The 1,063,017-nt window shown below is 47.5% G+C and overlaps 346 protein-coding genes and 9 non-coding genes across 355 annotated transcripts; 177 read left to right on the forward strand and 178 right to left on the reverse strand.

Annotated features, from left to right (window-relative positions):
• Positions 1 to 10,614: 10,614 nt before the first annotated feature.
• On the forward strand, positions 10,615 to 11,737 carry ATNIH1004_006229 (ribonuclease III; the record flags this gene model as incomplete). The annotated part of the gene is made up of 2 exons (XM_033570865.1): positions 10,615 to 10,671; positions 10,724 to 11,737. 2 exons carry the CDS (start codon positions 10,615 to 10,617, stop codon positions 11,735 to 11,737), a joined length of 1,071 nt encoding a protein of 356 aa, XP_033426897.1.
• Positions 11,738 to 13,125: 1,388 nt separating this feature from the next.
• Positions 13,126 to 14,253, forward strand: ATNIH1004_006230 (SWIRM domain-containing protein; the record flags this gene model as incomplete). Its single annotated transcript, XM_033570866.1, has 1 exon — positions 13,126 to 14,253. The coding sequence occupies one exon, from the start codon at positions 13,126 to 13,128 to the stop codon at positions 14,251 to 14,253; it is 1,128 nt and encodes a 375-aa protein (XP_033426898.1).
• Positions 14,254 to 16,242: 1,989 nt separating this feature from the next.
• On the reverse strand, positions 16,243 to 16,360 carry ATNIH1004_006231. Its single transcript has one exon. It is a non-coding gene; the product is annotated as a tRNA-Met (tRNA).
• A 216-nt stretch (positions 16,361 to 16,576) lies between these two features.
• Positions 16,577 to 18,208, forward strand: ATNIH1004_006232 (uncharacterized protein; the record flags this gene model as incomplete). The annotated part of the gene is made up of 2 exons (XM_033570867.1): positions 16,577 to 16,599; positions 16,657 to 18,208. The coding sequence occupies 2 exons, from the start codon at positions 16,577 to 16,579 to the stop codon at positions 18,206 to 18,208; spliced, it is 1,575 nt and encodes a 524-aa protein (XP_033426899.1).
• A 564-nt stretch (positions 18,209 to 18,772) lies between these two features.
• On the forward strand, positions 18,773 to 19,320 carry ERD2 (ER lumen protein-retaining receptor; the record flags this gene model as incomplete). Its single annotated transcript, XM_033570868.1, has 3 exons — positions 18,773 to 18,794; positions 18,958 to 18,980; positions 19,030 to 19,320. The coding sequence occupies 3 exons, from the start codon at positions 18,773 to 18,775 to the stop codon at positions 19,318 to 19,320; spliced, it is 336 nt and encodes a 111-aa protein (XP_033426900.1).
• Positions 19,321 to 21,431: 2,111 nt separating this feature from the next.
• Positions 21,432 to 21,911, reverse strand: ATNIH1004_006234 (uncharacterized protein; the record flags this gene model as incomplete). Its single annotated transcript, XM_033570869.1, has 1 exon — positions 21,432 to 21,911. One exon carries the CDS (start codon positions 21,909 to 21,911, stop codon positions 21,432 to 21,434), a length of 480 nt encoding a protein of 159 aa, XP_033426901.1.
• A 6,526-nt stretch (positions 21,912 to 28,437) lies between these two features.
• Positions 28,438 to 31,456, reverse strand: ATNIH1004_006235 (putative cytokinesis regulator (Byr4); the record flags this gene model as incomplete). The annotated part of the gene is made up of 2 exons (XM_033570870.1): positions 28,438 to 29,006; positions 29,059 to 31,456. The coding sequence occupies 2 exons, from the start codon at positions 31,454 to 31,456 to the stop codon at positions 28,438 to 28,440; spliced, it is 2,967 nt and encodes a 988-aa protein (XP_033426902.1).
• A 1,234-nt stretch (positions 31,457 to 32,690) lies between these two features.
• Positions 32,691 to 34,032, forward strand: ATNIH1004_006236 (uncharacterized protein; the record flags this gene model as incomplete). The annotated part of the gene is made up of 4 exons (XM_033570871.1): positions 32,691 to 32,850; positions 32,923 to 33,146; positions 33,204 to 33,510; positions 33,578 to 34,032. 4 exons carry the CDS (start codon positions 32,691 to 32,693, stop codon positions 34,030 to 34,032), a joined length of 1,146 nt encoding a protein of 381 aa, XP_033426903.1.
• Positions 34,033 to 34,456: 424 nt separating this feature from the next.
• On the reverse strand, positions 34,457 to 37,006 carry NUO78 (putative NADH-ubiquinone oxidoreductase, subunit G; the record flags this gene model as incomplete). Its single annotated transcript, XM_033570872.1, has 7 exons — positions 34,457 to 34,559; positions 34,611 to 36,492; positions 36,558 to 36,580; positions 36,629 to 36,643; positions 36,694 to 36,745; positions 36,807 to 36,830; positions 36,892 to 37,006. The coding sequence occupies 7 exons, from the start codon at positions 37,004 to 37,006 to the stop codon at positions 34,457 to 34,459; spliced, it is 2,214 nt and encodes a 737-aa protein (XP_033426904.1).
• A 5,896-nt stretch (positions 37,007 to 42,902) lies between these two features.
• PUF9B (Pumilio domain member 9) lies at positions 42,903 to 45,502 on the forward strand (the record flags this gene model as incomplete). Its single annotated transcript, XM_033570873.1, has 4 exons — positions 42,903 to 43,997; positions 44,196 to 44,672; positions 44,972 to 45,006; positions 45,394 to 45,502. 4 exons carry the CDS (start codon positions 42,903 to 42,905, stop codon positions 45,500 to 45,502), a joined length of 1,716 nt encoding a protein of 571 aa, XP_033426905.1.
• Positions 45,503 to 46,041: 539 nt separating this feature from the next.
• Positions 46,042 to 48,865, reverse strand: ATNIH1004_006239 (TFIIH/NER complex subunit SSL1; the record flags this gene model as incomplete). Its single annotated transcript, XM_033570874.1, has 6 exons — positions 46,042 to 46,408; positions 46,500 to 46,793; positions 47,394 to 47,419; positions 47,895 to 48,138; positions 48,207 to 48,542; positions 48,642 to 48,865. The coding sequence occupies 6 exons, from the start codon at positions 48,863 to 48,865 to the stop codon at positions 46,042 to 46,044; spliced, it is 1,491 nt and encodes a 496-aa protein (XP_033426906.1).
• A 476-nt stretch (positions 48,866 to 49,341) lies between these two features.
• Positions 49,342 to 52,678, forward strand: ATNIH1004_006240 (M1 family metallopeptidase; the record flags this gene model as incomplete). Its single annotated transcript, XM_033570875.1, has 12 exons — positions 49,342 to 49,376; positions 49,448 to 49,617; positions 49,683 to 50,107; positions 50,193 to 50,414; positions 50,471 to 50,588; positions 50,649 to 50,765; positions 50,819 to 50,844; positions 50,901 to 51,123; positions 51,173 to 51,243; positions 51,298 to 51,740; positions 51,797 to 52,009; positions 52,084 to 52,678. The coding sequence occupies 12 exons, from the start codon at positions 49,342 to 49,344 to the stop codon at positions 52,676 to 52,678; spliced, it is 2,658 nt and encodes an 885-aa protein (XP_033426907.1).
• Positions 52,679 to 53,818: 1,140 nt separating this feature from the next.
• YPT1 (Rab family GTPase YPT1) lies at positions 53,819 to 54,881 on the forward strand (the record flags this gene model as incomplete). Its single annotated transcript, XM_033570876.1, has 6 exons — positions 53,819 to 53,832; positions 53,859 to 53,880; positions 53,986 to 54,165; positions 54,262 to 54,309; positions 54,361 to 54,588; positions 54,687 to 54,881. The coding sequence occupies 6 exons, from the start codon at positions 53,819 to 53,821 to the stop codon at positions 54,879 to 54,881; spliced, it is 687 nt and encodes a 228-aa protein (XP_033426908.1).
• A 1,540-nt stretch (positions 54,882 to 56,421) lies between these two features.
• On the forward strand, positions 56,422 to 60,918 carry pmp47 (putative peroxisomal membrane protein Pmp47; the record flags this gene model as incomplete). The annotated part of the gene is made up of 3 exons (XM_033570877.1): positions 56,422 to 56,546; positions 56,611 to 57,290; positions 58,658 to 60,918. 3 exons carry the CDS (start codon positions 56,422 to 56,424, stop codon positions 60,916 to 60,918), a joined length of 3,066 nt encoding a protein of 1,021 aa, XP_033426909.1.
• A 38-nt stretch (positions 60,919 to 60,956) lies between these two features.
• On the forward strand, positions 60,957 to 62,131 carry ATNIH1004_006243 (uncharacterized protein; the record flags this gene model as incomplete). The annotated part of the gene is made up of 3 exons (XM_033570878.1): positions 60,957 to 61,153; positions 61,228 to 61,850; positions 61,902 to 62,131. 3 exons carry the CDS (start codon positions 60,957 to 60,959, stop codon positions 62,129 to 62,131), a joined length of 1,050 nt encoding a protein of 349 aa, XP_033426910.1.
• Positions 62,132 to 62,631: 500 nt separating this feature from the next.
• On the forward strand, positions 62,632 to 63,575 carry ATNIH1004_006244 (WW domain-containing protein; the record flags this gene model as incomplete). The annotated part of the gene is made up of 2 exons (XM_033570879.1): positions 62,632 to 62,717; positions 62,786 to 63,575. The coding sequence occupies 2 exons, from the start codon at positions 62,632 to 62,634 to the stop codon at positions 63,573 to 63,575; spliced, it is 876 nt and encodes a 291-aa protein (XP_033426911.1).
• A 327-nt stretch (positions 63,576 to 63,902) lies between these two features.
• On the reverse strand, positions 63,903 to 64,882 carry ATNIH1004_006245 (uncharacterized protein; the record flags this gene model as incomplete). Its single annotated transcript, XM_033570880.1, has 3 exons — positions 63,903 to 64,108; positions 64,208 to 64,300; positions 64,369 to 64,882. The coding sequence occupies 3 exons, from the start codon at positions 64,880 to 64,882 to the stop codon at positions 63,903 to 63,905; spliced, it is 813 nt and encodes a 270-aa protein (XP_033426912.1).
• A 528-nt stretch (positions 64,883 to 65,410) lies between these two features.
• On the reverse strand, positions 65,411 to 67,720 carry ATNIH1004_006246 (putative AMP-binding enzyme; the record flags this gene model as incomplete). The annotated part of the gene is made up of 4 exons (XM_033570881.1): positions 65,411 to 65,519; positions 65,589 to 67,170; positions 67,230 to 67,485; positions 67,547 to 67,720. 4 exons carry the CDS (start codon positions 67,718 to 67,720, stop codon positions 65,411 to 65,413), a joined length of 2,121 nt encoding a protein of 706 aa, XP_033426913.1.
• A 1,785-nt stretch (positions 67,721 to 69,505) lies between these two features.
• Positions 69,506 to 71,145, reverse strand: MET17 (O-acetylhomoserine aminocarboxypropyltransferase/cysteine synthase family protein; the record flags this gene model as incomplete). Its single annotated transcript, XM_033570882.1, has 6 exons — positions 69,506 to 69,695; positions 69,750 to 70,318; positions 70,397 to 70,756; positions 70,823 to 70,906; positions 70,969 to 71,023; positions 71,096 to 71,145. The coding sequence occupies 6 exons, from the start codon at positions 71,143 to 71,145 to the stop codon at positions 69,506 to 69,508; spliced, it is 1,308 nt and encodes a 435-aa protein (XP_033426914.1).
• Positions 71,146 to 72,713: 1,568 nt separating this feature from the next.
• ATNIH1004_006248 (MARVEL domain-containing protein) lies at positions 72,714 to 73,337 on the forward strand (the record flags this gene model as incomplete). Its single annotated transcript, XM_033570883.1, has 3 exons — positions 72,714 to 72,798; positions 72,856 to 73,177; positions 73,229 to 73,337. The coding sequence occupies 3 exons, from the start codon at positions 72,714 to 72,716 to the stop codon at positions 73,335 to 73,337; spliced, it is 516 nt and encodes a 171-aa protein (XP_033426915.1).
• Positions 73,338 to 74,897: 1,560 nt separating this feature from the next.
• Positions 74,898 to 76,705, forward strand: ATNIH1004_006249 (putative arginine transporter; the record flags this gene model as incomplete). The annotated part of the gene is made up of 2 exons (XM_033570884.1): positions 74,898 to 75,111; positions 75,222 to 76,705. The coding sequence occupies 2 exons, from the start codon at positions 74,898 to 74,900 to the stop codon at positions 76,703 to 76,705; spliced, it is 1,698 nt and encodes a 565-aa protein (XP_033426916.1).
• Positions 76,706 to 77,831: 1,126 nt separating this feature from the next.
• On the reverse strand, positions 77,832 to 80,712 carry ATNIH1004_006250 (Nrd1 complex RNA-binding subunit; the record flags this gene model as incomplete). Its single annotated transcript, XM_033570885.1, has 8 exons — positions 77,832 to 78,133; positions 78,191 to 78,395; positions 78,466 to 78,634; positions 78,702 to 78,735; positions 78,793 to 79,785; positions 79,929 to 80,031; positions 80,271 to 80,516; positions 80,593 to 80,712. 8 exons carry the CDS (start codon positions 80,710 to 80,712, stop codon positions 77,832 to 77,834), a joined length of 2,172 nt encoding a protein of 723 aa, XP_033426917.1.
• Positions 80,713 to 82,454: 1,742 nt separating this feature from the next.
• Positions 82,455 to 84,317, forward strand: cit1 (citrate (Si)-synthase CIT1; the record flags this gene model as incomplete). The annotated part of the gene is made up of 8 exons (XM_033570886.1): positions 82,455 to 82,574; positions 82,646 to 82,710; positions 82,784 to 82,868; positions 82,935 to 82,982; positions 83,035 to 83,095; positions 83,148 to 83,703; positions 83,764 to 84,064; positions 84,129 to 84,317. The coding sequence occupies 8 exons, from the start codon at positions 82,455 to 82,457 to the stop codon at positions 84,315 to 84,317; spliced, it is 1,425 nt and encodes a 474-aa protein (XP_033426918.1).
• A 1,236-nt stretch (positions 84,318 to 85,553) lies between these two features.
• YHM2 (putative mitochondrial DNA replication protein (Yhm2)) lies at positions 85,554 to 86,970 on the forward strand (the record flags this gene model as incomplete). The annotated part of the gene is made up of 6 exons (XM_033570887.1): positions 85,554 to 85,632; positions 85,689 to 85,713; positions 85,784 to 85,802; positions 85,883 to 85,979; positions 86,044 to 86,716; positions 86,916 to 86,970. 6 exons carry the CDS (start codon positions 85,554 to 85,556, stop codon positions 86,968 to 86,970), a joined length of 948 nt encoding a protein of 315 aa, XP_033426919.1.
• Positions 86,971 to 87,900: 930 nt separating this feature from the next.
• QCR2 (ubiquinol--cytochrome-c reductase subunit 2) lies at positions 87,901 to 89,556 on the reverse strand (the record flags this gene model as incomplete). The annotated part of the gene is made up of 4 exons (XM_033570888.1): positions 87,901 to 87,996; positions 88,091 to 88,950; positions 89,027 to 89,201; positions 89,290 to 89,556. 4 exons carry the CDS (start codon positions 89,554 to 89,556, stop codon positions 87,901 to 87,903), a joined length of 1,398 nt encoding a protein of 465 aa, XP_033426920.1.
• Positions 89,557 to 89,999: 443 nt separating this feature from the next.
• Positions 90,000 to 92,182, forward strand: RPC82 (putative DNA directed RNA polymerase III subunit Rpc82; the record flags this gene model as incomplete). Its single annotated transcript, XM_033570889.1, has 4 exons — positions 90,000 to 90,011; positions 90,092 to 90,148; positions 90,281 to 91,108; positions 91,172 to 92,182. 4 exons carry the CDS (start codon positions 90,000 to 90,002, stop codon positions 92,180 to 92,182), a joined length of 1,908 nt encoding a protein of 635 aa, XP_033426921.1.
• A 571-nt stretch (positions 92,183 to 92,753) lies between these two features.
• Positions 92,754 to 95,008, reverse strand: ATNIH1004_006255 (phosphate-sensing transcription factor PHO4; the record flags this gene model as incomplete). Its single annotated transcript, XM_033570890.1, has 3 exons — positions 92,754 to 93,268; positions 93,330 to 94,380; positions 94,445 to 95,008. The coding sequence occupies 3 exons, from the start codon at positions 95,006 to 95,008 to the stop codon at positions 92,754 to 92,756; spliced, it is 2,130 nt and encodes a 709-aa protein (XP_033426922.1).
• Positions 95,009 to 96,156: 1,148 nt separating this feature from the next.
• ATNIH1004_006256 (uncharacterized protein) lies at positions 96,157 to 98,424 on the forward strand (the record flags this gene model as incomplete). Its single annotated transcript, XM_033570891.1, has 2 exons — positions 96,157 to 97,414; positions 97,472 to 98,424. 2 exons carry the CDS (start codon positions 96,157 to 96,159, stop codon positions 98,422 to 98,424), a joined length of 2,211 nt encoding a protein of 736 aa, XP_033426923.1.
• Positions 98,425 to 101,096: 2,672 nt separating this feature from the next.
• hsp90 (chaperone Hsp90) lies at positions 101,097 to 103,279 on the reverse strand (the record flags this gene model as incomplete). The annotated part of the gene is made up of 2 exons (XM_033570892.1): positions 101,097 to 102,950; positions 103,019 to 103,279. The coding sequence occupies 2 exons, from the start codon at positions 103,277 to 103,279 to the stop codon at positions 101,097 to 101,099; spliced, it is 2,115 nt and encodes a 704-aa protein (XP_033426924.1).
• Positions 103,280 to 105,202: 1,923 nt separating this feature from the next.
• ATNIH1004_006258 (NTF2 and RRM domain protein) lies at positions 105,203 to 106,932 on the reverse strand (the record flags this gene model as incomplete). Its single annotated transcript, XM_033570893.1, has 3 exons — positions 105,203 to 105,499; positions 105,567 to 106,538; positions 106,615 to 106,932. 3 exons carry the CDS (start codon positions 106,930 to 106,932, stop codon positions 105,203 to 105,205), a joined length of 1,587 nt encoding a protein of 528 aa, XP_033426925.1.
• Positions 106,933 to 108,404: 1,472 nt separating this feature from the next.
• Positions 108,405 to 108,801, reverse strand: ATNIH1004_006259 (uncharacterized protein; the record flags this gene model as incomplete). The annotated part of the gene is made up of 2 exons (XM_033570894.1): positions 108,405 to 108,725; positions 108,790 to 108,801. 2 exons carry the CDS (start codon positions 108,799 to 108,801, stop codon positions 108,405 to 108,407), a joined length of 333 nt encoding a protein of 110 aa, XP_033426926.1.
• Positions 108,802 to 110,739: 1,938 nt separating this feature from the next.
• ATNIH1004_006260 (uncharacterized protein) lies at positions 110,740 to 112,462 on the forward strand (the record flags this gene model as incomplete). The annotated part of the gene is made up of 4 exons (XM_033570895.1): positions 110,740 to 110,802; positions 110,869 to 110,899; positions 110,995 to 111,136; positions 111,202 to 112,462. 4 exons carry the CDS (start codon positions 110,740 to 110,742, stop codon positions 112,460 to 112,462), a joined length of 1,497 nt encoding a protein of 498 aa, XP_033426927.1.
• Positions 112,463 to 112,533: 71 nt separating this feature from the next.
• Positions 112,534 to 113,305, reverse strand: ATNIH1004_006261 (PMF1/NNF1 family protein; the record flags this gene model as incomplete). Its single annotated transcript, XM_033570896.1, has 2 exons — positions 112,534 to 112,828; positions 112,920 to 113,305. 2 exons carry the CDS (start codon positions 113,303 to 113,305, stop codon positions 112,534 to 112,536), a joined length of 681 nt encoding a protein of 226 aa, XP_033426928.1.
• Positions 113,306 to 113,980: 675 nt separating this feature from the next.
• Positions 113,981 to 115,121, reverse strand: ATNIH1004_006262 (putative cAMP receptor-like protein; the record flags this gene model as incomplete). Its single annotated transcript, XM_033570897.1, has 4 exons — positions 113,981 to 114,010; positions 114,074 to 114,550; positions 114,606 to 114,807; positions 114,865 to 115,121. 4 exons carry the CDS (start codon positions 115,119 to 115,121, stop codon positions 113,981 to 113,983), a joined length of 966 nt encoding a protein of 321 aa, XP_033426929.1.
• A 1,396-nt stretch (positions 115,122 to 116,517) lies between these two features.
• PHO85 (cyclin-dependent serine/threonine-protein kinase phoA) lies at positions 116,518 to 118,484 on the reverse strand (the record flags this gene model as incomplete). The annotated part of the gene is made up of 4 exons (XM_033570898.1): positions 116,518 to 117,447; positions 117,537 to 117,560; positions 117,635 to 117,889; positions 118,368 to 118,484. The coding sequence occupies 4 exons, from the start codon at positions 118,482 to 118,484 to the stop codon at positions 116,518 to 116,520; spliced, it is 1,326 nt and encodes a 441-aa protein (XP_033426930.1).
• Positions 118,485 to 119,715: 1,231 nt separating this feature from the next.
• Positions 119,716 to 121,128, forward strand: ATNIH1004_006264 (PQ-loop repeat-containing protein; the record flags this gene model as incomplete). The annotated part of the gene is made up of 3 exons (XM_033570899.1): positions 119,716 to 119,804; positions 119,859 to 120,941; positions 121,080 to 121,128. 3 exons carry the CDS (start codon positions 119,716 to 119,718, stop codon positions 121,126 to 121,128), a joined length of 1,221 nt encoding a protein of 406 aa, XP_033426931.1.
• A 157-nt stretch (positions 121,129 to 121,285) lies between these two features.
• Positions 121,286 to 122,788, reverse strand: ATNIH1004_006265 (co-chaperone SGT1; the record flags this gene model as incomplete). Its single annotated transcript, XM_033570900.1, has 2 exons — positions 121,286 to 121,882; positions 121,961 to 122,788. The coding sequence occupies 2 exons, from the start codon at positions 122,786 to 122,788 to the stop codon at positions 121,286 to 121,288; spliced, it is 1,425 nt and encodes a 474-aa protein (XP_033426932.1).
• Positions 122,789 to 123,622: 834 nt separating this feature from the next.
• ERG7 (terpene cyclase/mutase family protein) lies at positions 123,623 to 126,019 on the reverse strand (the record flags this gene model as incomplete). The annotated part of the gene is made up of 4 exons (XM_033570901.1): positions 123,623 to 123,713; positions 123,772 to 125,217; positions 125,288 to 125,751; positions 125,813 to 126,019. The coding sequence occupies 4 exons, from the start codon at positions 126,017 to 126,019 to the stop codon at positions 123,623 to 123,625; spliced, it is 2,208 nt and encodes a 735-aa protein (XP_033426933.1).
• A 448-nt stretch (positions 126,020 to 126,467) lies between these two features.
• Positions 126,468 to 127,931, forward strand: ATNIH1004_006267 (putative meiosis-specific topoisomerase Spo11; the record flags this gene model as incomplete). Its single annotated transcript, XM_033570902.1, has 7 exons — positions 126,468 to 126,717; positions 126,774 to 126,840; positions 126,917 to 127,010; positions 127,071 to 127,157; positions 127,210 to 127,326; positions 127,386 to 127,415; positions 127,464 to 127,931. 7 exons carry the CDS (start codon positions 126,468 to 126,470, stop codon positions 127,929 to 127,931), a joined length of 1,113 nt encoding a protein of 370 aa, XP_033426934.1.
• Positions 127,932 to 128,260: 329 nt separating this feature from the next.
• Positions 128,261 to 128,844, reverse strand: UBC7 (E2 ubiquitin-conjugating protein UBC7; the record flags this gene model as incomplete). Its single annotated transcript, XM_033570903.1, has 2 exons — positions 128,261 to 128,514; positions 128,598 to 128,844. The coding sequence occupies 2 exons, from the start codon at positions 128,842 to 128,844 to the stop codon at positions 128,261 to 128,263; spliced, it is 501 nt and encodes a 166-aa protein (XP_033426935.1).
• A 435-nt stretch (positions 128,845 to 129,279) lies between these two features.
• ATNIH1004_006269 (scramblase family protein) lies at positions 129,280 to 130,989 on the reverse strand (the record flags this gene model as incomplete). Its single annotated transcript, XM_033570904.1, has 3 exons — positions 129,280 to 130,347; positions 130,404 to 130,575; positions 130,646 to 130,989. 3 exons carry the CDS (start codon positions 130,987 to 130,989, stop codon positions 129,280 to 129,282), a joined length of 1,584 nt encoding a protein of 527 aa, XP_033426936.1.
• Positions 130,990 to 131,534: 545 nt separating this feature from the next.
• lcl2 lies at positions 131,535 to 131,982 on the reverse strand (the record flags this gene model as incomplete). Its single annotated transcript, XM_033570905.1, has 2 exons — positions 131,535 to 131,728; positions 131,802 to 131,982. 2 exons carry the CDS (start codon positions 131,980 to 131,982, stop codon positions 131,535 to 131,537), a joined length of 375 nt encoding a protein of 124 aa, XP_033426937.1.
• Positions 131,983 to 132,361: 379 nt separating this feature from the next.
• Positions 132,362 to 133,075, forward strand: MRPL2 (mitochondrial 54S ribosomal protein bL27m; the record flags this gene model as incomplete). The annotated part of the gene is made up of 1 exon (XM_033570906.1): positions 132,362 to 133,075. One exon carries the CDS (start codon positions 132,362 to 132,364, stop codon positions 133,073 to 133,075), a length of 714 nt encoding a protein of 237 aa, XP_033426938.1.
• Positions 133,076 to 136,810: 3,735 nt separating this feature from the next.
• On the reverse strand, positions 136,811 to 137,305 carry ATNIH1004_006272 (uncharacterized protein; the record flags this gene model as incomplete). The annotated part of the gene is made up of 1 exon (XM_033570907.1): positions 136,811 to 137,305. The coding sequence occupies one exon, from the start codon at positions 137,303 to 137,305 to the stop codon at positions 136,811 to 136,813; it is 495 nt and encodes a 164-aa protein (XP_033426939.1).
• Positions 137,306 to 139,849: 2,544 nt separating this feature from the next.
• On the forward strand, positions 139,850 to 140,496 carry ATNIH1004_006273 (uncharacterized protein; the record flags this gene model as incomplete). The annotated part of the gene is made up of 3 exons (XM_033570908.1): positions 139,850 to 139,876; positions 139,992 to 140,214; positions 140,273 to 140,496. 3 exons carry the CDS (start codon positions 139,850 to 139,852, stop codon positions 140,494 to 140,496), a joined length of 474 nt encoding a protein of 157 aa, XP_033426940.1.
• A 34-nt stretch (positions 140,497 to 140,530) lies between these two features.
• ATNIH1004_006274 (chromatin-binding protein RAD9) lies at positions 140,531 to 144,871 on the reverse strand (the record flags this gene model as incomplete). Its single annotated transcript, XM_033570909.1, has 2 exons — positions 140,531 to 144,742; positions 144,815 to 144,871. The coding sequence occupies 2 exons, from the start codon at positions 144,869 to 144,871 to the stop codon at positions 140,531 to 140,533; spliced, it is 4,269 nt and encodes a 1,422-aa protein (XP_033426941.1).
• Positions 144,872 to 145,243: 372 nt separating this feature from the next.
• On the reverse strand, positions 145,244 to 146,689 carry sen2 (tRNA splicing endonuclease subunit SEN2; the record flags this gene model as incomplete). Its single annotated transcript, XM_033570910.1, has 1 exon — positions 145,244 to 146,689. One exon carries the CDS (start codon positions 146,687 to 146,689, stop codon positions 145,244 to 145,246), a length of 1,446 nt encoding a protein of 481 aa, XP_033426942.1.
• Positions 146,690 to 147,515: 826 nt separating this feature from the next.
• On the forward strand, positions 147,516 to 147,921 carry NOP10 (H/ACA ribonucleoprotein complex subunit NOP10; the record flags this gene model as incomplete). The annotated part of the gene is made up of 4 exons (XM_033570911.1): positions 147,516 to 147,528; positions 147,601 to 147,715; positions 147,786 to 147,838; positions 147,899 to 147,921. 4 exons carry the CDS (start codon positions 147,516 to 147,518, stop codon positions 147,919 to 147,921), a joined length of 204 nt encoding a protein of 67 aa, XP_033426943.1.
• Positions 147,922 to 148,270: 349 nt separating this feature from the next.
• Positions 148,271 to 149,582, reverse strand: NOB1 (rRNA-binding endoribonuclease; the record flags this gene model as incomplete). Its single annotated transcript, XM_033570912.1, has 2 exons — positions 148,271 to 148,786; positions 148,839 to 149,582. 2 exons carry the CDS (start codon positions 149,580 to 149,582, stop codon positions 148,271 to 148,273), a joined length of 1,260 nt encoding a protein of 419 aa, XP_033426944.1.
• Positions 149,583 to 153,014: 3,432 nt separating this feature from the next.
• Positions 153,015 to 154,451, forward strand: ATNIH1004_006278 (uncharacterized protein; the record flags this gene model as incomplete). Its single annotated transcript, XM_033570913.1, has 5 exons — positions 153,015 to 153,215; positions 153,287 to 153,391; positions 153,456 to 153,829; positions 153,888 to 153,955; positions 154,030 to 154,451. The coding sequence occupies 5 exons, from the start codon at positions 153,015 to 153,017 to the stop codon at positions 154,449 to 154,451; spliced, it is 1,170 nt and encodes a 389-aa protein (XP_033426945.1).
• A 334-nt stretch (positions 154,452 to 154,785) lies between these two features.
• On the reverse strand, positions 154,786 to 156,324 carry ATNIH1004_006279 (M18 family aminopeptidase; the record flags this gene model as incomplete). Its single annotated transcript, XM_033570914.1, has 1 exon — positions 154,786 to 156,324. One exon carries the CDS (start codon positions 156,322 to 156,324, stop codon positions 154,786 to 154,788), a length of 1,539 nt encoding a protein of 512 aa, XP_033426946.1.
• A 948-nt stretch (positions 156,325 to 157,272) lies between these two features.
• On the forward strand, positions 157,273 to 161,967 carry ATNIH1004_006280 (uncharacterized protein; the record flags this gene model as incomplete). Its single annotated transcript, XM_033570915.1, has 15 exons — positions 157,273 to 157,582; positions 157,643 to 157,671; positions 157,725 to 157,993; positions 158,052 to 158,653; positions 158,717 to 158,778; positions 158,845 to 158,999; positions 159,057 to 159,217; positions 159,265 to 159,366; positions 159,415 to 159,475; positions 159,546 to 159,630; positions 159,687 to 159,992; positions 160,908 to 161,185; positions 161,260 to 161,467; positions 161,553 to 161,766; positions 161,825 to 161,967. The coding sequence occupies 15 exons, from the start codon at positions 157,273 to 157,275 to the stop codon at positions 161,965 to 161,967; spliced, it is 2,985 nt and encodes a 994-aa protein (XP_033426947.1).
• Positions 161,968 to 162,266: 299 nt separating this feature from the next.
• On the reverse strand, positions 162,267 to 163,924 carry ATNIH1004_006281 (glycoside hydrolase family 71 protein; the record flags this gene model as incomplete). Its single annotated transcript, XM_033570916.1, has 3 exons — positions 162,267 to 162,878; positions 162,933 to 163,586; positions 163,862 to 163,924. 3 exons carry the CDS (start codon positions 163,922 to 163,924, stop codon positions 162,267 to 162,269), a joined length of 1,329 nt encoding a protein of 442 aa, XP_033426948.1.
• A 1,657-nt stretch (positions 163,925 to 165,581) lies between these two features.
• Positions 165,582 to 167,075, forward strand: hapX (bZIP transcription factor HapX; the record flags this gene model as incomplete). The annotated part of the gene is made up of 1 exon (XM_033570917.1): positions 165,582 to 167,075. One exon carries the CDS (start codon positions 165,582 to 165,584, stop codon positions 167,073 to 167,075), a length of 1,494 nt encoding a protein of 497 aa, XP_033426949.1.
• A 902-nt stretch (positions 167,076 to 167,977) lies between these two features.
• On the reverse strand, positions 167,978 to 169,567 carry UGO1 (mitofusin complex protein UGO1; the record flags this gene model as incomplete). Its single annotated transcript, XM_033570918.1, has 2 exons — positions 167,978 to 169,078; positions 169,169 to 169,567. The coding sequence occupies 2 exons, from the start codon at positions 169,565 to 169,567 to the stop codon at positions 167,978 to 167,980; spliced, it is 1,500 nt and encodes a 499-aa protein (XP_033426950.1).
• Positions 169,568 to 169,943: 376 nt separating this feature from the next.
• On the forward strand, positions 169,944 to 170,600 carry ATNIH1004_006284 (ferredoxin family 2Fe-2S iron-sulfur cluster binding protein; the record flags this gene model as incomplete). The annotated part of the gene is made up of 3 exons (XM_033570919.1): positions 169,944 to 170,110; positions 170,183 to 170,289; positions 170,359 to 170,600. 3 exons carry the CDS (start codon positions 169,944 to 169,946, stop codon positions 170,598 to 170,600), a joined length of 516 nt encoding a protein of 171 aa, XP_033426951.1.
• Positions 170,601 to 170,798: 198 nt separating this feature from the next.
• Positions 170,799 to 171,653, reverse strand: ATNIH1004_006285 (rRNA-processing protein RRP15; the record flags this gene model as incomplete). Its single annotated transcript, XM_033570920.1, has 1 exon — positions 170,799 to 171,653. The coding sequence occupies one exon, from the start codon at positions 171,651 to 171,653 to the stop codon at positions 170,799 to 170,801; it is 855 nt and encodes a 284-aa protein (XP_033426952.1).
• A 296-nt stretch (positions 171,654 to 171,949) lies between these two features.
• On the forward strand, positions 171,950 to 173,565 carry SRP54 (RNA-binding signal recognition particle subunit SRP54; the record flags this gene model as incomplete). Its single annotated transcript, XM_033570921.1, has 2 exons — positions 171,950 to 172,030; positions 172,081 to 173,565. 2 exons carry the CDS (start codon positions 171,950 to 171,952, stop codon positions 173,563 to 173,565), a joined length of 1,566 nt encoding a protein of 521 aa, XP_033426953.1.
• A 214-nt stretch (positions 173,566 to 173,779) lies between these two features.
• ATNIH1004_006287 (alkaline phosphatase family protein) lies at positions 173,780 to 175,692 on the reverse strand (the record flags this gene model as incomplete). The annotated part of the gene is made up of 3 exons (XM_033570922.1): positions 173,780 to 175,449; positions 175,504 to 175,573; positions 175,624 to 175,692. The coding sequence occupies 3 exons, from the start codon at positions 175,690 to 175,692 to the stop codon at positions 173,780 to 173,782; spliced, it is 1,809 nt and encodes a 602-aa protein (XP_033426954.1).
• Positions 175,693 to 176,061: 369 nt separating this feature from the next.
• Positions 176,062 to 176,964, reverse strand: ATNIH1004_006288 (putative class III chitinase; the record flags this gene model as incomplete). The annotated part of the gene is made up of 1 exon (XM_033570923.1): positions 176,062 to 176,964. One exon carries the CDS (start codon positions 176,962 to 176,964, stop codon positions 176,062 to 176,064), a length of 903 nt encoding a protein of 300 aa, XP_033426955.1.
• Positions 176,965 to 177,147: 183 nt separating this feature from the next.
• Positions 177,148 to 179,049, forward strand: ATNIH1004_006289 (putative spindle pole body associated protein SnaD; the record flags this gene model as incomplete). Its single annotated transcript, XM_033570924.1, has 1 exon — positions 177,148 to 179,049. One exon carries the CDS (start codon positions 177,148 to 177,150, stop codon positions 179,047 to 179,049), a length of 1,902 nt encoding a protein of 633 aa, XP_033426956.1.
• Positions 179,050 to 179,193: 144 nt separating this feature from the next.
• Positions 179,194 to 180,971, reverse strand: ATNIH1004_006290 (uncharacterized protein; the record flags this gene model as incomplete). The annotated part of the gene is made up of 2 exons (XM_033570925.1): positions 179,194 to 180,756; positions 180,810 to 180,971. The coding sequence occupies 2 exons, from the start codon at positions 180,969 to 180,971 to the stop codon at positions 179,194 to 179,196; spliced, it is 1,725 nt and encodes a 574-aa protein (XP_033426957.1).
• A 466-nt stretch (positions 180,972 to 181,437) lies between these two features.
• On the reverse strand, positions 181,438 to 181,921 carry ATNIH1004_006291 (putative L-PSP endoribonuclease family protein Brt1; the record flags this gene model as incomplete). The annotated part of the gene is made up of 3 exons (XM_033570926.1): positions 181,438 to 181,504; positions 181,561 to 181,718; positions 181,766 to 181,921. The coding sequence occupies 3 exons, from the start codon at positions 181,919 to 181,921 to the stop codon at positions 181,438 to 181,440; spliced, it is 381 nt and encodes a 126-aa protein (XP_033426958.1).
• Positions 181,922 to 182,244: 323 nt separating this feature from the next.
• On the forward strand, positions 182,245 to 183,296 carry ATNIH1004_006292 (alpha/beta hydrolase; the record flags this gene model as incomplete). Its single annotated transcript, XM_033570927.1, has 2 exons — positions 182,245 to 182,633; positions 182,690 to 183,296. 2 exons carry the CDS (start codon positions 182,245 to 182,247, stop codon positions 183,294 to 183,296), a joined length of 996 nt encoding a protein of 331 aa, XP_033426959.1.
• Positions 183,297 to 183,351: 55 nt separating this feature from the next.
• On the reverse strand, positions 183,352 to 184,426 carry ATNIH1004_006293 (SMP-30/gluconolactonase/LRE family protein; the record flags this gene model as incomplete). Its single annotated transcript, XM_033570928.1, has 3 exons — positions 183,352 to 183,616; positions 183,671 to 183,803; positions 183,874 to 184,426. The coding sequence occupies 3 exons, from the start codon at positions 184,424 to 184,426 to the stop codon at positions 183,352 to 183,354; spliced, it is 951 nt and encodes a 316-aa protein (XP_033426960.1).
• Positions 184,427 to 186,512: 2,086 nt separating this feature from the next.
• Positions 186,513 to 189,104, forward strand: chiA1 (class III chitinase ChiA1; the record flags this gene model as incomplete). Its single annotated transcript, XM_033570929.1, has 3 exons — positions 186,513 to 186,617; positions 186,668 to 187,106; positions 187,165 to 189,104. 3 exons carry the CDS (start codon positions 186,513 to 186,515, stop codon positions 189,102 to 189,104), a joined length of 2,484 nt encoding a protein of 827 aa, XP_033426961.1.
• Positions 189,105 to 189,615: 511 nt separating this feature from the next.
• ATNIH1004_006295 (WW domain-containing protein) lies at positions 189,616 to 190,585 on the forward strand (the record flags this gene model as incomplete). The annotated part of the gene is made up of 2 exons (XM_033570930.1): positions 189,616 to 190,353; positions 190,418 to 190,585. The coding sequence occupies 2 exons, from the start codon at positions 189,616 to 189,618 to the stop codon at positions 190,583 to 190,585; spliced, it is 906 nt and encodes a 301-aa protein (XP_033426962.1).
• Positions 190,586 to 190,813: 228 nt separating this feature from the next.
• CEFD2 (CaiB/BaiF CoA transferase family protein) lies at positions 190,814 to 192,035 on the forward strand (the record flags this gene model as incomplete). Its single annotated transcript, XM_033570931.1, has 2 exons — positions 190,814 to 190,877; positions 190,948 to 192,035. 2 exons carry the CDS (start codon positions 190,814 to 190,816, stop codon positions 192,033 to 192,035), a joined length of 1,152 nt encoding a protein of 383 aa, XP_033426963.1.
• A 5,111-nt stretch (positions 192,036 to 197,146) lies between these two features.
• On the forward strand, positions 197,147 to 199,084 carry ATNIH1004_006297 (putative serine/threonine protein kinase; the record flags this gene model as incomplete). The annotated part of the gene is made up of 1 exon (XM_033570932.1): positions 197,147 to 199,084. One exon carries the CDS (start codon positions 197,147 to 197,149, stop codon positions 199,082 to 199,084), a length of 1,938 nt encoding a protein of 645 aa, XP_033426964.1.
• A 993-nt stretch (positions 199,085 to 200,077) lies between these two features.
• Positions 200,078 to 202,579, forward strand: ATNIH1004_006298 (Sad1/UNC domain protein; the record flags this gene model as incomplete). Its single annotated transcript, XM_033570933.1, has 1 exon — positions 200,078 to 202,579. One exon carries the CDS (start codon positions 200,078 to 200,080, stop codon positions 202,577 to 202,579), a length of 2,502 nt encoding a protein of 833 aa, XP_033426965.1.
• Positions 202,580 to 202,809: 230 nt separating this feature from the next.
• Positions 202,810 to 203,296, forward strand: ATNIH1004_006299 (Spo12 family protein; the record flags this gene model as incomplete). Its single annotated transcript, XM_033570934.1, has 3 exons — positions 202,810 to 202,967; positions 203,019 to 203,108; positions 203,185 to 203,296. 3 exons carry the CDS (start codon positions 202,810 to 202,812, stop codon positions 203,294 to 203,296), a joined length of 360 nt encoding a protein of 119 aa, XP_033426966.1.
• Positions 203,297 to 203,819: 523 nt separating this feature from the next.
• ATNIH1004_006300 (acyl-CoA dehydrogenase family protein) lies at positions 203,820 to 205,347 on the forward strand (the record flags this gene model as incomplete). Its single annotated transcript, XM_033570935.1, has 4 exons — positions 203,820 to 203,894; positions 203,964 to 204,209; positions 204,259 to 204,471; positions 204,532 to 205,347. 4 exons carry the CDS (start codon positions 203,820 to 203,822, stop codon positions 205,345 to 205,347), a joined length of 1,350 nt encoding a protein of 449 aa, XP_033426967.1.
• Positions 205,348 to 205,791: 444 nt separating this feature from the next.
• Positions 205,792 to 207,804, reverse strand: ATNIH1004_006301 (ribosome biogenesis GTPase LSG1; the record flags this gene model as incomplete). The annotated part of the gene is made up of 1 exon (XM_033570936.1): positions 205,792 to 207,804. The coding sequence occupies one exon, from the start codon at positions 207,802 to 207,804 to the stop codon at positions 205,792 to 205,794; it is 2,013 nt and encodes a 670-aa protein (XP_033426968.1).
• Positions 207,805 to 211,950: 4,146 nt separating this feature from the next.
• On the reverse strand, positions 211,951 to 213,224 carry ATNIH1004_006302 (uncharacterized protein; the record flags this gene model as incomplete). The annotated part of the gene is made up of 12 exons (XM_033570937.1): positions 211,951 to 212,011; positions 212,072 to 212,157; positions 212,228 to 212,234; positions 212,291 to 212,342; positions 212,437 to 212,453; positions 212,515 to 212,577; positions 212,625 to 212,679; positions 212,730 to 212,766; positions 212,830 to 212,872; positions 212,942 to 212,971; positions 213,032 to 213,087; positions 213,135 to 213,224. 12 exons carry the CDS (start codon positions 213,222 to 213,224, stop codon positions 211,951 to 211,953), a joined length of 597 nt encoding a protein of 198 aa, XP_033426969.1.
• Positions 213,225 to 214,321: 1,097 nt separating this feature from the next.
• ATNIH1004_006303 (ribosome biogenesis protein LTV1) lies at positions 214,322 to 215,832 on the forward strand (the record flags this gene model as incomplete). The annotated part of the gene is made up of 2 exons (XM_033570938.1): positions 214,322 to 214,344; positions 214,401 to 215,832. 2 exons carry the CDS (start codon positions 214,322 to 214,324, stop codon positions 215,830 to 215,832), a joined length of 1,455 nt encoding a protein of 484 aa, XP_033426970.1.
• A 387-nt stretch (positions 215,833 to 216,219) lies between these two features.
• On the reverse strand, positions 216,220 to 218,125 carry PGS1 (CDP-diacylglycerol--glycerol-3-phosphate 3-phosphatidyltransferase; the record flags this gene model as incomplete). Its single annotated transcript, XM_033570939.1, has 3 exons — positions 216,220 to 217,219; positions 217,277 to 217,629; positions 217,685 to 218,125. 3 exons carry the CDS (start codon positions 218,123 to 218,125, stop codon positions 216,220 to 216,222), a joined length of 1,794 nt encoding a protein of 597 aa, XP_033426971.1.
• Positions 218,126 to 218,167: 42 nt separating this feature from the next.
• On the forward strand, positions 218,168 to 218,975 carry ATNIH1004_006305 (complex I NDUFA12 subunit family protein; the record flags this gene model as incomplete). Its single annotated transcript, XM_033570940.1, has 7 exons — positions 218,168 to 218,218; positions 218,269 to 218,289; positions 218,405 to 218,411; positions 218,471 to 218,551; positions 218,601 to 218,664; positions 218,732 to 218,869; positions 218,927 to 218,975. The coding sequence occupies 7 exons, from the start codon at positions 218,168 to 218,170 to the stop codon at positions 218,973 to 218,975; spliced, it is 411 nt and encodes a 136-aa protein (XP_033426972.1).
• Positions 218,976 to 219,265: 290 nt separating this feature from the next.
• On the reverse strand, positions 219,266 to 223,112 carry ATNIH1004_006306 (putative filamentation protein (Rhf1); the record flags this gene model as incomplete). The annotated part of the gene is made up of 6 exons (XM_033570941.1): positions 219,266 to 220,569; positions 220,630 to 221,734; positions 221,786 to 222,402; positions 222,458 to 222,787; positions 222,859 to 222,982; positions 223,107 to 223,112. The coding sequence occupies 6 exons, from the start codon at positions 223,110 to 223,112 to the stop codon at positions 219,266 to 219,268; spliced, it is 3,486 nt and encodes a 1,161-aa protein (XP_033426973.1).
• Positions 223,113 to 223,457: 345 nt separating this feature from the next.
• ATNIH1004_006307 (RIX1/PELP1 family protein) lies at positions 223,458 to 225,971 on the forward strand (the record flags this gene model as incomplete). The annotated part of the gene is made up of 2 exons (XM_033570942.1): positions 223,458 to 223,793; positions 223,869 to 225,971. 2 exons carry the CDS (start codon positions 223,458 to 223,460, stop codon positions 225,969 to 225,971), a joined length of 2,439 nt encoding a protein of 812 aa, XP_033426974.1.
• Positions 225,972 to 226,140: 169 nt separating this feature from the next.
• Positions 226,141 to 227,730, reverse strand: ATNIH1004_006308 (wax synthase family protein; the record flags this gene model as incomplete). The annotated part of the gene is made up of 1 exon (XM_033570943.1): positions 226,141 to 227,730. One exon carries the CDS (start codon positions 227,728 to 227,730, stop codon positions 226,141 to 226,143), a length of 1,590 nt encoding a protein of 529 aa, XP_033426975.1.
• Positions 227,731 to 228,546: 816 nt separating this feature from the next.
• ATNIH1004_006309 (MFS transporter) lies at positions 228,547 to 230,396 on the forward strand (the record flags this gene model as incomplete). Its single annotated transcript, XM_033570944.1, has 2 exons — positions 228,547 to 229,476; positions 229,533 to 230,396. The coding sequence occupies 2 exons, from the start codon at positions 228,547 to 228,549 to the stop codon at positions 230,394 to 230,396; spliced, it is 1,794 nt and encodes a 597-aa protein (XP_033426976.1).
• Positions 230,397 to 230,721: 325 nt separating this feature from the next.
• Positions 230,722 to 233,606, forward strand: ATNIH1004_006310 (DEAD/DEAH box helicase; the record flags this gene model as incomplete). Its single annotated transcript, XM_033570945.1, has 3 exons — positions 230,722 to 231,174; positions 231,224 to 232,578; positions 232,631 to 233,606. The coding sequence occupies 3 exons, from the start codon at positions 230,722 to 230,724 to the stop codon at positions 233,604 to 233,606; spliced, it is 2,784 nt and encodes a 927-aa protein (XP_033426977.1).
• A 595-nt stretch (positions 233,607 to 234,201) lies between these two features.
• On the reverse strand, positions 234,202 to 239,255 carry ATNIH1004_006311 (putative SNF2 family helicase/ATPase; the record flags this gene model as incomplete). Its single annotated transcript, XM_033570946.1, has 2 exons — positions 234,202 to 236,305; positions 236,368 to 239,255. 2 exons carry the CDS (start codon positions 239,253 to 239,255, stop codon positions 234,202 to 234,204), a joined length of 4,992 nt encoding a protein of 1,663 aa, XP_033426978.1.
• Positions 239,256 to 239,726: 471 nt separating this feature from the next.
• ATNIH1004_006312 (glutathione synthase) lies at positions 239,727 to 241,366 on the forward strand (the record flags this gene model as incomplete). Its single annotated transcript, XM_033570947.1, has 2 exons — positions 239,727 to 240,028; positions 240,121 to 241,366. The coding sequence occupies 2 exons, from the start codon at positions 239,727 to 239,729 to the stop codon at positions 241,364 to 241,366; spliced, it is 1,548 nt and encodes a 515-aa protein (XP_033426979.1).
• Positions 241,367 to 241,709: 343 nt separating this feature from the next.
• Positions 241,710 to 242,774, reverse strand: ATNIH1004_006313 (uncharacterized protein; the record flags this gene model as incomplete). Its single annotated transcript, XM_033570948.1, has 3 exons — positions 241,710 to 242,569; positions 242,645 to 242,677; positions 242,738 to 242,774. 3 exons carry the CDS (start codon positions 242,772 to 242,774, stop codon positions 241,710 to 241,712), a joined length of 930 nt encoding a protein of 309 aa, XP_033426980.1.
• A 3,217-nt stretch (positions 242,775 to 245,991) lies between these two features.
• ATNIH1004_006314 (uncharacterized protein) lies at positions 245,992 to 247,677 on the reverse strand (the record flags this gene model as incomplete). The annotated part of the gene is made up of 3 exons (XM_033570949.1): positions 245,992 to 246,280; positions 246,330 to 247,426; positions 247,498 to 247,677. The coding sequence occupies 3 exons, from the start codon at positions 247,675 to 247,677 to the stop codon at positions 245,992 to 245,994; spliced, it is 1,566 nt and encodes a 521-aa protein (XP_033426981.1).
• An 884-nt stretch (positions 247,678 to 248,561) lies between these two features.
• On the forward strand, positions 248,562 to 249,083 carry ATNIH1004_006315 (DUF167 domain-containing protein; the record flags this gene model as incomplete). The annotated part of the gene is made up of 2 exons (XM_033570950.1): positions 248,562 to 248,798; positions 248,925 to 249,083. 2 exons carry the CDS (start codon positions 248,562 to 248,564, stop codon positions 249,081 to 249,083), a joined length of 396 nt encoding a protein of 131 aa, XP_033426982.1.
• Positions 249,084 to 249,295: 212 nt separating this feature from the next.
• Positions 249,296 to 249,918, forward strand: ATNIH1004_006316 (uncharacterized protein; the record flags this gene model as incomplete). Its single annotated transcript, XM_033570951.1, has 2 exons — positions 249,296 to 249,420; positions 249,555 to 249,918. 2 exons carry the CDS (start codon positions 249,296 to 249,298, stop codon positions 249,916 to 249,918), a joined length of 489 nt encoding a protein of 162 aa, XP_033426983.1.
• Positions 249,919 to 250,644: 726 nt separating this feature from the next.
• On the reverse strand, positions 250,645 to 252,478 carry ATNIH1004_006317 (UPF0187 domain membrane protein; the record flags this gene model as incomplete). Its single annotated transcript, XM_033570952.1, has 7 exons — positions 250,645 to 251,000; positions 251,060 to 251,233; positions 251,298 to 251,647; positions 251,699 to 251,824; positions 251,870 to 251,954; positions 252,005 to 252,152; positions 252,224 to 252,478. The coding sequence occupies 7 exons, from the start codon at positions 252,476 to 252,478 to the stop codon at positions 250,645 to 250,647; spliced, it is 1,494 nt and encodes a 497-aa protein (XP_033426984.1).
• A 5,934-nt stretch (positions 252,479 to 258,412) lies between these two features.
• On the forward strand, positions 258,413 to 259,845 carry ATNIH1004_006318 (uncharacterized protein; the record flags this gene model as incomplete). Its single annotated transcript, XM_033570953.1, has 4 exons — positions 258,413 to 258,613; positions 258,670 to 258,716; positions 259,117 to 259,360; positions 259,423 to 259,845. 4 exons carry the CDS (start codon positions 258,413 to 258,415, stop codon positions 259,843 to 259,845), a joined length of 915 nt encoding a protein of 304 aa, XP_033426985.1.
• A 1,677-nt stretch (positions 259,846 to 261,522) lies between these two features.
• gatA (4-aminobutyrate transaminase gatA) lies at positions 261,523 to 263,208 on the forward strand (the record flags this gene model as incomplete). Its single annotated transcript, XM_033570954.1, has 4 exons — positions 261,523 to 261,773; positions 261,835 to 261,870; positions 261,941 to 263,103; positions 263,162 to 263,208. 4 exons carry the CDS (start codon positions 261,523 to 261,525, stop codon positions 263,206 to 263,208), a joined length of 1,497 nt encoding a protein of 498 aa, XP_033426986.1.
• A 454-nt stretch (positions 263,209 to 263,662) lies between these two features.
• Positions 263,663 to 264,285, reverse strand: spt4 (transcription elongation factor SPT4; the record flags this gene model as incomplete). The annotated part of the gene is made up of 4 exons (XM_033570955.1): positions 263,663 to 263,696; positions 263,759 to 263,811; positions 263,922 to 264,119; positions 264,208 to 264,285. The coding sequence occupies 4 exons, from the start codon at positions 264,283 to 264,285 to the stop codon at positions 263,663 to 263,665; spliced, it is 363 nt and encodes a 120-aa protein (XP_033426987.1).
• Positions 264,286 to 264,704: 419 nt separating this feature from the next.
• Positions 264,705 to 266,396, forward strand: ppt1 (protein serine/threonine phosphatase PPT1; the record flags this gene model as incomplete). Its single annotated transcript, XM_033570956.1, has 4 exons — positions 264,705 to 264,857; positions 264,955 to 265,035; positions 265,127 to 266,293; positions 266,361 to 266,396. 4 exons carry the CDS (start codon positions 264,705 to 264,707, stop codon positions 266,394 to 266,396), a joined length of 1,437 nt encoding a protein of 478 aa, XP_033426988.1.
• Positions 266,397 to 266,868: 472 nt separating this feature from the next.
• Positions 266,869 to 268,640, forward strand: ATNIH1004_006322 (damage-control phosphatase ARMT1 family protein; the record flags this gene model as incomplete). The annotated part of the gene is made up of 6 exons (XM_033570957.1): positions 266,869 to 266,890; positions 266,962 to 267,032; positions 267,092 to 267,222; positions 267,294 to 267,406; positions 267,472 to 268,331; positions 268,410 to 268,640. The coding sequence occupies 6 exons, from the start codon at positions 266,869 to 266,871 to the stop codon at positions 268,638 to 268,640; spliced, it is 1,428 nt and encodes a 475-aa protein (XP_033426989.1).
• A 518-nt stretch (positions 268,641 to 269,158) lies between these two features.
• On the reverse strand, positions 269,159 to 271,814 carry ATNIH1004_006323 (uncharacterized protein; the record flags this gene model as incomplete). Its single annotated transcript, XM_033570958.1, has 2 exons — positions 269,159 to 271,329; positions 271,784 to 271,814. 2 exons carry the CDS (start codon positions 271,812 to 271,814, stop codon positions 269,159 to 269,161), a joined length of 2,202 nt encoding a protein of 733 aa, XP_033426990.1.
• Positions 271,815 to 272,045: 231 nt separating this feature from the next.
• On the forward strand, positions 272,046 to 277,195 carry cpcC (putative protein kinase (Gcn2); the record flags this gene model as incomplete). The annotated part of the gene is made up of 7 exons (XM_033570959.1): positions 272,046 to 272,270; positions 272,334 to 274,382; positions 274,438 to 274,767; positions 274,849 to 275,851; positions 275,903 to 276,333; positions 276,385 to 276,829; positions 276,885 to 277,195. 7 exons carry the CDS (start codon positions 272,046 to 272,048, stop codon positions 277,193 to 277,195), a joined length of 4,794 nt encoding a protein of 1,597 aa, XP_033426991.1.
• Positions 277,196 to 277,411: 216 nt separating this feature from the next.
• cwc2 (active spliceosome conformation promoter CWC2) lies at positions 277,412 to 278,702 on the reverse strand (the record flags this gene model as incomplete). Its single annotated transcript, XM_033570960.1, has 2 exons — positions 277,412 to 278,225; positions 278,296 to 278,702. The coding sequence occupies 2 exons, from the start codon at positions 278,700 to 278,702 to the stop codon at positions 277,412 to 277,414; spliced, it is 1,221 nt and encodes a 406-aa protein (XP_033426992.1).
• A 320-nt stretch (positions 278,703 to 279,022) lies between these two features.
• On the forward strand, positions 279,023 to 280,664 carry RBG2 (putative GTP binding protein (Gtp1); the record flags this gene model as incomplete). Its single annotated transcript, XM_033570961.1, has 10 exons — positions 279,023 to 279,051; positions 279,118 to 279,146; positions 279,203 to 279,217; positions 279,278 to 279,302; positions 279,365 to 279,683; positions 279,739 to 279,848; positions 279,911 to 280,056; positions 280,122 to 280,179; positions 280,231 to 280,395; positions 280,457 to 280,664. 10 exons carry the CDS (start codon positions 279,023 to 279,025, stop codon positions 280,662 to 280,664), a joined length of 1,104 nt encoding a protein of 367 aa, XP_033426993.1.
• A 334-nt stretch (positions 280,665 to 280,998) lies between these two features.
• Positions 280,999 to 282,419, reverse strand: cpa1 (carbamoyl-phosphate synthase (glutamine-hydrolyzing) CPA1; the record flags this gene model as incomplete). The annotated part of the gene is made up of 2 exons (XM_033570962.1): positions 280,999 to 281,264; positions 281,327 to 282,419. 2 exons carry the CDS (start codon positions 282,417 to 282,419, stop codon positions 280,999 to 281,001), a joined length of 1,359 nt encoding a protein of 452 aa, XP_033426994.1.
• A 1,186-nt stretch (positions 282,420 to 283,605) lies between these two features.
• On the forward strand, positions 283,606 to 285,351 carry ATNIH1004_006328 (putative C6 transcription factor; the record flags this gene model as incomplete). The annotated part of the gene is made up of 1 exon (XM_033570963.1): positions 283,606 to 285,351. The coding sequence occupies one exon, from the start codon at positions 283,606 to 283,608 to the stop codon at positions 285,349 to 285,351; it is 1,746 nt and encodes a 581-aa protein (XP_033426995.1).
• Positions 285,352 to 285,530: 179 nt separating this feature from the next.
• On the reverse strand, positions 285,531 to 287,487 carry PBN1 (uncharacterized protein; the record flags this gene model as incomplete). Its single annotated transcript, XM_033570964.1, has 3 exons — positions 285,531 to 286,351; positions 286,454 to 286,847; positions 287,338 to 287,487. The coding sequence occupies 3 exons, from the start codon at positions 287,485 to 287,487 to the stop codon at positions 285,531 to 285,533; spliced, it is 1,365 nt and encodes a 454-aa protein (XP_033426996.1).
• Positions 287,488 to 287,840: 353 nt separating this feature from the next.
• Positions 287,841 to 289,107, reverse strand: ATNIH1004_006330 (putative DnaJ domain protein Psi; the record flags this gene model as incomplete). Its single annotated transcript, XM_033570965.1, has 3 exons — positions 287,841 to 288,137; positions 288,207 to 288,871; positions 288,960 to 289,107. 3 exons carry the CDS (start codon positions 289,105 to 289,107, stop codon positions 287,841 to 287,843), a joined length of 1,110 nt encoding a protein of 369 aa, XP_033426997.1.
• An 872-nt stretch (positions 289,108 to 289,979) lies between these two features.
• On the reverse strand, positions 289,980 to 291,877 carry cp1 (putative carboxypeptidase S1; the record flags this gene model as incomplete). Its single annotated transcript, XM_033570966.1, has 2 exons — positions 289,980 to 291,671; positions 291,740 to 291,877. The coding sequence occupies 2 exons, from the start codon at positions 291,875 to 291,877 to the stop codon at positions 289,980 to 289,982; spliced, it is 1,830 nt and encodes a 609-aa protein (XP_033426998.1).
• A 650-nt stretch (positions 291,878 to 292,527) lies between these two features.
• Positions 292,528 to 292,971, forward strand: ATNIH1004_006332 (uncharacterized protein; the record flags this gene model as incomplete). Its single annotated transcript, XM_033570967.1, has 1 exon — positions 292,528 to 292,971. One exon carries the CDS (start codon positions 292,528 to 292,530, stop codon positions 292,969 to 292,971), a length of 444 nt encoding a protein of 147 aa, XP_033426999.1.
• A 793-nt stretch (positions 292,972 to 293,764) lies between these two features.
• Positions 293,765 to 295,768, reverse strand: ATNIH1004_006333 (uncharacterized protein; the record flags this gene model as incomplete). The annotated part of the gene is made up of 1 exon (XM_033570968.1): positions 293,765 to 295,768. One exon carries the CDS (start codon positions 295,766 to 295,768, stop codon positions 293,765 to 293,767), a length of 2,004 nt encoding a protein of 667 aa, XP_033427000.1.
• Positions 295,769 to 298,296: 2,528 nt separating this feature from the next.
• ATNIH1004_006334 (electron transfer flavoprotein subunit beta/FixA family protein) lies at positions 298,297 to 299,333 on the reverse strand (the record flags this gene model as incomplete). Its single annotated transcript, XM_033570969.1, has 3 exons — positions 298,297 to 298,379; positions 298,480 to 299,140; positions 299,280 to 299,333. 3 exons carry the CDS (start codon positions 299,331 to 299,333, stop codon positions 298,297 to 298,299), a joined length of 798 nt encoding a protein of 265 aa, XP_033427001.1.
• Positions 299,334 to 299,693: 360 nt separating this feature from the next.
• tah18 (NAPDH-dependent diflavin reductase) lies at positions 299,694 to 301,809 on the reverse strand (the record flags this gene model as incomplete). The annotated part of the gene is made up of 4 exons (XM_033570970.1): positions 299,694 to 301,203; positions 301,265 to 301,363; positions 301,417 to 301,570; positions 301,647 to 301,809. 4 exons carry the CDS (start codon positions 301,807 to 301,809, stop codon positions 299,694 to 299,696), a joined length of 1,926 nt encoding a protein of 641 aa, XP_033427002.1.
• A 1,505-nt stretch (positions 301,810 to 303,314) lies between these two features.
• ATNIH1004_006336 (uncharacterized protein) lies at positions 303,315 to 306,591 on the reverse strand (the record flags this gene model as incomplete). The annotated part of the gene is made up of 4 exons (XM_033570971.1): positions 303,315 to 303,700; positions 303,823 to 304,069; positions 304,251 to 304,373; positions 304,651 to 306,591. The coding sequence occupies 4 exons, from the start codon at positions 306,589 to 306,591 to the stop codon at positions 303,315 to 303,317; spliced, it is 2,697 nt and encodes an 898-aa protein (XP_033427003.1).
• Positions 306,592 to 306,801: 210 nt separating this feature from the next.
• ATNIH1004_006337 (COP9 signalosome complex subunit 6) lies at positions 306,802 to 308,121 on the forward strand (the record flags this gene model as incomplete). The annotated part of the gene is made up of 3 exons (XM_033570972.1): positions 306,802 to 307,072; positions 307,137 to 307,616; positions 307,694 to 308,121. The coding sequence occupies 3 exons, from the start codon at positions 306,802 to 306,804 to the stop codon at positions 308,119 to 308,121; spliced, it is 1,179 nt and encodes a 392-aa protein (XP_033427004.1).
• Positions 308,122 to 308,695: 574 nt separating this feature from the next.
• ATNIH1004_006338 (OSTA/TMEM184 family protein) lies at positions 308,696 to 310,700 on the reverse strand (the record flags this gene model as incomplete). Its single annotated transcript, XM_033570973.1, has 6 exons — positions 308,696 to 309,559; positions 309,624 to 309,773; positions 309,840 to 309,965; positions 310,054 to 310,351; positions 310,434 to 310,584; positions 310,658 to 310,700. The coding sequence occupies 6 exons, from the start codon at positions 310,698 to 310,700 to the stop codon at positions 308,696 to 308,698; spliced, it is 1,632 nt and encodes a 543-aa protein (XP_033427005.1).
• A 459-nt stretch (positions 310,701 to 311,159) lies between these two features.
• ATNIH1004_006339 (SAP domain protein) lies at positions 311,160 to 313,839 on the reverse strand (the record flags this gene model as incomplete). Its single annotated transcript, XM_033570974.1, has 3 exons — positions 311,160 to 311,254; positions 311,816 to 313,731; positions 313,799 to 313,839. The coding sequence occupies 3 exons, from the start codon at positions 313,837 to 313,839 to the stop codon at positions 311,160 to 311,162; spliced, it is 2,052 nt and encodes a 683-aa protein (XP_033427006.1).
• Positions 313,840 to 314,555: 716 nt separating this feature from the next.
• ATNIH1004_006340 (isocitrate lyase/PEP mutase family protein) lies at positions 314,556 to 315,368 on the forward strand (the record flags this gene model as incomplete). Its single annotated transcript, XM_033570975.1, has 1 exon — positions 314,556 to 315,368. One exon carries the CDS (start codon positions 314,556 to 314,558, stop codon positions 315,366 to 315,368), a length of 813 nt encoding a protein of 270 aa, XP_033427007.1.
• A 4,380-nt stretch (positions 315,369 to 319,748) lies between these two features.
• On the forward strand, positions 319,749 to 321,342 carry met2 (homoserine O-acetyltransferase; the record flags this gene model as incomplete). Its single annotated transcript, XM_033570976.1, has 2 exons — positions 319,749 to 320,233; positions 320,289 to 321,342. 2 exons carry the CDS (start codon positions 319,749 to 319,751, stop codon positions 321,340 to 321,342), a joined length of 1,539 nt encoding a protein of 512 aa, XP_033427008.1.
• Positions 321,343 to 324,094: 2,752 nt separating this feature from the next.
• ATNIH1004_006342 (uncharacterized protein) lies at positions 324,095 to 324,979 on the forward strand (the record flags this gene model as incomplete). The annotated part of the gene is made up of 1 exon (XM_033570977.1): positions 324,095 to 324,979. One exon carries the CDS (start codon positions 324,095 to 324,097, stop codon positions 324,977 to 324,979), a length of 885 nt encoding a protein of 294 aa, XP_033427009.1.
• Positions 324,980 to 325,905: 926 nt separating this feature from the next.
• ATNIH1004_006343 (beta-glucosidase H) lies at positions 325,906 to 328,574 on the reverse strand (the record flags this gene model as incomplete). The annotated part of the gene is made up of 3 exons (XM_033570978.1): positions 325,906 to 327,748; positions 327,821 to 328,427; positions 328,505 to 328,574. The coding sequence occupies 3 exons, from the start codon at positions 328,572 to 328,574 to the stop codon at positions 325,906 to 325,908; spliced, it is 2,520 nt and encodes an 839-aa protein (XP_033427010.1).
• Positions 328,575 to 329,553: 979 nt separating this feature from the next.
• THO2 (putative THO complex component (Rlr1)) lies at positions 329,554 to 336,912 on the reverse strand (the record flags this gene model as incomplete). The annotated part of the gene is made up of 3 exons (XM_033570979.1): positions 329,554 to 331,915; positions 331,992 to 336,090; positions 336,141 to 336,912. 3 exons carry the CDS (start codon positions 336,910 to 336,912, stop codon positions 329,554 to 329,556), a joined length of 7,233 nt encoding a protein of 2,410 aa, XP_033427011.1.
• A 756-nt stretch (positions 336,913 to 337,668) lies between these two features.
• ATNIH1004_006345 (putative nucleoside-diphosphate-sugar epimerase) lies at positions 337,669 to 338,831 on the reverse strand (the record flags this gene model as incomplete). Its single annotated transcript, XM_033570980.1, has 3 exons — positions 337,669 to 338,465; positions 338,535 to 338,740; positions 338,809 to 338,831. 3 exons carry the CDS (start codon positions 338,829 to 338,831, stop codon positions 337,669 to 337,671), a joined length of 1,026 nt encoding a protein of 341 aa, XP_033427012.1.
• Positions 338,832 to 339,435: 604 nt separating this feature from the next.
• On the reverse strand, positions 339,436 to 340,109 carry ATNIH1004_006346 (uncharacterized protein; the record flags this gene model as incomplete). The annotated part of the gene is made up of 2 exons (XM_033570981.1): positions 339,436 to 339,996; positions 340,065 to 340,109. 2 exons carry the CDS (start codon positions 340,107 to 340,109, stop codon positions 339,436 to 339,438), a joined length of 606 nt encoding a protein of 201 aa, XP_033427013.1.
• A 777-nt stretch (positions 340,110 to 340,886) lies between these two features.
• VPS17 (retromer subunit VPS17) lies at positions 340,887 to 342,744 on the reverse strand (the record flags this gene model as incomplete). Its single annotated transcript, XM_033570982.1, has 3 exons — positions 340,887 to 341,749; positions 341,802 to 342,255; positions 342,316 to 342,744. 3 exons carry the CDS (start codon positions 342,742 to 342,744, stop codon positions 340,887 to 340,889), a joined length of 1,746 nt encoding a protein of 581 aa, XP_033427014.1.
• Positions 342,745 to 343,199: 455 nt separating this feature from the next.
• Positions 343,200 to 345,950, forward strand: MEF2 (mitochondrial elongation factor MEF2; the record flags this gene model as incomplete). The annotated part of the gene is made up of 1 exon (XM_033570983.1): positions 343,200 to 345,950. One exon carries the CDS (start codon positions 343,200 to 343,202, stop codon positions 345,948 to 345,950), a length of 2,751 nt encoding a protein of 916 aa, XP_033427015.1.
• A 701-nt stretch (positions 345,951 to 346,651) lies between these two features.
• On the reverse strand, positions 346,652 to 348,098 carry GCS1_1 (GTPase-activating protein GCS1; the record flags this gene model as incomplete). Its single annotated transcript, XM_033570984.1, has 4 exons — positions 346,652 to 347,029; positions 347,105 to 347,809; positions 347,920 to 347,988; positions 348,057 to 348,098. The coding sequence occupies 4 exons, from the start codon at positions 348,096 to 348,098 to the stop codon at positions 346,652 to 346,654; spliced, it is 1,194 nt and encodes a 397-aa protein (XP_033427016.1).
• Positions 348,099 to 349,067: 969 nt separating this feature from the next.
• Positions 349,068 to 350,573, reverse strand: ATNIH1004_006350 (RNA recognition motif domain-containing protein; the record flags this gene model as incomplete). The annotated part of the gene is made up of 4 exons (XM_033570985.1): positions 349,068 to 349,412; positions 349,469 to 349,705; positions 349,765 to 350,071; positions 350,353 to 350,573. 4 exons carry the CDS (start codon positions 350,571 to 350,573, stop codon positions 349,068 to 349,070), a joined length of 1,110 nt encoding a protein of 369 aa, XP_033427017.1.
• Positions 350,574 to 352,149: 1,576 nt separating this feature from the next.
• ATNIH1004_006351 (DUF2985 domain-containing protein) lies at positions 352,150 to 354,209 on the reverse strand (the record flags this gene model as incomplete). Its single annotated transcript, XM_033570986.1, has 4 exons — positions 352,150 to 352,907; positions 352,962 to 353,036; positions 353,092 to 353,496; positions 353,567 to 354,209. The coding sequence occupies 4 exons, from the start codon at positions 354,207 to 354,209 to the stop codon at positions 352,150 to 352,152; spliced, it is 1,881 nt and encodes a 626-aa protein (XP_033427018.1).
• Positions 354,210 to 355,055: 846 nt separating this feature from the next.
• On the forward strand, positions 355,056 to 356,440 carry ATNIH1004_006352 (uncharacterized protein; the record flags this gene model as incomplete). Its single annotated transcript, XM_033570987.1, has 2 exons — positions 355,056 to 355,234; positions 355,567 to 356,440. The coding sequence occupies 2 exons, from the start codon at positions 355,056 to 355,058 to the stop codon at positions 356,438 to 356,440; spliced, it is 1,053 nt and encodes a 350-aa protein (XP_033427019.1).
• A 2,095-nt stretch (positions 356,441 to 358,535) lies between these two features.
• Positions 358,536 to 359,113, forward strand: ATNIH1004_006353 (uncharacterized protein; the record flags this gene model as incomplete). Its single annotated transcript, XM_033570988.1, has 2 exons — positions 358,536 to 358,601; positions 358,670 to 359,113. The coding sequence occupies 2 exons, from the start codon at positions 358,536 to 358,538 to the stop codon at positions 359,111 to 359,113; spliced, it is 510 nt and encodes a 169-aa protein (XP_033427020.1).
• A 346-nt stretch (positions 359,114 to 359,459) lies between these two features.
• On the forward strand, positions 359,460 to 359,897 carry ATNIH1004_006354 (uncharacterized protein; the record flags this gene model as incomplete). The annotated part of the gene is made up of 1 exon (XM_033570989.1): positions 359,460 to 359,897. One exon carries the CDS (start codon positions 359,460 to 359,462, stop codon positions 359,895 to 359,897), a length of 438 nt encoding a protein of 145 aa, XP_033427021.1.
• Positions 359,898 to 360,512: 615 nt separating this feature from the next.
• On the reverse strand, positions 360,513 to 362,407 carry ATNIH1004_006355 (uncharacterized protein; the record flags this gene model as incomplete). Its single annotated transcript, XM_033570990.1, has 3 exons — positions 360,513 to 362,096; positions 362,176 to 362,301; positions 362,384 to 362,407. 3 exons carry the CDS (start codon positions 362,405 to 362,407, stop codon positions 360,513 to 360,515), a joined length of 1,734 nt encoding a protein of 577 aa, XP_033427022.1.
• Positions 362,408 to 363,302: 895 nt separating this feature from the next.
• Positions 363,303 to 367,249, forward strand: GRAMD3 (GRAM and VASt domain-containing protein; the record flags this gene model as incomplete). The annotated part of the gene is made up of 3 exons (XM_033570991.1): positions 363,303 to 363,736; positions 363,814 to 366,482; positions 366,537 to 367,249. The coding sequence occupies 3 exons, from the start codon at positions 363,303 to 363,305 to the stop codon at positions 367,247 to 367,249; spliced, it is 3,816 nt and encodes a 1,271-aa protein (XP_033427023.1).
• Positions 367,250 to 368,015: 766 nt separating this feature from the next.
• Positions 368,016 to 370,535, reverse strand: ATNIH1004_006357 (DUF803 domain membrane protein; the record flags this gene model as incomplete). The annotated part of the gene is made up of 2 exons (XM_033570992.1): positions 368,016 to 369,463; positions 369,530 to 370,535. The coding sequence occupies 2 exons, from the start codon at positions 370,533 to 370,535 to the stop codon at positions 368,016 to 368,018; spliced, it is 2,454 nt and encodes an 817-aa protein (XP_033427024.1).
• Positions 370,536 to 371,435: 900 nt separating this feature from the next.
• Positions 371,436 to 375,117, reverse strand: ATNIH1004_006358 (uncharacterized protein; the record flags this gene model as incomplete). The annotated part of the gene is made up of 5 exons (XM_033570993.1): positions 371,436 to 373,248; positions 373,541 to 373,784; positions 373,842 to 374,910; positions 374,973 to 375,038; positions 375,115 to 375,117. 5 exons carry the CDS (start codon positions 375,115 to 375,117, stop codon positions 371,436 to 371,438), a joined length of 3,195 nt encoding a protein of 1,064 aa, XP_033427025.1.
• A 747-nt stretch (positions 375,118 to 375,864) lies between these two features.
• Positions 375,865 to 376,740, forward strand: UBC1 (E2 ubiquitin-conjugating protein UBC1; the record flags this gene model as incomplete). Its single annotated transcript, XM_033570994.1, has 3 exons — positions 375,865 to 376,125; positions 376,194 to 376,498; positions 376,566 to 376,740. The coding sequence occupies 3 exons, from the start codon at positions 375,865 to 375,867 to the stop codon at positions 376,738 to 376,740; spliced, it is 741 nt and encodes a 246-aa protein (XP_033427026.1).
• A 450-nt stretch (positions 376,741 to 377,190) lies between these two features.
• ATNIH1004_006360 (TFIIH complex kinase subunit CCL1) lies at positions 377,191 to 378,554 on the forward strand (the record flags this gene model as incomplete). Its single annotated transcript, XM_033570995.1, has 2 exons — positions 377,191 to 377,532; positions 377,604 to 378,554. The coding sequence occupies 2 exons, from the start codon at positions 377,191 to 377,193 to the stop codon at positions 378,552 to 378,554; spliced, it is 1,293 nt and encodes a 430-aa protein (XP_033427027.1).
• Positions 378,555 to 379,372: 818 nt separating this feature from the next.
• On the reverse strand, positions 379,373 to 381,308 carry ARB1 (ATP-binding cassette family ATPase ARB1; the record flags this gene model as incomplete). The annotated part of the gene is made up of 2 exons (XM_033570996.1): positions 379,373 to 380,641; positions 380,703 to 381,308. 2 exons carry the CDS (start codon positions 381,306 to 381,308, stop codon positions 379,373 to 379,375), a joined length of 1,875 nt encoding a protein of 624 aa, XP_033427028.1.
• Positions 381,309 to 386,114: 4,806 nt separating this feature from the next.
• ATNIH1004_006362 (HPP family protein) lies at positions 386,115 to 387,034 on the reverse strand (the record flags this gene model as incomplete). Its single annotated transcript, XM_033570997.1, has 2 exons — positions 386,115 to 386,696; positions 386,765 to 387,034. 2 exons carry the CDS (start codon positions 387,032 to 387,034, stop codon positions 386,115 to 386,117), a joined length of 852 nt encoding a protein of 283 aa, XP_033427029.1.
• A 921-nt stretch (positions 387,035 to 387,955) lies between these two features.
• Positions 387,956 to 389,332, reverse strand: ATNIH1004_006363 (putative NAD binding Rossmann fold oxidoreductase; the record flags this gene model as incomplete). Its single annotated transcript, XM_033570998.1, has 5 exons — positions 387,956 to 388,167; positions 388,239 to 388,326; positions 388,403 to 388,806; positions 388,890 to 388,985; positions 389,050 to 389,332. The coding sequence occupies 5 exons, from the start codon at positions 389,330 to 389,332 to the stop codon at positions 387,956 to 387,958; spliced, it is 1,083 nt and encodes a 360-aa protein (XP_033427030.1).
• A 5,724-nt stretch (positions 389,333 to 395,056) lies between these two features.
• ATNIH1004_006364 (uncharacterized protein) lies at positions 395,057 to 395,667 on the reverse strand (the record flags this gene model as incomplete). Its single annotated transcript, XM_033570999.1, has 2 exons — positions 395,057 to 395,277; positions 395,424 to 395,667. 2 exons carry the CDS (start codon positions 395,665 to 395,667, stop codon positions 395,057 to 395,059), a joined length of 465 nt encoding a protein of 154 aa, XP_033427031.1.
• Positions 395,668 to 401,820: 6,153 nt separating this feature from the next.
• ATNIH1004_006365 (carbonic anhydrase) lies at positions 401,821 to 402,495 on the reverse strand (the record flags this gene model as incomplete). Its single annotated transcript, XM_033571000.1, has 1 exon — positions 401,821 to 402,495. The coding sequence occupies one exon, from the start codon at positions 402,493 to 402,495 to the stop codon at positions 401,821 to 401,823; it is 675 nt and encodes a 224-aa protein (XP_033427032.1).
• Positions 402,496 to 403,052: 557 nt separating this feature from the next.
• Positions 403,053 to 404,704, forward strand: CYN1_2 (Cyanate hydratase; the record flags this gene model as incomplete). The annotated part of the gene is made up of 3 exons (XM_033571001.1): positions 403,053 to 403,085; positions 403,187 to 403,623; positions 404,422 to 404,704. The coding sequence occupies 3 exons, from the start codon at positions 403,053 to 403,055 to the stop codon at positions 404,702 to 404,704; spliced, it is 753 nt and encodes a 250-aa protein (XP_033427033.1).
• A 192-nt stretch (positions 404,705 to 404,896) lies between these two features.
• ATNIH1004_006367 (uncharacterized protein) lies at positions 404,897 to 406,300 on the reverse strand (the record flags this gene model as incomplete). The annotated part of the gene is made up of 1 exon (XM_033571002.1): positions 404,897 to 406,300. The coding sequence occupies one exon, from the start codon at positions 406,298 to 406,300 to the stop codon at positions 404,897 to 404,899; it is 1,404 nt and encodes a 467-aa protein (XP_033427034.1).
• A 1,007-nt stretch (positions 406,301 to 407,307) lies between these two features.
• On the forward strand, positions 407,308 to 409,607 carry ATNIH1004_006368 (fungal specific transcription factor domain-containing protein; the record flags this gene model as incomplete). Its single annotated transcript, XM_033571003.1, has 6 exons — positions 407,308 to 407,387; positions 407,448 to 408,319; positions 408,510 to 408,828; positions 408,878 to 409,104; positions 409,165 to 409,377; positions 409,432 to 409,607. The coding sequence occupies 6 exons, from the start codon at positions 407,308 to 407,310 to the stop codon at positions 409,605 to 409,607; spliced, it is 1,887 nt and encodes a 628-aa protein (XP_033427035.1).
• A 1,776-nt stretch (positions 409,608 to 411,383) lies between these two features.
• Positions 411,384 to 411,845, reverse strand: ATNIH1004_006369 (uncharacterized protein; the record flags this gene model as incomplete). Its single annotated transcript, XM_033571004.1, has 1 exon — positions 411,384 to 411,845. The coding sequence occupies one exon, from the start codon at positions 411,843 to 411,845 to the stop codon at positions 411,384 to 411,386; it is 462 nt and encodes a 153-aa protein (XP_033427036.1).
• Positions 411,846 to 412,151: 306 nt separating this feature from the next.
• Positions 412,152 to 413,463, reverse strand: ATNIH1004_006370 (uncharacterized protein; the record flags this gene model as incomplete). Its single annotated transcript, XM_033571005.1, has 3 exons — positions 412,152 to 412,487; positions 412,553 to 413,159; positions 413,396 to 413,463. 3 exons carry the CDS (start codon positions 413,461 to 413,463, stop codon positions 412,152 to 412,154), a joined length of 1,011 nt encoding a protein of 336 aa, XP_033427037.1.
• A 289-nt stretch (positions 413,464 to 413,752) lies between these two features.
• ATNIH1004_006371 (alpha/beta fold hydrolase) lies at positions 413,753 to 415,066 on the reverse strand (the record flags this gene model as incomplete). The annotated part of the gene is made up of 5 exons (XM_033571006.1): positions 413,753 to 414,045; positions 414,105 to 414,484; positions 414,541 to 414,815; positions 414,866 to 414,915; positions 414,967 to 415,066. 5 exons carry the CDS (start codon positions 415,064 to 415,066, stop codon positions 413,753 to 413,755), a joined length of 1,098 nt encoding a protein of 365 aa, XP_033427038.1.
• Positions 415,067 to 416,212: 1,146 nt separating this feature from the next.
• On the forward strand, positions 416,213 to 417,887 carry ATNIH1004_006372 (uncharacterized protein; the record flags this gene model as incomplete). Its single annotated transcript, XM_033571007.1, has 5 exons — positions 416,213 to 416,281; positions 416,355 to 416,447; positions 416,505 to 416,658; positions 416,715 to 416,920; positions 416,979 to 417,887. 5 exons carry the CDS (start codon positions 416,213 to 416,215, stop codon positions 417,885 to 417,887), a joined length of 1,431 nt encoding a protein of 476 aa, XP_033427039.1.
• Positions 417,888 to 419,302: 1,415 nt separating this feature from the next.
• On the reverse strand, positions 419,303 to 419,725 carry ATNIH1004_006373 (uncharacterized protein; the record flags this gene model as incomplete). Its single annotated transcript, XM_033571008.1, has 1 exon — positions 419,303 to 419,725. One exon carries the CDS (start codon positions 419,723 to 419,725, stop codon positions 419,303 to 419,305), a length of 423 nt encoding a protein of 140 aa, XP_033427040.1.
• Positions 419,726 to 420,295: 570 nt separating this feature from the next.
• ATNIH1004_006374 (uncharacterized protein) lies at positions 420,296 to 421,315 on the forward strand (the record flags this gene model as incomplete). Its single annotated transcript, XM_033571009.1, has 1 exon — positions 420,296 to 421,315. One exon carries the CDS (start codon positions 420,296 to 420,298, stop codon positions 421,313 to 421,315), a length of 1,020 nt encoding a protein of 339 aa, XP_033427041.1.
• A 4,400-nt stretch (positions 421,316 to 425,715) lies between these two features.
• Positions 425,716 to 426,638, reverse strand: ATNIH1004_006375 (uncharacterized protein; the record flags this gene model as incomplete). Its single annotated transcript, XM_033571010.1, has 2 exons — positions 425,716 to 426,194; positions 426,233 to 426,638. 2 exons carry the CDS (start codon positions 426,636 to 426,638, stop codon positions 425,716 to 425,718), a joined length of 885 nt encoding a protein of 294 aa, XP_033427042.1.
• A 1,176-nt stretch (positions 426,639 to 427,814) lies between these two features.
• ATNIH1004_006376 (uncharacterized protein) lies at positions 427,815 to 429,832 on the forward strand (the record flags this gene model as incomplete). The annotated part of the gene is made up of 3 exons (XM_033571011.1): positions 427,815 to 428,792; positions 428,862 to 429,403; positions 429,472 to 429,832. The coding sequence occupies 3 exons, from the start codon at positions 427,815 to 427,817 to the stop codon at positions 429,830 to 429,832; spliced, it is 1,881 nt and encodes a 626-aa protein (XP_033427043.1).
• A 3,113-nt stretch (positions 429,833 to 432,945) lies between these two features.
• Positions 432,946 to 435,086, forward strand: ATNIH1004_006377 (uncharacterized protein; the record flags this gene model as incomplete). Its single annotated transcript, XM_033571012.1, has 5 exons — positions 432,946 to 433,115; positions 433,166 to 433,494; positions 433,550 to 433,891; positions 433,978 to 434,612; positions 434,664 to 435,086. The coding sequence occupies 5 exons, from the start codon at positions 432,946 to 432,948 to the stop codon at positions 435,084 to 435,086; spliced, it is 1,899 nt and encodes a 632-aa protein (XP_033427044.1).
• Positions 435,087 to 437,534: 2,448 nt separating this feature from the next.
• NIK1_3 (histidine kinase osmosensor) lies at positions 437,535 to 440,393 on the forward strand (the record flags this gene model as incomplete). Its single annotated transcript, XM_033571013.1, has 1 exon — positions 437,535 to 440,393. The coding sequence occupies one exon, from the start codon at positions 437,535 to 437,537 to the stop codon at positions 440,391 to 440,393; it is 2,859 nt and encodes a 952-aa protein (XP_033427045.1).
• Positions 440,394 to 443,895: 3,502 nt separating this feature from the next.
• ATNIH1004_006379 (uncharacterized protein) lies at positions 443,896 to 445,726 on the forward strand (the record flags this gene model as incomplete). Its single annotated transcript, XM_033571014.1, has 3 exons — positions 443,896 to 444,871; positions 445,446 to 445,567; positions 445,622 to 445,726. 3 exons carry the CDS (start codon positions 443,896 to 443,898, stop codon positions 445,724 to 445,726), a joined length of 1,203 nt encoding a protein of 400 aa, XP_033427046.1.
• A 98-nt stretch (positions 445,727 to 445,824) lies between these two features.
• On the forward strand, positions 445,825 to 446,150 carry ATNIH1004_006380 (uncharacterized protein; the record flags this gene model as incomplete). The annotated part of the gene is made up of 2 exons (XM_033571015.1): positions 445,825 to 445,934; positions 446,021 to 446,150. 2 exons carry the CDS (start codon positions 445,825 to 445,827, stop codon positions 446,148 to 446,150), a joined length of 240 nt encoding a protein of 79 aa, XP_033427047.1.
• A 1,135-nt stretch (positions 446,151 to 447,285) lies between these two features.
• On the forward strand, positions 447,286 to 448,541 carry ATNIH1004_006381 (putative oxidoreductase, 2OG-Fe(II) oxygenase family; the record flags this gene model as incomplete). Its single annotated transcript, XM_033571016.1, has 3 exons — positions 447,286 to 447,382; positions 447,440 to 447,541; positions 447,625 to 448,541. 3 exons carry the CDS (start codon positions 447,286 to 447,288, stop codon positions 448,539 to 448,541), a joined length of 1,116 nt encoding a protein of 371 aa, XP_033427048.1.
• Positions 448,542 to 449,084: 543 nt separating this feature from the next.
• On the reverse strand, positions 449,085 to 450,335 carry ATNIH1004_006382 (putative methylaspartate ammonia-lyase; the record flags this gene model as incomplete). Its single annotated transcript, XM_033571017.1, has 1 exon — positions 449,085 to 450,335. The coding sequence occupies one exon, from the start codon at positions 450,333 to 450,335 to the stop codon at positions 449,085 to 449,087; it is 1,251 nt and encodes a 416-aa protein (XP_033427049.1).
• Positions 450,336 to 451,553: 1,218 nt separating this feature from the next.
• ATNIH1004_006383 (cytochrome P450) lies at positions 451,554 to 454,365 on the forward strand (the record flags this gene model as incomplete). Its single annotated transcript, XM_033571018.1, has 8 exons — positions 451,554 to 451,730; positions 452,146 to 452,179; positions 452,591 to 452,729; positions 453,021 to 453,374; positions 453,441 to 453,551; positions 453,613 to 453,883; positions 453,973 to 454,133; positions 454,206 to 454,365. 8 exons carry the CDS (start codon positions 451,554 to 451,556, stop codon positions 454,363 to 454,365), a joined length of 1,407 nt encoding a protein of 468 aa, XP_033427050.1.
• A 1,034-nt stretch (positions 454,366 to 455,399) lies between these two features.
• Positions 455,400 to 456,373, reverse strand: ATNIH1004_006384 (uncharacterized protein; the record flags this gene model as incomplete). The annotated part of the gene is made up of 2 exons (XM_033571019.1): positions 455,400 to 455,756; positions 455,873 to 456,373. The coding sequence occupies 2 exons, from the start codon at positions 456,371 to 456,373 to the stop codon at positions 455,400 to 455,402; spliced, it is 858 nt and encodes a 285-aa protein (XP_033427051.1).
• Positions 456,374 to 456,469: 96 nt separating this feature from the next.
• Positions 456,470 to 458,507, forward strand: ATNIH1004_006385 (uncharacterized protein; the record flags this gene model as incomplete). Its single annotated transcript, XM_033571020.1, has 5 exons — positions 456,470 to 456,548; positions 456,636 to 456,742; positions 456,796 to 457,275; positions 457,354 to 457,756; positions 457,816 to 458,507. The coding sequence occupies 5 exons, from the start codon at positions 456,470 to 456,472 to the stop codon at positions 458,505 to 458,507; spliced, it is 1,761 nt and encodes a 586-aa protein (XP_033427052.1).
• Positions 458,508 to 459,166: 659 nt separating this feature from the next.
• Positions 459,167 to 460,753, forward strand: ATNIH1004_006386 (transferase family protein; the record flags this gene model as incomplete). The annotated part of the gene is made up of 1 exon (XM_033571021.1): positions 459,167 to 460,753. The coding sequence occupies one exon, from the start codon at positions 459,167 to 459,169 to the stop codon at positions 460,751 to 460,753; it is 1,587 nt and encodes a 528-aa protein (XP_033427053.1).
• Positions 460,754 to 461,022: 269 nt separating this feature from the next.
• Positions 461,023 to 462,908, forward strand: ATNIH1004_006387 (cytochrome P450; the record flags this gene model as incomplete). Its single annotated transcript, XM_033571022.1, has 6 exons — positions 461,023 to 461,301; positions 461,357 to 461,482; positions 461,546 to 461,630; positions 461,689 to 462,551; positions 462,620 to 462,656; positions 462,742 to 462,908. The coding sequence occupies 6 exons, from the start codon at positions 461,023 to 461,025 to the stop codon at positions 462,906 to 462,908; spliced, it is 1,557 nt and encodes a 518-aa protein (XP_033427054.1).
• Positions 462,909 to 463,576: 668 nt separating this feature from the next.
• ARI1 (terpene cyclase) lies at positions 463,577 to 464,423 on the forward strand (the record flags this gene model as incomplete). Its single annotated transcript, XM_033571023.1, has 3 exons — positions 463,577 to 463,904; positions 463,983 to 464,256; positions 464,354 to 464,423. The coding sequence occupies 3 exons, from the start codon at positions 463,577 to 463,579 to the stop codon at positions 464,421 to 464,423; spliced, it is 672 nt and encodes a 223-aa protein (XP_033427055.1).
• Positions 464,424 to 465,909: 1,486 nt separating this feature from the next.
• Positions 465,910 to 466,468, reverse strand: ATNIH1004_006389 (uncharacterized protein; the record flags this gene model as incomplete). Its single annotated transcript, XM_033571024.1, has 4 exons — positions 465,910 to 465,992; positions 466,045 to 466,238; positions 466,294 to 466,345; positions 466,405 to 466,468. The coding sequence occupies 4 exons, from the start codon at positions 466,466 to 466,468 to the stop codon at positions 465,910 to 465,912; spliced, it is 393 nt and encodes a 130-aa protein (XP_033427056.1).
• Positions 466,469 to 470,347: 3,879 nt separating this feature from the next.
• On the forward strand, positions 470,348 to 471,859 carry ATNIH1004_006390 (uncharacterized protein; the record flags this gene model as incomplete). The annotated part of the gene is made up of 1 exon (XM_033571025.1): positions 470,348 to 471,859. One exon carries the CDS (start codon positions 470,348 to 470,350, stop codon positions 471,857 to 471,859), a length of 1,512 nt encoding a protein of 503 aa, XP_033427057.1.
• A 677-nt stretch (positions 471,860 to 472,536) lies between these two features.
• ATNIH1004_006391 lies at positions 472,537 to 472,610 on the reverse strand. Its single transcript has one exon. It is a non-coding gene; the product is annotated as a tRNA-Val (tRNA).
• A 2,938-nt stretch (positions 472,611 to 475,548) lies between these two features.
• Positions 475,549 to 476,297, forward strand: ATNIH1004_006392 (uncharacterized protein; the record flags this gene model as incomplete). Its single annotated transcript, XM_033571026.1, has 2 exons — positions 475,549 to 475,808; positions 475,871 to 476,297. 2 exons carry the CDS (start codon positions 475,549 to 475,551, stop codon positions 476,295 to 476,297), a joined length of 687 nt encoding a protein of 228 aa, XP_033427058.1.
• Positions 476,298 to 477,037: 740 nt separating this feature from the next.
• On the forward strand, positions 477,038 to 477,676 carry ATNIH1004_006393 (uncharacterized protein; the record flags this gene model as incomplete). Its single annotated transcript, XM_033571027.1, has 1 exon — positions 477,038 to 477,676. The coding sequence occupies one exon, from the start codon at positions 477,038 to 477,040 to the stop codon at positions 477,674 to 477,676; it is 639 nt and encodes a 212-aa protein (XP_033427059.1).
• A 710-nt stretch (positions 477,677 to 478,386) lies between these two features.
• Positions 478,387 to 478,458, reverse strand: ATNIH1004_006394. Its single transcript has one exon. It is a non-coding gene; the product is annotated as a tRNA-Glu (tRNA).
• Positions 478,459 to 478,481: 23 nt separating this feature from the next.
• On the reverse strand, positions 478,482 to 478,553 carry ATNIH1004_006395. Its single transcript has one exon. It is a non-coding gene; the product is annotated as a tRNA-Glu (tRNA).
• Positions 478,554 to 479,288: 735 nt separating this feature from the next.
• Positions 479,289 to 481,480, reverse strand: CAO1 (peroxisomal copper amine oxidase; the record flags this gene model as incomplete). Its single annotated transcript, XM_033571028.1, has 3 exons — positions 479,289 to 479,635; positions 479,709 to 480,959; positions 481,027 to 481,480. 3 exons carry the CDS (start codon positions 481,478 to 481,480, stop codon positions 479,289 to 479,291), a joined length of 2,052 nt encoding a protein of 683 aa, XP_033427060.1.
• A 1,225-nt stretch (positions 481,481 to 482,705) lies between these two features.
• Positions 482,706 to 484,286, reverse strand: ATNIH1004_006397 (CCR4-NOT core DEDD family RNase subunit POP2; the record flags this gene model as incomplete). Its single annotated transcript, XM_033571029.1, has 2 exons — positions 482,706 to 483,704; positions 483,810 to 484,286. The coding sequence occupies 2 exons, from the start codon at positions 484,284 to 484,286 to the stop codon at positions 482,706 to 482,708; spliced, it is 1,476 nt and encodes a 491-aa protein (XP_033427061.1).
• A 359-nt stretch (positions 484,287 to 484,645) lies between these two features.
• ATNIH1004_006398 (NADH dehydrogenase [ubiquinone] 1 beta subcomplex subunit 3) lies at positions 484,646 to 484,956 on the forward strand (the record flags this gene model as incomplete). Its single annotated transcript, XM_033571030.1, has 2 exons — positions 484,646 to 484,743; positions 484,800 to 484,956. 2 exons carry the CDS (start codon positions 484,646 to 484,648, stop codon positions 484,954 to 484,956), a joined length of 255 nt encoding a protein of 84 aa, XP_033427062.1.
• A 501-nt stretch (positions 484,957 to 485,457) lies between these two features.
• On the reverse strand, positions 485,458 to 487,011 carry ATNIH1004_006399 (WD40 repeat domain-containing protein; the record flags this gene model as incomplete). Its single annotated transcript, XM_033571031.1, has 1 exon — positions 485,458 to 487,011. The coding sequence occupies one exon, from the start codon at positions 487,009 to 487,011 to the stop codon at positions 485,458 to 485,460; it is 1,554 nt and encodes a 517-aa protein (XP_033427063.1).
• Positions 487,012 to 487,540: 529 nt separating this feature from the next.
• ATNIH1004_006400 (acyl--CoA ligase) lies at positions 487,541 to 489,593 on the reverse strand (the record flags this gene model as incomplete). The annotated part of the gene is made up of 6 exons (XM_033571032.1): positions 487,541 to 487,870; positions 487,928 to 488,250; positions 488,312 to 488,474; positions 488,538 to 488,813; positions 488,876 to 489,256; positions 489,318 to 489,593. The coding sequence occupies 6 exons, from the start codon at positions 489,591 to 489,593 to the stop codon at positions 487,541 to 487,543; spliced, it is 1,749 nt and encodes a 582-aa protein (XP_033427064.1).
• A 2,142-nt stretch (positions 489,594 to 491,735) lies between these two features.
• ATNIH1004_006401 (uncharacterized protein) lies at positions 491,736 to 493,626 on the forward strand (the record flags this gene model as incomplete). The annotated part of the gene is made up of 8 exons (XM_033571033.1): positions 491,736 to 491,769; positions 491,820 to 491,970; positions 492,175 to 492,304; positions 492,662 to 492,707; positions 492,767 to 492,804; positions 492,857 to 493,046; positions 493,145 to 493,440; positions 493,492 to 493,626. 8 exons carry the CDS (start codon positions 491,736 to 491,738, stop codon positions 493,624 to 493,626), a joined length of 1,020 nt encoding a protein of 339 aa, XP_033427065.1.
• Positions 493,627 to 494,127: 501 nt separating this feature from the next.
• Positions 494,128 to 495,235, reverse strand: ATNIH1004_006402 (uncharacterized protein; the record flags this gene model as incomplete). Its single annotated transcript, XM_033571034.1, has 3 exons — positions 494,128 to 494,825; positions 494,881 to 494,992; positions 495,212 to 495,235. 3 exons carry the CDS (start codon positions 495,233 to 495,235, stop codon positions 494,128 to 494,130), a joined length of 834 nt encoding a protein of 277 aa, XP_033427066.1.
• Positions 495,236 to 496,322: 1,087 nt separating this feature from the next.
• Positions 496,323 to 499,356, reverse strand: ATNIH1004_006403 (uncharacterized protein; the record flags this gene model as incomplete). Its single annotated transcript, XM_033571035.1, has 4 exons — positions 496,323 to 496,738; positions 496,798 to 496,987; positions 498,678 to 499,298; positions 499,348 to 499,356. 4 exons carry the CDS (start codon positions 499,354 to 499,356, stop codon positions 496,323 to 496,325), a joined length of 1,236 nt encoding a protein of 411 aa, XP_033427067.1.
• Positions 499,357 to 500,144: 788 nt separating this feature from the next.
• Positions 500,145 to 501,461, reverse strand: ATNIH1004_006404 (uncharacterized protein; the record flags this gene model as incomplete). The annotated part of the gene is made up of 1 exon (XM_033571036.1): positions 500,145 to 501,461. The coding sequence occupies one exon, from the start codon at positions 501,459 to 501,461 to the stop codon at positions 500,145 to 500,147; it is 1,317 nt and encodes a 438-aa protein (XP_033427068.1).
• A 428-nt stretch (positions 501,462 to 501,889) lies between these two features.
• On the reverse strand, positions 501,890 to 502,955 carry ATNIH1004_006405 (uncharacterized protein; the record flags this gene model as incomplete). The annotated part of the gene is made up of 2 exons (XM_033571037.1): positions 501,890 to 502,638; positions 502,706 to 502,955. The coding sequence occupies 2 exons, from the start codon at positions 502,953 to 502,955 to the stop codon at positions 501,890 to 501,892; spliced, it is 999 nt and encodes a 332-aa protein (XP_033427069.1).
• A 3,601-nt stretch (positions 502,956 to 506,556) lies between these two features.
• ATNIH1004_006406 (beta-N-acetylhexosaminidase) lies at positions 506,557 to 508,680 on the forward strand (the record flags this gene model as incomplete). Its single annotated transcript, XM_033571038.1, has 1 exon — positions 506,557 to 508,680. The coding sequence occupies one exon, from the start codon at positions 506,557 to 506,559 to the stop codon at positions 508,678 to 508,680; it is 2,124 nt and encodes a 707-aa protein (XP_033427070.1).
• Positions 508,681 to 510,807: 2,127 nt separating this feature from the next.
• Positions 510,808 to 513,000, forward strand: ATNIH1004_006407 (uncharacterized protein; the record flags this gene model as incomplete). The annotated part of the gene is made up of 6 exons (XM_033571039.1): positions 510,808 to 510,993; positions 511,045 to 511,219; positions 511,273 to 511,708; positions 512,189 to 512,371; positions 512,425 to 512,464; positions 512,509 to 513,000. 6 exons carry the CDS (start codon positions 510,808 to 510,810, stop codon positions 512,998 to 513,000), a joined length of 1,512 nt encoding a protein of 503 aa, XP_033427071.1.
• A 1,492-nt stretch (positions 513,001 to 514,492) lies between these two features.
• Positions 514,493 to 515,311, forward strand: ATNIH1004_006408 (alpha/beta hydrolase; the record flags this gene model as incomplete). The annotated part of the gene is made up of 2 exons (XM_033571040.1): positions 514,493 to 514,900; positions 514,973 to 515,311. The coding sequence occupies 2 exons, from the start codon at positions 514,493 to 514,495 to the stop codon at positions 515,309 to 515,311; spliced, it is 747 nt and encodes a 248-aa protein (XP_033427072.1).
• Positions 515,312 to 515,561: 250 nt separating this feature from the next.
• On the reverse strand, positions 515,562 to 516,994 carry ATNIH1004_006409 (uncharacterized protein; the record flags this gene model as incomplete). Its single annotated transcript, XM_033571041.1, has 6 exons — positions 515,562 to 515,875; positions 515,962 to 516,049; positions 516,126 to 516,396; positions 516,460 to 516,583; positions 516,648 to 516,768; positions 516,821 to 516,994. 6 exons carry the CDS (start codon positions 516,992 to 516,994, stop codon positions 515,562 to 515,564), a joined length of 1,092 nt encoding a protein of 363 aa, XP_033427073.1.
• Positions 516,995 to 517,405: 411 nt separating this feature from the next.
• Positions 517,406 to 518,785, reverse strand: ATNIH1004_006410 (class I SAM-dependent methyltransferase; the record flags this gene model as incomplete). Its single annotated transcript, XM_033571042.1, has 5 exons — positions 517,406 to 517,679; positions 517,813 to 517,939; positions 518,008 to 518,255; positions 518,563 to 518,627; positions 518,678 to 518,785. The coding sequence occupies 5 exons, from the start codon at positions 518,783 to 518,785 to the stop codon at positions 517,406 to 517,408; spliced, it is 822 nt and encodes a 273-aa protein (XP_033427074.1).
• An 862-nt stretch (positions 518,786 to 519,647) lies between these two features.
• On the forward strand, positions 519,648 to 521,036 carry ATNIH1004_006411 (uncharacterized protein; the record flags this gene model as incomplete). Its single annotated transcript, XM_033571043.1, has 4 exons — positions 519,648 to 519,824; positions 520,124 to 520,497; positions 520,560 to 520,624; positions 520,702 to 521,036. The coding sequence occupies 4 exons, from the start codon at positions 519,648 to 519,650 to the stop codon at positions 521,034 to 521,036; spliced, it is 951 nt and encodes a 316-aa protein (XP_033427075.1).
• A 350-nt stretch (positions 521,037 to 521,386) lies between these two features.
• Positions 521,387 to 523,104, forward strand: ATNIH1004_006412 (uncharacterized protein; the record flags this gene model as incomplete). The annotated part of the gene is made up of 2 exons (XM_033571044.1): positions 521,387 to 521,698; positions 521,776 to 523,104. The coding sequence occupies 2 exons, from the start codon at positions 521,387 to 521,389 to the stop codon at positions 523,102 to 523,104; spliced, it is 1,641 nt and encodes a 546-aa protein (XP_033427076.1).
• A 2,451-nt stretch (positions 523,105 to 525,555) lies between these two features.
• Positions 525,556 to 527,785, reverse strand: ATNIH1004_006413 (uncharacterized protein; the record flags this gene model as incomplete). The annotated part of the gene is made up of 4 exons (XM_033571045.1): positions 525,556 to 526,343; positions 526,425 to 526,685; positions 526,771 to 527,149; positions 527,309 to 527,785. The coding sequence occupies 4 exons, from the start codon at positions 527,783 to 527,785 to the stop codon at positions 525,556 to 525,558; spliced, it is 1,905 nt and encodes a 634-aa protein (XP_033427077.1).
• A 60-nt stretch (positions 527,786 to 527,845) lies between these two features.
• Positions 527,846 to 528,547, forward strand: ATNIH1004_006414 (uncharacterized protein; the record flags this gene model as incomplete). The annotated part of the gene is made up of 3 exons (XM_033571046.1): positions 527,846 to 527,945; positions 527,996 to 528,359; positions 528,409 to 528,547. 3 exons carry the CDS (start codon positions 527,846 to 527,848, stop codon positions 528,545 to 528,547), a joined length of 603 nt encoding a protein of 200 aa, XP_033427078.1.
• Positions 528,548 to 532,578: 4,031 nt separating this feature from the next.
• Positions 532,579 to 533,299, forward strand: ATNIH1004_006415 (uncharacterized protein; the record flags this gene model as incomplete). The annotated part of the gene is made up of 2 exons (XM_033571047.1): positions 532,579 to 533,166; positions 533,225 to 533,299. The coding sequence occupies 2 exons, from the start codon at positions 532,579 to 532,581 to the stop codon at positions 533,297 to 533,299; spliced, it is 663 nt and encodes a 220-aa protein (XP_033427079.1).
• A 3,668-nt stretch (positions 533,300 to 536,967) lies between these two features.
• Positions 536,968 to 538,617, forward strand: ATNIH1004_006416 (putative MFS multidrug transporter; the record flags this gene model as incomplete). Its single annotated transcript, XM_033571048.1, has 6 exons — positions 536,968 to 537,055; positions 537,106 to 537,351; positions 537,410 to 537,694; positions 537,750 to 538,241; positions 538,308 to 538,481; positions 538,535 to 538,617. The coding sequence occupies 6 exons, from the start codon at positions 536,968 to 536,970 to the stop codon at positions 538,615 to 538,617; spliced, it is 1,368 nt and encodes a 455-aa protein (XP_033427080.1).
• Positions 538,618 to 540,242: 1,625 nt separating this feature from the next.
• On the forward strand, positions 540,243 to 541,773 carry ATNIH1004_006417 (FAD-dependent oxidoreductase; the record flags this gene model as incomplete). Its single annotated transcript, XM_033571049.1, has 2 exons — positions 540,243 to 541,340; positions 541,402 to 541,773. 2 exons carry the CDS (start codon positions 540,243 to 540,245, stop codon positions 541,771 to 541,773), a joined length of 1,470 nt encoding a protein of 489 aa, XP_033427081.1.
• A 286-nt stretch (positions 541,774 to 542,059) lies between these two features.
• Positions 542,060 to 543,283, forward strand: ATNIH1004_006418 (isopenicillin N synthase family dioxygenase; the record flags this gene model as incomplete). Its single annotated transcript, XM_033571050.1, has 5 exons — positions 542,060 to 542,344; positions 542,394 to 542,474; positions 542,529 to 542,912; positions 542,967 to 543,146; positions 543,191 to 543,283. 5 exons carry the CDS (start codon positions 542,060 to 542,062, stop codon positions 543,281 to 543,283), a joined length of 1,023 nt encoding a protein of 340 aa, XP_033427082.1.
• A 656-nt stretch (positions 543,284 to 543,939) lies between these two features.
• On the forward strand, positions 543,940 to 546,510 carry ATNIH1004_006419 (FAD-binding oxidoreductase; the record flags this gene model as incomplete). Its single annotated transcript, XM_033571051.1, has 5 exons — positions 543,940 to 544,068; positions 544,119 to 545,265; positions 545,320 to 545,426; positions 545,644 to 545,757; positions 545,815 to 546,510. The coding sequence occupies 5 exons, from the start codon at positions 543,940 to 543,942 to the stop codon at positions 546,508 to 546,510; spliced, it is 2,193 nt and encodes a 730-aa protein (XP_033427083.1).
• Positions 546,511 to 546,574: 64 nt separating this feature from the next.
• On the reverse strand, positions 546,575 to 547,435 carry ATNIH1004_006420 (YoaK family protein; the record flags this gene model as incomplete). The annotated part of the gene is made up of 3 exons (XM_033571052.1): positions 546,575 to 547,164; positions 547,229 to 547,258; positions 547,309 to 547,435. 3 exons carry the CDS (start codon positions 547,433 to 547,435, stop codon positions 546,575 to 546,577), a joined length of 747 nt encoding a protein of 248 aa, XP_033427084.1.
• Positions 547,436 to 549,801: 2,366 nt separating this feature from the next.
• On the forward strand, positions 549,802 to 550,885 carry ATNIH1004_006421 (isocitrate lyase/PEP mutase family protein; the record flags this gene model as incomplete). The annotated part of the gene is made up of 3 exons (XM_033571053.1): positions 549,802 to 550,011; positions 550,063 to 550,210; positions 550,263 to 550,885. The coding sequence occupies 3 exons, from the start codon at positions 549,802 to 549,804 to the stop codon at positions 550,883 to 550,885; spliced, it is 981 nt and encodes a 326-aa protein (XP_033427085.1).
• Positions 550,886 to 551,284: 399 nt separating this feature from the next.
• On the reverse strand, positions 551,285 to 551,786 carry ATNIH1004_006422 (uncharacterized protein; the record flags this gene model as incomplete). The annotated part of the gene is made up of 2 exons (XM_033571054.1): positions 551,285 to 551,446; positions 551,499 to 551,786. The coding sequence occupies 2 exons, from the start codon at positions 551,784 to 551,786 to the stop codon at positions 551,285 to 551,287; spliced, it is 450 nt and encodes a 149-aa protein (XP_033427086.1).
• A 940-nt stretch (positions 551,787 to 552,726) lies between these two features.
• On the forward strand, positions 552,727 to 553,512 carry ATNIH1004_006423 (uncharacterized protein; the record flags this gene model as incomplete). The annotated part of the gene is made up of 5 exons (XM_033571055.1): positions 552,727 to 552,792; positions 552,904 to 553,012; positions 553,061 to 553,299; positions 553,349 to 553,359; positions 553,410 to 553,512. The coding sequence occupies 5 exons, from the start codon at positions 552,727 to 552,729 to the stop codon at positions 553,510 to 553,512; spliced, it is 528 nt and encodes a 175-aa protein (XP_033427087.1).
• A 2,222-nt stretch (positions 553,513 to 555,734) lies between these two features.
• Positions 555,735 to 556,995, forward strand: ATNIH1004_006424 (purine-nucleoside phosphorylase; the record flags this gene model as incomplete). The annotated part of the gene is made up of 2 exons (XM_033571056.1): positions 555,735 to 555,887; positions 555,931 to 556,995. 2 exons carry the CDS (start codon positions 555,735 to 555,737, stop codon positions 556,993 to 556,995), a joined length of 1,218 nt encoding a protein of 405 aa, XP_033427088.1.
• Positions 556,996 to 561,849: 4,854 nt separating this feature from the next.
• ATNIH1004_006425 (uncharacterized protein) lies at positions 561,850 to 562,145 on the forward strand (the record flags this gene model as incomplete). The annotated part of the gene is made up of 2 exons (XM_033571057.1): positions 561,850 to 561,906; positions 561,963 to 562,145. 2 exons carry the CDS (start codon positions 561,850 to 561,852, stop codon positions 562,143 to 562,145), a joined length of 240 nt encoding a protein of 79 aa, XP_033427089.1.
• A 114-nt stretch (positions 562,146 to 562,259) lies between these two features.
• On the forward strand, positions 562,260 to 563,241 carry ATNIH1004_006426 (uncharacterized protein; the record flags this gene model as incomplete). Its single annotated transcript, XM_033571058.1, has 2 exons — positions 562,260 to 562,705; positions 562,770 to 563,241. 2 exons carry the CDS (start codon positions 562,260 to 562,262, stop codon positions 563,239 to 563,241), a joined length of 918 nt encoding a protein of 305 aa, XP_033427090.1.
• A 1,676-nt stretch (positions 563,242 to 564,917) lies between these two features.
• ATNIH1004_006427 (zinc-dependent alcohol dehydrogenase family protein) lies at positions 564,918 to 566,122 on the forward strand (the record flags this gene model as incomplete). Its single annotated transcript, XM_033571059.1, has 3 exons — positions 564,918 to 565,059; positions 565,127 to 565,573; positions 565,650 to 566,122. The coding sequence occupies 3 exons, from the start codon at positions 564,918 to 564,920 to the stop codon at positions 566,120 to 566,122; spliced, it is 1,062 nt and encodes a 353-aa protein (XP_033427091.1).
• A 92-nt stretch (positions 566,123 to 566,214) lies between these two features.
• On the reverse strand, positions 566,215 to 566,775 carry ATNIH1004_006428 (cupin domain-containing protein; the record flags this gene model as incomplete). The annotated part of the gene is made up of 1 exon (XM_033571060.1): positions 566,215 to 566,775. The coding sequence occupies one exon, from the start codon at positions 566,773 to 566,775 to the stop codon at positions 566,215 to 566,217; it is 561 nt and encodes a 186-aa protein (XP_033427092.1).
• A 1,085-nt stretch (positions 566,776 to 567,860) lies between these two features.
• Positions 567,861 to 570,880, reverse strand: ATNIH1004_006429 (uncharacterized protein; the record flags this gene model as incomplete). The annotated part of the gene is made up of 3 exons (XM_033571061.1): positions 567,861 to 570,544; positions 570,615 to 570,719; positions 570,769 to 570,880. 3 exons carry the CDS (start codon positions 570,878 to 570,880, stop codon positions 567,861 to 567,863), a joined length of 2,901 nt encoding a protein of 966 aa, XP_033427093.1.
• A 3,615-nt stretch (positions 570,881 to 574,495) lies between these two features.
• INO1_1 (inositol-3-phosphate synthase INO1) lies at positions 574,496 to 576,152 on the forward strand (the record flags this gene model as incomplete). Its single annotated transcript, XM_033571062.1, has 2 exons — positions 574,496 to 575,202; positions 575,255 to 576,152. 2 exons carry the CDS (start codon positions 574,496 to 574,498, stop codon positions 576,150 to 576,152), a joined length of 1,605 nt encoding a protein of 534 aa, XP_033427094.1.
• A 122-nt stretch (positions 576,153 to 576,274) lies between these two features.
• On the reverse strand, positions 576,275 to 577,351 carry ATNIH1004_006431 (putative 1-aminocyclopropane-1-carboxylate deaminase; the record flags this gene model as incomplete). The annotated part of the gene is made up of 1 exon (XM_033571063.1): positions 576,275 to 577,351. The coding sequence occupies one exon, from the start codon at positions 577,349 to 577,351 to the stop codon at positions 576,275 to 576,277; it is 1,077 nt and encodes a 358-aa protein (XP_033427095.1).
• A 958-nt stretch (positions 577,352 to 578,309) lies between these two features.
• Positions 578,310 to 579,726, reverse strand: FLD1_1 (bifunctional alcohol dehydrogenase/S-(hydroxymethyl)glutathione dehydrogenase; the record flags this gene model as incomplete). The annotated part of the gene is made up of 6 exons (XM_033571064.1): positions 578,310 to 578,524; positions 578,577 to 579,214; positions 579,266 to 579,401; positions 579,456 to 579,570; positions 579,639 to 579,653; positions 579,706 to 579,726. The coding sequence occupies 6 exons, from the start codon at positions 579,724 to 579,726 to the stop codon at positions 578,310 to 578,312; spliced, it is 1,140 nt and encodes a 379-aa protein (XP_033427096.1).
• Positions 579,727 to 580,765: 1,039 nt separating this feature from the next.
• tim9 (protein transporter TIM9) lies at positions 580,766 to 581,248 on the reverse strand (the record flags this gene model as incomplete). Its single annotated transcript, XM_033571065.1, has 3 exons — positions 580,766 to 580,960; positions 581,095 to 581,164; positions 581,241 to 581,248. 3 exons carry the CDS (start codon positions 581,246 to 581,248, stop codon positions 580,766 to 580,768), a joined length of 273 nt encoding a protein of 90 aa, XP_033427097.1.
• A 2,876-nt stretch (positions 581,249 to 584,124) lies between these two features.
• Positions 584,125 to 586,983, forward strand: ATNIH1004_006434 (putative Rho GTPase activator (Sac7); the record flags this gene model as incomplete). Its single annotated transcript, XM_033571066.1, has 3 exons — positions 584,125 to 584,284; positions 584,477 to 584,629; positions 584,681 to 586,983. The coding sequence occupies 3 exons, from the start codon at positions 584,125 to 584,127 to the stop codon at positions 586,981 to 586,983; spliced, it is 2,616 nt and encodes an 871-aa protein (XP_033427098.1).
• Positions 586,984 to 587,609: 626 nt separating this feature from the next.
• On the forward strand, positions 587,610 to 589,372 carry GPI11 (PIG-F family protein; the record flags this gene model as incomplete). Its single annotated transcript, XM_033571067.1, has 4 exons — positions 587,610 to 588,032; positions 588,125 to 588,411; positions 588,464 to 588,582; positions 589,206 to 589,372. The coding sequence occupies 4 exons, from the start codon at positions 587,610 to 587,612 to the stop codon at positions 589,370 to 589,372; spliced, it is 996 nt and encodes a 331-aa protein (XP_033427099.1).
• A 758-nt stretch (positions 589,373 to 590,130) lies between these two features.
• Positions 590,131 to 591,810, reverse strand: ATNIH1004_006436 (uncharacterized protein; the record flags this gene model as incomplete). The annotated part of the gene is made up of 1 exon (XM_033571068.1): positions 590,131 to 591,810. One exon carries the CDS (start codon positions 591,808 to 591,810, stop codon positions 590,131 to 590,133), a length of 1,680 nt encoding a protein of 559 aa, XP_033427100.1.
• Positions 591,811 to 593,613: 1,803 nt separating this feature from the next.
• ATNIH1004_006437 (putative DNA helicase) lies at positions 593,614 to 596,103 on the reverse strand (the record flags this gene model as incomplete). The annotated part of the gene is made up of 5 exons (XM_033571069.1): positions 593,614 to 593,698; positions 593,819 to 593,879; positions 593,951 to 595,407; positions 595,463 to 595,495; positions 595,565 to 596,103. The coding sequence occupies 5 exons, from the start codon at positions 596,101 to 596,103 to the stop codon at positions 593,614 to 593,616; spliced, it is 2,175 nt and encodes a 724-aa protein (XP_033427101.1).
• A 714-nt stretch (positions 596,104 to 596,817) lies between these two features.
• ATNIH1004_006438 (uncharacterized protein) lies at positions 596,818 to 598,452 on the reverse strand (the record flags this gene model as incomplete). Its single annotated transcript, XM_033571070.1, has 1 exon — positions 596,818 to 598,452. One exon carries the CDS (start codon positions 598,450 to 598,452, stop codon positions 596,818 to 596,820), a length of 1,635 nt encoding a protein of 544 aa, XP_033427102.1.
• Positions 598,453 to 598,865: 413 nt separating this feature from the next.
• On the reverse strand, positions 598,866 to 600,146 carry NTG2 (endonuclease III domain-containing protein; the record flags this gene model as incomplete). The annotated part of the gene is made up of 1 exon (XM_033571071.1): positions 598,866 to 600,146. One exon carries the CDS (start codon positions 600,144 to 600,146, stop codon positions 598,866 to 598,868), a length of 1,281 nt encoding a protein of 426 aa, XP_033427103.1.
• A 414-nt stretch (positions 600,147 to 600,560) lies between these two features.
• On the forward strand, positions 600,561 to 601,207 carry pex4 (putative ubiquitin conjugating enzyme (UbcJ); the record flags this gene model as incomplete). Its single annotated transcript, XM_033571072.1, has 2 exons — positions 600,561 to 600,726; positions 600,858 to 601,207. 2 exons carry the CDS (start codon positions 600,561 to 600,563, stop codon positions 601,205 to 601,207), a joined length of 516 nt encoding a protein of 171 aa, XP_033427104.1.
• A 522-nt stretch (positions 601,208 to 601,729) lies between these two features.
• On the reverse strand, positions 601,730 to 602,578 carry ATNIH1004_006441 (putative GPI anchored cell wall protein (Dan4); the record flags this gene model as incomplete). Its single annotated transcript, XM_033571073.1, has 1 exon — positions 601,730 to 602,578. The coding sequence occupies one exon, from the start codon at positions 602,576 to 602,578 to the stop codon at positions 601,730 to 601,732; it is 849 nt and encodes a 282-aa protein (XP_033427105.1).
• Positions 602,579 to 608,471: 5,893 nt separating this feature from the next.
• On the forward strand, positions 608,472 to 609,209 carry ATNIH1004_006442 (sterol desaturase family protein; the record flags this gene model as incomplete). The annotated part of the gene is made up of 1 exon (XM_033571074.1): positions 608,472 to 609,209. The coding sequence occupies one exon, from the start codon at positions 608,472 to 608,474 to the stop codon at positions 609,207 to 609,209; it is 738 nt and encodes a 245-aa protein (XP_033427106.1).
• A 571-nt stretch (positions 609,210 to 609,780) lies between these two features.
• ATNIH1004_006443 lies at positions 609,781 to 609,852 on the forward strand. Its single transcript has one exon. It is a non-coding gene; the product is annotated as a tRNA-Met (tRNA).
• An 81-nt stretch (positions 609,853 to 609,933) lies between these two features.
• On the forward strand, positions 609,934 to 610,005 carry ATNIH1004_006444. Its single transcript has one exon. It is a non-coding gene; the product is annotated as a tRNA-Met (tRNA).
• Positions 610,006 to 610,101: 96 nt separating this feature from the next.
• On the forward strand, positions 610,102 to 610,228 carry ATNIH1004_006445. Its single transcript has one exon. It is a non-coding gene; the product is annotated as a tRNA-Met (tRNA).
• A 1,748-nt stretch (positions 610,229 to 611,976) lies between these two features.
• On the forward strand, positions 611,977 to 612,048 carry ATNIH1004_006446. Its single transcript has one exon. It is a non-coding gene; the product is annotated as a tRNA-Met (tRNA).
• A 3,738-nt stretch (positions 612,049 to 615,786) lies between these two features.
• Positions 615,787 to 617,213, forward strand: gel1 (1,3-beta-glucanosyltransferase gel1; the record flags this gene model as incomplete). Its single annotated transcript, XM_033571075.1, has 2 exons — positions 615,787 to 616,383; positions 616,443 to 617,213. 2 exons carry the CDS (start codon positions 615,787 to 615,789, stop codon positions 617,211 to 617,213), a joined length of 1,368 nt encoding a protein of 455 aa, XP_033427107.1.
• A 398-nt stretch (positions 617,214 to 617,611) lies between these two features.
• On the forward strand, positions 617,612 to 618,448 carry ATNIH1004_006448 (uncharacterized protein; the record flags this gene model as incomplete). The annotated part of the gene is made up of 3 exons (XM_033571076.1): positions 617,612 to 617,695; positions 617,987 to 618,282; positions 618,343 to 618,448. The coding sequence occupies 3 exons, from the start codon at positions 617,612 to 617,614 to the stop codon at positions 618,446 to 618,448; spliced, it is 486 nt and encodes a 161-aa protein (XP_033427108.1).
• A 990-nt stretch (positions 618,449 to 619,438) lies between these two features.
• On the forward strand, positions 619,439 to 620,125 carry ATNIH1004_006449 (uncharacterized protein; the record flags this gene model as incomplete). Its single annotated transcript, XM_033571077.1, has 2 exons — positions 619,439 to 619,471; positions 619,637 to 620,125. The coding sequence occupies 2 exons, from the start codon at positions 619,439 to 619,441 to the stop codon at positions 620,123 to 620,125; spliced, it is 522 nt and encodes a 173-aa protein (XP_033427109.1).
• A 488-nt stretch (positions 620,126 to 620,613) lies between these two features.
• ATNIH1004_006450 (uncharacterized protein) lies at positions 620,614 to 621,850 on the forward strand (the record flags this gene model as incomplete). The annotated part of the gene is made up of 2 exons (XM_033571078.1): positions 620,614 to 621,113; positions 621,220 to 621,850. 2 exons carry the CDS (start codon positions 620,614 to 620,616, stop codon positions 621,848 to 621,850), a joined length of 1,131 nt encoding a protein of 376 aa, XP_033427110.1.
• A 77-nt stretch (positions 621,851 to 621,927) lies between these two features.
• On the reverse strand, positions 621,928 to 624,438 carry ATNIH1004_006451 (putative actin polymerization protein Bzz1; the record flags this gene model as incomplete). The annotated part of the gene is made up of 6 exons (XM_033571079.1): positions 621,928 to 622,328; positions 622,383 to 623,550; positions 623,601 to 623,681; positions 623,727 to 624,254; positions 624,311 to 624,337; positions 624,394 to 624,438. The coding sequence occupies 6 exons, from the start codon at positions 624,436 to 624,438 to the stop codon at positions 621,928 to 621,930; spliced, it is 2,250 nt and encodes a 749-aa protein (XP_033427111.1).
• A 666-nt stretch (positions 624,439 to 625,104) lies between these two features.
• dbp5 (ATP-dependent RNA helicase DBP5) lies at positions 625,105 to 626,863 on the forward strand (the record flags this gene model as incomplete). The annotated part of the gene is made up of 6 exons (XM_033571080.1): positions 625,105 to 625,201; positions 625,271 to 625,430; positions 625,490 to 625,987; positions 626,049 to 626,286; positions 626,335 to 626,535; positions 626,594 to 626,863. 6 exons carry the CDS (start codon positions 625,105 to 625,107, stop codon positions 626,861 to 626,863), a joined length of 1,464 nt encoding a protein of 487 aa, XP_033427112.1.
• A 1,024-nt stretch (positions 626,864 to 627,887) lies between these two features.
• ATNIH1004_006453 (putative GTP cyclohydrolase II) lies at positions 627,888 to 630,670 on the forward strand (the record flags this gene model as incomplete). Its single annotated transcript, XM_033571081.1, has 4 exons — positions 627,888 to 627,980; positions 628,033 to 628,989; positions 629,044 to 629,325; positions 629,765 to 630,670. 4 exons carry the CDS (start codon positions 627,888 to 627,890, stop codon positions 630,668 to 630,670), a joined length of 2,238 nt encoding a protein of 745 aa, XP_033427113.1.
• A 1,458-nt stretch (positions 630,671 to 632,128) lies between these two features.
• On the forward strand, positions 632,129 to 632,899 carry ATNIH1004_006454 (uncharacterized protein; the record flags this gene model as incomplete). Its single annotated transcript, XM_033571082.1, has 2 exons — positions 632,129 to 632,402; positions 632,490 to 632,899. The coding sequence occupies 2 exons, from the start codon at positions 632,129 to 632,131 to the stop codon at positions 632,897 to 632,899; spliced, it is 684 nt and encodes a 227-aa protein (XP_033427114.1).
• Positions 632,900 to 634,387: 1,488 nt separating this feature from the next.
• On the forward strand, positions 634,388 to 637,369 carry ATNIH1004_006455 (basic helix-loop-helix domain-containing protein; the record flags this gene model as incomplete). Its single annotated transcript, XM_033571083.1, has 1 exon — positions 634,388 to 637,369. One exon carries the CDS (start codon positions 634,388 to 634,390, stop codon positions 637,367 to 637,369), a length of 2,982 nt encoding a protein of 993 aa, XP_033427115.1.
• A 3,233-nt stretch (positions 637,370 to 640,602) lies between these two features.
• Positions 640,603 to 641,804, forward strand: ATNIH1004_006456 (NADPH oxidase family protein; the record flags this gene model as incomplete). Its single annotated transcript, XM_033571084.1, has 4 exons — positions 640,603 to 640,689; positions 640,740 to 641,139; positions 641,192 to 641,353; positions 641,410 to 641,804. 4 exons carry the CDS (start codon positions 640,603 to 640,605, stop codon positions 641,802 to 641,804), a joined length of 1,044 nt encoding a protein of 347 aa, XP_033427116.1.
• A 107-nt stretch (positions 641,805 to 641,911) lies between these two features.
• ATNIH1004_006457 (D-mandelate dehydrogenase-like dehydrogenase) lies at positions 641,912 to 643,018 on the reverse strand (the record flags this gene model as incomplete). Its single annotated transcript, XM_033571085.1, has 2 exons — positions 641,912 to 642,651; positions 642,709 to 643,018. The coding sequence occupies 2 exons, from the start codon at positions 643,016 to 643,018 to the stop codon at positions 641,912 to 641,914; spliced, it is 1,050 nt and encodes a 349-aa protein (XP_033427117.1).
• A 304-nt stretch (positions 643,019 to 643,322) lies between these two features.
• ATNIH1004_006458 (uncharacterized protein) lies at positions 643,323 to 644,006 on the reverse strand (the record flags this gene model as incomplete). The annotated part of the gene is made up of 1 exon (XM_033571086.1): positions 643,323 to 644,006. The coding sequence occupies one exon, from the start codon at positions 644,004 to 644,006 to the stop codon at positions 643,323 to 643,325; it is 684 nt and encodes a 227-aa protein (XP_033427118.1).
• A 2,543-nt stretch (positions 644,007 to 646,549) lies between these two features.
• ATNIH1004_006459 (uncharacterized protein) lies at positions 646,550 to 647,652 on the reverse strand (the record flags this gene model as incomplete). The annotated part of the gene is made up of 5 exons (XM_033571087.1): positions 646,550 to 646,731; positions 646,779 to 646,997; positions 647,055 to 647,162; positions 647,228 to 647,537; positions 647,608 to 647,652. The coding sequence occupies 5 exons, from the start codon at positions 647,650 to 647,652 to the stop codon at positions 646,550 to 646,552; spliced, it is 864 nt and encodes a 287-aa protein (XP_033427119.1).
• Positions 647,653 to 648,736: 1,084 nt separating this feature from the next.
• On the reverse strand, positions 648,737 to 650,836 carry ATNIH1004_006460 (uncharacterized protein; the record flags this gene model as incomplete). The annotated part of the gene is made up of 10 exons (XM_033571088.1): positions 648,737 to 648,981; positions 649,036 to 649,353; positions 649,421 to 649,468; positions 649,531 to 649,584; positions 649,646 to 650,002; positions 650,065 to 650,094; positions 650,159 to 650,251; positions 650,309 to 650,469; positions 650,547 to 650,697; positions 650,752 to 650,836. 10 exons carry the CDS (start codon positions 650,834 to 650,836, stop codon positions 648,737 to 648,739), a joined length of 1,542 nt encoding a protein of 513 aa, XP_033427120.1.
• Positions 650,837 to 653,587: 2,751 nt separating this feature from the next.
• Positions 653,588 to 654,628, forward strand: AKR7A2 (aldo/keto reductase family protein; the record flags this gene model as incomplete). Its single annotated transcript, XM_033571089.1, has 2 exons — positions 653,588 to 653,890; positions 653,948 to 654,628. 2 exons carry the CDS (start codon positions 653,588 to 653,590, stop codon positions 654,626 to 654,628), a joined length of 984 nt encoding a protein of 327 aa, XP_033427121.1.
• Positions 654,629 to 659,604: 4,976 nt separating this feature from the next.
• Positions 659,605 to 660,672, forward strand: ATNIH1004_006462 (S-adenosylmethionine:tRNA ribosyltransferase-isomerase; the record flags this gene model as incomplete). Its single annotated transcript, XM_033571090.1, has 1 exon — positions 659,605 to 660,672. The coding sequence occupies one exon, from the start codon at positions 659,605 to 659,607 to the stop codon at positions 660,670 to 660,672; it is 1,068 nt and encodes a 355-aa protein (XP_033427122.1).
• A 1,024-nt stretch (positions 660,673 to 661,696) lies between these two features.
• ATNIH1004_006463 (uncharacterized protein) lies at positions 661,697 to 662,683 on the forward strand (the record flags this gene model as incomplete). The annotated part of the gene is made up of 1 exon (XM_033571091.1): positions 661,697 to 662,683. The coding sequence occupies one exon, from the start codon at positions 661,697 to 661,699 to the stop codon at positions 662,681 to 662,683; it is 987 nt and encodes a 328-aa protein (XP_033427123.1).
• A 1,375-nt stretch (positions 662,684 to 664,058) lies between these two features.
• ATNIH1004_006464 (GNAT family N-acetyltransferase) lies at positions 664,059 to 664,808 on the forward strand (the record flags this gene model as incomplete). The annotated part of the gene is made up of 1 exon (XM_033571092.1): positions 664,059 to 664,808. One exon carries the CDS (start codon positions 664,059 to 664,061, stop codon positions 664,806 to 664,808), a length of 750 nt encoding a protein of 249 aa, XP_033427124.1.
• Positions 664,809 to 666,676: 1,868 nt separating this feature from the next.
• On the reverse strand, positions 666,677 to 667,871 carry ATNIH1004_006465 (putative RTA1 domain protein; the record flags this gene model as incomplete). The annotated part of the gene is made up of 4 exons (XM_033571093.1): positions 666,677 to 667,415; positions 667,485 to 667,646; positions 667,704 to 667,803; positions 667,850 to 667,871. The coding sequence occupies 4 exons, from the start codon at positions 667,869 to 667,871 to the stop codon at positions 666,677 to 666,679; spliced, it is 1,023 nt and encodes a 340-aa protein (XP_033427125.1).
• Positions 667,872 to 669,046: 1,175 nt separating this feature from the next.
• Positions 669,047 to 670,181, forward strand: ATNIH1004_006466 (uncharacterized protein; the record flags this gene model as incomplete). Its single annotated transcript, XM_033571094.1, has 2 exons — positions 669,047 to 669,208; positions 669,555 to 670,181. The coding sequence occupies 2 exons, from the start codon at positions 669,047 to 669,049 to the stop codon at positions 670,179 to 670,181; spliced, it is 789 nt and encodes a 262-aa protein (XP_033427126.1).
• Positions 670,182 to 670,750: 569 nt separating this feature from the next.
• Positions 670,751 to 672,795, reverse strand: ATNIH1004_006467 (acyl carrier protein; the record flags this gene model as incomplete). Its single annotated transcript, XM_033571095.1, has 5 exons — positions 670,751 to 671,362; positions 672,070 to 672,094; positions 672,264 to 672,334; positions 672,450 to 672,621; positions 672,671 to 672,795. The coding sequence occupies 5 exons, from the start codon at positions 672,793 to 672,795 to the stop codon at positions 670,751 to 670,753; spliced, it is 1,005 nt and encodes a 334-aa protein (XP_033427127.1).
• An 838-nt stretch (positions 672,796 to 673,633) lies between these two features.
• Positions 673,634 to 675,168, forward strand: ATNIH1004_006468 (uncharacterized protein; the record flags this gene model as incomplete). The annotated part of the gene is made up of 2 exons (XM_033571096.1): positions 673,634 to 673,940; positions 674,021 to 675,168. The coding sequence occupies 2 exons, from the start codon at positions 673,634 to 673,636 to the stop codon at positions 675,166 to 675,168; spliced, it is 1,455 nt and encodes a 484-aa protein (XP_033427128.1).
• A 369-nt stretch (positions 675,169 to 675,537) lies between these two features.
• On the reverse strand, positions 675,538 to 676,477 carry ATNIH1004_006469 (uncharacterized protein; the record flags this gene model as incomplete). The annotated part of the gene is made up of 3 exons (XM_033571097.1): positions 675,538 to 675,771; positions 675,825 to 675,967; positions 676,069 to 676,477. The coding sequence occupies 3 exons, from the start codon at positions 676,475 to 676,477 to the stop codon at positions 675,538 to 675,540; spliced, it is 786 nt and encodes a 261-aa protein (XP_033427129.1).
• Positions 676,478 to 677,847: 1,370 nt separating this feature from the next.
• Positions 677,848 to 681,355, reverse strand: ATNIH1004_006470 (putative EF-hand calcium-binding domain protein; the record flags this gene model as incomplete). The annotated part of the gene is made up of 6 exons (XM_033571098.1): positions 677,848 to 677,934; positions 678,437 to 679,022; positions 679,708 to 679,788; positions 679,869 to 680,247; positions 680,349 to 680,408; positions 681,337 to 681,355. 6 exons carry the CDS (start codon positions 681,353 to 681,355, stop codon positions 677,848 to 677,850), a joined length of 1,212 nt encoding a protein of 403 aa, XP_033427130.1.
• Positions 681,356 to 682,009: 654 nt separating this feature from the next.
• Positions 682,010 to 682,821, forward strand: ATNIH1004_006471 (putative exosome complex subunit Rrp46; the record flags this gene model as incomplete). Its single annotated transcript, XM_033571099.1, has 2 exons — positions 682,010 to 682,348; positions 682,525 to 682,821. 2 exons carry the CDS (start codon positions 682,010 to 682,012, stop codon positions 682,819 to 682,821), a joined length of 636 nt encoding a protein of 211 aa, XP_033427131.1.
• Positions 682,822 to 684,361: 1,540 nt separating this feature from the next.
• On the forward strand, positions 684,362 to 685,944 carry UTR1 (putative NAD+ kinase Utr1; the record flags this gene model as incomplete). Its single annotated transcript, XM_033571100.1, has 2 exons — positions 684,362 to 685,400; positions 685,451 to 685,944. 2 exons carry the CDS (start codon positions 684,362 to 684,364, stop codon positions 685,942 to 685,944), a joined length of 1,533 nt encoding a protein of 510 aa, XP_033427132.1.
• A 1,640-nt stretch (positions 685,945 to 687,584) lies between these two features.
• On the forward strand, positions 687,585 to 689,033 carry ATNIH1004_006473 (agmatinase; the record flags this gene model as incomplete). Its single annotated transcript, XM_033571101.1, has 8 exons — positions 687,585 to 687,842; positions 687,900 to 688,094; positions 688,138 to 688,288; positions 688,335 to 688,358; positions 688,406 to 688,427; positions 688,471 to 688,513; positions 688,557 to 688,782; positions 688,834 to 689,033. The coding sequence occupies 8 exons, from the start codon at positions 687,585 to 687,587 to the stop codon at positions 689,031 to 689,033; spliced, it is 1,119 nt and encodes a 372-aa protein (XP_033427133.1).
• Positions 689,034 to 689,188: 155 nt separating this feature from the next.
• ATNIH1004_006474 (enoyl-CoA hydratase/isomerase family protein) lies at positions 689,189 to 690,040 on the reverse strand (the record flags this gene model as incomplete). Its single annotated transcript, XM_033571102.1, has 1 exon — positions 689,189 to 690,040. One exon carries the CDS (start codon positions 690,038 to 690,040, stop codon positions 689,189 to 689,191), a length of 852 nt encoding a protein of 283 aa, XP_033427134.1.
• Positions 690,041 to 690,648: 608 nt separating this feature from the next.
• Positions 690,649 to 692,438, reverse strand: ATNIH1004_006475 (putative GABA permease; the record flags this gene model as incomplete). Its single annotated transcript, XM_033571103.1, has 5 exons — positions 690,649 to 691,001; positions 691,072 to 691,914; positions 691,962 to 692,194; positions 692,241 to 692,301; positions 692,354 to 692,438. 5 exons carry the CDS (start codon positions 692,436 to 692,438, stop codon positions 690,649 to 690,651), a joined length of 1,575 nt encoding a protein of 524 aa, XP_033427135.1.
• A 741-nt stretch (positions 692,439 to 693,179) lies between these two features.
• On the forward strand, positions 693,180 to 693,632 carry ATNIH1004_006476 (uncharacterized protein; the record flags this gene model as incomplete). The annotated part of the gene is made up of 2 exons (XM_033571104.1): positions 693,180 to 693,359; positions 693,396 to 693,632. The coding sequence occupies 2 exons, from the start codon at positions 693,180 to 693,182 to the stop codon at positions 693,630 to 693,632; spliced, it is 417 nt and encodes a 138-aa protein (XP_033427136.1).
• Positions 693,633 to 694,933: 1,301 nt separating this feature from the next.
• Positions 694,934 to 695,176, reverse strand: ATNIH1004_006477 (uncharacterized protein; the record flags this gene model as incomplete). Its single annotated transcript, XM_033571105.1, has 2 exons — positions 694,934 to 694,939; positions 695,003 to 695,176. The coding sequence occupies 2 exons, from the start codon at positions 695,174 to 695,176 to the stop codon at positions 694,934 to 694,936; spliced, it is 180 nt and encodes a 59-aa protein (XP_033427137.1).
• Positions 695,177 to 695,820: 644 nt separating this feature from the next.
• ATNIH1004_006478 (uncharacterized protein) lies at positions 695,821 to 696,579 on the reverse strand (the record flags this gene model as incomplete). Its single annotated transcript, XM_033571106.1, has 2 exons — positions 695,821 to 696,172; positions 696,236 to 696,579. The coding sequence occupies 2 exons, from the start codon at positions 696,577 to 696,579 to the stop codon at positions 695,821 to 695,823; spliced, it is 696 nt and encodes a 231-aa protein (XP_033427138.1).
• A 255-nt stretch (positions 696,580 to 696,834) lies between these two features.
• On the reverse strand, positions 696,835 to 697,907 carry ATNIH1004_006479 (uncharacterized protein; the record flags this gene model as incomplete). Its single annotated transcript, XM_033571107.1, has 3 exons — positions 696,835 to 697,505; positions 697,553 to 697,577; positions 697,626 to 697,907. 3 exons carry the CDS (start codon positions 697,905 to 697,907, stop codon positions 696,835 to 696,837), a joined length of 978 nt encoding a protein of 325 aa, XP_033427139.1.
• Positions 697,908 to 702,538: 4,631 nt separating this feature from the next.
• On the forward strand, positions 702,539 to 704,126 carry ATNIH1004_006480 (MFS transporter; the record flags this gene model as incomplete). The annotated part of the gene is made up of 3 exons (XM_033571108.1): positions 702,539 to 702,625; positions 702,811 to 703,674; positions 703,743 to 704,126. The coding sequence occupies 3 exons, from the start codon at positions 702,539 to 702,541 to the stop codon at positions 704,124 to 704,126; spliced, it is 1,335 nt and encodes a 444-aa protein (XP_033427140.1).
• Positions 704,127 to 707,398: 3,272 nt separating this feature from the next.
• Positions 707,399 to 709,043, reverse strand: ATNIH1004_006481 (uncharacterized protein; the record flags this gene model as incomplete). Its single annotated transcript, XM_033571109.1, has 2 exons — positions 707,399 to 708,735; positions 708,791 to 709,043. The coding sequence occupies 2 exons, from the start codon at positions 709,041 to 709,043 to the stop codon at positions 707,399 to 707,401; spliced, it is 1,590 nt and encodes a 529-aa protein (XP_033427141.1).
• Positions 709,044 to 710,123: 1,080 nt separating this feature from the next.
• ATNIH1004_006482 (uncharacterized protein) lies at positions 710,124 to 710,576 on the reverse strand (the record flags this gene model as incomplete). Its single annotated transcript, XM_033571110.1, has 1 exon — positions 710,124 to 710,576. One exon carries the CDS (start codon positions 710,574 to 710,576, stop codon positions 710,124 to 710,126), a length of 453 nt encoding a protein of 150 aa, XP_033427142.1.
• A 1,236-nt stretch (positions 710,577 to 711,812) lies between these two features.
• On the reverse strand, positions 711,813 to 712,665 carry ATNIH1004_006483 (uncharacterized protein; the record flags this gene model as incomplete). Its single annotated transcript, XM_033571111.1, has 2 exons — positions 711,813 to 712,313; positions 712,378 to 712,665. 2 exons carry the CDS (start codon positions 712,663 to 712,665, stop codon positions 711,813 to 711,815), a joined length of 789 nt encoding a protein of 262 aa, XP_033427143.1.
• A 3,364-nt stretch (positions 712,666 to 716,029) lies between these two features.
• Positions 716,030 to 717,290, reverse strand: ATNIH1004_006484 (uncharacterized protein; the record flags this gene model as incomplete). Its single annotated transcript, XM_033571112.1, has 3 exons — positions 716,030 to 716,067; positions 716,118 to 716,680; positions 716,737 to 717,290. The coding sequence occupies 3 exons, from the start codon at positions 717,288 to 717,290 to the stop codon at positions 716,030 to 716,032; spliced, it is 1,155 nt and encodes a 384-aa protein (XP_033427144.1).
• An 863-nt stretch (positions 717,291 to 718,153) lies between these two features.
• AMD2_2 (amidase) lies at positions 718,154 to 720,059 on the reverse strand (the record flags this gene model as incomplete). Its single annotated transcript, XM_033571113.1, has 6 exons — positions 718,154 to 718,666; positions 718,714 to 718,863; positions 718,914 to 719,071; positions 719,126 to 719,546; positions 719,603 to 719,743; positions 719,796 to 720,059. 6 exons carry the CDS (start codon positions 720,057 to 720,059, stop codon positions 718,154 to 718,156), a joined length of 1,647 nt encoding a protein of 548 aa, XP_033427145.1.
• Positions 720,060 to 721,345: 1,286 nt separating this feature from the next.
• On the reverse strand, positions 721,346 to 722,127 carry ATNIH1004_006486 (uncharacterized protein; the record flags this gene model as incomplete). Its single annotated transcript, XM_033571114.1, has 5 exons — positions 721,346 to 721,348; positions 721,422 to 721,521; positions 721,618 to 721,793; positions 721,851 to 721,917; positions 721,970 to 722,127. The coding sequence occupies 5 exons, from the start codon at positions 722,125 to 722,127 to the stop codon at positions 721,346 to 721,348; spliced, it is 504 nt and encodes a 167-aa protein (XP_033427146.1).
• Positions 722,128 to 724,845: 2,718 nt separating this feature from the next.
• Positions 724,846 to 725,964, reverse strand: ATNIH1004_006487 (uncharacterized protein; the record flags this gene model as incomplete). Its single annotated transcript, XM_033571115.1, has 2 exons — positions 724,846 to 725,502; positions 725,938 to 725,964. 2 exons carry the CDS (start codon positions 725,962 to 725,964, stop codon positions 724,846 to 724,848), a joined length of 684 nt encoding a protein of 227 aa, XP_033427147.1.
• Positions 725,965 to 727,457: 1,493 nt separating this feature from the next.
• Positions 727,458 to 729,122, forward strand: ATNIH1004_006488 (serine hydrolase domain-containing protein; the record flags this gene model as incomplete). Its single annotated transcript, XM_033571116.1, has 1 exon — positions 727,458 to 729,122. One exon carries the CDS (start codon positions 727,458 to 727,460, stop codon positions 729,120 to 729,122), a length of 1,665 nt encoding a protein of 554 aa, XP_033427148.1.
• A 2,847-nt stretch (positions 729,123 to 731,969) lies between these two features.
• Positions 731,970 to 733,074, reverse strand: ATNIH1004_006489 (3-methyl-2-oxobutanoate hydroxymethyltransferase; the record flags this gene model as incomplete). The annotated part of the gene is made up of 2 exons (XM_033571117.1): positions 731,970 to 732,608; positions 732,685 to 733,074. 2 exons carry the CDS (start codon positions 733,072 to 733,074, stop codon positions 731,970 to 731,972), a joined length of 1,029 nt encoding a protein of 342 aa, XP_033427149.1.
• Positions 733,075 to 737,812: 4,738 nt separating this feature from the next.
• Positions 737,813 to 741,232, forward strand: ATNIH1004_006490 (uncharacterized protein; the record flags this gene model as incomplete). The annotated part of the gene is made up of 3 exons (XM_033571118.1): positions 737,813 to 738,743; positions 738,813 to 739,349; positions 739,494 to 741,232. 3 exons carry the CDS (start codon positions 737,813 to 737,815, stop codon positions 741,230 to 741,232), a joined length of 3,207 nt encoding a protein of 1,068 aa, XP_033427150.1.
• A 4,255-nt stretch (positions 741,233 to 745,487) lies between these two features.
• ATNIH1004_006491 (histidine phosphatase family protein) lies at positions 745,488 to 747,267 on the forward strand (the record flags this gene model as incomplete). The annotated part of the gene is made up of 3 exons (XM_033571119.1): positions 745,488 to 745,638; positions 745,699 to 745,852; positions 745,908 to 747,267. 3 exons carry the CDS (start codon positions 745,488 to 745,490, stop codon positions 747,265 to 747,267), a joined length of 1,665 nt encoding a protein of 554 aa, XP_033427151.1.
• A 779-nt stretch (positions 747,268 to 748,046) lies between these two features.
• On the reverse strand, positions 748,047 to 748,475 carry ATNIH1004_006492 (uncharacterized protein; the record flags this gene model as incomplete). Its single annotated transcript, XM_033571120.1, has 2 exons — positions 748,047 to 748,193; positions 748,266 to 748,475. The coding sequence occupies 2 exons, from the start codon at positions 748,473 to 748,475 to the stop codon at positions 748,047 to 748,049; spliced, it is 357 nt and encodes a 118-aa protein (XP_033427152.1).
• A 5,344-nt stretch (positions 748,476 to 753,819) lies between these two features.
• ATNIH1004_006493 (uncharacterized protein) lies at positions 753,820 to 754,473 on the reverse strand (the record flags this gene model as incomplete). Its single annotated transcript, XM_033571121.1, has 1 exon — positions 753,820 to 754,473. One exon carries the CDS (start codon positions 754,471 to 754,473, stop codon positions 753,820 to 753,822), a length of 654 nt encoding a protein of 217 aa, XP_033427153.1.
• A 1,522-nt stretch (positions 754,474 to 755,995) lies between these two features.
• ATNIH1004_006494 (uncharacterized protein) lies at positions 755,996 to 756,656 on the reverse strand (the record flags this gene model as incomplete). The annotated part of the gene is made up of 2 exons (XM_033571122.1): positions 755,996 to 756,483; positions 756,539 to 756,656. 2 exons carry the CDS (start codon positions 756,654 to 756,656, stop codon positions 755,996 to 755,998), a joined length of 606 nt encoding a protein of 201 aa, XP_033427154.1.
• A 3,041-nt stretch (positions 756,657 to 759,697) lies between these two features.
• On the forward strand, positions 759,698 to 761,182 carry ATNIH1004_006495 (putative phosphatidylglycerol specific phospholipase; the record flags this gene model as incomplete). The annotated part of the gene is made up of 1 exon (XM_033571123.1): positions 759,698 to 761,182. One exon carries the CDS (start codon positions 759,698 to 759,700, stop codon positions 761,180 to 761,182), a length of 1,485 nt encoding a protein of 494 aa, XP_033427155.1.
• A 1,575-nt stretch (positions 761,183 to 762,757) lies between these two features.
• ATNIH1004_006496 (uncharacterized protein) lies at positions 762,758 to 763,262 on the forward strand (the record flags this gene model as incomplete). Its single annotated transcript, XM_033571124.1, has 3 exons — positions 762,758 to 762,811; positions 762,906 to 763,020; positions 763,066 to 763,262. The coding sequence occupies 3 exons, from the start codon at positions 762,758 to 762,760 to the stop codon at positions 763,260 to 763,262; spliced, it is 366 nt and encodes a 121-aa protein (XP_033427156.1).
• A 2,937-nt stretch (positions 763,263 to 766,199) lies between these two features.
• ATNIH1004_006497 (uncharacterized protein) lies at positions 766,200 to 767,937 on the reverse strand (the record flags this gene model as incomplete). Its single annotated transcript, XM_033571125.1, has 3 exons — positions 766,200 to 766,991; positions 767,066 to 767,664; positions 767,712 to 767,937. The coding sequence occupies 3 exons, from the start codon at positions 767,935 to 767,937 to the stop codon at positions 766,200 to 766,202; spliced, it is 1,617 nt and encodes a 538-aa protein (XP_033427157.1).
• Positions 767,938 to 769,527: 1,590 nt separating this feature from the next.
• ATNIH1004_006498 (GMC family oxidoreductase) lies at positions 769,528 to 771,513 on the forward strand (the record flags this gene model as incomplete). The annotated part of the gene is made up of 6 exons (XM_033571126.1): positions 769,528 to 769,565; positions 769,615 to 769,734; positions 769,782 to 769,998; positions 770,053 to 770,589; positions 770,637 to 771,240; positions 771,287 to 771,513. The coding sequence occupies 6 exons, from the start codon at positions 769,528 to 769,530 to the stop codon at positions 771,511 to 771,513; spliced, it is 1,743 nt and encodes a 580-aa protein (XP_033427158.1).
• A 371-nt stretch (positions 771,514 to 771,884) lies between these two features.
• ATNIH1004_006499 (uncharacterized protein) lies at positions 771,885 to 772,340 on the reverse strand (the record flags this gene model as incomplete). The annotated part of the gene is made up of 3 exons (XM_033571127.1): positions 771,885 to 771,982; positions 772,082 to 772,228; positions 772,301 to 772,340. The coding sequence occupies 3 exons, from the start codon at positions 772,338 to 772,340 to the stop codon at positions 771,885 to 771,887; spliced, it is 285 nt and encodes a 94-aa protein (XP_033427159.1).
• Positions 772,341 to 773,683: 1,343 nt separating this feature from the next.
• Positions 773,684 to 775,299, reverse strand: ATNIH1004_006500 (putative MFS transporter; the record flags this gene model as incomplete). The annotated part of the gene is made up of 2 exons (XM_033571128.1): positions 773,684 to 774,626; positions 774,680 to 775,299. The coding sequence occupies 2 exons, from the start codon at positions 775,297 to 775,299 to the stop codon at positions 773,684 to 773,686; spliced, it is 1,563 nt and encodes a 520-aa protein (XP_033427160.1).
• A 3,134-nt stretch (positions 775,300 to 778,433) lies between these two features.
• ATNIH1004_006501 (uncharacterized protein) lies at positions 778,434 to 779,342 on the forward strand (the record flags this gene model as incomplete). Its single annotated transcript, XM_033571129.1, has 1 exon — positions 778,434 to 779,342. One exon carries the CDS (start codon positions 778,434 to 778,436, stop codon positions 779,340 to 779,342), a length of 909 nt encoding a protein of 302 aa, XP_033427161.1.
• Positions 779,343 to 780,660: 1,318 nt separating this feature from the next.
• ATNIH1004_006502 (uncharacterized protein) lies at positions 780,661 to 780,946 on the reverse strand (the record flags this gene model as incomplete). Its single annotated transcript, XM_033571130.1, has 2 exons — positions 780,661 to 780,841; positions 780,903 to 780,946. 2 exons carry the CDS (start codon positions 780,944 to 780,946, stop codon positions 780,661 to 780,663), a joined length of 225 nt encoding a protein of 74 aa, XP_033427162.1.
• A 2,416-nt stretch (positions 780,947 to 783,362) lies between these two features.
• ATNIH1004_006503 (acyl-CoA dehydrogenase family protein) lies at positions 783,363 to 784,906 on the reverse strand (the record flags this gene model as incomplete). The annotated part of the gene is made up of 4 exons (XM_033571131.1): positions 783,363 to 784,101; positions 784,195 to 784,445; positions 784,499 to 784,551; positions 784,645 to 784,906. 4 exons carry the CDS (start codon positions 784,904 to 784,906, stop codon positions 783,363 to 783,365), a joined length of 1,305 nt encoding a protein of 434 aa, XP_033427163.1.
• A 685-nt stretch (positions 784,907 to 785,591) lies between these two features.
• ATNIH1004_006504 (MFS transporter) lies at positions 785,592 to 786,839 on the reverse strand (the record flags this gene model as incomplete). The annotated part of the gene is made up of 2 exons (XM_033571132.1): positions 785,592 to 786,779; positions 786,837 to 786,839. 2 exons carry the CDS (start codon positions 786,837 to 786,839, stop codon positions 785,592 to 785,594), a joined length of 1,191 nt encoding a protein of 396 aa, XP_033427164.1.
• A 757-nt stretch (positions 786,840 to 787,596) lies between these two features.
• Positions 787,597 to 789,746, forward strand: ATNIH1004_006505 (fungal specific transcription factor domain-containing protein; the record flags this gene model as incomplete). The annotated part of the gene is made up of 4 exons (XM_033571133.1): positions 787,597 to 787,662; positions 787,711 to 788,126; positions 788,279 to 788,570; positions 788,619 to 789,746. The coding sequence occupies 4 exons, from the start codon at positions 787,597 to 787,599 to the stop codon at positions 789,744 to 789,746; spliced, it is 1,902 nt and encodes a 633-aa protein (XP_033427165.1).
• A 551-nt stretch (positions 789,747 to 790,297) lies between these two features.
• ATNIH1004_006506 (alcohol dehydrogenase family protein) lies at positions 790,298 to 791,509 on the forward strand (the record flags this gene model as incomplete). The annotated part of the gene is made up of 4 exons (XM_033571134.1): positions 790,298 to 790,432; positions 790,486 to 791,312; positions 791,356 to 791,400; positions 791,452 to 791,509. 4 exons carry the CDS (start codon positions 790,298 to 790,300, stop codon positions 791,507 to 791,509), a joined length of 1,065 nt encoding a protein of 354 aa, XP_033427166.1.
• Positions 791,510 to 793,185: 1,676 nt separating this feature from the next.
• ATNIH1004_006507 (uncharacterized protein) lies at positions 793,186 to 793,708 on the reverse strand (the record flags this gene model as incomplete). Its single annotated transcript, XM_033571135.1, has 3 exons — positions 793,186 to 793,205; positions 793,261 to 793,328; positions 793,392 to 793,708. The coding sequence occupies 3 exons, from the start codon at positions 793,706 to 793,708 to the stop codon at positions 793,186 to 793,188; spliced, it is 405 nt and encodes a 134-aa protein (XP_033427167.1).
• Positions 793,709 to 798,264: 4,556 nt separating this feature from the next.
• Positions 798,265 to 798,741, reverse strand: ATNIH1004_006508 (uncharacterized protein; the record flags this gene model as incomplete). The annotated part of the gene is made up of 3 exons (XM_033571136.1): positions 798,265 to 798,472; positions 798,530 to 798,618; positions 798,676 to 798,741. 3 exons carry the CDS (start codon positions 798,739 to 798,741, stop codon positions 798,265 to 798,267), a joined length of 363 nt encoding a protein of 120 aa, XP_033427168.1.
• Positions 798,742 to 799,233: 492 nt separating this feature from the next.
• On the reverse strand, positions 799,234 to 800,010 carry ATNIH1004_006509 (uncharacterized protein; the record flags this gene model as incomplete). Its single annotated transcript, XM_033571137.1, has 1 exon — positions 799,234 to 800,010. One exon carries the CDS (start codon positions 800,008 to 800,010, stop codon positions 799,234 to 799,236), a length of 777 nt encoding a protein of 258 aa, XP_033427169.1.
• A 25-nt stretch (positions 800,011 to 800,035) lies between these two features.
• ATNIH1004_006510 (uncharacterized protein) lies at positions 800,036 to 800,728 on the forward strand (the record flags this gene model as incomplete). Its single annotated transcript, XM_033571138.1, has 2 exons — positions 800,036 to 800,191; positions 800,246 to 800,728. The coding sequence occupies 2 exons, from the start codon at positions 800,036 to 800,038 to the stop codon at positions 800,726 to 800,728; spliced, it is 639 nt and encodes a 212-aa protein (XP_033427170.1).
• Positions 800,729 to 800,826: 98 nt separating this feature from the next.
• On the forward strand, positions 800,827 to 801,817 carry ATNIH1004_006511 (uncharacterized protein; the record flags this gene model as incomplete). The annotated part of the gene is made up of 3 exons (XM_033571139.1): positions 800,827 to 800,995; positions 801,317 to 801,617; positions 801,775 to 801,817. 3 exons carry the CDS (start codon positions 800,827 to 800,829, stop codon positions 801,815 to 801,817), a joined length of 513 nt encoding a protein of 170 aa, XP_033427171.1.
• Positions 801,818 to 802,752: 935 nt separating this feature from the next.
• Positions 802,753 to 802,851, forward strand: ATNIH1004_006512. The gene has a single exon. It is a non-coding gene; the product is annotated as a tRNA-Phe (tRNA).
• A 1,217-nt stretch (positions 802,852 to 804,068) lies between these two features.
• On the reverse strand, positions 804,069 to 805,902 carry ATNIH1004_006513 (uncharacterized protein; the record flags this gene model as incomplete). The annotated part of the gene is made up of 4 exons (XM_033571140.1): positions 804,069 to 804,622; positions 804,678 to 805,518; positions 805,568 to 805,681; positions 805,759 to 805,902. 4 exons carry the CDS (start codon positions 805,900 to 805,902, stop codon positions 804,069 to 804,071), a joined length of 1,653 nt encoding a protein of 550 aa, XP_033427172.1.
• A 2,772-nt stretch (positions 805,903 to 808,674) lies between these two features.
• Positions 808,675 to 810,195, forward strand: ATNIH1004_006514 (allantoate permease family MFS transporter; the record flags this gene model as incomplete). Its single annotated transcript, XM_033571141.1, has 1 exon — positions 808,675 to 810,195. One exon carries the CDS (start codon positions 808,675 to 808,677, stop codon positions 810,193 to 810,195), a length of 1,521 nt encoding a protein of 506 aa, XP_033427173.1.
• Positions 810,196 to 810,335: 140 nt separating this feature from the next.
• Positions 810,336 to 812,009, reverse strand: ATNIH1004_006515 (cytosine permease; the record flags this gene model as incomplete). The annotated part of the gene is made up of 3 exons (XM_033571142.1): positions 810,336 to 811,453; positions 811,517 to 811,733; positions 811,797 to 812,009. 3 exons carry the CDS (start codon positions 812,007 to 812,009, stop codon positions 810,336 to 810,338), a joined length of 1,548 nt encoding a protein of 515 aa, XP_033427174.1.
• A 2,718-nt stretch (positions 812,010 to 814,727) lies between these two features.
• On the forward strand, positions 814,728 to 816,162 carry ATNIH1004_006516 (uncharacterized protein; the record flags this gene model as incomplete). Its single annotated transcript, XM_033571143.1, has 2 exons — positions 814,728 to 814,757; positions 814,972 to 816,162. 2 exons carry the CDS (start codon positions 814,728 to 814,730, stop codon positions 816,160 to 816,162), a joined length of 1,221 nt encoding a protein of 406 aa, XP_033427175.1.
• A 3,637-nt stretch (positions 816,163 to 819,799) lies between these two features.
• On the forward strand, positions 819,800 to 821,458 carry ATNIH1004_006517 (GMC family oxidoreductase; the record flags this gene model as incomplete). The annotated part of the gene is made up of 1 exon (XM_033571144.1): positions 819,800 to 821,458. The coding sequence occupies one exon, from the start codon at positions 819,800 to 819,802 to the stop codon at positions 821,456 to 821,458; it is 1,659 nt and encodes a 552-aa protein (XP_033427176.1).
• Positions 821,459 to 822,563: 1,105 nt separating this feature from the next.
• Positions 822,564 to 828,000, forward strand: ATNIH1004_006518 (uncharacterized protein; the record flags this gene model as incomplete). Its single annotated transcript, XM_033571145.1, has 4 exons — positions 822,564 to 823,539; positions 823,615 to 825,227; positions 825,495 to 827,129; positions 827,899 to 828,000. 4 exons carry the CDS (start codon positions 822,564 to 822,566, stop codon positions 827,998 to 828,000), a joined length of 4,326 nt encoding a protein of 1,441 aa, XP_033427177.1.
• Positions 828,001 to 828,281: 281 nt separating this feature from the next.
• On the reverse strand, positions 828,282 to 829,313 carry ATNIH1004_006519 (endonuclease/exonuclease/phosphatase family protein; the record flags this gene model as incomplete). Its single annotated transcript, XM_033571146.1, has 1 exon — positions 828,282 to 829,313. One exon carries the CDS (start codon positions 829,311 to 829,313, stop codon positions 828,282 to 828,284), a length of 1,032 nt encoding a protein of 343 aa, XP_033427178.1.
• Positions 829,314 to 833,132: 3,819 nt separating this feature from the next.
• Positions 833,133 to 837,131, reverse strand: ATNIH1004_006520 (GFA family protein; the record flags this gene model as incomplete). Its single annotated transcript, XM_033571147.1, has 4 exons — positions 833,133 to 833,405; positions 834,848 to 835,546; positions 835,804 to 836,177; positions 836,231 to 837,131. The coding sequence occupies 4 exons, from the start codon at positions 837,129 to 837,131 to the stop codon at positions 833,133 to 833,135; spliced, it is 2,247 nt and encodes a 748-aa protein (XP_033427179.1).
• Positions 837,132 to 837,493: 362 nt separating this feature from the next.
• On the forward strand, positions 837,494 to 839,823 carry ATNIH1004_006521 (Hsp70 family protein; the record flags this gene model as incomplete). Its single annotated transcript, XM_033571148.1, has 9 exons — positions 837,494 to 837,602; positions 837,664 to 838,178; positions 838,239 to 838,283; positions 838,336 to 838,408; positions 838,476 to 838,737; positions 838,804 to 838,906; positions 838,953 to 839,086; positions 839,155 to 839,368; positions 839,437 to 839,823. 9 exons carry the CDS (start codon positions 837,494 to 837,496, stop codon positions 839,821 to 839,823), a joined length of 1,842 nt encoding a protein of 613 aa, XP_033427180.1.
• A 995-nt stretch (positions 839,824 to 840,818) lies between these two features.
• On the forward strand, positions 840,819 to 842,581 carry TUB2_2 (tubulin beta chain; the record flags this gene model as incomplete). Its single annotated transcript, XM_033571149.1, has 8 exons — positions 840,819 to 840,830; positions 840,921 to 840,944; positions 841,005 to 841,030; positions 841,094 to 841,135; positions 841,189 to 841,243; positions 841,302 to 841,757; positions 841,803 to 842,137; positions 842,188 to 842,581. 8 exons carry the CDS (start codon positions 840,819 to 840,821, stop codon positions 842,579 to 842,581), a joined length of 1,344 nt encoding a protein of 447 aa, XP_033427181.1.
• A 5,127-nt stretch (positions 842,582 to 847,708) lies between these two features.
• On the forward strand, positions 847,709 to 848,961 carry ATNIH1004_006523 (uncharacterized protein; the record flags this gene model as incomplete). Its single annotated transcript, XM_033571150.1, has 2 exons — positions 847,709 to 848,192; positions 848,237 to 848,961. 2 exons carry the CDS (start codon positions 847,709 to 847,711, stop codon positions 848,959 to 848,961), a joined length of 1,209 nt encoding a protein of 402 aa, XP_033427182.1.
• A 2,224-nt stretch (positions 848,962 to 851,185) lies between these two features.
• ATNIH1004_006524 (alpha/beta hydrolase) lies at positions 851,186 to 852,029 on the forward strand (the record flags this gene model as incomplete). Its single annotated transcript, XM_033571151.1, has 2 exons — positions 851,186 to 851,614; positions 851,676 to 852,029. 2 exons carry the CDS (start codon positions 851,186 to 851,188, stop codon positions 852,027 to 852,029), a joined length of 783 nt encoding a protein of 260 aa, XP_033427183.1.
• Positions 852,030 to 852,675: 646 nt separating this feature from the next.
• Positions 852,676 to 853,126, reverse strand: ATNIH1004_006525 (uncharacterized protein; the record flags this gene model as incomplete). Its single annotated transcript, XM_033571152.1, has 2 exons — positions 852,676 to 852,855; positions 852,923 to 853,126. The coding sequence occupies 2 exons, from the start codon at positions 853,124 to 853,126 to the stop codon at positions 852,676 to 852,678; spliced, it is 384 nt and encodes a 127-aa protein (XP_033427184.1).
• A 725-nt stretch (positions 853,127 to 853,851) lies between these two features.
• Positions 853,852 to 854,786, reverse strand: ATNIH1004_006526 (bZIP transcription factor; the record flags this gene model as incomplete). The annotated part of the gene is made up of 2 exons (XM_033571153.1): positions 853,852 to 854,718; positions 854,775 to 854,786. The coding sequence occupies 2 exons, from the start codon at positions 854,784 to 854,786 to the stop codon at positions 853,852 to 853,854; spliced, it is 879 nt and encodes a 292-aa protein (XP_033427185.1).
• A 393-nt stretch (positions 854,787 to 855,179) lies between these two features.
• ATNIH1004_006527 (uncharacterized protein) lies at positions 855,180 to 856,802 on the forward strand (the record flags this gene model as incomplete). The annotated part of the gene is made up of 4 exons (XM_033571154.1): positions 855,180 to 855,746; positions 855,794 to 855,918; positions 855,981 to 856,482; positions 856,536 to 856,802. 4 exons carry the CDS (start codon positions 855,180 to 855,182, stop codon positions 856,800 to 856,802), a joined length of 1,461 nt encoding a protein of 486 aa, XP_033427186.1.
• A 3,523-nt stretch (positions 856,803 to 860,325) lies between these two features.
• Positions 860,326 to 862,569, forward strand: ATNIH1004_006528 (catalase/peroxidase; the record flags this gene model as incomplete). Its single annotated transcript, XM_033571155.1, has 1 exon — positions 860,326 to 862,569. The coding sequence occupies one exon, from the start codon at positions 860,326 to 860,328 to the stop codon at positions 862,567 to 862,569; it is 2,244 nt and encodes a 747-aa protein (XP_033427187.1).
• A 1,873-nt stretch (positions 862,570 to 864,442) lies between these two features.
• ABCC4 (Multidrug resistance-associated protein 4) lies at positions 864,443 to 864,713 on the reverse strand (the record flags this gene model as incomplete). Its single annotated transcript, XM_033571156.1, has 2 exons — positions 864,443 to 864,614; positions 864,685 to 864,713. 2 exons carry the CDS (start codon positions 864,711 to 864,713, stop codon positions 864,443 to 864,445), a joined length of 201 nt encoding a protein of 66 aa, XP_033427188.1.
• Positions 864,714 to 866,223: 1,510 nt separating this feature from the next.
• On the forward strand, positions 866,224 to 867,037 carry ATNIH1004_006530 (uncharacterized protein; the record flags this gene model as incomplete). The annotated part of the gene is made up of 4 exons (XM_033571157.1): positions 866,224 to 866,349; positions 866,407 to 866,502; positions 866,563 to 866,701; positions 866,841 to 867,037. 4 exons carry the CDS (start codon positions 866,224 to 866,226, stop codon positions 867,035 to 867,037), a joined length of 558 nt encoding a protein of 185 aa, XP_033427189.1.
• A 659-nt stretch (positions 867,038 to 867,696) lies between these two features.
• Positions 867,697 to 868,930, forward strand: ATNIH1004_006531 (uncharacterized protein; the record flags this gene model as incomplete). Its single annotated transcript, XM_033571158.1, has 3 exons — positions 867,697 to 867,764; positions 867,810 to 868,854; positions 868,898 to 868,930. The coding sequence occupies 3 exons, from the start codon at positions 867,697 to 867,699 to the stop codon at positions 868,928 to 868,930; spliced, it is 1,146 nt and encodes a 381-aa protein (XP_033427190.1).
• A 218-nt stretch (positions 868,931 to 869,148) lies between these two features.
• Positions 869,149 to 869,733, reverse strand: ATNIH1004_006532 (uncharacterized protein; the record flags this gene model as incomplete). The annotated part of the gene is made up of 1 exon (XM_033571159.1): positions 869,149 to 869,733. The coding sequence occupies one exon, from the start codon at positions 869,731 to 869,733 to the stop codon at positions 869,149 to 869,151; it is 585 nt and encodes a 194-aa protein (XP_033427191.1).
• Positions 869,734 to 870,840: 1,107 nt separating this feature from the next.
• Positions 870,841 to 871,398, reverse strand: ATNIH1004_006533 (uncharacterized protein; the record flags this gene model as incomplete). Its single annotated transcript, XM_033571160.1, has 1 exon — positions 870,841 to 871,398. One exon carries the CDS (start codon positions 871,396 to 871,398, stop codon positions 870,841 to 870,843), a length of 558 nt encoding a protein of 185 aa, XP_033427192.1.
• Positions 871,399 to 873,272: 1,874 nt separating this feature from the next.
• Positions 873,273 to 873,999, forward strand: ATNIH1004_006534 (tetratricopeptide repeat protein; the record flags this gene model as incomplete). Its single annotated transcript, XM_033571161.1, has 3 exons — positions 873,273 to 873,307; positions 873,620 to 873,686; positions 873,748 to 873,999. The coding sequence occupies 3 exons, from the start codon at positions 873,273 to 873,275 to the stop codon at positions 873,997 to 873,999; spliced, it is 354 nt and encodes a 117-aa protein (XP_033427193.1).
• A 1,878-nt stretch (positions 874,000 to 875,877) lies between these two features.
• On the reverse strand, positions 875,878 to 877,672 carry ATNIH1004_006535 (cytochrome P450; the record flags this gene model as incomplete). Its single annotated transcript, XM_033571162.1, has 5 exons — positions 875,878 to 876,049; positions 876,097 to 876,263; positions 876,319 to 876,595; positions 876,652 to 877,526; positions 877,583 to 877,672. The coding sequence occupies 5 exons, from the start codon at positions 877,670 to 877,672 to the stop codon at positions 875,878 to 875,880; spliced, it is 1,581 nt and encodes a 526-aa protein (XP_033427194.1).
• Positions 877,673 to 878,571: 899 nt separating this feature from the next.
• Positions 878,572 to 879,627, forward strand: ATNIH1004_006536 (terpene cyclase; the record flags this gene model as incomplete). The annotated part of the gene is made up of 1 exon (XM_033571163.1): positions 878,572 to 879,627. The coding sequence occupies one exon, from the start codon at positions 878,572 to 878,574 to the stop codon at positions 879,625 to 879,627; it is 1,056 nt and encodes a 351-aa protein (XP_033427195.1).
• Positions 879,628 to 883,083: 3,456 nt separating this feature from the next.
• ATNIH1004_006537 (uncharacterized protein) lies at positions 883,084 to 883,434 on the reverse strand (the record flags this gene model as incomplete). Its single annotated transcript, XM_033571164.1, has 1 exon — positions 883,084 to 883,434. The coding sequence occupies one exon, from the start codon at positions 883,432 to 883,434 to the stop codon at positions 883,084 to 883,086; it is 351 nt and encodes a 116-aa protein (XP_033427196.1).
• Positions 883,435 to 885,288: 1,854 nt separating this feature from the next.
• On the reverse strand, positions 885,289 to 886,909 carry ATNIH1004_006538 (uncharacterized protein; the record flags this gene model as incomplete). The annotated part of the gene is made up of 3 exons (XM_033571165.1): positions 885,289 to 885,791; positions 885,853 to 886,646; positions 886,707 to 886,909. 3 exons carry the CDS (start codon positions 886,907 to 886,909, stop codon positions 885,289 to 885,291), a joined length of 1,500 nt encoding a protein of 499 aa, XP_033427197.1.
• Positions 886,910 to 887,971: 1,062 nt separating this feature from the next.
• On the forward strand, positions 887,972 to 888,757 carry ATNIH1004_006539 (uncharacterized protein; the record flags this gene model as incomplete). The annotated part of the gene is made up of 2 exons (XM_033571166.1): positions 887,972 to 888,278; positions 888,336 to 888,757. 2 exons carry the CDS (start codon positions 887,972 to 887,974, stop codon positions 888,755 to 888,757), a joined length of 729 nt encoding a protein of 242 aa, XP_033427198.1.
• A 6,101-nt stretch (positions 888,758 to 894,858) lies between these two features.
• FET4 (low-affinity Fe(2+) transport protein) lies at positions 894,859 to 896,328 on the reverse strand (the record flags this gene model as incomplete). Its single annotated transcript, XM_033571167.1, has 1 exon — positions 894,859 to 896,328. One exon carries the CDS (start codon positions 896,326 to 896,328, stop codon positions 894,859 to 894,861), a length of 1,470 nt encoding a protein of 489 aa, XP_033427199.1.
• A 5,658-nt stretch (positions 896,329 to 901,986) lies between these two features.
• On the forward strand, positions 901,987 to 903,587 carry ERG4_4 (C-24(28) sterol reductase; the record flags this gene model as incomplete). The annotated part of the gene is made up of 3 exons (XM_033571168.1): positions 901,987 to 902,235; positions 902,296 to 903,405; positions 903,501 to 903,587. 3 exons carry the CDS (start codon positions 901,987 to 901,989, stop codon positions 903,585 to 903,587), a joined length of 1,446 nt encoding a protein of 481 aa, XP_033427200.1.
• Positions 903,588 to 905,108: 1,521 nt separating this feature from the next.
• Positions 905,109 to 906,097, reverse strand: ATNIH1004_006542 (uncharacterized protein; the record flags this gene model as incomplete). Its single annotated transcript, XM_033571169.1, has 3 exons — positions 905,109 to 905,416; positions 905,503 to 905,580; positions 906,022 to 906,097. 3 exons carry the CDS (start codon positions 906,095 to 906,097, stop codon positions 905,109 to 905,111), a joined length of 462 nt encoding a protein of 153 aa, XP_033427201.1.
• Positions 906,098 to 907,930: 1,833 nt separating this feature from the next.
• ATNIH1004_006543 (glycoside hydrolase family 76 protein) lies at positions 907,931 to 909,443 on the forward strand (the record flags this gene model as incomplete). The annotated part of the gene is made up of 3 exons (XM_033571170.1): positions 907,931 to 908,027; positions 908,079 to 908,776; positions 908,853 to 909,443. The coding sequence occupies 3 exons, from the start codon at positions 907,931 to 907,933 to the stop codon at positions 909,441 to 909,443; spliced, it is 1,386 nt and encodes a 461-aa protein (XP_033427202.1).
• Positions 909,444 to 912,816: 3,373 nt separating this feature from the next.
• Positions 912,817 to 914,573, reverse strand: ATNIH1004_006544 (uncharacterized protein; the record flags this gene model as incomplete). The annotated part of the gene is made up of 2 exons (XM_033571171.1): positions 912,817 to 912,968; positions 913,022 to 914,573. 2 exons carry the CDS (start codon positions 914,571 to 914,573, stop codon positions 912,817 to 912,819), a joined length of 1,704 nt encoding a protein of 567 aa, XP_033427203.1.
• A 2,875-nt stretch (positions 914,574 to 917,448) lies between these two features.
• Positions 917,449 to 918,416, reverse strand: ATNIH1004_006545 (aromatic alcohol reductase; the record flags this gene model as incomplete). The annotated part of the gene is made up of 2 exons (XM_033571172.1): positions 917,449 to 918,321; positions 918,384 to 918,416. 2 exons carry the CDS (start codon positions 918,414 to 918,416, stop codon positions 917,449 to 917,451), a joined length of 906 nt encoding a protein of 301 aa, XP_033427204.1.
• A 2,003-nt stretch (positions 918,417 to 920,419) lies between these two features.
• ATNIH1004_006546 (uncharacterized protein) lies at positions 920,420 to 920,824 on the forward strand (the record flags this gene model as incomplete). Its single annotated transcript, XM_033571173.1, has 2 exons — positions 920,420 to 920,533; positions 920,612 to 920,824. 2 exons carry the CDS (start codon positions 920,420 to 920,422, stop codon positions 920,822 to 920,824), a joined length of 327 nt encoding a protein of 108 aa, XP_033427205.1.
• Positions 920,825 to 921,664: 840 nt separating this feature from the next.
• On the forward strand, positions 921,665 to 923,039 carry ATNIH1004_006547 (uncharacterized protein; the record flags this gene model as incomplete). Its single annotated transcript, XM_033571174.1, has 3 exons — positions 921,665 to 921,941; positions 922,002 to 922,148; positions 922,804 to 923,039. 3 exons carry the CDS (start codon positions 921,665 to 921,667, stop codon positions 923,037 to 923,039), a joined length of 660 nt encoding a protein of 219 aa, XP_033427206.1.
• An 810-nt stretch (positions 923,040 to 923,849) lies between these two features.
• Positions 923,850 to 926,030, reverse strand: ATNIH1004_006548 (uncharacterized protein; the record flags this gene model as incomplete). Its single annotated transcript, XM_033571175.1, has 3 exons — positions 923,850 to 924,966; positions 925,014 to 925,630; positions 925,686 to 926,030. The coding sequence occupies 3 exons, from the start codon at positions 926,028 to 926,030 to the stop codon at positions 923,850 to 923,852; spliced, it is 2,079 nt and encodes a 692-aa protein (XP_033427207.1).
• A 489-nt stretch (positions 926,031 to 926,519) lies between these two features.
• ATNIH1004_006549 (uncharacterized protein) lies at positions 926,520 to 930,607 on the reverse strand (the record flags this gene model as incomplete). Its single annotated transcript, XM_033571176.1, has 4 exons — positions 926,520 to 927,455; positions 927,518 to 928,486; positions 929,340 to 930,408; positions 930,459 to 930,607. 4 exons carry the CDS (start codon positions 930,605 to 930,607, stop codon positions 926,520 to 926,522), a joined length of 3,123 nt encoding a protein of 1,040 aa, XP_033427208.1.
• A 592-nt stretch (positions 930,608 to 931,199) lies between these two features.
• Positions 931,200 to 933,243, forward strand: ATNIH1004_006550 (uncharacterized protein; the record flags this gene model as incomplete). Its single annotated transcript, XM_033571177.1, has 10 exons — positions 931,200 to 931,391; positions 931,449 to 931,529; positions 931,595 to 931,644; positions 931,697 to 932,030; positions 932,091 to 932,216; positions 932,281 to 932,418; positions 932,467 to 932,567; positions 932,621 to 932,676; positions 932,761 to 932,894; positions 932,953 to 933,243. 10 exons carry the CDS (start codon positions 931,200 to 931,202, stop codon positions 933,241 to 933,243), a joined length of 1,503 nt encoding a protein of 500 aa, XP_033427209.1.
• Positions 933,244 to 933,990: 747 nt separating this feature from the next.
• Positions 933,991 to 934,846, forward strand: ATNIH1004_006551 (glycoside hydrolase family 75 protein; the record flags this gene model as incomplete). Its single annotated transcript, XM_033571178.1, has 3 exons — positions 933,991 to 934,086; positions 934,158 to 934,523; positions 934,589 to 934,846. 3 exons carry the CDS (start codon positions 933,991 to 933,993, stop codon positions 934,844 to 934,846), a joined length of 720 nt encoding a protein of 239 aa, XP_033427210.1.
• Positions 934,847 to 936,620: 1,774 nt separating this feature from the next.
• On the forward strand, positions 936,621 to 937,380 carry ATNIH1004_006552 (polysaccharide lyase family 7 protein; the record flags this gene model as incomplete). Its single annotated transcript, XM_033571179.1, has 2 exons — positions 936,621 to 936,702; positions 936,755 to 937,380. The coding sequence occupies 2 exons, from the start codon at positions 936,621 to 936,623 to the stop codon at positions 937,378 to 937,380; spliced, it is 708 nt and encodes a 235-aa protein (XP_033427211.1).
• Positions 937,381 to 945,974: 8,594 nt separating this feature from the next.
• Positions 945,975 to 946,229, reverse strand: ATNIH1004_006553 (uncharacterized protein; the record flags this gene model as incomplete). The annotated part of the gene is made up of 1 exon (XM_033571180.1): positions 945,975 to 946,229. One exon carries the CDS (start codon positions 946,227 to 946,229, stop codon positions 945,975 to 945,977), a length of 255 nt encoding a protein of 84 aa, XP_033427212.1.
• A 16,341-nt stretch (positions 946,230 to 962,570) lies between these two features.
• ATNIH1004_006554 (uncharacterized protein) lies at positions 962,571 to 963,483 on the reverse strand (the record flags this gene model as incomplete). The annotated part of the gene is made up of 2 exons (XM_033571181.1): positions 962,571 to 963,382; positions 963,435 to 963,483. The coding sequence occupies 2 exons, from the start codon at positions 963,481 to 963,483 to the stop codon at positions 962,571 to 962,573; spliced, it is 861 nt and encodes a 286-aa protein (XP_033427213.1).
• Positions 963,484 to 964,623: 1,140 nt separating this feature from the next.
• Positions 964,624 to 966,862, forward strand: ATNIH1004_006555 (uncharacterized protein; the record flags this gene model as incomplete). Its single annotated transcript, XM_033571182.1, has 3 exons — positions 964,624 to 964,829; positions 964,909 to 965,022; positions 965,092 to 966,862. 3 exons carry the CDS (start codon positions 964,624 to 964,626, stop codon positions 966,860 to 966,862), a joined length of 2,091 nt encoding a protein of 696 aa, XP_033427214.1.
• Positions 966,863 to 967,613: 751 nt separating this feature from the next.
• Positions 967,614 to 968,525, reverse strand: ATNIH1004_006556 (glycoside hydrolase family 75 protein; the record flags this gene model as incomplete). The annotated part of the gene is made up of 1 exon (XM_033571183.1): positions 967,614 to 968,525. One exon carries the CDS (start codon positions 968,523 to 968,525, stop codon positions 967,614 to 967,616), a length of 912 nt encoding a protein of 303 aa, XP_033427215.1.
• A 3,336-nt stretch (positions 968,526 to 971,861) lies between these two features.
• ATNIH1004_006557 (fungal specific transcription factor domain-containing protein) lies at positions 971,862 to 973,340 on the forward strand (the record flags this gene model as incomplete). Its single annotated transcript, XM_033571184.1, has 3 exons — positions 971,862 to 972,322; positions 972,387 to 972,765; positions 972,822 to 973,340. The coding sequence occupies 3 exons, from the start codon at positions 971,862 to 971,864 to the stop codon at positions 973,338 to 973,340; spliced, it is 1,359 nt and encodes a 452-aa protein (XP_033427216.1).
• Positions 973,341 to 973,473: 133 nt separating this feature from the next.
• ATNIH1004_006558 (MFS transporter) lies at positions 973,474 to 975,171 on the reverse strand (the record flags this gene model as incomplete). The annotated part of the gene is made up of 4 exons (XM_033571185.1): positions 973,474 to 974,652; positions 974,708 to 974,822; positions 974,879 to 975,087; positions 975,142 to 975,171. 4 exons carry the CDS (start codon positions 975,169 to 975,171, stop codon positions 973,474 to 973,476), a joined length of 1,533 nt encoding a protein of 510 aa, XP_033427217.1.
• A 2,287-nt stretch (positions 975,172 to 977,458) lies between these two features.
• On the reverse strand, positions 977,459 to 978,892 carry ATNIH1004_006559 (pyridoxal phosphate-dependent decarboxylase family protein; the record flags this gene model as incomplete). The annotated part of the gene is made up of 1 exon (XM_033571186.1): positions 977,459 to 978,892. The coding sequence occupies one exon, from the start codon at positions 978,890 to 978,892 to the stop codon at positions 977,459 to 977,461; it is 1,434 nt and encodes a 477-aa protein (XP_033427218.1).
• A 1,757-nt stretch (positions 978,893 to 980,649) lies between these two features.
• On the reverse strand, positions 980,650 to 982,077 carry ATNIH1004_006560 (alpha/beta hydrolase; the record flags this gene model as incomplete). The annotated part of the gene is made up of 1 exon (XM_033571187.1): positions 980,650 to 982,077. One exon carries the CDS (start codon positions 982,075 to 982,077, stop codon positions 980,650 to 980,652), a length of 1,428 nt encoding a protein of 475 aa, XP_033427219.1.
• A 729-nt stretch (positions 982,078 to 982,806) lies between these two features.
• On the forward strand, positions 982,807 to 983,303 carry ATNIH1004_006561 (uncharacterized protein; the record flags this gene model as incomplete). The annotated part of the gene is made up of 2 exons (XM_033571188.1): positions 982,807 to 982,950; positions 983,010 to 983,303. 2 exons carry the CDS (start codon positions 982,807 to 982,809, stop codon positions 983,301 to 983,303), a joined length of 438 nt encoding a protein of 145 aa, XP_033427220.1.
• A 331-nt stretch (positions 983,304 to 983,634) lies between these two features.
• Positions 983,635 to 983,981, forward strand: ATNIH1004_006562 (uncharacterized protein; the record flags this gene model as incomplete). The annotated part of the gene is made up of 2 exons (XM_033571189.1): positions 983,635 to 983,843; positions 983,906 to 983,981. The coding sequence occupies 2 exons, from the start codon at positions 983,635 to 983,637 to the stop codon at positions 983,979 to 983,981; spliced, it is 285 nt and encodes a 94-aa protein (XP_033427221.1).
• Positions 983,982 to 987,444: 3,463 nt separating this feature from the next.
• Positions 987,445 to 988,353, reverse strand: ATNIH1004_006563 (Clr5 domain-containing protein; the record flags this gene model as incomplete). Its single annotated transcript, XM_033571190.1, has 3 exons — positions 987,445 to 988,004; positions 988,062 to 988,171; positions 988,226 to 988,353. The coding sequence occupies 3 exons, from the start codon at positions 988,351 to 988,353 to the stop codon at positions 987,445 to 987,447; spliced, it is 798 nt and encodes a 265-aa protein (XP_033427222.1).
• Positions 988,354 to 996,708: 8,355 nt separating this feature from the next.
• Positions 996,709 to 997,410, forward strand: ATNIH1004_006564 (aspartate/glutamate racemase family protein; the record flags this gene model as incomplete). Its single annotated transcript, XM_033571191.1, has 1 exon — positions 996,709 to 997,410. The coding sequence occupies one exon, from the start codon at positions 996,709 to 996,711 to the stop codon at positions 997,408 to 997,410; it is 702 nt and encodes a 233-aa protein (XP_033427223.1).
• Positions 997,411 to 1,002,511: 5,101 nt separating this feature from the next.
• On the forward strand, positions 1,002,512 to 1,004,170 carry ATNIH1004_006565 (MFS transporter; the record flags this gene model as incomplete). Its single annotated transcript, XM_033571192.1, has 5 exons — positions 1,002,512 to 1,002,679; positions 1,002,833 to 1,003,155; positions 1,003,207 to 1,003,469; positions 1,003,528 to 1,003,954; positions 1,004,032 to 1,004,170. The coding sequence occupies 5 exons, from the start codon at positions 1,002,512 to 1,002,514 to the stop codon at positions 1,004,168 to 1,004,170; spliced, it is 1,320 nt and encodes a 439-aa protein (XP_033427224.1).
• A 424-nt stretch (positions 1,004,171 to 1,004,594) lies between these two features.
• On the reverse strand, positions 1,004,595 to 1,006,123 carry ATNIH1004_006566 (uncharacterized protein; the record flags this gene model as incomplete). Its single annotated transcript, XM_033571193.1, has 3 exons — positions 1,004,595 to 1,004,746; positions 1,004,802 to 1,005,073; positions 1,005,915 to 1,006,123. 3 exons carry the CDS (start codon positions 1,006,121 to 1,006,123, stop codon positions 1,004,595 to 1,004,597), a joined length of 633 nt encoding a protein of 210 aa, XP_033427225.1.
• A 47-nt stretch (positions 1,006,124 to 1,006,170) lies between these two features.
• Positions 1,006,171 to 1,006,518, reverse strand: ATNIH1004_006567 (uncharacterized protein; the record flags this gene model as incomplete). Its single annotated transcript, XM_033571194.1, has 2 exons — positions 1,006,171 to 1,006,350; positions 1,006,429 to 1,006,518. The coding sequence occupies 2 exons, from the start codon at positions 1,006,516 to 1,006,518 to the stop codon at positions 1,006,171 to 1,006,173; spliced, it is 270 nt and encodes an 89-aa protein (XP_033427226.1).
• A 1,809-nt stretch (positions 1,006,519 to 1,008,327) lies between these two features.
• Positions 1,008,328 to 1,011,947, reverse strand: ATNIH1004_006568 (uncharacterized protein; the record flags this gene model as incomplete). Its single annotated transcript, XM_033571195.1, has 2 exons — positions 1,008,328 to 1,009,522; positions 1,009,579 to 1,011,947. The coding sequence occupies 2 exons, from the start codon at positions 1,011,945 to 1,011,947 to the stop codon at positions 1,008,328 to 1,008,330; spliced, it is 3,564 nt and encodes a 1,187-aa protein (XP_033427227.1).
• A 1,628-nt stretch (positions 1,011,948 to 1,013,575) lies between these two features.
• Positions 1,013,576 to 1,014,439, reverse strand: ATNIH1004_006569 (uncharacterized protein; the record flags this gene model as incomplete). Its single annotated transcript, XM_033571196.1, has 3 exons — positions 1,013,576 to 1,013,790; positions 1,013,845 to 1,014,209; positions 1,014,264 to 1,014,439. 3 exons carry the CDS (start codon positions 1,014,437 to 1,014,439, stop codon positions 1,013,576 to 1,013,578), a joined length of 756 nt encoding a protein of 251 aa, XP_033427228.1.
• A 708-nt stretch (positions 1,014,440 to 1,015,147) lies between these two features.
• On the reverse strand, positions 1,015,148 to 1,016,461 carry ATNIH1004_006570 (uncharacterized protein; the record flags this gene model as incomplete). The annotated part of the gene is made up of 1 exon (XM_033571197.1): positions 1,015,148 to 1,016,461. One exon carries the CDS (start codon positions 1,016,459 to 1,016,461, stop codon positions 1,015,148 to 1,015,150), a length of 1,314 nt encoding a protein of 437 aa, XP_033427229.1.
• Positions 1,016,462 to 1,017,749: 1,288 nt separating this feature from the next.
• Positions 1,017,750 to 1,019,081, reverse strand: ATNIH1004_006571 (uncharacterized protein; the record flags this gene model as incomplete). The annotated part of the gene is made up of 1 exon (XM_033571198.1): positions 1,017,750 to 1,019,081. One exon carries the CDS (start codon positions 1,019,079 to 1,019,081, stop codon positions 1,017,750 to 1,017,752), a length of 1,332 nt encoding a protein of 443 aa, XP_033427230.1.
• Positions 1,019,082 to 1,021,118: 2,037 nt separating this feature from the next.
• Positions 1,021,119 to 1,022,399, forward strand: ATNIH1004_006572 (uncharacterized protein; the record flags this gene model as incomplete). The annotated part of the gene is made up of 4 exons (XM_033571199.1): positions 1,021,119 to 1,021,316; positions 1,021,394 to 1,021,725; positions 1,021,818 to 1,022,133; positions 1,022,268 to 1,022,399. 4 exons carry the CDS (start codon positions 1,021,119 to 1,021,121, stop codon positions 1,022,397 to 1,022,399), a joined length of 978 nt encoding a protein of 325 aa, XP_033427231.1.
• Positions 1,022,400 to 1,024,299: 1,900 nt separating this feature from the next.
• ATNIH1004_006573 (uncharacterized protein) lies at positions 1,024,300 to 1,024,824 on the reverse strand (the record flags this gene model as incomplete). Its single annotated transcript, XM_033571200.1, has 2 exons — positions 1,024,300 to 1,024,320; positions 1,024,381 to 1,024,824. The coding sequence occupies 2 exons, from the start codon at positions 1,024,822 to 1,024,824 to the stop codon at positions 1,024,300 to 1,024,302; spliced, it is 465 nt and encodes a 154-aa protein (XP_033427232.1).
• Positions 1,024,825 to 1,026,681: 1,857 nt separating this feature from the next.
• ATNIH1004_006574 (MFS transporter) lies at positions 1,026,682 to 1,028,662 on the reverse strand (the record flags this gene model as incomplete). Its single annotated transcript, XM_033571201.1, has 3 exons — positions 1,026,682 to 1,026,964; positions 1,027,020 to 1,028,138; positions 1,028,223 to 1,028,662. The coding sequence occupies 3 exons, from the start codon at positions 1,028,660 to 1,028,662 to the stop codon at positions 1,026,682 to 1,026,684; spliced, it is 1,842 nt and encodes a 613-aa protein (XP_033427233.1).
• Positions 1,028,663 to 1,033,927: 5,265 nt separating this feature from the next.
• Positions 1,033,928 to 1,034,590, forward strand: ATNIH1004_006575 (uncharacterized protein; the record flags this gene model as incomplete). Its single annotated transcript, XM_033571202.1, has 3 exons — positions 1,033,928 to 1,034,027; positions 1,034,120 to 1,034,355; positions 1,034,585 to 1,034,590. 3 exons carry the CDS (start codon positions 1,033,928 to 1,033,930, stop codon positions 1,034,588 to 1,034,590), a joined length of 342 nt encoding a protein of 113 aa, XP_033427234.1.
• Positions 1,034,591 to 1,036,605: 2,015 nt separating this feature from the next.
• Positions 1,036,606 to 1,038,631, forward strand: ATNIH1004_006576 (putative ferric-chelate reductase (Fre2); the record flags this gene model as incomplete). Its single annotated transcript, XM_033571203.1, has 2 exons — positions 1,036,606 to 1,037,003; positions 1,037,080 to 1,038,631. The coding sequence occupies 2 exons, from the start codon at positions 1,036,606 to 1,036,608 to the stop codon at positions 1,038,629 to 1,038,631; spliced, it is 1,950 nt and encodes a 649-aa protein (XP_033427235.1).
• Positions 1,038,632 to 1,040,427: 1,796 nt separating this feature from the next.
• Positions 1,040,428 to 1,042,038, reverse strand: ATNIH1004_006577 (uncharacterized protein; the record flags this gene model as incomplete). Its single annotated transcript, XM_033571204.1, has 1 exon — positions 1,040,428 to 1,042,038. One exon carries the CDS (start codon positions 1,042,036 to 1,042,038, stop codon positions 1,040,428 to 1,040,430), a length of 1,611 nt encoding a protein of 536 aa, XP_033427236.1.
• A 1,550-nt stretch (positions 1,042,039 to 1,043,588) lies between these two features.
• ATNIH1004_006578 (uncharacterized protein) lies at positions 1,043,589 to 1,043,947 on the forward strand (the record flags this gene model as incomplete). The annotated part of the gene is made up of 2 exons (XM_033571205.1): positions 1,043,589 to 1,043,643; positions 1,043,691 to 1,043,947. 2 exons carry the CDS (start codon positions 1,043,589 to 1,043,591, stop codon positions 1,043,945 to 1,043,947), a joined length of 312 nt encoding a protein of 103 aa, XP_033427237.1.
• An 823-nt stretch (positions 1,043,948 to 1,044,770) lies between these two features.
• Positions 1,044,771 to 1,050,184, reverse strand: ATNIH1004_006579 (Nonribosomal peptide synthetases (NRPS); the record flags this gene model as incomplete). The annotated part of the gene is made up of 2 exons (XM_033571206.1): positions 1,044,771 to 1,044,957; positions 1,045,587 to 1,050,184. 2 exons carry the CDS (start codon positions 1,050,182 to 1,050,184, stop codon positions 1,044,771 to 1,044,773), a joined length of 4,785 nt encoding a protein of 1,594 aa, XP_033427238.1.
• Positions 1,050,185 to 1,050,712: 528 nt separating this feature from the next.
• ATNIH1004_006580 (FAD-dependent oxidoreductase) lies at positions 1,050,713 to 1,052,083 on the forward strand (the record flags this gene model as incomplete). The annotated part of the gene is made up of 3 exons (XM_033571207.1): positions 1,050,713 to 1,050,743; positions 1,050,790 to 1,051,666; positions 1,051,714 to 1,052,083. 3 exons carry the CDS (start codon positions 1,050,713 to 1,050,715, stop codon positions 1,052,081 to 1,052,083), a joined length of 1,278 nt encoding a protein of 425 aa, XP_033427239.1.
• A 703-nt stretch (positions 1,052,084 to 1,052,786) lies between these two features.
• On the reverse strand, positions 1,052,787 to 1,053,571 carry ATNIH1004_006581 (uncharacterized protein; the record flags this gene model as incomplete). Its single annotated transcript, XM_033571208.1, has 4 exons — positions 1,052,787 to 1,052,887; positions 1,052,935 to 1,053,136; positions 1,053,196 to 1,053,320; positions 1,053,373 to 1,053,571. 4 exons carry the CDS (start codon positions 1,053,569 to 1,053,571, stop codon positions 1,052,787 to 1,052,789), a joined length of 627 nt encoding a protein of 208 aa, XP_033427240.1.
• Positions 1,053,572 to 1,054,373: 802 nt separating this feature from the next.
• ATNIH1004_006582 (uncharacterized protein) lies at positions 1,054,374 to 1,058,535 on the forward strand (the record flags this gene model as incomplete). The annotated part of the gene is made up of 7 exons (XM_033571209.1): positions 1,054,374 to 1,054,927; positions 1,054,979 to 1,056,304; positions 1,056,355 to 1,056,413; positions 1,056,713 to 1,056,810; positions 1,056,865 to 1,057,026; positions 1,057,074 to 1,057,259; positions 1,057,333 to 1,058,535. The coding sequence occupies 7 exons, from the start codon at positions 1,054,374 to 1,054,376 to the stop codon at positions 1,058,533 to 1,058,535; spliced, it is 3,588 nt and encodes a 1,195-aa protein (XP_033427241.1).
• A 1,253-nt stretch (positions 1,058,536 to 1,059,788) lies between these two features.
• Positions 1,059,789 to 1,062,270, forward strand: ATNIH1004_006583 (uncharacterized protein; the record flags this gene model as incomplete). The annotated part of the gene is made up of 3 exons (XM_033571210.1): positions 1,059,789 to 1,060,322; positions 1,060,389 to 1,062,032; positions 1,062,088 to 1,062,270. The coding sequence occupies 3 exons, from the start codon at positions 1,059,789 to 1,059,791 to the stop codon at positions 1,062,268 to 1,062,270; spliced, it is 2,361 nt and encodes a 786-aa protein (XP_033427242.1).
• Positions 1,062,271 to 1,063,017: the final 747 nt, after the last annotated feature.

Consider the following 1,063,017-nt stretch of genomic DNA (forward strand, 5'->3'; position numbering starts at 1 on the left):
ACTAATCTAAGTGTTTTTTTAAAATATACTATATAAACTTATTTAAAAAGGCGCAGCTATTAGCTAAAATATTATATCTAAAAATAAAATACAAAAAACAGTGGCAAACAGGTAGTATATTTCAAAAAAAAAAAGTTTAAAAATAATTATAGTTATTAGATTACAGAACCTTGGATTAGTAGCACTAAGAACTATTATTAATTCGCAGCGATTCGATTAATTATTACCCAGCCTGCTCCGCGGCAAAGGTGCGGTCGACAGAAGGTAGATAATAATAGTAGTTTTATATTAACTATAAATTTAGCAAAGAATTATTTCTAGTATAGTTAGATTATTTTAATATTATTTTATTAATTTCACCGAAGGCCTAAATATTATTTTTTTTAGCTATACTAATAAAAATAACAGCTTTAGCAGTAGTATAATTAGCGGAGGTTTATAGGCCACTTGACTAACCAGAATAGGAATAGCTAAAGGCTATACCTATTTAAAATTACACAAACCAATCTTCCAGATAATTATATTATTAAAACCTTTAAATTAGGCTATATAAATAATAAAATTATATATTTTTAGATTTATTATTTTAACCAGCATACTGCTGGATACAGGCGATAAAAAAAGAGATATCGCCTTTTTTTATAAATAACTATATAAGTCCTATCTTACTATAGATTTTATATAATTTTATTAAGATTATAAAATTATTTTATTACCTTTTCCACTGCATTTCACACCGGTTGCAACCGCCTGATTTAGTTCCCTTTTAACAGCTTAAAACTTGCCACGCCGATGCAGTTAACACCGTTTCCTGTATAAATAGCAAGTAATATAATAAATTAAAATTCCTATATAATATTAATAACATCCGGAAGCAAGCTTCAAAGCCCCGTATAATCCACGCCGGCTGGCAGAAGGTAGAGATCTAGCTATAGCATCCCATATGCATGTCTTGCAATAGATTAGATATATAATAAATATAAAGGAGGAACCTTTAAAAATATACAACAGGGACAATATAATTAAGAATTTTAACTAGCTATATCTGTTAACTACCAAAAATACTATAGTAGTAACAACAAATACCACTATTATCACTATAACTACTACTACTATACAGAGGACTCCAACGCCACCACTGCAGAATAAATTATCAAATTACTTTACTACAATCCAATAAAAAGGAGCTTTCTCCTACAATTAATTATATCCTGCGTGGTGCTTTATCCAACGCAGAGAAAGGAGCCATGTCCGCGGCGGTATTGGATAAAACCTTAGAGGCGCAAAAACAACTATCTAATTTAAACGCGATCCCGCCGGCAGGTCAAACCAGGTCCTATATATAATTAGCAAGTTCGGCGTTAAATTAACAGGAGAAAAGTAGAGGAAATACGGTCTTGTTATAGAGCTATATAGAAAGAAAATTGCAAGAGTGCGGAAGCTCTAAAGTAAATTAGTTAAGATATTAATAAATCACCCACACAATCTTCTATAGGGCAAGAAAATAAGTCATCTAAATCGCTAGTCTTTATAGATACGCAAGGGGATCGTGGTATACGTTTATTATTTTTATATTAGGCAATATTCATTGATTTTTTTTATATTATTTTTTTTTGCGTTGAAGCGTGTTTTGCGTTGAAGTATAGCCGAACCCCTACTGCAAAAAGTGGGGGGAGGCGGTGCGACGGGTAGTATTTAACTCTTTTTTACTTTACTAATTGTCGGAGGATGGTGGACCACTAGACTAACCAAGAATTTGGACTGCCTTAGCAGTATCAGGCCTAGATATTATTGTTGCATATATTATATACTAGACCCGTTTTTCTGCTAATATTCTTTAATAGAAGCTGCAGTCGCTTTATAATTAGGGTCAGGCCCTTGTTTTAATAAGTTTTCTGACGGCAGAGGTGTTTTGGGTGTTTTTAAATTAGTTAGGTAAAAATAATTTGCAATTTTTTTAATATATGTATCTTAGCAGATCTATAATCAATTTCTTATACAATCTTATAGAAATAGATTAAAATACTTTACAGTTTTCTGAGACTTATAAATTATGACTTATAATTTTTCCATGGTTTTGCTAATATTTTGCAGTAGTAATTAGTACCTAATATATTAGGCTTTTATTTCTAACACACCCCCCTTAGCTTTTAATATATATGGGTATATTAACGCTGATAAAACAGGTATATTAAACAATCCCTTTATTTTTTAATAATTTTTAATAAAATATTTTGCATGTTAAGGGTTTTAGTAAATTTTTTATAGTTCTAACTTAATAATAATTTAGACCGTCTGCAGGCATATTTTAACTTAATATTTATTAAATATCTAGGTTTTTATTTTAAATCTGCTAAGGCTAATAATTTTGGATATTAATATACTTTAATTTTGTTTTAAATATTAAATTTTCTTTGGTTAAGAGATAAATTATTTAATAGTTATTACATAGAATTTAAAACTTTTGATTTAGTATAAATTCTAGTAATTTAAATAGTCGCTTCCACTAATATAATTGTTTAGTTGTATTTAAAATAGCTAATAATTTAGCTTTAGTAGTAAAAGTGGTAACTATTTTCTGCTTTTTTACTGCCTAATTAATAGGTCTATTAAATAATAGGCATATATAGCCTTTGGAGCTTTTTTAATTTAGATTATTTGTATATACAGCATCACTGGCTAATATAATATTAATTTAGATAAATCTAAATTATTGATATCCTGAATATTCTATAGCTAGATACTTAAGCTATATAAAAAAAATTGTATAATTTATTATATTTATATATTTTAATTCAGGATTTAGTAAAAATTTAGTTAGTATTTGTATTAATTTTGTAGTGTTAGGTCTAGAAATTATAGTGGTATATAAGGCAGACCCAACCTTTTACTAATATTTATTAATATATAATCTAAAGCTTTGTAATTATTATTATTAGTGTTTTTAAATAGGTTTTCAGACAGTAGAGGGGGTTTAGGCGATTTTTAATTTATAAGGTAAAATTTAAATATAATTTTTTTAATATAGGTATCTTAAACATATTTATAATTTTTTATTAGGTCTGTCCCTAATAATTCTTATACTAAAAAATTTAGTTATTTTACTAAGATCTTTTATTTTATATATCTTCAAGAACTTAGTTTTAAATAATTCTTTAATTCTTTTAATTCTTTATATAATATAATATAATTATATTATCAACAAAGATTATTAAAATAAGGTATTTATTTTAAAGTTTTACCTATTTCTTTTTGCTATAATAGTAGTGATCTTTTTAATTTATATAGTGCCTGATTTAATTTTAAAGCTTTATTTTTTTAACCAAAGCTAGGTAAAAATTAGATATAAACAGTTTTATCTAGAGCACTATTTAAAAAGGCGTTATCTATATTAAATTGTATAGATATAAGGTTAAAAGCTGCTATTAAGGCAAATAAAGTTCTTAGGGTTTTTAAAGCTAGGGTAATTACCCTAGTAAATAACCTCTAATATATATTCTAGCTTTAAATTTAGCTAGATATCCCTGGTTATTAAACTTATATGTAAAGACCTATTTTAAAGGTAAAATTTAATAACCCTTTATATTATTCTTTAATATAGTAGTCTAGGTATTTAAATTATTTAATTATTAAAATTTAATATTTGCAGCTTAAATAAACCTGTTTTTAAATAAATAGTCTAATAGTTCTAACTAATTTTTTAGTAGGTTTAGTAAATTTTTTTAATAAATTTTCTTATCTGTTTTATATAAAGCTGTAGAAAAGGCTTTTAAAAATAATTTATACCTTTTTAATAGAGAATTAGGTAATAGGGTTATATTATACTTAAAACCTAATACCTAATTTATATTAGTATATTAATAATTATCTTAAATTTTAATATTTTAATCATTATTTTCAGAGTTTTCTTAATATAATTAATAATCTTAAAAATACAAGTTATTAATTAATACTATTAGTAGTATATAAGATAGTAATATAGGTTAATTACTAAAAATTTAGTTATTTTAATTATATTTGTATTTTTAAGGTTTATTATTTTTTTAATTATAAAAATAATTTTTATTAAGATCTGTAGGTTTGTTGTTATTAATTTAATTATTTAGTATAATAATATTTTTAATAACTTGCTAAAATTCGTCTCTAGAAAGACATTCTAGAGGTTCTTAAGTATTTTTGTTAATTAAATTATTAGAATATTCTAAGTTATAAAATTAATTCTTATTAAATATGCAATCTCTGGCTAAAATAATCCTATTTTAGGTGGGAATCCATATTCTCTATATATTAGAGATAATATAGCCTACTAGAAACCCTATATATACCCTAGGACTGAGTTTTTTAAATCTAGGTATATATAAAATTCGGGTATAGGCTTTGCAACCCTATATAAACCTTTAGATTTAAAATAAAAAGGTTTTTAGGTAATTTTTTATATAGGGTTTTATATAGGGTTTTCACCCTAATTAGTAGGAGTCCGATTTAAAATATATATAGCTAATTTAATCACTTCTAGCTATAAAGCTTCAGGCAAATTTACAGAATTTATTAATAATCTTATTTTATTAATAATTAAAGCACCAGCTTTTTCTGTATATAGATTTTATTCAGGCTGTTTAGGTAGTAACTCTTTATAAATTATACCTTTGTCATAATAAAATTTATTAAAAATTAATGCAAGATTTCTGTTTAAATTTTTTTTTTAACTTAAATTTTAAATTAGTTTTTAATATATTTTAAAATATAAATTAATTAATTTAATATTTTCGGGTTAATATTATCCCCAAATAATATTTAGTCACTGGGTTATAAGCATGTAAAATATATAAGTCCCTATTATATACTTAATTTTAAATTACATCCTAGTAAATTAATTTAAATAGTAATTAGCCTATATTAATATATTTTTTTTAATATTTACTTTATTTACTTTTGACATATTATATATAGGACAATTCTTAAAGTTATTATATTTATAAGTTTAATAAAAATATTATTTACTATATTTTTTAGATAACTTATAACCTTTTCACTAGGGTGCCCAAGACATTGGTGCTATTTATATACAGAAGCTGTTTTTAATATTAGTTAGGTTTTATAGGTTATAAATAATTAATTATTTTAATTATTCTAAGATAAATTATCCTATTTAATTAAAAAGATTCCTAATTAGTCCTTTAACATGCAGATAGGTTTTTAATTATAATTTTTAAGCTAATTATTTTAAGTATTATAGTATAGTCCTGCAGCCTTTGCTTTTAATACAGAGACTAAATTAATATAAAAATTAGGAATATATATAGTATTTAAAAGCTTAAACTATATATTTCCTTTTGTTAAGAATCTCGGGGAAGAAGCTATGTCGTGAGGTGCTAGGATAGCGGTGATAAACTATCGGTGCGATCTAGTATCGCATGGTGAGTATGTTCTTCTATCTAGGAGAGAGAGAGCGTAGATAAACGCTTCCTCATGTCTACGTGTCCTTTAGCCCCTTGCGTGTGATATATCAGATCGCTACGGGACTAGGATATACGAAGGTGCCTTAGGCATCCTGATTTCCAACACCTTTTAATAATTTTAAGGGGAAATATATACTGTACTAGTGCCTTTAATTTTTGTAAAAGTATTCCTAATTTTAATATAAAATATTGATTTTATTTGCTAAAAATTATAGAATTTTAATCTAGAATTGTAAATATAGATATTTAAAATAGTATTAAAAGTTTATAAGCTTTTTAATAAAATTTTTTAAACTATTTTTTGTAGTTGTCATGGCTATTTTTAGTTTAGGATTTTAATTTGCTAATTTTACTTTTAATAAAACTTTTATAAAAATAGTTTTAAACTTTTCACTTTTATTACAAGTATTATTAAATTATTTTTTAAACATCTGGGTTAATATCTTGGTCTTAAGCTAATTGCTGGATATATTTGTATTTGTTAAAATAATAGTAACTATTATTTGCTTTTAAATTGTACGGACAAGGCCTTTATATAATAAAATTATTACCTTTAAATATTACCTAAGTAATATTTATCTGTTTTAAAAGCTTTGGTTAGTTTAGTTTAATTAAATCCCTAAACCTTTTAGTTATTTGGAAAAATAAAGGTATTTTTTTTTATTATTTTTTTTTTTTTAAATTAGCTTATCCTTCTATAATTCTGCAAAATGATTAAAGTAGCTTTAATAAAATTATATAAAGGTTTTATAGATTACTAAATTTTACCTATATTTAGCTCTACTACTTTAATATAGATATTTTCCTATTAGGAAATCTATAATTTAATAAAGCTAACTCGAGGGCTTTTTAAATTATATAATATTTTTAAATAATATACCTTTTTTAGGATTTATTAAAAGGTACTATCTTAGATTTTAATATTAATAAAATATTTAAGGCTAAATTATTTCCTATAATAGCTTGCTTATTATTATAGGATATTAAATTGGTAATAATTAATAGTATATAAAAAATACTATTAGTTAATTATATTTTTAGATTTTATATTATATTTACAAATAGCGTCACGCCATAGGTTATACTTTTTAGCATTAAGGTCTAGTATTAAACTAGCCCTTTTATTAACATTGGAAACGTCAGGGTACTAAGGCTTTCTTAGTATATTTGGTTTAATACCTATATCAGGATCTATATAATCCCAGACGCCCTTATTTTAAGTAATAATCCTGATATTATTAAACTATAATAGCTAGTTATCTTAGCTTAATAGAATTATTAACACCTTAGTTAAATCTATATGGTATTAATATTAACCTGCTTAATATTAATACTAATATATATAATAAGGTTTGTCCTATATATAAAACACCTTTATAAATTTAAAATAGTAAAGTAATTCGGGAAGGTATATTAAATAATATAGGTATTTAGCAGGTTAAATAATAAAATATAAAAAGAAGATAAAAATAAGTAAAATAAAATAATATTTATAGCTATGCCAAGCTTATAATTATTAAAAGGAAGGTAGTAGGGGAAGTAAGGTATAGTAAATATTAGTTATATTTTTAATAGATTCTTATATTTTTATAATAATAATATATTAAAGAATAAATAAATTAAATTACTTGTTTTATTCTTACAAAAATTGCTTCCAAAGACCTGCTTTTTATATTTGCATTTTAGTTTCCTTTTTAGGTAAATAAATTAATATTAAAGTTCAGGTAGGACTTGCTTTGAAATCAACAGAGTTATATAGCTAATTAATTTCTTATAGAATCTTATAGAAATAGATTAAAAAATATTTTATAGTTTTCTGTGACTTATAAATTATGACTCATAATTTTTCCATGGTTTTGCTGATATTTTGCAGTAGTAATTGGTACCTGATATATTAGGCTCCTATTTCCAACAATAATAGAATAATAATAGAAGCCTATGACTAAGCTTATTATATAAATTGATATTGAATATAACGTAATCGGTAAGCGAGCGCCGCACCTCTGTATTCCATATAAAATGACACTTTTTGAGAGTCTAATATCTCAACAATAAAGCACCTAGGGGACATAAAATTAAATATACAGTATAATATAATACTGTGTATATATATATTAAGCAGAGAAATTTCCAGAATGAATATTTCTCCAGGTAAGATAAATTACATCTGTATTTTTTATACTTTCAGTTGTTCTAGTACTTAAAGCCAAGAAAACTACCTAAAAACATGAAAATATAAAAACTCCCTTTTTAGAGTTTATATATATGTTACTATCTTATCAAGATGTTTCTATATCTACTGGTGGTTGAGATATTAAGGTTTCAAAGAGTGCCATTTTATATGGAGTACAGAAATGCGGCGCTCGCCTTCAATGCGGCGCTCGCTTACCGATTACGTTAAAAGGTGATTGGTATTAGTAAAGGTATTAGTAAGGCAATGTAGGTAAGGCAAGTGGGTAGGTAAAATATTAAATAAAGTAGTATTTAAGGCAACCCGGGCTTATAACTGTCGGAGGATGGTGGACCACTACTACTAGACTAACCAGGATAGGAATAGCCATGGGATACTCCTATTTAGAATTGGCTTAGAGGAAATGGGTTGTGAATACTATTCTATAATAGTATAATAAATAAATATAGGTATAAGTTATACCAAGTAAGTATAAGATATAGTGGGTATATAACAAAGAATAGCTTGTATTTTCCTATATAGGAAGGTATATGCTCGAGGGATATTAAAAATAATTATTTATTTATATTCCAAGCAGGGGTTTAAGCTGCTTTTTATACCTTTAACGTCCTAGGGTTCTCTTTCCAAATTAATCTCGGTATTAGGATCCGTACCATATAGTTTCAGAAGTTTGGAACAGGCCGCCAGATTTCTATTCAGTAATTTCTTAATTAAGTAGTTTGTCACAGGCTGAACCTGTAAGATACTATATAGGGCGCTAGATGCGACTGATCGAAGATCAGTCGTCTTGTACCTTTTATATGGTCAAGTGGTTTTATCTCTACTAGCGCAGAGACAACCAAACCATCACATAGTTTCTTAATTAAGTAATTACTTAATTAGATAATTAGAATATCTGAATATTCTGACACTAATAGTTATTATTTTTTTTTTTTTTAAACGGCTTTAACCACACAACTGTTTTAATTTAATTATTATTTTATTCTAATTATTATTCTACACGTGCTTTACTTTACTACTTTTACTTTTTTCACGGGTTGTCCCCATGACATGCGCCACATAGTGTATGCGGTTGTGGTCACGTGGTTCCCGTTAGTTTGCCGTATACTCTTAGCACAACGGCAGCCTGTATTTGGTTTTATCTCTTTAATAATTCCACTTCGTTCCCTCGTGGCCGTAAGGACGGCTAGTAATAAGATCCGTAAGGTGTCGACACTCTAGCCTATGACAATTTTTAATTTAATTGCTTTTTTTGTTCTTGTTTTACTAGCATTTATTTAATATTTTCCGAGGACCGATCTATTTATTATTAACCATTCTATTTTTTAATCCTTTTTTTTGTTGATATACGTTATTTTCCCTCCAGTTTCATATTTTTAGTAGCCTCAAAATCTGCGTTTTAACATATTACTAATTAGGGATCATTATATACCTTTCAAACTGTCAAGGACTGCATTCCCTGATTCCTGAAGACTAACTTCTATTACTTTTTAAATTACTAATTTTGACACTTGCTACCTAATATTATTAACAAAGAAGCTTACTAATAGTACTATTTATTAAATTATTATAGTAAAAATACTAAAAAACAAAATATTAAATGCAAGGTTTAGTGCTCTGGGACTACAGATTATAGCATAAATAATGTCCAAAACAGGCACCAAATTATTCAAAGGTAAATTTATATTGCATCTATATTCTTTACTAGTTTAAATATCTGAAAGAAAAGAGAGGCCATCCAAATACTTAAATATCTATAGGTACCGAAGCAGTCGCCGACGGTAAAATGTTGGCGGCATGCTCTTATTTGTTCTGACTTGTAATAATATTAAAATATTATATAATTTATTGTTTTATCTAGATATCCATATATAGGTGGCCAAATGCCCCTAGGATAACATTTTAAAGGATAGGAAACTAAGTTATTCTAATCTGAGACTGAATGAATCCTATCAGATCCATCACAACATAGATAAGAATCATTGTACCTAGACAACAAAATTATGGTATTTTTATACAACAGAGCAGATAAATATTGTTAGATATAGTGTATAGCTATGAATCCTTAGAAGACATATCATATATTACACTATTTTATAGAGGACATATGCATAACCTCTATAGTTATACAATACACGGTGAAATCCTCACGAGGCCAAAGACCGTATAGACCATGTGGCTAGCAAACTAATCTAGAGATTAGAGTGTTAACAGAGGAAATTTAGATATAAAAGCTAGGTGTAGCACCAACCAGGGATAAAGGTTGTATTAAGCCCATATCATGCCGAAACAGCTATTTCTTCTTTTTTGCAGATCTTGATTCTACTTTGTTTCAGAAAAACTCCCCCAGAAGTCGCGGTGTCCATGAGGGATCTTACCTGCAGCCGTTCTTTTTTTCTTTGGCCGGCCTTTGCCTCGTAGTTTCGCACTGTTTTATAACCATAAGATAAGAATATAATGTAAACACGTGCAAAACTTGACATACATCTGGATTGCCTCTTCTCTGTCATCCTCGGCTTCGTCAAATGCTGATAACCCAAGTGGTTTATATGTCTCCTGCAAATCTCTAAATGACACAGTCTTTTTAGGATACCATGATAGGAGTGATGGGCCACGAAGTCGCTGTCGAAGGATTTTGTTGCCCAGTCGCAATCTTTCGGGGTTAAAGTTGAGTGAAAAGATGCGACACTGAGCCTATGAGGGTCATTTCCAACCCGAGTTAGCCAATGCTAGTTTGTCTCGGAGAGGAATCATCATATGTATAATACCTTTGCAAGTTCCAATATTCGCGTATAAGTCATTATCGTCCGTAGCTTTACAATGTGGGAGTTACACCACGAAATGAAGTAGCGGATCAAAGGCACTTGTCCAAGTCACATGACTTACTGCGTGTATATTTTCCCTATCAATAATACCACCTTTCTTCACTGAATGTCCCCCTACACCACCAATAGTAATACACCAATGGATCGGAAAAGGAAATATGCATTTCGTTCCACCAAGAGTGTTAAAAAGGCTAAGGTAAACATACGCAGTCCCAAGTGGCACCTGTACTTGACATTGACCATCAAAGGTCTATCCACAAGAGGCCATCTTAGGTTCACAATTAGATGCCGCTCCGATGGAGAAGTGTAGACTTCAGCATCGTCTAAGTACAGTGTCAGATTGGATCAAAGATATCTTGAATGATGTCCAATGCACCCCTGAGGTTGAACAGCCGGGAACAGATATCGCCAAGGCAGTCGCGGACCTGAATAAGGCTCTGTGCCGTGTTCAATCTCTAACCCAACATGTTGCTAAATCTGGTGCAGGTGCAACTTTCAGTTCCTCGCGCACGAACATAACCAATTTAGAGGCGGCCCTGCCTTCTCTGCCACGTATACCAAATGACTTGCTCGCAAATGCCGTTTTTACACACCCTGGCGTGAACAGCAATATCAAGGCCACATATGATCGGCTTGAAGTCCTAGGAGATGCGTACATAGAGCTTATGGCTACAAGACTTATTTGGGATAAGTTTGGGGATATCACATCAGGGCGAATATCGCAAATTCGGGAACTTCTTGTCAAGAATGAAACTCTAGCTGAGTACGCGACTAAGTACGGCTTTGACAAAAGGGCTCATGTGCCTCATGACTACTTGACTCAACCTAGACGGTGGATGAAAACCATGGGAGATATTTTCGAATCTTATGTGGCCGCAATTATATTGTCTGAACCTCAAAATGGTTATAAAATAGCTGAAGAGTGGCTGACTCAATTGTGGCTTCCAAAACTTTCAGGAATTGAGTCGCAAAAGTCCTTTCTGCATGCTAAGGAAGCACTTGCTCAAAAGATAATGGGCAAAGGGGTAAAACTCAGATACATTGATGAACAGCCCTGTGCCCAGGAAAGGAGAGGGGTACAAACCTTTTGTATTGGTGTATATCTCACAGGCTGGGGCTGGGTAAACAGACATCTTGGATCAGGTCAGGGCCCGAGCAAGGCAATTGCAGGAAACGAAGCAGCGCTGCAGGCTCTGGCTAATGAGGCTCTAATTAAATCCATTGGTGATGTCAAAAAGGCTCATGCGGAAACCAAGTCCTGATTTGACTAGTACTGTACATAATTTGATTGTCTTTGTATTCTGTTTATGGACTTAGACAATATCCGCATAGGAGACTGGTGTAGAACGGTGTTTGTGCGCTCTGTGCCACTTCCTACCTGTGTCTCGTGGTGTGTAGACGAAAAGGTATGGTAATGTGGTAGTAACCTACCTCTAGTGGGGTTATTGTAAGGGCCCAGAAGGCTGAGGCTACGTAATCTGTTGGGCGGGTCTAAAAGCGGGGCAGATTAACTATGAGTCATCTATTAATGATGTCACAGGAGCAACGCCAGCAATACGTAGTTTATAAACCCTGTAGGTATGTAACAGACTAATAATCAGTTAGTAACCTATTTGTACACAGTAGTAGTTATTTCAGCCTAATATACAAAGTACTAGTAGTGGTTAAACAGATATAAGTAACTAAAGTTAATCCAGATATTAAAATAGTACATTGCTACCCCCCATATACACCATATAGTAAAAACAGTTCATACTACTGTATAGTGACCTGTGATGGCCATATAGTAATTTTCTATAATTTATGTAAATATGTGATGATAGCCCCTATTGAATAAGAAAAAAAAAAAAAGGTATAGAGTATAGAATTGCAGCCAGTGCCTGCTGCCCAATGCACACCCTACCCTCATATAAAGGATACTGTTTAAATCGCAGGACATTTGAATTATTTGTAAAATTAATGAAACACTGGTAAACCAATCAACATTAAATACCCCAAAAATAGATGCTCTGGTAATTGGAATGTCAGCTCTAAAGTACTGCCACGCGCCACCCCGCAGTCTTGTGAACATTATCATAAACCAGCCCTTGTCATCCATTGGTGGCGCATTGACTCATAGTTTGATCAGGAGCCCTCCTCAGCTTGCAGTTCCTCAGGGGTTGCAACACCATCCTTCATTTGAAAGTTCTGCCATCCCTTGATTCTTTCATTCCCCTCTCCTCCTTCCCTTTCCTCATATTATAATACAGTATACTCGTGCACAAGCACTTGTTCCTGCTACCAGGAAGAGTTATTATTGCATTGTCTAGGATTTAACCCTTTAATGGCTCATTGCTGAGGGACTTGTAGCAAGGTCATATCTGCCTATTATTCTGCCTATCGCCACCTTCACAAGGGTGCCCTGACAAATCATTTTCACGTGTACTTTCCTCTCAATCTCCTTTTCCTTTCAGTTCCATTAACACATTCCATCATCAGTGTTTGTCATCCATTACTAGTGACCTCACTACTAAAAGAGCGGAATTGCTGTACCTATCACATATCCAATTTTTCTACTTTTTGTCTCCTTTATCTGCCTGGGTGCCATTTTTTTACGGTTATGACGTTATTTACTATTGGCTCACTACATGGGCAGAGTGAAAAGATCAAAATGGACCATTTACCATCCGTTGCCAGTCTCATGTCTCCCCCAGAGTCCAAGCCTTTGGATACCTTTGACACTCCATTCTCTCCCCGTGCAGTATCCCAAAATCTATCTCTTTGCCATGACGCGAAACTGCCTCCTATTCTGGTTGACCGCAAACGAACTCAGTCAGAAATGGATCTACCATCTCCACCTGTCACTCCATATACAGGGAGCAAGAAAAGGAAACCGAGTACTTCGGACCATCTAGATAGGGAAGCCACTGGTGGATCTTCTAGAGACCCTATTCTTTTCCCCCGTCATGAGCCTCTTGCTGACGTTGCGACCGATGTACCTTTATTTGGCCCTGTACCCCCACCCTCTGCTGCAGCGTTGGTTGAGCAACACATCAATTCTCACATGGCAAGATTTGAGAATAAGCTGAACAAACCGACGCGAGATGAGTATTTACTGGCTCTTTCCTGCGTCCCGATTGTGTCCGCTCAATATAACCGCAATCCAGCGGCGTGGGCTAAAGAAGAGAGAGAAACACTAGAGCGTCAATTAGTCATGATGAACCGTTGTCGCCCCCCACAATTCGAAACAAAACTAAAAAAGATCGCTCCAGCACCTGCTAAAAGGGCAGCCATATCTCAGCATCGGCTACAGAGGACTACCAGGGTTAAGCGTACACCCAGGTCTACACCAAATCAAAAGTGTCTTGACTCTTTTGACTTCCCTCCCCCGAGTAGTAAGCCACCTCGCTCTATAGCTACGAACCGAGATGATACAGATTACGATTCGATCAATGATTATTCACCCCCACTAGAAACCCTTGGTGGCAATGCGAAGGCTTTGAAGGCAGACTGGAAAGGACAGATGCTAGATCTTAGCAATGATCCGGACCGGGAGCTGCTAAGCCCTGCTGAATTCAATCTTGCTGCCACTTTAAGACTGTCATGTGCCACATACCTATGCAGCAAACGCCGTATTTTTGAAGCTCGTGTTAAGGCTCTAAATATGGGGAAGGAGTTCCGCAAGACAGATGCGCAGCAAGCATGCAAGATTGATGTTAACAAAGCAAGCAAACTCTGGACTGCCTATGAGCGTGTTGGTTGGTTTCAGCCCAGATTCTTTCAACAGTATCTGCAGTGACCAGACAAGGTACACCATGGCCAACCTAGTTAAAGAGAACCCCTATAGGTGTGCCAACAGCAGTACCAGGGTCCACATTGATTTCCAACTTTGGTTTTAGTGTATGATTGTGATGTTTATTAGCGTTTCATCCAACAGGCCACTTTTTTTGCTATTGGAATTTATGATGCAATGACTTAGCAAATACCACCGGACATAGCTGGTCTGTGTTCATCTCTGATGTGGTTCATTGGTAACTTATTCTCAATAATAGTCTCTGGTGTATCTGTTTCTCTTGTCTGTCAGATTGGCTTGTTTTATTCTAAAGTGACAACAGGTATCTGTTCTAATAGTTTCTGTGCTTTGTTTTTGTTCAAAGCTACTAATGTCATGGCTCGACTCCTCTAGAGTAATAGGATTAACTTGCCTAAATCAGAAATTGTGTGTCGTGGGAAAATAATACTGCGTGAAATGTCTTTTAGCAAGCCTTGGTGGCATGTTGGGAGATATTAAACATGTAGCTCTATGTCCATTCAGGTTGGCTATAAAATAATATAATTAAATACTATATTCATGGCTATTTTGGCCTGATTTTATATATACTAATTGAGATATAATAGATTAAATTCTATTTGTTATTATTAGACATCAATCTATGCTCCGTGGCTTATATCTTTAGATATTTGTACATATAAAAAGGCTATAATTCAAGTAGAGACTTTAGCACTATTATGAGACATATCATGATAAATTTATCATCAGGCGGGCGGTTCGTTTATCCCCAAAATCCGAACTTACCGAGCACCTCCACTGTCCACATCGCTACCACCTCACAGACTTCGCAGCTACCTAAAATACAAACGAAGGGCATTAAGCTATAAAATAAGTTATATAATTAAACAAATAAGACGGTCTACCATATTCCGGATACCGCGTAGAATTCTTATGAGCAGAAAAATACATGGATTTTACCACTCCTATATAATAAGCTTGCCATTCAAAATATAAAGCATCTAAACATGCCATTAAAGATTGGTTTGGAGCTTTTTAGCCATTAATTTAAGCCTTCTCTAGCCATAGATATTTTTGTTTATTCCTTGGCTCCCACGCAGCTTATATGATCTATCTGTATTGTTAAACCTAGTATTTATATCCTTTTCAACCCGCTTCTTGATTTTCGCTTCGAGACCTTGACTTTAAATTACAGGCAGGAAATGAAGTCCTCCTGGAAGCAAGCTTGGCAAACATATTTTAAAAGTATTATAAAAAAAACAAGTGGGGCTGATTCCTGTATTATCTAGTATTATCCGGGATAATTATCCCAAGGTTTGATCCCTTAGTACTCAGCCAATTCTTAGTATTTTTTTATAATACTTATAAAATATGCGACTCTTATATTTATTTATAGTATATAAAACCTTTACTATATTTAAGTATAAGGTAAGGCTAAAATGCAAATTTTACACAAAATAGTGGTAATCAAATCGATAATGTTCGGATTAATCATTGCCAAGCCTGTATATACATGTAAGAAATAATAGATAGTAAAAGATTTTCATATACCGTGGCTTACTGCCCCTTTCACAGCTATGTACTTTATATAAAAAGTACAGTAGCATTTAATAAGGCACTATTAAAGGACAAGTTAATATATTTAAATATTTATAGTGTCACGGCATGAGGTTAGATGAATAATTTGGATTGCGTTTTGATAGACCTATCGCTTGAAGAACTAAAAACAAAACAATACGAGGGTGAGGGGCCACAGAAAACCGCCGCGTGACCGCACTTGTCAGAAATGGCCCAATCAGCAGTTTAACTATTCTGACACGAACTCCGAATTCTAACAGACAGGGGGGTAGCTCTAACAACGCATTATATTTATATTTATCATAAAGACATTTATAATATTATAATATATGTAAGTGATAAATAGTGACCATATAGGCCTTCGATCTTCTGTATAGCTTCTATATCCAGGCAACAAAATGTTCTGGATATGGAAAAAAATGCCTCCAACGAGAATCGAACTCGTGACCTGCGGATATCCAACTCTTGGATGAGCTGTCATGTGCATTTGTGCATTACTATGAGACCGCCGTCATAAAACCAACTAGACCATGGAGACACCTGTTATTAATAAATTGCAATTTTTGATATTATATGCTTTCTTTGCCAAGTAATATTTGCCACTGAAACTTTCATATATTTAGGAAATCTTATACTTTATTCTCAGAAATGTTTCCCACGATTATCAACTAAACATACAACGTACAACGCATACATTGTACATCCTGGTTTGGTGTATTAATATATAGCCTAGAATCAGAGCAGGCCTATACTAATGGATTGGGACCGCAATAGAAGGTGTGTTATCACGATTATGGCCGGAATAGTATCATTGTGCTAATCCCGTTTCCCAAGATTTGACGATCACCGCGGCGGAGAAAGCTATCGTCCAGCAAATTCTCGCAGCTATTCACGACGCAGTAGATCTCCCCGAAATCGGTCTCCCCGCCGAGTTGCTGATACGTGGGTGCCATCTCGGATATACGGTCGTGTGCGCAGTCGTTCGCCTCCAGCTTTTAGGCGCCGTTCATCTCGGAGCCCCCCATATCATAGCAGGGATACCATCTCCAAATCCTACACGAAAGCATGCTCACCTCAGCGACGCCAGTCCCCTCGGCGAGAAGGAAGACCCAGTGCCCCCATACAAACTTCATGGCGTCCGAAGTCGCCATATTGCGAGACTCGGGACATCTCTGGCGGACGGACTGGCTTTAAACGGCACCGAGAGCTATCACCGCACGCCCAAGACTCCAGGCCTCCTAGAAGAGAGCGTCCTGCACTGACTACAGCTGATCAATACCCGAGATCTAATTCCCTGTCAAGAGATGGCTCGTTCCGAGAAAGTTTACCTCGCACACCAACTGTCTTCCGCCCTCGAAGCCCTCTCCAGGAGCGTCGTCGCGAACGTTACATTGTGGATAATTTTTCCCACAAGCGAGGATCGACATCACCACGGGGTGTCGCATCGATGCAAAATTCAGCTATTGAATCTGGAAGTACGTCAAGACGGTCATCACCGTTTACCGATAGATTCTCTACTACGTTCATGTTTTATACCAGCGGTCGATCGCCAGGTTCTCACCCTATCAACCGTCAGCAGCCGTACAGGAACTCAGAGAACTCTCCCATTAATGGCCGTACCCCCAATCCAAACAAAGATAATGTAACGGATGTGACTCTAATTGCTGGCCGGGATGCTCCATCAACCCCTAGAGGAGACTTTGACAAGCGAGATAATGGCCAATCTGTTGATATTGCGGGAACCGAATACAGTAAGTTAAATGTTGCATGTCCCCCAGGCTGCCCCAAGGCGGCCTCCAATGCCGTGCAGAATGAATCCCCCCCATCTGGCCCTTCGCAGGGTCCCAAGTCCTTGTCTTCCCAAAACCGTGGGTTGAACATTTCTTTACTGTCGGCACCAACCCGTCCTCGTGGAGGTCCGAGTTTTAAAGAGGGTATATGGGGACCCACAGCGCGACGTGGGCCTTCGTCAGCCAGTTCTAATATACCTCCCTCCGGTCCACGCAGTCATTTGCCATTGGGTCCAAGCACCGAATTTCATCGCCATGCTGCATATCGACAAAATAGCGTTACAACGCCATCATACCCTCGAACCCCAAAATATACGAGCTACTTCGCGGGCCTTTCTTCGATAGTCCCAGGAGGAAAACTTCTTTCATCTAGCATGGATATTAGCGTTGAGAAGCGACTCTCTCAATTAGACGCAGACAAGGACCGGCTGTTTGAGCAGATTGCGGACATCCAGACGTATAAACGAACTGGGGTTAGGGATTGGGACAAATTTGATAGAGAGAGCTCTATTTGTGCCTTGAAGAGCGAGTTAGCAGAAGGGCATCTACAAAGTATAACAGAGTGTGAAAATGTGCATGCGAACGCTGTTTTTTAAAGAGCCAACTTAGGAAAGTCTGGATATGGTTTTTGGGATGATAAATAAATGATATTAAATGTACGCACTACTTCCAGTCTATTACAATATTAATTAATTTGCTCTCCTATTGTAGAGATTTGGGTATTCACGGAATGATAAGTTGAATCAAAAGCAGTGGTGGTGGCAAAGGAAAGAATAGACTCGATGGTTTAACAATACCAAAAATGATAGATACAATAATTGGCTAAGCTACTGAAAACTAAATGCCCTTGGTACGGAGTTGAACTAGGGACGACTGAGGCGGCATCGTTGATTTGCATAGTGGATCTCGGGCTATGCATAGTCTGTGGGGCACAGAGCTTGCCCGTCCGTCCTTGAGGCTTCGTGTCAACATTGGTACTTCTTGGAACGACTGATTTTCCACCCCTCCTATCAACTGGATCCTCAGTGCTATCCAAGATTTCTATGGCGATTAATTCTTGGGTGTACTATTGTGACTGCCGGGTCTCCTCTATCTTCGATGATATAGTTACAACTTTAAATTGAACAAGTCTATTGCCCAAGTCGCAGACCCTGGTCACAATGAATGTTTTCAGGCTTTTAGGTGAGCGCTTACTGGCCCTTTTCTCTGCGTTTCGCTTTGCTTAATATTCTAAATAGCTGATTTTTCCCATCTCGCCTCTATTTTCATTCTTCTAAATAAGATGAAGTCTTCGAGTGTATGTGCTTGTTCCCACCTGTGTTACTTATCCTGACAACTTTTTCAGAGCTGCTCCGGACTGTCATTCAAGTCGCAAGCATTGTATCTATTGGTGTTTGTGACTCGCTACCTTGGTTAGATTCCATATGCGATCATTGGCGGTGTATTGTCTCTAATTCACTCAGATCTCTTCTGGGCCTTCGCCGACTCCCTATACAATACGACCTTCAAGATCCTGTTCATTGGCTCTTCCGCTTATATAATTTATCTTATGCTCAACGACTACAAGCCTACGCATGATCCGAATCTTGATACTTTCAAAGTCCAGTACCTTTTAGGCTTTAGTGCCTTCTTAGCTATTGCTTTCCCCCACGACTATAGGGTTTCCGAGGTCAGTCCTGTTAGTCTTGTAGATGTTGAAGAAGTCTGACGAAGCGAAGATTCTTTGGACGTTTTCCATTTGGCTTGAATCTGTTGCCATCCTCCCTCAGCTTTTCATGCTTCAACGTACGGGGGAGGCTGACACTATTACAACTCACTACCTTTTTGCACTGGGTTTATATCGAGCGCTGTACATTCCGAACTGGATTTATCGGTACTTCGCAGAACAACACTTCCAGTCTAGACCAGTCATAGCAGGCATCGTCCAAACACTCCTCTATTCGGACTTCTTTTATATCTATTATACTAAGTAAGAATCCACTTTCCACATCCGCTCGACAAAATAACTAACTATTGAAAGGGTCATGAAAGGCAAAAAATTCTCTCTCCCTGTTTGAGCAATAACGAAGAGTTGGACCAATACATTGGAGAGGGTGTGGAAAGGAACAACTGGATTTAGATGTCGTGTTGCTTTGTAATTCTAGGAACTAGAATTTGCTCCTTTGGGCCCGCTGGGCTATTTTGGCTTGTAGTGTCCATTATCTTACAGTTACACCTATTCTATTCATCTATACCTGTTGACATAGTGTTTCGGGTGTTGAACTTACAAAAGCCAACACGTAGCATGTTACTAGTAGGCACTATATGAATCTGAATTTTTACTCAATGCAAAGCTTTACCTATGCACAGGGCGTATACCAATAATATACGCTATCTACTCCGTATGTTTCATGGGATATGCTTAGTTGTCTGGCTTTTGATTTCCTATAGACAGGCATACTAGTAATTCAAACAATAATGGTACATGCATGTGTATCATTTAACGCGGGGTTGTAAGGTTGTCCACAGTCCTGCTCTTTCTTCCCTTTACAAGCATCTGCTCTCTCCAGACTCTTCCATTGAAAAGTCCGCATGGAATCGGTTGGCTTTTGCATTCTCATATACTAGATTGACATGAAGCAAACTATATAAAGTGATATTGACGTGACACTAGTCACTCCCAACAGAAGGCTGTGTAATTGTCGCCTTGTGAAACTTAAGGCTCTCAATGGCTGGGAGAGCCATGTGTAGTGGATGCATACCCGGGACTATAGTTGACCTGCGGCGATGACACAGGCATTTCCCCATGAAACGGACCTATTGCAGTGGACACAGAGCTGGGCAGATGACCCAGTGTGGTGGAGCTGAATGAGCGCACTGGACCGGTGTTTGGGCTCTGCCGCACATGTACATTCCGATGACTATCTGTCCAGCCACTGTGGCCATTGAATTGGTTGAAATAGTCAAATTGTGACCTCTCTAACGGGGCTTGGCCATTTAAAGTAGACTCGCGCCTGGATATAGGAGACGATGGAAGTTTAGGAGAACGAGGCATATTGTTGAGACAAGGAGAGCCTCTTCTTGAGCTAGGCGGTGTTAGGCGCGAACCTCCACGGCGCACTTGGCAGGTTGGACAGATTTTCACAAAGCGTGAAATGAGTTCTTTTGGGACCCTTCAGACTGATTAGAATAATAATCAGAGCATAGCAAACAGGGATTTACATAAATAATGGGGAGGTTGGAGGATGGTCTATTACATTACCTACCATGAATATATCTGCCGAACCTGGGCCGAAGTTTTATCCCTACCACCATGTTGACACTGTTGATGGGCTTTCGTGAGAATCTTGAAAAGTTTCTCCCGAATAGCCACTGGTTTTCCTTCATGGCAGATCATCTTTGTGTACTTATAAAGATACCCATGTCAATATTGAACTAGCCGTTCAATGTAAGGGCAGATACATACATCTGTGGTCACGCTACCAACTGTTTGGAGCTTGAACATTTTTTTCACCCAGAATCTGGTTAAGAACTTGCTTCTTAGCGATGCTTGATATAGAGCTTCCATGGAATTTTCGGATAAAGATCAAAGACAACAGAGCCAAGTATATTTATGGTAATATAGCGTTACATACCTGAATTGGGCCGATTCTATAGCAGTGTCTTTAGGATCCAGCAAAACCGTCTTTATATTTCGTGCTCGTTTAGCATGAATCAAAGCCTTGTCTTGTTTCTTTACCGACAGATCTTCGACATAGCTAAATGAACAGACATAGGGAGTCCCAACCTCATGTAAGCACGACCAACTTCTTCAACATCCCGAATAATATTATGAGAGATCTACCTTTTCATCAGTTGGTCAAATTCCCTTACATTTGGGAACCCGTCCAGTGGAGGAATCACTGGCTCTGATAGCATCGTATTTTCATTTCGAGAATCCTGACTTTCAATGTCGGTCTCACTGAGAGCTTCACGAAGAGGCAGATACCTTGATGTCTGAAGATAACGATTATGGGCCATGTACTGCACTGATTGGTGCTGCAGAGCCGTAACTTCCAGTGTTGATGGGATAGAGTGATTCGGTGAATGGTGTGGAGAGAGATGATGCATATGGGATGGTGCTAAAACTGGGTGATTATAAGGAGAAGTGAAGTGTGAAGTATAAGAGTTGAAAGAAGATTGAGGGAAACCATAGGTCACCGGCTCGTTCACGCTAAACTCATGTCCATCCCCATGATTATATGGAACTGGAAGAGCAACTTGATGGTTCACGATATAGTTTTCGTGACCATCATTGCCACGCTTTCCAAAGCCACTCATCATAGATAAGTGGAAGAAGACGGGTTGAAGAAGCTCTGAGCACTTCGCAAAACAGCTCTAGCACAAAAGCCAATTCAATTCCTTGGGACTCTGAGAGATACAGATCTATTTCCTGGTGCATCACCAAAAGGTTCAATGAGAGATCAAAAATAGGGTAAGAGATTACTAAATACCGAAGATCCCCTTGACAGAATGAGGATTGCAACTCAGGGCTGCTATAAAAGTGCCAAGGGAAGAAAGGAATGTTGAGGAAATGTCAGGCCTTGAGGAATAAAGAAGACAGGAGAAACAAGAAGAGAGGAGAGAGAAGGACGCTGGTAGTTACAAGATCGAGGTAGGGATAGAAAGGGCAACCAAGCCCAGGTTAAATGTCCAGATGCTATTGACCATGCCTCATATAAAGCGCAGTATGGCCGGCATACAGAGTGCTGGTGTAATATGCACAGGACCATGACACCCTACACATCAAGGATGCAAGGTAACCACAGGCAGGTCTGTATGAAGCAGACACAGCTGACAGGATCCCTGAACAATGGGCCAAGCAACTCCTTTTCATACAGGCATACAGGCATACAGGCACAAAAAGTAATATGGGTGATAATCAAAAAAGAAGGGCATGAAGGGCAGTAGCAAATATGGGTCTGATCCTTATTTCTATAAGGTACAAGCGCAGATAATTAAATAAAAGGTCTACAGTAGTATGGAGTGAGTGAAACTAAGCACTAAGAAAATATATCGAAGGGGGTGACAACAACAAGGAATGGGGGCAGGTGGAGGAACAAGAGGGTGAGAAAAAAAAAAGAGTGAGAGAAAACACAAAAGCAATCAGGGGTCTCGTGGAACTGACAAGGATCAAGCATCAAGCATCAAACATCTTGGAAGAGATAATAGGAACTAAATACTGTAATGGGGCAAACAAGCATATTCTCAGTAAGCCAATGGCTCTCTTTTTAAGAATGTAGAAACTTGTCTTTTTTTCTCTCTCTTCTTTCCTGCAGGCGGGGAATTGGAAAAGGAGAAGGCAAGAGGGGAAATCCAAGCAGTGATAAATACAAACCTACATATGTATGCACAACGAACCATATCATCTGGTTGTCATTTGATGCAGCTGTTGGCCGGCCCATATTGCAAAAGATTAAGCAGTCAATGGCTTTCATCTGCGCTGATTGTGACGGATGCTTCCCCTTTGAGAATGTATCTAATTAAATCCTATACAGGTAGAATAATACTTACAGTTTAAGAACATCAATCATTTTGGGGTGTCAGCTAGCCGTACTGAAGACTGAAGACCAGTTATTCATTCACTATATGTGCCGTATCTGCGACCCTCATTTATTTAAGGAAGAGGGAGGGTGTAAGTGCACTGGAGGTGCTTACCACGCCTACTAGCAATGTGGTCATACTTCTTTTGCATGCATGCCCACCCTAAGCATTGGTGTTTTGCCCACAAGAGCCATATAAGTGATGTAACAACAGAAGGCTTTTTTTTTAAAAAAGAATTAGTGAATCATCTTAAATTGCCGGGTTGCTGTAGTACTAAGGCCGCCTTAGTCAAGAATTCATTCAGACATAGATACAGGCTGACAATAGGAGTGGCTAGCATCACTTAGTTGCAGATGGCTTTCCAAATATGATCGTTGCTGTTCCTGGAATATTTATCATAATATGGTGTAGATATACAGGCCTGTAGGCACATATCTCTACGGGGTTGGTTTTTCAATACAGGGGTGTTATCATCAGCTCACCATCTGGACCTGGTTAATGTCATGGAAGTTTGGGTGCTAGCAACTGTCTTGCAGGGTCCCATAGTTAGTGCTAGTGCACGAGACTATACGGGGATTTACGTACAAGTAGCTAGTTAGTTACTTCGATGATCACCTGACGCTCGTTCCCATCTGGCGCACAATTTTTCGCATAAAAAGTCGATAAAACTTGCTAGATTCAAACTACTCTAACTCCACTATTTTTATATATATTAATGTAAATATTTATTTATAGATACTAAAAATCCTAAATTTTTATTCTGTATTAAAATTATTATATCTTTTTATCTTTATTTTTCTTTATAAAACCAGTAAAAAAAATGTAAAGGTTCGGTTGCCTCTGCACTAGTAGAGGTAAAAACCATTTGAACATAAAAAGTACAAAACAACTAGTCGATCTTTTGATCAGTCGCGTCTAGCGGCCTATATAGTAGCGAATTCGGGCCATGCGTGAGCAATACACTGCGCTCAACTCATGACAAAGAATATACATCTTAAATTATTTTAACTAACCACTTTTAATGATAATTCTATATATTCTTCTTCTTTTTCCGTTCTATAGAGCATTTTTGGTCAGAGACTATGCATGCTCTACCCATCACCCAGGGGCGGTAAGGTTTAAACTAACAAACATATAACTTTAAGTTATGGGGGATGACTAAGACACAGTGCCTAACGAATATGGCTACAACAAACACGTAGGCACTCCGAAGAAGACATGATCCCATATCATACGATCACACATCGCACGATATGGGATCTCACGGCAGTGCGCTGGAAGACCTTGGTAGACACTAGGTTAAATAGCGGTCTGCTTCTTAAGGTAGCAGATCAGAGGAGGGACACTTCAAGAAGATGGCTTAGGCAATACACTCCGCAAGACTCAAGAAAATTCCCTGAAGTCCTCCCCAGGGGCCGCCTCGGATTTCCCCTATTCGACTCTCCCTACAGCTTATAGCGTTATACAATCTCGCCCAATCCCCTACCTAACCGGCCGTGTGATTAGCGATATAGCATGTACACAGTGGGTTAAAATCAAACTTGGCTTGTTAAGGATAGGTCGGGAATCGGTCAAGCTCGGGTCCTGAATCTTTATTGATAAGCTGCGTATACGATGAATTTACGCTACAGTAGTATCTTAATGACGCGTTGATGTATTGTCATGATCTCATGACTGTATCGTTATCTATGGGCGTTCTGTATATTATATTGATCTTCGAAGAAGAACAAATCAAGGATTAGTTAAAAATATCTTGATATAAGATATAGTGATATTCTCTTCTACTATCTTACCTAGCTGAACGGTTAATGATACTCTACCCAGCCAAGTAGATTCATCACATGGCTAGGCAATTAGCATTCTAAGACTGGATAAAATTTAATACATAAATAATATATCTAATATGTTATTGCTTTATATAAAAATTTAGGATTTTAGCATCTATAATAAATATATATAGTATTATGTAAAACAATGGTTGAGCTAGAATAGTTTTAATATTACTAGTTTTGCTAATTTTGTATGGGAAAAAGAGCCTGTCGGGCTTGACTCTGCATCAAGTGACCACTCACGGTAACGTACTCAATCTCTAAGCTGCACCAAGCTGTGCAGATCACCGAGCAGCGCGCCTCTGTATCGCATATGAAATAGCACTTTTAATCAGCCTAATATGTAAGCAACAACAGGTCAAGAGGGCCTAAAAATCTATAATATATAATAATACAATAGCACGTATATAGATACCAAGCCTAGAACCCTGTAGAATTTCTAGCTTATTATATTTCAAAAAATACATTTAAATAAAAAATTCTAATTAAATTATATAAGCATTCTGAGTTATTTGCATATCAAGGAAGACTTCTATTTTTATTATAACTCTATGTTGTTGTTAATATATTAAGATCATAAAAAGTGCTATTTTATATGCACGCAGTTGGTGATCGGAGTACGTTAGCCCTCCAATGTTGTATGACTAATATAGCAGATCGATAAATTCGCCTCATTGTAATATTTAATTCCCTACACCACTGCCTGAGGGTGGAGGGTGTGGGTTGTAGTAGATATATATAGGATGCTGTAACCCCATTTGATTAGTCGATTTTCCCTCTGATCCCTCCTCATTCTTTTATATAGAGGCATATACAGCCCCTGCAACCACTCCACATCGAGGAAGCTGGCACTGCTGGATCTCTGAAATGGATATGCCACAGTATACTGTAGTGCACAAGATATTACCTTTCTCTCCTATTTTACTTCTTTCCCTTCATACTTCCCGCAAGATAATAGTTATAGGGTATACACTTGGTAAATAGGTATCTAGTATAGAGAAACACCATATGGATGTTATTATTGGTGCCTGGCGTAGGTATCTATGTATTCGTGATCCGTGTACCTAGGCAGTCAAGGTATAGGATGTGTATGTATAGTACATATAAGGTATTTTCTATACCTACTATCATTTATGACCTACAGGGGTTCACCCATATCTGGTGCACCTCTGTACTGTATTGCCTGGAGGTTGATGACCTGGTGAACTAGGTTCCTGCAATATAATTGGGCTGCTAGTATAAAGTACTCCGTACTGTATTCTATTCATTCCTCGCTGTCTTAACACAAAAATGTTACCCTATTACAAGATTCACATTACTGGATCCTTTTTCTTCTATTCTTATCTGCTATAATCTTGCTGCTATTATCTACTGTAGCACTACTGGTTAGGTAGAAGCCTGGGTTTTTAGTTGGTCGAATGCATTGTCTCGACAGGCTACTTAGGTGGTTGTTCTACCTAGGTTTTTCTAGACCCTCCTCCTCTATGTGGCAGTTGATGAATACATAACTGCATATGAAGGATATATATTACCGGCCTAGGAAGTAACCGTCTCAAATTGATGGGTGGGAACCTTTTTAAACATTGACATAGAGTTGAAGATATGTGCATTCTAAAAACACCTATCACATCTATCTGGCTTGGATATAAACCATACTAAACTTAGAGAGTGTAAACATTCAGTATCCGCTTAAGAAAATTTGCACGGAGGGCTGTGCTATGGTACATTTTGTGGTCTACCTACATAGTAGAGGTTGTTGCAGCAAGTATTAAATGCAGAAGGAAACATCCTTTGAGGTACATTTTTAATCTGCTGAACATGCGGGCCCCAGTAATTGAAGCGATACAACAAAGGGGCTGCTTGTATTCCATTACATTGTTTGTACGAAATCCCACCTACTGCTTCCATAAATGAGTTGGCTGATGCGGTGGTGTACCATTGGCTAAAGTTTCATCTATTAATGTCGTATCACAAACAACATCATTACCAGGGCCAAGGAGAATAGATAATGGAAAGGTGGCCGAAAACAGCTGCATGTAGGATCACAGTGTTCCAGATGGGGCGGGAGTTTGTCTCGGCGCTAAGAGGTTGTTGAACTAGTCACATCATTGCTGTGTAGGTTTGCAGTTGTCTGGGAGACTGGGTGGACCTTTGTCAGAATTGCATTTTACTATATTGCATGCAGCCACACTACCAGTAGTAGTAGGTTGTTTCTATTTACAACTTATGTACTAGTACGGAGTATATAACTATTTTGGTTGCCTTCCATACGTAATCTCCTGTGTACACTATAAGTTGCAAAATGCTAGAAAAAGATAGAATCCAGCTATACACTACTTATACTATATAAAAGAGACTAGACAGATTGGATAGATAGATCAACAGCAGGTTATTCTACAGAGTACGGAGTACTGTAGTGGGAATTAGACTAAAGAGGTGCAATATGAAATACGCCAAGCTTTCAGTAAAAAAAAGGCAAAAGAATGTTGGCCAGGCGTACAAAAATTGTCCGTGGCGCAGAATCGGCCTGTAACTTCTGTGATTAGGATCCAGGTTCACCATCCACCTACTTAGCTGGGTACTATAGCATTGACAAACTTCAGTATAGAATAAGACCTCGTAATCCCACCAAAAAGGTGGAGGGAGGAGGGAGGAGGGGAGTAACGACGGTTTCTGAAACCTTTTTTCCAAAAAAAAAAAAAAAAAAAAAAAAGGCTACCTGATTTGGGAATGTCAAGAGTATGGTATGGAAGAGGAAAGAATATACACAGCGCGTGTACACACATTTACTAAGGTGCTATCTCTTGCAGATCTGTAGTATAACCAACCGAAACCAGGGGGTTAAATATGTTGAGAATATAATCCCAAGAAAGACCAACCAAACCTATGCATAGCCTTTTTGGTCAGACAATAGGTGCGAGGAATTAAGTAGTATCTGGTGCCATAAACTCATCTGTATCTATGCAGTGTGTGTTTGGTTACACCATATCCAAGCTAGAAACATGTAACTTCTGCTTTGACTATAGTAAGAATGTCCTCAGCTATCTACCATGAACAAAGAGTGAATATATATGCTAATATATATTAAGCAGGTGCATATTAACCTGGACTTTTTCTATAGCCACCGAAACAAACCGTAGAACAGCAACAACAAACATAACAAGTTAAAGGGGTGTAGAGCAGAACAGTGAACTTCTCTTTATCTAATATCCAGGGTCATAACATGCCGTGCCTTTTATCGTGCTCAAATTGATGTGGAAACTTCACAACAACCCAGTTAGATGGCTATGACTAACACCTAGTCAACTATGTATAAAAGCTGGTATGCACTGACCATTCGGCCGTATATTCAATTTATATCGCAGCCTTTCTTTAGTTTCCCAATCATTAACGGAGTCCGAGTCCGGCTTCCGAGGTGAGATACGCAAATTGGACTAACCACTCCGGAGTTCAACGGGAGTGCTGTTAAATCCTACCAGATCTCGTATGGCCCATCTCCAGCTGTCGCCCAACTTCCTGCGATCAAAATCGACCCACTTATTAACTTTTCGCCTCCATTTTTCTTCTTCTGCACGTTGTCGTCGAATGAACTCTGGGCCAACATCAAATTCTTCTGTGATGGGCCACTCGTCCGATGAGTCACCACAGCTACGATCATCACCACTTGCAGCAAAGCCAAGATTATCGTAAGCACCAGATGTTCGTGGGCCGGAACATTCAGATTTTCCTTCGAGATCTCCAAGACCGGCAAAGACATCATCTTCATCTTGCACAGCAATCACGCCTTTTGTCCCGGGCTGAACTGGCGCCAACTTGAGCCAACACATGCGCTGTGGATCAAATACCATGCTACCAACTACCTGCACATTTTGCATCGCACCCATGTTAGTGATCAGAGCAGGTGATGGCTTTGGCGATTTAGGATTTGTATCTAATTCATATGCTAAGTTTTCGTTTCCTTCCCAACGAAAAGTGGCAGGATTGTAACGCATGCCGTTGATAGCTGATAAAATTAGTTCCATAATTCATACACACCAAGTAGCAACTGATCTTACATTTGCGCTCTTGGACACCCGTACCAAGGGGTTTGATCAAGTGAGGTCTGCATCCAGGTACCGTGGCATTTCTGTTTTTCTTGTTTCTTATGGATGCTGAATTTAAAGGAACACGTGCTATATTCTGTTGAGTCTTCCAGTTTGAACTAAGGGAAGTAAGTGCGCTACCGTCGCGAATTTTCGAAACAGTAGTCATTGAAGCAATTCTCTGCTCTCTTGCGTTCCTCGAAGCGTTTGTATCTCGCGCAAACCTGGGGGTGGGCTTATGAAGTTTCGGTGTAGTACTTAGTACCTTCTGTTGGGGTTCTGCTCTAGATGGAATTGGTTCACTTCGGTTCAGTTTATTATTCAGGGACTTCGGGACCCCACGACTGGAGGGATGCTTGACAAATTTACTTTCCGCTAAGGCAGACGTAGGTAAATCGTCAAATGACCCTAGCTCAGTTCCGTCGCCAAAGTTTCGCCGGCGAGCGGGTCGAGTAAGAGTCCGCTTGGTAGTCGTGAATAGAGCCTCTGAAGTCGGTTCAACCGCACTACTGCCGGCTACTTCGAAACGACTCGATCGCGGGAGGTGGGACACTGACCCTTGCCCGATAATCACTTCGCTAGAGCTATCCGAGTTTGTACGGCGGGAATATCGACAAGTTTTAACGCTAGCGTGATGTGGCTGATGTTCCGAGGCCCCAGGTGGAATGCACGGCATCCGTGACTTACGACTTGACAACTTTTTATCGCTCCCAATACGATCAGTAGGCGTTTTAGATCGGGTGGTAGATATGGCTGGGCATCCTATAAAATCTTGGCGAGTGCTTTGAATAGACGATGTCGACACTGCTGAGTTTGAGTTCCTCATTGTTGGCAACGATCGTTTCGTTTTTAACGACTGCTTTGCACTAGAAAAGCGTTCGCCACAAAAAGGGTCTTTTGCAAACCGTGTCCCAATCGGACGCCGATTCGGGGTCGTGGAACTCGGAGATGTTAAGACAGATTCAGAAGGGGGCAGAGTAGGCACGGACGTATGTGACGAGTGACCACCAGGCCTTGGGAGAGATGTACGAAACCTTAATAGAGGGGCACCACTTTCAGAAACAGTTTCAAGGTGCGTAGAATGCTGACGGTCGTGGCCGGAAAGGCGCGGAATTCTCGTCCTTGGAGAAGGTGTTGTATTTGTGAAAGTGAGTGTAGTGGCTGACCGTCGCCCTGGACTCCCGATGCGGTCCGTCTTGCATTTAACGTTTGGATTTATCGAGAGCCTCCGAGTATCAAACATATTATCGCTTTCGAGTTCAAAGCCAGAGAAAAAATCCTCTAGCTCGGTTGGATCCTGAGTAGCTTGTGCCGACTCTGGGATCATCATGTTTAAAGTACTGGACTCATGCCGCTTTCTCATAGACTTGTCTAGGTCCAATGGGCCTTCGGGAATAACAAGGCCATCCAGACCTTCATCATCACTCTCACCAGTCAGATAGCTAGATACACTGGGGCTTACAAGTGATGAGCTTGGGTTAGATCGATGGTCTCTTGCAGTGCCACCAAATCGAACTCCAATACTACCCTCAGAAAACTCCACATCGAAATCCTCGGGGCAGGGACTTGAACTTCTTGCATTACCGACTTTGCGGGAAGGAAGCCTAAGAAAGTCATCCTGTGGTAGTTCGATGTCCTCCTCAAAGTCCTCAAAAACTCTAGTTGCATCTCTCTCTTTAATAAGCATTGAATCATTGATAACGCTTGTCCGTTGTGGAGGGCGGGACAGAGTAGGCCTGATTGTAGGGATTCCTTCAACGTCGCCGGCATCACAATCAACTCGAGATCCGTCCGAATGCTCTATTGCTGACCGCAGGCGAACCGTCACATTATTACTCCAACATGGTGAAGCAGGAGCCTTCACAGGGCTCGCCGTTGTAGAGCCAATTTGCTGGAGTGATTCGGGAAAAGATGCAACTTGAGGACTTTTCAGCTCCAAAACGACATCGGGATCGGGAAATTCCACATCGTCAGACCAATCATCCACAAAGTCATCCCTCGTTCTTCTAGGCCCAAGGCGCCTTATAATTCCCCCAACAAGAGCAGACCTAGGAATACTTTTAGGTAATGGAATTCCTGCAATTTTTGCGGATGCCAGAGCTTCCTCGTTGACAGATTCCTCGTCGTCGAGTAGCTGAACCTGCCAGTCCTCGTCGCCACCACCTGTAGAGTCAATATCAGAGCGTGCAGAGCGACGGGAGGATATGGAATCCCGATGACCGGAGAGGCGGATAGACGAATTTGTCACCGACGTAGCACTTGACGCGGTCCGTAATTGAATGTCCTCGTAGCATTGTAAATCACCATCATTATCCCAACACTCAATCGCCTCTTCTTGACCATGCTGTACTTGCAATGTCAATGGCTCCATTGTGCTATATTGTCAAATTAGAAAGCCAAACAGGTGGTTTTATCACTGATAGCTGTGAGTGCTTTGGATCTTTTTGGTGGTAGAATTAGAAGTCTCCAGTATTAGTATCACATCAGAATAGACAGGAAACATCATCCCGCGTTTTAGGACCAGGTTGGCTTCTGAATGGAGCAGTTTTGTAGTATAGACAAGCTATACCCCTCGTGGTACTGGATATATGATTGAAATTTACTTTGGTAACAATAGACACGGTAAGATCTGTGGACTGGAGACCAAACAGGAGGTGGCCGTAAAGGAGCGTTTCCTCCACAGTGGGTGACACAACAAATCGACTAGGATAGCGAACGGATCAGGCCGTGGAGACAGGGAAACACGAGGTCGAAGTGCTTGAATGCTGTGAAGATGTTCGTGGATAGTGCGGTGACTGTCAGCGTTCCCCCGAGGGGTGGGTTATGGAAAGAGAGCTTGAGGTACACGGACAGCCGCTGGCATTGTCTCTCAAACACTCACAGATACACCCAGCTAATAGTTAATCGACAAGTTCTTTCATATATGGTGTACTCAAGTTGATATTTGGAGGGGATAGTGCAGTATTAAAAGGAAAGAAGCGTGATCCACATTTAGATGTCCACGACTGCCAGAGTCGGGGTAGCCACTACTACTATCTAGTGCAGGTTGTAACAGTACTGGTTACTGCACATACCTATATACCTATATACCTAGAGTATACATTCTATCACTGCTAGAGATGTAACTTCTTATATTAGTGACGATTTAGGTAGGTCTTATATGTGATTGATACTGTATTTGCATTATACAAGAAAGCTACGTAGAGTAGATCCTACGTCTCCATAGTATGGATATGGAAAATTACCAATCTGTCGCCTACCTAAAAAGCCACATGCTCTAGGAGAGCCATAGTATTGGTACTCTGTATTTCATGTAATTTTTCTACTTAGCCTAGGCGGCGTTTCACTGAAGCTCATAATAGGCAGCAGCACCCGCACGGTTGGTTACCTAATTACTACGTAGATAAAGTTAACTAACTTATTTTGTTAGTTAGTTACCTAACAATTATCCATCATCCGAGTACTGTGGAGTCCTCAACTATACCAAGTGAACTTATGTGTAGGATCCTATGTTGGACCTTAAAACAGAACATATTTACCACTTGCTCACTCCATTCCCCCTTGCACCCTAGCCCCTTATTATACACCATATTCATTCTAGCAATATGTCACTGGTCATACCTGACTCGCCTACCCGGATTTTGCGCTTTTCTAGGTCTGATAAACCCAAATCATTTGTGCTTCTCCATGTCGCTCGCACTGGATCTGTTCCTCTGGATTTGGATATTGTTGCTACAGAGGGAGAAAATCCTTACACTGGCACGGGTTCGTAGCAAAATTATATCATTGCTCCCGTCCCCAATTCGTTATTTGCCGAAACTGAGACAAGTAATATAGTACGACAAGTGCATTTAAAGGAATTACGTGCAAAGAATTATCAAGGTAGCGACGAGGAGTGGCCCCATGTTGTGTCGCATGTTTTTGGCCAGTTGTCGGAATCAGCTGAACACTTGAGATTGAGCTCGCTATCTGGCATTGAAGCAATGGCTAGTATCACTAGATCTGGTGACCAGGCCAAGGAATTAGTTATTACTGTCCGGAAAAGGATAGAGGGTATAACCGTACGCCCTCCCTAAGTGTGTAATCGGGCTCGAAAGATTTCGACTAAAAAATCACAGCAAAGGCTTGGCTCCGTGGTTCTCCGTCGAAATGATGAGCAAGAAATTCAACTCTATGATTGGTCTGCCATGACGGTGTCCAGAGCGGATGCCATTGAGCAGCGCTGCCACTTGCTCTGGGATCGTTGTTCCGCCGCCGAAAACATGGTCAATCAACTTAGGAATCAAATCGAACAATTAGTTAAAGCTAAAGTCCACCATGAGGAGCAGGTAATGGCAAATGTTGTCCATCTGCTGAATGAAAAGAAACTCAAAATTCGTAATCAACGTCGGCTTTTGGATTCTGCAAAACTAGACCACCCAAAAGGTAAGACCTATGAACCTGCTTCTCGTATCATTTCCTTGCTGTGAATGAAGTGTTAATGCCCTTCTAGTTTTCAAGTACGGGAGAGCAACACCTGATAACCATCAGGCTTACAATGAAAAAAGCATGAGCAGAAAGCATAATTCCAGGGAAACCAGCGACAGTGAATCTGAAAATGAAGATGCATTTGAAAGAGTGGAGGTTGATCCTCATGCATATGGGGGAAATAGCATAGAAATGGACAAAGGGATAAACAACGAGCATTCTTCGTACTCCCAGGCATTGAAGGAGACAGGTGATAATACCACTGATGGCAAGTTGTCAGCAATTCGTTCCCAATCGATCAAGGGGAATAATGGGAAGATGAAACAACATGTCAATACTAAAAGCTCACTGGAGCATATTTCAATGAATGCTTCGACAGCCCCTCCACAAGTGATCAGCGGAATACAAAACCAAAAAAGCACACAAAGCAATGATTATTTCACAGAGACGGCTGGAGAAACAGACGATGATGAATTATGATTTAATAACTAATTATGCTACTGTACGTACATAGCTGGCTGTTCATCAAACATCTGATGGTAAACATTCTGACTTAGGGATTTAGTTACGTAGTGTTCGCATACTAACACCTATAGAGTAACACAGCCAAGACTGCTTTCAGACAAATTTTTGAGGAATACATTATCCCTATTACAACCTTCAAAACTAACTCTATCTTATGTACAAGCTTTACCATTGGTCGCATAAAGTTATGCCAGTTGGCATTTGTGGCACATGGAGGCGAAGATTTAGCAAAGTCAAACAGACAATAATAATAATAATACGATCAGAAAGGTTGGCGAGACAAGGTGTTACAGCAGCAACACTTAGTTAGACCAATAGAACCAGAAACAATCAAGAGACTAGGTGGTAATGCGATAAATACCACTAGTGTTCTCAAGATTCAGCCGTACAAAGCCTGTGGGGACATTTCACCGGCGGCCATGAAATTTGTTTCTGGATTTCCCGCGGCCTTAGCTGCTGAGCAGCGAGCCATGGTTGGTGAACTAAGACTTTGTTAGTAATGAAGTAAAATATGCCTTGAGAGTAGGGCATACCTTCGGGAGATCGAGTCAGTAAAGTAAAAGTCTTCAATGGCATTCGTGAAAGGGGTTTCAGTAGGCTGAATGCCCTTATTCTGATCTACTAATTGAACTTTGCCCAATGAGCTTAAGGAAGTTGGCTCCACAACGTCATATCGGCGCAGGACGGGACTGATCTCTTCCATGCGGTCACGAAGAGCCTCGATATCATCGTAAGGTAGAGGCGCATCAAGAAACTCACTGACGGCGCGTATAATTTTCCAGTCATCACGCGCAGTGCCAGGTAAAGAAGTGGCTGCACGAGTGATTTGCACGCGACCCTCAGTATTTATATAAGTGCCAGATTTCTCAGTGTAGGCAGCGCCAGGGAGGACAATATCAGCCAGCTGAGCACCACGATCGCCATGGTGTCCTTGATAGATGACAAATGCATCACTAGGGATGTCATTTGCGCTAAATTCGTCAGCTCCAAGAAGCCAGACAATCTTAGGCTTCGCTTGGGCGACTTCTGGAGATGGTGTAGTAAAGCCAACTTCGTAAGCCGCAGCACGTGATGCAGCACGTTGAAGAACGTTGTAGCCCTGCCACTCTGGAGTATTGAAATTCTTCGAATGTTTCTCTACAAAGCCGCCAACTGTTTCAAATATTGATCTCGCATCTTGGTGCTCAGTCGCAGCACTGCCGACAATGATCATGGGCCGCTTAGCGGAAGCAAGTTTATCGCCAAATTTCCCTGAGAGAGCAGCTTTCAGGGCATGTATATCAGAGCCAAGATGGTCATATTCGAATGTGCTTTCAAACTCTTCTCCAACCAGGCCGATCTCGAGTTCAGAACGAAGATATTGTTTGCGGATACGCGCGTTGAGGACAGCAGCCTCCTGGCGAGGGTTTGTAGCAACCAGAAGGATAGCATCTGCTTCCTCAATTCCGTATATTTTAGAGTTGAACAGGTAGTTGGAACGAATGTCAATACCATGAGCAATGGGTAAATTGCCTCCAGCCTGATCGAGAGCTAAATTATCGGATCCAAGTTTATTAGCCAAGTCTTTCATGGCCACAAGAGACTCGGCATCGACAAGGTGCCCAGCAATGGCTTTGAATTCATTCTCCTTTGGCTGCAGTTTTTGGTGAGTGGACGATATTTCGCTCAGTGCTTGTTCCCAAGTCAGTGGAACAAATTTTCCATCCTTTCGAGCAAGTGGTGTGGTGAGCCTTTGAGTCTTTAAGCCATCGCACGCGAATCGAGACTTATCATTGATCCACTCCTCATTTATGTCATCATTTAGCCTTGGAAGTATACGCATGACTTCCATGCCCCTGGTGTCTATCCTGATGTTAGAGCCCAAAGCGTCATGAACATCAATAGATTCTGTGTGCTTCAGTTCCCAGGGGCGAGCACGGAAAGCATATGGCTTTGAGGTAAGAGCACCAACAGGACAGAGATCAATGACGTTTCCGGAAAGTTCAGAGTTGAGATTTTGTTCCAAATAAGTTCCGATTTGCATATCATTCCCTCTGCCCGTTGTTCCGAGCTCTGGAGCACCTGCAACATCATTCATAAACCGAACACAACGGGTGCAGTGGATACACCGGTTCATAGATGTTTTTATCAAAGGTCCAATATTTTTGTCTTCAACAGCTCGCTTGCCCCCAATCTCATGGAAACGCCCCCGGTCAGCACCATAGCGCATTGATTGGTCCTGGAGATCACATTCTCCCCCCTGGTCACAGATGGGACAGTCAAGAGGATGGTTACCAAGAAGAAACTCCATTACACCCTCTCTTGCCTTGTGCACAAGTGGTGAATCAGTCTTGACATTCATTCCAGGCTGTACAGGCCAAGCACATGATGCCACAGGTTTAGGAGCACGCTCAACTTCCACAAGACACATGCGGCCTGAAGGTGTATTAGCTGAAAGGAAAACAGAACCTTAAAAATACCAAGGTTTTATAAAAACGTACAGTTGCCTGCAATTAACAGTTTTCTAGTATGAAGTTAGCAGTACTAAATAGATAGAAGAGATGCACCATACTCATGATAACAGTATCTATTTTATTTGTTAGTAAATATCAATGTTTCGTGTTGAAATTTCCATACCTTGGAATTGTCACTCCTGCTTTCTCACAGGCCTGGATAAGAGCCGAACCCGCTGTAAGGACGTGTTAGTATCTAGAGTACGAAGAAATTCGATTGTAAGAAGCCTGGATTACCTTCTACTGAGACTTTCTTTCCGTCTAAAGCAGGGAAAATCAGCATGAAGATACAAATCACTATGGATGTGGGACTTTTATATACCAATTGTGAGTTCCACCTCAGCTGACCGAGGAGCTGTTGTCGCGAAGGTCCTAGGATAATTAACCTTTGGAACCCGGACAGACCGGGCGGCCGCACGGAACAACTGCGGCCGCATTCTGAGAAACAAACGGATTAGGGGAAGAGATAGGTAGTTTAGAAAAGATAAGGAGAGATGACGAAGTGGCAGGCGCAGAGATGTACGAGCCGGTGTACTTTGAAAAGTGCACTTTTGGCTTGGTCGGATTCTGCCAGACACCAACGTACTAAAGTAGTAGGGGCGTCAACTCGCAAATTGCCTGCTGCGGATTGGCTCGGTTATCGGGTAAACAGTTGATCCGACACAAGCCCTTTTTCTTTAGGAGCCTACTTGGCGAGATTGTTTTCTTCTCTTCTTTTCTACACTAAACTCATTCACGGGCATGATTATTGTAGGTGGTAGGGCTCATTCTATTCCTGCTTCCTCTGCTACATAGCCCAAGATTAGATGCACTGAGCTGGAGCTCTTTAGGGCTGTTCCCACTATAATTATAGTAGGGGGATTGTCTGATGAAAGTATTCGTTCTTTACTGACAGTGGCGACATTTTATCACCCAAACATTGATGTTACTAAAGTACTCTATTAAAATTCATGTTTTATTTTCTATAGCTTTAACCTTGTGATCCTACAGTCCGTTTCTTTCTCCCCACGCCCACACCGAGCAGTAAATAGATGCTTTGATTGGATTATTTTTACTGGCATGGCAGGCTGGAATACTAAAGGAAGTTCTCAAATTTACTAGGTAGGTAGCAGTCAGTTTCCTCGTTGTTCCTTCTCAATCTACAATACATCAGGATATTTACATCTAAGCATATTAAGTATGTGCTTCCAGAATTTTACAACAAGATATACATGTTTACCCTTCATGATAGTGCTCATCCCCTGCCCATTATAAAATGATCATACTGTAATATTCAACGTTGAGCATAGTTGGTAATTGTGGATGAAGGTAGTGAGAGAAATTTATCTAGGAATCGTTTGATTGCCATGTTGTTTCTTGCTTCGTGCCAGGAGGTAACCATGTCCAGGAGCTACTGCTTCCCCGTGGGCGAATGCGGCCTGGATCACCATCTTCCTTTTTAGAGTAATTCGGGAGCGAGGATGAATCGTCTGGAAAATATTGGCCAGGTACCCTCATTGGCAGCAATCTATGTCCATTAGTATCTGATGTATTGCCTGTAGCTGGGGTGCTGAAGGGAAGGACTGTCTCTTTTGCGCGAAAATGATCGGCGTTTGCCCTTTGATCTGCAACGTCATCGTGGCTGTTGCGATCATAAAGATAAAGCCCAATAAACGTAAGAGCGATCCCGAAAGCTTGTATATAAGTGGTCGGATTACCAAACCATACAATTGTCACAGCAATAACAAATACTCTTTTGACCAAGGACGCGACAGAGTATGACACTGGTGATATCATAGATAATAGAACGAATGCCAGAATATTTTGCGCAAAATGCGATACACCATTGAACACGAACTCTAGTACGAGTCTTCCGTGGTCTAAGAAGTGTTCCTTGCCTGACAGGGAGATGGTCCTATCTTGCAAGAAATCCGAGACTAAAGGATACCCTTCACATATCAACCAAATCGGCAATGTTAAGACAAAGGCTATTCCAGAGCAATAGCAAAGAAGGTTTAATTTGTCTAGTTTTTGTTGGACTGAAAACTGTGGCTCTGATTCGGCACGTGACGCTTCGTTGAAGAGCTTCTTGGAGAATATGTTTTGGGAGACAAAAACAACGGCCGCGACCAGTGCACATATTATGCCAAAGAAGTTTGTAGAGAATCCAGTGGAACAAGCAAGCATGACGCCCAATGTTAATGGGATGAGTGATAAATAAGTGGCTTTGGCATATCGGATGCGAAAGAATATTCGGTATGCTAGGACGGTGAAAAGAGGCGAGAGTCCCTTGATAGTGTGCACCAGCGAAACAGGTATCTTTGAAGTAGCCATGGAGCTGAGTATGTGACCTGCAAGTTGGAACACTGCTAAAGGTAGTGCAGTCTTGATGACATCACGCGAGGGGTAGCGGAGCCCATTCTTTAGAGCTGGTATATTATGTTTGAGCCAAGGAATCCTGGTAGAAAGGTACGAGAGTAGTAGGCACCATATAGACACAAAAGCAAATTGTATGGCAGTAAGAGTAATCGGTTTTGGGAGGACAGTTAAGATAGACTTTGATGAGGTATTTGTGAGGGCGGAGGTTGTGTACCAGATAATGCAGAGGAGCTAGAAGAACATGAGCTATTACTCCAGACGGGACTTGAGGGCCATTATCTTACTATTAGCCTATATGAGACTGGTGCTCGAAGGGCATGCGCCAACTCTTGTGCATTGGCGCTCACGCTTGAACTGCGTGTTCTAATGGTGTTGACTGCCTCGCTGATACTGTTTCTTGTCCTGTGCTTAGAACTTCTCGGTAGTCCATTTTTATAGTCCTGGGAGAAATAATTTGTCTTCTTCGGATCCCAATGATCGGTGGATGTATATCTGACAGCAGGAGTTGTATGGTGTGGGTGTGGTCCCTTTGCCTCTGTTGTATTGCTAAGTAGCTCATCATTCAAAGACGGAAACTTGTCCACGGGGCTCGTCATCGATTGTGAACTTGAGGTTTTCGCCGATGCTTGCGACGCTGCCTGTCGTATAGAAGATCGTCGCCCAGAACCGGTCACAGTGGTGGTAGTCATTGCCCGGGCCCCAAATCGCTACGCAATCGCGTTCGGTGGCCGTTTTTGGACCAGGGACTAAGTTGCAGGGTGTAAGAAAAGCCCAAATCACTCCAGTATACGCTAGAGAAAATATCTCTTGTTTTGGAGAAGTGGTTTAGGAATTGAACTGAATATGAGTGTTGGGAGCCATGTCTGGTACTAGGTACTATCCAGTCGCTAGTAACGTTTGCAGTTTTCTAAGTTTAGTCGAAGGTAGTGGACACTACGTAGAAATATGTGGTTGCGAAGTAAACTAATTAGTTAGTTAACCTAACTAAATAGCTATGATGACGAATACCCCCTGACTAAGCAGACACAGGAGCAAAAGAGTGATATCTATGCAATTAAATGCCACTTGCGTAGGAATTTTTTTTTTCTTTTTTAAAAAAAAAACAAACATTAAATATTCTTCTTGCCTGCCTAGCAAGATATGGAGGAGTACCTAATGGACTAGAAGTGTACTTTCTTGTGCACCTAACAGGAGGTACTTGCCGTAAAATTCCCAAATTATTTGAGTTTTCCTGTTTCATGCACCTCTTATTGGTGAATACTCTGACTTTTGAGACTTCTACCCAGTCTGTAGGTATGTAGATTGGGCCTAATACTTTTATCTTAGCTAGTTCTAGCTCCTGCTAACTTGCAGTGGGAATCAAAAATAAAATGCTATCCCTACGCCACGTGATATGTGATTATTGTTGGGTGGCTTAGTAGCATTCTGATGGGAATAGCCTTAGTAACAAATCCAACCTGTCGTTGTGCTAAATTTGATAACGGAATTCCTATTTCATAACTCCTATCTTACAGTTTCAGAAGCAGTATAGGCCCAAACTATATGACAGCTTATCACCAAGCCATTTTTGATAGAGACAACTTAAGAACGTGGGAAGTACTTGGTCTACCTTTGATATGGAATACGAGGTTAGTATTGAAGATGTCAACCAATCTTTTAATTCTTTGGAAGCTTTAGGGTGCAGATCTCTTGGAGTATGAGGCTGGATTTTCCACATTATAATATGATGTGCATGCTATCTTTAATAGTTCCCCTGCTAGCGGTGGGGATGTTGGAATACTAAAAGCCAACGCCTCAGGCTCCTCTGAATAACGGGCAAAACTGAACGCGAGTAAAAATTTCCAGCCATAGGCTGGGTCACTCCTTGTACTATAGATGAGGTGTCTCAGTTGTGGTCTAAAATATTAAGGTAGTGCAATATATTTGGTGCTCGCCGATATCGAGGCTGCTGTGGGCGCAGTCCCAAAATGAATTAAAAATATAAATACCTACTGAGGAGAGTCGAGTTTATTGGGAAATAATTGGGTCGTTGCCGGCCATTCCATTGGAGGGTTTGTTTAATCCCGGAGCTCTGCATTATGGTATTTGTCGATAGAGAGTATGTTCTCTGGTACCTTTACCTAAAAGTTCCTTTATGCTAATACAATAGACTAGACTATGCACCTTATGCCATGTGGCAAGAATCTGAGCCCCTGTCCTTCAAAAATGTCTCGCTTAAGTTTTAAGCACGAGCTATTGTTGAGCAATGCTCTGAACTTCCGGGAGTATAACAGCATGGCTCATTGGTGACATCTATTATAAAGGCATGACCATCAGCTTGGTACAGTGGTCCCTGTTTTGCGCCCAAAGGGGCGGTTTATGATTAACACATAATCCGTTACAAATGAGCATATAGGCATAACTATTCACAATACTTCGCTGCAGACCCCAAGTAACCACTCAATGCAACACCTACATATTCAGTATGTTTAATAGTGGCTGAACAGTGGCTGACGGTAGCGTCGTGACCCTTGTTTTAGACAATGACTTATCACATAAGAACATAGAGGGTTCTCAATTTGAGTTGGTGAGGGATATGTTATATTATCTAAAGGGTGCCTTCTTCCTGGCCCTAGGGAGCTGTAAAGCATTGAAAGAAGTCGACAATGCAATGGCTTATGGATATGAATTTGAGGCTGGCATGGGTGCTGTCTTTCTCTGTCTTCTAGAGAATGAGAGGCTAGACATAGTGGCATAGGGAGTTTATGCATCTGACCTTGAACAAGCTGCACGTCTTGTACCCACGCTTACTGGTGTTGGATAACCAGATTTTATACTGCTCAGTAACACTTGCCCCTGGAAAGGCTATACTAAATTATATATACTGCTGGGCATTTTGACAGAGATGGCAGATATTTTCAGGCTCATATACCAGTGTAGATCCTAAATCACACTGGTTAAATCTTGCTAGGAATGATATAGTGCTATAATTGGTGAGTTATGGATTTAGTATAAGAGTAGTGCAACATGTGTATGAAAAGAAGTCTTAGAGTTTTTCTAATAGCTGCTTATTTACTGGTAGTTTGTATTGATGATACATAACCAAGGCCTATTGTGCTTATCGCTAACAAGTAATAGCATTCCCTGATGTTGATACACCCTACAATAATCATTTCTGTTTACAGCTGCAAACATATTCCTTCCCTTTGCTCCTTCTCTTTTGTCTTAACCCCCACCCCTAAAACAAAACAACAACAACCACCTATTCGCAGTCTCCATTGCTACTTCCTAGTTCTTTTGTTTCCATGATCTATTAGCTACTAGGCAACATCTTCGAATTTCTAAATTTCTGATATTTCTCTTCTAGATACTACCATCTATCTTGGGCTTCTCACTGTTCCAAAGGCCTATCATCTCTCGAATGACTGCTTAATTGTCTGATTATTGGTGCATTTAAAAGAGCTTGGATTCTGGACAGGGTGGTTGTCTTGCTAATAACTTGACTTAATCTTTACTCTTCCCGGCCCTCCCCTGGCATTCATTGCTTAACATTGCGTATTCTAAAGCAATATTTACTACAAATCTGGGGAAAATGTCACTCTTCTCTACCGGATCACCCATTGCAGGCAGGAAAAGTTCCGATGAACAAGTGCTGACCAGAGATGCAAGCGTTGAAAATCAAGACTTACATTTCGGATGCGAAGCATCGGTGAGTTGGGACTATGCTTTCTTTTATATAGTCTTTTTATATTAACCAACCGTCTAATTTCGATGTTCAAAATAGGGTCAAAAATTTGTAACCAGTTCTGGGAAAACCCCTCAGCCTCTAGTGTCTTCTAAGCTTGGGAGCTTTCAGTCCTGGACTGGTGAAAAAGATACGAATCAGTCAAATAAGGTCAGGCTCCTGTCAAGGGCTTAAGGATTTTAAGTGGCTCACAATCCTAGAAGCAAAAGATAGAGCATTCAAATACAGTCACCACATCTGGAAATTCTGAGATGGAAAAGCTACTAGCCAAACTTTCTCCCAAACCTCAGTCAACCGGTGGCAAGAATTGCGTAAACTTGGAGATTTCCACGAAATTACCTGAGCAGCAAGGTTTGTTTGAGAAACAAAGACGGATTCTTGCCAGTAATAGCGAAGCCACAGAGACTCATATAGAAACCACCAAATACTGTAGCGTGCTACCTACTACTTCGACATTCGAGTCACTTGATGTTTCTGCTCTGGTAGATGCTGAGAAACCCGACGCAACCCATGCTGGAACCTCGGAAGTGCTTCGCTTGAAGCAAGAGCTTTATGTGGCTAACTCTAAGCTTGCCCTTCAGGAACAAGAGTTGGCACAGACTCGGGTGATCAAACACACGTTGGATCAAGCCCTCGGTCCTCCATCTGAAGCTGACTTTAACGGCCGCGAGATAACCGAACAAACTATTAGCCACTTGCAGAACGCTTTCAATGAGTCCAATCCGTCATTCAGCCAGCTTCAAGATGGCTGGAGCGGGCAAGAGGATTCCCAGTCGGATATCTCAGACGCACTCTCGGCTGGGGCCTTTAACAGGGCCCGAGGAATTTGGGTCCCCCCGACACAACAAGTACTTGGTATGAGTGCCAACGCTCCGAATTCTGACGGGGATACGTTCTCGTTGCCTGGCAGTTCATTGGTTCAAGCACCAAACAGGCCATGGGGTAGCTCAATCCAAACACCCAACGTTCCTGGGCATAGCTCTCTTCAATCACGTCGAGTTTTCTCTAGTTCGTCAGGGATTAGCAATCTAGATACACGGTTTGCGGGGGAACAAGCACGATATCTTCAAGGAACAAATATTGGGCCACGTCGGTCTATCGCCCAATCTAATCGCGGTGGATCGTGTTTCTCACCTCACAACTCCGCTTGGGGAGCATTCGCTGCCGGTTCTCCCAGTAGCCATGTTCCTAGGTCACCGACTAGCCGACAGAGTAGCACTTACCAGCCAATTGGTCTATATCAGGTTCCCACATATCATCAACAGCCTGCTGCAACTGCTCTCTCTCCAACGGCAGCGGAGTTCACTTCTACCAATTCTGCCATGGTGCCGTGGGGGGCCACAACAGTGAGTCTTGACCGAATCCGTTTCTTAGCTAGCGATTTACACATCTAGGTTGGCGGAAATTCCATGCAAACATATGTTTCCCCCCTCGAGCCACTCAATTATCGCCGGCTTCTTGACAGAAATGTCTCTTGTGATTGGAGGTATATAGTGGACAAAATTGTTTGCAATAACGACCAACAAGCTTCCATTTTTCTTCAGCAAAAGCTGAAAGTTGGATCAGTCGAACAGAAATATGAAATTATAGAGGCCATTGTACGCCAGGCTTATCCTCTCATGATCAATCGCTTTGGGAACTTTCTTGTTCAACGTTGTTTCGAACATGGAACTTCCGAACAGATTATTGCCATCGCTAATGCAATAAAAGGAAACACATTGAGTCTTAGCATGGACCCATTTGGATGTCATGTCATTCAAAAAGCCTTTGACTGTGTTCCCGAAGAACACAAGGCCATCATGGTTCATGAGCTGTTACGCAGAATTCCTGAAACCGTGATACATCGGTATGCATGTCATGTCTGGCAGAAGCTTTTTGAGTTGCGTTGGAGCGGGGAGCCTCCGCAAATTATGGTTAAGGTCAATGAGGCACTGCATGGAATGTGGCATGAAGTCGCTCTTGGTGAAACTGGAAGCCTTGTAGTCCAGAACATTTTCGAAAATTGCGTGGAGGATGAGAAGGTAAGATATAATACAGTTGCACAACTGTTGCATATGTGGCTCTACTCCCCTTCCAATCATATTACGCTGCCTTCCATTAAATGTACTGACCTGTTCTAAGCGCCCGGCGATTGAAGAAGTACTAGCGAAGATTGATGTGCTTGCTCATGGCCAATTCGGAAACTGGTGTATTCAACACATCTGCGAACATGGTGCTCCACATGACAAAAGTCGCGCTATCGAGCATATCATTCTTTGGTCTGTTGATTATAGTATGGACCAATTCGCCTCTAAAATAGTAGAGAAATGTTTGAAGATAGGGGGCTCCGAGTTTCTCGACCGCTATCTTGCAAGAGTATGTACTGGCCGCACTGATCGACCGAGGATGCCTTTGATTGATAGTAAGTTCGAATGCCGTTTTTCCTATGTATATTTTGGAGTCTAAATTCCTGCAGTCGCTGGAGATCAATATGGCAATTATCTTATCCAATGGATTCTAATGAATGCTGCACCTCATCAACGTGAGTTAGTTGCTAGTCACATTAGGTAACTTTTCGTTCCCCCCGCAATATTGTATGGTTTTACTGATTCGGCTAGGAAACACATGGTTTCATTGCGTGGGTCAAAGTTTGGTTCGCGGGTTGCTATGCTTTGCTGCAATCCATCTCATACTACACGCCCTGGACCAGGTGCTGGCATGCAAATTGGCCGTTTTAACAATTTTGGCGACGATCGTTTCCAGGTGCCGGGGCAACATGGAGGGCGATTTAGTCGCGGAAACCAATGGAACCCTGCATACCCACCATTTCGCTGAAGCCGATCAAATGCGTTTAGAGGAAGGGCACATGTAACTGTCTCGCTCTGTTAACTGGATCGTCTGGTACCTTTATCAGTTCCACGGACATGGCAGTTATATGCTCTCCGTATCATTTGTTCAACCCCTGACATTGCGTTGGTAGCATGTACAAAGATATCAGCCTAGAGGGAGCGGAAACAGAAAAATATTCCATCTCTCTTTGTCTACTTAGTGATCAATACGCCAATCATTTTCCATGAAGATGATCGAAATTTTACTGACAAAGTCACAAGAATCACAACTGTGGGTTGTTTATGTGGGTGCTTTGGTTTACCAAGAGGGGAAATTAAAAAAAGAGGAAGAAGGGCACTTCTTGTTTCCAGTCTACTTGTGCATGATCATTTTTCATGTCCTAAATCTTGCCGCTCCTTAGTCTATTCTGTTATTCTTTGGCCAGCATGGTGTAATAATCCATTATGGAGTTTTTCCGAAAACAGCACAAGATTTCTTCCACTATCTAAAGTACTCGCATATTTTATGCATTGCTTGAAAATAATTGGAGGCTGAGGGTTAAATAAGAGTTAAACATTGTAGTCATCCTTGGGAATTTGTGCTATCGTCCTTTTCCCACGGTTTACGTCTCTTAGGCTTTGTACTTGGGGTTTCATGACCAGTTAAGACCGTATCTGGTATCTGCTGAATTCCCGGGATCGGCTGACCAGTAGTAATGAGCTCAACTATATGTGCAAACGAGGAAGGGTAAGCAGGCTCCTGCATCGTCGTAGTTGTTGTTTGCATTGTGTTTTCAGGCAGCGAAGATGAATCAGTCGCTAGTCGATCAAATTGCCGAGGCAAAATCCCCGTACTCCCATAGAATGATGTAGATTCAGTTGGGGATGAAATCGTTCTCAGCCAAGCCTTGTAGTCTTTAAAATCCAAAGGTTCTGTGAGCTTCTCTTTTCTACAACTCACATCGAAGATATTAGCGCTGCTAGTCATGCGTCAAGGATTTATGGGTCGGGCTCCAACGCGGTCTATCAGGAAGAGCGTACCTTGAGAAGTAAAAGCATTTGGCCTGTAGGACTAAATCATCCTTGCGAAGAATTTCCGTCTCAGTTACGGGAACGTCTGGATGACCAAGTATAATCGACAGGCCTTTGGCAAACTCGGCATCCTCACCAAACGGGTATGATTGCATTTTTTCGAACAGCTCAACAACTGGAGGCTGAAGTTTCCTTATCTGGTTCTCCTCGTCTGGTGAAAGCCCTGTACGTTGCGACGGACATTCTGAAGGTGACTTGGTGTTCATGGAGAAAACAGCAGACGTCGTCTTGACCTGTAGATACCTAATTCAGAAAGACTTCGATAATTTGATTATGGTGCAGCTGATAACTGGTTGCAGAGTAGCACACCTTTGTGATCAACTACAATTCTAGATATAGCTAGGTAGGTAGTACGAAGTTGGGTCGTAGTAGAACAAGTTTAGCCGAGGCCCAAGGAAGATAATGTGTGGGGAGCTTGTAGGGGACCTAGTAAGTACGTACCTATCTAGTACTAGTAGTGGGGTCAACAAATAAGGCTGTTCATTTAACATGATAGGTGGGTAAGGTTATGTACTGTAACTACGGGGTACACCGTATACCATACTTTATGTGGAGGAGAACTACTACTGTTAACTTCAGGCCACTGCTATTAGGCATAGTGACATTCATATTAATACTAAACAAGCTTGGGTTAGTTGAATGGGATATCAGACTTCCTGATGCAAGAACTGTGCCGCCAAGGAATTTTATTTATGATTATGGACCTAACTCTATCCGTTCGGGTTATGTAAAGTAACAGAAGCCTCTTAAAAAAAAAAAAAAAAAAACAACGATGATGCATTACAGTGCCGAAATACCCTTATTATCCAGACTATATGTGCTCTGCAAAGGTTCATCCTTTACCGGACAAGCTGTTTGACTTTGACATCCTGGACAGTTGTGCACAACTTCATGGGCAAAGAGGTCACAGTCAATACAGAAATGGTTCTTGCACACAGTACACTCATAACGGCTGCTTATACTCATGCCTTTAGTTTGACTCTCCATTATTTGGCATTGTTCCCTGGATGGTACTGGAGGGAAGGCTATCCCACAGGCGAAGCATACAGAACTGCACGATGCTCGTTGCCATGGAACTTCTACCCAATTCAATAGGGGGAATAGATGGTGGTAGGATCGAGCGAGATGGGTCGAGAGGATTAGAGTGAGCCTGCAGGAAGGACACTCGGCAGGAAGGCCACAAACTTTGCTATTGCATCGGGAGCATAGATATCCGCCACAAGAGGGCTTCGAATGACAGGCACACAAAGAAGGGTAAGCTTCGACAGTACGTGATGGAAATCCCATCATCAAGAGAGAACTAGTGGTTTGATTCTGAGAATATGTGACTGGTGGTGTTGTTACATCCATCACTAAGTCCCGAAAATGTTGCTCATTGAGCGCCACACCATACGTGGTGTCGTCACCGCCATTTGTCTTAGCACAGAGATCACGGCAGATGGCTACTTGGGCAGCAAGCCCAACGATTCGAACACGTATATTATCATTTATAAGCGTTGATGCTGTTTCATGAATATCGCCGGGGTCAGAGGAGAGGAGGGAGCCGAAGATAAGGAGAATTTCTCGAGTGCCGTGACTTGGGGTGCGACTTATCGGGGGATAAGTTAGTTTATGGAAGCAAATATGTCTATAGCGTTTGTATGGAATGAGACGTACAAAAGAGCACCACGAGCCATCTCAAGCCCGTTCTGAATACTAGGAAGGCCTTTTGGATCCTGATCTCGCAGGCCCTGTATTGAACTAATATGTTCTGTAGGATTCCCACTCATATCACTAATGCGTACTGCAAGGCCATCGCGCAACCCAAGAATGCCTAGCTGAGAGATAGGGTTTTGTTCAAAGAATTCTCCCACAAACTCTTGTGCATATCGGAGCGTCAGGAGGTATCGTGTAGGCCGAAGATCCTTTTCCGCCATGGACTGCGAAAGATCGAGGATGAGGACGAGGTGGCGAATAATGCCCCGTTGTAATGGTGTAGTATCTCTCAAGAGCCTGCCATAATATTGAACTCAGTATCCAGTTTACGAGTGCGCTCTTACGGGTAGAGTTGAAGGCACTTGGCGCTTTCGCCCCTCCTCGAATCGAACTTACCTTTTCCTTTTCCCAGATTCCAGAATTCCTTCGACTGCTGAGCTAATTGTGCCATCCGCGCTCTCAACTAAAGTTTCCCAAGTCCTTGAGACTTCCCAGTCAGCGCCTCCACGTTGCTTCTTTCTCTTTGGACGTGATGCAAACGTTGCATTCCCTTGAAAAAGGTTGTCACCATCCTCATCCTCAGAAGCTTCACCAATATAATCTTCGTCAGAATCTGCCATTTTATTTTTATTTTTATTTTTATTTTAAGTGCAGAACCTAGAGATCAGCAGTTTGTAAGTGTAAATACTTAGTTAAACGGGTGAAAGGATTAGAAGGTCAATTGACCGTCTGCATCATCACTGGAAAGGGTTTAGCTCCGACAGAACTCCGATCTTTTCATGGCTTGTCCCTTCTCCTTCAGGTCCAATATTTTACCTCAATTATCCGAAGGTAGCCGTAGGCATCTTTACACCATAATTGTTCAAGTACGGAGTAGATGTGGGGGAGAAGGTGCGTCACGTTGACTACTCAGACGATTCGACGTGCTCGATCGCCGTTCCTCCACTGCCCCTCCCCCTCTTTCGTTTTCCATCCGCGTGATTCCTTCCTTCCCCGTCGCCCTCATCTATCCTCGTGTGCTCATCTATTCACCTCGAGCAATCTTTCAAGGGCAGTGTCACCTTTAGTCAGGCATTATACTACTGAATTATATGCAATGACTTCAATGGATAGATGTATTCTCCCCGACGTGTGAGTGATCTCGACGGCGTTGCAGTAGAACGGTCTGCCTCATTCCTGTACAAAATCTGACCAAATGTTAGGGTGAAACCCGTCAACTACCATGTATCTCTGTTTGACCTCGAACTTGGTGGCTCTTGGGTTTACAAGGGCATTGTCAAAATAGATGCTCAAGTTACCAGTTCCACCAAGGAGATAGTGCTGAATTCGAAGGAGATCAAGGTCCAAAACGCAGAAATATTTGGAAGAGATGGTTCGTAATGTGCATTGATTAATGTCCAAAAGATGAGATTACTCACAACATGCGGATCGCCGTAGGAACCAAATTATCGAAGGCATCTGATATAACGTACGACAAGAAGTCAGAACGAGTGATTTTCAAGTTCCAGGAAGAAGTTTCTCCCTCTGACATCGTGTTGTCTATCACTTTTACGGGAACTATGAACAGTGCGATGGCCGGCTTTTATCGTTCAAAATATAAGTCTGTTGTAGAGCCGGCTGGCGACACGCCAAACGAGGATGGCTTCCACTACATGTTAAGCACTCAGTTCGAGTCCTGTGATGCTCGTAGGGCTTTCCCTTGTTTTGATGAACCGAATCTTAAAGCTACTTTTGACTTTGAGATTGAAGTCCCCAAAGGACAAACGGCTCTTAGCAACATGCCAGTTAAGTCCGAGAGGGAAAGCAGCAACCCGGGTCTGAAGGTTGTCTCGTTCGAAAGAACTCCAGTGATGAGCACATATGTTAGTCCATTGAGAAACCCTCCCCTCCTCCTAACTCAAAATTCGTCTTTTACCATCTAAGTCTAACATATGTAACACTATGTAGCTTCTCGCTTGGGCAGTTGGGGATTTTGAGTACGTTGAAGCTATGACCGAGCGAAAGTATAAAGGGCAAAGCATACCTGTTCGCGTCTACACAACGAAGGGCCTGAAAGAGCAAGCCCGATTTGCATTAGAGTGCGCCCACCGCACTGTGGACTACTTTTCCGAGGTCTTTGAGATAGAGTATCCCTTGCCCAAGGCTGATCTACTTGCGGTCCACGAATTTGTGAGTGACTTTACATATTTTCCAAACATTTAGTGGGACTAATTGTATTTATCTAGGCCATGGGGGCTATGGAGAATTGGGGTCTTGTCACTTATCGGACAACTGCTGTTCTTTTTGATGAAGGGCGATCTGATGCGCGGTATAAAAATCGCATAGCTTATGTTGTTGCGCACGGTTGGTTCAATTCTAGAATTGTTCCCAAGAATTTGATATTTCTGACAGGTATTCAATTAGAACTGGCTCATCAATGGTTTGGTAACCTTGTAACAATGGATTGGTGGAATGAACTATGGTTAAACGAAGGTTTTGCGACTTGGGTTGGTTGGTTAGCAGTCGACCGTTTTTATCCCGGTAACCTATAACCCTCAGAGCCTGAATCCGCTCAATCTAACTCACCTTTGCAGAATGGAATATATGGTCTCAATTTGTCGTACGCAATTCCCGAGGTAACAAGCATTGCTTTATAGAATATTGACTGTTTCACAGGCTGAAGGCGTACAACAAGCATTCCAACTCGACTCCTTACGTGCGTCCCACCCAATAGAGGTCCCCGTGAAGAATGCTCTAGAGGTCGACCAGATTTTCGATCACATTAGCTACCTTAAAGGTAGCTCGGTGATTCGAATGCTGAGCAATCATCTTGGCCAGGAGACTTTCCTTCGCGGGGTAGCTATGTATCTCAAAGCTCACGCATACGGCAAGTTATCAAGTAAATTAGTTCCGGAAGACTTCAGTTGCTAACCAATTCAAATTATTAGGCAACGCGACTACCAATGACCTTTGGTCCGCCCTCAGCAAAGTTTCCAATCAGGATATCAATAGCTTCATGGTACGTTAAATGTTACCTAATTTGCCTTCACAGCTGTCTAATACCATGGCGAAGGACCCGTGGATACGGAAAATCGGATTCCCTGTCGTTAACATAAAAGAAGAGTCTGGACAAATAAGTATTCGACAAAGCCGCTTCCTCTCAACAGGAGATGTGAAACCAGAAGAGGATGAAACAACGTGGTGGATTCCACTTGGGATTAAATCATGTTCAAAGACAGAAGCTATAAATTCTCGTGCACTTGTCTCTAAAGCCGACACTATTCAAGGTGTCGGTCAAGATTCATTCTATAAGATCAACACGGACCTTTCAGGTTTTTATCGGACAAATTACCCAGCAGATCGATTGTCGAAATTGGGTCAATCTTTGGAATTACTGAGCACTGAAGACAAGATTGGTTTAATAGGCGACGCCGCCGCTCTTGCAATGTCTGGAGAGGGCAGCACTGCAGCTCTATTGGCCCTCCTAGAAGGGTTCAAGATGGAGAAAAATTACTTGTCAGTCCTTAATCCCTTTTGAGCTACATTAGAGCCGGATCTGACGAATACTGTAGGGTTTGGTCTCAGATCGCTTCTTCAGTTGCAAGCCTACGATCTGTTTTTGCTCAGAATGAATTAGTAGCCACAGGCCTGAAGAGGTTTGCTCTTGAATTGGTGTCTTCTGTTACAGAACAATTTGGTTGGGAGTTTAAGCCAGATGAAGACTATCTTACTGTTCAACTCCGGAAGCTTTCGATTGGCATGGCCGGCCTTGCGGGCGATGAGAAGTACGTCATTCTCTTTTCTGGTTCACTCCTCGCTCCTCGTCTTCTCGGCATACCTTACTCACGTTGTATTACAGAACTATTACTGAAGCTAAGCGGCGTTTCAAGCTCTGGGCCAATGGCAAAGACATGAGTGCTATCCACACAAATTTACGCTCTGCAGTCTTCGGCATCGCAATATCAGAAGGAGGCCGTGATGAGTACGAGTCCGTCAAAGAAGAATATCTCCAGACAGATTCCGTGGATGGCAAGGAGATCAGCCTGGCAGCTCTTGGACGCACTACAGATTCTGAATTGGTTAAGGATTATCTGGACTTTGTGTTTTCAGACAAAGTGGCAATTCAGGACGTGCATAGTGGCGCTGTTTCTTTGGCTGCAAACTCTAAGGTTCGGCATCTACTATGGGAGTATATGAAGAACAACTGGATGGCTGTTGAAACTCGCCTATCAGCAAATAATGTTGTCTTTGAGCGCTTTGTGCGAATGGGGCTTTCAAAATTTGCAGACTACCAAATTGCTTCGGATATCTCTTCCTTTTTTCAGGGAAAAGACACTAGCGCTTATGATCGTGCTTTAGTGATTGTTTCGGACAACATTCATACTAATGCACGCTACAAGGAAAGGGATGAAAAGCAGGTTCTGGAATGGCTGCAAACTCGTAAATATGTCTGATTGTGGAAGGGAATATCTAGGTTTGCTCCTTCTGGTTTTGTTGCTAGTAGGTAAGAAATACAAGAGACACCATCATAGAGGAACCTATCATGAATGCTACTGCCTCTTAACACAGGGGTTGATCACCTACCTCCCTGGTCAATTCACTGTAGACTCATACTAGTAATATACATATTAAAATCAGGAGAGGGTTCCAATGGGTACTATAATCTCACTTGATATTCTGCCGTCTCATGCGACCAGTTTTTTCCATATCTTTTGGTATAGTAATATCTTTAATTCTACAGACGGCCTCCGGCGTCGAAATATTTAGCCGGTATCAGACAGCATTTCGCGGCCTAAAGTCGATGCCTAGTTGCTTGGCCTGTGCTTTCACAGGTATTGCAAAGCTAAACTCTTTAATTACTTAACACTCATAAATAGTACCTGAGAAACTAATGTTATGTACACTATATATTGCAAGTCTCAGATATATATACCAACAAATGCCCACTATGCTGTTGTGCCCTGAAGGTTAACCATCACACCATATTCAATAATCTCATCGAAACCTAGGATTGAGAAATTCAATACAGCTTATTATTACGTCTTTGCATGCTCCTAATGGCACTTAGGTAATAGCTGAGACTGGAGATATGTAAATTACAAAGTCAGTAATTAGTTTCTTCCCCCTTCCTCTATCCCCCATACACACACTCTAACACCCCGTCCCTTATTTAGTAAATGTTAATATAAATGGAATCTCCACTTGGTCAAATCTCTAGTTGTACCTGATTGCTTTTCTCTAGACAAACTATCCATTGCGCTAGCGGAAATTTGCGCTAAAGGCACTAGGCTGGTTTGAGTGTCTGGGGTGAATGTGAAACAGTCACAGGCCTGCTGACCTTAGTAAGTACTGGAATCTGCATGCTAGGTTCACCTGCTCTCCTGCACCTAGCAACGCAACCGCCATAAGACACCGGCCAAGTTCCATCCAAGCAGACACGTCCAAGCAACTCATACATCAGCTTGCTATCCACCTCCATCTCCCCTCTGTGTGCGCTATACACAAATTAATACTTACGTCTGACAACTGCTCCTGTGTTCCCATCCTGTCCTACCTTCGTCCACAGGTCAATACTTATCCCTACTCCGATCATCATGAATCCCGAGTGGTAAGTCCCTCAACTCCTACTTTTAGGCCGAGCATCCCGAATAGCTGGGTATGCTTGCTGCTCGCACATAGAAGCATTTATGTTAATTCTGGGTATTTGATTTGCTGATGCTATCGGTTGTTATTTAGAGTATATATTCTTCACCATTCCCAGACCACCTCCTTAGCGGAGAATCACCCTTGTGCTCGGCCGCCTAACCTTTTACTAAGATACGATTATCTTTTCAAACTCCTGCTTATCGGAGACTCTGGCGTTGGAAAGTCCTGCCTTCTTCTCCGATTCGCCGACGACACCTACACGGAAAGCTATATTTCCACCATCGGTGTCGACTTTGTACGTTCTATCTCCTCACCAACCTTAACTCCCCTATTACTCGTTTACGTTTTCCCTAGGTGCCTGTGCCATGTTGTACCAACTAATACCTGGCAGAAAATTCGGACTATCGAACTCGATGGCAAGACGGTGAAGCTTCAGATCGTAAGGCAACATAATTGAAGAAAATATTGACAAAGCTGACGGATAGTTCAGTGGGATACTGCTGGCCAAGAGCGATTTCGAACCATTACTTCATCTTACTACCGTGGTGCTCACGGTATCTGTGTCGTATACGACGTGACTGATATGGACTCCTTCAACAATGTGAAGCAGTGGCTCCAAGAAATTGATCGCTATGCCACCGAAGGTGTCAATAAGCTCCTTGTTGGTAACAAGAGCGATATGGAAGACAAAAAGGTTGTGGAGTACACCGTGGCCAAGGTGCGCATTTACCCTAACATCCTTTTTTTGACCTGGCACTGGCTGCTTTCCCTTTGTCATAAGTAGTAAGGGTTGACAAAATGATGTTGTTACTATAGGAGTTCGCCGATAGTCTAGGAATTCCATTCCTGGAAACCTCGGCCAAGAATGCTTCGAATGTTGAGCAAGCCTTCTTAACGATGGCAAGACAGATCAAGGAACGTATGGGTACTGCTACTGTTAACAACAAACCTACTGTGCAGGTTGGTCAAGGTCAGGGTGTTCAATCTGGATCTGGAGGTGGTTGCTGCTAGATGTTTAATGGTATGTGCTATGTGGTACCAGCCAGGTGTGGATCATAAACCATGAGACATACTAAACTACTCTCTTGACTTGGGTTACATGCGTGACACTGAGCATGGCACAAAAGGATCGTTGACTCGCTTCAGGCCCGAGATCATAATCGGGGGTTGTTAGTTCAATTTTTTTATCATGCTTAGACGGCCTGCCCTTTTTGACCTAATATTGCTTACACTCATGGTGTTTTTTTTTTTTTTTTTTTTTTTTTTTTTTTTTTTTTTTTTTTTTTTCCCTCTCCTTTTTTCCTTTCTCTTCGCCTTTGTCCCCCTTCCCTCTAGCTTCTAAACTTTCCGCGGTTTGCTTCAGTTTCTTTTTCCTATTTCCTTTTAACAGCATATTTACATAAGTTTTCTCCAATATTCTCTTGCTACTTATAGGTTGATTGGAAACATACTTATGAGCATCCGATTCAGTAAGGGGCAAGACCATGAATATGGGCGGGCGCATTTAGTTGAAGGTAATCCTAGCTTCTGAGCCTAGTGCTCTATTGTAGTAGAACAATATACTAATGTAGCTTTTGGAGTGGGGTGGGGGATGGAATGCTTCAAGAAATCTGCGTGGCACTTTTGTATGTGAGATGGAAGGAGAGGTAGGTCTAAGAAAATGCATTTTTGTATGGTTTGAAGCCAGAATTCTGTAAGCAATCAATAAATACAATGTGGCCTAAGGTACGGAGCACTGGGGGCCATTCCTTGCATTAAGAATTAAGAATTAAGAGACACTAACTTGTAGTTACCATTAGAGATACCTTGTATTAACTACCTATGTATCTATACAATAATGATGCCACCCCGATAATTTTGACAGTAGTTGAAGACGAGATATAAATCAAGCATTTAGGCGTCTGACATAACTATTCAATGAGCTGGAACTACTCCGTAAATCAGAAGAAAGTCATGGTCATCTGTACCTCGGTCGCGGCTTTATTGAATCAGGTGAACACGGGACGGATAGGTATACCTTGGTAGTTGTATGGAGTCCAGGTACCATAAGTAATACCTACAAACATAGATAAATAAACTTATAGCGATTAAAATACTGTTAGCAGAAATATGCATGAACCTCCTCTCTTAACATCTATGATACAACAATAGCATTTAGGTGATCATAGAGAAAATAAATCCCTTTTGAAACCTGTAAATAGCTGAGAGGGAACGTAAAAATCAGCCGAGGCACAGAATTTCGGCAAACGTCATTACAATCGCCTTCTACTAGTTAAAGCCGAATTATTCTCGCGCCCCAGACTTCCAATGACTACCTTAGAAGTGTTTGCCCCTTTTCCTACCTTCTCTTGAGTACCTAGTATTTCATTCCCTTCGTTGAACAGGTCCCAACCCAAGTTCACTTCCTTTGAAGCTGCATATTTTGTCCACATAAGTCCTTTGGTTTATTTTCCTTGTTGAGACCAACGCCGTTGAACAAGAAGCGCAGAGTTTCATCTCTAGATATTGACATTGCTCGCTGGTGTTTCGTAACTGCTATATTTATTTCCTCATGTCTCAAAACAAGATCGAAGCCCCAAAGAAGGTGGTTGTAGCCACAGCTGCGGCTCAACAAGGTGACAACATAGCACATGCATTGGCTGGCGCTGGTGGTGGTATCCTCTCGATGATTCTAACGTGCGGGCTCCAATACCCCCTTTCCACTACCAGCGAGAAGTTGTTGACATCCTCGAAAATATAGCTACCCTTTAATCACACTTTCAACTCGGGCACAGGTGGAATCGAAGCGTGCACATTCTACAACTGCTGATGCAATACGGCGTATTGTGCAGCGGGAGGGCTTTAGTGGACTCTATTCGGGTCTTGAGTCTGCCCTCTTTGGCATAAGCGTCACTAACTTTGTCTATTACTACTGGTATGAATGGACGCGTTCAGCCTTTGAGAAAGCAGCCATTAAAGCTGGTCGAGCTTCGAAGAAGCTTACAACAGTTGAATCCATGATCGCAGGAGCTATTGCTGGGAGTGCGACTGTGTTGATTACTAACCCTATCTGGGTAGTGAACACTCGCATGACAGCTCGCAAGTCTGACCAGGAGGACCCGACTTTGTCCAGTACTTCTGCCAAACGGGCGTCTACCATCAACACTTTGTTGGACTTGCTGCGAATAGAAGGCCCCAAAGCTCTTTTTGCCGGTGTATTTCCGGCCCTGGTCCTTGTTATTAACCCCATTCTGCAATACACTATTTTCGAGCAGTTGAAAAATGTAGTGGAACGTCGAAGGCGCATGACGCCGAAAGATGCATTTTACCTTGGTGCTCTGGGTAAAATATTGGCCACCTCTATCACTTACCCGTATATCACAGTCAAAAGCCGAATGCATGTTGCTAGTCAAGATGGTCCTAGAGAGAGCCTGAACGGAAGTCTGCGAAGAATTATCAGGGAGGAGGGCTACATGGGGCTGTATAAAGGCAAGTCGGGAAACTATACAGCAATAACAAAAAACCTGGGGCTTATACTGCTTTATAGGAATTGGACCCAAAGTGACCCAAAGTGCAATCACCGCAGCTTTCTTGTTTGCGTTCAAGGATGTTCTCTATGACATGATGATATCTGTTCGGAAGAGAGGCAAGATTTCTAGGTAGAAGCACCTACTCTAGTCATACGCAGCCTGCTGAAAGGGGGTAGCCGTCAGGCTGAATTTTACTACTGGGAAAATTCAGCGTTGATTTGCGGACTCAAGGGGGCATGTATATCTACTTTCTTCTATAGCTCTTTCCCGGGCGAGTCTTCCATTTATGTAGTATTCCTGAGTACTCTGTGTTTTAAAATAGTAGTCTCGAATTTTTTGGCTGTCATCAGAGACCGTTGTGAGAGAAGCACACTCAATAAGCTGCGCGAATGAGCAAGCCTATGTTACTACTATGTGTCGACTGCCAGTTATCTTAAAGGTAGGTAGTATATAGGACTAGTATAATACGTACCTATGACGATTAGTCAGGTTGAAGCTAAGCATTGCAAGCGGGTCCTTTTAACCGCCTACTTCTTTCGGATATAGTACACCGTTAAAGTTAGATGCGTGGGCACAACGCGGCAACGATTGACGCGTTGATTGCTAAGTAACTGGCTACTTTTGTCAAGTTCTACCCACCACCTCTATGATAGCTCAAAAGACCCTTCACTTGGTGATTGAAGAACCTGGCCTCGAAATTACTACCTGAAACTGATTGCCACGTGTCATGTGAGTTTTGTTGCCTGCCGTTCAGAATTTCAACCTAATAATGGTTAGAACCAGTTTACTAGGTCCGAGGTCTATTTTACTATACTGTTTGCCCCCCAAGTCTCTAGTGAATGCTAGGAGGACTTAGACCGTGTATTTGAGAGATACAGTCATAAAGATATACCTTTTCTAGATTTAACTCAGTGAGCCATACTTCCGTCACAGCTCCGTCAATTTAGATATGGATAAGACCCAGGATACTTTTAATCACTGTTGATATTATGATCTGCTATATGCGTTTTCTTGATGTGAGAACCATGTCCCTTGTCGATTTTGTCAGCAGACTGATTAAAGTTAAATGCCAGACCAAAGCACATCATTGTTCTTGAATACAAACTTTTGTCTTAAAGCCTGGTGAGTGTGTTTTTATTTCTCAACCCATACCCTACCTTGTTTGCTCAGTTCGCAAGATAACATATATCTAAACTATGCTGTATTCCCATCATGAAAGCAGTTTTCCTATATTGGTGTGAGCCACTGTTTTGAATGACAAGTCTCTAAACGTCATAGATATGCCCAAACAATTTTCAGATACGATACGCCGGGACTTTAGCTCTAGACCTGCATCGAATTACGGACATGCGGGATATGACGACCCTTCCATAATCGAAGAAGCAGAGAATTTACTCTCACAATTTATGAGACATCCGTCTCATAGAAGCCGGACATCTCAGGTAGAGAGGTGTAGTAGCTTACAAAGGCATATCAGCACGCCCAATACTCCAGTTCCTTTTAGTGGTGGTGATCTTGATTCAGTCAACAATTGGTCGCACACCGTCCCCGAGGATGCTACTCTTGAGATATCGCCAAAGAAGCATGACGCCCTGATTCAAAGATCAGCAACAAACCACCTACAAACACGCCATAACCATTGGTTTAAGAACCCCCAGGGTCCTGCCAATTCAGAATCATCTCGTGAGAAAGTGATGCGGAATCACGACTGTGCAGTTGCTATACCTACGAATGGCAAAAGAAAGTCGTATGGAAACGAATCCGTTGAATCGTCAGCAACAGGTCAAAATATGTCAAAGATGGCAGGGAGAAGACGTTCTGGACGCCCCAAATCTGGACCAGCCAATTACCATGTGCCAATACACCTCCATGGTGTGGACTCTGAGGAGGAATCAGAATGCAACACCGTTAAATCTTCAATGAACACTGAATCACCATCTCAACGTTGCAAACCAGATATACTGTCCCCTGACATGCAAAACTGCGTAATCTACTCTTCTCCAGAAGTACAAATAATAAAATCGCGCTTCAAAAAAGTGACTGATCTCAAGGGCCTGGAACATGCATCTTATTCCCCGGAACGAAATCCTGCATACTATGTTCCAAAAAAATTCGTCGAGAATGCTGAAATTATCCTCCATGTCGACTTCGATGAAGAAGAAATGCTATCTGTGATAAATTTGCTGTCACTTTGTGGATTACGGTGGACCCCATGTTCGGAAATTGCACTCAGTGATCAAATTATACAAGCAATCTCAAACTTCAATATTCCCGATGGATTCAGCATGACAATTTCGCGGATGCGTAAACTTTCTCGAACGCTTAAAAACGAAGGAGTCACGGACAAGAATGCATGGATTTTAAAACTTTTGACGACATATCCAGATCCAGATAAAAAGGAGCTTAGACATGCCAGGAGCCGTGTCATAAAAATTCTGGGACAACGGGAATGGATGTCCAACGGACAGCACGGTTATCAAATGGATGAAATCCATAGGTTGGGGGCCTGTTTGCCATATGCTTCTATACTGAGCCGACGCCATTCCAAAGACGTTGATGCATTTCTCAGGGACGCTAGAAGTGGCTGCCTACCGTCGGTTCCATGTATAGTCAAAGCTATATTTACCAATAGCAATTGCCTATCAACCGGCCGCAGGCTTTCCCAGAGCTCAACTCTCAACAGACTACTGCAATATCGGGAATTGGGATGCAGTGTTAACAAAGAAATCAGTTCTGGAGTTACAAATAACTTCAAATTATCGAAAACATGGAAAGGAGCCTCAAATGATGTGATGGCACTGGCTTGGTCACCCGATGGAACCAAGTTTGCTGCTGGTGCAACGGCTCAATGTGATCGGCATAACATGGAGTATAACAGGGGTAATAATTTGGTCCTTGGAGATCTTACTCAGAACTCTTTGGAAGAATTACCTGATCATTACATTAGTAGACCTGAAAGAAGAGGTGCAAGCGGTATAAGAAATAATGCTAGACTCTTTATGACCGTCACCGCTGTCCGATGGTTTGATGATGTCTTGCTCACGGGGAGTTATGACAGAACAGTTAAACTGTGGGAGTTCGCCAACGGCAGGGCTTCATGTTACAAAACACTTCATCATGATACAAAAGTCCTAGTCATGGCTCGTTCGAACTTTGAGCAGAATGTACTCGCGACTGGTACACGCTCCATTGGTCTGTGGAACATGAAGGAATCAGAATACACTCCTCTCGGAATAAACAAGCATCGCTCCAGGAAGGATATTAAATTGGTTCCAACTTCTTTAGCATGGGGTACAGTTCCATCTACAAAGGATATCTTGGTTGCTGGAATGTCTGAGAAAGATGACGGTGTCTCTCAGAATGGTCTTCTTGCAGCCTGGCAAGTCAGAGAAGGGGGGGGGCAACTCCTTTACAATTATCACCCAACTCTCAAAATATATTCGACATCAGGTGGCATCCAAGCTCGGAAGCCTTTGTCACAGGGAGTTCCACGGGGCAAAAAAAGAATGGATCTGTTGTTCGTCAGTATGAGCCACTGAAGTCGAAGACACGTATTTATGAATTTGATTGTCCCGCAATGGATATTAACGATGTTACGTTTTGTCCTATCAATTCCAACTATGTGACCGCTAACTGTACTGATGGCAATACATATGTCTGGGACTATCGCAAACATAACGACTTTATCCTCAAACTCCCACATGGTGATCCCCTCAATCAAACAGATGAGAGGTTAACAAGGGAGCAAGCAGATGTCGGGGTGACAGTGGCATTGTGGGGGGGAATGCGATTGACCAGTTCTATACTGGGGCATCTGACGGTATTCTTAAGAGGTGGAATATTCTCAGATCATCCGAGGATGCTTTGGTTGAGGATACGCACAGCTTCAAAGAGGAGATTGCGCGTGCTGCCTTCTCAGATGATAAATCCAACCTTTTGGTTGGAGATGCTGCCGGAGGCATCCATGTCCTGTCGCCAGGGCCATTTTCTAATACGGACGACCTGTCCTTTACGTTCAAACGTGCCCCTCAATTGCCTTTTGACCACCACGAGCCAGACTCAGAGTCCGGTGTTAAAGCTGCGCGGAAATTATTATCGTCTGGTCAGCTTGTTCAACACCCTGTATTTGGGGCTGGACAAGGGCCTCGCTATTCTGGACCTTTTGCAACCTGGGCTCGGCCTGAAGGTACACCTTTTGACCAGATTGCGAAAACCCAGCTTAAAAGGGAGCTGCAAATACGCCAACTTGATTGGATTCCTGTGCAATCTCGGGATGTGCTAGATGAACAATCTCGGAGAGAAGTTGAGGCTCAAATCCAACTCGCCCGGATCCGAAATCAACGCCAGAACGAATACAAAAGAAAAAGAGCAGAGCCGTCAAACACAAAAGCATTAGCTTCCTTTGACGACAACTTCATTGACTTGTGCAGTGATGAAGATGCTAAGCCTTGTCCTTCAGCAGTCTTTCACAGTGGGTTTAAACGGCGAGCAAAGACACAAAGTTGCGGATCTTTGGTTATAGACGTACAGCCAGAGATCATCGACCTTACTGGTGATACAGATACCGAGGAATTTGCAGATCCGTCGACCGATGCGCAGCTCCAAGGTGTTACTCGCTGTCCTGAACCTAATAAGGTCCCCTTACGTGGTGGTGATACTCTCCTTCAAGAACTGGAGGAAGAGCTAGATGAAGATTTTTGGTGGCCATCGAGTAGATATGTTGACCCGAATATCCAAGATGTCACTGTTTAGTGCAAGCACAGCTGGAGAGATGCTTCAGAATAATAATGATCAGTCCCGATGATTTTTTGATGATGATACCATGTTTGATTTTTGATCTGAACCGATGCACAATAGGCTTGTATACTTAATGGGCCATTGTATATATTATGACTGGCATGCACAGGTTTACACGAATACATACTCCTTTGTATGGGATTGGAGTACACTTGTAAATAGTGTAGTTAAGATGGAAGATGAATATATGGGCAATGTGGCTGTGCTCTCAAAAGATATATCACGTGGGAAAAGAGGGTCACTCCAGATTGTGGTTGACTAGTACGGAGTATTTAATCATTAGATATTTTAGTATATGAACCATGGTAGCCAAGTGACCTACCTACCTGCTAGGCATTAGCATTATTCATATCTCCCGCAGAATATATTTCACAATTCTTAAGACTTCAGGAGGTAGACAGCAAACCAAAGGACCTTTAATATACCAAGTTAGAACTGTCTTATACAAAGGACTGATGTCATTCGCCCCGCCCCCCGGACCTCCGCCGCCTTCCGTCCCCGATGGATGGAAAGCCCAGTTTGATAATAGATACAGAGAATGGTGAGAGCTTGATGGCATACAGATGCCATTCGTCTAAAATGCAAGCTCCTGCTAACACTCTTACACAGGTTCTTTGTGAATTTGCGCACTGGCAAGTCACAATGGGAACGTCCCGAAGTCACAACTACGGAAGAGCTACATGGACCCCCAAGCGATCGGCCGCCATCTTACGAGGACTCAGCGCATGCCAACTCACCTGTTGTTGCTGCCACCGCCGCAGGCGAGAAGAAGGCACTGGGATCGAATAACCCGTATAACATTGCAGATCCAGGGACCAGCACCCTAGACAGTGATGCTCGGCTGGCCGCTCAATTACAAGAAGAAGAAGCTTGGGCACACACCAAGAGCTCCAGAAGCCATGAACCTGGCACTGCGGCAGACTACTACACCGGAGCTGCTCAGGCGCAGTCGACAAGCTATGGATCGTCCTTAGTTCCCCCGCCTCAAAGCACTGGCCCAGAACAAAAGCAGCGCAGCAAAGGATTTTTAAACAAGTTGATGGGAAAATCCTCGAGTAGAACCGCTGTAGGTTATGGAAGGCCCCCTCCACTCCCGTCCCAACAGCAGCAACAGCAACCATACCCTTATCCACAGGGGGGATATTATGGTGGTTATCCTCCGCAACCGGTAGGGTACAGCTCTCCCGCATATCCAGCTCAAGGTGGGTTTTATTCCGCGGCAGCACCCCAACAGCGACGGCATGGCTTGGGAACAGCAGGAGCTGCGGCGTTGGGGGTCGGAGGAGGATTGCTTGGTGGTGCTTTGTTGGCAGAGGCTTTTGATGATCATCATGATTATGTCGAGTACAACGATTATGGCGATGGCGACTTTGGTGGGGGTGACTTTGGCGACTTCTAGCCGATATGCTTAATTTCGGATGATTCTGACTATGAGGCGGCGGACGACAATGGTGGATTGCTTTTTAATCCTGCTTGGTTTGGATTTGCAACACTAATGGTTTATCGCTGGAACGAAACTCGAGGGCTGTCATGAGTTTACGTTTGGGCTGAGGATTTGTGGGATAGCTTTCTGCTTCTTATATTGTGTGCTCTATTGTGTATGTTACAAGTTTGAAACCGTGGCCTAGACTTGTCTTCTTAGGACACCCTCTATTACCATGCAGAGGATATGTCACCCTAGATCAACTTGGATTTGTCATTCTAAGTATTCAGCGAACTACTATGATCATCGCCTTCGTATATGGTCTCCAGAGTCTCTGCCAGTGGAGGATCCTTGGCTAGCCGCAGTTCTTGGAGCTGCGCCAGCCATCCATCCAGCGAGGTCAAAGCCAGCCTGTGCACCACCACCGCTAGCCATAGCATTTCTCGTGGCACTGGAGATCGGGGAGCTTCGAGATTGTTTCTCAAATTCGGCACGCATTTCAGGATCCACTGAGAGGAGGTGGTTTTGACATCAGCAAGGAACAAAGTAGAGAGACGAATGTTGTCATTGAGGGGTGAGGCAATTTGTTTCCATGCACGCAAACGTACTATTTTCCATCAATTTTGGCATTCCAAATGTAAAACCCATGGCTACTAGTGCCATTAGGATCATGGGGTTCTTGAACAAGGCCAGAGGGGAGACTACAGGTCAAGCCAGCTCCGTCAGCATTTCCACTTGCAGATGCACTCATGACAAATAGCTTCCTTACACTTAGCCCTTTCCTCGTAAAAGCCTCTTCTTGCCAGCGGCTTTATTTCCACTGCCACATCGAGCACTTCGGTAGTTGTCTCTGAAGTAGCAGTAGTGACGGCGAACTTTTCGGCCCCGCGATTTTCCCACGGATTCCCACGAAATGTCTCCCAGATGCCGAGTACTTTACCATCCACAGAGACGTCGACGCGTAGGGGAGGAAAGACATATTCGGCAGAATGAATATCGAGCAAGTAGGACTCGGGCTTGGGAGATCGGAGGTCCCAAAAGATGAAAGTCCCGGAGCGGGTAAGCGGGGCAGTCAATGGGTGGAGGACAGCATTGTAATTCTCCTCTCCATGTCTGGATGTAGGGAGGGATGTCAGGGTTGCATGCGTTCCTGCCGGCAAGGAGTTGGGATTGGGGAGCTGGTTGGAGGGAGTGACGGTGATGGTGAGTGCCGAGAATACCCGCGTTGTGAAGGTGGCAAGGAACACGAGCAGAAGACGCAGAGTGGAAATGGACAGGTACATGGTTCCTTTAAAGCGAAGACAGGTAAAAAGGGGAGGGCAAAGGTGAGAATAAGGGGAAGCTACTAGTTCATCAATGCTAATTAGTTGTGAAGAGGATGATTATGGGAGATGACTAAGGTTGACAGACCGATTTGGGTTAGTCTAGTCTCTTTGGCGACCAACCCATAATTGAATTCTATGAATAGTTATCGTCTTGGTACTTGCACCAAACGACGGATGCATATAGAGACTACCAATCTTCCTACATCCTATGACGAGCCCCTGTCACGGAGTAAGCCTTGATATAGCATCGGCATTCTGGGACTGGAGTTCAGGCTGCCAGTTCCTTTTCCTCTCCTCAAAGATCGTCATTCATTGAAAACTGGATCACTGATACAACTGGCAACCGGCAACTGTCTACTAAATCAACATGCCATTTGGAAATGCGAAGAAATCTGTTCAGTGGTATTTACAGTCTCAGCATGTCCCCTTTAACGGAGACAAGGAAATCTAGGAAAATGTAGTACAGTAGCATAAACAGGGCCTTGTTTATAGCTTGGCCTTAGGAGTGGGAGATTCCGCTGCTGTAGCTTGGGTGTACAGGTCATCCAATAGTGCACGGTACTGTTTTGCAACTGGAGGACGCTTCAGCTTGAGACTAAGTGGTCGAAAGCAGTTAGTACAATACACTAGAAAAAGATGCAGGAGAAGATGGGCCATCACATACGTTGGCGTTAACAGATTGTTCTCAACGGTGAATGGTTCTACCATCAAGGCACAGTTCTTAACCCTTTCATACCCTGCAAGTTTGTGCTTCTTTGCAACTCGCTCAAGATCTTCCAACACCGTCTTCCGGATCTTCTCATTATCCAGGACCGATTTAATATCAGCCTCGCTGACGACTCGTCCCAGCACCTTACTGGCAAATGCGGAAAACAAATCTGGTTGGACACCAAATATACCCACCAAAAACGTCTGAATGCTTTCGCCGTGGACATATCCTTGGGCAAAATAACCCAATTCAGACAGGAAGATGCCCTCAAGTCGTTCCGGTGAGATGTACTCTCCCTGAGCCAGTTTCAGAACATTCTTTCGACGGTCAATGATAACGATGCGACCCTTTTCATCGATGGTGCATACATCGCCGGTCCGGAACCACCCATCTTCCGTGATCGCCTTGGCTGTCTCATCCGGGTTCTTGAAATATTCGCTGAAAACGTTGGGGCCTCGCAGAAGCAACTCGCCGCGAGGATGCGGTTTGTCATCAACCGAATATTCCATGTCGGGCAGGGAAGCCAAACAGGCCTCAGTGCAGGGAGCAAGGCGCCCACAGTTTCCAGACGTGAGGTCCTTGGGGGATTGGGCACAAGCCATGGCATACGTCTCAGTAAGGCCGTAGCCCTGCGAAAAGTCTACCCCCAGAGCGACTCGCAGAAAATCGTGCAGCGAAGGGTCAAGCGGTGCAGAGCCAGAAACCATTATATTAGCACGCTCCAAGCCAAGGGCGGCTGCAACTTTCTTCGCCCAGATTCGGTCATAGAAAGCGTGGTTTATGGTAGCCTTGGAGGGGTCAGGGTTCTTCAGATTTGCGGTCTTCGCTGCTACGACATGTCTCGACAGAGCACCCTTGAAGCCTGCCTGCTCGGTTGTTGAAGCGCGAATTGCACTTCCGAAGCGACTATACAGGCGAGGGACAGACATGAAACCTGTTGGTTTCAGAACTTTGAGGTCGTCGACCAACTCTATAATGTTTCCATGGAAGTACCCGATCCGAGCACCCGACCAGAAAGCCGCATGTTCCGCCAAACGAGCGTAAATATGGGCTAGTGGAAGATAAGAGGCCATTGTGTCGCCAAGAGATTGTTTGGTGATAACGAGGGCCGCCGAAGTTGCCGCCACAGCATTTTCGTGCGTCAAGACTACGCCCTTGGGAGGACCGGTGGTACCGGAAGTATAGTTGATGGTGACGATATCAGAAGGCAGGGGAGGGTTACAAGGCCGTTGCGCGGAGGCGCCCAACTCCTCAACCTGATCTATCGTATAGATCGAGACATCATGTCCAGAAGCTACTGACTCAAGGAGGGCTCGTTTCGAATGACCAGCTGGTTCGCCAGCGTCCAAAGGATCCAAACTGACAATAATCTTTAGCTTCGGCAAGAGAGGCTTCAGTTTGAGCAAAGTTGGGATGTGTGGCAACGAGGTGACCACGCAGTGAAGTTCTGCATGGTTGATAATGTATTCGGTGGCATCTGATGCAAGGACATCGTAGATAGAAACGGAATAGAGGCCTTGAGACATGCATGCAAGATCTGGAGCATTGTATTTAGTCCTATTCCATAGCAGTTGGGGTAAAAAAGAAATTGCATACCAGTAATCTGCCATTCCGGACGATTTTGACACCACAGCCCAATGCCATATTGGCCCGGGTGGTGGCAGTCATGTTTCAGATGCAATTCCACCAAACCAGCACCAAAGTCAGCCCGCCGTTTTTGAACAGTCTGATAATCTATCCATTGATATGGGCCGTAGGTCTTAGTTGCTGGGTTGTACGGGCGCCACCCAAGGCAATGATTTTTTGGAACACGATTTGCGGTCGACTCGAACGCATCATGTGAAGTAAGGACCTGGAGAAGAAAGGACTATTAGAGCGTATCTTCAAGAGACATCAGCTTCGGTCTTACACACCTTCGGATCAAGTGACTTCACAAGCTCCTTTTGAGTATTGTGGGCGCGGTAGACTTTACTCCGTCCCGGCTTTTCAGTACCAGGCAATGCGATAGCATAAGGAATGCCCTTAGGAGGTTCTTGTCTCAGCTCCTCCGCACGAGCGAGATGCACCGGTTGTTGGGAGAAGAACATCGTGGCCGTTGCAATCTATCACAGGTACAGTTAAGTCAGCCAGGGGCAGGAGAATTATATGAAATAGTCTAACCCACCAAACACAAGTTTGCGTAAGCAGACTCTTAGGACACGGTTAGATTTTTTGTTGATCTGGCGTTGAGTGCAAGAGACTGTCAAATCTATGACGGAGGAGGGAGAGGAGAGGGGGGGTTGAGTAAGTAAAATTATGAACAACAACAGCAGCGACAGGGGATAGGAGAAGAAGAGGATGGGGAAGTATGGCCTCCCGCAATATAGATATGCAGGCATGCGGGTACTGGAAGAATGCTGAGTGGGTGACAGTTCAAAGTTGGTTTGCCTCCTCCATGCGACGAAAAAACGGACCTCGGCATTTACCCGTCCAGGGCTCCTTTCCTTTCCCTTGCCCCTTTGGGCTAGGCGTCAGGTTTTCTTTATTTTTAACTTAGCTATACTTTTGACTATTTTATTTATTCTTTGGAACTCAATTGTGAAGCATGAATGGATGATGTCACTACGCTTGTTTATATGTATATCCAGACAGAAACAGAGCCGTACCTAGTGTTAAACCAAAACAGCGTTGATCTAATCAACTACCTAAGAAAACATTGACTGCTTTCTTGGAAGATGCCGAGGCCATGGAGGGGGCAGCTATTACTATAGTGTATTCCGGAGAACCGCGGAGGGACTTCCCTTTTTATGGGCTCCCTCCCAATCCTGCGTTGGGTGGGATTTCTCTTGGTTTTTTCTTTTTTTTATGGAGGATTTTCATGGCTGAGCTGGAAACTATGGTAATCAGCAAAACATCTTACATATGATAGAATCACTAATTATTGTGCTGATGGATCAACTTTCGGGCCTTATTCGAGGGTATCACATGGGAGAAACTGTTTAACTTAGGTAGTTACCAACGTAGCATGGAGTATTGTACAATACTCAAAGCAATACACGATCTACACGCATGTGCTTTAGGCCGAGAACCTAGCTAATTACTTCATACTTGAAGAAGGGCATTCATGTGAAGAACGCCCAAATTATGCCCTCCTAGTTAGTTAACTACTATCGGGCCTATTAAGTAAGCCCCTGGGTCCGGCCCCAGGTATTTTCCCCAGGTGTCCGTGGTTCGGGATTGGCTCGTCGTCTTGGCAAGTTTTTGGTGCGTATCCGACCTACGGGTAGAACTCTCTACCTATATGTTATAGCTCCACTAAGGTTTATATCTATAGACTAACTACTATCTTCATATAGATTTTATGTAAGGAGGACGGGCGCAGTTGTTAAAAAAAGACCAAGAGGTTTATTGAATGTTGAAATTGGAAAATAGCCCTAGTGGATCAACGCCAACTGTTTTTCCATTCCGACCCTGACTAAGCTGCCGTGTATTCCCCTTTTCCCGTTTTCCCTCGGGCCGTCATTGAACCAGACCACCACTGCATTCCTCCGGTGCTAAACTATGGATTTCTTATCAGTTGATTGATGAATAAAGCATACATCTAAGTACTAGGAACGCAGGGCAATATCTGCTGTGTTGTATGTAGTTGTTGGTTGCTTAATCTTTGAAACCTAGAGAAAATCGCACGGCTTTCTTGCTTTATTAGTAGGCATGTATCTGCTGTCTGCAAAGTATCACCCTCACATTGTTCTGGTCTAACCATTAGGTACTGCAACATTCCACTTCGTCCCATTTCCCTTGCCAACTTCTAAATCAAACTGCTTGATTATCTCCTGCAAGCGATTTGCACTACTCCTGTAGTCAGCTGATTGACCACTGAGTAGGGTAACCTGCTAGGCACCTGTGGCATTGAAAGCCTTGAAAGATTGTGTGAAATCGGCAATGATATCGTCAATGTGCTCAGTACCCACGGAAATCCGAATGGCATCCTCAGTGACGCCTGAGTCAAGGCGCTCCTGCTCGGCGAGTTGTTCGTGTGTTGTTGACCAAGGATGGATGGCCAGAGTTTTAGAATCTCCGACGCTTTTTGAGTTCGATCAGTTAAATATCTTACCACCGCACTAATAGAAAACTTACTTCGCAAGATTGGAAATCAGCTTGAAGCCGTCAACCACCTGGCTACCAGCAGCCGCACCCCCTTTGACGCCAAATGATAGAACACCACCAAAGCCACGCTTCAAATAGCGCCTAGCAATTCCATGACTAGGGTGATCTTCCAGGCCAGGGTAGGAGACCCAGCCCACATTCTCATTATTACGCAGCCAGTTAGCCAATGCCAGTGCGTTGTCTGCGTGTCTCTCGGCTCGCAAACTCAGAGTCTCCAACCCCAGCAAAAGCTGCTGTGCCGCGAAAGGGTTCAGTGCCGACCCAAGGTCGCGGAGAATCTCAACCCGAACACGTATAGCAAAGGCAAGAGATCCAAATGTCTCCCAGAACTTCAAACCGTGGTACCCTTCAGATGGCTCGACGAACTGAGGAAAGCGTGCCGCATGCTTTCCCCAATCGAATTTCCCGCTGTCAACAACAACACCACCAATGGTGGTACCGTGTCCGCCAATCCATTTGGTCGCACTGTGAACCACAATATCTGCTCCGTGCTCAATGGGACGACAGAAGTAACCGCCAGCACCAAAAGTGTTGTCAACCTAAACCTCGCCGAGCAGGGAAGGGAGGTAGGTCAGCGGTCATCAGTCCTGCTGGCAAGTAGAGTTCTTATTACTTACCACTAATGGTACGCCATTGTCGTGAGCAACCTTGGCAATCGCCTCAAAGTCAGGCACATTATACCGAGGATTTCCAATCGTTTCGACGTAAACGGCCTTTGTACGCTCATCGATCGCTGCGGCAATATCCGCTGAGTTGTCTCCTTGGACGAATTTGGTTGTGATACCCAGACGAGGGAAAAGAACCTTGAACTGATTATACGTGCCACCGTATAAATTGCTTGTTGACACAATGTTGTCACCAGCATGCGCGAGAGCGGAGATTGCCATAAATTGAGCTGCTTGTCCAGAAGAGGCCGCTACAGCGGCTATACCACCTTCAAGGGCAGCAATTCGCTTCTCGAAGACATCAACCGTCGGCTAAGGAATAAGTGTTAGGTAACTTGCTCGAATTTGAGGCTAGTTATATGTCTGGTAATTGCTTACGTTCATGATTCGGCTGTAAATGTTGCCGAACTCTTTCAAGCCAAAGAGTCTTGCGCCGTGTGCTGAATCATTAAATTGGTATGACTACAACCTATATGAGCGAGGAGCTCGATGGCCACAAGCCGGAAGAAGTAGGGCAATCTTACCGTTGTTGCATAGATAGGCACTGCACGGGAATTGGTTGCTGAGTCTGGTTCATGACTTGAAGATCGTCAGCTTTACTGCCAGCAAACGACCTAGTGTCGCCTTGCTTGGACCAGTGGATGTATTTACCCAGCATGAAGCTGCAAGGTCTCAAAATGAGGTTGCTGTGGGTTGGTCATTTTGCTCTTAGGGCAATCTTCCAGCCAAGTATGTTATATATGAGAGTCGTAGTCGTCGCCTTATGGTTGATAGAATCAAATGTCTGTAAATGGAGCTCCGCTCCCTTTGGTGTGTAATGCGCAAGAGATGCGAGAAGGAGTGAAAGGGGAGGCATATTGACACATACTCTTTAAAAAAGGCCAGAGTGTTGATGTTGTGGTTAGTATTAGGCGATGGCGTGATTGACGTGGTGGGGACAAGAGGGGCAGAGAGAGGGGTATCACTGACTTGTGCAGGAAAGGAGAGCAGAGTCCCTCGACCAAAGAAACGTATTTGGCCAATAGATACGAGCATTTTGGTACTTATATAAAACTATTGGGTTGGTATCCCTAAATAATGTTACTAATGCAACGCACATACATACTAGCACTAAAGGCACTACCAGTTTACGATGCGGACATGTCTACCCTGGCATTTCCCACGCATAGTATCTTAAGAGAAAAGGTGAATACATACCTCAAGTGGTTTGACACTAAATTATCAATTTTTACAGAGTACATAATTAATTGTGTAATGGAGGCAAGGATACTGTTAAACTCTGGTGCCAGATGTGTAGATTAGATAAAGCTCTCAAACTAGTTAAGCATCCACTAAGTAATTTGTGAAACAGGCCTCTAGTCTAGCAAGGTAGAAAGATGAACCCATAATACCATAGTTAATTTACCGCGGAGTAGTACTATTTGATGCCTAAAAGTAAGCTCACAGCGATATTAGTCTTTATTTTATTTTTAGCTGCAAAATAAGACCTCAGGGCACCTTAGCCCCTGTGTTTAAGCACATAGAGCCAAGCAAACTAAGCTAGAACATTGACACAGAGTAATAGAGGCTGTGATTTCTTACATAGTAGTAGATTATGTTGTATCTCTATATAATTCCATCACTCTTGGTAACAACACATCATGCTTTGGAGTTTTTTTCTTACGCAATTACAGCAACTGATCTTCAGCCGCGTACACCATATCATGACATCATCTTCATCCTAGCCTTTACCTTAGACCAATACCTTCTCGTATCCAGAATGGCGCCGAGGCGCTTATCGTCATCTGGCAGTTGTGTCCCTCGATCAAAGGCTTCCACCAAGTCTATATTTTGGGCAAGCATGGCAAGATCCGCTAATAATAAGGCAGGCTCTGCACAGGGAATAAAATCAACACGAACGCCTCTTCGGGTGAATATCGTATTTTTTGGGTTGCTCAGTCCCCTTATAATAGATCGAAGATAACCAGCGACCTGGGAAGGGTGCTTTTCTCTTTTGTAAATTCAGATTCCAAGAGACAACAAGAATCTACATCTTGCTCTCTTTGCTGAAAAGGGATACATCAGTTTAGTCTGTGATTTTTCAGAACCCACAACCGGTTTTTCAAATTAGCTATCCTCCTGCAGCCATAAGCTGATAGTGAAGAATCACGGCTCCTTTCCCTTGCTGCTAACGGCTTTTTTTCTTTTTTTTTTAAAAAAAAATTCTATCTCTCTCTACTTCACAAAAGAAAAAAAATACGACCTATAAACCCAATACTTGTCTCTTATTATGGCTTTGAGTTTCCCCTGGATTTATCCCGTTCGGGTTATCCAGGTTCTCTTCGCTATAATTGTTCTCGGGTTGACCGCATACTGTATGTTGAACTCCTATTCACCGTGTATTTGATTTTCCCATTGTTGACTGGTAACAGTCATCAGCCTACTGAATGGCAGTGATACTGTCAATTTCATGCTATTCAATAGTATATGGACGGCATTTTTTGCTACGCCCTACCTTGCCCTCGCCCCAATATTCTTTCCCGACCTTGCGCACCGTTTCGTAGTACCGACTGTGGAAGCGATCACGATGATCTTTTGGTTTTCGGGATTCATCGCTCTTGGTGCTTTGCTACCTTCTCCGGACCATTGCCACTGGAGCGCGTGTCATGCCGCGCAGGCAGCGACGGTGTTTGGAGCATTTGAATGGTATTCCACCCTCGCTTTCAGCGGATCTCGAACTACTTTAGTCTTCACGTTCCGATGTAGAATTTGGAGGGCTGGGGTTATTGCTAACCACTAGTATAGGGTATTGTTTGTGGCCTCGACTTTTCCTGCAGTTCTCGGCGCTCTGCGGTCCACCTCGAGTCCTGGTGTGAAGACTCCTCCTCAGTCTACTGCTCACGCTGGTGTCTAAACGACTTGATAGCAGCAGCTCCATCGAGTCTTTCTACGTGCGCCAAAGAACAATGGCGGTGTTCCAAGTGCTTTAATGCCTAGTTTCAAGAGGCCATTGCTGGCCTGCGGCTATAAACACATGCTTGGCTTGTGGAATCATCTGCGATGTGCTTACTATTGGCTTATATTTATGCTCTAATGCCTGCAGAAGAGGTATGTTTAATTGTGAGCTTTTATTAATATATATATCTTGGTGTATGGTTCCAGGATGCAATTCCTTTTTATACTTATACCCTCTTTACTTGTCGGCTATCTGTCGTGGAGTCGTACAGATATACGTCGCTGTGTATGTGATTGACGAATAACATTTCCCCATCCATAGGAAAGCTTCCTCTATTTTTTTAACTTGGACTGTTTTCTTTATATTCTGGTCAAAGAACTCTGTTACAGCTGTGCTTCACAGTTAATCAGAGGAAATAGGAAGGACAAGGAGTAGAAGTTTCACATGGGACATACCATATTGTGGTGTGACAAGACGGTCGGCTGGATATACTTCGTACCAGCATCACGTGATGAAACGGTTAGGTTAGTCCATCTAATTACGTTTCCGAAGAGATTCGCTTGTTCGACGTCCCGATCAGGTATCGCGGGCGGGGAATGGGAGTGCGAATTAGTACTCCATAATCTGTACTTATACTAACGTAGGAGAAATGACTGGTTATTGGCCGTAATCTCCGGCGGTCGGTGAAAGGAACCGTTCAGGCAGAAGCCCAAGAATGATAATTAAGAAAGTGCCCAAGAGAGCGGGACTTCTTTTCCCGCCACCGCATCAGCTTTTCAACCATGGTCAAGCAGCGAAATAGCTGCAAACTACATAATATTATTACTTGTACCTGTTTTGACTTACGAGAAAACTTTTCCTCTACCCCACCGAAGACCCCATATCAATGGCCCACTTCAGTATGAGAGGCGAGCCAACTGATTTGATTTCCCGTCGAAGTCTGTCGGGTGTGGACTCCCACAAATGGAGGATGAGGGATAGTAAATTTTTTCTTCCCTTTCTCTTTCCATTTTTTTTTTAGAGTGAGAGAAAAAAAAAAAGAGGGCTCTTCTTTCGGGCTTGCCTCCAAATCAAATCGATCGTTTTATCCTGACGTTGCATCCGTCTTGATAGAGAGGAGGAGGATTGAGCCGCTCAACTCAATCCATTCTTTTTACATAACATCTTATTTTACCTTGTACATAATTGCATTATCTCCGCATCACACCATTCGTCATTCGGTTTATCTTTGGTATATTGTCACTGAGGGGGGGCCTATCTACGGAGTGCTCCGTAGTTATCTACAGAGTACTTGCTCCCTCAAGCTGATCTTTTACTCCACAAGCCTTTTTTTTTTTTTTTTTTTTTTTTTTCCCACCCCTAAGACCTTGTGCCTCCACAGCAGTGTGACTCAAGTGCGTGTCAGTGGAGTCCGCAATACGTTTCCCGCATACTCTCTCCCACCTTGATTTCTGTGGTTCATTGATCGTGAACTCATAGCCTTCTTTTGTCGACAAACTTCACAACTGAGGGCCAAGCATGGCCTCTGAAAACGAGGTCGATACTGCGCCGAAGTTCGCCGGGGGCGAGAGCAAAATGCCCAACGAGGAAGCTATCCAGTTTGAGTCTACCAACCAATCTGTGAATCTTTATGATGTGGACTGTGAGAAGCATGGCGCAAGTCGCGAATCAAATCCGTTGCCGGATCTTAAGCGGAAGCTGAAGAGCAGGCATCTGCAGATGATTGCCATTGGTGAGTTTTATCTGTTTTGTGAAGGCATCTCGTAGTCCATGGAGGGCATTCCCATTCCGCTTGAAAGGTTTTTTCTTCCTCTGGGACGCAATATGCTGACCTCTGCATAGGTGGTACTATTGGAACAGGTCTTTTTATCGGCAGCGGCACCGCAATCGCCAAAGCAGGCCCAGTGGGTGCGCTTATTGCCTACCTCTTTGTCGGTTCGATCGTTTTCTCAGTAATGATCTCTCTGGGAGAGGTTGCAACATATATACCAATTCCTGGAGCATTCACATCTTACGCCGCCCGCTTGATTGACCCTAGCCTTGGATTTGCTATGGGATGGATCTATTGGTTTTCCTGGGCTAGCACATTTGCACTCGAGTTGACAGCAACGGGCTTGATCATACAATTCTGGGATAAGGACATCCACATTGCTATTTTTATTGCTATATTTTGGGTTGTGATTACCCTGCTGAACCTCCTACCAGTTAGCTTCTATGGCGAATTGGAGTTCTGGCTCTCCAGCGTCAAAATATTAACTGTGATTGGGTTTATGATATTTGCGATTTGTATTGATGCTGGTGCAGGTGGCAGGGAATATCTTGGGTTTCGCTACTGGGTTAACCCTGGCCCATTTGCGCCATATGCCGATGTGTCGCCTGAGTCTACGGCAAAGTTTGTTGGATTTTGGGCTGTGCTTATCCAAGCTGGTTTCTCGTATCAGGGAACAGAGCTGGTTGGCATTGCAGCGGGCGAGACCGAGAATCCTCGCAAAACAATTCCCTCAGCAATCCGGAAGACATTCTACCGCATCCTGTTCTTCTTTGTCTTGACGATCTTCTTTATCGGCTTGCTGGTGCCTTACACCAACGAGAACCTCCTCACAGATGGCAACGATGCCAATTCGTCGCCATTCGTTATTGCCGCGAGGCTGGCCGGAGTCAAGGCCTTGCCGGATATTATTAATGCAGTTTTATTGACTGTGGTGCTTTCCGCGGCAAACTCCAACGTATACAGTGGCAGCCGTATCCTCATTGGCTTGGCCCAGGAAGGGTTTGCTCCACGCTGGTTCAAGAAAACCAGCAAGAAAGGCGTGCCCTACTTCAGTGTTGCATTTACTTCAGCCTTTGGTTTGCTTGGCTTTATGAATGTGTCCACTGCCGGCAGTACGGTATTCAACTGGCTTCTCAATATTGCTGGTGTGGCCGGCTTCATAACGTGGTCGTCGCTGAATGCTTGCCACCTCTCTTTCATGCGAGCTTTGAAGGCTCGCGATGTTTCGCGCGACCTTCTTCCATATAAGGCTATATGGCAACCGTGGTATGCTTGGTATGGGCTTTTTTTCAATATCCTGATCACTGTGACCCAAGGCTTTACAGCTTGGATCCCAAAGTTCAGCGTGACCGACTTTTTTATCTCTTATCTCAGTTTGATTCTATTTGTGGTGTTGTACCTGGGCCATAAAATCATCTTCCGTACACGTTTTATCCATCCGCTCGAGGCAGACATTGATACAGGCCGTACCGCACTTGAAAATGAGACATGGGAAACCTCAGCTCCCTCCACCAAGTGGCACCACAAACTCCAGTTCTGGAAGGGATTTGATTGAACACTGCCGAGTTCAATAAGGGAATCTTTCATCGTCCTTTTTCTTCTCCGGTGTACATCATTAATATTATTGCACAGCATCAAGCATCCCACAGCGCCCGAGTTATAATGCTGAACGTGAGATTACACCTTGCCCTGAATTCAAAGCAATTTATTTTTCCTGAACCACTTTGTACAGTACAAGATTATATATAGTTTTCGGCATTGGCAAGGAGTTAGGTGAAATGGGTGTTTTAGGATTTTTCTTTTTCTTTACTTCTGTCTATATATGAATTGTATCATAACCTTATCATGGCTGCCTGTGAAGAAGTTTTTACTTTGGAAGGTGACCGATAGCAAGATAAAATCGACCTGCACTGAAGAGCTGGATTCATCGTTGGGACTAGATCAAATATACTACTAAACGTACGGAAACACACTCTCATGTTCATCAAAGATACCAAAGACCGCATAGAAATCGAGAACTGACACTGAAATAGAACATAGAAGATATGAGCAGCACATTAAGAAGGCACCGGGACAGAAAAAGGAATACAACAAATACCGGATAGTTTAAGTTTTAGAGAATGCAGCAAATAAATCCACACGAGGCCGCCCAAACAAACAATGAAGAGTAGTTAGTATCGTGTACAGGAATAGAGCAAGGTGCGATACCAGAGGAAGACGCCAAAAGGGAAAGAGGACACAAAAGAAAAGGGGGAAAAAACCCTATACTGATCACCCAGTACCTCTCACGTTTTGCAATCTTGGCTTGTACCCTTATATCCTGAACGCAAAAGCGCCACGAAATACAAACAGTAAGAGCAGCCAAGCAAATTGACACCCATCCATAGTGTTGGCTGAGGCTCAATGAACGTGGGCAATAGGTTCTTCAATAAATTAAGCTTCCCTCAAAAAAAAAGCATAGCCTCCTGAAGAGACTGCCTTGATGATCAAACGCCAACTTCCCAGATTGAAAGACCATTTACATAAGATGCAGAGGGAAGGGACGAGGGAAGGATAAGCGAAAACTAAAGTATAATAAAGACATGATACCAAGACAATAGTGGAGTCTGTATAGAAGGATTTGAAAGATTCTTATCTTAACGTGAGTAGCGTTCACCATAGGTATTGCATCCCAGTAAGGATCAGTTACCTCCCTGGCCAGGAGGAGGTGGCTGGGCTGAGCCACTGGAACCAGCCTGAGCTCCTCCCATCATGAAACCAGGAGGAAACATGGGCATTCCGGGGAACGAAAAGCCAAAGCCTGGTACTGCAGGAGGAACGCCAACATTGTTCGCACCGGCCACATCGTGGTCAGCCTGACCGGTAGTACTGCCCATACTCGCTGGGGGGTCACGGTCAGGGCGACGGCTACGTTCTTGCTGAGAACGGGTTGACACAGGGCCACGTTTCCCCCCAGTATCAGTTGCAATGCGTCTACTGATGGCTATAGAGGCAAATTAGCTTGAGCACCAGAAGAAACCTGAGGACCACTGGTACAAACCTTTTGACGAAACTCCGGCGCCGATCTCGATATCCGGCTCTTCCACAATCATGCCAGATTCTATCTGCCTACCACCAGTTCCACCATATTCAGCAGTAAGCATCCACTTTCTGTCTGCCTCTGTGAGCCTTTCGACCGGTATTATACTGATACCCGTCTGATAGTCGCTGCAATCACGTGGACCAAAACCCACGCCCCATCGAGTCTGCAGCTGGTCAGATCACTTGACTATATCACTTGACTAGGAAGTCGAATACTAAGACGATAGGACTTACCCTAAGCTGCATATCGCCGGATTTGTACGACTCCATTCCTTCACGAGCATTGATAGCATCCTGGCGGCTAATCATTTTTATGAACGCGTGGCGTTTGTCGATATTGACAATACAAGTTTGGACGATGCCATACTTGCCGAAGAGCGAGCGTAGATGGGCCTCAGAGGAGCTGTAGGTCCCATTAGAAGACAAAGCACACTCAAAGAACATTCTTAACGAGGAGGGACAAGACTTACGTGACGCCGCCAACGAAAAGGGTTCTACTCAAAACTGCGTGACAGTTAGCCGACGGGTTAATATCCACCTAATGGATTGATTCCTGCGCACCTTTAATGTTGCCTTGGCCAATAGAGTAATCCCACTCTATGAATTTGGGGCCCGGGGGAGGCAAGGCCGGGTCCTTGCGAGGGGAAGGAGAGCGGCGTCTGCGTCCGGGAGGGCTGCGTTGACGGTAGTCATTACCTCGACGACTACGCGGATCTCCGCCTCGGCGGCCTGGCGAGTCGCCATGGTACTCTTCATAGACCGGGCTATCGCGTCGGCGAGGGGGAGATGCGTCGCGACGACGGTCCCAGCCAGGGGAGCGAGAACGACGACGATACTGGCTCGGCGGGGAACGCAGGTATTCGCGGTCTCTTTCCCTGTCAAAATCACGTGATTGGTGGTCTGTACGTGCGCCCCAAGCGTTGACATTCTGACTCGGGAGATTAAAGCCCGGCGCCTGCCCGGCATTGACGTTGCCCATGTTGGTGGCATTAGACAAGCTAAGGATCTGCAGAGCCGTAGCCCACTGGTCCTGTGGTATTCCCTGCGCAGCTAACAGCTGCAACAGCTGGAGCTGTTGCTGCAGAGCGTCCGGTGCTGTTGGCTGAGCTGCAGTCGCCTGAGGCAGTAGCGCTGCCAATGGATTTTGGGCAGCAGTTAATGGATTGGGGGTCTGACTTTGGCTCTGCGGTTGAATCAGTGTTGGATTTTGAGAAACGCTACCCAGAGCCGCGAACGGCGTTGCCATAGCTCCAGTAGCATAAGGATTTACGCCAATTTGCCCACTGGCGGGCTGTGAAACGTGGTCTACGGATGACACTGGTGGAGCTGTACTCTGCTGACCTAAAGCATTAAGGGGGTTGGTCTGCGCTGCCACTGCCGGTGCTGCAGTGTTTTGTTTGGCCATATCCGCCAAGGCTTTCAGTATACTGGAGGTATCTGGCGTTGACTGAGAAGGGGTGGATGAAGCGGCGCCATTGGGCGCTTGCTGCTGGGGGCCTCCCAGCGGAATATAGTTTGGTGCTGGAGACCCTTCAGGTGTGGTAGATTCAACATCTATCAAGAATATATCAGATTATTGGCCTCGTTATTGTCCTGAGCATCTCAAGTCACACAGCTACTTGAATAATCCGACCAGAAACATATAAGGGAGCAAAAAAGGTATTTTGTCGAGTTAAGAGGGGACGGGGCTAGCTTACTGTGTGATGAGGGCGCATTTAGTTTTTCCTTGAATGATGCAAGCATGGGAGCAGGGAAAGTGTACCCACGCTCCCAAATATCAACCAGTTTCCTGATTTTTTCCTATATGAAAACAACATCCAATACGTAAGTTGCACTATTCGCCAAATAAGACGGGATAACGGCCTAAGACCGGCATAAATTCTATGCAGGCAATAAGTGGGAATATAGCGGGAGATACGTAAATCAAGTCTTATAAAGACCGTAACGGGATTTTGTGAAAAACCACCGCAGAGTCCTATGCATGCCCGCAAATGGTGTGGTAATTCGACAGTTGTTCGCATATAGCGTCTAGTGCGTACCTTTTGATCTTCAGGAGCATTGTTTATGATATCAGTCATCAAGACAGGTAATAATTCGGTCACTCTGTTAACACCGGCGGCAAAAGTCCCATCAGGAGCAGCGCTGCCAGGTGGCTGTCCTGCCTTGCGCGCTGCTTCTACCCACTGTCGAGTTACAGAGTCTACGACATAGAGTACGCCCAACTTGTGTGTCCCTGGTGCTTTTTTGAAGTGTGTATAGATCTTTTGGATGAGGACGGATTCGTTCTGCAACAGATGGTGAAAGTTAGCCTTTCAGTTTCTTTTTGAAATACGCCCGTTATTCAGGTAAAGGGGGCAATACCTGGACGTTTGCCGTGCAAAGTGAAGTGATACTGTTGATTTTAGAGCCCGAAACACCAGGAGGCTTAAGAGCAAGCATAGACTGGAGATAATTATCCAGTTCTGCTACAGCAGAAGACATGGCTTGTTGAGTATTATTGGGCTGGGAAACCCAGATCCAGTACGTGAGAAGGAGTAGATATGCCCAAGAGTGCTTGATTATCGCTTGAGATAAATGGTAAAGGCGACTGGAGATACCAGGGCCCAACGAGTCGTTTCTACTGGGAGATCCAGTACTGTAAAGAAAATATTGTGATGCTTAATAGTGTGATATCAGAGTTTCGGGTATCTTGACCTCTAAACGTATTGAGGATAATATCTTAAGCGGACTCCTGATCGTGTCACTACGGACTCGCGAGCGTACAGTGTCAACCAGGGAAAATTCCGCCTACAGCTAGAACACAGCCAAGCGATCGTGTCCAGAGCTTTGCGACTCGCGAACGAGCACGTGTACACGAATGTAAGACCTAAAATTGAAAAATTAAGGAAGGCAAGAAAAGAGACGGGGCCGACTGATGTAGATGGAAATAAAAGAAAAAAGGTGAAGGTGAATAGTTTACGATGCGGATGTGGAAGGTATATCTCCTTGAGACAAAGGTCGATGTTAAAGGATGGCTTAGAGGGAAAAGGAGGATCATAAAAAAGGAAGGAGTTTTGCAAGGAGGTCAGGTGAGGGAAAATTTCAAAGCCGACACTAGTCTGGAATTGGAAATCCATTATTTGAAGGTCTGAAATGGCTTTGTACAGAGAATGCACATGATCTCACGTGCATATTAATACTCTTACTCAGCATTCCCGGTGAATCAGAAAGGGAAGAGAACGGAGTACCATTATGGAATCAAGTTAAAAAAATAAGTTCTTTTTATGATAATCGCATCAAGCTACCAAGTTAGATTATGGTAGTGTATTAATCACATGGAGCAGCTTTACTGGGTAAAGTTAGTTTGAATTAAATACTATCTACCTATGTACAGAGTATACATGTGCAATATTTCTGTTTGGAATTCCTAATAGCAACTATGTATTATTGGTGCCAGCCGAGGCCAGATAACAAATTGCCTACGTCACTTTCTTTATCAGCACTAAGTATCTTTCTTACTTGTACTCCGTTTACGGGTGGTGAAAATATCATTAACACCGAGGTGTAAAAAAAAAAAAAATATATATATATATTTCAAGTACAAGGCCTTTGTACTATAACAATATTCCAGGCATTTAGCCATCTAAATTTAATGATTACTCTGTAGATCCCAGTAGGCTCTTGTGAGGGAAAAGTCAATGAAAAATAAGTAAAGAGAGAGAGAGCTTTATAGCTAACTTCCCTACTTAAGGTAAACTAGCTTATTAAACTTGTTGGTGAATATTTATGCAGTGTCAGATATTCCCTACACTTTGTTTTGCTGCACAGAACTATAGATAAGAATTAACTCTTTGTGTATTTAGATAGGTCTTGACAGTTAAAAGATAAGTGTATTATTATGATCATTCCTATCTTTAGCTATTGTTGTCGGTATAGCTGTAGGGTGACTGCCGAAAACTTGATTTGGGTGACCGGCCGACTTAGGATTAGCGTTACTGTACGGTACAGATTCATCATTGAGCTACCACTGCCTTGTTGCGTTGCCGTTGGAGCCGTACGATCCGCGTACCGGCTGTACTGTTACGGCCAGATGGAAAAAAAAGGGCCGCAGAAGAGCTTCTCCCGAATCTCTTTCACATATTTTCTTTCTTCTTCTTTCCATTTTGTCTTGCCTTGATATACCCCATCCTCCTCCGCTCCTCATCAATCCTTCAACCCAGCTGTACAAGGTTGTTTCCTTCATCATGGCCTCTACATTGAGAATCGGAACCTCTGCTCTTCGTTCCACTGCTCTTGCCGGCAAGCCGGTCTTCCAGTCCGTCGCCTTCAATGGTTTGCGCTGCTATTCTACCGGCAAGGCCAAGGTTCGTCCTCGGATTTTTCGGGAAGTGATGTTTATTCATCTGTCTTGCTAACGTTGTTTGAACTCGTCCAGTCTCTCAGGGAGACCTTCGCTGATAAGCTCCCCTCAGAGATCGAAAAGGTGAAAAAGCTCAGAAAGTACGCATCTATCCCGTCCTACGCATTAGCCAACACCGCAATCAATGCTAATCACGCTGATGTATACGTATAGGGAACATGGTCATAAGGTTATCGGCGAGGTCACCCTTGATCAGGCTTACGGTGGTGCCCGTGGTATCAAGGCCTTGGTGTGGGAGGTACGCTTCAATCAATCCCTTTGGGCCATTAAAGCCCTGAGGAAGCCATCTAACCCTCTTATTCAGGGCTCGGTTTTGGACTCCGAGGAAGGTATTCGTTTCCGTGGCCGAACTGTACGTATCTACAATGTTTCGTATCAATTCGTCGGTTCTAATGTTTGTTTAGATCCCGGAATGCCAGGAGCTTCTTCCCAAGGCCCCCGGTGGCGAGGAGCCTCTTCCCGAAGGTATTGAGGTCGAGTGGTTAAATGAAATAGATTCGTTGCTAATGGATCACAGGACTTTTCTGGCTCCTCTTGACCGGTGAAGTCCCCTCCGAGCAGCAGGTTCGCGACCTGTCTGCTGAATGGGCTGCTCGTTCTGACCTTCCCAAATTCATCGAGGAGCTCATCGACCGCTGCCCCAGCACTCTGCACCCCATGGCCCAGTTCTCTCTGGCTGTTACCGCCCTTGAACACGAGTCCGCCTTCGCCAAGGCCTATGCAAAGGGTATTAACAAGAAGGAGTATTGGACCTACACCTTCGAGGACTCCATGGATCTCATTGCTAAGCTGCCCACCATTGCTGCGAAAATCTATCGTAATGTCTTCAAGGATGGCAAGGTCGCTCCTATCCAGAAGGACAAGGATTACTCTTTCAACTTGGCCAACCAACTCGGCTTCGGCGGTAACAAGGATTTCGTTGAGCTGATGCGGTTGTACCTAACCATTCACTCCGACCATGAGGGTGGTAATGTGAGCGCCCACACGACCCACCTTGTCGGCAGTGCTCTGAGCTCTCCCATGCTCTCTTTGGCTGCTGGTCTGAATGGATTGGCTGGTCCTCTTCACGGATTGTAGGTTTTCAAACAAAGGAACCTCCTCGCCAGCTTAGCTAACATGTTTATTTCCTACAGGGCCAACCAGGAGGTGCTTAACTGGCTCACCAAGATGAAGGCCAGCATTGGCAACGACCTCAGCGACCAGGCCATCAAGGATTATCTGTGGTCTACCCTGAACGCTGGCCAAGTCGTTCCTGGCTATGGCCATGCAGTTCTCCGTAAGACGGATCCTCGTTACGTCTCCCAGCGCGAGTTTGCCCTTCGCAAGCTCCCTGATGACCCTATGTTCAAGCTGGTTAGCCAGGTCTACAAGATCGCTCCTGGTGTCTTGACCGAGCATGGCAAGACCAAGAACCCCTTCCCTAACGTTGACGCCGTAAGTTTTACCCTGATGACATATGCCAACCGGCAATTTGTGACGAATGCTTACTCCGGATCAGCACTCCGGTGTTCTCTTGCAGTACTATGGCCTGACTGAGGCCAACTACTACACCGTTCTGTTTGGTGTCTCCCGTGCTCTTGGTGTCCTGCCTCAGTTGATCATCGACCGTGCTCTGGGTGCCCCGATTGAGCGTCCCAAGAGTTTCAGCACCGAAGCCTACGCCAAGCTTGTCGGTGCTAAGCTGTGAATTTGTTGAATGAGATAAAAAAAGATGCAGAGGAGGTTTATCGAAGTTTGTAACGGTCCAACATCTTGTATTATTTTTCTTTTTTCCTTTTTTTCCTTTTCTTTTTTGGGTTCTATCTTCATTAGACCGGGCACGCGATGAGTGTTAGGGGGTTTCAGTTCAATTGATGTACGATAAAACTTGGTTTGATCGGGCCTTGTAACAGCCAGCATTAAATCCATGCCCACTATTACAGACTACTTCGGCGGTATTCGTATAAAAATTTTTTAGGGGGACCTATGTACGGAATACTACCTACATACAAGTCCGTAAATAATCGGGGCATTCAAGAATGGGAAATGCTAGCAGGGGAGAGATATATTACATATATGCTTTGTCCATTTGACCTTAAATTACATTCCCACTTGTTTTCTTTTTGATTCCTTTCTTCCCAGAAGTACATAGTACTGTAGTTCATACTCCGGAGGCTTGGTGTTCGTCCAGTCGGGTTCGGGAATAAACGAGTAACTAGAAATTTTGTTCCGTAGTACGGAGAGAGTGCCAACTATCTTCAGATATTGGTTATCTCTGTAACAGAGTACATCACTACCAAGTTCGGGGATCAGGGGCACACTGGACTAGAATCTACTCCGTAGATGACAGTCCGTCTCAGCTCCCTGTCGCTCTCAACCATTTCTCACGTTGGGAGCGCCCGGTTTAATCCGTACGCTCAACTGAAGCCCTCGGGCCAACCACACAGCCGGCCCGCAATCGGCCTAGTGCTCATAGGCTGATCATTGTCTACGGGCTTGATCAGGTTTAGCGCTGCCCCAATTGTTTCTCCTTTGTGTTCCTCTAAGGGAACAGACCGCGCCTCAGGCTGCGAGCCCAGCCGGAGCTATTATTACCCTTTTCCATAGTTGCTGCGACAGCGGACAGCGGCTATTGCTTGACCTGCGTACTCCGGACTACGGCTGCTGCTGCTTATTACTGCTACTGCTGCTAGTTAGTTATTATATGTCCCTTTCCATCCTTCTTGTTTCATTGTTCTTACATCTTTTCTGTATTTCCTGTTGTTCCTAACAGCTCCCCCCTATCTTCTCAACGGACATCAGCGTTCCTAGTACGAAGAGACTTGCTGTTCTTCTCATCCTCGACGCACTCATCGCACTCCCATATTTTCCTGTGATCCCTTAGGCGACGAAGCCCCCTACATCCCTTGGTCAGGGCCCCTTTCAGCGTTCCCCAAGGCTAGACATGTCTACCACTACTGTTGGACCGGCCTCAACTGGCCAGACGCTCGAGAAGAAACCTGTCAAGTTCAGCAACCTGTTGCGTACGTCGCCCCTTGCAAACTGATGGAATGGGTTGATTCTGACGGAATATATACAGTGGGTGCGGGATTGAACATGTTTGAGTAAGTGGTTTCTTTCGCAATAAGCGGCTCGTTACATACATCCCATGTCAGGTGCTGACGGCAACAATAGGGTCACCACTTTGGGACAGGTAAGAATCTGCGTCATTCCAAAATACGAGTTCATCGGGCCCTGTCTTTACTAACCTTTTTTTTTTTTTTTTTTTTAAAGCCGCTGGAAGTGATCAAGACGACCATGGCTGCAAACCGCGGCGACAGCTTCGCCGGCGCTATGGCTCGGATTTGGGGTCGTGGCGGGATCCTCGGCTGTATGTCACCCTTGTCCTCGTATTCCGACTACTGTGGAGTTCAACTGCTGACGTGTGATACCAGACTATCAAGGTCTCATTCCGTGGGCCTGGATTGAGGCCTCTACCAAAGGTGCTGTCCTTCTCTTCGTGGCGTCCGAGGCGGAGTTCCGTGCTAAGGTTCTCGGTGCCCCCGACTTCCTCGCTGGTATTACCGGAGGTATGGCCGGAGGTGTTGCTCAGGCATACGCAACAATGGGCTTCTGCACTTGCATGAAGACAGTCGAGATCACTAAGCACAAAATGGCTGCCCAGGGGGTAAAGCCCCCGAGTACTTTCGCGACCTTCATGGACATTTATCGTAAGGAGGGTATTCGTGGTATCAACCGTGGTGTCAATGCAGTCGCCATTCGCCAGACTACGAATTGGGGCTCCCGATTCGGTCTCTCCCGTTTGGCGGAATCGGCAATCCGGAAGGTCACTAACAAGGACGAAGGCGAAAAGCTCAATGCCTTAGAGAAGGTGGTGGCTTCGGGTCTTGGTGGTGGCCTCTCTGCTTGGAATCAGCCTATCGAGGTGATTCGGGTCGAGATGCAGAGCAAAACTGAAGATCCCAACCGGCCCAAAAATCTCACTGTGGGAAAGACCTTAAGGTATATCTACGATACGAACGGAATCAAGGGTCTTTACCGTGGCGTCACTCCTCGGGTGGGACTAGGCATTTGGCAGACTGTTTGCATGGTGGCTCTCGGTGACATGTGAGTTCACTGGCAACTTCATCTTGCCTTTTTAACCTTTTTTCTTTTGTTTTTGTCTCCCTTGTAACAATTCCTTCCCAAGCGAGCCGCATCTTTAGAATGATCCCCTTGGGGACAAAGATGTGCTCCTGCCCTGACTTGCACATGGTTACCGAGGGTCGGATTTTGCTAACTTGTGGGTCTTCGTTACATCGAACAGGGCCAAAGAAGCGGTCGAAAAACTGACAGGCGATGAAGTCACTGGGAAGCATTAGAGAAGGTTTGAAACACCCTTCTGTTGTGCGTGGTCTACTATGTGGTTTTCTGTACATGTCCTAACGGCAAGACACCAATCGTTTCAAACATACTCAACAGCCGGTCCGAACCATTTCATATAACACCTACGAATAGAGAGAAAAAGAGAGAGATCCATTTCCTTGCCCATAATGCATCTGTTAATAAATATTAGTCAGTAGGAGTACGGAGGAGTAATAGTAATATTATTATTACACCTGCGAATTGGTTCCGTCCTGCGAAGGGTTGCAGATGCGGTAGACTACTCCGTAAGTCCTCGGCAACTACGGAGTAAGGGTGTGCTGCATGTGAGATTCATGGTCGGTTTCCTATAGAGCTAGTACAGAGTAGTAGTCACGTTGATTCATGCATGCTTACACAGCTAATCCTGCTGCACAACACATCACAATAACCCGTGTCGATTGATAATACCCTGTAGTTGATTATCTTCTTTTCCTGCAGCTTCCTGCGTGATCTTAGCTTCATCGTACCAATCGTAGTCAGAGTATCTCCGAAAACAGGGATTTTCTCAGATCCCAACGGTGTAATATTATGCATGTACAGAGTTTCTATTTTGTTGCAACAAGAACGAATTTACTAATTGCGAGGTATATATCTTAGCCCCTAGCTCCAATCCGGCAGCAGAAGCAATGCTAAGGTGCGCAGCTACTCACAAGTCTGTCTACATGCCCACAGAATAGAGGGAGAACTACTTCGATGGCATTGGTTAGAACGAAGGCTACATTGTGTAAATGGCGGCAGATTCAATAAGATACAGTTGTATTACACAGTCGGGTAACAAGCTCCAGCCACATAACAACGAATATTTGCGAAGATGGATCTAGACACATAAGAAAAGGTAGGAGGCAACAATTTTTCCCAGGCCAGTCTAAGTATCTGAAGTATACATTTTAAACAGTCAGGCCTAGATCCTCGCCGTACGGAAGCTGGAAGAGGTCTCCAACTGCGGCGACAGACGCCTTGCCAGTGAGGAAAGTCTTGGCAGCCTGTGATAAGGTGGTTGGTTAGTGTCCATGATTGAATGAAAAGAGGTAAACAAAGGCCCCCACTCGAGAAGAAAATGAACAATGCAAAACTTACATCCTTAACTTGAGATTCGGTAACTCCATCGATACTCTGAGCGATCTCGCCAATCTGGTAAGGCTTGCTGCCACTGAGGAGAGCAGATCCAGTGGCCTCGAGTCCAGTCTCAAGGCTCTGGGCAGACTCAAGAGCACGGAACTTGGCCAGGGCAGTCGCCTTCTTGACGTCCTCACTGGCAATCTCACCAGCAGCTACCTTCTTGAGGAGGTCGACAGCATTCTTGCCAGCGGAAGCGACCTGGTCGGCCTTGCCGGAAAGTGTGATAGTGAAAAGACCGGCGTCAGAGTAGGTATGGGTCTGAGTCGAAGCACGGACCTGAGAAAAGCCCTGGGTGGCCTGGGCCAGGAGCGAGAAGCCAGGAGTCCATTTGATAGTAGACTCCCCACCAAGAAGGGCAGCAAGGACGGAGGCCTCAGGCTTGTAGCCAGAGGTGCCGAAAGCGCTGGAGCCCGGGAAAGCGATCACAATGGCATTGCCGGCTTTGGAAGAGATACGCTGCTCACCACCGTAGTACTTGGAGGCGGTGGAGGGCTGGAGCTTATACTGACTAGAGCTGCCAGTGCTGGGCAGCTCCTTGAAGAACTCGCCAACCCATTTAGACAAATCGGCGGAGTTCGGGCCACTACCGATGAGGGCAATATTGGATTTGGCATAGGCCTGCTGGGCGTATTCGGAGAGGGCCTCGGCAGAAAGATATTTCTCGAAGGGGACAGTGACAGAAGGAGTGATGCTCTCGCCCAGACCGCGGTGGAAAGCTAAGGCATGGGCAGCGTCAACAGCAAGCTGCTCCGGGTCGGCAGTGAGGGCTTGTTGTCTGTATTTGAGGAGTTTGAGGACGACCTCATCCAACTCGTGAGCTGTTCGAGATTAAAAAAGGTCGGGTTAGATACATCAACCGCCACTTCCTAAGAATCAATTCCGCCGCCTACTTACCAGCGAACTTGCTCTGAGAAGCGACCTCAGCCAACAGTTCCACGAAGTATGGAAGATCGCCCGAGAGGAACTTGGCCTTGAGGATAATGTTTTCACGCGAATGTGTCGAGGAAACTTCACTACCTAAAAGTTCAACCTCCCGAGTGATCCGCAATGCCGACCGTTTGAGAGTAGACTATCAATTGGTTGAAAGAGCCATCAGATTCCGCCGCTTATGGGGAGACACAGCTAGAGAGAGCTAGAATAGAGCTACTAAGACTCACCTTGAAGGCAAAGTATTCGAGTGCGTCGGAGAAGCCAGGGAAGGGCTGGTAACGGGGTCCTGCCTTTGCAACCAAGGCCAGAGTGCCTGTCGGCCCTGCACCGTCCCTGTTGGCGACCTTCACACCGGCAGACTCAGAAACATCATATTGTAGGCCGGGAGTCGCAGCAGAGGTCATGGCCCGACGGCTGCTAGCGGCACCAGCAGAGCACTGCCTCTGTAGCGCACGGGGCGCACTTCGACTAAAAGTAGACCGCGACAGCATCATCGCATGTGCGGGAGACAGAATTGAGGGACAGAAATACAGGTAGCCGGAAGGCTTAGCAATAATTAGAGGGGGTGGGGAGGCAGGGAGAGAGAATGGGGTGAGGGTTGCCGGTCGCTGGACTGGTTGGAAACGATGTCTGAAAAGCTTCAAGATGCCGGCGCCTTGATTACTCGATCCCTGATTGGCCCGAATGGCGAGAGCGGGCGTAACCGGCTTCTCTCATCAGGTGATGGCATGTGACCACTCACGTGATTCAGCGATAAGAAGAATGATTGGGTTAATCTCGAAAAAAAGACAGTAACAGCAGCAGCATTGCAACGGACTTGACTCCAGCCAGGACTGGGCCCAGTACTCCACGGCTCCCCCATGCCCTTTCACCGGTGACCACTGTTTCCCCCTTCTAGAGAATTGAAGTCGGTAGATTCTCTAGAAGAGCTTCCAACATGACCTCGCAAGTAAGTATGCGTGACTTCACTGGACGATTCTTCCTATTCATGTCCACCTCGGCTGTTAACAAAGAGGCGGAAATTGCTAGTATGCTGCAGAGCTATGCACCCTCCTAGTCGATGCTAATTTTGGGGAGCTTTTTTCGGTATGCTTGTGCCCCCAACTAATTCCGCACACACACACACACACACACACACAAGAGAGAGAGAGAGAGAGAGAGAGAAGGCAAAGGAAGAGTCGCCACGAAATGTCGTAGGCTGACCTGGTTTCCTTGCAGCGCATTTTTTCAACTCTCCTTCGCTACGACCGACTGTCCCTTCCTCGCCTGAAATCCTACTCCCGTCTTTCGGATCGCCAGCTTCAACATGGACTTGCCGCCATGATCCAACACCATCTCGTCTACCACTACACCTCTTACGATGAAGGGGTCACATACTACGAACCAAATATGCAGTCGGCATATTATCTTGTTCGGTTTGGGAAGATTGTAGAATTTATAGAAGACCGGTTGGGAAAGTATGCTGCCACCGTCATGTCGACCATCCTGTTTCTCGGACACGCTCAAGTGAGCTACCTCGAAACGCTTCCGGAACTGAGATCTGATAATTTCGGTGTGAATGGAATCAGCGAAGAGAAGGAAGAATATGACGACGATGATGGTCAACCAGCTGAGATCAATGGCGAGCATGCCACCTCTAAACAGCCAACCCCCCTTCATCCCACCTTGAAGGCCCTGGCAGGCCATGGATATATATCTCGAGTCAGGGAAGCCCAGTTTCAAAGCTACGCTGATAACGTGTTGGATGCCGAGCGAGCAATAAAATCGAGGCCAGACGTAAAGACTATGAAGGGTAAAAAACTGGAGGAGACTGTTTTTGATGGAACGCTTAGTATACTTAGTGGAAAGCTAGATGGGGATCTTACTCGTGGTTTGATGTTCAATGGGATTCCTTGTGGGGCTAAGCGAAAACATGACGCTGGGGTTTCCGATGCTTCCAATAAAAGGGCCCGGTTGGACTATGCTGCGGTTGATGAAGACGACAAAGAAGATGAGGAGAATGAATGGTCAGATGACGGCATGGGCGAAGACACAGTACCCATGGAGGTGAGATTTTAATTCAATGGGCGGATTTTGCTCTCCATAGAACTGATCAACTTGTCATTCTAGTCCGGAATCACTGTTCGGGTGAACTACGAAAAGCTTGACGTCGCTCTCCGCAATCGCCGTTTTCTTGACCTCGCAGAACAGGGCGTGTCATCCGTAACATCTCAAGTCTATGACTGTCTCCTTCGCCGCATTGAATATCAAACAAAAAAATGCCGGGAAAACACCGAGATACCACGGGAAGGAGAAGAGGGTGAGCATTACTCGGCTCCTGTTGCACTGAGTGCATTGTCGGAGGATGTCGACCCGTACTTGGACCTTGCAGCATCCATCGGCCCCATGGAAATCTCACAGCCGGTGAACAGGCGCGGAAAACGGCCACTGGATGACACTGTCAATGGTGCCGGTCATGGTATGCCAAACGGGTTGCCGTCGGGGGTTAACCGCACCTATGAAATTGATCAACACCTTTCCCTTCTTGCACAACCCCCGCATAACCTCACATCCAAGCGCATGGTCTCAGGGCTTATCACCTGGACTGTCGAGTTTCGCTACTTAGCACGCAAGCTCCGTCATCTCGAACTAGAACGTATGATTGAAGCGCGGTATGGCGATGTTGCGCTTCGGGTTATCCGCGTGCTTCATGCCAAGGGCAAGCTAGATGAAAAACGGCTTCAAGAGATTAGCCTTTTGCCTTTCAAAGACCTGCGCCAGGTCCTCGCTAGTATGCAAAGTGGCGGGTTCGTCGACCTACAGGAGGTACCACGCGATGCGCAGCGACAACCCTCGCGCACCATCTATCTTTGGTATTATGATCCGGACCGCATCCGCAGTAGTGTTTTGGAAGACACGTACAAGACAATGTCCCGGTGTCTGCAACGCTTGCGGTTCGAACGGAATCGATTGAAAGAGTTTCTGGAAAAGACGGAGCGTAGTGACGTCAAAGGCAATGAAGAGCGGTATCTCTCTGAAGCCGAGTTGACTCTACTGGAACAGTGGAAAGCCAAGGAGGCTCTTCTACTAGGTGAAGTGGCCCGACTGGATGAGATGGTTGCTGTGATGAGGGATTACTGAAGTAGATCGTGTAATGAGCGATGAAATGTTTAAAAAGTGTGCTTTTACTTCCATTCCAGCCGGCTCTCAATCAGTCAGACTGCGAGCTTGAGATAATCTAAAAGGTAGAGTATCTATCTGCTTTACATCTCGTGATAACGTTACTATTCAGAAGTGAGGCTATATCAAAAGAGATAAGTGGTTAAAATATCAAGTAGTCCTTGATCAAAGGGGAAAAAAAAAAAAAATACCCGTGCCACCTCAGACACAACGTCCAATATTAACAGTACTAACAATGGACATAACTTGAAAACCATGATTATGTTCTAGCAAGCACAAAAGCCACCCTGATATATCTGGAATAGTGGAAACCTATTCTCCGACTCTCCTTTCTTCATTGTTCCTCTACCAAGAACTTGGAAAGTTGACAAAAATCAGCCTACCCACTGGCATGTATACGTAGAAACCCATTCAACTCTTGTCTCCACATTTCCTCAGCTCTGGCGCCATAAAACATATATCGTATCATGCATCCATTCGAGGAAGTAAATCACTGATGAGTTCCTTCCTGTCTCCATATTCAGTCATAGTACTATACGGTACCGTTTTTCTCAGCAACCTGATCTCTTTCTGTTTGGGCGGATTCCCCCAAATCCTCACTCTCCGTGTTGATTACCTCACCGTCACGCCTCTTGGAGGTCTCCAGCCGGGCCTCTGCCGTTTTTAGTTTTCCTTTTGTTTCTTCAAGTTCCTGCTTGAGTGCTTTAATATAGTCAATAGCCATTTCCACCGTGCTAGCCTTGCTAATCTGTTGGGTTGCCGTTTTCTCCTTCTCCTTCTCGCCGCCCTTAGCATTGCAGATCGCATCTTCTTTCGCATTTTTGTGGTGGAAGAATTCCGGCGGAATCAGGGTTTCGATCTCCTTAAGTGCGTTGTTAATGCGGTTTCGTCGACCCTGCTCTGCGAGTTTGTGGTTTGTTCGTTTTGAGCTCAGGTTCTCAGCCAAGGTCTCGGGATAGGAGACCCCAGGAAGAAGCGTCCCGTCCAAAATATGCTGGTAGTTAGATTTTGAAGCTAGATACAGGGCGGATGTTTCGTTCGATAAGCCTGCAAACGGACATTCGTTAGCTTGCAACTGAGAAGCAAGAGACCATGTAATACTACTCACCATCACCACGGACCAAAGGTTGGATACTTGGGCTGATCTTAGGACGTAAATTGGGGCTGGCCTGGGTTGAGCTAAGACTCTGCCGCTTTCTATTCATGGGCCCAAGTTTGGGAGTGTCTGACTTCTTCCCTACGGGTCCATTGGGAGAAGGCATGGCAATGGAGCGCGGGCTGGGTGCAACGGAACTGGTGCTACGCTCCGTCGTTGAAGCCGACTTGAGTTCTAGAGCAGGGGTCACGCTAGCTGATGCTGTTGCGGACGATGCGTCTGTGCGGAAGGTGGTATCGATGCGGGTAACTTGTGGTCGAGAAGGGTACGCTGCAGGAGTCATAGCCTCTGGAAGTACGACATCCTCCATGACAGTGTCATGCGACTTTGATGACCCGGTTTCATTTTGGGTAGGATTTTCACTTGTAACTATAGCTGGACTATGTTGCGTCCGCTGGATACGCATCAACATGGCTGGAGTTGCTGGCTCACTGGTGTCCGACTGGTTTGCCTGAGGGCCGACTGCAGGTGACCTCCGAGCCGGGGGAAGGGCCGGCGGAGGCATCAAGGGCTCCGAAAGGGGCTCTGGAGAGACGGAGTCCGGCCCCGAGCTTTCATTGCTCCCATACCGGAGCCCGCTGCTACCCAAGGGCTTGGACCTCGGTCCTCCCTGGTCCGTAGTGAGTCCGTTCAAGACCTCATCCGAGTTGATGTTCAAAAGAGACTTCTTCCGCGATTGAGGGCGCGCGGAGGGCGACTGTTGTTTCTTAGCTCGGGAAGTAAATGTCTTGGTAGTTGACGTTCGTCGGCGATGCTTCTTAGCCAGTCCTGGAGAGGATGGGGCTGATGACGTGGGAATGGCATTGTCTGTGGACGATGGTACGAATCCCACGTCAGACATTTGGCCGGCAGGAAAAGGGTAGCTGTTGGAATTCGCATTTTGAGCATCGAGAGCGGGAGAGGTGAGAGGAGTGAAGTATTCTCCAGGGATGGTGTACTCCGGAAGCCGAAATTGGGCTTCCAACGGAGTCATGGCGGGGGAAACAAGGGGGGTGTAAAGTGCCTATGGAAAGACGGGTGCTTGCATTAGCCATACGCACGGAGTACCTAGGCTTGGGCGAACCTACCTGTTCCTCGTTGAAACGGGCATACCGATCGTACATCTCGTGGTTCTCTTCGACACGTTGTGGGTATGTGGCAGCATTACCTTGCAGCTCGACGCTATTGGGAGTTGGGGGGATCACTTGCTGCCCATGGGGTATATATGGCTGCGACGACGGCGGTGGACAGTGAGACTGGCGATGCGAGTGGTCCTGCGAAGGCTGTTGCGGGTGCGATTGCTGGAGGAATTGAGACTTTTGGGTAAGAAATGCCGGGGTCATAGGGGTATTCGAATAGGGCGAGATGGGAAGATGCGCATGGCCTTGGTTATCAACGGGGTAATCGCCCGTGACGCGATTATATGACGATGGCTGGGATGCGATGGTGTCGGTATCCATGCGAACGAGGTGCTCTTGGGCGGATTGGACCGCAGAAGTAGGGATGGAGATGACTGAACGTTGAGAATGATGATCGGTCGACCCATGCCCTTCAAGGTCGGGAAAGTGCATTCCAAACTCCAGGAAACTGGAGAAATCATCGTCGCCGGGGGCGGCGATGTCCGACCAGGCGAGCGGATGATCCTGCTCCATTGCGTAGATAAATTACTCTTTTCTCGTTCTAGAAGGGTATCTTCGCGGAAATATGAGAAAGCTTCTCCTCCAATCAGCAAAGAGTGACAATTGGGCCGAGGAATTTAAAAGCGCAGCAGAAGAATTCTAAGCGTGAGTGACGAAAAATGGACAGGTTGGAAGGCCCTCGTAAGGGAATGAAGAGGAATGGTGTAGTAAAGTTCGATACTACTCCCAACGAGACGGCTTGCCGGACATGGTGAGGGAGGGGCTTCAATTAAAGGTTAAAAGTGAAGCGGATGGGGGGGCATTATGATGTGGGATTGTACTTCTTCATTCGAACAATAAAAAGAGGGTGTTCGATCAAAAAGAACTATAATAAAAGACCGAAGAAAGGGAGAAAAGAAAAAGCAGAAGAGAGAGGAGATAGTGCGGGAGAAGTGAAGAGAAGAGGAAGCGAGAGTAGAAACCAAATCGGGAAAATGGAGTTCTTTTAGCATTCAACTGGTGGACTTGGTTGATAACTCTAAGATACGGAGTACGATATCTCGGTCCCTAGTACGTACCAGAAAGAAAGGAAGAAATGAAGAAAGAAAGAGAACTAAGCTCTTCTTCCGATCCCAAGAAAACGAATCGGAAGAATCTATCTACACTGCCTAGAGCCCAGGAGTATCTACATTTTTCGATAGGAATCAATTTGCATACGATTGGATCGGGCCCTAGAAGGAGGAAAAATACTCTTCCTCGTATCTTCGGAGGAACTACACTGAGTCCAGTCCTAGTCGTTAATTTCAAACCATGGATAGAGAGTCCTCAACCGGGTGGCAAAGGCAACCCGTCGGCCGCTTAGGGTTACATACTCCGTCGAGGAGACTACCATCCAACCCTGGTACTCCTACGGAGAACCTACCTAGCAAGTACGAGAAGTACTAGGTATTGGTGGATACAAGTCTGTTACCATACCTCCCAGACATGTATGGTATGGTATGGTATGGTATGGTATGGTAAGGGTTCCCATGCGGGGTGGTGACCAGCCCATAACATGACCTCTGGGACGGAAGGTCATCCCATCATAGCGATCATCGGCATCTCAATCGACTTCGTCAGCGATGCAGACCGCTGCGCGGTGAACACTGCTCGTCATTCATGTTTCTCTGAATACGCTCACGATGAGGCCGCCCGTCCCAGATCTCGCACCGCCGAGAACCCGCAAATCTTCCTCACCCGAACAGCACCACCAGCAGCCGCAGCAGTGGATCGATCCCCGCAGCGCTGTCCCCGCGACCTTCTTTCTCGCCCGCAGTCATCACGGCTGCGAGGATGTCCCGCCCGACGGCGCGGACCCGCCAAGAGATAGTATGTATGGCGTCCAGAGCCTCGATGAAACCGTCGATGAGGCCGATGTGGCCTGTTCCCACTGGAACTCCGATCTTCTCGCTGAAAGTACCGCTGGGGATCGCTTGTCTGATATCGTATCCCCGCGCCCTGGCGATAGTCATGATCGAGATGGACCACTAGCCTTAGCTCGCCGCAAATCACCTCTTACACCCTTCGACTCGATCAATCTTCTCAGCAACCCGGATGCGTCTGTTTCCTCTCCCGACCCTACTTCTCCTCGACCTTTGACCCCTTTGAAACCTGACCCCCATGGGGATCCTGCCTCTCTTCCTAGCAGCCCGAAGTCAATCTCCAATCAATCCATGAGACACCTTGATGAGATCTCGATCACCGACGATCTGAGTAGTCAAGCAGTCGCTTCGGGGGAAGAGGATGACGAGCCCCGCCTGCCATCCAAAACGGGTCCTGATAGTACCTCCCAGCTGATCATGCCAAGTATCAGGATGCCCAGTCGGAGACCATTTACTGACCAGGGAAAGACTATGGGTCGGTTGAAGGTGCTTATTGCAGGTTCTTCTGGTGAGTCTATACTGCCTACTATTGGACAATGGCCGCTCGGCAGTATTGGCGAAATATTGATTGAGAGACAACTAGGTTCCGGGAAAACATCTCTAATCAGGTCTATTGCTCAAACATGCGAAGATATCGTCCATGTTGATCCCTTCCCTCCCCCTCCCCCCTCGAAGCTATGCAGCTCCAACATAACCCAGAACATATCATCATTCGTTTCGGAGATATACGCGAGTACAAAGCCGTATCCTTCTTGGTGGTCGGATCTAGAGGATTCGCGCGTTCTGCGAAGGAGAAAGAGTACCGGAGATCTCGTTCTCGAGCGTAACATCTGCTTTGTCGACACTCTAGCTACCTCGATGAGTCGTACGAGACAGACCGATGCTATTATTCATTACATGCACCAGCAGCTTCTTCGAGCTAGTACGTCTCTTCACCACTCCAATCGCGATTTTCAGAACATGCTCGCGGGCAACGGTGGTGCCCAAGTGGATGCTGTTCTTTTTCTCATCTCGCAAGGTATGCTTTTCTTATTCGGACCGTGGGTCGAATTGTCAAAAGCTCACTCCTTTTCAGATACTCTTGTCGTAGATATTGAATGCATCCGGAAGCTCTGCGTTTGGACTAATGTAATCCCCGTAATATCGAAATCCGATCTTTTGGTACCCGGCCAACTTCGCACTCTCAAATCCACCTTCCACAAAAAAGCGCAAGAAGCTGCCATTAAACCTTTTCTCTTCGAAGATGCGTGTCCCAGAGGAACAGATGGGTTCAGTGCACAATTGCCCTTTGCCGTTTCATCCGCCCGTTCCAGTGACGACGACGACATGGATGCCAGTACGTTGATGAGCCCGGACTATGTCCAACCACTGGTTGCGTCTGAATTGGCTCTTTTGGTCCAGAAACTATTCGATCATGATAATATCGCCTGGATCCGGCATCTGGCCGCCAAAAAACTTGTTCAGCAGCAAAGTACAGCGCACAACGGCCCTCTCTCGGCCGTACATAGCGCCAGCCATCGTTCCCCTACTTATGCTATGGCGCGAATTTCGGACTATACCCGCTACGAGGAGAAACTGGCCCAAGTACAGCTGGCAAAATGGGCCTCTGATTTGCAGCAAAGCTTGCAGAACGAGAGGGAACAATATGCCGCCTTGGCACGGGGAGAACGTGCCGTTTGGCTTACGGAACGACTAAGTGAGTGCGTTGTGGATGGGTCGCTGGTACCGATTACCCAAACTCCGGGGTTTTGCGGCCTTCGTGCCCCCATAGACAAGGCCGGTGGCCTACTTATTCGGTCTCAGACCGGAAAGAACGTGGAATATCATATTACGCGGATAAGCCCCCAGGATCCGCTGGGTCTCGTCGGATGGTCGGAGGACTTGAGGCAACGCGGATGGACCATTGTCCAAATCGTGGGCAGTTTCGGGGTTGTAGGAGGGCTGGCCCTCTGGCTGGCCAAGTCTTGGGGGTTATCCTCTCGAGGTTTCTCTGAATGGCGATTTGACTGGTGTAGCCCTAGCGACTAGCTAGCTAGTTCTTGACTGCGAAATTAGCGATTCGACTTCTACAAGTATTTCTCAATAACAGAGGGGAGAAAGAGAGAAGCCCATACACTAGACCCCTACCACCAAGTCAGTAACTTTTTCTCTCCAGACTGTCATGGCATGATATGCACCCATAAGAAACTTATTGTTGGCATTTGGTTATTCATTTCTTCAGGGGTTTTTTTTTTTTTTTTGTATCACTCCGCTTGAAATCACATAGTGTGTCGTTTTGCTTGCACTGGCGTTTACTATGGTACTATAAGGTTACCCCTTTATTGACAGATAATTAACCATACATATTATCTAGGCATAATACGGAGTAGTTATTGTTTATTTTATGGATGGTATTTTTGTCTACCAGAGAGTGTGCTTCTCTGGGAATATATATAGTTGTGATGAAGTAGAGCACTTACTGCCGTGGAGGTTGAACTACTCATAGTGAATGTACTCTGGGTAAGTTCGGCTACCTACATTCTGATCTCCCATAGAACACCGCGTTGCATCCCACTTTCTAACCACATACCACACCACCAAACACTCCTCAATATGGATGATCGCGAGAGAGCTATTCAAGCAGCTATTGAAGATTTTAGATCTAAAAGAATTCCATCTCTAAGAGCCATTTCAATGCTATATAACCTACCCCTTACCACCCTTCATGGCCGGATGAAGGGCGCGCGCTTCAAAGACTATTGCTTATTAAGCTTCTCAGTGTTTGACTCTAGTTCAAGAGCGCTTTCTTGCTGACTGGGTTGTAAGCTAGGATAAGCACCATCACCCGTACACGTGAAATTGCCCTCCGAATCCTCTGCATTTATAGCGTCCGCACCGTTGGGGAAAGACTGGCCCTCCGGCTTTAAAAAACGGAATCCACGCATTCAGAGCTGATTCGGCCTAAGGATACCATAAAGCCGCGTACGGGGAACAAGACTGGCACAGATCCGTGCTTTTTATAAGCTTTTAGAGATAACCACCAAATACTGCATACAGCTAGATAATATATGGGATATGGATAAGCATGGGATTAATCTTCTTAGGATCTGTACAAACTTTATAGTAATAGCAGAGAGTGGAAAAGAAACACACTTATTTAAGGCCCGGAAAATAAAGAATGGGTATCAATTATTAAAAACTATTGATCCATTTGGTCGGTACATTCTGCCGTTGGTTATTTTTAACGGTCAATCTCTTTAAATAACCTGGTTTTAATTAAACACTGTACCAGATTGGCTATATACCACCTCGAGAATGGCTGGATACTTTAATTCTACTGCTCCTACATGGTTAAAATCTATCTTTTTACCTAAAACAGCTCCACCCGACGGTCAAACCAGATTACTACTATTAGATGGCTACGGAAGCCATGATTATATTAAAATTTTATGGCAATACCATATAAATAATGTCCAAGTCTTATTCCTTTCACCCTATACCAGCCACGTCCTTTAACCGTTTGATGTTGGTACATTTTCGAGTGTTAAAGCTCCCTATCAGGAGATAGTCACTCGCTTTTTTAGATAACACAGCCCTAATTAAGGAAGAGCGTTTTATCTAATGCTATTAAAAGACTCGCAGTACAGAGTTTAACAAATCTATACTGCAAAATAGCTGGGAAGAAGCTGGTTTACATCCTTTTGATGAAGACAAGGGGGGTAATAACTATTTTATCTGCTTTGATCCTCCCAGACCTTTAATTCCCCCCTCTACTTAGCTAGTTTCCAAGGCTGATTTACTTTATTCCACTTCTGGGAACGAATGCCAAGTCCATCAAGTTCTCTGACTGTTTGAAAAGACTCAAACACTACCCTAAGATGCCCGCATTTTCCTACAGAAAGAGAGGAAGCATATCTGCCAGCGAAATACGACCTAAGTCTTGCAGGAGGACCGTATTTCCCGCTTACAATTTCAAGTCAAGACCCTGGAGAAGCCAAAGGTCAAGAAGCGGGTTGAAAAGGACCCAAATACCAGGCTTAGCAATATAGAGCAGATTACGAAAGCTATACAGGAGGCGAAGGAAGAAACTGTGTGTATCAGGGCCAAAGAGCCCGAATTAATGGCTAAAAAGGCTGCAAATGAGGATTTGCAGGCAGGTTTGAATGCCTCATGGCTTGAATTGCAGGCTTATTAGATAGTGGTTATGAAATTCATGCATTTTCCTTCATATATTGATTCAATGCGGTGTTCGGAATCTAACGGGAGATCGGAATGTGGGTTGTCGATCTTACCGGTAGCAATAGCTGGGATCGTTTTGAAGGTCAAAAAGCGGTCCTCTTGGTATACCAGACCCCCAGTAGACACAGGCCATACCCAACTTTCTACTGCGTACCATTGTAGGAACGAAAGGAATTGACGAACAGGGTAAGCTTTTGATTTAAAAGATCTCTACCCGTCTGATGATACTCTTCAAAGCCCCCGTACAAGAGGCAAACTGAGGAGAAAAATTCAGACTTCAATTAACGAGTAAGAAACGCTCAAAACGCCAAAGGGAAAAAAGAAACCGTCTCCTACTATTCCGGTTCAGGAAGCAGCATCGTCCAGTGATAAGAGAAAACTCTGATGCAAATACCGCTGGAACAACTTATTTGAGGTCGTAAAAAAAAAAAAAAAAAGCAATTACATTTCGTTTCCATTCCGATTAAGACGCATCAATTCATTTAGTCAACCTCCTCCATGGAGCTCTCGCCAGCGGCGGCGGCAGCAGGAGCAGCCTCCTCAGCAGCCTTCTCCTCGGTGGTCTCGGTGTCCTCATCGATGTTCAAGCCGAGAGAGACCAGCTTGTGGATGCGCTCGGCAAAGCTGGCAGGCTCCTCGATGGTGAAACCGGAAACCAGGAGAGAGGTCTCGAAGAGCAACTGAGTAATAGACTTGACAGTGCGGTCACTCTCACCATCGGCCTCAACCTTCTTCTTAAGCTCCTTGATTATAGAGGACTTGGGGGAGATTTCGAAGGTCTTCTTGGAGGACATGTAGGAGCTCATGGACGTGTCACGAAGGGCCTGGGCCTTCATGATACGCTCCATGTTAGCAGACCAACCGAACTGACCAGTACGGATGGCGCAGGGAGAGCCAATAAGCTTGTGGGAGACAACAACCTTCTCGACCTTGTCGCCAAGGATGTTCTTGAGGCTCTTGGCAAGATCCTCAAACTCCTTCTCCTCCTTCTCACGCTCGGCCTTCTCCTCCTCGGTCTCCTCAAGCTCGAAGTCCTTGGTGATGTCGACAAGCTTCTTACCATCATACTCCTTCAGCTGGGTGAAAGCGTACTCGTCGATGGGATCGACCAGGAACAGAACCTCGAAGTTCTTCTGCTTGAGGCTGTCCAGGAAAGGAGACTTGGCAACAGCCTTGATCGACTCGCCAGTGATGTAGTAGATCTGCTTCTGGTGCTCCTGCATGCGAGTGATGTAGTCAGCGAGGGAGGTAGCCTCGTCGCCAGACTTGGTGGACTGGTAGCGGAGCAGCTTGGCGAGGGTCTGACGGTTCTGGGAGTCCTCGTGGATACCGAGCTTGATGTTCTTGCTGAAGGCGGAATAGAACTTGTCGAACTGCTCACGGTCCTCGGCAATTTCGGTGAAGAGCTCAAGGGTCTTCTTGACAATGTTCTTCTTGATGACCTTCATGATCTTGTTCTGCTGCAGGGTCTCACGAGAGAGGTTGAGAGGCAGATCCTCAGAGTCGACAACACCCTTGACGAAGCTGAGCCACTCGGGGATGAGATCGGTGGCATCGTCGGTGATGAAGACACGACGAACGTAGAGCTTGATGTTGTTCTTGGTCTTCTTGGTCTCGAAGAGGTCAAAGGGAGCACGCTTCGGAACATAGAGGATGGCGCGGAACTCCAACTGACCCTCAACGGAGAAGTGCTTGACAGCCAAGTGGTCCTCCCAGTCATTGGAGAGAGACTTGTAGAAGGAAGCATACTCCTCCTGGGTGATATCTGCGGGGTTGCGAGTCCAGATAGGCTTGGTCTTGTTGAGCTCCTCCTCCTCGATCTTGCTCTCCTTGATGGTCTTGGTCTTCTTTTCCTTCTTCTCTTCTTCTTCCTCATCCACCTCCTCAATCTTGGGCTTCTTCTCATCATCTTCTTCCTCCTTCGTCTCCTCCTGCTCCTCATCAGGGACCTCCTTCTCGGTCTCCTTCAGGACGTGGAGGAAGATAGGGTAAGAGATGAACTCGGAGTGCTTACGAACAACCTCCTTGATACGGCTTTCGTTGAGGTAGTCGGTCTGCTCATCCTTGAGATGGAGGATGATCTTGGTACCGCGACCAAGCGGTTCACCCTCGGTGTCCTGGGTGAGGGTGAAGGTACCACCAGCAGAAGACTCCCAAATGTACTGCTCGTCATCGTTGTGCTTGGAGATAACGGTGACACGGTCAGCGACCAGGTAGGCAGAGTAGAAACCAACACCGAACTGGCCGATCATGGAGATATCCGCACCGGCAGACAGAGCCTCCATGAACTGCTTGGTGCCGGAACGGGCAATGGTACCAAGGTTGTTGATTAAGTCCTATAGGAATGCTAGATCAGTAGCTGCTCGTAGCTGCATGCTTCGCTGAGCGGGAACGAGATACTTACGGCCTTGGTAAAACCAATACCAGTGTCCTGGATGGTCAGAGTCTTGGCCTCCTTGTTAGGGATGAGATCGATACGAAGGTCCTTGCCCGAATCGAGCTTGGTGGGATCCGACAGGGACTCATAACGGATCTTGTCAAGAGCATCGGAGGCGTTAGAGATAAGTTCTCGCAGGAAGATTTCCTTGTTGGAGTAAACGGTGTTGATGATCAGCGAGAGAAGCTGAGAAATCTCAGCCTGGAACTCGAAAGTTTCGGAAGACATTGTGAAAAGAGAAAGTGGAAATTCTTTGCAGTGGTTCGTTAGTTTGGTTATCGCTGAAGACAATACGAATATAAGGGCACAGTCATAGGATGAGGAAATCGATGCCCAATGTTTTGTGAGAGGTTGGTAGACATCCCGATGTAGCAGCAGCAGTTCAACAGCAGGAGCCCAGGCATTGCCTCAACAGCAACCAGGAGGAGATGAGGAGAGAGTGAGCTAAAAGTAGACTTACAGTGGGTGTGAAATAAAGAAGAATCAAGGGATGTAAAAGACCTGCTGTAAAAGCAGATTTGGTAAGATGGTAGTGAGATGGAAGATGAAGAAGATCAGAGGGGAGGAGAAGAGGAAAAATAAGATGGAGGTGAAGAAGGTAGGAGAAAAAAACTGGCGGGGCGGAGAACTTAATGTTCTGCTCTGGAGGGAAAGCAAATTTCGGTGCGGTCGGTTCTACGGCGATCCAGCAACTTCCACGCTCTCCGCCATAGTCTTCTAGGATGTTCTATACTGCACATCCCTTTGAAATACTTCGTACTCCTTGATTCTGACCAGCCTCATTCTATTTTTAAACAAATTTTCTTCCCTTTTACTTTTCTTCTCTTTCAATCCGTTCTTCTGTCCCCTTCGACCTTTTCCCCCGCGTCGATTCGGTTTCCATAACGCCACGGGCATTCTATCCTGGTGCCTGAGGCAGTCAATCTAGAACGTTCCGCTCCACCAGAGATGGAGGCGGGGCCAATCAGGAAGCATCATTGCACACCGCACCATAATATCGGGCAATGCAGGTACTTCTCAGCTCCATGACAGTCCGACTGAACGACTCATGACACTCCGCCTGGCTCTCCGCCAGAAGATTCCAGTCGGTGTACTAAAGTGGCCTATACTGTAAGATAATAAGTACCTTGGGCCCCAGCGTTCCTACTCCAGTGGTTCCAGGACATCCTGGCCCACTGGTTGCCTACCACTGCCGTCATCTATCGGACAGCGTTCTGGATGATCAGCCATACATACATAGTACTAGTATTTTCATCTCATCGCCGTTAACGATAAGAGTATCTCTCCTATTTTAAATTCTATTGGCCTGAAATACCACCAGTGACTCCTGTCAGTGCTGATTTTTGCAATGTGCTGGCCCCCCTTCCAACCCAGGCAAAGGTTGGTAAGCTTGATCAACCAACCACGTCACCTATGTACAATATGTATACGGATATACGCATAGACTCGTCCCCAAGACCAATACCCAACATGTCCACTTTGTCCTAGAAGGCTGTGCAGGCCCAGCTACAGCCTCAACCCCCAAAGGGGAAGACGTTGGAAGGGAAAGAAGCCATGTCGTCCATTGACATTCCCTAAAATCTGATAAAGTAGACCTGTGGGCAAGAGCAACACATGGGAGAGGCAAAAGGATAAGGAGAGGGAAAAGCAAAGTGCAAGACCGTAAACAGGGTAGGCCAACTAATAACAATACGGGCATTCAGCTCGCTATGCTAAATAGGAAAGTAGGTCATGTCAACAACACAGTGATAGAAGCACAAAACATCATGGAGTATAGGCCAATGACGAAACCCCAGATAGGAAATGTGAAAGGAAAACTTTTCCAACCGCTAATATGCACTGTGACAAAAAATAAAATAAATAAATAGGGTCACATAACACATGTCATTATCAGTAAGAAGGAGTAATACATGCCCTGGATCACGGTAAGCACCCAAACTAGTATGCCATTGTAAGCCAGGATGAAAGGCTAATAAAAATTGGAGGGTCAAAAAATCACTTGGATAGAGATATTGGGGGATGAGGGGTTCTTTTCATCACTTCGAATTTTTTTGGTTTTTTGGTTTTTTGGTTTCTTTTCTTCTTTTTTTTTTTTCTTTCTCCATTAATACGATTTCCCTTTTCATTCATTAGGCGACACAAACCCGTAACTTAAGCGGCCTGCGGTTGATTGCGACTTTTGGCGTTGGCATTTCCTCCTCGGCCACGAGAAGCAAAACCTCCACGACCGTCGCGCTGGAAGCCACCACGGCCCTGGCTACCAGTACGGTCTCCGCGGCCACGACCAGCACCGCCTCGGCCAGCAGCATAGTTGGCATTTCCACCATACGCGTTGGCACGAGCTCGACGTTCTTCGACGTAAATTTGCTCAGTTCCAATCTGATGCGGGTTAGCAGCCACAGCAGCAGCGTACCCAGCCGGCTCAGCAAACTCAGCAAAGGCACAGTTCTAAAAACACTAGTTAGTTTTCGAGTCTTTCATTTTTGTACTGGAGCCGTCAACTTTAAAGACTTACTTTCTGGCGGCTCACGTCGAAATGCTTAAGCTTTCCGAAGCGCAGCAGCGCCTGCTTCAGCAAGCCTTGGTCAACCTTTTCAGTGACGTTCTTAATGTAGGCGAGAACGGGCTGTTCTTCGCCCGCACGGGACTGGGTCTTCTTATGGTCGTGGCCAGCGGTCTGCCAGCCCGATCCATCATTCGAGGGCGTCTGACTAGGGGCGCTTTCGGGTGTGGAGGTTGTAGTGGCGGCTGTAGTGGCGGCTGTGACCGGCTGCGTGGAGCTAGCAACAGGGACAGGTTTAGCCGGAGCAACCGGAATAGCTGGCACAACAGGAACCGAAGCACCGGACTTGGAAGCGATGGTAGCCCAAGTCTTCGGGACAGCCTTGGCTGGGGCGACATTCTCTTTGGCGGGAGCGGAGACGTCCTTCTGTACAGACGGAGCTGGGGTAGGTTCTGGAGTTGCTGGTTTCTCGACTTCAGGAACCTCTGTCGTCACTGGGACCGAAGCCATCTGTTCAGTCACGGTGTCTTGAGCTTCCGTTCCATTTACCTGAGAATCAGCCTCCTTGGGTTGCGCTTCGTCACCATTCTTCTCCGCCTCCTCGAGTTTCTCCTCCACCTTTGATGCAGGGATTTCATTTTCCTGAACCGCAACTACTGATACGCTTTCAGCCTCGGGCTGCGCAGGCTCCTCAGCAGCTGGCTCATCAGCCGGAGCAATCTGCGCAGTGGCAGGAACAGTCTCTTCATTCACGACCTCCTCCTCATCAACCAAGTATCTGAAGATATCATTGAGAACATAATACCCATTGGGTTGCTCAGCGAGCACGAAAGTCTGCACAAATTTACGAGAGGGCTCTGACTTATTGGAGATCTCCCCAATAACAGTAATCAGGATGTTGTCGAAGGAACCCTGAGAATCAACATTCAGGACACGGACTTTACAGTCCTGGAAATCAAGTTGCTTTATTTTTTCATTGATCGCCTAAATGCAAGAACGATGACAATCAACATCAGCGCCTATAAAACGGAGATTTGCATGACCCCGGGGGGGAGCCCACCTTCTGGCCAACAGCAACCTGAACCGATTCCGCTTCAGTACCGAAGACAAGCTGCGACCGCCTAGAGTAGAACAGTTGCAATTTGTCCGGGTTACGGCTCATAGTAGTGTAGTACTGCTCAACAAAGTACCAACCGACTTCGTCCTTGGAGATTCCATTCTTCTGCTCAGGTACGGCATTTGTGGGAGTGGAGGACTGGACTGGCTGGAAGCTGGCAACATTGTTGGTAGTAACATGAGCGTGGTTGTAAGAGTCGTGATAGGTGTGTTGCGCAGGAAAATTGCCGTTTATAGGAGCCTGAGTAGTAGTGTCGGCCATTGTGTGGTGAAAATCTTAAGAGCTCGGGAGAGTATAAAGAAACGAAAAAGAAACGGAAAAAAAAATGTAAGTTCTAAAGAAGCTGGGAAGAAGATGATATGATATAAGAATGAAGAGCCTCTATGGCGATGAGATGATAAGGAGGAATCTAGCAAAAAAGAATACTTTTCCCGATTCGCTTGGACTATCAGAATTCATTTGTCAGTGATGCGAGCCAAGGTGTACACCTCGGTAAGAAACCGTCGGGTGGTAATGACTGGGAATACGGATACTCACAATGCTAGATGAAAAGGGCACAAGAAAAGGAAAGGAAAGAAAAGATCTGGATGGGGGAAAACAAAAGCTGGAATTGATGGCGGGCAAAGGAGTTGTTGAGTTTGTGGTTGTTACGGAGAAGGAAAGATTCTTGTGCGATTTCCAATCAGTTAAATTCGCGAAGGGAAAGCCCGGGGAAAAGGTGGGTGAAAAAGAAGCAGGTAAGACAGGGGAAGTGGGGAAGTTGGAGATTGCTAGAGAGAAAGTTGTGAAGTGGAAAAGTGTGATGGATTGAAGGAGCAAGCAAGAAGGTGTGCTGTGAACAAGACAGGGTTCAAGTTGCTTAGCCAGTGCAAAATAATTCAAATGGAGGTTCCCCCAACTACCAACTGGACGCTCTTGTTTGGCAGGCGCGGCAGAATCGATGCCAGTACCCACCGCCTGCCGAAGCCGGGACCGCGCTTGGAGTACCGCATGGATGCACTCCAGTCTCTCTAGTCGGAATGGGCGCAGAAAGCCTGTATTCCTTGAGAGCTAACAGCATTTTTTAACTGACCTGCTGCTGACTCTGTTCGACACAGATGGAAATGCATTTTTAGGTAACAGAACCATCCGACCCCAAACGGCATTGGGTTACTCAATCAACTAGTCAAGGTAAACAGAAGGAATCCTCGAGGTATTTCCTACCTTCACGTCGCCCAAGTCTTTGTTTGTTAGTGAAGAGCGGCATTAAATTACATGGGAAAATTAATTGGTCCAGACTATCTACTAATTACGTATTTAGAGTCTATTAATGATCTTTATTAGGCAAATACATTCACAAAATACCACGGATATATCCAACATAAGGAGAGGTAAATCGAGACGGAGGCAAAAAAAGAAAGAAAGAAAGAAAAAAGCGAATCAGTAAGTCAAGCGCAAAATTCTCATCAACTTAGAACATAAGACAACTGGCTATGAGAGAGAGGTATGGTGGGCATAGGAAGGCAGGCTTCTTGTAGAAAGGAGGTAGGTATCAAACTCATTCATAGGATTCGATTCACCAAGGGAAACCAATACGAAACTGGACAAAACATGCAAAAGCATCCCGAGAGAAAATCCAGAAAAGATTTGCCAGAACTGAATCTAGCATATAAACCAAAGCATTGAGGTATCACATCACGTAAGGCCAGCTTGGACGCTTGTACATGGGACATTAGATAGTTTTCGCTGGTACATTACGCAGAGGTAGCTTCGATGGCCGGTTTCTCGCTCAGCATGGGTTTTCGCATGATAGCATCCTGGCCTGTCATTCTCCGGTCAAGGGCGCGTTCTACCTTGGCACTAAGAGCTAGCTTGTTCAAATTATCGGTTTTCTCCGGTGTAGGGACGAAGCGTTGCTTTTGGAGCGGTTTGTTTTCCAGGCGCTCTAATCCATCACGCAAATTGTGGAATTCGGCCAGTCGAGGATCACCGCTTGGCAGGCTTCCTAGGGTACGCTCCGACGAAGCAGTAGAGGGGCTTCCACTGACAGTCGAGAACCTCTTCGATCCCCGATTCTAGATGGAGTCAGAGGATATTGCGGAGAGTAAATGAGGACGAAAAAAGCCTGGTTCAACTTACCGAGTGAGTCATGATTGGTCTTTCGGAATCCAAAGAAGTATGTCTGGCCATAACTGATGATGATGTGGTTGTTGGATGTAATGTCGCGGTGTGGAGTGAGGGCGTTATATTCAGTCAAGAGACAAGTTCACTTTAGGTGGAAGTGTAAGGTCGAGCGCTGTTCTTAGATCAAAGCGGTTAGCACAACTTAAGGATCAGTCGAAAAAGAGAAAGTAAAAGAACAAAGAGTAAACCCCCACGTTTCAAAGAAAAACAAAAGAGAAAAAAAGTTGAGAGGGGGAAAGAGACATGAATGTAATGTAGACATGCACCCCCAGGACCTCCAAAGAAAATTTCCTATGGCTTTGACAGGTGCCTCTAGGGTATGCAGAGCAACGTACGTGTATTGTCCTTCCCAGAAAGTCCAGGATATAATATAGACAAATAGTAAGAGATCGATAGAGAAAGACGTAAACAAGATGCAGGTTCAAGGAGCGACCGGGTTGATTTTCTATTTCTCTTTCGAGCGAAGGAATCACAGTGATTGAGTGGACGAGCGCGCCCAAGTCGTGGCAGCTAAATATATGCAAGACCATTAATTCAGGAGAGCCGGGGACTGAAGGGAACGGATGACACAGTGGGTCACGGAGGCACTGCGACAACCCACACAGAGCTGATAAACTCGGCCACGCGAAACCAGGGGAATTGACGGGATGGTTGGTTGGGCTACGTCGTACGAAGTATTGCCCAGGTACCAGCGAAAGTTTACCTAGGTAGGCAATATGAAAGGTTGTTTACTGGGCAGTATGTACTATACGAGGGAACGAGTCAATGATGACATATCTACCAGATACATTTCTACAGTAATTATCTTTAGTGAGTCAAAAATTCTTGGTGCTGTCTAAGAATCAGCGATCAGTGATGAGGTTTACGTGATCGCTCGGTACATTACATAAGGGAGATAATAGGGTCACTTACTGCATATTTGGGCACGATGATCGTCGGCCAAGGTACAAAGTACACTAGATTGGTCTGAGACCTTGTGATGCTTACGAAGTAGGTAAGACTGGGTGCATCATACCATCCTCCTTTCTATGGCGCTTAGACTTGAGCGTCTAATTATTAGTTTACCACATGAAGAATGAATGAAACGGAAAAGACAGTCCAAAAAAGGACACACACACACACACAGAGAGAGAGATAGAGAGAGAGGGAGGGAGAGAGAAAGAGTCGAAATTTTAGCAAAGAGAGATTCTGAAACATAGAAGCAATTCCTATACATCCAACCAGCAAGACGATCAACTCCGTTCTGTACTCTCTACCTTTCGTAGACTACTACCCCATTATTGCCACGTGCCGAGAGTAATCCCATCCCAGGAATTGCTTAGCGTGCGGCCGATCGATCCCTTTGGCTATCCTGTACCGCACTTTCTCCTCTTGTGGCAAATTGATGACAGTGACAAGTCAACACTCACACCATTGTCATGGATCCGTCCCCGACCTTGGCGAGACCAAAGGGGCAAGCATTGCCACAATCCTCTCCGAGTCGATTTCGACAACTAGGTACGGAGGATTCGATCCGTCATCTGCAGATAAAATCAATTAGGTTACATTACAATGCCAGAAGATCAATTGCTCCCCATGCAGGTCAAGTCACTCTGAAACTGCTGGCTTTGTTTCGCTGAAACACTAATACTACTAGACCTATCATTGAGACGATCGGGCGGTGGGTAGGGCGGTCTATAACCTTCGGCACTATTATATAGGGCCCCTCGTCGCGAAAAAAATACAGAAACGTCATGTCTTTTTTATATGTTTTTGATTATATATACGGGACTCAATTTGAGTTGGCAAATCACGCAGTTACAGCACGCCATTTATTTCCAATATTGATATCTCCAAGGACTTAGTATTTTGGGCTACTTCATAACATCCTTGGATGTTGCTTGATAGAGTATCCCCCAGGTCAAAATGCCGAAACCGAAATCCCTTTTGAAGGAGTTAAACGTCAAGAAGAAGACGGGGGCACGGCAGGTAGGTACCTAAGTCCATCTTTTCTCAACCCGGTCGGCGTCACATGTGCATACTAACTCCCAACAGGCTCCAGTAACAGCAGATGAGTTCTTAGCTGGTAAAGCCCTCTCTAGCATGCATCCACGAATCCTCATCACTACTACTACTTTCATGATATCATCGTACATTAATACTGATTAAATTCCTATCTAGTCGGGGTTGAGCAAGAAGAGGCTGGGGAGAAATGGCGCGCGGGAGATGCAGCCAAATCCATGCGCTTTTTCATGCGTGCCATTGCAACGTATGATGAAGGCCTGAAAAAGCATCCCCATGCTTTCGATCTCGCTTACAACAAGTAAGTAGCTAACAGCCCCATCTCGACAAAATAGACGGTTAGAAACATAGGCTGATGGCAATCAGAGCAAGAGTCCAATATGAAATCACTCAGCACCCTAAATTGGCTTCTCAGTTAACCGCTCCACTGGCAGACGTCTTGCAAACAACCCTGCAGTCCCACAGAGAGGCTCTTACTCTGGACCAGGACAATGCGGACATCCTGTTCAACACGGCCCAGGTACTTACGAGCCTTGCGGAGGCAATCACCGACATCAAGCGTCCCGCGGATGAACAACTGAACCAAGCTGTGAAATTCCTCCAAGAGGCCCTTGAACTCTTCCAGCGCTGCCTTCTCCTCCAAGAAATGAGGTACACCGAAATGCAGGAGCAGATAAGACGAATTGAAGCTGGCGAGATGGATACACAGGAATTTCAAAGCACGCAAGAGCAGACGGATGAGGCAGTCGACTCAAAGGATCCGGAACAGCTAGAGCAATGGGCTGCCGTCGTTGAGCCCGTGACAAAGAATACACTCGTCGACACAGCCGTGGCACAGTTGGAAGCGCTCACTACCCTTTGCAATCTGCTCACATTCGATCCTGGAGTTGGACTTGCTTGGGTCGAGGAATATTCTTCCGATCTACTCCAGGAAAAGATCACCTTATATGTCGATGGTTCAGATAGATGCTACGATGCATCGTTGGCCCGTGCAAAATTTGTCTGTGCTCTGAGTGAGGTGCTGTACCGAGGCGGACGCATAGATATTGAAACATATCACGGAGAGATTGCACGTGCATTCGGGCCCGATTTAGACATCTCCGCAGATCCTGACGGCCTCTGCAGCAAAGCAGACGCTTTGATGTCGTTCAACACAGCAGTCACGGATCTACCTCCTTCTCACGACCCCGAAATGCTTGCGAAATCGTTGACACTGCGATGGCAATTACTGTCCGCTGCTTTAGATGCCCTTACCCAGGCTTCCAAACTCCCAGAGCCGCAAAACCAGCCCAAGATCCACCTGGCAAGGGGTGATGTAGAGATGAACAGATGGAGACTTGGTATGCCTCCCTGGGAGTTTACCGTGGCCCAGCAGAATGCCGCCATGCTGCTTCGAAATGCTCAAACATACTATCGGGGCGCGGCGGCTTTGGCAAGAAGGGATGGGGGCGTGGAAGAAGAACGAGATGGAACTTGTAAAGAGGCTCTGACGGCTGCCCTGGAAGGCCAAAAAGAGAAGCTGGAGCAACTGAAACACAGCGCCCCCAAAGAGTTGATGGCAGTCGCTGAAGATATGGTGGAGGGCGGCTGGGTGAGTGCGGCGGATATGGAAACTTTACTATCGTAGTGGGATAGCTTTTCCACCAATAAAAGCAGGCGGTCGACTCATATAAAGGTCCGCAGTTTGCGTGACGCTGATCAGATGTCCGAGTTGTCCTTTACTTCTTCGTCCATTTGAATAGCCTCTTTACGGAGATCATGGTCCTGGCAAAATTGGGTCGCTGCAGCTGCGGCCCCTTCTAGGTCCGCCACCACAGAGTCAAAACTAGATAGTAGGTTCTCGATTTCCATCCTCTGCGTCTGAACCCGCTGCGCAAGTTCAGCGTTTTCGTTCTGAGTAGACTCAATTTTAGAATTCAAAGTTTCCTGAGCCTCCTGTAGGTACGGTGTAAGATGAGCACGGTACAGTTCATCTGGCGTTAGAGTATGGGCGCTGATGATCGTAGATTTCAATAGTCAGTCAAGGGGCCTCCCGAGGAAAAGAACCAAAACCAGAACCCCAGGGGCAGGGCTGGGACACATACGCAACATCACCATCTCCCTGGCCGTTGTCCCTTCTATATACTGCCTCCCCAACGAGCCTATCTAGCTCGTTTAATTGATGCACTGCGTCCCTCTCGCGAATGATATCTTCGAATTCCGCTCGAGCGCTCTCTTCCAATTTCGCATTCAGCTGTCGCCACACCGACTCCAAACTTGACGGGACATATTTCGCCGGCGTAGGGAAACAACCCGAGAAATTGGCGTACGAGTTCGCCCGAAGCGTGCGTGCAAGCGCCTGGTCGAAAACTTTCTGCAGAACGGCTGCGCGAGGCCCTGGCGTAAGGGGAACCGAGGCAGGGGGAGGTGGAGAGGGTGAAGCGGCTGATCTTGACGGATCGGGCTGGGAAGTGCCATGCTCTTCTGCCATTGTCTTTGTTTTTACGGATTCGTCGCTGTCTCGTGGTTCAGAAAGGGTTTGGTGGGGTTGGTTAAGTGGGATTGCGCTGTCTGTTTGAGTGGATGTGAAACAATCAGTTGCGGAAGGGAGGCGCTGGATCACGTGCCTGTATAGATTGATCATCCACCTTGGAGAATGTAACCGGATGCAGTGTTCAACTTGATACTATTGAAGATTCTTATAGGATTTATCTCCAGTGTACTACTATCCCACAGTTTGTCTTGTCATTAACCCCTCTTCAGTCTACATCTGAATGTGGTTCTAACGAAGGGAGTATCAAAGCATCGAGTATCCAGGGGTTGCATATATGATCACATTTGTCTATGCTTCTATATGTAGAAAATGAGACAAATAAAGAACACGATAGCTTTAAGGTCTTAGCTCGTCAACCTTTCAGTACTGTCGTTTGTGCAAGAGGGACAAGGCGGCCTGTCGCCATTCCCCATTTCGGCAGTAGTGTGACTGCCGAGACTCGTCCCAAGCAATTTGCCTTGATGAAACTTCTTAAATGTAGATTTGAAGGCAGGCCAGGAGACGGACATATATATAATACTATTCCAGAAGCCCTGTAGGGGAAGAACAAAACTTGATAGATAATTCAAGACAAAGCTGAATTTCTGTGGATATGCGAGCGCATATACCCGATTAATTGTCGACGGAACCTAGCATAAACATCTATTAGATATGCGTGTTGCATGCCATGAAAAAGCCTCTCAAGAAAGATTGCCTTGCACTTACCCAGGTGATAATTAAGGCAACAAAGAACAGCATTGCATATTTGGTGTAGGCCCAAGCCGCCGAGTTTGCCTCTGCCGCCATTATACGACGCTGCAAGTGTGGATTTGGAGGGTCGTTTTTCACTGTCTTTAGGGCAATGGCGCCGCTAGGCCCTCCTTCAATCGTCACTGAGTATGGGTTAATGAATAAGTGAGGATGGTTCGAAGTTATTGGGCTAAAAATTTGACCAGTTGGTCGGTAGCATTCGTTTGGGCTTGATACCTCGCTCGTGATGCTAACCTCCGTCGTCTTTGAGAAGCTGGGCTTCAGATTCTCAGAACCAAGACTCCCGGCCCGACGAAGCTGTCGTCGTTTCTGGTAGATCACACCCCCTGTGCGTGCATATATGGCAAAAGTCAGGAAGATGACGAACCAGACCGGGCCGTAGAACACTGCAATTCGCAGAAAGTCCCAAGAGGGGGCAACCCAGCACCAGATCTACAGACAACATTAGCGTATAGGCCAAACAACCCAAAGGAAGCTATGCACTTACTAGGGCGGAACCGTAGACCCTCCCTCGGGCCTTGGTTCGGATAAAAAAATACGTGAAGGCTGGGACGAACGGCAACCCATAGCAGAAAAGTAAGTATTTCCACTCTAGTCGTCGCAGTTGTTCCGAGTCATACTTTCGGAAGAATGTCAGGTAGACGTTGCATGCCATAGCAAGCGTCCATAGAGCGTCAGCTGGCATAAACCTAATGGATACTGAGTCAGTGCCATTGACCGGTTTAGAAAACATCAATCAAACCGACCATTGCATCAAAAATGCCTGGAATTGGCACAGGGGGCTGTCTAGTCCTGCACGGATTCCAGATTGGGAGATAACGGTCGCCAGATTGGCCATTATGTTACCCCAGGAAGCATAGAATACCAGCCGGTTGATGGGCTTGCGAAATGCACTCGAGCAGATGAACGAAACGACAACTATAGCAGTTGCCGCCAGAGAGATAGCCGAACATACTCGTTCCGTTGTGGAAATGGCGAATAACTGGTTTTCTGACGGCGACATGGCGTCAAGATCATAGTGTGCAGGATGTTTGTAAAAAGGAAAAGCTTCAGTTCACGGACGCCAATTCTCCTTCTTCATTCGCCACCAAAGAGAGTGTATGACGTAGAAACCAAAACCAGTGAGTTTAATAAACCATGGGAAGAGGGTCTCCGTCGTAGTATAAAATTGCTCATTCAGAGACTCAAAGCTTGTTTTATTAACGAAGTTCATAGCAAAGACACCTCAAATCTGAATAATAGCTTGTAGTGAGACAAAAAGAAAAGAACCAAAACCATTCTCAGCGTGCTGGTCAATGTCTCCGGGCATTCCACAATGCATGGGACAAGTGTTTGCGGGGAGAATACGAGCGAACGGAACCAAGGCTTCATCCGATCTCGACTAAGGCTGGGCCGCCTGTTTCAGGGATCAACGTGGATTCGCATTGACCTCTTTCTTTCCTTTCCCCAAATTAGGTTCACCAAGAGGACCGTGTCAGACCCTGTCCGACTATCCCTTTGACTACTGCAGACATGAAACAGCAGATATCTACGACTAAACCGGGCACCCCTCGCAAGTGTGGATAGAAGAGCAAGTTAAGAGGCTTAACTGGCCATCCATCGCCCAAGAAATGAGTTGCTTGGCATATGTACGCCATCTGCAGTATGTTCATTCTTCGAGAGTAAATGCCACCATTCACAACGAGATCGTATTGGGTAAATGCCTCCACCCATGTGAAGTCTGCGGCTGGACGAAGAAATTCAGCGAGGCCCGAGTCCGATGAAACTAGCTTCAAAGGGGAAAACAAAGCAGATGGGCCCATCTGGAGATCCTTTACCAGAAGTTAACTAGTGTCGTTGGACCCGAAGTAGCCTCGTGCTTATACGATATCCAAACTGGAAGGAATGTGGATGCATATCTGTCAGCTCATCTGTGTTTGGGCGCATCCCAAAATCCCAGTAATTCCTTTTGTAGGCCTTTCTTTCATTCTTTTGTTCCTTCTGGGTCCCCAGAATTGTTGAATAATTTTGGCTCGTATCGGCACCTGCAGCAAGGCTACGGTTTTCTAGTGTCAGGGTTTGAATTGATTGTGCTTAAATTACGCTATGTCGCTCTCATCACATGCCGACTACCTAACTATCACCTATGCACAAGCCAAGCCAATAGTAATTATAAGGACCTCATTTATGTAATAGTAAACATGCATGCAGCCAGAGAAAATGATCGTCTTTGATATGCTTGTCTCGGTCAAAACGCCACGCTCTCTCCATTCTAATCCCGTCATCCCGTCATGCCGTTCAATACCTGATGGCATAAGATTTTTTTTTTTGAAAAAAAAAAAAAAAAAAAAAAAAAAAAAAAAAAAAAAAAAAGGAAGAAAGAAATAAAGAAATAAATCAACCGGGGAGGCTATGAACTACTAATATGCCTGTTGTGGTGCGGTCATCCCCCCATATGTTCCAGCCACCTGTTGTTGTTGTTGTTGTTGTTGCTGCTGCTGCTGCTGCTGCTGTAACTGCGCTTGCAGTTGAGGAAGGTCATGGAACCACGGATGCTGCAGGGCATCATGGGCACTGATACGCATCTCTGGTCGGAGTTGAAGCATCCGATTAAGCAGATCTAGGCCCAAGGGGTCGATCTGGGGCAAAATAATGCCAAGGTCTTGCGTCGCGTAGACATGGAAGTTCGGTTTGTATTCTGGGAGCTGGGAGATACCTGGCCACGAGCGTTCTGAAGGCGTTCCCATCAGACGGAAGATCTTCTGTAGCTGGTCCTCGTTCGTCGTTCCGGGGAACAAAGGACGACTGGTGTACAACTCAGCCATGATGCATCCGGCAGACCAGATATCAATGCTCGTGTTATATGTCCGGCTGCCCAAGAGGACATCTGGGGCACGGTACCATAAAGTCACCACTTCATTGGAGAAGGTATTCACGGGGATGCCGAACGCTCGGGCCAGTCCGAAATCCCCCAACTTGAGTTGGCCCTTTTTGTTGATCAAGAGATTTTGAGGCTTCAAATCGCGATGGAGAACCCGGTTCTCATGGCAGAAAGCGATTCCTTTGAGCAGCTGATGCATGAAGGACTTAATCGTAGCCTGGTCCATGTTACCGCGATCGCTACGGGTGTCCATATATTTCTTCAGATCCTTATCCATGTACTCAAAAACGAGCATCAGCTTGTTCTCTGTGTGGATCACATCGTAGAGTGAAACGATGCTTTCATGTTTGAGCTCCTTCATCAACGAAATCTCTCGGATGGCCGTTGACGGCGTCCCCTCTTCGGAGTCAAGATGGATTTCTTTCAGGGCAACTAACTCGCCCGTTTGGCGATTCCGACCTTTGAAGACCTATCGCGAAAACATCCTTTAGTTATGTGCTTGTCAAGGGGAATGAATGACCCTGGTGGGACAGGTGTCAGCAGAAAGCGTCATCATACAGTGGCATAAGTTCCTTCGCCGAGCTAGACAGAAGCCCACAAGTAGCAGTCAGTAACTTGACTCCCCATTCTCAAAATCAGGCTCAGAAACAGCGCACCTTCTCCAGTTGTTGGAACGAGCTGGGTTGCTGGGCCTTATCCATCGTGGGCGATGTGGTGCCTCCGTGCGAGGCAGGATTGTGTGTCGGGGAGGGTTGCAAGCGTTGGTGGTTGTAGAGAAATGATTTGGGCGAAACTAGAGTCGAGACAATGTTATGATAGGCTGAAGGGGTGGGAGGGTCCTCTGCGGTTCTTAACTTGCTGCAATTGTCCATGTCAAACCGGCGCTGGTCCAACTGAGTTCCAACCCGACTCTGTCAGGTATTGGCCTCACAGTACAGTACGTTACCGACCTGCCGTTGCATGGAGCTGGTTTGATCGCCCGCATGCTGTATCCATATGTATAATACAGAGAGGCTCCTACAGTACTGGTACCCCCACGCACGTGCCTAAAGTCCACCAATCCAGTGGTTCCTTTGCGCCACGGCGTCTAGATGCATATCCTTCTTAGGTACTAGTATGTACTCTTAAGCATGTACATACACCAAAGAATACTACCAGAAGGGTGCTACTATAATTAGTATGCATGGCGAACATGTGATCTGGCTGGATGATAATGCTTAGGTTCTTGATTCTAGGTACTCTATACTCATATGTACTCAGATCCACCCAAATATATATAGTAACATCTAGGCGCCTCCAAGAGAACTCTGCGAAGAGGAGTGCCTCATTCCTCACTCCCTCGAGGTTGACAATGCCAATCGGCATGCCTCTTCAATAAGCTCTTTCCACCAATCTCCATGTCGAATAGGTCGAGAGGACACCACAAAGCACGAGTAGCTTTCCGGCATCGTCGATGGCCTCTTCTGCTGCCACCTTCACCGCGGGTTCGATATTCTCCCCAAACATGATGACTGCGGGCTTTAGGATCCCGGCGGTCGAGGTGGGTAGCCAAGCCACCGTCGCTTTCAACATCTACTCTGGCCGGAGTATCGTTGGCGAGCAGAGGAGGTTTCTCTAAGCAAGTTGGGCAGGAAGGATACCTGAATGTGGAATAGGGACCCTCGGCCAAGTCTACGTCGCCGTCTGGATTGAGCTTAAAGCCTTTTCATCGCTGCTCCTCGGGGTTATTGGTATCAAGAGCTCCTATATCGACAATCTTCGCCAAGAACTCCGCCCAGGCTAGATTCAGTTTCTTCAACGACTGTTGGAATTGGGCGCGTGAGAACTGGTTCCGACAGCTGGTGTAGACTTCTGACCTTAGGTAGCCATGAAGCACCAGGACAGAGGCCTGCGGATGAGCAATGGAGTGAAAAGAATCGACAGTCTGCGTCACGATGGAGTTGATGTATGCCCTTGACGCTGAGATCTCGAATGGCCCAGTGTGTAATGTTGGGCTTTGCTTTCACGAGTCCCGGCCAACCAACAAAGCTTCGGGCCCAGTACCTCTTACGGGATTCATGACGGGTCAGGAACTCATGAAAATAGTCGGTCAATACGTTCGATTGATGACCTAGGTGCCATTCTCACCCCGATGATCGGAGAGGCCAGATGCTACTAAGATCTCCGCACCAGTCAAAAGTACCGTCTGGGAGTATCTTCCAACATCGATGCCACGTAGATACGGTGACGGAGGCGCTGTAAAAAGGATAGAAGAGCGTCAACGGCTCCCGAGACCGTGCGTGCGGACGGAGGGACTATAATTGGCAGAGGCAGCGGGCCAGTGAAAGAGATGGGAATCGAGGGCGTCTTCACTGAAGACGCATATTTGACAATGGCTGATAAGAAAAGTCGCGACCGTACCAATGGGAACAATGCTTGGATGCGAGTCAGATAGTTGATGTCGTTGATACTGTCGACATGACTAAGCACAGTATATCACATGATGATGGCTGACAATGGATTTGCGCTCATGAGATGGACGCATTGCTCTGCATGCATGGGAGATCTTGCTGGCATCAGCACAGCTTGCCCCATGTGTGAAATATGATTCTATGTACTGTCCGTCCGTCCGCTGGTTTCCCCGGCGGAACCACGTGACTGGAACCGGCTGTCGAACGTCATCGGCTTGGTCTAAGTTTTGGCAGATCCTTCTTCTGTCTCCTACCACTCCGTGGACTAGACTGTTGAATTGGTGATCATGCCAATTCGCCAAACTGCCCGCACTCTGACCATGTTTCCCTCCCCAGCCGGTAACCTCGACTTAGACGCTTTGAGCGGAATCTGTGGGTAGGTCCTCGAGCACACAGACTAGTGTTAACATCTCGCTGACATTTTCTGAAGCTCAATATCAATTGCCTGCTGGGTCGTCGTTTTCTCTCCCCAGATCATCGAAAACTTTCGTCGAGGTTCTGCAGATGGCCTCTCACTCCTCTTTCTCGTCGTCTGGCTGGCTGGCGATGTATTCAACATCCTAGGGGCCGTGATGCAAGGGGTTTTGCCCACCATGGTCATACTTGCTGTTTACTATACGCTTGCGGATATCTTGCTGCTAGGGCAGTGTTTCTATTACCGAGGCTTCAGCCTTCGAGACAAGCTGTCTAGCTCTGACTCCGATGCGCAGGAGAGACTTACAAGTGACACCGAGGCTCCCTCAGAACGGACCACTCTGCTGCCCTCAAAATTGAATGGCTCATTGGATCAGCCGCGTGCCGTCCAAGACCAGCATAGCAGTGGCTACGCACAGGCTACTTCATCGTCTTCCACCCATCATCCCGTATCCCAACTGGACCACAGGAGACACTCGGCAACATCTTCTACCTTCCATGATATACTCCATCCCTCAGTCGATGGAACTCATCTATCTCCGGCAACCCCATTTGTCGATCCTTCGCCTAAGGAAACAAAACCTGTTCGCAGCATCTCCACCCTCCAGGCCCTTGTTTTCAACGTGACTGTAATTCTTTTAGTTTGTGCCGCTGGCATAGTGGGCTGGTATGTCAGCCCGGGCTCGTCAAAAAATAATGGAGGAAAACAAGTACCATCCGATAGTACCGATTCCCTTTCGTTTGACCCCTTGGGGCAAGTCTTTGGATATCTGTGCGCCGTGCTGTATCTCGGCTCGCGTCTGCCCCAGATCCTCTTAAATTACAGGCGCAAATCCACCGAAGGCGTGTCCTTGCTATTTTTCCTATTCGCCTGTATCGGTAACTTGACTTACGTCCTCTCCATTTTCGCCTACTCCCCCGTCTGCCGCGGAAATTCGCCGGAGGAGCCCGGCCGTTGCCGTTCTGGGGAAGCCTTCGGCTTATATGGCCGATATATCCTTGTGAACTTGTCGTGGCTGATTGGAAGTCTGGGGACTCTCTTCCTGGATATGTGTATTTTTGTCCAGTTTTTCCTATATCAGGGGATTTCAGCAATGGAGTAAGTCTGTATTGGCTAAAAAAGGTAGGCGCTCAAGGAGTCAGGATATGGTTTATCTGGATGGGAGGTTATTCTTTAATTTGGGCAATGATTCTACGTTTTACCCGCTATATGTGACGTTCCCCTTTATTGTTATAGATATGTTTATGCCATTGTGCATCAAAAAGAAGTGAAACAGAAGAAATGAAAACCTAGTTACTTATGCATTAATCAAAGACTATTAAATGCAACCGATCACATAACACCCGCTAAAAAGCAATAATGACCTGGTAAACTCCATGGACATCGACTGCATAGTGAGAGAAGCCTGTCTGGAACCCAAAGTAGCCACGCTTCCAGTCACTCTAGTCACTAGGTGGTCGGGCCTCCACCTTCCCTTGGCTCACTTCATTCCAGTTCGTACTGAGAGAAGTGCCCTGGCTTTCCACATAGCTCTTAACCATGGCTCGACGGGTATCCGGATCTGCGCCAGCGTACAGTTTCTTGAAGAAAGCATCAACGGGGTCACCACCTCCGTAGTCCGAGTCAGCCGACTCTGCACCATCCGATTCCTCTCCAGCATCTTCACCCTTGGAATCACCCGTTTCCTCGCCTCTGGCTTTTGCCTTGCCCTTATCTCCGGATTTAGCCTTTTTCGCCGTCAGATTCGATGCCAGCTTGTCCCAGTCCTTTGGCCCGTGGCGTGATGACGAAGGGTAAACTGGTGCTGGCTTGTCTGATGGGGCAGAGCTGACGACGGTTTGTCGGTCTGCCAGCTTAACGTCTGTCGAAGCGGCTTCTAAGGAACTCCACTTCTGTCCCGGAACCTTTTTCCACAACGACATCTCGATCTTTGTTGCCATCACCGAGACCTTGGATGCAGATGGGTCGACCGATGCAAACAGAGGATCAAGAGTGAAATCATACTCGGCGCCCGACGGGAGAGGGAATCCAACCGTAGCCTGTAGTTTACGTTAGTTTTACAATTAGAGAGGTATATCGCCATAAGAATGGCCAAGAAGCGAAATGAAGGGTCATACGGAGTCACTTGTGATTTGGACACTCGCTTTGTCTTTAGGCACCCCCTTCACATACAAGGTCACGACGACGGAGTTGTGAGATTGATACCATTCATGCCGCACTTTGTCAGCAGAAGGGGCAGCCGGGGTACTGGGAACGTTATGTTGGCTTTCCGAGCTCTCGGCGGTAGAAATTACTGCGTTGGCTGGGTTCTGCGGCCTGGTGTTATCGTCGTCCTTATTCGACGCTCCAGCATCACTATCTTCAATCTTCCCCGATTTGAAAGACTCCAGCTGCTTTTTGAGTTCCTTCTCACTGGGAGCGTGGATGCCAGTGGGGAATTCGGTGACGGTCACTGCAGCCTTTTCGTCCCCTTCTGCCAGCTTGTTAAGTTTGCCTTTCACCTTGAGCGTCCAGATGGGGAGCTCTTGCTGGTAGCCATTCTTGGAACTAGAGCCAGTGGCGGCCATCGCATTTTTCACCTTCTCCGATTTATCCTCATATCCGACATCCGCAACGGCCTTCTCCTGAATAATTCCAAAAACAAATGCTGCATCACCGTATTTCTCCAGCTGGTATAGGGTCACGCCCCGTCTCATCTGGGCGGACAGAATGAGTTCCCGTTTCCCACGCTCCCGGGCAAGAGACAGGGCGATCTCCGCATCATGCAACGCAGCCTGGTGGTTGGGACCGCCGTCCGTGGGTTTGAGTCGTGAGAATGCGGTGGATCGTTTGATATAGTAGGGGGGAGCGCGGGGAAGTTCGATCAGCGCCTGAGTATAGTGTAAGATTGCCTTTGGAAAATCAGAGCTGGCGAGCGCCTTGTCGCCCAGGGACGCAGCGTTCATCTTGTCAAGTTGACTAGCTCCCTCTCCGCACGGAGCTCAATCTATGAACGATCTGAATAGTGATATTAATTGGGGCGAAGGAAAGATATCGAAAGAATCAGAGGGGAGACAGTACGTGCAGAAAAAAGGAAAAAGGTAAACAGGGGAAGAAAAACAGGAGATTCTCAGGTGAAGATGGAAAGGTCAGTGTTGATTCCATCGCTTTCTCTCTGGAAATTGCGGGGAGATTGTTGGCGCTTATGTCAGCCATGCGTCATCTCATGTTAGACGTAATTTAACCAGGAAACCGACGGGCCAACTCTGTATTGCATTTAAAATGGCACTCTTTACAAATCTTAATATCTTAACAATGACATATTAATAGGGCCTAGCGTCATATTTAGGCTGATATAATGGCATGTAAACCTATATTATACCTGGAATCTTATAAGTAGTTCTTTATGTTATAAAGAACTGTCTTTAAATACAGCTGTATTTGAAATAACATTGTATTATAGGCTGGAAAAATCTTTAAATCCAAATAAAGGAACATTCTACAGTGTGTACTTAATTAATAGGAATCAACTTTCAGTACATTTAGTATATTGGTTGAGATATTGGGATCGCAAAACGTGCTATTTAATATGCAATACAGAGGTGGCCCCCTGGCTTTCTGGCGCGCTCGTTTACTGATTGCAGTTAATAACTAGTTTATGAAAGCAATGAATGACTGGTCTATGTCTACATGCATTGGAACGAAGCCGATTATTACGTTTCATTATAGATAAATGTACATACAATGGTTGAACTATCCCTCTACAGGCACATCTCTTGCGATTCAGGACAGTAGGCCACTCACAAGAGCTCTTCGTTGCCGAACTTCCGACTATAAAGGCCCAAGGCTCGAATAGGCCAGTAGAGCTTGTAGTTGGGGTACGAAATCATGCTGTACTCTGGTCAGTTTCGGGTTCATCGACCAGTTCAAGGGCAAGCATCGGACTCACCAAGATTGGTTGAAGACTCCTTCGATCGCTTCCTGCAGCCATTCCCCATTCGGCTGCTGGCGAGACATTAGCAGCTTCATGGCTCTTTGGAGTGGTTCTTTGTGCGGATAGCCCGCTTCCATCAATGCCATACAGGCCCAGGCAGTCTGGGTGACCTGGGACTTTTCATGGTGGGTATAGACATGGGTCGCGCTGCTAAGGTAAGATTCCCCCCATCCTCCATCCTCCATCTGCTTGGACAGAAGGAACTCACACCCGCGGCGTGAGTAGTCACTGGTTTCATAAGTCTCACCAATGCTCGCTAGACTCTCCAGAGCAAACATGGCAGCATATGTGAAGCAGATACCCCAGGATCCATACCAGCTTCCATCTGGTCTTTGAACGCGCTTGATGTATTGAACCGCCTTTTCTTTTGCCGCCTTGATCTCGTCCGCGCGGTAATCCGGGTAAAACTTGCTGAACAGAGAAAGAGCCGTAACGGAGGCGGTAGTGCACTCGGGGTGGTCGTAACTAATCATGATGCCACCAAACACCTCGGCAGCATTAAGCCATTCCACCTTGGGGGACGCGCGTGTGATTTCATACTCGGAAAAACCACCGGTAGGATTCTGCATTAATAGTAAACAATCGACACTATCCTTCAACCGTTGCACGGAAATGAGTTTCGGGAAGTTGTGCATCTCCTGAAGCTGGATGGTTGATCGTAAGCCCTCAGCGGTGCAGTCGCTCACGTTGTACCCTTGGGTCTTATTGCTGAATGGCCACGCACCTTTGCGGTGTTGGCGATAGCACTTTTCTTGATCGGGAACATTCTCTTGCAGTTGGTGGTCTTCAAGGAATTCCAAGGCTTTGGTGAGCAACGGGCGCCACTTGGGATCATCTGCAAAGCCGGCAACGACGACAGCCTGAGTAATGAAGGCAGTGTCCCATACTTGGACGCCGTTGGTGCCATTCGATAGCATGCCTTCGTCCTTCACCCACATATAATCATGGAGGCGCTCTCGGTGGCGACGGACCGAGTAGCTATCAGGGCCGTCGTGAACATAACAAGCAATCATATTCATTGGGTTATTCACGGGGCCCAATCCTGCATAATCTGTGTTCTCGTCCTCCATACGAATAAGCTCCCAGGTCCAGTCCTCCGCGCGGCGTACTATCGCGGGCAACCGAAGATAGGGGTTCCAGAGATTTACAAGGAAGAAATTGGCTGTGTTCAGAAGCCATGTCTTAGGGTAATAATTGTCAGCTGGGTGAATGGAGTTCCTGTGGCTTCTGAAGTCAATAGAGTCATACGGCTGTGTGTACAACTCTTGCCGCAGCTGGTTGGTAAGCCGATCTAAAGGATGGCTGAATTTCTTGGACCACAAGTACGACATTGGTAAGAAGACTTGACGCATATGAATCCACCACCGCCAGGGTGCGAATGGAACCCAGTCAGGAAGGAGCCTAGTAGTATCGTTCACATGAGTAACAAACCAGACAGGGCAAGGTCAAGGGAAAGAAGTGATAAACAAACCAGATCTCTGGGGGAACAGGATTGACACAGTCCCATTCCATGACCCCAAGGATACTGAGCCAAAATTTCGACCAATGCGGCCCATAGAGCGCGCCACCAAACTTATGGAGTAGGCCGCGGGCCTTAATCATTCGAGGATCGTCCTCACAGGTGCCGATGAGGCGCAGAGTGACATAATTCATACAGGTGCCGAAGCAAGAGCTATGACCTTCAATGTGGAGGCCCCAGCCACCATCTTCCGGATCCTGGCGCGCAAAGAGATACCTTTTAATCTCCGTTGCATACTCCGGGGGAATCAGGGTGTTGGTCACATAGTAGGTGATGATGATTCCGGGAAGTAGAAACATCGGTCCACCGTACTCACAGGCCCAATTACCCGGCGGAAGTTGTAACTTAGAGAAGAATTCCAGGCCATTTTCGGCACACTGGAGTGGCGTCTTTGGCTTTGGCAATGCAGGAAGATCCTAAACATGGAGTCAGATGGTCGGGACGGCCAGGAATTTAAGGGCGAACAGAGATTCGTACCAAAGGAAGACCCAAGAAGTATTTATCAGCGATCGATTGAGGCCATTTCTCATTCTCTTCATCCGATTCGAGGTAATGCCAGGTTTGGCGACCTCGGTCATCCCGGAGACGCCATCTCGAATAGTCTGTTTTGGGGTCCCCATTGGCATCGGCGCGAAGATGGCCTTCAGCGGCCGTTTTCCAAGGAGCGATGTGGTCGGCGGCCATCTCTGGGGATCGAAGACACCAAACAGTCTTTGGGAGACAACCAGAGCAGATAACAGGACAGCCTAAGAGACTTCCCAGGGATGGAGGAATGATATGCGTGAGAGGAATGGAGTACTTGAAACCCGGGGGAAGATCTAAGCTGCTTAGTCATCAAAAGACTGGCCGAACTGAAATGGAAAACCAACAGGCAGGAACACGAGCTATAGTATACTGGTCTGAGAAGGTGGGTTTCGGTGTTCAGAGCCTGGAGAAACTCGGAAGAAAACTGCTGTTGTGGATCGAGCCCAGAAAGTGAGAAGACAATCACGTCCGCCTGGAAGGAATAAGGATTCTGTAGGATGCTCTCCTCGAGCACATGACGATTGCCTGTTTGGTCTGGCGTGATCTTCGGCCATCTGCATTTCTTTCGGTCGTCGCTCTATGCTATTCAATTTGATTGCCTTGCTCGATGGCGCACAACCGCGCGGAACTCATCCCTAGGGATCGCGTCGATGTGTACATTACCACCACCCTCTCAGCAGCAATTGAGGAGCTTTCGTCGCCTGATGGTCGCCCTACTATCGCCATGAGCCGGAGGCCCCCAAGGACCTCCTGCTATATCGATCCTGCTACTGGAGCCTTGAAGGCGAATGAAGCGGACTCTCGTGTTACCTACTATACTTGGCCAGGAAAAGATGCCTACGAGGCGTGGAAGTTCAGTAAGAGTTCTCTTTGAGACGGAAGTACACTGTGATGCTAAGCGCACACCTGATAGCCATTATATTTCGCATCCTTGCGGTTATCACGGAAGCAATTCACACGGGATTGGTAATCTCCAAAAGGTGTGTACTTCACATGTTCAGGAGACACTTGCTCTCCGATACAGTAGCCGATGCATTGTAGAGACATATATTATAGCGATCCAGCGTGCTTCGGTTCTCAGAGAATTGTTGATACAGTCATCGACGACCTGGCCCACACCATTGGAGTTGACCGAGCGTCGTTGAATGTGGTACATACTCTCTCCAATGTAGATAGATATTGTGCTGAAGTAACTAATTTATGACCAAAGGAGGCCGCTGCAAAAGGGCTTGTCACGGGCCATTATCGGCTACTCTCCAGGACACATGATATACTAGATGGTGGTTCTTCAGAGAAGGTCAGTTAAATGCACCATGATCATCGCAACACAGGTTCGTTCATTACATCAGGATACTTTGATGCCGAGGATACATGACATCGATACAATCGATATTCCGGACGTCAAGTGGATTTTGATCCTTGAAAAGGAGGTACAGAACCCCGGAGAGCCATACTGCGTGAACCTGGTACTTAAGGCATCTAGGCTGTGTATCGTCGACTAGCTAGGAATGGATATCATACCAAGGCAGCAGCTGGAAAGGGGATTCTGATCACGGTAAGTTCTCGTGAGCTGAACCCAGAACAGTAATCAATCTCGACCCAGGGAAAAGGTTATCCGGATCTGTGCACTCGTGAGTTCATCCGCAAAGTGTCTGAAAGTAGCCGACCGTCCGACAAGTCCCCACATATCTACGCTCTGGTTGATAGTGACCCTGACGGCATGGCGATCATGTCAACGTACAAGTACGGCTCCATGGCGCATACGAGCGACAATGCGAGGCTGAACATTCCCGGGTTGCGGTGGCTGGGACTTCGCACATCGGATGTTGTGACGGATGCCAGTCCACTAGGAGACGATGCCCTCCTTCGATTGACCGGTAGGGATAGGAAGAAGGTCATCGCTATGCTGTCAAACAATCCCGTGTGGGCAGCTGACGGGCCCGAGCCGGGATGGCGTGCGGAGCTACAGCAAATGCTCATGTTGAATCTAAAAGCTGAGCTTGAAATTCTGTATGACCGGGATGGTGGCATCGAGGGTTGGATCGACCAGAAGATGGCCACTGTGGAGTGACGGATCTGTTCAGAGTGACCCGGAGGGGATATCCTGAAGACTGTAATTATATTGCATTCACATCAGTGGCCTACAGCACAGACATTGTTAGATACGGATCAAGTTGTAGGAAAGCCTTCGCAAATTCTATCATCGCTTGACCTACTTATGACATGGAAGAAGAATATAAGGCCAACTGAATGTTCAGAAGACATAAGAACGCACCACAAACGCCAGTGCCACGTTAACAAAGAGACAATGCGTGCAACCAGACCATGCTATGCAACGCGCTGGGTGACCAAAGCATATATGGACCCGGCAACCTATATACTGACAACAGCCTCTTCCCTTTACAATCCTAGACCCTTGCGGACTTCATCCCGAACCTTACGCACGTATTCACTCCTCCGTTCCCGCCACATCTTCGCAGCCTCGACATTGGCAGGACTCTCGTCATTCGGCTCGGCCAGCATACTCATGACGGAGATCAGGATCTTCTCCACGCTCTGGATAGGTGACCATCGCTCCGAAGCATGCTCGTAGTGATTGGGGTCATCACCGGGAGGGTGAAGGATCGAGATACAAACTGTTCCATTTGGGTACACTGGTGGACGGTCAGTTAGACACAGGGAAAAAAAAGAAAAAAAAAAAAGAGAGAGCGAGAGAGAGCGAGAGAGAGGCACTCACCATTGGGATGCCAGACCCCACCGCTCACGAATTTCATTGTCGGTGGACTTAGTGGATAATCTTTGGGGAACTTCAACTCGGCCGCAAAGACGCCACCTTCGAACGGGGTGCCCTCCGGACCCTGGATAAGCGCCTCCCAGTGAAACATGTCATCCTCGGTGACCGGACCAGCCGTGATTCCATCGGGAGGATTCGTCGAGAGATTCTTGTATTCATGGAATAGACGTTTTTGCGCAACAGACGACATGATAAGAGACAAATTTCGGCAGGGCGGATCGACAGAATGCGGGGAAGAGATGTTCTCAGATCAACGAATCAGTCGGCTGGTTGGTTGGCCTCGGCAAATGTATGGACTGGAATCGGAGACCAATCGAAGGACGAAGAGAGAGGAAGAGAGAGTGATGGTAGGATCGCAAGACTCGAGGTGCAAGAAGCCTTTGGGGGTTGAAGGGGGAGAGGGAAAAGAAGGAGGGAAGAGGACTCGCGCGGGCAAAAGCGCTTTCGTTGCCACCGCTAAAAAAAGGCGGAGGTCATTCGAGGTTTATCAGTTGCCGCCAACACTGCAGGAGTGCTCTCCCACGCATTCACGAATACATCATCATTATTATTACAGGAGAATAGTAAGATCTATATACAGAGCCAATTGCTAATTTATCATTTGCCAAGTGTTCATCAACTGTTGTTAGAACCAATCCATGTCGTCCCCTTCGCCGTCTCCATCGGCTGGATCTTCTGCAGTCCAGGGATCGTCCTGGTCCTGATCCTGGGACCAAGGGTCCTCCCAGACATCTCCATATGGTCCTGTCTGCCCGGGTGACGACGCTTGTTGGTCGACTGGCGGTGTCTGATCGGGCGGAGCGGACGAGGACGTGCTTTCTCCTGGCCTGCTCCGAGACATGGCTTCATATCCAGCCATGGCCCCCGCACCGGCAGCACCGGCAGCAGCACCATCTGCCATGCCACCGGCTGCTCCCGCTCGACCAAGAGTCCCTGCGGCAGCTCCGCCAACAGCGCCCGCTTCGCCAGCAGCGGCGCCGGCGGCAGACTCTCCTCCAAACCCGGGGATCCATAGAGGCATGAATCCGAATCCGCCAGAATCACTATGATGGCTAAAGTAGTCGAAGTCGATGCCCACAGCAGTAGCTAGCATTATCGCACGCTGGTCGAGGGTCATGCCGTCACCGGCATTCTCTGGGGTGGCCCCTTGTTCAGCACCGAGCGCCGCCGAATCCATTCGTAGAGCGTAGACACCGGTATCCGTGAAAATCTCGCGCGCAAACCCAGCAAAGTTACGATTGACGGACCCAATCAACCGACTGTCCGCCGAGCGAAGGCTAAAGTCCCAGGACAGGAAAGGCTCGTCCACGTAGGCAAATTGGTTATACTCACCCAGACTCTGTGCGCCCTTTGTCGTTTGAGACCACTGTATCTGCTGTGCGTCAGACAGACCCGATTGCCGCAGCGGTATTCTCTCCGTTCGCATGTGTGTTGTCGGGTTTGGTGAATGGTGATAGGTGAAAAGATTGTATTTCCGACGCAGTGGAGCCCATTGCTGCTGGGCTTCTCCCACGATGCGCATATCTTCGAATGCCAGTGGCGAGATTCGAGCATTAGAGGTGCCCGTGGCCTGCGCAAGCGAACCCAGCGGAACGGGTTGGAGAGTCGTGGAAGGTGAATAAGCGCTCTTCGCACTATCGAGAGGGTCGTAGACTCGGATCCGAGAGTTGATCCATGAGAATGGACGGTGAAACTGGGACAGTCAGAATCAAAGACGGACCTCTCTTTTGTGGTCGTAGACAGACATACTCGAAGCACTTCGTTCTCATGTCTATCAAACACATGCGTCACGAAACTCCGATGCGTTCGGAACCACTGCCGGGCCATCATATTGGCCATACCTTTCTCCTGCTCTGCCATATACCCAATATGATTCCCATTTGCATCCATAACCACGTACTTGTTGGCTTGTTCAAATCCACTATCACAGGACACCACCGTCAGTCAGCCTGGGTCCTCGACTGGATTGCAATGAGCCAAACGATACTCACATCATAACATTCATCATCTCTAACTGCCGCTGGACCACCAGCCCAGAGTTGGCCAATATAGCCGTTGCCGGATGTGTCTCTTTCAGCACGGCATGCGGATCTTCTGGAATATGGACGGGAGCGAGCAGCGTGTTCTGGGAAGGGCTATAGTTGGTATTCGGGGAACTTGAGTTATCCGTCTCTGGAATAGGGGATATCCGTTCCTTTCGAATAGGATCTGGTCTCCGTATCGAATTCCGAGGACCACGAGGATTAATACGCCCTCTGGCGAATGAACTTGAGAGCGCTCGACCTGGCGCTTGAATCCACCGCAATGGCGGCTGGCAGAGTGTTGTACTCCACATTGCTCGAACAAGTGCAGTAGATGGTATAAGACAGTGCGCAGCGAGGAGGGATATTAGTTCGTCGGGAGAGAGTAGGGAACGAGGCTGTAGACGAACAGGAAGAGGAATGCGATGCGTGGTGGGCAGAAATTATGACAAAGAGCGAGGCGGAGTTTAGCGGAGATAAAGATAGTGGCAGAAGTAACCAGAAGCATACCAGAACAGTAACGTGGACGGTGAGCAAGAGTTTGGCTAAAGTCAGTTCAGTTTCATTATTCTAGAATGTACAGGTCTTTATTCGGGTGGTATTAGCCTTATTTCGCTGGCTGGTCTGTCGTACTGACGAAAGCTATGTCAATACTTCCACGTGAGTAATGCTCGTTCATAGACACAACTGCTACGAAGGCGAATCGCCATCATACTTCGATGGATGCAATTCGTTATTTGAACTGAGTTGGAAATCTTATCCAAGGCTTTGAGATACTTCAACACGCCGCCCTTTTGCTATCTACGAATCTGGATGTAACAATCCCCCCACAGAAGAGAACCTTGAATGTCTAAAGAAATCACAAAAGCCCCTTCCGAGCCAACTCAATCTTTCGCGATGCTTCCCCAGCTTGATATCCGCCCCTCGAAACACAAACTGCACTCCCTTCACCCAGTTCGACCTTCTCCTCTACGTCCGGGTGAGGGCATGGACAATGATGGGGAAAATGAACGCATGCGAGGGTTCCAGGGCAGAGGTATTTATCGCAATGTGCTGTTGTGATGATACCACATGTCAGTCAACGGTCAACCAGGCCGATACTCAGAGGGTTCGGATGGCCATTTACCTGATTCCCATTGACTCTGATACCGTGAACTGTCACTAGGTACGTTCTGAGGGGCTTGTTGTTGGCGTTCCTGGTGACCACCGCCACCTCCAAACATGTGCTCGAAGAACTGGAATTGGGCGTGTGCCACAGAGGCCAACAGGACCCAAGCGACGAGGGTCTTAATCCACGCTGGCAACATCGTAGGAGGGAAATATGGGACAGAGTAGAACACAACAATTAAATTCCCCAATTCCCATATAGGAAGAAAACCCAACTGTCAAAGAACTAGGAGACAGACGGGGAATCGCGTAGTCTCAGTGCCTGCGTTCATCAATAAAGTCATCGTGGTCTCTATACCAAAACAGCCAAAGCCACCCACACGTGACCTTGCCAAGACCATCTGCACCGAGAAAAAAGTCGCTCCAACTCAGCGCAACCACCTCGAACAGTGTCCTCCATTCGCCCCAAATCTACAAGCAATGCTACAGCCGAGACTACTGGCGCCTATACGGGCACTGGAGAGGGCAATTGTCCCCTCTCTCCGTTTGTCTCAGCCGATCTCTCGCCCCTCGCCATCAATGCTCTCACGAACCACCGTCGCGCCGACTACATTCTCGAACTTCCTCCTCCCTCTTTCCCATGTCCGTCATGCCTCTCACGCCACCCAGGGTACGGCAAATAGACATTCCCGTGATCCGGCTGGAAAACGTCTTGGTGCAAAGCGAACCGGTGGTGAATACGTTGTTCCCGGATGTATCATCTTTCGTCAACGCGGAACGAAATGGTTTGCTGGGGAGAACTGCGCCATAGGTCGAGACCATACCATCTATGCCACCGAGGCCGGTTATGTGCGCTACTACCTTGACCCCGAGCGACATCCGGATCGGAAGTACATTGGAGTTTGCTTCGAGAAGGATGGTAAACTACCGACACCGCGAAATGCCCCGTCTAGACGGAAACTGAATCGGGTTGCTGTTTCCCGCATGTCCGATGCCCCCGTCGAGCCTCAGTCGAATTCGGTGGCGGCGGGAGAAACGGATTCTGTGGTTGGGAATGTGGAAGTCGTGGAAACTGAGACGGGCGCTCGGCTACGTCCTGGTTATATGTATCGCGAAGCCAATTGGCAGATTGGTCGCGCTGCGGAGAAAGCTGGTATTACAGCTAAGCCGTATGATCGCAACAACCGCTGGATGGCCTGGAGAAAGAGACAGGCTAGAGCCAACCGTGCTGCCCAGATGAAGAGCCTGAAGAACAAGAAGAAGTCGTCGAAGAAGGGCAAAGGAGGCCGATAAATGATGCGTGTCTGATTATTCCCTCCTACCATCCTTCTAATATGCGTACATGCTTTGATTGTGTCACACAATAACGGGATCTATAGGTGTTTTTGTTTTGTATTATAGGAAGATATTCGCAATTACTAAGTCATTACTCAATGTACAATGAATGTATGTCAAGTGTCTCCCGAAATTGTAGGGGTAGGACTTCGTATAGGAGGCATTAAATATAAATCATTCAGATAGCCTGACACGCAAATTGAAGAAGGATGGGGTATATACGCTAGCATTCATGCCTTAGATCCTCGAATATTGTAAGAGAGAATTCCCGCACATATACGTACTTGACTTTCTAGAGAGCTTGATGTCTTTCCCTTTCCATTTTTGTGCTCACACTCACTGATTTTTGCTCACTGAGCAGAGGGGTTACGTATCTCAGCTATGTTTTAGTTATAAGCATAATGATCTTTATATCTTGCGCACGCCGCTGCCCGAGTATGTTCCGCTTAGACCCATTAAACCAAAGGCCGCCACATTCACAGACTTCGAATCTGCTGTCATGCCTGTGTTTGCTTTTGAAAGGTCTATAGCACTGCAAGAGGTTATTTAGCTTAATAGAAACAGGTTCCACTGTACTCTGCTTTATGCTTGACCGACTACAGGGTGCAAGGCTTGACACTTAAATCTGCAATTATCAACCTAAAAGACAGCCCTAAAGCGCGAGGTCAAGATCATTACAAAATATACTAATCGACATACGTCTAGCTGTCAAGGCTTCAGTCGCTAAGTGGACTTCGTCTCCTGTAAAAAATCAAGATGAAAGATTTGCAGTCTAAACTAATTTCTTACCTGTTAAACGAGATGCGGCGACTGCACGATCTAGAAAAAGAAACCATACATAGATAGAATACAATTGTATTACTCTAATCCGACCACTCACTACGAGTCCTGTTGTATAATAGATATCTGTCTAGTATATACACACTACAATGCACGCCTGAACTTCCAGGTTTGCCCTGTTGCATACCTCGTCGCCCATCGCCCTGTCGTCCATTCCCAAGCACCTGTCAGTCGTCCCAAGGACATTCGCGAGTTGAGCGTCTTAGTCTTCTGGCTTGAAAACTCAGTGTTTCCGAATAGGCCAGAGTACAGAACCTGTTTAGTGATCAACCCGCTCATTAGCAGACTGCTCAATGACGTCTTACTTCCTGGTGCGCCATACACAAATGACAACTACTACGGAGGATGAAGAGACTGATAGGGATCATACCACTGCTGTAGCGCAGGATAGCAGGCTATCGAAGGATACAGCGGTAGCTCATGTCAACAATGTTCCAGAATCTCAACCATCTCAAATAGTGGCTCCTCCACCACAGAGCCTGAAGACAGGGCTCAATGCGCTTAACTGCGAGAGAATTAACGCTAGGTTCTTACAAGACCTTTCTGAATTTCTATCTTGTGAGATTGCCTAAACTGGCTGGATGGAAGTTCTTGGGGTAGCCATCCCTTAGTAGAGGGCTGGCCCTTATTTTCTCAGAAGTGGTCAGCCGTACCAGGTGTGAAAGAAAAACATCAGTCAAAAGCCTCAAATTCCAGAACACACCTGTATTGCTTGCACTATTAGAAGCCATACATCGCTCTATCCCATGGCTCTTGAAAGCGGTCTATGTGTGAGAATATCAATTTCCTGTCTTGATACTCTTGTACTGGGGTCAATGAAGGGACTTCCACTGAGGTTCTATAATACTAAGCTTGTCTCTGTGAGTCGTGGCTTCTCCCCATGGCTCACTCATCTCATTCGAGCCCACTTGCCACGGGCCAACTGCTATATGTATCTAAGCTAGACCAATATCAACTTCTTCTCGGATCTCCTGGGCAATTCGCCCAGCTTGTTTCCTGCTCTTCACACTCCTTACCAAGAACAACCCAATCCGCTCGCGCAGAACCTAACTTGTTCTCCATCCTCATACCTATTTTGGCTATTTATATACGTGCCCAAAACCCTCACTGATTAGTATTTAATTTTCTAGAATGCTCTAGTTATTCAGGAATTCAACCCTCAGGAATTGATATCTTTGGCCATGGAATTACTACTGTATTCCGAATACCATAGACATTGACATAAAGCTTTTGACTGGAGCCAAAACGCGTGAGGTGGCCAGCTCACTTACGGGATACAATACATGCAGCCTTAGGCTGCGCACAGCCGGAGGAATGAATAAATGAATACTCATATACCAAGGTATATGGCTTTGGCATATAACCAAATGGATATATAAGGACACTCATTTCTCATGTATTTAGGATTTTCCTGATCAATCATCATTGTTACTTGAGACCTATCTTTAGTACTAAATTAACCAGTATCGACTCATTCGCACTCTCTGAACTGTCTGGTATACGTACTGGATAGGTCTGGCCTTTTGCACTTGAGCTTTTTATAGTTTAGTTACAGCACCCTTGGACCTTCCAGGTCACCCTCACGGCACATCAGCATAGAGGCTCTGTAAATTCTGACACTCAGGTTTTACCCTCGCCTACGCAAGATAGCTAACTGGGTTCGCAGAACTCCTGTACGAATCCCCGGGCGTAACATATTTAGTAGCTCTCACTCTCGCTTACTGGCATTAAAAGCAAAAGTTATCTAAAATAGTCCCGTGCAAGCCCTACTGCCAAACCCGAACGACTCAACAGAATAGAAAAAGCCCTATATTGCTGTTACTACACTAACATATACTGAAATATGTACTGGTAAGAGACATGAATGCGACTTGGGACACTATCAATTTATCTTTCGTTTGTCTAATCCCCACCTCTTCTTTATCACATCTGCCGGTACATAGTTCGCTATGTCTTGAACAATTTCCTTAAGAGGCAACCATTTGATATCGTAATCCACCCCATCAAGCCCCAAAGCATCAACCTGGTGACACCTGCTACTCTTCTTGGAGGAGGTGGGTTGTTTAACATTGCTATTCTTGTCCATGTTCGCGTCCTAGCTGACGAAACCTCTGTTAGCTGATTAACCAAAATTTTGGGGGTGGGGGGTATGGCCACCTTTTTTAGCTTGAGAATATAAGGGGATTCAATGCGGTTTAGAACGAGGGACGGACTGAGGCAGACTCATTTATATGAGCCTCGACTCCCGTGACTACTACTAGTACGGTCAGATGAGTTGTTGCTTAATTTCTAATAGGCGATATACTTGGCTTGATTTACCCTAAATTTGTACTGCTCTGACTGGGCGCACCTAGCATAAAGAGCTTGCAAGGCATGAAGTACATACATTGACCAAGTCAAACAATGAAAACTACCAAAATTCAAAAAAGTAAGAAAAGATAATACATTACATGCTGAGCCAAATCAGGCCTGTTGAGTCGAAGTTGGCCCATCAGGTCTGCATTCATAACGGGCCTCATCCGGGAGTGTTGATAAACACACGGCATCACACTAGTGCTGTGCGCCTGATCGGAATGGGTGTGCCAAAGCTCTATAGTGGTCCCAGTCATTCATGGCCACCATCATTTGGATAGCTTGGTAATCAACCCCGTACGCGAGCCTGGTCGACATCACCGACGCATGGCCTGGCGCACGGTCATTGATTTCTAATAGGAACACGTCGGACTCCGTTGGTGACCTGTCTTCGGATGGGAATAAGTCTTAAAACTCTATCTTCTTAGGCATAATGCTCGGCAGAATGGCGCAACTTCCCTTCGACACGGAAGAGCCCCGTGCACAAATTCAAGACAAGGTCTATCGTTGAACGTCTTGAACGTCTTGAGCGTAATGCACGATCATGACGTTATTATCTGACTTTCTGAATGGGTCCGTCATTTTTTTGTTCATAACTCGCCCTGAAGCTTCGGGAAGATGACTCCAAAGTCTGAGTTTCTGTGCAATCCTGGAATCATCAACGAGACAGTTGTCTGTAAACGTGGTAACTCCAATCAAATCATGGGTTTGACTCTCGATAGCTTCTTTAATCCTAGTTTTGGAGACTGGCATCGGGGTCAGATCTACTGGGAGACATGCCTCCATCAGATTTGCGTCGTACTCGAGAGGAAGCCACGTATCTGCAAGACCCAGTACAATAACTGAGATACCAAGATCCCGCGCCACGTTGAGAATATGCTTCATGGCTTTTGGAAGACGAACTCCCATCATGACGAGCCGGTTCTGAAGTAAAGGCGTGGGTAGAATCCACCGAATCGACAACCTTTCCGCAATATCATGCGCCAGGAGTTTCATGGTCTCTTCAAGATCGGCCAGACTTGTGGATACTCTCCAAGCTCCAACCGAGCTTCTGAAAAGTTTGTTCAAGGACAGATGTGAAGGGTCAGAAGACAGGGTATCCACCTGACAGCGCGCAGACGCAAATGTATCGCAATCCAGAACACGAGAACAACCGAAGATTCGTATGTTGAGATAATTAGTCGGATCGCAATAAGAAGCCACTCTCGACGGAGAGCAATATTTTCACCACGCACGCTGGAGCATTGCTCCCTGCGAACAGAAGTGCCGTAAGTGTAATGTATTCTAGAGCTTTATAGATTTGCTGAGGGTGACCGTAGACGCCCACGCCTTCCACAGCGTCATCAGTTTGCTCGATCTTTTTCGGAGCAAAGCTTCAACTGACACCGCATCTGGAAGCTCGAGTCTTTGACGAAGATCAAATCACTTGACTGTAGAATGCAGCTCTGCCCACTATCGCCAAGAGCAAGTCATTGAACTCGGGCCGAACCCAGATAGGAGATGGGATATCTGTGTGTAGAATAGGTGAGTCTAATGCACCCAGGCCATTCTCTATGGGCAGACTGATTCTTACTCGAAGCCATTTCTGTAGTCAGATTCGTTTGAATATGAATCTGGAGAGCCTGCCTGTGTTTGGTTACTTGAAAATTCTCTGTTAAATAAACATTTTTGCTATCTCTGACCTATTATGATGCATGATCACTATATGACATTTGGTAGAGGGGGCTAAGTGACAATGCATTTTTTTAATTTCCCAAATAGTGAGTATGTGATCCTTGCCCCCTCAAGATGGATATTCCGACCGGAATTGATCGATAATCAAGAACAGAGACTGTACATATCTGGCAAGCTGCAGGTTGAGTGGAAAGCACATTCAGGGGAAATGATTCCAACGATCGTCGTAAAACAATTCAGGGTTACATCAAATGCTGTTGTAGTTTGTTAATACCGGAAACAGAGGTGAACTACGGGATGATATCCATACTTAGTTAGGGTGGTTATGCATGAAGGTAAAATACATAGATCGATCCTTTTACATTGACACGGATGGTTGATGGAGCATTAACAACTGCCAACACCGAGGTTGTAGAATAAGCTGAAGTTCAAGTAGCTAGGACCAAATATGTATGATATCGGTTCCAGGGAGGCGGGGGCTAGGTATGAACGGAGTTGCTGTAACCGAAAAGATCACTATCATCCTCTAGTAGATATGATGATTCAAAGGGTAGCAAGAACGTTCTGACCAACGGAGAAAGTAGCAATAGTCGGTGTTAGATAGAAGTCATATCGCAGTAGAAATAAATAGATATAACCATACCATTCCTCATCCGGTCTCCTGTAGGATCTGAGGAGAATGGACTCTTTCTCGACAATATTCTATAAGCCCGTTAGTCCGAGCGGCTATACAGGAGCGAACTGCATACTTTAACAATCAAATCAGGACGACCATGTATGTTCAGAGTCATCTCCCACCCGCGGGTATTAAAGGAAAGTAGGCACTCGGGCGAACTCTCCCAGCTCTGGCCCTGTTCTTGTTTAGAGTGAAATTCATGCTTCATCTCGCACTCGAGAATGCCATGCCTCTGCAAACTGGACCTGCCCGACAAGAGTCATTGTCTCCAATTCGGTATATATTGCGCGCCACACGCAGCTGTACAAAGTATATTTAGAATTAGAGACAGCGCAGTGCGACAGTCGTCGGCCAATTTATCCTGTGGTGTGTTGTCCACGGGTGGGATTATATACAAGTTCTCCAAATCACAGTCGAATTGTGCTCTGGGTATTGGGTATTACAGGTCTCGTTCGAAGAGCTATTGGCCCGACAGTGTGGCGGCCGCATAGGTTAGGTGAAAGGAGGTGAGATTCGGCCAGTACAGCTGATTATTATTGTTCTGCGGCCAGAACAGTTCCGGTCCGACCGTGATGTTTTCCAGATATATAATTTTGAGCTGCTGACTTAGTTGTGCTATGCAGAAGGCAGATATCTGCATCTGGTTTGGAGAGCATGAATGGAGGAAAGCCTGCGTCTTCTGGGGCACCGCCGGAATAGTTAAGGACCAGACGTTCCGGCGATAAAAGCCATTGGGAAAGACTGCCGGCGAATTCTATGTCAAAGTTATAACTAAGAAGGAACAAGCAGAATGTGAAAATAAAAAATTGGGTTTGTGGAGATACCATTTCTTAACCTATCCTGAGGTCTTTCATCCTTCTTGTTATCGGACAGCTCCGCCATCAACTGACTGAGTTTAGATAATCAAGACAGAGCTTTGACACCATAGTCGGCGTAATATTTCTCTTGACCCCTCTATCAGCAATAATATGAGAAATCACACGGAAGAGAGGGGTTCTTCTGCCAGTTTGAGTAACTCCACGTAAGACGCCATGTATCGTCAGTGAAGAATGGCCGTGCCCGGCAGTTTCATACCACGTAAGCGTCTAATACTGGGCTTTGGATCCTCGGTGAAGTTGCTTGGCGAGAAATTGCGAATGGTTAGAAGGACATCAGATTTATATTCGCCATTTGTAGGCCATGAGCTCAAGATGTCAAAGAGGGTGCAGATTGTCTCTGTGAGTACTTGATTTGATTGTTACGGTCGCAGTCTTCGTCGCTCTCGACTTGAATTTTTCGCTTGGCGACACTATATTCTGCCAGCGTGACCTTTAAATCTATTTTGCAAACAAGAGAGTATCGCTGTGGGGATACGATGCGTCGGAGATTGGAGAGCCGGGCGCAGGTGAGGTTGAGGGCGAAGGTCAGTTTTTCGACGATCTCCTACCATTGGGTGCTGATACTGGCGTAAGGGACGAGCAGCAACTCGGGGGCAAAATTGGAATGAACCTGGACGATAATTTCCGGTGGAAGAAAAGGAGCAACCATAATTATGTTAGCCGTTGCAAGGAGTGTGGTGAGCGGATGAGGGGCCAATAAATAAACAGGTATCGAAGGACGACGATCCTTGACAGTGTTTCAGCCCGATGTTGTTCTCGAAGCCGTTGTAGTCGTAGAGGCTGAGACTGTGGTTGAAATTGCAATACTCATCGAGCTACCAGTGAATGGTGGTCGGATTGAGGTAGCAGTGGCTCTAGAAATCAAGTCCGTAGAGCTACATACATACACGGTTGATCACATCCACGGAGTCACGCGATCAAAGAAGAAAAGAGACGAACAGAAAAACCGGAGCACCTAGCTGAGAACAGCCAGGCTTAGGATATGACCAAATATTATTGATCGAAAAGCTTCCCCAGAATTAAGCTCTGACAGACAAACTCATTGCCCACGATCCGGACATGGGTGCCCAGGCCGAGATCACTATCACTGATCGACTCAGTTAGCTCAGATCTTTTGCGTTTCTTGGATTTCTGGGAAGATTGGGCCTTGTGGGAACGGGCCATAGTGGACCCGAGGATCGTCGCAATCGCAGACGCCTTTTCATCATTGTCGACGTAGATCCAATCCCATTCGCACTTGTTTGAAGCTTCTCCTTGCTGATCAAGAACGGCCCGAGCAGATTTGAGATCAGGTATACGTTCAACCCTGGACGCGCCCAGGGCATAGGTCAGGAAGAGGTACGCTCGTCTTCGTTCCTCGTCAGCTTTACTGCGGCCCATAACAATAAGAACTGACTGCCCATCCAGCAGGTTCGGCCGCGCAGCTATCGTGTCGGGGAACCGAGCCATCAAGGCAGGGTAAGATGTAAGCGTTCTTGACTTTGTAGCTCCATTAAGGTAGGACGATTCGCCTGCTGGAAGCAGGTACATATCCCAGTCGACAACCTTACCCTGAGCCACGCAATCCTCTATCCAGCGGTCTGAAAGACATGGAAGGTTGAGAGCAAGAGCTTGCATATACTTTGGACGGCGAGAATGCCTATCGGCTATTAGGCATGCAAATCCGATGTCTTCGGCACCCCTCGTAAGACGCAAAAGGCTCTGGCGCTCGTTCACGATTGGTGCTGGGGATTTGGAGGTGGTGGCAAGAGGAGCGTTTGAGGGTAGATCGAACAGTTCGTTGAAGCCATCATTCAAAATGTGTCCACCATTGTCCAAGATCATCCGCATTATGCGTGATTTGGTACCGTTATTATCGCCATAAGATACTGCAAATACCATCCCAGAAAAGACACCATTTGAGTAGCGAATGCTGCGGGACAGCCGCGTGCTTGGTGACATCGGTGTTAGGTGTCTGTCCGAAGGTGTCTGGAGCCGACTCTCTGTGTGACCTAGCCCAGAGCTGTAGGTATATGTTCTGTCTTTCAGTTGGTTCCACAAAATAGTGTCCAGATAAACCCGAGAGATGGGAACCCTGACAACACTCTCAGGACCTGTTAGTGTCCCACTCGGAAGACTCTTGCGCTGTTTTGGTCCCAAGATGACGGTTGCATGTCCATAAATATCTATCATTCGCATAGTTCCGCTAGAGACTTCCCTTGACAGGTCATCCGCGCTGAGTTTGTCGGAAAATCCCCGGATGATGTGCGTAACCTTTGGGACATTAGGCACATCCACCTTGACAGCATCGCCAATCCTCAATTCTAGTCTTTTTACAGCGCTCATAGGCACCTCAATAGGAGCAGCGTCTTCGAATTTAACAAGGTACCTAGTATTCGAGGTTCCGAATGGCTTTCCAAAACAAGTCGCCGGATAATACGCCCGTTTCGCTCCACTCCAGGGGGCAAAAACCTGATTGACAGCAATTGGAACGTTTTCAACAGATGGGGTGCTTATCCTGTCTGACTCTTTTGGGACGTTATCACCTGATTTTCCATGGGCGTCTTCATTTGGTTGCTCCACGGGATCAGAGGTAGCTCTTTGGTGATCATGGCCAACCTCAGGCTGTACATCCGAACTATTCATTGGTGGTTGGGAGTTTTCAGGCTTCTTCCCTATAGAACGAGAGCGATTGAGAAGTCCCAACCTTTCTTTTCGTGGTATATAGACCTGAGGAGACTCGTCCACTTCCCAAAATGTGTCAATTCGCCGGGAAGGGTTCGATCGCTTCTCGAAAACACACTCTGGCGCCGCCATAGATTCAGACGACTGCGTTTCTTCTACATCGGCTCTTTCATTTTGCTGAAAACGGGAAAGATAGGAAATCGGGCGAGGCGTAATTGGCAACACGGGATCCGATGCACATATATTTTGTCCATCATTCCCCCGTCGTTTCTTTCTTGGTGGTATTGGAGACATTGCAACCGCGGACCTGAATTCCTGATCATCGGCTGTAAGAACGTTAATGTCCATGTCAAACGAGCCGAGTCCAACTTGAGGTGAAGCATCAGAAGCAATCTCAGTGAGTGCCCTGCGCTGCCTGCCGCTTGGGCTTGATAATATTTTAGAAGTACGGAAGGGTTTCACAGGAGTTGAGATGTTTGAATTAACTGGCTGAGAATGAGAGGCTCGTTCATGTACGATTTGGTGAAGGGGAGGCAAGTCATCATCTTCTTGGTCCATTAATTCATTCTGGAATCGGTTGGGACTTGTCTCAGGTATACTTGTTACTGGAAGCTCATCCGCGACGATTCTTGGTCTTTGAACGGGTGTTTCAGCGACAAGAGAAGGCATCGATGATGATTTCGCTCGAGGGTCGGACTTTGCTGTCTTGTCATATCCCTCCGCACAATTCGAGTCGATTAGGTGGCTGTGCTGCGTTATGCTGCCATCCGGAACCGAAGAGTTCCTCGTAAGATGATCCGAAGAGCTGTGAGAACTGCTTGAGTTTGATCTTCCTCGAGCCGCGCGATCACCAAGATGGAACGAAACTCGGCTGCGTTGAGATGCCGATGGAGGAGACGATTGAATTCGTATTTGTTTAGTAGGCGAGGATGTTATATTTGTTAGATCAAAAGGGGGTCGTATTTGCGAGTTGGAACGACGTGCATGATGCTGGGCCCATTGTTCTGGATTATTATACTCGATGTTTTGATCATGATTGCCACTGGGAGATCGCTGGGAATCTTTGACAATCAATATCTGCGATGACCCACCAATCCCATCTGCTTGCTCGTCCCGACTTTGGCCGCGTGGTTGCGGCTGGGAGTCATCCAAAGAAAGGACCTGAGAAAGACGACCATGTGCATTAGTCGCAGCCACAAGAGGGGTTGATGGATCACTGCAATTTTCCTTATCCTCCTCGGTCGGGGGCTTCAGCTCCTGAGACCGCGGTGCAGGGGAATAGTATTCTTGCTCTTGTTCCGTCTCTTCCTCACTAGTACCTTCAGTTTGCAGTGCGGAGGTATGCTCCTGCTGGGCATCTTTTTTAACATCAACTCTAGATTGCTCAACGATACTCCGGCATTCCAACTTTTTGTCTGCCAATCTTCCCCGACGCTTTGGAGATCTCGCAGGGGCAGTTAAACCAGCAAACTGCGCCATAGCCTCGTCGTCGATCATTCGTCGACGAGCCATACGCTCTACAAAGCTAGGCTCCTTGTCGAACTCGCCATCGCTATGATCTTCAGAGTATACATGCTCTGCAGAACGCGTCAGCCTCTCACGTAGTATCCTGTCACGTTCTGCCTGAGATTCTTTCATCGTGACATAGTTCAACTGCGGCTCCGAAGAGTCCTGCGGGAAAGTTGCTGCAAGATGGTTCAACGGGGATGAGACAGCCGTGGCAAGTGGACGATTCTGGACCGGAATATTGGGGGAAGGCCGATCCGACATTGGGTCGGAGTGCTGGTCACGGACCAGTGGTGAGGATGGGGCCTGAGTCGCTTTGAATACCTGACTTAAAGCCATGATACCACCACTAGATCCAAGGTCGGAAGCAAGTGGATTCCGGGAGATAGAAGGGGTCCCTGTGCCAGGGTCTTCGACATGGCCTTGCTTCAGGACTGTGGCAGGAGTTTTGACGATAAAGCGCTGAGATTCAGGAAATAGATTTGGCTGATAGTTCACGGGGGACGATTCACCCAACTTGAAGCTGCTCTGGTCCTCAGTATCATCAACGTTGTTCGAATTAATGTTTGTGCTATCAAACCCAGCGAGCAGATCTATATGACCACTATCGCCCTCATAGAGTGTTGCGAGCGTTGCCCGATCCGCCAGGTTATTGTCTATCTCATTATTGGCAGCCTCTTTATTCCGTCTGATAATATCGTCGTAAACCGATTGGGAAATAACTTGGGTGTCCGAAGGCACCATCTCCGCGGAGCTCATTTCCATCGGTCGTTGCAAGAGTACACGGGTCGGATCTTCTTGTTCAAGGGACCGTCGATTATCAATTGTCAATGATGTAGCATGCTGCAGCTCTTGGGGGGACGACCGGTGGAATCTCTCCGATCGATGCGACGGAGATTTGTGAAGCGCAGGCTGCCGGTTAGCCAACGACACAGGGTCGTTCAAATTTCGTGGAGATCCAAGTTCACGGTAGTCAGGGAGAGAGTGCTGGACCAGATCGGACGTCTTCGAAGAAGGTTGGGAATGTGCCGAGTCCTGGACGAATTATGATTGGCATTAGCTCGATCAAGATCAGAACGCCACCAAATAAGCCGGGATGGCACTCACTAGTCCCAGCGCGACGCGTTGCAGTTTTACGATATCGATACTATCCTGGGTCTCCATGGCCTCTTCAGCTCAGTAATACTAACTCACAGACAGGAATGAACTTCATGGCTCGAAGGCCTTTATCGCTGCCACTGAGAAACTTCAAGGTTCATCATCAAGAGCACTCGTCGTCCTTAAGCTAGAAAACGCGAAACGCGTCATGCACGTGACTATGTAATATTACCGATTCCGGCTTAGGATCCCATTGGGCGGGAGTTTCATGTGTGATATACCTACGTAGGATGTACTACTTTGTGCACCGGCATTTGGAGAACTTGGGAGAGTTGAATTGTTACATATTGTTACAATGATACTAGCAGCAACAGCTGCCGCCGCCGTCTCCCAATCTGCGTATGTATGTACATGCACAGTATGAATATCACCAAGCATCTAATCACGGGTTCGATTCGGCACCCATCGCCTGACAGTCATTTCTCGCACTCGGTAGCGGGCAAGGATGGCCCCAATGTCAACCTCTGAGGATGCTTTCGGATCATGAGGAGACGGGGGAGGGACTTCGACATAACACACCACCAAGGTTTTTCGTACCTGCGCCTGGACCCGATTGACGCAATGGAACCACCACCAGCTGCGTGCTTGTTTATTGGCACAGTGCACTCTCCGCTCTTCAGTTTCGGACCAGTAGGGGTCATCGAAGGATGGGATGACCACAACGGCATACTCAGCATGCGAGAAAACGGGCCCACGGTTGTAAAGGATATAGTCTACTCCGAATTTCACTCCGGAGCGTACAACCCATTTAAGAGAACGAAAATGGTGGTACACAACATATGATATCAAAAAAGGGTTGTCCGGATTCAAATCTGTGGACAAAACTCGTGGGGGGAAGTATGCATGCTGACAAAACATCGAGAGTAAAGTGGTTGGGGACAATGTAGTCTTCTGGTCCCTGTCAAAGATCTGGAGGACACCAAGCCCATACGCCAGGAAAAATGCCTCCTCGTTGGACAGTTGCAAGTGTTCCTCGTTAACCAACACAGGCTCCTCACCAGACTCCTGCTTGTCCGTCATGGAACCCGGTAGGTGCAGGATAGTTGAGTCCGAGGCAAATTCCTTGGCCTCAACTACTGGAGAAAACCGCACGGTCTTGCCACCGTTCGGTGATTTTTGGTCGGGAGACTCACCCTCCCAGTTCTGTGCTACCGGGCATTGTGACCCCAGTAGTTTAGTTTCCCTGGCTTTCCGCAAGGAAAATTTTTCGGCAGTAGAAACAGCACTGCTAGTAACACCATCCACGGTAGCTGGCATGGACGATTGATCGGTTAGCGTTGTAACGGTCCCGTTCGCGGTGGCCTCCGCCTTCAGCCTATCATCAATAGCCATCCTCTCCATCCTGGCTCTCTCCAGTTTCAACTCTCGGCGCTCTGATCTTCGTTGGCGAGTAACCTCTTCACTGGTAACCCCTCCGAGTAACCCCCTCCTCTTCTTTTCTCGTTCTAGCCAGCTGGGTTCACTTCGACTCAGATTACCCTTGCCGAAGAACCCCATTTCCCACAATGCCCGGATAGTCTTCTCATCAGTGACATGGACAGAAGAAGTGTCCGAGTCGAAGTAGGCAGGATAGACTTCATGATGAGGGGGAGAGATGAAGTACGTCAGGTACGAGAGTAGCACACTGACAATAGACAAGGGGTTATGCGGGATCAAAGGAGGAAGCGGATGAACACTGAGGGGCAGTGGGAAACGGTGTATATGTCTGTAATTGGGTCTTGAGGATCGAGGAAGAGCGGACAGTTTGTGATTTTGTGTAGTCCCCAACTTGCTAGCTGCAGCTTCAGCTTTGGGCGTGGGACTGGAATTGGACTGAGACGCCATAGGAATTAATGGATCATAATTGAATTAATGAAGTAATCTACTTTAGAGCGAAGAATCAGCCATGGAACGGAACTCTTCGTTACAAAATCACCGAAGTAAAAGAAGTGGCTTGTTTCATTCTCCTCAGATACCGTTGTAGTCAAATAACACCATCATCGGCAACAGCTAGAAATCAAGGTGCCATTGCCTAGGTATAAGGTAAATTGGTGTCATCACCGGAGAACAAATACAAGCACACTTCCAAGGCATGAAGTCGCCGATGCTTACCAGAAAATCTCTTTCTGGAGGTATCCAACAGGTCTTTACCGGAAGTGGTAGGTGCTAAATACAGTAGGTAAACCACAATAAAGATCCTAGCAAGCTCATGTTGAAATCCAGGAAGGAATGTTCATCATTATCATCCCAATCCTCGTGATTGCTCTAGAAATAATCGTGGTGTTAGAAGAAGGAAAAAAGAAAATCTCGCTTGGGCATTGAAGTCGCCTAATAAATGTCCGGGTGACTGACTAAGCGAGAGCTGAAGAATGGCCGGTGCGGATCCACCCCCTCGAAAAAAAAACCCAAACTATCGGCGATTGACATTGGGGCACAATTCACAGACAGTTGTTACTCCCCGACAGCTTTGAATTCCTTGTTAATTCCTCGCAAGTTAGCACCGTGAGTTCACATTTCATAGGACAACACGGCGGTAGCGTTTAGCGATAAATCTGACTTCTTTCGACGGACACCCGAAGGTCATCTGAAGCAGCTGCTATATTCAAGTAGGCACATCCCTAGCAGTAATGCTGTGGAAATATCATTCTAACATCCGATTCTTTTAAATAGGATGCATCTTATGTGTACGTCAGCACCGTTATCCCACCCATATAACGCTCAAACCATGCAGACGCTAAACGCTCACTTGACGATAGACTCCCTGAACGCCGAAGGAAAGAGGGTCTACACTCTTAAGAAGGTCGACACAGAGGGACGGGTTACGAAGTCAGCTCATCCTGCTCGGTTTTCCCCTGACGATAAATACTCTCGGTTCGTCGACCTCTGTTATCCGACGAAGGTTACAAGCATGGCTAGCTAACCTGACTGGAATTCAATATAGGCACCGTGTCACTCTGAAGAAGAGGTATGGTCTGCTGATGACCCAGCAGCCCGGTATGTCGTCTTCCAGCCCTGATCATTGAATTCTGCGCTAAACTAATGTTTCGGTTACAGACAAGGAGGTTGCGCAGCTGTAATGTACTCAGTGATGGGATAATACAAATCGGCAAAGAAGAGGGTGTTGTTTAAAATCAATTTTATGGCGAATGGTGTTATGTCTGGACTAAGCGAACAGGATCTTTCTGGGGCCTCTTGATGGTGTGATATACTAGTCGGGATATCCACCACAGCCTATACTTTAGAGAGAACTTGCTTTTGATCTATATCCTTATATGTGCCTATGTGCTCTATAAATCCATTGAAATCGATTCCTTGTCGTAAAGCCATCATGTATCAATCAAGGCATAGGAACTTTTTTGGCCAAACTCCGATCCAGCATGAATGCAAAACAGAGAGTGAGTAACAAAAGGGAAAGGTCATGGTGTCTCATCGTTTTCTCGAATTCACGTTCCTACCGGCGCCCACTTTGATGCGGCCTCCCTGCTTGTTTCGTTCTCCAGTCAAAATAGCCGGAAGATAATCCTCATCCATAAGATCTCGTTCTTTACGGAGCCTCCGCTTCTCCTCCGCGGCGGCCCGACTGTATTCTTTCTGGTCCTCTGTGAGGATAAGCTCCGTCCCCCAGCCACCTTTACCTCCACCTCCTTTCCACTTTCCATTAGCGCTTCCATGGACGGGCTTGGGAACGCTATATCGGTTGCCCCGGTTGTTCCATTGCATGTTCTTTTTTAGGTGCATAGTGAATTGCCCGTTGGCATTGGTGGTGCAGGAGACACGGGTGAGGGTGTCTTTTCCGCAACGGGGACAGAATTGCTTGGTCATATCCTTGGTTGTCAGGAAACAAGCATGGCAACGCTTGATGAACGACTTGAGATGCCGGATTCTTTGTAGAGTTGTAGTCGAAAGCAAATTCAAGTTCATCTGCAGCAGGACGTTTTGACACTGTGAGCGGATGTTAGTCTATGTTCTCCGAATAAAATCCAGTACTACTGACCGCGAAATCCGTTGTCATGGTTGCGACCTGCATCACCTTCGGCTCTGGCGTCGTCGAAGAGAGTCCTTCGTCGCGGGCCTGCCGCTTCTTAAAATTCGAAGGCGTGATCCATTCTCCACCATCCGACTCAGCAGCCTCGTCCTCACCCTCACCCTCAGGTTTTTCCTCCGAGGACTCAACTTGAGCATTATGCTCCGTTACCTCCGGAGCAGAGGGGTCGGGCTGTGTCTCCTCGTTACCACCGTCCAACGAAGTATTCTTCAGATTTTCCGTGACTAAGTCCACCCCTGCGCTCTCCGTGTTACTGTCGGTCTGTGTAGGCTCGATTTCCGTTGTCTCTTCTCCCTCCTTGGCGGGAGGCTTGCCATTCACCTGTTTCTGACCGGGAACACTCCGTAATCTCCAGTCTCCCCCGTTTCTCTCACACTCCAGTTCATAGGCCAGCGCTAGGACCTCGATATCAGTTCTACTCAGCACGGCTCTGTCGCCAGTCTTCCGGGAGAATTCGCTTAGCACCGCCATACTCTTTGGAGTCGGGGTTCGCTGTTTCAAGAACGGCAGGTAGAGAGTTTCCACTCTTGCCCGGGCATCTGGATCACGAATTTCGGCGACCACGGACGGGGTGATAAGGAGTTCCTCGCATTGTGCGAGCAAGGTGGAGAGCGGCGGGGTATTTTTGAGGATGGGACCGGCGTCGAGCACAATGGTGTGCACAGACTTGGGCGGCGTGGTCGAGTCCGCCATGGTTTCTGATGGTACTCTCGTTACTTGGCTGGATCAGACCAGGGAAGCAAGAAAAAGCACGCGAGGGAGAAGGCGTGGTGTTGAATTTGTTCGGCGGGGAATTTTCGGCTGGATTTTCAGCTGGTCTGTGCGTTATCCTTATCTTAGCGGCTTATCAGTCTGGAATCCATCTTCCGCTACAGAGTACAGAGGCAGAGAGAGAACACATCCCATCGTTGCATGGTCAGAATCGGGAAATACGATGCACAGGTCAATTTCTTGGATCTTATCTGTCACGGCATGATAGTAGGATTATGCCGCGCTTCCGCCCGTCTGCCTCCACGCGGGCTTGTTCTATCGAGTCTCGCATAGGCGCACAAGGTATGGAGTACAGGGTCACTTCCTGGCAGTCTACAAAGCCGAATCCTCAGGGTCCAAGAAAGTCGAGTCTGCCGATGCGATATGGTAATCCATGCCGAGTTGACCGGTCAAGCGTACAGTCGCAGTGAACACATGAGTACAGAAGTGACTAATTATCCATCACAAAGAGGATAGACAGCGAGGGGATAGTGGGATTTCAACCTGGTCGAGTTTATGCAGGAGATGCTGGACTATTACACAGTGGGAAAAGCAAATACGCTACCCTTCATGTTTGTTGAAGTTGAGGACGATACGGAGCAAACAACAGCTGTGCTTACTCCGTCAACATACCATGACTGCAGCTCCTCCACACCTGAAAACAGGCAGCTGGAATGCTATGACAGTACTGGGTGGCTAACGCGCTTATGCGTCCATGTCTGGAAGGATCATGATTCATCCTACTCTGCATAGCTACTCTGGGAAACCAGTTTGTATGACGCTGTGATAGTCTTTACAGCGATTAATCACCTATATTATCTTCAGCAGCTAAAGCCAGATGAAGATACTTTACACTTTCAATCTACTGCACTGATTAGGTTGAGACTGTTTCATCGTCGTACCCGATAGACAAGATATGGACTATTAAGAAGCCGTTGCGCGAAATCCTCTCCGCTGCTAGAGAAGTACATACATTTCTTCATTCTCAAGTCATATTTGTCATCAATGCATTATCTCCATTGTCTTCGGGGCTCTATTTCTCTATTGCGTCAGTCCAAAGCAAGGAAAATCTAGAGAATCAATGGAATAGATCGTACAAGATCCATCGGTACCGTCAAACGATCTCGAACATCCATGTATTCCATCCCCGCAATTATAGTACTCTTCTTTCTTGTGGGGAATTTTACATTGTCAATTGACTCATTCGATCCGAGGACGGTTGCCTCTTGGTGAGGCAACCAGATGGACGCCTCCTGAAGCGATAGGCCATGAGCGATATACTGGACGGACATGGACACGGAGTCCCAAGTCGAATGGATATACTTAAGTATTTACTACCTGGCTCCTTAAGCAGCATGGCATCACTAGCAGGTGATTAGACCCTTATCCCGTGCATGTCCATGAGCAAACGAAGATTCAACAACACGAGATGCAACTAGTTCCAGGCAGAGTTACACAACAATCCCCATACAGCTCGCCCATCATGCCAGATCTACCGTGAGTATGGAATACGAAGTACTTCGTATGGTTCACCACAAACCTAATCCATCATGGCATTGGGTTGGACACTATTTACACGGTGGCGGGCTGGTGACACCCTCGAGGCACAAAGAGACCGCAAGTTGCAAGGGTGCTATAATTGCTCCCACATATTGTCGATAAATTAAAATTATTGGCATATCCGGTGTGGCCATTGGGTTCATTGTGAACAATAATTCTTTTTATTTAATCCAATGTGATCAGCTCAGCCTGTTGTGGAATACACGGATGTGATCTATCATCTGGCCCACTCTAACGGACGTTTTCCCCCTCTTAGGGCCAGAATAGCAACAATACTGACGCATTCTGGGGAACAGTACAGGAGGAATCTTCCTTCCGGCTGTACGGTACTTTGAATCCCCTGCAGTCCGTTATTCAATGTGGCTTTCTCTGTCATCTCGAAAAAGAAAATTGACACATCGCATCCCCTCTTGCGTAACTCATATGAGATGACCCGTGGAAGGATCCGAATGGTAGTAATAATAGTAATTATTACTACTATAAAGCAAAAATAAACCTCCTTGAATCCCTTCCTACCTAGAGAGGAGAAGGAAACAAAATAAGGTCTATCCTGTATCCCTTGCTCTGAGACTCCCATGAAGGGTGAAGTCAGGCGATTGAGCTTCGTTCAATTCTACAACCGAACCCCTTTCCAGTACGAAAACAGAACTATCACGGTCGATAAGGAGAAAATGACACTTCTCCCCTCGAGGGAGACATGCGTCAGCTTGGAAAGAATCCCTGTTGCAGTAGACCTGCAGCCCTTCACTCAGTCACTGACAGCTCACTTGACTAGGGCTACAGGGGTCTCCACGATCTGTCGGTCTGCCTCCTAACGAGGGAGGAAAAAAAAAAAAAAAAGGGAGCTTTCAGCCCTCATCGTACTTTACGATGCTCCATGAGTCCCCCGGACATGCAAACCAAGGCCGACGCACATGTAGGCCATCGTACTTCTTTCTGCATAGCTCACCCCCCGACTGCGGGAGAGTTTGGATACGTCGCCGATCCATCAATCATTCTCCACTGTTGTTTCCTCTTAGGCTGTTACTCGGCCCGGATGATTTCCTTGGACTAGTGGACAGGTAGGAGTCGATCATTGACGTTGTCGCCAACTTTAGCGACACCAGAGGGCTGGATATTCGATGTCTGATCATCCGACGCTGTCCTGCAGGGAGTCTAATGTCAGCTCCACAACTAGAAGAATCAAAAAAAAAAAAAAAAAAAAAAAAAAAAAAAAAAAAAAGGGAGATGACAGAGAAAAGTGGCTTCCCGCACAGGCTCTATCCTTTCCACCCTCTTGAGCTTGTGCCAAAATGTGACAGTGGCTTCTTGCCGTGGGTTGCTTATTTGTCTTCTCCCTTGCTTGCTTTTTCTATTCTATTTTATTTTTATGATTTTTTCTTTCCTCTTCTCGTTCTCTTCCTTGTCTCCTTTCCCTGTTTCCTTTCCCTGTTCGGTCCCTGTCTGAGCGTTAGGCCACCAATCCGGAGAAGCCATGAAATATTGAGTGAGGATATTCACGGGCAAGGTGCTATTATCTCCATCCCTCATCAGCCCTGGCCGCTTCTGGGTCCAGGATAGAAACGTTTATAATTAAATCCCCTCCTCAGATGTTCGTGCCTCTTCCCTCTTCGCAATGCCATCCAGGATTCTAATACTCACCAGGGCCATCGCATACATACATGCCTAACTTTACTTGAGACCTCCACTCTAACTTCTTCCAATAGCTGGTTGGTTTCATTCAAACCTTGCCCAGGGCTGTCTCTATTTTTCGGTCATATCAATTTGACCAAGTCCGGCTGGAGTCCTCATTTCCCCTTTCTTTTGCGTGCAGCAATGTCGAACCCTCAGCTGCACACCCTCCACCCTCGGGGCCATGGGGGAAATCCCTATCTTTCCTCCGGGGGAGTTAAGGGTTTATCTATCAGTGTTGTTTTCACCACATTAGCCACATGTTTCGTGCTTGCCCGTCTGTACACGAGGGCCAGACTGATGAACCGCATGGAGGGGAATGACTGGATGATTGTGATCGCCTTGGTAAGAGGTTCTGCTCAGTTTGCATGCTTCACATGGCATGCCACGTTCAGACAACTAATGAGCGAAACAAGACGTTTTCGTACGTCTTCATGGCCTTGTTTATAGTGGAAGCCCTAAATGGGGTCGGTATGCATGGTGCGGACATTCCACCTCATATCCTCATAAAGCAGATGAAGGTGAGTTGAGGAGCCTATTCTGCAAGTCACCAAGAACAGGAACTGAAAAATTCGCCCTTTGTAGGCCTTTTGGGTCACGATTCCCTTCTATAACGCCGCCTTACTCTGCGCCAAAGCTTCCATCCTCATGCAATATTTCCGCGTCTTTCCGATCCAACGCATGCGCCGTATCTCGTGGGTCATGATCGGTATCCTAGCCACTTACGGGACTTGGGCGGTCCTAAGTGCCTTTCTCAATTGCATTCCCGTGGCCAAATTCTGGGACCCAACGATCCCAGGGTACTGTCTGAGCATGAAGGGGCTCTGGTTCTCGAATGCCTCCATGCATATCGCCACCGATCTAGCCATCCTGATCATCCCCATTCCGGCATTGGCAGCTCTTGATCTTCCCAAGAGACAGAAGATCGCCCTGATATCCATCTTTGCGCTGGGTGGATTGTAAGCCAACCTTCGGAAGCGGGCTCTTTTCTAAGGCTAACTTGTGTATTTCTTCCAGTGTGTGTGTCACCAGCGTTTGCCGTCTCGTTGCCTTGAAAAAGATTGCAGATTCGGACGACCCCACCTGTACGCCCCATTCTATTCCTATTCCTCTTATTCTCAAACTATATGAACTAACCAAAGTACTTCATGGAATGAAGACGACAACGTTGACGCAGCCACCTGGTCCGCCATCGAATGCAACACGGGAATCATCTGCGCCTGTCTACCAACCCTACGGCCTCTGATCTCTCACATTCTACCTCATCTGCTCTCAACTCTGAGTCACGGCGGTCCAGCGTACGTCAATCGCCCTCCATCTCGAGCACAGCCCCCCACCTACTGGCACGGCACCTGCACTGTATCCACGACCATCACGGCCATGGAAGAAGACCTGGAACCCGGCCGTTGTATCTCCCCCTCTGCTCCTGCGGATCGCATCTTAACACTGGCCCCTGGGATGGACGCCAGCGGGAAGGAGAAACTCATGGTGAAAGACGCCAAGGGAGTCGAGGAGCTCAAGGAGGTCGCTGTCACTATTGAATCTCGGACGGAGTCTTCTTCGTCGTCACCGTCACGGTGATATACAGAAGATGTTTCCTTTGTTTGGTAAAGAATCGAGAAAGACGGGGTGGGAGGAAACAAGAAGGAAAAGAAAAGAAAAAAGAGAGATATCCACTACTTGCTTGCCATTCGTCTTGATCTTCTTTCTGAGCTCGTCATTTGCAACAGAACTGATTCCCTTCTCTTCGATTTATATATATACACATATATCATTTTATATTAGATTTCATTAATTCAATACGAAGTGAGTAAATAATCGGTTACCCGAGTACGAAGTACTCCGTACTATATTAGATTAATCATTTTCAAAAGATCTACCCTAGAATGGAGTACATGTTACAACCACTAGCGACTTAGAAGTCGGCAAATTCCTTATCAACTTCCTCGAAATGGTCAAAGAAACCCTTGAATAGCTTCACCCCCAAGCCGGGGTCCAAGCTACCGGTTGTAGCGCGGATGCTGTGCATGCTCAGCTGGGGGATCCCTACATCAATGGCTCGCATGCCAATGCGAGCGCTGGTCATCGGTCCAATCGTCCCCCCGCTACGGGAATCATTCCGGATCTGGAAGACCTGCAAGATTGAATCGCAGCGGTCGGCAATGCGCTTCATAAAGCTGTAGCTCACACTGTCCGTCGTCATGTGGCCGTTTGAATCGGCGGAGACGGCCGCGCCGACGTTCAGACGAGGCGCGTGGTCTTCCAAATAGACGTTGGCAAAGTTCGGGTTCACAGCGTGGATGACATCCGAGGAGACGAAGAAGCTATTGGCGACGGTCTGTGATAATACATTGGGTCCATACGTCGGCGCGAAGGCCTCCGTGATGCGCTCAATCACGCTGCTCATGAAGTTGGATCGTGCTCCTTGGCGAAGCAAGCTGCCGATCTCTTCGTCATCGAACATGCCTACCATCTTGACGGACCCGGTTGACGTATCGTCAGCGGAAGCTATGAGAGCCTCCTGAGCAGCATAGCAGCAGAGCTTGTCATCGATCCGACCGGCAAAGATGAAATCCTTCTCGAGGCCACCGACTCGCGCTGGTTGACTGTCGTAGAGCTCAAGCTCCCAGCTCAGGATCGTGCTGTAGTCCGTGATACCTAGCTCGGCCGAGATCACCTTGACCAACTTCTCTGGCTGCGTGGCCGCAAATGTGCCCGGCTCGATCCCGCTGGCAGCAGCAGATGCGGACTGGATCTGCTGGTGGAAAAGATCGGAGTTATCAATGCCGATGATGGGGACCATTTGGGTCTCCTTGTTGAAGGGTGGCTGCGCGGGAGCTCCAAAATGGGGAGCAAGGGTTGGGATCCGGGCAATTGGCCAGTCCAATTTGACGAGTTTGGACTCGACCTTGCCGCTGGATGGGTTGCACACCAGGACACGACCTCCAATACAAAGGTCGCGATCCCACCAGGTATCGCTCAGCGCGCCGGCGTACGGGGCTACCCCGAGCTGGAGGAAGCCCGTCTTCGTGGGGAGCTTGGAGACGGGCTTCAATTTGGCGGTGAGGGCATCTATGTGGCCGGCGATAATAGCCATGCCATTGCCACTTTGGTAGTCCTTGCCAATGGAGAAGGAAATAAATGCGCTGGAATTCCGCGTGCAGTAGTATTTACCCCCTCGTTCTAGTCTGGAGGTCCAGGGCTCCCGTTCTGGTAGGCGTTGATAACCGTGCCTCTCCAGTTGTCGCGTAAAACTGTCGACCGCATGGAAAATAGTGGGATTGGCAGTCATAAAATCACAGTATGGTTTGGTATAGTCTTCTGGGGAGACAGTGCTCTTTCCAGGGGAAGCTGAAGCAGCTGGACTGTAACTGTACGACTCCTCGAGGCGCCGAGCAGACAGACGATAAGCCATGGCAGGGTCCCGGAGATCAAGAACACTTTTCTTGGTCATGATGGGGCTATATAGTTTTCCTGGAGAATTTCTGTATTGGAGCAGCAATCAAGATCTAATCGAAGGAGAGAGAAAGGAGCGAGAGGAATGAGGGTGAGAGTGAGAGAGTGAGAGTGAGGCTGGGAGAGTCACAGGAATGTATTCTTAGTCAGCATGATCTATGTGCACCGTATTTCCTATTTAGGAAGTTATGCACAATTCAAAAGATTCAGCAGCAGTCTTAATCAGCTATATCAAAGGCAGAGGATCATATAGTTATTAATTTATTATAGATATTGATGGCATATTTGTCTAATGTGGAAGTAGTTTTGCGGTTATAAATAGACCTACCCTTTTAGGAAATCACTGTGCTATCCACTCGAATCCCAAATATATACATTCCTGAAATCCAACATCAAAGAATAGAAGAGCAGTGAATTGGAGGGGTGGTAATTTCTCGCTCTGTGATGCCGCCATGCTCCAGGAGGCAACTGCTGTTAAGCATAAGGAGTTTCCCTGTTTTCTTCCTCTTCCCTCCCTGATTTCTGATTCCTATGACATCTGCAGCATGCCTCAAACCCATCTCTGCGATGAAGTATATCCCATGGGTACAATCGGTAATACCCACTTGTCAAGTGAAACTGTAGCATTTGCACTGCTCTCATTCGAATAAAGGATATAGAATTATGGGTCCTCTGAAGCTAAACAGACTGAAGTCATGACGTTCTATACTCAATTTATAACTTAGTTCAAGATGTTTAGTCAGCCATCACAGGCACATTATAAGGAATATAAAAATATCGCAAGTATACGCAGGTTGAAAGAACAGTTATCACGGCTAAGTCTCAAATAGTCTTGCCATTATATCATTTGGATGATCAATTGGAGAAGTGCAATCGTATACTACCCCCAGACTCCACGGACTGGCATCTCAAGTACATCCATTTATTGACCACTTCGTCACTCAAAATGGCACCGGAAAAGAACCGATTTAGCGAAAATGTTTATCGGTACTCCATTCCGGTTTCTCCTGATCTTTATGCTCACAACCCGGACTACTTCTCGACTTTCAAGCCGCGAATCCATAAGAACTCCCGGGAATCTGCGGACGCTGTGATCCAATGCCAGATCGATCTCTTCGGGAAAGAGGGAATTGGCAAAGTCATGGGTGGTCTGGACACATTCACTGGCGACTGGACAGCACTTACGTTTTCCTTCTGTTGTCCTGACCGACTGGCCCTGGCTTCGTATTTGGTAGACTTTGCCTTTGTCCACGACGGTATGCACATGAACCCCCAAAACATGGTACTCTAGGCTAAAGTCTAGATACACTCTGTAGATGTGGATTACAAGGAGACTATCCAGACGGTACGTCTGACCCTTGACCTAATGTGTGTGGTCTCCAGCGCTAACAATGGAAGAAAAAATATACGTCGGAAAGCGACGCTCGAGACGAGGCTCTCAGAACTGGCAGCTATGCCCCAGAATGGCTGAACGAGGGACGCAACGAACAGGTAATTGCCAAGACCATGTATAAATTGGTAGAAATCGACGGCACGCTTGGTCCCAAGTTCATCCAGCAGTGGGAGAACTGGAAGCGTTCTGAGAAAGAATTTGTGGAGGTGGAGGCCCAGCAATGCGACAGCCTGCAGAGATTCCTTAGTCTCTGCTACTACATACGGGGTTGCCAGTAAGAGATACAGTTCATCTTCCCCTCAAGATGCTTCCATGGCTAAAGCAGATATCAGATGGGCATTCGCGATGGCTCGTTTCGCATACAAGCTTGACCTAACTGAAGAAGAGGACGAACTGGTATTGCCGCTGACGCAACTTATCATGGAGGTTTTAACGCTTCATAATGACTATTACTCGTGGGAAAAAGAAGACGCCTTCTACCACTCCTCGGAGGATAAGTTGCCTATGGCGAATGCTGTTACTCTCTACATGAAGTGGTATTCTCTATCCCTGGAGGACGCAAAGGCGGCTATTAAAGCGAAAGCCATCGAAAAGGAGGAGAAATACTTGCTGGCCAAAGAGGAGTTTTTAAGCAGAGATCCCCCGCCAGCGACCACGCGATGGCTGGAAATCATGGAGCACATGGTTGCTGGGAATTTGATCTGGAGCCTGACTTGTCCACGCTACCACAAAAAGTCTAGCAATCAATATGTTGACTACTACATGATGAGGTATGGGCAAGGATATGCCTTCCCCGATGATTGCACGAGACTCGAGACTTTTGTTGGGTTTCAGGTCAGAAAGGAAGTAGAAGATACTGGGATGAACGGCCATCTCCAACCCAACGGGGTCAACAAGGACGATACATATATCGGACATACTGGCAGGAAAGCAAGTATGTGTGCTTGGGTGCTTTTTAGTGATCTTTAAACAGTCTAATTATAGGCCTACCTTACAGATACGTGCCCCGAGGACTTGACGGTCTACAGTGACGAAAGTCTGGCGCCATTGGATGAAAAGGTAGGCATATCGACGATCAAATTACAAAAAACAAAAATAAAATCAACATCTCACTATCTCTAACAGGTGATCAAAAATCCATCCAACTATATCATGTCATTGCCTTCAAAACGTCTGAGAGAGAAGTTGATTCGGTCATTGAATCAGTGGTATCAGGCATCAGAGAAAACCGTGCAAACCATTGAAAGTGCCGTGGGACTCCTCCACAGTTCCTCTCTCATGTAAGGGTGAAATTGCCTAGTCTAACTCCTCCGACAGGCAAGACTAACATTCGCCAGGTTGGACGACATCCAGGACCAATCTCAGTTACGACGGGGCATGCCAGCCACCCATGTCATATACGGGTCAGCACAAACGATGAACTCGGCATATTTTCTCTGCATGGATGCACTTCAAAAGATCTACTCTCTGTCCCCCGAGGCGGTCCCTATTTACATCGGTGGGTTTGTACACCCAGATGTTCTATGCAAGCTAACGGGATTGAAGAGGAGCTCCAGAGGTTGCATCTGGGCCAGGCTCAGGAGCTCTATTGGACTTACCACACCATTGTCCCCTCCGAGGTGGATCATATAAGGATGATTGATGGGAGTTCGTATCACTTGATTAAAGTTCGACTCGGTCTAACGTATGCTTCAGAAACAACCGGTCTATTCCGAATGGCTGCTCGGCTTCTGCAGTCTGAAGCAACGACACATAGGTGTGGACATGTTCTCCATCCCATCTTCTTCTTCTTCGTTTTTGAACATTATATACTAATTTAGTTCTAGGACCTTGGACATCTCCAAATTCATTACCTTACTAGGCAGGCATTTTCAATTGAGAGATGACTACCAAAACCTAGTAGCCCCCGAGGTACTCTCCATTCCGTGAACCAAATCTCCAACTAGGCTGACAAACACATGGAGCAGTACACTAATAACAAAGGTTTCTGTGATGACTTCGACGAGGGCAAGATTTCATTCTCCGTCATTCATGCTCTGCAGGAAGGGGACCCTGAGCTCGAAAGCATCTTTGAACAGCGCAAGCGCAGCGGCCATTTTACTTACGAGGTTAAGCAATGGATTTTGGATAAACTGCGTCAGAAGGGGAGTTTGGAGTATACTTTGAGTGTTGTGCGGGAGCTATATGGTGCTCTTTGGAGGGAGTTGGAAGACCTGGAAGGAGTCACGGGGCGAAAGAATTGGATGTTGAGGATGCTGTTGCAACGACTGAAGGTTTGAGACATTTCGGTTATTTATAAGTTTATTCTATCTTGTTTAATCTATCTTAATAATTCTAATTTGATCTTTTGGCTCCATTTAGTCTCTCGTTTCTCAACCAATCGGTTAACTTAGTACTAGTAAATAGTAAGATACACGACTTGTTGGGAAACACCCAGAGGAATAATTCACACTATTTACAGTCAAGTCACATTCTCTCGCATCAGTTGTATTCGTTACCGTGGTGTAAAGCAGTATAATCGATAAATGGCCAGTGTCCACACTAAGACACCTACAGCAAACTTAGACGTGAATGATACACACCACGCTGCACCGGTACTGTTCAGCTTTGGGAGAATCAAACGAACCAGCATTCAGCTGACGCGAGATCAGATATCCGTCGAGAGCACCTACGAAGCTTAGGATGCAGGCCTTTCTCGAAGCTGGGCGGTCATTCTAGCTGCCACGCTGACCGGTATCACGTTCGTAGGCAGCATGAGCGGTGGTCTGTTGACGACCAGTCTGCTTAGATTGCGATGGGATCTCCATCTTCCAGACAATTTATTTCTCTTGTGAGAGCAATCTGATCGGTGGACACGAACCGATTATCCTGACATGTTTATTTACTGGATCTTACGCCGGCCTCGTTTTACCCGTGAGTCCTTTTGACCCTGCCTCATTGAGGACCAACTAAGTCATTCTAATTCTAGTCTTGCCAATGGATGCTGCTTGCTATTGGTAGGTTTTTGACTGATTTTATTGGAAACTGAATGGTCAACCTCGTCGGCTCTCTGCTGCTAGGAGTATCGATCCTGGCCTGCAGCGTGGCTCAGACCGGTATCCAGCTGATTCTATTTCGTACCTTTCAAGGCATGGCAACTTCCATGTGTCTGCGCACTGCGTTCCGTATCTTAACTGACTCGATGCCAGTGGCAAACGGCGAATATTGGATTTGCCTGTCTGGGACTCGGTCAGCCCTTTGGATTCTCGGTTGACTTTGTGTTTGGAGGGCTATGCCAAGAATTTCCTCTGGGATGGAGATTTGGATACTACCTGTGTGCGGGCATCACAGTGGTCGTGAACTTCTCCAAGCTGCCAAAGGACAAGCCACGCGAACCGGTCACGATTCGCAGACTCCAGACGGAGACTGACTGGATTGAAATCCTTCTCTCTAGCTCTTGCTTGGGGATTATCTCCTATGGGTTTGCGTAAGTGCCTTCCTACTGTCAAGAACCATTATATGTTAAACAAAAGGCAGAGTCATCACCGATAATCCATCTAGGATTCAACATGCCCAAAACATTGTCTTGCTCTGCGCTGCCGCTGCGGTGATCCCTTCATTTCTGGGCTGGACGCGCTGGCGACAGAAAGCAGGCAAGTCCGCATTGATTCCCAACTCCTTGTGGAAGAAGACGGGGTTCGCTACGATCTGTGTGGTGATTCTCCTTTCCTGGGCTGTTTTGAACGGCGCCGAGACCATCCTGAGTCTCGTGAGTCTACTCAGGCCAGTATGGACGTCGTCATCGTTGACAAAAACATAGTTTCTAAAACATTCAACATCTCTCTGCCATCCAGGCAGCCATTCGATTCCTACCCAGTGTCCTCATTGGCATGGTCCTCAATCTTGCGACGGGACTCATGATCCATCGCTTTCATGCCAACCATCTCATCTTAGTCACCACGGCTCTGAGCGCGGTATCCCCGTTGTCGATGGCAATTATCAATCTGAAATGGCCGTGGTGGCATTGTGCCTTTTGGGCCATGTTATTAGGGCCCCTTTCGGCAGATGGTATCGCTATTTTTCCCACTTGACTGTAAATAACCTATCTGCTAATATTGTTCTATAGTGATTTTTACCGTCGCCAACTTGATCATTGCCGACTCATTCACCACCATGATGCAAGGTCTCGCGGGGGCTGTGTTCAACACCGTCACGCAGTTCGGTGCCTTTGTTAGACTCACCATTTCGCCATCATCTCGAGCACCTTGACGCAGGGGTCTTCGTACCAGAACAAAAGTTCTTCCGAAGCTCTGATGGTCGGCTATCGGGCTGTATTTTGGGCTTGTTTTGGACTGATGGTGGCTGCGTCTGGGGTCGGGGCTTGGGGATTGTGTAAGGTTGGGAAGGTTGGTCCGAAGAGGGAGTAATTTATTCTAAGGATAGATATAGTGTCTCCTTTAAGATTTATAACTGGTGACTATTCAACAGTGATGCTTGTTAGAGTATTATAAAATTCTTCTAGTATCTTTATAAATTATACTCGGAGTGTTTAGTAAATGCCATGCGGGTTAGTCCTGGCTTGAACCCACTACAGCATTCCAATCGACTATACCACCAACACACTCCGTAATCGGAGGCCCATGTACTGTTACGACATCCTGGCTATCCCGCTTGATACCGAACTGGACCGGACCAGTCTGTCCATAGAACGGCACTGAGAAGTGATGAATACCCGGGGAGTTCGCACAAAAGAACGTCGGCGATCCAGCTCCGATCCGGACGTAGACTTCGCTGGACTGCGTAACCAGCGCGCTGAAAAACACCCGATCCTGGGATACTTGTCCCGGATCCAGGATCTTCTGTCCCATGGCCTGGTTATTGCCCGTCGTGCCGTCGGCACTCCCGGAGGAACTGGGATTCAATCGATACCAGTAGACGATCTTGTCGACGAAGGAGATGGGATACCGTGGATTGTGGAAACCCGCAGGCGCGGACCGGTATTGACTGTGACTGTGCGGGTTCATCAGATTCCGCCGGTAGGAGTCAATGTAATGAGGCAGGAGTTCTCGCCACGCATCGTGCGGATGATTCTGAACGTATCGCGCCGCTCCGTCGGGGATCCCGGCCTCATATATCGGTCCGATGTAGTGCGTTTCGCCGTAGTCGTTCCAACTGAGGATCTAAGCCAGAGATTAGAGTCCTCGAAAGGGTACGGGTACGGATATGAGGTATACGGCGTCATCGTACCTGGACCAGAGGGGCTGCAGCTCAGTAACCTGCTGCCATCGATAGTGCCACATGTCGTCACCACGCCAGAGCCAGTTCTTCTTCCACTGAGGAAGATTCGTATAGAACCAGGGTGCGACAGGCATCATATACGGCTTTCCTGCCAGGGCATCCATCCACGCCAGGTCACTGGAGGTAGATTTATCCTCCGCTCCAACGGGCCATGCATCCCAGCTGAACGCGCCGTCAATATCGTCCAGAACACTCCGAATTCCATCTGGACCCATACTGGTCCAGTTGGGGATGAAGGTACAAGCCGTTTCGCTCTTGATTCTCGGCCAGTCGCCGACATTCCCGGCGCCTTCAAAGGTCGACACCAAGGGCTTCCCGTGGTAGTGGAATTGCGCCTTGCGATTTTTGTAGACATTGATGAGGGCAATCACTCTCTCTGCAGGCCACGGGCCCCCGGATCCATAGTCGAACGAAATGAACAAGGAAAAGTCGCCTATTCTTTCCGCTGCGTCGTACGCCGTCTGGAGGACTCGGTCGGTGTAGTCGTCCTGAGGGGCCACGTTCAGCGCAAACCCGTCGATGTGCGCTTTTTGCGCCTCAATGATATCCGTCTCCCAGTGCTGGGGAGTCATCGAGTATGCGTTGCCGACCTAGGTTGTTAGGATGCAGCTGGCTGACTGGGTCATTTTTCTTACGAGGAAGTGAGCGAAGACTCTCTGTGGTTCAGACTGTACTGATGCATTCGGTGATTCATGTTGACCTGTGCTTGGAACTGCGAACAAGAAAAGAGACAGGTGTCTGATGAGCATTTTGGGAAACATTTATAGGACTACATAAAAGGGCAAGTCCGATAAGCCAGAAGACGTCTGGAATTCGGCAGATCGACGTAACATATCGCTGGGATAGCAAGGGATGGCTCACTCACCCGGGGTAGATCCATGCTGCTGCTGTTCTTGGGAATGGTGTGTCCCTTGATTAGTCTCACCATTGGCGGTACAATTCTGACAATGTTGATAGTGGTGATGATGTTGCTCTTTAGGCAAGACGTGGTTCAGGAAACGATCCAGATATTTGTGTTTCATGGTCTCTGTTCGCGGGAAGCCACGAGGATCACTGTCGACAGATGAGGAGGAATGACGGGTTTCTTCAGATATGCTGTGGAATTGCAGGGCTTAAAAGGAACGGCACCCTTGGCAGATCAGTCTACTGTCGAACAGTTGGCCTGGGAGACTAAAGTGATCGATCATATTCTGCGGTGGTGTTGAGTTTGACTTGACCGACAGTTCTGCTACTCACAGAACTGCAGTGCACAGGAGACTCGCTACGTCATGACTCATTCTCTCTAGAGTGGACATCTCACTGGTCCATGGGCATCTGGACGGGCTGGAATGCATGCATGGCCAGCTACGACGCCGTGGTGAAACCTAACTGGCTCGATAATAGGCCTATGTAGGTAAATTAAGGAGGCTATAGATTCATGCTGAATATCACTAGCACTACGCAGACAGATCAACTGACACTCTACCTAACTACTCTGCTCCAATGACTAATGAGATCCCTCGACTTGTAGGTTTAACCCGACTCTTTTTCTAGCATTACCCGGCTGCCGTATCAAAAGTCGGTCAGTCCGCATTTCGCCTATTAATTCCGCTCACCGGCAATGGCCTAGCTCAACTCCATCGAAGAAATTAGTCAGAGAAAGCAGAGTTTTCTGCTCTGGATGGGATGGACCTCCGAAAGAGGAAAAGGTGGGATCAGATAAGATCAGGTGGAGAGAATTCTACTTTTCTAGTACATTTCATGTTCAAATCATGTAGGACTCAACTTCCACTGTTCCACAACTATTTGTAGGTAAAACGCGGCCAACGCGGCAGAGACAATTACGGTACCCACATACCAAATTTTCTATCCCGTGGGTACTGAGCGTAGCCACGTTCAGTCATCATCAGCAGCTGGTCTTCCCTGAATCCCTTCTATTGTTAGACATATATATGCATGTATATATGTAGCTGGAGTAGGATTGGTAGTAGCTCACCCAGCCCTATATACCCTGTCACCAGTGTCAAATTCAGTAGAACCTATAGGGTTAACCCCAAGCCCTAAACTTGTAACTGATTGATAACCCGCAGCCACTGTGGGTTGACGAATGAGAGCCGCCGGCGGACGCAGCCCACCCCACTTTCCTCCGAAGTCGGGAGCGCACGATAATCTAATCTGATCATCTCTCCCTCCCTCTTATTTTCTCTCTATTTTATTTTATGTTTTCCCCCTCTCTGCTCTCCTCGGCTTCCGTTTTCCTTCTCCCTATCAACCAGTCCACCATCCTACCTCTTCTTTTCCCACGCTTCCATCTCTTTCAGCTCCTATTAAGCTTCCCATAGATGTCCAATTGCACTCGAGCAGCATTCTTTCCTTAGTTGACTGATTAATTCGTTAATTGGATCTGCGTGATCCCTCGCTTACCTGAGCGAGCGCACATCCGCTCTTCCGAAAGGATCAAGTGACACCACCTCTTGGTCCGTCCTCCGTTGACTCTTCTTCTGTCTCTTCTACCACCACCACATCTGACATGACATGACCGCTGATCACACCACAGACCTCCTCTCCGAACGAGAGGATCTCGCGCATTGATTTAGTTCTTTATAATGGCCTCTCAGCCCACTCCTTCGATAGCACCTGCGCTACCTCCCTCGGTCGCCCCGTTGGCTCCCGCATTGGCCGCCAAGCCTGCCATTTCACCCTCTCCCGGACCAGGCACCCCCGGATCAGTCACCTCCAAAGAATGGGTGATCCCACCGCGTCCCAAGCCCGGTCGCAAGCCGGCAACCGATACGCCGCCGACGAAGCGAAAAGCGCAGAATCGAGCCGCACAGAGAGCCTTTCGCGAACGACGGGCGGCTCGCGTCAACGAGCTCGAGGAACAGATGAAACAGATCGAAGACGAGCATGAGATCCAGGTGCTGGCCCTGAAAGAGCAGATTTCCAACCTGTCACGCGAGGTCGAGCAATGTCGCCATGAGATCTCCTGGTGGCGAACTCGCTGCCATGCCCTCGAGAAGGAGGTTGCGGTCGAGAGGGGTGCCAAGGAGGCGCTGGTACGGGAGTTCCGGTCCTCGACGTCGGACAAGAATGCATCGAACGACAAGGCTCGTCCGGCCGCTCGTGTGTCCTCGGCCGACCGTGACGCAAATGAGAGAGCCGCGTCGAACAACGGCGGCGACCACGCCAACGGGGAGCGGGAGGAAGTGCCCCTGGGATGCAGCAACTGCTCCTCGACTCACTGCCAGTGCATCGAGGACGCGTTTGCCATGCCTGGGATCGAGACCCAGAATTCGAAGCGACCGAGTACATCAAGACAAAATCGCGCAGAGCCCGAGATTAAGCCGGATCCGGAGGAAATGGAGATCGATTTCACGACCCGGTTTGCCGCTCCCCAGGCCCCCGCAGACACGACCACCAACGTTTCATCCCCCGCGGTCGACCCCTGCGGGTTCTGTCAGGACGGCACGCCATGTATCTGTGCCGAGATGGCGGCCCAGGAGGAGCAGCGGGGACGACGAAACTCGTTTGAAAACAACAGACTCGCCCCCATCCAGAACCTGTCACAGTTCACGCCGCCCCCATCGGACGGCGATGTGCGCTCGGAGATGATCCTCCCTCCGATCAGCCAGGCCACCAATCCCTGTGCCAACGGACCCGGCACCTGCGCGCAATGTCAGGCCGACCCGAGGAGTACGCTTTTTTGCAAAACGCTGGCGGCGTCCCGCTCCGCCAGCGCCGCCTCCTCAGGATGTTGCGGCGGTAAAGGTGCCGATGGAGGCTGCTGCCAGTCCCGGAACCCGAATCCTCCCCGGACCGGCTCCACGGGCAATCCCAATTCCAATTCCAACTCCAACACTGCTACTTCGTCCAAGACGCCATCACTGACTCTGTCGTGTGCTGATGCGTTCACAACATTGTCCCGACACCCGAACTTCTCGCGTGCCAGTGATGAAATTTCAGCGTGGCTGCCCAAACTCCATACGTTACCGAATCCCCAAGAGGTTGCCCCGGCCAATGCGCGCGCTGCGCTGGAAGTCGAGGCGGCCAGCGTCATGGGGGTGTTGCGGTACTTTGACCGGCGTTTCGCCGACAAATAAAAGGTGGTATTGATGTCTTGAGCGATGTTGATTTTCTTATGTTTTTTACGATGATACCCAAACCTGACTCAAAGTCTGAGTTTGTATTATATTCCTTGGATTGGATCAAGGACTCACTTTTTTATATCTCTCCTTAGGAGCGTCTGTTTATTCGTCTAGGATCTTTTGATTCCATCCGATCGTCGGGGAGAAACAATAATAAAATAAAAATAGCAGAAGTGGAGATGAAAGACGTGGATCCTATCCCTTTACATAGACGGGTACGACAGGCGTTCCTGCATGACTTTTACTGCTTTGAATGATCCGTATGATCTCTCTCTCTTCTCTTTTACTCTCTTTAACAGTCGTTCTTATTATTACGATGCGAAAAGCTACCGGTAGATCAATCTCTCTACGCTGAGTACAAAGTGCCGGATATGGATCATGATGGATAGACAGGCTGGAGGTTCTTTTTGCTTTCTTAAACTGGCGATTCGATCATGGACTGATGTACGTTTGATCTACTTATCTATATACGGGATGTGACTTCGGGAATGGAAACTTTTTATTTCATTTCATTCCGGATGTCATACATGGACAAGAAATAATGATGAACGAAACTAGAAGTAGAACTGAAAATGATATCGATTGAGATAAAAGAAAGGAGATTCGCTAACTGTTCGGGGAATATAATATGTACAGACAAGATAACTCCAACGCCATGCCATCACTCCACTGCTCCAAAGGATGATCACGATCATAGATCACCGTGCTAACGTAAATAATAGATAGATGATATTAAGATACACAAAAGAGGGGAGGGGGGTGGAAAGAACATGTGCAAACCATCAAAATGGTTCATCAGAATGATCCAGGTCGAGGTGGAGATAGAGGTAGAAGAGACTATTCGAAAAGATGGCAGATTAAAATCTCCTCACCGTCATCATCTCTTCGTCCCCATTACCTGCATTTCCCAGGAGACTGGCCCCCCAGATCCCCGCGATCCCCCACATGCCGATTCTCCAGCCACGATAGAGACCTTGGATGCCCTGGCCATGTCGTTTGCGCAGCGCCAGGGGTTTCTTGAGCACCTCCTGTGCTCGTTCCGCCTCCGATGGTACCAGTGAGCCTTCCTCGTAAACAATTCCCCACATGGTGCCTACGATGCCGCGGTAGGTCCGCGGGGTCGGGACGATGGTCTCGACCTCGGAAGGAGGCGTCAGGGAGGAGGCACGCGGTGTGCCGGCACATTGCTGTCGGATGCTGGGGGAGGTGAAGGTGGCGATCTGGGCACGGCGCAAGACGGTCTCCAGCGGGAACCGAACGGCCAGCTCGAGACCGGAGCCCAGGAAGGTGAACAGACTCCACATGGACGGGTTCAGGACTGGATCGAGCGACAGGTACGATTTCAGGACCAGCGGGGTAGTCGTGGTGATGAAATTCGGCAGACTCGAGTGGAGGATGGTGATGGGGACCAGGTGAGGAGGGACTGTGCAGTTGGGGGTCGGGATCTGTCGAATGGCCCGCAGCAGCGAGCGGGGCCCGTGGGTGACGGGTGTGAGGATGAGGAATGTACGCGCGGTATCAATGGGCGATAGCAGAATCGCCGACAGGGAGGTCGAGATGAAGGACAGAAGCAGTGTGGCGAGCGGGGATGTCGACATGAGGATGTCGGTCGCCATGGAGGACGAGATATCCTCCTCGGGCAATCCCACAATGGCGGACAGAAGACTCCGGATGAAGGTGTTCAGGGTGGGAAGCAGCAGAGAGTAGATAAAGGTCGCATTGGTGGCCTTCCATGGCGAGGTCGCTCCGCTGGTCGTCCACAGCTGGGACAGCACGTCCATCAAGGAGGACGGGTTCTTGATCGTCAAGGCGTGTCGGGGTGAGGGCGTCGACGATGGGATATAGCCGCTGCGGTCGGTGATATGGCGTCGAGGCCTTCGAGACCGTGAATTCAATGGTGAAGATTCCGCCGGCGCAGCGGATGTGAAATAACTGCTCTCATCGTCCGAGAGAGACTCCTGTCAATCGATGGTGCGACACGGTTAGCTAGCTGCTTGCTTCTTTTTTTTTTTTTCCCCCTTCCCGCAGACTCCAGTGTGTTCACATACATCGTCCTCGCTGTCCTCCCCGTCACCACTGCTATCATACGGATTCCCCCGGGCACTGGCCCCTGATCTCCGTCGCTCATCCTTCGGCCAATGACCCTCCGAGGCATCGGGGACAACGTAGGTCTGCAGGATGGTCTTAGCGACGTCGAAAGGCTGCGCAGACAAGACGCTGGTGTAGCGCCAGATGGACCGGTCCAAGGCATCCCTCAGCCAGCTAGAGATGGACGGCGAATTGTCCAAATAATCCGAGTAATCCAGATCCGGCAGCAGATCGCGCGCCGAACTGCCAAACACCTGGGCCGATGACGCATCTGGAGGGGACGTGGCGTGGGTGACCTCCAGTCCCATGGCTGGCGGGATATAGTACGGGCGCAGGGGATTGGGCCCTTGTGAGGACATGGTGAAGGTGTGTGTGTCTGTCTGTCTGTGTTTCTGCTTGTCTTTCGTTTCTTTCGATCTCCGGTGTTGTTGCGAAGAGTCGGGGGTAGCAGAAGAAAGAAAGTAGAGGAGAAAAAAAGTGTTGGTTTAATTGTCCGGGTTTGCCGCCTTTGGGCTTTTCTCCGATCCTCTCCCTCTCTCTTTTTTTCTCTCTCTACCTCGCTGCCCTCTCTGCCTCTCGCTTTCCGTCTTATCCTATCGTCTCTCATTCTGGTTAGTTTTCTTTTTTACTTTTTTCGTTCTGGGCATGATGTCGTTGTGGAGGGAAGCGTGTTGGAATCTGCGGCATTCCATACCCCGGACTGTCCCCGGAGATCGCTTCTCTCATACACCATCGATGCGGTTTCTCAGCTCCTCCTCCCGGACTCTGCGCGATCGAAATAGCCCTTCGTGGGCCGTGAGAGCACGATGGTCATTCCAGGGGTTGAGAGCGACACGACGAAGCTTTTCCGCAACGGCGGGAGTTCGTCACGGTCATATCACTCCTCCCAAGCCCGGTGAAGAGTGAGTCATTCAATCGTTCAATACGAGGAAATAGCATAGGGAATTGGCGTGAACTCCACTGATCACAACCAGGATTAATGTCTCGTTTATTGACAAGGACGGCGAAAAGGTCGACTTGCAAGTCTCCGAGGGGGACAATTTGTTGGACATTGCGCAGGCTAATGATCTAGAGATGGAAGGTTTGAAACGCCTACAGACAATCAGACGCGATCGAGGATGTGATTACTGACGGCTACTTTCTGAGTCAGGAGCCTGTGGCGGTTCATGCGCCTGTTCGACGTGTCACGTCATCGTGGAAGACCCCGACATGTTCGACAAGATGGAAGAACCGTCGGATGATGAGAACGACATGCTGGATTTGGCTTTCGGACTAACGGAGACCTCTCGCCTGGGGTGTCAGGTGGTGATGAACAAGGACCTCAATGGGTTGGTGGTTCGGCTGCCTTCGATGACTCGGAACCTGCAGGCGAGCGACTTTGAGCAGAAATAGATGGGATTGGGACATGTATGATAGGGGATATAGGGGAACGACTATGTATTGGGTATTCTCATCTCCATTCTATTCGGCAGAACTTGTAAATAGCGACTATTGATCCACATGTACAGGTTGTAAAAGAAAAGAAAAAAGAGTTAAAAAAAAGAAATCCCATAACGCCATATCAATGCCTAGCCATGTAGCGATTCGACCTCATGCCTCTTCGATATTCAGCGGCTTCCCCTTCTTCCCATTGATAAGTTCTAAGAAGCCCTGCTTGCTGACCTCGTTCACGGCCCTCTCGCGCTCCCCGATGCCGATGGTTCCCTTCTGTCGTTCCTCCCTCACAGCCGCTTCTCCACGCACCTGCGCTGCTCGAACGGCGTTGAACAGCTTCACCACACCCCTCTGGGCAGTCTTGCGCAGACGCTTCTCTTCCTCAGCGACGGCACCCGTCTGGCCTCGTTCAATCCCCAGGACGTCGCGGACTCGACCGCGATCCAACTCCTCCTTCTTTTCGGCCCGGAGTTGCGCCCGTGCCTGTCGATCGAGCTTCTCTTCGGCAATCTCGGTGCTAGACTGCTGAGCTGATTTACTGCGCGACAGCACGGGGTCTGCTCGAGCGGCGGTGGGAAGTTTCGTGGCGAGAATCTTCGAGATCGAGGTCGAAAAGGCGGCGGGATCGTTTCGCTTGGGGACGGTTCTGCGGCCGGCCGACATGGAGATATCGGAGTCGGCATCGTCGTCCGACTCGTTGGATGCTCCTGAGGCATCATCCTCACTCTCGCCCTCGTCCTCGCTGGGAACGGAGCTTTCATCGCTGGCTTCCTTTTTCGGCCCGTTCGAGCCTATCGACTTGGACTTGGTGGGCTTCTGCTTCTTCGGGACCGTCGCCGTCGCCGCCGCATCGTCGGAATCCGAATCGGCCAGATTGACGGCCTGGAAATCGGCATCACCCTCGGCCTCGTCGGAGCTGCTGTGATAGTCGCGCTGCTTCTTGAACTTCTTGGAGTGGCCAGGTTTGAGGCCATCCAACACCTTGCGCTTTTTGGACACGGAGGGGGGCATTCTGACGCTGCCTTAAAATGTGATGTAGCTGAACTTTATAAAAATCTGATGTTGAAGTTGTTTTGTTCCTTGCCTTTCTTGATATTTTCTAGAGTTTTTTCTTTTTTATTATTGAATTCTTTCTGCCGAAGGCGGAAACACCATATCCGCCGCTGATTGGCCAGTGTCTCTCCGCATATCCAATCTGGCTTTGAGTGTCTCTCGCCTCTTCTCAACTGTTCTTCCTCGTCTCCCTCGTCTCATCAGCTCCAAGACGACTCTTTCTCCTGTGCGTCCTTATTATATCCTAGTCCATCATGGTCCTCCAGGATCTAGGGCGACGCATCAATGCCGCCGTCAATGATTTGACCCGGTCCAGTAATCTGGACGAGAAGGTGGTTTCTGACTATCCCTTCTCGACTTTATGCTGACACTGACATCTGCCCAGGCGTTCGATGATATGTTAAAGGAAATCTGCGCGGCGCTTCTCTCGGCCGACGTCAACGTCCGCCTGGTGCAGTCGCTGCGGAAATCCATCAAGTCCAGCGTCAATTTCTCGTCGTTGCCATCCGCCGTCAATAAGAAACGTCTGATCCAGAAGACCGTCTTCGATGAACTCGTCGCCCTCGTCAACCCGCATGCGGAGCCGTTCCGGCCCAAGAAGGGTCGGTCCAATGTCATCATGTTCGTGGGCTTGCAGGGTGCCGGTAAAACCACCACGTGTACCAAGCTGGCGCGGCATTATCAGATGCGGGGGTTCAAGACGGCGCTGGTGTGCGCCGATACCTTCCGCGCCGGTGCCTTCGACCAGTTGAAGCAGAACGCGACCAAGGCCAAGATCCCATACTACGGCAGTCTGACGCAGACCGACCCGGCCGTCGTGGCGGCGGAGGGTGTCACCAAGTTCAAGAAGGAGCGGTTCGAGGTGATCATCGTGGACACCAGCGGTCGCCACAAGCAAGAGGCAGAGCTATTCACGGAGATGACGCAGATCCAGACTGCCGTCACGCCGGACCAGACCATCCTGGTCCTCGACAGCACGATCGGCCAAGCCGCCGAGGCGCAGTCGTCGGCGTTCAAGGCGACGGCGGACTTCGGGGCGATCATCATCACCAAGACGGACGGGCATGCGGCGGGCGGCGGGGCGATCTCGGCTGTGGCTGCCACACACACCCCCATCATCTTCCTGGGCACGGGTGAACACATGATGGACCTCGAGCGGTTCGAGCCCAAGGCGTTCATCCAGAAGTTGCTGGGCATGGGCGATATGGCGGGACTGGTGGAGCACGTCCAAGCGGTGACCAAGGACTCGGCGTCGGCCAAGGAGACGTACAAGCACATCGCGGAGGGCATCTACACGCTGCGGGATTTCCGTGAGAACATCACGTCGATCATGAAGATGGGCCCGCTGTCGAAGCTGTCGGGGATGATCCCGGGCCTGTCGAACCTGACGGCGGGGCTGGACGACGAAGACGGGTCGCTCAAGCTGCGCCGCATGATCTACATCTTCGACAGCATGACGGCCAAGGAGCTGGACGGCGACGGAAAGGTATTCGTCGAGCAGCCGCGCCGCATGGTGCGCATCGCCTGCGGCAGCGGCACAACGGTGCGCGAGGTAGAGGATCTTCTGTCGCAACATCGGATGATGGCGGGGATGGCGAAGCGCGTGGGCGGCCAGAAGAAGCAGATGCAGCGGGCCCAGAACATGCTCAAGGGCGGGAACAAGGAGCAGCAGCTGGCGGCCATGCAGAAACGCATGGCCGCCATGGGCGGTGCCAGTGGTGCTGGCGGCATGCCGGGCATGGGGGATATGGCCAAGATGATGCAGATGCTGCAGGGACAAGGCGGAAACGGCGGATTGCCGGGACTGGGAGGGATGGATCTTCAGGGGATGATGAGCCAGATGAGTGGACTGATGGGGGGACGACGATGATGCATTTGATTGGTATCGTTGATTTTGAACGGTCTAGCATTGATGGCGTTGGTTTTTTCTTCCTTTCATTTTCCTTGGCCTATTTTACTCTACGTTGCTATGAATGCCAATTAGTTTCAATGTACAGTCTACTCGAACTTTTCTATGGCTCCGTCTAACTGATAGATAAGTACATACATCAATCAGGATACAGTCTAGTACTCATACAGATCAATCAAGGTCTTGAATTCCAAGCAGAATAAGTCCGCATGAACCGCCGACGCAACCGTCCCGCCATCTCCTCCATCCTTCCCAACATCGTTTGAAGAGAACTCCACGTCGAGGAGGAAGAATCCAAGAGGACCTGTCCCGGTGGGAGCGTCGACCCGGACAACGGCACCGTCAGACAGTATTGCCAGACGAGGGCATCATTGATGTACAGCGAGTAGGTGAGGACGGAAGCGTCGTCGTGGCGGTCAATGTCGATGACTCCGTACTTGACATTGCCGTCTGCGAGGTATTTGATGGCGACATCCTCCTCGTCGGTCTGGCGGTAGGTGCGGATGGGAAGGTAGAACATGCTCAGGGGGCCGACGCTGAATTCGTGGAGGCCATTTCCTTCTCTTCCTACGTCTTCTGCCTTCTGGTCTAGACTGTCAACCCCACGAGATGCTGGATCCGGAAATCGGGTGGCGCCGAATTCATGCCGATCACCGCTGAGCAGGACGACGCGCACGCCCAGGTCCCGCTCGGCGCGCCACATGGCGTCGAAGATGATCTGGCGTTCGTTCAGGAAGCCGCCCCAGGTGTCGGAGGTGCCAACGTGCCAGTTCTTCGTGAAGGGCACGCTGGAGGCGACGAACTTCCAGTGCACGCCGTGGGGCTCGGGACGCGCCAGGTAGGCCAGCAGCGACTGGCGCTGGGCGGCGCCGAGGATGGAGGAGTTGGACTTGCCGGGCGTCGAGCGGTAGGTGCGCGTGTCCAACAGGAAGAACGAGGCGGGACCGCGTACGAAGGAGAAGTAGGTGACGTTCTCCGAGGCGGCGAAGGCATCCTGAGCCCGCGGCGGGTTGACACTGACGTGGTAGTGACGGTAGGGGTCGGCGGCGGCGGGATACGGTGCGGTGAGGTTGCCCCGGGACCAGTCGTTGGCGATCTCGTGGTCGTCCAGGGTATGGATCCAGGGCAGGTCGAGAGCCGGCTGGTTATCCGCGCCGAGGGTGGCCCACGAGGGCGACGCGTAGACGCGACGGTACTCGCTGCGGTAGTGCGAGACGGAGGAGCCGAAGCGCTGCGGCACGTCGATGTAGATGAAGTCGCCCAGGAACAGCATGAAGGCAGGCCGGGCGGCCGCGGGCAGCTGGGCCAGGGTGGTGGTCATGGTCTCCAAGCCGGGAATGCGCAGCGGATGGGACCGGGGCGAGTAGGGGAAGTTGGCCTTCATGCAGCTGGAAGTGACAAAGGCCAGACTGGAGGAGCCCGACGGCGGCGCGGTGACGAAGGAGCCGGAGCGATTGTTAGACAGCGCATAGCGATATGCCGTGGCGGGCATCAGGTCGTGCAGAGTGACGGCGGCCGTGAAGTCGGTAGACTCGTTCAGGGCGCCGATGACGCTGGCTTGCCGCCAGTCCCCCTTCTGCTCCTCACGGTAGGAAATGACCAGAGGCAGCTGGGTAGCATCCGGTTCGCGGATGAGCAGATGAGCGGAGGTGGGTTCGACATAACCGATGCGCGAGAAGGCGAGGTCGGTGGAGGGATAGAGGATCAGGCCATGCAGGAGGAAGTCGAGGGTGAAGAGGCCGAGGACCAGGTTGATCAAGACGGTCAATCGAGTGGCAGCGGGAGACGATGGTATGCCGGTGAAGAGGGTGTAAAGAGCTGATCGAGAGCGTCGCGGGGGTTGTTCTGTAGATGTTAGATAGATGGCAGATGCAGGATGGTAAATGCAGAGAGATATACTCGAGAGTAACGAGGTGATATAGACCGCCAGCGCTGTGAAGATGAGCGGAGGAAACGGATGGCCGGGGATCTATATAGTATTAGCATCTTATAGCTATACAGAGAATAAATCGATGATACCCAGCGCAGAAAGATGAAGGTGCCGATTCGCACGATGGCCGAACTGGCCGCGGTGACGAGCTGGAGCATTATGCTACGGAGATAGAATTGCCCACTAATTAGCTATCAGTGTGCTTGCATTGGATAGTTCATATCTCTTGTTCTCCATATATATCTGTATCAAGAGGGATAATCGACGAATTGATGAATCCCGATTGATCGCTTGATGCATTTGATGACGTCTTTTAGCAAGAATCAAGGGTATTCTGCTCTGTTTCACCGCTTTCCTTTTGTCTGAATTTGATCATGTGATCTGCTATCCTCTTTGGGAAATCACCCTGCTTTTGCCTCAGGCATCATTGTACAAATATAAAGATCTATTGCTATCAATTTAAAAGAAACATATACTCATAGAATTAATTGTCTGGTGCATTCACCTGCTAGTATGCCATACATACATCATCTATTAATTCGGATCCTCTCTGACAAACCCACGAGAACCTCTCGTAATTGCATGCTCAGCATCATCATCGCCGCCCACTGCCAGGGTTTCGAGCGACCCCCCGGCTGCGCATTGAAGTATTCCCAGCCCATGACTCCCCCAAAGGTCGGAAACTGCACAACCAGGTGGCCCAGCATCGGTCCCAGCATCTCCACCGGTATGTAGCCCTGCGAGCCATTGCCCGGGTTCGTCAACAATCCCAGCACCACGCGCGACGGCGACCATCCTTGCGCCACAATGGCCACATACAGTCGCGGATCCCCCCATCCGTTGTAGAACTGCGCATTGTACCAGGCGATCTTGCCCGCCCGCTGCTGCTCCAGCGCACGGTAGTCGAACCCGGACAGATTGCCCAGGCCCAGCAACGCCGCGGCCACCGGCGCCAGCGTGATGAGGAACCCGTCACCCAGATCGGCCTGCAGTCGGTCAATCAGCCGGATGATGCCCTCCAGTGACATCTCCTCCTCCACGTCCAGGTCCAGCCCGTCCAGCCCGTGTCGTCGCACCGTCGCCAGCAACGGTCGGTAGTAGCGCTCAAAGGTCTCCAGGGATCCGTCTAGACGGCGGAATGAGCCCGGCGCCGCGCCTCCCAGCATCCCGAGGACACGAACACCCTGAGCTTGCAACTGTGGCACCTCGGTCCACAGTGTGTCGTACATGCGATGGTCGGGCGGATCGTCGTTCAGTGTCAGCCGGTCCGGGTCGTCGTTCAGGTGGAAGGCGGCGAGGATGACGTGTGTGACCCCCGTGGGGCGTTGCACCAACGGCAGCATCGAGACATATTCGCCAGAGGGGAGAATGGTTTGATGGTAACAGACGACGCGGGGGGAGGAGGAGGACGAGGAGGGAATTGGGGGCATGATGATTGTTAGTTGTATCTACCTGTAACTATTGCATCTATGTTTGTCTATGCTGTATGTAGTAAGGATGGTATCGGGTATTGTATTGTATTATATGTACCAGATGGTATGGTACAATACTCAATACCTATGGATCCATCCATATTCCAGTAGATCGATCTATCCCGTGTAAACATCTTCATCATGAATACCACCACGCACGATTCTGTCGGCCCCGCCATGTCCTCTCCATCTATTGACGCTCGTTTGGACGACTACTCTATCGACTTCAGTCAATTTCCTCCCGATGATGATCTTCCCCATCCTCCATCCCCCCAGCCGTTGTCCGACGTCGGTGGTCCGGACGACTTCACCGCGAACTTGGAGCGCTATCTCCTGGGCGAGGACGATTCCGAGGCCTTTGAGAAAGAGATCATCCCGGACGCGCAGAAACAACCGCCTCCTACTATCGAAGATGTGCCTGAAGACAGCGAATTCGGTCCCCCAATCGATATCTCCACCCCTTCCCATTTGTTGCGTCGACCCCGGTCCAAGGACGTGAGCCATCTCGAAAATGTCGACGAAGAGGAGGAAAAAGAGGGGGAGGAAAAAGAAGAAGAGGAGGGGGAGAAAGGGGAAGAAACACCGTCTGTCCGCAGACTAAGCACCGCGTCGATCCAGGGAGACCTCCGTCGTCAGATCTCCGATTTGCAGCAGACCGTGCGAGATCGCGACGAACAGCTGCAGCGCAACCATCGGCGCGTCCTGGAGGCTGCCTCTGCCGCTGAACAGATCAAGCATCTACAGGCGGAGCTGCAGCGGAAGTCTACCATGCTAGATGAATGGCAGGCCCAGCGTAGCGACGAGAAGCTACTACGCGATCAGATCCACCGGCTACAGAAACAGAACGAGGAGAAGGATACATTGCTGCAGCGCTCCTCCCTGGGAGCGTCCGAGCTCACGGCCCTGCAGAACCAGATCAGCGACATGCACCAGGAGCTGCAGAGTCGTCAGTCGACCTCCGACCGCGAGCAACGTGAGACCGTGGCCCATCTACGCCAACAGCTTTCACGATCACAGGACCAACTGAAAGAGCGCGAGACTGCGCTGGACGAGGCCCGCGAGAAACTGCAGACTGTGGCTGCCACCCATGCTCGCGAGATCGAGAAACTCGAGTCCGATCTACACCAGGCGCACCAGGAATACCAGACGCTGCAGGATCGCTTCGTCGCGCTGGAGAAGAACAGCACGCTGGCCGCCGACCTGACCCGTGCACAATCCCAGGTCACCGCCCACGAACAGGCCCTCAAGGCCATGGCCGCCGACCGGTCACTCGAGACCGGCGGCAACACCTACTCCGAGATCCTGGAGCTGATCAAGGATCTGGGCCAGCCCGCCCATGCCGCCCGTGCCGCCCGCGCCGCCGACGATGCTGCCAAACCCCCGGCGTCCGGCGACCTGGACCCGCTTCACGACGAATTGGCCCAGGCGCAGGCCGAGCTGCGCGACGCCACGTCCGCCCGCAAGGCCCTGGAGCTGCAGCTGACACGGTCGCAGGAGCAGACCACCGAGGCACACACGCTCATCAACTCCATCGAGGGTGAAAATACGCGTCTAGCCCGACGCGCCGACGACCTCCAGTCGCAGCTCAACCAGACCCAGCACGAGCTCCGCAAGGCCCGCGAGACCGAGCGTCTCCAGCCGCCACCGGAGAGGATCTCCGCCCTCGAGAGCTCCCACCGACAACTGCACGACCGCCTAGCGTCAGCTGAGAGACGGGAATCGGAGCTGCAGACGGAGCTGCAGGCGCTGCGCGCGTCGCAAGCCACCCACGCAGGTGAACGACAGACACTGCGGGCCGAGATCGAGCGGCTCGAATCGGCCATCGCGGTCAAGAACGAGACAGTAGCGGCGGTGGACCGACGCGTTGCGCAGTCGGTAGAGAAACGCGAGCAGGAGTGGCGACGACGGGTAGACCTGCTGCTCAAGGAGCGCGAACGCATGAGTCGGGCTCTGATGTGGTCGTGGGGGGAGAAGGAAGTTCCGGAGGATATTGTTGAAGGACGACGGAAACAGGGGTATCGGTATAAGTATGTGAATAAATGATTCTTCTTTTTCTTTCTTTACTGGATCTGGAGCTAGATGGATGGCGTTGACTGGTGATATCATTATGGAGGACAATTGAATAATACATGACTTCTTTCTCTTCTTTTTTATAGTTTTATATTGTCTGCCCGCAGACAAAGAAACCTAACACCAAACCCCCCTGGCTTCGTCCACCGACGTTCCCGATTCCCGAATGCAATCCAGATATCCCATCCCTGCACCGTAAGTACTGCTTCGCGATCGTCGCGTCCGCGTGCGCGGATGTTGATGCTGATACTGATAGAGCAGACCATCTTGATCGATCCGACGCTGCGACCACATCCGTCGAGGATACAGCTCTTGTTCTCCTCGACCACGAAGGCCCCATCGCGCCGTACTCGGGATATGCTGGCTGCGACTGCGGGTATATCGCGGATACGCAGGGTGAGACTGAGAAGACGAGGAAAAATAAGGGACGATTGGCCCTCGATCGCCGTGGATGCTTTGACGACGGGGGAGACCTAACGGTCGATTGGATTTGGATTCATCTTCCACGGAGCCTCGATGGCTTGGTTCTCGGTTCAATGGGTGTTGCATTAGTGGGTGGTGGTATACAGTCTGGATGGGAGTACGGATGGGAGTCTGAATAGGAGTCTGGATAGGAGCCGTGCACGTGTTGGATGGCTGAGGAATGACTTCCGGTGCGTCGGCGGAATTCGTCGTAATGGATCGCGGAAGACGACGACATTGTTCTGCTCGATCTGGCTCTTCGACATTATTAGTGTTAGTATTTGATGGGTGTAGGTTTCTCGATTCCAGAGCTTGTTTCCCAACGTCGCGAAGAGGATTGGATAGTGCGCGGATCTGCGGATCAGCCGATAGAGGCAGCGACAGAGGGAATGATTTTGGGAAAAAACGACGCAGAGACGAAGACGACGACGACGACGATGACTTCGACCTCTGTCTTGTATGAGTCGACGGGGGATCCCGATCATCCGGCAGCTCGATCGGAGTCGTTTGGGTCGGCCACTGCAGATAGGGATCATAGATTCGCGCGTCGGTGAGCGGGCGAGACAGCGAGATGGAGGCAATTTCCATCTCATGGCTGGTTCTCCCTGGGGATCTTCGACTCAGCGTGCCATTGGGAGAGATGGTTGAACCGGAGAGGATGTCGTCGTCGTGCGTTGGATCGCTGTCCAGCGATCTGGATAGATGTGGGCGTGGGTGGATGGGCGTGGGTTGGATAGGCCATGCTTTCTCCTCATTGACACGACCGAAGAAGAGATCACTCTTCCGGGTGTCGCTGAGCGTCGAACTCGATCGAATAGTGCTCCCCTTTCTCCCTTCGTGATAGCCACAGATATAGAATCCCCACAGGGACACGTCGTACGGACGTGGACTGAGTTCCCGCGAACAGAAGTACAGACACACCGTGACGAAGGCGAGAACGGAGACGATGACGACCGCACGATGAAGAGCGCAACTGACGCCGACTTTCCAGAAACTGTTGTTGTTGTTGATATCGGTGGTATCCGGGAGACAGGAGACTTTCTGCGAGACCACCACGAGACCGGCAACACTGGCAGCCAGCCAGACGATAATGGTCAATCGTAGCAGATACGTACATGCAGTGTTCAGAATGGCTTTTTGGCTTCCAAATCCGCAGACACGATTGTACTGCCAGGCTAGAATGCTATGGAGTACCACCAGAGGTACGGTGAGAAACGACTATAATACAGTCAGCATCTATGGCATATATAGATGTATACTCTAGAGAATACCGCAATCAGAGCCAGAATCAAACTCGGAGTCATCTTCGAGTCCACCTGTCGGTGACCATACAGATAGAGGATCAAAGCCCATTCGATGAGCGACTCTAAGAGCGAGACGTACAAGGAGATGAACAGGACGACCTTGGTCCACGAGCCTCCTTTTCTTGCCATGTTTACGTCAATCTTGGATCCAGTGCTGTGTAGAATCGAATATAGTGCATGAAATCATCTACCAGGAACTATTTAGTCTAAGAATCATATAAGAGACCGATCCAGGGCTACGAGATACATCGCGTCAACGCGAGATCGGAATGTATCGACAGGTCCAGGGCTGGAGATCGAGGGACACATATTTGACTCAAAGGGAGTATTGACCCTTTAAACTACTATTGATCGAGAGATCTGCACCCCTTGATTGATGATCGCGTGGCGTGACAGTCGAACGACAGCGTCATGGAATGCGATGCACAGGGATAAGATCAAGGAGACGATGGACATCATCGGAGTATCAAGGAGACTGCAAGGAGTATTTACAGCTATGGATTCTCTAAGACGCGTCGAGCATTCTACCACCCTACATGTCTGTTATACAAGGATAGTAAGACATCAAGGAACGCCGCAATGCTAGATCAGAGTATCAGACCGCGGCGATACATTCGATTTCCACGTCAGTGTTCAATGGCAACGTCTTGACGGCCACACATCTACTCTCGTCAGTATCGTCTCATCTCGTCTCCATAAGAAAGAAGAAAGAACATACGTCCGACAGGGTTTCACGTCCCCCCAGTACTGCATATATACCGAGTTCATGTCGGCAAAGTTGTCCATGTCCGAGAGGAACACGTTCACTTTGAGCACTTTGGTGATATCACTGCCGGCTGCTTCGAGGACGTGCGAGAGATTCTTAATACATTGGTGCTATACTCTGTCAGCGGGATTCTTGTTCTCGTGGATGGGGAGAGTACCGTATGCGCCTTGATATCGCCGTCGACAATCTTGCCCGTCTCTGGGTCCATTGCCACGGCCCCTGAACAGTACACGACGCCGTTGGAGACGATGGCTTGGGAATAGATGCCGGGGAGAGGTTTGGGGGCTTTATCAGTGAGGATGGCAGTTTTCATATTGAGAAGATAACGGTGAAGAACTGAAGAAGAAAGAAAGAAAAGAGCGGGAGAACAAAAGAGAAATATTGCGGGGAATCCCCGCGATCACCCCCACGTCGTCATGAAAGCTGACGGCGCTAATGAATTAATTGCCTCTCTCTCTCTCTTTCTTGTGTATATTCTCTCTCTTATTCTTACTCTCCCAAGATCCCCCACTCTATACAACCCCCACGCTCTGAATGTAACCGGAGATCGGACAAAAGGATTATTCCTCTCTCTTATACCCCTGGTTATCCTCTATATTCTCCCTCCATACCACAGCCAGTCCTCTACACTACACAATGTCTCCTCCCTATCCCCTTCATCCCTCCGTCAAAGACCTCCTACATCCCGAATACGTCGATTTCTACAATCAACATGTCATCAATCTCGAGCAGGTCCATCGACAACCCGTCGAGGCCTCGCGAACAGACGTCCTGATCCTTGGCGGTGGTCCGCCTCTCGACGTCGGAAAGACCGAGGACATTGTCATTCCACGCCGTCAAACCGACGGTCCAGCCGTTCCCCTGCGCTGTTTTACTCCCCGCGGAGAGAAACCCGCGTCCGGGTGGCCCGTGATGCTCTATTTTCACGGAGGTGGCTGGGTCCTGGGCAACATCAACACCGAGAACCCCGTGTGTACGAATCTCTGCGTGAGGGGGAACTGCGTCGTCGTCACGGTGGACTACCGGTGGGCCATTCCACTTCCTCATATCCTATATAGAGACATTAGAACTGACCCTCTAGACTGGCACCCGAAAACCGTTGGCCCGCCGCCGTCCATGACTGCTGGGAGGCTCTCCTCTGGCTGATCTCTGAAGGTCCAGCCAGACTCTCCATCGATCCATCCAAGATGGCCACAGGGGGCTCCTCGGCCGGGGGTAACCTCGCTGCCATCATCACCCACAGGGCCCTCACCCTCTCACCCCCCGTGCACTTCCTCGCCCAGCTACTCTCCGTCCCCGTCACTGATAACACAGCCACGGTAGACAACAACGAGTCCTACCGGCGATATGAGCACACGCCCGCCCTACCGGCCCCCAAGATGCTCTGGTATCGCAACCATTATCTACCCAACGAGGCGGACCGCACCCACCCCGAGGCCAGTCCGTTGTTCTACCAGGGGGACTGGTCCCAGCTGCCGAGAGCCCTGGTCATGGTGGGGGAGCTGGACGTCCTGCGCACCGAGGGCGAGCAGTATGCGGAGAAGTTGAAGAATACCGGCGTGCCCGTGGATCTGCAGGTGATGAAGGGGATGCCGCATCCCTTCCTGGCCATGGATGGCGTGTTGGAGGAGGGAAAGCGGTCGATTACGCTGATGTGCGATCTCTTGAAGGAGGTGTTTTGGTCCTGATCTGCTATGTCCAAGATAGGCCTTCTCCATAGAATCCATTCCTACATCTCTCCATCTACCCGCCGAATTCGTACTTGGGCTGCCCCTTCGCCGTCAACGGCTTATACAGGAACATATGTCCCCCGTCGTCCCCTGGATCCGGATGTTCCCCGCGATCCATGCCGCTTGCCACGTAGATCATATCATGCGCTCGGCCGCCCCAGGTCGTACAGGCGACGTTCTTCGCGGAGAACTCCACATTCTGGAGATGCTCTCCCGTGGGACTGAAGACCATGACCCGGTGGGAGGCGTAGACGGCAATCCACAGATTGCCTTGGGTGCTGCGGTATGGTAAGCAGACCAGCCTTATGACAAAGAGAGTGTGGTCGACCTACTCGACTACCATCCCGTCGGGTTCCCCGAAGGAATCCCGTCGATCGACGAGTATACGTTGATTCGAGAGACCTCCCGTCGCAAGGTCGAAGTCGAACGCATACACTTGCATGGCCACCGAGTCGTTCAAATACACTGGCGGATCAATCAGACCAGATATCTCTCAGCTAGGATAGATAGGATAGGTAGCATAGCTAGGAGATACTTGTTTTATTATCTGGACTCCACGCAAGTCCATTCCCACACACGATTCCCCCATCGATCATCAGATGCAGACTCCCGTCGGGGTCGTATCTCCACAACCGACCCTTGGGTCTTCCATAGGATGGGGGCAATCGATTAGCTCCATACCCCATGGCGCGTTTGTCAATCTCCGCCAGCCAGAACCGGCCCTTAGCATCGACTCCGCCATCGTTGAATCGTCGCTCGTCGCGCTCCGACGCGGGGATGATCTCCCGAACGACCTCGATAGACCCGGTGCGTTCGTCCAGAAAACAGACCCCCTGGTAGTACGCCGCGATGTAGCTGCCGGGTTTGTCCCGGCGGAAACATCCCACCGTGACGCTATCGGCTAGCGGCACCACGCGCACCTCGCCTAGGGGTTCACCAGTGTCGGCGTCCACGCACAGAATATACAGTTCCGGCGGGGTCGAGAGACAGTCGAACCAATGTAGGGTGGAATCTGAAGAACGGTAGATCGGTCCTTCACCTAGGACCATCGGGCCTTTAGGGCATTGGAACCAGGTCTTAACTTGCATTGCTGTATCTGAGAGTGAGTGAGAGAGAGAGGGGGGGTGGAAGTTGGTGAGAAGTTGTCATACATTCGGACTAGAACGTAAACAGTACCGTAATTTAACTGGTTTACCAGGTGTCAATGTAACCTTGACTTGCTTCCCATATAAATTGCATGTGCATGGGTTGTATTCCAATTTCTATGCCGGAGCACGCTGTATTATGAACGGCCACCATATTAGTCAGATAATACTATCAAGTTGCTAGATTTCTCCATTAATTTAGAATACTTGACTGAAAGTCGAACCTCGTGCCGTTTCTTTTACCACTGACTTGAGAACGTCGTACCACTAGCCAACATAATTCGTCTGCATCCAGTCCATTGTGATCGTGCTAGAAAGGCGACCGGCATCTTTATATCCATCAGTACAAGTATCTCATTCGATTCCGTGTGTAGCAGATCATAATGGGCTGATTCTTCTGTTCCTCTAGATATAAACCACTAGGCTCCACGTAGACATCATGATTGCAACTGTTTCCGCGAGACGGGAGTTGTGCTGCCTTTCCTGTATCACCCCGGGTTAATCCATCTTTCGGTCGTTATTTTTCTGGTTTTTTCCAGGATATAGAAGTAGTGGATGGCAGTGAGTTCTATGGCCAAGGCGATGAGTCACGAAATGTAAGTAGATGTAACCCTATGCAGAGACTATGCCTATTATGATACCTGTTAGCTCGGAAAATTTCCACATAATAGATAGCTGGAACTCTATATGCTTTATCTTCAAGGAACAATAATGAGCCTGACTCCCACTAGGCCATGGCTTATCTCCAGAAGTGGAGTCGAAGACGCTAAGACCTTTCCCTGTCATTAGTATCGTACATGATTTGTAGCCAGTGGGCCCCCGTCGTCTCTTTCTCTGTCTCTGTCCAGGCAGAGACTGCGGTCATCTTCAGTCATCTTGGAGTATTACACGGAGCCTCGTAGTAGATAGTATATTGATGTCGTCCAGGCCTGGTGCTACCTGACGCGACGAAACAGTATCGGATTGGAGTATGACATGGAGAGGATTCACACAGCCCTGCGGATCTGGATGATCCGGTCGTCCATCCGAGAGATCCCAACGTTGTCCTTCTTGAGCTGCCGTTGTGCGCGATGGGTCGGGAATACTGTGTGAGTTCCTGATCAGGTCTAGCGTGACAGCTGACTTTTTCCGTCCATACTCTGTCACCTGATTGGTGTTCCTGACTGCCAACCATTGGAACTCATTTTAGCCCAACCACGACACTAAAGTATACTAACGCATACTATGGCATACGTACCATAGTAGTCCTCTACCTAGGGACTTAGGTTAATGTGGTACTACTACCAGGGACTGTTGTGTCATTCCCTATGTCAACAATTCATCCTGACACCTCGTCGATCACCTACAGGGCTGTTCCTTCAAGCTCGTTAGTCCCCATATGATATGCACCAGCATTCCTTACCTGAGGCTAGTACTCCATATATGACCTCTGAGAGTCAATGCCTACTGCCTATTTCTCCCATAGACTGGTCTAGTAAGCAGCTAGTGCGAATGCCCCTCTTTCTCTAAGCCTAGTCACTAACAGTTAGCGTAGAACTATAGACCCTCTCTTGCGGCTCTTCACCAGGGTATACCAGTAGTCTGCCCGAATCAACGTCGCCTCCACAATGGTCCCCTTGATAGTGGTAATCTCCGAATGCCTCGGACGACTTCGGTGGCGCATGTCTCTGGGAACGCTAAGCTCAAGCGCCCTATAGTTCCTGAGGTTTGCTACGATGGCAACATTGATTCCCTGTCTAGGCTCTAGAGCGGGGAATCACACTTTACTTTGTGGTCGCACCAGTTTAGGACCGGTGAGACTTGGGAGACCCAGCAGCAGACAAATTTCCCCCTGGATGTCCGCATATATAGCCCGCTCCAGTGTCTAGATATCCCGACTTTCTTTTCTTCGACCGTTCACTGTATTCCTGTCTCTGGGGACTATCCAAGCAGACGATTGTCTGCGTCCTTTCGTTGCATTATCTGAACATTCATTTGCCCGTTATTTCCTCCGTTGGCCTCTGGCCACACGCCATTCATTATATAAACGATGGTTCCCAGAAGAACCCTCGCCGCCATCGCGGCGGCCTTGTCCCTGACTACATCTGCGTCGGGCTTCGACGCTAAAGGGAAATCCAACGTTGCCGTTTACTATGTATGCCACCTTTTTTATTAGACTGTACAGCATGCGTTAACTTTCTATAGGGCCAGGGGGAGAACCAACCACGCCTCAGTCACTTCTGCCAGGATACTTCGTTGGATATTATCAACATTGGATTCGTCAACACTTTCCCTGGCCAAGGCGCCGCTGGGTGGCCCGGGAGTAACTTTGGCAATCAGTGTGATGGCAACACTTATGAAATTGGTGGGGTCAAGACACAGCTGCTCTCGGGTTGCCATCAATTGATGGAGGACATCCCAATCTGTCAGGCGGCGGGTAAGAAAATCCTGCTGTCGCTCGGAGGGGGCACCCCAGACAACCAAAAACTCTTGTCTGACACTGACGCCGTTGAATTTGCCGACTTCCTCTGGGGGGCTTTCGGCCCCGTAGATGATAGGTGGACGGCCGCCGGTGGTCCCCGTCCGTTTGGTGATGTTGTCGTCGATGGGTTTGACTTCGACATAGAGCATAATGGCGGTTTCGGTAGGTTCTTTTTCATCCTGTGTATGTACTAATGGGAATATGTCTCTGACCGCTGCAGGCTATGCGATCATGGTCAATCGATTCCGTGAACACTTTAATCGGGTACCTGACCGTCGTTTCTATATCTCGGGCGCGCCCCAGTGTCCAATCCCGGACCAACAGCTAAGCCTCGCCATCGCGAACTCCGTCTTTGACTTTGTCTGGGTTCAGTTCTACAACACCGAAGGCTGTTCTGCTCGCAAGTACTTCAGTGGCAGCGGCGGCCGTATCAATGAGCGGTTCAACTACGATTCATGGGTAAACTTCATCCAGAACGGGGGCAACCCCGCTACAAAGCTTTATATCGGGCTTCCGGCAAGTGAGAAGGCTGCCAATCCAGGATACTACCTCAGTCCTAGAGAAGTTGACAGGATGGTGGCATATTATATGGATCGATACCCGGATGCATTTGGCGGTATTATGCTCTGGGAGGCAACCGCGTCAGAGCGAAACAGGATCGATGGAATCAACTATGCGGGCCATATGAAGAACATTTTGGTCCAACGCGATCCAGCTCATCCTACCCCTACGACTCCTACCCCTACCAGCATCCCTGTTACCTCGAGCACGTCCACTGCTCCCACCGGAACGCATTCACACTCTGAGACCCCCATTCACTCCAGCACGTCGATCCCCTCGTCCACCCGTGAAACAACGCATACAACCTTCCATTCTAGCCCTTCTGCGTCAACTGGGACGTTGACGTTACCCTCTCCTAGCGTATCGTCGAGCTCGCGAGTGTCTTCCAGCTCGTCTGCTAGTTCCAGAAGCCAAAGCTCATCGAGCTCGCAAGTTACGTCTAGGATATCTTCTTCGTCCGTTATCAGGACGCCGACATTCTCTTCCACCCCCGTCCATTCCAGCAGCACATATTCGTTTACAACCCCAACGTCGGCCCACTCAAGCCCGTCGAGGACTGCCACTACTTCTCGCAGTCGAGTTCCTTCCAGATCATCGTCCCTGTCTGTGAGACCAACCCCGTCGAGTACCGGCATTACTTCGCGCAGTCGCATTCCTTCCAGCTCGCCCTTCAGTTCTATAAGACCAGACCCGTCGACTTCATCAGTCATTTCTGTGACCTCTTCCAGTAAACCTCCGGTGTCGCCACCACTTTCGTCTACATCGGCCTCTTCTAGCACGTCTGTTTCATCTGGCACAACTACCTCAAGCCCTCCAGGGAACCCTAGCTCGAGTGCGACAAACCAGTCAAGCTCTACTAAATCGCGTACTGATACCGTTTCCTCATCGGACAAGACGGGCAGCCCAACTGCGTCGCCACCAATCCATACCGCGTCTAACCCTGGAAGCGAAACCACGGCCATCATCACTAGTGCAACATCTACAGTCGAGACAACGGCATCAGCCACCCCTCCTGGTTCCCACTCAGGGGCGTCCAGCACTACGACTGTCATTGTTACCTCGTACACCAATATCTGTCCGACGGGGTTCACCACGATCACCACGACGTACACAAGCACCTACGGTACTGGGGCGACGGCGACAATTCCTCCGGTTGGACCAGGAGCGGACACTACCGCACTCCCCCCGCCTGAAGGATGGACGGCCACCATCACTGTCTGCACCCACTGCGCACCCACGCCGACCACTGTGACTCTCACCCTGCCGGTGACCACCGCGACCGAGGTTGCCCCTGTGCCCCATCCCTCCGCTGGCAGTGGCTCTGCAGGCAATACTGGCATTGCATCCGGTCCCAACGTCACACCGACCCCTTCCCATTCCACTAGCGCCTCCAGTTCTCCGGTCGGGGTGACTGGTACTGTGCATCCTTCATGGACCATGCACATCCGGCCCCCGCCTAGCATATCGCGGGAGACACTGGGGCCGAGTGGCACGGCGGAGCATACGACGCCCGTATTCCGTGGTGCAGCAATCCGGCTGACAGGGCAGGGCTATGGAGCCGGGGTCCTTGCTATTATTCTGGCTGCTCTTATGATCTGAGGATATTTCACATTTTCTTCCTTCATCCTTTCATCCTTCTTTTTCTTCTTCCTCCTCTTCTTTTTCTTCCATTCTCTTCTGATGTTTACTATTCTTTATTGTGATATGATTGCAGGACTATGCAGGGTAGACGTATATTAGGGGATAATGCAGACAATACCTGATGATTCGTAAAGTCAGAAACGCAGCCTTTGACAAGCTTCGGGCCAAGACGGAACGAGCCGACGGAACCAGGGAACTCAACGGTCAGCGTGAGTATCCAAAGAAAAACAAGTACGTGAGAAACAGACCTAAGAAAATGTAGAGAAATATAAAGAAATGCAGTGGATGAGGGGGTGCGATTGCGGCAAATAGACGGCCCAGTTAGGCACCAACAGGACGTCTAGACCGTGTGGGATGACTATTTAATTAATTTATTTCTTTCTTTCCCTTTTTCCCCTCTTTCCTCTCCTCCTCTTCTCCTCTTCTTCTCCTCCATTACTCACTCCTTTTCATCGATCAGTCCTCCATCATGGATTTCGTGAACAAGTTGATTGGTAAAGCCATGGAGAGGAGCGGTGAAGGCAGCAGCGGGGCTCAACAACCTCCACCACCATCAGCAGGATACGGATATCCCCCTCAACAGCCACCGCCAGGAGCATACGGATATCCTCCACAGCAGCCGCCTGTCTACGGATACGGTTCCACTCCTCCTCCTCCTCCTCCTCCCCCTGGTCCCCAGGGGCCTCCAGGTCCTCCACCTGGTCCTTCTCCTCCTCCCGGTCCTCCACCAGAACTTCCATACCCATGGATCGCCCGGTGGGATGACCAGACTCGACGCTCCTACTACGTGAACCAGCAGACCGGCGAGAGCACCTGGTATCGTCCGGGCGGTGCACCACCACCACAGCAACAACAACAATCGTATGGACAGCGTTCCATCGACGGTGGTCCCTACGGTCCACCTCCACCTCAACCCCAACCCGCGTACGGCCAACCGTCGTATGGAGGTCAGCCTCCCTATGGACAGGGACCACCCTACGGCCAGCCGGCATATGGATACGAGGGATCCCGCCAGGGAGAGTATTACCCTCCTCCGGCGCAACAGCCGGAGAAGAAGGACCGACGTATGTTGTATGGAGCTGCGGGTGCGGCCGCCGGGGTGGCCGGTGGTGCTCTTCTGATGCATGAGTGGGACGAACATACAGAGGGCATCAAAGATGGGGTGGAAGAGTTCCCGGAGGACGCTGCCAGGTGGACGGGTGAAAAGGTATGTGGAATCGGTCTCTGCATCTTGTTGTGTTTATGACGACGGTTCCTAACTACTATGGCAGGTCGGTGAGGTCCAACAGGGCTGGGATAATACCGTCGACGCCGTGGAGGATTTCCCTGAGAATGCGGCCGAGTGGACCGGGGAGAAGGTTGGGGCTGTGGAACACTTCGGGGATGAGATTAGGGATGAATACGATGCGGGAGAGGCCGAGGGTCGGGGCGATTGGTGATGGACATAGGGACCATAGATAGATACTCCAGATTACCTTGTGCAATCGATAGAAACCTATCAACATATGTACTCGAACATCACTACAATCTACCATCCATGACTAAGCGCCCCCGCACAAGGGACGGACCTCGGCAGGAGACGCCGCAGAAGCAAAAGATATATACCTCGACACGATGTCGACTCCATCAATGGACTGACTCATATCCATTGACAAGATACGATCAGCATGTCCGCATCAGCCCCTCCTCTCTCAGGGACCCGCGTGGTGGAACTGGCGGGACTGGCACCCGGTTTGTCCTGTCCTAACTAACAGATAGAATGTAACTATATTCTGTACTATTCATACTAACCGATAACCAGGTCCATTTGCAGGACTTCTACTGGCCGACTACGGCGCGTCAGTCCTGCGGATTGATCGACCCAATGCCATAAGCACCGACCAACTGACCCGACGCAAAACGTCCATCACGTTGGATCTCCGCGATGTGGCGTCGCGACGGGTTCTCTTCGCGGCTCTCTCCTCGGCCGACGTCCTGATCGACCCCTACCGTCCGGGCGTCCTGGAACGTCTTGGACTGTCACCCTCGGAGGTGCTCTTGAAGCACAACCCTCGTCTGATCGTCGCCCGTATGACAGGGTTCCGCCGGGACGGGAAGTACAAGGACATGGCAGGCCATGACATCAACTATATTGCCGTGTCGGGGGTTCTGTCCATGCTTGGTCGCTCGGACGCGTCACCCTACGCACCGGGGAATATCATCGGCGACTTCGCCGGCGGCGGAGCCATGTGTTTCTTGGGGATTCTGCTGGCATTGCTGACTCGCTCGCGGACGGGACGCGGCCAAGTCGTGGAGGCCAACATGGTGGATGGGTCTGCATATCTCGCCACGATGCCGCGGTTGAACCGCCAGTCGGTGACGTGGGATCAGCCACGTGGGGAGAATCTGCTGGACGGCGGGTCTCCGTTCTACGACACCTACGAGACTAAAGATACGGGCAAATACTTCGCGGTGGGAGCGTTGGAGCCCCAGTTCTACGCGGCACTGCTGAAGGGGCTCGGGTTCGGTCCCGACGAGTTGCCGGCGCAGATGGATCGGGAGAACTGGCCGGTCCTGCGAGCGGCTTTTGCCCAGAGGTTCCGCGAGAAGACGCGCGCCGAGTGGGAGGCCATCTTCGACGGCACCGATGCCTGCGCGACTCCCGTGTTGGAACAGGGTGAACTGGAACAGAGTGGGTATGAGCAGCGCCCGGCCGTGCATCTGGTTGAGACCCCGGGTTTACCCATTGCGGCAGACGACGGAGGCTGGACGGGAGGCGGTATCGTGCCGGGAACCGGGGGACAGGAGACCCTACAGGCCTGGTTGGGATGGGAGAAGGGACGAGACTACCAAGTACGATCCGATGGGACACTGCTGCAGATTGCAGCCGAAAGCAAGGCGAAACTGTGAGATTTGTCTTAGGGCTGGATAACGCTCCAAGTGATGATGAAATTCGGCCTGTGCATGCATACATATCCGGATTATGAACGTGTAGATAATGCATAGAATTATGAATTTTTTGAGATGAAGAATCCCGCGATAGCGTAACCCATCTCGTTGCATAGGGATGGGAGCCTGTTTCAAGATTCAGTGGTGAAACGTGGCTTCCTGGATCCTGTCAGACTTTAGATTCAGAGCTAGATAGATGAGGTCTTATCACTGCCTCTTGACAACGACCATGGAGACTGATCGACGTTACCAACGCGATGCGCAAGTTTCCAAGGACTTACCCTGTAGAGGCCCCTCATCGACTCCAACGCCACCCATCTAAAGGAGGTAAGGAGTGACTCCCTGCAAACATACATACAGGTCGACAGACATACGATATGCGCCATTTTTTGAAAATCTGATGTTCCTTGTCGATCTATCCCCGTCTGGGGCCACCTCGTGTATGGAGTTCATCCATCCACACATGTGTAGACAGGGTGAATGAGGGAGACATCAAAACAAAAACAAAGCAATCAACGCCTCAAAAATGAAGCCGAGCAATCCACCAGTCATGTGGCGGTTGAGAATCCGGGGAACAGGAAAACACCCCCATTAGCCAAAAGCAATTTCCACCGTGTGCGGGGTAAACTACCCTTGTTTGTTCATCAGCAGCATGTTTTCGTTCATCAATATGCTAGCGACATAAAACGTCGAAGTGAGGGATAAACAGAGCTCTGTGAATACCAGATAAATTGCCAATCCAAGGACTACCAGTGTCCTATAATCTATTACGGAGTATGAAATGGTTTGGAATGGAATATTCCATCCGCCAATCTCCTTGATAGACCCCAGGCCTTTAAAGGAGCCTACGGATGTACTTGGGAGTAGGAACTCTGTCTGGGTCTGTAGAAATCCCCCCTCATCAGCAAGAGCACTGTTATGGAATGGCATGGAAACGTATGGAACGCCACGAATCCCTTGTCAGCTGTCAACTTGCAAGTATGGGATGGCTGGAGCTTTTGAGGATCGCGTGATACCCCTATTCAGAATGTCAACTGATGGCAGAATACAAGATGGCAGAATACAAATTGTTGTATTCTGCCATCACGGTAACTTCAATTCCAGTAGAGAAGTATCCATATTGTTGTATTCTGTTTTCCTATGTATCTATCAATATCTATCGTACCGTCTGCACGAAAACAATATCCCTCTTGCTGCCCTTTTTTTTTTCTCTCTTTTTCTCACCCTGTTTTAAAAAAAGTAGGCTGCAAGGTCAAACCTTGTCGCCACACCCCGGGAGGCGGTCAAGCTACGGCTAATCATCCCGCTGTACAACGGGCTTCACCGCCAACCCCCCGGTACCTGGGTGACCATACATACATGCCTGTATGTTAGGCAGGTACCTTGGGCTACCACCAACGGACACTGGCGACCTACCTAGTTGGGCTACCTGCTTGCCAACATGCATTCCGGAGACATACCAGCCTTCCAGTCTGTCTGAACGTGAAACACCAAAGCGTCAACAGCAGCAACCTCATTGATCTCATTTATGGGCCTCTTCAGACGGAGTACGGAGTACATGTTTGCGTCTCAGGTTCCCTCCAACTGATCAATGGGGTTAACCGCCCTGGATGTATCCAGAATAGATGATCTGATCGGTGATCCTGAGACTTCCCCCGCAATCTTCGATGTTGATCATACAGGTTGTGTAACATAAGGGCGTTGTTGATTCCCATGGTTTCCCTGGGGAATCGACCATGAGAATGTCCCGATTAAACTTTGCAAGAATCTGTTGACGTGCTCAAAATGTGGACCAACTGATGATTATTCATCCGGCCACTCAACCCAGCCGGTACCAATTGTACGGAGGAATCATCATCAGGTATGCATGACGATTGATAATCATAAAACCCTGTCTTATACAAATTGTCAGCGTCATCGTTGTCGTCGTAACATTAATGCAATCATAACTCATCTTCCCCATACGCCCTAAATTCATTAATCTTTATGATGATCCTGGCTCCGCCCCAGAATCTTTATTTTTAATTCCCAGCGAATGGAGCAATTATTGGCCACAATGACTCCATTGAGGTGCTGGCGTCATGCAGCCTGGAAATAGTACCAACTCGTCATCCCCTGATTGGTTCTTGGGGCCTTAGTGCAAGCACACTGTGCCGGAAATGGAGTAGCACTGCCGCCACCCAGTCCTCCACCATCAACCAGGAGAGATTAGCGCAAATGAAAGTGGAAGTATGGTGGATGGGAGCATCACCTCACAGGCTCCCTCGGACTCCACAGGGTGGGGTCCATCAAGATGGATGCAGTTTAGCGTATCCCAGGCGGTTGATTCTCGACTGTGCATTATTCTCCTGCCGCTGACCCTAACGTATGAATGGATTCTGATGATGGGTGTTGAAACCCTGTTGGGACCTGCAGTAACTTTCCCGCAATAGGACCAGTTATGTTCCACCACGATGCTGCCTGGGTGCCTGGGTGCCCGGGTTCCCTGCCCTATACAGAGTATCTACACAGTAGTAGTCTGTACTCCGTACTCCGTAGGTACGGAGTACTCTGCAAATGGCTATGGCATCAACTCTATCAGGTATTACTAGAAGAGTATTAGCTTTTGTCTATCATGTTCACTACGAACTCCCCAAAAGTCTAACTAGTGGCCGACTATCAAAGCATGGAGTGTAAACCTACTCCGTGGGAGCTGTGGACAGATACCGCCCCAAGTAACTATCTGATACTAAACTTTGTTGTTGGAGGGCCTGAACCTTTCAACCTGCACATGATCCCGTCGAGTCTCTGCTATGACGGGTAGTTTCATCCCTCGGGGAATTGTTTGCTCTGCGCAATCAGATTCCAGGCCATGAGAAAATAACCATTACTAGGTAGCACTTAGCAATTCATGGGGTAATTGATTCTAGATTCGAGATTCCAGCCACGGCATGAGACGGACAGCTGACCACTCAACGGTGGACTGATGAATGCTTGGGAAGATGGAAGAGCGCGCATACGGTGCTCTGTAGTAATACTGGAAACCGGTAAATATGTATGTACTGAAACATTAACGTGGCGGAAGTGGGTGACTTCTCCAAGCAACCATACTTTAGCATTATGTAATTTGCCCATCGACCAACCATTAATCCAATAAGCAGAAGGGAATGTAAACCTTCACTGGGGCACTACTAAGATACCTACGGACTATCTACCGTTGTAGGCAGCTAACTGTACTTGATAATTTCCATGCAGAAAAGCCATGACGAAGTCGGAACTGCTGAGTTATCATCTGCTGCGGTGCTGGCAACAACAAAAGAGATGATTCATTCAGGGGGTGTGGGGCCCATCCGAAAACGGCCTAGGGACCCTTCGACCTGCATCCATTGACTGAGTTGGTGGGCCGACCAGGAGATCGCACGTATCATAACCACGAGGAAATGGCCAAGGGGTCATTGATAGGCTTCTCAGGGTGCAGGACGACGTATCGGTACGGTAATGAACTGTCGTCATTGGCTGGTGGGGCACCACTCCATGGAAAGGTAACCTAACAGTTGATTCTCGCTCGTTCGCCCACCTTCTCGCCATCGCTGCAGTGAGTGGGTTTGTTCCCTCCCTCCAAGTTCCGAGTGCCGTCTGCCCTTTCATTCGACGGTTTCGCCCCTCAACCTGTTCCATCATTGCCTATCAGCGACTACCTGCTATCATCCGGTCCTCCTTATCCCTATCGCCTGCCAACCCGTCTGTCCATTCCATCCATCCATCCCCATCCTTCCCTTTCTATTTCCTTCCCCTTCACCATCATCATCATCATCATCAACCTCTTCCCCCTATCATCCACTTCATCTTCACCGACTTCATCACTCCTACCTAATCTCTTTCTCGCCCGTTGCTCCTTCCTCCTTCGCCCTCCCCTGTCGACCCCCCATCTACTTGCCCCAGTGCTACACTCCCCGACCTTTCCTGTGATACTCAACTCCTCTTGCGTCCATACGGCAAGATAGTGCTCTTCCAAAAGCCTTGAATAGTACAGCTGCAGTTCGTTGTCTGCTCTATTGTCAAACAAAGTGCACTTCTCTTGTCCGTGGCAATATCCTCGTCCGCTGCCTTCTTCCTAAGCTTTCGAACACCGTCCGTGACTCATCTCAAGCCAATTACGTCTATAAGTCACTGCAGACCCACGGCCCTCATCTCTCTCGGTTCCATCCTCCGACGCTGTGCTACGTTTCAATCGCCCATTGACACTACGTGTGAGGATCTTGATTTGCTCTGAGGTCGATTTCTGCTTAGCTGTCCATCACTTCGCTACCTGGGCTGGGTGCTGGTATTCGGATCTTCAACCTGCCCAGAAGGAGGGCTGAAGACGTCTGGTACCAGCTTTCCAGAGCCTCAGCATCGTTTATATACTGTCCTCTTTTCAGCTCAGGATATCTTCGTCGTCTCAGGCTACCTATATGACTTAATAGCGTCATACATCACCTCGATCTCCTGAGTCACGATAATCTTGGCCCTTCAACCTGGTGTTCGAAGGCCGTTCTATAACCTTTTCACGAAACTTGTTTATAAATCTGGCATAACATTACGATATTACGCAGCGTTTTTCGTCTCTTCATTCGTCCTCTTCCGTGTCCACTTACCGGGCATAGTCTTTCTCTTCGACACGTTCTTTTACTTTTCATACTTGTCACCATTTGGCTTTCGCCCTTTCCATTGCGAAACGATATACAGATGAACCTATAACAGTCCTTCCAATTTCCTACTTGTCCATCAACCCCGGCGGGTATCTAAATTGCGCCTCGCGCTCTACTCATTACTTGGATTTTCTTTTGTTATCATATCCTCACTCTCCATATTTATATGAGTCTTTGAGCCAACAGATCGGTGTTTGTTTTTATTCTTTTCTGTTCTACCGTTGATTTTTTATCCTCTTTATCTTGGCTCCTTTCGGAGGGTCATCATCTCGTTGGAATCGCAGGCCGGCACTCCTTGCCCTTTTTTTCTGTCGTGTCCATCGTCTTGGTTGTCTGATCGACCGCGCTAATTCCGACTTTTACACTTATTTTTGCCGCGGCGAGTCCGAATAACTCGACGAAATGGAGTGCCTTAAGAATAGCTTTGTCGAAGGGCAGCTTTTGGATGGGCGATTTCGCACCGTGTCTCCCTTGAACCATGGATCGTTTGGCATGGTCTTCCTTGCGAATGATCTCAAGACCGGCCAAGATGTCGCCATCAAGTGCCTGGTCAAGAACTCGGGTGATGGTTCGATTCAGTCTTCCACCGATGCTCGTTTTGAAGAGCTAAACTTCCATCGTCGCCTCGCTTATCATCCCAACATCGTCAACCTCATTCATTACTTCGAGACCGATGCACACATGTACCTCGTCTTGGAGTACTGTGCGAATGGTGATCTATACGAGGCGATTAGACTGAACCGTGGTCCCCTTGAGACCGAGCACGTGCGGGACTTTATGCTGCAACTCGTGAGTGCTGTGGAATTTATGCACGACAATGGCCTGTACCACCGCGATATTAAGCCAGAGAACATCTTCTTGACCCAGGATGGAATCATGAAGCTTGGGGACTTGGGCTTGGTTACCCGTGAGGCGTGGTCCTATGAGGCCTGTGTGGGGAGCGATCGCTACATGGCCCCAGAGCAATATGATCCTGCTAACACCGGGTATTCCCCGGCCAAGGCTGATATCTGGGCGATCGGAATCTGCCTGCTTAATGTTCTTTTTGCACGAAACCCTTTCGCAACGCCGACCGAATCTGATGTCTTGTTCGCCGATTACGTTCGGGATCGACAGTCTCTGTTCGACATTTTCACCAACATGTCCCAGGATACCTTCGAGATACTCAGAATTGCGTTGGCTATCGACCCCGAAAGACGTTCGCTCTCTGCTGTTCGTGAGGCCATCCTGCGCTCGGTTTCGTTCACCACGGACGACGAGGAGTTGGATGAGTTCTGCACCGATGACCGCGAAGTGGTGCCGGCAAGTGCCAACCGTGAACCCCTCCGGACGCCTTCTATCCAGAGTCCGCATATCAACCAGGGTGATTCTTTCCCATGGGCCAAGGCACTTCAGTCCAGCCCACCTCAGAATATTCGACAGTTGTCTGCTATCCCCGACGACGAGAGCTATTCGGAGGATCTGTTCCCTCCTTCCGAGACTGCGGGTACTTCGTGGTTCTCTGTTCACCAAGGCACTCCATCAATGGCATCTGTTCTCGAATCTGCTCTTGGCGACTCTTTTCGGTCATCCGCCTTTCGGAAGCCCGAGGCCCGGTTCCCCCCTCCATCAGACCCTGTCCCAATTACTGGGTCTCTTCCGAGTCTTGTGACCAAGCCTCTCCCCTCCTTGTCCATGGTCTTCGGCCGGAACAAAGAATCCCAAATTTCCAAAAGCTGGAGTGACCTCTGGGACGAGGAGGAAGAGTCCGAAGGTGAGGACTGTGCGTTGCAGGAACGACGTGAGCAGAACTCCCGTAGCTGGAGCCATGAAAGCAACAACCCGGATTTCTCCCGCCCTCTGTCTGATCTCGGCGATGGCCATCAGTCTCCAATCCTGAATATTGGCGTGGAGAACGCTGCCGCTCCTGCAATTGAATCGGACGAAACAATTGAGAAGTCGGTAGATGCTAGACCTGAAGCTACTGCCTTGGCGACGCCTCCCCGTTCTCCCAACGGTTCTCCGAAGAAGTCCAACCTTGACAAGTGGGCCGCCTTGGGTGATAAACGACGAAACTACAAGTCTCCTGCGGTCCCCTTTGGACAGAAGACCACCAAGAACAGCATGGCCTGGCGGAAAGATTGGGGTCTTGGATCCTCCGGCTTCGACTACGGTTTGTGGGCTAAGAAGGATGCTACGCCTACCCAAGGTCGCCGTCGCCGCCCATTCCTGGAGAAAGGCTGGCGTCGAGACGCCGTGGAGTCACCGAAGCCCATCAATTCCAGCCCTCTTGGCAGTTACGATGGCAGCGTCGACGAGGATCTCGACCTCGTCGGTGGCTGGCATGACCTGCACCTCTAATTTCACGCCGCGTCATCACACCCTCGTCAGCGTGTCCAAGTCGTTCTCATTTCATTGTTCCATATAATAATCACTAGGGAAGGAGAGCAGAGAAAAACAGAATATTTTACTTTTTTCTTGTGCCTTTTTTTTCCTTTCGTTTTCTTTGGAGCCTCCCCCTTCCACTCGACTGATTTGTGCACGAATCAGGGTTCAACAACATATTTTTTTCCCCTCTCATGTGATAGATTCTTTGTATGCAGCCTCCTCCGACGTTGTGTTCTTGTTTTTCTTCCCACTCCTGTATAATATACTAGCTCTCTTCGAACAAAACGTGGTGGCAACGATCAGTTCAAAAGCGACTCATCAACTGGCGGCTGGAAAGGAGATGGTGTCCGGGGCGGTTGACAGTTTTGATTTTGAAAATGTTCGTTTATTATTTCTGAGAGGAGAAAACGGTGCAACGAGACGAGCGGGACACGGGCGCAATGGACGACGGGGCGAAGACGGACGACCCGTGGTGTTGGGTTTGTCAGCTACTATTCAAACATCTCAGCTATCATCAACAGCAATACCAGTACAACAGCCAGCTGGCAAAAAAAAAAAAGAAAAAAAAAAGTTACGCGAATAGTGTTCTTTTCTCCCTTTCGTATGAGTATAGTAGCAATATGTAACTAATCAGTGTCCAAATCCCCCGTAGATGCAGTGAGCGGCAGGCGGTGAAGACTGGCGGTGAGTCCACGTGCGGAGAAGCCAGCCACACCGTACAAGTTCAAGATCGAGAGGAGAGACAAAGATTTATTCTGGTGCGTGATTGTCCCTCTATCTCATGTGCTCTTGACTAGACGACGTTGGAATATATATTGACTGACGACTGTCATTGCCATAGCCCTACAGAAGACGATGTGCGCACGACGACTGGCCTAGTCAATCGTCGCCTCTACGATCCATTCGTTCCCCCTTATCGGTCATTTGGATCTTGGGCTGACCGATACGAGACGTGTTTGTTTCACCATGCCTGTTCCCTGTTGGATGAACAGCTTCGCCACCGTGGTCGTGCTGGTGTCGACCTGGGTCCAAGCCGCTGGGGGGGAGAGGTCGCCGACCCAATGTCTGGCGAGGGACTTGAGGGATGGCGAGGCCATGTATATTCGGTGGCCCGTCTGTGTTGAGACCCGGTGGGAGCGGACATCTACAGCTTCCGAGGAGTTGTCCAAGGACAAGACCGCCACTGTAACGGTGCCGGTGCCGACCCCAGAGGATGGGCAGGGCCAGGAACTGGAACTGGACACTGAATCCCCGCTCGACAACGCCAAGTTCTTGTCTTTCGAAGACTGGAAAAAACAGAACCTTGCCAAGGCCGGGCAGTCGGCGGAAAATGTGGGAGGTGGTAGACCGGCTAGAGCAGTGGGGAAGGAAGATCGACGTAGGCCGACTGGCATCAACAACGCATTGGATTCACTGGGAGACGACACCGAGATCGAGCTTGACTTTGGTGGCTTCGGGGCTAATACGCCTGAGGCGGCGACACCGGCGTCATGGGAGTCTCCAACGCGGGAGATGGATGAAGGGGATGCACAGGAGAATACGGGTCATTTGCAGACCGATTCCCATGCGGACGGCGTGCCTCGGGCGGGAGTCTCGCGGCGAAAGGATGCCGGAATCACCTGCAAGGAACGGTTTAATTATGCGTCCTTCGATTGTGCGGCTACGGTGCTCAAGACGAATTCCGAATGTAAGGGCTCATCCTCGGTCCTGATTGAGAACAAGGATAGCTACATGCTCAACGAGTGCCGGGCCAAAAACAAGTTCTTGATCCTGGAGCTGTGCGATGACATCCTGGTTGACACGGTGGTCCTGGCCAACTATGAGTTCTTCAGCTCAATCTTCCACACATTCCGGGTGAGCGTCTCGGATCGGTATCCTGCCAAGCCCGACCAATGGAGGGAGTTGGGGGTCTACGAGGCTCGAAACACGCGCGAGGTTCAGGCCTTCCCGGTGGAGAACCCGCTTATCTGGGCTCGCTATCTCAGGATTGAGTTCCTCACCCACTACGGTCACGAATTCTACTGTCCTCTTAGTTTGATCCGGGTGCACGGTACGACAATGATGGAGGAATACAAGCACGATGGCGACGCCAGTCGAGCGGAAGATGAAGTGACCGGTGAAACTCTGGAACCGGGTCCCCTTGGGGCAGATGACCTGAAGCCACAGGAAAGCTCTGGTTCCCTTGTTGCGGAGGGAGCCGTAGGTGACTCGACTCTGGCGTTGGAATGGGGAAGCCCGGGCCAGACTACCTGTCTGAACTCCCCAACCGAGGTCGAGAGCTGGTTACTGCAGGCGGTTTGCACCACCACCGATAAGTGCAGTTTACGAAGCCCCTCAACCGAGGCAACTGGTTCGCACGCAGATGTCCCTGCAGCCCCCAGCCGCTCGCAGGCGAGTGAGACGTCGACTTCTGGAACAGATGTCTCTACGCCCGTTGTCCCTGTGCGTAATGCCATCTTCACGGAGACAGCGGTTGAGTCCAAGACGATTGGGCCGGTTGAGGCGAACGGCGTACCTTCCCCTGCGTCCTCGCAACCGCTGCCGACTCCTGACCCTGTCACCCAGAATGCTACCGAATCCGTCCCACGGTCGGCGGGCACAGTGATCAAGGAGGAGCAGAGAGGGGGGTCCGACGGAATGCGTTCAACGGCGACGCAACCTCCATCGCCGAACCCGACAACGCAGGAGTCCTTCTTCAAGTCTGTGCACAAACGGCTGCAGATGCTGGAGTCGAACTCCACCCTGTCCCTGCAGTACATTGAAGAGCAGTCGCGGATTTTGCGGGATGCCTTCAACAAGGTGGAGAAACGGCAGCTGGGAAAGACGTCGACGTTCCTGGAGAATCTGAACGTGACGGTGCTGAACGAGCTCCAGCAGTTGCGCGAGCAGTACGATCAGGTCTGGAAGAGCGTGGCGTTGGAATTTGAGCATCAACGCATCCAGTACCACCAAGAGATCAGCTCGATCAGCGCGCAGCTGGGCGTGGTGGCGGAGGAGCTGGTGTTCCAGAAGCGCGTGTTGGTGATCCAAAGCATTATGGTCCTCTTTTGCTTCGCACTCGTACTGTTCTCGCGCGGCACTGTCAGCAACTACATGGAGTTCCCTAGCGTTCAGAGCATGGTGTCGCGATCCTATAGCCTGCGATCCTCATCGCCTATCTTCGGCACGCCGTCGGGGAGTCCTAGCTCGACGCGACCGACCTCGTCATATCGTGGGCCAGGGGGCCATCAACGCCATCCATCGGACGACTCGCAGGACGGTCTGCACAGTCCGACCACGGCGTACGCGCCGCCTACGCCTCCCTCGGAGTCGTCCAGCTCCGAGGCAGAGGAGACGCTAGGGAAGAGTGTGGAGGTGGCCCCGCTGATGCGAGCACACAGCAGCCCGCCCATGTTGCCGGGCGACGACGAGGGGGACGACGAGGGGGACGACGAGGGCGTCGAAGCGTGTGACTCAGGGACGGGATGAGACAGCCAGAAGAATGTGTGGTGTGGACGGAAGTGACGTTGTGGACGAGAGATGCGTTGCCATGCCAACAATCAGGTGGGCCGCACTTTCTTTGCTGCCCCGTTCTTCTCCCTCTCTTCCCGTCTCGTTCTTCCAGCACCACCTGTTTTCAAACCAAGATCCACCACGAGGATATTACTTTTTTCCCTCTACCGACCGATCAAGTAACATTTTCATCTTATCCGACCACAATGGATTCCCCCTCGCACCCGTTGACTGATCGCTCGACCAACACGCATCTGCCGGTCCAGTCCGACAAGGCCCACGATCTCAAGACGGGACCGGCCAACGTGAATTCGATGGAATATCACCGTCAGGTGCTGCAGGGTAAGCTGGAGAGCGGCGAGAAGTGAGTGAAGAGGAGAGGATTCTGCGCGGCGAGGTGCTGACGACTCTCTAGACAACCGGCCAACTACGTGTCACCCTCGGACGACATCATGAGTCCATGCTCCAAGAAACTGAGCGACCTGAAGGGCAAGCGATTCAAAAAGTAGGTGTCTTTCTGTTTCTCGTATTGATCGTTCCGTGTCTTTCGAACCGAAGCTGACGTCGAGATCCATGTTCAGTGCCGGGAAACCCCAGTCGCTCTTTGCCAAGTTGGGCAAGAAGAACTTTGAACAGTCAACCGCGGAACAGGGCCCTCCAACCTCGAACAGCAAGGATGTGGCGCAGTCGTGAAAATGAAATGATGGGGGATGATGAAGGACCGAATGAGGCCGATGATGGCGCCGAGGGCCGATGTGGTGACCGGGTGCTCGTCCGGCCTTGTCCTGTTGATGAACTGGTATCGGGATTGTTGTTCTTGCTGGGCTTTTTGGGATGGACCTGGTGTTTTTGGGAGGCTTCTTTTTTTTTTTTTGATTGATGCTTTTATGATGGATTTCTTTCTATTGTACTGGTTGGGCCGGTGTGCATAGAAGGCTTGGGATTACTTGGGAAGTGCCATATGGAACTCAATGGACTGTCAACGTGCATTCTGCTCTTTTCTGCCCGTCATTCTTTTCTCGACCCTTGATTCTAGAATTCTTTCTAAATTCTGGACGACAATTAGTTTTTTGCCGTATTATCTGATCCTCAGCCGAAAACGACCTCGGCTGCTCCACTTCTCCGCATCCTTTATAATCCTCTCTCTCTCGCCATCCTTCCTATCTCTATATCTTCTCTCCCCCTTCTATAGTTTTAAATTATCAGTTCTCTCATCATGTCCGCCTCCACCCGAATCCCCTCCATCGCCCAGCCACACGTGAGTGATCGCGCCAAAAAGACACTCGACCTGGTATGACGTTTCCCTCTCCCCCCGAGTTCCACCTCTTCTCTTCTCTTCTCACCAATTCTTACTGCACAGGTCGAAGAATTCGTCGAGAGAGAATGTATCCCCGCCGAACCCCTCTTCCAGGCCCAATTGGGGGAGGGAAAACAGCGATGGACCACCAATCCCGCCATCATGGAGACCCTCAAGACCAAAGCCCGCCAGCAGGGTCTGTGGAACATGTTCCTGCCCAAGAACCATTTCTCCCAGGGGGCAGGCTTTAGCAATCTCGAATATGGTCTGATGGCCGAATGTCTGGGCAAGAGCAAGCTGGCGTCCGAGGTCTGTTCTTTGTCATCCAGTAGTCTCCGCCTGGGCTGACATTAGCTAGGCGACCAACAACGCGGCCCCCGACACGGGCAACATGGAGGTGTTAGCAAAATATGGTAACGAGGCGCAGAAGCAACGATGGCTGGCTCCGTTGCTGGATGGGAAGATTCGCTCTGCTTTTCTCATGACCGAGCCCGAGGTGGCCTCCAGCGATGCTACCAACATCGAGCTAAATATGCGCCGTGAAGGCAATGAATACGTTCTGAATGGCTCGGTTCGTCTACTTCTTCCTCTTTTGGCCCACTCTACTCTAACTCACCCGGTGCAACAATAGAAATGGTGGTCCTCCGGTGCTGGCGACCCGCGATGCCAGATCTATCTGGTTATGGGCAAATCCGACCCAACCAACCGTGATCCCTACCGCCAGCAGTCGGTGATCTTGGTGCCCGCTGATACCCCCGGCATCACGGTGCACCGCATGCTATCGGTATACGGCTACGATGACGCCCCGCACGGCCACGGCCACATCACCTTCACCAACGTGCGAGTACCAGTGGCCAACATGGTTCTGGGCGAGGGACGCGGCTTCGAGATCATCCAGGGCCGTCTTGGGCCCGGCCGCATCCACCACGCGATGCGCACGCTCGGCGCGGCCGAGAAGGCACTGGAATGGTTGATTGCGCGCATCAACGATGACCGCAAGAAGACCTTCGGAAAGCCTCTGTCATCGCACGGCGTCATCCTCGAGTGGGTGGCGCGCTCGCGCATCGAGATCGACGCCGCCCGTCTCATCGTCCTCAACGCCGCCATCAAGATCGATCAGGGCGATGCCAAGGCCGCCCTCAAGGAGATTGCCCAGGCCAAGGTCCTCGTGCCCCAGACCGCGCTGACCGTCATCGATCGCGCTGTGCAGGCCTACGGCGCTGCCGGTGTCTGTCAGGATACTCCCCTGGCGTACCTGTGGTCTTTGATCCGTACCCTGCGGATCGCGGATGGTCCCGACGAGGTCCATCTGCAGCAGCTGGGTCGTCGTGAGAACCGCGCTCGTCGGGATGCCATCATCGAGCGCTTGGACTGGCAGCGGAAAGAGGGAGAGCGGTTGTTGGCTGAAAATGGCCTCACCAATCCTGCTCTGAAGAGTCATCTATAGGGAGTTTTGTCTATGAACAAAGAAACAATTTGAAACAAGAAAAACAACATAGTTCCACGAGCTTGTATTACGCAGACTACTTGGCTAGCCATGTGTTGAGAAATATACAGGAGATTCCTCCAATTCTATTTATCTATTTATTCTAGTCGGTTGAATAAGATTGAGACTGAAAGAAGTGTAGGATCGTCATTGATTCATCTTCATCTGAGCGCATTAGACATAATTCAAAAATAGGTATTTCATAGTCAAGGAAGAGACATATACGATCCCCCTGTCTATAAACATAGGAACCAAAAAAAAAAAAAAAAAAGGATTATAATCAACGAAACTAGATAGATGCTTTTAATTGTATGTATGTACCCTCCCTTCCGTCGAACAAAACCCAGGCAATCCCATCATGCTCACTCGCCCGCGAGTCCAAGAAAAGTGTCAATCGAATCGAATCTAGTAATCATCATCGGTGGCCTTCTTTCGCTGGCTCTTGGCGCGTTTCTTGTTGGCTTTAAAATGTTTCTTCGAGTTGCCAGTTCGCACCTCCGAGACATCCACTCCGCGCTCCAGGGCCACCATCAACCGCTCCTTGCGGCCCGTCAGCTGCTTGCGTATCTGCTGGCCCTGTTCCGTGTACTGGTGGTTGAACGGCAAGGTAAGACGTCCCCCCGACATCGAGGAGTCAGGCCCGAAGAAGCCCGAGTCGAGGTTGCGGGTGCGGGTCCCTTCCACGGCTCGAGAGGGAGCTGAGGCGGAGGATAGAGACGGCATGTCCGAGTCGAGATCGTCGGTCGCCTCGCTCTGGACCATTTTGGCCAGCATCGCCTGCCGTCGGGCAGGGAGGTGGGCTGCGTCATAGAGGTCTTCGTTAAACTGCTGCGGGTCGATGGCCTCCTGACCCTCGGGCACTGGCGGCGGGTGACAGAAGAGCAGCTTGCCGTTGACGTAGTCCTTCAGCACGTATCGCGCCGCGCGAGATTCGTCGGGCTGCCCTTGACCAGTCGTGCAGAACCCACGGGCTCGGGCGTAGGCGCGCAGCAGCTCGTGGCCCGTGGGTACGCCTGTGCCGCCTTCCTCCAACGGTCGCATGAGGATTTTGACTCCGTAGACATTCTCAAGGAAGTGCTGGGGAATACGCTGCGCGACGAGCGCCGCGGGGCCGGTGAATTCGCGCTGCTGGTCGATGGGGAGCACGCCGTTGACGACCAGCTCTGCCTTGGTGGTCGCGAAGTTGGGGAACACCAGACCAGGGCAATCGCAGAGCATAATCTCCGGCGAGAGGTACAGGGTCTGGAAATGCTTCGTCTTTCCGGGCGTGGCGGAGACCGACACCTTCTTGGCGCCCAGGAGGGCGTTGATGGTGCTGGATTTTCCGACGTTGGGATAACCCACCAGACCGATGACGGTCTTCCGTCTGGTCTGGGCCTCCGGGTTGTCGCTGTCCAGGTGCGTATCGAGAGTGTTGGACAGGAACAGCTCTTCCAGCTCGTCCACGTTCAGAATCTCTGTCTTCCGTGCCTTGGTGGAACCGGGCAATGTCAGTCCCCCGTCATGTTCCTCTTGAGCGCCCTCGGTCTGCTCCTGGATCTTCATCGATTCGGTGGCGCCCGCGAGCTCAGTCTCCTCCGTGTCCTCCTTGTCGCTCTCACTGTCCGAATGATCTTCCTGCGAGAGGCGCGCTTCATTCTGCTCCTTGGCCAGGTGGGCCGAGAAAAACCGGAAGCTGATGTTGTTCTCTTCAAAGTAGTCCGCCCACACTTGCCGTTGCTTCTCCGTAAGCATATCAGCCTTGTTGACAAGCAGGAGATTCTGTTTCTTGGGATCGAGTTCCTTGACGTAGTGTTCTAAATCTTCCGAACGGAAGAGCAGGGGGTTTCGGGCGTCAACAATCTGCACCACCAGATCCGACCGTTCAATCACTCGCCACAGCTGTCGCCAGACCTCCAAATTCCGCTCGAACGGGGTCATCAACAGATCCTGGTTGTCCTGGAGTTCTGCCAGCCCTCTGCGCCAGTCCAAGAAGTTTTCCTTCTCCATGCTCTCCAGTTGCTGGCGTGTTGTCGTCTTATCCCATTTCGGCCGTCTCGGAACGGTCAGTCGACCTTTGTTCTTCTGGTGCTTCTTCACAGCCGACCGCTCCTCTGAGGCGGACAGCAGGTACGGGTTCTTCTGGTCAGTGTGGACAATCTTGACGTTGCTCATTTTCTCCGCCGTGAAATCGGTGCCGGCCAGCTCGGCCGTACTCAGGAACTCATCCAGAGCCGCCTGCTCCGTAATACTGCGCATCTTCACCCAGGCAGCCTCCTCGGGTGCGTTTGTGATGTATGTCTCTCCGTTGACATCCTTGCGGGCAATGGCTGCATTGTGCGAGACCTTCTTCTGGTTGGAAGCCTTTCCCTTGCCGAACCGATCTTTCATGAGGCTGTTTCCCAGCCCCACGGAGTTTTTGGATTTGGCGAGCACCATGATGGCAGAGGGATGAGAGTTCCGTCGATCCGAGACTTTTATCCGTCCACTGCAAAAAACAAGGTCCTTCCCAGACGATGGGTGGAAGACAAGGAGACGAAGGGAAGGGGAAGGAGGCGACGGAAGAAAAGCGAAGGACCGAATTAGTAATTTTGAAGGGTTTGGTGATATGCCCGATCGGGGGGCTTGTAGCTCGGCGTGGTCTAAAAAAACCTCGGCGTGGGCTAAAATTCTGCCCCGAGACTCACCGCTCTTTTTAGACCACGCTGAGCTTATGCCAAGAATAAACTCATCATGGCCTAAATGATTAGTCAGTATTCTTAGGCCACGATGAGATTTTCAAAAGATTTTTAGACCACGCTGAGCATATGCACTAGGGCTTAATTACTATAATTGGTAAGGTGTAGCCCTAAGAATATTTTATACTACACAATACAGGGTATCCACTCTGCATATACTCTGTATAGGTTGACCAAACCACAACAATGGCTGGTACCGAAGTTCGGGAAAGAGTGGTAGAATGGATCAACAATATCCCAATCCAGGTATGTGTATATATGTTTATTATATACTGGGTATATACAAACCCTATACTAATATACCCAATTATCAGAACGAGGTGCAGGAATCTCATAGAGATGATTCTAGTAGTATAATCAGTACTAGGTCTACTCCGTCAGATCCAGGAGATGATATACAGGAACAAGAATCTTTTACACAATATAATGGCCTACAGCGGGTTAGTGTATATCTAATATATATAATATATACTAAGTCTATGTTAGGAAGCAGCTACTTAGATGTGTTGTCGTTGCGCGAAATGCCAGTCATAAGATTAAGGTTAAAGAGATTCAAGAACATCTTTTAATACCTGAATATCCAGCAACAGCAGCAGAAGGTATTCTTCATTTTATTCATGACTGCAATCCATTTCCATCCTCAAGGAATCCAAATGATTTCTCTGAGGAAGAAATAAATAATATTTTTACACGGCTTATGTCAAAGGTATGTAGAGTATATATCTGTTCTATACTATACTAATACTTTAAATAGATTCAGTTTGCAAAAAAACCATACAGGGGCTGCAAAGCTCGTCAAAATGGATCTTCTAAACAAGCTTGATGATAACGGACAACACAAGGCTTGGCATAGATCTTATATATATGGTTCGGTAAAGGCCTGTGAGCGGGTCTATGATCATATGCTAAGTATATCACGGGCATATAACCAGGTTAATCTTGATTTACTTAATAAACAGCGCTTACGTTACGCCGAACCCTTTTATCCTCAAGCAATTGATCAACTAATCAAAAAGAAACTGAAGATGTCTTCTATGCTTTTATGAAATGTTGGTGGCAGGATGGAGGTCCTTGTGAATATCAAGGTATCAAGACATGTGGTGAAACACCACCGGTAATGTTTTATCAAAATCAGGTATGCTTTAGGTACATCTACTACATATATTTAGTATATACTAATTAACCCAGAATCATTTTCTTGGTTGCCCCAAGAATTCAGATATTGAACCTTGGCATTATGCTCATCCAGTTCGACGATTTGCTCAGATTGATAAGACTTATCTTCAAGTTCTTATGGAACATGGAACAGGCCCAAAAATAGAAGAATGTGATTTTATTGCTCAGCCAACATCCCGAAGAAGATGGTGTAGTAAGTATATTTCTAGTTTATATTTATATGCTAAGTATAGGATTAATCAGCTCGAGCACATACTCACCATACCGGCAGGCTTTACATTCCAAAGTGTAAGGTTAAATTTGACTTGTACATTCCAACATCCTGGCAACGGTTTCCTTTCTTAATTTTGATTTGTCGATTAAATCATATTCATTTTCCACCACCTCCAACACGATTACCTAAAGATATTGCAGATGAGGTGGTCCAAATGATCTCCCAGCATAATATCCTTGACCTAACTGCAAGTAAGTATATTTACTCTATATATACAGCATATACTAAGTATCTACTCTATTTAGGACGGTTCATGATCTCTCCACAGTTCACTGATATATATGATCGATTTGGTCCCTCAACACTACGTGTATTACATCAAAGTCTTAATATTCAAGATAGAGTTCAAGCTTTGATCCGAAAACAGAGACTCTTAACTTATCCTGAAGGAACTGATATTGCTGGTATGACAATAGCTACTGCTTTTAGGTATATGCTCAGCTGATACTAGGGGTATTACGTGAATACGCCTTCGACCAATTAAAAGAGGACGACCAGCAATGGATATATGATGTCCATTTCTTTGATCCACGGCATTTTCTTATTATATGCTGTACATATGCTCAGGCGAAGGCGTTTATTAATATCAAGTATATTGAGATGGACCTCTCATTCAAAATAGTTAATGGCAAGACAAATGTCTTCTCAATTTCTGGGTGGAATCCATATGTGCGAAGTATGTATCTAGTATATTTTTTAATATTGCTCACTAACTTGCAAGTTACTAGGAATCAATACCTTTGCATATGCTTTTCTTAATCTCGAAACACGCGATGCATATGCTGTAATGTTCTCAAAGCTATTTAAGATACTTGGAAATGTGGCTCGCTCACCTATACGGTTTCCCCATATTCAACATGGTGAGAATGAGATCTGGACTATAACTATCGATATGTGTAAGAAGCAAGCACCAGGTATGTAATAAACAGAATATATGCCCGGTATTTGCACCCTGTTAAGTATATTAGGTCTTGGAGATTATTTGCATACGCTAGACACATCCCGAGAGTGGTCTGAGCACCTTCCCTATGTAATCATATTCTGCCAAACTCACTTAAAGCGTAATTTTCGCTTAAAGTATAAGGACCACCCTGCAGAGCACCTACTTAACAGCCTTTTAGAAGCACCGTCCAAACCTGATTTGCTTGAGCGTATGGACTACATATGCAATACATATCCTGAGACTAAATCCTGGCTAGAGGGAAAGAAACGGCCGTGGATCTTAAGTGCACTGACCCGGAACAATCAAAGATACAGATTGAACACTGGACATATGCTCGGAAACATACCGGAATTAGTGAAAGTAGTCATTTTCAAGATAATCAAGGTGTTGGCCGGAAACAGTCACTCCTGGCAGCTGTTTTAAAGTAAAGTATATCCAAGGTAGATGCGGAGCATAGTTAATAATATACTAACTATATACTTAGATTGCGAAGGTTTACATTTGAGGCCTTTACTCAGAATAAGATACAGATTAAGGAGGGTATTCCACCTTCATGGAAAATCCAAACGAACGTTCAAAGGCGCACTAAGATTATTCGAAAGCAAAGTATGTTAAACTAAAGGGCTGGAGCCTGTTTAATTTCTCTAGCTAATTACTATATTATCCCTATTGCCCTTATTGTCCCTACTGTCCCTATTGTCCCTATTGTCCCTATTGTCCCTATTGTCCCTATTGTCCCTATTGTCCCTATTGTCCCTATTGTCCCTATTGTCCCTATTGTCCCTATTGTCCCTATTGTCCCTATTGTCCCTATTGTCCCTATTGTCCCTATTGTCCCTATTGTCCCTATTGCCCCTATGGTTCAACATGAACAGTGTATATGCTGTTTACATACCAGGCTAATACTATGCATAGATTAACAGCAAAAAGGCAGCGAACCGCCGGCAGAAGAAGCCACACTTGCCATGGAATCCAGGGAATCCATATGATACACCTCTTCAAAATACAGACGGAGTGGCCATGCAGGACACTGATTCCCTATCAGTATCTAGCCTTAACACATGCTCGTCTTATGCCGGGCATGTACCTGCAAGTCAACGAACACACCCACTTAGCACTGTACAGAGTGTTGGTAAAGATAGCGTTATCGAGACCCCTGTTAGATCACCCGCTGTGTATATGCCAAACATAGACCCTTTAGAAGAGCGTTTAAAGGAGCTTGAGGGACTTAAGCGACGAAGAGATATGGTTGAGCGAATTGAGGAGCTTGAGGAAGAGGTAGAGGGGAAAGAAAAAGAAAAAGGGAAACCCCTGCAAGTGCAGAGCATACACCTAGTAGATGTATAGTATGTTAAAAAAGCCATTTCAATTCCCTAAACAATGGCTAGACTAGTATTTGCTCTACTTATTCCTAGACTCCATAATTTATCTCTAAAACCAACCGTGCATATGCCCTACGCAGTCTCCGGCACCGACTCGGCAGCATCCTTCTTGGCGCGCGCCGGCTGCTTCCGGCTACCGGTGGCTACAAGTTCTCAGCAGATGCTTAGTATAAGGGGGATGTGCTATACTTACCCTTGTGACCCTTCTTCGGTGGAGCACGCTTGCGCTTGGGGCAGACGGTGGGGTAGGTGGCTCAGAGGGTAGTGGGGAGATTTGCGCTGCATATACTCAGTATATTATAAAGAGCTTAGTTTCCAGGGGCACATGCCTTGTGACCAGAGACCTTACCCAGCCTCTAGGAAATATTAGCATACGCAGGGAATACGTAGAGTAAATACCCGGATCACATACAGGACGATGGAACTCAGTCCCAAACTGCTAAGCAAAGTCGTCATCTTCCTGGCTAGTGGTTCTTAGTTATATACTATGCATATAATACAGATATGCTCTACTCACGCCAGCTGCTCAAAGGAAGTTACAGTAATCCTGAATAATACCGTACATAGGACCCTCACTAGCATACGTTAGCCCTACGCCCAACGTACACATATATATATGCGGAGGGGAGCACATACCCAGGCTCCTTCACGTAACGGGCAGTTCTCCATCCTCTGCTAAGGATCCATCGCTTTAAAGCGCTGTCAATTATTAGCATATGCTCAAGAGAAGCTACGTATCCACTAACTTTTCACCCGCAATGCGCTCAGCCTGGGGAATGTTGGTGCGGAAGGGATTAAGAGCTATGAATCCTTAGCATCTGCTAGACCTATACAAGGAATAGACAACTCACTGGCACCGGGATGGGCGTTCCGGATGTGGCGGCGAAGCTATGGAATAGGTAGCATATACCAACGATGTGCTAAAACGAGTACAGCAATCTAAGAACGGACGGGCTGGCCACACATTTGGTTGCCATTGACTGCGATGTCGCATCTGCGAGGTTGTCAGCCCATGCTTAGCATGTGCCAGGCATGTTAATTACTTACACCATGCTATTAATACCTGACAGTCTTGAACCAGGAGTTGGGGCATCTGTAAATAATTAGCATATGCTGCACTCTGGGGGCCATACTCTGTTGTCGCGGTGGTCACAGGTGTGCGGGGGTCCGGGTGTGGGCGCCAAGTGGGGTTTGGGTTCGGGATGGGACCTGCATATGTTAAGCACATGTTGTGAATATATTAAGTAGATACTCACCGTGGAAGTAACCGTAGTCGGGTGGGGGTTCACCGCCCCAGCGACCTCTGGATTGTCAAAGTCTTCACGCGAAAGCTGCATTCTCTGCATATTATGGTATATGCTGAGAACAAGGCCCCTAAAGAACTAAAATCATCAGTGTATTCGCATGCAAAAAAAGAGAAATTGGGTCACAGATTGGTAGTATATGCACTGGGTATGCAGAAAAGAAAGGGTCATATAAATGGTTGTAATTATATACTCTGGGCATACAGAAAGGAAAGGGGAGAAGGAGAGGTTTCAAGTCTTCCGGTCAAGGTATATACGCGGTATATGCCAAGAAGGGACATGGATACTACTAAGAAGGGGAGTTTAAAGAGAGAAGAAGAGAGAAAGAATGAAGAGAAAAAAAATTAGGTCTTCTAGTTCCAAAATAAATGCAAACGCGGCCAACATTTTTATTACCCAATTTGGGTGTAGGATCATTCACAGTGTGTTGCAAAATCTGCCTCTATTGTTTGATATAGTGAATATGTTGATTATATATATTGATGATGCAATGAATAATCTCACGCAGTTTAATGTTTTGAGCATATGCTCAGTATATGCACCGACCGGGGACTGACGCTAGGCCAAAAAGGTCAGCGTGGTCAAGCTACGCTGAAGGGATTACAACATGGTCTAAAAAGTACGGAAAATTTAATTTTAGACCACGCGAGCCCATGCCAAGAAAAGGCTCACCGTGGTCTAAAAAGGCGGTGGCGGAGGTGGCAGAATTTTAGCCCACGCCGAGGTTTTTTTAGACCACGGCGAGCTGGCACCCGCCGATCGGGATAACCCCGCGGATAAGATAACGCTGACTCAGCATTCCTTTTCTGGATAGGAATGCAATGGAATACCTGGAACCAGTAGTACGGAGCAGGTTGTATTAATTCGATGGAGTGTATGATGCATACAATAGATAGACATCGAGACCTACACATTTCATTTGACGCTGTCCAGAAATCCTCAAGAATTCCTCGTTGGGCCGATAAGAAACCACGTGACCACATCGTCATCCCACTTTTTTTTTTTTGGCGCTTCGTTTGGGAGATCATATTTGCCAATTACACCCCTCCTGTGGCAAAAAAAAAAAAAAAAAAGAAGAAGAAGAAGAAGACAAGAAGCCTCGTGGACGAGTCAGCGGCGCAGCCGGATTTATTTTAAAAATGCCGCCTCGAAAGCAGTGGATGTAGGTTATCCCTTCGACTGGTCAACACCAGCAGGAACTGATGCCCATATGACTAGTGATAAGAAGAAGGCAACTACATATCAGCTCTTCCACCGATCCCAGAATGACCCGTTGATCCATGACCCAGAGGCCGATGACCGTGTACTGCATGCGGTCTACGGACCGCCTCCCAGCAGTGGCCAGTCCTCAAGCCGGGGGAAAAACCTGACCGATCTGGCCGATGAATTCAGGTCCACCTCGATCCGGAAAAACGAAGGTGAAGCCGCCAATTATGGCGTTTTCTTCGACGATACCAAGTATGATTACATGCAGCATTTACGCGAGCTTGGGACGGGCGCTGGGGATGCGTATTTTGTGGAGGCCAAGACCAAGGACAAGGGAAAGGGGAAAATGAAGCTCGAGGATGCGCTGAGAGGCATGTCGATGGATGACACAAGGAGTGAGCTCGGCGGTGTGAGTATCTACGGATCCGATATTCGTTCAACCGCCTCGTCCTATGTTCGCCAGCGAACGTATCAGGACCAGCAGGATGTCCCCGATGCGATTGCGGGATTCCAGCCGAACATGGACCCGCGGCTCCGCGAAACACTGGAGGCACTCGAGGACGAGGCCTTTGTCGATGAAGAGGACGGGGACGATCTGTTCGGCCAGTTGACTGCCAATGCGGAAGAAATGCACCCCGGTGACTGGGAGGATACGCTTTTTGACGACGATGACGAGGGCTGGGAGTCGGATGCCACCGAGAAAGCCCCCGTGCAGCCAAGTCAATCCGATACCCTTTGTAAAGATCAGGATGTAGAGTCACACACGGCCCCAGCACCGGGGGAGTTGCCCCTACATGATGCGCCGGCGCCGGATATGCACCCTGAGGATCAGAGCTGGATGCGTGAGTTTGCTAGGTTCAAGAAGGACGCCAAAACCAGAGCCGACCCGGCTGCTCCGCCGAGCATTGTGCCTTCGGAGCAGCGCAGCACACTGGCCTCCACAGTTTTCACGGCTGGGGGCACTCCCATCCGCCGCAAGAAGCGCAAGGGCGCCTTGACTAATCCGTCGGCTTATTCGATGACCTCCTCCTCGCTCGCTCGTACAGAGGGACACCGGCTGCTGGACGACCGGTTCGAGCGGGTGGAGGCGCTCTACGCGTTGGACGAGGAAGACGAGTTCGACGATAGCATGTCCATGGTTAGCGGGATGACAGGCATGACGGGCATGACGGGCATGTCGGGGATTTCGACTGCTTCATCGCAAGCTCCCAGTTTGGTGGACGCCAATGGAGCCGCCGTGGCCCCTCGGCATGGGTTCAATGATATCATGGACGACTTCCTCGCCGGTTGGGATAACAACACCAGCGCCCAGGCGAAACGGAAGGGCGCCAAAGCGAAGCGAGGCAAGAACGGCAACGAAGCCATTGGCATAAAGATGCTGGACGAGGTTCGTCAGGGCTTGGGCCCGGCTCGGGTACCGGGAAGAGTTCCTGGCCGAGCATAAAGCATGCATCATCGAATTGCAACGATACCTCTTGATTTATTTCTTTTTCTTTTTTAAACTTATTTCACGAAAATGTGGTTAAAGGCGTCACGGCTAGGTCCCAATCATGATCCATGTTTTATGCAATAGATGCTATTCGGTTTCTGCACCATGTCAAAAATCTCAGTCTCACGTCCTGTATGGAAGTTGGTCCTGTCGATGTAGATAGAAGATAGTCTGTCCAGCTTTCTTAGCCATGATTATTCTATTTCGAGGCACACTCATGTACGACCGTTACTGTCGGCATGCGACATCTATATATATATCACTGTACAGTTCTTGTAGAATACAGGGGTATACGGCTTCTATCGAAAAACACGCCACACGAAAGCAACAGGCTCGCTGGGACTATAGAGCGCCTCCAACCTTTTCTACAATCCACATTGCCAGACGGACGTTCCATCCGACTCGCCGTTCTATTCGTCTCAGGTCATCTCGGGAAATGGTCTGCGAGTGTTCTTGCACCCATTCCGTCTCCGCGCCCAGCTTCTTCTTCAATTCCTGGTCTCCGGTGACGACCAGCGCACCGACCTCGAGATCAAGGCTGTAGCTGCGTTTGGTGTAGTTGCTACTTCCCAGAAAGGTCAGACTGGGATGTTCTTCCTTGGGAAGTGTGATCCACATCCCCTTGGCATGGTAGGTCCAGCCACCGGGTGTGCCGACTGTGCCGCGCCGCCATTCTTTAAGCTGAATAGAATTCGTCCTCTGCGCCTCGGCCACCCGATCAAGAAACCGGGCGGAGAGGTGGGTGTACGCGGCGGGGAGCATACCGGAGATACCGGAAGAGCCGTAAAAGCCGTTGGCCCACGGAGAGGCTGTGAGCACGGTGCCGCGAGTGGTAGATGCGGCCTCGGAAGTGGAAGTGCTTGCGATCAAGAGGGAGGACAGAACGGGGTGGATGTTGAAATAGCCTGCCGTAAAGAGCCACCGCGCCCCTGTAAAAGCGGAAGAGGTCGACAGCAATCGCAATATAGCAGTGACGACAGGAAATTCCGTTGAGGTGTCTGGCCTCATCAGCGACGTAAACTGCGCCACAGGATAGACAAACGTCTGATCTGACGTCTTCTCCCGGAGTGAAGGTTTGCTTTGTGAAGGCTGGATGAGCGAATACAGAACCTTTGACGAGTAGGTGATAAAGTCGTCCGGGTTATCCAAAGGTGAGGGCGCGCCATTAGCAGTGGGCCATTCCAAAAAATATCTAGATGCATTGTGCGGATCAGGCAAGACATTGAAACTAAGGCTACAGACGGCGTGGTGGATATGCGCGTAGAAATCCGTGAGTTCCTTGGAACTAAAGACGTGATATCGATCTACACGGTTCGTGAAGTAATCATTGGACAGATTTGCCCTAAAGTATGGGTATCAGTAAGCTGATCTTTCCACACACACTAGGATGGATCCGTACCCTGAGAGAATAATTTCATCGTCGATGCCGTACAGCTTCATATGCTGGAGACCCCAACCTTCGTTGATTCTACGAGGGATCCACTTCTTCTTTAACCCTGTGAGGTTGGGTGTATGAAACATCCGGATTTCCACCCGGTCCGAGCCATGTTCAGTGACTAGCGAAGATAAAAGCGAGGCGCATGACGGGTTGGGGGTCTCGCGGGTTCCTCGCAACGCATCTGTCAGGATGGATACTTTGAGGTCAGGATTATCCCGCAGGGCCTGGCTTAGAGTCTCAATAAGTTCATATTCCGTTTTCCCTATATACAACGTAGAAAGGTAGATGCGTTTCCGGGCTTTTCGTATTTTGTCCTTAGAGCGTTCCAGTTAGCTTGGAGCTGGAGTCTGGGACGCACAGGAGATCTACCTTGAGGGTCTTGTAGAAGGATGCTGGGGAGTCCAAGATCGTTATCCGGGAAGCGGGCACCTCAAAGCACGGTGCAATCCGATCTAGCTCCGCGGTGATACTTGCCAAGGGCGAAGCTGTCGAGGAACCTGTGGTGCTGGCGCCGGTGCTCGTAGTATAGGCCGAGAATTTGCGCTCGCAGAGTTTCCTTCGCAGAACGGGTCTGCGCACGGCGCATCGAAAAGCCTGGCCGCTAATGCGCCCAAACATCTTGTCAACCCCGACTAAGCCACGGGATGTCAATATCCAGGCCAATTGCAGGTTGAAAAACAGGGCCATCATGACGACTAAAGCGACAAGCGTCGACGAAGAACGGGGCTGCAAACACTGCAAACAAGTCACCGGCGCTAGACCGGATAGGGGAACCCCTTCAACCTCGACTTGTGCGGATTTCCGCTTCATGCCAGAGGACTTGCTACAGCTCCTTGCTATACGTCGCCCAAGATGTCGACCATCATTCGGACTTTGCGGAACCTGAGAAGGATTGGATTCAAGGTGGGTTTTCTGAACTCCCATGGACTTCAGACGTCACTAACCTTCCGCAGGAATACGGCCACCAAATGCAGGTACGCACCACTCGGCATTGAGGCGAATTGGAGTCGTCAATGGGCCCGTTTGTTGTTATTTTTTGTTCGGAAGCTGGATACTTACTTCTAATGCTACGTGCTTTGCGATGAATAGTATATTGGTATGGTGTCCGAGTGTAAGGTCTGGTGCTGCGGGTGACTGACGCAATCTCAATTGCAGGCGATACCAAAGCTGGAACCCTGATTGGCACCGATCGCTACGGCAACAAATACTTCGAGAATATGGAGGAGGAACTTCCTCGTGAGTGGTATGGAATGGTGCTCAATGAGCTTTGCTAACCGAGAGGTAGTCCGGACACGTTGGGTGGACTACAAGGAGCAGGAATATGATCCCTCGCAGATTGAGCCTGGCTGGTGAGAAATATCTGAATTGTGCTGGATACTGGTGCTCTAGTTGCTAACTGCGTTCTCTCCGTTTCAGGCATGCCTGGATATCGTACAAAGTGGATGCGCCCCCTACTGCCGATAAGCTCATGCAGCCTGGCCTTCGTGCCTGGGAGCTGCCGGAACACAGGCCCAACATGACTCTGAGCCGCGGTGCTTTCAAGACCTACTCCACGTGAGCCTTCTATCTCTCCAAGCTACACGGTGGTGACTACTAACGACAGTGATGCAGTGTCCGACCCAAGTATTCGGCTTGGGAACCTGTTGCGGCTCCCCGGTAATTCTACTCCAGCCTGAAGGACTTACCGTGTCTTGCCCTGAGCTCTGTCCTTGACTTCGTATGGAATGCCCCCTAGTAATGTCCTATTGCGGGAGCGTGTGTAAATAAAGATGTCTATTGCTAGTGTTGATTTTATCAAGGACGTTCACTGAAAGATAAATTGGTTTTTGTTACAAGATTTTCTCTATAGACAAGACTTGCTCCTCAAGGTATCATGTTGGTTGAAGATCAGAATAGCGAAATATGACTCGTACCAAAGGCCAAGATAGAGAGGAAAATCGGGCGACACTTTCACAGAACATATACACCAGAGCCAATATTAGACCAGTGCCGGATCGGGCGGCTATCTTCCAGCTCAATACACCACCACAGCACCTCTTTCAACTTTTCAATATGGCCCTGCGCCTCATATGCCCTGGAAAGGGCATACCAAGCTTCATTGTTATCCCACGAACTGCCCCGCTTGGTCAAGGCCGAGAGTAAGCCGTACGCCTTTTCTCGGGCAGCAATACGGTTCAGTAGCCTCGGCTCGTCGTCTTGGGTGCCAGAAGGCGCTTCATCTGCCCGGGAATTCATGGATTCTGTAGTTGACTGTCTGCTTGTCCGGTTCTTTGACGTTGAACTTGGTCGCTGTGTAGGAGCCAAGGACAACAGGGATACATTTGCTTCGAGATCCGATTCTGGGGGCTCGAGGGCCAACTTTTGGTCCCAAATGTCGAGAAGAAAGTTGGCCAAGCCAATCGTAGCCTTGGGGTGGTCGGGGTCGCGCAACAATGCCGTCTCGAAAAGTTCCATTGCTTCATGGGGGTGGGACTGGGCTTTCAACAAGAGCCCTTGTTCCGTCAAGAGATCTGCCCAGAGCTCCTCGGAGCTCTTAGGTGAGCCCCATGCACGCTCGGTGAAAGACCTAGCCGACGGGCCTTGTGTTGCCGAAAGAGCCTCGACTCTCGTGACATGCTTGGCCGCTTCATCACATGCTTCGCGTGCATCGTCGAATAAGGATGCCCGTCGATAAAGTCCTGCGATGAGAAGCCATATTTTGACGAGGATACAAAGGGCATGTTTCTGAGCCAGAATAAGCGGGAGCTTAGTGATTGCCCTAGTAGGTGAGTCGAACCCGTACGATGTTGGCAATCGAACATCCTGTTCGGGAGGTTGCTTTGCATGGCCTACTGGAGGAGGATACTTGGTGTGCTTGATGTTGTGAGAAATAGGCTTTAATGGTTGTTTTGCACTTTGCTCCTTGTCCGTACTAGAGACCGCAAGCCCAACCATGTCCGGAGATACACCCCCTTCCTCATGTGGCTGTTGTGTTCCTGTGAAATTAGTGTTCCCTTGCGGATCGGTGTTGGTCCTATCCCCATTCGTCTGGCTCATTTGTTGGTCCGGAGTCATGTCTGATTTCTTGAGGGTGCTGCTGCGCTTTCGGAGTTTCCGCGAGTCGGACCTTGCTATACCATCATGGCTCACCTTTTTGTCTTCATCCGTCACATGTATCGATGGTGCTGCATCCATGTTGACAGACGATTCGTTGTGGACTACCGAAGCATTCACGCTAGCCGTCTGGTTGTCGCTCATGGTGTCCGTCCTGTGATCTGCAATTCGAGAACCCCTGTTTCGCCCAAAAATGCTCCCGCGGAAGCTTTTCACCGTACCTGCAGAGCTCTTCGGAGGGGTGAGATGTTCAGTGTGTTCAGTCTTCTGGTCGTCAACCTCGAGGTTCAAGTTGCCAAAAAGCGTTGCAAAGAGCCCAAGGAGTTGTTCGCTGTGATTCACGGCAGCTTCAGGACCCTCAAGGAGTTCGACAAACGCCAGTTGGGTCATCCGGGTCTCAACAATGCGCTCCTTTTCTCTCCCTCGCAGCTGACCAATCATGGTGTGATCTAGACCGGGCGAACCTGACTGGTCCCTAGCATGGTGATGCTGTTTTTGTGGTCGCCGATCACGGTGCGCAAGTGATGTGACAGCAGATGGAAATTGTTCGAACGCAGCTTCACAAGAGCGCTCAGCGATATCGAAATCATGCTTTGCGCTCAGTAGCAACGCAAGTAGATGCCATAACGGCACGAGGTCTCGTTCCCGGGCAAAGTGTCCTTCATTAGCTCCGGGATGTGCAGTGGTCGTCAGAGCAGATTTGACATATTCAATCGCACCGTCTAGGTCGCGATCTTCTGCCAGCAGAAGGGCAAGGGTGTAGAGAGACGAATAGTTAGCCTCATCCTTCAGCTCCGGGTCAATGCTCCTTTCCAGATAATCAATTGCCTCGGCTCGTATATCATTCCGATCCTCGTTTATAGGGGTCCAATTGGACCAGTTTGCCAGCCCTATGCCGATGCCTCTGTAAGCCATAGCAATGTCAGAAGGAGACACAGCTTGAGAGCTAGTTGAGCTCGATTCTGGCAGGAGATTAGTTCTTCCATCCTCTAGATCATTGTCACTGTCTTGTACGTGTTTTTCGATAAATTCCTTCAAAAGGGAGGTTAAATCCTTTGCTTTTTCAGCCTCCTTGTCGGAGCCAAAGCAGCACAGCATAGTGATACCCTCAGAGACTGTCCTGAGTAAAGTCCCATCATTCTCCAATTTACCATACTGGGCACCAGCAGCCTTCTCTGCTCTCTCCTTGGCGCCTGTGACGATTTCTATGTAAGAGTCCAGGGCTTTGAGGGCGAGATCAAAATCAGCCAGAGCTGAATGGACATGGAATAGACGTCGAAGAATCAAATGCGAGTGGTATGTCTTGGTAGCAGCGCGGTAAAGGATCTACCATGTCGATATTAGTAAAACTGTCACTCTGTCCATGCAGGTACATACGTCAAGAACATTTCTTCCAACTGCATTCTGGCCTCCTTCACCGAGATCATCGTCGGTCCATCTTGGGCCACAAAGTACCTCCCAGTTCTGGATTACTTGCTCGACCCAATCTTCCACCTGAGTGTTTTGAGAATCGGCCGTAGGAAACTTAACCTCGCGGAGGAGATTGCTTTCACAAAGACCCTCCACATGCCGTAGCTCGCTCGAGAACTGAGGGCGTTCTGGTCCATGGGCCGGAGGGGAATACGGCAGGTCATATTTCAGAACAGCGGATAGGAAGTTGTAGTAAGATTTCCAGATTAGAGACTTTGAAACAGACTCGGAGCCGCTATCGATTTGCTGGTCACGGTGTGCAATCCCCTGCTTCACGTAGGGATGAGAAGACCATAGCCTAAATAGCCTTAAGGCAGTATTCACTAGTTCCCCATCAACAGCGGGCACTTGGTTGTTCGCTTCCTCGCTAGCTAGCAGAGCACCTTCAGCTAACAGTTTTTCAGACCAGTAGAGAAACTGAGGGTTATTTGAACATGCTTCGCCATGGTTGGTTATCCAAGGGACAAGGGAATTGAACGTCTTGGTGGCTTCAATGGAGCCCGAAACCATGCGTTGTGCGGCACCTATTAATATCGACCCGTTAGAACTGCCGTTTCCCCTAAAAGGAAGGTGATTTACCTTTAAGATAGCAACCCTTAACAATGCACACTTGAGTCCATGGAGAAATGGCTTCCTCCGTTGAGAGGCCGTTGCTCGTTTCACCAAAGTCTTTCGGCAAACGAGCCACCGCTAATCCTGGTTCATTGAGCGTCCAATGTACCCATCCCAAACAGACCTGTGCCTGGAATACTTCTTGCTGTGGCCCGCTTCCGTTCTCAACTGTTGATAGGAGTGACGGGATTAGTTCGGGCAAGCTGGACGCGGAGTCCGAAGAAGGTCGAGCGGCTGAGGGTTTTTTTTGACAGTATGTAGCAACTTGATATTCAGCCGAGGCTACCTCCAATAGACCTGAGCGAGGAACCAGTCTTAGCTTTATCCATATGTGGTCAAATACCCTAAATGAGGGAGACGGGGCTCACAGGACTTCTGAGGCGCATGCTTGGTCACCTTCCGAATGAGCTCGGGGAGCTCATCCCACTTATTCTGGCAGCGCGCAGTGTCCAGGGCAGCGACATAACGGTGCCCCTTATCGGAGTCTCGACCCTAACGCGAGACGTTAATGGAAAAGCTGGATACTCCAGGGGAGAGGGGAGACGGGCAGGCAGCCATGCGTTGGTTGCTGGGATGGGCGGGGATGGTTGGGGGCAGTGAGAGATCTAGAACTCACAGTCATGATTGAGAGAGGTCAGAGGTGGGAAAAAGGTAATTGAAACTGGGGGAGGGCAGCCGAAAAAGTGCCCATCACTCATGCCCACCCCGAGGCTCCGGCAACTCTAAGTAATGGACAACGCTGAACGTGAACATTGCCTGAAATGATGGCGGTGATCTTCCGGGTGCCAAGGGGAGTCCAGCCATACTGGTTGTTACCAGGTCCAGTATGGTACCGTACCGGGGTTACCGTACCGAGGCTTCACGTGGTCCGAGCGTCCGCTTCTTTCTGCCGGTAAAAAAAAAAAAAAGTTTACCCCAGTGCCAATATTGGCTTTCTTTCTTGGTGTCGAGTCTCATTATTGACAAGATGGCTTCCTTGTCCATGTCGCTGCATGCAGTCAACTACCGATTGACAAATATCCCCGTCAAGCAGTTGCCTCCAATTGCATCATGTCTGGCGACATCATTGAGCAATTGCGGGGAGCTTCTCTCTTCTCAGCACCAAAAATCGAGCAAATCCGATTCAGAAGATGCAGTGCAAGTGCATAAACTGATGACCAGGTTGACGAGCTTGTTGCAAGACCGGACCCCCGAAGGTCGATGGACTGCTGTGGTGCTCGTGAAAGCCATTGTGGAGGCTGGTCAGTGGGAAGTCTTGCGAGGGTGTGAGCCGTTTGTTCGCGGTCTCATGGCAATTCTGGCAGTATGTACTCGTCGGAGATCAATGGTGCCGGTTGCAGCTCGATAGTAGGGATTGACGAATTTTATTTCTGAACAGAAACCGGATCCAACTTCTACGAAGAAAATGTCCATAATCACATTGACGAGAATCTTCCACCTTACTTACCAGTACCCTACACTCGTCCGCGAGATCACTACGCCTTCGCTACCGGGATTCATTACCTCCGCCCTGAATTTGATCTCGGTCAAGCCGTCCTCGGAGCCGATAAGAACGCTGAAACTAAATGCGACTCCTTTCTTGGAAACCGTTCTGTATGCGTTTGGAGAGCTGATTGCACGACACCCTACCATTTTTCGCCCATTCTCAGCGCAAATACATAGCCTTCTCCAGGCAATCATTGGATCTACTTCGCCTACATTTTCGAAACCTGTGGTGGAGCTAGCTGGGCGATTATTCGTCTTGCTCCACAACTGTGCCCCCAAGAACACTTCAGGGGAAGAATGGAAGACTGGGTGCCAGATGACAATTGCTTCCCTCCATGGGACTGCGCATTACGTACTGCGGGCTGTAGTCGAGCAATGGGAATCCAGTGACCCGTCCTTACAGAAATTTGCGAAGCCGCAAGATTACAGCCAGGAGATGCGTGATTCCGGACCAGACCCGTTGGGGCTCCCTAGCTGGCAGGGCATTGCTTCTGGTGTGGATAGACTCATTGTGGTACTGCGAATGTTGTCATCCTTTTTACGTACCCCAACAGCTTCGACAGTGGTAGTACCTGTTGGTTTGATCCTGGATTTGACTTCACGACTTACTTCGGTGATGGTTCCGTCCGATGGAATCGACGTCCAGTACAACCCCCAGATTGGCCGCGCAGAAAGAGAGAGCCTGTTTGCCGAACTGCCTCGTATCCACACTGCGTGCTTGGAAGTTCTTTTCAATCTTGTGGAGACGTTGGAATCTGGCTCTGTTCCAGTTGCACAAACAATATTGGAACAGGCCCTCTGGGTTTTCCGTGCGGAGGGATCCAGCCGAGAGGTCCGGACTTCCATATATGACCTGATTCACGCTTTGATTACGTACATAGGGCCATCGTTGACCAAACAAGCCGTTTTATCTCTGACCAAGCTGCTCCAAACCGCCTGCCACGATCTCTTCCCCCAACCGGGCGATGATAGTGCATCAGTAAAACGATCATCGGACTCAAAAGGCAAATCCAAGCCGAACCAGGCCACCACCAATGCCGACGCCTTCTTGAATCCTGGACTAAAGCAGAGTCGTCATTTGGAGGCATCTTCATCGTTGTCTGGGCTGAAGCAAGCTGCCTCGGAACTTATTTCCGTAATGCTAACGCATGCTCCAACTGAATTCCTCGCTCCATCGCTGCGAGCCGAAATCGACCGGACGATCATCATGACCTCCGACAAGAATGCCATGCTTGCCAGTGTCCTAAACCCCCTCCCACCCAAGAAGGGTCGTGGAGCCGGGGCCAGTATTATTCCATTCTTGACTCGAAGCTACGCAGCAGAGTTGGAAGTCGAGGGACTTATCAGACCCAGAATGCCTGTGCTTATGAATGCATCGCCTGGCTTCGCTGCGTACGACAATATCGACGAGGACGAAGAGGATGAAGCAGCCGTGTCCGTGGCTCACACCACTCCTGCTAATACCGGATTCCTGAAACCATCTACCACACCAATCCTTCAGGCCAATCTCATGGATACTGATCTTTCTCCACAACCTGTTTCAGCCAGCAGCAAGCGGAGCCACCAGGAAGCTCTCCACAAACCACCGTTGGCCCCCTCTGGCTCTAACCAGGCAGAAGGAGCGAGTTTACAGAGCAAGAGGCAGCGGGTAGAAACCAGCGACATCGCTACCCCAAGCCAGCCTTCCCTGAAACAGGCGTCGCCCGGTGCATTCACAGGCACTGCAGCTCTTTCTATTCCTACCTCGTCAGTCCCCTCGACCGAAGCACCGCGTGCTCGGACTGCTAGCGTCAATACACCATCCACTGACAACGTGGGAGGTCTGCTATCGGACACACTCATCCCGCAGTCCACAGTCTCCTCTACGGAGATAGGGGCAGCCGCGCAGGAGGCAGGTGAGAACGAGAGCGACGATGAGATACCGGCGTTGAACCTTGACCCGGACACGGACGACGAGGACGAGGACGAGGAGGACGTCGCGATGGGTGAGTCATAGACTATACATATAGTGGAAATTGATTCAATGTAACAATGTAGGAGGAACTGCTCCACGGTCCATTGTAATATATACCTACACTCTATGAATCTATATAATATAGACACCTACCAGTACGCTCTATTCAGCTGTCTAAATCAAGTCTCCTGTAGAATTAATAGTAACAAGCTCACACCACCCGCAGCCCGCTGGCCCAAAAACTCCCGCCATCCCACCACTGGAACCAGGGTTCATTCCAACACCACCATCGCTCGCCCTCGACGCCCAGTCCCAGTCCTCGCAACGGACTCACAGGCAACGGCTCTACCAGCCAGACTCCGCCCGCGGCGAAATCATCCGCAATATAGCTCCCCGAGAAAAGGAGCCACACGACTACAAACGTGACGTTCGTTGTGCGGCGAAGCCAGTGTGGGAGACACCGTGAAGGGAACAGACACGACAGGGCCGTAGTAGCGAGGCTCTGAACCGCCACCCCGACGCCCTGGAGGAAGAAAAACATGAAAGTACGGGACAGCGGCCGAGTCGTGCCGAGCTGGGTATAGCTGCCGCAGGCGTGGATAAGCCCACTCATGCTGAATACCGTCATGGCCAGGACGAGCCGGCGAAGACCGGGATGGTAGACTAGTGGAGTCGGGAGGAAGGATAGGAACCACTGGGCCGTGGATAAGAAGCCAAACCGGAACAACTGGTGCCACCATCGGCCCCAGCAGCCGGCGAGACCGTGGTCCAGAACGGAGGTCACGAACGGACCGAACGTCTCCGGGTAGAGCCAAGGGGCATCCAACGGGGTGGTGGTAACGGAGCGTGAGGCGTTGGGGAATGCGAGTGACAGACCTAGGAAGATGAGTGGGTTCAAGGCCGTCACAAAGCTGAGGGCTGTGAAAATCGCTAGACCCGAAAGCGCAAGGCGATATACACGGAACACGCTGGGAATGGCGGGGAGGATGTAGCTGATCGGGGTTGGTGGTGGAGGCGGCGGCGACACGACGCCCCAGAAATACGGATCGCGTATCATCAGCACCTTCATCATGTCGATTAGGATATAGCTCCGGAGAAATACCCAGGCCGTCGCGCGGAGGAGGCCGCGACCATTGCGGCATGCCGGGAATGCCTGACACTCACCCAGCAGACGCGACGGTCGACGTGCAGAATCGAGCTGGACAGTTACTGAGGAGGGCAATGGACCGATGGATGAAATGCGCCAATTCCACTCGGGGCCTCGCATGCTGAAGAGAAGACTCAACACCCAACCCAGACGATGCGACCAGGAACGGGGGTATGGCTGCCACACAAGGGATTCCTGGCATTCGCTGACCAAGCGCTGAAGGGGTTCGCGCCAACTTTCGTTGGATACAACGACGAAATCTCCATCAGGGTCGTCTCGCGTTTCGTTTTTCGCACATAAACGACGCTCAATGCGTAGAAAGTCCCGCTCTACGTCATGGGTGACCAAGAGCGTTGCCGTCCAAATGCACCACCATGCGACCGCCACCCCCAGGATGTATCCATTGGCTCCCAACGAGGCTCGTCGATGCTGGATGGCCTCAACCGCGAGACCGAGAGTCAGGACGAGGGCGAGGGATCGCAGATAAGGGGTGCATTGCCGACGAGGAATCAGGAGGACTAATGCCAGTGGAGTGAAGAACAGGACCAGATGCCAGAGAAGTACTGGCTTTGCGTGCCCTTGTTGAATGAGCGAGTCGATCTGAAGACGACGATCGCGGAGGCGGATGTATGAAGGAGGTAAAGAATTGGTCATGAGGCCAGAAGCTAGTTAGGAGGCATAATATTTAATTAGCTGCGATCTCTATTGATACGAAAGAAAAGAGAAAGAAGATCGGGGCTCGTCGTCGTCGGAAAAGCAAGAAAAAACAAACATCCGCCACGCATGAACTTATCTGTGGCTTCGATTCGATCTCTACTCAGCAAACAAACTCATCATACTCATGCAGGTTGATTCCAATGGATTGGAAGACCCATTCTGCTGTGGAACACAACAGTCCTGCCATGAATCTCCATAACGTGGTTCACTGTGGAGATCCCCGTGGGCCAACGATGCCGAAATTCGGAGTCACTAACCACGATTCAGTTACTAGGACTTAGAAGGGACTATCCTCCACTAATAATAATAATCATCGTCATCGTCATCACCAACAGGGATCTCCTCTCCAATTCACTCTGATTGGATCCGTCCCATGCTTGCCTTCGCCTGAAATTATGCTGTGAAGGCTTGTACCAAAAATGGAGGCATATCTCGCTCTTCCCATATCTCCGTTCTTACTTGGTTGGCCAGTTAATGCCGACCAGACCATGCCATCACACTGCATGGCTCTGGAGGATCTGTTCAGTTTAATCCTGGGAATGCATCAACGCCAGAATGGAGCTCCGAATTCCCGAATGTCTCTCCATTCACTCTCTTGCCTGCCACTCGCTTTCTCACGGCCTCTGCGTTCATTAATACCCAGCTATTCCCAGCTTCCTAGGCTCTCAGCTTTTCTTCGTCCTTTCTCGATTGATATATGGTGTGAACAGCTGCCACAATAAAATCGAAAAAAATATAAAAATAAAAATAAAAATGACCTCAGCGGCTGCGGCTGCGGCTGAGGCTGTCCAGCCCACTCGACTCCCGCACTGGCGCCTCATCATCGACCAAGGTATACTCACTCCAGAGATCCTCGACTATCCATACCTTGGCTCGGGAACCGAAGATGACCCATACATTGTCACCTGGATCCCGGATGATCCCCGAAACCCAATGAACACTCCGACAAAAACCAAATGGTTCTATACAATATCCATGGCCTGGGCAACCTTGGCAGTATCCATGGAGTCGTCCGCTTTCACTGGGGGAATAGAACAGATCATGGAAGCCTTTGAGGTCGGCACGACGGTGGCCACGCTGGGGGTCTCTCTGTTCGTTGTTGGGTTTGCCATCGGACCTCTGCTCTGGGCCCCCATGAGTGAGCTCTGGGGCCGACAGTACCTCTTTGCCATCAGCTACTGTGGGCTGACCGTGTTTAACGCCGCCGCTACTGGGTCCAAGAATATCCAGTCCCTGATCATCTTCCGCTTCCTGGCCGGTGCGTTTGGCTCGTCCCCTCTCACCAATGCCGGCGGGGTGATCGCGGACCTCTTCCCCGCAACCCAGCGGGGCCTGGCCATGAGTATTTTCGCCTGTGCCCCGTTTCTGGGGCCAGTGTTGGGGCCGATCAGCGGCGGGTTCCTCGGGATGAATGCGGGATGGCAGTGGGTGATGGGTTTCCTGGCCATCTTCTCGGGCACTCTCTGGGTCTTCTGTTGTTTGAGTGTCCCCGAAACATACGCTCCGGTTCTTCTGCGACAGCGAGCCGTAAAGCTTTCCCAGGTCACCGGCCAGATCTACAAAAGCAAGCTGGACGCGGAGCAAGGCAAGCAGACGGTCACGCAGGCATTCAAGATCGCCCTCTCGCGCCCCTGGATTCTTCTCTTTCGTGAACCTATTGTTTTTTTGCTTTCGATCTACATGGTTCAGTATTCCCGCAGGTTGTACCTCTCTGGGATGCAGAGCTAATCTGGATTTAGGCTATTATCTACGGGACTCTCTTCATGATGTTCGCGGCATTCCCCATCGTGTACCGACAGCAGCGCCAATGGAACCAAGGTGTGTCGGGCCTGGCGTTTCTAGGAATTATGGTGGGGATGGTCATTGCCTTGATGTACACCATCTACGACAACAAGCGCTATCTCCGGACAGCGGCGGCTCACAATGGATTTGCACCCCCCGAAACACGCCTCATACCATGCATGCTGGCGGCCATTGCTATTCCAACTGGTCTCTTTTGGTTTGCATGGACAAATGGGCCATCAGTGCATTGGATGGCTAGTATTGCCGGCTGTGCTCCATTTGGCTTTGGCATGGTCTTGGTCTTCCTAGGGCTGATGAACTATCTGATTGACGCGTACACCATTTTTGCGGCCTCGGTGTTGGCGGCCAGTGCTGTTTTGCGCTCTATATTCGGTGCCGCTTTCCCTCTATTTACCCCATACATGTACAAGAACCTGGGGGTCCACTGGGCCTCGAGCATTCCGGCGTTCCTGGCTGCCGCCTGCATGCCATTCCCGTTCCTGTTTTACAAGTACGGGCCAGCCATCCGGAAACGGTGCAAGTTTTCCGCACAATCCGACGCCTTCATGAAAAAACTGATGGAAGTGGCTACCAAGCCCCCCCGCCCGATCGACAATCCCGAGGAAGAGGTAGTCACTTCCACTACTGGAAATGAGACGCCGTCGAGCCAAACTTCAGTGTCTCCCCAGTCAGCGCTGGATGTAAGCGCAGACAATGGGGCCTCCTTGCGGGCTAGCATGGACCGGAGACGCTCGAGAGATTCAGAACAGTTCCGGCGGGCTGAATCTGCCAACGCTCAGCCCACTGAGGACAGTCACTAGAGAAGTCCGAGGAAAGTCTATGAAAATTGAACATTGACTCCCTGGTACAGGATTCCATTGGCGCTGGAATGGTTAATACGACAGCTGTATATAATATGGTAGTACATACATAGAAGATAGATAGTATTTCCATGTTAAAACTTGATAGATCAAATTGGCATCCGAAATTCCCAATCCGGAATAGTCTCCGCACAAATCACGAGTGGATCACGTGGGGCCGCGAAGAAGCGCGTTGCACTAGTCCTGATCAGGACTATCGCGTCTGCCATGTTTCTAATTCCCTCCAACGTGTATCCTCTCGTATCCATCTTCGGACAGCGTCATCATGGGCCGGCTTCTGGATAAGCGTAACATAGATCAAGTTGATCTCACTCTCAGCGATGACGAACATGTTGATCCAGGACGAACTCCCAAGTACCCGCGTGCCAGCAGCCATGGGCGGCGATTGGGTGAGAGCACCGTTTTTGTGCCTCTTAGTCAATCCTCGCAAGCCTACACTGCAGATGATGAAGATGATGCGCAAGCTGCAGATCTGGTACAGGGAACTCAAGGTGCCGATGATGCCTTGGCTGGGAACTCGATGCTCTACGGAGAATTAAACACAAAGATTGTGGGTGTTCGTTTCTACAATGGACATGCGACTCTCGGCGAACATGTGGTCTTGAACCGACAACCAACGAACCAGTACGACCGGAATGCCATCTGTGTGAATAATGTCATGGGCTCTCAGATTGGTCATATTCCTCGTGTCATGGCGGCCAAGCTGGCGAAGTATATGGTGAGCTAAGCTACTCTCCCCGTCCTCCAAACGCCGCTAAATTCTGCAGGACGCAAATTCTTTGATTATTGAGGCTAGGTTGACAGGCACTATTGGGCAGTTTGATTGTCCCATTGTTTTGCGGCTTTTTGGACCAAGTGCCCCAGAAAGTCGAGACGAGTTGAAGCGAAGTATGGAACAGGACAGGCTTCCTCTGGGGGGTGTCAGGCAGAGGGAGCGCGATGAGCAGAAACAGCAGAAAGAGCGTGCAAAAGCGCAAAAGGAAGTTGCCAAGATGGCTCGTGCACTGGCGTCGGGCAAAGGACGGCAATGGGAAACTCAAAATAACCCCATGTATGCCAACCTGTTCGCCGGGGAAGGCTACAACGAGAGTGAAGAGTCTCTGGAAGATCTTATCGGTCAAAGTAGCACATTCAACCCCCGCGAGATCGGTAAAGTCACAGAAGAATTTGGTATGAATGAATCCGATCTGGCAAACATGCCGATGACAGATACTCCGGCAGCTTTGTCGACGGAGCTCCTGCCGTACCAGCGGCAAGGACTGGCTTGGATGATTAGCAAAGAAAATCCTGTCCTGCCTAGCCCTGGATCCGAAGACGTCGTGCAGCTGTGGAAACGGACCGGTGGTCGATTCACCAACATCGCCACGAACTTTTCCACAGCCATCCAGCCGCCTCTTGCGAGTGGAGGTATTCTAGCAGATGATATGGGCCTTGGAAAAACGATCCAGATTATCTCCTTGATATTGGCGAACCCTCAGCCTAGAATGCCGGGTGCCTCAAAGTGTACCCTGATTGTCTCTCCGGTGGGTGTGATGAGCAACTGGAGAAACCAAATCCAGGATCATACCCGCAGTGAGAACACTCCACGCGTACATGTATACCATGGTACAGGTAAGAAGGAGGCGGCCAATCTCGAACAGTATGATGTAGTGATCACGAGTTATGGTGCTCTGGCCATGGAATATAATCCTGATGCGAGGACGCCGCCGAAGAGAGGGATCTTTTCTGTCCATTGGCGTCGCATCGTTCTAGACGAAGGACATACAATTCGGAATCCAAGATCCAAAGGTTTTCTGGCTGCTTGTAACGTGCGAGCGGATTCCCGCTGGTCATTGACCGGAACGCCCATTGTCAACACCCTCAAGGACCTGTACTCTCAAGTCCGCTACTTGGGACTCTCCGGCGGCCTAGAAGACATGGCAGTCTTCAATGGCGCTCTGATCCGGCCTCTTATGTCTGATGATCCCAATGCGCGCTTGCTCCTTCAAGCCCTGATGTGTACAATCTGCCTGCGTCGCAGAAAGGATATGGATTTTGTGAACTTGCGTTTGCCAGCCCTCACGTCCCGTGTTCTTCGGGTCAAATTCCATCCTCACGAAGAGGAAAAGTACAATATGTTCCAGTATGTGTGGCTTAACCCTATAGGTGATATGGGCGTGCTAACAGCTGCATAGGTCGGAAGCAAAGGGCGTGCTTCTGGATATGAGATCCAAGGAAAAGACTGGCACCACGTACTCTCACCTTCTCGAGGTCATTCTTCGCCTGCGCCAAGTATGCAATCACTGGGCGCTTTGCAAGAAGCGCATTGACAACCTCACTGAACTTCTGGAGAAAGACAAAGTCGTTCCACTAACACCCGAGAACATCAAAGCCCTTCAAGACATGCTGCAGATCAGGATTGAGAGCCAGGAGACGTGTCCCGTCTGCCTTGATGTCCTAGAGCAGCCTATTATCACAGCCTGTGGTCACTCATTTGATCGAGGTTGTATTGAGCAAGTCATCGAGAGACAGCACAAATGCCCCATGTGTCGTGCCGATATAGAGAACACTACCACTTTGGTGTCTCCTGCTGCTGAGATGGGCGAAAGTACTGATAGTGTTTCTGCCGACCCAGACCATCCAAGTAGTAAGATCGAGGCTCTGATCAAGATTCTGACAGCGCAAGGACAGGCCAGCGGTACAAAAACCGTGGTGTTCAGCCAGTGGACCTCCTTCCTCGATCTTCTCGAACCTCATCTCCATCGCCACGGAATTGGATTTGCTCGTATTGACGGTAAGATGAGTTCGGCGAGCCGCGACAACTCCACTTACCGATTTTCCCGAGACCCCAACTGCATAGTCCTCCTTGCAAGTCTGAGCGTGTGCAGCGTTGGTCTGAATCTTGTTGCCGCCAATCAAGCTATTCTTGCGGACAGCTGGTGGGCTCCGGCCATCGAAGACCAGGCTGTCGACCGGGTTTATCGTCTGGGCCAGATGCGCGAAACCACCGTCTGGCGTCTCATCATGGAAAATAGTATCGAGGACCGTGTTCTTGCCATCCAAGAGACGAAGCGTAAGCTGATGCTTGAAGCGTTTCGCGAAACGTCCAAGAAGAAAATGGTCGATGATAGAGCCACCCGCGTTGCTGACCTTGAGAAACTTCTATCTTAAATGATTTCGCTGCCCATTCAAACTCCCTGCCCTTTCCCTGACTTCTAATATCTCATATTCAATTGAATTCCACTTTACATATTCCGGGTTTACTTGTGTTAATATGGAGACAGATTTTTGGTTTCGAAAGAATGGTCATACAGAATCTCTCGTTTTTCCTTCTCTTTTCCTTTTTTCCCTTAAGCGCAAGGGATTGGGCTTGATATTCTACTCTGTCAAATACTAGGCCACTCTGCTGGTCAGATTGCACATCACATTCTAACTTCGGAATTTTCCTTTGTCTTATCTGGCTAGTAAAGTCCATGAGCTAAGCACTTTGTAGGCCTTCAATTTAATTTTGTTCTCAATGCAATCAGGAGTAATGGTATTATTATTATGTACGCTGCTTAACCTACTAAACATATTTGGCGGGGGATATAATTGGATATGAATTGGTATGAAAAAAAAGCCGCTACTCTCGTGCTTAAGAGATGATAACTCGATAGATTTTGGAGGAAAAGAGGTCGCTCAGCAAAACAGGAAACTGTAAAGTACGGAGATATGAAAATGATTCCTTGATGCCAAGGAAAGAATGTCACGGCAATCCGATCTCTCTTTAAAGACTGGTATCCGGGGCCAAAGGAGGAGGGCCGTCATTATGAGCGCTGGAAGGAATCGATGGCCTAGTGGTCGGGGGGGGATATGGTTGATAAGGCTGATACAGCTGCTGATCATGATGAGGCTGATACTGGTGAAAAGACAGAGACTGTGGTGGAGGATTCATGTAGATACTAGGCTCGAACTGCACATGGGATGATGTGTGTGAATATGCGGAAGGGTACTGGAGCGCTGTTGTCGTGTTCGTAGTGTTCTGCACAAGAGCCCTCTGTCGTTCACGTTCACGTTCACAGATCATCTGGTGATATGCGTTTGGGTCGGTCCGCTTCAGACGTTCATCGCTCAAGGCTTGCTGGACGCCTTGTCTTTCTTCCTCCGTTAACTTGTCGTTGTCCTCTCGTTCTAAGGTCTTGCTGAGGACGATTTTTCGAATCGGATTGTCGGGCCCGCTGTTTACGAGGATCTTGTCCAGCACGTTAGGGTCTTTCCCGATACAATCAGTGATATCCTCCTGAGGGACTGGTTTCGCTGGGAAAAGGTACTCGCGGAGGGACTTGGAGGCAGTGCGGACGGGATTTTTCTTGTCAACGACGCGGAATGCAAGCTGTGTCTTGAAAACTGCCTTGTTATACATGATTTCCTCGAAAGTGCCACCGGCGATAAAGCGATAGACAAAGACTGGTTTTTTCTGACCCAGGCGATAGGCCCGTCCAATCGCCTGTTCCTCCCAGACAGGGTTGAAGGAGAAGTCAAAGATCACGACGCGATTGGCACCGGGGATGTTTAAGCCCAGCCCCCCTGCACGTGTTGAGATCAAATAGACCTGTTCCCAGGAGTCGTGGTTGAATCGTTTTGTCGCAGCTTGCCGACCAGCAATCGGGGTCGTTCCATCCAAGCGGCAGTATTTTCGATTGACCCGGTTCAAAATATGCTCAATGTAGTTGAGCGTTGGTAGGCTGTGAGAGAATATCAACAGCTTGTCACCAGCATTGATCGACTCGTCGATTATCCTGTCCAAAATCTGTGCCCGATATGATAGCTCCAGGGCTTTCATGTCGGGAACAGTGGAAAAGAGTTGCTCTTCTTCCACGACTAATTTCTCCGAGTCAGGAAGTCCGGCTTGAGTGATGGGCTCATCCCCGGGAAACTCTTCGGTCTCCTCCACTCTCTTATCCAATTTTTGTGCGTCACTTGCTCTGTTTTGTAGCTTATCTCTAAAACAAGTAGGGTGGTTACAACAGAGTCCCAGAATTGCCAGCCAGGACCAAAGTTTTGCAGTGCCCACGTCCCCTCTGCCTTGGACTAGGGTCGCAACATATGAATCATAGGCGGCTTTCTGTAGCTGTGTCAAGGGAACAGTAAGAACAAACTCAATCTTGGGTGGCAGACTACCCTCGAGCACCGTGATATCCGCACGATTAATCTTGGGATCAAGAATTTCTTTGAGCACTTGAAGCTTAACGAGAGACCTCCGTCTCTCCGTATAAGAACTGTCTGCGTATAGGCCTTCCTCTATAGGCTCCACATAATTTGCCTTAAACTCCACAAAATTTCCGAGGTAGTCCTTTGCAATCCAATTAACCATGGTATAGTAGTCGATAAGATTATTGGCAAGAGGAGATCCAGTAAGTGCGATGCGTCTTGTTGAGCGAAACTGCATGGCGGCCCGGGAAATAGCAGAGGATGGATTCTTCATCTTATGGGCTTCATCGGCAACAACAACACTCGGACCTTCTAACAGCCATTTGCAGACCTTCCCATGGACCTCCTCGGAAAGAGGCTGTCCTTTTTTGGTAGTCTTCTTGTTGGAAATCCACGCTCTGAAGATGTCATAGCTCATGATAAGAACTCCCCCTTCCGTACCCCACTCGGACGCAATCTGCAACCTTTCTGGAGGCGCGTGTGAACTTGTGAGTCTCCTTATAGGGCCAATGCTTGAATTCGGAGGGTTCCACATCAGAAATTCCTCATACCAGTTCTCAATTAAAGAGGAAGGGCAAAGGATAAGAAATCTGGAATCCTTGAAGCTGGCGGGAATCTGCTGGCTAATCTTTGGGTCACTGGAAGATGCAGTACTGGATATAGTGACTAGGAGAGCGATGCTGTCCGCAGGTGAGCAGAGGAAAGGGAAACTGGCAATAAAGGTGTGGCTGGAACCGCTTACACTTGCATTGTTTTGCCCAGACCCATCGTATGTGCTAACAGACAGCCCTGTTGCTTTTCGTCCTCAAACAACTCTCGCCACATGAATTGAATGCCATTGAGTTGATGGGGTTTGACACGCTTGCCAATATGTGGATCTAGATAAATTATTGGATCTCCAAAGCTAACTGCTTGATGCGTTGGGTCAGTGTTGCTGAGGCCCATACTTTCCATCTTCTGCTGAACCTTCCGTCTCTGCTCTTCATTTAAGGCAACACGCATCTGTGCACTTGCTTGGTTCAGTTTCACTTCTCGATTTTCCTTGACTTCTCTTTTTCTCTTCTTGTGAGGTGTACCCGGAACTGTTGCATCGGCCTCCTCTGATTTATCAGAAGCTTGTTTCTCGTCATAAGAAAGGAATGCGTCAAGACGAGTGCAAAGCTCCCAGAAAAAAGTCGGAAAACTCTCGATTTCCCCTTGGGCCTTTATAATATGGCTCTTCGGAATCCCCTTTAACTGGGGATGAACACAATTAACCCATGCTATGTAAAGAGACGCAGTCCGCATAATCAGCTGGCTTTCGGGATTGGGCATCCCGGGAATCTTTTCTTTACTCTTACGCAGCTTATTTAGAGCGTCCCCAGCGAGCGTCTGCAAATCCTGGGTTTCATATCTGCGTATCAATATCGCCATTCGGTTTCGCTCTTCAATAGACAAACTACCAATTAGCTTCGCCAACAGTAGGCGACGGTTGCGACGCTCTTCGGGGACTTCCCATGGCATCGATAAGACTTTCTCAATGTCATCAATGTCAGGCAATGATAACCGCTTCCGTTCGGATTTGTTAGGGAAAATGTCTTTCTGCTTGACTGGCATTTGAACACTCAAGTTTGGACCAAGTATAGGTTCAGGGGAGATAGATGGACTCCTTCTAATTGTAGCAGTCTCCTTGGTGGGTCTCAAGCTTACTCGTTGAACCGGGTTCAAGGGAGGGGTCTCAATCCTTAAATCATCAGCACAAGGGGAATCTGCTGTAAGATCAATACACTCGGCCGATGCCTTGTTAGTAGGGCTAGAAGGAGGAGAGCTGGATTCCCGAAAAGGGAGTCTCCTGGATCGCTTCGAGTTCCGCCAAATCCCAGAAGGACTGATGATGTCGTTGTCACTATCAGATGTGGACGGAGTCGGTGTCGCACTATTGTTTCCCTGAACGCGCTCAATAGAGTCGGATTCATCATCAATAAAGTCATCAAGGTCAGTAAAGCCGTCAGATTCGGAATAGAGCGACTCTTCATCTCCTGCAGCCGGTGGTGACTTCTGAGCTGATAGATTCCTGGGAGCAGCCGCTACTCTTGGGGGGCATTTTTCACGCTCTAGAATCACCACACGCCATTTGTTCTTTTGTATGCTCATGACAGTTTGCTCCATACTCTGACACTGTTTTCGTAGCTCAGACTTTGATGCATACTCGCTTCGACAAATAGCCTCCTGCAATTTTCCTAAGCGCTTTTCTAGGTTACTGACATCTTGTGACAGAGTTTTGATCTTCTGGTTAGTACTCTTGCTCTTTTTGGCCATTAGCCAAAGTCGCCGCGCTTTCATTTCTTCCTTCTGCTTTCCAGTTCCGTGCCATCGACTCTCATATTCCGAGACACAGTCCACAATCACAGATTCAACCTCTGCTCGTGAAAGAATTGTTGGTTTGTGCTGGACTGCCTCTTTTTCAGCCTGGATTTCCTGCCAGGTTTCCTCATCAAACTCTCCTTCTGATCCTGAATCGCCATACAAAGGGCAGATGTCTTCATCATCTTGTAGAGCTGGATACTTTTGAAGAAGATATAAGAACGGGTCAGCGACACTTGGCGTATTTGTTGAGGCTTGAGAACCAGCTTGCACTCCAACAAGTTGCGGCCAATCTTCTATTCTTTCCTTACTAACTGCAACCTCTCCATTTTGGTGTGTGTACAATGTGAAGTGCTTTTGGCTGTCCTTGACAACCCTCTGGACATCGTAAAGTACCATGGCTCGTTGAGTGCGACCTTTACCAGAGCTTAGCTTGATCGGCCGCTGCCTGTAGCTATACCCAAGGGCTTTGTTCACAAAACAACGCTGCGCTCTTGGAAATTCGGATCCAACTATTACAAATGAATTATCATTGTCGTCCGAATCGGGTGAATAAAATAGCGCTGAGTAGGTCATCCGTTCTGGTCCCATAAACCACTTCACGCCTTGCGGATGCATCGCAGGAGTTGGAGCCCGCTCAATATTTTCAATTTCGGCTTGTGATATTAGGTCTAGCTTTCGCCGCTTTCTCCCTAGATCATCGACTATAATTCGCTCCCGAGGCCGAGCCTGTCCAATAGAGCCCTCTGCAGGTCTTTCCTCGTCCATCGTGTACTCAGAAGCAGTCTCTTGGCCTGGTTCCTGTGCCGGGGCAAACGGGGTCGATACAATGCTTGGGTTCAGGAGATTTCCATGTTGTGTGGTTACATTTCCGGGTGTAGTGTTATTCTGATGGCATATGGGGGAAGACCATTGAGGAGCGGATCCCACAGAAGCAAATGGCGTTGGGGAAAAGGCATTTTGGCGGTCGTCAACCGAGCGTAAATGCCCTGTGAGACGCTGGAATTTGGGAGAATTCCCTTGCAAGTATCGTATTGCCCTAAGCATGGAGCTAATATGACCTAGGGCCTTCAATCCAAGGTCCTCGCGCAATGCGGCTTTGTCAACATCTTGCAAAAGAACTTCTCCCGTGACAAAGTTATCGCGAAGTGCAGCCTCGAAGGACTGAGGATCAGGCCTAGGACCGCGAGACGCCGACTGAGACCATGGTTCCTGTGGATTATAGCAGAGAAAATTCACTACCTCATCGACTGTCCAGTCAATGGGGTCTCCGTGATCAAATTGCATCTTGTCTGAGGGAACATCAGACCATTTTCTTCGTTTGGTCTCAGGGTGGAGGCGAGTTCACATCAAGTCCTGGTCAATCGGACAGTCCCCTGGTTTTGATGCAATATAGCGAATCATGGGACCGAAGACTTAGTGTCACCAATAATCTACATTTGATATGCATCAAAAGTCTAAAATTGGAGTAAGGCCGGATCAAAGCGATGATCACGGGTGTTTCTTCCCAGGGCTGGCATCAAGACAACCTCACTTTGGACACCAGCAACGCGTTTCGCGCCGTGCTGCGGAGAAAATCAAATCAGGCGATTGGAGCTTTTCTGCCGGCCTATTGGGCGGCATCTAAGGCGGTAGCCCTTATCGATTACTCGATGACTAAGCGATAACACCCCTCCATTATTAATCCATCCATAACTATCCCCCTCACCATGATGAGCATTCATTCTGATCCCACCTCAGAACGGCCAGGAACCAGCCATGGGCGAGTCTATCTATGCCAATTACCCTCCTCCCTTGAGCCCCGCTCAAAAGGACTTCCTGGTGACCACCATCAAGGATTGGGCGGCCCAGAATGGCTTGATGGTTCGGCCAGCCCCGAGCTTTATTCCGAGGGAATCGGATTCTCGTGGAGTGCTGGCGACAAATGCTCCTGTGACTCTATTCCCGAGTCCCTTTCCGAGGGCCTGTTTTGAAGAGGCAAAAGCCCTGCAGACCGTATACAATCACCTGTATGCCGTGATAACATGTAACGAAGAATGGCTTGGCAAGATCATGGAAGAGTAAGCTTGAACCTACCATTCCTGGTCCACATTGCTCTGTGGATCAACTGTGTTGCGGAGAGGCCATGACTAAACACTTTCTTGACTGGTAGCCTTATTGACGTGGACGACTTCATTTCAAATTTGTGGAAGACGCATCTTGCAGTGAAGAAGGAGGGCTATGTCCAGACATTGTCGCTTGGTCTTTTCCGGTCAGATTATATGGCCCATGCACCATCCAACTCGACAGCACCATCATTGAAGCAGGTTGAGTTCAACACCATCTCGTCATCCTTCGGTGGGTTGTCGTCTCTCGTGACATCGCTCCACTCCGAACTCGTCAATTCCCCTCTGGGCTATCCTATCGCATATCCACCTCATCCCTTGTTTGAATCCAATGAGCCTCCTAAGAACACCGCAGTGGAGACTTTGTCGGCGGGATTGGCAGCTGCACACGCCGCGTACGGGACGTCCAAATCAGCGCCGACTTTCCCCACGTGCATTCTGTTTGTTGTTCAGGAGAACGAGAGGAATACATTTGACCAATTGGCACTCCTAAGACAACTCACAACCTTTCACAGGATACCCGTATTTCGTCTCTTGAGCGCGGAGATTTTGGATCACACGTCCATTCCTGAATCCAACCCTTCTCGTCCCCTCATATACCACCCCCCTTACTCTTCGAGGGCATTCGAGGTAACAACCGTATACCTGCGGTGCTTCTATGCACCAAGTGATTATAAGTCGGAGCGCGATTGGGAGGCGCGCACTCACTTGGAACGCTCTGCGGCAATTAAATGCCCAACTGTCCTAAATCAATTGTCTGGGTGTAAAATTGTGCAACAGGTCCTAGCGGAAAGTGCAGGTCCGGACCACCTGGCAAATTTCTTGGCCGATGTTGATCCGTCCGTGGTTGCAAGATTACGGGCGACATTTGCGCCTCAGTATGATCTTTCTTCCGACGGGCGTGGTAGGGACCTGGCTCTCAACCCTGACACAGCGGCGAAACACGTTCTCAAGCCGCAGCGAGAAGGGGGTGGCAACAATATCTACAAAACTGCGATCCCTGAATTCTTGCATTCGATTCCCGAGACGGAATGGAAGCGCTGGATTTTGATGGAGCTAATCAGCCCGCCATCCGATGCAAAGAATGTGGCTTTGAGGAGTGATGGCCAAGTGCTCGGTGGAGAAGTCATTGGGGAACTGGGCGTGTACGGAACAATCCTGTGGAATCAAGCCGGGGGGAAAGTCCTGCATAACGAGCAAGGTGGATGGCTCATGAGAACGAAGGCACGGGATGTCAACGAAGGAGGAGTTGCCACCGGGTTCTCTAGTTTAGATAGTATTCTGCTTTTCTAGATAGAAGTATATATGCTTCAGTGCACGGCCTTACGAGGGAAGAATCACAATCAATAGTTAATTGCTATGCAGAGAGTAAACTATTCTTTGAAAAGGTATAAAAGGGACCAGGTGGAAAGTAAACAGTTGATCTGTCATAGAAATCTAGGCTGAAGATATAAAGAAAGGAGCAAGGAGAGACAATAAATAAAGATTAAATTCCACGTCTGACTTTATGATGTTAGACTGTCCCTTCCATGACATCAGATCGTTCCTGAAATCAATTACCAATCCTACCATCCGTTTACAAATGTTAGTGATAGATACAACACGTTAAATGATATAAACAGAGCTGAAGCAAACCTTAACTATGAACCTCGGACTCATCAGCTTGATCAGAGGATGCATCATCCAAAGAGACATCCTCTTCCTCGAGATCTACAATGACTCCAGCTTGGGCGGACGGCCGCCCGGTATCAGAGTAGGGTTTCCAACTCACCGGGATATCATGGGCCGGCAGTTGTCTCCAGGAATCCATACCTCTAGCCAACGCTCTTTCAGATAGCTCATAGAAAATGTCAAGAGCGACTGTAATCCGGCTACTAGGAGCATGGGAACCATCGCCTTCAAGGAAGGTGTCGAGTGGATAGTAGACCGTGGCGACAGGAGCGGAGGCAAGAGACTTTGCACGCAGACGAAAAGGGACAGGATAGAGCTCAGTCTCTGTCTGTCTGTATTCAATTTCCATTGTTGTATTGAATTTGACCTGGTCAATGGTCCAGAATTCCACCCGTTCTATATCAATTCGAGAGATTCTGTTCGCCCGGCCTCGACGCGCAGTCCAGCAGGATAGACTCAGCGGAGCTCTCACCTCACGCTCCCGACGCATGTTCAGTGCATTCTCCGTGGGTTTCTGATCCTCGGGAGTAGTCATGCGCGCTTTAATGTCGCGGTATGTCAGCCGGTAGTCCGTTCTCATCCAGTATTCCAGAAGCCATGTTGGTGGTTGGGAGGAGATATATCGTGGAAGGAATGGGAAGTCACGGATGGCAGAGCCTTCGTGGTCTGTGACCTCTTGCCCGTTCTCTATGAGGTTGCTGAGAACCCCGAGCTGCGTATTCAGAGGTTGGTCCATGCGAAAAAGAAGAGGAGGTAGATTACTCTCTGAGTACTGGGAATGATATGGATGGTGGCATGTATGATTTGCAACTGGAGGAGTAGTATCTAGGAAACATGTTAGCCGGGAAGAATAAAGAAGACATAGAAAGAGACATAGGAGATAGGAAGAGAAATTCTCACGCTGACAGGGACCGTTGCTTGTTTCCTGGTGCTCTGTAAGATAGAATATAATGTAAGTATTTATATGTATGCTAAAGGTGAAGCAATACTTACCAGGAGCAGGAGAAGCGCGGGGTGAAGAGTCAGCCATGGTAAATCTGGTTTCTGTTTTTAAGCTCACTGGCTGTATGGATGTTTTGAAGTGAGAGAAGAATAAAAGATAGATCAAGAGGTATATATACTATAATTCTACCCGGAAGGGAAGAATTAAAGAACAGAAGCAATCAACTTTCACTTCATGGAATTATTTATATCACGTGTATGCTGCCAGTCAATACTGGAAACCTCCGTATTGCGTGTCTCCATGTGATGTTTGTTTAGATAGTTGTAGCGGAGCCACTTGTTCCCAGTAATTTAGACCTATAATATTAGGGGTTCTTTGTGAAGGAATTTAAACTTACCAGACAAAAGTTTTACTTACTATTCTACTTGCATAGGAAGAAGAGAAAGTTAAATGCACACGACTTTGTGCTCAACTCTCCCTACCTGGATTCCAACAACCGTAGAACATATGTCTGAGACTTCGTTCTGAAGAGATCCCAAGTTCAGCTCGGCAGTGCATTGTCGTACAGAGATATGCGCCTTTCATGCATCCCACTATTGACGGGGAATATCTTGGCATCCAACCTTAATCGAACCTCATCCATAACGCCTCAAAACAGATTGATCGTTACCAAAAAAAAAAAAAAAAAGGCGAGAAAAAGAAAGAAATAAAGTAAATAAAAAGAAAACAGAATTGTTTAAATATCGATCCGAACTATGCAACTAAGATAGTCCTGGATAGGTCGTTAGAGATACTGCAATGATTGCGACAAACTCCATACTGAAGGAATATCATGTTCGAGAACAGCAGTGAAATGTCACTAAAGACGAAGGCAAGAAGGACTGTGATCACAGTATCTTTTCATCAGCTTCCATCATGTCGTCAGAGATTTCACACATGTATGGTAACTGAAAAATATAGCCCTCGCCCCGGAAGCACCTTTTCAGCATTTTGTTGATGAGTACACCGCGAAACTTTTCCGGGATCGCATTTTCTGAAATAGGTGTTCTCTCCATGGGGTAAATACCATAGGAGGTTGGAAGACCGGCACAGGAGACCGCATAAGCCCACCAGTCGGACTCTTGCTAGCATTGTTCTCCCCCACCACCACATGGCTACACAAGCTTTAGAAAGACTTTCGCACCATTAGTAATTCAGACGGCCCAGTGTTGCATATAACCCTGCTCTGCGGAATCAGATCGTTAAATAGGTTGCGGGCCATATGACTTATCCTCTCTGTCAAACAGGACGAACTGTTGCTAGAAGTTAAGAATTTCTGGGCTCCTCTCAGGAGAGCTTCTCCTTTGTCTACTCTTCTGACGGTGTCATGTTTCCGGTGAGATTGATGAGATCTTTGAGGAGAGGCACCAAGGAAGAAAGTGACTTTCCGACATTCTCTCGAGTTTCGGTGATAGCTTCCTGTATCGCCACAAGACGAACCGTGGGCGTTTTATTAAACTTCGTTTTCCGAGGAAGCTCGATTCTGCCCCCCTCTTCTCTGAGAGCCTCATTAATGAGATCCGGGGTCAGGCCTCGGTTGAGCTCAATCACGGGTTGATCCCCTGATTGACCATTTCTTCAATCAGGCCCACCTCAGTTTCTTGACTTTTCTTGTTATTAGAATCCCAAGCAAGCATATTCATCTTTGCGGAACCGAATAAAATGCTGCTGTTCCCATCTGCATTGAAATCGGGATGCATTCTATCGATGATATCTTTGAGATAGCTGCGGCTATCGAGACGCATCCAGGCTTCGACCCGGAACTCCTTAACGTCCGAAACAATGTTGTCAGAGAGGACTGGGATTTCTTGAAGGATGTGACCGTGAATTAAGTACCTCATCAGGAGAGGTTCTAGATAAGGCCCTGTCTTTTTGGTTGGTTTTATCTGATACAGAATATCAGGTAAATTCTGCCATGATAAGTCTTGCTGGTCAGTACGGGAGGAGGCGTAATTGCGAGAGTCATTTGCCTTGGGGCTATCTTGTCTGGGAATGTTTTCTATCTCACGGATAGTACTAGAGTTTTCTGTGGTGTATAATTTTTAATTTACTTTTATTAGCGATTTATTGCTCTTTTTAGTGGCTTTAGCCACCCCCGCATCTTTGATGGACTTGAGGTTCTTAGGGGTTTGGGGGTTCTTACAGGCACCGGAAGTTTGAACAGGCTTGGCGATTCTTGTCAAATCGATCATCTTTGGCGTTTGCCGTATGATAAAGCCAACTCTATGAATTTGAGCGTGCATGCTGGTTTATGTTGTTGTGCATAATAGATAGCAAAACTCTAAGCCTACCGAAGGCACGCCTTATTGATTTTGAAAAGGAATTGCAAATTTGATTGCAAAGTTCAGATAGGTTGAAAATTTTTTTATTTGAATAGGAAATTGGAACAACATCGACAATAAAGTAATAACTTTGAGTGCAAAAACAGGAATATCTAGAGAACGCTGGGGCAAGAGAACACCTCGCATAGGAAAACCGGACGCGAAGACAACAATCCATCTTGCAGTTCCTGCAAAGCAACTGCTATATTTTCCCTGGATCCATCAGACCCACATTTTGATAGCACTAGCAAGAACAGAACAGGTCCCGCGAGTGATTTATTAAAGATGTGGCAGCTGTCTGGGAGGAGGCTGGGGCATGGCAAAGCTATATTCATTCGATTGGCTCCATTTGGAGCAAGCTAACACTCACCATTGTTAAGCTCAGTAACAAAGGTGTGAGTAGAAGATATAATGTTAAAGTGAATTAAGTTCCTAAAAATATGATCCTACGCCACCCAATTCAGACCTACCTGGGCTATAAAGCTTAAGAGAGTCTGGGTCCTGTGAATTATAGCCACTTAGAGCGGGATAGATAGTCTTTGGGTTCTTAACTATTCATTCTCAGCAGTGATTAGATAAAGGGGAGCCTTGCATAAAAAGATTTTTTTTTTTTTTGAAAATGATGGTAGTGGTAGAGAAGTTTATCTAAGGCAAAGAAGACAAAGTGGAGCTTCTCTTTCACAACAATAAGCATCCTAGAGAAAAGAGTTCCATAATATCCCATGTACAATCCTGTTATTCCGCGCCTAGATGAAAGTGTACCAAGGCCAACGAAATCAATCTCCATACATACAAGAAGAATAGGATCTTAAAATAGGCTAGTGGAACAGCGCGAACAAGAAAGCAAAACCTATGCCATCTCACGAGTTTCCCAACCCTCCAAACCTACGCCTTCCATAGTACTCCGTAATCAATATCCAGCCAATTTGCCAAGGTTTATGGAGTCACTGGTTTTGGTCCGAAAATCCAGGCCAGGCGGCTGCATCCGAAGAGAGCATGGTGGCCACTTCATCACCCAAACGCGAGTTCAGTAACTCGGTAAATGAGAGATTATTGATTCCAAGGAAATCTTCCATTCCAATGACTGGACCAGTCTGAGATTCGAGAGAGCCCAAACAGCTATGAGCTGAAGGTCCATTGTGAGATGCCAATTCACTGGGGAATTCGGGATAATCGGGGAGGAAAGAAGATTCTGGTTTTGTTTTCTTATTCGCCAACACGCTGCCGTGGGTGCTGCACCTTTGATTCAGCTTGGAAATTGCAGCAGGTCGGTCAAACTTACTTCACAGGATCTTCAGTAGCCTTTCTTTTGAGACCGACTCCTGGAGTTGGAGAGAAAGCCATAAAGGAGCTCGCTGTATCATGGCCCACCGGCATACCTCTCATCTGCCACTGTCCTATGAAAGGATCCTCAACTCCCTGGTTTTTCGATTGGTTCTTGACATTGTTGATGTGGTTGTTGATGCGGTCTGGAATTAGGTGGTCTGGAATCATGAATTGTCTTGCGATAGACGCATAGTACTCTTCAGTAGCGGCTTCCCGTATAGGAAACTGTGGTCGCATGGAACCCATTGGCTGCTTCACGACCGGCTGCTGCTCCACAGTAGGGTGCGAATGAGTTATAGTAGGCGGCTGAACGAGCTGTGGCTGGACATCCATAGGTTCCTGCATTAGGTCATTAGGCTGCTTGAGATGTGGCTGCTGGGTATCCACAGGCTCCTGCGTAAGGCCATTGGACTGCACGACAACCGGTGGGATATCAAATATGGACAAATCCCAACTGGGGATACAAGCAGGGAGAGGAATGCGACCACCTGCTTCACCTTTGGATGGGTCAATTAGACCGGGAGTCATGCCTCGGGTGGTGTTCTTTTTTGGGTCGATTCCGGCATATTTGGCCATGCGAGAGACGTCATTCAAAGATTTCTGGGCACCCCAGGTGGCCAGATGGAACGCCTCTCGAAACATTCTGCGGCGAAGATCGATGTCGTCCTCAGTGATCCCCGATCGATAGAGGGGGTCGACACGATCAATGATGTCCTCGGGCTCAATACGACGGTCCATACGGAACCACGCTTCCAGGCGCCATCCCTCTACCTTGGAGGAGATACGATCTGGAAGCACGGGCAAATTACGCAGCATCTTGCCGAATATTGGACCAATGTTGATACGCACACGCTGTCTCGACTTGCTGTTCTCAGAGCCAGGTCTCAGGGTGTACAGAATATCAGGCAAGTTGTGCAGACTCCAGTCATCTTGTCCATAGTGCGGAGCAGTCGTATCCTGGTTATCGATCATACTACCGTCTGGCTGCTGCCCGGGAGCAGGGTGAATGGGATCGGGTATCTTGGGAGACTTGGGCCGGAGAGGTCTCAGAGGCTGTCAAATGAGAGGGTGAGTATTTTAAGAGACTTTACTAGTAGCAGCTTGCACAGTTGTCCTCTACTTACAACAAACTTGATGACTATAGGTTTTGGTTTATGTCGCACCCGCCGCTTGTGTTTACTTTTGTTGTCGCCCTCCCCTTTGGCCTTTGTGGGTCCAGGGCTCTTCAGGTTAGACTTATAGGTATTGGTTGACTTGAGAGGAACGATGTCGTCCGCGTAAGCTGGCTTATCTTTGAAGCTCATGGTGTGCTATTTACCAGGTGAATCCTACAAGTACCTCCTGTGTTAGCCACACAACTTATCACTGGGTGTTTCTATTAGTCAAAATTAGATCTCACAGCCAATTAGAGTTAATGGAAACAGCTTTATTTATTTGCCTGGAATTGAACTGATAAGAAGGACTAGATAGAAGCCAGTAGAGAAACAGTGCTTTGCTAGGACAAGGGAAAAGACAAACAAAGGTAACAAGTGCAAGTAAAGCCACAGATAAGGGATATAATTGAAAAAAATAAAAAAATAAAATAAAATATAAAAAGGGAAGGATAGGTAAGTGAAGTGAATATACATTCTGTTTTGTTGACATTTCCGTGCACTTGTACACAGAAGTCTCTCTTGTTGCTATGAAAGGCCCCAACACAGATTTTGACCCCTCCCTCACCCTCTGTTCTTCTAGAAATTTGCTACCTTTCTCCGGATAGTTGCTGGAGGGTCAGGTTTATGCCATCCATCCCAATTGGAACTTTCGCTTCTCTAGATTGTATACCCTAGATCAATCAATCTGAGGACTGTGGATAGGTTATTACTAGTAGAAAGTCTCTTATATGAAGGAATCAATAGGTATATCACAATATTCATATTTCCTCAAATCTGCTACCTGTCATGGTAGTTATACCTCCACGATGGCCCGGTCTCTAAGAGATACGTGCAGGCTGCAGGGTATATACGCCGTATTTAGTTTCCGATCCCGGGAGCCAAGACTTTGGTTCCTGGGGCTGACACTGCTAATTCCCACCTCAGACCATAATATTAAGCACAGTGATTCTGGACTAGATACATTATAGATTCCTTCTTGTAATTATTACATTCAAACTCATCTTCTACTCGATACTTTACCGACGCAATTCCTCATGTCTGGTTCCCCCTCGCCTCTTCTCCGCCTCGTCCAAAACGTCACCACCAAATCGGGCCGCAGCAATCGCCATCCCGCTGGATACAGCCTGCAGATCTCATGCCATGTAAAGCCCAATGCATCCAACAATCGAGTAGGAATCACGGCCGTGGGGGCAGATACGGTTGATGTCTGCGTGGCTGCTGTGCCGAGGAACGGCGAGGCAAATACAGCCGTGTCGCAAGTTTTCGCCCAGGTAATTTTCTCCCTCCTTGCGACAGAGAGGCATACATGGAAGCGTTCTCCATCGAAGGCGTGTCATTCGTCTTGATTCTATAACCAGATCAATCCCCACAGGTCCGCTAATAAACCTGGCAAACAGATATTCAAAGTCCCCAAGTCCAACGTGGACGTCATTCGTGGCTTGAAATCGCGTGACAAGACTCTCAGGATCTCAGATCTTGATATTGGAGCTGAAGGCGAGGAGAAGTTCCTACAAGAAGCTCAAAGGAAGCTAAGAGAGGCTGTTATCCAGAAATAATCCATGGTAATTCATTGATCTACTTTGAGGACTATGTTTTGTCTCGTATGGTAATTATCAAACACACGGTGTGACCACGGAAATTCCAAGACATTTTTTTCCCACTATCGACCCACTCGAGTGCTCAACTTATTCAGAACATCCCAAATTTACGATAGTTCTTTTTCAACATAACCCTGTACATCGCAATATCTCCGAGTACTTCTTCCGAAATGACTTCCACTTCTGTCAAACGAAAAGCCCCGGATACGGATACTTCCTCAGCGTCCAAGACACCCCCGCCCGTCGCCAGCTTCACCTCGCGTAATCCTCCATGGACCTACCTCAAGCTCCAATTGTAAGTATTGGGTTCTCCTTCCCCGGTGTTTTATTTTCATTTTCTTTTTCTTTTTCTTTTCTTTTCTTTTCTTTTCTTTCTTTCTTTTTTTTAAAAATAAAACACTATGGAACTGACTCAATGTTACCAATTAGGATCCACCAACCAGGCACCTCAACCACCGTGCAATCCCAACCCCTTGACCCTCTGACTGTGCGAACGTACCTGACCTCCGCCCTGTCGCAATTCCTCGGACTAGCAGGGTCCGCTATCTCCATTGATATCCTCCAAATCTCGCCCGAAACATCCCAGCGGAAGAAACCGAACTCCACCAACAAGATCGTATGGATCCGCGTTCCATGTGAAGATGCGTCTGCTGTAGTGGCGGCGTTGAGTTCCTGGATCGGTGGGAATCCCGGTGGAGGCGTAGTCGGTAGCGTGGCATGGAAAGTCTGTGCCAAGGGAAACTTTCTCGGAGCTTTAATACAAGGTCCTGGGGATGATCTCTTTGTTCCTTAGGGAGAAAGAATGCTGGAGAGGTCTGCTATATCCCGTGTCCTGTTACTATATATTCCTACACCATCTGGGACCGTGACAGTGACTGACTAGGGGATTGATCGAGCCGCTGTTAACTCGCGTGGTAACGGCTCACGCATACTATCCTCGTCACCTTACATCTGTAGCACACTTAAGTGTAGGTGGATGCTCTCGTTTGGACTGGGGACATGACGTGACGCATTGGTGCTCTAACCACCGCAGAGAACCACGTTGAAAGCAAACGTGGTGTCGCGAGGATGTCCATCAGATATCGAAACTGGAGCTCATTTTCGCCGAAGAGGAAGCCCACTATATTTTGAAGTGTCAAGATGCTGTTGCTTCACAGCTCTGGGCACAGCAGAATCCCATTCCTTGAGCTAGAGCTTAGAGGTGGAAAGAGTTAGTGCAACGACAAACTCGTGGCTCAGAATCAATCATAATATTCGTTTAGCTCGTATCCCACATAAACATTCTAGTAAATGGAACGATACTGGAGATCAAGAACTTCCGAGATATTCACAACAGCAGAATAACTAACAAATAACACACTTCCCTTTTCAAGACACGAAAACACCAGAATTTATATGCTTATATACTAACGCTAAATTCCCACGCTCCGATGGTTTGGTTCGGTCACAGAAAAATATAAAAAAAAGAGAGAACAGATTTCTGTTGATAGAATATACGCCTTTTTTTATGCCCCAGAACTCACACGCAATGCTTGCTCTCCATGCTTCCCTCACTCCCAACCATGGTGGAAATGTCCGAGAATGTGGGAGGGGGGGTATTCGCTAATACTTTGGTCTTCAGCGCAGCACGGATTTCCTCAACACTGCGATTCTTCCAATCAGCATATCCATCAGTACTCAAAGGGTACAGCACAAGGTTCTCGTCACGAGTGCCGAAGTCGTCAACCTTCGGGGGAGGCATAGCAGTGATGATATCCAGTTCCAGGGCGATCTGCCGGCAGTACGTGTCCAATGGTAAGTCGTTAACATCTTGGCCGAACGGATTCTCAATTTCGCTGCCAATCGTGGCGAGTCCAAGGATGATATATCCAGCAACTTCCACAGCATTAGCATACCCTGTTTTGAAGAGAGGAAGGGGCATGAGCGGAACTCACTGATAGAGCCGGGAATCGTGACCCATTGAAGAGCGTCATATAGTTGGAATGGGAGGGCCAAGACATAAAGCCAAGCAATTTGAGCGATGGCAATGCTGTAAGCTGCTGGAAGAGGTGTATCTAGAACACGTTCGGTTCCGGTGACCACTTCATTGAGAGTAGACAGGGCAGTAACTGATCTAGGTCAGTACCAGTTTCTCACGATAGGAGCTGCCGTCTGCAGACTGTATATGCTTACTGGCCTGGCCCTGATGAAGGCTGACATTCAAAGTGTCATTTGCAATGCACCTGTCGAGATAGGCAGAAATGTGGTTAAGGATTTCCAGCGGCAAATGTCCTAATGGCTTTTTCGACCGCTTGATCAGCTTCCTGGGATTGGATTCCGCAAATGAGACGCCTAAGTATTCTCCTGCCGCTTTCCAAATAGATTTCTCCCGCGGTTTGAGGACCTGGGGATCATGGGCTTCTTTGGCGAACGTGTCGAGATATCCGACTAGACCCGCAAGGTCTTCATAGGCCACGTCAGGTTCGAATCGCAGCTTATGTTTGAGGGCAACTGCAAACGCCAGAATAAGATTCATGGCCGTCCTGCTCCCTGTTAGATTCTTTATTCGCTTTCACAATAAAGACGAAACATACAGTTTTGCCAGCAGGTCCTCTTTGCCCAGCTCTCCCTCTCGCTCTCTGGTGTTGATCCAGATGGTACGAGCGAGGTTACGCGAAGTCTGGATGAGTAGTGACCAGTACTTGCGTCCATCAGCCCACCTATGACAATTAGACAGGATCTATTTGAACACGAAGGAGTCCTACCTTTCGTATGCAGTGGAGCTTCTAAAGGACAGGGCCAGGCCAACAACAAAACCGGTGACTGTGAGGAGAATGTTGTTGATTCCAACTAGAGACGGTCAACCAGACGATTCCAAATCTTCCCTGTCCGAGGCTTACTGTTATGTACAAATTTGGAAATGCAGGTTATCACTGTAGCCCAAGCAGCGATAAAGGAGAGCGGAAGAATCATCTTGGGCAAGACGCTGCCGTGCATTCGAAGAAAAGTCGGCCATTTAGAGTGTTTCTCAAGGTCTCGGGGACCATGCTGCGTAGTCGATGCAAGTTAGGATCCGAATTAAAAAGGAACGGGACGATGAACCATGGGAAAAGACATACAAAGTAGCGATCTATCTCGCTGGAATTGCGTCGATCGAGCATGAATTGTGAGTCACGAGAATTGGCGAGGTTCTCCAAGAAGGTCGGACGGGGCGTTAAGTTTGCAGGACGACTCGAGGTCAAAGATTTATTGTCCAGAAGAGCAGTTCCCTGATCGTTATGAACTGCATGAGAATGGATATTCGATGGAACAGGAGGAGGAGCGTCTCCGGTAGAACCTGCTACTTCCGCAGGGGGGGCAGAATTGCCTTCCATCAGGAATACGATTTAAGGGGGGGGTTCAACGAGAGTAAGCAAAGCCTCCGCCCAAAAACAGGTCAGTCCTTTGGGAATTGAATGAGAGGAAGGAGATTAAGGGCTAGTGCGAAAGTATAATGAGAGAAACTAATACGATGATACAGTAGATAGAAAATTAAAGAATGAACGGCTTTACCCAGTAACAGAGAGAGAAGGGAACAGATGGACTAGACTACAGATTAAATGAATATATAAAAAAAAAAAAAAATACGAATAATGCGATCGACTGAAGGGAATACTGGACTCCATAAATCTGACTTCAAAAAAGAAAACGGTAATAAAGGTATGAAGTACTACTAGATTAGTTCATCGCTGGCCAGTCTGACTGGGTTAGTGCATGAAGTACTACAGACGGAGATATAGAAGGATGGTATATCGTTGACGAATACGGCACCATCCAGGCCCTTCGGTGCACCTATAAGTGGCAGCCATCAAACCCGAGTGGAGTAAGTGGATCCAGCGTCTGCAGAGGCATGACAGCGGCCACCCTCTGGACCAATCGCGGGGCTTCGCTGGTTCGGTCTGGACCGCTGTTTCAGAATCCCTCAACGGCACCAGTGACTGCGCCTCGCGGGCTAAAATGTCATACGGGACTATCCGCTCCATTCAGGGCCATCCGCTTATTGGTCTGCGGGCTGCCGTTCTGGCCTGTTGGGGTCCAATTGAACCCCCTGTCGGTGTTGACAATGTGATGAGGTGAAACTCGGCCAGCGCATTCTTTGCTGTTGCTTTTTTCGGCCAGTCTCCCGCCCATCTCCAGCAGGGTCTCTCGATGTCTTTTTTTCCGGGTATCGTCCATGGCCTGCCCATGGGGTAGAGTAGGTAAAACTACTCCGTACTAGCTCCCAGCTATTTATTACTTAGTGCGTGACACTCAGAGTCTGGGCAAATGCATACATAGCGCAATAACAGGTAGGGGGTATGGACTATGGAGTACTAATATAGAATACAAGAAGAATATCTCCAAGATCTTTCACGTGCCCTGAACTTGTGCGGCATTTTCGGCTTCTGGTGCAACATCTTATTGTACGCTAGGAATCCAGAGCCAATTAAATCAGAGCCATAGCCTTGCTTGCAGTTTTGGAGTTGGCCCGATGCGCTAACCGGATTAATATGGAATGTCTGGGAAAAAAGGGTAGGCAGTGTAGCATAGAGTACAATTGTTCGTGTTCTCCCTCCTTTCCCAATAATCCGATACTGTCAGTCTACAGTCTTGCTTCGCACTCGTATATCTGGCAGCCCCTGTATATAGGTGGGACATGGGACCTTCTGAACCTGCGTGAGCAAACACTTCCAGCAGAACTTTTAAATTTGCTATTGCCGAAAGGCTCGAGTAGCATGCACGGAGTACTCCGTGTAGAGCAAGCAAATCGCAACAAAAAACCTCACTCATGGAGACAAAGTTCCAATAGTTTGGGCCAATGGAACTGGGGTGAGAATTGCCAGAATATCGACTATCTTACCAGCTATGCTAGTAGGTACTGTTGACCGGGACGAATACATACATCGACAGCGCCTTCATTGGTGGATTTTGTACCAGAAAGGACTCTGATGAATCGAGATCATCGTGCTGGACTTCGGGCTGCACGGCCTCAGTCTTTTGTTCCTTTCTCTTGCATTTCTCTTTTATTGTAACCGCAAGTTAGAGCCACCGGCATAGCAGCCCAGGCATGGAGTAGTAGAAGCCGCTGCATTGCTTGTATAGCATGACGACTAGTATTATGAATCACTCCATGACAAAACCAGGGGACTCATTTTCTTAGGTGTTTATAGTCGGAATATATTTTCCATACATTTGGACAGCGTGCATTCGGCGGCAGGCAGAATATATCTTCCACTTGATCGATTCCCCTCAAAGCCTACTCCTACACCACTTTTACAGGGAGGGTAAAGAAAGAAAAGAGCTTGTTTGTATTATCCCAAATCCTCCATTTTAAGGTTAAATATTCAAGCACAAACTGGGAACATTTTTAATTTGTCAACTAGGCTCAAACTGGTAAATTTCTGCTAATTAGTACTAATAAGAGTTGATAAAATATAGCATGCATGCACCCAAGCGCTGTATCAAAGATCAAGAATTACTAGAGATAGTGTATATCTGCACAAACTACGTACGGGTACTCTATTACATGGAATAGGTCTCAAACAATGTAGAACACGTGAGGTAAATTATTGCCTGCACTTTTTAGATCCCATGCTACATTTTCAACGGGCAACTGTCCAAAGCAAAGGCATTATAGATGCCATATGCGTTCTTATTCGAGATTGGAGTAAAGTGCCGTAGAATAGGAGTGGTATAAATATACTACTTGCAGCATTTGAGAAACTGGAAGAAAGCTGAAGCAGTAGACTCTTTTCAATGGACATGGCAGAATTGAATAAATTCTATCTGTCGGCTAATCATATTCTTATTCCATCTAGATATATGGCTTTGTGTTCCAGGACATAGCACGAGCAATCATATGTATAATTTTAGCAAAGGCAGGGCGAGAGAAACCATATAACTAATGGAGGACAAGAATGCACGGGCCACGACTATCCTAAACTATAAACGTTAGCAGCATTATCAAATAAAAGCATAATCTCATTATGTACTAGGAAGAGTTTCATCCATTACAGAATTTAATGGGAACGACAATATATGAACCGTTAGAAATGCTTGTTAAGTTTACACAGAATATGGAAATTTGTTGGTGGTGTTTCTTGGTTTACATTTTACACATCAATATTATCTCTGGGCAGATTCTCTAGCACCCAGTGGTTAGAGAGTGTCGATACTGAGCAGGAGATGTCGAATTCAGCTCGGCTATAAACAGACTGATTGATGGCGAATCTTGCATCATAGATATTGTAGTCCTCTCCGAGTGGAACTAATCTGGGCCGCCAGCAGGGCTTCTGTATGGTGAGAACAAAAACACCTTGGTCCAAATCTCGATCATTCTATTTTAAAAACACCCAACCAAAGTCCCGAGTCGTGGTATGACCTCTGAGCTTCGTCCATAAATATCATTTCTTAGCGAACTAGAATATTCTTGCAGCTATGTATCAATCCAGTGGAGTAAGAAGGGTGTCTGATTTTAGATAGCCCAAGTGAATCTTCTGAATACTGACGCGATGACAACTTCCCTGTGGCCAGTCTAGAATCATAGCTGACGGAATATTTTGCCAACGGTAGTAGTGTCTTTCTCGCAAACTACCTCAACTCGCAGACAGAGAAATGGATCATTTAAGACACAACTATACTATTCGACCACTAAAAACCAATGGGCTCTAGGAAAGGATAATTTAGTATTATTATAGAAAATGGGAGAACGAGTAGACTATCTACATAGAATAAAGTGAGTTGTAGTCAGCAGTAAGCACGGAACGCAGGAAAAAACTGCGACTTGCAATCTGGCTGACCAGAAGTAACAGAAGTAACAAAAGGATGTACGTCCAGACCGAAAACCCTTCTTAAGAAACTTAGTTTAATAGGATAGCAAACACAAGAGGAAGCAAACTCTGGTATTCAAAAGCAGCGATGGCTGACGGAAACCAGAGAAGGGTACTAGTAGAATTGCAGCCTTGCCATTTGTTTAGTTTCGACATACAGATTAGTCTCTTGAGGCGTAAAAGCCCTTAAGGTAGCGCTACCAACCTTTGAAGTAACCCGCACATCTTAAGAAGCTCAATATGTGCATCATTGATGCATAATTTAAATTGATACCCACACATATTAATATGATACCTAAACTCTCTTCAAAAGACCGGTATATGCAGAGTGGCTTTGGAAAACCACGCGTACACAGCCAAACTCAAAATATACCCACAATTCCTGAAGCTTACTAGAAAATATACAGAAATTATAAACAACTAATGTTGGCAGAAGGATCAACAAGCAAAGTGGGCCTTGGGGGCGGTTCCATCAGTCTGGAGAACCTCGACCTGCAGTAGTATTCTTGCCGTATTTGGAATTAATCGGAATAGCAGTCAAAATCCCCGTTTATCATAGTGCTTTATATGGACAATAAGAGTCATTCTCTGGGAAGGCTCGTTTCTTCTTAAATGCCTTGCGAGGACAATGGGTAGTCGAACCGTTCCAGTTTAGGGTTTGTTGATTTTCGTCGACTACTAAGTTTCCCAGACCGCACCCTCGGAGGACTTTCTGGGCAAGATAGGCTTATCTTGATTTAATTCTGATTTGAGATTTAGTATGACTTTCATCCTGTCAGCACAGAATCCAGTCTAAGATCTCCAAAGCTGTGTCGTTACATTATGTGGGGATTCAGCCCTGTGGAAATTCCGAAAATAGGGGTTCGAGATGCATGGTGACTTAAAACACTATATTAAAGGAAATTACCTGTAACAGCATTTAAGGAAGCCAGAGTATCAGGTTTAACTCATGTTTGGGCAATGGAATAGGTATTTAGCTAACATCGGATTCTACCTCGGGTGAAGGGAAATCTAAATCTGTCTCTAGTGTCAGTCCAGGAATTTGGGAAACCGACTCCAGCGCACTCCTCTAGCGATATCCCCAGTGCAAAGAGGCAAAGGGGTTACATTTTAACTTTCATATTGTCTTGCTACTTCAAGGTTGGATATCTGAGGTGGTAGACTACATCAACGTCGAAAAATCACGTTATGGCTAAGGAAACTAATAATCCACAGTCCGCATTCTCGAAGAGAGAGAGAGAATCTACTCGCATGTCTAGTGTTGGAAGTATCCTAAAAATTCCCACCGGAAACTCAACTCTCATCGGGAGCACATGCTAATAAGTGCCGACCTCGGGAACTACCGCCGAACACTAATACGAGAAAGTAGTCCACGACATGAATTGGCTGTCTCTCTTTATCGACCTGGGACGTTAGTGATTATGGCCATTATTTTCCTGTAGAAATAGCATAAAAAAATCCCCATAAGTCTGGTAGATGGCTCGACATAGTTGATGGAGAAACGGAAGATCGTAGGGCGGGAGCACTTTTTGGGGGAAAGATCCTGGCGACGGCTAGACGTTGTGTCTGCATATATCATGTGTATCATGGAGACAGTATATCAGGTTGGAATAAAGAAGGACAAAAAAAGAGTGCGGAGATCGCCCCTCTTACCGGAAAAAGGCAATCGGCTCGCTGACTTGGCTCTGGACTTTCCCTTGGTTCCTATCCCTAATATTTTTATATCCCTGTCGTACCCTGGGCCAGATTTCTCACGTAACACTAAGTCCCGTAATGTCTTACAGGGGTCTCCCAGCTCGCTAGTGACCAATCCGAAGCAGCGAATGCGTCAAAGTCTAAACATTTAATCGATTGTAGCTTTCCGTGCCCTTAGCGGACCCAAGGTTCAGACATCGCTTCGACAGGGCCCATGGACAGACATCCAGTGGCACTCACGGAAAGTCTCGAGGACCTCAAGATCTTCCTGCCGGTGGAGGCAACTTCGGTAGATTTCGGAGACGCTACTGCATTCGCAATCGTGCAATTTATTCTCTCCGCAGTGGAGGAGGCGAACGAACATTATTGGATGGTATTGCTTTCCAATTACTTTGGGCCTGATCTGAGAACGAGACCTTCCAGGGTCTATGAAGTCAAATCGGCACAAATTATGGAACAAGGTCCCTGATTCCAAAAAGTTCCACTTATTCCATAGCTAGGTGGTACAGAGGTATATCTTCTCACCATTTTCCCCCAGTTCAAACGTGTGAACGTGTATGCTTGTCGCGCTTCCAGCCAGTGCACCCACTTTGTCCATCTAGCGACAGACCTTGGACGCTGAGAAATGGCCAATGCAATTCTAGCTGCTTGACTGGGATGGTCAGTTATGCTTGAATTTATTTAGCACTCCATTGCCATTCCTACGCTCCTTTCTGGGACTCAACTAACGACATACCACCGACTTTTTGACTCCGACTATCAAACATGCGGCGTCCGCCTCCCGAGATTATGGCAGCATGGCCGAAGCCGAACTATGTTGATCCTCCTACTCGAGGGAATGCTGCACTGATCATTAATGTTGTCGGCATTGTTCTGGCGTTCATTGTGACTTGCCTTCGCCTGTATACCCGCCTGAGAATTACGTGCAGCCCTGGCCTTGACGATATTCTTGTAATAATTGGCTTAGTATGTAATGGGAGAGTGAAACTTTCAGCGGGACGGTCCACTAACATAGAAGATAGGCCTTTGCAGTCGGCATGTGCGCTGTCATCTGCCTGGCGGTTGTGCAGTATGGGTGGAATAGGCACATATGGGATGTACCGTTGGGTTGGATTCCCGGTGTTAACCAGCTTAATCTCTCCTTTCAGATGCTTTTTTCTTTGTCTTCGTCGTTTACCAAACTGTCGCTCCTGTGGTTTTGCAAGCGTCTACTTGGAGCCGGGAGTAAGGGGCTATACCGGACATATAATATGGCCTTGATCTCGTCCATAGTGTTTGTTGCACTATGCTGTGCGGCCTTTTTGCTTGTGAGCATTTTCCAATGCAAGTAAGGCGTCCAGATACACTGTTGACGGTTCGAATGGCTTGCTTACAGAAATCATCGCTAGTCCGATCCATGCATATTGGGACTTACAACCCACTTATTCCTATCACTGCCTGAATGATGGCGCCATGGTTTTCTCCGCCAGCGTTATCAACATCTTCACAGATTTTCTTTCCACGGTGGTTCCAATGCCACTGATCTGGAACTTGAGCTTGCCCGCCCGACAACGTATAGCAGTGATTTCTATTTTCGGACTGGGGATCGTGGTAAATGTTGCTGGGTCAGTCCGAACCGTTTATGTGTGGAAGAGCATGATCGCCTCATACGATACGACCTGGATGGGCTGGCCAGTCCTGCTGGCCGCATCGGTGGAGATCAATACGGGCCTGGTAAGACACTATTCTCGAGTCTTCTAGCACTAGCACTGTGCGTTGACCATCTCTGCTTCTAGATTTGTGCGTCTGCTCCAGCCTTGAGGCCACTTGCGGCATTTTTCTTGCCTCGTCTACTTCAATCCAGTCGCAACTACGCCTCGTATCTTCCACGCAGCCGCTCCCAAAAGCTGTGGTCCTCTACGGGTCCGTCCAAAAGCTCCAAGAACGAGTCGCACCAGTACGGAGATACCATGTTAGATCGTATGGAGGTTCTGCGGACTGTAGAAATGGAAACCTGGACTGAGACGAGAGCTCCAGGCGAGGTAGCTGACAGCAGCTGCAAAGTCACGTCCAACCACACCCAAATTGCATCGCCAATACATCCCTTCGAATTCAAGAACGGCGGCAGGGTGATTACTTCCCCAGGCAGCGACAAGTCGACCGTGTCTCTCACGCGAGATATGGATGAGTCCCCATTTGGCGACAAGCATTCCATTTGATCGTCGTTTTTCACCAACACCTTCAGTGTGGTTGAATCATAACGGCTTATTTATTTAACAAGGAGTTGGATTATACGACACATATCTACATGCATTTGTCGTCACATTTTATCTGTGTATAGACATATACTTTATGACCATTTCTTTTGATAAATATGTATTGCCGGGCACAAAGGAACAAAACCGCCGATGTCTCTCAGCCACAGATTCTCACCGAGTCACCCAAATATTAGCCAGATGTCACACTACCTACTGTCCGGACGAAAACACTGTTACTCCTGACTTGTACAGGCTTGTGGAACATATCAATTGGTCCGGAAATCGTTGACATATTTCCGGAGATTTTCCTGGCATAGTCGCCAGCTTCCTTCCCCTTGTTCTAGCAAATGAATCATCCATCCGGTCTCGGGACTTGGATAGAAACTGCTCATCACTACGTACTGGATGATTTGAAATATAGTGCAGCGTACATTATTATCCATGGGTACAAAAACCCCGCATTATTGCCCATATACTCATGACCAGAAGCAAACCGAAAACCATATAAACGCATTGCAGGATGAAAGCCGTCTGCTCTCGACTTTGGTGAGATTTGCTGTTGGCAAAGAGAATAGGTGTTTCGTCATCGTCATCCTCTTGCGGATGGGCCACTCTCCGTTTCAGATACGATGAGGGACTGGGTGATTTTTGCCGTCTCCCCGAGGTCATTGCGCCTTTTTTGTCTAATTGTGGTTGGGGTGTTAATGCGTAGATTATCGGCTATCTGCTCCAGATAGGCTCTCAGTCTAACAAGTGGATTGTAGAGGAATGGATTCTGCTGTTCCTAGAGGCAGGGTGTTTTGAAGATTGTGAGTAGTGCAGGCGATCTGGGTCTGGGATATAAGGCATATTTATGCATATTTGGCGGCTAGAAGGCCTTTTCACACCGCATGTGGTTTGAGTTTAATGCAAAGGTTACCAGAATCCATGCAACACAACTCATCTTCCATTTGAAGACTTATGGCCGGTATGCGTGCTGTAGAGCAGTCCATCCACATCGCCAACTAATATAAGTGACTACTAATACAATACTCCAAACTAAGATAGCTAACTAACTTAGGGTTAGTGGACTTACTTAATCGGGCGAGCTCCTTATCGCAAGTCTTGGCGTGAGATAAGGTATTGAGATCGGCATCAGATGATCAGAGCTTCAAATTTCAATACTAACTCTAGGTAGTCTCTGACGGTTCCTTATTTCCTCTTCTCTTCTCTGCAGACCTCTCTGTGGAATCTATTCGGCGCCACTGGGACAGCATACACCTCGATCGGGAATTGTCTTCTCTATCTCCAATGGCAGTTCCATCAATTCCTCCTGGCGCCGACATGACGGTGGCGTTCGGCACGCTGATTGGCCCAAACCGCCGACAAGAGCTGCGAGCCACGGGGTTGCTGCCAATGATGCAGTCGAGCTTCATACCGCGATTGGTACTTAACTAGCAGCGTTACTCACGCCCTACAAATGTTATATAAGAGCGGTCGGTGCCCCTTGGTCAGGTCGGTCTACCTGGTTCCGAATCATCCCCTGTCTTTGTATTTAGCAATTCCGTGAGACTTGATCCTTGATCCAGCTGCGGTGCCTCTTGTTATCTCTCGCCTTCATCGCCCCTCTTCTCCCTACCTGAAGGGTCAACTATCACGATGGCTGCCCCGTTCCGCTCTAGCCTCCGGTTGCACTCTGTGATGCGTCTGCCGGCGGTTCGCACCATCACAACCACCTCCCATCTGCGGGCAGCAGCGAAGCCTTACTTCCCCGATGAACCAGCGGCTCCGAAGATGACCACAGCAATTCCTGGTCCTAACAACCAGAAGGCAACGGCCGAGCTCAATGAGGTTTTTGACGTACGAAGCTTGAACATGTTGACTGATTACACCCAGTCGATTGGTAACTAGTAAGTGGCACCTGCTTTCGAGACAGACTGTGTGGAATCCACGACTAACGGAGAGACTTAGCATCGCCGATTTGGATGGTAATGTGCTTTTGGATGTGTACGTGATGATTGTTTTGGCCTCCTTCTCCTGAAATATACATCGTTCTGGATGCTAATCCTGCACATAGCTATGCTCAGATTGCCTCTATTCCGGTGGGCTACAACAACCCTCACCTGAAGGAGATCGCCAAGTCGCCAGAGATGCTGACCTCCTTGATCAATCGACCCGCCCTGGGTAACTTCCCTTCTGCGGATTGGGCCCATATTTTGAACACCGGTATTCTCAAAGTTGCTCCCAAGGGCCTTAACCAGGTGTTCACCGCTATGGCTGGCTCGGATGCCAACGAAACCGCCTACAAGGCCGCTTTCATGTACTACCGACAGCTCCAGCGTGGCGGCCCTCAGACCGATTTCACCGAGCAGGAACTGCAGAGCGCCATGCAAAACAAGAGCCCTGGCTCTCCTCAGCTGTCGATTCTGTCCTTCAAGTCGGCTTTCCATGGCCGTCTCTTCGGTAGCCTGTCCACCACTCGCAGCAAGCCCATCCACAAGCTGGATATTCCCGCCTTCGACTGGCCCCAGGCAGCCTTCCCAACTTTGAAATACCCTCTTGAGGAACATGCCCAGGAAAATGCCCAGGAAGAGCAGCGCTGCCTGCAGGAGGTGGAGCGCCTGATTAAGGAGTTCCACAACCCTGTCGCTGCTGTCGTTGTTGAGCCCATTCAATCTGAGGGTGGTGACAATCACGCTTCTCCAGCCTTCTTCCGCGGCCTTCGTGAGATCACGAAGCGGAACAATGTGCTCTTCATTGTTGACGAGGTGCAAACTGGAGTGGGTGCCACCGGAAAGTTCTGGGCCCACGACCACTGGAATCTCGAGACCCCGCCGGATATTGTGACTTTCTCGAAGAAGGCCCAAACTGCTGGATACTACTACGGCAACCCGGCACTGCGCCCCAACAGGCCATACCGTCAGTTCAACACATGGATGGGTGACCCTTCCCGCGCCCTGATCTTCCGTGGCATCATCGAGGAGATTGAGCGCCTGGGGCTTGTGGAGAACACTGCTGTCACTGGCGATTATCTTTTTGCCGGCCTTCAGCGTCTGAGCCAGAAATACCCCGGACATCTGCAGAACCTCCGTGGCAAGGGCCAGGGAACTTTCATCGCTTGGGATACACCCAAGCGTGATGAATTCCTGGTCAAGGCCAAGGGGGTTGGTATTAACATTGGTGGAAGTGGACTGAATGCCGTCCGTCTGCGGCCCATGCTGATCTTCCAGCAGCACCATGGTAAGCGATGGCTAACCCTCACGTTAATCCGCAACCTAACAGTGCTAACCTGTCGCAGCGGATATTCTCCTGGAGAGCATCGAGAAGATCATCAAGCAGCTGTAAAGAGATGCTATTTTGATTTCCTTCGTTAAGATTTGTAGAATCCGTGGCGTTTTGGGTTTTTGGATGGGTTTGCATGTTCAGCCTGTCATACGAGTGATGTCCTGAAGCATTTATTTCTTAAGAAATTGCCTAGCTATTGATAACAGCAATATTATGCTGCCCAGGGCAACAGTACGTTGTCTATTGGGTATCGAATTTATCTAGTTTCTTTGGTTTCGAGTTAAACAAATGTCAAGCGCGCAAGGAGATGGAAAGGAGACGGGATAACTCCAGTACCAAAAACAAGCCCTGTAATGCTCCAGTAGCATAAAGAAAACGGCCCTAGAACTCCAATTTTGTGCAACCGGAAAAAAAAGAAAGAACTTTGCATCTTCTCCAACAAATGTGGACCAGTCGGAGGAGATACAGCAGAGTCGATCAAGAACTCGAGTGGAACAGGAACAGCGCAGTCCGATTATGATTCTTCCTCACCGGTGCTTCCATCCCTCCTGAGGATCCGTCAGAAGGCCGGCCGTAAGGAATAATAACGTTTATCGAGAGGGAGACTCACGGAATATACTTGATACCGGAATCTTCAAGACTTGCAATAATTTCATCCGGAAGCTATCCTCAGTAGAAACCACACCCATCAGCGTCGCATTCTTTCGAGCACAAGGAGAGATGTCGACTCCTCCTATGAGGGAGGGAGACAAAAAAAAAAAAGATAAACCTACCGATCCAGTCACCTTCACAGCATATGTCCCCGGTACATAGGCGTCCAGTCGCTGCCATCGGGCAACCCAGCTAGTCGTCGGATCACGTAGAGTTACCAAACCCTCGAAAACCTGGGAGGTGCATTCTTGGATGGCATCGCTATTCCCGCGGAGACCGAGAACGTTGTCGCAGTTGGGACAGCCTTCACGCATGAACTTCTGCAGTAGGAGCAAAGGATCCTGTCAGCCTAAATGCAGTGCTACAAGGCCAGAGAGAACAAGCTTTGCCACGTATCGAGCAACTTACACTGTGGAGTTGAACGAGGGAACAAACCATGCAAGCGCGAAGGGTGCGCTGCTGGCTTGGTGCGACGTAGAAGGACATGTACTGAATCGGGTCGGAAGCGAAGAATGTGGAGGATAGGATAATCGAATTCGTCAGGGACGGCTTTCTTCTGCAGCGACAAATAGGTACCGTACCCAAGTGGTTGGTGACAGAGGGAGGAGGCTTCCGGTGGCCAAACGATACGATCGATCATCGACGGTTCTCGAATGGACCAGTTGCGGAAATGCCAAGACCGGAGAAGCGACGTCGGAAACAATCAAAGAAAGAAAAGTAAGTCAATAAGCCGGAAGAATCCCTCACGGGTCGTTGTTGAGCCTTCCATTCTCTTCTTTACTGGTCGCCCTTCTCGTCTATCCATCCTTAATACTCTGTCTGCGTTCCTCTTGCTCGCGTGCCTCTCCGATACAAGCCCCCCCCCGGACGATCCTTTTTCATCCCCCTCCTCGTCTCGCCTGCCGATGGCTTCGCCCGACCTCGAAGCTGCCACCGCGTTGAAGGTGCAGGGAAATAAGGCATTTGCTGATCATGAATGGCCGACAGCTGTGGACTTTTATACCCAGGCAATTCAGAAATATGATCACGAACCCTCGTTCTTCAGCAACCGAGCTCAGGTACGTTTGCGATAATAGCGCTCCTTAGGAGACCACTGGCCCTCTCCGATCTGATATTTGCAAAATCATGTCATGCTGACCAAAGTGTTTCTTGCAGGCACATATCAAACTCGAAGCCTATGGCTTTGCGATAGCCGATGCCACCAAGGCCTTGGAACTGGACCCTTCTTATGTCAAGGTTAGTCGATTAGTCGACTCTATTTGAATAATAATATATATCCATAAGAGAGGGGGAGAGAAGATTTTTATCGGGTTCTAACTCTTGTCAGGCATATTGGAGACGAGCCCTTGCGAACACCGCTATCCTGAACTACCGCGAGGCCCTAAAAGACTTTAAAGCCGTGGTGAAGAGGGAACCCAACAACCGTGATGCCAGAATCAAGCTGGCGGATTGTGAGAAGCTTGTGCGTCGACTGGAGTTTGAGAAGGCCATCGAGGTAGCAGATCCGCCTTCGGCCTTTGAAGACTTGAACATCGATGCGATTGCCGTCGACGCCAGCTACGACGGAGTACGGTTGGAAAAAGAGATGACGCAGGAGTTCATCGACGACATGATCAAGCGGTTCAAGAATGGCAAGAAGATCCATCGCAAATATGTCCTTCAGATCATCAAGGCCGTCAAGGACATTGTTTACGCAGAACCCACAATGGTCGAGATTGGTGTGGACCAAGGCACGAGATTGACGGTGTGCGGTGATACCCATGGCCAATTCTTCGACCTGTTAGAGATCTTCCGCTTGAACGGATACCCATCGGATACGCACGCGTATCTCTTCAACGGCGATTTCGTGGACCGTGGGTCGTGGTCTACGGAAATTGCATTGCTCCTCTACGCCTACAAGTGGCTCCGACCCAATGGAATTTTCCTCAACCGTGGAAATCACGAGACAGATGATATGAATAAGGTCTACGGCTTTGAAGGCGAGTGCAAGGCCAAGTACAACGAGACTGTTTTCAAGGTGTTCTCTGAGTCGTTCTCTGCCCTACCCCTGGCCACTCTGATCGGCAACAAGTATCTGGTCCTTCACGGTGGTCTTTTCTCCGATGACAACACTACCCTGGATGATATCCGGAAGCTGAACCGTCACAACCAACGGCAGCCGGGTCAACAGGGACTGATGATGGAGATGCTGTGGACCGATCCGCAGACAGAACCTGGCAGGGGACCAAGCAAGCGCGGCGTCGGTCTTCAGTTCGGCCCGGATGTGACGAAGCGATTTTGCGAAAAGAATGGGCTGGAGGCTATCATTCGCTCCCATGAGGTTCGCATGGAAGGCTACGAGGTCGAACATGATGGCCGGTGTATTACCGTATTCTCAGCTCCCAAGTATTGCGACACCACAGAGAACAAGGGTGCGTTTATCAAAATCGGTCCGGAGCTCAAATTGGAGTACCAAGTGTTTGAGGCAGTGCCTCACCCTGATATTAAGCCGATGGTATGTTCGGAGTTTTGCCATATTTCCCCTTCTACCTTGGAGCCTTTGACTGATTGCTCTTCTCTAGGCTTATGCGCAAAACTCGATCTTGTCCATGATGTGAGATGAAACCGTCTGGTCTGGAAGGCGTTCATGGTGGAATAAAGGGGCGATAGAAACTGGAGACAGGGTACCTGGGGTTCCTACCACGTATCTGGCATTGGAAGAATCAATGGGAAGGAAATAGCTATATGCTGTATTTTGAATGATGATTTGACTCTTGCATAGCGGAGACAATGGATTGATTCTTTTTGGCTGTGTTGTGCGATACTTTTTTTTTTTTTTTTCTCTACTTCCTTATCTCGTCCCTGATTGTCTCAAATAGACCTCGACAGATCTTGGCCTAATCCCCCCATAGACGAATTGGAAACGTCCTTGATGTAGATGAGGATGAGTTGTTCCTGCTCCGACCTAGCGGCAACCCCGCGATTTCGTCCGGACGTCATTCTCTCCTGTTGATAACCCTTCTCTCTTCCTCCTCTATCTTCTGATCGAGTAGAAACGGTGGGTATACCACTCTCAATTAATTTTCAAAGATGGAGTTTGATCCCAAAACCCGTGGGTGTCTTAATTTGTCCGCAACCCCCACCAACCAGCCCAGCTAACCCCCGCCTCTTTCCCGTTGCCAGCGCAATACCTCACCTCCGACAAGTCGAGCTTTGCCTCTGTTTCTGCCCATGAGCGCTGGCCAGTCATTGTCGTATGTGACTTTACTTCCGATTGTGATGATCTCTGCTGATCGTTTATTTCCGAATTTAGACTGGTGCCATTGACGATCTTTATCGCACCGTTGGCGATGTGACCGACGAGGAGAAGCGCAGGGAGGGAAAGGCCATCATCGAAAAATTGGCCACGTTGAAGTATGAACTCCAGCATAACAGACAGTTAACGTACGTATGCTCCCCGTTGTATAAATTTGTCCATCCAAGAATGAGTTGCTCACGCTCGATGTTCTCTCCAGTCCCCTTCCCAACGATGGCAAAGCCGGCATTACAGAGTATAACAAGGAGTTGGAACAACGGGGAAACCCTTCATGGCACAATGTTCCATGGCTGTACTCCGAATGCTACCTCTGTGCGTCCGGTCTACCCCAGTGAACGAAGATATTACCCAGGATGGCGGTGCTGATGGAACAACAGACAGGCGCATTAGCACCTTTTTCGCATTGTCTACGCATTGGAAGGATTATGACGTGTTCGCCCGCCAGAAGATATCCACGTTCAAATCCTCCCGGCCTGCTGTTCTGGAATTGGCTGCCAGGTACAAGGAACTGGCTCTGGAAGCAGAGAAAGGCCAGGGCGCCGGTGGCAAGACCCCCGAGGAAATTGAACAAGCAGATCGACTGCTCTTTTCCGAGATGTGTGAGATCTGCTTGTGGGGCAATGCTACTGATTTGTCGCTCTTGACTTCTCTCACTTACGAGGACATCCAGAAGTTGCAGGGTTCTGAGGCACGAAAGGCCGCCGAGAAGAATATCATCGTCAACGACCTGAACACCGCCTTTGATGTCCTTCAAAAGGCTCGCAAGGAACGAAAGACCGAAGAGCGTCGGGTGGACATCGTCCTCGATAACTCCGGTTTTGAGCTCTTTGTGGACCTCGTCCTGGCTGGATATCTTCTCTCTGCTGGCCTGGCGACCACGGTAGTGCTGCACCCCAAGCAGATTCCCTGGTTCGTGTCGGACGTCACTCCTCCGGACTTCATGGATCTCATCACGGCACTCTCCGACCCGCAGGGTTTCTACACGGCCCCCGACGACTCCGGGAGACAGCACGACCCGCTGTCCGAAAAGGAGCTGTCAGAGGTGAAGTTTCTCTTCGATCAATGGACCCAGTTGCACCAGGATGGGAAGCTCATTATCCGCCCACATGCTTTCTGGACTGCACCAGGAGGCTACTGGCGTATGCCGCATGTGGCGCCAGACCTGTTCGATAATCTCAAGGAGAGCGAGCTTGTTCTGTTCAAAGGTGATCTCAACTACCGCAAGTTGACCAACGACGTGAGTTCAATTCTGCTCTCCCTCCTCTCTCTGTAAATCTCTTGACGATTTCTAACATCTCGTTGCTTTCCCCAATAGGCTGCATGGGACCCCACCACCCCATTCACCACTGCCATCGGTCCTCTTGGCCCCAATTCCGGCGTCCGTGTGCTCGCCTTCCGCACCTGCAAAGCCGACACCGTGGTCGGACTGCCTCCGGGACAAGACGAGAGGCTTCGACAGCTTCCGGGCGGCGGCGGCCCCGAGGCGCGTAAATGGGCCTGGAATGGCAAGTGGGCTGTTGTGTCTTTCTGTGATGGAAAGGCATGAATAGAATAGAATTGAGACGAGGGTCCATAGTGTCGGATAAAATAGAGGGACAATCGGAAAACTAATAGAGGATGTGTAATTGATAAACGGCTGTTTTCTGTCCTCTGAGACTGTTTTAACGACATTATATATAGATCACAGTACAGTAGATACGTAGAGATGGGAGATCCATATATAGAAAATTATCCAACTGCAGAAACCAAAACAAAATGAAAAAGAATGTTTTATTCAGGGTATATGAGGTATCCAGACATTAAGACTATGTTAATCGACATGACAAACGAAAGTGTAGCAAAAACAAATAACAGCTAGTACGTTAACAAAGTAAACAACACAGTTCAAAAAAAAGAGCGCCTCGAGGATCCGCAATTCCGACGCCAACCAAAAGGAGAGAGAAAGTAAAGAGGTTGTTCTGTTATGCCATATCCCAGACTGTTGTACCGTGGACTAGATAGATAGATAAAGGGGATGAAGGAAAAGGAGGGAAAGATCGAAAGATTTTTATTTTTTATTTTTTTTCAAGAGTTGTATGCCTGGATATTCTCCTTGCCGTCATCTCTGCTCTTGCGGCTTTCATTTTTGTGCTTGAGCCGGGCTTGGGCGGCGATCATGCGCTCAATAGGTATATAACCTCGTTGAACTGCATTGAGACTCTGTCTTTTTCTCGGCCGGTCCATTAGAGGTTTTTCAGGTAGGGCTGATAGAGCATCGAGGCTATATCTTGTGGTAGAGCGGCGACTGCGAAGGCGTTCAGAGTGGACTCGTTGACTATCGTCCATGTTTGCTAGGCGATGCGCCAGGGAGGTCATGGTTGTATGAGATGGTAGGTATGGCCGATAACTGTCTGGCTGGTACTTTTGCTTTGCGGCACGCGTCCGAGTAGTGGGCTCGAAAGATGGGATATCGGGAGGCGAGGATGGTGGAACAGGGTCTTCGTCATCGTGAAAATGGGATTCTGGGGCTTTATGCGTGTAATGTCCCATGTTCATTAATCGCTCATTGTTGCTATTGTCATCAAGACCCAGCCCCTTGCTGGCCTTTTTCACATCGATCTCAGCTAGGGCAGTTCTTGGGCCGAGGGAGCGTCTGTCTTTGGCACGAGGACTGGGACTCAGTGGCTCATCCACGTCAGTCGTCTCGTCATGTCGGTTGGGGTCTCTGTGAGGACTGGGGTGCGCAAAGTCGCATACTTCGACTCCGGGGTAATTTTTGCGAGGGCTGTCCAAGGTGCGTCTCCGCGCACGGAGCTCTGGTAGCCGCTCAAGTGTTGCTACTTTCAAACTTAGTAAGTCAATCTGCTCTTGCATATGGCGTCGCTCCTCATCAAAAGATGCTTTCAAGTCGTCTTCTAGTTCGCGATGCTGCTGAGAAGCGGTCCTGAGACGTTCCCGATATTCTTGGATCCGTGTCTCCAACCTTGTTTCTCTTTGCTTGAGTTTTGCTTCCTTTTCTTTGCGCCGCGCTTCATACTTGGTCATTTCCTGCTTAACCCGTGCCAGGGTTTGTTTGAGCATGACATTTTCCTTTTCCAACTCTGACGCTTTCTTCTCCGAGCTCTGGGCCAGATCCCTCAGGTTCGTGAACTCAGATTGCTGCAGGTTTATCTCCGCAATCTTGGCATTCGCCTGATCCAGTGCCTGCTGGGTTTTACGAAGCTCATCCCCAGTGACCGCGCGAGTTTCATTCAGATCAGGGGATCCGGGAATATCATCGATTTCGCTCCCGACAACCCCGTGCCGTTCCAAGAGTTTGCGCAACAAACCCACCCGATGTTTATATTGCAGCGCCAAGGCCGTCTGCTTGGTGAGATCCTGCACCAGTTTCTCCTTGTCCGGATGGGATTTCTCAGTTACCATGGTGGAGGCGAGCTGTGTGACATGGCGCTCCATCTCGGAAACTTTGACCTCCTCTTCCTTGAGCTTTTCGGCCAGCCGCACGGCTTCCTCATCCTTTTTCCTGGCGTATGATTTCGCCGCAGAGCGATACTGAATCAACTTCCGAATTTCGCGAGTAGTTTTTGTTCGATAGCTGTCAAATTCGGCTTTCCAGTATTTGCCAGATTGAGATCGTGGTTCGTTCAAATTGACAGTGTCGTCGCTAGGATCTTCTTCTGGCGAGGTCGGAATGTCCTTCGATTCAGCCGGTGGAAGGCTCTGATTAACCTTTCGCGGAGGGCTCGCATCGATGATAGAAGTATTTTCACGGGAATCCATCAAAGCTTGAGTAAGTCGGCTTCGTGGTTTAGATTTGCCGTTTGATGAACTAGAGGACCATTGACTGCTAAGGCTACCGGACGGAACGGTTTGGGTTCTGGATGGTCTGGTAGCTGGTTCCGCCCGCTTGCGCTCATTATCAACAACACTTTCGCCAAACGAAACCGTTTTTCGCCTGTTGGATGCAGTGCCGGGGGTGACGAGGATACTCTTCGTGGGAGAAGCCATCGCGTTCACAGCCGTATAAACATCTGCCGCTGTAGCCATAGGAGCATTTGTTCCGTTTCCGGTCGCAAGGAGCTTCTGCGAATCAACGTCGTCCTGCCGGACACTAGCTGCAGGATTCTTCGTAATCGGCCCCTGCTGGCTATTCTCGTCGTCGTCCGCCCCCGGAGTTCCAAAGAGAGCGCTCTTGAAGGCGCGAATGGCGAAGACAGGGGCAGGGGTCTCCGGTGGCTCCAGCGCTTTTGAGCCGTCTAATGAAAACAAACAACGGAAAGGAATTTCCAGTCAGCACGCAACGGCCGAAACAACGTTGGCCAGGTGAGTGTCGCTAGGCCATTATTGGGTCATATGGGGTGGGAGGAGCGCGAAATGGACACCCACCTAACTGCTCGTTCGACCCCTTGATCCACTCCAGCATCGCGTCTGCAGGATAGGGAGGATTCAATTTACCAAAAGCAACCAAACAAGCATGGTAAAAGCGACACCATTGGCGTCTTCTGGGGCGCGAGGCGGATTGACGTGGAACGCTGTGCTTTGTTTACGCTTCTCCAGTGGCGGTGCTAATGCGGACAGGGCGGTCAGCGGAAAAATGACGGGGCGGGGCTGACTCAGCGCCAACGGACAGAACAGGGTTAGTCAGCTAGTCCGAAACTCCGGTAGGTCGGAGTAAGGTACTTTACTCTTTAGTCCTAGTAAGTAACGTACTTACGCTGTTGCGGAGTACAGTTAGAAGCATTTAGTGAGTTACCGCTCTTTTAGCTGGTGCCAACTACTCTCCCTCATCTTCTACCTCTCCATCCCCCACGCCGTTCCCCCTTGATTGCTACCCGACCTAACGACATGTCCCTTTCGGAGATATAGAGGGCTGCAGCTTCGGCTGCATCTTTGTCACTGCTACTCGTGGCAAAGACTGTCTCGAGACGTCCTGGGTGCTTGATTTGCTTTCCAAACCGCCCCACACCCCGCTATGCCTCACAAGCAGAAGAAGAATTCTACCAATGCGCCTAAACATGGCTCTCCCCGGGCGGAGAAGAAGAAGAAGAAGCAGTTCGGCCTGGATTCCTCTTCATTTGTCTCCCCCGTAGTCGCGCCGACTAATTACCAGGAAATCCACCAGAACGAGGTTGAGGCTCTCCGCTCAATCTACAGCGATGATTTCGAGGAGGTTCAGCACCGCCGTTCTGCTTGGCAGGTAGGCATCCGATCCGTATCACCAGTGTCAACTCAGCGATCGCTGACAATCTTTTTAATCTAGCAATCTTCCGATGTTGCCTTCAAGCTGCATCTGCGTGCTTCTTCCAACCCCGATGTCCATGTTGAATTACTGGTCGAGTTACCGACTACCTACCCAAAGACCTATCCGAATCTTTCTTTGGAAAACCTAGACGATCTCCGACAGGGCGCCCGATCGAGGATACAAGACATTATATGCAACAAGCCGAGGACACTACTAGGCTCGGAGATGATATATGAGCTGGCCGTGTCCATTCAAGATGTTCTCGAAGATGTGGCCGAAGCTCGGGCTCAAGATAAGGACCTTCCCAGCTTAGAGGAGGAGCGAATGGAGCAAGAAGCCGCGGCCAATCAGCGAGCGGAACTGGAACGACAGGAAGAGCTGCGGAAACAGGAAGCGGCCACGGCAGAAGAGGAGCGGGCGTTACAACAGCTCCTGGAAGACAAGATTAGAGAACGGACGAAAGCACGGGTCTCGAGACGGAAGAGTCGAGTTCCTGGAATGGACTCAGATGAAGATACCGATGTCGTGGAGAGTATCCCCGGTGCAATCTCCTTCGATCCGCCTCTGGTCATGACCGATAGGGATGGAGTACCTCTTGTCTTTCGGGCAGTATACGGGAAGACCCTGCTGCAAAGCTCGCTGGGCAAAGAAACCTTTACAGTTCGGCCGGTTACCCCCGAGACCCGACCCCATGCCCCCCTCTTAGTCCTCAAGGAGGTTTCCCTTGATGAGAAAGAACTAGAACCGCTGGCGTTTCGAGAGAAGATGCGTACGAGCGAGGACAAGTTGGAAGCTCTGAAACGACTACGGCACCCTAATCTAGTCGAATTTGTTGGGTTTAAGATATATAGGCCCCTCGATCCCCTCGATTCGCATGACCACTTTTGGAAGGTTTACCTCCTCGTTGAACACGCCAACAAGGGCTCTCTGTCCGAGTTTTTGGATATCGTTGGGACTGCTCCTGTTGAAATGGTTCGTAGTTGGACTATTCAGCTTCTTGAGGCTTTGGAGTTCTACCACCGGAGTGGGTTTGTCCACGGGGATATCCATTGTGGACGCATTATGCTGTTCAGGAACCCCACTGGGGGCACGATTGTGAAGCTGCTGGCGGCCGTTGAGGAAACTCTGCCTGATCCCGCAGACGGCAAACGATCACTTACCACTTCCAAATCCCCATTTTGGCTCCCTCCGGAATTGACCCCAGATAATGCACCGTCGACAACGAAGACGGACGTTTGGGACCTGGGCATTGTATTTCTTCAGATGGGATTCGGGAAAGATGTGTTGCAACGTTATACGTCTGCCAATGCATTAATGGAGACGCTTGGACTATCGGCTTCCTTACAGGACTTATTGCATGAATTCTTCCGACCCGATCCAAAGAAGCGACCAACGGCTTTTCAGCTTCAGCCTTCAGAGTTTTTCCGCCTTGACACCCCTCTGGTGGATCGGTCAAGCACCTCGAATTCAATGTCGCTACCAAGGCGTCCTCGCTTGGATTCAATGAATGGATTCCCAGCATTCTCACGTTATAATCAAGATTTCGACGAGGCCGGCCGTTTAGGTAAAGGCGGCTTTGGACAGGTAGTGAAGGCCAGGAATAAGCTTGATGGCCGCTTTTATGCGGTCAAGAAAATTTCTCAGAGATCAACTGCTGCATTAAAAGATACCCTGTCTGAAATTATGTTGCTGTCACGCCTGAATCATCCTTATGTGGTGCGCTACTACACCGCCTGGCTCGAGGAGGACCACGGCCACATAGATGAGGAGGCCATCTCGTCTTCTGATGGGGGCTTCTTTGCAAGTAGTGACCCCAGTAGATACGACTACAGTACAGGTGGACTTGATTTCATTAGCTCGAGCGGTTACCCCAAGATTGAGTTTGCATCCGACAGCGATGAAGAGCGGGATGGGACAACACCGTCTCAAAACTACAAGCGCGAGACGCCGGAAGCATATGGCTCTGAGAGTGGTAACGGCATGGGACTTAGTCGCGTGAGGTCTGGCTCGCTACGTAGAGCCGTCTTAACTACACTTTACATACAGATGGAATATTGCGAGAAGCATGTAAGTCCAACATACAAAGACTTATTGACCCGTCTCTGGTCACTAACCCTTTAAGACCCTACGGGACTTGATCAGAAATGGTCTGTACGATGATGTCGACCGATCCTGGCGTCTGTTCCGGCAGATACTTGATGGATTGAGCCATATCCACAGTCATGGGATTATCCATCGTGACCTTAAACCTGATAACATTTTTATTGACGTAGCCAATAACCCACGTATCGGAGATTTTGGTCTAGCTACTAGCGGGCAATTCACGACAGCTGTGCGGTCTTCGACTACAGCAGACTTTGAAGGAAACTTCACACGAAGTCTGGGTACTACATATTATGTTGCGCCAGAAATGAAATCAGGCTTCACTGACAACTACAACGAGAAGGTCGATGTAAGTGCAACCAAATTAAAAAGAAAAGAAAAGAAAAGAGACAGAGAGAAGTGGGGAAAAGACACTGGCTGACAGATGCAGATGTTTTCTTTGGGTGTGATCTTCTTTGAAATGTCTCACTCGTTGCCAACGAATATGGAACGTGACCAGACATTACGAGCCATTAGAGAAGAGAACCATGAGCTTCCATCCACATTCCACTATTCAGAAAAGGTCGTCCAAGGTAGAATCATTGAATCCCTTCTGAGCCATAACCCCAGTGAACGCCCCTCGGCCTCAGAGCTTCTCCACAGTGGCCAAATTCCACTCCAAGTGGAAGAAGAAACGTTTCGACGAGCGATCATGCATCTCCTGTCTGACCCTAATTCTCCCGACTACAAGAAGATATTATCGGCAATATTCTCGCAGTCGCCCAAGAAATTTGAAGACATCGCCTGGGACATGGAATCACGTGGGGCTCCGGCAGCTAACGAGCTTCTAATTCAGGGCTTGGTCAAGGAAAGGCTTACATCAATATTTCGCAGACACGGAGCCGTTGAGACTGGGAGGCAGATGCTGTTTCCTAGGTCTCAGCATTATAGCAACAGTGCTGTGCGTTTGCTGGATTCCACCGGCAATTTGCTCCAGTTGCCGTTTGACCTGACGCTTCCCAATGCGCGTGCGATTCCTCGGCAGGATGCTTCGCTCGAAAAGACATTTGCATTTGGTACGGTTTACAGGGAAATGCCCCATGGGGGGGAGCCTAGGACGCATAAAGAAGTGGACTTTGATATTGTGTCACACAATACACTCGATTTGGCCTTGAAGGAAGCTGAGGTGATCAAGGTTCTCGACGAGATAATTGAGGACTTCCCTCCCTTGAGATCCGCTCCTATGTGTTTCCTGATAAATCATTCCGACCTCCTTCAACTGGTCATGGAATTTTGCCGCATAACGCCATCACAGATCCCTTTGGTAAAAGAGGTTGTCAGCAAATTGAATGTCGGGAAATGGACAATGCAAAAGATTCGCAGTGAGCTCCGCTCTCCAGCCATAGGTGTTGCCTCCACTTCTTTGGATGATCTTGCAAGGTTTGATTTTAGAGGTACGTTCGTAGATGTCTGAAGGAGATAGCTGTTAGGCTAATGTGTAGCAGACTCCCCGAAGCAAACACAGAAAAGACTCCGGGCTATTATGGAGGGCACAGAATTCGTTGAACGGTTGGCGCCTATCTTTGCCCGTTTAAACCTGCTTGTGGCCTATTTGCAGGGGTTCGATGTAAAGCGCAAGGTCTATGTCAATCCCCTTGGAAGCTTGAACGACAAATTCTTCAGGGGGAGCATTCTTTTTCAGTGTGTTTTTGACAGTAAACGCCGAGATGTCTTTGCAGCGGGTGGTCGATATGACTCGCTCGTTCAAGAGTTCCGTCCAAAAGTGCTAACGAGCCGCTCGCAAACACACGCTGTGGGTTTCAATTTGAGCTGGGACAGGCTTAGTTCATCCATGCTTGACTACCTTCGGGGCTCCACTAAGCCCTCTATGAAGCAGCCTGAGACCGAAGCCGGGCCTTTTTGGAAGACGAGAAGGGTAAGTCAAACGCCGCCGGTACCTTAATTTAGCCTTGCTAAATAGAACTAGTGTGACGTCCTTGTTGCAAGCTTCGACCCGACTGTTTTGCGCACCATGGGGGTGAAGATTATTCAGGATCTCTGGGCGAGTGACATCAGTGCAGAATTAGCAGTTGATGCGGGCTCGCTTGAGGAGCTCATTACTAAGTACAGGGATCACAACCATAACTGGATCGTTATTGCAAAGCAAGATAGCCAGGAGCGAGGCTTCAAGATCCGATGCATGGTACCTAGAGAAGAGCTTGATATACGGAGCTTTGAGCTCATTCCGTGGCTTCGAAACGAGATACGAGCACGTAATCAGCGCGAAGGCACTGCTGATTCTCTACGGCAGTGCCGACTGTCGAGTCAACCTGATCTATATGGAGGAAATAGTGAACGTGCGAATGACGTGCGCATCCTAGTGCCACAGCACAGGAGCAAGAAGACAAATAGGAGAAACATCGTCGAGTCGGGTATGTTCTAACTGTGTTCTTCTATTCATTCATATATGTCCTCTGACCGTAACAGCCCTATTCCGTTCTCGAGAAGTTGTTGAAGATGCGTTGAATGGGCCCATTGCGGCCATAGACACTCGGGATGACCTGTTGGACGCAATCCGAGACACGCGTCTATCGGATCCCGACAGCTGGCGCGCAGTCATACAGAATGCGCCGCTGACCGAGAGAAAGTACCTCAGTCAGGTCCACGAACTACTAGTCGACCTAGCCAACGAGAGCCATGTCGGGGATGGTGCGGATAGTTTCACCAATGCTTTCATATATAATTATCGCACGGGATCCTGTCTGTACTATGATCTGGGAAGGAGAAATGAGAGATGAAGAGATGATCTTCCATGCGTTATGCATTTCCTTCAATGTTGATTTGCGTCTATGTGACCTAATTTTAGATCTCCTCTCTGTTTTATAGCGAATTATACCCGTATTCATTCCATGCAAACCAGCAACCAGTAAAGGAGAAACATAGGGAATATTCCAAGGTATCGCTGTTATTGTACATACATATCATAGAAAAGGCTCCTCATATGAGCCATAGAATTAGTCACTTTCATCATCACTCCCATAAGCCACCAATGGACCCCCGGAGGACTGAGGAGGGGCCTGGGTGATGACATTCCTACCTGCCAGCCCCTTCAACGCCGCCACGGTGGAACTGGAGAAGATCCCACCACCTGCTGCTTCCGGTGCTGGAGGTTCAGCCGACGGGGCAGCGGGTTCAATCATATGAGGCTGGTCTAGCTCCTCCAGCTGGCCAGCCTTCCTGGCATCCTCCAACTGCTTCGTCCTGGTGTACCACACATCGTCCGGTGCCTCGTATCCTTGTAGTCCGAAGCTACCTTCAATTTTCTTTTTCTTCCGCGCCTCTGGATCCCGACCTTCAAGCTCCGCAACATACTCAGCTGGTAGTGCCCTCCTCACTGCCTCAGCAGCCTGTTCTTCCAGTCGTCTTGCCTCGCGTTTTTGGGCCAATGGGTTCGGGTCGACTGTAGCCCAGCGAACATTCAAGATTTCACTATGGTCGAGAGACTGATGCGCCATTGCTTCCTTCCCGAACTCAGCATTCGCGACATTCGTATACGTGACAAAGGCCACCCCGCGAGAGGTCAGAACTCGGATCCGTTCGACCTGTCCCCATTCCGCGAAATGTCGCGATACCACCTCTTCGATATCATCCGTTACGTGGATCCGACCAACGTAGAGCGTCCGATTCTGCCGCATAAATGATCCTACACCTCCCATATCGTCGCGGTAGTCGCTGAACTTGTCGCGTCCGAAACAATCAACGTTCGGATTGAAGATGTCATGCAACGTGGGTAGGCGATGCAGATATTCGCATTCATGACCCTTGTGGCTAGAAATAGACACGGATTGGTTAGTTTTAACCGGCGTAGATTGACCCACATAAGTGCCGGTCCACTTACCAGATACCTCGCGCAAAGAAGAGACAGAAATATGAGCCGGTCACCTTATCGGCCCGTGTATAGCCACTGTCTTCCGCTATATTGCACCGCGACGGCGCCGCATGTTTCGACAATATGGAGTCCTCCCTATCGCCCCCGGACCATTTGTTGTACCAAATATTGAACGTTGTCCCCGTCTGTGGAGGTGGTTCGGACTTGATCGTGGCCGGGTCGACTTGTGGCCGGGCTGGTCGTCGCTTTCGTCGGATTATCTTCTTTTTTTTCTGCCCAGCGTCTGCTTCAGTATCCGCGGGGGCGGATTGAGTCGTGAGGGCAGTCTCCTCGTTGGAGATTAGCTGGTCTGGCTGAGTGGGTTCTGCAGATATGGATACAGACTCCGCAGAGTCGACAACGTCTATTTCAGCCATTGTGGGAGAGTGGTGGGCAGAAGAAGGAGAGTCTGGGAGAGTGATGCTTCACTCTCGCTCTGTCGGAGGCGAGAAGTTGGCGGATGAGATTACGTAAGGCTTGGCATCGCAATAATTTAAGGCGATTTATTTGATTTCCCCAGACAGTCGGACATTGATCGGTCCACGGCAGTGGCTAAGTCGGATATAGTCGCATATGGTAGCGTCTGTCCTTAGGTCTCTTTTGCTTCTTACTTCCTCCACCGTTTTTCCAACGCCAGCTGCTTACAGAGCCCCCTTTCGGAGTTCGTTCGGTCCGCGGGGCTCCCTCAACCGGCAAGATGGTGAACATCACAGACAAGATCAAGGAGTATGCTTTACAGATTCTTCTTCAGGATGCACAGAAATGGAGTCAAGACTAATTCCAAATCTGCAGGATCGAAGATGAGATGCGCAGGACGCAGAGTAAGTCGTGACCTCGAACACTCCTCCCGGTAACCCCGCAGCTAACAGATAGACAGAGAACAAGGCCACAGGTACGGCGGTGCTTCCCCCTGATGCAGTGAACAATGGATAGACTTTGACTCATGGATTAGAGTATCATCTTGGTCTACTGAAAGGGTAGGTCACGCCTCAACCCCATTCCAGAATACTGCCCCAGAATGATACCAACGACCCTGCAGAAAACTCGCCAGATTACGAGCGCAGCTGCTAGAACCGACAGGCGGCTCAGGTGGTGGCGGTGCAGGCTTCGATGTCAGCAAGAGTGGCGATGCCCGGGTTGCTCTGGTTGGATTCCCGTCGGTAGGTAAATCGACGTTTCTGAGCAAAATCACCAAGACGAAAAGCGAGGCCGCCGCGTACTCTTTCACCACGCTTACAGCCATCCCGGGTGTGTTGGAATACGGGGGAGCTGAGATCCAGATTCTTGATCTTCCGGGTATCATTGAAGGTGCTGCGGAGGGGAAGGGAAGAGGACGGCAAGTGATTTCAGCGGCGAAGGTCAGGGTCCTCCTCCCTATGTTATTTTGGATATCTGGCTCATTATTCCATTCAGACGAGTGATTTGGTTTTGATGGTTCTTGATGCCACCAAGCGAGCTGAACAACGGGCGCTGCTGGAGGCGGAGTTGGATGCCGTTGGGATCAGACTTAATAAGGACCCCCCGTAAGCATATCACACTCATTGCCAGCTGTCTCGGCTGAATCACTGACAGATTTGTATCTCAGGAACATCTATCTGAAAGCCAAGAAGGCAGGCGGAATGAAGATTACGTTCCAAACACCACCCAAATATCTCGACGAGAAGATGATATACAATGTGCTTCGGGACTACAAAATACTCAACTGTGAAGTTCTGGTTCGAGACGAATATGGTATGGCCCAGCTCTCATTTCAATGCCGTTGAGGGTCTTCTTTCAATTAACTTTGATTGTGACAGCCACGGTCGACGACTTCATCGACGTGATCATGAAAGACCATAGAAAATACATTCGATGGTAAATAGCTGGCTCCTGTATCCCGGGCATAGCTGACCCCAATTCACCCAGCCTCTACGTATACAACAAAATCGATAGCGTCAGCCTCGACTTCCTGGACAAGCTCGCGCGTGAGCCGCACACCGCCGTAATGAGCTGTGAACTAGACCTCGGCATCCAAGAAGTAGTAGATCGGATTTGGAAGGAACTTCGTTTGATCAGAATATATACGAAGCGGTACGTTCTTTCGTTCTCAACTTCCATTTAAGAGTCCGTCCCTGGTCTAAATCCAATCTAGGAAAGGCGAGGAGCCGGATTTCTCCGAAGCTCTGATTGTGCGGTCCCTGTCTACCATTGAAGACGTTTGCGATCAGATCCATCGGACGCTGAAAGAGACATTCAAGTATGCAATGGTGTGGGGAGCTAGTGCGAGACATATCCCCCAACGTGTTGGACTATCGCACGTGGTGGCCGATGAAGATGTAGTTTCGATTATTGCAAAATAAAACGGTGGAGTTGCAGAGAACTAGAGCAAGGATCTCAAATTTTGGAGCATTGACGGTGTCTCAGATCATGATATGTCGCTTAATGATTGAATGGCCACCCGCGAGCGCAGACCATAGAATAGTCTAAGACACATACATACACGAGAACTATCGCTTCTACATCGAAAACCTACTCAATACGTTTTAAGAATAGATGGACATAGACAGAATATATTTCCAGATGGAGGATGACCAGACCGAATTGACGTATTAACAAGTATTTACGGAAACCAAGGCAAGTGCAACCTAAAACCAAAACCAGTACTCCGTGAACAAACTCAGCCCTACAAAACAATTACGCGGCAGCGGCAGCGGCAGCGGCAGCCTGAACGTTCTGTATACCAATCGTAGGCTGCACTCCGACACGCTCCTTGGCCAGCAAATCAACTAGAAGAGGGCTAGGGGTGGTTTCCCTATTCGGGTAGAATGCCAGCTGGTTGTTCTTGTACTTGCGGACACTATCCAAGTAAATGTCGAAGAGATACGAAGAATCCAGAGGGCCTCCCTTGGCCTCAGGGTGGAACTGAGTACTGAAGATGGGACGAGACTTGTGGATCATACCTGATACGAAAGATGTGAGTACATTGGTTGTAGAATCCAAAGAATAAGAAGATTATACTCACCCTCATTGCTCGAGTCGTTCAGGTTTACGAAGTAAGGCTTCCAGTCCGATGGGAGAGTCGTGGTATCAACGGCATAGCCATGGTTCTGGCTCGTGATGTGGCAGCGACCAGTGCTTAGGTCCAAAGCCGGGATGTTGTGGGCACGGTTTCCGTACTTGAGCTTGATGGTACGAGCACCAGCGGCAAGTGCCAAAAGCTGGTGGCCTAAGCAGATACCGAAAATCGGTACTTGAGAGGTCTCCATCAGACGGCGCAGGTGATAAGTAGTCGCCTGGCAATGAGTTGGATCGCCAGGACCGTTGGAGATAAAGACCCCGTCAAAGTGGTGAGCAACCTTGTGGATGGGGTAGTCGAAGGGGAACACAGTAATGCTGGCTCCGCGGTTGACCAGACTTCGCAGGATGTTCTCCTTAACCCCGCAGTCGATGACTGCAACATGGCATTGAGGGTCCGCAGCACTCACGTGGAAAGGAGCCTTTGTGCTAACCTGACGGACGAGATGGATCTGCTCCGGATCCACAAATGCCTCATCTTGGTCAGCATCATACTCCTCGCCCACCGTGATGCGGGCCAAGGAGGAACCCTGCTCACGGAGGTAAGTTACAATGGCACGAGTGTCAACACCCGAAATGGCAGGAACACCTTCACGAGTACACCATTCGCCAAGGCTCTGAACGGCGGTCCAGTGGCTATACTGCTCGGCGACATCGGCCACAACAACACCTGCAGCCTGGAGGTTGGGGGACTCAAAGTACTTGAGAAGGCCATTGGTGTCTTTTTCAGCTGAGGGGACGCCGTAGTTCCCAATCAAGGGCTGGGTAAAGACCAGAATCTGACCACGGTAGGACGGGTCCGTCAGAGACTCGGGGTATCCGACCAGAGACGTGGTGAAGACGGCCTCTCCGGAGATGTTGGTGCGAGCGCCAAATGACTTGCCATGGAAGATAGGACCATCTCGGATCGTGAAAGTAGCACGCTCATGGGCGGGTCGTCCTTGACGCACCGTGGCCATGAAGCGAGACTGGATGGAAGCATTCACGGAAGGGAAGGTAGAGGCCCTTATGGGCATGACCTTGGAGAGTCGAGCAAACATTCTTAAGAGTTTGTTTAGGATACGTGTGAGATTCGGGAGTATATTGAGAAATTCAGTGGTTTCCGGAAGCTTTCCAGATCTGATCCGAGATGTAGTCCTGAGAGAATGTAAGTTAGTTGTGACTGCTTGACCTTATTCAGTGGCAACCCCCGGAATGCGGAGGGGGGATGACATCGGTGGTGATATGGGGTAACCTACCTGAGAAGTGAAGATGGAATGCAAACGCATAAGCGCGACGGTGGCGGTACCAGTCAGTATAAAAGATGAATGAAATGGGTTGGGAGAGAAAAGAGTCAACAAGATATAAGAGTTGGATGGGAAGTCTAGGGAAGAAGAAGAGCTGAGTGAGTCAAGGACGGGGAGAGACAGAGAAATAAAAGGAAAAAGTAAGAAAAAGCGGAAAAGTGCGATTTTCGGCCCGGACGGAGGCACGTGATCTGGCTCACCGACTCGTCATCCCGTCGGCCAATCAGCGGTACCAAAATCCCTGCGTAATCGGATCTGAGTCACCTTGTTATCAGAAATATGACAGATAAAGAATTTTTATCTTATGATTGCACTCCACCCTACTCCGTACAGTACGCAGAATACATATTCAGCATATAAGTACAACTGAAAGAGCACGCAATGATGTAAGGATAGGATGACAGACCCTGACCGGCTACACGGCAGATACTGCGGTGATTGTCCTTCTGCTTCCGCAACGTGGATAAGACTCGCTTTGTACTCCGGAGTAGATATGTGTCGGGTTGATAACTGGGCCCTATGTATGACCAAACCAGACAGTAGTTATTTATAGTGAATTGAGAGATAGTTAGCTGGTGATTACCCAACATATCTGCATTCTCCAAGAGCCAAACTTGATACACCTGGTCTGGCGGCTGTTGGAGTCCCATGGGGCTATAACCCTTGTGATTACATGTGATGAAGATCGATTTACAGATCAGAGTGAGCAAACCCAGAGTAGGTCTCATTAGGATCCCAAAGGACGCCGTGTAGAATGTAGATGAGATGTGCTGAGATACTGGAGCTTAACGAGATACTTCTGGCAGTTGACGCTTATCCCGAACAGGAAGAGCATCCCGTGCAGTTTCACTAAAGCGATCTACTCCGGTCTCTCGTACTTCTCCTCATTCTCCAGCTCATCTTCCTCTCGACAACAACCATCCACGAAATGCTCTAGATCATGACGGATCACCAGACGATGGGTGAGCCCGCACGGAAGCGCTCCCGCGTCGCCTGCGTTTCATGTCAGTCCCGTAAACGTAAATGTTCAGGAGATCAGCCATGTACCACCTGCTGCCAATTTGGCGTCGATTGCCACTATGATCTGCTATCCCGCAAGAAAAAAGATGTCAAATTGTTCCGGCCCCCGTCTGGCTCCGGCATTCTCAACGAGACGACTGCCACCTCCAAGTCCCACCATCAGGACCAGACGCCTGGTGACTTGCTCGCAGTTGACCTGAACTCCCTGGAAGCCAATTCCGGAGCGGCGTTCGTGCGGAGATTGGGACTCAAGATCGACCCAGCCAATGCACCGAGGCTCCATATGTTTGCTTGGAATGTCGGCGCTCGCCATGCGCCGCTGCCACCGATGCCTCCGCCGTCAGCAGCCGTAGCGGTGCCTGTGGTCGACATTCTCTCTCAGGATGAGATGCGAGCCCTGATCACCATTTTCTTCGAAAAGGTGGACCCGTGCTACGGATTTCTGGATCGTGACAGTGTCCTGCGCCAAGTAAGCAGGAGATGGTTGCCTTCATCCAGCGAGTCCGCCCTGTCCTATGGGCCCTATGATGCAGTACTCTGCGGTGTCGCGGCATTCGGGTACCTGTTCTCGCGTCGACAGGCCATTCCAACTGAGCTGCAGCTGGTTGAAACGGCTCGACTTATCTTAGAGCACCACATGCTCTCGGAGCGTTCGTCCATCGACATTGTTACTGGCATGGTCCTCAGAGTCGCCTACCTGCGCATGACGGCCTCACCTCATGCCGCGTGGATGGCGAGCTGCTCCCTAATGCATCTGGTTGAGGCGGCTGGTCTGCACCTCGAACAGCTTCCAGACACGATCCTCGGCCAATCTACCGAGCCCTGTGATCCAGAAACTCGCCGGAGACTATACGGTATGGCGCGTCATCTCAACGTCTGGATCTCTTTCGAGCTTGGCCGAACCCGAGTCGTTCTACACGGTGCCACATCGCTTTCACCGACCCCTAGACCTACGGGCTACACGACTGAAATATTCAACCTCCTCCCTGTATCTGAAAGTCTGGATCCTAATAAGTCGCAGAACACCTCGGATCTAGAATCCGCCCTGAGCGACGTCCTCGACGATGTCCACGTGCAGCCGACGTTAATATTAGCGCAATGTAATCTGATGCTATGCCTATACCGCCGTCTGCGCGCTCTGAATTCCGTCATCTCCGGCAAGCTGCTGGATCGTGTCCTCGTACTGGCTAAGAAAGGTCTCCGAGCTTCCCGCGAGATGGTGGCGGCGGTCTGTCCCTGGCACCAAATAGCCAATGTACCTTTCCAGATAGTCTGCACGTTGCTGGCAATCGACACTCGCGCGTCGTTGACATTGCTGAGCGAGGCCATGCAAACGCTCCGCGAGGTTGCCATGACCTATGACACCGAGGTGATGCGCGAGGCCCACAGCACCGCTTACCTGTTGATCCTCCTACACCAGCAGCGCAAAGAGGAAGACACAAAAGCACTGCGAGATGTCCTTCACACAAGCTCCTCTGTCTCTGCTCCGCCGATCCTGGCCCTAGAACAGCAACCGATAGCGTCGGAGTCAACGCATTCCCTGGCGGATTATCCGGGGTTCTCGTGGCTGAGTGACATATTAATCGATCTGCCGGGTCTTCAAAATTTCGACCTGGATAATTTTCTGACAACCGACGTGCCGTTTAATCAAGAAACGGGGGTCTGAATAGACCCCTGGTTTGAGGTGGCATCGATCTTTCTTGTATTATTCTTGTACAGCATACGGTATGAATGTCTAATACTCGTATAGTCAAGAATAATATAATCTAAGGTACAGACCTGGAAAATGCCAGACGATGAATGCAAGAGCGACGCTAATCTCATCAAAAAACACAGTAATCCAGCTCATTGGGACTTCTTCTGCTTGTCACTATGCCTTCGCACTTGGGACCCGGTCCCGGAAGAACGTGCCACTACACCCAGCTTCCATAGCACCCACAGCAACCCCAGGACAATTACGACGACAGTGCCCAGCTCAATGGACTTGCTCTGGAAGATTCCACTGCCCTCCTTCAGTCGGAGGACGGGTATCTCCAAGTCTTCTACCAGTCGGCGCGAAGAAGGTCCGTCTTTGTGACTGGGATGGAGCTGATAGAACATGGTACGGGGGCCAAACAGCCCCTCCCATCCCAAGTTTACCCGGTCAAATGGGTTCCTGCCCATCTTAGTGCCTTCTTCAGCCGTACAGGCCCAGAAGACTACTGGCCACGGGATGGAAGCAGACCGATACCCGGATTCGGATGGCCGCAAGTACCGCAAGTGCAGCGGAATTGTGACATTCCAATCATCTGTGTTACGATCCCCAGTGTCCGGGATGGCCAGCTCGAGCAGCCAGTTCGAGCCCCAGTGAGATACGAACCAATCCGGGGCTTCAAGATCCGTTTCCCCGGCCACCGCCCGGAGCGCCTTCAGATGATGGGAGTCCAGGAACAACGGGTCTGTCGTATCGAGTTGGTATTTGTCGCCGAATATCGTCGATGGCAGAGTCAGATAGGTATGGAGCGCGCAAGTCGCGTCCAGCGGGGCCGGTGGAGGCTCAAGGGAAGTCCGAGGAATCGAGATGGTCATTGCGGGATGCAGCCCGGTGGGAGGCGGAAAAGAGACCGAGTAAGTGGCATCGTCTGGAAGAGGATGATGACGAGACGGGAAGGAAAACAGAGTGGGTTCTAAGCCCGATCAGTTGTCATTATCATCCAGAACCCAAAGCGAGCAGGGATAGAAACGACAAGAGCCAGTAACAGAGCAGAGTAGAGTAATAAGAGACCTACTTAATTTATCATCTGTCCCAACAACACCCAATAACCCGCCCATTTTGATCTCCTCGGGCTCCACAGCCTTCTCGGCACCCAGAAGTCCAACCTCGACCTGATCCATCACCCCTTTAACAGGTTTCCAGATCTTCTCTGTCCATCCTCCAGCGGGAGACCGCGACCAGAACCCGGTAATTGTGAGAGCATGCGAGATACCATCAAAGTTGATATCGACCGAGTCCGCGGCGGCAATTGACGCGGCCTGAGCAAGACACGTCTCATCGGAGCCCGAACAGATCTTTTTCTGGATATAAGTGATGAACTTATCCAGCGACGGTAGCCGAGTATAGTACTGAAACGCTGCGGTGGAAGCAAACCGCGTCGAGAGGATCGGAGGAGTTATGAACGAATCCTAGTGTCGTATCACATCAATATCAGCATCCATCCATACACGAGGGTAAACTCCAAGAGAGGAGGGAAGAGGGGGATACCAACCAGAGGAGTGATACAATCCAACCCATGATCAAACACCTCCTTTAACAACTCACACAACGACACCCTACCACTTCAACGCAATCAACTTAATCCACAACATCTCCAAAAGACAAAGCGAGAGAGAACTCACGCATCCCCCACCTTAACCGGGGTAAAAAAAACATGCAAACCTGAAGAAACCCGACTTGAAAACGGTGCAACGGTATGAAATGGGATTTCTGAGGCCCATCGAATATGTAGTTGGTGGGATTGGTTCAGGACATATCGAAGCTGTAGAAGCGTATAACATGCAGGAGAGAGAGAAATAGTCAGAGTCACTCTTTCCTTTCTATGTTTATCTCCAAGGCTACGGGATAGATACTACACCAAGGGATGATGGAATGAGATGACGGGATGAGGGCTATTACATCGTCAGGCAGCTCATCGAAGCTGAATGTTGCGCGTTCCTCGCGGACACCATCCACGTCGCGAATGGAGAGGTAGTCGGAAGTCAGGATGGCTTGGTCGAGTTCGAAAGGGGCAGTGGGTCGTTGGACGAAGGTGATTCTTCGGCGCATTTTGGATAGAATTAATTGATTTGATTTGATTTGATGCCGAGGGGAAGGAAGAGTTATAGGTATGACACCTCCATGGTCATGCTCCTTTCGTCACGAGGTTGATAAGATAAGTCAGATGGCCAGTGCGGCTTGGCAGCCGAGGGCGGTCAACTGGGTTCCGTTCGAATACTGTTAATAAATGCTTTTATTATACTAGGAATCTAAGCAATGTAAAGCACAGCGCCCCAGTCGTCGTCATAAATGGTCATTAAACAAGCCCGCCCTCCTTCCAAACGCCAATAATGCTAAACTGATGTGAACCTTAAAAAGGAAAAAAAAAAAAAAAAAAACAATAAAAATAAAAAGGTAGACATTTATGGAAGCACATCCCTTAGAATATCCTTCTCAGATGAGGTCAAGCTGGTTGGGAATTTCACATTGACTCGGACGATAAGGTCACCCCGCTCGCTAGGTTTCTTCGATATCGTCATACCCAGGCTAGGAAACCTTTCTTCGTGTCCAGGCTGTGTCGGGCCGGGCTTGGAGACTCGGATTGATTTTCCGTCGATCGTGCGTACAATTCTTTCCCAGCCGGTGAGAGCTTCCTTGAGACTGAGCTCGACCGTTGTGATGAGGTTGTCTCCTTGCCGTTTGAAATTGGGGTTCTCTTTCTGTAGGCCATGCGTTAGTGATGCTCGCTCGTGTAAGGTCTTGCCTGTTGGTGAAAGGGTTATACTTACTTCTGTGACAATAAGATGCACATCTTGCCTGCCACCTTCTTCCTGGTCACCTACACCTCGGTACTTGATCTTCGACCCAGTCCGCAGACCTGGCTTGATGTTGGCTTCCAGGGTGACGTCCTGAACGGTCCGTTTCCCGCTGGCATCGAAAGTCTTGCTCTTGACGATAACCTTCTTGGTCGTGCCATGCATCAATTCCTCCAGAGTCAGCGGCAGTTCCTTCTCCATCACGGTAGGTTCCGGGGCAGGCGCGCGTCTGGATTGCTGGAACCCACTAGGTCCACGGCTCGATCGGAAATTGCGACCGTTTCCGCCGCCTAGGCCACCTCCCAGCATGGAAAAGAGATCATCATCATCCATACCCATGCCACCGCCACCACCACTTGCCTTGGCGAAGTTGCGGAAAATATCATCTGCAGAGCTGAAGCGGAAGCCTGACCCGCCTCCACCGGGACCAGTTGAGAAATGGAATGTACGGGTACCACCACCGCCAGGCATGCCGCCAAATGCGAATCCTCCTGGCATCCCACCTTCGAAGGGGCTGCCACCCGCGGCACCGCCGGGTGATGGGGCAGGACCCCCGCGAAGGAGATACTCGAGACCGAATTGGTCATAGACCTTGCGTTTTTCGGGGTCGGACAGGACTTCGTAGGCTTGAGAAACCTCTGTTGAAAGTTAATAAGCTATTGAGACCGTGCAGAAAGGGGGGGGGGGACAATTCGGGAGAGAGTATAAATGGCAGAATCAACGTACCTTTAAACTTCTCAGAAGCAGTCGGGTTGTCTTTGTTCTTGTCCGGATGGTACTTCAATGCAGCCTTCCGGTATGCCTTTCTGATATCATCTTGAGAAGCATCAGGTTTAATGCTCAAAGAATCGTAGAGCTTGGTTTCTGCCACCATTGTGCAGATAGATACAGGGGGGATCGTTACGGCGGTAAGTCGGTATGAGCGAGATCAAAACCAACAAAACGCTAATTGGATGAACCAAATGAGTATATAAATGCTCGATCCGCTGGTAATAAATACGGCGCAGGAAGGGCAAAAAACAAAAAGAAAAAAAAAGAAAAGATAAGAAAAGAAAGAAAAGTCTGTCAACCACAGGTGGACGGGATCAACCCTGAAGACGAGGGCGTCAGCTGGTTGGATCTCGAATGACGTAGAAGATTCACGGAACGACGATCGAGGGGTCGGCACGGCTATACTTCAGCGGCTCAGATATGGCCTGATACAATAGCTGTAGGGAGGGATTTTAACTGCGTGAATGCAGACGGAAGATGATAGATTGCGCAGAATAAATCACCTACCTGCAGGAAGGAGGAAGAGAGGGGCATTGATGAATGGGTTCTTTCAGGTGACGACAGCCAGTCCGGATGGAGCCCAGCTGTGACGTGTGACATCGCTTGACCGCCGCCCAATCGAAGGTTCGAGAAGCTTCGCCCCGTCAGTTGATTTCGTGCTCAGGATGAATGAGGGCAGCCAGGATCGCGGAGCCAGTCCGGATGAACTGACAAACTACATTCGGAGGTGAGCCTGCGCCCTTGATGAGCTGCATCTCTCGAGCCGTTGTGTCGTCTTCCATCGACATTGTCGGCTCCTAGTGGGCGACTTGCCTATTTGGGTTGGTATAGGCTGAGGTAATCCCTATGTATAACTATTAAACCTATTTAGGAAGGTGCATATATAATCACATATATCACAATGTTGGTTATCTATGCTGTCGTCAAAAAATACCAACTACTGTGCCTTCCGTCCATAGTCCCACACAACCAATCCTAGCCAACCACAATGTAATCCTTGATCAACGCTGTGCCGTTGGCCACTCGTTCGATCTGCTCATTGGTACATGTGGAACCTAGTGAGAGGATGTAGCAAGTGGGCTCCGGGCTGGCGGGCACCGTGTTGGTGATATTCCAAGTCGACGAGGGTCCCTCGCTGGAATAATCATGATTCTCAGCTGTAGAGATCTTACCGGTGGCAATGTCCCAGTTGAACATCGCACGATGGAAGATTTCATATGCCGTCTGGGGTTGATACGCGGGCACCTCGTGGCCCGCCTCGAAGACGCGGGTGAAGGAGAAGTTTCCATGCTGTCGGACGCGACCGCCGACATACGTCGCATTCGTCTGGAGCGCTGCATAGCCCGCCGAACGGAACTGGTCGGCATCGGCATAATCGACGAGCAGACTGACCTCTTCGCCTCCATTCCAGGGGCAGGCATAATCCCGGTCACCATAAACCAAGGCTACCTTGATGCCGGAATCCAGAACGTACCCAATGTCTTCCAAGTACCCGCGCACGTCAGATCGCGGATAGTCGCCCGTTGCACCAAACCCGCCAAAAACACTGTCAATGGACTCCGTGAAATTGATGGGGACTCCAAGCGCCCCTTGGACCCAGTGTTGGTTGAGAAAACCGAGGAGAAACTCTGGAGGGAACGGGTCGAGATCGGGGTGTGCCATGTCGTAGTAGCCCCGCTTGGAGTACAGTTGATATGGCCCCTCCACTTGATCGCTGCAGTAGTCGTTCGCCTTGGAACAAGCCGCATTGACGGTTGCATTATTGCCATACATCTCAGGGTCCCCCTCCTTGGCGAGTCGGCGACACTCCGTGATCAAATCCTTGCACCCACCAGGCCTACTCCAAGCGTCCATTGCCGCCTCGTAAACGGTGCGGTTAATCGCTTCAATACCATAGGTATTGTTGTACGCAATTTGGGGGTAACCAGGTGATTGGATCAGTAAGTCGATGCAGCCGTTGATGATGCCCAGGGTATCCAGATGAATGTAATGGGCACCCAAGTCGGCATCAATCGTCCCGTTGTCGATCTTCTCATTCTGTTCTTGGAAAAAGGCCGTGAAAGACGGGCCATACCGGCCCCCATACGACTCGGTCCAGATACTGACTCGGTCATCCTGGGGTTTGTAATGCGGAAACTCCGAGAACCAGGTCTGCGCGAAGTGCCACAGCGCACGGGCAGCATTTTCCGTAGTATTGGCAGCTGTCGACTGGTTCAGACTGGGGAAGGTGCCCACATAGAACGTGTTGTTCTGCTTGGGAACTTCACCATCCGGGAATGCGGAGACGTTCATCTTGCCTGTGAGCTGATCGAAGGTGCCATTGGTGGGAACGTCATAGCTGAAGCCGACCTGATTAGGCTGGTCAATATACAGCATGTTCACGTAGTTGTTCCAGGACCAGGGATTGATCTCCGTGGAATTGGAATCGGCATTGACCAAACACGGTCCGTTCTCCTGCAACAAGCCGATCATTGACGAACTTCCGGGCCCACCGTTCATCCAGATCGACAAAGGGGCATTTTGAGGATCATTCCGCGACTCGAAAAACCAGAAGAAAGTATTGATCGGGTAATCCTGATCGAGCGATACGTCGCCGAGCGAGCCCGGAGGCAGATGTACATAGCCCGAGTATGATTTGACGCCTGGGGTGGTTTCACAGATCCCAGGCTGGCACGTAGTGTATGCACCCGGTCAGAAAAAGCCCCAAAATCCGTTAATGAGAAATATATGCCTACCTCTTTATACGATATGGTGACCCCTTCGTGGTGTTTCGAGTGGATGACCTTCAGGCCCTCGGGGGTTGGCGGGAAATACTGACCGGCAACGCCGGCCACCAGGGCGACGGTGGTGAACAGGCGGGACGGAGAAGGCATTTCTGACTACAAAGAGGACGGAATCCAGAGGGAGGGGATAGTGGCATTTTAAATAGGGACTAGAGGCATCAACGGAAATTGGGAATTTGTAAAAGAGTTAATTAAGAGTTCGTAATCGTATCAAGGTATCACCCATAGTGGGGGAAAGCGCATGTCGATCGTTACATCGACCGTCCGGACGGTCCGATTGGCGTCATGATTGGCCAGATGGGGCTACTGAGCTTATCTAGTTGATCGAATTGCTTAGCTTCTACTCTGTAGCCAGTTAGTAATTGGCAGTGCTGACTGGGGACGGCATCGTATCCCGATGAGGCAGGGTCTCTTATTGTAGACGATACCATATGATCTACAAGACAATAACAATGTGAGCAAGGCAGCAGGTAGGAACTAGTGGTCCCAGTATAGCAGGAGCCGTGCCAGCATCTCTGGAAGGGACAGATGGGATGACTAGGTACAAGCAAGGCAAGAGCAATGGCAACAATGCCCAAATATAGAGAACACATTCGCAGTCCGGGTGTCCCTTTCGTCTCGCGCCGCGTAGTCAATCTCATGATACTCAGCTCTACTTTGCATCTCGAACGGGGTCCATCATTGTCATCTCAGAAACAAGAAAACACCAGACCTTTATCTTTATGTCCTCACGCCCCATGATGTCAGCAGAAGACTTCCATCGACAGATCCAAAACATCCACCGTCGCCATCAAAGGACACACGAGCGCCTGCAGCGTTCTCTCCGGGAGATTCACCAACAGATGCGGGTCGTCCTTCAACAACAGCGGGACCTCCGCGAGCAGATCGTGAACGTGATATACCAGCTGCCGCGGGGGAATTGGGAGCGCATCGAGCAAGGACTGGACCAGATGGGGGATCAATTGGGCGATCTGTGGGCAATAGATCTGCGGGTTCAAGGTTTGGTGCACGAGGAAGAGGAGATCAGGCGCCAGATGCGGGCCTGGGGATTTTCTGCGATTGCGGAAGATGAGCAAGAGTGGAACAATGTAGGATGGATCTACAATTATCGTCCCACGACTGTGATGGAATTGTATAACAGAATGTTGAGTTGGCTCGGCGGACATCTCAGATGGCTGGATTAATGGTTAGTTTTACTTTATTTTATTCTTCTTTCTCTTCATTGCGTCGGATTTGAGGTTCCTTGGGGTTCGATGCAGGAGACTGATTGGTGATAGACTTGGGGAACCGGTCGATTGGGAGGAAACAGTGGATGGGAGAATAATACGTTCTTATCGTGGCTTATGATGCATCATCGTTCGAATGGCAGGATCATTATTCTTCAGGATCATCCAACATGATCGTTTCTCCACGGGATTCCCGTCAACAGGGGCAGATATGGCTTATTTAGATATATTGTAACCTATAATGTACTCCAACCATTCACGATACAGCGCGAAAGATTGAATAACACGATGGGATATAAGTGAATCCAATCCGTCCATCCATCGAAACATGCCTGGTGTCATTCTCCGGCTGGCTCGAGTATAAACGACCCTGGCCATGATATGCGCCATCCAACACAAAAGAAAGATCCCAGACGCCAAGGTATTCCCAGCTGAATATCCCAATCACATCAACCCACGCCGGTACGCTAAACGAAATAAGACATAAAAAGAAAAACAGACACTCAGACAGTCACAAATATACGTCAGAGCAAGATCCAGTAGAGTAAACAAGTAAAACAGAGGGTGGAACCCCGATGGGAACCACCGCGATAATGATACACGCAGATGGGAGTCCACCATCCATATACAAAACGGGATGAAGCCCCGGTCCCCCAAAATCTAATATATATACAGGCGAAGAGAAAAGCGCGGATTTGATATGGGTTTTTAGTTGGTAGGTAGATGGAATATAGATCGATGAAGAACGAGATTATACAGCATGAGAGTGGAGAGCTGTGGTCGTGTGGGCATCATTTTTAGTGATCGTCTTGGTGGTTTCCAGTGGTGCTTCGGCGGATTCGACACTGTCGGATGGATTTTCCGTCTTGGATGGGGTGAAGTCGGAGAGGGAGGCCTCTTTGGTACTGAACTCGGTGTCGGATGCGCGGTCCGATACTGAGTATGATGATACAGCACTTGATAAGGAGTGGAATTCGTCTTTGTCGGGGCAAGTCCGGGTGAGGGGGTTGTGGACTTCAGCGTCCTTGAATGCGACGCTAGATGTGTCATTGGCGGGATGGAAAGGAAGCTCGTTGAGCTCATCCACTACGGCAAGTCCGGAGGTGGATGTCACTGAGTATCGACCATCGGGAGATGAAGGAACAGAGGTAGGGGAGGTGGGGGTGGAGATGGAAGAAGGTGCTCGTTGAGGGTTCCGGGGGGGCAGTGCAGGGGGAACCCGCTTGGGAATGGTGACGAGTCGTGCGCGAGTGAAGGTGGGCGACTGGCCTCTCAGATCAGCGGGGACAGTTGGATCCTCCAAGGACGCGGGGGAAGGTGAGTTCGCAGCACTCTCACGTTTGGTGATAGTGGTACTGCTGGCTTCGTGAATCTCAACGTCGTCATCATCTAGGAGTTCTTTTTCATCATCATCATCATCGTTCTCCTCCTCGTTGGCTTCCCAAACATGGGTCTCGTTCCTTCGTTCCGGGATGATCGTCTCCCAGCGATTCTCCTCGCTATCCCAGGTGCTCATCTCGATACGGTCTGCATAGTCTCGATTGCTCCGAGACGATGCCCGGCTAATAGACGTGGGTGCGGTTGCCGGGGCGCCATCAGTCTGAGTGCCTCTATCAATACTGGCGTAACTTTGCACACTGGCTCGCCAGCTGTTTCGCGGTGAGCTGTCGAGGCTGCGTTGGAAGGTGGCATAGACAGGACTATTCGGACTGGGCTTGAAGTCAAAGACCTCTACGCTGGGCCGAGCTCTCGTACCGGCCTCCCGAATGAAGAGACCTTCTGCTTCTAATGCCTTCACTCCAAATGGGTCGGGATCTTCCGGGTCGGGAATCCCAAAGGTTCCAGGAGTCGTTTGTAGGTCGACATCGCCGGGCGTCTCCCCAGGAGGAGGGACTAGGCGTTCGTCTATGTCGGAGTCACCCTGTGCGGCTTTGATGGTCTGAATCAGGGTCTTGATTGATGCCGGAGGGTTTTTCGCTTTCCCCGCCAGAATATCAGTGACCGATATACGTTCGCCGTAGAAACGCTCGTTCTCGTCTGTGCGTTCGATAATGATGGTTCCATCTACCTGAACCCCTGCGTAGAGACCGCGACTTTTCATGTACGTCCAAATTGGAGACTGGCGCTTGTGAACTTCCGACTCGAGCACACCTCCAATTCCTACCGGACCCGCCGATGCGCTCACTTCTCCTCCCAAAGTACAGCGGACCTTTTTAAATGCCTCCAGCGCTTCATGAGTGTTGATAACGACCACGCAGTCGTAGATATCGACGCCGGCTAGAAATCCGATGCCAGCCGTGTGGAGCATAATACCGGAAGGAGGACTCCATTCGCCTGTCTCCGGTATGCGCGCCAGGAGCACGCCACTTCCTCCTGAGCCACTGAGCCACAAACCGGTCCGCATGGTGGTGAAGATCGCTAGGCCTTTGGCCCGTTGGATGACCGAAGTCGGAATCTTCTTGATGACGCGCTGTTTCCCCTTCGGCTTGGTAATCTTCCCGGGCTTTTTACTTGCCTCGCTGTCCAGACTCTGATGCTCAGAAACATCGTCGGAGTAGAAGCCATCCTTACAAAAGCTGCGCAGGATGCGAGCGGCTTTGTCGCTCTCCTTGTCAATAGTCATGGGCCAGAAGGCTTCCGCACCGACGCGGTTGGACAGCCGGTTGACAGGGTCGCCCAGCTTGTCGAGCGTGTGCCATGCCTTGTCAAATCCCCTTTTGGAGGACCCTTTCGTCTTTTTCCACATGGATGGCATGATGAATGATCACTCAATTCCCGAGGGTGCACAGTAGAGAGAGAGAAGCGGACAAAGATAGGACCCAAGGACCCAAGGGCCCGAGGGCACAACAAAGAGAAGGCACAGGACCTATAATCGACGGTGCGAAACCCCGGGGGGAAGCATATGCGACGGGAACAGTAACCATACGAAACACCGATCTGCACCTAATTCCTTAATGCGACGCGGGGAATGTCGAGGTAAGACAGAAAACGGCTGCTGACACAGCCGCGGAATGCGCTCCTCAGGATGGAGGAATGCCGGAAGAAGGAGGGTCAAAAAAAAAAAAAAAAAAGAGAGAGAGAGAGAGAGAGAAGAAGAGAAAAAGAAAAAAATTATGCAACCGATGGTGAGAAGGGGTTTAAAAAGGCTACAGGCCGAAACATAAGCAGAAAGTCAATCCGTCCGATCCGTGTTCGAGAACCATTCCGGGGATATGGGGTGGCAATTGGAGTCGACCCTCGGAACAGAAGTACGCAATATGACGGAGAGACCAAGTATGGAACGGCCGAACCAAGGAAAGGAAAACCAGCTTACCTTGCTCTAGACTAGTACGAGAGTATCAAAGTTTGATAGTAGATCCGATAGGGATGGGATACAACCGGATTTGCACAAGGCGTGGCTGCAACAAGGAGCAACAAGGGGGAGAGAGAGTGTGTGTGTGTATATGTATGTGAGTGGACTCTGAATGAGTGAGGGAGCTGGGTCTAGAGAGGAGGGCACGAGATATAAGGGAAGCGAGAAAGAAAGAAAAAGGAAGAAATCGAGAAGCAGAGGGAGCCGACAAGGAATCAGGAATGTAATCCAGGACGGCAAGATAGGAAAACGCATGGCGGGAAGCGGAGTGGCGCCGCTGAGATGATGAATAGCTGAATGGATGAGAGGGACGAGAAGATGCGATGGGAGAAGGAGGAGACAAGGCTGAGAGAGAGGGGGGGAAAGTGCATAAGCAGATGACAAAACAGAGGCAGTATCACCTGCAGGAGTCATCTGGATATAATAACTACTATAATACACTAACTAATTATAATATGGATTATAAAACAAGGTGAATGCCATTGTCGATGACGTCGTTCCACGATTTCCTAAACACCAGGGAAAATGCAGAGAATAGCAACTACATACATAAACAACTCATTTCTATACCATCAGGTGCATACAAATCCACTCGCCGTCTGACTGCTCCAATTCTCTCTGCCTAGAAGCCAGGAGAGAACCGCCCCCATCCTTTCTCATCCATCGCGGCGGCGTCTTTGACACGTCGCATCGGGCGTTGTTGAGGAAACGACTGCAGTGCCGTCCCTGTCCTACCCTTGGATATGGTTTGGCTTTGGTTTTGTTACTGTCATGGAGGATTTATTTGGTTGGTGACATGGCATCATCTCTTGTCGATGGGATGAAGCTTAAGTCGTCTCTTTCTCGGATTCCACATCAAATGGATCCAATATATTACGCTCCCAGGTACCAGGTAGCAGGATAGTCTGTACGAAGTATGGAGACTCTCAATTATCTACCATGTCAATCATGTTCTTCTCTTGCGGTCGATCGCCAGACTATTTATTTGGCCCTAACTTGCGACGAGTGTCATGAATCAAGATCGATCGGCGAGTCTAGATGGCACTCAGCATCATTATTCTAGTCCATTCCTGGTATGGTTAACTACTGTGGTACTACGATGATCCGTTTCAATCCTTCACGATCCCTGTCCGAGGCAGTCTAAGTACACCAACTTGTTCTCTCCCGTCTGACTTGTCCTGCGTGCCATCAATACACGACTAACCAGTCAACGTCTTGAAACCAGTAGGCATGGTGAACTCAACTGAAGAATTAAACTCAATTAGCTAATATGTCAATCGATCGATCGATCCATCTGGAATAAAATGAACCATGCTAAGCTGTTTCCAACCAGCATAGTGTAGATAGATTCCTAGTTCGTCCCGGTTGGTGACGCCTCACATCCGATTACGAAAATTACTCGATCGATCGGCTTGCAGGATCAGGAGTAAATACCGACTTACATGGATAAAATAGTTCGGCGGGACCTAGAATCGCCCACGATATCTACCTACACTCATCCCTGTCAGTTTCTGATGTTGGCTATCAGCGCTAACGTACTTTGCATCGGTTGGTGTCGCTTGGGGTGTATATATACTTTCACTGTAATACCTTGTGATGTTTACGGAATGGTCTACCATCTACCATCTACTTACGTATGTCGTACCTCCTCAAGCAGGACTAAAGCAGGGATATGCGTTAAGGTAGTATAGAAGTGCCGAAGTGTTGCGACTAGACTTCGTCTCGAACACTTGGCTCGTAAACGGACATGGATGGTCGTGCGCTACCCTGTTCAATCTGATGTGACTGGTGTATTTGCACATGGAGGTTATATATATTTTTGTTCAATAAAAAACAAAAGTGCAAGAACTATGTCGGGTCCGCAGACCAATCTCTTAAGTAGTCATAAACATACACTCAATCCCACTATACCGTTTCGCTTCCCACTAGCTTCACAGAGCTCCCAATTCCTTTAGCTTCGAGACCAGTCCATCCACATCCTCGACCTTACCGCCACCCTGTCGGGCCGGGGGTTCTGGATCAAGTTAGCCACGCATCTAATAATGACCCAAATTGGCCGAAAGGTTGGGGTGTGGGGGAAAAGGGGGTGATTAAACCCGGGGGGGGGAGCTTACCAGTCACCTTTAATGTCTTCAACCGTCTCTTGTCCTCAACACCCAAGTCGGCCAGAGTCATCTTCTGCAATGGCTTCTTCTTGGCCTTCATGATGTTGGGCAGGGTGGCATACCGAGGCTCATTCAACCGTAGGTCCGTGGTGATCACCATCGGCAGCTGAGTCCGCAGTGTCTCGATACCGCCATCCACCTCGTGGGTGACCTCGATCATGCCCTTGTCATCCTTCACATCCACCTTGCTGGCCTGAGTCGCCTGAGGCCAACCCAGGAGACCCGCCAGCATCTGACCGGTCTGGCCCTGGTCGCCGTCAATCGCTTGCTTCCCTAGCAGCACCAGGTTGATGTTCTCTTTTTTGACCACCTCCTTCAACATCTTGGCTACGGTCAAAGGCTCCAGGCCCCCATCGTTGCTTTCCGGCACGTCGATATGGAACGCCCGGTCGGCGCCCATGGCCATGGCTGTGCGGAGGGTATCGCCGCATTTGGCTCCGCCTGCGGAGAGAGCGAGGATATTTTCAACCTTCATCGGACTCTTGCCTTTACTCTCGCGCTCGCGCAGACTAACAGCTTCTTCGACGGAGAGCTCATCGAAAGGATTCAGAGAGTGCTTGACGCCGGCTGTTTCGACTCCGGTTTGGGCCTTGTTGATCCGCGGTTTGACCTACGGCACTTAAATTAGTGACTATTTCAAACCACTTGAGGGGATTTCCCCCGGCTTCCGGATTTAACGCATTGAGTGCGTCGACGTCGTGCGTGACTCTTTAGACCGAACACGGAGTACGAGATTTGATCCAACTCACCGCATAGTCGATCACCCGTTTGATGGGCACCAGAATCCGCAAGCCACTGGCCATTTGGGAAATATTATCGAGGTTTCTCGGGAAAGAGTCAATGGAATATCTGAGGGGAGAAAATGAGAGGATGAGCACCACGAGGGGAGACGATGGAAGAGGCCGATTGAACGGAGCAGCGCCCGCGGCAGAAAGCAGGTGACCTGGGCGGAGAGAAGCGGGTGCATCGTCGCGGCCCGAAGACACCCCTCCGCTGCCAACCGAGGTTACCGCCAAGTAGGCTATGGAAATGGGAGGATCGAGATATTATCATCATCGCTAAGCGTCTATTTACAGGTCTATATATCCGTGAAGACTATGCGTTGTATGCATCCTATAATCTCATTCCACCGACAGCGCAACGTTGTCCAGAGCGTGTGACCCTCACCAGGTTTCTTGCTTATATCGCCCTGATTTCTCCATTCCAATCAAATATTCCTCGGCCTCTTCTCGACTGCACTGTTCTCTTTCTGGCTCCCCTCCCCGCTGAAATGCCTCAGTCAGTGACTCTCTGACGGCTTCTGGCATTTTCCCGGACGAGCCGCATACATAAACGGTCCCCGACAGTTCGTGGAGAAATCGGTAGAACAGGCCGAGGTTCTTGCTGATAACGTCCTGTACGTAGATCTTCTGATCCTGATCTCGCGAAAATGCCGTGAATACCTGCAGTTGGATCAGATCGCTTAGTTTCTGCCACTCTTCCTCAAAAAAGAAATCGGCGGCCCGGTTGCGCCCGCCATAAAGGAGGATTGTTGGTCCGAAAGGCGACTCCGCGTCTCCATGATGAGCCTGGAATTCCTTGACGAGGGCCGCTTTCTCCCATAACATAGATCGCAAGGGTGCAACTCCAGTACCGGGGCCTATCAACACCGTAGGTCCAGTAAGCTGGCTCACGGAGGAGTTGAGACCGCCCCGCTGTAACTGGACTTTCAAAGTGCTTCCCGGTCGGAGCACGGAGATATACTTGGTGCAGATGCCCTCTCTAATCCTCTTGATGATAGTTCGGTATTTGACTGTTGCGATCAAGAGCTCGAATTTCGTGCCCCCTTCAGCAGTCCGCTTCAACTCTCCCCCGCTAGCAATACTAAACTGTCTTGCCCTGAGGAGGGGGAGGACCGAAACCGCATGCTGCCATGGGATCTTGACCGAATCGAACTCATATAACGCCTCCAAAATGCTTCGCCGCGGGCGCGTCGTGTAGTCCCATAATTCATCCAAAAATTCGGGATCAGTAAACTCCAGTAGTCGCTCCTTGTGCATCTCATCACTCGTGTAATGGGCTATGGTCGAAAAGAAGGCGCGACGAGGGATAGCCCGGATATCCAAGTAGTCCATTAGAAGCGCACGTAGTGTCAGTCGGGGGTATGATTCAAGACCTGGAATTGGGGGAGGGTGCGATTCGTCTCCCAAATACTGGCTGTCTCTAGGGACTAAAGTGACCGGCTGATCTGCTTGCTCTTCCCAACCCATCATCGTGATCAGAGCTTGGACGTCGTCCGCGAAATTTTTAGGAGTAATGGAGATCATATCCCCAGGAGCGTACGAAACAGCGTCAGGAACAGTCAAAGTGACATGACGCACATCTTGCCAATGTTTTGGCGGTGTCACACGCTTGTTCGCGGTGAGCGTGGCCGTCAGAGTGTCTGGTATTGGCCGAAGGTCATGATCCAACCGAGTGAGTTGCGGGAATTCACTGGGGTCTGCTAGACCCTCCTGCATTCCAGGAACAGTAGGCTCGGCCTGATCTGATGTGCTCTGAACCTGTGGCTGCAAAACCCATTTGGGAGGTAGCTGGACGTCTTCCGGTATCGGAGTTTGGCCTGGAGGGAGCGGGTAGGTGTCTAGTAGGTGCTGGCGGAAGTCCGTTAGCCATGGAATGAAGGTACCTTCAAGTCTATGAGACAGTCAGGACAATGCTAGACGCGAGGCTTAAACAATATACGGTATACACATACCCTTCTGGGTGCTGTTGGTCGGCTTCCCCAGGCGGATAGATCTCCTTTGCGCCCAGTTGTAGTAATCTCTTATTTAATTTGCGCGCAGCCCAATTGAACCTCATGTAAATTCTTAGCTATCGGATCATACAGGGCCTGGCAGGGAAACTCACTTAGGGTAGGAGCTATCACCCAGGCCAAACGATACAAAATTGACACCGTTCAGAAACGTGGGTGGGAGCCTTTTCAAGAGCAAAGACCGCCAAAAGGAACGCGCATTTGCAGGCAAGTCACCCTGGCCCGTAGTCGAAAGGGCAAATATCGTGACTGTAAATGAGTGCAAGATTTCCTAAGACCCTCATAAGCGGGACTTTTCTCGGAGATTCAATCTGACGGTGCATACAGACCGGCTTGACATGGTTCAACTCAGAGACCTGAGTTACGAAATGGAGACGTTCAGCGAGGACTCCTAATTCCTCCGCTACCTCATGGGCGTTACCAGTTTCTGAGCCATACAGAACTAGAGCAGATCGCTTCCGTAGTGTTGGTGACTGGCTCTCACTCATCCTGTGTGTTTGTCGGAAGTGATTCAAGTCTTGCAGCTGCTGCTCCGGATTTTTGCCGGCGGGGCGGGGTGTGATGTCACGGTATCTCTCTCTCTTTCTCCCTCTGTCTCTCTTTTTCTTTCTGCACCACCTTCAAGCCATCATACAATAATTCCCAGCTTTCTCAAGGCAGAATTATTGCCGGTAGGGTGGAAAAATATGACACTAAAGTTAGAACAGCGATTGATGCGACATTAAAAATGGACTGTCTTCTTACATCGGGTCTATGACTCTCGACCAACCAGAACTTCCCTATGAAAGAATACTATGATTGGCAAAGCCAATAAGTTTATACAAAGGAGGACGAATGACCTACGATGATCAAGACCGGGGAAACAGAACCAAATTATTGGAGATTATTGGCCCATCCGATATTAGTACCTTTGGAATGCGACACTCCACTATGAGATTGCCTGCAAGTGGTCCACGACAGGAATGCATCATGGGGACCATCTGCCATCTTTGGCAAGGCCATGTGGATAAAACGGTCCGCTGGATGCCGCAGTCTTGGGTATAGGATCCTATTCCTTGCGTACGGCACACTATACGTTGCAACCCGTAGGCTTTGTCTGTCATGCCAGCATCGCGGCAGTCCATATGCCTACGAATACAAGTTCGTTCCCAGCTACAGCTTGGAGCAGACTTGGTCCCTTTATCTGTATTCAGGTGGAATTGCTAACATTCATAGCTCAATACTGGTCTCATTAAAATTTGCTCGGAGCACAGGCGCGCCCTCAAAAATCGTCGATGTTCTTTCTAGACTAGAGCTACGGCCGGGGGATCAGGTCGGATATTTCTACGTTTGGAGGTGGCCAAGTGACGGCATATAAAGACCTCATTGATAGCGTTGTGCACCCCTTATGGGGAGAAACCCTTCTTAATAGATCTTTCACGGGCAATGCCATCTAATGCTAGCTTTCAAGTCCAAGAGGAAGTCCAGAATGAGCTAACATTCAGATGCCACTCCTACGTTCTTTGGATTCCAATCGAATCGGATCATACTTAATACAGCGGGCCCTAGAGATAAGGATTCCAAGCAAGTGTTGTAGGAGAGCAACTATGAGCGACTATACCAAGTGACGCAGAAATGGGACAAGGTAGACTGTTCATCAGCAGGACGGGAGTCGGAAGCGAGAATTGGGATGACGAAGGGACATGTAGGACACCACGGTGATTTATTTCCTATTGGCCTGGTATCAAGCTTGGGCATATTAATAAATGGGCATCAGGATACAAGACTAGGGATGCTGTGAGCTGTTACATTAATCGACTTCTATATATAGGATGATGTTTGGATGGTGATTAGCCATATTTTCTCATGGGCACAGAGCAAAGAAGCCACTGCGGCAATCAATTACATGGTCAACGATGTCCAGCCATATACAAAATAGTATCAAACATTAAGGGTATCGATGAAGGAAGAATAAAAAAGACAGGCAGATAGAGAGAGAGAAGAGAAGCTTGTCTTAGTATGTGTCCTCGTCCCCACCTCCACCACCGTCGCCGAACCCATCGTCACCAAACTCGTCATCTCCGCCATCAAAGTACTGTTCCGCATTATAATCCCCGCCCATCTCATCTTCATCCTCCTCGAAATCATCGTCGATAATCTCCTCCTCTTCCTGTTCCTCATCCCCTTCAAGAAGATCCGCGTTTTCTGCGCCCTCACCATCCTCATCACCCGTTCTCTGCCTCTTCGCAGCATCGTCCTCATCATCCTCCTCATCGTCGTCTTCAAATCCCCGTTTCACCCCCAACCTTGGCATTTGCGACACGTACCCATCCATCGCGGCATCGGGTTTAAAACTCGGCTGGATAGTCTGCCATAGTTCGCGCGGGAAGAACTTCAAAACTATTGACCCAATGTATTAGCACAACGCCTATTAGACTCTATCAATTCCCTCTTCCCCTTTTCAAGTCAAATGCATTATACATGTATGAAGATAGCAATACTTCAAACAATCTTAATCTTACCATATTGTCTACCTTGCATTCTCGGAATCGCCCTCTTTTTCTTCTGATACTTGCCAGAATACGAAGGCATTCCATGGAAAGGATCGAAGTTGGCGCGCGCGGCACTACCTTTTTTGGCAGCGGATGACGCCGTGTCTAGCACCGAGTAATAAGGACCATCGTGGAATCGTTCGCGGAGGTCACGGTAGAGATTGACCTGAAGCTTTTCGCGAGAGGTGAGGGGTCTGGCGCGCGGAACGGCGTATTTCTGCATGGGGGTGCAAGTGAGTCAGTTAATTTAGATGTCGAGATACTATAGACAGATGCAAACGGGAAATTGGACATGGGAATGGGAATAGGAATGCCAAGCCAGCACCAGTCACAATCACAATTGCACCAGACAGAACTGTGCTCTGAGACAAACAATCCGCAGACAACTCTCAACGTACAGGGTATAGAGGGGTAGGCGCCGTGTCTGGTTCGCCGTTGGGATCAGCATCCCAGGTGAACTCTGCACCGGGAAGCTTCCGGCCTTTTTTGGCTCCGAATCGGGACATGGACTGCAGGTGGGACTGGATTCAATGCACTCGTGAGGAAGCCCAACCTTGCTTGTCTTTTTTTCTGGATGTGAGGCATTCATCTGGAGCGTCGGAGGACAAACAGTGGAGAAAAAAAAAGTGTCGCCGGCGGGGATTGCTTCACCGCCTTCTGGGTTAGGACAAATGCGGATATTAGGGTTTGCTTCCAGAAGCAATGTAGACTACGATGAAAGATATCTCATGGAGGTCATACTACGTACAGCATACTGGAATCATAAACCAATCAACCTATTCTCCTTCATAGTCCTACAGTGTCTACCCGGCTCCCATTTTGCAACACCGGTCCCCATGGCCCTTCATTTACTCGTTGCTTGAGTGTTCGCACGATATCCTCAAATCCCGGCACTGTTTCATCAATATCGCCGAGACATTCATATAAGGCCACCAGGGCTTCATACTTCGCAGTAGCGACTTTCCACACCGCATTCTGCACGTCTCCAGCTCCACCGCCAACAAATTCGGCATACGAACGTGGCGGTTTGAAAAGGTACGGCAACAATGTCGTCAAGGCTGGCGGCGTTAGAGCTGCCCATGCGCCCGATGAAGGAAGCATCCCCTGCGAGGCGGGAGAGAGACGGCCTAGACCTTCCTCAGAGGGGAGTTGGTATCGTGTGCTGCCCGGGACGGAAGAGGTCACGTCGCTTGACAATACATGCCAGTTTGCCGTGATGATACTCCTCATAAGCGATATAGCCGCTAGAGAAATATCTTTCATTGCCAACAAATCAGCAGCAACTACAATATCCGTCCAGAAACTTGAGCGATGGTTTAGGTACATAAAGTATAGGACCCGAGCTGCCGCAGCTTCTCTGTGCCAGTCCGTAGGAGTCTGACCGGACGCGTTTAGCTCTATCGAGTCGGTTAAGTCTAGTTTCGATGGTCCATGGAGGATCTTGCCTAACGCATCCAACGCTTCTTTGCTGGCAGGGCTAGTTGGCAAAGCAAGCACAGGGTTCACACCCTGCTTGCTTGCCTCAACTAGCATCACTCGAGGAAGACAAGAGAGAACATTCAGCTGTCCACTTGGTATTGGGCCATGTGCCCACTGCGAAGAAGAGATCGCCAAGGATGCCGCGATCCGAGACAGTATTCGATCCAAGAGACTCTGCGGATTTTGCAAGAAATGGTTAGGATACAGCTCGGCATACTGGGCAACGTACGCCATGATCGGCCCGCACAGATAATTCAGGTCCACAGGGTCTAGCTTCGATTCATCCAAGTAATATCCCAAAAGAGTAGTATGCAGATTGTGTGCGATCAAAAAATCAAGGGCGGGTGAAGAAAACGTGGACGCCGACTGTACAAAAGTTCGAGCCATCAGTCCCGGAGCGTCAATTTCCAGGAGGTCATGAAAGAAGTTTAGCAACGTCATATGCATCAGCACATCACTTTGGTCAACCATCTGACAAGCGGCGAAATGTAGAAGGCTCTTGCTGCTGTGCCTGGCCTCAACCTCTGGAATCTGGGAGCTAGAGATGATATCCCACCGCAGCCGACCTGCTTTCACGAGGAACCCCATCAATCTGCCCTGCGCCAACGTCTTTTCGCGTCTCGGTAGGCTACCCTGGGTATCGTCGGCGAGGTCGCAAAATGAAAAAAGACGGCCATAGACGCCCTTGTCGGTAAACATTCTTCTCCACATGAGGCCTTGTCCTCCTACTGTTTCATCGCCATCATGAGATATCCCATTCTCCAAGGGGCTAGCTAGATCTATCTCTAAGAGAGCCCATATCGCATCCAGGGCTGCTTGAGCGACCGCCGTTGACGAAGTGGAAAGCCAAAGGTCCACCAGGGAGGCGACTAATTTCGAGTCACCAGCGACTATGGCAGCGTCACTGGGAACCTTTCCCGCTTTGCTCAGCAACGACAGGGCCAGTAGATTAATGGGTGGCGACGGTGCTTTGAAACCTGCGATAAAGTCGATCGGAGGATCGATAGAACGGAGTTCCGTAAAACTGAAGTAAGTAGTGGCCTTGGTTGCAAGGGTAGTAACCGGAGACGGGTCTTCCTGAAGAAGTGGTAAAAGTTGTGATATGTGCGTCAGAAGTGTGGCGGGGACTCTACGGTCCGTATCCTCCGTCAGCTCTAACTTTAGCTTGTCAAGGAGTGGCTGGTCCAGACGAATGGATGGATCGTCCTGGATCTGTTGAAAATGAAGTCTCACATCATCGTACGACGAAGGAACAGCCATCTTGCTGGAGCACTTCTGCAAGTGACAGGCAGGTTGACAACTTCAGGAACGCCATCAACAGCGGGGAAACCCGAGGCGGTGCAAACATGCCAAACACCTCCATCTCCGCTTCCAGTCCGGGGGAGGTTCAACCAGCTCGTCGGCCTCAACTTCTCTGTTTCAAGTCGTCAATCACCTTCGCGAATTGTCTCTGTGTCGGTAGCTCCAGATATGGCGGATCAACGCAGTCCGCTTGTATCCCAGAAATCCTCGGATTCAGGACTTCATATCCAGCTCCATCCTCTAATATTGCTGACGATTTCTGACCACATCACCCGATATGCCGCACGGAGACAGCAAGGACCAATCATCGGAGCTTTGCTGGGCCAGCAAAATGGGCGGGAAATAACCTTGGAGCATGCATTTGAATGTGTCGTAGTGGAGGGACAGAACGGCGAAGCCCAGCTATCACACGACTGGTTTGTTGATAGGGTGAAGCAACGTAAGAGAGCAACTGGTCCCAGCTTGCACTCATCTTCTCTTCAACTGACAACCCTATGTAACAGTCAAGGATGTCCACAAAATTCCCGCTCTTGATCTTGTGGGCTGGTGGTCAACTGCGCCGCCATCCGGCCCCGACGAGTCTCATCTTCCCATCCATCGCCAAATTCTCCAAGACCACAACGAATCTGCGGTGTTTCTCGCATTCCATCCTTCTCAAATGCAAGGGGCATCCTCAAATGGAGGAAAATTACCACTTACCATCTACGAGAGCGTGTATGAGGGAGATAATGCTGCGGAGAGCGGAAAGACCATGCAGGTGGACGGTGAAGAGCAATCGCTAAACATCCGGTTCAGGGAACTGCCTTATTTCGTGGAAACTGGAGAGGCGGAAATGATCGGCATTGACACTGTCGCCCGAAGTGCGAGGAACGCCGCGATTGATACGCCAGGCACAGGAAGTGTGTCTACTGAAACCCAGAAGAAACAAGACCGCGGCAAAGGGCAGACGGATACTACCTTGCTTTCACCCGAGGAAGAAGAACGTGAGTGAAAAACTAACAGTCATCCTCTACCTATTTCTTGAAAAAGTACTTGTACCTAACGCTAGTCTTCACCGCAGTCATTGCCAGCCTCAACACTCGCATAAACGCAATTCGGGCTCTCGAGTCTCGAATCTCATTGATCAAGTCTTACCTATCTAGTATATCTATGTCATCCGAGGGGAGTGACGAAGGATCCCCAATGCCAGCAACTTTATTCCACCCCATTCTTCGAAACATCAATGCTCTTCTCTCGCATCTTTCTCTCCTCACACCGCAAGAGCAAAGCGCCTTCTCAGAAGAAGTCCTTGCACAAAACAACGATGTTCATTTAGTCTCCCTACTTGGACAACTAAGCCAGAACATCAGCGGTATGCGAGAATTAGGCCGCAAAACAGCTATCATGCACAACGTCAGGAAAAGCATACTCAACAGAAAGACGCAAATGGCCGTGCAGAGTCGTTTCGAGGATGAATTTCTTTCTCGTGATGGTCATGCGCATGGCTAAGAGCATTGATAAATTCAATTCGGACACCCTAGTGCCATTTTCGTGCTTTCACCGTGTCATGCAAATGCTTTTATTTTTAAATGAGATTTAGCGGCGTTAAGTGGCTTAGAATAGCTGGATCTGATGAGAAATGAAGATAAAAGTGATGGAAAATACCGTAATTTTCTCCTTTGGATACTCCTGCAGCCCTGTTTCTGCAGACACGGAAGAAATAACGTCGACTGTATAAATGTACATTCTATATGCAATCAACTTAAAAGATATAATATCTTTCAAACCGGACATAGTTGTATCACAGGCAAAAAAGGCCATGTATTCGATACGACGTCACGTATGTACACGAAAGAAATATGAATAAAGAAAAAAACGAATTAAAGAAAGAAAAGAGGAAAAGAGGAGCAGAAGAAAACATAAACCTTAAGTCATCTGTAGGGTATAAACATACAAGATAATGCCAAGATAACGTCATGTTCGTCGATAGCATGAGAAATAGAAAAATGCAATAAAGGAGAGGCATGATCATTCCGGATCTCCTACACCAAGGTAATGGAAACCCAGCAACGCTCAATCTTCATTAGTGGGGATATCTCTGTGGGTTGAGGTCAGCGTCGTAATGCGATGGAGGCGGGCGATATGCGTCCGGGAGAGGGATTGGGGCCTGTTCTTGTAGATGGTCGGAAGGGTAGGGAGGGATATTGGTGGCGGTAGGATTGTGAGGGGTTGTTAGGCCCTGGGTGTGCTGATAATGTTCGGTTGCTGAATCTGGCGACATCGTGTAAGGATTGTGGAAACTCTGCTCGTATGGGGAGTAGGGCCGAGGGGAATGCGTCGCCGGATCAAGAAGAGATACACCGCTTAGTTGGTCATGCGAATTGAAGCGGGTATGATCGCTATACTCGTACGGCGGGGGTGCCGTGCCCAGATCACCGGAGTGGGAGGCGGGATTGGGCTGTGCATGAGACAGGAGCACATCGCCTTCTTCGTCGGGGGCTGATCCATAGCGGCCTGTGCGGCTGCCGGTCATTGTGGTACCTGCACCTGTGCCTGTAGCATGTGCAGAGCTGAGCCCGATTCCTTCATTCGTTGCCTGGTAGCTGGGATCCAGTAGACGCTTCTTACGGCCAACGAACAGCCAGCGTATGCTCCGGCCAATGGCTTTGATGAGGTCTATTGGGTTCAGAGCATCCAAGAGAGCGCGCACTCCAAACCGGCCTCCTTGATACGTCGCTTTACCGTTGCCATAAAAGTCGGTGACTTCAGTTGCCTGGAAATTTTTGAGCGAATATGGCTGCCAGGCGAATGCCCACAGATGCAGGACAGCGAACATCGCCATTTCAATGGAGATCAGGAGGTTCGGCAGTCCCACTTTGAGATCACTAGCCTGGGTCTTTTTGGTAGCTTTGATAGCGCCAGAGGAATATAGGAAAGATATCAAACTCTTTATGGTGCATTAATGAGTGTTTTGCCGTCAGACAAGACAAGAGACAGGGTCTTTCACTTACCGACTGCCAGAAAGAAAGGAAAATGACCAATTTGATGGACAAGATTTTCAAAAAGGGCTGGTGCTGGCCGATATCCTCTTTGACCTGGATGTAGAATTGAACTAGGCAGTACATGGCGATAGTAACGGCAACACATTCAATAGCCAACACCTATCGATCCATGTCAGGTTAGCGGAGTCGCACAGCGATAGCTACATTATGCAGGTTAAAACATACCCAGACATGCGCGAATTTTGGGTTGAGCGTGTCCTCGCAGTAAACGTCAGCCTTCTGCGTCAGGACTGCGACGATGGTCATGAGTACGCGTAGAAGGCAGTACTGGAAGACACCGACCCAAACAACCTATGGAAGAAAAGACCGACGTAAGCCTCAGCATGTAGAGGTCGGCTTGCTAAAGCACAAGACGAGGAGAGTCCGGCGCTTAGCTTACATTAAACCAGGTCAATCCGCTTCGGGGCGTCCTCCACATTCCGTGCTCCCCGCCGCAGCATTTCTGCAGCCATGATAGAGGCCAGACCCACGGCTTTGGCTCGATGCCACGAAAGTAATCCTTTTGACTGTGTAGGTCGGGTGCAATGTAATGGCAGAGAAGGGAGAAGAAAGCCGAAATCGTGAACGCCTCGTAGCAGTCGCCCAGCACACTATAATAAACGTTCTTTTTGTAATCGTAGGTCCCTAGCCATGCGACGAGGGAGTAGACAGGAATCATCAAAAGAATGCGAATAATACTAGAACCACAGGAGAGAAGATGTCAGTCCAGCGTTACTGTGGTAAGGCGAAGAACTCAGTGATCGCGGCAAGAGAACGTACTGGCGTTGTTCAATCGGTTTGCTGTAATGAGTGGCATGACACATAATCAAAACGAAGGAAATACCGGCCGCGATGAGAGCAAAAACACCCACGACAATCAGGCAGAGTTGATGGAATGTGATCCCGCCATCCCATAAGTCGCCCTCGTTAACTGTTCCCCCCAATTTCACATTGATCAGTTATTTCTTTCTTGCATGTGGAACGAGTTCGAGGGAAACGCGTACTGGTTTCATTCTCTAAGGACGAATTACACTTTGGCCAGCCCATTCTAACGCCAGCGAGGGAGGCCAACGACGGTGATGGGCCTCAGTAGAAACAAAGGAGCGATGGCGAGGAACGGGGGAAGGATCGCCGGCGCGAAGATTTGTTCCGATGGATACGGAGTATTAATATTTATTCTTAGCATCAACGGCGTTGGAGTGATCAAAAACTTATCCACTAGTCGAGTCTGGTTCCACAGTGATGGACCAACCCCTGGAATAAGTGGATTGCTTTGATTTTGGACTTTCCCCTAGGGATGCGCAATTGATAAGAAGACAAATGCAGTTGAGTCAACCACTGATTCTTTAGCAATAGCAAGGTAGAAAGAACAAGTTGAGCAAAAATGAAAAAGATAATAGATAACTAATAAGACAGATGAATAAGGTAGGCGTGGGTTCTTGGAATGGCCGAGATACTAACTATCCAATGTTCGCACTCACAATCAGAACCATAATAAGTACAATGCTAAGAACTTAGAATGTAGTGTCCATCGCCAAGGAATCCTGCGTGATAGAGCAGTTGCTGAGTCTGAGGAACCACGCGAGACTCCGACGTCAAACCTGGACTGGTTAAAGTGAGACTCACCAAAAAACAAATTCATGTAAGGCAACAGGCTAAGCTTTAGACAAGGCCGGACAAGGCCGAACAAGCATTGCAGATGACTAACCCTGCTTTGGGGTCATGTGACGAGGCATGTGTTTCTTTCTCACAGGCGAAGTACCTACAGAATAGTCATACAGAAGGTCAAGAAGGCAATAATACGGGAGGTGCTCGTGAAATTCCGGTCCATATACCTAGATATATACCCATACATCTATACATCCCTCACTCCAAATCGACCGGATGCTTTTGACAGGAAAAATGTCCCAATCTTGCTATATCCAAGTACATAATCATTGCCCCCGTCCACAACCTCATTAGTAAACCAAAGAGATCATGAGTAGATGCCCATTCCTCCTGATTAAAACTCCAGATGCGGGGCAAGAAAACCGGAATAAGGAAACAATACACGATAGAATACATAGATCAGTAACGGCCACGTCCATTATCCCTCCATGGCTCTTGAAACCCACGACCGCGACCCCTTCCCCGGCCCCCTCCTCGTCCCCTGTTTGACATACCGAACTCTGGGCCATGGTCGACAAATAAGTCTCCGTCTTCAAAAGTGATCCGTCGAGGTTCGTCACCTCCACGACGCGGATACGGCCCCTTTCGTAGGAGATCGTCGAACCGGTCTAGGCGACGATCTGCCACCGAGCGAGGAACGGGCAGGTAGTAAAGTTTTGGCTTGGTGGTTGTAGACATGAACAGTTCATCGAGTGGTTTAAACCCTTGCCCAGATTGGGTCCGCGTACCGACTGGGCGAGGGCCACTAGGACGCCGGTTGGGATCGCCCATTTCCGCCCGAGGCCCTAAAGGTGGAGGACGAGCAAAGTCTCCCTGTTCCCGACCGCGGGAAGGCTGAGACGCAGCAGCTCGCGAGTCGATCTCCTCTAAAATGGCCTCGACCCCGTCATCTGTTTGGTCATACTTGATCCCCCAGCGAGGTGGAGGGCCGCCGCGCCGACGAGACCCCTCTTCCATGTTGATCCACTCTTGCAGTTTGTTCTCGGGGACAAAGTCCACAAACAAGGTCTTCCGATTACGTTCATGGGGCCAGACAGTGCCATGAAGCGCCGCGCGAACACGTGAAGCAGCCGCGACGTCCACAAAACCCACGAAACAGTGAGTTTTGATTGAGTCTAAATAGAATTCTGTGATCACCTCGGGATTTGGAGATCCTCCGGGAGGGGCAGCCAGGGAGATGAGATGGCTCCTGAGCGCATTATGTTGGAGTGGACGCATCAGGCCATCCATGTACAGAGCTGGTGTGGCAACATGTTTGGCCGGCTCAGTTGCTGCTTCCTCCATGACAGTGTCAGCGGGTGGAGACGCAGGGCGGGCTTGCTCCCACTCTGTGGGTGCAAAAAGCCCTTTGAAGCGAACATCCTGTTTTTCTGGCGCACCTTTATTGGTCTTCGAGTCTTCGGAGATGGGTGCATTATTTGTTTCATCGTGGGCTGGCACTTTGTTGTCGGATTCTACTTTAGCGCGACTTGCGAATTCCTCTTGTGAGCCAGGAGGAGCCAATTCCGGCCGGACATCCCGATCACCATTCATCGAGTCTCTATCCTCGGCCAGAATCACTTCGGGCGTTTCGTTTTGGGACTTAGCCTTTTTGGACGCGATAGCCTCGGGCGTTGGAACGGGGCTCTGGCTACGACGCTTCCGTTTGCGACGGTCCTCAATAACTTCTTCAGGAGCCAAGGGTGTGGACAGTCCTGTACTCGGCTCTAAATTTTGAGGGACTGCTGGCGCGGCCGTTTCGGCAGACTCAGGCGGTTGTGTATCATCTTCCTCGGCTCCTTTAGACTGCTGGGCCTCTGCGGAACCGGGAGCCTGCTCAACCGGTTGCGCTGAAGCCTCAATCTCGGATTTGGGTTGAGCAACTGCAGCAGTGGAGGAAAGATCCCCACCAGTATCAGCAGGAAGGGTCTTATCCAAATCATTTCCGCCAGAATCAGGCTGAGCGACAGGTGCGTCCTCTGCTGATTGTTGTGGCGGCTGTTCAGAAGTTTCACCAACATCTTGGGTAGACTTTACCGGCTTCTGGTCTAAATGGGTTTCACCAGTATCGCCTTGTGCTTCCGGATGTTGCTGCTGTTCCTGCAGCGATTCTTCGGGCTTGCGATCTTGTGACTGGGCAGCAACTTCTGGAGTAGGCTGCGCTTGTTGCTCAGGTTCGACAGGCTGCACCTCTTCCTTTGGTGCATCCTGTGTGACGACTGAGTCCGTACCCACGGCCTCACTTTGGGTTTTAGCGTCATCCTCCACAAGTTTGTCAATGAAGTTCTGTTTCACTCTAAGGCCCGTCTGCGCAATGCCACGTCGTTTCAGCTCTGCCTTCAGATCGGTCACCTTCCATTTCGAATAATCAGTCATTGTGATGGAATCAGCGCGCAATCGGAAATTGGCGACATGTAGGACGTGGGGGATTCTTGGGGATGAATGTCAGGCGGGAGTTGTCATAGCCATTGTTCGCGACATCGCCCCTGCGGTCGTACGAGTCCAGCGTCCTGCGGTTGGAAACTTTGTAGGCGGGCATGATGTAGTGCGCTAGCCCTAACAGGGACTAGCTTACAACAAAGAACGTTCCTGATCTGGTCAAGCTTACTATCGAGGAATGTAGTGTTAGTCATCATTCCGTTTGTGGAAGAACTATCCCAATAAGGTTAGCGGAGATTATATTCATGCAGTCTTTGACACGCATCAAATAACTACAGTGGATAACAGCGTGCTTTGTAGGCATCCTGATACTGCCTGTGAATAAGGACTTATGCAGTCGAATATATTCTAGTATTTTTCTAGAATATGATGGCTAATGGGCGTTTTGGTATTATCCGCCACAGTACCATCGGCCCACCGGATCTCTAACCCGCATTTATAACCCACAGAGAGATTAAGATTAACTGTTAGGAAGAGCCATGGTCCCATCCAGTGGTAGCTCTATTGTGCATGCAGAAAGTGTTAAGGAGAGTATGCTAGTGCAGATTAGTGTTAAAATGTATTTACTTCATAGCTTTTCGTTAATTAATTGTGGCCATGGCCGCTCCATGCTGCATCCTGAGTGGCTAATTTGAGAGCAACATCCACTATCAGGTAGCATCAGGATACGAGGAAATGACTCAACATCGGACTATAATACTTATAGTACTAATGGGCAAAGCACTTGACATTTATCTTCGTCTGTTTCTTCTTCACGAATCCTAGCACTTTGCATATTGAGAATATTGCATTAATATCCAATAAATATAAACAGTCATGGCCACGCAAAACGACCTCGCCGCCTACTTCCGCAGTCTCCATGCCCCCGGCAACCCAGTAGTTCTCACGAATGTCTATGATGGAGCAACAGCATCCCATATCGCCAACCATCCCGCGACTAAGGCCATCGCAACGGCTAGCTACGCTATTGCCGCATCCCAAGGCATCCCCGATGAATGTTTAACACTGTCACAGAATCTAGCTTCAATTCGCATCGTTGCATCTGTCTTGAAACGGGATTCAAGTGACAAAGAGTCGACAAATTCACTTCTTCGAGTTCCCCTGACAGTCGACGTACAAGATGGCTACGACAACGTGGCCCAGACAGTAAAGGAAATCATCAAACTGGGAGCCGTGGGATGCAACATCGAGGACTTCGACAATAATACCGGCCATCTTCGGTCACTCCCGGCCGCTGTGAAGCGGATTCAATACGCCCTTGAAGCTGCGAGGGAGGTAGGCGTTCCAGATTTCGTGGTCAATGCGCGAACAGATGTTCTAGGGTCCCCGGGAGGAACTGTTCAAGATGCAATCGAAAGAGGCAAGGCGTTTCTGGAAGCGGGAGCCTGTACGGTATTTGTTTGGGGACCCGGAGGGAGAGGCGTTTCCAGTGCCGAGATTAAGGAGTTGGTTGCGGCATTGGGAGGGAAGGTCAATGTCAAGTTGGTGCTGAAGGATGGATTCTTGACGGTGCCGGAATTGAAAGCCATCGGTGTAGCGAGGATCAGTGTTGGACCGGAGTTGTGGCGCGCTGCGATGGGCTCTTTCAAGGACACGGCGGACCGGCTGTTGAGTTCCTGTGAGAAATGAGAGATATCCGTATATGTACAGTACATAAAACGGCATTAGAGGAGTCGGCATTCAGCCCCGGTTTTAGGGCATTCAGCCCCGGTTTTATTCCGATGTGCTCGAACTGCATTGTATGCTGTGTATAGTTCGCCCTCTGAATATTTGGCAACAATGGACCGTTTAGAGCGCTAGTAATCCTACAGCCAACTAGATTCCTAGTCGATAACAGATAGGCGGATCTCCACAAAACACTTCAGAGGGCCTGTTGTTTTATTTATTAGTATCATCGCTGATCTCGATATGCTCGACCCGCGCCTTTAACGAGGATGAAGGAATAGCAGGCGTCCTCGCCCACAGCTTGATTGTTGAGTGTCAGTGATGATACGATGTTTTGCGGCTGTCCTGGCTTAGCCAGAGCGCGTTGGCCTCTCTGACCTACACTTACTGATTGCGAGCGTCCATTTTTGGTATAGCAGCACCATAAACTCACTGATGAGCCCTCTCTTTCCAGACCACGAAGAGTGCCCTAGTAGTTAACAAGTCCTCGTACGTGCCACAAAGATTCTACCGAAGCGGTATATCTAATCTTTAATTGTGTATAATCACAGACGGTACTGCTCCTTGCTACACCCAGGGACGATTTACTTGGCACATCAGGTTTCTTTAAGCAATTCCAGAGTAAGGTAAAAATGATTGGGGATTGGAAAATTGAAAACATGTTTTTTCTACATAAATCACACAGATTCCAAACATCTATGTCAGTTTGTTCGATTTTTTCGTCCTCTTAGGGACCTCCTCACGGGTCCCAAGGTTGGACTGGTATCCTTAATTTTCCTCTTTCGAGAGTTCTCGTCAGCCTTTAACTCGTTGGGCGTATCAACTCCAGTCTGTTCCGGTGTTTTGTGAGGAATTGTCTGCGTACTTTCAACTATAATCAGCCAGGTACCATTAAATTTTTGAATATAATACATACCATCAATGTATCTTGGTCTCTCGCCACACATAAGGGCAGTTTTTTGCATGCTCTCTGTGATCTATTAGCAATAGCTACAAGCAGGGAAGCAAAGGTGCTGCACTTACCATCAACATGAACCGCGCATTCAGGGATATGGATAGGGGGCTCGGGGGAGCCAGATGCAGTCCTGGCAGCGCCTATACTCTGAGGTTGGGGAGTCTCTGTGACAATGCTGCGTGCCCTTTGCGGCTCCAAACATTCCACATTCTCCTTAAAAACCCAGATAGGGTTCGCCGGGAGCTATATGGAGATTCCGCGACAGTACTAATCTCCGTTTGTTTTTAGGACTTTTATAAATTGTATCCCCTTCTAAAATATAGAGGAGATTCTCAGGAGAGCTCAAAGGCTTTCCCATTCCGCGTAATCCAACAACAACAGGCACTGCTTTTGGTTGATATCATAATGCTTAATCACTAAATATAGATGTTAATTATATATGCCAGTCTGTCATGGAGACTGCCTGGTCCGCTATATAAGGCAGAGAACCCACTAGTCAGATCATTCTTCATTCCATATATCTACCACTCGACTTCCCTTGCGTCTCTTCAGTCCATCTCATTCTTGACCATGTCTTATACTTTCAACATCTCCGGCGACGTTGTCATTTGCGAGTGAAACTACTTGGAAACGAGCTGAGTTAGGATGAGTTTCCTGGATCTATTAAGAAGATATTAACAGCTTGATAGCAAGCTCAACGGAGGTTGAACCATGAATAATGTATGTTCAAGTGGCTCGCATACTTGCGTTGAAAGCCTGCGAGATAAAGGTAAGAGATGGTCCCTGCAGCCAGAGCGCAGACGCTAACATATTGCGGAAAGTATAGCAGTTAAGGCATACCTCTGCACTCTCTGCGGCCACGACACCGTTGAATGCGTGTTAGGCTGTGGCAGTGCCTGCAGGATATTTCCCACGACACCGACAGAATGCAATATAGCTTGGCCATGCATCTAACAAATGTAGGAATATGAGAGATATCATGCACGTCTTATTTTAGTTGCGGCATTAAATCCGCCATAACGCTGAACAGAATGTTATGGCATTTCTAATATTAGAGTGGTCTTAACATTATGGGTATTAAATATTCTTGCTGCTCGAACATTAAAAGGTTGAATATTATGAACGCATAATTTTATGATTGCTCACAGATTATAAAGGTTTAATATTGTCCACGAATATTTTTCTCCCGATAATAACCCAAGTCCAGCTGCTGCTTGAGTATTTGATCCAGACACGCAGCACTGGTATGGTGTTGGCTTTGGAGCGTTGCCCTCTCAAAATTAATGAACATCACTAAAGAACGTGTAGATCATGAATCACCTGCAATGATTTCCCAGCTTGTTGAACTACTCGATGGCGATTGAGATCATGCCGGTTGGCAAGGATTCTTCTGGTGTAGCCCATAAATATTAGATAGACAATCTCGGTAATGCCGTTATAAAAGAATGAGCAGCGAAGTTGCAGGCTGCCAAGTAGCACTGGCACGGATACTCCTTGGATTGAAGTAAGATGCGAATACACGAGCTCCTCGTTCTTCGAGCCTTTGACGAACTCGTATGGCGCATCTTTTCCACAAATGTATATCCATGTGACCGCATCGTGATAAAAAGCACTCCGCGACTTCTGTGAACGTGCAACGGTTTGCGTCCAATAAGTGTTGTCCGGTTAGTCAGTGCCGATCAATCCCATAGTCCGACACATTGGGACATTTCTGATCCAATTCCCTTCTCTTAATCAGGCCCAGGAGGCTCTGTTGGGTGCAATACTGCCGAGACTTGCCTTTAGAGCGTGAACCTTGTGATGTTTCCACTGCCGCTAAGGACGAGGAAAGCTGAGGGGTGAGGAAGGCGGGGCTCCCGGGTTGTTGACTAGGTGTGTCTGGTTCGAAGCCATCCCTGGCGTCATTATCATGACCAAACCACCTCGGGTCTTGCGACGGATTACAGGATGCAACGCCAGCAAACTTTTACCAGTTCTTCACTGGGGATGCACGGCAGTATTCATTCCGACTCCGTGTCGATGGTTTGTCAGAAGGGCCAAGATTTCGTTCAGAAGGTTGTCGTATACCATGACCCAGGTTTCCAAACTGCGCGCTGCCATGTTTATCCAAGCGATATCCGGGTCGGTACTCATAAAGTGCGGAGAGAGAAAGCCTATATCTGGGCTGTCGACGACATCCATTACACATCGATGAACGCCGAAGGAGTATGTGCAAATGAATTGATCCGAAAATTCAGAGGGGCAACGGAAATAACGGAGCCGGTTTGAACACGTCTCTGGTGTCAAGGAGGCTCAGGAGTGCCTTTCCTACACGGCAGGCACGCTTTGGCTGTACAAATTTATACTAAGACTGCTCTCAAAGTTCGCAAATTCTCCTGCTGTCAATTAGCCAACTTATACGCCCGTCACCTCAGTCGTATCGGACGGCTTTGGGCATATTGTCAACACGCCGCGAGGATCAATCCGTGTGACTAAGGTCGTCTATGCGTCAAATGCCTACACCGCCGGCTTACTGCCGGAATATTCAGCGAGCATCATACCATGTCGTGGGCTATGCTGCACATCGCTCTGCCAGAGGGCAAAGAAGCACCGTTCCTACAAAGAACTACTACGATGTCTATATGCAGCGTACATTCAAAGGTTGGGGAGAAAGCGGGGCTTATGTGAAGGAGATTTGGACTGGGAGTAAGTCTCTTGAACGGCGGTTTTTGCTCATGCAGACTCACAACAGTCGTGGGATATTCCTTCGACACCAATCCCCATGTGGGGAAAGTCCCAGGTAGAAGTGGGCGATAATCTGCGCCGGGTTCAACGGGCATGGGATGCCAGTTATCTTATTGTCAAACAAGGCACTCGCTGAAATGATTCATGATGGGAGAAGATTCGAAAATGACCGTTTTCCTCGTCTCTTTAAATCAACCACAGAGAGACTTCATCAGGCACAGAATAGACCCAACGGAGAGGATATCTGGCTTGAGCATGACTCAGATAGACTAGGCATGTGATTGGGCTTCTCGTCCCTGAAGCGTGTGCAGTATCCCTAGTTAAATAGATACAATAAGTTAACCAGGCTGTATTGTGTAGTTATTAGTAGTCTTCAGCAAATGTAGTTAGGTTTAGCCCGGATCGGAAAAGGCATAGCTCCTGGCCAACTGAAGCAAGATGATTGGCTGCAGATGACGCCAGAAGGGGTTGGAGCTTGCTAAGTCATCAATTTCCGCGGATGGTTAGATTGGCCCCAAGTTCATTTTCCTTTTCGTTCCGCTTTCGGTGACTCATGGAAGTGTCCTTTACACCTATTCATCGCCCCTCAGTTTCTTCTCTCCCGTCTTCTCTTCTCGCATATTTTCTCCTCTAGTCCTATCAATTGCAGTCCGAGTTGGCTTGCAATGGCCTCTCAATCCAACGGCACCTCTCCGCCCCTCCGTCAGTATTCCCCCACACCCCCACATTATCCAGACGAACGGCTACTAAATCCCGTAGAGAGGATCGACTCGCAACCTGAGAACCCCTTTTCGCAGCTCATTACCGACCAGCATTATGCCGTTATTCCTTCCTTCACGCTGGAATCTGGCGTGACGCTGTATAGTGTTCCGGTGGCGTATACGACGCGAGGTCAACTGTCCCCGAACGGCGACAACGTTTTGGTCATTTGTCATGCATTGAGTGGCAGCGCAGATGTAGCGGATTGGTGGGGTCCCCTGCTAGGAGGCCCCGGTCAGGCATTTGACACGTCGCGGTTCTACGTTGTCTGCCTGAACAGCTTAGGCAGCCCGTACGGAAGTGCTAGTGCTGTCACTCACAAGGATGGCGACCCTGAAAAGGGTCTGTACGGACCTGAGTTTCCTCTCACCACTGTACGCGATGATGTGAGGTATGTACTTACTCATGATTCACACTTGTCGCCGCAGATCGCTTACCTTTCGCAGGATCCATAAAATCGTCTTGGATGACTTGGGTGTGCAACAGATTGCGGCTGTGATCGGTGGCTCCATGGGCGGTATGCTCACTCTGGAATACGCATTCTTTGGCAAAGACTACGTGCGCGCTATTGTGCCAATTGCGACTTCCCCACGCCATTCCGCATGGTGTATCAGCTGGGGTGAAGCCCAGCGGCAGAGCATCTACAGTGATCCGAAGTATGATGATGGCTATTATCCGTTCGATGACCCCCCAACGACGGGACTCGGTGCGGCTCGTATGTCCGCTCTCCTCACCTACCGGAGCCGCAATTCGTTTGAGTCTCGGTTTGGTAGAAACGTACCGGACCCATCCAAGCGCCAAAATATCAATGGGACCGAGAAACTGCCTACCCCGCCTAATGAACATTGGGCCATCCACAACGATGGCCACAAGAGTGGACGGACCACTCCAGGCGAGCCAGCCACTCCAGGGCTGAGGCAACTAGCTGAGGTCCAATATATGGATCCCCAGTTCTCTGGGACCAAAACTTACAGCAAACCCATCGACACTACCGCGAATGGAGACCGCTCGAAGCGGCCTGCGACGTACTTTTCAGCCCAGTCATACCTCCGGTATCAGGGTGAGAAGTTTGTCAAGCGATTTGATGCCAATTGCTACATTGCAATTACACGGAAGCTTGATACGCACGATGTGTCGAGGCACCGGGTTAGCCCAATCTCTGCGGATCCTGTAAAGGAGGCGTTGTCACAAGTCCAACAGCCAGCGTTGGTCCTGGGAATCGAAAGTGACGGGTTGTTCACCTTCGAGGAACAGGAGGAGATAGCAGCAGGTATTCCGGACTCACGGTTAAAGCGAATTGAAAGCCCAGAGGGTCACGATGCCTTCCTTCTTCAATTTGAGCAGGTTAACCGCTACATCCTTGAGTTCTTCCGGGAGGTTCTACCGGATATCATGTCGAAAACTCCGGCCGAAGGTGTAGCCGTCACGGATGGGGTAAACAAGCTAGCCAAGAGCAGTACGTTTGGGGAAGCGGAGGTGGAAGATATTACCGCCTGGTAGACCGATAGGGAGTTCCTTCTACCACGCTTGGCGCATACGTTGCAGCCTTCTCTACGATCAGATGCTCTGCGGGCATGCAGGGGTCCCGGCGTCCTCTCCCGATGAAAAGAGGCCATGTCGATTGACCCAGCGCCGCCAGCATGACGTCCATTTGGGAAGTAGTTTTGCCGATATACTTTTATTTTCTTTCTAAGCCAGACAGAGAGCATCCAACTGCCTCTCTCATCACCTCATTCACAGGTAAGGCTGTAAAAGAAGCATCCAACTGCTCTCCATCAAACAAGCCTCCACAGCGTTAGTCCCCGCCTTACAAAGCTTGTACGGAGGTGGGCAACGATTTTACTACCTATAGTACAGGGAATTTTTTTTTTTTTTTTTAACGCCATAGGGATTAGCGGTAGAATAACATGGAAATGATATGATACCAAAACTATTCTTTCCATTTCGTAAGTATTGTTATTACATATAAAATAGTTCATAGATTGCACCACTGTAGGACTGTATAGCAGAACTGTAAATGAGAGTCGCCCGCCCTTGCGGCAGACTGCGATTGGCAACGTAAGGGTATCAACGATCTAGCCAAAAGGTCTATTGTGAAAGGCAAGACATATATATCGAATGACACCCCCCCGCGTAACTAAGGATCAAGACGACTCTGCATCGGAGAGGTCCGATGTGGATGGGTTGGGGGAATTTGCAGTTTGTTGCATCGCTTCATATACTCTATGGTGAACCCTTTTTGCTGCTCTCAAGATCATCTGCTTCTCATGTACTCCGTACTCCGTACCGCGGAAGGGGAATGTAAACTGGGCATCTTCTGCCGTTCCTGCTTCTGCGTATTCGACGTCTAAATGTGATATCATGCGTATCCGTCACGGTATATATGATATGAAAATGCAAGTCGCGTATATGGCATCTGGCTATATGTACTTTCTGTATACGGAGTACGGAGTACAATACAGCCGTTGCCTTTTTATCCGGGCCTCTCGCCAGTGCACGGAGCCTAATCGAGAACCCGGACCGCATAGAGAGAGTGGAGCGTATGTATGGTCAAGAAGGCACTATTACAGGGAAGGAAGTGCCGGCGACTGGATGTATCATCCCCGAGTGCCCATCACTGGATCGATCATTTCAGGGATCACTCCACCATCCACCCCTTGATTCATCCCTTTTCTTCTTTGCTCTCTCTCCATAATTCCGCTCCTTGTAAGAAGTTAGACGGTTGGAAGGGTGTCTCGATCGTGAGGGATGGAATGGTTTGCGATCAGTTCTTGGTGTACGGTATAGATAGCTTAGATCAGATTTCTCTCAAAGAGTCTCCAGCCGCACTCGAACCCTGCTCTGATCAGCGGATGCGCAGATGGAGAACGAGGCTTGCTTTTGTGTGACAATCCATGTCTATCCCTCCCATAAACGATTCTAGTGTCGTTGTCTTCGATGGTGGTGACTTGGTCCTCTACTCCAAAAGCAGAGTTCAGCTGCAGAATGCATGGACGACAAACTCTCCGATGCCTGGCTGGTTGACGAGGTCCTCAGGAGGAGGAGGGAAGAAGCAATCATGGCGTAGCAGTTGATGCACAACCAACCCCGTGATGCCGTGTCACTCCAAACGACGAGTTTCTTCCCTCCCTTCACCACGCATCCTGTTTTGTGTCGATGCACCATCCCAACTCTGTCACTCGTTTGATCAGATCACATCTTTGGAGCATTCTGTCGGCGATTCACACTCCCTCTATTGCGTCGCCACAGATGTACCCCAACGCCTCTCCTTACAATACAAGCGGGATCTTCAGCCTGGCCATGCGCCTGTCGCATGAGATCACCCATTGATCTTAGTTCACTTCCTCTCTCCTCGGTGCCTTGTCACTGAATGACTACTACTAGCTGCTGTCATTCTTTGTTTCCTGTTTTGGACGATGCCATTCTTTCATAACTCCAATTAAAGCCTCCCCCCACATTCCACTCCATTACTCTGGACAACCAAAATACTCACTACACAAAACAGTTCATCTTAGCCTACTTTCGTGTCTTAACCGATCTTTTATCCGCCAGGTCTGGATTCCTGAATCGGTGATTTACCATTGCTCTGGCATTGTCGTCTGAAATATCAGATAAATAGGAGCATAGAAGTTGGTCCATGGATAGTACCTCATTCTGATCCATTCTTTGTTTACTCCTTCCCCGTGGGGACTTTCTACCTTCTTTTCTTCTTTTTTTTGGCTCCTGCAGTCAAGCTGATTGAGTATGGAATCCACAACTTCCAAAAAACCGTATACCATGAGGAAACGTACCTCCTTTTCCTTTCTATTCAACTCCCAGGTATGGATAGCTTCGTAACACAACTCTTACCAGGACTACAATTAGACTGACTAGCATCAAGAAGCCCACGTTCTCACTCTGGGAGGAAGGACCGACCCGCTACTATGACTTCGTTGATACACCCACTCTCTTCCGGCCATCTCCCCCGTTGATCGATCGCCAAAAGATTCCTCCAGCACTGGAGGCGGATATCAGATATTCCTGTTCATTACTTGTATATCGCGTTGAGAGAGGGGTGCCATCGCGTGCCACGAAGCAAATACCCTCGCACAATAAAGATAACGAGGCAGTCACGTCCGGCGTTTCATCATCTGAGACTCAGATTGAGTCTAAATATTCACGTCCAAATGTCGCCCCCGAGGCAGCTGCTATGAAAGGCAAACATGATTCCGGAGTTGGATTAACCCAGCAACCTAGTCGACAGACAATAAGAATGTTGCAGTCTTCCCATTCGGACAAACCATCGGATTTAGGTGAGCTGAAAGAAAGCTCACCTGCTGACCAGAGACAATATTCCACAATTGCCCCAAATACTAAATACACTGGGAGAAGAATCAGTCAGACTCCTACCAGCAGCTCTGGGCAGACCCAAATGCAATCCATGACTGGTGCCAGCGCTATCGGTCATGCCCAGACTCCGGACCAAGACACCATGAATTTTCTAGCTAGTGCTGGTAAGTCTCCGCCATCAAGCAGCGGAGACGATAGACCAGATGATGTTGAGGTGTTCTTGAATCCTGATGCTACACTAATGTCTACTGGTGTTGCCAGTTTCTCTTCTCCGGAGACTTTGTTGAATCTCCCTTCTCCTGATTTCGAGTCTTCCAGCAATAACGCCCCAAGCCGTCAGTCTCAGCCGAATATTTCGAGTGATACCCAGGTGGACGAAACGCAGATGATAGGACTCGGCACGTCAGGTATCGAGAAATCGGAGCATCAACCAGGCATCATCATTGACAGAACCGGCTACATGCATGTCATGACCGTGGAGGAAGAAACTGAACGTAACAAGCAGCTGCAACAGGCTGTAATGGCGAAAATGAAATCTGTTCCAGCCAGCCCCGAGTCTTTAAATGCACAGAATGCCCAACCAAATAAGAACATGGCCAAAAGACCCTGCACATCCGATAAACGCCCGCAATCCGTCGCATCCCGTCTACAGTCATCATGGTCTTCCAAAACTGGGGGAACACTGTCTAAATGGAAATGCCGTTCTGAAGTGCCAACAAACAGCCAGTCCCAAAGACCGACCTTGTTCCAAAAGATTGCTAGATTTTTTGGGGAACGACGCATTCAGGAGAGAGCATGGGCTTATTAAGTGCAGCCATTCCTCAAGTATCTGCCGCAGATAGCTAATATGGGTTTCTTTTTACCACACTGCATTTGCAAGCCAATTCGCATGTCAATTGTACAACTATAAACAGTCTTGCTTGAGGCCAGCTCAGACCAAAATTCCCAAGCATTTACATCAAACTATTAAGTCAAGGTGCCGAGATCATTGCGAACCTGTTTTATACCTTTTTTTTTTTTCTTCTATGACCACGATTTACTGCCATAGGTTAGCTGTGCCAATACAAAATTTTCAAGACTTATTTTCGGTTTATCTTGCAATGGCAGTTCCGTATTAAATCCCGTTCAGATTTTCCAAGTAACGTGCACAGAATCTGAACCATATAAGCACGAACGCCTGGGTTATGTATTGAACTAGATACTCATAGTACGTCTGAAAAGGGGTGGGATACATATTCTCTATTAGTCGACTGGTGCTGACTTGCGTTATGTTCAAATAACCTCGAGTCTCTTTAACTTGATTCGATCTAGACTAATTTTTAAGGCGTGTTTGATGTATATGCGCATGCATAAAGAACTATCAGCAGTAAATCAGGTAACTACTATCTTGGAACCTACTATAGATAGCAGCTTTTTTTTTTTTTTTAAGATTCAGTGAATGATGCTCTATCCTAAGGAACAGTGTCTATCGATGTCTGTAACTATTGGAGGTAAGAACACATACCCATTTCAGGAGATGAAAGGTTTTCTGCCTCATAAGGTTCTTTTGTGCTCCAAGAGTCCCGTATACTTTCCGATGGTGGGTTAAGGAGCCTGGATGCAATCTATAAAACACCCACATTAGCTGATCTCACGATTATCATGATATTCTAAAAGCAACTATAGGTTTAGATCATATTGATAGACCGTCAGCAAAGAAAAAAACGCCAGTGGAAGTATTTATGCAACATCAATTTAAAGACCCAGCCAGAACCGAGTCTTCTCCACAGTGAAGGATGATTTCAGCACACTCTCGCCTGTGCCGGTGACGACTACCTCGTACACGCCCCTTTCAGAGGCCCATTTCTCGCGCTGCTCGTCCCACCAGCTCGTAGCGAGTTTCTTTTCCACTGTAATTTCAACCCTTTTCTGTTCGCCAGGGTTCAGCAGCACCTTCGTGAAGCCCTTGAGTTCCCGGGCGGGACGGTTCACGCCTGTCGGCGGCGGCACAACCCACAGCTGGACAACTTCAGCGCCGGTTACCTTGCCTGTGTTAGCAACTATCACGCTGGCAGTGATGGGCTCGCCGCTCTCCTCGAGCTGTGGCTTCTCAGGGCTGGTTGTAAGGGACAGGTCAGACCGTGTGAAGGTCGTGTAGGATAAGCCATGGCCGAAACGGAATAGTGGCGGCAGGTTGACCTTTTCGTAGTAGCGGTATCCGACATAGATGTCTTCGCCGTAAAGGACACGGCCACGCTCCGAGCGGAAGTTGAGGTAGCTCGGGTTGTCTTGAAGGCGGACTGGGAAGCTCAGGGGCAGCTTCCCAGAGGGGTTCACATCACCATACAAAACGTCGGCGATGCCATTGCCACACTCGTTTCCGCCATACCAGGCCTGCAAAAGTGCCTTGGACCGTTTAATCCACGGCATTGTCACTGGAGTACCGCTCTGGATCACCACCACGGCGTTTGGATTCGCCTCGAGCACCCTGAAGATCATCTCGTCGTTGCCTGGAGGCAGGTCCATGTGGTCACGGTCGTAGCCTTCGGTCTCCCACTCGCTCGTCAAACCAGCGAACACGACCACTTGGTCTGCCTTGGCGGCGAGCTTGGAGGCCTTCGAGATCAGCTCCTCTTGACCGACTCGGCGAGTGGCCCCAAAGCGGAAGCCCCCAGGGCCAAATGCCACGACACCGCGGGTGTCTAGATCGGAAGTGGGCGCACTGCCAAATTGGAAGAGCACCTTGTACGTCTGTCTGGCCTTCAGTTCCTTGCTCCCCTTCTCTTCTACGGTTGCATTCCCGAAGAAAGCAGAGCCTTGGCGTTGGTTCTTCGTGTTGTCGACAACGACTTCACCGTCAACGCACAGCTTGCCGGTGCCCACAACTGTGACGCCGAACTCGTAGACACCGTCTTCCTCGGGAGTGAAAAAGCCCTCCATGTCGATGTAGAAGGTCAGTGATTTGATTTTGGGGTTGACATAGTCCATGAGGAAGCCACTGGATGACACAAGATGCAGCTCATCAACAAGCTCTCTGTGGGACTGGGAGGGAGGCTCGTTGAAAACGCGGAACGAAAAGCCAGTCTTGCCATCGGCTGTTTTAAGGAGTGGACCGAGTTGTGGCAGCTCTTTGTGCGAGTATACACCCTGAGAGAACAGGACTTCACCCTTGCTCTTAGCTGAGACCCCGTCAAAAGGAGTCACAGTGTAATATGCATCCAAAGACGCGGAGCCTCCACCGCAGTATGCTGCAATTTTGGCATTAGGACCTATGACCAAGATTGACTTGTCCTTGTTGAGAGGCAGAAGATCATCGTCATTCTTCATGAGGACCACTGATTCCGCCGCGGTGCGTCGTAGAAGTTTCTGGTCTTGTGGTCTATTAAGGGCCTTCTCTGGTGCATTCTCTGGGATTCCCAATGGACCAACATAATTGGCCAAGTTCAACACGTTACGAATACGTTCATCTATAACATACTCGAAGGACTTGTTTGACGATACGGCATGTGCCAGTGCTGTTCCACGCCATCGAGTTTTCCCAGGCATTTCCAAATCCAACCCAGCGTTAATGGCATCCGATGTACTATATGTTCCGAACCTAGAGAATACTTTAGCATCCGGGCTTGATAATGTCCTTAGTGGATAGCGGGTGTTTGGAGCAGAAACACACCAGTCGCTCATGACAAGACCGTCCCAGCCCCATTCCTTGCGAAGGATGTCTGTGATAATTTGCTTGTTCTCACTGACATGTGTTCCGTTGACCTTGTTGTAGGCGGTCATCACGCAGGCACTCTGGCAGATTCTCATCGCAATTTGAAAAGGCAAAAGATAAATCTCGCGCATGGCCCGCATGGTGACGATGCTATCGACGGCTAAACGTTCATGTTCTTGGTCATTGCACACAAAATGCTTCAGAGTGGCGGCGACACCTTTCTCTTGGATGCCCTTGCAGTAGTAGCCAGCCAAGTTGCCCGAGAGTACGCCATCTTCAGCGAAAGACTCAAATCCTCGACCTCCAAGTGGCGATCTTTGCATGTTAATAGTGGGACCCAGGACAACATGGCATCCTTTAGCAATGGACTCTTCGCCCATCAGTCTCCCCACTTCATGCAGCAATTCGGTATCCCAGGTGGCACCTAGGGCCGTGGAACAGGGGAAGCATGCAGCAGGTACACCATTGAAGAATCGCGTTCCGCGTATCCCGTTGGGTCCATCAGAAAAACGTAAACTGGGGATGTTGAGACGGGGAACGGCCGCCGTATGCCAGAAGTCAATCCCTGTCGACAACATGACATGCACCGTTAGAAGGTTGCAGGCCAGCGTTTCCTCTCGGAAGGAGAGATGTGATACTCACCAGCAGTCAGAGCTACCTTTTCTCCTAGTGTAAGCTCCTCGATAGTCTTCTCTACATCTAGTCGGGTCATTTTGGAAAAATTTCCCGATATATCTCCCAAGGCTGCAGTGATAGCCAATAAGTACAGGAGAGAAAACGGCGAAGTTCAATTAACGGAGACCAATGAAAAAAGGTGAGGTAGAGGTGGGTAAAGATGGGTAAAGATGGGGGAGTATTGCAATGTGAAGAGAGGAAGTAGAAACGAAAAAGTCCACAGTAGTAAAGGGGAACCCAAGCTGTAGATATAACTTCAGAGAAAGATAATCCTGCCAAACGTCATCAACTAACGGTTCACGTCCCGCGCTACCCGCTCTGGCCTCATCATCTTTGAGTAATGGCAGGTGGATCGCAGAAGGAAGGATTCGCCGGCTTGAACGTCCGAAAATGTCCTCCTAGTGGAGAAACATTGGGCATGGGGACTGAATGAATCGCAGGAAGGCGCGGAGTGATCCTAAATGCAGCCCTGAATAATGGAGAACGGCCATACACCTAAAGGACACGGAGGGGAGTCCGACATTTAGCCGATAGGGGGTGATGTGGCGAGTGGACAAGGCGGAGTGTGGGACCGACGTGCCCTGATGCCATGAGGTGATGGGGAGGAATGAAGAGTGAGTAGATATGCAATCTTGGATGGTTCTTGTTTCCATGATGGACAACTCCCGTCAAGTGGTCACATGGCTTTAGCCTCAACTGATATCAAGAGACATTTAGATCAATGAAATCTATGTCCGATTCACCATTACACGGCATCAATCCTTCTACAACTTATATCCCAATATGACGCTCCTATCCTTTCCAATCGCAACGAACAATAATAATAAAAATAAAAAATACAGAGTGACTCCCCCCAAAAGAGCCTAGAAAGGTATTGGAGTGGAAATGCCAAACACCGTCCGATAAATGCATAAAGTAGTAAAGAAACTAAGGAAGGACAGTCAAGTGAGAGTGGGAATAAAGCGAAACAGGGGAATAAAAACATATTCCATCATACATCTAGAAAAAAAATCCACTCAAGCTCCACGGCGAGGTCGTTTGCTTTCACCTCCCATCCGCGTACCTCCACGGCCGCCATGATCCACATGGCCGCCATCGTCTCCTCCAGGCCGTCCACGCTTCCGATGAGGCCCCCCACCTCCACCATCACGATGGTAATCGCGGTCCCGCGGGCGATCACGGTTTCGGTCCCGCACCTCCCTTCCACCCCAACGGCGATCTTCTTCGGGAGCACTGGTCACAGGGGGTGGTGGAGGTGGCGGAGGTGCGCCGCCGAGCGAGGATGGAGGCCGAAGGCGCCCTTCCTGTTCTTGGCCCGTCTGAGCAGGGTCGGCGGCGCTCTCATCCCGATCTCGCCGTCGGCGGTTATCGTCGCGAGAGCCAGCGCCTCGTCGTGAAACTTCCCGAGACTCGTGCCGTTCCTCTCGGGAACCACCCGCTCCTGCATCACCTCGCCGACTGCGCTCGCGTTCATAATCCCGAGTCCGATCTCTGTACTCTTCTCGACGACTACTACTGCGTGTTCCCTCTTCGTCGCCTCCTCGTCGCTCCCGGTCGCGATCTCGCTCCCTATCCCTATCCCGATCACGGTCGTGGGGGTGGCTACCTCCTGATGAGTAGCGTTGAGACCGTCGTGACTCCGACGACCCTTCATCTGCCGGATCAACCCGTCGGTTCCGCTGAGGGGCATCGTCTGGCTGCGAAACAGTCGATCTACCGGCCAAAAGATCGGGCCGGTTTTGAACTGATATAGAACGTCCACTATCCTCGGGTCCTACAGGGCTCAGTTGTCGAGTTGTCTGGGGTGGAGCGTTTGTCTGTCGATTCGCACCTCGGCCACGGATCGCGGGGCCAAATCCGCGCTCCGATGGCCCACCAGACTGCTGCAGCATGTTGTTGATGCCAGCAAAACGTTTATCTCCTCGCCCTCGCTCACCGCCGGGACCAGATCCCGAAGCAGGGCCACGACTTGCAGAAGACGGTCCTGAAGGGGGTCCAAGTCCACTACGCGGTCCAGATGGTGGCATAACTGGCGCTGAGGTTTGGTGATGATGGGAGCGTACCGGGCCGCTATATGAACCGTCCTGAGGCTGCTGTTGAAGGACCTTAAGTCGATCTGGGTGCATCCCACTAACATCGAGCTTCTCAGGACCCGGTGAGGGGTCGCCCGCGGGCGCAGATGAACCTTGGTCAGGACCACGCATCCCTTGTCGGCCTGGACCGGTCGGCGGCTGACGTTCGGCTGGGCCATTTCCAGGTGACGGTGGTGGATGCGACATACCCGACACACCGCGCCCACCTCGGCCTGAGATATTCCTTCCTCTAGGTCCCGAAGGAATATCCGCAGGCGCATCTGGCTGACGTAGACGACCATGGTTAAGATCAATGCCAGGCACAGTCTCTCTCGAGTCGTTTCCATCCATAGGAGCTCGTCCAAGTCGCTCACTCCGCGGGCCGGTAGGCAAATCTTCATGCCGTGGTTGGGCTTGGGTATAATTGGCAGATCGCCGGTCATCAGCTGGGAACCGCTCTGGGCGGTTAGGAAGTTCCGCTCTTGGAGGTGATAGCGTTCTCGATGGTAAGGATCTCCTGTCATCTTTCTCTTGTCGCATCGAACGGATTCTATCTACACGATCAGGGTGCGTGGATGGGCCAGGGCGCACTTCGGAAGGGCGCACACGCCCGGAACGATCATGCCAATCCTGTTCGCGTGGAGGGCGTCCTTCTCGATAGGGATGCGGACGGAACGGCTCATCCATGGGCCCCCGTGGTGGATACTCTCCCCTATCGAGGCGACCAAAGTTTCTTCCATCGGCCATGGGCTGATCAAACGGACGGTTAAAATCGTGATCATTACCAAATCTGCCAGCCCGATAATCCGCAGTTCTATCGCGTCGGTCCTCAAGTAGATCCGGACGGGGTGGCAACCTTGGCTCATCCCGATAGTTACGCATTGGAGTATGTGTTTGAGATCGAACGTTTTGATTGTTTGATGGGGTGCGTTCCGTCTCAGGGCGTTTGGGGATACTCGACAGCCTACTTTGGTCAAATCCTTTAGGTGTCGCACGAGATTCAGGAGGTGAAGCTTGGGGATGAGAAGACGGGTCCTCCTCAATTTGGTTCTCGGAATTTGTTCTTGGAGGGTTATCGTCGGTGGGCCCTTCTTCGGAGGCTGGAATTTCCGCACCAGGTTGTCCTGTCGCGGTCGAATCGTCGCCCTGGTTGTGCGCAACATCAGGCTGCTCCTGTTGTTCCTGTTGTGATTGCTCTGTCTCTTCTGCAGCTTTCGTAACCACATCGGTCATCTTCGCATCCTCGATTTCACCATCTTCAACTTCAGCATTGGTGGATGTTTCAGGTTTGGGGGTACCCTGGGATCTATAATTGCAAACATCAGATACTGTTACACAGACACACAGATGATCGGAAGGCTGGCTTCCTTCAATCGACTTACTCGTTGGTGGCTGGTGGCTTGAATACGGGTGCCGTAGCATTCAACGTAGGGGTAGTGGATTGAGGACGAGGAGTACCTGGCTTCCCAGCCTTATCAGTCGCTAAATTTTCGGTCTTTGGCAGATTACCCTTCGCCGGCAGTGGCTGGCTAGTAATCATGAAGGCCTGCGGAAGCATCCATTTCTTCTCCCGCCGGTTAAGGTCACCGATCAAGGAAGCAGCCGGTATCTTCACATCGTCTCGCTCATCGTTTTGACTCAAGTTGTTCACACTATTCAGCATGTCACGGCCAATCCAATTCACGGCAGGGAAATTTTGCACGACCGCTTTAAGCACACTAATAGCATTACGAATGTGCATGTACTCGCCCCCATTCAAGCAAATCTTGAGAGCGGAAGCTAGAAGTCGGTGCCACTTGTATAGAAGTCGACGGAAATCCTCGTATTCCAAAAAGGTTGTAGGTTTACCGTCAGGATCAACCGTCATGGCGAATCCAGGCAGGTCCTTCTTCATTCCAAAAGCTTCCTTCTCATAGACCGATTTGTCGGCATGCCAGCGAGCAAGGTCGCGTATTACCTCGTTGAGAAAGCGGCCAAGGTTGTCTGCCTCTCTTGACGTACATAAGAAAATAAGAGAAGCTAGTCTCTGTTCTCGAAACAATTGGTCTAAAAGACCAACTGTGCGGAAGTTGGGGGTTCCGGAGGTGTGAAGGAATTTCAGCATCTTGAAGCAGTAGAATGCGTCAATCGGGGACAGAAGCAGCCGTGGCAGGAAGCACTGCTCAAGGAGAGAAATGTTCAGAGAGTCATGTTTGCCTCGCATGCCAGCAAACCATCGATCTTTCTCCTTTTGTAGTTTTGTCCTCGTCTGGCCGTAGGATTTCAAGTGGGCTTTGTTCTCTTCCAGTATCCGCTCCTGCAGTTGAGTAATTTGCTTCTTTTCCCTCTCCTTCCTCTGGGTCCCGGCCACACTGATATCCATTCGGTCGCTACTTATGGCCATGACTTTCCTCTTCTGGCGATCTATCTCATCTTCGTATGCTTTCTGGGGTATGTGTACGTCGTAGAGCGACAATTGCCAAAAGGTCGTGTAAAAGTGCAAGCCGACAATGCCCCAAGTCTCGTGGGGCAAGGTGGATTTCACTTGTTCTTGGAGGTCCTGCATGACTGGGTTCAGTGTCGGTGGCGGGGTTTCAGTAACCACTGGGGCCTGCTCAACCATAACAACTGCGTCTGCATCTCCCAACCTCTCGTCCTGGTCTCTGTCAACATCCATTGAAGTATCTGGCGATGATTCAGCCTCTGCAGGCATCGTCTCCCCTTCATCGGCTGTCTCCATCTTGTCAGTCCCGGTCTTAGATGGAGTCTTTTCTTGGCTGTCGCCGCCTTTGAGCGAACCATCCTCCTGCATGGTCTTCTCATTTTCAGATATTTTGCGAGCGATACTCGGTCGCCGAATCCAGAACGCGACTTCAGGCTGCACGCCAAACTCGCTTATAAGGGAGGCTAGGTCCGGCACGAAGGAATCAAATTCATCAGCGGTCAAGTTGCTACGAAGCAGATCAAGATATTGAGCTAGGATGCGGTGGATTTCATCGAATACGTTTCCCAGCAACTTAAGCTCGGTATCGCCTTCGGATTCCTTGAAAATACAAGTCCAACGTTCCTGGGCAATGGCAATAAGAAGCTGACCAGCAAGTTTGGAGGTGGTGAGTGCCTTCAGGAGGCGCCGCGATGTTGTCTTTGACTCATGGCGCCGATCCAACAATTGAAGGATTGTTTGGGCCTGGAGGATTTCACCACCCGCCATGGCTTGGATTTGTGAATCGTTGAAGTTGGTGTCGGTAATGATACCCGCCATAGAGCTAATCATTTGCTCTAGCACAATGAGATCTGTGGAATTGTTTTGCCGAAGCTGTTCCACGACGTACTGCAATACAGGAGTGGGATCCATGACCGAATACCGTTTGAACGCTCTTCCTGCAAAAGCGGCCAGCGCATTCAACCATCGACTTGTCAATAATCCACCTTCCTGAACTCGGCTTCGTCCTTTATGGCCAAGAGAACTGATAAGCGCCCAAGTCAGGACGTCATATCCAAGATAAGTAAAGTATCTTGCACACTCCACAACGACCTCGATAAGGTTCTCATACGACTCAATCTGACCAATGGCGACGTGAATAACAATTGCAGGGTTAGCATACGCGATTTTGGCCAAAGCCCGTGCCATTGGCCGTATGTTTGTCTTGCTGAGCCTCTTGAGAACATCCTTTGTCTCTGCTCTCGCTTGATCAAACGCTGACTTGATATCGGGGACGCGGGATGTTTGGCCGGAGTACCATTCAGCGTACATATTGTACCGTGTTTCCCTAGGAAAGAAACCAATAAGATCAAACACTTCGTTGACCACACCAGGGTTTGCTTTGGTCAAACTGATCGACGGAAGTAAGAGACGTTTGCAAAGATCCCGCCAGCGAGACAAATTCTCTGGTGAACCGTCCTTGTTGAGACTGTCCTTGCCAATTCTTGCAAGCTTTGTTAATAAGATTGCATCCTGTCCGAGCTTGTGCCCTGACAGGTTGAGGAAAGAGGAGCAGAGAGCAAAAACATCGTCAACAGAGTGGCAGATAGGGACATTGTCGGCCCAATCGTCCCAATAAAACCTGTAATCCGTCCCATCATTTGTATCCTCTTTGTCTAGCTGAGCCCACCGCAGGACTCGTCTCGGCGGGGCTTCGATTGATCGGATTTGGCCCTTTGCCACTCCACTCTGATCATGGCTTGGTATCTGCTTCTGGCCCTTGATATCATCTGACAATGGCAATGGGCGCAAAGAAGAATAGACCTTGCTTAAGCATTGGTGGACGATACGGTGGATGAATTCAGGCAGTTCAGGATAGGTGTCCATAAGCCAAGGGAACTTGCTGATGATGTAAAGGGACTCGGGAATTGCACCAATTGCGAGTAGACTCTTTAATAGCAACACTTTCTGGTCTGACGGCTCGGGAAGCTCGTCTTCTTCGGTTTTCGCGGCCGTGGATTTGTCCGCGTCTTGGTCCTTGCCGGGAGTTGCTGATCGGGTTTCGGATTCCCGAATACGTGGGATAGGCAGAGTGTCATCCGAAAGGGCGCCAGCCATCATCAATGCATTCACTCCCCCTCCCGGCCGCGCTGCTCTCTCTCTCTCTGCTTTTTCCTTTATCTTTTCTTCTTTTAGAACGTCCATGGAGTCATCGGACCTCCAGAGGTGAGGATACAAGTCGCGCAGCGAAATAAAACCAACTTTGATCAACAGCGCAGCCAAATATATAAGGTTGTCCGGTAGGGAATCTGACTTCGAGCGGGCTCTGGATGAATAGAAGCGGAGTTTAAACCCGAGAAGCTGGGCCGCCACACGATTTCCCTTGGGAGGCAATGTTCCTGTTTCCTCGATCCATTTCCGCGTTTGAATCTCCTCCTCGGAGAGACTATTTGACTCTGGGAGCATTCTTTTCAACTCTTCTTTAGAGACCGGTCGACGGCCAATCTCGAAGAAAGCACGGATACCAATTTCTCCCACTCTGCGCCAGAAATCTTTGTCGCGTTGCTCATTGGCCTGCAGCGCTTCAGCCCGTTCTTCATCCGTTGTGACCCATCCCGACGATCCGGGAAGAGCCCAGTTAGGAAGCCCCGAATCACGGTTGTCGCCGCTGTTACGAAAGACGTCCTCCTTGGGCCACCAGGAGCTAGCGCGAAGGAGCTTCACAAAGAACCTGTACTGCTTCACAAGAACAGCAGCAAAAACGTCCAAAGTTACGTCGAGAACACGTCCAACATCCATGTCAAATGCACCAACCATGGCCTTCACCCTCTCAAAAGTATCCTCAACAACTTCGCTGGAGGGCGGTTCATTGTTGCTGGTTGTAAAAAGCTCTGTGAGTAATTTCGAGTACCCTTCCGATTCTTCCCGCAAGAGATTGTAGTTCGATTGTCGATACAGGAGATTCGTCTGTTTACGAATACCCATTCGAGCGAATGTGTCGCGGACAAGACCTAAGGCCTGCAGAAGTGGGGTGTCGAGTTGGAGACGCATGAGACCAGCATTGATGTTAGTAGCAAAGACTAGGGGCTTCAAAGCAGCATTCGACGTGTCGGAATCAGTCATTATAGACGGGTGTCAAGGAAAAGAGCACGCGTGTCGAGAGCTTCTGTTTCATCTTCACCTTGCATGTCGACATCTCGAGAAACAGCATCTTCTCCAATAATATTCTTAACTGCTTCGCCTGCCTCCTTTGGTCCCAGTCGTCCGTAAAAAGCACTTCGAATAAGCTCCTGATATATAGAGGCGAGCTTTGAAAAATCTTGCTCGTTCCTCGCTTGAACTCCATCCTCTACATATCTTTGCCTGCCTGTAGAAACCCATTCTTCAATTCTAGTATCGGTGACGTACTCGTAGGCGTATGGCAGTAGTGGCTCTGAAGGAGGTTGAGGGGGGATGACAGGGGACATTTGGGATTGCGACGGGGCAGGGGTTTGAAATTGAGACGGTGACTGAGACGTAGGAGCAGGCGAAGGAGACAGTGGTTGCGGCGGTTGGCTCACTGCTGAAGAAGCACCATTGATCTGACCTTGGTCTGTATTGTCTTTCGCCGGGGTTGTATTGGTGGGGGACATTACATCCTTCCGGCCACCGGCAAAGTTTTGACTATCATTGCTAAGTCTCCGGCCGGGATAATTATTCCTCCCTCCTCGACTGAATTGCCTTCGTGCCCTTCCACGTGTTTCAGAATAATGATGAGTCTGAGGGGTATGCGGACCGTGGTTATGTTGCGCCATGTTAAGATTTCCTGGTCGATGAGGCGAAGGTCGCTGGTTGTCGTTCATCGAATCGCCCGACCACGATCTGTCACCTCTCTTCCTCTTTCCCCCGACACCTGGAGCCATGACAGCTTGGTTGAAGCTTGAAAGCTCAGGCAGAGAAGGGGTGTGCTTCCGACAGAATGCGACTCATAGGGCGAACCTGGGAGTTGGCAGTGTTAGCATTCATTTGTTGCAATGCGCGGTCAGAGTCGACAGCCGGAGAGGGCCAAAGGACGCAGTGGAAAGATGAAAAGACAACCTTCTGCAAAATTTTCATCCAATGTGGAGGAGAGGTAAGGGACGACAGGCGGAAAGTTGGCTCTTCGCTGGATAGAATAAAGGGCCCGATGATGATATTCAGCGGGCGTAAGTGTCGCGCTTATGTCGCTTACCGCGCCAGGCGCTAAGCTTGTTTGGTCAACAGGTGCCTTCCTTATTAGGAAGCACGTAACTTGGAATTGATTCTACTTGTCTACGATCATTGTCTGTTAATCCTTTATTCACGGGGATGCTATTGTGTACCCTTTCAATTATTGAACTATTGTTGATAAAACAAGTTTAATCTATCCACCTAGTTTCTAACTCTGTAATATATATATATTTGCATTGTAAGCCTACATGGGTCAAACTACAGGCTGCAAGTCTCAATCACTTCCAATTTCCTCGGATATAGAGATATATTGAAATTCACATGAGCGTTCACCCAAGTACTACAGCTCTAATGATTCTCAACAATGGAAGACCTTACAGATCGGTATTATTTGATCATTATATGCCTCAGGGACTAGTTTGCATATCATGGAGTTCATTCATGTTATCATTAACTACAAGGGTCACAGTTTAGAGACCTAGACTCTTAGCTTCAATATCCACAATCTGTGGGATAAGCTCCTTCAAGCTGGGCCTGCTGGGAGACCAGCCAAGCAGCCTCCGAGCACGGTAGGAGTGCCCCCTCGAGCTACTGCCCCAAGCATACAGCCCAAACTCGTTCAGCTCAGTGACCTCAGCATCGGACAAAGATTCAACCTCCGGAGATGGGATCAGCTTCTTCTCATAAGCTACCCGGGCCACTTCACGCTGGATATCACCCCAGACAAATGGACCGTTCTCCGCCAAATAATATCCCTCGTTGTTCCAGGACGCATTTCCGCCACCAACCGAAGCGGCATCTCCCAAGGCCAGATAGACGCTACTCAGATCTTGGACATGGACTTGGTGCCAGATGTTTTCTCCCTTACCAACTAGGAACCCCTTCTTCCTCTTCAGCACCGCAGCAGTCAGCCAGTATGCCTGCACACTCTCCTGGTTACCAGGTCCGCGGCCTGGGCCGTAGATTGTCGGAGGACAGACAATAGCCACTTTGACACTGTCGGGATTGCTTTTGCCAGCATCGATGATGATCTTGTCCACGTTCCGGTGGAGAGAGTCATCCGGAAGGTTGAGGAGCTCGTCCACACCGTCCCAGTCGTCGTGCTCCTTGGTCCGGTATAGACCCCAAGTGTTGGTGCGGAAGTCCTCAACCGTCAGGATACCGGTCCCAGAAGTGTGGATTAACCACAGCGGCCTATAGGGGCTGTGTTGAGCGGCACCCTTGGCGATGGCTTCTGCCGCGGCAACATGGTCACAGTCGGCACAGTCTGAACCAGGTCAGTGATGAACATCTGGGGCTGGGTAGCCCTGGTAGGCGGGGATGACAGTAGGCATACGGAAGACGATGTCTGCGTTTTTGGTCTCCTCCTGGATGAGATAGGAGGAACTAAGGTCCCCAATCACTATTCTTACGTTGGGGTATTTGCTGGAAACCTGAGCTGCTTTCTCTGGACTCCGAGCCAGGACAGATAACTGCCAGTCAGGATGCGCCTGACTGACGGCGTAGAGGACGTCTCCGCCAATGTAACCGGTGCCTCCAGTGCTATTGAAAACAACAAAGTTCAATTAGAGAAAAGGCTCGTCCGTCTCAGTGGGAGACCCTAAACTTACAGAAAGACCTTGGGTGGGGCCATGTCGTGTGAATGAGATGGCGGTGATGAGGACAACAACTATTCGGGCCCAGATCAAGATGTGGAAATGGAGAGAAAGAAGCCGTGGCGGGCGGGGCAATATTTAGATTAAATAGCTCGATAGGGAATAGTTGTATCAAAAGCAAGGCCACAACAGTATCGCTTTGAAATCAAGACAGTCAGATCCGACCAAAAGCGGGGGAGGAGGGGTTGACCACCAGAGAAATAACAGTGCTGCAGATGGTCCTGCGCAGTACTGGCACCAAAGGTGATTCCAGGGTCTTTTGGAACTTGATCCCGTCCTGAGCGAATCACGAAGAAATAGCAGACTTACTATGTTGCAGACAGAGGCAGCAGCATGTTGATCTGGAACGCAGGCGAATGACGTCAACAGTGCCTGTTTTGATTTAATCTACATATTCAATGAATCTAGTCAATCGGTCACGATTATATCAAGTTCGAAGTTGTTTGTTCATAATTCTTATTATATTATAACCCATCCGGTGTCTGCGGTGTTCTCAATTATGGATATCGTCGAAATCATCATCCTAGTATCCATGGTAAAAAACATCACGTCAATGAAATCCCCTATATAAACCAAACCGACCTAATCAATTATCTCCTCCCTTCGTGCCTTCTCAATCGCCAGCTGTATCTTCTTCTCGATTTCTCCGTCCTCACTCTCCGAAAACGGTCCAACCCACTTCCACGCCCCGTCCTCATCCCGCATGGCCTCCTCATCCACCCACTCGTCAAAATCCATATTCGCAATATCCAAATTACTGAACATCGCCCATGCCTGAGACCACGGGAGTCTCGCCATGCGATACGGCTCCTCGACGTCCTCATCGTCTTCTGTGTTCTCGCAGACCAAGCAGGTTTCGGCTTCCAGGCCTTTCTCGTCGATGATGACCCAATGGGAGACCGTTAGGTCCATTTTCGAGAGCTTGGATTCGTTTTCCTGGATGAAGTCATGGATTTGATCTGCAGTTTTGCCGCAGAAAGAATTATTGGCTGATGTGAAGGTATCCTCGTTCACATCGAGAGGCGGGATTGAGGCGGGGACTATGGTGGGATTCTTGGGGAGCGAGGCATCACGTAGTAGAGCCCATGAATGGTCGCAGCCGTATTCGTAGTCTTCCATGAGGAGGATGGCTTTGTTGACTTTCTGGTAAGTAGCTGTCAGTTTGTGTTTGGTCTTGCTGTCTTGGGGTTGTATAGGTATTAGTAGTATACCTTGACCGAGGCATTTTCGGCTGAGAGGATGATTGTGAATGGCATTTTGTCGATTTAATGAATCGCAGGTACAATCAATCAATATTTGGATGGTAGAAGAAAACAATGACTGAATACCAACGAGAGATACTGTCTTATACTTGCGCTTGGGGTGGGAATGCTGAACCAGGCAGCACAAGCCGATCTTCAACGGTAGCCTGCAAAGGAATTAGTAGCCATAGACTAAGTCTCCGCACATCTTGTTTAGCTCCTCTGTGCCCAGGAACCTGCCCCAACACAGCCCCAGATAGCTCCAACTAATGGTTCCTATCCTGACAGGCACCCTGCTCCTGTACTCTCTTGCGGACCGTATTAGCATGATGTGGATTTTTAGTCCAGGAACGATAGGCATCGCCGCGGAACGATTGATGATCCATTAGGGAGCGGTGGCTCTAGTATATCTATCTGAATTCTGAAGGTGAGGTGATTTAATGTGCTGGGGATGGGGCAGAAACATGGGATGCGACTTTCCCTGGAGCTAGGGAGATACATTCAGACTGTAGGGACAAGAGTCAAAGTAATGGCTATGCTTTTCATTGCTTACGATCCGATGTGATGATATTCTTAGATCTGGAGACAAAGAGAACAGGCCGGGGACATCAAGGTAATACAGACAAGGAATTGTTCACTCACACGGCTGCTGGACTAACGACACAGAAATGCAGAACAATCTCAAAGAAACATCCACAATCCTAACCTCCACTCGGATCTCGCTGCTAAAGAAAGTAATAGTTGAAGGGGAATCTCACAGAATCATGTATACCCATAATTTACAGAAACCGTTCAAAAGGTACTCGTTGCTAGTCGGCTGGCGGCATTGCGTGCATCAAGTCGATCGTCGTCGCCTTCCTCCGCGATGGAGCTGACACCACTGGCGGAGCGTACTCGTCCCTTACCCTGGCCGTTCACCTCTTCCTCATCGTCCGGCGTCGGCGAGACCACGCTGCCACTGATGCTCCGTCCCAGGCTGTCACTTCGACGAGGGATTCCACTCCATGCGTCTCCCTTGGGCCCTTGGCTTGAGCTCAGGTTGGGTCGCCGGACGGCAGGATGGGCTTCACGACCCAGGCGGCTCAGCCCACCTGATGCATCAATCGCCCGGATGTCCGGTCGAACACTTTCAAGGGTTGCAAGAGTTCTACGTTCCGCCTCAATCTGACGCAGCGTGTACTCACGCAGACTGGTCAAGACGTCGCTGGAGGTCCTTTCGAACCAGCGGCGCTTCTCCGTCAGCAGGTTCGACGTCACCCTTTGCGTCTTCTTGGTCAGGTAGTCCTCATTGTTCTGTGCTTCTTCCAGTGCGTTGATAGCCTCATCCACTTTGTCCGGGCGAACCGATGAGCTGACCTTTAGCCGATCGGCCGCGGCACGCTTACTGCGCGTGGCCTGCTGGGCTTGGAGTAGCTCCCGGAGCAAAATATGGCGGTTTGTGAGAGTTTCTTTCACGATGAATGCGTCCGAAGAATGGTAACTCAATGGTTCTCCAAGAGTGGTTGCCTCGGCCGTGGCCTGGACCGCATGATAATCTCCGACTGTCTGAATAATCTTGCCCAGTTTCCGGTAGGCGTTGGCCAGACCTGGGTGTGTTTCTTGCACATGCATCTGTCCGAGCTTAACACCCAAGTCGGACTCTGCAAGGCCAAGTCCTAAACGTGCCTTTAGCATTTCATCGATGGAGTTCGCAGTATGTCAACGTACCTCGCCGGCTTTTAACCACTCGATCGACCTTATGGCTTGCATCCATAGTCCCCAGGTAGAACAGTTTTACCGTAGGTCGTGCATTCTGTAGTTCAGGAGTATCGTCTGGTGGTGGCGCAAACTGCTTCAGCACCTTCCTTCGCATTCCCGTTGCAGGCTGTTTCATCCGAACGACGGGGCTGTATCCAAAGTCGCTCTCCACAAACAGGACCACCTCATCGTCATGAATGAGAACTTCGCTACCCATCACGCAATTCAGCCACCGTTGCATAGAAGCCTTAACTCGGATCTCGTCCTCCTCGGTACCGGCGCCAGCAGGGGTCACTGGTGGGGGGACTGCAGGGACAAACGTTTCAGGGTTCGCCGACATCAAATGTTCGGCAAGTTTGATAAACTCGCTGTGGGTCCGTCGCACGTCTCGATACTGTGTGGTTCGGAACTTGGGGACATTGGTCTGCACACGGGTGATTAGCTCGGGTTCAGCAGTGACAGTGACGAGAGAGAGCCAACTCACATGGACATCGAAACGTAGAATAGGGTCCTTCTTGCCTGTCCTCTCCAGCCCCGTGATCTTGGCCTGTATCCTATACACCGGAGTGGGTTGCCTGGCATTCTGCCTGGCTCCGGTCTGATACCGGGCGGGCAGCTGAGATCGGGGTTGGGCGGTTTGTTGATTGCCGGGGTCATCTAGTTGAGTATTCTGTAGACGCCCCGACAGATCTGCCGAATTGGTTTCACTATCTCCTGTAGAGTGTTCAGTCCGAGAGCCTTCGCCGGACTGCGTATCCCTTTCGGCGTCGAACGGGGATTGGTGATATGGTGGCAAGGGGGACGGGGGGATGTCACTGGTTGTCGTGGCAGGGTAGGTAGGCTCGCCCGCTCGAGGGGAGGCCCAAGGAGAGGCTCCCGTCGCCGTGTCTTGCGTTATAGCGGAGTAGTCCATCGTCGGTCACTGTCTTCGTGGGTGTGTGGAGGGATCAATCAGGGTCCGCTGCGGGCGTGCCGTCATCAGCAACGATTCAACCGAGGGGATAAGGGGTATGGGGGCTAGTGAAACGTACTTGCAGTCCCTCCGATAGGGGTTGGGAGCCACCAAGAGATGACGAGACAATGAAAAGCGCAGGCAGGAAAGAGTCGAGGCTGGTAGACGCTTGGATAGAGATAGAGAATGCCACAACGTTGGCGGACGGAAGGTTACGTCGTTTGGTGCCTGTACCACCGCCTGATTGGTCAGGCACCCACCTCTCTATTCGGTTCCTGAAGCTCCGCCTCGCTTTCTTCTTTTATTCTCTTGTGCTCGTCACGCCAGTCCTCGCATTTGGCTTGCAAAAAAGACATGTTTAGTCTAGCGTAAGGTGCATCAATCCGTTCTTCCATGTTAGACGGTCAATTGCTGTCATGGTTGCAGCTCTATTCCTGCGCGCCTCCCATTCAACGGTGCGGCCGATTGCTCTACAGTCAGGCCAAGCTGCTGTAAATCGTTTGGGGTGTCATGTTTCCTTGACTCAGAGCTCGACACGGATATCTCTGCCCAAATCTAATGGCTTCTCAACATCCACAGCCAAGTCGCAAGTGGATGCCCTCGACAATACCAGGAATATCGGAATCATTGCACACATCGATGCCGGCAAAACGACAACTACGGAGCGCATGCTCTACTATAGTGGATTCACCAGAAGGCTCGGAGATGTGGACGAGGGTTCTACAGTAACGGACTTTCTTCCCGCTGAGCGAGCGCGAGGCATCACCATCCAGTCCGCAGCTGTTACCTTCCATTGGCCGCCAGAAACAGTCGGGGTAGGAGATACAGCTTCTCAGCAAACACCAAATGCCCCAAAATCTGCGTTCCCACATACAATAAATCTCATTGATACACCGGGTCATGCGGACTTTACGTTTGAGGTCATGCGGTCTTTGCGTATTCTGGACGGGGCAGTATGTATTCTAGACGGTGTGGCTGGAGTGGAAGCTCAAACTGAGCAAGTGTGGCACCAGGCAAGCACCTATCGCATCCCCAGAGTGGTCTACGTCAATAAACTAGACCGAGATGGAGCCGCGTTTGGACGGACGGTGCGGGAGGTTGCCTCCCGACTGGAGGGCTGGCCCGCCGTATGCCAAATTCCATGGTTCGAGGGCGGACAGGGCCGTTTTGTCGGTGTCGCAGATGTTATCAACTTACAGGGTCTTCGATGGGATGAAGGGGACGGCAAGTTGGTGAAAATGTACAGCCTCGAACAACTGGATAGCGAGGAAAGTCAGCTAGCACAGGAGCTGCGACGCGCGAGAACAGCCCTCATTGAGTTGTTGAGCGAGCACGACGAAATCATGGTGGAAAAGTTCTTTGAATGCGAGGATCATCTTGCAGTGTCTCCCAGCGATATCCGCGACAGCTTGCGCAGGTGCCTTCTGCGGGAACAAGGCAGGAAAATCATCCCCGTGTTCGCTGGCGCCAGCTTCCGCAATATCGGGGTTCAGCCGCTGCTTGATTCTGTGGTGAATCTCCTTCCCAGCCCGCTTGAGACTCTGGATCCCGAGGTAAGCATCGGAGGTGTCAAGGGAGGCCTGAGACGGCTACTTTCGGGTGACCTGCTGGTGGAGCAAGGCGAAAAGACCGCCTCTCGCAAAGGGAAGACGAAAAAGAAGTCTGCAGTGCAAGCGGAATCCCACGGCGCGATCGAGGGGCTCCAGAGCTGTGCTTTGGCATTCAAGGTGGTCAACGATGCCAAACGAGGAGTGTTAGTTTACGTGCGTGTCTATTCGGGATCTTTGGATCGACACAGCTTATTGTTCAATACCAACCTGAACGTCTCTGAGCGCGCCTCACGTCTTCTCAAAATGTATGCAAACGATGCCGTCGAGGTGGACTCGATTCCCGAAGGACATATCGGAGTCGTGGTTGGTCTTAAGCATGCCCGAACTGGGGATACTCTGGTCACATATGGTAGCAACAAGCCTCAACCACCCGAGCCTCTCAACACGCTTCAGCTCCGTCCGATCAAGGTGCCGCCTCCAGTATTCTTCGCGAGCGTCGAGCCCCATAGTCTGGGCGAAGAGAAGCGCTTGCAGGAGTGCTTGACTATGCTTCTCCGCGAAGACCCAAGTCTCCACGTTACGGTAGACGAGGATTCAGGTCAGACCCTCATCAGCGGTATGGGTGAGCTTCATCTCGAGATAGCCCGTGATCGCCTGCTCAACGACTTCAAGGCCAAAGCTTCCATGGGCCGCATCGAGATTGGATATCGAGAGTGTCCACTTGATCAGTCTGGCCAGGTGACGCGGATCTTCGACAAGGAGATCGCAGGACGGAAGGGCAAAGCCGGTTGCAGCGCAATCGTGGAACCATACGACCCGGATAGCTCTCCCCCCAACGACAGAGCATTATCCGTTCTCTCGTTCGACGGAAACCAGATCGTCATCCTAGCGCCTAATCTCCAAACTGAGACGAACAAGAAAGGTGTCGAGGAGAGCCCGCTGCTTCCTCCTGGCATTGACTTGAACACGTTCCGAACCTCTCTTTCCAATGGATGTCTCGCGGCTCTCGCCCGCGGACCCCAGTTCAACTTCCCCATGCACAACACGCGCGTCACCATCACGCTGGACCCAGCGGAACACATCTTCGGCAATGAGACCACCTCCTCTGCCCTATCCGCCGCCGCTCGACTCGCGACCTCTTCTGCACTGCGCGACCTTTATTCCATTTCTGGCACGGCCGGAACCGCCCTCATGGAACCCGTCATGAACGTGATTATCAGCGTCGACGAGTCCAGTCTCGGTGCCGTCGTCCACGATATCTCCTCCTCGCGTGGTGGACATATCGTCTCACTTGACGAAGAAGTGCCTCTTCCAGCTACAGATCTTTCCCTGTCCGCACAATCGACAGAGGATATGCCGGCAATCGACCCGAGCAAAGTATACTCGCCACCGGACCCATTCGAGGCGGCTTCGATCGGGGATGAGATCCCGATATCCGCCAATCGACCGCGGACAATCACTGCCAAAGTTCCTCTGAAGGAGATGGTGGGGTACCTCAAGCATCTGCGCAGTTTGAGTGCGGGTCGCGGCACGTTTGTCATGAGTGTGGATCGGTTCGAGAAGATGAGCACTCCTCGGCAGAGGGCTGTACTTGCAGAACTGAGAGCAGAATACTAGCTCTATTTTGTATCATACACTGTACTATATAAATAAAGATAAAGGACATATGGGGCTTAGCTGTATTAACTTTGTCGTTGGACTGTAAGTTTTTAAAACATAATACCAACCCTCTCAGACTAAGAGTAATCTTTGATATCTACTCTGTACAGTATATCTATAATCATGAACTTAACCACCAACCCGTCCCATGAACAGACAGACTCCACCAGAAAAGTATAAACAACAACTCCCTAACTCATCAATTAACCAGGCGTGATAAGCTAGACAATATGCTACCCAGTCTCAGCTCGGATCTCACAAGAACATAACACCAAAGACAATCTACTTAGACTAATCTGGTAATGGTTTGGTCAATCTATGGCTTTCCGAACGAAGCCATATAGAATGCTATGTAATCGATAGATACCTCAGTCTGTACCCTCATCGTGAAATCTACAGTGTCGAACATACGAGGCAATTCAACACACATAGCAATAGCTAATCTAGCAACGTCTCTAATATATAAACATCTCCAAAAAGAAAAGAAAAAAAGAAAAACCAACAGCATTCGCTACTAAAACCAAGCAGACACAAGATAAGATATGGAATAATCCATGTAAATATAAACATCCTCATTGATCAAAATAAAAAAGGCATGATAAACCCCAGTTCCCGACACTCCCAAACAAAGAATCCATGACCCTAATTACAACGGTCCATCACCAATTATCATCCCATCCCTCTTCCTGGCTCTTTCCACCCGCCACGGGGGCTGTTGTTTTATTACCGCAAGCACTGGCGGTAGTGGTAGCAGCAGGGGCAGCACTGGTAGAGGTAGACAATGGTTTCATGGCCGCTGTCCCAATAGCACTGGACCGGGATGTATTTCTTTGAGGTTGATCTTGAGCCGCCAGAGAAGAAAAATCGTCCCAGAAGTCTTTGTTTTCAGGTTCCTGCTGTCCGCGACGCCGATTCTCGTCGGGCCCTTCGACGAACTTCTGGAAGTGATCCGCAGCACCACGAGCGCCGGTCTGGATATTCTGGCCGAGTGTAGTAGCGTGCATACGAGCTTGAGCGGCGAAGTCTGATTCTGCGAGCTACATCCCCTCCCGATAGGTCTAGGTTAGCATGCGATTTCAGGCCCAGGAAAGTTGAAAAGATAAGATACATACACTTTTCGCCGTAGGTTGAATATACGCATCATTGACACTCTTTGCACTCCTGCCAACTGCCGTGGTAAACCACCCAAACCCCTTGGTCAACGCTGCCACGGGATCTTTCTGGAAGTCATCCAACCCAGGAACATTGCCACCAGTAGAAGAGCTCCTCGTCGGCGCATCAACCGGCAATCCACCTCCAAATCCCGTAAATTTCCCACCCTGAGAGGGCGGTACGGAATCCGAGCGTGTAGCATTCTCCGATCCCAGCTTCGCGAAATACATCTCATTGCGTTCCTTCCTGCTGCTGCTTCTCTGCAGTCCCTCGTGGGAAGAGGGTGAGCCACGTCCGGTATTTGTCAACGGCGTACTGGATCGTGACGAGGGTGATTCGACCAGATTCTTGTTTTTCACCTGTCCCGGAACGTACTCTCGTCCCTCGACTTTGGCGGATAGTCTTTCCTTGTATTCTTCGCCGACTTCCCCCTCGTATCGCTCTTTGATGGTGGAGTCCTCGAAGGTGCGGCCCTCGGACTGCGTGATTGGGTGCGTATCGAAGAATTCTTTCCACGTCTCGTTGCCACCGTGCTCCATACGTTGGGTCTCAGAGTTCTTAAAGGCGTCCATGGTAATCGAGCGGACGAAGGAGATGTGCACGCCTAGTCCGCGGTGTGTGCCCGCACAGTTGAGACAAATGAAGGTCCCGAATTTGGGCGACGCCTAATGATGAAACAGACGGGGGAAAATAGTCAACTCCAGGTTCAGACGAAACCTCGATCCAGTATTTGGAGTTGCCGGCGTAGGTCAGGAGTAGGAGGAGAGAGACGAACCCATTGCGGTGACGGTGCGCCACAGTCGCAACACCGACCATTGCCGTTTATTTTGGAGTACTGAAGGAGCTACATATCGTGTCGGTCAGCTCAGGATGGACTTCTATTGTCGGGGAGGAGGGGAATCGGCGGCATACCTTGGCCTTCGTTTCCGGATCGACCTCCCACAATTTCGACATGGCGCGTCACAGGTTCAATCGACCAGCGGGACCAAACTATAAAATGAAAAGAGAAGCGAAATGAAAAGAGTCAGGAGAAAAGGGGAACGACAATTGGTTGGCCCCGTCCCTGGTGTGTTGGGGACGTGGTAGTGCAGGGGAAGTTTCGAAGTTCGGAGGCGCCCCTCTTTGCCTACTGGCCTTATTTACCCATTGTCTCTCTCGGCTCCTCGCCACCCTTGCTCGGATAATCCACGCACCGTTCAAGATTGGAAGGAGTGGGAGGCGACGAGTTTGTCGTCCTGTTTGCTTTTTATGTTGTTCAAAATTAAGTGCTAGAATTCGCGCTCGCAGAGGAAGATTGAGCATCATCATGCGGCACTTGTCGAGTCTAGCCTGGGTATGGGTATAGTTACATAACTTACATATACAAATAGGACATTTACAGGACTCACATTGTAATCTTCACGTTCGCATGAATATCTGGAGAGATGATACATCCACACCTGGGCTCGAGACATCATGATGGATACGCCGGGACGAGTTGAATAGAACAACAACTACAAGGCCAGCCTTGCGGCTAATCATAAGCTAAATGATTGCTAAGATACAGTATAGCAGAAGAACAAGATTCGTTAGCAGGTCTCCGTCAAAAACAACACATTACGACGTTTTCCGTCTCCCCACGTCCGGAGGCCTTGACCCCGGACGCTCAAATGGAGATGATAAAATGAATATAGCCTCCTCCTTTCCGACTCACTATATCCCCTAAAGACCATATCGAACACGGATAATATCCATAGCTTTTCTTGTAGGTTTTCTCTTTTGGGTTGGCCTTGTTTGTGTTCTCAAGGTAAAAAAAAAACACCTTGACGACGCCGACTATGAAGATATTCGTCCATACCACGGTCACAACTTCTACAGGATCCCCACGGTTGCATCGGAGCAATTGGTGGATCCAACTCGTTCTGGGATAGAACGACTTGTCATTTAGGCGGTAGCGGCAGCAGGAGTAGTTGCCGGGGCAGTGTTCTCCTGCTCCGGAGCCTCGGTGGCCGCTTCCTGGGGCTTTTCATCCGCGACAACGGCGTCGTCCTCCTTGCCGGGGCTGTCGATGGCGACCTTGACGGCGATCTCACGACCCTCAATCTCCTTTCCGTTCATTTCCTTGACAGCCTTGTCCTGAAGCTCCTCAGAGCCAAGGGTGACAAAGCCAAAGCCACGGCCCTTACGGCGCTCGTTGCGGGCCTGTAGCTTCTTGATCATGAAACGAGGGATGGGGCGCAAAGCGATCTTGGCAGAAACGGGCTGGTAGCCAGCAAAGATTTCCTTGAGCTGGAGGGGGTTTAGTACTTCCAGCCTATCAAAGATGAGCGTCCGAAACTGCATACCTTATCTTCGGTGAGATCGTAAGGCAGGTTGGCAACCATAACCTTGGTTTTGGAGGGAATGCCATCCTCGGGGGGACCGCGCTGCTTCTGAGCGCGAGGAGTACGAGGCTTGCCAGCCTGCTTGCCAGCCTCAGTATTAGCAGCAGCAGCATCGTTTTGGTTGGTGAGCTCAGCGAGGGGAGCGGCCTGAGCGGGGACATTGGTAGGCTCAGTGGCCTGTCCATTCTGAGGCTGGACCTATTTTAGAATGCAGTTAATTTACATGTGAAAGATACCCGATAAGCAAGCAAACTTACGGAACGGCCTCCACGTCCAAGACGACCTCCACGGCCGCGGCCGCGGCCACGTCCACGAGTACGACCGCCATTCCTCTTGCGGCCTTCGTTACCGCTGGCACCCTCACCTCCACTGGCAGCACCTTCTGCCTTAGCCTCGGCAGGCTCAGGCTTACGAGCCAGCTGGACGGAGACCTTACGTTTGAGGATCTCCTGTCCAGAAAGCTCCTGGATGGCAGCGGTAGCCTCTGGCGCGGTAGCAAGGTCCACAAAGGCGTAGCCAACCGGGCGGTTGGTACGAGGGTTCACAGGGATGGAGACGCTCTCACTGTATATTAATTTACGATTAGTCCTGGGAACGGTAGGTAGTATGACGAAAGATGGCGGCATAGAAAATCAACAGCTGGTTTTGAACTCGCACGATATCATCCACGTTCCTCACTTCAAACCTTGGAAGCCAGATGGGTTTGATTTGGTAGCTTCCGGTCAGAAACGACGAAACCCGAGACTTCCATAAGGCTTGCTACTAACAAGGGCAAAACAAGAAGAGGCGGGGAGCATCGGGGACAAACACTCGGACCACGGGAAAAAAAAATACACCGCACTTACATCTTGTAGTTCGTGAAGAACTCCTTGAGCTCCCCCTCAGTGGTCGCATAAGCGAGATTCCCAATGTACAGCCGACGTCCTTCATCAGCACTGACCGCAGCCGCATCTGTAGACTGGGCGGTGGCGGGAGCAGTGCCGTTGGTGGCCTCCGGAGTAGTAGTCGCGGGGGCGGGAGTGGTAGCGGCCTGGGTATCGGCGTGGTTGTCGACGGCAGTAGACATCTTGATGGCTGAGGACACAAAGGGTCGTTTGATGAGGTTAAACTGAGCAAGTTGCAATCGCGAGGAACTTGACCGAATGTGTGTGTCAAGGACTCAGGGTAGCTAAAGGCTGCCTGTGCTTGGAAGTTTCCTTATTGAATGGATGGGAAGGAAGAACTTGAAGAGGGGGGGAGAGGAGAAGGGTAGCTTCGTGCCCTAGATACGATGAGTTGACTTGGGGGGAAATCTGGTTGAACACGGATGGAGATTTGCCTTGAGAGGAAGGACGAGGTCGACGAGGCAGAAAGGAGAAGGAGAGAAAAAGGGCAGGCAGAGGGCGGTGGCGGCGCTAGGCCCGGGCGGGCAGTTCGCGGCCTGATGATGCCTGGCCAGACGGTAATTACGACGTGTACTTTGGGCGGTCTGGCCAACACCATCAGGCTTCCTTCAGGCACCTTCTCCCGCCCGCGCTCTAGCGTGTTTGAGGCTGGGAACTGACATCACCGCCTAAATTAAGAATGATATTTTGATTCCCGAGTACGGAGTACTTACCTGGATGTGTGCTGTACGACCGCATCTACATAGTATTCCTTTCTTCCTTAACGAAAAGAAAGCGCAAGACACCACGTGACAAGGTATTTCATATGTTTCCATCGTCGCCTCATACACGGCCGCCAAACTTTTCAACAACTCAGGTTAATCGAATCCATCCCGTAGCGGTTCTCCACTTGCCAACATTTTTTTGGTCAATTTCATCACAGTTCCGTCGTTACCATTCTCCACGGCCTTCGTGCAATGGAAATCATGAGTAGATAGGGATCATTTCGACGACTCCATTGTTTAGTGGAGCGCACGAGAATCTTGCGTTTTAGTGGATCAACAATTTAGCATTGGACTCTTTGGACTCTTACCGGTCTTGGGTCCTTACTGTTCTTAATTCGATACCCTAGGTTTCGTTTCTCATGGCCTTCTTCGTTGAGCGGCCTCATCCACCAGCATGAGCCATCGTATCGGACCAGAGAACGGACGAGAATAAGATCGTTAATCCCTTTCCCCGAAGGAGGGGCAGTCATATATATGGTAAGGATATGTGGGGAACAAATATCTAGACACTCTGGAATAGCTAGTTACGGTATTCCTGGTAAAGATCTCATCGCGTCACATAATATGCATGGTTGCCGATCGATCGGCGCACCAGATATATACGGGATAAACTTCCGCCCGTACTAGCAATGGAAACTAGTGTTTCCACTGACGCCAGTCAACAAAACTCTATACTTATCTGTCCTAATAGTAGAAAATCTAGAATCTAATATTATAACTTTATAATCCTAACATACACACGCGGGAGCCAAGAGCATGCAATAGATCACGGCTGATGCCAAAGCCAAAGCCAAAGCCAGAGCTCAGAAAAAAAAAAAAAAAAAAAAAGAAAGAAAGAAATGTAAAGAATATAGAGATAAATACAGTATCATACATGTTACATATCCAGATTATGACGGGTGGTATATGACAGGTGGTATATTCAATATAATGTTCGTGGTCGGTCATGAGAGACTATGTATAGTAGTAAGTCGCATGCAAGATTGGAAGCATTTCAGGTTCCTTCGTACGGCTGAGGGTGCGACGAAGACGTGGAGGACGATTGAGTGGGAGTAGGCTCGCCGTTTTGCTCTGCAACCTGCTTTGCAACTTTCTTCTTCTTCTTGTTAATTTTCTTCATCGCCTCTTGAGTGAGTTTCTCGCGGAATAATCGCTCGACGACCTCTTTCTTCCGCGTCCTTCGATCACCGACCATGATAAGAACGCCGCCGGTGATGTTGCACGCAATCGAAAAGCAAAGAATGACGGTGGTGAGAGCGAAGGGCCGTACTTTGTAGTTAATACCCCATGTACAAGCGCCAAGGGCGATCTGGAGTAAGGAATGACAATCCAGCAGGACAACAATGGCGATCAGGATGCGAAGAGGAAAGGCATGGTGGGTCAGCGTCTCGTGAGGTTTATAGAATGTATGCGACCGGGAAAATTTATTTTGGTGGTGGGTAAGTTTCTGCTGTTGTAGACGAGTCAAGACACTGAACTCGTGTTCTTCATCTTTGGGGGTATCGCCAAACTCGACATCGACATCAATCTCGCGTCGGGATGGCAGATCATTCTTGTCCTTCAGATCGGGTAGACGGCGTTTCCGGCGGATTTTATACGTCAAAAAGGTGTAATGCGCGATATAAATCATATGGTACGTATCGACTGCGCGAAAGGGAGCCAAACCATCTCCCATAACTGCAAATAACGCCACAAGAACGTTGTCGATGACGTTGATAATGTACAGTTGTCGCCCTCCGACGTTGATCCAGCCTGGCATCGATTAGCACCCTACATTACAGATCTCAATCGAAAGTGCGGTGATACCAATAAGAAAGAGTACCCAAGCAAGTCCAAAGAGTGTGATCAAGGTAGCATATAGTGTGATCAGAAATCCCAGTGCTGCCACCCAGATTGTCAGAAGGCGTACAATGTATTACAGATCCAAAGAACTCACGTTTTGAGACGTATTTCCCAAACCCTTTCATCGCCCGTTTGAACTTCGACCGTCGAGAGTGCAGCATGTGCCGTACGTGATCATTCAGTTCTTCTACATCCCGTTCAGTCCATCCCTCGAGGTTGCTTCCTTCGGGTAAAACGGCAAACCGGGCGTCCTGTTTCTCAAGTACGGCGGAAAGACTAGTAAGGGGGCGCTCCAGCGGTGGACGGGTTGGACGGCCATCGGGCTCTTTTTCAGGTATCTCCTCGCCTTCGTCCGTTGTAGTCGTACCTTCATCCTCCGAGCTTTCCCTGGGAGGCGAGAGCGTGTAGGTTGGGTTGCGATTCAGGAAAGGACCCAAATTTGGGACAAATAAAGAGTTCTGGACGTTCGTGAGGGTAGATAAAGCCGATACCTCGGGGTCTGTGAGAGAGCATGCCCCTCAATAATCAGAATCATACGTCAAAACGATGAGGGCATGGCAAGTTCATACCGATGACATCCAACACATCGACTATATGAGGGTGGTATTCATCACTCGTTTCATCATCCCGGGATGGTTCAACTCCACCCGCTCGATACCTAGAGAGCCGAATAAGGGCAGCTTCGCTCGTCCTACGGAAGAGGTTGCGGCTTCTTGGTATAGGAACGGCAGACAGGCTTTCCGAAGGAAAGGGCAGGTTCGTGGCCGTTCTAGCGACTGGAGACTGCTCCTCTAGCAGTGGCAACATTTGGCCGCCGACTGTAAATCCCGGGATGGTGGTTGGGTTGGGGGCAGACCATCGACCGCGGTTGGGTTCGGAGCTGCTGCGACGACGATTCGCCTGCCATGCCCCATCCACATCGAGCAAGGCGGTTGGCGACACGATTTTCGGACTTGACGCATTCAGATTAACGTTGGCGCTGTTTTGTATGCCCGCATTTTCTGATTCACTTTGAAGTTGCGAGGCGGTCTGACCCAACGTGCATGATGGGAGGCGTTGCAGGCGGATCGTCGGCCGACGGGAACGGGTTGATAAGGTGCGCGGCCGGCTAGGTTGCATAGACACTGGTCTTGGCGAGGACGAGATATTTGTCGACGGGGGTTGCTGACCCTCAGGATCCTGAGAGCCGTTGACTGGCTCTATACGATCCATTGATGGCAGCCTGGGGGTTAAGGAGGGAAAGGGAAGATGGACAACGTAGGGGAGGAAGGGAAAAGAAAGCGAAGTGGGGAAAAAGGATGACGACCAGGATTCTCATGTTGCTTACATAGAATAGTCAATCCTGGAAACGGGCATTTGACTAAGCTGACCAATAATCCAATCCGTGGGATGCCGCCAACTTTGTTTTGCGGGCCAGCCAAGATGGTGATGGAGGCCAAGAAACGATAGGCAGCGCTAAGAATGTGGAGGGTTTGATATATCGTGGATTGGCTCCACCGGAGGATGGGAAGACGTGGTATCTGCTCAATCTGAATTCTAACGACGTTGCAGGTTGTGGTCGACAACATTACTATTATTTGTTATTATTTCGGTGGAGATGGTGGTGGTCAGACATCATCCGGGTATTGTATGGGCCTGCGTAACATTATGGTGAACGATAAGTAGGTACTAACTATAAGAGAAAGATGCAGGGAAAAAAAGACTTGAAAGAGGAACGTAAGAATCGATTATTCTTCTATGTTCCACGAGAAAGATACGCTTCGAGAATGATACGCCTTTTTGTCCCAAAGATCTCGTTGATGGACTCCATTGTATCGTAACCGTGTCGTAGCTGGAGCGGCAGACAACCCCATTCTCGGCGTCAAAATCCAAGATTATTCTCCACTGAGAGAAACACCATAATTCAACTGCAAGGCGTATTGACCTCCGCTGGACAGACTCAAGTTGGGGACGCCAATGCATGCAATGCATTTCGAGTATTCAGCCCATCGGTCAACAAGAGACAAGCCCTACTTGGTACTCAAGTTATTCACCTCAACCAGCTCACAGTCATCCCCAATGGCTCAGCAAGCCCTTCCTCTCGATCTCGCTATAATACAGAGAGAGGTCTGGACCTTTTTATACAACAGATTAATCTTCCTTTCTCCTACAGTGGAGGTCGACCAGTGGGCATCGACAAGATTTTCATCCGAATCTAACTCAACTGGACTTCAGGTGATCAGGCAGGTCCTGTATCGGTAAGTACCATGACTTGGAGGAGTGAGACCCCATGGAAATCAGCTCAGTAACTCGTTGTAGACACCTTTTCTGGCCTCTTGCATTGTGATTAAACAGATCATAGCAGTTGTTGCGTGTAAGTCGACATTTCTTCAAGAAGAATCACTGAAATGGCGGGAAAGAGAGCAGCATCTCCTACACCCCAGGCAAATGCTCCCCGGAAGAGGACCAGACAGACCAAGGACAACTAGAAATCCAAAACACCCAAGACATCCAAGGGTATCGCAGCAAAGAAACCTCGTAATATCACCACTAAGGGCCCTCCTACTGCTAACAAGCAGGACGTGGTCAGAGAAAAGGCCAGACTGGTCACCGCCAAATCCCCTTACACTGTCAAGTTCTTCACTGATCTCGCCAATACAGTGGTTCAGGTATTCCCCTTCGAGCTTTTCGCCGCAGCTCATCACTGTAGCGGTAGCGAGGTCTCTCAGGCTGTCACTGCTGTCGTCCTCTCAGATCCCAGTTTTAAATGGCACGAAAACCCTGAGCTTACCATTGCCAATTACGGCCAGAATAGGATCAAAATCTGGGCTGACCATTACAACAAAATACTTGAAAAGGCCAAAATGACGGCGAAAGGTTCAACTCCCACCTCGACCAGTTCTACCACCAGTTCGGCTGTCAGTTCAGAAGACGATCTCTTCGAGAAATGCGTCGAATCGAGGTCATCCAGCCCTTGCCTGGACACTATTATAGGACAGAAAGCTCGACGGGTGACTTTACCGGTGTCGGATTCCTCAAGGGACACCCCAGCCAACAGTTCGTGCACGACTACTGCGAAAGATCCCCAAACCCCACCAACTTCCAGCCAGATTCATGAATCCTCGCACAACCCAAGAAACGCCTCATCTTCTGCCTCCTCATCCCCTCGTGATATGAGCTTAGAAACTAGAGCGACTCCAGAGAAAGCTAAGGAGATCACCCTTGCAGATAGGGAAACACGCACAAAACTTGCTCAGCTTAAACCACGGCCTCGTGAGCCCTGGACCCCTCGCGAGCCAGTGGTTAGGCGCCAGGTGTATAAGGACGAGCTTGGAGACTACAGGCCTATTCTAACTGAGGAAGAGATCGCAGCCCTTCAGCATCAAAAGTATATGGAAGAACGACGCCGGCGTCTCCGTCCTGGTGGTGGAGTGTTGCTGGATCTAGGGCTGGCCGATTACTGAGATAGGCAAAGCCTAGTAATGCTACGCAAGATTACTTGGCTGGACTATGGTAATTAGGGACTTGGGCGGGATGAGATGGTGACAGTGTCATAGGACTCCTGGCTTTGTTAACAGGATGGTTAAATGTTTCAATTTCTTCTTGAAAGCTTTTGTCAGGCCAGGACTTTAACAGATTTTCTTCGGTGCTTTGAATACACAGAATATTATGACCTTAATCTGGAAACTCGTGTTTTTCTTTATTTTCCCTGGTCTACTAACCCATCGCCTGAGATCCAATCCAGTATTGCTTGTTCGTAGATCGTACTTATGGCCGGCCAGCCCAAGGATGGTGCAACGGAGCTATAGGCAAGACCGTGTACGAATCCCTACGACCTCTCCATGAACCAAGAAGTCTCATACTATTGGCTGATATACGTTGAATGCAGTCTTGTGAATATGTATTTAGCCTTGGCTCCATTGCCTATGATAGGTGGAAAAATGTAGGATCTTGCAGCGACTTTTGGCACCTTTCACTGAGCCCTCTTACCCAGCGGTCAATTTATCCCCTCTCGTTTCCTATTTAGCTGTGCAGATATCCCTTTGCTTCACAATACCCGGTAATTGGGCGTGGGGTTATCACACAGTATATACCTATGCGGCATTTCATTTGTCCTCAAAATATGTTCTTTTCGTCTCTACATGGCTCGCTGACTGAACACCCTACGGTGGATTTCAATTGCTTGACAGAAATGGTTACTCGCTTCTTGTCAGGGGGCCTGTTGCTGCTCGGTCACTGCTCTAGCCTAACATCCCGCCAGAATGCCTCAAGCCCACTTACACGGATGTCCGTGCTTCGGTGGATAAACGGGGTGCCGATTTGTTGGATTGGATGACAATTGAGGACAAAATAGCTCAGTTGCTTCAAGGTATGTATAAATTCAATCAAGACTTTACTCGCTGGTTTTGGGCTGTTTCTGCGCTTATTCTGCACTCTTCACTTTTTCGACAGGAGATATCACGAACTGGATGAATGATACTTCTGGGGTGTTCAACTACGCTGGTTTGGTAGAAAATATGAAATTGAAAGTTAGAATGTTCTACGGTATGGAGCTTACACTAAATCTGATCTAGAACATGCCATTGACAATTCGGGCACTTGGATACCCTGCCCCCTGGGACTGGATCGTAACCAACATCAAGAGAGCAAAAGACTACCTGCTTGAAAACACGATTCTCGGCATCCCCGCTCTATTTCAAACAGAATGTGCGTGATTCACTACTTCTACTGCTGTATTCGTACTTACAATCGTATCCGAGCATTAGCAATCCACGGTTTTTAGATTGATAACGCAACGATGTACAACTCCACAATTGGATACGGGATGTCAGTTTAACGGAGAGGTGACCTCTTGCTTGGGCTTCCCATTTCATATCTTTCGAAACCGTACGCGGTGGAAGTAAGTAACGTATTCTTTTAAGTTGATTTATAAGATGGCCATACTGATCAGCCAAGAGGCTCTCGCTCTTTGTGTGAACTAACCTTTTGCACCAGTTGTCGATTTAACCCGTGAGTCGCGGTCTGTCAGGGTAAGAATACACCAACAATCCCCCTACTGAGCGTAGGTAATTTGATCAATCGTTCTAGGTTCAAGAGAAATTTTCGGAAGATCCATATCTTGCGAGAGAAATTGACTACAGCAATACGGAAGGAATGCAAAGTCTTAACTTGTCAACAACCGTTAAACACTTTGCGGGATTCAGTCACCCTGAGCAAGGATTAAATACTGCGCCGGTTCATGGAGGAGAGAGATACTTGCATAGAATGTATGTGGCAATTCCCTAATGGACAATCCCATTTGATACTAAGCATCACAGCGAGTGCCCCCTTTCAAACGAGCAATCAATGATGCCGGTGCTTGGAGTATTTTGAGCGCATACCATTGGTAAGATACTCGGGGGTTTGCTTATCTATGTCTGATTCAAGATACGACGGAATTCTTGGGGTGTCCGATTATCACACTCTTACAAAAATCTTGAGGGATGAATTGAGTTACGATTATTTTGTGATCAGTGATGCAGGCGCGACTGACAGATTATGCGATGCATTCTAATTGATATGGACGTCGTCACACTCCAGGCACTCCCCGCTGGTAGTGACGTCGAATTTGGGTGGAGGTTCATTGTGAGTGTTGCCTGGTGGCAACCAATCTAAATGGCAAGATATAATATGATTATAGTAACTTCCAAAAGATCCCCGAACTAGTCGATTCGGGGAAACTTAATATCAGGGCTGTTGACACCGCAGTCAAGAGAGTGCTGAAGGAAAAATTCGAGATGGCACTTTCCAAGAATCCGTGTACCGCTGCTCCTCAGTCTGAATGGCATAAGCTTGTCCATACCAAAGAGGTGGTAGACCTCGCCAGAGAGCTAGACAGGGAGTCTATTGTACTACTAGAGAATCATTACGGCATTCTACCGTTAAATAAGGACACCAGCATCGACGTCATCGGACTGATGGCGCATGGATTTATGAACGTGAGCTCTCCCTACCAAAATCCTATCGAGATACATGACTCTTCTCACGGTGACTACTCCGTTTATGAAAGCCAACACCGTGGCGTCATACCTTTGGACGGTATCAAGGCAGTCGTGGGCGATAAAGCTAAAGTCCACTATGCAAAAAGCTGTGAATGATGGAGCAACGACGGCTTCGAAGAGGAAGCCATTTCTGCTGCAGAAAATTCCGATGTAGCCGTTGTGCTCGTGGGAACCTGGTCTCGAGATCAGAAAGAGCTCTGGGAAGGTCTTGCAACGTACGAGCCCCATTACTTCCCCCTATCCACATAAAGAATATGTCAGAAAATCAGATGTATTATCTTATCTAAGGTCGGTACCCAATTTTGTGCAGTGGAATTTTATTGATATACTCTCCGTCCGAACTAACAAATTCACTAACACTGGCGAATGACGTGAATGACAACTCAATCATTGGAGCCCAAGGTCCCTTGTGGAAGTCATCGCAGAAACAGGGATCCCAACCATGTTTGTCCTCTCCATGGGCAAGCCCATTACAGACGTATGGCTCTCAGAGACGAGCTCCACCCTCATCCAACAATTCTATCCTTCCGAACAAGGCGGACACGCCCTCGCTGACGTCCGCTCTGGTGATTACCATCCCTCCGGAAAACTCTTCGTCAGCTTCCCTCGGTACGTCGGTGACCTGCCCATCTACTATGACTACTTGGATTCGAGCCATGACTCCGGCACCAAGTACGACAACCGACACTTGTATTTGGCCACCAGTATGTCCTTGGGAGTCCCATACCATGGTACCCGTTCGGGTACGGGAAGAGTTACCCGAAGTTCAAGTACGGGCTTGTCAGCGTATACAAGACGAAGGTCACAGCGCCGGACACCGCCACGGTCAGTGTGGAAATCACTCATGTCACCGCATCAAGAGAGCACCGAGGTAGCCTAGGTGTATATTGTCGTTGAGGTTGCGTCGGTGGTTGTGCCGAATCAACTTCTGAAGGGGCTTGAAAACGTGGTTATCCTGGTGGCACGGCCAATATTGTGGAAATCCCCATCAAAGCCGAGGACTTGGGGTTGTAGAATACAGCCATGAAGTATGTGGTGGAACCGGCGCTTTTAATGTCTTGTAGCTTCCTGGATATTCGAGGCAATGCAACCTTTTCTGTGCAGTGACTTTGCTTTGTGGTAGACGACATGGAACGGGGGTTTTGGAGGGTGTGAATGTCGAGTATATAGGCTCTGTCAATATAAGATATTTTTTTGTCTGCATCTTCTGTGGTTTGCGTAGCTCTGCACTGCTGTAAAGCATTCCTGAATCAAGTGCACATTTTGGATATCCAAGGTAAAAGTTATTCGTACAAGAGGGCGAGAATAGTCATGTCACCGAAAAAGAAAACTCATTAATGTTTCTAACTGGCTATTAAGAATTAAGCTTTTTGGGGCTTTTCACCATATATAGTTCCGTTCATCTCCTACCCAACCTCCATTTTGACAGCTTCTTATTGAAAAACCGCTCCGGCCATACAAATTGGACACAAAGTTAGCTATACGGTCTGTCAATCTACGTGGCAGACACGTCAGCCTTAACATCAGGTTCGTCGTTCAAATTCGCTTCATTTTCGGTTTCGCCGGACGGTCTGCGCTCATTCCCGCGGACATCAGTAGCTGAAGAAAGGGTTGCAGTATTCACGGCCGTATTGTCAGTGCTGGATCTACCCTCGGCTCGCCTGGTTTTGGCTCCTTCTTTGAGTTTCTCCCATCGCTCTCGGTAGCGTCCGAGGACACTTCTTAGCTTCTCGTTTTCGCGGCCGGCCTTTTCAAGGTCCTTCTCGCTTCGACGGACCAGGTCCTCAAGCTCCTTGATGCGTAAGTCCTGGTCAGATGTCGACGGTGCTGAGAGAGGCGCGATTGGCGAGGCAACTGTAGAAGAAGCCTGAGGTTGCTGTTCTGGGGATGGGATATTTTGATGGTGAATTGCTTTTAAGGATTGTTGCAAGGCCATGGATGATGATTGAGCGTTCACTTCCCACATATGCAATCGTTTGGACAGTGTATCGGACAAATGCCTCAGGGCTTGGTTTTCCATTTGAAGCTCTTCCATGCTCTTTGGCCCCTGTAAATTGCTAAGTTTGTCGTTGCCTCTGCCCGTCTTGCCTTTACTTCCCACGAAATTTTGGCGCAATTCCGGTGATGATGGTGTTTCCCGAGCATCTACAAAGTCCTCGTCGCCTTCCTCAAGACTGTTCCGTCGAGCTTCTTTCTCTGCCCTGGTTAAGATCCCAGCATATGAGATAGTGCCTCCTGTTGTGGGTACAACATAGAACGACTCGGCGGTATTACCAACTCCTCCTACTCCACCCCCGCCCCCGCCAGGTGTGTCTCGAATGGCTTGTAATGCTGCCCGCGAGAATAACTTGCTGACGTCCGGCTCTGCAGATTGATTTATGCGCTCAGAGGTAGCATGGTGTCGATTTAGTTTCGTCTCTGCAGTTGATTTACGGCTTTGCTCTGCCTGTGCAGACATATCTGAACCTAATGGAAGGCCCGCGAATGCCAATGGAGCCGACAGCTTAGAAATAAGGCCCCCAAACGTCGAATAAAACCGTTGGAAAGGTTCTTCTGTATCTGGGGTTCGATTCATACGGTGGGAGGCTTCACCAGGATCAGTGGGCACGAATTGCTGGGACGTGACATCGGTTGGGCTGGGTGTCGGGGGAACCCAGGGTTGCTTGGACGTAGATGTACGATACGAACGGTCTCTCGAACTGGATGGCTGTGCTCCCCGTAATCGAGCGTCACTCGTTTTGATTCTTGCGGGACCATCTGTCATCTTGGCCCCTGCCTGTTGAGAGGAAAGTGTTGGTGACACAGGGGAAGCGCGGCGTGGCTGCGACGGTATCCCTCGCGCCGACGCCAGGTTGCTTGCGATAGACGAAGTTTCTCTCGTAGGCAACCGAGTATTCCCTGCGAGCTTCGGGGGTTGTTGTTGAGCATCTGGAGCGGCAAGGGACACTTTCGGTCTACCGGATTCCGGGGTTGAGAGAGGGGTAGTCACTCCTGCTGAAGGAGGATTTTCATGTTGGAAACGAAGGATCTGAGCAAGTTTCTTGTGATGCTGTTCGAGTAGATGGAGGGTTCGTAGGGCCTATATGCATTAAGAACATGTATTTTGTTAATCAAAATTCACCGCTTATGTAGGTAATAAGCGATATGAGCGGATGTACTTCACGATTAGAACTATTTTGGGCAGCAGTTGCAAATTCGCCGGCTGCCAGGTCATGTTCCTCGCTGGCTGCCACGGGGTTCGACTTGCGAGTTTCAAGAACTGCATTCCGGGCATGGGTATGGGCCTTGGTGGAGGAGGTATGTCAGCCTGTGTATTGAATGTGGCATATAAGATCTAGGTGTGCGAGGCTGTGGACAATAACGTACCAGCGTCAGAGGAGCTGTTTCCATGGCTGAAGGTAAGTGTGGCCCTCTCTTCTAGAAAAATATTGCAGCAACAACAATTCGCCTCGTGGAGTGACTAACGGGGGTGGATGGAATGCAGACTTGGAGATTAGAACCTGCTCCGTTGAAGACCGAAAGTGACGACATTCGCCGAATTGAGACGATCACGGGCTGTTTCGATGTGACGGAAATATTGCCCATGCTTCTAGAGGTATAGTATGTATGGTATTGGAAATACGTCACTTGAACTGACTGTTTAGAAAATCCCCAATTCGACAGAAACACATGAAGGCTATCTAGTCTATCGGCACTTGTGCTCAATCAGCATCTAGCTGTCTGTTGTCCAAGCTCTTTGTTTCTAGTCTCAGTTCTCTGCTCGAAGCATTGCTAGTGGCTGGTTTACAGTCCAGATAACACCTTTCTATGGAGACACTGAACATCAGAATTATTTCGATTGTGTCTGTGTGCCAGTTCTGGGAAGGTGCGTACATAATACATACATACCATACCGACAGATATCCAACCGCGGTACAGAACAATACCACCGTAGCAGCTGTCTGCGGAGAACCAGACCGAACGACAGCTCAGCTTCATCTTATCTTACCCTCCCCCTATTATCCTCTTTCCCCCCTCCTCCCTCTTCCTCTTCGCATTCGTCGTGGTTCGTCCCGAGGAAGAAAAGCAAAACTATATTCTCGGTGACTTTGTGACACGCTGCAACCTCCCTGTGTCCGTGTTCGGTTCTCAGAGAGAAACAAGGCTAGATGCTACCATGACCGCAGCTATAGCTGTAGCCTCTTCGTTTTGGCGATTCGATTGAGTTTGAATAGTTACATTTGCTTCGTTTTCCTGTGCGATTCTGACCTCCTATCTTCATCTGCATCATCCTACCTTCCTCCATATGGATAACCCACCAATCCTCGACCCCCCGACGGCCCCCCAACCCGAGAAGCAAGGCCCAAACAAATTCAGCCGGTCCAAGACGAGCCCTATTGATTCGGAAACAATTGGTAGCTCCGGTCGTAGCAATGGGCGCTCGTCGATCGATTCTTCTTCCGACAGGCCCAAATCGCAAGCTGGAGAGACATCTGATTCCGCTAAGGCAGGTTCCAGCGGATTCTCAAAGCTACTCGCTTCCCGGAGGAAAAAGAAAAAGAAAGACGAACAAAAACAAATGGATGAGCTACCGACGCAATTTGAGATAGCGAAAGACGGTGATACCCAGGAGAATCGCCTAACCGCGTCGCGAGACGGAGCTTCATCTGTCAACGACAATCGAGATCCCCCTAAGGCAGAAGTAGTTCATCTTTTGACTAATGATTCTGAACCTGATCGGTAAGTGGAATTCTTATGCAAGCCTACGGACTGGGTCTTTTTTAAACGGTTTCTGACATCCGACTCCGATTCTCAAGAACCCCGCCCCCTCTCTTAAGTCACAACTCGCATAGCGGTTTCTATACAAACTCCTCGCCCCTAATACACACAACCTCGGTGGATACTGCAAACGATACGGATGGTGTTCAGGCTGATGTCGAGTCTGCTCGCAGTGGACCAAGTGCCACACACTCTATTTCAGAGTCTAACCCCGATACGGAATTTTCCATTCCGAATCCTCAACCTACATCAACATTGAATGTCCCAACAGATCACAATGGAAAGAAACGCGGTATTTCCCCGGGAAGACGATTTAGAAATGCCTTTAGCTCAAATCAGGATAAGAAGAAAGATCCAAACCGAGACCGGGCATCTTCCACAACGTCAGGAGAGAGCAAGAAGGGCACGATCCCCTTTAGTAGTCGAGGTAGAAAAAGCAGTGTATCTTCCAAGAAAGATCCCTCGGCCATCACCGAACCTCCTCCGCCTCTACCACCTCCAATTCGTACTGATCTTCAGGTAGAGAAATCTTCTGAGCGCTCAGATGCCGCCGACCCAAAAACACCTCCTCACACTGCTCTCGCTGCTCCGCAAACCACCGTCACACCCCCCTCTCCTCATGTTGAACAGCCGATTTTCTTTACTTCTCCGGATTCTTTGAAGTCAAAGGACTCAATGCAGTCAGAGATTGTTGTAAGTCCCTCGGGAAATATGATATCTCATCGACGTGTGCGGTCCGCCTCGTCAGCTAGCCACAAGCCCAGTAAACTGTCGAATTCTATATCTGCTCTGGGTCCAACCATTGAAGAAACAAAAGCCGCCTCGAGAGATCAGTCCACCGCTCAGCAAGGCGGCTTCTTTTCTTCCGTCTTCTCTGCAGCACAGAATGCAGCGTCGAGTCTCAGTAACAGCCTCAATTCACAATCGAAGCCCCGCAGCCTTCCACAGCCTGAACCTACGGAATCCCAAACTTCACTCCGCAAGGACGGAGATAACATCAAGGACTCAGACGGCAGCAACAAGTCGGACGATAGCAAACCCTCGGCCATTGATACGTTAGGTTCTGGAGACCTGGACTTTAGCCATTTGGATATCGCTATCCCCCCTGGTGGATCTGTCTCAACCCCTGACGGGGTTGTCATCACCAAGCCCGACATGCCCCCGGAGAAGCACAGAAGTAACACGGTCTACGAGCGCGATGATCAGGCTGCAAGATTGGAACACAGGCGTGCTTTGCGTGCTGTAACCATGGCGTATGAGAAGCCGTCGGATATATCAATTGTACCCCCTTCCGATGACAGTTTAGAGCTACAGTCAAGCGCGTCACTCTCGCGCGACCCTGGTGACCACACCCCTCCGAGCGGCAGTATACTCGAGGGAGAAACAAACACCCGACCATACCGAAGTGGGAGCGTTCGAAGTCGGTTGGCTCGACGGCGTCACCGAGGCTCGTCAGGGGCAACAACATCGACGGTTGGTGCGATTGGGGCTAGCTCACTAGCCCTCGGTGCTGTCGGTGCCAATTCTAGTATGCCACGACTTACTGGGTTTGCTGTTGCGAGCAAAAAGCGTAACAGGGATTTCCACCAGCTCTTCCGGAGCGTCCCCGAGGATGATTACCTAATCGAAGACTATAGTTGCGCGTTGCAGCGCGAAATTATTCTCGCAGGACGAATCTATATTTCGGAAGGACATATTTGCTTTTCTAGTAACATTCTAGGGTGGGTTACGACCCTGGTAATCAGCTTTGATGAGATCGTTGCAATCGAGAAAGAGTCGACTGCAATGGTATTCCCGAATGCGATTGCCATCCAGACTTTGCATGCGCGACACACCTTCCGAAGCCTGCTCAGCCGAGAATCTACCTATGACCTGATGGTTAATATCTGGAAGATTAACCACCCCACCCTGAAGAGTTCCGTTAATGGTACTAGAGTCACTGAGGGTACTGGAGACAAAACAGAGAAGGCTGGCGAGAGCGATGCTGAAAGCGATGATGAAGACGAGATCTATGATGAGGACGAAGAGGGCGATCTTGCGGATAGCTTCTTCGAACCCGGGGAAGGCAGCGTGAATGGGAGTGAGAGATCTATACCCATGAAGAGTCCAAGCCGACAGGCTTCCGGCCTCCTCAACGCCAACGGTGCGGTGTCCACAGCGGTGACTTCTAATGGTGAATCCAAGGGTGGAAAGTCTTTGTCAGGTGGAGATGGAGACGCAGACTTTCCAGGTTCTGCTACTCATCCGCCCACGGAGTATACTGACCCTTCGGGTCAGTACGATAAGGTGATTAAAGATGAGGTTATCCCCGCTCCCCTAGGGAAAGTCTACTCCTATGTCTTCGGGCCAGCGTCAGTCACCTTCATACCCAAATTCCTTGTTGATAATCAGAAGTCTGGAGACCTTCAGTTCGAAACTGAAAAAGGGGGCCTCACCAATGAAAGTAAAACCAGAAGCTATTCATATATTAAACCCCTCCCTGGGTCAATCGGGCCTAAACAAACCAAGTGCATCAGCACGGAGAGCTTGGATTTCTTCGAGCTGGATAAGGCGGTTCTTGTGACACTAAGCACTCAGACTCCTGATGTCCCTAGTGGTAACCTATTTTGCACCAAGACAAAATACCTATTTACGTGGGCTGCGAACAATCAAACGCGGTTTCTTATGACTTGCTCTATTGAGTGGTCGGGAAAGAGCTGGTTGAAGGGTAAGTGTTGCGGCATATCTAAGTTCCATACGCGGCGGTACTAATAAACTCTAGGTCCCATCGAGAAAGGTGCTATTGATGGCCAGACCACTTTTGGGAACGAACTTATCAACGCTCTTAAGGCTGCCGTTGCCCGTCGCACAACGGCTCGGCCGGGTGGCAAGGGTAAGGGACGACGTACGAAGACAGACATGGCCGCTGAAGAAGCGGCTGCAGCGGCTGTCAGAGCAGCCAACGATGCAAAGGCCCGAGAAGCGCAGTCTTGGGGGTTCTTGGAGCCCCTTCATCAGTTGTTCGGCCCCATATCTGACATACTCAAACCATTATGGAGCGGAAATATTGCCTTTTTGATTATTGCTACTTTGCTCCTTATGCTCTTCTTCCGAAGTCCGTCACGGCCACCTGTGATGTCACATGATATTGGTTGTCCCGGCTATACATTACCACAACGCCTGGCCGCTTACGAGGAGATGTGGCGAAGGGAAGAAAGTGAACTTTGGAGCTGGTTGGAGGACCGAGTAGGCATGGACGGCATGTCCTTTCCCACGGTCAACAAACCGGTTGAGTCGCAAATGCGCGAACAATCTCGGTGGCTCCCGGGTGATCGGCAGTTTATCGATAAGCTGAGTGAAAACAAAATGTCGGATCGAGAAATGGACTATGCTATACGTACAACCCGCGAGAGACTCGATACATTGGAAAGAATATTGACCAGACGCAAATCGCAATCAGCAGCAAAACAAGAGATGGAGCATACCGAACTATAATAAGTGTTGATTATTGCTCCAGAAAAGAAAAGAAAAAGTAAAGAAGAGAAGAAGAAAAAGAAGCAAAATGGGAAGCTCTATTCCCGAAGGGTTCATTAAAAAATATGACCATGAGTCACTATTCACTTGTTCCTTATCTCATATGTAAAGACTCTCTCATGTTGGCATTTGGGATTATATTGATGTTATCTAAATCCCGTCAAAGCCAATCAGTGATTGGTTCATTACTTACTGCTAAGCAGTCTCCTTTGTTGTTTTCTTTTGTGAATTTTATAAAATGTTCATGGTCTGTTCTGATTTGCTCTTTGGAGAGTAAATAAACATCATGTACATGAGTGCCAACTGCATGTCTTAACAGCTTTAATGTAACCATTGATTTCCTTTCTCTTGTTAATTTTAACTGTCCTCAAAAGATAGAATAGGTATACTTTAGGGATGCAGAAATTACCTATGTGTATATAGGTAACTTTGGGCCTGTTCTCTTGAGAATAAAATATTATTTTGGTACAGAAGAATCTCTCCACATCTTCTTATCTAGAACTTAGCCCAAGCATCTACAGACATATAATTCTGCATAATTACCTATAAACATATATACCTAGATTATATACTAGTACAGATAGATAGCAAAAGCTCAAAGAAGAAATGGTGGCGGCCTATACTCCGAACTGTAAGAATGGTAATAATATGTACCAGTAACTGGAGTGAGCCGGTCACATTGAAAAAGGGAAAAAAAGGAAGAGGTGGGGGACTGAATATTCCATCTCTAATCTGTACTTGCATGTCCCTGTTTGTCCTTTCTGTGGAAGTCGCTGGTATTTTCCTGTCCCTGGCTGACTGGTTCAATAGCAGAAGATGTCGTCGTTGATCTGGTATCGTCCGATTGACGGAGGGCTTGACCTAGCCATGATAAGCCCCCGCTCCATGAGTCGCTTAGACTTCGGAGTCGTGAGACCGATGTAGTATCATCTAGATGATGGGTCCGTCTGACACTTCCAGCATCGAGAACGGGAGTCGATTGGCCCGCTGTGCCGGGGACAGTAGCAAGGTCGCCTGTTGAATAGAGTCGGGCAGTTGCCAGGGCAAATCGAGGATCGTGAGCATCGGCAGAAGCACCAGGGTTACCGGTAGTGTCGTCGCTGGGAGCACTAGGGTTAGTATCCCTGTGCCGGAGAAATGCATCCAATACTGTTGTGCTCAATTGTTTGCTTCGGTCTCGTCGTCGTGGTCTGCGCTCCTTCGCCGGACTGGTCTCGTCGCGGCGAAGGGACTCCGCAACTACTGCACTGAAACCTGCCGATAGGGTGGGAAGGAGAGGCCCGGGAGAAAAGCGAGATGATATGGAGTTGCGCACTCGGCGCGATGGGGGAGTCTGTGGAGCGAGGTTATTTCGAGAGCTGGGCTGTTCCGGCCCGGATGAAGCGTCGACTTTAGAACGGTGGTCTTCGGCGCCTGGGACAGAAGGGAAGCGGAGAAGAACAGTGGAGTCTGACGGCTCCAGAGGAGTAGCTGGACAGGGCATCTGGGGTTCGGATCTGGGTGTTTCGATTGTTGACTCCTGAAAGTCCGCCCAGGGGTTTGTCAAGAGCGAGTCTGGATGGAACGGAGAGGGTCCGAGTAACGGTTTGGCGGATTCTGCAGTTAGTGAACCAACAGGTGACTGACTTTCATCAATATCGTCCATTCCATGACTGAGAAGCGAACCCGCCGGAGATCGAAGTTCATCATCATGGCCTTCTGGAATCTTTTGGCCAGCATCGTGTATTCTCATCTGCCGTGCAGGTGGCGACATGTCGACTCGGTCTCGATACCGCTCTCCTCCCAGTAGGCCGATAGCTTCCTCTTCATCATCGGTCGAGAAAGAGGATTCGTCGTCGGCACGGACTCGACCACTGGTGATGAAGTACACGCCCAGGAAAGTTAAGAGACAGCCGCCGACGAACTTTCTGGCTCGTTCGGCTGTAAATGATTCGAAATCCCGATATAGAACCGCACTGCCGATGATGACGGAAAGGGTGAAGAGCACAAACTGCGTGGGAATCACCTGGGTGGAATCGAACCGTTGCAGAGCTCTATTAATGTAGCGAATCTGCATGAGAGCGCTAAAACCGAGGACAAACACCAAGAGATAAGTGACTGGAAAAGTGATGACGTGCCACAAGGTGAATGATAAAAGTGAAGAAACCCCTTTTGTTGACAGTGCAGTATATCCGCCTAGATGATGAAAATGAGTAGTTGCTCAAATGAGGGCCATGGATTGGTTTAACTGATATAACATACCAAAGAGGGCAACTAACCCAACATCGATCAGGATAGTTCGCGGCCCATACTTGCTGCTCGCCGACATGAGAGCAACAATCAAGGCAGTGGAAATGCCTAGGTACAGCACAAACTCCCAGCGTGTGATCATCACCCAAATGTCATGAGGTCCAATCTTTTCTTCGGACGATTTGGCACTGAGAACGACCACCACAGCTCCGGCAATTGAAACTAGGACTCCCCAGAGGTCGCGCTTCCGAAACTTTTCCTTGAGCATACACGGGGCGATGACACAGTTAGAAATCAACGCGACAACACCTAGAGGGGAGACAATCGATGCCGGAGCAAATCCATAAGCCATGAAATTACCGATCTCTCCCAAACACATGAGTATAATCCCAACCCACCAGTATGGCGAACGAAGGTAGGATTTACGGCGCAGGTCTTTATCTCCAGGCCGCATGGTCATGTCCGACGAAAAGGACTCGCGCATTTGATCATGGGAGTCCCGTGCATTGTCCTCCACCTCATCATCCGTTCCAACATCAATATGAGGTTGATCATGGTACATGGAGTTGGGATTCGGCGATTCGTCGCGATAGCGATCGATTCGATTTACCCTGTTCCTCCCTCGTCCACGGTCAACTCCATCATGCTCCGATACGGTGCCATATAAGCCCGAAGTACCGCGACCTGAATTGGCGCGCTTCCAGCCCAACTCCTTCTGTTGTTTGTTACGTTCCAATTCCCTATCGATCCTGATGTGTGCATAGCGTTGAATATTGAGTGCGAGGGAGATCAGTACGTTTCCAGCTAACGCGGTTGCAATACCGATCAGAGAAGACCATTCATGTAGACTCCCCTTGCCATCGCCGCCGTCGTCAAATACGGGGTCGGGGGTCCACGTCGGATGAGGCTGAGATGAAAGCGACGCGAGAAAGTGTGACGAAGTCGGTGTTGGGGTAACAGACGCGACGAAAGCTGTGAGCAGGCCCGCTGCTAGAGGATCCTCTCGGAAGTAGTCCATGCGGAATTTGGACAGGGGGCGACACGCTTATTAGGGGAGAAAAGGTAGGTAAGGCGAGGTGAAGGGGAAATGGAGTTCCGACGACTCCGCAGCTCCGAAGAGGTCAACAACCGTTAAATATTACGTCGCCTCAGTTTTCCAGCTCAAATATACGAGTGGAATATTCTCTTCTGTTGTGACCACGGTCTTTGTAATAGTATTCGCAGCGCCGACCGAGAGGAATTGCTCATGCTGTTAGGTGGAGTCGCATACTGAATCACTAGCGGTGGTCGTGAGCTTCGGCAATCTGGATCCCAGGGGAAAAGGAGAACCTCTGAGTCGTACTCGTTCTCGCGCCTCCACAGAAACGAAACAGGGAAAGCTGGCTTTGGGATTCAGCAGGGAGGTTAATGATGGCGTCGAGGAAAGAGCCTAGGAAGGCAACCGAGATAAAGTCGACGAGTAGCAGCCGGAGGACAGACTAAAATACGAACGGGTGTACGTGTAGGGTGGGTGGTGGTAAGAAGAAGCCCAAGCGCAGCATCTTCGATAGAGAGAGCATTGGTGCGAGATCCAAGCCAGAGCAGAAAACGATCAAGAGATCGACTATTATTGAGGTGAAGCCATAGCCGACGCCTTATTGGCCTGCTGGTCGCGACTATTGATTAATCCGCTCCACCCCGCCTGGCAACGTCATCAAGCATCGCGCTGCATCGTGAGTTAAAGTATTCAGCTGATGCAGCATTGACCTTCGGTGAGGGGGTTCTTTGAGATCGGACTAATGTCTCCGGTCATCCACACGTATCTATTTTTTGAACGTCCAACTATTCTCGCCTCATAAATCAGGTAGGTATATGTACAATTGAGAATTTGAGTTCAGAGAAAAAGAAAAAATTGACCATCATGTAGAAGATTACAGTACTACCGTTTTGCTCGCTTCTTCTCCGGCTCTATTTCCTCATCATCACTGATCTCCCGGTAGATTGTCGTAGGCTGCGTTTCTTTCCACGCCTTGGTGAACACCGGATCCTTTTCCGCCTGCTCCGCATATTTCAACAGTGCTTCCCGCGGGTCCTCATCGCGCATCGAGCTAAGAGGAATATTCTCCCGAATATGTCTTTCATCCGGCTGCGATTTCGCAAAAGGAGTCTGGGCCGGTAGGTGAGGCCGTCGCGGATCCCTCGGGCGACCAGAAGCCGTGAGTCCGATGGTCGGGTGTCGAGCAGACCAGGTAGACGAGCTGTAATGAGGTACTCCGTTCGACCCGACAACGACAGAATCACCTGAAATGCCCTGGCTGAGGTCCATGGTGAGAGCTGGGTCATCATCAATGTGGCGACGTTTGGGAGCCTTCGACATGACTAACGCGGCACCCTTGGTCGACATGTTCGGGTTGTAAAGCACATGGGTCTCCGCATTCGCCGAGCCAGTGATAATCTGGTTGAGTTTCTCATGCCATAGGACACTGATTAACGGAGACCCTGGAGTTACCGGTGTAACCAACTCTGGCTTCAATGTGGCTGGGTTCAAGATATGTAGATGGCCAGTCTCAGATCCCGTGAGGATGTTTGCGGACGTAGGCGAGAAGATGATGTTAGACGATGGGTATCGGAATGAACTAGATGGATGTGCGGCCGTTGTGATAGGTTGCTTGAATTTCCTGGTATCCCAGAGCTTGATGGTGTTGTCTCCGCCTTTAGTAATGACAAGTCTCCCATCAGAACTGATGTCCACACTGCTTGTCCATGTATCTCGGGTATGAGCATCCCGGACTTCAGCACTGGGCCGAGTAAACGGTCCATTTCCGCCCCACATCATCATGCTTCCATCCAGCGCGGCAGCGATAAGTACATTTGGTCCTCCTTGTTTTGGGGAGGCCCACCTGACGGCGGTCATCTTGCTCCGACCAGCGGATCCCGCTACCTTGGATTTATGCATAATTACCTCCTTCTGAGATCTTCCTATATTGGCATCCCAGATGCGGACAGTACTGTCCGATCCGGCGGTGACACAGAGGTTCTCATCTGTAGGCGACCAATCTCCACTAGTCACCTCTGATATATGGCCTTTAGTATGATGTAAATCTCTCAAGTACATATCGCCTTTCACGAATTCCGTGATTGTTTCTCCATCGCGATCCAAAATTCTCGGTTGTGGAGTAGCAGAGACGACCATAACATAACTTGGCGACAGAGGATTGAATGCAGCATAATGCACGGCATGCGATTCCTGCACGGCAGACTGCTTCTTCGCGGAAGGATCAACAGATTTGAATGCGCGCACGGTTGACGGAGTCATGGAAGCAAAATCATGAAGTTTTATCGTACAATCAGTCGACCCCGTAATCAGTCGCGACCCGGATGGATCCACGGTCAGTGTTGTCACGGAGCGATCGTGGGTTTTAAGGGTAAGCTCATGGGAGACAGGAAACTCATCCTCCTCGTCGGAATCGTCATCGGAATCATTTGAATCACCGTCGCTCTCATTACTATCATCGTCTTTCTTTTTTTCGTCGCTGGGTTTGGTGTCAGTATCGACAACCGCGGATATCAAATCCTTCCCAGACGCCGCAGAGATCTCTGCCCGCTTCGTGACGTTTATCTGAGCATTAACATTTGCTGTCTTTTCTTGCCTGCCAAAACTGGTTGGGAAGAATTTCTTGAACGCTTCCTCATCAAAACCGTCCATTGTGTCTGGCACTGTCTGATGTAACTGTTCTTTCGCATGCGCAGAACTGACTGGAGGCGATAGCTATGATGTTTGCAGGGTTAACATCATTTGCACTGTTTGCTTTACTTTACAAGTCCGACTCGTCGTCATGCCAAGATCTGCCCGACATGGTAAATCCGCCATAATTATTTAGCGTTTACGGCAGTAGCAATGATGGATGGTAAGTACCCGACCAAATAATAGGGAATTACGATCCCAGTTCAATTAGAATACATCCCTAGTACATTTCAACCCAGAATGGTACGGCTCCTTCGATCTAAACTAGCCCTAAGTACACTTGCTCCATCTACAAATACAATCCCTCCACAGGACCTCCATCCTGTTTGGTCTTCATGATTCGTTCTCTGGCTGAACGGAAATCCTCCATTTGCACCCTCATGCGGCGCTCTCTCAGCGCCATCAACCCAGCTTCGGTGCAAATGGCTCTGATATCGGCACCGGAGAGGTCATCCTTCTGGTTGATAAACTCATCAAGGTCGACGTCATCACTGAGGGACATCTTCGAGGTGTGCAGGGTGAAGATCTTCTTCTTGGTGTTTTCTGGGCCTAGTTAGCAAAAAAAAAAGCCATAGCAAAACTATTCGAGGGTCTGCTTACGGTCTGGATTCTCAAAGAGAATCTTCCGGTCGATACGACCAGGACGAATTAAGGCAGGGTCTAAAGTCTCAATCTTGTTTGTTGCCATGATCACCTTGACATCACCACGGTCATCGAAACCATCTAGCTGGTTAAGCAGCTCAAGCATGGTCCGCTGAATCTCCCGTTCACCACCCGATGTAGAATCATAACGCTTAGTACCGATGGCATCGATTTCGTCAATGAACACGATAGAAGGAGCATGTTCCGCAGCAACTTGAAAAATCTGTCGCACCAAGCGTGGTCCGTCACCGAGGTACTTCTGAATCAGCTCACTACCGACAATCCGAAGGAAGGTGGCACTGGTTTGGTTCGCAACTGCCTTTGCAAGCAATGTCTTTCCCGTACCTGGTGCACCGTACAGGATGACACCCTTTGGCGGCTTGATGCCCATTTCCTCATACAGTTCGGGATGCAGCAAAGGAAGCTCGACGGACTCTCGGACTTCCTGAATTTGGCTCTCCAGGCCACCGATATCCGCATAGGATTCGGTGGGTGCTTTATCAAGTTTCATTACTGATACGAGAGGGTCTGATTCTTCCGTCAACACACCGACCACCGAAACGGATTTGTGATGCAAGAGAATGCTAGCACCCGGCTCCAGCAGGTCCTTGTCAACAAAAGACATAATCGAAACGTAGTACTCGGGGCCCGTTGCGCTCGAGACGATCGCATGGTCATCATCGATCAATTCTTCCAAATTACCGACTCCCATAGGACTGCCTCTCATGTCATCGACTCGGCCTCTCTCGTCTGCATTTCGATCCATGATATCAAAATCACCTCGGCTAACAGTATCCTGTGTAGCCTGTGCCTTAGTCTTACGCAGACGCTCCATATTCTCCACGTATTCTTCTTCTAGCAAAAGGTGGTCGTGGACCCGTTGCATTCGCAGATATCGCAGTTTGCATCGTGAAGTCGGGTAGATATCGGGTAGCTTGGAAGCGGTGCTTGGGCCGGCAGCCTTGCGCTTCTTGCGACCAATACGGGTGGTGGGTGGTGGAGGTGGTTCGTACTTAGGCTTGTCTTTCTGTGTTCCAGGAAGCTGGTCAGTGGACGGAAAATGGTAATGACAATCGGAATGAGCACTACCTTCTTGTCTTTATCATCCCTTCCATCACCACCGGGGCCTCCACTGATATTAGACTGCTGGTTACCCTGATTTCAGACATGTTAGACTCCTGGAAGGGAACCTGACAGGGCCGTGATGCAAAGTGTTTGCTTGGATGCTCACCATCGTCTCAGAGGAGACACGAAAATATGCAATCGACTGATCGTGGAATCAAAAACACTCTAGATCTAACGTGGCTGAGAAATGGAGAGTGTGTAGATAGAGATGGGCGGATGAAGAGGGAAGGATGGTTGAGAAGTGTTGGTGATGCTGAGCTGGGGAGCTGTTGTCGCCATCAAGGCGGCCTTGGCGCTTTGTCAGTGTCCAGCGCGCCACACGTGATCCATGTGCCTTGGTGCCTGGGCCGATCAGTGATGGGTCTGCTGCCCCAAGCTATTGACTAATTGCTGGTAGTACGTATGTATTAATCCAGACTATGGCAGGGAATCGGTACCTTGGGTATTGCTGCTGCAAACACTGCATGTCGAGCGCAGATCCAGAATGCTATCTAACTTTTAGCCCATTCTTCCTAGTCTACTGACTCTTCGATTCCTTTCGCTCTCACAATCTCTCAGGATTTCACGATCTCCCAGTTCCCCGCAGTATCGCTTCTCTCATCGTTACAAGAAGTGCCCCTCTAAAACAGGTGAGGCTCTTTTCTTCCAGCGTCTACTTCTATTTTCTTTTCTTTCACATCTTCCGTTCATTGGTTTAAATTCATCGTCCTGTATTCCATAGCCTGTGGCAGCTTTAGGATATCAAGACTAACGGCCTGGACTTGTAGTTGCATTGGTCCCTCACCTCGGCCTTCTTTTACCCGCTCCAGTATACCGTATTCTTTCTTAATCCCTCTGCCGTATAAGAGTCTTTCTCATGGCTTCCAATCGTGGTCGGCGAATTGCGAAGGAAATCGCCGATATCCACGCGGATGCCCATTCTCAAATCACAGCAGAGCCAGTCGGCAACGAAGACGACATTACGCATCTTCGGGGGTCATTCCCAGGGCCCCCAGGCACGCCATACGAAGGTGGGACTTATAAAATCGACATCAAAATACCAATAGATTACCCGTTCCGGCCACCCGTGATGAAGTTTGAAACCAAGGTCTGGCACCCCAATGTCAGCAGCCAAACGGTGTGTCTATCATCCTCACCCAATCTACGTTGGGTTGCTCTGGGGTAGCCGTCTAACAGCTCTTTTAGGGTGCCATCTGTCTTGATACCCTATCGACAGCATGGTCGCCGGTTCTCACAATCAAGTCAGCTCTTCTGTCTCTCCAGTCTTTGCTGAGCACGCCAGAACCCAAAGATCCTCAGGATGCTGAAGTTGCATCTATGCTCCTTCGGAAACCGAAGGAATTTGAACGTAAGGCCCAGGAATGGGCGTATATTTACGCCGGAGCTCCAAAGAAGCAGGGCGGAGAAGGAAGTGGCGGAGCGACAGATGAATCACTACGCCAGCAGGAGCTCAAGTCAAAAGAAGAGCGGGAAAAAGAAGACCTGGCTAAGTATGTGTTTCATGATTATTTACTGTCTTTTGTTTAACTGGAATGTTTCTCCTAACTTGTCTTATAGGTATGATGGATATAATAAAGATTTAATTGATCGGTTTTGCAGTATGGGGTTTGACGTGGACCGCGTTGTGGCAGCTTTCCGGTATTATGACATAGATCAGATGAATGGGGAGGATTATGAGCTGGAGGAAGGTTATATGGGCGACGTTACGGCACGGCTTCTGGGTGAGCCGTAGATAATTAATTGCTTCTCGAGGAGAGAGAGGGTACATCCTCTCGATTTGTTCTTTTGGGTTACTCTTCACTGTTCCCTACAAGTATGCCCGGACGTTGTACCTTGGAAGCCACTCCCTCTTGCTTATGTTGGGATCTCCCTTGTTTATTTTATTTTATTTTTTGTTTGTGCTGCTTCTATTTCCACTTTATATTAGCATGGAGCAACAGAGGATAAGAATGCGAATAAAGAAGTTTCGCAGTTTGTGTATCTTCTCCAACGTATCGATAAGCACGTGGATCTGCGTCCCGCCACTTCATTCTCTGCTGGGACTCTCGGGCATGGATCGATGAAGCTAGCCACAGGCTCGAAAGACCCTCTTTGTGGGAAATAATTCCCTCCATCATTTCACTATCTGAAGGATCTCGAGGGTAAAGAAAACTCTTACAGTTCTGACTCCGCGTTATTCACCATGATTGAGGACGATATCTATCGCTCCTCGTCTCAATTCCGATTCTGGTCCTTTACCGAGACGTCGTTAAAATCTCTAAGAGAAAAAACAAATTCTCTTGCAAGTGATCGTGTTCGAGCTGCCTTGCGAAGGGCACGGGAGTCGCGACAATCAGCTGCCTCGTCTGCAGCAGGGACACCTACACCAAATGCGAACGGAAGCGATGCAGATAGCAAGGGAGGCGAAGAGAATGACATCGAATGTTTGACACCCGAAGAAGAGCAAGTGCTAGTGAGATATTTCTGCGAACAGCTCGTGGAGCTTGGGGAGAGCTACAAACCACCGTTGCCGACAATAGTGAGAGTACGTGATCCCTATCGCGTCCCATCGATATCTTCAAGGACAAGTTTACTGAGCGATTCTATTTACCATAGGCTACGGCAATACAGTACCTTCGTCGCTTCTACCTCACCAACTCGCCCATGACCTATCATCCCAAAACAATTATGCCCTGTGCCCTCTTCCTCGCCACCAAGACCGAGAATTATTACTTATCTCTACGACAGTTCGCCGAAGTAGTTCCCGGCGACACCACTGCCGAGGACATCATCGCTCCCGAATTCCTCGTCATGCAAAGTCTGCGTTTCACGTTCGATGTGCGTCATCCGTTCCGCGGATTAGAAGGCGGAATCATGGAGCTCCAAGCCATAGCGCAAGGCGTAGCGCAACCAACACCTCATTTCCCTGAACAGAAACCAGAAGATCTACGGCGCAAACTCCTCTCCCTCACACCGTCTGCGACAGCAGCCTCGTCCTCATCCATCACAGACCGCCTCGCGCGAGCTCACCACACGACGCGTGAACTCCTCAAATCCGCTGCGCAAATGACGGACGCATATTTCCTCTACACGCCTTCACAGATCTGGCTCTCCGCCTTTCTTATTGCAGACCGTCCCATAGGTGAATTCTACCTCGACGCCAAACTCGGCGGACCTCTCGTCGACCCCACTTCCCAACAACAAGGGAACCCGCTTTCTGACCTTCGAACGAAACTTACCCGGACCCTTGCCGACTGCTCCGCCCTCCTTCAGTCATATAAACCGCTAGCTTCCGATCCAGATCAAAAGAAGAATCTAAGACGGATTGGAAAGAAGCTATACCATTGCCAGAATCCCGAAAAGGTGAACCTAGCGGGTCAGAAGCGGATTCCGACGGCCGCGGTAGCAACACCTGCATCCGGTGAAGTGGGCACTTCAGAAAGTGAAATGGAACGTCTCGCCAAGAAACGGAAACTTGAGTGTGAACAGAAAGATAAGGAAGCCAAGGATAATTTTGGAGGGGAGCTTGTAGCACAACGAACGAAGGAGAAAACACCGCAGGAATAGTCGCCAGTCGGGGATGGGAGCGGTACATACCACGGGAGAAGAAAATCAGATACAATGGGCTAAGCTATTTCAGCTGGGGAATTTGTATAGTTATAAGGAATGGGGTGAAAATCACAGGGTTGTGATCTGAGCTGGAATAGCCTAGTTCCATTTTAGCTAAATATACCTAATAGGATTATACCATTCATCCGGATATTAGACCTCCATTAGAGAGGATGTCGTATGTTGGATCTTAAATATTAGTGGAAATATTTTGTTTAGATACCAGAGTTAATGATAAGGTCCAATTAAAGGAAGCTATAAAGATAACAGCATCTAGGGAAAGACAACAGCTTTTGACCCAAAACATTATACCCTTCTATCATCTATTATTCCAAACGGTACCAAGCATGTAGCTACCAAGCAGGTACCTATCGAGACATCGATCACCCGAGGACGGAAAACGATAACACAAAGCCGATTCCATCCTCCTATGGAGATAAAAACCTACATGAAAGGAAATGCAAGTCTATAACAGGCGGACACATGTTGGTATCAGAAACGAAAACAGGAATATCAAATTCAGCCCTCAAACGCTCAGGTCTAGTAGGGGATGAGGTATGAAACAGTCCATCTAAAAAACAAGGAACCCCAAAGAATAAGAACAGATGTCTCCCAAATGTGTAAAAATAAAATGAAAACCACCTTCATGATTGGTATCGCCCAGGACGGTTCATCTCTCCTGTAAGAAACTTTTTCCCCTACAGCTTTTTGTGCTCATTGTCATCTCTAACATTCCAATCATAAGAAGAAGTATACGTCCTTTCGTCAGTAGCAGTTTAGACTGCACCCGAGTCAATCATCTTCTTGCGAAGATAGTTCTTGTATTCACCGATGCTGCCATCCCACCGGCGAATGGTCTTGTTCTCACAGACCATGATGTCCTTGGCGATCTTGTCGAGCAGTCGGAAGTCGTGAGACACCACAACAACACCGCCGCTGAAGGCGTTGATGGCATCAGCCAAACTGTCTATGGTGGGGATATCGAGACCGTTGGTAGGCTCGTCAAGAAGAATCATGTTCGGCGACTCGATCGCCAGCAAAGCGAACACGATACGGCTCTTCTGACCTTCCGACAGAGTACCCATCAGAGCGGTTTGAGCTTCACCAGTGAGACCGTAGCGGCCAAGCTGCTGGCGCCAGTACTGGTAATCTTGACTCTTCTCGGGGAATTTGTCGCGGACGAATTCCAAACTCGACTTGGTCAAGTCGAGCTGTTCAGCAGAATGCTGGCTGTACATGCCCAGTTTCAAGTGAGTGTGACGGCTAACACGACCACCGATGGGGTGCAGCTTGCCAGTCATGAGACGAAGCAGAGTAGACTTGCCGACACCATTAGGTCCGACAAGGGCAGTTCGAGAATCCATATCAACACCAAAGTCCAGATGCTCATAAAGGGTGTCCGACCACTGGCCAGAGTAGGAGAAACTGACATCGTCGAAGGACAGGACAGGAGGAGGAAGCTTCTCCACATCGGCGAAGCGGAAGGTGAAGACCCTGTCAGGAATAACGGGCTGGATGAAGCCATCGGCTTCCATTTTGTCGAGGATCTTCTGGCGGGACTTCGCCTGTCTGACTAAGTTGGCGTAAGTACCAGCAGAGGCAATGAACTTCTTGATGTGAGCAATTTCCTCCTGTTGCTTGTGGTACGCCTTCATTTGATTGGTCTCCTGTTCGGAACGCGTCTTGTGGTACGAGTCATAGTTACCACCATAGTACAGGAGCTGCTTCATCCGCATGTCAATCATGTTGGTGCAGACACCATTCAAAAAGTCCATGGAGTGGGAAACAAGGACCAAAGTACGTTCCCACTTCTTCAGGTATTCTTCCAACCACACACAGGCCTCAAGATCCAAGTGAGCGGTGGGGTCGTCCAGCAGAAGCAGAGATGGCTTGACGAACAGGGCCTTGGCAAGGGCAACACGCATACGCCAGCCACCAGACATGTCCTTCGTCTTCTTGTTGATCGTAACCTTGTTGAAGCCCAAACCTGTGAGGATCAAAGAAGCGCGAGTGTGGAAAGTAGAGGGATCCATTTTATCCATACGCTGGGAGTGGAGTTAGTCGATAGTTGAGAGGGCTGACCCAAGAATGAGAGGAAAAACGTACATCATACAAATCTTCGAGGATGGGACTCTCGGGGCCTTGCTCCTCCAAAATCTGCTCAGCTTTCTCTTCCATCGATTTCAGTTGGTTTTCGGCCTCGGTGACAACCCATTCCAAAGCACCCAGGTCCGTAGGAGGGGCTCCTTCATTCAGGAGATAGATATCAATGTGATCAGGGATCGGATATTCACGGTGAGCAATGGCCTTGAGTAGGGTGGACTTTCCGCAACCGTTCTCTCCCAGCAGACCATAACGACGACCGAAGTTAAGTTCCAGGATGGAATCGGTGATAAGAACCTTTCCGTGGAACACCAGCGAGGCAGAGGTGATTTTGGTATCGCGAGAGGAAGCCAACGAAGAGAGCACACCAGTGGTGACACGATCAGAAAGACCGTGCTTATCCATCTGAGCCGTAAGCTTCTCGACTTCCTTCATCTTAGCCTCTGTGGTGGCGGGCTGGTCCTCGGTGGGAGTGCCAGGAGTGCCGGGAGTGCCAGGGGTCTCCGTGCCATCGGTGGCAGCACCGGCCTTGGACTTGCCAGCCTTCTTCTTAGTGTCACCATCGGCGGCACGCTTTGCCAAACGAGCGGCTTTCGAAGCAGACACCATCTTGCTGGTGGAGGAGAGATATGCGGGACGAGGTACGCGTGGATGTGCGGGAAGGAGGGGGGTGGCGGCCAGAGAAGAAAGCCTGTCGTAAAGGCGAGAGAAAGGGGAAAAGAGGTTTAAAAAAAAAAAAAAAAAAAGGAACACAATTAGGTGGATCGAGAATAGCGGGGTGAGAGGGTCGACCGAAAAGACTTGGGAGTGGGGAGGGAGAAAGTTCCTTGGAAGCCCTTATCGATAGAGAACCCTCGGAATACCAATCCTCTGTTAAAGAAGCTTGCCGGCTATATACAGCAAGATCGAGGACTCAAAAGTGCGGTCGGATGGGGCGATTATCGAAAAGGATAATGCCTTGCTGATGGTGGAAAGGAAGAAAGGAAAACGGAAGATAGAGAAGAAGAGGGAGAGATGTAAAAGGATGATGGCGAGGAAAACGATGGACTTCAAAAATTCCTTTCAGTGGGCTGCCGAGACTCTCGCTGGTGGTTGAAATACGTCATCGAAGCAGCGTGGCGAAGCCTAGCCTGATTGGGCATCAATTTCACGTGATTTAAGCCTTACGCCCAAGGCAGCAAGGCAGATTTCCGCATTTGCTCACTAAAAACAGCACAGAGATTGGTTGTTTAGCAGTTCTCTTATTTATACAACTATTAATACTAATTATTACATTAATTAATAGTTATACTAACCATGTTAAAGGAAACATTTTGCAGGAAATCAAAAACACCAAAAGGGCCGTAAACTACTATTTTGAAAGCTACCTTTTACAAGACTTGTTCGAGAGATATGTAAGGAAGTTGAAGGCTGTTATAATAGTAGAAAATATTAGTGGCAGCAATTATTAAGGCACTTTAAGAAGCATCCGAGGCAATATTTTCCACTGAATTTACTAATGTGTATACTTCTATAATATAATTACGAGCATCTGGCGTAGATATGGCCCCGAGGATGATCAATGGGTACACCCAGAAAAAGTTGCGGCTAACAAGTTAATTAATAAATATAAACAGTCGACCTAGGTAGGGTCCCCCATTTAGGACGGAGATGCTAGCCACTTGAACCCGTTTAATATAAAGTTTCCTTTTTCTTATTCAATTATTGTATGTATTACCTTTCAAGTATAATAGCTAGTGAGAGGACGATCGTCTTCTTTCTCGAACCCCCATATGTTACGATCTTCAACAGAGGCATAGAGCAAATAAAACAAACCACGGGTCTCCTTGACTCGATGCTTTAAAACTTTACATCGCATAGTTAATGTACATGAGTCTGTGAGGGACCATCAATCGCTCTGAGTGTGCTCAAACTCCGCTTCTTTGGATCACAAGGCGACTCAGAATTGGCGTTTATTCACAAGCGAGAAGTTAGCTGATATTTAATACTCTAGATTGTAAGGGAACTAGCGATACCTCTACTGCATTATATCTGATATATCAACTGGAGCACATACGGAGGCAGGGAATGATAAAGATCCATTAACAGATCTCTTAAATCCCGATGAACGCAGGGAATTACAGTATGACGGCTGTGATAAACGGCGGTTTAACTAGAAGCAGTTGAAGTGCAGGGTGGTGGATATTACATTAACTACTCTACTTCTCTGAAAAATAAATAAGGAGCTAGCTAGTACTTCCGTATCTTTTCTAAACTAGACACTAGTGTCTTTCAGGCCTTTTTTTTTTTTTTTTTTTTTTTTGCCGGGTTCTAACATACTGCAAATCATATTCCCTTTAGCTGTGAGTTTGGTCCCCTGAAACCTCCACACAACATGATTATTCCTGAATTGGCGTCACGGCGTCTTTTTAGTGTAGTGGTGGTGCTGTTGACAACATGTTTTCCCACATCTTACTAAACCCCATGCGGCGCTAAATCCATTCTCCTGAAAATAAGCAGCATAAAGAAACTGCTTAATAACTATACCCACTACTCGGACAACCCTTTCACAGGCATAGGTATGGCAGTAGTCCCACAATCCTTAATACTACTACAAGTTTACTGAGCCCCAATCCCTCCCTTCTTTTCCGTCCAACATCACTCAAAGTTGGGGCCATAAACCTTCCAGTAAAACCCACTGGAGCAACCATAAGGAGCATCCTTATAGCTACCCTCTTACTCAAAACATTAAGATCTAAGCTCTCAGGATCATCCTTAATCACGGTTGTATTAATTACGGACTGGTCCAACACATCCATAGTCGCCAGCGATACACCCTTCACCACCTAATTGTTACCCAGTGGGCGATCTTGCGAACGTCGCTAGGGGCCACGCCCTGGGGAAGATTATTAGGATCGTAAGCCATGACTTCGATGTCCCCGCACTCGAGTACGGGGTCTCCAATGATGGTCGAGAGGGTCATAGCTGACGATAGGGCAATCGTGCCCAAGAGGCTGATAGAGATCAAGGTTGGGGCATTCGAGGAGGGTAATGTCAGCGTTTTGTGGTCATATATCAGAGTGTAAGTTGAGAAACAAAAGACCTATTAGCACTGCGTGAAACTAGAATTTGTGGATAAGTTTGTAAGCAAATATCTGACGGTTTTTAGAGATGAACAGTGGGAAGATAACTCGACCAAATGGAAATATTCTTTTATAACTCTTGCTGTCGGGTCCCGGTATACACCGAATACTAGTCTTTTCGTTTAAACAACTATTGGCTGGTTAAGTGGACAATTTTGCTCCGATATATACCACACTCTTAACAAGGAACAGTATTCTATTGGCTCTGTTAGCCTCTAACCCCATCACAAGGGTCAAAGCAGCTTCTGATGTGTTGATGTAGCCAAGAAATACCTACTGTAACTGGGCAACCGCCAATAACACCTGTAGTCGGTCATGAGATCATGCCGCTTTTGAGTGGTACAGTAATACCTCTCTATATATAACTCCTCATATAACGAAAAATTGAGAAAGAGTGGCTTTAAATCAGGTAACATAAACCCTTTTAGCTACTCGTAAGCCAAGTCGGCTTTCGAAGTCACAGGTAACCATCATCTATCTATTTTGCAGTATTCATAAAGAGTAAGATAGTCGAATAAGGTGCATTTCCCCTTCTCAGCCCAACAAGGAGAGGGGAAACGCTCAACATCAGCCCACCCTGCAAATATCTTTTTCGGCTTTCTCGAATATCCGCCCCTGACACGAAAGACAATGCAGAACAGATAGTCGAAGCGTGTCGGCCCTAGTATAACCCAAAACCAAGCCTATGTCTATCCCAAATCCAGAAGACCAAGGGGTGCTGATGCAGCATTACTACCCCAGAATACAGAAACCCCTACACTATCCCACGTAGTAAACATTACAGAGAAACTATAACTACATTAACTTAATAATACTCCTCCTTGGGAACTAACCTATCCCTGAAATCTAAGCTGGGGAATTCTACCTGGTGGAAGGTACGGGCTACACATGTCATGCCGGCTTTAAATATAAGAGTAAGAATTGCATATTGTCAGACAAAACAGATATTATGATGAAGTTTCATCAACCCGATTTAGTCCATTAACTTGAAGATTAAAACATAATAGGCTAAGGTAAAAAAAGTCCCATAGTTATGCCAAAATATCTTTTAAAAGAACCATCTTGGGAACCAACTGCGGACGGCACCGGGATAAGGCGTGTGACCCAAGGGATGGTTTTTTTACTTGCTATATCCGCTGCAGTAACCCCCTCGGGGAAGTCATTTGGATCAAATTCCATGACTCATAGGGCTACGCACTCGGCCTTAGCATCTGGAGCGCTAGCAGCTAGGGTTGTAGTTGTATAACACCAAGCAGCAGATACGCAAGGATTATCATGTTGAAGGCTTCTGATTTTGTTGTTAATTCGGGAGGCATGAACTCGATAAGACTAGAACTTATCTAACATGCTCCGGTGATTATATGCTGCAAAGTCTGCATAAAGACTAATTTTGTTGGAAATCAGTCGACGGAATTGGTCCGGATGCTAGGAGAAATAAGACAAGCTTTTACTGAACGGCTGGTAATATACCCGCTAGGACGAGAGCTTGCCCCTGGTGGTAACTCTGCCTCTTATAAAACATGCATTGACGAATTAAGATACCAGGCTACATGTTCAAAGCCGATTGATTGGCTGGAACTCTCGCGTGCTGCCGGATATTGATATTTCTGTACAAAATTACAGCTCGGTCTATTGGATAAAAATAAAACTAGAAAGCAAAAGTGGTATATTGCTTGAGAAATAAGAGGATTTCAACAACTGTGTTCTTCGCTATTTATTTCTCTTTCTAGGATAGGTCAGGTAATCAAGACTGCAGCAGTCAACATCGGTGACGCCAGTTCTATTTTCACAAGAGCTGTAAGAGTATGCCTATAAATGAATGACTCAACTCAAGCACTGGCAAACCAGAAAATATCAGCTGAATGAGCGTACTATCATGAAAATTACTCGGAGATAGCAACGCCTTGGTTTTCATTGCGTAAGCTGTAGTCCACTAACTATACAATTAGGTACTCAATTTCTTCCAAGAGCTGATAGGCCTTAAATACCTATTTACGGAGTACATACAAACGATTGATACTAGTCAAATGTGCCTTTGAGTGAGATGGATAATTCAATATGCAAGGGGAAGGCTTGTTTATAATTTCATCAAAGAGCCGCCTCCCCTTTCAGTTGCTTCCATATCTAGATGCTGCCTGTTTTTCTGTATACCAAAGCCGTATCGTGCTACGTTCTTTCGGATCGAAATGCCTGCCTAGGCAGGTGCAGATTATATATCCAAGTACAACACTCATAGTTCGTATATAGCCATCGTATCATATTAGTTAATTATCAAAGTATTATTCGCAGGATTCTATTGCTGTATTCGTTCGCTAATTCGTTCCAATATCTCCATCTCTTCTGCTGTAATCCAGATATTATCAGGCACCAAAACCTTTCCCTTTTGGATGACGACCTGAGCTGGGACACTTGCCCCAATCTCATCTGTACTCGATGCTCTATCATTACCCTTTTCAACTCCATTAGTCTCGCGATCTTCGATTTTCGGTCGTGAAAGAGGAGTAGGAGTCCACCAATACACCGGAAACCGCCGTTGGATATTATTGATCAATAAGGCCACGCATTGCATAAGCACACATCCCAGAAGCATAACAGGGATCAAAAACCAGCCGATACTGGAGCCTTCCGTCACGGCTAACAAGGCGGTTGCCCCAGCAGGGGGATGCACAGTGTTTGTTAAAACCATAACGGCAGTAGTGATGGAACAAGCGAGAGAGCCTCCAAGTTCGGGCTTAATATTTGCATTTGGATTCAATGTAAAAAGCTTTCCAATACCAATGCCAATGACGCTGGCAAAGAGTTGGCTTAGGATTGCATTTCGTGGCTGGGCAAAGGGTGATTCAATAGCGCAAAATTCTAGCACCGCGACGGCACCCTAGGAGGATGTTAGTAAAGACATATTTTAATCTAGAAATAATCGAAGGAAAGTGATAGTAACCATACAAAACTAGCCACAATAATAGGGGCATTCTGACGAAAAGATGGAACATGCATAGAAACCTCGGCAACCACTAGTACGCCGCAGAAAACCCCAACGAGAGACCAGAATGCAATCAGAATATTTCCAAGGGCTTTTGGAGGCTTTCTGCCTCTGTATCCCAGGAAATGAGAGACAGGACGAGGCAGCCATCGCCAGGGGGGGCCTGGAAGAAAAGGATTAAGATAGGCATCTATATCAACATGCCAGCGAGAGAAGTCGATATGCCTAGACATGGTGATATCGGTACTGATGAATTTCAGTCGAAGAGGCTCTTATGCTAGACCAACAACATAATAATAGGATCCACCTGTTAAACCAAGCTAAAAAGCTTAAGACCAGCTGTGGGAACGGCGATATAACGACAGGCGCTATCAATTGGACGGTGCCATGGGGAATGAAAGAGAACCACACAGCATGGAACAACCGGAACCACTTCTGTGCAAATGAGCAAAAGAGCTAAAGCACTGAGTAGGTTTTTCTATAAGAGGAACTCCTTATGCCCGAAACCAATGGGAATGGCGTAATAGGAACAATTGCTGGCTTATAATACCCAAAGAAAACAATACATCGCCGTATTTCATAGGTGTACGGAGTACAATTGGAGTAAGGAGTAACACATTTTTAATGCCATGTGGGCTGTCAGGGGAATTTAACTGTTCTGACCACAACTTCAGTCATAAATACTAGTATCATGTACGGAAAAGTCGGGCAGGGACTTCAGCATGACACCAATCGCATCTCCGCGGAACAAGCCAAGGAAGCCCTAATAGCGACAATTCTCGGCAGGGCAAGAGCATCAGAAAAGAGAATTATTGCCAGAATGCTGTTCTTTCCCCCTCAGTGTATTTACATTGAGTAACAGAAATTCCTGTTAGGGCTTAGTGCCCCGCTTGGAAGCGTATTTCCACATTCATTCCCTCGATTACCCATGTCCACTTCTGCCTAAGGCAGCGCTTACAGTTGCCGATCTATCCGGGAGCAAAGTATTTATTGTGTCACTGATGGCCATGAGGGCATGGTAAGTATGTATATGCTACCTATATATATTCATCTATATCAGCCGAGCTCTCACATCTAGATCAAATTTCCCGACCGTAGAAGAAATGGAATCAGCATATCATTGGCATAGTATTTTCTACATTAAATCATCCGACCTAAACATCCATAGTCTTGCCGAGTCGAGAACTCTCTTTTGCCAGTTCGATAAGTCGAATAACTTCACGAGCCTCCGCTCCGCTGGCAGGAAGATCGCCCTCGCCGGCAAGAGCCCGGGCGAGCTTCCTATAGTATTCAGTCCAAGTTGGTGGCTCCACAGTTGGAGTGATTTCCTTGACGGGTTTGCCGTCCTGAATCGTGGTGAGGGTACCTGAAGCAGTGGAATTAGCCTTCGAGCGCGCAAGATCCATTTGATTATTTTCCTGGATGAAGTATGCATACCATATCTTTCACTAGGTTCCCGACCATATGCACTGTCACCGGGTTTCATTCCCACCTTGAGCTGGTCCTCTTGGATATCGAGGTGGAACTGTTGAGAAGGTAGACCGTTAGCATCCCGGTCCTGTACTTCACCCATGAATGACTTTTAGCCCGCATTTTCATACCTTCTTGAAGCTACCCTTTTCTCCTCGAACCCAGAATCTCAATTGCGCCTCCTCCGGACTCACAACGCCCGCCTTTACCGTGACGAGAAGGCCACTCTTATAGTGCAGCAGTACAGTGAATGAATCCTCGAAGCCTGTAGTGTTCACTTCTCTTTGAGAACCAATGAACCCGGTAACTCGATCTGGCAATCCTAGCAGATGTACGGCCTGGTCCAACAGGTGGGCTCCCAAATCATAAATTGCGCTACCGCCAGGAATGACCTTGTTCTTCCACTTGGACGCATCAGCAGCAGGCTCCTGGGGACGGTGGCGATCAAAGTGAGACTCGTATTCCACCACGCGACCAAGAGAGCCATTCTTCACCAGCTTCGATAGCGTAACGAAGTCCGCATCCCACCGACGGTCTGTACATTGTCTGCGTTAAACTCCAATCACTTCAATTGACATGTAATGCCACGTGTGTAATATGCAAAGAAGTAAGACATACTTTGGTATACAGCCAACAGCTTATTCTGCTTCTTGGCGACGGCAACAAGTTCATCGGCTTCCTGGGAAGTAGGGGTAAATGGTTTCTCGCAAACAACTACGAGTCCGAGAAATCAGCGAAACCAAGGTTCCATTGTCACGTTTCATGGATAGAGCCTCACCATGCTTTCCATTCTCCAATGCCAACTTGGCCAAACTATAATGTGAATCTGGGGCCGTAGTAACAATCACCACGTCGACAGCTTCGTCTTTGACCATGTCCTCAGCGCTCCTGTAGGACTTGATTCCTGGGTGGTCCTTCTCCGCATCATCATCAGGTTTCGGTGTACGCTGCACCACAGCATAAAGGCTTAGCTGGGGGACCTCATGGACAAATGGGATATGGAAAACTTTGGCACTGAGCCCGTACCCGACCACTCCAACGTTCCAAGTTTTCGATACCATAGTGAAATTGACCGCAGAGAAGCCACTAATGTAGACCTGGTAGGAACAAGAAATTTTCTGAAAAAAAGGGGAGAAATACGGAAACCAACGAGTTCATCTATTTATATGATATGGTCTAGTTAAGCTGAATGCCCAAGTGCTCGTAGAATAGTAGCAGGTGCGGGGGAAGGTCCTGGCGATGCGAACCTTTGGGTCTGGCGGGGCACCAAAAGCCGACTACGTCCCGACTCGGATTTCTCTCTCTGTTGCCGATGATGAGATAGTAGACGGACACCCAGTTTGTGGGTTAAGGACGCCCTCCAACCCTGTTTAGGAAATAACACCCCACTTCTTCATTAAGTATAGCTGTTCGCGAGGCACAATTCTCTGAATTCAAGGGGCTCAGGCGAGCTGACTATCTAGATGGGTGACTAAGTGAGGCCACGTGACCATACCGAATACGGTAGGTCCCTAACACCCCCTTGGCCGAAGCGTGCTCACCCAGCACCATTACATACAGAATCGCGTGTAAAGCAAAAAGCCAAAAAGCCAAAAAGCTAAGCTAAACCTATATTATCGAGAAAAGCCATGAATCCTTCGGATTGAAGCAATTTAGTAAGGCCGTCCGCAGCGTTGTCCTTACTAGGGCATAGCCGAATGTTAATAATGCGGTCCGCAGCGAGCTCGCGTGTATAATGATACCGAATATCAATATGCTTAGAGCGCTTGGTGGTGACCGTTGAACTGATGAGATCCTTGCAACCTTTATTATCAATGTGGAATGCAATGGGGTCTAAAGGCGCAGAGTAGATCTCTATTTTGTTAAGTAGGCGACGAAGCTATTGAGTTTCCCGAGCTGCGTCCGACGCCGCCATATATTCTGCCTCATTGGATGATAAGGCAATCGATGTTTGTTTGGCAGATCGCCATGATATCAGGGCACCGGCTAAAAAGTACGATATAGCCTGATACTGACCGACGATTATGATGAGGACCTCCCCAGTCCGAATCGGTATAAAACCAGTGGTTGCGGTAGGGGTCCATTTGACATGCGAAAGGTGATACCACGCGTACAAGATCCTTTTAAATATCGAATTAAGTGTTTGGCCGCTCCGAATGCCTTTCTGGTAGGGGCCTTGTTAAATTGCGCTAACAAGCTTGCGATACACGCAATATCTGGACGGGTTCTTGAGGCAAGCCATTAAAAACTACCCGTAAGTCGATTATATTCTTCGTTAAGGGTGGGATCGGGGTCGTCATCGATAACTAAACCCGGATCTGTAGGTAAAGAGACTGGATGGGCATCTGCGAACCCTGCCGAAGCAACGAGATTATTAATATAAGATGTCTGCATAAGCTTAATCTAACTATCAGATTGAGTAATCTCCATGCCGAGGAAATGCTTGAGGTGAGCTGTCTCTTTAATCGCGAATTTTCGCTGCATTGCGCTTAGGAGCCATTTTGCGTCTGTTTTAAGCGCTGCAATAATAGCAAAATCATCTACATGAGCAGTCACATAGAGATTCTTGCGAGATTGGTGAATCCATAGGCCTGGGTCGTAGTCGCTTGTTTTAAAGTCCAAAGCTTTAAGATCACTGCGGAGACGGTCGTACCATATACGTGCGGAAGGCGCGAGACCGTACAGGGTGTTATTCAGCTTGCAAACCATGGTGTTAGGATCACCCTTTTAGAAGCCGGTTGGTTGGCGCATATATATTGGCATATTAACTTTACCATTAAGAAACGCCTGCACCGCGTCAGCCTGAGCGATATACCATTTGCGATAAGCTGCAACCGCGAATAGGATATTAATTGTTTGGGGATAAACCACTGGCGAATATGTCTCCCCAAAATAAGGATCTTGCTTGACCAAGTTACCACGTATAACCCAACGTGCCTTGTATTTGAAAGTGCTGTCATTGAGGTCTTTAATGCTAAAACCCAACGGCCAGGGATAGGCTTCAAGCCTTTAGGCATAGATTGCTTATCAATCAAATCCCATGCCTTAATTTCGTCAAGACGGGAAGCTTCAAGCTCGCAAGCTGCTAACCATCTATCTTTATCGGGTGATTTCATTGCTTCCTGCCAAGTATTTGGAATCGGGGGCCGATTTGCCCTCAGCAGAAGCAGGCGAAGTAGGGGTAAATCCTGCGAATGGAGCAAAGCCTTTAGCAGGTCGAACCCAGTCAGATTGTCCGTTATCCTCCGCGGGAGAATCCCCATGAGATGCAGCGCTTCCTGCGCGAGATGTTCAGGGTCCGGAGGTACGGTAGAATTAATCAGTTTTTCCGTAGGCTGTTCCCTCTGAGCCTGTTCGTTGAATGAAACATGGCCAGTCCGAATAACCTTGTTTGTCTCTTTGATGTAGACCTTATAATTGGTTGAAGAATTGCTGCCGATGTAGATGCCTGGAGCGCCGCGGCCAACAATCTTGTTGAAATCTTGATGTCCTGGGTCGTTATAATACCAAACACAACAACCAAAGGGACGAATGTGAGCAATCTGCGGATACTTGTTAAAAAATACGGAATGCGGTATAACATGCTGCGAGGGCTAAATATCTGGATTGGTAGATACTTCCCCTGGAACTAAGTAATCTGCGTACAGCGTAGTAGACGTAGGGAGGGACGTTGTTTGTAATATAGACTGCGTGTTGCATGGCGTCCTGCCAGAGCTAATATAGTAATCCAGAATCATGCAGAATCGCGCGCGTATGCTTGATAATAATCCGGTTGGTGTATTTGCCTGGTTTATTTTGCTATAGGGAATAGGGATTAGTTGACTCTAACTTCGCACTATTTTTATTTGCCTATTTCGTTATTTCCTCAGTCACAAATTTGTTATCGCAATGCACGAACGCAGGCAGTTGAAAGCCTTGGTTTTTCATGTGGCTAAGCCATTATTCGAGATGTTGATGGACGAGCTTTTTATCTTTAAGAAATATAATCCACTAATACCGTGTTGCGTCGTCTGTTATCAGCATATAATAGCGAGAACCCGTACGAGAAGCAGGGTCATTAAGCTGCTTATAGCGTTCAGACAGAGTATTACCTCCACCCGCAATATTAATAAAAATGCGTTGAAGAGGTCTCGTGGCACGTTTTGCCAAGGTATGAGATTGGCTGCGTTTCTGATTCGCCGCATGGCAGATATCGCAAAAGGGCCGAGATTGGGGATCGGAAACCTTAATCTGACTGCCAGGCGTACGAGATAATCGCAAAATGTCGGGGTAATTAGGTGCGCTAATCGTCATGCCATTGGATTATAGTAGCCACCTGAGGTGCTTTAGAGGCTATAGCCGCGAGGGCTAACTCCTCTGGAGATGTCTTGTATGCTATACTATTAATCCTATAACAGTTTGTTGTTGAAGGGACTGCAGTAATAGCCAAGCCGTTCTCGTTGGTAAAAACAATATTGGTGTACGCGTCCTCTGGGATCGATGGTTTAAAACCTGCCTTTAGGAGCTGCGCGTAACTCAACAAATTCGCTGACAAACCAGGTACGTGGCGCACCTCTGGTATATCAAGGGTAACATCATTAAACGTTATTCGGGCCGTTCCCTCAGCGAGGGGAGGCTTTTGTCCACCTAAGGATCCGCCAATATTAGGCATACCAGTCGGTAGAATTTCGTACTTGAAAAGACGTCTTGTCTGGGGGTCATGTGGTACGATGCGCATGTATCCACATACCATTCAGGTAGTTGCGTGCTTGATTCCGCAACATAATTCGCAGAGGCCGAGGGCTTCGGTGCAGGTGGTGCATATGCAGGATCACCTTTTGTAGCCCTATACTTGTTGATTTGCTTGAGAAACACTGGCGTTGCTCTATCAGAGGGAATTGCCTCGGGATTCTGATACCAGTATATCCTCGTGAGAGAATGTCGTCTGTAATAACTGCAAGACGATTTCGCATCTTTAGAAGAGGTAGAGTCCGGTGACTCGTTATCCGGCTTCTTTTTGATGCCATCAGATTGTTGATTTGATCTAGAAGTCTTTGAACGGTGCGTATTAGACTGTTGCAATTTTAACTATCGTCCAATCTCAACTAGATTGGTATTCTTAATCGGTTGATTTCCTGCCCCTGAGGCAAGGAATGGATCAAGCTTATTTGTTATGAAATTCGATTGCCAATTGCGTAGGCGAATATAGTGGATATCATGAAATATATTATCCACAGTCACATGGAGGCGTTTCGCGCGTGCCTGAAGCGTTGAAAGCTTGCTCTTGTACGCCAAATAATTGCCATTATATAATTCGATATTAATAATTTCTCGCACTAGGTCATAGCGCTCCTGGGCCTTCGTCTGACCTATTGCCTCATAGATTCGTATATATAATGCAGCTGCCTTCGAGATATCTATCTCACCTAGGCGATCCTGCACTTCTCGGACATTGATGGTAATTCGGATAGCCAAAGCTTTATTCTTTATCTGCCAAATTGCTGAATTGAGCTCCTCACTGTTATGTGGTGGATTGAGCTCCTTGTTGATCAAAATCAACTCCGCGTTTATAATACGGGCGTCTTTAAATAGATCCTCTTTCCAATCTGCAAAATTAGAAATCTTCAGGGATCGTAGTTTATGTTGAAGCTTTCGACCAACATCCTTCCGCATGGTGCTGACTGCCTGTATTATACTCGCGCGGCCGGCGTTATCCTCGCTTGGTGGCGGTAGAGCTGTTGATGTGGGCTTCGGATTTGGAGTAGGCGTACTTGAAAGGGGCGATTAACTGCGTTGAATTAGCTCTATTATTTGCTGCATTTGAGTTTGCATTTGACTCTGCAATTGCGTTTGTTGATTCTGCAGCTGCGCTTGGAGATCCCTAAATTGATCCCTTGACACATATTCCATGCGATCATCCTCTTCCTCCTCCGACGCAGTATCTCGTGGTAGTGGTCTTATTATCGCAGGAGAGGATGGGCCAGGTGTACAGTATGGAGATTCATCCCTAGCAGGCGCTTTTCCCTTCTTCGGGCCCATTTTAATTGAAGTTATTATCAATTCCTCGAGGGGCAATTGAATAGACAAAACAGGTGGTTTAAAACCACGTAATATCAGCTCTAAAAGGAAGATATAGAGGGTCTCATAACCTGTTCGCGAGGCACAATTCTCTGAATTCAAGGGGCTCAGGCGAGCTGACTATCTAGATGGGTGACTAAGTGAGGCCACGTGACCATACCGAATACGGTAGGTCCCTAACAATAGCTCACGATCACGTGGTTAAACTAAAAATTTTAAGCTAGCGCCGTGGCTAAGCACTTCCAGAGCATGTTTTCTTAGCCAATTTACTTTTTATACAAGGTAAACGCTTAGTGTGTTTAGCTTCTAAGAAGTAGGGTTAAATTACAGAAGAATACGGTCCTCGAAGTTAAAAGTCTTCTTTCTTTTTAGGGAAAGCTTATACACGTGATAATTATCCTAATAGGTTTAGCTGTCGTCCTTAACTAACAACCTGGGTGTCTGCGTCGAAACTTTGACCCACCTCCCTAATTAGGAAGTCGATGGCGTCCTCAGCTGACAAACCGAGCATCCAGTAACTTACCTCTCCCAGCTGATACACTCTTGCAGCACCCATCCATTGGCTCTCCATGATCCATCTATCATTTTGTTACAGGCGACTCGCCCTGGACCTTCGTTTACTCTTGGATCCCCGCACAACGAGTAACCTCGATAGCGTCCTGCCCAGGTTGTCAACGGGATGTCTCATTCGGGTCCCCGTGCAGGGACAGAAACTTGGATCCTTCGGGTTACTGCAGAGTGCTACTATACACCAAATTTGGATTTCCGATAATGTCAAACAGCGGTGTCGCATCTTTGCCTATGTAGGCTTGTACCGTCCGCTCTGCGAAGCCCTCAGTGTTGTAGCAGTGAGCAGGACCGCTTTTGGTGATCTCACATTTTTGTTCAACCGTACTGCGGACATATTCTAGATACGGTGGATTTCCAGGATAAATAACGTTATCGGCGACTAGAACGAGACATTAGGCACAATAAAACCCAACTGTTCGCACAGTTTCAAATCCGTCATGTACGCAGGCTTTTAATGGTCGAGGAACAAGAGCTCAACCTGCTTGATTTAACCACTGGTGTAAAGCTTGTGAAGGCTGGTCTCACTTCGTCCGACAAGAATGCGGACGAAATCGCGCAACCCTGCCAGATCAATAAGGGTGTTTACGATGGCGGCAAATTCAGGGTTCATTTCTAAACTATAGTAGCGTTCGCCTCCGGCTCGAGGCACGGAATCTCCGAACAGAATGGCTGAGTCGCCCACGTATCCGCCGAGCTCAATCATGACTTGAGGTCTGAGCTTTGCGATGAGATTGGTGAGAATCTTGCCTTTTGCTGCCCCAACGTTCATGAAATAAATTTTTTCTCGAATTTATGGATCAACTCCAAGACCTTATGAGGGTTTCCCTGGATCTCGTCCAGGTTGGGTTGGTCATAGACAAAGTAAAGGAGCTTGAGCTCGCATCCTCCCTCCGCTGCATATTACATGGTCGTCAGTAAAGTATAACAGCAGGTACATCAGTTCTTCACGACAGTTAATCATACCAAGGGTTCTCCCGATTGAGGTGGAAGTGCAGAGGTAGCCCCATATCTGTCAGACATTATTGAATATTGTAGTGTCAATATACAGATGCCCAAACAGAGGAGATATATAGAGAAATGCAATACGAGTCATACAATTCCAAATCCAATGGCCGGGAACAGCGGTGTTTATTTCCAAGAAGTAATCCTGCAAGCCCAGCTTAAACTTACAAAAACAGCCTATTTAGAGATAGCCTATAAAGTGACAGACTATAAAGCAGAGGGGAAGTAATAAATTTGTGATCTATATTAAAATAAACTCATGATTCCCGAAACTTTAACTTATCCCTAAAGAGATGAAATTGGCACAATTGAGCTGGACTAGCCGATATAGTCTTGGTGGTATTTTAAATAAGCTTATTAGGGGCCTAAGGAAACTGCCTATCAGAGACAACTGCCGCTTTTGTATAATTATTTTAAGTAGGTAACTCAGATCTAAAGTCCGAGCAACCCACTCAGTCTAGGTCTGATAATTAACCTTAAGGATTTCCTCACTAGACTATGGATTGTTTGGAATAGGAATGGAAAACAATGTTATTTAACTATTAGTACTCTGTATAAGTGATATACGCATGCGTACTTCCAGGTGAATATCATCTAGGTTGGGATGAACGATTCCAGCTCACTGAAGACTTCGCGTAGGTATATTACTATTGTTTTTTAACAAAGCAAAATGTTAACTAAAAGCATATTCTTTCTCGTGAAGGCCCTCCCAGAATGACTTCCACCATTTCTGAATCATCTCTAGAAGCACTTCGATTACCAGGTGCCATTTTCGCACCAGGCCGCCCAGTAAATGATAATATCAAAACATACAATAGCCATTGTATGTTTTTCGTCTCTTCTATCTCCGCTTGTGATTTGTTTTGTTCATATTTTATCGATGTGACCTTGATCAAAAGCCAAACAAAGAGCACATTCCTTATCAGGTTAGTGTTAATCCTATTATGTCCTATGGATGTTTAATTACTTCTTGTAGTAGAGTTGCAGGTTTGTCTATCAAGTGCGCACCTTGTTCCATAATGTCAACTGTTATTCTCCCTGCCTAATGGTGGTATTCATGGGGGATGCTATCCGCGCTATTAACCCTGAGCTTGGTACCGGCGCGACAAGACTGAACCTCAGATCTTGACAATCACGCTCCTTCTTTCTCCTCAAAAATGCTCGTACCCTAGATCCAAGACAGCCTCGCTAAGAACGTCTTCTTCGGCTCCTAGCAAGCCCTGATTGAGTGGACCCTTCCTGCAACCATCAAGTTCGTGATCACCAGACTTCACGAAGCGAACGAAATACAAGTCCATTCGGTGTATTTGCTGGGATAATTTTGCTCTCTCCTTCACTCGCGGGCAGCTTATTTGCCATCTCCACAGCACTGCTGTCACACAAGACATTCACACGCCGGCACAGGCTGCAGTGGCAGAACTTGTCTGAATAATCGTTCAAGATCAGTGTCAGGTTGGATGAAAGAGCGAGCTCTGCCATTCAATAAACAATGCAAAAGTGCGATAAACCCGCACCCAGTTCCTATAAACTGTGAACCGCACTTCCTCCTCACCGAATCCATTGTAGTCCATTATACCTTCATCCTCTTGCGCATGAAAGGCTTCGTATGCTTCCTTGATAGGGAAGATGAGTAACATTCCATAACAACGTCAAGGAATGATTGCGAGCAGATCAGGGTCGTGATATAAACATCGGTAAGTGAAGAGACCTGGAAAGGACCACCAGCTTAGACTTGACATAATTCCAGGATTATTTTCTTTGAAGGTCAACCGGAAGACTCTTCTTGTCCAAGTAGCAATGTACCAAGGGGAGTGAAACAGTTCTTTTGGCGCTAGGCAGAAGAGACAGGACGTTTGTCGGAAGGTTAACCATGATTGATTTTTGATATTGCTCTCACTCTGATTGTGATTGAAGGAAAGATTTGCTAGAATGGAAAGTGGATATAACAAGACTGAAATCCACTTCTGAAAGTAAGATATCCCGAAGTGGTGTATCATTATGCACGATCTTGAATGTAACAGACTACTTTCCTTCGCAGAGGTTCGAACGCGAGAATAGAATTCTAGCCACTCCAAGACTAGATATAAATGTTTTTCTTTGAGATATATTTGGCTAAGGTAGAGGGCTCCTTGGTTCGGATATTGCAATACCGTGAACTATCCTCAGCTACACACTAGCTGTCACCTATCTGATGCAGCCTATATCATATATAGTCCAGGAAGCGTGGTAATTTGAAAGAGCATCGTTCGCTCAGTACTCGTGCATCTGCTGGTAGTGCTGCTATAGGCCGGCAAGACACCCAGGGTGCTCCGGGACAATGAAAAAGCCTCCCAAAAGCGAAACGCTCACATACATGAATATGTTGCACTGAGTGCAGCAGAATTTCCTGCTGCCATGCAAATACCTACCTTAAGCACCGAAGATGGCTCCCAAGGCAAATACAGGCACAGGGCTAGACTGCGCTTCAACGTGACTTTCCCATTGTGGGAGATGATTATACTGCCAGGCTTTCTTGTGCATGTTATGCACATATGGAAAGATAAAAGAGTATATCGGAAGGTCGTTCGTGGGGATGGTGTATAGGAGCAGCGTAGGTCATGGGCGAGCGACGTAAATGACGTGGTGGATTATCAGCTTCAAGTATTATGAGAGCGCTTTATATCGCTTTGGTATCGCGGGATTGTCAATCTAGTGATATCAATATATGTTTCTGGGGGATAGTAAGACGAGTTATATGTCATGCTATTCATAAATGACGACGTTGTACAATGCAAACTTACCTTGCTTGACATGCATGCAATATCTCTCGAAACGTCCACTTAGAAAATTTGTTGCTATAAATGATCCTTGTACCATGTGTCACGGGCTACGCCTGTATGTTGCTCGGCTTCACCTTCGCTGCGATTGACACATATGATTGGTCCGCTTATCGTAGTCACATGACTCCTTGTAGTATGAGAACGCACACTTCCTCCCCTTTCCTTTCTCCCTTTCAGCGATTCCTCTTTGTGTATATCTAGTTATTAGATAGCAAGGCATTTCGCCCCTTTACACCATGTTGTTGATCGTCGTAGACAGATATCAGTAACCATACTCCCAAGCAAGTTAGATTTGTACAGTGCTGGTTTGGCATAGAGGCCAGCGTTTCTGATTCACGAGATATACGTCTAATATGACAAAATATGTGATGCCTAGCACTTTATGAAAATAATCTGCCCCCTATCATCTCATCCATTCTATCCCAATTCGCACCTAAAGCGAAAATCACAAGCACAAACATGCAAAATGACGTATGCGGTCTCCATCCCCAAAGCTGAGCCCGTGTGTATTCCATCTTTGGAATTCAGTACCCACCATTATCGACATCAAAGTCAGGGACCGCTGCAGCCTTAACAACCAAACCGGACGTTCTCCTAAACAGTAGCCCAACCCCAAACCACATCGACAGACTTCAACAAGATGGGCCTGGTCCAATCCAGATCCGGTTCACCTACTGGCTTTCCCGCAGCAACTATCGAGAATGGTGGAACAGCCCATCTGTCAATTCCATTTGGGCCTCTCTCTCAGATGACGCAGGTATATGGTGGGAGGATCTCACCATCTCACCGGAAAGAACGGCGCACAAACAAAAAAGGCGCCAAGAACGGACTCGTGCACCTGGGACCATACGTTGCGACAGAGAAAACCGGATACTAGGGATGTTATTATGATCGGATCCCTAAATATCGTGTGGATACGGCCTGCATCGGTGCTGAAGGGGAGCCCTCCAACTTGCCATGACCAGGCAGGGAAAGTTCATCCGACATGGGCGGGTTCATATGGTCTATTTTCCTGAGAACCTATGTTATGTCATCGAGGGACAGGACTATTTCCCATCGAAGGATTATTGGTTCCAGCATTTTGACGCGCCTTTGGCGGTCTGCTATGATCCTGGCAGCGGCAAGTTGCGCGATTCTGTGCTAGGGGCACTGAACTTTAATCGCAAACTACAAATATTTTACTTCTTGGACATGGAATATACGAAGAAGATGGGAAATTTGAACAAGGGCCATGTGTTCTGTGGAAGGGGTCCATGAAGGCTTATGGGACGAATGATCCGATGGCACACGGTGAGACTTGCTTGTGAGTTGAGACAAGTATTTTGAAGAGTAACGAGCTTGAGTGCGAGTATGTTAGCTGCCTAGAAAGGATAAGACTTATGGGCTACCAGCTGAATTTTGCTGCATTTGCAGACCGCCAAGCTGCACTGCAAGTGCTCTTGAAAGAATTTAACCCTTAAGGAATTGTCGGTGATGTTATTGGTACGCCTTCTTTTGACTCCAGCGTTCTGCAGGATCTGTACATCTGAACATATTTCTCATGTTTTTTTTCCATTGTAACGCGGTGCCACTGGGTGCACTATTACTCACAGCTTTTGTTTTTCTCAACCAGTTCAGTCTACTTTTTAGAAGATTGGCATCTTTATCTTTAGCTTATACTCTTTGTTCCATGTACCCTTGTAACAATTATGAGCTATACCAAGGATATTTTGGCAATAAATATTCTTTACCGTGTGGCCCTAATCAGAACGAAGATATCCTCCAAACTCCCAAAAGCCGTCGATCTCCAAATAAATAATCGCCCTGCCCTCATTTGAAAGGGGATTCGAAGCTGCTCAGAGAGGAATATAAATGCATTTACATTCATCGCCGTTTAAGACTTCCAGCCTAATCTTTTGCTAAAATGATAGCAGCTTCTGGTCCCTAAATGGTCTTGACACACGGCGTGCATTTCTTTCCGCTTTATGTAGGTCTTTTCGCCTGATTCCACTATGCTTTTGATGCCCATGCTCTGCATTGCATTGACAAGCATTGAATACAAGGGTGTTTATGAGGAAAAAGAAAAGAAAAAGAAAAAGAAAAAGTAAAAAGTAAAAAAAGTAAAACAAAGGGAAAAAGAAAAGAAATAGAAAAGAAAAGAAGTAGAAAAAGCCCAACAAAGAGTGAGCAGAACCGTGCTTATGATATCTCAACTGGAATAGACTCTCCGCATTGGCCCATATCATCTGGTCTTTATTGACAAGTCCGGATAGGATAAGCAGCTAGGGCTTTGATGTCTGTACTGGGCTTATCATGGTATTGCATCAGCTCAAGTATTTATTTTCTTGGTCAGCGCTGTCAAATGCTTCTCGCATATTTCGCAGGAGGGAACTAGCTTGTCTGGCCTTTTCAAAAGGGTGCGACAGATGACGCTATTTCTGACAATTTTATTCAGAAGCTCATCCAGACCATAATGTATATAATGGAGCAATCAAACTATGATAAAACAAGGCATTTGCAACAAAGCAACGTGACACTAACTTACATTAACAGTATAATATAAAAGCTCCTGAACTCAGCTGCGAGACCGTATCCATCATCGTAGGCATGTAGACGGCCCTGAATCCTTAAGTAACTGCAGCAAGGACCTTTCCCACTTATAGTTGCCAAACGTAGACTTCCTCCTGTGTGAGGTGGTGCATACCGTTGAATAGTCCAACAATGCAAGTTTCCTCGAATTCCTTTTTTTTTTTTAGCCGTGTAGATGGAGAGAATCTGTGAGCATTGCTTCAGCATCAAACACGTCGCTAATTTTGTTTTGCATACACATAAACCCAACAAAGCTCAAGGCGTCTGCCACAAAAGGAATATATCAACCAGCAATCACATCCCTAACACAAGCAACACATGAGGGCGGCTCACGCAAGCTCAGCCCGCTCGTCATGCACTTTCGACATTGCAACAAGTCGCTTTATCTAGAAGCTTCGCGGGAAACACGGATGCAGCTTTGCTGTGAATGTCACGGGTCATTTTGAAATGTCAATTTACCAGTTAAACAGACCCCTACATCGTCTCTATTGATCGCGAATAACTTATTCTCTTTGGCCAAGTAGACCTCGCCTTTAGGATGTAAGATCATAGATCTTCTGAACATCCTTCAGTGTCGCCACAAAATCAATATTCAGGTCCTTGATCAGACCGTCATGGAGCCCAAATACCCACCCGGACACAACAGGGAATCCATTGGCCACATACGACTGCTGGATAGCCGCCGTCTTGATGACGTTCCGGCACTGCTCGATCACATTAAGCTCGACGAGCCGGTCGTAGCGCGCTCTATTGTCGGATATGGCATCTAGCTCATCCTGATGGAGGCGGTAGACGTCACGGATATTCCGAAGCCAGGGGTTGAGTAGGCCTAGGTCCTGGGGTCTCATGGCAGCCTGGACGCCGCCACAGCCATAATGACCGCAGACAATAATGCGCTTAACCTGGAGGTGGCGGACGGCATAATTGATAACACTCATGGCGCTAAGGTCGATGTTGCAAATCACGTTTGCAATATTTCGGTGTACAAAGGCCTCACCGGGCTGTAGGCCTGTGACCTGCTCGGCGGGAATGCGGGAGTCGCTGCATCCGATAAAAAGGTACTCGGGGCTCTGGCCCTCGACGAGCCTCTTGAAGAATTCTGGGTCCTTCTCGCCCTGTGCAGCAGCCCAGGCGAGGTTGTTCTCAAACATCTGCTCATAGGTCTGCTGGAGATGTTTGGAAATTGTCTTTGTGTCTTTGCCAGCCATGTTGGGTTTGTAGATGGGGCTGATTAAGCTGCTGTGTTGTGGAAAGAAAGAGCAGGTCGATAACGAAGTTGTATTAAGTTAAGTCGAGTTGACTGACAAGAACAAACTGAGGCCAGGATGGTCTCCAGTTTATATAGTATGATCTGCTGGTGTCAATTGGCAGCCAAGACATGTCATCATATCCACTCTTCCGTGGATTCAAGTCCCGCTCCGCGGCTCGCTAGGGCTGAGCTCTCGGATGGCCACAGTGGGTCCCAGAAGATACACGACTGACCAATGTCCTTCGTCGCAGCTTCCGCGGATCAAGTTTCCGCTCCTCGGGACGGAGATCGTTACGATTCCTAGGTTGGGAAGGGTTTGTATAGCAGTAATAATCAACATCATGACCAAAGACTGTGTCCAGGGGAGCCATATTCAGGTATAAATATCTACCCATAGCCGTCCCAGTTGTTGTATCGCCAGGTTTCAATTCACCTTATCTGCCTTACCTACTATATCATTGCCTACAGTCGACTCTTCAGTCACTCTTCAATCTATATCCATCAGAAGCAGTCAAAATGTCCGGAGAACGGAGACTCGCCGCTCTCGATGTAAGTCCCTACCGATGACTACTTCAGCACTCATATGGACATATGCAAATTTATCGTCCAAGCATATAGAACGGAAGTCACTGACATTATAAATCGCATAGGCGTCCATCGTGGACCGCCTGCCAGCGTACAGCCAAGTACTCTTCGACGCGAAGACGGCCAAGAAGCTGACCTTCACGGACATCGCGGTGCACATCGGGCGCAACGAGGTTGCCTGCGCGGCACTCTTCTACGGACAGGCGCAGGCGACGGCAGAGGACGTTAGCAAGCTGTCAGCGCTGCTAGATGTGCCGTGTGACGTCCTCTCCGCCCAGATGATGGGTTTCCCTGACCGAGGCCGCTCGGGGCCCATGCCCCCTGTTGAACCCCTCATCTACCGGCTGTACGAGATTATCCAGAACTATGGCTATTCTTTCAAGGCGGTGCTCAACGAAAAGTTCGGCGACGGCATCATGAGCGGAATCAACTTCACCACTAAGGTCGAGAAGGAAGTTGACGAGAATGGCACGTTCGCCGTTATCACCTTGCGCGGAAGATGGTACGTCTTCTCTCTCCTCTGGGAGGCTGCCCCTATCCTTGTTTTAGGATTTCACATACTAATATTTATCTTAGGCTCCCTTACTCTCGCTTTTAGAGGGCTATTGGAAAGGAAAGGGCTTGTGTCTGCGTCTCCGGGAGCGCACGGGAGCAGCTAGTTGGCAGATTTAAGTATTTTTGTACAATAACTACAACACCCATGAATATGCATACAACCTCCTTTCTTCTGTGATTGCAATGGAACTTTCTTCTCTCTCGCTATACGTTTTACTCTCCACTAGATTGCAAATCCATGTATTGTAGTCCTTTTCCTTTAGTCTCTTCGCCTGAGAAGAGAAAAGGCTAATCTTAACGTCGACTTACTTTGCTGAATATCAGTATATATAATACCAGAGCTGTCTCGTGGTTGAGGTAGATAAGAACTATATTAAAGTGTATTACAGCTAATTCAAAAAGTGAGAGCCTATCACTGCTAGCAAGGTCGCAATATGCTTTTCTATAAGATCGCTATTCACACAGGCTGAGTATTGAGAAGCTCTTACATATATATCTAACCCAATGCCAATTAATCATCTATGAGTTAGATATCAATTAAGGCTGCTGTGACAGAATCGGGTATCGTAGGACACGTCATTGGTTATGTACATTTTTTAGATTTGTTTCTGAATCAATATACTATATCAGATTATGATGATGGGTTTATCTATTGCAACTGTTCACTCTGGCCCACGGCTCATTGTTTAACTAAGATAGGTCTTCGTTGGTCACCTCAGTCCAAAAATTGTTGACTAAATTCAAGCCGCGCTCAAGCTTCCCATGTCAAGATGGGCACGGAACTCTTCTACGGGATCCTCTACCGTAGCTTAAATATTTCTGACTACGCTGAGATAATTCACTACGACGTTTCGGTGGATGTACACTATACCCCCGCCTATGGACACTCTCGGGCGATACTACCTAGCATTGTTTGTGACGTGTCTATCATTCTCTCCATGCCCAATTTTCAACCGGATATGGACCCAGCCCTACCTCTGGAGCGTGTTCATTATGGCGCCTCCGTGATTCCCCGACTTGTGCCGTGATCTGTGCTATAAATAGTTCGTCGCCTGGCTACCCGAAACGAACCAGCCAGCCTGAGTCTAAATCATACGTAGGTAGCCAACCTTATACTTCTTATATTTCTGCCCTATGTACAGGAATTGATGCCTCCAAAGTAGAATCAGCATATATCATGGTGCGCTCCACTCCTCCTCGACTGGTCTGGCGGTCATCGCCTATTCTGAAAACTGATACATAGGATCAGGACTAGTGTGAGTCCCGGAGCTCTTCAGCCGTCCGTTGCAAACTACATCTCGGTTCAATCGCTCGGGAGGATCCCATACAATCTCAGCAACGCTGGTGCGTGGCCGGGGAACCCCACACCCAGTATCGTCCCGATCGCGAAATAATAGAAGATCCGGCTCGCCACCCACTTTCAAAGTAATTCCCGGATTGGATGCCGACACTCCGATTGCCGCCCGGGCACGCGTGGAGACACATTCATACAGGAGTTCAGCATCGGCCTGCGTCCCAGCTTGATAAACTCCCACCCCTAAGCAAGCGAGGAACAACGGGTCTGGCGGACCCCAGGGCGTGAAGGCATTGCCGACGTTGTTGACTCCGATCACCGCGTCAAGATCATGCTTGCGGATCAACTCGAGAATTCGCAAGGTGCCTCTGGGTTGGCTGTGGAGATTCTCCCGGTTCAGCGGCGATGCCATGTACATGTCACTGGTCGGTAGGCCGACAAAACTCACTGAGAGATTGTTCTCATGGATAATGCGAGAGACTTGATTCCACTCCTCGTCAGTGAGAAGAGTAAGCTGTGTACAGTGTCCGAGCATCACTCGCTTCGTCATCGAGGATGCTGTCCAGCCGCGTTGTTGAAGGGTTGTCAAGACATGCCAAAGCAAGGGGCTCTTGCCATGGTCAAGGCTGTAGTCAAGATGAAAGTCAAGATGTTTGTCAAGTTGCATGGCGCGGTCGATCGCCCATTCGATATTCCTTTTTGCCGCCTCGACACTGGCTTCCACGTAAGGCGTCGTTCCAATAACGTCGATTTGAGGATATTGCTCGAGCGCCGCTTCAATGAAGCTAATGTTCTCTTCTCCATGTTCCGTGGAGAATATCGGATCTTGCGCGAAGCACGCGATCTGGATCTCGCAGACGTCGCTCCATTGCTTTTTCAATGCCACCGCCGCATCCACACAAACCAGCTTAACCGTATGATCGACCTCCACAAACGCCCTCATGGCCGTCACTCCCGATGCAACTGATTCGGCCAGCAGCCATTCTCCTCGTTTGAGAAGATCGGGGAGGGAGAACTGCTGTTTGGCCTTTGTGGTGAAAGACAATGCTTCCTGGAAGGAGCCAGTGGAGGGAAGAAGGTCTGCATATTCGCGCTCACTGTGGACGAATGCTTTGTCCAGGTGGATGTGTGGGTGAGTCAAGGCTGGCAGAGCCAGCGGCGCTTGCGCAGTGTCATCAGCAGAGGACCTGTCGTGCGGGGTAGCTGATGCGATCGTGCCCCGAGGGGAGTCGGGCGAGTACTGAATGTTGATGTCCCAGGTGGACGAGGATCCAAAAAGTCGAACCCCTTGGATTGACGCGAGCTTCTTGCTCAGCTTGGGTGGTGGCATGGCCGCAAGATTGTTGATGCAAATGAATGATGTACTGGTCGAGGTGCTGTCCTAAATTAAAATATGTAGACTAGGGCTTGATATGGCCTGCGGGTAACCTCCCCGACTCAGCCAAAGATCCGCGGGTTTCGAGTCCTACTTTTGGATCCGCGGGTAGCGTCCATCCGGGGAATTATGTGCTTAAGGCACCAACTCGGGACAACTACGTAACTATCCAATTAGCAACCGGTCCGGCCGAGCGGGTCACTGGTCTAGCGGTAAGGGGATCTCAGTTCCAGATGATTCAGAAATTGGTTGCATGATTCTGAGGTGTGTTCTGAGTAGTATCCTGAGATATGGTCCACTCGTCGCCCCAATACTCAGGTCTTAAAGATGTGACTATTTATATATTAGGAGAATTACGGTAATTAGGGTAATTAGGGCATACAATAGCGTATATTCAGGGTTAGTTTAACATTTGTGAGGACCTAAGTCCGGCTGTTTAGTGGTGCTGAGCTTTACTGCTACACCACAGCCAAAAAGGCGCAAATCGATGACCGAACGGTCATTGAGCTCAGCGCACTATATACCAATGTCAGGTCCGTGACATCATTAGGGTTATCAGATAATTCAAGTCATATTAAGGTTACGTGATTCAGAGGCTTTCATCCTGAAGTTTTCGGGGTATCGTCGAGAGGTTTTTCCGGCCGTCTTCGAGTCGCCAGGATGTGGGATGTGATTAGTCATTATCGATCTAACCAACTTAGGTAACTAGCTATCTACTCTAAAACCATGACAAGCTCCGGCAAAATTCCGCCACTTAGCACCACTGATGACAAAACCTTGTTTTTATCAAGTCCACTTTGTGAGAGTATGCTGAAGCAGCTAAGTCTTGTGTGCGCAACGTAATGGAGGCTGATTCTGCGATCAATTGGACGGCGCCACGTCTTAAGCGTAAGAGGACTCGAGTGGCATGTGATCTTTGTCGCACTCGCAAGTCAGCCTGCGATGGTTCCAGACCCTGTGGAATGTGTAGCATTAGGGGGGATGCCGACAAGTGTGTGTATCAGCAATCTGTTGCCGGAAAACACAAGGCAGCGTTGGCTCGGTGAGTCGTGTTCAAAGACCGATCTTCTTTTGCTAATACGCTAACATGATGCCGCGTTAGTTCTCAATACGATTTATCTCCAGGTCCCGGTCCCGGCATGCCGGGCGACAACTCTGCTCGCTACTCTTGTGATGCCGTCCTTAGGTCTGGCTTTAATGGAACACATCTACCACGAGCAGTGAAATCAGATTCCTTGGAGACTGTTCGTGGAACAGGCGAGACGAGCCATCATATACGTCCCACAGAAAACCCTCGCCCAGAACGAGCAAGTTTTGGTCCATCTTCGACTCTTTTTTTTATTCAGCAGATAGCTGCCGCAGTCGAGCCCGTAGGAGGAATGCGGAGGGATGGGAGCCCCACGCTTACATCGTCGTTGAATCAAAAGACCGTTCCCGATGCCATCGGCTTTTCGGTTTCTGCCAAGGAGGAAGAACCATATGACAGCGAGACTCTGTCGCTTCCTGAAAAGCAGCTCTCGGATTCCCTTCTCGAGGCCTACTGGCAATACTTACACCCGATTTTCCCCGTCCTACATCGACCAACCTTCATGAAGCAATATCACAAGCTTTGGCAACCTGAAATAGCCTCTCTTCCCTTCCGCAAGAATACAAACAGCGATATTGTGTTTCTTGCTGTAGTAAATATGGTTCTCGCCGTTGGTTGTCAGCAGTGCTATGACTTCTCAGCTGAACGAAGACAGAAGGATGCGGAAGCTTTATACAAACGATCTTTTCGTCTGGTCTCCATCGAAACTTTGGACTTCTACTCCTTGGAGGTCGTGCAGTTATTCCTTCTGAGAGCTATTTTTCTGCAAAGTACCTCTCATTCTGCTCGCTGTTGGAGCATGCTGGGCGTAGTCGTACGAGCAGCACAGGGACTACGGCTCAACACTGATACCGTTGAGACCAACCAGCTAGAGAGGGAAATGAGACGTAGGTTATGGTATACCCTCATAGTCATAGAAAGGCAAGTCTTCTTCGATTTTTGGACCGTTACTTTCTCTCCCAAAAGTTCCTAAATCGTTATGTATTAACACCTAGGAATGTAGTACTGCGTCTGCCAATTTTGGATGGCCTAGAGTCATACATCAGATCAATTCAGTGCCAACACCTCAGGCCATAGACGATGAGTATCTGTCAGAGAGCGAAGAGGGCCACCAGCCAGAGAACATTCCTTCTCGCTTAGCATTCTTCAATCACTACATTACACTTTGCGACATATCAAGAGACATCATGGACAGACTAAATGCGGTTGGGGGCAACTCATCAGAACAAAACGGAATCACTGCTTTGACTCAATATCTTAGCGAGATGCCCAAGCTGTGTCTGAGGTTGGACGAATTCCTGGGCGGCTTGCCTAGCCATCTTGAAAACCATGTTTACGGCATTCATGGCCTGCTGGAGGATTGTTTCCATATGCAAGGCCAGATCCTGAGAACACGGTCGGTTTGAGATTAGTGGAGTCACCCAGCCAAAAACTAACAGCCACAGGGCACTCTATATCCGGGTTACTATCCTTCGACCATGTTTGCTCGCGACAATTCGGTATCCTATCATAGGACAAGAAGCTTGCAAAGATGCTGCCATACCAGGTCTTCTTAGCAACTTGACCAAGGACACAAATAAGCTTTGCGTGTCCACTGCATGCACAGTTCTTCGTGAACTACGCCAGAATTTACGACTTATTTATCGATCATCGACGTGGCACACGTTGAGATGTGAGAGCACTACCGCAGTTGGAGAGTAAATTAGAGTGCGTATTTCTAACACGCTTGTAGTGACATTTGGCTCGGCGACAGTCTTGCTGGCAGCTAGTTTAATCCCTGATATGGATATCAATTTGAACCAGGAGCCGATAAAAACCTCATGGGACCATGCCACTGATATTTTCGAATTCTACAAGTCGCAAGAAGCATCTGCCCAGCACGGTCTTCGGGCCTTGCGCGACTATCGTCGGCGATTTGAGGCTGTGAGGCTTCGGGGCCAGCACCGTATATTTCCTCTCCCGTAAGGCTGGATAATCATATTCTGACAATGGTTTATAGATCAGCAACCCCAATCGATACAGCCGGAGATAATGCCATCTTCATCTGTAAACACGTTACCTGGTATTGAGGACAATTGGCTAGCGTCTGCAGTGCCCAACATTGACTTCACCTCACAAAACATGCATGATTGGGATTGGCTTGATCCAGAATTGCCAAACTGGATGCTGCTATGATGGTTCATTGGTAACTCAGTACATATAAGTACTCGGTTTGTACAGCCCCTGCTTACCTATCCTCATAGCATTATTGCTGTCATGTGCATAGAGCCTTTCTCGGCGGCCGTGTGCGACGGCCAGAGCCTCGCCAGTCTCCATCACAGACATACAGTGTTTGGGATGATCTTACTAAAATATATCATAAAAGAGTGCACTATCAGGACTTGCTCAAAGAACCGCACACAAAGGCTCCATCACACCTACCCTCACCGTCCTTTCCCATCATGCGCAAGTGACGCGAGCATGTTATTATTTGTTAGTACTAGCCCGGGCCCGGCGTGATCATTCACTTCGTCCTATTCGTCTGGACCTGCTGGGCTTGTGACCGGTATAGAAAACGATCTCGCAAGATACTTTGAGCACCGTACTCTTACCACATCCAAAGATCCAGTATAAAATACATTACACCCACTAAGGATGAGATACACCAGAAAACGCCGCTCCTCGTCTAACTCAAGTCCAGTAACTCAAGTCCAGTAATCTTGTTTCCCTTTTTTTGGCTCATCGGATGTATTAATGACGTTTGTGAGGCGTACCGGGCTCCGTTTATGATCACCTATACTAAGTAGGGCTATACTATAGTAGGAAAAGTTACAACCTCTCGACTCCGTGCGGGGCGGAGGTATATAAGATACTTCTTAACTATACTCTGTTATTCGTTTACAAAGCTTCCACAAATTCTATTGTACAGATCTTAAGTTCAACGCCTAATAAATATAAAGCCAGACAGATCAAATCGAATCATGCAGATAATTTGAACAAAAATTACGAGTGGTCTGGATATAAAGTTGTTGTAGTCGTCACACTACCGTCTACGAAGGGCTGGTGCAAATCATAGATTATACTGGATGTGATACGTGTAGCTGGTCCACTGGATATCTATTCCTCCTATTAGAACCAAGGTGTTGAAGGCAACAAGCAGGCTGCAGGAGATGAAGATCTGAAGTATTTGTGGATTTGATCGTTTATGGACACTGTCACAAACTGTATGCGCTCCCATTACTTGAGCCAATTAATTTATAGTCCTATATAAAGAATTTTCAATTTGATGGACCCGAAGAAAAAAATGGTAAACAAAACCTCAATCAATAAGAACTACCACTCTGGCGAACTGTATTTCATAACTGCAGATTATCAGTTCGCAAGCGCTTATTAGTGGTAGTTAATAGTGGCAAAGCATTACTTCTTGTCACCCCACGTAGAGTGAGGTATTTCCCTAAAATTTTGTCGGATTCTCAAGTACTCGTGCAGCTTGGCCCGCACCCATTGAGTCTGGGGAAATTCCAGCTTGCCGATATTTGAAGGGATGCCCGTTGTTCTGCCTCCGCCTTGTAGTCTGCGAAAATGCATGCAGCAGGAGGTCCTCATAGACTGGATCAGTCCCATCAAAGGGATAGCACGTTTGAATATCTCTTCCACAGTATGGGGCACTCCAGGTAATGGATGGGGAAACGATATCTGCAGGGTTCTTTAGTGAACGTTGAGGTAGTCGGAGTTGATATCTTCGTCGCCTAGGATGTAGCTGCCACCTGTACCCCATTGCTGGCCGTCAAGTCCTAAATCAATTTTATCACGGTGGTTCGACGTGCGACTGGCGGAAATCTGCCAGGGCAGCACAGGCGCCTGTAGCTTAGAGCTGACCTCGCCACAAAATTCAAAATACCGGCTCCATTCGCTTGGGCAGGAGCGGTACCCACGATCATAGCACGGAGAGAAGAAGTCGTCGAACTCAAATCAGTCAACCGCTATAAAATTAGGGGGGTTCGTATTCTTCATATCATGATCATCATCGAGATCTTCCATATCGAACACACGCAGATTTTTGAGGCGGGTACATGCTAGTTCAGCCTTGATCTTGGCCATACTGTCCTTATTGTAAATCCAGGTGGCAGACTCCCCCGGCTTCCCAATCCCCCATATATTGAATTGCCATGCGAATGAGACATCCGGCGCAATCCTCCGCACCAGCCAGTTTACTGTGCGCGCATATTGCTTGTCGTTATCCTCTTTGATGCTCTTCAGAACTTTGTACGTGAGTTTCAGATCCTTGAGTGCCTTCTCCAGAGACTCCCCAACTTTCATATGGGTGGTTTCATCTACACTGCACAGTAAGTCTGAATTCAGGATATGTGCTATGGGACGTCCTGAGTGCTCGTGAATCCGCTGGGCGTACTGAAGTGATGGGGTCTTGAGCATGGCTGTGAAGTAGTCTGGAGTGTTAAAAATATTTACTACAAAAGCTAGATTTGCCCCAGGTGTAGGCAACAATCACTAGTACCACCGAAGCTTTCGGATCCTTTTTCTTGAGTTCCTCTTCCACCTGGTTCGCGAAGTCGATAGCTTTTCCCGTCCTCTCCTGCGGATCCGGGGAACCACCAGCGTTCACCGTATAATGGAAAATGGAAAAAACGGAAAAAACGGAAAAAACGCGGGCTTCCACAAAGTTATCTTTATGGACATACTCTTTCGAGTTAATCGCGAGATCAGTGGTACTGCCGAAGCTCAGGAAGCGGGGAAGCTAACGGCATTAAGATCGACTTTGGAGTCCAGCGTCAGTGTCAGTGTGGTAGGGTCGTTTTTCACAGTTAACTGCTGGCCGAATGCAATGCTGTGAAGGATGTGATTCTTGTCGATAAAATTTTTTGCCTGGACCTTGTATTTCCCTGGCTGCACCGGCACCGAGAAGTAGGGGTCATTGTCCTGGACGTTCACATTCTTTGTATAGATAAACCCCGTTTCCTCCGAAGTAAGGCGCACCAGGACAGTCCCATTTGGGATCAGGACTCCACAGGAAAAACCACCTCGACCTTGACGTGTATGAAACCAGTGGTTGGGACACTGTGTCTCTCGACATCTGTGTTCAAGAAAAAGACTAGGATCGGTGGCTTGTCCGATAGACTAACTCCCTCAGTGTGAAATGAATATATAAGGTTGTTCTTAGTGATTGAATCAACACCGACATCAACAGAGGGAACCTCGTTCGCTGGCAGAAGTTTACGGTGCACTTTGCTTGTCCGAGGCAGGCGACTCCGGAACAAGTAGGATAGCTTGCCACCCAGTTCGTTAACGTGCCTCTCTACCTTTACCTTGACGCCTTCGTGTGTGAGCCCCGAGTAATTTGTGGTAATGGTCTTGTCCATCATCAAATACATCGCGCTATATCTCTGGACATCGAACCCCACTTTGATGGTCGATGTGTGTGGCTTTACTGTTAGACTTGTAGATGAAATTTGAGCAGTAACCACAACTGTGTCCACCGGGTTGTAAAGACCCTCGGCAGACACAATGTACTCTTCAGCTTCGATTGGATGTGTCTTAGTTGTGCCTGGCTGCACAGAGACATTCCGCCACCCCCGATAAAATCCATATTTAGGTTTTTTACCCTGAAGCTCCGGAACTAGTAGCTCGTAGTAGTGGATGTTGACCGCGGCACTGATATCGGGATCAGCCTCCACCCTGCCAGAATCCTCAATGTCCTTTTTATTCTTATATAACTCTCCCCCATGCGCACTGTTAATACCGAATACGAAATTGTCACCCTTGTCGACCTTTGTTGGAATCCGAGGTACGGGCTGAGAGCGCCGGCCCTCATGCTAATCACTTGAGTAATCAGTACCTAGCCTTCTTTAAGCGAGTAAGACTCCAGTGCTATACCGCGGCTATCCTCGGGAACCTTGAAGTACACAGCAAGAAGTTTGTTGATGAGTATTTGGTCACTCATTACTGTAACTGTCAATGTACCATACCAGTCCTCGAGCTCGGCCTTGAGATAAGGCTTAACATGGAACTCGATGTTTGCGGCTTTGGGCGACATGGCTTTTCGTCCGAAAACTACAAAACAGATAAAAGGTGAGAGGAATCTTGTGGAGATTCGAGAAATGTGCGAGACAAATGCGTGCAATGTTGCTCCTAGAAGACCAAACCGCCTATAATATAGGCTCTGATAGTTGTGGGGTATAGAAGGAAGATTATAGTATTCTCAGATACCTGGGTACCAAGTAGCAACAGACAATCATAATAGCAGACGAAGTTCAATTAAACTTATTCCTTCACCAAAAACATCTTTGTCTCAGATCCAGTTATAATGCCGACCAGTAGAACCGTTATAGGTGTCCAAATGTGTCCTCTGCAACCAATCCCTGCTGGCGCATCCACCCAGTTAAAATGTCGTTGACTTCCACGGGTTTCTGCCACAGAATCCAATGCCCCGCCTTGACATCTTTCAAGGTCAGATTTGGCACCATTGTACCCATCGAAGCGACCATAACAGATGTCACAATCGCATCATCAACTGAACGTATAAACAACGTCGGACATGTGATGAAGGCGGCATCGGGCTTATCCTTGAAGACCAGCTCATCTTCAAAGTTCTGCTTACGGTTCCTGTAATAATTGCCTACCCCGCACTAAGTTAGCCAGTCACATATGGTTAAACAGGATCTAAGAGTGTCCTACACGGCAGTCCGTTTCTTGCAAACTCTTCAACATAGAAATCCAACTCCTCGGGGCTAACTAGACGTGTGTGCTGTAGCTTTGGTGCTAACTCCAGATCAACACCCTTAGTTACATCCATCGCATACTTTCCGGCTGGCGATGTACCGCCGTACAAGGCATTTAGAAATGCGCGTATCCCCGCTTTCTCTCTGGTAAAGGACTCGATAACTCCGTCATCGCTGCCAAATTGAAGCTGGTATCCCAGCGATGGGAAGCGATTCACTAGGACGTCGGTTTCCACCCATTTAAATGAAGGAGCGATATACGGAATTACAAATGTGAAGAGATGTGTGATGAAGTCGGGATAGTATAACGCACAACGGTAGGCAATTACTGCACCCCTGTCTGGATATAAGATGTTGCACAGATTAATTAAAGGGCTCTGGAATATACGGACCAGTCATGTCCACCAACGATAATATTCTCGCAGTTGAGCTGTTTTGCAAGCTGAACAAAGTCATCTGCATGTGACTTGAATGTATACGGGATGATCGAACCAGTCGGCGCATCCTTGGTTCTCATCTTAGTGCCCATTTCTATCCCTCCGGGGCAGATATAACTCACGGATCGTCCATATCCAATACAGTCAGGACAGACGACTCGGAACCCAAACTTCAAGAAGAGAGGGATCTGGTTCCTCCATGCGCTTGATAAGTCCGGAAAGCCATGGATCTAGATAGATACATTAGGCGATGGTATGAAGAATAAATGAATCCACGCACCAAGAATACAGTACGGGTGAAACCACCCTCTGGCTCAGCTAGAAGATATCCTTAAAGAACCATAAGTGACAACTCGAACAATCGAGAAATCAATACTGTACCGTAAGTCTTGCCGTTGATTGTAGAAGAGCAGCGGCGGATCCGAGGATCATCGACTATATTGATCTTTTTAATGGACTGGGTACCAGAGTCTGTGAACATTGTAAATTGTGTGCAATACTGTCAATGTGCTAAATGCATCTCAAAGTTAGTGGAAAGCGATATGTTAATGTTTAACTGTCAAGATGATCATTATCCGTCCGGGTCCAAGACAATAGGCGGTGCATCCACGCACGGGTGGCGTGCCGAAATCATTATTTCTAATCATAACCGTATAATCAGGCATAATTATAATTCAGGGAATAATAATCATATTTCTAATCAGAACCGTATAATTAGGCATATTTATAATTTAGGGAATAATAATCATAATTCTAATCATAATATTTGATATGGAAATGTCAAGGCCCGAATGCCTAGCGCCTTAGCACCCCAGGTTTCAGTTGAGCTGAAAGTGGGGCTTCGGCTGATAGCGCGTCACTAACTCCTTTTGACCGTCATATGATCACTTCAAACTTGTAGAGAGTGGGTTGTTAAATACTGCACTAGTTACCAACCCCATTCAGTTCAGCTATAGACTCTTAGCACCCTGTGGGGTACGCGGGGTACAGTGGCGACCACTATCGCCTTCCATATTAGAAACAGAGAGAAGCTCTTTGAAACCCTAATCACATGATGCGGTAATCCAGATATGGTTATTCCGGTATTTGAACATGTGTTCCGAAATTGAATGGTAATATACCAAACGAGTAATACCTGTATGGCTATGTATTGTTACGCCTCCTAAAATAAACCCATGCTGTCCATGTCACCCAAACACGTGCTTTCCCACACATTCCCCCCCGGTGCTGCCCCTTTCTTTGACGGGCCCAGCCCCGCAAAGCCGACCCAAAAGAAGGGCTTGCTTTGACTTTTACCCCTCCAGGTGTGGCTGGCCACTGTGAGACAGGAAGCCTGATGTGATCTGTCTTGTTCAAGCTCCTTCTGCGAAGAGTCATTTGAACCCTGCTCGGACAAAGTCCGAGCCGCTGCTGACATTTCTCCTCAAAATTCCAATGAAAAACTTTCACTGGTACTGGACCATTGAAGTTTCATTCCGAGACGTGCCTCGCGGTGGCCGCTGTTTTCACCTATGAACTTCGCGTCTCAAGATTTCTTCATGGTACATAATCATCTCCCAACTGTCTTGTACAAAGTGTCTTCAATTCGACTGAAATTTTCAATCACGACTGCCAGAAGCGAGTCCTCATGGCGAAATACCAAGACTCTGGCAAGGCATTCAAGGTTGTCCTTCTTGGTGACCGTAATGTGGGAAAGGTTGGTATTCCCATATTTTGCACGCATTGGCCCGGCTCAGTGCTAAGTCTACTCACTGCTGACTGTGTGCCAGACGTCCCTCGCAAAGTGGTGCCAATCCGAAGGATATACAGACGAGTACTCTCAAAGTCATGAGCCATCCGTATATCGTTTGTTGGTAGACACGGTAATTCTCCATTATTACCTATCCGCTTGCGCAACCCTGACACAAATCGCTCGATAGAACCGTGGTTCTATCAATTTCGACATATGGGACATGCCCGGTGAAGTCGACTCCCCAGACACGCTAAGGGAACACGTCGATGACGCGGATGCTGCAATCTTGATGTTCGATTTGCAAAGCCCATCGACTCTGGACAGCATCCCTCTGTGGTACGGTATGGTTAGCATGTCGATTCACACGTCGTCGCTATCTTCAACTGACTCGCCCAAGACAAGCTCCCCATAGAAAAGGGAAATTTCCCCGTCGCCCTGTGTGGCAACAAAGTAGATCTCCCTTACAGGAGACTGGGTCCTGTATCAATTACTTTCCATCGAGAAAAGGGCCTTGAGTACAACGATATATCTGTCAAAGAAGGCTACAATCCAATCCGACCATTTTTGTTTCTGGCAAGGCGAATCCTGCATGATCCATCGTTGGTGAGAAGCCTTCGTATTTATAAATCGTTATTCAGATACTTATAGCGCATGGTTAAAGGAGCTCGAACAGGCGAAAGCTCAAACCGACCCTATCTCACCTCAGCAGTCGGGCCTGCTTCACCTCGAGCCCGTCGAGCTCTCGTCAACCCGCGGCGGAAGTGGCTTGCTGACGCAACACCGGTATAATACTGGAGATCGAGACAGCCCGCCTAGCAAGGGACCAAGAGCGTTCCATGCAGACGACGATTCTCCACATTCTACCGAACGTGAGGTGTTTAATTCATCAATCTGTGTCCCTCCGGATACGGCCATAGATTCCGATATTCAGCGACGCCTCAAACGAATGATCTTAACCCTTCAGCAGCATCCACACATACGAGTCACGGAAGCAAGACTGGATCCACCTACACCGCAGCCTAAAATAGATCAGGCAAAAGAATACGCTCATGGTATTCTGCCCGACGGCGTCGAGAAGTTCTATTCCCAAGTCGGCTCTTTTACTCTCGAATGGGAGCATACATCTCCTGAGCTGACCGTAGGGGACCTTCCATCTAGGGGCCGCATCCAAATTCTCCCCATCACCGAAACTTTTGGTGACAACTGGCGCGATATCACCTGGTTCCCTCTACCGGATCATATAGAACCACGACCAGATGATGAGTGGAGATTTACCTATCGCAGAGTACTACCGTTTGACTTCTTTACTCCTGAGGCTTGCTTGTGTTTCATTCAGACGCCAGGTGGAATCCCCGAAGACCATGTCGCATACCACTACTTTGGGGAGGAACTTTATAGGACACGGTATACCTTTGGAGACTACATTGAGCGACTTCTTGCCTCATACGGATTCTGGTACTGGGGAGAGACACTGTGCTCAGAGACGAGATCGAGTGCTCAAGTGCTTTCCTTCAGGGCCAACATGCCTCAGATCTTCGAAGGGTACGATGATGGGCTTTTTCAGCCATAGCGCCACTCGGTCGAAATTTACATGGTCTCGTGGTGAGGAGTAATATAACCATCGCCAGCTGCATCACTGAACGGTACGTTTCAATCCGATGGTTTTCAAGTGACTTCGTTTTGGGAGCTTCTTGGATCGTCAGAATCGTCGACGAGCCTGTGCAGATCAATCATAGCACCCCTTTTTTTTTTTTCCGAGGAGCTCGTAAATAAGCTTTACTGGAAGTCAACTTACGATAGTTACATATGTTCCCGACCCTCGTATCTTTCGTACTAATGTCATTAAGGCCCAGTATTCATTACCTTGTATGTACGAAACAGGTAATTTATGCAATATCCATATTAAGTTTAGCGCATCATGTGATTAGGGTTTGAAAGATCATCTCTTTGTTTCTGGCATGGAAGGCGATAGCGGTCGCCACTGTACTCGCCTAAGGACCTGCCCCTATTCCCGGAAGAGTGAGTGCGTTCATTAGATAGTAATCAAGGCAATATGGATACTGGTAAATACGGTCTTTAGTAGGCTACATGCGTGTAGCTGATATAGTGTTCTTCTGTCTCCTTTCCCCTGAATTATAGTGATCGTGTCGAGACCACTTCAATATTAATCATGCAAAGCGATGGATACTTGTCCATTGGTGGGAGCCAGTGTGCAGCTCAACTAACTAGAGGGACCCAACTGCAAAGGGGTTGGGCTAGGTCTAGCACATTATAACCAAGATTCTTGTACTTTTATGGTATCAGAAAATACTCCTACCTGAAAAGCACTTTAATCTAGCATGGAACAACCTCGAAATAACCTACTAAACACACAGAATACTAAATCTTCCACCCTGAAAACACTTTTTACATCGTGGTGTGACTTTCACAATGAGCCCCAAAACGATATCCGTGGCCGTTGCCTGGAAGCAGCAATGATATAACGCCTATGCCTTTACCACAGTCTTTTCTGCAAAGTTCACTCTGCGTGCCACATGCATTCAAGTATGCAATTATACATTAGATAATGCATTATCTCTTAGATTTGACAACAGTCTCTATTGGCATTCCTTTCTTTTCTTTTCCCTTTTAACCCTTGAGGGTTGAGAGCTGACGAGTTCTATATGTGGTCAGTGATCATGCTGCCAATGCCTTAGTTTCATATTTGAACAGCCCGTACCTACCGGTGCACATGAGTAGAAATATCTCCAACAAGAAGGTCTCTTCTACATCTGAATTACTCTTATTATGCTTCAACCGCTGTCTCTAGGCCTACGCACTGGAGGATAATAACAGTATCAATTAATAATAGAGGTCAACATGTACAACACACCCTAGTGCATGAGCATGAAAATTGCATTACACAACAAAAACAAAAGTGCCCAATATGAGTCATGGCTGGGAATATCACCGAAAGACCGAGAGACTCGTCTTTATGTGATTTGATTAGAAAGGCACAGGTTTGTTTGCCTGTACCCACTTCTCCAACATAACTGGATTTCCAACTGGCGGTATCATACCATTGATTCTCCAGTTGTCGCTGGGATGTTCGTAAACATTGAGCTCCCAATCGATATTTTGTGGTTCGAAGATTGGGCGGACGATTTTGTCGATGCTGGCGAGGAAGTTGAGACGAGTTTCCTCTGACCCAAAAGACTGAGCAGCGTGGTCAACTATGAGAAACACGCTGCGGTGTTTATGTTTTCCGCCGACGTAGTAACCACGAGTCGGGGATTCATTGAAAAACACATTCACCCAGAAAGCAGGGAATCCAATATTTGTGTAGATTTCAGTGATGGCATTTGCGAGCTGATCCTTTTGGAGATCAGAAAGAATACCTGAAGAGAGATGAAACGTCCAGCGGGGCATGACGACTTGACCGAAGCTATAATATTTGGGATAAAAATCTCCGTAACTTAATTATATGTATAAAATCAAATTCTCTCGCTTGTTCGGTATGTGAGTGGTGCCAGATGAATACAAGGGCTCCTTAAATAGTGTCCTTGGTCTTCTCTCTCTTTCCAACATATCCATTCAAATCACGCAATTATGTAGCTCATTTGATTCACTGTTACTAGAACTTGATTGTTATTGTATAGTGATTACTCAACACTCCGACCATAGTTAGTTAGCTAAATTACCAATGGTATTACTAATACATTCTTACATCATCAATGTAACGTTCTTTCAGCTCTGACTTGCCACTTGATGATCAATAATCAGCATGTACTCGTGATCTAGCAGAGCTAATCAATCATTTTGATTGTGTCGTGATCAGGCAAGGAATACTTGGCAGCGGAGAAGCCCCGGTTGCCACCTTGAGGAATATAAAATTTGAACTAAGGCTCAGTTATAGGCGTATCTTCTCGCTCACATCAAATTGAAAACAGAAAATAGTGCTTCTGAATTATTTTACATTAGCAGTTCTCCGTCTCAACCATGTCTGACTCCTTGGTCCTGATTACTGGTGGCAGTGGCCATGTTGGGTTCAGGGTCCTTGTCGAGGCTTTAAGACAAGGTTATCGGGTCCGGGCCGCTGTGCGATCAGAGTCGAAAGCCCGGGCAATCCAGGATGCACGGTCTATTCAACCATATACAAATGCCCTGTCATTTATCATAGTACCAGATATCTTAGAGAAAGGTGCATATGATGACGCGGTTAAAGATGTGGATTACATTATCCACGTCGCTTCACCAATTGGTGCATCGGCCGGCGACTACGAAGAAAATATTGTCATGCCAGCGGTTCAAGGTACTCTTGGCATTCTATACTCCGCTTTATCGCAACCCAGTATAAAGCGCGTGATCATTACGTCTTCTGCAGCGGCGGTAGCTCCAGACAACCCTGAGGTTACTTTCACCTCAGATAACCTTGTCCCTGATGCCAATGGACCATACGAAACTTATCGAGCTGCCTATCGTGCATCAAAAGTGCTAGCATATAACCGCACACGTGACTTTATAACCAGCAAAAATCCTCATTTCACAATCATAAATATCATGCCCTCTGTGGTGATTGGGGAGAATGAGTTGGCCACCACGACAACGAGTATATATTCAGGAACGAACACATATATGCTTGCTCCTGTGCTAGGAATTCATATCTCGGATCCTAGACCAGGCTTTACCTGTCACCTTGATGATGTGGCATATGTGCATGTTGCTGCTTTGCGAGTTCAAACGGAGAGTCACCAGAACTTTGCAGTTAATGCTTCCATAGAGGGGATCGATTACAACGATGCCATCCGAATTGTTCAGAAGAGATTCCCCAAAGAAATAGAACAGGGTATTTTCCCATTAGGTGGGCATGTTGAGGCACTTCGGGTACGATTCGATGCATCTCGTACTGAGGATGTATTCAAAATCAAGTTCAAACCCTTTGAGGAGCAAGTCGTGAGTGTTGCACAGGCATATGTCGACGTATTTAAAAAGCAAACTGAAAATCAGATGCCACATTAAGAGGCTATTTGAGCAAACTAATGGTCGACGTCAGGATAGTAGTAGGTTGGTTGTTTTGTTTGAAAGATGTATCTGCTGAGAAGAGAATGTGGAATGTGAAATTTCTGTACTCTACGTAGTTATAGTACGGTAGTAATTGAAAGCCACGCCGTGTGAAATACATATGCGTGGTGTTGCTGTGCTACAGGCTGGAGCCAAAACCTTTGCCATCCTCCTTTATACTCTTTAAAACTCCGCCTGGAGTAGGTAGGTTATAGAATCATATATAAATATAAGTAGCGATAGGATCCTGTGATTTTGACGTGCCAATAGGTCGACTACGGGCTCGCTTTAATGGCCGTCAATCTCGTTCGACTCGCCATCAACCAACTAGATGACTTAGCGAGGCATAAAAGCTTGCAGTTATTCAGTGGATCCGGCGCTTTGATTTAATATTTATTTTACCCAACACGAGTATGATTATAGACTGTGCAAACCAGATTTTAAAGCAAAACGCGACCGACGCGGAATCAACGCGCGTAGGTAACTGCGTGTATAACTTTATACAACAGCTATTAGCCTTAAATAGCAATATAAACATCCTAAAATAAAGTAGCAGCTCTCGTTTACCGGTGCATTAGAATCTTGTCACGCAAAACGCAAAATTAGGGATAGGGCAGCTCGAGAAAAACTGACTCAGGTCCGTTGAGAGAAGAGACAAGCTGATAAACAGGCCAGCCAACAACTTAAATATAAAGACGAACTTGCAAAAAAAAGATTAAGTGAAATTTCACAGATAATCCTGTTGATCCACTTTTTTGGCATGATACTGTCAGGGATCCTGTATAATAGACCAAATAGTTCAAATAAGACCGTTGAGACCGGGAGCACCAACACCCGGAAGGGTGGTGGTGTGTGCACGCCGCAGGGATTGGATCCTGGGCTACTTTGTATAAGCAAATCGGCGAACGTTCGAACCACTATGGTAGATCCACTGTATCAACTTAGTATAACCATAAAAATCCTGTATTCTTCCTTCCTTCTTAGGAATAATGTAGTTTAGATCTTTCTCGCCTAGATACTCCGTAAATATGATGTATCTTGACGCTAGACCCGGGAGGCAATCATAATTTAGGATTGACTATATTGCTACTTCGTGAATCTTTCTGCTGCGTATATTCTTTATTCACTTGGCATCTACGAGGCGCCAAAGCAAGGTTAATTAACTGGTTACAGAGAGGCTGTTACCGGCCAGTGAAATTTAATACTGGCCCTTGTGCTTGAACATCTTTGGAACTTTGGAACTCTAACGCTACGTGACTGGTCTAATGGAAACAAATTCAAATCCAAACCACTCTATCTTACAGGAATATAATAGTGCAACAGGCGGTGCTTTAGTATAGGGCTTGTAGCTTATATTTCTTGGCCAACCCTAAACTAAAAGGAAAAGGTAATGTAACCAGAAGAAATGGAACAATATACACATTATATTCTCGCGACTAGAATCAACAAGTGTAAAGGGTAGCAAGTTGATCATCATCAGAATAAGCAGGGAACGGACTAGGAAGACATAGAAACGATATATATGTCATCCGACGAAACTCGGGGTCCACCTTTCATGTTTTAGGCATATACTAGGAATATTATGAGATTAATAAGATAATACCCCACCATAAAGATACAAAATATAAAACAAAGTTAAGGCGATTGGAAACAGAAAACGTACACGGCAAATTCCTTGTTAGTGCATGAAGCAACATTTATCCTGTCTCCCCAGCACTAAAAAGTAGGGGTAGGATTTGCTCAAATCGGGAAAATGGCTTGCATATGATTGGTTATCTCATTCAGTAGTAAAGAAGCTAGTTGAGGCAAATAATATACCCCATCATTCTAGCCAAATCCCCATAAACCATTGTGGCAGTGATGGTATAAAGAGAAGGTTATTCCCTTTGCTTGCATCAACTTAACCACATCACGAATTGATATCTCACTCTTATCTTCCCTCTCAGCTTCCCACCCGTCCTGCCGAGAGTCAGTCAGAATGATCCATGATACAGTTACCTCATTAGGCGAGATAACTTTTATTAATTTCTAGATAATTACTGTTGACCTTACTTCCAGATCTCCAAATCATCCAAAAAGGAGGTGTGTCATGGGAACAATGGTCACCTAGCCTTCGTCAGGATGCAACTCTGGCTGCCAAATGGTAGGAAGCTGAAGAATCAGTGCCTACGACGGATAGCGCTTGGACAACGCCTACAGACGATGAATGTATGCTTTTCTGGACCCAAAACTACCAACAGGAGAAACAGAACGAATTCAAACCTCTCCATTTCGTCCTGACTATGTATAGCGGAACCCAGAACTATGGGGACGGTGACTCTTCCTCAGGAACCACAACTGCTACGCTTGACGGAAGTCTATAACCTATTTTTGGAATATCTGATGTTAAGGAATTGGTTGGAAAGGTCTGGGAAATATTCCCACTCCCGTTCAAGCACAAATCAAATATTGGGTCAAAACCCAGAACAGCCAGCCAATTGCCAAGGCAATTTGCAGCTTTGTGGAGAAAATCGTTAGCTTGCTGCCGGTTCCCGGCTTTCTTGTGAATGGGATAGTGGGAATTCTTGTTCCTCAGCTTGTTTCCTTAATCATCGGTGCAATTGATGATTTGCCCGACTGAAATGCTTTGTGCGGATGCCGGGCTCCTGCTACTGGTCCTGGTAATAATGTTCCGATGTTGTTTTAGCCTGTCAACAAATAGGGGGATCCTGCAGAATCTGATTGTCGCGTCTGTGAGTAATGGCTTCCTATAATAGGCTTACAAGATGACGACTCATGCACCCTAACTTGTAAATATGCATGAATAATGCCTTTGCATAAAGTATTGCGTCACTGAGTGACGAGTGGGCTAGAATAGGTAAGATACAGACGAGGAAACATGGCCAATTTTTCTTCAAATATCGTCCTTGCAGGGCACGTCGTGGTTGTCAAAGGCCGGATTTGTTGCATCTAGCATATAATTGAAAATGCTTGTTCATTAGTCTTGCATACATTTTGGATGTTTTGCACGCCAGTCCGCCCCATTTAGCTAGCTCTAAACACTGGATAATACTGCATGAGCGTGTGCACTGTTTAATATGCAGAAAAGGTGACACTTGAGCGATATATGCTGCGCTGGTCTATGTAGATATATTACTTATGGTTAGAAGACTCTGTTCTCCAGTAAGAAAATTGAGAAGAGTGCAACAATCTATGTTTTTTTTTTGCAGCCGTTGGACTGTTAACTAGTTGCCCTTCTACGTATTCTATATTTCAATGTTCTCAGGCTTTCTGCCACAGGGGATATTGTGCCTAACAACTGAATATTACCAACCGTAAAACAATCGATTTGGGTCAGCTATAGAAGAGAAAGATGAACAAATCTCTTTACATGAAATTTTCGGCCATAGCGTTTTCGCAAGCCGCCGCTATCAGTCTCATAAATTACCACAAACTAGTAAGCCCCTGAGGCTGTCAAGCTCTTCATCGCCCAATCGGCCGCCCTAGAATAGACAAGTCAGTAACTCCGTAGAGCCTGAGGATACCTAATCAAGCGTTCCATTGCCAGCCGATCACCTTCAATATGTTGTTTATGGCAATGCGTCATCCAAAACTCTGTTCGGTTAATAGCTTCCTGTAAGGTTTCTCTATGTTTTAGGGTTAAGTGTCTAACAAGTCCACGACGTTAGCGAGAAATGATCTTAAAAATTCCACCGGATTCTCTTTCTTCCTCGTCCATGTTGAAAGGTCAAATTACAGTCTGTGCTGTTACATCTGGTTCAGCGGCAGTTACGTTTACCAGAGGCTGTCTCGCCAGTGGGAGTTCATGCATGCCTAATAGACGGCGATTCGGAAACCACGTTTCGCCGTCACATCGTGATTAATCAATCCTGTTTGACCCCCCCCTTTTCAGTAGATTCCGATCTATCCTGACAGTATGCCCAGAGTTAGGCAAATCCATGTAAGGTTTGGTGGCATCCGCACAGCTATCGTCTCTTGCATCTGTTGCCATAGGTGCGCTATCATCACATTTTCAACTCGAATTTTCATTGGGGCTTTTTTCGGTCTACATCGCTGGCTTTTATATACAATGCCTGAGGTAGCAAAAGGTATAAAATGAACAGATGAGTCCATTTACAAGATTTGATGTCGAAGTCAGACTCATCATCCTTAGGATCTACTCCACAGTTAAGGTCATGGTTAGAAACGGTTGTAGGGTCCATCCACATCTAGGAGACCCTGTGAAGCAGCTTAGCAGTCCGTAATCGGAGGCCGATCTATGCTAATATACATGACTGGGCTCGTAGAGAGCCCATTCTGCTGCAGCCGAGACGCTGAATTCCGAAAGACGATAGATATAATGCAAGTGTCTCGCTTGTTTACTCCACTTGGTCCTCATCAGACGTATCATCCCATACCGTCTCTGGGTCCGGGTGGGGCTTTTTGTCCAGGAATCCCCTCAGCACCATATCCTTAAATTCGTTATAATACGAATCCCAGATGCTGATACACCCATTAAGTCCTTCAGAAAATGGCTGACACCACCTCCCGATGGGTTCACCGTAGAGATCATCCAGCATCTGTTCCAGCCATGGCAACAGGTCTAGATGTACTTGCTCGAAGGCCACCCCGGGGTCCTGCATAGCGAGAAAGATGGGTGCCGGGATACGCACTACATCCCCCACGATTAGATCGCGAACAACCCACAGGTCTTTGAGCTTCATCTGGCGGATACGCTGTTGTCTTTTCTCGGGATTGCTGAGGAGGACCAAGCTCCATAGCTGATATAGTCCCCGAATGAAACGGGGGCGTTCAGAGCGCGATAGACAGGGACGGTGTTGTGGAAATGGAGGGAGCTCTACAGGGGCGGTTAGCCGACAAAGAAAGGTAGTGTACCTAGGGGAGCAGAATGTAGCAAAAGATCCGTGCCTTGAACGCGCTCTCTGTGGTGCTTGTTAAAGTCCTCCGCCGATCGCTCCAGTATCGCGGCATTCTGGATCAACCGGAGAACGTGTGGGAAGGATAAATTCGCGGCATTTGGATGCGGACCCCCTTGGTCCGCCAGCAGTATGCGTGCATGTCGACGACAGGGGACTGTCCTGGGGGCGATTTGTTGATAGATGGAATAAGCATTCTCGGTCCATACTCGGTGAAATCGTCGCCCGGTCGCGGCGAACCAGGCTACATCTGAGAACGAGGGAAGGGCAGTGAAAATCGACACAATAACCTCAGTCGGAAGACATTCTAAGGGGCTGCCGGACATCATATTGGGAACTTTCAGTGTCATCCTTCTATGTAGCATTGTGAGCGCACGACGGAAGTAGAACGGGACTATCGGAGGCACTTTAAAGGCCGGTGGCACGTGGGGGCTGCTTGGCCGACCACTCCTTAGCGCCTTGGACTGTCCGTCCCTGTCCGTCCTCCCGGTCCACACGTCGGACTTCGTTTCGCCCAGCAGCTGCCAACATGCTTGTCCTCCCCACTTATCATCCCGTTCATCCAGGAGGGAGTTGAGGGCATATTACATAGGACCGACATCTACACGGGTACAACCTCGCCCCCGACGCTGCTTTCCAATGTTTCCATGTCTCATCGGAATCAGGGGGCCCGGGTGTTGCCGGTGGGCGGACGATTGAAGCGTCCGATATCAGAGGATTGTGGACCTGCAACCACCGTTGGTTCTCACACGGCTAGGAACAAGAGTGTTCCGCTTCCGACATGGAATATGTGCATGTCAGAACAAGACAATTGCGTGGCAAAATCGTCGGTTTCTACAGATGTAGCCGGTCAGGACACTCTGGATCATCCTCGTCCAAACACGCAGATATGGTTTTCAAGGCGTGTCAGATCATACAGTGCAACCTCGCCAAGCCGATATGCCTTCTTGGGATGAATTCTCTCCCATATAAATTTACTTCGCTTTTCTAAGTAACCCCGACCCCTGATATATCGGATAGCAAATCGTCTAAATGAAAAGCTCATCCTAGCGTAAAATTACTATGTAAACCAATTAGAGAGTAGTATGTAAATTACAATCATGTGCCATATATCAAATACTACAGAATAAAATACAAGGCCTCCTAATATTGCTTTAAAAGGAGGATACTAAGCATTATGATTGGCTAAATTACCTACAGATTGCTGACCAAAAAATTTCTTGCGATACTTTATGTACGGATGTCTTCATATCAACTAAGCGTGGCCGCACTGTATATGTCATAGTGGTTGCATATAGTGCTAACTATTGGTGACACCGCCCCCAACGCATTTCACCGGTCAGTCCCGCGTCCGCTCAAATGTAGACAGGCCTAGATGAGCTAGAGAGGATGGCGTAAAGAGCCTACATATAATGGCCGTGGTGGCCTGCTCTTGAGGGCTGTCAATTCAACCATCTTTCCTTTGTTACTCATTCTCTGTCACTCTTTTGTCACTATTATTTTGTCACTCCTTCAGGCCTGTCACTCATTATTTTGCTACAATGCAGCTTACGCGCCTGGTGACGAACCAGGTGGCACTATGCCTGCTCTGTCTCTTCTTTCTGTCGGCGTTTAAGCCCACTTCCGCACTCCCGGGGGTCTTGAAAGGCATTGGCGGCGACGCTTCCTCTAGCAGCCATAAAAAAGGCCATGGAATCGGAGGTCTCTTCGGACACGGTAACTCCAATAATGGAAAGCCCGCAAAGAAGCCGCCTGGTCAGGGCCCCAATGATGGAAAGCCTCCTGGAAAGCCGCCTGGCCAGGGCCCCAGCGATGGAAAACCTCCTGGAAAGCCGCCTGGTCAGGGCCCCAATGATGGAAAGCCTCCTGGAAAGCCGCCTGGCCAGGGCCCCAATGACGGAAAACCTCCTGGAAAGCCGCCTGGCCAGGACCCCAATGATGGCAAGCCTCCTAACAAGCCCCCTGGCCCGCATAGCACCAATGATGGCAAGTCCCCCAGCAAGCCGACTGTCTCGCATACAACCAATGACGGCGGGCCACCCCAGGCAGCCGCAACCGGGAACCCCAGCCCTAACCCGGCTTGCAAGAAGCCTGGCAATAAGACACACCGCAACTCTCCTCGTGGATCCAAGGACAATTCTTCTCCTGTATCTGAATGCAGCGACGACGACGACCCGTTCAGCGACTCTAATGATATTGATCCCTTCTCCGATAACCACGCGGTTGAGGACATCAACGAGGTTAATGACGGCCCAACTCTAGACAAGAAGCCAGGAATAGGTGTAGAGTTTGAGTCCGGTCAGCTATCGTTTATCAACAAAGAGTGTAATGCAAAGGACACCTTCTCCCTTAAGGGAAAAGACGTTAACGGCCGAGTGGGTGATAGCTGGTCTCTAACTGTCGATACCACCAGCAGCAAGAAGGGTCATCTCCAGGGAGAGTATATCCTTAATGGGAAGAAGCTCAAAATTGGTACTGAAACAGCTCACAAGGCCGCGAAAGCCGCGGCCGATGATTTTGTATGTTCCCCCATGGTTCTCCATCTGCGGCATACCTAGTAAATTGCTGATACTGCCATCGCTGAACAGCTCGTAAAGTGGAAACCCTTCAACGGGATGAAGGAGAAGGAGGTCCCGAGCATTACTATCGTTGGCGCTCCAAATGCAGAATGCAGCGCTTGGAACCTGTCACAACCGAGGACCGAGGCTATGTTTCCCTTAATTGAGTGGCAGTACCAAGTGACCGTCCCAATGCCACTAGGGGCAATCCACAATGTGTTTGAGAAGGCCCACCTCGGACAGGACACTCCCATATTGGCAAGAGGACGCCATCCCTCAAAAAGTCGAATGATCTGGGTAAACAAGAACTTTTTCCAGGCCTCTCCCGAGGGCAACACGGGCGAGTCCATAAGCCACGAAGCAATGGCCTTTTTCTCGATGATTCTCTCGTACGCCAAGAACGTTCGGCAACGCAAGGGTCCAGATTATAGCCCTAAGATGCTATCACCAATCATGCCGCGCACAGACTTCGCCAACATATACCAAGACGTTAAGCCTGCCATCAAGGGGAACCTCTATAAACTAGTCTCAGTGCTTGCCTGCTACAAGAATGGCGATGATGATAAAGTCGAGTGAGTTTCTCCAATTACCGGTTGTCCCAGACTTCAGTCTAGTGGAAACTAACAGAGTGGTTGAATAGGCTCGACAGTATACTGTGTGATGGTGACGTTGAGAACCCCAAGCCCAAGGTTGATATTGATAACTTGACCTTCGAATTCCAGGGAGAGCACCCAGAGACTAAGAAGACATCGGCAAAAGTTAAACTTCAGGATTGGATGGACCAGCTAGAGAAAGGCAAGGATATCCTGGCCGAAGCGGACAGGCTTATTGATGGACAGGTGGGAGGACTGAACTCGGCTCGTGAGGAAGTCTTTGGTGATAGCAAGCGCTTGGTGCCCCTCTTCGAATTCCGGGATATCGGGTCTGTCAAGGCCAGTCAGTTTGAGAAGACTGTCAAAGATGTCGAGCAGGCTGTCATTGATTACCACAAGGCATTCTAGGGCAGGCAATATTGCTTAGGATTGTTTGCCACGCATGATTCTTCGCGTGTACATTTGAAATATTTCTCGCAACCATGAATGTTCTATAGAACTCTCCATAAAGTACTCAATAATAAAAGATCTACAGCTCTCCAATTGCCCTCTCTTAAGCTCGCGTGATAGGTTGAAACAACTGGTCAAGAGCCTCGTGCAGAAGCGAAATTTTGTCGATGGGTCGATAAGCTACCAAATATATATATATAATATTACTTATGCAGGGCAAAAAATATAATAAAAAATAAAAATTAGTATTAATGTTGCCTGGTAAGAACCTGTTTAATTATTTAGGAGTCCCAACTAACCCAACACTGCTTCGAGAAATCTGGCAACCAGCTGTCCGGGGAAAGTTGTTATAGCCAAGCTCAGGATCTTTAACTATTCCACTGGACTAAAAGACCACAATAGGGATCAGATATTCCTGAGCACCTTATATAGTGGCGCACTGTAATGTTAGGTGACGCACCCACACCTAACAAAAGTAAAAGCCTCTGGATCTGAAACGAACTTCTAGTCGAATATTCTGCAACTAGACTCTTTGCATATAATTTGTAAAAGGAGCAAAACGCCTTGCTATCTAACGACTAGATATACACAAAGAGGGATCGCTGGGAGGAAGAAAGTAAAAGTGGAATCTTTCCTTTTACTGGGATCCTCATCCTTTTCTTCTTCATTTTCTTCCTCCCCCCTCCTCTTACCCCTTTCTCCTTCTTCGATTAAAAAGACTTAGGACAGTGCAGATAGGCTATAGAAGGCTCCTCTATAACACTCACCTAGACTGAGGGTTGCCGGAAATTACATTGTAGTATTATAGTAGGGGCTAGGGAAATCCTTTGGATTCGCTAGCTACCAGGCGTGAGTACTAGTAAGTCAAATAATGGCCTTTAATATCAGGGAAAATTGAGATAAGGCCAATCTTTAGGATCCGCGTATAAGATGCCTCCCATCTACTTAATCACTTTACATCGTTCTTCCATGTTATATGCATTATGCGTCAACCCATCGCCTTTCTCGGCTGCTACCTCGACGGTGTGTGTAAAACCCACACACCACCCCCGGCTGGCCAGCTGACTCGGAGGTATTCATCCGAGAGCTTGGGCCCTCTATCTCTCTTATAAAGAGATCCATTCCAATTTCATTTTTCCACAAGGTAGCCCCAAGCTGACGCAGTGTTCGGGGTAAGAAAGTTAGAAACATGGCATTTAAAAAAAGGGGGAGTGGGAGGAGGCTAAACTAACCCCGGTCACAATGTGCATTCTTTTCAGCCCGTGAACCTACTTGTAACTTAGATGGATTGAATCGGTCAAAACCAAGAAATTCAAGCTCCACCCCAAGGCGACTGCATACAGGGCATAAAAACCACCCTTGGACGGCCACCCATAAAACGTGACCCCCGATCATAAGAAGAAACACGAGCTGTTCGGTCAGGCTTGGAGGGAACACAATCAACCTCGCTGGCTGGTGGTCGTTGTGGTCGTCCCTCCACTGAATTGGTTGTGCTCGGTTGGGAGACAAGGAACCGGCTCCACGCCATGAAGGTAACGGCGGCAACCAGGGATGGTAGTAGGGCCGCGAGGACGACCCGCATTATCTCCGGTGAGAGAAAAAGAAAAGTTAAGGATTCCAAAAAGGATAAGCAAAATAGGTGACGAATGTTGGGCTGCTTGTCAGACATATTCAAATCTTTTTGGCTGGTTAAATTTCCCCTTCCGCTTCTCGATGCCTACTTTGCCCAAGTCTCCAGGCTGGAATCAAGATATGCCCGAGGACGAGGGGTCCGAGGAGTAATTGTTGTGAATTAAATTGGTAACTACAGCACAGTATTATGGTGGGAAGCCCAGGAACGATTCCGAAGAGGAAGGTCAACCCTCTCTGTCTTCCATCTCTGAGGCCTCGTTTAAATATAGGCAAGGTGCTAAGTATATGATAGATGCATTATTTACAGGGTTTATACAGGCAGGCAAGCAAGTATTAGGGGCAGACCAAGTGGTAGTGTTGATACCAAGTAATACTACCGTGGGTAGTTGGTAGAGGCAGAGTAAAGATATTATTCCGAAGCGTATGGACGTACCTACACATATGTAGGCATATGGGTGTTTCTTGGGGAAAAGAAAAAGCGTTATGACATTATTAATCATCCTATAGTATGCTGCTTTCAGTCGGGCTAAACCCAAGGTATAATACAGTCATATATCGGATGGTGGCTACAGCCAACACTCTTGTGAAGTTCGGGGCTCAGGCCGGCAGGTACTTGGGTATAAAAAATGTGAGAACAGAGAGCATTAGAATAGATGGGCTGGTCTTTGCAGTCAACTTTCGCAACGCCGTTATCATGTCCAAACTTAATACTTGCAACACTTTAATTAGCTCTCTATCAATTCCGACCCTATATGCTATGGCAGCCACGTTGCTTGTATGGGACACAACGCAAGTCAAGATATAAGTCTTTTCCGAATAGGAAGCGAAGGTTTGCTGCGATTGCACCATAACGACTTGTTTCACATTTTAGAAAGACATATCTCACCTATTTTCTGCTCGCGATAGAGAAGATCACACTTCACTGTAGTCCTCGTTTTGAAATAGACTTGTAAGGGCAGTGGAATCTTGTTATTATCGGGAGTTTCTCGAGTGCGAGGACGATAGAGTATTGATATATATGAATATCTGCCAAGACCTAAGGGCAACTCGAGGAAGCGTGCGAATGTTAGAATACCGCCTTCTAATTCAGAGATATTTATTACCTGTCACAAGAATCGTTCCGGGAATGACTATTAGGGGAAAGGGGCATTGGATGCATAAAGAATACGGAGTATATATCCACTCTAGACGTCAACAAACTTCAGCTACAATACCTATAAAGTAACTCAAGACCTATACCACGCATTTCAAAAAGAGTGATGAGATACTGTAGCAATCGTTTTCATTTTTTCCTTAGTGAATAAAAAAACGGAAAGAATTTTCTTTTTTCAAATATTCACTGTCGAATGCCGGCACCTATCTCAACATGTAAGGGATTTCTGTTAGCACACACTCCCCTCTGGCATCTTCTTCCCTCCAAAAGGAGCTTGCTAGACAACATGGCCGGAAAAGCCAACAGCGGGACTGATCCCATCCTGCGAAAAGCGATCCGCGAAGAGATACGCAGCTGCCACCAACAATACAAGCCAATCAATCGGGAGGAGATCAAAGCAAGGTATCTGAAGAAGAATCCGGACCTCGTTAACTACATCAACAACATTGTCGATGGGTAAGCAAGCCTACGGATTCGGTTAATCTCATCGCTAACGAGGCTTTGAGCTACTCGGATCATCTCGAGTCGAAGTTGAAGACAGCGAACTCAGCTAAGAGCCCACTCCCAACTCAGCCTTCAAATGGACCATCACCAATTCCCACCCTCCAAAACCGTCCCAGTAACAATATACGGTTACGAGACATTTCAAAATCACTTGAATCTCATTATCAAACAGAGTCGTCTCGTACAGGATCTTCAGCCTCGTCTTCACAGCTCAATCCAGTCGCTGGTTACCGCGGCAGTAGTGGATCGGGCGAGGAATCGAGCAGTTTTGATGTGGTCGACTCGGCCAGTATCAGTGACAATGAGAATCTGGATAATGTTCTTTTGCAAGGTAGAACTTCCATCTGTATGCCCATTTACAATAGAACCTACACTAACCCGGATAGAATTCAAGGACGACCTCTATGGAAACTTTGACAAGAGAACTTCCCATGGCACTCCTGCAGTTCCTCCTCTGGAGGTTCAGAAGCACTTACTTGCCTCTAGTGAGAACAAGAACAACAGGATGAAGGACACTATACCCACTGAACATGCTGTTTTGGTCTCTCCTGCTCTTGAGAGCTGCGGATATTCCATGCCCCCCCAGTTTGCACTAGTCGGGAAGATCCCTCAAGCGGTGAACGCAATACCGGACCCAAGAATCATACTTAATACGAATATACCGTTCTCAGCTTTTGTCTGTGGCGTGCAAGGTAGCGGCAAGTCGCACACCACTTCTTGTATGATCGGTATGTTCCACATTCACATGCCGATGGATAAGCCTTAGTCTGATATACCACTTTAGAAAACTGTTCCATAAAAATGCCGGCATTAGGAAACCTCAGAAAATCGGTTTCAACTCTCGTCCTGCATTTTAACGAGTACAGTTCAACGGTCAGCTCCCAGCCCAGTGAAGCGGCTTTCCTTGCGAGTGTCATGCCTGAATACACGAAGCAGCAGCCGATTCCTCTGCGCGTTCTCGTCTCCCCAACTAACTTCCATAACCTTGCGAAGATGTACTCACAGATACCGAACGTCCAGGTTCAGGTTTTCAAGATCCAGCCTAGACATCTCAACATAAGTATGATGCTTTCGCTTATGTCCGTCTCTCAAAACGACGGCATGCCTTTGTACATGGCCCAAGTAACTCGAGTTCTTCGGGAGATGGCAATGGAGAGCGGCGGCCATTTTGATTACTCTGATTTCCGGAACCGTTTGAGTGCTCTCCGTCTCGATCGTGCTCAGACTCCGTTCCTGTACCAGAGACTGGACCTGCTTGATTCATATCTTGACCTAACCGGAAAAGTTACGGGTGATTATTTCGTTGACGGCGGTGTTACGATCCTAGACCTATCATGCCCGTTCGTTGACCAGAGCACAGCGTGTACTCTTTTCCGGATCGCTATTGACCTATTTCTCTATGCTCACCCCTCCCGTGGCAAGATGATCGTTGCCGACGAGGCACATAAGGTATCCCCTTTGACCTCACTGAAATGATTCTTCGGTAACCTCTATACATAGTACATGACAGATACCCCGGCCGCAAAAGAACTCACTGAGACCTTTCTGACCATAATCCGACAGCAACGACATTTGGGGGTTCGCACCATAATTTCCACTCAGGAGCCCACAATCTCACCTAAACTGATCGATCTCTGCTCAATAATCATTATCCACCGATTCACCAGTCCTGAATGGTACAAGACTCTTCAGAGACATGTCCCGATGGATAGTGGAAATACTAGAAGCAACGAAGAGGGTATTCCCAATGGCCTGTATCGGATTGCTAACCTACGCACTGGCGAGGCTATTGTGTTTGCTCCTTCGGCGCATCTCGTGGGTGAGGACGACGTAGTGATCGATACCAGACATCGCACGTTTAGGATGATGATGAGGAAGAGAGTTACATGGGATGGTGGGCGAACTATCGTCTGCATTCGCTAAGTCGTTACTTTAGATATCGCTATTCCGCTTCAACACTAGATTAATCATCGTCCGCTCAGTCATTCGTTGAAGTTATTTTTCACCATAATGCCGCCATATTTTGTCATCCCAATTTACCCCTATTCCTGATGTATTTAGTCTTGAATATTTGCTGAGATTAGAAGAATCAGATCTTCATCAATCAAGGTGGTTGAATACTAGTCAATATGTCGTCGAACGGCACGGTCAATAAATCTATTGTCCAGAACGATAGTATGCTTCGCAGCAATTTTTTGAACAATGTGCTTGAGAGCAACCAATACTGCACTTTGGTGCTTCTACTTGAAAACTCGTCTTAGAGCGTGATTGTACCCTTTTTAGGAGCGCCTTAGTTCTCCCATGCGTACCGATGGTACTTGGCTAGCAGCGGGCAGCTTCGGCAATCTGGGAGAGGGTAAGGTCATTGCTTAAGATCATGTCATGGATAAACTCCAGGGTCGATAGAGCTAGATTGGGAGTCATCTGTTTTGCAGGCTCCCCTTTGGTGTTAATCAAGGATCGTGACGAATCACTAGGATGCTGTGATTCCTGATATTTCCACAGAATGCATCTATTCCAAATCGTTAAAGTAGTCAGCGATATCCTGTGCTGTTGTTGTTTTGATTCAGCGGAAGATTGAATTATTATGTTCTCATCTGAAAGCGCAAGAACAGCTGTAGGAAGCCATAGACGTCTTCGGAGTATCGGACTTGCGCCATCTGTCGTCAAAGACTGAGCAAACACTCTTTGGAATTTAATAACCGTAGGTGTGGTGTTCCCCCCTTGTGTTAAATTTCTTGCGCAGCTCTAATTGTCGCCGGTCTTGGTCGTCGCGGGACTATCGAACCTGTGACCTTCGCCGCCAGAGCGACGCAGTTGGTATTACATGGCGACAGATTCCCTGATTTACAACTCATTGATAACTAGAAGATCTTCAATAATAGGTAGTAGTAGCATATCTTAATATCAATCACACTGCGCGATCCACGGCCAGTCTGCAGTCTTCAGAGATCGGAAGGAGTTTGTGGGATCACCTTTCCGAACTCCGTCCCTACCCGGTTACGCCAATAGTCAAAGAATTGTTCATTTTGTACTGCTCCCATGTCTGGACCATATGATGATGTGCTCTCGAATTAGACTTTTAAGTTTATATGAACCTGCAGTCATCCTACCAATAGTGTCTTAGCACTATAGTTGGAAGGAGCCTGCATACAGTTCAAGCCAAAAGGGTAATCACTCTCCAAATATCTACCAAGATATTCTTTAACCCGCACTTTCTTTCCACACTTTCATTGCTGTTCAGATAATTTTTCCAGAAAGCAATCGAATAAATGGGCATGAAAAAGTTACTTCCGCCGCACTACAAGGAATGATGAGGTCATGAATAGTTTAGACAATTGGAAGCGTTGTATGCCTCCTATGTTCTAGTACCGGCGATAAGAAGCCCCAGTGGCGAAATACGTTCATTCATTGTTTCCTTACAATTTAGCCTTTTCGAATCTACCTTAAAGAGACAATTCAACTTGGGGAGAGCCAGTCATATCGATCTCTTGGCAAGACTGTTAGAATCCCATGTCTTCGTTTCCGACGGTACAAACTTTCAATAACAACGTTTCTCACTGGTGGGTTTCAAGGGAGGAACAAATATAATCCCGACCGTTTTTATCCTCTGACGACTTCATTCCGTATAAATGCAGTATTACCTTGGTCGTGGAGTATATTCTAGGCTTTCTGTCTCGGACCACCACCCACATGCAGACCGCATGGCAGCAGAGGAATGAAACTCTCCGGATGAGAATGCTTAGATATTTAAAATCTAGTCTCTGGCTATTGGAAGTGCGTACTCTAGTTTATATACCAGCACCACCAATATTTATTAAAAACGCTACTGGCATATGAAATCCGTCTATTTACCTGCGTATTAACAGGACTGAGCCCAAAGCTTCGTTAATAATCTCTCAAATATTGTTCTTTTTCTTTCTACCAATTTTTTTCCCCCAACGCTACCTTAATCAGGGATCTTACCTATCTAGTTAAGGCGCTGTTAGATAGTTTTATTCTCGATAAGCAAGGATTTGCCGTTGCTAGTCATACATGCCCACAATGTCCGCTCCTGTTGATGGGACCGGGAGTCCTCCAGCGAAAAAAAGGCTTCAGTGGTAATGCAATTCACGAGAAACAAAAAGGTTATGCATTAATTCATCGAGCAGGCTAGAAAAAGACCAAAGCGATAACCAAACCAATAAGATTGCAGAAGACGAGCCTGCAAACTATGACACCTATTCCTGCGTAAAGCAAGCGCTGGACGAACAGAAAGAGGAAATCAGACTTCCACGAGAAGTGGTGTCTAGCCTATTCCGTGAGATACTCCATCGTCGTGCGGCTAGTAGACATCGAGATATCGAGGTCGAGCTCCAAAAGCATCAACAGATGAATACCGCATTCCAAAAGGCGCTGCAAGAAATCGCGCAGATTATTACCCAAGTCGCCAACGGAGATTTACGGACAAAGGTCCCCGTCAATCCATTGGAAACGGACTCCGATATTATCACGTTCAAGGTCACGATGAACACCATGCTCGACCAACTGCGAGTTTTCGCAAGTGAGGTATCAAGGGTGGCATGGGAAGTAGGAACTGAAGGTCTTCTTGGTGGCCAGGCCGAAGTGGCTGGAATGCACGGGGTATGGAAAGAGGTCACCGACAACGTCAACACGATGGCACTAAACTTGACGAACCAAGTTCGCGAAATCGCAACAGTTACGACGGCGGTAGCCCACGGGGACCTGCGTCAGAAAATCGAAAGGACGGCCAGGGGTGAAATATTCCAGCTGCAGGACACAATCAATACCATGGTAGACCAGCTGCGACAATTTGCCACGGAAGTGAGCCGTGTTGCGCGCGATGTGGGTATTGAAGGCGTTCTCGGCGGCCAGGCCCAGGTATTTGGCACTCAAGGGCTGTGGAATGAGCTGACAGCGAACGTCAACGCAATGGCCAACAACCTAACGACGCAGGTTCGTGATATAAAAACTGTCACCACCGCAGTTGCCAATGGAGACCTCACGCAGAAAGTACAAGCAGACTGTAAAGGGGAGATCATGGCTTTGAAGAATATTATCAACTCCATGGTGGACCAACTCCGACAGTTTGCCCAGGAGGTTACCAAAATTGCAAGGGAAGTCGGGACAGATGGTGCCCTAGGGGGACAGGCAACGGTCCATGGAGTTGAGGGCGTGTGGAAGGATCTCACAGAAAGTGTTAACAGAATGGCAATGAACCTGACGAACCAGGTTCGGGAGATTGCAGATGTAACCACGGCGGTTGCTCGGGGTGATCTTACCAAGCATATCACAGCAAACGTGAATGGGGAGATTCTAGGCCTCAAGGAAACTATCAACGGGATGGTGGACCAGTTGAACCAGTTTGCCTTCGAAGTTTGCAAAGTGGCTCGAGAAGTTGGTGTGGGCGGAACCCTTGGAGGCCAGGCAGTGGTTGCCAATGTGGAGGGGCAGTGGAAGGTGCTGACGGACAATGTTAACATGATGGCAGACAATCTAACATCACAAGTACGAGCCTTTGGGCAGATCACCAATGCGGCCACTGATGGTGACTTCAGCAAGTTAATTACTGTGAGCGCGTCGGGTGAAATGGACGAACTGAAGCAAAAGATCAATAAGATGATATCTAGCTTGCGTGACAGCCTCCAGCGCAACACCGCAGCTAAAGAGGCGGCAGAGTTTGCCAACCAGAGTAAATCGGAATTTCTGGCGAATATGAGCCATGAGATTCGGACGCCAATGAATGGGATCATTGGAATGACCCAACTAGCTCTGGATACGGATGATCTCGCACCCCCCACCAGAGAGATGTTGAATGTGGTCCATAACCTCGGGGATAGCCTGTTAGTAATTATTGATGATATCCTGGACATCTCAAAAATTGAAGCCAATCATTTGAAGATTGAGGCTGTTCCATTCAGTCTAGGGCAAACTATTTTCAAAGCGCTCAAAATTCTCGCGGTTGAAGCCAGCGAACGAGGCCTCCAGCTCACATACCGTATTAACAGCTCAGTTCCTGACTATATCGTTGGAGATGCCTTCCGTCTGAGGCAGATCATCCTCAACCTAATTGGGAATGCTATAAAATTTACCGAGGCTGGTGAGATCCAGCTCACGATTAGCGAGGGAAACCCTTCCGGCTCTCCATATACGTACATGCTGCAATTCTCCGTTTCAGACACCGGGATCGGGATCGATAGGAGTAAATTGGACGTGATTTTCGACAAGTTTCAGCAAGCAGATGGTTCCATGACGAGAAAATTTGGCGGTACTGGTCTTGGCTTATCTATCTCAAAGAAGCTGGTCAATTTAATGGGAGGGGATATTTGGGTCTCATCGGCCGTAGGCGTAGGGAGCACCTTCCACTTCACATGCGCCTTTTCGTCTCTGAATCCACCGATCACAGATATTCTAAATAAGCTTACGCCTTTTAACAGCTGTCGAGTCCTGTTCGTCGAAATCCCCAGCGGGAGCAACAATCAGGATTCGGAGGTAATCAAACAGGCCTTACTCAAGTTTGGTCTCCACATTGATACCGTGCATCTAACAGATGCTGCTTCGGTTCCTGGAGCCCTGATTTCGCACTTCCAAGATCCATGCTGGCAGTATGATGCCTTGCTGGTCCAATCGACAGAATGTATACCTCATTTCCGAGACTTTGATAAGTTCAAAGCTCTCCCCGTCGTTCTGGTTTGCCCCGTGCTGTCGGTGTGTATGAACTCCGCATTAGATTTGGGTATCACATCATACGTGACGACGCCCTGTCGCCCAGTTGATCTCGTTAACGGTATACTTCCTGCTCTCGAGAGCCGACCTTCACGCAATAAATCGGAGCAAACACGTCCCTTAGTCATCTTACTTGCTGAAGACAATGAGGTCAATCAAAGAGTCGCCCGCAAGGTATTGGAAAAGTACCACCATAATGTCACTGTTGTAGGAAATGGACAGGAAGCCCTAGACGAGGTGCGACGCAAACAATACGATGTTGTTTTGATGGACGTTCAAATGCCTGTCATGGGTGGATTTGAGTCGACAGTCAGAATTCGGGAGTATGAGAGAGTCCATAATCTTCCACACACCCCTATCATCGCCCTCACCGCTCATGCAATGTTCGGTGATCGAGAAAAATGCATCACATCTGGAATGGATGACTACCTTCCAAAGCCGCTTAATCAGAGTCAAATGATGGAAATGGTTCACAAATATGGTGCTCGAGATGGCTTCTGTTGAAGCGCAGTGGGAATCCGGTGGGCAACCCCAACCAAGCTTAAGAAGCCGCGCTACAATATCAGTTGATCCTGGTTGTGAAGCGTGACTCCCCCTTACGTGAAGTTGATTATGTAGGACGATCCGTCGTCTAAAAGGAAAAGATAATATTTAGAATTATTTCACTTAGTATGTGCTTTACTTCTCTGACAGATGAAAGCAGTTTATATATACTCTAAGTAAAAATAACCACTGCGTTCCAATTCTTAAAACCCAGTCGGTTTGCAAAAATGTTGAAAACTAGGACCATAAAAAAAGCAAGACAAGAAGAAAAGGAGGCAGATAATGGTAAAGTAGAATCGTTAAGAAATCGATCCATGGGTCGCTTCATATTATAACTCTGGATCGTACATCTCCTGATCTAAGGGCACCGATTTTGGACAGGTTTCAGGGTCGTTGCCCTCCCAAAGGCTCCCCTTCCATAGCCATTAAGTACTTGACATGGCAGACTGCACATCGCTTGCCAGATTTGTGCTGTTCTTACTTCCATCCAGCATCAGTTCCTTTATCTTTTGCTTCTCTTCCGCTAAATCATTTAAATTTGTAATCAGATTCAAACATGCACCGAAAGTTAAGTCATGCCTGCACTAAAAATTTGCAATCCTGTTTTTGCTTGTGCGCTGGTAGGTGCAGGGCCTTCTAATAGCACCTGGTTGTGTTCGTCTTTCATTCGTAACTCTAGTAGATGGTCTTTTTTTTTTTTGGGGGTTCTAAGAGCACAATTGCGTTCAGTAAAAGTGGAGCTCCCCTTCCGGCATTAATCAAGGATCGTGATGCTTGGGTTGTACGTAAACTGCAGTAGCCTCACAGGAGGTTCGTGTTTGGATTATGTATATTAAAGATATAGGGGATGTACTTGACACACATACATAAAGATTATTGGCGAAGTGTTAATCACTACTTTTCATGTATATGTGGTCTGCACTTTAACCATGCGCTCGCAGAGCCCGCTTATGGCAAAATTAAAGCATTTTTTCCTTAACCGACCTGTTAAACCTATCAGATCCACTGTAGATACATACTCGCTTAAGCTGTGTATGCAACAGGATTCTGCACCATCTATCTGACGTGCATGACCCTCTTCGCTGTTTTGTTACCATACTCTAGTGGGCAGGAAAAACCATAGCTTAATATTTCCTCGCAAATTACAAGTCATGTAACGCTACCCCTACAAGCACCCTATAGAGATTAGTTTTAGATACCAGCAGGCATTCTGAGGTATAACTAAGTGTATCATAAGAAGGCTCAATATATCTAGCCCATTACGTTAAGGTTCTCTCAGCAGATCAATACACATGGTGGCCATTAACTATCAGTGGCCGTTAGGGTAGGGCAAGCATTGAAATGTGCGATTAATTGGAAAGCGTCATTAAGGACGTTTCTCACTCATAAAATATACACAGGTCGCATTGGAATATAAATATGCTCCGAGAAAACTTCGCGCATCAATCATATGATCATTTGTTACTGTGATGTATCTGGAACAGTTATAGCTCTCACATGTGCTATGCAGCATGTTTTTGTGTTCTGCAAATGTGTAGTAAGTGAAAGCCGATATCTGGTTTAGTGGTTTCCGCTTTGGCTTCCATTTCAAGTTTCCTGCATATCATCGATCTGTAAAATACATGTGTTCATTTTTGGCCCCCAAGATGCAAATCATGGTTCATGCATATGAACATATATTTGTGTCTCCCTTATCGGAACCAAAAGCAACCACCGTTTTCTACCCTGGCCTAGAATCTACCAAGTTCCACAAATGCGCTACTTTACCTTTTCCCAGAAAAGATCAAAGAGTGAGACCAGCGCACTATTTTTGTGATTAAGTGTAAACTGTAACGACTTTGGTAGTTGTTGCTACCCAGTTAGGAGGCTGTTCTGTGGTTTGTGAAAAATAAATGGAATTCTTATCGGCTTGGTTGAAAAATGGCTCGAATGCTCCCCTGGGTTGATGGCAAAATGTGAAGGCATATAGTATTAACATGTCTTAAGAGAGTTGCAGGCGAGAAACCAGACAGGGTCAGTGTTATTTAACTGATACAGAACTTTATAACTTTAATTTCCAATCCTACTAACTGGGAAGCTTGGCTTTTCGTGCGTTGTATTAAAATAAAAAAACTTATTTAACAAGCGGAAAAGGACAGTATCACCAGCAGGAACATTATATGTTTATAGAATCGATTACAATATACTTGGAACATGTGTTTGCAGAAGGGGTGGCGGTTAGAACAGGGCCGGAAACCAGATATTACTACTTATTGTAATTGCCCCACATGTGGAACTTGATATCGGTTCCAGAACCCATGAGGGGCTTGTTAAACTAGGTACTATTGGTTGATGGTTGATTTGGGGCGCAGTCCGGACAACCAGTGACTTGGACATGTAAAATATATAGAAGTTATAGTTAATCTTACAGTACTTGGTTTTTCTCCTTCTAGGAGACAAGCAGTTATTTCAACATCAATGCAAGCAGTATAAACCTATTGTTGTTAAAATTATATATACATAGTATACAGCACAGCTCGGTGGTCGAGTATGCAACAAAATCTCGTATTAAAAATAAAATTATTAAAGATAAAAGAAGTAAAGCAAATGTTCAGGTACTGTAATCTCACAAATATTCTTGTCTCACTATAGAATAACAATGACCTGTTTTCATCCACCTAGGATATAGAGCACAGTTAACATTTGCTATTCTAAAATATTGCTATTCGGGCGCCCGAATAGCACGTTCATACCGGATACATCGAAAGCAGGCTGGTTTATGAAGGCTTATAGGGCACGATGTGTTGTTAAATACAAGAAGTAGGAGGAGGAAGAAAAGGAACTTTTTGGGAACGACCAAAGACATAATTCATAGGTCGCTGTGAGATGCAGTATGGAGGGTGCTTGACATTTATATTTGTATAAGATAGAGCATGAATAGGCATTTGATGCCCTCTTACGCACAATTTTCACTCATACGTAGCTCTCAAAGTTGGGCCATTCCCAGGGTTTCTCTCCATCATCCCTAAGCTGTGTCCCGGAACACATTTCCGGCGTACCTCGATCTTATGACAACTCGGGCCCCCCAACTCCAGAATTTTTCCTCCATCTTTAATCAATACCTTCATCCTTCCCCTTAAAGAACATGCTTGTCGATACTGTTTCCCCTGTGCAAGCGCTCGTATCGGCCGCTCGATAAGTTCGTGGTTTCCTGATTACCACTTGCCTCGCAAACAACCACTCGCCATCAAAATATTCGTCATCTCTCCCATACCTCGTCTTCGGTTCAACCTGTGCTTTATCGAACCGCACCTTTTTTGGCCTTCGGCATCCTTCAAATCATTCTCAACTTCGGACTGCATAATCCCCTACTATCATTCTGCCATCCATTCCACTAGCAATGGCATCTCCAAGTGATGAAGGGTAACACACTTGCCATGCTTGTCCCTGCCCTCCTTCCCGATTTGCTGGCTGGATAGCTAACATGCTTGCTTCCAAACAAAGCGTTTTCCTCCACCAGTCAAATGGTGATAAGATCGACGATGATTATCGACTACAACGTGTCTTAGGCTATATTGATAGCATCAGTTTCGTTTCCTGGCCCGACACGGAAGTCGCGACGCCGTTATCTTGTCCGTCGCTCTCGCAATTGTCGGACATGGACGCATCGGTATGCTCCACAGCAACCTCCACGAAATCCAAGAATCTTAGTTACTTGGATGGTGCGGCATACAAAAGCGCACTTGATTCTAGAAACGTGGCTGTTGGCCCTGTGATCCCTACATCATACAATCAACCCGAGTTTCTGAACGAAATGGCCGCCAGTGTATCCATTCCCAAAGAACTCGAATCCTCTCTGGGTCATGCGATGGCCGTCAGGGATTCTGCTCCCAATGAAACAACGTACTATCTCGTTATGCCTTTTTTCATAACCGAATGGCTCGTCGAAATGTCACAGTTGAGATTTGCCTTATCTATCCAATGGAAAACTGGGCCGCTTGAGAGTCTGGGGGAGGAAACACGACCACTCAGTATGCCTAAACCGGATCTTACGATTGGGTTCAACTGGAGGTCGCTGTTCGAAGGTCAATGTCACCCTCCACAGTCAGCAAGGCCCCAGTACGCGTTCCCTATTCCTGGCGATTTCGAAACCGCATTGCCATTCTTTGCTCTTGAGGCAAAATCGGATAGTTCAGAGCAGGCACGTATTCAGAATCTCCACACTGCAGCTCTAATGCTCAGGACTTTGCGTCTATTCTTCCAAAAGTCCCACGGAAGTACGCACGAGTTTGACGCCAAAGTACGCGTTCTTACGGCCACCATGACTCGCAACCATGTAAATGTCTATGGACATTGGACGCAGTGTGACTCGACAAACTCGACGTTCTGGTATGAGCACTTCCTAATGTCCTCCTGGACCCTCTCGGGAAGCAAAGAAGACTTCTACAGAGTGCGGAAAGGTTTGGAGGCGTTCTGTAACTGGATCGCGGAAGACAACCGTGCATGGATTATCCCTAGCCTAGAAAAGATGCGCATTGCTTCTTAATGTGAGATAGACTATCTTTATTGTGGGTGTCTAGATTGTAACCCAATATACGCCCGGAGAAGGCACATATTTCTCTTTCAGCGATTCTCACGTAGACTGGAGCCAGAATTGAAATCGAGAATAACCCCTTCAGCCCCCCAAAACATGTCACAACTGCATGCCTTCTTCTTCTTCTTCTTCTACTTTATTTTTCCGTACGTGCCCGGGTATTGCGGTCCTCCATCTGGCTATACCAGTGTTTATTTTTCTTTTTGAAATAAATCGCCATTGGGTGCTAATATACTTGCCTTCCTCGTGGATTTGTAATATGGACCCTCCCAGGAACCACTAAACCTCTAACCCACTACTCTCTGAAGTTGCAATAACCAACAATACTGGATGATCAACATCCCCAGGAGGTGTTCTTGGCCAAATACATAATGATTAACTAGAGCGTAGAACGATCCGTGGATTAATGAGAATCTAGCAGAACCACGGTGGGGAGATAGACTTCAACGAGGTTAAGGATATCCCAGCTCAGGGCATTTCTTTGATTCAGTTAGCTCTGTTCACTGAACAGCACGAACCCGACGACACTAAATTCAGCCAGTTTGTTTATGAGCGCGATTTTGTGAGTAGCAGCAGCGTCATGACGCAACTGGCTAACCTGCTGATGATTGACTAGGTTCCTAGCATCGTGACCGGCAAACAGGAAGACGGCCCTCAGAAGCTCATCGCAGTTCAGCCGAAGGATTCAGAGGCCGTGAAGAAGTTCAACAGCACACAATAGAAGAACTCTCATTTTCGTTTTGCATGTGATGAGCTCGAACGCAAACCCTAAACAGAAGTATCTTCCATTCTCTTGGATCCAAAAAGAGACGTGTCAACATGAGGGCGAGAGTTTGTGGTGCCAAGCTCGTTATCGGTCTCGCCGTTCACCACGATTTGAACATCGTACACAAGGCTTTTCTCGAACTCCATGCCCACAGGTACTATGAGTTCGCGAACAACACTGTCAAGGAGCTGAGAAGCAATCGTCGAAAAAAGGGGATGAGCACGCTGACGACGCTCCCCTGCCAAACAGCTACGTCATTGTGCGGGTTGTGACCAACGGTGGCATTTGTATCGGTCTGACTTCGACGCTTGAATTCCTTGACGAGGAGGACCGACAACTGAATTCTACAACACCCGCAAAAAAGCGGCGGGACCCGTAATAGGGAATTGAAAGTGGCTCGCATAATAATGTCGCGGTGTTTCGGCCGATTCAAGGTATACTTGTGTATAGATTTTGGGTTTGAGCTTTGGTGTTTCGCTTTCCAACACCAGTCTTGTGTGCGGCCAACCAACCCGCCACCATGCCAGTAGAAACCCGACAGGAAGGTGTCAGATAAAACAGGTATACCATTACTATATGCAAGCTGAAACAGCGCTACTTGTTGTGGTATAGTGGTATAACCTATCTGACAGAAGGTTAACTAAGCAGGTTTGTGGTAGCACTTTTTTAGTTAGCTAAGTACTAAGGATATCTTAATCTACGTTTTTTATAAATCCCTAAGCCATGCAATAGCTATAACCAAGATAAGCCACTGTCCTAGTTTAAGAGACACCTATACGAATACTATAAACACCGATTGGTTCGCCCTTTTAAAAACGCGCTGGCGCAGTAGACCAGGGAAATTATACTATTCTAAACTAGTAACGGCAAATGGACTGCCAACCAAGGACTCGTTAAACCACCAAATGGAGGTGGTTGCGGTACCCCACTTCCTCAGGTAAATAAATATAATGGGGCAATGAGACCTCATTTTTTTGATACCTAGCAGGGCGACTGCGGCGCTAAGGATCGGTTCAGGGCCCTCCACTTCCCCGCTCTCACAAGGTGCACTTTGCAGCTGAGTTACGGAATCAAATATAGACTTAGGTCCATATCTCGCCTACAATAGCGTGGGCTACGAATGTACTATCTGGAAAGGTTTTTTGGTTCTAAGCCTGGGATGGGAAGGCCTTTGGACGAGTGGACGTTGATGTCCTAGCACAGGGCACGAATGACCCATCGCATGACGCATGTCTTAATTGAAATCAACAGTTGCAATGTATACTCCCCTCAGACGGCCCGAAGGAAATATGAACTGAGGGGGGGCAAAGTGCATGTTAAGTGCGTTATTACGTAGACCATGCATGGTTAGGGCTTGGACTGCCGAAGTTGGAAGCAAGGACTACTGCGGGGGGACCTACTTCTCCTGCTCCTGGTCGGTTCTGATCATGCCATAAACACCATTCACGAAGCCATCAGAGTCCTTTAAAATAGCCGGTCTTGTTTCCTTTCTGCGGTGCTGAATACTACACACCATGGCCACTCAAACTGAATCAGCGGTGAATGCACATCTGACTACCTCCAGCAGTCCATTAGAAAAGTACATCCATCCAGCAGAGTCAAAGAAAGACCGTGAGTCCATTAGTAATCTCAACGTGCAAGAAGGCCTAAGAAACTAGCCCACTATAGTCAAGTATACAGACCTAGTCACTATTGATCTGTCCGAATTCGATCGGCCGGGTGGCAAAGAGAAACTAGCAGCGCAGTTAAAAGACGCTGTGCATGAAGTTGGTATCGTAAATCCCCATCTACGTCAGAGTTATATTTTATTTGGAACTTATTACGGAGGGGAAGGAGGACACTGATACATACAGGATTCTTCTATGTGACCAACTTCGGCCTCACGCAAGAACAAATCGATCAACAATTTGCCATAGCAAAAGAATTCTTCTCTTTACCAGAGGAGAAAAGATGCAGTTTCCGCGCTCCCCTCGAGGAAGGCATCTACAATGGCTACCGGCCGCTGGGCTCCATTGAGATCCTTCCCGGGCTCCGTGACAACATCGAGTTCTACAACATCATGAAATTCCTCCCTCAGTACGACCGAACGCATCCTGAAGTGGTTCGACGCTACTCGGCCGAGATCGAGAAATTCCACCGCCACTGCCACGAGCAGATCACATATAAGCTTTTCCGACTGCTTGCCATCATCCTCGAGCTGCCGGAAGATGAGCTTATGAATGGCCATCTGTACGAGTCCAACTGTGATAGCGGTCTTCGCTACATGATGTACCGCGCACGCTCGCGCGAGGAAAACGAAAAATACAAACATCTGTATTCCCGCGGCCACACGGACAATGGCACGATCACATTCGTGTTTCAGCAGCCCGTTGCGGCACTGCAGGTGAAGAAACACGAAGATGCAGATTGGGAGTACCTTCGGATTCCACCAGGGGTACTAGCCGTGAATATTGCAGATATAATGACCATGCTGTCGAATGGGTGGTTGAAGAGTGGCGTGCATCGGGTGATTGTACCCCCAGAGGATCAGCAGCATTATGATCGCATTGGATTGTTGTACTTTGTGAGGCCAAGCGATCGCTTGAAGCTGAAAAGTGTCGATAGCCCTTTGCTCCGGAGGGAAGGGTATCATAAAGAGAATGTGGATTTTGATATCCCTGCGCTGGAGTGGACGAGGGCTCGAATTCGGAGAAACTGGACAAGGTCTCCTACTGATGTGAACGGGGATGTCAGTTTGGGAGGATTCAAGGCGAAGCTATTCTACGAGTGATCCAGTTTTGGCAACTAGGCTATGTAGACGCGATTATTCTCCTTACATTTTTTGTTCGAGGAGCTGGGATACTTGCTCCACGAGAGTTCCGGAGTATCATACAATTCTAGTCTCCATGCTGAGCAAGCACAGCAAGAAAAGAATGCTATATCACGGTCAGTCTGTACTTGGCAATGGAGTAATATATATGTATGGGACTTGCCACTTGCCTAGATAGACGCTCTGCGCGCCGATACAGCGGGGAAGTACGTATAATGCCATCCAGTTTCGCATTGACACGTAACATCAGCTTCCTGCGAAGTGAATCTGAAACCCCGCAGCACGGCCCGCTCTCAAGTGTGATTTCATGCAGCTAAGGAAAACAAATGAGGGGTATGCATATATGAAGAGGGGACTGTATACTCAAGGACAGGGGGAAATAAAAGGGACGGAACACAGGTTAACCCTATGCAGTCCTGGTCCAGCTTTGCAGTTGCTTAAACCTGTTCTACTCTATCTGGCCTATTGAGGTTGGGGAAAAACCGGTATCCTGCATAGCCATCCCTATAGTCTATTCGCCCTCGTCCTCGATGCCAATGCCGAGGCACGCAGCATCTCATTCGTAAGAATCATCAGCCCCTCATCAGCCCCAATCCCCGGCTTGGACAGGAGAAAGTCCGGTTTCGTCGCCACTGCAACATGCGCCGTGACTCGGGCTGAAATATCGGTCTCATTCGCTGAGCCTCCAAGACAGCAGCCTACACCCTTGCCCTGACAGTAACGGACGGCGTCAATACTATTGTGAACCCCTCCGAGGTCGGGCATCTTTATCTGCACATAATCCACAGCACCTGCATCAGCAAATTCCCGTATATCATCCAGTGTATTGCACCATTCGTCTGCCACTATCCAAACGCGAATCGAATGCCTCTGTAGAAGCGCGCGCAGCTCTGTGAGTCGCCAGATTTGTTCGGCTTTCGAAGATGCAATAATTGGAGACTCAATGAGCAGATCGTAAGGTTGCGCAGCTTGTTGGAGTTCACTGAGGAATCGTGCCAATTCTCCGATATCGGGGAAAACATCGCCCAGCGTCCCGTAGACATCGAAGTGAAGTCGGGGTTGATATTCAGAGCCCCCTCGTTCCTGGATACGGCGGGAAACTGCTGCTACATACTCCCTGAGAACCATGCCCTTTAGCCCTATATCATGGACGTGGACGAAGGAGGCATGTGGCAGCATAGCGACCCTCTTCATAATCATCCGGTCCAGCTGAAGACTGTCATTCCGGTGACAGGAGGCAAGGATGTCAATTGGACGACGCGACAGTTCTGTACCCCACTCGCGCGATATAATCTCAGCCATGGTGCAACCGCATACTGACGCGGCGGCCGCGAGGAGGGCCTGCGTTAAGCCATATCGAATCGCAGAATGCAATCTAGCGTGCTGCAGCTCGGGCCATGGGGCGTCAACTCTCTCTGCATTCGGCCGGAATTCGGTGACATTGCGTGCCAGGAGCCATGGCTTGACAATCGACTCGAAAACAGGGAGATGCTCTTCGGCGATGAACAGGGGATCTCGAGACGCAGCTCCGGAGAAAATGACATCGGCGCAGTCACCCACTACAACTGAACCGTTGGGAAGGTGCAGCAGAACGGAAATGATTTGGCCAGCTTGGACCACATTTTTGAACCCAGGAGTTCGAGGACGGATATTATCAATCAGGGGGTTGTAAGATGGACTCTGACGGACGGCTTGGAGGTCTTTCACGAAGTATCCTGAAAGGCCAATCACGAATTGGACATCCGACAGATACATGTCCCTTGCCTCTGGCTATGATTAATATTTTCCCGTAGCTTACGGTGCACTGTGCCGCAGAGCATTATATAGTGTACAAACGCCCGGTCCGCATTTTGACACCCCGAGCCAGAAGAAAACCACTAGAGAACCATAATAAGGAAAATGATAGACGCTCGCGTCCACTATTTAGTGATAAATTAGCGCCACACTGAAAAGTTACGGTATCTCAACCAATTGAGTCTCTTACATTCCTATCTAAGGTACTCTAACTCTTCGGTGCTCTACTCTCCAAGGTGTCCGGGGTAGAATGGAATCCTCAAGTAGAAACCCCGCACCGCCAAGCCAGGCGGATTAGGTATAGTCTTTTCATAACACAGTCTGGATAGCGGGAATAATTGAAACTGGTCCATTGCTCTATTTGCTAGCATTGTGTGGCCAGTTTGTCTTGAACACCTTAGAAAAAGAGCACGCTCTATCACTATCTATCACGATAGATGCGACAAGCCATCCTGGTACTCCCTGGAGTGTTATACGCTGCTCTCACTATGTTTAGTCTACACGCGCTTGCGTTAGCAATATGAGAACTGTATGCTTCAGCTTGTAAACCTTGTTAGCTTCGAGGGTCCCGGTTCTAGACCACAGGGGCACAAGGCGCTGAAAATACTCGGTGACTGAGTCCTACTCCTTTTTGCTTAATACCCAGGAGCTCTAGGTGGGCCTTGTCTGCAAGCCTATGGACCTTAAGATAGTAGTTCAATTATGACAGGCGAGTAAAATCCTATAATAAATAGCTTTGCCGTTTCTGCTCCGATGACAGGCCCTATAAGTATATGATTAGTGCTTACTAGTCTCGGTGGCAAAGTACGCGTGGCCTCGCCGCCATCAAGGTAGAGGATGGCAAACGGCAGATGTAGAAAGGGCAGGGCGACTTGCGGCATCGAACTGTCCGAAGCATGTCAGAACCAGTCACAGCTGGTGAGTGCAATGGCGACTCGCACTGAGAATTGCTAAGAAAAACGCCCTAAGAGCCGCCGCAGGGAACCTTCTGCTCTGGCTTTCTTATCCACCAGATCCGTCTAGCACTTTCTTATTAGGTTTAGGTAGCGTCCGTTTCTCACCCAACCGGGGGTAGTTAACTGCCCAGGTACGCCATCTTATATATCCGCAGTGCCACCAGAATAGTTTATCGGTGCCTCAAACAGTAACTCCCATGCTCCAGTATTTCAGACATCTTCTATGCAAGAACTCAAAGCTTTCTTGCGCTGGCTTATCGATTCTACAGAGGGCAAGCTTGCTCCCGATAGACGGCCGACTATGGACTCCGTTTTAAATCGGGCCCAAGAACTCATCCAGGGCTTTTACCTAGAGACTGAAAATGAGATCCCTCCTTATAACCGGGCCAAGCTCTATCAGGTAAGCTCACATTGCACACATCAGTGGATGCTTCGCTGACCATTCCGGTGGATTAAGCGTCAATTGATTGAAGATGAATTGGTATCGACGACTAAAAGCCAAAGTACGATTTTAAGCTAAGGGATTTTAAATGCGCTATAATTGCTTTCTGAGCTATTAATAACCCATTTTTCATATCTGGGAGATATCGCGTTTAATTGTATTTTTTTACTCTCCAGTTTCCGCGCACAGGTGCCCGAGTGTCCTCTTTCACGCTGGCATTAGAAGACAGAGTTGGACGAGGACTCCTTTGTAAATTAAGGGCTCCACCATGCCTTGGTTTACTTCTAATACTAACGCTAGTCAGAACATCGGGCTTGTATTGTTTCGTGCTGAGAATGCTCCTTGAAGGATTGGATGGCGGCTTGACCAGCAGTTCGTCAAGAACAACCAAGATCCCAAAATAAAATGTATGCAGCGTAACAACACGCTGCTGGTCTTTTCGTGTCCCGCGTTCGCATAGGTACTGATATCAAACTCTCTAGGTTTGGCATTGTCATCTGGGACTGTGCCGAGCTTATATCTCCTGGAGAAGTTTTCGAACAAAGAATACCGAAAGGGAAGGACGAACTGGTTTTTAAATGGAATAAAGAAGCTAAAGATTAGTGCATTGTCAGAGGCGTCACGGCAGGTCGAGCTAGTGAAGATCCCTTGACAAAAGACAAGTATCAAGGAGATTTAAGAAAATCCTGGCAAATGCGTGTTATTCTTTAACTGCCACCATCTGTGCAATGCGCCGAACTTTAGGGAAAGCTGTCAAGAGTCAGTCTTGCTTGTCCACCGTTCGACCTGTCTTCACATTTGGCTAATAACTTGCGCAGCGAAGTACTCCGCCTATATCGCCCAGATCCTGGCACATAATCCTAAAGCTGTCTATAGAAATGACTGCCTCGCCAATTATTCTGGCGGGGGTATGTTTAACACTTCAAAAAATAAACTTGCCGAGCACACTCACATTAAGTATTTTCAACGCTACAGCCAATTTAATGAACATGGCCTTCCAAGCCGAATGCCTATAAAGGAGGAACAGACGATCGATGCAGACCTACGTCTAGTCACCAAAGCCACAGAAATCCAAAATGCAGAGTCAGACAAGGATGTTAAACACCTGAAGTGTGACTACAACATTATTAAGACAGCGGTATTCCAAGGCGCTTTAGCGGTACTAAACTGAATAAATTCAGTGTCAGCGTGACTGGAAAATTTTGACCAGGGCCCGAGAACGTTTGGACCATACTAAGTAAACTGCAGAGAAGCAAGCTCTTCGCAAGCTTATGCCCGAATTAGGCCTTTTAGCGGCCGTTATGTCGGGCAAACTGGGCAGTGCCCCGAGGGAGCAGACTTAGTAATGTGGTATAACCTGACGACGTTCGACATCATTGGCAGTCTTGCGTTTGGGCAGGACTTTGGCGGCGTCGAGTCCGGCAGTCAGCATTTCTGGGTGTCCATAGTCACCAAGAGCCTGCGCCTGGGCGCTCTCGCTGACTGCCTTCGTCGATTTCCAGCTGCAGGGGCTGTTTTTCAATGGCTCTTCTCGGGATCCGTCAATAAGCTCATGGAAGAGAATCGTCGACATCAGAACTACACGATGGACCTTGTCAAGCGGTAAGTATCCCAGAATCGACTGTGTGCGTTGCGGTTGTCACTGACTGAAGCTGACGTTGCCAATAGACGCCTAGCGAGTAACAGCGGGCGCAGAGACTTTCTGACCAAAATTATCGAAGCTCGAAAAGATGCCGATATCAGTGACACGCAGATTGCGGCACATTCTTCTGACTTTGTGTACGTATGGCTTCTTTTCTTTCCTTGGATTTGCGGCGGATCTTACACTCTTTCCCATCAGCATTGCAGGAAGCGAGACCACAGCAACGGCACTGGCCTGCATGACATACTACATTCTGAGAAACCCGGCCATCATGGACCGGCTCAAGACGGAAATCCGGACTGCGTTCAGTCAGTACGAGGAGATTAATGCGACAAGCACCAATTCCCTTACCTACCTTCGAGCGGTTGCGCAAGAGGCGATGAGGATCTTTCCTCCTTTGCCTTTCGCCTTGCCCCGGATTGTTCCCGCAGGTGGTAGCACCGTAGAAGGCCACTATCTGCCAGCTGGCGTAAGTCCCTTCTGCTCTGACTCCGAAGAGATTGTGAAATAGAACGTTTTCAGCTGAGGCCGCCAAAACACTGACAACCTACGATGCAGACAATCGTTTCCACCAGCCCATTTGCTGCAAGTATGTCATCTGCCAACTTCCACAACCCGTGGGACTTTGATCCGGACCGTTGGCTGGGACAGAACGAGAAAGACGATTTGGAAGCCAGCCAACCTTTCTCCCTGGGCACACGTTCTTGCATGGGTCGAAGGTCAGTGCCCGATTTTCGAGAGCACCGCCTGAGCTAGATGATGAACAAAGCTAACGGTTGTATCTTGTACAGTCTGGGATGGATGGAGCTACAGACAATCATGGCGAAGCTGATCTTTAGCTACGATATCGAACTGGTAAATAAGGACGTGGATTGGCTGCGGGACTCACGCATGCATACATTGTGGGAAAAGCCGCCACTGATGGTCCGCATCTCGCCATGGAACCCGTGAATCTTTAATAATTGTGAAGACACAGGGGGGGGGGGAATTCTACGTAGCGGTCGCTTTGAGCAAACCAGGTCATACCAATAATATACGAGTATTGCCTGATACTCCTCTTCTTTTGGCAGGGTCCATGGCTCTCGCTTGAGTCAAGCCTGACTCTGGGTGCATTTCAACCGAAACTTCTATGCTTCAGGATGCACTAAACATGTCCAACTGCTGTTTATGTAGAAGCTTTTCCTATTTCAGTTCTCATGGTTACTATCTCAGTATATGCTACTACAGTATAACCTCAATATCAGCAATTCCCACATAAGCAATGCCTCAGATAAAGCAGCTAATTTTATTTTGTGAATGAATACAACATTTAAAATTGTTTAGATTTGCTCAGACCTTGCTGATCTCACGTAAAACGCTAATATTTAGATAATCCATACTTAACTTTAGGCGCTTGCTTTCTACGGGGTAGAAACCAGGGAATCCTAATGTATTACAAACTGAAATAAATGTAACTACTTAGAATACTAAAAGAATGGTAATCATAAGACAAAGTTATAAAACTTCAAGTTGATGTTCAAGGAACTTAGGAGCTGAACTCCCGAACTACTGTCATTTCTTCTCCAAAGCAGACTCCACAGGCAACCGATGTTCACATAGTAATTATAATAGAGAAGAGTAACATGAAGTGTAAGATGGTGCCATAGCAAGGGAAGCGATGGTACTCATTCTAATATTGACTCGTCTGAGCAGTTGAACAAATAGGAATACATACGCGAGTGTTTCGCCATATAATTCACTTTAGGCAATACCTCGATAGTAGACATATTAATTGTATATATTGGAGGTTACTGTATCGTCCTGTTCAATTCCAATTGAGTTGATCTTCCTTTGGCTTCCCTACTACTCAAGTCTCTCTACCATATCGCAAAGTGATCTGAACGCCCGTAGGTTTGAATGTTTGATACTGAAATTAAAAAAACATCGCTCCACGTGACTACTTACGTTAATAATAATAAGTACGCATTCTCTTTCGCCCAAATTCGTTACACGCCCGTCCGGAAATCAGTGGCTGTTTGCTGCAATCGGGTCAACCGAGTGTTCTCCTTCCCAAACCACTCAGGCCGTAAGGATGCAACCGGTTCCTCCAGCTCGGTGTAGCGGTCTCCAAGCGTAAGGATGGTGCGACCATTCCACCGTGATGGTCCTGTTTTCTCGTCTTTGTCTTTCCCGTACGGCTCAACTAGTCGCTGCTGAGTCGCCACCGCTGAATAGACGACCGCCAATCCAACAAACTCGGCAGAGCTCACTGGTAGCCCAGCAGCAATGATCGGCTGCGCAAGATGACTCGGCAGCAAAGCTGTGATTGTCGCTGCCGGCGCAACAGCATTGATCGTGATACTCTCGCGCGAATGGCAGAGCGTAGGGATCGGACAAGGCCAATCAGCTGCACATGATTTTAATGAGAAAGGACATATAAGGAAAATAATCAATGAAGAGACAGGTATAGAAGACATACTGCCAACTTGGATGCACTGTAGACCGGTAAGGACTGCTCTGGTGCGTAGGCTGTTGCGCTCGATGTGATGACAATGCTTCCCTCATACTTCCGCCGCCGAAAGTGGCTCAAGGCCAATTTGGTGAAATTGAGGACTGCTCGGAGGTTCACATCCAGCACTCCATAACTTGGCTCCAGGATCTCGCCATCAGTGCCAAAGGTGTCTGCGAAATAGTCAGTTTCTTCGGAGACCCCTGCGTTCGAAACGGCGATGTCGATGTTGCCGGCCTGCTTAAACGCCTCTAAAAGCTCGCTCCACTTCGACACATCGCATTGCTGATACTCGATCTCATTGCCCAAGTTTTCCGATGGAGGATTGATGTCCAGATTCAAAACTTTAGCCCCTTTTCGTGCAAAAATTGTTGCTGCGGCGAGCCCGATTCCTGAGGAACCGCCGGTGATGATGACACGCTTGCCGTGCAGGTCAGGAATGTCCTCCTGACGGATCTCTAGAGAGCTCATGCTGAGTATAATTGGTGTAAAGCCGGTGGCAGTATCAATGGACAGCTTTGTCGGACCTCTGCTTTGATGTAGAGCTAGATATTGAGCTTGGGCTAAATGATTGATAGGCGCTCGCCAGGTTCGGACTACCTTAATCGAGACTTGCCGAAGGTCGGGTCGCAGCGTCCTTACAAAGGTAGTTCGGCACCTATCATATGATTAGTCTCGAGTCTCTTGAAGAATGCTACCCTTATGCAGCAGTCTGACATGCTAGTAGCCGTAGCACTTCTTTGGGGTGCCGTTGGGTTCTGTACAGCCCTTCCGGAATCCGGATATCGCGCCGGCCCAGAAATTGACTTGGGCTATGAAATTCATCGCGCAATAGTTTCGGTGAGTTCCACCATCGTAGATGGCTCTTTTTGTAGCGGCTAAATCTGGCGCAGAATGAAACGCCCGCGATATATTCATTCCTGAATATTCGCTATGCAGCACCGCCACTCGACACGCTCCGCTTCGCGCCACCAGCAGCGCCAACAACGAACCGGAGCGCTGTTCTCGACGGGGCAGATGATATCATCTGTCCACAGACGTCCCCGGCCTGGTTGGACACGGCTGTTGAATTTATTCAAGGGGTGAGCTTTGTCAATGTGACCCCGATTGACTATTCCAAGGCAGCAGTTCCTGCCCTTACCCCCGGAACAACAGAAGATTGTCTTTTCCTGGATGTGCGCGTTTCGGAGACAGTTTTCAATGCTCGAAAGACAGGCAAAGGTGCACCTGTGGTCGTCTGGATTCACGGCGGTGGATATATCCAAGGGTACAAGTCGCAAGAGGGCAGTGGACGCGGTTTGATACTGGCGAGCGAGCAATACAACGAAACAGGAATCGTCTACGTCGCCATCAATTACCGACTTGGGCTTTTTGTAAGACTATTCCACGGCCCCCTCTTCTTGCGAGGAGACTCATTTGTCACCTTCACTTGCGCTAAGGAAAGCTTCTAGGGCTGGTCCTCTGGTCCTACATTTGGGGCTCAAGGACAAGCGAATTTAGGGCTGCTCGATCAACACTTCGCTCTCGATTGGATCCAGAAATATATCCATTTCTTCGGCGGGGATCCAACCCGTATCACTGTTCTGGCGGAATCTGCAGGCTCCGGTTCAGTTCTTGCCCATCTCACGTCGTATGCAGGTGGCCGGGGCCCTCTACCATTCAGCAAAGCCATTCTGCAGAGTCCCTGGATGTTGCCGTTCCCCGATCGAAGACAGCAGGAGAATCTCTTTCAGTCCGTGCTTCGCGCGGCGAATGTGACATCCTTCGACGCTCTACAGCGGGCATCCAGCCAAGTTCTGATGGAAGCAAACAACGTTATTGGGACCAGGGCACCCTACGGTACCTTTGCTTTCGGTGAGCAGCAGCATGTCCTTACGCACCCATCTCTTGAGTCACCCATTAATGGCTCTCAGGACCCGTGATCGACGGAAGTACTGGCTACCTTCCCGGCCCTCCAGGCATTCTTCTCCAAGAAGGTCGTTTCCATTCATCCGTCCAACCGATGGTGAGCTACAATTTAAACGAAGGCATATTATTCGCATCGCCCTTTGTCACCAACTCCTCCGCGTTCGAGGCCTTCATTGTCGATCTTTTCCCAGAAAGCCTTTCTGCCACTGTTGATCGCATCGCCACCACTCTCTATCCGCCACCGACGCCGAACGGGACTGCCAATGCTAATAGTGCTCTGGGCTACGCAACCCAGCCGGAAAGAGTGGCGGCCGCCTTTGGTGACCTTGTCATCCGTTGCAATGCGATGTACCTCCTGAATGCCTACCCCCAGAATTCTTACGCCTACCGGTTTGGTGTACCCCCCGGGTGGCATTCCAACGATGAGCCGTATACGTTCTACGAGGCGGACAGCAGCAGTAGTAGCAAGCTGGATCCGAAGGTGGCTCAGGCACTGCAGGGCTATCTCACCCGCTTCGCTGTTCATGGTGATCCTAACGCAGTCGGCCTCCCTCCGTTCCGTCCGTATGATCGCACCACCGCGACCGTCCAGGAACTGGATCGGACCTATATTGGACCCCTAAAAAGCGATATTTCCGCCTTGGTGTGTAAACGGTGGCTCGAGGCATGGAAAACCGGCGGTCACCGGCTAGATTGATACATAGTAGCCTAGTAGGGGCTGTGGTCAGAGAAGTCCGACGGTCCTAACCCAAAGGGGAAACCCCGACGTGGCGACTTCGAAATGGCGAAGATTATTATTATTGACCTTCGGGACGGATTCGGGATCCCGAACGAGTTTCAGTGCCGTCCCATAATCCCATGGGAATTGCATTTGATTCGCCAATTCTTTCGGGAAGGGATTCGGGATGGGAGATTCCCATTCCCACTTACCTTAGAAATTAAGTCTTGTTTTTCCATCCCATTTCCCATATGGGAAATTCCCTAAAGGTTTCAGTTGCGCTGAAAGTGGGGCTTCAGCTGATAGCGCGTCACTAACTCCTTTTAACCGTCAGCCGAAACTCCACTTTCAGTTCAGCTGTAGACTCAATTCCCTACCCGAAGTAAATTGTAGAAAGAAATTCCCACCTCGTGCCAAGACTTTCGGGATGGGATTCCCATTATAGGGATCCGAGATTGGATATTTCCTTTCTCGAATTTTCAAAAAAATTGTCCCGATTTTATGGGAAGAGAACCCCTTCCCAACGGTCAGCCTACGAAGATCCTCGGTCGGAAGAATAATAATAACAATCAAGCGCTCCATATCTATCCTGTTGAGAAGTGCGCCTCTGGGGAGGATTGAGAATCGAACTTCCAAAGATGGACAAAATCCGCGTCTACCCGTCGCGTCGCCTCACGACGCCCGTCTCAACCCCGCTGTCCATCCTCGATGCCACCGTCGCCCGCTTTTCCGCTACTGGGGCGATCTGGCTGTTCGACAATCCTGCGGACCAGAAGGGCAGCAGATTCAGTTTCAGTGAAAAGGATCTTCTCCACCGTCTGCAATCTTCCTTTGTGACCACGCTGAATGACTTCCCTCACTGGGCCGGCCAGGTTCACTGGGCGCCAGTGCGACCAGGAGGATCCCACACCGAGCGCTTCAATCGGCCCATGGTGACCTACGGCACCACAACAGATCCCGGAGTCGAATGGGCAGTGGTGCGGCATCAATTACTATCAGTGAAAACGCTGGCGCCGTCCGCTGAGGAGCGCGCATCAGGCTCCGGAGTCTGGAGGGGTGATCAGTTTGACCAGAGACCCCTTCTCTCAGAGACACGATTGCCGTTACACAACCTACGGGATTGCGACGGGCTTCCCGCAATGCAGGTGCAGATCAATCTCTTCAGGGATGGAGGATATGGCATCGGCATCAAGATGGCACATGTACTAGCTGATGCACAGTCTCTGATGGTCTTTGTCCACAGTTGGGCGGACAACTCCCGGAAAACCTTCAACGCGGATGATCGTGTCTTGCCTTTTGCCGGACCCCCGATTTTCGATCCTGCGCAGTTGGATGCCTGTGCGGCAGGAGATATTGATGCCCCGGTACCAGATCCAAGTTTGCTGGAAGAGGCTCGTCAGCTGCCTCTTCATCGCTTCAACTGGTGGGGAATCGATGATCCAGGCTATTCGCCATTTCTGATTCCAACCACGGAGAACTCGATCCCGCCTGTCGATGGGATCCACTCTCAAAACTCTCCGTCTACCCCAGCCCCCTGGACGACTTGGGATCTGTCCAAGCCGGTCAGCTATGCGTTATTGCATTTCCCAGGCCCAATGGTCGCCGAGTTGAAGCAGGAAGCCAGCACAGAGGGCGACCCCAACATCTCGAGGTTAGATGCCCTGCTTGCACACGTTTGGGCCATGATCAACCGAGCCCGAGGCCACAGTCACTCGTCGGATAATGTGTTTCTAAACTTCACGCTTGGGGCACGGTCACGGCTGTCCCTGCCGGAGTCCTTCATTGGGTCTCCCCTCTTTATAACGCACATTCGCATGTCAGGCGCATCCGCCTGTCTAGGCCACACGGCATCTCGGATTCGGCAGACATTGCAATTGTTTACTCCAGAGAAGATGGGCGCGATGCTACATGATGCCGCGCACGAGGTTTCCCCCCAGCGACTGTGGCAGGCATTCGTGGGCACACAGCACACGCTAGTGACGTCTTGGCTCCGGCTGCAACTCTACCAGGTCGACTTTGTGGGCTCAGGCCAGAGGCCGAGATATGTTCACGCTGTCATGCCTAAGATAGATGGATGTGTCCAAGTCATGGATCCCGGGGTGGACGATAGCGGAATGGATGTAGCCCTCTACTTGGATACGGAAGCCATGCAGCGGCTACTGCTGGACAAGCCACCTACATGTCTCATTCACTGCACAAGAGATACTGTAACCCAAAAGCGATAGCCAATACATGTATATACCTTCGTTCCTACCACTGTGGACATCTCTTTCGTGCTTCGAGTAGTTCACATTAGACTGTAAGTGAACAAGGCCAGCCATGGCCTGTTGGCACACGCGGGTCGCATCCATCTTCGCTCGAGGTGGTCTGTCGGAAAGTTACTGTTTAGGGTAAACCCGCCCATAACAGACCAGTAAAATCTTGACCGGGCCCTCGAGTATCGCAGCAATCTCGCCAGTAGCCAGAACTGTCAATCCATAGCGATTCCACCATTATGCAGCAACCAGCATCTTTCCGTCCCCTACCCTTCAACCAGAGCCTGTTAGGTCAGGGGAGCCTTGGTCAAAGTGCAAATAGCTCGATGGATGTCATTTCATCGTGCGCATGCGTGTTATTGCTCGTGGCGGCCATTGTCTTCTATTCTAAAACAGCACGACGACGGCTAACCCACACTATTCCTTTGATCACCAGCCTCCCATCGGAGAAAAGCAACGAAGACCCAGAGCACCGCCCCGTGTCCCTTCTGGATCTCCTGCGACATGGATACGAAAAGGTGTGAAACGAAGCTCTGTACCAACCCCGTGAAATTTAACCTAAGACTCGACTAGTTCAAGCACGAAGTGTTTCTGCTACGGCCCCCTCATGGCGACCAGCTGGTCATTCCGGCGAAATATCTTGATGAGTTGAAATCACTTCCCGAGAGCAAGATTAGCCTAGTTGAATCCCTCAGTGGGGTGAGTTGAAGATCCCCCTCCTGGAGCGGCAACTGTGTTGTGAAGCTGACATCCGCCGATTAGCAATTCCTCGGGGACTTAACATATATCGGCAAGCATGACTCGACTATGCTCGCCAGCATTCGAGAAGATTTGGCGAGAAATATGGGTACGTTAACCACAGCCGAAAGGCTAGAAGACAGCTGCAGCTGACGTGTGTATTGAAGACACGACCATCACGCATCTCGAAGAGGAAACAAGGTACGCTTTTGAGACCTTGTTCGAAGACTCGAAGCGATGGCAGTCAGCAAAAGTGCAGCCAACGATGCTCCGCGTTGTTGCACTGCTTTCTGGTCGTGTTTTTGTCGGTTCGGACCTGAGTCGTGAGAAAGAGTTTCTAGACTGTATTGTCCAGTTCACCATCGACTCGTTCGTCACAGCGGAGAAGTTACACCGGTATCCAGCATCTCTGCGACCTCTCATCCGCCGCTTGATACCCGAACACAATGCCGTTCAGAAGGAATTGGCGGACATGGCTCGGCTCCTTCGTCCGTTAGTTGAGGCGCGCATCCATGGTCGGACCGGAAACGCGAGAGACAACTACATGATCGATTGGAATATGAACTCGCCAGCGTCGCTCCGTACAGATGTTGCTTATCAAGCCATGCAACAGCTGCAAGTGAGCTTTGCCGCCATCCATACCACTACCAAGCTGTTGACAAACATCATCTTTGAGCTGGCATCTCGGCCGGAGTATATTCAGCCCCTGAGGACGGAGATTGAGACTTGCTGGAGCAGCGCGAACGGTAGTGCTGGGTGGTCGAAAAGCACATTGTCTCGTTTACGCAAGCTCGACAGTTTCATGACTGAGACTCAGCGCCACAACCCTCCCGGTATCATGACCTTCAACCGCCGCATGACATCGGACATGACATTGTCAAACGGCACGTATCTCCCGCGGGGAACCTATCTAGCCGCGGCGTCAAGCCAGATTGCTATGGACGGCGAATTCTGGGACAATCCAGAGCGTTTTGATGGGTTTCGCTTTGACCGCATGAGGCAGGAGGCAGGCGCGGAAAGCAAATATCAGGTAGGTTGAATTCCCCTATCGGCGACGGCTGAAGCCAGTCATTAAGAGAAACAAGTTTGTCTCAACAGGACCACGGATGCTACTGTTCGGCTACGGAACCCATGCGTGAGTGTTTTTCCTGATCCTGGCCTCCCTCTGGTTTGCATCTACAATTTATTACTAACTGATTTCACACCATCTAGCTGCCCAGGTCGTTTCTTTGTCAGTAATGAGGTCAAAATCATCGTCTCGTATCTGATCATGAATTTTGATATGGCTCTTCCCAATGGCCAAGGGCGCCCGAGGCCAATCACGTACGACGTTGCATTTAAACCAGATCCCAACCAGGAGGTTCTCTTCAGGAAAAGGGCCCGATGATTTCTTGGGAGGAAGTTGTGGTTGCTGCAAGCCATGTCCGCGGTCTATCCGAGTGCTAGTCTTTGAGAAGAAAGATGGAAGGGGAATTCGGCGCAGAGACTGAGAAAGTAATTCCAATTGGCGAACCATGTCTATCGTGCTTAGCGAGGCTACTGTAAATCTGACGTGTTGTGCCCACCATTGTGTCGTATCCCGTCAGCCCTAGACTAGGCTTTTCACCGGTGTGGTAGCTGCCACAGCCCCAAATACAGACTACCCGAATTGGAAGAGGACCCTATCGCACCCATTCGGTCGATTTGAGTGCCTATCTCTTGCTCCCGCTATGAATCCAAGCTCCATGGATCGCCACTCTCAGCAGCTATGTCTTTTTGTGATTCTGACGGCCTCCATTTCCACCTAGTCCAGCTAGAACAACTCCACCACGGCCGCTCTGAGTCGGGCTTTCTACTTACGGCGAGGTAATCAAGCCTCTGGGAGAATCGAATCTGTGTGACTTATAAGAACAAGTATATGTCTTAACATTTATAAAATGGCAACATTTGTCGCCAATCTAGGGCTCAGTCTGTTTCTTGCACATTTGAGCAAGATAGTCGTGCCTCTCAGTGCCGTCCATACTCGTAAATTTCTTTCTCACACCCCAAATCTTCCTTGTTAAGATCTCCTGCGCAATGGCAGCAGTCATCAGTTATCAGCCAAACCTTGCCTACCCTGTCCACAATGATGCTGGCGTAGAAAGCCCACCTCCGAGTCCTACTGGAAAGGCAGATGTCCCACTTGCATCACGATTTAAAGTCCGATGCCATCCTCTCGAGCCAGAAGTAACCAACCAAGTCAACGAGTACTTCCTTACACATTGGCCTTTCAAGGATGACAAGGCGAAGAAGAAGTTCGTGGGCGCTGGGTTCTCGTATGTGACCTGCCTGTACTTTCCCATGGCCAAGGACGACCGCATCCAGTTCGCCTGCAAGCTCTTGACCCTGCTCTTTCTCATAGATGGTATGCATACATATCATTATGATTGATGGCCCGGCCTACCGTGGCAACGGGACGAAGCAGCAACTAATCGACGTATAGATCTCCTCGAAGACATGTCGTTCAAGGATGGCTCAGCCTATAACGAGAAGCTTATCCCCATTGCTCGAGGAGATGTCCTCCCTGACCGAAAGGTCCCGGCTGAATGGATCATGTACTACCTGTGGGAAAGTATGCGGACCCATGACCGAGATCTCGCCGATGGGATTCTCGAGCCCACGTTCACCTTTATGAGGGCGCAGACGGATAAATCGCGCTTGACGATCAAGGAGATGGGCCCCTATCTCACGTATCGTGAGAAGGATGTTGGCAAAGCGTGAGTTTTGTGTCAAACTTGGACAATACACCTGCTGTTAAAGCCGCTCGCAACCCCAACCCTGATGTTCTAGAGGACTTGTTAACCTATCACGCAGAGAGGCCAAGCTACTATGCAAATTCATCTCGTACCGAGCAGAGCCAGCTCAAATAGGAGTCACCTCATAAGTGTAATTAATGGTTAAAAGAACACGTCGCCATTACACGGTTTAATGTAGGCTGGGTGCGGATTATTTAAGTCCAGGGGCGTTCAGAACATTCAGGTGAGCTTCAGGTAAAGGCAGATAAAGAGCCTGAAGATATTCAAGGCACTAAGCCCAACAAATCACTATAAATGATTATAAAAAACATACAACAGCCGGGATTCGCTGGTGGTCACCCACCCAACTACTAACCGGCCGGCGTGTGGGTTAAGTACGGCTGAGCGGACGGGAAGCCCTGTTTTCCACACCCTATGGTCGTATGTGATGGAATATAGTATACATATGTTATATATTTACTAATGTGTAGGCTGGTCAAGCAATGAATGGCTCCTTGAGGTGCGCCAACTGATTCCCCATTCTTTAGCCATACGCACCGGGTGAACATACAGTTAGGTCTTAGAGCCAGAAAGCACACAAAGGATTGCTATCACCAGATCATTTATCAGTTTGATCAATGATTGTTCAGTGTTTTCAATCTTTGAGCCAATTTTGTAGGACTCAGTAATACTACATGAATAGGAAGGAATCAGTATATTTATGACTTGACATGATGCTATATAGTTGCTTCGCAAAACACATTCGTTGCATGCTCTCTTTAACAACCTCTTTATAAGCAACCCTCTGGCCTAGCCTTCGACGCGAAGGATAAGTGTGACGATCCATCAATCATTGTCTCAAGTTCACAATCCAATGTTCGCTTCCTTGGCCTTCCTCTGCTCACGCCCACTACACCGCCCAAGTTAGGGCAGCATCATAGCTCGAGGCAGAGCAGTATCGATGGGAATCACGGTATTTAAGAGACGGAGGAAGTCGCTAACCCAGGAAGTAAAGATTCGAAATCTGTTTTGTCCTATCGATATATATATATACTCACAAAAAAGCGCGTCTGAAAGCGAGCACATCTTCTCCACGGCTCGAAGAAGTATGGATGCTTGGATTCTAAAGATACAGCTTTATTCTGCATTCCGCAGGTGCCTAGAAATACAGATCGAGTATGCTACTGGGTCAAAAGGTCTTAATTACTATGTAGAGTGGCTCGATAGTGAAAAAGCTAGCGCAGGAGGGAAAGTACTTCAAATACAACTGTTATGATCATTCGCTCAGGGGAAGGAATGTGTGGCAGAAAAACACTGTAGCAGCTACACGCCGGTAGACTACTAGGGAGAATAACAATATCAACTGTATTGACTGCGCAACCAACACGCTTACCAACGTGCTCACTCTCCTTTTTTACTATCTAAAGGAATGGAAGCGATTCAGGGGGATGGTAATCGGATCCCCGAATTCCGATGTTTCTCTATCAACAACTCTTGACTTAGAGTGTCCGAAGGTAAAGAGGCCCTCAACGAGCAAAACAATCTTTTCGTTATTGCCAAAGGCATAATGTCGAAGGGGAGACGAACGGCTGGCCACCACGGCCGTCTGCGTCGCCGAGCCACAAACCAAGCAAGTTACCTTTGGAAATTCTGTATTGTTCGTAGTTGCAGGACCTGAGTCAAATTACTTAACATGACATATGCCATGCTTTTGACCTCTGTGACTGTGAGCGGGTGATCTTCCACTGATCTTGGACTGCGATGACTTACCCGGTGAGAACTCCTGCAAGAATAGCCGGCCCAGTGGTTTCAGTAAAGCCTTGAGATTAACGGGTGTGTCATGCAGAACAGAGGTTGCATGCAACTCCAGCGCAGCAATTAGCGGGATTTCCTCATGAGTTGCAAAGTAAATGGTTCTCACATTAGAAGCAATGACAAGCTCGTACTCCTCACGATAAAATCTTCTTCCAACTTGTCAGCTGTAGTTGATGAGACATAGCTATCGGAAAATTGGCTAACTCGTCAAGACGTTTGAGCTGCGATGTGATAGACTTGAAGTCTTTCGCAGGTTCTGGCACCGGGGCAAGTCATCGTCGGGTATGTCCTCCAACTGCTGTCCCGACTTCCAACCTTCAGCTTCCGCAGGCGTTTTGCCAGCAACTAGTTCATGTACTTCCCGTTCTCTGCTGCACATTTTGGCGCTACCAGCCCTTCCGTGCCGCGAAGTTGAAATTGCTTGGCCTAGTATAACCAGACTAAACCTTGACAGATGACGGCTTGCTTGCCAGGGAAGTGCCGCTCAAGACTTTCGAGCTGTCTCAACCCACTCCATCCATTGCAGTATTGTATTATCGTTTCGCCTAGGCTGGGTGGAATCTCGCGATGTATCCGGCTCATTGTCGAGATCCAAAGGGTCAACGAGCCACGGATGTTGCTGTAAACTACGGGTGAATTCGATACGCTGTGTTCCGTCGTCAAGCCAGAGGCCCGCCATCATCATAATATCGGTGCGAGTGGAAGAGTCGGGACGTTGCGTTTAGCGACTGTTGTTCCGCTGCGTTTTCATCCGAATTCATGCTCGCATCAAAATGGATCGTCGGACAAGGTGTGACTGGAAAACTTTCCGAAAAGCTTGAGTGGTACTAGCACCAGTATCCACGTTTGAAGGGAACAACAAAGTCATTGCCGGATGCTGCATGCTGTAGGTAGTGGACTGTGGGAAGAATTGACCCAAATTCCCACGACAGAATTCTATGGTCATGTCCGTTGCGTCCCTCACCTCCAAGCTTAAATTCTCCACAGTAGGGGCCCCAAAAGGAGAAGGCGTCCACGGCACTGACACTTCTTCTCTGCAGAAAAGTGACGTTGTGAATTCATTAGCCCCCAGGATCGGTTGTCCCAAAGACATGTTCGGACAATACTCAATCTGGAGGAACGATTGTAAGGTGTTTTGTACTATATCCATGGATGGGTTACATGCTTGCTCAAAATAATCGACTCTCAAGTATCAGCTCTTCTGACCGATGTCCTGCAATGGCTTACTGCATTATTTCGCTAGAAGCATTGGTATGCTGAACGTGCTCAGCAGTCCTAGTATCAGGGACATCATTGTCAACCAGTCTTGTTTTGCATAATCTTACCGCATATCATTCTCAAGACTTGTATTCTTGGATGGTTGAATTCTGGTTCTACTTTTGAGTGCCGTAGCGCTTCTTCTCGCGCGAAATGATGAGGAAGTTAAAAGTCAGCGCTGCCGCTGATTGCTAGAGTATCAGTTGGACTTGGGGGCTTCACATTCTCTCTCGCGCCCATGCGAAAGTGAGAGACACTGATTATCAGCGGTCTTTTCTTTCTCCTAAAGGATCGATGCACCGGTGCACACTTATCGCTCGAAGAATCGATTACTGTTAAGCGAACCTCGTTATAACGAGGCTAGACCAGCGCGGTTCGATAGAATAAGGGCTAGAGAGCAGGATCTTACACTCATTAGCTCACAAATAATATCAGACTGAGTATTTTTCGCAGAGCTTGAAAGATAACGAAAGGTACTGTATTGGTGTCCTCTTCGGCCTTTGGTTTTAACTTTCCCAATTCATTGCACGCCTCCTCGAAATACTCTGAGCACTCACATACCTTCTTTTTGACTGGGTCCACGATAATAGTGGGCGCTCAAGGCCACGTCTTTGAGATGAACGACGGGCGAGGCAGAAGAATATAATGACGAGTTTGTACCATTGTTGGGAATGCAGAGATGTAGTCTGTTCATCATAGCCTCATTGGTATATAAGTTAAAGCAAGCAACTTTGGAGTATATCGCACTATAGAGATATTTGTCTCTCATGCTTGCCTCGATAGCTTCAGACACAGCATATCGCCGGAAGGAACCAGCTATGGATGTCTTAAACCTACATCGTCGTCCTTATCCTGGCAATCCCGAGACTGGGGTGTGCAAAGCTCCTTCTAACAAAATGCGAAATAATAAGTCGCCATCCACAACTCTGCTGGGCGAACTTCCGCTCAAATTGCTATATCAGACACTTTCCTATCTGGATCGAACCAGTCTGGGGATTCTGCGTCGTGTCAACACAAGAACAAGAAGCCTAGTGGAATCTTTCCCAGCCTACTTTCCGCTAAGAAAGCATGCCTCAGACACATTCCGCGTTTTAGACGCAACAAATTATACCTCATATTTCTCAATTGACAGGCTATTTAACGAGCTATGTTATTCCCGGTGCCGGACATGTTCTGATTTTGGTCCTTTTCTTTACCTTCCAACCATCATCTGCAGTTGTTTAATTGCAGCATTTCCCAGCCAGAGTATCAAGTGGCGCCAACGCCAGATGTGATGCTTCACTTTGGACTACCATAGCTAGCTCTTAAGTCAGTCCCAATTATCCGCCCCCTTCCTAGCAAATGTGAAAAACAACGTATGCTTGACATTGCTCAGGCTAGAGCCTTTGGGTTACGGCGCCGCGGATGTTTAAAAGAAATGCAACAAGGATTTCGAGATCGTCCAGACAAGCGCAAGAAGAAGGAAGAACTTGCGCTTTTAAAATGGATAAAATGGAGTAAAAGGCGTAAAGGTATCCGGAGAGATTTTAAACTCCCATCACTTTGTTGTCGAAGAATTCGTATGAAACTCGTTGACTGCGACACCACTTCATAATGGAGGCTGTAGGGGACAGCTTCATTTCCATACTGGGATCGCTAAAAAGAGATATTGAAGCCAGACACTTACTGTCGAGCCTGTATTTACTACTATGAGGAGATGGAGGACAGTGCAGTAACATACCATCGGATTTAGGACTCCCAATTGGCGAGTAAACAGGCCATTAACCGAGCCTTTCTAGATGCAAAGGCAAATTACAATTTCCAAATTGAAGGGCCGTTCATCTGGCGCATCGGAAGATCCGGAACAGATCTATTGTGGATGCCAACGGTGCGGTGTCTAAGGCCAAGAAGAGTACGTGAAAGGGAGTAAGATGACAGATTTCGATGCGTGAAGGTGGACGAATTAGATGTTCACTCAGTGCTTCCCCCGGAGAACTTAGAGGAACAGACATCATTAGGGTACTTAAAAACCTTAGCTCTATCAAACATGGGTGCCACTACTCTGGTATGAGCCTGATATACTGGTGACAATGTGCTCTAAATGACCTATCTTTCCCGGATATAATGATGGGTATAATATTTGGGGTATGAAGCCAACTGGAAAAAATAAAATAATCCATTCCTTTATTATAGGCGCTACTATAAGGACTAAAGACTTCGGGGTAGGAGAGAAGGCGGTTTATCAAAGACAAGCTAGGACTGTAGAATATTGAAGGTCAATAAGAACCTGTCCTATTCTTTTGTTTAAATAGTTGGAAGTTCTAGAATATGAAGTGAAGGTCCTATACTTATATTAAGAAATAAAGATATATACTACCCTGGCGCGGTCATTTATTAAAACATCTAGAGGAAATTCCATATATTAATATTAAGGTAAAACAGGAAGGTAATAAAGTGTAGTGATAAATTTGGTGGAATGACAATGAGATCTATAGACATATTTGCCTAAATATTAACTTTTTATATGAGGAAAATAAAATCTTGAGCAAGTTTCCTATATCAAGGCATTAAGCAATTTTGTCTGAGAATTCAATTCGAACACGTAATTCAGATGCTTTACAGGGTTACATTTCTCAAGCATGTGTTGTCTCAAATTGAGATTGAAACTCTGTTCATACCAACCAAGCCCTTGCAAAAATGCCGTATCCATGGTCATCAGTTCTTACCCGCAGAATACTAGTCATAATCAGGACTATTAAATGTCAGTTGAAGAAGCCACGACGTTTCTGGTCTTAATTTCATGAGCTTGCTGCCCTACGGTTCATGTGAAGATGCTAAAAAAAAAAAAAAAAAAAGAGAGGGTCTCAGCCCAGCCACTTCAAGCTGTCGTTGTAATGCATCGCTGACGTGGTCGCCTTGCAGCATTCCGGAGGGGTAGGAAAAGTTGTCAACAGTCAACAGTTAAACACCAGATTCAGCTGTCTGTTCCTCTTCATCTCCATGAATGCAGGCACCCGACACCATGGCTGTTCCTACGGTGCGACGAGCTTTCAGCTCGATTTCGAAGCAAAGGTCGTTCTATACTGCTCGAGACAAACTCCACTTTGGACTATTCTTGCAATTGCTCCGCATAACTGTAGCTCTTGTTCTTCTTCCCTTCAACAATGCCATTCTCTTGGCAGCTTACATTGCGGGGTATTTCTCCTCACTTTCGCGCTCGGCCCCGATTCAAAGACGACAAGCGGCCCTGCGAGATGTGCAGTTCTATCCAAAAACAGTCCTCGTAACGGGAGTAGATACGCCATACGGATTATCAGTTGCGCGAAGTTGGTACTATCAAGGTCATCGGGTGGTCGGCGCAAATCTCACGGATTCGTCAATCCCCTCGGGAGAGAGCATGTCCAAATGCCTTGTCACTTTCTATCGTGTCCCGAAGTCGAACTATGTCTCTCGGCTGCTTGACATTATCCACCGTGAAAAAATCGATGTCTGGGTTCCCTGTTCTCACAGTGCCACCGTTTTTGAAGATGCAGTCGCCAAGCAGGTAATTGAGGGTCGGACCGATTGCAAATGTATAACTTTAGACACGGAGCTTGCGACGGTATTCAGCAGGGAAGAGACCTTTCGTCAGTACCTGGTTGAAAAGGGCCTACCAGTAGTGGAGAATCACCACGTCCAGTCGCGCGATTCCATCCATAAAATCTTACATCGGTCGCCCACCAAGACCTATCGCATGTACAGACCGAATTCCATCATGGGAGACGACAAAACTGTCATCCTGCCGAAGAGAACTATAAGTTTAACCTATTCAGAAGTTAGTGAGATCCAGATCTCGAAAGAGAGTCCATGGATTTTACAACAAGAGAGTCGTGTGGGAGAGATTCTGGCTGAGTTGTTGGTGGTCCGGGGTCATGTCAGGTCGATCAAAGTGCACCCGGCAGACAGTGTGCCAAACTGGGGTCAATCGCGCCTAGATGAGGGGCTCGCGGTGGCAATTCATAGGCTTATGGAGCGCTTTGCGTTAAAAGGTGGACATCGGATGACGGGTCATCTCTGTGTTCGATTGATGGTGGATGAGGAGGTCGACACCAACCATGTGCGCTACGCCCTTAGCATTGCCGGTTGCACACAGGGCGCAATTGCTGTCGCAAGTCTACTACAAGATGCATCAGATTCACTCATCCGTGGGTACTTAACAGTGGAATCACCACATCTCAACGGCATAGTGTCCACGGATTCCGTTGACACACTACGCATACAGGAAGCCAAATCCATCATATCTACAACACCACGTCCCAACTTCAGTCTTTATCAGAGCGTGAGAGAATGGGATGTTCGAAGCGTACTTCTTGCATTTTACCCAATTCTTCAGGAATTTGACCGACTGCTTAGTGAAATGGAAGATGTTCTTGGGTTCTGGAAGGGCTGGCGATTCTCGATTCATGACCCATTACCATGGTGGTGTGATGCCCATGTCTATCGACCATTGAAAGTGCTGGAATCGATATTCAGCAGCGATACGAAAAGAACATGAAACCGCTCAGCATTACTGCAACATACTCATTTCCCTCTACCTTCATTCGTTTATCATACCTTTATCCTTCTTTTTACTCTTCGACTCAGCAAAACTATAACGAGATAAAACAGGTGTTGGCATGGACCCTTAGTAGGCAACCACTCAGGTAGATGATTGAATCGTTAACTTCCGCATTATTCTATCATTTATATAGTCTCTTCTTACAGATAATTATATATTTCAAAATCGATTGTCTTACCATTTACTGTTTTAATAATTAGCTCCTTAAGCCTCAAGCCCCAGCTACACTAATCATAGGTTTACTCTACTTGGACCTCTGGTGCCTAATGATTCATGCATTTATAGAATAACTAGAGAGAGACAAAACGACCATAAAATGCCTTATTTTAACTCTAACATCCTTGGCTTCTCATTGGTTTCATTCTATAGTTGATAAACGAAAAAGCGGTAGTAACTTTATTTAAATTTCGAACACTCCTTCGGAACTATAGCCAGCTTAACATAGAATAAAGCTGAGAACAATGCAGAGATGCAAACTGTTACAGAGATGAAAGAGGGTATTTAAGGACAGCAAAGAAGAAAAAAGGGGAGGGAAAATCCTAGTCAAAATGCCTAAATAGAAAAGAAAGAAATAACAACGTAATTAAAATGAAAACAGAACAAGAAAAAAGAAATGACCAGTGCCGGGCTCGATCCGGCGACCTTATCGGTGTTAACGATACGTGATAACCAACTACACCAACCGGCCATTGTTGGATAACGTCCATCCAACAATGTTATAAAATAAAAAAACAATGAACATTCAAAGCAAAAATGTACATGCATTCATTCTACCTTGAGTAAAACACAACTATTTTTTGCCTCACCGGTGACTGTATAAGTGGATTAATCAAATCAACTAGTTACACTTAGTCGTCAACTAGATCATGAACACCGTAATGAGAAACCAAACTGTCTTCATTTTCTTGGTGGAATTTTATCTTAATAAAGGTGTCAATGTTCACACCCTCGTCTCTATTTAACATAGTCCATCCTCAATTGTTGTAAAAGGACCAAAATAGTTCTCGGATCAATGAAAGTTCCAATAGATCTCATCAAGCGTAGAGCTGTGTGGTGAAGCAAGGCAAATCCAAAAAAGGGACCATCTTTAATTTTTATGGTCTCACAATCTTGAAGTACCTCAAGAAAGTGCAAAACCTCAGCATAAAGCATACCAAAAATTGATTAAGATCGAGCTCCCAGTCCTCCAAACGCTCTAATAAGAGCTACCAAGTAGCAGCACACGTAAATTCAACAAGAGCAGGCTAAGCAAACTCACAATCGACCACTCCAATGACAACAAATTTTTGATGCATCAAGGATGACGTTGTCGGGGCAAAGGTCATCGCAATAGAGCCGGAACAGACCAAGTCGATTCATGTTGAAAGTGAACAGGCACTTTTGTACGGTCCAATCACCTGAGTCATCCTGTATAATAGCACCAATAAACGGAAATTTGGGCTTTGAAAGCTCCAGAAGGACCTCAGCCATGCCGAAATGAGCTGTCTTCAAGACAGACAGGGATTCTCGAGCTCAATCTGACCGTCACCTAAGACGAATCTTTGAGATATCCGCTCAAACAATTTCGATAAAATCTATCACAATGCATGGACCAAACACACATTTGCCAAATCCTAGGTCCTTTAGGAGAGGAATCTATGTTTGCTGAGCGACATATCCCATGACAGCGACCTCATCTTCAACCTTTTCATTGTGATCGAGGACCCGACCAAGTGTAGTAAAGCAAACCAGGACGCGATATCCATTTTCAAAAAAGCTTGCAGCCAGCTCGTAGTACGTATGCCGTACATGATGAAATTCCGACAGCCTTTTGATATTCTATTATGACTAATGAAAGGTGTTGCGGGCATACTTCTTATAGGGGTGTTTTATCATTATGTAGAATCCTCAAGTTTGTAGATCTGTGGAGCACAGCCGAGAAGCTAAAGGTATTGTGGCGTTTCTATGTTTCCATGAATAGACTCGTTTCCAGGAGAACGATATCTTAGTGTAACCTTTGTTTACATTCATGATTGGCCAATGGGCTTTTGATTAATTTGCTCTGTTTAATGTAAATTGATTGTAAATAGCATGGATGGAAGGTCAGGTGTCATTGAGATTTTGGATACAGCATAGGTCCTATGTTTCACTCTACAAGCAAGGTGCTTATCACCTATTTATTACCCTACCCCGTCTTTCCCAGCATATTTCTGCTATAATAGGTTAGGAATTTGTGAGGGGGTTCTTAACATACCAATCAATGGAAAAGAATTCGGACACAATTGCGCCATGGCTATTGGTAGAAAATTTCCCCCATAGTCTGCTTAAAAATGTTAGTCTTATGTTATCCTAAAATGCAGAGAGTAGTGATCTTAACAGGGATGTAGAGAATTGATGTATTGTCTGGACATACATACAAGTATTCTTACAATATTTATGACTAACAGTTAGATATTTAGGTTTGTTAAACATTGTTTCATAATTGAGCCAAAAAAAAAAAAGAAAAGGTGCTGTGTAGCCTTGCACCCTATATATAGTAACAGAAAATCTATAATACATAATTTTCTTAAATTGATAGGCTTTATTATTTCTTTAGTCTTCTATAGTCCACTCTTTTAGGATTCCGCCTTGTAAGGTTCCTGTTCTCTCCATGCTTGGAAGGGCTTCGTGTCGATATCCAAGGAATCCGTGGATAAAATGCCGGCTTGAAGTAGTGGATGCAACAAACAGATGCAAAAGTGTCCAGACTCCAGAACTCTACGGAGTATATGGAGCACTTGGTATTTGGCTGCACAGCCATTCAGGTCTCCACCTGTGAATTAATTTCCCTATGATACAACAGGATGCTGACTTACTTTATGCTGGGTGAGTAAGCAACCCTAAGCCACTTTTGGATCGATTACTGTATCGTACAGCACCTGTTCATAGCTGCAGTCTCCCTCGCAGCCTTTCATCTCTTTGGTCTTCTCTCCTTCTCTCCCTTATACTATCGTGGTTCTATCCTTGAACCATCTATTTCTGGGTTTGCCGTTGTGCGGTCGAGTCGTTGCTTTCCATCCGCCTGAGACCCGCCTACTAGTCTCCTTAGTGTCCGCGCGGCATTGATCGGGTTGCCCCGTTGCTGGTTTTCACTGCTTCGCATAAACAATTCCATTCCACCATTTTTCTCGGAGGCACACAACGACCTTTTCTGTTCCCACCTCTACCATTCTCGGCTACTATCTGACCTTCGACTTGAGTCACTGCATCTGATCGGTTAAATACCTACATATCATTAGCAGCGACTGTACATCCTTCTGTAACACTAGCCTTCCTTTTTTTGAGGAAGCGCTTTTCGTTAGGCACCACCGTTCCATTCTCCTTCATATCCAACGAAGATGAAATTGGCACGACCTTCATTCAATCCTGGACGGACAAAAAACATCATCCATGGAGTACAAGCGTTTCTTATCTTCCTGGCATGGGCTTTAACGATAGCCGTCTTCACAAAGGGTGGTGGGATTGATGGGCGGTCAGCCTGGTACTGGGCTCTGGTGGGTTTCGTCCATTCATCTCCTTGAGAACACCCTTCAATCGCAGCTCTAATGAATTTGTTTTTATAGTGCTGGTTCAGTATCCCTGGTTTAGTATATCTCGTGGCAGTGCCTATGTGGCCCCGCGCCCGACGCTTCGGAAATGTCTACGCTTTCGCAACCGTCGATTGCTTGTATGCTCTCTTGTGGTTCACCGCATGGGTATGCGTCGCCAGCTATGTTGCGCAGGGTAAAAGTGAGGGCAAAGCGGATGACGACAAGGACAAAGACAAGAATAAGGACAGCAAGAAAGGTGGTTGCGATAATTTCAAATACGGCAGTGCCAGTAAATGCAAAGTTAGCACCGCCACGGTGATCATGGGAGTTGTTATCTTGTAAGTTCAAGTGGTGCATTTGTTTCCTTCCCGCTATTTATGTCTAACCTCGTTTTCTGCAGCCTTCTCTTCATCGTAACTGCCTTCATGTCCTTCCGCAATGTTATGCACTTCCGTCGAACGGGGACTTTGCCCGATGCGGTCTCCGACCCTACATTCGCCGCTCAAAGCAAGGCTGCCTTCTCTTCCAACCCAGCGCACGAATTTGAGGAGGAGGAGGATGACTTCCGGTCCGGAAGGGCCACCGGCATGGGTTCCTCGGTCCGTGGCGACCGGGATGAGGACTATGCTCTCCTGCAACAGAGCGAAGTAGACGAGCTTGGGAATCCTAATGGACGCTCTGCGATGCACGGTACCTACGATCCGACCGCATCCACTGGCGGAGGCGTTCCACATGATCCGTACACCAGCTATGGCGGTGCATACGGACAGCATTACGCGCCGCCATCGGAGTACGGCTCAAACTTTAGCAGCGGCTACGGACGCTAGGAATGCTAGCTGGGAAATGTTTCAACTTTCGTTGTATCTCGAAATGACCATGGAGTGGTGTTTGTGGGCGCAATTTGCAATTGCTGTACTATCTTTGTTTCTCTAGCCTTTTTTTTTTTTTTTTTTTTCCTCAGTACTCAAAGCTCTGCATCTGATTGTGTTGCTTATTTGGGTCCTGAGCGGAGGGACTTGTCTGGACATGTTTACATTGTTTATTACATGATGATTTTGACGACATACTTTCCTTTCTGTGTCTAGCGTTGAGATACTAGGTTTCTCGGACGACTTTATAAGAATATGATTTACATAGAGTGCCCGGTATAGTCCTTGAATGTAGTGTTTCCAATTATGGATTCGATATCCAGACTTTTTATGGGATAGTTGCATGCATAAAGGAAATATAGACAAAACTAGAACTGTTGGCTGAGATGCCCAAGACGGTGCCATTCAATAGTGCTTGTGGAATTATTACACCGCCTTCTGTTCTAGGAACTGGTCTGTAGTGCTTCTTTTGGACAGCTTGCGGCCTGGACTAGGACCACCATCTCTCGATATTCTCAACCCTCAGTTTGGGCCGGCCACTACTACCAGAAGTACTCTAAAATTCGCGCCTACATCAAAAGGTAAAGTATTATTTCCCCAGTATGTATTTTCCCGTCTTCAATTAATCCAGCCCTTACTGACAACTACAAAGCCTAAGTACCGTCGAAAGATCCACCCTCGGCATCAACGCAATCACCATGGCCAGCAGTATCGATATCTTCAACCAATATCCTCTCCACCTCGATCCCACCTCCAAGGCTATATCTCTGGAGCCCTCATCGTCGCAATCCGCCCAACAGACAGCGTCCATCAATGAAGAGCTTAAATCACTGAATCTCCTGCACCGGTCTCTCCTTGCCCTTGACTCTCCCAACGTCCCTCCCCCTCCTCTCCCTATCAACCCGAAGCGCAGTGCCCAAATCACCAAGCTGCGCGATTCAGCCAACACCGCTTACCGCAAGAACAACCACGTCGAGGCTATCAAACTTTATACATACGCCATCGATATGGCCCTAGGACGTCCTGGTTGGGAGCCCGTGACTCTCGCGCGAGATGAGCTATCAGGTCTGTATGCCAACCGGGCGCAGGCACATATGGCGCAGCAGAATTGGCCTGAGGCCATGCTGGATGCCAAGACAAGTGTGGAAAGCAAGCATGTGGGGAACGTGAAGGCGTGGTGGCGTGCGGCGAAGTGTTTGGCGGAGATGACCCGGTGGCAGGAGGCGAAGACTTTGCTCGAACGTGGATTGGAGACCGAAGGGAGGAATAGCGAAGGTGGAAAGGAGCTGATGTCTTTGCTAGAGGAGGTTGAGGAAGGCCTCAAACGGTCCGCTTGATTAATTGACTGGGCATGGATGGGATTTTACGTGTTTCTGTTATGATTGTTCGGCGGTTTGTGGATTCTCCTTGTGCATGCATCTTCGAGTCCCTTTCTGTTATGAGCCTATATCGTGTTTATATTTTGGCGTTTGATACCGGATACCTGATTGAAGTAGTTAACATACCTGTCTCCTCTGGGGTAAGTATTCATGACTTGCATGTTAGAATGAGGTTAGAACAGTTTCCTCGGACTTGGCAATATGATTCTCTGGCTACTGGGTTGATATACAAAATCCATGCCTCTTACGTTGTCCGTTCCTTTTTAATCCGTCCATCACAAAAACGTACTGATCATGCTATACGAAGAGTAACCAGTCGTATATACACTTTAAACACGGGAAGAAGCGAATAAACTTAATTTATACAAGGCGCGTTTTTAGTAAGTGATCATCACAAGGGTTTTTCATAGCACGTTTCAATAGGTATATTCATCTAGTAAGTCCAATCCAATGGTAACTCACAGTAGAAAGAAATAATTATTTTATTTAAATGTTGAAATAACATAGTAGAAAAGGCACTATATCCAAACTGAACAAGACCAGCAATATAATGATTGCCAAGACCCATTTCTAAAGGAAAAAAGAACTACAGAGCACCCACCCATATCCACACCCAAAGGTAGCAAAAAATAAGTCTATCAAAACAAAATAAAAAAAGAAGCATCAATTTCCGATGCGGGGAATCGAACCCCGAGCTGCTGTGTGAGAGACAGCGATGTTGACCATTACACCACATCGGATGTGGAAAAGAAAGCTTCGAAATTTCCGATGCGGGGAATCGAACCCCGAGCTGCTGTGTGAGAGACAGCGATGTTAACCATTACACCACATCGGATGGATTGTTGAACAACTACATGGTTTTGTGCTATATAAAGCCTAACCTAGGACACTCTCGGCATGTGGAGCCATGGCTTTGGTTCCGAGGGTTTTATTGGTTGGATTAGGGTTATCTCAATGAGATACTCTGCACTCTGGGTTGAGAAGACTTGTGTATGGTTGAAGTAAATCAGGTGGTTTGTTATATTGATTAGTAGATTATGACTTAGATTGTTCCGCCTTTATATGGAAGCATTTTCTTCTATGAACGTTGTTAGAAAAAGAGAAATAGTTGCTGTGAAATATATATACAGACCAGCTTCATCAACAGCATAACTACCACATTGAAAATTTCACACGGTATTTATACCCCTTACTGTGAATCGATATGACTGCTTGCTTAATCAACACGGCGACGCCACATCTATATATGAGCCAATGATGGTGGCCAATTTATCCCTATCAAACTACTTATTCATTAAGGAAGCAGCTTAAATGGCGGTGATAAACATCACTATTGCCTGGAGTCTTATGGGTATAAATGTTTACAAACGTGTCTGCGGGTTATAGTTCCGTTAGGCGTTCGTATACTAACTGAACTACTTAGAGATTTGCTGAAGATGAGAAAAGGATAATATAACTTGGCAAACCAGTATGCAATGTCAATGTATCGTAAGAAGCTCATGATCCATAAAGGCTTAATATAAGAGGCATACTTTGTGAAAATAGCAGAATATGAAAACAAAGAACATCTTCAAACTTGTACGCTGGATCCATCACTCTTCTTACACGAGCATGCTGTGCTACTGGCTGCAATTTGGGATGGGGTACTGGCAAAGCTCGGGGGCACGTCCAAAGCTGGATTGCGGGTGAAGAAGTTCCTTGGACGAAGAAGTAAAGTCATCGGCTCTGCTGGCATAATAGGGAAATCCTCAGGAGACGGAAAATGCGTCAGACCAAAAGTATGCCACAATACGACATCCGTATTGTCAATGGAGCAACTAGGGCCAGCCTCCTCGATCCAAGCCGGTAGACCCAGTGAAGGCTCACCAGAGGTCTGTGGAACGTGGCGACCAGCAGGGTGGATCTGATCATCACAGTCTATTTGAAATGTTAGATAAGTCCCAGCCACTTAGTGAAGGAGCTAAAAAAAAAAAAAAAAACAAAGGCTTACATTTGGTGACATGCACAGCATGCCTGGCGAATCCAGCTCGCTTCCAGGCCAACCCACCCTCCTTGGGAAGCAGGGTAGGAACTTCACGACTGACCAACTTGTAACAAACAGGCTTCTTACTATAAGGGTTCAGCTTGTTGGTATTGGCCATTTCCCATGTCCGGCCAGTAGCACCGTTGTAGTCCGACATCGCCTCAAGTGGTGTAGTGTACTTGGTCTTTTTGGCATAGAACGCATTACCATACTTATTTTCAGTACTTCCGAGCTCCCCAGAACCACGGGTAGCATCAACCTGGAAGACTGTGTTGCTGGGCCCGTCAATATTGGGATCCACTCGCAGACAGAACAAGTGCTGGTGGTTGTGTGCATTGACACCAGGGTAGACCTCGGTACCCCAGCCATGTGTGTCCTCGCCTGGGTTCATAGCATAGGTGTTGAGGATTCCAGTCAGTTTGATGTCAAGCTGGACAGTACCGTCCTGGTGGAAGATCCAGTATACACAGTACTCGTAGTTGGCGGCAGTGAAGATGTGGGAAATAATTAATTTTCTGGAACGGGTGATAACCATCGATCCATCACGGAAGTCAGTGTGCTTGAATAGAATACCTGAATCTTCTTCATGAATGCAAATGGCATTTTTCACAATGGTGCTAGCTCCTGCACGGTTAACAAATGCGGCATCCATGTAGTGAATAGCACCCTTGCAGTCACAACCAAGAGACAAGCTGTTCGTCATATAGCCGCCACCGTATTCTCCCAAATCGAAAGCGTGCTTCCGTTGATGAGGATGCTCGGGATTTCCATATGGCACCACCATCTCGGCCAGCGAAAGACGGTAGAAGACGGGACGAATATTTCCTTTATCATTAAAAGTGATATTGTTGAGAACGATCCCTTCTCGGTAGTTGAAACCAACATGGATGCTCCAGTTTTGCCACTCAATGATACGTCCATTGACTGTGAATGACACACCCTCGGGTTGTGTGATGTGAATTGGCTTCAAGTCTGTTCGGAAACCCCCCTCCTTCTCGATCGCTGCCGGGTGGTAATTATTAGGAGGGGCTTTGCTGATGGGTCTCCGTACAGGAGGGACATCAATGTGGATAATTTCCTTCGTCTCGGCATTGTAGATAGGGCAGAAATCTAAAGGATACGTGTACTGCATATCATCGACATGAGGACGGTAGTACATAAGACCCTGCTGCAACCGGATGCTCGTCCCAAAACGCTCGTCGTACCCAATGGTCCAAGCTGTTGTTCTTTGTTATTAATTCTGATCCATGACAGTCAAACAGATTCAGAACCAAAAATAACCTACGATCACAATACACCTTATCCATATCTTCCTTCGGGATCCCAATAATGCCACACTGTTCGATGACTTTCGGGTCTTTCCGGGCAATATGCTCCACATCTTGCAAATCCTCCATCGTAATTAGCGGTTGCACACCGGGTGTATGTTTCCACTGAACAATCTTCTTCTGATCTAGATCGACGATTCCATCATAAACCTTGCCCCCCGGAGCAATGGCAACAATATCAGCCGCGCGTGTGGGACGAGGGGCTTTCTGTGGATCTGACAGCCATGCCATCATCTCCGCCTTGCGCGGCTCATACAAGGTTACAGCGTTAAAGTTCACCGTGCCATGTTCCTTTCGGATAAGGGCAACAGCAGCGTCGATTTCTGCTGTTGAGAGGGGGTCAAAAGGATGCGCTGGAGGGGAGGTGGCATTGACCTGGTAGGTCAACTGTTGAAGACGGTCAAAGACCATGGTTCAGGACGAGATATTAGACAATTTTTGTTGCGGGTGAGGAAGTCTGCGTCTCAGGCATGTATATCTAGATGCCTACCTACCACGGTGTTGTTTATATGACCGCAGTATCGGTTGATTTAGATTAAGTTGCCGTTAGATGCAACAGTGACACAAGGCAAGATGCGATAGTCCAGGCGGTCACACAAAAGATTGACATTTATTTTAAGATTCTGCAGGAGTAGCCAATCTTATAAGTTGGCGCATCGCTGCTGGCAATGCAAGGAGCTGGCACCTGGGGGTGAAAGCAAATCTGACAGTGCAGATAACACGAGCGATAAGGCGCCCCCGGATTGGTTAGCCTGATCAAGTCTAGCGTGCTAATTTGTGCCACTAATCCCTAATGCGGTAACACAAACCCTTGCCTGGTGTGTCCCCCCGCACGGGCTTAGAGGCACAGAGCGTGGGGTATCAGATGTGATTGCCTTGGAAAAGCTCGTGGGAAGGAAGGTCGATCGCCTTACCAGATGGAGACTGTAGCCTATCATACGGGATAGGACACTCTGTGAGGCTGCTGGTCAACAGTCCCTCTGACAATAGTATGGATACCTTGCCCTAGGATAGCAGTCCTAGCCTAAGGATAGTTTAATAAGACACGTACAAAGCGTTGAAGAAGCCAACAGACATCCACATGGCCAGTTCTAACGCCTACGATCTCGGAAATGCAAAAGGATAGTAAAGCTACATGAATTGAAAATCATATTCCAGCGTACACGAACACCGTACACCCCGCGCGAACACCATCCTCCAAGGTCATGCAAAGGATCTTAGGCAACGAACCCCATGGATGAACCGAAAACTGAAGAAAACATAAAGAGCCAGGAAAATGCCACAAGAAAAAGACAAACGAGACACCCCAGTGGTGCCGCATGGTATGTACATCCCTCATATCGTATCAATTCCTTATCCTCTCTCCCAAGGAAAAAAAAGTAAGTAAACCTACAGTGGAGACCCGGCGATGACAGAGAGAATTCAACAAAAGAAAAGAGTGTGATGACTGGGACAGGAAAGAGCCAAAGGCCCTTCAGATGGCCACCAAGGTTCCTCTAACAAGGAAGCCCGGAACCTATACAAAAACAAGTGTAAAGAATTGAAAAACACAAGAACTAAAGATGAAGCTCTCAGACCCAGCCAAACCAATCTAACAGCCTAGATATATGGAATAAATCTGCGGCCAAACCAAGTCTCATGATTTTCCAATTTGAAACTGCCCCAGCACTCCGCCTACTGCCCCAGGCGTCAGAACTCCACCAGCATGATGCTGAGGAGTTTGATTGCCGGTCACAGGCTGAGGGGCATTAGGTGTACTTGGGGTGCCCGTGGTTGAGTAGATAGTGGCCCCGTTGAGATTAGGTGTTTGGTGAGGCTGCATGTGATACAGTAGTGCCGGCATCTGACCGTTCAGCCCCCATATTTGACCGGAGTATTTAGCTTCATCAATGGTGCCATTGAAGACAAGCTGTCGCATCTTCCAGTAGATCTCTCCCGTTACAAGAGAATCCGATCCGGCCTGGTGAGCGATACCGACTCGTTTGACACCAAGTTCATCGGCGATGTCTTGAAGCCCCGATTTTTGGCCCAGATTCGTCAAAATTTGAACAGCAGCTTGAGTCAACGGGGAGTCGTTGACAGCTTGATTGCGGCCTGCATGTTTCATCAAGTACTTTATGTCATACAGTGATGGAAAGAAGATGTTGAGAAGTTTGTGGAATTCTTCCTCGTTCTCCGGAAGAGGCGTGCAAAGCATGATTTTCATCAGGTAGCCGAAATCGTAGCCAGAATGGAATGAAACCCAGTGCACATCATCCAGCAATACGAGACCTGAGCTGATCAAGAGCGCCCCGAATTCATGTGGATCGATCCCGTTCTTCTCATGCATCGTAAAATCGATCCCCGCTTTGGCGAGCATAGCCGTCGACTCCTGTGCATACATGTCATCTTCCAATGAGAACCGAAAATTGAATTGCCAAGTACATGGGGCCGGCACGAGGCCATTCCCCAAGGACTGGCCATTAGCGTCGGTGGCATTCGGAGGAGGGACTTCTCCCTCGGGGGAAAAGAGTGTAATTCCAAGCTGGATCATCTTCAGTAGATCGACGTTACACCGGAGGGTCTGGTAGTGGTAGTCGGCCTTGTTCGTAAACGCACCGATGGGGCGTGCAACAATACCGGGAAACTCGGTGTCCTAACCTAGAGTTAATAATCTTCGCTATACACAATCAAGGACAACTCGATCGAAATCGTTCGGGGCCAGAGAGCTTCCAGAAAGCCGTTCTGGCGGTAGTCTTACCATGCTGATATAAGGATACTTTTCCACCAATTGTCTTAAAAGTGTCATCTCTTGCGCTAGGTTGTGCTTCCATACGTCACGTATCCGCGTTTTCACACCGCCTGCCTTTGTGTCCAGTGCTAGTCGACCATCATGGGCCTGATGTAACTGTTGTTGCTGCATCTGGGCCCCTCTCGCGAAGCCCATCTGAGCCGCATGGCTGGCGAGACCGGTGCCTCCGCCATCGGCACCAAACCCGACGGACATGCCGCTCGCAATTCCGGACCCGGACATCGAGAAGGGATTAATGTTGGTATTCGGATTCCCGGCCGCAAAACCTGGATGGCCACCGAGGGAGGGAGGTGGAAGAGCCGTGTTGGCCGATTGGGCGTGACCCGGGTGATGTTGGGCTTGCTGTTGCTGTAGGTGGGCTTGTTGTAAGTGTGTATAGGGAGCACTTAGGCCAGTAGGCCCGTATCTGCCGACAGGAGGTGGCATGGTGTAGGTGTCAATGCTATGTGGCGGTCATGCATCTGAAAGTGTGGAGGGAGAGGTCAAGCGGATGCGTGGTCGGTCGGTTCTTTTTGGTGCTGGGGGGAGGGAGGTTCGCAGGCGCAAAGAGGCGGAAAGCTACATCGCCGTATACGGCTTAGCGCGCCAAGAGGCAGTTCTCGCTCTTGTACAGCTTCAACTTCGCTCCCTTCCGTCCTGTGCCCGCTATTTTATCCCTCGCCTTTTTTAGCCAACCCACCCATTACTGGTTCGGAATTTGTGGACTGAGGTGCAGACGCGTTATCCTCTCGTCCTCTTCTCTTCAATACCGATTGTTCCCGTCAACCATCTCAGATCCGTTCACCATGCCCGCCCAGAACCCCACCGGATTCGACATCAAGGAATTCAAGGCCGCGGCATCGCCTCGGTCGGTGTATGCCAAGAGAGACCCTTGGGCTCGATAGTACGGATAAATGTGCTCATTTACCATTCCTCTCTTTCCCACTAACAGTTTCCCAGTGAGACTTGGAGATACACCGGTCCTTTCAGCCGCGCCAACCGCTTCAAGCGTATTTTCCCCGGCTTCGGTATTGCCAGCGTTGCATTCGCCGGTTACTGCGCATATGAGCATTTCTTCCTCAAGGACGACCACCATCATGGCGAGGCCCATCACTAAGCAATTGATACCGAGATGTCGGGGTAGGAGGGAATGTTATCAATAAAAGCCCACCTACGATAGAAGACATGAGAGATACCCTGGGATGCAAACGGACGCATCATTACATGATAGAAGGGGTTTTTGGCCTAAATCACTTCTGCAGAAGTGGTTCTATGGAGGCCGTATTGGTGTCATGACGGGAAGACTGGTTTCTCGATGGAATACAGGATCTGATTTGTCAGGGATGAGCCCTTGCTCTACAAATGGCGCTTGGGTTGATTGTTTTGTCGGATGTACATACTATCTGTTGGCTGTTATATTAAAATTGCATTGCTATCTCCTTTAAGGCTGCCGTTTGTATTTGAGCTATTAGAGCTATTCTCGACATTACCAGTGAATTCGTAGCGCCACGACGAGAACTAGCCAGCGTACTCTCTTTGAATTCTTTAACGTCATCTTTTTATCATCCATGTCTATATACCCCCAGTTCAACAGTCACTATTGTCATTGGTAGTTAAATTATTCCTCAAATATCAAGCTTATATGATCATCCCCCGCTGTAACAACGCGCTTTCCGTCCGGGCTTTGAACAAAGCCCATGATACCGCCTGATTCCTCCCCTTCCTCATTCTCGGTGACGCCCAGGTGGCCTTTCCACTCGTTTAGCAGTCCGTATGCTGCAGCTGCAGTTCCACCCCGTGCATCCCAACGCCTCACAATACCGTCCATACCGACAGAAGTGAGAAGCCAAGGTCGGCCCTGCATCGCGGCAGTAGATGCAGGAGGGTTAGACCGGGCCAAGGAGGACAAACGGTTATTTAAGAATTCAACTTTGACCACGGCACCCTCGTGCGCCTCTTTGATGTGACGGCGAACAGCGAAGCGATGTGCGGCGTCAAATAGCGCGATTGATCCATCAACTGAACCTGCTGCAAGGAGAGTCAAGGGTGGGGTGGAGAAGGACAAGGTTTCAATTCCATCGGACTGAGCTTGGAGAGATGCAAGAAGGGTGCCTGCGGCAGATGCGCTCGTGGGTGCCTGCGCTCCAGATGCTTTGCCCTTCGACTTGGACGACGTATTGCCACCAGGAGAAGTAAGACGGGGAAGACCAATCACCCTAATGTGTCCTTCGGCACCACCAAGGGCAGCAATGCCACCGCCTGGAGATATGGCAACCGAATAGAGGCCACCGTCAACAGCAAACCGCTGGTCTTCGGCGGTCAATCCGATAACGGCGCTGGTTCCGCCAGAGTAAGAAACACCTGCGGCGGCGGCAGCACCGAAGACATCGTACACATAGAAACTGCTATCTTCAGAAACAGTGGCTAGGAGCTTTCCATCGGGCGTCCAAGCACCGGCAGTGCACGATGCTGTGTGTTGGAAGAAAGTCTGGATGATGGATATCGGCTGAGTAGCATCCTTGTGGTCGATGCGAAATACCCAGGCACTACCATCGCTAGCACCGATAGCGATGACGTTGCGCTTCTCTTCATCACCATTTTCACATGGGCAAACAGCGACCCAGTTGATTTCCTCCACTTCTTGAGACTCTGCGACAAATTCCCACGAAAGTCCAGTTAATTGAGGAGAGGTATCGCGCCATGCGCGCAATCGACCATCTAAACCGGCTGTGACAACATATTCTCCCTTAGGTTCAGTGAATGCGACTGCATTGACTGTGTCTGTATGTCCGTCAAGCTTAAGGATAGGCAGCAAGGAATCCCGTTCCTTTTTTGGCTGTGGGTTAGACTCGTAACTTTGTGGCAGGACAGGGCGTTCCGTCTGTGGGGTAGAATCAAAAAGATATGCAGTATCATCACCAGAGCCAGTAATGACAATAGAACAGTGAACAGGGTGCTGAGCGATACAAAAGACAGAGTCATTGTGGTGGTCAAAATGGGCGGAAGAGTCGTTCTCTAGAGTGATTTCCTGTTCCAACATCGGTTGGTCTTCATCTTCGGGGTCGGAATCCATTGGATGGTCTTCATCGCGATTTATGACTTCCTCCGCCTCGTCAGCATCCACAAAAGCGTCATCCTCGTGTTCACGGCGAGGGTCTTGTGAAGAGGACATGGTGTCGGTGATATTCCGTTGAGGAAACGGCGGAAGGTGCGATGGGAAAATATAGAAGCGAGGGAAACAGTCAACGTTGGGCAATTCGGTGTATTTCAGCGAATCCCACACTGTACTTTGGATGCTGAGAGACGTGACATGAATGTTCCAGTAGCGACCAAAGGCAAAAGCTGTGCAGTCGATTTTTTTTTTTTTGCTGATCAAGAATCTCGGACTTCCGCTTAGAAATTCGATTTCATCTCCTCGGTCCCCGCGGTGATCAAACAGTGCAAACAGCGATCATGGCTTACTGAAACATCCGGGTCAGAAGAGCAGAAGCCAACATTACTCTGACTAAAGAGCCACGGCCTTTTTGGCTCTGTGGTAAAATATTTGATTTCTGATAGAGCATTTCTATTTTATTGTCTAACTAGTTCTAAGCTATATTCAGCCCTAAACGCTACCCAAGACATTGGCAATCCTGATAAAAATTTTTAAAAAACATAACTAAGCATTGAATCAGATGAGTCTTAATATACTTAGATTCTCTTTATAGTTTGACGCCAGCTTTGCGGCGAGCTTCTTTCTCTTGGTCACGGAGCAAGCGGCGTAAAATCTTGCCGCTTGGGCTCTTGGGGATAGTATCGACGAAACGAACACCACCTTTTAGCCACTTATGCCGCGCTTTATGTTCTTCCACATGCTTAATGATGGCTTTCGCAGTTGCCTCGTCGTCTGCATCAGCGGAAGGAGATTTAGCCACTATGGCCTTGGGAACCTCCCCAGCAGCTTCGTCTGGGATAGCGATGACGGCACAGTCTGCAACAGCAGGATGAGTAAGGAGGTGAGCTTCAAGCTCAGCTGGTGCAACTTGCAAACCCTATAATGACGCGGTTAGTCGATGCAGTGCTGCATTGTTTTAACAGATAATACGAACCTTGACCTTGATCAACTCTTTAATTCTATCAACGATGAATAGATGCTCGTTATTATTCGGGCTCAGACGGAAGACAGCTTCGTCACCAGTGCGCATCCAGCCATCCTCAAAGGTTTCTTTGGTGGCCTTTTCATTTCCCAGGTATCCGATGACAATGCTCGGACTACGGACCACAAGCTCACCCGGAGTATCATAAGTTGTGATTTCCTCTCCCTCTGGTGACATGATACGGGCTTCGACTCCAGGAAGTAGGCAGCCAGACGACCCGAGGAACACATCACGTGGGTATGTCGTACTGATAACAGTTGATGTCTCCGTGAGACCTGCACAGACTGGTTAGTATCCATCCGCTGTACAAGATACAAGTGACTGGAGGCGCCTCACCATATCCTTGCCGCAATATAACGTTTGGGTAACCTTTTTTAAACTCGACGGCTGTCTCCATACCCAAAGGTGCTGCACCGGTAAATATTGAAGTAACAGAGCTAAGATCATACTTGGCGCACTCCTCGGCATTTCGTAGCATTGTAATGATAATTGGGGGGACCTGGGATAATTAAATTGTTAGCGGTTACATTAGTTGTATAGAAATATGTGCTGTAGTACGCACCAACAACAGCGTCCTTATCTTGAAGGTTTGGATAGCGGTTAGGTAGGACTTGAGCTCAAACTTGGGCAGCACAATGACCTGATCACCGCGGTAGGGACCCGCATGACAGATAACTACCAGGGCATAGATGTGACTTTGAGGAAGAAGGCCCAATATGATTTCAGTGTGGTGAGACTGGCTTCCAGGAGGGATGAAAGAATCACGATACGGCTTTTCCGCAGTCTTGATTTGCAAAACATTGGCAATAACATTGCGATGGGAGATCATGACGCCCTTCTGGAAACAACATACCGGTGAGTCACAATTTCGTCGAGCATTCTGTGCCCTTGTCCACTTACGGGTAAGCCAGATGTTCCACTGGAGTAGCACAGAAATGCCGTTCGCCGAGCACCCTCACCGACCGACCATTGAAGTTGCTCTAATTTAGGGAGAAATTTCCCAGCCTCCATAAGCTGGGAAACATACTTAAAATCTGCAGGTGCTTTTGCACTGCCGGTCAGTTGCGCTGGGATGTCGATTAAATAAATGCGGTTTCGAGGGAACCCGGCCATTGAAGCAGCCTCCAGTGCGGTAGAGAGCAAAGGAAGACATGTGAACAATACTGTCGACTTGGAATCAAGTAGCTGGTGCTTGAGCTCAGCGGCTGAGTAGGCAGCATTAGCCGGCGATACAGCTCCTCCCAATTGATGGGTTGCCCAACACAATGGTAGCGTATCAATCTAGTCAGAGAAAGACTATCAGCCAAACCGAGTACATAAGACTTCGATTCAGGAATAATACTGTATTCGGGCTGAAAATCGCCACGATTTTATCCCATTCTGTGCCTTTGTTGGGGCTCCAGCCAAACTCTTTGCCAAGAGCTCGAGCCAGGAAATCCACACGCTCTACCACTTCTAATGAGGAGTATGACTTTCCGGTAAAGCCGCAGGTAAAAGGATCCCTCGAGGATCCTAGTGGAACACGTCCATAAAGATCTGTAAGCATAAACTCACTGATCGGGATATTGTCAGGAATTAGGCCTAGCTGGCCTGCGAAGCTTTCAGGAGTGAAGACCATGGTTTTCCAGCCGTGGATTGCTACTTCTGTATAATACGAATAAAACCTTCGAGGAAATGGATATGCGAATGAGAAAGGTAAGATAAAGGGGGGGATAAGACGAGGATGCGGAGAAGAAGTAGAAGTGTGAGAAACGGAGTTAAAGGAAGGGAGGGAGTATTAATGGGCAATAATACTAGAAGGTGAGTATCGGGAGACGAAAATGCGGGGAAAGCTCCCAAGATTCGGTAGTCGGCTTTTGCTATGTATCGTTATGTCCAATTCACCACATCCTTGATCACCTTGTTTGTGCCACAAACACTGAATAGTCTATTGAACTGATTGGATCAATATTTTATTCTCTGTTGGAAAGTAATAAGAATGAATTAACAGTAATTAATTTGCACATATAGACAAATGCCCCTGCAAAGATGGTTACGCCTCGGGAAACCGACAACCGAGGGAGGATATGTTGTACGATTCTTCGGTCCATGATTGGCCAAGACTCTTGAATATCGAACGAGGACTGTTAATAATCACGGCCAGACGCAGCACTAGCCCCTAGCTGCCAGTGGGATAGCGATTTATAGTTAGTTAACATGCTATTTTTCTGTTTAGTATATAATTCTAGACATATGCTTCTAGGTTAAGAGTTTGGACACATGTATGGCGGCTCTGATAACAGGACATCATTATGTATACTTTGGAAATATAACTGCTTCCTATCTATGACCATAGCAGGACTCAGTTGACAGAATTGTATTAGACAAAAATCGATTAAATGTATAATGAACAAATTCAAACATAGGTTTATCACATTAAAAATGATTAATGCTCACTATATAAGCTGTGTACTATATCCAGAACAGAAGTACTGCCTATGCAGCTGCTAATATTAAGGAAATCTTTCTTCATTTCCTGATTTTCTTTCTCTACTGGTAGCATACAGGATGAAACAAGTTCATTACAAATTGCTAGCAGCCCATTTACTATCTAAAGAAATAAGAAACACCTTTACACTATTTACTTGTGTTCTCACGCGACCATAAGTCCCGTGACAGGCGGTGACTAGAAGGTGGTTGTGCGCTTTTTTATTCTTCTCTCTTTCTTGAATTTTCATTGAGATCAACAACTGCTCTCTCTATTCATCAATTGTTATCAATTTCCATCGAGGGAGTATAAAGAGTATGTCAACTCTTTGTGCCTAGCCTATACAAAGAGTGTCTCAGAGTATGCCATATTAGCTAGACTGAGATAACAGGTTGGTATTTTCAGACCGGTAGCTGCTGGATTAAGACGTGCTGTGGTCTTCATGTACATCCAGTAAGTGAAACCATCTGTCTGAACCTTCTCGTTTCTCTGTTTATTTGAATCACTTATCATATGCTCGTATTGAGGCCTAATGATCTTGCAGACTACAGATTTAACCCAAGTTGCTGACTGAACCGAAAACCCATCGAGAAACCGAAGATTGTGTATGTATTTCAAAATAATTTTCCGAATCTTAAAAGAATCACATTATAAGTCTACGCTTCCATCGACGCTAAAGGAGTACAATAGTGCAATGACTACTCAATTAATCAATTGTTAAATGCCTCCCAGAATTTCACCCACAGCCTCTAGGGCTGGATCGCAAGCAGTAGTAACGGGGCGTATAGCAAAACCAAGAAAGCTCAATTCACCAGGTGAGTGATTTACAGATATACTTGGCAAATCACTAATGGATTCAGTTTCATCTATAAACAAAGTGAGGGAAGCTATTGATCAGGATGATCGTACCATTCCCGTTTGCGGAGAACCACCAGCTTGGGCGGAGGTTTGTTTCCTGGGTTAACTAATGCATATTACATTACTGAGCTAGGCGTAGTATCGTCCAGATTTGTGTGATGCACTGCCATGGTTTCGTGCTGTTCAAGGTGGTGTATACCATAATGGAAGTCTGTGCTGGGGATTCCTTCTTGACGCAGATTCTGGAATCCGCTCTTACATAAATGACGAGGTAGTCATTACCAGGGTGTAAGTTCAGGCTTCTAGTACCCTTCTGGTAGTATTATATTTGACAATAATAGTGGCGGTGGTTGTACCAGAGATGCAGAAGGAAATTTGATCCTCCTAAAAGATCAAGATACTGATAGCTCTCACCTTAAAAGTCTTATAAATAGTATGAACCTAAAGGTTCCTGTCGGTCTGATCATCGGTGAGTCCTCAAAACCCCAGACCTATGCCCTGTTATTAACCATGTTATAGGGGATCGTAACACTATCCTAGGGAGGAAGCTTCCCCATCGATATAATGTGATGGCATACTTTCGTATAACAGATATTTGGTATGAGAAGGTGGGAGATAAGGCAGGGGCCAAGTTGCGCTTTGAGAAGCTAGATCTCTCATCTCAGAGCTGGTGGGCAGCCGCGGGCTCATCAGAGCCTCTTCCATTTCATGAGCGTAATCCCGAGACAAAGCCGGAAATAGCCCGGTGCTCTGCGTGTGGCTTTACGAGTCCACGCGTATATGAAGAAGGCTGGATGTGTCTTCAGCCAGCTTGCGATAATTTCTGGGTTCTCCATACATCTACACCCTCATCTAACCTGACATTCCACTCCAGCTTTATCAACTACCGTACGCCACCTGATCCAGAGATGCAGCCGCATTACAGTCTTGTCCCTGATCTATTATCGACCCTGGAAAAAGGAAATCAGGACATTAGTTTCTCGCGCATTGCATGGAAGGGCATTGTATGTCCACGATGCTCCAAGTGTATCTCTCGGAGATTTTGGAGCGGATGGAAATGTGCAGATGACATTCTCTCTACGTCAGGTCAAACTGGTAGCTCCTGTGTGTTTCAGAAAATGACGAAAATGCATCCAATTACTCTGCGCTCAGTTATCGATGAGTTTGAATTGAGCCCAATCAAGCGAAATATGTTTTTCGATCCAAAATTTATGATTCCAGAGGTTGACGACCAATCGGTATACCCTTATAGAAGGCTCACGTATAAGATTGACGGAGTGGGATTTATAACTCATTTTATTTCGAACAAGACCATTAATAGCGTTAGTAATGGTCCCAATGACTTGTTCGAACAACTGCAGGTTAGGGACCTGGGATTGAGACGATATCCCCTGCAGCAAAGCGTGGGTAAGTGGACTACGATCCCAGTGAGATGATCGATTGCTCAATTCCACTACATGACACAGTCGCTGGGACACTTACTGCCCACTTTGCAGTCAATTATGTGAGTTATCTCTTAAAATTTTGGTGCCTCAGATATATTAACATCGTCTTAGGGAATGCCATATAAATACGTCGTGTCTGTAGCATCTAAGGCATTTGATGAAGCTCCTAGTGAGATTCTACGGGCACTGGGACGCTTGACATGGGCAACAGAGAGAGCGGTTAATGAAACCGGAGATACTTTCCTTCCCCCAAATGAACTACTTGTCCTAGGATACTTTGAAGATATGAAAATTGGAGTATGTGAGCCTCCCTTTAACAGGTTCTACAAGCTAATGCGGTGAAGTACCACGACGACGGAGAGTCCTCGTTAGGGCCAACTATCGCCACTCTATCTTTAGGTAGCAGGTCTACCATGTTTATACGGATGAAGAACAAGTATTATCATGGATTCAGCAAATCCAAAAAGCTTCTGGATATTGATCCAGTCCTCCAAGGTTGTGCATCCCAGCATCAACGACATGCCTTGAAGAATGATTTCGAGAGCGGCAAATTGTCGCGAGCTGCATATGACAAGCTGCGAAGAGAGATGTTCAAGAAAAGTAGAAGTGGAGAAGCGCCTCCTGCTATCAAGATGGAACTCAACCATGGAGATCTCGTGGTGATGCATGGAGAGAGTCTTCAGAAGTACTACGAGGTATGAGGAGACCAATACCCCGTATTGAAATTCCACCCTAATAATTTAAAGCATTCGGTTGTACCGGAGAAAAAGCTACGGTTTGCATTGACCGCCCGATATATCAAGCCAGAGCATGTTGATGCCAACGAACTGCAGAAGGGAGCATTTAAGCTGTCGTCTGACCAGATATATGATGGAAAATGATGATATTCCTTATATTTCCCCCCCTATTTATTTTTCCAATATTATTTTTCCAAGTGCTTCTGCTGAGATTTACATAATGCTTAATCAGCTGCTTTCAAATGTCTGCTTTGTTATGGTTTATATTTCATATACTGTTCCAGTGATTGATAGCTATAACCTCACACATCGAGGAAGTATAATTATTCAGGTAGGCCAAAGGGGAAATTGATATGATTACTGGGAAAGGGGCTCTTTGACAGATGACAATGAGAGAATAAATTTACTAGTGAAGATACGAACTTTATTCTACTTTGCAGACAGCAAACTCCTACAATCAACATCAAGTATCGATACAAATCTAAAGTCGATAACATGTGCATCATAAATTTCTCAGTGAAAACTATCCTAACTAAATACTCAGAAAAAAAAAGGATACTGTATGGCATCCAGAAACAAGAATGTAAAAGAGTAAGTCACTGCACTCTGTATTCTCAATCCAACGAGCTATGGAATTCCGACTTCTTAGTTCCCACGCCATTCCCCAGGAAGCTCGACTGGAACGCCTTTGGCTATTTCAGCTGAAGGGCCAAGCGGAGACCAGCCATTGCCGATATCTCCATTATTTCCGGAAGGAGTAGGAGGAGCCTGATCGAACTCCTGAGGTTGGTCGGACTGCTGGTCTTGAGAGGGGCTTTGGCCGAAGTTCTGACCGGGGAACTGGCCCTGAGGGGAACTTTGACCGAAGTCCTGACCCGGGAACTGGCCCTGGTTCTGACCTCCCACTGGCCCGAAGTTGCCGTTGTTACCACTTGGACCGGAGGGAAAGTTGCCAGTAGGGAAGGAGCCAGTGTTAAAGTCGGAACCTTCAGAACCATCGTTATTTCCTTGTCCAAATGGCAAGTTGGGGGTGGTGTTACTATCGCCCATTCCGGGTCCATCATTGCCAGAGCTGGGACCGCCTGAAGAAGGACCACCGGCACCCCAGCTAGGACCACCAGCGCCGGAAGGACCACCAGCACCGGAAGGACCACCAGCACCGGAAGGACCACCAGCACCGGAAGGACCACCAGCACCGGAAGGACCGCCAGCACCGGAAGGACCGCCAGCACCGGAAGGACCGCCAGCACCGGAAGGACCGCCAGCACCGGAAGGACCGCCAGCACCAGGACTAGAGCCACCACCAGAGCTATTGCCGTCGGCATCGCACTTCAAAAACGCGGCTATAGACGACATCAGCATTGGGTATACTCTACCTCCGTGGAATAAAGAACATACCTGAAGCATAGTAGGCAAACGAATCAGCGTTGTTCTTAGCTTGCTGAGTACTCAACTGCAGGACGCTGTCATATCCGTAGGCAACATCCTCAGTTCCCGGGTTGTACACTGTCTTGCAAAAGCGGCGTCACCATCTTATACTCTTTGATTGTTTCTCAAACCCTACTGCCAAGTGGCGCTAAACTACTTTAATAGTTTTCCGAGAGTCTAGCCTTTGTGTAGCCTGTACTGTACTGTATGATAAAGTCACATGACAGACTGTAATATACGCTTTCTGTCCCAGTCGTACAAGTGCTACCTTAGTGGAAACGTGGCTATTCCATCCACCCACCAAAACATCCTTCCGGAAGATCATGTTGATCATGCTTGTAAAGCAAGGCACGATGGCACCCAATTTAGCTCCGTCAGTCCTGGAATTTATCGATGGTATGATAAAGAGTGGTGAGCTCTCAGTCTCTCAGATTGCTGAAGCTGCTGGCTGCAGCAAGCGTTCCATCATGAGGCACCGTTCCAACCTACAGCTCTTTGGCAGCATGAGAGCGCCTCCAAATAAAGGCGGCCGGCCACCAAGTCTCACACCAGTTATGCTTCAAACTCTGCTCGATTACCTTCTTAAAAAGCCTCATTTATATCTCGATGAAATGGCATTCTTTTTATGGGATGAGTTTGAAGTAGAAGTAGCCACATCTAGCATTAGCCGTGCGCTGAAGCGTGAACAGTGGTCAAAAAAGAAGGCCAAGAAGCAAGCGAAGGAGAGAAACCCAGACCTGCGTGATGCATATTTTCATCTTATATCTGATTTTCATTCATATCAATTTGTTTATGTGGATGAATCCGGATGTGACAAACGGATAGGATCCAGAAGGACAGGCTGGTCACCTCTTGGGGTAACCCCAACCCAAGTTGCTAAATTCCATCGTGGCCAACGGTATCATATTCTTCCCGCATATACTCAAGACGGCATTATTTTTTCTCGCATATTCCAAGGCTCAACTGACGCATCATTCTTTGAAGATTTTATCGAGCAACTTCTTCATCATTGTGGAAAATATCCTGCTGCTAAATCTATTCTTATTATGGACAACGCCTCTTTCCATCACTCTGTGAAAATAGAAGAAATGTGTTCGCAAGCAGGGGTTTTACTGGTATATCTGCCTCCGTACTCACCAGATCTAAATCCAATTGAGGAGTTCTTTTCCGAGCTGAAAGCCTTTATCCGACGGCATTGGCAATCCTATGAAGACAATCCCGAGCAGGGATTTCATTCCTTCCTAGAGTGGTGTGTTGATACCGTGGGAAGTAGGGAACAAAGCGCAGAAGGGCATTTCCGAAATTCCGGCCTGACAATTGAAAGATTATAGTGCACATATTGTATTTGTAAGACGCCCTTGTTTTATTATATTTACTAACCAGTTGACTGTTATAAGGACCATCATGCTTGATTATACTGGCCAGACCCATGTTTTCTTTAACCAATTTTTCTTACATTCTTCACCTTGGTTCCAGATTGATACGGACTTATTCATGATCGCCACGAGCAAGTCATACGAAAATTGAGGAACCGATTTTAAAAGATCGTCTTGAAAAGCCGCGGCTTCTGCTTCATCCGCGCTCCGTAGTGTAGTTAAGTGGTCCATAGTAATTTTAACAACCAAATCTCGCAGACCTCGGTCGTTTTCGGGAGTTGAGTTATAGATCTCGAGAATTGCTTGAGGGAACGAATTCGCATTCAACCGTTGAACCAGTTCCTGTTGAACATTTTGTCGGGAAAGAGCTTTCAGGCCCTGTATAAACAGACGATCTGCAAGTGAATACATCAAGATGTGAAAGGAAAGGGGGTCCGATGTACACGCTGGTTCTTTGGATAAGTTAGAAACTTGATTTAAATTGGCTAGCAGCCCTTCGCTTTCTAGTTACTGTAAGTAGACGGAGTGTCTTCACCTTCTTGTAACTCAGAGGACTTGGCAAGAATGTTCTCATCAGAGACACATGCATCAGATACTGGGACATGAGGGTCAACCTGATAATCCAAGGTGTAGAGGTATTCAATCATCTGCTTCACCAAAGCCGGCTCCTCATCTAAACTAATCTTATGGGTGGAAGCCTCCTGTATAGTATTAGCATGTTAGCTAAACACGGTTTTATATGCTTGCGTTTCTTCAAGGCCCACCTTGAATTTTCCATCACAAGCTTTGGCAAAAAAGTCGGACCGTGTACAGACTATACTTCGATGGACGGCATAAGATTCACAGCCACACAAAATAGTCAGATCGCTATACTTCGAGTTATAACGTAGGCTAAACTCTAGTTAGAAATTATTTATAATTCCAAGCATCGACAAAATACCTTGCCAAGGCATCTAGAAGTTCTCGACCGGGGATAGTGTCCTGATACTCCTGAGTTATATATGCATGCGCTGATTCTTGTTTGCTATGAAACGGGAGCTTTCTTCCTTTTTTTTTCGGCATAATTTAAAACAACTTCTTTTTTTTATCTTTTTTATACGTGCTGTTGATCAGTTGATTGTTATTTCTGTGAGACAAAATCCACGGCTGCCAACTCCATTATATGTTGATGGAGGGGCATTCACTCTGTGTGACCTCAATATGTAGTCACTCAGGAGTTGCTTGATTGGATAGGTTACAGCGGGACCGGATTCAATCTGAACCCGAAGCCAAAGCTGCACTAGTCAACCTGAGCTTCATAGCAACACTCAAGAAGAGTCGATGACAAGTAAGTCAATATTCGACTTGAGCGGGGTTTTTCAAAAACATACATGCTTAATATACTTTTGACAACAGTTCTTACCAGAAGAGCAGCACTTCTGTTAGAATCAAGGCGACAAAAATAAGACACACGTGATGACTGGACCTGTACAAATCTGTTACATGATCTAATTAACTTGGCAGAGGTGGGGTGTTTGGAACCTCAAGGGATGTTTATTACCTATGCGTCGACACGGCGCTTACAGTCCTCATCACATAGGCTCTTAGGATTACAGTAAGAAAAAAGGGCCCATGCATCTCTCCACCTTCCTATATGTTATTGGACATTTGAGACTGGGCCCGGGCACCTACAACCCGATACTTTGCCAGCGAGAGAAAATCATGCACTCCTCTCATGTATGGGGTCTGCGGCTGTTGCTTTTGTCCAAGGAGCACGTTTTTCTAGCCGCCTGTATTAGAGCAACTATAAAAGGTCACTTGTTCCATCATGCATCTCAATCAAAATCATTATCTGAATTTACTCAAATCCTATCCTTAACAATAAGCGAGAAAAAAATGTGCGTCGATTACAAAACAACTACGATCTTTAGTCAGGGATGTAAAAACCCAGACTGCAACAAATACAGCATTGTCCCTGGGCCTGACTGTCCTGACAAACCGGCGGTCGGCCCCAGGAGTACTTGTCGCAACTATGAAATGCGGCACGGGGCATCGAATAGAGTAAAGGGAAAGTGTCCTACCCATCGTTAGGTAAAAAACCACCTCGTTGTCATCTTATGCTTTCTAATTCATCTTTAGGATAGCGAATAACCTGCTATATTTCCTAGCGCCCAGTAGCCGATGCTTATCAATCGTCTATCATTAGTCAACGCCAATCAAATTCTGGTGAACTGTAGGACCCAAATTACCATTCGGAAGGATAGATTAGACCCTGGCGAAGATGTGCCTGAAGTATGAAACAGATGGAATGTCCTTAAAAATATCTGACGCTCGTTCGTACTCGCACATCCAACACTTTCGGATGACATTCTTCCATTGTTGATCCTTTAGTCCATCTAGTATTGGAAATACTTTTTCTGAAAATAGGCGCTGGACTTCTTCTTCTTCCATTCCCTCGTAAGGTTTCTTGCCGAGAAAAATCTCATATACAGTAGACCCGAGGGCGAATAGATCGCTCTGGATAGTATTTGGAGAACCCTCATCCCGTGGTAGAAAGTGGGAGGCGGTCTCCATGACAATGGCCTCTGAACCCTGTAACGACGACCCGCCAAAGTCGGATAATCTTATATTGCAATTTTTGTCCACCAGAAACTGACAAGCGCTAAGATCGGAATGAATAACGTCTTTTCCGTGAATGAAGACGACAGCCTCGACAGCCTGCCGAGCAATTCGACATTTAGCGTGGCTAGTCAAGGAGTTTTTCTTCAAATAGGACTCGAGGTCGCTATTACACTCATATCGCAAGTCGACGAAGTCATCGCTCCAGCTGATACACCGGGCAATACGTTTATGTTTGCCAAGGTGGCTATAGACGCGACCTTCAATTTCGAGAGCACGAGTGCTATAGATGAAGGATTTATCTAACGGAACTTTCCGGACGATTTTATTATTCAGCTTGTGAACGATAGCGAATTGACCGACACCGATAATGTTTTGTTGGCATGGTTGCTCGATTTTGCGGCGGAGTCCACACTATTTAGCAATCAGTATTTTATAGGATATCAGTTTTTTCATAGCATACTAAGACCATTGTGTGCAGAAGTTGGCTCGTTCAGGTCAACAGATAACTCATGTGAAATTCCTTTCCCACTTCTGGTGAAACAGTTCGGAATTCAACTTGACCCTATAAAGCCACGTCTTTTGGAAGAAAGTAAAGCCATGTATAAAAGAACTAGAAAGTAATTTCACTCCTGTGGCTCCTGTTTTGCTTTTTATGATGGTTGTTTAGGAAATCAGGGGTACTATTCAAGGGGTTTATGTTTTCACCACAAACTCACCGCTTAACTTGGCTCATCGCTCGGGTAAGGATCGGCAAATGGTCTACTCACTTCCGACCACAGAAGATTGTCTTCCATAGTATCTTGACCAACGCACTTCTTCTGATGATCATAATTGTGAGCGCAGTGCCATTCAGGTCTAGAAAAATAAAATGTTCAGCCGGCAACAAAGTCTCGAATACAGAACCTCAACAGAAAATGCAATCTTTACTGCGCCAGCAGTTCCAAAAGAAAACAATGCCTTTAGCAGGTCATCAATGACATTTGATTCTTATCACTAGCCGTATTCCCTGAAATCTAAGTCTCTAGGGGTCCAGAAATCTCGAGAGGACTGAGATTCTTGGACGTTGTATCTATAGCCGCTTTTGCAGCAAGATGTCCAAGCAAGAGGCGTAAGACTGCGACGGCAGAACATTAATATTGATGGGTGGGTATTATCATATTATTATTATAATACAGTGATCATAAGCTGGAAAAAGATAATGCATTTGCCAATGAAGGCGGTTTCTCTAGTATATAGATGCATGCTGTATAACACTTGCTAATCCGAGATGTCCTCATAGTCCTCAGCCCTTTTGCTTTTACGATGGCTGAGCCATTTCTTAGTATCGCTGACAAATCTGTAGGCGACACCAATTTTCACACCCTCTTTGACGAAGAAGTCGGGACCAATGTTGGGGTTAAGAAGCTGACCAAGGTCAAGGCAGTTTTCCAACACTACGTCACGCGCTTTCCGAATATTTTCCCTGAAATTCTCGGTGCTTACTTGTGTTAGATGCCAATTGGTATATTCTTCCACCGCGACTTCAATTGGCCCAGGAATATCCACGGAATCAGCCTGAGTAGAAGGAGTGGTTTCAGCGTAATTGTGGGGAGTTATGGATGCCTGAGTCGGCCCGACATTAATATTAATTGGAGGGTACACTGATCCACTTGCGGAGCGATCCAGGGCTTTCTGTCGTTTCTCGGTTCGCTGCCGCTCTTCTGCATACAACTGGTCTCGGATAGTATCGGGAATGTCGTCATGGGTATCAAGGATTCCCCCTTGTTGCACATATTTAACTAGGGCTCTCATATGATGCGTTCTTAACTTGTAATGCTTTCTTCCCACTGGATCCAGCCAGCAGTACTGTCCTTCGTGGTGACATGGCGGCCCAGGGCAACGCATTTTCCTATACACGTCCCGCCAAACTGAAGGTTGTCCAGAAGAGTCTTCAGCGTTTACTTGATCATCAAGGTCACGCAGCATTCTGTTGGTTGTTGATGTAGTTCCTCTTTTGTCAGTTTTTGAGGGAGATGGGTTGCTGTCCTCTATATAGTTAATGGTTATAAAAAGTCTGAGCTTCTTGCCCTGACGAAATAAATTTTCCCACTGTAAGAGTTGCTTCTCTACAGATGTCCAATTAATATCTGTGTTTTCAAAGCGCTTAGTAAGATCACGTTGTGAACGATCATTTACAGACACAATAATAGTAGTATCATCTGACCGCACTCGTTGATTACGAGTTTTTTTGCGTTGCACAATACGTTCAGCCTTCTCTTTTATCTGTTGCCAGTACCAACTGGGCCTAAAGACCAAGTCTTGTTCGGTATCCTTGGCTAAGAACCGATTATTGAGAGTTACTTTCCACTCAATAAGATAATATATAGATGAAGGATGATCCTCGTCATATGTGCCTCCGCTGTTGAACTCAGCCTCATCAAGGAAGCCGAGACGACCAGAGCCAGTTCGACGCAATGGGGTGGAAGGTTCGCCATATGTATGGTTGGGGGAGGGGCAATATACGGATGGCGTACGTTCGCGGCCGAAGTCACCAGGGGTAGGGGCATACGATGGAGTTCGTTCCCATCCACTCATTTGAGTGGCAATATCGTTATTAAATGGGGTAGAGCTTGTTTCCCCAAGGCAATAAATTCCGCCGAGGAGCCTAACATTGGAATCATGTGCTGTCAGCTTTCACAGGGTGCTTATCATAGGGGAAGACTAATGCTGACAAGCCGAGAAGAATAATAAGCAGGGCCATTAGTGGTACACCACTCAGTAACTTCCTGCACAACTCAAAGTACGTGAAATGCCAGATAGGAACAGGAAGGTGATTGTTGACAGTTTGTCGCCACTTCTTGCGGTTTGCGTTAGTTTGCATAGAAGCTTCCAGTCACCCGTGGATCGCTCATACAAGCCGGTACACAATTTTTACATGACATCATAGTATTATACTGTTCCAACAATGACAGGTATTATTCGGAACATAGTTAGTCCTTAATTATTCCCTATATAGTTTAGCGCTACTTGGCATTAGGGTTTGAGAAACAATCAAAGAGTATAAGATGGTGACGCCGCTTTTGCAAGATAGTGTACACGCTAGTAGCATGGGAAAACTCATGGAGCGAGATGGCAGCCTGATCCAGATAATTGCACTGATCACTCTCAGCGGGAGTCTCATAGTAAGCCTGGCAGTTAACGACACGGTTCTCAGTTGGGTAGGTAATAGCAGCGATATTACCACCACAGGAGTCCTGGCCTGTGGGCTGGCAGTAATAAGTCAAGGTACCCTTTGAAGTGGCCTCCTTGGCGATAGCATCCAAACGGTCCGCAACCTCCGTCTTATCAGCCTGAGAGTCGGACATGAAGAATTTCTTGAACAGGCCGGTCTTTCCGTCACGCGCATCCTTAGCGCCAGCGGTGGCCATCTTCGCGGCACGTTCGAGCGCGGCCTTCACTTTCTGGCTGTACTCGCCGGAACAGTCAAGCGTGGCACGACTGGTGAGGCCCTTCTTAGCCTCCGGGGCTTCGAAGCTGATCTCGTTGGATTTATAAGGCACCATGATGAACTTCTTGGGGTCGCTGGCGCGGGTGTACTCGAGGGAGCCATCGGCAACGACCGAGTACTTTTCTCCGGCAGTTAGATCATGCGAGTCGGCGACGTCAAAGACGGACTCGATGGTCTGCTTGCGGGGCAGATTCACAAAGGCATCGTTGGTCAGATGACTGTTGACATAGGTGACTTCGGCACCGTTGAAGGTGGGGTTGTGCTCTGGTAATACACGAGTTAGTCATGCACTGGGTGGGCTGAAACATGAAGGATTTGGGAGCTGATATACTTTGACCGGTGACCTGGACCTTCTTGGTGGGATGGTCATTGTCAAGGATACTTCCACTCTTGACGAAGCGGAGGTCCTCATTGCCATTGTTGGTGATGTAGGCTTTCACGGTGGAGTTCCCAATAGCGTCGAGACGGACGTCGATCAGGTCGTGAGCGCCCTGTGGGGTATCCGAGGCCTGCCTCGGAAGAACTGGCTTTCCAGTAGCCAAAGTAAGGAGTGGGAGAAGCTGAAAGAAAAGAACGGCCATGACGAAGGAACGACGGGGAAAAGAAGAAAAAGATGAAACGAAAGAAGAGAACGGATGTGTTGGCAAGAGACAAGATGTAACAGACGGACATGGTGATGTTTATATACATTCACTGCTTCTGGAAATGCGGGCTAGCAAAGATGAGAGGTATATCGACCGATAGAACCATCCGCGGTCTGTTTCACCGTTGAAGGGAGCGGCACAAGGAGCTCCAGTGGACCTGTAGTCCGCATCCAATGGACAGGGTCTTCCAGTGGCTTGGCGATGGGGAGTCGACGGGGAGATGCCGCTGTATCTCTCTCTCTAGGATACTATTCACTGATCGAGGAAACAATGTGACTGTGTACCAGAGGATGGAGTGGAGTCAGGAGCGGCATCTGAATGCTTGGAAAGCTTCAGGTAAATGATTCGGGCTGAGGCATGATCTAGGCCTGCCCATGATGCGAATATAGGCGGCATAGTATTGACTCGAAGTGAAAACCGCCTCTAACATGGAGACCATCAGCCCTACACCGGTGAATGTAAATCGTCATAACGGCAGAAAGAATGTTACTCCGTGGACCCAGGTAAGAACTAGCGTATCGGAAGCATCCGGTGTCGAGATTAAGGAGGAAAGAAAAAAAACATCAAAGTGGACACGGCAACAGGTGTGACGTCTTGGCGTGTCAGGCCATGAAAATTCAGGACACATCAGATACCATGAGTACTAGTACCTTCTAAGCTTAGTCCCGGGAAGTCTTGATTTGGGTCCGCAGTATTTTACAGCTTACTCTGTAGACCGTGCCAAAATATCATAATCTATCGTGTTTCATAGTATAACTAGGCATCAAGATACCTAGAGTAGCAGAAGCTAAGGTATATTATTATTTCTAAGTGTCCTGAGTTCTAACCGGATTATATAAAGAATGTGGGTTTCAAGTCTAGACTCCACACAGCCCACAGAGCTTGAGACAGAATTTCCTATTATAGTTAGACCAAACCGAGGCTGGGGTCAGCTCCCCCATACAAGCCATTCGGAGAAATTGTACTATATCCTGCGGCAAGTTGAAACACCCAAGGAAGGATCAACCGGCGCTTCCTGGTACGGGTTAGGTAACACTACAACATCTTGGCGATTGTGGGGTACCCGATGGATCTGCTGGAGAGAATTGGGTAATGCAGGAGAAGATCCTCGTGTCAGAGGTCTGATGTCGGACAGTCGAAAGAGCAGGAGGGCATCCGTAGTGATTTAATTTAATTTACATGCCGGCGCTTCAGGGATAGATACGGGGTGCTGAGAGAATTACTGAACCACGGTCAGGAGCTGATTTATCCAGGCCTAGAAGATTGATTACGCATGTGATGGACTGATGAGCTAGTTATTTGTGATCAGTTGTAGCTGTGGCTCGGATGGACAGGTTGTAGAGTATATCCAAGCAGGGATCCATTACCAATGGATTTATCATCCGAGGATTCACGGAACGTGTCCGTTCTGATTCGGACGGAATCAGGATTCCACGAGATGGCTTCGAGAGTAGTATCCTTCTCTGAGCGGGTTGGGTTGTGATTGCGAAGCATTTGTCAAAGTTACGAATTATCGACTCAAGTAGCAAGTCTGAAGGAAGTCTAATCAGGCAGCCATGATAAGTTGAGTAAACATGAGTCTTGTCTTTCTTCCTTTAGGAGTTAATTGATATCCATGGACGGTAGATATTTGGTGGTGAACTTATCCGGAGAAATGTAGTAGAAAATATGAGTGGTTTGTAGGATGGGTCAGTCAGGTATGAACTGAGTGATGACTCCTCAATCTGACATGGCAGTATTAACCGCTCTTGAGATACTCAAAGATAGATAGATCAACATTGAAGTGATCCCGGAAATCCGAAATTTCAGTTATTCGCTCAAAAGGTTCAGAGTATAGAACACAGAAATTAGCGAGCGAAGCACCACTGCTATCCCGTTATTTTCAGAATACTAGATAAACGTTAAATAGATTGCATGGAGCCGTTACAGATTGCTTTACTACCCGCCCTTGGCTGCATTCCTTTTTCGGTGACCGGCCACACGGTGTTTCAGTGCAAGACATTTGCCGCCTATACGAGATACGTACCATCATACTTCATTCTCGGATCGTGCAGAATTCAGCCACCGTACCAGAAAACAAATCACCGCGCTAACGGCTAATTCTTTTCTCGGAGGCTGCAACATAGGCAATGCTGACAGAGCATATACAGCTGGAGAGTGCATCACAGCAAGACTCGTCTAGCAGTGACTAAGTGGGACTGAGCCGACTTAGGTCAAAATCCATCTTACTGAAGCTGGACATATCAGTAAAACTTCCCTCCGTTTTTGTTCCCATATGAATTGATCCATACGGTTCGAAGCTAGCTTTTGTCGGGGCGCAGCATGACACTCGTCGCTGCGCCTCCTGTCTAGATCTCCAACTCTCTAGACTCTGATCTGAAGGTTGTATAGCGATGCTTCCAGTATTTCTCCGTCCAGCTTGAAATCCTCATCCCGCTGTTTATACAGAGCAGACTGATGATAGACAAATCCTCCTTGCAAATACTTCAGCATGAGATATCCGCTGCCCCCTCTTCATCCGGACACTCTGCAAAAATGACATGATGCAAAATAAATCATAAACACCTGGAACTTCTTTCATGGATCTTCGTGTACAACGGGGCTCCTCCTTCTGGCATCCTCATTGACAATTCCCCGATCCGCGATCCGGTGCGCAATCTGAATGAGGTCGTCGCAGAGGGACGGCCAGGTCTTTCTTGGTGCAAGAGCTTCATCAAAGATGGCCCTGGGATCCCAGAGCCAGCGGCTTCAGCCGAAGAACCGAGAAACAGGACAAGGTGGATGGTTCGAATATGTGGATAATTTTGACGGTCAATTGTTGATCGCAGGGGCTTATAGTGACATCGATATCGTATTACCGACCACATGCGGACGCTTGATGATCACTATGAGAATTGCTCAGCTAGGGAACCCGACGGACAGAAGACATTATTCAGTTTCGAACCTGAAGGCTTTCCCTGGTATCATGAAAAATGCAGGAGGGATGTCATTTTAAGCACGTTAAGGCGTATCTGTGTTTGGGATAACGCACGGACTGAATTGCTGAGCTTGGGAGTCCGAAGTTGGACTTCTTACAAACACCCACACTGTATTTCCTAGAGATACTCTAGCGTTGGACTTGATTTTAACAAACCACGAGAGATGATTGATAATCGGACAAGCGGAAAGAGGAGTTGCCAAGAGCGTGCACAACCACGATTGAGTCAGGGATGCAACATCGCTGTGGGAGTTACATTCTGCCATGTGGTACCTCGTGGGGGAGAAACCCTAACAGCTCCAGGAAAATGTCAGCTCCGGGGAGCTCATCAAAATATATCACCACTCGTTGGCCTTGGCCCAATCCCAGGACCAACATTGCCTTGGCAACCGCCCAAGAATGCGACTCGATAAGCATTCGGCGATCGGAATGCAACCTTGTCACCCCCACGAAATGCAACCGTCCGATACGAACCGATGCGGAGAGCTCTAAATAATATAGTAGTATATGATGCTATAACTAACCCCCATTCCTCCCCCAAAGCTCTCCAGATCATCCGCCATGCGCTCGACACTTCTCCTAACATCATTTGCAGTCGTCTCGGCGCTGCAATCCCTCCCGCCGGTCCAATGGGCCCCAACCGGCCCTGAGGACTTCAACATCGCTGCCGTGGAGCGGACTATCTATATCCGTGACCAGTTTGCGTCGCATCGGGACCAAGGTGGACTGACGCTGATTCCACCGTCGGCCTTGGAATTCGCCCAGACATTCAGTCAGGACCTGAAGGAAGTCACCGGCTCCTCATGGGACGTGCAGACGGTGGATGTCTTTCCCCCCGATCGGACGGGTATCTTCCTGGACCAAGTGGAAGAGATCTACCGACATGAATTCATCTATGAGAATGGCAAGCCGACAGAGGAAGGCTACGAGCTGGACGTGCAGTCCGACCGAGTCCTCATCCGTGGATCTGGTGCACGGGGGATGTGGTGGGGATCGCGAACTTTGCTGCAACAATTGCTCCTCGCTGACAAGAAACCAATCCCCTCAGGTCGAGTCGTGGATGCGCCGTCGTTTTCCACACGGGGATTCCTCCTCGACGCCGGCCGGAAATGGTACTCGCCCTCGTATCTCAAGGACCTGTGCACCTACGCCTCGTTCTTCAAGATGTCCGAGTTCCACTACCACACCAGCGACAACGTGCCGCTCAGTCGCGGCCACAACGAGACCTGGAACGAGATGTACGCGCAGTTTGCCCTACTCCCGGAGAGCCCCGAGTTGCAGGGGATCGTGCAGCGACGTAACGAGACACTCACGCGGGCGGACTTCGAAGATCTGCAGCACCACTGCGCTCAGCGGGGTGTCACCGTCATCCCGGAGATCGAGTCTCCCGGCCACTGTCTGTTCGTGACGAAATGGAAACCCGAGCTGGCGCTGGAACAGAAGGACCTGTTGAACCTATCCCATCCGGATACCATCCCTCTGGTGAAGTCCATCTGGGCGGAATTTCTCCCATGGTTCCAGACCAAGGAGGTGAACGTCGGCGCGGACGAGTACGACCCCACCCTGGCAGACGTATACATCGACTTCGTCAACGAGTTGGCTCGCTTCGTGGACGAGACATCCGGCAAGAAGGTGCGGATCTGGGGCACGTACGAGCCGTCCGAGAACCGGACCATCTCGAAGGACATCATCATCCAGCACTGGCAGTACGGACAATCCGATCCCGTCGCCCTGGCTAACGAAGGCTACGAGACGATCAACTCGGAGGACTGGTGGGCGTACATGTCTCTGAAGAACGATCACACGCCTATTTTCCCCGCAGCGTATCCTCAGTTCTTCAACAACACCCGACTGTTGAATTTTGCTGGCATCCAGGGCTGGCAATGGGACCCCTCACTCTTCAACCCGTTCAACGCCAGCGAACAGCCCAACTTGCACATCGTGAAGGGGTCCATTCTCGCCGCGTGGAACGACAACGGACCGGACGCAACCACCCAGCTAGAATCCTACTACGCCTTCCGCAACGGCATTCCCACCGTTGCGTCGCGCGCATGGTCAGGCCACCGCGGTCCTCAACTCGACGTGTCCAGCCTATCGACCTCAGTGGGTCTCTTAACCGGCCGTGCGGTGGCTCAGAACCTGGACCGACAACTCCCCACCAATGACACCAACCCGGATAGTCCTCTCTTCGACTGGACGGCATTCCCGTCTGACAAGCGGGACGACAAAACCCGCCTCGGAAAGGGCAGCAAAGGAATGAACTACACTCTTGACCTTGACATCACCGGACCCTTCCATCTCTACTCTCCCGACGTCACCCTTGAACTCTCCCCCGATGGAGCCCTCACCTTCGTCTCTGACGGATGGAGATACCCGCTCCGCTCGATCGAGGAAACCGACGGCTTCGACGAGGGATATCCGGGACGTATCTGGGTGAATCAGACGGCATCGACGCACGAGGAGGTCCAGGTACCACTGTCCGGGCGGATCACGATCAAAACGGATGTCATCGGTGGGAGTCGGGTGTGGGTGGATGGGAAGTTTCAGGGACGGTTTGAGGTGTTTGTGTTTGGGGGGAAGAATAAGTTGTTCTCGTGGAGTCAGATGGCGTTTGTGGCGCCGCTGGAGTGGGTGAAGGGGGGGGTTAAGAGGTTGACGGTCAGAGCGTTTAATGGACAGCATTAGTACTGTAGATGAGTATTCCATGCATATGTATTAATTTATGGCCAGGATGGCTGTACATATGGACAATTCTAGCTGGATAAGGACTGAGAAGTTGAGACGCAGACATTATTCCATAATTTGTATCAATATTAAGAATCTCATAGGCTACTGGATACTATGTTCCATATAAACCCTTAGGTTCAAACAATATATGAACACAGCCAGGAAAGTACATATAAAAAGGAAGTCTTAACAAGTCACCCTAGAAGCATTACAAAGTTATAGCAGCATGCACAAAGTTAGCATTCAAATTCTACCTGAGTTGGTTAAGTTTAATCTGAGGAATGTTCCCAGCGACATGAACTACTTCTATTGATCTGTAGAGAATCCTATCTTATAGTGACTGTCTGATATAGTGAATTCTCTTCCATAGAACCAAAGGATTGACACGGCCTTGGGCAGAAGGCTGTTACTTATGGAAGGTATTTGAATTGGGAAGATGCGATCTTGTGCCATGTCATTCTTATATACCTCCACGCTCGAGTACTAACTTACCTACATACGCGCATCTTTTGCCTTCTATACAATATCTTGTTGTTTGGGGCTTTAGTCTACTTAAGAAAATCAACCAGAAGGTCCCCTATCCTCGATTGCATAACTGAATCGTCACAGGAAGTAGTGGCCAGGACGCTTTTCAAAGGGATATAATAATAAGCTTGTTGCTTATTATATAGTTGGAATGGATGCTTCAAGAAAGCGTGCTGATTCAACATATAAATATGCCTTATATTTTGAATTTCTGGCCCGCAAGGTCAAGGAATATAATATCCATCCTAAAGATATGTATAGCATGGATAAAAAGGGGTTCTCTTATTGGAGTATTATCCAAAGGCAAAGGAGCCTTTTCCCGACAAACATATGGAGGGATCAAGCAAGACTCCTGGATGAAAATAGAGAGTGGGTTACTACAATTGCTTGTATCTGTGCAGATGGAAGTTTTCTTTCTCCAGGTCTTATATACCAGGCCATTTCATGCAATATCTAGGATTGACGATATGCCATATTTGATCAGGAATAAAAGAAGACCCTGAGGCGTTGGCGCCTTCTATTTTTTAATGGTCATGGATCTCATATTACTATAAAGTTTATTAACCTCTGTGGTCAGAATAAGACCCTTTTGGCTATTTATCTACCTTATTTAAATCGTGCTTTGCAGCCGCTTGATGGTTGGATCTTTGGTCTTTTATTTATGGCGTAAGTAACCATTTGGAGAAATTTTTACACGAATGCCAAGGTCTAAGCTATACTACAAAACAGGATTTTTTCGACTCTTTTGGTCAAGCTGAGAAAAGGCTTTATCAAGCAAAATTATTAAGAATTTATGGAGATCTGTTGACCTATATCCTTGGGTTGCGGAGATTGTTTTGACTGGTTTACTAGAATAGTGGAAGAAAGGCCTTCTTCTAGTTCCTCCAACTCTATTCTAAAGGCAGAAGACTGGTGCTGGATCAAAAAGCTTTAACGAGTTGCTGCCAATGCTTATGACCAAAAAGTCAAAAAATTGAATAATACAACGTCCACATAGAATATTATTTTTAAATTACGCTGCAGAGACTTAAGGATGCCTTACAGAATAAGCAAAAGAATCGCCGGCGTGGGAAACCTGTTCCAGTACAGTCTCCAGAAAATGATTATGCTGTCTTTTATTCTCCTGAAAATATCCAGCAAGCTCAGGATCTCCAAGCGAAAAAACGCTAGCCAGATGAATAGAGGTGTTAAAGAGGGAACTCCCCCTCCAGTAAATCGTCAAGACGGCAAAAGCATTGTAGCTTCTTTATAGCGCATATTTTATTACTCAAAAAGATCTCTGTATAATATTTAACATGTGGTTATGTGGCTTCAATTTTTTTGCGGGGGAGTGGGGGGGGCTGGCCACGAAAATCGGGGGTTTGCTGATAATACTGGGCGTCATGTGGTAACCCACGGTAACGGACAACTGGACTAGTTCAATATATGTTTTGAATTTCCATACAATACAACAACTACGGCGGACTGATGTGTCCAAATGATCAAACCTAAATTTACAACAACAACGACGACGACGACGCCAAATCATAACAGAATTCATAACCCATCTACAGTACAATCATGGTGCCCATTGACCTCGGCCACTACTGCAGCTCAACTCTGCAGACTGCGCTGTGGCAACTCTATCAGAGTGGAAAGCACACCGACCTGACCGTCACCTGCGGGGTGCGAAAATTCCACGTTCACAAGGCGGTGGTTTGTGCGCAATCTTCTTTTTTTAACGCGGCGTGTGGAGGAGGATTCAAAGTGTGTTCTTCGAGCTTTCTTCTATAGGTACAGTTTTAATACAGGGAATAGGAATCCCTCGAAGGATGTATCGATTTACCTGATGATGACCCAGACATGGTGGAGCGGCTCTTCCAGTTCCTGTATTTGGGGAATTACTCGGACGGGGAGTATTTCGACGAGATGCCGTCAATTCCTGCGATGATGGAGGCAAAGGAGGTTGAAACGCTGGTGAAAACCAAGTCCGGTATGTCCCCTCCATATATATGTTCTGTATGAAATGCTAGAACTTTAGAATAGATGCTTTCCTAACCACCAAAATGGAAGACCCTGCCAACGACGTGGACTACGTACCGGAGGAACCTGACCCGGAGCCTTTAGAATACGAGTCAGGATCTGATGACGCCGACGACACTGACGACGCTGACGACGCTGACGACGCCGAGGACGCCGACGAGGCCGACAACACCGACGAAACCGACGACGCCGACGACGCCGACGACGCCAAACCAGACGCAATGGCCGCTAAGACTGAGATCACATCCGTTCCACCCATCTCTATATTCACATCATTGCGTATGTACGTTATGGGAGATAAATACGACGTCCCTGCGCTACAGCTTCTCGCGAAGCAGCGATTCATGCGCACTGCAGAGAATAACTGGCAAGTCTACAACAAGTTTCCGGACGTGTTGGATGAATTGTTCATGACGACTGCATCGGACGATCCACTACGGTGGTGGATTTGTTCTCTAATAGAATATCCATATATGCATGAGCAGGGGATCAGGGAGTGGATTTTACCGGTTGTTGCGAAACATGGGGATTTATCACTTAAAATTCTGGAGACTATAACTGATCGTGTGCAAACGAATAAAGATATACTCTTGGTTGCACAATTGAAATCAGATAAATGAGCGTCCTGATTTCTGATTCTTACTAGACACCACCTGGGTCAGATATTAACCAATATATGCAAGGGACAATTTCTACTTTGTCTATGGAAATCTCCATATTGTACTACTTCTAGACTAACGCCATCCCCACCACTGATGACGTGCTTTTATGCAGACAGATAAATAGTCAATTGACCCCTCATCCAGAACATACAAGAACATAAAAAAAAAAAAAATAAAAAAAATGTTGGACAAAAAATCTCCCAGGACGAACCCATCGTCTACCCGAAACAAAAATGGTACCAATGGTTCGCGCCCAGAGACACCCCTGCGGAACGACGTCTGATTCTCAAGCTGGACGCCCTGATCATTGTGTTTCTGTTTCTCGCGCATTGGGCCAAGGTGCTCGATTCGTCCGCAACAAGTACCGCCTACGTGAGAGGTATGAAGGAGGATTTATCCCTGTATGGAAATGAGTTGAATTATCTGAACACCGTGTACATGTACTGTTCCACACTAGACCAATACGACAGATTTTCCATGCTAATATAGATAGGGTTGAATTTATCACAATGCAAATCCCACTGACCCTTATAGTTAGTTTCCTCTTCAAGATAATAATATACTCTAACCATGATAGATGACTCGTACCCCAATCAACATCTTCCTCCCCACCGCCGACCTTCTCTGGGGCATCTTCACCCTGGCCCAGTACAAAGCCACCAGCGTGACAACGCTTTATGCCCTGCGCTTCTTCGTCGGCGCACTCGGCGGTTTCTTCTTCCCCGCTGTGCAATGGTACCTTGGCAGCTGGTACAAGCGCTCCGAGCTAGCTCGACGCGGAGCCATCTTCTTCATCTCCAGCCAGGTAGGGAGCATGAGCTTGGGGTACATCCAAGCAGGAGCGTATGAGATGGCTATACATCATCTGTACTTCCCCTTCCTTGCTTTATATATTATAAATAAGTGGGTGGGTACTAAGATAGTAGGTTTCGCATGTACCATTCCCATTGCTATACTTGGATTCTTCCTCCTTCCCAGCACCCCGGATCATTCCCGACCTCGATTCCTCAGCGAAGCTGAAATCCACCTCGCGCGGGAGCGCATGAGAGCAGAGCATCTTGAACCATGACAAGCGTTCAGAATGGCACGAGTGATTCGGATGCTGAAAGGGTGGCGACTCTGGGTCCTCGTGACGTTTGCATTCTTCTTCTCGCAGGCAGATGGGGCCAGTTCGAATAGTGGACTCCCGCACGTGCACCCGTCACAGAATAAGGCTGATAATCCTCATCTATACTTTTTCTTTTTAATTGTGTGCCTTTAATATTATTGCTTATATCAACTTCTTATCTAGGTTATCTGCCTTGGGCAGATTTAGAGGTGTCTTTACCCCATAAGCTAACAAGCTCTTTAGATTCCGCTTAATTAAATAATTTAAGCAGTATTCGACTACGTAAGTCGTCCCAACAATTTGATGTCTAAATCCTTAATTAATGTATTGGAATTGATCTAGCTGTAGGTAGTAGGGGCGGTGGAGGTAGTTGTTTTATAGTTGGGAGTCACCTAACTTTCTGTAGTCTTTTAAGACTCCTGTAGAGTTACCTCTACTTCTTCATTCTTGTTTTTAGACTTATCTAGTGCTATATCTCTAGGTTTGCTGTTTAAATCCTCAGCCCTTAATAACTGAAGCATCTGTCCGGAAGGTTTAAAAGCTTTCTTTTTGATTAAGTCCTTAAGAAATGGCTTATTTGGGTTCTAAAGTTGTGATTTATTAAAGATAATGTCTCTTGCCTTATCTATCTTTTTTTGCTTCGGTAGTCAAATCTTTTAAATATTTGATGAATATGTTGAATATCAACGCGAAAACGCGTAATCTTCCAAGTAATAGAGGTAATTTATATTAACATAAAAATTATTGTAAGACAAATCAATATACAGAACGACTAGTCTGACCACCCTACCGTGCGGTATGGGTGGCTATTCGGTAACACCCGAATACCTCCTCTGACGAGACCTTGATCAGATACCTCAAAAAAAAAAAAAAAAAAAAAAAAAGGGAAAAAAAAAAAAAAAAAAAAAAAAAAGGGAAGAAAGAAAGAAAAGAGAGTAAAGCCATAGGATATTAAGCTTCAAGGAGGGTCGATATCGAAGGCCCAAAACGGGCCAAAACGGGCCACAACAGCGCGAGGAGACCGAGACCATTGCGTTCGTCCAGATTCCAGCCGAAGAGCTCGGGTATAGCCTATCTCGCGTCTGCGTCAAAGTTTGGGATGGCCCCATAATCCCGCCCCTCTTAATCTGCAGTCATCTCAGCGCTAACCCATTCCAATATGCATTATAGATGGATATTTTCATGTTACGACTAGTAGCCTCCTAGCTGTATTTCACAAACTGTACTCTACATGGTCTTTACTGATGACGATAAAAGACTGTATCATGCCCTACCTTTTAGCGTAATGGTTAGTTTGACAGTATTTGACGAGGAGGCAACTTCCCTGGCTGTCTCCCATACAAGAAGGAGCCATTTAAACCAACCCCCTTAACGGAACAACAAAGCCAATATCTAACGCTCCTCCTTTGTGCTATATCCGTGTTCCATTTCCATTCTCTCATCTCCAATCGCAATGGCTAAACCGGCTCTCATTTTCGCTCCTGGTGCCTGGTACCCTCCCACAGCTTTTAACCCCATCATTGAGAAGCTCACTCCCCATGGCTATACTTGTGACACAGTCGCCTTCCCCTCGATCCAGCAGAAACCCGCTGTTCAGGACCTCCACCAGGACATCGACGCCGTCCGAAGCCTCGTGGAAACCAAGGCCGACGCAGGAAAGGATGTGATTGTCGTCTCCCACAGCTGGTCTGGTCTACCTGTGAACAGCGCCCTGGATGGCCTGAGCAAGGCCGAGCGTGAACAGGATGGTAAGGCCGGCGGTGTCATCCGCCTGGTCTTTATCTCTGCGTTTATTCCAGAGATCGGACAGAGTCTAATTGGAGCTTTTGGCGGTACACCTCCAGAGTGGTACATTCGTGATGTACGTCCCTCTCCAGATACAGTAGATGGCATGCGATGCGGGACAAGCCCTGAAGCTAAATTTGGACAATAGGAGGAAAACGGCACCGTCTCAGCCAGGGATCCAGTCCCTCTGTTCTTCCATGACGTCCCGGATAGTGACAAGTGGGCCCAAACCCTGCGCCCCCACGCCTGGGCGACAAAGAATAGCCCCGCCATTAGCGCGGCCTATCTCTATATCCCTACCTCGTACCTTCTGTGCGAAGATGACCGCGCGATCCCGCTGTTCGTACAGGAGTTAATGGTTGAGAAGGCGCGCAGCCAGGGCGCGCAGATTGTCACCGAAAAAGTCAAAACCTCGCATACACCCTGGTTGGTGGTTCCTGATGTCGTCGTGGAGTATTTAAGGAAACAGGCGGGAGAGGCTTTGTGATTTGACTGGGGGGTTGTCGATCTATGATTAATGTGAATAAGGCTACATCCGCAGGTGGAAAGGTACATGCCGTAACTAATCAGACTGGTCGGTAAATTACGTACAATTCCCGCGGTAGTTTATACAATATACTTGAAATTGGCAACGGCACTTGGCATTGGGAAAATCATTAATGCAGGCCACAACTGGTACTACAGAGAGAAGTGACTAATTTGTTCAATTTCATAAATTCAATCCAGCAACTACCTACCTACAAAGACAGCTCAATTATGAAATCTGAGCTCGACGATGATGGGTCTAGAGGCTCCATTTTACCAATCCGCAGCCCAGTCGTTTCTAGTAGCTGCCGCCAATGAATTTCCGTGCGCTCCAAGCCCCCAAAGGCCATCATGCTAATATCGATATAAGATATGTACAGCGGGGCATGGAGATTTGGCATGACTTCATCGACAATAATAATACGGGATGCGGGCCCCATCGCGGACATGGTATTGCGGAGGATCTGCTGGGATACTGTATCGGGCCAGTTGTGGAAGATGTGGCGGAAGAAGTAGATTGCCGCACCTGCAGGCAGTTAGTTTCGTTTTATTTTCTTTCTTTCCATCCCCCCTTCTTTGGAAGGGAGAGGCTAAGGAGAAGGGAAAGCATACCTTTGACCGGCTGCGGCTCCAAAAAGTTGTACACCATAACTTCGACACCTCCGTCCGTTCCAAGGTCCTCAATGACCTTGGGTAAATCCTGCAGGATAACTCGACCCCGGGGTTGGACTGCGTTCGATACTTCTCGCAGTGTTTCCCCCCTGACCCCCACCCACATCTACGAATGCGACCTCTGCGTTAGAGTCGCCTTGCGTTAGGAGAGACTGCAGCAATGGCCGGAGACGAAAATCGGACATTTCTGACGAAGCAGATTGAAACTCGAGAAAGATCCTACGCTGCTCTGGTTCGGACTCCAACCACTCGAACATGGTCTTATCTGTGTCCCGGGCGAATCCAAACAACGATGGGCGATGGTCTGCCGGGTTGTCGAAATTAATGGAGGATAGATACTCGGGGAGCGACACCATTACCGATGCTGTTTCGGCCCTGGGATTTATTAATCCTTTTTTCATTTATTTTATGGACAGTGAGGTTAGAGGAGAGACTGACATTCCCCGGACAACTGCCCGAATCTTGGGGTTTCGGAGTGCTTCGGAGAGTGAACTGTGGGCGTATGATTCTGGCCCTGTTTGAGTGAAAATTCCCAAAGAAACCAGCGTGCGCATTATGCGGACTGGACTAATTAGATGTTGAACCCCCGGCCAAAGCTCTAATGCAGAAGTATCGAAGATACATACCCATAAGCAAATGGTCCACCGCCGTACAGTTAGCGAGATCTTGTGCGGTGGTCGCTCCATGGTCGAATGCGCCGAAGAGATTAATCTTAAATGCTGTTCGCAATATCGCATTCGCCACGGGCTATTATTCACTCTTAATCTTGTGAACCAGGCTCTGGAATGGGCGTCATTACCGCCTTTGCAAGATTCCTTAACTCAATCTCAGGCTTTTTCAACGATGCCACGAGATTCTGAGCAGCCGCCAGCAACCGGGAGTGAAGAGCGGCCTCTATCGACAGAGGGGCCAACACCCCAGGGGCACTTTCTAGACGGCGGACCAAATCCAGAATTTCGTCTTGTGCTGTCATTGCTCTTTCTCTTCGACGGTGGTTTCAAAACTGATGTTGTCCAGGTGCAATAGAGGGCAGCCGTTTAACCTGAAATACTCGGTTATGTCGGCCTGAATGCCCTAGGATACAGCACAATACACCAGGCATTTTACGGTAGGTTACGGCCCCCAACCAAACAGAAGTTCGATTTGCCAAACATGGATAGTATCTATAAACAAACGCCTCTAACTTTTGTAAGCTGCTTATTTCCCTTCAGCCGGATGTGTGGGATTGGCCAATGTAAATCGTACCGACTTGCCTACCTAAGAATGATTAGATGTCGTCGTCGTTGACGACCCATCCCAGCTCCCCGAAGGATGACGACCTAGTTAACTAAATTCAGACGGTATTTCGTAATTAACTGACAGGACCTAGGTCGACACAGATAAATTACAATGCTTTCCTGCCGATCGTCACTTCCAGTGTAAAATCAAACGCCGCGCCATTTCGACCCTCGTCACCCGCTTGCGCAATCAGGCTACGGAATTTCGGACCCGCAGAATTTGCAGTGCTGTTATCCATGCCGAGATAGCTGTATTCCTCGTTAGAGTTGAACTGCAGCTGGCTCCAGAATAGTCGGCTGTGTGGTGTGATCGGGTACAGGTCCTTTCGCACCTCGACTAGTTCCTGTTGGGAGAAATAATCCGGTAAACGAGGAACCCATCTGTGTAGGGGGGTAGAGGTTGGATTAAATTAGCCTGTGAAGCAGATTCTAATGGGAAGAAAACGATGAACAAAAGAAACTTAAAAAAAAGAGAAAAAAGAAGTTCCAAGAGATTCATTGCATTTCAACTTACCGCCCTAGTCCAGTATCCACCATCATATCTCGCATCGTCTGCATCGCCGAGGCTTTCACGTTCCCTATGGATTTCACAGACCATGATTCTAGATTATGTTCGGCCCATTGAATCCAACCTCCGGGCTCTAGTTGTAGTAGACGTTCATTAACTAAGTGGGGTCATTGTCGTCGACCAAGACCAGGGAACACCCACTCAGCATTTTCACCAGATTGCTCAACACAGGAACAGGGTCGTCGTTGCGAATGACGACCAGAAACAGACGAAGGTGGATAATGTCATAGACACCGTAGAGGTCCTCTGGCAAGGGCTGGTAGATGTCAACCGAACGAAGGGACGTGTTATGTGGCAACGACTGTGGATGTGGACATTGGTCGAAGGAAATATCGAAACCGTCGATTTGGGCGGCCGGATACTCGCGACTGATATCTGTTATCCATATGCTGAACCAGTGTTAGCATTGAGGACCGTGAGCGAAATCCAATTGGATTGATTATTGTTATGACTAGTATACCCGGTTCCCGTTCCAATGTCCGCAATACGTATACCCTCGCCATACTTGGGCACTGGAATTCCAGGGTGCAAGTTCGATCCGACTGTATCCTTCCACAGGTAGTGTTGCGCGTTTAATCTGAGACTGGTAGTGAGCTAGCTATGCCTCCCTGCCAATCGTGTACCTAGCACTGGCCCTTACCGCATGGAAGACAGGTAGTTCCGTCGAAGAGGGTATGCATCTTCTACCGAAGTCACCATCTTGACTGGATCTGCTGGTAGCCGAGCTCTCTGTCCGAGTGGACCAAGATAGCGAGAGTGTTCTGGTAATAGAATATAAGAACAGTGATTCTAATTCAATATTATAATTTACTGCGATTCCGCTACTCCCCACCCTCCGCTCGGGCTGCTTAGCTTCGCCGCAATCCCCCTCATTGCCCTGACTCAGGATAGTTCCGTATCGGCTGATACTGCGATCCATAGCTACCTATGTGTTATCAGCCAGTCTTGATAGAGGATGTCATCGGTGCATTTTTCCTGTGTTTCCATTGGCTCTAGGCCTAACCTAGTATACTTACCTGGAATATACAGTCTCTTGGTAATTGAGAAATTGATCTAATTTCTTTCTTCCTGGTACCCATAGATTATCGTTCCGTCTTGTTTCGGATGACAAAATGGGGGCCATTAGGACAATGCCGTACAATATGTATTGTAATTACGGTCTTTCCAGTAGCAAGAAAACAGTACAGATGTGTAAGATTCGCTGACGTCCATCACATTTATTATGGGGCCCTCAGCCCTCAAGGTTTGCTGATCTTCATATGGTTCATGCAGTTGCATCTTGACTGTTTGTCGGTGGTGCCTTGTACAGTGGAGCAAGAACAATAGCGCCAATGCCAACACTGGATTCCATCTTGTAATAGACGAGAGACAAGAGCTTGAGAGTTGGGGTTTCTCCGTTCTGACACCGTAGATAGTAGATAGACAGTGCCCCAATCACAATGTACTCTGGAGTACTCACTGCCTGTCAAAAATTTAGCCCACTATCGGTCCTTTTGTCCGTGATTCGTAAAACTAAGCACTCTCTTTGGCCGGGGTTTCATCTGAACTTAGCCCCTTGCCTTGGGGTCCGACTTTGTCTATGTGGTAATCAGCTTTATATGCTGTCCATCAGGAAAAATGTGGCACCAAACTCTGAATTCGTCTTCTTGTTCGGTTGTATGTTCTGATCCCTGATCGCTGAATAAATTGTGCTGCGTGATCAGCTCGAAAGAGGCACCCCTGCTGTCCAGACACTGCAATACTGTTCCTCCCGTCTGTCCGTCTGGACATGACTCCGCATCATGGCTTCTACTCCGAATACTACCGTTAATCTTCAGGAGAGTCAGCAGGGACCGACGCTGGGCGTCATTACTACGTTCGTAGTGTTGGCAATTCTGGCAATGGGCTTGCGATTATCATCGCGGCGGTTAATGAAACTGCGCATCGGACTAGATGATTATCTATGCATTCTTGGCTTGGTAAGTCCTACCCCTTGCACTCATCGAGAGTCAAGTCAGTCTCACATTCATGCTGCCATACATAGGTTTTCACTATTGGGTGCTTCTCTCTTTCTGTCACTAGTATGTTGTTGTGGAAATAACGCACCCTCATCTGCTAGACTCTGCGAACTGACCCCTTCCCTTCTCTAGTGGTCAGGCTAGGGTCCGGGTTGCATGTTACAATCGTCCCGGAAGAAAACTTTCCCAAGTACCTTAAGGCAAGAACTTCATTGTCCTCTCGTCGTCGCTGACAGGCTCGCTGATTCTGGTCGTCCTAGTGTCTCTACGCGTATCAATTGGTTTATGCTACCGCCATCTTGTTCATCAAGACCTCGATCCTCGCCTACTACAAGCGCATCTTCTCCGTTCGGCCATTCCGAATCACCGTTTACATTGTTGGCGCCATGACCCTCTCCTGGTGGATTGCTGTGGTGTTTATTTCCATATTTTCTTGCAAGCCCATCCATGGGTTCTGGGATAAGTCCATACAGCCCCGCTGCGTGAGCTCCAAAAAATTCTACATCGGCAACGCCGTGCCCAACATTATGACGGACGTGCTGATCCTCGCCATGCCAATTCGAATGGTCTGGAATTTACAGGCAAGCAGATCGCAAAAAATCTCCCTGTCATTTATCTTTCTGCTGGGTTCATTGTATGAGTGATTTACTTCTATTATTTTTGAAACCGGTCACATAGCTAATGCTTCCCTCTCAGCGTTGTGATCTGCAGCTGTGTCCGGCTCTCTGAGCAGTTCAAAGTGGACGATCCAGATTTTACCTGTACGTATATCCACATGCCTCATGTGGCTTCCATCAAGGATTTGTCCCCCTCCCTAATGCTTACTGACCCCCCACAGGGGCTATGAATGGTACCGTCATCTGGACCTCTCTCGAAGTGTCCTTCGGCATTATCTCGGCATGTCTTCCAACCATGCGTCCGCTGCTCAAGTGGGGCCTTCGAAAATTCAACATCTCAGTCAGCAGCAAAGGTACCGCATCGGAGTCCACGCGAGTGTATGGGGCCAAACATGGCTTTGAGAGCCTAGCGTCTGGGGGCGCCCCATACACCGGGAGTCTTGAGGCGGGGGTATCTAGAGTTACCCCCGAGCTGGAACGCAAGGATATCCCACTGGGGAAGATTTACGTCAAGAACGACGTGCAGGTGGGCAGCCATGTTTGGGACGATCGATGAACGGAGCATCCGGGATACGGAGTAAGGCGTTGCGTGTTTTTGGGGTCCAAGTAATATAGACAGTAAGATGTAATCGAATTGACCGACTCAGTCTGATTCTGGGCCCCCATCTCGGCCCCCAAAAACCCACTTTGCTGTACGGTAAGGCACCGGGCATGGATGATACGGTCTCATACCGTACCTCATCCCTGTAGATACAGAAATCGCTATACCACCCGAATCTTCCTGTATAGCTACTTACCTTGGACTACGTCCAAGGCGTCCTGGATATCAACGCCCGGTCTTCCAGCCTCTCCTATATACATATCTCCCCACTATACACTCTCCTTTTAGAAATCGTCCACTCCAATATGAAGCCCTCAATCTCGGAATACTTTCGACACAATGTCCATCACACTCCCCTCCCAGCTCTGATCGATGAGCTCGCCCACCTCCATCGGGATCATCCCATGATCTCTCTCCCACGAGACAACCATGATGTAGCCGCTGGATACCGTGACATCTCGTATGGCGACTTCTCTCGCGCTGTGAATCGCGCCGCCTCCTGGATTGTCGACACCCTCGGGTCATGCAGCACGAACTTTGAAGTGCTGCATTATGTCGCACCACAGGACCTCTCGTACATGATTATCATGCTGGCGGCAGTAAAGACAGGGTACCAGGTATGTGTTTAGTGTCCTTTCGTTCTATTCTACTGTTCTACCAATGTTGCCCCTTGCAAATGACTAAAAATCATCAGACCCTGACATGCCATCCCGCCGCCGAAGTCGATACTCATCTCTCTCTCATTGAGAAAACAAACTGCCGAATTTTGCTCCACCCCAGCCCAGGCCACCCCAAAGCCAATGCCATCCAGCTCCGGCAGCCCGACTTGATGCTGATCACCACCCCGAGTCTGGACTCCTGGCTCTCGGAGTCCTATTCTCCCATGCGTGTCTACCCCTATGAGAAACCACTGGCCGATGCCCTCTCCGATCCCTTTGCCATCATCCACACGTCGGCCAGCACTGGCGCAGCCAAACCCATCTACATGACTCACGCCACGATGACGCAACAATCTCTCGCCTTTGCCAGGTGTCAATCCTTGGCGACGATCAACTTCACGCACTGGCAGGACCGCCGCGTAGCGTTACTCACCCCGCTCTCCATCGCCGCCGGGCTCTACAACGTCCTGGGCATTAACATCTTCTTCAACCTGACAATCGTGCTGCCGATCCCGGGCGTGCGCATGTCCGCCGCCATACTCGACGACGTGCTCCAACACGGCCGCGTCACGGCCTGTATTCTCAGTCCCAAATTCCTGCGCGACACCTGCGCCAACCCAACCTATCTCCATCGGCTTCGATGCCTGCAGCACCTCGCCGTCGTGGGCGCCCCTTTCCCCACTGATCTCGGTCCCATCATGCGCGCCCACACCCGCCTCGCCCACATCTACGGCTCCTCCGAAGCCAATATCTTTCCCGTCCACACTACCGACGACCCAGAGGACTGGGCATACATGAAACTGGACCCGGTGCTGTCGCATGAATTCCGCCCCGTCGTCAAGGGCTACCACGAACTAGTTCTGCTGCGGAATGACGAGGGCCGATGTCAGAGTGCGTTCTACATGTTTCCGCACATGCAGGATTATCCAATGAAGGACCTGTTTGTGCAACACCCTCGGAAAAAGGACCTCTGGCGGTATTGCGGCCGGATCGATGACCTGACGAACTCGGAGACTGAGGGACGGTTCTTGCCACGGGAGATGGAAATGGCCCTTGAAGCGCATCCGGGGATCACCGCCGCAGTGCTCTGCGACGAGAAGGGCGGGGACATCCCCGTCTTGCTGGAGGTTGATCCGGCCCTTGTTGGGGGCGGCCGCCGCGAGGATTGGATCGACTCGATCTGGTCGGCGGTCGAGATTGCAAATGAGAAGTGTCCCATTGATAATGCCAGCATCAAGAAGCACGGCGTGATTTTCGTTCATCCAGATCGTCCTCTGCCAATCGGTGTCAAGGGTTTTCCGCAGCGGGCTGCGTCCAAGACACTCTATGCGGCCGAAATTATGGCGTCTTATCGGCGAATCTAATTTGTTTACTTTCATTTTCATTCATTTTTTTTCTTTTTTTTTTTTTTTCTCAATTGTCGCCTACCTTAGATGGATAAATCTATGGAGTGACACTTAGACGTTTATCACGACTGAACAAGCGATCTGGTTCTTATCACTATCTGACTGTCTTCTATTTAACATGTTGGTTGAGATATTGTGTTCTCAAACAGTGCGATTTTGTATGGAATATAGAAGTGTATCACTCTCTTAACGGTTTTGTTATTAATTGGCCGGGCAGAATTTGAATGGCCGTGCTCTTCTTAACATATAGCATTAATGATTTCTTCATTAGGTTCCCCTGCAGGGTGGAAGTAGATAACCCCCCGACGGCATAACTGCCGACAGCTGCCATAAAAACCGGAAAAATGCTTGTTGAACGCATGATTCGGCATTTTAAAGGTGAAGAAAAAGGAAAAAAGTAAATAATATAAAGGGTTTTTGCAATCCGTAATCTGAATATCACGGTAAAAGTATTCTAGAGGGACACCTTATATTTCTATGTTCCACCCCTGGGGGCCTATTTATTAGTCCCCATACTTAGGAAATCCTTCAGATGGGACTTCTCACCAAGATCTGTTAGAGTCAAAATAGATGCTGAGTATTAGTATATATTCAGTGCGTATTTCCATGCTATTCCGCCCGCACTGATTGGGGTTGAAGAGAAATATACGCACTATCCAACACTTTCCCAGTTCATAGATTGCCAAATATCCATGTAAGAGAGGTAGTTGACTGTTTCATATTATCTTCGCTTCTATCCCAACTCCACCTGCGTTAGCCTGAGGAAACAATAAAAGACAAACACACTTCAGCAAACTTGTACATTCAAACTACATATAGACCACCAAGTGAGGGATCTAGTCTGTCTTTGAACTACGAATATGATGCTAAACAGACACTCTAAATGGGTTTCTATATGCTAATTCTATCCATCTTGTTCAAAGCACTTTGCTTCACTGATAAAAAACAACAAGCTGGAGTGCGTACAAGTATAAATCAAAGCTATGATAGACCCGCCTGTATTTTATTTCCGCGCTGTATAAAAAACCAATCTATCCGCAGCCCAATTTCTAAACCGAATCAGACCAATGTAATATTGATTACGTATCTGGGAAGCAAACTGATCACCTCTGTATTGCATATAAAATGGGGTCTTTTTAGAGCCCTAATACCTCGAAAATAACATACAAAGATGGCCTAATATTTACAGTATATATACTATTATTACAATAAATATATCTACATATATATAAGAGCGATGCGTAGGAAGTAGGCACGATAGGTTCTATGGCGTTGGTTTTTCCTAGGGGTTTTTCCATGGTTTTCTTTTACTTCCTTGTTTGATTCGTATGGATTAGCCGAAGGATTGTTGATGTCAAGGCGAGTGTAGTATTCAGTGTTCCTGGCCATTGTGGCTAACGCCCCGGAATTAGCGCAGGGGACGTTAGATCGCCCACATGGATTCGACCAACGGTAGACTAGTGGTGGCTTTTGAAGTTTTTAACGCTGTCGTGTACGTTATGTACTTTTAGACCGATCCTCCGAAGTACGACTGGCTAATCTCGCACCCTTTGCTTCCTGTCTTTTGGCATTGGATCTGTCGTTTTCTTTTTTTCCCTTCTGCCCTGTTCGTTCAACCTGTCAGCCAAGTATCCCTTGTGAGGCGCTAATACTCTTTCACTGTCGTGGGAGGCGGTGCAAGCTATCTCTGGGTCTATCTTGTCGCTGCCAAGGAACGGGTGACGCAGCCCGGTCATGTTCCTTGCGCCGATCAACCTGCAACTCGCGTTTGGCTAAGGACCACATCATACTCTATAACATTATACTACGTTGGGTAACATCTTTAGGTGCATTATGTGCCACTGCATTAGAATATTCTTGTGCTAATGCATTAGCAGATTCTTGTGTCCATAGTCTCTGGGGTATAGATCTCGCTGTTCCTAAGCAAGCTAGGATAGGCGAAAGAATAATTGAAGCCTCATGTTGGCAAGATGATATTTGATTCAGAATACAGCGATTTAACAATTCTGTATTATGAAGCTCTACGGTACTATTAGTGTTGGTTAATGTGTCATTACCTCTAGGGAGATTTAGTTACTTTATAGTTCTCGGTGACCTTTCGCCGCCAGTAGTGATGTAAAATGCCATTACGTCGAGCAGTATACCACTACATTCACCAATATACTATTACAGCAAGCAGCAGTGGTGACGCAACAATCCATTGCATCAAGCAGTATACTACGTTCATTAATATATTAATTGTTGTTAGACTTGTCCAAGGCCCAGCCCGGCTCCATCGGGACGTTCCGGGTTGGGTTTTGGCAGGTCTAATTGTTGTCTAGGTAACAGGCTGCCAGCTTTATTATCTAATTGTAAGAAGGTCTCGTCATAGTAGCATTCTCATCCCGGCCTTCTAATACAGAGCAATCCCTACACTCTCATTCGCTTGATTCCCTTGGAGACTCCATTATTTAGTACCTGTAGATTAGAAGTAGTCGGGTGGTTTTCCTTGGAAAGTTCCCCGATAATTCGTGAAATAACGGCTGCAATAAGATGCGCAGCATTTCGACTAGGTGGGTACAGAAGCCCACCCAGACTTTCCTTTGAGTCATTTGCTTCACCATCGGACGCTGTTGCCGGCAGCTCACCTTGCGACGAAGTAGATAGGCCAGCTTCTGGAATCTCAAATTTGACTTCACCAGCACTTGGAGGCCCAGACCAGCAGATTTCTGTGCTAGTGGTGGGCGATGTTGAACTATCACTCTGAGAGTCTCCCATAACGAAAGTGGCGTTGAGATCAGAGAAGGTATCATCAACCCACAGTGGATTTGTAACGGAAGGTGCAGCAAGAAGAAGAACCGACTGCTCTTTTTCCTTGTCCGAATTCCTGAGCGAGAGCGGCTTCAAGGAGACTGAGTAGCCTTGCCTAAGGAGGTTCCACATCGTGTTGGCTATCGAACGTCGAAACCGCGCGTGAAGGATAATATGCGGCAAGGCCAATACAATAAAATCCGGGCTCAACGTCGGTGATTTTGCAACGAGGTCGCAATATCGAAGAGGGTCCAGGGGGTCTAACCACTGCTGAGATGTGGAAGAACTACTTCCTGAGATAATAGCAATGCGGGGTGCTCGGCCCTCTTCCCAATCTGGCAGCGTCGACCGCTGGCCGTCCAGATCGGCAATGACCGATGCTGCGCTGCCTAAATAGATTGCTGCATCTGGATATCGTGCCTTTGCAAAATTGGCGTTAGCCCACAAGTGTTCCTGTTAGTCAAGACTGAGGTTCTGTGAGTGCGTACCTTCCACAATTGGTGACAACTCCAGTCCTCCTGGAAGCCAATAGCGGCCGGATTCGGTATCCTGCGTTTGAAAATCCCACAGAGAGCCTCGGATCTTGCGGGGAGAGGTCAAAAACCGAAGCAGCAGGCAATGGGGAAAACGTGGAGGTGGAAGTTGACTGCTGGCAGCGCACAGGCTGGGTCTTAGAGGAGTCACAAAGAGAGACTTCATTCGGGAACCGTCTCGAATGCCGCAACGTGCGAAGAAGCCCGTGTTGGTGTCTGCAAAGTATTTAAATTAGTAGGGTTTCTGATATAGCCAGAGAAGGACGGTGGTAGGCGACGACCAAAAACGAGGTTATCTTACCGGGAGCCTCAGAGATGTAAGCCACCCTACCAGGCAATTCCACTGCATCTATTGCTACGACGTCGCTTACGAAATTGATGACTTCTGCGTCTTCTTTTTCAGCCATTTGACTGGCATCCTGGAAGTGAAGAAGGAGCTCTCGGTCCCTGGCAATAGGCTCTTCAGTCTCCAGTGCTGGGTGGTCGGCAAGGAAAGAGTATTTTGTAGCGACCAGCTGTGGGGAAGGCACATTATTGGCAGACGTCTGGACTTCATGGATGTAGAGCACATGGCGACTGGCCCTGTCACACGCTATATTGGGCGCCCTTAGCGTGGCTTGAATATATTTACCTTTTAAGGAACTTAGGATCTCGCCCCATGAACCCCAGGGCCCGTTAACCTGTGATATCCGTCAATACCTCTCTCCCAATTTCTGGCACACCATTGGTGGAGATATGGATGCAAATGGAAGCGGCGAAATCATAGAGAGGAGGGTGAAGAAATGAAGATAGAAGACATAGATTGGAATTTGCAGGAATAATTAAGTTTAAGGTCTTACCCTGGACGGAGGACAGCTCTCTGGAGATATTCCCTCCTGTGGATTGTGGCCACTCCCCAGCCAGATTTTCCACCAAGCGGGATCCCTGCAGCTCCCCTCCTGCTGTACAATCGATGCTGTGGAGAGGGCTGATCCGTGGGACTCGTCACATTCTGATGGTCGGCTATGACCAGCCGCTATCGCTGTGACCGGTGCATCCGCAGGAGTGGAATCTATCGAGCAGGGAGTCTGCCTAGATATGTCAGAGACGGGACGAGAAAATTCCGATGTCGGATTAGTGGCCTCGACTGCACCGCTTTGGTCGATCTCTCTTATCTGCTGTCCGCAGTTAGCGGGCACCGTATCTGTAGCCGGTTCTTTGCTGAGAAGACCAACAGTAGGCTTTGGCGTCTCGGAAGTGGGTGATCCACACCTTGGGGTGCTCGTGGTATTGCCTCCATCCTGCATTTCCGGTCCTCCGTTCGCTGCTGTCTGCATGACGGAAGTTTCCGAGACCTGGCTAGCCACGACCGGTTGAGGGAGAGTACCTTCGAGAGAATGGATTGCCAAAGTTTTATCGGCAATGCCTCGGTCCAACTGAGAGACTCCATGGAAGATAGTTCCAATCAACGCCCCATCTTCAGCTCTGTGCAGGGGCGTGTCCCCCTCTTCTACCGATCCGTTGTTGTGCATCTTGACGACCATCAGAATCCACGGTCCAGGAATCCTATTCGGTCGAATCGATCAACACGATCACGACGGTGGCTCCGGCCGTGACCATCGTGGCGTCGATCATCTGCGGCGTGGTTTCGGATATCTACGATGCAAAGGTAGGGTTGATTGCGACGACGGCGGGATTAAATGTATTTGCGTGTGCAGTTCTCGCTATCTGGAATGTACCGGTCGGACTCAAATTCTTTGCGTTTTTCCTGTCGGGGACGGCGAACGGCATTGCGGACATCGTGTACGCGTGGGCGAATGAGATCTGCTCGGGGGATGCAGAGGAGAGGGCGTTGGTGATTAGTGCTATGAATACGGTGGGTAATGCGTTTGGGGCGTGGATTCCATTATTGTAAGTTTTTTTCCCTCTCTCTATGGACTGGTATGGACTGACGGTTCAGTGTGTGGAAAACGGTCGATGCGCCGCGGTATCTAGTCGGATATAATTGGAATCTGGCCTTGGATGCGAGTATGTTCGTGATGGTGTTTGTTCTCAGGGCGTTTTGGGTGCGAGAGAAGAGAAGAATGACAGCCAATTGATATGGCCGTGGATAATAAATATAATATTCATAGCCTGTTTCTCTAGATAGCAGAACGATAATTCTTGACGATTATTGGAATATGTCATCCTCTATTGTATAAGAGTTGATATTCCCGACCTTTAAACAAGCCTTTCTACTTGTCCTATAGTCATGGGTATCTCGGCCAGAATAACAGGCATATCACCATGGCCGAGTTTCCAACCATGGAATGAACCAGTTCTAACATATGTTGCCACCTGTAAAGGGCTGAAGCCCGTTTGACCTCTCGGGACAATGTCCCTGTTGTCCCTATTGTCCCTATTGTCCCAGTTGTCCCTACTGTCTCTACTGTCCCTACTGTCTCTACTGTCCCTACTGTCGACACGATCACTATAATTCAGGGAAAAGAGAACACTATACTAGCTACACGCACGTAGCCTACTAAGAACCGTATTTGATAGTATCTATATTGTCTTGTATACTATCTGATGAACGCACACCCTCACCCAAGAATAGGAACCAGGTCCTCAGGGGAAATACATCGCTAGGAGTTCGGGTCCATACATTTCCATACATCTTTATTAAGATATATAGCAAACTGGCCAGATGTAGTACATACTGAGGAACCTCCGCATGCAACTGCCATAATTCAGAACGGTGACCGTTCAGCCATCCCGAAATAGGCTCTCTTTTAAACTGTTCTAATTTAATCAAAGATGTAAATGAACCCTAGGGCTGCATGCATTCGTACGGTTCCCTAACCGCATGGCTGATGTGATCCGTAAGCGTTAAACGATCAGCTTCGATCTTTTAGATTGAGGGTTGGTCGCATGCTCGGCCGAACACTTCTTAGTTTGATCGGGTTTATTAGTGCGTTTTTTTTGTTAGGAGTGTTAATCAGAGTTTCGTTCTGTGTAGGCTCGATTGGCTGAGGTTCGGTTGACTGTGGTTCAGTCGGCTGAGGTTAGACAGGTTCAGAGGTCTCCTGCTCCGTTGGTTTTTAAGCGGTACTGGTCTAGACTGGTTTCTGAGGGTTACTGAGAAGATCTTTGTGTAAGCCACTCCGTCCTTCGATAACCGTAAGTGCGCCATCTCCAGAGTAGCAGAGTTGGTATGAATGATTGGTTTTTCAAAGCTATGTAGGAGGTTGCCGGTATCGAAAGCTGAAGAGGGTAAGATAGTAACAGGTTAAGTGTCTAGACCGAGCAATTCTGGATACTATAAAAAGCCAATTTACAGCACGTTAGTATCGCCATTTTCCAAGGTACATATTCATAGGCCAAGTAAAGCATAGTAGTTTTTATAAATAAGGCACAGCACTTGCCATTGTATTCTGCGATCACCAAAGGATCCTGGGGGATCCTGGTCTTCCTGACATATCCGTGTGCATCAAAGTCTCCTGGCCACCTATGTGCTCTTTTTGCGGTCGTTTTGTGGATAATGGTCTCGGCCACCCAGCAGTGAGAAAGTTATGGGCTTAGCAAAGTACATCCACACTGAGCATGTATTTCGGCAGGAGTCCTGAGTCTCTGAAACAGCTTTCCAAGTTTCGAGAGTAGTGGTATCAACTTAGGTTGTCTTCGATGTAATGCAGCCCTAGAATAGGTTATGACCAAACTGACTCTATCATGTATATAGTGCATATTCCCGACATATAACCTTGCTCGTAGCAATATGTGCGCCATAAATACGTCTCTCAGTGGGATCAGGAAAACGGTCATATAACGCAGTGAAAGAAACCATCAAATCCTAGTGACTGTATTCGGGGGTCACTAACTTCTTTCGCCGAGTAGGCATGTTGACTAGCGGGTGCTTTTCTGGAAAAAAAACTTCGAGATTCCGAAGGGCAGTAACTTCATAGTAGAAGATGCCCGAGACACGATACACTTCATTTTTAACTGGAAAACCCCAAGTGAATTGGCAAGGGCCATTGAGGCAACCGTACTTTGCTCATGCCCATGACGCGGTTTTCCAACGGTCATCTTGTAGTATTTTATTCGTTGCTGGAAAAAAACCTTCGTAATATCAAGTGAAGTGAAAATGGTTATTCCAAACCGCAAAGGCAGGCGGCAACACAGGGGGTGCTATGCTGGATCAAGGGCGGAAATTTTATCTTTTCCGTGAGCTGTAAATACTTCAATCAATAAGATTTATATATGCCATTTGATATTGTTCAAAGACCCAAGAAGTTTTGTCCTCCTGGAGTTGAAGAAGACATGGATTGATATTTGCCTGATTGAAAGAATACTATAGTATAGATGTGTTAGTAAACCATTGCTAGATATTTTAACATTCTATCTAACCAACACTGGACATAGGTGACTGAGTTCTTGAACCTATTCTGGCAACAAGATGACCTCTAGCAGTTGTAGTGTTCTAGTTTAACCCTCCACTAATAAAATAATACTCACATGATTTTAAGGCTCTTGTGTTCTCCTCGCTAAAAAACATAATATAAAGCGGTCCTGGAAGGGATTTTCTGATACTACCAACTATGTCACACAAACGCTTCACATCGACTAACCATAGGCAGCGCTCGCGTGTTCAGATCAGGATAAGACCATTCTTACATGAGATTGCTAAGGCGTGCGTAAATGTAACAGCCGCACCACTGGTAGTCAGGATGACATCTTTCGTGTCATTTGCTGGCTGTTTAAATTTAATAACCATGTAAGCCCAGTAGTCCTCAAAATCAGAGGGTTCAGAGGACATGTCTTGGAGTTGTCGACATAGTTCTGTAGGTTGTGAGGAAGAAAAGTGTGAGAGTCCTATTGGATAAACATAGATCACTATATGTGAATTGCTGACTGGGGGAGGAAATCAAGTGAATATATTATATATGTGTTGGTGAATCTATATCTACATATAGATATCTTTACTTTAATATAGGGATGATAGTGTAAAGCAGACTATGGTATAAACTGTACTACTGAAGATTGCTGTAGACCACAAGTCTCCATTGCCATGTATATATACTATAGGTATTAATAATTCCTTTACAGTAGGAATATCTCCATGATCAGTACACATATATAATTCAAATCCAATACTAACGATACTTAGTTATAAACAATAGTAGATCCGTGCCTGAATAATAAATATCGGACTGCTAGTTTAATTGGCTTTATACTTTATTTATATTAGACTAGCTGTTATCACTCTATTGCTAGGCATTCCTACCACATTTCTGGCATTATAGACCATTTTGCAGACAATACCAGGTTTTTCACAACCGAAGAGAAGTTCTGGGCTTTTCCAAAATTATGATATATGTGATCTGAAACGTAATAATACTTAGCTATGTATATACATACAAGACAAGGAATTCTGGGGCAAAAGTAATTGAATCATTCAGTAAAGTAAAATGTGAATCAAAGTTTGTTATAACATGCAAGGTGGTGAATCCTTATCTGGGTTCTCTGCATAGCAGATGGTTAATTCACATGCTAAGGACAGATGTCCAGATGTACAGTACAGACCAAAGTCACTAGAACTGCAACAATGCAATATTAACTATCTAATTCATCTAGTAGGATTATAAAAAACTATACACGAATCCATTCAAGGAGTTGTCTACTAAAATTAGGGATCGATCATATATTCGGTGGGCTGTACAAGCCAGGACCTAATGATAATTGCATGTGTTAGCTAGGATAGTCCCTATTAAATGCCTACATGGACGAGAACGGCAAACCATCAGAGAAGTAAAATGAACCTCGTCTATCACATTGTAATCCCAGCATAATCGCCTAATACCGTCCAATCCCAATTGCTCCCTCCTGGAACCTCATTCCGGCCACACCGAGGCAAATATACTACCAGGTTCAACAAAGGCCACCAATCAAGAACGCGCGTCGACCAACAGATCCCATGACGGCGCTGACCGGAGGAAGCAACAAGGCGAACTGCCAATCCGCCTTATCAGGGACCTGACAAACAGCTTTACAGGAACTCACCATTGAGAAAACCACTTCTCCTTCACGCCCACTCCCTATATATGTCCATCCATAGAGACGAACCGAACACCATGCAGACCCGTCCAACAACACTATGTCCTCGCCACCGTCCCCCAGACCACCTCCTCGACCCATCGCCATCCGCACGGAGAACATCGCCGCCGAGGAAATCACCCTCTTCATCCATAATAGACCCGAACCATGGCATCCCCTGGATTACACTGTCGAATATAACGGGGTAACGGTCTTCACGGTCCTCGGACACCCATTCAGCATTGGACAGCGTCGCACGTTCTACGACCGCTCGGGACTGCCCCTCTTTGACCTGCGCAGTCGATGGTACAGCTCCTCAATTCTGGACCTCAAACTCCCCGGCGGAGAGAACAATCTTCTAACGGCTCGATTGCGCGTTGCAGTCCGAGCTCCCCGAGCGGTCATCACGTTTCGAAATGCTCTTGCGTCCGCGGGGCCGAGTGAACGGTTCCCTGGAAATCATGTCACCATGGAAGTGCGCGCGCAGGATCTCTATAATATGATCCATGTCGTCGTGGTGGAGGATCGTCATGTGGCGTATATTCACCGGGTTACGGATCCCGAGCAGTTGACCGAGGGTCAGATGTCGCCGTTTCGACTGCGGCCGAAGTGGGAGGTGAGGATTGCACAGGGAGTGGACTTATCGTTGGTGAGCTGCGTTCTCTTCCTGGTTGGTAGGAATTCCAGGCTGATGTGTTCGTGTTCAGATTGCTGTTGTGGTGGTCATTATTGGGCAGGATGCTGGCGATATCTCGTATAACAGTCCTGGGGTGGTTAATTAATGGGTTGGTTGTTTAGTAGGGATTGGATTGGGTTGGATGGGTCAAGGTGAAATGGTTGCACTCGCCGGACGAGTAATCACCGTTTGAGTAAGTTGGGATGGGACAGAACGTGATTCTACACTGTAAGTAACCTATCTAGTTTATGAACACTTGAATTTGATACTAACATGAACACTGATATGTAAATGGGATGAATTGTAGTACTTGCATGGTTATTACAATGAGCTGAAAACTTGGATGTTATATTACCCGCATTTAGTAATAGCATTAAACATCGAAGCCGAGCTATTCTGACAAACCGTCAAGAAAACAGGCAAGGTGTTTTAGTCCTTGCGTGGCCGAATTTGGTATCATGTGTTACTATCGGCCAACCCGTCAGCACAGTAATGTTATCATTGAGCTGAATCACGGCTCTTTTTCAGTTCGTGGAGTTTGCGACCTCGTGTCTTACTTTGGCATTCCAATGCAGTCATAACCACTAACACCGATTTATACTACGACTTCTTGCCAAAATATTGCCAGTTTGCCACACTGACAGGATTCGAACGCTGGTGGGGAGAGGTTCCTGACTTAAACCTTCCCACAAACTAAACGTTCGGTCACAAGTACGTAGCACAAGTTATGGTTCTTAATTTCCAATTTGATGAGATGGAGACTACCGTACCCAATCACCTAACGCTAGACATCCCTTGCGCCTGATTTTAGGGTTAGCTGCGAGTGTAGAAAAGAAGCCATACTGTCACAACGAAATGATCGAATAATTGGATATTTTGTGTCGTGGAATCGCTGGGGAAGCCGTATTTGCTTGCCATCCACGCTTATTTACAGGAATAGGTGCATCTTCCACTTCTTCCACATTCTTTTATTAATATCTTCCTTTTCCCTTGCTATAGCAGGCCCTGTAGCCTTCTTTCTGATTTTATTCTGAAGCTGTATAGCAGCTTTGTTTGCGGCCTTCTCCTCTTTTTCCCGGCTCTCTTTTCTCTGCTTCCTGTATCCGCACACAATTACTAAAAGCCCTATTTTCTTTAGTTCTTTAATCAAGCATTGTTTCTCTTCCTTCTCCTGCTAACGATGTATTTTATTCTCTGCTTTAGAAGCTCTAGCGCGCTCTGTTAAACCTTCTTTGGGGTATAAAAGACTGCATTACCATTTTATAGAGACTAAAAATAAGGCTGTAAAGGCTTCTCACGCTTACGCTTCTTCTGCTCAGTCTATAGAGCAATTTCTAGACCCGTACACCGTAGTTTAAGAAGAATATTCTCTGTAGAAAAATGTATCATCGTATCATTCAGTTTCTGGATTTTTCGGTTGTAAACATCAGAAACAACTTGCTCAAGAAGCTACTTAATGCAACCCCAGACTTCTGCCTGTAAGTTAGACTATAAGGATTTACTAGAAGAGGGCCTTTCTTCCTCTTTCCTAGTAAAGTGCGCCAAAATAATCTCTGGATCCCAAGGACTCAAACCAACAGATTTTCATGCACAGTTAATATTTTTGACCTGAAAAGCTTTATTCCAGCTTGCCCAAAACAACCCAAAGAAATCTCACCTTATAATATGGCTAATTCCTTGACATTCTTGTATAGATTACTCCAATTTATCAGTGTATGCCTGGGAAAGAGGACTAAAAAAGCAACATCAAGAGGCCGTAAATTGTGTGTTGAATGAGGCGGATAGATAGCAAGAAGAATCTGATTTGCATTATAGAAGTTAATAACTTCATATTGATATAGGAGCTACGGCTATCAATAATTAAAAGCTGCCAATGCCTCTAGGCTTTCTCCTTTTTCTCACGATTAAATATTAAGGTAGACCAGGCGTACCTTAGCTGTTATTCGTCCAGCGAGTAGGTGATTAGCATTGGAAAAAGTAGTAACTAGTGGTTAACGAGACTAAAATCTTGCAGCCATGTATCTTGAATATCTCAGAGACTGCCTAGTAAATAAGACCTGGTGGAAGAGATGTCCCAGCTGCACAGATACAAGCTAGAGTAGCAATCCCCTCCCTATTCCTATCTTGAAGTTGTTGGTTCTCTCTATTTTCGTGCCACTGTCGTGAGAGGATCATTTTTTATCGGTCAGCTGAATACGCGTACGAGCTGGTACCACCAATCATATAAGAATATGGGGTCTGGATTGTAAAGGACAAGGTCTCTTAGGGTCTCTAACTATCTGGATCTATCTGGGAGAATTGAATAAAAAGGTGAAAACAAAGGAATGAAGTCGGACCGAGCGGATGCTGAATAGTAAGTAATCTATTGGCCCACTTTGGTCGACATTTGCCTTTTGATAGCACTCCAATAAGAAAACCCCTCTTATCCATCCATATTGTACATATCTCTCGGTTTACTGCCATATTCCTTAATCTTTCTAGCTAGAAGCTCGAAGCATAGAGTATAATTGTAGGCACAATGGGCCCTTTCGCGTGAAGAATAGATCCTAGTTATATAGTGAGATATAAGCTTATCCTGATGTCTCTCTAAGAAGCGGCTCGGCCAGCATTTTCCAGGCATAATTCCTGTGATTTCCTTTCAAAATTTCGGAACATTGATTAAAGCCTTATTCCAGCTTGGCCAAAACAGCCTGAAGAAATCTCCCTTTGTAATATAACTAAATTCTTACGTTCATGCATAAATTGCTCTGAGGACTAAAAAGGTGGATATCAAGAGGCTGCAAACTATGCGTTGAATATATAGTGGATAAATAGCTAGAAGGATCTTATTTGTATCACAGAAGTTAATAAACTTCATACTAACTAATATGGAAGCCGTGGCCATCAAGAATTAAAAGTTGCCAACACCTACGTGCCTTTGCTTTTGTTTCGAGATTAAATAAAGGAGTAAGCCATGCGTATCCCAACTTATTATTTATTAATTGGCCACTAGGTGATGTTAAAGAAGTAGTAGTGGTCGTTAGGATTAAAATCCTAAAGCTATTATTATTGTAAAGGGCTAGAGCCCGTTTGACCTCTCGGGCCAATGTCCCTACTGTCCCTACTGTCCCTTTTGGCACTGTTGTCCCCTTGGCCCATTGGCCCTCGATCCATGTCACGTGACTGCCCACCTTGTTTGTTTACCGCTTATTTTCCTTTTCCTTTCTTCCCTTCTTCAACGATTCCTTCTTGTACATAACCTATCTTGTAGGTTCTATGGGTCCAGCCCTTGACAATTATCTTGAATTTTTCCAGACAGCTTGGTATAAGTTACCGTATAAGACCAGGAGAAAAAGATATTCCATCCGCGCAAATACAAGCAATTGTAGTAATCCACTCTCTCTATTTCTATCCTACACGCGTTATAAAGATAGTGGTAGACGCGCTCAGTGCGATTATTAATTTATTAATAAGCTCTTCGCTCTCTACTTTGCGAGAGTTCTATATATTGTGGTGATGTCTCGATAGCAATGACCGGTCAACGCTATGCCGTTTAGCAAATTTTGTATAAATTAATCTTATTACCTGATTTCAAAGATTTATATCTGCAATTGCTTCTTCAATTGAGCCTATGTTGATGGTATTGTAGTCTATCTAAAAGGTCGGTGTGTAGATGAAAATTGGGTGTTGAGTGATATCGGGCGGTGAGTAATTGGATACGTTATCATCCCTATCACGACTTTGTAATGTGTTCGTCTTCAGGTTACAGTACCTTGCATCATTATACCTTGCATCATGAGCATCAACGAAGCCACATGGGGCCAACGATGGCGCTCCTCCCCGGTTTTCATCGTGGGTGCCATGTTAATGGCCCTGTTCACCGGTAACTTGCAGTCGATGTAACCCTACCCAAACGCGAGCTAACTCAATCAGACGTTTATCTCTACACCTTTCTAGTGCCCATCCTCCCCTACGTTCTCGAGAATCGCCTCGCCGTCGACCCGTCCTTGACTCAGCGCTTGAGTTTCGCCCTGTTGGCTGAATCTTCCATCGTCTCCCTCGTCTGCAGTCCTTTTATCGGCCACTATGCGGATACATTGCCTTCCAAAAAGGCGATTCTGCTGGTATCCCTCGCGGTGGCATTGGTAGGGTCGATTGTGTTAGCCCTCGCGACGTCAAGTATGTACATGACAATTTCGAATAGCGATCGTGCGCGCTGACGAGGAAAATTAATAAGCGACCGTACTATTCATCGGTCGGCTCATCCAGTCAGTCGCTAGCTCGTTCATCTGGGTGGTAGGATATGCAACCATAGCGGACAATGTTCAACCAGAGCATCTGGGAAAGACATACGGCATTGTTTCCGTGGTTGTCGGAGCCGGGACCTCCGGTGGTCCCATCGTGGCTGGTGTGCTGTTTGAGCTGGGCGGGTACTGGACGGCATGGTCCAGTGCCTTTGCGATTCTCCTTCTCGATATTATCTGTCGCGTGCTTATGGTCGAGAAACCGAGAGCACATCCAGGTACGATGACGCCGACAGATCCTCTCCTTTGGGTGGCGTTACTGATTTGCAGTAGGGTCGCATGATGGTGACTCGGAGAACGCTCCTTTACTATCAAATACCTGCGACAACAGCGAAGTGGAAGAAAAGACGGGACTGCAGTTTTACACGTACATGTTCCGGCATCGGAAATTCGTCTGCGGGGTTGTAAGCTACCTCATGTTTGGCATACTGACGACGAGCTTCGATACCACCCTTCCCCTGCACGTCCGCGACGTGTTCCACTGGGGGAGTATGCTGTCCGGGATGATGTTTCTTGCATTTCAGGGGCCGGGCATTGTGCTCAGTCCTCTTTGTGGATGGTTGAAAGACCGGGTTGGGACCCGCTGGCCAACGACGGTCGGTTTCATCAGCGTGGCCCCTGTCTTGTGGCTGTTAGGGACGCCGGGTGACGAGCGATTTCCGTGGGTGAATCAAGACCGGGGACAGATCGTCTACACTCTGGCTATGACGGGGGCGGGGATTCTGACATGTCTTTTGAACGGGGCCGGTACTATCGAGGCTACAGGTGTGTTCCTTATCCTTGTCCATGAACAGGATACAGTTGCTGCTTTCTAACTCTATCCGGATACAGTGACCGTCGATGAGATCGAAGAGAAACACCCGGGGATCTTTGGACCTAATGGGGGATACTCGCGAGCGCTATCCGTTTCCAGCATGGGCTGGACTACGGGGATGCTAATCGGACCAATTCTGTCTGGGTATTTGACTGAGCGATTTGGGTATTACGAGATGAATTGCGTACTGGGTGTGTTTTACTTCTCGTCTGCTTGATCGGCGCTAACGTGCTAACGTGGGTAGCTGGCATGTGCTTGCTCTCTGGCATCAACGCCTTTGTCAATTTGGATTCCAAGGTCCAGGGGCGGAAAAGCCAACGAATGTGATGCATGATACGTCGACAATTAAACATTGAGCATTTAAAATAGATTAGAATATGAAGGCCGGAGCTCAACTAAGTGGGTGATCTATCATATTCTGCCAAGAGTTGGGGTACTGTTAGCCTGTCGTGGGATACCTAGCCGGTTGGACGAGCCAGGTACGGAGTATATGTTGTCTGAGATACAACATGGTTACCTGAATAGAAGCGACATATCATCAATAGTAGACTATTCAAGGCGCGTTAACTGTATGTAGCCCCCACAAATACTCCGTAGAGAAGTCGTACTCCCGAGATTTACCCGGCTAACTCATAACCAACAGTTATTCATCCATAAAATTAAGATGATAATCCCTTAGCCCGGAAATCGTTCTCTAGCCTGAACCAATGATTAGTCTCTCATAAATATAGCCCGACCCATCAATTCACATGGAACGCAATTCAGTACGGATAGACAAGTGTCAAACTCAACCATAGTCTAACGTCCCCCTAGGTATCTACTCGTAAGTTAGTACTCCGTACTCCACTAAAACCCCCCAAAAGGTATAGAGAGTGAGAAGAAAAGTCTATCCATCACAAGTCTGTGCATTTCTCAACTTCCGCAGAACTCACGGGGACTGGGTTAATTTTTCCTGCGGGTGGATGCACCGACTACGCCAATCGAAAGGGACGTGGCGGATAAACCGTCCAGACGTTTGTGATCGACATTCCATGGATCATCAAGTCTAGTGGCTGTCAGACTGTCAGTCAGGGTCAAGACAAGGAAGTACGGTGGTAGCCTGTTTCGGAGAAACCATGGAACGAACGGAGCGGAATCGGAGTACTGGAATACCTGGGATGGCTCAGGCTCTGGATTGTTCGATCGGTGTCTGAACGGGTAAGATTATCTTTTGCATTCGGGGCATGATAAATTTACAGAAAGTCTACTTTATCGGGTTTCTTTGGGTATTCTATGGATCGTGGAATCATGAATGGTTCTGCAGAGTAGATACAATCTGTCCTAGAATCCCCGTGCATTGTGAAAACCGAAGAGGGCTAAGGAGAAAAAACTGGTTCGACTGTTACCGAGGCACTAATGCAACTTATCAATATTCCCCGTCTAACAATGTACCTAATGCTAGCGTAGGGTTCCTGGATGCAGATGCTGGTGCAGAAGCAGAATCTGCAGGAGAATGTTAAGGATGGATGATGAATTCTTCTCCTGCTTTGTATTCTGTGCGCTGTACAATTTGTAGGATCTGTGATGCAACCATTTATTTAGTACTATCTGGAGGTATACTAGTGTCAATGCCGAGCGGCTGTTCTTCCGTGACAGACAGCCGGTGGAGCCAGTGACGGCATCTGCATCGACGGTGGATTGCAGAGATTTCGCATTTTTGGTTCCGAACGGTCGCCATCCGGCCGAATTGTCTTTTTTTATTTTTAATTGTTATTTTTAATTGCTATTTTTTATTTTCATTTTCCGGTAGATTGATTTATTTTACTTTATATCGCCCCTTATGGCCGCGTCCTGGTCCCGCGAAGGATTTATGCTCACGACCCCTCGCCCAATCACTCTATATCAACCCGTCAATCGTCCATAACACAATACACAGGATTGATGTTGATGGCGCGATCCCCGAATTCATGTCCATGTCCACCGTTGAGATGAACGCGGCCGAACCTCCCGCCCCCATTGACTGGTGCAATTTCTGGACAGAATCTGAACGGGTGCGAGAACCGGAAAGCGAATGTGAACGCTCTCTGACCGCGATCATGGCCCCGCGAACCATCGCTATCGTCGGGGCCGGGATCGCCGGTATCGCTTGTGCTTTGTCTCTGGCCAAAGAACTGACCCCGTTCGTTCCCGACCTGCAGATCAATATCTTCGAACGACACGAGATACTCTCCACTTCCGGCGGCGCCATCAACCTCACCCCCGTAGCACAACGACATCTCGACCAGCTAGGCGTGCTGGAGGAGTTGGACCGACTCGGCGTAGAGGGCGGATCGGATGTCGATGCCATCGAGGTTTTCTCTAGTCGATCGGGACGGCAGCTCGGGTCTATCGATTTCACAGACTCGTCCGGGAAAGGCATCGGCGGATACAAGGGACGAAGAGTGATGCGGATTATGCTCTCCATGGCGATGCTGACGACCGTGGAGCGTACGAAGAACGTCAACGTAGTGTTCGGGAAGAAACTGATACGCGGCGAGGAAACCTCCGACCAAGCTATCTTGTATTTCCAGGACGGCACCACCGCGAAGGCAGATCTGGTGCTGGGATGTGACGGCGTGCATTCGGCCACTCGAACCAAATGGGTGGCTCCGGGATCCGTCTCCGAATACACGGGGATATCATTTGTGCAGACCGTCGTGGAGTCTAAGACGGTGAAGGCTCCGATCCATTTCCGATCCACCGCCTTGAATATCTCGCGACATGGCTCGCTCATCTCCAGTTACTGTGACCGTGAACACGAGCAGATCTTCCTCGCGGCTATCGTGCAGGTTCCGGAGAACTTGCTCTCACAGTACCGATTGGAGAGTGGAGCGGATTGGCGCAAAAAAGCAACCATTAAACGCGCCCTCAGTGAGGAGATGCGTATTCGGTTCGGTAAATCCGGTCTGCCCTGTATTCGCGAGATGACGAGCAATCCCGCCGATTGGATGATGTATCCTGTATATCAGGTCCGGCCGGGAGTACGATGGCATACGGAACGGGTGATGCTATTAGGTGATGCTGCGCATGCTGTAAGTCTATCTATATCCTATACCCTATATCCTATATTTCCGGGTTATACTAAATATGTAGATGCCCCCTCGAGACGAATCCGCCGCATACGCACTCGACGACGCGATTCTCTTCTCGCGGATCCTATCCAAACATCGGCACGAGCCACCGTCCGCTGCATTCAAAGCCTATGAAGACCTGCGACGCGAGACGGTCAACGCGGCGTTCCGATCATCGCGACGCATGTGGGAGAAACATCGCGATATGAGCTTCCTCGAGGGTCGGTTGAAGGAATGGACGTTGCCTTTTTATCTGCGCAATTCGAGAGAGGCGCGGCAGGCGGCGTGGGAGTTTGATGCCACTAAGATCAGTATTCCTGTTCCGGTGGAGGAGCAGAGTTCGTCGTCGACATATTCGTTTGAGAAGGGTTACTTTTCGAGGATATCACTATGATCTCTCTCTCATTTTTATTTTATGTTATTTTTTGTGTATGTTTTTTTGGCGTTGGTGAGTGTTTGGGTATAGAAGGTTTGATAGCTGATGTATGGCATACGAATAATCCTAGTATTCTGAATTGATAGGAGTTGAAGAGAGAGAAACATCTGTCTATAGGTAGTTTCTTACTTCGTGTCCGTAGACATGAATCGTATAGCCGAGGTGATTGGCCGACCCCACCGAGTCAGCCATCCCGAACGATGACTCCAACAACACACACGACAAGATCGGTGAATACAACAAAATGACATTCTCCTCTATCCCCCTGATTGACTGGCAGGCTTTGCACTCCGACACCAAACCGGAAGCACTTGCCCAGCTCCGCGATGCCATCTTCCAGGTCGGATTCCTCTACCTGACCAACCACGGCCTGGAGGATCTCATCCGTCGTGCCCATGCCCATCTCCCTGAGCTCTTCGACCTGTCCGACGAGGTCAAGCAGAGCGTCAATATGATCCATTCTCCCTCTTTCGTGGGATATACCTGTCTAGGTGCGGAGACGACCGCAAGCAGGACGGACTGGCGGGAGGTTCGTCCAATTCTATAAGTTGATACTTCTACGCATCTGACATAGACAGCAATATGATTTCGGATCCCCCGGTATGAAGAAATGGGCTCTGGAAGATCCCATCTGGCAACGGCTTGAGGGGGAAAGTCAGGTAAGTACCGTAATTATTCGGGTTAAATAGACGACCTTAAGAGTTATTATATAGTATCCCACGGAACACACCAAAGACCTTGTTGAGGAATACATCCAGTCCAGCGCCTCTCTGGCGCGACAATTCGTGCGTGCCGTTGCAGAATGTCTATCCCTGCCGACGTCCACTTTCGACTCCTTCCTGGGAAACATGGACCGACTGAAATTCATCAAATATCCCCCTGTCGCGCCTGGTTCGCAGGGCGTCGGTCCCCACAAGGACTCGACGGGGTTATTCACCTTCCTGGCGCAAGACGATACCGGTGGACTGCAAGTGCTGAACAAAAATGGTGAATGGATCGATGCACCACCTATCCCGGGGACTTTGGTTGTGAATATCCAGCAAGGATTTGAAGCCATCACGGGGGGTATTTGTACGGCGACAACGCATCGGGTTGTGGTATTCTCCCTCCCCCTCCTCCCCCCAACTTTTCTCTATGTATTAATAAAATAGGCTCCCATCTCCCGAACCCGATACAGCATTCCATTTTTCATGGGCGTGCGCATGGACTTGACGCTCCCACAGCTGGAGGAGTCCGCCGCGCATATTGTGCAGCGTATCCCCGCCAGTGATGATCGCAAGAAACGCGCCGTCGATGTTCCGAGCGAGTTTCTCTCGCCGTTGTATTCCTGTGTAGGTCTTATCCTTGACTAGCTACTTTTGTGCTGACTGGGTAGTTCGGCGAGGCATACCTTCGAAATCGTATCATTAGCCATCCTGACGTGGGGAAGAAGTGGTATCCGGAGTTGTATGAGCGATATTCTAAGTAGGACTCGGAGAGAGTATATTATGTAGTGGGTAGAAAGATCTACGGTTTAACTTTGAGATAAATAGATATGACCTCCAACTTCATGTGTCCAGCTGTAGTCAGTTACAGGTATATTTAGCAGTTACAAGTTAGTCAGTTTATATACTAGTAATGTGTTAATTGCAGAAAAATAATACATCCCCCTAACTAAATTATCAAACTCCAGTCTGCTCTGAAGAAATACACATAATCAAACTTGACTCCACAACATATTCTCCCTATAGATAGTTGTGGTCAAGACTTGCAGTCTACTTAACTATTCTAGCAACCTCCCAGCTTGATATTTCTACCAATCAATGTTTTCAACACTTAGTATTTGATATACTCTTAATATAATATCATAGATACCGCTTTATACATTACTAAAACTACCTGGGTAATTCACTAGCCGACTCTACTGTATATTTACATTTGATATTATTATGCGTAAGTATCAAGCATAATATCAAACATAAATCGTACTAATGTTTGACCGGAAGCATTCCGAAAGATCGATTGTATAATCGGTGGAGATCGGCTCGCTAAGCGCACTAGCAACCACCACTCCCGCGTCGATCCCACTCAGGGATCTGATCTGTCCTTCTTACTATTCCCTGTTAGAGGATACACCTATACGACATGGCTATCGAGAATACTGCTCTGGAATCCCTCCGCAGCACGCTGCACTCCTCCACTGTCTACACGCCGGATTCCCCGGGGTATCAGGAGAGTTTGCGTCGATGGTCCGAGACGGGAGTTAAACCCGCTGTAAGTATCCTTTATCCTTCGGTATGTATAAGCATATATTAACTAGGCAGGGAGTGGTGGTCATGCCCACTGAGACGGACGATGTTCGCACAGCGCTACTTTGGGCCCAGACCCACGGGATAGACATAGCCGTCAAAGGCGGCGGACACTCCGTGGCGGGAACCAGTTCCAGCGACGGCGGACTGGTAATTGATCTATCTCGGATGAACCGCGTCACGGTGGACGAGACGACGCAGACGCTACGGGTGGGCGGCGGCGCAGTGTGGAAGGACGTGGACGAGACTGCGGCGCAGTACGGGCTTGCCGCGGTCGGGGGCACAGTGAACCACACTGGAGTGGGCGGATTGACGCTGGGAGGTGGGTACGGTTGGCTGAGCGGACAGTACGGACTCACGATTGACAATCTCCGATCGGCGACGGTGGTGTTGGCCACCGGGGAGGTGGTTACAGCGTCCGAGGAGTCCCATCAGGATCTCTTCTGGGGCTTGCGCGGCGCGGGATACAATTTCGGCATCGTGGTCGAGTTCACGTTCCAGGCGTATCCGCAGTCCGACCCCGTGTATGCGGGGATCGCGTCGTTTGCGCCGGAGAAGCTGGAAGGAGTGGTGCAGGCCTTGAACCAGCTGATGGAGAAAACGGATCCCCGGTCGGGGGCGATGTGTATTCTGGCGCAGCCGCCGGGGGCGCCGAGTATGCTGGCAAACGTGCTGGTGTTTTATAACGGCACGCAGGAGGAGGGCGAGCGTCGATTCGCGGACCTCCTGGCGCTGGAACCGATGGTCAACATGATCCGTATGATCCCGTACTCGCAGGTGAATTCGTTGCAGAATCCAATGGCGACGTACGGCGATCGCAAGACGTTCAAGGGGGTGTTTTTCCGCACGCCGCTGGATGCGCGGTTCCTGCGCAGCGTGCTGGACGAGATGAACGCGAAGAACGACGAGCATCCCGACTTGATACCCGCCTTGTTGCTGGAGTGGTACGATATGCGTCGGACCTGCGATGTGCCCTTGCAGGCTACAGCGTTTGCCAATCGGAGTGCTACGCAGAATGGACTGTTGACACTGCGGTGGACGAGCGAGGAGATGGATGCCGTGTATCGGCAGTGGGCTCGAGATATTCAGTCCCGGTTCCAGCAGGAGTTTGATCGGAGTGGACCGGAGGAGGATGTTCCTCAGTATATCAATTATGCCGAACGTAAGATCCCCTGACTGAGATCAAAGAATAACATGCTGACTGCTGACGAAATAGCGGGCGACGTGGTGGTGAAGAACATCTACGGGGGGAATCTCCCTCGACTTCGCGAGGTCAAGAAGAGATATGATTCCAGGAATATCTTCCATAAGATGCACCCGATCGTGTGATACAAGTTTGTCAGATGGCTTGAATCAAGGACTGGAATGGTGGCTGTGTACATATAAACCCCTTACGCCATCCCTTGAATACTCTTCCATCTTCAGTCAAACAGTCATCAATTAATTTAGTTCTATTCATTTTATGTATCTCTGTCTATCTATCTGCCCGTCTATCTATCTATCTATCATGTACTGGCTTCTTCTAATCCCCCTGGTCCAGGCATTCACCGTGGACCAGCTCTGGACGCTGGAGAACCACTTCTGGACGCAATTCCTCTATCCAGCCAATACTAAGCAGATCAACGCCACCGACACGTCCGTCTTCGCTGAGAATGTAAGCCTTCATCCCATCCTACATCGTACATCCTATATCACTAATATCTATGTATAGGTCCACGGCCGCGTCGACATCACCCGAACCTTCACCGGCCGCGATCTCAACAACGAATACATCTTCGGACTCTTCACGCAGCCGGAATCTGTCAGTCTAACCGGTGTACCTATCGCCTATGATATCACCCAATTCAGCGGCAACGACCGCATCGCGTCCGCCACAACGGTGGTCACATTCAACGTGACAGCCTTCCAGACCATCCTCCCCATCACCATCGACACCTGGATCGAGTTCAACCAGGATGGCCAGATCATACAGTACGACGCTACATTCCGCTGGTTCGACTACTACGTCGACCGACTACTTCGTCTCGCGGCAGAGGAATTCCAGACGACGGTAGACGAGGCGAAGACTCGCGTCGCGGGACTGATTGCCGACACTGTGTGCGAGGTTAGTATGCAAAATTGTGCATCGTATGAACACTACGAGAGTCATGAGCAGTGTGTGGAGTTTCTTACTATGGAGACGCGGTTCGGAATGCCATTTGAACTCGGAAGGAATACACTCCTCTGTCGGGAGGTTCATAAACATATGGTTTCGTATCGGCCGGATGTTCACTGTGCGCATATTGCGCCTTCCGGCGGTGATTACTGCGTTGATGATATGGATTATGAGGCGGTGGTGTTGCAGCGGTATTTTCCTGATTCCTGGGTGGTGGGTGGATTTGCGGAGGATAATATTTGGGTTGCTTGATATCATCGAATAATCAGTACTCTAATGGTTCAGTAATCTAATACTAAACCACAATATAGTTATATTATATAGAAGAAGACCACCCCATCCACCCCAGCACAATCCCCAATTTCAACCCCGTCGCAATCCACAACGCCGCGAAGATATTCCCAGTCCCCTTGGTAATCCAACCACCAGCGATAGCACCCACCATAGTGAGCACGAAAGCAATCACACGCCGATCGCGCTTCTCGTTCCGCACAAGAAACAGCTTCGGGTCCGACATCAAATCACAAAGAAGACTCGTGATAACCACAGTTGGAATCTCATTGAATCCCAGCGCGCGACTTGCCACGATCTGTCCGGCGGATTGGATACTCAGGAGCACGATGGGTGCTTCCTGGGTCCATTCTGTATCGGTGGAAGAGGTATTATTCTTCGGGATGCCGGCGATGGCACCGCTTTGTACCAGGACGGCCGTGATAATCAGCATGATGACCTGGAGCAGGAAGGAGAGGATGAGGGTTCCTCGTTTTGTCGCGCCCAGGAAACGGTTCAGACGAGCGAAGATGAATGAACCGATGATGAAGCAGCCGATGGAGGTGAGGGAGCGAGCCCAGCCGTATGGACGGGGGTTGAGATTGGATGCGCCGAGGCCGACGAAGATTGTATTTCCTATGCATTTCCATCAGTTCTGAATATGTGGATTATGTATTTGTATCGATTTGCGGAGACGGACCGGTTTGCATCGAGACAAATGTATTGTACGCTATATCATTAGCCGTCAGGAATGTCTGAGCATGGGAATGAGATACATACCATTGTAAATCGTGCTATCCACTAAACCTGAAGAAAAACAGCAGGCGAGAAGAGGCCAATGGGCATATTGAGGCTGGATCTCCGCTCTCAGAAAGGTCGAGAGACGATTCTTCTTCAGGTCTAACATGGCAATAGAGAGGATGAACTACCAATATAGACAGGAAATATTTCCATAATGTCTAATAAATATCTCTACTGTGAAGCCAAGAAGCCGAGACTTCTGTCATTCAACATTAGTTAGCAATTAGTGGGTCAAAGCTGACTGACACTATACGGAGATAACCATCAGACGAATCAGGTCCAATTCCGTCTCCATCGTGCAGAGAATTCTGCAGGATTACTTGGGTATGAGGCCCTCTTACTACTTACTACTCAACATGGCGATCGACAAATATGACCTAAGCGCTGAGGGGATTGATTCGCAGAGATTCCTTGGCGAGAAGTTTCTGAGTAATCGGATGATGTTTTGTGCAGCACGGCAGAGCCTCCATGTTTGATAACCCTGATACCATGACGCTAATAGCCATAACAACCCAAATATGGACAGCAGATAATGCCTCATGACAAATCCAACCGGGTCACTCCCGCAGCCTACGTAACTCGGCATCAATCACCAGGATCAAGCCCCGGTTCAAAGGCTCCATCCCCGACGGATCCTGTCCAATCGCTTCGAACGTGCCGTGCGGATGTTTATCAAGACTAGTTTCTTGGCCTTATCTTGGCATTCTCTTTTCGTTTTTTATTTTATTTTTTATTTATTTCATTATTTGTTAAAAAATAAAATAAAAAAAAGAAGGAAGAAGAAAGCACATGCCAACTCCGCCTCAATGCTGTATAACCTGAGTACTATCCATATGCATGGATGGATGGACGGATAGGCGGGATAGGCGGGATAGGATGGGATGGATGGGATGAATGGGATGGATGGGATAGTTGGATAGACGGGATGTGTACCACCACTTGATCGACAGACAATCACCACCGCAGAACTCCGGAGGAATCCCCGATTACGACATTCCCCCTCTTCTCCATCTCTTCAGCAGTTGAGCTCATCTCCTCTCCGCCGGGCCCAGCCAAGGTCCTTGGCTTTGAAACCCGATTCTCGGCACCATACCAGATCTTCCGTTTCCCCTTCTTTTACGGGCCGTTCCGTGGAGAGGACTGAGGACGGTGGATCTGCTCCTTACCAGGCTGAGTTCTCAGTTATCTATGGAGTAGAGAGGTATTGGGAGAAGAGAGAAAGACGGCTCCGGCGAATTTCGTCCCGAAGGAAGAGTTCAAAATTCGACTTCCGGGGATTCAGCACAGCCACAGTCAGTACTACTCGGTGATATATGGCCGGATATTAATTTTGATTCTTACTAGGGTTCCTGCGGTGCTTTCTCTTCACCCGTCCCTGGTTGGAGTCCTCGTGGATGGCTGACTGGTCTGGATCCATCATTCTCAGCCTGTCGTTTCACCTGCGTCTTATTAGACTTGTCGTGGAGTCAGCCAGTTCAAATGCCTATATGTAGGTATGTACTTTGATGGAGTCGATGGATGAATTACGCTATTGATTGAGTAATTCTGGTCTAGACTTACTTTTTATGCTTCTGATTAGGTTTGCTTTTCGCATTTCATATTCCATATTTTATATTCTCGACACTGACAATTGGACACGGAATCAAATGAATTTTTTAAAAAAAGAATGAAAAAAAAAAAAGGATAAAGGGAAATAAATGAGAAATCCTCCGAATAAACGCAGATCAACCCACAAACACGGGGCTAGCCATGCAGCAAAAATGAGAAATAAAATAAAAAGGGAAAGATATGAGGCCAAGAACCGAGCAATGCGGATCACAACCCGCAGTCTGACATACATCTTGACAAGCCCTACTTTTCAGTTTTTGAGCCAGTGACTCGCTGCCAACCCTTGGCGTGCAGTCACCTCTGGTCTGGAGGAAGTCTCGCCTATTCACACGGACTTATCCCATCCCCTTGTCTGGGGACAAGCTCCACATCGTCAGGGCCAACTGCTTATCTCTTCGCCAAGATCGTGTCTGCAATTTCTACTCTGGGAAGAGACGGGGGGTATTCCCCCCTCATCTGACCTTGGAAGGTTTCGTTTCGGGGTCTCCGGACTCCGGATATGTCCCAGGTAGTGCTGCAATGATCTGGTTCGGTCTTGTCATTCGTCGGGACCCCGGTTGATGATGAGCAATTGAGCATGACCTTCTCTTCAGCCAAGTACTTGAGTTGCATTCTATACTACTCGGTACATGGGGAGGTTGGTAGGATGCGCCAGGGTTTCATCCCGGAGGGAATTTTCTCCGAGGTATGAGAATGGCCTATATAAAGGTCTTCCTTTGACCTCAGAAGCTCCTAGTTCAGACACTTCTAAGATTCAGAAAAGATAGTATCTCATCTTCTTGAGTTTAGATACACATAATGAAAGTTGAAGAACCCTCCACCCCCATCTCAACGTCCACCTCCGCCTCCCACTCCACCTCCAGCATGGCCATCACCATCACCGTTGAAAAAGACGGCTACTACGAAGTCAATGGCACGCGGCAGGAGCCCACCGTGTCGCTGCACATGTTGGCCGGAGCCTCCAAACTTCGTCGTCAACTCCACGACTCCAACGAGTTGATCGTGTGCCCCGGTGTGTATGATGGGCTGTCTGCGCGGGTGGCTATGGAGGTTGGCTTCAAGGCTCTCTACATGGTACCTCCCTCTACCGTATCCATGCCATTAGTGAGATATCTAATAAATTAGACTGGAGCTGGAACAACGGCCTCCAGACTGGGTATGGCCGACCTGGGCCTGGCTCAGCTATACGATATGCGCACTAATGCCGAGATGATTGCGAATTTGGATCCGTATGGACCGCCTCTCATTGCGGATATGGATACGGGGTATGGAGGTATACTTCTTCCGCCTCCAATATATTCTATATAAAAATGCTGACGATATAGGCCCTTTAATGGTTTCCAAATCCGTGCAACAATACATCCAAGCCGGCGTCGCCGGCTTCCACATCGAAGACCAAATCCAAAACAAACGCTGCGGCCATCTCGCCGGTAAGAAAGTCGTGGCCATCGAAGAATATCTGACTCGGATCCGGGCTGCGAAACTCACCAAGGACCGACTGCACTCTGACATTGTGTTGATTGCGCGCACCGACGCGCTGCAGCAACACGGCTACGACGAGTGTATTAAGCGACTGAAAGCGGCGCGTGATCTAGGCGCCGACGTTGGACTGCTCGAGGGGTTCACCTCCAAGGAACAGGCAAGACAGGCCGTGCAGGATCTAGCTCCTTGGCCGTTGTTGTTGAACATGGTGGAGAATGGGGCCGGGCCGGTGATTACTACCAAGGAGGCTCAGGAGATGGGGTTCCGGATTATGATCTTCTCGTTTGCGTCTCTGGCTCCGGCGTATCTAGGTATCAAGGGAGCGTTAGAGAGATTGAAGAAGGATGGTATTACTGGTATTCCGGATGGGTTGGGACCAAAGAAATTGTTTGAAGTCTGTGGGTTGATGGATTCAGTGCGGATTGATACGGATGCTGGGGGAAGTGGATTTGCCAATGGCGTTTAATTCGGATGATGCGTTTTCTTCGGTTTACTTGGTCATTTTACCATCAATCATTCAAATTAACTAAATTAACTAAATTAAGATTAACCCCGGTAAAAACTACAAGATGGTTGGCGCCAATACTCCGTACTTAGGCCCGACCTCGTATCCAACTAGTGCTCACTGCTCCACAGCTCACTGCTCTCTCAATCACTCCTGGTGATTTCAGTCTTATGTCCCCGTCGGTTCAACCCCCCATACTAGCTTCGGCTCAAACCCTTGCTTCCCGCCCTCAGTGTCTTCGCATAATCCCGGCCATAGACTCAGCCGTACCATCTGCTTTCCGCTCGTGACGCTCTTCATCTTATCCGTGTGCACCTGGCACGCCGCACTGTGGACAAATAGTATACTTATTCCAGTCGCTCAATTGTCCACTTGAAATTGGCGCATTTGCTGCATGATTTGTGCTAACCGCGCCATCCTGCCTCCCGGTGGGGTGCATGCATATTCACCCAGCCCGAACTCGGGCCAGAGAATCGTAGCGCAAACCTTGGTGTGCCATAGTGCATGTGCTTGAATGCCATGCTACTAGCGACTCGTCAGTGGCTGGCGACATGTGGGCCTGCTCGGTTAATACTTTCGGTCCAATGGCACGGACGGAAGATACAATACAGTCTTGGACGATCCTCGCTTGCATGAGTCTCCAGTGATCTTCTTTTCGGACGGTTTCAGGTCCTGGGATAGTCCACGAGAAGATATGCCGGCAGATGTATTCATCACGGCATGTGCAGGAGCCCAAAAAATAGGGCATGGTATGTGGACGCTCAGCCTGAGTGATTCTCAACGATGGCGGACCTTTCAGTCGGGTTATGTCTGCGAAATTTTTTATCACCCAGGCGTCGACGCGTCGAGGGAGCACCGTCATGATGCTACTCGCTTCCTCATCGTTTAATGGATCAGGATAATAGTTCAATGTGTTGGTTTTCTTTAGAAGTTTTAGGGTCTGCTTGTTGTTGGTCTCTCGTTCGCTCCCGAGCTAGTACTCTAGTTCTATAGATCGCTATCGCATTGATGTGGCTTTTTATTCTCAATCATCTCGACTTCAGCTATTACTTGTGGAGAAGAGCTTCCTGGAGTGTTTTACTGCTTATCACCATCTCTGAGGAATGGGGTTACGATTCTCCTGGCAAATGGTATATAAGGAGTACAATTTTCCATGGCCATGTCTGGTCAGAGCTCAAGCCAAATATGCGCGGAAGGCTTGCTCGAGGGCTCATATCCTGTGTGGTCAATGTGCCATTCTGATCGAACTCTGACTGTGTTGTGTATTTCCATTGCCAATATGTGATAATAGCACTTGTATATAAATCAGAATTTGATGATTTTCTTCCGTGAGCGACACATACCAAACAGGATGTTCTGAACCCACTTTGCTCACATGATGCTCTCTTCTGAACGCTCCAGGCCACTCGCGCTAGACTTCGACCAGCTATAGCGGTATATCATGATGCCTAGATAGCTGAGCTGCCGAAACTGAAATAGTTTCTACTTGGCCTGGGTGCGGAAACAGTATGTCTCTTGTCTCCCCAGCTCTGCTTACTCTAATGAATCCAGGAACTGCCCCCAAGAACCGGACAACAATCACCTACTCGGGCTCCAAGCTCTACGGAGTTATCAAACCAAGTCATTCAAGGCTCCTTCTCGATAACTGTCAGAAATCCTAGTACCAGCCCTCTGTGGCTTCTAACCTGCTGCTGAGAGAGCACGACAAGACCGCCGTGGATGTAGCGGGGGCCTACGATTCGCATCTGGTCACTCACATCTAGGGTCTCTTGCAACTGACTGTGCCTTCAGTTTGATCGGATATGGCAAAGGATGCGATCATGAGAGTGGCTTTGAAGGCAGACATGTCTGCCGGTCGTGTCACTTTGGTGTCTGAGCCCGAAGCAGCAGCACTGTACTGTCTGGGAGCGATGGATGGAAGGTTGATCGAGGGGAATAACTTATTACTGTCATTGGAACCATACGCTGACAGTTTGTAGAACGGTGACACGCTCCTTGTGGTTTATGCCGGCGTTAGCACCGTCGATTTGGTCTCTTACGTTCTGAAGAGACCATCCCTTAGTGTATCGGGGGTCTTAGCCGGAGCAGGTACATTCTCTCGTGTGTAGTGACAGAGGAATGCAGCTAAGATGATAGGTGCAATGTACGGATCCACAGTGTTGGACGATCGCTTCGAAAACTTGCTGAGCCAGCTGTCTGGTCGAGAAAAACACCATGAAATGCCCGAAAAATCACACTACATGGCTCTTCAATATTGTCAGGACACCATTAAGCCAAAATTTGATAAGGAACTTGATGGTGTATTCTGTGCCGATGCCCAGTGTCGAAGACGATATTGGGATCGGGGTAGAGGTAGGCTTTATCCAGCTGGATGGGTGCGTTGCATAGCTTCCTTGCGTTCTCGGGATTAACAAGGTGATACAGCCGCGGAACACGTCAGTTCACCCGCCAATGTTTCTATCTAGTCGAGGCTAATGATCTACAGATGGTCCGCTGTAGTACAGCATGTACCGATGACACTGCACATGACACTACTAATGGATGCAGAGGCGCGGTCCAACACGGATCAAGTGGAAATCAGTTATTGAATGAATTACCCATCAACATTATGGAATCGATTTTTACGCCACCTATAACCCCTAGAGACATAGGCCCAACGAGGCCTGGTGGTCCTCACGAGCAATGGAAAGAGGGTAATCAGATACGTTGGTATATCAAAAAGGACACAAACCGTTCCATGTCCAGACATGAATTTCTCAGCCATTTCTTATAGAGTCAATCCATCACCGAAGACAATCCCACTAAACTTCCTTTTATTGGATAGTCGGCCCATATAATCCAAGCAACCTCTGTGGGACGACCGACTTATACCTTTGTCACAAGAAATATGCTCCTGCGAGAAAACTCGTGGTGGAAGGCTTGTCCCGTGGCACCGTTAAGCTAATTTGGATGTTTAGACGTCTCTGTATGTCAACTCCACTACGATCTTCGGTCTGTCACTAAAGATCACTTTGAAACAAAGAACTCTAAAGGTAAGAAGTACTATAAAGCTAATTACAATATCGTTATGACCCCTATGTCTGGATACATTAAATTCGAGCTCAGGTTTAATGGAGTATCCTATGGATTTGTGAATGCTGAATATTAATGTGTAGGGCTTTCTGATTGCTACAAAGTTGTGGTCCCTTTCTTGCTTTTGGAGTTATTAGTTGCTTAAATGTGTCTAGCGAACTGCACATCTAAATCTTATTGACCTGCGTCCACTATCGTAGTGCTATAAGTATCATATCGCCAAAATTTCTAATAATGTAGAATCTAACCATATGTAGTATGTCGAGCCCTAGCCTATGGAAAAGAATACATTCGACCGGGTTTGCTACGGAAATCGAACAATGTAACAAAGATCATGTTAATTAAACATGCAATTCAAGATTACGTCTTATAGGACGTTAACACGCCCCCGGTCAAGTTTATAATGCTCTCCATCAAGTCTACCGATAACCGAACCAGAACGCTCACGGCTGATAGCGGTCACTTTCCAAACCACTCACCCACTGTACATTCACTATCTACAATTTATCCACAATCAACAAACAACAGGCAGAGATGGCTGATCTTAGTCATTCCAATTGGAGTTCCTCGACAAGACACCGGACCTTGTAATTCACTCGATCGGCATCACACGTCATGCACTTGAGCCAGGAGCATGACATCAGTGTACTGTCAGCATGCATTCTTATACCATGGGTCAATCCAGTTTCAACCAGAATTCCTAAAATGCGTATCACATTGTACCTGACATATCCAAAATATGTAAATTAATAAACACAACGATCCACCCATTCAAACCCTAGAGAATCGCTACACACCATGCCACCCATCCACGACCGCATCCGCGAAGACCTCCTCATCAAAGAACGCTCGCTCTGGACGGCCATAACGTCTGCAAATCCTGGGCCCGAATTGAAAAACTGTCCAACTCCGAAGCAAACCTGCTCTTCTGCAGACGCCGATCCTGACGCTGGATAGCAAGCCGTATATGAAGGAGACGCTCATTCCGTAGTAATCAGGGGTATTTGGCGACTGGGTCAACGACGTGCAGTCAGGCGTCAGATGGGAAATGGAGAATTGTTACACATACTTTGCTTTGATTTTGTGTGTTTAATTAGGGATAATTCTGATGTATAAGGTAGAGTATGAATTATGAGTCAACTGTATTGCTAGTCACTGAAGGAATTACCTGTTTCTGTCCTATGCCATATTCAAGGAATATCTGGTATTGAGTCATGAATTAGCTAAGTGTTTGATTAACGACACCGATGTATGTATGTATGATTGGCCAATCTTTTTTTTTTAATTTGTTTGACCCATCACTTATCTAAACTGCATCCAGTGTAAGTTAACTGAATCTGCTAGGCAAATGGAAACGCTATGATTAGAGACCATGTCTTAATATCTACGATAGGCTAAGATCCCGGTATCTGCTCTTGATTCCCATTAGTAACACTCAAATCCATACTGCTAATCTATATAGAATACTAATATATCTGCTATCTCCCATCGGCCAATGGAAATCCTGAAGGTGCTTATCGCGGCTTACGCCTTATTGTCTTATCCCCGCTGATCATGCCGCATCGGGATCACTGCCGTACGTACTGCCGGCATGATTTACTCATGCCTGAGGCTTCGGCCGGCGACCCCCGGTTGCTGATGCACTGAAGAGTCTTGCAGGGGTCTATATTAATAGCTACTATATCGGTCGATATTCTGGAAGATGCCGCTGAATTGCACAGTACACACATCAGAAGTCATGCTCTTTTTCCGGTCTCTCAGTGCTGGCTTGCTCTTTGCCAGCAGTTCTCTACTTTCTGCTGTCACCGCGAAACCCGCATCATGGCCCTACAATGCAGAGGTCAAACATGCACCCCATAAGATTACACCGAAAGTGTTCATTGTGTCTATGGTATGCACTGTTCGACAGAAGAAAACACATCTAACAGCATTAGTTTGAACCCGAAGCATCTGCCTGGTGGGGAATTCCCGAGTTCGACCTCTTGGCTCACAATATCACTATTCCTGGTGCCTCGCCTCTCTTCCCAGATGTGCATTGCACTGCCGACTACAGCGTTTGCCAGCTCATAACCGGCGAAGGAGAAATCAACGCCGCCGTGACAGTATCATCCATTGCTTTCTCCCCTCTTTTCGATCTGACCCATACCTACTTCCTCGTTGCCGGTATTGCCGGCATCAACCCCAAGGTTGGCACGATCTGCGGAGTGACCTTTGCACGGTTCGCCATCCAAGTCGCTCTCCAGTACGAGATTGATCTCCGAGAACTCCCCCATAACTACTCAACCGGCTATATTCCACAAGGTGCGCACGCGCCAGACCAGTATCCGACCAGTATTTACGGCACCGAAGTATTCGAGGTGAACTCCGAGCTACGATCCATAGCTGCTTCGTTCGCTAGGGAGGCCGCCCTCGCGGACTCCGACATGGCAAAGAAATACCGCAGCAACTATGTCACAGCTAATGGCGTCTACGAGGCGGCCACGCAGACCCCGTCGGTAGTGGAATGTGACGTCGCTACCTCCGACGTTTACTACAGCGGAACGCTTCTCAGTGAAGGATTCGATAACACCACCCAGCTCCTCACCAACGGAACAGGCAAATACTGTGCCACGGCACAAGAAGATAACGCCACACTCCAGGCGCTGCTACGTTCATCCTACCATAATCGCACGGATTTCTCTCGTATCATCGTCATGCGCACGGCTTCGGACTTCGAGCGTCCGTATCCCGGCCAGTTGGCGATTGATAATCTGATGTATGCCGATCAGGGTGCGTTCGAGCCCGCGGTGCAGAATTTGTATATTGCCGGTATTAAAGTCATCAGTGGCATTCTGAATGCATGGGATACAACCTTTGCCGCTGGTATCAGGCCGAGCAATTATATTGGAGATATATTTGGCACACTGGGTGGTCGCCCGGACTTTGGGCCCGGTCGAAAAGGCGCCTTGGCTGGGGCTGGGGTCATTACAAAAAGGGGTTTCGGTATGGTGCGGCGATAGTATAGATTGAACTACAAATATTGGTGCAGTGTGCATATAGATGATAGACATGCACTGCATTTGTAATATTTAAATGGTCTCTTATGTTTATAAACAGTTATCTACTTACCCTTTCCTTTGTGTTGTATAAATCTTACTCTACAGCAATAGAATATGGCACGTATTTCTCTTAGGAAATTCGAGGTACCATCGATCATGATATTGAATTGTACAGGGTCCAATCTAGTAGTATAAGGTTGGATTCGCGAAACTGCGTGTTCGATGATGAAGAAGAAGCGATTAGTATGATATTCAAATTAGATATAGTTTAACTAGGATCAGCAGAAGTTCGGAAGATTGTAATATAATAAAAGTTGCACGAGAACAAGACAGGATCGTAGGCAAGGTCACATACTCCAGTAATAGACACAGAAAATCATATAGCTCTATTATGTAGACACATGAAGTAAATAAGGTCACATTTCGGAGGGTTTGTAATAAAAGGGGCTTTAATAGCTTTATAGTGTACTATTCTAATGTACTGATTCCATTTTAACAATGTACAATCAATCAATCAATTACTGAGTGAATCTATCAGAGTATTTAAATCAAAGGACTCAAATTCCGCACGAGATTCTACCACCGATTGCCCGTCTTGTGTCCCATTCTACTGGCAATGCGGTAAAGTTGCAGTGCTTCTTTGATACGTGCATCAAGTACGCAAATCTTTCTTGGCTCCGAACCATCTTGCTACAGGAAGACTGTGGGGCAGCTTTGCCTTCTTCTTTTCTAGGTTGTGGGATATCGCTACTACTGTGCGGCGCTGTCTTTGGACTGCAACCGAGACCGGGTGTTCTCTTCCGTACGGCTGTCGTCCTCGACAATGACCTGTTTGCCCAGCTAAATATTGAAAAAATCGCCTATGTCCATCCACGACTTCGAGACAGATGATCTGGACCAGCACTGCTTGAATGACGGAACCATTGCAGAAAGTTTCACCAGTACACTGTTGTCTTTGGACAAGTTGTCTACGGACGCCGCTTTCATGTGCCTCAGGGGACCGCATCCTCGGCCCCTAGTAACCAATTTGAATATGCGCTTAAAGAGGATGAAAAGACATACCGAGCAGAGGAGAGCGACGACCCTATTATTAATAATGGAGCACTCGTCCACATAAGGCGCTCTCCGTTTGGTCTGTTGCTGCGATGTCCCAAGATTCTTGTTGGTTGTAATATCCTTAACCTGTGCATGAATTAGTTCTTCTACTTGCCTGTTCCGAGGGAAGTCTCATTTACATGGTCTTCTAAGGTTATACTAATTTATTGGTCTACACAGCTAAGAGCTTTGTGTATGCCTTTTCTCAATTTTGCATCTGCTTTCTGATCTCATGGCCGCCAGCCCCTCCGGTCTATGCTCTACTTCTACTTGCATACTGGCTTATCGCCATCCCACATTTAGTGTTCATATTCTGTCAGAATATATAACATGGAGTAAATAGGTATGAAATACGCCTGTATACTACGACGGATCTAACCCTGTTGGATTACCTGTTAGATTCTGTATATGGAGACTTTCCTGCTTATATCGTCCTAGGAGATATCTAGATGCTCTCGTTAAGATCAGGCTCCAATGTCTCTCATCAGCCTGCTTCTCCACCAGCAAGACTTTTATGCTTTTTACTTATCATGTCGACATTCTACCCCTCACATTTTCCAGTCTTCTAAATGCAACTTACCTGTCCCGCAGGTTTGCACTCTACTTTTTTTTGCTGCAGATTTTGCAAGACATATCTCCCATGCCTGTGTTTAGCACTGACCGAGTTTGCTCGGAAATATCTCCTCGACTCTTATGACACTCGATTTTCTCGGACACCTTTCTTTCATGTCCGAGACTAATCACAAAAACAACTCAGCAAGGTTTAATACCCTACTTAATCACCTCCCCATTGCTATTACTTTCATTTATTTTCCATATTTCCACATCGTTTCAGGGCATCCGCGTGCGACAGCGCGCGTCACCAGTAAAAATAGATTCCAAGAAGTGTAAGGTCGCTCTAGATCATGAATCGTGCATAAGCATCCACCAATTGTTTCATCAGTCAGGCAATGGCAATGGCTCTCAGCTATCATATTCCCCATCCTGGGTAGCATAGTGACCTCTACTTCTTCCTAATCTATGTGGTCGCAGCCAAGCCATGGAATAAAAATTGCACCCATGTAGGTACCTTTGTACGTCTCCACCCACACTAGTGCTGTGACTGGTTTATGCACGTATTAAAGCCCAATAATGTAACAGCAAATTGACCGGCCAGTTCAATTTCCATTCTCCCGCCCCATACAGGACCCTCATTGTCCACACAGTGCTGTCCAGTTCAATGTCAAATTAGCTGCCAATGCGGGTGCATACGTAACACACACGCCAACAAGCTGGTCTGGAAGGAAACCAGTCCGGAGTGGAATAATGCGACATGGGGTTCGAACATGGAATTCAGCTACTAGGTCAGATCTACCTACGATCCTGTGGAGCGTATCCAAAGAACCATCGACAACTTGTTCACAGGTAAATGTGAGTGACCCTATTCACGCGCGCCAGCCATTGGCTTGGTTTCATTGCAAACAGCCTGAATGTCTGATGCAATGTTTCTATAGTTTGTAAGCCTCCCAAGACTTTCAGCCTCACCAAGGAGGAAAACCTCAATGACTACACATCAACTATGTCCCAAACAGGTGACGGACGATGGCTAATGGATACAACTGTGGTCAGCGCGATTCCAGAGCCCCCCAGCTCGCGTCAAGGCTTCAAAATTAATTCTGCCTTCCAAAGAAGTTTGCGGGGCTATTTGACGTATACATGGCTTCGTTCGTAGTTGCATATCAGGATTTCTCTGATAACACATATGGCATCTCTGGAAAGATGATCGATCAATTGTCACTGCCGAACTTCTTGCCAGCGCTCGCATTTCAAGATCCTCTTCGAAACAATAAGTGGACGGACTGTTTATAATCCATCTTTTGAAGGGATTCCAAGAAGTATTTGTCACCTAATTCCTCCTGTGCTCCGCTATTATTAAAGCAGCCGAATAGTGCCGCACCTCATACCTCTGTCTGACCGTGGCGATGGCACAGGCCCCCTTCCTTTTTGTTCAACAGCTACAGAAGTTTATTACCTTATGTCTAGTACTATTTAGGTAAGCCAGTAACTTCTACTTATGTTGCGCAGATCCTTTCTAACACTTATATGTGATATCCCCTCTACCAATAATGGACAATTTAGCGGCATTTTCAAATGCGCCATATCAAGGGATATTTAACGAAACGTATTGTGCTCGCAGAAGCAGCTTTTACAACCCTTCAAAATATATCCAAGAGATGGGACAATTTCCATATAAGGATTCATTTTTAAGCCACTCATTACGTGACTTTGACAATAATGTGCTGTGCAATAGACTAGAAGGAAAAAATGCACTAGAAAAGACAGATAAATTCAGAGAACAGTAAGGAAGTGAGGCAAAATTTCGAGATTACATGGAGGGTTTAGCAGCAAGCTAGTTTCTACCATTGGTGTTGATATTCGTCGCTTATCAATGTACTATACAAAGCCCAGTGTCACACTTCTCATTCCGCAGCAAGGTAGAATTGTAGTGGATGAGCAAAGGGAGGCTTTAGCTGAGACATCCCCCTGTGTGGAATGCAGTTAACTTATTTCATAGAATACCTTAGATCATACCAGCCTTCGTGGCAGTGAATAAAGAAATATTAATGTGTACTGTACAATATCCGATTCTGGTGAGAATAGTGTCCTGTTTTGCCTATTTTCTCAGTGGCGTCACGTCCCGTTTCTTAAGTGAATCCTAACTATTCCTAGAACTAAACTGTTATATCTTGGTAATACCGGTACAGCCAAGCTAGTTCGCCCACACCTTGGTGTATGTAAGGAGGGGAATGCGGTTGATCCCGTACGAACGCTTAATGCCACTTCAATTGAGGTTCCAGATGAGTTTAGCCAAATCGATTGTAACAGTAAGCAAGGCAAGACCGGTCGACTGTGCGTCTGCTACGGGGAGGGCAGTATCAATCTGGAAAGGGCAGTGCTACGGCCATATCGCGCTCGCTCCCACCATACCTACTACACCTAATTGGGCCACTCTACTATCTATATATCTCTGTGTTCTCCCCAACACCGATATGGCGTAGTGTTGGATGCATGTCGATAGGTTTAGGTCCATGATTATGCTCTGTAATAATAATTTTAGGCCGCTTCCGGGATCGCTTCTGGAATGATAAATTTTTATTAATATTATATTTATTGGACAAATAGGGCCAGTGTAAAGCCTTAAAAAGGTGTTGGGAGTACATTCCAACGCTATACTGTTCTGTTGGTATGCGTAATCAGATACAATGTGGTTAAAAAGAAGGTTACATGTGGAGGTAAAAATGATGTAATACGCCCTAAAGTTATGCCCTATCTGGTGATCACGAAATTAAATTAGGTGTAGTGTGTGTGGTGGGAGCAAGGTGTGGCTGTAGCCCTCCCTGTGGAAAATGCTCCTGAATCAATGCTCCTACTACAAGCAAGTCACGCAGTAGAGCCCCATCGGAATTCTTTATGAGGAGCCCTTGTTACTCTTGCAGGTTCTATTTGACCGAATAAGCAGATATTCTCCTTCACAGAACACGTATACGCTTTAACAGGAAGCGACTTATTGGGTCCTCTTACTCCTCTAGTAAGGCCCAGAGATAAGTTTCCTTTTGGGGAACTCTGAGCTTTTGACCTGAATGTTCGGATATAGAAAAGCGCGCTACTTCACGCAATCTCCCCCCGGCAAGGATAATGCTGCCTAGAGAATCCAATAGTGTCCGCAGTTTGCCCACTGTCATGGCGCTAGATATTGGCGGAGGTCTTGGCGAGCCCGAAAATTTGGGGCTAAGAGAAGTATTTGACCTCACCATGCAACCCTGAAAGACATCACTAACCCGACTGAGCACTAGAAGGAGGTTGAAATTGGTTTTGGTCCCTGTCAAGCCGGCCTAGGCGGCCTTTCGCTTGCTGAGCGAGAGGATCAGAGGAGATTGCCCGCCGATAAGTCAAGCACTTTTAAGTCTCATTTGAACACCCTAACAGCTTTCGAGGGTGTTGTTGTTGCGCCACAGAAGCGAGACCCCTGCATTTAACATGACCATGGGCCCGCTCCCCTTTCAAAATCCAGATATTACTCCTCTCACATGCTCTGTTCTAAATCTTTCGAGAAGTGGTTAAGACCGTAGACTTGACCAGCAATCGCAGCCATGCCTAACGTTTCAGTCGCTGGTGGATGGTGGAACTTTGAGAACTATGGCCCTGTTACGACGACTTTCACCCAGCCCACGAGCTGTTCTGCGATAGACAATCTTCAACTCGGCTACGTGACTGACTCCCTCGCGCGTATTGAATATGCTGTTCAATGTACCAAAGAGTTCGATTCTGGCTGCCTTCCAACCGCCACCGTGACGGCAACAGCATCGCGCGACTATGATATGTGGGTTGGGTATGGAGGGTATTACTCCCCAGGCCTGTACTGCCCCTCTGGATGGGCGACAGTGGGCCTGGCCGCACGCGACGGGAACAAGTCGCTCAGTAAGTCGGGAATCCTGACCACCTCGACAAGCGAGCGTTATCCCTCCTTCGACGACCCAGCAACTTTGTTGGCGAGAATATTGGAACCGAGCCAAACCATGGCACTTTGTTGCCCGAGGTGAGTTCTTTTTGCAATGCAGTAGGAAAGAAGGAAGAGCATTAATCGCTGACGCAACTCCCAGCACTATGACCCCAGACAATCTGGGCGGATGTTACTCTCTGGTGCCAGATTATAAGCCAACTGTAGGCTGCTATGTCTACGAGCATGATGAATACCAATATGAAACATCCACCAAGCTATACACGTACGGTAGCTCCACGCGCACCCACGTCTGGGAAACACCCACAGCTACCGATTCCATTCTGACGACTTACACGGAAACATTGTATGGTATTGATCAGTCATTGTTGACTGCCATATCCTACATGCCCATGGTGACGCTTGTCCATCATCAATCCGATCTTCAGTCAGTTGGCACAGGCACTGGCACAGCTGAGTCCACGGCCACTGGATCTACAGGTACTGCTGCATCTACGTCGAATGCTGCAGGTAGGCTGGGTCCAAGGACGTCTGCTTGGGATGGACTGGGTGCTGTTCTTGGGGTTTCTGCTGCTGCAATGGCTCTGGGGGCTGCTATTATTTTCCCATGGTAGACCCCCTATTTGGGTCATCAACCCGGTTTTAGCACACATGGGCTGAAGTGAGTTAAGACGTTATCTATTACTGAAAGAAAATTAAACGAGAGCATGGGTCGCAATCGCGGAGCATGTCCAACGTAAAGAATCGTGGACTGGAACTGAAGGTACATATAAAAGCAGGCTGTGTCTGTAAAGGGTTGTAGCCTATTTGAAGTCTCTACTGGCTCTTGATGGCCCACAACACATGATTCTCCTTTCGTATTTGTTTACCAATCTCTTTTTTTCTTTCTTTCCTTCTTCAAAAATTCCTTTTTGTACATAGCCTATCCTATAGGTTCTACATGTTCAATACCTGACAGTGTCTTCCTCTTCCTGTGACTCTCCCTTGACTTCTACAGAACATAAAAGTATATCACTAGGAGGCAGAAAACGCTTAACCGACAGAAAGAGACGAGAAGAATGGATGGCTCGCATATACGTAGCCCTAGAGTTTGATAGGGAACTACTTGCAGTCCAAGCGCGTATAAATGGAGGATACACCAGGCGCCTTACTGTCCTGTGAGTATAGCTCTTAACGCTGGAAGGATTAAAGACACGATTATCTTGAAGCACGGTGTACAGTCCTGTGACTATCAATGCGTGATAAACCCCCTGCGCATGACGCATGATTTATCGTCGTTTATTTTTACCTATTAAGTTATGGAATTAGTGGAGATAGTCGGGAACAGGGTCAATTACTTACTGGCTAGCCGGAGTGGTTCCATCTAGATGCAATAAGATGAGCTGAGGGTTGCGGTCTTATCCTGTCTTTGCAGGGAGCGTCAGGAGACGATGATCGTGATTTCGGCATGGTTGGACTTATAATCAGTGGTTAAGTTGCTGCCAACATAATTTCTTTTTTTCCATATATGGTAACAGGAAGATTCAGTATCACACTCTATAGTCTTATTTTATTTCATTAGGAAATTTTGTCCCGTTTATACTTTGGATCGATCCTTGCACAGAAAATAATACTTACCCAGAAGCCATACGTTGCACTATGAGTAAGTATATTTTTTAACAAATTTTTCCACTACCTTTTACTGTCAGGAACGAGGCAAAGTTGCAGTGGATAGTTAAGAATCCCCCTTGCTTTCTTTTTATATGAGAGAGCTTCGGCCAAGCTTTGCCGAGGGTTTAATAGACATATACTTTGTTTAAATAAGAGTATAAACAATTTCGTCCCAAATTTTCGTAGCTATATCTCTTCCTAGACAACTGAATATTTGGCATTTTAAAGACCAGAAAAATAGCACCTCAATCTATTATTGATTTTAAGCTCAATAATCAGATGTCGCAGCCTCCTGATCTATGGAACAGTTCAACATAATGAACTCTAATCAATGTTATTTTCCTCGTAAGAGCTGATTTGACTTATGCATAGTTTCCGCTGCGTAAGAAGTGTATAAATTCGACTCTACAATATTCAATGCTGATTTCCATTTCCCGTCCACCAGAATAACTCCTGCGTACCAACTTTTTGCCTGACGATTCCCCACAGTGGGCCTCTAGTGAGGTTGTAAGTTATTACCGAATTATTATTAAGCGTTTGGATATCTCCAATTTTTCTCGAACATCCTCCATGGAATTGACCTTGTAAACCCAGCAAGGTTCTTTTCCTGCAAGAAAAGTCGAAAACAGACGTCGAAACAATGGCAACCATTCAGCAATGGACTTCCACCCTCACGGGACTGGACTCGTTCAAATTGTCAGAGGCCCCTGCGCCTATACCCGGGAACGGCGAGGTTCTTGTTGAAGTACACGCAGTGTCATTGAATTTCCGCGATGTGGAGGGTACTTCCATCACTTCCACAATCATCAAGATGTCGTTTTCGAATATATAAAGCTAAGAGTTACGCAGTATGCAGCGGCGAATACAACCACCACAAATCCGTCAACCAAACCCACTCCGTCGTCCCGTGTTCCGACATGTGCGGGGTCATCTCCCAGATCGGCGAGGGCGTCACGACCTGGAAAGTCGGTGATCGCGTACTGTCCACCTTCCTTCCCGATCATCAGACCGGTCAGGTCACGGAGAAGGAGCTGTCTCGCAGCCTGGGTCTACCATTGTCTGGTGTCTTGACGACGCATCGAGTGTTTCCCGCGTCGGCGCTGGTCCGCGCGCCTGGCTACCTGAGCGATGAGGAAGCGAGTACGCTTCCCATTGCGAGCGTGACGGCTTGGATGTCCATCAATGGTATGAGACCTATGGGTCAGAATGGAGGAGAGGGGGAATTTATCCTGGTGCTGGGGACTGGGGGCGTTGCGATAGCTGGGTTGCAGATTGGGAAGGCATCGGGGGCTAAGGGTTAGTAACATTTTGGTTCCATCATGGATTTTTGCTTCTTTTACTCTTCGGGTCGATATCTGACGTGGTCTACAAGTGATCATTACCTCCTCCTCTGATGAGAAACTGGAACAGGCCACGGCCCTCGGCGCAGATTACACCATTAACTACCGCACCCAGCCAAACTGGGAAGATGAAGTGACACGGGTGACGGACAAGCACGGCGTAGATATTATTCTTGAAACAGGAGGCGCGCAAACCCTTAGGAAGAGTCTCGACTGCATCGCGTTCGGCGGCCTAATCAATTGTATCGGCTATGTCTCTGGCAAAGTGGATGCGTCGGATGACCGGACGAATCTCAATTTACTTACGCTGCGAAGGAATGTCACACTCAAGGGGATTATCAACGGGCCCAAGGACCGATTCGAGGAGGTAGTGGCGTTTTATGAGAAGCATCAGATCCGGCCGGTGGTGAATCGGTTATTCTCATTCGCAGAGGCAGATCAGGCGTTCAAATTCCTTGCGAGTGGGAATCATTTTGGAAAGGTTGTTATTAAAGTAGGACAGTAGATTGATATAAACATCCACAGCTAAGAATGTTGACAGGATGGCACAAATTAATAAACATCACTCAGATTCACTGCTCATATCGATGCAGAGTATCACCTCATCCTATTAATATCATTATTCCCCTTCAACTCCTCCCCTATCTCCTTCCCCCCAGCAATTACAGGCTGACATTCCTGCAACACAAACATCATCCTCGTCCATTCCGTCTCGCTCGGATTCCGCCACTGATGCATCGTAGCCCTTTGAACCGCAATATCGCCTCTTTTCAAGAGCCTCTTCTCCCCCGAGTCCAGCATCATCTCAATTTCACCCTCCAGCACAATCCCATAATCCAGACTCCGCGTACGATGCATGATACCCGGTTTACCCGGTGCAAAGTCCACGACGCGACAGACCGTTCCGCCAGGGTTGACGAGACCCAGAGACCCGGAGGTGACGGCCTGTTCGCTCTGGGTAACGTCCGCCTCGTTGTTCAGGTTCGCGGGGAACTCGGACGTCGTGTAGGCAACGCTGAAGCCGAGGGTATCATTGCGTAAACTTATCCAGTTTGCGGGTGTTTCCGAGTGGATGATGGCTTCGCCTGCGGAGTTGTGGGTTGTTATATAGCGGGTGAAGTTGGGGAGGTTGGAGGGTTGGCCCGGTCTGATGGTCATATTTGTTGGATTATTGAAAGATACTGGAGAGAATGGTGAAGAGAGATGAGCTTATGCGGAGTATTTGGATTTATATAGGGTTTGGCTGTCGTATAACTCACGTCATCTGCGGGGTGTGCAGTTGTATCCTTCACATGCATGATGAACCTGGCTGGTGGCTGGACGGCTCAGACTTGATCTGCAGTGACACAACAATCTGCATGTCACCCGGATAATAGTATGGTAATATAAATGTGAAATGATGCAGTGGTGCTCTTGCACGACCATTCATGTTGTCAGAAGTATTCTTGTTACGGGGACTATTCTAAAAAAAAAAAAAAAAAAAAAAAAAGCCTTCACCTGACGACAATGTCAATAGTGCAAGACAGACTCAGCGCATTTGGAATAATATCAATTCGATCTCGATCTCCCCACTAACCTACCCGGAAGCATGTTGTCGACTCACCAGTATAGCGTAGTGCGCTGGCATCATCTGCTTCAAGATTTTGCAATCCCGCTCTAGACCACGATAGCATTCGTCAATGGCTCCTGTTAGGCAGCTTCAAAGCAGACCAACATCCTATTCCTACTTCTGACTCTGACTGACGCTCAAAATAAAATGAACTAGAGAAAAGAGGAGAATTTGTCTCTGAGGAGTGGTACTGTTTCAGGGGTTGTGATTATTTTTAGTCGAGCAATTGTGTATGGGATATTTTGCTGGTTTGTATATAGAGGTGACCATAGTGACGGATAGGTATATTTGAAGAATTACTAGCATGGCTGGACTTAATTTCTATTCTCGAGAACGAATTAGTGATAGATATAGATATTCTTTACAACAAATATTAACAATACGGTCCACCGGCATAGTTGCTCAATTAAGACTATACCCAAACATCAGTCATAACACCAATATTATGCGCAGTATACAATATATTTGTACATCAGATCCTGCCAATGATCAATATAACAGCCCGTAGGGAAATCTATTAACAAGAAGGGGAGGGTATATGGCAGTCCACATAAAACATAAAGCTGAACACCGTCCATGCATATACAGGCAAAGGACAATGACCGAGACATTCAAATATCTACAGTCGAAATTATCATATCATCATTAATCTTGTGGTTCTCCGTTCGGGGAATCGACGAGCGGCAGGTGGTGGTCCATATGGCCCATTGAACGCCCCTGGAGGTGGTAGACGTGGCCCCCCACGACCACGACCTGGATAGCCCGGAGGCGGAAGATGTCCTCGTGAAGGCCCGCGAGAATGTGCCATTGGAGGTGATGCCATTGTTGGACGACGCATTCGAGGAGGAGGTGTAGATGCCGCAGCTCGGCGAGCATCTCGTTCGCAATATACCTGTCCGTTCCACTCAAAATACTCCCCGTTCAACAACACATTGCATGTACGGCACGTAAGACACTCGGGGTGGAATTTCCGAAGGTCGCCGGGGCCACGGCCCTGCCGTTCGTTTGTCTCGACATATTGTCCCTCAATACCAGTGAGACAGGTATGACAGAGAGACCCGTTACGCTGGTGGTAATGCAGAGCGCAGAACGGAAGGTCGCGCAGAACGTAAAAATCTGCAGTTTGAAAAGGAACTTTGCATTGGTAGCAAACAAAGCACTCCCGATGGTACCGGCCCGTAAGACGCCCGTCTGCAGAAGACACAGACTTTCCAAGGATCCTCTCACCACAGCCCCGGCAAGGCCCTTTCGGGCGCGGCGCTGTCCGAGCCGCTGGATCCGTTGCAGAATTAGGAGAAGTCCCCTCGTCCTGTGATAGACTATTAGGGATATGAGAGACCTGTAAGCCTGGCAAAGCTCTGTCGCCCCCTGACGGCTTGACTGGGATGTGCGATTCTGGTTCCCCTCTGGATCTAGGTAGTTCCGGAGAAGCCCTTTCGTCCCAGGACGGTCTAGAGATATGTGACGCCGGTTCTAAAGATCGCTGGGGACTTGTAAAAGTCCTGTCATTTTGTGAAGGGGTCTTAGAGGTATGACTCTCTGTCTGCGTTGCGTATCTTGGCTGCTCCGGGGTAATCCTTCCGTCGCGCGAAGGCTTCTTCGGGGTGTGAGAAGTTGGCTCCATTCTAGAGCTCGGCAATCCTAGAACATTCCGATCATCCCAGGACGGTTTCTTAGGAGTGTGAGAAAAGGGCTCTCTTGCAGAATTCGACGACCCTACAAAAGCCCCGTCATTCCATGATGATTTGTTTTGAATATGAGACACCGGTACCGCAGGGGATTTTGGTAATAGAGGAAGAGTCTTGTCGCTCTGTGACGGTTTATTCGGAATATGGAAGGTTGGTGCAGTTGCAGACCTTGGCAACTCTGGAAGAGTCTTGTCGCTCTGTGATGACTTATTTGCGGTGTGAGACACTGGTCCCGTTGCGGAACGCACCTTTAGAGGGATTTCCGGAAGGGCCTTGTTGGTTTTGTCTGGGACAAGAGACACACTACCCTGAAGAATCGCAGGATCCGTGGGAGAATCAGGACTGAAAAGCGGGTCGTGGATGTGAGGGGGTACAAGGTCATCCGGGCTCTCCGTGCGGTCACCAGCATGGAGAGCGTGTTGCGTTCGCGTATCAATCCGCTGCTCCTCGATTACAGGCCCAAGACGTCCTTGGTCGGAGGGCTTTCGTCTTGACATACTCGTCTCCGATGCGAGGCTGGAAAACGAGGTTCCACTCCGCATGTCAGAATGTGACGAATCGGAAGATACTGTCGAATTCTCCACGGTATGATCGGAAATATCTAATCCCAAGGCGCGAGCAAAGTTGGATACAGACAGGGTACTCTCAATGGAAGCGTCTGATCCCCTCCTGTAGATGTCATCATGTTCCTCATGGTCTATCTCTGGGGTCGAAGGGTGCGCGTGGTTGGTAGGGGATCTGAAAGGTTTATAAGCCACGGGTGCTGTAGACGCCGCTCGCTCTTCGGAATGGTCAGGAGGATCAGGGAACTTTTCAAAGGAGGTTTGAGATGGGCTTCGAAAAAATAACTCTGCAGATCCACGAACACTACTTAGGCGGTCAGAGTTGGTGTGGAACGATACACGAAGCGAACCAGAAGGTGCCTCCTCGCGGTGTGCGTTATAGTTTGTTCCTTCTGAAGATCCCAAATAAAACGTGCTTTTATCCTCTGCCCTGTTCCCATTCTTCGAGTATGGCAGCATGTTGGATTCCGGGCCAGTGAATGATCCATGATGGATGGAAGGTACAGGCGGTGCATCCTCCTCAAGGTACTTGTACGGCTGGTCCACACTACTGAACGAAGGTCGCTGGTCTGACATTGCTGTCGAGCGTTTGGAATTATTGTCACCATATCGCGAGCTCGCAAAGGAGGACCTGTAGCTGCTTTTGCTGTCAATGGAATTAACATACTTGTGTGCGATCCGTGGTAAGAATGACAGCTCGTCTTTCGGCACCGATGGTTGTGGCGGTGGGGCGGCTTCATCGTCCAGTTCAAATGGACGATGTGCACTGCTGGGAAGCCGGTCGACATCCTGTCGCTCTATGGAGCTTGCATATGGTGGCAAAGGAACTGGTGGTGCTGATTTTGCATCCTTCAGACTGGTCATGAAGTGGGACTCTTTGGCTGACATGGAGCGGGGGAGGGGAAAAGGTGGGATATCAGAGTTTACGCTGACAATTTCCGAGGACTGCGGTTCGATTGGAAGAGGGGATGTCTGGCTTCGCTGTACCTGGCGAAGCGGGGATGGTAGCGGCGAGAGAGCGGTCGATTCATGATCAATAGTGGCGTCGGGGCGTAAGAAAGGACGATCTGGGGCAAAGAAAAAAAAGAAAAAAGGTTAGGGTGCTTATGAAGTTTCGCATTTAACATAGCGACATACTAGCAATTGAAGGATTGATGGGTGCAGGAGGACCTGGTCGTCCAGAGCTTTTGATATTGATGCTATCATCGGCTTCTGTAGGCGCTGAAGGCAAAGGCGATGCAGCTTTCAGAAGTCAGTTGTGAGTTGAGGAGATTGGAAGAATGAACAATACCTGGATCAGTCTTTGCACAGATATGGTCTCCCATTGCAGAGATCTCGACATCCATACCACAGTTCGAGCATTTGATCATGGGCAAGAGGCCCAAGCCCATTGATATCACCATTTCCAAGGATGTTAGGGACACAAGGGCGGTTCATAGAAGAGACGCACAGCAAGGAGCGTCATACGTGTGTCTTTACAATGACTATACTCGACAATGTGGCGAGCCCTCCTCACGTCTGCTCGCAAGCCAGTAGCCCCGACGCCAACACCACAACAGTAACGGTCTAAGCGGTCAGAGAACAGCAACACATGGGAGGAGGGCAAATAAGTTATGATTATGATGATGGAAGGGGGCAGGTGGGAGGAATTCTGGGGAGTCGGTGATCGTAGAGGACTAGAAGCAAGCAGAAGAGAAAAGGAAGAACAAGACTAAACGACGTACTAATAATAATCATCACAAGAATACTGTAGCGTCAGGAGTGGAACTCGACTTGGCAAGAGAGAAAAGACCCTCGTGCGACGAAAGAGACTTGAGACAGAGGATTAGTGCCATTTAGTTGCGGTTTAGCTCGTTGGTCACGAGCAACGATTGGTTTGGCCCCCGTCAGCCCAAAACAACGCGTGTTCTTCTTTTCTTCCACCACACTGACCTTTGCCTTTCCATGAACTAGCCGAACCAAGTCAAGGAAAGACTTAATAATTCGATAGAGTCCAGACGCTGCAGGTAACGACCTATCAACCAAGCGATCATTTTATCCCCTCGACTTAAACCCTGCAGTACGGGGTATGTCGTGCAAGTTCAGTCGTCAATCCGGAGGAGATTCCCCTTCCGACTAGTCACTATGGGCTTATTTTTGTCGCCCCCTTTTTTGGTCGACCATAAGAACACATGTCAAATCCTCCCTTGGACTAAAACCACTACGATTTTCTGTTTCTGTATACTTTCATGCGGCCTGCACAACACAGCCAACTTGCTCCGATAAATCAGTAGCTAGTGAACCATGATGTTAACTAGCTAACTACCTTTACCACGGTCCCGGTGATGGGATATTCTTCTTCTGCCAGTTCCTGGACCAAAGTGGCATCTCTGCAGATCATCCTCAGGGGCAGACACTGTCGAAGCGAGTACCAACTTTTCATGTTGATCCATCTTGCACTTCCCGTCCCTTCTGTCATCGATCAGCCTTGTCGCACTTCTGATCTTGCTTACGTTCCCTTCTCTAGCTGAGCACAACCCTTTCGTTAGATTCCTTTGTGGCTTTGCTTCCGTATTGATTTTGGCCCTTGGGACCCATATTATCAGATCTTCTTCATCTCAATACGCCAATCCCGGCACAAGCAAATCCCCTTCCTGAAAGTTTCCAGATCCTGCATAAGGATTTTCCCCAATGCAAGGATTTTCAGGTTTCACAATAGACGTTGGGTCTTGTTTCCCGAGACTGAATTTATTGATCACCCTAGTCCAGACCTGTCAGCGTCCACCAGATATCTTCCATATACATATTCTTGAAAACTTCCGATTGAGCTAATTCCAGCCTTGGGAGGTTGCCGGGTAACACGGTAATGATTGGGTCTAAGTATCGAGATCGGATTACCACATGTTTGGTCAAGACCAGTTCCGTGGTTCGCAGAATCCGTTGATCATCTCCGCTTGAAACTGAGACCTGCTCCATCGGTCTTCTTAGATGGTCTCACTTTTGTTATTTCTTAAATGCTGTCTTACAGCACCTGCGTAGCACAGAGCACTTTGCACTCCGTAAAGATAGAAAAAACGAACGCAAAAATAGTTCGGGCATTTTCGAGGCCATTCAGGGCTTAGTCAATTTCCCACGTTACTAACTAGTTAACTAGTAGGACCATATCAGTTTTTTTACTCCATAGCTATTGTCATTGGGGCACCATGCTATACTTCCAACTAAAGCATTGACTGTTAGCTTTCGATGGTTTGAAAATCGGGCTCACAGATAATCTGGATGGCTCTAGACCGTTCAACGGCACAGCAACTTACATCATTGACCAACTATTCAGAGCTTCCTCGATAAACTCTGAACCAAACTTTCGTTGTTGACTTTCGACAGAACGAATTACTCGCACTGCAAAGGAACAGATCATGTGACACTTCGTCTCATAGCTCTCCAAAACATTCAGTAGAGTATCTAATTACGGAATACGGAGAAACCTATTTACTCCTGCACCTAGCCAGGGGTCAGTGTTCATACCTCCGCAAACAGCCATTCGTGATGTGCTTCGCTAATAATAGGCTGATTCAGGGGTAGTCCAACCAAATGCAACCATGGAACACCCTGCCGAGCTTTCCGCTACGTACCCACCGTAACACTCTCCAGGGGTACCGTTATTAGTCCCATTTTCCTCTTCCACAGTCAGGTTAACGCAATTTTTACCTACAACTTCATTTATTTTTTATTTTTTTTCTTCCGAATACTCGATTGAGTGCGAGTGTTCTTGACAGTTGATTTAACCAAGTCCCTATACCCTTGAATCCTGCCTTGTCCTTAGTGGACACCGTAGGACACCTAGCCCAATCCACTAGTATCACCTAACTATCGGCAGGCCATAGCGCGTAAACCACACACTGTCTTGGTTCTATGGGATCAACTGGGGCGTCAGGCAGAGAATTTATTGTGCGAGTTGTCCAATGGAAATGCTCTCCTAGATTGGATTTTCTGCCAACTCTGCCCACTCATGGCTTCGCTAGTCTATCCCGGAGTATTAAACTTCCTCTCTTCGCTTTGTCAATGAATGCGCGAGCTAGCGCGGGAAAATATGTGCTGAGGGGCAGACACGTTGGACCTGCAAGCGTACCATTCAGAGTTAATTTGGAGGTGAGGGGTAATTTTACAACGCCCAGGCAAACCATCTATTACGGTGGAGAGCGACAGCTATGGTTTTGGTTTGCTGTGGAATCAGTCAATTCTACATCGATGAAGAGTAGAACGTAGGTAAAATTATCGATGGGAATAAAGTGGACATTTGCGGTGCACAAAGTGTGCACCCGACGCCATTCGATGGAGGGGCCTCCGAGGGGCAGATACGAGAATACGTTCAACAAGAAATGATGCCACTTCATTTTCCTTGACCGCTTCTTACCCTTGCTGTTTGGGAACGCAAGCTCATTGGCAACTAGGCATTGCTCCTTTCGTAGTAGGCAGGGGATTAGTTGAGGACTACAGTCCTCCGCTCCTTGTAGAATCAATGGTCTGGCAGATGCGGCGTACGGAAGCGCCGTCCCCGTGACTGCAGACTAACCTTATGCAGGGCCCTTAAATATCCTCCCTCCCTCTTCCTTCCTCTCTCGTCTTCCTTCTCTTCCCACCTCATTCCATTGACCTGGTATCTGCGTTTCCTTCCACAATATCTGCGTCGATTTATTCAGATCACTTCTCTCTCTGGGTCGTGATCACTTAAAACCGTCAAAATTTTCGGCACACTTCTTAACTCGTAAGTGGCACCCGTGTGTGCAGCTTCCTTCCGGGAAAGCTCTCCGAGGATTGCAAAATTGCTTCGGCCCTCGAAATCTTTTACTCTTCTGAGCTAGAGCTGACCTCCATGTAGGCGTCACCACCCGTTCAACGGCCGGCGCTCATCTTCCCGTGGGGGGGCACCGGATAATTCACTCTACATCCAGTAAATCACTTTTGCATTCACAGAACATCCTCGATCCCGCCATTCTTGACAATACTCTGTTTGCACACTCGCCAAAGATTCTGTGAACGCAATGGCCCCCCACGCAAGTTCGGATGTTGCTGCCAATGGCGCCGTGAACGGGTCGGCTCGTTCTAATGCCGCCCCATTGTTCACTGTCAATTCCCCTAACGTCGAGTACACCGACAATGAGATCAAGAGCAAGTATGCCTACCATACCACTGATATCACTCGCACTGCCGATAACAAGCTGCTCGCCACCCCCAAGACTACCACCTACGAGTTCAAGGTCGACCGCAAAGTCGGCAAGGTCGGTGTTATGATGGTCGGATGGGGTGGAAACAACGGCTCCACCGTGACGGCTGGTCTTCTGGCCAACCGTCGCGGTCTCGTCTGGGAAACCCGCGAAGGCGAGCGTGCTGCCAACTACTATGGTTCTGTGGTCATGGGTTCAACCATAAAGCTGGGCACTGATGCCAAAACTGGTGAGGAGATCAACATTCCCTTCCATGACATGCTGCCGATGGCCCACCCCAATGATCTCGCCATTGGTGGCTGGGATATCAGCGGCATGAACATCGCCGATGCTATGGATCGGGCCCAGGTTCTGGAGCCTACCCTGAAGCAGTTGGTTCGCAAGGAGATGGCCGAGATGAAGCCGCTGCCCAGTATTTACTACCCCGACTTCATCGCTTCCAACCAGGAGGGCCGCGCCGACAACGTCCTCGAGGGTTCCAAGGCCAGCTGGACTCATGTGGAGCAGATTCAGAAGGACATTCGGTGAGTTATCTTCAACTTTTTCGTCAAGTGCATGTTAGCTGACTCGTTCTAGCAACTTCAAGGCTAAGAACGATCTGGACAAGGTCATTGTGATGTGGACGGCTAACACTGAGCGCTATGCTGATATCGTTCCCGGTGTCAATGACACGGCCGAAAATCTCCTCAATGCCATCAAGACCGGTCACGAGGAGGTGGCCCCGTCCACCGTTTTCGCCGTTGCCTCTATTCTGGAGAATACTCCCTTCATCAACGGGTCTCCCCAGAACACCTTCGTCCCTGGTGCCATCCAGTTGGCGGAACAGCACAAAGCATTCATTGGCGGGGATGACTTCAAATCTGGCCAGACCAAGATGAAGTCAGCCCTTGTGGACTTCCTGATCAACGCCGGTATCAAGCTCACCTCAATTGCCAGCTACAACCACCTGGGCAACAACGACGGCAAGAACCTGAGCTCTCAGAAGCAGTTCCGCTCGAAGGAGATTTCCAAGTCCAACGTAGTCGACGACATGGTAGCTGCTAACCATATACTGTACGAGAAGGATGAGCACCCGGACCACACTGTCGTGATCAAGTACATGCCAGCGGTGGGCGACAACAAGCGAGCTCTGGATGAGTACTTTGCGGAGATCTTCATGGGCGGACATCAGATCATTAGCTTGTTCAACATCTGCGAGGACTCTCTGCTGGCGTCGCCGCTGATCATCGATCTGGTCCTGATCGCCGAAATGATGACGCGCATCAGCTGGAAGGCGGACGGTGAGGCCGAGTACAAGGGCTTCCACAGCGTGCTCAGCGTTCTGAGTTATATGCTCAAGGCGCCCTTGACACCCCCCGGCACCCCGGTCGTCAACTCACTGAACAAGCAGCGCAGTGCCTTGACCAATATTTTCCGAGCCTGTGTTGGCCTCCAGCCAGAATCGGAGATGACTTTGGAGCACAAGCTGTTTTAACTGGCCGAGAGTCTTGCTAGTCTAGTTTAGCCAACTATAGCCACTCTTTCTGAATTACATTGATTTACCGCTTTGATCTCGCGTATCCTGCCTTAGTGGTATATATATATGTAATATGTATCTTAAGCTTCAATAGGGCCTCCATGCGGTGTCCGGCCCAGATCCGAATAGGCATTCAAAGCCAATTGTCCTCCGAGGTGGGCGTACAAGACATTCCCTTCCTTGATCTTGCCCTTGCGGATCAAATCGATCATACCGGCAAAGCTCTTGCCCTCATAGACAGGATCCGTGATGAACGCCTCCATGCGTGCGGCGTACTCGATGGCCTCCCACGTCTGTCGGTTAGGGATACCGTATGTTCCGGCATGATAATTCTCATCCAGAATGATATCCTCCTCGCCAATATCTTCCTCCGATAACCCGATCTGTGCTGCCGTGTTCCTCGCAATCCGCAATACCTGCTCCCTTGTCTCCTTGGGCTTCGCCGACGCATCAATGCCAATAACCGTCTTCTTCGACTCCTGGGGATACAACTTCTCGATCAACTTGAACCCAGCCACCATCCCAGCCATCGTCGACCCCGTTACCGCACAAACCACCACCGTACTAAACACCATCCCCATCTTCCGCTCCTGCTCGCGCACCTCAAACGCCCATCGAGCAAACCCCATCCCTCCAAGCGGATGATCCGACGCCCCAGCAGGGATATAATACACCGTCTCCCCTCTCGCCTCACACTCCTCCCTAACCTGCTTCAATGACTCCTTATGTCCGATCCCAAATCCATCCCTCCCCATCCTGACCTCCGCACCCATCACCCTCGAAAGCTGAATATTCCCCACCCGCTCATATCCGACGTCTTCCCACTCCACCCAATGCTCCTGTACCAGTCGTGCCCGCAGACCCAGTCGCGCTGCCGCTGCGGCTACCTGGCGCGTATGGTTGCTCTGTACCCCGCCGATGCTGATCAGTGTCGTCGCGCCACGAGATATTGCCTCCGCGACTAGGTATTCCAGTTTTCGCGTCTTGTTGCCCCCGTATGCGAGACCCGAGTTTAGATCTTCTCGTTTCGCGTATATGGTTACCGGTCCGCCGAGGTCCGCGGTAATGCGTGGTAGGGGGTGGATTGGTGATGGGCCGATTGTGAGAGGGGTGCGGGGGATGGTGGAGAAGGGTGCTGGGAGAAGGATAGAGGACATTGTTTATAACTATTGGTGTAGACGTAGATGTAAATATTGATCGATAGGTAAATCAACTGTAGCGTAGAGTTGAATCGAGATGGAGAGGAGAGACTGTTGTATTTAGAGGTGAATACCTAAGAGTGTACCTTCATATTTATATCCGAGAAGTACTTCCGCCGGAGAAAGAAGGGAATTTCCGAGGTGTGGATATCCATGATAAGAGGGGAAGACGCTAATTACGTAGGAAATTCAGATTTCATAATGTCCATATGTACTCCGCACTTGGTTGGTGATTGTCTATCTCCATCTATATATGCGTATAAGTTCATGAACTCACGCTTCACAAGGGAGTTTAACTACTGCTTCGGAATGGGATTACGAGTTGATAATTCAGGTATAGAACTGGAGTCGTTGTATATTATTCAGTCTTTCCTTGATGAGGTCTAGATGCTCAAAGGTGGATCTACCAGGGTCAGATATCAGAGGTTCATCTACGAGTTTTCCGGCGGCCAAATATCTTTTTTGGCTGTTTACAGTTAGAGATATTAGCCTGGCTTGGCATGTGCATCCACTGTTTAGAGATCTTTGCTTTATATTTGTTTTCTTCTCATCTTCTCATCTTTTGTATGAGAAGCTGGCTGTTCAAGTACTACGTACCACTATCATGTAGTTAACCTGTATGGTTACATAATTCGTAGTAGTTCATTTTGCACATGACTCAAGGATGATACTCTAGGACCTGGATTTGAGATCGTAAGAGATACAACTGCTGTTAAACACTGGTATGCACCGTTCATCTGCTGATCATTTGGTTGCCGGAGACAGAATACCCCGCTGCTGAGGACCTTGAAGACAACAAGCAAAATATATATACCCTTTTTGTATCCTTCTCATCTGATCTGTTCGTTTCATTCACTAATCATCATCATTGAATGCTATCTTTACTGGTATTAAACACTTTTCTCTGATCCCACTATTACGACATATCCACCACGCAGCGTACACAGTCACCTTGTTTCATCTGCTCAAAGGCATGGTTGATGTTCGACAAAGGCTCACGGTGCGTGATAAATTCGTCCACCTTCAATTTCCCATCCAAGTAATCGTCCACCAGACCAGGTAGCTGAGTGCGACCTTTGATACCGCCAAAGGCACAGCCCTTCCAGACACGGCCGGTGACAAGTTGGAATGCTATATCTCCGTTAGTATTGTCATCCCATCGAAACAAAGGCTCAAAGCTTACGTCGGGTGGAGATCTCCTGTCCAGCAGCAGCAACACCAATGATGATACTTTCACCCCAACCCTTGTGGCAAGCCTCCAGAGCGGCACGCATCACGCCGACATTTCCGGTACAGTCGAAGGTGTAGTCGCATCCACCATCCGTCATCTCAATCAGTTTCTCCTGGATTGTCTTGCCCTCGAGCTTGGTGGGATTGACGAAATGGGTGGCTCCGAACTTGCGGGCCCACGACTCCTTGCCATCGTTGACATCGACAACAATAATCTGGCCGGCCTTGTTGCGAACCGCACCCTGGATAACAGATAGACCGACACAGCCGGCACCGAAAACTGCAATATTGGACCCTTCCTCAACACCAGCGGTGACCACGGCAGCACCGTATCCAGTGGTGATACCACAGCCAAGGAGACAAGATCGGTCCGTGGGGATCTTGGGCGTCACAGCCACGACGGAGATGTCGGCAACAACGGTGTACTGAGAGAAGGTGGAAGTGCCCATGAAGTGCAGAAGGTCCTTGCCGCGGGCCCTGAAACGTGACGTGCCGTCGGGCATCACACCCTTACCCTGGGTGGCACGGATCTTACCGCACAGGTTGGTCTTGCCGGACTTGCAAAACTTGCATTCACGGCACTCAGGAGTGCTTCGGGTTGTCAGATATGGGAAGGCATCAGAACCAGTGGGTAAAGCATACTAAAGAGCAACAACATAGTCACCGGGCTTCACCGAAGTAACACCCTCACCCACCGACTCAACAATACCGGCACCTTCATGTCCCAGGACAACGGGGAAGGCACCTTCAGGATCTTTTCCGGACAGCGTGTAGGCGTCTATCGAGCTGGTCAGCTACAAATATCGAAAAAGGTTGATGCGCGTCGACAGACCTGTGTGACAGACACCGGTGTGGTGGATTTGAATGCGGACTTCGTGGGCCCTGGGGGGCGCAACCTCGATATCCTCGATGGAGAGAGGCTCTCCAGCACCCCAGGCGACGGCGGCCTACGTAACAGAGATTCAGTGATGGGTTTAAAGACGCGCGACCGATTTGTATTTCAAAGAGGTCTTACCTTGCAGGTGATGGTCTACAGAAGTCAATGTTAGTCGCGACCAGGCAACATGAAAAGGCTCTCTTACCTGTCCGACAGTGCTAGCCATGATGAAGTAAGAAGAGAGACTTCAGACTGAGCAGATATGGGAAGGGAAAATTAAAGATGGAATAGAGTGAAGAAGAAAGAAAAGGACCAAGATTACAAAGGAACACCCAGGGAATAATTTGCTTAAACCGGACTCTTACGAGCGAGTGGTGGGGTGTTCAGGTGAGGGGGAGAGTGGGGTGTCTATGAGGGGCAAAAGGCCGTATTCAGAGACTCTCGCAATAAAGCAGCACTGCCATCCTTGGATGAATGGGTCTTCTCCAATTCTTCCCCTCATCTCTTCTTGGCTGGTTAGATGTGGTTGGGCTGTTTCAACTATTGTTGAGTGTAGAGGTGAGTCATGAGCCGCCTGCATATTCTAGGTAGATGGACAACCTTATGCGGAGCTAGGATTGCTAAATTGGAAGGATTATAGTCTAATGATTAGCAGAAGGGCCTATGTCCATACTAGTACGGACTACGGAGTAACTAGAGCTCCTCAGCTATCTACCAGGGATTACTCCCCTCACAGTGAACACCTTGTGTAACTCAAAGAGGCAATATTTTCCGGGGTCCGTCCGTGCATGAAGACCCGCAGTTTTTTCTGGCATGACTAATACACCATATTTGTCTATCGGGAGGGAGCTTTTTCCCATTCCTGGAGATACCATCACAATCTGGACCATGATGTATATACACAACACAGTCAACAACAGCTGGGTTTTTAATTTGCTCAGCGGATTCATGTAGAGCGCATATAGGGAGAGCCACATCTAGATATTGAATGGTTTTCGATTAACATAATACCTAGAGGGCTCCGGTAACACATCCTACCCTAAATCATAATATGGTACAATAGTAGGGAACAGCTTGTCCTATGCCACAAGCAGACACAGCATTTGACACATTCTAAGCGGCCTGAAATCAATCCAGGCCCGACAACAGTTCCGGACCATTCCAAGAAGAGTTGTCATCATTCGCAAAAATCTAATAATTTATACACGAACCACTGAACCCGAAAATAACAGAAAACGCGCAATTGGAGTAATTATTTTGATGGTTTACCGCCCAGGCATCTGTCCACTCTGCATCATGGCCGCGTTCTGCTCCTGGAAGCGCTCGTTCAACCGGGCAGATCCCTTCAAGTACTTATCCACGCAACGCATAACGCAACCCTCCTCGCGGTTGATCAGAGACTTGGTGGTGAAGTCGTTGACGCAGTCATCGAAACAGCGCTGGACCAGGTTGGAGTACATCTAGAATGGGAATTTAGTATGAGAAGGAAGGTTTGTCATGCTGACAATTAGAACAGGAGTGGCAGAATAGAATGCATCGGTATTGGGAGCCAAATAAATAGGGACAAATACTAGGAAGAATTGAAGTTACATACGTTCATGAATTCCTTCAGCTGCTTTCTCTCCATGCGAGAAGCGAACTCGCGCTGTTCCGAGGCATTGAGTCTGGGCAATGTTAGCAGGACTTCTGGACGCCGTCTCTCATAGAAGCATGCAGGCCGACAGGTGACATCACACTAACCCTTCCATTGTGATATTAGAAATTTATTATTAAAGAAACCGAGTATAGGTGGATGGTGAGGGAAATAACGAACAACAATCTGAGGTGACGGTTCGGTCCAGTTTCGGAGCTCAGGCTCTTCTTGGTCACATGAGATCATGTGATTGGTTATACCACGTGATATGTTCTGCTGAGCTATCCCATGACCTATCTACGGACTACTCTGTATTAACTAACAAGCTAGCTTAGTTGCTCTGTATAAGGACAAAGTATATGATCCTAATCAGGTAATAAAAAGGTCAATCTTGACCCATCCATGCGGAATTAAGCAGGGACATTGCACGAGGCCATATGTGCCCGGAGCACCATGGATGTGGGCATATGATGTGTTATACGAGCTGTCCATGCACACCAGTCTCCACGGCTTCAGCAGATTTTGACATATTTGGGATTGAACACAGTGGTTGTAGTGGTTATAGTTAAGTCATTGGTACGTTAAGAGCGTACATTTGATATAGAAATTATCTCTTTCGAGCGAGTACGGAAATACTGGGTATAGGCCGCTCCAGTGGACAGAATAATATGCTGTGCTTGTCATATAATCCCAAGAGCAACAGCAGCTTATATTATGTCCAAGTAGGCACGCACGACCAGTGTAGAAGTTGACTGTCGTGAATATGCCTCTACTTAGTAGGCCTCAGTTGTGGATTGTGGTTTATTCCAGTCTTCACTAGATTGGTCACATTAGAGAAACCACTAATGGACATTTAAAGGAATGTCATTTGCTACACGCAATCAAGGTTTGTCCTGCAGTTTATCAGCAGGGAACACTTAGTCTAAATTAGCAACAACCCAATCACGAATACGAGAAAAGCAAAGAGCCAAATGCTGCTAATTGCTGAGTATATTTCCTGACGAAGACTAATTGTTTACGTGCAATTTACACTGGCCTCGAAGTTACTATGTTTTAGAGTTGGTTTCGAGGTATCAGAATGACACATCCTAAATCGAAGATTCATGTCCACTCCACAATAAGCTGTTCGAATTCACATGCGCCTTTTAACCGAGAGCTTGAAGTTTAACGCTTATGAGACTGTTTTATTGGCTTGCCTTGTTGCAAGATAGGATCATTTGTCGAAGATTTACAGCTAACTCTATCGATGCACTCCAGAGTACAGAGTACGTATCTACCTCCTGCGTGGGATGTTAATTAAAGTGGATATATTCAATGGACAGGGCAGGTCATTCGTTGGCCGGAGGAATAAGCTAACTATATCTACATGCAAACTTCCCTCATTGCACTCCAACAATAAATTTAGCTTGCACTAGGTACTAGCGGTTTATTGGTGCCTAGGTTCTAGGCTGTCACGAGTGACCCTCCCCTGTGATCAGTGGTAGTACGTACCATGGACACTGAAAATCTTAGTATGGTGTTGACCACGATTTGTGGACAGAACCCCTATCAAGGGGATGCTTCGTTTCAGACTGTTTGGATGGAGAGAACTGAGGGCGGTGTCTTTTTTTAGACGTTGCATTTGTGCTGATTGAGTGGACATGGTCGATGGACTGAGCGATTATCGGCAAAAGGATAAAGTGGTATACGTCCATGGTCCTACAGACTCTCTATCCTACGACCGAGCAGATGGTACGGTATCTGTTGTCCTATAGTTGGAGGGCTTCTTTGATTTGATTTGATTCTACTTTATATTCTATAGGTTTCATCTTTGTTAGAGTCTCGGCTAGGGTTCGAGTTCTAGAATCCAGGTCGAAGCTAAACGATACTAATCCGTACGCAATCAAATTCGGGGGAACAGCCGTAACCGACGGGCAAATACCAATAATACCGTTCCGGTGGCGTATTGAACTCTTCTTCCAGACTGACTAAGAGCGAGATTAAAAAAAACGGTACGAACAAGGAGAAAAGGCTGGTTCCTTGGGTCGGGCTCCTATTTCTGCAATGTGACTGGGATCCTGATGATGAAAATATTAATTAATATTAATTGACCCATCCATAGTAATACCATCTCTGGCCTATTGGGGTAACTGCCATGCTCTACTGGTACTAGAATTGCCAATTACCAGGTATATGGAGGACAAATTAACATCTGCGCCCCTTCTGGGACACATGACAGGGGGTCTATACCAATACAAATAGAACTAATATCAAATATGATCTAATAAAAATCCCACCAGCTGATTTTTGGGCCCTCTGGAGATACTGATCTGCAGCCCCCCGAGCAGCGCCCCTTCTTGCTTTCTGGGGGCCTAAGTCAAACTTACCGGCCCAGCTCAGTAAGCCCAGCCCATCACTCTCTCCATCTGTCAGCCCTCTGCCCACTAGTGTGCCTCCCGATCATCAATCAACCCCCATCAATCAATCAATCAATCGAATCAATAATCTCCTCTGCCTCTCCCTTTCTTCCCCCTCCATCCGCACATCCACTTTCATCAATCATCATCCTTCTTTCCACTTTGTTCGCTCTTTTCTTTTCATTTCTCCCTTTCCATTCCTCTCACTCGTTCTCCTCCCCATCCATCCATCCACCCATCCCTGTCTCTCCTTCCTTTTATCCATCCCCTCCGCTCTCCGCATCCTTTCTCTCACTGTGTTCTGTCGCTGCGACCGCCCTAATCTCTCATCACCACCGCTCCGCCCGTTTTTCCTTTGCAAAGCTGCTACTCCAGCGTTCAGCCACGGTGTTCTTAACCATAACCGACGGCGCGGCACTATCATCCATTGCCAGGCTGACTAGTCCACGTACTATTTTGGGATTTCGACGGTCCCAGCCCCGGAATTTCTCGCGCGAACACGAAGGCGGTGACGGAGGACTCGGTTGTCTACTCCTGTACGGCGTACTTGATTTCGCACTCTGTTCAACATCCAGTTCGTCGCGCGCTGTCCATCATGGTCACCGGGAAGTCGCATCCCGGTGCAGAGCCGATGCATCAACTACCGCCCAAAACGTCCCAGCATGGCTTCGTCACGACCTCCCCGCCATCGAAACGCGATTTAGCATCCTGGTGGAGACAATTCAAGAGAAATACTCGAAAGGATGAGCCGAAAGGTACGTATGGCGTGCGCGTAGTTGGGGGGTTTATCCTGGGATCTTTTTAGCCCTTGCGGTCGGCTTCTGTGAATGCTACCTTGATTGCATTCAAACTCTTGCTATCCGCGCTGCCATCCTAGTCACCTACTTTACGCTTTCTTCGCTCACGGTTGCTTTTTCATCTTCCGTGCATTTACTAACTAGCTCCAGAAAAACCTCAAGGTATCTTCGGTATCCCCCTTAACGTTAGCATTAAGTACGCCAACGTCGCCATTTCGCTCACAAACGACAACGGTGAGAGCTTCATCTACGGCTATGTACCCATCGTGGTTGCGAAATGTGGGGTATTTTTGAAGGAGAAAGGTATGCAGATTGCTAGTTAAACTCGAACAGGCAAGTTGCTGACCACAACAGCAACGGATGTTGAAGGAATCTTCCGTCTAAGCGGGTCCGCCAAACGTATCAAGGACCTGCAGGAAGCATTCGACTCTCCAGAGAGGTATGGGAAAGGACTAGACTGGACAGGCTACACGGTCCATGATGCCGCCAACGTCCTCCGTCGTTACCTGAACCAGCTGCCCGAGCCGATCGTTCCACTTGAGTTTTATGAACGCTTCCGCGAGCCGTTACGAGTTTATCAAAACCAAGTTCAGAACAGCGCGCTCTCGACTGAGCTGGAGGGGTTTGATCATGCCAAGGCTGTCGCATCTTACCAGCAGCTGATCCGGGAACTGCCTCCGCTGAACAAGCAGTTACTCCTCTATATTCTCGATCTCCTGGCTGTCTTCGCTTCAAAGTCGGATCAAAATCGGATGACATCGGCAAATCTCTCTGCAATTTTCCAACCCGGATTGATCTCTCATCCCCAGCATGACATGGCACCGGACGAATACAAGCTGAGCCAGGATGTTTTGATATTCCTGATCGAAAACCAAGATCACTTCCTGTTTGGCATGAACGGCACCGCTGCTGATGAACAGACTGTTAAGGAAGTTGAAGGTGGAATGACTCACCGGGCGACAACCCATTCCACTATCAGGCGCTCTGTTTCGAGCGCAAGCGGCGGCGCAGAGAGCTTCCGCAAGTATGGGGGCCTCCGCAGAAACGTGTCCGTCTCGTCGAAGAATTCGCGCCACTCCAACAATGCCCAAAGCCCTGCAACTCCTACATCCCTGAGCGGGGTAGGCGTTCATCGGAGCAACACCCTTCCTTCTAAAATGTCTCCTGTGATGAGATACGGTCGGGTCACAGAAGCAACCGGGGTCAACTCTTCAGAGCGAACCTCCGCGCAACATTCTCGATCCTCAAGTATAGCCCCACCTCCCCAGGAGGACAAGGAGGATCCGCCACCGGCTGTACCGCAACAGCCTCCTGCGCAGGGGGTACAACCTGCAGCTGGCGTTGTGTATGTCCATACGTCAACTCATGGGCCAATCCCCAAGGTGACATCAGTTCAACCACCCATGGCTGAAATGCCGGTCCAGCCGGAAAAGCAAGCTGAGGCCGAAAAGCCAGCTCAACACGAAAAGCCACACCTACAGGAGAACCTGTCTCCGCCATCGTCTCCTCCACCATCTGTGGTTACGCCGACACGTGAACGCAAGATATCTAGTATATTCTCTAAGTCGCCGCCGTCAAGCGGTGAACAGAAAGAACCACGGCAGCCCAATCGCCTGAAGAAAAAGCGAATTCCGGGAAGTGCCAGCGAAAGTGCCCAAAGCTCATCCCAATCCCTGCAGGCTGCAACTTCTGATTCGGCTGTAAATGTTGGCCAAGGAACCCCAGGAGCTGATGCCAGTAGTGACGCTGGAGGAGCTACACCTCGGCCCCCATATCCTATAAGCTCGGAAGATCTTACTTTCGCAAAACAAGAAAGGCCGGCTACCCAAAGTGAGAATGGGCAGCAACCATCAACAGTCGACACGTCCCTAAAGCCGCACGGGTCACGAACTCCGTCGATGAACTCACGTTCATCCTTCACTGACTTTTCGGATATTGATGCAGCCGACGAGGCTTCCAAAGCGGAGCGCAAAGAGCATCGTCGAAGTTGGAGATTTCCTCGTTCATCTAAGCGCAGCAACGAGCAGATAGGACTTGGCCTTGCTTCACCGCCCCTTCTAGCATCGACACCAGGGGCCGACCGCAGTACAAGCTCGATTGGCAGCTGGCATCACTCCAGTCGCAGCTCTCCCTCGGATCTACAGCAGTTTGCTAGCGATCCATCATATCAGCCACTTAGCTTAGATGCCGAGGTCAACAACAATGGCAAGGATTCCGGCGGCTCGGAGCCTGAGCGGCGAAGTCTCTTCGGGAAATTTAAGGCTAAGGTAGCACAAGTCCGGGATGAAGTGAAAAGCTCATCCGAACGAGAACGGACCAGGAGCCCAGTGCAGTCTGATCCTGATAAATCAGCTCCTAGTCAGACACTGCCCTCTGTTGGTAAAGATCACATTAATCGCCCTGCCCCTATTGAGGTTGTCAAAGAGCCGGTTCCGCCTCCTATCAGCTCCCCAAGCTCTCCTTTGCCTGGCTCGGGACTACCCCCGCCGATTCCCGAGGAGCCTCACACTCCTGAAAGCCCCGTTGCGACGGTGGTTCCAAGGGATCCAAAGCGAGAAAATGGGGCGACCGAAGCGGAGACTGCAGGACCCGGCACTCTTCCAACGTTTGAGTCCCACAAGGGAGATAACGAGACCTCACACTTTCTGGGCAACTAGTGCATGCATGGCCAATGCTGAGCGGTATTTTTTTTATCCTTTTCTCCTCTGGTGGTATTTTGGAATATTCGGCTGGATAGACATTCCGAGGGTTGGTTGGTATGGATTCAAGATTTGGCTCATTTTTCCATATAGGTGGCCACGACCGATATGATTTTGTGACCCATGTCTGTATGTTGCTGGTTTAGGCCAGCATTTTCGATTGATGATTGAAAGGGATGTTTTCATTTTTCCGGTTACCTGTCATACCCTGTTGTCACTTGCTGATGTTTTTATGGATTACGAATCATGGATGTATTTTTGCTTGTGGACCTGTTGGCTTGGGTTAGCCTATGTTGAATGGAGTGAATGATATAGCTCTTTGATTATGCTTGTTTGGACGTATGCAATAGACTTAATCCTTCTCTGTTTCTTCTCTTTGAGATACCTTCTAAACCGCCTCCGTAAGCCTAAGTGGAATGCAGACACCTCAGGCACAAACAACAAGCAAACCCATCAAACATTCTCGAAATGTCCAAAACCATCACTGTCCATGGATTATTGATGTTTTCTTCCTTGTACCGCCCTCCCAGATTAACCACTCAATTCCTCCTATATCAGGGCGCAAGCCCAAAACTAATTCTAGGATGGCCTCAGCACTTCCCTCTCCGCCTTCTGCGCCTCCATCAGCATCCCCTGCCGTGAACATCCTCCCTACAACTTTAGCCCGAACATACGCCCTTGTCCACCCATGTCTTCTCCTCAGTCTTCTAGCGCTTCGATTTCGGTCACTCGAGGCTGATTCAGTCGGCGAGCTCCTGGGTGATCTCCCGCTACTTGCACTGCTTCAGGTGGTCTTTGTCATGATCTGTCTTCCTCCCGCGGGGTCCGCCCTGTCACCCAGGCAGTCAGCGTCAGGGGAGAGTAACGATGTCGACGAGAAAAAGCCCCCTTCCTCCCCTTCCAGCACCGTAGGCAACGGTGGCGTCATTATTAAACCCGGGAAAATCGGATATAGGCGTCGAGGCCCGAAGACTGATTCCTCGACCTGTTTTTCCGCCAAAGTGATTGTACGTTTCCTCCCCTGGAAGAGGAATCTTCAGAACTTTCGGATATGGAGTGGAATGGAGATCACTAATATTGTACAAATTGTTCATGGTAGCCGGCCGTATTATCACTCATCTTGACCTTCCTTCTGGCCGCTCCCGTCCTCGCCGCTTTGCTGGTTCTCTTCGGCGCCCCGATCACAACCCACCACTGGGAGACTCTTCTGTGCGCAGCACATATGGCTGTTCTTTCCTCCACTGCCTTGATCTACGCACATGGCGTCGATGGAACGACCTGGAAAGAGGTGTGGGGTGCGGCGAGACCGTTGGATGCCGTCTGGGGTGGTGCATTGGGAACGGGAGTGGGCGCTTGGTTTGGTGCGGTGCCTATTCCTTTGGATTGGTGAGTTTTCTACTACCTCTTTGGGGAGAATGGGCTTTGCTGACTGGTGCAGGGACCGTCCGTGGCAGACTTATCCCATTACGATTCTGGTAGGCGCGTATATCGGATATGCAGTTGGACTGGGACTGGGGCGGTCGTGGTTGTTTGGGAAGAGGATTAATTTTGATGAGAGTAAGGGGAACACGAAGGTTGATTAAAGATGGTTGGATATGTTAATATTGCTCTGTGTATCTAGTAAGAGGTAACTATAGGGCGGTATTTTTATTTATACATTCACTTGATAATTGTACATTTATTTTTAAGGCATTCTTACTAAATATTAAGAGAAATTATGCCATATTAACAATGCCTAACAACAATCATAACGTAAATATTTCCAATCCCCAAGGTACCCGAAGAAGAACATGTAACTCGCACGTTCCGGATCTGTGTCCCTTGCGCCTTCCTATTCCAGCATCGCAACCCACAAACCAAAATCCGCTCTTTTTCTTCCCCTCTTCCACATTCCACATTCTACATACTACAGCCACCAGAAACTAATCTACCCCCAAATCCTTCCGATTCTATCTGCCCATACCCATATTCAAACAAACTCTGTCGCGACGTGAGAACAAGGAACATGCCTGTCACTGACTGTCTTCGTACGTGCTGTCTTACACTACCTCTTCCCTAGTATAATACCCGTACATAAACTAGATACACCTAGTTTCTAGGAAGAGTAAATACAAAATAAGCCAGCCATGGGAAAAAATAAGAAAAAAACGCTAATAGAATAAACGAGAAATATACTATAGAACCCCCACTTACCCCCGCCGAACGCGCCATCGTCAAATCCTACGGCGGTTGGACAATGTTCATGACGTGTTTTGGCTTGAAGCCCTTTGATTTTGATGATGTCGACGAGGCGAAACTTATCTTGAGGGCGCTGTTGAGCAACGAAGATGATGATGATGATGAGTAGAGTGGGTTTTTCTGCTGTCTTTGTTGGTCTTTGTGTTTGTGTTTGGGGCTGATCTGGTAGTTGCTGATAGGTGAGAGGGGATGGGTAGCTAGTGAGATGGAAGTTAATGAATTTGATTCTTCCGAGATGTTCGTGTTCTTTTGTAGGTTGTATGTTCTGTAGACAAGTAAGATGAAGAGTATGTAGATCTTAAAATAAGAGGTTGTATTCTGTCTGTCTGGCCCGCGATATCAACTTTTAGAATTATGTCTTTATAATATCTGCATCGACACTGTTGATACTATGGTCAATGTCTGTTGGTATCATACTCAGCATGTATATGTCTAGATTTAGTCATCTAAGTCTATCTATATCTACTCAGACAATAGCTAACTGGCTCATGTCCTGGGAGTCAAAGTTTATGTATGGATATAGCAGCCAGCACTAGTATCCGTACATCTAAGCAAATCAATCACACTGAAATATCCGGAAGACCAATCGTTAGATATGAATCAATAGTCATGAATAAAGCCCGCCAGCCAGCCATAAATAAAATCCAGAATGGTAGTGTAGTGTAGTGCATGGTATCAGTCTAAGTAGAGCGTGCATGTAGGATGCAATGTCAATGTAACGCAAGAAAGAGAATAGGATCCAAAAAAAAAAGGAGAGGAGGAAGGAATTATCATAAAGAGAGGTAAGGTATCCAAAAAAAAAAAAAAATGCAATGAAGTCATCAGTCGCCAGTCGGCCGACTGAGGAAGAAAGAAATAAATAAAGCGCTAAATCATCCCCGCAACTTCCATCCGTCGAGTCGCTTGCCATCTCGGTTTATAGAAATCATCCTTGGCAGGCAACGCGGGTCGATCACATTCAGAATCACTTTCATACGGAGACGGAGACAGAGACCCAGATCCGGACCCCGGGTTATCCTCCGTGTGTGAGGAAGATGTCGTTGACCGGCCCTGACGCACGCGCAGGAATTCCTGGGAATCCGCGCTCCGGATGGGATACATGGTTCCGATGCCTACCGAGTTGCGAGCCATGCGCTGTAGCTGTTGGATGTCTTCTCGTAGACCGGAGACCTCCGCTTCAAGGTTACGACGGGCGGTTTGTTCCCGTCGCAGGAGCGTAACGAGGGCGCTGTATTGTTCGACGGATATCGAGGTGGTGTCGCTGAGGGATGTGGAAGATGGTTGTTGGAGGGTTGTCGATCGTTGCATGCCACCGCTAGTGCTACCGGTGGTGCCGGGGCGGATCGTGCCGGTGCTCGCTGGACGTTCGGACGATTGATAAGGATCAGGGGATGAGCGAGCCGTGGATTTCCCGCGATTGTGTCGTCGACTCGTTGCGGAATCGGCTTTCTTTGACGGTGGCGTCTCGACTGGCGAGGTGTCGCTCCGTCCGCCTTGTATGCGAGCAATGGCAAACTCCAAATCGATCAGCTTCACCTCTAATGTGGTCAGTCGTTGGCCCAGGGAGATATTCTCGTCATGTTGCATGGTGTTCACGAGATTCCCCACGTTCGGGGCAATGCTCTCGGCTTCGGCTTCGGCTTCGGCCTCGGCCTCGACCTGGTGCACCTCGTACATGGACGGTTCGGTGGACGGTTCCGGGAGACTGGTGACAGTCGCCCTTGTCGGGGGTCGCAGGGATAGCTCATTGTCCGAGGCGACGGTGTAAGCGGTCGATCCGACGTAGGATTCTATACTTCGTCTCCTCCACTGGATCGGCGACATGCGATGGTCCTTGGCCATCCCCCGCAGCGCTCCGGCACTTCGAGACCGTCGTCTTCGTCGTCGGTTCTCCTGATCGGAATTTGGATGCAGATGTAGGGAGCTTTTGCGACTACCGCCTGCTGCTCGGCCCGAAGGGACCACTTCGCCGAGCGCGCCGCGGGACTCGTCATCGGAGAAGATCAAACTAGGTAGTGTAGCTCGACGTTGTCGCGGGACTTGGATTTCCAACTTTTCCAGAGCATCGTTCAGCGTTAGTGGAGCCTCCGTCTCTTTCTGGACGGCATAGGTTCGCTTCGAACTCAGTGAACTGGACAATGAGTATGAGGGGATCCCGTCCCCTCGATCCGGCCGCGACGTGTTGGAACCGTTGAGCCGGACATCGGAATCAAAGTCATCTAGTTGGCTGCCTCGCTTGCGGTTGAAGATCTTCTTCATGACCGTCTTCAATGTGCTTCCAGTCCGTCGATGTACGTTAGGCCCGCGGGTCATGCCGGGCATAGGAGCACCACCCAGTGCAGCGGCAGCCTGCTGGTTCCCGCGGACGCTTCCCAAAACGACCGATGATTCGGAGCCGCGAAGGAGACGACGTGAGCTCACAGCGGTGAACTGTTTAGAACTCATTGGGGGAAGAGCTGTGTCGATGCATGGATCGGCCTGGTCACGGGACCTCAGACGACTCTTCGCCGAACCACTCCTACTGGGACTGATACCGACACCGGACATGCTGCAAATAGAGAAGCACGATCAATCCGGAGAGAATACACATGCGCTGAGCCTCAAGAAATAAGGCGAAAATGAGAGTTGAACTGGAGGGGTATGTGGGTCGGTTGGTCGAGATATACGAGGCGAAACAAATGAGACAGATACACAAAACGCCAAACGAAAGCCCAGTATCTATCTAAGGAGGAAAGAATGGGAAGGAATGTATCGCACGGGACCTACGGCTGCGGCGACGAGTCAGCATACAATCCGGTCAACAACAAAGACCCTGCAGCGTTGCTGACCTTGGCAGCGAAGGCCATCACTAGCTATAGGCTGAGGCTCGCGAGTAGTAAGCAAAGGTGACGTCCGATTCTCACGAAAGTGGCAATAGAGTTCAACCATACCCGGCTGTTGAGAAGAAAAGTGAGGCAGGAGTAGAGCAGATCAAAGGACCGACATGGCGTGCACCAGAATTAAACGAAAACAAAGGCAAGAGAGAGCAGTAGAAGGATCCACTCCACCGGGACAAGTACTAGATGCAGTCAACACCTAATCGACCAACGGAAGGGCTCAGACATCCGGACGAGACATGACTGGGCCGCGACCAACCGTCGTCGGGGATGCTGCAGCTACAGGGTGCTTAGTAGGAAGGAGGAGAGAGAGGGAAGAGGCGGAGAAGAAATGAATCAAGTGATATCGTGCACAACGACAGTGGCCAAGTGGGCCCATGGCCCACCAGCTGGTCGGGAGCCATGCGATGGGTTTCAGGGGGGAATTTAGCCTGGGCCAGATGAGGTGGCCATTAATAATTACCGAATCGATGTGATTGAGGATCATCATGATCGGAAGGGATGTCATCATCTCCATCTCGTATCCTCATGACGTTCTAGAAGCTACCGCAGATTCTTGGCGCAGTGACTTGGGATCAATGATGATGGCCATAGTCCATCAGATTCCGTAAAAAGTCCGAGATTTGATGTGGAAAAGGACTCCACCATGATACTTGGCCCCTTGACACAACAACACATCCCCATCAACGAACACACTAAGACACGGATAATTGGATCGAGGAAGACGGCAGTAAGCCCCCAAATCTTCTCTGGATTCGCCTGCATCAAAACTGCATATCCTGAGACACGCCAAAGTGGCCCCCATCGGCTCCATATGGCATTTATTTCTTTGAGATTTGGGTACGCGTGCGTGCCTTGTCCTGGTTCGCCAGTGCTACTGCTTACTCTCGAACATGCAGTAGTTATGGTTATACACTGCTAAAAAATCTTCCTGTCTGGTCTTGCCACGATCAGTCCGACTGGTCGTTGAGACAGATCTGTGTCTGTACGGAATATTCTGTCGCTAGATAACTTCATGTAGATGGCTCGGTCGCACTCGATATCATCGCATCCACTCGGTCTCCAACAACTAGCTCACTAGTCACTTCTGAAACCACCAGTGGAAATTTTTCTATTTATACCGCTCAAGCCCTCTCTAGAATTCTTCCCGAATTGATCCTTGGTTCGGTGGAGATCCCGACCTGCAGGCTACTATTTAGTAGTACTTACGTACCGATGAGTTGTTCTCACCACAATGCAACCATGGATTCCTTCCATGGGCGTCAGGACGTCCAACGCTCAGACCGGGGCGATCAATGTCCAATTCGGATGCCACCGAGGCCGTGCGAATGAAGAGCCCGCTGGCGTGTATCAGATTTCCGAGTCTCCCACGGCATGTCACCGCTGATCACCAATTATCTACTGTCTAGGCCATCCAGCAACGGCGGGCCTGATCACCTCAGTGTGTCAGGTGGTGCCGTCAATGCACTTAATCTCACAGTAATTCCCCAGCATCCGGGTAGCGTAGATCGGCGTGCTCCTCAAGGAAGGTCATCCAGCGTTTGAGAAATCCGCTGCCTCTGTGGGGATCGATTGCCACGTTAACGTTATTCCATTTCGACTGACCAGGTGGATCCATGGAGTAGAAGGAGCGGGGTTTCCCCTTGGGCCTTAGTTTGATAACAGGGAATGGGACTCACTTGCTGATGGTCTCTGAATCACCACAGACGCATAGATGTCGTTTGGGTCGTGTCATCGCAACTATAATCGTCGTCAGGATCCGATACCTGGTAGTTCACATGCAACGAGCGATAGCATGGGCAGCCACATACCATTCAGCCTTCGCCGCTCTCCTAAGAATCCAACCTCGTGCTCACTATTGCTGCGAACCAGGCTAACTACCACGGCTTCCTTTTCTCGACCCTGGAATCCATCCACGCTTCCTAACTCCAGGCCAGGGTACTTCTCCCGCAGCATTTGGGACAAGACAGCCAATTGGCCATTGTACGGTGTGATCACCGCAATGTCCTCAGGCTTCACTCCGGACTGTACCAGATTATCCACGTGCCTCCCAACTATCAAGGCCTCCGTCTCGTTACTTTTGCTCTCCCATAGGAGCGCCTCCTTCGCCCCAACTTCGCTATCTTCGGTTTTCTCCGGGAAATCCCCTCCTTGGGTGTCCCAGAACACCACAGGTTCCTTAGTATCGTCGGTTTCTTGCACATCATATGGCAAATCTTTCAGTAACCGGGCTTTCACCGTGTCTGCAGCCGTCAGCTTGGACTCGTAGAGCTCGTCAGACGGGAACCGCATAATTGAATCGTGCATCCGATACTGCGTCGTGAGCATTCTCTTGATCCCTGGTCCGTGGACCGCAAGCAACCGGTCGAATAAAGTGGTGTCGAGCGAAACACTCCCAATAATTTTCTTGTCACTGGTATCACTACCTGCATTCTTCCCCACTTTTGCCTCTGGCGATTTCGCACTCTTCGGCCTTTGCGAGGTAGATTTCACCGTAGGGGGAAGCTGCAGATGGTCGCCGGCGAGAACGACTTTGGATGCGGACAGTAGCGGGATCCAGCATTGGGCTTCCAGGGCCTGACTAGCCTCATCGATAATCACAACATCAAATTTTTGGTTCTTCACTTGATGCCCCCCCGCCCCGTGGAGTGTGGCCAGAACGACACTGCTCTCTCGGATCAGATTGTCAACGCATTTAGACTCTCGTTCCCGGAACTCCCGCCGTAATTCCTTCAGATCGTTATAGATCTCCCGCTTCTCCCTCCCGAACCGAGTCTTTCGGATACTCGCCTGCTTCTGATCAATTTCCCTCCGCACGTCGCGGATGATAGATGCTGCTTCCGATGTGTGGGTCAATACCTCCAAAGAGTGCTCCAGAACCGAGGGCAACAAACGGGCCGGATGGCCTATGCGCACAACCGGCACTTTCTTAGGAGCCAGACGTTCCACGATGTTGTCGACTGAAATATTGGACGGCCCACAGACAAGCACCCGGAGCTTTCGCTGAACCATCTGAAGAATCAACTCGATCAGGGTATGCGTCTTCCCGGTTCCTGGTGGGCCATGGATCAGAGCAATGTCTCGGGAAGCTAAGGCAAACCGGATCGCCTCTTTTTGCGAATCATTCAGAGTCGGATCAATAAATTCGACTGGCCCAACTGCCTCGTAATCTGCCTGCAGTGGCGTGGTATGACCAAACGCAACGCGCATGAAATGCGTATGTTCGGTATCCGACATTTTGCCCATTTTCTCCATCGTCTGGTTCATCCTAGGCATACCATCAGTTCACATACCCAGCGTGCACAGTGTATCAAAGCTCCTACCGTCGATACGTAACATCGTTTGCGAGTTTTATGCTGCAACCCGTAATCATCAGACCAAACCACCACCCAAGTACGAGGGGGAAAAAAGGGGAGAGAACATACAGCCAAAGCTTCTTCCCCCACAACTCCTCAATCGCTTCATCATCCTCCTTTGACCTCCCCCCACCGCCTCTTTGTCCAAAAGCAACCCAAACACTTCTCTCCCCAACCCTTGTAACAACTCCCTCCGGCCCAGCGCCAGTCTTCGCTTCCTTTCCAACTCCACTCCCTTTCTCCCTACCCATCTTCTTCCCCCCAGTCCCGATCTCATTAACCCTCACTACATCCCCGACCCGGATCCCGTGCGAACCAAGTCGCGCCTCCCCTCGATTCTTCCCATCCTCGTCACTCTTCGCGGCGATCGCAGAATCCGCACCAAATTCGCCGACGACACGCCCACCGAGACCAGTCCGACATTGCGAGAGTATTATCCCAGTTAACGCGTACCCGGTTGCTTGGAGGGTGCGACGGGTAGCAGGGGAGACGGAGGCGGCAGTGCTAGCGAGTGTGGACGAGGAGACTTCCGCTTCGTGTTCCTGCAGAAGGAGGTGTTGTTGCACCTCGGCGAAGAGAGGGATCGGTATTAGTAATTGCGCGGCCATTTTAGGATCCTGTAATCCCTCTGGGGAAGTCATCGATGGGCGTAGACGGTTGGCTGGGTTTTGCTTGCTGGTGGTGTTGTAGAGGCGGGGAATTTCAAGTCGGATTTAAGAGTTAGATGTTATGTCCGAGGTGACTTCATGCTTAGTCATGGTGGTTCAAGTCTGTAGATAACAGTCAGGGGATTGAATGGGTGGTTAATTTATGACCTTTATTCAAGAAATCAGGTAGTTGGTATTGTTGTATGCTCTTGTGTTTGTGGTGAGTCCTAGCTACTAATTGAGGAAGTATTCACCATTGTCTCACCATGTTCAGAACCGCAAGATATTACACTTAGATACAGAGATACACCTACTCTATCCTCCATTTCCTTAGCAACCGGCAACCATAAGAACAAATAGCCATAATTATTCGAATGAGGTACATCCGATCTTACTGTCCATGGAATTCTTCTGACTTATCCCCAGATCCCAAGCTAGTTCAGGCAAACAGATGCCGATGCCAATATGACCACCAGCAACCCGTTTCCAACGACAGACAAGAATCAGTGAGCGAACCGGATAAAGAAATATAAAGGAAATCCTCAAAGGAGGCTGCCATGAACAAATGAAATCATAAATGAGATGACATGAAAGAAAAAATAACAAATGGTACAAGGCTCCCAGCCATAAGATGTCTATCGACTCTGCGAACCCACCAAGCCCAGGCCAACTGCTTCACACGTGTCCACTCATGTATCTCTTACCAATAAACGGCATGGTCTTGTACTTGGATCTTCCAACGAGGTATGCAGGTCCCAAAACAGCTTTTTCTGCTTCGTTTTCAAAGGGGCCGTCGTCAGCCAGGAAAACACGGAAATCGCGGAGTCCTTGCAGGTCAGCAAATGTCTTGAGTAACTTGCGCAGGTATTTGTTCCGATTCGGGATTGCATTAGGCATATAGTTTTTTGTGCCAAAATCCACGATCGATATCGAAAGATACGGAATTGCAAAGTGCTCGCGAATGAAACGACGAAATACACCCCATGATACCAGCGCCGATTCTTCGGGCCGGTGTGCAGTTTTACCGGGAGTACGATAGACCGACGGGAACTTGAACGCTAAGTGGCGTATCAGCTTGAATGTCGAGTCCGAGGTATTGTGCATGAAGCGCATCATGAAGTCGGGGTCTTCTTCCACAAATGCAAAGACATTCTTGGAGTAAAAGATGCGACGTGCATCCTCATAGAATGTGCGACTGGTAAGGAAGTAGGGCAGTGGAGAGGTGAAGCAGCTACAAGTGGAGGAATACGCCGTTTGGCGGGCATGGCAGAAGCACATCGCTTGCAAAGATGAGCAGGTCCCACAGCAGGTGAGGGGATACACAGAGTTCCGCTGGCGCTTGCGCTCCTGAAGCGTCACGATCCCGCGTGACCACTCTGAAATCGGGATATACGGATCCGAGCGATTGGTTAGAAGCAGTTCGAGGATCATAAACTGTACCTCCTTAGGGAGACACTCAAATGGAAAAGGAGGTTTGTTGTCTCCGAGGTTGTCTGTCAACCTCCAAACGGCCCTTCTGAGTATGGGTCTAATCTCGTCATCTTGCGAGTGGTTGAAGTGGATAGCACAGCGTGATAGGACAGGGAACCCATCTGTTTCGCGCATGATCCGGCAAGCGACATCGTAATCCTTGACACGGCATTTAAGACTGAAGTCCTGGAGAGAAAACATGTGTTGCGCGGCTGATCTACAGAAGCTCTCCCACATTGTAAGTACTGTGCGATGGACCCCCCCTGCTAACTTGAGGAAACGATTGTCCCTAGGGCCTAGATCCAAATGTAGGTATTTCAAATGGCCCATACCCCAGTGTGTAGCCTCGCGAAACATGTAAAAGTCCGCCTTGGTATAGAGAATAGCACTGAACCGGTTTTGACTAAAGAAAAGGGGACCTAGGCCCTGGCGAATATTGCGAGAAACGAGAAGCAACTCCAAGGGCAAACGAGGGTGATCGCAGGATCCGTCAACAAAAGTAGTCCAAGAACCACGAGTCGCTCGCATAGGACTGCGATTGCAGGACGATCCATTGTTATTTTTCATGCGGTATTGCTCGAAGCTGATGTTGATCAGACAAGGCCTTAGTAGTCCCGCATATTGCAATATTTTTATCTGGACTTTCTGCGGAAGATCGAGCAGAGATTTGGTGGGCCTCCCTGAGATATCCATCCAGAAATCCACCTTCACGCCGGTCTCTGAATCGGTATCTCCGCCTCCAGAGTCCATCTCTATGGATTCCTCCTTGCCCAAGAGGAGGCCATCCAAGTCCCTGAAAAAGGGCGAGAATGCCACATCCTCGTCGTCAAGGTACTCCATCGACGTCCTGCTGTGGTGGTGTTGAAGAACAGGGTCAGTACGCTGACTGGACTATCAAGGAAATAGGGGAAAGGCACTGTAAGTGAATGATCATAGTGGGGACATACGTGTTGTGAACGCGGCGATCGAGAAACCCTCGCGTCCTCGGAGCAACCTAATGAACTATGGCTCTGCTCATCGAGAGCGAACAGAGATACGAGAGTTAAATGACGGGATCACGAGAAAGGAAACAGGTATACAAAGCTTTAGGACACTACACAAGGGAGGTAGGGGAAGCAATTGGCAATGGTTAGTTGGCAAGAGGTAAGAAGGCGGACAAAAAAATCGGAGCCTGCCAGCAAAGGATTGATTTAACTTAAGGAGACGCCCATCTCGCGAAGCTCATGTGCCTGGGGCATTCAACCAAATAGTGCCTACTCCCCCTCTAACTTTACCTGGACTCCTTCACCCTCCTCCAGCTTAAGATTCTCCTTCGCCTCCTTCTCCTCCTTAATCTTCGAGACAAGCCCCTTGATTTCACTCTTGCAAAGTTTAGTCCCTGCGAGGTCACAGTCACCGCACTTCCTTCTTACCGGTAAGCAGACTGTCTGGCCTAGACCCACCAGCAGCTTGTTGATTTCGTGCCATTTATCCTTTGGTAACCAAGACTCCAAAGCCATGCGCGTTTCCTCCGGATTCTTCGTCTTGTGCCAGCCCCAGAGGTTTGTGATACGATGGACGTGGACATCCACTCCGATGCCTTCATCCTTCCCCCAAGCAGCACTCATGCAAAGATACGCCATCTTCGGACCCACCCCTGGAAGTTTCATCAGCTCCGAAGCAGTCGATGGAATATCGGAATCGTATTGGTCTCGAAGAATGACCGCTGCTGCTTTTATATACTTGGTTTTGTTGTTGTGGAAACCCACTGTCCCGATAAGTTGATTAAGGCGCTCAGGCGCGACAGCCAAGATATTCTCCAAATTCAGGGTACTGTCTCTGACGGGTTGCTCGGTTTTAGAATCCTCTGCCTCTTCCTTGATCATAACGGACCCTATGAGTGGGGCTTCTCCAAGTTCAGTGTGCAATCGCTGCATAGCCACTGCCGTTACGGTGTCCTTGGTTTGTGACGACAACATCAACGCGACGAGAGTTTGATAGCGTTTGTCTCGGGGGGACGATGCGCGCCAGTAGAGCTCAGCACAACCCATGGTATCAACGGGTGCTGTTGGGTTCTCCTCTCGCATCTTTTTGACGGTGGAATAAATGGTCTCCCAGTTAGAGGGTGGTTCAACTTTAAATGAGCCGTCCTCGCCTTTGACCTTTCTAGCTGGCTCTTTCCGAGCTTTGGAAGATTCCTGCTTACTCTCGACCGATTTCTTAGTTTTTTTCTCGGGTGTTCGCATTCTCGCGGGAGTAAACCGAGAACTAGTTCCCCTCGTCGGCAGTTTGTCTATTTTGCTTTTATGTCGTTTGGCAGGTGGTTCCAAGATATCCTCTATGTCGACCGTATCAGAAGAGAGAGATGAGAGAGACGAGATTTCGTCATCACTCGTAGGCATGTCCGACCCAGCACGATCATTCACGCCCCCATTATATGCAAATTCGCGAAGTACATTTGCCCCAGACGCACTGCGCGTCTGACGACGCCCGCCAGGGGGTGAGAGCGCCTGAAGGACCTTTGCCGTCTCCCTTGATGCACGAGATGTCCGCATGTAGAAATTCAGGGGGTCAGCTTCCGTAGGGCTTGAAAAGTAGTTGCTACCACAGTATATAGAATATATTAGGATGTGAGGTAGTTCGCTAGAAATGACAAAAAGGTTGATGTGAATGGATCCTCCAAAATCGGTGGTTGGCGCTAGCGGGCCACCGAAGCTCCCCACGGAAATGGTCCTTGGAGAACAGAAGCGACCCACGGCCCGTGTTGAGCCTCGGCGCAAAACACCTTCTCCTTTGCATCTGCACAGTCACTACATACACACCTAATATCTATCTATCTCCAGGGTAGACCTTCGACACGACAATCCTCTAGCCTCCCGACCACATCCAGTCAGTTGTCCACCACCACCATCCCACATTCCAAGCCATTTCCCTTCCACCCGACACTAAACCGAATCAAACCAACCAGAATGGCGCCATCCTCTGCAGCTCCCACTACGCAGCGTCTCCTCCGCGAACTAAAAGACTACACGAATTCTCCGAACGAGGCCCTCTTACACCTAGGGCCCGTAACCGATGATGATCTCCTCCGTTGGGAAGCAGTCCTTAAAGGAGTCAAGGGAACACCATACGAAGGTACTGTATCACCACTGTCACATAACCTCAACCTCCCATTCTCCCATTCTTCGTTCCAACCTCCCCACCTTAATCACAAACCCCCATAACAATAATAATAATACCATACTAAATTATTGAAAAATAACCAGATGGACTCTGGTCCCTATCCATAGACATCCCACCCACCTACCCCCTCTCACCACCCACCATCCGCTTCAAAACCCGCATCTCGCATCCCAATATCTCCTTCACCACCGGCGAGATCTGTCTCACACTATTGACAACCGAGCACTGGAGTCCCGTGTACACGCTATCCACTACCCTCACGGCAATTCAGCATCTATTGACGGACCCGAGCCCTGATTCACCGCTAAACGTCGATGTCGCGGCCTTGTTGAGGGATGGGGATATTCCCGCGTGGGAGAGCATTGTCAGATTCTGGACGGAGGAAGAGAGGTGGCAGGGTGCACAGGGACTGGGACAGGGGCAGAAGGTTTGACGTAGTGGACTGTGAGAGGTTAGGTTTGGCTGTGGTCTGCTCTTGTATGGATCCAAGTCAAGAGGTAGGGTAGATTTACGGTGTAGTTCTCTTGCAAATCTGTTGATAGTGATTTGAAGCTCTCTGTACGTCATAATTTTACGATCTTATGTACTGTTTTGTTTACAGTCAATTCGAATTCCAGCTGCAGGGCGTTCTGGCTTAATTTCCTAGTCATGCTGAGTTCAACTTATTTCCAGGTTGAATGGCCACACAATATGCACACGCTTGGAAGACATAACCATAAAAAGGAGAGACATGTCATGATCGTAAAATGGGATAAAATGAGAATAAAAAGCTTCAACCCAACTCCGAACTCGCTGATCTTGATCGCGTAAAAGAGAGACAAATGTTGGACGCCGCAGAGATGCATAAGGATTGTAATGGATACATATTAACCCTTTCGAGAGAGAAACACCATATGTATGCAGAATAATAAAAACACATTTCCACAAAGGCCAGCGAATAAGTCCTGCTTGATTTTTACAGAGCCATGGCCACCATGGCAGCTCCTCCCATCATGACAAGGAACTCATGGGTGAGGCCGTTGTTGGAAGCAGCCGAGTCTGTTTGGAGACCCGGAGCCGGTCCAGTGCCGGTACCACCGGCACCCGCTCTGTTGGTCTGGGTGGGGTGGACGACCGTCACAGAGGTGACTGTGCTTCGCTCGCCATTGGCAAGTGTAGTGGTGCTCTTGTAGGTTGAGGTGTAGGGAGTCGTTGGGTGAGTGGGCTCGCTGGTTGTCTGAAGGTCCTTCGTCGACGAAGTGGTTTCCATGGTCGTGCGGCCATTGGATTTGGAGCTCGAGGTCGAAGTCGGCGTGTTTGAGGTTGGTTCGGAGTTGGTCGTCGACGAAGAGGTGGACTCGGTAGTGTGGGTAGCACTAGATTTGGTAGAAGTCGGTTCCTCACGAGTTTGACTCTTGGAGTCGCTGCTCGTGCTGGACGACGACGAAGAACTAGGCGGCTGATCCGTAGTAGAAGGGGTACTCGCTGTAGTTGGCGCCGTGGTGGGTGCCGTATCCGAGTGAGAGCTGGAGGTCTCCGGCGGCGTGACATGAGTTGGCTTTACAGCAGAAGAACTATTGTCACGCTTCCCCAGCTTCACGACTGCGGGAGAAGTCGGCGAACTATCGTGATCATGTCTGTATTGACCAATCATCTCAATAGCCTTCTTCACAGATTCTTTGTCGATGTTGTTCAAATACTCATGGAACTCCAGCTTGCCCGAGGCCACATCAGTCTGAGCCAGCTCGGGTGCTGGAGCGGCCACTGCAGAGGATGCGATCATAGAGATGCAAAGAAACTTAATCAGACCATTCTTGAAAGCCATTATGATCTGAGAGGTTCCAACCGTCTAAAAGTTATTGCGATGTATTTGGAGAGGGATTAAAAAGAAGAAAGAAAGAAAGAAAAATTGCTGCTTTGAGGGTCAGGCAGGGCTGGCACTTATCAGGCAAAAGACGAAAAGATGCCTAAGATTGAAGATGATGATGGAGAGGATGATGAAGAGAGGAAGCTTTGATGACTTGGCCGACAAGAAATAAATACAAAGAGGTAGAGAAGGAGGAAAGAAATCAGCCGTTGGCCTTTATGGCCGGAGCAGTGCCACCACCAATCCAGCCAATTAGTATGGATGAATTCACAGAACGGTCGCAAATCAAGAATTCTGCACGAATGGGCCTTGTCCTGCTTGGCACCGCCAGTGGAGCTCCGATGAAAATCAGCTAAAAAATCCCAATAGTGACTTAACAGTTCATCCGGCAGAGACCATGGTGGATAGACTAGATTATGGTAGGACGAGTTTGCACTATGATTGGCTTATGAACAAATGCAACTACTGTAACAAGGTAGCTGGCAACGTCAGCTACTTTTGTGCTTACGGATATCAATATCATTCCGATTATCTTGGATGTAAGCTGAGGGAGAGGCTGATGTTACAAATACCCTCCTTCCCGGGTTCTTTGAAAGAGGCAAGATTGAAGACCCAAGATAAGACAAAAAAAAAAAAAAAAATAGCTTAGCCGGGATACTGCCGAACCGGTGACCGATACGAGTATCATGACACCATTGTGAGGTCAGTGAGCCGTGGGTCTCAAAGTCCCTCCACCACCGCTATTCCATTCGAGTGAAAGTGCATTCATTGACCCTGAAAAGTATCTACTCCGAACTTTGCTCATCCTCTCGCAATGTAGCGAGATATCAATCCCATTGTTTGCGTCGGCGAATTTACCCAGTCTGGGGCGTCAAAGTCCCTGGTTCCTAGTCATATCCTTGGGTCTGCCCAACTCAAGACGCTCCTACCATTGTGACTGGACCTTCATCTGCCCATTGCCTGTGAATTCCGCTGGCAAGCAAAAGTCTACTCGTCATCCCGAAACCTCCACATTCCACATTCGAACGAAGCCGAACAAATAGGTTCTGACTCAGCAGGTTGCCGTCGAATGGAAGAAAACGGGACACGGCGATCTGTTATTCCATCGTTAATAGGTTTGAGTTGTGTGGTGCCATTCCTACCTCTCATTGGCGGTGATTCAGCCTTGTAATTGCACCTTCCCATTCCTGGACTAGCCCTAAGAGGCTTGGCTTTGGTGCAGCTAAACTTGGAACGCACAGCCTGTCGTCTCCGAAATAGAAAAAATGTCTTGCTCGGGTGGAATCAGCTCTTGGCTGAGTGTGACACTGTGTTGATCAATGACGACATGAAACCTAACTGAGTGTTAGGACTTTATCCTATACTTAGATTCTACTAATCCATACGGGTTTAACTGAGCCTAGTTAACAAACTGTACTAGCTCACCCTTCCAAGTTTTATTTTAGCTTCAATGATGCAGACCTCTGATATTCCACCTCCTTGCGTCGACGTGTTCGATACGTTCTTTAAAGTCGGTTAATACGTAGAGTATGAACCTTAAATTAGAACTAGAATGCAGCACCTCTTCCAACGTCTTCTCTGTATATTCTCAATGGCTAATAAACAAGAATCTTACCGCGATAGAACTTAATATATCTACCAGTGCTGAGAATAAGAGAGATACGAGAGACATATTTTACTATAGTTAAACAAGTCGTACACCCTTGCTTCGCTTGACGGCTTTATGGCGGAACACTAACTATGTATAATAATATTACTAAGATTTATTGCTATTTTATATCTTCAACCTGTTTATCCCATTAACTTTAGCCTTAGGCCGTATAGTTATAATATACAAATTCGAACACGATAAGAAAGAAAATAGGTGAGAGGATAAAGAACAGGCTAGAATCTGTTAACAATGTATACGCGGAGACGTAAGATGGGTTTAGAATTTAGATGTCCCCTTGAGTATATATATAAGGGCTCATCTATGGAGCCATTCAGTAATCCAAGTGGGTATGATCATAAACATGAAATGATGAAAGGAATATTTGGCCAAGTTTTTTCGCTACTCTTAGAGTGATGAAAAAGGCAGCTGAATATCTTCGAGAAAAACATACTGCATATTTATAGATAAGCTATTTCTGCAAATTAATACAATGGAAGACCATACATACCTTGGCAATATATAATCAGCAATTTAATAAGTTCGCGGAATGCTATGGAATCAACAGGGGTGACTTCTAGTTACATAGTATTTTTTGAGTCAGTGTTAGTTTTGATACTAAAAATTTTCTATTGAGAATGATTACTTAAATTCCGTAAATTTACTCCTCCAATCAATATCTGAATTCTGCATATTAGAATGCAGATATCCACTACAGAATCCCCTGTGAGGTGTAAGAATATAGTGCGGCTAGGCTCCCTACTCTATTAGTTCTACCAGGGAGACCATAACACTGATGTAGTTATTGACTATCTTTATCCACATATCTAGCGCTTAGTGTCAAGGTCTTGTAGTCATCATGTGTGGTCCTAGTTCCTGTGTCACAACGTCTGTACTGTCAATTTAACACAATTTTGTAATGGCAGAGAATGCTATGCCTATCTTTGATGGATTCCATATAGTATTTGAGGGATACACCAGGTACGCTAGCGTGTGTAAACCTTTTTTTCGTTTTTAATAAAGAAGATCCGTTCGGGGTTACCGAGGTATTCCTTCTGTACAGAATACCTGCTTTCTTAGGATATACACCGTCTTACGCACATTAACTTTAGAACCTATAAAATGCACAGTAGTTTTAGAAAACACACCGGTTAATTCAGTAAGTATCAATTGTAAAGAGATACACTAGACCCCTCAGCACAATCTTCTCTTTCCTACTCAATCTTTTTATCATCTTTATCGCTCTTTTTTCGGCTCAAAACGATCAGTTATGATACTCGGCAGTATCTCGTTCATTTGATGAAGCCATAGGAATCAGGCAAGTTCCCAGATTTCAGTTAGGATAGCTCTACATATACATCAGCACGTCGACTCTCCCAGTAGAAATCCAACCCAGGACAACTTAGGAATGATGATTACTTACCGCCCAGCAGCTATTGGGGTAACTATTCTGACCACAATGTATCTGGGCCATGTTCTTATACTATGTTAGCTATACTTTCTCAGAAGGAAGGGCTTCCGACTTACATTGCCAGATGCGGTCAAGCAGGTTGCTTCTGAGCGACAATCACTATCTTTCTTACACTGAGGTTCCAGTCAGCTTATTCTTGAATAGAACTGAGTGGGAATCGCGAATAAATAAATATTCTGTATAAGTAAGCGGAAATCGTACGAAAGTTCCTGCACCACACCCATGCCAGTTGTCTCCGGCTATGACAGACCCAGTGTCTGGCACAGCTGCAGCTAGAGACCCGGCACTCAGGCCGAGTAATGAGATGACGCAGGTGAAAAATTGCATTTTGATGAAGATAGTGCTAAGATTGATGGGCAGTGCGAGTATAGAAACCTAGGGGAAGTTCTGATGACAAGAATGAGGATGGTTCTCGAGGACTAGGCGACGTATTTATATGTCCATCCACGCAGTTTGCTCAGCCAGTTTCCTCTGCTGCAAAGATCGGATATGTGGCATTGGATATTGTTCGATATTGTCCCAGAACAGATGCAAGGGACCAGGGAGTTGGATGGCGGAAGCGTGCTGATTCTATCATGGGCTGCGTTTTGTATGCAACGGTGATATCGGGATACTGGTCTCCATGGCTACCTTGTGGAATATTCTTGGGTATCTAAGCAGTTATGGCCGGAATCAACTCACCGCATAGTCTGGATCAGAACACTTGTCTATGTGATAGATCCGAGGAAGCCGAGTCCGAATACGGAGACTCAGCACAAGTAAGCTTGTAAGTAGCCGGACTAATCAGTCTACGAATTTTGCCATCTAGAGCATAATTGTCGAGTTACTCTGCAGTTCCTCGATCATTCCATTGATACAGTCACTGAAGATGTTTATACCACTCATACTGCTGAATGTATGCAAAGATATCTGTCATACTTCACCATGTCTGTGGAACGTGGATCCAGGCTGGCCTATACGTCAAGGTACACAACATATCCACGGCCAATGTCTCGACTTCTCTTATCTATTTCTATTTACGTCCTTGCATACTCGTCCAACTTGGATTTAGATTGTGTTCGGCAAGCTTGAAACGCCACCCACGCCCTCGGAGCTGACCCCTCCTTGCTGGAAAGGATATGCCTGCTAAAAGACACGTCAGAAAGTCAACTGAGGGATCAGGACGCTGAATTGGGTACAACATGACCGCAATACGAGTGAGACACACATATATTTCAGCGCTGGACCTCCTTGGATGGCAGATATTCTATGTGGTGGGGTATCGAAGGTTGCTTTTAGAATTAGAGCTAGACCATGCAGATAGGAAAACTCTGATGTTGTAGAACATAGATTGTTTCTGGATAATAAGAATTTAGACGAGTTTAGATGGAAAGAAATAAATTTATACAGGCATTGTAGGATAACAGAAATGGGTGTTGTCTAAGTATTATATGAGTCAATTTTATCCTGAAGCTCTGTTCGCGTATCTTTACTGTATAAGTCAACATACCCTTTGCTTGCTTCATCCACTACAATACAGTAGTCTTCTATGATTATTTGTGGAGTAAGATAGCCAAGTAGATTCAGTTTTACTGTACCGACTTGTTGACAGTACGCTACGCATTCATAGATATGTATATACTGGGTTTTTTAGATATATAGAACACTTTCCCTAGGTATTCTAGTACTTAGGCCACGTACCTTTTATACTTCTCTCATGTCTTCTCGCTCCCTTTATTCACTACTAATTGAATTTCTCGTCTTTGCCTTTACCTACTCCGCACATTCCTTGCTTTTTCATACTTTCTTGTCTTCCGCCTGCATGGAGAGTCATGCAGAATATGTTGGCACTCTATTATACACATCAACGGAGGTTGGGACAATTTCGGAGTGGAACAACCACTTAGAGAAATCATTGACATGGCTTCGCTAAAGAAAGACAAAAAGTCGCTCCTTGGAAAATGTAACCTCAATTTCACCACTGCCACCTGGCACTAGTTTAAAATACAAATTGCCAAACAACTTCCAATCTCTACTTCTTTAAACAACACACTATCTAAAAGACCTAAACAAAATCTCCTGGGTTCATCTACTTCCTTTGACCCCACATCATCCAAGAAACATAAGCAGTCCTGCTTCATGTAGTTTGTAGCATAGTGATATGCATACTGGGGAATTGTTGGTTCAGTGTGGTGCCAATCCTGGCAAGAGTTTGGGGACACTAAAAAGCATATTCTAAGCATCTTCAGTGAAGTGGGCATGCAGGTGTTACTACGGATGAAGGATGCAGATTGTGTGAGGTTTTTCTTGAAGCCGCAAATGTACATATATATTGACAGGTAGGTCTGGGTTCGTAAAATTACGGTATTCTATGGGGGCAATAAGTAAAGCTAAAATAAATAATTTGACACTATTAATAACATATAGACTACTACTATTCATCAAACAATGTGACATCCATATCTATCCCTATCACTAGTCTGGAAGGATGAGCATAAGCCTATAGCTATATACGGGGTAACACCGTGTGGAGTGGCAGGTAACTTAGGATCCAACGCGTTAGTCATCGACAATACCCCGATACTGGCCGTTGATCCAATGCGGGGGGGCGATCGCTAACCTTTGCCGAGGTAGACTTGCATATGATAGGCCCCGAATCACCAGGTTTATAAGCCTCATGAAGGGCCCAATTCAGAGATGCCAGGGAGTGCATGTCAAGGGGAAAAAAAGAAAAAAACAAATTTAAATCTACCATGGAACGCCTCTGGCCTAGTATCGTCGAGTCGTACAGTCCACAATCCATTGAATTCGTGGGCACGCTTGTTGTGCAAGTCCTCTCCTTCTGGAGTCCCTCGCTCATCTACCTCCTATTGGATGTGGCATGGCCATCATTTTCCCAGAGACACAAAATACAGCCAGCGCCGAAACAGCCAACCCGGCGTGAGATCTGGAAATGTTTCGTGGTCGTCGCTCAGAATCAGTTGATTAGTTCGGTCCTGCACCTCCTCCAGATCCACGTCCTTAGACGAGGTGTTCCATCGTACCGAGTTGAATCCTCTCTCCCTGCATTCCCAGAACTTATTCGGGATTTATTCATCAGTCTCCTCATGAGGGAAGCTCTCTTCTACTATGGCCATCGATTCCTCCATCAGCCGTATTTCTATGTCCGCATTCACAAGCGCCATCACCAATTCACTGCACCTATCGCGCTCGCAGCGCAGTACGCCCATCCTATTGAGCAGATCTTCGCAAATGCGCTTCCAATCACACTCCCGCCACAACTTCTCGGAAGCCATGTGTTGACTTTCTGGCTTTACTTGGCCTACGAGCTCTTCAACACCGCAACTGTCCATAGTGGGTATGACTTTTTCCACAACAAGGCCAAAATGCATGACTTGCATCATGAGAAGTTTAATTTGAACTACGGTTCGATTGGTCTTCTGGACTGGTTTCATGGGACTGACACGCTCGAGAAACGCCGGAAGGATTGAGGCTGTATATCGGAGTATTCTCTATCCTCAGTACATAACCAAAATTGACCGTGTCCTTTACCGTTGTCTATAGCTTGTGTTACGAGCATCTCTAATGTAATGAGAAATAAACCTTTCTTGCGAGACCGTACAGACAGATCTTTGGCACTGTCGAAAGCTTCAGTATATCAGCCAAATATATAATTAGTTGGAATTTAGAATTATTAAGCTCTACTGTCTAAATTGAACAACCTCACTTATATCTATTGACCCAAAGGTGCATGTGATAATCCGAATCTCATGGTCAATAGCCGAAGGCGAACGGACGAAAATGTACCAGTTCCCAAGCCGACGGAATGCCCAATTCCAAATGACACCAACATACAAAAAGCATCGACAGTGACGACCATGACAGCGGCGGGAACGTCTATTCGAGCTCAGATCCTATTTCAAGTAGAGGTATACGCAGATTAGACTCTTGGAGCACAGCTAAATTCTCACAAGTGTGATTGGAGACGAACTCGGGAATGGTGACTAAGAGACATTTTCCTGGTCTATAATGTCAAAATTCCGATGCGAAATTAACAAAGAGAGCATGTTAGCTCAGGGGAAGAGCGCCGGGCTCATAACCCGGAGGACCCTGGATCGAAACCAGGACATGCTATGTTTCTTTTTTCTCAACAAAAAATTATAGCCTTACCCTGACTCATATAGCAAATATTTGACAGAAAAATTTGTAACAGTCAGCATGTTAGCTCAGGGGAAGAGCGCCGGGCTCATAACCCGGAGGACCCTGGATCGAAACCAGGACATGCTAGTGTTGAACTTTTTTTTTGCCAGCAAATTCTCCTTCTATCTTTATTCTCTATGGCGTACACTATGGAGCAACTAAATCGGAAAAAGAAACATCCTCAGCATGTTAGCTCAGGGGAAGAGCGCCGGGCTCATAACCCGGAGGTATGTTTCTCCCACTCTTCATGATTCAATGAACCAGTTCTCTAACCTAAAATAGGACCCTGGATCGAAACCAGGACATGCTATGCAAGTCTTCAATGTTTTTTTTACTTTTTCTCTTATTTCTTTTTGGTATATGCCTTGAAATCCTCTCTGGTACAAGCATCTACGCTATTTTGTTATGTTATTGCATGGAATGATGCTGGTAGTCGTTGGCATCTAAGTAGTTATATATGTTTACGTGGGTAGATTAGGAACCGATCGATGTAATAGAATCGTTCTGATTTGTAAAAACCACCCTGTTAATAGCCCAGATTTGGCATATAACTTTTCTTGTACTCCGAGCAAATGTCAGTATTGTGACGAGCTGTATTTGGTGTTGTGGGTCATGTAGATAGTTAAGCTAGTGCATGGATACAACTGTCTTCCTGCTGAAGACAGCAGGCGGTGAATGTTCTTTACCGCCTTTTTCTGGGGTAGGGAACTGAGTTGTGAATCAACAACTTCAAGCCGGATTTTCTATGTGGTCAAATGAATGCGCATGCCAGCCATATATATTGAATCATAAAAACCATTGTGGTTTTGCGGGGGTCAATATGTTCACATACCATACAAATATCGTGATAACTACTTTCCACTACTTCAGGGTATAATACTATTCTGAAGTCAGCTCGAGAAAGAGAATGGGACATGTCCCTGTCTATCCCGAGTAGCGGATGATTACTTTGTATCCCTTTACATTAACCGTGGAAATATCCAGAAGATTGCATTACATACTTTTGATCTAAGTCCCTTGGATACCTCCCAGCTCGAGAGTGTGAATGAACAAGTACATGTTAGTTTTAATTTCTGCATTCTCTCTGTTAGGAAATGGAATCAGCACGGATGTGTAGTCATGGATTATATTAACAAACCAGAGGCGCATACGCTATCAAAGATATGGAATAAGGATCACCATAACTAACACAAATGAACTGACCTCTTTAGAGGTTTATCTCTTTACTGTCCCCTCACTCTTTGGTTTTACCAATTGGCCCCCCTTTGGAAATGCCACTGTCCATACATGCTGCAACGAACCAACCCGAAGCCTTATTGTCGAGATTCCTAGTGGGCATCATGAATTCGTGGCAGTGGAATTAAATCAAGGGGACATCCCACTCCTCTTATATTTCCAGGTCTTTGATAGAGTGAAAGGCTGTTGAATCTATGATGAAGTGTACCAGATTTATTCTGGAAGCGGAGATATTTGGAGCATGTACCGATGGACGCCCTAACGCGATCTATTTCTCAGGTGATATGGTCTATATTGAGGAGTCGAGCATACTTTGTACGATATGTGAACATTGATAGCGATTTTGTGTCGTTTATCCCGACATGGCTGTAGGAATACATATGACCTTTGTTATATGAAGACTAATACTTTTCTGGGATTTAACACGCTGTCTACATAGTCCCAGGATTTGAGGTATTGGCTAGAGCGTAAGTTGGGGGGCTATAATGTCTGTCAGCAGAAAAAGAACAAGGACGATATCGAAGACTATTTGTTCTATGTCTTTAGCGGGTGGAGACCTTGCATCGTACATGCAGATGCCCGTCCTCTGCATAACTAAGGTCCTGCCGGTTCTTATCTAGCGCATATCATTTACCACCTCGAAGATCCCTTTTTGAATCCACTGACCTCAGGAAACCATAAAAATTTGAGCCCACTCTATGTGTCTCAAGCATGCAACTGTGTTTGTCATGATTTGGAGATGGCGGGTCATGTTACGTAGCGTCCTCTGATTTGCAAGCTTCCCGTTTTATAGCATAAGTCTATGATTTATCATCAAGCAACAGCATGTTAGCTCAGGGGAAGAGCGCCGGGCTCATAACCCGGAGGACCCTGGATCGAAACCAGGACATGCTATGTTCTATCTCTCCCTTTTTTTTTTTTCTTTCGACTTATTCCTTGTTTACAAATATTTCCCACTCACCAATAAACGGCAGAGGTCTAAGAAGATAGGAAACTCACACATGTGTCTTTGGAATGCTGATAAAGGCCCCTACCTGCGCACCTGACTCGTGCGCGGCCACCCACAAGGACACCACGGGAAGGTCTAAATCGCTCAAAATGCAATAAAAATTGATCAATTTCTATTTCTTATTCCAATATACATACAAATCTGCTTGAGCTGGTTGCCTGTCCACTTTCACCTCCACCGACGTCCTTAAATTGTGGAAAAAATGCTTACAAGTCGACATTATTTTGCATTTGCGGCCCATTACAGTAGAATTGTAATATATGGTCACAGGATATCATTGTTTATGTTGTATCCTCTTTATTGTCCGAACGTTTTATTTTTTTTTCTTAATCCTCACTACGCAAACCTGACTTACCCTCCGGGCATCGCGCCCTCGTACTTGAAAGAAGTCAGGTTGTCAGGTTAAAACTCCCACAAACGCCACAACCAGACATTAGCAGCGCTGTTGCTCGCATCGCTGCTCCTGCCATTCTACCCTATCGCCGCGAGGTCTACAGCGGCAAGTGTCACCTCCTGTTCCTTACACCGCTGGTAGGTGGTTTGGTGCCATCAGTCACGCCGCTGCAGTTGGGTCCGACGCGACGGCCTTGAAACACAGACAACTTGTTTACATTGATTGCGTTATACGCGCTCGCTATGACCTAGATCGTTCTTTCTTGTCGGCGGGTTTACCCGGGTCAAGTGATGGCAGCAAAAGGTGGATGTGGGATGCGTGGCGCGATGGGATATTCGCAGAGGGCGCTAAGGTGCCACTGGAGAACTGCATTCCGCTTGAAGAAAGGTTGTGTAAGGTTTTAGGGTACTCGCTCCAGGACTTGGTGTATATGGCTCATCTGCTTGTGCCGCATTGTGGGCTAAGTAACATCAAGCTCGAGTCTGGTGGGACGATTATACATGCCCGGCGACGGGATTCTGTAGTGACTTAGCCATGGGTCGAGACGAAGAGATGTTGGTGAGATTAAAGGAGAATTTTAAACAAAGATCGCAAGGGGCGGATATTGAGACGGTACAGGTGATGAAGATAAGGATGTGGCTGCTCTGCAAGCTTTTGGCACTGCTGATGCTGTTTTGGGCATTACGCCCTCAGCTGCGTCCATGCCAAAGCATACAAGGAGCGCTGTAAAGGCACCATTTCGTGGTGGGAGGTTCAGCTTGATGGGGTCTGCTAGGAACATCGGGGTTCAGGAGATTATGGTTAACATCACGCTCAAAGGCAAGAGCCCCGCTGCCAATGTAGTGTACTGTTACTGATGCTACTGTAAGTCGATGTATGAACGAGACGCTATCGTGCAGTTTGTCAAGATGCTAGAGAGGGGTCTGTGTCCTATGGGTAAGGGTTTCGTGACGACGGCCTTCCGAGTTGGATCAATGTAAGGAACCACTCGATGTAGGTGCGGAGCATAATGGTTTTAACAAAGTGTAGTCTTTGCCCCTTTCCTTTGATGCAATCATCTAAGACTACCCCCCATCGCTTGAGGATGGTAAAGATGACGAAATCTCTTTTTTCCGTTCTGGGAACTATGTACGATCCGCCAATGGCTCATAGCTAAAGTCGGGTTCTAGAACCTTGTACCGTCCTTCGCCCTAAACGAACTTTTGATCATATCCGATCGACCTATTCTGCGGGATGTCCGAGTTTAACTAACCCGTGGGCGGAAGTACATACGGGGTAGGTAGGTATCTTAGCGGAGTACCTATATAAGGAAGTTTATGAAGACTGACTGGGAGAAAGATATCAATTGTTTTCTTTTGGGGAGGGGAATTTGATTACTATGGTCTAATAAGGGGTGGACAGCTCAAGTTATTTTTTCTACTAAGACTTGCTTTTACTTTTCTTTCGCTAGCAAAGAATCCATTGTTTCAGTCCGAGAAATAATAGTGCCAAAGGGAAAAAGATCACATTGTACTGGTCTTCGTCTTTGGCGCCTGCTGTCTGCAGAACACTGTCAGGGGCAATTTCAAGTGTTTATCCACAGGGCCGTGTAGGTACTCTCTTTAAGTATGGGAACCATACCTACTGACTCAGTGCCTAGTCCTGTGAAACTCTGCGACAGATGAAACACATACAATGAACCGTTAGTGCTGGTTCAAATTTCAGGGTACTGTGTTTCACCGAGCGGGAAAGTATAATACCCATTTCTTGTATTTTAGCCCGCTTTGAGCAGCGTGGAGTACGTCTCGAATCGTGATTTGCTATGAAGGTTGAAGGAATATGTGGGTTCCAGACTTCCGCTGATCCTATTTTCAGGAGAAACAACAGTTTCACAAACTGAAGGAACCATCCTATAATAGAGTAGATCAGTGTGGCTGTGAGGACGGGATGTAATTCATACCGCTCCCACACTTACAGAGATCTATCTGGTCGGGATTAAATATCCCACTTACTCCGTACTCTGAGTAGTTATGGAGTAGGTACTTTTATGAACACTATGTTCTACATATTACGGAGCACAATGCTCAACACAGGAGACAAGGCATGGTAGAGGTTAAAAGACTAATCGAGTCATTTTGATGAGACGTTCCAGATATTGGAATGTGGGTGTTCTGTAGATGAACCAAGGAGAGGAGGGAGGATATGACAAACAGGGCGAGAGGAATCTTCAAGGGTCCAGAGCAGGGTCTCAATGGCCATCTTTATACAGTCTCATGCTACATATTTGAGGGGAGGGCTCCAAGGCTCCAATGCTCCAAGCGTCTTTTCTGTTGATAATATTTCCTTTCAAAAGCGCCAAAAAGTGCGAGCTTGGATCCCACGCACTTGCCTTGGCCAACCGACTTCCAGTCTAGACCCACTCCCCCTGGATGTTCACAAATAATTCCCCACTGCGGCAGCACAAATGGGAATTATCTTCATTCATTCTCGCCGTTGCCCAGTTTTTATTTGTTCCGTGACGACGCCTGTACACCCACCTGGCTGTTGGCAGCTTATGATTGATTGAACGCCCCGACCGTCCTAGGATTCCAGCCAGTAACAGGGAGCAGATGGTGGGAGACCCTTTGACCCTGGGCCGATCTGGTGCATGTTCCAGGGTGGATGACGAGTCCCTTCTTCTGGCCCCAGATGAGCAGTGGATCTGGGTTGTTCAGTACGGAGTTGTTATGGCCAGCTGTAAATTACCTCCTTGGGTTTAAGGCCACCTTTTTTCTAGAGCGGAGCAGGGAGCATCATGCTGTAATTCCCTGACCATGATACCGCCCTGGCCAGAATGCTTAACAACAATAAACCCATTTTTAGCACAGTGTTGGATAATTGGATTACCTCTTGCTCAGGGATGGATGGCATCGCTGATTCGCTTTAAGGCTCGCCACCCTCGTCCATTCTTTCCCTGCCTCTTTTTTGTTCCTTCTTTCTCCATCCCTTCAATCTTTGAGATTCATCCTTCGTTTTTCCTCTTTGTCCTTTTCATACTTTTACCCATCTTCTAGTCATTCGTTCGCCCTCTTCAAACCTTTTTGACCTTGTCTTCGTTTTCTTTCGTTTGCGGCGCTGTCTGCCTTCACCTCAGTATAACCTCGCATCAACTGACACACCTCGCCATTCTTTTCGAGCCGTTGTATTTATTATTCGATCGGTTTTTATAGAATTTTAGTTGCAAACTACTACTATCTCTACCACTTTCACTATGAAGGGCTACGCTGTTGCGACGGCTCTCACTCTCGGTGCCTCCACCGCCTTTGCTGCCCCATCGATCCAGACCCGTGACGATGTCACTCCCATTACCGTCAAGGGCAATGCCTTCTTCAAGGGTGACGAACGTTTCTATATGCGTGGTGTTGACTACCAGCCCGGTGGTTCCTCGGATCTGTCCGACCCCATCGCCGATGCTGATAGCTGCAAGCGTGATATCAAAAACTTCAAGGATCTCGGCCTGAACACCATCCGTGTGTACTCAGTTGATAACTCCCAGGAACACGATGAATGCATGAACGCTCTGGCTGATGCTGGAATCTACTTGGTGCTCGATGTCAACACCCCCAAGTACTCTTTGAACCGTGCCTCGCCCAAGGAGTCCTACAATGATATCTACCTCCAGTACATTTTCGCTACCGTTGACAAGTTCGCCAAGTACAAGAACACATTGGCTTTCTTCTCCGGTAACGAGGTCATTAATGATGGTCCTTCCTCCAAGGCTGCTCCTTACGTCAAGGCGGTGACCCGTGATCTCCGCCAGTACATCCGTAGCCGCAAGTACCGTGAGATTCCTGTTGGGTACTCTGCTGTAAGTGATGCCGAACTATGAAACCCCTTCACTACCCCTATTAACTCGCTCTTCGCTAGGCCGATATCAACACCAACCGTCTTCAGATGGCCCAGTACATGAACTGCGGTTCAGACGACGAGCGCAGTGACTTCTTTGCCTTCAACGACTACTCCTGGTGCGATCCTTCCTCTTTCCAAACCTCTGGATGGGACAAGAAGGTCGAGAACTTCACCGGATATGGTCTGCCTCTGTTCCTCTCCGAGTATGGATGCAACACCAACAAGCGTCAGTTCCAGGAAGTTGGCTCTCTATACTCCAAAGAGATGACCGGCGTCTACTCCGGTGGCTTGGTCTACGAGTACTCCCAAGAAGCTAGCAACTATGGTCTCGTCAAGATCAGCGGTAACGACGTGAAGACGCTTCCTGACTATGATGCTCTGAAGACTGCTTTCGAGAAGACCAAAAACCCCTCGGGAGACGGTGGATACAACAAGACCGGTGGTCCCAACCCTTGCCCCGCTAAGGATTCTCCCAACTGGGATGTTGATAATGATGACCTTCCTGCGATCCCCGAACCCGCTAAGAAGTTCATGAAGGACGGTGCTGGTAAGGGTGACGGCTTCAAGGGCAAGGGCAGCCAGAACGCCGGTGGTGCCACCTCTACCGGTACTGCCGAGCCTGGCTCCGGCTCTTCCACTGCCAAAGGCTCTAGCTCCAGTGGGGAGTCCAGCTCCTCTTCTGGTGCTGCTGCTGGCCTGCATGTTCCCAGCATTAGTCTGGCGCCCATTGTTGTTGGAGCAGTCACTATCATGTCGACCCTGTTCGGTGCCGGGTTCATCTTGATCTAAATTTCCAAATGCATGTTTCAGTTCGAGAGTTTTCCTGTTCTATGATTTCTGTAAACCTCCTTTATTGTGTCGGTGTTCTGCTGGCGGAAGTTCATAAGTAGTTTGTGTTGAATACTTCGTTGCGTTTCTCGGAAAACCTGGGACGCCGGCACCAGAGCTTCCAAATTGTACAATTGGTCGGCTCATTAATAGCCAATTAAGCTTTATCTCTGCGTATAGAGAAATATCTGACGATTTTTTTCATTTCGCTATAGTGAAGTCTAAGCTTTCCACCCACTTTGTATCTTGGCCTGATCCAGAGAATAGAGTAATATAAAAGACTAATATATTCATCTAACCTGACAGGCCATCACGCACGTCCTATCTCCTGGTCATGAGGTTGACCTGACTCGAGCTCCATGGCCGTGAGTCTTCCAGGCACACCAGATGAGCCACTCGGAGCAGGCCGACTTCATACTGAAGAAGCTGATGCACTTCGACACGTTCGCTATCGTTTTTATTTTGAAAGGAATTCTGAGTCCAGATGAAAGGTTAAGTGCACTGATTTATTGCTCAATCCTCTTGACTGAACTATTTGAGATATCATTTCGACTATATGCTTTGGCGACAATGCGTCTTGGACGTAATGTCTTAGTGAAACTTTAATATTAAGGTGTTCTTGGCATGTCTCACGCCCCTGTGTTTGTAGTAAGAACATGATGTGTAGTTTCGAGCGCTGAGCTTCTTTCCCCTACCTCTTGTCTCTGTCGACTTTCCTTGTTTGTTTGCCGTAGACCAAAAACGGCAAGAAGGCCATCACCGAGTTCCTTAGGCCTGCTCGACGTTATGAAGAAGTCTGGATCTGGGCTCAGTATCTCCGACCAGCCTGCCTCGATATTCTTCCGAGAAGACCAGCGGTGACTATTTTGTCGGTACTGATGATTTGCGACAACAGTACCGTGGTTGTCAAATTCACGGTCTACGGTACTCAGAATTTGGTCCGATCGACAATGATTGCCTTGTTTCTAGTTTCTAACATTGATGATGGTAATTCACCCGACCTGTCGACGGGTTACGCAAGTTGGCCGAGGTTGTTCTGACATGGTTTCGAGTCTATTCGAGTGGCAGTATCTAACCTCGGTCGTTCCAGCGTCACCGCCAGAAACACCGCCAACTCGGATGTCTACAGCGGACCCCGCGGTCACCGAGACGACGACAGCCACTGGGACGGCCATCACTTTGTCGACTTTTCGTAGGGGATAGATGGTGCAGACATTGTTGTGTAATTGGGAGGAATCCACTTTCAATTGATCTGTAGGAAATTGATTTTTCCGCAAATCGAGAACACTGGTATTTTCATTGATGTCAGCATGAAAAAAATAAATGATTGTGCCTAAGCGATCAGGGCCTACCGTGATTTAGCCCTTCCCTCCCTTTAATATGACCTAGTTCAGATGAACCGAGGATCCGCCCACTCGGGACCATAGAAATGATGGCGGTGGCCTGATGCTAAGCTCCGCGAAGCTTTGGTTTAGTGAACTGAAATTCGAATTCAGGGGAAACTCTCGAGGGCGAACTCATCTTTTTAGAAGGATTCGCAAGCACGGGATTCTCGAGGTAAGCTCCCACTGTAAGCTTCCACGAGGGGTAAAACACCAAAACGGCAAACGGATGGAGAGATCTTCCTTTGACATCATGCGCAAACGACGGGAGTGGAAGGGGAAAAATGCCTCATCGGCACCGCCACCTTCACACACAGGACGGGACCGAACAAAGTCCGTGTCTGATTGCTTGCACTTGAAAATTCTCAGATAAGCTCAACGACGTGGTCAGAGCTCCGTCGATCTCCCCGGACCGATCCAGCAATGGCAGGCAGCAGCCAAATGTATGAGGCATTATTCTGCGTCCTCTCGCTTAAAATCTTTTCATCACAAAATGCCGCAAGCCACCGTGGCGGTGTCGCCTCTATAAAACCCGCCCACGATTCCTTTGTCGTCGTCTCCCCCCATCGTTCAAGGGATGCTCATCGACGGCGAAAAGTGGGCTTGTGAAGCGTGTGTCCGCGGCCATCGTGTGACGACGTGCAAACACCATGGTCAGTTCCATCGCTCCCTCTCTCTATATCCAGATATCCAGCTCACTCTCCAGATCGATCATTGATTCGCATCAACAGAAAGGGTCGCCCCTTCGCGACCTGCTCTGTATGTCACTGTACGCCCTGTCCTACCCCCGAGGACCACGTCAAAATGCGTCGTGAGGCCGAGGCCAAATCTTCAAAAGTAGATGTGCACCAACCGTCTTCTCCACTGCCCTGAAATATCCCCTCTTTGGCAATGTCAACAAAACCTTTTGTGTGTTATTTGTTCTGAGAGTCGCGCCGCCGTGGTCGTTACTTCACTGATTTACTGATGATGGGTTTCTTTTCTTGTCTTCGCGTTCTCTAGAGAGCTCCGGGCAGACGTCCATCTTTGCGTTCCCACCCCGCCGCATTTATTCCCATTGCGCCGCGTCCGGCCCCCTCGACCGCCGCCGGCCCTACTACGACGGGTCTGCGTCTTGAGGACCTGTCGTATCATCGGCCCGAGGGGACGGATGCCGATTTTCGCGCCGATCACTACATGGCCCTGAGTATGTCAATGTCGATGTCGATGGCGATGTCGGAGGCCGGTCCGACGGCAACCACGCTGTCGGGATTGTCGCATCCCTCGTCGAATCCTCCGCTGGATCCCAGCGTTACGTTCGCATCGCCGCTGGCATCCCTGGCAGAAGTGGCGCCCATGTCTCTGTCGCTGGTCACTGGACCGCTGTCAGCGGAAGATCATGCGCATACGCATGCGATTGACCCGGCGTTGGAGGACGCCGGCACCTTCTCTCTTAATGACCTTGATGTCGACATGTTGGGGGATTGGACATGGTTGTCGCAGGCGGTTTGAGTGTGGGTTCGTTGTATATAGCGGTTTGTATATACGCGCTGTTTCACGGCGTACGAGGGTTTAGATTTGTGGTGTTTATTGAGTTTAATAACTCAGTCATGCAGAAATGAAATGTCAGATGAAATGAACTTGCGTTGAACTATATCCGAACTGCAGGAGATATATCACCAGCACGACCTAATGGATATTGACGATGGCTATAAAGGTTTCTGTTCTTTCTTTCCTTTTTTTCTCTCTTTTTGCTGTCTGTTCTTTCCGTTAGTCAAGTCAAGATGTATCTCCTTCTCATCTTGTCCTGCATCTGCATGCAAGTGCAAGCAAAGCCGTCTTCGCCCACTTCATGGTACGTCCCACTACTCACTCACCAACTAACTACTAACTACTAACTACTACTACAGCTGGGCAACTCGGAGAATTACACCACCCAGGACTGGGAAACCGACATCTGACTCGCCCAAGAATCACACATCGACGCCTTCGTCATAAACATGGCTCGCAACGAACTCCTCCCAACACCATCTCCAACGCCTTCACCGTCGCGGCCGACAAAAACTTCACTCTTCTTCGACTACGCCGCCAACGGCTCTTATACCGTCCCACAAGTCCTCGATCTACTAAAAAAGTATCAATCTCACCCAGCCTACTACACCCATCAGGGCCGACCCCTCGTATCCACCTTCGAAGGGCTTTCCTCCCACAGCGACTGGCTCACCATCATATCCAAAACAAGCTGCTTCTTCATCCCGGACTGGTCGTCTATTTCCCCCGCCGAAGCGGCAAACCACACCGTCATCGACGGGTTGTTCAACTGGGGTGCTTGGCCTGAGGGATCTCGCGAGATTAACACAACGCTGGATAGGGCATTTCTTTCCGCTTTACAGTGGAAGGCATATATGAAGCCCGTGTCACCCTGGTTTTATACGAATATGCCTGCGAGAAGAACTGGGTCTGGAGGGGTGATACCCTCTGGCGGACTAGATGGGATCAGGTTCGTGAGATTTAGCCGGATTTCGGCAGATTATCTCATGGAATCATTACGGCGAGTCGCATTATATCGGACCAACGAGGTATCATGATAATATCGATGTGTATAGTGCGTTCCGAAGGGGAAAGGCGCCCTTCAATTATGCGAGGGATGTACCACATGATGGCTGGAGGACGTTTCTTCCGTTCTATGTGGAGATGTATAAGAGGAGTGGGAATGCGATTGGGACTGGAAGTGGGATTCCGGAGGTAAGCCCGGATGATGAGGAGGTGGTTGTTTGGTATCGAAGGGAGAGGGATGGTAGCGGGTGTAAAGATGGTGGCACGACGGAGAATGCGCCCGCCCAGGGTCAGAGGGAGTATCCTGCTGCGGAGACTGTCCAGGATAGAGTGTTTTATTCGGCGTTGTTGGAGAGGGAGGCCGACGTGGAGGTGAGTATTGGGGGTGTGCGACTCATGGGGAACTGGAGTCGTGTCCCTGATGGTGGGAGGGGTGTGTATACGGGGAGTGTGAAGGTGGATGGTGATGGAGAGGTCAAAGTCCAGGTGAAGAGAGATGATAAGGTCGTTGCCAGCGTCAAGGGGGAGAGTATAACCAGTGATTGTGCTGGGGATAATGGGCTGAAAAATTTCAATGCCAGGGTGGGCACATCTGACCTCAGCAGACTGACTTCTACTTCAGCTTGGTTGATGGTTTGGGGGCTGTTGCTTGGGCTTGCATCAATGGATTTGATGAGTTGATTGTATGAGGGATACACTGCCTGTACATACAGCATTATAACGCTCATGAATCAAACAGTATATACTAGCTATCCAATTTACACCTCCTGGATGTAGTTGGCCGGCACACTCTTCGTCACACCACCTCGTTCAACGTCCGCCCATCCGTCGCCTCCGTCTCGATTCACCAGCACAAATCGATCCCCCTCCATCATGCTCCATTCCATATCGCTGCGCGCCTCGTAATCGTACATCGCTTCCACGTACTGCAGCTTCTTGGCTCCCCGTCGAGGTGCCACTGCCGGTCCGATGCGCTTCCCTCCGGTTCCCGCCGCACTTCCCGCCAGGGACGCCGACGAGCTCGAATACGTGGATCCAGGTCGATCTGTGAATCCGGGACTGACTGAGGCCGGAGACGGTGCCGGTGCTGGTTCCACGTAGGAAGCCGGCACCAGTCCTTCGAGGGTTCCAGCGCGCACTCGCATCCATCCAGACCCATCTTCATTTCAGTCAGTATCGTAGACTGCTTCGGATCTGGAGCTAGTAGACTTACCGTCGGGTTCGACGACCACCACGTCGTCGCCCTCTTGCACTGTAACCTCGTCGGCCCCGCCTGCTTGGTACGCGTAGAGCATCTTCCCTCGCGGCTCGCTCGGCTTGGGGGTAGGTTCCGGCGGTGGGCTGATGTATTGCGCCGGGGGTGGTGCGAGGATGCGATTCCTCCTCGCCGGGGCAGGCTTGGACTCCTGCGCTGGCGTCGGCGCGGCAGAGGTCGGTGCTGAAGGTATTGGCGCGGGCGCTGATGGGGCTGCCAGTTCCGTCGGCGGGGGGAGGCTGGCCGCATTAGACGACGATCGATTGGCGCTGGCCGCGTATCCCGAACTCAACGAGTTCATCGTGTCTTTCCGCGCGAGCGACGGCGCCGCCGATGGGTTGGCGGATGGCTCCAGGTCCAGCGCGGGCGTTGCGCCGGCCTGTTCTTGCCGTTCGGCTTTCAGCTTCTTCTTCTCCTCCTTTGTCTGTTCGCCGGGACATTCGGCGGGCACCTTCATCTGACACTTGCTGTGGCAGGTGTACCCACAATCCCGACAGTCGTACCCCTTGGCGGACAGGCCCCATATCCGCTCGCCGCAAAGGTCGCAGTTGGTCGGGATCTTGAAGGTTTGCGATTTGAAGTTATGGTTCTTGGCTCCAAGAGATAAGTCGCCCACGACGGAGATGATTGTGGATGTCTCGACCTCGGCTGTAAGCCGCTTGCGATCCGCTTCGTGCAGTCCCTCCTGCAGGAAGAAGATCGACCTCACAATTTCGACCTCGTTCCGCTTGTCCTTGCCTTGCTGGATGGCTTGCCGGATACGCTTGGCATCCTCCACGGTGCGACGCTTCTGTTCGGTCTCGGCGTGCAGGTCCCGCAGCTGCGTCTTGCTCTTGCTGAGAAGATTGCGCAGGAACACCTTGGCCGCATCGTCGGTAATGAGCGTCTCATCGTCGTGCCAGATCGGACTAGGTTCAAAGCCCAGGTTGGGAGGTTCCTGGGAGGGCGTGGAGTTGTGGCGCAGGAACATGAGGGAGTCAAGATGTGGGAGGTTTCGGGGAATCTCGTTGATGAGATTGGCCATGTGGTCCACACTTTTTGAGAGAGAATTCTTCTCCAGCTGTGTGGCGTGGGACCAGAGTGTGTTTACTTTTGCAACGCGGGTTTCATTGAGGTCTTGTAGGCCCTACCGGAATGATTAGCACGGGTCGCCAAAACCTATAGGAGAAAGCTCACATCTAGAAGTTCTGGCACGTATTCGTGGTAAAATCGCTCCTTCATTTTATTCGTCACGTTTATACTGATTAGGTACGTATTCTGCAACGGTTAGTGAAGTCTTGAAACCGGACTGATCCCACCCACTTTGACATTGTTCATTTCCAAAATCTGCTGTTGGTACGCAGTTTGCGCCTTGGCTTTCCCATGGTCAAACGAACTCTCCATTTTCTTCCGCTTCGCCTCCACTTCCTGACATGAGCCGTCGTATTTCCCCTTTACCTTCTTCAGGTCGCTGTACGAAGAGTCTCTCTCTTTCTCGAGTTTCGCGTGGAAGTCCACATGGCATTTCCGAAGTTCCTCGTACTGCGCCGCCGCCTGTTTCAGCGGCTCCGCCACCTGAATAACAAGGTCATTGGCGAACTGGTCGCGTTCCGCAGCATGCGACTCGACGGCGGTTAATTGGGTGGTCCAGGTAGTCAGGGAAGCGCTTTCGAGAGAGCCCGGGGTCATACTGGGGGTGTCCCCCACGCTCAATGTGCTGATTTTCTTTGCTTTGCGGTCATAGTACTTCTTACACAGCGCCGTTAGCTTGGCTGCGTATTCCTTCTCGATCACGCTCCGTTCCCGGTAGAACTGTTGTATCTCGTCCATCCATGATATGCCGTTAAATACCTAATGTAAGAAATCCGGTCAGTGTCGTCCGGTGTATCGGCGGCGTGAGGACGTACCCAATTGTTGACGGGTTTGAAGGCATCCTGTAAATATGGCTGTCAATCCTCCACCTCCCAAATTCAGCAGACTAAGGACCTACCTTCAGTTCGGCTCCAAAGTGCGGAGTGGCGTCCGGCGTGGCCATTATCGCCAGAGGCTGCAGCGTATGAGAAGTGGGAATGAGACAAGCGAGACCCAACCAATATCATTGACTGGGCCGCAGGGATAACCAAGGACCAATTCCAGGATCAGAGACCTACCTCCCACGTGCGGACAGTCCTTGGACGAACCGTCGATCAGCAACTCTCTCAGCAGGAGGACTCTCCGTTGTGCAGCGAGATCAAGAAAGAGGGCGACCAAACAACGACGATGGTGAAGGCAACAAGCGGGGAAGACGGTTGGAGTAACTAAAACGTGACAATACGAAAACCGTTGCCAGGCCACGTTGATTCCCCTGCTTGGCCGCTGCGTTGCCCCGGCTGGGCGTCCGATTCGCAGCCGACGTCATAAAAGCAGATCGTCTCGGGTAATCATACCGACAGGTACACTCACCGCCTGCCTGGTTGGATAGGCGCCAAACGCTCGGCTGGCAACCCAAAGCGGACTAGAGCTGTTTGCTGGGTTTTTTGGCCTTTCCGCCTCTAAAGTGAAAGAAAGGCGGGTTAAATCATACCTGCGTCGCTTGGATCTTTCTTTCTCCCTAGTTCATCCTAACTCTTGGAGTTGAGACACTTACATTGCCTATCGAATATACGGACTGTATACGCCCTACAGGCCATATACGCCATAATACACCATACAGACCTACACTATGGCGTCTGAACAGCCTACCGAAACGCCCTCCGGTGGCTCCCTCGGAGATCGCATTTCCAAGCCCGATGAAGCAAAGCCTGAAGAGAAGCCATCAGGTACGAGCATCATCCTAAAATATTGATTTCCAAGCCTCTGGATAGTCTGATTCTCACTGTCAACTCCAGAAAACACGGAGGCGCCCGAGCAGACCGATGGAACCCCGACACTACTAGGAGGCTCCGACCTTCAGGAGCCTGACTACTCAGTGGAGGTTAAGCTGAGTGATCTTCAGGCCGATCCTAATAACCCCCTATACTCTGTCAAGAACTTTGAAGACCTGGGATTGTAGGTGCTCTTTAGAATGTATGTCCTTTTGATCCTCGCTGACGCGCCGCAATCAACAGAGACCCCCGCATCTTGCAAGGACTGTCCGCCATGAATTTCCGCAAACCATCGAAAATCCAAGAAAGAGCACTTCCCCTGCTTCTGAGCACCCCCGCGAAGAACCTCGTCGGTCAATCCCAGTCGGGTACCGGAAAGACCGCCGCATTCGTTTTGAACATCCTAAGTCGCTTGGACCTTTCGTCAGAACAACAGCAGAAGACGCCCCAGGCCCTGATCCTCGCTCCGACTCGTGAGTTGGCGCGTCAGATTGTCGGCGTCATTCAGGTCATGGGTCAGTTCCTGGATGGACTTGCCATTGGTACCGCCGTTCCCGCCGACACCAACAGCCGTGTCGCCAAGATGGAATGCTCCGTGGTCGTTGGTACCCCGGGAACAGTGATGGATATGGTCAAGAAGCGCATTATGGTCGCTAATAAGTTGAAGGTGCTTGTTCTGGATGAGGCCGATAACATGCTAGATCAGCAAGGTCTGGGTGACCAGTGTATCCGTGTCAAAGCGTGAGCTTGTTCCAGTACCCGATGTCTTTTTCTGTGCACTACTCGGCTAATACTGAAACAGGCTGCTCCCAAAGGATATCCAAATCGTTCTATTCTCCGCCACATTCCCTGTTCACGTTCACCAATACGCGTCGAAATTTGCGCCGAACGCAAACGAAATTACCTTGCAGCATGAGGAACTGACGGTCGAGGGCATTAAACAATTGTACCTTGACTGCTCCGATGAGGAAGACAAGTATAATACCCTTGTGAAGCTGTACGGACTTCTTACTGTCGGATCCTCAATCATTTTCGTCAAGGTGGGTGACCCTTTCCTCTGAAGCTGAATGTCCGTTAACGTCGACTAGACACGTGCGTCTGCGGTGGAAATTGAGAAGCGCATGGTGGCGGAAGGCCACACGATTGCCTCCCTGACTGGTGGCATTGAGGGCTCACAGCGTGATGCTGTCATTGATCAGTTCCGTGCTGGCCATGCCAAGGTCTTGATTACGACCAATGTTCTTGCTCGAGGAATCGACGTATCCACGGTCTCCATGGTTATCAACTACGTAAGTCGTATGCGGTGGGTGTAATAGCGGGATGGGAGGCTAACTCGTTATCGAATAGGATATCCCCGAGGTCCATCAGCCGGGAGCTCGCGAGCGCCAAGCCGACTTCCAGACCTACCTGCACCGTATCGGTCGTACAGGACGTTTCGGCCGTGTCGGTGTCTCGATCTCGTTCGTCTCGAACCGCGACGAGTGGAACATGCTCAACCAGATCCAGAAATACTTCAACACGAACATCCAGCGGATCGATACCAGGGACTGGGACGAGGTGGAGGATGTGATCAAGAAGACAATCAAGAACACCCGTGCGCAAGCAGGATTTCGATGAATCGATGCTTCTACTGCATCCGATGCTCTCTCAGCTATGGCGCTTGGCAGCGCGGGCGCGGAGGAATGATTGTGTTGGCTCACCGTCGCTGGCTCGCAGCCCTTCACGTCAGCCCCCGACGGCCTTGCTTTAGAGTCGATTGGTTTATGGATGGATGGCTTGAAATGTGAGTTTACGCGTGAAGAGTTATGAGATTCCTTGGTGGCGACAAAGGTCAAGAGGAATAGTAGATACCAGTTATTTCCCTTTTGAGTACATGGAGATGGAGAATGGAGAAATGCGAGCGTGTTCTTATTTCCACGAATCTACCCAGTTGTCTGTTACATCGATTTTGAGCACCAATTGTGATGAAATCCAGTCAATTCCCGTCTCCTTACTTGAGTTTACAATGTTACACATAGGATATCCTTATTATTAAGGAGGCGATAAAGATGACAGGACTAAATGGCGATGATAAGGATGACAAGGGAGATAAGATAAGAAAGATAACAGAGTCGGGGAACAGGAACCTTTCAACTTCCCAGCAGCATGGCTTAAGTGAATCAGCGCTATCCTCGATCATGTAACATACTGTCAATCGGAGTGATATCCACAGAGAATGGCCCACGTATTGACTGATATTGCACAGCCATGGATGACATCGGAGCAAGTGAGGGGTCGAGACTCTTGATGTAACCCCGCCTTGCGTCCAGCATTGAGTTTCTCCTCATCTCCTGCATTGTTGTAGGGCAGCAGACGAGATAGCGTATCGCAGCATGAATAAACAGAAGAGTAGAGTAGAGTAGGGCGAGCTGATTTAGTATACTTAAATTCGATTCCATCCGGATTCGTGAAAAAGAAGTACGTTGGGATAACCAAATAATCAGGCACCCGAACCTCCCTATTTGGTGCCACCAGGATTGCAGGTCACATGCAGCTTGCCTTTTCTCCTCTCCATTTCCTTCCAGACTTTCTTTCTCTCCATCTCTCCTGACAATACCGACAACTTCTTGCTTTGTCCAATCGTCCACATCACATCGCCATCATGTTGGAGACCGATGTTCCCTCAAAAGCCGCGGAATCATTAACCGTACAGGATAAGGCTTCCACAAGTTCCCGGTACAGCACGCATATTGTCGTGAGTAGTCCTCTTCCTGGAAAACCTTCCTTCAGCCACCTAATCATTCCAGTTAACTACCTATCCTGGCCAAAGCGGCATCGACCCCATTCCCCTGGAATGGGGCGCTCCAGATGCCAAATCCCGGGGTCCGGTTGTCGTCTCCCGCAGTGGGCCGTTGCTGAAACGACGCAATGCGTTGGGAGCCCACGGCGGTAGTTACAGTATCTACAATGCGTTGGCCATCGCGTCGGGGGATCTGGACCCGGATTTCCGCCCGGACTTCCGCAACAGCGAACCCACCTTCAACTTTCCCCAGCAGCCTGCATGGTCCGATAAGACGAAGATAGTGTCCATGGACCCTTACGGCCACGACATCGTCAACCAATTCCGAGATGAGCTCAATTCCGGCTGGGATATCCGACCTACCATGGCGGTAACTCGCGCCAATATGAAGCTAGCAGAGGTCGGCGAAGCCGTGCGCGATGGACACCTGGAAATCGACGGGTCGATCGTGGTGGATTCGTCAGGTGAAGTCCGGGTGACCAAAGTGGCAGTCGAGCCTGTGTGGTATCTGCCCGGAGTTGCGGATCGGTTCGGCGTGGATGAACCGACGCTACGTCGCGCCCTGTTTGAACACACCGGCGGCAGTTATCCTGAATTGATCACCCGGCCTGATTTGAAGGTCTTTCTGCCTCCCATCGGCGGGTTGACGGTGTATATCTTCGGACCGCCGGAGCGGGTGTCAGATGAGAATGTGAGACTGGCTCTCCGTATCCACGACGAATGCAATGGCAGCGATGTTTTTCAATCCGATATCTGCACGTGTCGTCCCTATTTGGCGTTTGGTATTAGCGAGGCGATCCGCGAGGCCCAGAACGGGGGCAGCGGGGTGGTCATCTACTTCCGAAAGGAAGGTCGAGCCCTCGGCGAAGTCATCAAGTATCTGGTGTACAATGCCCGTAAGCGCGGCGGAGACACTGCCGATAAGTATTTTACTCGGACGGAGAACATTGCGGGAGTGAGAGACGTGAGCAGTCCACTTTCCTTGAGCAGACAGACATGGTTATACTGACTCGTGTAGATGCGCTTCCAAGCTCTCATGCCGGACATCTTGCACTGGCTCGGGATCAAGAAAATCGACCGCATGTTGTCCATGTCGAACATGAAATACGACGCTATCGTTCAAACAGGCATCCCGATCTATGAACGCGTGCCGATTCCCGAAGACATGATCCCCAGTGATTCGCGCGTCGAGATCGATGCCAAAATCAACGCCGGATATTTCACGACAGGAAAGAACTACACTATGGAGGAGCTGGCCGAGGTGCGCGGCCGTGGCTGGGAGAAGTGGGAGGATGTGACGGTAAGTGCTGGACTCCTGGAATGCCTAGGCTGAACCATCTAACCTCGTGGCAGCATTGAATCTCTTGATGGTTTGAATGATGGTATATTTCGGGTTCTAGTTGCATCATATTTAGCGTATAGTTACGTGAAGAGAAAATGAAGTGAATGCAATCTGTGGATGAATCTCGGGAGGACATCCGATAACGATCAGATAGAGGCATCGGGATCTACTTCCGACCGGATACTTTTCCTTTCCCCGCACAAGTATATAACCGTAGAATAGAACCCCTCCATTCCTCGTATCTGTACATCTTCCATCCAGATACCGGATACTACACAAGCGTCTTGTTTCTACTCTATCTATAACAATGGGTTCCCAATCTGCCCCTCCAACTGCACAACCCCACGTCCCGCCGCCTGGGGTCTGGTGTCCGGCTGTGACATTCTTCAACCATGAGACAGACGAAGTGGACCTCGCATCCCAAAAGAAATACTACCAGTACCTTTCGACGACAGGCCTGACAGGACTGGTTATCCTTGGCACGAACTCAGAAGCATTCCTGTTAACCCGCGAAGAACGCGCGCAATGCATCTCAACCGCCCGCTCAGCCGTGGGGCCAAACTACCCCCTCATGGCAGGCGTAGGCGCCCACTCGACGAAACAAGTCCTGGAACTGATTTCTGACGCGGCCCACGCCGGCGCAAACTACGCACTTGTTCTCCCACCTGCATACTTTGGCAAGGCCACAACGATGTCAGTGGTCAAGCGCTTCTTCGCGGACATAGCGCGCCAATCACCTCTTCCCATCGTGATCTACAATTTTCCTGGGGTCTGTAACGGCGTGGATCTAGACTCCGAGACCATCACGTCCATTGTGAAACAATCGGCAGAGTCGAACCCCGGAGGGGTGTCTAATGTCGTCGGGGTGAAACTCACGTGTGCGTCGGTGGGGAAAATCACCCGGTTGGGGGCTACGTTTTCCCGTGATGAATTCGCGGTGTACGGAGGACAGTCCGATTTTCTCATAGCGGGACTGAGTGTTGGGTCAGCAGGATGTATTGCCGCGTTTGCGAATGTGTTTCCCAAGACCGCGGCCAGGGTGTATGCTTTGTATGAGAGTGGGGAAGTCGCGGAGGCGTTGGAGTTGCAAAGGAAGGCGGCTCTAGCGGAAAGTCCTTGTAAGAGTGGGATTGCGTCGACGAAGTATGCGGCGGCGGTGTTTACGGCCGTAGCGGCGGGGATTGACAGTGCCGAAGAGAAGCTGAAGCCTAGGACGCCGTATGAGGAGCCTTCGGAGGGGGCGAAAAAGATGGTTAGGGAGGTTATGGCAGAGGTGGCGGAGTTGGAGAGGGGGTTTGATTGATTTTATGTGATGGGAATGGCGTAGATGAGTCGATATAGATATGTACGGCTCTAGTATTTAATAATGATAAATAGAGGTATGTCTTTAAACAGATGGTATTGTAGAGTTGAGCTTATTGCTTATTACCTGAACGGCCCTACCTACTGGGAGACCTGAGCTTTGCCAGCGCTTTGCGTGATCCACACAGTGCTGAAAGTCTAATTAATTCTATACTACGTAGCTGCCTACCTCCAACTCTCTCAAGCGCCATCTCCAATCCATCTAAGTCCTAACTTCAGCCTGTTTCACCTCCTCAGCGGAAAGCACCGGCTATTTCACACCTCCGGATATTCTGCCACAGCCACATCCCCATTAGAAAGTTCCTAACTTGCCTCCTTGGCGGTTTTCAGTATAGTTATCACCAGCCAGTGCGAAAACAGCCAATTGGTCCTCCGTTCTGCAACTCCCTCAGATAGCAGTCCGAGCAAACCACTGCCCGAAGCCGCCCTGAACCCTCTCGGCGCTAGAATGGAACAATCATGAAGAGGCTATTAGTTGGTTTGTTCAGCTCCGGAAGGTATTGAAGTATCCTCTATAAATACAGCGCCACCCTTCAAATGGCGCGAAGGGATACGATAAGGGAGGTAAGACGGTTAATGCAGTTAAGAAAGCTTTAGGATGTCCTAATATCGAGGATAACAAGCTTTGGTCAGTGGGGTGAATCTTCAGGCTCTTGAGTTATGCATGACATTTTCCCTACCCGTTCCGTCTCCAACGAATGTTGATAACGAACTTGGGTCCAGAATCAATGCTACCGATGACTTTCGCGAAGCTCTCTAGTATGCAAACCCGAACGGCGCGATGATGGTCTTCAAAAACCCGGACCTCCGAAAGCTCACGACCTGGAAGCACGCCAGGGACGAATGGAACGTTTTCACTGCAACGTGGCTGCGACTTCCCCTCGCTAATCTAAAGATGCCAGACAAACGTCGGCTAGCAGGTGTTATTGAAGGACGCAGCCAAGTAATCAGGACAAATTCCGGAGGAAACGACACTTCACAACGCAAGGAGAAAATAATCAAATTGCCTGTGTGAGCTATAATGCTAGCGACCATCTCGCCAAATCACTGGTCGCAATCATATATTTTTCCCGATAGCTGCACCTCTCTGGTCACCTAGTTAGTCGAATTGAGATCTCTAGCTTGAGCCATCCCTAAAGTAGGGCGCCGATCGATAGCTCTCCCCCAGCAAGCCCGAGAAATATATATTCTCAGGATCGGCTGTGGTAGACAGTATGAACACATCCGGGGATTTCCCTGACCAAGACAATGGCGTCGTGGCCATATACACAGTGGGCGCCTCTGACACGAAGACGCAACACATTGCTTATTCCACCGACGGTGGGTATAGCTTCACCAAGTATGAAAATAATCCTGTCATCAATAGCAGCTCGAAGGATTTCCGTGATCCGCAAGTGACATGGCACCCGGACACCCAGACACCGAGATATGGGTCATGACGGTTGCATACGCGAAAGATCTGGTCTCAGCTTCTGTACGTCGCCCAACCTGCGAGATTGGACCCATATGTCGAGCTTTAGCCAGGCGGGACTACCCGGAGATCAGTTTGAGTGAGAGTCCAAATTTGGTGAAATTTTCGGTTGCCGAATCGCTGCGGGGGGAGGCTAGTAAATATGTGGTCTTCATCTCCGTTAATCTTGGATACCTCTCGGCGGATCGGGCACTTTATTATGGTGGGCGATTTCAATGAAACCCACATCATACCTGAGGACTCGTGGGAGATTATTGATGATTTTGCCAGGGACAATTATGCTGTTCAGTGATATCTGGTATCCTGGAGGATGAATCTCCGATCTCTATCAGTTGGGTGAGTAACTGGAACTACACTGAAGTCGTTCCCACTGGCCCGCTGGAGGGATGGAGAGGCTCCACTGCTTTGCCCAGAGTGCATAGCCTTATCAAGGTGAACGACGTGTGGACCGTTACGAACGCACCATTTCAAGTGCTCTCGCCTGTGATGGACAAGCGGATCTTAGACAAGCACATGGGAAATGGAGAAACAACAATCATATTTTCGGACCTCCCTTCCAGAGCCATATCCTTCGGGGTGGAAATCAGGGAGGGGTATTGCTGTCTCCTCTCCTCTCCGACTGGACAAGTGGGGTTGAACTTTACTTCATCCTCAAAGGATTATCTTGACGGGGTGATTCTCATCACTGGTTTCTTCTAGGTGAACCAAGCAGGGACTCATCACTTCACAGATGAAGACGATCCCCACTTCACGCTTATGGTCAACACCAGTGTCTCATCATTCGAGGCTGGCGTGTTCAGGTACTCCGGGGTTATCGATCGATCGGTATTCGAAGTCTTTCTAGACCAGGGAGCCCAAAGTGCGACAATATCGTTTTTTGCATCATCGCCATTTGGTACTTTGACGGTTTCAGCGGCAGGTCTGGACAGTCAAACCAGAGTTAGCATTGATGCCTGGGGCGTCGGAGTGGCTGGATTTCATGATCTGCCCACAGAGTACTATTGTTAGCTCTGGATACTCAAAGATACTCCACATGGAGATGGACGAAAGGAAGATAAAGGACAATATAACCCACAGCATATTTAGCCCAGTCTCGTCTCTCATATTAATAGTTTAAGATATAAATACTGACACGGACCTCTGTCTCTATGAATCTCTTTCTCTCCTATTGACAAAGTTACGTTGCGGATTCTATTGCCCGCCGAAACAGTATTATTACCAGCCTGCACCAAGTGGGGGCAGAGACAGAACCTGATAGGGCTATCTGTCTCCACCGCCTGTACGGGCAGGTAACAGCGGTACCAGTACCAACCAACCGCAGGTCGGCTTGCCGGAAAAGCAGACCCGCGATCATACGACTGACGGTCACTGACTCCGCCGAGCGTTGGCCGAGAATCCCAGCAGGACTTTCTTGCTTCGTCCATTCAATCAGTCAGTCATTCTCTGGGCAGACGTGCAGTCATCTACTGTCTGTCATGCATTCCATTCATTCCCCTCCATCCTTATCATCAGTACAACCATTCACATATCTCCTCCAACCATCATCCTGTGGCTTGGGTATCTAGTGTTTTTAGCTACATTTATTCTAACCTACCTAGCTAACTGTGGATTCCCCCCGTTCCATTGAAAGAAATCTGAACCACCACACTCCTTTGACCCAACCACTCAACACTTTGATAAGAGCTTAGCAATCAGGTAATCTCCTCCGCCTTTCTGTCTCTCCCCCTTCTAGCTTCGAAGTACGTACTATGCCGGAACTATCCCTGACTGTCTTCAAGACTCACCGGTCAATTATTTGTTTATTCGTCGCCTTGGAATTGCCGCTCGCAGTAGTCCAGCTTGGTACCTTCGGGTGGGACAGAAATATCTCTTAACCTTACTCCACAGTTCACTTTTTTAGCCTCCTTAGCGCCCTCGGTTCTGGCTGATCATCAATCACCCTACACCTAGCCCGCACCTAGCTAGGCCTTCAAACTTTCCTCCTATCTCATCAGGTACGCATGTGTGTGGCTTCACCTGACTGAATAACTCAGGGGAGTCTTGCATGTCTTTGGTTCCATCTTTATTGACACTCTGTCGCTTTCAGGAGCAACGGTTCTTACCTGTTCCTGACACGAGATAGATCACTGTCACCCTGTCTCCCTGGCCATATTGCCTTGATGGTCTAGGCCCAGACCGCTAGACGTGATGGCTATGCCCAGTATGGGTGGTGATTTTCAGCTATTCTCTCCCGACAGACGGGATTCGCACGCCGACTCCATGACTTTCAGCACAGATGACTCGGGTCAGGATTGGACCCAATGGATGAGGTGGGATGATAACGCCTTCTCCGAGAACACCAAGGAGCTTTCGCAGTCCCCGCTTGAGTTCCCTTTCACTTCGCCCAATCCATCGGTAGGGAAGCAAAGCATTGGCATGTTCCCGAAGAGCGAGTTCTCGCCTGATATCTCGCTCGACTGCGGCAACCTTGCATTTGATTCATTCTTGGGAAAGGAGCCCAGCGAGGGAATGCCTTGCCAACCCCAGTCAATTGGTGCAGAATTATTGTCTGGAAACTCTGTCGCATCTAGCTCCCCGGTTTCCTTGGAAGGTGCCTCTCGCAAGCGCAAGTCAGGTAGCGATGACGATGGCTCTACCGTTAGTACCCATCTTCCGAACGGCAAGAAAATGCCGGCGAAGAAGCGAGCACACAATGTTATTGAAAAAAGATATCGAGCCAACCTGAATGAGAAGATTGCAGAACTTCGAGATAGTGTGCCCAGTCTGAGAGCCTCGAAACATGCGAATGGAGGCCTGGCCGACGACGATGATGCGGAAGGTGTCACCCCTACCAGCAAGCTAAACAAAGCGTCTATCCTTTCCAAGGCAACGGAGTATATTCGCCACCTGGAAATTCGGAACAAGCGCCTAGAAGAGGAGAATACTGCCTTAAAGAATCGATTGCGACTGGCGGATAAAGCAGTCGATCAGACAGTGACCTCCGCAGCCTCGATTTCGTCGCCTAGTAACTGCACTGTGTCGACAGAGTCCGGTTCGAGTTCGTCCCCTAGCGTATTTTCAAATGTGGAGGATCCGCCGAGTGATCATCCTCCGGACCCTCTTTACCCACCGGAGGGTTTGATGAAGGTCCCGGATGCCTTCAAACGTATGCGCGCTGCGCCACCACGGGATGCGTCTTTTTCACAGTCGTACATCCCATACCCCAGCAGCAATGGTGGATCTTCGTCATCTGCTGGAGGGCGCAGACGGTCCTACTACCCCAATAAATACATGCTCGGTGCCCTTGCTGGTCTCATGGTCCTGGAGGGCATGGGCAAGGAGAAGAATTCAGAATCGTCCGCTAAAGGCCTCCTCGCGGTTCCCATCAACCTTTTTAACAGTATTGAGCTACCTTCTAATGCCTACTGGGCAACTGCGCTCCGAAGCTTCTGGTACTCGTGGCATGCTCGAGCTATCTCCCACTTCCTTGTCCTTGCTACGCTTGTCGTTGGCAGCGCATTTGTGGTTTTCGTTTATCTGTTCAACTCCGGACAGAGCCGTCAAAATTCATCGCCAAAGGTCGCCTGCAAGTCCGATGCTACGATGTCCTCGAGTAATTTCAGACGCCAAGCCTGGCTGACAAGCATCCAACAGGTTGGCGTACCGCGGCACACGTTCTTCCATGAGTGGTATGTTGTTACTTCGCGGTGCTTGGAGTACGTTTTACGCTGTCTTATGGGCTGGAAATTATACTCGTGGGCCACGGGGATCACGGAAGAGGATGAGCGAGGCCGAGTGAAAACCTGGGATATCGCCATTGATGCACAGCTTGTGGGCGGTGACGCAGAAATTAGTAAGAGTCGTCTTGTCCTTACTATATTTGCTGCAGGCACCCTACCGCGGAGCCCGATGAGGATGATGCTGAAGGCCCTCCATTGCCGCATTTTAATGTGGCGCGTTGGTATCCCTGGTTCGTGGACCTTCAACACATCCAACGAGGTTGCTCGTACTTTGGCTCGGTACCAGTGGGAGCTGGCACGGAAGATGAATGCTTCGTTACCGAAAGACCACCCTGATGTTCTTCCTAGCCATTTGGCAGCCTTGCTTGAACTCGACAGCGAGGAGGTCATGATCGACAGCATTGTTCAGAGAGCGGCGAACCTCACATGGAACCGTCCTACACAGGAGGGAGCTGATGATGACGAGGCTCTCCTTGATGTTGTAGAGGAAGACCCCGCCATACAGTCCACGTTGGATGCACTCGCTGCATGGTGGTCGAGTCATCTTTTGCAACGCGCACTTCTCAACTACTTCGAGGCTAGCTCTGGCGGACCAGAAGCGAAGAAAAGCCGTACCATTTTCAAGGCCAAAATTAAGCTTGCTCTAGATGTGGCTCCCCAGCCTTCTGCTGCACACACGCGTGCTCTCGTCATGAAGGCCGTCTTTTTCGAACAAGACCGTGTGGCTAATATCGGAACCGTCCTTGCGGCTCTGCCCAAAGAAAAGGGCAAGAATAAACAAAACCGGACAATCAATTTCTTGGATTCATCTTTACCTGTGTCGGTTCGGGAAGAAATCAGCATCGCAGTTCGTTGCGCCATGATTGCCGCCATATTTACCGCACGAGCCACGGGCGACACCTCCCTGCCAACCTCGTTTACAGTGGAGAAAGCCATTTCATGGTTCAATCGATTGCCGCTTGATCCAGTGGAGCTGACCCTGCTGGGATTTGCAGCGGTCTATCACCTACTTCATGTCCTTGCCTCCGACACCGATTACCTGTTCTCATCCGACTCGTCCTCTCCCTCATCCCCCATGTCCAGGGCCCTCTCGTCTTGTGATGAATCATCCGACAACGACAGACCTGCCCAGAAGATCCCCACGCAATCAATTCCGAACTTAGGCCGTGTAGCATCTGAACTGATGTACTGGGCCCGCAACGCCTACAACCCTGCATTTTACGGATTCACTTCCAACCTTGTCGAAGTTATCGAGTCTGAATGCACATCTCTCTGTCACAGTGCCGGTGTTGACGTCACTGCCTATTCCTGCATCCAAGAAGAGAGGAGTAAAGCTCAACGGCAATACAAGAAAGAGAAAAGATCGTCCAAGCGGTCGAGGGATAAGGTGAACAAAGACATCCAGGATCCTCCGCAGAACTATCAAAACCGACATTCAGTTCAGGGATGATGTCAAACAGTGATGGCACTACAGGCGAGAGCCTAGGAGTTCGAAACCCTTTGAAGTGTCCGACGTACTAAAATGATCAAGACCAAAAAATCCAAGAAATCCCAAAAAAAAGCAAGTATCACTTTTATGTTCATTTAATGAATTGATATTTTATTTGTATCACTTACACGTTACTATATATCATGTGGGATACAAAATTGTGCTCATTTGACACAGTGAAGACTTCGGGTGGATGAAATATGGGATCGGCGATGGAATATTTTCTGGATCACGGCGTTTATGGTAGGAGTGCGGGTCTGTTATGTATCTTCCCTCAAGTGTCAATTTAAGTTGGATCAGGCTGGATCATATCCCTCATCTGGTTCATTGTGTTGTTAGACTAATAATGCGATGTCAAAGATGCACCGTTTGACAAATCGATGCGGATTTTCTCTCTGTCGTTTATGCTTTGCTCCACTTGAAATCATTTGGCGTTACTGACCTCAACATTTTAGGCTCGGATCAGGGGGTATTTGGAATGCCTTGGTGGCAAGACATGGCTATAAGTGCCATTCAGCTCCTCATCGAGGAGCGGTTTGTCAGGTCGAACCTAGGCCTTTGGTTGCATGCGGTAAAAATGCCAGGCCGACGTTCTAGCCTTTGATGCTCCCTTCCCCCCAGATATCGCCCGTGTGGGACCGATCTCCGGCAATCGCCGGTTTCTTCCACGCGATAGCTGCTACCATGGCTCATGGCGAGATCCGATATATCACGTTCAGTGAAGGGGGCAGCTGTTGGTTGGTCGGTTGGAGGCAGGAATGGATATATGCCTATCGTCCCAGGCCCAGCAGACGGATGGATGAATGAGCTCTGCCATTGAAGAAAAGAAAAAAGGTCTACATCTTATCTTATTCTACCTGCAATCTTGCCGGAGCATACGGAACTGCTAACCGCCAGTACGTAGTGGATGATGATATGTCAAACGCTCGAAGTGGAAAGTGGGTGGGAGATGGGGTGTTATTGTCCTAAGCTTAAATTTGAGTGACAAAGCTTATGATCCACCTTGGTTCTTCACAGAAAACTACGGTGGTATTCTTGCTGACACTGTATGGGGTTGATGCAGGATCGAATCGGACGGCATTTTTTTGGCTCCACCTGCTGGCGATGCTGCCCATCACTTTTTCCGCGGGGCTTGGGCTAACGATCCCACGCCGTAACGTTACAGCGACCTCTTGGCATGCTTCTATGCCCATCCATCGCTCCCTGCACCTAAAATGCAACAATATGTTTAATCTATCGAGGTTGTATAGCTGATCGGCGGTCGTGTCGGAGTGCGCAATCTTTTGTTTCCCTTCGAGGTGGTGACGTTCATCTGAGCTTTCTTTCCCACGATATCCCACACGACGGCACGATAGGCTGGATGATGAAGATTGCCGGCATATTCGTTATCTCCACGATGTCCCACTGATCATCACAGTCCAGGTGACGCCCAATACGGGCGGAAATCCCGTGAATTAAGCTGGAATGCTAGAACAAGGGGCTTGCGGCGTCTGTTTAAGAGGACACAGGCGTGCACGCACAGACACATACACACCGTGTGACGGGCTCACGAAGGTAGATATTATTGAGGGGTATGCAATTTAATTTTGGATCCCACGAGCGAGGCAACTGCCGTGATGCTTTTCAATGACGCAAAGTATTTCACGCGGGCAAGTGTGGGTGCTTCGGGGCGGGCGGAAGTTATGTCGTGTCCCATATTTCCGTTTTCGTCATTGCGTTTCATCGCGTTCATCCGGCATTTGTTTCGCTCGGACGAGCCAATTCTGCCGCCATGCAGCCCTGTTGCTTTGCGATCGCACGCCAGTCGCTCAGTATACTACAGCATGCACCACTGCAGATCGAATGTCGGGTTTTGATAACACCCTTGAGGGATCGAGGCAAGTCCATGACTGCATCCTCACATTCCACAACATCACTTCCCCACATTCCCTTTGATTGCACACACCCGTTCCCCATGGCCACCCCATTTGCACCGGACGGGCCCGTGAAAAAAAAAAAACTTGGCTGTGATCATGCCATCCTTCTTTTGGCAAGAGGCTGGACAACTCGGAGCTATCACCGGGGATGGATGACGCACCAGGGGGAGGTATAAAGTAGAATAACACCTGGCGCGTCATCATGCAGCGTGGCTGCCTTTGTTTGATGCAGTGTTTTTTAGACGTACATGGACGACACCTACTGTTTCCAGTGATTCGGACAGCAGTACCCCTTGAAGCGGATGCGTGGCTTCTAGCTACCTTGCATATCTTGTCTCTTACTTTACAGTGTACAGCATTGATCCCAAAGGCTAGACAAGATGGGTGTGGAGTTGCAAAATCCGGGGGCACATCGTCATCACCATGAACACCCTCCCATGAATCCAGCACTGGCAACACCGCTGTATATTCTAGGCGGCGCTATTGCTGTACTTTTCTTGAGCCGCACCGTCATCAGGCTACAGCAGAGGAGACGTCTGCGCGAGACTCTCGATAAAGACGATCAGACGAAATTTGTTCATACTAATCGTCTATCTGCCAGCTTCAAGAAACATATCCTCTATGCGCCGTTGCTATCCACCCGCCACAGCCGTGAATTCCGTTTGATGGATAGAATACACATGGGAGTGGTTCCGCTAAGGGTCGAGGCTATACTATTACTGGGATACCTTGTTGTGAATATTGTTTTCTTCTTCGCCTTGATTGATTGGTGGGCAGAATACGAAGAAATGATGTACCAGCTTAAATACGCGGGTGGCCACTTGGCTGTGTTGAATACAACAGCTCTTGTCCTAACGGCCGGCCGGAACAACCCACTGATTCGGCTTCTAGGGCTCCCATTCGATACATTTAATCTCATGCATCGTTGGATCGGGCGGTTGGTCGTATCTGCGGCGATAGTACACGTGACCTGTGTTATAGTAGCCAAGGTTGAATCCGGCAGTAAGTGAGCAGGGTGTCCGGTTCATTTGGATTTACCGACTGATGAACTACAAGACAGCATGGCGGAAGTCACCTACAAAGTTTGGCACGTTCCTTTCTTTGTTGCGGGATTGGTGGTATGTAATCTGCCGTGGTAGATAAGGCGGTTCAGACCTCTAACTTGGATTATGTGGATAGGCTTTTATTGCGTTCGCCACGATATTAGTCCAGTCGCTCTCACCAATGCGGCATGCCTTTTATGAGGCATTCCTACATTTCCACATAGCGTTGGCAATCATGGCATTTGTGGGACTCTGGTATCATCTCAAAGGACTCGCCCAGCAGCATGTTTTGCTAGCGACCCTAATCCTGTGGGGATTGGACGTGAGTGGTCTCTCGTGCCCAACGGTATGTGGTGCTAACCTTGGTGATAGAGAGCTGGACGGCTGGGCATAATTATCTGGCGTAATTTTGGCCGGAAACGAACTACTGCTACCGTGGAGTTGCTCCCGGGGGATGTAGCTCGTGTTGACGTAGCCATGGCGCGGGCATGGGACTTCAAAGCTGGCCAGTACATGTACCTGTACCTCCCTTCGTTAGGTCTGTGGACCTCGCATCCATTCTCCGTGGCTTGGACATTGTCCGACGCGACCAGCTGCCCGGAGAAAAGCAGCTCGAGTGATTCTTTCAATGGGTTATTGGGAGAACCGCAGCAAGCGACCATGTCATTCTTGATCAAGCGGCGCCACGGGTTCACCCATAGGCTTGTGGAGAAAGTCAACAAAAGCGATGATGGAAAATTCAAGGCGACTGCCCTTGCAGAGGGGCCATTTGGTACGACTTCTTGGGTTTGTGCTTGTAGTGCGCAGCTGACCTTGGCCTCCAGGTGGCCTCCATTCCCTGTCGTCATATGGGACGGTGGTCCTGATTGCGGGAGGGATCGGGATCACACATCCCATGTCCTATATGCAGGCGTTTGTGAATGGATTTGCCGCGCGGTCGACCGCGGTGCGCAGGGTGTGTTTGGTGTGGGTGGTCCGCAGCCTGGGTAAGTACCGTAGCTGCAATGCAACATGCCGAACTGCCAATTAACCAGTCCTCCAGACCACCTATCCTGGATCCAGCCATGGATGACTGCCCTGCTCAATCATCCGGTGATGCAAGTACCCAACGAGCAGAAGCAATACCCGCACTTCCGTATGTCCGAGTTTTCATTGTCTGTGCAGATCTACGTGACGCTGCGAGAGAGCAGTCCCGAGGAATTTAAGAGCGAGGAAAGCCCCTGGGCCGACGCTCCACCCCCAACGGTGCCTGTTGGCATCCATTTCGGCAAGCCGTGCTTCGAGGATATCCTGACGGGGGAACAAACACGACAGATAGGTGCCATGGCTGTGAGTGTCTGCGGGCCGGGAGGCATGGGCGATGACGTACGCCAGGCGGTACGAGGGAAGCAAGAGGGTAAGACGATGGATTTTTACGAGGAGACGTTTTCATGGTAGATAAGCATTTCAGGAGATAGGTAGTTGATATCGCGGGCGGATGTCACTAGCCAGGGGTGTATGTCTGGTGGGAATTTTTGAATCATCAGGCATCTGAAGTACAGTACTTATAACACACTTTTGGGGTCCTGTTGCATCAGATGTAAATTGACCGGGGTCAAAGCCTTCCCACGGAGCAAGAACCCCTCGATATTCTCCATAGCCAGTCTCTCAAACCCAACATGGGTGTCGACAGTACCTCCGGCATTATGCGACATCATAAACACCCTACCATGGGTAGCCAAGCGGGGATGCACCTGTGGCTCAGTGGCATGCACATCTAACCCAGCAGCGACCAAATGCCCCTCGTCCAACACCGTCAACAACGCCTCCTCATCCACCAACGACCCTCGGGCAATATTAATAAACCTTGATCCCCGCTTAAACTTCCTGAACCGCTCGAGCGTCAACAGCGTGGATCCAGCAAATGGCGTCGCCACAACGACGCAATCCGAGCTCCCTAGCAGATCATCCAGCTGCGCGAAATACGTCGCATCGACGCTCCGCTCCTGCTCGGGACTCTTGCGCACGAGATCATGATACTGGATCTTCATCCCGAAGGCGAGATAGGCCTTCTGCGCGATCATGTACCCGATCTGGCCTAGTCCGACGATTCCCAGGGTTCGTCCACGCGGGTTCAGCGCCGTCAATGGCGAGTTCGTATGTGCGTCCAGGAATCGGTGCGGGTTCATCGAATGCGCCGCCTGGTGTGACCAGCCTAGGTTTCGGAATACCGCCAGGATCAGGAACAGGGTCATGTCTGCGACGGATTCGGAGGAGGCGGCTGCGCCGTTGCAGTAGACAATCCCTAATTTTATTAGCAAATTAACGTAAATATGATAAATAATAAAAAAATAAAACATACCTCTCTTCGCCAACCTCTTCACATCAACCCAGTCATACCCTGCACCCGCAGATGCCATGATTGTCACGGAGGCAGGTAACAAATCAATCAATTCTGCGTCCCACGCGCCCATCTCGCCGCCGGTATTCCAGAACGGACGAAACACGGCGTGGAAGTCGCCCCATCGTCGGTCCTTCAGTGCCTGTTTGAATGCGTCGCGGGATCGGTCTGTGTTGCTTGGTTGGATCACGTCGAAGGATTGTGAGAATCGAGCGTATACATCATGGTTGTATTTTATCGGGTCGCCTAGGTAGAGAATTTTATGCTTCATTTTATATACTGTGAATGTATATTATTTATGTGGTGATAATGTAAAGATGGATGAGTATTATACTTATGGGACGTCAATAGCCGTCAAAGGCCGATAGTTGCCGAAGGTGAATTCCGATATTAACAGAATTAGTTCTGGTGTCTACGATGACGGGTATTGATCGGGTATGGAGTTATTACAATATACAACTCAAATCGTGCATTCATACTATCATATCAATCTGATTAAAAATCATAACTCACTTAAATCAATCAATCGATCAATGAATCAAATCAAACCAGATCAGTAAAATCGATCAATCAAATTAAATCAACATCATCATCACCGTCACAGCTCCTAAGACAACACACATCGAGCCCTGAATCCGTGGGGCAGCCCCATGCGCCAAAGGCACAGTGGGATTATCCTCACCCGTGGGTTCGGGCTCGGGTGATCCTCCGGATCCCGTGTTGGTGGACGTAGACAGAGTGGTGTCTGGCGGCACGATGGTGGATCCGGGGACACTGGTTGTGGTGGTGATGGGGCCTGGGTTGGTGGTTCCTGGGCAGGTCGAGACGGTCTTTGTTTCTGTTATGGTTCCGTTGGTTCCGGTTGGTGTGCTAGTCTGGGTTTCGCAGGTGGTGGTGGCAGATCCGCTGGTTGTCTCTGTTTTGCAGGTGGTTGTGCCGGGTGGAGTTGTACCTGGACTTGATGTGGTACCTGAAGTGGTTGTACCTGTATCTGTCGTAGTTGTACTCGTAGGACCCGGCTTAGTTGTCGTAGTTGTACCTGGCGGGGTATCAGACGTGGTAGTAGGCGTCTCCGTCGTGGTAGGAACAGGCTCCGTTGTACTTTGGCTTGTGGTTACAGAAGTATGAGTCGAGGCAGAAGTAGTATGATGGGACTCATCCCGATCAACGATTAATGGATGACGATAGACGTTGGCTGGGGTTGCAACAACACCAACGGTGCCCAAGATAAGCAAGAGAGAAACAATGTGGATCTTCATGACGATATGGACCAATAGAGACAACGAGAGTGAATATCAACAGGAGAAAGAGAGATGAACTCAGATGAATAGTATATATTAGATAGCTATCAATACGAAACGACTGTGTGGCCCAAATCTGAAAAACCAGACAGAGTGCAGACCGGTGGCTGCTATTTAACATCCTCAAAACCTGGGAACACATGTGTCATGGCTCGAGATATTTTATCGGAAGTTATTTGCGAGGCGTCCTTGGCATCAACACAACTGAACCCTCACACGCGATCCGAATATCAGGATTGGTGATGTTTGGGATACAAGTTCTAGTTGTTCCATTTCCGGCATGGGATCCCCCAGGTATCTGTATCTCGTGCCCTGCATGGGATAATGGCGGTACATTCAGGCATCTGTCACTTTGGATGCGCAGATGATTCTCCGTCGACGCACATTTACGTAGTCCAGCCAGGGTACTTTATCCCGTGGGACCGGCAGTGGCAGGAGTGGGACAGATCAACCCGGAGATTAGACAGATATGGCAACTTGGGAGGCATTCTGCAGGTCCGAGCGGAGCCCAAGTCGACGTTCTGCGGGGTTGTGAGACACTCTGTGGATATTCCACATTTGTTGGATCGGCAGATGTTGCGCTAACACTGCTCGATTTGGTGAATTCACCCCGCCATCTGTCCTTTTCATCACGCGATGTCACCGTCAAGTACTACCAGGGGAGAAAATGGAGAGTGGCATCCTTGGTACAGATTAATTATAAAAGGGATCCTGATAACGGCTTGAAATGCGCATCCTCATCGACCTTTTTAGATTATATTCAGGTCATGTCAAAAAGCGAAAGAGGTTCGCGAGGTCGAGAACAATTATATCTTGAATTCGCCAATATTTACAGATAAAGGACTGCCCGACAGACATGAGTTATTTTACGCACAGCGTCTTTCATTAGCCATGTTTCGCAGGATAATTTCCGGTCCTATGGAAAGATACAAGGTTCTTATTCTCTTTATCCACGCTAGGGGATAATCCTAGAATTCCCAACTCTTCAACCAGTTATTATGTAGGAACAGGATCGAGATGAACATCAGATGAGACATCTCTGTTACGACGTAGGTGGTATGGTGGTGTGAGAGACACTAGCCAATGCCACGGTTTCTATCAGTCTCTGTCTTGCTGGACACTGGTGATCGACAACATATTAGGATGATGAGAGATCAGCATCGGTTTACTTGGGTCATCTGGCCATGTAGGTAGAAATATGATAGAGAAAACAACAAGAGAAGAGGAGTATTCCTGATGTTTTGAATATTCGAAACAAGAATACGTGGTGCTAATCTTGAGGCTCCGTAGATATTGCTGCACCTGATAAAGTTGATACTATAAGGTAATTAAAGATAAAATAAGCGTCTTGATAGTTTTATCTACGCTTCTTAGTAATAGATCAATCGCGATCTGAGCAACCTCTACTTATAATAGGCTGCATATGTAGAGTATATGATACGGTTAGTCAGAAACGGTGGCCGCCATGGGAGTGCTATCTGCTCCAGTCTGAGCCGGTCAGGGCAATGACATCTTCAGCACCAAAGGACAAAACCTTCTTAGTATTGTAACGTCGATCCATTCCTGCCAACCATGCCTAGAAATTTGTTGCCATCTAGTCGACTCTTGGCATGGTTACCGCACAGCTCAGTGCTGAGACAACCAACAGAATATATTCCCTCATTACACTAAGTGTGCACTTCCAACCAGTTAGGATTCCTAGAACAGCAGACCGTATTAATCTGGAGGGCCTCTCTTAGCAAGACTGGCAGAGCAGGAGTACATGCATTCCCGAACAGAAGTGCAGCATCACTTCGAGTACAGTACGTATCCAAGTAAACTAGGCACAAGGTTGCCTCGGACTCGTCCGGGAAAGTTGAAAAACAAGGTCGGTAGATTGCGTCATATCAGTATGCTTGATGAAATGCTATGACAGAGTGGGTTTATCCTCAAATGGCCAAACCTTCACAACACCCGTTCCTCTGCAGTTCTCGATTCCTGGCGCAAAACCTCTTTTTGGAAAGACGAAGTATCCTAACAACTTCGCTATAGTCGACAGGAGATACAGCTCCATTCCAGCCTGTATACACTCCTATTTCATCAATCACTCGTGCTTTCCTCTCGACCTCTCTAGCCCATTTGACGCACACTTTATTCTCTTTAACCAAGTTCTCTTCTGCGTAGTTCAAGGGGCATGTAGGGACACGACGCAGATGTTTGAAACAGGGCACAGAACCGACGACCAGCGTGTCAGACGTGAAGGTGGAGCGTGGCTATCAGTAACGAAACATATGCAGAGCGGTTGGATATCGAGGTTAGGGGCGAGACTAAATTTGAATTTTCTGATCCAGTGACTTAATCATATGCCTGTCTCTAACTACCCTGGCCCGGCCGTCAGAGGGTGACCTTTTCGACAATCGGCGCACGGCTAACAGATCCGAGTATGAATAATACTACAACAGCAACAGCCACAACAACAACAACATATAATGGCTTACGTAGAACCAGATCTACAAGAAGACTCAAAGCCGCTCCGCTTTCTCAATCTCTGCCTTCCCCAAACACCACTTGTCCTGTAACTGTCGATCTAGGCTGAGCGCGTACACATCCTTGGGCCACCACTCACCCCAGCTCGTCAGGAAGATTTGCTCAGGATCCGCGGGGAGGTCGGTGGCTGTAAACGCGCGCAGCAGATTCTCCGCGCCTACCGTTGTCAGAGCGGATGCCGTGTTGATCAGATAGACTACTCACCTTCTGGGATGGTCTTGGCATCTGGCATATCCATCGACACACCCATGTCTGTCGCCAGCTTCGTGTTCGGAATCAGGCCCGGCGAGACGGCGATGACCGTGCACGTCGGCAGGTGGCGGCGCCAGTAGTGCGCGCCCAGGAGCTGGACGAACTTGGAGGCGCTGTACACGGACCTGATTCCGGCACCGGAGTTCGCTTTGAGATCGACGTCGAGGGTGGCTGGGTATGGTTAATCACGGGAACAGGACTTAATGAGGGGATGGCGCAGAGGCATACCTGGATCTTGTCCCCGGACGTTCCGGATCGAGCCCGATGACACGAACACCAGTCGCGACTGGGACGAGGCTAACGTGTCATGCAGGAGATGGATCAGGTAATGCTGTGCTATCGAACTGATCAGAATTGCCGAATTTGTCACTGATGTGATTTTATTGTGGTCGAGAACATACCTAGATGATTCACCACATACCCCTCACACCACGACGAACCATGCGGGCCCGGCCCCTCGGCACTATCTAGTGATCCCGCAACCAGGAAGAGATAGTCTAATCGAGCATCCCCGAGTTTCTGGAGCGCCTGTTCTGCGAATGGTCGTACGTTGCGGAGGTTGGATAGATCGAGCGGTAGTATGGAGACGGAGTGCTTGGGGTCGTATTTGAGGGCATCGTATGCCGCCTGGGTCCGGGCCGTATCGCGGGCGCCCAGGATGAAGGTGTAGGGCTCGGGTTGCGCCAGGAGTTGTTTCACTGCTTCGAAGCCCTGGTCGGTTGGATCAGTAGGTGTTCAGTGGGGTTTTGCGGGGTGGTGATGGGGCAGAGGGACCAAGTACCAGGCCGGAGGATGCACCGGTCGCGATGACGGTTTTGGGGGACATGATGCGGTCTTTGGTGGTCTATTGAATAATCGGTTTCAGCTGGCTGGTCGCTGTCGATGTGTGTTTATGATGGACTAGATTTGAATTCGTCTTGAGTCTGTTTTTCTCACTGCCCCTCATGCGCTGACAAAGCATGAGAGTCATCCGACATCTGTAATGCAGGCTGATGCGGGTGGTGTTGTTTACTTGCAGGTCAGACTAAAAACGACCGATTAAGTGCAGTATTATAAAGGCAATCTCAGATCTGAATAAGTCTAATATGCTCGGAGGGGATTGGTGGTTTCTGTTGTCTAACGTGTTGTGCATTAATAATTGAAAAGGGAATCGTGTAGGGCAACACTGGCACTGGCGCACTGCAACGGATGCAAACCTTTCAAACAAACTCTCCAACCAATTCTATCGAGAGTTTGAAAGGAGGAAAAAAAAAAGAAAATAAAAAGCTGAATCCCATGTAATCATGGTGAATAGAGTCAGAACGGTCACTCCGATATAACGACGATCCCGCCGCGGCAAGAGAAGCCGAGAGGCCTGGATAAGAAGCCAATCGGCGAGAGATTCTGCCTTCGCAGTGCGGCTACAAACGGAGAGGCCGAGCCGTCAGTGTGTTCGTCGCGGAGAGCAAGATCTTGTACTCGGGGGGTGAGGATCTCGAGGATCGGGCTATCCAGCAGGCAAGTCTTCAGAGCCAGAATTTGGGAGAGACATTGGATTCGGGCAGGTCGATGGCCTGCTGCTTCGCTTTACTGAGGGAGGGACACCAAATTGCTCTAGCCGATTAGGAAATGATCGGTCAACACCAAACCGTTTTGCAATTTGAGTATAGTTAATCCTTTCTCCTGGTTCCAACGAATTAATTGCAGCTAACGCTGCTTCCATTGAAGCCATATTGAATGAGATATGGTGGTTTAAACAACTACGTCTGCGAAGTCGGTGAGTAAAGATTTCGGGCGGCAGGCGGTATCGGGCGGCAGGTAGTGAAATACGTTAAATCGATGACCAGCCTGAATAGTGGTGCAGGGACTGTGTTTAAAAATCCGTCGTTAACCTCTATAACAGCCAGGAAGAACACAAAACTGTGCCCTCTCTAATACGCATATCGATACGTAGGTGCCATGTCACCAAGAAGATCCTTTTCGGACTCGCTGTACTCTTTTACCGTCCCGGTGGCCGCCGCTTGGTTGCGGCGCCGGTTATCATTCCAGACCGCTGCAAAGTAGGCGATGCAACAGGCAGACGAAAAGCAGAGGAAAGATACACTGATGATATTCCCCGGTCTATACTCCGGGGCATCCTGTTCCAGGAACGAGTACGTAGAAATGATTCCACCGACTAAATGTGCGTCAGCGGCATAGAAGGCACGTGTGGGGGAGTGCCAACACTCACTGTTTCCAAAGCCACCTTGCCAAGCTGTTCCCACGTTTCGTCGGCGATGACCCCCTAGGTTCATGGTGAACCAACACACAATCACCGGCATCGCACTGTAACAGCCACTGGCGACCAGGAATAGGGCACCGTATTGGACATGCCTATTAGATTGTCCGTGTACGTTCAACAAGATCCCGAATCCGGCCATAGCGATCAGCATGGGTCCTATCGTGAATGCAAACCGGTGTCTGGTTTTGTCGGAAAGAGTGGCAATGAACATGGAGAAACCCAATGCGGCCACCCACGGTGGGATTGAGTATAGCTGTGTCTTGATAGCTAGGGACAAATCAGCGGGTGAAGCTGAGAGTGTGTGAGAGAGAGCGGGAAATCCAGAGTAACGCACGGCTGTAGCCATAGGATTTGATGATGCTCGGCGCAAAGTAGGCATAACCTGCAGTCTATTAGCATCGACATTCTTCTATATTCGAAGCATCGGACGGCAAGGAGACTAACCATATGCTGTAACAGTCTGGCCAAAGTACATAAGTCCGCCAAGGAAAATTTTGTCTAAAAATTTCCATTAGGATCCGAATTGTGAATCGTCCGACGGCAATCACGAAGTGCTCACAGTCCTTGAAGACATCCAAAACTTCGCGACAACCAAGTTTGGCATCATGCGCAGCACCTCCGGTGTCTTTAGCCAGTTTCACGCGAATAAACTCTCGCTCCTCCTCTGTGAGCCATTTGACCTCCTCCGGGAAGCCCGGGATAACGAAGAACCAGACGAACGAGACAACGCAAGTGAGAAGGCCTTCAATAATAAAAACCCATCGCCAACCGCTGTAGCCTCGAACTCCGTCCATCTTCCCCAGCCCACTGGCCAGCAAGCCACCGAAGGCACCCGCAAGGGTCGTAGAGCTAAAGAAGAAACTAAATCTCTTCTGCGCCTCGCTACGCTTATACCACATTCCCAGAAGATAGAAGCCTTGATTCAGCTGTCGACACTGCTCGACCAATCAGGTGCGAAGGGGAGGGCTGAACACATACATCCGGGGAACATTCCTGTCTCAAACATTCCTAGAAGCACACAAGATTAGTCAATATGTGGTTCGCTCAAGGCACAGAACATAAACATCCATACCTAGGAAACAGCGGGTGGTTATCAGACCACCCCAGTTCGACACCAGCCCCTGGCAGATTGTTACTAATCCGAATAGAAACATGCACATCGACACTCGAATTTCTCCGTCAGTCGGCGCACTTTACAACACAGGAGGGGATCCATACGTACACCACACGTGGGGCTTGAATTTCTTGAGCAGAACGTTGGAGGGAATCTCGAATATTATATATGGAACGAAGAAAATCGTCAATGCGGTATTGTATTTCGTCCCATCAAAGATATGTAGATCTTGTTTAAGCCCGAGCACAGCCGCGTTACTAATATTAACGCTGGATGCGCATAGCTATGTCAGACCACCCACTGCGAATGTCGCATTGGGGTAGGTAAGAGGGGGGAATTTACATACCGGTCCAAAAGGGCAAGCAAATACATGATACACAGGCAGGGGACGGTATGCCAATCAATCTTGGCCATTAGCTTGCGCTCCGTGGTATTGGTGAGAGGAGGATGGTCGGGCGCAACCTGTCCCTCATTATCATCTTGGGGGCCCAGGCTCTCTGATCGCAATCTTCAGTTAGCACTAAAGTTGTTGAGATGCCACTGACGCGCACCTTGTCCCATTGTAATCCCGGCTTTGTCTAGTTCCTTAAATAGAAATGTGTGTGAGGTCGCCGCTTCTCGCAATTCAATCAACATACTCACACGGACCCGGGGAGTATGTAAGGAGAATGAAGAGGAGGTAAAATAAATTGCAATGACCAATATTTAATATATAAGCTGAGAAGTGAAGGCAACGACCGATTGCCGAAGAAACTAATTAAAAAGAAAAACGATGAAATGCTCCGCGCGATGTGGATGACGTTCTCGAACCAAACAACAGCTCTAACTCCAATGTCGACATAGGTCTCGACCGACTGACGTAAAGCGACAATATTTAGCCACAGTCGGTGGCAAAATTCCTAAGTCTGTACTGTACTTTGTACAGTTCCGCCCAAATGTTTGAAATATTTGGTACCTCGCAACCCAACTATGGTTCAAACCTCCATACAAAAATATGTATCACAGCCAAGTACACAGTTCAGCATTGGTCTTTAGCCCTCGGAGCAGCATAACAAGGAATCAATATGAGCAACCAGACTGGATAATTGGTATACCAAATCTTGAAGAAAGCTGGGGTGCTTGCCTACAGACCCTCGAAGGTCATAATGGTTCGGTCTTGTCTGTGGTCTTCTCGCCTGACTCCCAGCGGCTCGCCTCTGCCTCCGGGATGCCAGCAGCGGGCAGTACCTGCACACCCTCAAGGGTCCCTCGACGGTCATAATGGTTCGGTCAACTCTATATCGATGGTTGATAATCAAAGGAGGGGATATGACAGTATCAGTCACAGTTGAACCATCCATTCAGCCAGTTCAGCTAGTGAACTACCGCCATCTACGTGTGAGACCTGATGGATGCCGAGAAAGTCGCAGCCGCACCATAATTTGTCGCATGCACTGACTGAAGGATTCACACCACAGCCAACAGCGACAGCAACCCACATGGACTACTGAATGGGCACTACCCTCGCTATGGATTTGGGGCGGTATATCCGATACCCTCTCGATCCTTTTCTTTCCCTCCATCAACCCCCCTTCCCCGCCAGAACCATTGCGACCACCATCACTGACCACATCATCGAATCCAAAATGTCTCCCATCACCAAATTCCGGCATTGCACTCTGAAGCCCAACCAAAGCACCGCATCTTCAGAACCCACCCAGGTCATCCGACGTCTTCTCCCTCTGTGCCTCCTACACCAACCCCGAGATCTCGCGTCCTATGCATGCGCTGTACCAGGACACCACGGATCCGACTGCCCTGCTCATGATCACGGGCTACCCCTCGCAGGAGTTAAATACGGAGGCTGACGCCCAGTACGCGCAGCTATACCTGCCTCGTCTACCATGTAGGTATTATCTGTCCGTTTTCTATCAAGCGCCATAATACGATCTACCTCTACAACAGTACTGGTGAGTACCCCGTATTTCCCTATTGCAAAGGATGTACTTTGCTCAGTTCTAACAGTGATTAGATATAAGAAGTGACTGGAAAAAATGAAACCTCATTCAGTCGCACTTTGCCCGGCACTTCTCTGAACAGTGTCGCGTATATCTCCAATGGCTACAACTATCGGGAGTATGTCTACAATTTGCACCTTATCTTCCTGTGAGAATCTAATACATTGTGTCTTATTTCACCAGGATCCGAACTTGTCAATACAGGAGTGGCTCTGGAGAAACGGGCGGGGTTGGAGTAACGACCAGCCCATAGGCTTTGGAACCAATGTTACTCGTAGTGCATTCACCAATGTCGCTGTGGACGGTACCAATCTTCGTGTCTACTATGCAGCTCAAGCTGACATGATACGGGCCAAATGGTGGAATCCCTGATCGGTTGATGACTCTTCCGTGCCCGCCAAATCATGGCCCCTGGTACCGAGATAGGCTCTGTTACCCAGGGTGTGGTAATACCATGGGGGTAGGTATATCTTTCCGGCAAGACACGAAGACGGGTGGAGTAACTGAACGGGGCGATTCCTATAAGAAGGCTTTTGCACCGGAAATTCTGTCTATATTATAGCCCAGCCATGAGTCCATTGCATCTTAATGGTACTTGGGTGATTATGTATCTTCTTTTATCCTAGAGGATAGGTATTAGAAGCTGTTATAAAGCTGTTTTATAGATCCTACTATAGAATTCTAGGTTAATTATGTTGATACTCTGGCTTTCTATTATAATGTACTATTTCAGCTCACTGACAGTTCGGGTTTCTAATAGTCGAATGGTTTTGTCTTCGCGATACAATATATGAACAAGCTTTGTAACGGATGCACTAATAGAAATTAGCTAGAATTTCTAGATACTAGGAGCGAAGCCTTGTGTTGGGGTAGATAGGTATGTGGACTGCTGCAATTATCCCTTTGCTGCGATTTGAGTCAGTGCTGGTGCTGCATTCCTGTCAGACATATTATTGTAGTCGCTCTAAAAATAAAGATAAAAACACATCATTTTTAAACTACTCACTACTATACAATGGTATGGATTGTCTCCACTTCGAACCGCTAAATAAAACCATATCTACGAAGTTGCTATTAAACTAGCCAATCACCAGGATACGAGGTTGGTCAGGCCTATGAATGAAACCTCTACCTTTTTACTGCTGTAGAATTGACCAATCAGTTGCAGAATTATATAAAATAATCTACCATATTCGATTGCATTTATAATCCATATTCTCCATTTGTATATCGTCCTCCATTTATAATCAATATACGTCATCTATGCCACACATGAGACAAGGGATATAAATTGTTCACTGTCTTCCCATTTTTTGGTAAACAACATAACACTCAGACATCCTTGACAATTGTCGGACTCTGATACAAGGAAGCTAATTCTACGACCAACATGGCCACCACTACTTTGACTCTGAAGATTGTTTTCGGTGCCGCCTTCTTCTCGGAAGGGAGTAGCCAACCTAATGTACCAGCGGTGGAAGAGATGCTGCAAGCGCTTCAGCAAAGCGGAGTTTCTACCCTTGATACGGCCCATATTTACGGCACGAGCGAGCAACTTCTAGGCGAAACCAAGGCCGCATCTCGTTTTACTATAGATACGAAGCATCCCGGCGGATTCTCACCTGGGAGCGGGACCAAAGAGAAGGTAATCGCAGGAGGTGAAGAGAGTCTGAAGAAGCTCCAGACGGACAAGGTGAGTTTACATAATGGGAACTATATACCCATGGACAGTCTTCTGACGAACAGCAAGGTCAATATATTCTACCTCCATGCACCGGACCGTGGAACCCCTCTGGAAGAGACACTTGCGGGGATCAATGAGCTATACGAGCAGGGTAAATTCAAGTACTTTGGTATCTCTAATTTCCGAGCCGACGAGGTTGAAAATGTTATTCGCGTGGCGAAGGAGAACCAGCTGGTGTTACCCACCGTCTACCAGGGGAACTACAACCCCATCTCGCGCAAGCAAGAAACTGAACTCTTTCCCCTGTTGCGGAAATACGGATTGGCATTTTATGCGTACAGCCCTCTTGCCGGGGGATTTCTGACCAAGACGGTGGAGCAACTGCTGAAGGGAGGGGAAGGAAGATGGGACCCGAATACTTTTCTAGGGAAGTTGTATAATGATATGTACAACAAGCCTGCCCTTCTGAGTGCGTTGGAGAACTGGGGCCAGATTGCCAAGGAAGCTGGGATCTCCAAGGCAGAACTGGCGTATCGATGGATGGCATATCATTCAGGTCTTCGGAGCGACCTTGGAGATGCACTAGTCATTGGGGCTAGCAGTGTTGACCAGTTGAAACAGACACTCCATGGGCTGCATCAAGGACCGTTGAGTGATGATATTGCGGGGAAGGTCGGGAAAGTGTGGGACGAAGTCAAGGATGAATCTCCTTTGGACAACTTCAATGATTGGTTTATTAAGCAGTGATAGTCGGGTTTGTTCCATGTTATTAGATGTATTATAGTAGTACTTCTATATAGGGAATATAATATATTTATTAAGAGATTGGCCTAGGAATAAACCATTATATTCTCAACAAGCGCAGAAAATTGCACTATGCTAATATATTGTGAAAATATCCAGTAGAAGCATTTTCAAATTGCAATCTTTGCCTCCGATCAGCCTATACATTCTTTCTGCCGCCGTGGGAGAGGGTTCCCTCGTGGATGTGCTTAGTCGTGTATCTACTCTATTTTCAAATTTCCAGTCCATATCGGTAGAACAAGAATGGAACCGGAATCAAGATGTCCGAAACAAAACTTAAAATACTGCTTGCCTAGCCGATCCCAAGAGTCGTATATATGGCAGGGGTGAAGACGGGGAAACTTGTATTAGTAAAAGTGTGTCGGTGAAGCCGAAGAAGGGCAAGAAACCCAAATTGGTCTGCACGAGTGAGGTCCCATCCGTGGCCGACCTGGTTGTCAGGATCAAGGAGCACGGACAAGTCGGTAAAAAAGACTCTCTTCTGCAGCCAAATGAACGCCGGCAAAGCCATCGACGTGGCTACGAAATGGTACAAAGCTAACGCACCACACGGACGCGGCCTAGTAGTAACCTTTAACGCGATTGTCGATGACGAGTGATTTTTGGAACAGGGTAAAGCATTACCTTAAAACAAGCAAGATAGTTTCCAGAAGCTTCTATCTCAGGCCTTCGCTGAGGCATCCGACAGGATGGTCCACTTCTTCACCAAGGAGGGCAATGATGGCACTAAAATGCCCCAGGCTGGGAGTATCCTGCCCTGATTCGCAACAGAACGTCGACAGGATTATCCAGGTTAGTTTCCAAGGCGACAAGGTTACCACGAAGATCATTTGGAAGAAGGGGGATCCCGAGTATCCCAAACTTCCCCGCGGTCAGATTGCGTATTCAGTTAAGTTGGGAAGGTGATTGTGTTGGAAGGTGGCTGGTGGCTAGGAGCTAGGCGACTTGTACGATGTATTGGCAGATATGACTGATATATTCTTCCTGTACACTCATCTAGTTATAAGTATAGGCTTGGAAAATGTACTCTAGGTGTATATTACACTCTGCTGTATGCAGGACTTTGAATAAGCGGATTTACCCTATGGGTGATCTATGGTGTTGAGTTGCGAGTGTCTATACTTTTCGCATTATCCTATACGATAACCAGTCAATGCTCCAGAGTATCCTGTTGTTTATTTAGAGCAACCCTTCGGCTCGGGCAAAATTTTCTACGGATATAGAAATTATGATTATTTAGTGACGTTAATGGTATAAATAATTAAACGTTGAGCATTATAATTTTTCATAATTATGAGCATTCGGGAAGTCAACGTATACAGGACATACCTTATATCAGCCAGACAGCATTATTCTGCTGCCATCGTTGCTGCCTATTTTTATAGTCTAGTTATATTTATATATCCGTCCTGCAGCTCGATCTGACGCGCCACTCGCCCGGTTCCTCATGATACGATGAATCTCATTTCCCTCAGCCTTTGGGGGAGGAATTCGCTAGACGGGTCCTTCCCGGTAACTTCACGTTAAAATACTTGTACTACTTTTAGTTAGCAAGTATAGCTCGTCTTAGAGGAATATATCATATGAAACACGGAGTAATAGACTTGTCCGTTAGTGTGCATATGTAGTAGCTATCTACTTATCACTACAGACAAGTAGCCTCCTATCTTAACCCTCTCCCATTATAACCCAGATTTATTCCTTTCATGTTCTATTCCCTCCCTATTTTTGAGTACACTTCATTCATGTCCACAACTCCAAACCTCCTCTAAGCTTGCGCAACCGGTAATATAGCCAAGGTAGCTCGTCTACTAGACAAGTCCCGCAAGCTGCAACATGGTTTAGAAAACACAATCGACCTCTCCTACCCGCCAGCAGAGCTGCTCAAGGTCGCAATATATGGGAAAACGGGGTCGATATTGTCCCAAACGACGCGGAGCTGATACATAAGCCTTCGGTGATTGGAGCGGTAGAGTTGGATGTGCAGAGGTCGAAACTCTGCTTCTGCCCCCATGAGGCCCGTGTGAACGGGACTACTGCGTTGGCGATCGCAACGGAGAAGGAGCATGCTGATGTGCGAAGGTTGTCGATTGAGAAGGGAGGCATGAATGGTATTGCGATACCAGAGTGAAAGTAGGATATATAATGTGGAATATAGCGTTTTCTATGAAAGTAGATGTCTCCTGGGTATTGTTAATTGTTGGGTGGAAAATTTCAACTGAGTTAAAATGGGTACCATGGCCTTGAATAGCCAATTCCTTTAAATATTGACAAAACCCAAGTTAATTATCTCATCCTTGAAAATGATCATATATCATACTTGAATATCAATCATACCAAGGGTTCAGATTAGATAGAATATGGTACATACTAATGAATCATTCAACCACTTTCAGAAGCAGCATACTTGCCGTTTCATGCATGGTGTATATGCAAGCTTGTCTTTGAGTGCCTCTACGAAAGCCGACCTCATCTAATCGAGGGCTGTTATCCTAGAAGAAACAGGCCGATCACCTTGTCTTTTGTTGGATATCTGGTGTGACAAAAAATAGCTCGCTGACGAGACTACTTGCAGGCCGATAAAAGGCGACGATACAATCATACTTGGTATAACTATGAAAAGATACAGAACGTGATGGCGCAAAGGTGTAGTTAAATACGTGCGGCACTCCACTGAAGTCGATTACAGATAACGGGATCGATTAATTATCTTTTAATTTTCCCCATGTCAGGTAACTTCCAAGAGTGCTGCAACCAAAAGCAGGTACCATAACCTCAGTACCCATTGGAATGCTGTTTACCAGATCACAATATTTTAGGCAAAGAGACACAATAAGATAGTATTAAGTTAGAGTAGATTGCAACAGTATTTCATTTCTTCTCCAAACTAGTCAGGTTGGATATTCATCAGCCAAATTCTCTTATTTATTTTTAGAATTCTTTCCTGACAGCCTCTACGCAAGAACAAGGATTTTACATTCTTCTCTATATAATAGATTAGTAATATATCCTATAGCTACATATAGAACTTTTTCTTAACTATTTTGGGATATTCTAGTGGCTTTAAAATTTGACGTATTGGAGATAAAGCCAATATGTGGACGAGAGATTAGCCATGTGCCATGGTGAGGGCCATCATGAAAATAATTAAGTGCAAACAGGGGGAATCCAAAGATGAGGAAAGAATCAGCAAAAGGCAACACGTAATTGAAGATGCTATTGCTGGACGGGGAAGCCAGAGCTATGAGGCAAGAAGGGATTGATGACAGAGGATTTAGAAGACTCGGAGATGTTGGGAGTAGAAAAAAAGAGAATAAATTGAAGATAGTATTTAACGAAACACAGTTAAGCAGATCTGGATATGTGGGACCTTTCGATGCTCAACACATTTTTTTTATCGTTTATTTCTTTTCGTTTTTCTGAAGCTATCATGAAGTGATGACAAATAATTATTATGACAAGGGATAAAGATACCAAGCACCATCGTTTTCGTTCCCCGAAGCATCTGCATCCATGTTTTGACCCTCACTGATTATCACGGTATCATCGACCAGACATACGACAATGAGATCATTGTTACAGGATGTGTTGTCAGAGTACTAGGATTTCTGGGTACGTCTATAGCTTTTGCTTCACTGAGACGGTCGTTGCAATGATTTGCCCGTTCGCTACAACAATCAAACATGCACGTGCTTTTGTGAGGGCGACGTTCGCATGACGATTGTCTTACGCGAAGCCCAGTTCACCTTTCATTTCCTAGTCGTAAACCAGTCCGAAATCATATGTCGGCTTGATTCCCTTGGATTGCATCAACCATGGCCACTGAGACCATGTCTACCTAGATGATATTCAATTTGTGGGAAAGCTTGATCATTGCATCAATGTATCCTTTCCTCTGGTCTGTGTATGTCGGTAAGGTGCAGCATGAAAAACCCTCCAATGCATTGTTGGTAATAAACTTATCTACCAAGTTCATAAGGCTATATAGGGTTGACGATGATCTTTCCATCCTTTATGTCGAGTCCGATCAGTCCCATACCCTTTTTGGACTCGACATCCGGTAGTTCACTAACTAATATGGATTGCTGTTGTTTATGTAATCTTATTGTCTCACCCCGTCATCAACAAGTCCAGAATGGAAAGTATCACAATCTCATTCCTGTCCAGAAATCATGGTAGGATGTAAGAGCAGTCCAATGTAACATTTTCGAGTTGTTCCTATGACGTAAGAACCCCTTTCGCACTGCTTTAAACCTACTGGATTTTGATTCTGTAACCATGACCTTGACAAACCCATGGGTGGGCCCCTCGACCTCCCGCCCATCCGCCCATCCGCCCAAAATTAAGCAAAAATAGTAATCCACATGACTAGTTCTATTTATGCGATTTTGTTTTGAGTATTTCTAACTATTTTAATTACCTGCAGATGCTGCGCAGGGACTAATATAGCGATTTTGGTATCAGATTTAGCTGAATCAGCGAGTTATCTATCCTAATTAGGATTTTACAAATATGTAGGACATGCCCGCGGGCCTCCCATTTGGCCCATTGGGCGGGTCTAACCACCCACGGTCCGGCCCATGGGTCGTCTTGGGGGGTCTGTCAAGGTCTAGTGTAACCTTAGCGTAGGACTGTCTGGAACTTTTCACAACAAAACTATGTGTGGCGTCGCTAAGTAGCTTTCTCAGACTGTATAATCATGCAGGCTCTAGATGCATATCTATGACGTCTAGATCCCATTTTTATGATGTATCTTAACTTGATGAATAATAGAACCAGATTATAAAGAGGAAGCTTTCTCTACAGGAGAAATCTATAAAACGTTCCTACTCGTGTTAGTCTGGATATTCCTGGGTGGTATATTAATATATTTGATTTAAGCCTTACCGCAACAACGGGTCTTCAGAAAGCAACGAATCATGAAGACCAAAGAGTTTGATTTTAAACAAGATGCAGGGGATATGCCCCACGATCCTGTTGAGTTGCGCGGCAAGGATCGCGACAGCGGAAGAATGATCGTGCTCGATCGCTCCGCAGCGAAGATCGATCACACGGTGTTCTCATCTATCTGTGATTATTTTCGTCCGGGCGATCTTCTAGTGTTGAATGACAGCTACATGCTGTCCAACACCTTGTGGTTTCAACATGGCGATAAGTCTGTGCAGCTAACCGTGTACGGTCACGAGGCCGACGCCACAACTATTATCGAAATCAAATCTCAGCATCAGTCGGAAAAGCCGGGACTCGTCTTGACATCAGTGAACGATGACCGGCTTACCTGTACCCTTCTCGAAGCGCAGCCCGACCGACTCTGGAAGGCGAAGTTCGAGCCCTCCGAGCTATTAGTGCCGACGCTGGATCGATACGGACAGCGTTTAGACCAGAGTATCCACCTCAATCCAACATACTGGAAAACGGTGCCCCAGGCCTACCGCTCCGTCTATGCCAAGTCACCTGGCTCGCTAGAGATTCCGTCGGCTGGGCTTCACTTCTCTAAGGAACTGTTAGCTCGGATTGCCGCCAAGGGGGTTGAGATCGCATATATCACACTGCATGTCGGAGCGACTGAGATTCTCGCAGTTCGCCATATTAGCGAGGAAGAGGTCGAGAATCACAAAGTGAAATCCGAGTACTTCGAGGTGGGAGACGAGACCGCTGCACAGATCAATCGGGCTCAGGAGGATGGCCGCCGTATCATTGCCGTTGGGACAACTGTCATGCGAACTCTCGAGACACTTGCGGCCGACAAGGACCCTCAAGCCCCCGTGCAGGCGCAAGCGTCGTGGACTGATCTCTATATTTATCCTGGGTTCAAGTTCAAGATGGTAGATGGGCTGCTGACGAATCTCCACCGGCCGCGGTCCAGCCACATCGTACTTACCGCGGCATTTGGGGGCAAGGAACTTGTTATGCGCAGCTACGCGGAGATTACTGAAAGGGGAGGATACGAGTTCGACATGTTCGGTGACAGCATGTTTCTCCTGTAGGCGCAAGGGCGACAGGACATAGGCTCGATGGGTTTTGTAAATTACATCGTTCTAACCTCTTAAGTCCCCAGAGTAGTTAACTGTTTTAGTGACTAAGCTATTTCAAATTTGGTGGACTTGTTAAACATCATTCTAATGAAACTACTATTTTTAGTGAATAATGTTGTGAATTGAGGCTCGATTCAGTACAATAGTTTCATATACAGAACTTATTTAGATTGATTTCCAATTTTCAACCAATCTGATGTTTATCTTGTATAAACCCTGAAGCTTACAGAAGAGAAGAATGTCAATTAATCTTCCTCTGAATCACAACAAATAACACTTGGAATTGGATGTAGATCTATGAATATTCAAATAATTGAGTAACTAAGTTAATAATGATACTATCTTACATAATATTCGTAGAACTGGCGCCAGTTGGTTCGGAATGTATGTGGCCTTTAGAGATGCTTTGTGAATTAGGGCAAGGTAAGTAGTAAGTATAGTGCATGACGTCATCTGATCGCCTGAATCACTCTGAGACTGTAATGGTGGAGGGAGGATTATAAGTTCAAAGATCATTTACCTAAAAAAGGGAATAGGCATCATAATAGGAGGTTCAAAAAGTCGCAGAATAACAGGTCACATACATAATCTCAACGCAGCAAAAGATAGTCTCATAGCGTTACTACTTGAAATTTACTGCTAACTCCTGCTGGGTATTCTTGGAACGTCACAATTCCTAGAACCATGGCTTCGCCGTCCGTACCAATGTTACGTTCCTTGCAAAATAGAAGCAGCGTTCATCTGCGATAATAGTTGATAGTATGACGTCAAGAGATACTATCTCAAAGACAGCTCCGCACAGATAGAAGCTGAGCTTGTGCAACGTTGCATATCGGCAAGGACAGGGTTCTGTGCCTATATATGACAGGGTAATTAGAAAGAGTATGGATAACTTCCTACCTACCTTGAGAAACAAGCGGGTGCGTTGACATGCGACCCCGCAGATTAGTTCTATAATCTGAAAGATACTTCCAAAATGCCAATTCTTTTTTGCCGTTCAAGTAGTCGACTCTTTGAATCCACTCCCTGTCCAGCACGCTGCATTATCCCCACTGGTGATCCTGATGCCTATGACCTTTACCCCAAATTTCGCTGGGCTTACAACAAGCTTACGGTTGCCGAGCTACAAGGGATCAAATGTGGGCCGCATGAGACTGAGCCTGATCATGATCTCTATCCTATCTTCAGCAAGCCTATTTACAACCTCGGAGGCCTGGGAGCTGACGCACGACTGATAAGGACGCAGGAGGACTACTGGCGCTCCCATACCCCTGGGCATATGTGGTCGGCTTTATTGACTGGGAAACACTATAGCACGGACATCGCAGTAATTGCGGGGAGACCAGTCTGGTTCGCTCATACAAGGGGTATGGCAGATAAAGACCAAACATGGGATTACTGGGAGGTCAATGTCACAGCAGATTGTACTGTACAGCAAAACATTGCCGCCTTCATTGAGTCTCACGTGGCTGGATATACCGGGATGGTGAATATGGAAACCATAGGGGGGAAGATAATCGAGATCCATTTGCGATTCTCCCCTCAGTGGCCGGATTTATACGGTCCTTGGTTTCTCCCTTCCCTTGTGGATCTCTATTGCGGTAAAGGATGGACCGGTCCTTGCTTGGCCGAAGCAAAGACGCGAACGGGCTACAGTGTGCCTCTGTTTGGTGACGAGAAATATGCCCTGATTAGCTCCACCATAAAGCACGAACAATTACGCGAAATGGAAATAGCGTTTAATGTTAGCAGTATCACAATGGGGTATGATAAGACGATGCCAATGGAAGGTCGGACACGACCAACTGGTGGGTTTAGGCTGGCTTGGATAAATGGGTTTGACCTGGAGAAGTGCAAGTTTGCGAGACGCATGTTTCAAATTTATTTGCACAATCTGTTCGATATCCAGGTGACTGTAGATCTCAAGGCACGGAGGGAGAGAAGGAAGCGAGATTTCAGATGAAGATTTTCAGAAATTTCCTGGTCATTTGTCCTGTGGGTATACTATTTACTAGCATATGGGAATATCAACTTATGTCGTCGGAAAACCGAAGATGACCGCCAGAAGCACTAATAGAAATTAACAGCAGATATCAACTTATGTCGAACGCAGTAGATTTAGCCATCAATATTCAATTCAAAGTTCTATTGGCCTGTAGCAGCCCGTCTACTGAAGCGTCTAGCTATGCAGGTGCTTCCCTAATGAAACAAGCACCAGAGGTCCTCAACGCCATATGAAATCCCATAAAGAAAGAAAGTATCAATTGCCCCCTTAATGTGCAAATGAGAAAGGAAAATCAGCTATCGCTATATAATCCAACATCCCACCGCTAAAACATCCGAAAGCAATGTCTCAACCGTCTTGCCACCCGCAGCTGCACCGTGGCCCTGCATAATAGGCACTTCGTCCCCTGCTGCATTCTACTGTTATGTTCACCTTCCGATTCGTCTTCGTGCCGGGTTGACTCCATTCCAACAGGCAGTCCAAACGCGTGCTTGCTGGACGCGTCCAAGACAGCCCTATATATTCTTAAGTTTTACACTCGCAGTGATTAGATAAAGTAGTAAATGGTAAAAATAGCTTATTTATAGTTAGATCTACAATAAACTCTACAACATAGCTGTTTATTGCATTTATATTAAAGGCAAACTTTTGAACACTAGAACTATGCTTTAGTTCTTCTGGGTGTATATATTATACATTGAAAATATATATATTAACTATATAGATTCAAATCCTAAATTAGTAGGGAATTAAATTATTAATATAACCGTACAAATACATTTTCTTTTTTAGTCACGTTTTACTCGAATGCGCTCAATCTATTCCCACCTCTTGCATGTATAGTGTATTTCTAGGATACAAAACCATTATATTCAGTCAGTATAACAGGCATCCAATTACTGCTCACTACTGCTGTCTCCGTGAGGGGACAGCTTGGAGGACGTGCTATAAATGTATATTTTGACCATGTTTTTATATCCATATTTGTTATTATTATATATTTTTTTAACACTCGTATTATAGCAACCAGCCTATGAGCCATGGAAATATTTATTTCTTTGCATAGTGGAGTTAATGCAGAGCACATGGTACATTATTTCAGTATTTCAATATCACCATACTCTTGACCAAACCTCCTATTATCACAGTTGCATTAGCACCGCCAGAAATGACTCATAAAGTGGCTTGGCAGACAGAAACTCCACTTGTCTCAATCATTTTAAACCAGCCCACCAGTGGCCGTTTTTATACGAACAGCCAGCCAAGAGGCATCCAGTCAGATATTTCCAACCGACTCGGGCCAATAAATTATCCCATATATGATCCATTAGCCATGCGCGGAACAAGAACCGATCAAGGACTGCTGCAACTTGAGGTAGATGCCATCTTCGGACTCGATTCTACATCATCGCAACCTGTACTTAAAGACCCAAAATATCGTGCGATATATGCTTGGTCCCTTTCCGCGAAGTTCCTTGCGCTTAGTCCTGAGATACCTTTTGGCCCTTCTCAATGTCATAGCTGTATCGACCAGGCCTACGAACCAGGAACCGTCCCAGAGGCTCTTGTTCATCTTTCAGAAACTTTCCCTGGCACTATTGAAGGAGGTCCCTGTTTTACATTTCCAGACCGACAGCTGACACCACCTTCAATAACACTGCCTATTTACGTGTCAGACTCGGCAGGCAAAGCTGCAGCTCGGGAATTCATTCGCCCCAGCAATTGGGAACCCGACGAATGGGCCGAGCTAATCACAGGATCTAAGGGAGAATGGGCTATGGCAGTACATGAGAAATCCCCAGTGTCTATTTGCTTTTCACCAGCCATGAACTCAACTGTAGCTGAGGCCGGTATCTGGACACATCCGGACTTCCGTGGGCGTCGTATCGCTCCAGCGGTGGTGGCCGCGTGGTCAGAGTGTGAGAGACGGAACAAAGAGATTCTCTTTTATAGTATAGCGGGAAACAACCTGTCTTCTCAGTCGGTGGCGCGCACATTGGGCTTAGACCCTCTGGGATGGATTTGGAAACTCCACAAACCGGCTCCTGATCAGGAGTCTTCTGGAGCTATCGGCTTGAGTTAGGACACCTAATGTAATAAGTCAAGAGGACATATTTGTATAGAACTACATGCCTAGTGCTAGTGTTACGAGTGTTGCATGATACTGCTCAAATACAGAATAGGCAACGCATTACTCATCCTTCATGATTACTGACGTCAGGATGCCATTCATGAGATCTGCAAGCCAAAAAACACGGTTACGATACTCTAATTTAGTCTCGAGAGTACGTCAGCCACAGATCCAACGGGAAGCCAATTTCCACATAACCTGGTTGTGCATGATGAGAAGGGACCAGTAAAATGACATGCATGCCCTGACAGGTTCAGCGGTTCGTGATACTGGTTTTTGGTTCTTGTTTTAAGGTTTAGATACACAACGTGCAGCTATAGCACCACTTCTGATAGTTGATAATAGGTTACCAAAACAGGTAGACGTACGGTATTGCCGAGGTCTAATACAAAGTTCCTCAAAATAGTATTCAACAATGGCAAAAACCTGCTGTTCAACGACGTACTCCGGGCAATTTTTTGTAAACCAGCCGTGAGCAAACTCCATCTTCCGACTGCTGTCGTCCCTGAATGGCGATGGTCTTATTGCAGTAGATGTATTCCAAAACTCATCTGTGGAAGGAATATATGCCATAGGGGATGTGACTTTCAAGGCTGAACTAATACCAGGTAGGACTCATAATATTGTTTGCTTTGCTCAGCACCAATAATATTCCTGGTTACTTTCAGTGCCGGCCCCCAACTTGGGAATCGTCGTTGGCCCTTCCGATTTGAATTAATCTAAGCTACCATATGAAAACCTCCCCACGGTCGACTTTTCGCACCTGAGGTAGCGTTGGCCCCAGTCAGGATCTCTGGAAAGTACCAGGCCAAATTACCAAACCTTGTTACCAACAGGTTCTCCTCTGTCATTCGCCTGATGACAAGAAGAAGAGCCCGACTCAGTTCAATGTAATATGTGTAAGTGAATCGGAGAAAGTGGTAGGAGCTCATATTCTTGGTACGGGTGTTTCTGAGATGCTCCACGGCCTTGGCTTCGATTTTAAAATGGTGCCACTAAAAAGGACTTTGATGCATGTGTTGCGATCCATCCAACCAGTTATTACAGTTCCGCCTGAAAGTTTGAATGCACAAGCTGGATTCACTAAAAGATCCTGGGTCGACTTGAATCTGGTTATGAAAGCTGGGCCTGGATTGATGGACCCATGGACCTTTATGTAGCTCCATTTTTGGGTATTCTTCCGAGGTTAGGGATTATGGCAACATACTAATGGTGGTGTCAAGGATGGATATTGTCCCTACATAGATAAATGGGACACGCGCATTAAAGATAAGAATGGACGGGTAATTAAAGATGGTTGTTTTCAGTAACAGCAAATTCCTGTTAATCTAACTTACTAGGTTGGTCTAGTATTAAAGAACTCTCTCAAACCAGTAGGTTATATATGATTACTTCCGTCAAAACCATCAAAAAACATCAAGAAATGAGGCAAAAAGGACAAGATCAAACTCCTCGGATGGTAATAGCTTCCAAATCCGCGATTAGTTTCCCCCGAACCAGTGAACGTGATAAATCTACCTTGATGCTCATCACCAGTCGAAGTGTTCAACGGAGTTATACCGGGAGGTCTAAAAGTATTCGTTAATATCATTGGCAAATGACCCACTGTACAGTGTATAGGGTCAAAAATTACATCCCAGGAGTGAATCTAAGAAATTCGCTCTATTACCGTGCAATCCATGCCGAATGTGCCATTCAGGTCCAAAGCTGCATCACCGAAGTTAAGCTGGTGTCACCCTCTAATGTACATTCTGCAGGACCTAGATAAGAAGTTTGAAGAGGCCCTGAAAGCTAGATGATTGTAGTATTCTAGTCCGCGTTCAAGCCTGACGAGAGTGCTTATTCCGCTCTGTAAGCCGATGACCTTCTTCATCCTTGTGGCGGGCAAAAAGGCGAAACAGGTTAAAGGTCAGGATATTCATGGCGACATACGCAGCCTTAACGAAGACCGGTTTGTCATCCTGGACTTGTACCTCTTCGATTTCGGTCGTACCGTTAGCCGCCAAAAAAACTGTATGGTGTCTGGGAAGATGGCGGCCCGGATTGAACACGTTCCATAGGAGAGAGTTGAGGAGCATGAGGGATGCCTCAAAAATATAGAAGAACCACTCATACCGCAAAAGGGGGCTCAGGGTTCTTAGTTTTTCGGGGTCATTGAGATCCACCGACGTGTTACCTACGTGTTCCACCAGACGGTAGATGCAACGGATCAAGATCAATGCCATACTTATGTTTAGCATGACTAGGAGAGTCGGGAGAGACCTGCGGCGGATTTTCGCTTTCACGCACCGCCAGTGAAAGGAGCCTGTTATAGCAACGAATACAGCAATCACGCAGAGTTGAAGGGCGAGCGCGGCTAGGATCAAGACTTTTCCCAATTCTTGCTGGGTGCCGGTTGGGTTAGTGTTGAAAGCTACCCCTAGAGCATTCAACGCCTCGACGAGAGCCATCAGACCACCGAAAATAGCAAGAACTTTGTCGGGAGGAAGAGGTGCAAGATTTGGGACGTAGTAGAAAATCCGACCGAGAACGTGGTAGTTGGCGAGCTCGAGAAGCGGACTATAAAGTGAGACAGGTTCAGTCGGTACCCAAGCGGCATTGAAATGCTTAGATATATACATAACTCACGGGCATATATAAATAAAAACCTGGCTGAGAATATAGATGACCAGGTTTTGTGAGTTGTACATATGGTGTCCATAGGCTCCATATGCCCGCATAGCATAGCCAACCGTAAACAGTACAGCACAGAATGGCTGCAGGCCGATCATTCTAATGCATTTGTACCGGCTAATTGTGGGAATCAGAAGGGTTGATTGTCAATCACAACGGCCGGGCCGCACTCACAGACATTGCCAGATATAGCCAACTGCCGAGGAAGCAAATGCAATCGTGAAGAAGATGGGGGCTCCCTTATTGGGAATGTAGACATAAAGGCTTCCTGGGACTTGGGCTTGTCAGTATCACGTTGCTGTGAAGGAGGACCACCCTACCAACTTGCCCACTTGTCATCATGTACTAGATAATGGAAGTAAAATTCTTGGGTGAATTATTGTTTTTCAGAAGGTGACTTGGGATGGCACAGCAGAACATGGTGGCTTATATAGGTCCCATCAGCTGCTGATATGTTTTCTTCCTTTTCAACCCCATTTTATTATAGGGCATCCTGAATCGTGAGACGCTTTACCGAATTAGGAGAATAGAGTCGCCAAGACGCTAACCATGGAAGAGTGACGATCATCCTGAGGTGGTTGCCTGTTTAGAAATTTGATGGAGTAGCTAAGTGGGAGGTTACAGCTCGCTTGTGCTGAGCGATGTATTATAATGTCAATGATACGAGATATCCATCTTGATGATCTAAGGAATGTTCCTGAATCAGTGGAGGGCAGATATGGGAGATGCCAAATAAGCGGCTTCCTAATTAGGCATAGTCAGATGGGCGCCCTACAACAGCACTTTAGTATGAATGACTATACCATTACAGCGCTGATACTGTTGGTAGTTCTGACAATTTCAGTGGTCGCAGACGTGGGAATGACCACTCTGTGACTGAATATGTTAACACAATCCCTTTCTCTTCCCCTACCGACGACATCAACGCATCAACCACACCCAACACCGTCAAAGTTATCACCGTTCTCCCTAAATTCACTCATATCTCCATCCATCGAACGTCTCGGATTGGGCGAATGGGAAATGGAGGAAGATCGAAAGCGCCACTGTTGGGAATGTCTCCGACGTTGTCTAGTCTGTGACTTCACCCGTCCCCTATGTAAGCGGTGTACTTCCTCTGCGATCGTGTGCCCTGGATATAACGATACGGAGCCTTTTAGATTAAAGTGGCTTGCCCCTGGAAGGGTCAAATCTAGGACCTGGAAACTTAAGGGCAACACTAATCGCAAAGAAAAGCCGACTAGTATTCCCCATTTCGAGACTATTACTGATGCTCCGGTCTTGGCCCAGGCAGCCGAATACTGCAAGTGAAAGCCATGCATGACATTATGATATAACAAAACAAAAGACTAACTCCTGGGACAGACAACGCCTGTATATACCCAGACTTAGTCCCCATTAATGACCTTGGGCCAAACCAGGGCATTTACAGGATCTCGCCCACACACCTTCAGCGAGGGGCTGCGCACCCCGACTATTTACGACTTGGCATAGTCTGTATGACCCTCAGCCATCGAATGAACCGAACGAAGAATGACCCTCAGTCTAATACCCTGGCGGTGAACTTTTTCCGATACCGGGGCCTTGTCATTCGCTCTCTCAGTAGCGATATTGATGAAGGGTATAAGCGTACCCGCGATGTCGTCATTGCCGGAATCATCACGCTTCTTCTCGTTGATGTAAGTCGATTCTCCGGTAATAAAAACCATCCGCACGTACTGAACCCATGTGTTGCCCACACACAAGGCCCAGCAAGGTGCCTCTCCATACTGGCGAGGCCACATCGAGGGACTCCAGAAACTAATCACGCTGCGCGGCGGCATTTGCTCACTGGCCGGGTCAACCAGCCTAGCGCCGCTGCTTCATTGCTTTTTGTTGTATGTTACTGTGTGCAAGAAGGTTCGGTTTGAAGTAGCATAAAGCTGACCACCTCTGAGCGTTGCAATTATCGGGGACACTTCGTCGCCTGCATCAGACTTGGCAATGACTACTTTGCACCTTGAGGAAATTGACTTCATGCTAGAGAAGTTTGGCGGTGAAATCTTTGCCTTCCAGATGTGTCCCAAGCCCCTGTTTGCCGAGATTATCAAGATTAATCATCTTCGTGTGCGAGCCTCGAAACAAGAACCCGCGGGGCTGGAGGACCACATCCAAGATGCGTACGGAATACTCAGCCGTATCCATATCTTCTCGTCAGAACAGTGGAGTGAAACCAAGCCGTCGTCAAAAGAGGACTGGATGATTGTAGGAAACGTGTACCAGGCCGCTGTGGCATTATACTGCATCTTGTCGCTGCAGAGCCTGTCGGTTCTGCCTCTGACCCCTTTACTGAGAGCTAGTTGTACGGGCCATGGCCAGCGTCTACAGGTGCTGCTCAGTGAGGCATTGTCATCCCCAAGGATAAAAAGATTCCTACTTTGGCCGTTGGTAGTGCTCGGGGTGGAAGCTGTGAATAGCGGCCCAGTGATGCGTGCTTTCGTTCGAGAGCAGCTACCAGAGATGAGTCGCCATATCGGCTCGTATGTCCCGTTGACGGTAAAAGGCGTACTTGAGAAATATTGGGCTTTAGGCGAGACGCGTTGGGATGCTTGCTTCGATAGGCCGTACATGTTAGCGACGCAGATTGCGGTAGACCTCAGCCAGTTGCCCTAGAAGAACAGCGCGGTTATACCATATACGTCGCTACAGTACTGACTATCATGTTTTCAGGGAGTAACATAATCAAAGACCACGCCTACCTGGTATTAGACGTTTAGCCCGCGGTTCAATTAGACCAAATTGCGTTGGTGACCCAAGGTCATCAGCTTGAATCTCGCTATAGGCACTCTCCCCTCTTTCCCCCCTCATGATAAGTAGTGTCCAAGTGAGACTTTAGATCATGTGCTTCAGTACTTAGTCTTCTCAGACGGAAGGTCAGGCATGGTCCTAACTATCCCCTACATCTCCTGGTTAGAATGACTACAAACACTACATGGTGGTAAGCGAGGATGTAAACACCTCGGGCATCTAAAAAAAAAAAAAATTGGAATTAACCGCTCAATAGTATACAAAGATTACATCCTTTCCTTCTCCAGGTTGAAACGCAGCAGGACGGAGACGTGCTCAGGATCCACGAGGTTAGTTACTTATGTTCAAAATGGCATCCACAAGAAATCTTTTGATTGGCCGTGAAAGCAAGGACGATTTCGAATCAACAAAAGAGTAGAGCTGTGTAAGAATCATCACGCCTTTTGGCCTAACTCTCTCTGCAAAAGAATGCGCGTTGCAAGGGCTCGGAGACTCTCAGCGTACGTGATGCCAAGAGCCAACTGAGCGCTGGTCTCCCTGAGAACTCGGTTGCGCAATTCAACCGACACAAGAGAATCCAACCTGAATGACGCGATGGGAGCATCGGCACGCACCTCATCCCGTTCCAACATCATCATGGCTGCAATTTTGATGATCAGTGCCTTGGTCACACCAGTCAGCGCGTCCTCAGCGGCAGCCCATGAAGCTGGCAACATATCGCCGTTTCCACCTGCGCTGCTTGTTCCTTGTCTGCTGTGCTCCGTCTTGAGGCGTTCTCTGATATGCGCCGGTGGAAGTAGTTGAAGGCCTCCTCTGATACGGGGTGGCTGTTCAACCATATCGAAGGTAGAAGCCGACCAACTGATGGCACACTTAACGATGGTGCGAATGTCCGCCATCGTAAGGGTGGCACCGAGTGATTGCTTCAGAATGCCGCTGAGATCGCTATCTGCTACGTGACCGACGTCTAGGACGACTGGTAGGGTGGGGGCCACGGTATACTGACTGCGGGCGTTACGGTACTTGGCGAAAACATCGTCAAATGCCTGGTGACAGTTCTGTAATTAGCCTGATAGAGGACAGGGTTAAAGATGAGTAGTGAACTGTTCGCCATCTCATGTCACAGACATGCTCCTATCCTGGGAAACTGCCTGGGGGTAAAATAACGAAATTGTCAACCAAAATCACTGCTATTTCTTAGTCTTGCCAATATCTCCGGATTCAGCCACCACCTCGCCATACTTAATATATCATATCCATTAACGTAGTTCCCGGACCGCCACGCGCACCCGCTTTTCCACTATCACCACTACTAAAATAATCAAAATAACTTAAAAGGTCATAATAATAATAATAGTAGTAGTAGTAGTAGTAGTAGTAGTATTCATACTCGGATCTGTCAGCTCTACTCCGATTGCTGGAAAAGGTCACGGTCTGACGGCCGGGTCCTCCGCTAGGGGTAGTTAGATGCATGTAGTTACTAATTAAGTCACAGGGTTAGAAAAATCAAATTCTCGCCCCTGACCACCATATCCAACCGCTCTGTATATGTTTATTTACCGATAACCGCGCTCCACCTCCAAGCTTGACTACGCTGGTGGTCGGTTCCGTGCCCCGTGTCGTATGTCTGTGTCTTGTCCCTGCAAGCCCGAAGGATTGGAGGTATAGTGGTCTCGTTTTGAATAAAAGTCCGATTGCATATTGAAGGCGTGCGCCTACGGGTTTCTGTGGCGCGATGATAGTGTCTTTAAACTCCTAAATTGGCCGAGGAGTCATGTCTGTAGCATAAATCTGATTATCCGTTGCGTCAAGCCAGCCACAGCTGACATGACGTTTAGATGCCGCCAGTAATCAATCATGCAGCGGCCATTCCGCAATGTTCTGGACCACAGATCTGCATGTCGGTTGCGTGAGATCAGGACATGTTGAACTGACTGTGTCCCATACGGGCATGCGCTCGCGTCCACGGCACTAAATGTTCCTAGGTAGGATGCCAACGTAATCTGGTCCACCTGCATCTATATAAGCACCGAGCTCTGTTCGCGGTAGAGGTCCTAATGGAGGTTCAGCACCCGCTCTGTGGGCTCGGGGAGTATCTGTATGGTGTGTATGCCGTGTGTTGTGGGGGCCTACCTCTCCTGCCATGTCTTCATCCAAGCTCACGGAGGAGTCGACGGTACGCAGAGAGAGGGCCAGATCAATTCCCGTGAGTTCTCCTGCATAAACCATGTGCGTGTCTTGCCCCAGCGGGCGATTACGGGATTGGTGTGGAATGACCGCCGACGCCCAAATTCCGCCACTGCGGCTGCTACCATCAGTATAGGCATTGGTAACGTCTCAAGGGAGATGGTTACGTTGATGGATAGCTTCGTCTCGGTGTGGTCTCCGGTTGCTTCCACCACGGAGGCACGATTACCAGACGGATTGTTTCTAATCCAAATCTCTCCAGGTCCTCCCGAGGGCCTGGGCGACGCGGCATTCGAGACGATGCAGTGGGGACAGCGCAGGGTCTTTTCGATATTAGTTCTGCGCGTGGTTGGGTTCATGTTACGGATAAATAACACAAATAATAGACGGAGAGTGTCTGCCTACCCGAAAGTGCCATTATTCGGTGGGTCCGGAACATCTGATACAGTTAACTATATGAATGAGGACTATTAGGTTGTTTCACAATTTAAAGTAAAATGCTGCTCAGCCTTCGGAATGGACTCATACTTCTCCTTCATATTTTATAGCTCTCGAAAAAATTCTGGCAAAATTGGGATGCTGGGTCAAATATACGTAGATGCAAAACAACTTAAACTTATAAGCATAATATATTATATTAGAACTAGAGGCCACTTAGAGTTTCGTGATCTTCGACCTTGGGATGCAGACTCACTCTCAGCGCTGTTAATTCCTTAATTACAGATGATCTATCCTCTAGACTGAACTTTTCTATATGACAGAATATGCAACTACCCTCGTCAAGGTAGTGGAGAGTCCCCAGAGAAGTTTGAGCTATTGGGAGAGACTCCATAGTGGCCAGCATGAAACCATCATTTCCACTTTTTATGGTTACTTCTCGGTACTTAATTCCATCTCCCATCTCCACAGCGGAATGGACGATGATGTTGTCATTGGTTAAATACCCTTCAATCAAGGGTTTATACATTATCATCTAAGCTGTACATGCCCCGGGCTTATTCTAGACCACGAGAGGCAATCAGTTGGAAATATGAGGACCTTCCTATCAGTCTCTATTTATACATATAGAGTCTACCGCTCTTAGATAATAGAACTCCCCAAGACATTCCATTGTACACGACCAATCCAACATGCGGGCCATCGTAGCTGTTTCTCTTCTATCCGCAGCGCTACGCGCAGCCGCAGACCTGACCGAGTCCAACCTCAAAAAGCACACTGACGTGCTGACCCTCAGTCATTCCTTTAACCCCGTCCAAGAGGCCTACTTTACTCGGTTTCCCCATCACAGACGTACTCCATTCGCAGTCTCTCCCGATGGAAAGTCCGCATACATCGCTTATCTAGACGCAAGCCAAACCGACATTCACGTCCAGCAAGTGAACGTGGATACATTTGAAGCAACGGGAACACCGGTGACAGTTTCCGGTGGAAAGGAAGGTGAGTTCATTCTATATTATATACACCAGATGTGAAGAAGTTGCATTAGTTGACAACAGCGTATGCTAACTTAACTAAAGCTGGGGGCCTCATCGCCCAGAACGACGGCTTTGCCCTCCTAACAAACGAAGTCATGCCCTCCGGGACCGCAAACACACCACCCAAAAATAGCCCCGTCCCTGTTCTATATCGATACACCCATGGCAAACAGACATGGAAGACCTGGCTCGGAGGACCCGGCGTGCACGCAGCTGATGGCCTCTCCTCATCTCCAGAAGGCCAAATCAACGGCGACCTGGTATACTCTGAGAAGTCAAGTCTCTACGGCGCATACTTTACCACGACTAATTATGCCGGCTTCGGCAGTGGCCACTGGGGGGATAGCATCCAGTATGTCAAGGAAAATGGAGAACTCACTACGATTCCGGGGGCCAGTAGTTCGTGGGGCTGTAGTCACAATGGGGGAATTGCATTTGAAGCCGCGGACGAACCGCCGTTCGCGAGTATTTGCGCCGTGGACACGGGGGACGCAATTTGGCTGAACACGAAGACGCAGGGCATGTCGAAGGATGGCGTGAAGATCTCCAATGAGAAGGCTGTAATGGGTTCTATAGGAGAACCCATGGGCGGCATGTCAGGTAGTTACAGTGCTCTTGCTCGATTCGCAGAGACCACTCGGTATATCTTTACTTGGGTGTCTCGCGGCGCGATCGATCTGACAGCAAACGAGTGGATGGGTAGTGGGTATACTCACGCTGAGAACCGGACGAGCAATCGCAACGTGGCTATCGCGTTGTTTTCTGACAAGTACACCAAGATCGGGCCCCAGGCTTCTGCCGAAGTCGGTGCAAAGGACGGTGATAGCCAGGTTAACTGGCTGACTCAGGGTTCGAATGACTGTTCGAATGCTCATGCGGCTACATTTGGGAATAAAAATGCCCTGATCACATGGGAGGAAATCTCGGATCCGATCTGTGAAGCTGTCGCGATGGGTTGTCGCGGGCAGTTCGTCGGTACATTCTATCAGCTGGTGGATGTCGACGGAAAGAAGGTTGGCAGGGCGTTGCAGAGTACCGATACTTTTGTCGCTGGAGATATGGTGACCATGGCTGATGGCCGTATCTGTTGGCCTTATGTGAATATGGAGTGGGATCTCTCGGATGCTGTTGATTATTTTGGCACCCCTGCGAGCACCACGAAGATGAGCTTTGCGTGTATTACTCTGTAAGCAGACATTAGCCTGCTACGAGTACCAAATACAACTACAGGGCTCTTACCTGAATGCCAATAGCCAGAAGACTATCGCGAAACAGTTTCCCTACTACTGGCGTCCTAATATTGGAGATATTATAATAGTATAGAAAGAATCTTATTGTCATCTCGATTCCTGACGACTATGAAACAAATGGATAAATATAAAACGACAGCAAACCAACAGCAGCATTCATGAAGCTTAAACAAACATACAGATATTAACAGCTCACCTATCATCCATCCTGCATATCATTCTCAACGCGAAGAACCCTTATCAACGAATTAGATTCATCAGGTGACTGAGGATGCAAGCCTCTTAACTGCCAATCCGGGATCACCACACTCAATCGAGTCGAAGAGATCCATCTTCTTCCTCCAATTTGGTAACGGCGTTGGTAACGCGAGATCCGTCTCCCTCATAAAGTGTAGAGTCATACACCGTGGCTCCCATAATGCAGCCGAAAATCGGGGCGAATATCGGGACAACGAAGTAGTAATTCTTCGCAGTGAACACCTCTCTACCGTAGATAATAGCAGAGAATAATCTCGGACCGAAATCTCTCGCGGGATTAATGGCCTAGACACGCGACCGTCAGCTCAGTACAGAATTACCTTTGCAGACAAACCTACATAACCAGTCTGCCAGCCTAGGGCGGTTCCTATGGCCAGAAGAAGCAGAAACACAGAGAGCTGGGACGATTGGAAACGGAGACCATTCGCCGGGTCCGAGATGCAGAGAGATCCGAACATGAGCACCGCTGACGCTAGCAATTCTGAGAAGGCAGCCTCCCAGTTCGACTCGAAAAAAAATCAGCCGGGTAGGTCGAAAAAATGCCAGCCGAATGATGACCCTGTGGGCTGAGAATGGAACCACCCGGAATGGTGAACTCGGGATCCCATGCCTTGATTGCTGATCGGTAGTTAATATATACAATAGCAGCGCCCACGAATCCACCCAGGAACTGAGCGACCAGCTTTCCTGGTAGCTTTCTCCACTGTTCCGGAACCGGACGAACGAGAGCCATGCAGATGGTGATGGCGGGATTGATAGTGGGACTGGGATCACTCAAGTAGCCAGAAATGCAGACCGCCGCTGCCCAGGCGATATTGATGGATAACCAGGTGCCATACTGGTAGTTCGATAAAAGGCACTGAGCGACCACGCCGTCTCCGATGACGATCAGTAGGGCTGTTCCCAGGAACTCGGCAAAATATGGTTTCAGTGCTCTCCGGGAGAGACCACGTATTTTCCAGAGCATATTCCTGTATATATAAGTGTACATATGGACGAGAAGTACCGTGGTTGATAGCAGAATGTGTGGAGGGGAGGGAATGCAAGGGAGATAACCCAAATCACATCATGATCGCGTTGACGTTTACCGCCTGTGATCGTGGGTCCAGATTTCAGAATACCTATCAGAAGCCAAGAGATGATCGTGCTGTGTTGGACGAAGATCATTGGTCTGATGGGGAAAGATAGCAATGATAGCGCTGAAATAGAGTGTGGCTGGAAATTAGGCTTCACCCCTGCAGCCACCAAGACCATCTTAGAACATACCGAAATATGTTGATATTCAAGAGATTACCTGCCAAATCAGTAGCTTTGGCTGCTTTCAGTCCAGAAACTTATTGAAAATATTTATATAATTAATATCGTCTCGATGTATTTCTGTCCAGCATGATCCCCATCGTGGATCCGAAACAACTATATATTAACCTGAAAGAACAATACCTGCGCTTTAAATGAGCACGATTTTGGCATTATCCTGCGTATATTTTTTTTTATTGGCACCATACTATTATATTCTTATTCTTCCAGCATGTGCTGCACCTAGATAGGTTACGAATCTACATGAGTCGCATTTTCTGTGGAGACAAGGATGAACTGAAGCCAGTGATGTGGTTCTCGTGCTTGTTAATATACAATTGCAGCCGAAGCAGATATAGTGACATCTATGCTCATTCATAGACAATGTAACACAATAGATTCCCTTGTAGGAGCTGTCCGGTTTATAGATTGATCAAGTCTTGAATCCGTTCTCACTCACTGGTACGGAGGGAGAAGAAAGGGACAATACAGTAGATGGTATACACGGTTCTGGTACCATCGACATATTCACTGGGTTTTGTCCTTCTCCCAGAGATGTGTCATGCAGTGATGGGTAAAAGTAGCGTTCCTTGTAGGCGATGGAACGATCTTGTCTCAACGTCATTAGAGATCCCGCGGAATCCAAGACAAACGCTAAGTCAGTCGTCCCAGTCCCTTTAGCTGTTGCGGAAAAGAGGGCTACTGCGGCGGGGAGTGGGGAATGGATGGATGACACACTGCGTTTGGTAAGTACAACATCAGTTGACTTTACGTCCCGAGTAGAAAGCAGTATACAAGCTTCTAGAAAAGCTTATATTTCGCAGTATATCGGCGCACTAGAGATAGCTTATTGATGTAGAGAACAATATCTACCTGTCTGTACTTGTGCCTAATCCCTAGAGGATATAGAGAAAGGATAGTTGTATTTAAAAGACTAGAGGACAGTGCTAAAGAGGTCTCTATCCCATCGTCACATCCGTACACACTTTCTGATCATTTACATGAACATTCACACTAGCCGATCAGTTTAGATGTCTGCAGATAGTGGATCGAGTCCAACTCAACTCACCGCTGAGGGTCAAAATTCATCGTCCGCATACTGTCTGGTTTCAAGATCCGATGTTTCTCAGGAAGGATGTTGCTACTAAACGTCTGCCTTGGTTAGATCACTGACTGGGATTGCAGAAACATAGTCATACCTCCGTGGAGGTGTCGGTTATTTCTCCTTCGACATATTTCTTGCCAAGGAGCTTGTCTTTCCACTGTTGTTGGACGTCGGACATTTCTGTTCTTTCTTTTGTTTGAGTATTTCGTCTGCTCTCTGTGTTGGAAATGTCGGATGATCGAGGCGGGGTATTTATTGTTCCCCGCCAAGGCCATTACGTGAGACCAAGACACGGGATGAACAGATGTCATCTTGCAGACGGATTGGTTCCTATATTTCTGGTACTTACTATAGTATGCTGCAACCTAGATATGATCTATTGTCTATTGTCCTGCCCATTCACAAAAGAAACGAAATGAATTAAATCGCCCCTCCCTCCGTCAACGCCCACCGTACCAACTCCACCACTGTCACCGTCACCTTCTCTAACCGCGGAATTTCATGTCCCCCGCCATGATTATACGTCCTCCTCTTTCTGGGCTCACACACCTCACTCAGCTGAATCCCAGCAACGTACCGAGGATCCTTCTCCCCGTAGACATGTACTGTCGGAATCCCGATCTTCACCCCACCCGAAATCTCCCCCCTGATCCCCTCCTCGGTCTCCCCCTTCATCGCATCCGCATTCCACCGCCCAGACCCCTTCGCTAGGATCGACTCCGAGTGCGCCGCTGCAGCCAACTCGGCTCGACTCGTCGCGTCACGCTCCCACACTCTCTCAGAGATCCTGTATCCGACTTCCTCGAGGAGTTTCAGCGGTGGACCGCCGCAGATGAATATCGCCGCTTTGAACGGCGCCGGCCGGTCGGGGGTTTCCAGCTGGTGTAGCAGGAGGAGGCTGGCGCCGATGGTGCATCCCTGTGAGAACATCATCACGGCATCGTACGGTCCGTGTTGCGCTATGTATTCCTTCAACCAAGACACGCTGTTGCGTATCCCGACCGGGGTGTTCGATTCCAGGTAGCTGTAGTATGGCGGGGGATAAAAGAGATCGATCCCCGCGGCTGCGGTCGCTGGATACGGTCCATCCAGGAAGTCGTATTCGATCGGGAGGTCGTGGAGTCGGTTGCGGATGCTGGCTGTGATGTGTTTGTATTGTGGTTAGTTGTTGTGATGTTGGGTTAAGGGGATGGGATGTACATGTTTGTGAGCGGAATATGGAACCGCTTGTTCCTTGGCCGTGGAGACAGAGGATTTTCATTTCGATGGATATATAGGATGGAGGAAGAACAGATGGATAGATAGAGAGATGGATGGAGGAGAACTGTTCAGAGTCCACATGTAATCTAAGCCCCTGGGCATGTCAGATCTGCCCCACCTAGCTGCATCTTTCACGCTGCGAAAAAGGCCGGTTACACTGCAATACGAGGTGATTCTTAATATAGCCAAGATTAATAAATAGATGACTGAGAGGTGGTATTCCTCGTCGATTCGGAAATGACAGCACACAGGAATGGAAAAATGGCAATAGTTGTCTTGAACACCTAGACCAAACAAATCGTCCCAGGTTGGACCTCGCAATCCTAATACACAGTCATTACTTGACCACTACGCTGTCATTGGCACTTATATAGCGATAGGCGTGGTGAGATGACCTCGCGGTCGGCGTCTCCCAGCATCAACCGTGCATTCTTTCCACTTCCAATGCTCCTTCCCTCCAACTCTCTACCAGTCCAATATAGGCCACCACTCATCCGCAGAAAATGCAGGCGAGTATTGGACGGGAATGACAAAAGATACTTTTCCACGTCCATTCTTACGCTGCGTCAATGGGCTCCCGATGGCCGTAATGGTTATCCACATCGAACAACCCAGCCTTCCCCCAGTTCGAGGCTGAGAAACTGCATTCTAGAATCATCCACCAACGGTTCCTGTCATCTTCACCATGCCTTTCTGGAGTGCAAGCAACCCTTCGACCTACTCGACTGAGCGATGCTCGAGCACCGATATACAAATGTGTAAGATCATTGAACCCAATGATTCCTCTAGCACCTGGACGGAAGATATTGGGAGCCAGGAATACGGCATTGCCCTTATGCGAGAGCGCGTACTCAGCGTCGTGCGGATGTTCGCGACGTTGTTGGCTGCTACCTTTCTCTCCGGTCTAACGCCCAGAACCTTGCAGGCAGAGCGTGCCCACAAAGCAAGTATTAAATCGCTGTCCCTGAGAAACAGCTCCTCCTTCCAGTTACTGGTTTTGTAAGCCGAGATATCGTTTAGGCACTGGTTGCGCAGGTGGTCGACGGAAGCGCGAGGTAGCCATTTGGTGTGACGCTCATCTTGGCGAGACAGCAGTTGGTCTAAGAATCGTCAGCCTCCCTAGATTAGAAATATGGGAACAGCATCTTCTTGACCCCGTATAAGTGCGGGCCATGAATTCAGAAAAGCGGAGATACCTCACGTCTGCTAGGGTGTATGTCCAGGTGGCCGGCCGTAAGGATGGTAGCATCGTCAAAGCTGACTGTAGATCTCAGCAGCCGGTCAGATCGAGAGCATCAGCTTGATTGACTGGGAACGCGGTGTCGCTTACATTAGTTCGTAACCGAGTTCCCAGTTATCACCCGTCGTCGATCACGATGAGTCTATTAAAGCGCTACGCAGCTTTGATATATCCAAGACTTCATCGAATCGCATCGAAATATCAAGGAATATAGCGAGACTGTACTACACAGCGTGTCAGCACCTGATGGGAATAACCTGATCCATCGGGACTATGGCTGTTTGCGCTGATTTCGAACAGATGCATGTCCACATTGCACCGAATTGAGGGTAGAGTTAGGCTAGGCAGATCAGGGCACGCTCTGTAGGATTGTAGTTCCTTCCTTAGCAGTGAGTATTAATTATTGTCTATTGCAAGAGGAGACTTAGGTCGCTCGGGAATGGTTAAGCACGGAAATGGTTAGCTATGGATGAACAGTACAGAGTACATAAGGGATTGAGGAGAACATTAGTACGACAACAGTAACAAAAGTATCTAGCTACCCTGGCAAGTGATCTTCACCTTGCTTTGAATTATCCTGGCTTGCATAAGTTTTGATCAATTTTCGAAATCACTGCAGTATGCAGCCACTTGCAATAGTCGTATTGTTAGTGGCCTGTCTTCAAATTACGATGTCCCATATATGGCCCAGCAACCATAGTATTTTAGTGTTTGGCACAGTATAAATGACGAATTACAGTCACCTACAAAATGCATTGGAAAATGGCGTTCCACAGCGTGATTTCGGAAATTTAACAATATGCAGGCCAGGGACTGTACTCCATATGGACTTTGACCATGTCATGGCCGCCGATTGCGGGGCATTCTCTCGTCTATTCTGTTCCTCGAGAAGGGTCTTATAAGATAAAATAGCAAAAGAAAGACTAATAAGTGTCTCCTCATAGCCCACCTTGTGGGGGTAGAAGCATGATGAACCTGTAGATGTGGGCTCAGCTCGTAGAGGTGCGCTGACATGCCTTTAGGAGTAATAAAATTCCATTGCACTAAAAAAGGATATGTAACTAGTTTCGGTATATATTAGTCTGCATTAGGCATAGTATGGTTGTAGTAGCAGCTCCTATTCTCGTCCACCTCGCGTCCTTGTTCGTGGGGAAGATAAAAAGATACACGAATGTTTTCATAGTCCCGGGCAATAGTTTTACTCTTGCCGAATGAGTATAAAATGACCTTTTTTGTTAGCTCATCCACGATACTAAATAGCTTAGTTTCCTTCCAATTCGGAACTCGAAGAAGAGCCGAATCTCAAGCGGTACCCGGAAGCTGGCATTTATGGTTTTGCTGCGCGTCGAAATCGGTGGAATCTTATAATAGCTCTCCTGGTCATTTTCGCGGGGTCTGTTTCTTTCGACACCTGTACTTCGAACTGCTCCGTATAGTAGTAGATGTGCTCATATGATCCGCAATAATGGCTATGAAGACAATGAAGTGGAATCCCAGAGAGCAGCCATCGGCCAATTAGAAGCCAGCCCGCACCGCCCAATCTCCCGCTAAAAAATTCCGCCCGGAGCGCATGCCAGAGCTTTCCATCATCCAATACAGCAATCGCTACGGGTTTCTTCACAATGGTCGGACCAGCAGCATCTTCTTTGACTCCCCTTGCCCGTGCCGATGGCTCGGCCTCCTACAAATGCCCCTCGACCGGATCAAACATCCTGGGCTCCGTCAATGCCCCCGTGGAGCTTCCTGGGCGTCGTGATGCTCTGAAACCCGAAGAGGCAACCGTGGAGGTTTTCGTCAAGCCGGGGACTGCTGCCGGTGGAGTTGGCGAACGATACGTCGAGGGAATTATAAAAACCTTGCTGGGAAGATTAATTTTGGGGAGAGAAAAGGGATACGCAAGACGAGGCGTTGTACTTACACTGGCCATTGTTGGCGGTGAAAGTGTGCCCAGGGGGGATTCGGTATGCCTTTCGCACGTCTCGCTAGATAAGTCGCTAACTTGGGAACCTCTACTCTGTAGTACCTGACTTTGTTACCTGCACTACTCCATACCTCCCTACTGGCGTTATTATCGGCATCGGTTCCTTTATCCATGACCTTCTCTGCGACCGTGCTAGGAGTTGATCCGTCGGGAAAGATTATCCGAGAGCCCTCACCAAATGATGCCCAATCGGCAACATCGCTTCACGTTCTAGCCTTCTCTTCTAAGGGCCATCTTTTGCTCACCGAAAGCCAAGGGGCCTTCGATTTCGACACCTGGGAGAGAGTCCGTGAACGCGCTTTGACCATTTGCCATGGCACCTTGGCTCAGAGCTCCGACGGTGATGTGGCTATGGCGGAAGATGTGGATGGCCAACCTCTCGAAGGGATAGTACGGGAGGCTGTTGAGGACAAACTCCATCAGGACTATGCTTGGAAAATTGATGAGGCTTGAGGGTTTGGGGGGGCGCCATGCACAAGGGGTTCATCAATTGGTGGCGGCCAGTGGCCTGCCAAGCACGTTGGTTGGATGCAGGCCACCACATCCGGCATCGTTTCGATCTGCTCGTAATCTTACTCCGGAGTACCGTCACGATTGGGGATTGGCTCAAATATACGTCACTTGGCGTAAGAATACAAGGCCACACGCGCTTCAACCGCTGGTGCGCATGGGGATTATGGGCACCCATAGAATGACCAACTTTTACGAGAGAGACCTGATATGATAGGCGGGTACGAGTCTGCAAGACACCGGATCGATGCGACCGTAACTTCGGATGCTCAGCATCAGGGGCGATTCTGGCGGTCAATCTGATGCGGAGACGCATGTTGTATGTACTACTATAGAATACCTACCAACCGAACCACGCAAGCCACATACGACCACAGGGATGTGCCGACTCACTGCCACATCAGCTCGCGAGAGTGGAAGCTGTATGCGTAGTATCCATGAAACGTACAGAGTAAAGATTGTCCGATATGTGGGATTAGTCAGGCGGATCGGCCAACGTGGCAGGAAGAACAAACAGACTGGAGTTCTAGTTACCCCTTGCATCCGAGACGGCCGTGAAGAATGCGGCAATTATTCAGACTTACAGAAAGTGATTGCGACTCGTCATCGTGCCAGTAATGATCATGATCTTCACTGCGAGACCGAGGGAGATTATAAGTACGACGACTAATACGTCCAGACACCGCTCCTTTATCCGAGACTACACAATTCCTCTCCCACTCCCAGATTTCACTGCGGAGTCCTTTTCGGTATGAGGAGCTGACAAACCGGTCTAAACAGGCCGTAGAAGCCTATCGAAGATGATCCTCGGCTGTCATCTGTGTCTACGCAGCCAATGACTCCTCCCCCTTGAACCTTCGTTCCCTGGTTCGATTCAAGGAAGATCTCTGGCCCGCCTAAAGCCCGTTACGTCCGAGCTCGTCTTGCGGCCCGCTCACCACCCCCGGCTTATTTCGACGCTCCATTATTCTTCCAAGAAGTCGCTCAGAACCAACCAGAGCAGGCTGACCAACCTGTTCTTCTTACATTGTCCATGGCTTATTACCCTGATCCTGGCCATGGTCCCGTAAATTTGTCCGATTCCTCTGAGATTCCTCGCTCGAACACCACGCCAACTTTTGTTCCGTCAACATCACCTGAATCATCATCACCACCATCATCGTCCTCCTCGACGTCAGCCCCACTGCGAGGTCCTCCTTGTGCTACTCTCTCTGAAACTCTAACTCCGACTATCGGTACAGTACTTCTTCGTGACTATGCGAGTCACATAGACCCCGCGCAGTCATTGAACAATATTCGTGGTGGCGATCCCGACCCGGGACATTCTGGTCCTTCGCTCACTTCCACGCGGAACACAGAGTTGGCCCAGGAGGACACCCCTGTCGTATCGTTGCCATCATCATCTTTTCTTCCTTTTCGCCCTTACTCGCTGGCAAGTCACCGAAACGCCCTTTCCACCGACTCAATTCCCCTACAGACCATAATGAAAGCCCTTGCATCCCGACCGTCCGGAGGACAGAATCACAACTCCAACGCGCCGCTGGCGGCCTCCTTGGGGATTTTAAGCCCCAGCACCTCGTCCACCCCCCCAGAAGAATCGGAACGTCATTGCGACAATCCCTCGTCGCGGAAGCTCTCTGCGGCGCTTTCCAGTTTGCAACTCGGTACCTACCTGGACCGTTTGCCATCCACTGCACGACTAGTGATGCAATCGCCTTGTTTCTTTCACCAGCGGTTTGACGACGCTGTAAATATCCAGAAGGTCCTCGAAGAAATCGCAGATGACGAGTGGTTGTCCCATTCGCGGTTAGTCCAGACCGCGACGGGTGTTCGAGAGGTATCGAAACAATTGCAACGTCGGCCTATCAAACGGGCGGTGAAAAATGTCATGATTGTGACCAAGGCGCGAGACAATAGTCTGATACATTTAACACGTGAATTGGCGGAATGGCTTCTCTCGACACCCCGATATGGGAACGCTACTGGCGTCAATGTGTACGTGGATGCGAAGCTACGCAACTCGAAGAGGTTTGATGCCCAGGGGCTAATCAAGAACGAACCTCGATTTGAGGAGATGCTACGATACTGGACGCCTGATCTCTGCTGGACTTCGCCGGAGATGTTTGATCTTGTCCTCACACTCGGTGGAGACGGGACTGTCCTATTCACTTCGTGGCTCTTCCAGCGCGTCGTTCCTCCCATCCTCAGTTTCTCTCTGGGAAGCCTAGGATTTTTAACCAATTTTGAGTTCCACAACTACAAAGAGCATTTGAATGCGGTCATGGGTGATGTCGGTATGCGCGTCAACCTTCGCATGCGATTTACATGCACTGTGTTCCGCAAGGACCGCAGCAAGGGCGCGGAGGCCGACGCAGTGGAGGAGGGGGAGCAGTTTGAGGTTCTAAACGAACTTGTTATTGATCGGGGGCCATCGCCTTACGTGTCGAACCTGGAGTTGTACGCGGATAATGACCTTCTGACAGTTGTTCAGGCCGATGGATGCATTTTCTCCACACCCACCGGTATGTAACGCGTTCCTGCTCCTGGAGTATTGACTGACTGTATATTACAGGGTCCACGGCTTACTCCCTGTCCGCCGGCGGCTCCCTAATCCATCCTTCCATTCCCGGAATCCTCCTAACTCCTATCTGTCCTCACACACTCTCTTTCCGTCCGATGGTTCTATCAGATACTCTGCTACTCCGCATTGCCGTTCCGGCGGGATCCCGCTCGACAGCGTACTGTTCGTTTGACGGCAAGGGACGCGTCAAACTTCACCAAGGAGACTATGTCACTGTCGAAGCCAGCCAATACCCATTCCCGACCGTGGTTTCTGGGAGTGGGGAGTGGTTCCATAGCGTTCAGCGTGCATTGCGATGGAATACGCGCGGAGCGGTGCAGAAAAGTTGGCATCGTGGGTCCGAGGTCGGTGCAGGCCCGACCGACGAAGAAAATGATGACGAAGAATGGGATATCGATACCGATGCTGGGTTAACCGGTACTGATAGTGGGTTGGGACCTAGTGAGGATGGCGATGCGGGATCTATCAGCCCGATTAAACGATAATTCGATGAGCCTACTTAGTATGTAGTGCTTTATCGTGTTGTCATCTTCCTTATATCATTGCACGTGGTTGCTCTCATACTAGGCACACTAGATTGGCGTATGGAAGTGTATGGATACGGGCTGGGATTCCCTTTAATAGCGAGTTTCCAAGACTTGGCTGGCATTGCTTCTGACTTAGCGATTTGCAATTAATTATTACTGGCATGTGTTAAGCTTAGTTTCGGGTCAATTATCATTATATCAGCAATATTTTATGTTGAGTTCAAATGGCTACTGCGTAGCACAGTAGTAACATTTACATTTGATAATCAGATCTCGTGATACCCACCACTACTTATTGCGTAGCCTACAATTACTGCAAATTAAGTGTCGGCCACTTACCCTGGCTGTGGATTATACAAATCACATGCATCGACATCTCTATCATTAAGGTACGATCTATCTGTCATTATCATTCATTACACCGAAACTCTGCAATCCTCTATATTCAAGTAAACCCGACCGCTACATGCTCACCAATCGCAACATTCAGAGAGCAAACTCGCCAATTCCTCCAAATACTTCCTATCTGTATCATCAAATCCGGACGGTTCCGTACAGTCGATATCGATAATAGCGACAGTCTACCCATCAGATCAATCAATCAGTATCCAGCTATTTACCCAGCTGCGACAGAATACAAACGAAAAACAGAGAACCAAAGAAGGAAAAACAAAGGGGATGGGAATGGGAAATCATACCTCACCACCCCACAAAATCGGTACCACAATCTCACTCCTACTACTAGCATCACAGGCGATATGGCCCGGAAACTCCCATACATCGGGAACCAGAAGTGTCTTACGGTTATGCGCCGCGGTTCCACATACACCGCGCCCGAATCGGATCTCCTGACATGCGGGTCTGCCTTGGAATGGGCCAAGGAGGAGGGTACCTTTTGAGGACTCGTCGGCGGTGGAGGATTTAAGAACCGGAAATTTGTCCTGGCGGATGTAGAAACCTGCCCAGTTCACGGAGGACGAAGGGGTGGGGAGAGAGGCATAGGCGTGCCAGAGGAGGGAGGCGACGTTGGAGAGATTACTTATTATTATTAGTTAGGAGCTTGTGGGGTTGAGTTTGGGGGTTCTGATCTTACGAGACCTGTTAGTTATCATTAGTTTACATATCAATGGAGGGATTGTCAGTGAAGGATAAGGGTAACATACCCAATTCCGCTGACCGGTTACCAAGCCCTTAGCTTGCTCCAGGACCTGAGCGTAGATTTCTGATTTGGAGGCATTGGTAACGCCGAAGTAAGAGGAATCCGCGTGAGGCTAATCTGTCAGTGAGACAAGATAATTCAATTTGGGGAGGATGATAAGGTATCATACCATGATGGATGCGAAGGATAAGTGTGAGATGAATGTCCAGGAGATCAATGACTCAACGAAGATAAAAAGTGGGGCATGGACGAACCCAACGAGACGACAAAGACAATGCCATTTCCCCGTTCGATTCCACCATTTTAGATATCGCCTGGGCCTGCTGTTTTGGTCTAGCGTAGGCGCCAACGTCTCCACAATATATAACCCCATTTCTGGCCAGTGAAGTTTCTGGGGTAAGTACATACATACATACATACTACATGCAGGTTTGACGGCATGCATAAATTCACGCTTATTTTATCCTACATCACTTGTATTTTGGCCAGGGAGATCGTCTTCCCTCCTGTGGCGGCTATCCGAGGTCCATCCGATCAATTGCCCTTGGCAGGACATGATCCTGTGGATATCTCCACCGGAAGTCAATTTTCTGGGTTGACTACGTTCGCGCACATTCCGTATGTTAATTGCTTCGTCGATGAGCAGGCCGAGTCGCAGGCATATGATATAGCTATCCTTGGGGCTCCATTCGACACGGTATATCTTATCTTCCACTGGACCTAGTCCTGGATAGAAGATAACAATAACATCTAGTCTGTAACTGGCCGTCCAGGAGCCCGGTACGGACCAGGAGGAATCCGTCTCGGATCACGACGTCTAGGGGGTTGGAATGTCTACACCGGGGAGAATGTCTTTGCTAGCTGGGCCAAGCTGGTTGATTGCGGGGATGTCCCGTTGACTTGGTTGGATAACACGGTTGCATTGAAGCAGCTAGATCTGGCGCATAAGGTATGCTGTCATATTAGTATTGGAGCGGAGCTGATACTGCTAGGTGGTGTCTTCTCGGCCTATAAATGCCCCTCTGGGAGGAGTTCCTCGTATACTCACTCTGGGGGGTGATCACACCACAACGCTGTCTGCACTGAGATCGACGTACGAGAAATGGGGCCCCGTTTCGGTCATTCATTTCGATAGTCATATCGGTTTGTTTCCCTTGCCTATACTGGATATAGCTAATAGATTATGCAGACACGTGGGACCCAGAGGTGCTAGGTATGTGATGAATATCTATCAGCCATTCGGTATACTAACTGAACCAGGCGGCGGAATATCGCATTATGCGTGAGTATATCTTTGTCTGGTAGAATGAGACTAAGTATCCCAGTGGCGTCAACCACGGCACGTTCCTCCATCTTGCTCATGAAGAGGTAAGTAGATAGCAACCCTTTCAAGCAACTACTAAACTCCCAGGGCCTAATTCAAAATACTTCCATCCACGTTGGCATCCGAGCCCCCGTATCGCGTCCCAAAGGCGACTATCGGAACGACAAGCGCTGTGGGTTTGAGATCATCACAGCGCGGGACCTCGATCGCTTTGGAGTCGACGGTATTGTCAATCAGATCAAATCTCGAGTCGGTTCTAGCAGAGTCTATATTTCTATCGATATTGACGTGCTGGATCCTGCTTATGCACCTGGTAAGCCTTCCAAAACATTGATACATTTTCAGACAAGCTAACTATACCTAGCAACCGGCACCGCAGAGCCCGGTGGCTTCACAACCCGCGAACTACTGTCAATCCTCGACGCTCTGCGCGGACTCCCTGTCGTTGGTGCCGACGTTGTCGAGGTTGCGCCCATTTATGATACTGCAGCTGAGACGACGACGTTGGCGGCGGCGGAGGTGGCGCATTCACTACTTGGATTGATGGTTGCTACACCTATATGAATACATCTATTCGGAATGGATTAGTAGGAGAACTAGATATACCTGTACTTATTAGAAATTAAGGACAGCTTAAACCGTAGACAAGAAAATCTTATCCATCCATTCGAGCAAATAATAAGCAACGTTTGCACTATATTATTCTACAGTGCGTAGTATCAAAGTTTCCCCTCAGAATCGAATTTCCCATGTCTTCCAGCACCAGAACTAAACCTCGCCGCCCCTTTAACACTCTCCGACTCAACGACCTCAATCCCATTGTCATACTCAAACCGCATCGCATCCTCAAACGACCCAGCCTCATAAGCTGCATAGTAACACGAAGCACGATCAACATTCATACACCCCTGAGGAAACATCACCAACTGCCGAGCGATCTTCATCGCCTCCTCCAGCGCCTTACCCTTCGGCACGACCCTGTTAGCCAACCCCATATTCAAAGCCTCCTGAGCACCGACTCCCCTCCCGGTAAGAATCATATCCATCGCACGACCGAGTCCCACAATCGCCTGCAAACGAACTGTACCCCCATCAATAAGAGGAACTCCCCACCGTCGACAAAATACCCCGAATACCGCATCTTCCTCAACGACTCGAATATCACCTAGTAAACTGAGCTCGAGGCCCCCCGCAACAGCATACCCGGATACGGCGCTGATGACTGGTTTCCGAATCTGCAGTCGAGATGGCCCCATCGGACCTATATTGCGACCCGAGACGCGCTCGGTGGCTCCGATTCGAGGACCGTTGTATTCGTTGTCATTGTTGTTGGTGGAGGGAGCGAACTTGGCGACTTCGTGCAGGTCGAACCCCGCGCAAAATGTCCCGTTTGCGCCGTAAAGGATGCAGACTTTCTGGGTGGTGTCGGTTTCGTAGCAAAGTATTGCGTCGGTCAGTTTCTTTGCGGTTGGTCCGTCAACGGCGTTGCGGCGGTGTTCTCGGTTCAGTGTGATTGTGGTGATGCCTTCTGTGGTTTTGGTGGTTTGGACGGCATTGGGTTCGGTGTCCATTTTTATTGAGCCCTTTTATCTGAGAATACGCTAGAAGGGAATTAATATTGTTAGTGTGAGTGTGATATAAATTTATTTGTCTCTTCTGGCCAGTTTTATATTCCATATGTCCGAATTACCCCTCTCGAGGCAGCGCATGTCAAAAACGATCCTCGGCTGCCGGTGGATAATGCCGGGAGACGTGATACAATCTTACAAATTTAGATCTATTCGATGGGTTGATTTTGTATCTGATTATTTATCGGGAGAGCAGATAGTGGAATACAGTCAGTGCATCAGATACCTATTGCTTACCGTTTCCGGATTCTATCGTTGTTCGAGATCGGTGGATTGAGTGATGAATATAGCATGGATTGCCTCGGCTCGGGGTACATGTCGGGAGAATAAATGTAGGCTGTTTAGGAAGTTTCTGCTAGTATTGATTATGGAGGAGAGCATATAGTAAGTTGAATTAGTCGAGCAGATAACTTTCGACTACAGAATCATATGATAGTCAGTATTTATAAAAGAACTAAGTTTGGTACCTAAGGAAGCATTGGCGACTTTATTTTGTTCCATAAATTAAATATGTCAAGTTAATAGATAAATGTAAATACCACATATATGCGTCAACCCCTCTTCTCCTCCACCGCAATGACCTGCTCACTCCCTTCTTGTCCATGCAAAACGCTCATCGCTGCAGGTCCTGTAAATCGTCTCCTCCCCGTCGTGACCCAAGTAACTAGGGCAATCAACGCAACGACACCGATAGCCGCACTGGTATAATTCATGGAATCATGACTAACAGGATACGTAGTGGGAAAGTTGAACGTGATGGCAGCGAAGAGCAGAAACAGGAGTCCGAGAACATTCAGAGTCAGTGAGATAGACTGGGGCAGGGCAAAGGGTCCTTTCATGGTTGTTTTATGTCCGGTTATATATCCCAGAAGACGAGATGAGAGGGCAATGGCGTAGGAGAGATCTGTTTATATTCATATCAGATACTGTTCATCATGTACAAGAAACGTAGGAAGGAGGAAGGAAAAACGAACAAAAACCCTCTGTCGCAATTGCAATCACAGTTTCAAACCCCGTGGTAGTTCCGAAATCAATTGCATCCAGAGCCAACTGCACTACCAGGGTCAGCAGCACCGCGTTAATAGGGACCTGACGCTTGGGTGCGACTTTAGCCAGGACAGCCGAGAACGGCAGTCCATGATCTCTCGCAAAAGCGTAGATGGATCGCGATCCCTCCGCGAGGATGTTATTTCCCGCGACCAGTACAATGACAGCTATCATGCTAGCTAGGAAACATGTCCCCACTTTGCTTCCTGTGGAATCGTAAAAAATCTGAATGACTGGCACACCGGTGGTAGTGTTCGCGGTGCTGTCGATATCGCCGATACAAAAACACAGAGTCAGTAAGAATACAAACCCCGTTATCGCGCCCAGAACGACAGAGAGAATAATTGCCTTGGGCGCCTCTTTGGACGCAGACTTCATCTCCTCTGTCATATGGGAGGGGGCGTCATAGCAGCACATGCCGAAGCAGGCTTGCAGGATCCCCACGATAGCAGCCACGGAGGAGCCCCAGCCGGTGAAGTTTTGAAAGTCATGGAAGACGAAAGATGCGGGCTGTTTGTTGTCGTTTGTAGCGAGGAGAGTGATCATGGTGATCAGAAAGGAGCCGACATTCCAGATGAGGATGAAGCGCGCGATGCGGTTTAGGAGATGCGGACCCCAGATGTTAATCCCTGCGGAAACAAAAGCGATCAGGTATGCGACTAAAACGGTCTGCCAGCGCTGGATGGTGTATTCTGGGAAGACCAGATTAGCCATGCCGAGGATGAAGTTGGCGCCGATGGAGTTGTTGGTTGCTCCCATGGCAAGGATCCCTAGTATATCATTCTTAGTAAGGTAGATGATAAGGGGAATAACATACCGATGAGCATGAACCATCCACTAACGTAGGACAGACCTCGGGCTATTTTGGGCGGTGCTAATGCCGCAACCCATGAATACTGGCCCCCCGCCACGGGATACATGGAGCACATTTCGGCCATGGGAATGGCAACAGCCAGAGTGAGAAGACTGACGGCAAGAAAACTAAACACCATAACTGGGGGGCCGCCAGATCTGACGCCCACTATAAACACGCCGCTGAGGGCAGTCCATCTGGAATTGTCAGGAGAGAAGAGAGTAATGAGATAGGAGAACGGACGATGTCACCACGCTGAAGCTGAATCCGACCATACCCAGCAAGCCGAAGCTGCGTTTAAGCTCTGGTGGGATCAGTCGTTTGGCATACTGTATATGGAGTAGAGTATAATATACCTTGCTCATAACCTAGATGCTCCAAACGAGCTTCTTCGCCCGTTGACGTTGCAAAAACTTGGGTATTTTCGTCCTTGTTCTTCATGGTGGTTGAGTCAAATTGCCAAATCTACCCTCAGTCTCCCGCACTGCCAGACAGGTATTTAAGAGTGGCGTATCGTGGGGCTCGGCAACTCATGAAGGAGCCATTGGGTCAAGACATGTTGGACAAGGAGCGACATTGATAAGAAGATGTACCACACACGTTTCCTAATCGAGAAACTCCGCGCGACAGCCGGTGGAGTAACTTTGCGGGGGGCGAATCGGAGCCTAAAAGATTGAGTGGTATTAAACCAAACTATTATTAGCGTATTATTGGAACGATAAGAAGGTTCCATCATCCTTGCTGGGCTGGCTTAAGATAGCAACAGTTAAGGTTATTAATATAGGGTGCTGATGTTGTCTGCAAACCGGTACTTCTGCTTAATACAAGCGTAATGGCTAATCATATTCTGGCGGTTATTATATTTGCCTCTGTTAAAATACAGGTCAAAAATAAGCTGACTTGGAAACCGGACCAAAAGTCCTACGGTGCATCTTCATGGTAAGGTGCGTGGTGTTTGTCCCATCCGTGGCACTGAAATCATATCGTTAACTATACCATTTTCATCCTAGCCATTCCGTATCCATTGACTAAGTACCTTAAACACCAGGCTTGAACATTCCACTATTTTGTCGACAGCAATGGATCATACACTTCTTACTATTTACCAGGACTTTAGGGCAGAAGAACTTATGAGCCAACTTCCACTCCGCAGTGTCAGTATCATCCAGGAATACTCCAGCGATGGGTCTGCAAAGCATAGAGCAGATGAGATTAATTGATCTTCTTGGTGAAGAAGTCGGATTCAGCGAAGGTAATAGCAGCAATATTGGGATTGTTGGTCTGACAGGTGACGCGGCCCAAGTTGCTTGTTTTAATAACAGGCCCGTACTGGTCGAGAAGGCGCTGATGATTTCCAAGATGGTTGGGATACACTTCGAAGGTACTAACGAAGGGTAGTATCTTAGGCAATGGGGATCGCGAACGGCATGTCCGTTGATTGTAATGGACACCGGAACGACCGCAGCGGTAACCTCTGAGGTCTCCATGAGGACCGTATCCTTTCCCTGGAAGCAGATCCCCGGTGGAGCGGACGTCCTGATTGACGTCGCTATGGCTAGAAGTTGCCAGCGCTTCTCAGGGTTCAAACGGTACCATGCCAAAGCCCCGAAAGGAACCCAATTGCGTGCCGGATAAGCACACAGCGCACCCCAGACACTGAAAATAACGAGGAAAACCAGCTCACACGACACCTGCCAACAGACAGCCAACACGCACATTAGAATTGCCCTACTATACGTGGACTATGGACGCGCAAGTAGCCGGCGTCGGAACAACAAAACGGGATATATTATTAAGTTTAAGGATGCTCAGTCCGTTGATATGGCTCAGAATAAAATAGAATAGCTTAGGAAACTAGGTAATAACACGAACCTCGTAAAACCGCTGTTTGGCATTGTGGTCCACCACACCTCTACCGAAGACAACTTGGAAGGAAACAAGACTTAGGGAATAGAGAAAATCATGGAGAAAAATATGGCTAGTTGATACAAATTAGATAATATTGCATAGCTTAAGAGGAACAACAATCCTCTAGGCACATTAGCTTCGCTGGGTATCGAGCTTGATTTGCTGGAAGCAACCGAATATATTATAAATAACGGGCTTCTTGTGGGACAGAGCTATATTAGGAGTATTAATGCCCCTCAGGTCAAGCAGAAAAGATGCTCCTTATATAATTATGCAAGGAGCAGGCCTGCTGCGGACACTGAGCAGGCGGGCATAAATATCGACGCACCCACTGGGAGTAAGAGCTAGATATTTAGACTGCAATGGCGAACATCCTATTTGTAATAAAAGGTGCCAAGCACCTATAAACGCAGTGTTACCTTAACAATATCGCAAAACCTTTGTTTACTACAGTTGAACATCATCAAATCAAGACCAGGAATGGAGAGCTTTTATTACCGATTATTACACCCAAAATTTAACATCCTGCCAATCCAAGAGCCCCCTGCCACTGCTTATGGCACTCATATTAACCACAGCGCATGGAGACTCTACCGACTCATATAAATAATAAAGTATTAGTATTATCATGCCACCAGTTCCGCTGCAACCACTCAGATATTAGACTGATAACTTGACCCGATGAATATTCAAAAGTAATCATGCGATTGAACACTCGTACACGTAGGTTCCCTACCTCTACTCTGGCGGGATTCACAGGAAATTTGTGTTAACTAGTATTACCTATAGATTTGTAATGTATAGTGCATGTGGATGCATTCCATTCTTCAAGCAAACATGAATATAGACATAGAGAAACCCAGCTCGTGTTTAGGCATGTATTATTTGCAAATGTTGGCCACCCCATTTGTGAATAATCATGACCATTCAAGCTCTGTTGGTTTGTGGAGTCCTACCTATCATATTGACTTAATAACATTACATTTCTATAGCTTCTGCAATATGACTGCACACTGTAGCATATACTCTTAAGTCTAACTTAGGCTTACATTAGCAAGACAGCGAGGAGAGATAACAAGATACTATATATATAAAACAACACGCTTTTCATTTCCCGAGTCCTCAATCAGGTCAACCTTGGCCTTAATATTCTGATTCAGCTCATCAGATAGCTCGGGATACTTGGACATCCGCCGTGCCTCCGTCACAGTGTCGAAAATATACATATCATACCGGAAAAGTCTCTCTAGTTTCTCCAGGCTGTGACCCATTGTCTCAGGGTAGAAGAAAATACTATTATCGGGAAACAAAACGCAATCAACATGTAGATAATATAGTACTTGTATCCTAATTTTGCCAATGCAACGGGGGTGATGATCTGGACGACGAAGTTCCTGTAATTATTAGACTATATCGTTTAAATTGAGGATGAACGTATCAGAGCCAATGATTAGCTGTCGAAATAGAAGTCATGGAGACGGGCAGCCGAACCGGTGCAACCTCAGCACAGGAAAGGAACGAAGGACCGAGGAACCCTATGGAAAAAGAGAAATTGTATAGAACGATAAATATGACGCTGAATATAGAGGCAGTTTTGTTTGTATTAGGAAAACTGTTGGTAATAGCAAGTTCCACCATGCAGATCGTGAGCCCGGTCCTAGTAAAAAGGAACAGCTTGCGTCGTCCGAAGCGATCAATGGCAAAGAAGGCAACGAATGAGGATAGAAACTTTTATTTCGAAGCACAACCTGCAAGGATGCGAGAAAGGTCGTTCTAGAGACCCAGATCCTGCCGGAAAATAGTCGTCACGTAGGTGCTGATCACGTTGGCCCGGTCATATGGATGACGAACTGGAGACCCATGCAGAGCATGAAGCGATACAAAAGCTTGTCGTCTTTCATGGTGAAAATGTCCTTCATGGTCGCGGCTGTTCGGCAGCTTCCTCGAGTAACAGTTCAATGGTTGCCACCCCCTGTCGGATATTTGGGTCATCGGGGGTGGTTTTTCTATCTCGAGCTAATGCGTTGGCTGCTGCATCGCGACGGCCAGTACGGATTAGCCGGCGCGTGGATCCAGGGAAAAAGAAAACAGACACAATCAAGACAATAGAGAACGGACACGGGATAGCTAGTAGGACACGCCAGGAAGATGACTCTTCTATGTGGGAAATCCCGTAGTTGATCCAGGAGGTGAGCATAGCCGCAGGTGACACAGATCCAGTCGACAACAAAGTGGGCTCCGCGGTTGATTGCTGGGGAACATTCAGACTGCCAGACCGGAGTAATGGTTCTCAGAATCCCCACACCAAGTCCAATAATTATACGCCCCACAATAAGTTGCGGTAGGGAGGTACAGGAGATGTTCTCCCCAACGTCAGCCAAGCTCCAATGAAGATAGTCTTGCGACGACCAAGCCAGTCCCCGAGAGCTGAACAAGAAAAAGCTCCCACGAGAGCACCCAGAGTGGACGAAACATACACACCCTGGATGATGGAGTTATTTGATGTGGCGTCACTCTTACTGTGTGTGGTATCTATCTCCAGGATTGTGTGAGTCCAGCTGTTGAAAGCTAATAGTCCAACAACACCGGCTTGATTATATCCAAAAAGTATAAAGCTGGGGAAAGCGACCAAGATGTTCTGAGCGAGTAGGAGACTTCGTCCGTGAAGAGACATGGCAAGCGTGAAGGGCTAGAACATAGCAGGCCGCCCTGGCCTTTTCCCTTGATATTTATATATGATGAGTCTTCTAAGCGGTGGGATGATTTGTTTTAGATCCCTATTGGGGTCAAATACCGCATAACTTTGATATCCCGGATTGGATCCACAGACCTTAACTCTGCAGCCGACTAACAAAACAGACCCATTTTACTCGATGTTTCTCTAGAAGACAAAAAAAAAATAAATCTATTCTATCCATAATGATCATCTCTAGTTACTGCATGGCTCTGAAATGACACCTTTTATCGCACGATACATCCTCTTATGCTGCTCCAGGAGAACCAACGTAGCCATCGTCTGAGGGCCCAACCGCACGAAACTCGGCATCCATCCACGAAAGATCCATCTGACCCCTTCGGCAGCAGTCAGTTCCCTAATTACCGAGAATGTCGATCTCTGGAACGGGCATCCCATCAACTGGGTTTTAATCACATCCATAGGGCTGCACAGAGTAGTGGCAACCAAACTGGCTAGTAAAGATGCAGACAGGTGCAGAGCGGAATGTTCTCCTTCAGATCCGCTCATTCTCATCAGCACTCCCTTGAAAACATCATAGGAAGCTAACTGCGAACTGGTCATTAGTGCACAGCGAGCGCAATTTGGCCATATCCCTTGGGTGAATGCACCCCAACCTTCTTGTCGCTTCATTTGTATCCATGCATCCAGAACGTGGCTATAGTTTCTTCGCGTTGCGACTGGCAGAGATCGATCGTTCTGCATTCGTATGTTGGCGATGTCAGACGGTGTGCCGAATATGGCGCCCACAAACCCAGTTGATGCAGCAACGATCGCTAATAGTGGTGGACTTAATTGGACGTTGTTTTCATTGCATAGGTCCTTGACGGATTCATATAGTCCAATGCGAACAGACCCATACGTTACTGGCGCGCGTTAGCTCCAGTAGACTGAATGCAGACTTCGTACGTACATTGTCTCATAAGACCTGCAGATAACTTCCATGTTCAGCTTGATGTATCAGCAATAGGGTGGACTAGCCATACTCCACCGTATAGCCCCGACAGCCCTTCACTTTGAACAATCCGTATAGCCGTCTTGGCAGTCCCTTGTCTGCCTCCGCCGCTCATCTGCATACGGACCTTGACTATGATGGTCAATAGAACGATCTTAAATGGGGCGAAGGTCGTACTCAAATCTAACGGATGTGATACGATCACTGCCATACTTGATGCCGACCCGCCGAACCATTTGGGGTAGTCAATCCTGTCTGATATGATGGGGAGTGAGGTCTCAAGAAGAGACGGGGTTTGCTTTAAGTCAGTCATGTTCGGATAAAAAGAAAGGTTGAAGCTTTTTAGACTATATTTAGCTGAGCTTGGCATGCTGCATAGGCAGATCTTTTATATCAAATCTCGACTGGACTGTACCTCGGCTTAGCTGTCGCATAGCCGTTACGGCTATCTACTCAAGCAAACGGCTGCATTGAGTAACCGCGTACCGGGCTAGCATTAATAAAATAGGTAAGATCCTTTGGAAAGGACTGGCTAGACAAATTTGTTAAAAGGCTGAGCTAGCTATATATTCAAGGAAAGTAAGCCGAGCGATGGAGCTGTGCAATAAAACCGGACCCTGATTTTGTTGACTAAGGAAGCTCGTTCTGACATGGAAATAATCAAAACGTAGAAAATTACAAATTATATAGAAGCCACTCTAAAGACAGTTATAAATTTATATCTATGTAATAAAAGACTAATATAATATAGAACAAATATCTCTAAATTACTTCTGTACACAGCGGAAAGAACGGAGCTGTTTAATACCTATCTTCTTGTCCAGGAAACTAATGCTTTTTAAAGCACGCAGGCCGTTATATCGTATCCAAAATGCACTAAAGCCACGACTTTTTATTGCTTGAAATTACTGAGATAAGTAGTGAGGTGGTGGAGGTGGCTGTGGAGGTGGCTGTGGATGTGAAGGTGGCTGGCCGAGAGGTGGAGGTTCACAGTAAGTTAGGCAGGGAGCAGACGGATCCAGTCAGAATAGGTTAATCTAGAATAAGACATAGATGTTAGTCGGGTTTTATTTCATTTTGAATGACTTAGAACTCATCAGAAGAGCTCCTCGGGTGAAATACAAAAATTTTCTTAGCTTTCATGATATGGATATACTGACCACTGGTTCGACCACTGGTTCATTGGTAGCTCTGTCGAGCCCACCACCACCACGTCCACGGCCAAGCCCGCTTGTTTGTTCTTGGAATAATACATACTCAAATGAAGGCTCTCTTGTTGTAGTTGAATCCGGTCGAGGCCTGTTTCGGGGCTCGGTGGATGACCCTTTGACTTACCATCTTTGGCTCCAATACTAGATCGGGGGGTGGGGTTTACTGGGGAGGGATCATCTCTGTAAAGACGCTAGTGGCTATGGAAAGGGTTAATTTGCAATGGAGTTCCAGCTTCCATTGATTGTTTCACTAGATGAATACAAAGCAGCTCCTCAGTTTGTCCCTCCACTGGATTCTGGATTAAGCACGTTCTTACCTGGCCCTTATGGCAGGAATATCACCATCATGTTGTAGATCTTGTGGAGGGCAACCAGGATATTTTTGCTGATGTCAGCTGGAAGAGAGGTATTAAGAATTGTGCCTCTATATCACAACAAAAGTTATAGATATCCTGATCTTGTATACCCTCTACTCACTTCCGTGCGAAACCTGTAGTAACGTGGCGAAGGGCAACTCTAATGTGAAGTTAGGCCTTAATATAGTCGGCATGCTCGTTATTATCTTGACAGCGGAGAATATAACAAGTTAAAGTAGGTTAGGGTTCATGATTATAATAAGTTTCCATAATATTTGGATCTGTATTAAAATACTAGGGAGAAATGCTTAGAATCGCGCCGAAGAATCAGTCTACAGGGATAGTTAGAAATGAGCTCCCGGCCCGCTTCTGCTAATTCTCACGTGCGTCATATTCTCCACCACGGCCACACTTGATCCATACTGAGCTTGTAAAGTCTTCCATTTTTCACATCTCTAAACGGCATTTAGAAATTACGTAGCCATGTTGGCGAGTGATATCGTTTATTGTATCAACTGCTTGATCCGGTTATGGCGAATATCTGGGTATCAGGGAGTATTGGGAGATCATATGGAATCTCCTCGAACTCCAGGGCGGTTAGGTGGCGTATTGAGTGCCATATTAGAGAGTATTATGGCCAATCAGATATATAGGGTTGGATGTAATCGCTAGCAAATCTAATAGATGAAATCATACTAGGTCCTATATCAAGAATGCTAAAGATAAAGACGAAAGGAAGAAGGTAGAAGGGCGTTGTCATGGTGAGCGAGAATATGGTAAGGAGCTTCCCAGCCCTAACTCTGTGCCCCCAGCCCTTTCTAATCCCAATACAGTCTACCTGCAAACCACATAAACATCGCCACTGCATTGAGCTGAACGCGATGCCGAATGCAACATTATGCATAGCATTGGATCTATGAATGCAGGGCTGATAGAAAATTTTAATGCATTAATAGTTCGTGAGAAATGATCGTTGCTAAGTAGCGACATGCAATACTAAGACGTGAGTAATGCATTTTGTAGAGAGCTGATAGGCACACGATGATAGTATGTAAGTGGTGATCAAAGTTAAGATAGCAATAACTGCGACTACGGAGCTGACAGACAAGCAACAATAGTCTGTAAGTAATAGCATTTGTTTAGATAAAGATACCATGAATGTGGAACTGACAAAAAAAATATAATAATAGCCTGTGAGCGATGATTGTGAAGAAAAAAACTACTACAACTACAGAACTAACAGAAGTAAACTGTCACGGCCTACACGATCGGGAACACTCGATCGAGAAAACCGCAGAGTCAGGAGTAAAAACTCGTGTTCAAAGACAACATCCTTAAACTGTTCTCGCTTTATATAGTCAGGTTGCACAGAGCCGTAACACACACGATGATAGCATGTAAGTAGTGATCTCTGTTAAAATAATAATGACTGTGCCCACAGAGATAGCAGGGGCACGTAATAACAGCAAGTAAGTAATAATGTCCATTAAGAAAAAAACAAATATAGCTACTGAGCTGACAGCACCATGTAATACTAGGGCGTGAGTAAAGATTCCAAATAGGAGACTTTCCATTTGGGCCGGCAGCGGACGTGGGAAAGGGTCCTGGATGATGCCTGTACAAGCACCGCAGGACGCGCGCTGATAGGTGGTGGGACGGCAGGCAGACGCGTGTGGCTGCGGAGAAGGAAAAGCGGCACCAGCAGCTGTACATCACATCCAGCGTAATAACGATGACAACGAACCCATAGAATCCGGAAGTTCCTAATTTCTCCCGGGTTACCCTAGGCCCGTGCGCGATTTTTCAATTCTTCCGTATGGTAATCCTAATATCTCGAGTTCCCTTCGATATTAAATCCTGTCAACCATAAAAAATACGCGTATTCCAAGTATCGATCCTTCATTGAATTAGGTCTCTCCTTCAAGTAAACTACCAAAACATCTCGCATTTATAAAGGCGAGGTAAACAAATTAAGAATGCAAACTAACTAATGTAGGAAATAGACGCGATCCGACGATGTTGGATCATCAACAACATTTGACCGAGAAAGGTGCTGAATAATCAATATTACCATAATTGTCGACAAATCCAAACCTTACTTCTACGTGAATACCGCACTTGTTCAGCTTGAGCTATGGCTTCAATTCCGCCACTAACCGAGGGCATGGCCTTCTACTTCCTAGATGAAGCTAAAAATGTGCCACTTCGATATACTGTTGCGCGCGGGGAGTCCTACAAATCGTACCAAAGAGGCGCATCTCGATATATTATGACATGTCGTAGCACGCCATGCTCCTTCCGTATACGCTTCACTCTAAAGAATGAGAATTGGTTTCTTACTCCCCATACAAAGCATACCTGCAGTGGCCGAGACTCATCAGGGCTGGCTGCTGAATCTGTAGCAGTAGGGCTTACTGTATAAGCAGCCGCGGCAGAGTAGCTGGCTTCCGCACCTAATACAATACCTGGTACAGCAATATAACTAGAGTATTGTAGAAGAGAAATTGTCGCATGCCGACTCTAGATAACCAGCAGGAGGAGGATGAATACACAGCTTGGGGATTTCTTAAACAAGAATGGCAGACTCCCTATATCAATGGACCGAGACCCTAGGATGGAAGGTATGGAAGGCTTTATGCCTAGGCTCAGAGTACTTCGGCAGTATCCTAGGGCCTGCGAGAATTGAACAATAAACAATAAGTAGGGTAACGCGCAAGATATTAGGATTACCGCACGGAATCATTGAAAAATTGCGCACGGGCCTAGGGTAACGCGGGAGAAATTAGGAGCTTCCAGAAGATAACTCTGTACAAGTTCTCAAGCCAGACAGGTTTTGCCGTTGTTCCACTTTTTGTTTTTCTTATCCTGTCCTGAGAGCGCACAAGCAATAGTCCAGCAAGGATTCCGCCGGACATCCTATCCTCCTTTCGGAAAATCATTCCTTCTTGTCTGGCAAAAATATAGTCGGGCATATTATATATAAACCTATTGCCAGTCATAATTTTCCCCATCCTCCATTATGATTTTCGTCCCCAGTTTTATCCCCTGAACCTGTCTTCCTCGTGTAAACCGATCAACCTGTTCCTGTTTGCAACCTTATTTGTCTTGAAAGAACTTCACTGCCTGGGGCGATGGAAAATAAATCACCCTACAGGGACTCAACTCCTGCCCTAGCGCTGGGTATTACAAGAGAAAAGGTTTCTCTGTGGCGTATGCTTATTGATCAAAGCTGCTGTATAACTAGAGTCCGAGCCCACTCTTACAGCGGATCAGGGACGGAGGAAGACCCATATGTCGTGCAATGGCTAGATAACGATCCTCGAAACCCTTATAATTGGTCAATGACTATTAAAATTAATCTAATATTTTGGTCGTCGATGACTGCTCTAGCGGCTTCGCTTAGTTCGTCTGCTTACGCGGGTGTTAGTGGTCAGCTTGGCGAACAGTTTAATGTTGGGTCTGAGGTAAGTTTGCGACGAATTGCTATTGTACAGTTTCGGTCTATTGGGAGTAAATCTCGGTCCGCAGTTGCCATCGTTGTCGAGGTTCCTCTTGGTTTATCCGACAATCCATTTAAGCAAGCTGTTCAGTTATTCACGCAATAGACGCCTTTACATTTCAGGATTGGAAGCTTACCAGTGCCACACAGGTAGTTGTCCTAGGGATCTCGTTGTTTGTCTTAGGTTTCGCTGCCGGACCCTTCTTTTTCGCTCCTGTTTCAGAGCTCTACGGTCGCCAAATTGTCGTCATCGGCTCTTACAGCGGCTTGGCGATTTTTAACGGCGCAGCAGCAGCATCTCAAAATATCTGGACACTTATTATTCTCCGATTCTTTGCTGGCGTCTGTGGTTCGTCCACTCTTACTAATTCAGTAGGCCAAGTGGCCGATATTTTCGAGGCCGATCTGCGAGGTCTCGCCATGAGTTTGCTGGTGCTCGCACCCTTCGTGGGCCCCGCGCTAGGCCCTATAATTGGAGGCTATATTGGAGAGGCTGGAGGCTGGCGCTGGGTCCAAGGTTTTATGGGCCTGTTTACTGCCTGGGCAGGAGCACTCGCTGCCTTGGTGACCCCGGAGACATATGCACCGGTTCTACTTAAACAGCGAGCGCGAGTGTTATCTCGGCTGACTGGATTAGTCTACCGCAGTAAGCTGGAAGTAGAACAAGGACAAATAACACTCGCCCAGACGCTGCGGACCGCCATTATCCGGCCTTGGGTTCTGCTTATTCTGGAACCCATTGTACTCTTCTTGTCGTTGTGGATTGCCATTGTCTATGGGATGCTCTATATGTTTTTCGCTTCCTTTCCAATAGTCTACCAGGAGATTCGCGGCTGGAGCCCTGGGCCCGGTGGACTCGCCTTTGTCGGAGTTGCCGTGGGCATGGTGGTGGGGGTGCTGTACGCGATTCCGGAAAATTTGCGCTACAATCGAAAAGCTAAAACGGTTGATTTCATGCCTCCAGAGGAGCGACTATGGCCCGCTCTTGTTGGAGCTCCTCTAATTCCGGCATCGGTAAGGGAAGCCTTCTTTTCTGGTCTTCTTGTTTTCTTACCCTAAACAGGACTAACCATGATTGTTAGATGTTTTGGTTTGCTTGGACAAATAGTCCTAATCTCTCCGCTGCGATTTCCATTGCAAGTGGAGTGCCATTTGGGTTTGGCATGGTGAGCATCTATCTGTCTATCGCTAACTACTTGGTCGATGGATATCTTATCTACGCGGCTTCAGCTTTGGCCGCGAATGCATTACTGCGTTCGATTTTTGGTGCCGTATTCCCCCTTTTTACAGATCCTATGTATCACAACCTGGGGATTCACTGGGCTAGCTGTATTCCAGCATTCTTAGCCCTGGCGTGTGTGCCGCTTCCGTATTTGCTGTTTCTGTACGGTGCCAGGATCAGAAAGCGATGCAAGTACGCCGCCGAAGCCGAGAGAGTACGACTGGCGGTCACGAGTCGTCGTTAATAATAAACGACCACCCACAGCATGCACGTATCAACAGGCGTTCCACCGACGATGGGTTTCAGGTCCGACAAATTAAGACGAGCAACTTGAAAGGACGATTGGCAAAGTTTCAGACAGGAAATAGTGTTCGGTGAAGATATTCTCTTCTTACAGCCAGGTCTGATCATGGCTGTCTTTGTTGTATTTACTGGTTTGGTTGGATATATAATTAGCGGGACAGATTTTAATGATATACTTGCTTTTGGTTTGTATATATAGTTTCTTTCTCTTAGGTAATGATCTGGCTGTGGACTCAGATATTCTACAGCTACATCCAGAGCAGGTGCAGGTCACTTGGATGAGGTTTCTAGTTACTCAGAATTGATCTGGCACTGTAGCAAGCTCGGCTGGTGAAGCTGACCTTCGGTCTAGGCTGCGTACCAGAAGTTTGGGTGATCCCAAAAACACTTGACACGGCCCTGTAGCACGTGCGAGGTAGTTAATAAGTTATGACCGGGCTGCTCCTCCTATAATACAGCATTCCCGCTGCCCTATTCTCTAGGAGGGGGTTGAAGATTTCTTGGGTCTATGAGGGTTTTTTTCACCGAGAAGCCCCAGGCGTGAGATGGGTTGACTAGGATGCAGGGCTATTAGCAGTGCGCGACATACGCCGGGAAAATGTTAAAGCTCGCTCGAAATATTCCGGAAGCGGTGGCATCTGTTCTACAAGGCAGGAGGTGGGCATGAACTTAGTAAAGACACGATCGTCACACGATCGTCAAAGTCCATATGCCAGCGGCTGCTCCCCTTCCCAAAAGGCAGAAGTCAACCCCTTTGATAAGAGCACGATACTATCACCCAAGCCAGCGCCTCAGTTTGCATCACATCTCCCAAAGAGAGACCAAAAATCTGCTTTCTTTGCCTTGGTAATCCCAAGCTGCCAGAAAGTGAACGACTAGAGATATACAAGAACTCCGGATCCCTTAGCCGATGCTTCGTTAACACACACATTAAGCCCTTCCTAACTAACATGTGCTGTGGGTGCTCTATTTCCAGGGAAGGGCTGGATCCAAGTTGGCGCTGCTGAATCATGCGGAAAGGGTGCATAGAACCGTCTCCCGCTTGCCTTTAGCTACCCTTGGGCTAGTTCAGTGGCCAATCCTCGCTTCAGTTTCATATCCATTAGGAGGTGGGCAACCCAGAAGCGGGTTCTAGTTTCTTTCATGGACTAGCCGGTCATTGTATCTTTGTATTAGTAATTGCCATATTAAATGAAGAGAAGGCGTTCCAAATAGAGAGAATTTTCGATGAGACTAAGTGTATTCAAAGATCTCTTTAGCTTGTTGTCAGTGCTTGGCAGTCTTCTTGGCCTATCCTGCCGGCGTAGCATATTATGTCAAGAGTCTTATACTTCCTCTTCGGCATTGCGCCAGCGCCACCATAAATTAATATATAGCTGCCCGCTCACAATTACTACATACTCTGCACAGCCAATTGCTAATGCGCCCTCAGCACCCAAGTGGCACTCTAAGGTCAGTGCGACTGACGTGGGTGAGATTTTAGAGATTAGGGTGCGAGAGGCGAGGGCGGGGTGAGCATGTTGTGCCAATTCTCACCCAGAGTGATAATTACGGGCGAACCCACTTAATAGTCAATGATCATTCCTTTGCCATGCCGCTTCTTAAAGTTAGCTTGAGCTAAATTCTCGCTTGATTCCAAATCACTCCAATTATCTACCTATTATCTCCTAAGGCCCCATGTCGACCAAAGCGGGGCAATATTACCCATCATTCAGCATCTGCTCGGTCCGACTTTGTTCCTTTGTTTGTTTTCACCTATTATTCAATTCTCCCAGATAGATTCAGATACTTAGAGACCTTAGAGACCTTATCTTTTTCAATCCAGATCCATATTCTTATATAATCGGTGATACTAGCTCATACGCATATTCAGATGACCAACACCTCATGAATAGACAGCAGACGCTGTAACTCTTGATCTAATTGTTTTAATTATTTAATACAGGGCAGGAAGGCAGAAATCTCTTAGCTGTGTTGAATAATTCGAGGTTGATATATGGTATTTCGGCAGCGGATTTAATGTAAGCCTCTTGGTATAATTAATGTAGATGTCTGAAAGCGTAGTATCAGGATTGTGGGCAGTGTTAGCCAGTCTAGCGTGACTACATGTCTAGCCTATTGGTGACACAGCACATGACCTCCAAAAGCAGTTAAGCTATTTGCGCGAGGTTCGTCCCACTTGTGACTGACCTGTGTCCTGCTGTCAGATAAACAGATACCATTTTGTCGGTCAGCTAAATACGCGTATGAGCTAGTATCACCGATCATATAATCATAATATGGATCTGCATTGAAGAATGAGGTCTCTAAGGTCTCTTGTCTATCTCAATCTATCTGGGAGAGCTGGATTAAAAAGGTGAAAAAACAAAGGAATAAAGTCGGACCGAGCGGATGCTGAATAATGCGTAATATTGGCCCACTTTGATCGACACATTATTATATGCAAACTAGTGAAATAGAGGGAAATGGTAGAACTCCGAAGGAGTAGGTCAAGGAGACACTCTTAGACAGCTCAGAAGTTGTGGGCCCAGAGCCTACAAATTCCTGGCAAGAGAGAAGACAACATTCCCCTTACGCAGGTGCTCTCCGTGGTATGTAAGAAGGTTGTTGATTGTCTATTGTTACGGAAACACTATAATCCGCCCGACTTGGCGGTGCGGAAGTATCTGACGATCCATCCAACCCCTTAATCCTTTAGTTAGTTGAGCACCCAGATAGGAATGCAAGAGACTCAGTTGGTTGAGATACTGTGATTCCTGGTGTTTCCACTGAATGACATCTACTTCCTAATTAGGCTAGTTGGCCTGTAGCTGATAGAATAGCTCCCTGCGCATCACTTCTCCTGAGTTCCACAACAGTTGAAAAGGATAAGGTCTCTTAAGGTCTCTATCTGAATCTACTGGGAGAGCTGGATAAAGGGTGAAAAACAAACAAAGGAACAAAGTCGGACCGAGCGGATGCTGAATAATGCGTAATATGTTGACCCACTTTGGTCGACAGTATATTAGACTCATGCCACAGGTTCCTTCGCAATCGAATGGCAATAAGTGAAAGTTGGCACACAAAATCACCTAGGAGTGCATGAGAATAGCCAAAAATCAATATAGGTGGTCTTCGGTGAGAACAAAAGGAAGAAGATTTTTATTTGCAAGATTAAATTTGAGGACACTCATGTGAATTGAATGGCATTACTGTATACTTCAGTCTCGTTCATTATCCATGGAGAACCACTCCAGTCTCAAGAACTTGATTTATTTCCTTTTCACTGGGTGGCCCGCAAGATAAGCGAATCTTGTTCATGCGCACCCACCAACTCCTTATCAAGTAGTCCGGAAACGAGAGGCCAGGGCTCTTAAATTTTGCGAGAAATTCAGCCAGCAGGTCATCCAGCTCCAGTATCAGAAATCTTTCCTCGTCGTGAATCTCCTCGATCTCCTCTGCGTCTATTCCTCTGTAATACTCATGGGTGCAAGTATGAGAGATATTCAAACTTTGATAGGTGATAAACCGGAGGACGCAAGGAGCAATTAGCTTGATGAGGCGTTCTTGATTTTCTGGCTCAAGTGAGACTGCAAGGCATTCAATCACCATAGCAAGCCTGTGTACGAGCTCTTCCAAGTCTCGACCAGATCGTGTCGGAAAAAGTCCGCGCAAAAATGCCGTAAGTCCTATGCAACCAGCTGAAGAACAGGGACAGCAGCAATCATCTCGAGTATCGTCGGAGAATATCCTGAGCATCAGGCCGATGGAATCCTGACTTAGATCGCGCACTTGCAGAGAAACATCTTCAGAATCATTGATTGAATGCAGAAGCTTTCCCACATCATGTCCTAAGAAGTGCACAGCCGTGAGATCCCTGCTTTTGCGATTTATATTCGCACCTTTGTTAATGAGCCAGTTTGCTTTCTCCAAAAAGGCGTTAAGGCTGCAGGGCGGCGAATTCCACCACAATCCCATCAGACAGGTTTTTTCATTGCCATACAGCTCATCCACGTCTTGAAACCCGGAATTCCAAAGTAAGTCTGCTGACTTGAGATTAACCCCAATATAGTCATATACGGACCATCGGGTTGTCTCTTCAACATTGTCTACATGAACAGAGCTTGCCTTAAGAAGTTGATAGGCCCTGTAGGCTTGAAGACTCATTAGAGTACTGGGACTACTACCCAGTTCTGAATTCACTTCGTCCGGCAAGTGAGTCTCCGCAAGAGTTTGTAGCCGTTTCCTGCGGCCAACGAGTGCGTTCACTATCAGTTCCATAATCGTTCCATTATGGTGACTGCAGGCAATCTGCAGTTCAATTGGTCCGATATAGCATCTTTGTGTATTGATCAAGAGCTTGATACTCTCCTCGCAATTCACTTCGCACGCTTCTCTAATACAACTGTAGGTTGGCGTATAGCCAGATTCAAACAGCAAAGCCAGTCCGGTAGGCCATTGTGTATACGAAGCAACCCAATTTTGCAAATCGACACCCTTTCTCAGAAGAGAAATCAGGTGGCTCTTTGACCTATACACAAGAGGAAGTAGCTCCTCTGGAAGATCAATATCTGTATTTAAATGAGCCTTCGCTTTATTCTATCTCTGTGATAGCAGGAAGCTTACCTTGAACTTCTTTCTCATCGGCAAGTTGCCAAATAAGCTGTATACTATAATCTTCATAGATATGATCGTTCATACGGCCATCTCCTCGGCATAAATGGTATGAAAGATCAAAAAAATTCGGTATATGTCTAGAATCGAGGGCCATAACCGTCATGAAGCCCCCAGAATTTAACAAGTCGCAGCAAATGTCAATGGTCCCTTGCCGCTGACGAGAATCTTTGTGTCCGCCAAACACCTCAAAGTAACCTATCATCCTGTCTGCGGGAGTTTCGCCTCGATCGTTAGTACGATCTGGCAGTAAGCCTATTTGTAAAATTGTTCCTATAAATGCACGCCAGTAAAACCACGAGCAGGCATCCCACTTGGAACTGTACAATTGCCAGCCAGTAACGACCTAACCGGGCAGACCGACCATTAGCTTTCAAGAGCAATATGTGTTCATATGAATCAACAACTTTTAAAGGTGGGGTCAAATATTAGCAAGGACCGGAACTTGCTCACATGGAGAATCGTATTACCGTCGGGTAGAGTATCTGAATATGACCCCTTCCCTTCTCGAAGAAGTGACAGCAGTTCTTTATGGGCATTTTCTATGGCAACTGCAGCCCCCTCAGACTTCATACTTTTCTGTGCTTTAAGGAGGAGTTTAAATACGGGCGAATCAATCGGCACAGTTGCACGGAATTCGAGGTTAGGGGAAATAGAAAAACCTCCAGCCCCCTTGGTCATGTTCAAAGACACTTGAACAGAAAAGCTTACTATCCAGTTGCAAAATATCCAGCGCTTGAATAAGAAAGCGGTGCGTTCCTTCCGGCCATGGAATGGGCAAACATGATTAGGATATTGAAGAAAGTTCCGATTCCCCTGGGGCAACAACAATGCAGTCTGACTGATGCGAGGGCACGTGCATTTGACTCGTCCTTTTTCACGAGGAGACCAATTTCTTGCCACTAAGCACTTTGCATCTTCATCAACTATTTCCTGGTCATCCAGAATGGATCGTAACAAAGCTGGCGCTAGGATTGGACGTGCCTGGTGGGAAAGAATATTGGATTCCTGAATGTCAGCAGTAATTAGTTGGATCATCACAGCAAGAGCATCCTGAATCGACTTTGGTTGCATACCATTTGAGTGAGATGATGTTCAAGCACATCTAATCTATTGTCAATACCAGTACTGTGTTGGTCTAAACGACGTAAAATGTGGCTTGTATATAATGCAGTGGACGCTGATGCTTTGGTCACTGAGACCACTTGCTTTTGACTGGCGGCCATCATAGAACTGTATCCCTTTCCAGTCGGCGACAAGCATATAAGCACTCATTGCCGACCACTTACATATTCAGCATTTGCAGTGAGGTATCAAGGTTGGCCTGCAACCAGCTCGTTGTTTCCATAAGTGCCTTAAGTGTCTCGCGCCTGAAAGGATATGACAGCCGATCAATCCGTTTCTTAGGCGCGATCGAGCTACCGGCTTGTTTTGTCTTGTCGCATTTCTCGAGCATTTTTCTCAGTTTGTTGAGTCCTTCTTGGCAGTCCAGAATAGTATCGATTCCCACTGCTGCAGATGGAGCTGTTTCAGAGGCGGACAGTACATGGGCATCGGTGAGAACATGCTGCAGCGCTTTTAATATGCCATCCAAGGCAGCAATTCGACAGGCGACCTCGTCGACTTGCTCGTGGAATGCTTTAAACGGCCCATAGTAAGCTAGCACTCCCTGACAAACAGTGAGGCCAAGCGAGATGACGCCTACTGCACTACCAGCTGCAGATAATGGATCAGCCATGTAGAGTTTTATGTTATTGACTTCAAACTTTGGTGATGAAAAACGAAGATTGTTGTGAAAACCTCGATACGGTCCACGGTGCACAGGGGAAATGGGGAATAGGGCAGGAGAAGCTATACCAGCTACACGCACGTAGCCTACTAAGGAGCGGATATATTCAACTAGATATATATTCAACGTCTCATCTAGATGCCACACTCACTTCTCTTAACTGGGATAGAGGATTCGGGGGTTGACACCGTTGTGCGTAGCCAAGGTGCTAGGAAGGAATCAGTCCGAATACGACTTCTTCAACAAAGATCAAGAGATAGGGTGACCAGAAGTGCGATAAGACTGATATTTGTTGAACAGAGAGCGACAAGGTAGCGCCGAGTCAAGCGTAGCCGCCTGAGGCTGACTAGGTATTGTTTAGCGCCTTTCGTCACTTTCCCCACAGTGGAACAAGTACCTCCATGCTCTCTAAGATGCATGCTTTGCATCCACCCCGAAACATTTCGGTGGCTATATACAGATGCCAAAGTGCCGAGTGTTATAGGTGGAGCTATGTGATCCAATAAAAACTGTACCGCAGTTCAGCTGAAGGGATCAGTGCAGCGGCTGTGCGATCCAGTGGGTGAATTTCACCCAGCCCCTCCTCACCCTGTCTATTGTGAAAAGCATACTCTCTTTTGTGATTAGCGTTTCTCAGATTGGAATATAAAAAGGCAAAGCAAAATTGTGTAGTTGTGCGTACATTATTATCATATACAAAGCACCTGTTCATGGGAATCTAGAGAGGTCTATTGCCTGCGTTGCTACCACCCACGGCATAAGCTAATTACCATGTTTCAGCTTTCAGACCACCGGCGCCATGTAGACTGGGTTAGCCATATATTCTGGCCAATTCCCACTAGCGGCTGACGTCCCTGTGGGGGACTTAGACACCCGAGAGTGTTACCCCAACATTGGGCTTGTTGAGCAAGGTAAACATCTCGTACACCATCTACGGTCCTATCCATTACTTCAATATAGCGACAGTCTATAGTTCCCTTGCAAGAATATACTATGTAGTATTGACATTAGGATAGAATGCCGTCGGAGAATGTCCGCTAAAGAAATGGCCGACTTCAGGCATTGCTACAAGCAGGTATTGACAATACACATTTCCGGTCGAAAATCAGGTCATAATGTTGATTTCCAAATTTGGTCCGACCTATTCATAATGAACTAAGGGGTTATTGTACTCAAAATGGGGATTTACTTGCGGCGTAATATGTAAATCCAGTGAAACACTTCCGGAGCATACGCAAAAGACGAAATTTCTCCCTGGGGCGCCTTCACTGGGGTACGGGACACAAGTTCCCAATGACTCGCTAAAAAAGGAAGATTGTCAAACCGCATGGTCGAATACGACAGTGCAATCCACACAGCACCTTGCTTTGTTAACGGGACCAGATACAGCCCCAACAGCTCTACCGGAGATAATGTTAACCCCCCATGGTTGTCGATAACTTCTAGTACTGTAGGACAAATGCCCGTCAAGCTAAAATTAGCCGAGAAGGAAATCGACTCGGCTGTCGCAAGAGCATCACTGGTGCCTTTGTCTAGGATTAGATCAAACGGCGCAAACGAGAAAAGACTAGTCATATCCTCCCAGGATCGCAGGTCCACCTGTAGCCATTGCATGGCATGAGACGGGTCCTCCGTGCTCTCGTGTTCTCGGCCCAAACGGACGGCTTCAGCAGAAAAGTCCACATTCTATGGCATGTAGAAGACTGAGTACTATGAAATAAGCTTGCAGGGAAGGCAAGAAGGTACACACCACAATACCACTTCCCATCCAGTTTTGCTTGACGAAGGCATCGCGAAGTTTTATTCCCAGCTTTGAAATACCTGGTCCCAGGTGCAACACACGTGGCATCACGCCGGCTGCGAAGGATGCCCTGCCTTGCAAGTCAGACAAAGCCGCATCGATAAGCATCTCGCCAGGATTCAGCCATTCACCGACACCTTGGCCGGTCGCAAACTTAGCATCCCAGTAGGATGGGTCGTCATAGTCTGGAGCGCCAGCTATTTTAGTGTGTGTTCTCACATTTGCCGGGGTGGCCATCTTTTCATCGTGAGCAGCGAAAAGGCCAACACCATTGAGTGGTTGCAGATGACTTGTACTCCGCTAATATGTGCGTATAGCTGTCAAATAATATGGCTATACTTGGCCAGGATCATGTGACTAAGGAGGGGTCATAAGGGCCTTTTCAACGAGCGAAAGAACATGATAATAACCAACAATCATAATCAACCACCATAATTATCAATATAATCAAGAAGAGCCCAACTAGCTCAAAACCATCCATTCAAGACCTTTCCAAAAATTGTGCCTTCTTTCCTATTTAGTACTAGCCGAATATCTAACAATAGCTCGACGTGGGCAAGAGTCGGAGCGGAAAAAATTTCGGCGTGGGCAGGTGGGGTAGCCAAATACGCCTACAGTAAAACCCCTATATAAGCAGCACCCGATTTAAGCAAAACTCCGGTATAAGCAAATGAACACGGTGTCTAATTTGATTTTCCATATTAATATGCTTAACCCCCCGATACAAGATCTTTGCTTAATTTTTCGCCCTTTCCTATATAAATTTGCCTATATCGAAGTCACAAAATTGCTTATTCAGATATCACACTTTGCTTTAAAGATGGCTAAGAGGACGCGTCGCGCTATTTCAAATAGCCAGAAGGCTGCCCTACGCGCTCAACATCATTTAAAGCCTTATCTTTCTCTGGCATCTCTTTCTAAGTGGTTTGAAGAGACATATAAACAGCCAATTGACCGCTCCTCGATTAGCCGAATCCTCTCCTCTCGATTTGCCTTCCTTGACGACATTCAAGCGCATCAATCTGAAGATAAACGACGCCGTACAGAATCCTGGCCAGAGCTAGAAAAGGCACTCTACAACTGGATACGGAGGGCTGAGGGACAAATAACAATATCTCAGGAGATTATTCGGCAAAAGCAAGGGATTTCTGGCCGGAGGTCTATCCAGAAAGGGAGATGCCGCAGTTTAGCAACGGCTGGCTTCGACGCTTTCAATCACGCAGAAATATTAAGTGGAGGAGTCAGCATGGTGAAGCTGGAAGTGTATCTGAAGATGCAGCTACTGAAATGGTTATAATCCGTCACGCTCTTAGTATATATGCGCCTCAGGATATCTTTAACTGCGATGAGTCAGGTCTATACTGGAGGATGATCCCGGACCGGAGTTTATCTACACGTTTGCTTCCTGGCCGCAAGAAAGAAAAGGCTCGAATAACTGCGCATTTCTGTTGTAATTCAGACGCTTCAGAACTCCTTCCTATCTGGTTTATTGGGACAGCTAAACGTCCCAGAGCCTTTACTGCAGCTGGTATTAATATTGAGAACCTTAACTGCACTTGGCGCTCAAATAAGAAGGCATGGATGACTGGTGATATCTTTAAAGAATGGCTGCTCTGGTTTGATAGAAGAATGCAAGGCCGAAAAGTTGCTCTTTTAATGGACAATTTTTCTGCACATGAAGCTGCATATAAAGAAGTAAACCCGCAGCTAAAGAATACACTGGTTATATGGCTTCCATCCTGCTCAACGTCACGGTATCAGCCTCTTGATCAAGGGATTATACGCACATGGAAGGCATATTGGAAAAAACAGTGGGTTTTATATATGATGGCTGAGTACGACCGTGGTTTTGACCCGCTATCTACTATGACAATCTTACAAGCAATTCGATGGGCAATTTCTGCCTGGGAATTTGATTTGTCTAGAGATACAGTCAGAAACTGTTTTCAAAAGGCCCTTTCAATTGAATATGTCAATGAGCTTAATGATGAGCAACTTATTGACGATATAAAGCAAGGACTTCAACGCCTAAAACTCTCAAATAGTATCCAGGACATTATGGATATTAATCAGTTTTTGAATCCCACAGAGGAGCAGGTTGATGATAGTCTTATAGATATTGACTCCGCAGTTCTGTCTGAAATTGCACCGCCTCCAGCTTCAGATAGTGATGAGGAGGAAGATCTACAGCCTCTACCAATAATTACACCTACAGACGCTTTAGAGGGCTTATATAAACTACGACTCTATCAGGAACAGCAGGTTGATGGAGATAAGGCCCTTATTCGGCTTCTTACACACCAAGAAAGGCTCCTTCTGGAGAGAAGAGCTCAAGCTCAGCGTCAGACAGATATCCGGTCATTCTTTGCCTGACCACCCACCTCCACCTTATTAAGCTGCGGGGCCCCTGGTTGCCAAAAACATGCAGAATATAGGTTATATCTTATAGAATGATTATAATAATTAATATATGCGTTCTTTAATTCAGTATGGTGCAGTAGATTTATATAAAGCTATATAAATATATATATTTATTACCTTGTTCGGTATAAGCAAAAATCCGGTATAAGCAAACTTTTAGCCGGTCCGAATTCTTTGCTTATATAGGGGTTTTACTGTATTTGCACTTAACTGCCCAGGCTAAGCTTATGTCTGTTTGAGATCGCAATAGCCGACCGTCCCGGACCCGCACTGAGACAATATGTCTCCAACAAAAAATTGATATCACATGACGGCTATATGACCCTGTTATGCGGATTTGGGACTAGGAGGGTTTCGGTGGAATGCCAGCACTAATTTAATATGACCAATCTATGCTAGGCTGATAGCCTGATACAGCCAACTTCGCCTATACTACTCTGGGATGTGGAGGTAGGGGAAGATCTGAATCAAATGAAGATTCTGATAATGAGGTCGATGTACCGAAGGTTCAATATCCTCAGGCATCAGGCAATGTGGCTGCTTATATGATGGCTCAAGAGAGCTCTGCATGATCGATTAGCCACCCTGTTCGATCAAATCAAATAAAATAGGTGTTAATTAATTCATGTACACACGAAGACCTATAGACAAGAGTGTTCTCCAGGTTTCGAATTGAGAGCGAAGTTGATTAAGCGTTCTCCAAGTGAGATATCCAAATGTTGCAACTGTACCTGACACTTACCTACATACAGTAAGCTACAGAGTATGGCATACAATAAAATATTAATTTTTCTTACTGCCTGCTGTCTCCTGCGAGGTTCGGTATGAGCTTGGAATGGGGCAAAGGCACTCTCGTTAAGGGAAAGACTTGCTACAGTACGCCAGAAACGACAGATGAGTTGGGAGGTCAGTATCGTGTCAGCTCTACTTTTAGTAGAATGAGCTCGAGCATTTCAACTAGCAAATTGAGATATTGGCATTTTGTTTTCCACCTTTTTTTCTTCTCTAATTGTTTACTCCATAGGAGAAGATCAGCCCAAGGACGAGGTTAAGACCTACTAGTACTAAGGTATCATGAGCACAGTTCATCCGAAAAGTCGTCATTTATCTAAGAATGGCTGCTGGAATAGTCTATATTATTGGCCCATGGATTGATCAGGCTTATGAACTCCCCTCCACTTTAATAATTCAGAGTTTGTTTGATAGCATCATATATTCCTGTGTAGAACGTTAGCCTAGGACCCATAAAACAACAATTCAATACTTACTAGCAACATCCGGCAAGATGAACTTCTCATACGCAAGTCCAGTGTGTGTACTCCATCCCGCAACCCGCTTCACAGGAGCTTCCAGCCGCAGAAACGCTCCGTCTTGAATCGTGGCGGCCACTTCAGCGCCCACTCCATAGTTAATCATACTCTCATGTACCACGATCGCTCGCCCAGTCTTCCTAACACTGTCAAGCACGGTCTCCCGATCCCACGGGTAGATTGTTCGGAGATCGATCAGTTCGATGCTAGCACCCAGGGCTTTCTCAGCAGCAGCAATAGCTGAGGAGCAGAGATACATCGGTTGACCGTAGGAAATAATCGTCAGGTCATTTCCAGGTTTCACAATCTCTGCCTTGTTCAGGGGAATGGTGTAGTATTCGTTCGGAACATGCTCCACTGCTGCTCGATACAGGACCTTCGGCTCCATGAAGACCACGGGGTCATTTCGCTCGAAAATTGCAGACAGGAGAAGACCCTTGGCCTGTGATGGTGACCGCGGCATAACCACATGGACACCCGGGATGTGGGCAAACAGAGCCTCCGGTGACTGTGTATGATACCTGACAACGCCTGATATGAGCTCCAACCCAAATAGCAAAGTTCCTGGTATACCTACAGAGCTCCATGACCGACCGCACCACAAGGCATTCGTATTACCAATCCACCTGCATTTACTCCTGTGCCACCCTCACGATACCGGAACTTGGCCGCTTCGTTGACGATCTGATCGAATGCGGGAAACACGTAATCGGCGAACTGAATCTCGGCGACGGGCTTCATTCCCTGCGCGGCAGCTCCAATCGCAAATCCGGCAATCCCTTGCTCCGTCAACGGGGTGTTGAAGACTCGTTCCGAGCCAAACTCGGTCTGGAGATCCATGGAGCATCGGAAAACACCGCCGAACGCGACATCCTCCCCGAAAAGCATTACCTTATTCGATGACGCGAGGGCTGTTCGCAGGGCGGAATTGATAGCCTGGTAGAGGTTTAGGGACTTCGAGGTCGTGGAGCTAGGTAGGTCAAGGTTATGGGTGAGAGACGACGAGGTGTGATGAAGGAGAGGAGTGGTCTTGTAGTCAATTGGTAGGTTGAGTCGTGACGAAGGGGATGCGACGGCTGAATACAGCCGCCGGGGCTGCTGCAAGAACCTGGGGACACGAATAGCAGCCATTTTGGCGAGAATGTGAGAGGATCAACAAAGAAATCGCTGCTGCAGGAGAGCCCCGAGAAGGAAAGGGAAGAATTACCCCGTACCCCGGCACTTATATGGAGAGTTCCTTGGGCGGGCGTCATCATGCGGGGACGCGCCGCGGATAACCGAGTGCGGATGGGTGCCTTGGTGCCTGAATAACTAGGTGTCGGGCCGTTTCACGCCAGAATTGTCAGGCCGAAAAATCGCTGTAACTGGTTTGGTCCGCTTATATCGAATATGCCTAGCTGGCTTGATTTATGCCTCAGGGCACATCCGCCAAAATGAAGATGAATGGACTCAATGTGTAAAGGGCTAGGGCCCGTTTACCTTCTCGGGCCTATGGTCCCTGTTGTCCCTATTGTCCTACTGTCCCTACAGGCCCTTTGTCCCATTGGTCCTCGATTTATGTCACGTGACTTTTCACCCTATCGCTCCTTTTCCGCTTTCTTTCTTCCCTTCGATTCCTTTTTGTACATAACCTATCCTATAGGTTCTACGGGTTCAGCCCCTGACACAATGGAGTAGTACTATTGAAACAATTCATAGAAAACAGTTGTCCTAATATCCGTATTTTCTTCGTTTTCAAATTATTATTTTTGAGCAGCCGGGTACGTACTATAGAATAAATATTTATGCCGAAAAAATAAAGATTAAAAAAAGTAACATGTAAAACTATATAACTATGCTAAGTAAAATGTTGGCTATATTGACAAACTCCACAAAGGGTCTCATAAACTTGCAGCAAAAATCAAAATATAATGCATAGCATACAGTCTCCTACATATGATATCAATTCACCACCAACCGAGCACCTGAAAGTCTTCCACTTATCTAGTACATGGTCAAGGAGTCACCATGTTACCCAGCAATCTGCCTATCTCTTCCGCGATGGCCAATGTCTTTTCCTCACTTAATCGCCTGCCAACGACCTGGATTGCCACAGGAGCCCCATGGTAAGCGTCAGCGTCGTACTCAGCCTGCACCACTTCATCTAACTCATTCAAAGGCTGGTAATTCTCCTTTTTCGGATCGAGATTCCGGTCGGCAAGGGTGACAGGAACAACAACACTCGTCAGGTCCAACACATTAAAGACGGTTGCGTAGCCATAGTACTTGAATTGATTATGGCGAATAGCGGCAGTTGCACTGACAGGAGCGACGATGGCATCCAGCTCCGAACCAAGCTGCTGCTCGACCTCACTCCATTTTTCGAGATACTCCATCTGATAATTCCATTTTTGCAATTGTACATCCCATACCTCATTTAGGTCCCTTTTCTTGATATCGGGGTTCAGCAATTCCTTGATGTTGGGAATGAAAGGCTCCCCAGAGGCACTGATATGACGCGCGACGTCCTAACACCTGGTTAGCTAGCTGTCTTGGGATGCTTTCAATCTCATACAGTGCCACCGTCCGCTGCGTATATGATATTGGCCATGTCAACAGCAAAGGCATGCTTGTAAGGTGCCCAAGGCACCACTTTGTGTCCGTTCCGCTTCAAGGCATCAACAACCATGTCAACGCCTCGAAGGATCGGAGGATGTGGAAGTACCTCCGCAAGAGTTAGTTGTACAGAAACCTAACTGCCGTACCGACTCTCACATTGTCATCAGACTTATAGAATCCAACAGCCAGTTCCCCGGCCTCAATCTTTTTCTTCACTGCTACTTCCTCTTCGGACCTCCACAGCATGGGAATGACTTTCGAGTCGTATTTCCACGGCTCTTCGTGAAGCACCGCCGTCATGAACAGCCGGATATCTATTAATGTAGTCAGTAGCGGATTCCAACAACGCGAGTGGTTATCAGCCGTACCTGCAGCGGAATGGGCAATTGGACCCACGACGCTAGGAACAGTCTCTTGGCCCTCCATACTATTTGCCATACGTCCGTATGGCAACCTTCCATGACTGGGGCGGATTCCATACAGATAATTAAAGGCAGCAGGAACCCGAATGGAGCCACCTATATCTGTGGCCACTCCAATAATCCCCCCACGCATACCAACCATGGCACCCTCTCCTCCGGAGCTTCCACCGCAAGACCAGTTTTTGTTGCGTGGGTTAGTGGTCCTACCGATGATATTGTTGATAGTCTCACAAACCATTAGAGTCTGGGGAACGCTGGTCTTGGTATAGAAGACCGCACCTGCTTTGCGCAGAAGGTTGGTGAGGATGGAATCCTGTTCGTCGCTTTTTCCCAGCCAGGATATATATGCCATGGATGTTTCGTATCCCTGATGTTGACCTGTATTAACACGATGAACAGCTGATCCGAGGTACTGATATTTACCTTGACACGAAGCTGGTCCTTCAGGGAAATAGGAAGGCCATGTAGCGGCCCTACAGGTTTCTTGTGCTCACTATAGTACTGATCAAGCTGTTTTGCCTGCGCTAGTGCATCCTCAGGGAAGAATTCGTGCATGCAGTTCGTCTGTTAATTGTCAATTTAACATTGGAATAAAGGGGAAGGAAGGCCATTTTACCAGCTGCTGTGCAATGGCTGCAGACTTGCAAAAAGCAAGGGTCACATCAACGGCTCGCAGTTTTCCAGTTGATAATTGTGAAACAAGATCCGTGGCTGAGGAAGAAATGATACTCAGTTCTTCGGGAGAGAGTATCCCGCATGTCTTGGTGTATTCAAACGCCGAGTCGCCGCTCGGTAGTTTTTGAACTCTCCACTCGCTAGGAATGGCATTAGACAATTGACTTCTTTTGGCTTCCGCACGATCTGTCCAGCTGGAGGTCATGTTGAACTGATGTCTGTTGTTCAGAGAAAATATGCAACCACAATGTACTGTCACAGACTCTTAGGCTCGGCTCTCTGTTATACTAATACCAGTATGGGGTAACCTCATGCACGGGAGGACATAAGGATATATATTACTTATACAGGAACCCGGCTCTCGAACCAACAAACAACTGTATAGACTGACACACAAGACGACAACAGCCATATATTAGCCACCCTCTACAACCATAGTGGGCAGGTCCATTTATCCGAGCGGGAGACGATAGTCGGCAGTTGGGGAAACCTACCCCAACCTGCGGGGCACAGGCGGGTCCGAGTTTGTTCTATCTCTTGACTGTTTCATTGGCCGGTGGCCCAGGAGATGATAAGGACGAGATAAAGGGTAATTGGTTCGTCGTCCGGAACATCAACATATTCGCCAAATATGTATCTGAGGCATTTGGAGAAGGATCTTTAGCGTGTCGGACGAGAGGATAAACCGGTGGGGATAGAGTCAGGTGTTAATATGCTCCATAGTGTGGTTTTGTATTTATCTCTCAACATGTTCAGTCTTGCTTATCAACTTATGTCTCTTACGTAACTTGCATACAATATTGTACAGATATGTATGAAGTTTATTTATTCCAGTTAGCCTGCAGCCTTAGATTAAGAATATTTCTTATGTATTCATTGTATCTTTCTCTCGAAAATCTTACTCAGAGATATTCTCCAGTAACTATAGGTTCGGCTGTAGCAATTGCAAATGTAAGTTATTTATACAACAATATAACTTTGTGGCTGGCTCACAGCATGCAGTGGAACATCGCTGGGAATATGCTGGACCCGGCCGGAGCCGTTAAGAAGCATTGTTCAGAACAGAAATAGGAATAGCATTTGCAGGTTGTTATAAGCGTATACAACGTAGGGTGAGTCGGAGGCTAGACTTTGTATTAAGATAGATGTGCATGAAAACGCAGGTACTTTGGCTATTGTGCGGTTTTAATATATGTCTAAAGTACCGAAACTCTTTTCCAAGCCACTGACTACTTTCCTACTCAGTGTACTCCCGCAAGTATGGAACATCATGGAGGAACGACTTTTGGGGCCCCATAGTATACTCGACTTGGACTTGATCTTAGATCGTTGCTAATGTTTTCCCCTATCGACTCTTTCAGATAGAATCTGCTTACAGCACTCGCTCAACAGGCCGTTACCAGGGACGAATACGGTCAATTGCTTCGTTAAAGAACTTCTCTGAATGGTCCTTTTGGTATCATTATCGATCTTACACGGCCACCGAGCCAGTCACTTATGTAATACAGCAGGATATAGCATCCTATGATAAAACTAAGAACAGGAGTCTTAATAAGAAGTAACTTACGATGTGAGCAGTGTTCTTGCTGCTGTCTTCCAGGGTGAGGGTTGCCTTCTCTAGCCCAAAGGGACGAGCACCGGCATTTCCCATATTGGTCTGGACCAGTCTGTTTACTATAGTACAGATTAGTAACCAAAGATATAGCATAACGAGAGGCAACTAAGCTGAGCACATAGGTTAATAGGGCTTCAAGGGGACCCACCCGGGATGGATACACAAAGTGATGAGCCAGTCATTCTCCATGCCCATCTTAACGACTAGCACGTTGGCCAGAGCCTTGGAGCCTGCATAGGCGGCATTCGGGCAGGGGTACTTGGGCATATCGTTCAAGCTGCCACCCGCGGCACTGACAAAGGCAAATCGAGCTGCGCGGGCGGCCTTCCGCAGCAGGGGATGGGTTGCCTTTTATAGGAGCATAACAGAAAAGGCGTTGACTCTCAGCATCTCCTCCAACTCCTCCAGCGGCAGATCCTCGATTGTGTTCAGCTTAGCAATGCCTGCACTGGAGATTACGGCATCAATGTGGTCGACACCCAGGCCTGGATGTCCTTCACGGCCTAAAAAGGTTCCGTGCTGGGGCCAAATCGATCTTGGCGATGAGGACCTGCGTGTTGGCGCGCCTGGGCACGTCTAGAAGGCTCTGAGCATCCTCCACATTGCGCACAGCAGCAATGAGCGTGTTGTTGGGCTGGGAGACATAGTAATCAAACATACCGCGCCCGATTCCTCTTATAAATCCCCTTCATTGTCAGACGGCAGCTGCTGCAGAGGTCCAGAGCAGGTGCTAGGGGTTATTCATTCTGGGGGTCCTTCCTACGCACTTCGGTTTGCGCCGGTAATCAGGTATGTTTTTCCCGACATTGTGTAGAGATTTTAAGATCGTGTGGAAGCTTTAGAGAGGCCTGTCAGATAGTCGAATATACTCTGTTTTTACTGGGTATGGTGGGATGGAATCTGGAAGGATAATAAATGGCGCGGCGACTGGTTCCTAAGTAACCATACTAGGCCTAGCAGGGGACCGCAAGGCGGAAGCCTGGAAACAGGTTGCTCTCGAATTTGAATCGAAATGGGTTTATAAGCACAAAGAGCATTGAGTTATTTCCACGACATAGTCAGGTGTGGGCATAACCGCCCAGGACCAACACAAACCGCTTAACACGGCCAATTGGCAGCCCTTGCCAGCATAGTGTCCCAGTTCTGGATAAAACATGTGACAGGGATATAATCCTGCAAATGCTCTTGGACGGCACGTTCCGGGCGCGCAATTGAATAGTCACTGCTTGCTCCGTACTCCATATGATTTGCACGTTAAGCCGGCAGGTGCAATTACCGTTAACCTACTCATTGGCGGAAAGCAGGCGCGTGGCCGCCTGGCCGTGTCTTATGATTGCTCAGTCGCATTTTAGTCCGTGTTTAGACCAGATAAGCCTTACAGCGCTCCTTATAAGACACTGTCTTTGTGCCTCATTACCATCTTAATGCATGCGCTACTTGCAGCTCGTAGGGCCGAGTGTCATATGTAGAATAGCGGTTGAACGTGGCGGAGGAGGGATAATGCGGAGAACTTATACTTTCCAGCAGCTTGAAACGTATGGAAGCGAGTCTTTAACATAGTGAAGAACCGGCTTTGGGCGACCAAGAAGCCATTAATACACTCCACACTAAACAGTATACCCATGATGGCCCAAAACTTTCAGAACTTTGATATCATTTATACCAAGGTTAGACTTGCTGTCCGTGGACTCCACGTCCGCTACACTGTTGGCTTTGCTGTACAACGAACATTCTTCTACCCCTACAACGCATCCCCGGTTCCAAGCTAGCGGCGTGGACACAATGTGTTGAAACTTAGTACGAGTGCTTTAAGTGTCCTGGAGGGCAGTTCTTGTGGGAGTATCAGAAGTGGTATGGAAAGTACGGTGCGTAGGATTGAACTTTACCTCATAGTACCCATGAAATCTTTAGGGCTCACTGACTGTTTTGCGCAGCTCTCATCGTCCGCAAACAAGGCGTACATCAAGGACCCAAGATCTATGCGCGTAGTTGTGGCACTCCAACTTTGTCGCCCGCAAACATTACCGGAGACTGTCCTATGCTTAAAGAAACGCCATAAAAATACAGAAAAATTAGAAGCCCATTTGAGAAATCAGTACGGGATACGCTTGACCTGGGGAGCAGCGCGTTTCTCTTCACGGGGTTCACACGTCTAGCTGTGTGCTTATCGATGACTTTCTTTTTACCTGTAACTTCCAGTACTAGTTTTGATAATAAATTGGGGCCCGGAATCTATGCCACCAAGGATCTCGGCGCCGCGCTAAATTACGTATTCAAGAACACCGACTTCCGAAAAATTTCATTCTGGAACCGGAATAAGGAACAGTGGAGCATTTTGGCGGCGTCTTGGTTGCAGATCTCATAACAGATTTCCGAATGCCGGATGAGCAAAAAGAAGCGGACGTGGTACAGGGACCATTGTCGGCCGATTCTTCTATGGTCAAGACGCAGAAACCATTTCTCAACCAGGGAGACAAAACTCAGTTTATATGTGTTAGTTATGAGAGTTGTAGGTGGCTTATTGCTTCTTGGTTGCTATCTATAATATATCTCACCAGTTACTCTATCTACACAAGTTGAGGGCAGAGATCAATTGAATAATAGTCTCCGTGAGCAAGTGCCCTAAAGCTACTCTATGAAAGGATAATAAACGAGTGCAGAGTCAGCTTAACAATATAAGTTACCGTAAGGTCTGAGGGCCGGATTTCCTGTCTTTCGCCGGCTTTCTGGCTGTGAAGATGGCTACGACTAAGTCTGCGTACAATAAAAGTTTTAGCAAAGTCATGGGTTCTACAGTTGATATGAGCTGCGTCATCGCACCGCCCACCACCCCAACTGCTCGTCCACTCACCCTGCTCACTGTGGTCGTGCGACTCCAGGGCGGAACTGCTCATATACTAGAACAGGATCAACAATGGCCTTGGCGTCCGTAGCGTTTTGCTCGGTTGGTTGGAGATATTGTACCCGAAATGGAAACTCTACTGGTCCCTGGAAGGGTTCAACCGTGGAAAGGACATTTGTGCTGATTGGCCAAATTTAATATAATATACGAACACTCCGCAGCCCAACATAATGCTGACATTCATCCTAATTCCTAAGGTTGACTATTGCGGCGGCTATGTAATATGTACATACTAGGGTTTGAGTAGATAAAAAGCAGGAAAAATTAGTATTCAGCAAATTTGAAAATAGTGAGCGACTGATTGGCCTCTAGAATCGCTAGTTATACGACACCAGCTGGATTGAGCAGTAGGCCAAAGGATCTTTTTCTCCGGAAAGGATGGATAGCACCATAACGAACTACAAACTTAACGTCTTTGTTCCCCGGCGATTTGTATTTCTGGTTGACACACCTATATATTTTAACAAAGATGGTTTAATTCCGAATGTCCATATCGTCTAGCAAATGCGAGAACAGCTCATTCCAAAAGACCGAGTCGTCATGTATGCAGTCATCATACTCCTCCAATTTCTTCCGCAGTATGTCAAGAGGGCGCTTAAGTATCTCGACACGCCGCTCCATTTCCTCCCAGGTCACATCATCTGATGGCGGTTCACGTAAATCTTTAGTTACGGCCGCTACCATTCCCAACAGCACTGCCAAATTATCCAGCGAAAATGCGACTCGACCAAGATAACCCTTTGCATGGTCCCAACCGTCCGGGTCATAAAGTGATACAAGTCCGCTTTCATTATCCAGCATGACCATATAGTTATCCATGTCCCCAAAATGGAAACTAAAATTGGTTGGTGGAGGTTGTGGGTTTTCAGGGACCCGTCGCCCATAAAGGTCATCGCTATCGAACTCATGTAATTTCTTGCCCTCATCTGCATATTTTGATAGATGGACAGACTCAAAACCTGCGCGGCAGAGTTTAATAGAAGGAAAGCCGACATTTAGAAGGAATTCTCGTGACAGTTTTTCTGTGAGGGCTGCTGGAAGGTCTGATTCTTTCGGTTGCCAGAGGGACCCGGCACCGAATTGAATCTCCAGCCAGGATTGACTCGGAGTTGCACCACGAATTGCATTGCTCTAAGTGACTGTCAGCTGGTACCTAGGATGATTTCAGACATTGGCATATGATAGCATACTATAATTGATTCAAATATCTTTAGTTGGTCCTGTGACCGACCGAAGACATGGTAGGCATGTTTGCATGATTGGGCAAGAAAATACGCATCAGCGATAGAATCTAGACTGTGGTAAATCCAGAGGAGAATCTCTGGTGGGAGACTCTGAAACCCAGGCATTTTGCAGGTAGTTACACAATTTTCACCGTGCAAGGTATGTGGTTGAAGTCTAGAGTACATCTAAGTGTAAAGCTTCTCGTATTTACTGGGCTAACCCTTTCTGGCAGATTGGAATACGAGTTTCTGTGGATCTTCAACCACTTATGGAGGCATCAAAATGCCCAGTAAGCATTCTAGAAATTGGTAATCGGAGTTATGCTTGCGCAGCCATACTAACCCTGATACGAAAACTCAACCAGTCCATTTCTTGTCAACACCTATAAGATAAACGAATGTTATATCCCTTCCTATTTTGGGTGACCAACCAATATACTCTGTCGAACTATATTTCGCAATTCAAATGTAGGAAGGGAAAACGATACATCTATCAATACTTACCAGTAGATATCCATTTCGCTATCACAACTCCAGTTTAGCCACCCCTCGACAATCTACCTCGTTCATGTCTCTAAAGAACAACTACATTAACTCTAGAGGTAGAGAGAGTATGGATAGAAACCATAGAGAAAGTACTTATCTACGTTGTAGAGGTATGTTGAACCGAAGCCTCCTCCCTAAAAAGTACACGGAAACCTTCGGTACAGTTTTATTGACTACCATCATAGCTAAAGTCGACGCAAAAATGGCCCGATAACGACCAAATAATCAAGCTGTCCGTTCACTTGTTCTTGGGTTGGCCGCCACCTCCCTTGATACCACCAGCACCATTGCCTCCACTTGCACCATTGCCTCCACTTGCACCATTGCCTCCACTTGCACCATTGCCTCCAGATGCACCGATAGAACCCGGCATCCTGTGGATTATATTAAGAACCGTCAAGAATGGAAATCTGAATGTTTCCTCACTTGATTATATGTCTAAGCGCGGGTGAGACAAATAGTTTAGAGTTGACTTAGCAGATTGAATAACTTTCTATCAAGTTTAATTAGTATATTCATCAGTAATTTTCTAGAAGTCACGAGCTCTTAATACTTACTCTTTAAAGCATAAAGACTGCTGCATTCATCTCGTTCGTACATGGAGCGTAGGATGGGTATTTATCTTCCAGCCGTCATTGCACATCAAATCGTATGTCAATTGCAACGCCACCTTACAATGTGAGGGGTTCTGGAGGTGACGTGTCTACCTTCATATATGTGCTAACTTTATTGGTTGAATATGCTGATTATTCTACGCATTGACCTCGTTTATACATGATCACTGAACCTTGATGATAGGCACCTGGCACATACTTGGATTATGACTGGCTTATAGAACAATTCACTGGTGACCATGCGGATCTATCCGCAGATATTGTCCGCGATCTGAAGTGACCATTATTTAACTTCGTTTTATAGGTCCGACCCCTCACACCGTTAAGTGCAGATCTCTGATGTGGCGTTTCCCCTCTCACCGGAGATAGTACCCTGCATACACTGAGTTGTCAACTCATAGTCTGACCGCTCATCATCTGTACTGCTCGAGTTCTCTTTAAACCTACGAGATTACACAATCCGCGTTGCTCCTATGGCCGCGATCTGTCCCACGTTAGTAGTTACCCCTCTTTTTGCCGTCATGGTGTAAGAATATGCCAATAGTCGTCATCTACATATAACAATGACATAATCCACCAATGCATGACTTCGTGCTGCTTAAAACCGCCACAGATTCTGGCGGCATCCCTAACACTTCGAAGGCATAGAGAGCGCCAAGAGAGGGACAAAACGGGAGAGCAAGGCGTGGATCGTCAGACCATCATGAACGACGACACTCTTCTCTCTAGACTTGTTGGGACAACTCCCCTGGTTGAAGAAGTGAAGCAGATATGCGAAGTTGCCTCCATTTCATGGGGCGTGCTACACCATGGCCAAGTGATCCATCGACAGAGCATCGGCTACCGCGATGTAGAGAATCAACTTGACGCCAACCCAGATACCATGTACATTATTGGGTCAATCTCAAAATCATTCTTGTCAGCGGCGGTCGGAAAACTCGTCGACGAGGGGAAACTCTCATGGCTTCATCCAATACAGAAATACATCCCTGAGTTTAACCCCAGCGGGGACCCCAATATAGGTCTAAAGGCGGACCTGATTGACGCTCTGCGGCATTCTACAGGACTTGCACAGCCAACTCTGCTCTGTCTTGGGCCGAGATCAACCATTCTTAATAATGAGAAGGATTACATCCGTTTACTGAATTCATTACCGACATCTAACCATGAAGGACAACGGTTCAATTCCTGGTGGATGTACAATAACTACCCCTACGGACTGGTTGCGAAGGTAGTTGAGGTAGTCAGTGGACAGAGTTATGCAAGTTATGTGCGGGAACATATCTTGACTCCCCTCCAAATGCATTCAACAGTTATTTCAAGCAGGGACTGGAAGAAGGACAATGTTGCACACCCCTATGTATACACAAGTGACGGGAAATATGCCAAGCTTTCTTCGGAATCTTGGCCGTGTGATGACCACTCTCCACTGTTGGCTGCCATGGGGATGCGCAGCAGTTTGAATGACATGCTCACCTGGTCCAAGGCCGTTCTGGAAGCTGAAACACAAGAGACAGATCAAAATGGCGGTAGCATAGGATCGGAAAACCCATTGAGACAGATGAAGAAAATTCGGCAAGCCTACTGGACTAGGCCTGTGGATGACACATTCCAGAACGAAACAGCATACTGCATGGGGTGGCTAAGAGTCGAGATGCCATCTTCAATGATAGGTTCACTGAGCTGTAATACAGACACGCGCAAAAGGAACGAACATCTGAAATATATCCTTGGGACCCGATCAAAACCTATGGTCACTATTTGCCACAATGGGATCATGAACGGCTCGACAGCGGCTGTTTATACATTCCCTGAGACTCAAAGTGCTGTGGTGGCACTATCAAATTCTCTCAATAGCGGAGATGCTAGTGATTTCACCGCACAAATACTAATCCAGGCTCTTTTCGACCTTCAGCCCCATGTAGATATACTTCCACTGGTCAGGATGGAAGCCCAGATTCCACGTGAGTGGTATGAGACTGAATTTGCGGGTCCATGGCGACGAAACAGAAGGGAAACCGATGAAGAACGGAGCAGAACCCTATACCTAGGCGACTATTATGGCTTCGACGACACTTTTGTTTTAAGCATCGTTCCAAAACCTAGCGACACATCACCTGGATTCTCTCTAGCTGTGGTGTTCAACCGACAAGCTGCTTCAGTTTGTGATTTGCAGTTTTACAGAAAGGATACATACAGCTTTTTCCCCCTGTCGCACGATGATCATTTGGTAACCATATATCCGCTTTGGTGCGATTACAGGATGACCATACTGGAGTTCCACTTGAATAAGACTAATTCGAAGGCAACAAGCATTCGGTGGCTCTGGGACGAAGATGAAGAGCCAGCCATATTCACAAAAAAGTGATCATAAAAGGCGCCGTTTTATGAATAACAAGAGATGCCCTTGGATGGGAATAGTGAAAGAGCGCTGGCTCTCCGGGAAGGCCCCAAAAGTGTGAAAACTGTAAGATATACCAAAGGCTGCATTTTAAAATGTTCTTTAGTTAAATGCATTGAAATATTCTAGGATAGATTTATCAACCTCTAATCAATCCGCAGCCAAATGCAAGAACACTCCTTTTTATCGAACTCATGACGGAGCGGAAGAGGGCACTGCCTACTTAGCGACGATTTAATAGGTCTTTCCATGCCATAAATATTCCTTAAGAAGAGCTAACTCTATGAAACGAACGATAGAAGACAGAGGTTACGGTAAACGCCGCAAGGAAGAGTAAATGGCTAACCAAAAAGGGCCAGCCTGGCCAAAATTCGGGTTGTGCCATCTGTAGACTTAGTAAAGACGGCCATAATTGGCCGCCGATTACACCAGCTAGACTGTGGATAATCGATCTCGCGGCATTCAGCTCTGTAAAATGGGCAGGCGTTGTGAGGCTAGTGAGCAAAGATTGTGCGCAATCTAGGACCCCCACGCCTAGGGTGTAAAGAAGAAGCCCTGGAAAGAAAAGAATAGGAGAGCTGCTAAATCCCATGAGCAAGGCGCCACATCCATATAGTGCCAAGTTTACTCGAACGAGAAATAAATCCATTTGCCGGGGTTGCTGATACCAAGGGAGTAGCCGAGCATTTATGAAAGGCGCCGCTGCCAGAGCCACCAGACTTGTGAGTAGCGTGAAGGATGTTATAAAAGTTGTATTTGCCAGCTCCCAATTAAATTGTAGACTTGCCCATGTCTGTAATATTATCTTATTTCCTGTCCCTAGTACTACTAGGGCCTCTAGTGTAAAACCTGCGAGGAACTCAGGGCGCCGAAGAAATTCCTGATAAAATAGACTGAAGAATCCGACCGGAGAATGCCTACTGCGCTGCAGACTGTGGGATCGCCACCATACGCAGCAAAAATGAGACTGAGTGTTATCCGTAGATTCTGATCTCTCCATGCACATAATTTCCGCTTGATTGAGGAGGGTAGAATTCTCATCCTCATCCTGGAGCTCAGTCGATTCGGAATGGCCTAAAGTGGTTGTGCTTGGTTGCCTCGATATTATATTTTTAACCGAAGCTCCACGGGTAAATAGGACAATGAGAACAGCGAATTGAGATAGAGAGACAACGATTGCCAACAGTCCTACTGTCCATAGAGATTGTTGGAGGAGAAAACCACTGATTGTTGTTGCCACACATTGCACAGTAAGCAGGATAGAGCTAACCGCTAGGAAGGTGGACGACCTGTTTATGTTAAACAACTCTGAACATAACAACAAACATAGATTGGAATCTCGTACCTTAGCCTTTCTGGAGTCCCCTCTGCCAGTAATGCCCATAGCCGTGTGTACATGAATCCACGGTTAGCACCGGCGAGATCAAATATGTTCGTGAGCCAAATCAAGCGCGAATCTCCCACAAAATAACAGCACCCAAGATAGAAGGCAATTATTTTGACTGTGTGGCTTACGGTACAGACCGTGAGAAACTTATGTTTATTCATTTGGTTCGCTACCCACGCGCTTGGAAGGGCAACTACCATGCCCATGAAAGATAGGCTCTGTTCGTCACCCCCAGCTAAATAGGCTGTTTCCTTCTGGATATCAGACTGTCCGCAGGATTGTACAGTGGTGTGATGCCAATTGCGACAGACCAGGGCATTGAGCATGGGTACTTTCGAGGCGACAATCAGTGCTTCGGTCAATGCTAATAAAGTCATTAACAGAAACACATCGGAGCAAGCAAGACTGGATAATATGTGACGCCACATGTTGATATTTTCATCTTATTCTCCCAGGTAATATGACAAATTCACAGGTAGTGTCCAGCGGCAGAGCACGATGAAGCAAAGCGGGGAGCTTTGTTCCGCTGCAAGTGGTCATGTGTATTTACGTATTTGTTGGCAATTAACTAGTTAGCTATGGTAATATTGATTATTCGGCACCTTTCGCGGTCAAATATTGCATCGGATCGCTTATATTTCCTATATTAGTTGGTATACATTCTTCGTTTGTTTACCTCGCCTTATAAAGCGAGATGTTTTGGTAGTTTAGTTGAATTAGAGACCTAATTCTATGGAGGATCGATACTTGCGAATACGCGTATTTTTTTTGGTCGACAGTATTTAATTTAGCAGAAAAAGGAAAGAAAGGACGATCCCGATTCCTGTAATGTAACTAAATTAATAAAACTAGTTAGTTAGTATATTGCTCTTATGGTTTTATTAATGATATTTATTATTCTTATAAAGGTGCTAGACAATATGAAGTTTTATTTACGTCTTCTAACTGTTTATTCCTTAGACTTGCCACACTGTAACTCCATCTACTTTCTTGTTTTCTTTATAGACATATTTTACTATGGATAAGAAGTTTATCTTTTAGTATGGACTATGTAATATCTCTATCATACTGTGACGGCGCTGGCAACCTACTATATAAGAAAGAGTGACTCTAGGACTGGCCTCCTAGAATATTAGTCTTTTGTTCCTTGCGCAGCGGTTTAGCCTCAGGAACGCTCCCTAGGTTGGATCGTGAAAAATACTATCTATGAGCAGCAGTGCTGTCACTAAATTTAACCAATATATTACCAAATATGCTTGGCATTATTCCTATGCCCTGGAAAGGACAAACAGTAGACGGAGGAAGGCTTGTCACCTCTGAAGTTTAATTGTACTTCATTTATTTTTATCAGCAGCGGCCTACATACTGGGCAAAAACTTGCAATTACTACGGCAAGCGTGGCAATTTTAGCTAACAGGGTAAAGTCTCTATCTTTCCATTTGCATCGGCTCTCCTTCTATCCCATCCATGATTCGCTTGAACTTTTCCAGCTCCTCTGACTTCATGGCATACGTGTGTCTGTACTCTGGAAATTGCTGATTCTTAACTTCTTCACGGAAACTTTTGATGGCTGACTCCGTTTCTTTCCAAACGTTGCCATATTGCTTAACAAACTTAGGAATGTGTCTACCTGGCGGAAAGTTCCCTGCCATGTCATTTTGAACAAGTACTTGTCCAGAGCACCCGCTTCCCGCCCCAATGCCAATGGTAGGTATGCGGAGCCTCTGCGTAATTTCCCGAGCAATTTCAGCCGGAACAGCTTCCAGAACGACGGCTACGGCTCCGGCCTTCTGGGCTGCTAGTGCATCATGGAAAATCTTGACTGCGTTAGCAGCCGATTTGCCCTGGGGTTTAAACCCTCCCAGAGCGTGCTCACGTTGAGGGGTGAGTCCAATATGGGCAAAAACTGGGATCCCTGTTCGACTGATGGAAGCCATGGTTGGAGCCAGCTCTGCTCCTCCCTCAAGTTTGATACCGTGCGCCCGTCCCTCTTTTATCATTCGAATGGCTGATTCTACCCCTTGCTCTTGGGTGACTCCATAAGAGCCAAAGGGTAGGTCACCGACCTACCACGGAGTCAATATCAGCGTATGAACCATGAATTTAGATCTAGTGATGGTGCATCACTAAAGGTAGCCTTACAATGAAGGATGATTTCACAACACGCGAGACACTGCGACAATAAAGCAGCATTGTATCAAGTGCTACTTCACTTGTGCCCTCCAAGCCTAGGGCTACCATGGCCAGACTGTCTCCTACCAAGATTAAATCAATGCCAGCAAGATCAGCGGCCAAGGCACTGGGAGCATCGTGAGCTGTGAGCATCGTCACTGGCTCCTTTTTCTCGTAGAGCGCACGTAAGCTATTAACGGTGAATGGCGGCCTTGTAGGTTCTTTGGTATCCGTAGTTTCTTTGGTATTCGCTAGGGCGGCGTGGGAACTTTGGCGGAACGGCTGCAATGGAAGACAGCGTGGCGGGGTTCGGCGCAACGACAGTGATACTCTAGTGAATGCTGAGGCATATAATCTCATTTTTATGCTTCGAATATTGGATGATTTCTTTTATAGATGAAACCAATGTTGGATGGAATGGAGATGGTAGACTGAAATATATACTAAGCATCTCATTGCTCAATTCTTTGTCCTTTCCTTGGAGATTTGGAATCATGGCCCACATGCATCTCGAGGCAAAGAAGCAAGTCACCAGACACTCGATACATAAAGAAAGAATCGTATTGAGTGCACATCATTCGTCACCTATTTTGGATGCTTTTACCGGAGGCGGCGGATCTTGCAGCAAATCAAGATAGGGGGTATGGATCCTATCTAGCCCTAGTACACCGCCACCTCGTATCAGACAAAGAAACCGCGCAGAGCGAGTTCTTTATCTAACCCGTGAGAAACCAAATGCACAGCTTGGATTATGGAATAGTTTATTAATAGAGTAAGCGCAAGGGCAATATTAAGGGGACAGCAGGGGGCGGTACTAACCCCCTGGGGGATGCCATTCAGACTTTCGGACTTGCTACTTGTAACCCTACCATTATTATGCACCGAGACATTGCAGCACTATGTCTAGAGTTGTTGTGGCCGGAGCAGAGATACAGCTATTGATCTTTATTGTTTATTGGCTTACACTGTCTAGGTCTCTGTGGATTAAACACCTCCAAAACCTACCTCCAGTTACGTGGCGTGTACCTCAAAGACGGATACCGTCGGAATCTACAAAACAGATCTTGCTCCGCTTATTCATTGTCGAAGTCAATAGATGCAGATCAAGATCCAGACTCAGCGCTGCTCATCGTAGCCACTCGCTCCCGCCTGGGAGGGACTTGGGCTGTAGACCAACACTGCACCAATTTGCTCAGTCAAAGCACCTACAGTCTCTATGAGTTCTCCCATTAGCTTTAGTCGTACCTCCTCATCCTGGAGATGGAGATAATCAATATATCGCTGGGTGGAAAATCAATCGCTAACTTCACGCTTTGGCTGAGAAATAAGACCTCGGCTAACATATGCGGTTTAACTGGAAGGTCGGTCAGTGTCTTGAGCTGGGTTTATTGACCTTAACATTAATGTTTTTTATGCATCAAGTGCTTGTGGACTAGCAACAAAATAATGGCAGCTTGATCTAGGCTCCACAATTGAACCTGTCCAGTCGATAACGATTGTGTAAGACAAGCTAATCATCGTCAAGGCATTGGCCTCTGTGCCTGCCCAACATACCCGCTATACCTAAAGTCGACGGGCATCTGAGCAAAATTCCTACTGCCCATGCCAAAGACCGGGGAAATTACTGACAGTAGAACCTCGGACATCTCCCTATTCCCTTGTCTTGGAAAGCGGTATATACTGTTGAAGTCTCTAGGGGAAGAAGGTATGTTGTGAGGCCGTAGGATAGCGGTGACTACATTTTATATTGAAACCATCGTGTGATCTAGTATCGCAAGGTGTGTGTTCTATTGTCTAGAGTGAGCAAAGGCTTCTTTATGTCTACGTGTTGCTTAGCCCCTGAGTGTGATATATCAGATCGCTGCGGGACTAGGATACCCAAAGCTGCCTTAGGTATCCTGATTTCCTACATATATGAATGTTTCCGAAGCGCTGAAAGCTCACGAACCCGCGAACAGCAACGTAGATCTTCGAACCGTGGCCATCCAGTGTTGAGCAAAGTCTTCTTTCGACTTGCCTCCCTCCATAAAACCACTCCTACTGTCCAACTGGACACCGATCTGAACTAGTGAAGGTACGCTAGATCATCCGCGAACATGGCTCTTCCGATAACTAAGCACCCTAATGGATAATAGTTGCGAGTGACAAGGGAGCAAGCACTAGGAGACTCTATGATAGTGACTCCGTGTGTATGCTCGCCTCCTACACGAACCAAGCTGGTTGGCTCGCAATCTCCATGGGGATGGAGTGTCAAGGTAGAATGTTCATAGATACGCAGAATCCACGGAATATGCTAGAATGGTTTGTGATAAGTTAGATGTGGAAAGCGGTAGCTCCAACAGTCTGCCGATTACCAGTCGGATCCGAAGAAGGGGAAACTTCGTCCATCAACAGTCTAAGTGGTAAGCTAATCCACTACAGTTATTCGTCGAATAAAGCCGAGGGTTATCGACTGTATGTCGTCCGGAGAAATTGCCAATCAGCCCGGTCTTTGGAAGACCATTCACTCTTCTAAACATCCATGTCTATCGGGCACAGACCAATAATGTCTCGGAGTCCTCAGCGCCCACCATGCATTGCCTGACGGAACATAAGTTCCATTAGTCGAATTAATCGTACAGGCGACGGGGTACACACTTTTGGTCTTAATATAGTTTTAACCAGACGGGTTTTCAGAATCCATTGGACCAAGTTGTGCTCTATCCAATTCCAAACCAACTGTAGTAGCGCTCGAGAACCAAAACAACCGCATATTCACGAAAATGACTGGCATGCCTTCAATGCACAAGCGACATGCAACACCAAGAGCATATTTGCTTCCTGCACTGCGGAATTAAGTCTGTCATCCCACTAAGACCGTAATGCTATACCATACTCACTCTTTCGACGCATGGTGTCGCCAAAGTTAGTCGTGGAAAGAGATCGATCGTCTGACATTCTGGGTGCTATCCTAACCGAGGCAATCGCCGTTGTTGCCGAAGTATAAGCCTTGTAGTTAGCTGCATTCCTCACCGGTAAGTTAGAGTCATGGAGTCCCAGGCACGAATCCAATCTCCGCTGCGCCTCAACGCAACCTCTCACACGAGTATTTGTGAGGCTGTTTAGGAAGATGTAGTTTGAAGACAGGTCACTGGAGTTGGACTCGACGTGGATTCAATCCATAAGAATATCCCATAGCTGTGGGAAACTATTTGGATCGAGTAAAGATAGTACAATGAAATTCTGTTACAGAGCCTAGGACTAAGCTCTTCTCTCATTCGAGAGAGGATTTGGCGAGAGTTGACCAGTGTATCTGGGCCTTTCTATGCAGGGATCGTTGATGAATGGATGCATCGATGGCAATAGTATCTTGTATACGTTTGTATTTCCTACTAGGGTATGTTATGTATGAGACGAAATATTTGAATATATCTAAATGTTACCCGTATCTGTGCCATGCGTCAGTGAATCCAATGTGTTAAAAGGAATCAACTATTTTCCTGTGGAGTACAATCTATGCGGATATATTACACCAAAGCATTGACACCCCAGTAGTAACCCGCTGGTGACTAGCATAAAAACAAGGGCACTAGTACAGAGGACTTAGTTGAAGTGGCGATTGTGCAGCACGCAACGGGTGTCATGCGGGTATCCTGGGATTACTTCGAGAACAGCACTGCGTTCTTCACCAATCTTATCTATGTATTCGGTAATTCAATTCTCGGTGTGCAATGGGGAGACCGCGCCCGTTTGTGGGTCACAATACCTTTTTGCTCTGGATAGCTAGGGTCTTTATAACGATCTCAACACCCTCCTTCTCTCTCTCAAGCCCTGAACTAACAAGCGTAGCGGTGCAATCCGCTGGCCGTGACGATCCCCGATGGCTATGTGACCCACCGATCCGAGAGCCATGTGTTGGAGAATTTTGACCTGGCTCTGCTGTTATAGATCGCCAGCAATATTATTCGGCTGGCCAATCATTATCGGGAATTCAAGCGTGTATCTCTCACCCATTTACGATGAACTTGCGCGATGGGAGAATCGACCCCGTGGATAATCCAGTGCAGAAATAATGTATGTTACGTGGGGAAAGCAGATATGCGTACGGCTGCAATGAACTAGTCTTTAATCCGCTGCGGACATGGCTTTGGTAGGTCCTTGTACCCGGTACTTCATGACGCTTCTCTGGTCCGATCTCCAGTTCTCCTCCAAGTTCACCATTCTGGGCTACACATCTCTCGTGTTATAGTCCCTCCCGGCATTAATGGACCGCCAGGGATTTCTTTTCAATGTAGACTATGTTATTGTGTTTGGATTCCCGTTAAACTTTCTCAACTACTTTCTAATCGGTTTATTCAATGACTATTTGGATAAGTTCTACATGGAGTCCTCGAAGAGTACATATCGTTGACCGCACTGAGTGAGAAGAAAGACGAAATAACTAACTCCCTCTACCATGGCAGTCTTCCTCAGTCTGGTCATCGTATTCTCTGGCTTCGGCAACCTCACCTTAGCCTCATCCCCTACCGACTGGGCGAGAAGAGCCCAGGCCCAGCGTTTATGGAGAATTTCAAGCAGATGCACATGTTCGTATGCCTGCGATGTACTTTCTCCGCCCGGGTTGGGAAAGAGGATACTACCTCCTGAGAATGCGATGAGCCACATTGTTATCCTACTTGGGCGTTTCGCCCGAAGACTCGGCCTCACTTGTGGATGAATGGAGCCTTTGAAATTAGTTCATTGCATGCGTCTCCGCCGCATTGCTTCGTTGTTAAATTTGCCAAGAATCAAGCTTGGTATTAACCATTCTATTCTAATACGCTACAGCGATAACCTTAGTGGCAACTTTCCAGAGGCTAATGCATACTAGTATATGCGTATCTACCCGAGATAAGATCGTTCCCCGCCTCACTGGAGACTGACCCTACTGGTTGGGCAAAGGGAAATAGGCGAAAATTATTTATTTCCTCCATCACACACCTATAACAGCAGCAGCAGGCATTCATGAACTTCTAGTTTTGATATCTGATAAGGCAGTTAACAGATATTTCTGACACATGGCAAAGTTGGGAACTTATTTCTTGGTCTGCTATTCTTGTCACGTTGGATTTGTGGAATCATGAGGCTATCACACGATGACTACACAGTAGGATGGATATGCGCACTGCCGTTAGAGATGGCGGCTGCAACTGCCATGCTCGATGAAATTCATGAAGACTTACCAGTTCAGCCGAATGACACAAATGCTTATACTCTGGGAAGGGTTGGGAACCACAATGTGGTGCTTGCCTGCTTGCCCAGCGGTCAGCATGGGACTACGTCTGCTACGGCTGTCGCCATTCAGTTATTATCGAGCTTCTGCTCCGTTCGGTTTGGGCTCATGGTGGGGATTGGAGGGGGAATACCAAGCTCAGACGCCGACATTCGACTGGGCGATATTGTTGTTAGCCAACCCTGCGGAACGCATGGTGGCGTTGTACAATATGACTTTGGGAAAGCACTACATGGTGGCCAATTCCAACGGATGGGAACGTTGAATCGTCCGCCGCAAGTGCTTCTAACCGCGCTCGCCAGGCTACAGGCGAAGCATCGACTAAACGGAAGTAAAGTGTCGCCTTATATTCGCGACATGATAGCGAAGTATCCACAGATGCAACAGGAGTATCTTCCGGTTCACTTGTTCGATGAACTGTACGCAGTGGGACATCATGGAGTAATTACACGAGCAGCGAGGATGATCAACGGACCAGCAATACATTATGGGTTGATAGCTTCGGGAAACCAGGTCATCAAAGATGGCCTCATGAGGGACCGATTGAGACAAGATTTTGGTGCCTACTGTGTTGAGATGGAAGCTGCTGGGCTGATGAACCATTACCCGTGCATATTAATCAGAGGAATATCAGATTATGCAGATTCGCATAAAAACAATACATGGCAAGGGTATGCGGCAGCAGCAGCGGCCGCTTACGCAAAGGAACTTCTCGAAGTTGTTCCAGTAAGTCAGGTTGCTCAAACAAAAAAGGCACAGAACGTGCTCTCAACATGGGGTATGCTTTCAAACCTTTATGTTCCAATTTTAAATGTATAAGAGTCTCTAGTAACACGTATGTACGCAGATCAGAGATTTCGCGTTTCATTTGATCTCAGTAAATTTCCTGCAATTGATAACTATGTGGGACGTACAGATATCTTACATCGGCTGGCAATTGAATTGAGTCCAAGTAAATCCCCACTTCGCAAGGTGACAGTGCTACACGGATTAGGAGGCATCGGAAAGAGCCAATTAGCAATACGATTTGCGCGTATCAACCAGCATTCCTTCACAGCAATTTTCATCCTCAATGCAAAGGATAAAGTGACATTAACCAAGTCTTTAGCATCCATATCAACTCAAATTCCAGGAGAAAGCGCTTCGTGTGGTATCTCCTCTGAGGGTGACCTGGAGAAGCGAGTGCAAAGAGTGAAGCAGTGGTTATCGATTCCTGAGAATTCAGAATGGCTTCTCATTTTTGATAATGTCGATCGGCACTGGGAAATTGACGGGGAAACAGGAAACGGCATCAGAGAGTTCTTCCCGTCAGCAGATCATGGCTCGATAATCATTACTACCCGCTTATTATCCCTTGGTGAACTTGGAGTATCGCTTCCTGTAGGTAAGATGGGGTTTGAAGATACGATTCACTTATTTTCCCAGAGTTGCGGATTATTACCAGATATCAGGGCCGGGGGGCCTCTCAACCCAGGCAAGGCACCTTTCCCTCAGAAAAGAGGAACGATCCAGCTACTGACTCCAACAGATTTATCCCGTCTAGTTCAGCGACTAGACGGGTTGCCATTAGCAATAGTCATAGCGGGTGCCTTCATCAAACGTACTGGCTTGGGCTTTTCTAAATATCTAGATCTTTATGAGAGATCCTGGTGGGATCTTCATCGGAGCTTCAGATCCTTGCGTCATTATGCACACGAAGGCATCCTTCTTGCATGGTCTATCTCCTATGATGAGATCTTTAAGAGGAGTCCATTGGCTGCAGAGCTGCTTATTTTTCTTGCTTTCTTTGACAATAAATATATATGGTTCGAGCTCATCAAAAACGCCGCTTACTACTCTGATGCACCGAGATGGCTCCATCAAGTTGTTGAAAATGAACTACAATTTGCACAAGTCATAGAAATCCTGGTTGAATTCTCTCTGATAGAAACAAATAACGGACAAGGGGTTTATTCCATGCATCCTGTCGTCCAGGACTGGTGTCGTCACACTCTTCGCCAAGTTGACAGAGATCGAGAAATCTTGTATCAAAATATGGTACTGGTGTCAATCTCTTCTTTAGTTATGTCACCGGGTAACTTCGTTCAGTCACGTTTACAGCGAAGACTGTTTCCTCATGCAGTTGCAATCCTCCAACGAAGGGAACATCGATGGAAAATCAATGATAGCACAGAGCTTCCTAAAGCACTGCATAGGGTGGGCAATCTTCTCTCAAATCATGGCCGACTTAATCAGGCAAATAATTTATACAGAGAAGCTCTCACGGAATACGAGGAGCTTCTGGGTACTACCCACTCCTCCATTACCGTAGTGCATGATCTTGCGGATCTGTATCTTCGTATGGGTCGATTAGAAGAAGCCTACCATATGTATCAGCGGGCGCTCATCCAACGCGAGAGCATCCTAGGTCCTAATCACCTTACCACCTTGGCGACAGTCAATAGCATGGGAAATCTTCTATGTTGGCAAGGAAAGCTTGATCTGGCACAGGCAATGTATCAGCGTGCCTTGACTGGTCGAAGGAAACAGTTGGGCCCTGACCACATTTCCACACTGGTCGTGATCAACAATATTGGAAATATTTATTCCCATCAAGGGAATAACAAGGCTGCCGAGGCGATGTATGAGCATGTCATCATTGGCCGCGAGAAGACCCTCGGTCCGGATCATACGTGTACTCTGGCGGCGGTCAATAACCTAGGCAACCTGTGCCTACACCAAGGTCTGAACGATAGGGCAGAAGAGCTGTATGAGCGAGCACTTCGAGGCCGCGAATACATCCTAGGTAATCACCATATCCTCACGCTGGCTACACTCAACAATATCGGGAATTTGTACTCACGTCAGAAACGATTTGAGGAGGCAGAGAGGATGTACCAGAAGGCCTTAATAGGGCGCAAACGAATCTTGGGCGATAACCATGCATCCACTCTGTCAACTATCAACAATATTGGGAATCTATTCTGCGACCTGAACAGGTGGGCCGAGGCCGAGAGCATGTATCGGCAGGCTTTGTCGGGTCGCATCAATGTTCTGGGTCAGAATCATCCATATACTTTGGCCACATTACAAAATCTGAGAAACTTGTACACCCATTTGAGGAGGTTTGAAAGGCTAGAAAGTTTATATCAGCAATATTCTTGGACGCATGACAAATCAACGAGGGTGGGAATTTGCAGGGGTTTCTGGTCCTTGCGCAATGTAGCAATTTCTATGAAATCACTGCGTTCACTGAGAAATGCACGAAAACACCTCAGAGGCTTTTAGGAACTGCCTTTTACGACAAAATCGTAGCCTATTCAAGCAAAATCCGGCAAGAAGACATCTCTGACTCCACTGCTGTACAACCCACGTGGCTTTTAGGAGGATTTTGTGGAATGGAAACTTTTCTTTTAGGAAAACTGTGCTTATAGAACCTTATAAACAGCATGAGGCTCAGTGAATGGGCCAGCATATATGATCAGAGAGCAGAACCATCAAGTCCAATGTTACCTCATGGAATGAATTGCGGACAGTGAGAGCAGAGAATTTACTCAAAGTTTTCTGAGCGATATTCTTGACCAACAACGTGCTGGGGGGTCTCGAATCCGTGACCGAGCAAAGGGTTTAGATTATTTGATCAAATTGTGAAAATTAGTTCATGTACCCTGACCCATTGCCTTCGGCCATATGCATGCTACTACAATTATAGGGATCCGAGTACGTCTATTTACAGGCTACAATTTCATGCTGACGAACTTAAAGCATTATCAAGGCTTGTGTCGCCTATTTACCCTTGTTTCCTCTCAGTGGCCGGGTCTGTTTGACACGTACCTTGATAGTTTTGCTTTTTTGCGCCAGACTTCTAGTCTATACTCTCGTATCATCTTTACACATAGGGAAAGAATCATAATGGTATTCACCGAAAATATAGTACTGTAAAGTTTCAGGAACACGGGATCTACAAATTCCTAATTGTATTTAAACCCGTGTTCTTGGCCTAGAGTTTGGGAAAGAATCTTGAAGTGCGCAGGGTGGGCAGGGCAATTGTGCAAGCCATTATACAGCCACTCTCGAAATCGGCCGGTTTTTTTTTTCCAACCCCACTGCCAGGGCCTCTGAGATTAGTGTGGATTGTAAATGATAGCAGACTTAGAGCTCTTACTTTTAAGTCTGAACAGCACCTCGTTGCATTTTCCAGCGAGTGAATGCTTCAGCCCATTCAAAAACTTATGGTGCAGTTTTATCTTGGCGCCCTTAGATGTAAGGTAGTCATACACTTCTTTTGTATTTCCTGTGTCTGCATCAACTACCCACAGAAGAGGATGTCCACACTTTATCTTTTGTACTGACATTTGTGCCATGGTAAATAAGTAGTTTCCGGCACCAAGTGAACCATACTCAGCTACCCAGGATAGTAGAGTTCAGCCATAAAAGTCCATCTTATTGACAAAAAATGACACGATGTTTTATAAGGAATTCGATTATTCGTGTATGGTCATTGTTAGAAACATTTTGTTAGGTATGGTGCGTCACCTAACATTACAGTGCCCTACTAGATAAGGTGCTCAGGAATATCTGATCCCAATGGGATCAGATAGTGATCTTTTAGCCCAGTGAATTGTTAAGGTCGTGAGATTGGCTATAACACATATAACAATAGTTGTCTCCCTTATTCTGCTTATTTTCGTTGTCACGGAGATTGTAATTAATCCCATTATCAAGATACATTTCAACGTCACAGAGAAGGCATTTGCCAAGGGCTGAAAAAATTGTAGCCTTTCCGAGGTTCTTGGTTTACTGAACATTTCTTTAGTGACGGAAAGGGTATGTTTTATAGACAGAATAGAAAAAGGCGAAGAAAGTCAGATTCGAGAGAGGAAAAGTCCAACAGAATTAACGAGTATTTATATCTATCATACTTTGAAATCTTCACAGTTTAAGAAAAGCGTATACCAGAAAAAAAAAAGCATTTATTGAGCATTAGGGTCTGCATTAGCCACTGTAGCTAGTCCCTATTCCCTTAGCATTTAACCTGCACAAAGGTCCTAAATAGTAAATAAATAACAATTTCCTCAGGAAGCTTCACAGATACAGTGTGTTTGTCTTCGTAAAAAACTGATACAGCTAACTCCTCATAGCTTGTTTTCTCCTGTTTACATTGTACTATAGATGAGGAAAACGGTTTCTATGATACAGGCAGACATCTCAAAACCTGCCATACTTCATTTCTTGGCGTTCATTATAAAAGAAAGACAGTGTTTAAAAGCAGTGTGGGGTGATGGACCGAGTTATTAATAGACTTATTGCAGCAGCACAAACAAGATGGGTGGTTAATTTTTCGACCAGCGCACTGTGAACGGGAACGGGGTCTAAGCGGCATCATCAATGCTCCTCAACTCCGTACCTGCAACCACAATTCATGCTCCGCTTCTGGGTCGCTCTTTGGTCCATAATCTCCAAGTTCTGTATGATTCATCGGCTTCTCGAATACCCCCTAGCCCGTAGCCCGTGCCACTGTCTTCATGTCCGCCATCTATCAAGTAGGCAGTCTGGATCACCGAGCCTTTCCGGAGTAAGCGTGGACGAGCTCAGATGGCACCGTATCACTGCCTGGTCATTCCATCATAAGAAGGGTACGGTGTTATTCGTTAAGTGCTCCATTACTCAAGGGTTTCAAGGGAGACGGGCGGGTTAAGGTCGGATATGCTCCTGTTCTACTCCCCAAGTTCCCGTCCTTTGGAGGGGTAAGTTTTGGTGTGCTAAGTCGCTTTGAAAGGGATCCTTCAGGTCACAGCTTATAAGGATTAGCCTAGAGAGAGTATTGTGTTTGGTCGCATCTATTGTTAATATCTCGAGTAAAGGACTTTAAGGCATCTTTGAGATGCTTAAGATGGGCGAGAACTAGGATAAGGACCTACTCCAGGCCGTCTATCTCTTGTTGGCAGTGGCGGAGTAAAGCTAGTTGATTATTGGCCCCACGGGAATAAGCAATAATGGTATCGGCACACTTCATTGTCTTGTTACGGGATAGAATAATAATAATATGCCAAGGCAAGTATCAAAATACGCTTCCCAATTTTGTTTAGTACATACCTAATGTGCTAACTAGTTATAGCTTTATTTACAGTACATTACCAATTTTCTTAATTTACCTTTCGAGAGGTGATAATTACCGTAATTTTTATTAAATATGGTAAACTGCTGTCCTATTATTACTAACTAAACAGCCCGGTTCAGTGCTTCTTTACAACCAGCACCACTTGTCACGGGTTAAACCCAGAGTATTATTCAGGCTAGGAAGGATGCCCTCGTTATTTACCTACTATATAGGGCGCTAGATGCGACTGATCGAAAGATCAGTCGCCTTGTATTTTTTTATGGTCAAGTGGTTTTACCTCTACTAGGCGGAGACAACCAACCCATCACACCACCGACTGGAGTCCGTTATTCCCGGAGAAGGACCCGTGGAATTCTGTGGAGGTCTGCTGTGTACATTAAAATTGGATAGGCTGCAAGTGTTGTGGAATCCAGGGGAAGCGATATGCAGGAAGCTATGGATCAGCTACAGGCCAACCCTTAGCCTATCTAGTAAGTAGATGTTATTTTGGAAACACCAGGAATCACAGCATCTCAACTGAGTTTCTTGCATTCCTAGGCGTTCAAGGAACCAAAGGATTGAGGGGTAGAATGGATCGTCGGATACTCCGCACCGCCAAGTCGGACGGATCATAGCGTTTCCGTAACAGCAAGGGGCTCTTGGTTGGAAAGGAGTTTAAAAGCTGAGGCCGTGACGTAGGTAGCTGAAGTGGTTAAAGAACCAGCTGAAGCTGCCCAATAAGGCGTGCAGTAAATGCTGCACATCTGGTCACCAACGCGCAGACCATTCCTATTAGTAATGTTCGTTCTTTGTACTGAAAAAATCTGGTTGCATTATATTATATAGTCTACTAAACAAGTGGAATTTAATTTGAAGCCCACGGGAATCAGAACCACAAGCATCCGAGACGCCCGCAATGCGGGGATGCACTTCAGCTACAGTGTCTGACCTGCACATTGGTAATTTTTCAACCTTCCATACAGCCACTCATAACAATGCTTTAGCCACCGGTCAGTATTTAAAGTACTATTTCTTGGACAGATTGCGTAGTGCCTATATAAGTATATTGTTAAATGCTGTAAAAATTACAAAACACAGTCGATATTAAAACCTATGGAAAATGGCTGCGGCCATCTGTGCATTGGAAAATTACCAATATGCAGGCCAGGGACTATAATACGACTTGATATCACAAATCTTCCATGGTATTTGCAAGCAACATAGGCGCATGATTACAATACCTTCCTACCTTACTCCATCTGCGTTTTTCTTGGACATTCTTAAGTCAAGCTTTTTTTTATAAAAAGATAGACGTAGTATGCAGGCTCTCCCATGTATTCTTTCCTTTTTGTCTTATTTTCCCACCTTCAGATATTTAAAAAAAAAAAAAAAAAAAAATTCCAAAAACCCCTCCTTTTCCGACTACCTACCATTACAGTCACTATGCATTCATGGGTCACAGTCCTTCTAGCAACCTCAGCATATGCCACTGCCGTCGCACAGGAGCAGCAGGTTCTAGTTAATCCACCCAGCAAAACATCCACTACTAGTGATGTTCCGGATTGGTTTAAGACCCGGCCTCAAAGCTACCAGGGTAATATTTCTAGGACGCAGGACTATACGTGAGTACTTCGACTGTTAATACAAGCAACAGGTCATACGGCCACCGGAGCGCCACCATTCCTTGCTCAGACGAACCCCGCTCCATTTGATCTAGAAACTTGGACGGCAAATTATCCCCTTGAAACATCAGAGCCTATTCATGGCGCAGGAAAAAAGAACGCCTTCCACCTAATGGGGAACCTAAGGTATGGAGAGAATTTTTGCATCAAAGACGAGTCGGTCCTGACAACATATTGGCAGTCCCTACTATCCCCGTGCCAACGGCTTAGGGGTCGATGAATATCCTCATCCACCAGGATCAAACATCACCCAGATGCATATGATCCATAGACACGGGTCGAGATATCCCACGGTCTACGAGGGCGAGGATCTCCAGGAGTGGGCTGATAACATCTCCAACGCCATAAGTCTCGGTGCACGTTTTAAAAAAAAACTCGCCTTCCTGAATAACTGGTCTTATAAGCTCGGTGCAGAAATGCTTGTTACCCGTGGCAGGCAGGAGCTCTTCGACAGCGGTGTGCTCAACTTTTATAACTATGGGGCGTTATTCAACAATGAGACGAAAATTGTGGTTCGCACAACGACACAGGATCGGATGCTGAAGAGCGCTGAAAACTTCCTCTCTGGGTTTTTCAATCTTGAGTGGACGGAAAAGGCCAACCTCTTAGCGATGATCGAGCACTTCAATTTCAACACCTCCTTGATGGCCGTTTATGCGTGTCCCCGCTCACAGGATCTCTTCGGCAATTATTCACTCCTTCCTCTCAACGAATGGAAGAACAATTATCTCCAACACAGAACAAGGAAGCTTCGACGATTATCGCACAACTACAATTGGACAGTGGAGGATAGCTATAAGGCGCAGCAACTGTGCGCATACGAAACAGTCGCCGTTGGATACAGTCCCTTCTGCAGGTTGTTCCATTACAAAGACTGGAAGGGGTTTGCCTATGCAAGCGATATCCTCTTCACTGCCAGTAGTGGATTTCAGAGTCCTGTGGGCCGAGCTCTAGGAATTACATGGGTGGAAGAGTTCCTGGCTAGGGTACAAGGTCTTCCTTTCAACCCGCTCGGTAACACGGCAGCCAATATGACTTTAAACACAAACCCTATCACCTTCCCGGTTAATCAATCACTCTATTTGGACTTCGCACATGACAACATCCTTGTATCCGTTCTAACGGCATTCGGATTGAAGCAATTCAATAAATACTTGCCTCCCGATGGACCACCGGACGGTCAGGAATTTCATTCAGGCAAGATTGTTCCTTTTGCTGCAAGACTGAATATCGAGATTATTTGGGCGCCTTACAAGGTAAAACGCCACAGGTCTCACGATGTAAATAAGGATCCTTATATCCGCGGCACAGAAGATACATATTATGTGCACTTTCTGCTGAACCAGCGTACAATACCTTTACATGATAGCTTTAAGAAATGCGAGTACCGCAGTGATGGTTGGTGTGAGTTAAGCACCTTCTTAAGGATCCAAAGCAGGAGCTTGAAGAAGGCAAATTTCGACTTATCATGCACGGGAAATTGGACGCTGGGAAATTATCGTGATGTACATGACGGTGTTCCTCCCAAGTCTTGGTACTAACCCGGACTTTGTCGGGGACCATTGAGCTGTTCCATATACTGCCATGCCACTTTCTCTGAAGCCCTAAAGAGAAAATGCATCCAATTATAATAGGAGACAGACTGCAGGATTATTGGGTCCAGGATCAAAGAGATCCTTTATTTCATAACTTTCCTAACATGCTGGAGGAATAGCTCTATACACATCTGAGACTCCCACAGCCCTCAGCGCGATATAATAGCGTTTTTTAGAACAGACTAGAGGAGAAAGCATGAACAGTTCTGATAACTACGCTGTCAGAAGAAGCCGAGAGTCTCCTTATACCTGGGACATGGTCAAACGATTGTGATAACCAGAATGAGAATTATGTGTGTGAGAGAAAGGGGCGGAACTCTCTTGTGACGGATCATCGACTTTCTACCCGCGGCGGCAGCATCAGTAGAATTTAGCCAACACGCATTTTTGCCTATTTTTTGGATGTGGAGGAAACTTGCTGGCATGTTCACCAGCTGTCGACTTTCAAGGCACTGTATATATTAGAATTTCTGATAGCTTCTCGAATACTATTGCTTATGAGTGTCTTTGTGTCTTATCTCTACACGTAGAACATGTTAAGAGCAGTACAATGCAAGGGTATGGTGCTATCCGCTATATTGTATCTCTATACTATAGAATATAGATCAAATATTTGATTTCCCTCCATATACTTGGTATTGTTGAAATACTATATTCTGGTGTTTGACTAGTCTCTTAGGCAAAAATGATCACGATTTGCCTCATGAGCTTTCATAATTTACCCACTATTCAGATCCATCATACTCAATAGCACCACCATATCCTCCACCACCGCTACCACCACCGTATCCTCCACCACCGCTGCCACCACCGTATCCACCGCCACCGCTAACGTATCCATCCGTCCACTCGCGTTTGACTGCATCCTTCGCCTAATAAGTAATTAGTAAATCAATATTTGATAGAGAGACAATAAAAAGAATATTTGTCAGCCTATAACTTACCACATTAGAATCAATGGCACCACCATATCCACCACCACCGCTACCACCGCCGTATCCACCACCACCGCTGCCACCACCGTATCCACCGCCACCGCTAACGTATCCATCCGTCCATTCACGCTTGGCTACATCCTTTGGCGCCGGATTCATACCGACTGGTATAGCCACAGCGAAACCAATGGAAAAGACGAGAACGGTTATGAGACGCATGGTTTAGATAGTGAGGAGTGTATGCGTTGTGCAAAGTAAAATTTAGGGAGAAGATAGTTAGGTTGAGTCAACAAAATTTTGCAGTGAGGTAGATCAAAGGGGAGATGAGATAACTTATCTGCTCAGGAGGAAGGAAATATATATATGTACCCTTCTTTCCAAATGCCTACGAACTCTGATTGGCACTACCAATACCATAGCTGGTTCCGTTAGTGATGGTAAAGTATGCACCTACCTGATAATAGGCTAAATGCATACTAGGCCCAATCATCTATTGATACACTATAGTACAAGTCTGGAGCAAAATACAAAGGTATTGTGCTATCAGCTGACGTATCTTCTCTCTATACTGTACTTTCTTACCTCTATAACCATATTGTAGTATAATCCAGTTATGCACAATCCATACGCCAGGGTTTCTGTATAGTACGCATTATGCCTCACCCCAGCCAGCCACTCTTTCATTCAGTAGGATTGGCTGGTAAGCTGAAGATCTCCCAGAAATAGATGCAAATCTCTCATGGCCCTCATACCAGCGCAGGGAATGCCTTGTATCCGATACGATTTCCAATATCGGATTGGCTCAAGGAGAATGCCTTGAGTGTGAAGTCCAATTTCTGAGTATAGTACTTTGTTCAATGCGTGTTATATGTGGCAACGCATGTAGGCTCCATCCACCTGCCCGATCAGGATATCTCGTATACATTATCTTCCACCAGTTAAAGTGTTTTCAACCTGCAGAATCTAGCACGGGGATCTTCACAGCTGATCAACGAGGTGGAATTGCCACGACTGTTAATCGCGCATTTTCTGACAATTCCCAGTGGTGTTCACTAATAATAATTTCCCTCTATAGTGGGGTAATGGATGGCGCCGGAGCTAATTTATGCACAAGTACAGCCAGCCAACCACAAAGAAAGCTTACGCTTCACTCTTATCGATCCTCCTAGTTTTCTACTCTGGATAGTATGGTAGTATAGGGATTATTCAACATGCAATAGAATTAAGATAGATGTAAATATTAGTTACCTAGCAAGTTTCTAATCAGTAATACGAACTCTGTATAGTAATGGAGCTTATAGGACGTAAATATCTATCATCATTCCGCGAAGGTTGAGTTTAAAGTATAGGCTGAAATCAACGGGGCAAGAAAATTGCAGGGTATGTGTACTGCTGTCGCAGTTGTCAGAATGCGTCATCATGATTACGATCTATACTGAGATTGCTAGCATCGTCCTAGTTAGGCACATCCACAGAAGTCTAAACCTCTCAATAATTTTGGGACGTCGAAGTTCAATGTTCTCCTAAGATTCAATCGCTGGTGCCTTCAGGTTGTGAAGGTCCATGGGCTGTCGTGCTGGCCAACAAAAGCCATGAAATTGACTTTGACTTGCATGAATAAATTAGACATCGTATTCTACTATAACACAATCTAACAGCTGAGGAACAAAATGAACAGCAGGTACTGCTAGCGTTGTATTCAAAAATATGCTTTCCAGAAATGTAGTTAATCCCTCACCTTGGTTTTGACGGAACTTCATAAGGAAGCTTTGCAAAAACACTGTATGGATCTGGTTGTAATAGATGTCGTCATCCAATCTGAGTTTTATGAATCTTTAGCACTAATATGTAGCCTACCAACTAGCGTAGATATAAACTTCGTAAAAGAAAGAGAGATATCGGCTGGACAAAATGTTGGGGAGGATTCAAACTCATGCGCTGCATATCCAAGTGTGAAATGGATGCATGCAGAGCGGGGTATCTGTAACATAGAGCCAAGAATACAATACTTCTACTTGGTTTTTTTAAACATACTGCCGTTTTTTTTTAAAAAAAAAAAAATTATCAAAAGAGGGTCGCGGTTAATCGTGGCGATGATAGACCCTGTAAATGTAAGCTTAAGCCCGCGCGGATCGGCCCAGAACTTACGACATAGGCAGATCAGACTGCTGAGAACACGGAATGATCGACATCGATGCAAAAGGAATGTTACACTGCCAATGTGCTAAACTCGGCTTGCGCGGATCGGAGAGGACCGAAATATTTTCTCTAGATGGCAATCTTTGCCATTCCTAAAAGCACCTGCCAGGCTGAGATCGTCCGCTTCCCCGCTGTTGATCTCCATGTGATCACAACAATCATGAGGCGTATCAGCTCATCGAAGAACCATGATCTGTTCTGATCATCGATTAGTCTTTGAGACAGACAACCCGTGGCGCTTACATTCAGGATAGGCATACCCTTCGTCCTGACTACGTAGCGGCCTGTTATAGAACTGTGGTCTTGACACATAACCCCTGTACGGGAGAAGCATTGCGATTGATACTGCTTACTCCCTTTCCCTGCCAATTTTTACACTATACAGAAGTATTAGCCTGTCATACTATATTCACCATTCCGATACAAGATCGTCAAATCCTCTAAGTTGCTATATTTACACCTGTTAACGAAACATAGATATTCATATTGTATTATTCTCAAACTCCACCTATTGACATATCCATCAAGGAGGAGGCCACATCCCCTCAATATGCCCTGGTTTTTTTTCGGCATTGGAAACTCTTCCACCACCATACCATTTTCCCATCTCGCACTAACATCTAATTTCTGATTCAAAGCAAAGAATGTATCCCAGTTCTTGCACGTATGGTACGTATTGAAGTTGGGATATGGAACGTCGTTGGGTTTCACCCAGTTATACGTCACTAATGATAGATCGCCATGACACATCAAGGTTTGGCGTAGGATGTCAATGCAATGATCTTTTTCATGTTTGCTTCCTGTTAGATTACATATGCTAAGTGAGAAGAATGGGCAGATACTTACCTAGATGATATGTAATTTCATGCTCTGTATAGTAGATGAATTTAGGCTCACGGTCATTGTAGTACTCTCGATAAATTCCTTTTCGCAAAAGATCCTATAAAAAAAAAGAAAGAAAGAACAGCCGGTTAGCTACCTCTTCAAATATAAATACTTGATCCTTACCACACAGTGAATTTGGTGCAGAACGTCAAATGTAGCCATATACAGCCCCTCCTGTCCTGGCCCATCTAGTTGTACTGCCGTGTCATGATTAGGGTTCAATTTCTCCATTTGTTCCCGAGTGATCCCCATAGCGCCTCCTGTGGAAGGGAATCCTCGATCAGATCAGATGGTCCTGCGCTATTCACAGTGAACTTCCTGGATTCTGGGTTTCTCACTAGTAATGGCATGCCAATTTGCATCCACCTCAGGTCCTATTCCTGTAAAAGCTGGTGAATGCGAACTGTTCAACTGTTGTGGCTCATATTTTATTCCGGCTTCGAAATCTGGCACTATTTTTTTTTATCAGTTTTCGGAGTCCCATTTTTTTGTTTTTTGGTAATAAGGAAATCAAATACATACACCACTCATGATGATTGATCAGTCGTCCACATTCTTTCTGTCTGTCTTCGAGAGGTTTCTTGAGCCAGATATTACACCCGCCTACAATGACGTTGACAATAAGGAAAATGATGTTCAGTATCAGGAACCAGGGATTTCGAAAAAAGAAGCGCCGAGTCCGAGCCCGAGTCCCATTGGAATGCCCATCAACATGCTTCATAAATGAATCATTATCACATGGGTCCTCGCATTCAATGCTGCTTCCTCTATCATTTTCTTGATACTCAGAGATTTGTTTATACTTTGTGTGCTCCATTTTGGATGGCGTGATAGTAGAGCTTTGAATTTCGGGGGAATGAGATACTAGAACGTCTACCGCGATTATTAGAAATATTTAAGGGTCCCTCTACCGCTCGCTTTCATGAGATGATCTGCTATGACTACGGTGCGAATCAGGTATATGATCTACCAATACAGTCTTGGTAACGAATCTAACCATCATTTCTCTTCCTGTGCATCAGTCAAAGGAACTAACTCACTTGGAAACGATCATCAATTCAAACAGCAGATGATGTAATCACCTTACAGCATGTCTAATCAGGCCCCTTTGCTTTTTTTTTTTTTTCCCCGGAGAGTGGCTGGCTGTGCGAGACTTCCAAAGGGAAGGGCACATCCAGCTCGTCCAGGAATACTTGGGTTGAAAAACGATTGAAATTTTCAATACACGGGTAGAATGGTTCAAAAAATAGAAACTGCTGATATTTTTAATTGATGGTAATACGTAGCTGTTTCTAAATACAGTGGCTCTCCTCATTTTGTCGGTGGGAACGAAAATGTGTATTTTCGACAGAATATCCTGCTCTTGCGGATCTACCAGATCATAAGTTGACTGCCACAAGTCCTGTGGAGGGAGATCCTCCATCCGGGTTTTTACAGTGATGGCTGACTCCCTAATGCTGGTACAGAAGAAGTAATTGTGCACTCAGTTTGAGTTCCCCATAAGACATATCTTTCCTTGTCAGGTTTGATCATCCCGATGTGTTGGCTCAGCTGAGTGGCAGTATCACGGACCTGATCTTGCTATATAGTATGCTGAGCTCGATGACCCGGTGGTCATCGATTTGCGCCTTTTTGGCTGTGGCGTAGTAGTAAAGATCATCATCGCCACGCAGCCGGGGGCTAGCTCACAAGCAGGTCCCTGGTCACTAATTTTTATCTACCAAAATTTGCCTTCTTTTCTACACTTTTGAAGTCCTTTTGGCCTTTATGTAGTCCACTAAATATAAGCCTTTCTCTCTCTAAAATTAGGTGGCTATGTATCTGTCTAAACAACCTATTTCATGTCTTAATGCCATTCCTTAATATCTTGAAATAGTGGAAATAAGCCTGCAGTGGTCGTAATTTTCGGGTCAATCGAACGCCCACCTTTTATGTTACCCCATTGAATTCGTGTACTGAAGAGGATGAGGACACGACACCTTAGGCATTGATTTCCCAATATGGAAAGTGCCTAGTTTAACAGTCAAAGTCATTCTAAGAACTTGGTTTTTAAAAATAACGCCAACAAGCTTACAATAATTTGCCCAGCTGACGGTTTGATATTTCCGAATTTGGTGTCCTAAAGCCAATTGCTACAAGTATTTCATGTATAATGTCAACTTCCGGTAATAAAAGATGCTAAGACAGCAATGTGGCTTTCAGTCCACAAGATCTCTATAATTCTATCTCACATAATCTATCGACCAGAGTACCTGATATCCGTTGCCGTTTCTGAGTCCTACACTGTGAGCCCTGGTCCTCTCAGCACCAATTGCAATGGTTCTCGCACTGGATGTTCTTATCCGTAGTGTGCTTTAATTTGTAATTATGTTACTTTAATTTCATCACATAGTGTGATGTGATAGTGTTTTCTGCCGGGATACACACTCACATCCTGTACGCCGTAAACCATAGACTGATTTATGAAAAGATACCTCAGCTAGTCAGCTCTTCCTCCGGATGGAAGTCCATGCCTAGATGGGCTGTAACAGGGGCTCAACACTCTTATGATCCAGCTCAGAGTCATAACCACAAAATACACCGACATGGGCAGCTGCTGAATCACTTGAGGCCATTCGCCTCTGCCAACTTCGCACTCCACAAATGAACACGCATTCGTCGTTGTGACGATTTTCATCATGGTATCAAAGATGGTCACCAATTTGTATTCCGGGCAATATCCCACATACTTACCGAACACAATGCGCGCATCCTTTTCTTTGGATGGCACTTTGACCGAAACCTTGTCCACGGCGATCGTCTTACACAGAGCGCCGGTTTCTTCACCGATATGCGTCCAACGGCGGTAGGTCACCGTATGGAAGAAGTCCTGGGCAGAGGCTTCCTGTTCGATAAGGTGCTTGATTTCGTCGAAGTACATGGCCGGGTGGACCACGTTTTGAAGCCCTGACGCGTTTACTATGTACGTGGTTTTGGGATACATAACGAAGTAAATTATAAGTGACCCTGGTATGAAAGTCAGGAGAAGCGTCACCTTCCGCTTGCCCTCGATAATCCGCAATAAATCACTTTTCACCAAGTCCTGATATGCCGTGAACATTCCCTCGGTTTTGACTAGACCGAGATAAGCCATATGAGAAATATCACGACAAGTGGGAAGCCTATCAAAGCTCCAAGTGGATAATCACGATAATTCTGGGCAGTAAGCGCATTTGTTATCCCACCGAGTCAAACTGAGTGGTGTGAATGCTTGTCGCACAATCTGCCACTGTTCAACAATATCCTCCAACATGGCTTCTGCAAGAGCTAGGAGATGAATGTAATTTGTCGGAGAGGTTCAAGGTGTCTATATTGGCTAGCAGCTAATTAAAGCGAATATAACTAGGATGTCGAATATTGTACCCCTTTATGCACGCGATAGGCGCTGTCCTTTGTTGTAAACACCCATCTCAACTTGGCCCCTGAACAAGCTCTTTCTTTTGGTTCCTTGCAATTCAAGTTTCAGTGAGCAGCCTGCCATATTGGGAGTCCTAATTCAGCCTGACCTCTACGCATGTCAGCTTCAGGACCTCGACCGATAGGGAACTTCTGGTGGATTCGTTGGGACAGAGCCATACAGATTTGGCAGTGGACAGTGTAACGCGTGGATGTAACATCTTATGGGGCGAAGGAAAATAATCGTTGCATTCAAGCTCGTACAGTCTACTTCAAATAGTGACGCCTCTGTTTTACTTCTTTTTTCTTCTTACGCCAACATGTCGTTGACCCGACGAATTAAGCCCTGCACAGTCTGCATACCCCTCTCTTCACCCTGCGAAGTGGTTGTGCACCTTTATTCTCCATCATTGTTTTCAACAAAGCCTAGAACATAGAGTAGGAGAGAATTCCCACAAGCGCCTTCTGAACCGAATCTAACATGTAGGTGCTCACTTGAATTAATAATTTTACCTGCAGGCTACGGTGGTTTTGGAGAAAGAATCAATTGATATTTTAAGCAAGCAGGTATAGTAGCTCAGAATGACCAGGGTTGAAGAGACACCAGGCTTCTGTGCTTCTACAAATGGTGATGAATTTGTCGCAGTCGACCGAGATGGCCCTTGAGATGTTGGAATTGGGAGTTGATTTGACCCACCGAGGAATACTCAGAATAATGACCAGCGCTCTGCACCACGGTCTTCTGGAGTTATGTTTCTTGATCGCCCGTTGGCTGCGAATGAGCATATGATGCTGCCGCTGTTGCTGCTGCCACCGCCGCCACTTATGATGACAATATCGGCACGCGAGCCAGTTAGCTAAAGAGCTCTATAATGTCAATAAAAACCTCTTGGGTCCATATAGCATCCGTGCCACTGCATTATCTTCCATAATGGAACTGTCTAGAGTTTTGAATAAGTAGCCCGCGGCTGTTATATCCGACTGTATGAAAAGAAATGAGCTGGCAGTCTTGCAGGTAATAACATAGTCCAGGACCTTCATAAGACTCGCGCTCAGCTAAGATAATTTTAGATGCATGCATCCTTTACCTCGGTAGGAGATGGAGTGGACCCAGACCAAGACCTGGGCTGGAACCAGTTCGGGGGAATAAGATAGCGGGACAATCGTCCCCGGGGACTGGTTCCGATATTATCGAGGTCTGGGGAGGGACAAACACTTCTTCATGCGATTCGATTAGTGCTTCTCGAAGCCGAGGGAAGGTTGCCATTTAGAGCAGCTGCAGGATCTATAGCAACTCTTGTCCTGCGAAGCTGGTTCAGCGGCTGCATACCTTTTGATTCTTGATCATTCCGCCGACCACTGCGAGTAGAAGGGAGATGCGATGATGGACTGGTTTCGAGATTATATGTGGTGGACGATGGGGAAAGGAACAGATGTTTCTGTAGAATGACAGGTATACTAGGCACTCGCTCTCTATCGGCATATGATGTTGTTGGGAGGGCCAATGCCGATCCGTCAAAATCTAGCTCCTGTGCTGCGTCGAACGAGACCATATCCAACCACGGAGCTGGTGATAGATGTATTCTGTGATTTTTATTGCTAGGATAGGACTGCTGGTGGGAGGACTGGGGCATGATGGCTTGATTATGGTGCTGGTGTCCCGACTGCTCGCTTTGCGCAAAAGTGCTTACGGCGTTATGGGAGCTTACTACGCACAGGACACAGTCAGTGAAGAGCAAGCCAGCAGATACATGGCAACGTACCTCTATTACGTGGAGAAATACGATGCACGTTGTCTTGACCCGCCGCCCCCTTCTTAGCTCTTCCAGTGTCAGCAGGCCCTTGTGCATCGTTGGACTGGTTACTCGCCGAGGCTGTCATGTCCCTATTGCAGCGAAGTTTACGGCTTCGACATCGATCGCAGTCATAACGGCAAGACAAGCTGGCTGTCGATAGTCGCGGGGCTTGTTCCGGTTGGATGGAAGGTTGAAGGTTCTCTATGACTTCAGGCGTCGGGATATATGTAACATGTATGATGTAAAAAGGGACAGCTCGGGCGACTCAAGCAGTTCAAACACAGGTGTTCCCCTCAGTGAGATAGATGATGGTGAGATAAGTATATCGACTATCATCCCTATCATCTGGAGAGTTGGATTGTTGCTAACTACAGGGTTCTTTATGTTTCTGACTGCATCTGGTATCGACGTCAGATGCTTTGCACCGGAGTTGTTCTTGACAAGCAGCTGGATCACTTCTATACTTGTTGCTGAAGATCGACAAACGTAATAAAAGGAAACTGGTAATTAATATGCATTCTTTCAATTGACGGGCCGATTATATCGTCTTTAAACTAGGCACGAGATTAAAGCGTCGATAGTCTTGGTTTCTCGTTCCAATCCAAAAACCTTGATTGGTCAATGGAGAATTCCCCCGGGTTTAGTATAAATATAGTTGGGAGTCTGCTTTGGATTGCATGGGATTTTATAAAATACGCAGTTCTAAGGACGTAGTTTCTGCAGATTTTATTAAATCTAACTAATAAAGGAGGCAGGGATGCTTCTAATTCCATGGCCTGTATAGGTAATATTTTAAAAGCCCCTAGGATCTTTTTTAAGGAAGTATTTTGCAGTTTCTGGTAGTGGTTTACTAGATACTGTTAGCCTTTCCACTATAAAGAAACTTTATAGTCTGTAATAGACAAAACACATGCTATATAAAGTTATCTTATGGCTTGGAAGCTTAGCCCCTTTTGGAATATGGTCATACGTGGCCGAGGTCACGCCTTCCTGTTTAGTATTGCTTCCATATTCGGCTACGACCTGGCCGTCACTCAGGCATTAGGTATCGAGTCAGTCAAGTACGCATCGCGTTTACCCTCGCCACGTTCGAGATGAATGCGGGGGCATGTCTCGACTCTATATCGAACACTCATCAACTGGATGACATTTTTGTTTGTTTTCTGTCCCATTTTCTCTTTCTGTTTCTCTTTCTTTTCCTCTGCTGTTTCTCTGGCTATGATGATCTATTCAAATTTACCAGGATGCTCTCCAACTCGTACTCACGAATCACCGTCTGCACGTTGAGAAGTATGCAAAATGGGTGAAAAGGCAACCGATATCCCGACGCGAACCTCTGGTAAGAGGGTGGACGAGAATGAGTCGCTCAAAGAGCAATCTAGAGCTATAAACGACTACCCACAAGTCACAAAGACCTACAGGCACAAGGTTCTAAGTTTCGACAGAGTCTGATCGATGCCTACGGATCTCGCTATCCTACCGAGGATTGACTTTGGTGTCTTGTGCCTGGACAATGATAGATAGAAAAAGGTACGAAGGCGCCCATTTATTTCCCTATGTACTTGGACGCTATATTAAGGGTGCTACATTTGGGAGGCGCAAGGAGCCTGAATTGTTTTCACCTTAAAATAGAATTTTGATCTCCACCAATATTGAGGCAATTCTAACGTTGAGTCCATATCATCCGAAGATACTGAGAGTTCTAAAGACCTAAAGAGGCTTGCTCCGCGATATTTCCGTCCTTAGCGTACCTTAGCCCCAGCTATTTGCTTTATTTCCATATCGAGGATTCTTCTGTATAAATGGCGTTTAGCAACAACCTAGGCTTCTATCAGGCCAACAATCTAGCTCGTCAGTCTTGTGAGAAGTTACAATTAACAAAGTTATATGCAAATTGGTGGTTTGTGAAAGCCTTGTACAAGGTGCTATTGAATGTAGTTCATTGGGCAATCAATGGGGCTTGGCAAGCCACTCACGATATCCAGAAGGAATGCTTAATTCGGATTGGTTATGCTTCCTCTTCGAAATAGAGAGTACTGCATCAGTAATACGGGCTAACAATGTGCATGAGGTAGGGGATCGAATCGCAGCGCATCGTATCCGGCATTCTTAGTAAAAAATGTCCATACTGCAACATCAGTCCAGGCGATAGCGTCATCTGATTATGATATATTAATTCCTTAATTAAATAGCATGAGTTCGCCCTATTTATTAGCCCTATGCTAATATATAAAGGTGTGTAGAGTGCAGTGAGGGGTAAGTCTGATGATTCAACTTCTGCCATGTTCCTGTCATATGCTGCCCTATGCACTTCGATTCTTCAACTAAGTTAGAGATCGCCTGACAGCGCAGGCAGTCACCTTAGGAAGAATATGAACACTTAACTAAGGCAACACATGCAACCTCGACAGTCACTATGAGGAGGTTGAGGTAGTTGCTGCCCGAACCCTAGCCATTATACCTGGTAAATTTGTTGGCTCGAGATGGCATGACACTTAACCTCCTCTGCCGATTAACCCCGTACAGAGCTACGAAACATCCCGATATGTTCCATATTTACCCCATGCTAGCTACCCCGAGGACAGCCAATAGCCAATACTGAGGGCGACATGCTCTCCAGGTGCACTCCAGAGAGGCTGTCTGAATTTATTGAACTTTCCATTTGTGGAGCCGTGCCTGCAGACAACGACTGGGATTGTCAAGGATACGATTCAGATTCCTAATATTGTGCCTCTAAGGCTTCGAATCACAATGCAGAGCACAACCTCATGCTGCAGGTTGATTGTTAAGAACTTAAAAAACGGCCAATCGAGGTGATGGACTCTGCAGATCGTCCTCAGCAGGCCTATAGAACGGCTCCACCTTCCAAACGTTGCCCCTTTTTGGGACTGGCCGAGAGGGGTTGCCGAGATGCCGATCCCGTGCCTCCAATGAGAACTGCCTGGGCAGGCATGCGGGCAGGTCACTGGACGCCAAGGCCGCCTGGACGAGCCCCACCGAGATACCCACTGCATCTCTGCCTTACCGCTTCAGGGTCAAGGACTACGATCATCACAAAAACACTTCCCCTCCATTTACCATACTGCATCTGCTATCGTAGCACTTCTCTGCACTTCTTTGTTCATCATGCAATGGGAACAATCTGTAGGCACACGTGGGACAGAGGATCCGGAGAAATGGCCGATTCTCAAGCGTGAAACAGATGATCTGATCACTCGCCCGGCGGTGGGAGATATAAATACAGCCTCTGCCGGGAAACGCAAACAACTTTCTCGGACCCAAGCCTTTCTCGTTACGCTGTTGCTCCTCGCCATGAGCATTCTCTCCCTGGTCACTTTCTTCTCCCTGGGCGTGGCCGGCCTACCGCACGGCCCAGCCGCCCAATCCAGTGGCAGTCCCATCAAGAATGTTGTTGTTCTAGTCCAAGAGAACCTCTCCTTCGACACATTCGCTGGTGGTCTCACCTACAACCCGGATATCGACGGTCTCGTCAATACCAAATACTGTAACCCGGCCAACGTCTCCGATGTCAACTCGCCCAAGGTCTGCGCCGAACCCATCGCTAAAAACGTCGCCCCTGATGACCCCGACCACAGCATTAGCGGTGGAAATCAGCAGGTCTACAGCACCTACCACCCCACCAACAAGAACGATGTTCCCTCCATGCAGGGCTTCGTCACCGAGCAGATCATCTCGTACGGCCTCGACGGAGATCTTGAGCGCGCCGCTGAAGTCATCAACTACTACACGCCAGAGCATGTCCCCGTGTTCAACGCCATGGCGGAGAACTTTGTGCTCTTTGACCGCTGGTTCGCCTCCGTCCCGGGACCCACGAACCCAAACCGTGCCTACCTTACCTCGGGCACCTCGCATGGCCACGGCACTAACGACAACGACTTCCTGACCTCCTCCCTCCCCCAAGTCTCCATCTTCGAGCAGCTCTCGAACGCCAACATCAGCTGGATCAACTACTCCAATACCACGGATTTCCTCCCAGACGCCCAGTTCTACCAATGGACGGCTAAGTCCGGCAAGGCCGACACAAACGTGAAGCCCCTCAACCAATTCTTCAAGGACGCCCAGTCCGGCTCGCTCCCGCGCTTCACCTGGATCAACCCCGAGTGTTGCTCGTACATGTCCTTCCACCCACCCTCCCCCATCAACATGGGTGAGGGTTTCATCAAGAGCATCTACGAAGCCGTGCGTTCCTCCCCACAATGGCATGAGACCCTCTTCATCTTGACCTTCGACGAGCACGGCGGTTTCGCCGACCACGTTTCCCCACCGGAGAACGTCCCCGCCGGTGATGACCTTACCTACACCGAGAAGGCCAAGGACGGTAAATCCATCACCTTCGGGTTCGATCGCTTGGGAATCCGTGTCCCCACCGTTCTCATCTCCCCCTGGGTCGGAAAGGGTATCGTACAGAATAGCCCCTCCGACCAGTCGGGTGAATACACCCATACTTCCATCCTCAAGTTCGTTGCCGACCTCTGGGATCTTGATATCTTAACCCCTCGCGTCGCTTGGTCCCCTAACTTTAATCATCTCATCACAAATACCTTCCGTGATGATACGCCGGAAAAGTTGCCTTCGCCGGCGGATTTCTAGTCATTACTTGAAGTAGATATGATATGCTTGCATGCGTTACGAATTCATGATTTTATTCTCTTTTCTATAGTAGTACTGTGATACTTCGCTTCCGTAATTGAGGATTAAACTATTTTCGATTGAATGGCTAAAGGCAAATCGTTGAGATATTGGAGGTGCGTACGAAGATGCGTGGTCAATGTCCTGAACGTGTGTCAGGTGTGGAAGAAAAAAAGCAAAGAGAGAGGGGCAAAAAAAAAAAAAAAAAAAAAAGAGGATGAAGTGGGAGGATCCTTCCTAATTCAGTTCCGTCCATGCAAGGGAATTTCTGTCTAAGACAGTATTTCCTCCTCGGACCACAACAGTACATGAGACTATTGCTGTAGTATCGATTCGTACTGACATTTAAAAAAAAATCTAAATCTCTTCTTCCTTCCTATTGTCGACCATGACCTCGACCGCTGAGTAATTGCCGAGTTCCTCATGCTCGCCCGGTCGATATCGTATGAATTAGACTCGTATGTCCCTCCAGACCGCTCATCACTGGAGAAAGAATCCGCCGCTCCAGATCCTCATCGATGATAGTTCGCTACGACCTCGTTCTCCACCTCCTCATTCACGATAGTCCCTGTATGAAGAGACTTCTCCGCTATCTTGCGCACGAACTGGTCCAATTCCGCAGAATATTTGCATGTATATAAAACGAACAGAAAGGGGAGACAAGCTGCGGACAGAATAGTAGGGACACACGATACCCAGTGGATGCCGAGGTTACGATACATCTACGTTGTGAACAAGGCGAATCCCGTGCCGAAAGAGGACGGAATTCTCGAGTTCGCAGCCAATACGCTTGCAGCATAGATCATACAAGCATCGGTTACGTACACCTATGCCAAGGAAAACAAGCACCATGCCGAATCCGAACGGCGCAGACGCATTAACCCTGACGATCCAGTGCAAGAATTGCATGATATCCTGTTGATGTGGATTGTGGTGATAATTAGGATATCCAGACCTTATCAATTAAGATGTTGTACATCAGGTGGGGCTAGTCAGGGGTGAGTTGACGTACTCTTGACGTTTCTTGGTGATCTCTCGAGTTTATTTCTGGGCTTTGTGGAAGCAACTGGAACTGACTATCTTTTAGAGATTTACATCGAGTTTCCTACAAGCAGGAGTCTCCACTCATCATGACTGGCAGTGATGAACACATGGCCGCATATAACAGTAACATGTGGTCTCACGTGGACTGCCAGCCAACTGGAAATTTGAGACTCCTTAAAAATCGGCTTTGCCTCTTCTCAGTACAGTTGGGTATCCTCTATCCAGGCACTGAATATAGCGTACCGAGTCATCAATCATCATATGAGACGCGTAATATGATGGCAACAAGTGGAAAGCGTTGGTCTACCCCTCTATTCATCCCCATCTGGGTGTCCATCTTCGTAATCTAGGAAGCTGGGCATAGCCTGGATCACTGACTGAATCTCCTTAGATCGTTTTGAGATATTCTACGGGCTTTAAATCAATATGCCATTATTCTTCATCTTATGTCACCATTACCAGGCGATGTATTCATGGCCATAAAAGCGTGTTATGTCCCATCTACGCTTACTTCTCATCCCCTACCTTGATGTCGATCGGAATAAGGTACTAGACCAAAGGTGTGGCATCGAACCTGATGCAGCTGAAATATAACCTAAGCCTGACAATGTCTAGAGGTTAACTGACTTGAAACTTGCAGTATGTGGAGTTGACCCATGCCTCAGAAAAGGAAAGCTACTCCAGATATTCCGACTGCGAACAATCAGACAGGTATGAGAATGACCCAGGCCCAGATCAAAGCTATGTTCTCCAGGGTGCGTAGTCGCCTGTGCAATCCTCGACGCTCGTTGACACTTTAGGTTCTACCTCACAGAGTGAGAGTGGTGAGAATAATACAGAATCTGATAAGGATGACAATGCGAGTCGGAAGCCTGCAATTCAGGGCCCCAAAAAGGCCTTCACAGAGGTGCCCATGAAACGAGTCAAAGTTTCAAGATGTTGGCTACCCGGCGTCTGGCGAATGATCGATTTGCTTTCGGCTGTTTGCGAGTTCTGATCTCTGGTAGGTCAACATCCCATGCTAACCGGATGTGCTAAACTCCCCCGGATTGGAAGCTTGATGTTGATTTGACAAAGGCAAAATATGATGAAATCGCACATAATATTGGCCTCTGGTCAAGAGGATCAAGACATTGACCTCGCTGCAACAACCGATGCTGGGTTGCTGGCGGGCATCGTTCGAAGAGCACTGAACGGCATACAAGATGCACTATACTCATCTGTGCCGATGCCCACTTGTCTTGCGCTGGTATAATAATTCCTTTCGGGCTTTGGCTTGCAATCACAGAAGCAGCTTACCTACCTTCCCAAGTATTTAAGGCGAGTCGCAGCACTTTTTCGCGGAACGCTGGAGTTCATACCGAAAGATCCAGCATCAGATCCAGGAGCGTCAGCCCGAACAGTGGTTCGGTACGTTCTGGATGGATACATCATAATTGTATGCGTCAATATTCCATCATCCTGTGACAGCGACGGATACAAAATGGAAGGAAAGATTGGTCAGTCCAGGCTATTACGGAGTCGATTTATATAAAACCCCTCTGTTCTTCTTTCCGTCCATTTTACCCGTCCACACCATATAGTCTTAACTCTACTGTCTTCCAAAAGTGTGTTATCACTGCAACTCAAACGCTAGGTATTATCAGCCAATCCATGGTATCCTAGGATACGGCCCCTACTTCCGTATCTTCAAATTCACAAATGATGCTAAACAACCTAAATTCTGCTTTGGCCGATTCCCATGACGAGGCACAGTACTCCGCTCGCATATCTTTATTCCTAGCGAGGATATAGGAATCCCTGGAAACTTGCAAAAATATGCATCGTGCCTGCGGTACTGTTTACAGCCCCTTTATGTATTCCTATCAGGCTGCCGTTGTTGCATGTAACAACTGATATTATGCAAAAGCCGCGAGAGCTAAGTTGGACTACAGCCTACAGTGGGAAGCAGCTTCCGCCTCGACCGAGCGACCCATCGACTCGAGTTGCACCTCTCTTACGATAAGTCGTTCCAGAATTCGATCAGGGGGTATAAGAGAATTTGATGAAAAGGTCAGTGTGCATGGTATATGAAGCTCATGCCCATGTTAGCTGCTGTCGGTAGAATTGACGCATTGCCATTGGCGAAATTGGGCCCGGTGTCGACCACTCAAGTTTGGCGAGATTTCTACAGGTGTAGAAGGTTCCGACTAAATTAAAATGGTTGTTAAAGTCCTTGGTAGCAAATATAACTTTGATACAATGGGCAGAATGATGAAAGTTTTGTTATTTAGAATGGACTTTAATTAATTTATTGGATGACACGAATCGAATCTTATTGAACTTGTATTTGACAAGGCAAAAGGTAAACTATCAAAGGTGGTTGATCTCTCATAAGACAATGGAAGCGGTCATCTTACACATGTACTGTCAAATAAAGGGGAAAAGATGAGAACAAGATGAAGGAAAAAAAGAAGAGAGGTGGAAAAAGAGTATAAAAGAGATAGCCACACCCTGTTTCCAGGAGGATACTGAATGGCGCTGCTACTATGACATGCTGTTGACGCGCCACAGTTCTTAGAAGCTGCTTATCAATTGTTGATTACAAAGTTTTGTCTCCCGGATCATATAAATCCCCCATATCTTCAACTTTTTGCCAGGTGAATATTCGACCAGAGGCACTGAAACAAATCAAAGGGACTAAATATTACACAAAAGAAGAACTTTATCCATGTTCGCAATTCATCCCTAATTAGTCTTCCCCTCAGGAATAGGCATGCAGCATCCCCAACAACCCTACAAAAGTTACTACCATCCCTCCATCATCTCCAAGGATATTCATTCACTTACCGGCTGGCCCGAGGCAATCTATACCACTCGTCAATACAACATCTAATGAAGCACTAGCTAGAGAACTTACCTGTCCAGAAGAACACTCCGGTTTCTCTTCTCTGCACATGTCAATGCAGATGTCCTGGCTCTGGACGGTAATCGCCAGGAAAAGCACGGAGAAGATAAGTACTCGGAGCATGGTGACAACTTGAGGATTTGATTGAATTGACTGGATTGACTGAATCGATTGATTTGATTTCTGAGAGATCAAACTGGGAGGGGAAGTCCATTTATACGACTGTAGGTACATACCTGGACCGGATATCATCGGGAGGGGAACGTCCATTCCATCCCATCCCTGGCAGGGATCAAAATGTAAGGTCTTGCTTGGCTGCGTTCATGGTTTCATCATTATATAACAGTATGCATATGGTGTGATAATGCTGGTATGGGCGGGTTGAACCCTAATCCATCAGGTGATTGTTTCCTGGGATTGTTATCCGCCTACATTGCTATTTGGAGTTCGTGGGAGTGAAATACTGGAAATGGATCCATTCATTTCTGTACAAAGTACAGAGAGTACAGAGAATGGATACTTGCTTGTCTGTGGCATGCGTTGGATGGAGTTCGAGCTATTATTGGTGCAGAGAATGACCCTTGCATACCGGTCGTGCCCCTGGAGTCTGGAACATCTTCGACCGCTTGGAATGTTGTGTTGAGCCCAATCAGGGTTATATTTATTTCCTTTCCCACCCCTCCCCTCCTGCACTGGCCTCGTCAGTGCTGCACTATTAATAATAGGAGACTGGGAATAGAATACAACTGCGCGGTTTTCTAACCGCAATGCAACAATGTCAAGGTTATTGCGACGCTCGAGCCATTCCCACATATTGTCTGATGTTTTCCTGCGAGTCCACAGACTGAGACAAGAAATGCAAAAAGTCCATGTATCTGATCCTACAGATCCCGAAGTTAGAGGACGCAACATCGGTGAATATGAACATGCTGGATATAATTAAATACAGAGGACTATATATATTGATATGTACAACGCCAAACTCCACAATGCAATCAACTCGTTACACATACTCCGTCGACTGCCTTCGAATATCCCAGAACACCACTATAGTCTCTCCCGTATCCGCTCCGTCCAAGTCTTCGGCCTTGCTGTCTCCCATGAAAAGTTCTGCAGACGTCCGGTATCCAGGTCCGCCTGGAGGAGATGCACAAACGAAGTGCGGAATACGATCTTGTGACCGAGATAGAGGAGCGCGAACAGAATAGGACAGATATAGGCCACCCAGAAATCAGAGACGTTGAATTTGGGGATCCACGCAGTGAAGCCCTGCGTCAGGATAATCAGGGTGTTGAAGAACAGTCCGTAATATGCCAGCCACGGCTGCCAGATCGCCTTGTAAGGTAAGGTATCTCGGGAGAGATCGCGCGCTTTGAGCGCACGCATGAATGCGATGTGACTCAGGTTGATGGAGCACCAGCAGATAAACCCGGCCACACCGGAGATATTGACCAGCCAGTTGAACACGGTGCCTCCAGATTTGGAGACGTTCATGAACGCCAAAAGGCCGAAGAGTGCAGTAAACGAGACACTAACGTACGGAACACCCCTCTGTGTCACCCAGCCGAAGAACTTGGGGGCGAAGCCCTCGTGAACAAGACCCAGAAGCACACGGCTGCCGCTGTAGACATTGGAATTCGCTGCAGACAGAACCACTGTGAGAAGCACGGCATTAATTATGTGTGGTAAGACTCGCACTCCAGCCAACTTGGCGGCGATCACCATGGGGGACGCAGATGCGTCGTTGTTGTCGGTGACAAGATTCTTATTGTCATAAGGGACGAGCAGGCCGATGAAGAAGATGGTGAGCACGAAGAAGACCAGAATCCGGATAAATGTCTTGCGGATGGCAGATGGGACGGTTACTTGGGGGTTTTCGGTCTCGCCGGCTGCAACACCAACCAGTTCCGTACCTTGATGGAGAAACCGGCCTGGATCAAGACAGCCCAGAAGCCCACAAATTTGGCCGTGGCAGCATCGTTCTCGATAAGATACGGAGCAAATGCACCGGGATGATGCCAGTATTTGAATCCTAAATATCCCTGGTCTCCCACACCCGCATCGATGCAGATGGCAAAGATCATGAACCCCAGGACAGTAATCACCTTAACCAGGGAAAACCAAAATTCGATCTCTCCATAAAATCCGACAGGGAGGAAATTTATCGCCGTGATTACAACCCAGAAAACTGCAATGAATATCGCAATAGACAAGTCTTTATCCCAATATTGAATGATCAGTCCGGTCGCCGTCAATTCCACAGCGTATGTCGATGCCCAATTAAACCAGTATATCCATCCCATCGCGAATCCCAAACTTGGGTCTACCAATCGTGCCGCATATGTCGTGAAGGAACCGGTGATGGGGATGTACGTTGCGACTTCACCCAGCGAGGTCATAACGGAAAACACGATTGATCCAACAAAGATGTAGGCGAGGAGAGCCCCCGCCGGTCCCGAGTGCGCGATAGCCGTTCCACTACTAATGAAGAGACCGGTTCCGATTGTTCCACCTGGTTTTGTCAGCACAGGTTTTGCAGTCTCCAGACGATGTGCTTACCGATCGCGATCATCTGCAGATGTCTGCTTTTCAGCTTCCGCTGCAGTTCTGGCTCGGGGGTGTCCCCTCCCACTCCATCCTTCTCGACATCGTGGTCATTGTTGTTTCCTGACTTGTCCTTTTTGCCGTGACCTTTAAACCCGAACTTTCCCTTTCCTGTTTTGGGGGCATCGATAGGAGCGACTTCGGTGACCTGCGGCGCAGAGGTGACCTCGTCAGGACCCATTCTGGCCAGAGGCTATCTTGGGTAGACGGGTATAAAGATTGGGGGAGTTGTTGTCAAGGAGAGGGGTTGACGAAGTTGCAGGATTGAAGGCTTTGGAGTGCTGAGTCACATTTTTTGTTAATTTTTTTTTTTTCCTTCTTTTTTTTGCCTAGCATGGCCCGATATGAACCGTGGTGGCGATAACCCACCTGGAACCAAACTATTAGGTAAAGGAAACCGTCCGTCCGAAGGGGACACGATGTTGCATCGCAAGTTCGATAGAACAGACGGCGGACCTGAGATCCCGGTCAGTGGAAATGCAATGTCTTTGGGTCAGACCTGTTTCTGCTCTTCCTACCCCACAGTTGTAATCCGGAGTGCACGACATGCTCTCCTTTTGAATGGCCATTGTGAGTCCTGAATGCGGCCGAAATGGGAATTTACTTTTCAAGAGAGTATGGGTCGGGACTGCACCAAGCCTTGCCAAGACTCGGATTTTGCAGGCGCCGCCGAAAGTGGCAATTCTAGACTGCTGAAAACTGCCCATTTAGGTAGTTAGGGCTTAGGGCTGGCTGCTCGGCTGGTTCCCTGAACTAGCCGTATTGGGATCTGACAGCTGTCACGTGGCATACCCTCAAATAGAGTCATCAAGTGGAAACCATGGGATATAAATGTGCATTTACTAATTTCTAGAGCTAAGACATTACAAAATACCCTCAAAGATATACTTAGTATTTAAAATAATGCTCCCAGTTGGTTATGCACGGATCGACAGGAAGCCCGTCGTACAAAGTAGCTTACTGCCCTTTCAATGCTCCCACAAACGCGTTTATAACTGAAGGTACGTAATTCCTCCGTTCCGCCTTAGATTCTAAGGGCATCTGAGTTGCACGAAGATTATTCAGAATTATGAATGTCTCTATGCTCAGCCCAAGTCCTATGAGTTTCCCCATTCATCTGACTGTTTATATGTTTCTGTTCTAGTGGACCAAGTGTACTGTTGTATTTTTGGTCAAGTGGCTTAGATTTATATATTTTAGCTCCGTGCAAATATCACCCTTATTCATGGTGCAACTATATAATTCACCGCTCGCTATGATTTCTGGTTGTATTCCAACAACTTCTTACTTTATTTGTCGAGTCCTGCTGGTCAACCAGTCCCAGGCACAAGGTCAATGATAAATGGCTGAACTCTAAACTCGACAGACCAGGTTCTATGCGGATTTCATTCCGCGGAATCACCTTCACATTGGCCCTGGGGCTCTGTATCACGTCTACCCCTCTTTTGAATGCTTTCCTCCTCGTACTTTTAGCACGTATCTTACTGCTTTTCTCCTCTTCGTATCTCCTACTTTTAAGCTTTCCTTAACACTTGTCAAATCAGTATCCTTCTCTCTTCTTCTCTCTTCCTTCAACTATACTGTCACATGCAAAGTCATTTGCTTGTCTAAACAAGGTATAGCTGATGTGACAAGAGTGGACATGGTATGACGGTGGCCCTTCTCCTCTTTTTGAACAACAGACACGGAAGTCGATCTTTCGATCAGAATACCTATAGGACACCGTCGATAGAAGAAATCATTCATCCTTAGCCTTGCTGATACCGCCATCATGCGGCCGGCGGACACATATGATTATATCATTTGCGGGTGAGTGTATTTAGAAGGACTGGACTGGCGTCGTGACTAATTCATCTAGGGGAGGCACCTCCGGTTGCGTTGTCGCTGGTCGGTTAGCTGAAAATCCCAATGTGAAAATTCTGGTCATCGAAGCAGGACAGCACAATAAGGATCTAGAGAATGTACATATGGCTGGAGGGTTCGTCAAAGGGGCATTATAACTATCCAACCTGCTAATAGACACAGGTGGGCGAATAACTTCGACTCCGAGACTGATTGGAACATCGTCACACCTCCTATGGAAGGGATCAACAATCGACAGGTCAAACTCAGTCGTGGACGTTTCCTCGGTGGCAGCTCGGGATGCAACGGGACGCTGTGTGTGCGTGGCAGTCCACAGGATTATGACGATTGGGATCTGGAAGGATGGAGCGGAGAGGAGTTCTTCGCTGCCATGAGAAAGGTTCTATTATTCTGTTTCCTTCTCGGCTTTCATGCTTATACCGACTGAGAGCAGGCAGAAACCTTCCACCCCAAGGATTGGTTCCAAGCTGATCCGAAGAGCCATGGATATTCGGGTCCGTTGCACACCGAGCCGCATGACTTGGCTCCTATTAGCAAATTGATCATGGATTCTTTTGTTTCGCAGGGACTGCCTCTTCACCATGATATGTTCAGCACCGGGGACATTCCCCATGGATGCGGCCATGCACCTCGGACGGTCTACAAAGGAATTCGTTCTACGGCGGCTGATTTCATCACGAAAGAATACCACCGCGCGAATGTCTCAATCCAGACTAATATGACCATCGACCGCGTCATCTTAGAAAAAGGACCAGAGAATACTCGGGCGACAGGTGTTGTAGGTATTCTGGCTGACGGGTCATCAAAGTCCTTCTACGCTACGAAGGAAGTCATTGTGTCTGGAGGAGCCTACTGCAGCCCAGCCATCCTCATGCGATCTGGCATAGGAGCCTTCCAAGAGCTTCAAGAGGCTGGGATTTCATGTGTCATCGACTTGCCTGGTGTGGGCAAGAATCTCATGGACCATGTGGTAAGATTTGTCCCGCTAAGAACCAAACCATGTCTCACTGGATATAGATTGTATTCATGTTCTACGAAACCGACAAAAAGGGCCTAACAAACGACCACCACGTCTACCACGATAACAATTTCGAGAAGACCTACGCGGAATGGAAGACGCATAAGACTGGATTCCTCTCGACATTCCCCTTTGGGCCCTTTGCATTTGCACGTCTGGATGAACGTCTTAAAGATGAGCCACTGTGGAACAGGGCGCCCCGAGAACCAGGTCGAGACCCTATGGGACTCACGACCAAACAGCCCCATATCGAGTTCTTCACCACGGAATGCTATGGCGGACCGAAGCAGTTCAGCCAATTCCCAGTCCATCATCAACATGCATTTTCGATGATTGCCGAACTCTTTGCTCCCCAGTCTCGGGGTACTGTGACATTGCAGTCGAAGAACCCCATGGATAACCCGGTTGTAGACTGCAATTATCTGGCGGATCCGCTGGATTTGCTGGTATTGGCTGAGGCTTGCCGATTTGGGAACGAGATCGTAATGCAGGGCGCTGGAACGAAGGATATTGTGGCGGGGTCCTGGCCACCAAATCTTTCCCATCATCTGTACAAGACTCGTGAGGAGTGGATTCCGTATGTCAAGGAGCAGGCTACAACATGTAAGTTTCTGTGCTGTTGGGAATTTGGATGGTACTGATTAACTAGGTTACCACGCCGCTGGAACATGCGCCATGGGGAAGGATGACAACCCAATGGCTGTACTAGATAATAAGCTCCGTGTTAAAGGGGTGGATGGACTGCGGGTGGCAGACACGAGTGTGATGCCGGTCCTTTGCGGCGGGCATTCTCAGATGGCGGCTTACGGGATTGGTGAACGCTGTGCCGATTTCATCAAACAGGGATTGAGTTATTTGCCAGTGGAGAGACAATAATTGGCCATGCTTGGAATTCCGATGCTAGTAAGATGAGAAAGCTTGTGAACGATCCATATCTGTATTATTCAACAATAGGAACATCATCTCCTCGTCAGATCTAAGACTCTTTGTAACACGGCGATCACTAGTCAGTTCTTGACATTACTATTATTTTTAAGGATATACATCATCCCATTGGCTTTGAGAACGAGGAAATGCATGATGAAATCACCTAACGATGCTATTCTCTACCTAATGGTTAGGTGGCATTGATCCTTACTACCTGTCCTTGATATCACTGCACTCTATGCCTTCCCACCTGTCAACCAAGGGTCCTGTAAGAGTTCCTTTGCCGTTTCTCTCACCTCGGGCATCCAGGTCAGAGCTCTTCAAATGCGTCGAAGAAAGCCCGACTTATTCTGCATTCGAATCTTGAGCACTTCCATGATCCGCGAGTCCGGGATCGGCACAAGACCCAGCCAATTCACTGTCCAACAAGATTAATAATCTAATTGGAAAAAAAATAGACTAGACTAAATAATCTACGCAGATAGTGTATTCTACTTGGTCAGGGTAGTCAACGTACCTTGTGCGCCCCAAAGGTCAGCTGTTCTCTTCGGATTCCTGGCCAGAAATTCAGGCGTCGGGGGCCCCAACGCGGCAATAAGTTGTGCCAGGTGAGCAGCATCATATAGATTGTCATCCTGTCGCGTGTCCTGAAGAGTCTCTTCGGCTCAAGAAGTTCCCAGGCTTTCCTTCAGAGTATTATCAGCATCCAAATAACAAGTGCCGGTTCAGGACCTACCGTCAAGCCAATACTCCAGATATCGACCGGATAGCCCCATCCTATGTAAAGCACGTTTCGGGGGCTCGGTACTCCAAAGGCATTATGTCACCACTGTGTGGCCTCGGGACAATCCTGCCTCGCCGAATCAGATAATAACATTCGGCCTTCCTTGGGGCGTATCAAGCGTGAGAGATAAATCGCCGGAGTGGACAATACTACTTTACGAGGCACTGGGGATGTAAACTCCTTTTCTTCAAGCTTTTGCATAAGATTGTTATCATAAATACCCAGAGGCATATCACCCAGGTGTGCATCTAAATGAATCAGCGAAAAAAAAAAAAAAAAAAAAAAAAAAAAAAAAAAAAAAAAAAAAAAAAAGGCAAAAATAGAACAAGTAAAAAACAATAGGCACAATACATACCGGTATGAACAACCTCTCCATGACTATGCAGGAAGTCCAAAGCTTCAAGAAGGTCAGTATTAGAATACCGAACCAAATCCTCATTGAACCCATCTGGTTGCATATCAGCATCATTTGCGCAGCCTCAAAGACAAGGATAATATGCTAGCCATGTTCGCCGACTTATTCAAAGGAGTCCAGTATTCTCCGGATATTACCTCAGGGTCGATGTGAATTATTCGTCATACGGCGGCTGATATGATCATAGAAAAGGAGTTCACGGGGTACGAATGAAGTACTTCCATATACCTTGAGGGCGACATACTGACAGTCTCTGTATAGGTTAATTCAATATGGTACCGGAAAAGTTATATGTATACTTCAGATGTCGAGCGAGCCAGTTAGTTGAAGTGCCAAAACTAAGTTTTGTCACTACTTGGTAGCGTTCCTGGAAATCTTCCCCAGTCGAACAGGATAGAATCGATCAGCTCGGTAGTCAAGGAATTCCTCCTCTTCGACTAGTTGAATATCCTCGGTGGTTTTAAATCCACTTGTCGGGAATAATCGTTTTTCTTCTAGAGATTGTTGTATTGATCTTCCACCTGGCGATCCGGCCGAGAATGGTTTTACGGGGGTGATAGCCAGAGTAAAAGCAGCTTGACATTTCGCCCTGCAAATAGTGCTTGGTCGCAGGTGAGTTGATAAAGTTCGTCCGAGAGGGGATATAATTGTTGAGTAATGAACTAGATGGATGTGCTGTCTTTAAACACGAAAATGGGAGTTGTCACGCGCTGTGGCTGGGGAAAATGCGCCAATCCTTCCACTAGACATACTTCCTATCACCGGTCACGGCTACAGATCTGAGCTATCAATTTTAATTTAAGCTCTATCATTAGAGTAAGGTGTCAAGCTAGGATACTCCGTAATTTACAGGATATTCATCTCGATTAATTATTTTCGTTCTATAACAGTGTGATAATATTTATCTTCGCGGAGGACTATCAATAGATATAGACAAACTCGTCATTTTCCCGATCTGTCAGATCATTATACGCATTCCTTCCCAACTGTGCCTCTGTACCTTCATCTGCGGCATCTTCCTCTGTGACCTCAAACCCTGTATGCATGGACCGGTCCACGATTTTTGCCGGCTTGCCATTACGAACTCTCCGACGCTCTTGCATTCGATTCAACATAAACAGATTAGCCCATTGAATCAGAATCACGGCAACCATAGCCACAAACATCCCGAGGCAAGCCCGCAGGCCCGGGAGATAAGCTGGCGCGTCACGATCGTTGAACAGAAGTGGGCCCACGATATTCCCTACGCTAGCAGCAGCATTGTAGCAAGAGAGAACGATGGATTTTTTCGTCGATCCGGCCGTGTTTCCAACGATCCACGTCACGATGAGTGGGTTGCCTCCGAAGAGAAAGGAAAGAAGATAATACCCCGCCATTAAAGCCCCCTGTGCGTTTGGACCGCGCGGAACGCTATAGAGAATGGCGAGTCCGGCGACCACAGGGAGCATGAAGGCCGCTAGAATGGCTCCTTTGAGGGTGACTTTTTGGGTGAGCCAGCTTGCTAGGAGAATGATAATGAATTGCAGTGCGCCGAATGGCATGTTGAGCAGAGTCGTTCTGAATTTGTCGAATCCCAGGCCTGACAGAATTAAAGGACCAAAGACGTTGGTGACAGACGCACCGATATTCAGAAGGAAGGTCACCGCGATCCAAAGGTACGTTTTTGGGTCCAAACCGGTTTCCACCACTTGATACATCTTGAACTCCCGGCTTCCGCTACCTGTCTGGTTGGCTCGGAGACGTTCCATGGCTTGTAGTTTTTCTTGGTCGTTGAGGAACCGCGCCGATGGGACGTCGTTGTCTAATTTCCAGTAGATGAAAGGAGCGCTACAGACAGTGATAAGACCGCAGACCAGAAATAGTCTTCTCACGTTAGCAGTTGTAGACAGACAATAGTGGGTAGTAGGGTGTCCTACATCTGCCATTCCTTCAGAAGACCTGTTTCAATATGACCCAATCCATAGCTGAGCGCCGCTGCGATAATAGTGGCGATACCATTGGTGCTATACCAAGCGGCCACACGCAATGGCTGTTCTGCACGACGATACCACTGACTGGTGATCACACTAAACAGCGGGAGACATCCAGCCTCAAAGAGCCCGAGCAAGAATCGAGTCGCCAGCAGAGCACCAAAACTATGGCACCCAGCCATGGCTGCCTGGGCAACACCCCACCCGGTCATCAGCGAAGGCATGAGTATGCGGTGAGGTACTTTCACAATCAGATATGAGGAAAAAGGCTGCCAGGCTAGCTGGGCGATGGGGGAAATGGAACCGAGCAACGAGTATTGACTCCCTGTTAGATGTACATCTTCCTTGAGACCGTATGTGGCGCCATAACCTAAAAGAGACTTGTCCAAGATTTGTAAAAGATATGTCCAGCATAAAATCACCAGTATTGTTTTGTCAATCTTGTGTCGGATACGTTTGCTATCTTCTTCGGTTAAGGATACACGTATCGCGTGCATCTGGTTGATGGCCGCAGCTTTTATTGCAGAATCCTCATTGTGGACAATTTGCGGCTTGTTCGTCTCCATGGTGGATATTGTAATGGTTTGGTTAGCTGTGTGTTGATAAATCCCTGAAGTCCACCTCCTGGACGGGTGCTTGCCCTATATCACTGCGAGCGTTAGAACCCCCACGTACTTTGGGGTCTCTTGAAGCTGGCGCTTGGATGAATTAGCTCCAGTATTATCGGATAGATCTCCATATTACAGTAAATGACCCGGTCCCCGCATATTGTGTTTGCCCCACAGGGTCACCCCCACGCGTGGGGGAGATTGCGGGATATAGCTATGTTAGGGCCCTAGCCTGGGGCCCCAGTACCTCCAGCGAGTTGGTGCGTCACGTGAACAGTCCGCAGATGCTGATCCACGGCGATATCCTCTCGCATTCCACTCAATGGGAACACATACTATTGGGTGAGCGGCCAAAAAGATAGTCCATAGGTATTTGGACATCACGTGAAATAATTGAGTTATGACGTGTTGATTCTGAAGAGGGGTCAACACAACACACATCGATAATCATGAATACATGAGAATATTCAAGCTCTCATAGAATTACACATATAATTTTGACAGAAACCATGAGTGACAGAGGAAGCATCCAAAAAAGGGCCGAACCTGGAGTTCTTGTCTGGAGGATTATCGGGCTGCTGACCTGGAGACCAAAGATATCAAAAAATGGTCGGACTTTAGGTTTTTGTAGAACTAACAATTAAACCATAACTAGATTCATTGAAAATTATGGCACTTGGCACTACTACTACTACTTAAAAAGATTTAAGCTTAAGATTGGAAGGTAATTGCATGATATAAACAGTCCAATCATAAGAGACATCATGTTAAGAAGTGCCGACGTGTGCTTTATCATATGCCCATCCATCATTAACAATGCTAAACTAGTGGTTTCCAAAGACGGAAGGAAGTTGCTGCAACTTTATTAAGAATCCTTTCTGTGGTTCTCCCTTCCAATCCTTTTATCTTAGCTTAATAGCACTTAAAACTAAACGGTAGGTTGCGTTTGTTTATCACCACCAATTTAAGCCATAGCAGTGGAATGTTTGAAGAAAATAATAGAGAGTTACACATATAATTTAACCCAAGAATTATTCTTTCTATTGTACTCATTGGTGATAATAACCTTTTTTTTTTTTTTTTTTTCTTTTTTTCAATCTCCTTTCAAAGAATTTTGCACTGAGTGGTAATATGCCCCTAACGAGTCTCGGCCTGGACATAAAGCATATATTATTGCTAACTGTTACCTTATATTACAAACCGCGGACATCTCCCTAGAACTCTAACATTTACGAAGCAGTCGAGATATCCCGCATTACAAGTCTCCCACAGCTCATGAATATGGAGTGATGTCTAACTCAGGCATGGAAAGATCACTGAAGGAGCCAATGGGAGCTACCTTCTTGTAGAGGGCGGCGCACAATGACACTACAGTTATTATATAGAGTTTTTATAAGCTCTACAACTTATGCACAGTTTGCTATGATTCCCCAGATAGTAGTATAGAAATCGAACCGTTGAAGATAATAGCCATTATAGATCTGGAGTGGATCCCATCAATTGCATCAGATACAGCAAAGGAAAATAATGTAACTAACCTTCTAGCTGCACTCCTAATAGCGCATAGAAAATAAGATTCAACTGGGATAGCACTGGAATGCCTTGCTACACTTAGAGCTTTGTGTTGATATCTGTGTATGGCTACAATTATGTTTGAATTTCTACTGGCCCTCCCTGAAACTATTTTTTAAAAAAAAAAAAAATAATCCAGAAGAAGCTGCCCATATTACCACAGCATCATTGAGTTATCTATTGGCCTTTCTTGGTTTGTTCGTGCTATAACTACTTACTTCCTATCCAAGATGCCGTCAGAGCATAATTAAGTAACCATTTAGACAATTAAGGCAATCTGCTTAAGGGAAGACTATTAGTATTAGTAAATATTCGCTTATACAGTGTCGTGTCTCTGTCTAGTAATCCAATCATCTTTATTATCGAATATACGAGGTAGCTGCGACGAGAACATCAAAGTTGAAGGAATCGGGGTGTAGGGAATACGTGGTTAATATCTCAGTACATGGCTACCCATTTCAGACGGTATGTGCGGTGGAGCCGTAAGATACAGAATAGTTTCATTAATTACATTCATCAGTGGTGTTATAAATAGCTGAATTTTTCTTGTGGCGCACAATGTACTTTTGCATCCCCAGCAATACTAATTAATGTATATATCAAAGTTTGTAGAAGGAATAGTATGCGGCTAGTGTATTCTTGTAGAGTTTTCATCCCCAAAAGCCTCAACCTGTTTACAACAGTCGGGGCAATATACTGCTCAATCCATGTGTTGTCTCCTTTCAGATGCTATCCCTACCACAGAATTCATAACAAACGTTAAATATCCGGTTCTTCGCCCGTCATCCCCAAACTGCGAGCTCTCAAATTCCATGCTTAATTGTCTGCATATTTTCCAGGAGATACCTGGATCGCATCCAGGTAACCGAGCTGACGCAACCGGTAAACGGGTGCCGCATGAAAGCGAGTGCCGCATATCTGTATTCCATATAAAATGGCACTCTTTGGGGCCTTAATATCTCAACCACCAGTAGATATAGAAACATCTTGATAAAATAATAACATATATATGGATTCTAAAGGGCACCGTTATATTTTCATGTTTTTAAATAGTTTTCTTAGCTTTAAATACTAGGACAACTGTAATTTGTCTTATCTGGAGAAATATCCATTAGAGAAATCTCTCTGCTCAATATATATAAATATAGTATTATATTATACCGTGTATTAAATTTTATGCCCTCTAGATGCTTCACCGTTGAGATAACGGAGTCTCCAAAGGTGCCATTTTATATGGAATACAGAGGTGCGACGCTTTCATGCGGCGGCGCTTTCTTACCGGTTATATTATTAGTGGAGTATTATACACAAAGCATTCCAACACGCTAGTAACAGAACATATGACTTGCCTCTAAGCTTTCAGGCCACATTTTGTTCTTTTTTTTTTTTTTTGGTGGGGCGGTGCTGATTTCTTTCTGCCAGCAAGTGCCGCCGCCGATCAGGGTCTCCGACGGCTCATCTGACTAAGGATAACTTCGACGAACGCATAAGCATCAACCATAACCATCCCCATTATCATCATGACTGGAGAGAAATCAGAGAATCCATTTAAGAACCTGGGTCATTACTCCGACAGTGAGCACACAAATCTGTCGGACAGACCTGTCACACCAAATACCATTGGCTCAGCCAGCACCGCAGAGCCCCCACCATATACAGAAGATGGGATCAGGACACAAGAATCGAATGCCGTCCCAGATCCAGCACCAAGCCAACGAAACAAGCCAATCGCCATCCCCGCGATTGAACCTTCATTTGACTCTCCCTTCATTCGCGCCTATGCCCCCATCTTAACGGATTACAATCTACCTCGAGAATCCTTTTTCGCCTTTCTTGACCAGTTAAACAAAGTTATCTCCAGTAGTCCACCGCTTCAGGTCCTTGATGCAACGGGCGGTATTCTCAAATCTGTTCCGCTACTATTTCCACTCCACTGGATTGGAGAAGCAGTGAGCGGGCTCGCGAATCTCGGGAGCCATGGTGTTTCGAAAAGCCGTACGGATTCTCACATCCGTCAAGCGAATAAAGACATCTTTGGGCCCCGCGGTTTGAAGGTCGAAATTGCGAAACTGGATGCCCTCGCGCATATGGCTAGCATTCCTATCCTTGATTCGCAAGGGAAGGTTAGCCGGAAGACTCCTCTCTTATTACGACTTTTAAACGGGTCAGACGCCACTGTGGATGAATCAGAGGATGTTGATATGCAGCAACGCCGAATCAAAATATTACAGCCGTGGATAGCTGAACTTGAGCTCGATATTCTTCCATGGACTTCCAAGTCCAAGTTGACTCGCTTCAATGCGGCGCTGAAGAAGCGAAATACACAGAATCAGCCAGATTCTGGTCATAATGGGAAGACCAGCTTGGATGATGAAGAGACGGGGCTCCGAAAATGCCTGTGGCTTATTATTAGGCCGGAGAATGCATAATTTTAGTATCAACTTATGACCGTATACCTCGACTAGACGTGCTTGTGCAGCGCAGGGGATATGTGTTATGTGTGGGGTTGGTAACGAGCTGAATGGTGCGCTACGGTGCAAAAGGAGTATCTATATAGGAAGGAAGATAGGGCCAAGTATATTGCAGAACTAATCGCTGGCCTTCAGGAGTTCAGGCCCACGGGTGCGAATATAAACACTTCGCACCTGACTAAGCTTCTTAGCTAAGGATCTGTCTATCGCGCTTCTGAGCGCTCCTAACAATATGCTACTCAAAAACAGACTTTCTTTATAAACCACCAGTCAGTCGAAGCCGGTTGTACTTTTAAATCTTGTTTCGTTTCTACTTCGTAGTATATCTATGGTTGGCATCACATACTGATATCCACTATAAAAGGAGCGGCAACTGGAGGCAGGAAAGTTGACAACACCTGTACTCAAATAGCCATAGTTTTACATGGTAATACGGTTTTCTAGAAACCTTAGGCAGAACGTATTTTCCATACATTGTCAATCAAACAGTGTCCAAAGTATGGGTTCTGCTGTGTAGGCAGAATAAGAATGATTATTTGAGACAAGAATGGAAGTGAATCAAGATAAGCTTGTTTTAGCTCAAATTATTATATGTTATGGATCGATGTTTGCTGAATTTAAAATTTGCTATTAAGAATCTTATGATTAACTGTTCTAGATACTATTTTTATAAAATAAAGTAGTATAAGAAAATATATTTAGCAGTGTTTCTAGTCATGATATGTATAAAATATCTTCCTGTTTAATCTAGGTATTCACATATTGTAGGTCACGAGCGGAGGCTTACCGTTTACCAATATATGCATTTTATATCCAAATATTTATACCAGATAGTTATATTATTCTCTAGAATATATCAGTCTACGAACATACTATGGATGCCTTATGCAGTATACTACCTCATATACTCAGGATAGAATTGATAGACCTACGAGCACAATCCAGCAAGAAAAGTGTTCATTAACCAATTCACCTGATACCGTGGTTCAGAGGGCCCACTATCAGGCATGCCATGAAGGTGTAAATATAAAACAGACGCTATCCTGTACCATACAAAAGAGATATATCAAAGTAAAACGTCCTGTCCTGTCCTGTCCTGTCCCAGACTTCCCCCAACCATGCACTTCAGATACCGTAATTACACACCACGCTTGAATGATATACAATCGGAGGTCTTTCGTCTGCGTGCCCGTGAGGAAACAGCCGCGCCCCCGTTGCCGTACCGTATCCATAGGGGTTGATATCACGATGCTAATTCTCGTCCTTTCCGAGGTGTCTAATCATCGCAACAACAGCAGAGACATTCGGCACATCCTGTGCATGTCTCCTCGCAGAGGAAACAACAACAGGCCATCATCAAGCAGGACATCAGACAGCCACGTTCTTGCTTTGGAGGTTCTTGGGGTGGTGGCGCCTGCATTGGGTAGGGTTGCATAGGGGGCTGTTGAGGAGGGTAGCTAGGAGTTGTTAGTTTTTGAAGTCATAGAAAGAAAATCGAGACATCGGGGTCAAACATACTAGCCCTGAGGAGGTTGCTGGTACGGCTGTTGCTGGTAAGACATGTTGACGGTGGCTTGTGGGATGTATGGCCGTGAACAAAGGCTTGCGGACGGCAGACAAACAAAGGGACGGATCGGGATCAGGAATTATAAGGGGAAACGGAAAAAGGGCAAAGCCAGGCAGAAGAAATATTCCCTCGAAGAAGGGTTCAATTTCAGCCCTGCTTGTTGGACTCATCAACCGCTGGCTAGTTCTTTGCCCTCCTGCAGTGGGGCTCCACCTCCACCATAGCGATTGGATCTGGAGTTAGATTAATGGGTTGGACAGCCCCTTTCAGACCAACTTGTGTGAGGGGCGCTTGGCTACATGGATGTTTGTCCGTTCTAATGCAGCGGCTAGTGTGGCTCGTTGCCCTGTCGGGGGAAGCCCATATCCATACTATTGGCTGCTCGACAGGAGGGAATTGTGGCGCCTCCGGGAGTATGAACGGGAGTAGCAGACGGAGCGCCAAGAAAGAGGACAACTCATGGAACTTTCAAATTCATGGCATCGGTGAGGGTGTGGCTGTCGCCTGTGGCTCCATTCCGATGTCAGTCAGTCAGAAATGCAAAGTGTTCATCCTTACACTATTGACTTCTGGACCCACTCTGCCCCTTAAGGCTGGATCTCCACTCCGCCCGGCCAGTCAGTGACGTTGCAGTTATTGATAGCTCCACTCCCTGTGCCATGGTTGGCCGTCGATTGTTGTTGCCTAATGGAGTTTCATAATAAACGCCAGAAAGGGATTCGCCTTTATGTCATATGGTAGGATTTCTGTCTCACTTGGCCCCTTACAGGGTGACCACATCCATACCTACAGGCCAGGCTGCTCTTTCTCCGTAGTATTTACTGCTCTTAGTGCTGTGCTCCGTATCCAGAGTTGATAAACGAAGAGCCATTAACGCTTGTCCTGACACCATCTTCTCTGAACAGTTGGGTATTCCGATTCTATAAATAGGTAGAGCGCTTACGAAGATAACTACGGAGTACGGAGTACATCAGTGTAAATTACTCCGTCCGTACCCAGAGGACGCACCATCTTAACAGCACGATCCATGAACTGACTTGTCTTCTTTACGTAATATAACAGGCATTAAGTTAAGCTAGTTATTATTATGGCCTTGGACTGTCTATATACATCCATCGTGCGCAATTAATCCAGGCCTATGAGCAATAAGGTCGCTAAACATTCAAGTCTCAAATCCATTTCAAAACTTTCGCAACAGTCTATTGGCCAGCTATGATCGCCCTAGCTTTCTTTCCAGAATCCAAAGGGCTCAAATATTAGAATTGAATGGGTCCTGTGGAATTTCTAGGCGGTAGCATTCAAATTATTTGGGTCCGAATGAAAATACATTACAATGGCCGAATTCTAGACAGCTTGTGTTAAATAAGACCAGGCCAATTTGGAAGCTAAATTCCCTGGCGGTGTGTTTATCAGTTCATAAAGAGTTGTGCAGTAATGGTACGCAAGGGTCTCGGGAAGATCACCTTTATGCTTAATTTTAAAACCATATATGTTCCTCTACTCTTAGATACAATATTACACACGCGACATTTATACCATTCCGGTACTCCGTACAGTAAGCATATTTCTTGCCCGTCGATGACTCGGAGATTAATCGCAGACTCGCGGTTTAGAGAATTTGGAAGCTCTAGCAAATTTCCATACAGTAACATTAGCAATGGGATATGTGATCCGAATAAGTGGGATCCAGGATTTGGTGCTGGAAGTTAACACTAGCTTAAAGAAGCTTTGTAGCTGTCAGATATACGGCTAATCCCGAAGAGGAAATAGAGTACGATTGGTAAAAAGGTCTTATTTGACTGAATTGAGCTGGTTGGGCTCTTCTTGATTATGTTGATTATTCTGTTGTTTTGGTTGTGTGCTCCGCGGAGGTTTTACCCTATCTAGTCACATGATTCTGGTCCACCAAAGGCCATATTATTTGACAGTAGCACAACATCTTAGAACGTCTTCTTCAGAGCGCGAGTTATCCCATATGTTGACTAGTGTACAGATTAGTTAGCGCTAGAGCCATCTGATCCTGTTAGGGCTCTCAGTATATAGGAAGATTCTGCCTTGTTGTACTTGAATCCTAGTCGAACCTGGAATTGTTAATACTCTAGTGTATTAAGGTAGTCAAGCCAGGACTTTACTCTAGATAACAGGCGGCTTAGCGATGCATTGTCTTGTCTTATTTCCATTAACGTGTAAGCATAGAGTGCCGATTATTCGCAAGACAGTCAAGAAAGGTATCAATTTCAACATGTCGTTAACGTGATATGCATTATGATTTTCCTTACCTCTGAGTTCAAGATCTTCCCAAGCTGGAGAACGGGGAAAGTTAGAACAGATGCAGTCACGAGTAATACTGATTTATCATATTCTGTCAATAAGAAACTAATAAGAGACAGTGTCAACGCACTACATACAATTTATATCTTCGACTGTTTCAACAGCTTCTCCTGAGTTTGATAGATCTTCACGAGCTGCCGCACACACAAATCCAGCAACACATCCTCCGAACCACCCGGGATTCTTGCACCCGGAACATCACGAAGGATAGCTTCTACTAATTCTCCCTGTCCAGTGGCTGTGAATCCTGCGCCGCCGAACAGGAGCACAGCACATTGAGCCGTCTCGTTCAACACCATAGCCGCTTTCGCTTTGGCAAGGGCGGTAATCCCACCGAGCTGACGGTCCGCTTCATCCTTACTGAGGTGACAGAGCTGATATAGAAGTTGCTCTAAGAATGCCCACATGGTCTCCAGCTCGGCGCCCGCCTTGGCCAGTCGGTGGCGCACCACGGGCTGATCCATTAGCGTCTTCCCAAATGCCTCTCGCTTCATGCAGTATTGGAACGCACTGGACAGAGCAACGCGTGCCTGTCGCGTCACACCCACTGCAATGGTTAGACGTTCGTGGTTGAAATTCGTCATGATAATCCGCATGCCATCACCTTCCCGGCCGATGAGATTCTCTACAGGGACCTTCACTTCGTCTAGCTCTATATATGTGGTTCCGCCGGTATATTGGCCGGCGACTTTCAGTCGGCGCATGGTGACGCCTGGATAGCCCTTTAGTGGGACAATTATCACGGAGAGGCCGGCCGCTCCAGGGCCGCCGGTGCGTACAGCCATAGTAGTATAGTCAGACCAGATGCCGTTGGTGATCCTGTCTGTTGTCAGGTTGTGCAGGCTATATTTTTTTTTTTTTTAAAAAAAAAAAGGAAAAAGGAAGAAAGGCAGGTGGGGTGAATAAATATACCATTTTTTTGCACCATTAATAATATAATGTTTCCCATCTGGAGTTTTCATCGCGGTGGTCGTGATTCCCGCGACATCACTACCTGCTTCAGGCTCGGTGATGGCGATGCAGGATCTCTTTCGACCCGTCAATAGATCCGGTAGGAATCGCTCCTGCAGATCGCGACTGCCGAATTTAATGACGGGAGGGATTCCAAAGGCAAACCCGGCGTTGAGTGAGGCACCCGGACCGGCGAGACCCGACCTCCCCAGCTAGAGCGGTCAGACCGAGCCAGCCAATCTAGGGGGAATGGATAGATACTCACCTCGTCTGCGTAGATGCCCGTATATAGGTAATCCCAGTCTTCTACTTTAACGCCTATTGAAATTAGCCAGCAAATACTTCTAAATAACGCGGAATTTGCCAAAAAAAAAAAAGATCGCTGCACTGTACCTAAGATATCATATATACCCAGCCGTTTCAGCCAGTCCACAGGCAAGGGAGACGGGAGATTCGGCAGAAGCATATTATGCTGGCAGAAGGTCTGGAACACATATTCCGGTACTGTTCCCTCCCGTTCCCATTCCAACGCCCGTGAGAGGAGATTGTCCCACATGAACTTACGGCATCGTTTTTGAAACTCTCGATGGCTTTCGGTGTAGTAGGGGGATGGGAGTCCGCGCAGATAGGGAGGCTCCGAGAATGGAATCGGGTTTGGAGATACGGTGGCCATGGTATGATCAGTTAGAGGTGTAGCTGCACAAGTCCAAAGCTCTCCACTGTTGTAGTATGACTATGATATTTATCTCCCTTGTCGATCTTCAGGTGTGACGACCGAGGCGATCGGCCCGAAAGTTCCGAGGCAAACACATCACATGTGGAGTGAAGCGTGATCGACGCTGCGGGGGAATACCCCGTCCGGCAGTATTGCACCGCCTATTCGGCCGCCTTGTTCCCCGTAGAGCCTTCCTATTTTGCTTTAGGTCATCCAAAAATAGTCTAGTGTATTTTCAAAACAGGAAACTACACAATATTTTGGCCGAACTGGCAAGCGCTAAGACATGACCTGAGGCAGATTAAAAATACTCGACCTGATTTGAAAGCTGCAGTAGGCCAGTTATGGGCGAGCTGAACCAAATGCGAAGGCGGAGGCGTGGCTGTATCACCCAAGTCATCAAGAAAATCCACGAAGACCAAGACCAGATATTGTCATTAAACAAAAGTTGAAATCAGTGTCGCTCGCGTTGCAACAGCCGGCACAAGCTACTGGCTAGGCGACATGGGAGAAGGACAGTAGAAGAATCAATTTCGCGTCTAGGTCTCTAATTCTATTTATATATGTTTTCTAAGAGCACAACGAAAAAGACACATTTAGTCGCAAAATCCTGAAGAAATATGAGCACGGAAAGGATCGTTTCCTATTCGGTATCCAAGGGATACTTCCCCCTAAGCCTTTTCCCGAATCGATATAAGAATATGGTAAACGGAACCATAATCAGCCCAACAAATCCCAGCAATGAGTTCCCCCATCCTAACCCAAGATGGTCATAAAGACTTGGACCAACCAGCGGCAAGAACGCACCAAAAAGACACCGCACAGCCGTTACACAGGCGACCGAAGATGCAGCATATGGTCCCGACGCATCAATCAAATACGCCTGAGCAGTCGCGTTGATTCCCACTTGGGCGAACCCAAACGGCACTAAACTGATTACCGGGACTATCCAATGTGTCTGCGCTTGCGTGGACCAGCCATACCAGAAAAAGCTTACCGGGATGAACAACGCCGGAAGGAAGGCCGTTGCTATCCGCATCTCGGGTTCAATGATGTTATTGTTCGCCTTTGCCAGACGCAAGGTGACTAGGTCGGATGTTTTGGCAAATAAAATGAGGCCAACAAGACTGCCAAAACCGAGGCCTAAATATGCTAGTCCAGCTGTCTGCAGGGGCCAGCCATAGCCATTTTGAAATACGGTGGAGGTGGTGGTTAGGAGGATATACAGTAGACCCGAGATTAGACCCACCATAAGGCAGAGGATCACCAGGAGTGGGGAGTGGGTAAGCATTTTCCACGGGCGGCCAATTGCTCGAGCCAAGAGAGTCCAAGGATTATCGAGACTGGCGGGCTGCTTTTCGGAATCGTAAGCGCTCTGAAGATCTTGTCTGCCCGTTTCCTTTCCCAGTTGCAGTGTCTTGCGACGGATTATCACCGAGGCGTTGGTCTCCTGTGCGAAAGAGGCGATGGCGATTGCCAGAACAGCGCAGGCGATAAGAAGAGCCCAGAATATCCATCGCCAGCCAGCATACTTTGTAATTATGCCTCCAATGAGGGGACCTAATACAGGCCCAAACACTGACCCTGTCGTGACAAGTGCATTGGCCACACCTCGCTGGTGAACATCGAAAAGATCTGCTACTATCCCTCCCCCAACGGATAGGGTTACTGACCCTCCGATGCCAGATATTATGCGAAAAGCGAGGAATGTTCCAACGTTGGGTGCGAGAGCACACCCGATGTGAGATAAAGTGAAGAAAGCATTCGCAGAGTTGAATACTATACGGCGGCCGTATAACTCGCTGAGGGGGGATAGAATAAGGGGGCCAAACTGGTATTTGCCCAGTTAGTTAAGAAGTTGTTTTCATAGTGTTGTGGCTGAACATACCATGTAGCCAAATATATATATAGTAGTTATCAAGGACGAAAGAATGGGTAAGTCGACATGAAATTCAGAGGTGACATTAGAAGCTGCTGGAGCAACAATAGTCGATGCGAGGAAGCTGTGACAATAGTTTTCTTAGTCTTCATATTATTCAAGTCTCCGAAGGTACAAACCTGAGCACTATCATTCCACTGAGTAAGACTAAGATGGTCCACTTTCTCGCGGGGGAGAAATTCCTGCTGTGATCAGCTGGGATTCGCCATATGCACGAAATATCTTATCTCTCCATACTCTGCTTCAAGGACTCTTACCTTGGATTGTGCGGGTCATTTTGACCATTCCATGCTATGATACCTTTGGTTAGGTCTGACTCTAAATGAAGCGTGATGCATTCAATGTTTGATTCACTGTTAATTTGGGCCATGACAACTCAGTCGAATAACTAGTCGAATAACCTAACTGTGCAGAATTTGGGTCCCATGCTGAGTAGGAGGTTCGGAGCATACTATGTATCCGGCCAGTATACCGATCGGCCGATCGGCCGATTTTTGATCGGGTCCTATTTCCATGGATAGGGAACTCGATTAGGGTTAGCTTCCCATCAGATAAGGCTGACTAGACAACGCTAATGCACCTTGGACCCCGCAGATAGCAATGAGTCTTACTCAGCTGTCGATAATTGATTGACTCACGAGATATTCTCCTTGTAAAGCACGGCCAAATTTTAGCACTTGATATTCGAGACACTTTTAGCGGTTTGACTATGGGCGACCACATACGGTCTGGCCCCCAGGGTCGCCCTACCTGTGAGTCATGCCGGCTACGTAAAGTGCGTTGCAACAGGAAGATGCCGTGCTCGCACTGCTCCCGTCTACAGCTCTCATGCGTCTACGAAACGCGGAGAAGGCGTGCACCTATAAAGCCACCATTTAGGGCCTCTTCTCCAAAGACACCGCCTGCTCAACGGCATGAGACCTCAAATGGAGGAAATCACCTACCAACCAATCAGGATATCTTGGACAGGCTTCAAAGAGTTGAAGGGCTTATTGCCGATCTCCACAAATCTCTTAAACTTGTGCAACAATCAAATGGCTCAGTACCCAGCCAAGATGCCCGGACACCTGTGCTAGTACCGCCGGTCCAGCCTTCACGAGAAGCGCTGGTGGGCGATGGAACGAGGGGAAATTATGTTGACAATTCAGTATTCGTCGGACTGTTGCTGGACGTAAGTTTGTCACCGGTCTCCGCATCGTCTGATAGTAATGCAACCAGGGAACTTCGCACGAACCTCCTGTGAGTACCAGGCCACCAGCCAGCTCGTCAGCTATTTCCAGTTATCGCCCATCAATGCAATACGGGATAGTTGCCACCGACGTCTTCGGGCCTCCAGTGGAGAAAATCTCTATCCCTTTACAAACATACGCAAATTTGTGGTCTCTTTACAGGCAAAATTTTGATCCCCTAGTAAAGCTCTTGCACATACCCACAATACAACCGGTCATACTGAACGCCGCGGCCTATCCTCACGAAGCAGACGATACGACCATGACTCTGGTATACGCTGTTGCTTTTGCGGCTACAGCAACCGTGCCAGGAGCTAAAGCAATACAGAAACTGGGTTTTGAAAAATCAACTCTTCTACGCCATTTCATGCAGCAAATGGACAACGCTTTCATGAAGGCACAGTTTTTGCTACGTCCAAATACCCAGTCTTTAACGGCTCTTGTCATCTACTTGGTATTGTCCCTGATTCCTTGATTTTGTCACTCAAGCTTAACTGTATAGACCGCGCTAAGAACCCACGACGCTGGACGAACGGTGTGGATCCTCACCGGCCTGGCAATGCGCATTGCAGAATCACTCGGTGTCCATGAAGATGGTGCGCGTCTCGGCCTGGATCCTTTCGAGGCCGAGATGAGATGTCGGCTTTGGTGGCATTTAACCGCTCTGGACGCCACTGCGCCCGAGAACCACGGGTTCAATTCCACGATCGTGGACCGCGATCACACGTTTCGACTACCGACCAATATCGACGACGCGGACCTTTCTCCCCAAATGAAGAAGCGTCCGGTCGGAAAAGAGGAGTGGACGGAGATGTCCTTTGCCATCGTGAACTTGGATCTGTGTCGCAGTTTAAGACGTGCCGTTGCTATAACCAGGAAGAACGATGCCGAAATAAGTGTGGACATAATCCACGACACCGAGCGTAAAATTAATCAGCAATGGCTTCGATTTGCGGATATAACGAAGCCCATATGTCGTGCTGCAGACGCTTTGCTTCGCGTATCGATCCTAAAGGCACATTTCATCTTGATGCTGCAAACATGGCTTTCGACCACTGTGACTGCAGAGTGCAAATATTATCACCTCCCTCAGTCAGCCTTTATCACTGCCATTGAATTGCTCGAGAACGGATACCTGCTTCAGTCAGGCAGCCTCTGTCATGACTTCGCATGGTTCTATCAGCAACATCCTCAGCTGTACGCATTGTTCCTTGTGCTGCGCACCCTCCATGCGTCTCCTGGGAGAGTGGAAGCAGATAGAGCGTGGACTGCAGTGGATAATTATTTCACCTGTCTCACGGACTTTGAAAAGGCCAGCGAAATGAAGGGCAGGACGAGCTGTGTTTGGTCCGTTCTGGGTCCGTTGCGTGACAGGGCCAGAAAGTCTCATGATCAAATGAGGCAGGAGTTGGCATCAGAGGAGATATTATCGACATCTTCCCCCTCGGCATTCATGAAGACAGGCTCTCAAATCACCGATGGATCTGTTTCGTCCCACCCTGTCGGGACTGATATACATTTGTCACCATATCAAACAGGCTATCTCCCGTTGGAACCTTCAGCTTTTGATAACATCCTCGCTTGGCAGGACTTCTCGGATTGGTTCAATATGGACACAGGATTTGTTTAGTTTAACAGTGGTAGGTTGTGTGAAAGTCAAGTGGTGTAAGATGAGAGGTGAATATATTCTACTCCTAAAAAGTCATACAAGATAACATGGAAGCTAATGCTTATCAGTGTCTACTCTTGTACAAGGTATTGCTAAGTATAGGAGTCAGTTGTAGAGCCTTCGGGCAGTATAGAAAGGATTGGGCCTCGTATCCCGGCATATTATTTCCCTTCCATCTAATGTACAAGCTCATATAGCGTTGTCTGTCAACTGATACTTCAGCTAGCCTCAATAGTGGTTTCGTGACGTGTTGGCGGGGGCATTAAATAATAAAACATATAACTTGTATAACTTTCATACCATATATTCCTTCCTTCACAACTGCCCCTAACAGCTCTAAATAAGAAATATTATTTATTGGCAGTGCGAGACCCCTGTCGAAGAACGAGGGGTGTCGCTATATTATATCAAATCCATCGTTTGTCCGAACCGAGGTCCAAAAGTGGGGTGCGGCACAAGACAAAAATAAGAGCACTTGCCATTCTACATCCACATCACCTTCTTCCCGTATCATGGCAGACACCATGCAAGCCGTCGTCTTCAAAGGCCCGTTGCAAGTGGCACTGGAATCCCGTCCGGTGCCTCAAATAGTGGACCCAACTGATGCCATTATTGCCGTCCGATTTACCGCGCTCTGCGGAAGGCGAGTGCGACTGACTCCCCTGGAAAAGCTAAGCTAACTCTAGCTGATCGCAGCGAGCTTCATGTCTTCCGCGGTCATCAACCATCGGGGACAGGCTTTATCATGGGCCATGAATTCACCGGCGAAATCCTCGAAGTCGGTGCTGAAGTTCATAAATTCAAAAAAGGCGACCGCATCGTCTCTCCCTTCACCACTAACTGCAACAACTGCTTCTATTGCCTCCGCGGCTTTTCATCCCGCTGCGCCCGCGGAAAGTTGTACGGGAGTGCGGTCCTGGACGGAGGTCAAGCGGAATATGTTCGCGTTCCGCTCGCCGATGCAACGCTGGTATCTGCCCCAACGACAATTGATGAAAAGAAATTGGTATTGATGGCAGATATCTTCCCGACGGGGTACTTTGCTGCCAAAAACGCGTTCCGTATCGTGGATGAGCGGGAGATCTTGGAAAGTACGGTCCTCCTGTTCGGATGTGGCCCTGTGGGCATTTGCGCGTTGATCAGTGCTCTTGAGTGGAAACCAAAGCATTTGATTGCCATTGATAGTGTTCCGTCCCGATTGGAGCTGGCAAAGAATCTCGGTGCAGAGCCGTGGAATTTCCAGACCGATGCAGATGGGCTTCGTCAGCGTGTGAAGGAGCTGACTGAGGGGCGGGGAGCAGATATTGCCATCGAGGTGGTGGGTCATAGTAGCGCTCTACGCATGGCTTTTGATCTCCTTCGTCCGTGGGGTATTATCAGTAGCGTTGGTGTTCATAACCAGGAGATTCCATGGAGTGGTAATGAGGCGTATGGGAAGAATTTGCGCATCCAGATGGGTCGGTGCCCGGTGCGAAGTACATTCGAGGAAGCGTTGAATCTTTTGGTTCAAAAGCAGGATTTTCTTAAGTAAGTGTTTTGTTTTGTTGAGAGGCTCTGCTAATGGTTGAAGCTTTATGGTTGCGGATATTCGACCGCTCTCCCAGGCGATTCAAGCGTAAGTGTTGTCCTTCTATTTTAGGTATTATGTACTTACCAGTTTATCCAGGTATGATGATTTTAATGAAATGAAATCTCAAAAAATTATCTTTGAGGCAGGGAAATGATTATAGGATTGGATTAATTCCATGTGACGTGATGTACATGATGTATCTTTATTATTCTCTTCGGAGTAGTCAAATCAGATATAGTGATTTTGAAGCTGGAAGTGACAAACTGCATGTAATTATTAAATATGCTGTCTCTTTTGACGTTTACTCTCACGTTCTCATTTTATTTGCAATTATTTTTCTGTTTACCACTCCATTATATCTGGGCCAACCAGTTGAGATTTTGAAAGCCTTGCAAATGACCAATTAGTATGGAATTAATCTCTGTGTCAAACACCTAACACGACGATGTCTGCACCTTTCTATTGGTTAGCCTGCATAAGCAATCCGCAGCTATGGCTTATTCCCTTCCACTCGTTGTTCTCAAAGTTTCAGTCTTGCTTAATACTGAGTGCCATGGTCGGATGTAAGGCCAAGGTACGCTTTCTCAACGATATATCCTGCCCCGATAGACAAAGGCAGCTATCCTAACCGCAAGCGTAAAAGTAGTTATATAGCCAACATTAACAGCATCCCATCACAATACTGCCATCTTCCGTGAACTGCTGATTTCGCTTTGGCTATGTAGGTCAACAGCGTCTAATGCCTCTGCCAATCGACCGGAATTTGAAACACACCTTTTGTCCACATTTCTGACGACCGATCTTAGCCAGATATTTTTGGTGCAGGGGGGCGTTTCACTTTGGTGCCACACAGCGTCGGTCGCATCTGATGGAAGGTCTTTAAAGAAATTAAGCCCACAACGCTATCACTCACCACTTCGCAAATAATTGCACCCAACTCTCTAATATATGTCTCGGACTACTTCTATATCAACGTCCAGAGGCATAATTGCCAACTCCGTAAATTCACAAAACTTTATCTACAGGTCCCCATCAGGCAGTATATTCCTACTCGCAATATCTGTGACAATATCTGACCGACGATGTATACTTGATAAGGCATGTGCCAATTACCGGAAGCACGAGAGATAAAGACGGAGAGGGCTTTGATTTTGTTTTAGGAATGAACGCATGTCTCTGTTTCTTATAATGCGAGGCGAATAGTCATCGGTGAATACTCCAGACAAGGCACCACTCCATCACATTGGTCGAGACAACAATAAACGTCCCCTGTTCTTGCTGAATAAATTTTATATTTTCATCCATGGCATCATCCAAGCTACTCCTATATTTAATGGCATTTAACTTCAATACCGTCGTGGAGTATTACGGTACCAGATCCGCCATATCCCAGGTGTTGTTCTCCATAGACAGGACTGCCATCTGGATCGAGAATGGCGTGGGCATTCTCTTACAGGGATGAGCAGGAGTAGAAAAAACAAGTGGTTATGCTGCGGTTTAATGATAACTAGCAAAGGCACTATAACATCGAATACCTTGGAGAAGAGCGGGCTTCAAATATAAATTAAACCAGTACCTCAAGAGACAGTGATATGCTATTAAGAATTCCTAAAATATCACAATAGACCCACTAGACCAGGGTTAGATTATGTATTTATAAAATGTCACTGAAGTGAGACAGGTCTTCTAACATGGAACCGTATAATAACAGAGACTGGGCTCTAAATGGCAGTCAAACCAAGCAGCTAGTCTAAATCAATTATGCTGGTCTTATGCACCTCTTCTTCTTCCTATTAGGTATAGCGCCTTTTAGTCACAAGCCGCTTAGATCTAGCAGGCGGGCAGAGAGCCTATCAAAAATAAATTAGTCCCTTTAAGTTAATTTATACGTCAGAAGAAACTTACTGTCCCAGGTAACATATTTGTAAAATGCCAATGCAACCCAGTTGCCATTAGTCAACTTGCCCCAGCCCCTATTAAGATTTAATTAGCTATGTTATATGTCTGTGGATTCTCTCTTATTTCTGAATACTTACTTGTCACCATTAACAGGGGTAGTGTTCTCGCGAGTATAGCAGACCAAGTTAATCCTGGTTCCCTTTGCATACTGCCCGACAGCGGTACAGGAGGACCTGGGGCATGTGCGATAACGGAGACCGTTAGCAACAACAGTTCCCTTGACAGCTCGCTTCTCGATATCCCGGGCTTCGACATCGATAATTGTCCGAGGCAGTTCAACCGTTGTGGTCCGGGGTAATTCAATAACTGTGGTATGGGGCTCTTCGGCATCAATCGCCGCGCTCAGGGCCGTGGCGGGCAGAAGGGCAGCAAGAGCAATCGCGGAGAACTTCATTTTTATGGTATGAGAGGGAAAGAGCTATATCCTTGAAGTGGTCGTGAAAATACTGTGAGTTGGACGTGGATTCTCCCACTGACAAGAGGGTCAGGACGCTTTAAATATCCTAGATTACTCCTGGGATGGATTCCTGGGAACGTACACGGGAGGAGCATACGAGCCACTAGTATGAAGTGGTCAGGTAAATAAGGCCGAAGTATACGAGGATGTTGGTGCACTAGACTCCAATCGACGGTCGAGCAGTTGGCAAGATTTCATGTGCCTTGATCTTCTTCCTCTCCTTTTTGCGAGAGTGAATTTCCTAACCTCTTTATGGAGATAATATGGAGAGAATGCTAGTTTACTAAGCTGCAGATCTCCGTATACGGGGAGAGACCTGCAGCTTACTGTTCGCCGGGATTGAGGGTTAGTGTGGAATACGATGTTAGTCCACCTCTCGCGTCTTGTTGTCCCTGGCGGACTAGTCTTAGCACATTTGGTGAAGATAGCTAGTCTGCCAACTGGGTACTCGTATTTGTGTAAGATTAAGGGGGAGATGTCCCTCACAATGTTAAAAATAACAACATTAACGGCCCTCGGTTAGCATATGCAAAAATCTTATGACCAGTGCAACTGCCCACGCATGTAGATATAGGAGAACAGTCTCTGCATTCTAGAAAGGGGGCTCTTTTGTCTTTCTCGGGATTATATCCTTCGAATAGTGGTTTTCTGATTGCGGTTTTCTGATTATAAACTCTCTGTGTATTAGACTGATTCTCGGAACAAGAGTAAATGTAGACTCAGGTCATCATGGCTGAGCTAGAGGCTGATCCCCGAGAGAAACGTCACACAGACCATATTCAGATGGCGTGACATCTTAACCAATGGGTGATCTAGCGACGGTTAAGTGAATTGTGGCACGACTTGATCGATTCTTTCTTTTTGGTGGATAGCATACAATTATACTCGCTCCTTGGATTTTTTAATTATAGGATAGAATGGCGGCACCTCAAGCAGGAGGCATCCAGCCAAGTTGCCTAGAAACACAGTCCCTAATCATCGGAGCTTCACTTTCTTGTGTTGCCATGTCTAGTTCTTTTCGGCTGTTTCCCAAGAGAGTAATGCCAGGGTATCATGACATGGCTGCACCTTCGATAGAGTATGCATGAAATACCATGTTGTAGTTGAGGAACTAGAGGGACTGGCACGTGACATTTGTATGGGTAACTATTAAGTCCTCGTTCGAAGAGGTAATAGACAATCAACAACCTTCTTACAGACCACGGAGCGCACCTGCGTAAGGGGAATGTTGTCTTCTCTCCTGCCAGGAAGTTGTGGGCTCAGGACCCACAACTTCTGAGCTGTCTAAGAGTGTCGCCTTGACCGGAGTTCTACCATTTCCCTCTCATTCAATGGCACCAGAGAACTATGCCTCCTTCCATACATGCGGCTGGTCCCGTCAAGTCCCACACCGGTCAAAGACGTAACTGCTTCTGGACTTCCTTTTAGGGGGTTCGAAGGACTTTGTCAGTTGGTATTTGGAACGGAGCACTGCAAGGAACACCGACCCTCACAGGCCAAAACTGTTGATGCTGTATAGCGCACTTGAATGCCCACAGAATCCGATGGCCTGTATTAAATAGATATAGGCTATGTTCCCCAGTAGGCAAATTCTTTCCAGGTCTGGAAACGATTTTTCACCACGAACTCCACTGTTCAGTCACCAATCAGGCTTGACAGTTTCTGCTTCAATTCCAGAAGAGTAGGAGTAGTATCTGGTAGAGTCCAGCAACCAGCGAGCACATATTCTAGGTCCCGGTTTGTCAGCTTTTGGGATTCTGGCTCTTTCATGAGTATTTTGTTTGTCTGCTGCATCTGCTCGGAGCCTAGACAATTCGGTCTCTGAAGTTTGTAGCCCGTCAATCACCCTGCGGGCCATCATCAACTCATTTTTGTGGATTCTGACATCTTGGTTAAGCCGGCTGATTTGGAATTTGAGATCCGAGTCCTCTGTCCGGAGTGCCGCAATGGTCCAGCTTGCACGAAGTTGACTCAAGGAATATAGTTCGCTGAGGACCAGGTCGTTCGAGAGGTAATGGCGCTTGTTCCGCCCATGATATAGCTTTAACATATTTTGTGCAGTTTTTGTATTTTGTGAGTACGAGCTCCGCTCGGCATTATGGCGATGCCAGGTTACAGGAGAGCCACCCTCGTTCAAGCGGTCGGGCCCCCCGAAACTGTACACTCCGGGCGATGCTCCCTATCAGGGACGGCAAACTAGGTTAGACGAAGGCTGGTGAGATTGTAATACGTGACCTTTATATTTCTAAGGATTGCACTGACACTTCATAGGACTTGGACAAGCACTTCACTTAATAAATAAACTAAAAGAGACAGCTACTCTTGAGACCATATTTCAGAACGGCTTTGATAAATGCACAACCACATCCTGATCCGTACATATTTTATGGTGGATAGTGAAGCCGATCACACATTGTAGCCAGTTTCTGCAAGCCTTTCTGTCTCCCTCGGGTCAACTATTAGAGAATTTGGCCTCTGTTAAATTGTACATTTAAGCAAAATTTTCATCTGCAGTAGCAAATGCAGTTGTACTTGGCAGCCTACTGTTGCATTGTACTTCCTCGGGCATTAGGTGGTGAGAGGCCTGTAGTATGTCAGATCATGGCCTAAAGGGCTAGCATATTAAAATATTAAAAGCCTGCAGGGCTTTCGACCGCTTGCTTAATCATTGTGCCAAATCGGGTCTCAGAATTTTCCAAGTGACTAGTTGGGTAGTTTACTGAATTGCAATATTATATTCGGATCGATGGTGTTGTTCAATCTTTGTCTATCATAGTTCTACTTTTTGGCATATACGACCTTAATCTCTATAGTTGAATATTAAATAACTTGTATAAATAAGAAAAAAAAAAAAGTGAATAAAAAGGAAGAAAGAAATAGCTAAATATTCTATTTCAAGGTGCTAACAAAAAAAGCTTTCTAAGCTTCGTTAATGATTAAATCTTCGACGAATATCCCATTTTTTAAGGATACATCTTTCTCCATGCTTATCACTGATAGCTATATATTATCAATTTTCCATTATCTGATTGAGACCTCTATGGGGACCCTGAAACGGAGAGTCCCTTTTGTCTAACAGAAAATTAAGAGGCTTCTTGTTAGCCAACTTCTAAATTAGTATATTCGAGCCCCCTGATGAAGTTTTATCTGGCCCTTAATTTTTGACACTAAGATATTAGTTGTAGTATGCTTCCTAATATGTACCCTTGCTTTCCAGCTGTGTTATTTTATTTTATTTTACAATAGAAGGGTCGATAATTGAATAGTTGCATGTTTCATTTACGCTACATACGCTCTAAGTACCAATACAAGTTCTCACCCGTTGAACGTTGAACATCGTAAAGATGGGGTGTAAGAAACCGTTATATTTTAGTATAGTAAATACAATAAACGAATGACACAGAGCTCATGCAAATGTCGAACAGGCGAGTAGCTTAGTACTAGGGGGTCGGGATATATAATCCAGCACGCGAGTTTGACCAACAAGCAAAACCAATAGTTGAACATAACCAGCGATTAATACAACATCGTTGGACAGTTGTACACTGGATTTATCTCATATTATATACATGCTGTCACGATATGACCTTGTACAATAGCTTGATGTTTGAGCGCTGACCACACATTGTGTCTTTTTGGCCCGTTGACAAGCCCTATTGATTCGATACTATAAACTTTCGTTTACTCAGTACGATTTGTCTCCTTGTAGTTGGTAATGGTACTTTTTTATGCCCTTCCTTGAAATGCCCCTCCCCCCAAAATTTCTTTCTCTCTCTCTTTTTTTTTTTTTTTTTTTTTTTTTTGGTTCGACTGTAGACAGGTAGTTGAACAGCTCCTAGATGAATGTAGTGGTCCAGTAGCCTTTAATAAAACTACAGAAATATCTGATAATGCCGAGCGAACCTTATACTGGAGTAGTCCAGTGGGGTTTCGGCAAGGCAGAAAAAGCCAGCAAATTCAAAAGAACTGGTGCGCTGAACCATCCTCCAAGCGCGCTGCGGATAGCTCTGGCGAAATTTGAGGCCGCACATGAACTACATGGATCCAAGTACCGGACTATCTGAACGAGCTGAAACGGAAATGGCCAATACTCCAAAACTGGCACCAAAGCATATTTGGCCTCATTCCCTTTAGGACCCGTGGCTTATGCCAGATAATTCCTATCACAGCCGAACGAAACAGATGGGTGGGCCTGATCTCAATACTCTGGGGGCCATTATGGCTCTTCTCGGGTTCCTTACTGCGCCTGCTGGCAGGGAAACAACAATTTTACCAATATATGTGCCTTTTTGCATGAATCAAAGCAATCGACGATCTGTTCAGCCGTGAAGCTGGCTACTGGTTTTAGTGGGTGGAAATAGCCTTGGGTATGATATTCAACAACCTCTTGGAAAAGCCTGTAAGAAGAAAAATAATATTAGTTTTCGTGCAAACTTCGACTTGGAACTTGCCACTTTCCTATTGTGGAGCCTTTACGGATCAGATGATCCAAGTCAATTGCGCGATAGCTTCTTGTTTCCAGGGAAGTTATTCATACTGAGTTTTCCGTTGCCGATCAAGTCACGTTTCCCAATTTCAAGCAGTGTCCCAAACTCAGCAACACAATCCCACGACTCATGCAACAGCTCCCCAGAAAGCGAGTTGAGGACATAGTCAACCCCTCTTCCGTTTGTGGCTGTCATGATCCCAGAGACAAAGGAGCTGTCGCGTGAGTTGAAGATGTGAGCCCTAGGGATGTCCAGTTCGGCAGTCAGATACTAGACTTTTTCCTCGCTACCCACGGTCACATAGATTTGTGCTCCGAGCTTTTGGCAGACGGCACCTACTGCAGAGTGAATCAAGACCGACTATGTAGAATATTAACCTTATCGTAGGGATCTTGATGGAGTGTTGGAGACTCTTACCTGCCCTCGTTCAACCCTACCAATGTAAATCAGTGCATAAAGGGCCGTTGTAAATGCGCAGGGCATGGTGGCGGCATCGTAGAAAGAGAGATCTTCCGGGAACCTCGTGCAAACTTGCGAGGAGGTGATAAGAGAGGTTATGAAAGAACCACAACTTATGAACAACTCCCGATCTCCAACAGCAAGGCTATGTACATCTGCGCCAATTTTGGTGATAACCCCCGATCCCTCCTGACCAAGCATGGCCGTAGAAGAAGATGAAGAAGATGGAACAATACCAAGTGCGATAAGCAGGTCCTGTTTAGATAAGGTCAGTGAGGAGAGGGACCAACAATCTCACAATATTAGAAAGAAAAACCTTGAAATTCGATCCAGCTGCCTTGACCTCAATTTCCACTTCTTCACAAGCTAAATCTCTTCCTTGACGGGCGGTCCACTGTAGAGTCCCTAAATGTCCAAACCTGCCTATTGACAACCGTATTGCAGCCTCAGATGTGCCAGACGGATTTGAAGCGAGCAACGAATTCCTCAAGTTGAAGGAATAAACTCTTCCAACTTTCACGCTTTGGAATAAACATATTCGTAATCTGGGTTGAGATTATCCTCGGGTTTTCTGCTGATGAATTCTTCGAACACCATAAGAATATCTCTCTGACTCCGTTCAATATCATCGATTTCGCAGGTAGCGAAATTAACATAGAGCTCAGATCGAAGAGCGCGGGCGCAGCCGATTGTCTGCGCGAAGCGAGGGTCATTACAGTTGATTTGGGACGAGCGAGTAAGCCAAAGTACTTTCGACTCGGAAATCCATTTTATAAAACCCTGGAAGGCTTGAAATCTTGCTGCAGGGATTTCATGAAAGAATGGGGCGTGAATGCCCAGCACAACCAGGATATTTTTCGAAAGCTCAGGTAATTCGTCATCCAAAGAACAAGAAGTTACAAGGTAGCCGTTGGTATGAAACTGTTCTGAAAGGCGATTTCTCAAAACCCTGGATTCATTGTCACAAAGGACCGTCATGGATTTCTCTCCGGAGTTGGCTTCAGGAATCTTGACAGGCGTTGCAACAATCATTGCATTAAGCTGCCACGGTGACTCTGCATCCAAGATTGTGACCCTTATATTCTCGAAGCCGGAGTTGCGAAGCTCTCTCTCCCACCGGTCAGGGGATATATAAGGCTCTTCCACCCTCCCTTCTCCTTCACCGACCCACCACCCAGGAAGTATCCCAAAGACAAAATTTGGAGCCTTGATATCCGCGCAGATTTCCTGGAGAAATGGTACCTCGTGGATGAATGAGCATGCGGATGAGAGAAAGACAGACCGTCCTGTCATCCTGTCTCATCACCAGGTATGGTCAATGTCTTCACAAAGTTCCAATGCGGCCGATGATGCTGATCGATGTTCTTCGGTTCCGTGGTTGCCCTCGATGCATGACTTTCTTATTATGATTATTGTTTCAGTCTTGGCTTTCATGATAGCTCTAGATGCAGCCGTGATTGTGATATCTCTAACTGTCTGTGAATGCATTTCACTCATCCTTTCATATTAAGTTGCTCATTGCTCACAGGTCATCATCGCTGATCTCGACGGCAATGTCACCCAAGGTCTATGGGTCAGAACGTCGTATCTGCTTACCTCTGCTAGTACAATGCAATTTGTGGCTGCATTAAGTGATATATTTGGCAGAGCAGGGTCTTTGATCACGTCTCTTGAGCTCTTTACCATTGGAACCATTCTCTGCTGCGTATCAACTAGCATTGCGATCCTTCTGGTGGGAAGATGTATACAGGGTCTCGGTGATGGAGGCATTTTGATACTAGGAATCATAGTTTACACGGACATCGATTTCCGCTCAGATACCGACCAAGGTATATTAGCATCTTTCAAGGGGCATGGACCCTGGGAACAGCTATGGGCCCGTCATCGGCGGTGTAATTGCACAACGGACCACATTTCGCTGGGCCTTCTACTTGATGTTTCCATTCTGCTTCATCGGCTTCGCTACGGTTCCATTCGTGCTGAAGCTAAAGCCGACAGCCAGAACATTTAAGAGAAACTGATCCAGATCGACTGGCTAGGCGGAGCCCTATTTGCTCCCTCCGTCACGGCATTTCTCACAGCCACTTCAATAGGTGGCACCCAACAATCATGGACCAGCTACCAAACGCTCGTGCTTCTAATATTGGGGGTAATTGGCACTGGCCTCACCTTGGCTTGGGAAGGAAACGGTGCGAGACAGCCTTTCCTGAAGAAAAGTCTATTCCATTGCCCAAGTGCCTATGCGATTTACTTTTGCGATTTTCTCCAAGGCCGGATCGTAAGTTGCCTTTTGGTATCCATCCACATTTTCCGCTCGGATCAAGTATTGCAATCAATCTAGCTATATGGACAATTATATTACATCCCACTATACCTCTTATCCATCAAACAAGCATCATTCATTATCACAGGCGTCTATCTACTGTCGGTCATGCTTACTCTCATTCCCGTGACCGCTGTTGTGGGCGTAATCGCAACCAAAATCAACCGGTTCTGTGGGCAATATGGTCCGGATGTTGTATCATTATTCTTGCCTGTGGACTATCTGCCCTGTGGAGAGTTGATACCAGCGCGCCAGTGCTGGTGATAACTCTGGTAGTGAGTGGGATCAGCTATGGGCTTATCCTCAGCACCCAAACATTTGTGTCGCATGCAGCATCTTTACCGAACGATGAGGGCGCGACAGCGGCAATGTACGTGTTCATGCGAAACCTCGGCGCAGCCGTTGGCGTTGGTATTGGAAGCTCGATCTTCCAGAATGTCATGAAGAGGAAGTTGAAAAATCTTGATTTTCCTTCTGAGATTGCGCAGAACTCCGAAGCTTATATTGTGCTTCTCAAGACAATCCCGGATTCACTGTCCAAGGAGCATTTGCTTGAGTCCTATGTGTTCGGGCTCAGGTGAGTGTTTCTGTCCTTCTGCGGGATTGCCGGTCTGGGACTCTGTGCGAGTTTGTTCATCAAACATTTTGACTTGGATAGGGAGCTGGGAAGCGAGCATACACTGCAGCAAAATAAGTTTTCACCAATGCTGAATCTTAATCGGCCACAATCTTAGGTTGCGAGAGCATAAGCCGAAGCATTGGGGCATAGCCAATTAAAGTAACGAGGTCGAAGCGATCTATCGCATGTATACTGTGCGCTTTGCCCAGGTATGATCATAAACATGCTGTTTTCACTCGGTATTCTCGCCTACTTATATTTGTTACAGTATCTGTCATGTGGGTCATACTGCTAGCCATGTTAAGACCCGCCGCTTTGCCCACTGCTATAATCTCGTATTCTCACCTCATCAATTTCTATTCGCTACAGAGATTTCAGCCCAGTGTGGGCGGACTGCATTGGTTGTTCAAGATTGATCTTTGATGGTACTTCTGTAGATACGCGGTATATCTGCTAGGGCTTATGTATTTCATCTCTGACACCCCAATGCTTGATGGCCCAGACCAATGGACCTTGAATAGAATGAACCTATCTATCCATCATCGTTCATATTTTGTGAAATACGAAATGCCGCCCACACATAATACACCGAGCTTCAAAGAGTTAGACTTGAAGTGTTAGAGACGAAGTGATAAAGCGAGGGCTTGCTATCAATGTACGGCGCGTCTCATTTGGACTTCTGATGAGTAGGCGACGTTCGGCCAACGTGGGAGGCGGAGGCGGACGGATAGACTTTCACTGAAATGAAATTGAGGAGGATTGACATTTATGGAGTTTGGCGTTGAGGAATTGCTTGGTGTCTTTTTTTTCCCAGCAGAAAAAGACAACCAAAAAATGGGGCTTCGGCCTACCTAATTCCAACAACTGTAGTATTGCCTTGTAAACTGTAAAACTCAGATAAAAAGAAATACGTTGCTAGTAATACTATCTCTTGTACTGACTTAATACCATAGAGTCAGCATATTTCAATATGACTACTATTCGACCAACAGCCAATGGGCTCTACTCCGTAGGTGAGCCGTAATTAGATATTACATGGTCACTGAATAAAGATTGAATCTAATGAAATGAATCCAGTGAAAATACATCAATCGGGGCGATAGCTCAGTTGGGAGAGCGCACGACTGAAGTCCACTTCAATCCGTCAATCTTGGCAATCGTGAGGTCACCGGTTCAATCCCGGTTCGTCCCATACTTTTTTTTTTTTAAAAAATTTTTCAATTTTTTCTCCTCGAGGAAATCCGTCCAATCTTTTTTCCCCTTAATCTAGGCAGGTATTAATTATTACGTACGGCCTTCTGATGTAATTTAACTAACTACCCTTCATCATCTGCAACACAATAATAATGCAATGCATACTCTATACAGTTTGTAAAGATCAATTATTAATTGATTTGGATTGGCATTGTGGTGGTTACGTTAGTTACTCGGCTATGCCCAAAGTCTTGGCGGGTTTTAATGACCTCTGTATAGAACACGATAGTTGAAAGATTGTTGCTTAATTTTTCTTCGTCTCCCATATAGTTAGTTAGCTATCTTATAAGGAATCCACAACAGACTAACTTATTATTTAATTCTACTAGACAGTCACTTGCAGTTCTCTTTTAGTTGCAAGTTCCGCCCTCGTACTCGGTTATATATTGTTGCTAAAAATATATAGTCGAATGCTTTTCCAATGGAGTTTAGGCGTGATGGGCTCTCGATTGTGGATTGTTCCTTTGCTAGGGTCGTCGCGGATGACTCGGTTGACCATGATGGTTTCTTCGCTGAGGAAGTTAATCAGCCGAGGTTTGAACTGATCAACAGTTGACTTGCCGTGGCGTGAACCAGCCCTATTTGCTCCTACACCAGTTGGCCCTCTGGCATGGTCCGGGAGGCACGGGATGAACGCAAGACCGATTACTAGGGTGATGAGTCCCTAGCGGATTCAGTCAGCGCGTTACCGGAGTTAATCTAGGAAAGACTCTGACGCTCCAACCAACCCATCCTGATTCAGAGTACAATCCTCACCAGTTGCGTTTCTAAGCAATGTCTGTATAAAAGACTGTTGTAAGGATTCGTTCATCCTAGCTTCAATGTTGTAATCGAGAGGTCTGTTTACACTTTATAATGCTTCCTCGTTATAGCCAGTTTACTATGTGAACCGGATCAGTTCTCGCTTGTCATATGACTAGGGACACCCACAGTAAAACACGCACTGTCTGATAATCAGTAGTATCAGATTTTACTATGCAGGTTCCGCTTAATTATAGACGCGTTCAGTGCATTGTCCTCGTCTGCCGGTCCGATATAGTCAAGATACTGGGATCAGCCCTAGAAGGGACCAGCGGCGGAGAGATAGTGCAACGGCCAGACTTCTTAGGACCGTTACATAGCTTGGGTTCATGGTATACCACAGCCGGTACTATTCTAATCCCATCCCATCCGATCGGTAGAGGGCATGTGAACTGCCATCGATTGGAAATCCTCTCCCTCGTGCTCATCCACCAAGACGACGCCCTCCGCCCACACCTTACACATATCATAATTCTGGGCATCTTCATCCCCATAAGCGACGATAGCCGGCTGCACAACAAGCAAGACTCTTTTCCCATCTAGTCTCTCATCATCCATATCGAGCTGTTGAAGCGGATGCGCCGCCATGGCTGGATTACCCGTGCGGAAAATCTGGAGTCCGTGGAGATTGTGGAATTTCATAAACGCGCGCTGTCGCCAGAGCGAGAGAGCCAGCTCCCCCGCATCGTGATACAGATTGTACAGCTCCTGGTTTCGTCTTACAATTTCCAAATTCTCCTTGGGGGGCCGGAAAAGCGCCTGGATAGGCCCATTCAGGAAGTCGACTGCCAATTCATTGATCACCTCCCGCATGCGCTGGTGGAGCACGCTCTCTGTGGAATCCGGTGGAGGGGTTGACAGAATGCGGAGCATTTGCGAGCGCCAGGTGTGCGCCTCTGATTCGTTTACTGGGTCTTGGTTAGAAGGAATTCCACGCAGACACGCAGACAATTACAGTCTTACCATCCATCATGGCCGTGTATATTGAGGTCAACATGCGCGACGAAGCCCAGTCATCCGTTGTCTCCTCCTCCGACTCGGTGAAGGCGAAAAACGGCCTTACAAATACTCCCGTGAAAATGGCCCGGGACAACATGGCCTGAGTGAGCAGGGCCGGAATCCGATGCAGCACGATGGGCATCGTGCGCATCAACCGGTCCCAATCTCGTTCAATACAGAACCCATCCAGTTCCTTCAGAACACTGTTCTTTTCCTCGGCCGTCACCTGCTCGAGATCGCGGGGGTCGCTGACCGTATACTTGACGGCCCACGATCGCATGCGCTTCTCCAGGATGGACAGCTCCTCGCGCACGCGGGCCGTCGATTTGGAAGCCCAGGGGACGGTCTTGACAGAGCGACGGGGTCCGTTCTGGGTGTTCTGGGTGTTCCGCAGCTGGGACTGTAGTCGTTTCCGATCCTGGCTGATCTCGGTAATCTGGGCGACCATATCGGCCAGCTGGTTTTCCAGATGTGCAATTCGCGCGTCGCGGTCTTGGATCTCTTGGATGTAAGTGGCCCGCATATTCTCCAGGGCATATTCCTGTCCCGATGCGTACGGTTTCCTGTCGGGCGCGACCGGCGAAGTGGGGGTGTAGTATTCGACCGCCTCGTTGGATGGCCGCAGTGCCACCGACACCGTGGTCGATCGGAGATACCGAGGGTCTTCCCGGTTCAATTCGAAGTCCGGAACGATCTGCGGGATGAATTGCATCGAAGACTGACGACTCGGGGTTTTTCGCTGGTTCAGCTCGTGGTCCGGTAAGGGACGCAGGTGTTGCGAATAATCACTACTCCCCGTCTTTCGCTGAACGAGGCGTTAGAGTCTGTCTGTCATTGCCAGGAGGTCGACCTACCCGGCGAAGAACGGTGTCGATGAAAGACATGGAGGACTTGCGCATGCTGTCCCTCGGGGGAGGGAATTCGTCGGCATCGTGAGTGGGCGATGGATCAAGAGGAGAAACGAGAATCTGCCAAGTGATTAACCATCTGTTAGAAATAAGCAGTGCTGGAGACAGCGGAAGTCTCAAAACCTGTCAGATTATACCTTCTCGTCGCTCCAGCAGTGCGTCTGCACACCCAGTAGCTCGTCCGACATGTCGCTAGGGGAATACTTGCGGGGGGCCAGGAAAAAATTGGGGTTGTGGAGGACAACAGAGGGAGAGATTTGCTCAACAGGGAGCTGCGCCATGGTGATGGTCATGGAGAATTACAGGCATGCATGCCTGTGACCTGTACACGCACTAAAAGGGGGAAATTGCCGATCCTCAGCGACAGGGGCATGTCGGCTCTATATAAGGACTTTTTGCGTAAGGACTTTTGACTCCGAAGAAAAAATAAAACACGGGGTGCCAACAGCTCAAACAGTAAAAAGAGACGCTAGATGTTGGATCCACTCTGACCAGAATACATAGTATCCATTATCTGGCCAATAATGACTGGTCAGACAGGAGGTTCGGCCCCTCGGGTTTACGGGGTCTCTTACGGGGCTCCTGTGTGGTTTGGTGTTTCAAGTTCGGAGTCACTTTTGCTGAATATCGTCCGACATTGGGGAAAAGTTAAACCGGTTAAAAAAGTTGGACTCGGCTATACACTTTCCTGTTTATTTTTTGCTCTTTTTATTTGCTACCTTTCGTTTCTTCTTTTTCGTTTTTCCTCCCCCCCGTATTTATTCATAATTTAGCGTACGTAAGATGTGAACTTGCTATGTGCTGTGAGTTTATCGGTTTCGTTCTCCGCCCAAACTGTTGGAGTCTCGTCTTTTAATAAGACCAATTCCTTTCATGACCGATCCTTTGGCCCCAGGTGATGTGGCAGCGACCTCGAGGTGTTTGACTTCGGAGTGAAGATTATCGTTCTATCCGAGGGACTACCAAATAGACTCCGACGGATCGGACGTTTCACATGTCTACACTTTGGGTTTTTTGGAACATATAATGTTTCTGATAAGAATAGTTAACTACTTATGCTTCAATAAATTCAATTACATAGTCTACTATATATCTCTTCTGTCTTTTTTCTCCATCAGTTACAGCACATGCTCTAATCAGGCGATATGTCCAATCTATGAGCCCTTACATAGCTGTATATTGTTTGCTAATTATTGGCTCCGAAATACAATATCGCGCTATTAGAATAGTCGACTTATGCTCTTGCATACAAACAAACACCAAAAGACAGTCTGTAGATAAGCATTGGACTATTGCGGCATCACATATTATCTGCCACCAAATGGGTTGGACAGTACTGTGGCTTGCTAAGGCCTGTTCACCATCTAGAGATTTATAATGCCTTACAGGCACTTGTTATGTTTCCCACGATAAACTCCTAGCTATTTCTTATTGTCTTCTCTCTGCTCTTCTACTACAAACCATGTCTCTCAATATTGTCTCATTCTTAAACTTATTAGTTCCTCACGCATCTCTTTACATGACTACTCAACTCCAATCTAGATGGCTCTCAACTTGCCGAGAAATGCGTTACGAGTCGTGATATCAAGATGCGACACGGACAACATGGACGCCATGTTAATCAGACTCTGTAGTCTGGTTAGCTCATCGTCGAGACTAAACTCTTAACACTATCATAGGGGCTGCTAGAATTAGAGTCTTCGAACCCCCCCGTCCATTGCGAACGCGTTATTATCAACGGCGTCATCCATGCAGAAATGTCATGCTCAAGTTAACATACACCACAAGAGACACAACTGATCTTTATCCCTTGGCCAAATATCAATGCGCAAGCCGTCTCTTGTCCCACAACTGGCTCGATGATGCAATCTGTCCCTCCGATAGCAATCCGTCTACACCATATTATCTGACTATCCAACGGATATAAAGGCAACCTACATGTCAACTGAACCACCCCAACCACGTCTTCATGGTCAGTATTCAGAAGAAAAGACCACTGGCAATCGTATCGATCGTGTCCGTCGGCACATAAGATGTGTCTCCTCTCGGCGAACCGGCCAGCGCCGCTTCTGTTCCTAACGACGAAGCGAATACAATCCCAATGCGGTCGCCACGCAAGCCCCAGAGCACGACAGCCCAGACACGGCCAAAAAATGCCAGCCACGAGTCGACTGGGAGAACTGACATCGATTCGGCTCCTCCGTGCGCTGGACCTGAGGTGAGGAGTACCGATTAGTGCGCGCAAAATCGATCTACGTATCATGGTGTTCACCTGCGTTATGTTCATGGCGTTGGAGCTAGACCGGGCGAATCTGGCTCAGGCGCTGACGGACAATTTCCTGCTGTGTTTAAGCTCTCCTTCCTATGCGCAGAGCTTCCCTCGCAACTGGTCAGCAAATGGATGGGTCCCGACCGGTAGATTCCCATGCTGACATCGCTTTGGTCGGTGGTGGCGATGGCTCAACACGCACTGCAGAGTCGATCGGCCTTCCTGGCTTGTCGAGCGCTGTTGGCTATTCTGCAGGGTGGATTCATTCCTGGAGTGAGTCTCTTGTCCCCTCTACTTCGGTCGAAATGGTCTGGATCATTATAGTAGATCATTCTCTACCTACCCGACTTTTACAAACACCATGAGCCATCCCTGCGGTTATTTTTCTTCTGGACAGCGCTGGGGATGGTGGATATCTTGGCTGGATTTCTAGCCTTTGGTCTTCTGCATCTGCGAGGCGTTCAGGGCCAGGAGGATGGCGCTGGTTATTTTTACTCGAGGTATAACCGTCCACTATTCTTATTGCAACCCGATGCTAAAACTTCGATTGTACTCAACAGAGAAAATATAATATACGGTCATTTACCGAGACGATAGAAGGGTTCAAAATATCCAAGTCCAAAATAGCACATTGAAATGACTCAAACTTGCGGGTCGGCGATGGCGTGATTGGCGTCCGTCATGGTTCAATCCGCGATAGCGTCAAACAATTTCTTTCTATTTAAGGCACCATAGCTCCAAAACCACCCTCATCCTCAGTTATTGATTCAGATTTGAATACAACATGGCCTCAGCACCTGCGGACACTGTCCTGAATGAAAAGCATCCTGAGGTTCAAGTCCAGGCAACCAATCCATCAGGCGATGCAGCACTAGAACTCGTCGGCCAAGGCCGAAGCGAGGGCCCACTGGACCCTGAGGCGTCGGCACGTCTGGTCCGCAAGATCGATCTGTACGTGATGCCGTTGATCTGCGTCGTGTATTTCCTTCAGTATCTTGATAAGATCGCCGTGTCCTACGCCAGCGTGACCGGTCTGCGTGAGTCGACCAACTTACACGGTAACCAGTTCAACTGGGTATCGAGTATTTTCTTCTTCGGACAGCTCGCCCTGCAGTTTCCGACCATGCGACTCATCCAGGCCTTCCCCCTGGCGCGATATGTCGCTTTCAACGTCACCGTCTGGGGTACCATCCTCGCCTGCATGGCCGCCTGCAAGTCGTTTGCGTCGCTGATGGTGTGTCGTGCGTTGCTGGGGGCCGCAGAGGCGGCCGTCGTGCCGGCCTGGGTGGTCTTCACCTCGCAATGGTATCGAAAAGAAGAACAGGCATTCCGCGTCGGCATCTGGTTCGGAACATGTGGCCTGGCTCAGATGCTCGGCGGGTACGTTGCCTACGGCGTGGCGATCCATATTGGAAACGACCCATCCGCGTCTCTGCGCGGATGGCAGGTTATTTTCTTAATCCTGGGTCTGTTCACCGTCATTGTTGGCATTCTCTTCTTCTTCATCTTGCCAGATTCCCCTGTCACGGCGGGCTTCCTCTCTCCTGAAGAGAAAGCCATGCATGCAGAGCGTCTTCGCAGCAATGAGCAGGGAATCGGCAGCAGCGTTTTCAAAAAGGAACAGGTCTACGAGGCGCTCCGGGATCCGCAGACTTGGCTGTATTCGTTCTGGGTGTTTGCTGCCAATATTCCCAATTCTATCGCCACTAGCTTCGGAAATATCCTCGTCACTGGTATGGGATACTCGAAGACGGACAGCCTGTTGTTGGTTACGCCGCTGGGCGCTTACGAAGTCGTCGTACTTGTTGGTCTGACCTATCTGGCTACGAAGACCCAGCAGCGTCTCTTATGGTGCATCCTTGGTCATATCCCCTCCATCGTGGGTGCAATTTTAATGGCCACGACAGATAAGGCCCCCGCCCTGGTTGGATACTATCTGTCCGGTGGTATTCCCATCGGATGGACGACGATTCTCGGCCTGACCAGTACGAATGTAGCGGGCTCCACGAAGAAAATCACCGTGTCTTGTATACAAACGGTGGCGTATACCGTTGGTAATATCATTTCGCCGCAGACTTTTCAGGCCAAGGACGCGCCAGAGTACCTCCCGGCAAAAATTTCCATTGTCATTTTGTACTTTCTCGTCACCGTTGACCTGTGCATTATTCGCTGGATGTTTGTGCGCGAGAACCGAAAGCGAGATCAGGAGAAAGCGGCTCTTGGGGATGCATATGTTGTGCAGCAGAATCATGAATTCTTGGATTTGACGGATCGAGAGAATCGGGAATTCCGGTATGCTATTTGATGTATATAATATAGAATAATCAAGAAATGTATAATTTAACTTTCCCAGCGTCAAGAGATATGAAATGTATGGAACAACTTATTTAGTTCACGCCTACTATAGACTATCCTTGAATATAACCAACAAGAATAGAGCCGAGCTCAATCAGGTCTCACCTTTTGCACCACCCATCGCTCCAATGGCCGAAGTATACAATACGCAACCGCCGAAAAAGCAAACCCCAGTTCAAATCCCACGTCCCCCCCCGTCGGCGCAACACCTGCATACTTCGCAATAGGACCAACATACCAACTCTGACTCATACCGGTCACCATTCCAACAACACCACAGAGAAACGCAAGCAACGCCGCAATACCCCTAGGCAACTTATCCGACTGATTGTACTCCTCCGGAACGTATCCTGAAAAACCCCGCCGAAAGACAAAATGATCCGTTAGCACAATCCCCTCATAAATAGCCAACCAGTACCCGATGAACGTCATGAAATTATGCAACACTGCCTCGAACTCGCTGTATCCTGGGATCGCAATGGCCACGTAGACCACCGTCGCGATCACAGTCCAAACGTACCGCGGGACTCGCTCCGTCCAGCGTCCGAGTACCATCAGCGTCAGTGAGACAGAGTACACGTTGGGACAGTTGTTCGCGACAATGGATAATGCCAGGATCACCATGCAGAATTTACCGAATCCTCCAACGTGTGGGAATAGCAACGCCCCGAGGAGTCCGCCGACTCCGGAGTCGTCGTACCCTTGTTGGTACGAGTTGTTTTCGGCGTTCAGTCGCACGGTGGTCCCCAGCGCGGCGCCGAGCATCTCGGTGAACAGCAGCGTCGGGAGAATCCCTAGCCAGGTGGCTAGGAACACCCGGGTGCGTGGCAGCTGACTGGGCTGGTAGACGGTGTAGTCTGCTGCGAAGGTGGTATATCCCGTTCCAAAGCCGAATACCGTCGATCCGAAGGATAAGACGGCGCCCATTTCAGCATGTCCATGACCCATGGGCACTTGGACAAAGTCTCCAGAGCGGACTAACACAGCTAGTACCACCAGAAACACGATGAACGTGGGAATCCAGCTCCATTTCTCATAGACATGCACAATGCGATACCCAAAAAAGGTAACCAGGAGGGTTGCCGACGCGATGACCAGAATCCCTGCCCATCCAGGCACTCTAGGATTCACTGCGTGCAGTAGCTGCGCGCCGACGATGATGTTTGCAGCCGCCCAGCCGAAACAGGCCAGTAGATTGAACAGTGCAACTGTCCCGATAAGCGATATCCAGGTCTAGACTAGACGAGGAAGTAAGTATCGAAGAGACTCACTCAACTTGACTCCCCACCAGCCGAACCAGAACCGGGACAGGACCATCTGGCGTAGACCGAACGCAACGCCGAAGATGGAGAAGAAACACACCGTCATTACGGATAGTAAGTTGAAAAATAATATCACCAGTATGCTGTCGATAAAGCCCAGGCTGAAAAGAGCCTGGCCTAGTACCCCGATCGTGAACGATGGTACGACCATATTGGCAGCTAGCCACTGTATATCTTAGATCTCTATCTCTATGCTATTCACGCTATGAAGAGGAGGGAAGAGAGGTACCATAGACCCGATACTCCAGTACGAGCTCTCCGAGCGTTGATCCTCAGGAACGCGCTCGATACCTCGTTCCTCGATCTGGAATCGTTTAGCGAATATCTGCCATCGTCCTGGTGTTTCAGGGCCATTCCCAAGGTTATCGTCGGCTATAGTGCCAACGATTATTTCCTCGTCAGGATGGCTAGCAGGTTTTTTGCAATCGTGTAAAGTAGTCATGGCGATTTCTCGTCTCGATTCGTCTCGTCTCTTGACTTCGTCAGTTTCCCCCTTCACGATGCTTTTATATCTGGTCTTACCCCTCTTCTAGATATCGAAAATGTCTCGCTCGCTAAATCTTATGCACGAAAGTGTAAGCGAAGGTATAATTCAATAGTGGATAGTTGGTGCTGAAGATGTGATACCCCAAATTCCCCGGATCGACGATGGTCCTACCACTTACGATGCAACGTTGCCGAGGCTGGACTGTCGATCAAGCGGAGACCGGCGATGAGACAGAGAGTACGCTAGGAATTATCCGACGGAGAGTTCCGTTCCAAATAGGTCTAAGGAATGATGAATCTTAACGTGTAGAAGATGCATTGTTGTATGAACACTGCTCTAGATTGAATATGGCTGCTAGATCTGTAGATTAACTGTATGCAAGGTTCCAATGGTCATGCCTGGTAAGAGGATAATCTGCACTGTGACCTAGTCGAAAAATTAATATAATGCAGAAATGCAGACTGGCTGTTACTAAAATGCCTGCTTGCATATGGCAGATGGAGACTTGCCTGCTTGCATATGACAGATGGAGACATGCCGCCTTGCATATGGCAGATGGAGACTGGAGAATATGATTTCTCCGATTATCTTCTATCTGGTAGTTGTACATACCGCCGGCGAGATTTACAGATATTAAAATCATTACCATCTCTGGTATCTATTAAATATTTTCTGTATACTTCTTACACTATGGTTAGTGATAGTAGCATACTACCTAACGAAAGTAATACTATTTAAGCCTACCTAACCAAGACTTCCACAATTTGGATGGGTGTACCATGAACTTATTTGAACTTAACTCGCGACTAAGGCATCCTGGAAGGGACTGTATTCGGGGTTCTATTCCAGTTCGTTCTTTCTTGTACATATTTTACTAGCAATCATAGGAACAGGGCATTAGACATTCTCCTACAACCCAATAAAAAGATCTCTCTACAAACTATGCCCATCACGTTCTCCTACAGGTTCAGTAGGAACATTGGACTTGTATATCATCTATTCTCTATTATAGGATCGTTGTATCTCACGGATCTTCTATCTGAATCGAACCGGTAGCAAATGAAGACAGATAGAATTTTTCAGGAAAAAAGGCCTATGCTTGGATCCTCTAATGACCTCATAAGTGGAGTTTGTACAAATCGACCTCGCACAACACAATCTAGTCTACAAGGCAGACAGTACACGACCATCCTAACGAAGGTTGATACAAATTATCCACAAGGCATGGGAGGCCAAATTTCTAGCTCCCCTGGAGTCCTTCCTCGTCCATCGCGGCATGCGCCGTCTGATGAGTTTCGCCCTGCAGTCCATCCACCACGTTCACATCGTCGCCACATTCTACCGCTGGTCGGATTACTACTCGACTCCTGTCCCTGAGTCTTGATTCGGTAATTCTGAATTGCCCGGGAGATACGGTACGCCCAGTCCAAATATGCCGCAGAATGGGCTCTCAACATAGCCTCTTCCCGGTGCAGACTCCAGTACACGATACTCCATCACGACCAAATCGGGGGCGCGACCATGTGTGGTGGAGTCTGGCGTTTGGGCAATGCGATACCATTTCTCATTGCAATGCCCAGTGCACTGTGCCACTTGCCAATGGTGGCAAGGACAAGTTGTTCGAGTCGATTGAGTGCCGTCTGTGGTAACACAAGGTCACCTGTGGGGTGGTTATATTGTAGGTGACACTGAGTATAAATTAATTAAAATAGGATATGGCCGGCGAGATTATGAGGAAGATTGTTACTGAATGACAATGTTAGCCAACCTGGTAATACGTCGGACTTACGAAATTCCTATGGTACGGCTGCAGAGCTGCAGCAGGTATTTCCCTCCTTTCGCAGAAGCATCGGAAAAATGGACAAGGCACTACAGGCCATGGAAGACACTCCACCGTGGACTTTTAGGTATGAGACAGGATATCACTGCCCCCGAAGCCCATCATGCCCACAGGACATACCAGACACCCTTTCCAATGCCGGCAGTTAAGAATGGAACCTGTAGTCTGGTCTATCTCTCGCCTGACCGAGAGACTGGCAGAGGTATCACGTCCGCAGGTGGAGTTATGACGGAATGAACTGGGTCCTCCAATTCTGCAGTAGCCATCAGGACCTGAAACTAGGGGCTGTGTTGGAGGAGTGGGGTGCAGCAGGCTACTGGGGACAAGATTACTGCGGAATTGCCCAACCAGTACCACAGCCGTCCCGGCAGCTTCCCGCGCAATATAGGTCTCCTGCTTTGCTGGGGAAAAGTGCTTCCCGAGGAGGATCTCCAGGGGCTCAATATTTGTCTGTAGAGATGTACACGCTGCCTTGGTGAGTGGACAGACAGGATTGGCTAGAACAAAGGCTAGCAAAAAGGCCAGGATGAAGGCCAGGATGCACAAAGCCGCATCTCATTGATATTGGAGAACCGGTCTCAGCCACGTAGTATGTCGGTCTCGGATGAGATTTGATGTAGCATGTTGGTCAGAGTGATGCACCCGAGAGTCATGGTGTGGGTTGAGGTAGGTGATATTAGTACCTAAGAGCGGCGTGTTTGATGAGGCCCGGGCGGGGAAGCGTAGGAACGGGCGGACAAAAGACATGACTCAAGGTAAGCGCCAAGTGGGACTGCGACTCACAACCTTCATTAGTCCAGGGTAAATAAACCCACTTCCTTCTGTCAAACACCATGGTACATATGCCCCTTCACTTCTATATGGTATGTCAAGAAGATATTTCTCACCCAGAAACAGCTAGGGCCCTGTCGAGTACTCTTCCATGGCCTCCTGTCATCCGCCCCGAGAGGACCCTGCCTTGCTGCAAGGTGGTTGCAAGTTTGCCGAATTTCGATAGCCACAGATCATCGACAACGTCGGAATATATCCACACGAAATAATCTCAGTCTGAAATCGACCCATTCTAACGGCCATCAGTTCACAGTCCAGGTCAAAGGCCCACACGAAAGCAAATGCGACGACCACCGGGACCAACTTCTTGCGCAACTGGGAAAAGCCCCTCGGGACATTCAGTTTCTTCAAATAACGGAAGATACACCCTCGAATATTGAATGGGCACTGCTTAGCAATCACTTCAGCAGCATCAAGGATCTAGAGATGCACACGGGTTTCAACGAGGAGTTGAACGATGCGGAACTACCAGCACACTGGCCGTTGGAACGGCTTCTTGTTAGCGACGCCTGTGGAGAAGTGTTCCGCAGCCCATTTGTGCTCGAAGGAAGGGTCAAGTATGTTGTTCTACTAGGGACGTCTGGACTGCGGTTCGAAGGACCGACCAGTGATGAGCTGCGTCGTGCGAACAAGGAAGCGATTGCTCGAGGAGAAAAAGTGGCTAAATACATCACTGTCCGCAAAGAAACGCCGGAAGCGAAGAAAATTGAGCTGGTATGGCTTCCGGAACTCGTCTTAGAAGCAATGAATGACAGATATGCGGGGATGCGCTCAACGCCACTACCTATCATACAAGAAAACAAAAACTTACCACTGCTCCCAAAAGAAGTTCCAACAAAGATGACTAAACTGGAGATCCTTGAAAACGATTCTATTGATACCTTCAACCGGATGACCATTGCTCTTCCTCATGTTATAGAGAAGCTCTCTACACTCAACATTCGCTCCACCCATGGATTAGATTTCCACTTCACGACTGAAGAGCTGTTTGCCTGTATTCTTCCGCAGCTTCCGGAGTTGAGAACCTTAGTACTCTCTGTTGGCGAAGTCTTCAAGGATGAAACCTTTCTTCCAACACTCTACACACTTTTTCCCCCGAATCTCTCAACACTACGCTTTCGAGGTCCCACGTCGCTTGTCAGATCCAGCGAGTGGGCCAACTGGATAAAGTCCTTTGCGTCTTCGGACTTTTTGCCGAACTTGGAACGACTGAGCTTTGTACTAGATCTGCATTATGAGGCCCCAAAGGAAGACTCATCCTCTAAGAGGAAGCCTGTCACGACACCAGAGGATATACTTCGAGATGCGCAGAATGCGTGCAAACAGCTGTATCGGGCTGTTGAGCAGCGTGGAGTTGTTGTTGCACCATTTCAGGATAAGTGGTCCGATCGTTGGTCACTTCTCAAACAGGTTGATAAGCGATGGATGCAACTTTGATTGGTTCCTGGGGTGGTAAGGTTATTTGATGTTTTGTAGAATAAGAAACTCAACTCGGATGTATTATACTTAAGAAACCCCTCTCAAACAATTGTCTCAATCCAAAGAACTGCCAAGCATGAATATAACAATAATAAACATTCAGGGGCTGCCCAACCGCTGAATCCTGCAATTTCTGTACTACCAGCATAGATTACATACGCTAGCACTATCACCAGTGGCATATTTCCCATCAAGGCTGTATATGCCCTGGTACCAAGCACACTTTCAGACCCTTACTCAACACCAGTCAGTGCGATATTTTATTGTGGCACCAGTAAACCATGTATCAAAACAAAGCGGTCCATCTCAGAGTCAAGCCTAGAGTTCAATCGTAGTATATTCCCGCCAGAGAACCACGATTAACTAAATAGGGTCGTAGAGCTAAAGGGAGTGGACGGACATTTATGCCTACAATTTTTTCTGACTAAGTAGAAGTTTGAGCTTGGCCCTTTCGGTGCGACACCAAAAGACAGTCTCGGTGGTGGACAACTTAAGCTTCTACCTTGTCTCACTATGTGCGAATTCTTTAGCGCAGCACCTGAGTTTGTGTCATAGCAAACCTCTATGCCAGGTATACTACAGAAATACTACCTTAAGAAGCAACTAGGGTATTATACGGTCATGGCCAGCTCGTGCTACTTGTCATTATGTTAGTTTGAATATATCTTGTTATCCTGTCCAACAAGTATGCCGCCTCACTGAGATGTAAAACTTGCTCCGCCATGATTAGCTCCTATAAACTAAGCCTAGAATAAACCAAATTTGTTAGATACGTAGTCACAGTACGAGTCCCAGTAGGAGTGAAGGGAAGAATATAAGAGAAATATATTAAGCTTGGTCATAAGACTTAGTACTGTGAAAATAGCCCTTGTATCAGAGGCCTCTGCCTATTCACTTCTACTGCATACTTCACTAAGCTGAGGTGGCTGGCTAACCCCTGATGATTGAATAGAGGACAGTTAGAAGCGCTGGGTATAAGAGAAAATAATAAGACAATATGGAAAAACAGAGAAGCCAATACTTAGTGAATGTTTAATTTGAATATCCATTGCTAGTGCGTCTGCAGAAGCTTTGGAATTAATGAGAGCAATATCGTACTGTAGTCACTCGTCTTTCTTTTAATTTTCTCCCTCGTCTATACAACCCGTCCCTCCATGAATTGGCCACACATTAGACAGATCCTGTAGGACATTCCTTGTTCAGCAAGGGAATCCACTAAATGTAAAGCCCTCTATTTTCACCTCCTATAGATTCATCTTCCAAAATTCAAGTGAAGATTTCGGTGATTGAACCTTATTGTGTCCCTGCTTAGCGAGAAACACTAGCGAAAACTTTAGCGAAAACCCAACTATATAAAGGAACTCCTCTCCACCGCTAGATTCCACACTTCTTCCCACCAGTTATCCTCTTTCCATTTTGTCAATATTTTAGAGATTTACCTGGCTAACTATAGACCTTGGTCTCTTGATGCGTTTCTTATACACCCAAGCACAGTCAGCTTGGCGAGACATTATCATGTGAAAGAAAAGGCACAGCATCATCAAAGACTTGCTTTCCTTCGAAAGGTATCATGCTGTACCCATGTAACCCTTCCGTGAAGGACAGTTGACATAGGTTGGCAGTTCCTATGTCTAAGCGGAAAACAGCTTAAACATTTTCACCTTTCTCGATTTTGTCCTCAGGTCATCATTTTACCTGTCATTTTGTTGATGCAGTTATTCGGGCATCAATATCATTGTCGCCACATATTTTGCCAGTTTTGTCTCAGATCAGAAAACAAGTCTACCCTTGTGAAGATGCGCACTCTGCTGAGAGACTTTCTCCGGGCGAAAACTGAAGGGTTTGAAGTCGTCGATTCACAAGAAGTCCTATTCCTCGGGTCGTACTTCCTCTGCTCCTACTATCGCAGCCCTTGTGCTTTTTTTGGTGCTTTAGTAGCAAAGTTGGATTGGTTCTCGCTTTTATAATGTTGTCCGGAAGACTTAGCTACAGTTAACCGACCCCACTACAAGTCAGTTGATCCGAGCAGAAATGGATAGCTATAGAAGCTGTCTTCCTCGATAAGAGCTAAATCCGAATGTGAAGGGAAGCAGCTAAACGCATTCATACAAAACACATCAACGATCTGAACAACGCTATCCTTGTGTCGCGGACCTGACCCCGTGACCTTGATCACTGGAGCCACACATATCTGGACGGATTCGACCCCACAAAGGATTCACTCCTTTTCTCTCTTGGTGCTTGGATTTCTTTCTAATATCTACCAATATCATCTACGGTTGATCCCTTACACCTTCAATGCTCAATGGAATGCGCGATTGGCAAAGAAGCACCGCGCTTGGAAGTCGAAGTATAAACAAGACCCGTCGAAGAAGTTATTACTGGCATCTACGGCTAAACCCAAGGGCAAGGGGAAGCGCAAGAAGGGAGTTAATAAGAATTAATTTAATTAAGATATACCCTATAATCCTGTTAAAGAGCCTTATGTTAAACTCGATAACTTGTTTCCTACTATTTGGGCTGGAGCATTGGCTGGAATATTAGTATAGAAAAACGGCGTTTAATGATTCTGTACTTGCTTATAAGCTCAACTGTTTGTTTACTATAAAAGCATATGTATGGTGTTATGATCATTCGCTCAGGGGAAGGAATGGGTGGCAGAAGAACACTATGCCAGCTACACGCCGGTAGCCTACCAGGGAGAATAACAATAATAACTGTATTGATTGCGCAACCTACGCGCTCGCCAACGTGCTTACTCTCTCTTCTTTTCTCTTTCTTCTTCCCTCTTCTATCTAAGGGAATGGAGGTGATTCAGGGGGATGACGCTGAGCGCTCGCCAGGGCGCTAGGAGTCATCGGATCACGAATTCCCATGTTTCTCTTCACCTTTGTTTGTTTATTAGTACTACTAGCGGTGTACCGCAGCAGACAGCGGATCCTCTCCCATGCAGCTGGCCACAGCATGTCTAGTTAGTCCATACAGGTACCATAGCTCCCTCCGTCCTGATCCAGAATCATAGTTGTTACGGAAACACTATAATCCGCCCGACTTGGCGGTGCGGAGTCTCTGACGATCGATTTAACCCCTGAATCCTTATGTCGGCCATCACTGATCTATGGATAAGGATCCATCTATATTGAAGGTAAGGTCTCTGACTATCTGAATCTATCTGGGAGAACTGAATAAAAAAATGGTCAACAAAGGAACAAAATCGGACCGAGCAGATGCTGAATAATCAGTAATATAGACCCATTTTGGTCGACACCTTAGATAGTTGAGCACCTAGATAGGAATGCAAGAGACTCAGTTGGTTGAGATACTGCGATTCCTGGTGTTTCCACTGAATGACATCTACTTCCTAGTTAGGCTAGTTGGCCTGTAGCTGATAGAATAGCTCCCTACGCCCCATTTCCCCTGAATTTCACAACAATAGTAGCTGTCTTTGTTGGCCGAGTCTGTTGGGAACAAGGGGACGAGGTGACTAGCCAAATACCTCTATCACCCCACCTCACTGCTCTCAAGAGTCTCCACCTCTTCCATCTTGAACTACTCCCCTGACTTGATTTTCCCATTCTACTCTACCACATCCAACATGTCTGAGATTTACGATTATATCGTTGTCGGTGGAGGTCTGACCGGCTGTGCTCTGGCTGGTCGGCTGTCTGAGAAAAACGAGTCGCTACGGATCCTGATCATCGAAGCCGGCCCCAACGTGGTCGACCATCCTCTAACCAGCACCCCATTAGCATGCTTTGGTGCTCATCACTCGCCGTTGGACTGGGACTACACCACAGTGCCACAGAAACATCTAAACAATCGTGAATGCTATAACGGTGCAGGCAAGGCGCTGGGAGGAGGCACAGCGATAAACTACGGGACCTGGACGCGGGGTAATTCCGCTGACTACAATCTCTGGTCCAAGCTGGTCGGAGACTCCAGCTGGAGCTATGATGGTCTACTCCCTTACTTCAAACGGACTGAGACACACTATGATCCGAATGCCGACCCGGCTATTCACGGCACCAGCGGCCCTATTCATAACACTATTGTCGCGCTCACCAGCCCCGACCGCAAATACCCCCTGAAGGAGCCAGTACGCTCTGCATGGGAACGTATTGGCGTCAAGTATAACCCAGATGCCAACGCTGGAATGCCCCTGGGACTAGCAGACATTGGAGAGAATTGGCGTAAAGGACAGCGTCAACTTGCCAGTGAGGCTTATGGGCTGTCTAGGCGCCAGGGAATATCCATTATTACCGATACGCTGGTTGCGAAGGTGATTCTCAAGGAGCAAGATGGCCAGCAGGTCGCGACAGGGGTGAAAGTTGTAAACGGACACGAATATCACGCCTCGAAAGAGGTGATTATCTCCGCTGGAACATACCGCACCCCGCAGGTGCTTATGCTCTCTGGAATTGGACCAGCAGAAGAGCTGGCGAAACACAATATCCCACAGCTTGTAAATGCGCCAGAAGTGGGTCGCAATTTCCATGACCACTTCGGTTTTCTACAGTCGTGGAAACTGCGTCATCCTGAACAGGGCCTCTCGATGGGGACTCCTCTCTGGGAGAGCCCGGCATATGCGATGGGAGTGCCCTATGATTGGAATGTGACCTTGCAAACTCCCTCGGACGAGTTGATGCGGGCATTGCAGGCAGATGATGGACAAGCTCCCGAGGACCATCCATATCTAGATCCGGATTTCGCTCACTCCGAGATTCTGGTGATCTATGCGCCGATAAGTCAATCCGTAGTTGAATTTGAGACTCCTATGGATGGCACGCATATTAGTACGGCTGTTCTTTTAATGGCTCCTACGGCACGCGGCCAGATCACCCTGGCTAATGCTGATCCGGCAAATGCCCCTGTAATTGACCCGAATTACTATTCCAAGGAAGTGGACCGAGCGATTATGCGGGATGGAATTCGAAAGGTGGCCAAGCTTCTTCTAGACACTCCCGAAGGTAAAGGTATGGTGGAGCACGAGGTGCCCCAACCGGACAATGGGCTCATCAAGCCTGATTCTACCGACGAGGAAATTGACAGGAACGTCCGGCGTGGAGGAATTACATTCTTTCATCCAGGTGGCTCGGCATCTATGGGCAAGGTGGTCGACACTCAACTGCGGGTCAAGGGCGTTAAAGGACTGCGAGTCGCGGATGCCAGCGTGCTGCCTGTGCCTATCGTGGCGCATTACCAGGCTATTCTGTATGCAGTAGCTGAGAAAGCGGCGGACCTGATTTCGATCTAGAAAGTATCATAGTTAACTACTCCAGAGGCAGAAATATTATGCATGAGCATGAACACCGTAAACCTCATCATTATACATGTAGATATCATCTAAAAGTGCACTTTCAAATACGTTTATTTCTCAAATATACTTGACTTTAGTGTATTAAAGTTAGCGTGCTCGGAAGCCGCCCAACTTTAGCACCAGCTTCCTGCCAGTAGCAAGTAAGCGACAGAAAGTACATACATAAAGTTAGCCTCTGCATGCCACATTATTTTCTTCCAACCGTCCCAATTTATATCATATAAATAATTGTCATGATCATGACAGACTCACCGTATACACTTCTGGGCACGACAGGAGGCTCCCAGCCGCCTCCTCTCTCCAACGCTTCGCTCGTTTCCATGAATTGCATACCAGATCAAAGCGGACCCACCGTCTAGTTGGATATTTTTCCGATAGATTTCTAGATGATAGTAGGGGAATATCACTGCCTAGAGTAACAAAAATGGATGCGTACTTCGCCAAAGGCTCTAATATTTCAAAACAGAAATTAGCAACCAATGATAGATACCACAAGAATATTATCGGGCCATTTGAGTTTTCAATGAGGGAGGTCGCGCGGTGGTTACAGGTCATCAAACCTCTCCGTGTTGGCCGCGCGACTAAAAGCGGCCTCACCCTGTTACCCACCTGGCGCCGCCCACCCTAACATGGATCTCTTGTTCTGCTTAGTCCTCCCTCTTGAACTACCTAGAGAATGACCTTTCCTTTTTGCGCCTCTGAAGAGAAACGCTCACTTGATAGAGCGAACTATAATTAACCATCTACTAGTATTGAACTGCGCATGTTACTTACCAAGGAAGACCCTTATTCACTAGTAGGATGTGCCTCAATCTTCATAGGGCCTTCAAAACCAGGTGGGATTAGGCACTGCCGCTAACCCCGCATTCGACTTCAGGCTTTGTTAGCCTCATGAGGCTGCCCGAATCACGATAACTTGTTAAATATCTCAAAGCCAGTTGTAATTTGCATTCTTGTCTCAGATAATACTTCCGTCTGGTTTACCTTTCATCTGGTGAGGCCAGTCAGCCTATTGAAATTGGTACGGACGATCCTTAGCAGCATGACGCCCTCCCCCGCACTCGATGAGTACCAAATTGGTTGGATCTGTGCTTTGCCTATTGAGGCCGCCGCAGCCCAAGAAATGCTAGACGAGAACTTTGGAACCCCTGAGGAGCAGGATAATGCAGACACGAATATATACACGCTGGGTCGGATTGGCAAGCATTTCGTCGTGATCGCATGCGTGGGGGGCCAATATGGGACGACTTCGGCAACGACTGTCGCTAATAACATGACGCGAACCTTTTCCAAGTCGCTACGTGTTGGGTTGATGGTCGGCGTTGGTGCAGCCATCCCAACTACTATAAATGACATTCGGCTTGGCGACATTGTGGTCAGTTATCCTACAGGCACGTGTGGTGGAGTTGTTCAATACGATATGGGGAAGATTGGTGAAGGTGGGAAGCTTCACCGCACCGGGTACTTAAACAGTCCACCTCGATTGCTGTTAGCAGCGGTCAACCAAATGAGAGCAGCTGCGCTGCGAGATGACCCACTTTATCCCTTTTATATCCAACAGGCAGTCCGACGAAATACGCGAACACAGCGGAATTTTGGCCATCCAGGCCTGGAATATGATCGGCTCTTCCAAACTGAGTACCAACATTCTCCGTCTGCAAACAGCTGTGATGGCTGTCTGACAGAGTGGGAAGTTAGAAGATGTGTACGAGAAGATAGTGAACCACAACCATATTACGGTATTATTGCATCAGGAAACGCTGTTATAAAGAGTGCGGAAATAAGGGAGCAGCTTCGGAGCGAAACTGGTGCTTTATGTCTTGAAATGGAAGCGGCGGGCTTGATGCAGGATTTCCCCTGTCTTGTTATCCGCGGCATCTGTGACTACGCCGACTCACACAAAAACAAGAAATGGCAGGGTTATGCTGCGTTGGCAGCCGCAGCCTATGCCAAGGAATTGCTCGCATATGTACCTTTGAGTCACGTATCACAGGAAAGCTTGGTGGTAGATATATGTAGTAAGTGGGTTTGAGTGAATCCGAGTTTATCAGTATACTGAACAGGTCCAAATTGGCTAACTCTATATTTCCTAGCATCGCTTGCTAGAGAACTCAAGATCCTGACTAAATCAACCAAGCAAGTTGAACAAAAGATTGATCTGCAAAGGTTGAAAATTGCAAAGGGGGCAGCGTTTGATGCTTATGAGAATCAGCATTTTGAATGCCTGCACGGGACTCGGATTGAGCTACTTCACGATATCAAAGAGTGGGCAAGATCACCGCACGGGAAATGCATATTTTGGCTGAATGGGATGGCAGGGACTGGAAAGTCAACAATCTCCCGCACAGTTGCACGCTATTTCAAAGAGAAAGGGTCTCTTGGAGCGAGCTTCTTCTTCAAAAGGGGTGAAGAGCATCGAGGAAATGCAAAGAAGCTTTTTCCAACTATTATACAACAATTGACGACGAGAAATCCCCAGTTAGCACACAACGTGCAGAAAGCAATTGAGGAGGATCCCTATATTTCGGAGAAGGCATTGGGTGAACAATTCGATAAACTAATTCTTCAGCCACTCCTTGGTCTGGACCCGGATCAAGCTGTGACCATGGTGATTGTTATTGACGCGTTGGATGAGTGCGAAACAGAAGACTATAAAGATGATATAAGGGTTATTATCCAACTCTTACCGCGCGTGCAAATTTCCAAATATATGCGACTACGGTTCTTCCTCACAAGCAGACCTGAATTGCCGATCCGGCTAGGATTTAAGAACATCAAAGACAGACATCAACATCTGGGCCTCCATGATGTTCCGAAGGCGGCAATTGAACGCGACATCTCCATCTTTCTAAGGCATAGCTTTGTGGATATTCAGCACGACCATGAGCTCTCTACGGACTGGCCCGGCGATGGGGTTATTGAGGCCCTACTTGCAAGGACAGTTCCGTTATTCATCTCTGCTGCCACCTTGTGTCGATTCATTGGTGATGCAAACTGGGACCCTCAGAGCCGACTCCAAGAAATTCTCGCTGACCGAACCCTATATGTATCCAAGATGGCCAGCATATATGTACCAGTTTTGAATCGACTTCTTGCTGGCCAGGATCTATGGGAGACTAAATATTTGATTAAAGAGTTCAAGAAGATAGTAGGCACCATAATTGTGCTTGCCACCCCACTCTCAGTCAATAGCCTTGCCCAAATTGTTGGCCTAAAAGCCAACAATATTAAGAGGCGACTAGACAGGCTCCACTCGGTTCTGAATATCCCCGATAATTTGAATGTGCCCGTCAGACTCTTACATCTCTCATTCCGAGATTTTCTTTTGGACTGCAGGACGAAAGGAACGAAAGAAAGCGAGCAGTTCTGGATTGACGAGAAAGCTGTTCACCAGGATCTCACGGGGAAATGCCTTGAGATTATGCGCCGCAGCTTAAGGAAGAATATCTGCAACTTACCGGATGATGGTACGCAACGCAGTGAGATCGACATACATTCTATTAGTCGCCATTTGCCACCGGAATTGCAATATGCCTGTCGTTACTGGACACACCACCTGTTACAATGCCTGGATCCAGCTATGGAGTTGGTCAGGGCATTTCCATTCCTTGAAGTGCACCTTCTTCACTGGATCGAAGCAATGGGCGTTTTAGGCACTGCATCCGAAGTTGTGGAGATGGTCAAGAGATTGCAGTCGATCTCGGGGGTAAGTTTCTGTGAAGCCTTGCGATATGCAAAAAATAGTAATAGAATTTAGGTTGATCAACATCCCAAGATAGCACATTTCCTGCAGGATGTCATGTTGTTTATTATAAGGAATCGGCAGATAGTCGACACTGCACCGCTTCAACTTTATTCTTCAGGGCTTATGTTCGCTCCAAGCTCTTCAATAACAAGGAGAATATATAACAAGGAGTTGGCAAGTTGGCGCCATCTGCCAAATGTAGATAGGATCTGGTCCGCGCATCTACAGAACCTCGAGGAGACCAACAGGACCGTTTCTGGTCACGTTTCCTCTTTGGCCTTCTCGCCAGACGGTCAAATAGTGGCGTGCGGATATGAGAGGGGAAATCTTTGTCTCTGCACTATCAAGCTCTGGGATCCCAGAACCGGCCAGCTGCGCCAGACCCTGAAGTACAAATCACACTCGATTTCGTCTTTAGTGTTCTCATCCAATAATCAGCTGCTGGCGTCCGTCTCCAATGATAACACTGGCTTCAATGACCACACCATCAAGCTGTGGGACGCTAACACGGGGGAGCTCCATCGGACTCTAGAAGGCCACTCTAGCACTGTTTATTCTGTGGCCTTTCCGCCCAGTGGCCAACTACTGGCATCTAGCTCCCTTGACAAAACAATCAAGATATGGGACCCTAACACAGGAGAGCTCTATCGAACTTTACAAGGCCATTCTGGATCTATCGATTCTATCGCTTTCTCACCTAGCGGCCAACTGCTGGCATCTGGCTCCGATGATAACACTATCAAACTATGGGATTCTAACACGGGGGAGCTCTATCGGACTCTTGAAGGCCACTCTGAGCGTGTTTGCTCAGTGACTTTTTCACCTAGTGGGCAACTACTGGCATCTGGCTCCCGTGATAATACTATCAAGCTATGGGATCCTAACACGGGGGAGCTCTATCGGACTCTAGAAGGCCATTCCGATTGGGCTCGATCGGTATCCTTCTCGTCTAATGGTCAATTACTAGCGTCAGGCTCTGATGACGGAACTATCAAACTATGGGATCCTAATACAGGTGACCTGCGCCAGACCTTTGAGAATTATAATTCGGTTTGGTGTGTATGTTTCTCACCCAATGGCCCACTACTGGCATCTGGCTTTCCTGGGGGCATCGTCAAGCTCTGGGATTCCAGTAAAGATGACCTGCATCAGATGCCTGAGGGCAAAGGGCATTCCCTTCGAGTTCAGTCGGTAGCCTTCTCGGCTAACGGAAAACTGGTGGCGACTGGCTCCCGTGACAAGACGATCAAGCTATGGGATCCTAATGCAGGGGAACTGCGCCAGACCATTAATAATCCCGCACCAGTCTTGTGTATAGCCTTCTCACCTAATGGTCGACTGCTGGCATCTAGCTCTGATGACGGAGCTATCAGGCTATGGGATTCTAATACGGGTGAGCTGCGCTTGACCCTTCAAGGCCAATTTAATACACATCAGACTATATCATTCTCACCGGACGGCCAGATTTTAGCATGCGAGTCTGCTGACTGCCCCGATGCCATCGAGCTTTGGGATCCAACCAACGGCGAACTGCGCCAGACCCTTAAGGGCCATTCATTCTATATTTCATCTATAGCCTTCTCATCTAATGGTCAACTACTGGCATCTAGCTCTGGCGATAAGACAGTTAAGCTATGGGATGCAAAGACAGGCGATCTATGCTATACCCTTGAAGGTTATCCTGAGCCAGTTATGACTTTAGCCTTCTCACCTGACAGTCAATTGCTGGCGTCTAGTTCTATTGATAAGACCGTCAAGTTCTGGGATCCCAACACAGGTGAACTGCTCCAGACACTTAGCGATCATACCGATTGGGTGTGGTTAGAAAACGGCTGTCAAATGTCTATCCTAGAAGGACAGTGGGTATATCTTCAGGGGAAAAGGATATTATGGCTTCCGCACGAGTACCGTCCCAGTTGCCTGACAATGAAAGATGGCATTCTGGTTCTTGGTCATGAATCTGGAAGGGTTTCCTTTATCTCGAGTTTCTCTAGCTTGTGCAGATCCGTGGAGCATGCTCTGGGCTAAGCAGACAGACAGCTGCAGCAATCTCGTGACAGGTCATAGGATGAAATGAAAAGCAAAACTACATGAGTACTGCGTATGCTACGGGCAAAACAAACGTCTGTTTTGAAAACGAAAATTGCCAAACAATTGTTTGTACGATGGCTACAGGGTTATCAGTGCAGATGATACATCATCCTAGCCTTGATTAGTCCCTTCAGAGGGGTTCACCGTTCACACCCAGGTAGTCACCCATACCCTCTCCCTCAATGCTCCGAGGCACTGTAGCTTTACCCGCTAGCTATTGTCGTCGACTGGCGGAGCAGTACTGAAAAGTCCGTGGCAATCTACACAACCGGAATTAATCAAGCGGAAGGATCTCTGGTCAGGAGGCGAGAGGTATAACCAAAAATAGAAAACAACCAACGAGGCTCATGACTCGGCGTGGGGATATGGTAGATCCTCTCACCAATAACGTCCCCTACGTTGTGCGCTGACTTAATTATCTGTTCCGATATAGTCAAGACCTGCGTGCAATATAGCGACTGGCTCCGACACGAAATCACTGTGCACCTTACAAATACTCATTTGATAGGCCATCATCGTCGCTTCTAACAGACAACTCCAGCCTGACCACCTTGTGATGCAGTTGCTCTATCCGCACTGGCAGAAGACGCTGGCACTCAATGCGGCTGCCCGAAACAATCTCGTTCCCCATGTTATTTGTTAATTTGATCAGGTTTCAGGTAGAGGAAGCCTCTAAGTTTATCCGGCATGTGCACAAGAACTTTGACTTCAAGAAACGCTACGTACCAACAGATCTCAGCCAACGTGGGTTCCCTCCAGAGCAACTCAAGAGTCAGAAAATTTTACAACTACACATATGCCAGATGTATTCACAGCATGTGGTATAAGATCAAGAACTAAGTGCAAGACATTCTTCTTGCTCTATCCTACCCAGGCCTGATGCAAACCACAAAATCCAGAATGACGAACACCTACGGTATCCACTCAAAGCTGCCCCTTCGTGCTAAGCAAAACATCCACTACCGCCATAACCCCCAGGTGATCCGTAATCCAGGGCTTCTTGAATCCCAGCTCCACGATCTGCCTCCTTTCTTCATCCCCTTCTGCCAGGATTCCTTCTCCAAATCTCTCAAACTTCAGTAGCTTGACAGACCCTCGGAAATAGACCTTGTCCATTCTAGAACACCCAAACTGCGCGCGCTGGTTTGTTGTTGCTTGCTGGCCCCACGTATATCCTTCCTCGGTGTCCTCCTGCCCGCCTAATTCTAGGAATGCGTCCTTGAGATTATTGTCCGCATGCAATATGCGATCAACCGGCTGGATTGCGTTGAAGTCACCGGCGGCGAGAGCAGCGTGCACCCCATCGTGATGCATATACTGAGCGACTAGCTGCATCTGCGGTGGGCGGTACGGAGGGTCAAGTGCCATGGACTCTAGGTGCGTATTGCAGAGGCGGATTCGCTTCTCATTAAGCCCAATAGAGACGTCGACGAAAAGCGCATCGCGATCCATGCGTGTGTGGGAGTAGTGGACACGAAAGACAGACGTAATAGGCAGACGCCTGCTGACAAGGACGGTAGTGCCATACTGCGTGGTGGCCCAGTTGGTGGTGTCAATATCCGTAAGATGGAAATGGGCTTGCACCCACGGAGTCGCGGCAATTATTTCAAAGTCAGAATGGGTGCATTCTTGGAGAAAGATAACAGGGGCGACGTTTAAAGGGAGAAGGTGCGTGAGTCGGTCAAGTTGTGCAAGCGCTGGTCGCATGCGGGCTGCGGCGAAGGGAAGGATAAAGTCAATGTTCCACGTATAGAGCGCAATAGCAGTAATGTCTAGGCTAGTACTATCATTGCTACTCGAGCTTCCGAGGGCGGATGGCGACTTGGAGACCCAGGTGGAAGTTGCGGGGTCAAAGTCATAGTAAGTCTGGGTATAAGGCTCGTCCAAGGTCCAGGGCACCGACGTCTTCCGGAAGGTCGCGGTGTCCCTGATAGCCTGGGGCATAAGCGCTTCCATAGCGATAGATGGAGTTTTTTAGAAGGGGAGTGAGTGTATAGGTAAGAAGATCCAAGAAGGATGAAGGAGAGGGAAAAAGAAAAGAGGCAGCTGAATTTGAATAGGTACAGCAACTAGTAAGGTAACCCGACAGCATCCTTGCTTCAACTTGGCTTTTTCTTTGTTTCGGGCGTTAGCTGACACTCTCACTGCCCACCCCCACTCAGTCCGGCTGTCATTCAGAATGCTCACTGCATGTTTCGGTTTCCAACTTGATCAGCCCCTTCTATCCACTGCTGCCACCAATAGTGACGATCTCCGGCATCCCAGCGTATTTGTTATTACCCCTCTCCTTTCTGCTAAGCCAGTAGCGCCGAAACGCCGCCCGCTTCAATAGCACAGTCAGAAGCGGACGCAGCGGGGCAGGCATGATGCGATAATCCCCACACAAGGCTCAACCATCGTCCAGAGCATATTGTCCGAGAGTATGTCTAGACCGACAAAACAGTTTGGCTTGCGGAGCTAGTCGGGTAGACAGGCGGGCTTCTTACACGACGGATCCACGTTATCCCTAGATAGCTCTCTGATTTGCGCGAACCACACAACGCTCGCGGCACACCATAGCCCTCCCATCAAGAACACAGTCCCAAGAGCAATCTTCTGCGTGATCTTCATATGCAGTTTTCGCAGCTCCACAATGGGTAGTGCCAGCATCACAAGATCTGTAGTGAAATTGGGTACTGCCTTGCCGATGAAGACCCTGACATTGTCGATGCACCGGGCCTCGACGAATGGGTCCCAGTTTCTGCGGATGGGATGGCATCCAAAGACCGAGACGACGATACATGTGACTCACCATGCTGTGACTATAATTCCTATCGCCTGTGTGCTCCATTTCATGGAGCGGGTAGGGAACATGAGATAGTACATGGTCAGAATGCTCCACTTTGATCGTAGCTAATACCGTTACATAGAGATGATATGACACGAAGAAGTGCATCTGCATAGTAGTAATCTCGTCCCTACTGAGGAGTACGACATGCCTGCCGACACGAACGTTCCTACACCCGAGAGCGAGGACAGTATAGAGTCCCCATGCAAATGCCTTACAGGTGAGAGCGATTAGAATAGTCTAGCACCAGATTGTGTAGATGGTCCCTTACAATCGACACTATGGTCAGCCAGCCATCAAACTGAAACGATGTGCTGGTCCTTCTTTGAGATCTTATTCTGATAGACTCGAAATTTGCAAGCAGCGTAGATAATCAGGCTTTCTTTATCACGAGGTTTGAAGCTGAGTAGGTATGGTATATGCGAAGAAAGAAAGCTCGAGTCCGGAAACACGACACAAGCTCCTTCTATACCCTTCAGCCCGGTTCTTTGTTATTCGCTGTTCATATTCAACCGCCTTGCCTTAAATTTCCCTGCGCAAACCCGGCTTCGTCATGTCTTCATCTGATTTCTCTCCTGAGTATCTCGCTGAGGAGTCTAGAGGAGCGTCATTCGCACAGATCACTGCACTCCCAGCCTTGGCGACCTTGTTTGTGGCGTTGCGAATTGGTGTTCACCTTTGGCGCAAAGTTGGCTTGTGACCGGGGAAGTTCAACACAGCGCTTGTTGATAGCGAAGAAGAATTTCAGGGTTACGCGCAAGCGACAGATAATTCAGGAACCATCCTGTAGAAGGTGTTAAGTCCTGAGTGGAATGCAGTGTCGATTTTGATTTTGCCATGTCAGTATGACTGGTACGGCTTCGGTTCTGGTTGCACTGGTGCCTATGCACCCATCATCTTATATTCAACAGACACAGATGCAAAGAAAACAGTAGCATCTTTACGACTAACATATTATAATTTAATAGTATAGAGCCTAATATTCTAAACTCTCTCTTTTATATACTAACTACGAGCCGAGCTCAATTCGGCCGCCGTTGACCGGCTCGGCAGGAAGGACAAAGAGAAGCTACAGTCTGGGCATTGTTAAGGAATCCCCACCGAGAGGTCCCGTGTGCAAAAAGAACGGGCTACTGAAGCGGCTCATAGTGACTGCACAGGGTTGGAACAAATCGTGGCCGGTTGCCTCCTTTCCTGAAAAAAAAAAGTCTGCCGTGGCTAGACTTGGTGGAAGCTCTCCGCGTTAATAACTGCTGCAAGCTCGCCATCCGCGGGGCGAATGGAGAGCTCAACAGCGACTGGTGTCGTCTACTCTGAAACCTGGCCGATTGCATGTCGTAGGGTAGAGATGTATGGTTTGGCTCTGGCAAGAAAATCGCGTATAGCACGGAGGACATAATAGGGAATATCAGCTCCTTCGCCCGTAAGCCACGCTCAGTCTTGTGATAGAAAATGTATTGGTAATAGATTTGGTCCCAACCAAGCTCATGCAGGGACCCTGTCATTCATGTTCGAGAGTCGTTTAATGGTTGGCGTCACCGAGTGGAGTCCGAATATGTTGGCCAGCAAAGTGCATAAGGTAGGTTTATGGCATCGAGCGCACTGAAATGCATACCAAGTATATATCATAAGGATTATAACGAGCAGACTTGGTCAACCCTGAGGGTGCATTTCAAGCAACCGAAACAGTTAAATGCTAAAATGGCGTCCAATCTGGGGGCATGTAAAATCACGTTAGCGCCGCTGAACATCAGGGCGATCGCTGTAGGTCTTGTCACGTTTTTGGAGGGTAACATTATGGAAGGCACTACATGCTGACATATTTCTTCTTGTTTATACTGCACATTTTGAAGCAGGTGTTGATTTGGATACCGATTTGTAGTTTAAGAATGAATTCGTTTGCTATTTTTGGGCCTCGGATTCCGCTCAAACTAGACGCCTCATGAATTAGGCAACCAGCAGTTAGCTAGCTAACTATCTATTGGTAGTTAACTAACTAGCCTGCTTACTAAAATATGTCTACTCTTACGCGTAGGGGTTAATTATGCGACAGGAAACTTTGATATGTTCCGTAGACTAAACAATAAATTGTCCAAATCTGATAAAGCAACAGCAGGCTTTGTCTGAACAATTGGTATTATCATATTGGCCATTATATCCACGATTACAAGGAATTTGCCTATGTCGAGTTGACAATAAGACTTGTCCGGGTACAAGTAGCCTTATAGCATCCTACAGGAGCTAGGACAGTGTGGGAAGGAGAGAATAGAAAACCGTAGAATAGATTGCTGCAGTGTTCATACAGCTGCTATCCATTTCCTAGCCAGTCAGCTATCTTCCCTCCCAACCCATCTTTTAACAGACTGGTTAATATCCAACTCTAGCCCTCTAGCTAAATAATTCCACATGGCAACCCCATCGTACGCCGCAAAGCGAATATTGTGTCCCTAGTATGTGAATATAAAGACAGTCATGAGGCAGATAGGGACGGTGCACAGATAAAAAAAGAATAAAAGGCCCTAGGACCTGATCATCAGTGTGGTCCAGTGCGGAGACGGTAGAGGTATTAAATCCTATTTAATGTACTAGTTCTTTCTAAAAGGGTAGATCTTTGTAATTGACTGTATCATTTATTATGCATCAACGTCAATATATTCACATCAGTAATGACAAATTGGGCTGATGATGGAGTGGGCTTTTTTGGTAAGTGTACGATCTCATCCCAAACAATTAATATCAAGTAACAATGACAACAACCACAAATGCGAACCATGAGAGAACCCTGGGATAATTCTTATTTCCTCGGGCGTATTGCTTTGAGCATTCTGTGGGATTGCAGCTCCGTATTGTCGATTGATAAACACGTGGTCTATTCCATGGAAGAATATCCCATAATATGTCTTATTTCTGTACAGCTTTCTATATACAAGACACTTTTCAATTAAAATTCACTGCGTGTTCTTCTTCTCAGTCCCCTCAATAGGACAGAGCCAAGTCCGTCGACCCTGGCCCCATACTTCCACAGTGGGATGCAGATTCGCCCGATTATCAATGGTTCCGCTGGTCGCGGATATAAGTTGAGCCTTCTCCAAATTATCATTTTGGATGAAAAGGTTCGATCCACACGTGTCGCAGAACGAGCGTTTCAGGATTTGACCTGTAAGAGTAGCTTTGTCGTTGTAGGTTTTGATGGATTCCCGGCCTTGGGTTATTTGGAGTCGCTATTCTTACGTTAGATTCGATATACAAAGAAATTATATCACAGAAAGAAAGAGGGCGAATACATTTTTTCTATACCAGCAGTTTGCCATAAATGCTGAACCTGTTGCTTTTTGACAACTATCACAGTGGCAGATAATGAATTTCTCTGGGTCGTCGGTGAGTTGGTATTGCACGGCTCCGCAGAGGCAAGAGCCTGGATTTGACGGTGCCATTTCAGTCCTTGAAAAGGTGAAAAACAAATTTAGACGCCGGGTTCATGGAGATATTTATACTCTATGGCGGATATTAATGTATGTGTAAGGGAATATGTGTTGGTGGATATATATGTTAATCCGACCTGATTCCGGAGATGCTTACCCACGCGAGACAGAAACAGAGTCAACAACAACAAAATCAATCAGTAATGAGTCTACGGGCATTGTTGGAAGAAAGATAATGTGATGGGGTAAAATTTTGTTAACCAGTGCAGTATTTATCAATCCACTCTCTACGGGTTTGAAATGGTCATATAACTGCTAAAAGGAGTGTCGACAATTAACTAGTTAACTATGGTAATATTGATTATTCAGCACCACTCATAGTCAAAGGTTGTTGATGATACAACATCATCGGATCTCTTATATTAGCTAGTTTACATTCTTCGTTTATTTGCCTCGCTTTTATAAAGAGAGATGTTTGGTAGTTTAGTTGAACCAGAGACCTAATTCTTTATGGTCGACATGGAGTCAGTGACCAGATATCAGCCGAAGTCCGCTTTCAGCTCAGCTGAAACCTACTCATTAATTGCTCCTCTAATCCAGTCATTGGTTCGCGAATAGCTAATATGCCTATATTGCAGCCTCCTATATACCAAGACATTGCCCACCAAAGCTCTTCCCCCGAGTTCTTTACAGTAGCGTGGAAGGTGAGGTCAATTTGCTTGTCCATGAAAACGATAGGAGATTCCCATGGCGATTTTCTTTATTATTATTCGTTGAAAATATTGCTCCAGTGGCTAAATAGTCTAGAGAGGGTGGAGTTTATGTAGAAATAAGGTGAAATTCTGAATAGCGAATTTTGCATCCAAATGTTAAAGATTAATGTATTTTCTCTCCCTCATGTCTTGGAAATATATAGTTAAAAGCGGAGTGCTGTGTACAGTTGCATCATGACTACGAGGACTTTGATGGTAACATATTGGAGACATAGTTGGAATTATATAAATACACTTAAAATCTGAGAGTTTAAACTCGCATATAAAATTGCACTTCATTCGTCCCTTCACCCTGACAATTGCTTTTAAACAGAGATTATAGAAAATCAACTGAGGCCCGAAATGAGACAGCTGGGATAGATTGATTAAACAAATAGGATGTGCATACTATCATAGACTATCATAGACGAGAATCACAAACACTCCCACCTACCCCAGACTGATATCTACTTCCCCTGCCGTACGAACCGGAGATGGATTGCACTCGATACTGGCGGTAGCCCCTTTTGACCGACGCCAGGTCAACATATCGTACATTTCGTAACTAGGAGGCTCCAGAACCTGTTTCTCTTTCATTGTATCCTCTGAAAAGGACGCGTCCAAGGCTGAAGGCGTCTGTAATTCCGGGCTGCTGCACCCAGCCTTCTCCGGTATAGCCGCTTCAAGCTCATGCGTAGCAGGAAAATCCAAGCGCTGAAGTCGATCCAAGACAATTACCAAACTCTGATAACAAGCCAATAATCGGAGTCTCTTGTCCTGTGCCCTTTGACTATCACGATAAATCCAGCGCAGCTGTCTCCCCAGACTCAGTTTCCCATTTCGGGCCTCCTGCTCGGCGCGTGCTGGTTCGACGAGAATCGCTACATCCCGTGCGGCGTCCGTGACGTCGTGGATAGTTGAGTCCATCCATGCGCGCTCCTGATTATCTAGGGCATTCGCTTTGAGTTGCCGGAGACGCTCGACTTCGCGTAATTGAGTAAGAACGTGGTCGGTGGTTTTGAGGAGTTCGCTTGATTGTTCCTTGATCATTGTTAACTGGAAGTCGTTGCGACGTAGGGACCGCAAGCCCAGTTTTAGCGTTGGTTGGGACGTTCGCGATCTGGGGACGATTGGTGCATGGTCGTCTCGGGATACGATTAAGTTCGATTCCATGTTGTAGGACGAGAACTGAATGAATGAGTGGTTATGTATGTGAGAACTGGGCCTCAATTTTCCAGGCGGGGAAATCCTCCCTAGAGATGCTCTACTTTAGTGGTTACGATAGGTACTTTTATACGCTAACAGGGATCTTCTCTACTAGTGAACTATACTAAAGTAGTGTCGCATTAGCTGTAATTATGCAATTTCCTCCATCCTCTTTGGAGGATAGATATTATCCATGTAATAAACTTGACCCCTAGATGACTCTACTCTCAAACTCGTACTTTAGTCTCCTCCACTAGTACCTGAGGTACTATCAATCGTTGCCCCTGTTCATCGGTAATTTTTACTACGGCCGGCAGCACAGTCAGTCGGTCAGTCGTACTGGTACTCCAGCGAAAGTCAAAGAAACATGGGTTGGCAAATAGCCAAACACCAAGGTCTGCTGCTGCTTTGGCGACGCTTGAAAAATGGATGAGGCGGTCGGTCTCAGAGAAATGAGCGTCACTGTATGGTGCAAAGGCATGAACGAAGCTCTCCGTCAGATGTGCCAGGGCTGTTTCTTCAATATTTCTGGTACTTCCCCCCTCCGCGGAATGGTCTTGTTTATATAGGTAGGCTGTCAACATGCGCCAGGCGAATATGGCCCGATCCTTGTCTATATCACATGGTTACTTCAATGTCCATTTAGGATTGAATGGGGCGCTTTACCGGAGCCAAAGACTGCATTCCCCTGATGCGGTGGGCTTGACGCATAGGGTTGGGGAAGTAGGGATTCGGTTCCCATTCCTGGCTGAATCGCATTCAACAAGGTCCGAACCAAAACATGAGTAAGAACGGGTCTCTGAGCTCGGGGCTTCGAAAGCATAGTAGCCACGGACGAGGGTAGGAAAGGGGAGCCGTAGTGATTAACGCGAGCGACAGCATCCTGCGTCGGTCGGACCATTGGAGACGCTGGAGTGTAATAATTGTCCACGTGTAGACCGGCCTGGTCGAAAAGGGTTTGTATTCGGGTGCAGACAGCGTGGTCATCCGCTGGATCTGGGACGTACGAGGACAAGTTAAGTAGCAGGGACCAGGGAGCTGATGAAGTGCCTGAGGGTTCTTTCTCTTGGGTTCCGACCGGTGGAAGTCTGGATTGTGTCTGAATTTCTCCCAGTGGTTTTGGCGTATCGCGTGTAGTCGAACTGGCACCTTGGGTAGTCCTCGCTTCTTTGTTCCTGCGGAAGCGGATGTAAAGAATGGCAACCAACAGGGCTACAATAGCGGTTCCGGCAATTGATCCTATGATGGCACCTGCAAGAGTTCCATTACTGACTCCTCGACTGCGATCGCTTGTTTGGGTGCTGTCGCTGGTACTGCTACTGGCAGTAGACGCCGTACTCAGTGTCTCACTTGTGGAGGCCGCAGATGTCGTACTCGTTGAAACTGTAGAGCTTGAAGAGGAAAATGAGCTGTTGGGCGATGTAGCTGAAGACCAAGTGCTGGGGCTTGCCCTATCTGGTGTACTAAACGCTCCTGCTTGATTGGCTGGAGTAGGGGTGGACAGTGTAGGAGACGGTGCGGTTGTTTGGGCCCCTGCCTGACGAGGCCAGAGAAGAAAATTGTCCATGATTCCTCATCAGTAGTGCCAAATGCGCACGAGTTTGGGGTGTCAGCTTGGGCACTTTCATGTATTTAAGCGTCTCGGGTTGTTTCCCTTTTCGGGAGTGCGATGCTGCGGCGTAGTGCATATATAACCAGGCTAGTACTGTAAAGAAAGAATTAGTTTGTCCCACCTCTCAAAAACGTGCTCAAACACGAATGATCCTTGTCAGGGGCATGAATGGCATAGTTGAAGTGGGGGCGGGGAGAAGATCCCAAAATGAGAGCTCCGTCCTGAATGTCAGTACGAGAATCAGTCACAACCTCGGAACTAAACCTCTAGGCAATCCGACATCTTGTGAACTCGTAGCCTCATGGCTCACTCTGTAGATGAGTGATAAAGAGGTAGTTACCGCCCGAACCCTGGCCCCAGGGGGGCCCGGGGGTGAGTGGAGTCCAGACGTGGTGGTTGGGATAGATTTCGGGATGACCTATACGGGTGGGCGCGCGTTCCAGCGTATCAGGAGAGCTTGAAGGCTGACCATACACCCGACGTATAGGAGTTGCTTATTCCTGTGCGCCAGAATGGACTCCTCCGAAGACTATCCAGCGTTGGCCGGGAAAGCTACCCGGCGAGCTGGCGAACAAAGTGCCTACCTGCCTCGAATATGGTTTGGAGTCGAAGACCGTTCAGAATTGGGGGTTTAAATGTGACCCCGAGGACAACGTATCGGATATCAAGGAATTTTTTAAGCTCCATCTTGCGCCTCAGTATCGGGACGAGTATCTAGGGGGTCCTAGTCGACAGGAGGCTCAGCGCTGGTTCCAAGACTACATCCAATGCATCTATCAGCATGTGGTGTCTCATTTTAGCAGCACCATCCCGCAGTTTGCGTCGCGGAGAGTCGAATTCCTTTTCAGTGTCCCGACGACTTGGAAGGATGTACGAATGATTGAAGAAACCCGCAGTCTCCTCGAGCACGCAATCCATGCGAAAACACCCAACCATCGCGCTTTTATTGGTCTCACCGAAGCGGAGGCAGCAGCGGTATATGCGGGTAATGAACACTACCAGGTTGGTAGATGGAAATGTTTTTCAGTTCTTTTTTATTAACGGGAAACGCAACCCATCCAGGCCGATGATACAATACTCGTCTGTGACTCTGGCGGAGGAACCACGGTGTGTTGACCGACATTCAAGTGTCGCGGTCGTGTTCTGACTTCTCCTGTAGGACGTAAATGCTCTCAAACTCATTTCCTCTAGGGGTGAGCCAACTAGGCTCGAGCAATTGGGCCATGTTGAAGGTATAATGCGTCCAAAAACGAAACAATTTAGAAAATATGACGCAGGTACGAGACTGATACAACGCAGGACAACCAATTGGTTCAGTATTTATCGATAGAAAAATCCACCAGCTGATCTGTGAGAGATTGGAGAAAGTTCAAAATCACTTACGTCTTTCCCCAAGTGATGCAGCATGGCGAATGACCTCCGGCCGCTTCCAACGACTTAAATGCGCATTTGGCACAGAGGCTACATCGACACCATGGCTGAAGCTCGACGTACCATCATTGTTAACCGAGTCAGACTTTCCAGAAGCCGAGATCTATGACGGCCAAATGCGTATTGCATGGTAGTGTCGACCCCAAATATGATCCTTTCCAGGCATTGAGTATGCTTTCGGCTAACAGAACCCAAGGGAACATGTCAAGAATTGCTTTGATTTGAAGATAGCCGAGATTTGCAGCCTTTTGGATGGGCACATTTGCCAGATGTATGCTCGATACCCGAAGGACCAAATAGTGAGTGCTCCTAAACCTGGTCGAGAACAGACAGCTAATGTTCCAGAACTACCTTATTCTTTCCGGGGGGTTTGGGAGCTCGCCATACGTGAGGCAGTGTCTTGTAGAAAGATTTACCAGCCTAGATACCACGAAGCATCCAAACGCTGAAAGAATGCAGGTTCTTCTAGCAGATGAGCCGTATGTGTAGCTTGTTTCTCCTCTTTTATCCTATAAATTCTGCTATACTGACATTGGCTTCCGCATAGACAACTCGTAGTGGTCCATGGGTTAGTTCTGGATCGAATCCAACAGATCAGATACGGAGTTGTGACGTTCGGGTCCCGATGCTCCCCCGTGAGTTATGGGATTATTTGCGACCAGATTTATGATCCAGAGAAACATATAGGAGAGTCAGTGCGGCTCGACTCCAGGGACAAACAGATGTATGCAGTTGACCAAGTCGATTGGCTTGTTATTCAGGTAGTCCGTCCCTCATTTTCTTGACTTCAATTATATGCTGAACATACCCATTAATTTAAACCTTGCAGGGCCACCCTATTCCAAACACCGGATTTACAAAAGAATTTCAATACAAGGCCGACCCCGGGCGCGAGAGTGAGCCACAGAAGGTGCACGTTGTCATGTCAATTCTCCCTCCCGACAAGCTCCCTAAGAGCATGAGACAAAAGGGCGTTCAGCTAGTCTGTAGTCTTGATATTTTAACCGAGGACGTCGAGAAGAAGCTGAAAAATCGCCACTGGTACAGCATCAAGCCCGCTTTCTGGAGGACCATATTTGATGTGAAGGTGGTAGTTGGGCCCGCTGACCTAACATTCCAGTTATGGTCCAAGGACAGGCGAATTCGAGGTGGCAAGCATGAACCAATTGCGGTGAAATGGATGCCTGCGAAGGCATTAGACGAAGAAGCTCCCTGATGTGATATTTACCTTGGGTGGGAGCCAACCACGTCACTGCATAAAAGCAGTTTTCGTGGCTCCGTCGGCCCTATAGCATTCTTTCTAGCAGTTTTGATGGTGTCTTCAGTTCTGACTATGGAGCGCTTGGCATGGATGCGGAAATTAATTAGATGTTAGCTGTTTCCTGCTATGGTGGAATGCCTGGGTTCCTGACCATGTTTTTATTTTGTTTCTGCCTTTTTCCTTTCCATTTCTTCTTCTTTTCCATTTTCTTTTTTCTGAAATCAGGCATCTGGAAATTGAATGTAGGTTATGTTAGCTTCGGCCAGGGGTTTAAGCACGACAGTAAATATCGCTTTGTTCTTTATGTCGGGATAAGATAAAAAAAAGAAAAAACTGACCGACCTACAGATCGAACCTCTGATCTTGGGTGCTTATGATTATGTAAGACCCACCGGAGGATCAATAGTTAGTTATAATTATATAGATACAGTTTTTCTCCAAACTTGACTGTAGTACAGACATACAATTAAATGTGTATCTTTTATTTATGTTTAGGTATAATACTTACCTGGTACTGGTACAAGCAACTGTTCCCCCTTAAGAACGAAGCTGACATGGATAGACGATTTACTTGACTCCAGTGCCCGGATGACCAAATAATACGACTAGACCCAAACCTCAGCCGGTACTCGGTACAGTATGTTTCCATGTAGGTGGCCTGTCGACTACCTACCCTAGTAGGCGCTCTCATGTATCCCAACCCATGTTCATCGGTATGGGAACGGTAAGGAACGGTGTCGGCAACCACCAATCGCCCCCATTATTTGATACTGGTAGAGCCACCCAGCCGGAAACTATAAAAGGCTGGATGCTCCCATGTACCTAGAGGCCCATGCCAGCTCAGAGCCTTTTTCCTCCGCACTTTCTTTGTTCCCAACCGACCGATCAGACAGCTCACCAGCACCTTTACTCATTCCCATCTGTTTCATTCCCATCTGTTTCTCTCCATCATGCGTGAGATTGTAAGACATAATCCGTTTTCTTCTTTTCATCTCTTTCCGCCTCAAATAAATTTCCGCCCGTGATTGGAGTACTGATTCTGTGAAATAAAGGTCCACCTTCAAACCGGCCAATGTGTAAGTGCCCGTACGCAATCATCCAACTGTGGATGTTGAGACTGAGAGGCGAATCTACAGGGCAACCAAGTTGGTTCATCTTTCTGGTACGTCACCGCCATGTCACCTATGTTGTAATTAAGTCTCCTGCAGTTACTAAGTTCACGCAGGCAAACCATCTCCGGCGAACATGGCCTCGACGCATCCGGAGTGTTAGTAGCAGCGATGTTCTTCGATCGCCGTCCCTCTCCTGACTGATTGTTAGGTATAATGGCTCGTCGGATCTAGAGCTGGAGCGGATGAACGTCTATTTCAACGAGGTCAAGGGTCCGCCCCAGGAATCATCGAATAGTCTGTGTGCTGACGTATTAAATCTAGGCCGGCGGCAAGAAATACGTCCCCCGCGCGGTTCTTGTCGACCTGGAACCAGCCACGATAGACGCCATTCGTTCCGGTCCCTACGGAGCTCTCTTTCGACCGGATAACTTTGTCTTTGGGCAATCGAGTGCGGGAAACAATTGGGCAAAGGGCCATTACACTGAGGGTGCGGAGTTGGTGGACCAGGTGGTGGATGTCGTTCGTCGGGAAGCGGAGAACTGTGACTGCCTGCAGGGGTTTCAGATCACTCACTCGTTGGGCGGTGGCACTGGGGCTGGAATGGGTACGCTGCTGATGTCAAAGATCCGTGAAGAGTTCCCGGACCGCATGATGGCGACATTTTCCGTGATGCCATCCCCCAAGGTTTCGGACACGGTGGTGGAGCCCTATAATGCCACTCTCTCCGTCCATCAACTGGTCGAGCACGCCGACGAGACATTCTGCCTTGATAACGAGGTATGTGAAGCTCTCAGTTCAGTGGAACCTGACTAATAGGCGTAGGCCCTCTATGATATTTGCATGCGCACTTTGAAACTATCGTCGCCTTCGTACGGTGATCTCAACCACCTGGTGTCGACGGTTATGTCGGGCATCACAACAAGCCTTCGATTCCCAGGCCAATTGAACTCCGATCTGCGGAAGCTGGCTGTTAACATGATCCCCTTCCCTCGGTTGCATTTCTTTATGGTTGGCTTTGCGCCGCTGACCAGCCGAGGGTCCTATTCCTTCCGCAACGTGTCGGTTCCCGAACTCACCCAGCAGATGTTCGACACCAAAAACATGATGACTGCCTGTGATTTCCATAACGGACGGTTTTTGACTTGTTCCGCACTTTTGTATGTTATTCCCGCTCCGCTCCCCTGACCGGAGACTGACTAGCGTCCAGCCGTGGTAAGGTGTCCATGAAAGAAGTCGAGGACCAAATGCGCACCGTACAGAACCGCAACTCCGGGTATTTTGTCGAGTGGATTCCTCATAATGTTCAGACGGCGCTCTGTTCCGTTCCGCCCAAGGGATTGAAAATGGCATCTACGTTTGTTGGAAATTCCACATCGATCCAGGAGCTGTTCCACCGCGTGGGCACCCAATTCACTGCCATGTTCCGTCGGAAGGCATTTTTGCATTGGTACACTGGTGAGGGGATGGACGAAATGGAGTTTACGGAGGCCGAAAGTAATATGAACGACTTGATGGCCGAATATCAACAATACCAAGACGCCACTGTCTCTGACGGGGAGGAGGTGTATCCCGAGGAGGAGATTGTCGAGGGGGAGGAATGATCGCTCCAGGTCGGGAGCAGACATGACGCTTGATTAATTGTTAGTAAATTAATTGTAGATCACTGATCTTTCAGTAAAATTGTTATCTGTTATTGGCTGCCACTTCCTTAAGTATCCTGTCTTGTTACCGTAGGTCACCACGTGACGACCGTCCCCATCTGACGACCGATTTCACACCAACAACTAAGTCAGGAATTGAAGCTTTAGAACCACATATAGTTTGAATTATACAGAGATATTTTAAGAGAATAAAATATGAGTCATAAAGAAGTTATCAAGGTTTTTTAATCATCCCGAAAGCGTTGTGGTAGCCGGATTTGCCTTCCTCGACGATTGACTGCCAGAGGGGCCTCTTCAATAACATCGGCAGCTGGTTCAACAATATCCTCCTGATCTTTAGCGGTAGAGGGCCTGGAAGGTTTCTTCTTGCCTCTCTTAACCCGTTTGAAGTCATTTTGAAGCTGTAAATCTGCCTCTTTAGCCAGGCGCTTCTCTGCCTTTTGGTGTCTTTTTTGCTCTGCTTCCTGGATACGCAACTCCCTATTAGATGCCCTGATTCTCTTTCTTTCTTCAACTAAGCGTTGTTTCTCTTCTTTTTCCTGCTGCCGGCGGATCTTTTCTTTCTCTTTTGAAGCCTTAGCAAGCTGTATTGCCTTCTCTTTTTCCATTTGAAGATCCCGAGCTTGCTGGATTTTCCTAGGTGAGTAGAATACTGCGTAGCCATCTTCTGGGGCACGTAGATTAAATATAAGCGGCTTTCCACGCTTTCTTCTCTTCTGCTCATTCTGGAGGGCATTTTCGAGGCCTTCACAGCGCAGTTTAAGCAGAATACTCTCTGTAGAGAGGCGGTGCATTGTAGAACTCAATTTTTTGGTCTTTTTATCATAAATATCGGAAACAACATGCTTGAGGAGCCTTTCAATCTTCCGCCAATCTTCTGCTTGTAGAACTGAGTGTGAGGATTCACTCGAGGAAGGCCTTTGGTCCTCCTCCTTAGTAAAGCGTCTCAAAACAACCTCTGGATCCCAGGGCGAAATACCAACAGATTTCCATGCACTTTCAATATTTTCAGTTGATAAAGCCGCATTCCAGCTTGGCCAGAATAGCCTGAAGAAATCCCGTTTGGTAATATGGCTTAGGCCCTGGCAGGCATGTAGAAAAGCCTCCAACTTATTGCTATAAGCTATAGACAACGGGCCAAAGATACTGACATCAAGCGGTTGCAGTGTATGGGTAGAATGAGGTGGATAGGTCATTAAATGAATCTTATTAGCTTCACAGAAGTTAATAAACTTCATAGTAATGTGAGAGTTATGGCCATCTAGTATTAAAAGGCGCCAACGCCTCCTGGCTTTGTCTTTTGTCTCCCGGTCAAAAATATCTCGAAGCCATGCAAATCCTATTTCATCGTTTGTCCAGCCAGATGAAGAAGAGGCAAAGAATGCCTGGTGATCTGTAGCATTGAAGTCTTGAAGCCATGAATCCTGTATCTTGCCAGAATTTGCTTGGTATATTAAGCCAGGAGACAGTGAGGTCTTATCTGCACAGATACAGGCAATTGTAGTAATCCACTCCCGATTACCATCCTGTAGGCGTTGTTTAAGGCTATCCTTTTCATACTGCTGCTTAGAAAAGATCCTCTTGCCTTTAGAAAGCACTCCAATTAGGAATCCTTTCTCATCCATATTATACATATTCTCTGCCTGTATGTCATTCTTGGATCTTTCTGGCCAACAACTCAAAATATAAGGTATATTTGTATGCAGAATCCGCCCGTTTGCGTGAAGAATCTATAGCAGTGGTATAGCGGTAAAGGAGCTCCTCTTGATGCCTCTTTAGAAAGCGGCCGGGCCAGTTCTTTCCAGGCTTAAGTCCAGTAATTTCCTTGACGAAATTTCGAAGCATCTCACATGAGGGATATAGGCCACGGCTAGATAGCTTATTTATACATTTTATAAGCTCTTTGGTCTGCTGGTTGTTGAGATTTTGTTGGTTTTCATACTGCTCTTCTCTAGAGCGCTGTACACCGCGGTGATGCCTTGACAGGGTTATTCGGCTCACATTATGCGTTTTCGCAATTTTAGTGTAATTAATCGATTCCCCTGGCTTCAAGGATTCTATTTCTGCTAAAGCCGCTTTGATAGGATCCATATTGACTGAGTTGTGATGGTTTAAAATCTACGATTCAAAAGTCGGTGTACCTAGAAATCGGTCGCCAGATGGGGACGGTCGTCACGTGGTGACCTACGGTATGTAGGATTCAGACCTGTATCCTGTCGCCCTTAGTAGGCTACGAAATGAGGCCTAAAAGTAGCTGTTTCGTTAGCAATAACTAATATTCCGATACTACGTATAACAACTGTCGAGGGCCCCCTCTTCTTTATTCTGTCTGGTTCCACTGTATTCCATCCAACCAATTGTATTCATATTATGACTAGGTAAATCGACAGAATAAAAGGTTTGATCTACTATACTACGCAAAACCGACCTGAGTTCCGTTGGAAAGCGTCGATCTTGCAATCACAAATCTATGTTGCCTTTTCCATTACATACAAGAAGCCAGTATTCGATATTTCTTTGATTTAATTTTGACAGCGATTTGAGGATCTTCCATTACAGTATGTTGTTTTTATAGTCAATAATTTTTGTATATACTTTGCCCTGCGACTTAATCGTTAATCTCGCTAGAGAACACCTGCATGTATGATTCGTATCTATGGTTTTGCTTGTGTATATATGGCGGGGGTTACTGGTATAGAGGAATCGTCCTGATCCTTTGCCAGGCAAAATTTGCAAATATTATGTACGAACTTTTTCATTGCAGGCCTAAGTTTTATGTCTGTAATATGGTTACATTATATTTTTGATACACTCATGTTTATCGACACTTGCCTTCTTCATAAATAACGGGCTTTTTAGAGTGGTCTGGTATATAGGGCACTTGGTGAGGTCTGTGTGTAGTTTATGGCCATGGTGAGCCCTGTCGTACGATCGTTTATATTATCAGCAATGATATAGGTTTGGTTAGTTGGCTTTTTATTTACCCTGACTCTGGCACCTCTATAACCACATTCAAACTTTACTATCCTAATAATTTTGGATAAATCCCTGTATGGATTGTTACTAGCTCATCTAACATATTAGTTGCTGGCTTGGTGGTGTGGATGACTTGATCGATTACTTTATAGAGAGGATGGTATGACCCGCCGAAATAGCCGCGAGTCTACCGTGGGCCTTTCTCACCTGTTTGGGTACAGCTTTAGTTATTCATCTTAAATATAAATGTAACGCAGTCTTGGACGTAGGAAGATCTGATCAGCGATAAGAGCTATTCTAATGGATTTATTAAAGGGCTCGATCACATTAGCATTGAACAATTAGCTAAATAGTTAATTGTTAAACAACCCTCCAATGCGTGAGAAAATAAACAAACAAATAACAGGAGAGCAGTGTGATATAGATATTATGTTTAGTAGCACAGGGAATTAACATATCTACCAACACTGAATTATTAAGTCGAAGTTGCGTGTTGAGCCACTATTAATCAAGGCCAGGCAGATCACCATATTTTGCCTAACATACTACCACTAATTAGTGCTGGTTGTTTTCTTTGCTTATTATGACGAATAGTAAACGAACGAACGTCTGAAGCTGTATATCTTATCGGCCGATTTTATTCGAGGAAAAGTGTGCAACGAAACACGATTTTACTATAACTTTTCTACAACAGAGGACTAAATTAGAGGCGTCTCAACACTACCAGGTCCCCGCATAATATAATCATTCAAAGCACCGGGGAATTGAAAATGTTAGAGAGCAGCTGTCCCGTACTAATCGTGTGGGACTCAAGTTATAGAGGACATACGGTCTATGCGGCCGTCGGCCTTATATCCATTCAACAGCCCATACTATCTATTAGACCAACTATATATCATTTACCAAATGGGCTTTTTCTAAGAGAGGAAGAAGAATAGGAGAAATACCATTCAGTTTTTTGCGTCACTAGCTGATTATGTTTTTTCACAGGCAAGCAATAGACTTAACATGTGAATGAAATGGTACCAATATAATAGTTTAGCGCAAGATTCTTTCTATTGACGGGGAGTAACACAGTTCTTTGCTGGAATAAAAAGTAGTCAAAATTATATATACTTTAAAATCATGTGGTGCTGCATACCGAACCCGTGGTAAGCTAGCTTAACGCTTCTTAAAAAATATTCTTTCTGTACCTAATCGATACAGATTGCACATAACGACTGCTATCAGTCCTTTCTGCCATTGTTAGCTTCGGGACTCTGCTGGTACTGTAGTTGAACACATACCACACCGCAGTTCAGTACGTGAAATGCTATGTTGTTACGATATGAGCATATATAGTAGCTAGGTGTCTGGCCATCGGCCAAAAGCTGTGCCTTTTCAGCCTGTAGGCGTAATGTTTGAAACCAAGCACTACCATGTCGCTATATGTAGCCTGCCACTCACTCCGGGAATAGTCGTATCCTCAAAGTTGGAAGCTGTTTGTGGCAGCCGCACTCTTCTATGCCCCTCAATCTTTTGTTTGTACAGTGCGACCATTCACCATTCAAAACATATATACGCATCTATTCCTACAGCACCCTGTGGGTGTTTGTTCATGTAAGTACTCAGCTGTCCGTAACTAGAGCTTGGAGGCCCAACCACCATCTGGTTTTACAGTACACATCACACCAAACTACTTGTGCAGCACATTGCGGGTTGACTGTTTATTTCAACCTGTTGAACACAAATGTCCTTCCTATTTCACATGAAAGCCAGAAAGTCAAATACAAAGTAAGCCAACAGAAGAGGTAGACTAGTCGCAGAAAGTGGTTAAATAATACCCTAAGCCCTTGGAATCAGTTCTGGACACCCTTCACTCCAAGCCCAAAAGAAAGTGTGTCCATTAGCTAGAATACGGTACGGGGCTAACATTACAGGTGTTGTAGTAAGAAAAAAATGTCTTTTAGGCAGTAGTTCTCACAACTCTTAATACGTATGTGGGGCTCTATTTTTATCAAGTTCCAATCAAGGATATGGTGTAAATGGTTTTCTTGCAGCTACAGGAAAATATCGATATCAGTAATGCCGAAGTTGGCATCAATATTCATAATGTTCAACCACCGTAGCTCCGTATTAATCGAAATTGCCTGTTCCAGCCGTTCATCAAAGGCGGTGTTTGTAGTAGCAAGGTTTTCAGGGTTCGTGTTCACCGACCACGCTGTTGTGAATGACGACGCCAATCCCCATATCTCCAGGTCGCAGTTGGAGGGCTGGGACTTTAACAATCTTGCAGCTGAGAGAGATCCTATATATCCTCGAGTGACTAACTTAAGTGTATCTGGAAGGTCTTGGGTGGATTTCACTCGGTCCATTCATGTCATCACATTATTTGGTCGTGGCTTTGGTGAAATTATTCGGCCAGTCAACAGTTGTTCGCATTGGTCCAGATTACCCCCCGGGCAGTCGTATATCGCGATTTGCCACGCTGATCTCCAAGAAACTATGAAAGCAGGCGGCGGCAATCCTTACTCCACGCCGGTAAAGCTGACAGATACTCTGATCTGGCGCATCCCAGAAGAATTTTCATGGCTGTGTGTGTGTGTAAAGACGAGCAAGGCAGAGCTCATTCGGATTTAGTTCAGGTTCTCTTATCCTTGAGCACCCATTGTGAACTTTCTCTGAAGAGTTTCAACTATGATAAGAAGAGTTGTGGCGCTCTTATATTTGGCTACAACTCAATTCACGGATGGTATTGGGCAGAAATCGTTGAACCATCACGAGAGCCCCCGGAGCCGCAGATGTCGATATTCTCGAAAAGAAAAAGCAGCTCTCCATCCGAAGATAGCGGGATTGGAAAGAGCTTAGACTCATTTACATTCCTGGATGGAGAGAGAGTCATGGGACCTAGCGCCAACTTCAATGCCAATGAAGAATACTTTGAGCCTCCTCGAGAACTCCCCGTGACACACACATCATGCCCAGAAAGAATGTCACCATGTTTTATTCCCGGAGACTACACTGTGGCTATTATCTGTGCCCTCCATAAAGAACTTATGGCAGTTCGTATACTCTTTGACTTTACCCATGAGAACGTGTCAGTCCCAGCTGCAGATCCCAATTCTTACGCTTTCGGACTGATGGGCAAGCTCGATATTGTTGCTACCTGTCTCCCCGATGGTGAATATGGGACAAGCCCTGCCGCAGACGTTGCTTCCAATATGAAACGAAGTTTTTGTACTATCAAATTCTGTCTCTTGGTTGGAATTGGCGGTGGAGTGCTTTCCGCCCAAAATGATATTCGACTTGGAGATGTTGTGAGCAAGCCAGTCGGCACTAGCGTGGGTACTATATATACCATATGATATGCAGAAAACTTTGAAGGGGGGCGAGTCTCGAATGAATGGCTATCTCAATACGCCTCCCCGATATTCGAGGCCTACGCTAAGTGAAATGCAGTCCGACCCAGGGTTTCCAAGGCTCCACTTCGAGCATACTTGGAGCAGATTGAAAATTGCAATAAAGAATACGCCTACCCTGGGCAGAGCAACGATATATTGTATGTTGCTACCTATTCACACTCCTCAGGGAAGGAAACCTGTGTCGACTGTGACACTTCCAAAGTGAAATCCAGGTCCCAGAGAGAGTGACAGCAGCCTGTGATTCATTACGGCACAATAGCATCCGGCAACCAGGTGATGAAGGATGCACTGACAAGAGACAGATGGGGCAAGGAACACGATGTCCTATGCTTTGAAATGGAAGCCGCCGGAATAATGAATATTTTCCCTTCGCTTATCATTCGAGGGATTTGTGAGTATTGCGACTCACACAAGAATAAAATGTGGCAGGAATACGCCGCTGCCACCGCTGCCGCTTTCACAAAGCTACTTTTATCTCGTGTTCGAACAGCAACAGAATTGGAACACAGCATGTCTTTGTTAGCACTGAAATAGTTAAAAGCCATACCAATGACCGAATGCCGCGGCCTTCGAATTCCGTATGTGTCCATTGTCTATAGCTTAGGTCTCGGGGGGAGCTCATCGTCCACGGGCAACCGCATAACTTAGATCACTCGCTCGCCGAGATCTTCAAAATTGTCAAACATTTCAGTACAGCCTTTCTACTTGATCTGCGACTTGATAAAGCAGACGTGTTCGTGGAGCGCCGTACCTCATACCACAATGGTCATAACCGACTATTGACCATTTTCCTTCGCAATGTAGAATACTACGAAGGCATCCTGTTTCTGACTACCAATGGGTGGCTGAGTTCGACGAGGTGATTTTGAGTCGAATTCATCTGAAGTCAGATACGAAAATCTGACCAAAGAGGCCCGACGGAAAATTTGGAGGCGGTATATTTATAATAAAACCAGGGAAAGTAAACAGAAAAGTAAAGTTAAAACCCAGTCCCTGTTGATCTGGGGTACTATTCTCTCTCAAAATAATTTTTTGATCTGGTATTTTCTTCCTGACCCCTTCCATCAAACCTTGATGACTTGAGAGAGCTGAATTAGATGTCTGATGTGACCTCTTACCCCTATGCGTCTGCCTGCTTTGGATCGCTGATGTATGTACGTTTCATTTTGCCCTCCGTGCAGTGGCTCTACGGTCCTATTAATATCCCCGCAACCTTGACGGCCTTACGATGGACATGTCACAGAGACAGACAGGGTGGTGCATTTGAGCGCTGCCTCTGGGGCCAAAAGTTTGGTATTCCAAGGTTCCTTCCAACGTTTCGGCCCGCATCAACGGCGAAGATCCCCACTATCGGACCCGAATTCAGTACAGGTACACCTGGGCAGGATTCCAAGTTTGCAGTTCAAATATTGGCTTTGCCTTCTTCCACTCCTGTCTTTTGATCAATACCATATACTGTTCCAAGGTTCCAAGGTTCCTTTCCTATTGATTTACCCCAAAAATTACTCAAGGTCTTAATCTCTATCTTTTTTCCCGTTCAATTGAATGCCCACCTTCAATTTGCAGACTAAATCCTTTCGCCCCCACGTTCTTTCATGCAAGTCGTGATAAACCGGTTGTAACGTTTGTCTGAATGCTTGTTCACTCCACAACTGAAGTGCGAGATGAGGAGAGGGGCTGTCCCGACCCACTGAGATATGTATAGTGTATGCAACTACTACTTAGCCCCCACCTGCAGGTACATGTTCTAGTACACGAAGTACCACTTACCTGTATTTACTACCTAGGTATGTACCTGTATTAATATCCTGGTAGGGTACAGCACCTCCATTGGACGGGCGTGGTCCGTTTAGGCTTACTTGCAGGTACCCGTTGCAACCTGACATGCTGTTGATTGTGTTTCGTAATGTATTAATCTGACATGCAACTGATTTTGAAGGACCGGTTATAAGACCCAGCCCAGATTGCAAATCTGCAGAGGTACATTGAAATTAGCAAGATTAGTTAATTAAACTATGATAAATAATAGCTACCACCAAATCTGCCACTCCGCCTTCTTTAACTTACTTGCAGGTAGCAATCCGGACTTCTTAGCTTTTTTCTTCTCAGCAATAATATTCAACATAACAAAGTCGCAACCTGTTTTCAAGTCAGACTCCCCTCCACTATGTCTTCGGCGAACCTCCCGGTGATTGTTATCGTTCCAGGTGCCTTCGGCACACCTCAAGGCTTCGAGAAATTGCTACCGTATCTGACCAAAGCCGGATACGCAACACACCCAGGATCATACCCTAGTTGCAATCCCTCTGATCCGGCCAAAGTGTCATCTCCTCAGGATATCGCTTTCTTGCGCGACAACGTAATACTCCCTCTTTTGAACGAACATGGTAAAGATGTCGTCATCATCGCACACTCATACGGGGGTGTTGTTGCAGGTGGCGCAGCAAAAGAACTTGCCAAGGGGACCAGAAGAGCCCAAGGTCAATCCACTGGCGTTATCGGCCTAATTTACGTGGCGGGCAATATTACACTTGATGGAGAATCTCTTTTCACTGCTGTAGGCGGCGCTTACCCTCCTTTTATCAAAGTCGACAAGGTACGGTCTACCCAGAACAACCGCGATCATAACCATAGGGTATTAATAATTTTGTTCCCAGCCATCTCAGGGGCTTGCTGTCATCGAACCGGCGATGGAGATTTTGTACAATGACTGCGACCGTGCCCTTGAGCCGGAATTGGATAAGCTAATGCAGCCACACGCACTCCGAGCTTTTGAGACACCCGCCACTGCGCCAGCCTGGGCGGAGAGTGCGTTTGATGGTAGGAGAGCGTATGTGCGTACACTGGACGACTGTTGTAACCCTTCATCGTTGCAGGATATGTGGCTGGAGAAGTCCAAGGTCGAATGGAAAGTTGTGGACTTTAAGACCGGACACATGCCATTTGTAAGCCAGCCTCAGGCTTTGGCGGAGCAGATTACCAAGTTCATTGATGGTTTTATTGCAAAGTAAATGGTGACGTATCCAGTGTCCACAGCATGGTGCAGAACTCGGAATACACACCAGTCAAGTTGACTTGCTCTATAAATTATTACCAACTGACACCTTTCTAATATAAGACGGACTGGTCAACTTGAAAAGCCTTTCAATAGTGATTAGCTCAAGAGTAAATTCCAAACCTTTCTACAAACTATTGCGAGCTGAACATATCTTTAGAATGAAACTCTTAACACTTTCCAAAGTGTTAGAGTTATTTTAATCTTATTACAGTACTAGAAGAGCTTTGAGAATACAAGTTAGCCATACAGCTTGCCTGTATCCCTATAGTATATATATAAACATATCATATTTACTTTAATATACTGCTAAAGTAATTGGAGTTTCTACAATATTGCAACTATTCGCGGATAAGGCTGTGCTACTCTTTATGTGCAAAATATATTCCATTACCGCTGGACAGAGCTCAGAAAGATTGAATTTGAATGAATTAAGCTCTCTGTGTTGTTACCTAGGATGAGATATCTCAATTGGGTGTCAAATATTCTTCAAGCAGGCTATATTGCAGGTCCTGGCTGGCCTCATGCATTCATATACCCCAAAATGAAGAAATCGCAGGGACACATGGTCTCCTTGGCCTGGATGAAATGTACATCATGGGCTAGGATGTTTTGCGTCGTGAAGAAGTTGAGATCCAGCGAAGCATGAAATGGGGGAACTCGACATAGTCCGTTGCGTAGTCGCAAATTTTTTCGAATTTAGTGCTGGGTTGGTGCTCTTTGCGAAAATCAAGGTCAATCTTGACACTGTCCCCGCTAAGCTTTCCGAAGGGGGACGGGTTCTACCCGGCTGAAGAAACTGATATTAGCTACCCTTCAGTTTGCGTTTACGAATATCCTTGCACTCACCTCTGAAACTTTTCCCATGATCGAAAACGGTCTCCCTTGGTCTCTGCCAATCTTAGGCGTAGAATACCAGTAATTCACAGACAACTTATGTGCCCAGCTCCAATGATATTGGGGTTGGAATGTTTTGTCGTCATCCGAGACGCTTAGCTTGATGGGGTACGTGTTGAAGTCTCCATGCACTACCACTCTGATATCGGTGATCATGGTGCCGAGGAAAATGATTTATCGTAGAGTTGGATGTTCGCACCCTTGAGATCCACGGCTATGGTTTCGATCTCATCCTTACCGACCGGATTCCACTCATTTTTGGTCAGTTGCGACACGAGAAACTGTTGCATGCAAATTTTCCTGTAAAAGGCTGGAGCCTATTTGATCTCTCGGAGCAATTGTCCCTATTGTCCCCGTTGTCCCTCGGTGTTATGTGTGGGGTCGGTAACGAGCTGAATGGTACTCTATGGTGCAAAAGGGACTATCTATATGGGAGGGAAGATAGGACCACGTATATTGCAGAACTAATCGTGGCCTCAGGCCAGAGGGTGCGAATATAAACACTTCGCACCAGGCTAAGCATCTTTGCGAAGTATCTGGCTATCACGCTTCTGAGCGCTCCTAACACTCGAACCCTACAGGCCCTAGGGGCTGAACCCGTACAACCTATAAGATAAGCTATGCACAAAAAGGAATCTTTGAAGGGAAAATGAGTGGTAAACAAACAAGGTTAACTAGTAGCGGCCACCCGGCCACCCATTCAATAGAACAAGCAATCGCTTCCAACATCAAACCCTAATCACATGAAGCGCTAAACCCAACAAAAAGGTTGGACGTAAATTACTGGCTTCGTATGTACATGGTAATAATAATTTACTTTTGAGTTTATTGGCTCGGCAAATGTTTCACATGCACTGGTGGGTTCTCCAGGATAAGACTTATCAAAGACAGATATCTAGAAGCGCTTGCGATAGAGTCTCATTCTTGACCTTACATCCACCACCTGAGTTAGGGACACAACCCTCCTCGAGAGACAGAGCGAGAGCCTCGATTTTCTCATCACTGGTGGCATACCGCATCAACAGCTTGTATGCACTATCACAAGACAGACCGCCTTCTGCGCTGTCGGCTTTTTGCTCGGTCTCTGCCCCTGCTAAGATCATCGAGACGTCGGAACCAGGATTCGTGGCGAGACGCGTGAGGAGCTTGCAAGGAGCAGATGGCTGCGGAAAAGAGCCCTCCCCCGGGGTACTTGGTGGCAGTCCCGCATCGTGGCTGCCATTCTCTTGTCTGTTCTCCAGTGTTGATTTATTCCGCGCAGGCGAACAAAACCTATCGGTGATCCGATTGTCCTCAGTAACGGCTGATGGATTGTCGGCTGATTTGGGGATAGGATTGCTCAGTGGAGGACTGCTGCATTGGCAACCCTTGTCGCAAGGTAGTGAACATTGCGGCCGAGATAACGGAGCGCTAGAAGGGTCTCTTTGTTGGCCTTTGTTACAAATGCTGTCACCTATCGCAGTTCCATGATAATGGCTTCGGCCAACATCCTTTGCCTCATTGCAGGTCCTCCTCCGAGTTATCCAATCGTTGACAGTTGAGCAATCAATGCCGACCGCCAGCAATAGCTCTCGTAGGTAAATATTCTCCTCTGCAACCTTCTTAGCTGCACATTGTATCTCGATGGTTGCCCGGACACCTTCTTGTTCAAACTGTCTTAGTCTGCGTTCCAGATCGGCCGCGTATTCCTTCTGGCGTGCTCTGTTGCGGCGTTTATTCTCTCTCAAGCGCAAGGTGCGCTCTGTATTCTAGGTTCTGACTTAGCGGTGTCATGCAAAGACTCGAGCACACTACCTTATCGCACGACATCTTTCATGGAAGTCTGGAGGTATTCATCCGACAGGGGAAGTGGGCAGTGGCTTGAGGTGTTGGGATGGTTTGAGCAGAGAAATGGTGGGAGTTATTGGGGGGACAGACAGGCCATCGTTGATTGGGCCACGTTACAATGGTGTTGCGATCAATGAAACCAATAAGGCCAAAGCATCAGACCCACTATTAACTTGATTTGCCAGCGGACCAAAATAAACCAGCAGGGCTTTGTCCAATCATCGTCCAGCTGTCCGTCTATGTACTCTCCACCAATCATGTTCAATGTGTCCGTCCCCGGCCCCCTTCCTAACAGAAAAGTATACAGCATAAAAGGCTGATGCTCACCGGGCAAAGAGAGAGACAGCATTCTGGTTCTTCTCTTTCACACATGCCAATTATCATGGCCACCGTTATCGAGTCGTCATGCAGCCCGACACCTGTCCCAGGGAGCAATGCCGACAATGGGGATTTCCATAGCCCTAAAACAGATCTCGAAGCACAGCAGAGTACAGCTTGTTCGGGGGAAACGAGCCAATCTACAAGTTCGCAAAATATTAGCAGTGACTACGGTCTACAGGACAACACAAATGTGCCCCAACTCTCTCTACTGCGATTATTTTGGTTCTTCTTCTACAACTTTGGGCTCTTTGCCTGGGGGGGGCCTGTAGCACAAATCTCCCTGATAAAAGAGCACTTGGTGCTTAAAGAAAAATGGATCACACTCCCACGCTTTCAACGCGTCTTTGCTGTCTACCAGATCCTTCCAGGCCCGGAGGCAGCAGAGCTATGCATGTTCTTCGGGTGTCTCTCAGCTGGTCGCTTAGGTGGGATTGTCGCTGGTCTCGCCTTTATCTTACCCGGATTCCTTCTTATGCTTCTTGCATCTTATCTATATACTCTGGCTGGCCTAGAGAACATTTACTTCAATGCTTCCTTCCGGGCTATCCAACCGATTGTCTCTGCCATGGTGAGCACGTTCTAGACCAAAAAACATCACCTGCTGACGGCGAGTAGATCCTTCGAGCCACACACAAGATCGCAGACCACTCTATACTCGACCACGACACTCATAAAACAAATCCGTACCTTGTCATCGCAGGGCTCTGTACGGCGCTGAACAGTGCTCTTCGCATCAATATGTGGGACCTGCCTTTTGTCAACCGTCCACAATGCTGAACGTTAACATATTGTACGAACATAGCTTCATTTCCCTCGGTCTCTACGGCGTAATATACAGCTTCATATCCCGAGGCAAACGAATCATCGCCCTATGCCTCTTCATTCTCCAGTACGTCGTATACGCGATCTACGTGGTTTTCCGAGGTGTCCCATCACCGATTTCCCTCGCTCTCGGAATAGCCAAAGACCCCTCTCTTCCCAACCTATTCGCACTTGGACTGGTAGCCGGAAGCCTCTCTTTTGGTGGCGCATACACCGCAATACCCTTCATCCAGGTCGAAGCCGTTCTCAAGGGTGCGTGGCTTCCCGCGCGCATTTTCCTGGATGGCATCGCAATTGGGAATATTCTCCCCGCCCCGCTTGTGATCTTTGCAACTTTTGTCGGGTTTCAGGGCGGTTTGGCGGATGACAGCCTTGGGACAGCTTTTGCCGGCGCGGTGGTTATTACTATTGGCATGTTATTCCCCTGCTTTGTGTTTACGATTGCTGGACATGACCTGTTGGAGAAGCTTGTACGCAATAAGGTATGTCACTCATTATTTGAAGACTCACCTTATGTATTTGCTGATCCCCGTAGTTCCTTTCGGCCTTCTTTGACGGTCTTTGCGGGGCTGTCATCGGTGTGATCGCTATTATAGCGCTGCAGACGTTGCACTCGAGTCTTGAAGTCTCCGACTCAACGACAGCAGCTGTTTTACCGCAAAACGTCATAAACGCTGAGAGCGCTTCTGCTGCTGTACTCTACGTCGTTGCGCTGGCAGTCCTCTACAAATTCACCAACAAGTATACACCACTGCTTCTTGTTGCTGTCGGTGCTATTGCAGGACAGTTTTTGTTCGTTTGAAAGGCGGGACAGTATTGTGGACAAGGTTAACAATTTGGAAAACTTTCCCGTTCCTCAATCTTACCTTAGACAGACCACAGCGCCAAAGCACTAATGGATCTGCGTAGACCCGGTAGCCTATCTGTAGAATCCAATCAATATCACGCTTAGGGAACAAAAATCCCCAGAAGCAGCTTGCCAACCGCAAGCTGCGAATTCTATTCAGTGTTGTGCCTTCGCCGCCGTAGATTGCGGGTGGGAACGCTAGAGATGCTTAAAGAAATATCTCAAAGGTGAATCTTAGGTTTGGACAGATCATCTCCGAAGACAGGCTAATAGTTCGTTTCTTCGGCCAGCGGAATTGGAGCCCCGCTGCTTGCGAGAGTTCCCCGCATATTTACACGTTTTGCGATATTACCATAAATACATGGAACAAACGGATAAATACGGAAATATTCATATTAGGACTAGCGGATCAAGTGATTAGGGTTTGAAAGAGTATCGCTCTGTTTCGTGACATATATAGAAGGCAAATACGGTCGCCATTGTAATAATAGTTCTCGGACGCTTTAGGGCAACATAACCAACTAGGAGCGGCAGTAGCCCTAGACCAGAGTCTCCAGATCATAGGATCGCGACAGATTTGCATCGGCTTAATGGAATACTGGTCGGTATATGCCGCCGAGCTTATGGCAATATATTATGCAATCGGCTTGGTTTTTCAACTGGCTCAAAAGAACAACACACCCTAAGCTCCAATCGGGAACCGGCAACAATCCTTAGTGATAGCATGTCTGCATTACAGGTGATAGCAAACCTGGAACAAGTCTGGTCAGCGATTATCCAGGCTATTCATCAGTCTCTGGAGAGCTGAAAGCACGTGGAATCCCCCTACGGCTCCAGTGGGTTCCGGGACACTGTGACAATCCCGGAAATGATGCAGGGACCGCCTGGCGAAGGAAGCAGTTGGTCCAGATAAAAGGCATCCCTTTCAAGGCCTCTTGTCACGCGAAAAAGCGCATATCCGAGACAGAATCACTGAGGAGTGGGAACGAGAATGGAGGCCTCAAAGAAAGGGGGGCACCTCCGCCGCATTGACGCAGCCCTACCCTCAAACCATACGCGCTGGCTCTACGGCTCGCTCCCCGGAATCGAGCCTACCTGCCTACGCAACTCTGAACAGGCCACTCATGGCTTGCGACGCATGGTATGCGACACGGCTTCCGAGACAACAAACAGTGTGAATGTGGTGCACCAGAAACTGTGGTCCATGTACTGATTGATTGTCCGCGGCTGAGTGGGCTACGACAAGAGCTACGGGGAAGATTGGAAGAGCATTTAATAATATCTCAGATATGCTGGGAGGAGCAGGGCAAGGTAAGGAGGGTAGGTTAAAAGATGCCACGCAAGGCAGTAGCATTTTAAATGCAGTACTGGACTTTGCAGAGGCATCTCAGAGATTTCGAAGTCGCGCGCCACGAGGGCCGCAGAACAGAACACCAGGCATCGGCCAACAAAGGCCTTGACGAGGCTCTAAGTTCGTCGGGAAGTAATAGTTTGCTGTAAATAGATGCACATATAGAATAGTGATAGGGGTATCCTGCATATCGCCTTAGGCGAGGGGTCAGCGTATGAATACTACTACTACTACCACTGTAATAATATTCGCTGGTGCAAGGCCATTCTCAATGGTTAAAAATAAGCCTATAAAGCAATTTATCCATGCACTTAATCCTTAATATTCTATCCCCTCACACTGCACCGTGAGCAAATTAATTCTTGCAGATTGCTACAAATCAACGTTTGACGAACTCCTTAATGTCCTTACCAAATCTCGCTATATTAATATCTCGGTGGACGAGTCTACCAATATCTTAAAACACTGGATTATAAACCTTTCCGTTACCGATGGCGTGAAGCGGTATTATTGGTGCTTTAAAGAAATACCAGGAACTGTTGGAAATCAGGATGCCTAAGGCACCTTCGTATATCCTAGTCCCGCAGCGATGTGATATATCATATTCAGTGGCTAAGGGACACGTAGACATGAGGAAGCGTTTGTCTACGCTCTCTCTCCGAGATAGTCGAATATACTCACCCTGCGATACTAGATCGCACCGATAGTTTTAATATACTATCCAGTCACCGCTATCCTAGCACCTCACGACATAGCTTCTTCCCCGAGATTCTCAACAGGAACGAAAATAATTGCAATGGCTATGACGGATTAGATTGTTAAACAGGTATAATTTCTCTACCTTAACCTATAAATACACCTGACCCTGAGTATTATAGGCTGGAATCCTTGTTAATCATCGATATGTGTAAAGGGCTAGAGCCCGTTTGAACTCTCGGGCCAACGTCCCTATTATCCCTACTGTCCCTATTGTCCCTATTGTCCCTATTGTCCCTATTGTCCCTATTGTCCCTATTGTCCCTGTTACGGAAACACTATAATCCGCCCGACTTGGCGGTGCGGAGTATCTGACGATCGATTCAACCCCTGAATCCTTTAGATAGTTGAGCACCTAGATAGGAATGCAAGAGACTCAGTTGGTTGAGATACTGTGATTCCTGGTGTTTCCACTGAATGACATCTACTTCCTAATTAGGCTAGTTGGCCTGTAGTTGATAGAATAGCTCCCTACGCCCCATTTCCCCCTGAGTTCCACAACAGTCCCTATTGTCCCTACTGTCCCTACTGTCCCTTTTGGCCCTGTTGGCACCTTTGGCCCATCGGCCCTCGATCTGTCTGGGGGAAATATTTTGATAAATATTAATCACGTGATTAAAAATCTTTCAGAAAAATAAAAAAGTTTTCAAAAAATTTCAATTTTGGCCTGAAATTTCGAAATTTGAAATTTTTTTTCACATCTCTACCTCCAACACCATGGACGAGTCACCTGATCTGCTTCTATTCTGCTCGCCGGCACCGCCTTTACCTTTTCCCGGATCCGCTCACATGATTTCGCCCATTTGCTTTTCTTTTCTCATTCGATTCTGCAGGACCTTTTATTCGTCCAGAAAGATGTGGTGGGATAGGATGGCGGGAATAGCCAAGTCCGATCACCTCGAGGTCCAGACAGGTAGCAACTAATCGACTAGCCATCCCCTAATTAATAATCCCAGAGCCCAGACCCCATGACGTCACAACCGAGCACCCTCTGGACCATGATGCTTGGAAATGATACACGATAATAAATCGTTCCAAGGTTCAACCGGACATCAGCTTACTGTCATCTGTGGATGTCTGGAAAGGACTATTTCAACGGGACTCCCACCATGCCAGAAGCAGGGCAACCATAGTCTGATCAGTGCAACACTTCTTTTACCCCGCCTGCAACCCCCGCATCGCGCATTGGGGTCGCATCCAATCGCCTTCCTGCTGATTCCACGGATTGTCCAATCTGTTCTATGGTTACCGCGGGCTTCGCAATCACTTTCCCGTGATTTGTGTATCCTATAAACTCTGCGGGGTCCCTCCTCCGTCTTCTGACATTTCTTCTCTGCATCCATTTTCCCCCTCCATATCCATCATCCCATCATGAGTGAATGCCCTGTCCACAAACCCGCCAATATCGCTGGCAGTGGCACCAGGAACCCTGACTGGTGGCCGGACCAGCTGAAGCTGGGGATTCTGCGCCAGCATGGTGAGGCTAGCAACCCCCATAGCAGTGATTTTGAGTATGCAGCCGCCTTCGAGAGTCTCGACTACGATGCGCTCAAGAAGGACCTGCACAACCTGATGACCGACTCACAGGAGTGGTGGCCTGCCGACTTTGGTCACTATGGCGGTCTGTTTATTCGCATGGCCTGGCATAGCGCCGGCACCTACCGCGTGTTTGACGGTCGCGGTGGTGGTGGTCAAGGTCAGCAGCGGTTCGCTCCCCTGAACAGCTGGCCTGATAACGCCAGTCTGGATAAGGCACGTCGTCTGCTGTGGCCTATCAAGCAGAAGTACGGCAGTAAGATCTCCTGGGCCGACCTGATGCTGCTGACCGGCAACGTCGCCCTCGAGTCCATGGGGTTCAAGACCTTTGGGTTCGCTGGCGGTCGCCCGGATACCTGGGAGGCCGACGACGCAACATACTGGGGTGGTGAACATACCTGGTTCCCGTTGCCCGAGGGTAACGACGTGCGTTATGCCCCCGACACTGATGCCGACAAGAAGACGCAGAGCGACATCCGCACGCGGAAACTCGAGGACCCCCTGGCCGCCGTGCACATGGGTCTGATCTACGTGAACCCCGAGGGCCCTGATGGTAATCCGGACCCTATCGCTGCCGCTCGCGACATCCGCACCACATTTGGCCGTATGGCGATGAACGACGAAGAAACCGTCGCTCTGATTGCCGGCGGGCACACCTTTGGCAAGACCCACGGCGCGGGTCCGGCCGATAAGGTGGGCCGCGAACCAGAGGCGGCCGATCTGCACGAGCAAGGGCTGGGCTGGACCAGCACCCATCGCTCGGGCAAGGGCACTGACAGCATCACCAGCGGCATCGAGGTGACATGGACCAAGACGCCAACGCGGTGGAACATGGACTACCTGGACTACCTGTTCAAATTCGAATGGGAGCTGACTAAGAGTCCTGCCGGCGCCAACCAGTGGACGGCCAAGAACGCGGGTGAAGTCATCCCAGATGCGTACGACGCCGGCAAGAAGCACAAGCCCAAGATGCTGACCACTGATCTGGCCCTGCGCTATGACAAGGACTACGAGCGCATCGCCCGCCACTACCTGAAACATCCCGACCAGTTCGCCGACGCCTTTTCGCGTGCCTGGTTCAAGCTACTGCACCGCGACATGGGTCCGCGCGCGCGCTGGCTGGGGCCTGAGGTGCCCAAGGAGAAGCTGCTCTGGGAGGACCCCATCCCGGCGCCTGACCACCCGCTCATCGATAACGAGGACGCGCTGGCTCTGAAGCATGAGATCCTGGCGTCCGGAGTCGAGCCGACCAAGTTCATCACCACCGCCTGGGCGTCCGCGTCCACCTTCCGCGGCAGCGACAAGCGCGGAGGCGCCAATGGAGCTCGTATCCGTTTGGCTCCGCAGAAGGACTGGGCGGTGAACAACCCAGCACAGCTACAGGAGGTTCTGCGCGTGTTGGAGGGAATACAGCGCCATTTCAACAGCGCGCAGACGGGCAACAAGCGGATCTCCCTGGCGGACCTGATTGTGCTGGCCGGATGCGCTGCCGTCGAGCGTGCCGCCGGCCACCCGGTTCCGTTCACCCCGGGTCGCATGGACGCGACACAGGAACAGACGGACGTCGATCAGTTCGAGTACCTTAAGCCCGTGGCGGACGGATTCCGCAATTACGGCAAGTCGACGCCGCGGGTGCGCGCAGAGCAGTACCTAGTCGACAAGGCGCAGCTGCTGCAACTGACGCCACCAGAGATGACGGTGCTGGTGGGTGGGTTGCGCGTGTTGAATGCCAACTATGACGGCTCCAACAAGGGAGTGTTCACCAACCGACCGGGCCAGCTGACCAACGACTTCTTCGTGAACCTGCTGGACATGGGCACGGTGTGGAAGCCGACAGGACCGGACCACGAGCTCTTCGAGGGCTTCGACCGACGCACGGGCGCGAAGAAATGGACCGGCACGCGTGTGGACCTCGTGTTTGGCTCCCATGCTGAGCTGCGTGCGTTGGCCGAGGTGTACGGCAGCCACGACGGACAGGCCAAATTCGTGAAGGACTTTGTGGCGGCTTGGGATAAGGTGATGCAGCTGGACCGGTTTGATGTGGCCTACTCGAGTCTCTCGTCGCGTCCTCGTCTGTAGATGGTATGTTCCTGTTTATGATGAGCAATGAGATTGTTTTAATTAAGTTGAATTGATTCAATGTTGGAGGTATTATTCCATGGAAGAGTGATAGAAGCGTATTGAATGGTATTTTCTGTGCGGTATCCTCGATGCAAAATATATCTCGTGCTATATGCACGGTCAATGCAGAATACCGCGATTCAAATATTCCGTAATAGACTAGCGGAGAAGCTGACTGGCCGATATTAGCAACACAATTCGGAAGCACAGTTAATTCTGAAGTCATAACAAGGGAGCCCGTGGCCCTTAGTTAATGTTCTCTTGCTCATGACTTATCCCCTTACACCACGTATGCTATATTTTGTAAATTCTCGGATTAATTGCCAGTGCTCGTCTCTAATTAGGTAGCTGGTCATTTCAAATAATCCAGATTGACATAACAAGGGTTGTTGCTCATTCTAACTGCATTTGATATGATCGTAACAAAACCGCGTTAAGACTCAGTCGAGCACCGTTTACTGGCACTTACTTCCCTGGTTTCCAAAAATGAAATGAGATTCCTTTTCCTCCGGCTTTCTGGCTCTAGGATTTTCGCTTTATATTACTCGGCCGTGACTCATATCGACCTGACTCTGCCATCCCCAACTGGGCCATTCGCAGTCGGTTCCACCAGAACGAATTTGATCGACGAAATTGGTCATGAGAAGAATTACCCTGTCACATTACAATCTCGATATCCAATTGTGGACACGGATCCCCCCGAACCAGCCCCGTCTATCCCGTCATATATGGTCCGATATCTCGCGCAAGCCTATTCCCTATTAAAGCACATCATCGATCAAATAAATACCAACTATTTTATTGGGGGTGGTATTCTACATCCCTTGCTCTCTGAGGATGGATGGCTCTCTGCGATGATCTTTTGTCCAGGCCTCGGATCCCCGAGGGAGTATACAATGTTCTTCAGCAAATACTGGCTAGTTGGGGCTACATTTTTGTCGGTATTATTACTCTCTGGATGGGAAACTGAACGGTTTGAGCATCAGGGAGATCACGGAAGAGGCCATTGCCCGTGTGCAATATACCCAAACTGTAGCCAGGCAGCTCACTCTGCAGAGAATGTCCGTTTGGATCCCGGGTTTGATAAGGGGATAGAAGGAAGACGCGCGTGGCGTGAACGTCGGCATGTTTGGGTATTCTCTTGGAGGAGCAACGACTGCACTACCCATGCAAAATAAAACTTCATTGATTCGGCCTGGATGCTCCCTTGATGGAGGACTCTACGTTCCGGTGCTTACCACCGCCGGGGGGGTTCTTCTAGATTTCCAGCGCCCATGTGGAAAACAATGACACTCTGCAGTCTGTATGGCCGCACATACGTGGCTGGTAAAAAGAGGTTGTCATCGACAGTGCAGCTCATAATGACTTCACCGACATTGTGCTGTTGGTATCACAAATGCCCGATCTAGGACTGATGAAGAAATTTCCTGGCAACTTCACGGCTAGCGATCCTTTAAATGTTTTACAGACCGTGAGTGAAAACCTAGCGATTACTCCGCGCATTGGCTCCACGCCTGGAGAGGACACTACGGTTGCAACCTAATGCTACATGCCTTCCCAAATATTAGCAGCACAAAATCTCTGACTAACTAGAAAGGGAATTATTAAAGAATATTGTAAACAAATTCCACTTCCCATCCGCTTCCGGAGCTCGAAACTTCTCTCGCTAGTTCAAAGAGGTGCGAATACGTACCTACAGGAGACATAATTGTGCAAAGTAGCAATGCTATAGATTTGATATGGCGTACGTGTGATATACGTCCTATTTGGTTCCCGATGATGTACTTTAGGGATAGCAACAGAAATGGTCAAAGTCTGTTCCTGCGACCGATCATAGTAGCGGTGTCCAGAATTTCTCTTGAGAGGCACAACGTCCGTTATCGACAACAGCTATCCTATCGGAGTCCAAGACTGGATGGAGCTGGTGCGCAATACTGATAATTGTCGTGTTGTGAAAGTCGCCTAGGGCGTGTTGCATAATCTCGTCAGTCCACTTGTCGACGCTAGAACGCAATTAGATTTTTACTGTGGATCGATTGAGAGAAAATTAGCACAGGACCATGCAGCACTTACTGGCTAGTTGTTTCATCCATAAGGAGCATCCTGTTGTCTAGAAGATGGCACGTACAAGATAGAGGAGCGGGCGGTGGCCGTGAGAGAATGATTCCGTTAAAATGGCGTCTAAGCCCCCTCTCAGTAAAAGCAAATCCCAAAGGCCAAAACGTCGGAGCCCATCCACGAGTTTGTCATTGGAAATACTCCGTTGGTTCCAGGATTTCGTGGACGCTCATCTGGAGCAGAAATGGCTTCTAGGGTAAGTTTATGATCAGGGAACGGAGCTCATTTCGAGACAGGGAACTGTCAATGCCATCTAATCAATGGAGCCTGAGCGAGTCTCAAGTATACGGAGAAGAGCCGAAATAATCGAACTTTACCCATTGTTTCATTGATACATTAATGTCTTTTTGACACATGGGACGTATCGATGAACATACCTTCCCGTTCGGCCGCAGATGCCCACTTACTGGCCAGGAAGAACTTCAGAGGAAATGTGCTTCAATACAGGATAAGGATTTAAACTACCCTATGATTAGCAGGCATGGTGTTTGGTCACAAAATCCGAGCCTAACTCCTTCTGCCGGAGCCAGAGACATGTGGTACTTCTCCTAGAATTGCCTTCAGAAGGGTTGACTTTCCGCGCTCAATGGGGCCAATAATCATAGCAAAAGTGGATGCTTTGACTTTAAAACTGGCATGATTCAGAATAGGAGGAAGCATGAATCCCAGCCGGCACTGGCCTCGACGTCGTAGGCGGGGATGGGAAAAGCTACTCGGGGAGGAGGGGTGACATGGATCGTTCCGTTAAGAATGTAAGGGCTATAATGATGCTTTTGTCGGCCATGCTACAGGACAATCTGCTCTATCGGGTCAATCACAATGACAAAAGCCTTCAACACTGTGCCCTCCAGGTCGGCAGCTTATGCCCAGCTGCTCGGCCAGAAATTGTCGCTCATGCGTGTCCAGGGAGTTGGGGCCGGCCCCGGAGATGACACCCTACCTATTCTGCAGGCGCTCACAGCTGAGGAATGCCTTCTCTTTGACTACTCAACCTCATTCTTCCCTCACGTGGAACAGAACTCGTGTCATGGAAGGGCGCTATGAACTTCGGCGAGCTTAAGAAGGAACAGAGGTCAAATATTGGACAGGGGAAAACTACGACTTCATTATCCCCGCTAATGTACTACACGCCACCACCTATATAGGCGCGACAGCCCAACATGTGCGTAGTCTGCTAAGACTTGGAGGCGCACTGCTACCCATGGAGCGCACAAGGCCTACCGTGCATCGGTTGTTTACCTTTGGCACCCTGTCCCGCTGGTGGTTGGATGCCAAGTAGCATCAAAAGGACAGTCCGCTGCTATCGCTGGACTAGTGGCATGATGTGCTGCAGGGCAGAGACTTCTCGGGGGCTGTCAGGTATTCTTACGATAGCCCAGAGGAGCAGACGGATAGTCTGATCATCTCGATGGCTGCGGCCCCCGGCTGCTATAATTATTCGATTGCTATCATTCTATCAAATAAGGAGCGCAATCTAAGGTAGCAGATGATATCATGGCGTCATTGAGCTACGACAAGTTAGCGTGTTCGCCTGCAATAAGGGCAATTGCAGTTCGCTGGAGGCGACGTTGGCGCAATGCGATGCTGACTTGCTGCTTCCGTGGAGGGATGATCCTGCGGGTGAGTCGTGCAAGTTTTTTTTTTTTTTTTAATATGGATCTAGCGAACCGTGCATAGTTCACCAAATTTGAGCAGGTGTTGGCACAGGACTTGCGCGACGTGCTGCACCCCGAGCTGGCTGGCACGTGGAATTTGCACGAGGATTTGCACGAGGTCAGCAGCCACCACCCCTGAACTTCTTTGATGTACTCTCCTCCTACCTCGGATTCCTAGGTGATTCCTTGCAGGCCAATTATGACGCTGCGTGCACATTCCAGTAAGCGTTTGTGCGATGGCGTAGCTGCAGGGGACAACCCGCGCATGCCATCAACTTGGGCATGGTGGATGCGGGTTCTGCACACGAGCGCCCAGGGTATGTTCGGCAGTTGGAGAAACTGGGGTTGGCGGTCATCTGGTGGCGGTCACAGCCCTAATGGGCTATGTTGTGTCCACCAGGGGGAGCCTGAACCAGACGACAATCTGATGGGCGCTACCATCCACTTGGACGGCAGCGAAATATCAGGAACTAGACCCTCGTTTTGCACGCCTATGGCTACGGACGGGGTTATCAGAGCTTGGCGATGGGGTGATGGAGCCTGCAGAGGAAAGCCAGTCTGCAGCAGAGCCTGGGCCAGGTATCGCTGGAGGTGTTAACGACGATCACACGGGCCATCCTGCAACAGATGGTCATGATCCTGGGGGTAGCTAAGGAGTATATCGACCAGTGTATCGCAGCGCATTTTGGGGGAACTGCTGGTCGTCGAGTTTCTGCAATTGGTTCCGGCAGGAGTTACTTTGCAGGTTTACCACGGAACAGCTTTACGGGGGGGTCTTCTGCAGAAAACAGGTGACACCACTTAGTCAAGTGAGCCAACCTGTAGTCACGGGCATTCTGTGCATAAGTTAGTGTCAACGGCGGCGACAACGATGTCGGTGGGGCATTGATGTGGAGATAGATTCCGGGTGGAATTTGCCCGAAGATTATCAATCAATTTGTCACCATATGGAGCGTCCCAGCCAAGCAATGTGTGAGGCCTAATTCCTACCGTTCTGGTATCAGATAAGATTTCGACTGGAGAAACAAGGTCAATGCCAAGTCGTTGCGATTGGTTGCATCCGGCGGACTCCGTGCAATGCGGAGGCTGCAGTGGCAGTGTTAATGTTTAATGTTCCATTCTGCAGGAGATTGCTTCTTGGCTGGTGGCACTGGTGAAACAGCTCGTGAATGTTTATCCGACTGCCAAGCTCCCTGGAATTGGGATGACAAGAATTGACGTAATTCTACGGTCTATATAGTATAAATATGTATTACCCCTTTCTGCAACATAGGTCACCTAAGCTAGACACCCCCTACATTCAGCAATAGACATGCGTTTTTTTCTCTTTGCGTCGGGAGTCCTGGCGACTCGACCGTTCCTTAACGAACCAGACACCGGGTATGCATCTCCTATCGGCCTCATACTATCTCGCTAACAGGGCAGGATCGACGACGTGCTCGGCGACACGCCCCAAGGCTCCCTGCCTGCTCTCGATCAGCTCGTCGGTCTGCCGGACTATGACTGGGCTGCTCGACGCTATATGAATGCCTCGTCGTACACATACTATCGCAACGGCGCCGCAGGGGAATGGTCCTACCGCAACAATCTCGAGGCCTACGGCCGGTTCCGATTCCGACCTCGTGTCATGGTTGATGTGACCCAGATCGAATCGACCCTGTCGACCTCTATCCTCGGGTACAACTTCTCCGCACCCTTCTACATCAGTCCTTGTGCTCGGGCTGGTCTGGCCCATCCCGAGGCGGAGAGGAACCTGGTAAAAGCGGCATACCAGGAAGACATCCTCTATATCCCGTCCCTCTTTGCCTCGTTGACCATGGACCAGATTGCGGCGGCCAAGCCATCGAATGGCTCGCAGGTGTTGTTCCAGCAGGTGTATCTGGACAGTAACGATACGGCAACGAAGGAACTATTTGATCAGGCCAAAGAGCTCGGTAGCAAGGCCCTTGTTTTCACCGTCGACGCAGCGGCCGGTGGCAATCGACAACGTGCAGAGCGGTACAACATGGGGTCGGCCAACACTGACTACACCTTCATCACCTGGGATTATTACAAAAAGCTGCAAACCATGACATCTCTGCCAATTGTTATCAAGGGGATTTCATCTGTTGAGGATGTGCGACTGGCGGTACAACACAAGGCCCCTGCTGTGATTCTGTCGAACCACGGCGGCCGCAACCTGGATAGCAGTCCCTCGCCGCTGGAGATCGCATTGGAAATCTACCAGGAAGCGCCAGAGCTGTTCCACCAGATCGAGATCTACGCGGATGGTGGCGTTCGCTACGGTGCAGATGTGCTTAAGCTGTTGGCACTGGGGGTGCGAGCTGTGGGCATCGGACGCCCGTTCATGTTTGCCAACACTTATGGCGTGAAGGGCGTCCAGAAGGCGATTCAACAGCTGAAGCGCGAGATTGCCGTCGATGGGGGGAACTTGGGACTGGGAGATCTTAAGAAGATCAATCCATCTTACGTAAGTTTGACGGAATCATTTGGGGATTGTGCTGACGATACAGGTTAAATGGGCGAACAATGGATGGTACTCCTGAGCGAGGGACGCTGCATTGGCGATATTCTTCAAGGGTATGTATCCGTGAATATGTCTGGCTATATTTAAATCTATTCCACGGGATATATTATTGACATCGACAAAACACCAATAGAAACTTGGCTGTTTTATGCATAGCATTCTGCTCTTTCGGTTTATAGATCATATAGACAACAATCACTATACATTCTGTATGTCATAAATTCGGTAGAGCATAGCTCAATATATCAATTTAATCCACAATAAAAATATAATATGCATCCACATGATGCTAGTGCGCTTGCAATGTCTTGACAATCTTTTCACAGGGCGTCCCCAGCTCAATGCCTGGTAGAACGCGGACGGTTCAGCCCAATCCTCGGGGGCGAAGATGCTGCTGCGGTTCTTCCCTACGGCCGTCAGCTCCAGCGCCGTCTCCATGAAGATAGCACACGCAGTGCCCGTGACAGAGGCCATGTTCCTTGTGAGGAAACAGTCCTTGCCACTTTTGGTCGTGCGCTTGATGACGGCTGTCGGGATGACCGTGTCGCGATCCCACTGCTCGCACCAGCAGACTGCCATGGGCAGCGGTTGCCCACGTGCCGCCGAGATAATAGAGGAGACGACGTCACCGGTTGTGCATTCGCCGTTCCAGTTCTGCTCGATCATTCCCGTCAGGGCAGCCCGCCAGGGCCCAGAGCATTCCCTATGCACCATCAGCTGCCAGCTTTCCTTGATTGTGACATAGCCACCGCGAAACTGCTCTGCCAAACCACTCAGAGCGGTTCCCACGTCTTCCATAGGAGGTTTGTTGACTAGATTCATGAGGAATGCCACCGCCTCATTCAGAAACAGTGCGGTCCCTAGCCCGCTCCCGATTCCATTGAAAGGTGCTAGATCCAGACCACCCAGACACCGCTTACGCGTCGCGTTTGGTATACTTCCGATCTTGCACTCCTTGCAATATAAGCTCGAAATTGTCTCAAAGCAAGATCTTTGAACTTTTTGGTCCAGCCAGCTGAACAAATTATGTGCGTTATTATACCATTATGGAGTTTTCCCAGTGGCCTTATTTTGTAAAAAGCGGCTTGTTGTTGTATGTCATTTTCTCCCCGTTTGTTATCTTCCATGGCTTCTGCTTCGTCCCATAACTCAGTTGTTCGATTTCCAGCACACTTTGAAACAGAAAGGCTTGTACAATCAAGTTAATAACGCGACCAATACAGAAGTTGCGGCAATGCACAGGGTAGGACAAGCTCGAGTTCAGGTGTTGAACGAAAAATGAGAAATAAATAGTACATAGAAGAAATATACGTGATACTCAGGTCGGCTTTAGGTTTAGAACAAAAAGGTTAATTAGGGTCTCACACGATCATCCAATTATCGGAATAAAATTACTTCTCTCTTATACATTTTTCCTTTGTGCTCGATTTTTTTTTATTTCTTTCTTTCTTTTTTTTTTTTTTGTTTGAGATTAAATTCATTTTGGGTGGCACAGAGATTGTATGGTTTGTCTAAATCTCTGTTGAACTCCTAACGTTAAAGCCTACTTACTCTGTATGTGCTGTCTGGGTGAGTATGGAAAGCTTTTTGCAGAATGGCCCCAATGGACCCACCCTTAGCCCCTGAGTGTGATATATCATATCGCTGCGGGACTAGCAGGTATAGATCGCGCAACGCGCAATCCCGGAGACAAGTCAGAGGAGTCGGTTAGATACCGAGATATCCAAATGCATTAATTGTTGGTTTTCTATGCAGATTAAACCCCTTGCCGAATTGGTCCGGAGCTACACAGTACTCCAGATAGTATGCTTCAGTTTAATTTGCATTAGTTCAAATCAGCAAGCTACTTTCCTCTTTAAAACTATACGAAAATCAAAGCCTTTTGATAAGCAGAAGGTGAAGTTTCGGAAAGTCCACATCCATCCCCCGTCATTTCAGACCTAAATCGTAGTTTGATATGATAATGTGTCTATCTTTTTGCTCCAACTCCGCCTTTCTCTTCGCAAGGACTTCCTTATTCTCTTCGCCAAACTTTCTGGACTCCTCCTTCTCCTCCTCTGTCATAGGTGCCGGCAGCAAACTCTTGTCCGGGTGAAACCACTGCTCTCGAGGCACAAGAGAGCCATCCACACCTTGAAACTTGTCTTCCACTTCTTTGTTATACGGCAAGCAATCGAGCATCGCTTTAAGCAGTCTAGGCGGAAGACCAACTGCGCCCAAGACGTCGCGATCTGCCGTGAGTGTTCTGAGGACCCCGTCGCTCCCGATCGATGAGCCTCCCATTTCGTCACGAGGCAATGACTTTAGAAGCTTTATCAACTCCTCGTGGTCCTTATCTAGGGGTTGCTTGATAAAATTGGCGTTGGCATACCCTTCTGTTTCTGAACGGTCGGAGGGATGGTTCCGATCTTCTCGGGGTTGCTTGACGAGAGCGTATGGTTTTTTGGGTGCTTCGGTGCTGGCTTCAGGGCTTATTCGCTCGGCCATGGCGTGTGTACCGGTGTACAGCGATGTGGAAGCGAGAGAAGTAGCTGCGACGATGGGGAACGGGTGTAATTATTGCGAGCTGAAGCAGATGATATAAGTCTAAGCCTTTAGGTAGCATGACCCGTTTTATAAGCCTTGCTGAACCTGGCCTGTGCGTTGGTTGTGTTCTTGGCATCATACCTAGTCAAACTGCCATCAGGCAGGGCAAACGATGGGGCGGAGGCGGTCTAGTTAAAGACAAGAAATTAACATAGAATATAATCCAGCATTGATTCCTGTTTCTTGGGTAGATGTCAGCTTTCTTCGAAGCCGTCGCTACGTGCTTTGCTCAAGTGCTAAGGAGGGCAGCCACTGATCTGTTGACCCAACCATCAGCTGGGCATACATTTGCGGTCACGGGTTGAAGGATCCCCGCGTTCCGTGGGAGCTACCAGGGGGTGGGGCATCCCACTGCTGGAACGTGTCATATGGAGAAGCTTCTCGGAGGAAGGGATTGGTAATTGGTCATGATCACCTGCGAGCCACGGTACACTATTAAGTCTCATTATATTAGCATCTCCAAACTCTTTCGGGTGGCACCAGAAACCAGTTACACACCCGAAGTAGGATATTACCATGATGAACTCCCGCGCCCTCTGCTTGGTCAAGATATGGAGAGCTCTGTGACAAGCTCTTTAAGAGTATACATTTCTCTAGTAGTTATCCCACAGCAGCTGGAATTACACCACCCGCAACCACGCGATACTTTCAAAGTGTGTATGTGTATGTATATATGCTAAATATTAGGGAGTCTTCTTGCGAACTACTGCAACACCAGCGACCTCCTCCAACTAGAATACTACAGTCCGGGACCCGACATTCTGGGTGAGGGGGTGATAGCTAAGCATTAGCCTGTTGCATGATCAACTTCCAACTTTCACATGTTACATACGAGACCGGGAAGCAGAACCTAGAAAAGTCTCAAACTATACCAACTAGGCAGCTCATCGCCCCAATCACAAACTTGTCTAGGGGTGTAATGCTGGTCCCAGGGCTTTGGAGCGTGAGTCAGAGTGGGTGTGGAAGTGTTAGTGATCCTTGGAAGAGTAGTATAGAGAAAGCAACAGATATGCATAATAACTGTGCCGCAGCTTGAACTTGGTTAAAGCTCCTCCGCAACTCCCACCAGGGTTGTATAACATGGGTGGTTCGATAAGGCTTTTTTCTCTCTACTTCTTCTTTCTCCCTCTAAATCGGTCATTTTCGGGCTTATATTTTTTAATAGGGGTATTATTATTCCAAATAGTAGGATAGAGAAGGATAATGGATTAAATTGTTAGTTCTGTTCTGTGTTCTGGGTGAATACAAAAAAGAGAAATGAATGTTAGTTAATATCTATACTGCAGCGTAACCACCCCCAACTGTTAATCAATCAGGCAGACAACAAAATATAAGAAAACCAAAGAATCTTTGGTTTTTAGTTTTATCTCCAAAATCTTTATCCATCACTCTTGAATATTATTTGAAAGTAAATAATTTTCATTTAGAAAATCTCTTCAAGACGCTTTTTCGTGCCACCCTACTTTCTGCTATAGCGCTCCTTGCTGCCAGCCAGGTTGTTGGAGCTGCTGTAGAGGTTACACGCAGTGTAGGCTCTATTCAAATTGCTACCTCCCCATGTTGGTGGTCTCTGATCATGCAGTAAGAAGACAAAATGTTAATATCTTATGCAGACTACGCTTGCAACTGTCCCAATAACTGCAGCCACAAGCAGGGCTCAAGTTGCAAGTACTATAGCGGTCCTAGTGACGGCTCACAGGTTGTCTCTGGCAGTAAGTATCTCGTCACTACAATTTTTACTTATATAAAAGTTACTAACTAACCATGATCACAGAATGCGAGTATCAGGGCTCCCAGTTAAATTGAGTTGGTTAGTAGATTGGGTCCGTTGCGAGGAGACTGTGGATGAAAGAGCTAGTCGATCAAGTTTTTAGTACCCCAATTATTGTCACTCATTGAAAGATTTTGAACTCCTCGAGCAGACTTTGAATATCAATAATTGTTCCATGAGCATTTAAGCACCTTGCATACCTAACTGCCAGGTGTGATGATCCTATACATATTGGAAAGATGTATCATTTCTATCTAACGTGGCGATCTAACGAAATATTAAATGTAGACAAGAAAGAAAGAAAGAATGCTATCATACAGTACAGGAACTGTGGTATCTTTTGTGTTTTAGGGTCAGACCACCAGTGAATAAAGTAGTCTTGGTGCCTCAGGCAGGGTTCGACCTAGGCCCTGACACTGTGATCATATACCAAACCATATACCATATACCAAATCGTATACCCAACTGTCTGGGAACAGGGCCGGTGGGAGGAGGCGGAGCAGCTCCAGGTGCATGTGATGGAGGCGCGCAAGATCAAGCTCGGCGAGGACCATCCCGACAAGCTGACGAGCATAGCGAACCTGGCGGCGACCTGGAAATCTTCCGGCAAAACTGCAGATGCCATTAATTTACTGAGGGATTGCTTAGCCAAGAAGAAACAAGCCATCGGACCTAATCATCCTCGTGCTGTGCCAAATTCCAAGACCTTACTAAAGTGGGAAACCGAGTAAGGGCATGGACACCATACAGAATAGCATTAAACCGTGAGAAAGTACTATGGCTTCTCACGGAGACTTAGCCTAACTAATTGGTGGTTAAAGCAGTAATATTTGCCCTAGGACACGCATCAAGGCGTGGTTTCCTTCATAGAGTATCGTACGAGTTAATAATTTCCATTTCCATCTCTTCCTCTATTTTCTAATTGTCACGGTCCTAAATCTAAATTGAATGAAACAAGATCTATTCAGAACATAGGGCGACTCATATTCGAAACAACTTGAGGAGCAGGTATGCCATGGGCTTTGTAAAAACATACCACAAAATTTCTCGGCAGTAGGGTTTATTCTTGGTGCAATCGTATTAGGCCTAGCGCATTTTGACATACAAGTAGTCCACTCTAGGTCGAGAAATTATAAGATAATAGTCTTAATAGACTGATAGAGTAAGTCATTGGCCCCACTCTAGTAGCAACATGCCGAAAGCCCTTAGAATAGACCGGCTATGGGCACATACGGGGGTTTGGGTAATCCCCTTGTTAAACGATACATGTTCGACTGGATGACTTGCAGCGAAATTGCAAAGATCCACCCACAAATACAGGACCTGTGTCTAACTGGGTCGTACACCAGATGGATGGAACCGTATTGGAATGAGAAAGGGCTGAGGGCACAGGATTAGGGCTGGGAAGCTCCCCTCTATATTCTCGCTCACCATCACAACGCCCCTTCTACCGTCTTCCTTTCCTATCTTTAGTATTCTTAATATAGGACCCAATATGGTTTTATCAATCTGATCCGCCTGCCGTCACTTCAACGCCCAGTTCATATTGGCAGTAGATTAAGCAGAAGGCAGAAGGTGTTCTACGCGAAAGTAACCTGTAACTGGTGTGTGCGGCCTGATAATACTACAGTTGTGGTTTCTGTAAATAATCGCTCACAGCATGACCTTCCAGAGCGCTTTGAGCAGACAGATATTAACTGGACAGCTGTAAATAATCGGCTCTAAACATGGCAAAATCTACTTATTAGTGCAACAATAAGCTAAGGATTCCAGTCTTTATTGATTATATAGAGGATGGCAACCCTCTTGCGACGAAAACTAACAAAAGAGAAACTTCCGTAGTAACCAAAAGAATACGACACCTTTACAGACCCTTTCAAAATGTTGCTTTTCCTCTTGGCTGTTTCAACCCAGTAGAGGGTTGCTGCTCAACGATGTTGTCTCGTCGATCTTGTCGAGATTGTAGTCGTCAGATTCGTTACATCCTGGCTTGCCGATTACCACCTGTACCGCCTCTTTTGGAAACACGGCCATGCTTGGACTGTCAGATACTTATTCATGCAGAGTCGTCTGATGTTCTCTGTGCGCGTTGCTAATCCTCGCGTGCTACTGATAACACTCATCTACCCTATCCGCAGGATATACCCCCCTGTTACGACTATGCTAACCACTTTGCTGCGCGGCCTTGAGTGAATCGATTCGGTGCTTCCATTGCAGATCTAAAAGAGCAAGCATTGTGCAGGCACCCACTGTTTTTAACTCGGCTTCTTTTAACCCCTTTGTTATTTCACACTAGCGAATAGTTAATCTACTACGAAGGCAATTTTATAAGTTCAGAACTTGTTGATTTAAATTCCAAGCAGACTACACAACAGCATGTCAGTATCCGAAAATAAATATATTAGAGCAGTCGATAATCACACTTAACTAGTCCAAGGCGAGGCGAATAGAAAATATAAAACTCAAGCTCCCGATGAACCAAAGGAGTAGTTATATAGAGAGAGAACTATTCGACTTTTGTAAATAGCAGGACAGACGTCACTAGTACTTGAAATCCTCAATCCATCCATTAGAGCCAACTATTAAATGAATATCCTATCCTGCTACAATCAGGCTAAATTCAGATCATGTAGCCTGTCTCTCAGCCGAACCATCAGTGCCGGCTTGTCCCAAATTGTGTAAACATGTTGGTCAATCCAGTTCTCACAGTCCGGACTAAGCTCCATGTCAAAGTTATACAACATCTTCGACAAAATCAAGCGTATTTCTAAATATGCCAGGCTTTGCCAGGTCAGTACGTAGAATTGACAGCAATCGGATTGACTGACTTTTTGCCCAAGCAGTTTCTTGGACCTAAGCTGAAGGGGTGCAGCACTTCGAGCTTGTCTGAGCTGAATCGAGAGTCATTGAGCCATCTCTCTGGGGCAAACTGCTCCGGAAACACAAAGTTTGCAGCAGCATGGTAGGAAGCATAGTGGTGCGTGGACACGGTTGTCTGTATCATGTTAGAAATGCACGCACCGTATCTCTGTAAATGGGAATAGGTATACATCTTCGGGAAGCAAGTAGCCATCCACAATATCTCCGCCCTTGGGAATCAGTCGTGGCAGACTCGTGACCAGCGGCGGGTACAGTCGAAGTGACTCTTCAATGACAGCATTGAGATACGGAAGACGACCACATTTCGCCGATGTGATCTCGTCGTCTCTCGAAAATGCGGCGCGGACTTCCTTGCATATTCTCTCCATGGCATCGGGATATTTGCAGAGATAGTACACGCATCCAGACAGTATCGAAGCGGAGGTTTCGCTTCCTGCCACGGTAATGCTGTACACGGTTGTCAGCCAGAGACAAAAATCCGAAAGGAGGAACGGGTGTGATACAAGACAGAATTTGCATGGATTTCTCGTCTGCTCATGATCGGTTGATTTTCAACAAATTTCCCTTGGGAGTCACCCAGTCCATTTTTCAAAATCGCAGACATTAAGTCCGGTCGTGTCGCTCCTTTCTGTAGTCGACGATCGGCCTTTTGAGTAGTATCATTGAAATGCTGCATCATTTTCTCCCTCAGGGATTCCGGCAGTGCCCACTTCTGTAGTACCCGGATCAGCGAGAAATGGTTAATGACGGAAAGAAATGTGATCCCCTTCATGGTAGCAAAGATGAGGGCAATCCACGGATGCAGTTTACCATCTCGAAGACAGTCAAATGTTTCGGCGAACATCAGATCCCCGGTGATATCGAACGTGACAAAGGTAAACCAATTTTTCAGATCCTCCGTGGCTTCATGCTTGGGATCCAGCTTTGTCCTGTCTCGTAGTCGGCGAATGAGGAGATCAACGTATTGCACAATCGCCTCTTCCTGTTCCCGGAGACATCGCTCAGAAAAGGCATGGGAGAGCAATCGTCTCTGTCTGGTATGCGCTTCGTTATCGAGATATCCCCCAATGCTGTCACGGACGCCGTTCATTTTTGAGGCATACAACTTGGGGTCTTTAGGTAACTGTGGCCGCCCAGGCCGGAATCCATAAATATCACGGAATGCCTGGGCGTTGTTGAAGGATAATTCGTCCGGGCCGACCCGTACAACAGACCCATAATAATCATGAAGAGCCAGTACCTTCCGATGACTGCGGCCTCGTAGAATGCTAATTTGATAGGGAATGCTCGACACAGCCCATAGCTTGGGACCAGGAAATGGTGCCAGGGGAGAAAAATAGAGACTGTAAATAATAGTGTATGATATATAGGACAGGATCTATTCGCTGTAATGTTAGAACTGCCCTGATTGCATGTATATCAAGATATACTAACCAAAATGAATATAACGGCCTGCCAAAACTCACGGCTAAAGCTGGCTGTCTCTGCGAGCTTCTTTAGATTGCCAACTGTTCTGACGGACATTTTGGATGTGTGGATAGAAGCGTTCTGTACAACTCGCAAGCCATATAAAAGCACCAACAAGCATGGGCTTTGGTTACTTTAGCTTCAAATCACTACGTACCCACTTTAAATAGTTGCTCTGAAGCACTCTGTACTGAAATTAAAATCTCCTTTAAGGTTAGTACTGCTCCGGACAAATTGGCTGTTTAATACTGTGTATACATCCAATTAAAGCCTTTGTCTAATATAATAGGCTGGCCAAGTAAATTGGGATCGAGGGATTCAGAAAATGCAGGCCAGTGATTGTTTAAGATTCTAACACACCTGTTTCCCGTTTAGGAATAGGAGAAGGACGTACCCAGATTTTGACCCGTTTTCAAACATGAAAATCAGGATTCGCTCTGGGTATCTGACATCTGGGCGTCCTGACTTTCCGTAAATCTAAATTACTTGAATATGTAAACTCTCGCGAATACCGATTTCCATACTAACCAATTACCTAATTGTAATCTAATTATCTTGTCAATAGAGCTGTATCCAGTGCGGTTTAGTGGTCAGCTTGTCCTAAGACGCCACCTGCGGTGTCTACCATGGTTTGGTATAGATTATAGTAAATGGATACAACACTGTCCGCAGTATTTGCTAAACTATCGTATATATTAGGCAGAATTATCCTGGCTGCCTTCAGGTGACAGTTTTCTTGGAACAACTTTTATACATCTTGGTTAGGATTGCATGATCCCACACCGAGTGGGATCATGCAATCCAGCATGACGTTGGCCTTTGGTTGGCATTGTCAGCTAGGAAAGCTCCTGTCGAGCATAAAAGGGGTTATTACCTAGATGATCCTGCAAGGTAAGAAACCACTTATTTCATGCAAGCTCTATCCCTCTTGTATTCATAACTCGGGCTTCCCTATCATGGAGCAGATCTCTCTCCAAGAGCTGAGCGATATTCTCGTCCATTTCCTATACCGTTTCCCATATCAAGATGAAGCCTGTCTTCCCCGATCAGACTTCAAAGCCATCTATGATCACGGACGAAAAGTCTTCCCCGAAGGCGAGGAGATTGTCCGAATGATGAGTGAATACGCCCATGACTCATTTCCTTTTATCCCCCTGGAGGTTCGCAAGGCCGCCGCGGTATACGATGCCTATCAAATGTCCGTGGATGACATGGACAGCGATGAGCATAACAACCTGAGTGGTCTGTGCTCCCAGCTATCGGAAAGGTCCGAGATAGAGCATCCCGTGTGGCGCGGGTTTTTTAAGTCGCTGCCGACATTACTGCAATATTATGGCCCTTATTCACAGACCACTCTCCTCCGGGGAGCTCTCGAGTTCCTCCAGGCAACCACAGTGGAACGTACCCACTTCCGTGGATATTCTGGGTCGAGGTATCCCGACTACGTGCGTCGCATGAGTGCCCAGGGCGCTGTCCAGGCGGCGGTTTGCTTCCCTGAGAAGGAATTCCCAGGGGAGAAATACTTGCCCTCAATTGCCTCGATGGAGGCGGAGCTCGAAGAGTTTGTTGGAACTGTCAATGACCTGTTCTCGTTCTATAAGGAGGGTCATAATACAGCGACAGACCGGATCAACTATACCTTGAATACCTCTGCTTGCACAGGATATACGCCCGGCGAGGTGCTCTACGAGCTTTCCGAAATTGCGCTCAAGTGTCAGAGTCGGGTACGAGAAATGCTCGAAAGTGCAGGGGAGCATCGCATCCGGCAGCGAGTGGACGAGTTTTTCCTCGGGTACGTTCGATATCATCTTGCCTGCCCTAGATATCGGATCGATGAGCTCTGCGCAGAGTCAGGAGATTTGGATCTCTTGGCATATTATAACATGAGTCTTCGAGCAGTCGGTATCTCCCAGGGCCCATTTGTGCCTGTGAGGCCAAGGCCCCGAGGTGAACTGGTCAGCAAGTACAGCGGCACCAAGGTTTCGATTACACCCCATTATGTCTGTCAGTAATAGAGGAGCCACACATATTATATCTCATGGCTGAAGCCTGTTTAACCTAGAGTATTGTGTCAAAACTCGTTACAAGAAATTTTATCAAATCTGCTTTCTTTGTTCTATAGTTCCAGAATGAAATATTCTTTGGTTTCAAGACAAGTACAACTATAGATATATTCGGGTGTAGTTAATTACGGAGTTTTAGATCATTCTTTCCAAATATTTAGAGTATCTTCGATTTTTCCTATGAAGTTCCAGATATTGACAAATTCTATGCTGGTCAGCAGATCAGGATTCTCTTTCCGTAGCCTCTACTTGCGTGCCTCCATCACCTGCGCCTCCATCTCTGCTCAATACCCGCCTATTAGTTGTAGGATCAACAGGATATTATACTGTAACAACAAAAGCTATAGTCACAACAAATACACAAGCCTACAATCGATCCTTCGGCGGAGTCGAGGGTCCAGAAGAACAACCGAGGGGCCAATTTCATAAGGCTCAAGACCATAACTTATTACAGTTTAATATATCTCGCATATTGAGAAAAATAGCTTATAGGACATCATGAAACATTCTGTACAGTACTAAAGCTAATTATTTCTGGCGGAAGAGCTGTTATAGTTAAGCTCAGGATCTTGACTATTCCACTGGACCAAAAGACTACCACTGATCCCAATGGGCTTACATAGTAGCGCACTGTAATATTAGGTTACGCACCCACACTTAACAGAGTCATCCGCGAATCCTCTTCTTAGCTAATCACCCAGTGAATACCGCCTTAAGGTTAGAATATCTTGTGGAATAATTGGAAAAGGGGGTAATATAAATTATACTATTATATTATTCAAGCAAAGTAATACAATAATATCTCAAAGTAATGATGTCAATAGAATGCACCCACCCACTTTCCATATTTGGCCCGATGGCTATCCAAAAAAGCATAATAATAGAAGTTAAAAAATAAACGAATTAGAAATCAAATGCTATTCGACATCAACATATGTAACGACATTCCCGAAAATCTAGAGATTAACAGGCGTACAAATTCCTTTGTTTCTGGTCATACGCAAAATCGAGAGCCCCAGATAAGCTGTTAGCCTTGTGTCTTAGGCCGGTGACATAATAGACTTTGGAACAGTGATATTCTTTAGTCAGGAAAGTGTAGTTTTGATTAAATACTCTCCGGAGAGCAGGTGTTCTTGTCAAGGGCTGAACCCATAGAACCTATAAGATAGGTTATGTACAAAAAGGAATCGTTGAAGAAGGGAAGAAAGGAAGAAAGTAAGAGGAAAATGAGCGGTAAACACACAAGGTGGAAGGTCACGTGATATGGATCGAGGGCCAATGGGCCAAGGGGACAGTAGGGACAGTAGGGACAATAGGGACAATAGGGACAACGGGGACAATAGGGACAACGGGGACAATAGGGACAACGGGGACAATAGGGATAACAGGGATAATAGGGACATTGGCACGAGAGGTCAAACGGGCCCCAGCCCTTTACAGTTCTTGCAATATATAAGAAAAGTTACAAGTAGAAGAAGAGCGGTAATCTATAAATAGAGGCTAATTAATTAATACACCATGCCTAGATATAGAAGAAAATTATTTGAACAGCAATCAGAGAAGACCATGTATTGTACAGCTGACTGAATAGAGCATGTGCGCAAAAATTCCTAATATATTTCATAATAATCTACTGCTATTCTAATTACACTAGAAATATGTAAATTATATTTTAATTATATAGGCCAGTTCTTTTGAACTCATATATTATACGTCTGCAGACTTCGTACATATCCATACTATATTATATATTTCTTGTGATGGTTTGGTTGTCTCTGCGCTAGTAGAGATAAAACCACTTGACCATATAAAAAGGTACAAGACGACTGATCTTCGATCAGTCGCATCTAGCGCCCTATATAGTATGTTACAGGTTCAGCCTGTGACATTTCTAGAGCTATAGTAAGAAACACTACGCACTACTCTGTGTTAGGCTTTAAGGCACTGTAATTAGAAGTGTAAATATAATATACAATCTTTGTGGTAGCTCTCTACATTTCTGTATCCAAGAGGATCCATCCCAGCAATGGATAGATCCATATAAGAGTCACATCCCAGAAGACATGCATACAGTCAGGCCCGCCAAGACTCGGACGGAGCGGAGAACACGGAGTATGTCTGACATCCTCACTAAACTGAGTAACGTCGACTAACGTCAATCCGGTATGGCCAGTGGGGGCCGATTCCTCAGGGGTTCTCGATTAATGGCCTAAATAGCACCATCTCGCCCGTCATTTTCCTCTCCCGACGTTTCTCTACCTCCTGCTGCCCGCTATACAGTATTTCTACCTTACCATCGCCATGGCCTCCTTCGTAAGTTCGCATACATTCCTAGATAACCTACCAGGGAATAATCCTTAGAATAACCACTATAATAGAAACTCATTGGTGTGATTGCCACCTACGCTCTTTTCCTCACGGCCCAACTTGTCACCGCTATGCCAGAGGGCCATCCAAAGATACAGGAGCTGGAACCCATTATTGTGGCGGACTGATAAATCGAAGTGGAAGTATGTTGGTGTGACAACTGGTTCAATTGAAAGGGATGGAGATGGCGAGATGCGTTGTGGGCAGTTGCTGTGTATGGATGTTTGTATAGGTGCTTCTGTGTGATGGCTCCTACATGAATCTATCTAAATCTATCGACTATTATTTCATTATAATCGTGTATATTAAATATATCTAAGTACAGTAGCCGTATCTATCTTATAGTTTTTGTCATGGAGGTATCTTTAGCCGAAGCGGATCGCAGGATATGATGAGGATTTAATTTAATATGGAACTATAGATAAAGTTCTAGTAAATAGCAACGTAATGTCTGATTATCAGGCACAGACCTGCAAGGTATAACACTGTATATGACCGACTAATTTGTAGTGCATAGCAACAGTCTCTCCAGCCTTACCCGGAAATACTGGATAGCTTAGACTGTCCGTCCTATTTTTGCTTCCAGTCCTTTTCTACTTAATGTATATACGCTTATTCCCGATATTAGTGCCGTAGAGATACTGAAATACTCCGCATTAGACTTCAATTATTTAAAGTTACTCTTCAAATGTAATTTATATAGCGATAACCAGGTCACCTGCCTCTTATTCACCAAAATCGACAACACATATTCTTCTGTAGTTGAACTACATCCTTTCATTTATAAGCATATTCAGGCAGAAACAGAAATCATTGTATCCAAATCTACCAGTTTGCAGCCTCTTGATCCAAGGACACATAGTCAATAGGGTCATTTGATTGAAGGGGCTGAGGTGAGTGAACTTGACACCGCAGTTGGGAAAACAAACAACGCCAGAGGAAAACTGGACCCTAATTATCTCCTCGCCCTTCAATTCCACCGGGCTGGCTATATTTCTTGTTGCCAGTATACGGCGTATTAAACACTCAGTTAACCCATCAACTGTCGTGGCCGACGGCTCTGGTACAAATCCTCCCGTCTTGTATTTGGCATTCGAATAAAATCTGCTCAGGGACGGGCTGCTCTCGGTTGACGGCAATGAAAAAGGTGAGCTCGTACTCTTGCTCCTCGCCGGATTTATTCCTGTCGTCCGGCTGTGCTGTCTCTGCCGCGTTCAGTAGTGAATCGGCAAGCTTGGCTTGGATTTGGCCAATCAGGTCACCAATATACAAGCTCCAATCAACAGATATGCTAAGTGTGCCAATGGGTTTAACCAATCTGGGAGCGAACATGCGCAGTTGGGTCGCATATCCGTGAGAAGCAAGTAGGACAGACCAAGCTGCGCACATCTTGGCCGTTGCGGAAATCCCAGGGCCCAGGTAGGGCCCAGGTTCGGAATAGGCAGATTGAAGATGCAAGATTTCTCTTCTTGCTTGTTGGACCTTGGGATAACCGGAGGATAGTCCAGTAATGGGATGCTAGGAGAAGCACCATGGTAAACTGTTAATGCATGTCCAGGCAGGCAATGTTGTTCTCGTGGGAGCTTTGACCGGCAAGGCCAACTTTTTGGGGCAAGACAATCATGGCTACTGAATAATTGTCCTCTTCCTTTGCTCCCTGCTGTAATGATACCTCTCAGCCAATTCTGTGGAAGAAGAAAGAGCTCGAAATATTATCACGTCCAGAGAAGACCCGGCAGAAGAACGGCTCCCCTGGTTGATCAAATCGAGAGAAGCATTCTGATCAGCACAGAGACCATTATTTTATAGTAGCAAAATCGGATAATAAGCGAATTGGCTAGCTCCATCCACAACTGCCTCTCCCCATTTTTCGGAAACGTATCCTGCTTCGGACTACTCATTTGGCCCCCAAACGGCGTCTTCGTCTACAACTTACGGTTACATTCAGTTGCCAATCCGCTCCTGTATGCAGTGGAGAGTGACGGATAGACTTACCAAACACCAGGTTGAGATTCAACACTGAACCCACAGCTGAAAGAGCGCTAAAAGATGGCGTATGGCGCAGTTGGCCTTTAAGAGTATTGTATTGTGCATTAGGGCTCATAATAATTCTGATACAAGCAAAGGGAGACAATCACACTAGGGGATAGTTCGTAATGAGGAAGGTTGTAAGGACGGATAGAATTACCTGCGTTGAATAATTCGTGAGAAGACTGGCGGTTCCAAGCACTTCATAGTGGGTTGTTCGATGAGCCACCTACATATCTGCTACAGATGAGGTCGCTGTACAACTAGTACCGGCGGGAAAAGTATGATCTATCCTCCGTACTTTTTTGTTGTTTCATTCGTTACAGTACGAGTATCCGTCGACGACCTAATTTCACCAGTTAACCTTCGTACGGACTTTACCATTAGTATAATTCAAGCTATAATCTACTCGAATCGTATGATTTCAACGCGTATGAGCATAGCGATATAAGCCGATGTAACCCAATGCGGAGTTAGCAGGGATGCTGACAGGGATGATCGACTATTTGTAGCAAAGTCATTGGTCCACGGAGTCGACTGCGCATCTGCGCCGGTTAGCGTGGATGGAGATGCGGCGCAAAGATGGGATTTTCGGGGACATCGGCGCATGATGACTGGCCGTCCAGGCCCACTATGGTCGAGACTGGGCTATAAAGCGTTAGATGTCATCCATAGAACGGTCTTGATTAAGCATAACGGCGAAGGATGCTACCCACTGCTTCTCGTGGTAATTCTGATTGCCAGTGCTCCGATCAGTCCCCAAGTGTCGCTAGCGCTGCCAGACCTTTGCTTCGGATAGCCTATTATTGTCCGCTTGTCTGTCATCACTTCGGACCAGCATCGGCTCACCGACCCACCGGACCTACTAATCATGTTAATTTCACCCATTCATGCAATCCGCGGGGCTTGATGTCTATCATTCCGACGGCATTGTAGATCTAAACTATACAGAATTAATCAACCCATGAAAATCACATTTGACGTATTTTCACTCTGGAAGGCTTGATAAGCTACATAGGGCAACAGACATATTGTGCGACGGGGCGGTATTATAAGGCATTGTGCCGCTGTGACAATCAAGTGAAACTGGGAAATAGGCATATTGCACGACCCCAGGTTGGCGCATCCATCCCGTAAGAAGGTGCCTGGAAGGCAGAATATACTTGACCAGAAAAAGCAACCTAATCATCTGTCCTGCTACGAGAGCGTGCAGACTCACTCCGCAACGCCCGTCAGGACCCTCATCCTCCGCGGCTGAACAATCACAAATAATGGTGCAGGCACGGCAATCAGAAGCACGAAGGCCAGCAATGAATTGCCCCAGCCGTAGCCGATCCGAGAGTACATGTATGGAGCAGCCACAGGTATAAAGGCACCGCCGATGTAGCGTAGAGGCAGTACAGCAGCGACGGCAGAGGCCGAGCGGTCACCGAAGATATCCACCAGATAATTCATGATCGGAGTGGTACTACTCGACAACGAAAACCCACAGAGCACGGTCGCGAGGGTAGGCACGATCCAGTGAAAGCGTCTCTCGAAAGACCAGCCGTACAAGAGCAGGCCGAAAGGGAAGGCGATCATGGCGGGTATGATCGGGATGAGGCGGTTTTCGGGGCGTGGTGTGCTATCATTATCGGACTTTTTGTATGGCAGACCCCGCAGCAGGAAGTAATCAAGCGTAAAGCGACACATTAGAGCGCCGCTAAGTGTGCCAATAGCTGTCCAGGTGAGGTTCTTGCGCAATTAAAAGAGGAGCTTTGTGAGTTGGTTGTTACTTACTCATGGCAATGTAGATAAGGCCCGATTGGCTCTCCGAGAAGCCATAGGCGTCTTGGAAAACTGTCGCAATGGTCGCGGCAAGGAGGGAAATAAAGGCAAATAGGAGTGCCAGATAAATTCCCATAAGCACTGCAATTCGGGATTTGCTTAAGATAATAAACGGGCGCACCGCGAGCAGAGCAAGCGCCTTGACCGTTGCCGCGTTCCAACCTGTGAAGTATTTCGGTGACGGCCTGATATCTTCCTCGTCAAAGCTCGTACTTTTAAGCATCTTTCGACGTATCACTGGCGCATACGACTCCTTCAGTACAACCCCCATAATAAGCGACAGAACAGCAGTGATAATGGCTATCAGCCAGAACGTCCAGCGCCAACTAAGGTACTGCGTGATGTAACCTCCAGCAATGGGACCCACAGCGCTGCCAAGGATCGGGATTAAACTCGTGAGCGACATAGCTGATCCGCGCTCCTTTATCGTAAACAGATCGCCCGTGATGGCCGGGTTCAGGCAAATAGACGAGACGGACGCGCCGGCGAGGAACCGGAACACAATAAGCATAGCAAAGCTGTTGCTGAAGCCTGCAATCAGAGTGAAGATAAGGAACGAGAGATTAAAGAAATGACAGACGGGCACGCGCCCGAGACGCTCGGACAACGGGCCGATGTAGAGGGGAGCGATGACTTCACCGACGTTTGGAACCGTGATGTAGAAAACTGACAGAAAGCCGTCGTAATTGTTAAATTCTTGGGTGAGGGCCGAACTCGCGGGCGAGCAGATAACCAGGGACATATTGCTAAAATGTCCCTATCAGTACCTCTTGCTTTTACCAGGGCAACGGCACTGGGGTACTTACACTATAAGGGACATCAGGGATAAGAGGATCAAGATAAGCCATTTCCGCGTGCTTGACCAATTCTGCGGCAGCGAGGGGTTTGTCTCTTCCGCATCTACAACAGCAGCGGCTGCTTCCTTCGCAACGCCTGTAGTAATGGACACCCCGGGAAGAGTCAACGCAGACACGCCAGTGGTGCCACCCAAGTATTCACTGGATACCATAACGGTCCCGGTCTTTCAGAGTTCCGTCGTTGGGGGAAAAGACACGGAGAAGAATTGTGGGGGGAAAAGGAAGAAAAAATTGCAAGTCTAAGATTAATATTTTTAATTTACTTTATACCAGGGGACACTAGTGCCCTTGACTACACCGCCCTTGGGATTTTATTAACAGAGCAGTATGTTACAGGATAGACCCTATGCTAACTGGCGATCTGGTTCGGGGACAGATTCATGTATTGCATTGACTCCGCTAGTAGTTGGTGATTTGGATCGGGGAAATATAGTCGGTTGTCCCCGACTAGACTAATATAGGAGAATACAAGTCGGCTCAGGCTCCACAATGCTTGTAATTGGCGTGGGCCGAGGTTGTCACAGAGGGTCTGCTTGAGGTGATAAGGATCTGCATGGTGGTACAGATATACAGGAAGTAAGATACGTTTCGTATTTCGAGTCTCCAGTCAAGTACTCTAGTTATTGTGTAACTTGGGCTAAGTGTAAATTTTAGCTGTTAGATACCAACAATCCCACTAGTATTAGCTGCCGATACTTAATTTTGCTTAAACCGTCGGTGGAATTTTTTTAATACCAACTAGTCGGGCCAATTTAGTGCGTATCTCGTTGTATTCTATTACAGTGCCTAAGATGTTTGTTAGGTGTAGGTGATCTCTACGCTCACTAGGTAGTGTATTTCTTGGATAGTGTTGGAAAGCTGACATCGCTTGCTGCAGCATGCCAGAGTTTGAACCAGGCTCCGCACGTTACAATTGTCTATTAATGGAGTCCCAAGAGAACCACGATCGTGAAGTGCTCGGATTACCGCAGTGCAGCCTAGCCAGGGCTAACTAGAGCACGTGACCGGAGAGCTGCCCCCTGGTTTCCCGGTTTCCTTGGACCGGGAATCCCAGAGTTCGCCACGAGAGGTACCTGACCCCCGGCACCTCACTTGCTTATTGCCCGATTTGTTGGACTGTTTTTATTGAAATGTCCGTCTCGTGCATTAAGCTTTTTCTTTTTTCCTTCACAAAGGCTGCTGGACCTGTGGATTGTGAGGTAGTGTGAATCATCATGACCTCTGCAGACGGCATCGGTAATAATATTGTTGTGGAATCCATACCCCTCCTCTCTAGTCGCATCCAGGGAGATATGTCTATTCCTTTAAAAACGTCGCGCACAATACACTGTAGGCTGAAGCGGCGCGTCACCCTCCTCCTGTGCGCATTTGCCTTCACTATGATGTTAGGTGATAATCTACAGCCGGCAGCACTAACTCAAATCTTTGAGGATGTGATCTGTGACAACTACTTCGCGGGGCACTCCCCATCTCCAGCCTCGAATCCCTCTCCGTTGTTGATACGGCAACTGGCCAATCCCTGTAAGGTGCACGCGGTGCAGAAAGAGCTGGCGCAGGTGCGCGGCTTCTAGCAACTAGCCCCCCTCTTCGCAGCGCTGGTTTGCACGGTGCTGTATGGCCTGCTGGCGGAGCGCATTGGGCGCAATCGCGTGCTTATTCTAAGCGGTGCAGGCGTTCTTGCCGCGCTTTCCTGGGTCCTGGCTGTATGCTACTGGCGATTTGCTAATATCCGCTGGGTGTGGCTTTCCGGTGCTTTGTTCTTTATCGGCGGCGGCGACGCTGTTAGTTCAAGTGTCGTGCATGTCATGGTGACGGACGCCACAGACCCGGCCGAACACGTGCAACTCTTTTTGTTTTTTCACACGGCAGACGTGGTTTCGGGGCCGGCTGTCAGCGCTGCGTTGATGGAGAAAGGATATACCTGGACTGTCCTGCTCCTCGCTGAGATGGCGCTTTTTCCGGCACATTTCTACTTACGCTATTCATTCCAGAAACACTAAGGTTCAGGGACAAGTCCTCCGAACTGACCTTTGACACGATATCTCCACCTGCTGCAGTCATGTCTACACAACGCTTTGCATCGTCAAATCTTACCTAAACTGCCAACCCGTTCTTCGACAGATCTCTTGTATGCTAGCCCCTCTCCTGAGTGTACTAACATTAAATTAACAAGCTTTATTGCTTCTCGGCATTTTCGCCCCTCAGACCGCTGCTCGAGACCTTTTCACAATGATTGGCTACAATACTCCAACGCCAAATTTGCCCTGTCCTACGGTCGGGGTAATGTGCTTCTTTCCCTCTTTCAAGGTGCGCAAGCCCTTGTCGTCCTCGTGGTTCTCCCCTTTATTAACCGCCTCATCGCGGATTCACGGGGCTGGACCAACTGGGTGCGGGACCGTCGATATGCCATCATGTCCATTGCCGTAACGGTATCCGGCCTAATAGTTATTGCTGTTGCGCCCGGGCTGGTACTTGAGGCTACAGGGCTGCTGCTGGTGGCGTGTGGGAGCTGCACAACGGGGTTATTAATAAGTTTGTTGGGTGGCGCCGTGCGGCCGAGTCAGGTAAGTACCGTGTATAGCGCGGCGCTGATGCTGAGCATTGTGGTGTTGAGCATAGCAGGACCAGTGTTAAATATGCTGTTGGTGAAAGGCCTGGTTTAGGGATGGAATTGGATGGGCCTGCCATTTGCCGCGATGGCGGTGTTAATAGCGGGCGTGATGGTCGCAAGCACGTTTATTACTAAGGAAGGAGAGAATTTTGAAGAAGAGTAGGATGAGCCGCGATATTTTCGCACGGCGAACCGGGAGGTTATAAATATAGATTAGATCTTATCAGTAGACAAGCGGAATCATCGGGAAGCGCACGGCGCCCATACGGGGCATGTGCGACAATGCCACTGTCAGTACCCCTGTGTTACATTTTTCTTCGATTGCAACCTCACATGCTCGAGGATGCCTTGACGGGTTCGATGGGCTTATTCCTACGGAAGAATCATTAGCTGAATCCATAGTCAGCTAACACAATCACGTACAACCTTTCAGCGTGCCTGTTCTCCTCGCCTTGACTCGATCAAAATGAAAGGTCTTTGATTACCTCCCCTTAGAGCAGTGGGGTTTATGCCTAGACATCCGCTTAGGTCGTACCTTTATACATTCCTGGCATGAAAGATCCATTACAGAATTGCCTTTTTTTTTTTTTTTTTGAAAAGTTAAAGTAGGTTAGCTCAAGAAGAATTGTTTGTTGCTAAGGGCCAACGTAGATATTAAATATTCAAGCAACTGGAGAGGGCTAAAGAGATGCAAAACTGGGAACAGTCATTATACCTCACAACCGGACTGGCTCTCAATCTATAGAAAGGTAACCACTCCCTTTATCTTCCGACACGCCCACCATAATATCATCAGCCTAACCCTACTATGTCCTTCTTGCGGTCCACAGCTGAGGACAGTTTTTCCCTTTAGTACCTAGTTCAAGCAATCGTACCAACCTCAGGTTGTCCGATATAGAAGAACGCTTGTTAGCGAGGTGAAAATCCGCATCTTCTACGACAACTGGTTACTCTACAGCAAAGATAGAAAGGTATCCGTCAGCCTCGGGTAGACGTATGCGCGGCCCGTACTTGACGCAAAGTCGGTCTGTTCCCCTAGCGAATACTGGTGCAAAGCACTGTTATTGATCGGACTTGCAATCTTAGCATCAGAACGTTGAGCGCAAGTTATCGTGCGAAACTTATAAGAGCCTACAAGTGGTCCTTCATACGGTTTCACCGAGGTTTAGATGAAATACAAGTAGGATAAACAATCTATACACAGGGCACTTTGGTCGAAGTTGGGAAGCGCGACTGGCTGTCCTCGACTAAGTGGGTGCGCTAAGAACTATGGCAAAATTTGGAAGGGCATTCAACCGTGTCTCAGATCTGCTTGGAGGAGCAGGGCAAAATAAGGAAGATAGGCTAAAATATTCCCAGTAGACTTAGGAGAGGCGTCTAAGAGATTCCGAAGTCGCGCACCACGAGGGTTGCAGAACAGAATACCAGGCATTTAGGCCTCCACAGCCCTTGCCAAGTTCATCTGAAAGTAATGGATCACTGTACATAGATACATATATATAGATAGATAGATAGCAATTGTGGTATCCAGCAAATCGCCAAGGTAGTTGTTTATAAATCACCACTATATTAGTCTAGTGGTAAAAGCAATTAAGGTAAATGCTCTGAATTGAGGTACAAGTGTCATTTTATTCAGAACTATCGATGAGGGCATGCATAACTATTTATAACTACAGTAGTAGCCTTCGTACTGCTTGGCGCAGTCGCCCTACCAGGCTACCACTTATAGCCTGCCCGTATATATACCGTACCTGATCACCTGACGACCGGCCCCTGTTCGCAAGGCGCGATTCTCTTCAATTCAAGGGGCTCAGACGAGCTGTCTGTCTAACTATCTGGATGGGTGACTAAGAGAAACCACGTGACCATACCGAATACGGTAGGTCCCTAACATCTGCGAGGGCCGATGGGGCCAAAAGGGCCTGTAGGGCAAGTAGGGGAAATAGGGACAACAGGGACAACAGGGTAATTGGCCCGAGAGGCCAACCAATGCTAGATACTCGCACCAATCCCCTCCTCACCTTGGGACCCAAGACAAATATAAACGTGACACATCTCGACAAACTTCTGCCCTTGGTTTGCATGGCTTCCAAGATGAAAATTCTCATTCTGCGGGACATGAGTGAAACAGATGAGAGTTTGATTTCAAAAGTCAAGCTGGAATGGCACAAGTATGTTAGGACCGCCCAGCCCCCTTCTCCAGCAGCATCTCGGGAGACCCTTACCTTCACATTTGAGTCCTTACATGGACCGTGGGAAGAAATCCGTCTAAATTGCTCAAACGTCATTGACCTATCCCGACTCTGGTCACTGGATATGGGAGTACGTTCAGACCCATTGCATACTGAGCCGAGTGGCTCCAACCATCGCCCGCCTTGAAAGGCTTTACATACACTTGGATACGTAGAACAAGCAGCATAAATCCCCACGCGACCCAAACTCGTGGGCTGCCACGAAGGTTATTGAAGTATGATAGCTGTGTCCAAACTTTTAATCCACTCAAATTCCTCTGTGATGAGTGACATGAATTATCACATACAAATCCAATTGGAAGATGGAATCAGCTGGATAGTATACATTCGAAGATTCAGTTCTATGTCTCCCTACCGGATCATCGACGCTACATTATGCGGAGCGAAGTTGCCACCCTTCAGTTTCTAAACAAGACTAAAGTACTTGCTCCCAGGGTATTCAATTATAATTTTGACGAAGATAACCCAGTGGATGTTGACTATATCTTCATGGAAAGGAGCCCGGGAAGTCGATGAGATTCTCTCTCACTTCCCCAGATGAACGGAAGAAAATTATGATTATGACTCAGCTCGCAGATATTTATGTCGAATTGGGGAGATTTCCTTTCGACTTGATGGGCTCTTTACAGCAGGAACAGATAAAATTGCGCCTTTTGCACGAGCATCATTAACGGATTAGGATATGCCTGCCGTTGGACACTTCACATCTCGTATCGGAGACGTCCTTGCGAGCATTCAATTAATACTATCTAATTATGCGAGGAGAGAGGTATGCGGGTAGAGAAATCGACGCGCTTTTAATCCATCGCTTTCTCTTGGACTCTGCCTCCGACGTCTTATTGCATCGCAGGACTGACATTGGGCGATTCTACCTGAGACATGCGGATAATAAAGGAGGCCATATAATTGCTGACGATTCTTATAATATTACAGAAACTATCGACTGGGAATGGGCTAAAGCAAGTATGGATTTTTCAATTCTCCGATCATGTTGCTTCCGGTGGTTGATTTCTATGATGGAATAAATCACCTTGGAGCGGACGAAGTAGTATTCTTTCACTTACTGGAGGAGAAAGACTATAGGAGTCTTGCGGAAACAGTGAAAAATGGACAAATTATCCATCTGTTTCAATTCTGTTGTGGCTATGACCTCGCTGACTGAGACAGTTTTCTCGGCCTTTTTTCCAAAGCCTTCGTATGGCCTAGGATGTTGACGGAGACCTGGAATGGGAGAGTCGGAGAGAGAATGCCTTGGAGAGGTACAAAACCATAGTCGACTTAAACAGTTAATGCACAGGGACCATACGGTCTAAATTATTTGCGGGATATGTTGGTATGGCTTGGCGTCCTTGAATTAATATCACAGTATACTAAGGGGTCGGTTGAGCGCAGTCTCCCATTTGGACTATAACATATACCCACCTTTCGCAAGGTAAGGTACAGACCAGACATTGCGGATCCCCCGTCGTGTTAAAAATCTTCTATCCTCTGTTTCTTATATCTGTTGAAGATTGCCATCTATTAGACTTGTGTCATCTCACCCAACGCACAGATCCTGTTTGATAAGAGACAGTATCCAATGCCCGTGAGTTCGACGGATATCTATCGGCTTGAACAGCGGATTGGCAAACCGCAGGATTGCCACTTTGTGGCCACGAATTCTAAGTATCTGCAATTTGGTAATGCAGGACACCTGGCAAGTCTAGCCAACGCCAAATTAGTGGTTCCATGGGATGGCTATTGACATCGTATTAAATCCGCAGCCCGGGTCGATGCATGGCTGCGGATGAAATTCACCTGATGCTTGATCACATTCCGCTTCATTATGACATCACCACCAAGGATAATGGAGGTAGGCCCGAGAACTGGTATTTCAAGGAGATTCTGTTCTAGGATATGAAGGGATTGGTTGTCGTGAAGGCACGATCAGGCGGGGGGGATAGCTGAAAGAATCTGTATCAGTAACAGGATAAATGAAACCACTAATCATGTAGCATAGGCATTATTAGATGGGGCGCTCTGGGGAGTGGTTATATTAGCAAGCATTTCACGTCGACCGTTTGTGGTACATAGACAGCTGTTACATTGCAATTTCTGGCTAAATTTATTCCCCGCATTGGCTTGCCCTTATTTTTGATGGTACTAATACAAATAGAGGTCTGAGGTTGGGTAGAATGGTAAGTTGTGAAGAGCAGCAGTAATGTCTTCTTCCTGTGGCCAAGGTAACTAAGGGTTATAATTTATGTAATTTCAGGTCTGAAACAACCTTAGTACTATCTAAGACAGTTTCAGTCTCCTGGTTTACCGGCTTAAACCTGTGACACTGACAGCATTCCGGATATTAAAATAAGTGGAAATTAGACATACTTTATAGAATAATGAATAGAGTATATTTATTGTGTTAATTATCGTGTTGTTCCATGATCTGTGATATCCAAAATATATGGAAAGTCGAGAATGAAAATGAATCATTTGTCGATTATAAGACCACAATGGCCCACCGTGATAACCTTGATGCTAGCGAGGCCCTGGTTGTAGGGCTGAAGGAGACCAGACCGGTCTATTCCAGTATATTGGGACGTGCAAAATTTTCCGGGAGCCAACAGGAAATATGGTTGCCTACCCGTGGGTTATCTTAACCGTTGGCATGATGACTTTGTCTGATTCCATGAATAGCCCTAATATGGCTAACTTCGTTACTGCTGGTTACCTGAGGATATTCCTGAGATATTGCGGAGTTATTATTGAGTTATTTCGCGCATATACCTTCCTAATCCATGGCCATTCTGAAAATTTTTTAATGTATATGCGCTCTTCTTAATTCTATAATGTACGAAGTATAATTCTCGGTATTTAGTAAGTAGGAGAGAATAGATACACATCAATATCATTCACACTTGATTTTTTATTTTTATTTTTTTTTTCCAATTCAAATGTTTATGCTCTCTAAATTGCGATACTTCTGGAAATTCCCTCAGCACTGCCATCCTCGGCGTCCTCAGGCCCACATCGGCCCAAATCGACGTAAAACACTATCAATGATAATAATTCATATTTTTAAACAAAATATAAACAGATAAGATAGAAAAGATGAAAATGCAAAAAAAAGAAAGAAAAAATTGAAAATGTAACGAGGTATATCGGTTGAGCAATATACAATCTCGGTCGCAAAACACCATGCATGTTGAAGCTGGTAGCGATCAATAAATGTACTATGTGGAGCACACCGTCAGACGACCTACAAAAGCTTCTGCGCATCCTTCACGAACCACAGAAGTCGCTGTCGTCGATGGTAGATATGGGTCATATCCACCCGGGCGCTGGCATCCGCATCGTTCTGCCCCGTAATCAGAATGAGCATAAAGAAAGTCTCAATGATACTGGGTGGAATATTCGAGATCAATTGCCCGGTGGTGTTCCATCGCATAACGCTGGACCCAATCACACATCCGATAGTCAGGAGAAGCCCCGCAACCACCATCAACAGGTGCGAGCAGACCTTGCCCATGGCAATAGACGCGCGGTGGGTGATCGACGACGTATCCAGCGCCTCCTTGGGTGGAATCGCCACCTCCGTCCCAGTATAAAGAACCATATCCCGTCGCTCCAGGGACTCAGTCTGCTCCACGGTGTAGGACTTCACCTTCGCTTGCACGTTGCGCAGGATGAAGCTATCGAACAGTCCGACGAGCCCCGCGTAGGTGCCGATGAGGAGCCACCAGTTATCGTTAAAGTCGAAGACCGGGCCAACGGCCGCCCAGGCGACAATGACCACAAGGAGGAGGATGATGCCGACCAGCGTGCCGATGATATCGGCGTAGTAGAAGATGGCCACCTGCAAGGGATTCTCACGAGGGTGTGGGATCACCACCAGCTCGTTGGGGAGGTCATCGTCTGTGAGACGACGAAGTTCCTGCTCGAGGGTCGCGTCCACCCGGAAGATAGCATCCAAGCAAACATTGACATAGTCCGCATAGCATTCCCGCAGACAGTCGAGGAAGGCAAAGACCAACACCATGAGCGCCGAGGTCGCCGAGTTGATATACAATTGCCACTGGTCCGTCCAGCCGCAGTAGTTGCCAAAGCCCAGCCAGATAAAGATACACACCCAGTACAAGCCTACGGTGACGATGTGGCCTAGCATGCGTGCCGAGAAGATGATAGCCTTCGCGAAGAAGCTCTGCGTACGCTTTCCGTGATCAAGATCTTCCAATTCATGGCTGCTGCACATCTGCGACACGCGTGCGACTCCCTCCGTTCCCAGCTTCGCCTTGAGCTTCGCAAGCATGCGCTCGTGACTGTGACGTCGCGACTGCATCTCCGCCATGGCCTCCTGCTGCTCCGCATATTCCCGCAGGAGCTGTCGCATCAGGAAGGAGTCAAAAACGTAGCATAAGATCGCCTGGGCATCCGAAATAACCGCAGTCCACTTGGCGGAATTCCCAAATCGGATCCCCATAAATGCCCAGAGAAGCAGCGCACTGACAATGAACAGGAAAACAGGCGCCGAGCCCGCGATGCGTACGATCTTGTCCAGCCACCGGTCGAGAAGTCGGGGACTTGCCTTGACCTTATACCCCGAGACCTCTGTAGCGGTCGCTACGACTCCGACCTTGTTTCCCTTCTCATCTGGGTCCCCGTAAACGACCTGCGTCTCTGCAACCCCCTCGATCTCGCACCGGAAGACAGGCTTGAGGAAGAACTTCATCTTGGTTGATATGACGAAATCTTAGCGCTAGGTATCCTGTCTGTGGGAGAGGCACAAAGAACGAGGATATCTTTCTTGATGGTCCTATGGTGGCCTTGTCACTTCTCCAAATTCGCAGATCGCCTCGAGGTCGGTCAGGGTGACTGGGATCAGTGAGAGAATCGAAGTGCACTTGGTCATCGAATAAAGGTCAGCCATTCAGAGTATTGGTGTGGTATAGCAGAAAGTATAGGAAATCAGTGATTTCTGGAATGTATTTGACAGAGTAAAGAAGTTGTGGGATTGAGAGAAATAAATCTAGGTGAGGAAACAAGCGGGTTTACAAGTATTTAAGTTGGCGACCCCCGGGTTAGCGTAGACAGGGGAACCTACACGGGCGTCTTATTTTTCTTTCTCTTTTGTCATATTAATTACTAAATCCTATTGCGCTGACAGACCCACCAGCTCTGACTCTTAAGGTCCCCTAGAAGCAATTCTACCAAAGCTTGGGTCATCCAAGGCAAGACATCGGGCCAAGTTGGACGATACCACGGTCTCTGAACGGGTGATGGGTCCACTAACGGTGATAGTATGGATCAATCGCTAAGACCACGAGCCTGCGTGCCCCTCTTATAGCATAGCAGATGGATCCGTCTTATTTGACCATAATTGCCGCATAGAATGCACGTTGTAATCATGGGGTACATCCCACGCGGGAAGGTAGAAAATTTTTCAGTGGAGGCAGGAAAGGCTCCGGAGTAGGCAGCCAGGTATCCAGCTGCCAAGTTCAAGGTTGTATAATCGGTAGACCAGTCTTAAAATGATGAAAATAAAAGACGAAGGTGAGAAGATCTGGCTTTGATAGTGAATCTTGGGATATTTCCTCGCATTTTTCCTGGCACAATCTAGCGTGGGAATTTTGAAAATTAGCTAGAAAACTCTATCGAAACTTTAACCATTATCCATTGTTGACCGACTCACTTCAACCACATATCCCTTTTGCTCACTGCACATACTATATAACTGATAGGCTATTAGTCTGCAGCTTATTCCTCTTTGGAGTTGCGCAACCTGTCGATCCAGAAACGCCTAGGGCACAGACCACAAGCCCAGAGAGCCACTGCATATACAGACTTCGGAGATGGATAATCAAAGTGACGTGTATGCTACCATGCTATCTAGAGTCTGTTAAGACGCCATGTACCAGCCGGTTGGTTCTGCATGTTGTAAAGCAGTGCATTTAAGTATACTAAATTTTTAGCCATTGCACCAATTTAGGATGCTACACTACGTAGATAACTGGTGGTAGTTTTAGCCAATTATAGTTAAAGAAATTTATTTATATAACGAGCACCAAGGTATGAAGTTTTATGTTACACATACATAAAGATTTCTGGCTCAGTGCCAACCGGAGACGTCTGGAATTTAGCTTTGGATACTCTGCACCAAACTTTCTTGCACTGGGTTGTCGTCCATTTTCTCAGGCATTGTGGGCATATCTGTAAGACAAATATCCGATACTTGAGAATATCGCCGATGCTGGGTGGGTAGCTCTCCCTGCTCTAGATCTAGTTTCAACATAACGCTACTGGTTCAAAACGTCCTTCTAGAGGAAAGGCTCTTTCTCTTCGCTTACAGCGGCTGTAATAGTTCGTGATCAATAGAAGAAGCTGGTTGATGCCCAAAATGTTCATTGCTGCCTGAATTAGTAGGTCCAATCCAACTTACGAAGTTGCCCTAGGTATTCCAATATCCGTGGTGCTACCACGTGGTACGTCCCATACTGGCTACTCTGGTGGAAGTGAATAGTTCAATGAACCATATATCAGGGTACTGGAGTGTTTGATTTGTAGTTTACCTTATCACCATGCCAAGGAGAAACGCGACAAGGGACTAGTTTAACCTCCTGAACGTAAAAGATATACGGTACCGGAATATGAAAGCCGTCAATAGACGCAGACATCGAGTATCTCTCTTGCCACTGCAGTTGGAAGCGAGAATCCCGACTTTAATTTTAGGCGTAAGCAGCCTAAATCGTAGCCATCTATTTTTTTCATATTTTACACTGCTGGTTTATGTTAAGGACAAGCGCACTTTTTGCTTTTTGTCTTTGTTTTCCTTTGTTTTCCCTTTTCCCTGCTGCGGTAAACCCAGTCTTTCAGTTTAAAGTAGACAATTCAACAGTAACATTTTTGATTGCTGCCGCCACGAGTAGTAAAGAGGCGATCATTAATTTCAGCGACTTTTACCATTGGTCATTAGGACATATGTACTAATCTGGGGAGCATACGCATGGATTGCACCCGTTAGTGTCCAAGACACAGGGTTTCAATTTATATTCTGTCTTGATTTAATGCTGTCTGGGCCAGCACTTACCTGCCACTTTAGTCGATCAAGTCGCTATATCCAACTCCTTTGTGATACCAAGACCCGCTGAGATATTGATTATGACTTCAAAATTAGAATCTGCCACATTTAATAGCACATCATTTGTAAATTCTTCATAAACAAAATCTTCTCAGAAAACGACGGGGATAGTGCTGTATACTGTTAAGCATAATGCTGGCCGTCAAGGATGGTGTTCTGTTTAACCGGTGTGACGCGTCAGTGCAGTGTTAGCCACGTCGCGTGATTTGGAAATATTTTTATATTGTGGTATCCCAGGATCATCCTTCTTTACAAGCAACAACCAACTGCTTCGGGTACAATACAGAGTACATTCCGTACAGAAAATAGTGTCTCTTGCAAGCGTCTCTCTAATTCCATCAATTAGCTGCGCCGAATTGTTACATGAGACGAAAATACTAGGTATCTGGCGACTGCAACTCTCACTCAAGCTCTACAGAGTTACGGAGCTTGTCGGATTCGAGACCATGGTATCTCGCAGGATATCATCGACAACTGCTTTGAAAAGATTCGTGGACTGTTTCCTTTGGTCCAATCTTTTTCTCACTTTTTCTTACTCAATGGCCCATCATTTTGATTAGAGTAGGATTTTCTTTGAAAGAGATCCCGAGAAAGTCTCTGATTACTCAAATTCTGGTGCAACTACTACCAAATCTCTATTTGTTCCATTGGCAAGTGAAAAATCCGCGGAAAGGCACGTCTAGATGAAACCACGAAATTCCAACATGGTGTTTATGAGCTGGCCGCGAAAATTGGTCCGTGCCAGGCAGAGAACCGACAAACGCTTCGAAATACTTGCATGAAGTATGTGTTTCTGTTCTTCGCTTTTTGTGACATCGCACCACTTACAATTTGAGGATCTTACCGGGGGGGAGGATTAAAGGAATATAATCGGCGTCTTTTTTAACCTTCTCGACTGTTTGTCTGTGTCTATAATCTGCCCTGATCCTTATACTCCATACACAGTAAACTAAACTCATTCTTCGCTCCGTATTACTACTACTTTGAAGACGAAAAAGACAATAATGCTCTCCGTGTTCCGCCTTACATTTACCCTACGACCATGCTATTTTGCTTCCAAGACTCAAATGCTAGTCTCAAGGTCGCAGATATTAGCAATAAAATAAGTAATTTATCTGTTACAACCGCCCAAAAAGCTGCGGGCTTTATTCCGGCAAACTGCCAGCCTGGGAAACTTGTTGTTCTGGTGGGTCATGCCTTGAGGAGGATTGTTGATGAGGTTAAGCATTCAGTACATTGCGTAGACCGACCACCGGGTACCTCAGGATTTCATTGAATTATTGGACAATTCCTGATTTGGACACTAGTTGCGATTTTGGAGACAAATGGAGGATGTGGCATTGTATCTGGCGAGGGTGTTCCCAGCAGCATTACGAAACACTGTTAGGGCAGAAGAATACTGAAATTTCTATCTCTTTAAGTTTTCGTAGTCTGAAAGTCAAACAAGGATTCTCACAATCATCTTATGGGGTAGTATTCCCTGGGGCGTGCTTTTGAGCAACCAACACTCTTCTGCCTAACTCTCAGCGGATAGAAAATGAGGCTTTGTGGTCACTTAGCCCATTGTCCTCGAGAACAGCAATACATTTTAATTTGCCTAGAGTGCGTATGGCCGTAGCTCACAGCACACGTAGTCGTTGCAGCCTCTCTTCAGCCCCGGATGCTAATTGAGAGACCGAGGTTGCTGATGGGTCGGTCGGTAGTCTTAAGCTTTGATAATAATACTAATCTGGTATAATCATATTATTATAGGCCCTTGAGGGCTATTTAGACTGCTTTAGTTATAGCTACAAAATGAGCCTAATCTACTCTTTACATGCCAATCAGTAGGGCTTCGTTGAACCCAATCCAAAAGAGACTAATAAGTCTCGCCGTCAATATTTGTTGTCAATTCTGGACCCGCACCTCGCACACGCAACTTCGTAATCACTCCTATCTCGAGATTTCGGGCAGCTTTGTGTCCTGAAGGTTAATAGAGGCACCCCAGTCAAGCAGCTACACTGCATCTAGACCCAATTGTAAGGTGCCGTCTACGGTGGCGTACTTGTTGAGAAGCAGAGAATGCAAAGTGGCCTCTCAGGGTTGTCAGCATACTATACTTATTTAATTGAGTGGGCTGAACTCACATCGTTCTGTGAACGGAAGGTCTTGGGATCCTTCAAGAGGCGTGAAAGCTCTGTCCAGATCATACGGCACATGGTCGCGCCTAGCCCCAGCACGGTTCGACTAACTACCACCTTGAACCTGGGGGTCATACAACTAGTGAGGGCGACATGGGCGAGAGAGGAAGCTTGGGGTCTAAGTCCCCATGCAATAGTAAATTTCCATAGGTTAAGGTAGGTGCGTGCAAATAAAAGCCGGTTCCAACATATCTAATCCAACTCTGCGACATCATGGGCTGCCTAGATCACGGATTTATAATAGATATGTATCCGCATGTCACACTGGGGCGCCGTCCTGAGAGTCAGCTCTTGGATGCGAAGCTTACCGTGAGGTACCTTTTTAGGGCTCGCGCCGCTCAAGCAATACATGCATTTGTGGTGAACATGGTGGGGTATCGTAGAAATCCATTCTAGCAAAAATCCCACCGGTAGCTTTACTTTCGCAGTGGAAAGAAGTTCAGCGGCCAGATTCTGGACTCAACCATGATATATCTAGTTTTCTCCTTGCTGGATCAGGCTCAGGCACAGCTGCTCACTTATAGAATACTCCGTTTCTAAAATTAAGAGGTGAGAAAACTATGGAAGTATGAATATCATGTTAGGAACAATGGATTTCGCGGTAGACCCAAACAGTGGGATTCCCTGCATACCACATTCCTGGCCCTCTGCAGATCACGCCCACGGCCGGAGGGTGGTACACATTTTTCAGTCTCCGCGAAAAAAAAAAAAAAAAGAAAACAACAACTGTGATACACGTCATTTTTTGTTCGTCACCCCTTTCTTGGCACGAGGTATTCATTCTGAAACCCCGTTTCTCCATTCTTTTTCAATTTCTCAAGAATAAGCTAGCCTGGCTACCTTACTGCGGGTGTGCAGTACTGTAGTTGCTTAATACAGCGTATTTGCCAATACTGAAGCAGAAGCGATAACGAATTTCTTGTCCCCGAAACGGAAGTCGAGTTTCTCCCGTATTCTGTGTTGGTCAGACAACGACCTGGTCATTGTGTACGTCTACGTGCATATCAATGCATTTCGCCTTCGCTATTCAATCTAACTAAGCGGAACTCTACCATCAGGGCTTCATCACGATATGTCTACAACCAGCTCAGTAACTGCTCGACCCCGCCATGGGAAAGGAAAACCACTAGTTGACGACAAGCCAAGTTTATGCACCGAAAGCCATGAGAGAACAGCCGCCAACTCCGAACTACTCGAATTTGGCGGTTCTCTAGGGACTCTCGCCCTGATGATCGGCTTTCCTCTGCTCATGTACTACATGTGGATTGGAACGACTTACTACAATGGCAAATTGCCTCTCCCTCTAGAGGGTCAGAGCTGGGTAAGCTTTGCAAGTTATTTAATAAATCTGGTATACACAGGCGCGTTCCCTCACCTCCAGGCCTGGCGTATTTACTGGACATATTACATCTTCGAGGTCGCCTGCTACATCCTCCTGCCGGGCTTCACATGTTATGGCAAACCCATCGCCCACGAAGGTGGGAGACAGCTCAAGTACCATTGCTCTGCATATGCCAGCTTCTACTTCACCATCCTCGTTATGGCAGCCCTCCACGTCACTGGCTACTTTCCCATCTACACTATCTTAGATGAGTTCGGTCCGCTTATGTCCGTCGCAATTATATCAGGCTTCCTGACCAGTATCTACGCTTATGTTTCTGCATTGGCCCGTGGCGCGCAGCACCGTATTACCGGGTACGTCATTTATGATTTCTTTATGGGTGCGGAGTTGAATCCTCGTCTATTCGAAATCCTCGACTTCAAGATGTTCTACGAAGTCCGCATTCCATGGTTTATGCTCTTCGGCTTCAGCTGTGCCGCTGCCGCCAGGCAGTATGAACAATTCGGCTATGTCTCCGGCGAAGCTTTGTTCCTCGTCATGGCCCATTATACTTACGCCAACGCTTGTGCTAAAGGAGAGCATCTCATCACAACCAGCTGGGACATGCACCAGGAGAAACTCGGATTCATGTTGATTTTCTGGAACATGGCGGGCGTCCCTATGTCCTACTGCCACTGCGCGCTTTACCTGGCCAACAGGGACCCGGCCACGTACGCGTGGAATAAGAGCACTCTGGCGCTACTGTACATCTCCTACCTCTTTGTGTACTGGGTCTGGGACACCACGAACAGTCAGAAAAACTCGTTCCGGATGATGGAGAAGGGGAGCTTTGTTAAACGGAGGACATTCCCGCAACTTCCGTGGCAGGAGGTGCACAATCCCCGAACAATAGCCACTGATTGCGGCGAGAAGATTCTAGCGGATGGTTGGTATGGATACGCGCGCAAGATCCACTATACCTGTGATGTGTACTTTGCTGTCACCTGGGGTCTGATCACCGGGTTCGATAGCCCTTTCCCTTGGTTCTACTCGTGTTTCTTCTGCATTATGATTGCCCATCGGACAATGCGAGATGTTGCTAAATGCCGGCGAAAGTATGGTGCAGCTTGGGCCGAGTATGAACGGCTGGTTCCGTATCTTTTCATTCCAGTAAGTTCCATGCCTTGAATGTACCTAACCGTCTCTTTTGGTACTGTGGCTTACGCACCTCTAGTATGTGATATGATTGACAAAGAGCCGTACAGATTATTAAATTGGAGGACAATGGGAAGGGCTTGCTCATCATGCCGCAGGAGAACCCATCCTTGTGTATTATCATTGATACAAACTAGCAAAGGTAATTCACACGTATGTAATTCGAGGAGGGGAGGGAAAATAAGAATACTCTTTTCATTGAAAAGGCAACTTTCCAGAATATGATGGGCACATGAATCTTCATCTGATCTGAGGTAGTGATACAGAAGTGGCATGCTCAATATATTATTTTCTGGTTAACAACTATTGCTGTCCAAAAATATCTTATTGGTTTTAAAGTAGCAGGCATACGTAGCAAATTAATCAGTGCGACAGACAAGTAAGAAAATCAGTAGGAGATCACGTAGATTCCTTTAATAGTGTATGTCCCTGGAGAGTGGGAAATGCTTGAGTGTGAAATCTCATTGGAAGTATTAACGACATCGTCACTTGCATACTAACCCGCCGCCGTCGGGGAGGCTTCCGGGACTTATTTATATCCACTTAGATTTCTTACAATAATGAACCGTCTATCCACTTGAATTTGATTATGGTATTGATCATCACCAGCAATACGAGATAGGTGCAATTCATGAATATCTAATAATAGCAATTAGAATCATATTTACCCAGATTGGACTCCGAAGCCTCGTGGAACGATAAGATCGCCCCTGACAGAATCGCCGCTGCCCAAGAGAGTGCCTCTAACTTCTCAGTGACCTCTGGCTATATTTTTTTTGGCGACCTACACAACATATGGTCGAGGAGACTCGTGCCGCAAGGGTAGTTATCATTAACAGGTACTGATACTACGACCGCCGATTCCGGGACGAGATCAGTGGAGGAGTGGGCGAAAGAGCGTTTTCCGTATTCTAAATCCATCAGTGTTGTCCATTACGCGCATGCAAAGAGGTGGGTTGCAGTCTGGCAGACACAGCAGTTGATTAGTAGGGGTGCATCTGATATCAGTATATGGTTGGAGATCACTGAGTCCGAGTACAAGTTTGGCCTAATATAGTAAGACAGTGCCTTGACTCCACCAGTATGTATCCTGTCTTTGTGTTAGAAGTATATTTTAGGCCTGACAATATATATATAGACCAGTGGGTAGCTCTGAAAGATGCAACTATTCTATCTGCCTCCCTGGAGAGCCTGAAGAGGCAACTTTCTAAACAAGGAAAAAAATCTTTTTAACTAGGCCGCTCACTCTTTTTTCTTTTTCTTTTTTTATCTTCCCTTAGCACTAATCGCATGTTAGGAGCGCTCAGAACGCGATGGCCAGATCCATAGCTAAGATGCTTAATCAGGTGCGAAGTGTTTATATTCGCACCCGCGGGCCTGAACTCTTGAAGGCCAGTGATTAGTTCCGCAATACACGTGGTTCTATCTTCCCTCTCATATAGATACGTCCATTCGCACCATAGCGCAACATTCAGCTCGTTACCAACCCCACACATAACATCGCACAAGTATTCCATAAGCCTCCAGTACTCTGACCGTGAAAATCCCTGTATAGCTTGACATTACAAAAGTTAGTCTCTGACAAACTAACAGAATATTGATTGGCTGATATTTGGAAAGAGTCTGATTCAAGTGCATACTAGTAAGTGCCTACAATTCTACTGCAACTTCCATCCTTTTGCCTCTTTCATCTGCAGGAACCGCTCCTTGACATATGGAATCTGCATATGCGGCCCATAAGGATCCAATTCCCATTGCGGACTCGGTGCAGGAAGCCCAGTCTCCTTCAAACAAGACTTTCTCAATTCCTCTATAGTCCCACCTCGGTCATACTCTAGGGCCTTGCCCGCCGGATCCCGAGCAGCTTTTATATCCTTTCTTAAGACTTCGATCTCGGCTTCACACACGCGCAGATCAGCCGGATCGATGACGACACCGTAATTATCGCGGGCACCCTTAATGGTCACTAATCGACAACAGACTTCTAGGGCCACATTCTCCGCGGGTCGAGTTAATGGATCTCAGAGCTCACCACCTCCCCATGTCACCTACTCAAGAAAGCCTTTTGGGTCGACGCGAATGTGGTCGCATTTCGAGGGAGGATCTCCACCGGTGTGCAAATACGGCCATCTGATACACAGCTGTCTTGTCGAGAACTTTGTCTGGGGCCATGACAACTTCAACCTCCTCTAGGGGTGCCAACAATGTGTTTAGAGTCTACCATCAGCTAGGCTAGTGGAGAAGAAAAGAAAAAGTTTAGAAATTTCGTCCGGGCGATGCTCACGTTGGAACCAGCGAAAAGAACTGCGAAGGATCTGCTTAATGATCCGTAGACCCACAAAGAGTTCATATAAAATTTACTTATGATTCCTTGCCATAACGTCACTCCGGTATCGTCTGACCGACTGTTATCAGACCGTGGGAAAGGAGATTCACCTTTATTGATCCTATCAAAAGTCACTTTCTTGTATGAACAATGTCAATAAGTGCGTCAAAACCCAATGTGATACATTGTCAATTGGCTAACCAAGGTTAGACCAGCGCAGCTGAATCGACACCTGTTAGGCATACCGAAAACAGGTCCTTCTATCCGTCCTGGGAAGTGCCATTTGATACGTTTCCATGGCAGTCTGTTGTCTTCGTCCATCTATGTAAGGGAGTAAACGATCTTGGATGAGAAGAACTCTCAGGCGAATACCCTTGGGAAATATTATGCAAGTCTGGGAGCCAGAAACCTTCTACCGGTAACTTGACTGTAGTTCCTGGCTTAGGCTGGTCACTATTCGCCAGGGAATCTTCTTAACATCTTCATTCGACGACATTAACCCAGCTGATACACATCCATGTGCTCTTTTCATGGTAGCATAACGCCAGTCCCTTGGGATTTATATCACTACTTGGCAGATGATATATATGCCTTGACTGAAAAGAGACTATTCACAAACAAATATAAATTATGTTGACGGTGATGGGATTGATATCTCCCGGCGTCACTTGACTGCCCCTGTCACGGATAAATATATTTCCTTATGACCAATCATTCACGTGATCTCGCTTGTATGTTCACAAGACACAATTCTCTTCGATCCAGGGGCCTCGGCAGGTTACAGGTTCGACCCCGCTTAGTCATTATTTATATAAGCAAGTTCTTAGTAGTTAACTAACTAGTTAGTAGTTAGCGGCCATCCGGCCACCCATTCAATAGAGTAAGCAATCGCTTCCAACATTGTACAGTACACATCCCACAATCCCTCTGCATGCAGTCACTTTCATGATCAATTCGGACCACCAAGCCGCTATCCCTAAGCTATTAATTTTACTCGAGGCAAATATTTACCACCAGACTATAGTATTATATGTCAACGATTAACGGTTCTTGGAAAGCTTATCCACGCCAAGATGCGGAATTCCCTGACACTCTGGAGACGTGTAGCTTGGCAGTCTGAACTATTAATGCATTTGTTGTTTTTGTTATTCACTATTAATGTATACTGTAGGTGTTGACACATAAAGCGCGTGCAGGTGACCCATGACGCATTTTACCGCAGTCTAACCCCTATCCCACATGGAATAGGGTAGGCCTGGGATAATGAAATCATGGCCTGTTGGGCATAAACATTACTCGGTCTACACCACACCATACATACCAAGCGCCTGGGTATTTTGTTGACAGGTTGAGTGTCTAACAACTAAATAAAATATTTGGGCCCAACATGCACAGCCCTCTTCCAGATATAACCATGCAAAATGATGTGGGGTTGGTCGTAACACGTAAGCATTGCTCGTACCATCCACGAAGCAGTGTTGCAAATGTTCGATGGATTTTCTATACATTCCTGCATGTATAATTAGTTTATAAGTAACCGTCTCTTGCCTTCATTCTCCATGATATGCCTCCCGTTCTGGTCAGGTGTGTTGCCATAGGACTTAAATTCAGATCATCCCCATCGCTCTCGGAGTGGTATGGGGGCCGATGTCCGCGACATTCCCCTTTATCCTCTAATGGTAAGCTCAGCATCATGAACCACCTATCGGAAGCTTGTCATAATCCGACCGGTGGAAAAGTTCGCCATATTAATGACGATCCAGGGACATTAGTGGCAGCGGTTACTCCGGATTACATGAGTAGTCGCCTTATCACTGGCCAAGTCTTGGAACTACGCGACAAGCCCTTGAACTAAGCAAATTGGAGAAGTGGGGTACCAACCACTAGTCTCTTGGCTTGCCATCTTCCCTTGTGTCTCGTGTTTCATCGCGATGGTTAAATTTAAACCGAGAAATAAGCATGTGGATGGATCAAATGCTGTTCCTGCGCAGCATATCCCCCCAATGTGAGCTGCAACGTACTCTACGTACCGAGTAGAGTAAAGAAACGGATAAAAACGAGACTCCTGTACTGAGACTTTCTTAGCGGGTTGAGGAGCGTGAAGCTTGAGTCATATCGACTGTCGTGTCAGCAGTGGCACGAACAAACAGTGCGATGATACGTTCTTTGATTATTGCCCTGGGAGCGTTTACGGCTTTCCAAGGGATTGCGGAGGGGATTCCGCTTGATATCAACGATCCCGGTCCGTTCGGTTTCTTAAATGTATGATTGGCCACCTCACGGCTGACACTTCTTCTGGCAGAATCGATCAAAAATGCTGCTGCGACCGCCGCGTTCAATATGATGTCATATTATCATGGTAACGAATCTGGGCAGATTCCTGGCAAGTTGCCTGGCACCTGGTGGACTGGTGGTGAAATGTGTATGGCCCTGGTGCAATACTGGTACTGGACGGGCGACACATCCTACAACGATGTTACTCGACAGGCTCTCCTTTGGCAGAAGGGGCATAATGATTACTTGCCCGATAACTACACCCAGGATTTGGGCAATGATGACCAGGTGTTTTGGGGTTTGGCAGCAATGACTGCGGCTGAGTTGAATTTCCCCGAGGAAGACGGGCAGCCGTCCTGGGTGTCGTTGGCCCAAGGCGTGTTTAACACCCAAGTTCGAGAATGGGATACCAAAAATTGCCATGGTGGCCTGCGATGGCAGCGAAATCCTTTGAATGGAGGCTGGAATCTAAAGAATTCTGTTTCTAATGGCGGGCTTTTCCAACTGTCTAGCCGGCTTGCTCGATACCTCAAAGACAACCACACCTATGTGGAATGGGCAGAGAAGGTCTGGGACTGGAGTGTATCGGTTCCCCTGATAGACAACTCTACCTGGTCTGTTTACGACACTGTTAACGTAGACGACCAGTGTAAAAGCCCCGGTAGAGACCAATGGTCATACAACTATGGTATCTACCTAAGCGGTGCTGCATACATGTATAACTTGGTACGAGAAATGTGGCTGTCAGAGTCAGCCCACTTCGCCAACAGGCTTTAAGCGAACCTGCTGACATACTACATAGACAACTGAAAATAAATGGAAGGACGTTGCCGATAACCTACTGAATTCCACGATCCGCCTCTTTTTCAAAGGCATGATTTTGTCTGAAGTCGCTTGCGAATCGAAAGGAGCAGTTGGTTGTGACGGCAACCAAGATACATTTAAGAGTTTGACATCCTCATGGCTAGTCTTCGTGGCCTCGATTATGCCCTACACAGCAGATGCAATCATACCGAGATTGCAGCAGTCAGCCATAGGGGCGGCTAAGCAGTGTACGGGTCTCGCTGATCATAAGCACTGTGGTCAGCGATGGTATCTGGATAAGTTTGACGGGACTACAGGTATGCATGAAGAAATGTGTGCTTTAAGCATCTTCTCAGCGATTATGGAACCTTTCGACGACAAACACAAGGAGCAGGGACCATTGACAGCGGACACTGGGGGCACTAGCAAAAGCGATCCAACTGCTGGAACGGGCAGTCAGGACCCACAGGATAATCATAAGCTCCCCAGGGAAATAGGGACGGCAGATCGTGCTGGTGCTGCTATCATCACAGTGGTGGTTTCAGTTTCCTGGATTGGTATGATGCTCTGGATGGTGATAGGAGATTGAGCGATTAATAGGAGAATAATATATAATATAGAATGTAGCTATAGCCAGTTGGTTTGCAGTCCATTCATTCAACGCGGTAAATGCAGAACTAAACCATGTGTGTGATATAGTAGAATACAGGACCGCATTCCTTAGAAACAGGAAACGAAGGATAAAAAAAGGGGGGGATAATAAGGCCAGTGTATGCCTTCAAAATATCGTATAATCTTTCTATTTCTCAGGAAACTAAACCACCAGATTCCGGGAAGAGCTTAAATCTCAGTGTCGACTACTAAGAAATGTATACGATATAACATCCAGAGAAATATTAGGCATACTCTATCGTGCCCCCAGTGGTATTTCTTTTTGCCGCCCATTCAGTCAGACTATTCCAGTTCCGACAGATATGGGGGATCGTGAAACTCGGCCAGAAGTTTCGATGAATGCCTTGTTTCCGATACATTGTGATTGTGTGGGCGTCGCCGTGGCACATTAAGACCTGGCGGAGATAGTCCATACAGTGTCCTAGGTATTCTAGTTAGATAGTGATGTATAGGATATACTGCGATCACGACGAGTCTGGGGTAATACTTAATACATAAGGACATGTTTCTCATGTGACTCGGGGAAATCCGGATCCGAGATTCGATAAACTTGTTGTCGTAGGAAGTTCAGACAGTGAAGCTGGGGAAAGACTTCAATCTGGATGTAATATTGGCAATGCGTCTCGGGTGTTTCATCTGTCGGCCGGATAAAAAAGCATTCTCTTCCGGAGTTATTCTGTTATCTCCACTGGATACTGTTAGTCGGGAATGTATGCTTATTAGCTAAAATGAATACCAGAGAATAGGTTATGAGAGCATTGTCGTCACCAAATCTGCCTGGCTGCAGAATCACCGTCTAATATTCGATAGCCTCAGCTTCGCCCTCTGTAATGAAGTGAGAATTTAGCAATTTTGTTGTCGGCTCAGCGTCACAGAGAAGCGCAATATGTACCAAACTCAAGGGGTGAAAGGCATTTCTTAGCCACAATATGGGTGTTGTGCATTATAAAATGAAAGATGGGACCGCCGCATAGAATGCATATCGTGCAGGCTAATGGAAGTCTATATGAAAAAAAAAGGGTGAGCTTTTGGCTGCCCTTCTCCCTTTTCACTTGTAAGCAGTGCATTTTCGGAGTCAAATTCACACCGCTCCGCTGATATCAGCTTGTACCGAAATGGCATGAGAACTAGACAACAGAAAAACCGATGGTTTAGAGCTATGGGATATGTAGAACTGTAATTATAATATTTTCAGGAGGCCCTCTCCAGTGTCTCTTTGAGTGTTAGCTGCGCAGGATACACTGAAAGTACCGAAATAACTGCCATATCTACATGATGATTTAGGAAACACTGCGAGCTTGACATAAGCTAAACCAGCCAAGACACCTCAGGCATTACCCAAGACATGCCTACCTATCGCCGAGGGATTCTGCGGCCTTCAAACAATGGCTGTGGATTATGTCAACGGTAGTGAGTCTGATGGCTACGAAATAGTATACTGATGTCAGCAAGGAACAGATTCATCTTGGCTTTCGGGGGCCAGAGACCAATGCTGGGTAAACGTGGGTTGAATGCATTCGATCCTTTGACCGTCACTCGCAACCCTCTCTCTATAAACACACAGCCCAAGCCCGTAGCAAGGCATGAGATACATGGGTCCTTTTGGGGTCGCTGGTAGTACAAAAGCCCAACTAATGGACAGCTCTCTTATATTTTCCTATCCTGGGTAAGCCACTGGGATCGGAAGGCATGACAAAATTACCTCAAGATACTAGGTGCAGTTCCCCATGTATAGAGAGGCATAGAAGACCGTTTAAACATAGGAGGGCCCAGACGATATCATCCATCACTTTGATTTACCGTGTAGAAGGATAGAGATCTGACCATTGCAGCAGCTAGAGGAAGGTGGCAAAGAACCACGTCACAGGCATCCAAGAAAGCAAGTCATTAGATTTTCACTGACTGTAGTATTACCTTTTTCACAGTTACATATTCTTCTGTAGAACAAAACAGGAGGGGGTTGCATTGATACTTCGTCAATGGAGGACGTGTACTGCCTACTTGTCCCTACGGAGGGTAACGCGTGACCTAAACCGGGGCTAAAGGAAGCCTGGAAGAAATAGACACAAACTAATTTATGGAAGGCAAATGGAATATACTTGGGTAATAAGCACGAGAATTAGTGCGCCTACCACAGTGTATTGTTTAAATATTAATATATTATAATTGCCTCTCATTTACTCGGCCATCTCCTCAACTAGGCTTATCCATCGGTCCTTCCGTCAACCGTGCTAGCATATTCGGCGTCTAAATCAACACGCCTACCATAATATGAAAGACATCAGCACAGACAGACAAAAAACCATTCCACTGCAATATACTCGCAGCAAACTGCAGGACAAGAAACAGTAGACCGATATCAATCTGATATCTGCAACCATATTCATCTTCATTCTCACAACCATTCTTCTTCGTAGTCCTTAACAACGGCATCCAGAGCATTGTCCACACAAGGCTAGGAAGTCTATCCACCGTTTTCGGTGACTGGTGCATCTACTACCGAAGCCCAAAACAAAGGTTTTTTGTTCGATGTGATGAGTCTCTCATAGTTACGACCTGCCTGTTACAATAACGAACTCAGCGAACAATTTCTACAGCGGCAAAATTTGACCTAGACAAGGGTCAAGAAGGGCTTATTCTTGTACCTCGCGAGGGGGTGCTCAGGGGAGACATCTCAGAGCTATCGGTAACACATGTATCACGTTTTGTATTTATATATCAATGGCGAAGTATGCACCGCTGGTTCCAAAGGGGGTTATCGATACCTATATTGCCGAATACGGACATACCGAGCACTGTGAGCATATACTCACCATGGATCTGTCAGAGGATAGTTTTGATACAGTTATTCGGATGAAGTTTCCAAAGAGTCAGGCAATTGTAAGGGCATGGAATGAAAAATACGAGGAGTTGATCCAACATTTCCATTGCATGAAGTTTACATTGTCCTGTCCTGTACTCTACACTTCGGGACATCTCAATGTGCTATATTTATGGAGAAAGGATTTGGTTGTTAACTAAATGATTTGCTATTTTCAACACCTGATCTTGTATAAAGCGCCTCTATAAATAGTAGACAACAGATAGTATGCAACAACCAATATCGGGTGGCCAGGGTAGAGATTAGAGGTAAAGTTTATGTCAATTATATAGCCTAACTTGTTTATAGAGCGTAGGCTACATAGCCAAAGTTGAATATGCCTAGGGTTGTGAGGTTGCGGCTGCAATAAACTGCACATATGGTGCCTCCTAAAAAGCAAATTAACCTTTATTCCACTGTAAACTAGATCCTAACGGGAGAACTCTTGTGCAGAGCTATCTATCAGGTCCATTGCTTTCACTCGGTAGTTGTCCTTCTCCAAATGCACATTGTCTGGAGCGAACACTATATTCTGAGGCTTATCAAGGGTATAAGCTGGCCATGAAGTTGACACCGAAGATACTATATAAATGATAAAGTTAGTAGCGACGCTGAAAAATGAATAATATACTTACGTCCATGATGGTTTGGTGACCCTGTGTTCACAAAGCTCAACCACATGCGGCTCATAATCTCGCTCAGGCACTCGAATTGCCCCCTCTTTGTCATTGACACATTAAACGGGTTTGTTTCGTAGCCATTGCCATCGGTATTGCGAAAGACATAGGCTACCTCCTCAAAGTGGGCCGAACCCAATATTTGCGGGGAGACACCGGCGGGCACTGTGTTGAACCTGTAGCTGTATACTGGTATCTTGCCTTCTGCCCATTTTCTTGTTGCAGTTCGCCTCCCCGATGTGAACATGTAGTCGCCTAGAAATAGTGTAACCTTTCCATAGTCAGGGCCATATGGAGAGCCAGGGTTGGCTACAACCGTTCCCAATCCATAGTCGGCGGAATCATCCGCTGCTATTGTGTATAACCTGTTAAGATCTTCTAAAACAGTCGACCCCAACTTCCCTGTGCTTAGAGAAAGAACTGCCCCATCAAAATTTTCTGCTATATTTGGAAGTAGTTGCATAAATGGAGTTCCTTCGTTCGTGTTTGACCCGATTAACAACGGGACCTTGACGAATTCACCCTTCTTAAGTGATACCGAGGTGTAATCTGATATTAAGTCACCATCCAAGGAAGGATACCACGGATATTGAGCGAATGAATTTTGCAAGATGGCGGCTGGTAGTGTCTGCAGACATCGCATTGTATCAGAAGCGTCATGGCAGCCGGTTGCATTCAAGACAGAATGGAATCTCGCATCTCCGGCAGAGACAGAGTCAAACGAGGAGTAGGATAAAGGGCCTCCACTCTGAGCAATTGCAGCCCGAAAAAGTCCGTCATCACGGCCACCATGTGCTAAAAGATGAAAGCCAACGGAAGCAGCACCCGCTGACTCGCCATGAATTGTAACGCGCATGGGATCACCCCCGAAGTAATGAATGTTTTCCTGGACCCAACGAAGGGCCATGCGCTGATCCTTGAGGCCCAGATTTAGTAGGCCATACTTGGCCATCTCCGACCCTGCTAGAAATCCCCAGCCGGAGACACGGTAGTTAAAGCTAACCATGATCGTGGGCATGTCCATTTCGACCGATGTTTTCGCAAGATATGACATGTTATATCGCCTATCCCCGCTCCCTCCTTCAATAAAACCACCGCCATAAATCCAGACCAAGACGGGAAGGGCACTGGATTGGTAGTGTCCGGTAGGTCGAACAACATTGATTGACAAACAGTCCTCGCTTTCTTTATATCGAACGCCTTTCTGGTCAAACCCTGGAAGTATACCTTGATGACCTTGACAAAATGGTCCATAACTGTCAACTTTCTTCACTCCGTCCCATTTGCTCAAAGGCCGCGGCGTACGGAAGCGAAGTTCATTAACAGGTGGCTGGGCATATGGAATTCCGAGGAAAAGGTCCTGTTGGTAGAACTCATTGTAGGTGCCCTCGAGGGTCCCATTGTGTATCTCTACCGTAGGAGAGTTTCCGGCTTTTTGGGTGATATTTTGACGAAGGTTTTCCCCAAACGACTCCGTGGAGAGGAGAGCGAAAATGAGCGATGAGAGCATTGAGACAATGACTGCGAATAGTGAGTTTCTACAGCCCTACACCGTTCCAGATGGACAACATCTCCCTGATATTCTAAGTTCCATTTATATTAAGCCCAGTATGGTCATTGGGAGCGCCCTGGCTTTATTACGCTTGGTAAGCTACTGCACCTTGTTAGAGTTGTTTGGAGTAACATTATGCCGCGTGGGATACTGATCCCTTCCAAAACTGCTTTTACAAATAGTATGCCAATGAGATAACAATGGCAGGCTCTCTGCAAAGAGAGCCATTGTGATATGCCTTGTAAATTTATAACTACCTCATAATCTCGGCTATTTTAGTCCTCAGCCTTGAAGACCCACGTCCAAGGCGCAGCTGTAACTGACGTGCTTCGTTGATTTACACAATTGCGGTTAGGGCTTGTTCTCAAAAAAGGATAAGCTTCAGCCGCTATGCAATAATGGCGAGGGCCACTGGTGAGTGAGCCATATTCTGTGCCAATCGTGTTCGCTGCCCCAGGGCAGCTACAGTGTTTCGGGTGAATTCCATCGTGCCAGCAATAAGCGAGGAATGTGGGGAATGGAATCCTTACAGTCTGTTCTGTTAGTGCAGTGTGATGAGGCTATGTCGGAGCAGGTTAGGTTCAACTCTCCCTCCCGGATTCTGGTGTCCACGGAGAAATTAGCTTTTCTCCCACTCGGCCCATGCAGATTCGCTGACTGATCCCCAAAGTCTGCCGTAGACGGCTATCAGGTAGGACATTGGAGCTGGAACTTGGTTCTATGACTTCTTGTATACAAAAGATCGAGGATGTCACACAGTATTATTCTTCTAATTCTTGAAGACAAACAATTATAAAAAATTCCCAGCATAAAATGTTCAATGAAGGATCCAAGTGCGAGAGAGGCTATTTTTCTTGTCCAATTACAGGGTGCGAATCAAAATTCCGGCGTCGTGAACACCTTAATCGACATGTAAGGCAGCATACAGAGCCATTGTCCTTTGCTTGCCAGACCTGCGGGAAGACCTTTGACCGAAAGTACGTCATCCCAATTGTCTGCAATAAAAATTCACTATGTGATTGAAGCTCTTTGATCTATTTCTACTCATCTGAGCAAGCCTTCTGGAATGGATGGAACTACTAACACAGAATCAGGGACTCACTCCAAAGACATTGCAGGCTTCATTGTGGGACTAAACCGAACACAATTCCCCGGGTCAGCAGGGCATGCAATCGGTGTCATTCTCGAAAGGCCAAATGTGATGCAAATCAGCCCTGTCATGCCTGTGTCAAAGCAAACACGCAATGCGTATACCGTGTGCGAAATGGACTCCCACGATATGACAAAGGAGAAGATTTGGAGACCCAAGGTTCCGATAGCAAATCCTACGCCATGTGTGTAGATCTTCCTCTCTACGATGATAATCCGGCGACATCCTTTACTTGTACTGTACCTTCCGAAGCCACGTTCGAACCGGAGCAACTATTCCACCAACCCGACTTTATCCTTTTTGAGCAAGGGACGCGCAACAATTGTTTTCCAGTGCAGACAGACACCGTCAAGCTACGGCATCAAATACATTTCGAAAACCAGTCATTCATCACAAAAGGAGCTTTATATAACCCCTCCCTCGAAACTAATTTACCTCCACAACGACAAGATGAACAGCAAATTGATACATCTTGTATGACTGATATAGAATACTACGTTGGACTCTATTTTAGCCATGTCCACCCTTTCTGGCCAATCCTTCACAAGCCCTCCTTTTGTCATAAGCGAGAGCCCCGTCTCCTCGTTTATAGTATTGTGATGCTGGGGTTATGGGTGACAGAGGATAAAGCACAGATGAGCAAAGCAATCCGACTGCATGACAGACTGTTGGTCATCATAAATACCCATCCGGTATGCAACCGCCCAATTGCACTATTTTATCGACTACATAGCTAACATGACATGCGATATTCCGAGGTCAAGTCGACGACGCACAAGCAGGGTAATAGAAGCACCTGGCCAATGGGTACCTATCAGGCTTCGCTCCTGAATCTTATTTTTGTTCTAATACGAAAGGTCATAATTGACAGTCAGAGCACTGCATGGTGTACTTGACTGATATTTTTTCCAGGACCATGATGCTCTCCTACGGTGCCAGGCCCTGCTGATGGCTGTGACGGACACATGCAAGTCGGTGGGTTTATTCGAATATACTCGGATGGTAGCCCAGATTACTTCAGGTGATCCTACTATACTCAACTGGGTACGCGTTGAAGAAGCGAAGCGACTCGCAGTTGCTCTTTTTAAACTGAACCTGATTTTCGGCACCGGAACTCTGACAATCAACGATCTCCAATTTCCAATGCCTGATGATGGATATTTGTGGGATGCGCAGGGCTGTAGAACATGGTATCAGCGATATAACAGTCAGGGGGCAGGGAATAGTGGAGGGGAGTTGTTATGCGACATTGTTTCGGATATACAATCGGGCAGAGAGGAGGTTGATCAATGGTTTGACCGTGATGGATGGATGGGATTTTTCGTATCGCTCCAAGGATTAAGTGGATCTCAATACCTGGGACCTATATTGGATGGTTGGGGCTCTTCAGTTTGTTAAGATATTGTACTCTGTATGGAAGTACATACCAATACAAGACATATTGTCGGTGTTGAATTCCTCCATTGTTTTACGATAGATCCTAGAAATTGCAGCACCTACGATCAATGTCCTTTTGTATTGATATTGTGGTTTTGAGTCTAGAATTGCGGTAGTAGTCAGTCAATGATGCCTTCAATTTTTCTGCGTCTGTACTCGGACTGTTCCATTTACTATGCAGAATTCATTGTCAAGTTCCTCTGTCTATCTAGCTGGTGCTATCACTATTGAGCTCGCTAATTCACATCATGGATTGTCCTGAGCGATCTTCAAGATAATCTCCTTCACATTTGGCAAGCTTAGCTGCTCAATTCCCAAGAGCTCGTTGTCGTTTTCACTATAGAACCCCCCATTCTCATAACCCCAAATCGCCTTGAACACAAAAGGAAACATGGATTCGTCGGTGTAGACCCCCTGTTTGACCAGCTCCATAGCTTTCTTTGTTGCCACTGCGGTATCAGACACTGTAATGTCCCAACCGTCTGCCCCAGTGATACTCTGTGACAACTGAAGGAGCTCTTTGAGGGTAGATCCAAATTCGCTAACCTTGACCAATCGATTCTTGGTCTCTTCAGCATGGGTAAGAATACCGACCACAGTTTTACCGACAGTTGCAAGTGTAGTCGCTGAAAACTTTCTATTTCCTCCATCATGGAGCACTGCTTTTCGGTTTTTAAGGTCGAGAATAAAACCAACTTTCAGTCCCCAGTCCAGGAAGGCCCCATTGGAGACGAATGTGTACGTCATCCGGCCTTCATCGGCGAGACTTTTTAGAATGTTCTGGGACTCCACCTTCCCAGCAAACACCGGAAACGAACGGTTTTCTGCATTCTCGAGGTCCGATCCGAACTCTGAAGGGATGAAACGAGTAACCTTTGCATTGGCAGCTGCCTGGATAAGGTTCTTCTGTGCGTCCATGGCCAGGGTTCCTAGCACGGAGACGACGGCATCCTGGCCGGCTAGATGGGAAGCCAGATTGGGAATAGAGTCGTAGTCCACCTGTATACAGGTCACTCCAGAGGGCACAGATTTGGACCCGTCACGAGAAAATGCAGTCACGTTGAATCGACCGGATGACAGAAGTGCAGACAGGATGGCTCCACCGAGGTTTCCCGTGGCCTGAGCGTGGTCAGTTCATGTATTCGCGTACAGTCTGCTTGTGCACTCGCTCTGTAACTTACACCAGCGATGACAACGTTCTGGATGACGCTCATATTGCTGTCTCAGTGCTGGAGCTAGGAATAGATATGACGTCAGGACTGGGCCTATGAGAGTTTTCTTTGTTGGCACTAGGGCAGTAGTAATTGTATTTATACTCTACTAAGACTGTGATCACCATCTTCGTTTTCAATACTGAAGGGATCCAGTTGTAGCCCTCAAATACCATGACAAATTCACGTTATCCAGTTTGTCATCTTTGAAATACGTCGGCATGATCCCGCTCGGCATCTAGCCGATTTGTCATCTATACTTGTCTCAATTCATGTCCCACGAAGCCGAAACAACCACAGTTTGGGATTGGGTAATGATCCCGCGGATGCCAACGGAAGCATTTCACGGGTCAACTGTACTGCCAGATAGTAAAGGCTTAACCTATGTGGCGAGGGCAAGGGTCCAGTCGGAATCGACATCAGAATATCCCACCCGGTTTATGCCATGCAGCCGGATAGGCGTTGTAGTCACTCGCAATGGTTTCGAATGTATGAGAAACTACTGGCCACTCTAGGAGCTTAAATTACCTTGCTTGTCTAATACCTTATCCGCCGCAGCTTAGTGAGAAATAAACATAAAATCTGAGGCGTTGTGCAGGTTGTCAACAGGCAGACGCTCTCCATAGCGAGCTTTAGAGAATTCCACAAAACTGTACTGGTTGCCGTCTGAAATGGCAAACATACTCTTGTGCTTTATCGGAGCCAGTTTGATATTCCTGGTTGGCTTTTCGGGGGAGATATAAACGCTATACCGCTCATCAACTTCATTCATACCAAGTTAGCAGCCTTTCCATTCCCATTCTCCAGACCACTGCCATAGTTATTGTCGGTGGTATGATCATTGCCATCGAGCTCTAATTCACAATTGGCCACTAGTTGGATATACAACTCATTATCCTCCATGGCGCATTCAAACGATTATCCTTGCCTATGGTTGTACTCCCTAAAGGTCAAGAGCGAGCCAAACTCCCTTGCTTCTCCTAAAGTATCGAAAATGTGTAACTGGAATGATGTATCTAGTGTGTATCTAGTGTCAAGATTGGTACTCCGTCGGCTGATACTAGCGGACTCGGTACGAATGGGGAGAGTTTGGGTGGTTTAAATTCATTAAAGTTGTCTTCACCCACAACTTGGACAACAAAATCATGTAGGACAACGAGGCCGTCTTGCGCCGGGGGAAGGTTTCGGTCGGTAAAGATCGCGCCGTAAATAATGGTCATCCTTCATCTCCATGTTCTGGCCCACGAACTTGAACTCTCCCGTGACAATGAATCGGAAGTGTGCGATTTGGAATTGGCAAGGGATTTCTAACTCGGGGATCCTTATCTCAGCCACGGTACTGGGTGATTGTTGTGTGTATATCAATAGGAAAATGCATCAGTCATTTGCAAGTGTTTTTTCCTCATCTTTTGAAAGGAAAAGGTATAGTTTATTAGACGTTTGTAGACTAGAAAATATATCCGCCTCTTAAACAGACATTGTGGGTCGGACTTCAGGCATCCATCCAGATCACTTGAGTTGATGCCTGGGGCTACTCCTTACTCCCTAATCCTCCAGCTCGAATGAAAATAGCAAAATATATGCTCCCTCCCAATTGGTCCATATTATGATTTGAAATTTCTCGTGTCCCATTCGCTTAACCCATGGAAAACTCTCTAGTGTAACGCCGTTGGTCCAATCACAATGACGAGTCCCAATCAGTGGAGTCCGACCATTTTTTCTCCGGTCGTGTTTATTATCTTATTTTATTTTACCTTTTTTTCCCCTTTCCGCCCAATAAATATCCCAGAGTGTTTCATGTGCTCGGCCATGTTAATGCCTAAAACAAACACTTTAAATGCCTGAAATGCTTCAGGGGTAACATAAAAGAGACATATGTATGGAGATACTCTGAATCTTTTTATTTCCATCACAAACCACCAAAAATACATCCACAGCCAAACATAGTATGATATGAAGGCGCACCCAGTCTTCCCGCGAACACGAAGAACAAAACACTATCGAACATGGAGGGAGAAGACCTAGATACACCTTTCTACTTCATCGTCACCGGCAAATATTGTGACATTTACTACGATAACAATGACTTCCAGCTACAAACCGATTCCATCTTTGTGGTAGTCTGTCCTACCTCTCCGACAACGAGGAGAAGATCATCCACAATGGCAATTACATCGGCTACCTGACGAGTCACCCAGACTACGACAAGAATGTATTTTACATCCGTCGCGAAGAGATTCTTCTCCAACGAAGGGAGCTGGACAGAACGCGTTGAAGGTGCTCTGCATGTTCAGATCTATCCTTTGAGCAAGTTCGAGGTCGAGCCCTCCAGCAATCAAGCACCACCCACCATTTCAGGCCCTGTGGTCAACCCGCAGCATCCCATTTCTGCGGATGACGTGGATCTCTAACACCACGATGCATGGTTCAGTCTATTTCGGCTGGCTTACTATGGATGAACAATGCCGACGAATTTGAGCCGATATTCGGCGGTGAGCCATATAATTATGGAATCAGGTTCCAACCCTCAGAATTGGAAGGCAAAACACAGATTCGTTTGTCAGATGAATGGTATCTGGCTGTCACAATGGATTCTGAAATTGCTGAATATTTACAAGAATGTTACAGCACAATGCATTCAGTCGGTGTTCGTACTGCATGGGATGGTACAGTGTAGGGTCAGTATTAGGGTCACAGGAGCAGTTTACTCTTGTTCCAAGCTGTCTTCCAAGTATGTCTCTGTTGTATGATAGGGTATGTTACTATCAGTTCAATGTGAGCAAGGCCAGTTATGCGGACCTGACACGGGTCGAGAACATTGAAAAGACGTCGCTTTTTCAGTTCGTCTACGAATATAAATAATCTTGGTTGTAATGTTTTGCCTATGATCCGCTATCTAATCTCATCCTTTAATATTCTCGATCCACATATTTTCAGTGCTATCCACAGCACTAAATAAGCCTTGCCGAATACAGTTGTCGGAGAGCAGCCAATGAGCTGTATCTGAACTCCGTCAGTCCGAGAGCGAATAATTCATCCATTGGATCTCCAAAAAGTATTAAATCCACTCCTACCCCTTTCTTATCCCAAAACCAAAGAAAATAGTAATAAAAAGCCGTCAATAAAATGCCCCTAGAACTCCGTCCAATGACCCCCTACGACTTCGAATTCCTCTCAACGGAACCGGGCAAATCATACGACAACTTCTCCGAGGCAATATGGGGAAACCCCGTCCCCCCCGCTGTACAGAAATGGGACATGATGCATCTGCCGAACCTCTTATACAACAGAAACCCAATGTGCACTTTGTCAAAGTTGTCGATACGGATTTGGTTTCCAGCCATGGCGAGGAGCTAGTCAGCTGGGCGAAGTGGATTCGCTATGAGGATGGATTTCCATATGAAGATCTCGACGCATGTCTCGGCGATGATGTCCCGGAGCAGTTTAACGGTGCACTGTTCATTGATTTCGTACGGGCTTTGGATGAAAATCGAAGGAATGCAGGCATCATGGGAAGGCCTTGTTGGTGTATGTCTTCTTATATGCACCGACGTTCTTCCTGCGCACTAATTCTGTGTCACATAACAGTCTTGGAATACCTGTTCACGCGGGAGAAGCATTTCCGTCGTGGTGGTGGGAAGATGCTGATTGACTGGGGGGTGGAAAGGGCTGGTGAAGATCGATTACCGGCATATCTGGATGCCTCGCCTATGGGATATTCTCTTTATCTTCGCTGTGGGTTTCGCGATATGCAGAGTGTCTGTAGAGTAGATTTGAAACGGGGACGCGGAGTTGAGGACTGTGTGAGAGCTATGATCAAGGAGTGTTGAGTACTATAATCTTCTCATGCATTCCTTGTTGGAGCAAATAATGTATGATTTTTCCAAAAGACTATATAATGCCAGATCCATTTTCAATGCAAGTTTCAAATGCTGTCTTCTAATACGAACCACATGCAAATTAGGAGTACTGCTTTACATTTCCGATACGATGGCAAAAGCTTGAGAATATATCTGGAATATGGATTAAACCCTTGGCACCCATGAAGAGTAGTCGATAATGCTAGAATAATTCGATGGAATCGAAATGAGGGGTGAATCCAGGAAGACATTGGCTCGTATATTTCTGCACTACTATGAGTAGGGATAATCATTGCTTACGGGCTAGATGTGATGCGTAACGAGATCGCGATGGGTTGGAGTACCTACGTGGAACCCGTATCCAGCTCGTTTTGCAACATCTTGACTAGTTGCCAAACATTGAGCGGGTGAGAATGCGCCGTCCTGTGGGTTGATAATTGTTGTGCTGAACTGTCTTTGTCATGCTTGCCGCTCTGTCTCAACTTCCAATCCCTCATGAATCTGGCAGTCTATCTACATTCTATCATTAGCCATGGCTATCGGCGGTGCCAATGGCAAGTATCTCCCCGCAGGCATCGACATGTATGACCTGTTCCCGGCACCATTTCCCACGGATGCCAAAACGATCCACCTGGAGATCCTGTCTCTTGCAAAACTTCTGCAACATGACCAGGTCGAGCTGCAATACATCTACGAAAATTGCAGGGACCCGGGCATCTTCCAGCTCGACTTCGCTGATGAAGAGCAGGGCATTCATCTGCTCTGAGATGTGGTTGAATGCACCGGTTTAATGAAGAGGCTTCTGCCCGGACATGAACACAGGAGAAAATAATTTCAAGCAGCACAACCGGGTTGGTGTTTATAGTAAGAGGTATGCGCTTGATTACTGTTTCGTGCAGGCTTGCTGTTAGCTATGAGCAGATGCTCTTCAGTTGTAGATCCTGCCAATGTCGAGGCTGCTAAAATAACCAGCGATCAGTGGGGCGAGCATAATATCGGTATTCAACAACTGGATCCAGGCATGCAGGGAGCGACAGGAAATTCTCTTTATCCTTTGATTGGGTCAGTCCGTTAGGGGTCTTAGCAATGCTAGGGAATGTCTAGATCGTAGTTCATATCAGCCGCTCCAACAGACTAGATATAGTAGTGTATACTCATTTGCGTACTGCAATCTGAGTGAGAGGTCAGTTACCATGCATGGGGGCTAGTAGTTGCCCTACGGCTGAATAGTATCAGATAAAGTACGCACAAGTACCGCTAAATAGCATAGTTTATCGACCCCTCCTACCTATAGCTGCAAGCTTTCCAAATTCAGATCTCCAGTGGGCTCCCAAACGTTTCGATAAATCGTGACCTGAAGGAGCTACATACTATTCCATGGTCCTAAGCCGGTTACCTTGTATCATGTTTGTCTTTTAGAATGCGTGGGTCGCGAAGTATGAGTCTTTTTATCCCTATGAATCCACAGTTTAGACTGCATATACATTCTGTTCTTTCGTTCAACAGTGTCCTTTTCACCAATACATGAGACTTTTCTTTCACTTAATCCAATAAGCCTATATGGAAGCCTGTGAGCTCACACAGGCCCATCCCAGTGATCCAGATCGGTGAACACCTGCCCCCAATCATCCGTAGCAGACGGATTCCCAACCATACTCCCCCACAGGCCCCCGAATCCATCTAATTCTAACGACCCAGGTGTCACTCCACCCCAGGTGAGACCTGTCATGTCGTGCGTCGACGGGGGGAGCGGCACAGTTATCATTGGCAGTTGATCTGCGACAGTCGGTCGAGACGCAGATCCCTTGCTAATTGCATCAGCAGTAGCAATAGCAGTAGTAGACGCTGCTAATCGTCCCCCGTCCTGGTCACTAACATGAACGCTCTGCACGGAGTAACGCTTCAACACGCCAATCAACTTGCCGACCAAGTCTGCCGCCATGGGCGACTGCTCACTGACTCTCTCTAGTAACCGCGACGACTCCGCGAGTTCCCGTCGCCTGCATTCAACATCTGGATGGCGACTGGGCTTGGTCCCCGCCAGGCTGGGATCCGCCGCCATTACAGTGCATGCTTGGAAGAGATGACGGATCACGACGGCGCTGTACCGCGGCAGACGCGGGGGACAATAAGTCTGCGCACCAGCCGACAAATGAGCAGATTGCCAGGGGGCGCCGCCCAAGTAGTCTGATGCCATGTGCATGACCGCCTGTGCCGACCGCAGACAGGCCGTCCGAAACCGCAGAAACCGGTGATCCCGGTCTGCGACGCCGGACTGGATGAATGGCCGGAAAAGTCGTGCGCGACGGGACTCCAGAGCGAGGTGCATCGCTTGACGCATTCGGTGGAACAGTGGCGGGGTGTCGAGAGGCAAGGGGGTGTGGAGGGCACATGGCGGGGGGAAGAGATGACGGACTTCTTCCGTGAGGTAGTCGATTCGGAGCACTTGATCGTAGTGGAGATGCTCGATGTGAGTGGCGGCGAGCAAGTCGGCCACTTCGCGACAGACTTCTGCGAGACGGATACGAGCGATGAGAATGGACATGTCGGTCGGGGTGTCGATAGGTTTGGGCGGTTGCTGATCGCACACAGGGAGGTCGCTATCATTGATGTTGCGCGGGTAATGAACCGCCATGTGCTGCGGATTGACGGTATAGGTTCGGTCAAGAGATCCGCTGGCACAGCTGGCAAGCCTGAATCTACAAATTAGTAAACTTCACGTCTAGGCGCAGAGACGTACCAATCGGTTCCTACTAGATGCCACCACACCCTCCGCTTGACCTCTTGAGTGGTCGAGTCGTCCCTGTTTTCGTAGGCCGGGCCGTCAATCAGATGCAAGGATAGCTCACGAGCTGTAGCCAGGGCTGAGCTCAAGAGATATTTCCATCTAGCTGAGCCGCCCTCCAGGCTATAGAATACATCCTCGAGGATCATCATCGCCTGCAGCCCCTCGAGTGAACTGCCTCCCGCCCGCTGCGAGTGGTCCAACAGTTCCCAGGAAACCTGTCTCCAGAGATACGACTGACGACCTGCCTCGTTCTCGGACGGTCGAGCTCCCTGGCTTAAGTAGAAAGCACTGTCCGCACAAATCGCCAAAGTGAACGCCACATGGTCATTCTTGACCTCTTGTGCCCGCTCGAGACGCGAGTATACATCGTGGAGCACAAACCGAGCGGACACTTCGCTGATGATCCGATTGAGCGGGAGAGAATTTTGCACGAAGTCGTCCAGCAGAGCGAATGCCTCTTCCCGCGGCGGAAGCCACACAGTTCTCGGGGGATCTACATATGGGCCATCCTGCAGCGGCTCTGAATTCTTTTGAATGCAGAAATTAAAGCCACCGGAGTAACTTCGGTTCTGTCGAAAATTAGCCACATTGTGCGGGATGGGATACAGAGTCATGGCCTCATACCAGGGGATGATCTCCCTCGACATCGATAGGCTGTCGCAAAGCCGGCTGGAGTGCATCGGTATTTCTGTTCGGAGTCGCAAACCCCGCCCCAGGTGCCTCAAAAACAGCCTGTTCTAACCTCCGGACTCGAAGCAAGAGATCTTGGTTTGCATCACTTGCGGGGTTCGTCAGTGGGGGAGTCGACTGGCCAACACACTTGACTCCGCGCGCGGCACAGCTGGAGCACGGCTGCTGGCGATCACACTTGAGTTTCTTCACACGGCAGAAGTCGCACGAGGTCCGGGGCTGACGATGACCCGATTCTTCCGTGAGTGTCTCCGCCTTGCGCTTGCGGTTTAGTGACATTTGTGCTCCCTGCGTCCTGCGTGGGAGAAGCCATGGATGATCCGAACGAATGTGGCGAGAGGATGGAAATGGGGCGGGAAGATCCGGAGATAATAATAGTAACACTAGTCCTATATCCGACGCATAGTAAAGATAACTATTGAACAATGCGACAATTATTAAATATATACGCGCCCAGATATAAAGAATGCTATTTTTATTTTATTTTACATATCTAAAAGAAAAGACCTTTCGTGACCGCACGTGTTACCCCTTGTGTGGGCACAGTTGGTGGACTATGGCAGCTACCTTATGAGAGAGCTTCATCGAGAGCTTCTTCTAGGCACTATACATAAATAGAACTATTAGAATTTTTGTTATTCATGCCGTATAATGTCTGTCCGCAGCCATGATACTTTCCATACTTACGGAGTCTTTCAACATGGATATGGAAATAAGACCACTCGTTTGTTGTACGGTTCTACAAAAATAACCTATACAGGGTAACTATCAAAAATCCTCCCATTGACTCTCCAGTCCATCCAACCGGAACTGATGTCGAATATACTCGTCATCAACAAGCTCATCAAGCATGGCCCAAAAGTCCCCGTTGTGCGAAGCCGCGAATCCCATTGTCTCCGCAAGAGCACCCAGACCACACTCATACTCCGGGCCATACGGCTGATCATCCAACTCTTCGTGATTCTGAACCTGGGCAGCAACCAAGTCTGCCATCCTCTGCGCAAGCACCTCGAAGATATCCCGAAATCGCTTCGCCGTCGGCCATCGCTCCGCAATGGCAAAGAGAACATTCGAGCACGCTCGGACATCCTCGAAGCGGCCCATATCGGCACTGCACTTGTCGGCCCAGATACAGTAGAGTAGTGTAAGCCCGGCGGTGAAAATGGAATGAAGTGCGAGGAGATTCCATCCGAGCGGTCGTCGCTGGTGCAGCGTCTTGTAATACTGGCAGATATCGCCTGCCGCCCGGGAGCTTAATGTCAGGTATTCTGCGGTTTTGGATTGCTCGGCCTCGTGGGCTGCGGCTGCTGTCGGGCTGATTCTATGTTGGAGAAGCATACGTAGCGACTTGCTGTATTGGATGCGGTAGAATTCCTGGGTGTCGTATACGCAATAGTCTCTCTTAGGTTCAGATTCAGGTTCCGGTTGACGTCGGACCCTGTCTAGCCACTCCGTGAGCTCGTTTCGTAGCGAGTCGAGGGTCTCATCGTAAGAATTGTCCGACGTGCTTAATGGGATATCGGTGCTGTAAATCTTTTGCTTTATCCTACTTTCCAATCGCCTAAGTCTACATAGATGGACAAATGAGGATAGGTTAGATGTTTCGGAAACATCATATCCCGTAGATGACGGAATTTGATGTGCTTGCTGAAGTTGAAGGATTATATCTGCATCAGTGATATCATCGTCAATGTCAACGGGGAGCTGGTAAGCAGTATGTTAGCGAACAGTAATTTGACCACCTGAGTGTCAGAACCATAACGTACAGGAACGTCGATATCACTCTCCGATAATGCGAATGGCCTCCCGAGTGTCAGAGAGACCGCGCGGTCAAGGATGTACGTGCTCCAGAAAACGCGTCTTTTCAACTCAACCATGTAGGGATTCCGGATCTGGGAATTGTGGCTTCTTATATTCCGGTGCATACCGGACTCCACAGCATAACGCATGGCGATTCCGACGATGTGCCAACTTCCCAGGTTGGAGATACTACCTGGAGTGCGAAGAACATACAGAACCAAGAGAAGCAAACATTGGACCCTTTGGTATCCAGATATCCTGAGGGCCCCATCCAAGAATCGAGTCGCATTCGAATAATGAATATCCGGACTGACTTTCCTGTCCATTTCCGGATGAAGCTGGAGGAGTCGGGCACTGATGGCAAATACCATATGCAGCTGGAAGAGTCTCAGATTGTCGTACTCCGATCGGGTGTCTACTCGTGAAGGCGGACTTTGATACCATTCCAAGAAGCTGTAGAACGACGCCTTATCAAGAAAGGGATACCGTGGGTGAATGCGACTGAAGAAGATCTCCGCCAGTTTCAGCTCCAACTGGGGATCCTCTTCAAGGGAATCGGCCTCACAACTTTGTGGATCCCCCCGATTACCCTGAATCAATAGAGGCGCACCCCGTTCGATAGCCGAGCTAGTCAATGATCCCTGCGATAGGATTCCTTCCACCATTTTCGACAACGAGAAGCCCGACGTGGCGCCAATGTAGAACGGCTCCGCCGTCGCATTCATGCTCAGAAGCGCCACGTCGGTCGATAATTCCGTTGTTAATGAATAAGGCTCAGTGGCTATTTCGTTGCCCTGTGGAGATTCGTTGCTCTCACGCGACGACATCTGGTTGACAGGGCTACCCCGGACACGGGCTTCCAGTTCCGCGACCTTTTTCTCCAAGTCTTTGGCATATTGCAGCAGTCTCGCTTGCTCGTGGCTTGATCCGGCAGTCTGTCGGATCGACCCCGGCCAGATGCAATCTTTCCTTGTCAGTAGGTTCACAAGTCATGATAGTTTGTCCAGGAAGGCAAAATGCGTACAAGCTCCGGCCCTTTCACAAGGCGCGCATGTCGGGAAAGTCCCATTGCACTACGTTCATTAGTGCCACAGACGCAAGATATCTTCCATCAAGGATTTGGGATTTACTTTGGTCTTTCGTCTCTTGCAGCGCTGACAAGCGATGGGCGCGCGAGAGCGTCTTGGGGATGAGGCATTGCCTCCATTGTCCGTGGAAGCAGACAACATATTTGCTCACGAAGATAAATGCCGGTCGATATGAAAATCGAGGCCTACAAAAGGGAGAAGTATCTAAGGACGTCTGCAGCAGAAGAGAAGACTGCGTCCATGGGGAAGTGGGCAACGTGCTCGTAATTCTTCGTCGGTTCCGCCAAGACTCCTCGTTTGTCAGCCTCTTTCCAGAGTCCCCACTATTATGACTATATGCCTCGTGAGAAGAAATGAAGTCGAATATTTGGGAATTGCTCATACATGTCACAGAATTTTATAACTTGAAAAATATATAGAGTAAGAAAGACGCTGCTTTGTTTAGAGAGAATGTTGAGTAAATGTTATGCGCTGTCAGTAAACCCCTTTAAAAATATATATTAACTTCAATGCTCTAGTACATACAACCCTAGTATGAATAGATTCTTCCATAATAGCCTCTCCAGTCCATGGATATAACAAAACTTCATAAAAGATTTCATGCAGCATTATTCTCTGACTTCTCTGATTTCTTTTTATTCTTGGGCTTCTCCAGTCGAAACTCACTGAACGATCCCTTGCATGGCGGTCCCTTACATACCTTGATTACCCGTTTTGACAGATTATAAATCACACAGCTAACGGTACACGTGGGACCGGAATAAGGATTTGGGCCCTTTTGTCCGGAAGGCAACTTCACTTTCTGACCTACAGAGTGCTCACAAAGACTGTGTGGATATCCCGCGTGGTCTTGAAATCCATTGATCAGATCGATGTCATTGAGGAGACCAGTCCGAGCTTGTCTCCGAATACAGGCCTCCAGTCTATCACCACGGTACCAGGAGCTGCCGCCCGCGAGAGTATCCTGAATCTCTGACTGGTACAGAAATGAAGGGGTTTGAAAATGATTGCTATGCAGAATGTAGGGAATATCAGAGCCTCCCGACCCTGACACACTAAAGATCGTTTTTGGCGTCACTTCGAGGCAGATCCCCATATTGTCATCGGTCGACAGCATTAAATTGCAGGAAACGTGCCGTGGGGTTCTCGCAACGCGTTTGAGGCCATCAGCGTAATACGAGCTTTCAAGGAACAGTCGTCGGAGAGCGGCGCAGGGAGGAATAGCTGGAATATCCTCTTTCGAGGTGGCCTCGAGAGAAAAGGGGATGGCGTCGATGGAGCTCTGGAGGGAGTTCGCTGTTAATCCGAGCCCCGCGGAGTTCATCCCTGACCGGCATAGTTGGCCGGCTTCGGTGACCAGGAACATGGATGGCATTTTCTCCGAGGGATCAGGATGGATCTCCAGGTAGATGATTCCATCCTCGGTGAGTAGTCGTTCTGACATGTCCCAATTCTGTGCGGTGAAGACATCTCTATTGAAGGTGGCTTGTGAAAGAATGATAGCGCTGGTGCACTCTGATGGAGAATCAGCGCTCCCCTCCTGGTCATGTTCATTCATGCCGTTGGAAGTGGAGGTTTCCCAACTATCTTCCGATGCTGTAGAGGGAACTCTGATGTGTGAAAGATCGTATCGCGCATTCAGCAAAATTATATCCTCCAGTTCAACTCCCGCTCCGGCTGCGACACCTCGCATCTCCTCTAGTCCAGATGGCCAGTACTTTGACAGACCGGGAATGTAGCATTTTTGAATTATTTCCAGCGCAATTGGCCTAGGGACGAAATTAGTTTTGCTGGGTTACAACTGGGGAAGGGAGAATACCATGGGACTAGTTTTCCCGGTTGTTTATAATGATCTATATTGCGTAGGATCTTCCCCTTGGCCTGTTGCCCGTGAGAGAGTCCGCGATCATAGGGCAATCCCTGCACTACCACGTGCTGGTAGGAATCTTGAGGAGCCTCGCTTTTCATCGCGACGTCCAAACAACGAACAGGAGGATTTATCGACAGAGATTATTAATACGCTTTGTAATTAGTATCGTATCTCTTCAGCCAGTAAAAGTCGACATGCGTGAGATATGAAGTCTTTATAAACGTAGTTATATCCATTTATGAACGCGACCGTCGGAATTGCCGACAGCATCGGCAGCTCCCGATTCTCACCGACAGCTTCGGCAGGCTTCCGAGACCATCGGCAGGAACCGCGACGCCAGATTCCTCTCAACCGTTTTCTCCAAATCCGCTTCCTGACCAAATCCATTGGCTCACACGCAGAGATAAGGGTACAGCTTCCTAGAATGGTGAATTTTAAAAAAGCCATTCTCCACTCGAGATAATTCAACTTCTTTTTGGAAATCTGATAGGGAACTAACAACTATTGTGGAAACTGCGGGGAGAAGAGTCAAGATAATCTGGGGTAGGAAGAGATCAGGCGCTTTGTGATAAAAAGAATGGCAGAGATATAAATCCAGGGATTTTGCTATCTGGGTCCATAGCCAACATTGAAAAAGCAAATGCGACCAACATTGGCCGCCTGATAGCCTTTTCGAAATTCGCAGCTAAGATGGAGAGTAAGTCCGCAAACGTATCTGTGACAGATCCTCCTCGAGCCGATGTGGAGGATACAAGGCCCTCGGTAGGCCTCGATGAGGCCGCAAAAATCTTCAATGGCGAGACAGGGGAGATTGAGGTCGAATTTTCGGAGAAGGAAGCCTCCCAAGTTCGATGGAAGATTGACCTTATTATTGTTCCTATGGTACGATACACAGACCTGATGTGCTGGGTCTCATACTGATAGATGTGTGATATATAGATGACTATCAGTTATATTCTTTCCTTCGTCGATAAGGGAATTCTCTCTACTGCGGCCGTGTATGGGATGAGAGCAGATCTGGTGAGCAGTCAGGAAGCATTTCGATTTTCCATTGAGAAAGCCTATACTAATTACACGGTCGATAGAATCTGAAAGGACAACAGTATAGCTGGACATCCTCTATATTTTATTTTGGGTATGTTTCCAACATCGCGCACAGCTGTCTGGACGGAGACTGACTGAACCAGATATCTTCTCTGGCAGTACCCGAATTCCATATTCATGCAGAAACTTCCTATCGGAAGATGGATAGGGTCGATGATCTTCATGTGGGGGCTGTGTGTCTCTACAACTGCCGCATCGACCAATTTTGCGACGCTTGCCGTCAACCGTTTCTTTCTTGGTCTTTTTGAAGCTTCTAATAACCCTGCGTTCACTCTCCTGGTGAGTCAGTACTTCACCAAGAAGGAGCACGCTCTCCGGTCCTGTATCTGGTGGGCGGGTGGTCCAATCGGTGCCTTTATTGGGGATGGAATATCGAATGGCATCGGTCATGTCCATGGAAAACTGGCGCAATGGCAGGTAGGTATTTCCCCCCTGTGGTACAGAAATATGGAGAACGCCATTCTGAAGGTCTCATAGTACCTCTATCTGATTTTCGGCCCCATCACCATGATCTGGGGAATCGTTATATTTTTTGCTATGCCGTCATCCCCCATGACGGCGTGGTTCTTGACGCCTCATGAAAGAAAAATCGCTGTTGTGCGGGTAAGAAATCGCCTTGTAAATGCCTTATTGTGCTGGGAAACGATCTAACTAGAATAAATGGCAGGTTCTGGAAAACCATGCTGGTCTTCAAAGTCGCGAGTATAAATTGTACCAAGTCAAGGAGGCTCTTCGGGATCCGCAAGCATGGATGTTATTCTCCATTGTCTTTCTACAATGCATTCCCGGAGGAGGACTGAACGCGGTATGTCCCCAGGGGAAATGGCAACAGTGGTTACTGACTCTTCCATAGTTCAACAAGATTATTATTACAGGTCTTGGTTTCTCCAGCGTCGAGTCGACTGTTGTTGCTATGCCTGAACATGCCATTCAGCTGGTATCAGTGTTACTATCGTAAGTTATGTAGAGTCCCCAAGAGCGAAGGTGTAGCTGACCACAACGCAGAGGTATTATATGCTCGTGGGTTGGAAAGGGAAGATGCATCGCGATGATTCTGAGCAATGTATGTGTCCTAGTGGGAAGCGTTCTACTATACAGTCAGTTACCTCATCCCCATGACTCTTCAACAAGGCCTGACAATATTCAGCTCTCCCGACGGATCGTAAGATGTCACGTCTTGGTGCAGTATATTCGCTACTCACATGCACCGTTTCCTACATTATGTGCATGTCCCTTATCTCATCCAATATTGCCGGCTTCACGAAGAAGATGACCGTGAGCGTAAGTATTTACGCATACTCCGTTTGAGAATATTATCACTAACAGCAATTCCACACAGGTTATGGTCTTCGTCGGATATTGTATCGGACAGATTATCACCCCTCAATTCTTTATCGCGCAGGAGTCCCCGACGTATCCGACAGGATTTCGAGCCTACTTCGTAACCGCCTCTATGATGATCGCCATCGAAGCGGGGTTAATGCTATACCTGCTCAATGAAAACAAGCGTCGAGAGAAACGTGCCTTGGAAGCAGGTGTCTCTCAGAATTCTAGTGGACATCGGATTGTGGAGAGCGACCTGATGGATATCACGGATTGGGAACGATCCAACTTTCGCTATGCATGGTAGTGCTTACTCCGGAAGCCTAAATAACAGGATCCGCAAGTAAGCGGAACCATCGCTTAGACCGAAGCTAGTCCACACTCCAGACTATGTACGGGGTAGTTCATGTTGACTAGTGATTACCTACTTTTTTCTTTCTTCCACTTAGAATTTAATTCTCCAATTTTAGCCGTCTTCTGAAACTAAGGGAAACAAGAACTCGAGAACTGGAGCCGACGTGCCCTCCTGCGTCCAGGCGCGCCATTTTCCTAATTGGGCCTGCTTAGCGAGGGACCTTCGTAGCCTATTCAGATACTAGGAACTCGGCATTCTGTTACCTTACTTTTAAGCTTCTGACACCGGGCTGGCCCTAGTCCCTACTGTGTACGTCATCTGTCTCAACAGACCGGATTTTCCGTCTTTGCCGGTGGATGCAGCTCCGACGAATCAACCTGCCCAATTCCGCCATGCGTATGAGATAGATTACTCCACCACTGCAACTCTGCACAAAAACCTGTCTTGTAACCTGGGGGATTTTCCAGGTGGAGGCACCCGGAAACATGTTAATGGTGCCACTGTCCAGCCCGCGGACTGGAAATAGTTCCGCCAATTAGCGTGTCGATCTCTTGGGGGCGATGTTTCGGGCTTTACCCAGTGTCCAGAGCTGTTACAGGAGATGACTTTATAAGGGAGCCAATTTCTTCGCATGGGGATACAGCAGTTTGCACATAACTTTTCATTGATCCACACGTTCTTGAATCAACTTGCCAGAAAATGCGTTTTTCTGAGCTCTTCGCCATTGCTTTGGCCACTGGTGCCACTGCGTACGATCTGCCCGACAACCTGAAGCAGATCTACGACAAGCACAAGGTACGCTTTCCTCGTTATATGTCCTGTGCTACCACACGAAGGCCAGTGTCTAACGCTCTACGGGCCCACAGGGGAAATGCTCGCACGTTCTGCAAAAGGGCTTCACCAACGGTGACTCGGGCAGCAAGAGCTTCGAGTACTGCGGTGACATCCCCAACGCCATTTTCATGCACAACTCTGGCAAGAATGAATACACCAATATGGACATAGACTGTGATGGGGCCAACAACTCCGCGGGCAAGTGCGCAAATGACCCTTCGGGCCGGGATATCACCGCGTTCCAGGATGAGGTGGCCAAGTTCGGCATCAAAGACCTGGATGCCAACATCCACCCATATGTTGTCTTCGGAAATGAGGACCATTCTCCTAGCTTCAAGCCCCAGAAGTATGGCATGAAGCCCTTGAGTGTCATGGCCGTTGTGTGTGGTGGAAAACTGGTACGTAATTTTTTTTTTTTTTTCTTTGTCCTGGCGAATTGAATGTTAACCTGCTGGACTCATAGCACTACGGAATCTGGGGTGACACCAACGGTGGTGTCTCTACTGGCGAGGCCTCCATTTCCCTGGCTGAACTTTGCTTCCCTAATGAGCACCTTGATGGCGACCATGGCCATGACGCCAACGATGTTCTCTTCATCGGTTTCACCAGCGATGACGCCGTTCCGGGAAGCAAGGCCAACTGGAAGGCCAAGAACTCCAAGGAGTTCGAGGACAGCATCAAGTCCATCGGGGACAAGTTGGTTTCTGGTCTCAAGGCTTAGGTGTTTACTTTATAAAGTCAAGAATGGGATTGGTCCGCTGGTCAGCCCCGAACATGTGTATATATATAACTAGCGAAGGAGTTAGTTCCTTTAGTGCATATTCCAAGTATTGAGACGTGGTGTGCATAAAACAGGAGCGTTATTGTGTCACAATATAATACACTTTTGCCGTATTGGGTGGATAACTTGTCGGTTCGATATAGCATGTGTTTCTAGGTCAGGCGATAGACAATAAGCAGTAGGCATTTCGGGTCATGACTGTAGTAAAAGGATAAAGCTTACTGGGGCAGAAAGGTTAGATTGAAATTTATTGATCTTTTTCTGTCTAAAATGAACATAATACCATATAATACTTTGAATGTCTGATGAAAGTCTTTAAAAATATGTATATTGCGATAATTAAAAATATTGTGAGTGTTCTTTCACACCCTTTATTTAGAGTAGTTGGGGGAATTAGAGGAAGTAAAAAAAACTATAAAGACGGATGAAAACTCATGTCTAGGCGAAGATAATAAACGGATAAATATCGGATGCCATCCACAGTACCTATCCGTAGAAACAAGCCCACTAGTCACAGCTGAAACTGACAACTGCATTGGCTGCCTCTCTTCTCTCCATGGTAGTGGAGACACGGTGGACCAAATTACTGTACTGTTTTTATTACCTACCCATCTACCTCCCTCGATCTTTTTTACACATGCTAAACCTCAATAATCAAGAAGTTAATGCACTCAACCCAGGGATCATCAAGGATAAACGTGTGAGGGATTCAGCTCCCGGAACGATGCTGAGCTTGTCTATCTCTGTGGGGGCCAATAATCCTTTGCGTATCCAGAAACGGCCAGTGGGTCACGGAGCTGAAGGTCAGCAGAGAGGCCAAGCAAGGTGAGTATAAGCAGGAATAGGGGAACGGCTGCAAAATTGCGTATGTCAGAGGTGTGCCTGATTAAATTCCTATATTACTTAACCAGCAACTCCTCTATTGATAATAAGTACCAGAAAGAAAATAATGTACGAGTTGATTACTGTATGTCTACTCTTCATTCCTCATAAAATAAATATAAAATAACTATCCGTAAATATACACTATAGCATATATTTATAAATATTAAGTAATAGGGTACTAAAGAATATTGGACAGCTAGAAGACTGGCAGAAGAGAACAGGCTATGCAACTAGTTAATAGTAGAATTAACAAATGATATTAGTCTATTTAAATCCAGTATAGTCTGAACATAAGCAATTATGTCCATGGAAAGCACAAAAGTAAGGGATAATCTTATATTTGGGTATTATTCAGTATTTTATGAATTCAATTGGACAATGCATTCCATTGTTTCTATCGGCGGATTGTTGCATATATCCTCCGTCTTACGTGGGCGCTCGGTGAAACTTCCTCGACGCAGACACTTTTGCAAGGAAAAATATAAGTCCACCAGTCCGGTAGCAGATCAAACCATCAAACAGGTTCGTACATAATTACTAAGGAAGTCAACCCTGTCAACAGTGACAAAAGCGCTGATCATGCACATTTTAGGCCCAGGGAAACCCCGAAATCACCGGGCAATATTGTATCAGAATAGCGAACGCCATGGCTCCCAGGTCTGACTGTTAGAAGAACCTTCTCCGGAGTATCCGTCCTAATTTCGTATAGCCAGACCCTGTTATATACAGCTCACGCATACAAAATGCGACGTTTATCCTCGATTGTATCGCATTTCGATCTCAGTCCTACCTGAATTGTCTCTCAGCTACCCCTCAGTCACAACTCAATATGTTATCGAAGACACTCCTACTAGTTTCCCTCCTCGCCATTCAGGGCGCTTCTGCTCTTGATCCCAAATGTGCTCCAGGAGGTAACTTTGACTTGTCCGTCTGGAACCTTCAGCTACCCATCGGCGAAAAAAGGTCACCCGACGACCATCACGCCGGCCAAACTGAAGGGCTGCAATGGATATCAAAACAAGAAGTTCTTCTATACCGACACACAGGATGGCTCCTTGGTCATGAAAGTCCCCGGCTCCCCGGACAATAGCGACTGTGTCACCACCCCGAATAGCAAGCACTGCCGCTCTGAGTTCCGTGAACTCGCACCTGACAGCGGCGACAAAGCCAGCTGGGACCCATCGGAGTCCACGAACAGATTGAAGGCTACTCTCACCGTGACCAACCCTGACGATAGCAAGCACGGTACCGTTATTGGTCAGATCCATATTGACGACAAGATCTCAAGCAAACCAGTCTGTGAGCTCTACTATAGCAAGTCTGGAGATCTGACCATGGGGGTTGAGAGGACTCGTGACGGTGGCGACAGCAAATTCACCAAGGTTGGAAACGTTGCTGTGGGAACCAAGTTCACGTACGAGATTCGATACGAGTCTGATAAGCTCAGTGTCAGCATCAACGGGGGTTCGCCGAAATCATTGGATACTTATGAGTTGAAATCCCCCAAGTCGTACTTCAAGGCTGGAAACTACAACCAGGGTGAATCGGCTTCAGAAGTACATTTCTATGAACTTACTGTGCAGCATTAGGTTTGGTCACAGCAGTGAAGCTCTACCTGGTATGGGCAGCCTACCTAGTTGTGTTGACCAGACAGGGGGGCTTGTTAAAGTGTTTAAAAAAACATGTTACTCTTGACATTGTATAGTTATTGCGAATATGCTTTGGTTAATGTATGTAGGCAGAGCTCTCTGAGAGTAAAGTATATTTGTCTATCTTCTTACTATATTTATGTAGCTACAGTCATCTGTCACTATTTTACAATCTTGTACAAGTTGTCATGAAGCAAGATACTACTATCAACGAATTAATAACACCTACCTTTAAAATCCTACAGTCATTTCACAGCCGTTCTTGGAATTTCATTGAGTTCCAACTTGGGCCGGTACTTTGTTTATAGACTAATGGTAACATTTAATATTTTGTGTTAAGGGGGGCATCTATAATGGTCAGAAGTACCGAAAGATGAGCTTGACATGTCTCTGCTCATCCAGTGAAATTAGGTAGTACAATCCTGATAGGTGTATAGACGAGCACGGTGAAAAACGGTCTTAGTTGCCGATGTTTGATCATTATGAGTAACCACTTCTATATATACTAAAGCAACATCTAGGCTGATGATTGATTCCTGTTAGATACAACAGAAACCAAAACAGAGATAGCATAGACAGTCCAGCGGGTATAAAATAAAACCCAAGAAGCAGGCATTCCTTAGTCGTAAAAGCATCAACGTATAGGCAACTCAGCACTTTTATAATAGCATTAATTGTTGAGTTCAGAGTGTACAAGAGTGAAACTGTATTCAGGTCATCTTGAATCGTTTTCTCAGCAAGTAGTCAGCAAGATAGATGCTGGGAGTATCCGGTCTCGTTTCAGGAGGCCATACCAAAATGGTAAAACCAACCATGAAAGGGGGAATTCACAGGTACTCACTTAAATTGAAATATGTCTTAAATAGTTTAAAGTTGTAGTAAGCCGCCTTCTGGAATGTCCTATAGGTCCTGTCCCGACTCCCAACTTTCTACCCATTTCTCCTATCTCTTCGATGGCCTAGGCTGGTCTGGGAATGCTCTGTGGAAGGCCCTTGAAACTATGTGCTAGATACCAGGTATGATTGGGGTCACATCTCCTCCAATGCACTTGATATTGGGGCCTCCCTCTCGATATCCGCAAAGCCAAGGTTCGCTCCACTTCCCATTTTTGCTCGTTGCTCGCGTTGCACGTTTCAGTGATATTTTCGAAGGTCTCCCTCTTCTAGATCTTCGAGAATTTTTAGCTCCGCGCGTGGATGAAAGCCGCCAGAGTGCCCCGGCTTGTAATCGAAGGAGGACTGTAATAGCATAGTGTTGGCCTCATTCGATGCATTTGGCATGAAAGTGAAGAAATACGACGTCTCCGACCCGTGAGTCTCGATGGTTAGGATAGCTCGCCCCAAAATATCTTGATTTCTGTAGCACAACACGCAGATGCCGAGCTACGTAGAGACGTACGGGAATGTCCAGATGATGCAGGGTCGGTTGCTTTTGTCAGGGGCTGAGTTGCATACCTTCGTCTCATTAAGGGAGGCTGACACTCTTCCGGTTTAGAGTTGCGAGACTGGTGATCATGCCGAACGACGTCCATTACCTGGGAGTGGTGGTCGGGCAACTTGCTCATGAGCCCGATCAGATATGCAAATCGCCTGTCAAAGACAACTGTGCAAGGGACAATAAGCAGGACCCAAGACCTCTTCCGTTACTGTTGCCCTGGTTTCTTTGTATGTATTAGTAGTTGTAGCTTTTCTTTTTTCTCTATCTTACCCGCCTTCGTTCTGCAGCCGTCCGACGACTTCTAGTATGGCAACGGTGGCTTAAACCAACCCCTGATGGCTATCAATTAGATTGAAAGGGGTGTTGGAAACGATGGGACAAAATTCTGTATTGTTTTGTCTTTCTACCTAATTATTGCAATAAATCTAACCGATATATCCAAGACCGACCCATAACGGACGAGGACTTCGAAGCCGCCCAATAGCCCATATCTATTACTCCTAGCTTGAGTATAAACCAGCATGTCCGCCAATAGAGACCTGAGAGCTTCTCCACTTGCACTTCATGACCTCATGGACCCATATGAACTGATGAAATTGAGCTTTGCTCTAACGTAGCGATCGTCTAACTTGCCACTTATCAGGTTCCCAGCTCACGGTGAATTTTGAAAGAATACATCTGCCCTTCTCTATTTCAATCCGGATCATCGAGGAACGACGCAAGGCCATCTCCTGCCGTCAGAAGAAGATTTATTCGTTTGTCACTTGCTGCAAGCATTATAACAATGGCTTTGATCATATTACACAATAATAACCAGACAGACCTGGAGGCTGAGCAGCACGTCACACGTTTCTGGGATCTTTTGGAGCAAGGCAACGTTCAAACTGGTAATTAACATTTGGGGCAAAGTGCGGTTCGATGAGACTACTGCATATAATGTATTGCTGCACGGTAATGCTGGTAGCCCATGAACTGATTCTGCAGTTGATTGAATTGTTAAGGTAATTCTTGATTGCCCTGAGGTCAACAGCTTCCTGAATTGACTTGATAGTCTAAAGGTAGTCCTGTAATGTGACAATGTCTTCTCTTAGCTGGTTACGGTTTCCTGTATCCACCTGGTTTTCAAGGATTGTGTACTTTCCAAGTTTCACGGTGATTGTGCCACTGAAGGTAGGAACGATAAGCTCATATAAGTCTATGATCCATGGCAATTGAGAATGGTTAACGAGATCTCACCAGCTATCCTGTGGCTATTCATTCGCATGTCTTCATTCGCATGTCTGTTGATTGAACCCTGTAAAGCATGGACGAATCAAGGGCCGTAGAGTCACCAGCGAGTAGTACAATAGTGCCTAGATTAAATGTACATAGTGTGCCAGACTCCTCCTGGTCAAAATTAAGTGAATCAAGAAGCATTTGAGTACAGGTTGAATTGTCCATGTACCTAAAATGTCCTTGAGAAAGCCCCAACAAGAAGCTCGTCACATTCCTACCGACGGCTTGTTCAAAACAGACTCTGTCCTTGTTCCCATCCTCATCTATCGATATCGTACTGAGATTGGTGTCTACAGCGGCGAGGGCCAATTCTAGGTATTGTTTCCCAGAACACTCCGGAGTTATAACTGTTCGAAAATGTACAGTGGCTAGGTTCCGAGTTTGGATTTTCCAGTCCGTCCCGTGTGGTGACAGAAACACCTTGTTTCCCTTTCGGGAGCTTCGAGAAGTTGACGCAAACTGCATTGTTCCGGCGGCTTCCTCTGCGATTTAAATCAGGGCATTCAGGCTAAATGAAACGTATCTGCTCCGGGGCTTACTTAATAATATATCTCGTATGTTTGGACTTCGCAGAGGTATCTCAAAGATCCCGAAGCCACGGCCCAGGTGGCGCAACACAGAACACAGAGGCAATATGGCCACCACAGGCCTTGGAGGCTCCAAATTCATCAGGAGGTAATTAAGGATACAAAGATAGACACAGTTGTAGTATCCTGAATATTGCGGAAGGCGAAGGGCAAGTAAATGAACTTTTGAGCTATTCTTTACACCTAGCCATCCAAACTTCAGTGCTGATTATGCAGCTTCATATGCATCTGATATTCGCAACTACCTCGAAAATTATGATATGATAGATCACTTTTATAGTGCCAAAAATTGCGTCTTTTAGTAGATATAAAGTGGTTCGTGATTAAATTAATCAGAACCTCCATTCTTTACCTGTCTATCCCTTTGCTGGATTAGTAGTAGTCGCTTCTGAAAGCTCTATATTTGTTGACAGAAATCAACCAATCAGTGTACACTTATCACATGTATGCATGCAGACTTGGAACCAGTCAGTGCCGGATGTTCACAAGTACATAGCATGATGCTAGCTCCACTTGCCGGGTCACGACTGGCCTGTGCCAACAGTGAGCAAGAGAGGCGCTAATAGTAAATAGCGGGTGCAAGAGTCGGTTTCCTTTGTTGGGTAATGGAATTATGGAGACTTTCGAATCCGATATGGTGACAAGCACCTTCTTTTGCACTTGTGGATAGAAGGGGCCTCACAACTGACAAGCCTCTTTTGCGGCTCTCAGGTCACAAGATATCAGCCATTCATTGCCGCGCTTGGACAAATGCTACCTTCCTGGGAGGATGGTATAGCCTTAATTTGCACCGGAAAATACTCGATCAACACACGCAGCACCATGCCTCTTGTCTTATTCGAATATTTTAACTGAAACGCACCCTCAAACTAAAGTGGTATTTTGACAAGAGTCGGCCACTACCAGCCTAGATTTAATTGGTAGAAGTTGGGTATGGAGACATGGATGTACTATTGAGTACGGCATATACTAGATACTTTCTAGATAAGAGAAAAGCAGGCCATGCAAGCTCATTGGTGAAAAACATATAGCCCGACAGGTATAGTGGAATCTAAAAATAGAAGTAAGTTCCCACTTAAAAGAAAATTAGAACAGTTTGATGCGGCACCCTCGGAGCTGATAATACCGTCATATGCCTCTGGAAATAGTCGACACATATTGAACTAAGTCCTATTTATACTCATATCCTCTGAACGGTTTATGAAAAACTGATCCTACAACGACTAGCTTCTCTGGTACCATTAATGGTACTAGAGTTATACGGTTGTTAATCTATTGTGTTTTGCCGCCTGCGCTAAACACATAATGTCCTGAACCATAGCCAATGTCTTACCGAGGAGTACATTTGCCGACAAGCTTTGAATAATGTACAGTGCCGTGTCCCTTAATAGTTGGTATATTCACACTTTTCTCCTATCCTCAGAGGCTGACCTTTATACCAGCCTGCAATCTCCATTGAAATAGCTGGATCGGAAACCTAAATTCGCTCCAACCACTGCGATTTATTCCTTCGCTTTCATTAGCCTACCAAAAAGACTGCTTTAAAATAGCTTCACGTTCTTCTTTGTCAACGCCAGTGAGAACATTTCTAAGGCGCGATTCAAGCACAATGGCAAAGGGTAGTACCGAACAAGTTAACGGGAACTTGATTATCGGCCTTATTATCCTCGCAGCTTGTGCAACGGCTATGATAATCTGCTGCATCCAACAAATGCTAGTCGACCAGCCACCTAAAGTTTCCCAAGATATATCTGCGGAACAAAAAGCTTATATGCAACAAGTGCGCAAGCGGAACCTCGACCAACTATGGTATGACTCGCGAGCGAAATACAGTCCACGAGGAACGGAAGCGTAGTGGTATAAGGTGGCTTAATGTCTGCTGTTGGAATTATTCATGTTCTATATCGTGCTTTTATGACCTATGAAACAATGGCGTTGGTATATATGCATGCCCGTGAAAGAATCCAACATGGTCATTGCTTCTATCCCGTCCAGTCAAAACATGTTCATTAAATTCGAGCACTACTTCTTATGGCTTGGTATGCCGTAGGAAAACATGGAAATGCTTGGAAAATTAGCCCTTCAGGAATCACCTGCAAAGGTAGAGATGAGGCCGGTAAAGCGGGCAAGAAACGAAGGGAGAATCGAAGGAACAGGCGAAGAGACGAGGAAGGAGGCGTAATCATTATTACAGCTCAAAGGTCTATTTACAAATAGTGCATCCTAGGTCATCGCGGTCCGTCCAAACGCTAGAAGGTAGAACTTGGATGATGCTTCGCGGTGATTAAACTATTACCTTGCTCGCTGTTGTTCTCTTGTAAACCTGTCTTTTCTTCTACCGAGGATGCATAGTGTAGACGAGCTGTATTTACCGACCGGTATACTTGCACCGACCTTTGTCTTGACATAGCTCCAACGAGACTGACAGCTTGTCATGAAGCTGACCTACACTCAGCGTTGCTTAGGCAAGACAAAGACTACAACGAAGAGTTTAGAATGCATTGTTTCCAGACTATTAACGTTGTAAAATGGACTGCGACTGCTGGCATTTGGGCACTAAATGTGTGCAGAGGCAAAATTTCCAGGCGTAAACTCACGCTATTAGCATGCCAAAGCGTCCGGGAAACACCTGTGTGGGCTGGCTTGTAATTTGGGCACCTTATCCCACAAGATAGATTAACTGCATCGCACCGACTGTTGGCCCCGCTAGAGTTCCGTTCTTTGCGCGAGGCATCTTCTGTGCAGTTCGGCAAGACATGTAAGTCCTAATCCCTTTCAATTGTTGCTTCTCACTCTAGTATCGTATGACATTGGACAAATAATGCTGGCAATTATCTGCTCGCACTAAATATGTTTAGCGAAATCTTTGCGCCGCTGGTTGTGATCGGCAGGAACAAAGACAACATCGGATGGGCTAACCATGAACGATAAGAGGGTCTTTCTGTCAAACATGGTTGCCCAAAAGTAACCAGGTAAGCACTAAATCGCCTTAAGGCAGGCCAAGCTGGTGCTAAAGGCTGCACCGCAGGGGTTAGTGTCCGAGCGTGCAGCTAGTCCGTCGGGATCAACCATTCCGTTCACTGCGATGTCAGGCAGGAAGTATTTTGCGACCGATTCTTTTACTGAACTACGGGCTATGAAGCCATGAAACCACTGGATTAGCAACAATATTGACCAATTTGAGCACCACGACCAGCGAGGATTACCATTCGGCCAGCTTATTTATATATTGCGAAGTATGCTCGTAGTCTATACATAACCGCTGATGACCCCTGCAAAGAAAACACCATTCGCAGTCGGCCATGTCCCAACAAATGGCCGGCCTGGGAATATTACCAGTGAGCAAGGCCCCGGTCAGGGAAGCGGAGATTGTAAACAAAGCTCGTATCAAACTCTCTAGGGTAGGTGTAAAGTGCGATATACTAATTTTAAAGAGGTCTGACAATCCAGTATGTCCTACAGAGCGCATTGTCCGATATGGGGTCTGTGTAGGAGAAGATTCAGTTCAAGCGCGTGGTGAGGTTAGTCCTTGTCCTGAGTTTTAGTAAACGGCACAACGTACTGTGAATCAACAAGCCGTATGACTAAAATAACATCAATACTGCCAGAATTTGTACAACCAAATTTTCCCTAACTGTTTGGGAAGGTAGATTGGCCTCTAGCATTTCAATGTGTCTCAGCCATCCTGGAGTATACTGTGTATCGAGGTACTGTCACACCGGAGAGTCCAACGCCGAGGCAGGATTTTTTTTCTGTGATTTCTACAATTGGTAGTGGCAACTGCATCTAAATTTAGAAATAAAGATTCTCCTCGTCTTCTTCTTTTTTCTTTCTTTCTTTCTTTCTTTCTTTTACGAACTTCTCCTTTATGCTTAATTCTGTTTCGTTTACGGAGTATGGCTTGATTCCAGGGTCCTGTGGTGTTCACCAATGATCGTGCACAGTCCCCACTGTTCAATGAAAAGTAGTATTCTGTGCTCAAGTGTACATCCTTGCCTACTGTGCCCCGCCTATAGCGACGACGAAACAGAGAAAATAGCGCCCAACCTTCCCTATTATTTGCTAAGGAGTTGCGCTGTACTAAAGTATATATCCATGCTTCTAAGCCTGACTCCTACAATTACAGGTACCAAGGGCCGTAGCCTTGTCCCAAACCACTTCAAGGTCAACAGAAGCACTTGGTCATGTAACCCGCTCGGAACAAAACAGAATGATACGTTGCTGTGAGACGTGTCAGGTATCCAGGAGTCAGAGCGAGATGTTTAGACTGCAATAGATACAATCACGCTGGCGACATAGGGTTGAGATCGTCCTGTCGTGTTTGGTTAATTTTGTTTCTGGGCTTGGCTGCTGGAGTGAATATTGCTCCAGAGGGAGTCGTGGATGTTAAAGTCGCCCAGAATGATATGTTGCTTCTCCCCTGGAACTGCATCAGCATGTTAGATTGCTACTCGTAGTGTCATGGAACCTGGGATGGTGATTAAACCTATGGGAGTGTAGATGTTGTGGACGAAATCAGCGGTCCACTCTAACAGTCAGGGATATATATCAACAAGGCATACTGGTCTTAGAAGGCGAGATGGGCGTCTAGCCGTGTCGTGCTTCAGGACATTCGACCGATGACCAGAAAGGTCGAAATGCCGTTTGACCTGGGTAGGAAAGTGTGTCGTCTCTTGAAGCGAGCAGATCCACGGTTCTTGGACTGCCATGACACTGTATTCCAACACCCGCTCGTCTCGGAGAAACATGGCCAAGATGTTGTTGAGCGATTTTTAATATTGTATTTGTTATGATCTTTAGCTCAGAGGAAGGAATGGGTGGCAGAACACTATACCAGCTACACGCCGGTAGCTTACTAGGGAAAATAACAATAACAACTGTATTGGCTGCACAATCAACGCGCTCACCAACGTGCTCTCTATCTCTCTCCTACTTAGCTACTATCTAAAGGAATGGAGATAGTCCAGGGGGGATAACGCTGAGCGCTCACCAAGGCGCTAGGAGTTATCCGATCCCGAATCCCGACATTTCTCTATTAGTGTTGCAGGACTTGGAGCGGTTCAACAGATTGGCTTGGCTCTGGTGGTGATGTTTGTCGTGGCTCGACACGTGGCTGCGGGGAGGTTCTCCTTTGCCGTTGTGGTGCCTTGGGAGCTTTCCTTGCTCAAGGCATCGCGGAGATCGGCCGCTTTCTAAACAGCTAGCTGGGAATTTATCTGGCTTGGCGGTCGATGGTTACCGGTAAGTAAGTCCCAGTTCCGCCATACGCGTAGCGTGTTCGGCCTTGCGCTTGTCTGACCACCCAGCGCGTGGCTTTGACTGGTTTGCTGGGGTTGGGGGTTCTCGAGGTGTGCCCTTCTTCGATAGTTTATCGGACTCGGTGTTGAGGCTTTCTGCTTGATCACACTTGGCCTGTTTGGTTCGGCTGGCCGGATGTCGGGGTTGTGGGAGGAATCGGTCTGGTTGCTCAGCGGAGAGGATGTCTTGCATTTACGCGGGTGTGAGCTGCGTCAGGTAGTAGATACGGGTCGTCGCTGTCCTGCAAATGATAAAGTTCGAGCTGAACTGGTGCCTCGTGTGGTCCCTTTATAGGCGGCGTTGAGGTCATCCCAGGCTGGTACAGATCACCTTTGGTTTAATCTTGCGGCGCTTGGGCTGGCTGATCTGTTTATTTTGGGTGAGAGACATCCACGTGTCTGTGTGATCTGTCGATTGTCGTTTGCATTTCCGTGGTCCTGCTTGCTGGGTGGATTGCGATGGCTGATGCGATGGCTGATGACCCTCTGCTTTGCAATTGTCATATTTCTTCTTTGGAATGCTGCTCCCGTTCAGGGCCAAACCGATCCTCCCTGTCTGGCGCCCCCTTTTCCGCTTCTTTCACCTCCGCTAGCACTTCAAAATACCTGGGCTAATTCTGTCATAGTTGTTGGGCGTATGCTTGTTCTTCCTCCATCCTTGGACACATCCTTGGAATCGGCAACGTTCGGGCCATGGCAATTGGCGCATTGAGATCGCTTCTTTCTGTCACGGTTAGTTCTATTATAGTCTCCACCGCAAAAATACCAACGCAGGTGTGAGGCGCAGCCTCTTCTAGCGTGTCTGAAGTGTTGGCATCGCGTGCATTGAACCACCCGGCAGCGGGTCGTATAGCTCTGTCTTCAGTGCCTCGTTCCGCAAGTGACACTTGCCTCGGAGAAAGACATTGGCGTCCTTAGCCTTGTGGATGCTCTTCACCAGTGAGCCTCGCTTCTTTGAGGACTGTCTTTTGCGATTCTGGTCCAGCCACGTACAAGACGGCCGCGTTGGAGACTTGTGGCGGTTGGCACCAAGTATATTCTCGGCTGCTTCTCCTGACTGGATGACTCCCTGGGGGAAATCATGCTGGCCCAAGTGGCCTCCACCGGAGCACTTCGTTCACGAAGGCAATGGTATAAGGAAGCATTGGACGATCCTCAAATAAAGGAAGGCGCTCTTTCCTAATCACTGTGTCAAGCTCTTGTTGCACACGTTTCACAGCCGTGGGGTATAGTACGCAAACCATAATAAAAATGTTCAGATATTTCGTCGTGTTCTCACTCCCAGCTTCATGGAGGACACCAAGAATATAGCTAAGCTCCGTGGATAACATTTCCTGCGTCCATTTCATCCCTAAGATAGACTGTGTTCAGTTCCACGCCTTGCTTTTCTCAGCCTCTGTCATATCCTCCATAAAGATCTCCACTGTTTTTCTGTGGATATCGTCTCCCATTTGCTTCCACTTTGCCAGCAATTGGGGAAGAAAGTTCAGGAGTGGAAAGATGTCCACAAGAAGGCTAGGGATTTCAAACGGTGCTGATAAAGTGTTGGAACAGCTCGTATACCATGTGCACTTTGTATTTATTCTTATTTGTAACATCCATGCCGTGAGCCAAAGTTAAAATAAGGCTTGATGAATAAAGATTGAAGAACTTCATAAAGTCAAAGATAACAGATTATAAATAATTTCCTTGCTTTTCATGTCTCCACATTGATAGTTTTTGGACATTGTAGAGTTCAGGAGGAACGCCAGAACTCGGCGATAATTTTTCCATCGATCTCTATATGGTAGCAGTGTAGTATAAAGCCCTTTGTTTAAATATTCCCCTGCTACTATTATACAAGGCCGTAAGTTATAATTTTTGCTTCGGTTGTTAAGTAAATCTGCGGCAGTGTCGTGCGAGCCGAGCATGATAACTGTTCTCTGGCCATACTTTTGGCTAGTTATGTATCCGTATAGCTTATGCCATTTCTGGAATGTTTTCCATGGGTACTCTCTTGGTACCTGTTCAGCGGTAGTCGTGGTGGACCAAGAGGTAATGATGGACCTGGGTGCATGTAAATGAAAGCAATATATAAAGCAGTAGGAACAAAAGAAAGAGCAAGAATAATCAGTGCGTGGATTTGATATAGAGTAAAGAATAATTCACCTTTATACAGTGACATTCTCAGCTATTTGTAAAGTGACTGAAGCTTGGATTTTCCGCGATAGTAGCAATTACATAGAGATATATATACTTCTCTAAAGGACATCGGCCAGCCTAGCATATGTGGCAAGCTCCACTAGTCCTGCTTGTTATTGGATAATAGATTTACTTTCAGCATATTATCGCCACTGAGTTTTGACTTACGTGATAGTATTATTATTCCACAAAGGCCCTGGTATGAATGAATAACTATACAGTAACTTTCACTAAATCTTAATATATTTTATCCACGACATAACTGTACTTTGCTCACTACACAGGCCCATTTTTGGACGTCCGCGTGAGATGGTGAGGTGCAAATGTGTTTTATTTAACAAGACCTGGGGCTTTACATTTGCCACGCAAGGTTACGCTCTGTTGTACAACACAAGTATTGCAGCACATTATTGTAGATGCTACTATTGGAAGCTCCACAATCGCTTAGCAAACCTAATAATTAGAAGAAGAACTTCTTAATGCTTTTTATGTGATCCTGGTTCTGTTGATTAGCATGCAGTACCAAGCTGAGGTAATATGCCTATATTGTCAGTCTGTGTGATTGTCTCCACATTGGATTATGCCTGAGAGTTGCAACGCCTACCAGTAAGTCGCGCTTTTGCACTTTGTTATATAACAGCATTCTAGGACAAAGTACGCCTTCCAAAAGATTAATAAATTAAGTGCCTATGTAATTATACGTAAATTACAAGTCTTATTTCTAATTAACAGGTTCGAATACGACAAAGAGGGACTAAAAGCATGGGTTATTTATTACTAGATAACTTTATAGAAGCATACGCAGCTTGCAACTCTGGGAAAGAGTCTAGATATATTACATCTTTATGCATACCTAATTTATCAATCAATTCCCTCCAATTCGTGCATGGGTTGATGTCTGATGTTTTCTGCTTCGATTAGTGCCACAACATCTAAGAATTGGTGTACAGTAAGAACTTTCTCAGCATGACAAAAATCACGTAAGGGCGGGTAAAATTCTTTAGAAGATAATTTATGTTGCGATGAGACATTCTTCGTTGTAGGCTGACCTACAGCGTTTGGATTCACATGTGGCTTGGGTCTTTAAATAGCTCCTCTTGTAAGGGGCTAGAGCCCCTCAGCCTACTCGGGCCCTCAGCCCTCGTGTTTCCTTTCTCCTCGCCTGCCACATGATTAGTACATTGATTATGTCAAATAAGTTGGTGGTAATAGTGATATAAACAAGGTCATAAAAGAGGGGTAAAACGAACTCCCCTACACCTAGCAGAAGAAGCAACCTAATAATCCATAATAATAATCACAAGGATGATCATATGTTGATCAATATAATCAAGAAACCATCTAAAACAATCATTTTAAGCACCTTTCAAGAATAGTGTCTACTTTCCTATTCGGTATTAGCCGAATATCGAATACCCACGAGGCCAGGGTCATGTGACTGAAGAGGGGTCAAAACAAGGCCCTATACACACAACCAACAGAAGCAAGGCAAGAATCATCAGAATAATCAATATATGTAAAGGGGTTAAATGCCTTACTATATAATGGCTAGATACACACAAAGAGGAATCGCTGGGAGGAAAAAATTTAAAAAAGGTGAAAAGGAAGAAGCGTAGGTTCTCATACTACGAGGGGTCATGTGATCGCAATAAGTGGACCAATCATATGCGCCGATTGCGGCAGGCGAAGGCGAGCAATATAGAGGCGTGGCCTGCGACAATATAAGAATCAATATAATCAAGAAGAGCTCAATAAGCTCTAGAATTTATTATCTAAGATGTTTTACGAATCGTATCTTCTTTCCTATTCGGGACTGGTCGAATTATTCGCACATGAGAACCCACGCTTCCTTCCTCTTTCCCTTTGCTTTCTTCCCCTTCAGGGATTCCTTTTTGTGTATATCCAGTCATTACTGTATACAGGAAGGTATTTAGCCCCTTTACTCAAATAGATAAAAATAAATTAACCTGCATGATATCGGGCTGGGTTTGGAGCTACGGAGGTCACCTGAGCAAAAGGTAAAGTGTAATGTGCCTCAAAGCTAACTGGATATATATCGTGGCTAAGTCGTAATACAAACGGTTACATCAAAAAACATATCACAATAATTACGCAGGCAGAAAGGACAGGAGGAGATCAGCTTGTAGCAAATCTGACGTGATGACATCAAAGCGTACTTGAATTGTATACATGCTGACAACACAAACTAAAATATGGTCTATTATACTCTAGCAAATGGTTTCCATTGCCCTTGGACATTCCGACTCATCATCATAGTAAGACCCCCTACAATGGACATCACGCCGCCAAATATCCACATTGCATTAAACCCTTTATCTTGCGAGATAGAGCCAGCTGATGGAGTTCCGATTAGATTGCCCACTGCCATCACAGCATAGCCCATACCCATCCGAGTTCCAATAAGACCTCTTTCAGGCGAGAGTTTCACGAAGCAAGTCGGTGGTAACGAGACAAAAGCGCCTGAAAAAAAGCCATAAAGCAATGCAATGACCACAATTCCTGTAAGGCTTGACAGATTAATCAGGGCGAACATGAGCCCACCGCAAATAATAGTGCAGGCCGAAATTATATTAAAGGGTCCGATCTGATTTGCGAAGAAGTTGGGAAACACTCGTCCAAACACAGATCCAGTAGTAATAATAGAAAGAAGATAGAAGGCGAGCTCGCCAGAGGCAATATTTTTCTCGATAGCGAAATACTGTATATAAAAAAAGGGGATGTTAAGAGAGACAAACGTGAGTGTGCCCCCCAAAACAAACAAGACGTAAGCTGGCTCAATAAATGCTGACAGGTCTATCACTTTTCTTCTGCTGGAAGGTGTTACTCTGACCCGAAACACGAGCAATGGTATAAATAACGTAACAAATATTATTAGACCAATTACTCTGGTGGTCCATCTAAATCCAATTTGGTCGCATAGCCTATGAAAAATAATTGGATATAATATGCCTCCTAAAAATATCATTAGGTTAGATTCATATCTAAAAGCTGGGTGCCTCGTGTGACTAACCAAGTCCACTTCCAGCCGCTGCTATGCCATTAGCAAGGGCTAATTTTGTGCTAAAATATGTTGAGAGGAGTGCGACTCCGGGAATAAAGATAAGGCCGACACCAATGCCAATGCAAAAGCCTTGCGCAAGAACTGCTTGATAGTATTCATCGCAAATACTAATCATCATCTGTCCGAGAATTATAAAAAAAGATCCACTGCATATTAATGCGCGAAAATAGCCCGCATCATAAAAGGGTCCTGCCACAAGTCCGATGATTAGAAGTAACGAAGACTGAACTGAGCCTATCCAGGAGATATTAGATGACGTTGAGATAAAAAGAGCTCCAGTTTCGTAATATGTTTGGTATGCTCCAAAAGTATTTAGAATCCCCCTAGCATAAACATTATATTTTACTCCCTCCAGAGGCTTGGGGAGACCGCTTACCATGTGTTAAAAAATATAAAGAAAGTCCCTAATACTTGAAGCCATGCTTTCAGTCCTCCATTTGGAATTAAAGAAGTGTTATTGGGGAAAGATTTGACTTTTTTAAGTCGAATGTCTCTTGTCTCGTCATTCTCGTGGTTAGTATGACCTTGATGATCTGAAACGTTCCCGCTATCGGACATTACTTCGATGTTAGTTTGTCCTCTATTGTTGGTTTATCTTTATAGAAAAGAAAAAGATAATCGGTAAGAATTAGAAACAAGAAGTATATAAAAATCGCTATTTTATAAGCAATACGGAGTATTACGCTCGGGAATCTCAGTGGAATCCCAGGATAATTACCTTCTAGTACCCAGCATAGCCTCGAATTGACAGGCGGATGGTGCTCCCTGCCTAACATTTAGAGTAATAATAATAGAACTGTATCATGATCGGAGTTGACTGATTAGCTATTATTAATTTCGTTCAACTTGCCCCTGTGCACTTTTATGTAACTAAGAATTTCAGCTACAATACAGAAAAACATTCGCGGTCAATTCCGAAGTAGTTCTCGGAGATCGCCGCCCTTCGACTACAATGGAAGGTTTCTCATCCTGAATATGAATGACGGAATACCGTCAGTTACCACGTGACGCCCGATTTTGGCCTACACCGACATTTTGAGACAGGAATTCAAACCTCTACAACTCCACCAAAATGGGGTCAATTGAAGCCGCTCTTCAAGAAATAGAAAGTCTGAAAGCAGACGAAAAGATTAATTATACAAAAATCGCTATAAAGCATGGAGTTAGCCGAACAACCCTATCAAGGCGCCACCGAGGTGTACAGCAGTCATATAAGACTCATCGTGAAGAGTATCAAGTTCTTAACAACCAACAGTCAAAAGAACTTATTAAATTAATTAACAATCTTACCAATCGAGGCCTTCCACCCGTCACATAAAATGCTACGAAATTTTGCAAAGGAAATATCTGGAAATAAGCCTGGAAAACAGTGGCCAGGGCGCTTTTTAAAGACGCATAATAATAACCTTATTGCTCATTATGCTACTGGCATGGACGCTTCAAGAAAGCGGGCTGATTTAGCATATAAATATGCTTTATATTTTGAATTTATAGCTTAAAAGATTAAGGAATATGATGTCCATCCCGAAGATATGTATAATATGGATAAGAAGGGATTTCTTATCGGAGTATTATCTAAAGGCAAAAGAATCTTTTCCCGACGGAGATATGAGCAAGGAGGGATTGAACAATGCCTTCAGGATAGAAATAGAGAGTGGATTACTACAATTGCCTGTATTTATGCAGATGGAACCTTTCTCTCTCACGGGCTTATATACCAAGCAATTTCAGGCAATATTCAGGATTCATGGCTTCAGGATTTTAATCCTAATAATCACCATTGCTTTTTTGCATCCTCTCCTTCTGGTTGGACCAATGCTCTAGGATACGCCTGGCTTACCACTGTTTTTAATCGAGAGACAAAGGAGAAGGCCCGGAGGCGTTGGCGCCTTTTAATTTTAGATGGTCATGGATCTTATATTACTATGAAGTTTATTAACTTCTGTGATTAAAATAAGATCCTTTTGGCTATTTATCCACCTTATTTAACCCATACTTTGCAGCCACTTGACATTGGAATCTTCGTCCTTTATCTACAGCATACAGTCATTATTTGGAGCAATTTCTACATGAATGTCAAGGCTTAAGCCATATCACCAAACGAGACTTCTTTCGATTTTTTTGGCCAAGCTGGAAGAAGGCTTTATCAAGCAAAAATATTGAGAATTCATGGAGATCTGTTGGTCTACATCCCTGGAACCCAGAGATTGTTTTGACTCGTTTTACTAGGATAGAAGAAGAGAGGCCTTCTTCTAGTGAGTCCTCTTAATCTACTCTAAAGGCAGAAGACTGGCGCCGGATTAAAAAGCTTCTTCAGAAAGTTGTTGCCAATGTTTATAACCAAAACACCAAAAAATTAAGCAATACAATGTATTCTCTCTCTACAGAGGTTGTTCTTCTCAGGCTACGTTGTCAATGCTTAGAGAATGCCTTACAGAATGAACAAAAGAGGCGCCAGCGTGGGAAGCCTCTTTTATTGGAATTACAGGCTCTAGAAAATGGTAATGCTATCTTTTATTCTCCTAATAAGATTCAGCAAGCTCGGGATTTTCAAGCAAACAAGGAGAGAGAAATACAGCTTGCAAAGACAGCTAAAGAAGAGAATAGCTTCGTCGGCAGCAGGAGAAAGAGGAGAAGAAGCATTTAATTAAAGAAAGAAAAAGAATAAAGGCTTTTGACCAGGAGTTACGGAAGCAGGAGGTGGAGCAAAAGAGGCATCAAAAAGAAGAGGAAAAACTAGCTAAAAAAGCTAGTAAACAGCTTCAAAATAGCTTCAAGGAAGCTGAGAAAGGTAATAAGAAGACTATTACCTCTTCCCCAGTTAAAAAAACACCATCTACAGTTAGCCAGGGAGACAGGAATGTTGAAGAAGCTCCCCCGCCAGTAAATAGTCGAGGACGGCAAATACGGCTTCCACAGCGCTTTCGGGATAATTAAAATAGCCATACAGCTTCTCTATAATGCATATTTTATTACTTCAAAAGAAATCTGTATAATATTTAATATATGTGGCGATACGGCTTCATTTATTAGGAGGTCGTGGCCATGAAAATCGGGCGTTTGGTGGTCCCGGGCGTCACGTGGTAACTGACGGTAAGCGATTTAGAGCGTTAACATTATTAGATCCGTATTAGAGCTAAAGAGTAGACGGGTTAACTGTGCGTGTGGCAGCCAATTCTATAAAGAAAGGAATCTTTATTTGTCTCAGCCCTAGATAAGAGGAGTATAAGTTTTTCGGCGGTGTCCGAAAGATAACTTGTGCATTGCGGGCGGGGGCGGCCCACCCATAAGTCAAGGTGGAGGATTGCTCGCTTAGGAACGGACCGCACCGCAAAAACACAGGTGATGTAAAGGACGTGTTGGAACATCGGGATATCCCTCTGCTCCGGATGCCGGTCTGCACTGTCTTAGCATCTGTTATGTATTTAGCCTAGTTCGTGGGTGCCTCCGTACCCCTGAATCCCAGACTCCTTCATGCTTCCAATAGGACGCTTAGTGACCTGGGGAACGATATTAGCTAATGTATTAATGTTTCTAAAATGGCAGGCTTATTTAGCCAAAAGCCAAGATAAGATTTTACATTAATTCTTAGATCTAAAATTATAATATACTAGTAATATCAGTAATGGATTTAAACAATTAATAGTAGGTATATAGTAGATTGTTAATATATATAAAAATTATTTTTCTAGCCTATGATAGAAAGACAGCAACAATATATAGGTGGTTTATTTTACCAAGGTGAACAATAGTCTCTAGATCTATATTTATACTCCTGTATTATTTAGTAGCTTAAATCGTATCTGGAAGGTTGTTAAGATATCAGAGTTTAAAAATCGCTGCTTATAAGCAATACGAAGTGTGTCGCGCTCAGTTGTGACAGCGAGGATCGCCATAAGGACCAAGTGAGTTGGACAGTGTGCTGAGCATGTGAACATAGCTTACATGTCAGCGTCTGCGGCACACAGACAGCCCAAAAAAGTGCAATTCCTCGGTGATCGTTCTATACTGTTATTTGGGGAGGATATTCTTCCTAATGTGTATCTGCGCTAATCAGGTTTCAGCGGCACGGTCTCTGTGGTCGAACCCCCTCCTCCACCGACGATCAAAATATACTTGCGGGGAAGGGATACAAAGTGGATGTAACTGTAATGCTTAGCATCCTTCCGCAGGCTTATGTGGACCCCTTTATGGAGCTTCCCCTCAACTTATGCAAATATGTAAATTAAAAATATGTATTAGATACATAGTTTTTGACTCTTTGTAGCGAATCTATATATTAGACAAGCTAACTTTAAATAAGCATTGTCAATCACTAATTTCCCTGGATGGGGTCTATCATTGTAAGGACCCAAGTCCGACTGCGTAATGGTGCTGACCTTTATCACTACGCCACAGCCAAAAGGCGCAAATCGATGACCGAATGGTCATCGAGCTCAGCGTAATATATAGCAAGGTCAGGTCCGTGACAATCATTATACTACCCCAATCGAGAATTTGAGTCATTTGTAAGCAATAAATTTTTTAATAGCTTTTCCTTATACCATTGTAGTTGTGGACTATTATGTCAAGCTATATATTTTACTGAGGCTAAATTGTCCACTAAGGATTCCTTAGAGTGACAATAAAAATAACTAATCTCCACTACGGACGCAGGCCAATGGGGGCCAATGGGGACAATAGGGACATTGGCCCAAGAGGACAAACGATATAACTCTGTGAATGATGTCAAGAGACTCATAATCAACATGAAGACACTCATTAAGTGCCTGAAAAAACTGTTTTCGAAAAACCATTCGTGGTTGAGAATAAATATACTCGTATGGTGCCGTTATTATGTGATGTGCAATAGTCCATACGCCTATACACTCAATATAACTGCATATATCCTCAAATTTTCTTGTTCTACTCCCCATGGAAAAAGTTCCGGACGGCCATGGAACGTCACCGATGTCCTAAGAGACATCGATTTTCAATATCTGTGTTACCCACCCGTCGTCCATCGGGAGATACGGCTCGACGCTTAAAGAGAGTGGTAATAGCCAGTAACGCGTCTTGTTTATATTGTCCATCACACTTACAACTTTCTTAAAGGAGAAGGGTACTGGTGGAGCACAATAGCTATTCACAATACCATAAAACTAGACTTGCAAGGAGATCACAGTACCTCGGGGTTTCTTAATTTCTGTGAGAGCTGAAGCGTTATTTCGGAGGCTTTGGTTGTAACCTACCGAAGTTTATAAATGCTAGTGCAGAGGGTGGTAGCCAGTAGTTCCATGCCACATAACCGTGCACGTGCATTGGTTTTTATATTGGAGGGAGTTTCTAAAGCTAGAATTAAGCAGGTTACCATGATGTGAAGATGGTCAGGCCGCAGGCTTGTCACATAGTGAGGATAAGAAGGCCGTCATAATTTGTCCTGCTGACAGGGAATTTGTAGAGAAGCTCGCAGAAATAATATAATTGGAATAGTACTAATATTTAGGCCTACTAATTTTCATTTCAAATGTGTATTATTTTTGCTATCTCTATGCCAATAATATGTCCTTATACAATGCCTTCTATCATGTTGTCTTGGTTATATTTATACTTTGCATGGCCATCTTCCCCTCACTCCCGTACAGTGTTCTCACACACATCGTCATTGCATATGCTGTTGCCACAATATGTGATCTAACCTAGAGTATCCGTGAGCTCTTCCACAACTCTGATTAGCACTATCCCCTAAAGGGTAAGATTACAAACAAGTGGGCTTGCTACTGTACAATATTTTAAAGATACTTGTCTTGAAACTGTTTATGCTAGTTGATTTACGCTCAAGGAAACAGGAATTGTTATTTCGCTGTGGCTTGCATCCAACTGCTAGGAATGCTGAAGGTAAAGCTACCATGCATCATGGCGCGATTCATGGTTCATTCACCGAGAATCTCGTACAGTTTCTCCGAGATATGGTATCCTCTGCCTGCACATTAAGAACACGAGCGGGAAGATACGTCTCGTATATGCAGAGCAGGAACCTATGTTCAGTCGCAGAAATCATTCGATAATTTGAAAAAATCAACTTAGACAGTGTTTCATGACCCAATCTATCTGCGGTCCAATGAATCTTCGGATATACACACTGGGGAGAATAGAATGGGTGGCCCTAGCTGAACCTGAAAAACACCCCCGGTGGTAAGGGAGAATTGGCAGCCACTGGAATTGTTCAGGTTGAGTGAATTGTTAGAGCACATTAACATATCAAATGCATTTGCCTAGATGCTTTGATTAGTGAGAAATTGCCACGGAACTTTGTTCCAACTTCCTACAAGACACAGCGTGTTAGAAACACAATTCCACACAGTTGAGGATTGATCCTTCGCAGGGCATGATACCATAAATACCAGAGAATGGAGTGCGTCCAAAAAACACTAGCTGACCGCACAGGCGAGATAGAAGCTCTGCCAGATGAGAACCTATAATCCAGCCCGAATGGGACCAATCCATCTGACAATCTTTAAGACTAGAGAAACTTCGGAGGGACTCTAAAGAATACCAGTTTATATCATCGTAGCAAGCATTCTAAGCCTAAAAGTGTGCTTTGAACCTACTTGATCTTGATCGGGATGACCGCCGTGGAGATGACTGTAGGAGGGACCAACGTCTTCGAAGTGACAACTTCGACCTGCAAGGGAAATTCTACTATAATTTCTCCATCGCTTCCTGTAGGGCTAGCCTTTTCTTCATTAATTCCTGAGAAGCTTGTCCTCTGTTTCGGAAGTAAGCCCTTCACGTGCTGGTACTCCTGCCAGGTGCTGTGCGAGCTTGTTGAGTCTGGGTTGCTTTTGTTCTAGCTCTAGTTATTGAGTCGGTCAGTTTTCCAGCATGAAGCTTGTCACTGCTCAACGACCCTGGTTAAAGCAAGGGTTCTAGCGCATCAGTTGCTGATAAAGTCTGAGGATTTGTTTTCGAGTCTCTGTTGATGAAGTTTCCAGGCATTCATGTGCTGCGAAGTGAGGAGGCTCTTATTATCGTGGCATAAAGGACAATACCCCTGTCGTATAAGGGTGTAGCAGTATGTAAATATTTCGCATCGCCTTGAATCATCTTGTATGAGATGGCCACTGCAGTGTTCTTCCCAATTTCCACAGCAAATATATCGAAGCATCCGTAGCAGCACTTCAGCTGGTCCTTTTTACAATCTAAGGCCCGCCAGCGTTCCTTAATTCTGCAATCCTGAATATGATTGGACCGCCGCGGGCGACTAAGGCTAATATTATATTAGAAAATTTATATGGGCGTGGTATAAACTGCGATTCAGAATTCTGACTTACCCATTTGTGTTGCAACTACCCATTGGGCATCTTCCATTGATAGGCTCCTCCCGAGGCATTATAGCCCTTGGTACAACAGGACAATAAGTTCTCAGCCATAGAGAGCATCTCCTGATAAAGAAGGTGCTTCTCTGATGGCATCATCTCAGCAAGACACTGGCGTTCAGTCTGTGCCTTGAAAAACAGTTGTAGCATCGTTATACACAAATAATTCCAAAGCCTTTCCTCCTGATTTTACCAGTGCACGCGGACGAGTGAATCCAGAGTGGAAATTTTCACAATTACACTGAAGAGCGCCGAATTCTTCGACCAATTTATCTATTTAGCGCACACTGAAGCTAGTTCAACAACTTCAATCTCACTCCGAGAGATCAGCCTATTTATTCCTCGTCAACCACTTTTTCCGTCACCAATCCAGGGAATTGCAGGTTATGTGGAGCTACGGCTCCGCCCCTCAGCATATGGGAAATTTCGTGAAGCCAATGCTCAGCTGCTCTGGGCAAGAGATCTTGGTTGAATTGCTGCAGCATCTCAACGTACCTCTAGAAATTATCCTGGATCATTCAGTTACTATCCCGCGTTTGATGCCACGCTTAGCAGCACCGTTGCTGTCTCGGGCTTACGGAGATCATCCAAAAGAGAAAGCAGAGAGTACAACGAATTTTGCAGTGGGCGGTCAATTTGTTGAGATACCTGATAAGACTTCTCCAACTATAGACTACAGTGTATGCGGAGCCCAGACCGCGGTGTATCGACTATTGGGCCTTCAATAGGAGTTGAAGAAAGCTAAAAAAGATTCCATCCCTGCATTCTTGAGCTTTTAAGATGCAATGAATATGTGTTTCTAGGTTGGTAGAGCCCAGAATTTCCCTTTGTAGATATGTTTGACCCAAACAAGAAAGAATAGTACGCTAGTATATTGAGCCACTCTGAGAACTTTCTCTGCCTACCCATTAAGGCCACGCTATTCCTTGTGACCCAATTAGCATGGTACTCCTGGTAGCGGTTATACCCCCTTGATCTACGATATGGGTGTCTACTCCGGCAAGGGGAAGGCGAATTGGCAGTATTTTTCCTTTTCTAAATACATTTTTAGTCTAAATACGTTATCTTTACTGTTATCTTGGGGCATACCGCAATCAACGTAGCTGGCGCGATGGAAAAACACCAAGACGCCTATTCTACACAACAACGGTATTCGCCAGCCGTTCAATCGGGAGCATTTGCGAAGTACTCCGTGAATCTCGCCACGTTTAGTCGATTGAGGAGGGTCTAGCGCCTAGTAGATACGCGGTAGTTCTCTTAAAACACGATCAACGTAGTTTGTATTCATTAATTTGCTGATGATATTCTCTGCGTTCTAATAGGCGGATTTGGGCGTGTCAGGGAACGCTCGCAAAAAATGATATACATTGTTGGATATAGTGATAGTACTAAAGATGGAAGAAACTCGGTAGAAAATCACGGAAGGACAACTGAATCAGAAACCACACAATATACACACCATATATTCTAAAAATGTCCTCGCCATAAAACGTGACAGCAGGGCAATAGCCTATCCCCCAGCCTAACGAAGAACACAGAAGACCAAAGGATTTACTTAAGAGAATAACTAATTAATTTCTGGCTGAATAATTAGTACCTTGACCAATTGTGACTCAAGAAGCCCCAGCGTATTCTAACAGGTTTTGGGCGTCAGTCCAACAGCACCATGACCCGTAACAATTTAGCACTTACTTCCTGTTCTAGTGGTATGTCTATATTGACGGTCTGACACTGATACTGGCAATTTATGGTGATAGATTTTAACTATAGAAATCTTGCTACTCTGATGGCGGTGGCGCGGAAATGGATATATATATGAAATGCATCTCGAACGGTTTCGTCAGGAGGTATATCTTCATGTCACTGCGCTCCAACCATGTAGGTCTTGGGAACGCAGTCGTATGACCTACACTGTCAGAGGCCCGCCAACTGGTGGCCAGAACGAGGACCCCTATGGTGGTATATCTACACTATTAGGACATCAATGGTCTACAGCCTATCCATTATTATCGAAAAATAATTTATAAGACCTCATTCTCTATCAGCTGTCTATCATTCTCAGTATTCTCAAACAGTTGTGCCACTGAGTGGACGAGTCTCTACCAGGTCTCTTCAGAAAATCATGTGAGGTAGGTAGTATTGTCGATCGCTGCGCAAACGTACTATCTGACACAAATTTTCCGTAGCGCACGATGATAGAAATGCACATTCTGGTCTAGGTCTCGCGCATACTGGTCAGCGATACTCTGTGCTCCTCCACCCGCCTTATTTGTAAGCGTAAAAAGTAACCCTAGCCCTCCGCGCAGGTGGCGCATCGCCAGAAACTTTCCACCAGAACCACTCTCTAAACTATTCATGCTTCCAGGTGTCAGAGCAGCCTGGAGCCCATTGTTGACTGCAGACTTGAACCAAATGTGGTATGAATAGTTCTATATATCGTGCACTATGGTTCCTGTTAAGGAAACACTATATTAATCTGCCCGACTTGGCGGTGCGAGTATCTGACGACCCATTCTACCCCTCAGTCCTTTAGAGGGTTGAGCACCCAGATAGTAATGCAAGGGACTCAGTTAGTTGAGATACTGTGATTTCTGGTGTTTCCACCGAAGGACATCTACTTCCGAGTTAGGCTAGTTGGCCTGTAGCTGATAGAATAGCTCCCTGCGCATCACTTCCCCTGAATTTCACAACAGTTCCTGCGAGATGCTGCGGGTGTTCTACAAAGGACTGACTGGATCATACGGGCACTAACGCTCCTAGGGAGACCCCGCTCTTTCTCAAGAGTACTGGCACCGTTCCTCGGAGCTTGGGTGCATCTGCTGTGATATATGCAAATCCTGGAAGCGACTGGTCTCTTGCCAGGAATACCTCCCCCTGTCCTTTTTAGCTTGCACTGTTGTCGCTATGTCTACCTGGACCTCATTATCCACAATGCTGCTAAAGTTTATGAGGGGCTTCACTGCAAGACAGCATGCGAAAAAGCAAGAAATTCAAGTATTAAAACAGCCACTACTACCATATTCCTGACTTCTTTCTACATCTTATTTGTTCAAATCCTCTGTCCAAATTCGCTTCCTTTTTAACCCTGCTCTACGGCCACAACGCCTCAGCCAAGCTCTAGGACATAATGGACGACAAGTCTCCAACAGATTGGTCATTTCTTGGTATCGGCCCCCACTATAGGATAAGTCTAAAATACCAGTAACCTGTGGAATTCTCTAAGGAATCAGCACTAGTTTGCTATATTTTCCTATACTGTTACTCCTGATTGCGGAGTTCCAGCCTTTCCATGACCCACATATCCAACATCAGTTCGACTTAATTATCAGCACTTGGCTTCTGCAGTCCCATATCTGCCTTAACTGTAACCCGGCCTCTTGGATAATGCACTTCACCTACTCTGCAGTCCATTCCATTCCACATATGAAAGTCATAATGGTCGAGTCTGGTACGATGGCTATAGTTGACTGGCATATGACTCAACGATATCAAACTGGGACCATCGATGAACATATTTTACGTTGCTACAACCAAGGAGTTGAGAACATGCGCACACACAAAGATAATCTGTTATCATTGCCAATTTCATACCTAGCGCTTACATATGTTCAAACCCGAGAAACTGCCTGAGCTGCCTTTATCAGCCTCTTCGAATTCCATCTTCTCCATGGCTAATATAGAGGTGTTATTGATAGTTCGGTTCTCATATATATTCCCCGGAGTACTTTTTGATGGGTAAACCAAGTACGGTACTAAATTAAGTCGAAAAGCCCCATATTGTAGTGTAGTGACTAAGTTACGGAGAGATTATCCTTTAGGCTACATGAATCTATACTGGGGAAAAAACAGTCCAATGCACTGTTGCTTCCTTCGCACGCAAACTTGGTGCCAAACCTATCCCCGTAGAGTTTGACTACTGCGATGAAAATCGTGCAAGAGCTTTATCCACCCCTTGATTAACACTCGCCTCCAGTTTCTGATCCACCAGCTGAAGGAATCGCCGAGCCGCGCTCTCGGCGGCGTTCTTGGCCGACGCCTGTGTCCCATCTTGTTTGGCAAGCTCCCGAATTCCAGTATCTAGAGATACTCCGGAAGTCGCGTTAAACACTGCCTCTTCAGCTTCCGATTCAAGAGCCTTCGCAATGGCATCTTCAAACGCCTGCAAGAAAAACCCACGTCTCTCAAAGCACTGGGATACATTGTCGTTGAGGGCAGAGCGATAATGGTTCGTGCACCAGTCGTCCGTTCCAAGACACCGCTCTGACACGTCTTTGCAACCCTCGCCGTCCAACCATGGGAGAAGCCCCGAGGGGGTACTAGCCGAAGCCGGTGGCTGTGTCGTGGCAGAATCTCCGGTACTACTAGCTTCCGGGGTTTGCTCGGTCGTCGGCTGCTGCATGTCCGGCGGAGAATGAGATTCTTTGTCGTTGGAAGGTGCTACATTAGAGTTATTGGTTGATTGCTGATCCTTCTCGGTACTGCCGGAAGGGGGTTGACGTCCGTTGAAAGGATTGTCGACTTCGTTGGCAAGAGCGACGGCCGGGTCCTTGGCGGCCTCGGGATGCTCCGCGAGCCACTTGTCTGGGTCTTGGGGCAGCGGAATTGGAGCTTTGGAGATGTCGGATTCCAAAAGGGCGTCATTGAGGTCCTTGGGGCCCTGTCGGGCTTGTAAAGCAGGGAGCTTTGTGCCTGAAAGTGCGGATCCTGCGTCTGCGGCGAATCCGCCTGGGTGGGGTTAGTATTGTCCCTACTGCCTAGTTTCTTGAGTATGATATACCGATGAGAGAGTGTCCGAGCAAGAACAAAGTAAGATTCAAGCTCCGCATTATAGAGACACGTAAAATCGTTTTATGATCGGGACGATATAGAAGCAATATTAACAGGGGATTTGAAATAGTAGACAAAGAAATTTAGGAAACTTTGCATGTCTGTCAACAAGAAACGTGAGGTGGTACGGGCATTTATAACAAGACTTATATCTGTTTGGTGTACATGTTAGTTACTAATATATGTCAATGTATGTTTCTTATTACTAGGGCCTATGTTGTCAACGGTTAATTAAGACAAGGGCGAGGTGTCTCATTCCAGTAAACTTGGCGTGTTTCATCGCCTATAGAATGATAAAAAGCCAAGCCCCTCCCAAGAGTCAGAAGTTCCTATCGCAGAGCGTCGACATCGTGCAATGTCTGGTGAAACAAATATCAGTTTCTGGAACTGGTCTAGAATGCTCTGGAATCAACTGAAAGAAATACTGGAATCAGATTCGATGGTTTCACTGAGGCTTGGATTCGGACATAATGATAAGATTGGAGAAGGTTTGAGAAGGTTTACGGGCGACTGCGACTATTGAGCAGTAGGACAAGTATAGCAGAATTTTAACCACTTTAATATAGGAAGGGTATAATATAGCTATAATCTAACAAGACATGATAAATATATAAACGCTCTATTTTGGGTACTACATAGGGTATAAAAAATTATATAGAATATGAACCAGCAGAAGGTCTTAATAGAATTTATATTTACAGAGTACACTTAATAGCCACGCTCGTAGAAGGTTTACTTAAGATTAAACATTTCCCACGGCTTGTCAACTTGCCCATGGTTTCGCAGAGTGTCAGCATATCGCGCCAATGTCTCGCTGAAGCAAGTATCCGCCCAAGCAATCGGTCTAGAACGCTCTAGAATCAGCGTAAAAGAAGTAGTTGAACAAAGTTATATAGTTTAATGAAGCTTATTCGAGTACAATTGGGCTTACAACGTTTCAGTTAGATTTAAGGAGGTTCACTTAAGCATTAAAGTTTCACATGGCTTGTCAACCTAACCAAGGTCTCTCTGGCAAAAGCCCTCGCTCGTGTAAGTGGTTCCTGTCAGGGTATAAATGACCGACTTTACCTTAGTATCTCCTTGCAAGCAGCAGAGAAAATAAACATCTTCTTAACCATACTACCGCAAAACAGCAAAATATGCGTTTCCTCTTCCTCGCCACTGCAGCCCAGGCCCTACTGGGACAGGTGGCAGGTGTTCCCACCGTCAGCACCGACCCCTGCGAAGACCTGATCAACCAGATGACAGGAGCGACGACCTCATTTGCCCAAACAGTGTCAGAAGCCGGTAAACGATGGGATACCCAGAAATTGGCGTCCTCTGGCATGTGTGAGTTCAGTCCACTGTAAGAATTAATACTGTTCCTGCAGCTAATTTAGTTGTTGTGGCTTGCGCGGAATAGCACAATACCCCCACATATTTAGGAACCTCGAAAAATTGAAGATTCCCTCCTCCGCTGGTACAACCCTCTATGAGTATCCGTATTTTCCAGGGAAGCTCTATGGCGGCTCAGATGCTCCAGGAAAATATCGGGTTGTGTACGTCTCACTGCATGTCTTTGGCATACATATATTGAACATGTGCTGATCCAGTTACGTCCCGTCTAGGTTTGCAAAATCGGGGAGTAACTGGGAATTTTCTGGGCTCATTGCCCACGACGATCAGCAGGGAAATACCGGCTCTTTCCAACTATGTGAGGGAATGTCAGAGCTCGAAGAGTCCATCCATGCTGCTAGGAAGGTGCAAGAGGCGGCCAAGAATGCCCGTGCGGCCGAAGAAGAGGCTAAAAGCGAAAGTAATACAGCAAAAAATGCACAAGGCATCATACGGAAGAGCAAGGACCCCTCAAAGATTGCAAAGCAAGCTAGTGTGGCTCAAACGGCCGCCGAAAAAGCGAAAGTAGCATCCGAGCGAGCAGACAAGGAAGCTCAAATGGCGGAAGACGAGGCCGCTGCGGTAAAAAGCGGTACTACAATGGGCTCGGTAGCCACGAAAATACTTGAATTGGGCACAACGGCCCAAAAGGATGTCGCAAGGGCCAAAAAGAGTGCCACTGAAGCAAGGAAATCGGCACAAATCGCCGATGATATAGCCAAGAAACTTGAAGGGCTTTCCAACGAGTCGAGTATGAAGCTGGAGCAAGAGCAACAAGAGGAAAGACAAAAGGAAGTAAAGCGATTCAGATCAGAAGCGGAGGTGTTCGAAAAAGCCGCTCGGGTAGCCAAAGATGAAGCGGATAGTACTACTCAAATCACAAGAGCCAATGGAGCTGCCGGCCGTGCTCAAACAGCCGCCAAAAAGGCAAGAGAATTGGCAGAAAAGGCAGCTGAAATCGCGCAAGTGCCTGATTCCCCAGTTTATCAACTGGCCGAAGAAGTCTGGGCTCTGGCTCTGGAAGCCGTCAAAGTCAGCGGTGAAGCCCTTGGAGTCGCACGGCGGAAGCAAATCCTGAATTATGTGAAGGATGCTGAAACCGCGAGGAAGGCGTCTGAGAGAGCCAAGGAAGCCAAGAGCGCCGACAAGGAAGCGGAAAAGGCACGAAACGCCGCAAACAAAGCCAAGAAACTGACTGATAATGTGGAGACCCAGTTGCAGGATAAGATGATGCAAAAGAGCCAAATGGAAGGCCAAGTCGCTGCCGCAAAAAAGAAGGCCAACAGTCTCGAAAAAAACGATGATCGAGATTTGAGCTGGGTGAAACCCTGGCAGCAAGCCTTAATAGCCCAGAATACAGTTCAATGGCGGCTGAAACTCCTCAGCGAGGAAGTTGGTCTACTAGAAAGATCCTCACAAACCCTTCGCACAGAATCTAAAAAGGCTGAAAAGGAAGCCCAGAACGCTGAGAAGGCAGCAGCGGCAAGGACCCCTGAAAAGGGGGGTGAAAACAAGGGCAAGGACAAGAGCAATGAATCGGCTGCTCAGAGCAAGGCTCAGAAGGAGATCGCAGCGCAGAACGCTAACAGCCTTGCACAGGCAGCCTCTTCCTCGTCACCATGGAGGTCCCTATGGACAATTGGGGGGACTATTCTCGCATCTGCAGTGGCCATCGGGGGGGCCGCATACTTGACATCTTTGGCCATGCCCGAGGTGGCCGCTGCTGCGGTTGTAGGTGCTAATGGGCTCGCGGCGCCATTTGCCTCGGATGAGGGGATGGCCTCGCTATCTGGTTTGGTTTCTAACCAGGTTTCCAGAGCCACTGAAAACTCAGTACTAGATGCATTAGACCAAGAGGTCACGCAGGCAACAGAGAGAGGAATCGAAAGGGAAGCTGCTCGACGGGTTGCAGAGCGAGCTGCTAAAAAAGCAGCTGCGCGGGCAGCTAAAAAGGTAGCCAAAAAAGCAGCCAAGCAGGCCGGAAATAGACTCGTCGCGGCATAAACATAGGTTGGCCCAGGCTCATATGTCAAGGACAGTCCGTACGAAACGTTGAGATAAACTTCACTTAAAGTTCGGACGGAGAGACACTGCACCGTAGACATGGGCCATTAATATTTAGCCCTGTTAGCTTACTACCAGCTTTGAAATCAACTCCAGGATAATGAAGTTGTTTATTTTGAGCCATCCTCCAAGCCAACCTTATGTAAGATTCGCAAAGTTAAGCTGCACGTTCTGTTGTATGGAAATATCCTAATTCGGTGCAGTGCATCAACAATTCCTAGTTACATTAACTACATGTCACTTAACTTTGGAAAGAGAAGCAGTTAAAGGCGAAAAGGAGAGGCAAAAATGGCAATTAGGTTATCATTAGATCAGAATATAGAGATAGGCATTCTATTTCCATAATTGAATGATTGGTTGCCAGGATCGCGTTGGTGATGTCAAACTGTGTATCCCCGCAATACAAACCTCCACTGGTAACAGTTATTCTGTCTGTATACTACGGAGTGGACACGATTCTCAATCTCGGTTACAACGAGTGATACTAATTGATTCCTTTTTCTCTCGCTTTTGGTTTTTAATCAATTTACTTTTTACGTGCAGATATACTTATCATTTATATTATATGTACAACTTTGTACATACACGGGCTGCCTTTATGTAGACTGCTAAAATTTAAACTAGATTACAGATTCCATGGTCTTGCTCCCCGAAACATACATCTCCCCTGCTGGTCAACCGCCATTTACTCCTAGTTGTCATCCTCCTCCTCGGAATTGCCGTTTCTTCCCTTGCCGTGACCCTTGTGGTGGCCCTTGTGGTGGCCCTTGTGGGAGGTGTGGGTGCTTTCGTCGCTGCGAGTCGTGGAGTGATGGCCCTTCTCAGTGGAAGGAGTAGCGCTGACAGAACCACCCTTGCCCAGACCCGCGACGAGCTTGTCACCCAACTCGGCGATACTGGCCTCGAACTCCTCGTAGCTGGTGGCATCCCACTTGGCGTTCTTGGGCACCGCGTCCTTACCGGGGAAGGCAACGTACAGGACGTCCTTTTCGTCATGTGCCTTGTCTCCGTTGACGGCGGACTTGCCGAAGCAAGCGGTACCGGTGGCCAAGCTGGCTTCGCCGACCAAGGGCTTGCCGTCATCGCCGTTGGTGTCACCCCAGATTCCATAAACAAGCTTGTCGCCGCATACGACGGCCACTACACTGAGGGGCTCGATACCATGCTTGCGGGGGTTGAAGGTTGGGTGGTAATTGCCTTCGTTTCCAAGAACAACGTAGGGGTGGACATAGGCATTCAGGTCCGAAATGCCGTACTTCTTCAATTCATCCTTAAATGCAGTCTCGCCCTGGGTATCCTTGGAGCTTCCACAGCGTCCATCACCATGAGTCTGCTTGCCGTCACAGTCGATATCCATGTTCACAAGCTGGTTGCCAGGACCTTTGAGATAGAAACCCTTTCCGTTAAGGCCCTTCTGGCAGTAGCCGTACTTGGTGGGGCCATCGTCGGTGTCGTGGAAACCGCCCTGGAGGAGATCTTTGCCGGAGCAAGTTCCTGCGTTCTTGACCGAGTTGTAGAATTCCTTAACGTTGGCGGGAACATCGCGAGCTGCCGCCTGGGTGGCCAGCAGAAGAGACGCAACAGCCACGGACTTGTAGAGCATGATGATGTAGAGCGAAGAATGAGATCTGTAAGGGTAAAGAAAGAGTTGGGATGTAACTCTGTGGATGGATCTTTTCAACGCCGGATTCTATCACGGCTTTATAGCAAGTCCTCCTATCTACTCTGCAGGGTGGGCGAAACAGGAGGTGAAGACACGTGGGGGCCGAATGACCATCATTACCTTCATTCACTCCAACTTCAGACTGTTCAGTCCTTCAAGTTCTGCACTACTCCATAACCCATCTTCCTTTCATTACACATGTCCTTTGGTACTGGTCTCCAGCCATCCTGCAACATTCACAAATACCCCTTTCCCGGTCGTTAGACAATGGAGTAAATTGCGAATCATCCCTGTCAGCTGTGACATCCAAAGGAGTAGGGAGCCTATGCAGATACGAAGTGGATCAGGATAACCCCCTTTGATGGCTGTGGACCCAGTAAGTTCTACCATGATGCCCCGTAGTCCATTGCTTTAATGCGGACTATGGATGGATCGGCGGGCATCAAAACGGCTCGGCCATACCGAAGCTTTTACTGAAGCTTTTACCAAAGTTTTTAGGCCATCGCTTATGGGCCTAGGCAATTTTCGGAGTTCGTACTACTTCATTGGTGGATATTATACGCTCCAGCAATTCCTAGCTTGTATAGAATGGCAGAGTCCATAGTTTCAGAAAGATTAATGGTTCCTTCCATTGTTTCCAGATAAAAATGGCGGAGTCCAGGCATGCTTCTCCGGGAGTGGAGAAAAGCGAAGAAGGGCCATTTATGGCATCATTACCGTTGCCATTGGAAAGGGGAAAGCACTTTTGCTGACGAGATTATCGTATTCTATTCCCTGCCACCTTGTGTGGTCGATGCTCACGTGTCATTGCCCCCGGCCTTGCGTCGGGCTTTCTTGGTCTTATTTCTCCGTCTTTCCCGGGGATCGGCGCCAAGGCTGAGATCGGATCGCATTTCCCTCCGTGATTCTCTCTTTCCAAGCTCCTTGTCAAGACAAACCCTCGATGTATTTCCCGACCCCAAACAGACCGGGATGGCAGTCTTCCTGTTCTCTGTCAACACATATTCGGACCCAACGGGCACTATAACTCTCCTGGTATCGAGATTCGGACGAATGATGCCTTCCGTTGTCCGGTCTCTTAATCGGTCCATGCCGCCTCTCGTTTATTTTATTTCCCTTTTCTCTCCCTGTTAAGGTGGCCGCATACTTGGTCAGTGTCGGACATATCGCAACGCTACGCGCTGCATATTTCCCTCGTATCGGGTGACTCTACTGCTTCCTTGTCGGCTTCCCCATTCTTCTGCATGCGTCAGCTACCCGTGCAATGGCGTATCTCTCGATTAACAATCGTCGCTTGCTCCGAGAGGACGGCATACGAAGATGAACTATACAGATTGTGCTCCTCTGTCTGCTTCTTTATGATGTATTGGTCTTTCTGGACTCGAACTGTGTGAATTGAATATAAAATAAAAGTGTTCCTAACATAATTTGACCTATTTATCGGTGTTATCCCATACGCGCGTGTGTGGCCACAGGCCTGTGTCTTCCCAAGACGAGCCCCTACCAAGCACCTCGTCGAACTGGCATGATCAAATTCGCATGTGCTCTAGAAACAGGGACGAAAGAATACTAGTATCCTGAGTATCGGATCCGAATATGTGCCCAATCTCAATTTGAGTATCGGTCTCACATCTCATATATGCGCTATAGAAATATCCTATAATTTATTGAGGGCCCCCAAATTTGATGTTCGTTATATACTACGAGCCTTGGTCTTGTACGGTAATGCCCTCTACTGGAACAAAATCTTTAATAGCCCAGATCAACCTCGCTACTTTTGGGACGTAGAATTGTCCTAGACAATTCCACGGTCCATACAAGTGCCGCCGAATCAATCTTGGAGGAAGGTGCTAACTGTAATGTATTGGTCCCAGTATGTGCAGATATATAGACTTAGATTCTGGTTACAAAATGCATATCCAAAATGCAGCCAGCATGGATTATTCGTGCTTGTACTTCCAGAATAGGAAAATAGTCATGTGACCTCACGTGCCGCTTGTCTAATTTTATCTTTCACGTTTATCTCCGCTTTGCTCAGTATGTCCGATATCAACACCTGTTTATTTCGAAATTCGTCGACAGCTCGTCATGTAAATTAAAGGCCGAATCAACCCTCAGCTCTCTCATACACTTTGGCAATCCCTTATTCCCTCAATGTTCCAACAATTTAAACTGCCGAATTCTGATGTCGAGACGGAGACCGATGGAAGGAGCACGCCCGGGAGCTCTCCCCTTGCAAACGCGAACACGCGTTTGCCTTCATCGGGGCCACGAGTCGACAGGGCCTGCGATGTGTGTCGGAGGATGAAAATCAAGTGTGATGGGGAAAATCCTTGTGGACATTGTGGAACCTCTTTTAATGGTACTGCTCCTTGAGTTACGGTGACTTATGATGCTGATCGGACAAGACTGCGTATATTCACAACCACGGCGGAAAAAGAGGAACGTGGAACGGGACGATCGTATGGAGTATCTGGAAAAACGATTGAAGGCGGTTGAGGAGTCCTGCCGGCGGAGGGAAATGGCGGCAACCTCCCCGTCGATACCTTGGATTATGGGTGCTATTGACAGACCAGAGACCAGTACCAGACCTGTGAATGAAGCTCCTAGACCCATGAACATCAGTGGAGAACATAGTCATCCCGAGAACCAAGGCGAAGCCCGCTTTCTGCACTCAGCGGCTCATATGGACTTTGTCAGGCGCTTAAAAGATGAACTGGGAAATTGGCCCGGGGCTGATGTGGAGAGTAGAGTGCGCGCAAGAGACGTACCAGCACCGAAATTATTTCCAATGGAAAACACACCACGGCATCCCATATCGCTGCCATCGCGGGAGAGAGCGCGTCATCTGGTTGATATGGCTGTCAATACGCATTTCCTGCACAATATATTGCATCGGCCAACATTCGATTCTGCTTTCGCTTTGTTGTTTTCCTTGGATATTAGTGATTACGCTGACCAGGAATCGAGATATCTCCCGCTTCTGTTTGCGGTTATGGCCGTTGGGTGTCTTTGTGAGGTTAGAGACATGGAGACGAGAGAGAGGCTTTTCTTGGAAGGGTATTTTTCCAAGAACGGGTAGATTGCGATATCTAGCAAGCTGACGATATTAGGACCGCGTATTTCTCAGCATGTCAGAGTCTAGTTGATGTTCAGGATTGCAATGACCTGGTAGCCCTCCAGGCTATCTTATACCAGAACATCTTCCTCCTATATACGGCCCGGATGGGTTCATGTTATTCGGCTCTATCTCACACACTCTCCTTAACGTTGCGTATGAAACTGCATCAGCCTGTTGATGAGGACAGTACCATTACTCGTCAACTTAAAAGACGATTGTTCTGGACGACTCGCCATTTGTTGGCTGTTGTTTCTATGATGGTTGGCTTACCTATGCCCGTTAGTTGTGAGGATGTAGATCTGGAGTACCCAGTTGATGAGGATGACACCGATCTGCGTCCCACGGTACCTGTCAGCGGAGCTCGACAAGATGCTGAGTACTGGAGTCCTACTGTTGCAAGTGTAGCGCTGTTCCAGCTGCATGATATCCTCGGACATGTAGTGAAGCGGCTATACCCCTCCAAGGGCGTCAGGAAAACCAAAGGCCAGGGTCCATTACGCCATCTAGTCAGCATCGATACTGTTCGGGAGCTTGAAGGTGCACTTCGTTCCTGGCTAGATTCGCTGCCTCCAAGTTACAAGCTCGGCCAAGAGAAACAAGCTCCTCACATAGAAAGGTGGGTAAATTTTAAAGATAAATGGAACCGCTTTTAGGCCCACTCCTAACTTATCCTCGCATAGAGCAAAATATGAATTGTGCATGTCATACGCGCACGCCCAGATTTATCTTTATCGACCATTTTTGCATTACCTGACTGCCTCTTCAGATGGAGGGTCAGAGGGTGGCTTCCCCGCGTATGCATCTGCTTGTGTAGACGCAAGCCATCTTATCTTACGTCTTGCCCAGGACATGCACCGAGAGGGTCTACTTTGCAGCGTGCAGTGGGATATTTCAAATTTAATTTTGGCTTCTTCCTTGACTATGCTCTATCTTATTCTTGGGAGAAAGGGAGCTAAATTTGAAGATCTAGCAGTCGCTCAATTAGGCACTGCGCGACATATTATGCGGCTACTGGAGCCGTATTCGATGCTGGGGAGGAGACTGGGCTTCGCTTTGAAAGTATGTGTCTACACTTTATTCCACATGGTCTGAGGGTATCCAACTAAGCTGTCTAGATTTTGACAACGACAATCATCCCGAGTGCTAGGAATGATATTTCTCAACCAGTTTTACCGAGCTCATCCGCGCGGATTCATGACAACGTAGAGAATTTGTATACAACACCAGCTGAGAAGGGAGCACTCAGTGTTGCTTCTGGAAAACCATCAACCCAAACAGATAACGCCTCAGTATTGGGATTTGCACCGCAAGCAAGAGAACAGGGCACCCAACACCAGCCAACAGACATACACTCGGAAAGAACACTTGAATCTCTCGGTCTACATTTGTCTCAGTTACCTTTTCGCCAGTCTATTGGCCCCTGTACAACGCCACTACCGGCAGTATCTGGACCAGAAATGCTGGACATGCCTTTCTTGAACAGTAGCATTTCAGAGAACGAGTCCCTGCATCCTACATTTCAGCAAGACTATCAGATTAGCGGCGACTTCTTTGGGCCTCTTATTGATGGCACCGGGCCTATAGACTTCAGTGACATAATTGGAGATCTGTTTACTTCTGAAGTCTTTCTTTAGTCAAGCTGGCTCTGTGTACTCATGTTCCATTGCCTTAAGAACCATAAAACCACCCGTTCACGATAGCAATATTATCGCAAACAGAAAGACTAACTGTTTACCATTTCTACCTAAAGCTATATTGTTAAACATACTATTCTAAATCAACGGTGAACCTTTTCCGAAGAGATGCACCGGCGCGGCTGAAGAAAATCGGCAATAAGGCCATCCCTAGCGTCACGAATCCTAAGAGGGAGTTCCCCCAGCCGTACCCGAGACTTTTGTACATCGGCGGCCCAGCCAGCGGCAAAAGCGCACCGAAGAGTGAGCGAGTAACTGTCATTGCGGCAACGCCGGATGCCGCATACCGCGGGTATGAGTCGATGATATACGCCTGGACTGTGCCAAAGAGACCATTCAAGCCGAAGGCGAAAGGGAAGAGGCCGATTATGGGAACGATCCAGTGCGTCCGAACCTGGACGGACCAACCATACCAGAAGAATGAGATTGGGACAAACAGTGCAAAGGGGAGGCAGAGTGGGAGACGCATTTCCGGTTCCAGAACATTGTTGTTTTGCATCTTCAGCCTGATCATCATGCGATCGCTGCAAAAGGCAAAGACAATCAGGCCGACAAAAAAGCCAAGGCCCAGGCCAATATACGCGAGACCACTCATCTCTACGCTCCAACCGTATTGATCTTCAAACACCGTTGTGATGGTGGTGAAGAGAAGATAGAGGCAGCCGTACACTACCGAAATATACAGTGACAATAGAAATACAATCGGCGAGCTAGCCAATAACTTGAAGACCCTGGTGAAAGTTGTGAGGAGAATGTGCAGTGGTTTGCGGGCCCCTCCCTCTTTGTCATAACAACTGCGAAGCTCGGGACGCTCGAGTTTCTTGCGAAGGGCTTTGGTCTTGCGGTGGATGAGAATAGCGGGATTCGTTTCTCGGTTCGTTATCATAACGAGCAGTGTCAATGTTCCCCCCGCGATCACCAACACCCAAAAGCTCCATCGCCATCCCGCTCGTTGGGCAATAAACCCTCCACAGATTGGCCCTATAACGGGCGCAAAAAGTGGGCCGAATTGAAAGAAGGACAACGCAAGGCCTCGTTGTTCCGCTTCAAAGAGATCAGCAACGACACCTCCTCCAATGGTGAGACAGCCTGAACCTCCAAATCCGGTTAGAAATCGGAAGACGATCAAAGCCGAGAGATTCGGAGCGAGGGCGCAACCAATCTGAAATAACACAAAGATCGAGGTTGCAACGTTCAATGTGAGTCGACGACCGAACATCTCACTCAAGGGAGACAGTAGCAATGGACCGCTCTGGCGTTGTAATTATTAGTAATGGCTGAACAGTTGTAAAGTGTCTGAGACTCACAAAATAGCCGAATAGATAAGCCGTCACCGCGAACGAGCTACGAATCGAAGATGTATTTCCGAATTCCTGACTGGCAAGAGGTGCACCAGGTGCAAATACGGATGATGCGAATGGGCTGCGAACTGGGGTCAACAGCTGTCCCTTTTAGGGAAGGGAAGACTCGCCCCGTACCTGATGAAGGTGATGACACTAACAGTCGCCAATTGGAACCATTTTCGAGATGAAGGATAGTTCCTATTTTGTTTACTGTTAGTCAGGGCTCTACAAGCTGTAGAGAGGATTACTCGCCTCGGATTTAAAGGGTCATCTTGGCTCTCCCATCCGACGATGTCTCTATCTAGGTCCATCTCTGGATAGACCTCTCGGCTGACGTCTTGTCCCTATCGTGCCTTCAGCGAGCCACTACTGCTGATGAATATGTAGAAGATACTCACATCTTGCTTTTGCTTTTCTTCGTCCGACATTGTGCGAAAGTATTTATTACCTGCAGTCCCACAACAGGGAGGATAGTGGAATTGACCTTGCTTTATAGTTCAACGACCGCCTATAAAATTTTTGCAAGACCATGTTTGACTCAATGCATAAAATCCATTATGTGATGCTGTCTGTTAATCGTGATTGCCACATCATTCACACCACAGCTTTTTGCTCCTCTATAGACTCTTAAGAATAGTAGAAATATAACGATGCCGAAATTCAGGTTAGCGTATTTTACAGGTCCCACTGTGGTAGCCAATCATTTACGACTGTTACCCAGATTAGGTTTAGTCAGTTTAGGCTCAGTCTAACCAGAATCTCGGCTGCCGAAAAAATATCCGAGTTTCTGGTTAGTTCCCATCCCACTCTCTCACTAAGATTTCCCCTTTTGGATAATCCGAAGCCTTTGCGAAGGAATTCAGCATCCGATACAGCTGAAGCCGTCATCCAGCAAGAACTTATGCCATCACTTCTCATCATCCTCCACCAGTATTCGCCGCCGCATCTTCGACAGAACATTGCCCAGTCTCGGGTTCAAGGATAACTTTTCTAGTCTATAGCTTCCATGAAGACTCAAGTGAGCAATTGCACTTCTAGTGGTCTTGTCCAGGACATTAGGTTATGCTTGGAATCCCTGCGTCATCTTGGCTTATATGTTTTATCGCCGTTCCCTTTTATACTTAGTTTTCTTTTTGCTCTGAACATTGTAGTTGTAGTTATCTCAAAGTCGGCCTCTTATATGATCAGTGGAAAGCTCGTATCAGCTCCCCTCGGTACAGAGGACTATCACAGATAAATTCGGACACCCAGGGAATAGTGTTTGGGGGGATGTTTATTTCCTTCTGCCATTTATTTCACTGTTACAAACAATTGATTCTCTTGGGCATCTAGTAATTCCGCGGTCCACACAACCGTGTACTGAAGATACCTTTGCTCAGGGACCACAGCGGCTCCGCCTTTGCAGGGGCTACCTATATGCTTTTACCCTAGGCACTCTATCTAGCTTTCGATTTTCTACTCCACCAACTTCTGTCGAGCATTTTCCGCGGACATTCGATTGTACGAATCTATTTATTACCCCATTTAATTCCCACTTCAGCTTAAGGGAAAGGCTCAAAATACTTACCTCAACGCATTCTCAGGGGATGCTTTCTTAAAAATTAGCTATTAATAACCTATATAAGGGAATGTAATCACCAGAAACTTCAAACTTTAATACATGGAAACCTGGGTAAAAACAACGGACTGCCTTGAGAGTGTAGAGCTATATATGGCACACAAATGAGCGAGTACAATATATGTTAACTTGTTTTCACTGCTCGGCATTTTGATAGACTGAGACACGCATATAGCTCAAATGGTGGCGAAATCCCCTACCATTAGGAGAAATGGCAGATATTAAAACTCTACTGCTGTTAAAGGTGAACTCTGTAGCTGAAAACATGTACAACTCAATGCCAGAATATGCCAGGCATCCAATTCAAAATCAAGAAAGAAAAATTTTCACACGTCACTCAAAGAATTAGAAACGGTTAACAAGGATTATATTGCGTTCAGCAAGAGAATAACTACGATCGATGACTTACTGAATCAAAACAATTTTGCCAAAACCAGTTGGATGCCAAATCCGACAATTAAAAGCTGGACTCCCGAGGAACAAAGAAATACTTTCTTTACCAAACAGTTAAGTCAGCTCTCCCTGACATGGGCTGGTGATAAAAAGGAGCTAGAGACCAAAATCCAGGATATAAACAACAGCAATAGCATAAGCATGCTGAAGAAGGAGCATGAGCTGATCAAATGAGCTGAAGCTTCCGAGAAAGCTGACAGTCAAAGCCAACTACGACTTGAAAATAAAACATCACCAGTTCCATTAGGGACTCCAAGCTGTGTTCAAAGAGGCTGAGCTCCAGCTTAGAGATCACAAATTTGAAAGCAGGGTGGATGAAGTGGAGTAATCCATGTATAATAAGCCATAAGCCATATGAATGGCCTATACTGACACGAGTGCAACTTCTGGTTTATCTCAGCAAGCTCAGTTAATTGAATTCCATATAGTCAGACTAGTAATTGGATCCACCACATGTTATCGCACATTTACAGTGAGGTTCCTTGATTTCAGCAGTACTTAAAACCTTTATAGCGGCGTACGTGGACCGAAAATAAAGGTGTGCCGAGGAAAAGATATAAAAGGGATACAATAAAACAGCAATAACGGTGAATATATACTATGTAAGTTTATTAAGCCTTTCCATGACTTCCTGATATCAAGATTTAACTCCGTCCCTGCTCAAGGACTCGTTTGATTGCTTCAACAGCTCGAGCAACATCCTCAGTAGATGTCTGCCAATTAAGCACCGAGACCCTCATGCAGCGTTTGCCCCTCCACGTAGTGCCGCTGAAGAAGGCCTCGCCTGTTTGTGCCACGGCCGAGATTACTGAATCAGTCCACAGATTGTGGTCGGCCAAGGCAGCGTTATCTTTGCTGTCCAGGAAGCGCACCAATCCTTGGTTCACAGTGGGCTTCCATACGAGCTCCGCCCCAGGTAGGGCTGCAACTTGAACGACCAGACTTTGGGCGTGGCGACAACACCGCTCGATTAGAAGTGCTACCCCTGACTTTCCAAGCTGGCGGAGTGCGGCGTACGTTGCAAAGCTTCGACCACGACGGGACCATTCCGGATTCCAATCGATTTGGTCACGAACAAGTTCTTGGTGTGTCAGGTAGTTTGCGCGATACGACATCGAATTCTTATGAGCGTCTGGGTGTCTGACAAAAGCATACCCACAGTCGTAAGGTACATTGAGCCACTTGTGGCCGTCGGTAGCCCAGGAATCTGCCAGATCGACTCCTTCAAGCAGATGACGATAGGCAGGGCTGGCTGCCGCCCAAAGCCCAAATGCGCCATCAATATGAACCCAGGCCCCCCGGCGGTGCACCAGATGGATGAGCTCCGAGAACGGGTCATACGCTCCGATATTGAGATCACCAGCTTGCAACACCACAATAACCGGTCCGTGTGAATATTCCGCCAGGGCTCTGTTCAAGGCCTGTGCTACAAGGCAGCCGTTATCATCGACCGGTAACTCCACCACAGAACGGCTCCCCATTCCAAGCAATCGTACCGCGCGATCAATTGATCCATGTCTTTCGCTGCTGCTCAACACTTTGATCCGAGGGGCACCAGTAAGACCATAAAGTTCATGGTCCCAACTATACCGAGCCAGGATTCTGTTGCGCGCTGCAGCAAGACACGTCACGTGCGCCATCTGACACCCTGAAACGAGAGCAAAACTAGCCGTAGAGGGTAAACCCAGGATATCTTTGAGCCACCGTCCACAGATCTCCTCTGTCACTGCTGCAGCTGGGCTGCAGGCAGATAGAGCAGCGTTCTGATTCCACGTGGATGTAAGCCAATCTGCTGCCAGGGCGGCGGGGAGGGTGCCGCCAATGGCCCATGCAAAAAATCGACCTCCAGCATTGCCCATCATGCCTCCTCTGGTGCTAGTAATTATCTCTTCCAAGACCTGTTTGCCGTCTGTTTCGTCATTCGGCAGTGGTTTATCCAGCTGTTGATGGAGATGGGAAAGGGTGACCGTGGGGTAGACAGGTGCAGTGTCAAGACCCTCCAAGAACTGTAGTGCATATTCTAGAGTTGGCTGCAAAACAGTACGAAAAGTTGAATTTTTTATTCTTTCCAAGCTCATGACGCCGGGGGCTGGTTCCTTGATCTTGATTAGAAATACAGGGAATTTCTGTAAATTGCAAGTGTACAGTCGCTGAGGGAGATATGCTGAGAACGTTCCAAGAAAAGTCTTGTAGGCCCTATTCCTTCTATTATTTAAATAGATTGTCAAAAACGGCCTCAACGGGCGAATACTGCCTGTTGCTGCCAAAGTGGCGAATCAGGTTCCACATGGAATAATACCGGTCGTCATTTACAACATACGCTAGGCAGATTGCTTTAGAGTTTCATAATAGATAATTTAATTGGTATGGTGCCTTCCATAGTATTTTGCTTATGGAAGAGAATAAATTCATAGTTAACTATTCTTTAATGCTTCTGAAACTGTCATCCTCTTATATAATGAAGATATACCACAGGCACTGGCAATGAGAATGCCAAGTATGGAGAGGAAAGGAAGAGGATCAAGGCGAGCAAGAGTATAGATCTCCATTACTACCGCTTCTCGATGACCAAACATAGTAGATGGCCCTATTTTGGGAAAAGTGGCTTATTTTTGTACCTGAGTTTCTCTCCATTTTTTATTTTTCATAGTCTCTATTTCATCACATAAACTCAGCTGTTCGGTTTCCAGCACATTTTGAAACATAAAGGCTTGCACAGCCAAGTTAATAGCATGGCCAGTACAAAGATGCGACGATGCACAAGGTCATATTCAATTCCTTCTTTTCCCCGGAGATAATTTCCTAGTATGTCACAAAGCTTATCATTTGCAGTGTGGTTATCACAAACAATTTAGCTAACCTTTTACTGGATCACATAGCCTTTCAGGACAGGAAGAAGAGTGGGAAACTACCTCCACTATAGTTTCCCGCAGTTCGAAAATCAAGAAGGCCCCGTAAAGTCTTCAAATTCCGTGAAAAAGAAGCCGATTTGGTGAGGTCCAGATATCCAGTGAAAAATGAATGATTGATAATACTAATTTGAGCGTTTCCATATAATATCCTTGTAAACTTGCCATGACTGATTGATCTTAAGGGTTGAGGTATATGTTGTGATAATATAGTCCTCTGATTCCAGATTCAGCATTCGACAAAGAGCACGGAAATCAGGCCATTCAAAAATAGAAAATGGAATGTTTCCGGTAATAATTAATAAGACTAAACTCTTATGGAATACATACTCTTCAAAACGGGAGAAGAATACACCTACTTATGTTTTTGTCGAAATCGCAATGTGCAGTTTGTTTATTATGGTCTGCAAATGTGTACATTTGCTGTAGACAATTTGCCACTCAAGAATCATTCAATTTCCATTAGTTTTCTGCTTGCGTCATTTTCTATGGACATATGAACTGACGTGGGTATTTGGAGATGCTTAATCAAGACACCGTTGTCAAACTACCTGTGGAAAATTGAGTGGTGAGTAGCTCAGGGAGCTACTTGACTGAGCAGGCTCTGAGCGCTCAATGAGCGGTGACCTGTAATACGAAATACTCACTGAGCAAGCCCCTGGGTAGTCTCATTAAAACGGCGTCCTCCAGAAGGGGAAGTTGCAGTAGCTCTACAAAATTAAGTCCGTATAATAACATATGTATTGTGGCACGTACACTTCCTTACCATCCCATTCTATATTTAGTATTAAAGCCGACAAATTTATGGGATCATAAAAGCACTGTTAAAGACCTGCCTTACAATAGTGGAGAGTTTGCTATTATACATCTATAAAATTAAGTACATACGGATTTCTTCATCCGTCCATTTGAAGCGGATATTCCCCCTATCCTGCAATATGAGCTTTGCGCACAATTTCGTCCCGCGCGTTCTCCATTTCCTCCAAGACCTCGTCTTCCGTCAAGACGGCGAGATTGCAAACATCCACGGGATGGATTTCCAGACGTTTAGCAGTAAGAAATTCTCCCTTTGTAGAAATCTCACCCGAGTTCTGGATAACTTTAGTGAAGAACTCCGACCAGGTCACAAGACTTCGAGACGAAGCCACAGTCCCTTGGAGCACATGCGAGAAGCAGTGAGGCATGGCCTCATACTGCTCCCAGACAACCGGAACCCCTTGTCTCGCAGCCTTTTGTGCAAAGGATTTGCACTCGTCCGCTAGCAGTTCCTCTCCACAAATAATTAAGATGGGCGGTGATCCTTCCCACGAGGGCGCTGCAAGTGGCGAGACAAGAGGGTGGCACAGGGCACTTCCTTCGCAGAACAGGTCCGCTCGCGGAGGGTCGACCGGCCAGATGTCGCAAGGAGGAGAGCTTGTGGGAGAAAACGATGGCGAGGGAAGATAGTCGTACTGAGCGTGTTTCTCGGACGACTGCAAGCTGCGTGTGAGGTCGACGGAGGGGGAGCAGAGAACAATTCCGGCCGGCAGAGGCACCTCAACAGGTTTTCCATGGAACATGACTGTGGGGACATCACCAGAGGGTGTAACACGGTGGAGCTGGAGGATTGTCTGCAGGAGAACCGTCGTTAGGTTTCCCCCAGCAGAATCCCCCCCAAGAACAATACGTGACGCCGGCACCGAGTCGTGGAGTGTGCCCTCCGGGGGATACAGCAGCGACAGATAGGCAACGAGGGCATCTAGCAATGCAGATGGGAAAGGGTTCTGGGGAGCAAGCCGGTAGCGGACCGAGAGAACTCGAGCTCCTGTCAGCTTGGCATAATTGGCCACAACCTCCCTGTGGGAACACGGGTCCATGAGATAGTACGATCCGCCGTGAAAATATAAGAGAGTGGCGTCATTGGAAGTCTCCTCCATCAGGCACTTGTACTTTTCCGCCTCCGAGATAGGCGGCTCCGGTGCATTGGCCGCTACATTTGCGCGGTATCCAGTCCATTCCGCCGTGACGGGCTCGAGAGACGGTTTAAAATACTCATCAGCGCCAGTACCAAGAGCCCGAATGGCCTGGAACAGTGCCTCTCGAAGTGCATTGTCGGGCGGAGCGGGCATGGCAACTCTACTGACCCACATGCCACCTTTAACACCCGGATCTTGGAGCGTGCTCTGTTGCTGTTCGGTGATGGTGGACGGAGGCGAGTTGCATAATACATCGCGAATGATTGAGACAGTCAGTGCCGTGCGGAGATCCCATTTTGGCGATGTCGGGCTCAACCCCAGAACATGGAGGAAGGCAGTCTTGACGACAAGAGGAATCTTGAAAATAAGAAACCGAACGGCATCTAGCGGGGAGGTCATGGACAGAGATGTTTAGATTTTATTGAATCAGTAGCAACGAATTCTAGGGCACTTGCTGGACCAGACAGATTGTAACTAATAAATAGAGAAAGGGGTAGCCAATATTTTAAGTAACTAACTAGCGGGAGTGACTAATTTTATGCCAGATGAAGCACCCGAAGTAGACTAACGGAGAGATACGTAGAATCCCTAATTTAATCAAAATATTGATATTCCCTTTGCACTGCAGTTCTACTATGTTCGTGTGCCATTTGTTAGGCACGCAAAGTTTCAAACCTGACTTCGATGAACGCATTCATTGGAGATCTGTGTAATAAGAGGAAAAGCAACTGCGAAATACTCCGTAGAAAGGCATTGGGAAAGCCCTTCGATGACGTAGCTGCGCCTTGCGGGAAATACCGGATGAAAATTCGAGAATTAAACGAACACGAGATCCAAGACTAACCCAACACCCAATTGTAAATTCTAGCTTCCTGTCTTGCCAAATAATTACCGGAACTGTTCACCCCAGATAGGAAACACCTAGTATCAGCCTAGGCCCTTCCTAACCAAAGGATGCTGAGGGGTGGGATATTGAGGGGTAAACAAAGGTAGACAAACAAAGACGCGACAGGTATGTAAGTGACGAAACCCTGTACCCTACCTAACAGGTAGGTATTTGGAATCGGTCGGGCAACCCAAAAATTCGCGTGGTAGTCATATCGTGGACTATTGTCGTGAGTAGGAAGAATGCCTAAGAATCATGTCATTGTAATCTCCGACACTACATATTTACTACTGCGGCCTCAGGCTGTACTCGCCGAATACGGAAAGAATTCAAAACAGGAAGGTGCGAACTTCCCTCCACACGACACATTCAACTTACAGCGCACTGTTCGATTTGCCTAATTTCTTGTTTCTCTATATCTATAATTGCTTCACACTAATACAAGATTATTACCAAAAAGCCAATTCAGTCATTTGTATGTCTGTTGCTCAACAGACACGCCACCGCCTGTTTAGGTCGATCGCCGAAGGCTGAGGATGCTGAGTTTTATTTCGACCAATGCGAGTCCAGCGCAACCGGGTTCGAGTTCTTACCCAGCGACCAGCCTCATGCTGTTCAGAAATGGAGAGACGCCTCCTTTCCACGGAAGACTGCACAGCTGGATGGGTATGTGCCCTCCCCGTTGAACTGGCTGCGGCCCAAGGAGATGCCTGATAAAGAACATGAGGCCTCCGCCTGATGTGACCGAAACAAATGTATATACGCTCGGTCACGTCCATGATCATAACGTCGTCATCACATCCCTTCCAGCTGGCCAAATATGGACAAACTCCGCCTCGGCGGGAGCAGCCCCGATCCATCTTGCTAGGTGAATGGCGGCAACGTCGACGCCATCGGTGGCATTTTGAGTTAGCACAGATTGCTCTTTCCTTAGATGCGTCTTGTGAAGTAATAATTGGAGGACGGTTAGGTATACTGTCCGCATGGTAGCAGCCTCCCGAAATCCCAAAGAGTCAGAAAGCTTGATACAGCAATCTTATAACGTTTGAAATTCAGTCCCAAGTGTGCTCATGTACGGTGATAATGCCATCGCGGTCGTCGATCGTCAGGTCCTCCACATTCGCTCAAACTGCTGTTACGATGCCGCTTGCTTCCCGTCCAAGACGTCCTTCCTCATGAATACTAACCTGGATGAGGCCCGTGGCGAGGAGAATGTCTTTGAAATTCGACCCAATGGCTTGCGCCTTGATCTGTGCAGCGTTCGGTGGGACCTCAGAGAGTATGTGCGGGGCCCATTTAATTGTCTGAAGCAACGCTGGCTACTCAATAACGACGGGACAGGTCATTTTTTGATGGCCTTCTGAAGGTAACTGCTGGTGGTGGCATTGACGTTGTCCTGAATTTTCTGGTAGGGTAGCTACTGTATGCCTCCTGGAAATGTGTTGCCTCCGGTGGCTGTATGGTTGAATTGGGAAACGCGACCTCTTGCGGAGAGTAAGGCTACCGTTAGATCCGTTTAAAGACATTCGATCCTTCATCGGTTACGATCCTCGAATCTGGCTGAGTCAATAGCTCGATTATTCGAGAATTATTAGTGGACGTTCTGGAGTTGTATAATCGCGGTGCAATCCAAGAGATCAGGCCGATGGCCGCCTTCCCCGCGAACAAAATGCTGGATGCCTTCCGATATATGTAGCAAGGGTTGCATATAGGCAGGGTGGTCGGTCATTTCCGCGAGGAAGATCCTTCTCTTTTGGCGTCTTCTAGGTCTGCTGTATCCTTCCGCAGGGATGCCTCTTACCTGCTCGTAGGGGATTAGGGATCCTTGGAAAGACCACTGCGTCCTAGATGGCATCTCATGAAGTAGGCAATCTGGTATTCCTATCCCGGTCCGCGGGCACATCGGAAGAAGACGCGCTGTTTTTCAAGGGGCTAGAAAAGCTTAGATGCTCAGTCCAAGTGTTCCGTGGAAATGTTATCAGGTGGAATGATATGCAGAATGCAATCGAGTGTACGACCTGTCCTATCGCTGGAGTAATTCAGATGGCTATTGTCTTATAGGATATCGCTATTCTTGACATGTACATTTGGGAATGGAATACTGCGGTAAATCCAAAGGTTCAGGGAATTTGGAACTTACATCATCCCCTGAACAACAACGATTTAGATGTTTTCGTTCTTCTACGTGGGTCGGCTTACTCGGCCAGGCAAACTATGCTGCGGCTAATACGTTCCTAAATTGCTTCGTTGAATTCCGCCATCAGAATCGCGATTCAATAAATCCAGGCTATCTTTATGCAAGGCATCGTATTATATGTAGTATATCTAGTAGCTCGAAGTTCTAGTATCTTTAAATATAAACACTGATAATCGAATACATAACAGCCTGGTCAGATAAATAGGCAAGTACGAAAGTATTTTTGCCGTCCTCCGGCCAATGGCCCAAGTTTCACTAAAGGGGGCAAGAAACACTCCAATAAACGCCTCCTACTGGGGTTTGACAGGGTCAATGCCTGTGCTGTGCCCAGTGTGGTTTCAAACTGGAGCTTCCACCATTCAACTGACCCGCGATTCGACATGAAGGTAGTAAAACTGCATCACACTTGTGGTGGGGCATCCCAAACAGTGTCCCCCACATTAGATAAACTCTTTCTCACAGAATACTGTCGAGTAAATTCTTACTGGGATTCATCACTGAGAAGCCAATTCATAAAGGGTTTCGCGCCCTCGGGGTGTTTCTTAAAGATGGCACCGGACTGCGGCCAACTCACCCGACTATCCTCTGGAGATTTGGAAGCTATATTGTTGCCAGCACAACCAGTTGTGAAGGTTAAGGAGTGGGTGGTATTTGAGGATGACAGGACATCCCCAAGCGTCTGAATGCCCCGGACCCATTTAACGTCCTGTTGTGCTAGCGATTCAACCCAGTCCCATTCATACCTCTGAATACTTGGATCAAAAGGAAGGCAATTGCATAATCATCATTGGGGTACGTCATAACTAGTTTGCCTTCCAGAAAGGGTCAACAAAAGTATCGTAGCTGGTAGGAACGAGCGATTCCATTGCCGAATTCATCTATTTTGATAGACATGTTAGAAAGGGGCATCGTGTGCATCTTGAATTTTTATTCAGTCTGTTGGCTTACATATGAAGAGAGGAAGGTATAGTCCGCTAGGGTCCTTTATGGCGGATTATATGTCATCCCAGGCTTCCACGGACTGATAATACTTGACGCTTGGCTTGGGACCACAGCTCAAGAATTAGGTCAATGCAGCAGGAAATATAATTGCGTTGGAGTACATACCGTTACCACCCCAAAGGACAACCAAATCCCCAGATTCAGCCTTCGCTGCAGAGTAAATTTCATCCAGGCTCCTTTGTATCGACTGAAATTCCCTGACCAGGCTGAGACCTCTGGGTATAGGCATAGGTAAATGAGAAACAGGAAGGAGAGAGGGCAGCATTTTTATAACGAATAAAGATACAATTAGCGGTAGCACACTGGCTGCCCCTTTAGCGTCCCGGCTCTACCCTTGTAGTTTGTTTATTGAAAAGAAAAAAAATCTGAAATTGGCATGTCTGTCAGGAGCAGAACCCGTACAACCTACAGGATAGGCCATATATCAAAAGGAACCGTTGAAGAAAGAACGAAAGAGAAAACGAACAGGTAAACGAATACGATAGGAGAGTCACGTGCTGTGGGTCTGTTCGAGCATACCACCATAGTTACAGATATAGCTTAGTCATAATTTATGTAAGCTACTTCTTCTGTTAAAGTTTAGTAGCGGCCACATGGCCACACCATTCAATAGAACAAGCAATCGCTTCCAACATCTTCGGAGCCGATAGGCCTGAGGTCAAACGGTCCAGCCCTTTACAATGTCTCTGGCACCTATAGGGCTGTCTTTGTGATGAAAAGATTTTTTGAAATTTAGAGACCTACCTCATGCAAAGGGTTGTGTGTATCGTTCATAATTTCCAATTACCATACGGTAACAAGCTTCTCATCTCTTTTGTCTCACTTGAGGCCTAGTGGCGTCCGCTATGGTTTCATCTCTAAGACCCCATGTATGTGCCATTCCCATGCCGCACAAGCGTACGTAGTCAGCAGCCAATGGGCACTAGATAGTCGGATTCCAAATCCATCGAAGCCTAGACTACAAGTCACTGCCTTGAAACCAAGTTACCTCTTAGCTAGGATCCTAGAAATTGTGCCATTACAAATCACATTGGAATTAACTACAACGGAAGTCCAGTATGCCTCGCTCGGTGGTGAGTTATGTTAGTAGATATTCTGGTTATAGAGTAGCATAGTATAGGAAAGCAGTTATATTGCGCGATTTAAGGGGTCTCAAGAGAACGCTGGCGGTAATAACAGTGAGGACCTTGATAGTAGCTAGTCAGAGAAATGGTTGATGAAAACTCTATTATAAACTTTAAGGTACGATCACCGCAGGATCGACTCTGCAGTCACTGGCTCCATTTGACCCACTCCCAAAAGCAGATTATCTACCCCAAAATAGTAGGATAGTGAGCGGATAATTGCGCTCCGCAATCCACCTTTTGCTTCGGTTCTCCCATGGATCCATACTGACTAATCTGTTGCTGCAGGCCAATGAGGGCATACCCCTGGGCCGTCTATATTGCCTTTTGCAAACTAGCGGGTATCCGGAACACCTGTCAAGGGTCCGCGTGAAAAGCAAAGATGGGGAATGGGTTGACTTAACCTTAAGCATTGGGGGGCGTTTAGCCCTCGTATCCATCAATGGACTGAACACGAGACAGCTTGCAGGTTCTAAATTTTATTCGGCATTGGCTATATCATTTGCTAAGAAGATTAATGTAATTTCTGGTATCTCTTTAATGGCTACTTTAACTTGTCATTCTCCCCATGGGTCCACCATCGAAGTATGCTCCTCGATCTTCGGGTATTGTATGGAGCCTGAGGTGGGGTAGGGACAACCATGCGGCGGTTGCTGATCGACAGGCCCAGGAAGACAATAGAATGTCCCAACATAATTGGAGATGCCATTGGAGAATACATTTTCTGTAACAAATAGCTGTGCGGTAGATGGAGAGTAGTGGGAGATCGAAAACGGCCCGGTAAATTCTGTACTGGTAGGGTGATTTGCAAATTGCCGACTGCCATACATAGCTTGTTCTGTTGTCCTGGTCACATTGTCCGTGCTGGAGACTGTAGGGGGCCCAAGCTGGCCGCTGAACACAGTGCTTGTTGCTGGAGCAGGTAACGTTATCTCAGACAGTATGGGCCGGTCGTTCTGCATCAGTGAGTTGCAGCACTCTAAACATTTTGTCTGCGCCAAGCAAGATTCATATCCAGTCATGGGATTGTCTTGCGGCCCTGAGGACATCATAGACGACGAATCTGGTGACCAAGCTAGCTCTCTGGCTTCGTTACTCTGTGCATCGTCGGTGAACTCTGAAGATTGTATTAGTCTCGAACAATGGTATCTGTATTAGAGCCGATTCTGCATACTCTTGGCCCCTTCGTTATATCCATGGTATCTGTCTTGAGCCTTCGTTCGTGTTCGACGAGATGGTTTAGTGACGCGCCATTTCTTCAGTTTGCTTCGTAGCTGGGCTTCGCTATCACATATTGTTAAATTAATATTTGCCATCAGAGTCCTCTTTGCAACTTACCTTGGGCGAAAATTGTCATCAACTATGTGCTTTATGACTTGTTTCAGAGGCCATTCTTCATCCCGATAGAGAGTCACTATCTTGCGCCTTTTAGCATCCCAAATTTCCTTTGTTATTTTTCTCGCCATCACTAAATTGTTAGAGATTGTTCTGTTGTCGAGATGCAGAATGTTCGATGGTTAGTTAGATGTAGAGCGAACGAAGGAAAATGACAGGGCGACAGCAAATATAAGATTTTGAAGGCCAGTCCTCATGCAAAAACCAGTACGTGAGCAGTGCAGTATAGAACAGTACATGCTTGTTACCATGAAGTTGTGGTAATGGCTTCTCCAATACTACTGGTCCTTGGTATGCATCTCCACTTGCTTGTTAAGCCCCCTTTTCCACGAAAACCATACGCAGACTGCCTGTGGATTCTATCGCCGCATTCAATCTAGGCAATAAGGAAAATGATATCCTAAGCCCCTACGTCGATCTGTGTGTCCGCCGACTGTCATCCGCCTAGCTAACTAAGTGTGGTAAGTGGTAATATTGGACCGTCTAGTGTCCACAGAATCCCCTTGTTATTGATCGGCCGACGCTACTTCGGGCCTATTAAAATAGGAAAATGCATGTGAGTAATATCTTATGTGGTGCTATTTTAGTGTTTTCTGGATGAACAGATGGAGGGGGCGACAGATTTTGGATCTCTCCCTGGTTGATCATTGTCAGATGCAACTGCTGAGGCTTGGACATATTTCATTCCCAATCTGCGGATTTGTCTGGTTCCATAAAAATCTCCTTGTGAATGGTTATAATTCTCAACCACCAACGGTATTTGGGAAGATGGCAAAAGTAGAGGGAGATGACGGTGAATGTCCGTCAGATCCAGAGCTTGACACAAAGCATGTCCATGTGATCCTCTCTAAATTTTGACAAAACAATGTATGTCTCTGTGGGTAGGAGAATGCCTCCTGCCCTGCTCAATTTGAACGGACTACGACAAATGAGGAAAATTGGAGGCACTGGCCATTCTCAGTTACCACTGGTTTATTTTCAGATGGGGTTCACCATCCTGAACCTAGCTATATAACTGCCCAATCTGAGTGGTGTATATACTCAGACGTAGGAATGTCATGGCCTAGCGGATTGGTGGATACCACTTAGGAACCAAGGAATGGCACCGTAGATCATGTTGAAAGGTCAGGCAAGGCCCAAACCATTCCGCGAGCGCTTGATCCCAGCGTCCTGTGATATGGATCCCATGGATGTTTTTGGCTCGCCGGTCAAATGGATACGGTACTGATGTTACCAACCATTACTAGTAGGTAAGATAAAATGGAGGTTGGGGTATCTCACAGATTATTGGGTCCGGTTCTTTGGTGGCGTGTTCCAGAAGTGATTTAACTCTGGTTCATTGCCGGTCGGAGAACTTTATCCTCAGACAAGGCTTAGCAGGAGCAACGTGGACAGATTTATAATGATTTATAACAATTCATAACGTGTTTGATTTGTTGGATCCCATCCCTTTTCTTATTAGATAATTAAAGTATCCACCCTGACGCCCTATAGTACTGGGTCTACATATTCCGTGTAGATAGATCATCTTCACCTCATCCAAGTATATGGAACTGTAATTTAGCTCCTTTCAAGTAGCAGGCTTGTTCTCCGTTTATTTGTAATTCTTGCGGGAGAGGTGGAGGGGAGGGTAGAGAATACGAATTTACCAACGTGTAGAGGAGATGGCTTAGTGTCATTACTTCTAATTGTTAAATGCAATCCTGCTTTCTTATTCCGTTTATTTTTGGTCCATATAGAAATACTACGATTATGGAATGATTACAAGGATGGATGCTTACGCTAAATTCATATTAAATTTCCGTTTCACTCAGTAAGTACATATACATCATATGTCTTGTAAATGCGGCAATCTGCGCGCAGTTCGGCGTTCGTGTAAGGAATGCGAGTTTGTCTAGTGGACAGCTTTCTATCCTCTAGTATATACCCACTAGTTGGCAATGATATTGCGCTCTTAGCCACCCACCACGGGAGTACGTGCCGCGTGCTTCAGGTGTTCTGCCATATATACTACCGGGTGAAACTGAATATAGACGAGCTGGTTAGGTAGAAAATAAGGCCAATAACCAGACCCTATTTAAATATGTCAGTATAGTATGCAGACCCGCCTGGAGGATAGACTTACATCCAAACAAATTGACAGTATTATTAAACAAGTATTGAACTGAAACAGCGGGGTATATTTGGACAGGACATGATCTGAATTAGTCATCTCTTAACATTGTGTGTAAACCAGACATTCAAAGCGGCATCTATAGGAAGGATGAGGAGCTTTGAGGTCCGATCCCAGTACTTGTTAATAGTCGCAAGCACGGGCAAAGGAAGTGGATATAAATGAGCTTGAATCCAAATATAGAAGACTGCAGTGTTAATAAGTGTAATAATTGCAGCATTCCACCATCTGACAACCATCACTCGGCTTTTCTTTAGTACCATGATCAGGAGGGGGTTCACATTAATCTACACCAGGAAATGCATTTCGAAGGCCCACAAGAAGAGAATAATAAAGAGAACCGGAATTTTGTCAAGGATAATAGGGTTAACCTGCGTAGTAACAATTGCCAGGGGTATGCAGAGGCTCTTCACCCTAGTGGAATAACCTCCTCTAAAAGAAGCCGGGCAATAATGCCGATGGCTAGATTTACGAGCATCTCCACCAGGACCATAACCAAATATGGACTCCGATATGGCGATAGATAACTCGTGCTTGTCTTAAATGGCATTCCACACGGTCAGAAATCCAAAGCTAAAGGTGAATCCAGAGGCGATTCCCGCTAGTTTAAAGTCGTTAGGGGAAGGAGGCATGTTGGTGGATATTAAGAAGAGCAAATGAAAGCGAACAAGCATAATGATAAGAGTCCTAGAAGTTGTAAATAGAAAGACATTTGAACAGGGAAAGGAAGAACTGCTACAAAGGACAAATGAGTAACTGGTGATTTATTACTTGTCTCTTTGCATCCTGGCCTTCTACTACTATTCTCACTAAGGGACAAGACTCAGGTCAACATCCTTATACTTTGAGGAGTCTGGAGGCTTAGTTTGACTTTGGGTTACACAGTTCAGGGTTCAGAAGCCTTTGTCTAACTTAATATATCCCTCCCCTCCCTTAAAAAGAAAAAAGGGCCTTAGGATTTTAAGAGACTAAATTGGTCGTACAAGACCAGGGCCCTTTGCTAGGGAAGGTTACCCACTGACTCAAAAAATTGCAGTCGTTCATTTGTATCTGCCGGGCGGGCTGAGACACTAGGTAAAGTCAATATCAAATATAATGTTCTCCAGATAAACTCAATTGCCCGCCTGGCTTTTTATGGATTATCAGGGAGAGCCTAATAAGCAGGGGAAAGGCTCGCAGCTTTTCCCCTTCTAGGAAACTTTTTAGTTTATTTGGAGACACAACAAGATTTATTGCAACCTGGGTGTGCATGCAGGAATTGCTTGAACAGTATCTCCATTATTTCTTCCCATCTCGCAAGACTATATATAAAGGCTACTAGAGATAGACAGGCTGGTTTTCCATACGAGTATTGCTAAGCCTGTCAATCCATATTTTAGTATGGATTAGTATGGAATGGATGGAATACCTGTTCATACTTTTTAAATACCCCATTGATTTTATCGTACTATTATTCAACCCTATTAAACTCAGCCAGTTTTGAAGATCTTTTATAAAATTTAATCAACATTTAAACCTTATAGTTATCTACGAACTACTAAATTTTATCACATTTAAACTTAATTTGGAAACATGGAGGTTCAAAAACCAAAATTACAGTAAGAGACATGTAATGCCAAGTATTGCAGTCCATACTAATACCTATTCCATACCGAGTATGGATGGAAACGGGTATTAGTGTGTGGAAAACCAGCCTGGAGATAGGCCATAGAAATCCTATGGCAAGAATATACAAGGTGCATATATGTCAGCGAAAAACTGGAACTTTACTGATGCAGGTCACGCCCTTCACGAAATAGACTGTGCGCTCCTATTTGCCAGTCTACAAGTGTATTATCTGGATAGGCTCTAATATCAATCCCAGGATAGCAAGAATCCCGACCGGCAAGATGTGTATGCATTTTGGGTTGAATATAATTTCTGACCAATTATCGCTATCAAGTATAGAGAAGTTTCTTTAATTCTTTAATTAAATTAAATGACCTATAATTAAAAACGAAGCAGGTTGTAGAAACTATCTACTGGTATGCACATTTCCTAGTCTATATTATTGAGTAGCGTAACCGGGGTTTTGACTATCGATAACCATATCACCCAAGTCTAGCCCTATTTAAGAGAGAACCTACCATATTGAATCTTTGTCAGATCTAGCAGGGTTTATTTTAGAAGAAGAAGGGTGCTTTGGAGTACTTTTGCAACATGGCTTCTACTAATATTCCTTTTACTCTTGCTTGAACCTTGTTTTCTTCTTACACAAGCTCACTTTGTAACTATACATTATTTTCTTATTTCAATCATTCATGATCGTGTCTAAATAATACGCCTGGATTTTTATTATTTAAAATCGCACAAGCAGAAGGATGGATCTAACTTCGAGTCATAGAACCAAAGGCCTTAACTACAACTATCTGACTCCTTCGATTCAACTGGTACTGAGATATTTCCCCTAAGATATAAAAACACGCCTTAAAACTATTTCATGTCACCCATACAATGGACGGCCCCACATTCAAAGAAAGCACTATAAAAAATATCGAAAGGTTGAACTAACATGTGTGCAACTCACTTGTAAAATTTCTCATCGAAATTATCGAACCAAGAGAGAGAACCAAGCATCCATACAAGGGCGGGGACTGGGCAAGTCTAAATTGGTGGCCAACTTGTGTTTACTATAATACACCAGACCACTTACCTAGGTCAAAATGATGAAGCTCCCAGTAATGTTGGAAGCCTAATTTTTATAAACAAGAGAGCGAAAGGAAGAACTAAGGCAATAGGATCGGTTTAAGCTCTTGGCCGATGTTTTTGTAGACCTATATCTATAGCAATTGATAAGGGTGCCACTCAAACAGGAGACTTTTAAATTCAAACGACGATAGGCTTTGAAATTCAATATGTTTAACGTCGTTTCCCAGTATAATGGGAATCTGGCATAGTTACAATATAAATCGGACGCTGGTGTGTATTTATACCTTTATCCTCTTTTTAACCTGTTAATTAATGTGCAAAAATAAGATCGCTGACCCTACATCTATCTATCTCACTGGACATGGATGTTGCATACTTATACGGTCAGAACTGCATAAGTGGTTCTCGGCGCTCGCCCTAGTTCATTTGTCCATACTTCGAGCGTTCGACCTTGTGGAATTTCAGGGGAAGTGATGCGCAGGGAGCTATTCTATCAGCTACAGGCCAACTAGCCTAACTAGGAAGTAGATGTCATTCAGTGGAAACACCAGGAATCGCAGTATCTCAACCAACTGAGCCTACTAAGCGGTTCCTTATATTCTCATTGAGGTGTTCTACTATCTAAAGGATTCAAGGGTTGAATCAGTCGTCAGATACTCCGCACCGCTAAGTCAAGCGGATTAGTTATAACTAGTGTTTCCGTAAAAGACCTCGTCCACCTTCAATCTTCAACTTAAGACTAATCAATGAAATCACGTGTGTTCTTCCTCTGGGCTTTAATGTTTACAATGGATAGCTTTATTTAGAAGTCAGTCCCGTTATGGGAGAAGGAAGAAGCCCTAAACAATATAAGTCTTATATAATTAAAAAAGGTCCGAAGTATCTTTATATTCGAAGCGGCCCTTGCTTATAAGTGCTAGAGCATCTCATCCTGTCTTCCTACAAAAGCTTTATATTATAGATATGCTTTCCCCACCGGAATAATAAAAAAAAATAAGGTCTTGCTTATACCGGCTTAAAGTTCCCAACCCTACTTTTATAAATTAAACCTTTCCCTTCGTATCTCCGTCTTTGTACCTGTGTTTTATCTAGATTATTCTCTTCTTAGATATAATTACCGGGATTTTCGGACTCGGGCCTAGTGTCTGAAGTAGATAATAAAGGATATACGTTCTGGCTATCATTATCGGCACTATCCTGGTGGCTAATTGTTATAGCCAAGCTCAGGATCTTAACTATTCCACTGGACCAAAAGACCACTATGGGATCAGATATTCCTGAGCGCCTTATATGGTAGCGCACTGTAATGTTAGGTGACGCACCCACACCTAACACTAATAATGTCTTCTATGCCTCTGTGTGCCCTCTTTTTTAAATATTTCTTTGTTTTTTATTTTTTATTCTTCTTGTCTAGCTGATAACTAAGAGACTTTTAAACTTGTGATATCACGCCAACAGCGTTTTTAACACCCTTGAGTGGCATTGTGCATGTTAAAGAAGGCGAGCAAACGCTTCGACTATAAGCATAACAGAATGAAGGCGGCTCCGATTGGATAATGTGGTTAATAGTAATAATGATGATAATAATAACCAGGGCAACTGTGCAATAAACATAAATATAACAGCACGGAAGGCTTGGGATTAGGCCGGCCTAGTCAAATAGGGAAATTTTCCTTTGCCAAGGGAAGAGACTTACTCCACCATCTAGGTCGATAGGCTATTCAATAAACGGGGGTGCATATAGCGCAACATATTTTTGTGCTTTAGATATGACCTTTGAAGGCCGCTGGATGCCAGAAATAATTCAGTAGGGCTATGACTGGAAGACTGTCGCGCGGTACTTTCACCAATCAAATGTATCAAATCGGATAGATAACCGGTGTGAAACAATATTCGCACTTGTCATGCAGTCCTAATGATCTGCAGATTCGGCACAATGAATAAGGGTGCTCAACGCATGTAAAACGCTGGGAGGTTGATATAATCCAACTCAGAGAAGCTCCCCCACCGGGAGATTTATTTCCTAAGCAATTCATGAAATTAAAGGTCCTTGGCACTCTGGGCAGCTGTCCTGGAAAAGCTCGTGAGGCTGTTATACGTTTTTGTTTATTGCTGTAGTTGAAGATCATGCTTTAAGTTTAAGCTGAACGAATCCACATATAGGTGATACAATACATTCGTATTAATTAAAACCGTTCCTTCTATAATTTCCGGTATCAGATTTAGGTAATTATTGTACAGTCGCGTTTCCACTCCAAGCCCCCCCTCACTACCAATTCGCCAGTCACACGGGGACTGACTCATACCGCCGATCCCGGATCAGTCAGCGATTTTGACGCTATCAGAATGCGTTGCGGCCAATGCCCAAGTCTTTCAGTGTAAAACAAGGCAGTAATGAGAAAATGGAGATTATAGTCTAAGGCCTGTGTACAAGCACACGGAGTGGTGGAGAGAAGAGAACACAGCAGTTTGTAGCTTGGGCACACGCCACGTCCATCCCACCGACCACTCGTTAATTGCTGTATTCCGCAAGAAACAGTGTACGAGGATCCGAGAATGCACATTTAGTAAAGTTCTTTTTGCTTTTGTTCGGAAAATTGGCACCAGTGATGGATACTTCAAACCAACATGGTCTGGCCGAGACTGCCTATAGACTTTTCATCCGCGGCGGTCAGATCGATCCATGATAAAAGAACATCTCCATTTTCTTGGGGTTAGAGAGCAACGCCTCTATCAAGATACTGTAACCCTCTGTCTATTATTGAACTTATTCTCTTCAACAGTTTTCCACTTCTCCCAGGGTGATTGATCCACTAACAAAAGCAACAAACTTACTTGCTACGCAGTTGAGTGCCAACCAAGGGATAACCCGTAAATTACTCATTTGCGATTTATAAACGATGACGTAGGAGCTAGGCTCTTGTGTCACCACAACTTTGATTTGGGTAGCTGTCATGTCTCGCTTCTCCGCACCACAATGTAATGCACTGTGAGACAATCTATAGTTTAAAAATAACAGCATATGATACAACTGAGAGTAAAGCAGTCTTTTTTAGTAGTTTGAGTTCCAAAGTATCCCCAATGGCTTTTTCTTGGACAAATAGTAAGGTAGCAGTGGGAGATTCGCGGCTAAAAAGCGCTGTGCGAAGTAAATTATATAACTAAACACAAACCAATAACTATCTAGCGGCATAGCAGTAATTGTCCTTGCTATAACAAGTAAGGCATTATAGGAAGAGTAAGAGTGTTTAGTTCGCATTCCGGGCAGCGATCAGGTTGGATATTTGTCAGATATTATGGTATTCTGATGAGGAAGTCTGGATTTCAGAAGGATGTTCTACCCAAAATCACTGTAATCAAATCGATAATGTTCGGATTGATAATCATTGCCAAGCCTGATGCGGGGTATTGGGGTATATATATTTCACCGACGTCCTAATCAGGACTAGCTTATTCTGACCATATCTTATAATGGTTCAGAACAGGCTGTCTTATCCTTTGACTTCTACAGTCTTCCTTCACGCTCGAACAATCGCTTTTCAAGTTGATTTAGCAGAACTTCTCCATGAAAACAATCGGCATCATTGGCGGCATTGGGTGGCCGAGCACCATCGCTTACTATCAAGCCATCAATAAACTGACTGCCAAGCGTTTGGGTGGCAGTGGCACGCACTGCGCTAAACTCGTTCTTATCCAAACCGACTTCCATGAGTTAGAAGAGTTGGTTCAAGAAAGCCGATGGGATAAGATCGGAGAAATCTTCATTGGTTTAGCAGAGAGGCTTCAATTAGCGGGAGCTGAACTATTCCTCTTAGCGTGCAATACCTTCCACATGGTAGCACCTCAGATACAAAGCCATATTAGCCTGCCCATGGTTCACATAGTGGATACAACGGCGCGAAAGGTTACTGAAGGCGGATATAGGATTGTGGGACTGATTGGCAGTCGGTACACGATGAATGGAGACTATTTTATTGGGCGACTGACTTCAGAGTACGGCCTGACAGTCGTGGTTCCAGATGAGGGCCAGCAGAACGAGATTTCCGGGGCACTTCACGGTCAGTTAGTGCGGGGAATTTTCCTCCCAGAGACAAGATCCCTTTTTAGGGATGCAATAGCCTGCCTTGTTGGCCGCGGTGCAGAAGTGATTATCCTTGGATGTACTGAATTTGGCCTTATTGTACAGCCCGGAGATAGCCCAGTCCCTATTGTTGACACCACTATTGCACATGCTGAAGCTTCAGTCGAGATGGCTATGGCGGACTAAAAGATAGTAAATTTTTTCGAATGATAGAAACATTAAATCACTCAGTAGTACGGCGAGTAATAGAGGTTTGAAATGCAAAGCCTTGAAAGATCTATTGTGAATCTTTATCCAGTAATTTCCGGTATTTCGAATGGACGAGAATCTCGTCAGACCCTCGATTTTTAAGAAAAACCGTAATATGTAACAGATATCGAATTTTCAACCGCGGAAGCTGTAACCGTTTATATCTGCTTATATGAGTTATTCACCAAATTCCCCTAACCCAAGATCTATAGATCCAACCTGCCAAGCCGTGTGCATCACTCTCTATGATATACTGAGCCATCCATAGTCTGACAGGTAACGAAACCGTTCTGCAGAAGAGTGAAAAGCAACTTATAGTGGGACACCCCTAACGGGTAGGAGGGAGGTGTTGTTGGCCTTTACTGGTAGTGCAGCGTTCACCAATATTCTATAATCTTGCTAATGCATGGACTGAGGCCAAGTGTACACACTGCTCACCATTACACAGTCAACTGCTCCTTCGTGCACGAGTAAAGGATTTGTGCGAGCCGGAAGGATTTCCGGACCATCCCTGTCAATTGGTCTCTCTCCATGTCCAAAAACAACTTCCTCATATGTACCGATAAGCAGCGTCATGGATATGTAGTTGACTCTGCACTCGCCATGTATAAAATTAGCCATCTGCCCCGTCTACTGCTCCGCAGTCGTGTTTCACTGCTGCTTCATCACTCCATTCACGTCGTTATTCTCAATATAGAGTCTAATTAATATTTGCTCTCAATGGATCATTCCGATATTAATCTATTCGCGGTAACAGTAGACCAGCGACAAATGCCCTTCATGCCATAAATCGGCTCCAACAAGATTACCCCAGTATTATATTCGTCCTATTTCAATGGCAGGACATTTATTCTGATGTATTACGGGCAAGAGTTTTAGTGATAGAAACATGCCTCAGCTTGTTGACGAGGAAGAATCTACTTCATGTCCCTCCCATCCTGTTGCGTTGTCTGCCTAATCAAGGCCTTCCTAGTAAAATCAAATATAATGTGCAATGAATGGTTGATCCCGGATTGGTCTTCCCTTCGGCCAACAGCCAACTCCAGTAGTGTGATAGTGATGTACGGAGTAGTCGGAGCGGGGCCGAGCATCCTAATACTCAGCGGAGATCTCTGCCGCCGGCGTGCACTGGTGAATGTAGTACAACGGCCCAGGAAATCTGGGGGATAGATTTCCTAGTGAGCTTCGAGGTGAAATTCCAGATTATGAAAGCTTCATCCCAGTCAGGAGGATTTGTGATGCACAGCCGAGGCCTGGGTCACTTTTGCGATCTCCGGCCTGAAGTAACTCCTTTGTATATGTCGCGGTAGTCAAGGCAGTATATTGATGCATCGATCATTCTTGTGGGAATCTGCATAATCACAAATTCCTCGAATAACCAAACCTGGAAAGCTGTTCATTAATCCAGTAGCTTGCCTGAGGTAATCATTCCATGGTAAATTCCTGGGCCGATAGACTTACGCTCTTCATGTTGGACTTCCTCGTGGGAATCACAATTTCCACAGTCAATGAATGGAACATGCTCATATGCCGCCTTGAACAGCTCGTTAAATTGGGAGCAATCGGTATAGAATTTCGGCTTCATCTTTATCCAAGACCTCCTATCTAGGGTTTGCCGAACAAACTCGGAAACGGAAGGTTTAGAAAGCTCGTGCGTAGCTTGAACTTGCGGATTTCGGAGGCTGGTTGAGATACCCATACTTCTCATTGACACTACCGGGAATAATGGCATTAAGGGTGTCATACTGGACCAAGCTTCACTTTTGCCAGTTGGTTGGCTGACCACAGCGCTTCCCAACCTAATGTCTTGGTCCTGATCTGGCCGAGCAACCCCCACTCCAATTCTCACAAGGAAACCGAATATAATTTTAGGACAGTTAACAGCATGGACAACGCCCTCGTAGGGACCGGGGCTAGGCCGTAAATTCCTGCTGCGATCGACGATATCACGACAACGTGTTCCCCAATCTGGTCCCATTTGTACGAGTTAGGATTTGAAATTGGCGCTGCAAAGTTGACGGGTTTCTCGTGCTCCTCGCCAAGAACTGCAGTCGCTGCTGCCAACTCTTCCCTCAGTGTGGTAATCCATATGAATTTATAATCCTTAATCTAAAGTCTCTTGAGAAAATGAGTTGCTCCCATTTTAGTTATAGTACCATATTTTTGAATACTACCTTCGTAGAAGAGCGCCCGATGCACGAGAAGAAAGGGGTTGAGTGGTTGAGGGAAATTGCGGCGCAGTACAGTTGCATAAGGATATCTCCGCTAGTCATTTTCATACTGGTAGATGGAGTGGATTTCGACTAACTAACTAGTTATTTTAGGCAGCATGATGATAAATCGCCAACTCAGCGTTAGGAAATCTGCGGACGAACACGCATCGCGGCCTTTGGCCAACTGCGTATGCAAGCAATTTTAATACTGAAGAAAAGAAGCTTGATGCCTCAGGTCAAATTTAAGTGGTTGACGTAAGGACTTTTGTTCGTTCCTGGTTGTTCCAAACCAGCTACCAGAGAAATGGATGTCAGTATGCCGAAGAAAAGAAAAATACCTTTCGGCCACAAAAAGCACATTAGGGATTTAATGATCGCGACTACATACCATCTCGCCATGTTTCGCTGTCGACTTTAGTATCTTTCTCAGATCACGGAATATGCTAAAGTTTCGTCCAAGAGTTGCTCTGGGCTCTAGTCTGTTACCGGGCTTGTCGTTTGCCGAACGTGCATACTTGTTGCTCATCTGCATGTAGAAGGTAAAAGAGATGACACTTGATTATGCGATATTATTAAAGCCATCGCTAGATAAGTTAAAGCAATAGCTGACCTTATTTGTCAAGAGCGCCTCTTGAAGCATCGTTCCGTAATAGCACCAATGCCAGTTCTCTATTTCCACTCCGGAGGGCCATGGCCAGTGGGGAAAGGCTTGATTCGTGCATCAGCTAAAAAACTATTTGCAAGACTTTGACCACATCTATGTAATTCCAGAATGCCGCTGTCTGAAGTGCGTTACCAAATATGCCCGTTGCGTCAAAGGATGCTCCTCTAGATATTCAGAACTAAACTACGATGGGATGATCTCCGTTAGCAACCCCTATTAGAGGACTGTTTCCTCCTAAGACCATGGGACTTTTTCAATTAATTTCACAGCCATGATCGAGAAGACAGCAGGTGATCCTCAGTTCGCCCTGCACGCAAGCTGTTTGGAATAAAGGGCCGTGTATAGCCTTGTTGTCTATCCTTACAGTATAAGAGAGTAGTTTCGTGACAATCCCTTTATAACCAACCACTACTGCCGATTCCAGAGAAACTGAAATCTCGTTTGTCCCTCGGGAGATAAGGATGGCAGCGACAGAGATTCTGTTATCAAACGGGGCTACCTCCAACAGTATAGTTGGGATCGGACTAAATGGATACCTTTGTGTATCCCTCTTACTAAGGACAGAAGTAATATAAGGACCACTTCTTGTCGCTGCCAAATAAAGTGGTATATAGGATGAACCTCCCCCCCTTTAGTGTGGGCTCCGCGCGATCCAGCCAATGTTCCACCATTTCCTTCGAATTGTCAAAAACAGCTGCCCAGAGAGCTTCGTCGACTTTGCTCTGACTGAAATGATGAACACATTCAAGAAAGTGTAAAATATCAAGAAAGTCGCAAAGCTTTTACGTATAAAGCCGTTATCTTCGAGATGATATCTCCAAGCAGTCTCCAATTGATCCACGGAGTCCAGAAGCACTGCGTCTGTTCCAAAGGACTTAATTAACATCTGCGTTTCACAAGGAAGGTTTTCAGCAAGAATAGCAATTATTTCATGGTGGCCTTGTTCCAGCGCAAGTGATGTCTAGCTGCATTCCCATTCTTATGGGCGGCCTTAATGTCAGCATATTACGTCATCCCAACTGATCCCTATTTCTTATGTATTTATTCTTGAATATTCACTTAGAAGAATCAGACCATATGTCTCTGGAGTTGGCTCTAGTCAATACGCTTAGCGAGCAGGTCAACTCATAATTTATATAGCTGTTGTGTTGACATGGTAAGGTCAATACACCCCATGGTTCCTGGGTGTAATGTTAGGCAAGGCCATTTTGCTAGCATGGGAACCCTTCGGCTGCCGCATGAGCAGCCCCGCATCTAGTGGATTCCATATCTTTTGCCAAGTTGCATAAGTAGTGGATACATAGTGCTGATTCCTTGGTTATTACTGGCTCCACTGGAGTGGATATCTTAGCCTGTCGTGAGCCGCTCTGTCTAGACTACATCTAGATTGTGGAACACATGACAGGAGAACACGAAAGTTTGGCATAATAACGGAGCAATTTTCAGCTGAGGAAGAACGGTGCAGCGTCCGAGTAGACAACGGCCCCGAAACAACGTGGATTGCCATCATTACTGCGATGGGAATATATAGGTGGTGCATTGGAGGGCAGAAGCCAAAACGGGACAGGTTATAAATGATAGGTTGCAAGCTCCGGGGAAGTAGAGTAAGAACAAGGATGAGGGTGTGCATGGGGACATGGTGATTTGACGTAAAGGGCCATATGCACAATATATTGAAAACACAGATGTTCCTGCTGACCAGGGTCCTTGGCGTTAGAGGAAATGCGGGATCCTGTCAGATAATATGGTGGTATGTGGCCAGGATCATTTGACTAAAAAGGGGTAAACAAAGGCCTTCGCCTCGGGCCTACATGGTGGAACAACGTTAAGAACTACGCAATAAACAGTTGGAGGAAAAGATATTCTTTGCAGCTTTCGAGATCACCGACAGACTAGACTATAACAAAAGTACCACATTAAGCTGGCAATGAATTGGCCTTTAAACCGCTACAGACTGGAAAGACTCAGCCGCGTCACCCGCAGATGTTGTTTCCCATGCCTTTGTCTTACCCACGGCACTTACTTGGTGCGTTAGTTGACCAATTGGCCAGGGCTAGTCTTTTGACCCATCGGATGGGGAAGAGCTATTTTTTATTTACCTCGCTAATTTTCATTCACTGCTTCATTTTGTCTTTCTCTTCTGCAACATCGTAATACCACAATGTCTACGGTTGAGCTTGCTTCACAAGAACAACATCAGTCACAGAGTTCGATAGAACAATCATTTGGTCCGAGAACCGATGGTGCAATTATCCGAGCGAAGCAAAAATGGAATGACACTTCCGTCAACAAATGGCGTCTACTGGCTACATTTATCAGTTTCGCAGTTGTAGGAGCGAGTGATGGAGTCTACGGAGTGAGACTTTCCTATACAACTTCCTTTGACGTGTGAAGAAACTGGGTATTGTATCAGGCAGGCTCTGGTTCCATACTTATACTCCAAATGCAATCCCCCTGCTATCAAAATACTGACGACAAGTAGCTCCGCGAGGACTATAAGCTGTCTACTACAGTTGCCTTTTTGATTTTCGTAACCCCGTTTGCCGGCTACACAGTTGCAACTATCATTGTGAATAAGATCCATATGACCTATGGGCCGCGAGGCATTGCGATCGTCGGGCCACTTTGTCATGCTATTCCATTTGTTATTATGGCAGTCCACCCACCCTACCCGGTGATGTTGGTCGTCTACGCGATTGTTGGAATGGGAAATGGCCTCATCGATGCTGCGTGGAATTCCTGGATTGCGGACATGGTCAATGCAAACATCTTGATGGGACTTCTCCAGGCGTTCTATGGGCTTGGGTACGTGGAGCGTATGTGATGGCCCGACAGCAGCATTGATGATGTATATAGGGCAACGCTTAGCCCGATCATCGCGACTCAGATGATGAAATCTGGCCTGCGCTGGAACTACTTCTACTACACCATTCTCGGCGGCTCCGTCCTGGAGCTAATGGCGAGTGTGGCTATGTTTTGGCATGAAAACGCGGCGAGCTTCCGTATCAACAACAGCAGGAGTTCTAATAGCAACGGTGGAAATAGAACTAAGGAGGCCATGAAAAGTCATATTACTTGGCTGATGGCAATCTGGCTCTTTGTTTACATGGGTGTCGACTGTGGGCTATTACAACGTTATTCTGGGAGCAACTGACGTCTGATGATTGAACCGGGTAGTGTCGGTGGGTGGCTGGATTGTCGATTTCATGATCCAGGTCCATGGCGGGGCGCCATACGAGTCTGGCCTGATCCCTACTGGCTTTTGGGCCGGGGTCACTATCGGGCGACCTGTTCTCGGTTTTGTGAATGACTGGTTGGGCATGTTATCCCCATTTCCGGGTCCCCTTGGTAAACGAGCGCTGACTGTGAATGAAGGAGAGCGGGTTACTATCACAATTTATCTCGCCATCTCGATTGCCCTGGAACTTGTCTTCTGGTTGGTACCAAAGTTTGTCATGTCCGCAGTTGCAGTTTTCCTTCTCGGCTTCTTTACTGGACCTCTCTTCCCAGCGGCAATTGTGGTGGCTGCCAAGCTGCTCCCAAAACATCTGCACACTCCAAGCATTGGGCTCGCATCAGCATTAGCTGGCGGTGGTGGAGCAATGTAAGTTTTACCTCTTTCTCTCACAGTACTTCACTGCTGCCTGGAACTGATGTTTTCTCCATCCTATCTTGGCGTAGACTGCCTTTTGTTGCTGGTGCTATATCTGGAGCGCGCGGTGTGCAGAGTCTACAGCCCTTTATCCTCGCGTTGCTAGGCTCCTTGGTTATTCTATGGGTACTGATTCCACGGAACAACCATCACGGCCATGGCCTCTGATATAACCACAACTATGTGGTTAGCATATGAGTTGGGAGGAAACATTGGAGGAGACAGAGGGCTTTGAGCCATACATAGTAGGAGTGACTATGGAACGTAAATTTTTAGGGTGTTGTGCAGCAATAAAGATAGCCATTGTACTTAGTTGAGATTGAGTTTGGAAAGTACACAGTAATGCAACAAACTAGCTTCGTGGTACAAGTAAATGAAAATTTAGCCTATTATCCCATCCAAAAAAAAAATAGTATACGTTCCTATACAGTAAAATTATACGCAGAGTCTATCTATAAAGTCTCAGCCCTAAAATATATGACCCGGCGGCTTTGTCGTTCGTCAGATCGCCCTGACTGTGAAGTTGGCATCCATGGTTCCCAGCGACTCCGCTGAACAACTTGAAGAGATTTCGCGCCAAAATTACTGGCATTCAGATTCTTAGCTGGCGACGGTTTGCAATTGCACATTTCCTTTGGTGTCGCTTGGGTTGCTGCGTATTGGAATGCCCGGTTGCCTGAAGTCGCTTCCGACGCCACTCATCTTCACGATGGCCGCCGACAGTTTTTGCTCCCTTATACACGCCTTGGGCGCAATAGTCCATTACAGTTTGGCCTGAAAAATAACTAGGCATTCTTACCTGCCAATCCTTCTTCTTTCTGCCTGGATGCCTCTTCTAGCTTCTGGACTCGTTTCATGACCCGCACTGCTTCTCGTTGGGCCTTTTCCTGCGCACCACCCTCATGCAACGCCTGACGCGCTGCATCCCGCTGCTCTTTCCATTCAGCCAATTCTCGAGCCATTTGCTCAGGTGCGATGACCGTTTGCAGCCAACGATCTTCAGTGGCATGTTTGCTCTGCATGTCCGCTGCTCCTGGGCCATTGGCGCTGCCGACCTCCACTTTAACTGAACTGAAAAGGTTGGCTGACCACCATTCTCGTCGACATTAAAAAGCCCCATGGCCTTTCTCCATTTCCCCTTTTTGGAAACTAAGGTGGGCGCGGCCATGAAGTCCTAGATTTTCATACTATGTATCTCATGTTGTGAGGCCAATTTCTCTGCTACACGACACAGCCGAGTAACTCGAGGGTCTACCCACTCTTCTTTGAGGAACTGGCGAGCAATTCGCCGAATAGCACGAAGGGAGCCTGGAGTTTCATTGACGCATCCCCTGATACAGTCTGCGGCAGAATAATATTATCGTGGTTGCTCATCTAGGATAGTACCCCGCCGGGTTTGAGTGGGTGGAGAATTGTAGCCCGCCAACCAGCCTCGATATTCATGGACGTACTCCGGAGTAAATGCCCGATTCCACACCTCCGAAAGAGTAGCCAAAGGATCAACTAGGGCCAGAAATTCGCCTCCACTAGTGATTCTTACCCTTATTTTGATTTTCTTTATTTGCCATTAGCTGCACTATAAATACTTCACAGCACCGTCGTCTTACTCTTTATCCACCTAAATACTGCTCCTTAACATGCACTTCTTCCTGGCAGGCTGGCTGCTCCCTGCGTGTCCTAGGGCCATCGTCGGTGCCTCTGGCGTGCTGGAGGTGGACCTTGTTTTCCACAGAACGAAACATATGCGCACACCGAGTGGTTCCCTATTATCTTTGCCTTCCAGAATGCCGAGCGCGCCAGATACCTCAACCCGTATATTGCCTATACATTACGGAACCAGGATAACAGGAGCGACTCTATTAACTGGTCCCACGATTTAAGATAGGTAAACTGGTCCAGCCACGACCCTTACTTTGCACATAATTTTGTGGGCCGCAGCTTTAACACTAAGAGACGCTGGAGGCTGGGCTGGCACTTGACCTGGCAGAGCTGCGACGAGTACGCCTTCTCCAATAACCATCTCGTTGCCGATATGATCCGCAACTCCTCTTGGTCGGCCTTCACCATCAAGAATTCCGCCTCCAAGGTGGATCTTGTTGCGTCACTGATAAAACCATGCATGTTCCCAGCCAGGCAAGCTGGTCTGGTGGTGACTCCGCCAATGACACTTATGCCGTGGTGGCCTCGTTGACCCCGACGCCGACGCCCGACCCTTGTCGCGTTAAATTCTCCTCAGCCATTGCCGCTAGCATGCCAGCCTCCTTGAAGGCCCGCTTGTGCGAAAGTTGAAAACCTTGAACCCACCGACTGCTTGCCCAAACGACAAGAATGCCGCCCAGCAACGATACCTATTCCAAAGGGCGTTTCTATGCAGAAGGTTAGGAGCAATTTTATGGTAAGAATAAAGTCCAAGAATTTTAAGATACCATACCAGTAGAAGCAGGGCCATCTATAGTCCATCGACGTGTACCGGCGCCACCACACTGCAGTGATTTGTCATATAGGGGGACATACATGGAGGCGATGTCCTAATTGAATATAGCATTGTTTTCATATAGAAATGTAGATTCTTGAGTGTTTTGGGTGACTTCCTTTTTACCTATAGGAGATATGTCCGGCTCGTGGACAATGACTCCTTTACGTAGATGTCCGCCGACTAGCTGGTATGACGACGTAATGGCTATCTGATAACGGACCCGAAAGAAAGGGAGCCGGGCCACCCTTCTAACTAATATTTAAAGACTAATTAGAATAAAATCTATTATACCAAAGAATCTAAGTTACTATAATAGATAGGTAAATCTATCGTGCAAAAAACTGCGAGCACCTCCCTCCTGCCTCATTCGGCCGTTGCCGCTTTAAGAGGGTGAGCCGGGTGATCCACGTGACTCGATTACCCTCAAATGTGTACTCGAGGGGCTCTCGCCTTCGAGGTGATTTGGCATATGATCGTATATATAGTCAGTGTACAAATCGAGAAGAAAATGCAAATCAAGACCTAGAATGCCAGCAAATATAAGATACCACCCCTTTATCAGATTTTAGAGCTTGAGACAAGATGAGGGGAAATGCAGGTCTGAGTTGTTCACTCGAGGGCTTAAACCTCCTCTTTCCAAACAGCACAGGGTGAAAACACGTCACTGGGATGTACCCCAGTAGGCAGCCTTAATTGGGTCGCTCAAGGTTGATCTGCATTGCGAGGCTGATGGAACAGCTCCTCCTCCCTGTCATTGGTTTGACGCCTTGGGTCTTGGACTTCACGGCTAACTACCGACTCATAGACCATTACTTGAGGACATTTATTTGTGAACTTATCAGGGAAAGTAGGCGGGTTTTGTTTTCCAAGTCATATCAGGATTCGCTTTCTAGTTGACTAGAGAGACTCCTTATGTAAAGGACTGGGAGCCAATTTTAATTCTCGGGCCTATGGTCCCCGTTGTCCCCGTTGTCCCCGTTGTCCCCGTTGTCCCTATTGTCCCCGTTGTCCCTATTTTCCCTGTTGTCCCTATTGTTCCTATTGTCCCTGTGTCCCCATTGGCCCTCGAAGATGTTGGAACATCGGGTTATCCTTCTCTGCCAGGTTACAGGTGGGGTGACATCGCAATTGTCTTAGTATTTGTATATATATAACTAACTTAGTTAACTAACGCCCAGAACATGCAGATCTTAGACTTCATCTGGAGGTACCTAAAATGCAGCCCACACGACTTGTCCACTCTCAATCCTTAGTTGGACCGTCCAATGATCGTTCGCCCGTGAACTGGCGAGGGAACTGGCGAGCACGGATGAGCGGGCGCGCAGAGAGTCAAGTCACGTTATGGTAAAGGTGCAGGCGAATGGGGGGGCGCGGACGGCGGTCACGGCTCGGGTCACATTGGGGGGGAGCAGACCTAATATATGTCCTATCCTATCCTATATCTTATATATATACAGGCGTAGCCTGCGACAGAAACGAAGGGTTGACCTAACGAAAAAAGGTGCCAAGAAGGAGTATGTTAACCATAAAATTACGCGTATTTGCAAGTATCGATCCTTCATTGAATTAGGTCTCTGATTCAACTCAACTACCAAAACATCTCGCTTTTATAAAGGCGAGGTAAACAAACGAAGAATGCAAAATAACTAATATAGGAAATATACGCGATCCGATGATGTTGGATCATCAACAACATTTGACCGAGAAAGGTGCTGAATAATCAATATTACCATAATTGTCGACAGAGTATAGCGCTCTGTACTGGCCGGAGGCCTAGTCAAGCCTTGATACATAAATCATGTTAAGTACATGTTTAAACCAGCTACAGTAAAATGCTTAACATAGATCATTATCTCCGGAAAAACCTCATGAATGCCCGTCGTTTGCCACCTGTGATAGGTTTGGAGTCTGATTGCATCTGCTTGGGAGGATAATCATTAACGGACAATGTAGGAGAGGCTTCGGCTGAAGTTTGTTGTGCTGGCTTTATTAACAGAGAACTTACTGCCGTTTCCCAGTCGCTGAGAGCGTAAGAGGAGGATATGGTATGTGGGTGATCTGGACCCAACAAGTTGCAGCGGAGCTCTACACATTTTTCCATCAGAGGTAAGGCGTCTTTAACCTTTCCTTGTAGTTTCCATGTAAAGGCTAGATTGTTCATGCTGGCCAGAGTGTCTGGATGCTCTGGCCCCAGCACTTGCTTGCTGTGCTCCATCACCTGCACCTCCAGCTCTTCTGCTTCCTTCCATCGTCCCTGATCTCGGTACGCTGATGCCAGATTCGCCATGCTGGCCAGAGTGTCTGGATGTTCTGGCCCCAGCACTTGCTTGCTGTGCTCTATCACCTGCACCTCCAGCTCTACTCCTTCCTCCCATCGTCCCTGACTCCAGTATGTTATTGCTAGGATGTTCATGCTGGTTAGAGTGTCTGGATGCTCTGGCCCCAGCACTTGCTTACGGAGCTCCATCACCTGCACCTTCAGCTCCTCTGCTTCCTCCCATCGTCCCTGATTATAGTATGTTATTGCTAGGTTGTTCATGCTGGTCAGAGTGTCTGGATGCTCTGGCCACAGCACTTGCTTGCGGAGCTCCAGCACCTGCACCCCCAGCTCTTCTGCTTCCTTCCATCGTCGCTGATCGTGATATGTTGATGCCAGATTAGCCATACTGGTCAGAGTGTCTGGATGCTCTGGCCCCAGCACTTGCTTGTGGAGCTCCATCACCTGCATTCCCAGCTCTTCTGCTTCCTTCCATCGTCCCTGATCGTGATATGTTGATGCCAGATTAGCCATGCTGGTCAGAATGTCTGGATGCTCTGGCCCCAGAACTTGCTTGCGGAGCTCCAGCACCTGCATCCCCAGCTCTTCTGCTTCCTTCCATCGTCCCTGATCCTGATATGTTGATGCCAGGTTAGCCATACTGGTCAGAGTGTCTGGATGCTGTGGCCCCAGCACTTGCTTGCTGTGCTCCATCACCTGCACCTCCAGCTGTTCTGCTTCCTTCCATCGTCCCTGATATCGGTATGTTGATGCCAGGTTAGCCATGCTGGTTAGAGTGTCTGGATGCTCTGGCCACAGCACTTGCTTGCGGAGCTCCATCACCTGCACCCCAGCTCTTCTGCTTCCTTCCATCGTCCCTGATATCGGTATGTTGATGCCAGATTAGCCATGCTGGTCAGAGTGTCTGGATGCTCCACCCCCAGTACTTGCTTGCGGAGCTCCACCACCTGCACCTCTAGCTCTTCTGCTTCCTTCCATCTGCCGTCACTATACAGACACCTCCCAATATTCACAATAAGGTTAATGTATTTCTCCTGCTCCTTTTGGAACTCAGCTTCTGCTATTAGTGAAAACGCATGCGGTAGATAGTCCCGCCACACCTTCCGATTGGTATGGTCATTGTTCGGGAAAGCTTCGCTTAATCGGTCTGCAGTTTTTAATATTTGCAGGCTAAACTTTTGGCTCTTTCTCATCCAGTTCCGAGTTGCAAGATGGACTAGTCGGTGTAGATTTAGAGAACGGTCCCCGCCCTCCTCACTAATAAAGGAGAAGGCCTTGAGAAGGCCGATGGCATCGGTTCTCTTCTTGGTCGAGATCGGATGGGGAAGTAAGGACTGTGGAATGTTGCGAGGATTAATACAGGCCATAAATGACAGATAGTCCGCCGCGAGTTTATTTGATCGTTGAATTTGCTGGAATGAAATAAACCAGGTTAAAGCAACAGGATTCTGGGTGTCTTTATATCGCATTTCATCCCCAAAATCTTCACTCAGCAGTTCAATCACATCTGGCTCCTGATCCTGTAAAAGTATAAGATAGTCAAAGAGGCCAATGCTATTTTCATTAATATACACTGCCGCCTGGGTAATCGCCAGAGGGAGAAAAGCCAGCTGCTCAAGAAGACTAAAAGCTGTAACACGATCATTAAGCAAGGATTTTTCAACCAGTGAGTTTTGTAAAATTTTAAAAGAAGTTTCTGTGTTCGGCTCAGTAATTGTGATTACATGAGAAGACACTAATTTCACAGCGACCTTGCGGCTGCGTGTGGTGAAGAGAATATGGCCCTGCTTACTTTGAGGAAGAAAGTCTGTTAGTACTAAATTATTAGTATTATCCTTGCTCCACATCCCCATATCATCTGCGCTATCAAAAAAAAGAAGCCACTTCCCAGCACCCTCCTGGCTGAGATAAGCCTTGACTTTTTCTTTTACCTCTGCCGGCTTTATGTCAATTATTCCTAGCTTTAAGGCGATACTCATGTACGCTTGTTCCACACTCTCGTAGCTAGTACATGTAATCCAGAAAATCGAGTATTTAGGGTCTCGATTTCGCATGCGGTAGGCCAGTTCAAGTGCAATCTGCGTCTTCCCAACTCCGCCTAGTCCGCAGATAGCAACTTTGTCAGGTCCGTTCTGTGGCATAATTAATTCTTCGGTTCTGGCAATTTCTTCTTCCCGACCCACGAATCGCGGGTTCTTTCGAAAGGGGACCATCCAAACTGGCTCCTTTAATTCATGTAATTCCTTCTTGCGGCAGTAAGTGGGAACTACTGACAGGAGAGCCTTTGCGTAGGCAGCAGCAGCAAGGGCGGCATATCCTTGCCACCGTTTATTTTTATGGGAATCACAGTAGTCACAGATACCTCGAATGGCAAGTGATGGGAGTTCGTCCATGAGCCCAGCAGCCTCCATTTCAAAACAGAGTATGTCTAGATCCTGAGCAATAGAATCTCGAGTCTTGGCATCTTTTATAACCTGATCTCCAGAAGCAATCAAGCCACAATGAATGTAAGGGTCATCAGTTATCCGCTTAGAACGGTTTACTAACTGGGTCAGATCACATGCCGAACAGTTGTGTTCGCTGTCCTTATGATTATATGTCGGTTGGAATAACCAGTCGTCTTTCGGTCGCGAAAACTGTTCTCTTATCTCTTCACGTTCGTGCAGTATGTCAAACAAGATTTTGTTAATCGCTCTTTTCCCCGTTATATGATCACTCTCTAATTGAGACACAGCCTTCAACAACACTGGAGGAGGTTTATTAAGTGACCCGGTGTGCTGGAATCGTCCGTCACGCAGTGTCTTGCCGTAGTCATATTGGATAACACCACTTGAAGTGGCAGTTGGCTTGCTGATCACAACATCACCAAGGCGAATGTCAGCATTTTGGCTCGGGACTCCGCCCCCAATACCCACCATCAATCCGAGCCGGATACTCCGAAAGGTAGAAACCATATGTGACGCCACAGCCGTAGCGGATATTGTTCCATAGACACCACCAGGCAGACAGGCCACCACCACATTGTGGCTGCCAACCCTCCCAAGTGTGTAGATATTGTGGTCGGTTTCTGGCTGGGGAAGCGGAGGGTGAATCTCGTCCAGCATGGCCTTCGCTGCCGCCATTTCCAGTGGCAAGGCGCAGATCCATGCGACCGTATAGTCGTCGCGTGTGAAGATCATTTTATATGTCATACACAATAACGAGGTGATACTTTACCCGAGAATGGATCAGGCAATCTTTGGCTAGACAAAAAAGAGCATTTATTAAATAGGCATTAGAACTGCAAGATTAGACGTTTCAAGGTCCAAATTCGAGGTTGGAGTTGGAGGGGTCATCTGACACGTGTTACTGTGAGGCTGTCGCGGTTCAAAAGCCAATCATGGTTTTGAGAATATATAAATAAAAAGCAAATAGAGGAAGTGGTGCGTATCAACAGCACTCAAGCAACAACCCCAGCTTCTCAGATGACCTCCCAAAGTCCCATCAACAAATCGAGACAAGTAATCTGCTAGTCAAAAAATTTAAGAATTTTTAGGTATGTTATGCTCTGAGCGGTTTTCTTACGAATTAGAATAAATGTCTCCTCCGTCTTGACGCGCAGGGGTTGGTTTTATCATGCGTAGTCAGCGACATTCAGAAACCTCAACAGATAGGATACTTATATACTCTACAGCTTCGCATATTAACTAATAGTAAAACTAATCTGGACTTGCTCCTGTTATTAACAATAATTAGGTTAATGTTAATTCCTTTCTCCACTTTGGAGTGACATTGGCTGCCCCTAAAAGCGATGACGCATTTATGCAGTGACTGGCTGGCTGGAATTGCACCACTAATGAATCGCATTTTAGCGGCCAAATCTAGGGATACTAACACCAGATACCCTGAAGTTGGCAGACCATACTTCAGCTGCTAAGGGATAGGTGTCAAGGGCTGAACCCATAGAAACTATAAGATAGGTTATGTACAAGAAGGAATCGTTGAAGAAGGGAAGAAAGGAAGAGGAAAATGAGCGGTAAACAAACAACGTGAAGGTCACGTGACATGGATCGAGGGCCAACAGGGCCAAAAGGGACAGTAGGGACAGTAGGGACAATAGGGACAGTAGGGACAATAGGGACAATAGGGACAATAGGGACAATAGGGACAACGGGGACAGTAGGGACAACAGGGATAATAGGGACATTGGCCCGAGAGGTCAAATGGGCTCCAGCCCTTTACAATAGGATGCTAAATACTTAGAGAAATTATGCCTTCAAGGAGGCCTGTCACATAGAGTCAAGCGGGGCGGGTTAAATTAGCAGATAAGAATATAGGGCTTAAAGGAGATGCGAGCAGAAAACCTAGAACTGGCGTTCTTGGCCCTAATAGGTTAAGTATATGACGGTATAAATTTCATTCATCCATTCATTAGAAAGCTAAGAGACACCACAACCAATACAGTCCCCAATCCTTGCGAAATTAGTGCATAGTATTAGGTCACAACCCCAACACAATTTATTGATTCCCACGCAAACCAGTCGCCATATACAATACCATCTGGTACTTGCAACCTCCAGGACCACTGCACCTCGTTACCTGCCAGTGGATCCATGGTTCTCATAATCATGATTTGAGTCAGGTGCGGCGCTAAACCAATACGCTGAATGATCTTCGATTTACCTTCGGAATTTTGAAGCAGATGATGATTCCGCAATTTTAGGGCGGCAGCCCAGGCTTTTCCGGATGGATGGCTGCCATAATGGCCCTCTCGGCCGTTTTGTGGAGTTCGATGAGTGCCACAAGGCTCATGTTGCCTGGTCGTGGCTCACGTAGCAGCCTAATACCGTCTACCTGGGACCGCTGGCCTATCGTTTAAGTCCCCGTAATGCTGGAACACCGACTGGGCTGAGTTGCCAATCTTCGAGGTCGGCAAGGTATCCCAGATGGACGCCAAGATAGCTGGAAAGCAGTACCACTGGGGTTTGAAGGAGAGTTTTTGACCTTTGGTGGCGGCTTCGACGAAGCGAACTGTGCTGTCGGGGTTCAGAAGGACTTGACGAGAGGAAAATATCGGCTAGTTAGTCCAGATACACGGTCGTTTCTTACTTAGCACTTCATCTTCCGTTGCTCGAAAACCCTTGTTAGGTTGTTTCAAGGAAAGAATGAGAAAGCTGGCCGCGATATTATCACAGGTGCTCTGTCCATGGCTCGTGTCTTGGCAGTAAGACACGGCTGCCAGAGGTAGTAACACACACGCATCGTGTATCTCAGATATAATAAGTAGAGAGTCGACGGAAGCGCCTAACTTGGCCTTCATTGCGATCTTGAACCATTGGGCCATCTCCGTCGGGACATGCAGCGTTACCTGCCCTTCGGGGTCAGGCCGCACGACGTTCGGGAGCCAGTGGATCTCATGCCCGCAGAGAACCCGAACCGCACCATGTGACTTCGTTCCTACCACTTCCTGCTCCCTTGGGGGCAAGCATAGAAGTGTGGAATGGGGCTATTTCGGAGGCCCAACACACCCCAACACAACGGCTTTCCAGTCCGGCCGGCCGAATATGAAATTGTCGAGCTCGAGTAGCCTCCGTCTCAACATGAGTTGTTCTTGCCTCAGACGCTCGTACACATGGTCGCAAACTTCCACAAAGTCCTTTGGGTATGATTCAGGGGACCCGGTTGGCCGGCGTTTGATTGTCATAACGAGCTCGCCTGCTGCACCGGTTATGGAAACTATCCGATGACTGTCAAGCATACCATCTGCCGCAAGTGAGGAGGAGTTCCGACCCTTCAAGCGAGACCTCCTCAACTGTAGCACCCAGACGAATATCTACTCCTGGCCGTGTTGCCTCGTCAAGAAGAATCCGAATTTAGTCTACTCTGTATATAATGCTGTGGGTATTTCATATCTGCACTTAATATAAAGCCGGGTGGTAATTGATTGTAAACATACATCCATGGAGCTCCATACTCTCTCATTATACTCTCACCAAACGTCATAGAGGGTAGGACATCACCGTCTTTATACCTTCTAAAGACTACAGGCTGGACTATACGTCCTTTCTCAAGTAATTTGGGTAAGAGACCGAAATCACGCATGATATGAGTTCCATTGATTTCTATACCTGCAGGGACATCTTAAATTTGAGGAGGTACTTCGAGAAGTACATGTCGCGTCTCGCTGTCCGATATTATACTAAAAAGGATTAAATAACCAAGCAATGCTTAAATATCAATTTTATTATAGCCTTACTCGCGGTAGTATATATAATATATAAATAAATACGAGAAGGGCCAGAGGGTCTAGATTAAAGTGCAATAGCGACGAAGTAGTGGAATCTTTAACGGCATTTTAGCCAGGGAAGACATCTCTAGGTCACAGGCGATACGTGGGGCTGAGCGCAATCGGCTATATTTCAAGCGAGACCTCTACAAACGAAAATAGCGAATTGAGTGGCCTGCTGGACGTTTTAATCATGAGCCTCTCGTCGGCCGTCTTCAGCATCCTCTCCATGTGACTGGCGCTTCTCTCACCACCACCAGACAATGTGAAAACCACCAGGTCGAGGTTGCGCAGCAATCTCTCGCTGTGCCTCGGCATCGTGTCGAGCTCGTCCGGCAAGATTCGGTTCATGATCCAAAGTTTTGTACCAAACTTCTCCATGGCTGGTACCAAATGCTTCAGTATACGCACGGCGTCGGCATCCTCCCAGTCTTGCAGCACCCGGAACAGCGTGTACACCTTTGGAACTCGTCCCCCCGGTAGCTCTGGCTGCGGCAAGAAGAAGTCATGTGGCTGGTACTGGACGCGGGCTGCCAACCCCTTCTCCTCGATGATCTTCTCTGCTCCCTCTCTATTGGATGGTTGGTCTTGGATCACAAAGTTGACCCCCGGGATCAGTGGTACGATCTGGCTCTCAATATGCCCATTGCCGCCCCCGACATCCACGACCGTGTCGCCTGGACTCAGCGAGTCCCAATTGAACCCGTGAACGAATGGCATGTATGAGTTGCCGGCGTGGTGGTTATACAGGCCAATCATTCCCGTGCTGTACCTCTCCATCCCTTTGCCATCTGGCTCATCTTCCAACTGTACGAAGGCCGGCCTACCCAGTCCGTCGGGGTCCGCGAGAGCGCACGGTATTCCCCCCTTGCCGGCCCCATTGCGCAGCGCCGCGGCGATCTCGTGCCCTCCCTGGCAGAAGATGCGACCAAGTCTGAGTGAGATATAGGGGCTAGATGCTGGTATGGCGGCGCTGAGGGCTGTGTGAGCAACACCACCGGAGGGTGTGCGCCGGAACATGCCCATCAGGAAGGCGAAGCGGAGCTGCTTCTCGAACGCATGTACATTCCGAACACCGACCTTGGACGCGAGATCCGGGATACTGAGCTCGCCATCCAGCGGGACAGCATCCGCGACGCCCAGGGAATCCAGCGTCCTTAGGACCTCGATCTCGGATAGGCAGGGTCCCGCGTACCCCGCCAAAATATCCGTTGGCCCCAGCGCGAGGTCCACAAGTGCCTGGGCCGCGTCAATGAGGTTCGAGCGCGCGGCAAGGATAGCGGGGATAAATTGCGCATCGGACCAGTCTTGGCGGCCCCTGGGGGAGAAGGAGGGCTGCGGAAGCTGGTTCTCCGTGAGGAGGCGCTGGAGAGTACCGGCCGACTCCTTGACCGAGTCGGCCAGCGTGGTGAGGGCAGGAGTCTCGGCAGAAGAAGTCATTTCGAGAGGCTATAATGCAGAGAACGCCAATATACACAGGGCTATCTGGAGGGTAGTTAATGTGGTGAAGGTCGACTGGGTAATGATAGCAAATGTGTGTTGTGATTGATGATGGGAAAAAGAGAAAGAAGGTCGGGTTAAGGCAGTAGGAAATACATAAATATTAGGAAAGTAGCTACCTAGGTAGGCATTCAGGATGTAGGTAGGTCAGTCACGACAGCCTCACTAGATAGATGTAGTACTATGCAAAGGGTGCGGCGTGGTAATACCGGGATGGTCTCTTAACTCTAAACGCTAAGGGCGTCTTGCTACGGAAGAAGAATGAGCGATAATCACCATGTATACTATGTACGTAAGCTTACAAGAACTGATGCATGAATAAAGCACAACACAGGGTTCGAAATGAGGGGTTCCAATGTTCGGTATTCATTCAAATGCCTGTGCGAAGGTACACCTCCCCAAATTGCCCCACAATACCCCTACAAGCTGACTGAGACCTCCATTGACTCTAAGGATCCACTGGACTGAAATCCACACTTAATGCATTCCTACGCGCCTTAGTGAATCCCTAGCTCACACAGCCCGCAAAACCAGCAGAGCCCGGAGAGTCCGCCGAGTTGCCGCTGGCTGCAGTCAACAACGTTAACGATACTGTAAAAACTTGGGAAATGTGCCATCTTGGCGCACCATTGGCGCCCCAGTTTTTGTGTCATTATTGAGATATAGTAATCCAAACAGGGATCCCAACTAGCTTCATTCCTTCCTAATCCATATGCTGACCACCAATTTCCCGCGTTATTTTACAGAGGTTGAAGATCTAAGGATACGCTTTGTAATTATTTTATGTATTATTTAGTAATGAAATTGCATTTATAAGTAAAATTTATTTCACTGCAAGGTTCTCTTCTTGTATAACTTAGTTTTTTAGGATTTATTGCTAATCGGGACCACTTCGGTGACAGGGGATGGGAAAATACCAAGCATGAAGGCATGTAAAAATCTCCCATCTTTGTCACAAATCTGGCTCATTTAAGATGCAATGATTTAATTGAAAATTAAAAATTGTTAATGTTAATAAAGATATAAATTTTATGTAAAAATACGTTTTAATTACATGGGAGTTCATGCCTGTTTTGTTAATATACAAGAGTATTATACGGCCATAATTAGTATAACATAGTAATTATATATAGAGCAATTACTAGTACTCTTATTATAAGCAGAATCCCCCACAATTAATATATCATTTATCCCCTTCGCTGGAGTGGGGCAGTGAAGAGACGGGTAGCTACAGTTTTATGGCGAGACGTCTATCAACTGACAGGCGTGCAGCCACAACGAAGGCAAGGGAAAGCAGTGCCGTCCCTCCTACGTAGAATATAGCGGGCCTGTAGGCCACGATAGAACTAGAGCTACCCGCGCCCGTCGCGTCTATTAGGACTCCGGCGATGGGATTGCCGACCAACAAGCCGGGGGTCCATCCGGTAATAGCAATGCTCACCGCTCCTGCTCCGCGGCGTTCCCCCGCAAGCCTCCCCACCGCCGTGGGCAGGGCCACGAAGAAGGCGCCGTTAGCGAGCCCGTTGAGGACGGAGAAGATTATCAGAACAGCCAATGTAGACGCGAAGGACCATATCGCGAACATGGTGATGCCGTTGAGAGCCATGGTCAGCAGCAATGTGTTCATACTCCCAAACTTATCGCATGCAAACCCCGACGTGAGACGCCCGATCGCCATGCACGCATTGAAGCAGGCCACGACGCCCGCAGAGACGGAGCCGGAGAAGCCGAGGGAGGTGGTCACGGCGGGTAAGAAGAATGGTGGTGCGTAGATGGAGAACACCCCGACTACGCCGGAGGTGAAGAGGCAGGAAAAGGCAACGTCCTTGAAAAGAGACCAGTCGATGTCAAAACTCCCCTGGGCGGGAATCCTCTCCCGGATGAAGAAAGCTGGCGGGACGCCCGTGGCCAGCGACAGGAGACCGAATATCCTGAACGTCCACGCGATGCCAACTCTCTCGGTAAGCACTCCAGTGACGATGGCCATGACAGTGGCCCCGATGCCTCCGCCTAGCTTGACGATGCCGTTGGCCGTCCCGAGCTTGGTGCTGAACCATTGTATGGGCAGGCTGTTGGACATGGTGTACATCAGGCACGCGCCAAGTCCGTACGTAAAGCCGCACGCGATGAATAAACCACCGACGTTGGATACGGCCCAGGCGCTGACGATGTTGCTGATGCTGTACAGCAGGATGCCGATCAAGCTGGTCCAGCGGGCACCAATCGTGCGGGCGAGATGGATGGTGAAGATGCCCAGAGCACAGGACAAAGCGATACCGAGAGATCCGATGAAGGAAACGGTGCTTGATGTGGAGTCACGCAAGGTTGTCTCCAGCAAAGCGACTTGAAGGATGCCCCATGACCCGGTCCAGGCGTTCTGCCAGAAGGTATGGACGAAGCAGACGAAGATGACCACCCACCCGTACCCGCCGTCTGGGTTCGGTTCCACGACATTTGTCTCGTCCCCGCCCGGTTGCTCAGCACCTGTCGTAACATCAGCAGGCTGTTCATCATCCCCAGACCGGTGAGGCCGATCCGAAAGGGCAACCAATGAACCCATTCTAGCCGCGCTCTAAGGCAGCAGCCTGATCATGGAGAGTTGACAGGGATGCAGTCTTGCGAAAATGGAGAATCAGAGTCTTAGACCACTGGATCAGAAGCTGATGGCATGGACAATTCGGGGCCGATGAGAGTAGTGATGGAACTGAGGAGCTGGGAGTAGAAATTGATGGCCGACCGAGGGCCTAATTGACGAGAATCCGGAATACAATCAAACGAACGACGCGAATGAATCAACCCAAGAAACAAAAGAGGATGACGAAATGGAACCAAAACAGAGCCCTACACCTTCCAGGCGACAAGACAACATTTGGTAGGCTGATGGTTGGTCAGCCTCCACACACCACACTAACAAACGGCAGAAAGTAGGATGTTACTGAATAGGTTCTGGCTAAAGAAACAGGCGTGAGGGTAGTCTTATTGGGCTTTCATCCCCACAGCAGAACCTCAGCGTGGGTTACACTCCCCCCGCCCCCCCCGCAAAAAGGAACTCTGCCGCGGAAACCCGTCCCAAGCCATGCCCCTCTTTATTGACGGCTGCCCAAGGATGCATTAAAGTGGGGCATAGCACGAGTCGCCGGGCGGACCCTGGGGGTCCTTCTGTAGAAAAAAGTGCCTGGCAGAGTACTACGTAATTACACCGGGCGGACCCTGGGGATCTTTTCTGTAGAAATAGGATTGGCAGAGATGTAGCCCTAGGCTTTATGTTGACACTTTTACGGTCGGTACAGGCGTAGAAGCGTTAGCCATAGTAAGATAAAAATGTCATCTATGTACAGTACATAAGTTTATCGTTTGTAGTCTGAACCAGACTTGAGATATACGGCTCCCGTCTTTTGTCGAGAATTGAAGAAGAACTGTTCAGATACAACGAAGTGAATTTGAAACAAAGATACATAAGACCCAGTACAGCAGAAATACAGTCGAGATTATATGGGCACCTAAGTAGAATACGCGTGAATTGAGACCTTGTCAAAATTACAAGTTGTTAATCCGAATTACGAGGAAATACGTATACACACCGCCACTAACAGTCAGCTACAGATCCCGAATTATACAATACGGATGGTACGCAAAATACGACATCGAAGAGGCCGACTTCCACATCCCAATTCGCCCAGGAGATGAGTGGGAAACAGCCTTTCGCTGCAAGTAAGCCTCATTTGACAGGGGCTTTTGCAGGATATCCGTCATGCACGATATGCCCAATTCGTCTGAATCTCTGCCGATCCAATACTGGTGAACAACCTAGCCAAGATCGGGGCTAGCTCTGTTCGGCAGGAGGGTGGACACTGTAGATTCTGCGAGTGATGCGGGCCGGCTGTCTTGCCGCATCCCGAAAACTGGAGCTAGGCCCTAGTCTCACCACAATTCCCCGATTTGGCAGGTAGCAGGTATAGGCGATTGCACAGCGTGAACCGAGTTCAACATTTGCACCTAGGCGACGCTCAGCTGATAACTGGCAGCGGTTACCTTGTCATTCTGTCTGCCCTGTACTCTCACGCCCAGCGCATCAACGGCGCGGTCGGAAAAGTTCAGGACCCCTGTCATGCGAGTTGGCCTTCAAACTTGATATATATAAAACCTTTTCCTAGAACACCCAACCGCTAGTCGTGTTGACGATGTCTGCTTATTCTGACTCAGCCGTGAAATTTGACCACAATGTAAGCCAGATTACGCAATGCTTGCTTCCGCGTGACGGAAAGACAACCCGCCAGAAGCGGCCTCGTTTAGCCTATATGATTTATGACAGGCTCTCTGAGCTTACCGGAACTAATCGCCTCTTCCCCGTGGATGCTTATTGGACTGGTCGTACTTGCTTATGAAGATAATACCGTCTACGAACGTCATTGTAGCTAGCTAGTTCCTTCGTTACGTCGACCCTTAATTTCCCTTCTGGGTATATAAGAAAGAGAACGGCAGGCAGAAGCGAGGAGATACTGCCGTTCTACACTTGAAAACAAACTTCTTAGATCTTAAAATCTCAGCCCCTTGTAAATATCATACTTCAGAAACTCCAAGCCCACCATCAACAGACATGGTTCGAATCAGCGTTGCAAGCAATGGCACCGCGAACCTCGCGAGGAAGGATGGTGTCTATGGGAAACACAACGATGAGATGCACACTAACGTTCGAACATTAGAAGTAGATTTCGAGCTCTTCTTTGGCATTGTGCCCTCCAATGTCAATAAGAGTTTCTCACTAACTCTATCTGAGCAGAGTTATCTGCCTAAGGTAGGGTCTCACTAGATCTGCTGCATGTTTTGGTGCCATTCTTCCGCATCCGTGGGCTGAGTCATACATATATTCAGGTTGACAACCCTCGTGCCGATTGGGCAGTAATCGCGGCCTTCAACTCCTTCCAGGCTTACCAGCGCGGTCAGCTGGGCAAGGTCCAGCGCTTCGCCACAATCGGTACTGGCTCGGGGACCGACATGATCGCTGCACTCGAAACCTTTCCTGATCTCGAGTTCGGGGCCATGACCGATTTGCATCAGTCTGTGGTTAATGCTGCTAAGCGGAACGTTCTAAATGCCACTGAAAAGTCCGCTCCCTGTCGAGCCGTTGCCAAGAGTATCTATGCCTCTGCAGGCGATCTCCTCCTCCCGCTGAGTGGTCAGGAGGCTTTTGACTTAATCTATGAGTACGTACCAGGAGGTCAGCCCTAATTATCAGCAGCAGCCAACTAAATAAAATGGCTAGGAATCTGCCGAACATACCTCTCACAGCCACCAGGAGCCTCGTCGATGGCCAAATGTCGTCGACATTCATCGGTGATCGGACGGCGGATCGAGTCCCGGCCCATGTCTCCGAGGCCCTTCTAGATCTTCACTATATCTGCTTATACCAGGCCAGGGTGACGCGCCTTATCAAGCCTTCGGGCGCTATTCTTTCCAGCATGGGCGGGAGAGTTCCCGTTCAGTCCATGCTAGACATGGCTGACGCTGCAGGGTACTCAGGCAGAGTCGTCTCACTGGCGTGGAAGATCCAGAGCGAGCCGGAGACGGTCATTAGTGAATATGCGGAGAATCAGAGAAAAGGGTCGGGCAAGGTAGGCTGGTGCTATACGTCTTGTTTCTTCATAATACTAATGAACTGATGTAGTACTATTTCTACCCAACGTCAGCCTTGGCGGCGGCTTTTGGAGATCTGTCCCCGGCTGCTGCAGCTCTTCATGCCTCACAGATCGAACAGAATCTGCACCACCATCGTTTGGATGCCGAAGCGGCGCTTGAGCAGCATTATGCTGGTATTGAGATTGGCCATACCGTCTATGTCATGGCTAGTGTCCTAAAGGGCGCCTCCAACTTTGTTTAATTATCGGAGCTATGTCAGATTTTTATACGTATATAGATCTCGTTGCCCTCCTAGCTTGTCGTATATTATAACCGCACTAAATATTTGTAGAGAAAGATCTCGAAAAAAGTTGGCGGCACCGCTGCTAAGAAAAGAGGTCGAAGCTGTCATACAACCACCTCAAGGACATCAAATTCTGCCTTCTTCAACGTTCGATAGCCAGTCACGGAGGGTCTGTCTTCTCCAGAGAAATATCCCACTTCCTGATGGGGAAAGAGAGCACTTTCAGGGTCCCAGAGATGCGCACAATCTGGGTCCAGGGCCATGCGCGCCGTACTAGCCCCTGACCCGCTCTTCCACCTGCTGATAGTCCCAACTTCTCTCAGGAGGCTAGTGGAAAATATCATTGACAGTCTACCCCATCGGGTCCGGGGAGTGCTTACTGGATATGCGCCGAAGTATTTTGTCTTCGCTTCGTGAGGTTCAGCTGTGAGTTTGGCGGCTATCACCACACTTGTAATCTCACAGATGTTAGGAGCTGTGCGTGGTGATTTAGGCAGGGGCTCTTCTCTGTAGGCGGAGGTATTTTAAGTGGCTTTACGGCGGAGTGTGTCCGTCATTCAGGAGAATAGCACAAACGGGGGCATGACCACTCTATGGCCCGTACATATTCAATTTCAAGGTGCGTGTTAGGATGGTTCAGTCTAGGAAATACTTGTTGTGTATAGAGACTCGATCAAACAAACTATAGACTTTCATACATGGAATTTATACTATATAATATCATATTGTTTTGAATTAATCTAATGTTTATGCTTTATAAGGTCATCAGGTTCTCTATTAGAATAAAATCAATCTTGTGGACTACAACAATGCTTCAAATGTATCAGTTACCGGCCTTTTGGCTGCAGCTCACCGGGAAAGCGGACGAGACAGGAAGTAACGAAATGTTGTCAATTCCAAGCGTAGTTTAAATTCCTGAGTCTTGCCAATTTTACTCACTGAACAGCCTTGGGACGTCGGAGAGCCGCACTTTGCTTCGATAGCCTGCATCATTCGATAAGTTTGTGCCAAATTTCAGCTGGACTAAGATTCTTGATTTGTTTGTCCGCTCTCCCCTAATGATTAACACCAAAGGCGTTGCACCTCCTGCTTTGGATTCGGATTACCTGTAGGAAGGATTCCGCTTATGTCTCTTTGGGAACTTCCGGCTGTGAGTTCCCTTATACTTTTATGATCTTTGGAAATGGGACGACGCAAGAAATATGAAATTTTCTACGTTGATTTTTATCGAATAACGCAACGTACAACATTACGATTATGGCAGTTAGACTTGCCAACGGCAGTTATACTCGCCATGGATAGCATTACAAGTGGAGCTAAAGAAAATCAAAGGAGTGTGAAAACAGGGATTATCCAATATTTTACCTGCTTTGTAATGAACCCAATGGTTCCCACATAACAGTGTTTATCGAGCATCTTGGCTTAGATTACTGATAATATATTCTTGTATGTCGCAAACTAGAAATTGTCACCTACTCGGACTTGATACCAATATAGTAATACAAAGTAAGGCAAGGCCACTGAACCGTCCTCTCCCCACTAGTAAATGTCCATTCGGTGAGATTCAGGTCTGGTTGATTTAGTAGGTTTTGGATCTCTACTGGAGTCCGCGTTCGGAGGCAGGATATAAACCCATCAATCCAGATCGTGAGGGGAGTAACGGGAAGCACAAAAGTAAAGAAAAGATAAATTGAAGAGTTCCAGTACCAGACAAGGGTGACAAAGTAAGCCCAAAAGAACACCAAAGGCGAGTACAGGCATGTTTCAAGCTTCCGTGCTGTAATTTCGAATATGCTATGAAGGTATTAGAGTCTCTTATGCGGTAGAAACACCAGAAATTACCCCATGTGTGGAATGCTTACATGAAAGCATCGGCAGACTGGACAGTACTCCTTAAAATACCCATGGCATCAGAATCATTAAAATGATGAAAACATACATTAAAGAGTCTGCATTCTTTCGCCTTCGAAGATGCTTTTGTAAATCGATCAGCAGCCCGAGCATCAACTGGTTTTTTGATGTATGCCACGTTTTTCTGTTTCTTCGAGATTCTCCGCCACTCTTCAAAATGTGGGTAGAGATCGGTTAAAATGAAATGAACAGGATCTTTGCCCTTAGACTGGAGTTCCTTATTCAGTTTGAATTCAAGCACTGGAGTGGGTCCCCCAGCACCAGCACAGACGTCGACAACGGCATATGATGATAGGTCCTGTAAATGCTCCTTGAACACTTCGCATGCTTGTGTCGCAAGACTACCGTTGCTCCAACCGGGAACTTGTAGCTGCCAGAGCTGCGTAAGGGAGAACTGTTCGTATTTATGCAACCATGACGGACACCATGTTTGATCTCCAATCTCGAAAAGTTGTGATCGTGGCCAGGACATGGTGAATGGTGTTCGTTTTCATGGGCACTGATCTGAAAACTTGCAGTCGTCAAGAAGCAAGGATGGTGGAAAGGAAGATTTACGGATCATGTCGACAATTAGCTAATATGGTAATATTGATTATTCAGCACCTCTCTCGGTCAAATGTTGTTGATGCAACATCATCAGATGGCGTATATTTCCTATATGAGTTAGTTTATATTCTTCGTTTGTTTACCTCGCCTTTATTATAAACGCGAGATTTTTTGGTAGTTTAGTTGAATCAGAGACCTTATTCTATGAAGGATCGATACTTGCGAATACGCGTATTTTTATGGTCAACAGAACATTAGGGTGTTAAGGTGACCGTAAGTTATAACGTACTGACGACAAGAATGGGTCAATCTTACAAATTATTCAGCATCCGCTCGGTCCTTCCTTTATTCCATTCTTTTTAACCTTTTTTTATTCTGTTCTCCTAGGATTGAATTAGATAGAGGTCTACCTTACTTTTTGTTACGGAAACGCTATGATCCAGCCGACTTGGCGGTGTGGAGTATCTGACGATCCATTCTACCCCTGAACCCTTTCGTTAGTTGAGCACCTTTCAGCTCCTACGCCTGGCCAAATTGAAGAAGCTACAAATAAGATTTTAAGCTGTAATAACACGCCATACGCGCCACGCGTAGTTGGTAAGATGTGGGTTTATCACTTCATTAAACGCCTCCCAAAAAGCTTTAAGCTCATCAAACAACATCCTATCGAGAAACAATGCCTCGACGCAGAGTATATCGGCGATCTACAGCTCTGGTTTAATATTTTAAGCAACACGTCGCATTACTACCACCCCCAAAACGTCGATAATTTCGACGAGACTGGTTTCCAAGTTGGCTAGGGAAAACCTCAAAAAGTCGTTACAGAATACCCCAAACGTGCGTCTAATATCCCTACCGCCGTCAAATGCATCGCTGCGTACCGGTGGGTAATGTTACTGTTCTTTATCCTCTCCGGCCGTCACGAGCTTGAGCGGTGGCACTTTGGTCAACCAACAATTCCCAATAATTATATCACTAGTCTCTTCGAGCGGCTATATTAATAGTGAAATTGTATTTTAGAGGCTCCAGGTTTTTGACTAAAAACCAAATCTCGCGCAGATGAAAGCAAGCCTCGGCTTTTACTTTTTAATGGCCATAAATCTCATTTAACCTCGAAGTTATCACTGTTTGCGAGAAACATAAGATTATCCCCTATAGTTTCCTCCAAAAACCACACGCCTTGTCTAGCCACTCGAGGGCAAGCCGTTTCTATAAGCACTACGTTCGGAAGAATCACAAACCCGGCTGGGAGGGTCAGACTCGGATAAGAGAGATTTTCGTAGAGATATTTCTAAAATCTGGAAAGAAATCTTTAAAACTAGTACGACTCGAAACGCGTTCGCCGACCTTGGAATTTGCCTAATTCAAGCGTCAAAAGTAGTCGATCTACCCGTTAGAGACCAAGATTCAACTCCTAATATCCACTATCTGGAAAAGACAGCTAAAAATACAATTAAATCTCGCAAACGACTCCTTTATCAGTCCAGCAATGCCATTAGCTCAAAAAGATGCCAACGCCTTTATTAAACAGCGCGACGAACACGAGAAAAGAGAAACAACGGGAGGCAAAGCGGACGCGAGGACACCAGGGTAAAAACGTCAAAAAATACCAGAACACCACGTTAGGTAGAGAAATCGCCTTCATTGCCGCTAAACACAGAGCTTGAAGAAATCGGACAGCCTCCTTTTTACTTAGATTCAACGCCGTCGAGATAGAAAAATAGAAAAAGGCTTTGTTTTTGGGTTTACGGTGTGGCTGCGGGTGGGTGACTTGTCACAGGTACTAGTTCCTGGCAGTCTCGTCAGGTCCCTCGACAAGCTCATTCTCTGCAATCTCCGTCACGCCAGCCTTTTCATAAATAGGCGCAAATTTACTTCTCATTCTCAGTTTCTTACCAAAGAAATAAAAGCATATAGGAATCGGCACAAGAATGGTGGCCAGGCATCCTAAGAGCGTGGCAGCCCACTGAATCCCCATGTTGTTGAACATCTGCCGTGAGAAGAGCGGAAAACTGGAGGCCAGTAGTGAACGGCAGAAAGTATTTGCTGCAATTGCAGATGCAGCACTATATCCTGTTAGATTCGCAGGAAGCACTGCATTAAGGGGGTGAAGGAACTCACAACATCAGATATGTGTCGATAAGGTAGTTGAACAATTGGATGAATACGATCAAAAGTCCGAAGCCAGTGAAGAGCCCGCTCAACGTGGGCACAATCCAGGGAATGCTACCCGTGAATCCGGTCCAGCCAAACCAGAAAAGCCCGACAGCGAAGAGGATGCCTCCCACGATCACTGGCGGGAGACGCCATTCTGGAACGGGAATACCCCCGTTCGCCTCTAACTTGGCATTATATCCCCTGCTCGAATAGATGCTATAGGAGCCTGCAATAAGCAAGCCCACAACCATGCCAAACAAAGGCAGTCCGCCTACACCCGCAGTCATGCCATGGACACCCTGAAAAACAATTGTATACGCCGTCATGAAACAGTAGAGCAAGCCGTAGATGAAGCTGAGATATACTGTCACTGCTAAGATCAATGGTTCCCTGATCAGTAGCCGAAGCGGACGTGAAAAGTTGTTGATTAGTAACTCTTGAAGATCAACTTCGATTTCCTCCTGTTTTGCGTGGATGCCCCAGTTTTTGGTGCGCCGGCGCAGCAGGGCAGCCTTGTCGATTAAAACAACCGGCGGATACGACTCCTTCAGAAAAAACAGGTTCAACACAAAAGCGAAGAAGCCCATGATCGCTGGGAGGTAAGCTGTCCATCGCCAACCCAGGTAGGACGTATTGATAAAGCCACCGATGAACGGCGCCAGAAGAGGCCCGAGAAAGACGGTACTCGAGAACATGGCGATCGCGATGCCACGGGTGCGGTTGTTATATATGTCCGAGAAAATGGCCGCTACTACGGCCAGTGGACAACTGCCGAAGATACCGGCGAAGAACCGGCATAACATGAGAGTCTGTATATCCTTGGATGCTGCTACGCCGATATTAAATATACCAAATCCCATCATACTGATAATGATGGGCAAACGACGGCCCTTGAGCTCGGATAATGGGGCCCAAATCAGAGGCCCAGAAGCGTAGCCGATGATATAGAGGGAACTAGAAAGACTCGCAACCTCCACGCCAACCCCAAACACCCGGGCAACATTGTTAGTCGAAGAGCCAAAAATGGCGGAATCAAAAGTGGAGCAGATGCTGGTGAACGCCAGAATGGTGCTGATGTAAGTTCTAGAGAAGAGGTCAGCATTCAGCAAATGATTGCAATGCATAAGCTGCGTGTCATCCATAGCATAAAACGGGGCTATTACGTACTTTCTTCCTAATGGCCAGTTCTGGGGATACAACGGGTCATCTTTTCCGTCGAATTCTACAACATACTCTTCTTGAGGGGGTAGGAGTGGCGGATAGGGTTTACCAGCACCAAACGGAGGCAAGGGGGCTCTGGAAGGTCGTGCCTTGACGCTTTCACCCACGGTCATAGCATGCTGCAGTCGTTGGGTTTCGATCCGGCTCAGAGAATTCGATGCAGCTGTCTGATAACGCTCCAGGTCGACTTCCGTATTACGTGAACGGAGTGCGTGAGACCGAGGATCATAGTCCACCGAGCTGCTCGATCCTGTTGACTGGCCAGTATCTTGCCATGATTGCCTATCTGTCTGGTCCGAAGATATCGGCCCTTCCATACTTCTCTCAGGTGAATGAGGCCTGGAAGGGGCCTCAACTTGATTCTCACTTTGATCAACAGTTGTCATAGTGGCCGATAGTAGGGATGCTTAACCTGGTGCTTTACATGCAGCCCATCGATGCCGGTCACGCTTTGACAAACGCTTTGACAAACAAGAGGAGCAGATATGTGCCAAGGTAAAAGTTTGAGTGCGGGTAATACGACCTTCCGACTTAGCCGTCCAGACCCACTTCGTTGAACAGATGGTTTGATCAAGATCCGCTTTAGCTCTAGTCGTAATGTTCCCATTTCCTAGTACTGTATTGTTCTGTCATCTTGATCATACTACCCCTGCATTAGGATTAGACCCAAACGGGACTGTGACATGCTTTGGTAACCTATGTATCTTACCTAATGTATTACTAAGAGTTAACTAGTTAGTTAAATTAACTTAACTTAGTTAACTAACTTTTAGTAATAACTAACGTGACCGGACACCGAGCGGTCCCCACCAAACTGCGCACCCATACAAAGCAGCCTTTTAAATTGACCAATATCTCAACAAAATAAAGTAATTTTATTATAATTAAGACAGCATTAATTACTAGGGAATTTGAGTCTATTATGGCCTTGTTTATTGCAATTACTGCAGGTTGGTGGCCTTCGTGGTGCTTTTAATTGCCGCCTGTTAGGATTCGGGTTCTCTGCCGCCCCTCACCGCCTGTAGATAGTGTAATCACAGCTAATTTAGTGTGACCGCGGAGACGGTAGATAAGTGAATTGGGAGCCAGATTTGGTATTACCAAGTCTAGTTGACCTTTTTGCAGTGGCGTGGCAATTGGGTGTACCCTGTAACCTAGTCTTACCCTTTTCGGACTAAGGAGATTACAATAGTATAGCTCCGACCTCGCGTCACTGTTTACGATCTTCAAGCGATGTCTTCGTCATAGAATCCAGTTGTTCCACCATGCTCACGCCGTGGCACCGCCTTTGTATTTCCTCCTGCTCGCGAGCTCTTTACTGCCCTTCTTCCCCTGTTAGGCTTCCTCCATTCTGTATAAATATTCGCGGTGTTAATTGCATTTTTTATTAATAACTATCACCTTCCTGGAGCTACTATATTCTCACCAGGAATCACAGTATCTCAACCAACTGAGTCTCTTGCATTCCTATCTAGGTGCTCAACTATCTAAAGGATTCAGGGGTTGAATCGATCGTTAGATACTGTACTTCGCACCACCAAGTCGGGCGGATTATAGTGTTCCCGTAACACCTTCAATAGATGGATCCTTATCCATAGATCAGTGATACTAGCTCATACGCGTATTCAGCTGGCCGACAAGTTCTATCCCCTCGTCCGGTGAAATATTCATTTTAGCGTGGTTTTTTTGTATCGGTAGTTTGATTGGCCAAGATATTATACCGCTTCTGGCAGAATGATTTTCTGCCGGTCATAAAGCTACCACATCAACGCGCCCCCTACGCGATTTCGTTGCATATTCAACATCAAAATCAATAATATGGAGACCCCCCCTCCCTCACAACCATTATTGGATACACAAAATGATATTGAAGCTGAAGCTGAAGCTGAAGCTGCAGCTAATCAGAGTTATCCAAGCAAGGCCCCAGACCCCTTTAAAATGCTTCAAAATCAAGACCTTATTGCCAGAATTCCCGATCCGAAAACAGTGAAATTTAATCCTCTTCCAATGGACCCTCCACAGGGACCTAAGCTCCGGATACCACTTGGATATGATACAGACAGCCCTTTATCACTTTTCAAGCTATTTTTGCCTGATAACCTATGGGTTACTGTCGTACAAAATACTAATAATTATGCTGGAGCACAACGGGTTCGGGGAGGGCCCAGCGAGCATAAAAGACCATGGAGAAATACAACAAGGAGTGAGATAATGCTTTTTATAGGGGCCCTTATATATATGGGAGTCCACCGAGAGCCAGAAATAGGCCTTTATTGGAGGCAGGATCTTAATCAGGGACCTCAACATACAATCCCTCGCTATCTTAGCCTTATTTGGTTCGAGCAATTGAAGAGATATCTTTATATATCCCAGGCTGAGGTTATTGACCGATATCCAAAAAATTATCTTGATGTTGAGCCTACCGAAGATAACCAATTAAAGTACGGAATGAAGCATTTAGCAGAGGTCTGGTGGTATAAATTAGACCCAATGATATCACAATTCCGTACTGCATGTAAGCGATATTACCTCCCTTTTTTAAAAATATCTATCGATAGAGTTATAATAAAATGCTGTGGCCGTTTATTGCATACTTATAAAATGCCTAATAAACCAATCCCACAGGTAAGACACCTTTGTTAGTATACTAAAGCCATTGCTAACTTTATAGGGATATAAGCTATTCGCGCTTGCTGACCACGGCTATATTTATACATTTACCCCTGCTAGCCGATCCCTGAGCCTTCAAGAAATTATTAAATATAAAGACCTCACACTTACTGGCTCTATAATTGCTGAAATGCTTCGTCGCCTACCTAATAATCCCAATTACTATATAGTCTTTCTTGATAATTACTTTACCAGTATCTGTCTTTTCAAGATCTTGCGAAATCGCGCTATTGGAGCCTGTGGAACAACTCGGAGCCGTGGAAAGGACTTCCCACTGCTAATAAAGCATCTTAAAGACCGTGATATTAAGCTTGCATGGAATACAATGTGTGCTATACCAGTGGAGGATGTTCTTTGCTTTGCATGGCAGGATAATAATCTTATTACCAGCCTTTTAACTGTCCATACAGTTGATAAGACAACAGATCTAATAGAACGTGAGAGAAAGCGTCCAGGGAAGGCTAGTACCAGTGCAAGTATTACCCGGCCTATTTTTGGGGATCAACACATCAAGAAGTTACCAATACCCACAGTGATTGATGATTATAATTATTATATGGGTGGTGTTGATATCGCCAACCAACTCTGTGCAGAATATATTACCCACCGGCCAACATTTCGCTCCTGGTGGCCATTATTCTACTGGATATTAGATACTTCTGTCGTAAACGCATATAAAATATGCTGTATTCAACGACAGGGGCACCAGCAGCCATATATATCCCAGCGAGCCTTCCGGGAGAAGCTTTACCAACAGCTTTTTGAATATATTGTTGACTACCCACGGCCGGCACAACCACGTCCATATAAAAGAAAGGCCTCTGTGGAGCTTCCTAAATGCTGATTGGATAGCTCACTATCACATAAGCTGGTTCAAACGACTAAACGGTCACGTTGTATCTGGTGTTTATATATTCAAAATAAGCGGGTAAAGAGTAACAAAGATCAGCAACTTCCTGGGCCTTACTACGTTGGATGGCAGTGTTCTGACTGTCAAGTGCCACTATGTCATAATCGCTCTGGCTGTTTATGTGATAGGGATTTTCATTCCTTAGTTTTCTAGCTAGTTGGTGAGAAATTCGCTTTATTATATATTTTTATATGGTGTTTTGAATCATTTTATCAAGAGTAGTATTGGCTTTAAGGCGGTAAACAAAGTAGCAAATCAAAACATTAGCTTCATTCAGCGGTGAAATGCGGGTGCCAAGACCGCAAAAACACGCTAAAATGAATATTTCACTGGACGAGGGGATACTGTTTTAGTACCGCTGGTAACCCGGCCTTTCTGCTTGCCGCCTACTGCATGAAGTTCGATCCTAGAGTCTATGCGGTAACACAAAGGGCTGACAACCACTCGCTTCATTATGTCTCGTGAATATCTGGTTAGGTGCATGTGTAAATAGGTAAGGGGTGGCTAATCTTAGCAGTGTGATAGTCCAACTTGGCTTTGCCCCCATTTCTTTATCCTCCCAGTGTGTACTTATGAGGGAAGGATTCTTTCAACTTTGGGCTTTAGTATAGCTTGGATTGGAGGCGTATAGTAATTGGGATTCTGAATACATTTCTGCGAAGATCTCCCAATATGTCTTACTCTGTTGCATCTATTATTGTCGAGTATGTATCTTTTGTGTTGTGATATCTCTAGCAGTAGGATTACAGCAGTGTTCTTGCGGCCTTAGGCCAACTAGCCCGATATGGAAGGAATACACAACAAGCTCTTCCCTATGTACACCCTTGCACTTTCTAATCTAGCTCTATGCATGCACTATTTAACTTCCATACAAGATCTTATTCTTTGCGGCAGTAAATTAGTTAATTGATAATCAAAGCCATTCCTAATTATGGAAGACAATCATCCCAGCTGGAAATAACAAGTCTATGGCCCCCTTAACTTTCATTTCTAGGACCTTAGTGAGCAGATTGATAGTTCATTGATCCACTGCATGGTAAGGAAACACGGCCTGCTCCGAGTCTGTGATAGGTTTCCCCAGATCCATGTCAAGTAGACAAGTATCGTTCTGATCTGGGGGTACCAGCGAGAGTGTATTGAGGAAATAGTGTTATTCACGGTGGATTCCAGAAGTTACTGATTGGGCGTTGCTTTTTATTCAACTAGTGGCAGGCCTATTGTTCTTTGTGCTAGCTGGTGGGGACTGAAAACATCCCTTCCCTAGGAACAGGTGGTCACTAATCCCAGAAGGCACATCGCACATTTTGCAAGACAGAGTGAAACCAACGGTGGTTTATTGGGCAAATCTAGGGGTGGTCATTCTTTATTCCAACACGTCAAGTTTACCGTGGTGGCTGTGGTCTGCCTAAAGTAAAGAAATAAAAATAAAGGGCTGGAATAGCGTCGAATTGCAGAAAATATGATAGAGATCGGAATCATTGAGAAGCTTGGAGATTGATCATGCTGCACTAGGAAGAAGGATCCTCACAACTGTTCTTATAATTATAAGTTCATACAATATAGAGTGCAAGAAGATGTCATACTCTGGTACAAACTTCCTAGGTGGGTCTACAATACTATCTGCATTTAATAAAGTAAAATCTTTTCTTTGGGGCTAGATGGAACCATGATGGAGAAATATTCACTTCTGCTATTAGTATATATTCACAATGGCTAAGTGGACCCATTAAGAAAAATCCATGTTTATAGTGCATTAATCATGGAGGACGTTTGATCATTCATTCTCATGGGTTATGGAGAGAAATAAGTAGGTTGATCTCTTGTTATAATCCACTTCTTCACAAGTATTGGTAAATAGATACATTTTATGATTTGTTCCAGGTCATAGTAGACTAAAATTCACTTGCAATAACCACACAATATCATTCCTCCCGTCTATAAAAGCCACGAACTTCCCCGTAGTCCTTGGCCTCATATCTTTTCTCTTCTTCCAAATGACTGCACACCCTTTCGTTCCAGCTACTTTCTCAAAGTTTCTTTCTTCCTTTAGTTGGACAGCTCCTTATCCAAAATGAAGGTTTACAACCTCGCTCTCTTCATGTTGGCTGCCTTGGCAACTTCCACCAAGGTTACCTCCAATGGAGGTGAGAGCTTTGTCTCCAAAGTCAGAGGTGAGTGCTTTCTTCGCTTCCTTTATTCTATCCAAATCCATGTGCAAATAACCACCTATTCTCGCCCGATTAACTAACACAGTCAATTTCAGCCGTCACCCAACCCGACGAGCTGAAGCCTGAATCGATCACTGCCATTATGCCGGATACTCTGGTCGAAGGAGGTACGAACTGGTCCAAGTGCCGTAGCGCCGGCAGCTCCGATGAGGACTGTTCCAAGTCTGGTGCCTGCTCGGTAGGGGTTTGCTTGGGGCCTGGCGATTCGCGCAGGCACCACGCTCGTGAGATCCGGGCCTATGCGCCCCTTGTTGATGGGGAGGATAACAAGGTTGGGGGCGAAGGTGTCTCTCTCTCCGATGGGATGGGGTTGCAGAAAAGAGATTCACGCTGCCGGGGTTGGTGCTCGAGCGACGCGAATTGCTGCCATTCTGATACTTGCTTGGGAAATGTTTGCTTGGGACCTGGGAAGTGGCCTTGAGTTATGGAAATTTATTAATCTTGACCGAGGGATATTGCTCGGATGATGGGATTTGCCTTTGGCAATTGTTTCCTACTAGAGCTGATGGACAACGAAATGTGCATTCTGTTACTTGTAGGCAGGGCATGGGAATTGTTTCGGAGATAGGTTTTTGATATCTTAACAGCGGTAGCAATCTACTCTCCACTTTCTTATATCTTGTTTGAGTTAACTTTCACCCCGAGCCACTTTCATATATTAAGCACAAACATAATCATTTATCCACTGCACGTACAACATCAGAACTTGACGCTATCCATTATACTCACACTACCATGATCATCAAAGACCGAAACTTGTCCTGCATCAAACGAAATAGCAACTAACCGGGTCCAACAATGACTAGTACCACCAGAGGTACTGGTGAAAAAACCCAAAGAACCTGCATAAGACGGTAGATACTCTACAGAGCCAAACAATTTTTATCCACTAGACACGTATGACAGGAGTCTAACAGGACGTTTACTCTCCGCCGAGAGGCACTACTAAGATAATACAGGCAATATAGGGGTGTCTGCCAGCTTCCCGCTTTCTGTCGCTTTTACACCTCCCTATAACTACACTGTTGCATAGTTTTGTATATTCTTAGTTTTGTCTTCTACTGTATCTGTATTTTATCACTTTAATTCAGTTTCAGAATATTCTGTTCCTCTCCGTATGTTATTTTAACCTGTCTTTTTTATTCGTTTTAATTATTATTATATTCTTATACGCAAATCTATTTTTTATTCTTTCTTTTATTCTATCTACCTTCTATCTACTTATTCTGCTTTCGTATTTTTTACGATTCATTGTACATACTCAGCTGTATTTCTCGCTGACCCATCGCTCATCTTAACCTGGACATGCGCAGACGAGCCCTTCACGGCATTCTTGCCATTGTCACGAGTTGCATGATTGTGCTGAGTGGCGGTAATAGTAGTAGCAACGCCAAAATCCTGTCTGCGATCCTCTTAGACAGGAAGCTAGAGTTCGTTAAGGCGGAGGGCTTAGCCTGGGCGAGATCAGAACGGGATGCTGGTCGAAATCCCTATTCATGGCGATCATCCGGTCGTAATATTATCTCTACAATGAATTCATATGAATAGTCTTAGATATGGGTCATCTGGTGGCGTAGGTACCAATGAACGGGGCTGGCGATTTCCTGATAAACAATCAGATTGATGGCATTGTTTTGACGTTGCATGTTCGCCATTTTATTCTTCTTTCAGAGTCCCGAGAACAATTTATGGTGGCTGCTCAATGTCAATAGGGAATATTTAATGCAGTTAAGTCCACGAATTTGAGGTACTTGGAGAGCGTTCCAGCCATTGGTTACGACTTGTCTATTTTTGATTGTTAGAGTTCTTTCGCAGTATAAATTAGTTATATCCTCACTTCGCTGGATGTTTACTTTTTATATTCTTGTCTGACGGCCGTGCAAGGTCCAGTCCAAATCCCACATCTTAACATTAGTCGCCTATGCTTCTGATGAAACGAAAGTTGTGAGTTTGAGCAAATTTGTGGACCCACCTCGGGAAGAAATTCTGCTCAATTTCCCTCTTTTTCGCTGCCTCAGATCACTTCTTGGCTCTGATACGGCAAACTTCTGAGCTATTCTGGTCCATTGTCGAGCTTGGTACATGACAAAGTCAAAGTCATGATTGGAGCAGCTCCTCTGGAAATTCTCCTTATAAGAAGCGTGGCTCGCGGTTTCGGCGAAAGAAATGGGTGGTGTTGTGGCTGCCAAGTCCAAGCGTTTAGAAATCTGCTCAATTCGAGAAACAATTATATAATGAATAAATATATAATTTGCAGGCCCTTCCTCGCACTGTTTAAAATTCGGAATGATTGTCCAGGACGGAAACTTATACAGAGCAAGGAGGTTTCCTATTCACCATGCAGCTCCGAAGCCACCATACCGTTGCAGGTTGCCTGCTGCTGGGCCTCGCTCGCGGGGTTGCCTCAGAGATGGCAATGGGGCGGCCAGGCCATGGACTGATAGGATATGGGATCTCTATGTACCAACCACCTTGCGCACATGCCTGCCGGTCATCAATTACGAACCCTCTGAACTGCTCAATGAGCGCAAATGACCACATGAACATGGAAGGAATGGGTGTCGTTGACATGGGCATGACTTGGACGGTCGAGGAATCCCCGGATGCGGATTGCTACGCGGAAAACGACGCATTCTTACAAACCCTGGCATACTGCATGTACTCCCATTGTCCCACAGAGACCAACTCTACGCTGCAGAAATTCTGGGAGATGAACGTCGTTGGCAGCGAGGCGAATCAACCGCTGCCCAAGGAGTCCTACCAGCAGGCACTCTGGAGCATAAGGTTCACGCCGAACACAACTGTGAACTCTACGGAAATTCTGAAATCGGCATCTCTTGTGCCTGAAGAGACTTACGCGCTCGAATATGGTACTCTGAGTGTTTTTGCCCGGGTTGAAAGATCGCATCAGACATATGGGTAGGTCCCGCGCCTCTACCGACAACTGAACGTTCTAATACAAAATGCAGACTGGTTCTCCTCCTTACCGGTGCAGGTATCCCATTGCCCTCTCGCTCGCCCGGTTTATTCCATTTCCAACAAAATGGAAAGCAAAGTTCCAGTCGTACTTCATCCTGCCTCCTCTTATTGGCAACCGCCACAATGTACCCTTCTTCAACACATTCATCATGCCTACACGGGGTCAAGCACTGTTCATCGCCTACCTTATTATCATCAATATCATTCTCTGTGCAGTGGGTTTTGAGTCTGCGCACCCGAATGCTTGGTATGATTCAAAACCGCGGGAAATTGTCACCTACGTTAGTAATCGCGCTGGAGTACTTAGCTTTGCAAACATAGGACTGCTGCTTCTCTATTCGGGCCGCAACAATGTTTTGCTCTGGCTGACCAACTGGTCACACTCCACATTCCTCCTCCTACACCGATGGGTTGCAGCGATCTGTGTTATCGAAGCATGCCTGCACTCCGCCATCTACTTGCAGATATATACCGCTCAAGGCAAACATTCAAGCGAAAGTAAACGCCCATATTGGTACTGGGGTATCATCGCGACACTGGCTATGGCGATCCTGTTACCGGCCTCAGCACTACAGGTTCGCAAAAGGTGCTATGAACTCTTTTTGGGGTGGCATATTTTCCTCTCTCTTCTCTCTCTTGTTGGCTGCTACCTACACATCTTCTACCGATACGCTCACCAATGGGGCTACGAAAATTGGATTTACATAGCACTCGGCATCTGGGCCTTCGAGCGTGTGTTCCGCATCCTGCGAATGGCGAGACACGGCGTACTCACTGCAGAAGTGTCTGCCGTTGACGAGGAGTATATCAAAGTTGAGATCCCGGGCATTGTAGCCCACGGCCATGTGTACCTTTACTTCCCAACCCTGACGTGGCGCCTCTGGGAAAATCATCCATTCTCAGTCATGACTGATATCAGATGTAAGAGCAGCAAGGCGGAATCTCCGGCAGACTCTTTGTCACCATCGCCCATAGAAAAGGATGATAATGCCCAAGTCGGCGTTGCTCTTGCCGAAGATGACTCAAGCTCAGGGAAATTCTCTGCGTCGATGGTAGAAAGCATGTACTCTCGCCCGGGACTGCTCATCTACATTCGAACACAATCAGGGCTTACTCGACATCTCCGGAGAAGATCACGGTTGCCGGTCCTCGTTGAGTCCACATACCACGCGGTCTCAATTCCGGGCAAAGAGACCACACAAGCAGCGAACATCATCGCTATCGCCGGTGGAGTCGGCGTTACCGCTGTCACGCCCATCCTGCTCAAACACAGTGGATGGCACAAGTTGTTCTGGGCAGTACGGAGCAAATCACTGGTCAATTCCATGGTTGGCTCTCTAGGCGAGGACCAATTCAAACAACTGAATGCTGTGATTTTCCATGAGCAACGCATGCACATTTCCCTTATTCTTGAAGAAGAGGTCGCCAAGTGTACGGGCCCCGAGCTTACCGTAGTTGTATGCGGGCCTTCGAGCATGGCGGATGAAGTCCGAGTCATTGTGGCAGGTCTGATGAGGAGTGATCTTTCTGTGAAACTGACGCTGGTTGAAGAGTCTTTCAGTTGGTAGTTTCTGGAGCCAATTTTTTATGCCAATACTGAATAGAACCCCTCCACTGTGGTTGTGTAGGGATTGCTTCGTGGTGACATTCGTCAATCTATCCAGGCGAGATAGACTGCGCAAGGTCTCTTGCAGCAAGCGCAGAAAACACCAACAAGAAGAAAGCGATCCTATTCAACAACATGTTGGTTTGCGTCAGTTGGTGTATGGGATGTGTATGTTCTGAAAGGGAGAAAGGAGATATTTTCTGAAACTCTCTTCCATTGAATGTATCTCTTTCGGGGAATGAATGGAGGAGAATCGACACTATAAGGTCTATGTATGATAACGAGAATCATAAAACATAATAACGATCACATTCTTAACATATTTCATTGCACATTCTAAGTTCGAAAATATATGACCCATCCCACCCGAAATATCCACCCTTCATACCCGACAAAAGTAACAGCACCTGCTACCACTCGAGAAGAAGTTAAAGAAATGTCTACACTCCTTTTCGAGCTCTGTTATGGACTAATGCTGATTTTCACTGGCATATACATGTAACAATTTGTTGACCGGCTCTAAGTGTTCATGGATTGGCCTGCGTCTATTCTTCCGTAGTCATCACCGAAGAACCCTGCCATATTTGAGCTATGTCGGCCCGCACTCGCTACGAAGAGCTACAATCTGTTGTTGAGCAAGGAATGGACCGTAGAAACCACTGATCTACGGAGGCCTCATCAGCCCGTGCAGTGAGTGGTATGTTCTGATGTCTCCTCCGCTAATACCTACCGATGCCAGTCCTCCACGTCTTTGACGGTAACGGTCACCTTTGCTTCCGGATAAGCTCTAATTAATTCAGAGCCGAGTAGGCGGCGGTGAAGTCACCGGAAATTGACTAACAGAAGAATTGGTAAATGTTTGGGGCCTTTGCCAGGACATTTGAGAATTACCTGACAGTGACCCAGGTTTTGGTTAAACTCCTCTCGTCCAAGGGGTTTCTAATGCCGCCGTACTTGGCGGACAATGCGGAACACCAGCTTTCACAGTCCCGCGGAATTGCCCCACAAAATATCCATGATTAGCTTTTATGCATTCCAATGCCTCTCTAATGCCGGTCTTAAGGCTGGAACTATCTCCCAGTTAGCCTAGTTCGCGAGTGCCTCTGTACCCGTGAATCCCAGTCTCCTTCAAGCTTCCAACAAAATCTGTTCGGGAGGCACAATTCTTAAAAATTTAAGGGGCATGGGAAAGTTGTCTATCTAGATGGTGACTAAGAGATGCTATGTGATTATATTGAATATGGTAGAACTCTAACAAATTCAACCTCGCCCCTGACCACCAAATCCAATCGCTCTGTAATATGTTTTGTTACCGCCAATCACCTTGCTGATCGTCGTTCCTTGCCCCATGTCGTACATCTGTGTCGTGTCCCTGAAACTCCGAAGAATTGGAGGTATAAAGGTCTTATTTTGAATACGATTCCGATTGTATATCGGAGGCGTGCACCTACGGGTTCTGTCGTAGTGGTGTCTTTCAACCCCTAAACTGGCTGAGGAGTCGTATCTGGAGCATAAATATGATTGCCCGTTGCATCAAGCCAGCTGCAGCTGACGTGACGTCTAGAATCCGGTTATAGAGTGAAACTGTTAGGGGAACCGGATAGTGAGGGGTATATGTGAAATAAACACTCAAAAAGTCTATCCTGCTCTTCGAATTCCCGGTTGTTACGGTCAACTAATACAAATAAAATTAACCACACCACAGAGCTGTCTCCTACCCAGTGACATAAAATTGGTACCTTTACCTGTTATAACTAATTACTCATGCCGTGAAGACCACTTATCAATTGTCATGCAAAGTATTCTGTCTCCATAGCCCCAGCTGCTTCCGTGGATGTGGAACTCAATTGATGCTCCCAGGACAGAACGCATCCTACGCACTTCCTCCGCAGTATGTGGCGGAATGGGCAGTTCATCCCAAATATCGGGTGTGTCATTATCATAGTCATGATCATACGCTGCCTCCTCCGTGTGATGGTAGTTTTTGTAGTAATGCGACACGAACTCATTCTCCCATCCATCCGCAGAATAATCCACAATTCGAGACTCCAGGTGTCGATTCCACATTTCCGGACAACACGGCAAGAATTCTGGGTCGTGGGGAGACTCGTCATCGTCGAAGTCGAACATTTCAAATGGCCACTGGGTCCATCTTTCTTCTGCATCCCCAAATAGAAATTTGTACCACTTTTCTTCCTCATCCTCTATCACATCCTCGCTCTCGGCGGGGTGATTGGACTTATCACCGTGTACTGAGGCCTCAGGATCTGCAGACTCAGTGGTATCCTGCATGGCGTTGGGTGTTTCACTTTCTGGCTCCAAACTGCTGATGTCATTTTCAAGGAGCCAGAATACAATGTCTGTTGCACTTGTCGGAAATGGGACAACGAACTCAAAGTTCACTAGATGAAGATTTTGTAGTCCAGTCTGGAAACACCATGGAAGAAGTTTCTCCTCAACTTCACCCTTGTTAAACCAAAACCTACCCAACTTCAAGGTTTTGATGTGTGGATATATCGGCAAGTCCAGGCCTGCAAAATGTTCTGCTTTAGATAACCAAAGCTCGAGGGTTTCGATACGCTGCACAGCCTGAAGTGGTTTGGCAATAAAACGACGCCAATTCCGACTAGTAGCATTATCCAGACAGAGACAGAGGTGGCGCAATGATTGGAACATATCACATAACCACTCTAGGCCATAATCCCAATGTGAGAAAAGTGGAAGATCAAGGCCATTGAAACGCAGACCGACCTCCTCCCTAGTGAGAGGAAAGCTCGCGGTTGGAGATATGTTGATATCGAAACTCTGCAGTTTTCTATCAAAAATACGGAGGGCTATCATCATTAGAACTGGCGCTCGCCAGGTCTTGTACATCATCTGCTCAAAGAGAAAAGCTGGGAATTGACCCGTCCCATTTAGACGGTCTTGAGCCCACACTAGAAGCTGGCTCATCAGTAATTCCCCGGGGCAGGAAAGTTCAGCAACAGGCATTTGATCGAGATTATTGATACCCTTAAAGTGCAGGTCACGCCATTGACACATCGCCGGTGATTCGTATAATCCCGAGTAGAGTGGTTGTGGTTGTAAATGCAAATCGTTCTGGTAAATCACTTTCACCCATGGGGCCATCAGATCGTGAAATATAACTCCCTTCAGTCGAGGGAATCGTGGTAATACTTGAAGCAAAATAGAGAAATCGAAACCATCCTTGCTGATCTTATCATATGCCACGATAATCCGCTCAACTCTATCCAAAACTTTTGGCTGATAGGTAGTACGATTAAAGGATGGTCGATCAAAAGCAGGCTTCGTGGTTACATCCCACACTAACACTGTCACACAGTGGGAGATTTGAGGGTGGATGGACATGTCCCACAACACCTGTAGATCACAGTAATTGGAAGATATATATGCTCTCTGAAATAAATGGGATTCTCGCAAGATAGTGACGTTTATCGTCTTGCAGCTCAGTCGGAGGCTCTTAAGTGTACTGCGCTTAAGGTAGCTAAAAATAGATTCCGCACATATTCGGATACTGAGCAGTGATAATAGCCAAGACGCATTGTTGACCATAATGAGAGGACGATGATAAAATAGTGATTGATATTTAAAGGAATATTCTATATTGTGGATTCAGGGAAATACAGTATTCAGAAAGAGACAAACAGTAACTCGAGAAAGGACTTGTCTGAATCGTTATTAATAAAGCGAAGTCTCAGGGGATGACAACCTGGCACACTTGCCAAGATGCTAGCCTATACGCCGCGCAGAGGTTCCATTACCCCAGTAGAATATGGAAGTCTCAGGGGTTAAAACCCCGCATGCTTGCCAAGGCGCTAGCTATACACCAGCTATACGCCAGATCTTCAACATGTTGTACGTACTCCAGAGTAATAGTTTATCAACCATAAAATTACGCGTATTCGCAAGTATCGATCCTTCATTTTTCAATTAGGTTTCTGGTTCAACCAAACTGCCAAAACATCTCGCATTTATAAATACGAGGTAAACAAATAAAGAATGCAAACTAACTAATATAGGAAATATACACGATCCGATGATGTTATCAGATCTTACAGCTCGGCGTGGTTCAAAGTTAGCTGGGCGTCGTTCGAAAAATACGCTAAAATTCTGCCACCGCTCCCGAACCACGATGAGGTTTTTCCAGCGCAATATTTTCAACATTTAGTAATACAGTGGCCACTATAAACCAATACCAAGTATACTACATAGATCACTTTTAGACAGGTGGGTGGAGTTGGACCACGATGACTATTTTTCCGGTTCTGATGTCGAACCACGCTCAGCTGGAACCCGATATCGTCAACAATATTCAACCGAGAAAGGTGCTGAATAATCAATATTACCATATTAATTGTCGACATAGTTTCTATTTCGGCCTCCAATCTAGTCAAGCTGCGCTCCCCCCCCCAGCATGTCTCTCTTATCTATACCAGAATGGGATCGTCGTGAAACAATTCGGTTGCCGACTCTATTAGGGAAGTAGTTAGCTTGTAGCCTTGTCTTCAAAAAAAAAAAAAAGAAAAGAAAAGAAAAGGAATGCCTTACACCATCGTTTTCCTAATCCAGTCTCGTCTTTGATCGTTGGCAAAAGCATCCCATCATAAAAGATGATAGGACCTGAGCGCAGGGACGTCGGTGGCAATAGTTATTATGGTAACCTTGCAGCTTGTCTAAAAGGCGCCAGGTACCTGTGGACGTCCTCCTCATTTAGATATCCAAATGGCTCTCCATAGGCGATCTTGGATACGGCGGACGAGCAGACGAAGTAAAATCATTAGTTGTAACCCCTAATTTACTCCCATTAGGGTTAGGCGATTTCTGGCAGACAACTGTCCCAAAACAAATACCCCGTCATAACCAGTTTGGTGATGGCCATTCAGCCAACGACAACCAAAATGTTCGTCCAGGAGATACAGGAACTGTGCAGCGCCTCGGAGAGCAACCCGAACGGTCACACACAGAAGAGCAACCATTATGAGAAGAGCCACGAGTGCCAGAAGAAGAGCAGCGACTCCGAGAGGAACAGCAACTCCGAGAACAAGCTGAGGAAGAACTGAAGTCCAGACTTAAGGAACAACAGTTCCCGAATTTCTCGACGCGTGCCATGTGCACTCTTGGTCTAGCCATCCAGAAAGACAAAGACTCGTCCACAAAGGCGACCTTGAGAATGCCGATCGTGAACTCCACGCGGCCAAGTTTCGAGGGTGGACCAACTTTCCAAACGGACAGATTTCAATATGGGAGGACCACATGAATACCGAGTTCGTGACCGAATGCCATTTTACACCACTACTGGCGTTAAAGGAATATGGAAAAGAGGCACGAGAGAGGATGGTAAGATATGAGCTGGATTTGGACTACTTTCAGGCGGACTGTTAAGTCACGCGTCACTTTAGTCGTCAAGCAGCTATACGCGGATCCCTGACTTCGACAAACCTTTTTTACCAGAACGGAGATGTTATCTTCGAAAACCACGCTAATACCTTAGTAAATGAGATAACATAGTGGCGGATACGAGCACTCGCAGCCTAGTCTAGAGGCAACCACGTCCCTCGGCCGCCTAGCCGCGAAGATGGGTAGGGTTTGCTTCTCGGCTCAGGCGCCAGTGAAAGTCAGAAAGCCACACAGCCAAGGAGTTCTCGACCTCGAGCAGACCAGTTCTGTTTTATGATAAGGGCCCAGAGGGAAAGGTTCCAGCCTTTGATATCGAGTACAAGGCACTCCACAGAGTCTCTCTCGCCCATATTAAGTCTGGACTACACGACATGGATCATGATGAAATACTACGCTTACAAAAAGGGAATCGCCAGAAGATATCTGCCGGCGTGTTGTGGCGGCAGTGATTCCCAAGTATTTTCATATATAATTCATGGAGGTTTGGAGTATGGTGATGCGTGAACTAGTAAAGCATTTATATTTCTTCGTGTGCTTTATGACAACCCTTCCACGGTGTAATACTACCTGGCAGCACGCAGTTTGGAGACCTGGGCTATGGTATATGGCGACCTTCTGGACGAAATCTGGAAGGACCTTCCCTCTTCTGACTCTAAACATTTGACACGGAGCCTGAACGAATACTACCGTGCATCCCAAGTGAAGACCAGGTCAAAGTCTGCCATCGTTGCGGCCGGTAATTCTTCGCAAAACCCGAGGTCGTCTAGTGATGATGATGACGCCGGGGATGGCTTTGATCCTAACACGTCTTGTCGACGACCCCGAGACCCTCGCTTTCCACCATCGGCTACCTCATCCTTATCGGCAGCACTGCACATTGTGAGCGAAAAAGGATGGAGCTTTTGACCTTGATCTATTCAACTAGAAAGTGAATTGACTGATCGATTAAAAAGAGCTATCCAGAAGCCTAATTGACCCTTATTTATGTGTCTATCCTGAGCTCTCTTGGCTCAAGGAGTCTAGTAGAAGTGAGCTCCTTCCTAAGCTAGTATTTGTGTAACTATTCAAACATCCATTTCTATGGTTCGACGCTTTCTGGATAGTGTCAGAATAAAGCTAGTCCATATTGGGATATAATGTGAAGTAATATAGTGACGTGGCTATATAAGCCGTGCCTCCAGATGAGGAGGGGCGGTGAGAACACATCACAACGAATATAGAGAATATTCAAGCTCATATAGAATCACACCTATAAATCTAAGAGATGGTCGAAATGATCGTGCAGGGGTCAGGATGTTGAGGATGAAATTGATTGCCCTCGTTGAGGTTTTCGACCGATTTCGTCAACACATTCCGGCACAAATATATCTCAACTGATGCGAAGCCTACCAAACATTGTTGCATTCTGTCACTCTAAACGCCAATACCGATTTTAAGTTAAACATATACTTGTCTAGATACAATCACTCCTCAATTCAGATAATCTCTTGCCAAAGTACCGTTCTGCCCGGTCGTTTGACTCGGGTGTTGCTGCTATCGCCCTCAACTGTGCTTTGATCGCAGGATATGCCACCCCCTCCACGATCAGCCGCAGCGCCTCCAGGATCAGTTTCTCCACTGCCGGCACCTTCTCCGTCGGAAGACACTCGGTGTCGTGCTCCAGGCGCATCAGGATGGTGCGGTCGGAAATGGCGCAGAACTCCACAAGCAGGGCAAACTTGGACCCTTTAGTGTACGTCACCAACGGATCAAGGCCGTCTACAGGCAACCGGGGGGCAGTGCGGTCGTCGTGGAAAGTGACCATCACATCGAGCAAGAGATGGTTTGGGAAATCGGGTCGAGAGGCGCCGACTGCCTGCAGCACCTGGTTCCAGGGAATGGCATGGGCGATGGCCGACTGGCTGGATCGCTGCACGGCGCGCACAAATGCCTGAGTCGAGGCGGCCGTCTGGTCCCGAGGAGATGGGTACTGGATGCGGATGGGGATGGGCTCCAGGAATAGCCCGACGGTTTCTAGGTCATCCTGTCCGCGGTTGAAATACGGCCCCCCGAGAACGATGTCGCTGTCATCCCTGTTGACCTGCAGTGCCATGGCTACCGAGCCCAACGCCAACTGATGCAGGGTCACCCGGTTCGTCTCGGTGAACTGGATAGCACGAGTGGCCAGGGTCGGCGTCATCCGGACAATGTGAGTCTGGCCCGCGTATGTCGACCGATGGGTAAGCTTCGGGATACTGTAGTCACGATGGATGACGGTACCCCCGAGGTAGTGCACCCACCAGTCCTTCTCAGTAGTGGTTGCGGATACGCTCCATTGTGTTGTCTCGTGGTAGCTGCGCTTGACCGGTCCGAGACCATCGCCGCGATATAGCCGGGCCACCTCGGCCAGAATCACCTGCAGGGACGTAAGGTCGGCGATCAAATGGCTCATTGACACCAGCATCATGCTCTTGGACACGATCACGCGGATCGGGTGCTGGCGGTTGGGGTGGAAGGGCCGGTTCGCCTCGCGCCACAGGTTGAAGCCTTGGACGCGCAGAACCTGCGGGCAATAGCGGGCATACGTGCGACGAGGCCCATGGCCGCGATGGTCGACATGCGAGCGACTGCGGAAGATGTCGTGGCGGGCTAGCACGGCATTCCAAGAGGCGATCAGATGGTTGCTGTCAACCTTGGCCGCATCGATCTTGCAGGCGAAAGTGACGTTGAAGGCAGACGTGCCCAGTTGCAGCCGGTACTTCTCGAGCCATTCGTGTTCGATGGGGGAGACCTTGTTCCGGCCCAGGGGTTTAATCATGGACTTGCCCGGCGCGGTGGGCATCTGAGCCGCCACGAGACTGTCCACCATGCGAGCCAGGTCCGACAGGTTGTCGGCCTGGATGATTCGGGTGATGGGCACCTTAACGCCAAAGGTGCGAGAGATCTTGCTTGCCAGTCGCAGCTGCATCACCGAGTGGCCACCCAGCGCGACAAAGTTGGACTCGGGCGTGAGAACGTTGTCAGCATCCGAGCTGAGGGAGAGAAGGTCTTTCCACAGATCGGCCAATGCCTTTTCCGTCTCACTCGATAGCAACTTCTTCCGAGTGGCAGGCGAAGCAGAATCCGTACTGCATCGGTTCGCAATCTCCTTGTAGTCCAGCTTGCTGGCGGACGTCATGGGAAACTGCTCGACGGCCACGATGCGTCGCGGCATGGCATGGACAGGCAGAACCTGTGCCATGCGTTGACGGACCTCTGCCACATCCAGGGTCTCCGGCTGGATGATGGCGACTAGATAGTCGTCCTTGGGGCAGATGGCCACGGCGGTGCACTCAGGGATTGCCTGGGCAACGCGAATTTCCAGGTCATTTAGGTCGGTTCGGTAACCGCGCAGCTTGATCTGGCGGTCGTTTCGGCCCAGGCATTCCACCTGTCCATCTCGATTGAAGTATCCACGATCGCCCGTCCGATACATCTTCTCCCCGGGACGGTTGGTGATGGTGTCGGGCAGGAAGCGTTCTGCGGTCAACTGCGGCCGCCCAATGTATCCATTGGCAACCTGCACGCCGGCACAGTAGATCTCTCCAATGACCCCTGGGGGCAGGAGCTGCTGGTTCTGCCCCAGGATGTAGATGCGGGTGGTGGGATTGGGGCCCCCGATGGTGACCGACTGGCCGGGCCGCAGACGCTGAATGGTGGCACCGCAGGTGGCCTCCGTCGGCCCATACATGTTGTACAGCGTCGTGGCATTTGACCAGACGTCGTTGACATACTGCGGCACGGGCTCACCCACAAGATAGACGGTCCTCAGCTCCGGGAACTGCTCCGGGGAAAGGATCTTAGCGACTGAGGGCGTGAGAATGGCGGCATTAGACTTCTTCAGATGGGCAAAAGTGTCGACACCATCAGCGAGAATGAGCGTGGCTCCATAGCAAAGAGCAGAGAAGATCTCGTGGATACTGCCGTCGAAAGCAGGAGACATGAGCTGTGAGATGCGTTGTCCTGGTGCCGCAAAGAGTCTCACTTCCGGGTCCTTTTGAAAGGCGACGAGACCAGCATGGTGACACATCACTCCTTTGGGCTTGCCCGTCGACCCGGAGGTGAAGCACAGATAGGCGTTGTCTTGCGGGCGAGGAGTGTCGCGGTGGTGGAAGACAAAGTCCTTTGGGATCTCGCTGATCAGTTCCTCAACAGAGAGGCACCGCTGGCAGGTGTCCGGCTTGAGGTGCTTCTGGAAAGTCGCAGGGGTCAGATACATGATGCCTCCCGCCGTCTGGAAGTTGGAGTTGCGAATGTGGTCGGGCAATCCTGGATCCTGGGCGGAATAGACGCCACCGGCCTTGAGGATGCCGTAGATGGCAACAACCCAGTTGATGGAGCGGTCCGCCAGGACGCAGACAACCTCGCCTGGCTGGAGCTGCAAGCGAGATGCAAGAACGGCTGCCAGTCGATCCAATTCGGCGTAGGTCAGTTGTCTGCTGGCTTTCTCCACGGCGATGCCGTCCGGCGTGTCTCGGGCTGCGCGTTCAAAGAGGGTGACGAGGTCCTCCTGAATGGAGAATGGGGAGGTCGAGTCCGTCTGGCAATTACCAAATTTCATGAGGGTGTTCTTGCACTCGTCGGTGAGCAAAGCTTTCATGCACGCCTCCATGGTCTGGTCCGCCGGCAATAGTAACAGAATCGCACGGCGGAAATGAGCGGCCAACATCCGAATGTCTTCACGATCAAACTGCTGGGGACGATAGCAGAGACGTAGCGTGCCCGAGTAGGTCGTGTATATAGACAAAGGAATATCTGGCACCACGCGGAACCAGGACGGACTGGTGGGACGCACGGGGTGGTCGTCGGTGGCCTCTATCTCGAACTCCATCGCCAGCGCCGAGGTAAAGTTCCGTGTGTAGCCATCGTCGGGCACGGAGCACTGGACGGTGGCCAGCTGGACGGAGTGCAAGAAGATTTCTCGCAGGAATTTTGCACTTGACAGACGTTGATCTATGCGCACGTGGAAGGGCAGGACGTTGATCAAGGGACCAATAGTGTCGTCCACCCCGGGAATGGGCAGGTTACGACCGGACAGGACGGTGCCACAGACCACCGAGTCACAGTCGGTATAGAGCGAGAGCACCATCGCCCACGCCGCATGGTACCAGGCCGCCAGGGACACACCGACTTGACGAGCACGGGTGGAGATCTGCTCCAGTGGGATGGCAAAGCTGAGACTGTCAATGCCAGCAGCAGGCATCTTATCTCGGACGGGGGGGAAAACCAGCTCACCGGCTGGCTGGGGATGATCCTCTTTTTGCTTCCGCCAGAACTGTCGGTGGATTTGACGACGTTCGTCTTGAAGCAGACGCAAATGCTCCGCGACGGTCGTGAAGGGCGTGCCTGCGGTGATGGACCGGCCCATGATCAGATCCCGAACCTTTCTATAGACCAGCTGGCCGGACATGCCGTCGATAAACGCGTGGTGCACCCGCCAGATGACGGTGCTGAAGCCCGATGCCGGCAGAGTCACCACGTCGAAGCTGCATTGGATAGTATCCGGATAGACATCTTGAGCCAGGGCAGCTTCGTAGGCTTCCTGGGTGTCCATCACACTCTCATTCCAACGAAAGGGACCGGACGAGACTTCACAAACGTCATCCGAGTCAAAGGAGATACGGAATATTGGCTCCGTCTGGATGACAGTCTGCCAAGCTGCTTTGACGATCGGAAGGTGTGCCGTCTGGTACGTTTCGTAGAAGTTGATCGTATTTGCTCCGGGGGTTTCCTGGTGGCTGTGAAGGAAGGAAAGCTGCATCTCGGTCAACGAGGATAAAGCAGTGGTCTGACGTGTCATCTCGCTCTGGGGCTTCGATCCCATCAGGGTCTGGACAGGATGTTTCTTGATATTGATGGGCCCCATGACAACGCCAGACGCGATGAGGTCTGCCATGGTGTTGCTCAGAAGAATCGACTCCATAGACAGTTCGATGCCATCTTGCCTGCAGGCAGAGGCCAATCCCAATGCGAGCAAAGAATGACCGCCCAGGCTGACGAAGCTGGACCCCAGGTCCACGCTCTCGACGGGCAAGTGGAGGAGGCGGGCGACGTGGCTGATGATGATCCGCTGGTGCATTTTGATTTCGTAGGGAATGATCGAAAGTCCTCAAGTGGTGGGAGATCTAGGAGATTCGCGACGATTGAGGGAATTCTTATTCTACTGTGCGCTGAGAAATGATGCCATTGCAACGAAGATATTCTCTCTTATATGGCAGGGCTCACACCATGTAATAATGCCTCTCATCGAACGCCCAGTATCACCAAGTTTCACATGCATCTTACTCTTCTGAAGATTACTCTGCCACAAGCTGCAGCTTATCGCGTGGCGAAATCGAGTTGGGATCACTTCAGGCGCCAAGTAGTCAAGAAAGTTTAGAACACGAGTTTCCTATTTGAGCCAGGCTTGAGGCTTTCCAACGCGTATCGCAGCCGCCCCTTTCTTCAGCTTCAGCTCCTCGGATCCGAGCTCGGGTCCGGGATGTCCACGTTTCCACGTTTTTTCGATCGTCGAGGCTAGAATCGCCGCATTCGAGTATAAAATGGACCTCGTTTGTACTTAACCGAAACACTATTCATTCGCGCTGCAGTACACGCATTGTTTACAATGGCTCCTCCAAGAATCGCAATCATTGGCGGTTGGTCTTCTTCTCCACGTGGCTGAGCTCGTACTGACTTCTCCAGCTGGCCCGGCCGGTCTGACACTGGCTCGTCTTCTTCAGCGTAATGGCATCCCCTGCACAGTCTATGAAGCAGAACTGAGCCGCCATGCCCGCACCCAGGGCGGCTGCTTGGATCTGCACGAGGGCTCGGCCCAGGTGGCACTGCGCGAGTGCGGTCTCTTTGAACAGTTCATGGCCGTCGCCCGCACAGAGGGCGAAGTCTTGAAGATCTACCAGCCCGATGGCACGCTGCTGCTCGACGAGGGCTCCGACTATGGCGAGCGACGGCCCGAATCCTTCAACGGTCGCCCCGAGGTGGATCGCGTCGAGCTGCGCAACATGTTGATAGACTCGCTCGAATGGGGAAGTCTGAAATGGGGCCAGAAGCTGACGCATGTCACGACAGAGTCCAGCGGCACCCGCTTGCAGTATGACTTGCATTTCGAAAACCATACAGAGAGCGGATTCGATCTAGTGGTGGGTGCTGATGGTGCCTGGTCCAGAGTCCGTCATCTTCTCACCGACACTCGTCCCATCTTTTCGGGCATCACGGGGGTCGATGTCAAGTACAGCCATATTGACGAAGCGGATCCGGCCCTGGCCCAGCGTGTGGGAAGGGGTATGTGTCTCACGCTGGGCAACCACACCACTGTTTTGTCGCAGCGAAACGGCGACGGCTGTGTGCGCACGTACGGCTTCATGCGCCTGCCAGAAGACTGGCATGTCACCTGCGGCATCGACTGGACCAAGCCCGAGCAGGCAAAACGGGAGTTTGTTAATCGGTACTATAATGGCTTCAATGATGATGCGAAGAACCTGATTCTCAACGCGGACAACGACGTCGTTCCTCGGCCTATGTACATGCTTCCGATCGGCCACAAATGGCTGCACCACGCTGGGTATGTGTGACTCGACATCCACCTACATGATAACTGACTGAATGCAGTATCACACTCGTCGGCGATGCTGCCCATCTCATGACCCCGTTTGCTGGCGTCGGTGTGAACGTGGGCATGGAAGATTCTCTGGAGCTGGCGCGAGCAATCATCGCCTGCAAGTCGAGCTGGGAGGATGTGCAGCCCTTCTCAAAGGCGACCGACCTGTCGGTAGCCGTATGTCAGTACGAAACGGCCATGTTCCGGCGCGCAGAGGACTATGCGAAAGAGACCTTGATGTATCTGGATCTCTTCTTCAATGAACGCGGAGGGCATGCCATGTGCGAGCATTTTGCTCGAGCCAAGGAGCAGGAGAAAGCAGCCGCACCGGATGAAGATATCAAGGCAGCTGTTGTTCCTGAGCAGGAGATCACTGTGTAGTAAACGTGCCATTTCTATGTTTCTAATGTGTTATACCCTAAAATCAATATCCATTCTTCAACTATCTTCGAGCTATATCCGACGGTCAGGTTCCTTAAGTCTAGGGGACTAGACCAAAAGCCTATGCATAATTTTGGCAGATCTACGTTGGAATTAGATCTCAACAATATATATGTCACGACCGGTTTGTGATGTCTGTTTGTGTTGTTCATTGTTTATTCTATCTTCTATATTTGGTCATGGAGGAGCGGTGGAGCGTGATCGTAAACGGAGATGTCTCCAATGCTCACGTGGATTCTCTTTCCTCTCCATGCTTAGTATTCTCATTACAGGCACCGAATAGAGTTGATTTGACTTCATTTTCATCTGTCTCGTAGGTCATAACCATGTATACCGGCCTAGTTCGCCTGTTGACTACCTTTGAGTATCCACCAGGCGTGTTTATTACGATAGCACTATGTCTCGTCTTAGCTGACGTGATTACTGCTGCGTATGATGGTCCAGAATATATATATTTTAGTATATATTAGTTTATGATCTGACTAGATTCCATTCGTGTTTCTGGCGTGAGAGTACAAGTATCTATATGCTCGTAATTATAAATATAAGATAATAATACTTGATGTTTAATGCATCCTGGTACCTGCGAGAACATTATTTAACAAATAGGACATTTCCCCAACACCTCATGCCCCAGTATATTCTAGAAGGAGTAAGGCCCATCCACATCCCCGTCCATTTTCCCCTCCCCCTCTAGGATGGCCGACACATTCTTCATCCCACTCTCATGGAAGGCTTGGAAGTCTGTCTGAGGTTAGCAAAGAAACCAGGAAAGGAGTCTGATGATATACCATAAACGATCGAAAAGCATGCATAAATGCCCCACATCATATAGGTCTTCTGGGGTCCCACAGAGTGGACATCCACCCAGTCCCAGGTGCCGGCGAGATGGCCTTGCTTGCCGCAAGTGGTGTTGAAGTAGAAGGGGGTGTCGCCCATCTGGAACTTCATGTGATATCCTTGGTTGTTGGGCAGCGGCTGGTACATGGTCAACTGTGAGATTGATTATTTTATTAGCATCCATCGTCTCCTCGTCGAGAATGACAGTTCACCTCCTCCGTGAAGGGATAGACGCCCGCATTAGGGAGCTCCCCCATCAGAATTCGCTTTGCGCCGGGGGTGTACGGTTCGCCCAGGATCTGCGATGGGCTGGTGCCGAACCAGGCTGTTTCGAAGACTGTTTTTCAGTTAGACGCCGAGACCGTAGATACAGGGAGATCTATACGGACAGTTTCCGGTGGCAGCCGTCACATCCTCCACAGCCGCGGGGTATATGATCCAGCTCGTGGAGGTCTGGAAGAATGTGCCCGAGGGGCAGGAGCATTTCCGCCAGGTCGCATCGCAGGCCGGTAGGTTACTGCGCTTCGAACCATGAGGAAGGGCAAACGCGGAGAAGAGGAAGCTCAAAAATGCAATGGGAAACAGCATTTTGAATTGACAGGGAAAGAGTAGAAGAGGTTGGGATATTTGGATATAAAACCCTGCGTGATGGTTAGCTGATGGGTTGATACAAACCGACAACACCCATGGTCCCTTATATACTCCACAGTCTGGCCGACTGATATCTTTCAATATAGCCCCAGTAGTAAGACTGACACAGGAACACTGCATCATTCTAACTAGCAACTCTCCACAGAGTCCCCCGTGGCCAGTTTGGCAGGAACGGATTGTAGAATAACACAGTCCTATACGAGCGCCATTATTCGTGTAGACGCTGCGTCGTGCAGTGATATTTGCACATCAATACGACACGAGAATCGGGTCTCGGATTAAACTTTTCGTGTCAGCGATCCTCTGGGATAATTCCATAGAAATTCCATGCCGCTGCAGGCCTGACATAAATCAGCACTAGCATCTGAAACTGGCTCGGGCACGTTCCTCAGATTCCTGCAGGCTGCAGCCTGTTTCGTCCATCTTATGGTTAGAAAGCCACATGGGGTCCATGTGCCCGACTTGTCAGAACAGGCTGATATACCAGTACTACGCACAGAGTTAAACAGCGCTACTTTTTGTGGTGTAGTGCTATTTCTGACATGATTCCTGAAGCCACAGCCAACAGCCTCCTGATCTGATCTGACCACTCTGAAAGCCCGGACTCGGATCCGATCGGACCACGGATTCTGATGGTATCTGGGATGATACGTGCTCTAAAGACTTTGTTATTGCCAGAGGAGGAAGATGAAATTTGTTCCTTTCGTTGTCCGTTGGCTTGTTCGTGCGGCAAACCAGAATGGCTGGAATGATTGCCCTAAACGCGCGAGACACTGTCATCGTCATCCATACTTCAAGAAACTCCCCACATATCCAAGAGGTAGAAGAAGAGAAGTCAGGATCACAACAAGTCCCTGGAGAATGGCCAGAGCTGCCCAATGTAATTCATCCACGCCAACCACTGGGACGCGCCACCAGTCGAGCTAGCCGACACAGCCAACGACAGAGCATCTCCAGCGAGATCTTTCACGATGCCATCGAGGCCCAGGGATATGGAACGGCAGGCCGGGAATCAAAGCGTTTGAGTGGCGCCTTTCGACATTCGATCATCGAGGGTTTCTCTGAGGAAACAGATACGGAAAGACTGAAGGAACAACGGACGGGGGAGGAGCAGTCCCCATCCAGAATGCGGTATAACCCAGGCATCTGGGCCATAATGGCTGCCCTCTGTGTGACGAACCTGCTAGTGGCCTTGGAGGGGACGGTAATCTCAACTGCCTTGCCCACGATTGTCGAGAACTTGGGCGGCGGAGAAGAGTATGTCTGGGTTTCGACAGGGTATTTCCTCACCAAGTAGGTCTTCTTTCCACCGCGACAGATCAGATGCCATGCTGACAGCTCCAGTACGGTCTTTCAACCTTTGTATGGTCAAATGGCCGACATCTTCGGCCGTCGATGGCTGATCATCTTTGCGGTGGCCATGTATGTCCTGGGCTGCGGCATCAGCGCTGGTGCTCCGACGATGGATGCGCTGATCGCAGGCCGTGTCATCCAGGGGATCGGGGGCGGAGGCATTACGCTTCTGGTCAACCTCATTGTTTGTGATCTGGTTTCCCTGCGCGAGCGAGGACGGTTCATGGCCATTGTCTTTGCCGCTGTCTCCATCGGCACCTCCCTGGGGCCCATCGTCGGCGGCCTAATCGTGCAGCGGACCACCTGGCGTTGGGTATTCTATCTAAACCTGCCAGTGGGCGGCATCTCCATCGCCCTTCTGTTTATCTTCTTGCAAGTGGGCCATCGCGCCGAGGAAACTTCCATCAAACGACGGCTGAAGCAGATCGACTACGGGGGCAACCTCATTTTCATTTTGGCCATCTCCTTCATTCTCGTCGCCCTCGCATACGCTGGCACCCTCTGGCCATGGTGTTCCTATTCAACTATCATCTCGTTGGTTTTCGGCTTCTATGGCGTTGTTGTGTTTATTTTCTACGAACAGAGCAACTTCTGCCGCCAACCGACGCTGCCCATGCGCCTCTTCACACGCCGCACGTCCGCCACCGCATTCACCATCACCTTCTTGCAATCGATGCTGACCCTGCTTGTGATCTACTTTCTCCCGGTCTACTTCCAGGCTGTCCTCCTAGCCTCCCCCATCCGGTCCGGCATCATGATGTTGCCCACGGTGCTGGTGCTGGTGCCCGCCTCCGTGGTGAGTGGCGCCCTGCTCTCCAAGTTCGGCCGCTACAAGCCATTTCACTTCCTCGGGTTTGCGCTCCTCACCCTCGGGTTCGGTTGTTTTGTCACCCTCGATGGCTCCTCGCCCGACGTGGCCTGGATCCTGGTGCAGTTTGTCGTCGCCCTGGGCTCGGGGTGCTCGCTTAGTACGCTGCTCCCCGCTGTCCAGGCCGAGTTCTCCGACCAGGATACCGCGGCGGCCACGGCGGCCTGGGCGTTCGTGCGCCAGTTCGGCGTGGTCTGGGGCGTGTCTGTGCCGTCGGCCATCTTCAATGCACAAGTCGAACACTACCTGCCACGAGTCGACAGTGAGACAATCCGACAGAGGCTGAGTGGAGGGGCAGCCTACGAACACGCCACCAAGGACTATGTGACCTCGCTGACCGGGAGCCTGCGAGGGCAGGTGATTGATGTGTACTCACAAAGCCTGAGAATTGTGTGGATATTCGCGACGGTGATTGCAGGGATTGGGCTTCTATTAGTCTTTCTGGAGAGGTATGTCTATCATTATCCATGTCTTTGTACATGAACGCTAACAGACACAGGGAAATTCCGCTGCGTACGGAGTTGGACACGAAATACGGGCTCAAGGATAAGAACAATGGTGATACAGTATAGACTTGTAATCGTTTTTCTTGTCCATATTCTTACGGTTCTAAATTTCACGACGAAATGAAATAATACAATTATAATACCCGCCTCCGCAGTCAGTAGAGCCAGATATCTAAAATGACACTGTTCTTAGTTATCCTGTCAATTAAGAAATCTTTGTTCTTAATTTATTGCCCGACAGCATGCCCTGCTCGTATTTCAAAACTCATGGCGTTTCTCCTGGAGCATTGTCATAGATGAGCCTGAGACACAGAACTCGGTCTCCAGGCTGACTACATTTCGTATTCCAAGGCCCGCTCCATCTCTCTGCTGGCTGCGTTAATCCGAAACTCGGATCCGATGTCCGTCCGCCGTCCGCCATGGCACCCGTGAGGCTATCCTGGCCGTACGTACATTCGCGGCGAAGTATACATATATGGATGGACTGACTCCTTCCTGGACAGTCTCGCCACGGGATAAACAGCCAGCCCAATTTCACAATCATCATGATGGCGATGTGTTTCCTCGCGGGTCAGATGGCCCTGGTTATCGTTGTCCTCGTCGCAATCCAATTCCGCACATCGATATCCGAAGCCATTAATGGACTTATCTCTGTCGTCATCCGGGTATGTCTTAGTGGTTGAAGTGTCAGCGTCGTTTCTGATAGTTGCAGTTCCATCTCTCTCGCCGCTACCCTGTCCACCATGTCGATAGCAACGCTGCCCTACCGACTCTCCCATATCAATGGCCTGATGGACAAGGCGACGGGGCCAAGTTTCTGCACGGCCAAAGCAACTCGGAGCGTTGGGAACGCCAGTTTGGGGGGATCTATCGACTCTGGTCGGGCATGACCCCCGAGGTGTAGGTCAACTTCTCCCACTGGACCCAAAAGAGCAGTATCTAACGGCCAAAGCGTTCTCACTCGTCCGGAGCACATCCAGGCAGTCTTCAAAGACTCCCACAAACATCTCAAGGCCAAGAATAACAACTCCGGATACTTTCTGGGCCAGCTACTGGGTCAATGTGTCGGGCTGATCAGTGAAGATCAGTGGCGGCGAGTGCGCGCCGTCATGGAGAAGCCCTTCCACCGCAGCGCCTCGATGGCCTACGTCCCCCTCATCCGCCGTCGCACCGAACATTTCTTCGAGGAGCTCTGGGAGACCCGTAATTTGTCTCGTGGATTGCTTGATCCCGCCGATGACCTCAAGCTCCTCCCCTTCCTGGTCGTCGCCGAAATTGTCTACGGCCGACTGTCCCCGGACATCGAAGCAGAGTTGCGCCGGCTGGCCCCCCAGCGCGAGAACCTGATGAAGCACGTCATGAAAGGCGGCCTGTCACGCTTCAGCTGGTCACGCTCCCTGCCCACTCAGAAAAACCGCGAGTTGGCAGTATTCCAGCAACGCTGGCTGGCTTTCAACGAGCTGGCCCATCGCCGCGCTGTGGAGCAGCACCTAGATGCCCCTATTGTCGATTTCTTCGCCGCCCGAGACGCTGGCCAACTCACCACCCAGGAGCTCCTGCACACGCTGGATGAGATGCTGTACGCCAACCTGGACGTCACCATCGGCGGCTTGAGTTGGAACGTCGTCTTTCTGGCCGCCTACTACGATATTGCCGTCCGACTCCGCGAGGAGATCGCCCACCACCGCGCGACAGCGGTGGACGGCATATTAGATGCCTACCTCCTCGACAACTCCAGCCTCCTGGCCGCTTGTGTCGAGGAATCTGCTCGTCTGCGACCCCTGGCTGCCTTTTCCGTGCCGCAGGCCATCCCGACGGCGCGCACCATCGGGGGCTACCACTTCCCCGCGGGCACCAACTTCGTCATCGACTCGTACGCGCTCAACATCCGCAACCCCTACTGGGGTGAGGAGCGCCATTGCTACCAGCCAGATCGGTTCCTGGCGCGGAACCCGACCCAGGCGCGATACAATTTCTGGAGGTTCGGGTTCGGGCCGCGGCAGTGCATGGGCAAATTTGTGGCGAGCTTGGTCATCCGCCAGATTCTGGTGCATCTAGTGGAGAATTACGAGTTGCGGATGATCAAGACAGATGCGATGGAGGCCTGGGGGCGCAATCCAGAGATTTGGATAAACCACCCGGATATGCAGTTGAGTTGTGTGAAAAAGGTATGAATAAACCATTTTTTTTTTTTGTATATGTTAAATTCTTTCATTCTATGGTATAGAATTCGTGGGAAAGGAAGCAAACTTTATCAAGTTTCCATTTATTCTTCTATATCCATGGAGAAGTAGTCAAGATGAAATGATCAAATTGTATCCAGGGGTTTTCTATGCCTTCCCCCATATTCTATGATTTCTCTGTTCTTCAAGGTTCCTTTCCGACGGGCATGGAAGAAATTTCTTCATTGTAATAAGGTGCTAAAATATATGTGTTTGACTATGGACTATAAACCAGTGGTTAATATAGTGATTCTGTGATATTGTTCTGTTTCCACTTCTTTTTCATCTTTATCTGACTAGCCACTCTTTTTATGGAGGGAGATTTTCTATTTCTCCCTGAGCTGTCTCTGAATATATATCACCAAGATGCACAACTGCCAAAATCAGATCCAAGCGTTCCAACCCAATTATTTTTATTATAGATGATTGTATCTGATATACATAAATCTGACCTGGATACCACTGACTACTTGACACATGGTGGTGTTGACTGGAGCGGACATAATGCCATATCCAGTTGGATCTGAGGATTTGTCCAGGGAGAGAGTTTCTTGAATGACTGACGTTGGTATATAATCATAGATCCCCTGAATTTGAGGATTAGGAGGCCATCCAAACAACAAAACTCAACATATCCCAAAGGCTCGCTACGCAGTACGGACCAGTGCCCCGTAATTACCATTATAGCAAACATATCGACAAGCTGCTCAGTCGATATGAGCGTGCGTTCCATGGCATGACGGGATAAGCCGGTTAACATCGGCACAGGGCACCGAGTCACAACTCTGGTCCATCAGCCTGACTCCCTGGGAAATACGAGCCATTCTTATGGTTACCGAAGTTTTGTCCGCATGCCAAGTTTCAGATGGACCGGTCCAGTCCACAGGACAAAGGGGCTGAAACTTGTACGCCACGTGTTGACGAGTCTGTGCCTGTGGGAGGAGGGGAGGAATACGAGACGGGCTGAGCGATGCTAGAATGAATATCAGGGGGCTTAGGGCTGAGTCTATTGCGAGGCTATCCCAAAACTACTAATAATTAACCCTGCACAATGACGGGCTGTCGCCCGCCGTACTGTAGGGCTGACGGTTCAACTTCACCAACAGGGTCTGTCAGGCCATGTTATTATTGCTTTTGAAGACGGTCTCCAGCCCACTCTGTCCAGCCATCATTGATTCATCACATCATTTCGCTCCCGGTCCAATATGGCCGCCGTGTCCGGCCAGATCTCCCCCACGGACGGGATGGAGGGACAGAGCATCCGTAAGCGACCTCGCCCGGTCGTGTCATGCCTGCGTTGTCGCAAGAAGAAGCTCAGATGTGACCGAGTCGTGCCCTGCGAGAACTGCTCCAAGTCGGGCTGTGCCACCGACTGTGCGTTCTACCAGAGCCCCGAGAGTCTGGAGGGAAATGGAATCCCCGAGCCCAAACGCATGCGTATGTCTAGCGAGGCGGGCAACCCGCATTCCGCCGACTCTCGGAACGAGCCGGTGAAGGCCTCAGGCACCGGCATTCTCGAGGACCTACAGCAACGCCTGGTCAAGATAGAGGAGTTGCTATTCATTCGGCCCAAAGTGCATCTCAATAGGCGGATCGAAGCCTCACTGAATGATGCGAACCCAGCATCGGGTCACGTTGCCTCACCCATTGATGGGCCTTCATATCTGGGGACGTTGGTGGTTAAAGGGACACGCACCCGATATCACGGCCAGAACAACCGCATCACCTTGTTGAAGCAGGTAAGGCATGCTATTACCATAATTATCTAGATATATACGTTCTGTGCGAATACTGATTTGACATAGTTCGCAGAAGCGAAAGTATTCATTGACCAGTGCACCAAAGACCCGAGCATTGCGGGACTAGCCAAGGAGGTGCAGTTCCTGCAGAGCAAGTCGAAGCTGTCGCTGAACTCACCCGAGTCTATCTCCGACTTGGACTGCTCCCCGGAGTTGCTCCAGATGCAGGCGTGCCTCCCACACAAAGCAGTTTGTGACCGGCTAGTCGACCTCTACACGTCCAACTTTGAGAAGACGTTCCGCATCCTCCACATCCCGACTTTCCTTCGCCAGTACGCTAACTTCTGGGCGAACCACGAGTCGAATAAGGATAGATTGTCCGCATTTCTTCCCCAGCTCACGGCTGTTTTGACCGTCGCCTTGCCACTGGAAGATCCGGACTTCCGACAGGATCAGGTCGCCGTGTGGGAGTACCTGCAGACACCAGCTGTCAACCTCGTGAGGACGTGGATGCAAAAGCTGGGTCGCAAGCAGCGGACAGAGCTGTGCACCCTACAAGTCGAGGCTCTTGTGCTGCTAGCCCGTCAAGTACGGCTAGTGTCGCCTGAGGAACTGTGGCGTGCCACGGGGATGCTGGTGCGTTCCGCCATGGTCATGGGCCTGCACCTGGATCTGTCCCAATGTCTGGATCTTTCGGCATTTGAAGTAGAAAAACGTCGTCGACTCTGGATCACAATTGTAGAAATGGACCTTCAGGCATCTATCTTATCCGGCATGCCGGTCACCATTCCCAATCTGGATTTCACACCCCTCACCCCAGCGAACCTGAATGACGTGGATATTAGCGAGTCAATCACTGAGCTGCCCCCTGCGAAGCCCTTACATGAGTGGACAGATGCCCTGGCGCAGGTTATCTTAGCAACATCGCTGCCTCATCGCATCCGGGCCATGTCCCTCGTGCAAACCACTCGTCCAGATCTGAGCGAGACTCTCCAGCACGGGCGGCGGGTGGAAGAGTGTCTCCGACGGATACCATCCTCTCTCAGACTTGATCACAGACCACCGAAAGGTGACAGTCCAGCATTATTGCTAAACCGTGTGCTCTTGGACATCTGCATTCGCCGGCCGCTCTTATGTCTCTACCGGCCGATTATCATGGGCGAGAGGTGCGAGGACCCACTATTCCTCGAAGTCCAGCAGGCTTGCCTCGAGTCGTCGCTCGTGGTGCTCTCCTACCAGGATTACTTCGACCCCAGTGTGGCGGACCTCGACTTCTTCAAGTCCACCGCCTACTGGGAGGTTTTCAAACGGCTTTGCAGGAATGATATCTCGTGGGCGGCACTCAGCGTCTGCGGGTACATGAAGTTATCTAGCCAGCAACAGTCTACCGTGCAGACCCCGGCATCATCGATGCAGGAGGCTTCTCCAGCCTCGCGAACCCCAACTCACACTAAGGCCAGTCTGACGCGCCTTGTTGAGAACACGCTGGACGGCCTGACCCGCACCATCGGCGAGACTGGTGGCAACTTGAAGGATGTCCTCCTGCTGGCGGTGGTGCTGCAATCGGTCCGCGCGCGGGGGTCGGCCGAACTCAAGGAACAGTGGATGCAGCAAGGGGCGATGAAGGCCCTCTCGGCGTGTCGCCAGCATCTCCTTCCGTCCGTCTCGCAGCAGTCGTATGCGTATACCCTGGAAGAATTCGCACAGATGGTATGAACTCGTCAGATAAATCCTGGACCCTGGACCCCTTCACTGACAAGCCTAGTTCCGAGCCACACGTATGTTCCCGTCGACGACTGATGCTGGGTGCACGCCCACCTCGCAACCACATCTGTCGGAATTCCTGGCCGAGTCGTCCGCGCTGGCGACGGAGTTTAGTAACTTCCAGGGGGATCCATTTGCATTTGAGGATGGGTCTTTTGCATGGAATTTCAATCCCAGCGTATAGGGGGCATCGGCGATTACAGAAGACATGCTACTCTACGATCACCGAATGCATACATGACAGGCTATCTCTAATACTACTGATTCATCCTCCGTATGGGAACCGACTTCATGGGCAATCGGCAACGAGCCTGAGAAGATGGCCGGAACTCGGGATGCCTGATTTTTGCTAAACCCTTCCATTCTGCCTGGTGTGTGTTGTATTAAGTTGATTTGCAAAGACAAACAGTTAAATGATGGTCACTCTTTGCCTCATGGTCTCCCACCAAGAAGGATCTCCAGGGAGAAACATTCACATCGTACCTATTCTAATATACAACCTACGGCCCCAACTCAGAGGCCTGACAAGTAGCCCAAAAGCACCCTGCGAGTGGAACCCCAGCAATACAAACTTGAGAGTCCCATCCTTATCCACAATGCCTGAACCATCATGAACTCCGCTCCACGTCCACTTCCCCGTCTCAGTCTCTGGCGCCGCTTGACCCATATTATCAGAGGCCGGAGCTTCTCAAGCGGTTAGGACTGCAAGTAGACAGAGCTGTGCTTCTCCCCTCCTTCAACGCCGTCAACAAATTTAATCTTGGCCAGCTCTTTGGTGTTAAAAATGGGAGGATACTTGATCTTCCCATCCACAGCCGCCCGGTTCCAGCTCCGTGCTCTCAATTGTGGCGGGTCAGGCGGAATCCTGCAATCACTTCCCCACATGTTGGAAGCGATTGCCTGTTCTATTGAATGGGAGGCCACTACAAAC

This window comes from Aspergillus tanneri (genome assembly GCF_003426965.1).
Source record: "Aspergillus tanneri strain NIH1004 chromosome Unknown AapTan_4_pilon_pilon_pilon, whole genome shotgun sequence".
Taxonomy (NCBI): domain Eukaryota; kingdom Fungi; phylum Ascomycota; class Eurotiomycetes; order Eurotiales; family Aspergillaceae; genus Aspergillus; species Aspergillus tanneri.